This window comes from Ranitomeya variabilis, chromosome 6 (genome assembly GCF_051348905.1).
Source record: "Ranitomeya variabilis isolate aRanVar5 chromosome 6, aRanVar5.hap1, whole genome shotgun sequence".
Taxonomy (NCBI): domain Eukaryota; kingdom Metazoa; phylum Chordata; class Amphibia; order Anura; family Dendrobatidae; genus Ranitomeya; species Ranitomeya variabilis.
The window spans coordinates 291,060,894-292,214,326 of NC_135237.1; positions in this window are offsets into that span (position 1 = coordinate 291,060,894).

The following is a 1,153,433-nucleotide window of genomic DNA, read 5'->3' on the forward strand; positions in this document are numbered from 1 at the left end:
GGAAAGAACTTTGTGCCTGCTGCTGATATCGGGACTGCTGCATGGCCTCGGTATAAGCATCTTGACAGGCCTTCATCACAAACAGCTGGAGATCAGGACTAAGGTTTTCCATCATGCTTCGTTCCATAGTGGAAAGATAATGTTGCGCCGGTCTATTAAGGTCATCTTCTAGGCGGTCAAGGCGTTTCTGGACTTCCTGGAACAGTATGCTCACATGAGTGAACCCACTCTCCTTCCTATCCACAACCGCCTTCATCCCAGCCTGGAAGACCGAGCTTAAGTGAATAAACGCAGGCTTGACTGACCTCTCCCAGGCCCTCTGCCGCTGGCGAGCAGACCCAAGTAAAGTAGTGGCAGAGGGCTAGGAGAGGGGAAAACCAGAAGGACAGGCTTCCTGTTCCCCAGCTTGTGAATCCTGCCTGGCTGATGTATCACTGGTGTATGATTGGGATGGTGCCGGCTCATTGGCTGGTCGATGAGGGGCTGCTTCAACAGAGGATGATCCAGGTTCTACAGTGCTGCTCCAGGTTCTGTGTGGAAATTAAATAAAAAAAGATTATTACAAAAAAGAAAAAAATTAAATAATAGTGAAAGACAACACAAAAGATACTCACGTTCGCTGAGCAACCACTGGCTTCAGAAAAGAAAGCTGGTTATGATATTTGTATTTTCAGATTTTTCGAGCTGCACCACTTCGAACCTGAATCTCCTCTCTCATGTCCTTATTGAAGCGATCCTTCATCGAACGCCAATGAACTTTTACTCTCTTCTCTGTGAAGGGGGAAGAAAACAAAAATTGTTAAAAGACAGCAAAATTTACAGAAAAACAGGCGCAGCCAAAAATTGCAATACTTACCAAAATCCTTTCTGGCTTTTGACGCTGCATGGTCCCAATCATCCAGCAGCGATTTGGCCCAGAATAATTTCGATCATGGGGGTCCCACAACGCTGCTTGCTCTTGCACAGCTTGAATAAGTAGGTTGTTTTCTATGTCACGTTGTGGAACCTATAGAAGAAATACAAAAAAAAGAATTTTTTAGTAAAAATGACAACAAATTCAATAACAACTCTGATAAAGGATACTTACACCCCATTTTTCCTCCTCAGCAACGTGAAGCCGGCGACCCTGGGAAGAATCATTTCCACTTGACTGCTCCTGATCTTCTGCAGTGTCAGGTACCTGCAACGAAAATACATAATTTAACACATGTTTAGTATTGACAGTCAATACACACCAATCAGTAAACAAATGTGATTGCATAATCAGTATCATGGCCACTTTCGGAACCTTCAGTGGAGGACATGTTGGAAAGGCAGGCAGCAGTCAAGTGAAACACTAGAGAGAAAAAAAAAAGACAAATGTAACTTGGTAAGAGCAAAACACAATTTAGCAAAAAAAAGGACACCAATACTTACATTACAGGCATTACAGGCAGTAGTCTAAGCACACAACAGGCAGGCACCACACAACAGGAACCACAGCACAGCACCAGGACGGTCTGAAGAACAGCACCAGGACAGCAGCACTGGGACCAAGAGAGCAGCACCAGAACCAGGGCAGCAGCACCTAATCTACAAGGAATGGAAAAGAAATGTGTACAGAGTACAGAGTGCAAAGACAAAAGGAAATTTTCAAAGTTTCTATACTTACATAGAAGGCAGCACTGGGACAACAGCAGCACCGAGATGGCAGCAACAAATAGTTTAGAATCAACAGAAAAAAAATAAGTACAGAATGCAGTGAGAGACAGACAGACATTTTGAAAGCTTCTATACTTACATCCAGAGTCTTCTGCCTTCATCCAATGTCTTATGCCCGCATCCAGAGTCTTCTGCCTTCATCAAATGTCCTGTGCCCGCACCCAGAGTCCTCTGCCTTCATCTAATGTCCTGTAGCCGCATCAAGAGTCTTGAGAGTAATGGACTTCCTGTCTCCAGACCCCCTTTTGTACAGCTGACAATTTTCAGGTGGCTACAAAATTTCCAAGACAAAATTAGTCAGAGGTATGCATGCGTATAGAATGCAAGCATACGCATGTTCTTGCATAACAATGCGTTCCCATAGACAGTAATGCTTTTTTTGACGCAATCATCTGCAAAATGCAACATGTTGCTTTCGCCGGACCCAGCCACACACCTCCAAATGACCCATGCGTATGCATCCGCAAGTGAATGAATGCAAAAACATGTCACTGCGTACACAATGTTAAAGATATGTACGCATGACGCATGCGGATCGATGCGGATCATACGCTGCCCACACAGATGCAAATGTGAACCCGGCCTAAGACTGGGAACTGAACTTAGTAATCATGATATCTCATGACGCACTTCAGACTATGTGCTACAGAACGCCCGATTAGACGACTACCTACATTCAGCTCCAAGAGCGAGACCGAACCCTGACGATCATCAATGTCAAAATGTTGCCACTCAGTCATCGAACCTCATCCATCAATCATCACATGTCAAGCAAGAAGGTCATTCCATCCACCTATTATCATCAGTGCGACATGCACACAAACCAGAAGATTCCTACTATACAGCAAATGCTTTCAAGATACAAGTCTCCAATGGTGACGATCATGGTGATAACACGTTTTACGATAACAATAGCTCACTGAGACCTCCCCACAGTGACGTGCACCCAGATCCCCCTCTTAGAGATCAAGAGCTATCAGCTTTTCTTAAGTTTTTTGCATGCGGTAAGTTACTCACCAAATGGTCTCTCAAAGTTTAATGACCATCCTGAAAGTTACAAAGCTTCCTTTAGAAATGCCACTGCTGGCCTAGACATCTCTGCCAGTGAAGAGATTGATCTCTTGGTTAAGTGTCTGGGAAATGCTAGGCCTCATGTCCTTAGACACAGCCAGATTCATAGTGAAGAAATCACCTTACAGTTTTTAAGAGAAATGGATCAAGCGGGGTTCAGATTACAAACAGCGACACAGCATGCTGTTCCCTCCATTCTGTTTCTTTGTAGACTTTGTGCACCAGAAGGTCAACATCAGGAATGATCTCAGCTTCAACCTTTCCACTGCAGAACCAAGAACAGGTTAGCATGCTGCAGTCCGTAACCCCTGAGGCACACCTATAACCGTGCAGAAAACAAATGTGTCTTCTACAGATTCATCACAAAAGACCCACAGAACAGCAGAAATCAAAGGGTCAGTGACAAAAGACACAGACAGGGAGTGTCCCCTACATTAAAGGCCTAACCCACTACAAAAGTGCAGTAGTTTTAGAATCGTAGAATTTTCCTCAAAGAGAACAACATATGCTACAGATGTTGTGCATCTTACTTAGCTAGAGATTGTAAAGTTAGTATTACATGTTAGGAGTGTAACAGCCAAGAGCAAAATACAGCTCTACACCCCGGACCAGTGAAACAGACTCCCTCACCCATAGACCGACCTACAGAGCATGGTGGGGAGGAGAAAAACAGCACACCTCCCGAAGTGTCACCCCAGTTGCATTCAAGTTTGCGGAGAAGGTTTTAGTAAAAAATCATTCTCAAAGATCTGTCTTGTTACAGTTTACCCTACAGGCCACATAGAAAAGGTAGTTAAACTCTATACTATCCTTGATGGTCAAAAGAATAGGTCCCTCACCAGCTCATCTTTATTTGATGTCTTTAAAATTGATGGACTAAGCTCATCCTACTCACTTAAAACATGCACAGGAGTGAGTGAAGAATCTGGGAGAAGAGCCACATGTTATGAAATTGAATCCCTGGACGGGCTGACATCCGTAACCCTTCCTACATTAATTTAGTGAAATTTTATCCCAAATAAGAGAGAAGAAATCCCTACACCAGAAGCAGGTCTACATCATCCTCACTTGAGAAGCATAGCGCATCTCATTAACGCACCCAATCCTCAAGACAAATTTGTCCTTTTGCTGGGGAAAGATATCATCTGAGTCCACAAGGTGACTCACCCTTTGCTCAGAAGCTAGACCCAGGATGGGTCTTCATAGGGGACTTTTGCCTAGGAAACGCTCACAAACCAAACAAAGTGAAATCTATCTACACAACACATTAGAAAGTTGGCATCCATCCTTTTTCCTACCCTGTTCCAACAAATTCCTTGTAATGGAGAATCTCACCAATTCGGCAAACTTGACAGGGAAGACAGGTATGCCATGGAGTACTTGTGCGACAGAGACAAAGATTACCTAGGGTGTGCTGTCTTTCAAATGACTAAAGAGGATTATAAATTAGTCCATTCCACCAAAAATGAGACCTTCCTGGATATAATCGATCAAGGAGTGCTCAAGGATGGGAAGAACAGTTGGGTGACCCCTCTAACCATTTAAGCTACAGAGACCCCATCTCCCTAACAACAAAGAGTTGGCACTAAAGCTCCTTGCCTTTCTAAATCACAGCTTCTTAAGGAAGACAGAAATAAATGAAAACTTCCTTGTTTTCATGGGCAAAAAATTTGAAATGGCCACGCGTAGGGAGCTCCACCTCTGAAAGAGAACAAAGAATGCTAGTTCCTCCCAATATTCGTTGTCTGTCACCCCAAAAAGCCTGAACAGATATGCATAGTGTTAGACTACAGCCCACAGTACCAAGGACTCTCCTTGAATGATGTTCTTTTAACAGGTCCGGACCTCAACAATGCTCTCATTGGTGTTCTCATCAGATTCCAGGAAGAAACAGTTGCCATCACAGCACACGTACAACAAATGTTTCACTGTTTTTTTGACAATGAATAGCATAGAGACTTTTTATGATTTTTCTGGTTCAGAGATAACTCATGTTTTTGGCAATAGCTCATCCACTGCCATAGCAATCTATGGGCTTAAGTGGACTGCACAAGGAAGTGAAAGAGACTTTGATGAAGATGTCAGGCAGTTCATTGAAAGAGACTTCTGTAGAAATGCGGGGGTCATTGGGTGCTCTCTTTCATTGGCCCAGCTGTCTTTAGAAAGACTGCATGGACCAGGGTTCATACCACTGAATGCCCGCTCTCTCTCACCGTGGGCAGAACACTACTCAGACAACACAGGGTGAGGGTAAAACAGTGTGGTAATAAGTTATTGAACCACCAACACACAATAGCGTACAGAACAGTCGCAGCAAATACCCAAGATGGTGGAGATTACAGAGTCTCACCCTTCCACTGACTCCCTGGGATAAGAGCTGCTTCCAGTGTCGCATACCCCCACCAGTGACTCCCAACTTTTTATGGGCCCCCACAGCAAGGAGATAATGACAAGTTTAGGAAGCTAACTGAGAGCATGAGAGCATTGAGTTATGTGGCCATGTGACCCGATTGTCCCAACCTGAATTTTTTAAGATGTCTCTGGGGATTCAGTTATGGTCAATGAAGCAGTCCTGAGTCCTTCCAGCATGGTCCGTAGTACCCTAAGCTGATTCTGAAGATTCACACAGACCAGAAGAGAAAGTCTCTTTATATAGTTCTCAACTGACCTTCAAACAGCATCCAGAGGTCAGAGAGAGATGTGAATGAGGCCAACCTGCATTGTTCAATTATGTAATCTATTTGCATAGTTTGTCCTCCTCTGCTTGGGAATGCCAAGAAACTGGCTGGTATAATCAACATAAGTAATTAACATTTCAGCACACACCATTGTTCAGTGGCCATGCCTTACTGTTTTGCAAAAATAACAAGACAAACTGTAGGACATAATATATTAGAGGTAAATATTCATCCTACAAGAAGAGTCAATACTTCAGACAACAGTTTATGATTCTGGGCCTACTCAATTTACGTCTGGCATAATTAAGAAGAAATGTGTCACGGTTCCACCCCTTGGTGTGTCTGGGATGCAGTTATTGACAGCTTGGCTATCCATTCTGGTACAGGGGCATGCAGAAGCTGTCAGTAATTTGATTGACAGATTGGCCATCCAATCTGGTACAAGGGCAAGAGCTGTCAGTGTGTTGATTGACAACTTGACTGTCCAATCTGTGTCTCCAAGTGTTCACTATCCCAGGTGATTGCCATGCTACCTAACTGAGCTGCTTCTCCCAGACCTCTTCCTGACGTACATTCATCTAGTAGGTTTGTTCTTCCTGTGCCTTGGGTTCTGTACGCTTAATTATTTGCTGCCTGACCTTGGACTTTGTTCTGACAATCGGAATGTTTAACCCCTTCTGCTGGGATTTGTTATCCTTCTGGTATTCTGACCTCAGAACCTTACTTGACCATGCTTTTTTCTCTCCCTCTGTTTATGATGTACCTTCCTGGCTTCTGACCTTGGACTCCTTAACCATTTTGACCCCCGGCTTGGCCATGAGAAGTGACTAGCATCACAAAATGTTGTGTCATCACAACTTCTATGTAGATGGCGGTTTAAAGTCTCTTCCATTGCCAGCAGCTGCAATCAGCCTACTCAAGAGAACTCAGAATGTGCTTGCTTGTTCTAATCTCAGACTGCATAATATAGCTTCTAATAGCAAAATGGTAATGGAAATATTTCCAATCAAAGACTACGCCACAAAATTGAAAGATCTAGACTTATCCACATACTCTCTTCCTGTACAATGCAGTCTAGGGCTCAATTGGACTTAAAGTCTGATACTTTCACATTTCAGGTCAACCAAGAGCAAAAACCCTTCACTCGAAGAGGCGTCTTGTCCACAATCAACAGTCTATATGATCCCTTTGGATTCGCTAAACCGGTGATCATACCGGTAACGTTAGGAAAGAATTTGCTAAGTTAATTAACTGTAGACTCGGTTGATTGGGAGACCCCACTCTCTAATGGGAAATATGTCTTGTGAGTAACCTGGAGGGATTCTCTAAAGTCATTATCTGACCTACAAATACAGAGGCTGTACATGTATATCTCCTCAGAGGAAGTTTTCTCTAGGAAGCTGTGTGTATTTTGTGATACTTCAGTTAAATTCATAACCACAGTCACCTACTTGAAAACTATAGATGTTACGGATAATATCCACATAGGGTTCGTCATGGGTAAAGCCAAGCTGGCACCATATCTCAAATCTACCATACCCAGACTAGAACTTGGCACTGCTGGTCTTGCCATAGAACTGGCAGAACTTATCACATCAGAACTCAAACTACAGCTTGAAGATGCAGAAGTCTTCACTGCTAGCAAAGTAGTGATAGGCTACATTCACAACGAGACTAGAAGATTCTATGTCTATGTAAACAACCGAGTACTCAGAATTAGGAAGCCTTGACATCCTTCTCAGTGGAGACATGTACCTACTGACCAGAATTCTGCAGACCATGCAACCATAGCCATACCGGCATCATGCCTGTCTCGTCAGGCCTGTATTTCTGTATCAACCAGTACCCACTGTTCACGAGACACGTGCACATGAACTCTTCGAGCCCGAATCAGATGTAGAGATCTGGCCTCAAGTTTCCACACTTAACACAACAATCACCAAAAGGCACCTTGATTCGAGCCACATCCTTAGATTGTCTACCTAGAGGTAAGTTTACAGAACATAAGTTTGCTTGATACATGTTGTTAGAGCTTTTAAAATCACACAAGCAAGGTCAATTCTATGCTAAGGCTGGCATCATTGTTCATGCAGATGAAACATGCTATCATTAGTGATGAGTGAGTATACTTGTTTCCCATAGCATGCTCGGGTGGTCTCCGAGTATTTTGTAGTGCTTGGAGATTTAGTTTTCATCGCACCAGCTGCATGATTTGTGGCTTCCAGACTGAATACATGAGGGGATTCCCTAACAAACAGGCATTCCTCACATGTATTCAGCCTGGCTAGCAGCCATAAATCATGCAGCTGAGGCGAGAAAAACTAAAGCACTACAAAACACTCGGCGCAACAAGCTTACTCGCTCATCACTAGCTATCATCCGTTGTATCCAGCATGACGCTTATACCCAAACTCTGGGGTCCCTCCAAAATCACAAAGACATCCCTAAAGATAGTCCCCTCAAAAAACTGGACCCATTTGTAGATGCTCAGGGACTGCTCAGAGTCGTGGGATGCATTTTAAATGCAAAGCTTGAAAGAAATGAGTGCGGTCAAATGATTGTTCCCCACGGCCATGTTGCTTCCCTTCTGGTTGAGTATTATGATGCACAGGTTAAGCATCAAGGTCGCTTGATAACTAAAGGAGAAGCAGGATTCTGGGTAATAGGGTGCTAAATTACTCATGAGTAGAGTCATTTTCAAAGTTATTGTTTGCTGGAAGCTCTGTTGTTCATGTCAATTCCAAAAAATGGCTAACATTCCAGCAGACCATTTGAGTATCGAACCCCCTTTACCAACGTGGGTCTCGATGTGTTCGATCCTTGGTCTGTTACCACATGACATACTAGAGGAGGACATGAAAACAGCAAGCACTGGGCTGTCTTATTCAAGTTTGAGTATTAGAGCTGTACACATAGAAGTCATTGAGGAAATGGGCACATCCAGCTTCATAAATGCCTTCAAACCAGGAGTGGGCAATGAATTTTCCCGAGGCGCCAAATGAGACACCGTGACTGTTGTGGAGGGCTGAACCAATAGGCCAAAATTAATTATACTCAATATTAATATTGATATATTACAAGCATTACATTAATGATACTTTGATTAATATTAATTGTATCAGTTAATATTGAACAGAATTAAGTATGCTAATAAATTAGTATGCTAATTAAGTATATCCCTCTATATATATCGTTTGAACCCGAGTATGACATGAGCCCCCCAAAGACCCTTATATGCTGTAAGAGCTCCCACACAGCCTCCATCATATGCAGAATGAGCCCCACACAGCCTCCCCCATATACTGCATGATCCCCACACAGCCTCCCACATATGCGGTATCAGCTCTATACAGTCACTCTATAAACTGCATGAGCCCCACAACCTCCCCATATACTGTATGAGCCCCACAGAGCCTTCCCATATACTGCATGAGACCCACACATCTTCCGTAAATACACTGCATGAACCCCACATAGCCTCCCTATATATACTGTATGAGCCCCAGACAGCCTCCCTATATACACTGCACAAGCCTCACACAGCCTCCTTATATACACTGCATGAGGCCCACAGCTTCCCTATATACAGCATGAGCACCACATAGCGTACCCCATATACTACATGAGCCCAACACAGCCTTACTGTATATACTGCATGAGCCCAACACAGCCTCCCTATATATACACTGCATGAGCCCCATGCAGTTTCCTCATATACTGCATGAGGCCCCCACAGCCTCCGCATATACTGCAGGAGACACCGCTCCTGCAGTATATAAGGAGTCCCACACAGCCTCTGCATATATAGCATGAGCCCCACACAGTCTCTCTAAATACAGCATGAGCCCCACCAAGCCTCCCTATATACACAGCATGAGCCCCTCACAGCCTCCCCCCTATGCTACATGAGCCCCACACAGCCTCCCCCATATGCGACATGAGCCCCACACAGGCTCCCTTATATGCGGCATGAGGCCCACACATCCTTCCTAAATTACTAGATGAAACCCACACAGCCTCTCTATATACACTGCTATATATACATGCTATATATGCTTATGCATTATACACTGTATGTGCAGTGCCCCAGAGTCCTGGTCGTTGCAGTGATGTCATTCTTCCAACAGGGGGAGTGATATTACATCTGATGGCAATAAAGGAGATCTTCCTACCAGGTATCACAAACCATACACCACATTTCACACTCCAGACCACCAGGGGGAGCCTTGCTCCTATCTACTAGGGCACTCCTCACAGAAGGGTAAAACTGGTGGGCTGGATAGAAAGTTAGAGATAAGCTGACTGGGCTTTGCCCAGGCAACACCTGTCAGGCAGACAGGGGGAAAGGAGGAACATCGGAGCTGCAGACAGAGGGTCCCTGACAGGGGTGGGATCCTGTCGGAGGCCTAGCAAGACAGAAAGACACGGAGCTGCGCCTGCCCCACGTGCGGCAGCATCCTAAGAAAGGACACAAAGAGAATTGTGTTGTAGAGGGTGAGACACAAAGTCATAGCACAAGGAGATAACACCAGAAGGAGTTCTGCCCTGGAATAGGCTGCCTACTTCTGAGGCGCGTAGCCGGTGGCCGGAACACCGAGGGAGCAACAGTCTCCAAGCCTTGCTCCAGAGACCAGCAGGGCAGTCAATTTCAAGTTGGCTGCCCGACCTTAATACCTAGGAGACACGGTGGCAACTTGTGGGGGTCAGGGCGTCTCTAGGGTCCCTATAAACAAGCCTCAGGCCATCAGTCATATGGGTTTGTCCTATCCATACCATCTGGGGGACAGAGAGGAAGAAATAACATCTAGAAGATCTACAACAGTTGTGGGGACCTTACCAAGAAGCTCAGCAGGGAGGTACTACAACACACAGGCGCTAGAGGATGGCTGCTGATTTCCACCTGGATAGGGGACTCTGGATTTGCCTTCAGACCGGCTGGACTCTGCCTACCCTGTGGTCTGTACCCTGGACTGTGGATGCTGAAGCCTCCAGTAAAGGTAAAGAGACTGCAACCTTGTGTCCTCGTTATTCTCTGCACCTTACATCATCCACCATCATCACCTACACTTCTGGGAAGCCCTGGGGACACACTTCACATGTGGGAAGGTATACCATCTAGCTGCCATCACATCATCCCTGGCGGACCCCTAAGCAGCGTCGGTCACTCTGACCGAATACCACAGGTGGCGTCACAAACACTTTTCCCATAAAGACTATTATTTTCGTTGGACATCCCCTCAAAGGGCCACAGACCGGGTCGGGCCACCGTGACATCCCTACCGAACCGAAGGACCCGGTACTGAGTACTCCATTGTCCCTTGCCGGGGGCACGACATATGAACCCCACACAGCCTCTCTATACATATGCTATATACACATGCTATATATGCGGAGGCCCACAGAGCCTCCGCACATATATAGCATGAGCCTCATACAGCCTTTCTAAATACAGCATGATCCCCACAAAACCTCCCTATATGTACAGCATGAGCCCCACACAGCCTCCCTATATACTGCATGAGTCTCACACAGCCTCCCCCATATGCGGCATAAGGCCCACACATTCTTCCTAAATACACTGTATGAACCCCACACAACCTCTTTATATATACTGCATGAACCCCACACAGCCTCCCTATATATACTACATGGGGCCCCCACAGCCTCTCTATATACACTTCAAGAGCCTCACACAGCCTCCTTGTATACACTGCATGAGGCCCACAGCCTCCCTATATACATCATGAGCCCCACACAGCCTCCCCATGTACTGGATGAGCCCCACACAGCGTCCCCTATATACTGCATGAGACCCATACAGCGTCCCCCATATTCTGCATGAGCCCCACACAGCCTCCTTATATACACTGCATGAGTCCCACACAGCCTCCATATAAACATTGCATGAGTCCCACACAGCATCCTTAAATACACTGCTTGAGCCCCACACAGCCTCCCTATATACACTGCATGAGCCCCACACAGCCTCTCTATATACACTGCATGAGCCCCACACAGCCTCCCTATATACACTGCACAAACCTCACACAGCCTCCTTATATACACTGCATGAGTCCCACACAGCCTCTCTATATACACTGCATGAGCCTCACACAGCCTCCCTATATACACTGCATGAGCCCCGCACAGCCTTCCTTCCAAAGCAATTTTTCGGGAAAAAAGTAATAAAATGCTTATTTTTTCCTTCCACATTGCTTTAGTTCTTGTGAAGCACCTGAAGGGTTAATAAACTTCTTGAATGTGGTTTTGCGCACCTTGAGGGGTGCCGTTTTTAGCATGGTGTCACTGTGGGGTATTTTCTGTTATATTGACCCCCCAAAATCAGCTCAAATGTGATGTTGTCCCTAAAAAAATGGTTTTGTAAATTTTGTTGGAAAAATGAGAAATCACTGGTCAACTTTTAACCCTTATAACGTCCTAACAAAAAAAATTATGTCTCCAAAATTGTACTGATGTAAAGTATATATGTGGGAAATGTTATGTATTAACCACTTTGTGTGACACCACTCTCTGATTTAAGGGTACAAGAATTTAAAGTTTGAAAATTGCCAAATTTTCAAAATTTTTGCAAAATTTCCGTTTTCTTCATAAATAAACGCAAGTTGTAGCAAATAAATTTTACCATTAACATGAAGTACAATGTCATGAAAAAACAATCTCAGAATCAGTGGGATATGTTTAAGCGTTCTTAAGCTATAACCTCATAAAATGACAGTGGTCAGAATTGTAAATATTGGCTTGGTCATTAAGCACCAAATTGGCTCTGTTACTAAAGGGTTAAAGGGAACCTGTCACCCCCCCCAGTCGTTTCAAACTAAAAGTGCCACCTTGTGCAGCAGTAATGCTGCATTCTGACAAGGCGGCTCTTTTAGTTCTGGGTGCTGTAACTTGAGAAATAATCAGTTTTATAATTTGTCTGAAATACCTGCTCCTCAGTCAAGTGGGCCGGCATTTCCCCCCTGCTTCAGACAGCACACAGCTGTCACTCACATCTTCTTGGCACCAGGCGCCGCCTAATCCTCACCGCTGTTTTCAAAAGTAGCCGGCGCCTGGGCTCTTACCCCCTGCCTGGTGCAGGCGCAGTGAGAGCTGCCTGTCTTTCCTCATATGCAGCCCAGCTGACTGCGCCTGCGCGGCCGCCCTGCCTGTGAATCCCAACCCCGCAATGTGAATAAATCACCAGTGTACCACTTATACATAATATCTTTTGGATGGTGCTGGCACAAGTGTGAATCCTCAGTCTGCACGTCTGCCCAGACCCCTGTTGTATGCATGGCTCCTCCATCTCCCCATGTTGTATGCAAGGCTCCTCCGTCCTCCTCCTGTTGTATGCATGGTTCATCCATCCTCCCCATGTTGTATGCAAGGATCCTCCGTCCTCCCCTTGTTGTGTGCATGGCTCCTCCATCCTACCCTGTTGTATGCATGGCTCCGCTAGGCTTCCCATGTTGTATGCATGGCTCCTCTGTCCTCCCCCTGTAGCATGCATGGCTCCTCTGTCCTCACCATGTTGTATGCATGGCTCCTCCATCCTCCCCCTATTGTATGCATGGCTCCTCCGTCCTCCCCATGTTGTATGCATGGCTCCTCCGTCCTCCCCCTGTTGTGTGCATGGCTCCTCCGGGCCTCCCCATGTTGTATGCATGGCTCCTCCATCCTCCCCCTGTTGTATGCACGGCTCCTCTGTCCTACCCCTGTTGTATGCATGGCTCCTCCATCCTCCCCCTGTTGTATGCATGGCTCCTCCGTCCTCCCCATGTTGTATGCATGGCTCCTCCGTCCTCCCTCTGTTGTATGCATGGTTCCTCCGTCCTCCCCCTGTTGTATGCATGGCTCCTCTGTCCTCCCCCTGTTGTATGCATGGCTCCTCTGTCCTCCCCCTGTTGTGTGCATGGCTCTTCCGTCCTCCCCCTGTTGTATGCATGGCTCCTCCGTCCTCCCCATGTTGTATGCATGGCTCCTCTGTCCTCCCCCTGTTGTGTGCATGGCTCCTCCGTCCTCCCCCTTTTGTATGCATGGCTAGGCTTCCCCTGTCATACTCCGTCCTTCTCTGTCCTCCTCATCCTTCTCACTCTGCTCGAGCTGTCCATGCATGTCTCTGCATCTCTCTGTTGTCCTGGGCCGCTTCTTCCTGTGTTCAGCGGTCATGTGGTACTGCTCATTAAAGTAATGAATATGCGGTCCACGCCTATGGGAGTGGAGTCGCGTCCATATTCATTACTTTAATAAGCGGTACCACGTCACCGCTGAACACAGGAAGAAACTGCCTCAACGGGACAAGAGTGATGCAGGGAGGACTTGCAGCGATCACGTGAGTAGTGGGTGAGTATGATGCAACAGCCACTGGCTCCTTCTGCTCCCCCTCCCCCGCCGACCCCCTGGGATAATGACTCATGTATAAGCCGATGGGGGTGCTTTCAGCACAAAAAAATGCACTGAAAATCTCAGCTTATACATGAGTACATATAGTAGTTGTTTTTAAGTTTCAGGGTTATAGATATTTCTCTTTTTAATTTGGTTTGCATATGTCAAAATTCAAGGATCATTGCAGCCTTTGGATTTATAATTTGGTGTTAGTCGTGCCATTAGCACTCATTACTTGCACTATGTAAAAAATGAGCTATTAAAGGGAATCTGTCACTAGGTTTTTGCTAAGTAATCTGACAACACCATAATGTAGGAGCAAAGACCATGAATACAATGATATTGTTGTTTCAATACAATCAGTGGTTTATCAGCAGCATATTATCACAGGAGTACAACTGGCCTTGTGCATCCTAGCCCAACAATGCCCCTAACAGTGATTTGCAGCTTTCTATCACTATACAATATACACAAAAAGCTGCTAATCTATATGTGTGAGCAAAACTATACACAGCTCAACCACTGAGCTCTGCTAAAACTGCAACAGAGAAAACTGTGACTCTTTCATAATGGCAGCACCCAGTAAATACTTGGCAAAAACATGTTAAGGCCGCTTTCACACGTCCTGATATGTCCAGTACCGGAAAAACCAGTACTAAAGATTTCTGTGCCCATGTGTCCGTGTGTGTACTATGTGTGGCAACCATGTGCCCCCCTTGTGCAGCATCAGTACCACATGGACAGCTGGCAGGGAAGAAGCGCTACAGTAAGCATTGTTCCCCGGTGGCTGGTGCTGAAGTCGGCTGTCATCATTCTCCCCTGATCTACCGGCGAGCATAGGAGAATGATGACAGCTGACTTCAGCACCAGCCGCTGGGAAATAGCGCTTAGTGTAGAGCTTCTTTACCAGTGGCCGTCCGTGTGATACTGATGCATTATACGGATGGCATCCATGTGCTGTACGTGTTTACATGGACCCATTGATTTATATGGGTGTGTGTGATCCGTGCAGCTGCATAAAAATGGACATGTCTACATGTGGTGCACACATACACAAGGTGCGTGAAAAAACACATATATGTGCATATGCCCATTCATTGGAAAGTGTCTACGTGTGTCAGAGTCTCCAGTACGTGTGAAATCTCTCACCACACTTACCGGAGACACTGATGTGTACAACCGGCCTAAAAGATTCTCTTGAAGGTGTTGTTACTATATCACAACACACTCAATTCACCGTCACATTGAGTTAATATACAGCTACAGCTGTTTCCTTTATATTTTTTTCTAATCTTTGAATTAATATTCATCATGAGACCATAAGATCTCATTGCTGCAGGGCATTATGGGAAATATCACAGAACTACGCTTGGTGCCATTAGTAGTGATGAGCGAATATACTCGTTACTTGAGATTTCCCGAGCATGCTCGGGTGTCCTCCGAGTATTTTTTAGTGCTCGGAGATTTAGTTTTCCTCACCTCAGCTGAATAATTTACATCTCTTAGCCAGCTTGATTACAAGTGGGGATTCCCTAGCAACCAGGCAACCCTCACATGTAATCAAGCTGGCTAACAGATGTAAATCATTCAGCTGCAGCAATAAAAACTAAATCTCTGAGCACTAAAAAATACTTGGAGGACACCCAAGCGTGCTCGGGAAATCTCGAGTAATGAGTATATTCGCTCATCATTTGCCATTAGTTAACGCACTGATTCTTCAGCAGTGAGTGAAATGGCACAGGGAATTTTTTTTTGCTGATCTTCGAAACAAAGAATAGTCCAATTCATGCAGAACTGAAATGTTTTGAGGAAATTCAACTCGAACTCTATGCTTTTGGCATCCAGGGCTCCAGAAATTTTGAAGCCTTCAAAATCAATGTATGCCTTCCAAAAGTAATAACATTTTAATTTTTTTTTAATGATGTAACTGTGTCAGGGCAATTTCTTTGTAGGACGGGTTTTCTTTAACTGATATAGTCATGGCCAAACTTGTGTGCATCCTTGAAATAGTTTCAAAAATGTAAGTATTTTTCTCAAAAAATTATTTCAGATATACAAGTTTTGCTAGACACATGTTTATTTCCTTTGTGTTTATTGGAACAACACAAAAATCTGAGAAAAAAGGGCAAATTGGACAAAATGTCCCACAAAATTCAAAAAATGGGCCGGACAAATTTATTGGCACCCTCAACATAATGGGTGCACACCCTTTGCAACAAATAACTTCAATCAATCTCTTCCAATAACCATCAACAATCTTCTTGCACCTCCAAACTGTCATTTTGGACCACTGTTCTTTTGAAACCTGCTCCTGGTCTCTCATGATTGAAGGTGACTTCTCTCAACAGCAATTTTAAGATCTCTCCACAGATGCTCAAAGGAATTTAGATCCAGACTCAATTATCCAGACTCACTTTAGGCTCTCCAGCACTTTGTTTCTATCCATTTGTGGGTGCTTCTAGAAGTGTGTTTGGGGTCATTGTTCTTCTGGAAGACCCATGACCTAGTACACAAACCTAGCTTTCTGACACTGGGCGCAACATTGCAACCCAAAATCTTGTATGAATCTTAACATTTTACAATGCCTTGCACACTGTCAAGGCACCCAGTGCCAGAGGCAGCAAGTCAAGCCCAAAACATCTTTGAACCTCCACCTTATTTGACTCTAGGTACTGTGCTCTCTTCTTTGTATGCCTCATTCCATTTTCAAGAAATAGTAGAATAATGCGTTTTAAAAATAAGTGATATCTTGGTCTCATCTATCCAGAAAACTCTTTTCCAGAAGGATTTTGGCTCACTCACTTACATTTGGCAAACTGCAGCCTAGCATATGTCTCTGTGTCAGCAGTGGGGCCCTCTGGGTCTCCTGTTATAGCGTTTAATTTAATTCACATGACAACATTTAGATCACTCTGACAATGATGCACCCTGAGCTTGCAGACAGTTAAATTGCTTTGGCGCTTGGTTGGGGCTGCTTATCCAACATCTGGACTATTCTGTGTTGCAACCTTTTATCATTTTTCCTCTGTCATTCATGTCCAAAGTGATTAGCTACACTGCCATAGGTTGTAAACTTCTTGATTACGTTGCACACAGTGGACAGAGAAACATCAAAATCTCTGGAAATGGACTTGTAACCTTGAGTATGTTGATAATTTTCACCAATTTTGGTTCTCAAGTCCTCAGAAAGTTCTCTTCTCCTCTCTCTGTTCTCCATGCTTTGTGTGGCACACACAGACACACAATGCAATGATGGAGTCAAGTTCTCCTCTTTTTATTTGGTGTCAGATGTGATTTTCATACTACCCATGCCTGTTATTTGCCACAGGTGAGTTTGAATGAACATCACAAACTTGAAACAAGATTGTTTACCCACAACTTTAGAAAGAAGCCAACAATATTCTTTAGAAAATGTGGGGGGTTTTGTGTGAAATTATGTCCAATTTGCATTGTTTCTCTGTTGTTTTTTTTTTTACAACAAAATCAATAATTGTAAATGAAAATTGAACCTCAAATTTCCCAATATAAGACCAGTTATGATGTGAGCTAATGTGAGCTGTTTTTTGAGTAACTAAACTTAAATTATTCAGTGTAACTGCATTTAAATACAGGGTGGTCCATGTATATGGTTACACCTAAATAAAATGAGAATGGTTGGTGATATCAGCTTCCTATTTGTGGCACATTAGTATATGGGAGGGGGAAAACTTTTCAAGATGGGTGGTGACCATGGCAGCCATTTTGAAGTCAGCAACTTTGGATCCAACTTTACCTTTTCCAATGGAAAGAGGGTTATGTGACACATCAAACTTACTGAGAATTTCACAAGAAAAACAATGGTGTGCTTGGTTTTAACCTAACTTTATTCTTTCATGAGTTATTTACAAGTTTCTCTTTATTTACAGCCATTGATATGTCGCAGAGGTTAACATGTGGGGAGCAGATAGAAAGTGTGTTGATGTCTGGTGAACGCAGTACCCGGGTCATTGCAGCAGATTTCAATGCAAGACACCCTACGCAAGAAAACTCACCATTCCCATGTTATTTAGGTGTATCCATGTAAATGACCCACCCAAAAAGTTTGCTTCATCACTGAACATAATGTTCTGTGTAAACTGATGGTCCTGTTCCAATTTTTGTTTTGCCCATTCTGCAAATTCAGCATGCCGATCTGGTTCATCCTCGCTGAGATGCTGCAGCAGCTGGATTTTGTAAGGGTGCCATTTGTGAGTAGCTAATATCGGCCGAAGGGGTGTTCGACTGATGCCAGATAGGCGCTATGTATTTGCAGGATGGGCAAAACAAAAATTGGAACAGGGTCCTCAGTTTACACAGAACATTATGTTCAGTTATGAGGCAAACTTTTTTGGGTGGGCCATTTATATGGATACACCTAAATAACATGGGAATGGTGACAGTTTTCTTGCGTAGGGTGTCTTGCATTGATATCTGCTGCAATGACCTGGGTAATGAATTCACCAGACATCAACACAATTTGTATCCACTCCTCACATGTTAACCTCTGCGACATGTCAATGGCTGTAAACAAAGAGAAACTTGTAAATAACTCATGAAAGAATAAAGTTAGGTTAAAACCAAGCACACCATTGTTTTTCTTGTGAAATTCTCAATAAGTTTGATGTCACATGACCCTCTTCAAATTGGAAAGAATAAAGTTGGATCCAAAATGGCCAACTTCAAAATGGCCGCCATGGTCGCCACCCATCTAGAAAAGTTTTCCCCCTCCCATATACTAATGTGCCACAAACAGAAAGTTCATCTCACCAACCATTCCCATTTTATTTAGGTGTATCCATATAAATGGCCCACCCTGTACATCCAACTAACATACTATATTTTGGGAAAGTCCCCGTACATGGATCCTACAGAGTTTTGTTATAGAAGGGTTAATAGTTTGCCTTTAACTGCCTTGCCTTTAAGTGCCTTTTACCTTTAAGTGTTAGAATTATTAGAATCTGTTGACTCAGTAGTCTGATGGTCTCCTCTCCAAGGAGACTACACTTCTTATCATGTATGTTCTCAATAGTCAGTTACAATATGTTCTGAGATATGGTAAATAGAATATGACCCTGGGTGCTGGTGGGGGCTACATGAGTTACATTGAAATGCATTGGATGTAAATGGTATAAAACATTGCTTTGGCTTTTTATATATCAGATAAAAGTGACTTGCTCACAGGATACGTGTGAGGTGTCTTTTGTCTCCAAGCGCTTGTCATCTAAGGGCATAAATCCATAATTAGGACTCACTGGTGATCTGTCAGCTGACACTGGGTCAGAACAAAAACAGCTACGACAGTTTACACTGCCAACTTATGTTATTTATAAATACATGTGATTGCTTACTTCCATAAAGTTATCCTTGAATAATCTGGTTTTATGAATGAACTAGCTATCCAGTAATATGCAAATGTATTTATAAATGAACTTCATCTATTTATGGAATGTGGTATAGGCTATGAGTGAATGGTAGTGAGACATTTTGAGGACTCAAAGCATGTCTCAATAAGACAGGCTATATTGAATACAGTGTTAATGGTCCCAATGAAAAATGACATGCTGGAGTCAGAGGTGCTTGATTAATTAGGAAGCACTTGCTTCTTAATGAATTAGGTGCATCTGAAAAGTGGAATGTGCATAGCCACAAATGTTACTTTAGACAGAGACAGAAATAGATGAGTAGGTATTGCAATGCCCTGTCCTGTGCCTTCTCATGACAACTGCACCCATTTTTGCAAAGCTGGACAAACCAACGTGAAACATCCAAAGTTGCAATATTTTTATACAACTTTTTGCTGTGCAAAAATGTAGCAACTTTTCAAGGTGTTTTATGCCAGATTTTTAGTGTAATTGCTTTGATGAATAGGAGCCTATGTTGCTATGGGCCATACAAATATTTTATCAAGCTCCCCCTTTTATATAGGGGAAGAGCATGATTTTAACTTTTTATTATTTCTAAGAATATAGCTATCTTGGTGGGTAAAGGATATTAAATAAAATATTCAAATACATTTTAATGTGTTTTGATGTGTTTATTTTTGTGAATGGGCATTAATAGAGATGAACAGATCGATCCGCGGAGGACCAAGTTCGAGATGAATTACGGTATTTGAAATTCTCAGTTTCAAACAATTTGAGATTTTCTTAGCAATTACAAACTTTCCAGTATTGAAATTCACACAATTTTATCTAGCATAAATCTAATGTTTTGGGAAGATTCAGCCAATTTGAATCTCAAATAATCTACTCATCTCTAATATTAACAAGATAACACAGATCTAAAAAGCAGCTGTTGTTAATTTGGAGAAATGCTCTAAACATAGATGAAGAAATTTCAGTTGGGCCATGGACAAAGCTGTAGACTATGTTCTAATCATTTTATGCAAATTTTATCTACTGTTTTTGTAAGTACATTTAATATCATATCATGTGCAGATTCAAGAAGTAACCAGTTCTGCTGAGAAACTGCTATAGAAAAGTTGGCTTTTCAATGTAGAGTAGAGTTTCTTAATTTCAGTCTTTTTACTATGCAAAACCGCTATACCTAAATGTTCCATCTACTGACTTCAGCATTTAACAGGTTGGATTTCTTAGGATTGGCTTTATCATTTCTCCAAGCTATTAAAGTGTATTGACAACTGAAAAATACAGTTGATATTTGCAAAAGGTGTACTTGCTCCAGCACATCATGTCAGGAAAACAATATTGTTCACGTGAGGGCATTAATGGGTTAATATTTGTCAGAAAACTATATTTTACTATTTTGCCAACACTATTTAATTTCTACTGATTATGATTAACAAATTACCAGTTTATGTACACTGTGTGTAGCTTTCTAAGTGTTTATCCGCATATTTCTTTGTATGATCCCTCATGTCATAACAAACCTAATAACTTTTTGTTGAAATTAAGCTTTGCAGACATAAGGGCACATGTCTGCTATGCTCAATAAAGCACCCAAAACAGAGCTTGCTAAGGCACTGACTGGGGGATGTGTGATATGCGCTTATTAGACCATATCCAATTAGTAGTCTGGGACAAGTTATTCTATACTCTGCTAAGCAAGAGAATTCAGGGACTTGTAATTTTTAAATGTGTGAGAGTCCCAGCAGTTACATGGAGATTACACTTTTAGGCATGTATGTATAATTAAAAAGTATTTTAGTTATAATAGAAAAAAAACTAATAAAGGTTTCCCAGAAACACAATACACTGTGATTAGTGTTGAGCGATACCGTCCGATACTTGAAAGTATCGGTATCGGAAAGTATCGGCCGATACCGGCAAAGTATCGGATCCAATCCGATACCGATACCCGATACCAATACAAGTCAATGGGACTCAAGTATCGGACGGTATTCCTGATGGTTCCCAGGGTCTGAAGGAGAGGAAACTCTCCTTCAGGCCCTGGGAACCATATTAATGTGTAAAAGAAAGAATTAAAATAAAAAATATTGCTATACTCACCTCTCCGAGGGAACCGGCAGCGTTGTTTGCTTAAAATTCGCGCTTTTCTTTCCTTACGTGAAGTCCCGGCTTTGTGATTGGTTGCGTCGCAGTCACATGGGCGACGCAACCAATCACAGCAAGCCGTGACGTAATTTCAGGTCCTTAAGGATTTTAAAATTACGTCCCGGCTTTGTGATTGGTTGCGTCGCAGTCACATGGGCGACGCAACCAATCACAGCAAGCCGTGACGTAATTTCAGGCCCTTAAGGATTTTAAAATTACGTCCCGGCTTTGTGATTGGTTGCGTCGCAGTCACATGGGCGACGCAACCAATCACAAGCCGTGACGTCACAGGAGGCTGGACACGCGCGCATTTTAAAATGCGCGCTTGTCCAGCCTCCCGTGACGTCCCGGCTTGTGATTGGTTGCGTCGCGGTCAACCAATCACAAGCCGGGAGGCTGGACACGCGCGCATTTTAAAATGCGCGCTTGTCCAGCCTCCCGGCTTGTGATTGGTTGACCGCGATGCAACCAATCACAAGCCGGGACGTCACGGGAGGCTGGACAAGCGCGCATTTTAAAATGCGCGCGTGTCCAGCCTCCCGGCTTGTGATTGGTTGACCGCGACGCAACCAATCACAAGCCGGGACGTCACGGGAGGCTGGACAAGCACGCATTTTAAAATGCGCGCGTGTCCAGCCTCCCGGCTTGTGATTGGTTGACCGCGACGCAACCAATCACAAGCCGGGACATCACGGGAGGCTGGACAAGCGCGCATTTTAAAATGCGCGCGTGTCCAGCCTCCCGTGACGTCACGGCTTGTGATTGGTTGCGTCGCCCATGTGACTGCGACGCAACCAATCACAAAGCCGGGACGTAATTTTAAAATCCTTAAGGGCCTGAAATTACGTCACGGCTTGCTGTGATTGGTTGCGTCGCCCATGTGACTGCGACGCAACCAATCACAAAGCCGGGACGTAATTTTAAAATCCTTAAGGACCTGAAATTACGTCACGGCTTGCTGTGATTGGTTGCGTCGCCCATGTGACTGCGACGCAACCAATCACAAGCCGGGACTTCACGTAAAGGAAATAAAAGCGCGAATTTTAAACAAAGAACGCTGCCGCTTCCCTCGGTAAGGTGCAGGCTGCGTCGGAGAGGTGAGTATAGCAATATTTTTTATTTTAATTCTCTCTTTTACACATTTTTACATTAATGTTGTTTCGATACCGATACCCGATACCACAAAAGTATCGGATCTCGGTATCGGAATTCCGATACCCGCAAGTATCGGCCGATACCCGATACTTGCGGTATCGGAATGCTCAACACTAACTGTGATATAATAAGAAGTCATAACTTTACATTTGTAATTTGGAGTATTTTCAAAAAATGTTTGATATCAAATTTCAGATATTTATGATGCTACAGACATTTTTCTGAATAGTCTGACATTTCTGTCTAACTATAATATGGACTCCTAGAAGTGGTGTAATCCTACTGACCAGAGCATACAGTCATGACGGCTGGCTTCTCACATGAACGTGTATGGTTTGTTCATGCGCAGTACAAGTTTTCTGACCAAGCCTTCCTGGTAGATTGTGGAGCAAATAAATATTAGATATTACCAGCATAAATCCTCCCCTTTCATCTTGTGAACAGTGCACCTAGCACTCCTGACATCCTAGGGACTGTGTAAAGATTATATATTATATGTACTGCTGTTTAGCGCATGTAATGCATAGTCTTTTCACACTCCATAGGATGTCAGGAGAGCTGTCACTGGATCAAAAGGGATGGACAGTGCCTGCAATAATCCTGTCTATTCACTCTCTGTGTGTTAGAAATGCACTGCTGGGGTTCCAGGCCTCAAGATTATGTTGAACATCTTATTGGGACCTCTACTGTCATGGACAGTTTTGTTGCAGGCACTGTCCAGCTCTTTTGAACCAGTGACAGACAGCTCTCCTGACAGACTATAGAGCCTGTAAGCGTGTACGCATTATCTGTGCTGAGCTTCAGTGCATGAATATATAATCTAAGCATAATCCCCAGGGTTTCCGGAGCTGGGTCCAGATGATGCGATGATATACTCTTTAAAATAAATTGTAGCAATTGTGGCAGCACTGCTTTTACAATGGATGCTTGGATGAGCAGGTATGGGAGAGTATTATTGAGGCGTTATTTTTGCTCACTGATTCTTCTGACTTTCCTTGCAGGGTGTAATAAGGTGTCATGGGGTGGTATTCATGAACAGCTTTACTGAGACACAGTCAGTGAGTACCCTGGCCCCATGCAGACAAATGAGGTCCTAGTCCTGTGGTATGGTCAGTAAGCTCCATCATACATGTACTCCAGTGATCGATGATGAGCTCGCAGGAAAAAAACATAGTCCACAGTTCTATTCCAGTGGGAAAACTTTAAAGGGAACCTGTCACCCCCCCAGGCATTTTTAACTAAAAGAGCCACCTTGTGCAGCAGTAATGCTGCATTCTGACAAGGTGGCTCCTTTAGTTCTGTGTGCTGTAACTGCTGAAATAATCAGTTTTATGATTTGTCCAATATACCTTGTCTTCAGGCAAGGAGGCAGGCCTTTCCCCCCTGCTTTAGATGCCAAACAGCCATCACTCACATCTTCTTGGCGCCGGGCGCCGCCTCCTCACCGCTGTTTTGAAGTGATGCGGCGCCTGTGCTCTTCTCTCCTGCCTTGGGCAGGCGCAGTGAGCGCTGGCCATCGGTCCTCTGTGTGTACGTACGCCCTGCCTGTGAATCCCAGCCCCGCAGTGTCTTATGATTTATTCATACTACGGGGCTGGGATTCCTGGGCATGCACATTGCATGTCTAAGCCTCTCACCCTCTCCCACCGCCTGCTACACACACACACACTAGCTGTGAGGCTTTGGCAAGGTTCCAGGCGATTGCACGGAGGAGGGATCACCTGAGGATGCACACGGCAGGCGGTGGGAGAGGGTGAGAGGCTTAGACACGCAATGCGCATGCCCAGGCATCTTCACAGGCATGGTGAACTGGGAATTGGCTGTACGCAAAACAGTGGAAGAAGCAGTGGTGTCAACTGTAGGCAGTCTTCCAGGAGCCTGGGGTTCAGCCCACAAAGTTGGGTGCTTTGCTGCCATGTGGTTAATCATGCTGGTGGTTGTCAGGCTGGCAGTTTTGCTACCCCTGCTAATGCAGGCATGGCAGGTGCTGCAAATAGCCTGTTTGGGAATATCGGCAGAGTCTTTAACAGTTGGAATGGCAACTTTCATCATGTGAGTGTTACGGGGAACGGATGCACGCTTTCTGTCTGTGGCCACCACGCTGCTTCTTCCTGCCTGTTGTGGTGATATGCCTCATTTCCCTTGTGTGCTGCTGTCCTTACTCTGTATGTCCTCTTGCCAGGTTGGGTCAGTCATTATGTCATCCACCACCTCATCTCCACATCCGCACCCTGCTCCTCCTCCTGACTTTCTGGCAATTGGGTCTCATCATCGTCAGCCTCTTATGACACTTTCCCACCATTGCCTTCATGTGTCCGTGGCTGTTCAAATCTTTGGGCATCACTACATGCGATCTAATCTGGCCCCACTTCAAGTTGACTGTCCGAAAGTCTAGAATCTTGAAATGGAAAACTGAACAGCTCTTCGGAGAGTCCAAGTGTGGGATCAGTTGTCTCAGGGCATTTGGCATGGTTGCAGGAAGGAGGATCAGGGTGAGTAATATCTTGCCCACACACACAGCTACTCAAAATTGACCATGTGGAAGACGTGGTGGTGGTTAAGTGACTGGAAACATTATCCAGTATCCAACCAACAACCGTTTCACACTGCTATGCCTTCAATAGTGGTGTGCTGTGGTCCCCAAGAAATTGGGACAGTAAGGTCAAGCGCAAATATGTGGATCTTTGTTGTGGCCCACTTTCAGCTTGGCCACGGCCTCGGCCTCTGCATGCACCATCAGCATCACGTCCACTTCCCCGTCCCTTGCCCCTTCCTTGCCTGTTGTGAATTCTGCTCTTGGGCTCCCTCCGGTGGTTGTAAGTGGTAGCGCTGCTGTCTCTGAATCGCAGCATTTATCAGGTGTGTTCACTTTCTGCAAATCTGATTGGGCTATTTAGTCTTGCTTCCCCCTTTAGTCAGTGCCAGTTGTCCATTGTTCCTAGAGGATTCACATCTCTGCCTGGTCTCTCCTGCTTTGCAGTTCTTTTCAACAAAGATAAGTTCTGGCCTTGATTTTTTCCTGTCCACATGCTGTGGCCTTATTGTTCAGTTCTTTTCCATGTTTTTTGTCTTGTCCAGCTTGGTCTGTATAAGGATTTGTTTAGCCAAGCTGATATCTCTGGAGATGCAGATATACCCTCCATATCTTTAGTTAGCTGTGGAGTTTTTGTATTTTCTGTGGTGGATATTTTCTAGTGTTTTAATACTGACCGCATAGTACTCTGTCCTATCCTTTCTATTTAGCTAGAAGTGGCCTCCTTTGCTAAATTCTGATTTCAGTCTGTGTATGTTTTTTCCCTCTCCTCTCACAGTCAATATTTGTGGGGGGCTGTCTGTCCTTTGGGAATTTTCTCTGAGGCAAGATCGTTTTCCCTTTTCTATCTCTAGGGGTAATTAGTCCTCCGGCTGTGTCGAGATGTCCAGGGAGTGCTAGGTACATTCCACGGCTACTTCTAGTTGCGGTGTTAAGTTCAGGGTCTGCGGTCAGTACAGGTACCACCTTCTCCAGAGTACGTCTCATGCTGCTCTTAGGCCACCAGATCATAACACTTGCCCATTTTAAATGGACTACTTAAATATTTGAAAAGCTCAGTACAAATGGATTAATTTGGAGAATACGTATATGTGATCAGTATGCCTGAAAAGCAAGTATTTGGAGACCACAGATACACCGAGCATCTGACGGAGATAACAGACAGTTAAAATATGTTGTCTTTTTTAAAAGAAATATATTTTTTAATCACAAAATAATGAGTAGACCAAGACTAGCAGACCAAAAAAATGCAACGTATTATACCTGCAAAGTGAAGATTTGGACACCACAGATACACTGGCATCTGGCGGAGATAGCAGACTGTAAACATTTTTTTATTTTATTGTTTTTTTAAACACTAAATAATGGATAGACTAAGTCTAGCAGACAAAACAATGCAATGTATGCCTGCAAAGCGTAGATTTGGACACCACAGATACACCAGGCGTCTGACGGAAATAACAGACTATACATTTTTTTCATTTTTTTCATTTTTTTAAAACACTACATACTGAGTAGACCAAAGCTGGCAGACAAAACAATGCAACATATGGCTGCAAAGTGAAGATCTTGACAGCACAGATACACCAGGCGTGAAAACAGACCGTTTAAACGTGCGGCCTTTTTTTAAAGAAAAAAAATTAAAAAATAAATAATGATTGGAATGATGCTTGCAGACAAAACAATGCAACTTATGCCTGCATAGCAAAGATTTTGACACCACAGATACACGAGGTGTCTGACAGAGATAGCAGGCAGTTTAAATATGTGGCCTTTTTTTAAAGAATTTTTTTTTAAAACACTAAATAATGTTTAGCCGAAGGCTTGCAGACAAAACAATGGAACTTATGCTCGCAAAGCGAAGATTTTGACACGACAAATACAAGAGGTATTTGATGGAGATAACAGAACGTTTAAATGTGTGGCCTTTTTTTTAAAGAAAATGTATTTTAAAACACTAAATAATGATAAGCCAAAGGCTTGCAGACAAAACAATGCAACTTATGCCTGCAAAGCAAAGATTTTGACACCACGGATACACCAGGCATCTGACGGCAATAACAGACCGTTTAAATGTATGGTCTTTTGTTAAGAACATTTTTTTAAACACTAAATAATGATTAGCCGAAGGCTATCAGACAAAACAATTCAACATATGCCTGCAATACAAAGATTTTTACACCACAGATACACCAGGCATCTGACAGAAATAAGAGACTGTACAATTAAAAAAAAACAAAAAAAAAACCTAAATACTGAGTAGACCAAGGCTAGCAGACAAAACAATACAACGTATCCCGGAAAAGTGAAGATTTTGACACCACAGATACATCAGGCGTCTGACGGAGATAGCAGACCATTTAAATTTGTGGCCTTTTTTTAAATAATTTTTTTTAAACACTAAATAATGATTAGCCGAAGGTTTGCAGACAAAACAATGCAACTTATGCCTGCAAAGTGACAATTTTGACACCACAGATGCACCAGGCGTCTGACGGAGATAACAGACTGTATAATTTTTTATTTCTTTTTATTTTTGAAAACACTAAATACTGAGTAGACCAAGGCAAGCAGACAAAACAATGCAATGTATGCCTGCAAAGCAAGGATTTTGACACCACAGATACACCAGACATCAGCCAGAGATAACAGACTGATCAAAATGTGGCCCTGATTTTTTTGGGCCCACCCAAAATTATGTCAATAAGTTGGTAATGACACAAAAAATAAAATTGGAGTACGAAAATTGTAAGATATTTAGCGCAATGATATGCGATGCTTGTGGCATACAAATCACAGTGATAAATATAAGAACTGTAGATAAATATTTTGGGGCCAGCTACAGTTTTTTGGGGAAGCAAAATGGTGTCCAAAACTGTTGTAAGACACTACAAAAAATTATACAGTACCAAAAAAAAGGACAGATTTTTCTGCGCACTCACATCTGACGCCTGGGACAAAAACAAATGTTTTAAATTGTTAGATTTTCACACTTTTGTATTGCAATGACCTGGCTGTAGTCTGCAGCATGATCAAGCAAATAAATGTCAAAAACAGGGGGATATGGATTGCTTTCTAATAAAATGGGCAGGTATAAGCTGCAAAAAAAAAATTACACGGATAACTGCAGCTAGGTATATATAAAATAAGCAGCAGCAGACAGGAATGGAGCTTTTGTATGTATGCAGTGAGATCTACGTACTCACATACAGTGCCTGCAGGTCTTGCACTGATGTGGATATGTGCACATAGACTCCCCTGTTATGGACCTGGTGGTTAGGTGCACCTGGAGTGACCTGATGGTTAAACTAGAAGACAGGACAAGCTCTGGGAAGTGGGAACTCTGCTGACCGCAAATCCTAATCCTATAACACACACACTAGAAATAGCTGTGGAGCGTACCTAACTCTCCCTAGACACCTCTTCACAGCCTAAGAGCTAACTACCCCTAAATATAGGAAAATAAGCCTTACCTTGCATCAGAGAAATTCCCCAAAGATAAAGGCAGCCCCCCACATATATTAACTGTGAGTTAAGAGGAAAGTCACAAACACAGGGATGAAACAGGTTTCAGCAAAGGAGGCCAGACTTACTAGATAGACTGAGGATAGGAAAGGGATCTATGCGGTCAGCACAAAAAACTACAAAAAGCCACGCAGAGTGTGCAAAAAGACCCCCGCACCGACTCACGGTGCGGAGGTGCCACTCTGCAACCCAGAGCTTCCAGCTAGCAAGGCAATATCATGTTAGCAAGCTGGACTAGAACTTAGCAAGAACTAAGAAATATATGCAGTACAAAATGAACAACAAAATGAACTAGCAGGGACTTAGCTTCGCTGGAGTAGACAGGTCATCAGAAAGATCCGAGAGAGATCTGAACCAGTGCTAATACATTGACAGCTGGCATGGAGTAATGATCTGAGTGGAGTTAAATAGAGAAGCCAGCCTAGCCGCAAACGAGGGCAGCTGAGGGAGCAACCTCAGAACCAGCAGTTCCACTCACAGCCACCAGAGGGAGTCCACGGACAGAACTCGCCGAAGTATCATTCATGACCACAGGAGGGAGTTCAAGAACGGAATTCACAACAGTACCCCCCCGTGAGGAGGGGTCACCGAACCCTCACCAGAGCCCCCAGGCCGATCAGGATGAGCCAAATGAAAGGCGCGAACCAACTCGGCCGCATGGACATCGGAGGCAAAAACCCAGGAATTATCCTCCAGACCATAGCCCTTCATTTGACCAGGTACTGAAGTTTCCGTCTCGAAATACGAGAATCTAAAATCTTCTCCACCACATACTCCAACTCCCCCTCGACCAACACCGGAGCAGGAGGGTCAACGGAGGGAACCATAGGTGCCACATATCTCCGGAACAATGACCTATGGAACACATTATGGATGGCAAAAGAAGCTGGAAGGGCCAAACGAAACGACACAGGATTGAGAATTTCAGAAATCTTATAAGGACCAATGAAACAAGGCTTAAACTTAGGAGAAGAAACCTTCATAGGGACATGACGAGACGACAACCAAACCAAATCCCCAACACGAAGTCGGGGACCAACACAGCGACAGCGGTTGGTGAAACGTTGAGCCTTCTCCTGGGACAATGTCAAATTGTCCACTACATGAGTCCAAATTTGCTGCAACCTGTCCACCACAGAATCCACACCAGGACAGTCCGAAGGCTCAACCTGCCCTGAAGAAAAACGAGGATGAAAACCAGAATTACAAAAAAAAGGCGAAACCAAAGTAGCCGAACTGGCCCGATTATTAAGGGCGAACTCAGCCAATGGCAAGAAGGTCACCCAATCATCCTGATCAGCAGAAACAAAGCATCTCAAATAGGTCTCCAAAGTCTGATTAGTTCGTTCGGTTTGGCCATTTGTCTGAGGATGGAAAGCCGAAGAGAAAGACAAATCAATGCCCATCTTAGCACAAAAGGACCGCCAAAACCTTGAAACAAACTGGGAACCTCTGTCCGACACGATGTTCTCCGGAATGCCATGCAAACGAACCACATGCTGGAAAAATAGTGGAACCAAATCAGAGGAGGAAGGTAACTTAGGCAAGGGTAGCGATCACAAACCACCCAGATGACCGACATCCTTTGAGAGACAGGGAGATCTGAAATAAAATCCATGGAAACATGCATCCAAGGCCTTTTCGGGACTGGCCAGGGCAAAAGTAACCCACTGGCATGAGAACAGCAGGGCTTGGCCCGAGCACAAGTCACACAAGACTGCACAAAAGAACGCACATCCCGTGACAAAGAAGGCCACCAAAAGGACCTAGCCACCAAATCTCTGGTAACAAAAATCCCAGGATGACCAGCCAACACCGAACAATGAACCTCAGAGATAACTCTACTAGTCCATCTATCAGGGACAAACAGTTTTTCTGCTGGACAACGGTCAGGTCTATCAGCCTGAAACTCCTGCAGCGCCCGCCGCAAATCAGGTGAGATGGCAGACAGAATTACCCCCTCTTGGAGAATACCAGCTGGCTCAGGAACACCTGGGGAATCAGGCACAAAACTCCTTGAAAGGGCACCGGCCTTCATATTCTTAGAACCCGGAAGGTATGAAACCACAAAATTGAAACGGGAGAAAAACAGCGACCATCGAGCCTGTCTAGGATTCAACCGCTTAGCAGACTCGAGATAAGTCAGATTTTTGTGATCCGTTAAGACCACTACGCGATGTTTGGCTCCCTCAAGCCAATGTCGCCACTCCTCGAATGCCCACTTCATAGCCAACAACTCCCGATTGCCAACATCATAATTACGCTCAGCAGGCGAAAACTTTCTAGAAAAGAAAGCACATGGCTTCATCACAGAGCCATCAGAAGATGTTTGAGACAAAACAGCCCCTGCTCCAATCTCAGAAGCATCAACCTCGACCTGAAAAGGGAGCGAAACATATGGCTGACACAACACAGGGGCCGTAGAGAAACGACGTTTCAACTCCCAAAAAGCCTCAACGGCCGCAGAGGACCAATTCACCACATCAGCACCTTTCTTGGTCAAATGAGTCAACGGTTTAACAACACTAGAAAAATTAGCGATGAAGCGACGGTAAAAATTAGCAAAGCCCAAGAATTTCTGAAGGCTTTTCACAGATGTAGGCTGAGTCCAATCATAAATGGCCTGAACTTTAACAGGATCCATCTCGATAGTAGAAGGGGAAAAAATGAAACCCAAAAAGGAAATCTTCTGAACTCCGAAGAGACATTTAGACCCCTTCACAAACAAAGAATTAGCACGAAGAACCTGGAACACCATTCTGACCTGCTTCACATGAGACTCCCAATCATCCGAAAAGACCAAAATATCATCCAAATATACAATAATGAATCTATCCAAATACTTTCGGAAGATGTCATGCATAAAGGACTGAAAAACAGATGGAGCATTAGAAAGCCCGAATGGCATCACCAGGTACTCAAAATGGCCCTCGGGCGTATTAAAATGCTGTTTTCCATTCATCGCCCTGTTTAATACGCACAAGATTATACGCCCCTCGAAGATCTATCTTGGTGAACCAACTAGCCCCCTTAATCCGAGCAAACAAATCAGACAGTAGAGGCAAAGGGTACTGAAATTTGACCGTGATTTTATTGAGAAGGCGGTAATCTATACAAGGTCTCAGAGAACCATCCTTCTTGGCCACAAAAAAGAACCCTGCTCCCAACGGTGACAACGACGGGTGAATATGCCCTTTCTCCAAGGACTCCTTTATATAACTCCGCATAGCGGCGTGTTCCGGCACAGATAAATTGAAAAGTCGTCCCTTAGGAAATTTACTACCAGGAATCAAATTAATAGCACAATCACAAACCCTATGAGGAGGTAGGGCACTGGATTTGTGCTCATCAAATACATCTCGGTAATCCGACAAAAACTCAGGGACTTCAGAAGGAGTAGAAGGAGAAATTGACAACAACGGAACGTCACCATGTACCCCCTGACAACCCCAACTGGACACAGACATTGATTTCCAATCCAATACTGGATTATGGACCTGTAGCCATGGCAAACCCAACACGACCACATCATGCAAATTATGCAACACCAAAAAGCGAACATCTTCCTGATGTGCAGGAGCCATGCACATGGTCAACTGAGTCCAGTACTGAGGCTTATTCTTGGCCAAAGGCGTAGCATCAATTCCCCTTAATGGAATAGGATACTGCAAGGGCTCCAAGAAAAAACCACAGCGCCTGGCAAACTCCAAGTCCATCAAATTCAGGGCAGCGCCTGAGTCCACAAATGCCATAACAGAGTAGGATGACAAAGAGCAAATCAGAGTAACGGACAAAAGAAATTTAGGCTGTACAGTACCAATGTTGACAGACCTAGCGAACCGCTTAGTACGCTTAGGACAAACAGAGATAGCATGAGTGGGGTCACCACAGTAAAAACACAGCCCATTCTGACGTCTGTGTTCTTGCCGTTCAGCTCTGGTCAAAGTCCTATCACATTGCATAGGCTCAGGCCTCTGCTCAGAGGACACCGCCAAATGGCGCACAACCTTGCGTTCACGCAAGCGCCGATCGATCTGAATGGCCAAGGACATTGATTCATTCAGACCAGCAGGCGTGGGAAACCCCACCATAACATCCTTAAGGGCTTCAGAAAGACCTTTTCTGAAAATTGCTGCACTCATTCCATTGAGTAAGCACAGACCACTTTCTAAACTTCTGGCAATATACCTCCGCTTCATCCTGACCTTGACACAAAGCTAGCAAGATTTTCTCTGCCTGATCCACAGAGTTAGGTTCGTCATAAAGCAATCCAAGCGCCAGAAAAAACGCATCTACATTAAGCAATGCAGGATCTCCTGGCGCAAGGGAGAATGCCCAGTCTTGTGGGTCGCCACGTAACAAAGAAATAATGATTTTTACTTGCTGAATGGGGTCACCAGGGGAGCGGGGTTTCAAAGCAAGAAACAGTTTACAATTATTTTTGAAATTCAGAAATTTAGATCTATCTCCAAAAAACAAATCAGGAATTGGAATTCTAGACTCTAACATAGGATTCTGAACTACATAATCTTGAATGCTTTGTACCCTCGCAGTGAGGTGATCAACACAAGAGGACAGACCTTGAATGTCCATATCTACACCTGAGTCCTGAACCACCCAGAGGTTAAGGGGAAAAGAAAGGCAAAACACACTGCAGAGAAAAAAAAATGGTCTCAGAACTTCTCTTATCCCTCTATTGAGATGCATTAACACTTTGTGGGCCAGCTGTACTGTTATGGACCTGGTGGTTAGGTGCACCTGGAATGATCTGATGGTTAAACTAGAAGACAGGACGAGCTCTGGGAAGTGGGAACTCTGCTGACCGCAAATCCTAATCCTATAACACACACACTAGAAATAGCTGTGGAGCGTACCTAACTCTCCCTAGACGCCTCTTCACAGCCTAAGAGCTAACTACCCCTAAAGATAGGAAAATAAGCCTTACCTTGCCTCAGAGAAATTCCCCAAAGATAAAGGCAGCCCCCCACATATATTAACTGTGAGTTAAGAGGAAAGTCACAAACACAGGGATGAAACAGGTTTCAGCAAAGGAGGCCAGACTTACTAGATAGACTGAGGATAGGAAAGGGATCTATGCGGTCAGCACAAAAAACTACAAAAAGCCACGCAGAGTGTGCAAAAAGACCCCCGCACCGACTCACGGTGCGGAGGTGCCACTCTGCAACCCAGAGCTTCCAGCTAGCAAGGCAATATCATGTTAGCACGCTGGACTAGAACTTAGCAAGAACTAAGAAATATATTCAGTACAAAATGAACAACAAAATGAACTAGCAGGGACTTAGCTTCGCTGCAGTAGACAGGTCATCAGAAAGATCCGAGAGAGATCTGAACCAGTGCTAATACATTGACAGCTGGCATGGATTAACAATCTGAGTGGAGTTAAATAGAGAAGCCAGCCTAGCCGCAAACGAGGGCAGCTGAGGGAGCAACCTCAGAACCAGCAGTTCCACTCACAGCCACCAGAGGGAGTCCACGGACAGAACTCGCCGAAGTATCATTCATGACCACAGGAGGGAGTTCAAGAACGGAATTCACAACAGTACCCCCCCCGTGAGGAGGGGTCACCGAACCCTCACCAGAGCCCCCAGGCCGATCAGGATGAGCCAAATGAAAGGCGCAAACCAACTCAGCCGCATGGACATCGGAGGCAAAAACCCAGGAATTATCCTCCAGACCATAGCCCTTCATTTGACCAGGTACTGAAGTTTCCGTCTCGAAATACGAGAATCTAAAATCTTCTACCCCACATACTCCAACTCCCCCTCGACCAACACCGGAGCAGGAGGGTCAACGGAGGGAACCATAGGTGCCACATATCTCCGGAACAATGACCTATGGAACACATTATGGATGGCAAAAGAAGCTGGAAGGGCCAAACGAAACGACTCAGGATTGAGAATTTCAGAAATCTTATAAGGACCAATGAAACAAGGCTTAAACTTAGGAGAAGAAACCTTCATAGGGACATGACGAGACGACAACCAAACCAAATCCCCAACACGAAGTCGGGGACCAACACAGCGACGGCGGTTGGCGAAACGTTGAGCCTTCTCCTGGGACAATGTCAAATTGTCCACTACATGAGTCCAAATTTGCTGCAACCTGTCCACCACAGAATCCACACCAGGACAGTCCGAAGGCTCAACCTGCCCTGAAGAAAAACGAGGATGAAAACCAGAATTACAAAAAAAAGGCGAAACCAAAGTAGCCGAACTGGCCCGATTATTAAGGGCGAACTCAGCCAATGGCAAGAAGGTCACCCAATCATCCTGATCAGCAGAAACAAAGCATCTCAAATAGGTCTCCAAAGTCTGATTAGTTCGTTCGGTTTGGCCATTTGTCTGAGGATGGAAAGCCGAAGAGAAAGACAAATCAATGCCCATCTTAGCACAAAAGGACCGCCAAAACCTTGAAACAAACTGGGAACCTCTGTCCGACACGATGTTCTCCGGAATGCCATGCAAACGAACCACATGCTGGAAAAATAGTGGAACCAAATCAGAGGAGGAAGGTAACTTAGGCAAGGGTAGCGATCACAAACCACCCAGATGACCGACATCCTTTGAGAGACAGGGAGATCTGAAATAAAATCCATGGAAACATGCATCCAAGGCCTTTTCGGGACTGGCAAGGGCAAAAGTAACCCACTGGCATGAGAACAGCAGGGCTTGGCCCGAGCACAAGTCACACAAGACTGCACAAAAGAACGCACATCCCGTGACAAGGAAGGCCACCAAAAGGACCTAGCCACCAAATCTCTGGTAACAAAAATCCCAGGATGACCAGCCAACACCGAACAATGAACCTCAGAGATAACTCTACTAGTCCATCTATCAGGGACAAACAGTTTTTCTGCTGGACAACGGTCAGGTCTATCAGCCTGAAACTCCTGCAGCGCCCGCCGCAAATCAGGTGAGATGGCAGACAGAATTACCCCCTCTTGGAGAATACCAGCTGGCTCAGGAACACCCGGGGAATCAGGCACAAAACTCCTTGAAAGGGCACCGGCCTTCATATTCTTAGAACCCGGAAGGTATGAAACCACAAAATTGAAACGGGAGAAAAACAGCGACCATCGAGCCTGTCTAGGATTCAACCGCTTAGCAGACTCGAGATAAGTCAGATTTTTGTGATCCGTTAAGACCACTACGCGATGTTTGGCTCCCTCAAGCCAATGTCGCCACTCCTCGAATGCCCACTTCATAGCCAACAACTCCCGATTGCCAACATCATAATTACGCTCAGCAGGCGAAAACTTTCTAGAAAAGAAAGCACATGGCTTCATCACAGAGCCATCAGAAGATGTTTGAGACAAAACAGCCCCTGCTCCAATCTCAGAAGCATCAACCTCGACCTGAAAAGGGAGCGAAACATATGGCTGACACAACACAGGGGCCGTAGAGAAACGACGTTTCAACTCCCAAAAAGCCTCAACGGCCGCAGAGGACCAATTCACCACATCAGCACCTTTCTTGGTCAAATGAGTCAACGGTTTAACAACACTAGAAAAATTAGCGATGAAGCGACGGTAAAAATTAGCAAAGTCCAAGAATTTCTGAAGGCTTTTCACAGATGTAGGCTGAGTCCAATCATAAATGGCCTGAACTTTAACAGGATCCATCTCGATAGTAGAAGGGGAAAAAATGAAACCCAAAAAGGAAATCTTCTGAACTCCGAAGAGACATTTAGACCCCTTCACAAACAAAGAATTAGCACGAAGAACCTGGAACACCATTCTGACCTGCTTCACATGAGACTCCCAATCATCCGAAAAGACCAAAATATCATCCAAATATACAATAATGAATCTATCCAAATACTTTCGGAAGATGTCATGCATAAAGGACTGAAAAACAGATGGAGCATTAGAAAGCCCGAATGGCATCACCAGGTACTCAAAATGGCCCTCGGGCGTATTAAAATGCTGTTTTCCATTCATCGCCCTGTTTAATACGCACAAGATTATACGCCCCTTGAAGATCTATCTTGGTGAACCAACTAGCCCCCTTAATCCGAGCAAACAAATCAGACAGTAGAGGCAAAGGGTACTGAAATTTGACCGTGATTTTATTGAGAAGGCGGTAATCTATACAAGGTCTCAGAGAACCATCCTTCTTGGCCACAAAAAAGAACCCTGCTCCCAACGGTGACAACGACGGGTGAATATGCCCTTTCTCCAAGGACTCCTTTATATAACTCCGCATAGCGGCGTGTTCCGGCACAGATAAATTGAAAAGTCGTCCCTTAGGAAATTTACTACCAGGAATCAAATTAATAGCACAATCACAAACCCTATGAGGAGGTAGGGCACTGGATTTGTGCTCATCAAATACATCTCGGTAATCCGACAAAAACTCAGGGACTTCAGAAGGAGTAGAAGGAGAAATTGACAACAACGGAACGTCACCATGTACCCCCTGACAACCCCAACTGGACACAGACATTGATTTCCAATCCAATACTGGATTATGGACCTGTAGCCATGTAGTTCAAGAACGGAATTCACAACACTCCCCTGCCCACCTAGCACTGCAATCTATGTACCCCCAAATTAGCCCTAAAAAGGACTGTTGGTTTATCAGGATTTGTGGACTGAACACTAGGAGACCCACACTAACTATTAAAAGTAAGAATCTGACCCTATCTCAGAAGCAGCTCTCCCTACACTAGCTGAGACCGAAGCAGAATGCGGTGAGCAGGGAGGCACCAGGTCTCTTATAGACAGCCAACTAATCACTTTAATACCACAGCAAAGATGGCTGTGGCATTACAGTGCATGGCAGACAATCCCTGCATGGTCATTGGCACTGTAGAAGAACCAAAATTGCATGGCAAAGACCCGAGCTCCTGCCGAATAATCCTAGAAATTCTCGGTACTCGCCAAGTACACCGAGCATATTGATACTCGGGCGAGTACCAAGTAGTGGCGAGCACGTTTGCTCATCACTACTACTGAGAGCTCAGCCTCAGTGACTTGCAGTGACGTCATCGAGGTTACCACTGGCCACTAAGGCTGCATTCCCAGCTTAGCCCCTGAACTGCAGTGACCTCTGGTGAGATCTCCACTAGCACAGTGAGAAAAAGTCTCATGGTGCAGGAATGAGCTCAGAGAGTTCACCAAGAGAAATGAGAAATTTCTCCAGGTAAACAGTAGTGAACTGACGTCCACACCTTGAGACTTTTTCTCACTGTGCTAGCGATGATCACCAGAGGTACCCAAACTCAATTTTTTTTTTTACTTTTTGGTCGAACCTGTCAGACCTGAACATCTAGGGGTCCACCCATCTCGAATGATGATAAGATGGCTAGTGTTCAGCACAAGTGCTCGCTACTTGTGTTTACATAGGATGCTCGGGTATGCATGCAATATCGTTTGTATTTATGAATAAAGGGTGACGTCTTCTAACAAATGGAATAATAATGATGTGGCAAACTGCCAATCACAGTAAAAAAAAACAAATAAAGTTTTAATTCCTTGTTTAAGTTAAATTTTTTGAGAAATCATCTACATACTTAATTTTCTTTTTACTATGAATCTATAGTACTTTGAACAATATGAGATAAGAGAATATAAAATACATAAATTGGTTGTCTTGCCTTTACATTACCACATAGCATAATTTTCTCATTCTTATACACCTATTGTCAGTCATTTCCAATTTTCTAAAAACCATGGTGAGGCTTTGATATTTCCTATTTATGCTTGCTTACCATTAGGTTTGAAACTGAGGTATTCTTCCCTTAGGATATATGAAAATAACTAGAAATAATATTTTAAACAGAACTTGTAATAACCACATGATCCGTGATCAATCCTAGTATTCTCTTGAACCAATTAATGAAGTTTAGGAATGAGAGGGTTTCATCCCACATGCTGCCCTAGTTTGCCTTGTGCTCTTTGAGCCATGTTTCTTTAAACTCAGCTACTTTTGTTATGCTGGCACATATGAAATGAGTTCATCTATCGCTTTCAATTACTTCAGTTATTCCATTTATGCAAGCTAATTTAGTCAAAAGTTTCTTGACAGTAAATTTAGCTGTAGCCTTGACCACAGACAAGGTTACTGACCACTCAGAAAATAAGTCTATACATAAGAGAAAATGCTTGCAGACTTTCACCTTGGGTGGCTGTATGCAGTAGATCTCCAGTCATTGGTAATCTCCTGTAGGGTGTATCCCTTTGTGATCTTGCAGGGCTTACCAGGATTGTGGCTCGCACATGTAAGACATTCCCTTGTAAAAAGGGAAGCAGTATTCTGAAGCCAAGGAGAAAAAAAATCTTAAGGGTGAATACATACATAGCATTCTTGGAGTTGTGGGTTGGGTCATGGCTAAGGGTGGCTTTCATGAGAAAAATGCAGCAGGGAAAACATACCCTGGGACCTTCCTTCTTAAATCATCATCCTTTTGAATCACCTTCATCCACCAATACTTTTTTTCTTGAAGGGATTCTGTTTCTGTTGGATTTGCAAGAGCTTTTGGTCCACAGCAGGAGGGGGCACAACAGCAGCTATGAACAGTGCTGGGAGTTTCTGAGTAGCCAATTTAACTGCTTCATCGTCCATGGTATTCCCTAGAGGCACTGAGATCCATTCTTTGATGTATACTGGCACTTTGACGATGGCCACCTTCTTGGGCTTATTTAGAGCATTGATGTGGTCTTGTACAGATTCCACATGCTCAAAACATTTGCCAGTTGATGACAGGAACCAGCAGATTTGCCAAATTTTACCAAAATCATGTGCCATACCAAAAGCATACCTCAAATCCATGGATACATTTCACTCTTTTTCTTGCAGCTAGATTGCATACTTCAATTAATACCTTTAACTTAGCCATCCAAGGAGTGGTTGTTCATCACTTGTTTACTATTCTTAACTACTGAATACCCCATACGGAATGTGCCAGCTTTCTGATCCCTGGACCTGGATTAATTTATGATACATTAAACATCAGGGTTAAATAGTGGCACATCAGTTACATTTTCTGGACCTTTTGCTTCTAGCTCCATTTGGGCCAGGCAATCGTGCTGAAGTATCATGCCAAATTTTTGTAGCGAGTGGAAAAATTAAGGGCAGATTCCCCTCATTCCCCCCTTCTAAATCCTCAATTTTTCGTAAAGTGGCTGGATTCAGAAAACTAAATCTTTTGATAGTGAGGTTAGTATATGTGAGCAGGGCAATTCCTTCCATGGTAAGGTGGACTGCAAAAATATATTTTGCTTGTGTCTATTGCAAAATATCAGTGACAGCATGTGGAACCTGGAGAGTTAAATCATGGCCCAGAACAAAGTGAGCAGGGACAGCAATACACTATTAGGCCAACTAAATCTCAAAGTGTTTTGGTGTTATTGGACAAATAAACACCTTCCACTACTTTTACTTGGAATAGACTGAGATGCTTCAGTCATGAGGAGATACATTGGCCTAGAATTATCACTGTGAAATGCAAAGTTGCAGTTTGTCTTGAAAGCCCTTGCAGCCATTCTGTGCTATGAAGAATAACGTGTTAGTTTCAGTTTGTCAGAGAGCAAAAGTAGAACAATAAAGTAGTATGTTATCAACATATTGAAAGAGGACTTTTCAGGGCATGTGAAAACAATGAAAGTGTGTTGGATGATTCTTGAGGAAGTTAAAGTAGTAGAACATGGCACTCCTACAATGAAGTAGAGGAGATGCTCAAGTAGGGTTTCCAGCCCAATGTATCTAAAAATAAAAAAGAACTTGGCACTCAAATGGTGATATGACTGGAAAAGACAAATTATTTATTGTGCATCCATAAAGCAAAAAATTGAACGTTTTCGGTCCACATCCGGACCTTCATCAGAACAAATTTACTGGTATGGTAGATATTATCAATATCCTGCCATTTTCAGATCCATAGATTTCAAGTTGCCTGTATGCCGTGATGAGACCTGCATGCGTCAGTGCAGAGCCTTATGCGAGTGAAGTCGTGGAGGAGAGCACTGAAGGTCCGGATGTGGACCAAAAAAATGCAACTTTTTGCTTAATGGATGCACAATAAATAATTTGTTTTTTCAAGTCATATCACCATTTGAGTGCCAAGTTCTTTTTTATTTTTCGTTTCTTGAGGAAGTACAGTCCAACATTGAATGCAAATAGTCCTGATCCAGTGACAGTAAAAATAAAGCATTTGTAATATACTGTATATAACAGAAAAGCACATACAAACATGGGGGTAACCAATTGAACAGAATATTAGGGTTTGAGACCAGAGACATGTCAATGATTGTGAGTTAATTTACTGCCTATAAATCATAGACCATTTGATATCTAGGTGGTTCACCCTTCACAGTTTTTTTTCCTTATTAGGTAATTACAGCAGTAGTTTGCAGGTTTAAGGAGCCACTTTCTGACCAACTGTTCAACATCTTGGGCTACACTCCCTGATAGAAGTTATGTAGCTTATCCATGTTATGTAAATAAAAGCTTATAACTTTTTTTTCAGTAAATATATTTATTGAAATTTTGAACAGGAAAAACAATAAAAAGAATCATTACAATGTCCAGAGCTATACATTACGCCTCTGAGAACACAGCACAAGTGTAGTTGAACAAGGACTCTGGCACATAAAGGGTACATGCTTCTCATCTTGAGAATCACCTCGGGACATGGACCTTATATACAGAACACAGAAAAAGCTTATAACTTGATGTTAAATTAGTCCATTGGTTGCACAAATTATTCTTTTGAAAGCTAAAAACATCCAAAATGTGGTTTAGGTTAAGAAAATAAATTGGCATCAATGCAGAAATATTGATCAGTTAATGGACACAGAATGGTCAGATTTTGGCAAGACAAAAGTTTTGTCGCCCGGTCATATAATGCACCCAATCCTAGCTTACATCCTCACTTGTGTTCAGTAAATGATCGGTTAATTAGTGTGTGTGTATAAAAAGAAACCTAGCACCCCAGACCTTTACTTGAACTGCAACTTGAGCTCTGACAACTTGCCAAAAATCCACCCTGTGACCAAAGCCTGGATCATCAAGAGGCTGAAGATCAGATCCACTGCAGAGGTGGCTGGCACCTTTAATGTGTCTCAGCATCAAGTACAAAGAATTAAAAAAAGATTTGAAGAGACTGGAGATGTGTTTGACAAGCCCAGGTCTGGCAGACCCCGCAAGACAACTGCTCAGGAGGAATGTTTGTTGGTTAGAAAATCCAAAACAAGCCCCTCTTTCACTGCAGCAGAGCTCCAACAGGTCTGGTCAGCTCAAGTCCCTGTGTCAACTAGAACAGCTTGTAGGATTCTGACTCAAACTGACCTCCATGGTTGAATCAGTGCCCAGAAGCCAGCACTAAACAAAAGGCAAATAAAAGACAGTGTGACATTTGCAAAGTCCCACAGCCTGCTAAACAGATGGATGCTGGAAAAGTGGCACAAGATTGATATCTCTGATGAATCTTCAGTAGAATTACACCACAGCCACTGCAAATACTGCAGGAGACCTACTGGAGCCCGTATGGATCCAAAATACACTCAGAAAACAGTTAAATTTGGTGTTAGAAAGATCATGGTCTGGGGTTACATTCAGTATGGAGGTGTGCGAAACATTTGCAAGGTGGAAGGCTATATCAATAGCCTAAAATATCAAGAAGTATTAGTTACCTCTTATATTCCAAATCATAAAAGGGGTCAAATTCTGCAGCAGGATGGTGCTCCATCTCATACATCCATCTCTACCACAAAGTTCCTCCAGGCAAAAAAGATCAAGGTGCTCAAAGACAGGCCAGCCCAGTCACTAGACATGAACATCATTGTTCATATTTTCAGAACCTGCCGGATGTAGAGTTAAAAGCTGCAGACCAAGGTGGTAATGTCGTGCTGTGGCCTAAAAAAATGTACGAGAAGGAGGCCTATTGCCAATTAAATAATAGTGAATGTTATAGAAAATTGACATATAATCCTTTATCGGCATACTCGAGTCAGTTAGAAACTGTACTAAAATGGGCTACACAGCAAGAAATTATCATCAAGGATTTGGCATCTGCACTTCTTGTTTGTGAACCTACAGTGGCCACTAGGGTTGAGCGAAACGGATCGGACATTTTCAAAAGTCGCCGACTTTCAGCAAAGTCGGGTTTCATGAAGCCCGACCCGATCCCACTGTGGGATCGGCCATGCGGTCGGCGAACTTCGCGCCAGAGTCGCGTTTCATATGACGCTTTCCCCGCCATTTTTTCAGCCAATGAAGGAGTGTGGGCAGCGTGATGACATAGATTCCGGCTTGCTTTGTGCGGCGTCACAGGTGGTAAAACCGCCATCTTAACGTTTGGGATATAGCGATTTGCACAGTGAAACACAGGAGGAGGAGGAGGAAGAGGATAAAAAAAAAATAAAAAATCCCCATTGACCAGCATTGGGTTTCGTGTTTCGGTTGGCCCCCGACTTTTCACAATAATCGGCCGATTTCACACGATCCGACTTTCGAGACAATCGGGTTTCTCGAGACCCGACTCGATCCTAAAAAAGCAAAAGTCGCTCAACCCTAGTGGCCACCCTATACTTCCTCCCAAAGGTCCACAGAAACATCGAGACACCACCAGGATGTCCCATTATTTCTGGGAGGGGAAACTTTCTGGAACACTTCAACCGTTGGATTGACCATCACCTTCAACCGCTGGTGGTTAATCTTCCCTCCTTCGTCAAGGATACCGGTAAGCTGTTGCGTAAGGTCGATGGTCTGTTTTTGGAGGGTGATTCTCTACTAGTTTTGGCAGACGTGGAATCCCTCTATACTAATATCAAACATAAGGACGGCTTAGCTGCTGTCCGAGGGGTTGAGAGAGCTTCTACTGGAACTACTAGTGTTCACCCTCACACACTTTTTTTTGTTTTTAAGGGGTCCTTCTACCTACAGCTCCAGGGGCCTGCCATGGGTGCGGCCTTTGTGCCGTCCTATGCCAACCTCTTCCTGGGGCTGTGGGAGAGAGACCTCCTCCTGTCAGACAGGCTGTCACTGATAGACCGCGTCCCTTTTTGGACGCGGTACATCAATGACATCCTTTTTGTCTGGCAGGGTACAGCCGTCGACCTCCAACAGCTCATCTCAGATCTGAACAACAATGACCTCAATATTCACCTAACATTTTTGTGGGATAGTGAGAAGGTTGACTTCTTGGATGTTACTGTCAATAAAGATTTGGATGGGATCCAGACGGATATATTTAGGAAGTCAACAGCGACGAATACATTGCTGCATGCCTCTTCTTGCCATCCCCAGCACATGATCAAGTCCATACCTGTGGGCCAGTTCCTCCACCTATGCTGTATTTGTTCAAATGACAGTGCATTTGAGAGAAGGGCAGAGGAGTTTAAAATGTGTTTTTTAGCACGAGGATACAGCAGACGCATTGTCAGGACTCTGAACATTTTTTATTACCTTTTTGTGGATTACTGCCCATTTCCAAGATGGCGTCTTTGGTCTCATGTGCACTGTGTCTTCCTGCTATAAAACTCCACCCCAGCCTTCAGTCTGTGCTAGAGTATTCTGCCTTGCATCCAGCTCCTGACCTCTGGTGACTCCCTGGCTATATACCTGCTCCTGTGAACCTGTGGGGTTATCCTGCTACTCTGCTCGGAGTTCCTGCTGCATACACCAGTTCCAGTAATCCTCCTTCATCTGCTGCTCATGTTTGCTTCCATCTGCATTTGCTGGACATGTAAGCTGTTTCTGCTCTGCAAGAACCTGAGACTATTACCCAGACCTCCCTGGTTGAGCTAAGATATTATTTGAACTGCCTTATAAGCATATCTATCTGTGTTGTGGACTAAGCAAGGACTTATTCATTTCAAGTATCCTCAAGAATAATTGTGCTTCATAGACTTTCTGTGTGATTGCATTTTCCGCTGAAGTTTCCTATAGACTGCTAGCAGAGCTGCATTTGATATTTGCACCAAGTGTTGTGGACATGAGTTTCTCTCTGCACCTGTTTGAATCACCGTGCGATAATATAGACTTTACCACTTACAAAAACTGTGTCCTGTAGTTGTCTTGTTCCACGCAGAGTCTCCTGAGTAGTGTTGAGCGATACCTTCCGATATTTGAAAGTATCGGTATCAGATTGGATCGCCCGATATCCAAAAAATATCAGATATTGCCGATACCGATACCCGATACCAATACAAGTCAATGGGACACAAATATCAGAAGTGATCCTGGATGGTTCCCAGGGTCTGAAGGAGAGGAAACTCTCCTTCAGTCCCTGGGATCCATATTCATGTAAAAAATAAAGAATAAAAATAAAAAATATGGATATACTCACCCTCGGACGAGCCCTGGCTGTCACCGCTGCAAGCGTCTGCCTCCGTTCCTAAGAATGCAGAGAGTGAAGGACCTTTGATGACGTCGCGGTCACGTGAGCGGTCACATGAGCGGTCACGCGACCAATCACAAGACCGCGACGTCATCGCAGGTCCTACACTCACTGCTTTCTTAGGAACGGAGGCTGCCGGTTGCACCGCTGCGAGCCAGGGGCCGTCGGAGGGGTGAGTATATCCATATTTTTTATTTGTATTCTTTATTTTTTACATGAATATGCATCCTGATCCCGATTCCCGATATCGCAAAAATATCGGAACTCGGTATCGGAATTCCGATACCCGATACCCGATATTTGCAGTATCGGAATGCTCAACACTACTCCTGAGTTATCCCGATAATTATTACACGCATAATCAAAAAATCCTATCATAGGGCCAAACATACATTACGACACGATCTGCTATATAAGACCCAGTTCTGCCCCAGACCTGATGGAGGTGACCATCTAAGGTTTATAATAACGTATCACCCACACTCTGGTAAGATACGGTCTGCTTTGGAGAGGGCTTGGCCTATTTTACAGGTCGATCCCGTTATTAAAAAAATTCTTCCAAATAGACCATCTATCACGTTCAGACTAGCAAAAAATCTCCGTGACCACTTCACTCATAGTCATTATGTAGGTCAACATGTGACAACATTTTTGGATAATTTTCCATCTAGGGGTGAATGTTCCCCCTATGGAGGCTGCGTCGCCTTCCCCAATTTGGACAGATGTGATTCATTTACAAACTCTGATGGCACGAGACAATATAAGATTAGAAATCGCATATTCTGTACCAACAGATGTGTGATATATTATGCCACCTGCCCTTGTGGATTAATTTATGCTGGTCTTACCACAAGACAGCTTAACCCCTTTCTGACATTAGACGTACTATCCCATCGAGATGGGGTGGGCCCGTATGACTACCGACGGGACAGTACTTCATATGCGATCGGCCGCGCTCAAGGGGGAAGCGCGGCCGATCGCGGCCGGGTGTCAGCTGACTTTCGCAGCTGACATCCGGCACTATGTGCCAGGAGTGGTCACGGACATGGTCACGGACCGCCCCCGGCACATTAACCCCCAGCACACTGCGATCAAACATGATCGCAGTATTCCGGCGGTACAGGGAAGCATCGCGCAGGGGCTTCCCTGAGACCCCCGGAGCAACATGATGTGATCGCGTTGCTCCGAGTGTCTCTTACCTCCTCCTCCTCCCTGCAGCAGGCCCATATCCAAAATGGCCGCTGCATCCACATCCTGCAGGGAGATGGCTTTGCAGCGCCTGCTCAGAGCAGGCGCTGGTAAGCCTGGAGCTGTGCACGTCAGATCGTTGCTCTGACACAGTGCACAGCAAAGTGTCAGATCAGCGATCTTACACTATAACATGATGTCCCCCCTGGGGCAATTTTGTAGTGTAAAAAAAAATATTCACATGTGCAAAAAAAATTTAAAAAAATTAAAAAAAAAAAAAATATAATGTTCCTATAAATACATTTCATTATCTAAATTTAAAAAAACAATAAAAGTACACATATTTAGTATCGCCGCGTCCGTAATGACCCAACCTATAAAATTGTCCCACTAGTTAACCCCTTCAGTGAACACCATAAAAAAAAATGAGGCAAAAAACGCTTTATCATCATACCACCAAACAAAAAGTGGAATAACACGCGATCAAAAAGACGGATATAAATATCCATGGTAGAGCTGAAAAAGTAATCTTGTCCTGCAAAAAACAAGCCATGATACAGCATCATCAAAGAAAAAAGAAAAAAGTTATAGTCCTCAGAATAAAGCGATGCAAAAATAATTATTTTTTCTATAAAATAGTTTTTATCGTATAAAAGCGCCAAAACATAAAAAAATGATATAAATGAGGTATCACTGTAATCGTACTGACCCGAAGAATAAAACTGCTTTATCCATTTTACCAAACGTGGAACGGTATAAACGTGTCCCCCAAAGGAAATTCATGAATAGCTGGTTTTTGGTCATTCTGCCTCACAAAAATCTGAATAAAAAGCGATCAAAGCAGTCACGTACCTGAAAATGTTACCAATGAAAGCGTCAACTCATCCCGCAAAAAACAAGACCTCACATGACTCTGTGGACCAAAATATGGAAAAATTATAGCTCTCAAAATGTGGTAACGCAAAAAATATTTTTTTCAATAAAAAGCATCTTTCAGTGTGTGACGGCTGCCAGTCATAAAAATCCGCTAAAAAACCCACTATAAAAGTAAATAAAACCCCCCTTCATCACCCCTTAGTTAGGTAAAAATTTAAAAATTTAAAAAAGTATTTATTTCTATTTTTCGATTAGGGTTAAGGTTAGGGCTAGGGTTAGGGCTATGGTTAGGGTTAGGGCTAGGGTTAGGGCTAGGGTTATGGTTAGGGTAAGGGTTAGGGTTAGGGCTAGGGTTTGGGCTAGGGTTAGGGGTAGAGCTAGGGTTAGGGTTAGGGTTGGGGCTAGGGTTAAGTCTACAGTAAGGGTTGGGGCTAAAGTTAGGGTTGGGGCTAAAGTTAGTGTTAGGGTTTGGATTACATTTATGGTTGGGAATATGGTTGGGATTAGGGTTTGGGGTGTGTCAGGGTTAGGGGTGTGGTTAGGGTTACCTTTGGGATTTGGGTTAGGGATGTGTTTGGATTAGGGTTTCAGTTAGAATTGGGGGGTTTCCACTGTTTAGGCACATCAGGGGCTCTCCAAACGTGACATGGCGTCCAATCTCAATTCCAGCCAATTCTGCGTTGAAAAAGTAAAACAGTGCTCCTTTCCTTCCGAGCTCTCCCGTGTGCCCAAACAGGGGCTTACCCCAACATATGGGGTATCGTCGTACTCAGGACATATTGGACAACAACTTTTGGGGTCAATTTTCTTCTCTTACCCTTGGGAAAATAAAAAATTGGGGCGAAAAGATCATTTTTGTGAAAAAATATGATTTTTTATTTTTACGGCTCTGCATTATAAACTTCTGTGAATCGCTTAATGGGTCAAAGTGCTCACCACACATCTAGATAAGTTCCTTAGGGGGTCTACTTTCCAAAATAGTGTCACATGTGGGGGGTTTCTATGTTTAGGCACATCAGGGGCTCTCCAAACGCAACATGGTGTCCCATCTCAATTCCAGTCAATTTTGCATTGAAAAGTCAAATGGCGCTCCTTCGCTTCCGAGCTCTGCCATGCGCCCAAACAGTGGTTTACCCCCACATATCGGGTATCAGCGTACTCAGGACAAATTGTACAACTTTTAGGGTCCATTTTCTCCTGTTACACTTGGTAAAATAAAAAAATTGGAGCTGAAGTAACATTTTTGTGAAAAAAGTTAAATGTTCATTTTTTGTTAAACCTTCTAAAAATTCCTGTGAAACACCTGAAGTGTTAATAAAATTCTTGAATGTGGATTTGAGCACCTTGATGGGTGCAGTTTTTAGAATGGTGTCACACTTGGTTATTTTCTATCATATAGACCCCTCAAAATGAATTGAAATGAGATGTGGTCCCTAAAAAAATGGTGTTGTAAAAATGAGAAATTGCAAGTCAATTTTTAACCCTTATAACTCCCTAACGAAAAAAAAAATTTGGTACTAAAATTGTGCTGCTGTAAATTAGACATGTGGGAAATGGTACTTATTAAGTATTTTGTGTGACATATCTCTGTGATTTACCGTAATTGCATAAAAATTCAAAGTTGGAAAATTGCGAAATTTTAACAATTTTCACCAAATTTCCATTTTTTTCACAAATAAACGCAGGTAATATAAAATAAATGTTACCACTATCATGAAATATGATATGTCACGAGAAAACAATGTCAGAATCACCAGGATCCATTGAAGCGTTCCAGAGTTATAACCTCATAAACGGACAGTGGTCAGAATTGTAAAAATTGGCCTGGTCATTAATGTGCAAACCACCCTTGGGGGTAAAGGGGTTAAAGTGAGCATAAGAGAACATGTCCTTGGGATACAGGCTGCAGCGACACACACGGAGGACTCCACCCTTAAGACAGTACCTTGTCACTTTAAAGCTCTTCATGGATGTGATAGTACATTACTAAGGATGCGTGGTATAGACTCTATAAATATCAACATCAGAGGGGGTGGTGTGTCCAAACTTCTGGGGCAGCTGGAAATGTGATGGATCTGGACCCTCAATACTATTCATCCCCTAGGTCTCAATGAAAACTTAAGTTTTGTGCCCTTTCTCTGATTTCTTGACCTCTGACCTTTTGAGTAGTTTCCCACATTCAGTTCTGCTTTTAAGATTTTAATATATGTATTTTTTATATGTAGGATATTGAAAAGGTTTGGCCCAATGGTTACGCTTGACAGAACATGGTGAAATGGACTCTTTAATATGGATCATCTTGAAGAGCAATTTGGAATACTTACTTGGACATATAGATATTTTTGCGCTGTTCAGAGATATATATCTTGCACCATTACCCCGTGTCTGCGGTGGTGTTGTTATATATAGTTTTTTGCATTTTTGGTAATTTATGCTACATGATTGATGTTCTAAAATAAGGATTCATATGTTACCATATTGTTATATTACCATTATATCTATAAATATAAATATTCTATGTAATTTATTATTCTTTTTTGTATAGCATGCCTTTATAGGTTAGCTACAAGTATATACTCTGCCACAGGATCCAATATTGCATGTAGTTCTACTGTGGATATGCATTGCTGTGTCCTTTCTATTTAAAGCGTATTTCTATGTATATATATTCTTTTATATATGACTACTAATCGGTGCCTCACCACTTTTAATGATGTTACATTTTTCCTGTATTTGGAGTGATGGTAGTGGTAGGTCTTATTATTTGCCAGCAGCTGATATGGTTGACGGCGCTTCTACATCTTTTTGCGCATGTCCCTTTGGCCGCCTGAGCGCCCGCCGGCCAGTGCCTGATGATGCATCTGTATCCGGATCACGTGGGGTCCCACGTGTTTTTGCTTTTGGGCGCTGCATTGTGCGCGGTCCGGCAGATGTGATGGCGGCTGGAGTAACATTGCGCCTCCCTTTGGGCTTCACTTCCGGCTCATCCATATTTAATCCAGCATTGTTAACACATGCTTAACGCCCTTTGAGGAAGGTCTTTTTGACCGAAACGCACGTCGGGGTGGACGGGCGTGCCACGGCATCTTTTGTTACTGCAACCTACTGAGGTATTTGTATTTACTAATATGCATTACTGCTTTTGGATTGTATTTTACTATAGATCCTGTATTTATACCGGTGTTGTATACTTAGTGCCTGTGACATGCCCTTATCGTTCCTTCTGGATGTGTTTAACATCTGATTCACTCATGTCTAGTCTCACTAGTCCATTCCTGTTTCTATGTTACTAATAAAGTTTTAAATTTTGTTACAATTTATAAGCTCTAGGACTTCTGTTTTGTTTCTTGGTTTTTTTTGTACATTTTGGTTGCAGTTGGCCCTTATTATAGTCTATAGTAGAAGATGTAGATGGTAGTACACTTAATCTTTCCTTATGGTATATGATCAGTGGAGGTTTTCCTTCATTTCCTCTTCTAAAAACTATGCTTGCCAATGATACTGTTCTCTATGAACATCATTGAGCATGTTTGAGGTAGGATGAAAGAGGAAGTTTGGAATACAAAACCAAAGAATCTAGATTAATTCTGGGAGGCATGAAAGACTGCATTCTTTTCTATTCTTGTTGACTTAATTTATAAATTGTATGAATCATTGTTGACCCACATGGATGCAGTCCTTAAAGCTCATGGAAGTCACAGAAAATATTAAATATGACTCTAATAGCACCACAACTTCATTAACCAATGTTCTGAAACATATATTTGAATTTTAAGTTAATTATTTGTTTGAATATCACATTACTTTCTGTTGGGGACAAAGGTTTTGTCTTGCCAAAATCTGACCATTCTGTGTCCATTAACTGATCAATATTTCTGCATTGATGCCAATTTATTTTCTTAACCTAAACCACATTTCGGAGGGTTTCAGCTTTCAAAAGAATAATTTATACATCCAATGAATTAATTTAATGTCATGTTATAAGCTTTTATTTACATAACATGGATAAGAGACATAACTTCTGTCAGGGAGTGTATAGTAATTCCTGGGACATGTTGAGTAAATATTGTTTGATGTATGGTAAACTTATGCCAGGCTTTAGCTTTGCAAACACCAGGGATACAAGCTATCTACTGCATCAAGCTTGGGTTCTGCCCACAGTATGTACCCAACAATTTGTAGAGAACAGATTTGGACACTAAAACTCAGATGACAATCTTTCTAGCATTATGTACTTTGAGTCTTACCAAGTGACTTATCAGACGTATTCTGGGTGTCCCTTCTACTCTGTCACACACCATTTAGTCAGCGGAGATTATTTCTATTGATGCGTGTTCTCGTTTTCACATTAGAATAATAAACTTTTTCTCTGCAATGTCAATAGACCATGATGCTAAGGTCTCTATTTTCTTTGGGAATGGGCCTTTTCCTCTTTGCCTTAGATTGGTTGTCCTGTATTGTGCTCAAAAACATGATTCTTTAATCAAAACTGTTAACTGATCATCGTATATTATTATGTTCAATATTTTCAGTATGCTATTTATTTACTGCAGGTTATTTAATCATTGTGCTTCTGTCTTTGTTTTTTTTCTGCTTAGTGGCAAGTGTGAATTTGCACTTACATGCTGCATGCACCAGAATTTATATCCCAGTTCATACCCTTGTTTTTTTTCTGAATGTTTGCATCATGTGTATATAAAGGTGTGAACTGCCTTTCTCATGAGCTGGACATTATTGATGTGGTCTCCCTTGGCTGTGTGTCCAGTAGTTGGGCTCAGTCCTTCTCAGCCCTTATCTACATGCATGTCACTTGACAAACAATAAGGTGTTTAGTATTACAGTTAGGACTTTCCCAATTGCAATTGTTGTTATGAGGTGGGATAGCTTTCACATTTGTTTGATCAAAAAACATGTTAACTAAATACCATACATTATTTCTCTGCATTATGCTATTTATTTATTTATTTATTTACTGCTGGGTATTTAATCATTGTATTTCTGTCTGTTTTTTTTTTCTGTTTAGTGGCTAGTATGAACTTGTGCTTACATGCTGCATGCACACCAATTTATATCTCAGTTCATTCCTTGTTTTTTTTTTAAACAAAGAATAGTCAGATCCTAAAGAGACTTGCTTACGAGACTGAGAGATCTTCCCGAAAGCGCTATTGGATAAAACACAGTCTCGAGAAAGCCAGGAGCTTACTAGCGCTAAAAGTAACAGACCTAAAGAGGACTGAGAAAGTGGGAATAGTGGGGGTACCAAGTAGTAGATCCAGGGTGTCCATATTGATAGGACATAGAACCACTGAGTGAATAGAGAGAAACGTGCTTATCAGGAATGTGGCCAAGAAACTGGCTTGTGGCAGTGTATAGATGAGACACATAAGCTACAGAGCACTAGATTAGCCTACAGAGGAAGGATACAGTGGGAATAAAAGGCTTCTTACTGAGAAGGAAACATGCTTAAGAGTGTGTACCCGCTATCCTTTGTATATTACTCTTATCAAGTTTAGTTTTATCATGTGTCAATAGAAAGTGTTGTGCACACCTCAGAAGATACATATTAGATACAATTACCCATATATACGTGTAATGGGAAAACGAGGTTTAAGGCAATAATGTAAAATAAAATAAATTTTAATGAAAATATTTAAAACAATACATACACAACAGGAAATATTCACATAAAACAATGTGTGCTGAGAACCAACTATTGGCAGGACAGAAAATCATGCAAAAATGTAGCAAGATATATGATAACATCTATAACTATGGTATAGAACGCACTGAAATAGGAGTGCCCCATAAGTGTTCAGAGACAAAGCACAAAAGGAAACATGAAAATAATTTCCTATGTCCCTGTGCGGAACATACCGCATAAAAGATGGTCAATTACTTTATCTTAAATACAAAAACCACTAATCCGCTATGGAAATTGTCATAATACAAGGCACCTAGTAACTGCCTATAAGTGCTGCAATCCTGTGAACACCATGTGAAACAACAGGTGCATGCACAAATAAAAGAAACAACATGGAAACTAATTTCCTATGTACATGGACGGAAAAACCGCTTCAGGAGTGAAATGCTAATATATGACTAAAGAAACCTACTAAAGCGGATGTGGAAATGAATCTAATCAGGGGCACAGATAAAGCACACAAGGTGCTAATAACTATGCCACAGCATTTAGTGTAAAAGTGCACGGTGCAGTAATAAAGTGAACCGTGCATAAAGGTATATAAACTTACATAGATAAGTGTCCAATGCCAAGAGTGTGTAACAACTCTGCTGGCATGGCCTCACATCTCTCACACTATCTTACCCACTGCTCCAGGTCATGTTGTGGTTTCTGTTTCTTGCCAGCACCATGTTCTGTGTCTCTGCTCTCTGCATGCTTCATAGTTCTGTGTATAGAGGGGCGGCGCCTGAACTCTCTGGTTCTTATAGGAATCAGGTGCATCTGTCCAATCTGTTCCTGACCAATTGCCAGGAGACCTCCAGTATTTAGTTCAGCTCCACCCAGTGTTCTGGGCCTGTGCAATGTGTTAGCTCAGTTAGTGTCTTGCTTTTGAGTTTGCCTGGCCTTGCTCTGAGTTACTCCCTCTCTGGAGGATTCTCTGTGTTATTTCCTTGGTCTTGTTGTCCGCCCACCAGGAGGCAGTATATCCTGGTCCTAGTGTCTTTGTCCTTTTGTCTTGTTCCAGTGCCTTGTCTGTACTTAGTCTTATCTCTGTCTCCTAGTCTTTGGCTTCCTTCCCTGTTGTCTTTTCTTGTATTCTCAGTCTGCTTTCACTCCGCACTCTTGCAGCTCTGCCTGCTCTGAACCTTTGTGACTTTACCTCTGCTCCTCACTTCTGCGTTTCTGCTCCTTTCTACTCAGTTTATCTTCTGCTGTTGCAGTTATCCCTTGCTGCAGCTTCTCTCCACATTCTTTGTGGCTCTGCTCAGCTTTGCTGCAGAGACCCCTTCCGCAGCACCTCTCCGCTCCTTGCGGTTCTACCTGGCTCCGCTCCTTGCGGTTCTACCTGGCTCCGCTCCTTGCGGTTCTACCTGGCTCCGCTCCTTGCGGTTCTACCTGGCTCCGCTCCTTGCGGTTCTACCTGGCTCCGCTCCTTGCGGTTCTACCTGGCTCCACTCCTTGCGGTTCTACCTGGCTCCGCTCCTTGCGGTTCTACCTGGCTCCGCTCCTTGCGGTTCTACCTGGCTCCGCTCTTTGCGGTTCTACCTGGCTCCGCTCCTTGCGGTTCTACCTGGCTCCGCTCCTTGCGGTTCTACCTGGCTCCGCTCCTTGCGGTTCTACCTGGCTCCGCTCCTTGCGGTTCTACCTGGCTCCGCTCCTTGCGGTTCTACCTGGCTCCGCTCCTTGCGGTTCTACCTCTCCTGCACTTGGCTCCGCCTCCTGCGGTTTTGCACTTGGCTCTGCCTCCAGCTCTTGGCTCCGCCTCCTGCAGTTTTGCACTTGGCTCCGCCTCCTGCTCTTGGCTCCGCCTCCTGCATTTCTGTTCTTGGCTCTAGCTCCTGTGCTTTAGCTCTGCATCCGCTCTTGCGGTCTTTATCTACTTATTCCTAGGTCCTCGTGTCTGAACAGGTTCTTACCCGTTCTACATACCTGCCTGCAGACCGGTCCCTACCGGTTCTTCCAGTGTACCAGTCTTGTCCACCAGTCTTGCCAGAGAGCCAGCCGTGCCCGCCTGCCTACCAGAGAGCCAGCCGTGCCCGCCTGCCTGACAGTGTTCCTGTTGTACCCGTCTGCCTGCCTATGTGCCAGCCGTGCCCGCTTGCTTGTCTATGTTCCGTTCCCCAGTGGGATCAGCAGCCACAACCAGACTCCACCCTGGAGTGGTACCTGGTAGCTTCCTATTGCACAAGTCTGACCTCACCATCAGAGGCTCCAGCGAACACCTAGGAAGCTACTTAGTTACGCCCCTTCCAGGGAGGTTTGGTCTGTGGTCCAGTGGGGCCACTCCCCCGCACGCCCGCGCCAACCAGTCTGGGCGCGAGCATGACAGAGTGTTCCATAGCGACCCCGACAGCGCCGTTTCGCCTGACCGGCTTCCTCAAATAGGGGGCGTTGTTGTTTCTTTTATTTGTGCATGCACTTGTTGTTTCACATGGTGTTCACAGGATTGCAGCACTTATAGGCAGTTACTAGGTGCCTTGTATTATGACAATTTCCATAGCGGATTAGTGGTTTTTGTATTTAAGATAAAGTAATTGACCATCTTTTATGCGGTATGTTCCGCACAGGGACATAGGAAATTATTTTCATGTTTCCTTTTGTGCTTTGTCTCTGAACACTTATGGGGCACTCCTATTTCAGTGCGTTCTATACCATAGTTATAGATGTTATCATATATCTTGCTACATTTTTGCATGATTTTCTGTCCTGCCAATAGTTGGTTCTCAGCACACATTGTTTTATGTGAATATTTCCTGTTGTATATGTATTGTTTTAAATATTTTCATTAAAATTTATTTTATTTTACATTATTGCCTTAAACCTCGTTTTCCCATTACACGTATATATGGGTATCTTATCATGTTTAGTAAAGCCCCAATTTTGAATATTTTATTTTATTTATATTTAAATATTTCATTAATCTGTGGAATTTGTGGTCCTAGCCGGTCAGCACCACAGCTAATGTTGACTTTAATGGGCACCAAGCCCACACAACACTAACACCAACCAATGACCCACTCTTTCATGTCGAGCACCAGGACGTGACAGGACAAGATAAAAGCCTCTCCTACTGCTACCATCCTGCACTGTGTTACAAGCTTGTCACATTTAACCCAGTCAGAAGCCATAGCCTAGTCTATCTCTAGCTTCATGGATCTCCTTCCTTCTGAGTTACTGCAGATTTTATGTCCGACCAGTTAGCATGATAAGCTGCCTGGACTCCTTCAGTTTTCTTTGGAAGGAGGTGGGGCTATACATGGGTCTGGCAACTGATCAGCTAAACCAAGTTTCCATCTTTGAGTATTGTTATTTCTACCTATCTGGATTATATATCTGGTGCGTTTCAGGAAGAAACATGTTGCACCCAGGGCTCCTCGTCACAATCATACAGAGCTGATTCAGCACTTGGCATTGCAAGGGTTCTGCAACCTGCAATGAGAAAATATTCAGAAGCTATGACCAGCAGAAGGGGCAGTTGGGGCAGGCATGGGAAATTATATGGCAAGCATGAAGAAGGAAATGGGCAATGAGGCCAGCGCAAATACTAAACTGCTCCTTTTTTATTTCCTCTTGTGGTTTTAGTGGGTTCAAACAATTATACGTTTCATCTGTTCATTCCATACACTTTATGCTGGCATGTTTGCACCACATGAGACAATTCCAGTTACACTTTAGCTTGCTTCATCAATCATTTAACTATTCCTTACAATTTGCTAGCATTTTCTCCCGTTTTCACTTTTCAAATTGGATGTGCTTCAACAATTTCCCACATTCCTCCGTTCTGTCTATGCAACTCTTTACAAAATGTAATGCTGTCCGTGGGGCTATTCCCAGTCTTCAGCTGTAACTTTGCTACATGCAATACCTTTTCCACAGCTGTGTACCTCCCAGTACAGATGTTGCAACTCAAAAAAGCCTATAGAACTATTCGTCTCACACTTTCAAACAGCTGATTTTAAATTTTCCAAGTTCAAACCTGCCAAGGACAATCTACTCGATTAGGTGCTGAATTTATCAAATATATATGTTCATTGGGTTACCCATCCTTTGATCAAACATAGTTTTCCCATCAATTACACTATAAACAAGACACGCAGTGTTAAATACAGCACATTCAGCATGATTGCAGTTGTTACATTAATGGAAACATATATTAGATTGAATACTTTAAACCTGTCTGACAGCAGTGTGCTTGGTGAATCTGCCTGGGATTATGCAACTGAATAAATGTCCCATCAATGGATGTCTGAGGCCAGTAACTAATGCGTTACATACCTAGGTTTTGTAGATGTTAGAAATCTGAAAAGTCACTCCAAGCAGTCAGGTACAATACTCCCATGGATTCCCAGGATTCAGTAACATGTATATTGTTGAGAGATAAACTTTTGGCTCAAAATAGAAAAAAATCATGAGCATCAGGCCTCTTATTCTTCCAGATGGTTCCCAATTGGATTACAGCATGCTGGAAAGTAAAAGGTACAGCAGAATATTTTATCTCAATATTAAGCTCTGTATTTTTATTATAGCTCTATAATTTAGAGTTAATACAAAAGTTGGGTGATTTCTTCTAACCAACAGAATAATAGTGGAGGGGCATACAACCAATCACAGGTAATACAAACAAGAGAAGAGGATTTGATTCCTTGCTAACGATTAATTTTCTAAGAAATCCACTGCATATCTTATTTTTGTTTTTCTATTAAACTTCTTTACACAAAATGGTAATGAGAATAAGGAAGATACAAAAAGGTTGCCTCACCTTTACAATTGATACATCATTTTTAAGCAATTACTAAGTTCTAAATGAACATTTCTAAGATCTTCATTACCATTTCTGAATAATTAAAGAAAACAAAAAACATGAAATAATTCAAAATCTGTTTGGTAAGTTAAACAAAATCATACTTATATAATAATATATTCATGTATCATAAATAATGCAAAAAATAACATACTCATTTTTTAACAATAACTACTAAATCTGAAATTTAAATTATTGAGATTTTCAATGTTATTTCTGAATATTCAAAGAAAATAAGTGAAATGATAAAAACTGCTTTGATTCTCACTGTTCCAAATCAGCTATTTAATCTCTTTTAACACAAAGAAGTATATTTAGTACAATGAGGCTCTTTTATTATCATAACAATGTGTTTAAAACAATTTGCTTTAGGCAGATGAGAATGGCATTGTAACTTGCTGTTGGTTTTTCTATAACTGCTCAATTTAATAAGATAATAAATTGGATAATTGAAAAAAGAACTACTGGTTGCAGTAGCCTTTTTAATTATAAGTGTGCTAAAAATGAGACAATATAATGATAATAGACAGGATGATATGAAACAACTGGATATAGTATATTGTGCATACAAAACTTAGAAAGATTGCAAATTAATATTATATAAATTATGTAGTAATGTAAAAACATATTTTCTTTTATACTACTACCTTTCATATTATTATTTTTTTACTTCTTGAATTTTATTGGAATTTTTTTTTTAAATATTTTTGAACTACATAATAGATGTATCTCTGGTAGTCCCATAAGCCATAAATGGAGAGGAGATGTGCATGCTTGATGGAGTTCCAATATGGGGCAATTTACTCTTTCCTTACTATTCCCTTCTAAGATCTTGGTGATCAAAACTGTCCTGTGTATATGTTTCCTTTGTTGCTTACAGGCTTTCTCAGTGTAAGAGCTTTGTCCAACAGTGAAATTGATTTTAAGGACTTCCTCCAGCTATACTGGACATCTGAATATTCATTTTTTTGCATTCTAAACTATGCTGTTAGGAATGAAGACACACACATTAGGACACTTTTATGGCCTAATATTATTAGTTATTTTAAAACCAACTGACCCCATTATCAGGGAAGATGATATTCTGTTTCAATTTGTTTAACTAGAATTACTGATTTGTCATTGTCACCCTGCAGTTTTAAATTGTTTTACCAGAATGGATGACTATGCCTATAGTGTTGTCATTTAAGCTGTATATGAAATCTTTATTTTGATACAGAAAAGATATATATCTTGGTACCGTGTTAGCCAGTAGATAGAAAGATGTTTAGAATTGAGAGTCTTCAGTGGTTGATACCTTTTAATGGCTAACTGAAAAGATGTCCATAATGCTATGATTTGGGAGACAAAAATGTATTGCCACAGGTAGATCCATTCTTTTTTCTCTTATTGTATGGCGGTGAGAATTCATTCTTGTTCTAAGCTTTTGCCCTGTCTCCCCCACATAGAGACCCCCAGTTGGACATTTAGTACAAATAATTAAGTACACCACATTAGAAGTGACGCAGCTGAAAGTACCAACTTTTTTTGTTACCATCTTTTCAGTTAGCCATTAAAAGGTATCAACCACTGAGGACTCTCAATTCTAAACATCTTTATATGAAATCTTTAAACATTCACAGCCTTCCCTATACCACCCAAAATAGAAACAGAAAATAGGAATGGATGTTTAACCCCCAAATTACTAGTTTAGTTAATTTACAATGTTTTCTGCAGCACTTATTTATTTTTCATCTGTTACAAAGCACAGGTACAGCATTGGGTCCTGTCAACGTAGTCACCTCTAATCTCCACTGGTAAATATGTTAATTCATATGTTTGATTGATGCTGTTTACCCTATTATTAGCCTGGTATGCATGTCCCCCTCATCTCTATCCTGGTATGCATAGTCTCCTTGTTATGGAAATATTAGGGTTGGATAAATTTATCCCTCTGTGTGTTCTGCGGCCGCTCCCAATTAGACTGAGTATTTTGAGCGCTCATCAAGAATGGACTGTACACAACTGTGACAGAACAACATTCCATCAATACTGAAACTTTATTGTACATACATAGTTTTATATTTTCACATAGAAAGGAGTGGTTAGGGGTTGTCAGGGGTGGTTAGTTAATTACCATATTGTCTAGCTCCTCTGTCATTGGTTATCTAAACATATATGGAATATGGTGATGAATGCTCATATGACAGAGGATTAAGCAACTAAACTTGAGTTCTGTGTCTAGGACAAAGTGGAGACATCTGATCAGCAGTCACCAAACATCTGACACTCTTGGTCTGCCGTTTCAGCAAGATTCAGCTATATTCTAGACATTATTTCAGACATCTGACCCAACTTCCGCTTTTTGAGATGGAAAACCCCATATGATCTGTCTGGGTTATATTAGTTCGTGTCAGCCATTTTAAACCATTGATTATAATGTATATATTAGCTGTGAGTATATGAGTATTTATGATTATAGAGGAGTATACATGCAAGTGAGATCTACATGATATATATATTTCTATCACAAGCCCCCCTTAGATATCACTTGCCCTAATCCTAGCCTCCTGTCCCAAAGCGCTGCAACTCTTTTGTGCTGTCAGCGAACTGACACAAGCCTAACGCCTGTGCCCCACTCCGTACAGACTTTTCGCAAATGGGCGGTCAGGAGATCTGTCCCTAACGGGGGTTCGTTGCAATCAGTCTCTTAGTCAATAGCAGGTGTAGTGCGCGATGTGTAGTCTTTATCAGGTAGGTCATCTATTTGGTCAGGCCGCAACATCATTCTGGCTTGGGTGTCATCTTCTGGTAGGGGAGCTTTCTTGCGATGCGATGAGTGGATCCAAGCGGGTCTTCCCTCCAGTTTCGCAGAGTTTGGTGTCATCAGCAGCACTTGAACAGGACCATCAAATCTGGGATCGAGTGGTGTTCTCCTTACAAACTTTTTCCACCAACTCCCAGTCTCCTGGCTTCTAGGAGTGCATACCGGACACTGAATCTGGATCTGGCAATGATGAAAAAAACTCGAGAATGGATGTTAGCAAGTTTCTTGGTGAGTTCAATTACATAAGCAGACAAAGTATCATATTGCATAGTCAGCTGCTGAGGGAAAGGATACCCCTAACCTGGGACTAGACACAAACAAAATTTCATATAATGACAGCTTTTCTGGGCCTCTGGGAGTGTGCCTAACACTGAGTAGTGTGATTGGGAGTGTGTAGGCCTAAGTCTGACCCTACTGCTGACTAGATCTCTCATGTGAGGTTTGCTGTGAATGTGGGTCCCTGGTCACTCTCTATCACTTCTGGGACCCCATAGCTGCATATCTCGTCTCTGAGAGTAGCTTCTTTGCAGTAGTCTTTGCTGACTGATTCCTCACTGGGAAAGCTTCTGGCTGTCATTCCTGAGAACATGTCCACGACCACAAGGGCATATTCGAATCCTCCACTTGGCGGAATTTGGATGTGGTCTATCTGGATCCTCTGGAAGGGGTACAGTGGTCTGGCAAGACGATGTGTGGGAACTTTCTTCATTCTTCCAGGGTTGCATTTGCCACAGGTCAGACAGCTGTTTATGAACTTGGCTGTTAGGGTGGAGATTTCTGGAGCGAACCAGTAAGCACCAATCGAATCATTCATCTGTGTCTTTAATCTGTGTGTGGGTCCATGTGCCAACTGGACCACCATAGGGTACATGCTTCGGGGTAAACAGGGTTTGTAGTCCATTGAGTATACCCTTCCTTCTTCATGTGTTGCTCACTTTTGCATCCAGCATTCCTTCTTGTCCTTTGGGGCTTGCTCTTGCAGCTTTTTTGAGCAGATCCCAGGATGTCATCTTGTCAGGTTTCCTGTCTTCAGCCGTCCTGTAGTAGCCGTCCGGCTCTACGACCTCTTCCACTTGTCCATATTGTCTTCCCTTGACTGTTTCTTTGGCTGCCATATCCGCCATGTTGTTGCCTCGTGCCTCTACTGTGTTTAGTTTTCCATGCGCTATGACTTTTAGTATTGTCACCACTTTTGGAAGTTGAAGTGTGTTCAGCAGGTCCTTAATGGCTCCATGATGCTTCACGGTTGTTCCGCTTGCTGTGATGAAGTCCCTTGCAGCCCAGATGGGTCCGAAGTCGTGTGCTATGCCATGCAAGTACCTTGAATCGGTATACATTTTCTCAGTCTTGTCTTCTGCCATCTGGTAGGCCTTCATCAGCGCTATCAGTTCTGCTTCCTGGGCTGACAGACTGGGCAGCAGACTTCTGGACCACAGGATCTCTTGATTGCTGGTCACTGCACATCCCGTGTGGAATCTTCCTTCATCATCTGCGAATCTGGAGCCATCCACATAGAGGATCAACTCTGGGTTGGTCAGTGGCTCTTCTGCCACCTTGGGTAGTCCTGCTGTTTCCTGTTGCATGATGCTGAAGCAATCATGGTCATCCGTCCGGAGCAAATTCAGATCCCTGCAGAAGGTATCATGCAGATTTTGATCAGACTTTTTATCTGAAGGTCCATATCTGTATCCCCCCTTGGGAGTGGGAGTAGAGTGGACGGGTTGAGGATTGTGCATCTGGAGATGGTGACATTGTCGGGCAGGAGTAGAGAGCACTGGAGGCGAAGATGCCTGGCGGTGGAGAGATGTTTTGGCTGGGTTTGGTTGAGGATTGCTGAGATGTCATGCAGAGCCAGGATTTCCAATGGTTTTTCCACTGATGTCAGTAGTCCTGTCCAGGAGGGCGTGTGCTGCAACTGCTGCTCTCATGCGGGAGGAAGAGGCTCCTCTTGCAACTGGATCCAGGCAAGCTGAAAAGTAGTCCGAAAGTCTCTGCTTTCCCCCCTGAAGCTGTGTCAGGACTCCAGTTGCAAGGCCTTCTCTTCTCATCAAGTTGAGACGGAATGGCTTCTCGTAGTCAGATAGGCCTAGTGCTAGCGCTGAGACTACAGAGCTTTTTAACTTCTTGAACGAACTGAAGGCCACATCTGTCTGGAGGAACAGGGTCACGCTGACGTATTCACACAGAGGCTGCATTAGGACGGAAGCATCAGGGATCCAGGCTCTGCAATACGAAACTAGACCAAGGAAGGCCTGTAGCACCTTCGGAGTTGTTGGAGGAACCATCTTCTCCACTGTGGTCTTCCGGTCATCTGTCAGGCGTTTCGCCTGGTGAGCAATACAGTGTCTCTGGAACGTAACTTGCTTCAGACACCACTGGACCTTGTTCTTTGAGATCTTGCAGTGCTGCTCCGCCAGGTAGAGTAGGAGATACAAGGAATGGGCTTTACACGTGTCAAAGTCAACTGCACAAAGGAGTAGATCGTCCACGTATTGTAGCAGGGTTACTTCTGCATGTTCTGTGACCCAGTTGGTGAGGACTGTGGACATTGCTTTGGTGAACTGTGAAGGGCTGTTCTGGGCCTACTGTGGCATCACTGTCCATGTGTGGTGTCCCCCCTGGTGCATTAAGGCAAACAGGAACTGGTCTTCCGGATGAAGGGGAACACTGGAGAAAACATTAGCCAGGTTGTTCACTGTGAACACTTTTGCTGTGGCAGGCACATTTGAGAGCAGAGTGTGCGGATTCGGCATAATTGCAGTTTCAAACACCGTGGCGTCATTCACAGCTCTCAGGTCATATACCATTCTGAACTTGGCTGGCTCTCCTTTTACAGTCTTTTTCTTGATGGGGAAAAGCAGGGTATTGCAAGGCGATGTGCGAGGAACAATGATTCCTATTTCCAGGTAGACCTTCAGTTGGTCAGAGGCAGCTTGACTCTAGGCCTGGCCTGGGCCTTACGAGGGTACGGGGTACATGGCTTGAGTGACACCCGTACTGGGGCAACTTGAGGTTTTCTCATGTGCTGGGGTCCCTTAGACCATAGACTTTCTGGTACTACATCCAGTACCTCCTTGGGTAGGCCTCATCGATTGTTTAATGTTCTTGTAGGGCCACCAGCATGACTCTTCTCGGGTCAGGGATGAAGAAAGTGTCACTGTCCCATCTTCCTGGAACACTGTGGTTGCCTTCAGCTTCTGCAGTAGGTTCGCTCCCAGCAGGTTGAGTGGCAGGTCCTTTACACCACAAACTGGGACAGGATAGAGTGTCCTGGCTGAGTGCACACGCTCAGTGACTTTGTAAGCTGAGAATGTCTGACTTGACCATCAATGCCCATGCGAGACACAGAGGATTCTGATAGGTAGGTGGGATCAGCGAGTTCCACAGGTGTCATCACACTTCTGGCTGCAACGCGTTGGATCTGACAACGCCATCCATTTTAAGGGTAATTTGAGGTAGTGGTCTTGCAGATGAAGTTTTACATGTCAAGAGCATAGTGTCTTGCGGGCCTGGCTTGCTTGCCTCTGTCCTATGGACGGGGTACTTCACTGCTTTCTGCACTTCCTCCTTGACCTGTTTCTCTGGACCAACTCTTGGGTTGCATGGGTCCAGTCTCTTCGGGGGCGTGAGTGCTTTGCACTGGTTCTGGAAATGGCCAAACTTGCCACAGATGTAACACTTGACACTTCTTCTGTCTTTGTAGGGTGGTTGCGCTTCCAGGTCAGTGGTCACCATGAGAGGGGCTGTCTTCTGCACCCCTGGTTGGGACTCAATCCCTTTGACTACTGTGGACAACGGCATGATGGGTACTGCAGCGGCAGCGGGGTCCGGCCTGCTGATTGAAGCTGCGGTGGTAAGACGGGGCCTGCAGGTGCATTCGTGGCGAGGCCCGGGGTGCCATGAGACCGGCGGCTGCATCCAACCCAAGGTCTTGGGGCATTACAGGGGCTGTGGCTGCATCTGCCATCACTTCCTCCTCCTGCTCTAACATAGCTTCTCCCCTTTGCTAACCTTATTGAGGTCGGTGTCTCCTCTCTGGAGTCTGCAGCGGTTCTTCCGGTGTGTCGATCGGCACTTTGTAGCGTCTTCACCTCTGGCTCCCCTTCTGGTGTTCTCAGCAGCACGGCACCCTTTTCCTTCTTTGCGCTCTTTTGTGGTGCTATAATGGTGGCAGTTTTGGTGACAATCGGCAATAAACAGTCTCCTAGGCGCACATAAAACATTTTTTGCTGGGTCAGTCCATTGCTATTGACCTGTTCTCAGGCCTAGCCACTATCAGTGGTTTCCTAATTGGCTGTCTCAGTCCATGCACAAAGGCCTGTGCCAACATTTGCCTGTATATCTGATCATGAATGGTGAAGCCCAAGTCTTGGAATACTTGCATTACTCTGCCATGAAACTTCTTTACAGACTCTGTCTTGTCTTGGCTCATGTCATGGCTTGTCCTGCCAATCTGCCTTTGGCCCACTCTCTGAGCTGTTCAATTAGCTGTGGCCCTGACTCCCAAGCGTGTACGTCTAATTCTGCTGGAAGTTTGAATTGTTCCTTCATGATTGGCCAGAGTGCATCACCTGCTTCTATTTTCATTCATGGCCCAGAGATCATTCCAGGTGGCTGCATATCAGGTGGCTTCATATGTTTACTGCTTCTGCTACATTCTTCGGTAAAATGGCATGGGATGCATCCCTGGGTCTGGAAGATTGTCACCTGACTTGAAGTGCAGTGCACATAGTGTAATGGTGGTGCCTCTATCTGCCCTTGCATTCTTGGTGCCTGTGGGTTTCTTTTCTAGTACTGGACAGCATGTATGATGTTCCCTCTTCATCTTCATCAGAGGAATAGTTGTGATAGCTTGTACTGGGGTCGTACACTGACTGATATTGGACTTAGAAGTTGCTTTTTTATGTGAGGATGTCTCCCCCCTTGCTGAAGCTATGATGGATTAGGATTATAGTTCTATATTGGTGTGAATGTAGGCTGCTCTGACCGGTGCTGAAGTTGTACATTATCAATACATGGTGATATCAAAGTTCATGTAAAACCTTAAGGGTTACAATATTGTTGACTGTGAAATGAGGTAACGGAGGATCTGTCAGTGAGCTCGTTCTGATATCATTCCTCCCCCCTCTGCACCCAGGGCTAAGCTGCCTGCTGCCTGATGTGTCTGGGGCTGCCCACTGTAGGGGGGGGCTTTCACCTTCTTTCCCCAATATCACAACTGGCAATGGCTGGTTTGTGCCAGGGGCATAGAGGGAAACCTTGTGCTGTAAGCACCATATTGTTTGAATTGGGCGTTGGCCCAGCCGGCAACAAGGAGGAAAAAAGAGGAAGAAGAAGAGGGAGGGGTTGAGGAGTGAGACAAAGGAATAGTAGGAGGGGAGAGAGAATGTGGAGAGAGAGGGAGGAGAAGAGAGGAGAGAGAAGGTGTGGTGGGGGAGTGGAGAAAGAGGAGAGAGAGAGAGAGAGGTGTGGAGAAAGAGGGAGGAGAGATGGGTGTGGAGAAAGAAAAGAAGGAGGAGAAAGGTGTGGTGGGGGAGTGGAGAAAAGATGGAGGGTATGGAGGAGAGAGATAGAGAGGGGAAGAGAGAGAAGAGAAAAAAATGTGGAGGAAGAGGAGAGGAAAGGAGAGAGAGAATGCGGAGAGAAAAGACTGACAGAGAGAAAAAAAGAAAAAGAGGATAGATGAGAACAACAAGAATAATAGAGAGGAGCAATTATGCCTTCTCCCTGTAGGGAGAGACGGGGCGCGCCACATACTGTGCAAAATAACTACCTATACCATGGGTTCTGCTAAAAGCAGACTGCGCAGATTCTCCCGTCTCATACCCACAAAAATCACTTCCTGGTTTGCTCACATAACTTTCCGTACCACCTAAACGATGTAAGCTCTGCTGCTACTTCATACCATGTATTAGTATTTAGCAATCTAACATCAGCTAACTTCCCTTATTTTCCTTTCTACGTCATGCCACTCCGCAGCTTGAAATCTGCCATTCTAATGAATTTCACGTACTTTATACCTTCCAAAATCTTCACATACTTAACACCTTCGTGTTCTGCCACTATCTAGGGGCTGTTTGCTCATCAGGAAGTAAAAAGACTTTCCTGTTGCTCGGCCACTTTATTCCCCATGGCAAAAGCAAAAAAATGAAAAACACACAAAAATGAAAAAAAACAGTGCTAAATAATAAAAAAACTTCTAAAAATGAGTATATAAAACTCTAAGAAAAACCCAAAACGATAAGAAAAACCGTCAAAAACTTAGCTCACAACCAAAAATTTTGATACAAAAGGAAAGAAAAAAAACTTTTTCCAAAAATAAATAAATAAATAAAAAATATAAAGGTAAAGGGATTGAAGATTGAGGAAAACTTAATTAAACATTTTAAAATGCCGCAAAAAGAAAAAGACCCTTTAAGAGAGTAAAAAAAAAAAATTAAAAATGAAAACGGCTTTTCTCTTCTCCTTTTTTTTTTTTTAGAATCTCTGCGCTCAAATGCAGTCAGAGACACACTTCCTCTTTTTATTCCGTATGCTAATGCAATAATATCAAATGTCACTAAAATCACATATCTGAAAACATGTATGTCACATCAAAATGATAGATACAATTTAAATTTAACTTTTTCACAAATATATGCTACACCATAGCCAGATTGCAGCTGAAAACAGTCAGTAAAAAAAAAACCCGATGTGACAGTGTGATTTACAATGCATATCTCTGCTACAGCAGAAAAAAGAGGAAGTTCGGAGTAGAGAGAGAAAAGAAAAAAAACTTTCTTTTACAGTTATATGCCCTTAAAGCGGTAATAGTACATGACACAAACAGAAACAGATAGACAATCCGAGAGATGCCCTTTTTAAATTCTGTGACACGTGCAGGCTGCGCTGGGAACAGACTACTGCCAATCGCACTGGCACGCATATGCCGGGTTCTACCACCCTCCGCTCCGGTCGTCCTGACTGGCCGCCGGCTACGGGAATCTGCAGTAGCCCTCTAAGTTATCACTACCCGTGCCTGGAACATGGGACTACCTGCCCCGGAACTTTACCTGTTCCTCCTATGCACGGGAATCCTGCAATAACTTATCGAGCGATTTGACCTCCTGCGGTCTGTTTCCCAGCAACCACAAACAAAAGTCACTTTTTCCTTCTTCTCTCGGATTTTACACAAACACATACACGGTCCACAGCAGACACCTCCCAGGGTGGATTCGTGGCTACGGATTTTTTACACTACCTGGGAATTGATGACCACACCTGACCGGCAAGAGGCATAGACAAGGACTGGGCACAGGGGACTTTCAGGTAAGATGATAACATTTTCTTACCTTACTTATGGAGCTGCGCAGTCTCCTGCCCCTGTGCCAAGGCCACGGCTACAACTTCCGTATCTCCGGTCAGTAGTGGGTCCACGTGTGCGTTTCATCCATGCCTCGCTGTTGGGCGCCATTCTGTTATGGAAATATTAGGGTTGGATACATTTATCCCTCTGTGTGTGCTGCGGCCGCTCCCAATTAGACTGAGTATTTTGAGCGCTCATCAAGAATGGACTGTACACAACTGTGACAGAACAATATTCCATCAATACTGAAACTTTATTGTACATACATAGTTTTATATTTTCACATAGAAAGGAGTGGTTAGGGGTTGTCAGGGGTGGTTAGTTAATTACCATATTGTCTAGCTCCTCTGTCATTGGTTATCTAAACATATATGGAATATGGTGATGAATGCTCATATGACAGAGGATTAAGCAACTAAACTTGAGTTCTGTGTCTAGGACAAAGTGGAGACATCTGATCAGCAGTCACCAAACATCTGACACTCTTGGTCTGCCGTTTCAGCAAGATTCAGCTATATTCTAGACATTATTTCAGACATCTGACCCAACTTCCGCTTTTTGAGATGGAAAACCCCATATGATCTGTCTGGGTTATATTAGTTCGTGTCAGCCATTTTAAACCATTGATTATAATGTATATATTAGCTGTGAGTATATGAGTATTTATGACTATAGAGGAGTATACATGCAAGTGAGATCTACATGATATATATATTTCTATCACATCCTCATTCCCTTTCTGGTGTGCACGGCCTCCTCATCCCTATCCTGGTATGCATGGCCCCTTCATCCCTATCCTGGTATGCATGACCCCTTCATCCCTATCCTGGTATGTATGGCAACTTCATCCCCTGTCACGGGGAGACTAGGTGAGCGAGAGCTAATAACCCGGGCCCCTCAGACTAGGGAAATCCTGACTGACCCTCTACCTGGAGTTTACACTGATGGTGTGCATGTCCAGGCCTCGAACCTTACCCTGTCTCCTGTTTCAACCCTAGGCTGAAACCTCCGCACACCACCCAGTGAAGAGGTAATACACCAATACCCACAGTTAGCACAGACAAGGATAAAGGAAAATATACACCACGCCGCAGTCACTCAGGAATACACTATAAATGTGCAGGGCAAAATAAATACAAATATAGGAAGGAGTAAATAAGACAAAGGAAAATACACCACCAGCAACGAATCTCCAACAACCAGCTCTCCACTCCAGACGGAGATAACAACGCACAAGACAGAAGCTATAATCGGCGACGTCCAATGATCAGGAGAACTGTTTAAAAGCAATGGGCATGGCCCAGCTTCCAATCCGAGGATCAGGTAAATTAACCCCGGAACAGCTATATAAAATCTAGCCGACGCCAATGAGCACATAGTGGTCAAAAGCGGAATTACCGCTGTCTGTCGAACGACCTGGTCTGAACAGCGTCCGACATGACAGTACCCCGCCCTCACCCCAGGGTCCTCACGGCTTATAGGACCCGGCTTGTCTGGATGGCGACAATGAAAAAACCTGACCAGCCGATCCACATGAATGTCCGAGGCTGGTACCCAGGACCTCTCCTCAGGCCCATAACCACGCCAGTGAACCAAGTACTGTAAAGTGCGGCGCACTACACGAGATTCAACCGCCTTGGAGACTTCAAATTCCAAATTACCATCCACCAAGACTGGGGGTGGCATAGGCGCTGCGTCCACAGAACCCACCACCTTCTTTAGAAGAGACCTGTGGAACATGTTGTGTATCTCATACACCGTAGGGAGCTCCAATCGGTGTTATGACCTGGTGGTTACGGAGAAGCACAGATATGACCTGGTGGGTAAAACGAAACATGGGACAAGCTCTGAGGAGGTGGTAACTTTACTGACCGCAAACCCTACTCCTAACACCAACACTAGAAATAGCCGTGGGACGTTCCTAACTCTCCCTAGACGCCTCGTCACGGCCTAAGAACTAACTACACCTTAAGATGGAAACAGAAAACTATCTTGCCTCAGAGAAATTCCCAAAAGGAAAGATAGCCCCCCACATATATTGACTGTGAGTGGAGAGGGAAAAGACATACACAGAAATGAAAACAGATTTTAGCAAAGGAGGCCAATTTCTAATCTAGATAGACAGAAATAGGAAAGGATACTGTGCGGTCAGTGTTAAAAACTAAAAATCCACACAGAGTTTACAAAATGATCTCCACACCGACTCACGGAGTGGAGTGGCAAATCTGCTTCCCCAGAGCTTCCAGCTAGCCTGAATATATCATAATGACAAGCTGGACAAAAAGAAACACGACATGAGCTGAGCAATAAAGTCCAAAGCAGATGGACTAACAAGAACTTATCTTTTGCTGAAATGAACAGGCCATGAGAAATATCCAAGGAGAAAACTGAATCCACCCTGAGACATTGACAGCTGGTAAGGACTACAGACCAGAGCCAAGTTACATAGCAAGGCCAGTGGAGCCGATTAGTGAAAGCAGCTGCGGCAGAACCTCAAGGAGCAGCAGTTCCACTCGAAACCACCAGAGGGAGCCCAAGGGCAGAACTCACAAAAGTACCATTCATAACCACAGGAGGGAGCCCAAGAACGGAATTCACAACAGTACCCCCCCTTGAGGAGGGGTCACCGAACCCTCACCAGAGCCCCCAGGCCAATCAGGACGAGCCAAATGAAAAGCACAAACCAAATCGGCAGCATGGACATCGGAGGCAAAAACCCAAGAATTATCCTCCTGGCCATAACCCTTCCACTTAACCAGATACTGAAGCTTCCGCCTCGAAAGACGAGAATCCAAAATCTTCTCCACCACATACTCCAACTCCCCCTCAACCAACACTGGAGCAGGAGGGTCAACGGAAGGGACCATGGGCACCACATATCTCCGCAACAAAGATCTATGGAACACATTATGAATGGAAAAAGAAGCTGGAAGGGCCAAACGAAAAGACACAGGATTGATCATTTCAGAAATCTTATAAGGACCAATAAAGTGAGGCTTGAACTTAGGGGAAGAAACCTTCATAGAAACGTGACGAGAAGACAACCAGACCAAATCCCCAACACGAAGCCGGGGACCAACACACTGACGACGGTTAGCAAAACGCTGAGCCTTTTCCTGAGACAACGTTAAATTGTCCACCACATGAGTCCAAATCCGCTGCAACCTGTCCACCACAGAATCCACACCAGGACAGTCCAAATGCTCAACCTGCCCCGAAGAAAAACGAGGATGAAAACCGAAGTTACAAAAAAAGGCGAAACCAAGGTAGCCGAACTAGCCCGATTATTAAGGGCAAACTCGGCCAATGGCAAGAAGGTCACCCAATCATCCTGATTAGCAGACACAAAGCATCTCAAATAGGTTTCCAAGGTCTGATTGGTTCGCTCCGTTTGGCCATTTGTCTGAGGATGAAATGCTGACGAAAAAGATAAATCAATGCCCATTCTAGCACAAAAGGACCGCCAAAACCTAGAAACGAACTGGGAACCTCTGTCAGACACAATATTCTCCGGAATGCCATGCAAACGAACCACATGCTGAAAGAACAATGGAACCAAATCAGAGGAGGAAGGCAACTTAGGCAAAGGTACCAAATGGACCATCTTAGAAAACCGGTCACAAACCACCCAGATGACAGACATCTTCTGAGAAACAGGCAGATCAGAAATAAAATCCATTGAAATATGCGTCCAAGGCCTCCCAGGGACCGGCAAAGGCAAAAGCAACCCACTAGCAAGGGAACAGCAGGGCTTGGCCCGGGCACAGGTCCCACAGGACTGCACGAAAGAACGCACATCCCGCGACAAGGAAGGCCACCAAAAGGACCTGGCAACCAAATCTCTGGTACCAAAAATCCCAGGACGACCAGCCAATACAGAACAATGAATCTCAGAAATTACCTTATTAGTCCATCTATCAGGAACAAACAGTTTCCCCACTGGACAGCGGTCAGGTTTATCAGCCTGAAACTCCTGAAGCACCCGCCGCAAATCAGGGGAGATGGCAGAAAGAATCACCCCCTCCTTGAGAATACCAGCCGGCTCAAGGACTCCTGGAGAATCAGGCAAAAAACTCCTAGAAAGGGCATCAGCCTTCACATTCTTAGATCCCGGAAGATACGAGACCACAAAATCAAAACGGGAGAAAAACAGAGACCATTGAGCTTGTCTAGGATTCAACCGCTTGGCAGACTCGAGGTAAATCAGATTCTTATGGTCGGTCAAGACCACAACGCGATGCTTAGCTCCCTCAAGCCAATGTCGCCACTCCTCAAATGCCCACTTCATAGCCAATAATTCCCGATTGCCGACATCATAATTACACTCAGCAGGTGAAAACTTTCTGGAGAAGAAAGCACACGGTTTCATCAAAGAGCCATCAGAACTTCTCTGAGACAAAACAGCCCCTGCCCCAATCACAGAAGCGTCAACCTCAACCTGAAAAGGGAGAGAAACATCTGGCTGACGCAGTACAGGGGCAGAAGAAAAGCGACGTTTAAGCTCCTGAAAGGCCTCCACAGCCGCAGAGGACCAATTCTGTTATGGTCCGGTGGTAGGACCTCAAAACTGACCTGTTCAATTCAATGCCCATCTTAGCACTAAAGGACCGCCAAAATCTGGACACAAACTGGGATCCTCTGTCAGACACAATGTTCTCCGGAATACCATGTAAACGAACCACATTCTGAAAAAACAGTGGCACCAAATCGGAAGAGGAAGGCAGCTTAGGCAAGGGTACCAAATGGACCATTTTAGAAAAACGATCACAAACCACCCAGATGACAGACATCCTCTGAGAGACAGGGAGATCCGAAATAAAATCCATAGAAATATGCGTCCAAGGCCTCTTCGGGACAGGCAAGGGCAAAAGTAATCCACTGGCACGAGAACAGCAAGGCTTGGCCCGAGCACAAATCCCACAGGATTGCACAAAGGAACGCACATCCCGCGACAAGGAAGGCCACAAAAAGGACCTCGCCACCAAATCCCTGGTACCAAAAATCCCAGGATGACCTGCCAACACCGAAGAATGAACCTCGGAAATAACTCTACTGGTCCATCTGTCCGGGACAAAAAATCTCTCCGGTGGACAACGGTTAGGTCTATTGGCCTGAAACTCCTGCAACACCCGTCACAGAACAGGAGAGATGGCAGACAAAATCACCCCCTCTTTGAGGACACCAGTAGGTTCAGAAACTTCCGGGGAGTCAGGCACAAAACTCTTAGAAACGGCATCAGCCTTCACGTTTTTCGAACCCAGAAGATAAGAAACCACGAAATCGAAACGAGAGAAAAACAGCGACCATCGAGCCTGTCTCGGATTCAACCGTTTGGCAGACTCGAGATAAGTCAAATTCTTGTGATCCGTCAAGACCACCACACGATGCTTGGCTCCTTCAAGCCAATGTCGCTACTCCTCAAATGCCCACTTCATTGCCAACAACTCACGATTACCAACATCATAATTCCGCTTAGCAGGCGAAAACTTTCTTGAAAAGAAAGCACATGGTCTCATCACAGAGCCATCAGAACTTCTCTGCGACAAGACAGCCCCTGCTCCAATCTCAGAAGCATCAACCTCGACCTGAAAGGGAAGAGAGACATCGGGCTGGCGCAAGACAGGAGCCGAAGAAAACCGACGTTTCAGCTCCTGAAAGGCCTCCACGGCCGCAGGAGACCAATTCGTCACATCAGAACCCTTCTTGGTCAAATCCGTCAAAGGCTTAACCACGCTAGAAAAATTAGTGATGAAGCGACGGTAAAAATTAGCAAAACCCAAGAACTTCTGAAGACTCTTCACAGATGTAGGTTGAGTCCAGTCATGAATAGCCTTGACCTTGACTGGATCCATCTCAATAGTAGAAGGAGAAAAAATAAAGCCCAAAAAGGAAATCTTCTGGACTCCGAAGAGACATTTAGAGCCCTTCACAAACAAGGCATTGGCACGCAGGACCTGAAATACCATCCTGACCTGCTTCCCATGAGACTCCCAATCATCAGAAAAGACCAAAATATCATCCAGGTACACAATCATAAATCTATCCAGATACTTTCGGAAGATGTCGTGCATGAAGGACTGAAACACAGAGGGGGCATTAGAAAGCCCAAAAGGCATCACCAGGTACTCAAAATGGCCTTCGGGCGTATTAAATGCGGTTTTCCATTCATCGCCCTGCTTTATGCGCACAAGATTATACGCTCCACGAAGATCTATCTTGGTGAACCAACTGGCCCCCCTAATCCGGGCAAACAGATCGGACAACAGTGGCAAGGGGTACTGAAACTTGACCATGATGTTATTTAGAAGACGATAATCTATACAGGGTCTCAGAGAACCATCCTTCTTGGCCACAAAAAAGAACCCCGCACCCAAAGGGGACGAGGACGGGCGAATGTGCCCCTTCTCCAAGGACTCCTTTATATATCTCCGCATAGCGGCATGTTCAGGTACAGATAAATTAAAAAGTTGTCCCTTAGGGAACTTACTACCAGGAATCAGATTTATGGCACAATCACAATCCCTATGAGGAGGTAGGGCACTGGATTTGGGCTCATCAAATACATCCTGGTAGTCCGATATAAATTCAGGGACTTCAGAAGGAGTAGAAGAAGCAATTGACACCAAAGGGGCATCACCATGAATTCCCTGGCAACCCCAACTTGACACAGACATTGCTTTCCAATCCAGGACTGGATTATGAGCCTGCAACCATGACAGACCCAACACGACAACATCATGCAAATTATGTAGCACAAGAAAGCGAATCACCTCCTGATGTGCAGGAGCCATGCACATGGTCACTTGAGTCCAGTACTGAGGTTTATTCTTGGCCAATGGCGTAGCATCAATTCCCTTTAGTGGAATAGGAAATTGTAAAGGCTCCAAGATAAAACCACAACGCCTGGCAAATGACAAATCCATCAAATTCAGGGCGGCACCTGAATCCACAAAAGCCATAACTGAGTAGGATGACAGAGAGCAAATCAAAGTAACAGACAAAATGAATTTAGGTTGTACAGTACCAATGGTGACAGACTTGGTGAACCTTTTTGTGCGCTTAGAACACTCTGAGATAACATGAGCAGAATCACCACAGTAAAAGCACAACCCATTCTGACGTCTGTGGTTTTGCCGTTCAACTCTGGTCAGAATTCTGCCGCATTGCATAGGTTCAGGTTTCTGCTCAGAAAATTCCGCCAGATGGTGCACAGGTTTGCGTTCCCGCAAACACCGATCAATCTGAATGGCCAAAGACATTGACTCATTCAGACCCGCAGGCGTGGGGAACCCCACCATAACATCTTTAAGGGCTTCAGACAGACCCTTTCTGAAAATCGCCGCCAGGGCGCACTCATTCCATTGAGTGAGCACAGACCACTTCATAAACTTCTGACAGTAAACCTCTGCTTCATCTTGACCCTGAGAGAGAGCCAGCAAAACCTTCTCTGCTTGGTCTACCAGATTTGGTTCCTCATAAAGCACTCCAAGCACCAGAAAAAACGCATCCACATTTAGCAATGCAGGATCTCCTGGCGCCAGAGAGAATGCCCAATCTTGAGGGTCGCCACGTAACAAAGAGATAATAATTTTAACTTGCTGAACAGAATCACCAGAGGAGCGAGGTCTCAGAGAAAGGAATAACTTACAATTATTCTTAAAGTTCAAAAACCTAGATCTGTCTCCGGAGAACAGTTCAGGAATTGGTATTTTAGGCTCTGACATAGGACTGCGGACTACATAATCCTGAATGCCCTGCACCCTTGCAGTGAGATGATCCACACTAGAAGAATGACTCTGAATGTCCATATCTGCAACTAAATTCAGAACCACCCAAAGATTAAGGGGAGGGGAGAGGCTAAACACAGTGCAGAAAAAAAAAAAAAGACTTCAGGATTACTCTTCTCCCTCTTCTGCTGCATTAACACTTTGTGGCCTGCTGTACTGTTATGGTCCGGTGGTAGGACCTCAAAACTGACCTGACACATATGATCAGAATATAGGACAAGTTCTGGGGATGTGGCAGCTATACTGATTGCAATCCTGATCCTATCCACACACACTAAAGGCAGCCGTGGAGCGTTCCTAAAATCCTAGACGCCACGTTCACAGCCTGAGAAACTGACTACCCCTAGAGAGAAAGCAAAGACCTCACTTGCCTTAGAGAAATAACCCCAAAGTTATAGATAGCCCCCACAAATAATAACGGTGAGTTAAGGGGAAAAGACAAAAGTAGAAATGAAACAGGTTAAGCAAATGAGGCCCGCTAATACTAGATAGACAGAAAATAGATAGGAGTCTGTGCGGTCCGTACAAAAACTATCAAAAATAAACCACGCAGAGAATGCAAGAACCCCCACACTGACTCACAATGTGAGGGGCGCACTCTGCACCCCAGAACTAACCAGCCAGCAAAAAATCACATAAAAGCAAGCTGGACTGAACTCATTATATACTGAGAAACGTTTTCAAGGAAATAATGAGCAAACAAACTTAGCTTCTCCAGCAGGAGACTGGTCACAAGGAATATTCAGGAGAACTCAGAAACAGGACTGAATACACCGACAGCAGGCAACAAATGAAGGGCCAGGTGAATTAAATAGGCCCAGCATAGCAGGAAATGAATCAGCAGAGCCCAGCCAAGACCAGCCATATCGCTAAAGGCCACCAAAGGGAGCCCTAGAACAAACTCACACAGTACCGCTCATGACCACAGGAGGGAGCCCGAGAACGGAATTCACAACACAATTCACCACATCAGCACCTTTCTTCGTTAAATCGGTCAGAGGTTTAACCACACTAGAAAAATTAGCAATGAAGCGGCGATAAAAATTAGCAAAGCCCAAAAATTTCTGAAGGCTCTTCACAGATGTGGGTTGAGTCCAATCATAAATGGCCTGGACCTTAACAGGGTCCAAAAGGCACTTAGACCCCTTCACAAACAATGCATTAGCACGAAGGATCTGAAATACCATCCTGACCTGCTTCACATGAGACTCCCAATCATCGGAAAAAACCAAAATATCATCCAAATATACAATCATGAACTTATCCAGATAATCCCGGAAAATATCATGCATAAAGTACTGAAACACAGATGGAGCATTAGAGAGCCCGAAAGGCATCACAAGATATTCAAAATGGCCTTCGGGCGTATTAAATGCTGTTTTCCATTCATCTCCCTGTTTAATACGAACAAGATTATATTCCCCTCGAAGGTCGATCTTGGTAAACCAGCTAGCCCCCTTAATCCGAGCAAACAAATCAGAAAGCAAAGGTAAAGGGTACTGGAATTTGACCGTGATCTTATTGAGAAGGCGATAATCTATACAGGGCCTCAAGGAGCCATCCTTCTTGGCAACAAAAAAGAACCCCGCTCCCAACGGTGACGAAGACAGGCGAATATGCCCCTTCTCTAAGGACTCCTTTACATAGCTCCACATAGCGGCATGCTCTGGCACAGACAGATTGAAGAGTCGACCCTTACGGAACTTACTGCCTGGAATCAAGTTAATAGCACAATCACAGTCCCTATGAGGAGGTAGGGAACTGGACTTGGGCTCATCAAATATATCCTGGAAATCCGACAAAAACTCAGGAACTTCAGAAGAGGGGGAAGAGGAAATTGACATCAAAGGAATATCACAATGCATCCCTTGGCAACCCCAACTAGTCACAGACATAGATTTCCAATCCAGCACCGGATTATGTAGCTGCAACCATGGAAAACCCAGCACAACAACATCATACAAATTATGCAGCACCAAAAAACGAATATTTTCCTGATGTGCTGGAGCCATGTACATGGTCAACTGTGTCCAGTACTGAGTAGTGTTGAGCGATACCGTCCGATACTTGAAAGTATCGGTATCGGAAAGTATTGGCCGATACCGGCAAAGTATCGGATCTAATCCGATACCGATACCCGATACCAATACAAGTCAATGGGACTCAAGTATCGGACGGTATCCCTGATGGTTCCCAGGGTCTGAAGGAGAGGAAACTCTCCTTCAGGCCCTGGGATCCATATTAATGTGTAAAATAAAGAATTAAAATAAAAAATATTGCTATACTCACCTCTCCGACGCAGCCTGGACCTCACCGAGGGAACCGGCAGCGTTCTTTGCTTAAAATGCGCGCGTTTACTTCCTTCCGTGACGTCACGGCTTGTGATTGGTCGCGTGCCGCCCATGTGGCCGCGACGCGACCAATCACAGCAAGCCGTGACGTAATTTTCAGGTCCTCAATGCCTAATTCTAGGCATTCAGGATTTTAAAATTACGTTCTGGCTTGTGATTGGTCGCGTCGCGGTCACATGGGCGACGCGACCAATCACAAGCCGTGACGTCACGGGAGGCAGGAAAGGCGCGCATTTTAAAATTACGTCACGGCTTGTGATTGGTTGCGTGCTGCCCATGTGACCGCGACGCGACCAATCACAGCAAGCCGTGACGTAATTTCAGGTCCTGAATGCAGAATTAGGCATTTCCCAAAAGGAAAGATAGCCCCCCACATATATTGACTGTGAGTGGAGAGGGAAAAGACATACACAGAAATGAAAACAGATTTTAGCAAAGGAGGCCAATTTCTAATCTAGATCGACAGAAATAGGAAAGGATACTGTGCGGTCAGTGTTAAAAACTAAAAATCCACGCAGAGTTTACAAAATGATCTCCACACCGACTCACGGTGTGGAGGGGCAAATCTGTTTCCCCAGAGCTTCCAGCTAGCCTGAATATATCATAATTACAAGCTGGACAAAAAGAAACACGACATGAGCTGAGCAATAAAGTCCAAAGCAGATGGACTAACAAGAACTAGCAAGAACGTATCTTTTGCTGAAATGAACAGGCCATGAGAAATATCCAAGGAGAAAACTGAATCCACCCTGAGACATTGACAGCTGGCAAGGACTACAGACCAGAGCCAAGTTACATAGCAAGGCCAGTGGAGCCGATTAGTGAAAGCAGCTGCTGCAGAACCTCAAGGAGCAGCAGTTCCACTCGAAACCACCAGAGGGAGCCCAAGGGCAGAACTCACAAAAGTACCATTCATAACCACAGGAGGGAGCCCAAGAACGGAATTCACAAAAAATCGGTACGCTACTGGGTTAATGACGGCGGTGACCTTAAATGGACCAATAAACCGTGGACCCAATTTAAGGGACGGTATTTTGAGTCTTATGTTTTTTGTGGATAACCACACCCAGTCATACACACTCAGGTCAGGACCTGGCACACGCCTACTGTCAGCCACACATTTGTACCTAGTACCCACACTCAACAGGCGCTGTTTAACTCTCCTCCAGACTGATGACAATTGTGCTCCTAACTGGTCCTCCTCCGGAACGCCGGAAGAGCCCCTCTGACTCAAAGTACAAAATTGAGGATGTAGCCCGTAAACACAAAAAAAACGGAGACTCCCCAGACTACTCCTGGCGGTGATTATTGATGGCAAACTCAGCCAAATTAAGGAACGTAGACCACTCCTCCTGGTTATCAGAGACAAAGCAGCGTAAGTACTGTTCCAAACTTTGGTTCATAGGCTCAGTCTGACCATTTGACTGAGGATGAAATGCCGAAGAATGAGACAACTTGATCCGCAGCCATGAGCAAAATGCTTTCCAAAATTTTGCCACAAACTGAGACCCCCTATCAGACATGATGTCAGACGGAACCCCATGAAGTCTGACCACCTCCTGCACAAATACCTGAGCCAGAGTCTTAGCTTTAGCAACGAAGGCAAAGACACATAGTGCGATATTTTTGAAAACCGATCAACTATCACCAAGATGACCGTGTTCCCAGCTGATGAGGGCAATTCAGTGATGAAATCCATGGAGATTTCCGTCCATGGCTTACTAGGTACTTCAAGAGGAAGTAGTGTGCCAACAGGATGGGAGCGGGGCTTCTTAGCCCTAGCGCACGTGGTACAAGCGAAAACATATGAGACCACGTCCTGTCGGATCTTGGGCCAAAACCAAAACCGACGTGACACCAACTCCAAGGTACCTCTAACCCCTGGGTGACCAGCCAGGACAGCATCATGATGCTCCGCCAAAACCTTTAAGCGGAGATGAAGCGGTACAAAAGATTTGTTGATGGGAAGCTCAGATGGTACCTCCTCCTGAGCCCCGGCAATCTCAGCCTCAACCTCGGTAGTGAGAGCCGAAACCACAACACCCTTTTGGAGGATGGGTACTGGATCCTCCTGAGGTTCTCCCCCGGAAAACACCTGGACAGAGCATCCGCCTTAGGGTTTTTAGACCCCGGTCTGTAAGTGACAACAAAATTGAACCTCGTGAAAAACAATGCCCAGCGAGCCTGCCTGGGGGACAGACGCTTGGCTGACTCCAAATGCAGCAGATTCTTATGATCGGTAATAACAGTAACCTGATGTACCGACTCCTCCAAGAAGTGTCGCCATTCCTCAAAGGCCAACTTAATAGCCAACAACTCCCTGTTGCCGATATCGTAGTTACGTTCGGCGGACGACAGTTTCTTGGAGAAATAGGTGCACGGACGCAAACCACTCACAGATGAGCCTTGAGATAGTACCGCCCCCACACCAACCTCAGACGCATCGACTTCCACAACAAAGGGTTTCGATATGTCTGGCTGCACAAGAATGGGGGCTGAAACAAAACCGTTCTTAAGAAATTCAAATGCGCGCACAGCAGCCTCAGGCCAAACGGAGAAATTGTACCCTTTTTAGTCATGTCAGTTAGCGGTTTAGCAATGATGGAAAAATCCTTGATAAATTTGCTATAGTAGTTAGAAAACCCAAGGAACCGCTGAAGTGCTTTCAGGTTATCAGGACGTTCCCAATGCAGCACCGCTTGGACCTTAGCGACGTCCATTTTAAAACCAGAAGCAGACACAATATAACCCAAGAAAGGCAACTGCTGAACAAAAAATACACATTTCTCAAGTTTAGCATACAGCTTAATCTCTCTGAGAAGCTGTAACACCTGCCTGACATGATCTAAATGAGCATCACGGTCGCAAGAATATATGAGAATGTAATCTAGGTACACGATAACGAATTTCCCCAAAACATGCGAGAACACATCATTGATGAAATGTTGGAACACTGCAGGTGCGTTAGTCGACCCAAATGGCATCACCAAATTTTCAAAATGACCCTCAGGGGTATTAAAAGCCGTCATCCACTCATCACCTTGACGGACTCTTGTGAGGTTGTACGCCCCCCTGAGGTCAAGCTTGGTAAACTACTTAGCACCTGCCACCTGGTTGCACAAATCTGGTATCAGTGGCATAGGGTATGGATCACGAACCGTAATCTGGTTCAACTCCCTGAAATCCAAACACGGGCGTAATCCGCCATCTTTCTTCTTCATGAAGAAGAACCCTGCTGCCATCGGCGAGGATGACGGCCTGATGTGCCCTTTGCTCAAGCTTTCAGCAATGTAATCTTTTAACACTTGTCTCTCCGGACCGGAGATGTTAAACATCTTTGCTTTAGGCAATTTGGCCCCTGGTTTAAACTTGATAGAGCAGTCATAGGGATGATGTGGCAGCAACTCTGAGCAACCCTTCTCAGAGAACACATCCACAAAATCTAGAAGTGACTCCGGAACGCTTGAAGTCACCGCAGCCACACATGTGGCCAGGCAATTCTCCTGGCAGAACTCGCTCCACTGAATTATGTCCTGAGTTCTCCAGTCAATTACCGGGTTGTGCATAGACAACCAAGGAAAACCCAAAACCACCTGAGCAGGAAGATTCCTGAGCACCTTACATGTAAACCGCTCGGAATGTAGAACCCCAATGTGGAGTTTCACCTCAGCCACAAATTTAGTAATCTCCCCCTGAGAGAGAGGAGCAGCATTGATGGTTACCACGCGGATAGGATGAGACAGTTTTTCACTCCTAAAACCTGCTGTGCGCGCAAACTCCTCATCAATGAGATTTGTGGCTGAACCACTATCCACAAAAACAGTAATTGGCAGCTCGCTGCCAGCGATAAAAACCATAGCAGGGAGCATGCATTGAGAAACCACCATGGAGGATATACATAAGCTCAGATTGGTCTCCTCCACACCCTCTGAGCTTAGAAGTTTTCCGCCGTTGCATTTTTCTTAGACAGCAGAGGTCCCTGCTTCCTGAGCTCAGGGGCACGATGCTTCACATGTGACACCCCTGCGATTTGCATAGGCTCCGTGGGCTCACCTGCAGCAACCTCACATGAACCTAAACCCTCTCCCATAGGCGGTGTCTCATGCTCCCCCTGATGCAAACGGCGATCAATGCAGACAACCAGACTCATAGCGGAATCTAGAGAAGCAGGAGTCTCGTACATCAGAAGGGCTTTTTTAACCCTTCCAGAAACCCCATGAATAAACTGACTCCGCAATGCTGGATCATTCCATTGTGTATCGATCACCTAGCGACGAAATTCAGAACAGTAATCCTCTGCAACTCGCTCCCCCTGGCGAATAGTGCGTATCTTAGATTCTGCTAGAGCCATTCTGTCAGGTTCATTGTAGATTTTTCCAAGAGAGGAAACAAAACTCTCCACAGAGTCAAATGCAGCAGAATCAGATGGCAAAGAAAACGCCCATGCTTGGGGATCCCCGCTTAACAATGACAACACCAGGCCCACACGCTGAGCCTCATTACCCGAGGAGATCGGGCGCATACAGAAATATAGTTTGCAAGCTTCACGAAAAGAAACAAATTTACTCCATTCCCCAGCAAATTTTTCAGGCAAAGGGAATTTATGCTCAGCAACTCTTCCTGTCGCTCCAGCTTGCACATTAGATACTGCTAGTCCCTGTTGCTGTACTGCCCCCCTCAACTCAGTGACCTGTAGGGACAGCCCCTCCAACTGGCGGGTTATGGAAGTCATGGGATCCATGACAAAACACAAAAAAAGAAACCCTTTTTTTTGTTGTTGTTGTTGGGCTGATTATAATGTCACGGGGAGACTAGGTGAGCGAGAGCTAATAACCCGGGCCCCTGCAATTTCCCTCAGACTAGGGAAATCCTGACTGACCCTCTACCTGGAGTTTACACTGATGGTGTGCACGTCCAGGCCACGAACCTCACCATGTCTCCTGTTTCAACCCTAGGCTGAAACCTTTGCCCACCACCCAGTGAAGGGGTAATGCACCAATACCCACAGATAGCACAGACAAGGATAAAGGAAAATATACACCATGCCGCAGTCACTCAGGAATACACTATAAATGTGCAGGGCAAAATAAATACAAATATAGGAAGGAGTAAATAAGACAAAGGAAAATACACCACCAGCAACGAATCTCCAACAACCAGCTCTCCACTCCAGATCGAGATAACAATGCACAAGACAGAAGCTATAATCGGCGACGCCCAATGATCAGGAGAACTATTTAAAGGCAATGGGCATGGCCCAGCTTCCAATCCAAGGATCAGGTAAATTAACCCCGGAACAAGCTAGATAAAATCTAGCCAACGCCAATGAGCACATAGTGGTCAAAAGCGGAATTAACGCTGTCTGTCGAACGACCTGGTCTGAACAGCGTCCAACATGACATCCCCATCCTGGTATGCATGGCCCCCTCATCCCCATCCTGGTGTTCATGGTCCTCTCATCCCCATCCTTTTATGCGTGGCCTCCAAATCCTTACACTGGCAAGCATGGCCCCCTCATTCCCATCCTGGTATGCATGTCCCCTTCATTCCCATCCTGGTATGCATGGGCTCCTCATCCCTATCCTTGTATGCATGACCTCCTCAGTTCTATACTGGTTCTGGAGTGGACATGGATGTCAGACATATGTACCATCCTCCAAAACTTTGAGGACTGCACCAAGATGGTGAGCGGCGATGACACCATAATTAGCATCACCGTCCCGCTTCTCTGCATTCTGAAAACCTCTCTGCTCACTATTAAAGGGGATGCATTGCATGCAGAGCACGAGATCATGGAGCAAGGAACCATCCAGGGAGATAGCACTCAGCCCAGCCTCATGTCGTGCCAACGTGGATTGGTATACAATGATGAGGAGGAGGAAGAACAGGAGCTACTTTCATGCGCTATAGATGGAACTACAAGCACAGCCGTCATACCGTCTGTTCAGCATGGATGGCCTGAGGACAGGAAGGACGAGGAGGATGTGGAGGAGGAGGACAACATGGTCATTCATTCTGTTGGTGAGGACATGGAAGTCTTGCCTGTTAGCAGTCTGTCACGCATGGCTGACTTTATGTTGAGCTGCATTTCCCATGATTCTCACATTATTAAAATTTTCAGTGACGCTCATTACAGGTTGGTGACACTTCTAGATCCACGCTACAAGGAGAACTTTCAATTTCTTCTTCCAGAGGCAGACAGGTGTACTAAAATGTTGCAGTACCAGAAGGCCCTTGTAGTGGAATTGCTTAAAAAGTTCCCATCTGAGAACGCTGGCAGCAGAAGTCAGAGTTTGTTGTACAACCAAGGAGTCCAAGCGAGAGAGACAGAAGTACAATCCAGCTCAGGCAGGGGAACAATGGCAAAGTTCTGGGACAGTTTTCTCAGACCCTCCCATCGTGCCAGCATTCCCTGCTGCTAGCGTTGTGTCAGAGCAGGTTTTTAGTGCCGCTGGTGGAATTATAACAGATAAGCACATCCATCTGTCAACTGAAAATGCTGACACTCTGACTCTTATAAAAATGAGATGTACGTATATTCTTCCCATTTATTCTTATATTTTCCATGTTTCCTATCTCTGGACCATCCTCTTATGACCTAGTATAAACCTATCCAATATAAAAATATTGAAATACTATGATATTATATTATTATTTATATACCTGTCTGCGAGCTGTTGCTAGGGACCAACATATCTCACTGGACACATTCTGGCTTCATATCTATGAACCTGTGTTTGCCCCTCCCTTTTATTTTTCTTTCATAGTTGAATTCACATCCTTTATTCATTTGTTTCATTTCAGTATGATTGATCATTATGTTGTATATTACAGGATAGATAAATTATGACCATATGTGGCAATTATTTGTGTTTATGATTTATGAAAAATTATATAAAAATTTGTATATACAGTACAGACCAAAAGTTTGGAGACACCTCATTTAACCCCTTAACGACCGCCTATACACCTTTTAACGGCGGCCGCTAAGGGTACTTAAACCAAAAAGTGAATAGCGCCCCCCAGAGTTGGATTTTCTCTGGGGTCTCGGTTACCGGGGGTAGCCAAGACCCCAGAGAACATGATTCAGGGTTTTTTTACCGACCCCCGAGTTGCGATCGCCGGTAATTAACCGTTTACCGGCAGTCACAAAAAAAAAACGTGATTTCCCATTTAATTTCTCTGTCCTCCGATGTGATTGCACATCAGAGGACAGAGAAATGGGGTCCCCTATCACCCCCGATAGCCCCCGATACTCACCTGTCTCCCCCGGCGCTCCTCGTGGCTCCCGATGGGCGCCGCCATCTTCTTCCGGCAAAAAAATGTCGGGCGCATGCGCAGTGCGCCCGCCGGCCAGCACCCGGAAGATCTGCCGGGGGTAGCCAAGACCCCAAAGAACATGATCGGGGTTGGTTTTTACCGACCCCTGTTTTGCAATCGCCGATAATTAACTGTTTACCAGCGACCGCAAAAAAAAAGCGATATGTAATTCTCTGTCCTCTGATGTGATCGCACATCAGAGGACAGAGAAATAGGGGGATTCGGGGACCCTATCATACTTACCGGTGTCCCTGGGTCCTCCTGTGTCCTCTTCTGGCCACCGGCTTCTTCCTTCTGTAAGAAAATGGCGGGCGCATGTGCAGTGCGCACGCCATGATCTGCCGGCCGGAAAATTTTGCAATTTTCAAACTTTGTATTTTTATCCCCTTAAATCAGAGAGATATGTCACAAAAAATAGTTAAAAAATAACATTTACCACATGTCTAATTTACATCAGCACAATTTTGGAAACAAAATTTTTTTTTGTTAGGGAGTTATAAGGGTTAAAATTTGACCAGCAATTTCTCATTTTTACAACACCATTTTTTTTTAGGGACCACATCACATTTGAAGTCATTTTGAGGGGTCTATATGATAGAAAATAACCAAGTGTGACACCATTCTGAAAACTGCAGTCCTCAAGGTGCTGTAAACCACATTCAAGAAGTTTATTAACCATTTACTTGCTTCACAGGAACTGAAACAATGTGGAAGGCAAAAATGAACATTTAACTTTTTTTTGCAAACTTTTTACTTCAGAACCATTTTTTTATTTTCACAAGAGTAAAAACAGAAATTTAACCATAAATGTTGTTGTGCAATTTCTCCTGAACACGCCGATACCCATATGTGGGGGTAAACCACTGTTTGGGCGCATCGCAGAGTTTGGAAGAGAAGGAGCGCCGTTTGACTTTTTCAATGCAGCATTGGCTGGAATTGAGATTGGATGCCATGTCACGTTTAGAGAGCCCCTGATGTGCCTAAACAGTGGAAACCCCCCACAAGTGACCCCATTTTGGAAACTAGACCCCTTATGTAACTTAACTAGATGTGTCGTGAGCACTTTAGACCCCCAGGTGCTTCTCAGAAGTTTATAACGTAGAGCCATGAAAATAAAAAATCACATTTTTTGTACAAAAATGATATTTTTGCCCCAAAATTTTTATTTTCACAAGGGTAACAGGAGAAATTAGACCACAAAAGTTGTTGTGCAATTTCTCCTGAGTACATCGATACCCCATATGTGGGGGTAAACCACTGTTTGGGCGCACTGCAGAGCTTGGAAGACAAGGAGTGCCGTTTTACTTTTTCGATGTAGAATTGGCTGGAATTGAGATCGGACGCCATGTCGCGTTTGGAGAGCCCCCGATGTGCCTAAGCAGTAGAAACCCCCACAAGTGACACCATTTTGGAAACTAGACCCCTTAAGGAACTTATCTAGATGTGTGGTGAGCACTTTAACCCCCAGGTGCTTCACGGAAGTTTATAGCGTAGAGCCGTGAAAATAAAAAGTCGCATTTTTTCTACAAAAATGATTTTTTTGCCCCCAAATTTTTATTTTCACAAGGGTAACAGGAGAAATTAGACCACAAAAGTTGTTGTGCAATTTCTCCTGAGTACGTCGATACCCCATATGTGGGGGTAAACCACTGTTTGGGCGCACTGCAGAGCTCGGAAGAGAAGGAGTGCCATTTTACTTTTTCAATGTAGAATTGGCTGGAATTGAGATCGGACACCATGTCGCGTTTGAAGAGCCCCTGATGTGCCTAAACAGTAGAACAGTAGAAACCCCCCACAAGTGACACCATTTTGGAAAATAGACCACTTAAGGAACTTATCTAGATGTGTGGTGAGCACTTTAAACCCCCAAGTGCTTCACAGAAATTTATAAAGTAGAGCCGTGAAAATAAAAAAATCCTTTTTTTTTCCTCAAAAATGATTTTAGCCTGCAATTTTTTATTTTCTCAAGGGTAACAGGAGACATTGGACCCCAAAATCTGTTGACCAGTTTGTTCTGAGTACATTATACCTCATATGTGGGTGGGGGCACTGTTTGGGCACCCATCGGGGCTCGGAAGGGAAGGAGCGCCACTTGGAATGCAGACATTGATGGGATGGTCTGTGGGCGTCATGTTGCATTTGCAGAGCTCCTGATGTACCTAAACAGTAGAAACCCCCCACAAGTGACCCCATTTTGGAATCTAGACCCCCCAAAGAACTTATCTAGATGTGTTATAAGCACTATGAACCCCCAACTGCTTCACAGAAGTTTATAATGTAGAGCCATGAAAATAAAAAAAAAATCATATTTTTTCCACAAAAATGATTTTTCACCACAAAATTTTTGCTTTCACAAGGGTAACAGGAGAAATTGGATGGCAAAATTTATTGTGCAATTTATGGTGAGTAGGCTGATACCCCATATGTTGGGGTAAACCACTGTTTGGGCGCATGGCAGAGCTCGGAAGGGAAGGAGCGCCGTTTTGGAATGCAGACTTTGATAGAATGGTCTGCGCGTGTTATGTTGCTTTTGCAGAGCCCCCGATGTACCTAAACAGTAGATACCCCCCACAAGTGACCCCATTTTGGAAACTAGACCCCCCAAGGAACTTATCTTGATGTGTGGTGAGAACTTTGAATGCCCAAGTGCTTCACAGAAGTTTATAATGCAGAGTCGTGAAAATAAAAATAATTTTTTTTTCCACAATAACGATTTTTAAGCCCCCAAATTTTTATTTTGACAAGGGTAACAAGAGAAATTGGACCCCAAAAGTTGTTGTCCAATTTGTCCTGAGTACACTGATACCCCATGTGTGGGGGGGACCACTGCTTGAGTGCATGGCAGAGCTCGGAAGTGAAGGAACGCCATTTTGGAATGCAGACTTTGATAGAATTGTCTGCGGGCATTATGTTGCATTTGCAGAGACCCTGATGTACCTAAACAGTAGAAACCCCCCACAAGTGACCCCATTTTGGAAACTAGAGCCCCCAAGGAACTTATCTAGATGTAAGATGAGAACTTTGAATGCCCAAGTGCTTCACAGAAGCTTATAATGCAGAGTTGTGAAAATAAAAAATATTTTTTTCCCACATAAAAGATTTTTTAGCCCCCTAGTTTTTATTTTCACAAGGGTAACAGGAGAAATTGGACCCCAAAAGTTGTTGTCCAATTTATTCCGAGTACGCTCATGCCCCATATGTGGGGGTAAACCACTGTTTGGGTGCACGGCAGAGCTCGGAATGGAGGGAGCACCATTTGACTTTTTGAGTGCAAAATTGGCTGTGGCGTTTAGAGACCCCCTGATGTACCTAAACAGTGGAAACCCCCCAAATATAACTCCAACCCTAACCCTAATGCCAACCCGATCCATAATCCTAATCACAACCCTAAGGATAATCACAACCCTAACCCCAAAACAACCATAACCCTAATCAGAACCCTAAATCCAACACACCCCTAATCCTAATCTAAACCCTAACCTCAAACCTAACCCTAATCCCAATACACCCCTAATGCCAACCCTAACCTTAACCCTAATCCCAAACCTAACCCTAATCCCAAACGTAACCCTAATGCCAACCCTAATCCAAACCCTAATCCCAACTCTAACCCTAACTTTAGCCGCAACTAGGGTTGAGCGACTTTCATTTTTTTAAGATCGAGTAGGGTTTTGGGAAACCCGATTTTGTCCAGAGTCGAGTCGAGTGCAGTCGGCCGATTATCGCTAAAAGTCGGGGATCGACCGAAACACGAAACCCAATGCAAGTCAATGGGGAAGCATAGTCGGCAGTGAGTGGAGGCCAGGAAAACACCTACAGTGCCCATTTTAATGCCAAAAACATCCATTCTTGTTTCTGAAGCTTGCCAATCTTAATTAACTGTATAATAATAGTTGGGCATAGGGAATTGGGGGAAAGTTGTGGGGGGAGTAGGGCTGGCTCAAGTTTTTCGTGGGCCCAGGAAATGCGGACTACGTCACGGCGGTGTTGCAGGGAAAGGTAAGTATTTAAAAGTTGCAAGTGCTGTGATCCTGAGCAAGCAGGGGGGGCCCACTCGTTCGCATTGCCACTGGCACAGGGCCCCTCAAAGTACGGCGGTGTGTTTGCATGGCGGGGGCGCCTCCCACCAGCAGCGACACTTTTGCGTACTCTGAGGGGCCCTGTGCCAGTGACGTCGCCAACGAGTATGCCCCCCCACCTGATGAAGGAACCTGCACTTTCATCTGCACCTTCCTCTTTGTCCCTGTGTAAGGTGGTATAACATGCGGGAAGGGGAACCTTACTTTCAGCAGGGACAGATTCTGGCTGTGTAGAGTACAAGGGGAATGTAGTGGTCTAGGTCAATGTACCAGCAGACTCATTTAGCAGTGGCTGGGCAATGGGCAGGATGAGGAGGAAACAGATATAGGGCCAAAGAATAAAGTAGGCTACATGCAGTTCAAAATTGGTAACAGGACTAAACAGGCGGCATTGCTTTGTTCAGTGGAGTAGCAAACCCAAGAGCAGCAGACACTGTTTCAAGGGCCTAACCACACTAGTAGGCCAAATGCAGTTTAATATCTGATAGTATAGGGCGAAAGCCAGAATGTGGAAGCTCAGCTTTGTTCAGTTGAGGACAACACCAGGGAGGGGCAGACACCTTTAGTAGGCCGGAAAAGCCTATTGCATTTTTTAAAATGGTAATTTGGAGCAGAAGGTTGAAGCTCAGCTTTATTTAGTTGAGGGCAACACCAGGGAGGGGCAGAAGCCGTTAGTAGGCCCTAACCACCATTTTTTTTTTTTTTAAAACCACTTAATGAGAGCCGGAAGGTTGAAGCTCAGCTTTATTTAGTTGAGGACAACACCAGGGAGGGGCAGAAGCCGTTAGTAGGCCCTAACCACCATTTTTTTTTTAAAACCACATAATGAGAGCCGGAAGGTTGAAGCTCAGCTTTATTTAGTTGAGGACAACACCAGGGAGGGGCAGAAGCCGTTAGTAGGCCCTAACCACCATTTTTTTTTTAAAACCACTTAATGAGAGCCGGAAGGTTGAAGCTCAGCTTTATTTAGTTGAGGACAACACCAGGGAGGGGCAGAAGCCGTTAGTAGGCCCTAACCACCATTTTTTTTTTTTTTAAAACCACATAATGAGAGCCGGAAGGTTGAAGCTCAGCTTTATTTAGTTGAGGACAACACCAGGGAGGGGCAGAAGCCGTTAGTAGGCCCTAACCACCATTTTTTTTTTAAAACCACTTAATGAGAGCCGGAAGGTTGAAGCTCAGCTTTATTTAGTTGAGGACAACACCAGGGAGGGGCAGAAGCCGTTAGTAGGCCCTAACCACCATTTTTTTTTTTTTTAAAACCACTTAATGAGAGCCGGAAGGTTGAAGCTCAGCTTTATTTAGTTGAGGACAACACCAGGGAGGGGCAGAAGCCGTTAGTAGGCCCTAACCACCATTTTTTTTTTAAAACCACTTAATGAGAGCCGGAAGGTTGAAGCTCAGCTTTATTTAGTTGAGGACAACACCAGGGAGGGGCAGAAGCCGTTAGTAGGCCCTAACCACCATTTTTTTTTTTTTTAAAACCACTTAATGAGAGCCGGAAGGTTGAAGCTCAGCTTTATTTAGTTGAGGACAACACCAGGGAGGGGCAGAAGCCGTTAGTAGGCCCTAACCACCATTTTTTTTTTAAAACCACTTAATGAGAGCCGGAAGGTTGAAGCTCAGCTTTATTTAGTTGAGGACAACACCAGGGAGGGGCAGAAGCCGTTAGTAGGCCCTAACCACCATTTTTTTTTTTAAAACCACATAATGAGAGCCGGAAGGTTGAAGCTCAGCTTTATTTAGTTGAGGGCAACACCAGGGAGGGGCAGAAGCCGTTAGTAGGCCCTAACCACCATTTTTTTTTTTAAAACCACATAATGAGAGCCGGAAGGTTGAAGCTCAGCTTTATTTAGTTGAGGGCAACACCAGGGAGGGGCAGAAGCCGTTAGTAGGCCCTAACCAAAGTTGAAGGCCAAATGCAGTTTAATTTCTGATACTATAGGCCGAAAGCCAGAAGGTGGAAGTTCCGATTTAGACAGTGGAGGACAATTTGAATTAGGGACTGCAGACAGACTTAGTAGGCTGTCCCCTGTGGACCATGCATCCACCACATTAACCCATTGCGCCGTAATGGACACGTAATCTTCCGTGGCCATGCCTACAGGTCCATGCGTCTGTTGTCAGGTGCACCTTTGTACTCACAGATTGCCAGAGTGCATGGACAATGCGGTCTTCTACATGCTGGTGGAGGGTTGGGATGGCTTTTCTCGCAAAAGAAGTGTCGACTGGTTAGCTTGTAGCGTGGTACAGCGTAGTCCATCATGGCCTTATTAATAGTAAATAAAATATATAACTAGGCTCTATGAACTTTTAAATAGGTTCCAGGGGTACACGGGCAGCATTGGTGTGGTCAGTGGAGGAGTATTGCAAGTAGGGGCTGCAGACAGGCTATCAAAGGCCTAAAATAACAAACAGTAGGCAGTCATGGCAGTTTTACATCGGTTACATGGATACACAGGCAGGCACTCCAGGCAGCATTGTGCTCAGTGGAGGAGTATTGCAAGTAGGGGCCGCAGACAGGCTATCAAAGGCCTAAAATAACAAACAGTAGGCAGTCATGGCAGTTTTACATCGGTTACATGGATACACAGGCAGGCACTCCAGGCAGCATTGTGGTCAGTGGAGGAGTATTGCAAGTAGGGGCCGCAGACAGGCTATCAAAGGCCTAAAATAACAAACAGTAGGCAGTCATGGCAGTTTTACATCGGTTACATGGATACACAGGCAGCTAGGTGGTGAGTGGAGGAGTATTTAAAGTAAGGACCGCAGACAGGCTATCAAAGGCCTAACATAACAAACAATAGGCTCATGGCAGTTTTACAGCGGTTACATGGATACACGGGCAGGCAGCTTGGTGGTGAGTGGAGGAGTATTTAAAGTATGGACCGCAGACAGGCTTCGAAGGCCTAACACAATAAAATGGGCTGGCTGTAGGCACTTTAAAATTGGTTCCAGGGGTACACGGGCAGCAGTGGTCTGGTCAGTGGAGGACTAGTGGAAGTATGGACCGCAGACAGGCTTCGAAGGCCTAACACAATAAAATGGGCTGGCTGTAGGCACTTTAAAATTGGTTCCAGGGGTACACGGGCAGCAGTGGTCTGGTCAGTGGAGGCCTAGTGGAAGTATGGACCGCAGACAGGCTTCGAAGGCCTAACACAATAAAATGGGCTGGCTGTAGGCACTTTAAAATTGGTTCCAGGGGTACACGGGCAGCAGTGGTCTGGTCAGTGGAGGCCTAGTGGAAGGAGGGACCGCAGACAGGCTTCGAAGGCCTAACACAATAAAATGGGCTGGCTGTAGGCACTTTAAAATTGGTTCCAGGGGTACACGGGCAGCAGTGGTCTGGTCAGTGGAGGACTAGTGGAAGTATGGACCGCAGACAGGCTTCGAAGGCCTAACACAATAAAATGGGCTGGCTGTAGGCACTTTAAAATTGGTTCCAGGGGTACACGGGCAGCAGTGGTCTGGTCAGTGGAGGCCTAGTGGAAGGAGGGACCGCAGACAGGCTTCGAAGGCCTAACACAATAAAATGGGCTGGCTGTAGGCACTTTAAAATTGGTTCCAGGGGTACACGGGCAGCAGTGGTCTGGTCAGTGGAGGACTAGTGGAAGGAGGGAGCGCAGAAAGGCTTCAAAGGCCTAAAATAACAAACAATAGGCTCATGGCAGTTTTACAGCGGTTACATGGATACACGGGCAGGCAGCTTGGTGGTCAGTGGAGGAGTAGGGACCGCAGACAGGCTATCAAAGGCCTAAAATAACAAACAATAGGCTCATGGCAGTTTTACAGCGGTTACATGGATACACGGGCAGGCAGCTTGGTGCTGAGTGGAGGAGTAGTGCAAGGAGTGTCTGTCCCAGTACTCCCAAAATATAAATAGATGTTAATGTCTCGCAAAACAACCAAAACAAAAAAAAAGATGGCATACTTAGGTACAGGGGTGGGCTCATCTGCTGTGTTTCTGACATAGTAATTTGGCAGTAACTATTTAATGGTGCCAATATAGGACACAGACACAGACTACTTTAAGTTGCATCATAGATGTCTACAAATTTGTATTGTCAGTGCCAGACATTGAATGATGTCAGCGAATAGACTAAAGATTGGTGGAGCTGTGCGACATAATTTTGCACGTAGTAGAGCCCAGTTTGAGCTGGGGTAGGGGGGAACTCTCTTGAGGCCGGCGGGACCGCCCCAGGGCCACTCATGTTACAACGGTGTGTCTGACGTTGGGTGCGCACCACCACCGCCAGAGACACTACATTGTACTATGAGGGACCCAGTAGCAATGCCGTCAACCAAAAGCGAGCACACCCACCTCTTCAGACAAACAGCAGTCTCACGGGTGCTTGCGCCAAGTCGCGATACCACGGCCCCGTGTGGGGAGTTTGGCCATTTAGGGAGGTGTAAACATGTCGTATGCTGTACAATCTGCAGCAGCAAATTAGACATTAGAAAAGTAATTCACAGGCAAGAGCTTTTCATAGGAAAGCTAGGTGTCGGCCGGGCAAGGTGGGGCAAAAGATTTTGAAATCCAGTTGTGGTTCATTTTAATGAATGTTAGATCGTCAACATTTTGGGTAGCCAGACGAGTCCTTTTTTCGGTTAATATTGACCCTGCAGCACTGAATACTCTTTCTGATAGGACACTTGCTGCCGGGCAAGCAAGCTCCTGCAATGCATATTCTGCCAATTCTGGCCAGGTGTCTAATTTGGAGGCCCAGTAATCAAATGGGAATGACGGTTGAGGGAGAACATCGATAAGGGATGAAAAATAGTTAGTAACCATACTGGACAAATGTTGTCTCCTGTCACTTTCAATTGATGCAGCAGTACCTGTCCTGTCTGCGGTCATAGCAAAATCACTCCACAACCTGGTCAGAAAACCCCTCTGTCCAACGCCACTTCTGATGTGTGCACCCCTAACACTCCTAGTCTGCTGCCCCCTGGAGCTCGTGTGAGAACGATCACGTGCGCTGTGTGCTGGGAATGCCTGAAGCAAACGGTCAACAAGAGTTGATTGTTTGGTTGCTAATATTAGTTCCAAGTTCTCATGTGGCATAATATTTTGCAATTTGCCTTTATAGCGTGGATCAAGGAGGCAGGCCAACCAGTAATCGTCATCGTTCATCATTTTCGTAATGCGTGTGTCCCTTTGTAGGATACGTAAGGCATAATCCGCCATGTGGGCCAAAGTTCCACTTGTCAAATCTCCGGTTGTGATTGGTTGAGGGGCAGTTGCAGGCAAATCTACGTCACTTGTGTCCCTCAAAAAACCAGAACCCGGCCGTGACACGCAACCAATTTCCTGTGCCCCCGTGAAAGTTTCCGCATTAAAAATATACTCATCCCCATCATCCTCCTCGTCCTCCACCTCCTCTTCGCCCGCTACCTCGTCCTGTACACTGCCCTGACCAGACAATGGCTGACTGTCATCAAGGCTTCCCTCTTCCTCTGGTGCAGACGCCTGCTCCTTTATGTGCGTCAAACTTTGCATCAGCAGACGCATTAGGGGGATGCTCATGCTTATTACGGCGTTGTCTGCACTAACCAGCCGTGTGCATTCCTCAAAACACTGAAGGACTTGACACATGTCTTGTATCTTCGACCACTGCACACCTGACAACTCCATGTCTGCCATCCTACTGCCTGCCCGTGTATCCTCCCACAAATAAATAACAGCACGCCTCTGTTCGCACAGTCTCTGAAGCATGTGCAGTGTTGAGTTCCACCTTGTTGCAACGTCTATGATTAGGCGATGCTGGGGAAGGTTCAAAGACCGCTGATAGGTCTGCATACGGCTGGCGTGTACAGGCGAACGTCGGATATGTGAGCAAAGTGCACGCACTTTGAGGAGCAGGTCGGAGAACCCAGGATAAGTTTTCAATAAGCACTGCACCACCAGGTTTAAGGTGTGAGCCAGGCAAGGAATGTGTTTCAGTTGGGAAAGGGAGATGGCAGCCATGAAATTCCTTCCGTTATCACTCACTACCTTGCCTGCCTCAAGATCTACTGTGCCCAGCCACGACTGCGTTTCTTGTTGCAAGAACTCGGACAGAACTTCCGCGGTGTGTCTGTTGTCGCCCAAACACTTCATAGCCAATACAGCCTGCTGACGCTTGGCAGTAGCTGGCCCATAATGGGACAACTGGTGTGCAACAGTGTCATCTGCCGATGGAGTGGTTGGCCGACTGCGTTCTGTGGAAGAGCTGTAGCTTCTGCAGGAGGACGAGGAGGAGGAGGAGGGGGTGCGAACGCCTACAGCCAACTGTTTCCTAGACCGTGGGCTAGGCACAACTGTCCCTAAATTGATGTCGCCTGTGGACCCTGCATCCACCACATTCACCCAGTGTGCCGTGATGGACACATAACGTCCCTGGCCATGCCTACTGGTCCATGCATCTGTAGTCAGGTGCACCTTTGTACTCACAGATTGCCTGAGTGCATGGACGATGCGCTGTTTAACATGCTGGTGCAGGGCTGGGATGGCTTTTCTGGAAAAAAAGTGTCGACTGGGTAGCTCGTATCGTGGTTCAGCGTACTCCATCAGGGCTTTGAAAGCTTCGCTTTCAACTAACCGGTAGGGCATCATCTCTAACGAGATTAGTCTAGCTATGTGGGCGTTAAAACCCTGTGTACGCGGATGCGAGGATAAGTACTTCCTTTTTCTAACCAGAGTCTCATGTAGGGTGAGCTGGACTGGAGAGCTGTAGATCGTGGAACTTTCGGGTGTGCCGGTGGACATGGCAGACTGAGAGACGGTTGGAGACGGTATTGTTTCCGCCGGTGCCCTACATGCAATATTTCCTCCTACAAAACTGGTGATTCCCTGACCCTGACTGCTTTTGGCTGGCAAAGAAACCTGCACAGATACTGCCGGTGGTGCGGAAAATGGTGGCCTTACAGTGACGGAAGGGATGTTGCGTTGCTGACTAGCTTCATTGGCCGAGGGTGCTACAACCTTGAGGGACGTTTGGTAGTTAGTCCAGGCTTGAGAATGCATGGTGGTTAAGTGTCTATGCATGCAACTAGTATTTAGACTTTTCAGATTCTGACCTCTGCTTAAGCTAGTTGAACATTTTTGACAGATGACTTTGCGCTGATCAGTTGGATGTTGTTTAAAAAAATGCCAGACTGCACTCTTCCTAGACTCTGATCCCTTTTCAGGGATTGCAGACTGAGCTTTAACCGGATGGCAACGCTGTGCTCCAACAGGTTTTGGCTTTGACACGCGTTTTGGTCCAGATACGGGCCCGGCAGATGGAACCTGTTGCGATGTTGATGCCTGCTGCGGCCCCTCCTCCACCTCCGCTTCTGAACTACTGCCGCCTGCACCCTGTTCCCCCAATGGCTGCCAATCGGGGTCAATAACTGGGTCATCTATTACCTCCTCTTCGAGCTCGTGTGCAACTTCGTCTGTGTCACTGTGTCGGTCGGTGGTATAGCGTTCGTGGCGGGGCAACATAGTCTCATCAGGGTCTGATTGTGGATCTGTACCCTGAGAGGGCAATGTGGTGGTCTGAGTCAAAGGAGCAGCATAGTACTCTGGCTGTGGCTGTGCATCAGTGCACTCCATGTCAGAATATACTTGTAATGGGCATGGCCTGTTAAATGTTTCACTTTCTAAGCCAGGGACGGTATGTGTAAAGAGCTCCATGGAGTGACCCGTTGTGTCGCCTGCTGCATCCTTCTCTCTTGTTGTAGTTTTTGCTGAGGAGGACAAGGAAGCGACTTGTCCCTGACCGTGAACATCCACAAGCGACGCGCTGCTTTTACATTTACCAGTTTCGGAAGAGGAGGCAAAAGAGCTAGAGGCTGAGTCTGCAATGTAAGCCAAAACTTGCTGTTGCTGCTCCGCCTTTAAAAGCGGTTTTCCTACTCCCAGAAAAGAGAGCGTTCGAGGCCTTGTGTAGCCTGACGACGAAACTGGCTCCACAGCTCCAGACTTAGGTGGAATATTTTTATCCCCACGACCACCTGATGCTCCACTACCACTACCATCATTACCAGCTGACAATGAACGCCCACGACGACCTCTTGCACCAGACTTCCTCATTGTTTTAAAATCTTAACCAAAGTAACTTTATTTGTTGCTATCAAACAACTTACACGGTGAGCTATAACTTCAGTATGATTTCAATATCCCTTAACAGGTTGGTGAGACCACAAGGAAAATCAGGCACAATGTTACACACTCTGTTTTCTGTGGCACAAAATCACAGAGATGACACACACGCAGGACTGTCACTCAAGCACTAATGTCAATATTAATCTCCCACCTAATTTATTTATTTTTTTTTCTCAGGGAGACTTTAGAAACCAAATAATATTAAAAAAAAAAAAAAAAAAGGCTTTCTATGGCCCACAATTAGAGAGAGAGAGGTGGCACAACCAGGAGTCAAGACTGGCGCACAAGCTGAAAGGGCAATATTACTCTCCCACTGTTTTTTATGTTTTTTTTGTTTTTTTCAGGGAGACTTTAGAAACCAAATAATATTAAAAAAACCAAAAAAAAAAAAGGCTTTCTATGGCCCACTGAATGAGAGGGAGAGAGGTGGCACACCCAGGAGTCAAGACTGGCACACAAGCTGAAAGGGCAATATTACTCTCCCACTGTTTTTTTATGTATTTTTTGTTTTTTCAGGGAGACTTTAGAAACCCAATAATATTTAAAAAAAAAAATAAATAGGCTTTCTATGGCCCACTGAATGAGAGGGAGAGAGGTGACACACCCAGGAGTCAAGACTGGCACACAAGCTGAAAGGGCAATATTACTCTCCCACTGTTTTTTTAGGTTTTTTTTTTTTTTTCAGGGAGAATTAGAAACCAAATAATATTAAAAAAAAAAAAAAAAAAAAATATAGGCTTGCTATAGCCCACTGAATGAGAGATAGCGCACACACAGCAGTGGCACACAAGCCCTGACTGAGGCCAATATTTTTCTCCCACTGATTGATGTAGTGTTTCTGTGTTGAGGTAGATTTTAGAACACAAATCACGGAAAAAATAAATAGGCTTTCTATGGCCCACTCAGTGAGAGATGGCACACACAGGGATGGCACTGTAGCAGAAATGCCAATCTTAATCTCCCCCAAAAAAAAATCAAAAAAAAAAAAAAAACTGTCCTACAATTACTATCTCCCTGCAGTAATGTAAGCCAGGTATGGCAGGCAGCAATAGGAGTGGACTGATGCACAAATTAAATAAAAAGTGTGGACAAACAAAAAAGATAGCTGTGCAGAAAGGAAGGAACAAGAGGATATGTGCTTTGAAAAAAGCAGTTGGTTTCCACAGTGGCGTACACACAGCAATACAGCTATCACGGAGCCTTCTAGGGCAGCCCAATGAGCTACAGCGCTGAGGGGAAAAAAAAAAAAAAATAGCTTCCACTGTTCCTGCACACCGAAGGTGGTGTTGGACAGTGGAAATCGCTGCAGCACAAGCGGTTTGGTGGTTAGTGGACCCTGCCTAACGCTCTCCCTGCTTCTGATGAAGCGGCAGCAACCTGTCCCTAAGCTCAGATCAGCAGCAGTAAGATGGCGGTCGGCGGGAACGCCCCTTTATAGCCCCTGTGACGCCGCAGACAGCAAGCCAATCACTGCAATGCCCTTCTCTAAGATGGTGGGGACCAGGATCTATGTCATCACGCTGCCCACACTCTGCGTTCACCTTCATTGGCTGAGAAATGGCGCTTTTCGCGTCATTGAAACGCGACTTTGGCGCGAAAGTCGCGTACCGCATGGCCGACAAGCACAGGGGTCGGATCGGGTTTCATGAGACGCCGACTTAGCCAAAAGTCGGCGACTTTTGAAAATGATCGACCCGTTTCGCTCAACCCTAGCCGCAACCCTAGTCCTAAATTTAGCCCCAACCCTAACCCTAAATTTAGCCCTAACTCTAACCCTAGCCCTAACTTTAGCCCCATCCCTAACCCTAGCCCTAAATTTAGCCCCAACTCTAACTCTAGCCCTAACTTTAGCCCCAACCCTAACCCTAGCCCTAACCCTAAATTTAGCCCCAACCCTAACCCTAAATTTAGCCCCAACCCTAACCCTAAATTTAGCCCCAACCCTAACGCTAGCCCTAACCCTAGCCCTAACCCTAACCCTAACCCTAGCCCTAACCCTAACCCTAAACCTAAATTTAGCTCCAACTCCTCTTGCTGCCGGCCGGCAGATCATGGCGGGCGCACTGTGCATGAGCCCGCCATTTTCTTACAGAATGAAGAAGCCGGCGGCCAGAAGAGGACACAGGAGGACCCAGGGACACCGGTAAGTATGATAGGGTCCCCAAATACCCCTATTTCTCTGTCCTCTGATGTGCAATCACATCAGAGGACAGAGAATTACACATCGCTTTTTTTTTTTGTGGTCGCCGGTAAACAGTTAATTACCGGCGATCGCAAAACAGGGGTCGGTAGAAACCGACCCCGATCATGTTCTTTGGGGTCTCGGCTACCCCCAGCAGCCGAGACCCCAAAGATCTCCCGGGTGCCGGCCGGCGGGCGCACTGCGCATGCAGCCGCCATTTTTTTGCCGGAAGAAGATGGCAGCGCCCATCGGGAGCCACGAGGTGCACCTGGGGAGGCAGGTGAATATCGGGGGGCTATCGGGGGTGCTCAGGGACCCCATTTCTCTGTCCTCTGATGTGCGATCACATCGGAGGACAGAGAAATTAAATGGGAAATCGCGTTTTGTTTTTTTTGCGACCGCCAGTAAATGGTTAATTACCGGCGATCGCAACTCGGGGGTCGGTAAAAAACACCCAAATCATGTTCTCTGGGGTCTCGGCTACCCCCGGTAACCGAGACCCCAGAGAAAATCCAACTCTGGGGGGCGCTATTCACTTTTTCCACAGCACCATTAATTAACGGCGCTGTGGTTTAAGTACCCTTAGTGGCCGCCGTTAAAAGGCGTATCGGCGGTCGTTAAGGGGTTAACAAAAAAGTGTGACACTCTTGGCATTCTCTTGATGAGCTTCAAGAGGTAGTCACCGGGAATGGTTTTCACTTCACAGGCGTGCCCTGTCAGGTTTAATAAGTGAGATTTCTTGCCTTATAAATGGTGTTGGGACCATCAGTTGTGTTGTGCAGAAGTCTGGTGGATACACAGCTGATAGTCCTACTGAATAGACTGTTAGAATTTGCATCATGGCAAGAAAAAAGCAGCTAAGTAAAGAAAAACAAGTGGCCATCATTACTTTAAGAAATGATGGTCAGTCAGTTCAAAAAATTGGGAAAATGTTCCCAAGGGCAGTGGCAAAAACCATCAAGCACTACAAAGAAACTGGCTCACATGAGGACCGCCCCAGAAATGGAAGACCAAGCGTCACCTCTGCTTCTGAGGATAAGTTTATCCGAGTCACCTGCCTCAGAAATCGCAGGTTAATAGCAGCTCAGATTAGAGACCAGGTCAATGACACACAGAGTTCAAGCAGCAGACACATCTCTACAACAACTGTTAAGAGGAGACTTTGTGCAGCAGGCCTTCATGGTAAACTAGCTGCTAGGAAACCACTGCTAAGGACAGGCAACAAGCAGAAGAGACTTGTTTGGGCTAAAGAACACAAGGAATGGACATTAGACCAGTGGAAATCTGTGCTTTGGTCTGATGAGTCTAAATTTGAGATCTTTGGTTCCAACCACTGTGTCTTTGTGTGACGCAGAAAAGGTGTGTAAGGGCTAAAAAATCCTTGAAAAAGGCCATAAAGGCCAAAACGTTTGGAATGTTCTGTTTATTAATTGTTCTGCTGTAAACCACAATAAACTACAAAATATTTTATTTTCCATCATATGGGCCTATTCTTTTTTGGATATATTTTAATTGCTTAAGGTTGTCTTGATTATAGTGACTTTATTTTTCTTTAAGAGCATCAATCTGGTTATTTTTAGAGTGCATTTAAGCATTGATCTCTATAGTATCTGTTAATGTTCAATATATATATTGAGTAGTAGATGCGTTTGCAACCCGCTACTAGTAAATGACAGTACTATATGGCGGTATAAGCGAACTCTGTTACTTCACAGATTCGCTTGGTAAAGGGAACGCTGTGCCCTGTTAACCTCACAGAGGAACAGCTACCTAATAGAGCCGACAGTGGTCATGCAGTCAGCATAGCACACACAAAACTCCTCACCGGTGGTGCTGGTATTCTAGGGGCTTATTTCAGCCAAACCCTGAATCCACATACACAAACTCCTCACCGGAGTTGCCAGTATTCTAGGGGCTTATTTCAGCCGAACCCTGACCACATGCAAGCATGACCACACCCATGACACTGGAGCTGAGCTCATAACTTAGGTTAATACTAGTGTATGGTCGTGCGGCCATGCAAACCTTTTTTAGCTGCAGCAACTTCAGGACCTTCCTAGAGGACCCATGCGAGCTGCTACAGTACCTGAGCAACTTCAGGACTTTCCTAGAGGACCAATGGGAGCTGCTGCATTAGCTGAGCATGTGACACCTGACCTCCAATGAGAGGTCTTACCCTGGGCATGCTCAGAAGGGGAAAAGCAGGACTTAGTCCCACAGACATCTGCTCGCCGCTGAACAGTACTGGATACAATGGCTGAGCCTGGAAAGGCAGCAGTAATCATCCGCACCGTATCAGGCTGAGCCAGATGCTGGGACCACTGCGGCTGGAGAAGAATGGGAGACCGCAGAGGAGATGGTTCAAGATTCCCCCTGTGTAGAGACGGGAACTTGACCCCTTATAAAAATGAACAAGGTCTGGATTGGGCAAGACTTCTGAACACCACCAAGCGAACACAGCGAAACATAACCTCAAATACATTTTCTTTTTGTGGAGGTGTATTCTCATGCACCTCTTCACAATCACCCATGGGTATACGCTTCCTGATTTGGTCTGTTTGGTGTTATCCTCCTCCTGATCCTCATTCTCATCATCCACAAACATACGAACACCAGGGTGAATGTATTCCGTGATGCAAAAGTTACTCATTTTTTGTGCAAGGGTGTCTATTAAGTCCATAAAATATTTTTTTTAAATGTACCCCCCATGGGGAAATGTTTGTCAGCCCATGCACTTAGTGTATGGGCATTACAAGTCTAGGAGACCTGCTCCTTTACATAGGGCCTAGTTTTTAATGAGGCCTTCCTCAACGTGTCATCATTCTCCACCACTAGATCACCAGGGTTAACGTGTTCTGTGCTGCTACAGCCAGTCCAATTTTTGGCAAGGGTGTCTATGATGCCCATAAAGTATTTTTTTCAAACGTACCCCCCATGGGGAAATGTTTGTCAGCCCATGCACTTAGTGTATGGCCATTACAAGTCTAGGAGACCTGCTCCTTTACATAGGGCCTAGTTTTTAATGAGGCCTTCCTCAACATGTCATCATCCACCGCTAGTGATCGCTGATGAGCGAACGTGCTCGCCACTACTCTGTACTTGCCTGAGTATCACTGTGCTTGGCGATCACAGAGCATTTCCAGAATTATTGGGCAGGAGCTTGTGTCTCCACCCTGCAATTTTGGCATTCTTTACAGCGCCAATGAACATGCAGGGATTGTCCACCATGCACTGTAATACCACAGCCATCTTTGTTGTGGTATTACATTGATTGGCTGGTGGCACAGTTGCATCAGGTCTATAAGAGACCTGATGCCGCCCTGCTTGGCGCGTTCTGCTCTGGGCTCAGTTAGTGTAGGGAGTAGTGTTGAGCATTCCGATACCGCAAGTATCGGGTATTGGCCGATATTTGCTGTATCGTAATTCCGATACCGAGATCCGATACTTTTGTTGTATCGGGAATCGGTATCGGGATCGATATAATGTGTAAAATAAAGAATTAAAATAAAAAATATTGATATACTCTCCTCTCCTAATTCTAGGCATTCAGGACCTGAAAATTACGTCACGGCTTGTGTGATTGGTCGCGTCGCGGTCACATGGGCGGCACGCGACCAATCAGAAGCCGTGACATCACGGAAGGCAGTAAATGCGCGCATTTTAAGCAAAGAAGGCTGCCGGTTCCCTCGGTAAAGTGCAGGCTGCGTCGGAGAGGTGAGCATATCAATATTTTTTATTTTAATTCTTTATTTTACACATTAATATGGATCCCAGGGCCTGAAGGAGAGTTTCCTCTCCTTCAGACCCTGGGAACCATCAGGGATACCGTCCGATACTTGAGTCCCATTGACTTGTATTGGTATCGGGTATCGGTATCGGATTAGATCCGATACTTTGCCGGTATCGGCCGATACTTTCCGATACCGATACTTTCAAGTATCGGACGGTATCGCTCAACACTAGTAGGGAGAGCTACCACTGAGATAGAGTCAGTTTGTTCTTTTATTAGTTATTGTGGGCCTACTAATGTTCAATTCACAAATCCTGATAAACCAACAGCTATTTCAGGGGTATATAGATCATTATAAAAGGGGAGAAGCCATAGATCATTGTGCTAGTAAGGCAGGAGAGTCTATGTGCACATATCCACAGCACTGCAAGGCATGTAGGCACTGTATGTGAGTCTATAGATTTTCCTGCATTCATCAAAAGGCTCCATTACTGTCTGCTGCTGCGTATTTTATGTACAGCTAGCTCCAGGTATCTGTGGCTATGATGATTTTTTTTTTTTTGGGCACCTTATACCTGCAAATTTTAGTACAAAGCAATCCAGAGCCCTATTTTTTAAAACATTTATTTGCTTGTTCACACTGCAGACTACAGCCAGGAAATTTTAATACAAGACCGTTAAAAACTAACAATTTAAAATAGTTGTTTTTGTCCCAGGCATCAGATGTGAGTGGGCATAAAATTCTGGCCTTTTTGGGGAGTTCTATAGCTTTTATTTGGAGTGTCTTACAACATTTTTGGAGAACATTTTTGTGACCAAAAAATGTTTAGCTGGCAAAAAAAACATTTAGCTACAGTTCTTATACAGTATTTAGCTCTGTGATTTGTAGGCCATACGCATCGCATATCATTGCACTAAATATTGTACAGTTTTATAACTCCAAATTTTTTATTTTAGTGTCATAGCCTACTTATTGACACAATTTTAGTGGTCCCAATAATCTCAAGGCCACATGTTGATCTGTCTGTTATCTCCGTGAGACGCATGGTGTATCTGAGGTGTCCAAATCCTTGCTTTGCAGGCATACATTGCTTTTTTTGGTCTGCTACCCTTGCTGTATACAGAACTTTTTGTTTTAAAAATTATTACAAAATACAGGCCACATATTGAAAGTCTGTTATCTCAGTCAGAAGCCTGGTCTATCTGAGGTCTTCAAATCTTCGCTTTTCAGGCATACATTCCAGTTTTTGGTCTGCTACCTTTGGTGTATAAAGTATTTTGTTGTTTTTTAAAATTGTGAAAAACCCAGGCCACATATTGAAACAGTCTGTTATCTCAGTCACACGTCTGGTCTATCTGTGGTCTTCAAATCCTGGCTTTTCAGGCATACAATCCAGTTTTTAGTCTAATACCCTTGATGTGTACAGTATTTTGTTGTTTTTAAAATTGTGAAAAATACAGGCCACATACTGAAACAGTCTGTTATCTCAGTCACACGTCTGGTCTATTTCTGATCTGCAAATCTTGGCTTTTAAGGCATACATTCCAGTTTTTGGTCTGCTACCCTTGGTGTATACCGTATTTTGTTGTTTTTTAAAATTGTGAAAAATACAGCCCACATATTGAAAAAGTCTGTCATCTCCGTCACACATCTGGTCGATCTGTGGTCTTCAAATCTTGGCTTTTCAGGCATACAGTCCAGTATTTGGTCTGCTATCTTTGGTGTATACTGTATTTTTTTTTTTAATTGTGAAAAATCCAGGCCACATTTTTAAACAGTCTGTTATCTCAGTCACACATCTGGTCTATCTGTGGTATGAAAATCTTGGCTTTTCAGGCATCCATTCCAGTTTTTGGTCTGCTACCCTTGGTGTATACAGTATTTTGTGGTTTTTAAAATGTTAAAAAATACAGTCCACATATTGAAACAGTCTGTTATCTCTGTCTGACGCCCGCTCTATGTGTTGTCTAAAAATAGTTGTTTTTCGTGCATACATTCCAATTTTTGATCTGTCTAATACCCTAAGTCTATACACTATTTTGGTTTAAAAAAAAAATATATATATTACAGTGTGGTAGTTCCGTGACATGCCTCACCTATCTGTGGGCTACAAACTGTGCTTTTGAGGCTTCCATTCTCCTTTTTTTGCAGTGTGTTACCCTATCTCTAAACACTATTTAGTAGTAAAAAATAAATATACATGCCACATGTTGAAGAGTCTGGTATATCAGTCAAATGCCAGATGTATCTGTGGCCTACAAATCAGGGCCACATTCCACTGTATTTGCTGTGTTTGACCTAATTTATATGCACTATTTTTGGGGCCAAAATAAAAACACAGGCCACGTATTTTTCAGTGTGGTACCTCCGTGACACACCTCATGTATCTTTAGTCTACAAAGTGTGCTTTTTAGGCTTCCATTCACTTTTTTTGTTGTGTGTTACCCTAGCTCTAAACAGTAAACACTATTTCGGACTGAATTTTTTTTGTTAAATTTACCACCCCAATGGAGAAATGTTTGTCAGCCCATACACTAAGTGCATTTCAAGTGTAGGAGACCAGCTCCTTTAAATTGGGCCTAGTTTTTAATGAGGCCTTCCTCCACATCTCATCATCCACTGCCACAAGATCACCAGGGTTAATGTATTCCGTGCTGCTACAGCCAGTCAATTTTTTGTCAAGGGTGTCTATGATCTCCATAAAAAAAATGTTTAAAAAATGTACCCCCCATGGGGAAATGCTTGCAAGCCCATACACTTAGTGTATGGGCATTATGAGTCTAGGAGACCAGCTCCTTTTTAATGGAACATTTTTTTTTATGAGGCCCTCCTCCAAGTTTCTTCCAAGGGGAGATTGGGGTGCGTGCAAATTTGGGTCAAGGCATTCAATGCATAAGGAAACTGTATGGCAGGACCAACTGAAGACTGTAAAGTGGGTTTTCCTGTGGCCATCCAGTACCTGGACCAAAGGCTTATTGGGGTGCATATGACTTGATAGCAGGACAGGCCTGCATTCAATTCAACATTTTTTCGGGAAGCCCTCCTGTACCTCTCATAAAAAGGGTATTGGGGTGCGTTGTAATTCTTGGCAGCCCAGCCCTCTCACTACATAGGCAACAACAGCATAGGAGACCCACTGTTTAATAATGGCCCTTTGATAATATTAATGCCATCTGATGCCCCTCTGAAAATAGGGTTTGTGACTTTAAGAGTCCCTCCTTCATAAATTAAACAAGATGTGTCTCATTATGTGTCACACACCTCATGGCCAGCTAAGGTTGCTAAATGTTACAATGACATTTCCCAGTGAATGCATTTGTATTGGTTCAAAGCAATGTTAAAGATGAATAACACATCAAAAACACTGCGTGTGAATATAGCCCAAGTGGTGGAGGAACATTTTGGTATGGGGTAATTTATTTTGCCTTATATATAAGTCATTAGCCTGGAAAGGATGTACCTTAACATATTTTCCAGTAAAATCCATTTTGATTTTGTTTTTGTATGTTTTTTGGTGCACCTGTAAAAATGGTGTGAAACTCTGACAACATTGCTTACAGCTGTGACCTAGGAGTCAAAAATGCTTCCAGGAGCTTCCTATGATGTTCCTGTGTCATTTGACCAGTGTTTCCATCATTTTCAGACGTTTCAAGACCTTAAAAGGACCCCCGGGGGGGTCGCTGTGAAAATACTCGGGTTTCCCATAGACTTACATTGGGCTCGTTGCTCGGGTCAAGTACCTCAGTATTCCAATTTGCTCGACTTGATCAATGAGCACCCGAGCATTTTAGTGCTGGCTCATCACTACTCAGTAGCTCATTTCCCAGTGGTTCTCAACCTGGACGGTTGTATCTTGGCACCATCCAGGTTGAAAACTGTTTATCCCCAGATATGGATTACGGCATGGGACAGAACGATGGACAGGTGATGGATATGATTGTTTTTTATTTTTTCTATTTTCGTTCTATGTTTATTTATTTAAAATAAAAGGCTATAATTGCTTCATCTTTATTTACAATATAGCTATAGGATAAGTAATGGAGAGGCATCTTATAGATATGACTATGCAGTGTGTGCTCAGTGTCTACCAGTAAACTGCTATTCCCTGTCTGAGGGCACCGCGAGCATGAGAAAGTTCTCCTGCTAGTAGTGCCATCTGATAGTTCACGGCCAATGAACATGCTTCACCTATGTTACGTGAAGCGAGTTCACTATGTGAAATTTTCCCATGGCGCACGCATTGACATCAGAAAGGTGAAGTGAGTTAATTGACCGTGAACTCGCAGGACCTATCAGATGGCACCACAAGCAAACAAACTTTCTGAAGCTCGCGGTGCCCTCAGACGGCACCCATACGCTTGCATTGGCGAATCTCAGTGACAATCGCAGCATGCTGCGATTTTACACGGATGCTGAATATGCCCATGAAAATAAATGGTGATGTGAGCTGCCCTATAGATTAACACTGGTCCTAGTGCAATATTTTCTTGCATAGCAATCACCCGTATTCTACGGTAGTGTGATGCCGGCCTTACTCCCATCATTCGACACCTGCTGCCGCTAATAACAGTGAGAGCAGGAGCAGCGGATTTGAGTTTTCATTAGTTGGCTCCTGCACTGTAAATAAATAACTAAAATTCATTTAATTCTCCTCTTACAATCACGAATTTGCAATATTCACCGAATATAGCCAAACTTAGGAAATAAATAACATGGCACCCTGGAATAATATTGCTGGTGGTGCTCAAGTCGGGTATCCAACTCATACAATAAAGCAAAAAAATTGCACTCAATATGTGAAAAAAAATTATTCCTTCTTTACTGTACATCCAGACCAAATAAATTGAATTCCAATTCCAGAACCCCTTCACTCACCGGTGTGTTGTGATCCGCTTTTTGGGCTCCCCTAGTGGTGGCTGGTGGTACTGGAGACTTGTGTGTTCTTTTCTGCCTCAGCTCACCTGCTTCCATCAGTTTTGGGAGTTCCCTATTTAGCCTTGCTCTCCAGTCACTTCCTTGCCGGTCATCATTGTAACCTGAGTCTTTCAGTTGCATGTTCCTGCTACCAGTCTGCTGATCAGCTAAGTGGACTCTTGTCCTTTTTGTTTTGTATTTTTTGTCCAGTTTACAGTTTGTCATTTCCTGTTACTGGAAGCTCTTGTGGACTGAAATTGCCACTCCTGTGTCATGAGTTGACACAGGAGTCTTAAAGTAATTTCAGGATGGGTTTTTGAAAGGGTTTTTCAGCTGACCGTGAAGTCCTCTTTTGTATCCTTCCTCTATCTAGTAAGTGGACCTCGCTTTGCTAAATCTACCTTCATACTGTGTATGTCTTTTCCTCTGAACTCACCGTTAATATATGTGGGGGCTACTATCATCTTTGGGGAATTTCACTAGAGGTAAGCCAGGTCTGTTCCTTCCTCTTCCAGGCGTAGTTAGTTCTCCGGCTGGCGCATGGCATCTAGGCAGCCGTAGGAATGCTTCCTGGCTACTGTTAGTTGTGTGGTAGATTTAGGTCACGGTCAGCTTGAGTTTCCATCACCCGAGGGCTAGTCTGTTATTTTGTGTTTCTGATGTTCCCATGCCATTGGGGAATCATGACAGTATGACCGGCCACTGTTAAAGTAATTGGCAGAAGAAAGGAGAGTAAAAGAAGTCTGTAGATTTTTTTTTTTTTTTTTCCCCTCACTTGTTTGCTACTTAGTTGGCTCAGTTGTATTTCTGCTCTATTTACAGCCTTGCCTTTCTCTCCTTCTAATCCTTGAATGGCTCTGATCTCTCCGGTGTAAGGATGGACTCTCAGAGTTTGGCTGCAGGTTTAAATAATCTTGCTACGAAGGTTCAGAATTTACAAGATTATGTTATACGTACTCCTATTTCTGAACCTAAGATTCCTACACCAGAGGTATTTTCCGGAGATAGATCTCGGTTTCTGAATTTCAAATGTAATTGTAAATTATTCCTTTCTCTCAGACCTCACTCCTCTGGAGATCCTGTTCAGCAGGTTAAGATTGTGATTTCTTTGCTGCGAGGTGACCCTCAAAATTGGGCATTTTCATTGACACCAGGGGATCCTGCGTTGCTCAATGTGGATGCGTTTTTTCTGGCTTTAGGGTTGCTGTATGAGGAACCTAATTTGGAGATTCAAGCTGAAAAAGCTTTAATAGCCCTGTCTCAAGGGCAAGATGAAGCTGAGATATACTGCCAAAAATTTCGTAAATGGTCTGTGCTTACTCAGTGGAATGAGTGTGCCCTAGCGGCAATTTTCAGAGAAGGCCTTTCTGATGCCGTTAAGGATGTCATGGTGGGGTTTCCTACGCCCACAGGTCTGAATGAGTCCATCACAATGGCGATTCAGATTGATCGGCGTTTGCGGGAGTGCAAACCCGTGCACCATTTGGCGGTATCTTCTGAAGGGACGCCAGAGAAAATGCAATGTGACAGAATTCTGTCAAGAAGCGAGCGGCAGAATTATAGGCGCAAAAATGGCTTGTGCTTCTACTGTGGTGATTCCGCGCATGTTGTATCAGCATGCTCTAAACGTACTAGGAAGGTTGACAAGTCTGTTTCTATTGGCACTTTACAGTCTAAATTTCTTCTGTCTGTAACTCTGATTTGTTCATTATCAGTTATTACCGTGGATGCCTATGTGGACTCTGGCGCCGCTCTGAGTCTCATGGATTGGTCCTTCGCCAGGCGCTGTGGGTTTGATTTGGAGCCTCTGGAAGTTCCTATACCTCTGAAGGGTATTGATTCTACACCTCTGGCTTGTAATAGACCACAGTTCTGGACGCAAGTGACTATGCGTATGACTCCAGACCATCAGGAGATGATTCGCTTCCTCGTGTTGCATAATTTACATGATGTGTTAGTGCTTGGATTACCATGGTTGCAATCTCATAACCCAGTACTGGACTGGAAAACTATGTCTGTGTTAAGCTGGGGATGTCGGGGGGCTCATGGGGACATACCTTTGGTTTCTATCTCGTCATCTATTCCCTCTGAGGTTCCGGCATTTTTGTCGGATTTTGGGGATATTTTTGAAGAGCCTAAAATTGGTTCTCTCCCTCCCCACAGAGAGTGTGATTGCGCCATAGATCTGATTCCAGGCAGTAAATTTCCAAAGGGTCGTTTGTTTAACCTATCTGTACCTGAGCATGCTGCCATGCGAGAGTATGTTAAGGAGTCCCTGGAAAAGGGACATATTTGTCCTTCTTCATCACCTTTAGGAGCTGGGTTTTTCTTTGTCTCTAAAAAGGATGGCTCGCTGAGGCCTTGTATTGATTATCGACTCCTGAATAAAATTACTGTCAAATATCAGTATCCGTTGCCGCTGCTTACTGATTTGTTTGCTCGCATAAGGGGGGCTAAGTGGTTCTCCAAGATTGATCTCCGTGGGGCGTATAATTTGGTGCGAATTAAGCAAGGGGATGAGTGGAAAACCGCATTTAATACGCCTGAGGGCCACTTTGAGTATTTAGTAATGCCTTTCGGCCTTTCTAATGCACCTTCAGTTTTTCAGTCCTTTATGCATGATATTTTCCGTGAATATCTGGATAAATTTATGATTGTGTATTTGGACGATATTTTGATTTTTTCTGAGGACTGGGAGTCTCATGTTCAGCAGGTCAGGAGGGTTTTTCAGGTCTTGCGGGAGAATTCTCTGTGCGTAAAGGGTTCTAAGTGTGTTTTTGGGGTTCAAAAGATTTCCTTTTTGGGGTACATTTTTTCCCCTTCTTCTGTTGATATGGACCCTGTCAAGGTTCGGGCTATTTGTGACTGGACGCAGCCTACTTCTCTAAAGGGTCTTCAGAAGTTCTTGGGCTTTGCTAATTTTTATCGTCGATTTATAACTGGTTTTTCTGGTGTTGCTAAGCCTCTTACGGATTTGACTAAGAAGGGTGCTGATGTTGCCAATTGGTCCTCTGCCGCTGTGGAGGCCTTTCGGGAACTTAAGCGCCGCTTTTCGTCTGCCCCTGTGTTGCGCCAGCCTGATGTCTCTCTCCCCTTTCAGGTTGAGGTCGATGCTTCCGAGATTGGAGCGGGGGCGGTTTTGTCGCAGAAAAGTTCCGATTGCTCAGTAATGAGACCTTGTGCGTTCTTTTCTCGAAAATTTTCTGCCGCCGAAAGAAATTTTGATGTCGGTAATCGGGAGCTTTTGGCCATGAAGTGGGCATTTGAGGAGTGGCGTCATTGGCTTGAGGGTGCTAGACATCAGGTGGTGGTTTTGACTGATCACAAGAATCTGATTTATCTTGAGTCTGCCAGGCGCCTGAATCCTAGACAGGCGCGCTGGTCGTTGTTTTTCTCTCGGTTTAATTTTGTGGTCTCATATCTACCAGGTTCTAAGAATGTGAAGGCAGATGCCCTTTCTAGGAGTTTTGAGCCTGATTCCCCTGGTGATTCAGAACCTACAGGTATCCTTAAGGATGGGGTGATATTATCCGCTATTTCCCCAGATCTGCGACGTGCTTTGCAAGAGTTTCAGGCGGATAGACCTGATCGCTGTCCACCTGGTAGACTGTTTGTTCCTGATGATTGGACCAGTAGAGTCATCTCGGAGGTTCATTCTTCTACGCTGGCGGGTCATCCTGGAATTTTTGGTACCAGGGATTTGGTGGCTAGATCCTTCTGGTGGCCATCTCTGTCTCGAGATGTGTGTGTTTTTGTGCAGTCTTGTGATGTGTGTGCTCGGGCCAAGCCTTGTTGTTCTACGGCTAGCGGGTTGTTGTTGCCCTTGCCTATTCCAAAGAGGCCTTGGACGCACATCTCGATGGACTTTATTTCTGATCTTCCTGTCTCTCAGAGGATGTCTGTTATCTGGGTGGTGTGTGACCGTTTTTCTAAGATGGTTCATTTGGTGCCATTGCCGAAGTTGCCTTCCTCGTCTGAGTTGGTTCCTTTGTTTTTTCAAAATGTGGTTCGCTTGCATGGTATTCCTGAAAATATCGTTTCTGATAGGGGTACCCAGTTCGTTTCTAGATTTTGGCGGGCATTCTGTGCCAGGTTGGGCATTGATTTGTCTTTTTCGTCTGCCTTCCATCCTCAGACTAATGGCCAGACGGAGCGAACTAATCAGACTTTGGAGACGTATTTGAGGTGTTTTGTGTCTGCGGATCAGGATGATTGGGTTGCCTTTTTGCTGTTGGCGGAGTTTGCTCTTAATAATCGGGCTAGTTCGGCCACTTTGGTTTCCCCTTTCTTTTGCAATTCGGGGTTTCATCCCCGTTTTTCTTCTGGTCAGGCGGAGTCTTCGGATTGTCCTGGAGTGGATGCTGTGGTGGATCGGTTGTATCGGATTTGGGAACAAGTGGTGGACAATTTGAATTTGTCCCAGGAGAGGACTCAGCGGTTTGCTAACCGCCAGCGTCGGGTTGGTCCTCGCCTTCGTGTTGGGGACTTGGTGTGGTTGTCTTCCCGTTTTGTCCCAATGAGGGTTTCTTCTCCTAAATTTAAGCCTCGGTTCATCAGTCCCTATAGGATTTTGGAGATTATTAACCCTGTTTCCTTTCGTTTGGACCTCCCGGCATCTTTCGCTATCCATAATGTGTTCCATCGGTCATTGTTGCGGAGATACGAGGTGCCGGTGGTTCCTTCTGCTGAGCCTCCTGCTCCTGTGCTGGTTGAGGGTGAATTGGAGTACGTTATAGAGAAGATCTTGGACTCCCGTATTTCCAGGCGGAGACTCCAGTATCTGGTTAAATGGAAGGGCTATGGTCAGGAAGATAATTCTTGGGTAACTGCCTCTGATGTTCATGCCTCGGATTTGGTTCGTGCCTTTCATAGGGCTCATCCAGGTCGCCCTGGCGGTTCTTGTGAGGGTTCGGTGCCCCCTCCTTAAGGGGGGGGTACTGTTGTGATCCGCTTTTTGGGCTCCCCTAGTGGTGACTGGTGGTACTGGAGACTTGTGTGTTCTTTTCTGCCTCAGCTCACCTGCTTCCATCAGTTTTGGGAGTTCCCTATTTAGCCTTGCTCTCCAGTCACTTCCTTGCCGGTCATCATTGTAACCTGAGTCTTTCAGTTGCATGTTCCTGCTACCAGTCTGCTGATCAGCTAAGTGGACTCTTGTCCTTTTTGTTTTGTATTTTTTGTCCAGTTTACAGTTTGTCATTTCCTGTTACTGGAAGCTCTTGTGGACTGAAATTGCCACTCCTGTGTCATGAGTTGACACAGGAGTCTTAAAGTAATTTCAGGATGGGTTTTTGAAAGGGTTTTTCAGCTGACCGTGAAGTCCTCTTTTGTATCCTTCCTCTATCTAATAAGTGGACCTCGCTTTGCTAAATCTACCTTCATACTGTGTATGTCTTTTCCTCTGAACTCACCGTTAATATATGTGGGGGCTACTATCATCTTTGGGGAATTTCACTAGAGGTAAGCCAGGTCTGTTCCTTCCTCTTCCAGGCATAGTTAGTTCTCCGGCTGGCGCATGGCATCTAGGCAGCCGTAGGAATGCTTCCTGGCTACTGTTAGTTGTGTGGTAGATTTAGGTCACGGTCAGCTTGAGTTTCCATCACCCGAGGGCTAGTCTGTTATTTTGTGTTTCTGATGTTCCCATGCCATTGGGGAATCATGACACCGGTGGTATCGCCATATGACAGACCTGTGCAATAAGCACCATTCCCCTTGCAAATTTCCTGACAAATTCTGGAGTGCTGTTCATCCCTTAGCAGCACCATTCCTGTCACAAGTTCTTTGCATATTCTAGTAGCGCTGTTCCTCTCCTGTTATGTGAATAGCCCCACAATTCAATTTATTTGGTCTGGATGTACAATAAAGAAGGAATCAATTTTTTTCACATATTGAGTGCCAAGTAATTTTTTTGCTTTATAGCCAAACTTAGACAGCACAAAGGCTTATGTTTCCCACGCTGTGTGACAGAGTGGGAAACACCAGCAAAGCACTTCTGATTAGCGGTGAAATCATCCCCACCCGTCAGAGAGCAGCGGATCCCATGCTATCAGAAGACAGCGTGAGAGCTCAGCTGTGATCGGAGGTATACAGTGTACCTCTGGTCACTGGTGAAAGCTGATAGAACTACAGCTCCCATCATCTGACACCTGCTGCCGCTAATAAGAGTGAGAGCATGAGCGGCAGATGGGAGTGTTCATCAGCCAGCTCCTGCACTGTAAATAAATAATTGAAAAAAACTCTGCTTGGGTTTCCCTGCATTTTTGATAACCATCCATTCAAAACTCACAGCTGGGGCTGCAACTATCAGCTGTCAGCTTCAACAAGGTTGGCTATCAAGAATAGGGGGTCCCCGTGCCGCATTTTTAAATTATTTAAATAATTAAAAAATAGCGTGGGGTCCCCCAAATTTTTGACAACCAGCCTTGCTAAAGCAGACAGCTGTGGGCTAGTATTCTCAGGCTGGTAAGGGGCAATGGATATTGCCCCCCAGCCTAATAATAGCAGCCCCCAGCCACCCAGAAAAGGGATATCTATTAGATTCACCAATTCTGGTGGTTTGCCCAGCTCTTGCCACTTGCCCTGTAGCAGGCAAGAGGAGTTCATATTTGTGAGGTTGATGTCACCTTTGTATTGTCCAGTGACATCAAGCCCATGGCTTCGTAATGGAGAGGCGTCTATAAGACATCTATCCTTTACTAATTTTAAATCAATTTTTTTTTTTATGTGATCACAGTTATTCACCTGATCATGTTCTTCAGAGTCTCACCTACTCCCGGTAGCTGAGACCCCAGAGATTTTTGGACCCTGGGAGACGCTATACCCGTATTTCTCAGCGCTGTTAGAAAATGATAAGCATCCTTAACTGCCACCATTAAAAGGCATATTGACAGTCATTAAGGGGTTATCATAAATAAATAAAGCATACTCCCCTTACTGACCAAACAACTCCTTCATGGCTAGGTTATCTGCTATCTCTGTTGTTCCTCTTCCAACCTGTATTTACATGTGACATCTGTGGAACTCACATCTAGCCATGCTTGAACAACTGTCTCCTTTAATTGGGTTGTCATCTGCAGAACAACCTCAACTTCTTCAAAGAAGAATCAAGATAAAATAATAAGAATTAATACTCACTTTTCATAGTTGGAGCAATTCCAGTAATATCAATGCTAATGCCTATGTTCCCGGAAAGTGATGTGACTTGAGATGGTTAAAGATTATTTTTATTCCAACTAGGACATAGAATAGGATAAGCTGTTGTTGTCCAGTAGTGAACAACTACATTTACTTGGAGTTTTAAGTTAAAAGAAATGTAAAAAAAAAATAAGTTAAGAAAAAATGAAGGAATTACATTGGAAGTTTTGATTGAGGCCCAATCTTTAGGTATGTACAGTTACCGGGGTTAGGTTTGAGATATATTTAGTCAAAAGAAAAGATAATACAAATCTGTATATTTCTATCATTCTAAAATTATTCATTATATAAACATTAATCTTGTTGCAACTAATCTACGGTAAATTAAAGTACCAAACAAAAAATATGAGATGTTGCTGTGAGAAATATTGGTTTATCCCATCTGACCATACTGCCTAATGGATATAGAATACAAAAATAAGTTTACATGCATAACAAACCTAACAGTACTAAATTGTTTTACAGTTACAACAATAGCCTAAAGAAAGTTATGTCAATAAAACAAGGGTGACATATATATGGACTGAATCTGGTAATCTACTTGTCAGACTCCTGGGATGTTCAGTAGGAGTTATATTGGCGAAGATAATGAAAGCATTAGTGTAATAAATATGTTCTGGCTGGATTTGTATAACACAGATAAAATTGTTCTAAAACAGCAGAATATGGGCATAAAAACTCAAATAAATCATAGCAGCCACAGGAAGTCAAGCAGCAAGCTGTTACTAGCAACCTCAGGCTTTTACATGTTTATTATGCAATGAAAACCTCCAATAGCGCTGCTTGGTACCAGGAATCACATTTTACTAAATTCCTTAATCATAATAACAGTATGCCATACAATATGAAAAGAACAACAATTGTTATAAAAATAAGCTATGTGAGAGCAAGCAGGCATGCCTTGGCAAAAAAATAATATATATGACAGGAAGAAACAGGAGCTCCTTATAGTTGATTATTATCACTGAGATTAAAACGAGAAAGGGGAGAATCATATTCGCAATGTAACTGCTTCTGGACCTTATTTTGCCCACAGGGACTAGAAGCAGCAAAATCAACAAATATTCTTAACTTTTACTTGTATTTATGTAGTAAGTAACAACATGCAGAAAAAAATAGCAGCTACAATGAATCAGAAACCAAAGAAGAAAATAGTATTATAAATATAACGAATGTTACTCCTTTAGCATATACCAATACAAAAAATGTGCAATTTACATATAATTTATAAAACAGTATTTAACATGCAATATAAAGTAATTCATGAAAAAACATACATGTTAGTAACATACAATAAACAGTGCTAGTAACATAAAGTTATATAGAAATAGAACTATCCTTTCTTTTTTGTGCATCCATACTTAACTCTATAACAGTGCTCCCCAACTCCGGTCCTCAAGAGGCACCAACAGGTCATGGTTTCAGGATTTCATTAGTATTTCCCAGGTGATAATTGCATTACCTGGAAAAGCAAGAATTCCATCACCTGGGCAATACTAAGGAAATCCTGAATATGTGACCTGTTGGTGGCTCTTGATGACCAGAGTTGGGGAGCACTGCTGTAAAATATCAGATGATTTGTATATTAATTAATTATAATACAATTATTCAATACATCCAAAGTAAAGTGCAAGTGGTATAAGGTGCTTGGAATGATATTTTTGTATGTTTATATAATATGCATAAAACATTCTAAATCTGATAATTGAAACATGTTTGCTATGATTAGAAATGACTGACTCATCTGTCATAATGGTAATACTTTAAATTCAAACACACCGAACTCGGGGTCCATGGAGCCCTATCACGCATCTGTGATCGCATCATCATTCTTTAGTCATTGTTTTATTTACGGGCACCATTTTTATTATGGGAACAAGTTCCCTTTTTTATATGGTGCTTAGTATTTTAGAAAAAGTAAGTGATATGCTCTATGTTTGTCATCAACATAAGTCCTGGGGAGTCAGGTATGTACAAGGGTATTTGTGAAGGCCAAACATATTAGCATGCGTAATCCAAACCCTAGCATTCCTAAAAGTCCCCATTGCTGCTAACCATCTCAGATGCCTGTGGTATAATAGGTAGTGTTGAGCATTCCGATACCGCAAGTATCGGGTATCGGCCGATATTTGCTGTATCGGAATTCCGATACCGAGATCCGATACTTTTGTGATATCGGGAATCGGTATCGGGATCGATATTAATGTGTAAAATAAAGAATAAAAATAAAAAATATTGATATACTCACCTCTCCGACGCAGCCTGGACCTTACCGGTGTAACCGGCAGCTTCCGTTCCTAAGAATGAGCGCTTGAAAGACCTTAGATGACGTTGCGGCCTGTGATTGGTCGCGTGAGCGGTCACGTGACCGCCACGCTACCAATCACAAGCCGCGACATTATCTAAGGTCTTTCAAGCGCTCATTCTTAGGAACGGAAGCTGCCGGTTACATCGGTAAGGTCCAGGCTGCGTCGGAGAGGTGAGTATATCAATATTTTTTATTTTTATTCTTTATTTTACACATTAATATGGATCCCAGGGCCTGAAGGAGAGTTTCCTCTCCTTCAGACCCTGGGAACCATACAGGATACCTTCCGATACTTGGTGTCCCATTGACTTGTATTGGTATCGGGTATCGGTATCGGCGATATCCGATACTTTTCGGGTATCGGCCGATACTATCCGATACCGATACTTTCAAGTATCGGACAGTATCGCTCAACACTAATAATAGGTGGCTGTCACCCTCCTAGGTTAGGCTACTCCCATTAGTCCACCAACGGATAAAAAAATTCCAACAGCAATTTTCATTGACTATAGTTAAAAAGAAGATTTTTTTTTGAGAAACAATTAGGAAAAGTTCAGTTGCGCTACAAATAAGTAGGTTAGGTCTCACCGCCCTAAGATGCGGACTAGATGGCCTTGCCAACCACTGGCCACCCCATTAACCACATCTGCTGCTTCTTGCTCCTCCTTCAACATGGCAAGTGTTCTCGCATAGTTCTCTGTCCACTTGTTTAACTGCTACAGTCATGGTGAGTGAAAGCCCGTCAGCTGTTACAGAAGTGGACATGCCTGTTGTTTGTGATCAATCTCAGACACCAAGCACATCACATCTTTCTCAATCCACCATCAGATCCATGCCTGCACCTCACTCACAGCCAGCAGTTTGTGTTGTATTTACCCTACTCCAACCTCTGTCAGCACAGCAACCAGCACTCATTTGTGCAGTTGTTGTCAAATAAAAGATTGTTTCCTCCTAAACATGGCAAAGCTAAGAGCTTGAACTTCACCATCTTCAATCTACTAATAATAACCTTTATTTATATAGCACAAACATATTGCACAGAGCTTAGGCTACTTTCACACTAGCGTCATGCACTGCACGTCGCAATGCGACGTTACGGTGCACCGACACAAACTGCGAAAGCGCCGCACAATGGTGGCAGCGGATGCAGTTTTACAACGCATCCGCTGCCCCATTGTGATGTGCGGGGAGGCGGGGGCGGAGTTCCGGCCGCGCATGCGCGGTCGGAAAAGATGGTCACGACGCACAAAAAAATGTTACATGTAACGTTTTTTGGTGGCAACGGTCCGACGCAAAACAACGCAACCATCGCACAACGGTTGCGACGTGTGGCAATGCGCCACACTGCGTCGCTAATGCATGTCTATGGAGAAAAAACGCATCCTGCAAGCACTTTTTCAGGATGTGTTTTTTCTACAAAACGACGCATAGCGACGTGCAGTGCACGACGCTAGTGTGAAAGTAGCCTTAATGATAACACAGGTCTGCGACTAAAAAGCTGTTTTATTATTTTCATCTAATTTCCATGTATTTTGGTGTGCTGAAAATGAAAAAAAAATATTGAAAAAGGATTTGCCACAAAATGCAAAATTCTCTTCAAATTTAGTATATTTTTCTCAATTTTTGGTATTTTTTTTTTATCTTAGGGTTTTGAAAGTCAAAATTACTATTAATTAATTCACATCAATGCATTAAAGATATACAATGCCAAAAAAATATAACTTTCAAAGAAAAGAACTTTCAGAGTGAGCTAATGAAACCAGCATCAACATGTTGCAAGCTGAACGAGCGGGCTCTGACATGCCCGGGCTTGATTCAATTGTTTTATCTTGGTTCTCACCTGTTCACACTTTTTCATCTCAGTTCGTGTTAGCTCGTCATATTCAACCGTGTTTCCCAAAATTAGCATTATGGCTCAGCGGAAGTGTATTAATTCGCCTGACAGTTTCTGCTACATTTGTGGTGAATATACAGTGTTGAAGCAACAGCTGAATATTACAAACTTTGTGAAAAAAGTACACTTCGCTTATTTCGGACTAAAGCTTGGAGATCAAGATAAAGCTTGGGCGCCTCATAAAGTGTGCAAACGGTGTGTTGAAGACCTCCGAAATTGGTTCAAGGGTAAGAAAAAAGCTTTCCATTATGGGATTCCTATGGTATGGCGAGCATTCCATTTCATACCCCAATATTCACTCAACAATTCGTCCCATCCCCCATGGCACAGATATACCAGTACCCAAGGCCCCTGCTTCCTTGGAAGAGATAACTAGCTCTGATGAAGGTGGAGTCATACCTGAACCAGATGATGAATCAAGTTCTAACTTTGAAGATGATACAAGACCGAAATTGTTTTCCCAGGAGGAGATTAATGATTTGGTAAGAGACTTGAATTTTCCCAAAGATGCCGCTGAGTTACTTGGATCAAGGCTCAAAGCAAGAATTTATTGTTGCCAGGAGTGTCTTTTTCATGGTTCAGACATCATGAAAACGAGTTCGTTCCTTACTTTGCCCAGGAATATAAGTTGGTTTATTGCATCGATGTCGAAGGTTTGATGGGTCAATTCAAAATCCAATATGATTCAGTGCAATGGCGTATTTTTATAGATTCTTCAAAAAGAAGTCTCAAAGCAGTTTTACTCCACAACGGCGGTTTTTGTGCTTCCATCCCTGTATGTCATTCTGTACACCTCAAGGAAACCTACGAGAACTTGGAATTGGTTCTTCATAAACTTAAATATGAAGACCACGGTTGGCAAATGTACGGGGATTTGAAAGTCTTGTGCATGCTGCTCGGTCAACAAGCTGGGTATTCCAAATACCCTTGTTTTCTGTGTCTATGGGACAGTCAAGACCAACAAAATCACTGGACCAAGAAGAATTGGCAGCCGAGGGTGCTCACAGTTGGGGAAAAAAATGTCCTCTGATAAACTTTGGTTCCTCCCCATAAAGTTATTTTACCACCTCTCCACATAAAATTGGGATTGATGAAGCAATTCATAAGATCACTTTCAAAAGATGGAGAATGCTTCAAATACCAAGTCACCAAGTTTCCAAGCCTCTCGGAGGCAAAATTGAAGGAAGGTGTGTTCGTCGGACCACACATTAGAATAGCTGATCAAGAGTTTATCAATACCATGACGCAGCCTCAAAAAGAAGGGTGGTTTGCATTTAAAGAGGTCACAGAGAAATTTTTAGGCAATAACAAAGACCCTGTCTACAAAAAAATCGTCGGACTAATGCTGAAAGCATTTCAAGCTTTAGGTTGCCTGATGAGTTTGAAAGTGCATTTCCTCTATTCCCACCTTGACAACTTTCCTGACAATTTGGGAGCTGTGAGTGAAGAGCAAGGTGAACGATTCCACCAGGACATTAAAGAGATGGTAAGAAAATACCAGGGAAGATGGAGCATTACAATGATGGCAGACTACTGTTGGACGCTTCAGAGAGACATTCCAGATGCCACTCACAAGCGTAAATGTACCAAGAGAAGCCTCACAGAGAAGAATCGATTTTAGTGTGTTTTAGTGAGCTCATTGCAGTTAAAAAATGATTTTCATGAAACATTTGTAATAAAAAATAAATTTTATGAGTCTATTTTCATTTATTTTGAGGTATTGTCTTATTTAACATAGTTACTTAAATTGTCAGAAAACGTGATGTCCTATGACAAAACGGAGGTCATTTTCGGATTCAGCGCACTTAAAAACATAAAGATTACGTGGAATAACCAAAACAGCTCTTGAAAAAAATTTTTTTGCAGACCTGTGTAATCCAACAACTGAAGCAAAAGTAATGACGACCCTGCTCGTAAGAGCTTACATTATACAATGAGGTGGTGGGTGACACAAAGAACAGGTGCTTATTTGTAATGATAGCCAATTCATCTTGAGTAAATGGGGGGTAGATAAAGGCTGCATGAGACTTTTCAGTGCTGTTGAATTTGATGGTGAACTATGCTCAGAGAAGTAGAGAATTGGCTATATATATTTAAAGGACTTTGATTAGGGAACAAGATAGGCCATCCTAATTACATGTGTTAGTAGGGAGTGCCTAAAAATGTGTAAGTTGTGGTTAGTTCTAATTTCATGGGGTAGAAAGGGGAAGAGGTGAGATATCTAGGTAAGAGATTGAACTGAGCCGGACAAAGACTAGATCGGGGTGGTACCGTCTTTGTGTGTCTCAGAGGTTGAAAGTTGTGAGAGGCCAGAGATAGTGGCTAAAGATAGAAGCTGGGATGCAGTTGGGGAGGTGGGGCTGTTGAAGTCTCCCAGGATAAAGATTGGCAATTCTGATTACATCAAGTGTGGCAGCAAGGCAGAAAAGTGCTCAAGGAAGTGGGTGGGTGATACTAATGGGACATTACATGACCACTACTCTGAGGGAGAAGGGATGGAAGACCCTGATGGTGTGAACCTCAAAAGAAAAATACCATCCAATCGGACTGTATTTATTTATGTTTTTTAAAAATGGGATTGGTGGTGGCAGCAAGGAGTGTGGGGTTATCGTGGAGTTAGCAGTGATGGTATGGCGGTATACACATATATTCCATGCATTATAATCCGTAAGCATATATGCCGTACGCTCACTCTTAGTTTTCCAATAAGTAATTACTGAGAACTACCTGAGGCCTCCTAGGTTGATCATAGCTCAATCATGTAATTGACTGGATGATAGGGGCCTGAGGAGAGCTCTTTGGTCCAATGATCACAGTGGGTGGCTCTGCGTGACTCCCGGCCTGTGGTCTCTGTGATAATTTGATGGCCAGTCCAATCTCTTGGCCATGAAAATGCAGCCTTTCCACCTTGAGGATACAGACGGTTTCCGAAAGCTGATGGCTGTTGCAGTCCACCAGTAACAGTTGCCCAGTCACCATTACTTCTCAAAGAAACATGTGCCTGCACTGCACCAGCATGTTTCAGACAACATCGCCCACTCCTTGAAAAAATCTAAGTCTCACAGGGTGCATTTAAACACTGACACCTGGACAAGCAAGCATGGACAGTGGCATTACAACTCGCTGACTGGGCACTGGGTGACTCTGGAATTAAACCACTACACACCACAAGAAGGAGAACTAAACAATTAAAAAAAAATTAAAATGTGATTATTTTTGGGTTCTGCAGGAGGGATTGACATGGTGGACCTGGAGGGTGCCGGGCTGTGATGGTAGGCTTGAAGTGGATGGGGAAGTAGGGGAAGTGAAAGTGGCAGACAATTTGAGGATTGGGTCAGAAACATTGACAGAGGACACATTGGGGAAGAGGACACATTAGGAGTAGAAAACAAGTTGGAAGGGATTGACACATTGGATGGCAAAGAACCAAGGGAAGGTGTGGACAGACTAGAAAACAAAGACATATTCGGAGGTCAGGGTGGAGTGGGTGGATAATGTCTTTTTCCTTTGCGCTTCCTGGCCTTTGTTTTGCTGCTTCCTCGGCTTTTTCCTTCCTGTTGATGCGTGGTGGGAGTAGAAGTCTGTGCTGCTGCACTCGGCTTCATGGTAGAAGTGGGAAGGCTGGGCTCTGCAATCCGCTGCATGATAGAAGTGGATATCTGGGCTACTGCACTTGGCTGGGCAGTTGAAGGGGAAGGATGGGATGCTGCACCCGGATGCATAGTGTGGCTGGGTAGTGTTGGAACAGTCCTAATGTCCAGCAGTGGTTGTGGTGGTGGTGGATAATGCCACTGATGCTGACCTGGAGCTTATTGCCCTGTAGGGAAAGAAGTTGGTGCCTGCTACTGATATTGGGACCGCTGCATGGCCTCGGTGTAAGCATCCTGACAGGCCTTTATCACATAGAGGTGGAGATCAGGACTCAGGATTTCCATCACGCCCCAATCTATAGAGGAAAAATATTGTCGCACCGGTATATTAAGGTGGGCTTCCAGGAGGTCAAGGCATTTGTGGACGTCCTGGAAGAAGAATCTATCGAAATGCACGTAGGGGTTTGTGCAAATCTCATGTGGTGGCACAGAGGTAACTATGACCAGATAAACTTAGTTGTGGTGGCTGTATGAGCCCATAATTGCATATGCACTGAGGAACTTTGGCAAGGGTTTCTGATCAGGTTATTTAACCGGATATTAGCTGGGAATATTCTTGTAATATCTACAGAAGCGCCATTTGAGGCTTATTTGATATGAGCCTTATAGGTTGTATTATATAACTATCCATGTATATGCACTAAAGCATTTTAGTAGGGGTTTCTTTTTAGGCTATGTGCCAGGGATATTATCTAAGAATGTTATGGTAATGTCTATAGAAGCACCACAGTTGCCACATTATATTATATGTTATATTATATAATTATCTGTGTAGCCACACGCGATTTGTATTGGATTGGAGGCATTTCTACAATTGTTTGTGTATTTGAACTAAGGTTTTATCCTTTTGATATAAATAAAAATATTTGTTTTAAAAAACATTATGTGGCCTGTCTAATAATTTGGGGGGCCTTTTTTTTGCTTGTTATTACTCAATATTTTTTGAAATTTGGTTATTGGACTAATATGTATACATACCTGTAGGGAAAGAAGTTGGTGCCTGCTACTGATATTGGGACCGCTGCATGACCTCGGTGTAAGAATTCTGACAGGCCCCATCAGGATTTCCATCACGCCCCAATCTATAGCGGAAAAATAATGTTGCGCCGGTATATTAAGGTGGGCTTCAAGGAGGTCAAGGCGTTTTGGATGTCCTGGAAAAGTGTGTCCAAGAGAGTGAACCCACTATCCACTCTTTCTACAACCGCCTTCATCCAAGCCTGGAAGACTGAGCTTAAAGGAATAAACTCAGGCATGACTGACCTCTCACAGGCCCTCTGTTGCTGGTGAGCAGACCCAAGTAAAGTAGTGAGAGAGGGGAAAACCTGATGGATCGGCTTCCTGCTCCCCAGCCTGTGAAGCCTGCCTGGTTGCTCCCTCACTGATAGATGATTGGGCCTGTTCGTTGGCTGGTCGATGAGGGTCCGCTCCAATAGAGGACGATCCAGGTTCTGTGGTGCTGCACCAGATTCTGTGTGGAAAATAAATGAAAATCATTGGTAAACAAATTAAAAGCTTAAATCATAGTAAGACAACACAAGAGATACTTACGTTTGCTGAGCAAGCACAAGCCTCAGAAAAAAAGCCGCTGATGGTACTTATATTTTCAGATTTTTTGAGCAGCACCACTTCGAACTCGAATCTCCTCTCTCATGTCCTTATTGAATCTATCCTTCATCGAGCACCAACAAACTTTTACTCTCTACATTGTGAAAGCGGAAGAAAAAAAAATTATTGTAAAAAGACACCAACATTTACAGCAAAACCGACGCTTAAAAGACAACATTGCAATATTTACAAAAATTATTTCTGAATTGTGGCCTTGCATGGTCCCAATCATCCAACAGTGATCTGGCCACTTCTTCCCAGAGTCGTCCGATCAAGGCTGAGTCGGAATGATCACGGGTGTCCCACAACGCTGCTCACTCTTTCACAGCTTGAATAAGGACTTCATTATCAATATCCGGTTGTCCTTCCTCATGTTGTGAAACCTATAGATGAAATACAAAAAAAATTTGTAAGTTAAACTGAGAACAAATTCAACTACAACTCTGATAAAGGCTACTTACACCCCGTCTTTCCTACTTAGCAGCTTGAGGCCGACGACCCTGGGAAGAATAATTTCCACTAGACTGCTCCTGGTCTTCTGCACTGTCAGGTACCTGTAAAGAAAATACATGATTTAACACATGTCTAGTATTGACAGTCAATACATACCAATCAGTAAATCAAATGTGATTACATAATCTATGTCATGTCCACTTTCGGAACCTTCAGTGGAGGACATGTTGGAAAAGCAGGCAGCAGTCAAGTAAAACACTAGAGAAAAAAAGACAAATGTAACTTGGTAGAAGCCAAACACAATCACAATCACTATCACAAAAACAATGGACACAGATACTTACATTACAAGCAGTAGTCCAACAACACAGCAGTCAGGCACCACCAGGACAGCAGCACCATGATGGCAGCAGCACCAGGAAGGCAGCAGCACCAGGACGGCAGCAGCACCAGGATAGCAGCAGCACCAGGACAGCAGCAGAACCAGGAAGGCAGCAGCTCCAGGACGGCAGCAGCATCAGGACGGCAGCAGCACCAGGACCGGAGCAGCAAACAGTCTACAAGGAAAAGAATAAAAATTAGTACAGAGTACACAGGACGGCAGCAACATGACTGGAGCAGCAAACAGTCTACAAGAGACCTGAAAAAATAGTACAGAGTACAGACTGCAACAAGAAAAAGACATTTTCAAAGCTTCTTTACTTACATTCAGCAGCATCAGGATTGCAGCACCAGAAAGACGGCAGCAACAGAATGGCAGAATGGCGGCAGCACCAGGAAGATGGAAGCAGTAACAGGACATGAGCAGCAAACAGTCTACAAGGAAAATAACAAAATTAGTACAGAGTATACAGGACGGCAGCAACAGGATCAGAGCAGGAAACAGTCTACAAGCGACCTGAAAAAATAGTACAGAGTACAGACTACAAAGAGAAACAGACATTTTCAAAGCTTCTATACTTTAATCCAGCAGCGCGGGACTGCAGCACCAGAAAGACGGCAGCAACAGGACGGCGGCAGCCTAAGGATGGTGGCAGCACAAGGACGGTGGCAGCAACAAGATGGCAGCAACAGGACCTGAAAAGCAGTCTACAAGGAACAGAAAAAAATTAGTACATAGTACAGACTGCAAAGACAAAACTGACATTTTCAAAGCTTCTATACTTACATCCAGAGTCTTGTCCTGAGTCTTGTGCTTCCATCCAGAGTCTTGAGAGTAACGGACTTCCTGTCTCCAGACCCCCTTTTATACATTAATGATTTTGCTGGTGATAACATTGTTTCCTGGACATGATTAGTGTGAAGTACGCATGCCTATCAAATGCATGCGTACGTATGTCCTTGTATACCAATGCGTTCCCATAGACAGTAATGCTTTTTTTATGCAATCGTCCACATGAGGATGATTGCGCAATATTTGACGCCTCAAAAATGCAACATATTGCATTCGTCGGACTCCGCTGCACACCGCGAAACGATGCATGAGTATGCATCCGCATGCAAACGCATGCAAACACATGTCCCTGCATAAACCATGTTACAGATATGTATGCATGACACATGCGGATGTATGCGGATCATACGCTGCGCACAGAAATGCTAATATGAACCCGGCCTAAGTGAGAAAATTTTAACATACTGGTGCATTCTTTAATGATCCCGGGATATGTGTTCCACGCATTGATATGGGTGGAACAGTCCGCGCTTCAGTAAACCGGTAGCGGATATTAAAAGTTGAGCGGACTTCTGTGTGGAACGCACACACAGGACCCGGAAGTGGCCTGTAGCTGGTTATGTGTTCCACACACTGGAAGTAAGGCGGGTAAATGCTCTATGATACAACAAACTGGAAATAGATGCTAGCAATGATGTGGATTTTGTTTGAGCATGGAATATCTGTAATTGAGGAATTGGAATGAAGGTCCATGAACAGGTGAGGGATTATTGATGGCACTAAGTATTGTGTCCATGCTTGGTAAGAGCATTTAACGAATGGAATATATTCTAGCAATAATGTGTTTGATTCTCATTGTGATTTGAATCCAGACTGAAGTAAATAAGGTGTTCTGACATTTGACCACTAATGATATAGTTTTATAAGAGGGGTGACTTGGATATTGGGTAAGCCATTGCCTCTTAGCTATCCACAGAGAAGGGATATGCTGCCCAGTTACTCCTGATAAGGAAAACATGTGCCATTCCTCTAATGAATCAAGCAGTTGAGGAAACGCATTGGGAGGCACACAGGGTCAGTTCAGGGCTGGCTTGTGGCAGGGCTAGCTGTGGACTGCCCTTGTAAGGGTAGGAGTCTTGGGGTGCCAGGTTCAGCCTCATAATAGGGACTAATAGGGATATTGCCAGGACCCCTACTCCTGGAAACTTTAACCAAGGATCAAAACCAGCAAGTGGTGAGATTGCTCCTTTTTTACAACTTTTGATTGATATGTGTGAACAATAGTTTTATGAGCTTAATAGATATTCCAACTTAGGATTTAGACTTCTTATTGATCCACGTGAATGATTCAAATGGTGTGACGGATGTCATAAATTTTTCTTCTTCCCAAGCAGGGAGTGGTGTGGTCTGTAATTTATCCCAGACAGGGAATAGAAATGTGTGTTTTTTTTTTTCTTACCTTTTTTTAATATTTGTGCACTAGTGTATTGGTTCACTGAATATGTGTTCAGGCGACAGCCTTTTTTATAAACTAAGTAGTTAAAGTTATGTTTTAAACCACAAAATCTATTTGCTACAGTATATTCTGATTTTTCACAAGTCAGCAATGAGGCACAGTGTGCATCACAGTTACATACTTCCAACCACCATAACATCAATTAACCCATGCAATTATCAGCAGCAGTGTAAGTGGCAGAGGCAGCATGGTGGCTTAGTGGTTAGCACTGCAGTCTTGCAGCACTTTGATCTTGGGTTTAAACCCCACAAAGGACAACATCTGCAAGGAGTTTGCATGTTCTCCTCATGCCTGTGTGGGTTTCTTCCGGTTACTCTGGATTTGTCCTACAATCCAAAGATATACGGATAGGAAATTTAGATTGTGAGCCCCATTGGGCACAGTGCCAAAAGCATCTGTGAAGCACTCTTTTATTAATGCCACTTTAAAAGTGAGTAAAATAACTAAAAATTGACATAAGCAATTTCAGTGAGTCATGTCACACATTTTTAGACCAGCTATTGCACCAGAGGTGCAGAGTACAAGTCTGACACATAATATGTGACTGGACAAAATGGTGCAGGAGTATTTAAAAATAGAATAGTGGCCTGAGCTAACCTGTCACATCTTGGAGGTTTTTTCATGCCCGGCTGACAGTGTTCTCTCAGAGCGTGTCTACAGCACTGCTGGTAGTGTCCTGATGCATCCAGCTGTCCCGTGAATATGTAGATAGCCTAACTTTCATCAAGATGAATGATGTTAGGAGTTGAGTTCCTGCCGCTGCACAGGGGGAATCTCGAACCATGTCCGCTGCAGTCTCCCATTCTCCTCCAGCCGCAGTGGAGCCTGCTCAGGGGAGACATCGGTCCCAGAGTCTGGTTCAAGCTGATACTGTGCACTAGGTTACTGTTGCCTTTCCAGGCTCTGCCTTTGTAGCCAGTGCTGATCAGCAGCGAGCAGGGGTTTCAAGGACTAAGTCCTGCTTTTCCAATACTGAGCATGCCCACAGGATGACCTCCCTTTGGAGGTCGGGGGTCACATGTTCAGGTCCTGTAGCAGCTTCTATTGGACCACTAGGAAGGTCCTTGAGGGCTACAGCTATAAAAGGTTTGCATGGCCGCACGGCCATGTGCTAGTATAAACTTGCTAACGTGTGTGTGTAGATAAATGTCTGTCGATGGATGAAAGCTCCTTAATCATTTCCATCCCTTGTGTTGATGACTGCTCGCGAATGGTGGAAGCTACCTAGTGCCCAACTGTGCTACCTGCACACTGAGCACACGTTACAGCGTCTCTACGCAGTGCCCGCCAGTGAGGCGCTGTGCGCAATCAGTGCGCTTTCCTGACAACCGGTAAGTGCAGGGTGGGAATTCCCGCTTGGACTCAGCATCTGACTCAGGGCATCCTCAAGCGTGGGCTCAAAAGCCACAGAGGGTCAGAGCGAGTCCAATCACCAGTTTAGTGGGGGTGATTCATAGGGATTCCACCAGCGTCCATCTGCTGCACCCTGTGACTGCTAACAGGGCACAGCATTTCATTTGTTTCACAGCGACTCTGTGAAGCAACAGAGTTCGCTTTAGTTCTTACCGGGTGTCTCAACCCGAGTTTACTCCGGCGTAGTACCGCCATATATTGCCGCCATTACTTAACAGCAGGTTCCATCTCTGCACGGTGGACCCCGGGCTGCAAACACACCTATACCATCTTTAATCTATTCAGTGCGTTCCGCCAGCCATAACAAATGATAACAAATGATATATGGATTTCCAATGACTCTCTCACCCCAGTCGCAGACTGGTCAGACTAGGCAATGGTGTTGATTTTAGTGTGCTGCACTGATCTCATGTTACTGCAGTCTGTGACACCTTTTTTCTGTGCCTTCCGTTGCTACTGCTGCTGATGTTGCAAACAATTTTATGAAATGTGGAGAATCTAAGTTGGGTCTTAATCTGGTGGGCTGCCTGTAGTGGAAGGGGTGTCATGGTTGGAAGGAGTGTCTACTCTGGGGAAATTGGTAGTGTCTGTAAAGTGCTGTGGAATTAATGACACTATTTAGGTGAGTGAAATAAATTGATGCCACTTTAGTGATGTCTGTCCCTAATTTTTGAAAATGTGTGGGTCTCCTTCATATGGCTTGCTTGAATTTAGCAGGGCTCTCAGACCACCAGGCCTACACCTGTCACTCATCCATCTGTTACTGAGCAATGTCTAAGCTAGAAACGCTGCTTCAAGCTATGTCCCATGCTGAAATGCGAAATGTGGCCTGCTGGCTGGACCACACAATTAGTACAAAGGATTTATAAACTGAAATGTAGCCTGCTTTCTATTGCACGCTAATAGTCAAAACAATTTAGATTCAGAAATGTGGACTAGTGGCTGGAGATATTCTAGCACTTAATATTTATTTACTTATCTGTGGTTTTGTTTCAGGAACATGCTATTAGCACAAACAATTTGTATTTTCAAATGTGGACTCATGCATGACAAAAAATATTACCAGCACAGAATATATTTCTGGAGAAATGTGGTCTTACTTCTGGACCACAGTATGGCCACAAAGAATTTATATTATAAAATGTGGACTCCTGACTAGTTGAAAATATTACCAGCACAACATATTATTCTGTCAAAATGTGGCATTGTTTCAGGACAACAGTTTTAGCACAAGATATTTATATTTTCAAATGTAGACTTCTGATTTGTCAGTGAAACACAGTTTTAGCAAAAATGATTTGCAGTCTGAAACACTATATTAGGCCTAACAATTTTTAAGAATAAATCTGGCTTTCTGATTTGCCACTGAAACACAGTTTTAGCACAAACAATTGGGAGAAGATAATTAGGCCTCGTGCTGCACCTCAATATTACACCTAACGATTTTTACGTGGAAATCTGGCCATCTGGATCTGCCACTGTACTACAGTTTTAGCACAAACGATTTGGAGTAGTTAATTAGGACTCATGGCTGCACCACAATATTAGGCCTAGTGATTTTTAAGTGAAAATCTGGCCTTCTGATTTGTCACTGAAACACAAGTTTTAGCACAATTAGGAGTAGCTAATTGACCTCATGGCTGCACCACTTTATCAGGTCTAACAATTTTTAAGTGGAAATCTGTCATTCTGTTTTGTCTCTAAAACATAGTTATATCACCAATGATTTGGAGTAGCAAACGGTGCCTCTGGAGACTGCTACGCAGTTTTTGCCAATCTACTTTGATACTGGAAGATTGATTTTACACAGGACAGGATCCTATCTGTTTAACTGGCAAATTCCCTTTCAGTAGCAGTACTAGTGCAGGAGCGACCTCTCTGCACTGGGACTATGGTGCCAGTAAAACAAGATGTCTGTTTTTCATATGGCCAGGGACATGTAAGTACAGCAGTGAATCACAGAGGACCTTGTGTCATGACATTGGGGATGGTTTCTGCACTCTTAATGGCTGCCGTAATCAACACTCATAAAGATTCCAAGTTGGGGCTCCATCTGGTGGGTTGCCTGTAGTAGAAGTTGTGTCAGAGGCCTATTATATTGTTTCTACTTTGTGAAAATTGATGTCACTTTAGTGGTGTGTGACAACTATTTTTTTTAAATTTGGAGACTCCAAGTTGGGTCTCCATCTAGTAGGCTGCCTGTGTAAGTAGGGCTCCCAGAAAGGCAGGCCTGTACTTATTTTCATTCAATTACTTGTGTTTCTTTTCATTTTTCTACCAATATTACTTTATGAAACTGATGTTTGGGGATGAAATAAAAAAAAAAATAAGTGCTGTATGAGGTATCATGACTCCCAGCTAAGATGGCTTACACCGCTTCTTTAACTACAGGTATTCATTGAAACATCAACATCAGTTCCAAGTTATAAATGCTGGGATATACCCTGATACCTCATGCATGGGCCATGGCTGACTTCTGCCATGTGCAACTTTCTACTGTGGCTCAATTGATGCCACTTTTAATAGTGTCTGCCCTGATTTTAGCTGTTTGGGAAGCTTTTTATCACCCCTTAAGTTGTTTTGTATACGTTTGGTTTGGCCTTCCATTGATTCTACTGGGGTTCAGGGACATTCGCTGAACCGTTCGGCATATGTTTAAATATTTGGCAAATCGAACTTAACTGAACCTTGAAAGGTTCGTTCATCCCTATTCATGAGGTAATGGAGAGGAAAAGAAGTGTCTCATGAGTGGAGAAAGATGCCTATTTCTTTCAAAGTTATTTATGTTTGTTTAATTCAACTTATGTCAAGTTTATTTAAATAAGAGGGACCAATTAAAGCTTCACTTTGCTGATGTAGTCTAAATGTAGCTTCTTTGAAATTCAAACCTTCTATGTACCTACATAACACTCAAAATATGCATTTCATTATTTTTGCAATTCCTATTAGCTGAGTGACCTGAAAACTAATCAATATGCTTATAGCAAAGACACTGCAAGAGTTTATTTGGCAGAGTTCTTCATTTAACAATATTCAACAATAAGGTACATATTAAAATTAGAGGGCACTGGTCTTATTAATGCATGGTATGGACAAAATATTTGCTTAGCTATTTAATCTAAATACATATTTAGCAGCAGTATCTATGCAAAATAGGTTACATTATAATTTTGCATTTTACCTTTGTAAAAATTTCTCATTTGGATTTTGAAAGTATTAAGTACTCAGTTGCATTAAGCATCTTAACTTAATTAGTTTTTGCAATGACTTTCACATTAAGATGTCCTTGTGCATGTTTAACATTCGAGTCATACTAGGCAATTTGCTAGAAATACTAGCACATAAGACATCATATTTTTTTGCTGAAACTGGCATGGCAAATATAAGGTGGATATTAAACAATGGCCGGCCTTCTTGGATTTTTATCTCAAAACTGGTGTACTTAAAATGTATGCATGTACTTGAAATATAATTTTTCTTCATAAAAAAAGATGTTTCATGTAATAAAAATGAAATAAAATTAAGCAATGTTTCTAATTACATTATATGTTTAAAATGTAAAGCAAAATTGTCATGATGTGTCAGGGTTGCAGCAAGGGAACTCCTTGGAGAAAATACCCACAAAGTCTATTGTTAGTGCTACAGAATATGTGTGAATATTGTATCAATGAAAAACTAATAAATCAAAAATGTAAAACATATACCACAAAGATTTTCTCATATTATATAAATTTTTCTTGCTCCAAATAGACTTCAATGGCTGAGTCTGAATGGCAAAGATATAACAAAATAGAGCACTGGTTAAATAAAAAAATGTGTTATTGGTCCCATAAGGTCTTTCCAATTTCAAGTCTGTGAAATCTCTGCTCAAGATATTGGAGATAAGAGATTTCCCACAGTAATACAAAAGATAAACAGTAGTTTCATTGGGTAAATAGCATATTTATTTCAGTAGGTAACTGCTGTAATAAGAACTTTACCTGACCAAGATTAAGGTAATTTAGGATATATAGTAGCTAGAAAAAGACATTTCCCTGTAAACAAAATAACACTGAACCTTGGTGTATATATCCGCCCAACAAGGGGGTAAACATTAGATTAAGGGAAAAAACAAACAATTTCATCCTCAATAAGAACTCCTACAATGAGTGTTCCTACAAAAACTGGTTCATTCCTGCTGGCCTGAATAATTATGGCAGCTGCCGTTAACATTAAAAATAATGGTAAAATTGAGATGGAGATAAAGCATGATCAAGTGAACTCTACCGTCTGTTCATTGTTAATCTTAAAGTTTATTTATTAATTTATTTTGTTTTTTTATTTACTCCTATTAACTGCACAGTGCTTTACAGACATCAGGATCGCTGTTCCCATCACTCACAATCAATCACAATCTAAATTTTTTTATCACGTTTTTGGAGTGTGGGAGGAAACCAAACCAAAGTACTGTGTGAAAACCTACGCAAAAAGAGGGAGAACATCAAACTCCTTGCAGATGTTGTTCTTGATGGGATGCAAAGCTGCAATGCTGACCACTCTGTAAGAGGTCATTTCATTAGATCAAGTGGAAACATTTAGCTTTTATTTTATTCCAATGGCTCCCTTGAGTAACATGTTTTTTTTTTGTTTGTTTTAAATCTCCGATAAGGTTTCAGAGATATAAGCCATGTTTTTAGAGTTAATTTCTATGCACTTTATAAGGGGGTTGGTTCACAGGGTAATAACACATATCTACCAAAAAACACAACTTCAGAGAATCCTGTGATTCATGCTCCCTTAGTAAAGACCATAAAAATGAGCTGTGATTAAAAAACAAACTGGAAAACTCAGAGGAATAGCAGAAATAAACCAACAACAAAAGCCGTCCACTTTTGCGTATGTTTATTTTATTTTTTTTCTTACTTACACTTACTGCCATATAAGTATAATATATTGTTCTAAAATATGTGATATTAATATTTATATAACGACCCCTGTTTATATATCACACATTTGATTTATCTTACTTTAGTGTAAAATTAAGATTCATATTTTTCGTAAGTCGGAAATAGCCCAATGATCCAGTCTTCCATCATATTGCCAGAGAATAGATTTAGACAATGTAATTTAAAATATGCAACATACCTTTTCACACAGATATATATAGATATAGGTCATAGAAAGCATTTCAAGTTGCAAAACAGATTAATGTCCAATCCAATCTGTCAAAGTGATTCATGAAAGGTATTTATTAGGTGCAGAGTAAAGTTAAAAGAGTTAAAGGTCCTTAAAGAAGAGCACCGTGGTTTACTAGTGTCACATCCATTACGAGGAAAATAAATTACAGCACATCCCCTGGGATTTGTGCCTTTCATGAATACCTGGAAAAATTCTAGCTATAGAGATTTAATAACTTAGTATAGACCCAATCTGTATGGTTCCTTCCTCACTTTATAAAGGTTGTAAGGTTGCATAGCAGAGCCTTACACATGAGAGTATTTATTCTGAATTCTCTGCTCATTTTTAGATTATTCTCAAAAGAAACAAACAATATATGAAAGTATTAGAAAAGAGACTTTTCTTCCTGTCTGGACTGATCAAACAGATTAAATATATCCCCTTCATTCGCAGAAGATGAATAATTTATAGCTATAAAGAAAATTTAATACTGGATAGATTTGCTTGGAATTATTAAACCAGCAACAAAGGACTATTTTTAAAGAGTCTATAAGTGTTTTATTTAAAAGGCATCACATTTCATTAGATACTCAGTATGTTATGCTTCTTTATTATAGTATATTTAGTATTCTGAAAAATGTACAAGTGCAGCAGCTGCGGCTTTGTTTAGATGTAATTGTCTTCTTGAATAGCAATATAAAATCTTAGATAAAAGTGTATGAAAATGAGGAAAAAAATTAAATCACATTTCTTTCCAACAAATAAATGAATTAAATGGCACACATTTTATTCATATACAAAGCCTCCAATTTTGAACATTTTTACATAACAATCTTAGAGCACAAATGAGTAGCGGGGAATGGGAGCTTCAAAGAAGACATATCACTCCCCTGGAAAACTTCATTATGTAAAAAGAGTCCAAATATAAAATATTTCTCCACTATACAGTACTGTACAAAAGTTTTAGCCAGGTGTGTAAAGATGCTGTAAAGTAAGTTTTATATAGTTTATTCTTATCAATTAACTAAATACAAAATAAATTAACTAAAGAGAAATCAAAATCAAATCAATATTTCGTGTGACCAGCCTTTGCCTTCAAAACAGTCTCAAAGCAGCAATTATTCTAAGAATACTCGGCACAGTAATTGAAGGTACCTGGCAGGGAGGTTCTTATAAAGATCTTGGAGAACTGACCAAAAATCATCTGTGGATGCACAGTCATAGACAAAAGTTTTGAAACTGACACAAATTTTGGTTTTCACACAGTTCGCCTCTTCAGTATGACAGACCACTAAATAAATACATTTCAAAACTTCTCCTATCCTTTGCAATGTTAAATACATACTGAATGTATGAACAAACATCCAAGTACTGTTCAAGTTTTTCACAGACCCGCAGACTCGCCTTGTCGCTTCCCTTTACATCCATGATACCAAAAATAAATTGACATGTCTCCACAAATATTTGGGTGACCCTAAAAAACTGACATGGGGTCCCCCTTATCTATCTATATATATAATTGTCTAAGGGTTTTTCTGTCTGTCTGTCCTGGAAATCCCGCGTCTCTGATTGGTCGAGGCCTGGCGGCCTCAACCAATCAGCGACTGGCACAGCATGGCGATGATGATGTCATAAAGGTTGCCTCGACCAATCAGCGACGGGCACAGTCTGCCGCGAATTCGCCTCTACCAATCAGTGACGGGCACAGTATCGACGTAGATGTCATAATGGTTGCCATGGCGATGATGATGTCATAAAGGTTGCCTCGACCAATCAGCGACGGGCACAGTCTGCCGCGAATTCTGGAATCATCATTGTCCATATACTACGGGGACATGCATATTCTAGAATACCCGATGTGTTAGAATCGGGCCGCAATCTGGTATATATAATCATGTAAGGGGCACTTCCTTCTGTTTGTCTGTCATGGAAATCCCGCGTCACTGATTGGTCATGGCCGGCAGGCACTGTCCGGCCGCGAATTCGCCCCTTCCTACTCTCTGTCAGAGCCCCCTCCAGTCAGTGCTCACACAGGGTTAATGGCTGCATTACGCTGCGTTATGCTGTGGTGTAACGCAGTCCGTTAGCGCTGCTATTAACTGTTGTGATCGCTTTTTGGGCTCCCCTAGTGGTGGCTGGTGGTACTGGAGACTTGTGTGTTCTTTTCTGCCTCGCTCACCTGCTTCCATCAGTTTTGGGAGTTCCCTATTTAGCCTTGCTCTCCAGTCACTTCCTTGCCGGTCATCATTGTAACCTGAGTCATTCAGTTGCATGTTCCTGCTACTAGTCTGCTGATCAGCTAAGTGGACTCTTGTCCTTATTGTTTTGTATTTTTGTCCAGTTTACAGTTTTGTCATTTCCTGTTACTGGAAGCTCTTGTGGACTGAAATTGCCACTCCTGTGTGATGAGTTGACACAGGAGTTTTAAAGTAATTTCAGGATGGGTTTTTGAAAGGGTTTTTCAGCTGACCGTGAAGTCCTCTTTTGTATCCTTCCTCTATCTAGTAAGTGGACCTCGCTTTGCTAAATCTACCTTCATACTGTGTATGTCTTTTCCTCTGAACTCACCGTTAATATATGTGGGGGCTACTATCATCTTTGGGGAATTTCACTAGAGGTAAGCCAGGTCTGTTCCTTCCTCTTCCCGGCGTAGTTAGTTCTCCGGCTGGCGCGTGGCATTTAGGCTGCCGTAGGAATGCTCCCTGGCTACTGTTAGTTGTGTGGTAGATTTAGGTCACGGTCAGCTTGAGTTTCCATCACCCGAGAGCTAGTCTGTAATTTTTGTGTTTCTGATGTTCCCATGCCATTGGGGAATCATGACAGTATGACCGGCCACTGTTAAAGTAATTGGCAGAAGAAAGGAGAGTAAAAGAAGTCTGTAGATTTTTTTTTTTTTTCCTCTCATGTTTGCTACTTAGTTGGCTCAGTTGTATTTCTGCTCTATTTACAGCCTTGCCTTTCTCTCCTTCTAATCCTTGAATGGCTCTGATCTCTCCGGTTTAAGGATGGAATCTGAGATTTTGGCTGCAGGTTGAAATAATCTTGCTACGAAGGTTCAGAATTTACAAGATTATGTTATACGTACTCCTATTTCTGAACCTAAGATTCCTACACCAGAGGTATTTTCCGGAGATAGATCTCGGTTTCTGAATTTCAAATGTAATTGTAAATTATTCCTTTCTCTCAGACCTCACTCCTCTGGAGATCCTGTTCAGCAGGTTAAGATTGTGATTTCTTTGCTGCGAGGTGACCCTCAAAATTGGGCATTTTCATTGACACCAGGGGATCCTGCGTTGCTCAATGTGGATGCGTTTTTTCTGGCTTTAGGGTTGCTGTATGAGGAACCTAATTTGGAGATTCAAGCTGAAAAAGCTTTAATAGCCCTGTCTCAAGGGCAAGATGAAGCCGAGATATACTGCCAAAAATTTCGTAAATGGTCTGTGCTTACTCAGTGGAATGAGTGTGCCCTAGCGGCAATTTTCAGAGAAGGCCTTTCTGATGCCGTTAAGGATGTCATGGTGGGGTTTCCTACGCCCACAGGTCTGAATGAGTCCATGACAATGGCGATTCAGATTGATCGGCGTTTGCGGGAGCGCAAACCCGTGCACCATTTGGCGGTATCTTCTGAAGGGACGCCAGAGAAAATGCAATGTGACAGAATTCTGTCAAGAAGTGAGCGGCAGAATTATAGGCGCAAAAATGGCTTGTGCTTCTACTGTGGTGATTCCGCGCATGTTATATCAGCATGCTCTAAACGTACTAGGAAGGTTGACAAGTCTGTTTCTATTGGCACTTTACAGTCTAAATTTCTTCTGTCTGTAACTCTGATTTGTTCATTATCAGTTATTACCGTGGATGCCTATGTGGACTCTGGCGCCGCTCTGAGTCTCATGGTTTGGTCCTTCGCCAGGCGCTGTGGGTTTGATTTGGAGCCTCTGGAAGTTCCTATACCTCTGAAGGGTATTGATTCTACACCTCTGGCTTGTAATAGACCACAGTTCTGGACGCAAGTGACTATGCGTATGACTCCAGACAATCAGGAGATGATTCGCTTCCTCGTGTTGCATACTTTACATGATGTGTTAGTGCTTGGATTACCATGGTTACAATCTCATAACCCAGTACTGGACTGGAAAACTATGTCTGTGTTAAGCTGGGGATGTCGGGGGGCTCATGGGGACATACCTTTGGGTTCTATCTCGTCATCTATTCCCTCTGAGATTCCGGCATTTTTGTCGGATTTTGGGGATATTTTTGAAGAGCCTAAAATTGGTTCTCTCCCTCCCCACAGAGAGTGTGATTGCGCCATAGATCTGATTCCAGGCAGTAAATTTCCAAAGGGTCGTTTGTTTAACCTATCTGTACCTGAGCATGCTGCCATGCGAGAGTATGTTAAGGAGTCCCTGGAAAAGGGACATATTCGTCCTTCTTCATCACCTTTAGGAGCTGGGTTTTTCTTTGTCTCTAAAAAGGATGGCTCGCTGAGGCCTTGTATTGATTATCGACTCCTGAATAAAATTACTGTCAAATATCAGTATCCGTTGCCGCTGCTTACTGATTTGTTTGCTCGCATAAGGGGGGCTAAGTGGTTCTCCAAGATTGATCTCCGTGGGGCGTATAATTTGGTGCGAATTAAGCAAGGGGATGAGTGGAAAACCGCATTTAATACGCCTGAGGGCCACTTTGAGTATTTGGTAATGCCTTTCGGCCTTTCTAATGCACCTTCAGTTTTTCAGTCCTTTATGCATGATATTTTCCGTGAATATCTGGATAAATTTATGATTGTGTATTTGGACGATATTTTGATTTTTTCTGAGGACTGGGAGTCTCATGTTCAGCAGGTCAGGAGGGTTTTTCAGGTCTTGCGGGAGAATTCTCTGTGTGTAAAGGGTTCTAAGTGTGTTTTTGGGGTTCAAAAGATTTCCTTTTTGGGGTACATTTTTTCCCCTTCTTCTGTTGAGATGGACCCTGTCAAGGTTCGGGCTATTTGTGACTGGACGCAGCCTACTTCTCTAAAGGGTCTTCAGAAGTTCTTGGGCTTTGCTAATTTTTATCGTCGATTTATAACTGGTTTTTCTGGTGTTGCTAAGCCTCTTTCGGATTTGACTAAGAAGGGTGCTGATGTGGCCAATTGGTCCTCTGCCGCTGTGGAGGCCTTTCGGGAACTTAAGCGCCGCTTTTCGTCTGCCCCTGTGTTGCGCCAGCCCGATGTCTCTCTCCCCTTTCAGGTTGAGGTCGATGCTTCCGAGATCGGAGCGGGGGCGGTTTTGTCGCAGAAAAGTTCCGATTGCTCAGTGATGAGACCTTGTGCGTTCTTTTCTCGAAAATTTTCTGCCGCCGAAAGAAATTATGATGTCGGTAATCGGGAGCTTTTGGCCATGAAGTGGGCATTTGAGGAGTGGCGTCATTGGCTTGAGGGTGCTAGACATCAGGTGGTGGTTTTGACTGATCACAAGAATCTGATTTATCTTGAGTCTGCCAGGCGCCTGAATCCTAGACAGGCGCGCTGGTCGTTGTTTTTCTCTCGGTTTAATTTTGTGGTCTCATATCTTCCAGGTTCTAAGAATGTGAAGGCGGATGCCCTTTTTAGGAGTTTTGAGCCTGATTCCCCTGGTGATTCGGAACCTACAGGTATCCTTAAGGATGGGGTGATATTATCCGCTATTTCCCCAGATCTGCGACGTGCTTTGCAAGAGTTTCAGGTGGATAGACCTGATCGCTGTCCACCTGGTAGACTGTTTGTTCCTGATGATTGGACCAGTAGAGTCATCTCGGAGGTTCATTATTCTACGCTGGCGGGTCATCCTGGAATTTTTGGTACCAGGGATTTGGTGGCTAGATCCTTCTGGTGGCCATCTCTGTCTCGAGATGTGCGTGTTTTTGTGCAGTCTTGTGATGTGTGTGCTCGGGCCAAGCCTTGTTGTTCTAGGGCTAGCGGGTTGTTGTTGCCCTTGCCTATTCCGAAGAGGCCTTGGACGCACATCTCGATGGACTTTATTTCTGATCTTCCTGTCTCTCAGAGGATGTCTGTTATCTGGGTGGTGTGTGACCGTTTTTCTAAGATGGTTCATTTGGTGCCATTGCCGAAGTTGCCTTCCTCGTCTGAGTTGGTTCCTTTGTTTTTTCAAAATGTGGTTCGCTTGCATGGTATTCCTGAAAATATCGTTTCTGATAGGGGTACCCAGTTCGTTTCTAGATTTTGGCGGGCATTTTGTGCCAGGTTGGGCATTGATTTGTCTTTTTCGTCTGCCTTCCATCCTCAGACTAATGGCCAGACGGAGCGAACTAATCAGACTTTGGAGACGTATTTGAGGTGTTTTGTGTCTGCGGATCAGGATGATTGGGTTGCCTTTTTGCCGTTGGCGGAGTTTGCTCTTAATAATCGGGCTAGTTCGGCCACTTTGGTTTCCCCTTTCTTTTGCAATTCGGGGTTTCATCCCCGTTTTTCTTCTGGTCAGGCGGAGTCTTCGGATTGTCCTGGAGTGGATGCTGTGGTGGATCGGTTGTATCGGATTTTGGAACAAGTGGTGGACAATTTGAATTTGTCCCAGGAGAGGACTCAGCGGTTTGCTAACCGCCAGCGTTGGGTTGGTCCTCGCCTTCGTGTTGGGGACTTGGTGTGGTTGTCTTCCCGTTTTGTCCCAATGAGGGTTTCTTCTCCTAAATTTAAGCCTCGGTTTATCGGTCCCTATAGGATTTTGGAGATTATTAACCCTGTTTCCTTTCGTTTGGACCTCCCGGCATCTTTCGCTATCCATAATGTGTTCCATCGGTCGTTGTTGCGGAGATACGAGGTGCAGGTGGTTCCTTCTGCTGAGCCTCCTGCTCCTGTGCTGGTTGAGGGTGAATTGGAGTACGTTATAGAGAAAATCTTGGACTCCCGTATTTCCAGGCGGAGACTCCAGTATCTGGTTAAATGGAAGGGCTATGGTCAGGAAGATAATTCTTGGGTAACTGCCTCTGATGTTCATGCCTCGGATTTGGTTCGTGCCTTTCATAGGGCTCATCCAGGTCGCCCTGGCGGTTCTTGTGAGGGTTCGGTGCCCCCTCCTTAAGGGGGGGTACTGTTGTGATCGCTTTTTGGGCTCCCTGTTATGACCCCAATGGCGAGGGTCTCAGAGGTACGTGGAAGTCTGCAGAATACAAAAATCCAGCTCATAGGGCAGTGGTAACTGGGTTGACCATATATCTACTCCTAACGCCAACACTAGAAGTAGCCGGGGATCATTCCTACGTTGATTCTAGATGACACGCTCCAGCCGGAGAATCTAGCTACCCCTAGTAGAGGAAAACAAAAGACCTTTCTTGCCTCCAGAGAAGGGGACCCCAAAGCTGGATAGAAGCCCCCCACAAATAATAACGGTGAGGTAAGAGGAAATGACAAACACAGAAATGAACCAGGTTTAGCACAGAGAGGCCCGCTTACTGATAGCAGAATAAAGAAAGGTAACTTATATGGTCAACAAAAACCCTATCAAAATCCACACTGGAAATTCAAGAACCCCCGAACCGTCTAACGGTCCGGGGGGAGAACACCAGCCCCCTAGAGCTTCCAGCAAAGGTCAGGATATAGATTTGGAACAAGCTGGACAAAAATACAAAACCAAAACAAATAGCAAAAAGCAAAAGGCAGACTTAGCTGATATAACTGGAACCAGGATCAGTAGACAAGAGCACAGCAGACTAGCTCTGATAACTACGTTGCCAGGCATTGAACTGAAGGTCTAGGGAGCTTATATAGCAACACCCCTAACTAACGACCCAGGTGCGGATAAAAGGAATGACAGAAAAACCAGAGTCAAAAAACTAGTAACCACTAGAGGGAGCAAAAAGCAAATTCACAACAGTACCCCCCCCTTAGTGAGGGGTCACCGAACCCTCACCACGACCACCAGGGCGATCAGGATGAGCGGCATGAAAGGCACGAACTAAATCGGCCGCATGAACATCAGAGGCGACCACCCAGGAATTATCCTCCTGACCATAGCCCTTCCACTTGACCAGGTACTGAAGCCTCCGCCCGGAGAGGCGAGAATCCAAGATCTTCTCCACCACGTACTCCAACTCGCCCTCAACCAACACCGGAGCAGGAGGCTCAGCAGAAGGAACTACAGGCACAATGTACCGCCGCAACAAGGACCTATGAAATACATTGTGAATAGCAAACGACACAGGAAGATCCAGACGAAAAGATACAGGATTAAGGATTTCCAATATCTTGTAAGGCCCAATAAAACGAGGTTTAAATTTGGGAGAGGAGACCTTCATAGGAACAAAGCGGGAAGAAAGCCATACCAAATCCCCAACGCGTAGTCGGGGACCCACACCGCGGCGGCGGTTGGCAAAGCGCTGAGCCCTCTCCTGTGACAACTTCAAGTTGTCCACCACATGATTCCAGATCCGCTGCAACCTATCTACCACAGAATCCACCCCAGGACAGTCAGAAGGCTCCACATGACCCGAAGAAAAGCGAGGATGGAAACCAGAGTTGCAGAAAAAAGGCGAAACCAAGGTGGCGGAACTAGCCCGATTATTAAGGGCAAACTCAGCCAACGGCAAGAATGTCACCCAATCGTCCTGATCAGCAGAGACAAAACACCTCAAATAAGCCTCCAAAGTCTGATTGGTTCGCTCCGTCTGTCCATTAGTCTGAGGATGGAAAGCAGACGAAAACGACAAATCAATGCCCATCCTACTACAAAAGGATCGCCAGAACCTAGAAACGAACTGGGATCCTCTGTCTGACACAATATTCTCAGGGATGCCGTGCAAACGAACCACGTTCTGGAAAAACACAGGAACCAGATCGGAAGAGGAAGGCAGCTTAGGCAAAGGAACCAAATGGACCATCTTGGAGAAGCGATCACATATCACCCAGATAACGGACATGCCCTGAGATAGCGGAAGATCAGAAATGAAATCCATGGAGATATGTGTCCAAGGTCTCTTCGGGACAGGCAAGGGCAAGAGCAAACCGCTGGCACGAGAACAGCAAGGCTTAGCTCGAGCACAAGTCCCACAGGACTGCACAAATGACCGCACATCCCTTGACAAGGAAGGCCACCAAAAGGACCTGGCCACCAGATCTCTGGTGCCAAAAATTCCCGGGTGACCTGCCAACACCGAGGAATGAACCTCGGAAATGACTCTGCTGGTCCATTTATCCGGGACAAACAGTCTGTCAGGTGGACAAGACTCAGGCCTATCAGCCTGAAATCTCTGCAACACACGTCGCAGATCCGGAGAAATAGCTGACAAGATAACTCCATCTTTAAGAATACCAACAGGATCAGCGACTCCAGGAGCATCAGGCACAAAGCTCCTAGAAAGAGCATCGGCCTTCACATTCTTTGAACCTGGTAAATACGAGACAACAAAATCAAAGCGGGAGAAAAACAATGACCAGCGGGCCTGTCTCGGATTAAGGCGTTTAGCAGACTCGAGATACATCAGATTTTTGTGATCAGTCAAGACCACCACACGATGCTTAGCACCCTTGAGCCAATGACGCCACTCCTCAAATGCCCATTTCATGGCCAACAACTCCCGATTGCCCACATCGTAATTTCGCTCGGCAGGCGAAAACTTCCTGGAGAAAAAGGCACAAGGTTTCATAACAGAGCAACCAGGGCCTCTCTGCGACAAAACGGCCCCTGCTTCAATCTCTGAAGCATCCACCTCAACCTGAAAGGGAAGTGAGACATCGGGCTGGCACAAAACAGGCGCCGAAGTAAACCGGCGCTTCAACTCCTGGAAAGCCTCCACGGCAGCAGGAGCCCAGTTAGCTACATCGGAGCCCTTCTTGGTCATATCCGTCAACGGTTTCACAATGCTAGAAAAATTAGCGATAAAACGACGGTAGAAGTTAGCGAAACCCAAGAACTTCTGAAGACTCTTAACTGACGAGGGCTGAGTCCAATCAAGAATAGCTCGGACCTTGACTGGGTCCATCTCCACAGCAGAAGGGGAAAAAATGAACCCCAAAAAGGGAACCTTCTGTACACCAAAGAGACACTTTGAGCCCTTGACAAACAAAGAATTTTCACGCAAAATTTTAAAGACCAACCTGACCTGCTCCACATGCGAATCCCAATCATCAGAAAAAACCAAAATATCATCCAGATAAACAATCAAAAATTTATCCAGATACTTCCGGAAAATGTCATGCATAAAGGACTGAAAAACTGAAGGCGCATTGGAGAGCCCAAAAGGCATCACCAAGTACTCAAAATGACCTTCGGGCGTATTGAATGCGGTTTTCCATTCATCACCTTGCTTAATGCGCACAAGGTTGTACGCACCACGAAGGTCTATCTTGGTGAACCACTTGGCACCTTTAATCCGGGCAAACAAGTCAGACAACAGTGGTAAAGGATACTGAAATTTGACAGTGATCTTATTTAAAAGCCGATAATCAATACAAGGTCTCAAAGATCCGTCCTTTTTTGCCACAAAAAAGAATCCCGCACCAAGGGGGGAAGAAGACGGACGAATATGTCCTTTCTCCAGAGACTCCCTGATATATGAACGCATAGCGGTATGTTCAGGTACCGACAGATTAAACAGTCTTCCCTTAGGAAACTTACTGCCTGGGATCAAATCTATAGCACAGTCACAGTCCCTATGAGGAGGCAGTGCACTGGACTCAGACTCACTGAAGACATCCTGATAATCAGACAAATACTCCGGAACTTCCGAAGGCGTAGAAGAAGCAATAGACACAGGCAGGGAATCCCCATGAATACCACGACAGCCCCAACTTGAGACTGACATAGCCTTCCAGTCCAGGACTGGATTATGGGTCTGTAACCATGGCAGCCCTAAAACAACCAAATCATGCATTTTATGTAAAACCAGGAAACGTATCACCTCGCGGTGTTCAGGAGTCATGCACATGATAACCTGTGTCCAATACTGCGGTTTATTTGCTGCCAATGGCGTAGCATCAATACCCCTAAGAGGAATAGGATTTTCTAATGGTTCAAGAGTAAAACCACAGTGCTTAGCAAATGACAGATCCATAAGACTCAGGGCAGCACCTGAATCTACAAACGCCATGACAGGATAAGACGACAGTGAGCAAATCAAAGTTACAGACAGAATAAATTTAGGTTGCAAATTACCAACGGTGACAGGACTAACAACCTTAGCTATACGTTTAGAGCATGCTGAGATAACATGTGTAGAATCACCACAGTAGTAGCACAAGCCATTCCGGCGTCTATGAATTTTCCGCTCATTTCTAGTCAGGATTCTATCACATTGCATTAAATCAGGTGTCTGTTCAGACAACACCATGAGGGAATTTGCGGTTTTTCTATCACATTGCACCGAATTAGGTGTCTGTTCAGACAACACCATGAGGGAATTTGCGGTTTTGCGCTCCCGCAACCGCCGGTCAATTTGAATAGCCAGTGCCATAGTATCATTGAGACCTGTGGGAATGGGAAAACCCACCATAACATTCTTAATGGCTTCAGATAGGCCATTTCTAAAATTAGCGGCCAGTGCACACTCGTTCCAATGTGTCAGCACGGACCATTTCCGAAATTTTTGGCAATACACTTCAGCCTCGTCCTGCCCCTGAGACATAGCCAGCAAGGCCTTTTCTGCCTGAATCTCAAGATTGGGTTCCTCATAAAGTAAACCGAGCGCCAGAAAAAACGCATCAATATCAGCCAATGCCGGATCTCCTGGCGCCAGCGAAAAAGCCCAATCCTGAGGGTCGCCCCGTAAGAACGAAATAACTATTTTTACTTGCTGAGCAGAGTCTCCAGATGAACAGGGTCTCAGGGACAAAAACAATTTACAATTATTCACAAAATTCCTAAACTTAAACCTGTCTCCGGAAAACAGTTCAGGAATCGGTATTTTAGGTTCTGACCTAGGATTTCTGATAACATAGTCTTGTATGCCCTGCACACGAGTAGCCAGCTGGTCCACACTTGTAATCAAGGTCTGGACATTCATGTCTGCAGCAAGCATAGCCACTCTGAGGTAAAGGGGAAGAAGAAAGAAAAAAAAAAAAACTCAGAATCTTCTTTCTTATAATCCCTCTTCTGCAACGCATTAAACCTTTAATACTGGCCTGGCAAACTGTTATGACCCCAATGGCGAGGGTCTCAGAGGTACGTGGAAGTCTGCAGAATACAAAAATCCAGCTCATAGGGCAGTGGTAACTGGGTTGACCATATATCTACTCCTAACGCCAACACTAGAAGTAGCCGGGGATCATTCCTACGTTGATTCTAGATGACACGCTCCAGCCGGAGAATCTAGCTACCCCTAGTAGAGGAAAACAAAAGACCTTTCTTGCCTCCAGAGAAGGGGACCCCAAAGCTGGATAGAAGCCCCCCACAAATAATAACGGTGAGGTAAGAGGAAATGACAAACACAGAAATGAACCAGGTTTAGCACAGAGAGGCCCGCTTACTGATAGCAGAATAAAGAAAGGTAACTTATATGGTCAACAAAAACCCTATCAAAATCCACACTGGAAATTCAAGAACCCCCGAACCGTCTAACGGTCCGGGGGGAGAACACCAGCCCCCTAGAGCTTCCAGCAAAGGTCAGGATATAGATTTGGAACAAGCTGGACAAAAATACAAAACCAAAACAAATAGCAAAAAGCAAAAGGCAGACTTAGCTGATATAACTGGAACCAGGATCAGTAGACAAGAGCACAGCAGACTAGCTCTGATAACTACGTTGCCAGGCATTGAACTGAAGGTCTAGGGAGCTTATATAGCAACACCCCTAACTAACGACCCAGGTGCGGATAAAAGGAATGACAGAAAAACCAGAGTCAAAAAACTAGTAACCACTAGAGGGAGCAAAAAGCAAATTCACAACAGCTCCCCTAGTGGTGGCTGGTGGTACTGGAGACTTGTGTGTTCTTTTCTGCCTCGCTCACCTGCTTCCATCAGTTTTGGGAGTTCCCTATTTAGCCTTGCTCTCCAGTCACTTCCTTGCCGGTCATCATTGTAACCTGAGTCATTCAGTTGCATGTTCCTGCTACTAGTCTGCTGATCAGCTAAGTGGACTCTTGTCCTTATTGTTTTGTATTTTTGTCCAGTTTACAGTTTTGTCATTTCCTGTTACTGGAAGCTCTTGTGGACTGAAATTGCCACTCCTGTGTGATGAGTTGACACAGGAGTTTTAAAGTAATTTCAGGATGGGTTTTTGAAAGGGTTTTTCAGCTGACCGTGAAGTATCCTTCCTCTATCTAGTAAGTGGACCTCGCTTTGCTAAATCTACCTTCATACTGTGTATGTCTTTTCCTCTGAACTCACCGTTAATATATGTGGGGGCTACTATCATCTTTGGGGAATTTCACTAGAGGTAAGCCAGGTCTGTTCCTTCCTCTTCCAGGTGTAGTTAGTTCTCCGGCTGGCGCGTGGCATTTAGGCAGCCGTAGGAATGCTCCCTGGCTACTGTTAGTTGTGTGGTAGATTTAGGTCACGGTCAGCTTGAGTTTCCATCACCCGAGAGCTAGTCTGTAATTTTTGTGTTTCTGATGTTCCCATGCCATTGGGGAATCATGACAATTAACCCTGTGTGACCAACTTTTTCTATTGATGCTGCCTATGAGGCATTAATAGTAAAAAGATCTAATGTTAAAAATAATAAACAAAATGAAAAATCATTATATTCTCATCTTCTGTTGCATTTCCCGCTGCTCCTTGCGACCCTCAGGTCCATGCATTGCAGTCTCGCGAGATGATGACGTAGGGGTCTTGCGTCATCATCTCGCGAGACCGCAATGAATTCTTGAGACCGGAGCGTTGCGAGGAGCATCTGAAAAAGCCTGGGCTGGATCCGGGGCAGACGGAAGGTGAGTATATAACTATTTTTTATTTTAATTCTTTTTTTAAGAGGGATATGGTGCCCACATTGCTATATACTATGTGGGCTGTGTTAGATACTACGTGGGCTGTGTTATATACTGCATGGGCTGTGTTGTATACTGCATAGGCTGTGTTATATACCAAGTCTCTGTGCTATATACTACGTGGATGTGGTATATATTATGTGGCTGGGCAATATACTACATCACTGTGCTCTATACTACATGGCCTGTGTTATATACTACGTCTCTGTGCTATATACTATGTGGCTGTGCTATATACTATGTCTCTGTGCTATATACTACGTGGCTGTGATATATTACGTGGCTGGGCAATATACTACATTGCTGTGCTCTATACTACATGGCCTGTGTTATATACTGCATGGCCTGTGTCATATACTACGTCTCTGTGCTATATACTACGTGGCTGTGCTTTATACTACATGGCTGTGCAATATATTATGTGGCTGTGCAATATATTATGTGGCTGTGCAATATATTACGTGGCTGGGCAATATACTACGTGGGCTGTGCTATATACTACGTGGGCCGTGTTATATACTGCATGGGCTGTGTTATATATTACGTGGACTATGTTATATACTACGTGGGCTGTGTTTATATACTGCATGGGCTGTGTTATATATTACATGGGCTATGTTATATACTACGTGGGCTGTATGCTGCTTGGCTGTGCTATATTTCTCTGCTGTATCTGTGCATCATGAATCATGGTATGTGTTAAAGAGGGGGGCCCACTGAGACTCTTTCGCCCGGGGCCCTCAAAAACCTGGAGCAGGCCCTGGCTTCACTGATTTTTCACCACCCAGCGTGACCAATCAGCGACAGGTGTAGTCCGGCTGCAAATTGGCGTGGAATTTGAACCATGCTTCGCTAATTGGTTGCGCCCGGCCAGCTGAATCCTGTGTATAAATTGCATTATTCTGAAAACTTCATAAATAAACTACATACATATTCTAGAATACCCGATGCGTTAGAATCGGGCCACCATCTAGTTTTTAATAACTAGCTAAGGCAAAGAAGACAGCTGTGAACTGATATTAGTAGGCTGGGAAGGACATAGATATTGGCCCCTTCGCAGCCTAATAAGACCTGCCCTTTGCCGCCTAAGAAATAATGGATCCATTGAATGCACCAAATCTGCTGCTTAGCCTCAGCTCTTCTTGGTGGAATGACAATCTGGGTAATCGGATTGTGGTGTTGATGTCAGCTGTGTAATATCTGTAATATCTGCTGACATCAAGCCCATGGGTTAGCAATGGAGATCAGACACCCCCATTACTAACCCAGTAAGTAAAAAAGAGAAGAAAACACACATAAAAAAATCTTTATTTGAAAAACCAGACAGAAAAAGATCTTTATTGGAATTAAAAACTCCTGAACAATCTCCCTCTTTCACCCATTTATTTTATTTTATTTTTTTGCAAATATTTTTTTCTGTGTGTTTTGTCCTCTCTTTGCTTACTGGGTTAGTAATGGGGGTATCTGATAAATGTCTCTCTGTTTCTAACCTATGTGCTTGGTGTAAGTGATATTACATAGCTGACATCAACCCCACAATCCCATTGCCTCTATTGCCACCGCATCAGGGCAGTTGAGAAGAGCCAAGGCTAAGTGCTAAAATTGGAGCCTCTAATGGATACATGATATCTGGGGTGGCTGAAGGCTGCTCTTATTAGGCCAGAAAGGGGCCAATATGCATGGCTCTTCTTAGCCTAATATTATCAGTCACAGGCTGTCTGCTTTGCTTTAGCTGGTTGTTAAAAGTAGGGGGGACTCCACATTATTTTTTAGCGTCTCCCCATTTTTAATAACCAGCAAAGGCAAGAGCCATGGATATTGCCTCCTTCTCAGCATAAAACAACCAGCTCACAGCTTTTTGCTTTCCCTTGGCTGGTTACAAAAATAGGGGTGACCGACTATCATTTTATTTGTTTACTTATTTATTTTGCACTGTCAGGCTGGGTAACATGGTAAGCTGGCCAATCACAGCCATGCCATTACTTGTCATGGCTATAATGTGTCCGGAAGTGCCCACAGCCTTAAAGCTTGTTGATTGACTGCTTTAAAAATGCTTTTCTAGGCAGCCAAACCCATACAGTAACACAGTTGTACAGTAAGAAGTCTATGTTCAGGGTTCAGTACCAGATTTTAGATGTCCGGTATGATCCTCGAACTTTGCAGTTTGGGTTTTCTCATCCCTACTTGTAATCTATAACTGTGTTGCAGGTAGCATTGGGAGCATACTCTATACCAGCATTAAGGAAAAAATGTACATTTCAAGAATAAGTAGGTAAGCAAATAAAATTTAAAAATAAACACATTCTAGTCCAACACTACATTCACACCTCACATTCTAATGTAACTTTTTTTGTATTTTATTTTCACATACTTTGCTGCAGTACCAGAAAGAGCCCCCCCCCCCCCCCCCCCCCCCAAATTGTAGAGAACTGTGTTTCAAACAGAGAAGAGGCTTCTAGGCTATTCAGATAGATGAATTTTCCTCAATCAGCTATTTGATAGGGGTGCTGGGGATTAAACTCTATTGCTAAAGAAAATATTTCAACATTCTCTCTTGGTTTGCCTTGAAATTAGTTCAACAAATCTCTTTGGAACTTTGTAACGTTAGCTGCTCATTTATTTGAATGTGATGTTTTTGTAAATAAACATATTGTTTTTATATTGTTTAGCTGACTGCAATTATATTTGCACATTGTAATTATTTAAATGGTTTGACTTGTACTTAAAAAACATCATTTACTCTACTTAAACATTAAACTATAATACAAGAATAACAAAGAATAATGAGTTTCAACTTTTATGGTCCATATTGTAATAATAAGAAAAGAGCTAGCGGGTTTCAATAAGATGGTATATGAAATTGCATAGAGGACTTTACAACACTGTAATGATGTGTTAAACTTTAATGTTATCCTAAAATGAAAAAAAAGGAGTAATACAAGTCTTCAGATGTAATTTGTCAAAACATATTAAAAATGTTGTGTTTGTTGAACATTTTCATATAGTGTATACAGAAAGCATTGCAATCTACAATACAATATATCAATCTAATTTACTTCAATATAGGAATTCATATCAACTCAGTATTATATGGATAAAATAGTATCGCATATAAGGATAATATTGTTACTAGGTAATTAGTAAATTCCTCATATATTGTTAACAGTTTTTCAAAAGAATTTTGCAAATACTTTCCCTAGTTTAATACATTACTTGTATTGTAGCAATCACCTCGTGCAGCAATATGCACTGTTTATAGGCTTTAGCTATTTCTTATCATCTTATTTTCCCCATTTGTGCATAGTAATACAAAATTAATATACTGAGACCTGCTGAAACATGACATTAGTAAAATAGAGATATACAGTGGGGAAAATAAGTATTTGATACACTGCCGATTTTGCAAGTTTTCCAACCTACTATGAATAGAGAGGTCCGTAATTTTTATCATAGGTACACTTCAACTGTGAGAGACAGAATCTTTTTTAAAAAAAAAATACAGAAAATCACATTCTATAATTTTTAAATACTTATTTTGCATTTTATTGCATTTAACAGGTATTTGATACAATAGAAAAACAGAACTTAATGTTTGGTACATAAACTTTTGTTTGCAGTTACAGAGGTCAAATGTTTTCTGTCATTCTTGAATAAGTTTGCACACAGTGCAGCAGGGATTTTGGCCGACTCCTCCATACAGATCTTATCCAGATCTTTCAGGTTTCAGGACTGTCATTGGGCAACAATGAGTTTCAGCTCCCGTCAAAGATTTTATATTGGGCTTAGGTCTGAAGACTGGCTAGGCCACTCCCAGATCTTAAAATGCTTCTTCGGAGCAACTCATTAGTTGACCTAGCTGTGTGATTCTGGTCATTGTCATGTTGGAAGACCCACCCATGATCCATCTTCAATGCTCTTACTGAGTAAAGAAGGTTGTTGGACAAAATCTCACATTACATTACCCTATCTCTCCTCCCTTCAATAAGGTGCAGTCATCCTGTCCCCTTTACGGAAAAACACTCCCAACATCTGATGTTTTCCCCACCATTCTTTACTGTTGGGATGTGTTCTTAAGGTTGCATTCATCTTTCTTCTTCCTTCAAACATGGCGAGTGGAGTTAATACCAAAAAGTTGTATTTTGGTCTCATCTGACCACATGACTTTCCCACAAGCCTCCTCTGTATCATGCAGATGGACATCACGCTCCCTTGGTTTTTGAATATAAAAGTTTTTTATTACTTTTTCTTGGAGCTAAAAGTAAGTTTTTGGTACAGTACAAATGAATTATATAAGGCCACTTGGATTAGGTCTATCGTAAGTTTTTTGTACCATACACATGATTTACAAACAGTGCTGTAGGGAAAGGTCCACGCCATCCAAAAATGTATTGTAGTCCTGTACACAGACAGACTTCTGGACAGTAGAACCTGCCCCACATACAGAAACTTGGCTGCTTCTGTCAGCATGGATTTATTTTAACATGAGGACATCTTTTTTCTGATTAAAGGGAACCTATCACCCCGTTTTTTTCGGTATGAGATAAAAATACTGTTAAATAGGGCCTGAGCTGTGCATTACAATAGTGTAGTTTGTGGACCCCGATTCCCCACCTATGCTGCCGAAAAACGTTACCAAAGTAGTCGTTTTCGCCTGTCAATCAGGCTGGTCAGGTCGGATGGGCGTGGCTTCTTCCCCCAGATATTGCGTAGTTTTCCGTTGGTGGCGTAGTGGTGTGCGCATGTCCAAGGTCCCCAATCCTGCACGGGGGGGTGAAAATAGCAGCGATGTCCGTTATTCCATTGGTGGTCGGTGGGCGCGGCCATCTTCCTTTGGCCGCGCGTGCGCAGAAGCGGCGCTCTGCTGGCCGCGGCTTCAGGAAAATGGCCGCGGGATGCCGCGCGTGCGCAGATGGAGATCGCGGCGGCCATTTTCCTGAAGCCGCGGCCAGCAGAGCACCGCTTCTGCGCACGCGCGGCCAAAGGAAGATGGCCGCGCCCACCGACCACCAATGGAATAACGGACATCGCTGCTATTTTCACCCCCCCGTGCAGGATTGGGGACGTTGGACATGCGCACACCACTACGCCACCAACGGAAAACTATGCAATATCTGGGGGAAGAAGCCACGCCCATCCGACCTGACCAGCCTGATTGACAGGCGAAAATGACTACTTTGGTAACGTATTTCGGCAGCATAGGTGGGGAATCGGGGTCCACAAACTACACTATTGTAATGCACAGCTCAGGCCATATTTAACAGTATTTTTATCTCATACCGAAAAAAACGGGGTGATAGGTTCCCTTTAAATTTGACAAGCATTATTTCCTCATTACAGATCACCTTAATTTAGCCTGCCTTTAATTTTTGGGTGAAAAGAGTCTTTTGCAATGCTCTTTGATTCTGGTGTATGGTTTCAGAAGCCACATTTTTTCTTGTCAGACAGGCACCTAAATAGGGGTACACTTACATAATAATTATCTAAGCACAAGTTGTACCGCTTATCTAAAATGGGATGCACCAGGTTCCAAACAATTTTTCCAGCTTCTGTACGTTTAGGGAGGGGGGCACTCGGGAGGAACAATCTGGGTTTCTTTCCACTCATACACTAGAAATGTGTGTGTGTAGCCATAGTCTCTCGCATGCAACTTCCGTCCAAATCGTTACCTTAGATTCAGCAAATATTGCTTGAAATTCAGCCTGCCCTTGTAAAGGATAAGATACTTGTCCACACATATATTTTTTGTGTGTATATGTCTGGGAAAATTTATTGTTAAAATAATTTATAAAGGGTCTGACATTGTAAAGTCGGTCAAGGCTGGGGTCATTGGGAGGGGGCAATTTGCATTTTTAGCAAAGTGTAGGAATCACAGAATGCTCTAAAATAGTCTTTGGGCCATTACCTCTAACTGTGTACATAGGGCAGTCATACAGGACATCAGTTTACCAATATGATCTGATTGCATTTTATTTATCAGACCCATGTTTAGGAGCCGGTGAAAAATTGTTCAAATATCCGCCACATCAACAAATCTCCAGTTACTACTTTTAAAGTAGTAGGTTGTTAGGTATCCGGCAATGAATTTAGTAGCATACAAATTGGTCTGCTCCATCATTAAATGTAATAATTCTTCAGAGAAGAAGATTTTTAAAAACCGACCTCCCTAAACCCTGTATTGTCCACATGGACACTGTGGCAGAAATAAATTCTGGCATACACGGAGTGTAGAATTCCGTGGGCAGTCAGTCACTTACAGCAGCACTAACGCTAGCATCTTCTCGCCCACTGTGCTATTTCTGAGACTCTTCATTGTTAGATCTAGCTGACAAGGATCACATCATCAAAATCTGCTCATCTGTCTCACTGGCACTGTCTGCATCTGAACAGATCATGATGTAAGCCTCATCTGCTCTAAACATATGTGCAACCATTTCTCTATAAATATATATTGTGAAATGATCACTGGTAAAATACTGGAGGAGAGACATGTGTCACTGAGTACGTTAATAACAGTGATATAAACCTTGAAAAGTGCTCCAGCATACTATGTGGTCAGAGGGTTTAATCGACTATATTAACCCCTTAACATCCAAAGACGGAAAGAGTCCACACGTGGCTGTTGACAGTTTGACAGTGGCATTTAACATGTTAACAGGAACGTCATTACCTCCTCCCATCGAAGCCCATGTCACATGACCGCGGGTCACCGATGGGTCCGCATGACAACCAGAGGTCTCATGGAGACCTCCATGGTTGTCACTGCCAGATTGCTTCGAGCACCGCCTGGTGGTCGGCGCTCATAACAAGTGCATAATTCTGCTGCATACAGATGGTCTGAACATCGCCTGTATGTAGCAGAGCCGATCGGGTTATGGCAGCTTCTAGTCTCCCATGGAGACTATTAAAGCATGCATAAAGTTAAAAAAAAATTTAAAAATATAAAAAAATAAATAAAATGTAAAGTTCGAATCACCCCCCTTTAGCCCTATTCAATATAAAACAATTAGAAAAAAAATTAAACATGCACATATTTGGTAACGCCGTGTTCAGAATTGCCCGATCTATCAATAAAAAAGGATTAACCTGTTTGTTAAATGGTGTAGTGAGAAAAAAGTAAATGCCAGAATTAAATTATTTTGGCCGCCAAGGCAATGCATTAAAATGCAATAACGGGTGATCAAAAGATTGTTTCTGCACCAAAATTTTATCATTAAAAACAACAGCTCGGTGTACAAAAAATAAGCCCTCACCTAACCCAAGATCAATAAAAATGGAGATGCTGCAGTTATCAGAAAATGAGCCTTTTTTTGCTAACAAAGTTTGGATTTTTTTTTCAACACTTAGATAAAAAAGAACCTGGACATGTTTGGTGTCCATAAACTCATAATCTCCTGGAGAATCATAATGGCAGGTCAGCTTTAGCATTTAGTGAACCTAGCAAAAAAGGCAAACAAAAAACAGTTGTGGAATTGCACTTTTCTTGCAATTTTACTACACTTGGAATTTTTTTTTACCATTTTCGAGTACATGACATGGTTTAACCAATAGTGTCTTTCAAAAGTACAACTTGTACCGCAAAAAAAAAAGCCATCATGTGGCCATTTTTATCAAAAAATAAAAAAAGTTATGGCCATGGGAAGAAGGGGAAAAAAAAATGGAAGCGCAAAAACTGAAAAACTCCTGGTCCTTAAGGGGTTAAGGTCTGGGTTTTAGTGAACCATGGAGAGTGGGTGGGAGGCTGTTCACCATACCTCCACTGAACCTCTTTTTTTGTCCCTGACCGGGTGGATTCCCACAGCTGCTTAGACTGTACTATATGCTATTTTGCACAACAGGAAAAAAATAAACTTTTGATGCATCAGCTGCAACAGAAGCAGCAGTGACAGCAATAGTAGGTGCTTGCTCAGCAGATATTACTCCTTGCAAAGGACATTCATGGGAAGGCAGCAACCCCTCCCACAGCTCCAGGTGATGACTCATTCATCCGGAAGGCGGTAAGACGTGCCATGCAAAAGATGACCCCGGGTGATGGTGTTGAGGCATTTTTAACCATACTTGAAAATGTAGCAGAGCTGGAGAAGCTGCCGTCAGAGCAGTAGGCAGAGGTGTTGGCCCCATATCTAACAGACAAGCACCAAAAGGCTGATTATGACTTGGCCTTACAAGACGCACAGGAATATGCCATACTGAAAATGTACATATTGGCACGCTCAGGAGAGACTATGTCTATCAGGGTCCACCACTGAATGTATTGTGGTTACAAACCCCCTCACTCCCAAATGTTCAACCTGTTGCATCTGGAACAAAAGTGGATGCAGCCGGAATCCTCTACCCCAGTCCAAATGGTCAAGAGTGTTGTTATGAACAGATTGATCTACTCCCTTCCTATGCCTGTACAGATCTGGTCAGACCCCCAAATACCGATGACCTACTTGACTTAGTGGAAACATACCAGGTGGTTGAGAAGTCCTTTAGGAAATCAACGTGAATGAATCTCAAAAGAAGGGTATTAGAGCCACAACTGGGGAATCCAAGGTCTCAAGGTGCAGCTGAAGTATTGCCAAAGGCCGATGGTAAGGACTTAATTTGTAGGAGGTGTCACGGTCCTGGACACATAGCCATACAATGTCCATCGAACAGAGGGACTGAGCATATGGAGGCACTGTTTGTATTATGTCTATTAAGCATCTGTCTACCAGACTGATGAGAGGCTGCAGGCATGTCTTGTGACATTAAATGGAGTACTATGTTGTGAATTCTGCTCTTAGGCTCCCTCCGGTGGTTGTAAGTGGTAGCGCTGCTGTCTCTGAATCGCAGCATTTATCAGGTGTGTTCACTTTTTGCAAATCTGACTGGGCTATTTAGTCTTGCTTCACCCTTTAGTCAGTGCCAGTTGTCCATTGTTCCTGAAGGATTCACATCTCTGCCTGGTCTCTCCTGCTTTGCAGTTCTTTTCAACAAAGATAAGTTCTGGCCTTGATTTTTTGCTGTCCACATGCTGTGGCCTTATTGTTCAGTTCTTTTCCATGTTTTTTGTCTTGTCCAGCTTGGTCTGTATAAGGATTTGTTTAACCAAGCTGGTATCTCTGGAGATGCAGATATACCCTCCATATCTTTAGTTAGCTGTGGAGTTTTTGTATTTTCTGTGGTGAATATTTTCTAGTGTTTTAATACTGACCGCATAGTACTCTGTCCTATCCTTTCTATTTAGCTAGAAGTGGCCTCCTTTGCTAAATTCTGATTTCAGTCTGTGTATGTTTTTTCCCTCTCCTCTCACAGTCAATATCTGTGGGGGGCTGCCTATCCTTTGGGAATTTTCTCTGAGGCAAGATAGTTTTCCCTTTTCTATCTTTAGGGGTAATTAGTCCTCCGGCTGTGTCGAGATGTCCAGGGAGTGCTAGGTACATTTCATGACTACTTCTAGTTGCGGTGTTAAGTTCAGGGTCTGTGGTCAGTACAGGTACCACCTTCTCCAGAGTATGTCTCATGCTGCTCTTAGGCCACCAGATCATAACAGTACTGGTGACTGGACTCATGGACTAGATAAGTCTCGTCACCCTTGTGAGGGACACATTCCCCCACCAGTTGATTCCTGGGAAGCTCGCAAGTGTCAGCTGTATTCACAGCTATACCATGGACTACCCTGCTGACAGAGTGACTATATAACTATATAAAGGAACTGTGGCACTGAGTCCCAAGCAGTCAGAGAAGTCTTCCAAATTAGCTAGACTGTTTCTGAAAGAAGTAATATCCTTCTGGATGTTTTCCAATTAATCTGAGATTGTAGGGAGATCCTGCATTCCTTTAGTGTGTCAAGTCTCGTAAATTTTGTATGAGGAATTAATTCTTTCTGTGACATCGGAAGATCTGTTAGACGCCCCTTTAATATTTGAGAGTGTAGCATCAGCTATGTGCGAAAAAGTATCTTTAAAAAGTTTCTTGATGAAAGTCTCGGATGCCTTAGTTATATTCGAATGAGTACAATCAACTAATTCTGTTTCGCTTTCAGAAGATATTTTTGAGTTGTCATCTTTAATAGAATCTTTTCTTAGAATATTCACTGATAATAAAATGGCCTTGCACATGTTGATCATTAAATTTTCTGATGGATGATCTTCAGTGTCTCGTATATCGTCTATATGAATATGAATTATGAGAAGCGCATTGCCCTTCTAGTTCTCTTTGTGCCAATTTTCCAAAACTTTTTGAATCTTCTGAGGAAGGAAAGGAATATGAATATAAGGATGAGATATCATTGGGATCCATGTCGTCGGATGAATAACCACCTATATAACCAAAAGAATCAATCTCTTCAAAAAATTCCTCATAGTGAATACTCTCCAAATGTCCCAATAAGTTGAGGGACCCATTTGATTGATTCAAATTATTTTCTAAATCTTTATGAGATAAAATATATTCATCTTTGGAGAAGGTATTTATTGTTTCTTTAGCATATTTAGGAGAACAGGAAGTTACATTGGGAAACATCCCTTTAATTTTCTCCAAATTGTAGTCTCTAGTAATATGTACGGAATTAGAAAGGGTATCTTCTCCTGGTAAATAACCAAGTTGCAAACTTACATCATTCCCATTAGGTAGACGTTTGGCCCCGTTTAACTGTAGTTTAGTCATGTGTCCTTTAGTAGTGTTAGGCTACTTTCACACTTCCGTCTTTTGCCCTCCATCACAATCTGTCGTTATGGGCAAGAAAGGATCCTGTAAATGTGCTTGCAGGATGTGTTTTTTGCCCATAGACTTGTATAAGCGACGGATGCGTCGTGTTTTGGCGGACTAGACGCACAAAAATATGTTCAATGTAACGTTTTTTTGTGCAACGTGTCTGCCATTTCTGACCGCGCTTGCGCGGCCGTAACTCCGCTCCCTCCTCCCCGCTTATCACAATGGGCAGCGGATGCATTGTAAAATTCCAAAACAGAGAAAGACAGCTCATCAGCACTGAAGAAACTGTCATAGAATAGCGTAGCTGCAGGTGTGATCCCTCAAGGCTAGACAGACTCAATTTTCACTGAAGATAGGGAGGTGCTTAGCATAACAAATACAAAATCCACATGTGAGCGAAAAGAGGAAAAAATGCAGCACTCACCCGACTTCTTCACAAGTGTAAACGTCCTTTATTCAATAGAGCAGACAGTTCCATGTGTGGCACGGCAAAACTTAGGGCATAAGAAAGGAGACGGAGCGTGCAGTAACAAGAGAGACAACGGCCGTTTCGCGCACAGGCGCTTCTACGGGTCCATGTGAGTTGCACTGGTGATGTCAGTTCCTTTTATAGGATAAGACACACCACATTTAACACATATGAATAAAATCAGTTAAAATCAACATCACTCTAACTGTTGGCAAACAGTTTCTCACGGATTAAAGGAAAATTGCCATGTCCAGCTTATCGTTCAATCCCCAAGGTCCTTGTGCATTTGTTTTGAGGATCCATCTAGCTTCACATTGCAACAATAATCTATCATGATTGCCACCCTGTGGGGGAAATTTAACTATTTCAAGCCCTGCAAAATTCAGTGAGCTGGGGTCGCCTCCGTGGACATCCTGTATATGCTTCACTAGGCGTACTCTGTTATGACCCCAGTGGACAGGGTCTCAGAGGAACGTGTAAGTCTGCAAGATACAAAAATCCAGCTCATAGGGCTGTGGTAACTGGGTTGACCAAATAGCTACTCCTAACGCCAACACTAGAAGTAGCCGGGGATCATGCCTACGGTGATCGCTAGATGACTCGCGCCAGCCAGAGAATCTAACTACCCCTAGGAGAAGAAAACAAAGACCTCTCTTGCCTCCAGAGAAAGGGACCCCAAAGCAAGATACAAGCCCCCCACAAATAATAACGGTGAGGTAAGAGGAAATGACAAACACAGAAATGAACCAGGTTCAGCAAAGAGAGGCCAGCTTACTAATAGCAGAATATAGCAAGATAACTTATCTGGTCAACAAAAACCCTATAAAAATCCACGCTGGAGATTCAAGAACCCCCGAACCGTCTAACGGTCCGGGGGGAGAACACCAGCCCCCTAGAGCTTCCAGCAAAGGTCAGGATACAGATAGGAACAAGCTGGACAAAAATACCAAACAAAACAAAAGCAAAAAGCAAAGAAGCAGACTTAGCTTGAAAAACAGGAACCAGGATCAGAGGACAAGAGCACAACAGATTAGCTCTGATTTCAACGATGCCAGGCATTGAACTGAAGGTCCAGGGAGCTTATATAGCAACGCCCCTGAACTAACGGCCCAGGTGAGGATATAGAAAAAGACAGACGCTCCAGAGTCAAATCACTAATGACCACTAGAGGGAGCAAAAAGCAAAATCACAACAGTACTCGCCCCTTGCCTGTCAGAACTGAATTATAATGTTCGCGAAACCGGACCATTAGGGGTCTTATTGTTTTACCAATATAAAACCAGTTACATGGGCAATAAATTACATACACTAAGAATTTACTTTTACAAGTCACGAAATCTTTTACAGTTTGGAATAAAGTACCTACTTTTAAAGGATTATCAGTTTTATGCAGATGACACATACTGCAACTGCCACATTTGAAATTACCTTGCGGTAGTGATTTTTTCATCCAATTGATATTATTATCGGTGGAAAGGCGGTTTTTTACCACCAGATCGCCTATATTCACTGACCGCTTATATGCAAACCGGGGAGAACATACTGCTAGGTTACGAAAATCTGTGTCATTTTGGAGAACATGCCAATTCCTACGTATTGCCGCATGGATGTCATTATCTAAAGGGCTATGTTTAAACAAAAAGGTAAACCTCCCGATATCATTATGATTTTTTACCCCATTGGTCCTTTTTGACTTCCTATTCCTCCCCTTCTTCAAAAGATCCATCTGTGACAAATTGGCCGCTCGTAGTTCTGCCTGCTGCAGTATCTGATCCGGATACACTCTATTTTTAAAGCGTGATTTTAATTCCTGAATTTGTTTTTTATAAATTTCTTCACAGTTATTGATCTTTCTCAGCTAACCATTTGGCTATAAGGAATGCTACGTAAAGTGTGGTTAGGGTGGGCACTGTGAAAATGTAAAACATTATTTTTCGCAGTCGTTTTTCTATGAACACTAGTTTTTATCGACCCTTCTTTAATTTCTACCTTCACATCAAGAAAATCTAATTCTTTGTCCCCAAAGACTGACGTAAATTTCATATTCTCGTCGTTATTTTCATTCAAAAAAGTCACAAAATCGTTGAAAATCTGCTCTCCCCATCCCACACAATAAAGACGTCATCGGCAAAACGCAGGTATAGCCGTATATGTTTTAAAAAGGGGTTTTGGGGACCGGTGACATGCCTTTCCTCGAACGCTGCCAAAAACAGGTTCGCAAAAACGCATGCCACTGGGGTACCCATCGCAGTACCGATTTTTTGGCTATGCCATTTATCCAAAAATGTAAAGGTGTTATTGGATAAAACAAAGTTCTGTCCGTCCAATACAAAAGAAACAAAATCCTGATCCTTTTAAGTATTTGTCAAGATACGCTGAATTGCCTCCAACCCCTTTTGCTGTGGGATCCTCGTATACAGATTAACGATGTCTATCGACGCTAGGGCAAAGGTAGGTTGCCATATGAAATCTTTTAGGGCCAAAAGGAAATCACCCTAGTCTTTTACAAACGAGGGGATCTCCAGCAATAAGGGCTTCAGTAACCAGTCTATGAATTGGGACAGAGGTTCTGTTACCGAATTCTTTCCTGATACGATCGGGTGTCCCGGTGGACTTTCCGCATTCTTATGGATTTTTGGGTTACTATACCAGTTCGGAAATTGTGGAAACTCTGGTATTAGTTTTTCTGCTCTTCTTTGGGTAATTGTCCCTTTTTCCACATATTTTCGTAGAAATGTTCTCAATTTTAATTTAATACTATTAGTAGGATTTTTTTCCAACCGGGAATACGTATTTGAGTCATTTAACTGGGATAAGGCCTCCTCTATGTAATATGTTTTGTCCAAGATTACTAAATTACCACCTTTATTGGCTTTTCTAATCACGACATCGTCCCATTTCTGTATTTCCCTGAGGGCTCTCTCCTCCTGGGCATTGTAAAACTGCATCCGCTGCCCACTTTGTTCTAAATTTAGCACAAAGTCCGTCAGTATGTCGGGCCGACGGTTTGCGACGGCCCCGTACCGACGCAAATGTGAAAGTAGCCTTATAGCTCAATATATTAGGTGGTTGATGAGGAATTTTGGATTTAAGTATTGGTATTCTGCTTATCTTATCAGATGGTCGGCAAGAAGTGTCTGTAATGCTACCAAGGAGGCGGAGCAAGAGTGGACCCTCTGGACCGTGGAAAGGACCTACCCCTGGTCGAGCAGGCCTAGTGAGACTGACCCCTATACAGGGACCGTCAGGAGCAGGCCCAGAGGTCACCTGACCACAGTAGCAGATACCGAGAGGGATGGCTCAGAAGGAGGGAAGGGAACCAGACAAGAACAAAGGAAGACTTGGGAGGAAAACACTGGAACCTGGAAGACTGGAGCAACAGCAACAGAAAACACGTGCACAAAGGGTACGGGAAAACAGGGAAGCTGGAACGTAGACGGATCTGCTGGGAGAAGAGAGAGAGAGAGGTTTAAGGGAGACGGACGACGTGAAAATGCGAACAAAAGCAGAGCAAGGCACAGGAATACGCTGGACGACGTGAATAGCACGGGGATGCCAGACACTAGAGAACAGAGGAGCCAGAGACATTATCAAAAAGCAAATGACGATCAGGCACCACCATGCAGGAGAGACAGCCTGAAATACCAGATACCTCACCCAGATTGGCTGGATGAGATCACCGGATCCAGGTATCCAACAGCAGGAGGATTGTAGCGCGTGCACCCTCTAGGGAAGCTAGAACGCCTGCGCAGGAGATGGATCCCTGAAGCAGAGCCAGCGACAGGAAGCTGAGAAGGAGCACCGAAGAGAGGAGCATGTTGGGAACCGGAAGCAGGAAGAGCAGGCGCCGCTGCTGAGGTACGGAGAACAGCGCGCCGGGACCCTGGAGCAGAGCGGCAGGAGCAAGCAGGGAGAACAGCCGCAGAGGAAGCAGGAGGCGCGCGCCGGGACCCTGGAGCTGGGCGACGGGGGTGAGTAAAAGCGGCGCTGCTAACGGCGGTGCCGCTAACAGTGTCATTCCTGAGAACCTTTCTCTGTTTTCTTTCATTTTGTGTAAACAATATAATCTTCACCTCTAGGACCTGCTGTATATGATGAGTCTCTGAGGATTTTCTCATTATCCTGTCAGAATGGAATTCCTTTGATAGGCTTCGCTGCTTTGCAGCACTCCCTTGCCCCTTTATAGCAGGAGACTTTATTACAGATGTCCGACAGGTCTTCTTAGATCTATAAGGCTTTGATACCTTTGGGTTTTGGCAGTGATCCAATTTATGAGGTAAATGTCCAGTAACTTTTACCTCAGGCGAATGCAGGTCTCCATTAGGCTTCCCTCCGGTACCTCCCCATCTCGGCAAAAAAAATTCTTTTGATGTGTCGTCTTTTATCTTATTATTTCTCAGTCCAGGCATATTCTTACAGGTTTTAGGACCAAATAAGTCAGCTGAAGTAGCTGAAAATAGGTAATTATCAGGAGCTATGCAGAAGCACATCTGCTCCTGTCCCCTGCAAACCACGCCCCCTGTAGGAGAAATTTGTAAGCTTCTAATGCAGGGGTACTCTGCCCCATGATCTGTGAGTGAAATGCATAAGCTGCTTCTGTGGTTGTGTTCTGCCACATACTCTGTGGGTGAAATATTTAACTGAATTGGCAGTAGCAAGTCTCAATCTCTGTGAAGGCACTGTTAAAATGTTTGTTATTCATTTATTTCCTAATTTTACTGAGATTGCTATGTTGACAGAACCCTTCAAGTAATTTCCCTATCCACATTTGTTTGAAGGGCCATTGTCCTGGTTTTATTCCCATTTAGCTTCCTTTTATGAACCCCAAGCCCTGACTGTGACCATTTTAAAGTCATTTGAAAGCACCGAAGTTCGGGTCCTTATTGATTTGTACTAGGTTCGGGACCAGGGTCCACAGATGAAAGATCCACGGGTTCGCTCATCATTAGTCTTTACAACTTCAAAGGTGACCTATGTGAATCTTCTTTATGTTCTCCTGACCCTCTTCTTATCTTGACTTTTTGAAGTTCTAAGAGCAAAGGGACATTTGGGCTTCCATTTCCTATACATGTGAATACTTGTGTAAAGTACATAATTATAGAGGTTTAGTAAAAGGCAGTTTATCAGATAAGAAAAAGGTCTGCATTTTCTTCTTTAAAAAGAGTGTCATGGTTTAACATCCTGTTGCATACAAAAATGTACACTATAATTTTAAAGCAGGAAAATTGACATAAAAAAGGAGAAAGTTATAAACATTATTCCAGAACATTAAATTCAGGAACTATTTCATGCCCCAGATAGAAATATGTAGCGCACTGATTGATATTTCTGATATGCAGGATTGCAGTTTTATGCTTTACTGTGCAAAATGAAAATCTAAAACAAGCTGTTGCCCTAATGCTGTGTGATTGAACGTGGAATTCAAGCAGATGAACAGATTTAATAGAACAAGACAAATATATAATAATTATTAAACCCTGTTTCAGACTCAATCACTGAATAGATAATGGTAATTTTAGTCTTTTCTGTGTAATGAAAATTCAACACATGCTTTGGGTCAATCGGCAGAACAAGGAAGTTTTTTCCACAATGGGACATTTTTATTCCTGTTGCAAAATTGAGCCGCAGAATGGATGCCTGACTGCCGCTCCATTTATGCTTAATAGGACTGCAGGAAAAAGCTGAGCACAGTGCTCAACAGCCCCATGAGGAATAAATGGAGCAAAGGTCAACATGCGCACTGCTGCCCTATTCTAATGGGACTAACAGTGCCCCAATCTGCTGAGCAGTGTGGTTACCAGCGGTGGGATACTCACCGGTCAATAAAGTAGCACCTACCTAGCTATCATTAATTTTCTCTCCTTCGTCAAATAAGATTAAAAAAAACTTTTTCATATTACAGCATAGGCAAAGTAAGATTTTGAATCTATAAATACAAAATTTATTGTAGAGGGTGAGCAGATTTATGAAGCAACAGCTTTCAGTCTATTCGCTATACTATGTAGAATCAAATATGGTTTAGTAGCTGTTTTGTTTGACCTTCTTATTTCAGCAATAATTACCTAAGGCGTACCAACTGCTGTATGATTAATTTCTGCTCCTCTTATATCAAGCTTCTTATTTGTCAGAAGGAGTCCATTTTCCAATGCATACTGTAAGCAAGCAATAGTAAATAAGGGTCATACTAAGTTAGTCACATGAATAAGCCTTACATTAAAAAATGAATGCATTCCGTTTTAGACTACTTATTGCCTAATTGGTTAATATAAATCACAGATTTTCTTCTTTTACAAATGTATCAATTTCTTTTCCATCGACTGTGTTTTATTATGTACTAATAAACCTGTGTTATGTTTGCAGTAAGGAACAATAACAGAAAAAGTATTTTATTTACTTACATTTATAACTTTATCCCAAACACACAAAGGAACTCCTGGGTGAATATAGTTTTGTATTTATCTGCATGAGGTATTAATGTCAAATCATAATATTATCACTTTATTATCACTGCAGGCCAGAGCATTAATTAAAGAATGATGAGTGTGTTCTACAGCCTGAGTCAAGATAAGAAGATTTCATGTTGACAACAACTAATGGAAATGTTGGCACCTAGAACAAGAACACTGAGGGGGCAAGAAGTGTTACTGGCATTTCTAGTTATATAGTATGCTATATAATCTACAATGTGAGCTTAAGCTGTGAAAATAAATAAATAAAATATTTTTTAACTGCAAATTTTGTATTTTCACAAGGGCAAAAGGAGAAAATGAACTTTTGAGGCACAGTGCAAAGTTCAGAAGGGAAGTAGAACTATATTACAGAGCAGATTTTCCTAGACTAGTTTGTGGATTCCATATAAAGAGCCCCTAAGTGCTAGAAAAGCAGAATCCCCATTCAAGTGACCCCATTTTGAAAATGATAACCCTTTGGTAATTTATCTACAGATGTAGTGATGATTTTGACTCCATGGGTGTTTTCAGTGGATGTTGCTGAGTGAAAATTGTAAACTGCCATTGCAGTCACCAGTACATTATGCCCAGCTCATGCTTCTGGAGACACGCAAGTGTGACGCCCCAGGGTCCTGGTTGTCACAGTGGCGTTGCTTTCCTCATAGGGAGAGTGATGTCACACTTGGAAGCGATGGCAGATTCCTCTTAACAGGTAATTAGTACATACACACAGTTCTGACTCCAGGCCAGAAGGGGGAGCTCTACACCCGAGGAGCTGCTCTCTCTAGTCGGGAGGAGTTAGTTGCTAGGCAGTTGCTAGGCAGTTAGGAAAAATTAGACAGTTGGTGCCAAACAGCAGACTGGAGCAGTCTGAGACAGAAGGACAGGTGAAGAGCCATACAGCCTAAGGTGCTGTAGCTCCTAGATAGCGAGATACAGAAGGAAGAACAGCCTTTAGCTAACGTGCCGGAGTGTGAAGCACAGGAGAGTGACAATAAACGAGAATAGCAGCGACTGGGCTACCTCCCTGACAGAGCGCAGATACCGGTAACTGGAAGACCGTGGTTGTGTCATACTCTAGGAGGCACAGCAGAAACCGGCAGAACAGCTGGGCTACATGTAACTTGTCTGCCCTAACACCCAGGAGACACAGCCCAAGTCATGATAGAGACCCTGTAAAAAGGCTTGAGTCACCTGTCATACAGATTTGAGTCCTACCTAAAGGGGGACAGAGAGAACTGAGAGGACCTTGCCAGAAGCCTTAGGCAGTAAGCGACTACAATACCATCGCACTAAAAGGAAGGCTTTTAACTCCACCTGGTTAAAGGAGACTCTGAACTCGCTTCCATGCCTGCCAGACCCTGCCTGTATCTGTGATCTAGTGCCCTGGACTGGGGCTGCCTGCTACCATCAGTAAACCAGGCAAAAAGACTGTATAACTGCATCCTTCGTTCTTTACTGCACCACTCACCATCTTCCATCTATTCACGGGGAGCCCTGGGGACCTACTTCACCTGTGGGAAGTTATACCATCTGGCTGCCGTAACATCACCCCAGAGTACCCCTTTAAGCAGCATTGGTCACCTCTGACCGAATACCACAGGTGGCGTCACAAACTTTTTTTATTTCAAAAACCCCTTTTAAGACCGTCCCTTTTACTTGGGCGCCCAGGGCCACGGACCGGGTTGCTGCCACCGTGACCACCTCTTTAATTGCGACCGGACCCGGTACCGAGTACCCCATGGTCCTGGCGGGCATTCCACACCTGTAAATTAGGTGGACTCTCATCACTACAGAAATGCCAAACATATGGGCGCTATATGTGGTTTTGGCACACTGAGGCTCAGAAGGGAGAGGGGCATTTGGTTTTGGGAGAGGAAAATTTGCTGAATTTCTTTTGGCAGGTGAGGAGCCATTTCGCTTTTCCAGAGCCTTTGTGCTACCTGTAACATGGAAACCCCTATATTTCCGTTAACATATGACAGATCTGAGTGGGGACTGTTTTTTTGTGGATTAAGTAGAAGCTTTTATTGGGAACATTTTACATAATGTTTGGGATCTCATTTATCTGGCTATTTATCTGGCTGTTTATCACAGATCAGACAAAATCCAAAGTGCCTCCATCTGCCTCATTATTGGGAATCTTCAGCCAGAGGTTCTGTTTGAATCACGTATTTCAGAGATTTACATGAACACCCCAATGTAAGTGCTGAGCGCAGGATTGATGTGTGCCGAGCCTTACTGCGATCTTTGGGAGGCAGAATTCAAAAATCAACAGCATGTGAAGAGTTGGTTTAATTTATTTTTTATGCCTTTTCTCATGCAGTATAAGTGATTAGGGAATTTTATTCTTCAGGTCGGTGCAATTACAGTGATACCTGACTTACATCGGGGTTTTATGTTTCGCTACTGTCACCCATTAAAAGACGTTTTTTAACCCCTTCATGACCCAGCCTATTTTGACCTTAATAACCTGGCCGTTTTTTTTGCAATTCTGACCAGAGTCCCTTTATGAGGTAATAACTCAGGAACACTTCAACGGATCCTAGCGGTTCTGAGATTGTTTTTTCGTGACATATTGGGCTTCATGAAAGTAGTAAATTTAGGTCGATAATTTTTGCATTTATTTGTGAAAAAAATGGAAATTTAGCGAAAAATTTGAAAATTTCGCAATTTTAACATTTTGAATTTTTATTCTGTCAAACGAGTTATGTGAAACAAAATAGTAAATAAATTACATTACCCACATGTCTAATTTACATCAGCACAATTTTGGAAACACATTTTTTTTTGGCTAGGAAGTTATAAGGGTTAAAATTTGACCAGCAATTTCTCATTTTTACAACAAAATTTACAAAACCATTTTTTTAGGGACCACCTCACATTTGAAGTCAGTTTGAAGGGTCTATATGGCTGAAAATACCCAAAAGTGACACCATTCTAAAAACTGCACCCCTCAATGTGCTCAAAACCACATTCAAAAAGTTTATTAACCCTTCAGGTGCTTCACAGCAGCAGAAGCAACATGGAAGGAAAAAATAAACATTTAACTTTTTAGTCACAAAAATGATATTTAGCAACAATTTTTTTTATTTTCCCAAGAGTAAAAAGAGAAACTGGAACCCAAAAGTTATTGTACAATATGTCTTGAGTACGCCGATACCCCATATTGGGGGGAACCACTGTTTGGGCACACAAAAGGGCTCGGAAGGGAAGGCACGCCATTTGACTTTTTCAATTAAAAATTGGCTCCAATCTTTAGCGGACACCATGTCGCGTTTGGAGAGCCCCTGTGTTCCTAAACATTGGAGCTCCCCCACAAGTGACCCCATTTTGGAAACTAGACCCCCCAAGGAACTTATCCAGATGTGTGGTGAGCACTTGGAACCCCCAAGTGCTTCACAGAAGTTTATAACGCAGAGCTATGAAAATAAAACATAATTTTTCTTTCCTCAAAAATTATGTTTTAGCAAGCAATTTTTTATTTTCGCAGGGGTAACAGGAGAAATTGGACCCCAATAGTTGTTGCCCAGTTTGTCTTGAGTATGCTGGTACCCCATATGTGGGGTTAAACCACTGTTTGGGTGCACGTCAGGGCTCGGAAGGGAGGGAGCACCATTAGACTTTTTGAACGCAAGATTGGCTGGAATCAATGTTGGCGCCATGTTGCGTTTGGAGACCCCTGATGTGCCTAAACAGTGGAAATCCTTCAATTCTAACTCCAACACTAAACCCAACACATCCCTAACCCTAATCCCAACTCTAGCCATAACTCTAATCACAACCCTAACCCAAACACACCCCTAACCACAACCCAAACCCTGACACACCCCTAACCCTAATCCCAACCCTAACCCTAATCTCAACCCTAACCCCAACACACCCCTAACCCTAACCATAACCCTAACCACAAGCCTAATCTTAACCCTATTTCCAACCCTAGTCCTAATTCCAACCCTAACTCTAATTCCAACCCTAACCCTAAGGCTATGTGCCCACGTTGCGGATTCATGTGAGATTTTTCCGCACCATTTTTGAAAAATCCGCAGCTAAAATGCACTGTGTTTTACCTGCGGATTTACCGCGGATTTCCAGCATTTTTTGTGCGGATTTCACTTGCGGATTCCTGTTGAGGAACAGGTGTAAAACGCTGCGGAATCCGCACAAAGAATTGTCATGCTGCGGAAAATACAATGCAGCGTTTCCGCGCAGTATTTTCTGCACCATGAGCACAGCAGATTTGGTTTTCCATAGGTTTACATGGTACTGTAAACCTGATGGAAAACTGCTATAAATCTGCAGCGGCCAATTCGCCGTGGATCCGCAGCCAAATCCGCACCGTGTGCACATAGCCTTAGGGTATGTGCCCACGCTGCGGATTCCATTGTGGAATTTTCTGCAGCGGAATTGATAAATCCGCAATACAAAACCTTCTGCGGTTTTTACTGCGGATTTATCACGGTTTCTAGTGCATTTTCCGCTGCGGGTTTACACCTGCAGTTTTCTATTGGAGCAGGTGTAAACCACAGCGGAATCCACACAAAGAATTGACATGCTGCGGAATATAAACCGCTGCATTTCCGCGCGCTTTTTTCCGCAGCATGTGCACTGCGGATTTCGTTTCCCATAGGTTTAAATTGTACTGTAAACTTATGGGAAACCGCTGCGGACCCGCAGCTGCAGAAACGCTGTGGTTCCCCAGCAAAATCTGCAGCGTGTGCACATACCCTAATTCTAACCCTAACCCTAATTCTAACCCTAATTCTAACCATAACCCTAGCCCTAACCCTAGCCCTAACCCTAGCCCTAACCCTAGTCCTAGCCCTAACCCTAACCCTAACCCTAGTGCTAGCCCTAACCCTAACCCTAGTTCTAACCCTAACCCTAGTGTAAAAATAAAAGTAAATATATTTTCTTTATTTTTATTATTGTTCCTACCTATGGGGGTGATAAAGGGGGGGTTCATTTACTATTTATTTTCTTTTGATCACTGTGATAGGTTTTATCACAGTGATCAAAATGTACCTAGAATGAACCCGCCGGCCGGCAGATTCGGCGGGCCCACTGCGCATGCGCCCGCCATTTTGGAAGATGGCGGCACCCATGGAGCAGACGGACGGACACCGGGAGGCTCAGTAAGTATGAGGGGGGATCGGAGCACGGGGGGATTGGAGCACGGGGGAGGGATCGGAGCACATGGGGTGGGATCGGAGCACGGGGGGAGCAGAGAGGAGGACAGGAGAGCGGACAAGTGGACAGAGGGGAGCAGAGCACAGGACGGAGGACTGGGGAGGCGATCGGTGGCGGTGTGGGGGGCAGATCAGGGTTCACAGCCATTGCCGATGATATTGCAGCATCGGCCATGGCTGGATTGTAATATTTCACCATTTTCATAGGTGAAATATTTCAAATCGCTCTGATTGGCTGTTTCACTTTCAACAGCCAATCAGAGCGATCGTAGCCACGAGGGGGTGAAGCCCCTGGGCTGAAGTACCACTCCCCCTGTCCCTGCAGATCGGGTGAAATTGGAGTTAACCCTTTCACCCGATCTGCAGGGATGCGATCCCTCCATGTCGCCACATAGGCGTCACAGGTCGGATTGGCACCGACTTTCATGACGCCTACAAGGCGACACAGGTCGGGAAGGGGTTAATGTAAAAAAAAGTTTTGGTGCACAGAGTCATGTAAGGGCTTGTTTTTTGCAGCATAAATTGACTTGTTATTGCTACCATTTTTGGGCACATGACATTCTTTGATCGCTTTCTACTCTGATTTTTGGGAGACATAGTGAACAAAAAAGAGCAATTTAGAAATTGCTTTTTTATTGTTGTGCAGCTTTATTCTTCGGGTCAGTACGATTACCTCATTTATATCTTTTGTACATTTTGGTGCTTTTACACAATAAAAACTATTTTATAGAAAAAATAATTATTTTTGCATCTCTTTAGTCTGAGAGCTATAACCTTTTCATTTTTCCTCTGATGGAGCTGTATGGTGGCTTGTGTTATGCGGGACAAGATGACGTTTTACCATTTTTATTTACATCTGTCTTTTTTATCACGTTTTATTGCACTCTTTATTTGTGGAATGATGATAAAGCATTGTTTTTTGCCTCATTTTTTATTTTTTGTACTGTGTTCACTGAAAGGGTTAACTAGTGGGACAGTTTTATAGAGCGGGTCATTGTGGACACGGCGATACAAAATATGTGTTCTTTTATTGTTTTTTTTTTATTTACATAAATAAATGTATTTATTGGAAAAATATTTATTTTTATTTTTTTTCTTCAGGGATTAAAAAATATATATATTTACACTTTATAATATATATTTTTTTAACTTTATTACATTGTCCCAGTATGGGACTTTACTATATAACATCAGATCGCTGATCTGACACTCTGCACTGCAGAGCATCAGATCAGGATCTGACAGGCAGGGAAGGAGGCATGTCAATGGCTGTTCTCAGCAGGAGCTCACAAGCCACCTCCCTGCAGGATCCGGAAGGAACCTGAGACCATCTTGGAGCTGGGGATCTCCATGGAGACCATCAGAACAACACAATAGCATTGTTCTGATGGAAACACGGAGGGAGCCCCCTCCCTGCATGATGCTTCTCTATGCTGCTGTCACTACTGACAGTGGCATCAGAGGGGTTAAATGCCCATGATCGGTGCTGGCAAAAAGGGTAACAATGTTTTGAACTTTTGACTTTCAGGATCCAAATCTCACCATCCACTATTGCTTTGATCATGAGACTGCCATCACTTTATAGACAATCATCTTGGCTATCTCATACATAAATTTGACTTGCAACTATTTAGCATATGATTAGTTATGCAGATTCTTGTCATGTCACTGCATTGTTATTGTTTTGCTTCTGGCAGTGGAAAAATATTTTTCTTCCTAAATACAACAAAATACAATCTCTTCTCACATTCCCCAGGCACAGGTAATTGGTTCTAATTAGTGTTGAGCATTCCGATACCGCAAGTATCGGGTATCGGTCGATACTTGCGGTATCGGAATTCCGATACCGGGATTCCGATACTTGCCGCGTATCGGATACCGGAATCGGAAGTTCCAAGATTCAAAATGCAGAAATTCAGCCAATGAGAATGATTCCAAGTGTGGGCACATCCTGTTTAGCATGGAGGGCATGAAACTACTGGCAAGGCTGTGATTGGCTGCTGAAATGATGTCATGATGCAGTTTAAAAGTCGCTGGCGCCATTTTGCGATCACTCTGCTGTGAATTCAGTTAGTGACAGGATGCTGTTTGCTGACTGAGGGACAGTTTAGAGATAGCGATTTGCTTCTTTTTGCTTTCCAAAGGCTAATTTAGCAACCGCTGTGTTCACCTACTATTCACCTTGCTTTTGCCTTGTAGCGCTGTTTTCACAGCGATCTGCAAGGTCTGTGTGTGTGTGTGTGTGTGAGTGCAGCCCACTCTCTAGTCTGAGTGCAGCCACATAGGCCATCCATAGCTGGTTGTATTCAGTTCAGGGAGGGTGGTTCATTGCCTCATACTGTTCTTTTTTTTTTTTTTTTTCCAAGTAGTGTAGTCTGCTGCTAATTTATTCAAAAAAATCCTATTAGTGTCTTTCCACCCGTCTCCAGCTAATTTGTGGAAAAACACTACATAGGATAACGTAGAGGAGTGTTTTTGGGCCTTGCAGCGCCGTTTACGGCTGTCTGCACGGTCTCCGTGTGACTGCAGCTCGCCCTGTAGTCTGTGAGCAGCCATAGCCTGGTTGTCTCCAGCTCAGGGTTGTTCACTGCGTCATACCGCCAAATCAATTTTCATTTTGTTTTAAGTAGTGCAGGCTGCTGCACATTTTTTCAAAAAATTCCTATTAGTGTCTTTCCACCCGTCTCCAGCTAACTTGTGGAAAAACACTACATAGGATAACGTAGAGGAGGGTTTTTGGGCCTTGCAGCGCCGTTTACGTCTGTCTGCACGGTCTCCGTGTGACTGCAGCTCTATCCGTTGTCAGTTCAGCCCCCAAAAAATAAATAAATAATAAAGTTCACCAAACACACCAGTGACACCACTTTACATTTGTGTAGGCCACATTAGCTCATATTAAAGTCTAGTCCACACTTTAGAAAATTAGTGTTTCTTATACCTGTTAGGAGGAGTTGCTCAGGAATAAGCACACAAAGCCGTTAGTACTTTTCTGCTTATCTTTATCAGTCAACCAAGATGAAGAAGGCAGTGAGTAAGGCACGTGGGTGTGGGCGCGGAGCAGGGAGGGGACGTGGGGATTCTGTGCCTGCTGCGGGCACCGGTGACTCATCAGCACCCACATTCACCAGGCAACAGTCGTTCATGCGCAGCTTTGTGTCAGAGCGCCGTACACCGCTGCTGCGTGAAGAACAAATTGAAGCCGTTGTCGGATGGATGGCAGCTAATGCATCAACTTCAATTAGTGCCACATCCTCTCAGACACAGAGCACTGGAGAGCAGCCATCTGTCTCTTCACCACCTGCCAAATTGCCCAGGCAGACAGAGAGCCCAGGACAGGAGCCGTCTCTACTTCTGTTCTCTGAATCTCTTGGCTTGGAAACAGGGGGCCAGCCAAGCAGCATTGGAGAAATGGAAGAAGAGGCAGGGTGCAGTGATGCCCAACAGCTTTTTCTCTCTTCCTCTGAAGAGGCGGGTGGGCCAGTGGCTCCGGTCACCACATCGCAGGCCGCATCAGCTGATGATGACACTCAGGTGCCACTTACTGGTGCGTGCTCTGCTGCTGAGACTACCCAGGAGGAGCAGTTGGGGGCAGAGGGTAGTGTAGATGATGAGGTCCTTGACCCATCTTGGCGTGAGGGACAGGAAGGTGGTGGGAGCAGCTCTGAGGAAGAGATTCCCCGTACGGCCCAAAGAGGGAGAGGGAGGGGGAAGACTGCGGATCCTGCAGCCTCTGCTTTGGCACCCGTTAGGAGCATGTCTCTTCCAAAAGCCAAAAAGGGCGCTCCCAAGACTTGCAGTGCCTGGTCCTTTTTTGACACAGTTGCAGATGACATTTGCTATGTCAGATGCAAGGTGTGTCATCAAAAAGTCAAAAGAGGTCGAAATGTCAGCAACCTCAATACCTCCAACATGTGGAAACATGTGCGCAACAGGCACCCGGCGGAGTTAGAAAAACACACTGAAGAGCTAGGCCAACCAACAGCGGCAGCTACCACCTCTTCAGCTCGTGTTGCCTCTTCCTCTAGCTCACACGCAGCTGGTTCGGCTTCCTCCCAGGATCGCCGTGGAAGAACCTCTGGCCCTGTTGTCCAGAGACCCGCTGTAATTCCACCCGCAGCACCACTTTCCCAGTCATCCACACACTCCCAGCCCACTCTACAGCCATCGGTAGTACAGGCATGGGAGAAAAGGCGGCCTTTCTCGTCAAACCACCCACGAGCACAGGCTCTGACTGCAGGCATTGCCAAACTTCTTTCACTGGAAATGCTGTCATTCAGGCTGGTGGAGACTGACAGCTTCCGTGACTTGATGTCATTGGCAGTCCCACAGTACAATGTGCCCAGCCGCTTTTACTTCAGCAGGCAAGCCGTCCCTGCCCTGCACAAGCATGTGGAGGGACACATAAAACACGCGCTACTGAACGCCATCAGTAGCAAGGTCCACCTCACCACCGATGCGTGGACCAGTCAACATGGACAGGGGCGATACCTTTCCCTCACTGCCCATTGGGTTAATGTCGTTGAGCCGGGTACAGACCGTGCGAGTGGCGCAGGACATGTCCTGCCCACTCCAAGGATTGCAGGAATCCATTCTGTACGCATTGACTCCTCCTCTTACACCAGTTCCTCAGAATCATCGCTGCAGGAGCCGTCACAGTCCACCTCCACATGGACCCGTGATGAACGTGTACCTGTTACGACCGACATGAGCACAGCCGTGGCCAAACGTCAACAGGCCGTCTTGAAATTAATTTTTTTGGGGAATCGTAGCCACACAGCGCAGGAGCTCTGGAATGCCATCAAGCAGGAGAGCGATGTGTGGTTTGTGCCAGCGAATCTCCAGCCAGGCATGGTAGTGTGTGATAATGGCCGAAATCTGGTGGCAGCTCTGGGCCTCGGCAACCTCACTCACATCCCATGTCTGGCACATGTGCTCAATTTGGTCGTGCAGAGCTTTTTGAGGGACTATCCGGATCTTGATGCACTGCTGCACAAGGTCCGCCTAGAGTGTGCTCACTTGCGGCGTTCCAGCACGGCAAAAGCGCGCATTGCGGCTCTGCAGCGCCGACACCGCCTGCCGGAACATCGCATCATATGTGACCTACCTACCAGGTGGAATTCCACGTTACATATGTTGGAGCGGTTGTGTGAGCAGCAGCAAGCTGTAATGGAGTACCAGCTGCTTCAGGCGCAAAGAAGTCGCAGTCAGCGCCGTACAGACTTCACAACCACAAAGTGGGCCACTATGAATGACGTCTGCCAGGTTTTGCGTCCCTTTGATTATTCCACGCGGATGGCGAGTGCAGATGATGCACTAGTCAGCATGACTGTCCCCCTTATCTGCCTGCTTGAAAAATCACTGCAAGCGCTAAGGGATGATGTTGTGGAAGAGGTGGAGGATGAGGATTCACCATTTCCATCATCTTCTGGACAGTCAGCGCCACGTGGTTCCTCACAAACGCGTAGGCAGGGGACAGTTTGTGAGGAGGATGAGGAGGAGTCAATGGAGGAGGAAGACATCCGACCAGAGGAGGGAGTTACCGAATTGTCCAGTACTCAGTGTGTACAGCGAGGGTGGGGTGATGACGAGCAGGCAGAGATCACGCCTCCAGCAGGGGACAGCGTTTCTTGGGCAGTTGGCAGTCTGCAGCACATGGTGGATTACATGCTGCAGTGCCTGAGAAACGACCGCCGCATCGCCCACATTCTCATCATGTCTGATTATTGGGTGTTCACCCTCCTCGATCCTCGCTACCGGGACAACGTAGAAAGCCTCATCACACCGTTGAACCGGGAGCGAAAAATGTGGGAGTACCAAGACACACTGGTCAATTCCATCATCTTCTCCATTCCAACTGAGAGAAGTGCTGCTAGTGCATTCCAAAGCAGCTCAGTGCGTCCAGGCAGTGGTGGAGGCTCTGCACAAAGAGGGAGCAGAAGCAGTGCCTCTGCCCAAGGCAAGACCAGTATGGCCCAACTGTGGCACAGTTTTCTGTGCCCCCCACAAAAGTCTACGCCATCACAGACGGCTCCAGTCAGCAGGAGGCAACGGTTCCGTCAGATGGTGACAGACTACATGTCTTGCCCTCTTGCTGTACTCCCAGACGGCTCTTCCCCTTTCAAGTTTTGGGTCTCAAAGCTGGATACATGGCCAGAGCTAAGCCAGTATGCATTGGAGGTGCTGTCTTGCCCTGCGGCCAGTGTATTATCGGAACGTGTCTTTAGTGCTGCAGGTGGTGTACTAACTGACCGTCGCATGCGACTATCCTCCGATAACGTTGACCGGCTTACTTTCCTGAAAATGAACAAGGCCTGGATCTCGCAGGAATTTGCCACTCCTCCTCCTGATTAAATAATTAGGTCACTGTATACGTTATCCAGGTCTCCTGTTGTGTTCATCTTTCTACCACCTGAACTTAAATTCCTGGGCTCCAACACCGCCAGTTGAGGCTCAGAAGTGCCGTCTGCACAGTCAAAACATACGACCCAGTGTTATTGGGTTTCAGTAACGTCAGCTGATCCCCAGCTGTGTAGCCGGCAATGTGTCATGCGACCGCCACACTGACACAACAACTGAAATGTAAGGGAATCTGTCCCCCCCCCCAAGACGTTTGTTACTGAAAGAGCCACCTTGTGCAGCAGTAATGCTGCACAAGGAAAAAGTAGCTATTTTGGTTTAGCTCCTTGCACACGCAGAACTTAACACTTATAAAATGTGTCCACTGATACCGTAAAACCGTCCCGGAGGTGGGACTTTCCTTCGTAATATGACGCAGCACAGCCGTCATTCCTACCCCCCCGGCGCCGCGCCCCGGCTCCTCAGCGTTGTTTGATTCCGTCCCGGAGCCTGCGCTGTTATGTTATCCCGTGGCCAGGCACACTTAGCGCTGCCCGTTTTCTGGCATCATTTGGTGTCAGGATGGCTGCGCCTGTGCGGCCGCGCTGGCCGAGAGCCCGCCTCGCAGTGTCTTCTGATTTAATCCCACTGGGGGCCTGGGATCCATGGACATGCGCAGTGCATATCTGAACCTCCACCTCTCACTCATCTCCCTATGGCTTCTTCAGACTGTTCGGTGTCAGCTGGTCCCTAATAGCATGCCACGGCCGTGACAACGCACAGTCTTAAGAAGCCGTAGGGAGGGGAGTGAGAGGCGAGGATATGCACTGCGCATGGCCATGGATCCCAGGCCCCCAGTGGGATAAAATCAGAAGACACTGCGAGGCGGGCTCTCGGCCAGCGCGGCCGCACAGGCGCAGCCAGCCTGACACCAAATGATGTCAGAAGATGGGCAGCGCTAAGTGTGCCTGGCCAAGGGATAACATAACAGCGCAGGCTCCGGGACGGAATCAAACAACGCTGAGGAGCCGGGGCGCGGCGCCGGGGGGGTAGGAATGACGGCTGTGCTGCGTCATATTACGAAGGAAAGTCCCACCTCCGGGACGGTTTCACGGTTTCAGGGGACACATTTTATAAGTGTTTAGTTCTGTGTTTGCAAGGAGCGTGATGAAAAGAGCCACCTTTTCCTTTTGCATCTTTTGTGCTGCACAAGCTGGCTCTTTCAGCTACAAATGCCTTGGGGGGGGGGGTTAAAGGTTCCCTTTCGACTTTCTCAGGCTTCGGCCTACATTGTGTTCCTCTGCTTTTCCACCTGTCCCAGGGCTCCAACACCGCTAGTTGCCGTCCAGAAGTGCTGTCCGCACAGTCCCAACAGTCCCTCCTCTGTTATTGGGGTTCAGTAACGTCAGCTGTTCCCCTGCTGTGTGTGTGGCAATCCCTCCTACCTCCTCCTACCTCCTCCTCCTCCACCTGTCCCTGGGTTCCAACACCGCTAGTTGCCGTCCAGAAGTGCTGTCCGCACAGTCCCAACAGTCGCTCCTCTGTTATTGGGGTTCAGTAACGTCAGCTGTTCCCCTGCTGTGTGTGTGGCAATCCCTCCTACCTCCTCCTACCTCCTCCTCCTCCACCTGTCCCTGGGCTCCAACACCGCCAGTTGCCGTCCAGAAGTGCTGTACGCACAGTCAACAGTCCCTCCTCTGTTATTGGGGTTCAGTAACGTCAGCTGTTCCCCTGCTGTGTGTGTGGCAATCCCTCCTACCTCCTCCTACCTCCTCCTCCTCCACCTGTCCCTGGGCTCCAACACCGCCAGTTGCTGTCCAGAAGTGCTGTACGCACAGTCAACAGTCCCTCCTCTGTTATTGGGGTTCAGTAAAGTCAGCTGTTCCCCTGCTGTGTGTGTGGCAATCCCTCCTACCCCCTCCTACCTCCTCCTCCTCCACCTGTCCCTGGGCTCCAACACCGCCAGTTGCCGTCCAGAAGTGCTGTACGCACAGTCAACAGTCCCTCCTCTGTTATTGGGGTTCAGTAACGTCAGCTGTTCCCCTGCTGTGTGTGTGGCAATCCCTCCTACCTCCTCCTACCTCCTCCTCCTCCACCTGTCCCTGGGCTCCAACACCGCCAGTTGCCGTCCAGAAGTGCTGTACGCACAGTCAACAGTCCCTCCTCTGTTATTGGGGTTCAGTAACGTCAGCTGTTCCCCTGCTGTGTGTGTGGCAATCCCTCCTACCTCCTCCTACCTCCTCCTCCTCCACCTGTCCCTGGGCTCCAACACCGCCAGTTGCCGTCCAGAAGTGCTGTACGCACAGTCAACAGTCCCTCCTCTGTTATTGGGGTTCAGTAACGTCAGCTGTTCCCCTGCTGTGTGTGTGGCAATCCCTCCTACCTCCTCCTACCTCCTCCTCCTCCACCTGTCCCTGGGCTCCAACACCGCCAGTTGCCGTCCAGAAGTGCTGTACGCACAGTCAACAGTCCCTCCTCTGTTATTGGGGTTCAGTAACGTCAGCTGTTCCCCTGCTGTGTGTGTGGCAATCCCTCCTACCCCCTCCTACCTCCTCCTCCTCCACCTGTCCCTGGGCTCCAACACCGCCAGTTGCCGTCCAGAAGTGCTGTACGCACAGTCAACAGTCCCTCCTCTGTTATTGGGGTTCAGTAACGTCAGCTGTTCCCCTGCTGTGTGTGTGGCAATCCCTCCTACCTCCTCCTACCTCCTCCTCCTCCACCTGTCCCTGGGCTCCAACACCGCCAGTTGCCGTCCAGAAGTGCTGTACGCACAGTCAACAGTCCCTCCTCTGTTATTGGGATTCAGTAACGTCAGCTGTTCCCCTGCTGTGTGTGTGGCAATCCCTCCTACCTCCTCCTACCTCCTCCTCCTCCACCTGTCCCTGGGCTCCAACACCGCCAGTTGCCGTCCAGAAGTGCTGTACGCACAGTCAACAGTCCCTCCTCTGTTATTGGGGTTCAGTAACGTCAGCTGTTCCCCTGCTGTGTGTGTGGCAATCCCTCCTACCTCCTCCTACCTCCTCCTCCTCCACCTGTCCCTGGGCTCCAACACCGCCAGTTGCCGTCCAGAAGTGCTGTCCGCACAGAGCCAAACACCTCGCCAATGTGTTAGTCGGGTTCAGCAGTAATGATGCAAAGGAAAAAGTGCCTCTTTTCGTGGTGCTCCTTGCACATGCTGATCCTAACACTTATGAAAAGTGTCCCCTCCTACCGTGATACCGTCCGGTTGGTGGAACTTTCCTTTGTGATGTGACGCAGCACAGCCGTCATTCTTACCCCCTTGGCGCCGTGCGCCGCCTCCTCAGAGTTGTTTGAATCAGTCCCGGAGCCTGCGCTGTTAGGTTAGCCCTTGGCCATGCACACATTTTGCGCTGCCCGTCTTCTGACATCATTTGGTGTCAGGCTGGCTGCGCCTGTGCGGCCGCGCTGGCCGAGAGCCCGCCTCGTACTGTCTTCTGATTTAATCCCACTGGGGGCCAGAGATCCATGGACATGCGCAGTGCATATCTGAACCTCCACCTCTCACTCATCTCCCTACGGCTTATTCAAACTGTGCGGTGTCAGCTGGTCCCTAATAGCATGCCACGGCCGTGACACCGCACAGTCAGAAGAAGCCGTAGGGAGATGAGTGAGAGGTGGAGGTTCAGATATGCACTGCGCATGTCCATGGATCTCAGGCCCCCAGTGGGATTAAATCAGAAGACAGTACGAGGCGGGCTCTCGGCCAGCGCGGCCGCACAGGCGCAGCCAGCCTGACACCAAATGATGTCAGAAGACGGGCAGCGCAAAATGTGTGCATGGCCAAGGGCTAACCTAACAGCGCAGGCTCCGGGACTGATTCAAACAACGCTGAGGAGGCGGCGCACGGCGCCAAGGGGGTAAGAATGACGGCTGTGCTGCGTCACATCACAAAGGAAAGTTCCACCTACCGGACGGTATCACGGTAGGAGGGGACACTTTTTATAAGTGTTAGGTTCAGCATGTGCAAGGACCATAATTAAAAGAGCTAAGTTTACCTTTTCCAGCATTAGTGCTGTACACGATGGCTCTTTCAGCTACAAACGCCTGGGGGGGGGGTTAAAGTTTCCCTTTCAACTTGCTCCAGTGCAGGCTTCGGCCTACACTCTGCTCCCTCTCCTCCTCCTGCTGACCCTGGGCTCTAACACCGCCAGTTGTGGCCCAGATGTGCTAGCTGCACAGAGCCAAACACCAGCCAATGTGTCAGTGGGGTTCAGCACCGCCAGCTGTTCACCTGCTGTGCAGCCGGCAACGTGTCCTGCAACAGCCACGCAGGCACAACAGACCCAAAGCTGCCGCCAGTGCAGGCTTCGGCCTACACTCTGCTCCATCTCCTCCTCCTGCTGACCCCGGGCTCTAACACCGCCAGTTGGGGCCCGGTACTGCTAGCTGCACAGAGAAAAACACCAGCGAATGTGTCAGTGGGGTTCAGCACCGCCAGCTGTTCCCCTGCTGTGCAGCCGGCATCGTGTCCTGCAAAAGCCACGCAGACACAAGAACTGAAATTGAAGGGAACCTGTCCCCCCTCCCCCAGGCGTTTGTACGTTTTTAATGCCACCTTGTACAGCGGTAATGCTGCATGTGTGCAAGGTGGCTCATAACGTATTCTCCTCGCACATGTGGAACTGAAAACACGTCTGAAATGTGTCCTCTGTGTGACCATTTAACCGTCCCGGGGGTGTGACTTTCCTTTGTAATGACACGCTGCAACCCCCTTGGTAGCGCTGCCCGTCTTCTGGCATCATTGTTTGGCTGCCTGCGCCTCTGCGGCCGCCCTGACCCACACAACGCCCCTCGGTGTCTTATTTCTTGGGACTGCGAGGGTGTGATTGATGGGCATGAGCAGTGCATCAGTTCGCCTGTCCCTCATCTCCTTCCGCCTTCTTCAGACTGTGCGGCTTCATGGCCGTGGCATGCGATAAGGGATCAGCTGACGCCGCACAGTCTGCAGCGGGTGTAAGGACCCGAGTGCGAGAGGCGAACATATGTGCTGCGCCAGGCCATGAATCACACCCCCGCAGTGTTTTAACAATGTTAAGACACCGCGGGGCTGGGATTCATGGTCATCGCGAACCGCAGCGGCCGACATTAAATGAGGTCAGAAGATGGGCAGCGCTAACAGCGCTAGGCCAGGGGATAACACGACAGCACAGACTCCTGTACAGCAAATAACAACGCTAAGGAGGCTTCACCCAGCACCAAGGTGGGATTCTTGACATCTGTGCTGCGTCTCATTACAAAGGGAACTCGCGCCTCCAACACAGTTTGACTGTATAAAGGGCTAAATGTTATACGTGTTTCATTCAGCGTGTGCAAGGAGCAAAATTAAAAGAGCAACCTTTGACTTGTGCAGCACTACTGCTGCATAAGCTGTGGCTCTTCTACTTTGTAACCCCTGAGGGGGGGTTAAAGGTTACCTTTGAAATTGGTTCAAGTAGGCTTCGGCCTACACTCTGCTCCCCCTGCAGAGCCCGGGCTCCAACACCGCCAGTTGGGGCCCGGTACTGCTAGCTGCACAGAGCCAAACACCAGCCAATGTGTCAGTGGGGTTCAGCACCGCCAGCTGTTCCCCTGCTGTGCAGCCGGCAACGTGTCCTGCAACAGCCACGCAGGCACAACAGACCCAAAGCTGCCGCCAGTGCAGGCTTCGGCCTACACTCTGCTCCATCTCCTCCTCCTGCTGACCCCGGGCTCTAACACCGCCAGTTGGGGCCCGGTACTGCTAGCTGCACAGAGAAAAACACCAGCCAATGTGTCATTGGGGTTCAGCACCGCCAGCTGTTCCCCTGCTGTGCAGCCGGCATCGTGTCCTGCAAAAGCCACGCAGACACAAGAACTGAAATTGAAGGGAACCTGTCCCCCCTCCCCCAGGCGTTTGTACGTTTTTAAGGCCACCTTGTACAGCGGTAATGCTGCATGTGTGCAAGGTGGCTCATAAACGTATTCTCCTCGCACATGTGGAACTGAAAACACGTCTGAAATGTGTCCTCTGTGTGACCATTTAACCGTCCCGGGGGTGTGACTTTCCTTTGTAATGACACGCTGCAACCCACTTGGTAGCGCTGCCCGTCTTCTGGCATCATTGTTTGGCTGCCTGCGCCTCTGCGGCCGCCCTGACCCACACAACGCCCCTCGGTGTCTTATTTCTTGGGACTGCGAGGGTGTGATTGATGGGCATGAGCAGTGCATCAGTTCGCCTGTCCCTCATCTCCTTCCGCCTTCTTCAGACTGTGCGGCTTCATGGCCGTGGCATGCGATAAGGGATCAGCTGACGCCGCACAGTCTGCAGCGGGTGTAAGGACCCGAGTGCGAGAGGCGAACATATGTGCTGCGCCAGGCCATGAATCACACCCCCGCAGTGTTTTAACAATGTTAAGACACCGCGGGGCTGGGATTCATGGTCATCGCGAACCGCAGCGGCCGACATTAAATGAGGTCAGAAGATGGGCAGCGCTAACAGCGCTAGGCCAGGGGATAACACGACAGCGCAGACTCCTGTACAGCAAATAACAACGCTCAGGAGGCTGCACCCAGCACCAAGGTGGGATTCTTGACATCTGTGCTGCGTCTCATTACAAAGGGAACTCGCGCCTCCAACACAGTTTGACTGTATAAAGGGCTAAATGTTATACGTGTTTCATTCAGCGTGTGCAAGGAGCAAAATTAAAAGAGCAACCTTTGACTTGTGCAGCACTACTGCTGCATAAGCTGTGGCTCTTCTACTTTGTAACCCCTGAGGGGGGGTTAAAGGTTACCTTTGAAATTGGTTCAAGTAGGCTTCGGCCTACACTCTGCTCCCCCTGCAGAGCCCGGGCTCCAACACCGCCAGTTGGGGCCCGGTACTGCTAGCTGCACAGAGCCAAACACCAGCCAATGTGTCAGTGGGGTTCAGCACCGCCAGCTGTTCCCCTGCTGTGCAGCCGGCAACGTGTCCTGCAACAGCCACGCAGGCACAACAGACCCAAAGCTGCCGCCAGTGCAGGCTTCGGCCTACACTCTGCTCCATCTCCTCCTCCTGCTGACCCCGGGCTCTAACACCGCCAGTTGGGGCCCGGTACTGCTAGCTGCACAGAGAAAAACACCAGCCAATGTGTCAGTGGGGTTCAGCACCGCCAGCTGTTCCCCTGCTGTGCAGCCGGCATCGTGTCCTGCAAAAGCCACGCAGACACAAGAACTGAAATTGAAGGGAACCTGTCCCCCCTCCCCCAGGCGTTTGTACGTTTTTAAGGCCACCTTGTACAGCGGTAATGCTGCATGTGTGCAAGGTGGCTCATAAACGTATTCTCCTCGCACATGTGGAACTGAAAACACGTCTGAAATGTGTCCTCTGTGTGACCATTTAACCGTCCCGGGGGTGTGACTTTCCTTTGTAATGACACGCTGCAACCCCCTTGGTAGCGCTGCCCGTCTTCTGGCATCATTGTTTGGCTGCCTGCGCCTCTGCGGCCGCCCTGACCCACACAACGCCCCTCCGTGTCTTATTTCTTGGGACTGCGAGGGTGTGATTGATGGGCATGAGCAGTGCATCAGTTCGCCTGTCCCTCATCTCCTTCCGCCTTCTTCAGACTGTGCGGCTTCATGGCCGTGGCATGCGATAAGGGATCAGCTGACGCCGCACAGTCTGCAGCGGGTGTAAGGACCCGAGTGCGAGAGGCGAACATATGTGCTGCGCCAGGCCATGAATCACACCCCCGCAGTGTTTTAACAATGTTAAGACACCGCGGGGCTGGGATTCATGGTCATCGCGAACCGCAGCGGCCGACATTAAATGAGGTCAGAAGATGGGCAGCGCTAACAGCGCTAGGCCAGGGGATAACACGACAGCGCAGACTCCTGTACAGCAAATAACAACGCTCAGGAGGCTGCACCCAGCACCAAGGTGGGATTCTTGACATCTGTGCTGCGTCTCATTACAAAGGGAACTCGCGCCTCCAACACAGTTTGACTGTATAAAGGGCTAAATGTTATACGTGTTTCATTCAGCGTGTGCAAGGAGCAAAATTAAAAGAGCAACCTTTGACTTGTGCAGCACTACTGCTGCATAAGCTGTGGCTCTTCTACTTTGTAACCCCTGAGGGGGGGTTAAAGGTTACCTTTGAAATTGGTTCAAGTAGGCTTCGGCCTACACTCTGCTCCCCCTGCAGAGCCCGGGCTCCAACACTGCCAGTTGGGGCCCGGTACTGCTAGCTGCACAGAGCCAAACACCAGCCAATGTGTCAGTGGGGTTCAGCACCGCCAGCTGTTCCCCTGCTGTGCAGCCGGCAACGTGTCCTGCAACAGCCACGCAGGCACAACAGACCCAAAGCTGCCGCCAGTGCAGGCTTCGGCCTACACTCTGCTCCATCTCCTCCTCCTGCTGACCCCGGGCTCTAACACCGCCAGTTGGGGCCCGGTACTGCTAGCTGCACAGAGAAAAACACCAGCCAATGTGTCAGTGGGGTTCAGCACCACCAGCTGTTCCCCTGCTATGCAGCCGGCATCGTGTCCTGCAAAAGCCACGCAGACACAAGAACTGAAATTGAAGGGAACCTGTCCCCCCTCCCCCAGGCGTTTGTACGTTTTTTGTCATGATTCTCAATGGCGAGAGAACATAGCCCAGCATATATGAGAACTAGCTCTTGGAAGATGGAAACTATACTGACCATGAACTAAACCTGCCGCACAACTAGAAGTGGCCGGGTAGCATGCCTACGTTTTTTATCCCTAGATGCCCAGCGCCAGCCGGAGAACTACCTAATCCTAGCAGAGGAAAAGACAGTCCTGGCTCACCTCTAGAGAAATTTTCCCAAAAGGCAGACAGAGGCCCCCACATATATTGGCGGTGATTTTAGATGAAATGACAAACGTAGTATGAAAATAGGTTTAGCAAAATCGAGGTCCGCTTTCTAGATAGCAGGAAGACAGAAAGGACACTTTCATGGTCAGCAGAAAACCCTATCAATTTCATTCAGACTCGCAGGCACAGGGAACCCCACCATAACATCCTTAATGGCATCAGAGAGACCTTCTCTGAAAATCGCCGCCAGGGCGCACTCATTCCACTGAGTGAGCACAGACCATTTGCGGAATTTTTGGCAGTATATTTCAGCTTCATCTTGCCCCTGAGACAAGGACATCAAGGCCTTTTCCGCCTGAAGCTCTAAATGAGGTTCCTCATAAAGCAACCCCAAGGCCAGAAAAAACGCATCCACATTGAGCAACGCAGGATCCCCTGGTGCCAATGCAAAAGCCCAGTCTTGAGGGTCGCCCCGGAGCAAGGAAATTACAATCCTGACCTGCTGTGCAGGGTCTCCGGCAGAGCGAGACTTCAGGGACAAAAACAATTTGCAATTATTTTTAAAATTTTGAAAGTGAGATCTATTCCCCGAGAAGAATTCAGGCAAAGGAATTCTAGGCTCAGACATAGGTGCATGAACAACAAAATCTTGCAAATTTTGTACCTTTGTGGCGAGATTATTCAAACCTGTAGCTACACTCTGAAGATCCATTTGAAACAGGTGAACACAGAGCCATTCAAGGATTAGAAGGAGAGAAAGAGAGGAAGGCTGCAGTATAGGCAGACTAGCAAGTGATTCAATTAAGAGCACACTCAGAACTAGAGGAAAAAAAAAAAAAAAAATTGTAGCAGACTTCTTTTTTCTCTCCTTTCTCAGCCAGTAATTTAACCCTTTTTTGGGCCGGTCAAACTGTCATGATTCTCAATGGCGAGAGAACATAGCCCAGCATATATGAGAACTAGCTCTTGGAAGATGGAAACTATACTGACCATGAACTAAACCTGCCGCACAACTAGAAGTGGCCGGGTAGCATGCCTACGTTTTTTAACCCTAGATGCCCAGCGCCAGCCGGAGAACTACCTAATCCTAGCAGAGGAAAAGACAGTCCTGGCTCACCTCTAGAGAAATTTTCCCAAAAGGCAGACAGAGGCCCCCACATATATTGGCGGTGATTTTAGATGAAATGACAAACGTAGTATGAAAATAGGTTTAGCAAAATCGAGGTCCGCTTTCTAGATAGCAGGAAGACAGAAAGGACACTTTCATGGTCAGCAGAAAACCCTATCAAAACACCATCCAGAAATTCCTTTAAGACTCTAGCATTAACTCATAACACCAGAGTGGCAATTTCCGATCACAAGAGCTTTCCAGACACAGTAACGAAACAGCAGCTGTGAACAGGAACAAAATGCAAAAACACACAAGGACAAAAGTCCAACTTAGCTGGGAGTTGTCTAGTAGCAGGAACAAGCACAGAAGGCTTCTGATTACATTGTTGACCGGCAAGAAACTGACAGAGGAGCAAGGTTATATAGCGACTCCCACATCCTGATAGGAGCAGGTGAACAGAGGGGATGATGCACACAAGTTCAATTCCACAAGTGGCCACCGGGGGAGCCCAGAATCCAATTTCACAACAGTACCCCCCCCTCAAGGAGGGGGCACCGAACCCTCACCAGAACCACCAGGGCGATCAGGATGAGCCCTATGAAAGGCACGGACAAGATCGGAGGCATGAACATCAGAGGCAGTGACCCAAGAATTATCCTCCTGACCGTATCCCTTCCATTTGACCAGATACTGGAGTCTCCGTCTGGAAACACGAGAGTCTAAGATCTTTTCCACAACGTACTCCAACTCACCCTCAACCAACACCGGAGCAGGAGGCTCAACGGAAGGCACAACCGGTACCTCATACCTGCGCAACAATGACCGATGAAAAACATTATGAATCGAAAAGGATGCAGGGAGGTCCAAACGGAAGGACACAGGGTTAAGAATCTCCAATATCTTGTACGGGCCGATGAACCGAGGCTTAAACTTAGGAGAAGAAACCCTCATAGGGACAAAACGAGAAGACAACCACACCAAGTCCCCAACACAAAGCCGAGGACCAACACGACGACGGCGGTTGGCAAAAAGCTGAGTCTTCTCCTGGGACAACTTCAAATTGTCCACCACCTGCCCCCAAATCTGATGCAACCTCTCCACCACAGCATCCACTCCAGGACAATCCGAAGATTCCACTTGACCGGAGGAAAATCGAGGATGAAACCCCAAATTACAGAAAAACGGGGACACCAAGGTGGCAGAGCTGGCCCGATTATTGAGGGCGAACTCCGCCAAAGGCAAAAAAGCAACCCAATCATCCTGATCCGCAGACACAAAACACCTCAAATATGTCTCCAAGGTCTGATTAGTCCGCTCGGTCTGGCCATTAGTCTAAGGATGGAAAGCAGACGAAAAAGACAAATCTATGCCCATCCTAGCACAGAATGCCCGCCAAAATCTAGACACGAATTGGGTCCCTCTGTCAGAAACGATATTCTCAGGAATACCATGCAAACGAACAACATTTTAAAAAAACAGAGGAACAAACTCGGAAGAAGAAGGCAACTTAGGCAAGGGAACCAGATGGACCATCTTAGAGAAACGGTCACACACCACCCAGATGACAGACATCTTCTGAGAAACAGGCAGATCCGAAATAAAATCCATCGAGATGTGCGTCCAAGGCCTCTTCGGGATAGGCAAGGGCAACAACAATCCACTAGCCCGAGAACAACAAGGCTTGGCCCGAGCACAAACGTCACAAGAATGCACAAAGCCTCGCACATCTCGTGACAGGGAAGGCCACCAGAAGGACCTTGCCACCAAATCCCTGGTACCAAAGATTCCAGGATGACCTGCCAACGCAGAAGAATGAACCTCAGAGATGACTCTACTGGTCCAATCATCAGGAACAAACAGTCTACCAGGTGGGCAACGATCAGGTCTATCCGCCTGAAACTCCTGCAAGGCCCGCCGCAGGTCTGGAGAAACGGCAGACAATATCACTCCATCTTTAAGGATACCTGTGGGCTCAGAATTACCAGGGGAGTCAGGCTCAAAACTCCTAGAAAGGGCATCCGCCTTAACATTCTTAGAACCCGGTAGGTACGACACCACAAAATTAAACCGAGAGAAAAACAACGACCAGCGCGCCTGTCTAGGATTCAGGCGCCTGGCAGACTCAAGGTAAATTAAATTTTTGTGGTCAGTCAATACCACCACCTGATGTCTGGCCCCCTCAAGCCAGTGACGCCACTCCTCAAAAGCCCACTTCATGGCCAAAAGCTCCCGATTCCCAATATCATAATTCCGCTCGGCGGGCGAAAATTTACGGGAAAAAAAAGCACAAGGTCTCATCACGGAGCAGTCGGAACTTCTCTGCGACAACACCGCCCCAGCTCCGATTTCAGAAGCGTCGACCTCAACCTGAAAAGGAAGAGCAACATCAGGCTGACGCAACACTGGGGCGGAAGAAAAGCGGCGCTTGAGCTCCCGAAAGGCCTCCACAGCATCAGGGGACCAATCAGCAACATCAGCACCCTTCTTAGTCAAATCAGTCAATGGTTTTACAACATCAGAAAAACCAGCAATAAATCGACGATAAAAGTTAGCAAAGCCCAAAAATTTCTGAAGACTCTTAAGAGAAGAGGGTTGCGTCCAATCACCAATAGCCTGAACCTTGACAGGATCCATCTCGATGGAAGAGGGGGAAAAAATGTATCCCAAGAAAGAAATCTTTTGAACCCCAAAAACACACTTAGAACCCTTCACACACAAGGAATTAGACCGCAAAACCTGAAAAACCCTCCTGACCTGCTGGACATGAGAGTCCCAGTCATCCGAAAAAATCAGAATATCATCCAGATAAACAATCATAAATTTATCCAAATAATCGCGGAAAATGTCATGCATAAAGGACTGGAAGACTGAAGGGGCATTTGAAAGACCAAAAGGCATCACCAAATACTCAAAATGGCCCTCGGGCGTATTAAATGCGGTTTTCAACTCATCCCCCTGCTTGATTCGCACCAAATTATACGCCCCCCGGAGATCAATCTTAGAGAACCACTTGGCCCCCTTTATACGAGCAAACAAATCAGTAAGCAGTGGTAACGGATATTGATATTTAACCGTGATTTTATTCAAAAGTCGATAATCAATACACGGCCTCAAAGAGCCGTCTTTCTTAGACACAAAGAAAAAACCGGCTCCTAAGGGAGATGACGAAGGACGAATATGTCCCTTTTCCAAGGACTCCTTTATATATTCTCGCATAGCAGCGTGTTCAGGCACAGACAGATTAAATAAACGACCCTTAGGGTATTTACTACCCGGAATCAAGTCTATGGCACAATCGCACTCCCGGTGCGGAGGTAGTGAACCAACCTTGGGTTCTTCAAAAACGTCACGAAAGTCAGACAAGAATTCAGGAATCTCAGAGGGAATAGATGATGAAATGGAAACCAAAGGTACGTCCCCATGAGTTCCTTTACATCCCCAGCTTAACACAGACATAGCTCTCCAGTCGAGGACTGGGTTATGAGATTGCAGCCATGGCAATCCCAGCACCAAAACATCATGTAGATTATACAGCACCAGAAAGCGAATAACCTCCTGGTGATCCGGATTAACACGCATAGTCACTTGTGTCCAGTATTGTGGTTTATTACTAGCCAATGGGGTGGAGTCAATCCCTTTCAGAGGTATCGGAGCCTCCAGTGGCTCCAAATCATACCCACAGCGTTTGGCAAAGGACCAATCCATAAGACTCAAAGCAGCGCCAGAGTCGACATAGGCGTCCGCGGTAATAGATGACAAAGAACAAATCAGGGTCACAGATAGAATAAACTTAGACTGTAAAGTGCTAATTGAAACAGACTTGTCAGGCTTCTTAGTACGCTTAAAGCATGCTGATATAACATGAGTTGAATCACCACAATAGAAGCACAACCCATTTTTTCGTCTAAAATTCTGCCGCTCGCTTCTGGACAGAATTCTATCACATTGCATATTTTCTGGCGTTTTCTCAGTAGACACCGCCAAATGGTGCACAGGTTTGCGCTCCCGCAGACGCCTATCGATCTGAATAGCCATCGTCATGGACTCATTCAGACTCGCAGGCACAGGGAACCCCACCATAACATCCTTAATGGCATCAGAGAGACCTTCTCTGAAAATCGCCGCCAGGGCGCACTCATTCCACTGAGTGAGCACAGACCATTTGCGGAATTTTTGGCAGTATATTTCAGCTTCATCTTGCCCCTGAGACAAGGACATCAAGGCCTTTTCCGCCTGAAGCTCTAAATGAGGTTCCTCATAAAGCAACCCCAAGGCCAGAAAAAACGCATCCACATTGAGCAACGCAGGATCCCCTGGTGCCAATGCAAAAGCCCAGTCTTGAGGGTCGCCCCGGAGCAAGGAAATTACAATCCTGACCTGCTGTGCAGGGTCTCCGGCAGAGCGAGACTTCAGGGACAAAAACAATTTGCAATTATTTTTAAAATTTTGAAAGTGAGATCTATTCCCCGAGAAGAATTCAGGCAAAGGAATTCTAGGCTCAGACATAGGTGCATGAACAACAAAATCTTGCAAATTTTGTACCTTTGTGGCGAGATTATTCAAACCTGTAGCTACACTCTGAAGATCCATTTGAAACAGGTGAACACAGAGCCATTCAAGGATTAGAAGGAGAGAAAGAGAGGAAGGCTGCAGTATAGGCAGACTAGCAAGTGATTCAATTAAGAGCACACTCAGAACTAGAGGAAAAAAAAAAAAAAAAAATTGTAGCAGACTTCTTTTTTCTCTCCTTTCTCAGCCAGTAATTTAACCCTTTTTTGGGCCGGTCAAACTGTCATGATTCTCAATGGCGAGAGAACATAGCCCAGCATATATGAGAACTAGCTCTTGGAAGATGGAAACTATACTGACCATGAACTAAACCTGCCGCACAACTAGAAGTGGCCGGGTAGCATGCCTACGTTTTTTAACCCTAGATGCCCAGCGCCAGCCGGAGAACTACCTAATCCTAGCAGAGGAAAAGACAGTCCTGGCTCACCTCTAGAGAAATTTTCCCAAAAGGCAGACAGAGGCCCCCACATATATTGGCGGTGATTTTAGATGAAATGACAAACGTAGTATGAAAATAGGTTTAGCAAAATCGAGGTCCGCTTTCTAGATAGCAGGAAGACAGAAAGGACACTTTCATGGTCAGCAGAAAACCCTATCAAAACACCATCCAGAAATTCCTTTAAGACTCTAGCATTAACTCATAACACCAGAGTGGCAATTTCCGATCACAAGAGCTTTCCAGACACAGTAACGAAACAGCAGCTGTGAACAGGAACAAAATGCAAAAACACACAAGGACAAAAGTCCAACTTAGCTGGGAGTTGTCTAGTAGCAGGAACAAGCACAGAAGGCTTCTGATTACATTGTTGACCGGCAAGAAACTGACAGAGGAGCAAGGTTATATAGCGACTCCCACATCCTGATAGGAGCAGGTGAACAGAGGGGATGATGCACACAAGTTCAATTCCACAAGTGGCCACCGGGGGAGCCCAGAATCCAATTTCACAACAGTTTTTAAGGCCACCTTGTACAGCGGTAATGCTGCATGTGTGCAAGGTGGCTCATAAACGTATTCTCCTCGCACATGTGGAACTGAAAACACGTCTGAAATGTGTCCTCTGTGTGACCATTTAACCGTCCCGGGGGTGTGACTTTCCTTTGTAATGACACGCTGCAACCCCCTTGGTAGCGCTGCCCGTCTTCTGGCATCATTGTTTGGCTGCCTGCGCCTCTGCGGCCACCCTGACCCACACAACGCCCCTCAGTGTCTTATTTCTTGGGACTGCGAGGGTGTGATTGATGGGCATGAGCAGTGCAACAGTTCGCCTGTCCCTCATCTCCTTCCGCCTTCTTCAGACTGTGCGGCTTCATGGCCGTGGCATGCGATAAGGGATCAGCTGACGCCGCACAGTCTGCAGCGGGTGTAAGGACCCGAGTGCGAGAGGCGAACATATGTGCTGCGCCAGGCCATGAATCACAGCCCCGCAGTGTTTTAACAATGTTAAGACACCGTGGGGCTGGGATTCATGGTCATCGCAAACCGCAGCGGCCGACATTAAATGAGGTCAGAAGATGGGCAGCGCTAACAGCGCTAGGCCAGGGGATAACACGACAGCGCAGACTCCTGTACAGCAAATAACAACGCTCAGGAGGCTGCACCCAGCACCAAGGTGGGATTCTTGACATCTGTGCTGCGTCTCATTACAAAGGGAACTCGCGCCTCCAACACAGTTTGACTGTATAAAGGGCTAAATGTTATACGTGTTTCATTCAGCGTGTGCAAGGAGCAAAATTAAAAGAGCAACCTTTGACTTGTGCAGCACTACTGCTGCATAAGCTGTGGCTCTTCTACTTTGTAACCCCTGAGGGGGGGTTAAAGGTTACCTTTGAAATTGGTTCAAGTAGGCTTCGGCCTACACTCTGCTCCCCCTGCAGAGCCCGGGCTCCAACACCGCCAGTTGGGGCCCGGTACTGCTAGCTGCACAGAGCCAAACACCAGCCAATGTGTCAGTGGGGTTCAGCACCGCCAGCTGTTCCCCTGCTGTGCAGCCGGCAACGTGTCCTGCAACAGCCACGCAGGCACAACAGACCCAAAGCTGTCGCCAGTGCAGGCTTCGGCCTACACTCTGCTCCATCTCCTCCTCCTGCTGACCCCGGGCTCTAGCACCGCCAGTTGGGGCCTGGTACTGCTAGCTGCACAGAGAAAAACACCAGCCAATGTGTCAGTGGGGTTCAGCACCGCCAGCTGTTCCCCTGCTGTGCAGCCGGCATCGTGTCCTGCAAAAGCCACGCAGACACTTACTCTTGTACCTTCTGCTGCCCATCCTGGTTCCAGTACCGTCAGCTGGTTCCGGGCAGAGCCTTTGGCTTAGGTGCCTCCCTCTGGGTATCTGAGTTCCACCAACGTCAGGTGGTCCTTGGTAGTGCTTTCAGGCACGTGTACCTCCTGCTTAGTAACCGGGTTCCAGTAACGTCAGCTGGTCTTTGGTAGTTCCATTGGCTCTTGGACCTTCGGCTACCCATCCGGGTTCCAGCACCGTCAGCTGGTTCTCGGCAGTGTCTTTTGCTCTTGTACCTTCTGCTCCCCATCCTGGTTCCAGTATCGTCAGCTGGTTCCGGGCAGAGCCTTTGGCTTAGGTGCCTCCCTCTGGGTATCCGAGTTCCACCAACGTCATGTGGTCCTTGGTAGTGCTTTCAGGCACGTGTACCTCCTGCTTAGTAACCGGGTTCCAGTAACGTCAGCTGGTCCTCGGTAGTTCCATTGGCTCTTGGACCTTCGGGTAGCCATCCGAGTTCCAGTTCCATCAGCTGGTTCTCGGCATTTTCTCAGCCTTCTTGTACCTTCTGCTACATTTCCAAGTTCAAGAGACTAAACACGATGACCCGGAAGACCACCCCTAAGATGACGACGACACCAGAGACGACAACCACCGTGATGACGACGACCCTGGAGACGATGACCCCGAAGACCACCCCGATGATGACGACCCCGGAGACGACGACCCTGAAGACCACCCCGATGACGACGACCCCGGAGACGACGACCCTGGAGACGACGACGACCTGGAAGACCGAGAAGCAGAAGAACAAGAGGCTGCAGAACAAAGAGCAGAAGAACATTAAGCATAACACTAAATATCAGAGCAAAAAATATTATCTAAATTATAAGCAGAAGAAGACTAAGCAGTGTATGGGGGTGAGTCCGTTCCTCCTCGTGGTGCCCCTGGATAAAGCCTGATGCTGCAGGCCAAACTGAACGCGGACAAATGTAACTCTTTTGTGACAGGCAGAACGGAAGGTGTAATCTTCAAACTTTTATAGATAACAACTACGGGAATGCCTGTCACAAATAAGAATATGATGAAGAAGTAGAATATGATGAAGATAATAGTAAAATAAAAAGAATATGAACAATGTAACCAAAAAAATAATAGGTAGAAGATGAAGAAGAAGATGAATAAGGTGAAGAAGTTGATGTCAAAGAAGCTGATGATGAGGATAATGAAGAAGAAAGTGTGGGAGAAGTAAAAAAGAAGGTGAAGGGCGTGGAAGTAGTGAAACATCAATATCTGACAAAATAAAAAAAAAATTTACATAGTCAAAATCTTTCTAACGCCGAACGTCATAAAAAAAAAAAAAAACCTGCTATTCTATTACATTGGGCTAAACCTCTGTGCCTTTAATGTCTCCGCCACATCCCCCAATATATCCTACATTATTCTTAGTTGTTTTCCTTCATGTAGAATGAACCTACAAGTTTATAAAGGGTTTATTTTAATTCCGATATTTTCGTCCCATTGACTTGCATTGGGATCGGGTATCGGTATCGGATTAGATCCGATATTTTGACGGTATCGGCCGATACTTTCCGATACCGATACTTTCCGATATCGGAAAGTATCGCTCAACACTAGTTCTAATCAAGGAGCAGGAAGATTTCCCAAGGAAAGAGAAACAGCATCATCCAGCTCATCAATAGCAGTCTCTTGGCTAAGAAAATTGACTGCATCATGTGTGTTCCATGACACCTGGATGAAGTATTCCCATTCATTTTGAAGCCAAAAACTGGACATCCAGGCAAAATATCAGAGTCAACAAGGTGGCTCATCCCAAAGTCTATCAGTCCTGGTGCTGCAAACATGGCAGTGGAGGTGGCTCATATGCTTCCTAATAGTGAGATCACAGACATTGATGCATGCACCATGTGACGCACATTACACAAGTCTGGAATGGTGGCCTGAAAAAAGATGAACAAGCCTCAAGTTCAATATTGTCATAAGAAACATTGATTTTAGTTTGCTAACAAGTGCAAAAAGTAGACAGTAGAAGATTTGAAATGAGTTATTTGGAGCAATGAAGCAAAAGAAAAAATCATACTGGGCTCTGATAGGTCCAAATGTGTCTGAAAGAAACAAGGGTAAAAGGGGCTAACAGATTGAGAAATTGAAGGAAATGTCAAGTTTGGTGGAGGAAGCCTGATGATATGGGTTTATTTCACAACCAAAGACTTTGGATATTTGATCAGGATCGATGGTAGTCTCAATGCTGAGCTATATGTGTGCATCCTACAAGATGAGTTACTTCGTACACTCAAGTGCTATGGGTATGAAAAGGATGACATAGTTTTCCAACATGACAAAAACACGAAGGATATGCCAAGATTGGTGAAGAAATGGTTCAATGACAATGAAGTAGAAGTGCTGAAATAGCACACACAGTCCCCTGAAAAAACTGTATACACACCCAAGTGAGTCATCCAGTAGGCACCAACTTTGGGAAAGTGTAGAAGAGACCGAAGATCAAATTTCAGTTGACACATGTTTGAATCAGATCACATGCATGCCCAGAAGGATTCAGGCTGTGTTGAAAGCCAAAGGTAGATTTACAAAATATGAAGAAAAAAAACAACAATTAAAATTTAGATGTTTAGGAGCAAAACAGTAACAGTGCAGTGACATGACAAGAATCTGCATAACTAATTATATGCAAAATAGTTGCAAGTCAAATTTAAATATCCAAGATGATCGTCTATAAAATGATGACAATCTAAAGATCAAAGCAGAGGTGGATAGTGAGACATGGAGACTGAAAATAAAAAGTTCAAGACATTGTTACCCTTTGCTCTTCACTTTATGCGCATTACAAATGACAAGACATGAAATGCATATGGTCATATGGTATATAGGTTTCAAAGCTCAAGGTCATACTCACGTTTAAGATCCAAGGGTGACATAGTGTATATGGTATCAATCCAGTAGCATTCCCTCGGCCTCAAAATTTGATGTGGTTACCCCCTCTCTTGGGTCTTTGACCTTGTTCTATTATTTGAAACCTAATTTGGACCACCAAATGTTTGGCCTTTTGAAATGTGCTGATAATTGAAGCCATATTTTGCCACATCATATTGTTGCTTGAAATCCAATCCCTGATGTGTCAGATTGTTTTGTCGACATACAGTAGGCCACATTAGCCCAATGTTACTGTCACATGTGAAATATCCTTGAGTGTAACCTGCCCGTGAGTGGATGTACAATGTGGTCAGACTTGATGATGTCAAGCCATGTAAACTAAACTAAAAAACTAAAGCCATGTAAACATGGGAAGGTGCCTGCTTTCCTGCTATCTGGAAGCTGTTGTTGTGGCTTGTATCTGAAGCTACTAATGTTGCCCCTGACTAAATGGTCTCAGATATTACGGTCACTTAAGACTCACCATGGGACGGCTTTCGAATTAGGGGATCTGTGTATAAGCCCTAATAAGAAGTGGTGAATGTTTCTTTATGATATGTTTGATTCATGGAGAGATGGGGTGGTAAGGGCATACAAAAGGAAATATACTAGTTTTGCCATTCTGACGTTGCTGTGCAGTGTTTGTGATTTCAAGGCTAATTAGTTTTTTAGGGTATCCATTTTCCAACATACTCCATGGAACTGAGAGCAGGCTAAGGATTCTTTTGTGGATTTGGGATGGCAGCTGGAGTAGTGTGGTAGGCTGTTTCTGTTCGATGGCATAATGTATAGGTCAGATGACAGGTGCCTTGTTTTGTCTCCAGAAAAAAGGGAATAATTTTTGGATAACTTGATAAAAAGACTTTGTAATTTTCTATGTGCAAATTGCCTCTGCTGAAAAAAGAGGACTTAACTCTATAGCGCCACCTATTGGAAGTAGCGATCCTACAAGTCACAATCAACCCTTTAACGAGTCATGCAATATGACTTAGGATAAAAGCCAAATCAGTATCTCAATTCGCAGACACGGTGTTTCGGGCTGTTGGCCCTCGTCAGTGCGAAGCATGAGAACTGATTTGGCTAGGTGTAATTTTCTAATCATTTGACCATTAGCAAATCAGTTGTGGACCAGAAAAAAGGGTTGATGTTTTTTCACTTCCAGTTGAGAGGTCAGTACATTGCAATACACTTCTTATGATCCTGTAATTGAAGTGATAATTTTTGAACAGCTAATGGAAAAACTGCCTCTTTTTCATTTAGCAAGATGCAAAGATCTTTACACTCCTCAAACAGAAATAATTGTGGCACCCAATCATGTGAAAATGCCATGTCTTCTTCAATTTGTAACACATGTTCATAAACAAAAGCAAAACATGCATTTGCTTCCTCAAACGGAAGTAGGCTAAACATTTTGATACTACAGTGTTTTGTTAAATACACTGTTGGGTACCTTTGGTTATAATTCATTTTTCCCTAGCTACATAGGTCAAAGTCATTTGGACATTAAAATGGCTGTGTTGGCATTATAGAGCTCAAAACATGTTCAATAAACTCCAATAGATACTCACAGTGCTCTACCAATATTTTTCAGGCAACTAGAGGCTTTTTATTAAGCAATTAATACATTATTTATTTTCCATTTGTACCTCTTTATATTATTAATAAGCCATTTAGACTACCATGTATTAATAATGTCTCCTTTGCGCCTCCAAGTATTAATAATGCCCCCTTTGTTGTTCTGTATTTTAATGATAACCCATTTATCATCCTATTTATTAGTAATGCCCCTTTGTAACTTTAGATATCACTAATGTCCTTCTTGTGCCAACGCACAATAGTAATGCCCCCTTTGATCATTTATGTATTTAATGTAATGCCTGGTTGTGACTCCATATACTAATAATGACCTCCATGTGCCTTCATATATTAATAATGCCCCTTTTATGCCTCTATGTATTAATAATGCCCCTGAAAGTAATTTTGGCGTTTTGATTTTTTTTCTCGCTACGCCATTTAGTGGTCAGGTTAATCCTTTGTTTTTATTGACAGATTGGGTGATTCTGAACGCAGCAATACCAAATATGTGTATGTTAGATTTTTTTTAATTGTTTTATTTTGATTGGGGCGAAAGGGGGTGTGATTTGAACTTTTATATATATTTTTTTATATTTTTAAACACTTTTTTTAAAAATTTTGGCATGCTTCAATAGCCTTCATAGGAGGCTAGAAGCATGCACAATTCGATCGCCTCTGCTACATAGAGGTGAAGTACAGATCACCTCTATGTAGCAGAAATGCAGGTGTACTTTGAACGCCGACCACAGGATGGCGCTCAAAGCAATCGGCTATCAACAACCATAGAGGTCTCAAGGAGACCTCTGGTTGTTATGGCAATGCACCAATGACCCCCGATCATGTGACGGGGGTCAGCGGTGCGAGCACTCCCGGCTGCGCGGCCGGGAGCGCTAGTTAAATGCCGCTGTCAGCGCTTGACGGCGGCATTTAACTAGTTAATGGGCACGGGCAGATCGTGATTCCACTCACGCTCATTGCGTGCACATGTCAGCTGTACAAAACAGCTGACATGTCGTGGCTTTGAGGTGGGCTCACCGCCGGAGCCCACCTCAAAGCAGGGGATCTGCCAGCTGACGTACTATTCCGTCAGCTGGCAGAAAGGGGTTAAGGTTAAAGGAAGACTTTAAGTCCATCTAGTTCAACCCATAGCCTACCCTAACATGCCCTAACATGTTGATCCAGAGGAAGGCAAAAAAAAACCATGTGGCAAAGAGTAAGCTCCACATTGGGGAAAAAAAATTCCTTCCCGACTCCACATACGGCAATCAGACTAATTCCCTGGATCAACGCCCTATCAAGGAATCTAGTATATATAACCTGTAACATTATACTTTTCCAGAAAGGTATCCAGTCCCCTCTTAAATTTAAGTAATGAATCACTCATTACAACATCATACGGCAGAGAGTTCCATAGTCTCACTGCTCTTACAGTAAAGAATCCGCGTCTGTTATTATGCTTAAACCTTCTTTCCTCCAGACGTAGAGGATGCCCCCTTGTCCCTGTCTCAGGTCTATGATTAAAAAGATCATCAGAAAGGTCTTTGTACTGTCCCCTCATATATTTATACATTAAAATAAGATCACCCCTTAGTCTTCGTTTTTCCAAACTAAATAGCCCCAAGTGTAATAATCTATCTTGGTATTGCTGACCCCCCAGTCCTCTAATAACCTTGGTCGCTCTTCTCTGCACCCGCTCTAGTTCAGCTATGTCTTTCTTATACACCGGAGACCAGAACTGTGTGACTTGTATAGAGGTAAAATTATGTTCTCCTCATGAGCATCTATGCCTCTTTTAATGCATCCCATTATTTTATTTGCCTTTGTAGCATCTGCCTGACACTGGCCACTGAATATGAGTTTGTCATCCACTCATACACCCAGGTCTTTTTCATTGACGGTTTTGCCCAGAGTTTTAGAATTAAGCACATAGTTATACATCTTATTACTTCTACCCAAGTGTATGACCTTACATTTATCCCCATTAAAGCTCGTTTGCCATTTATCAGCCCAAGCTTCTAGTTTACATAAATCATCCTGTAATATAAAATTGTCCTCCCCTGTATTGATTACCCTGCAGAGTTTAGTGTCATCTGAAAATATTGAAATTCTACTCTGAATGCCCCCTACAAGGTCATTAATAAATATGGTAAAAAGAAGAGGGCCCAATACTGACCCCTGTGGTACCCTACTTTTATACATTCTTATATCATTAAAATACCCAATGTGTCTACAGCAGAGGTGTCAAACTGCATTCCTCGAGGGCCGCCAACAGGTCATGTTTTCAGGATTTCCTTAGCATTCCACAAGGTGCTGGAATCATTCTGTGCAGGTGATTAAATTATCACCTGTGCAATACAAGGAAATCCTGAAAACATGACCTGTTGGCGGCCGTCGAGGAATGCAGTTTGACACCTCTGGTCCACAGTGTCCACAGCAGGAACTATACTGATATCAGTATATTTTCCAATGTGGAGACTACATCAGGACCTTTAGTGACATCACGATCATGTGACCAGTCATGTGACTGTGATGTTACCATTGGACTTGCACTCTGTGGGAGTCCAAACAACTGAAGAGGATATGGACTGATGGCAAATCCTCTATTGTCTGTGTTTGTATGTCTCTGTTTTTGTGTGTGTATGTGTGTGTGGTTGAGCCTAGAATGTATGGGCTCTATATTAGTGAGGACATGAGTATCAATGGGCTCCTTGTGGTTTTAATGCCACGGTAGCACCATACGCAGTGAAGAGGCAGTGACCAACAACGTTCAAACACAAAAGTCTCTTTAATGTGTTACTTCACATATGAAGGTGCATAGCATTTTATAGTACATGACATCAAAGTTTAATACCCACAGTTGCATCTCATCTCAGTGCCCATTTCATAGCACTACACATCTTACGGCTTTAGATTGTAGTCCCTAAACAGGCCGGACCTCTCCTTGTCCAGTATCTGTGGGGTGACCACACACCATATTATAGTCTCCAAACCCAGCTTCACATGTTGTAGACACTACACATGCCAGTCCACCTCTGACGAGTTCCCGTGGGTGTCCTGCACTGCTGTATCACAGACTCTTTACTCACACAGCCATACACAGCCCAGAATATCCTCCAGATAGCAGCCAGGCACCATATCCACCTGTTTGCAATTGTTACACACACCAGTCCTCTTTCGGGCGCAGGACATCCACCTCCGGTTCACCTCCGGGCACAGGACTGTCCACATACGACTCTTTTGGGCACAGGACATTCACTTCCGGTTCACCTCCGGGCACAGGACTGTCCACATCCGAGACCAGTTACCATGGACGACTTGCATCACTGTGTACGCTGAGGGTGCCAGGCTATTCAGCAGCCATAGCTGCTGGTTTTGCTGACCTGTGCTGCTTAACACACAGGCTCTGCAGGCCTCTGCTCTGCACATCAGCACACACCAGACTGACACTGACATTGCACCTGACACACCCATACACGTTACTGCAGGGTTTTTAACAAACAAACCTGTGGCTTTCAGCCACATGGAAAACCCCGACCAAAAATCCATGACTGCCTTTCACACCTATGGACTTCATCCGTCTCCATTGACAACCTGGGGAGAACACACAGTGACCCCTACCTGTGACATGAGTCTCTGCTTCACATAGTATACTGTATATTAGTGAAGAAACGAGAATGTATGGGCTAGGTATATATGTATTTATATGTATATGCTGTTTGTATGCATGTGTTTGTATGAAGGTGTTCTGTGTATACACATATGTCTATCTGTATCTATGTGCTCTGTGTGTCTATGTATGTACTGTATTTTTTTCTGTTTATTCATATATGTCTATTAGTGTTGAGCGATACCTTCCGATACTCAAAGGTATCGGTATCGGATGTGATCGGCCGATATCCAAAAAATATCGGATATCGCCGATACCGATACCAGATACCAATGCAAGTCAATGGACACAAGTATCGGAAGCTATCCTGGATGGTTCCCAGGGTCTGAAGGAGAGGAAACTCTCCTTCAGGCCCTGGGATCCATATTCATGTAAAAAATAAAGAATTAAAATAAAAAAATATGGATATACTCACCCCTCCGGCGGCCCCTGGACCTTACCGATGTAACCGGCAGCCTCCGTTCCTAAGAATGAAGAGTTTAGGACCTTTGATGACGTCGCGGCTTGTGATTGGTCGCGTGAGCGCTCATGTGACCGCTCACGCAACCAATCACAAGCCGCGACGTCATCGCAGGTCCTAAACTCCTCATTCTTAGGAATGGAGGCTGCCGGTTACATCGGTAAGGTCCAGGGGCCGCCGGAGGGGTGAGTATATCCATAGTTTTTATTATAATTCTTTATTTTTTACATGAATATGGATCCCAGGGCCTGAAGGAGAGTCTCCTCTCCTCCAGACCCTGGGAACCATACACTGGGAACTTCCGATTCCGATTTCCGATATCACAAAAATATCGGAACTCGGTATCGGAATTCCGATACAGCAAATATCAGCCGATACTTGATACTTGCGGTATCGGAATGCTCAACACTAATGTCTATGCATATGCTCTGTATAAATGAATATGTATGTGCTCTATGTATACATGTGTGTATGTGCTTTGTGCATGCCTATGTGTGTGTATGTTCTCAGTGTCTACATGCTTGTATACGTGTGTGTATACATATGTGTGTGTAACATATAGTGTTTGTGCCACATGTTCTGTGTGTATGTAGCATCTATTTATCCTGTCTGCACAGACAAGATTTCATAGGTGTAAACATGTTGACAATCGCCCAATGAAGGAGCAAAATGCATTTTATTTATTTTGTGATTGGATTGTTTATGGGGAAAAAAATCATTGTTCTCAGCAGCACATCGCCCGGTTCAGACTGCAGATATTCTGTTGGTAACATCATACTGTGTGGAAACAGAGTGATCTATTAGTTATCCTTCCGTGCCGATCATTCCTCATCAGTCTGTGTAAAGAAGCCCGGAAAAAAGTGCCAAACGACTTCAATATTGTCAATCTCTCTTGTTAATCGGTCTGAACTGAAAGCATGTAAATGCAACGTAAATGTTTATGTTTGATGGTGAGATATGTTAACATTTTTGGCCCTACTTTAAACCATTGCCCAGGGCCCAACTTTATCTAAAACTGGCCCTGACTCTTTGCATTAATAATACCTCTATAGTCCTTTGTGTCTTTTCCGTTAAAAACCCCTGAACCCATTTTACCCTTCTCCCATGAGTGGAGATCAGTTTTTTTCTCTCTGAAGTCTGAGTTCCGACACCAGCAGCATGATTAAGTGGTGTTTTTACGTAACCTTACTTCTTCCACGTGGTTCTAATATATGGCAGTTAAATGGCCCAAGGTTGCCCATTGTTTGACATAGTAAATGGTGGGAGCCAATAGCTTTCTACTTTACCTCAGAGTATAGAAATTAATACTGAAAAACAAAAGTCCATATCTTTGGAACAGTATGGTGGACTTTGTATGGAATACCAAATACAAATAAGCCATTTTTCCCTTTGTGCATTGTCGCCTTCAAACATTCAGTGGCATTACACCACTATAGTTCATTATTCGCTGACATACAGATCTGAAAAATTAGGGTAAATACAGATTTAGCATGTCTTTTGCGGTCAGTAGAGATTAGATGAGTGAGTACATTTAAGTGGAATTTAATTATTCTAGCATTTCACAAAAATCTACATTCTCCAAAATTGTCTGTAATGTGCTTCTGACCGCCATTTTTCTGAATAATAAAGGGCCATCATAGAAAGATAAAAAATATTACATTCACCTTACTGCTCATCATTCTGCCACCTCTGTTCCTGGCCCCGTCTCACATAGCGATTTACCAACGATCACGACCAGCGATACGACCTGGCCGTGATCGTTGGTAAGTCGTTGTGTGGTCGCTGGGGAGCTGTCACACAGACAGCTCTCTCCAGCGACCAACGATCAGGGGAACGACTTTGGCATCGTTGAAACTGTCTTCAACGATGCCGAAGTCCCCCTGCAGCACCCGGGTAACCAGGGTAAACATCGGGTTACTAAGCGCAGGGCCGCGCTTAGTAACCCGATGTTTACCCTGGTTACCAAAAAAAACAAACAGTACATACTCGCCTTTCGGTGTCCGTCAGGTCCCTTGCCATCTGCTTCCTGCTCTGACTGAGCCGCCGTACAGTGAGAGCAGAGAGCAGCGGTGACGTCACTGCTGTGCTGCGCTCTCACTGTACGGCGGCACTCAGAGCAGGAAGCAGACGGCAAGGGACCTGACGGACATCAGATGGTGAGTTTGTACTGTTTGTTTTTTTTTACATTTACGCTGGTAACCAGGGTAAACATCGGGTTACTAAGCGCGGCCCTGCGTTTAGTAACCCGATGTTTACCCTGGTTACCAGTGAAGACATCGCTGGATCGGTGTCACACACACGGATTCAGCGATGTCAGCGGGACCTCAACGACCAAAAAACGGTCCAGGCCATTCCGACACGACCAGCGATCTCACAGCAGGGGCCTGATCGCTGGTACGTGTCACACATAGCGAGATCGCTACTGAGGTCGCTGTTGCGTCACAAAACTAGTGACTCAGCAGCGATCTCGCTAGCGATCTCGCTATGTGAGACGGGGCCTTTACTTCCACCTGTATTCCATGCAACTTCTGATAGCCTCCACTTATACTGAATTCCCCTGGCCTCTTACAGTAAACTGGGATGTTCTCAGCATGCAGATGCAAAGTCATGGTTAGTGTTGAGCATTCCGATACCGCAAGTATCGGGTATCGGCCGATATTTGCTGTATCGGAATTCCGATACCGAGATCCGATACTTTTGTGGTATCGGGTATCGGTATCGAAACAACATTAATGTGTAAAATACAACATTAATGTGTAAAATAAAGAGTTAAAATAAAAAATATTGCTATACTCACCTCTCCGACGCAGCCTGGACCTCACCGAGGGAACCGGCAGCGTTCTTTGCTTAAAATGCGCGCTTTTCCTTCCTTCCGTGACGTCACGGCTTCTGATTGGTCGCGTGCCGCCCATGTGGCCGCGACGCGACCAATCACAGCAAGCCGTGACATAATTTTCAGGTCCTTCTAGGCATTCAGTATTTTAAAATTACGTTCCGGCTTTGTGATTGGTCGCGTCGCGGTCACATGGGCGGCGCGACCAATCACAAGCCGTGACGTCACAGGAGGCAGGAAACGCGCGCATTTTTAAAATTACGTCGCGGCTTGTGATTGATTGCGTGCCGCCCATGTGACCGCGACGCAACCAATCACAGCAAGCCGTGACGTAATTTCAGGTCCTGAATGCAGAAATAGGCATCAGGACCTGAAATTACGTCACGGCTTGCTGTGATTGGTCGCGTCACGGTCACATGGGTGGCACGCAACCAATCACAAGCCGTGACGTAATTTTAAAAATGCGCGCGTCTCCTGCCTCCCGTGACGTCACGGCTTGTGATTGGTCACGTCGCCCATGTGACCGCGACGCGACCAATCACAAAGCCGGAACGTAATTTTAAAATACTGAATGCCTAGAAGGACCTGAAAATTACGTCACGGCTTGCTGTGATTGGTCGCGTCGCGGCCACATGGGCGGCACGCGACCAATCAGAAGCCGTGACGTCACGGAAGGAAGGAAAAGCGCGCATTTTAAGAAAAGAACGCTGCCGGTTCCCTCGGTGAGGTCCAGGCTGCGTCGGAGAGGTGAGTATAGCAATATTTTTTATTTTAATTCTTTATTTTACACATTAATATGGATCCCAGGGCCTGAAGGAGAGTTTCCTCTCCTTCAGACCCTGGGAACCATCAGGAATACCGTCCGATACATGAGTCCCATTGACTTGTATTGGTATCGGGTATCGGTATCGGATTAGATCCGATACTTTGCCGGTATCGGCCGATACTTTCCGATACCGATACTTTCAAGTATCGGACGGTATCGCCCAACACTAGTTATGGTACTTATCATAATGTCATGATGTTGTGACCTTCTACATGCTTGAGTAGAACTGTCCCAGGCTTTATCATGGTCAGAAGTCCCAGCTCACTATGAAAAGTTTGAGGATGTTAGCTTGAGTAGTTGGAATCAGAAAATGCGAAGAGGTCCATATGGGTGACGGTAAAGAGCAAATGGTCCAGAGAGGTGAAGCTCCTGTTAGTTACATTATCTCAGCCTACACAGCTATATAATAATATAAAAAAAGTAGTTTGTTTAATAGATTATAAGTAGTGCTGATCAAATAGCTGAAAGTCTACTTCATATGTAATGTATTGTTATTTGCACCATCTGTCAATGTCTACTAGTGGCCTTTGCACATTGAAAGTCACTCCAAAGTTGACGCTTTATAGTAACCCAGATGTTTTATTGCATAAAATTACCTTGCAATATTACTTTGCTAATATTGTATATTGGTGTAGGGGCATAATACAACGCACTTAAAAAAAAAATTTCTTCTCACACATTTTTTGGTATATGACTGTTGGTATGTATTCTGATAATTTCCTGTCCAAATAATACTTGCATGAAAAATGTCTGTCGCTATTACAAATTGTGTGCATTTAAAATATGAAGCAGTTTTACTTAGTAAAGAAAAGTTTAAAGCAGTTTGTATTTATGAGTGCAAACACTACCTGCTAAATTCTCCTGCCACTGCCTGGAAAATAAAGTTGTAATAGTGCGAAAATACAACAGTTCAGTTTTGGTGAAAATGAAACTTTACCAAGAATCTATAAGTTCTTCTGTACACATTTATCAGCTCTAACCTACTGAAGAAGTTGAATGAAGTTAGCAAACGCTCTCTAATTTTTCTTTTGCAGTTCAATAATCCAGCAAAGTGAATACAATTTATTATTCCCTTCTCAAGCTCTTCTATAACTTACTTAGACACATTAATGGGCAATAGATTTGATGCTAGTTTTAGTTGTCTGCAATTTTTTTAAAATTACTTTTCTGAAAAGGGTTCCAAATTAAATGCATTTGCCATTAGAATTATTTATTCTTCTGCATGTCTTAATACATTATATTTTCTGGAATACAGAATACATTACTTTGTATGCTATAAGATTTAGAGTGGTTGATTTTTGTAAATGTGTTTTTGCTAGAAATTATTTCCATAGACAGTATAAGCAGCAGATTCATTGCCTTATTGTTTTAGACAGTTGTAACATATCTAAGGTTTTTTCCTGGCATAAGAATAATCAAAGGAAGCTGTTCGGGGTGGAGGTAGGGGTGGTTGCAGCTGGTCTTACAGCACAGTGTAAGTGATTTAGAATAAGGATTTATTTGTTCCTTTTTTCATATTAGCAACATAGGATCTTGATTATTTTATTTTGATTTAAAAACTGTTTTTGTCTTGAAAATTCGGGAATATAATTACACAAGTATGTGCAGTTGTGGTCAACATTAATAGTATCCTTGATAACTTATGAATATTATTGTGAAGTTAATATTTTTTCAATTAATGTATCATTAGAATATTTTTTTTAACATATCCAAGTATATACAAAAAAAGTGATGATCTACAAAGAACCTTAGGCCCTGATTCATCAAAGTGTTTTCATCAATTATCTGGCAAAAAAAGTCCTTTGATAAGTTGCACATTGCTTGCGCAGCTCAAGGATGCGCAAACTTTTTGGGCTTTTGGTGTTTTCATACCACTTTTGCCCAGCTCCACAAAAATGGGCATAGTTCTGGTGGGACAAGTATGGAACGAGGCCATAATGCCATAGTTAGTCTAATTCATGACCAGCTGTGGAATTCTGTAGAATGCCTAATTTAAAAAGATACAAATAGATACAGAGAAGACAGGCTAATGGAGTGCCAGGCTGGCGGTCAGGGGAGATGTTGATTGAGAAAGGTCCGATGCAGCTCCTGCCGGGTGCCTCAGGAGAGGAATAAACAGTGAGTTGCAGGATACTCTGGTCACATGGGAGCGTACAGGACACAGATGAAAGGATTAAAAGTTTCTTTGTTTATTGAAATCCACAACGCATTTCGACGGAACAGCTCTGTCTTCATCAGGTGGCAGTATACAGAGAGTGGGCCAGAATAAGTATATAAAGGAGCACCAACCAATGAGTTCGGAACACATGATTAGATGGGATATACCTGTCTTTTTTACCCTTTTTGATATGTATGTTTTTAAACTGTGTTTGCGACTTGTATCTTAATTAATCATGTGATCCCATCTAATCATGTGTTCCGAACAATTGCTCCTTATATCTCATTGGTTGGTGCTCCAACCACCATCAGGTGGTACATACACACCACAAAAGAAACTCACCGTGAGAAAACACAAACAACCTTGGAATGCACTAGGAATCCCTTTATCTGCAGAAGTGACCTACAGTGGTTACGGAAAGTATTCAGACCCCTTTAAATTTTTCACTCTTTGTTTCTTTGCAGCCATTTGCTAAATTCAAAAAAGTTCATTTTTTTCTCATTAATGTACTCTCTGCACCACATCTTGACTGAAATAAAAAACAGAAATGTAGAATTTTTTGCAAATTTATTAAGAAAGAAAAACTGATATATCACATGGTCATAAGTATTCATACCCTTTGCTCAGACACTTATATTCAAGTCACATGCTGTCCATTTCCTTGTGATCCTCCTTGAGATTGTTCTACTCTTCCACTGCAGTACAGAGCTGTTTAATTACACTGATAGGACTTGATTTGGAAAGGCACACACCTGTCTATATAAGACCTCACAGCTCACAGTGCATGTCAGACCAAATGAGAATCATGAGGTCAAAGGAACTGGCAAAGGAGCTCAGAGACAGAATTGTGGTAAGGCACAGATCTGGCCAAGGTTACAAAAAAGTTTTTGCAGTACTCAAGGTTCCTAAGAGCACAGTGGCCTCCATAATGCTTAAATTGAAGAAGTATGGTACCACCAGGAGTCATCCTAGTCCTGGCGGTCCAGCCAAACTTAGAAATTGTGGGAGAAGAGCATTGGTGAGATAGGTAAAGAAGAACCTCAAGATAACTGTGGCTGAGCTCCAGAGATGCAGTAGGAAAATGGGAGAAAGTTCCACAAAGTCAACTATCACTGCAGCCCTCCACCAGTCTGACCTTTATGGCAGAGTGACCGGAAGTAAGCCACTCCTCAGTGCAAGACATATGAAAACCGGCATAGAGTTTGCTAAAAAAACACATGAAGGACTCCCAGACTATAAGAAATAAGATTCTTTGGTCTGATGAGATGATGATAGACCTTTTTGGTTATAATTCTAAGCAATATGTGTGGAGAAAACCAGGCAATGGTCATCACCTGCCCAATACAATCTCAGCAGTGAAACATGGTGGTGGCAGCATCATGCTATGGGGTTGTTTTTCAACTTCAGGGACAGGAAGACTGGTTGCCATTGAAGAAAACATGAATGCGGCCAAGTACAGAGATATGCTGGATGAAAACCCCTTCCAGAGTTCTCTGGACTTCAGACATGGCCAAAAGTGCACCTTCCATCAAGGCAATGCTCCTAAGCACGCAGCTAAAATAACAAATAAGTGGCTTCAGAACAACTCTGTGACCATTCTTGACTGGCCCAGCCAGAGCCCTGTCCTAAATTCAATTGAGCATCTCTGGAGAGACCTGGAAATGGCTGTCCACCAACGTTCATCATCCAACCTGATGGAACTGGAGAGGATCTGCATGGAAAAATGGCAGAGGATCCCTAAATCTAGGTGTGAAAAACTTGTTGCATCATTCCCAGGAAGATTCATGGCTGTACTAGCTCAAAAGGGTGTGTCTACTCAATTACTCAATACTGAGCAAAGGGTCTGAATACGTATGACCATGTGATTTTTCAATTTTTCTTTTTTAATAAATTTTCAAAAATTGCTACATTTTTGTTTTTTTTCTGTCAAGATGGGGTTCAGAGTGTACTTTAACCCCTTTACCCCCAAGGGTGGTTTGCACGTTAATGACCGGGCCAATTTTTACAATTCTGACCACTGTCACTTTATGAGGTAATAACTCTGGAACGCTTCAACGGATCTTGGCGATTCTGACACTGTTTTCTCGAGACTTATTGTACTTCATGATAGTGGTAAAATGTCTTTGATATTACCTGTTTTTATTTGTGAAAAAAATGGAAATTTGGAGAAAATTTTGAAAATTTCGCAATTTTCCAAATTTGAATTTTTATGCCCTTAAATCACAGAATTATGTCACACAAAAAACTTAATAAGTAACATTTCCCACGTTTCTACTTTACATCAGCACAATTTTGGAACCAATTTTTTTTGTTAGAGAGTTATAAGGGTTAAAAATTAACCAGTGATTTCTAATTTTTCCAACAAAATTTACAAAACCATTTTTTAGGGACCACCTCACATTTGAAGTCACTTTGAGGGGTCTATGTGGTAGAAAAAACCCAAAAGTGACACCATTCTAAAAACTGCACCCCTGAAGGTACTCAAAACCACATTCAAGAAGTTTATTAACCCTTCAGGTGTTTCACAGGAGCAGAAGCACCGTGGAAGGAAAAAATGAACATTTTACTTTTTAGTCACAAAATGATATTTCAGCAACAATTTTTTTATTTTTCCAAGGGTAAAACGAGAAAATGGACCTCAAAAGTTGTTGTTCAATTTGTCCTGAATCCACTGATACCCCGAATATGAGGGGGGAACCACTATTTGGGCGCACGGCAGGGCTCAGAAGGAAAGGAGCGCCATTTGACTTTTTCAAGCTAAATTTGGCTGGAATTGAGATCGGATGCCATGTCGCGTTTGCAGAGCCCCTGATGTGCCTAAACAGTGGAAACCCCCCACAAGTGACCCCATTTTGGAAACTAGACCTCCTAAGGAACTTATCTAGATGTGTGTTAAGCACGTTTATCCCCCAAGTGCTTCACAGAAGTTTATAACGCCTGGACGTGAAAATAAAACATCCTATTTTTTCCACAAACATGATGGTTTAATCCCCAATTTTTTATTTTCACAAGGGTAACAGAAGAAATTGGACCACAAAAGTTGTAGTCCAATTCGTTCTGAGTACGCCGATACCCCATATGTGGGGGAAAACCACTGTTTGGGCACACGGCAGGGCTCAGAAGGGAAGGAGCGCCATTTGACTTTTTCAAGCTAAAATTAGCTGGAATTGAGATCGGACGTCATGTCGTGTTTGGTGAGCCCCTGTTGTGCCTAAACAGTGGAAACCCCCAACAAGTGACCCCATTTTGGAAACTAGACCCCCTAAGGAACTTATCTAGATGTGTGGTGAGTAGTGTTGAGCGATACCGTCCGATACGTGAAAGTATCGGTATCGGATAGTATCGGCCGATACCCGAAAAGTATCAGATATCGCCGATACCGATACCCGATACCAATACAAGTCAATGGGACACCAAGTATCGGAAGGAAACTCTCCTTCAGGCCCCGGGATCCATATTAATGTGTAAAATAAAGAATTAAAATAAAAAATATTGATATGCTCACCTCTCCGGAGGCCCCTGCACCTCACCGCTGTTAACCGGCAGCCTTCTTTGCTTAAAATGAGCGTGTTTAGGGCCTTCCATGACGTCACGGCTTCTGATTGGTTGCATGCCGCTCATGTGACCGCCAGGCGACCAATCACAAGCCGTGGCGTCATTCTCAGGTCCTAAATTCCTAGAATTAGGAATTTAGGACTTGAGAATGATGTCACGGCTTGTGATTGGTCGCGTGGCGGTCACATGAGCGGCACGCGACCAATCAGAAGCCGTGACGTCATGGAAGGTGCTGAACGCGCTCATTTTAAGCAAAGCAGGCTGCCGGTTACTACCAGGGCGCGTCAGACGGTGAGTATATCCCTATTTTTTATTTTAATTCTTTATTTTTTACATGGATATGGATCCCAGGGCCTGAAGGAGAGTTTCCTCTCCTTCAGACCCTGGGAACCATACACTGGGAACTTCCGATTCCTGATACCACAAAAGTATCGGATCTCGGTATCGGAATTCCGATACCGCAAGTATCGGCTGATACCCGATACTTGCGGTATCGGAATGCTCAACACTAGTGGTGAGCTCTTTGAACCCCCAAGTGCTTCACAGAAGTTTATAACGCCCAGGTGTGAAAATAAAAAATCCTATTTTTTCCCACAAAAATTATCTTTTAGTCCCCAATTTTTAATTTTCCCAAGGGTAACAGGAGAAATTCGACCCCAAAAGCTGTTGTCCAGTTTGTCCTGAGTATGCTGGTACCCCAATTGTGGAAGAAAACTAATGTTTGGGCATATGTTGGGGCTCGAAAGGGAAGTAGTGATGTTTTGGAATGCAGACTTTGATTGAATGTTCTGCAGGCATCATGTTCCGTTTTCAGAGCCCCTGATGTGCCTAAACAGTAGAAACCCCCACAAGTGACCACATTTTGGAAACTGGACCCCCTAAGAAACTTATCTAGGTGTGTGGTGAGAATTTTGAACCCCCAAGTGCTTCACTAAAGTTTATAATGCCCAGGCATGAAAATAAAAAATGCTATTTTTCCCACAAAAATGATCTTTTAGTCCCCAATTTTTAATTTTCCCAAGGGTAACAGGAGAAATTGGACATCAAAAGTTGTTGTCCAACTTGTCCTGATTACGCTGGTATGCCATATGTGGGAAAAAACAGTTTAGGCACACGTTGGGGCTCGAAAGGGAAGCAGTGACATTTTGGAATGCAGACTTTGATGAAAAGGTCTGAGGTCGTAATGTTCCGTTTGCAGATCCCCTGATGTGCCTAAACAGTAAAAAAAAAACAGAAGTGACATCATTTTGGAACCTAGACCCCCAAGGAACTTATCTAGATGTGCCCCCTTTTTGGAACTAAAGTACGGTTTCCTGTGAAGTAAATTAGTAGTGCATGGAGGTGTGGTACAATTTGAAGCAATCCTTCATACACAGGCCAGGTTTTTCGGGGCAGGTGTCGCATTGATAAATGGTGTCCTTGCATATTCCCCTTTTGTAACACACTCGGCACCTTTTTTGCGGCTTACCTTTTCTTCCAGTTGGCGGGACCACCCCCGGAAAATACTGGCCTGGTACGATACGAGCACCTTCAGTTCCGGAAGTACTGGGGCCCTCTCCTTCCGGAGTGTCAAATGTCAGGGCCTTAACCACTACCTCCTGGAACTGAAGGTACGACGTATCGGTGTGGCGTGCACATCGTGACAGCAGGAAAGCGTTGAGCATTGCCATTTGTACAATGTGTATGGCCAGCTTTTTGTACCACACCTTGGCCTTTCTCAAAGCACTGTACGGTCGGAGGAGTTGATCAGAGAGATCAAGGCCCCCCATGCTTTTGTTGTACCCCAGTACACAGATCGGTTGGCAGACCTGTGTAGAGGTACCTCGTACAGTGCTGAGGGCGCTGCCATCACCGTGTATGGTGGTAAAGAGAAGGACATCCCTCTTGTACTTGTAATTGACCACCAGCAGGTGGTCTGTTATGGACTGGTAATTTAGGAGCGACATGCGACTAGCTCTGAGCAGGTGGTAGCTATACTGACCACAGTTCCTGATCTTAACACAACACTAGCAGTAGCCGTGGGATGTTCCTGTCACTCCCTGGACACCTCGTCACAGTCGGAGAACTAGCTACCCCTAAAGGTAGAAACAGGAAAGCTATCTTGCCTCAGAGAAAATCCTCAAAGGACAGATAGCCCCCCACAAATAATGACTGTGAGTGGAGAAAGAAATGACACACGTAGAATGAAACAGGATTTAGGAAAGGAGGCCACTTCTAGCTAGATAGACAGTACAGGAAAGAACACTGTGCGGTCAGTAATAAAAACTAGAAAAAGTCCACCGCAGAGAAATGCAAAAATCTCCACACCTGACTAGTGTTGAGCATTCCGATACCGCAAGTATCGGGTATCGGCCGATACTTGCGGGTATCGGAATTCCGATACCGAGATCCGATACTTTTGTGGTATCGGGTATCGGTATCGAAACAACATTAATGTGTAAAATAAAGAATTAAAATAAAAAATATTGCTATACTCACCTCTCCGACGCAGCCTGGACCTCACCGAGGGAACCGGCAGCGTTGTTTGCTTAAAATGCGCGCTTTTACTTCCTTCCGTGATGTCACGGCTTGTGATTGGTTGCATGCCGCCCATGTGGCCGCGACGCGACCAATCACAGCAAGCCGTGACATAATTTTCAGGTCCTCAATGCCTAATTCTAGGCATTCATGATTTTAAAATTACGTTCCGGCTTGTGATTGGTCGCGTCGCGGTCACATGGGAGACGCGACCAATCACAAGCCGTGACGTCACGGGAGGCAGGAGACGCGCGCATTTTTAAAATTACGTCACGGCTTGTGATTGGTTGTGTGCCGCCCATGTGACCGCGACGCGACCAATCACAGCAAGCCGTGACGTAATTTCAGGTCCTGATGCCTATTTCTGCATTCAGGACCTGAAATTACGTCACGGTTTGCTGTGATTGGTCGCGGTCACATGGGCGGCACGCAACCAATCACAAGCCGTGACGTAATTTTAAAAATGCGCGCGTCTCCTGCCTCCCGTGATGTCACGGCTTGTGATTGGTCGCGTCGCCCATGTGACCGCGACGCGACCAATCACAAGCCGGAACGTCATTTTAAAATCCTGAATGCCTAGAATTAGGCATTGAGGACCTGAAAATTACGTCACGGCTTGCTGTGATTGGTCACGTCGCGGCCACATGGGAGGCACGCGACCAATCACAAGCCGTGACGTCACGGAAGGAAGTAAAAGTGCGCATTTTAAGCAAAGAAGGCTCCCGGTTCCCTCGGTAAGGTCCAGGCTGCGTCGGAGAGGTGAGTATAGCAATATTTTTTATTTTAATTCTTTATTTTACACATTAATATGGATCCCAGGGCCTGAAGGAGAGTTTCCTCTCCTTCAGACCCTGGGAACCATCAGGGATACCGTCCGATACTTGAGTCCCATTGACTTGTATTGGTATCGGGTATCGGTATCGGATTAGATCCGATAGTTTGCCGGTATCGGCCGATACTTTCCGATACCGATACTTTCAAGTATCGGACGGTATCGCTCAACACTACACTTGACTAAAGGTGTGGAGGGCAAAATCTGCTGCCCAGAGCTTCCAGCTTAGCTGAATAGATCCATACTGATAAGCTGGACAAATGAGCAAAACATAGAATGTGCTGAACAATAAAGTCCACAACAAGAGAACTGCAAAAGGACAAGCAAGGACTTATCTTTGCTGAACAGGTCAGAGTGTCAGGGAAATCCAAAAGAGCCATGACTCCAAGCAGGAACAATTGACAACTGGCATTGATTGAGGGATAAGGCCAGACTAATATAGCCGAGACAGAAAGATGATCAGTGGAAGCAGCTGCTGATGCTAAATCCAAGAAGCAGCCATACCACTCAAAACCACCAGAGGGAGCCCAAGAGCAGAACTCACAAAAGTGCTACTTACAACCATCGGAGGGAGCCCAAGAGCGGAATTCACAACAGTACCCCCCCTTGAGGAGGGGTCACCGAACCCTCACCAGAGCCCCCAGGCCGATCAGGACGAGCCAAGTGAAAAGCACGAACCAAATCGGCGGCATGAACATCAGAGGCAACCACCCAAGAATTATCCTCCTGGCCATAACCCTTCCACTTGACAAGATACTGAAGCCTCCGCCTCGAAAAACGAGAATCCAATATTTTCTCAACCACATATTCCAACTCCCCCTCAACCAACACCGGGGCAGGAGGATCAACAGAAGGAACAACGGGTACCACATATCTCCGCAACAAAGATCTATGGAAAACATTGTGGATGGCAAAAGAGGCTGGAAGGGCCAAACGAAAAGACACTGGATTGATATTCTCAGAAAACTTATTAGGACCAATAAACCGAGGCTTAAACTTAGGGGAAGAAACCTTCATAGGAACATGACGAGAAGATAACCAGACTAAATCCCCCACCCGAAGCCGAGGACCAACACACCGACGGCGGTTAGCAAAACGCTGAGCCTTTTCCTGAGACAATGTCAAATTGTCTACCACATGAGTCCAAATCTGCTGTAACCTGTCCATCACAGAATCTACACCAGGACAGTCAGAAGGCTCAACCTGCCCTGAAGAAAAACGAGGATGGAAACCAAAATTACAAAAAAAAGGCGAAACCAAAGTAGCCGAACTGGCCTGATTATTAAGGGCAAACTCAGCCAACGGCAAGAAAGCCACCCAATCATCCTGATCAGCAGACACAAAGCATCTCAAATAGGGTTCCAAGGTTTGATTAGTTTGCTCAGTTTGGCCATTTGTCTGAGGATGGAACGCCGAAGAAAAAGACAAATTAATGCCCATCTTAGCACAAAAGGCCCGCCAAAACCTGGTAACAAACTGGGAACCTCTGTCAGACACAATATTTTCCGGAATGCCATGCAAACGAACCACATGCTGAAAAAACAATGGAACCAAATCAGAGGAGGAAGGCAATTTAGGCAAAGGTACCAAATGGACCATTTTAGAGAACCGGTCACAAACCACCCAGATAACAGACATCTTCTGGGAAACAGGAAGATCTGAAATCCATGGAAATATGTGTCCAGGGCCTCTCAGGGACAGGCAAAGGCAAAAGCAACCCACTAGTGTGGGAACAGCAAGGCTTAGCCCGGGCACAAGTCCCACAGGACTGCACAAAAGAATGCACATCCCTCGACAAGGAAGGCCACCAAATGGACCTAGCAACCAAATCTCTGGTACCAAAAATCCCAGGATGACCGGCCAACACCGAACAATGGACCTCAGAAATTACCTTACCTGTCCATCTATCAGGAACAAACAGCTTCCCCATAGGACAGCGGTCAGGTTTATCAGCCTGAAAATCCTGAAGCACCCGCCGTAAATCAGGGGAGATGGCAGAAAGAACCACCCCTTCCCTAAGAATGCCAACCGGCTCAAGAACTCCAGGAGAATCAGGCAAAAAACTGCTAGGGAGGGCATCCGCCTTAACATTCTTAGATCCTGGAAGATATGGGACCACAAAATCGAAACGGGAGAAAAGCAGGGACCATCGAGCCTGTCTAGGGTTCAGCCACTTAGCCGACTCGAGTTAAATCAGATTCTTATGATCGGACAAGACCACAACGCGGTGCCTGGCTCCCTCAAGCCAATGTCGCCACTCCTCAAATGCCCACTTCATAGCCAACAACTCCCGATTGCCGACATCTTAATTGCGTTCCGCAGGCGAAAACTTTCGGGAAAAGAAGGCACATGGGTTCATCAAGGAACCATCAGAATTCCTCTGTGACAAAACGGCCCCTGCCCCAATCTCAGAAGCGTCAACCTCAACCTGAAAAGGAAGAGAAACATCCAGCTGACGCAACACAGGGGCAGAAGTAAATCGGCGTTTAAGCTCCTGAAAGGCCTCAACAGCCGCAGAGGACCAATTCGTCACATCAGCGCCTTTCTTCGTCAAATCGGTCAGGGGTTTAACCACACTGGAGAAGTTGGCAATGAAACGGAGATAAAAATTAGCAAAGCCCAAAAATTTCTGAAGGCTCTTCACGGATGTGGGCTGAATCCAGTCATGAATGGCTTGGACCTTAACAGGATCCATTTCTATAGCCGAAGGAGAAAAATTAAACCCCAAAAAAGAGACCTTCTGAACTCCAAATAGGCACTTAGACCCCTTCACAAATAGGGCATCATCACGAAGGATCTGGAATACCATCCTTACCTGCTTCACATGAGACTCCCAAACATCGGAAAAAATCAAAATATCATCCAAATACACAATCAAGAATTTATCAAGATAATTGCGGAAAATATCATGCATGAAGGACTGAAATACAGAAGGAGCATTAGAAAGCCCAAAAGGCATCACAAGGTATTCAAAATGGCCTTCGGGCGTATTAAATGCAGTTTTCCATTCGTCACCCTGTTTAATACGAACAAGATATATGCCCCTCGCAGGTCAATCTTGGTAAACCAACTAGCCCCCTTAATCCGAGCAAACAAATCTGAAAGCAAAGGTAAAGGGTATTGGAATTTGACCGTGATCTTATTAAGAAGGCGATAATCAATACAGGGTCTTAAGGCGCCATCCTTCTTGGCAACAAAAAAGAATCCCGCTCCCAATGGTGACGAAGACGGCCGAATATGCCCCTTCTCCAAAGACTCCTTAACATAGCTCCGCATGGCGGCATGCTCTGGCACAGATAGATTGAAAAGTCGGCCCTTAGGGAACTTACAGCCAGGAATCAAGTCAATAGCACAATCACAGTCCCTATGTGGAGGAAGGGAACTGGACTTGGGCTCATCGAATACATCCTGGAAATCTGACAAAAATTCAGGAACATCAGAAGAGGGGGAAGAGGAAATTGACATCAAAAGAATGTCACTATGTACCCCTTGACAACCCCAACTAGTCACAGACATATATTTCCAATCCAGCACTGGATTGTGTACTTGTAACCATGGAAAACCCAGTACAACAACATCATGTAAATTATGCAACACCAGAAAACGACAATCTTCCTGATGTGCTGGAGCCATGCACATAGTCAGCTGAGTCCAGCCATCTGCTGCCATCTGCCGGCCGGCAGGAGAGACGAGTTGGGGCTAAAATTAGGGTTAGGGTTAGGGTTGGGGCTAAATTTAGGGTTAGGGTTAGGGCTAGGGTTAGGGTTAGGGCTAGGGTTAGGGCTAGGGTTAGGGTTAGGGTTAGGGTTGGGGCTAAATTTAGGGTTAGGGTTAGGGCTAGGGTTAGGGTTAGGGCTAGGGTTAGAGTTAGGGTTAGGGCTAGGGTTAGGGTTAGGGTTGGGGCTAAATTTAGGGTTAGGGCCAGGGTTAGGGTTAGGGTTAGGCTACTTTCACACTAGCATTTTTTGGCTTCCGTCGCAATGCGTCGTTGGAGAAAAAACTCATCCTGCAAAAGTGCTTGCAGGATGCGTTTTTTTCTCCATTGGCTTGCATTAGCGACTCATTGCGACGGATTGCCACACGTCGCATCCGTCGTGCGACGGATGCGTCGTGCTTTGGCGGACCGTCGGCACAAGAAAAGCTACATGTAACTTTTTTGTGCGACGTGTCCGCCATTTCCGACCGCGCATGCACAGCCGGAATTCCGCCCCGCCTCCCCGCACCTCACAATGGGGCAGCGGATGCGTTGAAAAAACAGCATCCACTGCACCCGTTGTGCGGCGCTTACAACGCTAGCGTCGGTACGTCGGCCCGACACACTGCGGTGGGCCGAGTACGACGCTAGTGTGAAAGTAGCCTTAGGCTTCTTTCACACTTGCGTCGGTACGGAGCGGTCGCAATGCATCAGCCCGATGTACCGACGCACGTTGTGAAAATTGTGCACAACGTGGGCAGTGGATGCAGATTTTCAATGCATCCGCTGCCCAGTCTATGTCCTGGGGAAGAGGGGGCAGAGTTACGGCCACGCATGTGCGGAAATGGCGGACGCGACGTACAAAAAAAAGGTTACATTGAACTTTTTTTGTGACGACGGGGCTAAAGTTATGGTTAGGGTTTGGGCTAAAGTTAGGGTTAGGGTTGGGGCTAAAGTTAGGGTTAGAGTTGGAATTAGGGTTAGGGTTTGGATTAGGGTTGGGATTAGGTTACGTTTGGGATTAGGGTTGGGATTAGGATTACGTTTGGGATTAGGGTTGTTATTAGGGTTAGGGTTGGAATTAGGGTTGGGATTAGGGTTAGGGGTGTGTTGGATTTAGGGTTTTGATTAGGGTTATGGTTAGGATTGAGATTAGGGCTGTTTTGGGGTTAGGGTTGTGATTATCGTTAGGGTTGTGATTAGGATTATGGATCGGGTTGAGATTAGGGTTAGGGGTGTGTTGGAGTTAGGGTTGGAGTTATAATTTGGGGGTTTCCACTGTTTAGGTACATCAGGGGGTCTCCAAACACGACAGCCAATTTTGCGCTAAAAAAGTCAAATGGTGCTCCCTCCCTTCTGAGCTCTGCCGTGCGCCCAAACAGTGGTTTACCCCCACATATGGGGCATCAGCGTACTCGGGATAAATTGGACAACAACTTTTGGGGTCCAATTTCTCCTATTACCCTTGTGAAAATAAAAACTTGGGGGCTAAAAATCTTTTTTGTGGGAAAAAAATATTTTTTTATTTTCGCTACTCTGCATTATAAACTTCTGTGAAGCACTTGAGCATTCAAAGTTCTCACCACATATCTAGATAAGTTCCTTAGGGGGTCTAGTTTCCAAAATTTGGTCACTTGTGGGGGGTTTCTACTGTTTAGGTACATCAGGGGCTCTGTAAACACAACATAACACCCACAGACAATTCTATCAAAGTCTGAATTCCAAAATGGAGCTCCTTCTCTTCCGAGCTCTGCCGTGTACCAAAACAGTGATTTACCCCCACATATGGGGTACCAGCCTACTCAGGACAAATTGGAGAACGAATATTGACATCCAATTTCTCTTGTTACCCTTGTGAAAATAAAAACTTGGGGGCTAAAAAATCTTTTTTGTGGAAAAAAAAAAATTCTATTTTCACTACTCTGCATTATAAACTTCTGTGAAGCACTTGGGCATTCAAAGTTCTCACCACATATCTAGATAAGTTCCTTGGGGGGTCTAGTTTTCAAAATGGGGTCACTTGTGGGGAGTTTCTACTGTTTAGGTACATCAGTGGCTCTGCAAACGCAACATAGCGCCCTGCAGACCATTCTATCAAAGCCTGCATTTCAAAATGGCGCTCCTTCCCTTCTGAGCTCTGCCGTGCGCCCAAACAGTGGTTTACTCCCACATATTGGGTACCAGCATACTCAGGACAAATTGGACAACAACTTTTGCGGTCCAGTTTCTCTTGTTACCCTTGTGAAAATAAAAATTTGGGGGCTAAATAAATCTTTTTTGTGGGAAAAAAAATATTTTTTATTTTCACTATTCTGCATTATAAACTTCAGTGAAGCACTTGGGCATTCAAAGTTCTCAACACATATCTAGATAAGTTCCTTTGGGGGTCTATTTTCCAAAATGGGGTCACTTGTTGGGGGTTTCTACTGTTTAGGTACATTAGGGGTCTGCAAACGCAACATAACGCCCGCAGACAATTCTATCAAAGTCTGCATTCCAAAATGGCGCTCCTTCCCTTCTGAGCTCTGCCGTGCGCACAAACAGTGGTTTACCCCCACATATGGGGTACCAGCATACTCAGGACAAATTGGACAACAAATTTTGGGGTCCAATTTCTCTTGTTACCCTAGTGAAAATGAAAACTTGGGGGCTAAAATATCTTTATTGTTAAAAAAAATATATTTTTTATTTTCACGACTCTGCATTATAAACTTCTGTGATGCACTTGGGCATTCAAAGTTCTCACTACACATCTAGATAAATTCCATGGGGGGTCTAGTTTCCAAAATGGGGTCACTTTTGGGGGGTTTCTACTGTTTAGGTACATCAGTGGCTCTGCAAATGCGACATGGCGTCCGATCTCAATTCCAGTCAATTTTGCATTGAAAAGTCAAATGGTGCTCCTTTGCTTCTGAGCTCAGCCATGCGCCCAAACAGTGGTTTACCCCCACATATGGGGTGTCTGCGTACTCAAGACAAATTGTACAACAACTTCTGGGGTCCATTTTCTCCTGTTACCCTTGGTAAAATAAAAATTTGGAGGCAAAAAGATCATTTTTGTAGAAAAAATGTGATTTTTTTATTTTCACGGCTCTACATTATAAACTTCTGTGAAGCACATGGGGGTTTAAAGTGCTCACCACTAGTGTTGAGCATTCCGATACCGCAAGTATCGGGTATCGGCCGATACTTGCGGGTATCGGAATTCCGATACCGAGATCCGATACTTTTGTGGTATCGGGTATCGGTATCGAAACAACATTAATGTAATAATGTGTAAAAGAAAGAATTAAAATAAAAAATATTGCTATACTCACCTCTCCGACGCAGCCTGGACCTCACGGAGGGAACCAGGAGCGTTCTTTGCTTAAAATTCGCGCGTTTTCTTCCTTCCGTGAAGTCCCGGCTTGTGATTGGTCGCGTGCCGCCCATGTGGCCGCGACGCGACCAATCACAGCAAGCCGTGACGTAATTTTAGGTCCTTCAGTGATTTTAAAATTACGTTCTGGCTTGTGATTGGTCGCGTCGCGGCCACATGGGCGACGCGACCAATCACAAGCCGTGACATCACGGGAGGCAGGACACGCGCTCATTTTAAAATGCGCGCGTGTCCTGCCTCCTGTGACGTCACGGCTTGTGATTGGTCGCGTTGCCCATGTGGCCGCGACGCGACCAATCACAAGCCAGAAAGTAATTTTAAAATCACTGAAGGACCTGAAATTACGTCACGGCTTGCTGTGATTGGTCGCGTCGCGGCCACATGGGCGACGCGACCAATCACAAGCCGTGACGTCACGGGAGGCAGGACACGCGCGCATTTTAAAATGAGCGCGTGTCCTGCCTCCCGTGACGTCACGGCTTGTGATTGGTCGCGTCGCCCATGTGGCCGCGACGCGACCAATCACAAGCCAGAACGTAATTTTAAAATCACTGAAGGACCTAAAATTACGTCACGGCTTGCTGTGATTGGTCGCGTCGCGGCCACATGGGCGGCACGCAACCAATCACAAGCCGGGACTTCACGGAAGGAAGAAAACGCGCGAATTTTAAGCAAAGAACGCTCCCGGTTCCCTCCGTGAGGTCCAGGCTGCGTCGGAGAGGTGAGTATAGCAATATTTTTTATTTTAATTCTTTCTTTTACACATTTATATGGATCCCAGGGCCTGAAGGAGAGTTTCCTCTCCTTCAGACCCTGGGAACCATCAGGGATACCGTCCGATACTTGAGTCCCATTGACTTGTATTGGTATCGGGTATCGGTATCGGATTGGATCCGATACTTTGCCGGTATCGGCCGATACTTTCCGATACCGATACTTTCAAGTATTGGACGGTATCGCTCAACACTACTCACCACACATCTAGATAAGTTCCTTAAGGGGTCTAGTTTCCAAAATGGTGTCATTTGTGGGGGGTCTCCACTGTTTAGGCACATCAGCGGCTCTCCAAACGTGACATGGCGTCCGATCTCAATTCCAGCCAATTCTACATTGAAAAAGTAAAACGACACTCCTTCTCTTCCAAGCTCTGCGGTGCGCCCAAACAGTGGTTTACCCCCACATATGGGGTATCGACGTACTCAGGAGAAATTGCACAACAACTTTGGTGGTCTAATTTCTCCTGTTACCCTTGTGAAAATAAAAATTTGGGGCAAAAATATCATTTTTGTAGAAAAAATGCAATTTTTTATTTTCACGGGTCTACGTTATAAACTTCTGTGAAGCACTTGGGGGTTCAAAGTGCTCACCACACATCTAAATAAGTTCCTTAAGGGGTCTAGTTTCCAAAATGGTATCACTTGTTGGGGGTTTCCACTGTTTAGGCACATCAGTGGCTCTCCAAACGCGACATGGCATCCGATCTCAATTCCAGCCAATTCTGCATTGAAAAAGTAAAACGGTGCTCCTTCACTTCCAAGCTCTGCGGTGCGCCCAAACAGTGGTTTACCTCCACATATGGGGTATCAACGTACTCAGGAGAAATTGCACAACAACTTTTGTGGTCTAATTTCTCCTGTTATCCTTGTGAAAATAAGAATTTGTGGGCGAAAAAATCATTTTTGTGAAAACAAATGTGATTTTTTATTTTCACGGCTCTACGTTATAAACTTCTGTGAAGCACTTGGGGGTTCAAAGTGCTCACCACACATCTAGATAAGTTCCTTAAGGGGTCTAGTTTCCAAAATGGTGTCACTTGTGGGGGGTTTCCACTGTTTATGCACATAAAGGGCTCTCCAAACGCGACATGGTGTCCGATCTCAATTCCAGCCAATTCTGCATTGAAACAGTCCAACGGTGCTCCTTCACTTCCAAGCTCTGCGGTGCGCCCAAACAGTGGTTTACCTCCACATATGGGGTATCAGCGTACTCAGGAAAAACTGCACAACAAAATTTGTGGTTAAATTTCTGTTTTTACACTTGTGAAAATTAAAAAAAATGGTTCTGAAGTAAAATGTTTGCAAAAAAAAGTTAAATGTTCATTTTTTTCTTCCACATTGTTTCAGTTCCTGTGAAGTACGTAAAGGGTTAATAAACTTCTTGAATGTGGTTTTGAGCAGCTTGAGGGGTGCAGTTTTTAGAATGGTGTCACACTTGGTTATTTTCTATCATATAGACCCCTCAAAATGACTTCAAAGGTGATGTGGTCCCTAAAAAAACATGGTGTTGTAAAAATGAGAAATTGCTGGTCAACTTTTAACCCTTATAACTCCCTAACAAAAAAAATTGTTTCCAAAATTGTGGTGATGTAAAGTAGACATGTGGGAAATGTTATTTATTAACTATTTTTTGTGACATATCTCTCTGATTTAAGGGCATAAAAATACAAAGTTTGAAAATTGCAAAATTTTAAAAATTTTCGCCATATTTCCATTTTTTTCATAAATAATCGCAAGTAATATCGAAGAAATGTTACCACTACCTTGAAGTACAATATGTCACGAAAAAACAATCTCAGAATCAGCAGGATCCGATAAAGGGTTCCAGAGTTATAACCTCTTAAAGTGACACTGGTCAGAATTGTAAAAATTGGCTCGGTCATTAAGTACCAAATTGGCTCTGTCACTAAGGGGTTAGGGCAATCAGAAATAGCATAAGCAGAATCACCACAGTAAAAACACAGCCCATTCTGACGTCTGTATCCCCTCTGTTCTGCTCTAGTCAAAATCCTATCACATTGCATAGGCTCAGGACTCTGTTCAGAGGACGCTGCCATATGGTGCACCACTTTGCACTCGCGCAGTCGCCGATCAATCTGAATGGCTAGAGACATAGATTCGCTCAAACCAACAGGCATGGGGAACCCCACCATAACATCTTTAAGGGCTTCAGAAAGACCCTTTCTGAAAATTGCTGCCAGAGCGTCCTCATTCCATTTAGTGAGCACAGACCATTTTCTAAATTTCTGGCAGTATAATTCTGCCGCTTCCTGACTCTGACACAGGGCCAACAAGGTTTTTTTCGCATTATCCACAGAATTAGGTTCGTCATACAATAATCCGAGCGATTGAAAAAATGCATCTACATTAAGCAATGCCGGATCACTGACTCAAGGGAGAATGCCCAGTCCTGAGGGTCACCACGCAGCAGAGAAATAACTATTTTAACTTGCTGAATGGGATCACCAGAGGAACGGGGTTTCAGAGCAAAAAACTATTTGCAGTTATTTTTAAAGTTCAAAAACTTGGATCTATCCCCATAAATCAAATCTGGAGTAGGAATTCTAGGCTCTAAAGACGGAATCTGAACAACATAATCTTGGATACTCTGTACTCTTGCAGCAAGCTGATCCACACGAGAAAATAAACCCTGAACATTCATGCCCGTGCCCAAATCCTGAACCACCCAAAGATTAAGAGGAAGGAAAAAGACAAAACAGACTAAAGAAAAAAAAAATGGCTCAGAACTCTTTTTCTTTTCCTTCTTTTGAGATGCATTCAACTCATATTTTTGGCCAGTTGTACTGTTATGGACTGGTAATTTAGGAGCGACATGCGACTAGCTCTGAGCAGGTGGTAGCTATACTGACCGCAGTTCCTGATCTTAACACAACACTAGCAGTAGCCGTGGGATGTTCCTGTCACTCCCTGGACACCTTGTCACAGCCGGAGAACTAGCTACCCCTAAAGGTAGAAACAGGAAAGCTATCTTGCCTCAGAGAAAATCCCCAAAGGACAGATAGCCCCCCACAAATAATGACTGTGAGTGGAGAAGGAAATGACACACATAGAATGAAACAGGATTTAGCAAAGGAGGCCACTTCTAGCTAGATAGACAGTACAGGAAAAGAACACTGTGCGGTCAGTAATAAAAACTAGAAAAAGTCCACCGCAGAGAAATGCAAAAATCTCCACACCTGACTAAAGGTGTGGAGGGCAAAATCTGCTGCCCAGAGCTTCCAGCTTAGCTGAATAGATCCATACTGATAAGCTGGACAAATGAGCAAAACATAGAATGTGCTGAACAATAAAGTCCACAACAAGAGAACTGCAAAAGGACAAGCAAGGACTTATCTTTGCTGAACAGGTCAGAGTGTCAGGGAAATCCAAAAGAGCCATGACTCCAAGCAGGAACAATTGACAACTGGCATTGATTGAGGGATAAGGCCAGACTAAAATAGCCGAGCCAGAAAGACGATCAGTGGAAGCAGCTGCTGATGCTAAATCCAAGAAGCAGCCATACCACTCAAAACCACCAGAGGGAGCCCGAGAGCAGAACTCACAAAAGTGCTACTTACAACCACCGGAGGGAGCCCAAGAGCGGAATTCACAACAGTGGTCGCTACATTGGGCTTTGCTCTCACCTTTTCTGAGCATCTGCCCAAGTAGCGTCTTTGGGAGGCCTCTCTGATTTTTGCTGACAGTACCGCAGACTGTGGTACCTCGCACAGGTTTTGTAGAGTGGGATGCTGGTATAAAAATTATCGGTATAGAGGTGATAACCTTTATCCAGCAGTGGGTGCACCAAATCCCACACAATCTTCCCACTCACTCCCAGGACAGGAGGACACTCAGGGGGTTCAATCCTGGTGTCCTTCCCTTCATACACTCTAAACCTGTGGATGTACCCTGAGGTACTCTCACACAGCTTGTAGAGTTTGATTCCGTACCTGGCCCTCTTGTTGGGCAGGTATTGACGGAATCCGAGCAGCCCCTTAAAATGGACCAAGGACTCATCCACGCAGATGTCCCTGTTGGGAACGTACACTTCAGAAAACTTTTTGTTGAAGTGTTCGATGACTGGCCGAACTTTGAACAGACGGTCAAAGTTGGGGTCACCTCGTGTGGGACACTGTGCATTATCGGAATAATGCAGGAACTTATGGATGGCCTCAAAACGCTTCCGAACCATGACCATTTGGAACACTGGAGTGTTATATAAAATATCTACACTCCAATATTGCTGAATTTCTGGCTTCTTCACGATCCCCATGTGGAGGACCAGGCCCCAAAACTGCATCATTTCAACTGCATCTACAGGAGACCAGTTGGAAAATGATGAACCGGGGTTTTGCTCCAAAAATTGACGAGCATACAAATTAGTTTGCTCCACCATGAGGTTAATAAAATCCTCAGAGGAAAAAACTTTGAAAAAGTCTGTTTCTGTGAGGCCGGCGGTGTCAAACTTGATTCATGATTCTGCCACAAAATCAGGAATCAGTGGCTTGTAATTTTTGGCGGGCGAGGTCCATATGGGGTCCACAGTGGGGAGCGCTGGTTCAGGAATGGTGGGCGCTGCCTCATCTTCTGTCCTGGGGCATCTGCATGGCGGTTCCGCAGGACCCAAGGAGGAAGATGAGGAGGAGGAGGAGGAAGAAGAGGATGAGGATGAAGAATCAGAAAAGTAAAGAAAAGTGGGATCCTCTCCCTTGCTATCAGTGTTGGAGGCAAGGAAAGAATATGCCTCCTCCAATGAATAGCACTGTTGGGATGAATGGGACAAGCGGGACATTTTTGTGTGAATATGGTGCTTGGGTGCACTTTATTGATAACTGTATGTGTATGTGTGGGGGGATAGTGATTTGTGCAAACTATTATCTGAAAAGTAAACGCTAAATGGAGAAAAAAAACCTGTGAAAAGAAAAGTCTAAAACAGCAGGTCCTAGCTCTGATAAGTGAACTTGCGTCACTTATCAAAATTCGGCGGCTGCTGGATGTGCGCACAGAGATGACAAAAAAAAATAAAGTGTCTAAAACAGCAGGCCCAGCTCTGATAAGTGAACAGTTTCACTTATCAAAGTTTGGCCGCTGCTTGATGTGCGTACGTGGGTCGGGCAAGGGGGGGGTAGAAAAAAAAAAAGGAAAACGGCAGGCACAAACTCTGATAAGTGAACTGCGTCACTTATCAAAGTTTGGCTGCTGCAAGATGTGTGTACGGATGTTGCACAAAGGGGCTGAGGGAAAAAAGCGAGCACAAGAGTTGATCGGTGAACTACTTCACCAATGAACGCTCGCCGGCTGTTAAATGGGCGCACGGAAGGAGTTGCAAAGGGGGGTGAAAAGAGGGGGAAGGGAGATGGGGTGGATGTGGGGATTGGGCAGGGATCAGTGATCAAAACGTACGGTTGTAGTCAGGTGGGCAAAGGGGGTTGAAAAAAAAAAAGGAAAACGGCAGGCACAAACTCTGATAAGTGAACTGCGTCACTTATCAAAGTTTGGCGGCTGCGGGATGTGTGTACGGATGTTGCGCAAAGGGGCTGAGGGGAAAAAAGCGAGCGCAAGAGTAGATCGGTGAACTACTTCACCAATGAACGCTCGGCGGCTGTTAAATGTGCGCACGGAAGGAGTTGCAAAGGGGGGTAAAAAGAGAGGGAAGGGGGATGGGGTGGATGTGGGGATTGGGCAGGGATCAGTGATCAAAACGTACGGTTGTAGTCAGGTGGCGCAAAGGGGGGTGAAAAAAAAAAAAGGAAAACAGCAGGCACAAACTCTGATAAGTGAACTGCGTCACTTATCAAAGTTTGGCGGCTGTGGGATGTGAGTACGGAGTTGGCGCAAAGGGGATGAGGGAAAAAATGCGAGCACAAGCGTTAATCGGTGAACTGCGTCCCCAATCAACGCTCGGCGGCTACTAAATGTGCGCATGGAGGCAGCGCAAATGGGGGCGGAGGGGGTAAAAAGAGGGGGAAGGGGGGATTGGGCAGGGATCAGGGATAAAACTTACGTTTAGTTGACTTCTTTCTTTAGCAGGGATTGTGGTGCTACAGGCTGCTGTGGCACCACAATTGCCAGCACAGCAGGGAGATCAAGTAGGGATATCCAGGCACAAGATCCAGCAGGGAGATCCAGCAGTATGACCGCTCTGTAGGAATCCTCAGCTAGAGTGAGGACCCCTGCAGAGCGGTCATACACAGGTCAGGCAGGTGACGAGACAGGTCACAGAGCAGTCATACTGCTGCTGTGACCTGTCATTGGTGGGATCGACCATAACATCGATCCCACCAATCAGAGCTTTCCTGGTCACCCTGGCAACTGCTGGTGACCTGGCTGTGACCTGCCTAGGATCGGAGCTGTTAGCTCCGATCCTAGGCCGGTCACAGCCAGGTCACCTGCAGGGCACAGAGCAGTCACCGCGTGACCGCCGCAGTGCCCTGTGATTGGCACGATCGACGATGATATCGATCGCCCCAATCAGCTCCTGCAGGCCCTGCCGGGCGTGTGCTAGGTTCTATTCTAGGATCGGTCCTATTAGAGCGCCAATCCACGCAGGTTCCGGCAGGGCACAGCGCGGTAATACAGCGCTGTGCCTTGCGATTGGCGCGATCGATGAGATCGGCGATTGCACCAATCTGGGGAGTTTTTGCCGGTGCTTGGCGTTGTCAGGCACTGGACCTAGAATCAAGTACATCGGTACTTGATCCTAGCCTGTGACCTCATTGTTTCAGCCGCTCCGATTGGCTGAAACAATGAGAATGGCTGTGATTGGCTGTTCAGAATTGAACAGCCAATCACAGCGATCGGGAGGCCGGGTGGGCGGTGACAATGCCCTGGATGCCGACACCATCTTCCCTAAGGTAAGATGGAGTCGGAAGTTTAATGGGATCACCGCGACTTAAGTTGCATTATCGCATTAAAGGGCATGACGTACTATCCCGTCGAGGGTCAGATAGGCCCAGGTCACCTCGACGGGATAGTACATCTAAGGTCAGAGAGGGGTTAATGAGAAAAAATGAACTTTTTTGAATTTGCCAAATGGCTGCAATGAAACAAAGAGTGAAAAATGTAAAGGGGTCTGAATACTTTCTGTATCCACTGTATGTCTAGTATTAGTGGTTCCTTTATCTTGTATGGGGACAAAAGATTGGTTATAGGGTGCATCTAGGGAACAATAGGAGTAGTCATCGCTGAGCTGGGGTGCCACAATGCTACCCCTTGGGTGCCAACCTCTGCCGTTAGGCAGGAATAAGCAAAGGCAAAACACCAGAGATTCCTAGTGGATTCCAAGTTTGCATATTTTTTCTCACGGTGTGTTTCTTTTGTGGTGTGTATGTACCACCTGATGGTGGGTTTTAAGATAATATTATTAAAGATTGTATCTTTTTAAATTAGCGTTTCTACATGACTACTCTCCAATAAATGTTACCCTTGGAATAGTACATGCTAGAAACATTACTTTTGTCAACTAACCATAGCTATGAGTATACAAGCGTCCACATCACACAGTATTCTGCATAACAGAAGTACAGCTGCAAACCACAGAGAGGCTAATTGCTTTTTAAAAAGAGATACTGTCTCTTTGACTCCTTTGCATCATGGCTAATTTTGCACTTTTTTTTTTCATCCAAGAGTCGTAACTTTTAACATTTTCAGCAATATAGCCTTATCATGGTTTGGATTTTTTTTATGAGGCAAGTTGTAGTTTTGCATGGAAAAATTCATTTTTATAAAATGCACTGAAAAATGAGAAAAAAAAAACTCCAAGTGGGATGAAATGGCAATAAAAATGCATTTCTGCCTTTGTATTTTCAGTTTTGTTTTTACTGCGTTCATTGGGTGATAAAATTCACCTGGAAATATGATTCTCTTAGTCAGTATGGTTATGGGTTATCAAACATGCTTATCTTTTTTTCCATTTAAGTGATATAAAAACATCTGGTTTGTGTTGCCATTTTCCAAGACATTTAACCCCTTAACCCCAGGAGCTTTTTTTCTATTTTGCATTTTAGTTTTTTGCTCCCCTCCTTCCCAGAGCCATAACTTTTTTGTTTTTCCATCAATATGGCTATGTGAGGGCTTATTTTTTTGTGGGACAAGTTGCATTTTTGAACGACTCCATTGGTTTTACCATGCCTTTTACTAGAAAACGGAAAAAAAATCCAAGTGCAATCCCACACTAGTTTTTTGTTTGGCTTTTTTGCTAGGTTCACTAAATGCTAAAACTGACCAGCCATTATGATTCTCCAGGTCATTATGAGTTCATAGACATCAAACATGTCTAGGTTATTTTTTTATGTAAGTGGTGAAAGAAAATTCCAAACTTTGCTAAAAAAAATGGCGCCATTTTCCGAGACCCATAGAGTCTCCATTTTTCGGGATCTCGGGTCGGGTGATGGTTTGCTTTTTATGTGTCGAGCTGACGTTTTTAATGATACCTTTTTGGTGCAGATACTTTTTTTTGATTGCCCGTTATTGCATTTTAATGCAATGTTGTGGCGACCAAAAACGTAATTCAGGCGTTTGGAATTTTTTTCTCACTACGCCGTTTAGCGATCAGGTTAATGCGTTTTTTAATAGATCCAGAGATTCTGAACATGGCAATACAAAATATGTGTAGGTTTGATTTTTTTTTTATTGTTTTATTTTGAATTGGGTGAAAGGGAGGTGATTTGAACTTTTATATATGATTTATTTTTTCATATTTTTTTAAACTTTTTTTTATTACTTTTGCCATGCTTCAATGGCCTCCATGGTAGTCTAGAAGGTGGCTTAGCCTGATTGGCACTGCTACATAGGAGCAATGTAGTAGAATTGTAGAATCGCCCCTATGTAGTAGAATTATACAGCAATCTGGCATCAACAACCATAGAGGTCTTCAGGAGACCACTGTTTGTTATGCCAACGCACCGATGACCCCCTATCACGTGACGGGGTCACTGATGCGTGCATTTCCGACTGGACGGCATTTGACAGCGGCATTTAACTAGTTAATATCGGAGGGTGAATCGCGATTACACCCGCCTCTATTGCGGGCACATGTCAGCTGTACAAAACAGCTGACATGTCCTGGCTTTGATGCGGCCTCACCGCTGGAGCCCACATCAAAGCAGGGGATCAGCAATCGGACGTACTATTCCGTCTGATGACAGAAAGGGGTTATTGTTTTATTTTTTATTGATTGAGCAGCTTGAGAGCTTGTTTTGCTTGACCAGACTTTTATATTTATGACCAGATATCTGATATCTTTGTTTTTAACCCCTTCCTGACATCTGACGTACTATCCCATTGAGGTGGGGTGGGCCCGTATGACCACCGACGGGATAGTACGTCATACGCGATCGGCCGCGCTCACGGGGGGAGCGCGGCCGATCGCGGCCGGGTGTCAGCTGCATATCGCAGCTGACATCCGGCACTATGTGCCAGGAGCGGTCACAGACCGGCCCCGGCACATTAACCCCCGGCACACCGCGATCAAACATGATCGCGATGTGCCGGCGGTGCAGGGAAGCATCGCGCAGGGAGGGGGCTCCCTGCGGGCTTCCCTGAGCCCCCCGCAGCAACGCGATGTGATCGCGTTGCTGCGAGGGTCTTACCTCCCTCCCTGCCTGCTCCAGACCCGGATCCAAGATGGCCGCGGATCCAGGTCCTGCAGGGAGGGAGGTGGCTTCACAGAAGCCTGCTCAGAGCAGGCACTGTGAAGCAGCCTGCACTTATCGCAGATCGGTGATCTGTCAGAGTGCTATGCAAACTGGCAGATCACCGATCTGTATTATCCCCCCCGGGGGCAAAGCAAAAAAGTAAAAAAAAGATTTTCCAAATGTGTAAAAAAAAAAAAAAAAAAATATTCCAAAATAATGAAAAAAAAATATATATTATTCCCATAAATACATTTCTTTATCTAAATAATAAAAAAATAAAAATAAAAGTACACATATTTAGTATCGCCGCGTCCGTAACGACCCAACCTATAAAACTGGCCCACTAGTTAACCCCTTCAGTAAACACCGTAAGAAAAAAAAAAAAAAACGAGGCAAAAAACAACGCTTTATTATCATACTGCCGAACAAAAAGTGGAATAACACGCGATCAAAAAAACAGATATAAATAACCATGGTACCGCTGAAAGCGTCATCTTGTCCCGCAAATAACGAGCTGCCATACAGCATGATCAGCAAAAAAATAAAAAAGTTATAGTCCTGAGAATAAAGCGATACCAAAATAATTATTTTTTCTATAAAATAGTTTTTATCGTATAAAAGCGCCAAAACATAAAAAAATGATATAAATGAGATATCGCTGTAATCGTACTGACCCGACGAATAAAACTGGTTTATCAATTTTACCAAACGCGGAACGGTATAAACGCCTCCCCCAAAAGAAATTCATGAATAGCTGGTTTTTGATCACTCTGCCTCACAAAAATCGGAATAAAAAGCGATCAAAAAATGTCACGTGTCCGAAAATGTTACCAATAAAAACGTCAACGCGTCCCGCAAAAAACAAGATCTCACATGACTCTGTGGACTCAAATATGGAAAAATTACAGCTCTCAAAATGTGGTAACGCAAAAAATATTTTTTGCAATGAAAAGCGTCTTTCAGTGTGTGATGGCTGCCAATCATAAAAATCCGCTAAAAAACCCGCTATAAAAGTAAATCAAACCCCCCTTCATCACCCCCTTAGTTAGGGAAAAATAAAAAAATTAAAAAATGTATTTATTTCCATTTTCCCATTAGGGTTAGGGTTAGGGCTAGAGTTAGGACTAGAGTTAGGGCTAGGGTTAGGGTTAGGGTTAGGGCAAGGGTTAGGGTTAGGGCTAGGGTTAGGGCTAGGGTTGGGGCAAGGGTTGGGGCTAGGTTTAGGGCTAGGGTTAGGGCTAGGGTTAGGGCTAGGGTTGGGGTTAGGGTTAGGGCTAGGGTTGGGGCTAGGGTTAGGGCTAGGGTTAGGGCTAGGGTTAGGGCTAGGGTTAGGGCTAGGGTTAGGGTCAGGGCTAGTGTTATGGCTAGTGTTACGGCTAGTGTTAGGGCTAGTGATAGGGCTAGGGTTATTGCTAGGGTTAGGGCTAGGGTTAGGGTCAGGGCTAGTGTTACGGCTAGTGTTACGGCTAGTGTTATGGCTAGTGTTAGTGCTAGTGATAGGGCTAGGGTTATTGCTAGGGTTAGGGCTAGGGTTGGGGCTAGGGTTGGGGCTACAGTTAGGGTTGGGGCTAAAGATAGGGTTAGGGTTTGGATTACATTTACGGTTGGGAATAGGGTTGGGTGTGTCTGGGTTAGAGGAGTGGTTAGGGTTACTGTTGGGATTAGGGTAAGGGGTGTGTTTGGATTAGGGTTTCAGTTATAATTGGGGGGTTTCCACTGTTCGGGCACATCAGGGGCTTTCCAAACGGGATATGGCATCCGATCTGAATTCCAGCCAATTCTGCATTGAAAAAGGAAAACAGTGCTCCTTCCCTTCCGAGCTCTCCCGTGTGCCCAAACAGGGGTTTACCCCAACATATGGGGTATCAGCATACTCAGGACAAATTGGACATCATCTTTTGGGGTCCAATTTCTCCTACTACCCTTGGGAAAATACAAAACTGGGGGCCAAAAAATAAGTTTTGTGGGAAAAAAAAGATTTTTTATTTTCACGGCTCTGCGTTGTAAACTGTAGTGAAACACTTGGGGGTTCAAAGTTCTCACAACACATCTAGATAAGTTCCTTGGGGGGTCTAGTTTCCGATATGGGGTCACTTGTGGGGGGTTTGTACTGTTTGGGTACATCAGGGGCTCTGCAAATGCAACGTGACGCCTGCAGACCAATCCATTTAAGTCTGCATTCCAAATGGCGCTCCTTCCCTTCCGAGCTCTGTCATGCGCCCAAACAGTGGTTCCCCCCCACATATGGGGTATCAGCATACTCAGGACAAATTGGACAACAACTCTTGAGGTCCAATTTATCCTGATACCCTTGTGAAAATACAATACTGGGGGCTAAAAAAATCATTTTTGTGAAAACAAAAAAGAATTTATTTTCACGGCTCTGCGTTATAAACTGTAGTGAAACACTTGGGGGTTCAAAGTTCTCACAACACATCTAGATAAGTTCCTTGGGGGGTCTAGTTTCCAATATGGGGTCACTTGTGGGGGGTTTGTACTGTTTGGGTACATCAGGGGCTCTGCAAATGCAACGTGACGCCTGCAGACCAATCCATTTAAGTCTGCATTCCAAATGGCGCTCCTTCCCTTCCGAGCTCTGTCATGCGCCCAAACAGTGGTTCTTCCCCACATATGGGGTATCAGCATACTCAGGACAAATTGGACAACAACTTTTGAGGTCCAATTTATCCTGATACCCTTGTGAAAATACAAAACTGGGGGCTAAAAAATCATTTTTGTGAAAAAAAAAAAGAATTTTTATTTTCACGGCTCTGCGTTATAAACTGTAGTGAAACACTTGGGGGTTCAAAGTTCTCACAACACATCTAGATAAGTTCCTTGGGGGGTCTAGATTCCAATATGGGGTCACTTGTGGGGGGTTTGTACTGTTTGGGTACATCAGGGGCTCTGCAAATGCAACGTGACGCCTGCAGACCAATCCATGTAAGTCTGCATTCCAAATGGCGCTCCTTCCCTTCCGAGCTCTGTCATGCGCCCAAACAGTGGTTCCCCCCCACATATGGGGTATCAGCATACTCAGGACAAATTGGACAACAACTTTTGAGGTCCAATTTATCCTGATACCCTTGTGAAAATACAAAACTGGGGGCTAAAAAATCATTTTTGTGAAAAAAAAAAAGAATTTATTTTCACGGCTCTGCGTTATAAACTGTAGTGAAACACTTGGGGGTTCAAAGTTCTCACAACACATCTAGATAAGTTCCTTGGGGGGTCTAGTTTCCAATATGGGGTCACTTGTGGGGGGTTTGTACTGTTTGGGTACATCAGGGGCTCTGCAAATGCAACGTGACGCCTGCAGACCAATCCATTTAAGTCTGCATTCCAAATGGCGCTCCTTCCCTTCCGAGCTCTGTCATGCGCCCAAGCAGTAGTTCCCCCCCACATATGGGGTATCAGCATACTCAGGACAAATTGGACAACAACTTTTGAGGTCCAATTTATCCTGATACCCTTGTGAAAATACAAAACTGGGGGCTAAAAAATCATTTTTGTGAAAAAAAAAAAGAATTTTTATTTTCACGGCTCTGCGTTATAAACTGTAGTGAAACACTTGGGGATTCAAAGCTCTCAAAACACATCTAGATAAGTTCCTTAGGGGGTCTACTTTCCAAAATGGTGTCACTTGTGGGGGTTTTTAATGTTTAGGCACATCAGGGGCTCTGCAAACGCAACATGGCATACCATCTTAATTCCAGTCAATTTTGCATTGAAAAGTAAAATAGCGCTCCTTCCCTTCCGAGCTCTGCTATGCGCCCAAACAGTGGTTTACCCCCACATATGGGGTATCGTCGTACTCAGGACAAATTGCACAACAACTTTTGTGCTCTAATTTCTTCTCTTACCCTTGGGGAAATAAAAAAATTGGGGGCGAAAAGATCATTTTTGTGAAAAAATATGATTTTTTATTTTTACAGCTCTGCATTATAAACTTCTGTGAAGCACTTGTTGGGTCAAAGTGCTCACCACACATCTAGATAAGTTCCTTAGGGGGTCTACTTTCCAAAATGGTGTCACTTGTGGGGGGTTTCAATGTTTAGGCACATCAGGGGCTCTCCAAACGCAACATGACGTCCCATCTCAATTCCAGTCAATTTTGCATTGAAAAGTCAAATGGCGCTCCTTCCCTTCCGAGCTCTGCCCTGCGCCCAAACAATGGTTTACACCCACATATGGGGTATCAGCTTACTCAGGACAAATTGCACAACAATTTTTGGGGTCCAATTTCTTCTCTTACCCTTGGGAAAATAAAAAATTGGGGGCGAAAAGATCATTTTTGTGAAAAAATATGATTTTTTATTTTTACGGCTCTGCATTATAAACTTCTGTGAAGCACTTGTTGGGTCAAAGTGCTCACCACACATCTAGATAAGTTCCTTAGGGGGTCTACTTTCCAAAATGGTGTCACTTGTGGGGGGTTTCAATGTTTAGGCACATCAGGGGCTCTCCAAATGCAACATGGCGTCCCATCTCAATTCCAGTAAATTTTGCATTGAAAAGTCAAATGGCGCTCCTTTCCTTCCGAGCTCTGCCATGCGCCCAACAGTGGTTTACCCCCACATATGGGGTATCAGCGTACTCAGGACAAATTGTACAACAAATTTTGGGGTCTAGTTTCTCCTGTTACCCTTGGTAAAATAAAACAAATAGGATCTGAAATAAATTTTGTGTGAAAAAAAGTTAAATGTTCATTTTTATTTAAACATTCCAAAAATTTCTGTGAAACACCTGAAGAGTTAATAAACTTCTTGAAAGTGGTTTTGAGTACCTTGAGGGGTGCAGTTTTTAGAATGGTGTCACACTTGGGTATTTTCTATCATATAGACCCCTCAAAATGACTTCAAATGAGATGTGGTCCCTAAAAAAAAATGGTGTTGTAAAAATGAGAAATTGCTGGTCAACTTTTAACCCTTATAACTCCGTCACAAAAAAAAATTTTGGTTCCAAAATTGTGCTGATGTAAAGTAGACATGTGGGAAATGTTACTTATTAAGTATTTTGCGTGACATATGTCTGTGATTTAAGGGCATAAAATTTAAAAGTTGGAAAATTGCAAAATTTTCAAAATTTTCGCCAAATATTCATTTTTTTCACAAATAAACGCAACTTATATCGAAGAAATTTTACCACTATCATGAAGTACAATATGTCACGAGAAAACAGTGTCAGAATCGCCAAGATCCGTTGAAGCGTTCCAGAGTTATAACCTCATAAAGGGACAGTGGTCAGAATTGTAAAAATGGGCCCGGTCATTAACGTGCAAACCACCCTTGGGGGTGAAGGGGTTAACAAGATAAATGGGAAAACGGAGGATGATTAGAATTTGTATGGTTTTTACATTTTTTTTACATTTTTAAAAACTTGAATCTGAGATCCTCTGATCACTTATGACATAAACTGTAATACAATAGTATTAATAATAGTGTTGTAGTTCCTGGGAAAACGCTCCTATGAAAATCAGCTTGTTTTGATTCACAGGAATATTATGGCAGTAGAGATTGGTGCCCATTGGTGCCCTGTCATCTTCTTCATTTAAGTTCCACTGTCAAAGATTGACAGTTGCATCTAAATAGGAAATAGCAGTGATCGGAACTCAGGTACCGTGTGTGGAGAGATCTAGTTCCTGAGTCCAGTAAGGTCTTGTTAACCACAGCCTTTACATACAGTTACATAATTTTGCATCAAGGAGTTAAGGACTATTCTCTCAATTTACAAGATCAATAAAACAGTAGTAGTAGCACAAGTAAGTTCACTTAGTGTAAATGCTTGCAGAATACAATCAAACCCTTTGACTTGTATGAACAAGTTACTACTAGTAACTTACTAGGCGTTATGGTAGCCTTTTTCTCACAATTCACTGACCCATCCAACTCTGATCTAGGGCTTTCACAACCCTCAGTGTACCAGCAATGACTTCATCAGACTCTCACAGTCTTTCACCTCTCATTGGCTTTTTATTCCAGTGACGTTAACCCTGTAAGTATAGCTCTACTTACCAATGTGCAAGATTCTCTGATTTATCAATACAAAGAAGAAAGGCTTGCGGCACTCACCATGTTGAGACAAAAAAACATTGATAAGTACATACAGGCTAAGGAGGCATGCGGTGAGTGCAAAGATGGACGATGGCCATTTCACGTTAACCGCTTCATCGGATTCGGCATTAAATGTAAAGTGTGGATAAGACCATCCTGGTGCAATTCATTTTTTCTTTATTTAAAGACTAAGTCTCTGATTTATACCTGAAAAATATTTACATGTGAGAGTCCTCAGTGGTTGATACCTTTTAATGGCTAACTGAATAATAATACTCTAGTAGTCTAGGAAAATTAAATGATTAACAGATGTTGACCAGGTAATGACGAGGTTAGCAGTAATATTCATTCTGCCCTTCTATAAGTTAATATTTAATATTATTGATTTCGAGAACAATAGACAATACCTTTGGAGAAGCTAATAGAATTGCAAAAGCTGATTGATTATTCTGTACAGTTTATACAAATACTGTGCCCTACTAATATATGAAACCCTTGTGGCTTACTAAAAAAAATGGTCTTGATCAATCTAGCAGTTTTCCACAAAACTGTGGTATAAAATTGCTTGAAATATCACAAAATGTCTTCATCTAGAGCCACTCTCACATAATGATAAATTCAACTTTTAGACAATTGGTTTAACTATTGCTGGTTTAGATGCATTCTCAAAACTACAGGAGTGAATTCTGAAACCAGGAATGATACAAAGATAAGACTCATCTCTCTTTTCTTTTATTTGTATCCCTTAGGCTTCTTTCACACTTGCGTCAGTACGGGTTCGGCACGACGTACCAACGCACGTTGTGAAAATATGGCACAACGTGTGCAGTGGATGCAGTTTTTCAATGCATCCGCTGCCCATTGTAAAGTCCCGGGGAGGAGGGGGCGGAGTTCCAGCCACGCATGCTCGGTAGGAAATGGCGGACCCGACGTACGAAAAAACTTTCCCTTGAATGTTTTTTCGTGCCGACAGTCCACCAAAACATGAGGCATCCAGTGTACGATGGACGCGACGTATGGCCATACGTCGCGATCCGTCGGCAATACAAGTCTATGGGCAAAAGACGCATCCTGTGGGCACATTTGCAGGATCCGTTTTTTTTCCCAAAGTGACGCATTGCAATGGATGCCAAACGACGCCAGTGTGAAAAAAGCCTTAGCTAAAAATGCCCCAAAACTCTTAAATCTGGACTAATGGTGGCAATGGGCCAAAACTGTTTAATTCTGCTGTGCCATTGCATCAGTAGGATTCTTCTTTTAGTTTATTACGATAAAGCAATGTTTAAAAAATGTGTCCTTGGCATACCTGCCAGCTGTTGGTTGTGTCCTCTCATTTATTCATTAGGTGATGCTTGAACAGGTCTTGTTTATTTTGCCTTATAATCTGTTTACACAGCATATTCATGTCAATTTTCTTTTCAGAAGCAGAATAAACCTATGAACACAAGCCATATGCTCTATATCAACCTAATTATCTTTTGATATTTGCTGTCTCATAACATGCTCCTAATTGTTTATGTTTTCAATTAGTTAATGTAATCCATACATAACTCAAATGACCAGATTTGACAACCAAAATCAACTTTAATCAGATTTATATGATAGTTTTATAAAAGCATATTATTATTTATTGATCTATTTATTTATTTTTTAAATCCAAGCATGATGTACAATTAAAAAAATCTCAAGCAAACATGCAGGAAAACATTAAACTGTAAGGTGTGGAGTGGGATTTGAATGTGAATATATTAGAGTTTTGTACCTGTCATAATTTCATGAATTGCCCCTTGGTACATGAGCATTGCTTCTTATGAAGAAATTTGCACTGTTTATTTGCCAGAATGTGTGATATATACTAAGTAGAAAAGGGATATACTGGACTCCTGGCAAGTTACTCTGGTGCTTAAATAGAGTTCCAACATGAAATCCAATAGTACCAATAAACTTGGCACTCAGGATAGTTTGAACGTATAGCAGATTTATTGGCAATCTACAAATTAATGTTTTGGTCTGTTTAGACCTTCATTGGGACAAAGAGCAGCACTTACAATCGGATCACTGCAGATTTTGGATTGCCAATAAATCTGTTATACATTCAAACTATCCTGAGTACCAAGTGCATTGCTACTACTGTGTGATATATACTGTAAGATGCTGCATCTTCCTTATTTCAGAGTGCAGATATCATGAATTTTGTCTGAACCTACAGGCTTGGAGGTTTTCTAACAATAAAAGTTAATTTTAATCAATAGATCTTGGAACAATAAAAAATCCACGGTCAGACACGGCCATTACACAGTACACAGCAGGAACACATTTATAAGATTATCTCAGCACAGGATCATTTTATTTAATCGCATCCAATTATGGATATTATTATTATTCCAAGATCTATTGATTAAAATCAACTTTTGTCTGTGGAAAATCCCTTTAAGGGCCATACACAGCAGAAACCTATTGCCTGTGTCTGTAAAGATAGTGTATTTCCATTAATACCTACATTATTTATATACTGTTCTTATATAAAGCTACCAAATGTTTGATGATGTTTTTAGACGAAAGCACTGATTTTCATGAAAATAAGCAAGTAATGTATTGAATGTTGGATTAATACTGTATGTTACTTTAATAAGTAATTGACCCTTTCGCACTCTTTAAGTTACTAGAGGATTAATCCCATTAATATAATATATGCAGAACACTCTAGATGATGGGAGGAGCTGAGATTATATAAATCACAGCCACATTTTGGAGTTTAGAGAAATCTAGAGTAGTACAGGGTAGATGATGATCTGAATCTGCTATTTCTGATAATAATCTGAATTTCAGAACAGTTTGACAAGTTGTCGGAAAATAAGGTCAGTTTTACGGTCCCCAAACACATAAGACTTACGTTGGAAGAGATAGGGAAGACAAAAACGCCCAGTCAAAAAGGCGCTCTGGGTATGGAAGAGTCTACTTTGTCAGAGTAAGTTGTATTATTGAGGCTCACAGGAGCTCAAAACCTATCTAGGTTAAAGAAATAGGGTAAAGTCTGTGGACCATAAAGCCAAGGACAATCATACAGAGTCTAACACTTTTCCTTTGAGTAACACTCCACTGTGCGCTACCAACCAGGGAAATTTGCTGCTTTTTGTAACAACTATGCTTGCTCCTCTTACTACAGTAGATATAACATTAAAGGTTTGTGTCTGCAATCAGCAAATCAGCTCTTCTGTTCTATTCCAACACCATAAGCTGCTATACAATATGACATCGTTAATGTATTTATGAATATGAGCAAATCACAAGGTAATTCAGAGGCCATCAGGAAGATTCACATTTATGAACTTTATTGAAGGCATTTTACATGTTTTTTCTTTTTTGCTTTGGGACTAAAACCTAACAGGCTATTTCACTAACCTTGTATCTTCACTATCCTACAACCCCAAACAACTGTTCAGCACATTTAACTCTCTCCTCCGCCCACCACTGCCACCTCCAACTCCCTTCATCTCTTCCGAGGACTTTGCCACCTACTTCAAAAACACATGAGAAGAAAAAAGGAGTAGACTAAAGAAAGTATGCACAACCCAAAAATGTAGAGACAATCACTAATTCCAATAAACAAAAACACCTTTATTCAACACCTCAAAAAACATTTAAAAACATTTAAAAACAAATATACAAATGCCTATGCCCACCATATCCCATAATAAATAGCAGTCCATGAATAGGGAAACAATAATATCCTACCCTGGATGCACCTGATCACATGTGCTATCCTGAAAGAATGTGCCTATACAGACCACAAAGGGCTCAACCACACTGTATCAATAGAAGCTGCTGATGACCAAAAAGTGATGAAAACATGAAAACATTCATGCAGTGCATGGTCCTAAGATAAAGATGTAGTAACATGCAATGTAGCAGCTGTAAATACAACCTGTCCTGCATCAACTCTGGTATATGGAAATGCAGCAATGTCCAAAGGCACAAAAACCCCACAGTGGTTAAATCCACATGTAGTCAGGGAACGTGGCAATCCCAGAAATGGCCCCAAGGTAGGAAAAAGGCGATAAGGTGGGAACACACCCCACGCGTATCGCTGCCTCTGCAGCTTCGTCAGGGGAAGTGATGCTAAAGGCGCCATAATGTTAACTTAAATAATAAATGTAATAAGGTAAATTGCATACTGGTGGGGAAGAGCGAAAGAAAGATGAATGCCGGAAGACGCCAGCCGCGCCATGGTGAAGGGAACACAATCAAGATAGACGGCGATCCCAGAGCGTCCACAAGGGTCACATGCGCATGCGCAAACAGCGGTATCCGATAGGACCACGTTGCGCACGCGCCGTACCAGCCGGCTGCACGGACACATAGTGGGGCACGGAGCCCGAGGTGGAGTAAAGACATGGAGCCGGACTGAAAAGGCAAAGCCAGCCAAATAGATACATGAAGGGGACACAGAAACGGGGGGATAGGATGGGGAACTCAAAAAGAAAAAGAAAAGCAAAAGAAAGGAAAAATAAAAAATGAAAAATAATAAATGAAAAATGAAAAATAATGAATAGTAAAATAAAACGCGGCTGGCGTCTTCCGGCAGACGACACTCAGATCTACCTCTCTGGCGCAGATGTCACCTCCCTGCTGTCCAGAATCCCGAAGTGTCTGTCAGCCATATCCTCCTTCTTCACCTCTTGCTTCCTAAAACTTAATGTAGACAAAACCGAATTCATCATCTTTCCCCCACCTCACGTATCCCCCCTACCCAATCTATCTATTATGGTAAACGGCATCACGCTCTCTCCCGCTCCTGAAATTCGCTGCCTCGGGGTAACTCTTGACTCTGCCCTGTCCTTCAAACCTCATGTCCAAGCTCTTGCCACCTCCTGTCGCCTCCAACTCAAAAATATTGCCAGAATCCATTCCTTCTCAGCCCACAATCTACCAAAACTCTTGTGCATGCTCTCATCATCTCCCGCCTCAATTACTGCAACACCCTCCTCTGTGGCCTCCCCGCTAACTCTCTTGTTAGAGAGTCTGTCCTCAACTCTGCTGCCCGCCTAATCCACCTCTCTCCTCGCTACTCCCCTGCTTCTCCCCTCTGCAAATCCCTTCTCTGGCTCCCAATCCCCCAACGAATCCAGTTCAAACTACTAACACTGATCTACAAAGCCATCCACAACCTGTCCCCTCCCTATATCTCTTAACTAATCTCCCACTATCTTCCCTCACGTAATCTTTGTTTATCCCAAGACCTCCTACTCTCCTCCACACTTAAGGCCCCATCACACACAGCAACGCTGCAGCGATACAGACAACGATGCTGATCGCTGCAGCGTCGCTGTGAAGCTGTCACACAGACATCTCTCTCCAGCAACCAACGATCAGGGGAACGACTTCGGCATCGTTGAAACTGTCTTCAACGATGCCGAAGTCCCCCTGCAGCACCCGGGTAACCAGGGTAAACATCGGGTTACTAAGCGCAGGGCCGCGCTTAGTAACCCGATGTTTACCCTGGTTACCAAAAAAAACAAACAGTACATACTCACCATCTGATGTCCGTCAGGTCCCTTGCCGTCCGCTTCCTGCTCTGACTGAGCCGCCGTACAGTGAGAGCAGAGCGCAGCGGTGATGTCACTGCTGCGCTCTGCTGTCACTGTACGGCCGGATCTCAGTCAGAGCAGGAAGCAGACGGCAAGGGACCTGACGGACATCAGATGGTGAGTATGTACTGTTTTTTTTTTTTTACATTTACGCTGGTAACCAGGGTAAACATCGGGTTACTAAGCGCGGCCCTGCGCTTAGTAACCCGATGTTTACCCTGGTTACCAGTGAAGACATTGTGTCACACACACCGATTCAGCGATGTCAGCGGGACCTCAACGATCAAAAAACGGCCCAGGCCATTCCGACACGACCAGCGATCTCGCAGCAGAGGCCTGATCGCTGGTACGTGTCACACATAGCGAGATCGCTACTGAGGTCGCTGTTGCGTCACAAAACTTGTGACTCAGCAGTGATCTCGCTAGCGATCTCGCTATGTGTGACGGGGCCTTTATTCATTCCTCACACAATCGCCTCCAAGATTTCTCCCGAATATCCCCCATCCTCTGGAATTCCATGCCTCAACACGTCCGATTATCCACCACCCTCGGATCCTTCAGACGGAACCTGAAAACCCATCTCTTCAGGAAAGCCTACAGCCTACAATAACCAAGCCGCTGCCTCACCACCGCCAGAGCCGCCGCCGCCTCACCCCTACCTTCTGTCTCTTCCCCACTATCCCATAGAATGTAAGTCCGCAAGGACAGGGTCCTCTCCCCTCTGTTCCAGTGTGTCACTGTAAACCTGTTTACTGTAAATTATATCTATAACCCTGTATGTAACCCCTTTCTCATGTACAGCACCATGGAATTAATGGTGCTATATAAATAAATAATAATAATAATAATACTTGTAAAGCGCCATGGAATAAATGGCGCTATAACAATAAATAATAATAATAATAATAATAATAATAATAACAGGCCTGTAGTTGCTAACAGAGGCAACTACTGGCCTGTTCTACCTGGCGCCAGCTCAGATCAGTCACTGATTGCTTCTGCCAACAATTCAGCTGCTGCAACTTTATAGAGCATCTCTTCTTCTTTTGGACTGGTATGTCGATGGGACTGTGAGTAGGGTTTTCGGTTTTGTACGAGCCTCCTTTTTTAAAGTTCGCGCTAGGGCCACCCTTGCTTATGGCAGAGCTTGCACACATTCATCTCCCAGTGGTCTTCAGCAAAATTGTTTCAGACTTTGGCTGCATGAGGAGCTGAGATCTCGGTCTGCACATGCGCCTCCACCAGCACCATTTTTCTGAAGACATTCGGATATCAATCTGCCATTTTGCTGAAGTCAATTGGCAGATTAATGTGCCCAAACGATGCCAGTGGCAGAGGTGGCACTTATGCAAACTTTAAAAAAGCGGGATCATACCAATGAAGAAGGGACATGGCAGAGCCGAAAACCCTACCCACAGTCCCACCCTAACATCCCACCCTGATGCACGAGGAGGTTATTGCATCAAAACTACTAGCGTGAATTAAATAAAAAACAGAATGCAGATTTCTTCCCTACAGGTATCTATTAAACCAGCCTAAAAGTGTCATTATGGTCATACCTTTATTTTAACATACTAAATCGCCGTGACTGGTTTACTATAAATGTACGACCTATTTGTTCTCAGTGAAGATGAGCTGACTATTAGAGGAATCTTAGAGTAACTTACTCTCCTTTCCCTATTTAGAACATACGAACCTAGCATACATCTGTATATGGTTGTCAGGAAATGCAATAATTGCCAGCATTGTCTTGAGGACATAATCATGAATATTTTTAAGCACTGAACAGTGACACTTACATCTGCAAACTGTTGATAAGACAACCTAAGGTACTGAAAAGCATACAATTTATTCCAGTATATTCTTCAGTTACTTATTCATTTTAAGTATACATAATGCAATGTTTTCAGATGATCAAGTTTCTCCATTATTACAAAACTGAGTGGAAGATCTTATTGAATTGGTAATTGATATAGAGTTAATCACTATTAATTGCTAAAACTTACCTTGCCTAAAAAGTTTTGGCTCTGATTCAGTGAGATTGTGGTTTTATATCCCAGTTTTAATGATTTGCATGCGGAAATGAAAGGTGGCAATTTATTAAACAGCACACACAACTTAATATGTTTGGCGCCTTTGTGTGCCTTGCCAGAAATATTACTCCAGTCAGTGACTTTCCTTGAATTTGATTGATGAGCATAGAAGTTTCTCACCCTGGCTCCTCTCCAGCTCCACCCATTTTGGTACATATGCTTGAAATTTATGTGAAAAAGCCAAAATAAGTGTCATTATTGCGCATTTCCACCTATTGAAAAAAATCTGACTATTCAAAGTGTTTTATGCCAGTTTTACAGTGTAAATACTTTGATGTGTTGGCCCTTTCATCTGTTAATTCAAAACAACGTTCAGGAAATAAATACAAAGATCACAGACAAAAGTAGAGCTATATGATTTATGTTAAGGTTATTTATACAAAGAAAAGAAGAAGTTCTATAAAAAGTCATTAAAAAATTATTCAATACATTATCTTATACATATAACTAATTGCATATTCTCAAGCAACAATATGTGAACCTCCTTTAATCATCAAAAATCTATAAGGAAACCTGTCACTAAATGGTTAGCTTCCCTTCAGAATCATTACAGAAGTCATTTAAATCACACATTACCCTCATATGATGGCATGTAGTATGATATGCTCCTTTAACCCCTTCATGACCGGAGGTATTTGCGCCCCTTCTTCCCAGAGGCATAACTTTGTTATTTTTCTGTAAATTTCGCCATGTTAGGGCTTGATTTTTGCAGGACAAGTTTTAATTTTGAACGACACCATCGGTTTCAACATATTGTCTACTGGAAAATGGAAAAAAATTCCAAGTGTGGCCAAGTGTGGTGAAATTGCAAAAAAAGTGCAATTCCACAAATGTTTTTTTGTTTTGCTTTTTTACTATGTTCACTAAATGCTAAAACTGACCTGCCTTTATGATTCTCCAGGTCAATGTGAATAAAAAATCTAAATTTTGTTAAAAAGGAAAAAAGTTGCATCATTTTCAGATACACATATTGTCTCCATTTTTCAAGATCTCGGATTGGGTAAAGGCTTAACTTTTGCGTGACAAGCTGCTATTTTTAATGGTACCATTTTGGAGCATTAATGCATTTTAATGCAAAGTTGCAGAGACCAAAAAAACAATTCTGGTGTTTGGTCTTTTTTCTCCTTACGCCGTTTAGCGAGCGGGTTAATACTTTTTTTATATTGATAGATTGGGCAATTTTGAAGGCGGTGATACAAAATATGTGTATGTTTGTTTTTTTATGTTTTATATTGAATGGGGCAAAAGGTGGGTGATTTGAACTTTTATAATTTTTTTTTAAAATATTTTTAAGCACATTTTTTGTTTACTTTTGGCATTCTTCAATAGTCTCCATGGGAGATTAGTAACTGCCACAACCTGATTGCCTCTGCTACATACTGTCCATGCGATGATGAGATCACCTGTATGTAGCAAAATAACTGATTTGCTATGTGCACCGACCACCACATGGCGCTCATCGCAATCTGGCAGTGACAACCATAGAGATCTGCTGGAGACTTCTGGCTGTCATGCCAACCTATTGGCGGCCCACTGTCATGTGACACGGGTGTCAATGGGTTGGATTTCCAGCGGGCTTGTCGCTGACATGTGCCGGAAAAGATGTTGACTGAAAGCTACCTTGTCTTAAAACTATATTCCATGACTTCTCAAGTTCCCTCACTCCTTAGTTGTTCATTTATACTCAGTGGGTGGTAGAAGAAAGTTGCTATTAGACACCTTTAGATGCAGCTTATCGCCTGCAGAAACAAAAGGTTTATCTATGTAAATTCAAACCTCACAATCTTTATCTGTTTTCTTCTCTTCTATGAGACCATCATCATACACATTAGATGATTGACTGATTCTAATGATATCCTTAAAGAGGTTGTTCAGATTTGTCACAAAGAGTAACTTCAGACATGTGAATCCCCATAGCACTTTTGACACTCACTGCCACGATTATCTGGTGCCAGCGCCGTGAGCGGGTGGTCATGTGACTGCAACTATGTTTCATGCATACTCCTGGACTCATTCTAACTAGAATTACACAAACATGCTCAATACAAGAAAATTGAGAGTGGTTCTACATGTCTAGTCGAAATGTGGCCGGGCACAGTGTGATGTGTAACTCCCTGCTGTGACAATCTTCATCCATCTAATGGTAGCTCTCTCTTGTATAGAGCTGGTCTCCTCCACCTGAGACAAACACCGCAAAACTGCAGCACAAGTTGAAGCTTTATTTCTTGTGTGTGGATTTATCTATGCCCTGTGGTTACACACTTTATTAGTGAATGCTTATACATCCCCACTTCTTGCTATAGTTTGGGGCTCTTTCAGCATGATCTCCTCCTCCTATTCTTGTCTGCAGTATCTGAGGTCTAAAACATAATGATCAAACTCACCGTACAGGGGTGTGCGGAAATACACTGAGTTGACGTCACGTTAACCCATGACTCTTTACCACACACCGACAAAAGAGTGGTAGGTGATTTTTAGCCCTGTTACATATTAAAGGGACTCTGTCACCTGAATTTGGAGGGAACAATTTTCAGCCATAGGGGCGGCGTTTTCGGGTGTTTGATTCACCCTTTCCTTACCCGCTGGCTGCATGCTGGCTGCAATATTGGATTGAAGTTCATTCTCTGTCCTCCATAGTACATGAATGCGTAAGGCAAGATTGCCTTGTGCAGGCATGTACTACGGAGGACAGAGAATGAACTTCAATCCAATATTGCAGCCAGCATGCAGCCAGCGGGTAAGGAAAGGGTGAATCAAACACCCAAAAACCCCGCCCCTATGGCTGAAAATTGTTCCCTCCAAATTCAGGTGACAGAGTCCCTTTAAAGTGTGTATTGCAAAACACGACCTCCAGAACAAGACTGACTTTTGCGTAAAGAAGACACTCCAGAGCGGGACCATCTTTATTAAATCAGAATTATCTAAAGAGTTTAAAAAAAAGTAAAGCCCATATTGAGCTAAAAGTTTGAGAGGTCTACTAACATGTACTACTATTGACTAAAAAAGTTGGGTCTTAGTTTGCCTTCCAAAGGATGAAATATTAAACTAACAATTACAATTACATTGCGGTTTTAGGCTGGTACATTCGCAGCAGTTATTTATGAGACTTATAAACAAGATAAATGAAACTAACCAAATATTCCCTCTTAGAGATACTAAGATTTACATTGTGTTTTATTTTAACTGCTTTCAAAGTAAAAGAATTAAAAAGAATAGACTATTTGGATGATGTCGTTGAAACCGAAAGCTTTTATTGCGCATACAACTAATGCTACCCTGTCCTGTACAAAGTGTCAATTTCTTGGATAGAGGCAGTTCTCATTGTCTTAAATACTATATTTCAGTTACAAATGAAATGAAAACTCCCTAACAGCAAAAATAAAAAAAAGGTTATAAAGAAAAGAAATAAAGCTACAATAAAAAATTGAAGAGAAATGAAAAGATTGATTACCGTGTAATCAACTTTATACCCGAGATGAAGAGAAACTTCTTTTGCAAGCGTCTTGCAAACCTGTATTTCAGTCTGGGGATCAAGAGATTTTAGCATTACAAGGCAAAAGCATCAGACACACTGTAATTCTGTGAGATAACAGTTAATTGAATATGTCAGTTAATAGTAGAGGAATGTCAAATGAATTGTGATTGGTTTAAGCGCAAGGCAGAAGTCTTCTTTTATAGTTAGTTTAAAAGAAGAAAGTTCACCATGGGAGCAGTAGCAGACTAGACTTCCTTTTATCTGTCATATAAATTAAGAGATAAAAGATGCCTTGTTAGAGACGGTAGTTCATAAAATAAAATCTAAATAAAATCTTTCCAACTCCACAATGATTTATGAAATTTCGCTCAATTCACGTTAATGTCCATTTTGTATTTTTTGCATTTTACGTTTAATTAACTGTCATATTTTATTCGAAAATAGTTGTAAAGTTTTAGGTTTTGCAGTAGTCGCTAACATAATCATGTAGATAAGGTAGCAATGCACATTAGGTAGTAGTCAGATTTTCTGATATCCATGAGATCTTTTAATGTTTCTCCCGTAAATGAGTTTTCATCACATCATTTACACACACATGGGGCTCAGTAAAACTTTTATTCAGTGCAAGACTACATAATGATACTCAGTATTGATCTGTAATGTAGAAGACCTATCAAGGTTTCTTACTAAAAATATATCAACTACACCTTCATATTTTGTGTCCCTTTCATTTCTTAGTAGGTCTTTTTTTGGAACTGTACATGCACTTGATTTAAGTCCTCCATGTACATTAGATAGTTATATCTTCCAACTGATTCATATGCAGGAGCCCTCTGTAACACACTACTTTGTTTTCTAGGTGAGTCTTGCTGCTAGACCTCTTTGGCAGCAGCTTATTTTCCAGGGAATACAAAGATAGGCTGCTGGAATTCCAATATGAAGGATCCTTCTTTCCTTCTGTATAACCTGTTGGAGGTGAGTAAGAAGGTCACTATAGATAGTTAACTACTGATTCCCAGATATCAACTTTAGTCTAATGTGTATAAGGGCCTTAAGACTGTACTTGCTGTGATGTGCATTTTGAGACATTTCTACATTTGTCATAGTAAGGGAAATTTAGTTTTACATGCCATTCATTCTCACTAGTAATGAGCAAGCGTGCTAGGATAAGGTGTAATCCGAGCATGCTCAAGTGCTAATAGAGCATTGTCATGATCCATATTTGGATTCGTGGCAGCTCTGATTTCACTCTGTTTTAAATATAGCTTTTTCCTTTCAGGACCAGCGGGGTTTAATATCAGTTTTCCCCTGATGGCAATGAGCTGTAACTGCAGTGTGGCTAGGTCAGCTGCTGATGTGGGTGGTGACCATTCCCACCATCCTTTAAATGGTCCCCTGATGCATCATCTGACTGTCGATGATAGAGCAATCTACAGTGACAAAGCCTGGAAGAAGGAGCTCGCTGTCTGCTGTGGTGTATCAGCTGGTTTTGTGAGCTCGTGATACTGGTGCCTTTATTCTGCTGTGCGCTGTGTGCTGCAGCAGAGGGGGTTGAAGCTAAGTTGTGTTTTTACCCTGTCCCTTTCATGTTTGTCACTGTCCCTTGTGTGGTATTATCTGCAGTAGTGAGGCTAGTGCCCCTTGCCGGCCAGTGCACTAGTCAGGGTGGTATTAGGTGATAGCGAGGCATGAGATTCCTGATGGAGGTGGGGGGAAGCACCCACTTAGGGCATTAAAGGAATGTAGGGACAGGCTCAGATTTGAGCTCAGGTGGTGACCATCCTACATTTCCCTATCAGTAGGGCCTTCGTCTCCCCATTTCCATTCCATTGTTTGTGTGTTGCACCATCCGCTGACTGAACCTCCGTTGAATCTTGTCACATCGTGACAAGTATCTTCGGCATGCTCTAGTATTCTATGTTCTAGTCCCTACACCTTCATGTCTCATGGTTGTTTGTCAGCCACAAAACATGAAGGATTGCCTAAGAAACAGGCAATCCCTGCAAGTGTTAACCCCTTTCTGCCAGCTGATGGAATAATACGTCAGCTGGCAGTATCCCCCACTCTGAGGTGGGCTCCGGCGGTGAGCCCACCTCAAAGCCGCGACGTGTCAGCTGTTTTCAACAGCTGACATGTGCCCACAATAGGCACGAGAGTAATTGAGTTCCGCCCATGCCCATTAACTAGTTAAATGCTGCTGTCAAAATCTGACAGCGGCATTTAACAAGCACTGCCAGCCGCGCGGCCGAAAGTAAGTGAACCGCTGACCCCTGTCACGTGATTGGGGGTCATTGGTGCATTGCCATCACAACCAGAGGTCTCCTGTTGGTTGATGATGGATTGCTATGAGCGCCACCCTGTGGTCGGCACTCATAGCAATGCTGTAATTCAGCTACATAGAGGTGATCTATGCATCACCTCTATGTAGCAAAGGCGACTGAGTAGTGGACACTTCTAGCCTCCCATGGGAAGCATGCCAAAATAAAAAAAAGTGTTTAAAAATAAAAAAAAAATAAAAATAATATAAAAGTTCAAATTACTCCCCTTTTTTCGCAATCAAAATAAAACAATAAAAAAATCAAACCTACACATATTTGGTATCGCCGAGGTCAGAATCGCCTGATCTATCAAAAAAAAAATGATTAACCTGATCGCTAAGCAGCGTGTTGAGAACTACAAAATTACGTTTTTTTGGACCCCACGACGTTGCATTAAAATGCAATAACGGTCGATCAAAAGAACGTATCTGCACAAAAGAGGTATAATTAAAAACGTCAGCTCGGTACATAATAAATAAGCCCTCACCCGACCCCAGATCACGAAAAATGGAGACGATACCGGTATCAGATAACTGCACAACTTTTTTTTTTTTTAGCAAAATTTGAAATGTTTGCTTACCACTTAAATAAAAGAGAGCTAGACATGTTTGGTGTCAAAGAACTCATAATGACCTGGAGAATCATAATGGCTGTTCAGTTAGAGCATTTTGTGAACCTAGCAAAAAAGCCAAACAAAAAACAAGTGTTGGATTGCACTTTTTTGCAATTTAATTTCACTTGGATTTTTTTCCCCATTTTCTGTTACACGAAATGGTAAAACCAATGGGATTGTTCTAAAATACAAGTTGTCCTGCAAAAAATAAGCCCTCACATGGCCATATTGATGGAAAAATAAAAAAGTTATGGCTCTTGAAAAAAGGGAAGCGAAAAATGAAAACGAAAAAATGAAAAAAACTCTGGGGGTTAAGGAGTTAAGCTGTCAAACAACCGCAAGACATGCAGGCGTGGGGACTAGAACATAGCATTAGAGCACGCTGAAGATACTCAATTAGCACTGGCGCATACTCGGATGACACCTCATCCGAGCACGCATGCTCATCACTATTCCTAGCCATTTAAAACATGATTGACCCTGGTCTACCTGAATGAGAGATCCTCTTTCTCTAAACCCATTTCCTCTGACTAATAGATTTGAGTTAGAATATATAGAAAAATTAATAATGTTTAAATTCCTCACCTAATAATTTAAATGATCCCAATTAGTGATGAGCAAACGTGCTTGGATAAGATGTTATCCCAGCATGCTCATGTGCTAACCAAGGGTCTTTGGTGTGCTTGAAAAATATGTTTGAGTCCCCTCGGCTGCATGTCTTGCAGCAGCAACACATGCAGGGCTCGCATGTTTGTTAGGCAATTTCTGCATGTTTTGCGGCTGTTGAACAGCCGTGAGACATGCAGCCGCGGGGACTCGAACATATTTTTTGAGCGCGCTGAAGACCCTCCATTTGCACATGAGCATGTTCGGATAACACCTTATCCAACCACATTCTCTCATGACTAATCCCAATCTCTTTCCCAGGGCAGTAAGACTTCTTGAAATATGTCTCTCTTAATACTACAATATATTTTTATTATAATTATAATAATAATTATAATAATTTTAACTATTAATATTATTATTCTACAAAATATTTGAGAAAAAAAAGCATTTCACTCTGAAATACTACAGCAGCTCTATTCATTAACTCCTATTTTTTTATAATATGGCGATCTCTTCTGTGCTGTTATGCATGCATGGCCTGCTGGATGTCCTTGGGCTGCTTCAGTTGCTTAATTATTTTAATGATTCTCCACCACTCCCTCCAGAATGATTAACTAGTGCCAGCTGAACTAGCAATGATGCTTCAGCACTGCTCTCCTTTGAACTGCACATCTTGTAGCCTGAGAAGTTTGGAAAAAGCAACTAAAGCTTATTCAGCTTCACTTGCCAGCCACTGAGCAGAGCAAGTAGAAAGCATGGTATCTTGGGACTGTTATATGCATCGTAGAGGCTGCTTAATGTAAGAATGGTGCATACAAAGTCTAGTGTTATTTGGGCTTTAATTTAAAAGGTTGATACAGCATTGTGAAAATGTTACACATTTTACTATTATTTGATTTTATTAGTGGCCAGTGGGATGCAAAATTTAGTCACTAGAACATTTCCTCTCTGGAAAATGATAGTTTAAAAAATGATCCCCAAACTAAATAATTTAAAAAAGTAAAATCCCCAAGATACCCTTCAGGCTCCAGAAAATGCTATTCATATACTGCTCTAGCAATGCCCTTACTACATCAGACTTTTCTATGTGCATCTGAACAATTTCAATGTTTTTTTATAAGGCTTGGTTGTCTTATATAAATTGTCACTAATGTGTTCTTTTATGAATAAAATAGACACAACATTTGTGCCCTGGTTCATCCTTTGGCCATAGCCAAAGTAAGGAATTCTGCATTTGAAGGAGTATTGCACAGACCACGAGGCCACTACCATCACAATTTCAACAGTATCTGCATCCTTAAAAGGAACCTGTCATGTCTGATAATCCTAATAACCTGCATTTTAAGTTGTAAAGCGCTGCGGAATATGTTGGCGCTATATAAATAAAATTATTATTATTATTATTAATCCGCAGGTTAATAGTGTTGTGAAACTGAAGCTTTCAGTGCTGAGTGAGAAATAAAGTTATTGTCTTCTGGGTGCTGCACTTTCAATATTGCGGCGTGGAACCTTCATAATGCTATTCACCTGGAGATTAACCCTATATTTGCAGATTAATAGCATTATAAGATTCTAACAGGTGCCCTTGACAATGCAGATAATGTTATTTTGAATAGTTTAAAAGGGATCCATTGGCCCCCTCTTCCACCATTCAACATGTGCATCTGAGTCTCAGTGAAACAGAAGTCATGACGTAGCTAAATTGCACCTTTTGCAGTTAAGTCTGCACAGTGCACCGGCTGGAGCAGTGTGCTGCTGAATACGCTTAAGTGAATAGTTTATTTATTTTTTTTAAGTCAGTATTTGTCAGTTGATGTGGCAGCCATCATACTGTATTGGGAGCTATGGTGGAACCACACTGTATGGGAGACTGTGAGGGCCATCATACTTTGTTGTTACCGTGTGGGGTGTCATCACACTGTGTGATGAGCTGTGTGGGTCTATAAGATTATGAAGGGGTCTGTCGGTGCCATCATACTGTGCGTGAGCTTTGTGAGGAACTGTGGGGGACATACTATTGTGTAAGGGACACTGGGGAATTTGACTGTAAGGGAAGTTGTGAGGAACTATCATACTTTATAAACAAAGCTGTGGGGTTCATCATACTGTGTGGAGGGACTAAAGAGGCCATCATATTTTGTGGGTTGCTGTGGGTGCCATCATGCTGTGTGAGGGGTGATGTGGGCTCCATTATTCTAAGTTAGAAGCTGTAAGGGATTATCATACTGTTTATTGAGAACTGTGGAGGCCATCTTATTGTGTGCGAGTAGGGTTGAGCGACCTTGACCTTTTTAGGGTCGAGTCATGTTTTGCGAAACCCGACTTTTTGAAAAGTCGAGTCGGGCGAAATCGGCCGATTACTGCAAAAAGTCGAGGATCGGCCGAAACACGAAACCCTATGCACGTCAATGGGGATTTTTTTTCTCTCTCTCTCTCTCTCTCTCCCCTCCATCCCATATTCCCCTCCGTCCCAGCACAGAAAATCTCGTGTTACACATTGCAAATCCCTACTGCGCACAAGCGATAAAATGATGATAGCCGTGCACGCCCCTAACCCCTATGTCATCACTCTGCCCACACTCCTTCATTGGCTGAAAAAATGGCGCTAAACGCGTCATGCGAAACGCGACTTTGGCGCCAAGGGATCGGGTCGGGTTTCATGAGACGCCGACTTTGCCAATGAAAATGAACGATCCGTTTCGCTCAACCCTAGTGGCGAGCTGTGGGGGATCATCAAACTGTGGGGGGCATCATACTGTGTGTGGGACTGTGTAGCGGGTCATGATACTGCATATATGGAGCTGTAGTGGCTATCAAACTGTGAAAAGGCCTATGTAGTCCATCATACTATCTCAAGCGACTGTGGGTTCTATCATACAATGTGGGTGGCTAAGGTTCCATCATACTATGTGGAGTTGTGGGGGTCATTAAACTTTGTGAGGGAGTTAAAGAGGCTTCATACTTCATGGGATTTCACCATACTGTGTGCGGCCTGTGTAAGCCTTCATACTGTGTGGGGTGAAACTGTGGGAGCCATCAAATTATGTGGGAAGCTGTAAGGCGATATCATACTGTTTATACTGAACTGTGAAGACAATCATATTGTGTGACAGCTGTTTGGGGCCATCATACTTTGTGAGTTGCTGTGGGGTTCTACATGGAGGTTATAATGGTATAAACATGGAGCTGTGGTGGCCATAAAAGTATGAAAAGGTGCAATGGGAACCATTATATTGTGTGGGAAGGCCTGAGTGAGGAGATTTGAAGGCTTCATAATTTGCCGTCATACTTTCTGAGGGACTGTGGGGGCCATCATATTCTGTGTTAGGTGTGTGGGTCATCATACTGTGTGTGTGACTTTGAGGGCCATCATAATTTGTGGAGCTGTGTGAGCCATCCTACTGCAAATAAGGAGTGGTGAGGGCCATATTACTCTTTTGAAAGCCTGTTGGAGATATCATAATGTACTGTATGAGTGCCATCATGCCATGTGAGGGCTATGGGGTGCTGTGGTGGTGGTCATCATACTGTTTGAGCGGCTGTGGAGGGACATTATACTATGTGCGGTAATTGTGGAAACTTCATACTTTGATGGGACATCATACTGCATGTAAGTTTCACCATACTGTATGGAGGGAGCTGTGAGAGCCTAATACTGTGTAGAGGGTCATTGAGGCCTCATAATGTGGGGTTATCCTACTGTGCATGTGGAAAACACTGTGGGTGAACTCACTGTGGGGGTATCATACAGGGTGTTGGATGCATTTTTATTTGGATTATACTACATAGGGGCAATGAAAGGGGTATCATAGAAGAGAAAACCAATGGTTTACAATTAGAGATGAGCAAATGTGTTCAGAAAATATTCACCCATCTCAAATTCAGCATGAATGTAGCACATTCGGATTCGTGTTCGTTTTTACAAGAATTTTTACTCAAAGTTGGCAAAAGTCGGTCACAGTTCAGTGAATTATTGCGTTTCCACTAATGCTTTTGCATTACTTTGGCTAGGATAGTGGTGCTGCATGATGAGTGTGGGGGTGGACGGACTGGGGAACATATTTGATAAGGGCTGGGGGTGTGGAGGGGTTAAAGGAGTATCTCAGTTTACAGGAGTGAGGCATGCTTTTTTTTAACGTAACTTTATTTGTGTTGATTTCAGCAACCAATCAGGGCACAGAAACCATCCACAATGTCATGACACAGGGTCTTCTGTGACATCTGGTTTTGCTGGTGCCATTTGCTCAGTGTAACAGTGCAGAGAAGTAGCTCCTGCACTAGAGTTAAGGTACCGTCACACTAAGCAACGTCGCCAGCGATCTGTGACATTGCAGCGTCCTAGGGAGCGATATCGCTGTATTTGACACGCAGCAGCGATCAGAATCCCGCTGTGAAATTGCTGGTCGCTGCTAGAAGGTCTGCACATTATTTGGTCGCTAGGTCGCCGTGTATCGCCGTGTTTGACAGCAAAAGCAACCATACCAGCGATATTTTACACTGGTAACCAGGGTAAACATCGGGTTACTAAGCGCAGGGCCGCGCTTAGTAACCCGATGTTTACCCTGGTTACCAGCGTAAAAGTTAAAAAAACAAACAGCACATACTCACCAGCGCGTCCCCCAGCCTCTGCTTCCTGACACTGACTGAGCGCCGGCCCTAAACTGAAAGTGAAAGCACAGCGGTGACGTCACCGCTGTGCTGTTAGGGCCTGAGCTCAGTCAGTGTCAGGAAGCAGAGGCTGGGGGACACGCTGGTGAGTATGTGCTGTTTGTTTTTTTAACTTTTACGCTGGTAACCAGGGTAAACATCGGGTTACTAAGCGCGGCCCTGCGCTTAGCAACCCGATGCTTACCCTGGTTACCCGGGGACCTCGGCATCGTTGGTCGCTGGAGAGATGTCTGTGTGACAGCTCTCCAGCGACCAAACAGCGACGCTGCAGCGATCTGCATCGCTGACGCTATCGCTGCAGCGTCGCTTAATGTGATGGTACCTTTAGTGCTGCTGAAAGTGAATTTGTCAGTGAAATAGGATCCTGTCCTGTGCAAAATCGATCTTCCAGCATGGAAGTGGATTGTGCAAATACTGTGTGGCAGTGTCTGGAAGTCCCATTTGTTGCTCCAAATCATTTGTGCTAAAATTGTGTTTCAGTAGCAAATAAGAAGGACATATTTCCACTTAAAATTTGATAGACATAACAGTGTTGTTCAGGCACACTAAGAAAATAAATAGCGATTGTTCATTTAGTGACAATTGGCAACCATGAAGGTTTTTAAGGTAAAGAACTGAAATATTCTGTTACGGCTGAGTCAATCACCAGATCTCAACTCCATTGAGCATGCATTTCATACGCTTAAGGCTACTTTCACACATCCGCCGGTACGGGGCCGTCGCAAACCGTCGGACCGACGTACCGATGGACGTTGTGCTAAATGTAACACAACGTGGGCAGCAGATGCAGTTTTACAACGCATCCGCTGCCCATTGTGAGTTACGGGGAGGAGGGGGCGGAGTGTTGGCCTCTCATGCGCGGTCAAAAATGGCGGACCCGACGCACAAAAAAAGTTACATTGAACATTTTTTTGTGCGTCGCGGCCGCCAAAACACGACGCATCCATTGCACAACGGATGCGACGTGTGGCCATACATCGCAATGCGTCGCTAATGCAAGTCTATGGAGAAAAAACGCATCCTGCGGGCAACTTTGCAGGATGCGTTTTTCTCCAAAACGACGCATTGCAAGTAACATATCCCTAAAGACGGAAGTGTGAAAGTAGCCTAAGGCAAAACTTAAGGCAGAAAGACCAACAAGCAAGTAACAACTGACGTTAGCAATAGTAAAGGCCTGGCAGATCATCACAAAAGAGGAAACCTAGCGTTTAGTGATGTTCATGGCTCCCAGACTTCAGGCAGTCATTTCTTGTAAAGGATTCTCTACAAAGTGTTAAAAATGCACATTGTGTTTATGATAAAGTTAATTTGTCCAATTACTCTTGAAGCCCTAAAACGAGAAAGCTTTGTAGAAACATGGTTGCAGTTCCTATAAAGAGGGGCAAGGTTACTGTATTTTTTGTATTGATACTGTCTGTGGGGGAGCAAAAGAAAGCTACTGTTACTTTGACTTTGTAGGACACCAAGGTGGGCACTATCGCTCTTTGGACTTTTTGTAAACTTTGCTCCTTTATTCAGTAGTACGAGTAATGCTTTCTTTCCCATTCAGTAATATTCCTACTGATGTTATGCATTTCATTTACTAAACTGATGCAAATATTTTAGCATTTGGATATTTCACTAAGATTGGTAATTCTAAAAACACACCAATATTGATTTAACATAATTATCTAACATTATACTTTGAATTGTCATAAATTGCTGTGAATACTGGTTGATATACTCCTGAACACAATGAGTTATCACATGCTTTAAGATTGCTCAAACTGTATTTTTAAAGCCTGAAGTCAATATAATTTATTTGTGTTCTGGAGAATAACTTGTCACTATTCATTGCTCGTGAAAGTTCCATATTTATTGAAACTCAGATAGAAAATCCATATTAATGGTGTTTGGATTGAGTAATAATGCAAAAAGATAACATTTCTGAATTTTCATTTCGAAGCATGTATATGCAGATTAAAAATTCAGATCTATCAAAACAAAATTAGTTTTCTAATACATAGTATGAAGCTATGAGAAGTGGATGAAACAATTTTTATAACTTGGAAAACAGGGACATTCAAACATTTGACATTGAACAAATAAAGGAGTTTAATTCACTGACATAGCAGCTGATAGAAAGGTGCATAAAATCTTTTAGTACTAGTGGAAATAGTGCCTGGAGGTCAATAAAATTAAGAATTCAGGAAAATGCAGCAGTCATAAAGCTGTCAGTACAGTATAAAAGTTGGTAGTGGTTCAGGTAGTGTGATGAGAGTGGGGGGATACTTCCTTCACAGTATGCAATATGGATTCATATTTTTTCCTTTGTTCCTTTCCTAGAATTAAAGTGAATATTGTCTGTTCCTTGCATAAAAAGTATTTCTTATTACTTGCTTAAGCTCCATAAGCGTAGTAAATTATATTGGATTGTATGAGACTATAATAATAATAATAATAATAATAACACTTTTGTATTATTATTATTATTATTATTATTATTATTATTATTATTATTTTCACACATAATGTATCACTGTTTTTCTTTAATATAGTATTGAATGTAATATAAACCTATATAAATACAATATACATTGCTTGTTCAAAAATACTACTATCTGACCGCTTCTTTTCTATTAATAATAAGATTATGTGTAGTTGTAGTGTACGTTTTACAATACATGAGAGTATGTCCACCCTACTGTATACTGTAAAACAGAAGACAAAGATGAATTCTGAGACCATTATAGAGGTTAGTTAATTAACACAGCAAAAATAGGGGCAGCAGTGTCTAACTTCCCAGGTGTCAGAACTACTGCACTCTCAGGATGCGGCAAACCCATACAGTAAAGATGGCGGCAACACAGATGCAGAATACTGATGAGACAACCGCTCACAACCTACCAATTCATGGAGCGGTTGATTGCTTAGTATTAAATGTCATAAAAGCGGCTTATATAGGGCCTGGTCACACACAAGTAATGCATAGTGTCTGGCTTACAGCCTATTAGTGACACCCACACTATTAGATTATTCAGGCTTTTATAGAGGTTAGCTAACTCAGATTCAATTAGAGTACAGTGGGGAAAAAAGTATTTAGTCAGCCACCAATAGTGTAAATCCTCCCACTTAAGATGAGAGAGGCCTGTAATTGACATCATAGGTAGACCACAACTATGAGAGTGAAAATTGAGAAAGCAAATCCAGAAAATCACCTTGTCTGATTTGGCAAGATTAATTTTGCAAATTATGGTGGAAAATAAGTATTTGGTCACCTAAAAACATGCAAGATTTCTGGCTCTTTCATCATGATAATGATCCCAAGCACACTGCCAAGACAACTAAGGATTGGCTATGTAAGAAGCATATGAAGGTTCTGGAATGGCCTAGCCAGTCTCCACATCTCAACCCCATAGAAAACCTTTGGAGGGAGTTTAAAATCCGTGTTGCCCTGCGACAGGCCCAAAACATCACTGCTCCAGAGGAGATCTGCATGGAGGAATGGGCCAACATACCACCAACAGTGTGTGTGCCAACCTTGTGAAGACTTACAGAAAACATTTGACCACTTTTATTGCCAACAAAGGATATATAACAAAATATTGAGATGAACTTTTGTTAATGACCAAATACTTATTTTTCACCATAATTTGTAAAATAAATCTGTCCAAATCAGACAAGGCGATTTTCTGGATTTGTTTTTTCAGATTGACTCTCATAGTTGTGGTCTACCTATGATGTCAATTACAGGCCTCTCTCATCTTTTTAAGTGGGAGAACTTGCAGAATTGGTCGCTGACTAAATACTTTTTTCTCCACTGTATATGTGATAGTGTTTCAAATACAGTGCTGAAGTTACTACTCTTATAAAACAGCCAGCTGCAGAACACTTGATATATTATTGGGAACAAACTTGTATCGGTAAGTACCATCCATGTTATGGCTTTAAGTACTATATAAAGAAAATCCACTTTATCAGTCACAATACCAGATTAACTGCCATTGTACTACCCAAAAAACAGTCAAAATGACTATGAGCAGTAAAGTTTTGTGTACACAATGTGCTCCAACTCAGCTACATTATGGATGCAAAGCAGCTCCAGTGACGAATAGTGTTGAGCGATACCTTCTGATATTTGAAAGTATCGGTATCGGATTGGATCGGCAGATATCCAAAAAATATCGGATATTGCCGATACCGATACCCGATACCAATACAAGTCAATGGGACACAAATATCGGAAGTGATCCTGGATGGTTCCCAGGGTCTGAAGGAGAAGAAACTCTCCTTCAGGCCCTGGGATCCATATTCATGTAAAAAATAAAGAATCAAAATAAAAAAATATGGATATACTCACCCTCGGATGAGCCCTGGCTGTCACCGCTGCAAGCGTCTGCCTCCGTTCCTAAGAATGCAGAGTGAAGGACCTTCGATGACGTCGCGGTCACGTGAGCGGTCACATGAGCGGTCACGCGACCAATCACAAGACCGCGACGTCATCGCAGGTCCTACACTCACTGCATTCTTAGGAACGGAGGCTGCCGGTTGCACCGCTGCGAGCCGAGGGCCGTCGGTGGGTGAGTATATCCATATTTTTAATTTTTATTCTTTATTTTTTACATGAATATGGATCCGAATCCCAATTCCCGATATCGCAAAAATATCGGAACTCGGTATCGGAATTCCGATACAGTGAATATCGGCCGATACCCGATATTTGCAGTATCGGAATGCTCAACACTAGTGACGAGTGGTTACGTCAATAACTGTAGTTAATTGGCTATGAACTCCGCTCAGCTTATTGACATCATCGCTCAACTTTTCATGGCACAAATATATTATTGGCAGACAGTTGAGGAATACTTTTTTTTTATTTTAATTTTTATTTGGAAAATAATAAATGGTAAAAGAGGACTGTAGAGCTTTAATTTCAAATAAACAGCTCTACTGCTGTGTGTGTTTTTTAAACTTATGTGACTAGTAATGGCTGATAGACACCACTACGTTACTAATAATAATAATAATAATAATAATTGTATTTATATAGCGCCAATATATTCTGCAGCGCTTCACAAATTATAGAGGGGACATGTACAGACAATAGACATTACAGCATAACAGAAATCACAGTTCAAAATAGATACCAGGAGGAATGAGGGCCCTGTTCGCAAGCTTACAAACTTTGAGGAAAAGGGGAGACACGATTCCTGGGCATGATGTCAGGTGACATTACAAAGCCGTCATTAACCTCACAAATATTACCCTACTTGCCACTGCACCAGGGCAAGTGGGAAGAGCCTGGTAAAGTGCCAGAATTGGAACATCTAATAAATGTGCCTTTTCTTGGGCGGCTGTGGGCTGCTATTTTTAGGCTTAGCAGACCAATATACATGGCTCCTTCTCAGCTTTGGAAAGCATCACTAAACAGTATATCCTACTGTCCCTATTGCAATATGCAGAGTAAGAGACCACAACAAAAAAATTATGATGTAAAGAGTTCCTAAGAGTTTCCTAGTGTGGGATCACTGGTCACGTGGGACTCGACATGGCGGGAGGAAGGAGGATCAGGATGAGAATGAAGTGATCCAGACTCTTGGGTGGTGAGACTGGACTGGGTGGAAGACTGGATGGTGCTGGCAAGCAAGCTGGAAGCATTATCTGCTATCCAACTGACCACTTGTTTGCACTGGGGTGGTGTCATGTTGGACACTGTTCACACTAGGGCGTCCGACAGACAGCGATAATTCCACATACGTCCACTACACGCTCAGTGGCGTCGGCTAGACTTTATCCAGCTTGCTCTGGGTTAATCTAGCTGGTAATTTGGTTGGAGGCTGGGTCACGCCCACGGCCTTTAAATAGTGGTGCTGGACTTTGTGGCTTCGCCGATTATAGCTTGTGCCTAGTGAGTCCGGTCTGGAGTGATCGTCTTGTTGTGAGGAATATCGTATCTGGTGGTGCATTATCCTTTGTCATATTCCTCCTTCCTATATTTGTATTTTTTTTGCCCTGTGCACATTATAGTGTATTCCTGTGTGACTGCAGCGTGGTGCATTTTTCAGTTTTCCCTGTCTGTGTTTTCTGTGGGGATTGGTGTGTTGTCTCTTCACTGGGTGGCGGGTGCTGGTTTCAGCTTAGGGTTGAAACAGGAGACAGGGTCAGGCCTGGCGGCCCAGACGTGCACACCTTTAGTGTAACTTCTGGGAGAGGGACAGACAGGGTTTCCCTAGCCTGAGGGATATCACAGGGGCCCGGGTAACCAGCCTTAGTCTACCCAGTACTCCCGTAACATTATAATCGGCCCAAAAAGGAAAAAAAAAATATTTTTTTTATGTCATGGATCCCATGACTTCCATAACCCGCCAGTTGAAGGCGCTGTTCTTACAGGTCTCTGAACTTAAGGGGGCAGTTCAGCAACAGGGTCTTGTGGTATCTAATGCGCAAGTGGAAACTGCAGGGAGAGTTGCAGAGCCAAAATTCCCTTTACTTGAGAGGTTTGCTGGGGAACGCAGTAAATTTGTTGTTTACCGTGAAGTTGCAAATTGTATTTTCGTATGCGCTCGCTTTCCTCAGGTAATGAGGCTCAGCGTGTGGGCTTGGTTTTGTCATTACTGAACGGAGACCCCCAAGCATGGGCGTTTTCATTACCTTCTGATTCAGCTGCATTTAACTCAGTAGAGGTTTTTTTTCTGCTCTTGGACTCATTTATGATGATCCTGACAGATTGGCTCTAGCAGAATCTAAAATATGCGCTCTCCACCAGGGGGAGCGAATGGCGGAGGATTACTGTTCTGAATTTCGCCGCTGGGCGGTGGACACACAATGGAATGACCCGGCGCTGCGGAGTCAGTTTATATGTGGGGTTTTGAGAAGGGCTAAACAAGCCCTTCTGATGTATGAGACTCCTGCTTTTCTAGAGTCTGCCTTGAGTCTTGTTGTCCGCATTGATCGCCGTTTGCGACGCCGCCTATGGGGGAGGTCGTAGGTGCACGTGAGGTTGCTGCAGGTGAGCCCACGGAGCCTATACAAATTGCAGGGGTGTCGCATCATCAAGCCCCCTCGCTCAGGAAGCAGGGACTCTGTTTTTGCTGTGGTAAAAAGGGGCATTATGTAAATGCTTGTCCTCTGTTTTCAAGGAAAAAGCGCAATGGCGGAAAACTACTAAGCTCAGAGGGTGTGGAGGAGGCCAATCTGAGCTTATGCATATCCTCTATGGTGGTCTCTCAATGTATGCTTCCTGCCAGGGTTATTGTCGCTGGCAGAGAGCTGCCAATCACTGTTTTTGTGGATAGTGGTTCGGCCACTAATCTCATTGATGAGGAGTTTGCGCACACGGCCGGGTTCACGGTCAAAAAATTGCCTCATCCTATCCGGTTGGTCACCATCAATGCTACCCCTCTCCCACAGGGGGAGATTACTGAGTTTGTGGCTGAGGTGAAACTCCACATTGGGGTCCTACATTCTGAGCAGGTTACATTTAGGGTGATCAGTAATCTTCCTGCACAAATGGTTCTGGGTTTTCCATGGTTGTCTATGCACAACCCGGTGATTGACTGGAAAACTCAGGACATAATTCAGTGGAGCGGATTTTGCCAGGAGAATTGCCTGGCCACATGTGTGTCCGCTGTGACTCCAAGCATTCCTGAGTCACTGCTGGATTTCGCGGATGTGTTCTCAGAGAAGGGTTGCTCAGAATTGCCACCACATCACCCCTATGACTGTACTATTAGGTTTAAACCAGGGGCTAAATTGCCAAAAGCTAGGATGTTCAACATATCTGGTCCTGAGAGGCAAGCTTTAAAAGATTACATTGCTGAGAGTCTCAGCAAAGGGCACATCAGGCCTTCGTCCTCGCCGGTGGCAGCGGGGTTCTTCTTCATTAAAAAGAAAAATGGCGGACTACGTGTCTGGATTTCAGGGAGTTAAACCACATTACGGTTCGTGATCCATACCCTATGCCACTGATACCTAATTTGTTCAACCAGGTGGCTGGTGCTAAGTGGTTTTCCAAGCTTGACCTCAGGGTGGCTTACAACCTCATAAGAGTCCATCAAGGTGATGAGTGTAAGATGGCTTTTAATACTCCTGAGGGTCATTTTGAAAATTTGGTGATGCCATTTGGGTTGACAAACGCACCTGCAGTTTTTCAACATTTCATAAATGATGTATTCTCGCATGTTCTGGGGAAATTCGTTATTGTGTACCTTGATGACATTCTCATTTATTCATGCAACCATGATACTCATTTAGAGCATGTGAGGCAGGTGTTACAGCTACTCAGGGAAAATAAGCTCTATGCAAAACTTGAGAAATGTGTATTTTCGGTTGAGGAGTTGCCTTTTTTGGGTTATATTGTGTCTGCTTCAGGGTTTAAAATGGACGCTGCTAAGGTGCAAGAGGTGCTGCATTGGGAACGGCCTGATAACCTAAAAGCACTTCAGCGGTTCCTTGGGTTTTCCAACTATTATAGAAAGTTTATCAAGGATTTTTCTACCATTGCCAAACCGCTTACTGACATGACGAAAAAGGGTACCAATTTCTCCACCAGGCCTCAGGCTGCTGTGCGCGCATTTGAATTTCTGAAGAACAGTTTTGCTTCGGCCCCCATTCTGGTGCAACTGGACGTATCAAAACAATTTGCCGTTGACGTTCGATGCGTCTGAGGTTGGAGTGGGGGCGGTGCTGTCACAAGGCTCATCCTTGGGCGAGTTGCGTCCTTGCGCCTATTTTTCCAAGAAGCTGTCGTCTGCCGAACGTAATTACGATATCGGCAACAGGGAGTTGTTGGCTATCAAGTTGGCTTTTGAGGAATGGCGTCACTTTTTGGAGGGTTCGGTCCATCAGGTTACAGTTATCACCAACCATAAAAATCTGCTGTAGTTGGAGTCAGCCAAGCGTCTGTCCCCCAGGCAGGCTCGCTGGGCATTGTTTTTCACGCGGTTCAACTTTTTTTGTCATGTACCGACCTGGGTCTAAGAACACTAAGGCGTATGCTTTGTCAAGGTGTTTTCCGGGGGGAGAACCTCGGGAAGATCTGGTACCCATGCTCCAAAAGGGTGTAGTGGTCTCGGCTCTCAAGACTGAGGTTGAGGCTGAGATTGCCGAGGCTCTGGAGGAGGTACCACCAGAGCTTCCCATTAACAAATCATTTGTACCTCTCCATCTTCACCTAAAGGTGTTGGGTGAGCATCATGATGCTGTCCTGGCTGGCCATCCAGGGGTTAGGGGTACCTTTGAGTTGGTGTCGCGTCGGTTTTGGTGGCCCAAAATTCAACAAGACGTGGTCTCGTACGTGTCAGCATGTACCACGTGTGCTAGGGCTAAGACGCCCCGCTCCCATCCAGCTGGCACACTACATCCTCTCGGGGTTCCCAGTAGGCCATGGACGGAGATTTCCATGGATTTTATCACAGATTTGCCCTCCTCTGCTAGGAACACAGTCATTCTGGTGGTTGTTTATCGGTTCTCAAAGATGTCGCACTTTGTGTCTTTGCCTTTGTTGCCTAACGCTAGCTGGCTCAGGTATTTGTGCAGGAGGTGGTCAGACTTTACGGGGTCCCGTCTGATATTGTGTCTGATAGGGGTACTCAGTTTGTGGCAAAATTTTGGAAAGCTTTTTGCTCAGGGCTGGGGATCAAGTTGTTGCATTCTTTGGCATTTCATCCTCAGTCAAATGGTCAGACCGAGCGTATGAACCAGAATTTGGAGCAGTACTCAGGAGGAGTGGTCGACGTTCCTACCTTTGGCTGAGTTTGCTATAATCACCGTCAGGAATCGTCTGGGGAGTCTCCGTTCTTTTGTGTTTACGGGCTCCATCCTCAGTTTTGTACTCTGCGTCACGGGGGTTCTACTGGCATCCCGGAGGAGGACCAGTTAGGAGCAGAACTGGCATCCGTGTGGAGGAGAGTGAAACAGCGCTTACTAAGCGTAGGTGCAAGGTACAAACGAGTGGCTGACAGTAAATGTGTGACAGGTCCGGACCTGAGTGTGACTGGGTGTGGTTGTCCACAAAAAACATAAAACTCAAGATTCCATCTTTGAAATTGGGTCCAAGGTTTATTGGTCCATTTAGGGTTGCCGCCATCATTAACCCGGTAGCCTATCGTTTGGCGCTCCCTACGGTATATGAAATACACAATGTGTTCCACAGTTCTTTATTAAAAAAGGTGGTGGGTTCTGTGGACACGGCGTCTATGCCACCTCCAGTCTTGGTGGATGGCAATTTGGAGTTTGAAGTCTCCAAGGTGGTTGACTCTCGAGTAGTGCGCCGCACATTACAGTACCTGGTACATTGGCGTGGTTATGGGCCGGAAGAGAGGTCCTGGGTACCAGCCTCGGACATACATGCGGACCGGCTGGTCAGTATGTTTCACCGCCGCCTTCCGGGCCAGCCGGGTCCTATAAGTCGTGAGGGCCCTGGGGTCCCTCATAGAAGGCGGGTTTACTGTCATGTTGGATGCTGTTCACACTAGGGCATCCGACAGACAGCAGTAATTCCACATACGTCCACTACACACTCAGTGGCGTCGGCTAGACTTTATCCAGCTTGCTCTGGGTTAATCTAGCTGGTAATTTGGTTGGAGGCTGGGTCACACCCACGGCCTTTAAATAGTGGTTCTGGACTTTGGGGCATCGCCGATTATAGCTTGTGCTTTGTGCCTAGTGATTCCGGTCTGGAGTGGTGGTCTTGTTGTAAGGAATATCATATCTGGTGGCGTATTATCCTTTGTCATATTCCTCCTTCCTATATTTGTATTTGTTTTGCCCTGTGCACATTATAGTGTATTCCTGTGTGACTGCGGCATGGTGCGTTTTTCAGTTTTCCCTGTCTGTGTTTTCTGTGGGGATTGGTGTGTTGTCTCTTCACTGGGTGGCGGGTGCTGGTTTCAGCTTAGGGCTGAAACAGGAGACAGGGTCAGGCCTGGCAGCCCAGACATGCACACCTTTAGTGTAACTTCTGGGAGAGGGACAGACAGGGTTTCCCTAGCCTGAGGGATATCACAGGGGCCCGGGTAACCAGCCTTAGTCTACCCAGTACTCCCATGACAGGTGGCTTTAGAAGTGGTGTCCCGTGCCTCCCTTTCAAAATGGAAGTGTGACAGGAAGCTATCTGTTGTGAATGGGCATGTTGCTTGTGCTCCAACAACAGGTGCAGTCACACCTGCCCCAAGTCCTTGATGTCTGAGTGCACCATCATCAGCAGTTCCATTTCCCCATCCCTTACCACACAGCTTATGTATTTTCTAATTGCTCGGTTTCTGGAAACCAAGTTTTCTTGATTAATTGAAACAAGAGGGTTTAAACTGCATGCACTGATGACAAGATAGTACAAACTCCTTGACATGTTGTGTTTATTTTGGCCACCTGTAAAAATGGGACAGAACTTCAGTAGTTTAAATCTTGGGTGGCTGTAGAGGAAGGAAGAATGGGCCCAGGACAAAACTTTCTAGGGGTGCTTTTGAAACCAGAGAATGTCATTTATGTGGGGAACTTGAAGATTGGGAGATAGCAGCAATTATATGTTCAAACTTAATTAAATGTAAGGGTGGATCATCAGAGATAACCGTCAAATCAAATAATCTGGATACAACATCAGTCCTGTGGTTTTTCTCAGAAGGATGATAAATGAGGATAAAATAAAATTGTGAGAATTAGAGTGAACTTGGCAGAAACTCAGCTTATGTGCAGGCAAACAAAAGACACCCCATGTTTTTGTGGTCAGTATCTTTAGTCACCATAAACTCACCTCCTTCCATAAGATGTTGTCATTTCTCAAGGCAAAAGTTTATGCCTTAAGAGCTCATGGTCACCAATGGTGTAATTAGTAAAATTCATAAGTATACACAGAGATTGTTTTGCGCCAGATATATTTTGCGAGAAAACTGGCTCTACATGTATAGCAGAGGCATCCACTTCAAGGAAAAATGGTGTGTCTGCATCAGGCCAGAAGCAATAGAATAATGAGATTTAAGTTTCTGAAATGCTTGAATAACTGACTGTGACTGGTTACAGGAATTAGAGACATAAGCAAGGCAAATGTGCAGATGATTCCCAAGCAGAATATCGCAGGTGCTTATTATGCTGTGGCAGGTGTTGAGGAGACAGTAGTGAAACCACAGAAGTCTGAGGCACCGCATCCATAAAGGCTGAGACATTTTACATAGCCTGGAATAGCTCCCTTTGGCTGAGAGCAAGGTGCACAACTAGATGAGTTGAGTCATCCAAATCCCATGACACCAATGTTGTAGCCACTGCATCTGTGAACCTATGAGCCATAGAATTTTATTAACTTGCAAAACCCGACATGGTGCACAGCAGGTGACAGCAGCCCAAGAAGAAGGAAATGAATCCCTGAATATAAGCGAGAGATGTGTAGTGTAACAATTAGAATTGCGACATACCGATCACTGGTATATTATTGTATGGGAATCACACGGGGGGGGGAAATTCTTAATTTACTGGGACATAAAGGCACAAGTTGTTAATTTATGGGGTCACAAAGGAGAACTATTACATTGCTACAATAACAGGGCCATAAAAAGGATGTTATGCCTGTATGGTAGAATGATAAGTGGACAATACTTCTATATGGGTGCTATAGCGGGGGAAATTCTACTGGTTTGATTACAAAAGGGACAAAAACATTACTACTGTATGAAAACTATAGAGGGGAACATAAATATTATATTGTATTTTACTTTTAGTGATACATTATTGTGAGACAAAAAGAAGGTGCCCTAGAAGTGATCAGACCAAGATTTTTGTGCTTTACATTTTGCAGAAATGATTTGTTTGGAACAAGTCATTTTAGACTGGGCCAGATGAAGAATAAGAGAGATAATGAATTACCGGAGTTACTTATGCTGTATAAATCAATACCTTCCACTATACTGTCATTTTATGGGAGAAATATTAGTGTTAAAAAAGTTATTTTTTTTTTTATAATTAGCATTGTCATGTAATTCAGTCACTATTTGGTGGTTATACTGTATATGGTGTAGCGTTTCCCTTACTTCTGGTCTTGGGGGGACACTTGTGGAGCTAATCATTCTACTGCTTCAGTGCTTCTATCAGCAGACCATTATACTCAGCTCTAGCGGTTCCTACTGACAATTACACGTCACAGTCAATGTAGAGGCAGGCTGTCAAACGTCCTTTAATGTCCCTACCTGTGTCATTTACTCTTGTCCCTATCCCAGGCGACACAGTGCACTCATGAGGGGTCCTCATCCAAGACACACCACTCCCTGAGTCTATCAGCACCATCACACATTCTCCATCCAACTAAAATGAGCACTGTCATGATAAAACATTGAGCGATTCACCGTATAGCATGGACCTGTATAGCATGAACTACGGTGTTCCTGACTACAGTCCAATGGTGCATTCGCCGCCACCTTTTTTTTTGGGGGGGCCACCACCCCTATTTGGGTTACCACCCCCTTTTGGGAATCTGCCCCCTTTAGGGTCATTACCCCCTTTTTGGACTCCACCCCCTTTTGGGCATCTATGCTGTTTTGGGATACTGCCCCCTTTTGGGACTCCGCCGCTTTTAGCAACCATCCCTGTTTGGGTCACCACCCCTTTTTAGGGATTTGGGACACCACCCCTTCCCTGGGGTACACCCCGTGGACTCCCCACAGTATTTTCAGGCTCCAGTTCGCACAGTACACCAATGTGACTCTGGCCTTGCACTGGCCCTTTAAAAGTCTGTACGCTCTGGACCCGCAATGTTTTTTTTTCCTCTCTCTCTTTCTTTTCCTTTGCTGCAACTTCAGCTACACTTCGCAATGCTCCATAAGGCTCCACCGCAAACTTCGTGGACCCGCCGATCCACAGCAAGACGCTTGTCACCTTCGTAACCCCGCCGAGTTACAGCAAGATGCTTGTCACCTTCGTAACCCCGCCGAGTTACAGGCATTAATGCACACTTTCTCACTGATCCCAATCAGCATAACACACGGTTGCCAGACCGTCGACTCCTCTGGCTCAGCCAGCACTTCACACGTGCTTCTTGGAGAACCGTTTGCCCGCATTCGAGCACCAATTGTAGCATTTCCCTTACTTCGGGTCTTGGGGGGACACTCGCTTTGCACAGGAATAACGCATACAGGCACGATATCTCACACAAATTAAGTCCATTCTGGTTTATTAAAGTGTCATAAACCGCACCGTAAGCCAGGTTACACATCACCAGCTTACACATAGTCTGTTAATTTAACATGTGTGGCTTTACAAAGCATTCAATAGTCACGTCTTGTCTCTTCAGTCACCAAGTGACTGCACAGTTCATTGTATGCATCAACGGAACATATTAACCACCAGCAGTCTGTTCCAATGGCAGATACGTCTCTGCTGTATATTACAGGTTTCTTTCCCATACCAGGGGTTACCTCTCAGGAGCTCCGGCTCCACACACTGACTCCTGCTAGTGCTGGTTCACAGGGAAACTGCCTCACTGGGATCACTGTCCTTGTGACCAGGGCACCTCGGATAGTCCAGACCCACAGTAGGAACTGTAGCTTCCCCAACACAGAAACTATCTCAGGCTCTGTAGATGCAGCCTTTCCATGTGCTTCCAGGAAGTCCAATCACAGGCACTTCCAACACACAGGCCATCAGTCCATGATCTTACCAAGTGCTTACAGGACTCCAGTCCACTCCAGGACAATCCAACACCGTGACCATTCCAGGACTCACACTCTTACCAGGTGCTTCCAGGACTCCAGTCCATCCCAGGACAATCCAACACATGGGCTATTGCAGGACTCCAGTCCATAGCAGGACAATCCAACACCTCGAGCATTCAGTCCATAGCCTCAGCAGTGCTTCCAGGACTCCAGCCCACTTCAGGAAAATCCAACACACAGGCTATTGCAGGACTCACTCTCTTCAGTGAGAGTAAATGTGGTCATCAAAATAAATGCATCACAGAAAATCCATTGTTAAGTGTATTTGCAATGTGTATGTGATATTTTATATATGCTTGTGTGAATGTTTGTACAGTGAATAAATGTGTATACTGTATTGGCATGTGAATATTATATGTGTCCAATGTAGATGCATGTATATCAGTGTGTGTGCGGTTTGGGACTGACAGAGGAGGGGAGAGATGCATAAACAAGTCCTGCAAAGGGGCCCATCACTATCATATAAAGCACGTCATGAGAAACTGTTAACGGTGTAAGACCTTTGGTTCTCTTGAATTCTGAATGCTTTCATCCAATTAGCAATTTGAATAAACTTGTTCCCTGCTTTAGTGTAATGTTGACAAACAAGGGCTCTTGTCATCCATTCTTTTGCTATATAAAACATGTATACAAAAAAAAGCAATCAAAGAAAAAGAAATGAGGCCTCACATGCTCTTTCAATTTCAAAAGCCATTTCTCATTTCTCTATTATCCATGGACATTTTATGAGCTTCTATAAGAAAATGTATTTTTTTTGTTCTGGTTGTCAGTAATAATTTGCTCAGAGATGTTTTGTTGGCCATGCTATCCGTAATTCTGTGCTTCTGCTCTTCCATCCTATTATCTTGGACAAATCCTAACAAGGAAAAGATGATATTTATAGTTAATTCAAATATCATAAACTTATATAAATGTCATGCAGATGTGTAAACGGTTAAATGAACCCTAATAGAGAACACAAATCTCACAATACTATTTCATTCTTCCATAAATATTTTAGTATAATTCTTGTTGGGTTATTTAATGTTTAAAGTATTAATATTTTTCCATATTAACAGTTTTTTACTTCTTTACATCACATTTAAAAATTATATAATGAACATAAAAGAATGTCAATAGAAGTAAACCAGAAGCTGTCACAAAACAAGATAAAATATTTACAGCATTTTTGTTTGCTCGGTTTTTTAAATACAGCTTAATTGATAAAATATACTTGTTATTAGTGTTTCCTATCTGATTCTTTTTTAAATATACCATATTTATGGATTTACAAAAATCATAACATGAAAAGCTCACAGACACCGAAAGATGTGGTACCAACATAGTCCATTTTATGAGGATGGGACAGCATTTAGTGGAATGATTATGAAAACAACATAAAAACCATAAAAAATAACAATGGAAAGTGAAAATAAAAAAAGGGAGTGTTATCCACGGGTGGTAGATTGCATGGAAAAAACAGTCCTCTGGGGTAACATGAGATTCAACCATAGCCGACGTCTTTAACACCCAATTTTATGGAGAGGTTACTGACAGCTTTCGTGTGAAAGATTCCTTGTAATTTTACCAGGCCTTACCACCAAAGTTGTGGTATGTCACCAGTATAATGTCAATATGCTGAAAAATACCAGAACAATAACCAGGCAATTTTTCTCATATGGCTGCCAAATAAATGCAAAAAGCCTGTAGCCAATTATTACAAGATTTAGAGACATTACGTTTCTTATTTTCACCCTCAACCTTACCCTCTTTCTCTTCACTTGTTAGACTGATCTATATTTGAAGGCAATAACAAAATACACTGGCGAGTAAAAAGGGTAACAATGTTTTGAACTTTTGACTTTCAGGCTCCATCCACTACTGCTTCCAACGTGAGACTACCATCATTTTATAGACAATTATCTTCGCTATCTCATACATAAATTTGACTTGCAAATATTTAGCATATGATTAGTTATGCAGATTCTTGTCTTGAAATTAGCCTGTTGGTTACAGAGTTTTTCTAAGAGGTAATAGGCTTGATCAGAATATTTATGTACAGCAATAAGCTAATACTGCTGGCAGACACTTCAGAGGAACCTAATTCACTCAGACACAGTCTCTTTGTCTCTTTTTTAATGCAAAATGCAAAACTTATAGATTCACATATTACTGATCACTTACATCAGACATCCGGCACCGGGGCCGGACTGGCCATCGGGCAGTTCTGGCAAATGCCAGAAGGGCCGATGGCAGTAGTGGGCCGCTCGAGTGTGCCGCTGTCGGCACACTCCCCACGCTGTCGCGGCACACTCCCGGCCCCGCATTCAACTATACCGGCGTCATAGACGCCGGTACAGTTGAATGCAATGATGGAGGAGAGAGCGTCCGCTGACGCCCCCTCTCCCATCATTCCCCGCTCTGCCTGCCGCTGACACTGCGGGTGCGCGATGACGTCATATCATCGCGCACCTGCTGTGTGACCGGGCGGGCAGACTGCAGCTGCTGAGACCGGAGCCAGAGCAGCGCGGGGCACGAGGAGAGAGGTGAGTAGAATGTTTGTTTTTTTTGATCAATGAGTGATGACTGCCTGCCTGCATTACATACTATGGGGGCTGCCTGCCTGCATTACATTCTATGGGGGCTGCCTGCCTGCATTACATTCTATGGGGGCTGCCTGCCTGCATTACATTGCAGCGCCCCAGAGTCCTGGTCGTTGCAGTACTGTGGCTCCGCCGCTAAGGGGAGCTATGGTACGTCTGATGGCATTGAAGGAGTTCATCTGATCAGGTATCACAGACACCAATACATTTCACAGTTGGGCCTCCAGGGGGAGCTAAGGGTTCTATTCACTAGGCCACTCCCCACCATTGTGGGTAAACTGGGGGTCAGGCAGGAAGTTAGATCAGAAAGCTGACTGGGTTGGAACCAGGCAACACCTTGTGGCAGAGGGTGTTGTGGGGGAAGATACAGTAGGGTCTCTGTCAGGGGTGGGATCCTGACAGGGGCTTGGCAACTTGAGCGAATGTAACGGGACCCTGCCTGCTCAGGATAGCGGCGGTGCCCAAGGAAGGATCAGAAGCGAAATAGATTGTGCTGAGTGAGAAACGAGATCAAGGCAATAAGGAGAAATAACAGTAGGGGTCGTGCTGTAAGACCGAGGCAACACCCTACTGAGGCGCACTACCGGTGGCCGGAACGCCGAGGGAGTATTACAACATTCAGCTTCAAGCGATACTCTAAACAGCGGCAGGACAGTCAGTCTAAGGCAGGCTGTCTCACTTAAATCACCTATGCAGTCTTGGGGGGCAACTTGTGGAGAGGGGTGACTCTAGGGTCCCGGAAGAGCTCCGAGCCTACCCGTCAAACGGGTGCCGTCCCAACCGTAACATCAGGGAGGGACGGAGGATTAGCAGAACATCATCTAATCGAGTTGTGAGGGAACTTAAGAAACAGACTCAACAGTTGTGGGGACTTTCCATAAGCACAGCAGGGAAGGACCGCAACACATAGCGCTAGAAGGAAGGCACAGATTTCCACCTGTCAAGAGAACTCTGGAGGTGCCATTGGACCGGCCGGACTTGCGCAGCCTGGTTATCCGGATTCTGGACTGAGGACCCAGAGATCTTCAGTAAAGAGGTAAAGAGACTACAAACTTGGTGTCCTCGTTATTTACTGCACTGCACCACTACAGCCCCTAACATCATCTATCCACATTATTCATCGTGCGCCCCTCGGCAGGGTCACGGACCGGGGCCTAGCCACCGTGACAACCCCAGAGCAGAGACTCAGAGGCCCGGTACCGGGTACCCCTCGGCCCTGCGGCGGTGGGGGTGCTGCAACATTCTATGGGGGCTGCCTGCCTGCATTACATTCTATGGGGGCTGCCTGCCTGCATTACATTCTATGGGGGCTGCCTGCCTGCATTACATTCTATGGGGGCTGCCTGCCTGCATTACATTCTATGGGGGCTGCCTGCCTGCATTACATTCTATGGGGGCTGCCTGCCTGCATTACATTTTATGGGGGCTGCCTGCCTGCATTACATTCTATGGGGGCTGCCTGCATGCATTACATTCTATGGGGGCTGCCTGCCTGCATTACATTCTATGGGGGCTGCCTGCCTGCATTACATTCTATGGGGGCTGCCTGCCTGCATTACATTGTATGGTGGCTGCCTGCCTGCATTACATTGTATGGTGGCTGCCTGCCTGCATTACATTGTATGGTGGCTGCCTGCATTACATTCCATGGGTCTGTGCTGCATTATATTCTATGGGGCTGGCTGCATTCCATTCCATGGGCCTGTGGTGCATTATATTCTATGGGGCTGGCTGCATTCCATTCCATGGGCCTGTGCTGCATTATATTCTATGGGGCTGGCTGCATTCCATTCTATGGGCCTGTGCTGCATTATATTCTATGGGGCTGTGCTGCATTACATTATATGGGGCTGTGCTGCATTACATTCTATGGGGCTGTGCTGCATTACATTCTATGGGGCTGTGCTGCATTACATTCTATGGGGCTGTGCTGCTTTACATTCTATGGGGCTGTGCTGCATTACATTCTATGGGGGCTGCCTGCATTACATTCTATGGGGGCTGCCTGCATTACATTCTATGGGGGCTGTGCTGCATTATATTGTATGGTGGCTGCCTGCATTACATTCTATGGGGGCTGGCTGCATTCTATTCCATGGGCCTGTGCTGCATTATATTCTATGGGGCTGGCTGCATTCCATTCCATGGGCCTGTGCGGCATTATATTCTATGGGGCTGGCTGCATTCCATTCTATGGGCCTGTGCTGCTTTATATTCTATGGGGCTGGCTGCATTCCATTCCATGGGCCTCTGCTGCATTATATTCTATGGTGCTGGCTGCATTCCATTCTATGGGCCTGTGCTGCATTATATTCTATGGGGCTGTGCTGCATTACATTCTATGGAGCTGTGCTGCATTACATTCTATGGGGGCTGTCTGCATTACATTCTATGGGGGCTGCCTGCATTACATTCTATGGGTCTGTGCTGCATTATATTCTATGGGGCTGGCTGCATTCCATTCCATGGGCCTGTGCTGCATTATATTCTATGGGGCTGGCTGCATTCCATTCTATGGGCCTGTGCTGCATTATATTCTATGGGGCTGTGCTGCATTACATTCTATGGGGCTGTGCTGCATTACATTCTATGGGGCTGTGCTGCATTACATTCTATGGGGCTGTGCTGCATTACATTCTATGGGGCTGTGCTGCTTTACATTCTATGGGGCTGTGCTGCATTACATTCTATGGGGGCTGCCTGCATTACATTCTATGGGGGCTGCCTGCATTACATTCTATGGGGGCTGTGCTGCATTATATTGTATGGTGGCTGCCTGCATTACATTCTATGGGGGCTGGCTGCATTCTATTCCATGGGCCTGTGCTGCATTATATTCTATGGGGCTGGCTGCATTCCATTCCATGGGCCTGTGCGGCATTATATTCTATGGGGCTGGCTGCATTCCATTCTATGGGCCTGTGCTGCTTTATATTCTATGGGGCTGGCTGCATTCCATTCCATGGGCCTCTGCTGCATTATATTCTATGGGGCTGGCTGCATTCCATTCTATGGGCCTGTGCTGCATTATATTATATGGGGCTGTGCTGCATTACATTCTATGGGGCTGTGCTGCATTACATTCTATGGGGCTGTGCTGCATTACATTCTATGGAGCTGTGCTGCATTACATTCTATGGGGGCTGTCTGCATTACATTCTATGGGGGCTGCCTGCATTACATTCTATGGGGGCTGTGCTGCATTATATTGTATGGTAGCTGCCTGCATTACATTCTATGGGGGCTAGCTGCATTCCATTCCATGGGCCTGTGCTGCATTATATTCTATGGGGCTGGCTGCATTCCATTCAATGGGCCTGTGCTGCATTATATTCTATGGGGCTGGCTGCATTCCATTCTATGGGCCTGTGCTGCATTATATTCTATGGGGCTGGCTGCATTACATTGTATGGTGGCTGTGCTGCATTATATTGTATGGGGCTGTGCTGCGTTATATTCTATGGGGCTGTGCTGTATTACATTCTATGGGGCTGTGCTGCATTAAGTTCTATGGGGCTGGCTGCATTACATTCTATGGGGGCTGTGCTGCATTACATTCTATGGGGACTGTGCTGCATTAAATTCTATGGGGCTGTTCTGTATTACATTCTATGGGGCTGGCTGCATTACATTCTATGGGGGCTGTGCTGCATTACATTCTATGGGGGCTGTGCTGTATTACATTCTATGGGGGCTGTGCTGTATTACATTCTATGGGGGCTGTGCTGTGTTACATTCTATGGGGGCTGTGCTGTATTATAGTCTATGGGGGCTGTGCTGTATTACATTCTATGGGGACTGAGCTGTAATGCTGGATACAGCTGTTATTATATGTTATATAGTCGTGTTACACTCCCCTCACTTCTTGTAGCCTACAAGTGTACAAAGATATTATACAGTCACCATGCGACAAGTGGGCCTGTGTGACTTCAAATGCCAGGGCTGAATTTTAGTCCCAGTCCGGCCCTGTCCGGCACTTACCTGTATTTCTTGCACATCAGTCGCAGCATACACGTAAGCAAATGGCATAGTACATCACATTCTAATATACTTAACAATAAATGTTCAGATTACACCAAACAACAGATCCAGAATTGAGCGGCACCAGGTAATGTGGATAATCTTCACAGGCTGTGACTATAGAGGACAGATTTTTCCAAAGACTTCTAACACAAAGCTCTATTCTTGCATGTACGGGAGGTGCTCTTCATTGGCACCTGGACCCGTAGAAGCGCATCCGTGTGAAACGGCCGTCGTCCACTTTCTTCTCCCCGCACCCCTCTCTGTCTCCAGCTGCCTCTCCGCAAATGTCTAATGCCACAAAAAGCGAATAAAAGACACTGATTTCTGCAACATTCGGGTGAGTGCCGCAAATGTTCAGATTAATTTAGCACTTTCACAGTGAAACAGCAGCTTAGGTAATTTACTGATTTATAATAGTAACCCATGGCAGTCATTCTTAAAGCGAACCTGTCACCAGGTTAGGCCAATATAAGATGCCTTATATGTAATGCTGTAAATAAGCACCCAACCCCACTTGGAAGAACTAAAACATTTTTTTAATAATACTCACCTGTGGGGTGGTCCGGTCCGAGGGAAGTCGCTCTTCTTTGTCCGACACCTTCCAATACTGCAGTGCACAGGCGCCGGGAAAGGTAAGAGAGGCCCAGCGCCTACGCAGTGCAGGACTTTGCTCAGCCCTCAACAAGGTAGGTAAGTATGTCTGTGCAAAAGAATGATACCAGGGAGCCTGTGTGGATGATGCAGGGATGCGTTATCCACATGAATCAAGAAGGAGTACGGCATTGCAAGAAGATGGGAGGCGCCGTACCAAGAAGAGCGACACCCCTTGGATTAAATCACCCTTCAGGTGAGTATAATTAAAGTTATTTTATTCTCTTTCAGGCTGGGTTTGGGGGCATATACATAGCATTATAGAATGCTGTATATCAGCCCTGAAAGGTGGTGGCCGTAGCGCATATTGGCCAAACCTGGTGACATGTTCCCTTTAACAGTGTCTTTGACAGGTCAGAAGGTAACAGCAATGGTTGAAGTGGCAACATCCATCACAATGGCTTGCAAATTTATTTGGAAAAATATGTTCCTGAAGTCACATATTTAGCAAGGCCGAAAAAAGACATTTGTCCATCCAGTTCAGCCTATATTCTGTCAGAATAAATCCCCAGATCTATGCCCTTCTAAAGAACCTAATAACTGTAAGATACAATATTGTTTTGCTCCAGGAAGACATCCAGGCCTCTCTTGAACCCCTCGACTGAGTTTGTCATCACCACCTCCTCAGGCAAGGAATTCGAGATTCTCACTGCCCTAACAGTAAAGAATCCTCTTCTATGTTGATGGAAATACCTTCTCTCCTCCAGACGCAGAGAATGTCCCCGTGTGACTGTCACATTAATAGGTATAAACAGATCCTTGGAGAGATATTTGCATTGTCCCCTTGTATACTTGTACATGGTTATTAGATCGCCCCTCAGTCATCTTTTGTCTAGACTACATAATCCTAATTTTGTTAATCTCTCTGGCTTTTGTAGTTCCCCATCTCCTTTATTAGTTTTGTTGCCCTCCTTTGTAGTCACTCTAGTTCCATTATATCCTTCATGAGCACAGGTGCCCAAAACTGTACACAGTACTCCATGTGCGGTCTAACCAGAGATTTGTACAGAGGCAGTATAATGCTCTCATCATGTGTATCCAGACCTCTTTTAACCCCTTTCTGTCATTGGACGTACTATTCCGTCCATGTGGGGTGGGCCCTACTTCCCAAGGATGGAATAGTACGTCCAGCGCAATCAGCCGCGCTCACAGGGGGAGCGGACCGCCCCTGGCACATTAACCCTGGCACACTGTGATCAAACATGATCGCAGTGTTCCGGTGGTACAGGGATGCATCGCGCAGGGAGGGGGCTCCCTGCGTGCTTCCCTGAGATGGTCGGTACAAGGCGATGTGCTCACTTTGTACCGAGCGTCTCCTCCTTGCAGGCCCCGGATCCAAAATGGCCGCGGGGCTGCATCCGGGTCCTGCAGTGGCTTCACAGCGCCTGCTCAGAGCAGGCGCCGTGAAGCCTCCAGCAGTGCACGTCAGATCGCCGATCTGACACAGTGCACAGCAAAGTGTCAGATCGGCGATTTGTCACTTTACTGTGATGCCCCCCCTGGGGCAAAGTAAAAATGTAGAAAAAAAAATTACATGTGTAAAAAAAAAAAAAAAAATCCTAAATAAATAATAACAATAAAAAAATATTGTTCCAATAAGTACATTCCTTTAGCTAAATAAAAAAAAAACGTTAAAAGTACACATATTTAGTATCGCCGCGTCCATAACGACCCGACCTATAAAACTGTCCCACTAGTTAACCCCTTCAGTGAACACCGTAAAAAAGAAAAAAAAAAACGATGCAAAAAACAACACTTTATTATCATACCGCCAAACAAAAAGTGGAATAACATGCGATCAAAAAGACAGAAATAAATAACCATGGTACCACTGAAAACATCATCTTGTCCCGCAAAAAACGAACTGCCATACAGCATCATGAGCAAAAAAATAACTTAAAGTCCTCAGAATAAAGTGATGCAAAAGTAATTATTTTTTCTATAAAATAGTTTTTATCGTATAAAAGTGCCAAAACATAAAAAAAGATATAAATGAGGTATCGCTGTAATTGTATTGATCCGAAAAATAAAACTGCTTTATCCATTTTACCAAATGCGGAACGGTATAAACGCCCCCCAAAAAATAAATTCATGAATAGCTGTTTTTTGGTCATTCTGCCTCACAAAAATCGGAATAAAAAGCAATCAAAAAATGTCACGTGCCTGAAAATGTTACCAATAAAAACGTCAACTCATCCCACAAAAAACAAGACCTCACATGACTCTGTGGACCAAAATATGGAAAAATTATAGCACTCAAAATGTGGTAACGCAAAAAACATTTTTTGCAATAAAAAGCGTCTTTTAGTGTGTGCAAATCAAAAATCCGCTAGAAAATGTGCTATAAATAGTAAATCAAACCCCCCTTCATCACCCCCTTAGTTACGAAAAATAAAAAAAAAATATTTATTTCCATTTTCCCATTAGGGTTAGGATTAGGGCTAGGGTTAGGGTTAGGTCTAGGGTTAGGGTTAGGGTTAGGGTTAGGGCTAGGGTTAGGGCTAGGGTTAGGGCTAGGGTTAGGGTTAGGACTAGGGTTAGGGTTGGGGCTAGGGTTAGGGCTACAGTTAGGGTTAGGATTGGGGCTAAAGTTAGGGTTGGGGCTAAAGTTAGGGTTAGGGTTTGGATTACATTTATGGTTGGGAATAGGGTTGGGATTAGGGTTAGGGGTGTGTCAGGGTTAGAGGTGTGGTTAGGGTTACAGCTGAGATTAGTGTTAGGGGTGTGTTTTGATTAGTTATAATTGGGGGTTTCTACTGTTTAGGCACATCAGGGCTCTCCAAGCGCGACATTGCGTTTGATCTCAAATCCAGCCAATTCTGTGTTGAAAAAGTAAAACAGTGCTCCTTCCCTTCCAAGCTCTGTCGTGCGCCCAAACAGGGGTTTACCCCAACATATGGGGTATCAGCAAACTCAGGACACATTGGACAACAACTTTTCCTGTTACCCTTGGGAAAATACAAAACTGGGGGCTAAAAAATAATTTTTGTGTAAAAAAAAGTATTTTTTATTTTCACGGCCCTGCGTTATAAACTGTAGTGAAACACTTGGGGGTTCAAAGTTCTCACAACACATCTAGATAAGTTCCTTGGGGGGTCTATTTTCCAATATGGGGTCACTTATTGGGGTTTCTACTGTTTATTTACATCAGGGGCTCTGCAAATGCAACGTGACCCTTGCAGACCAATCCATCTAAGTCTGCATTCCAAATGGCGCTTCTTCCCTTCCGAGCTCTGCCATGCGCCCAAACGGTGGTTCCCCCCACATATTGGGTATCAGCGTACTCAGGACAAATTGGACAACAACTTTTGGGGTTCAATTTACACTGTTTCCCTTGGAATAATACAAAACTGGGGGCTAAAAAATAATTTTTGTGGAAAAAAAAAAGGATTTTTTATTTTCACGGCTCTGAGTTATAAACTGTAGTGAAACACTTGGGGTTCAAAGTTCTCACAACACATCTAGATTAGTTCCTTGGGGGGTCTAGTTTCCAATATGGGGTCACATGTGGGGAGTTTCTACGGTTTAGGTACATTAGGGGCTGTGCAAATGCAATGTGATGCCTGCAGACCATTCCATCTAAGTCTGCATTCCAAATGGCGCTCCTTATATGGGGTATCAGCGTACTCAGGACAAATTGGACAACAACTTTTGGGGTCCAATTTCTCCTTTTACCCTTGGGAAAATACAAAACTGGGGGCTAAAAAATAATTTCTGTGGGAAAAAAATAATTTTTATTTTCACGACTCTGCGTTATAAACTGTAGTGAAACACTTGGGGGTTCAAAACTCTCACAACAAATCTAGATGAGTTCCTTAGGGGGTCTACTTTCCAAAATGGTGTCACTTGTGGGGGGTTTCAATGTTTAGGCACATCAGTGCCTCTCCAAACGCAACATGGTGTCCCATCTCAATTCCAGTCAATTTTGCATTGAAAAGTCAAATGGCGCTCCTTCCCTTCTGAGCTCTGCCATGTGCCCAAACAGTGGTTTACCCCCACATGTGAGGTATCAGCTTACTAAGGACAAATTGGACAACAATTTTTGGGGTCCATTTTCTCCTGTTACCCTTGGTAAAATAAAACAAATTGGAGCTGAATTTTTTTTTGTGTAAAAAAATTAAATGTTCATTTTTATTTAAATATTCCAAAAATTCCTGTGAAACACCTGAAGGGTTAATAAACTTCTTGAATGTGATTTTGAGCACCTTGTGGGGTGCAGTTTTTAGAATGGTGTCACTCTTGGGTATTTTCTATCATATAGACCCCTCAAAATTACTTCAAATGAGATGTGGTCCCTACAAAAAATGGTGTTGCAAAAATGAGAAATTGCTGGTCAAATTTTAACCCTTATAACTCCCTAACAAAAAAAAAATTGGTCCCAAATTGTGCTGATGTAAAGTAGACATGTGGGAAATGTTACTTATTAAGTGCTTTGTGTGACATATCTCTGTGATTTAATTGTATAAAATTCAAATTTGGAAAATTGCTAAATTTTAAAAATTTTCACCAAATTTCCATTTTTTCACAAATAAACGCAGGTAATATCAAAGAAATGTTACCACTATCATGAAGTACAATATGTCACAAGAAAACAATGTCAGAATCACTGGGATCCGTTGAAGCATTCCAGAGTTATAACCTCATAAAGGGACAGTGGTCAGAATTGTAAAAATTGGCCCGGTCATTAACGTGCAAACCACCTTTGGGGGTAAAGGGGTTAATGCACCCCATGATCGTGTTTAACTTGGCAACCGCTGCCTTGCACTGGCTGCACCAGGTAAGTTTATCATTAACTAGGATCCCCAAGTCTTTCTCCATGTCAGATTTACCCAGTGGTTTCCCTTTCAGTGTGTAATGGTGATATTGATTCCTTCTTCCCATGTGTATAACCTTACATTTATCACTGCTAAACTGCATCTGCCACCTCTCGGCCCAAGTTTCCAACTTATCCAGATCCATCTGTAGCAGAATGCTATCTTCTCTTGTATTGATTGCTTTACATAGTTTTGTATCATCTGCAAATATCGATATTTTACTGTGTAAACCTTTTACCAGATCATTAATAAATATGTTGAATAGACTAGGTCCCCATTGATCACAGTGACCCAGTTAGAGAATATGCCATTTATAACCACCCTCTGTTTTCTATCACTAAGCCAGTTACTTACCCTTTTACACACATTTCCCCCCAGACCCAGCATTCTCACTTTGTGTACCAACCTCTAGTTTTGCTTTTCCAAGATGCATACCAGTTTTTCATGCATTGTACTGTGGAATATATATGCTACATGTCTTGTACTGTCCATTATATCTTCTTCATACAGTATACTGTGCTATTTTCTGCCTGTAGTTGGCATAAGTTGCTCCACTGGTAGTGTTGAGCGATACCTTCCGATATTTGAAAGTATCGGTATCGGATTGTATCGGCCGATATCCGAAAAATATCGGATATCGCCGATACCGATACCAATACAAGTCAATGGGACACAAATATCGGAAGTGATCCTGGATGGTTCCCAGGGTCTGAAGGAGAGGAAACTCTCCTTCAGGCCCTGGGATCCATATTCATGTGCAAAATAAAGAATAAAAATAAAAAATTGGGATATACTCACCCTCGGACGCGCCCTGGTTGTAACCGCTGCAACCGGCAGCCTCCGTTCCTAAGTATGAGCGAGTGAAGTACCTTCGATGATGTTGCGGTCACGTGAGCGGTCACGTGAGCAGTCACGTGAGCGGTTACGCGACCAATCACAAGACCGCGATGTCATCGCAGGTCCTTCACTCGCTCATTCTTAGGAACGGAGGCTGCCGGTTGCAGCGGTTACAACCAGGGCGCGTCAGAGGGTGAGTATATCCCTATTTTTTATTTTTATTCTTTATTTTACACATAAATATGCATCCCGATCCCGATTCCCGATATCACAAAAATATCGGAACTCGGTATCGGAATTCCGATACCGCAAATATCGGCCGATACCCGATACTTGCGGTATCGAAATGCTCAACACTATCCACTGGACTTGAGGAACTATAAGGGTAGTTCTATTTTCACAATGTACTGTACAGGAATAATTTATAGGCCATTCTTATCTTTATTACTTAACTTTCTGTATTCTTGTACTGTCAACTAATTTTTTTTTTTTATCTTGGATTGATTTCAATGAAGAGAAGCTGGGCACGTGACTGCAAGTATACAAATCCCAAGCATTAGTCATGTGACAATATACTTGAATACAAGGGGTTGTGACACGTGCATATGGAGCGCCCCCACACCGCCGCAGGGCCGAGGGGTACCCGGAGCCGGGCCTCTGGGATCTAAGTCCTGGGGTTGTCACGGTGGCTAGACCCGGTCCGTGGCCCTGTCTGTCAGTGGGGGACGTCCGTTGCAAATAGGTGCTGTTAACGGTGGTATAGCGGTGCAGTTGTGGGGTGCAGGTCGCGGTAAATAACGAGGACACCAGGTTGCAGTCTCTTTACCTCTTTACTGGAGATCTCTCGGTCCTCAGTCCAGAATCCGGTCCACCAGGCTGCGCAAGTCCGGCCGGTCCAATGGCACTTCCAGAGTTCTCCTCACAGGTGGAAATCAGTGCCTTCCTTCTTAGCGCTTTGTGTTGTAGTCCTTCCCTGCTGTGCTTACGGAAAGTACCCCACAACTGTTGTGTCTGTTTCTTAAGTTCCCTCACAACTCGATTAACTGATCTTCTGCTAATCTTCCGTCCCTTCCTGATGTTACAGTAAGAACGGCACCCGTTTGTCAGGTAGGCCTGGAGTTCTTCCGGGACCCTAGAGACGCCCCTCTCCCGCAATTGCCCCCCAAGACTTCATAGGTGATATGTGGTAGACAGCCCGCCTGAGACTGACTGTCCTGCCGCTGTTTGGAGTATGGCTTAAAGCTGTATATTATTCCACTCCCTCGGCGTTCCGGCCACCGGTAATGTGCCTCAGCAAGGTGCTGCCTCTTTCAACAAAACCCCTGCTGGTATTCTCCTTCTGCTTGATTTCGTTTCTCACTCAGCACAATCTATCTCGCTTCTAATCCTTTCTTAGGGCACCGCCGCTATTCTGAGCAGGCACGGTCCCGTTACGTTCTTTCAATGCCAAGCCTCTGCCAGGATCCCACCCCTGGCAGAGACCCTACTGTCTCTTCCTCCACAACCCCCTCTCTCACTAGGTGTTGCTTCGTTCGATCCAGTCAGCTTTCTCTACTAACTTCCTGCCTGACCCCCAGTTTACCCACTATGGTGGGGAGTGGCCTAATGAATAGCACCCTTAGCTCCCCCCGGAGGCCCAGCTGTGAAACATATTGGTGTCTGTGATACCTGATTGGAGGAACTCCTTCAGTGCCATCGAACGCACCATGGCTCCCCTTAGTGGCGGAGCCACAGTACTGCAACGACCAGGACTCTGGGGCGCTGCACATATACAGTAATGTAGTTAGCAAAAAGGTCCACGGTCACATTACAAATATATGTAAACCTCTGACTGGGTCTGTCAGAAATCAACATTCCACATGGACAGAACAAAAAGTTCAATACATAAGCAACACAATCAGATAGGAAAAAATGTACTTGGGAACCATTTGCATAAACGCAATATTAACTTTATTGAAAATTACAAATATTCATAAAAAAACATATAAAAGTGGGAAACCACTAGGTGCCAACACAACCTGCATAAATGGCTTTGAATAAGTCTAATCACTCATTGAGTATATAGTAAGTAGCTGCCCACAACATATTTTAAATATCCATAGTTTAGATTAAAAAATGTATAACAGTAGTACATGCAAGAAGATAGAAAAACAATATGGAATAATACCTGTGCAGGATTGTGGTACTAATGCAGGAAAAAACACCAACGTACCTTTCAGCTTCAGTCTTCTTTTGGGGGTAGAGTCACATTAGTAAGGGCAACCATTTAACTACAGTAATGTAGGCTGAACTGGATGGCGTTATGACTTTGAGCCTTTCAAATTACCATAGATTTCTTCAGAATAAAGGTTTACTCACAGGAGTATATACATCGGCTAAGTGCAATGTAATGTTTTATCTCATAGTGCTTGGACCAATCTTAAATGATGGAGCAGTGCAGCTCTACTATTTTTTCTCATGCTGATTTGGCATGAGAAAAAAATCGCAGCATGCTGTGAGTGACTCAAATCGCAAATCAGACTACGGGTGCACCCATTCAAGTCACTGGATACATGTAAGTCAACCGAGTGCAGTCCGTTTAAGCTATCCATCTTCTCTGCACCTAATATACAATTCTTAAGACACTCGGCTGAAACTCTGATAAAAGTTTGAGCTGAGTTCCATTAGCAAAATCGAGCTGACTCCCTTGCATGAAATAATGCTCCTGTGACCCTGGGCTTAGGCAACCCATTAATTTCTATTTCAATGGCCACCCCTTGTACAGTGACACTGTAGATGAGCCATCAAAAACATTTTACATTAGCACTGCAGATGTGCCACATAAGACTATTTTCTTTTAACCCCTTAATGATCGAAGGTATTTTCGTTTTTACGTTTTCTTTTTTTTTTTGCTCCCCTTCTTCCCAGAGCTATAAATTTTTATTTTTCTGTCAATAAGGTCATGTGGGGTCTTGTTTTTTGCGGGGCAAGTTGTACTTTTGACATGTGTGGGACAAGATGTGGGCTCACTGCTGGAGTGCACATCAAAGGGTGGGTGTCTGACATCAGCATGTTATTACGTCCGATGTCGGAAAGGGGTTAAGCATATTATGTTAATAATATTGTTAGTCCCTGATTTGGCAATATTTTGTAGAATATCCTTGTTAAAACCATCTGAGAGCTTTCATATCTCATTTATCAGCTATTTCTATGGTCTACTAAAGGAGTGCTTTAATAATAATAATGCTTTGCAGCATTAAACTGGGATTACAATTGTCTTTGTCTATTGACTAAAAATAGCAATTTGATATATTCTACTGTCATCTATTAGTTGAGCATTGTTTGTGGTGAAGAAGTCTTGATATTGTTAATAAAAAAAAAATCATCATCTGTGATATCAAATAAAGTACATTGGTAATAGTTTTCCTCATTAGGGATGAGCAAACATGCTGGGTAATACACGGATATCACTCAAGATCTGGGTGCTTAGATGTGCTCAATACTTGGTGAGCATTGAGTGGAGCTCGATTTCAAACTTGAGTCCCTGCCCTGCATGTTTGGCACCTGTTACACAGCCAGTAAGTATGCGGGGATTGCCTGTGAGTCACTGTAATGCCATAACCATCTTGGTAGTGATATTACTGCGATTGGCTGGCTGTGAGACATCATTAGAGGCAGAGGCATAGCTAGGGTTTTGGTTCAGGGGGGCAAAGCTTCTGAGTGGGCCCCTAACCAGGTAACCTAGATTACAACTGGGTGATGCACCCTAATAGTGGAGGAGGACCTTAGCAGATGACCGTGCTATTACTGAAGATAATCTCTATACAAAGACCAACATGGATTTTACCGCCATATGGTCAGTGGTAGATACCAGCCCTACAGAACATAGATCACAGCACAGTTACAGATAATGTCTTACCACTGATGTTCTTTATGATGGAGTCGTCACTTTTCCCGTCTTTTCCATGTGGCCCAGACCGACATGACAACTTCTTCCAGCAACGACTCACCTGCAGAGAATACAACAAAGACACATTTCACTTCTCATATTCCAGCCTCATCACCATCTATTCCCAACCTGCACAAACTCCTCATCCTGCTGGTATCCTAATGCTGAGCCGCTGCTGCCATATGCGTCCCTATTACTGCACCTGATACCCCAATACTGAGCCGCTGCTGCCGTATGTGTCCCTATTACTGCACCTGATACCCTGATACTGAGCCACTGCTGCCGTATTTGTCCCTATTACTGCACCTGATACACCAATGCTGAGCCGCTGCTGCCATATGTGTCCCTATTACTGCACCTAATACCCTGATACTGAGACGCTGCTGCCGTATGTGACCCTATTACTGCCCCTGCTGTGTGGTTCTGTGTGCCCTCTAAATTCTAAAGCACCCCTGTATAATATAGTAATGCCGGGTGCAAGTGCCCTAGAAAACAGTGCCCATATTTTCCCCGTAGAAAGTAATATTGCCATGTGTGCTCCTTTGATAGTCACAGTAACCTGAGTTCCCCTATAACAATAAATGCCCACTTTACATTTAATAATGTCCAGAGTCTGCCCCCTGTATAGCTCCCCTATACACAGTATGATGCTCTCTTCTACACAGTAAACTGACCCCTTTTTAGCCTCCAAACTGTTTGATGGCTCCAACACTCTAATCCCCACACTGTATGATGCCCCTCTAGATAGCCTCCATATAGTATAATGCACCAGATAGTCCTCAATATAGTATAATGTACCAGATAGTCCTCAATATAGTATAGAGTACCAAATAGTCCTCAATACAGTGAAATGCACTCCCCATGGGCAGACTCTGTAGTATAAGGCAGCACTCCATAGGCAGACCCTTAAGTATAAGACAGCACCCACATAGGCAGACCCTGTACTATAAGGCAGCACTCCCATAAGGCAGACCCTGTAGTATAAGGCAGACCCCCCCATAGGCAGACCCTGTAGTATTAGGCAGACCCCCCATAGGCAGACCCTGTAGTATAAGGCAGACCCCAATAGTCAGACCCTATAGTATTAGGCAGACCCTGTAGAAATAGGCAGACCCCCTAAAGACAGACTTTGCAGTATTAGGCAGACCCCCATAGGCAGACCCTGTAGTATTAGGCAGACCCCCCATAGGCAGACCTTGTAGCATTAGGCAGACCCCCCATAGGCAGACCCTGTAGTATTAGGCAGACCCCCATAGGCAGACCCTGTACCATTAGGCAGACCCCCCATAGGCAGACCCTGTACCATTAGGCAGACCCCCCATAGGCAGACCCTGTAGCATTAAGCAGACCCTGTATTATTAGGCAGATCCCCCATAGGTAGACCCTGTAGTATAAGGCAGACCCCCATAGGCAAACCCTGTAGTATTAGGCAGACCCTGTAGTATTAGGCAGACCCCCATAGGCAGACCCTGTAGCATTAGGCAGACCCCCCATAGGCAGATGTTGTAGTATTAGGAAGGCCCCCATAGGCAGTCCCTGTAGTATTATGCAGACCCTATAGTATAAGGCAGAACCCCATAGGTAGACCCTGTAGTATAAGGCAGACCCCCCATAGGCAAACCCTGTAGTATTAGACAGACCCTGTAGTATTAGGCAGTCCCCCCATAGGCAGACCCTGTAGTATAAGGCAGACCCCCCATAGGCAGACCCTGTAGTATAAGGCAGAACCCCATAGGAAGACCCTGTAGTATTAGGCAGACCCCCATAGGCAGACCCTGTAGCATAAGGCAGACCCCCATAGGCAGACCTTGTAGTATTAGGCAGACCCCCATAGGCAGACCCTGTAGTATAAGGCAGACCCCCTATAGGCAGACCCTGTTGTATTAGGCAGACCCTTTAGTGTTAGGCAGACCCCCATAGGCAGACCCTGTAGTATAAGGCAGACCCCCACAGGCAGACCCTGTAGTGTTAGGCAGACCCTCCATAGGCAGACCCTGTAGCGTTAGGCAGACCCCCCATAGGCAGACCCTGTAGTATAAGAGAGCACCCCCCATAGGCAGACCTTGTAGTAATAGGCAGCACCCCTTAAAACAATAAATAAATACTCACCACTCTTCTTCCTGGTTCCTGAGCTGCTCTGAGCTTCCGCTTGTCTCCTGACCGTGGGCACCGGGCAGTGACTCATCACAGATGCTGACAGGGGGATGATGGGGAAAGAGCACAGCGCTCCTTACCTCATCATTGCGGTCAGCTGTATTGGCTAAATGCTGGAACAGCTGACCCTGCGATGACAGGCTACATAGCAGCCAGCGGCAGAGCAGGGAGATCGATTTTTCCTGCTGTCCTGCAGAAGGCAACTGTATCGGCACGCGCGCCTTTACAGTTACAGTAGTGTAGCTTTGGGTGGGCCCCCTCTGAGCTCAAGGCCCGGGGTGCCCGCACCCTCTGCCCCATGGTAGCAACACTACTAATTATAGGTTGTAAAATGACAGGTGCTGCCAGACTCAGCACACAGAGACCATTGCATAGCTTTGTGACAGTTGTTACTGGAGGGAGATAGTGTTTGTCCATGCCTGTGAGCACAGTTTAATGAATCAGAGTTCTATAATGTTGATACTGGCCCTGATGCTGAAAAATCATCCTAACAGTTCTTGAAAGTGCTAATTTTGTGCTTTGCTGTTTGTATCAGATACAATCTGCATTTAGACTGGGGAGGGAAAGAGAGTTGCAGGAGCATATACTATTATGTGGTCTTTTGTACATTTTGGTGGTAAATGAGAGTCAAAAATGCATTGAAATATTTTTCTGCATTCAAATACTCATCCATATATAATATTATGTGGTTTGTGGGACATTTCAGTGATACAAAACAGTTAAAAAATTGTTGAAACATTTTCTGTATCAATAACTCATCTATATAATATTACATGATCTTTCATACATTCGAGTGTTATATAACAGTCCAAGAAAGCACTGAAACATTTTTCTGTATTCAATTACTCATCCATATACAATTATATGATCTGTGGTACATATTGGTGCCAAATAACAGTCCAAAAAAGCATTGAAACTTTTTTCTACATTCAATTACTCATCCATAGATCACTACATGATCTGTGGGTGGCAAAAAAGGCAGAATCACACAAGACTCCTGAAGCAGTGACCAGAGGAATATCAGAGCTGGTGTAACAGTGAAGGCGGGCCTAGGTTATTCAGAAGAGGCAAGGAGGTGAGCAAGGGACAGGGATGGAGAAATTCTAGTCGGCCTTCTAGCTGCAAGGTAAAGACAGCTGGCAATTCGGAGGGATGTTGTTATGTACAATCGGCAGTAGAGATGGGGGTCCATGGAAGAGTTTGGGACCTGTCATCACATCTTGTTCAACCAGCAGGCAGGAAAGATGGAACACGTGCCTCTAAGGCTGAAAGAGTTGATGGCTGAAACCAACTGTCAAGTTCCTCAAAATGGAGGTACAACATCGCTGGTATGCAGTTGGTGTGATCCAAGAAGGAAAGGAGCAGTATGAACCCTTTTTGAAGAATCTACGGGTCTGCGAGAGGCTCCTCAAGGTTGTTAAAAATGAAGTTACTACCAGCCCAAGAAATTGTACTGTCCTTTGGGATCCTCACCTTTTCTTCAGGAGCAGGAGATTTTGCAGGTGACACAGAGGGCTGTTGCCCATTTCTACATGTTTGGGCCCTAGCCTTACCCAAAGCCTGGTCACTTACAGTCTAGGCACCTGGGAATCAGGCTCAAGGAACCAGGTAGAGTCAATACCCCCAGCCTGTGAAGGATGCAGAAGTAGAAGAAAACACATGAAGAGAATTACTGTATCACTCTCCTTATGATTTTTCCTTGCTTTGCACTTTATGCAAAGCCTTTATGAGTGTGGGAGTACAGCAAGTACACTTTAAAAATATTTGAATGACGCCTCCCTCTACTTTCCTTTCAGTTTCCTTTAAGGAGTTGATAAATGATTGGATGACCCTCCTTATAATATTGTCCTGGCTTTGCACTTTCTGCAAAGCCTTTATGAGTCTACAAGTACATCAACTAAAATGTAAAAATATTTACATTCATTTTTTATGGATTCAATTAGTCATCCATACAGTTTAACAGGGTTAATTTTACATTTCAGTGGTGTGTAGCACTCAAAAAAAGCACTTAGAATTTTTTCTGGATTCTATTACTCATTGATTCCATATTACTTGTGCTTTGTGGTACATTATGGTGGTATATAACACTCCAAAAAAAGTGTTAAAAAATTTGTCTGAATTAAATTAGTCATCCATACAGTGTTTGGTACTTTCTGTTAAATTTTGGTGATTTATAAGACTGCAAAAAAGCATTCACAAATGTGTCTGTATTCAATTAGCCATTCATACAGTATTAGGTGGTTTGTGTGACATTTCGGTTGTATATAAAATTCCAAAAAATCATTTACAAATTTGTCTTTATTCAATTAGTCATCCATATAGTATTTGGTGTCATCTGTGAAATTCCAGTGTTATATAAGACACCAAAATAACATTATGTGCTTTCTGTGACATTTTGGTAGTAAACAACACTCCAAAAAGCGTTTAAATATTTGTCTGGATTCAATTAGTCATCCATGTAGTATTTGGTGCTTTCTGTGACATTTTGCTGGTATATAATACTCCAAAAAACGATTAACATTTTATCTGTATTAATTTAGTTATCAGTAGAGCATTATGTTCTTTTTGTGACATTTGGGTGGTATATAAAACTTTAAAAAAGCGTAAAAAAAAAGTCTGTATTCAATTTGTATATACAGTAGTATTTGGCGCTTTCTGTGACATTTTAGTGCTAAATAAAACTTTGGAAAAGTGTTTAAAAATTTGTATGGATTCAGTTAGTCATTCATACAGTATTAGGTGCTTTCTGTGACATTTTGGTGGTATATAACTCAACTGAGACAGCCCTGACCAAAATTACTAACGACCTACTTACAGCCAAAGCTAACGGACAATACTCTGCACTCCTCCTCATTTCACTTCACCTCAGAACAAGCGGCAGACACCGCATTCTATCCGGACACTAACGCAACCCACCCTGGGTAAGAGACATGTTTGGAATCTGGTTACTAATTAAAGGGGCAGTTTGACCATATGATGGAATGCATTATAACATGCTTTCTTACACCCAGACAGGGACGGGTCCACCACACGGGTCTTACTACTATATAAGATTATATGGGGTATGTATGTCAGTTTTGCCTTCATTTATACTACTACATATGGTTTTTTGCTTAAACATTTAATACTTTTATACATAGATTTATCTCTCTGAATAAATAGGATATCATTTCCTAAGCTACCATCAGAACTCTATATAATATCCTCATTCCACAATACCTCTTAGGTTAGTTTATTATTCTACTCTCCATCTTTTAATCATACCTCACAATAAGTTCTTATGTTCACAATGGTATACCATCACCTTTATTAGGATCCAAAATGGGACCCCTCATTGATTTTGAGCCACACCTACGTTCGTTCATTAGTATCAAGGTATGACCGACTCATTCCAATACTTCTGCTTTTCCTTTGTCTTTGTTTCTTTCTGTCACCCATCCCTCACTATAAATGCACGATGATGTTGTTGTATTAGTTTAATTGCATTATGTAATTATATATCATGGCCATGGACTTTACATTGTACAATGATATTCATTGCAGCATACTGAAGAAGGTCATTTTATTGACCGAAACGTCTGTACAAGTGGCTGCCAAAATAAAATACTTTCAGCATACAAAGTTGAGTGCCAAAGTTTATTACATATATTCTCTGGTGTGGGAACCTTCTTTTAGCACCACTTCAGCTGTGCCACATTATATCTTAATATAACAAATTACTAATACTAACCTACAAAGCCATCCATAACCTGTCTCCTCCATACATCTCTGAACTAATTTCCCGATATCTTCCCTTGCGTAATCTCTGGTCCTCCCAAGACCTCCTTCTCCCCTCCACACTTATTCGCTTCTCACCCAACCACCTCCAAGACTTCTCCAGAATATCCCCCATCCTCTGGAATTCTTTGCCCCAACACGTCCGACTATCAACCACATTCAGATCCTTCAGACGGATCCTGAAAACCCACCTTTTCAGGAAAGCCTACAGCCTGCACTGACCCCGCTGCCTCCTCACCACTACTGAAGCTACTGCCTCACCATCACCAGAGCTCCTGCAACCCTCAACCTATTGTCTCCTTCCCCACTATCCTGTAGAATTTAAGCCCGCAAGGGCAGGGTCCTCGCCCCTCTGTATCAGTTTGTAATTGTTAGTTTGCTTACTGTAAGTGATATCTGTAATTTGTATGTAACCCCTTCTCATGTACAGCACCATGGAATCAATGGTGCTATATAAATAAGTAATAATAATAATAATAATAATATAAGACTTCAAAAAATTGTAGAATTTTTTGTCTGGATTGAGTTAGTCATATATACAGTATTTTGTGCTGTATTTTAAATTGGTATATAAAACTCCAAAAAAGCATTTAAAAATTTGTGTGGAATCAATTAGCCATGTATACCATATTAGGTGCTTTCTATGACATTTTGCTTGTATATAAGAATACAAAAAAGCCTTTAAAATTATGATTGAATTCAATTAGCCATACATATAATATTTGGTGCTTTTGTGACATTTTGGTGGTATATAAGTCTCAAAAAAATATTTAAAAATTTGTTTGTATTCAGTTATTTATACATATAGTGTTTGGTGCTTCCTGCGACATTTCAGTGGCATAGAAGACTTCAAAAAAGTATTAAAAAATTTGTCTTGATTCAATTAGTCATCTATGCAGTATTATGTGATTTCTCTTAAATTCCGTTGGTATATAAAATTCCAAAAAAGCATTGAAAAATGTGTCTGTAATCAATTAGTCATCCATAGAGCATTAAGAACTTTATGTGAAATTTTGGTGGTATACAGAGGGGTAAATAAGTATTTGATCCCTTGCTGATCTTGTAAGTTTGCCCAGTGACAAATAGATGAACAGTTCGTAACTTTAAGAGTAGGTTAATTTTAACAATGAGTGATAGAATATCAAAAATAAAATCCAGAATGTCACATTGTATAAATTATGTATGTTTATTTGCATTTTCCAGTGAGAAATAAGTATTTGGTCCCTCTGGCAAACAAGGCTTAATACTTCGTGGCAAAATATTTGTTGGCAAGTACAGCAGACATTTTTTGCAGTTGATGATGAGGTTTTCTCACATGTCAGGAGGAATTTTGGTCCATTCCTCTTTGCAAATCATCTTTAATTCATTAAGATTTTGAGGCTGTCATTTGGCAACTCGGAGCTTCAACTCCCTCCATAAGTTTTCTATGGGATTAAGGTCTGGAGTCTGGCTAAGCCACTCCATGACATTAATGTGCTTCTTTCTGAGCCACTCCTTTGTTGCTTTGGCTGTATGTTTTGGGTCATTGTCTTGCTGGAAAACCCAGCCACGACCCTTTTTTAATGTCCTGGAGGAGGGAAGGAGGTTGTCAGTCAGGATTTTAGGGTACATAGCTCCATCCATTCTCCCATTGATGCGGTGAAGTAGTCCTGTGCCCTTAGCAGAGAAACACCCCAAAACATAATGTTTCCACTGCCATGCTTGAAAGTGGGATGGTGTTCTTTGTGTCATAGGCAGCATTTCTTTTCCTCCAAGCATAGGGAGTTGAGATAATGCCGAAAACCTCAATTTTTGCCTCATCTTACCACAGTATCTTCTCCTAGTCATTCATAGAATCATACAGGTGTTCACTGGCAAACTTCAGATGGCCTGCACATGTGCCTTCTTGAGCAAGGGGACCTTGGGGGCACTGCAGGATTTTTAACCTTTACGGTGTAATGTGTTACCAATGGTTTTCTTGGTGACTGTGGTCCCAGTTGCCTTGAGATCATTAGCAAGTTCTCCTGGTGAAGTTTTAGGCTGATCTCTCACCTTCCTCATGATCATGAGATTTTGCATGGTGCCACAGATGGATGTCGATTGACAGTCATTTTGTATTTCTTTGATTTTCTTACGATTGCACCAACAGTTGTCTCCTTCTCACAAAGCGTCTTACTTATCGTTATGTAGCCCATTCCAGCTTCTATGATCTTGTCCCTGACATCCTTATAAAGCTCTATGGTCTTGCCCATGTTGTAGAGGTTAGAGTCTGACTGATTAATTGAGTCTGTGGACTGGAGCCTTTTATAAAGGTGACTATGTAACACAGCTGTCTTTAATGCAGACAACGAGTTGATTAGGAGCATCTAACTGGTCTGTAGGAGCCAGAACTCTTAATAGTTGGTAGGGGATGAAATACTTATTTCTCATTGCAAAATGCAAATATACAGTATTTATATAATGCATACAATTAGATTTTCTAGATTTTATTTTTGATATTCCATCTCTCTATGTTAAAAATAACCTACCCTTAAAATTATAGACTGTTCATGTCTTTGTCAGTGGGCAAACTTAAAAATCAGCAAGGGATCAGATACTTATTTCCTTCAATGTATAAGACTCCAAAAAAGTGTTACAAAATGTGTCTGTATTCAGATAGTCTTCCATATTTTTTTGTTAGTTGCTTCTTGTAACATTTAAGTGGTATATAAAACTCCAAAAAAGCATTTAAAATGTGTATGGATTCAATTAGTCATTCATATATTATTTTGCCATTGAAAAATGTGTCTGTATGTAATTAGTTATCCATTTAGTATTTGGTGCTTTCAGTGACATTTCGGTAGCATATAAGACTCAAAAAAAGTGTTAAAATGTGTCTGTATTCTGTTAGCTATCCATATAGTGTTTGGTGCTTCCTGTGACATTTTGATGGCATAAAAGACTTAGAAAAAGTATTTCAAAATTTGTTTTGATTCAATTAGTCATCCATACAGTATTAGGTGCTTTCTCCTACATTTCATTGGTATATAAGACTCAAAAAATCAATAAAAAATCTGTCTATGTTCAATTAGTCATCCATAGAGTATTATGAGCTTTCTGTGACATTTCTGTTGTATTTATGACTCCAAAAAATGTGTCTGGATTCAATTAGTTATGCATACAGTATTAGGTGCTTTCTGTTAAATTCTGGTCTTATATAAGACTCCAAAAAAGGTTGAAAAAAGTGTCTGCATTCAATTAGTCATCCAAGCAGTTTTATATACTCTGGAATACATTTTAATGGTATATAACACTCCAAAATAGCGATCAAAAACCTTTCTGTATTCAATTTCTAATTAATAGAATATTATATGCTCATAATTTACTTCACAATTCACACACTTTTCTGTACCACATTACTCATCCATGGAGTATTATGTTCTGTGGGGTAAAGTTCAATGGTGTATAACACTGAAAAAATGTGTTTAAAAATCTATCTGAATTTAATTACTCATCCATATTATAGTAAGTGCTCTGGGGTACAATAGTAGTGTTTAAACCTCCAAAAAAGCATTCAAAAGTTTTTTCTGGATTGAATTAGTAACCCATAAAGTGAAACCTGCTTAGTAGGTGACAAGGTAACACAGATGGCAGGATTCTGCGAAACTCCCAAGGGAGTGACAAGAGTAATATCAGAGCCAGACCAACTTGGCACAATAGCGGAGGTGGCAATAGCCTGTTTTCCGTAAGGGGCTGCTTTCTCAGAACCACAAAGGCCAAAACCCAGACCGCAGCCTTCACTCCTGGGGTTATTGCAGACTGCAGATGGGAGTGCCAGAATCCATCAACTAGTGAATCTACTGTGGGGCCTAGGCTGGCCAAAAGTGAGAAAGAGGTGAGCCAGGAACAGGGCTTGAGAAATGTTAGTGAGACCACTAGCTGCAAGGTAATGACAGTTGGCATCCTGGGGAGAGGTCATTTAGTATGACCAGCAGTGGAGATGGGGGTCCATAGAAGACATTTGGACTTGTCATCACATTTTGTTCAACCAGCAGACAGTAATGATGAAAAACTTGTCTCGATGGCTGCAAGAGCTGATGGCTAAAATAAAGTTCACTTTCCTTAAAGTGCAGGGGCAGTATAGCTGTTATGCGTTAGGTGTGAACCTCGAAGAAATAAAGCAGGATGAACCTGATGGCCTGGGAGTGGCTCCACAAGGCAGCTTGAGATGGGGCTACCACCATGCAAGAAATCATATTGTCTTTGTAGTTCCCTGCATCCTATGCAGGAGCATGAAATGGTGCAGATGACATAGAGGGCTGTGGCCGATTTCTACATGACAGGGGCTCCAGAACTACCCAAAGCCAGGTGACTTAAAGCCCAGGCAACTGGAAATCGTGCTCCTGGAAGAAGGTGGAGGTATTCTCCAAGTAAACGATGAAGGAGAAGTATTGGACACCTGAAGAGTATTACTCTGTTACCCTTCTTATATTTGTTTCCTTGCTTTGCACTTTCTTCAAAGCGCTTATGAGTGTAGGAGTACATGAACTACACTTACAAAAAGTTTACATTCAAAAAATTTTTCTGGACTCAATTAGTCATCCATACAGTTTAACATGGTTATTGTTGCATTACCGTGCTCTCTAAAACTCCAAAAAAAAGTAGAAAATGTTTTATAGGGATTCCATTAGACATCCATGCAGTTTAACATGCTTTGTGTAAAATTATGGTGGGTAAAAAGTTTTTAAAAATGCTTGGCCTGATATAGTACACAAAATTCTTTTGCTCCAAAAATTTACTATAGCCACATACAGTATAATGTAAAACCTTCTTTGTGTGAAATTTTGTTGGTTTAAAATGAAAAAAAAATAGACCTGCTAGAGGTGTAGAAATTTTCTTGTTCAAAAATTGACTATTGTCATATATACTGTTGGATTTGGTTTTTGTGAAATTTTGTTGGTTTGAAATAAAAAAACAAAAATTGTCCTGCTACAGGTGTACAAACTTGTTCGCTAGGTACTCGGTCCCCAGCCGTCAGTATTTCTCCTTTTGTGTGGTCCCCACCTTGTATCTGCACGTGTCTAGGAGCACCACCCGTTCCTTTACCAACATGAGTACTGCGATTGTCTAATTATGACTGAAATGCGGACAAGTGCTTGGGGTCAGAAATGCTACATTTCCCTGACTGGATGAACATTGTGGGGGCCGGGGCCGAGCCCCACCCTGGCACTGCACATGAGCTACCGACGCCGAGAATTCCTGGCCCTACTTATGTCACGGTTTCCGTCACCTCCTTCACCAGTTCCAGCACATCAGCACCCATTTACGCAAGTCAGCTACAGCTGCCACTGTATTAGGAGTGCTGCAGCAGTGCATGCAAGTGACAGCTCACTGACGAGTGTGCGACATGCCCATGAGCAGTAACTCCACATTGCACACACTGGCAAGGCTCTGTGAGCAGCAGAGGTCATGTGTAAAATACCAGCTCTAATATGCATCTTGGTATTCTGGTCAGTTTTCTCACATAGCAACAGAACAATGTGCATGGATGTATGACATTTTGTGCAATTCTCCAAGATTTTGACGACTTCACAAAGATCATGAGCAGCAATGAAGCCATCATTGGCGCTACAATCCTGCATCTTTGCCTACTTAAATAGTTGCTGCTGGCAATTAAACATGAAGCTTTGCATGCAGACTAGGGGGAGACACAGATACAGGAAGAAACTACACAGCCCAGTCTCATCTCAACTGCTCAGCGCAGATTGGGTAACAATGAGGAGGTAGAGGCTGAGGATGAGGAGGAGTCAAAGATGCTGGTTGAAAGCACCAAAAGAGGCTGGTACCCACACAAACTCTTCTACATGGATGGGCTGAGGAGGGGAATAAGGAAAAAGAGATGTAGAAAGGAGAGATAGAGAGTAGTCATCATGGTGGAGAGAGGGAAAAGTTGGCTGTAGGGACCTTGGCACATATGAAAAAAAATATGGACCAATGCCTTTCCCATGACGCTTGTGTCACATTCATCTTGGACAAAAATGAGTACTGGTTGTTCACTCTGCTAGACCCATGCTACAAGGAAAACTCTGCATCTCTTCTTACTGAGGCAAAGAGGCCTTCTAAAATGGTGCTATACAGGAAGGCCATAGTGGAAAATATGGTAAAAAAAATTCCATATGGCAATACTAGTGGCAGGGGTCAAGCATTTTTGCCCAAAGAAGGAGGAGAGGTGAAGGAGACACACATCAAAGGCAGGGGTACATTGGCAAAGGCATGGGCCTATTTTATGACACAACATCCTTCCGTTGTTCAAGCCCTGATGATCAAGTGTTTTTGACAAAGAAGGAAAGATTTTAAAGATGGTCAAGCAATACCTGGCCAACAAAACCAGTGTTCTCCCTAACGCAATCTGCGACCTTCCACTTTTTGGTATCAAAGCTGAACCCCTGGCTAAATCTGTCCCTCTATGTCCTGAAAGTGTTGCTCTTGCCTGCTGCTAGCGTCTTGTACGAGTGGGTTTTTAGTGCTTCTAGGGGGGGCCATGACAGACAGGCCCTTTCACCTGTCAAAAGAAAGTCCTTACTCTGATAACAATGAAGAAAGCCTTGAATAGACCTGACTTTTCCACACCATCAGATGATAGCATCACATAAAGTGCTTTTAATGTGCAACACTTGAATGAGGTCCACCAGTTGTTGCCATTTAGAGTCTAGGGATGACTGGATGACCATACTTATAATTTTTTTTCTGAGCATAGCATTTTGTGCAAAGCCTATATGAGTGTAGAAGTACTAGAACTACATTTTCTCACTTTTTTTGAGGAATTACAGTTGGTGTCTTCAAGGGTGCATGGATGACCTTGCTTGTAATTATTGGCATACTTTGCTCTGTGTGCACAGCTTTTAAGAGTGTAGGAGTAAAATAGCGATACTTTACTCACTATGTTTGGATGATGCACTTCAATTGGTGCCTTCAATGGTGTAAGGATGACCCTGCTTGTATGTTTGTCAAAATTTGGACTAAGACTCATAAAGGCTGTGTACTATCTTAGATCCTCTGGGTTGGTAATCTTTGCACTTCTTGTTTCCTTCAGAAATTACACAGACATTTCTAATTTTTTATAAAAAATCAATTTTTGTTTATTCAACCCCTTAATGACCAGAGTTTTTTCAGTTTTTGCATTTTAGTTTTTTGCTCCCCTTCTTCCCAGAGCCAAAACTTGTTTATTTTTATGTCAATATGTGAGAGTTTGTTAGACAAGTTGCACTTTTGAACATCATTGGTTAACATATCATGTACTGTAAAATGAGAAAAAAATTCCACGTGTGGTGAAATTGCAAAAACAGTGCAGTTGCACAGTGGGTTTTTTTTGCTCTTTTTACAATGTTCACTAAATACTAAAACTGACTTGCTCTAATTATTCTACAGGTCATTACAAGTTCTCAGACACCAAACATGAATAGGTTCTTTTTTATTTTTGCAGTGTAAAAAAATTCCAAAGTTTGTTAAAAAAACGCAATTTTCCAAAAACCATAGCGTCACCATTTATTGTGATCTGCGGTTGGGTGAGGGCTTCTTTTTTGTTTGCTGATCAGACATTTTTATTGACACCATTTTGGTGCTGGTACGATCTTTTGATCGCCTGTTATTGCATTTTAATGAAATTTTGCGGCGATGAAAAAATGTAATTCTGGCACTTTGACATTTTTTCTCGTTATGCAGTTTAGCAAGCGGGTTAATTCTTTTTTATATTGACAGATCGGGTGATTCTGAAAGCATACCAATATACCAGTATACCAATACCAAATATGTGTATATTTGTTTTTTTCTTGTTTTAATTTGAATGAGTCGAATGCGGGGTGATTTGAACATTTTTTTTTACATTTTTAAAGACTTTTTTAACTTTTTGCCTGCTTTAATAGTCTCCATGGGAGACTAGAAGCTGCTCTACTTCACTCACCACTGGGCGGCGCTCATAGTAATCTGGCTATGACAACCATAGAGGACTGCTGGAGACCACTGGTTGTCATGCTAACCCATCAGTGACCCGCTATCATGTGACGGGGTCACTGATGACCTGGATGAAGGACACGCTTCCGGTAAGCGTGAGTTAAATGCTGCTTAATGTCCAGAAAAAGAATGTGCACACTGTAGACCAAAGCAAGATGGTGCGAGTTGTACACTAAAAAATCCAATATAAAAAGAGAATCAGCCACACTTAAGTAGTTGAAGATTATGCAAAAACAAGGGGAGTCTGACATGGGCGTACTCTTACATCCAAAGTCGTAAATGAGTTAAATTACAATTTTTTTAAATCCTCTTTAAATTTTTCCTTATATACAAGTAATTATACAGTAAAAAAAAAACTCAGCATTTCTTTTCCTGAAATCTTCAATTTTTCATTGATTTTTAATGTGTTATTATCAGTCCTTGAAGTGGAGTAAAAGTGTGACACCATTATTCTAAGCAGCTATCTGAGAGTCAAATATGTTTCTAGGGGTCTTTCCCATGCTGTTCTACTTCCATTCAGCACTTTTTCCATCCATTTCATTATTTTCACTTCCCCCCAGACTTCTTTGTAGGGTTTATGAGACAAATGCTCAGATTTCCCATTGACTCCATTTAGAAGGAGCCAAAAGAGATGTAATTTGAACTTTTATATTTTTTAATTTTTTAAATATTTTTAAAAACATTTTTTTTATTTTTTACTTGCTACAATAGTCCCCATAGGAGACTTAAAGCTGAGATATTCCAAACGCTTGTGCTAGACCTTAGCAGGGTTGGCGTTCATAAAGGATCTATAATGACAAGCACAGTTTTATTCTGCAGACCTCTGTATGTCATTCTAACTCATTGCCCCATGATCATGTGATGAGGCACCAATGGACGGGGTTATTGATGCGCTTTTTGTAAGTGCTAGTAAACGCTGCTGTCAGAGATTATTGAGAGTGGCATTTAAGGCTGGTTTCACACTTGCGTTTTTATCTGCATGCGTTTTTTAAAAAAACGCATGTGTGAAAAAACGCATGTAAACGCGGTAAAACGCATGCGTTTTTTAGACGCATGCGTTTTTATAGAAAAACACAAGAAAACAAGAAAAAAACAAAAAACCCCTACCCCTAACCCTAACCCTACCCCTAACCCTACCCCTAACCCTACCCCTAACCCTAACCTGAAATACGTGGCACTGAAATACGTTTATATACGTATATACGTATATAAGTGCCACGATATTTTAGTGGCCACGTATTTAAGTGCCACTTATTTAAGTGCCACGTATTTAAGTGCCACGTATGTGCCACGTAAGTGCCACGTATATAAGTGCCATGTATATAAGTGCCACGTATGTCCACGTAAGTACCACGTATTTAAGTGCCACGTATGTGCCACATATGTGCCACGTAAGTGCCACGTATATAAGTGCCACGTATATAAGTGCCACATATTTACGTGCCATGATATTTCAGTGCCACGCATAACCACGTAGTTATAGTATTCATAGTATGTGGCACTGAAATACGTGGCACTGAAATACGTGGCACTGAAATACGTGGCACTGAAATACGTGGCAATGAAATATCGTGGCACTGAAAGACGTGGCACTTAAATATGTGGCACTGAAATACGTGGCAATGAAATATCGTGGCACTGAAATATGTGGCACTGAAATAAATGGCACTGAAATACGTGGCACTATGACTGTCAGAAAATGTTCATTAAACGGTTAGGGGTGAGGTTAGGGGTAGAGTTAGGGTTAGGGTTTGGATCCCTTCATCACCTTGATGGTGGTGGGTGGCTTTTCAGTGTGTTTTCTGGTGTTTTTTCTATAAAAACGCATGCGTTTTTAACTAAAAAAAACGCATGTGCTTAAAAACGCATGCGTTTTTTCGCGGCAAAAAAAGGCGCAAAAAAATACTACAGGTTGCATTTTTGAAAATGGACGCATGCAGAAAAAAAACGCATGCGTTTGAAAACGCGACCAAACGCGTACAAAAAAACGCATGCGTTTTCAATGTTAAATATAGGGGAAAAAAAACGCATGCGTTTTTTCTGCAAAAAACGCTGCAGACAAAAACGCAAGTGTGAAACCAGCCTAACATGGTAAAAGCCATGGGTTTATCATTATTCCACCCGCTGCTGTTATGGGTAGATAACAGCAGATCAAATCAACTGTCCTGTGCTGGAAAGACGTGGGCTCAAAGTTGGAGCCCACATCAATTGTCAGGACATGACCTATGAAATACCTATATGTCATAGGTTGTGAAGGGGTTAATGACCTATAATAAAACCTTATAACTTTAATCATAAATGTTTCACCATAGAGTGATAAACTACAAAAATAACAGTCATCGTATCCTTTTAAGACCAATTAGGTTGTATAGAACATAGCACTGTTGAATTTATTTGCTTGTAGCTGACAGTGAAAATAAATCTAACATTATCCTGTGATGAGGTAGATCCTGTTAAGTAGGTAGAATTTTTTTTCTCACTCGTACTTAAAGATTATACTCTAAGGGTAAATATGTATGCAGTTTAAAGCAGTAAAACCTATACAGAGGAAAGGATCAACAAGGCAGTTTTATGGGTCTCCACTTAGCCAAATTAAGGAGAAGATGAAGTAAAACATAAGGGCTGTCCAACTCTTTCATAAACATTCCGGTATGATGTAAAAATAGCAATATAAAGCATACTCAGGTTTTCTTCTTCTAATCCTGGTCTGGTTCCCTCTGGCATTTGTGATTTCTCTTCCTGTTAATATAGGCATGCAATAACCATAGCCAATCAGTGACTTCAGCAGTGACAATGTGCTACCAATACAACTAGCAATTGGCTGCAGCAGGCCAACAATGCCCATATGACCAGATCAGAATACCCAGAGCCAAAACAGCAATTTTGAAAAGCAATAACATTTTTTAGTAGCTCCAAACTGCACCCACAGTATATGTTACACCTCAGAAGTCCAGATACCACAATGGCATTGTTTTCCTCACGGGGGAGGTGATGTCATGCCTAGATACAAGGAGGAATTCCCTAATCAGGTAACAATTACATGCAGCACCTTCTTTACTCCAGGCCAGAAGGGGGTGCCCTAAACCCGACTTCAGGGGAGCTTCCCTTACAAGTTCTGGTCTGGAGGCTGGGTTAGTGAGTTGAGTGTAAGACACTGAAGGGAAAGGAAGCAAGAGAGAGAGAAGCCTGGGGTCTGGAGCTGTGATAGGGCGCACTCCACGATAAAGCGCCAATAGAACGGACACCGGAGTCCGTGGTGATGCGAGGATTGCATACTTAGCCACCGAATCCGGACGGCAGGAGATTCCAAGTCTCCTGTCCCCAACTGACATCTGCAGGCAACACAGCAGGTCAAGAGCCTGGGGCTGCAAGAGAGAAGGCAGTGCCCACGACAGGCTCAGGCTGTCAGCCATACGGATAAAAAGTACAGGCACTGAGAGGACATGTGCAGAGCTTCAGGCAGCAAAGGTCAGAATACAGCGCAGAAAGGAAGGCTTCCAATCCTACCTGGTTAAGTGGATCCCAAGCTGTTTCAAGGCTGCCCAGATCCCATTACCACTTGCTACCTGTACCCTGGACTGTACCTGCAATTCATCAGTAAAAGGTAAAGGAAACTGCAACCCTGTGTCCTTCATTTCTTTCCTGCATCTCCACATCTACTATCCTTTACCAAGTACACTGAGAGCCCTGGGGACCAAGTTCTACCTGTGGGGAGCTATACCAACTCTGCTGCAATACCATCAGCCCCAGTGGATCCATTTAACCCCTTCATGATCATGGGATTTTTCGTTTTTCCGTGTTCGTTTTTCACTCCCCTCCTTCCCAGAGCCATAACTTTTTTATTTTTCCGTCAATTTGGCCATGAGAGGGCTTATTTTTTGTGGGACGAGTTGTACTTTTGAACGACATCATTGGTTTTAGCATGTCGTGTACTAGAAAACGGTAAAAAAATTCCAAGTGCGGTGAAATTGCAAAAAAAGTGCAATCCCACACTTGTTTTTTGCTTGGCTTTTTTGCTAAGTTCACTAAATGCTAAAACTGACCTGCCATTATGATTCTACAGGTCATTATGAGTTCAAAGACACCTAACATGACTAGGTTATTTTTTACCTAAGTGGTGAAAAAAAATTCCAAACTTTGCTAGAAAAAAAAAAAAATGCGCCATTTTCCGATACTCGTAGCGTCTCCATTTTTCATGATTTGGGGTCGTTTGAGGGCTTACTTTTTGCGTGCCGAGCTGGCATTTTTAATGATTCCAATTCAGTGCAGATACATTCTTTTGATCGCCCGTTATTGCATTTTAATGCAATGTCGCGGCGACCAAAAAAACGTAATTCTGGTGTTTCGATTTTTTTTCTCGTTACGCCGTTTAGCGATCAGGTTAAAGCTTTTTTTTATTGATAGAGTGGGCGATTCTGAATGTGGCGATACCAAATATGTGTAGATTTGATTTTTTTTTATTGATTTATTTTGATTGGGGCGAAAGAGGGGTGAATTAAACTTTTATATTTTTTTTACTTTTTCACATTTTTTTAACTTTTTTTTTAACTTTTGCCATGCTTCAATAGCCTCCATGGGAGGCTAGAAGCAGGCATAGCACGATCACCTCTGCTACATAGCAACGATCTGCTGTTCGCTGCCATGTAGTAGAAAATCAGGTGTGCTGTGAGCGCCGACCACAGGGTGGCGCTCACAGCTACCGGTGATCAGTAACCATAGAGGTCTCAAGGACCTCTATGGTTACAATGGAGAAGCATCGCCGACCTCCAATCATGTGACGGGGGTCGGCGATGCTGTCATTTTCGGCCGTCCAGACGGATGCGGAAGTTAAATGCCGCTGTCTGCGTTTGACAGCGGCATTTAACTAGTTAATAGCGGTGGGTGAATCGCGATTTCACACGCCGCTATTGCGGGCACATGTCAGCTGTTCAAAACAGCTGATGTCCCGGCTTTGATGCGGGCTCACCGCGGAGCCCTGCATCAGAGCAGGGGAGCTGACATCGGACGTACTATCCCGTCCGATGTCAGTAAGGGGTTAAGCAGCATCGGCTACCCCTGGCCGAATACCACAGGTGGTGTCACAAGCAAATAACTTTCATAAACTTTATTCCCCATTCATATTCCCTTTTATTTTATGCCCATGGCCACAGATTGGGTCACTGCCACTGTGACCACCCCTTAAGTACCGCTGGACCTGGTACCGAGTGCCCCACGGCCCTAGCGGGTGCTACATTTACATCTAGGATGCATGCATCACAGCGTGGAAAATGACAAACCTTTAGATGTTTATGTGCTAAAGTTCAAAGAAACTCGTTATTATGCTCTAATGTAGACAATTAAAATAAAAAAAAACATGGTGAGTCAGTGATGACTGAAGTGTGAAAAACGTGGCTAATACAGAAGTGAAAAATTTATTATTCGTTAAGAAAAAATATGTTAATAAAACATTCTCTCTTAATTACAAAAATTATTATTCACATGTTGTCTTGTAAAGAAATCACATGGAGCTTTAAATGACAGATAACAAAATTATTAGTTATCAGCTAAGAAAGAGAATTTGTAAAACTGGGAATTATACATCAATGAACCTGATTATGATTTTTTTATTACAAATAAATGTTGCAATTATCTCTAATTCATGCAAACGCAGAAAGTTCAATCGTGAGGGCTTATGATAATTTGGCAGAGCTGACAACACTAGTTTACTAAAACATTATTAATAGTTCAGTAGATGAATAATGAGTTCATCTTTAGCATCAGAATGCTTAATATACTATATATACATAAATAATCAACAACTTGATCGCTTTTAACTCTTATTTATTCTGTAGTTTAAAGTCTTTTAACTAGGGATGAGCAGACCTCTGGATGTTGAAATCCAATAGAAGCTAATAGGGACCCAAACTACGATGGTCAAAAATGGCTGAAAATTTGTCATAGTAAGGTCTACGGGGCTGCAAGGAAGTTAACTGGTGGTAAGAGCACAACAATTGCCCTGCAAATTAATGTGGATAGGAAAGTGATTTAAAATAACATAGAATAAATAAAAAAGAAAACATTATAATATTGAACCAGGAGGTGGACGTCCAAGTGGAGCAGGAGTTTGATGAGGAGGTGGAGGTTGAAGAGGCGGAGGAGGTAGCCGACACTGTTTTTGTGGGGGGGGTTTACTGATTTTTTGGGAGTATGCTGAAAACAAAACAGGCAGTGTATTAATATGCTTGCCATTCTCTCTCTGTATGCAGGCTGTGTAATGCTCTGCAATTTTTTGGGTTGAAAACAATCAGGAGAGCATCAAATAGGAGATGTGGCTGTGTTGCTGGTGGTGGTGATGTAGCTGTTGCAAGGAAAAAGAGGGCATGGTCAATATGTGCCTGCTACACGCCAAAATGAAACACGTTTCTCTGGTGCAAGCAAGCGACAGGACATTCTGTGTAATTTTGTGGGGCCGAGTATGGTTGGATGAATGATGAGGCCATAAATAGAAGAGGTGGCTTAAAATTGTTTGGCTGTGAATGCCTTCAGTCCCTTTTCTTTGTTTTCCACCTGGTCCCCTGTCAAAAATGCCAATTTGGCACCTGTGGACCATAGGCATCTGTTTTCCACCTCACCTCCTTTCAAATCAGGCAAGCAGTCTGAGCCTCAAATCATGCCACTGTCATTTTTGTTTTTGATGACTACTGGCTGTGTTTCTGTGGGTCATCCACCTGGCCATGTCTCACAATTGTAAAAGATTGAGTGCACTGATGCCTAACCACTTGCTCTGTTGGAGTATGAGTACCTGGGAGGGGTAGTGCAAAACAGTCAGTGGACCACTGCAGCACATCTCTGATGATGCACCACAGAAAAACAGGCAAAGGTGCTTACCTGTCTAGGCCTCAAATCAAAAGCCCTATCGTGGTGCAGCGGGCCCAAGTAAAGATGGCGACTGCACAGGTGTAGTGATGAGCGAATATACTCGTTTCTAGTGTTGAGCGATACCGTCCGATACTTGAAAGTATCGGTATCGGAAAGTATCGGCCGATACCGGCAAAGTATCGGATCCAATCCGATACCGATACCCGATACCAATACAAGTCAATGGGACTCAAGTATCGGACGGTATTCCTGATGGTTCCCAGGGTCTGAAGGAGAGGAAACTCTCCTTCAGGCCCTGGGATCCATATAAATGTGTAAAAGAAAGAATTAAAATAAAAAATATCGCTATACTCACCCTCCGACGCAGCCTGGACCTCAGCGAGGGAACCGGCAGCGTTGTTTGTTTAAAATTTGCGCTTTTACTTGGTTACGTGAAGTCCCGGCTTGTGATTGGTCAGGGCGGCCATGTTGCCAGGACGCGGACCAATCACAGCAAGCCGTGACGAAATTACGTCACGGCTTGCTGTGATTGGTCCGCGTCCCGGCAACATGGCCGCCATTAACCAATCACAAGCCGGGACGTCACGGGAGGCTGGACACGCGCCCATTTTAAAAAGCTCGCGTGTCCAGCCTCCAGTGACGTCCCGGCTTATGATTGGTCACGGCGCCATGTTGCCGGGACGCGGACCAATCACAGCAAGCCGTGACGAAATTACGTCACGGCTTGCTGTGATTGGTCCGCGTCCCGGCAACATGGCCGCCATTAACCAATCACAAGCCGGGACGTCACGGGAGGCTGGACACGCGCCCATTTTAAAATGCGCGCGTGTCCAGCCTCCCGTGACGTCACGGCTTGTGATTGGTTGCGTCTCCCATGTGACTGCGACGCAACCAATCACAAAGCCGGGACGTAATTTTAAAATCCTTAAGGACCTGAAATTACGTCACGGCTTGCTGTGATTGGTTGCGTCTCCCATGTGACTGCGACGCAACCAATCACAACGCCGGAACGTAATTTTAAAATCCTGAAGGACCTGAAATTACATCACGGCTTGCTGTGATTGGTTGCGTGCCGGTCACATGGGCGGCACGCAACCAATCACAAGCCGGGACTCACGTAAAGGAAAGAAAAGCGCGAATTTTAAACAAAGAACGCTGCCGCTTCCCTCGGTAAGGTGCAGGCTGCGTCGGAGAGGTGAGTATAGCAATATTTTTTATTTTAATTCTCTCTTTTACACATTTTTACATTAATGTTGTTTCGATACCGATACCCGATATCACAAAAATATCGGATCTCGGTATCGGAATTCCGATACAGCAAGTATCGGCCGATACCCGATACTTGCAGTATCGGAATGCTCAACACTACTCGTTTCTCGAAATTTCCCGAGCATGCTCGGGTGTCCTCCGAGTATTTTTTAGTGCTCGGAAATTTCGTTTTTATTGCCGCAGCTGAATCATTTACATCTGTTAGCCAGCATAAGTAGATGTGGGGGTTGCCTCCTTGTTAGGGAATAACCCACATATACTTATGCTGGCTAACAGATGTAAATCATTCAGCTGCGGCAATAAAAACTACATTTCTGAGCACTAAAAAATACTTGGAGGACACCCGAGTGTGCTTATGAAATCTCGAGTAACGAGTATATTCGCTCATCACTACACAGGTGCTGTAATGCCAAATGAGACAGCCAGCCTACAATCAGGGATTGGCCACTTGGCACACCAGTGCAAATAAATAATCTGCAGCAGTGTTCACACAGAGTATGCACAGCATCTGGATCATAGCCTATTAGTGACGCCCTGTGGCGGGCTGCCCAGTGCTAGCTGTAATGCATCCCATGTGAACAGAGGCCACAAATTACAAAGCCATCTGAGCCCAACTGCATCTCAAAAAGTAAAAGTAAAAAAGTGCATAAGAACATATCAAAATATGTAAGGTGTTAGTTAATATTATGGCCACAATACGTAAGCTGGCAACCCACGTCACGGGTCCTCACGCTGGCCAGTCCTACTCTAACAGCAAAAACCACAACAGGAGGAAAGAAAATGAGGAAAAAACCTTAACTATTCTGAAAAAATACCACAGAAAACAGGGAAAGGTGCTTACCTGTCTATGCCTCAAATCAATTGCACTATCATGGTGATTGGGCCCAAGTAAAGATGGCGACTACACAGGTGTGGTAATACCAAATGAGTCAGCCAGCCTACAATCAGGGATTGGCCACTTGGCACACCAGTGTAAATAAATAATCTACAGCAGTGTTCACACAGAATATGCACAGGATCTGGATCATAGCCTATTAGTAACGCCCTGTGGTGGGCTGCCCAGTGCTAACTGTAATGCATCCCGTGTGAACAGAGGTCACAACTTACAAAGCCATCAGGGCCTAACTGCACCTCAAAAAGTAAGAGTAAAAAAAGTGCACAAGAACATATCAAAATATGTAATGTATCATCTCTGATGATGCTGATGATGAAACAAAGGTGCTGCCTGCTGCAGTTTTCTGCTGTGTGTACTCCGGCAAGGAGAGCAGTGGTGAAGACTGGGTGGAACATCATGCAGGTGATTATTATTATAATTTATTTTAAAAGCACCATTGATTCCTTAGTGCTGTTCATGAGGAGGGGTTACTGTTGTGAATTCTGCTCTTGGGTTCCCTCCGGTGGTTGTTGGTAGTAATGCAGTTGTCCCTGGGTTGCAATCCTGGGCAGGTGTCCCTGCTGATTGCAGCTCTGACTGGGATATTTAGGTGTGCAGGATTCATTAGCCCTTGACAGTTGTCCATTGTTCTTGGAGGTTTTGCATCTCTGTCTGGTTCCTCCTGCCCTGCTGCCAAATCAGCAAAGATAAGTGTCTGGTTTTGTTTCTACAGCACACATGCTGTGTGCATTACAATTCAGTACTATTCAATGTTTTTCCTTGTCCAGCTTAGACTGTGTTTGGATATTTCAGTCAAGTTGGATTCTCAGGAGATGCAGATATACATTCCATGTCTTTAGTTAGATGGTGGAATTTTTGTATTATCTGCTGTGGATATTTTTAGGGTTTTAATACTAACCACTTAGTATTCTGTCCTATCCTTTCCTATTTAGCTAGTGTGGCCTATTTTGCTAAATCCTGATTTCTGCCTGCGTGTGTCTTTCCTCTAATACTCACAGTCAATATTTGTGGGGGGCTGCCTATCCTTTGGGGTTCTGCTCTGAGGCAAGATAGAATTCCCATTTCCATCTATAGGGGTATTTAGTCCTCCGGCTGTGTCGAGGTGTCTAGGATGTGTTAGGTACACCCCACGTGTTATGATCCCAATGGCAGAGGATCTCTGATATTCCGGCAAGATAGCAAAATATAAATACTGCTCTAGGGAGGTGGAAACTGGGCTAACCGCATACCAGATCCTGACACAAACAACTAAAAGTAGCCGGTGAACGTGCCTACGTTGGTTCTAGACGTCTCAAGCCAGCCGGAGAACTGACTACCCCTAGAGGGAAAAAATAAGACCTCGCTTGCCTCCAGAGAAATTGAACCCCAAAGTTATAGAAAGCCCCCAACAAATAATAACGGTGAGGCAAGAGGAAAACACAAACGTAGAGATGAACTAGATTCAGCAAAGTGAGGCCCAATAGTCTAGATAGCAGAAAATAGATAGTGGACTATGCGGTTAGCAGAAAACCCTACAAAACATCCACGCTGAACATTCAAGGACCCCCACACCGACTGACGGTGTGGAGGGAGAATATCAGCCCCCTAGAGCTTCCAGCGAGTCAAAAATCAAATGGAAAGCAAGCTGGACAAAAACACTGAATAATGCAAACGATCCAAATTGTACAAAACAGACTTAGCTTTTCTTGCATGAGGCAGACTGAAAGGAATCCGGAGGAGACCAAATAGGTCTGGATACAACGATGCCAGGCAAGAGACTGAGTCCAGAGGAGACTCAAATAGGAAACACCCGCTGCTTAACGACACAGCTGGAGCTCAGGCCTGCAACAAGACATACCTAACACAATACCGTTAGTGACCACCAGAGGGAGCCCAGAAACACAGTTCACAACAGTACCCCCCCCTTGAGGAGGGGTCACCGAACCCTCACCAAGACCCCCAGGGCGATCAGGATGAGCAGCGTGAAAGGCACGAACCAAATCAGCCGCATGAACATCAGAGGCGACAACCCAGGAATTATCCTCCTGACCATAGCCCTTCCACTTAACTAAATACTGGAGTTTCCGTCTAGAGATACCAGAATCCAGAATCTTCTCCAACACGTACTCCAACTCGCCCTCAACCAAAACTGGGGCAGGAGGCTCAACAGCAGGAACCATAGGCACCACGTACCGCCGCAACAAGGACCTATGGAACACATTATGAATAGCAAAAGACGCTGGAAGGTCCAAGCGAAAAGACACCGGGTTAAGGATTTCCAAAATCTTATAAAGACCGATAAAGCAAGGCTTGAACTTAGGAGAGGAGACTTTCAAAGGAACATGCCGAGAAGACAACCAAACCAAATCCCCAACACGAAGTCGGGGACCCACACCGCGGCGGCGGTTGGCAAACCGCTGGGCCTTGTCTTGTGACAATTTCAAATTGTCCACCACATGGTTCCAAATCCGCTGCAACCTATCCACCACAGAATCAACCCCAGGACAGTCAGAAGGTTCAACCTGACCCGAGGAGAAACGAGGATGAAAACCAGAGTTGCAGAAAAAGGGTGAAACCAAGGTGGCAGAACTCGCCCGATTATTAAGGGCAAACTCGGCCAGTGGCAAAAAGGTAACCCAGTCGTCCTGATCAGCAGAAACAAAACATCTCAAATAAGTCTCTAACGTCTGATTAGTTCGCTCGGTCTGGCCATTAGTCTGAGGATGAAAAGCCGATGAAAAAGACAAATCAATACCCATCTTAGCACAAAAGGATCGCCAGAATCTGGACACAAACTGGGATCCTCTGTCAGATACAATATTCTCAGGGATGCCATGCAAACGAACCACATTCTGAAAGAACAAAGGAACCAAATCAGAGGAGGAAGGCAACTTAGGCAAGGGCACCAAATGGACCATTTTAGAAAATGATTGCACACCACCCAGATGACAGACATCTTCCGAGACACCGGAAGATCCGAAATGAAATCCATGGAAATGTGCGTCCAAGGCCTCTTTGGGATAGGCAAGGGCAAAAGCAACCCGCTGGCACGAGAACAGCAAGGCTTAGCCCGAGCACAAATCCCACAGGACTGCACAAAAGAACGCACATCCCGCGACAAGGAAGGCCACCAAAAGGACCTGGCCACCAAATCTCTGGTACCAAAAATCCCAGGATGTCCCGCCAACACCGAAGAATGAACCTCAGAAATAACTCTGTTGGTCCATCCATCAGGGACAAACAATCTCTCTGGTGGACAACGATCAGGCCTATCAGCCTGAAATTTTTGCAGCCCTCGTCGCAAATCTGGGGAAATGGCAGACAAAATTACTCCCTCTCTGAGAATACCAGCCGGCTCAGAGACTCCCGGAGAATCAGGCACAAAACTCCTAGAAAGTGCATCAGCCTTCACGTTCTTCGAACCAGGCAGGTACGAGACCACAAAGTCAAAACGGGAGAAAAACAACGACCAACGAGCCTGTCTAGGATTCAGGCGCTTGGCAGACTCGAGGTAAATCAGATTTTTATGATCAGTCAAGACCACCACACGATGTCTAGCTCCCTCGAGCCAATGTCGCCACTCCTCAAATGCCCACTTCATGGCCAACAACTCCCGATTACCAACATCGCAGTTCCGCTCAGCAGGCGAAAATTTCCTTGAAAAGAAGGCGCATGGCTTCATCACGGAGCCATCAGAACTTTTTTGCGACAAAACAGCCCCTGCACCAATTTCAGAAGCATCAACTTCAACCTGGAAGGGAAGAGAGACATCCGGCTGGCACAAGACTGGTGCTGAAGTAAACCGACGCTTCAGCTCCCGAAAGGCCTCCACGGCCGCAGGAGACCAATTCGCAACATCAGAACCCTTCTTGGTCATATCCGTCAAAGGTTTAACCACGCTGGAGAAACTAGCGATAAAACAACGGTAAAAATTAGCAAAGCCCAAGAACTTCTGCAGGCTCTTAACAGACGTGGGCTGAGTCCAGTCATGAATGGCACGGACCTTAACTGGGTCCATCTCCACAGTAGAAGGGGAAAAAATAAAACCCAAAAAAGAAACCTTCTGTACCCCAAAGATACATTTTGAGCCCTTCACAAATAGAGCATTCTCCCGCAAAACCTGAAACACCATCCTGACCTGGTTCACATGGGACTCCCAATCATCAGAAAAAACCAAAATATCATCCAGATAAATAATCATAAATTTATCCAGATATTTCCGGAAGATGTCATGCATGAAGGACTGAAACACAGAAGGAGCATTAGATAATCCGAAAGGCATCACCAGGTACTCAAAATGACCCTCAGGCGTATTAAATGCCGTTTTCCATTCATCTCCCTGCTTTATGCGCACAAGGTTATACGCACCACGAAGATCTATCTTGGTGAACCAACTGAATCCCTTAATCCGAGCAAACAAATCAGACAACAATGGCAAAGGATACTGAAATTTAACAGTGATCTTATTCAGAAGACGATAATCAATACAAGGTCTCAGAGACCCGTCTTTCTTGCCCACAAAAAAGAATCCTGCACCAAGAGGGGACGAGGATGGGCGAATATGTCCCTTCTCCAAAGACTCCTTTATATAACTCCGCATCGCGGCATGCTCTGGCACAGATAAATTAAAGAGTCGTCCCTTAGGAAACTTACTACCAGGAATCAAATCTATAGCACAATCACAGTCCCTATGAGGAGGAAGGGCACTGGACCTGGCCTCATTAAATACATCCTGAAAGTCTGACAAAAACTCAGGGATCTCAGAAGGAGTAGAAGAAGCAATAGACACCAATGGAGAATCGCCATGAATCCCCTGACACCCCCAACTAGACACAGTCATAGCTTTCCAATCTAAAACTGGATTATGGGCCTGTAACCATGGCAGACCCAAAACGACAACATCATGCATTTTATGCAGTACCAAAAAACGAATCACCTCCTGATGTACAGGAGTCATGCACATGGTCACCTGCGTCCAATACTGAGGTTTATTCTCTGCCAATGGCGTAGAATCAATTCCTCTAAGAGGAATAGGATTTTCCAAAGGCTCCAGGACAAAACCGCAGCGCTTGGCAAACGACAAATCCATCAGACTTAAAGCAGCACCAGAATCCACAAAAGCCATAACTGAGTAAGAAGATAATGAACAAATTAAAGTCACAGACAAAATAAACTTAGGCTGAAAAGTACCAATGGCGACAGGATTAACTTTTTTCTTTAAACGTTTAGAGCATGCTGAGATAACATGTGTTGAATCACCACAGTAGAAACACAACCCATTTTGACGTCTATGATTTTGTCGCTCGGCTCTGGTCAGAATTCTGTCACATTGCATAGAATCAGGTGACCGTTCAGACAGCACCGCCAAAGGATTATCAGATTTGCGCTCCCGCAAACGTCGATCAATTTGAATGGCTAGAGCCATTGAATCATTTAGACCTGTAGGGATAGGAAACCCCACCATCACATCTTTAATGGCTTGAGAAAGACCATTTCTGAAACTTGCGGCCAGTGCACACTCATTCCATTGAGTAAGCACGGACCATTTCCGAAATTTTTGGCAATATACCTCAGCTTCGTCCTGACCCTGAGAGATAACCAGCAACATTTTTTCAGCCTGATTTTCAAGATTAGGCTCCTCATAAAGCAAACCAAGTGCCAGAAAAAAACGCATCAACATTCACCAATGCAGGATCTCCTGGCGCCAGAGAGAAGGCCCAATCCTGAGGGTCGCCGCGCAAGAAGGAAATAACAATCTTAACTTGCTGAGCGGAATCACCAGAGGAATGAGGTTTCAGAGACAGAAACAATTTACAATTATTCCTAAAATTCAGGAATTTAGATCTATCTCCAAAAAACGGCTCAGGAATAGGTATTTTTGGTTCAGACATAGGGCTATGGATAACAAAATCCTGAATGCTTTGCACCCTAGCAGCAAGCTGATCCACACTAGAAGTCAGAGTCTGGACATTCATATCTGCAGCAGAGTTTCAGCCACTCAGAGAAAAAGGGGATGGAAGAAGCTAGGCAAACTGCAGCAAAAAAAAAACAAACAAAAACTCAGAACTTCTTTTTAATCCCGCTTCTGCGATGCATTAAACATTTTCTTTTGGCCTGGAATTCTGTTATGATCCCAATGGCAGAGGATCTCTGATATTCCGGCAAGATAGCAAAATATAAATACTGCTCTAGGGAGGTGGAAACTGGGCTAACCGCATACCAGATCCTGACACAAACAACTAAAAGTAGCCGGTGAACGTGCCTACGTTGGTTCTAGACGTCTCGAGCCAGCCGAAGAACTGACTACCCCTAGAGGGAAAAAATAAGACCTCGCTTGCCTCCAGAGAAATTGAACCCCAAAGATATAGAAAGCCCCCAACAAATAATAACGGTGAGGCAAGATGAAAACACAAACGTAGAGATGAACTAGATTCCGCAAAGTGAGGCCCAATAGTCTAGATAGCAGAAAATAGATAGTGGACTATGCGGTTAGCAGAAAACCCTACAAAACATCCACGCTGAACATTCAAGGACCCCCACACCGACTGACGGTGTGGAGGGAGAATATCAGCCCACTAGAGCTTCCAGCGAGTCAAAAATCAAATGTAAAGCAAGCTGGACAAAAACACTGAATAATGCAAACGATCCAAATTGTACAAAACAGACTTAGCTTTTCTTGCATGAGGCAGACTGAAAGGAATCCGGAGGAGACCAAATAGGTCTGGATACAACGATGCCAGGCAAGAGACTGAGTCCAGAGGAGACTCAAATAGGAAACACCCGCTGCTTAACGACACAGCTGGAGCTCAGGCCTGCAACAAGACATACCTAACACAATACCATTAGTGACCACCAGAGGGAGCCCAGAAACACAGTTCACAACACCCACGGCTACTTCTAGTTGTGGTGACAGTTTAGGGTTTGCGGTCAGTACAGGTTCCACCTACTCCTGAGAAAGTCTCATGCGGCTCCAAGGTCACCGGATCATAACAGGTTACATACAAACAAATATAAATTACTAGATGGTGGCCCGATTCTAACGCATCGGGTATTCTAGAATACGCATGTCCACGTAGCATATTGCACAGCCCATGTAGTATATTGCACAGCCACGTAGTATATTGCACGGTTATGTAGTATATTGCCCAGTGACGTAGTATACAGCACAGAGCCACGTAGTATATTGCCCAGCCACGTAGTATATTGGCCAGTCACGTAGCATATTGCCCAGCTACATAGTATATTGCCCAGCTACATATGTCACAGGTTAAAAAATAAAAAATAAACATATACTCACCTTCCGAGGGCCCCTTGTAGTCCTGTCGCCTGTGTGCGGTGCAGGCGGCAGCTTCCGGTCCCAGGGTGTGATGACTTCGTGGTCACATGACCGTGACGTCATGGCAGGTCCTTCTCGCGCAGGCGCGCAGGACCTGTGATGACGTCGCAGTCACATGACCGTGACATCATGGCAGGTTCTTTCCACTGGAACCTGCCGCTTACATGGAGCAGTCACTGAAGCGTCACGAGGAGCAGGAAAGGCGGCGGAAGGTGAGTATATAATTATTTTTTATTTTTTTATTATTTTTAACATTAGATGTTTTTACTATTGACGCTGCATAGGCAGCATCAATAGTAAAAACTTGGTCACACAGGGTTAATAGCGGCGATAATGGAGCGAGTTATCCGCGGCATAACGCGGTCCGTTACCGCTGGCATTAACCCTGTGTGAGCGGTGACTGCGGGGAGTATGGAGCGGGCGCCGGGCACTGACTGCAGGGGAGTATGGAGGGACTAATCGGACTGTGGCCATCGCTGATTGATCGTGGCAGCCATGACAGGCAGCTGGCGAGACCAATCAGCGACTTGGATTCCATGACAGACAGAGGCTGCGACCAATGAATATCCGTGACAGACAGACAGAAAGACAGACAGACAGACAGACAGAAAGACTGAAGTACCCCTTAGACAATTATATAGTAGACTAGACTGTGGCCCGATTCTAATGCATCGGGTATTCTAGAATATGCATGTCCCCGTAGTATATGGACAATGATGATTCCAGAATTCGCGGCAGACTGTGCCCGTCGCTAATTGGTCGAGGCAACCTTTATGACATCATCGTCGCCATGCTGTGCCCGTCGCTGATTGGTCGAGGCCTGGCGGCCTCGACCAATCAGAGACGCGGGATTGCCAGGACAGACAGACAGACAGACAGAAAAACCCTTAGACAATTATATATATAGATAATTAACAAACTAATAGTGACAGATAGGTACAGAAGGGAGATGACCCTACCCTTGAGGCCTTACATTCTACACAATAATATGGAAGGAGACAGTAGATTCTTTGGTTGCTGCAGCTTCATTGTTCATCAGGTGGCAGAGGGGTCATTGCAGGCTGTAAGCTATTTTGAAGATGTGGGTTTTCATGTTGTGCTTGACAGTTCTGAATGTAGGAGATAATCAAATGTGTTGGGAAACAAAATTCTAGAGGATGGGGATATGCAGGAGAAGTCTTGCAGGCTATTATGTGAAGAACATATGATTGTGAAGGAGAGAAGGAGGTCTTGGGAGAACAACAGATTATGTGGTGGGAGATATCATGAGATCAGTTCAGAGATATATATGGTAGACTGATTATGGACAACTTTGTGGATCAGTGTTACTAGCTTGAAATGAAAATGTTGTGGAATTACAGAAGGCAATAGTGGAGCTTTTTGTAAACAATTATCAGTATTGCTATGGGTAGCAAATTTATACCTAGACATTTGTTGAGTATTATTGCCTGGTTCAGACAAAAAATTTTTTACATATCAATCCATTATAGATAAAACAAGTAGAAATGATTTATATGTTTCATGAGTGCCATTCGATGATTGCTATTCCTAAGACACATAAATTACAGGAATTGAAATGGGTACTTTACAACCTTTGCAAAATTGTGCTGTAAGTTGGTCTTGCAAAAGATAAATCAGATAAGCTAACAAGCTATTTTATAAGGGAGGTAATATCTCCTTAACTGCCCATTGGGGTAAACATTGTGTCAGCAGGGTCTGAGACTGAAAGTGTTTTGGCGCATGTCCTACCACCACCGAGGATTGCTGGATGTTTCTCTGTTCATGTTGCCTCCTCTTCTTCCATTGCCTCTTCATCTCCCTCCTCATCTGGTCAATGTAACCTGCCTGACCAATTTCTGCACATCTAGGGGGAAATGACAACAGGCTGTTCTGAAACACATCTATTTGGGGGAAATATCCCACACTGTGTAGGAGCTGTGGATGTAGCTCAAAGAAAAAACAGATGAGGTGGCTGAACCTCAATCCCGGCTGGGTGGTGTGCAATAACGGATGAAATCTTTTTGCATCTCTTGATGTACTTCCCTTACCTGGTGCATGTGCTAAACTTAGTAGTGCAGAGCTTCCTGAAAAACTACCTACACATGTCAGAGCTGCTGCAGAAAATCCGGGCAGTGTGTGTGCACTTTTGCCATTTTCACCCTGCTGCTGCTCACCTATCTGCATTATAGTTTTTCTACTGCCTTGTCTACTCACCAACTCATATGCGACGCATCCACAAGATGTAACTCCAGCTTGCACATGTTAGAGAGACTGTGCCAGCAGAAGGCAATACTGGAGTTTGAGCTGCATCACGCACTGCTGGTACACTCTGCAGAACAACACCACTTCCCTCCTACCAACAAGTGGGCCTTCATGCCCGACCTTTGTGATGTGTTGCGCTGCTTTGAGTAATTAATGAACATGGTCAGCGTTGATGACGTTAATGGTTAGTGAACCCACTGGACCACAGAGTATGCTGTGGAAGCTGAACCGTAGAAAACAGCTGCACAAGGAAGTAAGATAATTTGCAAGACTTTATTGGTGACTTCAAACAAGAAGACCCACAGGGAAAACCCCCTTGACTGAAGCATCCACCTCCATGAAGAACTGATTATTTACCATTGGCCTATGGAGAGCGGGGGCAGTAGAAAAGGCTTGTTTGAGGGACAAAAAGGAAGGCTCCACCTCTGGAGGACACTCTTTAAGATTTAATCCTTTTGAGTCAGAGCGGTGAGTGGTTTGGGCAGATCCGAGAAGCGCGGGATAAACTGCTGGCAGTAGCTGGCAAGCCCTAGAAATCGATGAATGGCTTTGACTCAAATGGGACGTGGCCACTTGGGAACAGCTGACACCTTCTCAGGATCCACTTCAAGACCTTTGTCAGAGATTATGTAACCCAGGAAGGATAGAGAGCTCCGCTGAAAGAGGCACTTCTCAAACTAGACATAAAGAAGATTCAACCTCAATCATAGAAGGTCCTGGCGGACATTTCTTCTATGAGTTTAGAGATCTGGAGTGAGCACCAAAATATCATTCAAATAGACCACTGCACAGATGTAGAGAAGGTCACGGAAAACATTGTTGACCAATTCCTGAAATACCGCTTGCGCATTACTTAGCCCAAAAGGCATTACCTGGAATTCGTAGTGACTGTCAGGAGTGTTGAAGGTTGTTTTCCACTCATCCTTGGAATGGATCCTCACAAGATTGAAGGCTCCTCTGAGGTCCAACTTGGTGAAGATTCTGGATCCACAAAGGTGATTGAAGAGCTCTGGAATAAGAGGAAGTGGATACTTATTCTTTACTGTGATGGCATTAAGACCTCTATATCCATTGCATGGACGCAAAGATCCATCCTTTTTCTTCACAAATAAGAACCCCGCACCAGCAGGGGAGGAGGATTTCTGAATGAACCCACAAGCCAGAATCTCCTTGATGTAGTCAGACATAGCTTGAGTCTCAACTGGTGACAGCTTGGAGAAGCAGAACCTGGAATGAGATTGATAGGGTAGTCATATGGCCAGTGTGGTGGTAGGGTCTCTGCCTCACACCTGTCGAATACATCCACAATGGACCAGTAGGCTGCAGGTAACAAAGGTAGGGCTTAAGCAGGTCACAGAGTGTAACCTGGCTGCACAGGTGTGAGACAGTTTTGATGACACAACTGACCCCAACGAAGACCGTCTCCTGTCCGCCAATCCAGAACCGGTTTGTGGATGCAAAGCCAGGGAAGACCTAGCTGAAATGGAGGAGAAAGTTTTAGCAGCACATAGAAGGTGATCCTCTCCTCATGGAGAGCCCCAATCTGAAGTTCCACCTCCTCAGCGATGCCCAGGATGGAGTCCTGCATGGGTCTTCCATCCACAGAGGTGATGAGATGAGGATGCTGCTAAGGAACAACTGGAATCCCAAATTGAAGATCCACAGCTTGCTGCACAAAATTACCTGCAGAACTAGAATCCAAATACGCTGTCTCAGTAAATCTCCTGCCTCCAGTTAACACCTATATAGAGACAGTAAGGGGTAGAGAGGAATCACTCTCCCCTAGGAAGGCCTCTCTTATCTGACCTAAGCGAAGAGGTTTTCCGGTCTCTTGGGACACCAGCGGTGAAAATGGGTAGCACTCCCACAGTATAGGCACAGCTTTTTTGGCTAACCTCTCCCCACGCTCTCGTTTATCCAACTTGATGCAGTCGACCTCCATAGGCTCAGAGACTGAAGTTGGAGCAGGAACCAATGGGATGAGGGGGCTTTTTAAGGATGGAGCTAGACAAGGAAATCGCTTTCAATGGGTTCTTTCCTTGGTTCGTTCTTGTAGGCGGAGATCAATTTGGATGGTGAGAGAGATGAAGTCATCCAAAGTTTTGGGTAGCTCCTCAACTGCCAAATCACCCTTAAGTCTCCCAGATAGTCCACGTCAGAAGATTCCAATGAAGGGTACGTCGGACCACTGTAACTCAGAAGCCAGAGTCCGGAACTGCATGGCATATTGACTGACCAAGAGAGAACCTTTTTGTAGGTTGAAGAGAGCCTCCATAGACAACGCCACTCATTCTGGCTCATCAAAGATCTTGTGGAAGGTACCCTGGAATTCTTGGAGATGAGTTACAATGAGATCATTCCGCTGCAGTAAGGGATTAAACCATGTCAGGGCCTCTCCCTCCAAATGGGAAGTTAAAAATGCCACTTTAGCTATGTCTGTTGTATACTGCTGGGGTAACTGACACTGATTGAGAACCCCCTGCACAGCTTGGGATCACCAAAAAACTGAGTTGGTTTGCAGAGGAGAGAAGCTGGACCGGATGCAGTGGCAACCGCCAGATCAAGTACTGGAATTGAAACAGGAGGAGCGGCAGCTATTTGCAGACTGGTGAGACGTTCTTCCACCGAAGACATGAAATTCAGCATAAGGGTCTGCATCTCGCTTTGCCGGTCAAGTTCCAGGTGGAGATCTGCAAGTTGGGTAGCATTGATGGGTTCAGCAGCCTGAAGGAAACTGAGATGAACATCCACTGTCTGCATGAAAGTCACCAGTTGGTACTGACTTTGTCGAAGACTGACTAGTTTCCTTTTGGCATAAAAATGGGTATCAGTGGGGTCCATGGAATGGGCAAAATCTGTCACGCCGAGGCAGACGGAATGGGGATAGTGAACCCACTGGACCACAGAATATACTGTGGAAGCTGAACCCTAGGAACCAGCCAGATAAGGACTTAAGATAAATTGCAAGACTTTATTGGTGACTTCAAATGAGAATATCCACAGGGAAACCCCCTGGACCGAGACACCAAATTCCTCCGAGTGAGCACCAGCGAGCAAACCCCTATACAGGGACTGTGCCAATACAACCAAGGAGACTCAAGTGAAACAGTTCCAAGACCAGAGGGTCAGACCCAAGGGGGATAGAGACACACCAGAGAAGGAAATGGGTGGTCCTGGGAACCAGAGGGGAAGTACCGGATGATCCGGAGAGTACCCACAGAGTCCGCAGATGGATGATGGACAGATGGGACACGGAACTAGAAGAAAACATGGAGTGTTAATGAAAGAAAGATAAAGTTTGGCAACAGAGGAATAAAACACAAAATTGCCCAGGCACTTCCAAAAGGAAGTGAGGACCTTAAATACACCCAGAACTCACTGCAATTGGCTGAGAGGACATTTCAGTAAAAAGGGTGCGCTGACCCTTTAAATGCTTTGACAGAGGTTCACAAGCAGCCTATACTTGCTCCTCTGCAACCGGGAAGCAAGGGAGAGAAGGAGGCACACCGGACAGGTGCTGTAGCATGAGGGAGCGTCCCGAGAGTGTGGACTGGGTGAACAGGACATTAGAGACCATGGGGATGCCTGAAAGCATGTGGGACCCGGACCCCCTGCACCTTAGAAACTGGAACCGCCGGGCAGAGCACTACAGTTGCTTTAATTATTAAGACAACATGAAAATAAGCAAGTTTACAATAAGCTGTCTTTTTCTATCTGCTGTCATACTCCATCAATGACAGCTTTAACAAATGCTTTGCCAAATGTACACAGTTGTTACATTGCAGAAGAAGAGTTAACTCCTAACATGCCAGCCACCTCACTCTAACCCATTGATTTCTTTTACATCAGTTAGCTGGTCACCTGTGATTGTCTCTTTCATGGTTCCTGATGGGCTTCTTTTATCCGCCCTGTATAAACACAATATGGTACAATATTGATGACAGCGTAAACTCGAGAACAAACCACTGATAACTGAATGTGTTACAGAAGAACTTGCTGAGCTCTAAAGTTCTACTAATACTATAGTTCTGCTACTCAATAGAACTGTCACACGAGGAGGAGTGCCCACCCTGCCAGAAACTAGGAATTAAGGAGATCCCCGAAGAAGCATCAGCGAAACGCACGTCGGGGAACGTGCGCATTGCTTGGGCACCAACATGGGTAAGCAGACTAGGAGGAATCACTTCTAATACGGCTATAGTGATTTACAGACCTGTATTAGTAAATTTTGAGGCTTTTATTGATGTGAGAATTAAACTTAGCCTAGCATTTTTATAGTGATTTCCTTTGATTCTCTGCCCCTTTTTCTTTGTGATCTTTGTGGGGGAGTCTCAGTACATGCTTTTAGGGCCATTTCATGTGTCATGCACTATGCACTTTATTAAAAGAGCGGCTTGTTCATGTGTGAGTCTAGGATCCCCCTTTATACATATACATGTAATGTGTGCCTTCCTCTGCCTTCATGGTTTGATATTGCTGCTCGCTTGTTCTTTCTTTTTAAGTGTAAAATAGAATTGTGATATGTACTGTAATTGTCACTTGTGATGTGTTCTGGTTGTAAGTAAATATCCTTTTGTACTAATAAAGACATTTTGTAACTTTTACAAAGATTGTCTGTGATCACTAATTTATAACTTACAATTAAATGTATTTGATATCATACTTAATGACATGGATCTAGAAAAACTCTCTGTGGTCTTTATGTATTTTTCATTGTAGCTTTGAGAGGATCCCTCTCTTTTTTTTTTCTGTTTTGGGAACATGTTTTATCTATTACTTTGGTTCTGATATTTTTCTAGAATTAAGGATATTGCAGAGTTATTATTATTGCAAGAGACAGCTTGAGATAAACCCTATAGGTGAGATTGCATTCCCAGCAGCATGGAAACCATCATGTAACCAATACCGATATACAGTATGAGAATGATATTAATCGGAGAATTAGAGTGAGTAAACACTATATAATATAAGTGGTCAAATTCTGCAGGTTGCCATTTAAAGTAATCAAGTATGCTCTAGGCAAGGATTGCGTTTTTGCTGGATAAATCTTAAAACTGTATTGTAAGTGCTCAAAACACTTTTTCTAATACTTCAACATGCAATCTATTAACCATATCTTAGATGTAAATGTACTCTGTCCTATGTTGCTTACTGGAGGCTGTTTGTTAAAGCTGTAATGTTTGATAACCCCCCAACAAAAAAATTTTAAAAATACAATTAATAGTTATCTAAAAAGTGAAGAGGGCACTGCGGAAAAGCTTTCCTCAAGAACTGGTCACAGTGGGAACCATTGATGGTTTTAAATAGGGCTCAAATGCTTATTTTAGAAGAAAATAGCATAAATTCTATGTCAATTTGTAAAATTCTTGTTCTCAATGTTGATCTATTCATTTGAAATCAGGAAGTAAAAGTTAGCTCTTTTAGTGCGCACTGGATCATGCATGATTTCTGTACCTATACCTCTTCCCTTTATCTTTTCTCATCACTAAGTAGAATTTGATGGTCATATTCTTATTTCAACCATACTAACTATGCAACTATGTATCTATAAAACTGTTGTTTGGTTCCCCAATAAAAAAAAGGCCATACACTGATTAAGGAAATGACAAGAGGATATATGTTCCTTGTTTTGCTCATCTTTATTAATAACATACTTACTGTGACAGATAATACACATATAGAGTTCTTTATGTTTATACAATAGATAACAACAATCGTTCCCAATAGCTTACTCTATGCAATGTACTATATATATATATATATATATATATATATATATATATATATACTGTGTATATATATATATATATATATATATATATATATATATATATATATATATATATATATATATAATTACATATATATATTATAATATATATATATATATATATATATATATATATATATATATATATATAATGTAATAAGAATTATAGATGATTTGGAAGAAGCCCCATGTTTTCAGTGGTTAATCTAATATAGACTTTGCTTTGGTTTCCATAATGCAATGTAAGCAAAAAATATACCGTTTGCAAAGTTTTACATTTTAATAAACAGACAAATGTCTTTGAAGTCAGCAGGCTTGTTGTACACAAATTCTTACAGATGAAAATGAATATTGCATCAATTTTGCAATTGCAGCTTTTTATTGTAGATTTACCCATACTCTGCATATTGAACATTTCTGTCTTCAGGGAAATAACTAAGCAATGTTTAGAGAACACTTACAAAACACAGGGGTGGATGCCGAGTGTGGGTGTATTCATTTAGCCAGCACACTCAACAATCGCTGTTATGACAGTCACATTTATTTATTTCAATTATTACATTCACATATAGCAGCGTTTTGTTCATGCTGATATAATGCATAAACATCAGATAATAAATTACAGTTGTTCGTGTGTGGCTGTTAGCTTTAGGTTATTGCATTTTGCACTTATAATGGTTGCTGATCAAGTTAGGACCAGTACAGCAGAAACAGAATATGAATGAAAAGCAAGAAGATCAATCTTTAAGTTTATTACAGTATCATTCATAATTTGTTTTCTCTCACCTTTTAACCCATGGCTAAGTATCTGTAACTAAATGTACATTAGTATACCTATAAGCAATAGACAGGAAAATAAAATATCTTTGTCATTGAAACTGTTAAAGGAGTTGACTGATTCCAGATTACTTGAATTTTGAGGAGACTCCAATACTATTGGCTTTACATTGTGTAAATAATTATCTTTCCAAGCATTATACACATAGCCAATTAATTTTAATTACATCTGGATAATCAATTCCCTTAGTCATGAAAGCTTCAGATACAAGTTTATTTTTTATCCGTTTCTTATTGATGTTTTTCTAGTTTCTAGCAAAAGAATGGGACCCTGATTGTGAACCATCAACCTAACAGTGACCTGAAGGAAGTTGGCAATGCAATGTTTTTTTAATAAATAAAAAAATAGTCAGCATGGTGTTAAAATGAAAAAAGAGAAAAAAGCACACACTGAACTACCGATCCCCTACTATTTCTACATACCAGTCTTCTTTCTTACATTTCTGGCAGGGTTGATGTGCTACTGATGCAGCAATTCTTTGGCCACAATTGAGATTAACAGATGTCAATCAAATCCATGACATCGATGCTAGGCGGAGAATCATGTGGAATATTGCAGCAACCTTTGTGAACTTGCAGATGAATTTACCTAGTTCAATTACTCAAAAATTATGTTCTCAGTGATGGAATATCTACACTGTGTGCAGAATTATTAGGCAACTTGTATTTTAGAGGATTATTTTTATTATTGATCAACAACTATGTTCTCAATCAACCCAAAAGACTCATACATATCAAAGCTTATTATTTTTGGAAGTTGGAGTGGGTTTTTTTTTTAGATTTGGCTATCTTAGGAGGATATCTGTTTGTGCAGGTAACTATTACTTTGCAGAATTATTAGGCAACTTTATAAAAACCAAATATATTCCCATCTCACTTGTTTTTCACCAGGTAAACCAATATCACTGCAAAAAATTTAGAAATAAAAATTTCTGACATGCAAAAACAGAACCCCAAAAAATAAGTGACCAATATAGCCACCTTTCTTTATGATGACACTCAACAGCCTTCCATCCATAGATTCTGTCAGTTGCTTGATCTGTTTACAACCAACATTGCATGCAGCAGCCACCACAGCCTCCCAGACACGGTTACGAGAGGTGTACTTTTTCCCTCCCTGCAGATCTCACATTTTATGAGGGACCACAGGTTCTCTATGGGGTTCAGATCAGCTGAACAAGGGGGCCATGTCATTATTTTTTCTTCTTTGAGACCTTTACTGGCCAGCCACGCTGTGGAGTAGTTGAAGGCATGTGATGGAGCATTGTCTTGCATGAAAATCATGTTTTTCTTGAACGATACCGACTTCTTCCTGTACCACTGCTTGAAGAAGTTGTCTTCCAGAAACTGGCAGTAGGTCTGGGAGTTGAGCTGCACTCCATCCTCAACCCAAAAAGGTCCCACAAGTTCATCTTTGATGATACCAGCCCATACCAGTACCCCAACTCCACCTTGCTGGCATCTGAGTCAGAGTGGAGCTCTCTGCCCTTTACTGATCCAGCATCTGGCCCATCCATCTGGCCCATCAAGAGTCACTCTCATTGCATCAGTTCATAAAACCTTTGAAAAGTCAGTCTTAAGATATTTCTTGGCCCAGTGTTGAAATTTTATCTTACGTTTCTTGTTCAAAGTGGTCGTTTTTCAGCCTTCTTTACTTTGGCCATGTCCCTGAGTATCGCAAACCTTGTGCTTTTTGTTACTCCAGTAATGTTACAGCTCTGAAATATGGTAAAACTAGTGGCATCTTGGCAGCTTCACACTTGACTTTCCTCAATTCACGGGCAGTTATTTTGCACCTTTTTTGCCCAACACGCTTCTTGCGACCCTGTTGGCTATTTGTCATGAAACGCTTGATTGTTCGGTGATCACGCTTCAAAAGTTTGGCAGTTTCAAGACTGCTTCATCCCTCTGCAAAATATCTCACAATTTTGGACTTTTCAGAGCCCGTCAAATCTCTCTTCTGACCCATTTTGCCAAAGGAAAGGAAGTTGCCTAATAATTAACCACACCTTATATAGGATTTTGATGTCATTAGACAACACCCCTCCTCATTACAGAGATGCACATCACCTGATTTACTTAATTGGTAGTTGGCTCTCAAGCCAGAACAGCTTGGGAGTAGGACATCATGTATATAAAGTATCATGTGATCAAAATACAACTTGCCTAATAATTTTGCACACTATATATTTGGAAGGAATTTATTTTCTACTCTAACTAGCAATACAATTAGTTTGGTGACTCTAAAGCTCCTAACAGGTTCCCATTAAAGTGAATCTGTCACCATAATTTTTCACCCCAAATCATTTATAGGTGTATGTTGTTCTTTCAAATACAAGTTCAGCAATACAGCTCATTGACATAAATGAAAAAAAAAATCACAGTAAAAGATAAAGCCTTAGCAGGATGTCGCAGACCCCATGATAAAGGTGGGGGCAACACAGGTGCAAATACTGATGCAACCAGCCACTAATGCATTGACAATCTGACCTAGTGTTGGCAAGGGTTTTTCCTTTCCTGTAAAGAACCTTTACATGACCAGTACCTGTCTATAGAAAATACCGGCCATATAAAGGTATTGCTGAACATATCTTTGGAAGAGCTACTTGCTCAAGTTTTGGTGTGAAATCCTGCTCATTGATTCCCTTTGAGTATTTGATTACATGGTCACAAACAGCAAACAAAAAATACTTGCATAATATATTTGTAGTATATATCATACAAAAATCAACGATCTCAGAGGTATAATATGATTAATGTTTAATATAAAGAATGCATTTAACTCCACTGTCTGCACATTTGTCCATAAGTATTCCATCCCAGAAGTCATTATTTTTCTTAAAGCAAAGGGAAATGGTTACAGGATGGAAATAATTTTATGTAAATAAGTTGTGTCAGAGTACAATATATGTTAAACTAAAAAGATAGCATGGAACTTTTACCTTTACTAATTGAAAATGCTACCCTTTTCCTAATCAGGAAATGGTTTAGTTATGAATACAAATACAACTCTAATGTCTTCTGTTACTTCCTTTTTGCTGCTTGTTTCTGAGTAGTGATGAGCAAATATACTCGTTACTTGAGATTTCTCGAGCATGCTCGACAGTCCTCCGAGCACTTTTCAGTGCTCGGAGATTTAGTTTTTATTTCTGCAGCTGAATGATTTACATCTGTTAGCCAGCATAAGTACATGTGGGGATTCCCTAGCAACCAGGCAACCCCCACATGTACTTAAGCTGGCTAACAGATGTAAATCATTCAGATGCGGCAAGAACAACTAAATCTCTGAGTATTAAATATACTCATAGGGCCCCCGAGCATGCTCGAGAAGTCTCAAGCAACGAGTATATTCGCTCATCACTATTTGTGAGGTATAAATGTATGCCTTTTTGTTTTCTGGAGCTTCCATGCAGCAAAAGAGTATATGCAGCCTGGTTCCCAACAGAATAGCCAATTACTGATGTATTTTGCGTAAATATATTCATATTGCCCTGTCTACAGACAACATATTCCTTTGGGAAGTAGAGATGTCAGACCGTCCTTCATAAAATGATGATAATTATGTGAATGTGACTACAATAGCAATTACAAATAAAACTTAAAATATAGCTAGCACAGGGCAGCGGGAATCTATTTTTCCAGAAATAATTATTTCACTATGAATAAATAATATAGTGTTTGCTAAGTAAGTGAACCCCACCCAGTTTAGTTATATTATTAGATTTATTATATGTAGCTAGAACTTTTAAGATCTCTGAGGTATCTGGTAAGAGGACTAATTTTACAATAGTGTATGCATAGTTTACTGTACTAAAGAGTGGGATTGGGCAGATAATGTGAAACTCAAATTTGCCAAGTTCACCAAATTTTACAAAAAAAAATTGATAAGCAGTGAATAAATTTGCCTCAGAATCGCAATACTGAAAATCCACTACTAGAGAAAGTTGCAATTCAGGAGGCTGGCAAAGCTGAGAAAAACACTATGAAGAACATAAGTTACAGCAATTTTGACTGTCAATAAGATTTTCATGAACATATAGACAGGAGAGAAAGAAACAGGAAAACTCACTTCTATTACTATTGCTTTTACTCTCTCAGTTGTGCTCAAAAGTTTACATACCCCAGCACAATTTTTACTTTCTTGGCCTTTTTCAGAGAAAATGAATGATAACACAAAAACTTTTTCTCCACTAATGTTTAGCGGTTGGGTGAAGCCATTTATTGTCAGACTACTGTGTTTTCTCTTTTTAAATCATTATGACAAGCCAAAACATCCAAATGACCCTGATTAAAAGTTTAGATACCCTGGTGATTTTGGCCTGATAACATGCACAGAAGTTGAAACAAATGAGTTTAAATGGCTACTAAAGGTAACATTCACCTGTTTTCTTGCAATCAGTGTGTGCATAAAAGCTGAGTGAGTTTCAGGGATCCAGACAGACTCTTGCAACTTTCATCCAGCCACTGATGTTTCTGGATTGTGAGTCATGGGGAAAGCAAAAGAATTGTCAATGGATCTAAGGGAAAAGGTAGTTGGTCTGTATAAAACAGGAAAGGGATACAAAATTATATCCAAGGAATTGATATTGCCAGTAAACAGCGTTAAAACTGTGATTAACAAATGGAAAATCAAGGGCTCTGTAAAAACAAAACCACAATCAGATAGACCAACAAAAATTTCATCCACCACTGCCAGGAAAGTTGTTTGGGATACAAAGAAAAAACCCACAAAGAACATCAGCTGAAATACTGGAACTTGAAAAGGCACTTGGTAAAATATGGGCTGCATGGTTGAGTCGCCAGAAGAAAGCCATTACTGCGCAAATGCCACAAAATATCTCACCTACAGTATGCAAAACTGCACAGAGACAAAGCATCTAAAGTTCTGGAGCAAGATAATTTGGACTGATAAGACCAAAATTTAACTTTTTGGCCAGAACCATAAATGTTACATTCTCCAGCAGGACATGGCACTTATCCACACTGCCAAAAGTACCAATACCTGGTGTAAAAACAATAGTATCACTGTGTTTGATTGGCCAGCAATCTGGCCTGACTTTAACCCCACAGAGAATCTATTGGGTATTGTCAAGAGGAAGATGAGAGACACCAGACCCCACAATGCAGACAAGCTGAAGGATGCTATCAAAGCAACCTGGGCTTCCATAACACCTCAGCAGTACCACAGGCTGATTGCCTCCATGCCACATTGCATTGATGCAGTAATTGATGCAATAGGAGCCCCGACCAAGTATTGAGTACATTTACTGAACATACACTTCAATAGGCCAACATTTCGGATGTTAAACTAATTTTTCAAGCTGGTGTTATAAAGTATTCTAACTTACTGAGATAAAGACTTTGGGGTTTTCTTTGGCTGTAAGCCATAATCATTAACATTAGCAGAAATATACACGTGAAAAAGATCACTCTGTTTGTAATGACTCAATTTTATAATTGAGGTTCACTTTTTGTATTGAAGACATGAAATAAATTAACTTTTTGACGATATTCTAATTTTATGAGATGCACCTTTATTTCCATGACATTGGGTCTTTTAGGCCCGTGTTATGTTTATCATATACTCAGCAGTTTTTGTGCCATTTTTTGTCAGTAAATTTTTTTTCTGACATCGCAGATCAGATGGTTATATGTAGAAACTTAAAAGGAAGACATCTTGCTTCTGGAACAAACAAAACAAAGACAAATATCTCACTAGTAGTGTTGAGCGATACCTTCCGATATTCAAAAGTATCGGTATCGGATTGGATCGGCCAATATCAAAAAAATATCGGATATCGCCGATACCGATACCCGATATCAATGCAAGTCAATGGTACACAAATATCGGAAAGTAAATAAGCCCTTTCTGTCCTTCTATATGCTGTTCCAGAGGGGGGAAGAGTGTGGGCGGTGCGTGGGCGGACACTGTGAGTGTCTGTGTGTGTGGGCGGAGTTTGTGCAGGCCTGCCAGGGATCTGTACGTGCCTGCCGGGGCTGTATGCGGTGTCCCAGGCTCTATGCAGCGTGCCTGGGCTCAAAGCGGCGTGCCGGGGATGTATGTGGGCTGCCCAGGCTCTATGCGGCGTGGGGGGGTCTCTGTGCAGCATGAGGGGTCTCTGTGCGGCGTGCGGGGTCTCTGTGCAGCGTGCGGGGTCTCTGTGCGGTGTGCGGGGTCTCTGTGCGGCGTGCCAGGGGTCTGTGCGGCGTGGGGGTCTCTCTGCGGCGTGGGGAGTCTCTGTGCGGCATGCCGGGGGTCTGTGCGGCGTGCTGGGGGTCTGTGCGTGTGTGCAGGCATCGTCCGATGGGACTACAAGTCCCATCGGATGATGCCTGCTACACTGACAATGATTGACACATTAGCCATTGATGGGACAGTAGTAGTCCCATCATTCGGCTAATGTGTTGAATGAAAAAGAAATACTCCATACATACTCCATACATACTCCATGCATACTCCATGCATACTACATACATACATACTACATACATACATACTACATACATACTACATACATACACACTGCATACATACATACAACATACATACTATATACATACATACTACATACATACATACTACATACATACATGCTACATACATACTACATGCATACAAAGTACATACATACATACATACTACATACATACTACATACAGTACATTCATACATTACATACATGACATACATATAGACATACAGTACATTAAACATAGAGTTCATACTCACCATTACTTGTCATTTTGATCCCCGAAGCCAGTGTCAACCTGTAAAAAATATGAAAAAAACAAACAACCAATATACTCCCTGATCTGCAGAAATCTACAAGTGTCCCACGACGATCTCCATTGGAGAGCAGCAGCATCAGATAATGCGACCGCTCTCTAGGGGCTCCAGAAACACAATGACGGGAGGAAGGTATTCCTCCGCCGCTGTAAAAAAAAAGTCCCTAGTCTGACTTATGGCTTTGCTGGGTGAGATATTTTCCCAGGTAGCAATTGCCATAAAGTAAGACTTTGAACTTTAGTAACCTCAGTGATGCACTGCAGGATCCATTGTCTCCTGTCAGTGTGTTACTGAGGGTCCTATAGAGCAGTGACATCACCCGATGTCACTGTTCTATAGGGGAGATCATCATGGGACACTCGTTATTAATTGGACTATGGCAGACAGGTAGTATACGGTTTATTATTTTACATTTTTTGCAGGCGCTGAAGTATGGTAAGTATGGTTAAATTAGGAATATTAAAATACTTTTTCCTAATGTGTACATGTTTTATTAACCCTTCCTTACTATTGGATTATTAATGGATAGGCGTCTTATTGACGCCTCTCCATTATTAACCCGGCTTAATGTCATCTTACAATAGCAAGGTGACATTAACCCCTTATTACCCCATATCCCACCACTACACGGGAGTGGGAAGAGAGGGGCTAAGTGCCGGAATTGGCACATCTTACAGATGCGCCATTTCTGGGGCGGCTGCGGACTGGTATTTGTAGCCGGAGGGGGGCCAATATCCAATGCCCCTCTCTAGGCTATGAATATCAGCACGCAGCAGCTGTCTGCGTAGCCTTTCTGGCTATAAAATATAGGGGGACCCCACGTCATTTTTTTTGGGGGGTCCCCCTATTTTAATAGCCAGTAAAGGCTACGCAGACAGCTGTGGGCTAATATTCATAGCCTAGAGAGGGGCCATGGATATTGGCCGTTTTTTTTACGTTTTTTTGTTGTTTTTTTCAAATTCAACGCTCATGAAGGCCTCTTTCACACTTTCGTCAGTACGGGTCCATCGCTATGCGTCGGGCCTACGTACCGACGCACGTTGTGAAATTTGTGCACGATGTGGGCAGCGGATGCAGTTTTTCATTCTGAAGTGCGGGGAGGAGGGGGCGGAATTTCTGCCGTGCATGCGTGTTAGAAAATGGCGGACGCGATGGACAAAAAAGTTCACTTGAACGTTTTTTCGTGCCGACGGTCCGCCAAAACATGACAGATCCGTTGCACGACGGACGTGACGTGTGGCCATTTGTCGCAATCCGTCGCTAATACAAGTTTATGGGTAAAAAATGCTTCCTGCGAGCACATTTGCAGGATCCATTTTTTTTCCAAAACGACGGATTGCGACGGATTGCTAAAAACGCAAGTGTGAAAGAGGCCTTAGAAACATTGGCCTTTCTATTATATATCTATGGATATATCTATCTATAGATATGTTTATAGATAAATATATCTATAGATACATAGATGTATCTATCTATATATCTGGCTACTTTCACACATCAAGTTTTTGCTGTCAGGCACAATCCGGCGAGTTTTGGAAAAAACGGATCCGTTTTTTTCCACCGGATCCGTTTTTTTCCACCAGATCCGTTTTTTCAGCCAGATCCGTTTTTTCCACCAGATCCGTTTTTTTCCACTGGATCCGTTTTTTTCCACCGCATCCGTTTTTTTCCGCCAGATCCGTTTTTTCCACCGAATCCATTTTTTTTCCGCCGGATCCGTTTTTTTCTGCCAGATCCATTTTTTTCTCATAGAGTTGTATTAGCGCCGGATTGCGCCTGATGGCCACACGTTTCATCCGTTTTTTTGCAGGATCCATCAAAAAACCTGTTTCCAACGGACGGAAAACACATACAGAGGAACGTTTTTTCTGTCCGGCGAAAAAACGCACAGCGACGGATCCAGCAAAAAACGGATGAAACTGAGATGTGAAATGATGGATCCGGCCTCAGAATCCGTTTTTTCATGCATGTTTCCATTCAAATCATGCACATTTTCCATTTATTTATTTATTTCCAAAAACTGCATGAAAACCGCGCAAAAAACGGAACGAAAACTGCATCAAAAACAGCATCAAAAACAGCATCAAAAACCGCATCAAAAACTGCACCAAAAACTGCACCAAAAACTGCATGTCGTGTTTTGGCAGACCATCGGCACGAAAAAATGTTCAAGTGAATGTTTTTTTGTCCATCACGTCCGCCATTTTCTACCGCGCACGCGTGGCAGAATGTCTGCCCCCTCTTCCCCGGACTTCAGAATGGGCAGCGGATGCATTGAAAAACTGCATCCACTGCCCACGTCGTGCACAAATTTCACAACGTGCGTTGGTACATCGGCCCGACGCATAGCGACGGACCCGTACCGACGCAAGTGTGAAAGAGGCCTTTATGAGCGTTTAATTAATAAAAAAAAAATGAAAAAAGACGGCTTGGGCTCCGTGGGGAAAGCCAACGGCCGGGGGCCAATATTTGTAGCCTGCTATGAATATCAGCCCACAGCTGTCTGCGTAGCCTTTACTGGCTATTAAAATAGGGGGACCCCAAAGAAAATGACATGGGGTCCTCCTATATTTTATAGCCAGAAAGGCTATGCAGACATCTGCGGGCTGATATTCATAGCCTAGAGAGGGGCCATTGACATTGCCCCCCGGCTACAGATACCAGTCCGCAGCCACCCAAGAAATGGCGCATCTGTAAGATGCGCCAATTCCGGCACTTAGCCCCTCTCTTCCTACTCCCGTGTAGCGGTGGGATATGGGGTAATAAGGGGTTAATGTCACCTTGCTATTGTAAGGTGACATTAAGCCGGGTTAATAACGGAGAGGCGTCAATAAGACACCTATCCATTATTAATCCAATAGTAAGAAAGGATTAATAAAACACGCACACATTAGAAAAAAGTATTTTAATATTTTTCATTTAACCATACTTACCATACTTCAGCGCCTGCAAAAAACGTAAAATAATAAACCATATACTACCTGTCCAATTAATAACGAGTGTCTCATGAAGATCTCCCCTATAGAACAGTGACATCGGGTGATGTCACTGCTCTATAGGACCCTCAGTGACACACTGACAGGAGACAATGGCTCCTGCAGTGCATCACTGAGGTTACTAAAGTTCAAAGTCTTACTTTATGGCAATTGCTGCCTGGGAAAATATCTCACCCAGCAATGCCATAAGTCAGACTAGGAACTTTTTTTTTACAGCGGCGGAGGAATACCTTCCTCCCGTCATTGTGTTTCTGGAGCCCCTAGAGAGCGGTCGCATTATCTGATGCTGCTGCTCTCCACGGGAGATCGTCGTGGGACACTTGTAGATTTCTGCGGATCAGGGAGCATATTGGTTGTTTGTTTTTTTCATATTTTTTACAGGTTGACACTGGCTTCGGGGATCAAAATGGCAAGTAATGGTGAGTATGAACACTATCTTTAATGTACTGTATGTCTATATGTATGTCATGTATGTAATGTATGAATGTACTGTATGTAGAATGTATGTAGTATGTATGTATGTATGTATGTCGTATGTATGTATGTAGTATGTAGTATGTATGTATGTAGTATGTATGTATGTATGTAGTATGTATGTACAGTATATAAGTAGTATGTATGCAGTATGTATGTAGTATGTATGTAGGTATGTATGTAGTATGCATGCAGTGTGTATGTATGTTGTATGTATGTATTATGTGTGTATGTAGTATGTATGTAATATGTATGTGTGCAGTATGTATGTAGTATGTATGTATGTAGTAGGTATGTAGCAGGTATGTAGCAGGTATGTAGTATGTATGTAGTAGGTATATAGTAGGTATGTAGTATGTATGTAGTATGTATGGAGTATGTATGTATGGAGTATGTAATGAGTATTTTTTTTTCATTCAACACATTAGCCAGATGATGGGACTACTACTGTCCCATCATTGGCTAATGTGTCAAACACTGTCAGTGTAGCAGGCATCGTCCAATGGGACTTGTAGTCCCATCGGAAGATGCCTGCACACACGCAGAGAGCCCCAGCACACACGCACAGAGCCACGGCAGCCCGCACAGAGCCACGGCTGTTGTGAATTCCGCTCTTGGGCTCCCTCCGGTGGTTGTAAGTAGCACTTTTGTGAACTCTGGTATTGGGCTCCCTCCTGTGGTTTTGAGTGGTATAGCTGCTTCTTGGATTTAGCATCAGCAGCTGCTTCCACTGATCGTCTTTCTGGCTCGGCTGTTGTGAATTTGGATTCTGGCTCCCCTGGTGGCTACTGGTGGAATTGAACTGGTGTTGTCATCTTCTCTGTTCACCTGTTCCCATCAAGATGTGGGAGTCGCTATATAACCTTGCTGCTCTGTTAGTTGCTTGCCGGTCAACAATGTTATCAGAAGCCTCTCTGTGCTTGTTCCTGCTCCTAGACAACTACTAGATAAGTTGGACTCTTGTCCATGTTTGTTTTTGCATTTTTGTTCCAGTTCACAGCTGAAGTTTTGTTACTGTGTCTGGAAAGCTCTTGTGAACAGGAATTGCCACTCTGGTGTTATGAGTTAATGCCAGAGTTTTAAAGTAATTTCTGGATGGTGTTTTGATAGGGTTTTCAGCTGACCATGAAAGTGTCCTTTCTGTCTTCTGCTATGTAGTAAGTGGACCTCAAATTTGCTAAACCTATTTTCATACTACGTTTGTTATTTCATCTTGATTCACCGCCAATACATGTGGGGGGCCTCTGTCTCCTTTCGGGGTATTTCTCTAGAGGTGAGCTAGGACTAATATTTCCCTCTGCTAGCATTATTTAGTCCTCCGGCTGGTGCTGGGCATCTAGAATCAACGTAGGCATGCTACCCGGCCACTGCTAGTTGTGCGTTAGGTTTAGTTCATGGTCAGCTCAGTTCCCATCTTCCAAGAGCTAGTTCCTATATATGCTGATGCTATGTTCTCTTGCCATTGAGAACATGACAGTTTGACCGGCCCACTAAAGGGTTAAAATCCTTGGCTGAGAAAGGAGAGAAATAAGAAGTCTGCTGAGAATTTTTTTTTTTTTTTTCTCCTTCTAATCTTTGAATGGCTCTGTGTCCACCTGTTTGTAATGGATCTTCAGAGTGTAACTGCAGGTTTGAATAATCTCGCCACGAAGGTACAAAATTTGCAAGACTTTGTTTGTCATGCACCTGTATCTGAGCCGAGAATTCCTTTGCCGGAATTTTTCTCGGGGAATAGATCTGGGTTTCAGAATTTTCGAAATAATTGCAAATTATTTTTGTCCCTGAAATTTCGCTCTGCCGGAGACCCTGCACAGCAGGTCAGGATTGTGATTTCCTTGCTCCGGGGCGACCCTCAAGACTGGGCTTTTTCATTGACACCAGGGGATCCTGCGTTGCTCAATGTGGATGCGTTTTTTCTGGCCTTGGGGTTGCTTTATGACGAACCTCATTTGGAGCTTCAGGCAGAAAAAACTTTGATGTCCCTATCTCAGGGGCAAGATGAAGCGGAAATTTACTGTCAAAGATTCCGTAAATGGTCTGTGCTTACTCAGTGGAATGAGTGCGCCCTGGCGGCGACTTTCAGAGAGGGTCTCTCTGATGCCATTAAGGATGTTATGGTGGGGTTCCCTGTGCCTGCGGGTCTGAATGAGTCCATGACAATGGCTATTCAGATCGATAGGCGTTTGCGGGAGCGCAAACCAGTGCACCATCTGGCGGTGTCCACTGAGAAGTCGCCAGAGAGTATGCAGTGTGATAGAATTCTGTCCCGAAGCGAGCGGCAGAATTTTAGACGGAAAAATGGGTTGTGTTTCTATTGTGGTGATTCTACTCATGTTATATCAGCATGCTCTAAGCGCACTAAAAAGCTTGATAAATCTGTTTCCATTTGCACCTTACCGTCTAAGTTTATTCTATCTGTGACCCTGATTTGCTCTTTGTCATCTATTACCACGGACGCCTATGTCGACTCTGGCGCCGCTTTGAGTCTTATGGATTGGTCCTTTGCCAAACGCTGTGGGTATGATTTAGAGCCTTTGGAGACTCTTATTCCTCTGAAGGGGATTGACTCCACCCCATTGGCTAATAATAAACCACAATACTGGACACAAGTAACTATGCGTATTAATCCGGATCACCAGGAGATTATTCGCTTTCTGGTGCTGCATAATCTACATGATGATTTGGTGCTAGGATTGCCTTGGCTGCAATCTCACAACCCAGTCCTCGACTGGAAAGCTATGTCTGTGTTGAGCTGGGGATGTAAGGGGGCTCATGGGGATGTACCTGTGGTTTCCATTTCATCATCTATTCCCTCTGAAATTCCTGAGTTCCTGTCTGACTATCGTGACGTCTTTGAAGAATCCAAGCTTGGTTCTTTACCTCCGCACCGAGAGTGCGATTGTGCCATAGATTTAATCCCGGGTAGTAAATACCCAAAGGGTCGTTTATTTAATCTGTCTGTGCCTGAACATGCTGCTATGCGAGAATATATAAAGGAGTCCTTGGAAAAGGGACATATTCGTCCATCGTCATCTCCCTTAGGAGCCGGTTTTTTCTTTGTGTCAAAAAAAGACGGCTCTTTGAGACCATGTATCGATTATCGGCTTTTGAATAAAATCACTGTAAAATATCAATACCCATTGCCGTTGCTGACTGATTTGTTTGCTCGCATAAAGGGGGCTAAGTGGTTCTCTAAGATTGACCTTCGTGGGGCGTATAATTTGGTGCGAATCAGGCAGGGGGATTAGTGGAAAACCGCATTTAATACGCCCGAGGGCCACTTTGAGTATTTAGTGATGCCTTTTGGTCTTTCAAATGCTCCGTCAGTTTTCCAGTCCTTTATGCATGATATATTTCGCGATTATTTGGATAAATTTATGATTGTGTATCTGGATGATATTCTGATTTTCTCGGATGACTGGGACTCTCATGTCCAGCAAGTCAGGAGGGTTTTCCAGGTTTTGCGGTCTAATTCTTTGTGTGTGAAGGGTTCTAAGTGTGTTTTTGGGGTACAGAGGATTTCCTTTTTGGGATATATTTTTTCTCCCTCTTCCATTGAAATGGATCCTGTCAAGGTTCAAGCTATTTGTGATTGGACGCAGCCCTCTTCTCTTAAGAGTCTTCAGAAATTTTTGGGCTTTGCTAACTTTTATCGTCGATTTATCGCTGGTTTTTCGGATATTGCTAAGCCATTGACCGATTTGACTAAGAAGGGTGCTGATGTTGCTGATTGGTCCCCTGACGCTGTGGAGGCCTTTCGGGAGCTTAAGCGCCGTTTTTCCTCTGCCCCTGTGTTGCGTCAGCCTGATGTTGCTCTACCTTTTCAGGTTGAGGTCGACGCTTCTGAGATCGGAGCTGGGGCAGTGTTGTCGCAGAAAAGTTCTGACTGCTCCGTGATGAGGCCTTGTGCCTTCTTTTCCCGTAAATTTTCGCCCGCTGAGCGGAATTATGATGTTGGGAATCGGGAGCTTTTGGCCATGAAGTGGGCTTTTGAGGAGTGGCGCCATTGGCTTGAGGGGGCCAGACATCCGGTGGTGGTATTGACTGACCACAAAAACTTGATTTATCTTGAGACCGCCAGGCGCCTGAATCCTAGACAGGCGCGCTGGTCATTATTTTTCTCTCGGTTTAATTTTGTGGTGTCATACCTACCGGGTTCTAAGAATGTTAAGGCGGATGCCCTTTCTAGGAGTTTTGAGCCTGACTCGCCTGGTAACTCTGAGCCCACAGGTATCCTTAAGGATGGAGTGGTATTGTCAGCCGTTTCTCCAGACCTGCGGCGGGCCTTGCAGGAGTTTCAGGCGGATAGACCGGATCGTTGCCCACCTGATAAACTGTTTGTTCCGGATGATTGGACCAGTAGAGTCATCTCTGAGGTTCATTCTTCTGCGTTGGCAGGTCATCCCGGCATTTTTGGTACCAGGGATTTGGTGGCAAGGTCCTTCTGGTGGCCTTCCCTGTCACGAGATGTGCGAGGCTTTGTGCAGTCTTGTGACGTTTGTGCTCGGGCCAAGCCTTCTTGCTCTCGGGCTAGTGGATTATTGTTGCCCTTGCCTATTCCTAAGAGGCCTTGGACGCACATCTCGATGGATTTTATTTCAGATCTGCCTGTTTCTCAGAAGATGTCTGTCATCTGGGTGGTGTGTGACCGTTTCTCTAAGATGGTCCATTTGGTTCCTCTGCCCAAGTTGCCTTCTTCTTCCGAGTTGGTTCCTCTGTTTTTTCAAAATGTTGTTCGTTTGCATGGTATTCCTGAGAATATCATTTCTGACAGAGGGACCCAATTCGTGTCTAGATTTTGGCGGGCATTCTGTGCTAGGATGGGCATAGATTTATCTTTTTCGTCTGCTTTCCATCCTCAGACAAATGGCCAGACCGAGCGGACTAATCAGACCCTGGAGACATATCTGAGGTGTTTTGTGTCTGCTGACCAGGATGATTGGGTTGCTTTTTTGCCATTGGCGGAGTTCGCTCTCAATAATCGGGCCAGCTCTGCCACTTTGGTGTCCCCGTTTTTCTGTAATTCGGGGTTTCATCCTCGATTTTCCTCTGGTCAGGTGGAAACTTCGGATTGTCCTGGAGTGGATGCTGTGGTGGAGAGATTGCATCAGATCTGGGGGCAGGTGGTGGACAATTTGAGGTTGTCCCAGGAGAAGACTCAGCTTTTTGCCAACCGCCACCGTCGTGTTGGTCCTCGGCTTTGTGTTGGGGATTTGGTGTGGTTGTCTTCTCGTTTTGTCCCTATGAGGGTCTCTTCTCCTAAGTTTAAGCCTCGGTTCATCGGCCCGTATAAGATATTGGAGATTCTTAACCCTGTTTCCTTCCGTTTGGACCTCCCTGCATCCTTTTCTATTCATAACGTTTTTCATCGGTCATTATTGCGCAGGTATGAGGTACCGGTTGTGCCTTCCGTTGAGCCTCCTGCTCCGGTGTTGGTTGAGGGTGAGTTGGAGTACGTTGTGGAGAAAATCTTAGACTCTCGTGTTTCCAGACGGAGACTCCAGTATCTGGTCAAGTGGAAGGGATACGGCCAGGAGGATAATTCTTGGGTGAATGCATCTGATGTTCATGCCTCTGATCTGGTTCGTGCCTTTCATAGGGCCCATCCTGATCGCCCTGGTGGTTCTGGTGAGGGTTCGGTGCCCCCTCCTTGAGGGGGGGGGGTACTGTTGTGAATTTGGATTCTGGCTCCCCTGGTGGCTACTGGTGGAATTGAACTGGTGTTGTCATCTTCTCTGTTCACCTGTTCCCATCAAGATGTGGGAGTCGCTATATAACCTTGCTGCTCTGTTAGTTGCTTGCCGGTCAACAATGTTATCAGAAGCCTCTCTGTGCTTGTTCCTGCTCCTAGACAACTACTAGATAAGTTGGACTCTTGTCCATGTTTGTTTTTGCATTTTTGTTCCAGTTCACAGCTGAAGTTTCGTTACTGTGTCTGGAAAGCTCTTGTGAACAGGAATTGCCACTCTGGTGTTATGAGTTAATGCCAGAGTTTTAAAGTAATTTCTGGATGGTGTTTTGATAGGGTTTTCAGCTGACCATGAAAGTGTCCTTTCTGTCTTCTGCTATGTAGTAAGTGGACCTCAAATTTGCTAAACCTATTTTCATACTACGTTTGTTATTTCATCTTGATTCACCGCCAATACATGTGGGGGGCCTCTGTCTCCTTTCGGGGTATTTCTCTAGAGGTGAGCTAGGACTAATATTTCCCTCTACTAGCATTATTTAGTCCTCCGGCTGGTGCTGGGCATCTAGAATCAACGTAGGCATGCTACCCGGCCACTGCTAGTTGTGCGTTAGGTTTAGTTCATGGTCAGCTCAGTTCCCATCTTCCAAGAGCTAGTTCCTATATATGCTGATGCTATGTTCTCTTGCCATTGAGAACATGACACTCGGCTATTTTAGTCTGGCCTTATCCCTCAATCAATGCCAGTTGTCAATTGTTCCTGCTTGGAGTCACTGCTCTTTTGGATTTCCCTGACACTCTGTCCAGTTCAGCAAAGATAAGTCCTTGCTTGTCCTTTTGCAGTCCACTTGTTGTGGACTTTATTGTTCAGCACATTCTATGTTTTGCTCATTTGTCCAGCTTATCAGTATGGATCTATTCAGCTAAGCTGGAAGCTCTGGGCTGCAGATTTTGCCCTCCACACCTGCAGTTAGGTGTGGAGATTTTTGCATATCTCTGCGGTGGACTTTTTCTAGTTGTTATTACTGACCGCACAGTGTTCTTTCCTGTACTATCTATCTAGCTAGAAGTGGCCTCCTTTGCTAAATCTTGTTTCATACTACGTATGTCATTTCCTTCTCCTCTCAAAGTCAATATTTGTGGGGGGCTGTCCTATCCTTTGGGGATCTTCTCTGAGGCAAGATAGCTTTCCTATTTCTACCTTTAGGGGTAGCTAGTTCTCCGGCTGTGACGAGGTGTCCAGGGAGTGACAGGAACATCCCACGGCCACTGCTAAGGTTGTGTTAAGATCAGGAACTGCGGTCTGTATAGTTACCACCTGCTCAGAGCTAGTCGCATGTCGCTCCTAAACTACCAGTCCATAACAGTACAACTGGCCAAAAATGAGTTGAATGCATCTCAAAAGAAGGAAAAGAAAAAGAGTTCTGAGCCATTTTTTTTTTCTTTAGTCTGTTTTGTCTTTTTCCTTCCTCTTAATCTCTGGGTGGATTTGGGCACGGACATGGGTGTTCAGGGTTTGTTTTCTCATGTGGATCAGCTTGCTGCAAGAGTTCAGAGTATCCAAGATTAGGTTGTTCAGACTCCAGCCTTAGAGCCTAGAATTCCTACTCCAGATTTGTTTTACGGGGATAGATCTAAGTTTTTGAACTTTAAAAATAACTGCAAATTGTTTTTTGCTCTGAAACCCCGTTCCTCTGGTGACCCCACTCAGCAAGTTAAAATAGTTATTTCTCTGCTGCATGGTGACCCTCAGGACTGGGCATTCTCCTTTGAGTCAGGGGATCCGGCATTGCTTAATGTAGATGCATTTTTTCAATCGCTCGGATTATTGTATGAACTAACTCTGTGGATCATGCGGAAAAAACCTTGTTGGCCCTGTGCCAGGGTCAGGAAGCAGCAGAATTATACTGCCAGAAATTTAGAAAATGGTCTGTGCTCACTAAATGGAATGAGGACGCTCTGGCAGCAATTTTCAGAAAGGGTCTTTCTGAAGCCCTTAAAGATGTTATTTTGGGGTTCCCCACGCCTGTTGGTCTGAGCGAATCTATGTCTCTAGCCATTCAGATTGATCGGCGCCTGCGCGAGCGCAACGTGGTGCACCATATGGCAGCATCCTCTGAACAGAGTCCTGAGCCTATGCAATGTGATAGAATTCTGGCTAGAGCGGAACAGAGGGGATACAGACTTCAGAATGGGCTGTGTTTTTACTGTGGTGATTCAGCTCATACTATCTCTGATTGCCCTAAGCGTATTAAGAGGGTCGCTAGATCTGTTACCATTAGTACTGTACAGCCTAAGTTTCTCCTGTCTGTGACCCTGATTTGCTCATTGTCATCTTTCTTTGTCATGGCATTTGTGGATTCAGGCGCTGCCCTGAACTTAATGGACTTAGAATTCGCCAGGCGCTGTGGTTTTTCTTTGCAGCCTTTGCAGAGCCCTATTCCTTTGAGGGGTATTGATGCTACAGCGTTGGCCAAGAATAAACCTCAGTATTGGACTCAGCTGACTATGTGCATGGCTCCAGCACATCAGGAAGATTGTCGTTTTCTGGTGTTGCATAATTTACATGATGTTGTTGTACTGGGTTTTCCATGGTTACAAGTACACAATCCAGTGTTGAATTGGAAATCGATGTCTGTTATGATCCCAATGGCAGAGGATCTCTGATATTCCGGCAAGGTAGCAAAAATATAAATACTGCTCTAGGGAGGTGGAAACTGGACTAACCGCATACCTGATCCTGACACAAACAATTAAAAGTAGCCGGTGAACGTGCCTACGTTGGTTCTAGACGTCTCGAGCCAGCCGGAGAACTGACTACCCTTAGAGGGAAAAAATAAGACCTCGCTTGCCTCCAGAGAAATTGAACCCCAAAGATATAGAAAGCCCCCAACAAATAATAACGGTGAGGCAAGAGGAAAACACAAACGTAGAGATGAACTAGATTCAGCAAAGTGAGGCCCAATAGTCTAGATAGCAGAAAATAGATAGTGGACTATGCGGTTAGCAGAAAACCCTACAAAACATCCACGCAAAACATTCAAGAACCCCCACACCGACTGACGGTGTGGAGGGAGAATATCAGCCCCCTAGAGCTTCCAGCGAGTCAAAAATCAAATGTAAAGCAAGCTGGACAAAAACACTGAATAATGCAAACGATCCAAATTGTACAAAACAGACTTAGCTTTTCTTGCATGAGGCAGACTGAAAGGAATCTGGAGGAGACCAAATAGGTCTGGATACAACGATGCCAGGCAAGAGACTGAGTCCAGAGGAGACTCAAATAGGAAACACCCGCTGCTTAACGACACAGCTGGAGCTCAGGCCTACATAGTGACGTTCCTTTAACCCTTTTCTGCCAATGGACGTACTATTCCGTCCATGTGGGGTGGGCCCTACTTCCCAAGGATGGAATAGTACGTCCAGCACGATCGGCCGCGCTCACGGGGGGAGCGCGGCCGATCGCGGCCGGGTGTCAGCTGACTATCGCAGCTGACATCCGGCACTATGTGCCAGGAGCGGTCACGGACCGCCCCCGGCACATTAACCCCCGGCACACCGCGATCAAACATGATCGCGGTGTACCGGCGGTATAGAGAAGCATCGCGCAGGGAGGGGGCTCCCTGCGTGCTTCCCTGAGACCCCCGGAGCAACGCGATGTGATCGCGTTGCTCCATGGGTCTCCTACCTCCTTCCTCGCTGCAGGTCCCGGATCCAAGATGGCCGCGGCATCCGGGTCCTGCAGGGAAGGAGGTGGCTTACCAAGTGCCTGCTCAGTGCAGGCGCTGGTAAGCCTGCACTGATGTAAGTGAGATCGGTGATTTGACAGAGTGCTGTGCACACTGTCAAATTACCGATCTGTGATGTCCCCCCCTGGGACAAAGTAAAAAAGTTAAAAAAAAGTCCACATGTGTAAAAAAAAATAAAAAAAAAATTCCTAAATAAATAAATAAAAAAAAATAATTATTCCCATAAATACATTTCTTTATCTAAATAAAAAAAAAAATCAAACAATAAAAGTACACATATTTAGTATCGCCGCGTCCGTAACGACCCCACCTATAAAACTACATAACTAGTTAACCCTTTCAGTGAACACCGTAAAAAAAAAAAAAACCGAGGCGAAAAACAACGCTTTATTCTCATACTGCCAAACAAAAAGTGGAATACCACGCGATCAAAAAACGGATATAAATAACCATAGTACCGCTGAAAACGTCATCTTGTCCTGCAAAAAATGAGCCACAATACACCATCATCAGCGAAAAAATAAAAAAGTTATAGTCCTCAGAATAAAGCGATGCCAAAATAATTATTTTTTCTATAAAATAGCTTTTATCGTATAAAAGCGCCAAAACATAAAAAAAATGATGTAAATGAGATATTGCTGTAATCGTACTGACCCAAAGAATAAAACTGCTTTATCAATTTTACCAAATGCGGAACGGTATAAACGCCTCCCCCAAAAGAAATTAATGAATAGCTGGTTTTTGGTAATTCTGCCTCACAAAAATCGGAATAAAAAGCGATCAAAAAATCTCCCGTGCCCGAACATGTTACCAATAAAAACGTCAACTCGTCCCGCAAAAAACAAGACCTCACATGACTCTGTGGACTCAAATATGGAAAAATTATAGCTCTCAAAATGTGGTAACGCAAAAAATATTTTTTGCAATAAAAAGCGTCTTTCAGTGTGTGACGGCTGCCAATCATAAAAATCCGCTAAATAACACGCTATAAAAGTAATTCAAACCCCCTTCATCACCCGCTTAGGCTACGTTCACATTTGCGTTGTGCGCTGCAGCGTCAGTGATGCAACGCACAACGCAGGAACAACGCATGCACAACGCATGCACAACGCTGCGTATTGCGACGCATGCGTCCTTTTTTTGCTTGATTTTGGATGCACAAAAAATGCAACTTGCTGCGTCCTCTGTGCCATGACGCGTGCGCCGCAGTGACGCATGCGTCGCAAAACGCAAGTGCAACGCATGTCCATGCGCCCCCATGTTAAATATAGGGACGCATGACGCATGCTGCGACGCTGCGGCGCCCGACGCTGCGGCGCAGAACGCTAATGTGAACGTAGCCTTAGCTAGGGAAAAATTAAAAATTAAAAAAATGTATTTATTTCCATTTTCCCATTAGGGTTAGGGCTAGGGTTAGGGCTACATTTAGGGTTGGGGCTAAAGTTAGGTTTAGGGTTGGGGCTAAAGTTAGGGTTAGGGTTTGGATTACATTTACGGTTGGGAATAGGGTTGAGATTAGGGTTAGGGGTGTGTCTGGGTTAGAGGTGTGGTTAGGGTTACCGTTGGGATTAGGGTTAGGGGTGTGTGTGGATTAGGGTTTCAGTTATAATTGGGGGTTTCCACTGTTTAGGCACATCAGGGGCTCCCCAAATGTGACATAGCGTCCCATTTCAATTCCAGCCAATTATGCGTTGAAAAAGTAAAACAGTGCTCCTTCCCTTCCAAGCTCTCCCGTGCGCCCAAACAGGGGTTTACCCCAACATATGGGGTATGAGCGTACTCGGAACACATTGGAGAACAACATTTGGGGTCCAATTTCTCCTGTTACCCTTGGGAAAATACAAAACTAGGGGCTAAAATATAATTTTTGTGGAAAAAAAATATATTTTTTATTTGCATGGCTCTGCGTTATAAACTGTAGTGAAACACTTGGGGGTTCAAAGCTCTCACAACACATCTAGATGAGTTCCTTATGGGGTCTACTTTCCAAAATGGTGTCACTTGTGGGGGGTTTCCACTGTTTAGGTACATTAGGGGCTCTGCAAACGCAATGTGACGCCTGCAGACCATTCCATCTAAGTCTGCATTCCAAATGGTGCTCCTTCCCTTCCAAGCCCTCCTATGCACCCAAACGGTGGTTCCCCCCCACATATGGGGTATCAGCGTACTCAAGACAAATTGGACAACAACTTTTGGGGTCCAATTTCTCCTGTTACCATTGGGAAAATACAAAACTGGGGGCTAAAAAATAATTTTGGGGGGAAATTTTTTATTTTTTTATTTTCACGGCTCTGCGTTATAAACTGTAGTGAAACACTTGGGGGTTCAAAGTTCTCACAACACAACTAGATAAGTTCCTTGGGGGGTCTAGTTTCTAATATTGGGTCACTTGTGGGGGGTTTCTACTGTTTAGGTACATTAGGGGCTCTGAAAACGCAATGTGACGCCTGCAGACCAATCCATCTAAGTCTGCATTGCAAATGATGCTCCTTCCCTTCCGAGCTCTGTCATGCGCTCAAACGGTGGTTCCCCCCCACATTTCGGGTATCAGCGTACTCAGGACAAATTGGACAACAACTTTTGGGGTTCAATTTCTCCTGTTACCCTCGGGAAAATACAAAACTGGGGGCTAAAATATAATTTTTGTGGGAAAAAAATTTTGTTTTATTTTTACGGCTCTGCATTATAAACTTTTGTGAAGCACTTGGTGGGTCAAAGTGCTCCCCACACCTCTAGATAAGTTCCTTAGGGGGTCTACTTTCCAAAATGGTGTCACTTGTGGGGGGGTTTCAATGTTTAGGCACATCAGTGGCTCTCCAAACGCAACATGGCGTCCCATCTCAATTCCTGTCAATTTTGCAGTGAAAAGTCAAACGGCGCTCCTTCCCTTCCGAGCTCTCCCATGCGCCCAAACAGTGGTTTACCCCAACATATGGGGAATCAGCTTACTCAGGACAAATTGCACAACAACTTTTGTGGTCCAATTTCTTCTCTTACCCTTGGGAAAATAAAAAATTGGGGGCGAAAAGATCATTTTTGTGAAAAAATATGATTTTTTATTTTTACGGTCCTGCATTATAAACTTCTGTGAAGCACTTGGTGGGTCAAAGTGCTCACCACACATGTAGATAAGTTCCTTAGGGGGTCTACTTTCCAAAATGGTGTCACTTGTGGGGGGTTTCAATGTTTAGGCACATCAGTGGCTCTCCAAACACAACATGGCGTCCCATCTCAATTCCTGTCAATTTTGCAGTGAAAAGTCAAACGGCGCTCCTTCCCTTCCGAGCTCTCCCATGCGCCCAAACAGTGGTTTACCCCCACGTATGAGGTATCAGCGTACTCAGGACAAATTGTACAACTTTTGGTGTCCAATTTCTTCTCTTACCCTTGGGAAAATAAAAAATTTGGGGCGAAAAGATCATTTTTGTGAAAAAATATGATTTTTTATTTTTACCGTTCTGCATTATAAACTTCTGTGAAGCACTTGGTGGGTCAAAGTGCTCACCACACCTCTAGATAAGTTCCTTAGGGGGTCTACTTTCCAAAATGGTGTCACTTGTGGGGGGTTTCAATGTTTAGGCACATCAGTGGCTCTCCAAACGCAACATGGCATCCCATCTCAATTCCAGTCAATTTTGCATTGAAAAGTCAAATGGCGCTCCTTCCCTTCCGAGCTCTGCCATGCGCCCAAACAGTGGTTTATCCCCACATATGGGGTATCGGCGTACTCAGGACAAATTGTATAACATATTTTGGGGTACATTTTCTCCTGTTACCCTTGGTAAAATAAAACAAATTGGAGCTGAAATAAATTTTGTGTGAAAAAAAGTTAAATGTTCATTTTTATTTAAACATTCCAAAAATTCCTGTGAAACACCTGAAGGGTTAATAAACTTTTTGAATGTGGGTTTGAGCACCTTGAGGGGTGCAGTTTTTAGAAAGGTGTCACACTTGGGTATTTTCTATCATATAGACCCCTCAAAATGACTTCAAATGAGATGTGGTCCCTAAAAAAAAATGGTGTTGTAAAAATGAGAAATTGCTGGTCAACTTTTAACCCTTATAACTCCCTAACAAAAAAAAATTTTGGTTCCAAAATTATGCTGATGTAAAGTAGACATATGGGAAATGTTACTTATTAAGTATTTTGTGTGACATATCACTGTGATTTAATTGCATAAAAATTCAAATTTGGAAAATTGCGAAATTTTCAAAATTTTCACCAAATTTCCATTTTTTTCACAAATAAACGCAGGAAATATCAAAGAAATTTTACCACTATCATGAAGAACAATATGTCACGAGAAAACTATGTCAGAATCACCAGGATCCATTGAAGCGTTCCAGAGTTATAACCTCTTAAAGGAACAGTGGTCAGAATTGTAAAAATTGGCCCGGTCCATAACGTGCAAACCACCCTTGGGGTGAAGGGGTTAATGTCAATTTCCTCTTCCCCCTCTTCTGATGTTCCTGAATTTTTGTCAGATTTCCAGGATGTATTCGATGAGCCCAAGTCCAGTTCCCTTCCTCCACATAGGGACTGTGATTGTGCTATTGACTTGATTCCAGGCTCTAAGTTCCCTAAGGGCCGACTTTTCAACCTGTCTGTGCCAGAACATACCGCTATGCGGAGCTATGTTAAGGAGTCCTTAGAGAAAGGGCATATTCGGCCGTCTTCGTCACCATTGGGAGCGGGATTCTTTTTTGTTGCCAAGAAGGATGGCTCCTTGAGACCCTGTATTGATTAGCGCCTTCTTAATAAGATCACGGTCAAATTCCAATACCCTTTACCTTTGCTCTCTGATTTGTTTGCCTAGTTGGTTTACCAAGATTGACCTTCGAGGGGCATATAATCTTGTTCGTATTAAACAGGGTGACAAATGGAAAACTGCATTTAATACGCCCGAAGGCCATTTTGAATACCTGGTGATGCCTTTCGGGCTTTCTAATGCTCCTTCTGTATTTCAGTCCTTCATGCATGACATTTTTCGCAATTATCTTGATAAATTCTTGATTGTGTATTTGGATGATATTTTGATTTTTTCCAATGATTGGGAGTCTCATGTGAAGCAGGTCAGGATGGTATTCCAGATCCTTTGTGATAATGCTCTCTTTGTGAAGGGGTCTAAGTGCCTATTTGGAGTTCAGAAGGTCTCTTTTTTGGGGTTTATTTTTTCTCCTTCGTCTATAGAAATGGATCCTGTTAAGGTCCAAGCCATTCATGACTGGATTCAACCGACATCTGTGAAGAGCCTTCAGAAATTTTTGGGCTTTGCTAATTTTTATCGCCGTTTCATTGCCAACTTCTCTAGTGTGGTTAAGCCCCTGACCGATTTGACGAAGAAATTCGCTGATGTGACAAATTGGTCCTCTGAGGCTGTTGAGGCCTTTCAGGAGCATAAGCGCAGATTTACTTCTGCCCCTGTCTTACGTCAGCCGGATGTGTCTCTTCCTTTTCAGGTTGAGGTTGACGCTTCTGAGATTGGGGCAGGGGCCGTTTTGTCACAGAGGAATTCTGATGGTTCCTTGATGAAACCATGTGCCTTCTCTTCCCGAAAGTTTTCGCCTGCGGAACGCAATTATGATGTCGGCAATCGGGAGTTGTTGGCTATGAAGTGGGCATTTGACGAGTGGCGACATTGGCTTGAGGGAGCCAAGCACCGCGTTGTGGTCTTGACCGATCAAAAGAATTTGATTTACCTCGAGTCGGCCAAGCGGCTGAACCCTAGACAGGCTCGATGGTCCCTGTTTTTCTCCCATTTCGATTTTGTGGTTTCATATCTTCCGGGATCTAAGAATGTTAAAGCGGATGCCCTCTCTAGGAGTTTTTTGCCTGATTCTCTGGAGTTCTTGAGCCGGTTGGCATTCTTAGGGAAGGGGTGATTCTTTCTGCCATCTCCCCTGATTTACGGCGGGTGCTTCAGGAATTTCAGGCTGATAAACCTGACCGCTGTCCTGTGGGGAAGCTGTTTGTTCCTGATAGATGGACAAGTAAGGTAATTTCTGAGGTCCATTGTTCGGTGTTGGCCGGTCATCCTGGGATTTTTGGTACCAGAGATTTGGTGGCTAGGTCCTTTTGGTGGCCTTCCTTGTCGCGGGATGTGCGTTCTTTTGTGCAGTCCTGTGGGACTTGTGCCCGGGCTAAGCCTTGCTGTTCCCGCGCTAGTGGGTTGCTTTTGCCTTTGCCTGTCCCTGAGAGGCCCTGGACGCATATTTCCATGGATTTTATTTCGGATCTTCCTGTGTCCCAGAGGATGTCTGTTATCTGGGTGGTTTGTGACCGGTTCTCTAAAATGGTCCATTTGGTACCTTTGCCTAAATTGCCTTCCTCCTCTGATTTGGTTCCATTGTTTTTTCAGCATGTGGTTCGTTTGCATGGCATTCCGGAAAATATTGTGTCTGACAGAGGTTCCCAGTTTGTTTCCAGGTTTTGGCGGGCCTTTTGTGCTAGGATGGGCATTAATTTGTCTTTTTCTTCGGCGTTCCATCCTCAGACAAATGGCCAAACTGAGCAAACTAATCAAACCTTGGAAACCTATTTGAGATGCTTTGTGTCTGCTGATCAGGATGATTGGGTGGCTTTCTTGCCGTTGGCCGAGTTTGCCCTTAATAATCGGGCCAGTTCGGCTACTTTGGTTTCGCCTTTTTTTTGTAATTTTGGTTTCCATCCTCGTTTTTCTTCAGGGCAGGTTGAGCCTTCTGATTGTCCTGGTGTAGATTCTGTGATGGACAGGTTACAGCAGATTTGGACTCATGTGGTAGACAATTTGACGTTGTCTCAGGAATAGGCTCAGCGTTTTGCTAACCGCCGTCGGTGTGTTGGTCCTCGGCTTCGTGTGGGGGATTTAGTCTGGTTATCTTCTCGTCATGTTCCTATGAAGGTTTCTTCCCCTAAGTTCAAGCCTCGGTTTATTGGTCCTTATAAGATTTCTGAGTTTATCAATCCAGTGTCTTTTCGTTTGGCCCTTCCAGCCTCTTTTGCCATCCACAATGTTTTCCATAGATCTTTGTTGCGGAGATATGTGGTACCCGTTGTTCCCTCTGTTGATCCTCCTGCCCCGGTGTTGGTTGAGGGGGAGTTGGAATATGTGGTTGAGAAAATGTTGGACTCTTGTTTTTCGAGGTGGAGGCTTCAGTATCTTGTTAAGTGGAAGTGTTATGGCCAGGAGGATAATTCTTGGGTGGTTGCCTCCGATGTACATGCTGCCGATTTGGTTTGTGCTTTTCACTTGGCTCATCCTGATTGGCCTGGGAGCTCTGGTGAGGGTTCGGTGACCCCTCCTCAAGGGGGGGTACTGTTGTGAATTCCACTCTTGGGCTCCCTCCGGTGGTTGTAAGTAGCACTTTTGTGAATTCTGCTCTTGTTCTACCTCTTGTGGTTTTGAGTGGTATAGCTGCTTCTTGGATTCAGCATCAGCAGCTGCTTCCACTGATCATCTTTCTGGCTCGGCTATTTTAGTCTGGCCTTATCCCTCAATCAATGCCAGTTGTCAAGTTTTCCTGCTTGGAGTCACTGCTCTTTTGGATTTCCCTGACACTCTGTCCAGTTCAGCAAAGATAAGTCCTTGCTTGTCCTTTTGCAGTCCACTTGTTGTGGACTTTATTGTTCAGCACATTCTATGTTTTGCTCATTTGTCCAGCTTATCAGTATGGATCTATTCAGCTAAGCTGGAAGCTCTGGGCTGCAGATTTTGCCCTCCACACCTTTAGTCAGGTGTGGAGATTTTTGCATATCTCTGCGGTGGACTTTTTCTAGTTTTTATTACTGACCGCACAGTGTTCTTTCCTGTACTATCTATCTAGCTAGAAGTGGCCTCCTTTGCTAAATCTTGTTTCATACTACGTATGTCATTTCCTTCTCCTCTCACAGTCAATATTTGTGGGGGGCTGTCCTATCCTTTGGGGATCTTCTCTGAGGCAAGATAGCTTTCCTATTTCTCCTGTTTTACTAGATTCTGCTATGAGTCTTGTTGTCCGCATTGATCGCCGTATGCGTCAGGGGGATCATGACACGCCACCTGTGGGAGAAAGTTTAGGTTCACGTGAGGTTGCTGCAGGTGAGCCCACGGAACCTATGCAAATCGCAGGGGTATCACATGTTAAGCATCGAGCCCCTGAACTCAGGAAGCAGGGAGCCTGTTTTTACTGCGGTAAAACTGGTCATTTTATTAATATCTGTCCTCTGCTGTCAAAGAAAAACGCAACGGCGGAAAGACTTCTAAGCTCAGAGGGTGTGGAGGAGTCCAATCTGAGCTTATGTATATCCTCCATGATGGTTTCTCAGTGCATGCTCCCTGCCAAATTTGTTGTCGCTGGCAGAGAGCTGCCAATCACTGCTTTTGTGGATAGTGGTTCTGCCACAAATCTCATTGATGAGGAGTTTGCGCACACAGCTGGTTTTAGGATCGAAAAACTGACTCATCCTATCCGCGTTGTCACCATCAATTCTGCTCCTCTCCCACAGGGGGAGATTACTGAGTTTGTGGCTCAGGTTAAACTCCACATTGGGGTTCTTCATTTTGAGCAGGTTGCATGTAAGGTGCTCAAGAGTCTTCCGGCACAATTGGTTCTGGGTTTTCCATGGTTGACTACACACAACCCGGTTATTGACTGGAAAACTCAGGACATAATTCAGTGGAGTGATTTCTGCCAGGAGAATTGCTTGGCCACACTTGGTTTCTGCTGTGACTCCAAGTGTTCCTGAGTCACTTCTGGATTTTGTGGATGTGTTCTCTGAGAAGGGTTGTTCGGCGTTACCGCCACATCGCTCCTATGACTGTACTATCAGGTTTAAACCAGGGGCCAAATTGCCTAAAGCAAGGATGTTTAACATCTCCGGTCCGGAGAGACAAGCACTTAAGGATTACATTGCTGAAAGTTTGAGCAAAGGGCACATCAGGCCTTCATCCTCACCTGTGGCTGCGGGGTTCTTCTTCGTTAAGAAGAAAGATGGTGGACTACGGCCGTGTCTGGATTTCAGGGAGTTAAACCAGATTACAGTTCGTGATCCATACCCTATGCCATTGATACTGGATTTGTTCAACCAGGTGGCAGGTGCTAAGTGGTTTACCAAGCTTGACCTCAGGGGGGCGTACAACCTCATAAGAGTCTGTCATGGTGATGAGAAAATTTGGTGATGCCACTTGGGTTGACAAACGCACCTGCAGTGTTCCAACATTTCATAAATGATGTGTTCTCGCATGTTTTGGGGAAATTCTTTATTGTGTACCTTGATAACATCCTCATATATTCATGCGACCGTGATACTCATTTAGATCATGTCAGGCAGGTGTTACAGCTTCTCAGAGAGAATAAGCTATATGCTAAACTGGAGAAGTGTGTATTTTCGGTACAGGAGTTGCCTTTCTTGGGCTATATTGTGTCTGCTTCTGGTTTCAAAATGGACGCCGCTAAGGTGCAAGCGGTGTTGCATTGGGAATGGCCTGATAACCTGAAAGCACTTCAGCGGTTCCTTGGGTTTTCTAACTACTATAGGAAGTTTATCAAGGATTTTTCTGTCATTGCTAGACCGCTAACTGACATGACTAAAAAAGGGTACCAATTTCTCCGTTTGGCCTGAGGCTGCTGTGTGCGCTTTTGAATCTCTTAAGAACAGGTTTGTTTCGGCGCCCATTCTTGTGCAGCCAGATGTATCAAAACCCTTTGTCGTAGAAGTCGATGCGTCTGAGGTTGGTGTGGGGGCGGTGCTGTCACAGGGCTCATCCTTGAGCGGTTTGCGTCCTTGCACCTATTTTTCCAAGAAACAGTCGCCTGCCAAACGTAACTACAATATCGGCAACAGAGAGTTGTTGGCAATCAAATTGGCCTTTGAGGAATGGCGACACTTCTTGGAGGGGTCGGTTCATCAGGTAACTGTTATTACCGACCATAAAAATTTGCTTTATTTGGAGTCTGCCAAGCGTCTGTCTCCCAGGCAGTCTCGCTGGGCATTGTTTTTCACGCGGTTCAACTTTGTTGTCACTTACAGACCTGGTTCTAAAAACACTAAGGCTGATGCTCTGTCCAGGTGTTTTCCGGGGGAGAGCCTCAGGAAGATCCAGTACCCATCCTCCAAAAGGGTGTTGTGGTTTCGGCTCTCACTACCGAGGTTGAGGCTGAGATTGCCGAGGCCCATGAGGAGGTACCACCTGAGCTTCCCATCAACAAAACGTTTGTACCGCTTCATCTCCGCTTAAATGTTTTGGCGGAGCATCATGATGCTGTCCTGGCTGGCCATCCAGGGGTTAGGGGTACCTTGGAGTTGGTGTCACGTCAGTTTTGGTGGCCCAAGATCCGACTGGACGTGGCCTCATACGTGTCAGCTTGCACCACGTGCGCTTGGACTAAGACGCCCCGCTCCCGTCCTGTTGGCACACTACTTCCTCTTGAGGTACCTAGTAAGCGATGGACGGAAATCTCCATGGATTTTATCACTGATTTGCCCTCCTCAGCTGGGAACACGGTCATCTTGGTGATTGTTGATCGGTTCTCAAAAACGTCGCACTTTGTGTCTTTGCCTTCGTTGCCTAACGCTAAGACTCTGGCTCAGGTATTTTTGCAGGAGGTGGTCAGACTTCATAGGGTTCCTTCTGACATCGTTTCTCATAGGGGGTCTCAGTTTGTGGCAAAATTTTGGAAAGCATTTTGTTCACGGCTGGGGATCAAGTTGTCTCATTCTTCGACGTTTAATCCTCAGTCAAATGGTCAGACCGAGCGTATAAACCAAAATTTGGAACAGTACTTACGCTGCTTTGTTTCGGATAATCAGGAGGAGTGGTCGAAGTTCCTTCCTTTGGCTGAGTTTGCCATCAATAATCACCGCCAGGAGTCGACTGGGGAGTCTCCGTTTTTTTGTGTTTACGGGCTTAATCCTCAATTTTATACTTTGAGGCAGGGGGACTCTTCCGGCGTCCCGGAGGAAGACCAGTTAGGAGCACAATTATCATCAGTCTGGAGGAGAGTTAAACAGCGCCTGTTGATTGTGGGTGCTAGGTACAAACGTGTGGCTGACAGTAGGCATGTGCCAGGTCCGGACCTGAGTGTGGATGACTGGGTGTGGTTATCCACAAAAAACATAAGACTCAAAATACCATCCCTTAAATTGGGTCCACGGTTTATTGGTCCATTTAGGGTCGCCGCTGTCATTAACCCAGTAGCGTACCGGTTGGAGCTTCCTACGGTGTATAAAATACACAACGTGTTCCACAGATCGTTGTTAAAGAAGGTGGTGGGTCTTGTGGACACGACACCAATGCCTTCTCCAGTCTTGGTGGATGATAATTTAGAATTTGAAGTCTCCAAGGTGGTTGACTCTCGTGTAGTGCACCGCACTTTACATTACTTAGTACATTGGCGTGGTTATGGGCCTGAGGAGAGGTCCTGGGTACCAGCCTCGGACGTTCACGCGGATCGGCTGATCAGGATGTTTCATCGCCGCCATCCACACAAGCCGGGTCCTATAAGCCGTGAGGGCCCTGGGGTCCCTCGTAGAAGGCGGGGTACTGTCATGTCGGACGCTGTTCAGACCAGGTCGTCCGACAGACAGCGGTAATTCCGCTTTTGTCCACTATGTGCTCATTGGCGTCGGCTAGATTTTATCTAGCTGGTCCGGGGTTAATTTACCTGGTGCTCGGATTGGAAGCTAGGCCATGCCCACTGCCTTTAAATAGTTCTCCTGAACATTGGGCGTCGCCGATTATAGCTTCTGTCTTGTGCATGGTTATCTCGGTCTGGAGTGGTGAGCTAGTAGTTGGGGTATCATTGCTGGTGGTGTATTTTCCCTTTGTCTTATTTGTTCCTTCCTATATTTGTATTTGTTTTGCCCTTTGCATTTATAAGTGTATTCCAGAGTGACTGCGGCGTGGTGCTTATTTTTCCGTTATCCTTGTCTGTGCTAACTGTGGGTATTGGAGTGTGGTCTCTTTACTGGGTGGTGGGTTGTGGTATCAGCCTAGGGTTGATACAGGAGATAAGGCGAGGGTGGAGGCCCAGACATGCACACCGTCAGTGTAAACTCTGGGAGAGGGACAGTCAGGGTTTCCCTAGCCTTAGGGAAATCGCAGGGGCCTGGGTTATTAGCTCTTTTCTACCAAGGTGTCTCGTGACAACAGAGCTCCAGCACACATGCACAGAGTCCTGGCACACACACGCACAGAGCCACGGCAGCCTGCACAGAGGCACGGCAGCCCGCACAGAGCCCCGCAGCCCAAACAGAGCCACAGCAGCCTGCACAGAGCAACGACAGCCCGCACAGAGCTCTGGCACACATGCACAGAGCCCCAGCACACAAGCACAGACATCGCCTGCACACACACACGCAGTCTCCACCAACGCACCGCCCACACTCTATTATCGATTTCCGATATCGCAAAAATATCGGAACTCGGTATTGGAATTCCGATACAGCGAATATCGGCCGATACCCCATATTTGCAGTATCGGAATGCTCAACATTACTCACTAGATGAACTTTATGTTTATATTGGACTAACACTTCTGGCAGGCTGTCAAAAATCTTATGACTTACCTATCAGAAAATTATTTCTGGACCCACTTTCTGATCCACATTTCAAAGCAACAATGTCAGTGAATAAATATGAGGATAATCGGAGAAGCTTTCGATTTGATGAACTTGTTCTTCAAGGTTGGAAACAGATCAACTAGCACCTATTAGTTACATTTGTTATATTTTTTATCAGGAATTTTACCAAGCTCTATAATCTTAGTGATGATGTAACAGTAGATGAGCAACTTATAGCCTTCAGAGGATGTTGCGAGTTCATTCAGTATATGCCTATTAAACCAGCAAAGTATGGACTGAAAATTTTCTGAATGTTTGATTCTGCCAATTATTATGAGATGAATGGATTTTGGACTGCCGAATATTATGGACAATGGAAAAAGTAGCTGGTGCTCCAGTGCAGAAAGACCTAGGTTCTGATATTGTTAAAAAAAATTGCTATACCTATTTACAATTCTGGTATAAACATAACAATGTACAATTACTTCACTAATGTTGAACTGGGCGATTTTTTGGTCGGAAAAAATATTACAGTGGTTGGTACTGTTTAACCATATCGATGAGCTATTGAAGTACAATACACAACCAACACTTTATGATAGGGTCTTGGTTTTCAGCAACAAATTAACAATATTGTCTTACTAAGTTAAGAAGGAAAAATTTGTTAAATCAGTTGATATGCACATGGGTAGATTTCTACTGGCATGAATCATAGGGTTCAGCAAAAAATCATTTGTGGTGTCTGACCACTTGAGTTTCTCCACACCAAACTCATCAAATCAAGTTTTTAAGGACTCTTCCTTTGCATAGATACGAAAGTGGAGACAAAACTGGGCAGGGTAGGTAATTTCTGTAACAGTTAATTATTGATTGAGTGAAACTTAATATTTGAAACTTGATATTTATAAAGTAGGAATGCTATATTATCACATGGCATATGAGCATTATGTGCGTCTACTTTAAGATGTGCATTAGTCAACCTTTTTTTAAAAAAAAGATTTGCAGTAGACTCATCTCTTCAATGGTCTTCAATTTTACTTATATAAATACACTCACCGGCCACTTTATTAGGTACACCATGCTAGTAACGGGTTGGACCCCCTTTTGCCTTCAGAACTGCCTCAATTCTTCGTGGCATAGATTCAACAAGGTGCTGGAAGCATTCCTCAGAGATTTTGGTCCATATTGACATGATGGCATCACACAGTTGCCGCAAATTTGTCGGCTGCACATCCCAAAGATGCTCCATACAAGGCAGGATGGATCCATGCTTTCATGTTGTTTACGCCAAATTCTGACCCTACCATCCGAATGTCGCAGCAGAAATCGAGACTCATCAGACCAAGCAACGTTTTTCCAATCTTCTACTGTCCAATTTCGATGAGCTTGTACAAATTGTAGCCTCAGTTTCCTGTTCTTAGCTGAAAGGAGTGGTACCCGGTGTGGTCTTCTGCTGCTGTAGCCCATCTGCCTCAAAGTTCGATGCACTGTGCGTTCAGAGATGCTCTTAGGCCTACCTTGGTTGTAACGGGTGGCGATTTGAGTCACTGTTGCCTTTCTATCAGCTCGAACCAGTCTGCCCATTCTCCTCTGACCTCTGGCATCAACAAGGCATTTCCGCCCACAGAACTGCCGCTCACTGGATTTTTTTTCTTTTTCGGACCATTCTCTGTAAACCCTAGAGATGGTTGTGCGTGAAAATCCCAGTAGATCAGCAGTTTCTGAAATACTCAGACCAGCCCTTCTGGCACCAACAACCATGCCACGTTCAAAGGCACTCAAATCACCTTTCTTCCCCATACTGATGCTCGGTTTGAACTGCAGGAGATTGTCTTGACCATGTCTACATGCCTAAATGCACTGAGTTGCCGCCATGTGATTGGCTGATTAGAAATTAAGTGTTAACAAGAAGTTGGACAGGTGTACCTAATAAATTGGCCGGTGAGTGTATATAGCATTGTATTGACATTTGCTATGAATATGCCCACAAACTATTGATCTAAAATATCTTTAGTAGGAAAATATTTCCATTCAACGTGAACTTTATCTCAAATCTCCTCCTTTTTGATACAGTTATTTTTTTAATATTGTGTAAGATGTATTACTGCTTTATTTACAATTTAATAGAAGATTTAACTTGGAGATATAGCTACTTATATATTGTGTAGTAGAACATGTTCAAAATTCATAATTCATAATTATTTTAGCATTTTCTTCTCATAATCTTGCCTCTGTAATTGTTTTAAAAGTTTAAAGTAATCTTTTGTGAACTTATCATTATATTTTGTGGTCAACAATTTCTTCTTTTACAGGCATCAAAGTGACCGCTCTAAGCAATAGCTGTCATCCTGAATGCTGAGTAATTTTAAATATTTCTACTTACTAATTCCACTTGATCATCTCCTGACAAAAGGGATATTACATAGAATTGACAGGAATGACATATATCCACGGATGCCTGACAGATGATGACAAATGGTGCTATTTTATGCTTGAATTGTTGATGGGAAAATGTTGCCAAAAGTTAGATGTCATGTTCCTTTATTCTTATAATGAGTAGTTTACAGGAAATGAGTAGTTCAAAAATGCAAACGCACAAGTTTCTCAATTCTGTCACATTGAATTTACATATTTAGGTTTCAACTATCAAGATTATGCTGCGTATACTATAAAATAAAATCATTACAACACAGTGTTAGATAGATAGATCAATATATAGATAATAGATAGATAGGTGATAGATATATAGATAATAGATATTAGATAGAAAAAGATAGATAGATATTAGATAGATCGATAGATAGAGATAGATAATAGATAGGTAATAGATATTAGATAGATAAATAATATATAGATAATAGATAGATAATAGATAGACATATCTATTGATAGATAGATAATATATGGATAGATATTAGATAGATAGATAATAGAAGTGTTGCAGTTGATTAACATGTTCTTGACCATTTATGTATTTTAATGGTAGCTGCTCTGGGTTCCAAACCAGCTGGGACATCAATAATCATCATCAATGCATTATTGCTTCTACTCCTGTGATCTAGCAAGAGCAGGTCAGGTTCATAGTTGTCCAGAGTTGCCTTCTCTTTTCAAAGCTTCATAGTGCTCAGTGAAAGCTATGTAGTTGATGCTTCAATTGGACCCAGCGCTCCCATTCATTGACGTGACATATGGCTCCTTGGATTCCCCAGAAACAGTCAAAAACTAAGCAATAAAAAATATCATTTCCCTCAATGGTGTTTTTATTATACATATTATATGTAACAGATACAACATAAGAAAATGCAAGCAACTGCTAAAAATGCTGCTATTTAAAATATAGCACAATTTATTGCATGCACATCATGGATAACCTGAAGAATTTATTTATTTGGGGTATTTAGTGTAAAATGTCAGCTGTATAAATAATGCATTTTTTATTTCTACGGATTAAGATCAACTACTCAAACAAAATTGCTATTAAGGTAATTTATCCTTAGTCGGGCCCTTTACTGGAATACTTGAAGCGTGCACATTTGCAGATACAAAAATACTTGTAAAAAGAGTTTAAGGATAGGCATAGATATCTTTTTTAGGCTGCTTCTACAGGAAGAAAGGATCAGCTTGCATTCTGCCATTTAATAGGACGCATGCACGGCATCTACAGTTTACGTTCTTTTATGTGAATTTAGTATTTACTGCTGGATTTCATTTGCGCTAGATGACAAAGCTACAAACTGAAATAGTCTCCGCGTTTAATAACTGGCTGCAAGGCTGTGGATTGCCTACTAATCTGATCTATCTTTAGACTGCATCTATTCCCATTAGCTTTACCACATGCCGTACATTTTATAAACTGTTACTGTTGAGGCAGGCATTTTTCATTGATCTATAAATTGTTAAAGGCTAGTAGATAATATTTCTAAGAGCTGTCTTTTTTTCCCTATGACATTGTGCTCAGTGCAATTATGTATCGCTAAACATGATTACTAAAAAAAAGCTTAAGGGACTCCCACAGGATCGGAATGGTTCTTTTGAATTCATTGATCATATGTTATAGAAATGAACCCTTCACACTGTGTTGTTTCCTACATGGGTTTAATGGCAAAAACATGAATAATAAATGTTCTCCAAAAATAAAACATTGTGTATTCCGACACAGAAGAAGGTACTGCGTAAAGCAGAAATTGTGATAAATTAGTATATTTCCCAGCAGACTAAATTAATAGTTAGCTTCGAACAATCTGATTTTTTTTTATTGGAATGAACCTCTGATTATAAGTTTACCCCACATGGCTATTAACGCTATTTAGTGGGGGAAACTCGCTGCAAGTATTAACCAGTATCACTACAGAGTATATGCAAAGATTAAACCTTTCCCATTTACATCAATAGTCTGTCTGTGTAGCACAAAGATATACAATGTTCGGTAGCCAGAACCCTACTTTTTATTCAGAATTCTTTGACAATGTGCTGAATGTAAAATGAAAGCTCAAAATTCTTGTTCCGAATGTTCCGAAAATGTGTATCACATTCACCTCAATGCAAAGGGAATAATGAGCGGCGGTAGTGTCACACAGTGTGTGAAAGCATGCCACAATTCTGGTATAGCTCACTACCATGGGTTTGGATGGCACTCCTTATACCTTAGAAAATAGGTACAGTGGCATGTAAAGTTTGGGCACCTCTGGTCAAAATTACTGTCATTGTGAACAGTTAAGCTAAAATTGAAGATGAAATGATCTCTGAAAGGCCTAAAGTTAAAGATGACTGGTTTCCTTCTCAATTTAGGCAAAACAAATATATTATAAAAAAAATTACAAAATGGAAAATGGGCTATTGCAAATGTTTGGGAACCCAGCATGGTTAGTATTCCCTTTTGAGTATCACAGCTTGTAAGCGCTTTTTGTAGCCAGAAAAGTTTCTTTCAATTCTTGTTTGAGGGATTTTCACCCATTCTTCCATGGAAAATTCTTCCAGTTCTGTGAGATTCCTGGGTCGTCTTGCATCCTCTGCTCTTTTGACGTCTAGCCATAGATTTTCAATGATGTTCAGATCAGGGGACTGTAATGTTGCACTGAATGATGTTAAAGCTGGGAAATACTGGATACAAATTGTACAAGACTACTGCCATAGTCACAAAATGATGAGATAAAACATAGAAAGGGAAAGTATTATAATGATGATGACATGTCTACAGACATCACAGTAGAGAAACAATGAGGAATATTTACAGTAATAGGCTTAACTCTTAAAGGGAATTATTTTATCACCTAATCTGAAAGCAGCAAAATGTACAGAGTTCCTACAATGTGTCACTTACTGAGCTTCTAGCTGTAATTTTCTTAAAATCACTGTTTTATCATCTGGAGTTTATCACTAGAGGACTAGTACAGTAAACCTGCTGCCATGTATTCCTCCATATTCATATTCATCATTGATTGGAAATGCCTTATCCCATCACTGATTGATGGCTTTCTGCCTATGCAAAGTGAAGTGTATAAAGTAAGCTGTCAATCAGCAGTGTGGGTGGGTTATACAGAGCTCAGCATTTAGAGAACTGCTAGATCTATAGAGGATAAAACAGTGCTTGTAACAAAACTGAAGCAAGCAGCACAATAAATCATACATCATTTGAATCAGAGAAAACAATGAACAGTTGTCTCCTGTGTAACACCATGTGCAACAGGTAAGGGTGAACTGGGAGGTTGGTCACTCACCTAATTAGCTTGTGTGCCTGCACAACTATGTGAAGAGCGATGCATAATCTAATCATGGCTCCTGCTTTGGCCGCTGTATACCAAATAAAGAGAGGACTTAACAAGCAAAGGAGAGGGGAGTGGGGTGATTAAGATTAATCTAGGTGGTGGGTATAAAAAAAATTACAATTTACTGCATAACTCTCTGCTCTCCTTTACAATTTGAATCAGGGTGTTTGCCACTACACCATGGTGGGGCAGCAAAAACTGCTGATAGATTCACATTCATTTCTATCTAGCATGGCTTGCATCAAAATAAATAATAATAATCTTTATTTTTACATAGGGCTAACATATTCCGCAGAGCTTTACAGTTTGAACACACTATCATCGCTGTCTCCAATGGGGCTCACAATCTAAATTCCCTATCAGTATGTCTTTGGAATGTGGGAGGAAACCGGAGTGCCCGGAGGAAACCCACGCAAACACGGGGAGAACATACAAACTCCTTGCAAATGTTGTACTTGGTTGGATTTGAACCCAGTACTCCAGCGCTGCATGGCTGCTGTGCTAATCACTGAGCCACCATGCTGCATCACATTTATTATGTGTGCTAGACACTTCTTCTGACACCGTAGAAAATGATGTGTGACCCAGCTGAAAGCGACTAAGGCTTGTTTAGAAAAAGTGTGGCCTAAATTGTAGTACAATGTACCAAGTTTGCACTAAAATTTGTTGCAAATTATTAAAGAAAAGTAAGTCAAACGCATAAGCCAATTGGATGGTACAAATATGCATTCAAATTTTCAAACCCAAGTCTGCTTCATCCAGTTTGTTCTGTCTTAAAGACTGACAATATTGTTAAATCTTTCCAATATCTTTTCTTTTGTCTATCTGAAGTCTGCATTTGGATTCTCCCTAAGCCTCATCCATATTCATCAATAACCGCTTTTTCCTCTTTAGAAAATTTTAGAGCTGCACCTTTTTTTAACGAGTTAAGCTGTGCTCTTATGGATTGGATTAGTGACTTGGCTACTTCTAATAGCCTTTACCTGAGACAAACCTTTCGGAGAGCATGTTATGAAATTGTCGTAGTGTTTCTTATCATATTGTCAATTTTTCCCGAAAATGGTTTTATGTATTGCTGAACCTTCCAACGTGTGTAAGAATATATTTATAATGTATATCGCTGCCTTCTCCTAGAATGTAGCGGTCCGACGTTATATTATTAATTTAGATTTAATGTCTTTAAGTTTGACTTTGATTAGAAGTTCTGTATTTTCCTAAGACCTGAGTGTTCCCATTCAGGAGAAATTAAAGTAATTATCCAGGGACCTTTAAGTCTACATTGGTTGCATTAGATCTTACCACCACTGGCAGTGACATAAATCATTCTGATTTTCTAACTCACTAGACAATAGGTCTCAGCATCCAGCTGCACTAATGGTCTTCTTCTAGGTCATAGAAATAATTAGTGACTTTAAGTATATACCACTATGCATGGGAAATCATTTTGTCAGAAATAAGGTTCTTCTGTTCTTCTGAGCTTTTCATTTGTCACATACTTTTGCTGAACTGCAATAAATATCCAAGCGACCTTGTCTGATGCCATCTAATTAAATGGCAATGTCAGAGTAAAACATTATTTTATTAGCTTTATGTTAGGTAGAAAGTCAGTATATTGTATTGTAGTTGTAACCTCCTTAATCATATAATTAATTGCATTCCTTTGGTGAACAACCACTCGGGGACCCTTTCTATCTAGCATACTTTAATGGGTCATGATCTATAATCTGCATTTCAAAAGTCAATTTACTATTGCGGCTATTTAAAAATACATTTGAAAGAAGTCGTTTTTCTGTAAGATACTGTTAGCTCAATATCTTTTAATGTACAGGCTAACACATGGATAGATTTATTTTAATGATACCCCTGTATAAAATGAACTTGTTTGTCAAAGACAGAACATGCAGCATAGTAGATAGTTATTTCTCTAATACGGTGACCAAGCATATTTTTATTTTATTTTTATTTATTTTCCTTAAAGGTTTATACCTACAGAATATATGTTAAATTATGCAGACATTTAAAGTGCGTCGTTGTGCATTTTAAACAGGGATATTGATATTTTATGTTCTATCCCATCTAAATTCCTGAGCATTCACCTGATTAACCCCTAGTGTCCTCACTGCTTGGGCTTGGACTGCCTTACACCGCTTTGTCTATTGATTTATTGATTCTTAATGACTTCCTGGATATTGACCTAACTTTCACTGGCTGCGCATTTGGATCTGATTACTGATTACTGCATAATTTACTCTCAATACCATTTAGTTTTAATGCTTTTGCAAATCGTATTTATCTTTCTGCCTTGCTCCCTATAAGGTTCTGTACACTAATATAAAATATGCATTTTTTTCACACTTTTAATCCACTTTTGACTCAAAATTCTAAAGATATGCATGACTATTTTCTCTGCTGGGTATGAAATCAGATGGGTTCCTATCTTGGACAGCAGGATTTATTGTATTTTAGTTATGGAGCTATGATGATATATATATATATATATATATATATATATATATATATATATATATATATATATATATATATATATATATATTTACAATTTGCTTTTACGTCAATGTAGCTGTATTTTGTCTTTTGCTATTTTGCTATTTTTGCTGTTAGTTTTATGACTTTGCAGTGTAAATCGCATGTTACTGCTATTCTACAGGTTGTTGTGATTAAGCCACTACTAAATACTAAATATGCTTGTTCACAAGATATTTTATTACTTTTGGTCAGTAAAAATATTTTTTATGCAAATTATCTCACAGGTAATGCTGCAACAATCTTGTACATGTTTTTGGCATCCAGAATATCACATGGATAGATCCGGTATGTTTGCTGCTGTGAAGAAGTAATTTGTGATGAATACATGCATCATTTTGTTAAAAGTTTAATAGCGTTAAACTGTCTGTCTCTATAAATGCTTGTTATTTGTGCACTAAATGATGTCAAATAAGCAAAATTAATTCATGGCATACATTAAAAGAGACACAGATGCTCATGACAAAAAAATAGTTTTGCCTCTATACAAGTGACTAGTGCGACCACACTTAGGTTACTGTGTACGATATTGGTCTCCGGTGTATAAGAAGGACATGGCTGAACTACAGCAAGTAAAGAGAAGAGCGACCAAGGTGATTAAGGGAACGAGGAAGCCCCAATACCATGATAGGTTATTAAACTTGGGGTTATTCAGTTTGGAAAACCAAAGGCTTAGAATCAGTGTAGATAACTTTTTAATGATCTTTTTACACCTAGGCCTGCAATGATGATAAAAGGGAATCTTCTATGTCTAGAGGAAAGAAGGTTTACTCATTATCAATGGTGATTATTTACTGTTAGTGTTGAGCGATACCGTCCGATACTTGAAAGTATCGGTATCGGAAAGTATCGGCCGATACCGGCAAAGTATCGGATCCAATCCGATACCGATACCCGATACCAATACAAGTCAATGGGACTCAAGTATCGGACGGTATTCCTGATGGTTCTCAGGGTCTGAAGGAGAGGAAACTCTCCTTCAGGCCCTGGGATCCATATTAATGTGTAAAAGAAAGAATTAAAATAAAAAATATTGCTATACTCACCTCTCCGACGCAGCCTGCACCTTACCGAGGGAAGCGGCAGCGTTCTTTGTTTAAAATTTGCGCTTTTCTTTCCTTACGTGAAGTCCCGGCTTGTGATTGGTCGCATGCCGCCCATGTGGCGGCGACGCAACCAATCACAGCAAGCCGTGACGTAATTTCAGGTCATTCAGTATTTTAAAATTACGCTCCGGCTTTGTGATTGGTTGCGTCACAGTCACATGGGCCACGCAACCAATCACAGCAAGCCGTGACGTAATTTCAGGTCCTTAAGGATTTTAAAATTACGTCCCGGCTTTGTGATTGGTTGCATCGCAGTCACATGGGCGCCCCAACCAATCACAAGCCGTGACGTCACGGGAGGCTGGACACGCGCGCATTTTAAAATGGGCGCGTGTCCAGCCTCCCGTGACGTCCCGGCTTGTGATTGGTTGCGGCGCGGTCAACCAATCACAAGCCGGGAGGCTGGACACGCGCGCATTTTAAAATGGGCGCATGTCCAGCCTCCCGTGACGTCCCGGCTTGTGATTGGTTGCGGCGCGGTCAACCAATCACAAGCCAGGAGGCTGGACACACGCGCATTTTAAAATGCGTTTTAAAATGCGCGCGTGTCCAAATTGTACACTTATTTATATGTATACAGAAGTATGATGTTTTCAACCCTGTAGTTTGGCTTAGCTTGGCACTTTTTGATGTATTGCGAGGCTCAGGTCTTGAGTGTGAGCTTGGTACACACTTGTGATTGGTTGACCGCGCCGCAACCAATCACAAGCCGGGACGTCACGGGAGGCTGGACACGCGCCCATTTTAAAATGCGCGCGTGTCCAGCCTCCCGGCTTGTGATTGGTTGACCGCGCCGCAACCAATCACAAGCCGGGACGTCACGGGAGGCTGGACACGCGCCCATTTTAAAATGCGCGCGTGTCCAGCCTCCCGTGACGTCACGGCTTGTGATTGGTTGCGGCGCCCATGTGACTGCGACGCAACCAATCACAAAGCCGGGACGTAATTTTAAAATCCTTAAGGACCTGAAATTACGTCACGGCTTGCTGTGATTGGTTGCGTGGCCCATGTGACTGCGACGCAACCAATCACAAAGCCGGAGCGTAATTTTAAAATACTGAATGACCTGAAATTACGTCACGGCTTGCTGTGATTGGTTGCGTCGCCGCCACATGGGCGGCATGCGACCAATCACAAGCCGGGACTTCACGTAAGGAAAGAAAAGCGCGAATTTTAAACAAAGAACGCTGCCGCTTCCCTCGGTAAGGTGCAGGCTGCGTCGGAGAGGTGAGTATAGCAATATTTTTTATTTTAATTCTCTCTTTTACACATTTTTACATTAATGTTGTTTCGATACCGATACCCGATACCACAAAAGTATCGGATCTCGGTATCGGAATTCCGATACAGCAAGTATCGGCCGATACCCGATACTTGCGGTATCGGAATGCTCAACACTATTTACTGTAAGAGCAGCAAAATTATGGAACTGTCTACCACATTGTATTGTAATGGTTGATTCACTACAAATGTACAAGGAGGGACTGGATGACTTTCTTGGAAAATATAATCCTTTACTAGATTCTGTGATGGGACTTTTATTCAGGAAACTAGTCTGATTGCCGTATGGAGTCCGGAAGAGATGTTTTAGCTAATATGGAGCAATAATCCCTCCCTTCCTTTGGATCAACTCTTTAGGGGTTGAACATGGTGGACTTGGGTAAAACTATGAAACTAAGGATTATTTTCTTGTTAATATGCCAGAATTATTTATTTGCAATGTATGGTGGCATTGTGTATGTGTATAATGAAGCAGTAGTGAAAAGTGAGAAAACTTTATATAATGACATTAACGACATCTGTCTTTTGTGTGCTCTTCTATTTGTATGTATCCTACTGCTCAGACTCTCAATAATCACTGATGTGAAGTTGGAGCAGCGTTAACCAAAGCACAGTCGATTCTTGAGGAAAAAAAGATATAATATAAGATATACACAACAGCAAGCTTACTTCTCAGTCTTCATCCAAGACCTGTAAAATGTGACCAGCCAAGGTAGCTCATCAGCTATAACTTCAGTTCTTTGAACACCACAGATAATTAGATGAGTAAATCTTCTAAAGTGCAAATTCTGACAAATTTCTCTTCTTTTGTTTTAAAAAATTGTGCTGCCCTTGTTTAGTAAAGTGAAGGTTAAAATAATTTTGCATTCACCATTATTTTAAAGGAAATCTGATTGTAAGAGACTTTCACTAAGAAACCAGATATAGTGCAGGATACCTTTTCATCACCATTCATGATCTGGAATTTTCTTTTTCATTTATATGCTAATTAGTGCACTTGTGGTTCTCCGGCTTCACTTAGGTTCTCCCCGTCAGCAACACCCAGAGGTTTTTTGTTGAGATGGGAGACAGATGTGCTCCAAAACTATTTCACCTCTGCTATGCACTGTTAATCAAGAAGCCAGGGTGGCATTGACAGAGAAAAGTTAAATGGAGCTGTAGACCACCAGTACATTGATGCACAAATTAATTTGCATATGAATAAAGGACAAACTATGGTAGAACTCAGCACTGGAGTTGGATAAAATAGCTATCATTGGAACTGTTTAACCTTACTCAATCTTGCAGTACCACTAGTTTCTAAGTGAAAGTCTCACTGACACATTTTCTTCAAATATGGTATCATAATAGTAAATTTGTCAGTGGAACATCAATTTAAGAGGTGCAATTTCAAAGCTTTTTTTACCATGGTACATTATAAGGAAAGATACCTTCCCAGAGATGAATTCACTTGTCTTATTAAATAGTATAATTTTTTTTGGCATAAAAAAAGATCAAAAGTTCCCTAATATAACATTTATTTAACTCCCCTTTTGTGGAGGCATTAGTAAGCAGAGTGTCTTATATTTCTCGCAATATTGCTGTGTGAATGCAGAAAAATTTTCCTCTTCTGCCAGAAGTTTGATTCAGGGAAAACCTTACCAAACTTAGTGCACATGAGAAATAAAGCAAAAACCAGGGTTTATAAATCAAACAAGTGTAATCCAATAAATAAAGGGATTGCACTAGGACCAATGTTATTTAATGAGGCAGTGCATATCTGCATTTTTCTTCTCAACTGTATTCCGCGTGAGGAAAAATTTGCACAATGCTGCAGTTTGACTCTAAAATTGGTTCAGTACAAGAAAAAAATTGAATGCCATACGGACATGGCATCGGATCAGATTGCATCTGATTTTTATAAGAAAGGTAAAGGATTCAGCATCCAGTAAAAACATCCAATTTTAGTTAATCCTTTAAAAATGTTTAAAACATAACAGAATTTGCAAAAAGTTGAAGTGAATACTTTCCAGTGTGTTTTCGAACTCTGTAGCATTATTAGTCAAGGTGCATGGCGAGTAAACCAAGTTTGGAGGTTTTGCACCTCTACTTGTAGTCCAGTGTGCAACATGCACAATTAAGTATACTGCCAAGAACTTAGCATAGCTAACATATTTTAGGAAACATAAAACAACAAAAAAAGACATTATATATATATATATATATATATATATATATATATATATATATATATATATATATATATATATTTATATATATATACATACAGTTGTGGCCAAAACTATTGGCACCTTTGAAATTATTCCAGAAGATGAAGTATTTCTCCCAGAAAATTATTGCAATTGCGCGTTTGTGCAATGGAACAACACAAAAAACAACAGAGAAAGAAAGGTAAATTGGATGTAATTTTACACTGAGTTCCATAAAATGGGTAATACAAAATTGTTGGTATCCTCAACTTAATGTTTGGTTGCATACCCTTTGGAATAATAACTGCAATCAATCTGTGATGCTGAGTCACTTCTCAAGGATGAACCTTGAGTCGAAATAATAGTGGCGTCTGAGGTCAATAGCCAGGAAGTTGTATCATAAACAGGGAAGAGACAAATTCGTAGTCAGGTAACAGTCCAATGTCAAAATACCAGGAGTGATAGTGGATCAGATCAAAGGGTTTAAACAGACTGATGATCAGAATGAGGTCCAAGGTCAGGCAGCAAGGCACAGAGTAAACTAACCACACTTAACTGAAGCTACGGCTGACAGCTATCTGGGACTGCCAGCTCAGTTAAATAGCTGAACAATCAAGACAACTGAGAGCACAGCACCCCCCAGTCTCAGATTGGACATTCGAGCTGTAAATAAAAACAGACAGTTAATCATGCCCCTGCACTAGAATGGACAAAATGAGAAGTCAATCAATGCACAGAGAGCTCAGCACTGAGGGGTGAAATCATTGAAGAACCCCGTCTTTAAGGGAGGGCCACCAGATCCCAAGTTTTCCAGTTTTTTATGAAACTTCAGATGGATGGTTTTGACTAACTGGTTGGCCTTCACATTTTGTGCTGGAATCCAGGATCTCTCTGCAGGTTGGTAACTTCTCCAGAGAATGAGGAACTAGAGGGACTTTTGGACCCTACAAGAGTCCACAACTCTCTGCTCTTCATATTCTAAACTGTCATTACCAGCAACCGGAGGAGTTGGGGACCAGGGCGACACCAAGGGACACACTCCTTAAACAGGGATTTGTGGAAGACATTAGGGATGGGGAGTGATGTAGGAAGCTTCAACCTAAAGGTCATCACATTGATCACTTCTAGAATTTTATAGGTACTTTTGCCAATGGTACCTTAAGTTTGATGTTTCTGGATGACAGCCAAACCCCGTCCACAGCCATAAAACAGAATCTCGCAATGTCTTCTATCGGCCTTCCATTTTTGGCAAATCTGAGAGGTTCAAATATTCTGTTGAACTTCCCTCCAGACATCCTCAAGTCTCTGCACAATGACTTCCATTTCAATTAATTCAGAACTAATCCTAGAAAACTCTAAAAAATGGGTATGAAAACCATAATTACAAAAATTTTGTTTCCTATAGGCTGATTTACCCAATTGTAAAAGTCAAACTCAGCGAGTGGTAAAGACCAGTCATCCTGCTGAGCTGCCACAAAGCATATTAAAATTAGTTCTAAAGAATGATTTGTGCTCTCAGTCTGTCCATTGGATTCAGGGTGGTAGCCAGAGGAAAATGACAAGTCAAGCCTCAATTTGTAACAAAAAGCACTCCAAAACTTAGACACAAATTGCACTCCCTTATCAGACACAATGTTATGAGGGACCTCACGTAATCTTGGAACAAAATTAGCTTGTTTGCTGAATCGATCAAATAGCATCTAAATAGTAGTTTTCTCTCCAGACACAGGAAAATCCGTGTTGAAATTTATGGACAGATGAGTCCATGGTCTTTCTGGAATGACTATGGAGCCAATTCCCTGGCCGGCAGGCTGGATATGACTGACTGTAGCGTGTGTGCAGACTTCACAAGCGGATACAAAATATTTATTATCTTTATGCATTTACAGCTACCAAAAAGTGTAGCAATGACTTTTTATGTAGCTGTAACCCCAGGATGACCACTTAAGACAGAATCATGAACCTCTTGTAACAGATGCAATATTGGGTATAAAGCAGAGGTGTCAAACTGCATTCCTCGAGGGCCGCCAACAGGTCATGTTTTCAGGATTTCCTTAGCATTCCACAAGGTGCTAGAATCATTCTGTGCAGGTGATTAAATTATCACCTGTGCAATACAAGGAAATCCTGAAAACATGACCTGTTGGCGGCCCTCGAGGAATGCAGTTTGACACCTCTGGTATACAGGCACAAATAATTTAGATCCTGGAGTAACAGAAGGGGCCAATGACTGGTCTTTTCAGGTCTCCTCTTCCAACTCTGAAGTTACCATGGAGACTACAATACCCTTAGGAATAATGGAGGGCAGAGGTTCTGGAAGAGAAAATGAATTGAAACTGCATAACATGTCAGCTTTCACATTCCTGGAACCCAGTTTGAATGTGATAGAGAAAGTAAACTTAGAGAAAAGCAAGGGCCATCTGGCCTGTCTGGAGGTTAATCATTTAACTGATTCAATGCAAGCTAAATTTTTGGATCAGTGACCACACCAACATGATGAACCGCCCCCTCCAAAAACCGTCTGTATTGCTCAAAGGCCAATTTAACAAGTAATTGACAATTCCAAACATCTTAATTTCTCTCCACAGACAAGAATTTTTTTTAATTGAAGCACATGGATGCAGACTAGTCAGAGTTTTGATCCCCTGTAATGAAAAGGCCACTAATCCGACATCTGAAGCATCCACATCCAGAATGAAAGGTTCTTGAAGATCGGGTTTGATTAGAATGGGAACAGACCTGAAATGCTCTATTAATTTTTAAAAAGCCTGTATAGCATCCAGAGACCAAACCTGGAGATTCACCCCTTTACATGTAAGGTCAATAACAGGTTTAGCAATCTGAGAAAAGCTCTTAATAAATTTCCTATTATAGTTGACGAATCCAAGAAAACATTGCAAAGCTTTAAAGTCACAACAAGGTTGAGTTTCTCTTTGACTTCTATTGTACTCGTTACTTGAGCGGAGCCCTTCCAAATATCTGACCATCTATATTTAATAAATAATAATAATCTTATTTTTAAATAGCGCTAACATATTCTGCAGCGCTTTACAGTTTGCACATGTAACACCCCAGGTAACTGGTTGTTACAGTGGCATTGCTTTCCTCACGAGGAGAGTGATGTCACGCTTGGAAGCGAGGAAGGATCCCTTTGACAGGTATTCAGCACATACAATGAGGAGCTCTATACCCGACTTCACGGGAACTGCTCTCTCTGGTCGGGAGGAGGAGTCAGATGCTAGGCAGTTGCTAGGCAGTTGGAGTTAGATAGTTGGTGAGAGGAGAGTGAGGAGAGAGGAAGGAAAGCTGGGGCTGTGGAGAGAAGTGATTCTGCAGCTCCTAGGAAGGGAAAAGAAAGGAGAGCAGTCTGTAGGAGACTGAGAGGGAGAAGAAGCGAAGGAGATTAAAGAGCTGAAGAGAGAACCTGCGACTGGCCTTCCTCCATGATGAGCGCAGATACTGGTAACCACAATACCGAGGTTGTGGGGGTAATTTCATGCCCCATGGCAGAAACCAGCAGACAGCTGATTGCAAGTTACCTGTCCACCAATAATACCCGAGGACACAGTAGCAAATAGAGCCTGGGTTGTTATAAAGATCCTGTAAAAAGGCTCAAGCTACCTGTTGTACGGGTAGTGTCTTACCTAAAGGGGGCCAGAGAGAAAACATGAGGACCTTGTGTAAGGCCTAAGACAGCACACCACAGTGCTAGAAGGAAGGCTTCCAACCCCACCTGGTCAGAGGGATTCCCAATTTGCTTCCAAGCCTGCTGGACCACACCAGCATCCATGATCCGGTACCCTGGACTGCAACCCTGTGTCCTCTGTTTTCTTACTTCGCCACCTATCACCATCTTCATCTATTACACCAGGAGCCCTGGGGACCCAGCTTCACCTGTGAGAAGCCATACCATCCCTGCTGCCATAACATCACCCGAGTGGACCCCTTTAAGCAGCGTTGGTCACCCCTGACCGAGTACCACAGGTGGCGTCACAAACTTTTATTATTCAACTAACCCCTTTAAAGACCGTCTCTTTAACATGGGCCCCGAATGCCACAGACCAGGTCATCGCCACATCGTGACACATCCCTTTAAGTACCAGACCCGGTACTGAGTACCCCACGGCCCTGGCAGGCATTACCTTTTGGCGTCACGAACAGTCTCTGTTTTAAGTACAGTCTCTTAGGCGCACAAGACCCGATTCTTCTTGGTCGACCTGAAGAATCGGGTCTTGTGCGCCTAAGAGACTGTACTTAAAACAGAGACTTTATTAAATTGTGTGCCTAAGATTTTAATAAGCTTTTAAAACATCGCCTTAACTGCGTCACACTGTGCGCGTGATAAAATTTTCAAAATTGATGCCCAGGGCCACGTCACATCCCTTTAAGTACCGGACCCGGTACCAAGTACCCCACAGCCTTGGCGGGCATTACACACACATTATCATTGCTGTCACCGATGGGCCTCACAATCTAAATTCCATATCAGTACGTTTTTGGAATGTGGGAGGAAACTGGAGTACCAGGAGGAAACCCACACAAACACGAAGAGAACATACAAACTCCTTGCAGATGTTGTCCTTGGTGGGGTTTGAACCCAGGACTCCAGTGCTGCAAGGCTGCAGTGCTAACCACTGAGCCACCATGTATTTGAGTATCGAGCACTCGAACATTTTACTGCTCGCTCATCACTACTGCTCACCACTCTGCAGTTGTTGGGAATTGTAGTCCAATGCACTGTAAGCTGTTGAAACACCAGGTGTTGTGAGTCTTTGCTTAACACATAGGCAGCATCCACTGCACATTAATGCCCCTTCTTCAAGGAGTTACTGTTAGGAGTTGAGTTTCCTCTGCTGCACAGGGGGAATCTTGATCCGTCTCTGCTGCGGTCTCCCATTCTCCTTCGGCCGCAGTGGAGCCTGCTCAGCGGAGACGTCGGTCCCAGTGTCTCACTGAGTCTGATTCAGTGCAAAGGGTTTTTGCTGCCTCTCCAGGCTCTGCTATTGTACCCTGCACAGATCTACGGCAAACAGGCTTTTCTGGGACTAAGTCCTGCTTTGCACACACTGAGCATGCCCAGGGTAAGATCTCTCAGTGGAGATCAAGGGTCACATGTTTAGGTACTGCAGCAAAGTCTATTGGTCTTTCTAGGAAGGTCCTGTAGGTACGCAGCTTCTGTAGCAATCTCTTATTGGTCCTCTTCTTTAAGGTCCTGTATGTGCTGCAGCTATTTAAGGCTCGCATGGCCGCACGGCCATGCACTAGTATCTTCTAATGTTACGTGCTTTGCGCCACTGTGGTCATATGCGTGAATGTATTCAGGGACCTGGCTGAAATAAGCCCCTAGAATGCTGGCACCTCCGGCGAGGAGATTGTGTATGAAAGTATTCAGGGACCCGGCTGAAATAAGCCCCTAGAATGCTGGCACCTCCGGCGAGGAGTGTTGTGTGCATGCATGACCACTGACTGCTCTCTTCTGGGTAGTTAGCCTGTGTCTCTGTGAGAGTTAACAGGGCACAGAGCTTTGCTTTCTCAGCCACTCTGTGAAGCTAACAGAGCTGGTTAATACCGCCATATAGTGCCGCTGTTTACTTAGCGGCAGGATATTTCCTGCACGGTGGATCCCGGGTTGCGAACGCACCAATCACGTCAATAAATATATTCGGTGCATTCCGCAAACCCTAACATTATACTAGCGCTGTTGAGGGAGGATCTAAATTGATCCTTCACGGTTAACTCAGTGATTTCCAAATTAATATACAAGGTGTTGCCGGCAACTGAAAATGACCAGACGGAGACGTGTGCCTCTGTATGGGGGATCGAGCAGATCTCTGGCCCCCGTTTTTATTGTGTATGAGTTTTCATAGTCATAGAAATTATACTTCAACCAATCAGCATAAGAACACGCTCACAGTTCTTAACCTATAAGAATACAGGAACAGTCTGTGCGTCAAAGCTTCATAGAACATATTCTGTTTAGATTGCAACAATCAAGGTCTCATAACAACTGTAAACTTTAGCCTACTAACAAAATTTATATCAAAACAACAAAATGGAGTCGAAAAGCACAAAATGAAGAATCTAGCACAAAATGGAGAACCTTTCATAATTTGTTCCTTCACAGCGCCAGGATCTGGCTAAGTAATGGCGGACGAACAGCGATTGCAGGGGTACATCCAGCTGCTGGAGGGTCGGTTGGTGTCTCTCGAGCGTGCAACCTCGGCGGTGGATGTTACCGCAATTGCTGTTCAGGCTGCTAGCGTGGCTGCAGCAGCTTTACCCACTGCCACCTCTGTTCCGACCTTATCCCACCTTCCGTTGCCTGAAAAATTCTCTGGGGACAGTAAGTCTTGTAGGGGATTCGTGAGCCAGTGCGGTATACATCTCGAGCTCCTGGCTGCATGTTCTCCCACAGAGCGGGCAAAGGTGGGATTTGTAATTTCTCTCCTGTCGGACAGAGCTTTGGAGTGGGCTACGCAGCTGTGGGAGCACAATGATCATGTGGTGCAGAGTGTTCCTCGGTTTCTGGGCACTCTGAAGCAGGTCTTCGTAGGACCTCAAGTCACCCATGATACGGCGCTCCAACTGCTGGCATTGACTCAGGGTTCGACCATGGTCAGCCAATTTGCCATTCTCTTCTGAACCTTAGCATCTGAGTTGGAGTGGTCAGATAAAACCCTCATCCCAGTATTTTGGAGGGGGCTGGCTGACCATGTGAAGGACGCTTTGGCCACTAGGGAGATTCCCGCTACACTGGAGGAGCTCATATTTATATCAACTCGCATATACCTTCATTTTCACGAGCGAGGGTTGGAGCGAGCCCAGTGTAAGCAGAGGTTTCGGCTGGCTCCCACCTTCGCCAGACCTTTGGAATCTCCTGTCCAGGTGCCCGAGTCACATGAGGCCATAGAGGGGTCGCGAGCGGGGTCTAAGTCCCAGGCTGCTCGTGCCCTTAAGGTCTGTCATGTTTGCCGGCAGTCCGGACATCTTGCCTCCAAGTGTCCGCAGCGGTCGAGGAAACGTCAGCGTCTAGTGGCAGTTGGAGGAGGGACATTTGACACAGCGACGTTTACCTCAAAATTGTCCTTCAAGGGGACAATTACCATAGGCCCATCCACTCTTATGGTAGAGCTTTGCGTGGACTCTGGGGCGGAGAGTAATTTTATGTCATCCACTTTCGCTCAGCGACACACAATACCCCTGGTGATGCTAGCCAAGCCAATAACCATTCGAGTGGTAAATGGGTCAACACTACCTTCACAGATTACACACCAAACCATCCCTTTCACTCTTTCTGTATCTCCATCACATCAGGAGATTATTTCTCTTTTGGTCCTTCCTGAGGGAGTTGATGAGGTCCTGTTGGGGATACCCTGGCTTCATTTTCATTCTCCTCATATAGAGTGGTCCTCTGGGAAAATTTGGGGATGGAGTAAATCCTGTGAGGGTAGATGTCAGAGGGACTGCATTCAGGTTGCTACAACTGATGTACCCGCAGATCTTTCCTCTCTCCCCAAGCACTATTGGCCTTATGCAGACATGTTCTCCAAAAGGGCTGTGGAGACCCTTCTGCCTCACTGCCCCTATGACTGTCCTATCGATCTCTTGCCTGGTGCTGAGCCTCCCTGGGGTCGAGTCTATCCTTTATCTCTCCCGGAGACGGAGGCAATGTCTCAGTATATCCAAGAGAATCTGGCAAGATGTTTTATTAGGAAGTCAGTGTCACCTGCAGGGGCTGGGTTCTTCTTCGTGCAGAAGAAGAGTGGAGAATTACGTCCATGCATTGATTACAGGGGTCTTAACGCCATCACCATTAAAAACAAGTACCCACTACCCCTGATATCTGAGCTCTTTGATAGGCTATGGGGAGCAAGGGTATTTACTAAATTAGATTTGCGGGGTGCTTATAACCTGATTCGCATCCGTGAGGGGGACGAGTGGAAGACGGCTTTTAACACCAGGGATGGGCACTAAGAATATCTGGTGATGCTCTTCAGGCTCTGTAATGCCCCAGCCATTTTCCAAGACTTTGTGAACGACATCTTCCGGGAGATGCTCACCACCTCAGTCGTAGTCTATCTGGATGATATTCTCATCTACTCTCCAGATATTGACTCCCACCAAAGAGATGTTTGCAAAGTCTTCGACCTCTTATGGGCAAACTCCCTCTACGCCAAGTTGGAGAAGTGTGTGTTTGAGCAGGAGTCCTTGCCATTCCTTGGTTATATCATCTCTGCCCAGGGTTTGGATATGGATCCTGCCAAACTACAGGCTGTGATGGACTGGCAGGAACCCCATTCACTTAAAGCGGTGCAGCACTTTATGGGGTTCATCAATTACTATCGCCAGTTCATTCCACACTTCAACTTTGGTAGCTCCCTTGGTTGCCCTCACCAAGAAGGGAGCAAATCCCAAGTTGTGGTCGGAGGATGTCTCCAAGGCATTCCTTTTGATTAAGTCACACTTCGCTAGTAGTGTTGAGCGATACCTTCCGATATTTGAAAGTATAGGTATCGGATTGTATCGGCCGATATCCGAAAAATATCGGATATCGCCGATCCCGATACCAATACAAGTCAATGGGACACAAATATCGGAAGTGATCCTGGATGGTTCCCAGGGTCTGAAGGAGAGGAAACTCTCCTTCAGGCCCTGGGATCCATATTCATGTGTAAATAAAGAATAAAAATAAAAAATAGGGATAAACTCACCCTCTGACGCGCCCTGGTTGTAACCGCTGCAACCGGCAGCCTCCGTTCCTAAGAATGAGCGAGTGAAGGACCTTCGATGACGTGGCGGCTTGTGATTGGTCGCGTGACCGCTCATGTGACCACTCACGCGACCAATCACAAGACCGCGACGTCATCGCAGGTCCTTCACTCGCTCATTCTTAAGAACGGAGGCTGCCGGTTGCAGCGGTTACAAACAGGGCGCGTCAGAGGGTGAGTATATCCCTATTTTTTATTTTTATTCTTTATTTTACACATGAATATGCATCCCGATCCCGATTCCCGATATCGCAAACATATCGGAACTCGGTATCGGAATTCTCAACACTATTCGCTAGAGCTCCTATTCTACATTGCCCCGATGTAGATAAGCCATTTATAATTGAGGTGGATGCCTCATCCGTTGGTGCTGGAGCAGTCCTTTTCCAAAAGGACGCTCAAGGTCAGAAGCATCCTTGCTTCTTCTTCTTCAAGACCTTCACACCAGCAGAGAGGAATTATTCCATCGGGGACAGGGAGTTGCTAGCAATGAAGTTGGCTTTTTCTGAGTGGAGACACCTCTTGGAGGGAGCTTTCCCTTCCAAGTATTCACCAACCACAAAAACTTGGTGTACATACAGATGGCCCAGCAGCTTAATTCTCGCCAGGCCAGATGGTCCCTGTTCTTCTCCCGGTTCCATTTTACTCTCCATTTTCTCTCTGGGGAGAAGAACATTCGTGCGGACGCTCTCTCCCGCTCCGTAGTGTCATCTGAGGAGGAGGATGAGGAGCCTCGGCTTATTGTCCCCTCTGAGAGCCTGAGAACTGTGGCCCCGGTTTCGCTAGAGTCCGTGCCCCTGGGCAAGACTTTCGTACCAGCGAATTTTGCGACCGGAGGTTCTCTCTTGGGCTCACTCGTCCAGAGTGGGTGGACATTTTGGAACCAAGAGGACATCTGAGCTTTTGGCGAGGACGTACTGGTGGCCACATATGGCCCGTGACGTCGGGGACTATATTCGGGCGTGTGTCTCCTACGCCCAGAATCAGTCTTCATGGCAACGGCCTGCTGGGTTACTTTACCCCATGCCGGTGGCAGACAGGCCCTGGGAGATGGTTGGGATGGACTTTGTGGTGGGTTTGCCCAAGTCTCGCGGCAGTACCATCATTTGGGTCATCACTAGTGTTGAGCATTCCGATACTGCAAGTATCGGGTATCGGCCGATACTTGCTGTATCGGAATTCCGATACCGAGATCCGATATTTTTGTGGTATCGGGTATCGGTATCGAAACAACATTAATGTAAAAATGTGTAAAAGAAAGAATTAAAATAAAAAATATTGCTATACTCACCTCTCCGACGCAGCCTGCACCTTACCGAGGGAAGCGGCAGCGTTCTTTGTTTAAAATTCGCGCTTTTCTTTCCTTTACTGAAGTCCCGGCTTGTGATTGGTCGCGTGCCGACCATGTGGCCGGGACGCAACCAATCACAGCAAGCCGTGACGTAATTTCAGGTCCTTCAGGATTTTAAAATTACGTTCCGGCGTTGTGATTGGTTGCGTCGCAGTCACATGGGCAACGCAACCAATCACAGCAAGCCGTGACGTAATTTCAGGTCCTTAAGGATTTTAAAATTACGTCCCGGCTTGTGATTGGTTGCGGCGCGGTCAACCAATCACAAGCCGGGAGGCTGGACACGCGCGCATTTTAAAATGGGCGCGTGTCCAGCCTCCCGTGACGTCCCGGCTTGTGATTGGTTGCGGCGCGGTCAACCAATCACAAGCCGGGAAGCCATTTTAAAATGCGCGTGTGTCCAGCCTCCCGGCTTGTGATTGGTTGACCGCGATGCAACCAATCACAAGCCGGGACGTCACGGGAGGTTGGACAAGCGCTCATTTTAAAATGCGCGCGTGTCCAGCCTCCCGGCTTGTGATTGGTTGACCGCGATGCAACCAATCACAAGCCGGGACGTCACGTGAGGTTGGACAAGCGCTCATTTTAAAATGCGCGCGTGTCCAGCCTCCCGGCTTGTGATTGGTTGACCGCGATGCAACCAATCACAAGCCGGGACGTCACGGGAGGTTGGACAAGCGCTCATTTTAAAATGCGCGCGTGTCCAGCCTCCCGGCTTGTGATTGGTTGATCGCGACGCAACCAATCACAAGCCGGGACGTCACGGGAGGCTGGGCACGCGCCCATTTTAAAATGCGCGCGTGTCCAGCCTCCCGTGACGTCACGGCTTGTGATTGGTTGCGTCTCCCATGTGACTGCGACGCAACCAATCACAAAGCCGGGACGTAATTTTAAAATCCTTAAGGACCTGAAATTACGTCACGGCTTGCTGTGATTGGTTGCGTCGCCCATGTGACTGCGACGCAACCAATCACAATGCCGGAACGTAATTTTAAAATCCTGAAGGACCTGAAATTACGTCACGGCTTGCTCTGATTGGTTGCGTCCCGGCCACATGGGCGGCATGCGACCAATCACAAGCCGGGACTTCAGTAAAGGAAAGAAAAGCGCAAATTTTAAACAAAGAACGCTGCCGCTTCCCTCGGTAAGGTGCAGGCTGCGTCGGAGAGGTGAGTATAGCAATATTTTTTATTTTAATTCTTTCTTTTACACATTAATATGGTTCCCAGGGCCTGAAGGAGAGTTTCCTCTCCTTCAGACCCTGGGAACCATCAGGAATACCGTCCGATACATGAGTCCCATTGACTTGTATTGGTATCGGGTATCGGTATCGGATTGGATCCGATACTTTGCCGGTATCGGCCGATACTTTCCGATACCGATACTTTCAAGTATCGGACGGTATCGCTCAACACTAGTCATCACCGATCATTTCTCAAAAATGGTGCATTTGGTACCGCTACCACGGTTATCTTCTGCACGGGCCTTGGCGGCGTTGTTCATTAAACATATTTTCCGCTTACATGGAATGCCTGATAAAGTTGTCAGCGACCGGGGCCCCCAGTTTGCATCTCAGTTTTGTTGAGAGCTCTGCCGTTTACTCAGCATAGAGCTGAATCTCTCCTCTGCATATCATCCCGAGACGAATGGGTTGGTAGAGAGAACCAATCAGACTCTGGTGACATACTTATGACATTTTGTCTCTGCTAGGCAGGATGACTGGGCATTTTTGCTACCTTGGGTGGAATTTACCTTGAACAACGCCGTAGCCGATTCCACTGGTCAGACTTCTTTTCTCCTTAATTACGGCCAGCACCCGCGTGTCCCTGTGCCCATGCCCGTGTCATCCACCGATTCTAGGGTGGCAGACTGGGCGGTGGAGGCACGTGACATCTGGGACCGCACACAGGATGCCATCCGGGCCTCCAAGGAGAGAATGAGGGTCTCGGCTGATACACACCGGCGCCCCGCTCCGACCTTTGCTCCTGGCGACTTAGTGTGGCTCTCCGCCCGTAACATCAGGCTGCGAGTTGAGTCCACTAAGTTTGCACCTCGCTACATTGGCCAATTCAAGGTTCTGGAACAGGTCAACCCTGTGGTCTACCGTTTGGCTATTCCTCCACGCCTTGGTATCACCAATACCTTTCACGTTTCCCTCTTAAAGCCCATTCTTTTGTCCCGGTTTTCTGAGTCATCTGCCGGGACATCGGGTTCATCCACGGATGAGTTTGAGGTGAATGCTATCGTGGGGTGCAAGGTGGTACGTGGCAAGAAATTTTATCTGGTGGATTGGAAGGGTCACGGTCCAGAGGATAGAACCTGGGAGCCTGTGGAGCACATTCGGGCTCTGCTGCTCATTGCAGCTTTTGAGCATAGCGAGGCTCAAGGAGGGGGGGGGGCCCTAGGAGGGGGTGTAATGTTAGGAGTCAAGTTTCCTCTGCTGCACAGGGGGAATCTCGATCCGTCTCTGCTGCGGTCTCCCAATTTCATTCGGCCGCAGTGGAGCCTGCTCAGCGGAGACGTCGGTCCCAGCGTCTCACTGAGTCTGATTCAGTGAAAAGGGTTTTTGCTGCCTCTCCAGGCTCTGCTATTGTACTGTGCACTGATCTACAGTGAACAGGCTTTTCTGGGACTAAGTCCTGCTTTGCACACACTGAGCATGCCCAGGGTAAGATCTCTCAGTGGAGATCAAGGGTCACATGTTTAGGTACTGCAGCCAAGTCTATTGGTCTTTCTAGGAAGGTCCTGTAGGTACGCAGCTTCTGTAGCAATCTCTTATTGGTCCTCTTCTTTAAGGTCCTGTATGTGCTGCAGCTATTTAAGGCTCGCATGGCCGCACGGCCATGCACTAGTATCTTCTAATGTTACGTGCTTTGCGCCACTGTGGTCATATGCGTGAATGTATTCAGGGACCTGGCTGAAATAAGCCCCTAGAATGCTGGCACCTCCGGCGAGGAGATTGTGTATGAAAGTATTCAGGGACCCGGCTGAAATAAGCCCCTAGAATGCTGGCACCTCCGGCGAGGAGTGTTGTGTGCATGCATGACCACTGACTGCTCTCTTCTGGGTAGTTAGCCTGTGTCTCTGTGAGAGTTAACAGGGCACAGAGCTTTGCTTTCTCGGCCGCTCTGTGAAGCTAACAGAGCTGGTTAATACCGCCATATAGTGCCACCGTTTACTTAGCGGCAGGATATTTCCTGCACGGTGGATCTCGGGTTGCGAACGCACCAATCACGTCAATAAATATATTCGGTGCGTTCCGCAAACCCTAACAGTTACATTAACACACATGCAAGCCCAATTTTTCTTATTAAACTATGTGGGATCTCTACTTGAGAATGCTAAATATAGATCATATTATAAGTATTCATATTATATATATATTAATAGTGATGAGCGAGTGTATTTGGATAAGGTGTTATAATAACAGCACGCTCGTGTGCTCATAGAGGTTCTTCAGTGTGCTCAAATAATATGGTTGAGTCGCTGTGGCTGCATGTCTCGCGGCTGTTCGACAGCCGATGCACGTAGCTTGTTTGTTAGGCGATTCCTGCATGTGTTGCCACTGTTAAACAACCTTGAGACATGCTGCCACAGGTACTCAAACATAGTATTCAAGCACACCTTATCCAAATACGCTTGCTCATCACTATTTATTATGAAATAATATTTTTTTCTCATTTTTACCGAAACCATAAAATGTAGCAAAACTATTTCATAAAAACAGTTTATCTTGTTTTCCCTTCTATAACATTTTGTCCTACTAAAATATCACCTTAATTCACTCTTAAATCAGTTCCACAAAGTTTTGTAAAATGAGCATCCGAGTATTCTACTTAGCTTGTAATTGATTTTTTTTTTCTTCTAAGTTTGCACTTCTTTGTACAAATCCTCTTTCCTTCCTATAAGCGTGTTTAGTCAGATCTTGCACATTTTGTGTCATTTCATCTGCCTCAACATGGTGAAGATAAACTTAGTAGAGCTGTCTAAAATGCTGAACTTGCTTTTACTATAAGTAGACCCAATTATAACTCTGGCTGGTTGAAGAACATAAAAGATGTCTTATGCTACAGCAAAACCTCAGATTATGGGCACTAGCTGTTCCTTCTTGAAAGCCTTCATCACCTGTGGCAATGTCATTTCTGGGTCACGAATGTGTCTTGCCAAACAGGATATATGGAAAGATTTTTTTCCATGTAACTTGCCTTTAAACAATAATATGGAGAACCCACTTTGGTTACAAAGTATCTAGGTTCACTAAATGAAAATATATATGCATGCATAGTATCCAGATATAAGAAAATCTTGTTAATGTTTTTATTTTTATATTTTTAGAATACTAATAAATCTATAGATAAAAGTGAATGTATCTGTTCCAAAATTTAAAATTAATTGAAAGTGTCATATATCTCCCTTAAATTACTGCATTACATTACGTAAAAATATTGATTTCATAAATGCAGTATTTACAAACATACCAACATGTGTCCCATATATTGAAGTATACATAGTGATCCACAAAGAAAAGTTTCACTCATGTGAGATAAGCATTTTGTAATGTTTCTTGAGAAATCTCCTTCTTTCTCTGCCAGGACTTATCTTTCATTTGCTATTCTAGCAAAAAAAAAAAAAGGTCTGTATTCTGTGAAGGTGTTTGCATTCCAGAGAGGAAATGACAGTTGGTGCTCATAAAATTGTATGTACATGGGAGAGGGAGAAGGGGGAAGAAACTCTGCCTCTATCTCCTGCCTCCTTCTCCTCTTTCTCTTTTACATATAATCTAAGGCCCCTTTCACACATCAGTTTTTTGCCATCAGTCACAATCCGATGGCTCGACTGGTCAACGGATCTGGCGCAGATTGTGAAAAACTGATACAACTGATTTGTTTTTCAACGGATCCAACTAGCGGATCTGTCTAGTTGGATCCTAAATAAATTGGAGGATGCTCAGTTAATGGTGGATCCGTTGCTGTCCGATTTTTCGACGTACACAAAAAATGTTACTTTGTCCGTTGTCTCTGGCCGCCGGACATAGAATTTTCGATGGATCCGGCGAACGACGGATTAAATGTGAGGCCATCCATCGCAATCCGTTGCTAATACAAGTTTATGAGAAAAAAACAGATCCGGCGGCATCAGTCGCTGGATTCGTTTTTTTTCAAAATTCGACGGATTGCGACTGATAGCAAAAAACTGATGTGTGAAAGGGGCTTTTTCAGCAGTCTTCACTGAATACAGATGTTATCTTTGAATTAAGAGTTTTGAGAATGAAAGATCAATCAAGTAGGAGAAAGAAGCTTCTTTCACTGAAAAACCTGTTGGAAAGTTTCTTATTCCATGTGTACTATTGATTTATAACTTTAAAATTATTAGACCTTATTCATCCAAACGGTTTGCAGTAAAACTATTTTTTCCACCCAAGCTGAGCTTTCATTTCATCCCAGCAGTTTATTAAAGAATGAGGTCCATGGTATTCTTCCTGACAGTAAAGTTATGCTTTCTGAAGATTGCAGGTGTATTGTACCTGACTTTGTCCAAACTGTCACATTCAATTTAATTTGAGTTGTGATAGTGGAAGTTAATGTACAATTCACTGACCTAGGTGGACTAACTCAAAGTGTAACTTTTATTGGAAATCCTACAAAACTGTTTTCCACCGTACTTATCTGGTAGTCAAATCCTGTCTGACCAGCTTAGGATTAAACATATAATATATTTTACTGTGCGTACTATTTATTCCCTTTATTATTGCTCTCCTTAGTAAGTGCTATCTGATACCACCTTTCTTAGCCTGCAACTATTATGTATTATATACTGCACTTTGCCTGCAGCTATTATTAATATTGCACTTTGCCCTATAATTATTTTACCATTAGATTCACAGTAGAATAGAAAAAGCAGAGGAGATATAACCAAAGGTCTCTAACAAGCTAAGAGTCACCTAAACCTGACCCTGATTTGCTTCTTTCTGACCGCGAAGGCTGACACCCTAAAACTACCCAAAGGTGCACCCACTGACTCAAATTTTGGAGGGCTCTCAAGCGACTGTCTACCATACATTTGGGGGGAGGGAGGACTTTTTTGTTAAAAAATCTGTAAATCAAGTAGGAATCATTGTCAAGCAGATCAGTTGTTCACAGGATCACAATCACTATAAATGATGTGCCTCATAGGCTTTTTTGAGAAATTTAAAAAAAATACTGAACTGTCAGAAGAAGGAGAGGGAGGAGCAGGAGGAGAGGGAGAGTCCTCCTCCTTGTGGGGGCAGGGAAGTCTTGACTCTTGTGACTCTGGCAGACATGACTATCTTTATGTACAGCTGTGTTTTCCATGACCCATGTGTTATACGTAGTTTTTGACAATGCTCATTACTGGTTATTCACTCTTAGCAACCCATGCTTCAAGTAGAACTCATAAATACACTCCTAAAATTTGGAGTGCCTACAGCCAGCCCTCTCTCAAAAATTTGGGAGGGCCCTAAGGTGGCCACTCTACTATTAATCTGGGAGGACCCTCAGATAGCCCTCTAGCAATAACATGGGAGGGCCCTCAGGCAGCCCTTTACCATTAATTTACGGGAGACCTTTTCTCAATTTTGGGAGGGAGGGATATATATTTTTTTAAAGGCTGTAATTTCAGCAAAAATCATTTTCTGGCAGATAAATGGTTCACTGTGTTGCAATCAATATCTGCTTCACAGGCTTTTTGCAAAATTAAAAAAAAAATGGACAGCAATAATATTGAAATGATAAGTGGAGGGGAAATAGGATATGGAGAGTCACCCTCCTTGTGGGGCCAGGGAAGTCTTGACGGCTGGGACTCTGGCAGACATAGCTAATAGGGATGATTGAAAATTTATTGGTGATACTCGGATTACACTTGAATATCTAGGTGATTGGATTTGAAGCTCGAATTCCCACCCTCATGCTTGGTATCTGTTATGCAGCCAATAAACATGCGGCAATTGCCAGTCACTGTAATGCCGTAGTCATCTGGCAGTGGCATTACTGTGATTGGCTGGCCGCATGACCTCATCAGAGATTAGAAAAGAACCTACTCCATCATGCTTGGCACACTGATGCCATTGCACAGCTCAGGGACAGATGAGATTGGAGGGATAGAGCAGGTATCCAGGCCTGTTTGTGAAGAGTTTAACTTATCAGAGTCCTCTAGTGTTGATACTGATGCTGATGCTGAACCATCATACTAACAGTCATTATAAGAGCTAATCTTGTGCTTTGCTGTTTGCATCAGATGCATTCTGAATTTAGCCTCGGACACTGCCAAGTCGCAGAATACAGCCTCAAGGAGGGGCTTAGGGCTTTACAGTCTGTTGCTAAAATGCATAGCTACTGCATGTGACCACATTCTTTTTTTGGGAGATGAAAAAATGTACTATATTGTCATCTATACAGATTGACATGCTTAGTGTTACATTATGGTGGTATATAAAACTCATAAAAATGTTCTAATTTTTTTCTGAATTGAATTATAATCATCCATAGACCTTAACGCCCTGCTTAGTATTACATTACAGTGGCATATAAAGCTAAAAAAAAAAAAAACAGTCAACATTTTTTTCTGCACTACTTAGTGTTTTATTAAAACTGTATATATAAAAAAGAAAAGTTAAACTTTATGGATGATTGATTCAATCCAGAATTTTTTTTTTAACATGGTTAATGTTACTTTATGGTGGTATATAAAACAAAAAAACACAAAAATTTATCTGGATTTAATTAGTCATCCATAGACGTTAACACACTGCTTAGTGTTACAAATCACTGGTATATAAAACTCCCCCATTTTTTTTCTGGATTCAATTAGTCACCCATACATTTAACCCCTTCATGACCCAGCCTATTTTGACCTTAATGACCTGGCCATTTTTTGCAATTCCGATGAGTGTCCCTTTATGAGGTAATAACTCTGGAACGCTTCAACGGATCCTAGCGATTCTGAGACTGTTTTTCATGACATATTGGGCTTCATGTTAGTAGTAAAGTTAGGTCAATAATTTTTGCGTTTTCTTGTGAAAAATCGGAAGTTTGGCAAAATTTTGAAAATTTCGCAATTTTCAAATTTTGAATTTTTATTTTGTTAAACCAGAGAGTTATGTGACACAAAATAGTTAATAAATAACATTACCCACATGTCTACTTTACATCAGCACAATTTTGGAAACAAATTTTATTTTTGCTAGGAAGTTATAAGGATTAAAATTTGACCAGCGATTTCTAATTTTTACAACAAAATTTGCAAAACCATTTTTTTAGGGACCACCTCACATTTGAAGCTAGTTTAAGGGGTCTATCTGGCTAAAAAAAAAACAAAAGTGACTCCATTCTAAAAACTGCACCCCTCAAGGTGCTTAAAAACACATTCAAGAAGTTTATTAACCCTTCAGGTGCTTCACAGCAGCAGAAGCAACAAGGAAGGAAAAAATGAACATTTAACTTTTTAGTCACAAAAATGATCTTTTAGCAACAATTTTTTTATTTTCCCAAGGGTGAAAGGAGAAACTTGACCACAAAAGCTATTGTACAATTTGTCCTTAGTACGCCAATACCCCATATGTGGGGAGGAAACCAATGTTTGGGGGAACGACAAGGCTCGGAAGGGAAGGAGCGCCATTTGACTTTTTGAATGAAAAATTGACTCCAATCTTTAGCGGACACCATGTCGCGTTTCGAGACCCCTGTGTGCCTAAACATTGGATCTCCCCACAAGTGACCCCATTTTGGAAACTAAACCCCCAAAATTACTTATCTAGATGTATAGTGAGCACTTTGAACCCCCAGGTGCTTCACAAATTGATCCGTAAAAATGAAAAAGTACATTTTTTACACAAAAAAATTATTTTAGTCTCAAATTTTTCATTTTTACATGGGCAACAGGATAAAATGGATCTTAAAAGTTTTTGGGCAATTTCTCCTGAGTACTCTGATGCCTCATATGTGGTCAGAAACTACTGTTTGGGGGCATGGCAAGGCTCAGAAGGAAAGGAGCACCATTTGATTTTTTTAAAGAAAAATTAGCTCCAATCGTTAGCGGACACCATGTCGCGTTTGGAGAACCCCTGTGTGCCAAAACATTGGAGCTCCCCCACAAGTGACCCCATTTTGGAAACTAGACCCCCAAGGAACTTATCTAGATGCATAGTGAGCACTTTGAACCCCCAGGTGCTTCACAAATTGATCCGTAAAAATGAAAAAGTACTTTTCTTTCACAAAAAAATTATTTTAGCCTAAATTTTTTCATTTTTACATGGGCAAAAGGATAAAATGGATCCTAAAATTTGTTGGGCAATTTCTTCTGAGTACGATACCTCACATGTGGGGGTAAACTACTGTTTGGGCACACAACAAGGCTCGGAAGGGAAGGAGCGCCATTTTATTTTTTTAATGAAAAATTAGCTCCAATCGTTAGCGGACACCCTGTCACATTTGGAGAGCCTCTGTTAGCCTAAACATTGAAGCTCCCCCACAAGTGACCCCATTTTGGAAACTAGACCTCCAAAGGAACTAATCTGGATGTGCAAGGAGCACTTTGAACCCCCAAGTGCTTCACAGAAGTTTATAACGCAGAACTATGAAAATAAAAAATCATTTTTCTTTCCTCAAAAATTATATTTTAGCAAGCAATTTTTTTATTTTCACAAGGGTAACAGGATAAATTGGACCCCAAATGTTGTTGTCCAGTTTGTCCTGAGTACGCTGATACCCCATATGTGAGGGGAACCACTGTTTGGGCACACGTCAAGGCTCGGAAGGGAAGTAGTGACGTTTTGGAATGCAGACTTTGATGGAATGGTGTGCCGGCATCACGTTGCGTTTGCAGAGCCCCTGATGTGCGTAAACAGTAGAAACCCCCACAAGTTTCCCCATTTTGGAAACTAGACCCCCCACGGAACTTATCTAGATGTGTGATGAGCACTTTGAACCCCCAAGTGCTTCACAGAAATTTATAACGCTGAGCCATGAAAAAAAATCGTTTTTCTTTCCTCAAAAATTATTTTTTAGCAAGCAATGTTTTATTTTCCCAAGGGTAACAGGAGAAATTAGACCCCTAAAGTTGTTGTGCAATTTATCCTGAGTACGCTGATAACCCATATGTTTAGATAAACCACTGTTTGGGCGCACGTCAGGGCTCGGAAGGGAGGGAGCACCATTTGACTTTTTAAACGCAAGATTTGCTGAAAATCAATGGTGGCGCCATGTCGCATTTGGAGACCCCTGATGTGTCAAAACAGTGGAAACCCCTCAATTATAACTCTACCATTAGCCCCAACACACCCCTAACCCTAACCATAACCCTAATCACAAGCCTAACCCTAGCCCCAACACACCCCGAACCCTAATCTTAACCCTATTTCCAACCCTAACCCTAATTCCAACCCTAACTCTAATTCAAACCCTAATTCTAAGGCTATGTGCCCACGTTGCAGATTCGTTTGAGGATTTTTACGCACAGTTTTTGAAAAATCTACAGGTAAAACGCACTGCGTTTTACCTGCGGATTTACTACGGATTTCCAGTGTTTTTTTGTGCAGATTTCACCTGCGGATTCCTATTGAGGAACAGATGTAAAACGCTGTGGAATCCGCACAAAGAATTGAGTGCGGAAAATACAACGCAGCATTTCCGCGAGGCATTTTCCGCACCATGGGCACAGCGGATTTGGTTTTCCATAGGTTTACATGGTACTGTAAACGTGATGGAAAACTGTTACGAATCCACAGTGGCCAATCCGCTGCGGATCCGCAGCCAAATCTGCACCATGTGGATATAGCCTAATCCTAACCCTAATTCTAACCCTTACCTTAGCACTAAACCTTTACCCTAACCCTAGTTCTAACCCTAACCCTAGTTCTAACCCTAACCCTAGTGGAAAAATAAAAGTAAATATTTTTTCTTCATTTTATTATTGTCCCTATCTAATGGGGGTGATGAAGGAGGGGTTTATTTATTATTTTTTTATTTTGATCACTGTGATAGAGCCTATCACAGCGATCAAAATGTACCTGGAACGAATCTGCTGCCCGGAAGATGGCGGCACCCATCGAGAAGATGGACGGACCCCGGGAGGGACACCGGAGGTCGGTAAGTATGTGAGGGCGGGATCGAACAGTGGGGGGAGAGATCGGACTGTGGGGGGAGCAGACAGGAGGATGGAGGGGAGCAGAGGACAGCAGATGACAGGACAGAGGATGGTGGGGAGGAGATCGGTGGCGTTGGAGGGTCAGATCGTGATCTGCTGCCATGGCTGATGCTATTGCAGCATCAGCCATGGCTGGAGTGTAATATTTCACCAATTTTCATTGGTGAAATATTACTATCGCTCTGATTGAAAGTGAAAGTGAAACCTCACTTTCAACAGCCAATCAGAGTGATCATAGCCACAGGGGGTGAATCCACCCCTCCTGGGCTCAAGTACCACTCCCCCTGTCCATGCTGGTCGGGTGAAATTACAGTTAACCCTTTCACCCAGCCTGCAGGCGCGCAATCCGACCATGATGCATATGCTGCGTCACAGGTCGGATTGGCACAGGTTTTCATGACGCATACTCTGCGTCAAAGGTCGGGAAGGGGTTTTTAATGTGCTTTGCATAAAATTAAGGGGATTAAAAAATTTTAAATACTGCTTAGCCTGGCGCTATTCACAAAATGTTTTTGATGCAAAAATTGACTATTGTCATTTATACAGTTCACCTACTTTGTGTGCAATTTCATTGGTTTAAATAATAAAAAAAAATTGCCCTCCTATAGGTGTACAAATTTGTTTGTTCAAAGATTGACTATTGTCACCTACTTAGTGTGTTATTTTCATTGTCGTGTCAGGAACCGATTCCATACTGGCACGGCACATGTGGTACTGACATTTAGGAACTCTGGCCTCACTTCAGTCAGGGTTTCCTGCACCTACTACAGCACTTCCTGCACCCCATCCTACTCTTCCTCATTCTCCATCTCAGATGTGCTATCTCAGAGATTGTTGTCTACATCAGCCAGACTCTGGAAGCTCTGCAGCACTATGGCTGCAAAGCAGCAGAGTTCTTGAAAGGTGTATCAGGCCTGACCTTCTGCCAGCCATGGTCTTGTGTGATTGTGGTCATAAACTGGTGGTGGCTGTGAAGCTTGGCAAGCTCACACACGTACTATTCTTGGCTCACGTGTTTAACTTGATGCTTCAGAAGTTTCTGAAAACCTACCCAGATTAGCCAGAGATTATGGTGAAGGTACCTCTCGTCAGCACCCATTTCTGCAAGTCAGCTGCAACTGCCACCACTCTACAGAAGGTCATGCAAGAGTCAGCACACCAACTGGTGTGCAACATTACACACGTCATAGAACTCCAGCAGTGGTCAGTTCTGGAATACCAGCTCCAACTCTCCCATCGGTTTTCTGGTCAACCACCGCACATAACAACTGAAGAGTGAGCATGGATGTCTGATATTTGTGCAGTTCTCCAAGACTTTGAGGACTCTAAAAAGACAGTGAGCAGTGATGACACCATCATCAGCGCAATGATCCCGCTTCTATGCCTACTTTAAAAATCACTGCTGTCAATTAAACATAAACAGATGGAGGAGTAGATGTAGAATATTCACCATGGTGGAGACAGGGAAGTGCTGGCTGTAGGGAGTTTGGCACATATTGCCCACTTTATATACCATTGCCTTCCATTAACCCTCACATTACATTCATCTTGGTAAAAAAAAGTACTTGTTCACCCTGCTAGTTACGTTACAAGTAGAACCTTGCAACTCTCATTCCTGAGGTGAAGAGGTCTACTAAAATGGGGTTATACCAGAAGGCCATTGTGGAAAATATGCAAAAAATTAGACAATGCTAGCAGCAAGGGGCAAGTTTTCTTGCCCAACCAAGGAAGAGAGGTGACAGAGACTCACACTAGGTACAAAAGAGGCAGGGGTACACTGGGACAATTTAATTACACCCTTACAAAGTATAGGTCCTGATGAATAGGTATTTTTTGCACAGAGTGAACACTTTTAGAGATGGTCAAGTAATACCTTGCCAATAAAACCAGGAGACTCCTTAATTCCTCTGCGACCTTCAGCTATTGGGTCTCAAAGCTGGACACCTGGCATGAGCTCTCACTCTATGTTTTGGAGGTAATGTGCTGCCCTACCGCTAGCATCTTGTCTGAGCATGTTTTCAGTGCTCTCGGGGGTCATACAGACAGACGCTTTCACCTGTCAATAGAAAGTGCTGACAGGCTGATTCTGATAACAGTAAACAAAGCCTGGATTAGCCCCAGCTGTTCCACACCACCAGATGACAGAAGCACATTAAGTGTTTTTAATTTCCAATATTTTAATGAGGCCCAGATGTTGTTTCTTTCAAGGGTCTATCGATGGCTAGATGACCCTATTTATATTTGTTTCTGGCTTTGCACTGTGTACAGAGCCTTTATGAGTGTAGAAGTACCACAACTACATTTTTTTAATATTTGAATGAGGTACTACAGTTGTTGCAATGAATGGTGTGTGGATGACCCTGCTTTTAATTTTTGGCAGGCTGTACACTCTGTGCAGAGCTTTTATGAATGTAGAAGTACCACAACTACATTTTTTTATATTTGAATGAGGTACTACAGTTGTTGCAATGAATGGTGTATGAATGACCCTGCTTTTAATTTTTGGCAGGCTGTACACTCTGTGCAGAGCTTTTATGAATGTAGAAGTACCACAACTACCATTGTTAACAATATTTGAATGAGATACTTCAGTTGGTGCCTTAAAGGGTGTAGGGATGACCCTGCTTGTAATTTGTGGTGGGCTTTGCACTTATTGTATAACCTTTATGAGTTTAGGAGTATTACTACATGACAATTTGAACAGAATGTGTATGAGGCCCTTCTTTATGTCTAATATATGGTTTATCTAAGTCCCTCTGGGTACCTAATTCTTGCTTCCTTCATAGATTCCTTCACTTTTGTTTAATTAAATTATTATTATTTTAATTCTTTTTAAATTTTGCCTTATATACAAGTCATTATACAGCAAAAAAAGTTTTTTTACATTTTTTTTCCTCTAAGCTCCAAGTTCTCTTCGAATTTAAATGCTTTAATGTCAGTACATCATTGTTGTCAGCAGTGATCTATGAGTCAGAGATGTTTTCAGGGGTCTTACCCATGCTGTTCTCCTTCTATTCTGCATTTTTCCCATCCATTTCAACATTTTCACTGTCACAGACCTCCTTGTAGGGTCTTTTGGAAAAATGGATGTCCCTTTGACTCCCATTATACTTATTACTCAAAACGAGCATCTGAGCATTTGGAACTGCTTTTTTTGAGCAATGAGCATCCAAGCATTTTTGTATTCGCTCATCACTAATGGCTAACTTTAAGTATCGCTGCATTTCCCGTGACCTACATGTTATGTGAAGTTTAGAAAACACTCATTTCTGCTTATTTACCAGTGTTGACCTTCGAGGAGAACTCATAAAGACACTCATAAATTTGGAGGGTCAGCAACCGCCACTCATTTATAGCTTTTGGAGGTTCAGTAGACATTTTTCACTCATAAATAAATATTTTTAGAGCACAACAAATATTGTTATCTATGTGGCCTAAATTCCTCTCCCACTTTTCATGGTTATCACAGAACAGCACTCTTTAAGGCAGGACCATGCGAACAGGTGTTCAGTGGTATGGCACATAATGCTTCCAGTCTGTTTCCCAGCACCACCCTGTCTTCCACACAGTTCAATCCCACTAGTCAAGATTCTGGACCACCTTATAATAAACCCAATCCTCCTTCTTCCCTCCAAGCAAAGTCCCAGGAGTCAAGTGATCCCACTCTCAGACACTCCTAGGAATGAATGTTGACATTTACATTCATTTATTCTAGCCTCTCACCCTGAAAATATCAAGAGAGACAAGAGGAGATCATGTGTGGTAATGGCAAAATATTTGTGCAGCCACAATCAGAAGAAGATGATAGTGTGCTACATCAATTAGAGTCTCAAGCGGTTGATGATGATAAGACACTGTTAACAAAAAGTGATACTGATAAGTAGTGATGAGCGAGCACTAAAATGTATGAGTGCTCGTTACTCATATTGAGGCACAAACAAATACACAAAGTAAGACATTCAGGTGATAAAACTTTGTTTTACCCTTGTTAAAGGACTGTGACTACTAGACATGTAAAACCAATGTAGTATGTGCAAAGCCTGAAAAAAAGTATGAAAGTAACACACCAATTCAACTTGGAAAACATCCAGGTGAGGGCTTCAGAAAACCTTTTTGACCCTTTTAAAAGGAGTGGGAGACCTAGATTGGTAAAGTCAATGAAGCATATGCAAGGCCTGACACAATTTAGAAGGGACAGCAATACACCCTGGAAGAGACATAGAGGAATTTCTCAGATTAACTTTTGGTACAATTTTAAAAAGAGCCTTACTCTTAAACTAGGAAAGTCAAACCACTCAGTGCGTGGCCTAGCTAAAATTACAAGGACTCAGGAGTTGGCATTGCAGTACAACCAGCAACATGCACCAGTAACGTGGAAGCCCCATATATTTCCATTGAGATTACAGACCTGAGTGAGGGCATTATTTTTATGTGGATTGAGTTGAAGCTTTTATTTGGAACATTTTACATAACGTTTGGGATCACATTTATCCGGCGCTCTACGCTGACCACTTACTTTGGGGTTTCCATCTAAATCTCTGAGTGACATGATTCAGATGAAATCCTCCCAAGGAATCCATTCACTATAATGAAACAGAAGAGTTTATCTGGACTCTGCCTGGCCTCTCTTCAGCAGTGTTCTTTTCAGAAGTACACAAAACTGTGGCTGATGGCACTTTTATGCAATCCTAAAAAGATGGACACTGTCAGTTCACAGGTCAGACGGTATCTACAGTGCCTCCATCTGCCTCATTATAGGGAATCTTCTGCTAGAGGTTCTGTCTGAATCACATTTTTCATAAATTTTCACAGAATCCCTGGAGCAGGCGCTCAACGCAGAGCAAAAGATAAACGGGCGCCGAGGTGGAATGAATAAATCAACAGTAGGTGAAGAATTGGTTTTACTTATTTTTTACACTGTTCCTCGTGCGGTATAAGTGATTAGGCGACTTTATTGTTTGTGTCAGTGCGATTACAGCTCTACCAGAGTTAGATTGGGTTTTTATGTTTGGAAGTTGACACACAAAAAAGAAGCTTTTTGTTGTAAAAATATAGTTTTTGCATTACTAAATTTTGAGAGCTATAATTTTTCCGTATTTTGGCCCCCAGAGTCATGTGAGGGCTTGTTTTTTGCAGGACGAGTTGATGTTTTTATTGGTACCATTGTCGGGTACATGACACTTTGATTGTGTTTTATTCCAATTTTGCTAAGCAGAATATACAAAAAACAGGAATTCAGGATTTTTTTCTTGGGGGGGGGGTTATGCCGTTCCATGTATGGTAAAATTGATAAGGCAGTTTTATTCTTTGGGTCAGTATGATTACATTGATACCTCATTTATACCATTTATACCATGTTTTGGCGCTTTTACACAATAAAAACGATTTTATAGGAAAAATTATTATTTTTGCATTACTTTATTCTGAGTTATAAAATTTTTTCCATTGCTAGAGCTGTATGGTGGCTTCTTTTTTGCATTACATTTTCAGCGGTACCATGTTTATTTATATACTTTTTTTATCATGTGTTATTCCACTTTTTGTTTGGCAGTATGATGATGAAGCATTGTTTTTCATTTTTTTTTTTTTTTTAATTATGGTGCTCCCTATTAGGGTTAACTAGTGGGACTGGTTTATAGGTCAGGTGATAGCGGACTCGGCAATACCGAATGTGTATTTTTATTGTTTATATTTTTCATGCAAATATTAGTGATGAGCAAATATACTCGTTACTCGAGATTTCTCAACCATGCTCAGGGGTCCTCCGAGTATTTTTTAGTGCTCAGAGATTTAGTTTTTCTTGCCGCAGAGTAATGTATGCTGGTGGAGGGAGGCCCAGGGTTGGGGGAGATGTCGCCTGCAACTAGTAAACGGAGAAAAAATAGAAAGAACAGGTGGTGGGATGATTTGTGTAAATGTTTTGAGTGCTGCATGGAGGTATTGGATGGTTTGGATAAGTGGGTAAGAAATGTCAGTAGAGCCTCAGAGTTATACATGGGAGAGGGGAGAAGGGAGGGGTGGATATGGAGAGAGTGCACAGAATGTGTTAAAGGGCGGGAGAGCTGTGAGAAAGCAGCAGTAAAAACAAATAAGATGCAGATTGATATGATCAATGCATAATGTAGTATGACTGACCAAAAAGCATGTTTGTTGTTATTATTATGCACTGAGCCTACAGGAGACTAAATTTATACCTGTGCTGTAAAAAGGGAATTTCTCCTTTTTTAGAAATCCCTTGCAAAATTATTTATTCTAATGAGCTGCATGATTTGGCTGGAACTGCATTCACTGTTGTGAATTCTGCTCTTGGGCTCCCTCCGGTGGTTATAAGTGGTAGTGCTGCTGTCTCTGGATCGCAGCATTCATCAGGTGTGTAAAGTTTTTGCAATCCTGACTGGGCTATTTAGCCTTGCTTGACCCTTTAGTCAGTGCCAGTTGTCCATTGTTCCTGGAGGATTCACATCCCTGCCTGCTCTCTCCTGCTTTGCTGTTCATTTCAACAAAGATAAGTTCTGGCCTTGATTTTTGCTGTCCACATGCTGTGGCCTTATTGTTCAGTTCTTAGTAAACCAACTAGCCCACTTAATCCTAGCAAACAGATCAGAAAGCAAAGGCAAAGGGTATTGGAATTTGACCGTGATCTTATTCAAGAGGCGATAATCAATACAGGGTCTCAAGGAGCCATCTTTTTTGGCAACAAAAAAAAAACCTGCTCCCAATGGTGAAGAAGATGGCCGAATATGCCCCTTCTCCAAGGACTCCTTAACATAGCTCCGCATGGTGGTATGTTCTGGCACAGACAGGTTGAAAAGTCGGTCCTTAGGGAACTTACAGCCTGGAATCAAGTCAATAGCACAATCACAGTCCCTATGCGGTGGAAGGGAAATGGACTTGGGCTCATTGAATACATCCTGAAAATCAGACAAAAACTCTGGAATTTCAGAAGAGGAAGAAGAGGAGATTGACATCAAAGGAACGTCATTATGAACCCCCTGACATCCCCAACTAGTCACAGACATAGACTTCCAATCCAACACAGGATTATGTACCTGCAACCATGGAAAACCCAGCACGATAGCATCATGCAAATTATGCAACACCAGAAAACGACAATCTTCCTGATGGGCTGGCGTCATGCACATGGTCAGCTGTGTCCAAAATTGAGGTTTATTTTTAGCCAACGGTGTAGCATCAATGCCCCTCAAAGGAATTGGACTCTGCAAAGGCTGCAAGGGGAAACCACAACGTCTGGCAAATTCTAAATCCATTAAGTTTAGAGCGGCGCCTGAATCCACAAATGCCATGACAGAAAATGACGATAATGAGCAGATCAGGGTCACAGATAACAGAAATTTAGGTTGTACAGTACTGATGGTAACAGAACTAGCGATTCTCTTGGTACGCTTAGGGCAATCAGAAATAACATGAGCAGAATCGCCGCAGTAAAAACACAACCTATTCTGACGTCTGAATCCTTGTCGTTCAGCTCTAGACACAATCCTATCACACTGCATAGGCTCAGGACACCGCTCGGAAGACAATGCCATAGTGTGCACAACTCTGCGCTCGCGCAAGCGCCGATCAATCTGAATGGCCAGAGACATAGAATCACTCAGACCAGCAGGCGTGGGGAACCCCACCATAACATCTTTAACGGATTCAGAAAGACCCTTTCTGAAAATTGCCGCCAAGGCATCCTCATTCCATTTAGTCAGTACAGACCATTTTCTAAATTTCTGGCAATATGATTCTGCCGCTCCTTGACCCTGACACAGGGCCAACAAGGTCTTCTCAGCATGATCCACTGAATTAGGTTCATCATACAATAATTCGGGGGGTGGGGTTAGAACAGTTAATAATTTAAGAAAGAATAGAGGTACAGAGAGTAACATCAAGTGCATGTATACTAATGCCAGAAGCCTCGCCAACAAAATGGACGAATTAGAACTAATGTTGTTGGAGCATAATTATGACATGGTGGGGATATCTGAGACGTGGCTGGATGAGAGCCATGACTGGGCTGTTAACTTGCAGGGCTATAGCCTGTTCAGAAATGACCGTACAGATAAGCGAGGGGGAGGGGTGTGTCTATATGTAAAATCTTCCTTAAAACCCATCCTGCGTGATAATATAGGTGAATTTAATGAAAATGTGGAGTCCCTGTGGGTGGAGATAAGGGGAGGGGGAAAAAATAATAAATTACTGATAGGGGTTTGTTATAAATCTCCAAAAATAATGGAAGCAATGGAGAATATCCTCGTAAAGCAAATAGATGAAGCTGCGACTCAAGGAGAAGTCATTATTATGGGGGACTTCAACTACCCTGAAATAGATTGGGGAACAGAAACCTGCAGTTCCAGCAAAGGTAATCGGTTTTTGACAACTATGAGAGACAATTACCTTTCACAGCTGGTTCAGGACCCAACAAGGAGGGGGGCACTGCTAGACCTAATATTAACCAACAGGCCAGACCGCATATCAAATATAAGGGTTGGGGGTCACTTGGGGAATAGTGATCATAAAATAATAAGTTTTCATGTAACCTTTAATAAGATGGGTAGTAGGGGGGTGACAAGGACACTAAACTTCAGGAGGGCAAATTTCCAACGGATGAGAGAGGATCTTGGTGCAATTAACTGGGACGATATCCTGAGACACAAAAATACACAAAGTAAATGGGAGACGTTTATTAGCATCTTGGATAGGACCTGTGCACAGTATATACCGTATGGGAATAAACATACTAGAAATAGGAGGAAACCAATATGGCTAAATAGAGCTGTTAGGGGCGCAATAAGGAACAAAAAGAAAGCATTTAGAGAATTAAAGGAAGAAGGTAGTGAGGAGGAGGCATTAAATAAATACAGAAAATTAAATAAATTCTGTAAAAAGCAAATCAAGGCAGCAAAGATTGAGACAGAGAGACTCATTGCCAGAGAGAGTAAAAATAATCCCAAAATATTCTTTAACTATATAAATAGTAAGAAACTAAAAAATGACAGTGTTGGCCCCCTTAAAAATAGTCTGGGTGAAATGGTGGATGAGGATGAGGAAAAAGCCAATCTGCTAAATGACTTTTTTTCATCAGTATTTACAAAAGAAAATCCCATGGCAGCCAATATGACTAGTGATAAAAATTCCCCATTAAATGTCACCTGCTTAACCCAGCAGGAAGTACAGCGGCGTCTAAAAATCACTAAAATTGACAAATCTCCGGGCCCGGATGGGATACACCCCCGAGTACTGCAGGAACTAAGTACAGTCATTGATAGACCATTATTTTTAATCTTTAAAGAGTCCATAATAACAGGGTCTGTACCACAGGACTGGCGTATAGCAAATGTGGTGCCAATATTCAAAAAAGGGGCAAAAACTGAACTCGGTAATTATAGGCCAGTAAGTTTAACCTCTACTGTGGGTAAAATCCTGGAGGGCATTCTAAGGGATGCTATACTGGAGTATCTGAAGAGGAATAACCTCATGACCCAGTATCAGCACAGGTTTACTAGGGACCGCTCATGTCAGACTAATTTGATCAGCTTCTATGAAGAGGTAAGTTCCGGACTGGACCAAGGGAACCCAGTGGACGTAGTGTATATGGACTTTTCCAAAGCTTTTGATACGGTGCCACACAAAAGGTTGTTACATAAAATGAGAGTAATGGGGATAGGGGAAAATATGTGTAAGTGGGTTGAGAGCTGGCTCAGGGATAGGAAACAAAGGGTGGTTATTAATGGAGCACACTCGGACTGGGTCGCGGTTAGCAGTGGGGTACCACAGGGGTCAGTATTGGGCCCTCTTCTTTTTAACATATTTATTAATGACCTTGTAGGGGGCATTCAGAGTAGAATTTCAATATTTGCAGATGACACTAAACTCTGTAGGGTAATCAATACAGGGGAGGACAATTTTATATTACAGGATGATTTATGTAAACTAGAAGCTTGGGCTGATAAATGGCAAATGAGCTTTAATGGGGATAAATGTAAGGTCATGCACTTGGGTAGAAGTAATAAGATGTATAACTATGTGCTTAATTCTAAAACTCTGGGCAAAACCATCAATGAAAAAGACCTGGGTGTATGGGTGGATGACAGACTCATATTCAGTGGCCAGTGTCAGGCAGCTGCTACAAAGGCAAATAAAATAATGGGATGTATTAAAAGAGGCATAGATGCTCATGAGGAGAACATAATTTTACCTCTATACAAGTCACTAGTTCGACCACACTTAGAATACTGTGCACAGTTCTGGTCTCCGGTGTATAAGAAAGACATAGCTGAACTAGAGCGGGTGCAGAGAAGAGCGACCAAGGTTATTAGAGGACTGGGGGGTCTGCAATACCAAGATAGGTTATTACACTTGGGGCTATTTAGTTTGGAAAAACGAAGACTAAGGGGTGATCTTATTTTAATGTATAAATATATGAGGGGACAGTACAAAGACCTTTCTGATGATCTTTTTAATCATAGACCTGAGACAGGGACAAGGGGGCATCCTCTACGTCTGGAGGAAAGAAGGTTTAATCATAATAACAGACGCGGATTCTTTACTGTAAGAGCAGTGAGACTATGGAACTCTCTGCCGTATGATGTTGTAATGAGTGATTCATTAATTAAATTTAAGAGGGGACTGGATACCTTTCTGGAAAAGTATAATATTACAGGGTATATACACTAGATTCCTTGATAAGGCGTTGATCCAGGGAACTAGTCTGATTGCCGTATGTGGAGTCGGGAAGGAATTTTTTTCCCCATGGTGGAGTTACTCTTTGCCACATGGGTTTTTTTTGCCTTCCTCTGGATCAACATGTTAGGGCATGTTAGGTTAGGCTATGGGTTGAACTAGATGGACTTAAAGTCTTCCTTCAACCTCAATAACTATGTAACTATGTAACCCAAGCTCCTGAAAAAAGGTGTCTACATTAAGCAACGCCGGATTCCCAGGTTCCAGGGCAAATGCCCAATCCTGGGGGTCACCACGCAGCAGAGATATAACAATTTTAACCTGCTGGATGGGATCACCAGAGGAACGGGGTTTCAGAGCAAAAAACAGTTTACAGTTATTTTTAAAGCTCAAAAATTTGGACCTGTCCCCAAGAAACAAATCAGGAGTTGGAATTCTAGGCTCTAAAACCGGAGTCTGAACGATATAATCGGAAATACCCTGTACTCTAGCAGCAAGTTGATCCACTCGAGAAGCCAATCCCTGAACATCCATACCAGCGCCGAACTCCTGAGCCACCCAGAGGTAAAGAGGGAAAAAAAACAACACAACAGACTACAGAAAAAAAAATGGCTCAGCACTTTCCTTCCCTTCTTCTGAGATGTGGTTAACTCATTGTTGGCCAGTTGTACTGTTATGATCTGGTGGCCTAAGAGCAGCATGAGACATACTCTGGAGAAGGTGGTACCTGTACTGACCGCAGACCCTGAACTTAACACCGCAACTAGAAGTAGCTGTGGAATGTACCTATCACTCCCTAGACATCTCGACACAGCCGGAGGACTAATTACCCCTAGAGATAAAAAAGGGAAAACTATCTTGCCTCAGAGAAAATTTCCAAAGGATAGACAGCCCCCCACAAATATTGACTGTGAGAGGAGAGGGAAAAAAACATACACAGACTGAAATCAGAATTTAGCAAAGGAGGCCACTTCTAGCTAAATAGAAAGGATAGGACAGATACTATGCGGTCAGTATTAAAACACTAGAAAATATCCACCACAGAAAATACAAAATCTCCCCAGCTAACTAAAGATATGGAGGGTATATCTGCATCTCCAGAGATACCAGCTTGGCTAAACAAATCCTTATACAGACCAAGCTGGAAACATGGAAAAGAACTGAACAATAAGGCCACAGCTGTTATGACCCCAATGGCGAGGGTCTCAGAGATATCAGCAAGTCTGCGAAGTACAAAAATCCAGCTCATAGGGCAGTGGTAACTGGGTTGACCATATATCTACTCCTAACGCCAACACTAGAAGTAGCCGGGGAACATGCCTACGTTGGTCGCTAGATGTCTCGCGCCAGCCGGAGGACTAACTACCCCTAGAAGAGGAAAACAAAGACCTCTCTTGCCTCCAGAGAATAGACCCCAAAAGTAGGATACAAGCCCCCCACAAATAATAATGGTGAGGTAAGAGGAAATGACAAACACAGAGATGAACTAGGTTTAGCAAAGAGAGGCCCGCTTACTAATAGCAGAATGTAGTAAGATAACTTATATGGTCAACAAAAACCCTAACAAAATTCCACACTGGAGATTCAAGAACCCCCGAACCGTCTAACGGCCCGGGGGGAGAACTCCAGCCTCCCTAGAGCTTCCAGCAAGGAAAGGATACAGATAATGAACAAGCTGGACAAAAATGCAAACAAAAACAAATAGCAAAAAGCAAGAAAGCGGACTTAGCTTAATCACGCAGGAACCAGGATCAGTAGACAAGAGCACTAAAGATTAGCTCTGATATCAACGTTGCCAGGCATTGAACTGAAGGTCCAGGGAGCTTAAATAGCAACACCCCTGACCTAACGACCCAGGTGAGCATACAAGGGATGATAGACATACCCAGAGTAAAATCACTAGTAGCCACTAGAGGGAGCCAAAAGGTAAATTCACAACAGTACCCCCCCCTTAGTGAGGGGTCACCGAACCCTCACCAAGACCACCAGGGCGATCAGGATGAGCGGCGTGAAAGGCACGAACTAAATCGGCCGCATGCACATCAGAGGCGACCACCCAGGAATTATCCTCCTGACCATAGCCCTTCCACTTGACCAGGTACTGAAGCCTCCACCTGGAGAGACGAGAATCTAAGATCTTCTCCACCACGTACTCCAACTCGCCCTCAACCAACACCGGAGCAGGAGGCTCAGCAGAAGGAACCACAGGCACAACGTACCGCCGCAACAAGGACCTATGAAATACGTTGTGAATGGCAAACGACACCGGAAGATCCAGGCGAAAGGACACAGGATTAAGGATCTCCAATATCCTGTAAGGACCAATGAATCGAGGCTTAAATTTGGGAGAGGAGACCTTCATAGGAACAAATCGAGAAGACAGCCATACCAAATCCCCAACACGAAGTCGGGGACCCACACCGCGGCGGCGGTTGGCAAAACGCTGAGCCTTCTCCTGTGACAACTTCAAGTTGTCCACCACATGATTCCAGATTCGCTGCAACCTATCCACCACAGAATCCACTCCAGGACAGTCAGAAGGCTCCACATGTCCCGAGGAAAAACGAGGATGGAAACCGGAGTTGCAGAAAAATGGCGAAACCAAGGTGGCAGAACTAGCCCGATTATTAAGGGCAAATTCAGCCAACGGCAAGAAGGTCACCCAATCATCCTGATCAGAAGAGACAAAACACCTCAAATACGCCTCCAGAGTCTGATTAGTTCGTTCCGTTTGTCCGTTAGTCTGTGGATGAAAAGCGGAGGAAAACGACAAATCAATGCCCATCCTACCACAAAAGGATCGCCAGAACCTGGAAACAAACTGGGATCCTCTGTCCAACACAATATTCTCAGGAATGCCGTGCAAACGAACCACGTTCTGGAAGAACACAGGAACCAGATCAGAAGAGGAAGGCAGCTTAGGCAAAGGAACCAGATGGACCATCTTGGAGAAACGATCACATATCACCCAGATGACAGACATGCCCTTAGACACCGGAAGATCCGAAATGAAATCCATAGAGATGTGTGTCCAAGGTCTCTTCGGGACAGGCAAGGGCAAGAGCAACCCGCAGGCACGAGAACAGCAAGGCTTAGCTCGAGCACAAGTACCACAGGACTGAACAAATGACCGCACATCCCTTGACAAGGAAGGCCACCAAAAGGACCTGGCCACCAGATCTCTGGTGCCAAAAATTCCCGGGTGCCCTGCCAACACTGAGGAATGAACCTCGGAAATGACTCTGCTGGTCCATTTAGCAGGCACAAACAATCTGTCAGGTGGACAAGAGTCAGGCCTACCAGCCTGAAATCTCTGCAACACACGTCGCAGATCTGGAGAAATAGCTGACAAGATAACTCCTTCCTTAAGAATACCCTCAGGTTCAGCGACTCCAGGAGCATCAGGCACAAAGCTCCTAGACAGAGCATCGGCCTTCACATTCTTAGAACCTGGTAAATACGAGACCACAAAGTCAAAATGGGAGAAAAACAATGACCAGCGGGCCTGTCTAGGATTCAGGCGTTTAGCAGACTCGAGATACATCAAATTTTTGTGATCAGTCAAGACCACCACACGATGTTTAGCACCCTCGAGCCAATGACGCCACTCCTCAAATGCCCACTTCATGGCCAACAACTCCCGATTGCCCACATCATAATTTCGCTCTGCCGGCGAAAACTTCCTAGAGAAAAAGGCACAAGGTCTCATAGTAGAGCAACCAGGGCCTCTCTGCGACAAAACGGCCCCTGCCCCAATCTCCGAAGCATCCACCTCAACCTGAAAGGGAAGTGAGACATCAGGCTGGCACAAAACAGGCGCCGAAGTAAACCGGCGTTTCAACTCCTGGAAAGCCTCCACGGCAGCAGGAGCCCAGTTAGCTACATCAGAGCCTTTCTTGGTCATATCCGTCAGCGGTTTAACAACACTAGAGAAATTTGCGATAAAACGACGGTAGAAGTTAGCAAAACCCAAGAACTTCTGAAGACTCTTAACTGACGAGGGTTGAGTCCAATCATGAATAGCTCGGACCTTGACTGGATCCATCTCCACAGCAGAAGGGGAAAAAATGAACCCCAAAAAGGGAACCTTCTGTACACCAAAGAGACACTTTGAGCCTTTTACAAACAAAGAATTTTCACGCAGAATCTCAAAAACCATCCTGACCTGCTCCACATGCGAGTCCCAATCATCAGAAAAAACCAGAATATCATCCAGATAAACAATCAAAAATTTATCCAGATACTTCCGGAAAATGTCATGCATGAAGGACTGAAAAACTGAAGGGGCATTAGAGAGCCCAAATGGCATCACCAAGTACTCAAAATGACCTTCGGGCGTATTGAATGCGGTTTTCCATTCATCGCCCTGCCTAATGCGCACAAGGTTGTACGCACCACGAAGGTCTATCTTGGTGAACCACTTGGCACCTTTAATCCGGGCAAACAAATCTGACAACAGCGGCAAAGGATACTGAAATTTGACAGTGATCTTATTTAAAAGCCGATAGTCAATACAAGGCCTCAAAGATCCGTCCTTTTTGGCCACAAAAAAGAATCCCGCACCAAGAGGGGAAGAAGAAGGACGGATATGCCCCTTCTCAAGAGACTCCTTGATATATGAACGCATCGCGGTATGTTCAGGTACCGACAGATTAAACAGTCTCCCCTTAGGAAACTTACTGCCAGGAATCAAATCTATTGCACAGTCACATTCCCTATGAGGAGGCAGTGCACTGGACTTAGACTCGCTGAAGACATCCTGATAATCAGACAAATACGCCGGAACTTCCGAAGGCGTAGAAGATGCAATAGACAAGGGCAGGGAATCTCCGTGAATTCCATGGCAGCCCCAGCTTGACACTGACATAGCCTTCCAGTCCAAGACTGGATTATGGGTCTGTAACCATGGCAAACCCAAAACAACCAAATCATGCATTTTATGTAGAACAAGAAAACGTATTACCTCCCGATGTTCGGGAGTCATGCACATGGTAACCTGTGTCCAAAACTGCGGTTTATTTTTTGCCAATGGCGTAGAGTCAATACCCCTAAGAGGGATAGGATTTTCCAATGGCTCAAGCACAAATCCGCAGCGCTTGGCAAATGACAGATCCATAAGGCTCAGGGCAGCACCTGAGTCCACAAACGCCATGACAGGATACGATGACAGTGAGCAAATCAAAGTTACAGATAGAATAAATTTAGGTTGCAAATTACCAATGGCGACCGGACTAACAACCTTAGTAAGACGTTTAGAGCATGCTGAGATAACATGTGTAGAATCACCACAGTAGTAACACAAGCCAATCTGGCGTCTATGAATTTTCCGCTCATTTCTAGTCAGGATTCTATCACATTGCATTAAATCAGGTGCCTGTTCAGACAACACCATGAGAGGATTTGCGGTTTTGCGCTCCCGCAACCGCCGGTCGATTTGAATAGCCAGGGCCATAGAATCATTCAGACCTGTGGGAATGGGAAAACCCACCATCACATTCTTAATGGCTTCAGAAAGGCCATTTCTAAAATTTGCAGCCAATGCACACTCGTTCCACTGGGTCAGCACGGACCATTTCCGAAATTTTTGGCAATACACTTCGGCCTCGTCCTGGCCCTGAGACATCGCCAGCAAGGCTGTTTCTGCCTGAATCTCAAGATTGGGTTCCTCATAAAGCAAACCGAGCGCCAGAAAAAACGCATCAATGTCAGCCAATGCCGGATCTCCTGGCGCCAGCGAGAAGGCCCAATCCTGAGGGTCGCCCCGTAAAAAAGAAATAACAATTTTTACTTGATGAGCGGAGTCTCCAGATGAACAGGGTCTCAGGGACAAAAACAATTTACAATTATTCCTGAAATTTCTAAATTTAAATCGGTCTCCGGAAAATGGTTCAGGAATCGGTATCTTAGGTTCTGACATAGGATTTCTGATAACATAATCTTGTATGCCCTGCACACGAGCAGCAAGCTGGTCCACACTTGTAATCAAGGTCTGGACATTCATGTCTGCAGCAAACACAAGCCACTCAGAGTTAAAGGGGAAAAGAAAAAAAAACGAGAGAGAGAAAAAAAAACTCAGAACTTTCTTTCTTATAATCCCGCTTCTGCAATGCATTTAACATTTAATACAGGCCTGGCAAACTGTTATGACCCCAATGGCGAGGGTCTCAGAGATATCAGCAAGTCTGCGAAGTACAAAAATCCAGCTCATAGGGCAGTGGTAACTGGGTTGACCATATATCTACTCCTAACGCCAACACTAGAAGTAGCCGGGGAACATGCCTACGTTGGTCGCTAGATGTCTCGCGCCAGCCGGAGGACTAACTACCCCTAGAAGAGGAAAACAAAGACCTCTCTTGCCTCCAGAGAATAGACCCCAAAAGTAGGATACAAGCCCCCCACAAATAATAATGGTGAGGTAAGAGGAAATGACAAACACAGAGATGAACTAGGTTTAGCAAAGAGAGGCCCGCTTACTAATAGCAGAATGTAGTAAGATAACTTATATGGTCAACAAAAATCCTAACAAAATTCCACACTGGAGATTCAAGAACCCCCGAACCGTCTAACGGCCCGGGGGGAGAACTCCAGCCTCCCTAGAGCTTCCAGCAAGGAAAGGATACAGATAATGAACAAGCTGGACAAAAATGCAAACAAAAACAAATAGCAAAAAGCAAGAAAGCGGACTTAGCTTAATCACGCAGGAACCAGGATCAGTAGACAAGAGCACTAAAGATTAGCTCTGATATCAACGTTGCCAGGCATTGAACTGAAGGTCCAGGGAGCTTAAATAGCAACACCCCTGACCTAACGACCCAGGTGAGCATACAAGGGATGATAGACATACCCAGAGTAAAATCACTAGTAGCCACTAGAGGGAGCCAAAAGGTAAATTCACAACAGTACCCCCCCCTTAGTGAGGGGTCACCGAACCCTCACCAAGACCACCAGGGCGATCAGGATGAGCGGCGTGAAAGGCACGAACTAAATCGGCCGCATGCACATCAGAGGCGACCACCCAGGAATTATCCTCCTGACCATAGCCCTTCCACTTGACCAGGTACTGAAGCCTCCACCTGGAGAGACGAGAATCTAAGATCTTCTCCACCACGTACTCCAACTCGCCCTCAACCAACACCGGAGCAGGAGGCTCAGCAGAAGGAACCACAGGCACAACGTACCGCCGCAACAAGGACCTATGAAATACGTTGTGAATGGCAAACGACACCGGAAGATCCAGGCGAAAGGACACAGGATTAAGGATCTCCAATATCCTGTAAGGACCAATGAATCGAGGCTTAAATTTGGGAGAGGAGACCTTCATAGGAACAAATCGAGAAGACAGCCATACCAAATCCCCAACACGAAGTCGGGGACCCACACCGCGGCGGCGGTTGGCAAAACGCTGAGCCTTCTCCTGTGACAACTTCAAGTTGTCCACCACATGATTCCAGATTCGCTGCAACCTATCCACCACAGAATCCACTCCAGGACAGTCAGAAGGCTCCACATGTCCCGAGGAAAAACGAGGATGGAAACCGGAGTTGCAGAAAAATGGCGAAACCAAGGTGGCAGAACTAGCCCGATTATTAAGGGCAAATTCAGCCAACGGCAAGAAGGTCACCCAATCATCCTGATCAGAAGAGACAAAACACCTCAAATACGCCTCCAGAGTCTGATTAGTTCGTTCCGTTTGTCCGTTAGTCTGTGGATGAAAAGCGGAGGAAAACGACAAATCAATGCCCATCCTACCACAAAAGGATCGCCAGAACCTGGAAACAAACTGGGATCCTCTGTCCAACACAATATTCTCAGGAATGCCGTGCAAACGAACCACGTTCTGGAAGAACACAGGAACCAGATCAGAAGAGGAAGGCAGCTTAGGCAAAGGAACCAGATGGACCATCTTGGAGAAACGATCACATATCACCCAGATGACAGACATGCCCTTAGACACCGGAAGATCCGAAATGAAATCCATAGAGATGTGTGTCCAAGGTCTCTTCGGGACAGGCAAGGGCAAGAGCAACCCGCAGGCACGAGAACAGCAAGGCTTAGCTCGAGCACAAGTACCACAGGACTGAACAAATGACCGCACATCCCTTGACAAGGAAGGCCACCAAAAGGACCTGGCCACCAGATCTCTGGTGCCAAAAATTCCCGGGTGCCCTGCCAACACTGAGGAATGAACCTCGGAAATGACTCTGCTGGTCCATTTAGCAGGCACAAACAATCTGTCAGGTGGACAAGAGTCAGGCCTACCAGCCTGAAATCTCTGCAACACACGTCGCAGATCTGGAGAAATAGCTGACAAGATAACTCCTTCCTTAAGAATACCCTCAGGTTCAGCGACTCCAGGAGCATCAGGCACAAAGCTCCTAGACAGAGCATCGGCCTTCACATTCTTAGAACCTGGTAAATACGAGACCACAAAGTCAAAATGGGAGAAAAACAATGACCAGCGGGCCTGTCTAGGATTCAGGCGTTTAGCAGACTCGAGATACATCAAATTTTTGTGATCAGTCAAGACCACCACACGATGTTTAGCACCCTCGAGCCAATGACGCCACTCCTCAAATGCCCACTTCATGGCCAACAACTCCCGATTGCCCACATCATAATTTCGCTCTGCCGGCGAAAACTTCCTAGAGAAAAAGGCACAAGGTCTCATAGTAGAGCAACCAGGGCCTCTCTGCGACAAAACGGCCCCTGCCCCAATCTCCGAAGCATCCACCTCAACCTGAAAGGGAAGTGAGACATCAGGCTGGCACAAAACAGGCGCCGAAGTAAACCGGCGTTTCAACTCCTGGAAAGCCTCCACGGCAGCAGGAGCCCAGTTAGCTACATCAGAGCCTTTCTTGGTCATATCCGTCAGCGGTTTAACAACACTAGAGAAATTTGCGATAAAACGACGGTAGAAGTTAGCAAAACCCAAGAACTTCTGAAGACTCTTAACTGACGAGGGTTGAGTCCAATCATGAATAGCTCGGACCTTGACTGGATCCATCTCCACAGCAGAAGGGGAAAAAATGAACCCCAAAAAGGGAACCTTCTGTACACCAAAGAGACACTTTGAGCCTTTTACAAACAAAGAATTTTCACGCAGAATCTCAAAAACCATCCTGACCTGCTCCACATGCGAGTCCCAATCATCAGAAAAAACCAGAATATCATCCAGATAAACAATCAAAAATTTATCCAGATACTTCCGGAAAATGTCATGCATGAAGGACTGAAAAACTGAAGGGGCATTAGAGAGCCCAAATGGCATCACCAAGTACTCAAAATGACCTTCGGGCGTATTGAATGCGGTTTTCCATTCATCGCCCTGCCTAATGCGCACAAGGTTGTACGCACCACGAAGGTCTATCTTGGTGAACCACTTGGCACCTTTAATCCGGGCAAACAAATCTGACAACAGCGGCAAAGGATACTGAAATTTGACAGTGATCTTATTTAAAAGCCGATAGTCAATACAAGGCCTCAAAGATCCGTCCTTTTTGGCCACAAAAAAGAATCCCGCACCAAGAGGGGAAGAAGAAGGACGGATATGCCCCTTCTCAAGAGACTCCTTGATATATGAACGCATCGCGGTATGTTCAGGTACCGACAGATTAAACAGTCTCCCCTTAGGAAACTTACTGCCAGGAATCAAATCTATTGCACAGTCACATTCCCTATGAGGAGGCAGTGCACTGGACTTAGACTCGCTGAAGACATCCTGATAATCAGACAAATATGCCGGAACTTCCGAAGGCGTAGAAGATGCAATAGACAAGGGCAGGGAATCTCCGTGAATTCCATGGCAGCCCCAGCTTGACACTGACATAGCCTTCCAGTCCAAGACTGGATTATGGGTCTGTAACCATGGCAAACCCAAAACAACCAAATCATGCATTTTATGTAGAACAAGAAAACGTATTACCTCCCGATGTTCGGGAGTCATGCACATGGTAACCTGTGTCCAAAACTGCGGTTTATTTTTTGCCAATGGCGTAGAGTCAATACCCCTAAGAGGGATAGGATTTTCCAATGGCTCAAGCACAAATCCGCAGCGCTTGGCAAATGACAGATCCATAAGGCTCAGGGCAGCACCTGAGTCCACAAACGCCATGACAGGATACGATGACAGTGAGCAAATCAAAGTTACAGATAGAATAAATTTAGGTTGCAAATTACCAATGGCGACCGGACTAACAACCTTAGTAAGACGTTTAGAGCATGCTGAGATAACATGTGTAGAATCACCACAGTAGTAACACAAGCCAATCTGGCGTCTATGAATTTTCCGCTCATTTCTAGTCAGGATTCTATCACATTGCATTAAATCAGGTGCCTGTTCAGACAACACCATGAGAGGATTTGCGGTTTTGCGCTCCCGCAACCGCCGGTCGATTTGAATAGCCAGGGCCATAGAATCATTCAGACCTGTGGGAATGGGAAAACCCACCATCACATTCTTAATGGCTTCAGAAAGGCCATTTCTAAAATTTGCAGCCAATGCACACTCGTTCCACTGGGTCAGCACGGACCATTTCCGAAATTTTTGGCAATACACTTCGGCCTCGTCCTGGCCCTGAGACATCGCCAGCAAGGCTGTTTCTGCCTGAATCTCAAGATTGGGTTCCTCATAAAGCAAACCGAGCGCCAGAAAAAACGCATCAATGTCAGCCAATGCCGGATCTCCTGGCGCCAGCGAGAAGGCCCAATCCTGAGGGTCGCCCCGTAAAAAAGAAATAACAATTTTTACTTGCTGAGCGGAGTCTCCAGATGAACAGGGTCTCAGGGACAAAAACAATTTACAATTATTCCTGAAATTTCTAAATTTAAATCGGTCTCCGGAAAATGGTTCAGGAATCGGTATCTTAGGTTCTGACATAGGATTTCTGATAACATAATCTTGTATGCCCTGCACACGAGCAGCAAGCTGGTCCACACTTGTAATCAAGGTCTGGACATTCATGTCTGCAGCAAACACAAGCCACTCAGAGTTAAAGGGGAAAAGAAAAAAAAACGAGAGAGAGAAAAAAAAACTCAGAACTTTCTTTCTTATAATCCCGCTTCTGCAATGCATTTAACATTTAATACAGGCCTGGCAAACTGTTATGACCCCAATGGCGAGGGTCTCAGAGATATCAGCAAGTCTGCGAAGTACAAAAATCCAGCTCATAGGGCAGTGGTAACTGGGTTGACCATATATCTACTCCTAACGCCAACACTAGAAGTAGCCGGGGAACATGCCTACGTTGGTCGCTAGATGTCTCGCGCCAGCCGGAGGACTAACTACCCCTAGAAGAGGAAAACAAAGACCTCTCTTGCCTCCAGAGAATAGACCCCAAAAGTAGGATACAAGCCCCCCACAAATAATAATGGTGAGGTAAGAGGAAATGACAAACACAGAGATGAACTAGGTTTAGCAAAGAGAGGCCCGCTTACTAATAGCAGAATGTAGTAAGATAACTTATATGGTCAACAAAAACCCTAACAAAATTCCACACTGGAGATTCAAGAACCCCCGAACCGTCTAACGGCCCGGGGGGAGAACTCCAGCCTCCCTAGAGCTTCCAGCAAGGAAAGGATACAGATAATGAACAAGCTGGACAAAAATGCAAACAAAAACAAATAGCAAAAAGCAAGAAAGCGGACTTAGCTTAATCACGCAGGAACCAGGATCAGTAGACAAGAGCACTAAAGATTAGCTCTGATATCAACGTTGCCAGGCATTGAACTGAAGGTCCAGGGAGCTTAAATAGCAACACCCCTGACCTAACGACCCAGGTGAGCATACAAGGGATGATAGACATACCCAGAGTAAAATCACTAGTAGCCACTAGAGGGAGCCAAAAGGTAAATTCACAACACACAGCATGTGGACAGCAAAAATCAAGGCCAGAACTTATCTTTGTTGAAATGAGCAGCAAAGCAGGAGAGAGCAGGCAGGGATGTGAATCCTCCAGGAACAATGGACAACTGGCACTGACTAAAGGGTCAAGCAAGGCTAAATAGCCCAGTCAGGATTGCAAAAACTTGACACACCTGATGAATGCTGCGATCCAGAGACAGCAGCACTACCACTTATAACCACCGGAGGGAGCCCAAGAGCAGAATTCACAACAATTCACAGCTTTTCTGTCTTTCTCCCATTCTCAGCTTAACATAACCTATTATGGAAGGTACCATAATGATAAGAATTGAAAGAAACTAGAAAAATAATATAAAAGGTATATCTTTATTGGTTTACAAAAGAATAAAAAACATGATAGAAAGACAGGGCAAAGGAATGGCCTCCATAAAAGGGTGTAAAGTAACTGATGAACAGTATAAGCCAATGCACTGTGGGAAAAATGGGACTTGAAAAAATATATATATAGCAAATGAAGCGAATCCCTAAGAAAAACAAAACATACAATTGCTCAAGCTACTTCTATAGAGATTGAGAACTTCTAACATAAGGCCCGTGGGCACTGAGGGGTTACATAAAGAAACTGCCAGTGCAGAGTTAGCAAGATCTGAAGGGAGATAATTGAGCCCTGTGAATGAAAGGCATAATAGGGAAATATATCTGTGTGCCATAGGGATATATATTCAGTCCTTACCCAGCAAGTCAACAAAATAAACAGACACCCATATGGCAGTGTTATGTAAAGTAAATGTACCTGTTGGGCGTATGGTGTTGCCATAGGACAGTGCAGTGGGGTCGAAATAGCTTCCCAACCCTACTGTTCTCAGTCTGCAGCCAGTCTCCAGCAGGGGAGACTAGTCACTCAGACAAGAGTGACCTTTCAGTCAATAGTTTGAGGTCAGTGTCTGTTTAGTACTAAAACTGTGCAAGGAATTTCTAAAATTTTAGAAATTGCTTTTCTACAACAAAGGAATGAATTTAATCTCCTGTACAGTGATTTTGCTTAGACATAATTAGTCTGGAGGACAAAATCTGATGAAAGCTTCCTTTAAGGCAGCTCAGGTCCTATTTGCTACATAGTATATTTCTTTAAAACTGTGGTATAACAATATACAGAAGACTGAAAATACTATAACGTTATAAATACTAGAAATATTGCAGTAAGATAAAATTTGACTAGTGCCTTTCCCCTACGTAAGTGAAAGAGTTTTGTTAGGTGCCATGAGATCTGACTGTATGTTTATATTAAAGTGATTTTCTATTAGTTTTTTAAAACTTGGTAGAGGTAAAGGATCATTGCAAAATAAGGTAATAAGTATAATTTTCAGTCCAGTGCCACTCATCTAGTGATTTCTGTGAGGACTTGAAGTGATGACAACCTGGCCATTAAGTCTCTCTCTGTTCTCTTTTTTGATAGCTTTTGGATCACTTTATAGTTCTTGAAAACTTCTGAAGTATTATACTGTAAAATATTTCCTCTTTGTGCTCTAACCAGAACGGTAAGTCAGTTATGATACTATAATCTACTTATTCAGGTTCTTTTTCACTGTACTCATGAGCCATATATGAGAGCATGAATGAAGAATGAAAATTTTAATTAAAATTGTTCCATGTATATATAGATCTTATTCCAATGACGGCAATCAATAGTATTTAGTGCAAGTAGTGTGTTTCCTTCTGACATTCAAAAACCTTGATTCCAATTTACATGTTTGAAAAAAAAGCCAATAGAAGCTTCTGCTGTTCAGACTAAATGTCATATGCATAACACCGCTTGTCAAGAAAGTGTTTTACAATCAATGGTAACGAAAGGTGAAAGGATGGATTTTATCTCACGATGTTTTCTTGGTGCTGGAAAAAGGGCAAACTGTGTTATTTTCATAGAATGATAAACAGGTGGCTTAATGGAAAATGTAATAATGCACTTGCTTATTCTGTAATTAAAATAAGCTACTCCGATCAATACATGAAAATTGAATACCGACAGCACTTGCATTGATGTCATAATTCTTCAGTTGGTAAAGCTTAACACTTGATAAAATGCCACATCAAAGAAAAGATAGAAGCAAATAGTTTTTCTTCCCAGAATTTTGTCATCTTTTGACAAGTGTGGACATTGAAAAAGTAGAAACCCAGGGGCTATTGAAGAAAAGTGAAAAGAAATGTGTCCAATTTAATGCCAGGAAAAGACTACTGTTAACTGAAAATGGTTTGTATGTCAATAGAAATATCAGCAGCTATTTTATTTAGGTCAACGTAATTTTTATTTTATGATTAATTTTAGGGGATGTTTATGGCCACGCAGGGCCCCCACCCAGCACATTCCATTTGTATGACCATGCCTTCTCAGGGACCATGTCCAAGGTGAAGCTAATATTTTATCCCAATAACTTACACTCATGATTGTACATTCTCCAGTACAGTAATGCACCACTCCAGTGGTGTTTTTTTTCAGCACAGGATTGTTGCTTCTAATCTAAGGGCGCTGACAGTAGCCTTATACTTACCCTGCGCCGTACTCACCTTCTATCATCGCTGCTATCATCTAACCTCCCTGAAAGTACAAGGCTAGGGGCAGGGACCTTAAATTAGAAACACCACTTCAGTGGTAAAATTTAAAAAAATGCTGGAGTGGTGCTTTGAAACATTATCTGGTGCCATCCAGTACCCTTTACTTCTGCATCTAGAAAACAAAATAGGAGTGCTGCATGGTGAAATCCTGCTGATTACAAACAATGAAAAAACAGTGAAGAATAGATGGAATCTGCTCACCTGGTAGATTTGTGCAGGTCAGGCACAATATAATGAGAATAGTAGTGACGTGATATTTCTCGTGTAGATGTCTGCTCCATCTGGTAAAACCAACAGAGTAACTCATTAATCTCTTCACCACCCAGCCTACTTTCACCTTCATGACCATGCAAAATTTTACAATTCTGACCAGTGTAATTTTATGCGGTAATAACAAAAATTTAGAAAATTTAGCGATTTTCAAACTTCCAATTTTTATGCTCCTAAACCAGATACTTATATCAAATAAAACAGTTAATTGATACCATATAACACGTTATACATGCATAGCCATAATTTTTGAAAAATATTTATTTTTGTTAGGAAGTTAGAAGAGCTAAAAGTCGATTTCTCATGTTTCCAACAAAATTTACAAAACCAATTTTTGCAGGGACCACACCAGATTTTTTTTTTAGCTTGTGGTATAATCCAATCAAGAATTAGCTTTGATCAGCGGGTTGGACTAAAATGTAACCTTTAATATTAATCACAATAAAAACGTAACCCAAAACAAAAACAGAGTGCATAAGACATACAACACTAAAAAATATAGTGTTAAACATACGCATACGGGGGTATTCTACCCTTTAAATTCTTGTATGCTCGAGATCAGCCATCTCCAACCACCAATATTCCTAATATTCCTAATATATGCCCCAAGTTTATCCCCTGATGAGGACAACAAAATGCATCAGGAACAGGAGGGGACAGGATCCACCATTTAATCTGGAGTGGGGGACGCTCATGTTAAACAACATCCAGATGGGTGAGATCCTTCTGATTTGCCATGTATGGTCTGAGTGTAGTGATGAAACTTGCTTTACTCGGGGTACTAACACATGTTTTATACTTGATGCCCCTATGATATGCTGAACAAAAGCCCTGACGAACATGTGATGGGATAAAAGGCATAGGGCAAAAGATATGTAGACGTTACAAGTTGTATAAATTGTATACTTGAAGTTGTAGTATTTTTGACATGTGGAAAAGAGATAATAGGGGCAACGCAAGTGCACAGTCCTTTAGAGCCTGACTATAGTGGACCAATTGATGTCTATTAGGAATATTGGTGGTTGGAGATGGCTGATCTTGAACATACAAGAATTTAAAGAGTAGAATACCCCCATATGCATATGTTTTCCACTGTTTGGAATATATTTTTTAGTGTTGTATGTCTTATGCACTCTGTTTTTTTGGGGGTTACATGTTTTTATTGTGATCAATATTAAAGGTTAAATTTTAGTCCAGCCCGCTGATAAAAACCACACCAGATTTGTAGTGACTTTGAGGGGCTTATATGACATAAGATAAAGAACAGTTACTCCATTTGAAAAACTGCACCCTCAAAGTGCTCAAAACTACACTCAGTAGGTTTATCAACCCTTCAGGTGCTTCAAAAGCAATGTGGAACAAAAAACTGAAAATGTTACTTTCCCTGGTTTGGCTTTTATCCAAAGGCTTATTAATGGTTCAATAGTAACTTGTAGGATCACTGCTTTCAACAGGTGGCACTATAAAGTTCTAGTCCTCTTCCTCTCTGAAGACATAGTTTGCATTTCTTCCGTCAAAAATTTTGGTTCTGCCCCAAATGTTTCATTTTCACAAGGGTATCAGCAGAACAGGATACAGTTAAAAAACTTATTTAGTGGTGTGGTGAGCACCTTGAAACCACAGGTCCATATAAAGCAAATAACTCATCGGGTCCCAAATAATTCAAAAGCACTTAAAATTGACCCACCTACTATATACAACAACGTTGATTGAACAATATTAAAAATGGGAGGCTTTTTGTCAAACAAGGGTAGGTCACCCAAATGAACAATAAGGGTACTGGCCCTAATTTCGGCCTAACGGTTACTCTATCTTGCTGTGGGAGTTGGTACCCTAAGAAACTATGTGGCGCCCCACTCAATGTCAGCTTGCCCTCAGTGACCATATTTTACCCTGCTAAAAGGGAGCAGCAGCATGAATAAATAGCAACAAACAGGTATACATGACCAAGAAGTAATCCATAGGAAACCTTATAAACTATGACAATGCATATAAGGGAATAATTGTGCCAATGACGCAATAAAATGTCAATTCTGTCTTCAGATAAATAGTGTCTAAAACAGACATAAGTGGTGTCTGGTTTGTCAAGCAGGGTTGGTCACAAATATGGACAACTGGGATACTGACCCAAATTTGGCCTGATAGTATCCCTACATTGCCATGGAGGATGGTACTTTAAAAAGCGATATGGCACCCCCGCTCAATGTCGACAAGCCCTCAATGATCCTGCTGTAGCCTACAAGAAAATGCACCATGAGTTACTGAGCAACAAATAGGTATATGTGACTACAAATAGCCCAATTGGTAGCCTAAGGCTACTATGACAACACAAAAAATATGTCAATCACATGCCAATGATTAATTAAAAGTTCACATACACATCATCAGAATACATATTAAGTATTGTGACCATTTTTCATGCATAACCAGATCCGAGTTATGTCTGGACTATGATCCTGTGTAATCTCCAAATAATGTATAAAGGTGTATTGCACAAGCCCAAATGGCCTGGGACAGTCATGTAAGATAAACATTCCTCAAGATTTTCACTTTCAAATTTGATCAATTAGCATATTTAGAGACACATTAATCATACATTGCACTTGCCCAATGCTCCCAAAGATTTAATACATGCCTTATTGTATTCACATTAGAAATACAGGGACATAATCACATGTCATAGCTGATAGCACACGGTAAATACATAAAGATACAGAAATATGATCACAAATAGTAGCGAATAACCCATAGGAGACATATAAATAATGTCTATGAGGTACTTATTGTAAATGTACTAATGTCCACCCAACACATTTCCTCTTTAATGGCAGGGGTTCATTAGGGGAATGGTGTACCAGACAGCAATTTTCTCTGATATCATTCCCCCAAATTAAAGAGATGGCGCTCCACACTAATACAGAACCTGGAGCTCACTGTGACTTCACTATGGCATCTGGTCTGGCCCATGTATTTCCCATACCCACAGTGATTGATACCTTCTTTAAAGCATATGCGTTCCACTCCTTAAGGCTAGATTGTAGGTTGATGCCTGCTGTAACTCAAATGTGTTCCACATCATGGTGACGTGACCAGAATTACGCAGGCCGTGTGACCGGAAGTATGCAGGACATGATATTCCTCTGCCAACAAATTGAAGCACAGATGCGTTCTACCTCAGAGCAAATGGTCAAAGGGACTGACCCTTTGTTAGGGTTGGCGGAATGCACCGAGTATATATATGTGTAAATAGGGGCATTTGAAACCCGGGGTCCACCGTGCAGGAGAGGAACCTGCTGCTGGCAAATGGCGGCGCTATATGGCCGTATAAGCAAACTCTGTTAACTCCACAGAGTCGCTAGAAATAAGATGCTGTGCCCTGTTAGCGTCACAGGGGAGCACAGCTAACTGCTGAGCTGATGGCAGTCAGTGGTCACGCACCCAGAAAAGCACACAAACACTCCTCACCAGAGGTGCCGGTATTCTCGGGGCTTATTTCAGCCGGGTCCCTGAATACATACATGCAAACTCCTCACCGGAGGTGCCGGTATTCTAGGGGCTTATTTCAGCTGGGTCCCTGAATACAAACATACAGGCGCGACCACAAATAACAAGCTCATGACATGAGGTGATACTAGCGCATGGCCGTGATGCCATGCAAACCTTTTATAGCTGAAGCAGCTTCAGGACCTTCCGAGGGAACCAATGGAAGATGCTACAGTACCTGAGCGACTTCAGGATCTTCCTAGAGGATCAATGATAGCTGCTGCAGTACCTGAGCATGTGACCCCTGACCTCCAATAAGAGGTCTTACCTTGGGCATGTTCAGTGTATGCAAGGCAGGACTTAGTCCCAGAAAAGCCTGCTCACCGCTGACCAGTGCAGGTTGCAATGGCAGAGCATGGAAAAGCAGCAGTAACCCTTTGCACAGTATCAGACTGAGTGAGACGCTGGGACTGATGTCTGAGACGCTGAGCAAGCTCCACTGCAGCTGATGTAGAATGGGAGACCGCAGCTGACAAGGCTCGAGATTCCCCCTGTGCAGTGGCGGGAACTCGACTCTTAACACCCTTGCTCATCAAATAGGATTATGTTATACTATTGCGCAACTGCGTTTGAACAAGTCGCATTTGGAGAGCTCTTGATGTACCTAAACAGGGGAGACCCTCACAAGTTTTTAGGGTTGGTGGAATGCACCAAATAAAATATAATAGTAAGGTCCGTTCGCAACCCAGAATCCACCGTGCAGAGATGGAATCTGCTGCTAGGCAATGGCGGACACAAGATGGCGGTAGAGCACTGAAGACACACAGGTTAAATGTCACCCGGTGTGAACAGCAGCGAACTCTGTTGAAGCACAGAGGTGCAGCAAACCCAGCAATAGAAAGCTGTTCCCAGTTACGCATCACAGTGCACAGCAGAGATGGTATTAGTGAGGTCCCTAAGCTCAGCTATTGGAACGCTGGGGTAAGAGTCTGACCAGACCCACAATGCGCATGGTGTCATGCAAGCGACACCGCTACTTGGCACTGGCTCTTACTCCAATCTCCCCTGAACACATGCACAACCAAAGGTAGGGGATATATTAGGAGCTTTCACCAGAGACAATCATTCACGCACACAAAACACATGTCATGGTCTATACTAGCGCACGGCCGTGTGGCTATGAGATCCTTTTATAGATCTCATTCTGTCAGGACCTTGCTAGCGAACCAATCCAGGCTCACTTGAGGACCTGAGCAGCTCACCACTGACCACCAATGAGAGGTTGCCACCTCATGAGCATGCTCAGTAGGGCGAAACCCGGTCTTAGTCTCAGGAACAACTGCTCGCTACTGCTTACTGTTGATTGCTGTAGCTGAACTTGGAGAGGCAGCTGCAATCAATCTCAAAGCATGGGCCTGGGCAATACGCTGAGGCCGACATCTCTGCTGAGCAGATTCTGCTGCGGTCAAGACCGATTGGGAGATCGCAGGAGAAGACATGGTCTGGGATTCCTCCTGTGCAGAGGGAGAATCCCGACCCCTAACTCCAGTGATCTCACAGGATTTTATAACATTGAGCAGTTCAAATGAAAGAAATGCATTTTCCCCTCAAAATTTCGAATTTTACCCAAAATTTTTCATTTTGACAAATGTAACAGGAGAAACTAGACCAAACAATTGGTTGTTCAATTTCCCCTGAGTATGTTGATGCCTGATGTATGGTGGAAATTTGATGTTTGGGTACACAACATGGCTCAGAAAAAAAGGAACACCATTCGACTTTTGGAGTGCAAAATTGGTTGAGCACATACATTGGGTTTTCTATTGAAAACTCAGAAAGATGTCACTGAAATGAAACCCCTGAGAGGTCCATTCACTATAATAAGGCAGTAGAAATACTTTGTTCAGCGGTGTCCTTCTTTTTAGAGACTGACCACACTTTTATTCACTCTTAACAGACACATCCACAGAATCTCTATCTGCCTCATTATAGGGATTCTTCCATCGTGGGTTCCATCTAGATAACGTATTTCAGAGAGTTAAGGCCCCGTCTCACTAAGCGATTTACCAACGATCACGACCAGCGATACGACCTGGCCGTGATCGTTGGTAAGTCGCTGTGTGGTCGCTGGGGAGCTGTCACACAGACCGCTCTCTCCAGCGACCAACGATCAGGGGAACGACTTCGGCATCGTTGAAACTGTCTTCAACGATGCCGAAGTCCCCCTGCAGCACCCGGGTAACCAGGGTAAACATCGGGTTACTAAGCGCAGGGCCGCGCTTAGTAACCCGATGTTTACCCTGGTTACCAAAAAAAACAAACAGTACATACTCGCCTTTCGGTGTCCAGGTCCCTTGCCGTCTGCTTCCTGCTCTGACTGAGATCCGGCCGTACAGCGAGAGCAGAGCGCAGCGGTGACGTCACTGCTGCGCTCTCACTTCTCACTGTACGGCCGGGAGTCAGTGAGAGCAGGAAGCAGACGGCAAGGGACACCGAAAGGCGAGTATGTACTGTTTGGTTTTTTTGGTAACCAGGGTAAACATCGGGTTACTAAGCGCGGCCCTGCGCTTAGTAACCCGATGTTTACCCTGGTTACCAGTGAAGACATCGCTGGATCGGTGTCACACACACCGATTCAGCGATGTCAGCGGGGCCTCAACGACCAAAAAAAGGTCCAGGCCATTCTGACACGACCAGCGATCTCGCAGCAGGGGCCTGATCGCTGGTACGTGTCACACATAGCGAGATCGCTATGGAGGTCGCTGTTGCGTCACAAAACTTGTGACTCAGCAGCGATCTCGCTAGCGATCTCGCTATGTGAGACGGGGCCTTTACCCGGAAACCCTGATGTAAGCGCTCAGCTCAGAGCGCAAGATAAATATGACTCAAGCCTTATTGCGATCTTTGGGAGGCAGGTGAAGAATTGGTGTTATTTATTTTTTATGCCGCTCAGCATGCATTATACGTGATTAGACAACTTTTTTCTTCGGGTCAGTGCAATAATACGGATACCTGATTTATAACTTTTCTTTATGCTCGGCTGCTAATGCTCAATTAAAAACATTTTTTATTGCAAAAACATGTTTTTGCATCACTTATTTTGAGAGCTTTATATCTTTATATCTGCCAACAGAGTCAAATGGGGACTTGTTTTTTGTGTGACAAGTTGACGTTTTTATTTGTACTATTTTTTGTGCATAACATTTTTTGATTGCTTTCTATTCTGATGCTTAGGAGGCAGAATTAACAAAGGTCAGCAATTCGGGAATTGTTTTTTCACACCGTTCATGTTGTGGTAAAAGTGACAATGCAGTTTTATTCGTCGGTTCGCTATGATTAAAACGATACTACATTTATATAATTTCTTTATGTTTTTGAACATTTACACAATAAAAACTATTTTATTGAAAAAATTATTATCTTTGCATTGCTTTATTCTGAGAGCTCTACCTTTGTTATTTCTTCACTGAAGGGACAAGATGACATTTTCAAAGATATTTTATTTCCATTTGACCTTTTGTTTTATTCCACTTTTTGTTGGGGTATGATGACAAAGCTTAGTTTTTTGCCACTTTTTTAAAAAAATTTAACAGTGTTCATTGAACGGATTAACTGGTGTGACTGTTTTATAGGTCAGGTTGCTCTAGATGCTGCGGTAGCAAATTTTTTTTTTTTTTTATTTTCTTACATAAATGTGTATTTATTAGTATCACAGTTTTAAATTTTTTTTGTTCTTTATTTTTTCATTTTTTTAAACATTTTTGTCATTTTTTTTAACTTTTTTACTTAGTCCCTTTTCTGCACTTTAACTTTTTTCACTCTGATCACTGGTGTAATGCATTGCAATGCACCAGCATTACAATGCATTATACCTGTCTGTGCTACACTGATAGAAGCTTCTTACACCATACTCTGAGCATGGTCTAACAGACCATATAGTAGGTGGGTAAATTTTTAGTGCTTTCTGAAGCTGGATGACCCAAATGTCATCATGATAACCTCAGGCAATATTTGGGCATACAGTGGGTTAAAATGCCTGGGGGGGGGGCAGGCACTGCCTTTGGAAGTGAAAACCGTGTCTCGGCTTTAATTTAACTCGAAATCCCAGCTGCGATCGACCGGGCACAAAGCCCCTTCCCATCTATGACATATGAGTGAGATGTCATGATGAGGTTTAAACAATTGTGAGTGAAAAAGTGAAAAGGAAAAACATTTTAGTGGATGCTGTCATGATGAAGACAAGGATGAGAAGGTGTAGCAAAGCTATGAACATTTATTTAAAGATAGCAATGGTTTTCAAAACCAATCTGATTTCTTTCTCATGCTATCATACTGTACAAAGAAGTATATAAAACAACTTATAAAGGAAGCTGTGAATCAGGGAAATTACATGACCCATCTACTGGTGAGTATCACAACCTAGATACACAATAGAAGAACATATGAGTTATAATACAATTAAAGAAATGCAAATTATATATACAATCTCTAGAAGAAAAAGTAAATAATTGAAAAAATGTTATGACCTCACACCTGCCTAGGCACATGCAAAATCAGCATGTCTCAAGTATGTTTCTTACTCACTAGAAAATGAGTGATGCATGATACTGGCTAATCATGCATGCATCTGACCAGGTGTTTAAGGGAAAAACGTTGTTGGCACTACTCACTTCCGACATGGAACCGAGCAGCTCCATATGGACCAGAAAAGCTCCTTTAAATGTAAGGTTACTTTACTGTTTAAGGATCTGCTTCCTATCATCTGCTGACATATAAATTATATACATTTTCCTTTATCTTATCCTATAATTTAATCCAGGATAGAAGGCAAAGATCTCAAGCAGTGAACGCTCTTCTTCAGGTTCACTAAAAGCCAGGTCGTTATGCAGAAGTTTACAGCTGTTTTATTAGATGCTAGCTTCACCTGATTCCTTTGTGCACTAAGATCGTGGATTGACACAGTACTAACAGCAGAGAAGAGCAGCAATCAATTGCATCATTCTCTATTTAAGTCTGTGTTATTAAACCATTTTCTTTACGAACTGCAAGGGCATTAAATTATCCTAAGTTTTAAAATCCATATCAGGCTTTACAATAAGTAAATCTATGTATATTTAATTTATAATCTTCAAATTATTATTTTGCTAGTGACCGTTTTTTATAGTGCGGTTACAAAAATGGAAGTCTAGCTCTGTTTGTTTCTTATGGGCAACAGGCAAACCTATTCTCTCAGACAAGATTTGATATATGAGGTTTAATGTGTTTTAGATAAAGTTGTCCCTTAAGGTAATTTCCTCTAGAATGTAGATCTACACTGAAATTCTACAATCATCCATCTTCACAAAGGTGAATATACTAAAACACCTCTTTTTTTCTAAATAAACAGTAGTTCAAAGCCATCAAACATTTATCAACCTAAAACTAACCAAAGTCTACATTAACCTGTGCATTTAGCAGACAGAAATTCAATGGCAGGAATTTGGTACAAACTACATTGTTAGCAAACAAGGGGTGGGGAGTTGACAAAAGGTTTACGAGAAGGGCACCGAGGAAAAAAGAAACACAAGCTACATATATCATAAGCTACAAAATTGGACCCATAATGGGGGGTCAGTTTTGGCCATGGTATTCCAATGTCCTATATAAACCATTTCATATTTGTTCATGTTGTATACCATAGGGGAGGTATTAGACATTGCAGAATGGACAGCTATGACATGTAGTTCTGTTAGCAACAGATGGTAGCATCACAGTAGCTGGAGTAGAGTGTTGGATACCCAAACTGATCCCTTGTTTAGGTGATCACAACTTCCACAACAATTGCCAACAGCAGGAGATTGCACTTAAAGGGGCTGTCCAGTTTTAACATGAAAGTCTACAGTCACTCTATAGCTGCAGACTTGAGAATCTTGACACTGTGTATGCTGTTAGGATACTTTGGGGGGCAGGAGCCGGCGACCATGTGACCGCAAGAAAGCAATATGCATACTCTCAGCCACACTCCAATTAGTCATGTGTGGCCTCACTCAAATCACTTGTATTGAGTGAGGTCATGCACATTCTTGTTGGAATTTAGCAGAAATAGCATAGTTGCAGTCATTTGGCCTGGTTTCTCTGCTGACACTGGACAATCCTTACAGCACACAACACGTGCACTGTGATTGTTCACGAGTCAGCTGTCACATAAAAGGACTGCAGACATTCATGAAAAATCCTAGATAACCTCTTAAAGAAGTCAGTCAATGACTACCTGACAATACTCTCAAAGATTTGATGGTTATTTGCAGGTTGAACTATCCATGGTATTACTAAAGTTGAAAGCACCCTGACAAATGTGTGCACTTGCAAACATAACAGTTCTTAGTTGAATGAAGATTTCTGCACCAGCATATAGCAAATTACAGTTTCTCTATTCAATCACAGCAGACATAGATCATAGCGTAGCGTTATGTACATTTATTGTTTTGCATATATAAGAAGGTATTATCTCGTTGTGAAATATAAGAAGGTTTAGAGCCTCTATGGGTGAAGACTGTGGAAATACAAACTTATGATTACCTTAAGGACATTCAGAGCAAGAATGAATGTGTCACATGGATTTACGGTTGTGTAAAAAAGTGTTTTCCCCCTGCCTGATTTCCTATTGTTTTGTATGTTTGTCACACATAAATGTTTCAGATCACCAAACAAATTTGAATTTTAGACAAAGATAACACAAGTTAACACAAAATGCAGTTTTTTTAAATGAAGGTCTTTATTAAGGGAAAATAAATCTAAATCTACAGAACCCTGCGTGAAAATGTGATTGTCTCCTAAACCAAATAACTGTGACCCTTGGCAGCAACAACTGCAACCAAGTGTTTGCAATAACTTGCAACAAGTCTTTCACAATGCTCTGGAGAAAGGTTGGTAGACTCATCTTTGCAGAATTGTTGTAATTCAGCCATATTGAAGGGTTTCCGAGCAAGGACCACTTTTATAAGGTCATGTCACAGTATCTCAATAGGATTAAGGTCATGACTTTGACTAGGCCACTCCAAAGTCTTAATGTTGTTCTTCTTAGGCCATTCACACCTGATGGTGTGTTTTGAATCATTGTCCTGTTGCATAACCGAAGTGCTCTTCAGCATAAGGTCACAAACAGATGGATGGACATTCTCCTTCAGGATTTTGTGGCAGACAGCAGAATTCATGGTTGTAATTATTACAGCAAGTCTTTCAGGTCCTACAGCAGTAAAACAGCCCGAGACCATCAGACTACCACCATAATATTTTACTGTTGGTATGCTGTTCCTTTTCTGAAATGCTGTGCTACAATCTGTGCTAGATGTAATGGGACATACACCTTCCAAAAACTTCAACTTTTGTCTCGTCAGTCCACAGAGCATTCCCTAAAAGTTTTGGGGTCATCAAGATGTTTTCTTTCAAAACTGAGAATAGACTTTATGTTCTTATTGCTCAGTACTGGTTTTCATCTTGGAACTCTGCCATGCAGGTCATTTTTGCCCATTTTCTTAAGGTGGAGTCATGAACACTGAGGCAATTGAGTCTTGAAGTACATTGGATGTTGTTGTAAAGGTCTTTTGTGACCTCTTAGATGAGTTGTTGCAGTGATCTTGCAGTAAATTTGGTCAGGTTCACCGCTGTTCCATGCTTTTGCCATTTGTTGATAATGGCTTTCACTGTGATTTGCTGGAGTCACAAATCTTTAGAAACCTTTTCCAGACTGATAGATCGAAACTACTTTGTTTTTCATTTAATCCAGAATTCCTTTGGATCGCGGCATGAAAACTAGCTTTTGAGGAACTTTTGGTCTACTCCATGTCAGAAAGGGGTTAACTGATTTCTTGATTGAGAACAGGTGTGGTAGTAATCAGACCTGGATGTGGCTAAGGAATTTAAACTCTGCTTCCCAAACATGTGATAAACCACAGTTAATTTCATCTATAGGTTTGGATTTATTTTCCCCTTAATAATAAGAACCTTCATATATAAAAGGCATTTTGTGTTTATATTTGTTATCTTTGTAAAATATTTAAATTTGTTTGTTCTGATCTGAAACATTTAAGTGTGACAACATGCAAAAGAATAGGAAATCAGGAAGGGGGTAAACACTTTTTCACACAACTGTATGTCTTCTTACATCAGTTAATGAAAGTTTTCCTCAGATCGTTTGGAGGTATCATAATCTTGGGTCAGACCTCAATTAGGGGACAGTAAAACTCTCCCATTCCTTATCTATGAACTGCTCCAATATTTCAGGCCACAACTGGTTCTCCCCTTCCCACATTAACCCCTTAATCCCATATGACGTACTATACCGTCGAGGTGGGGTGGGCCTTAATTCCCGGTGACGGTATAGTACGTCATACGCGATCGGCCGCGCTCACGGGGGGAGCGCGGCCGATCGCGGCCGGGTGTCGGCTGCATATCGCAGCTGACATCCGGCACTATGTGCCAGGAGCGGTCACGGACCGCCCCCGGCACATTAACCCCCGGCACACCGCGATCAAACATGATTGCGGTGTACCGGCGGTACAGGGAAGCATCGCGCAGGGAGGGGGCTCCCTGCGGGCTTCCCTGAGACGATCGGTACAAGGTGATGTACTCACCTCGTACCGAACGTCTTCTCCCTGCAGGCCCCGGATCCAAAATGGCCGAGGGGCTGTATCCGGGTCCTGCAGGGAGCACTTCCGGGTCGGAGCAGGCTGCAGATGAAAGCTGCAGCCTGCTCCGATGAAAGTATGATCGCAGATATGATAGAGTGCTGTGCACACTATCAGATCTGCGATATGTGATGTCCCCCCCTGGGACAAAGTAAAAAAGTAAAAAAAAAAAATTTCCACATGTGTAAAAAAAAAAAAAAAAAAATTCCTAAATAAATAATAATAATAAAAAAAATATTATTCCCATAAATACATTTCTTTATCTAAAAAAAACAAACAAAAACAATAAAAGTACACATATTTAGTATCGCCGCGTCCGTAACGACCCAACCTATAAAACTGGCCCACTAGTTAACCCCTTCAGTAAACACCGTAAGAAAAAAAAAAAAAAACGAGGCAAAAAACAACGCTTTATTACCATACCGCCGAACAAAAAGTGGAATAACACGCGATCAAAAAGACAGATATAAATAACCATGTTACCGCTGAAAACGTCATCTTGTCCCGCAAAAAACGAGCCGCCATACAGCATCATCAGCAAAAAAATAAAAAAGTTATAGTCCTCAGAATAAAGCGATGCCAAAATAATTATTTTTTCTATAAAATAGTTTTTATCGTATAAAAGCGTCAAAACATAAAAAAATGATATAAATGAGGTATCGCTGTAATCGTACTGACCCGACGAATAAAACTGCTTTATCAATTTTACCAAGCGCAGAACGGTATAAACGCCTCTCCCAAAAGAAATTCATGAATAGCTGGTTTTTGGTTATTCTGCCTCACAAAAATCGGAATAAAAAGTGATAAAAAATGGTCACGTGTCCGAAAATGTTACCAATAAAAACGTCAACTCGTCCCGCAAAAAACAAGACCTCACATGACTCTGTGGACCAAAATGTGGAAAAATTATAGGTCTCAAAATGTGGAGACGCAAAAACTTTTTTGCTATAAAAAGCGTCTTTTAGTCTGGTTTCACACTTGCGTTTTTATCTGCATGCGTTTTTTAAAAAAACCGCATGTGTGAAAAAATGCATGTAAACGCGGTAAAACGCATGTGTTTTTATAGAAAAACACAAGAAAACAAGAAAAAAACAAAAAACCCTAACCCTACCCCTAACCTGAAATACGTGGCACTGAAATACGTGGCACTGAAATATACGTTTATATATGTATATACGTATATAAGTGCCACGATATTTCAGTGGCCACGTATATAAGTGCCACGTATTTAAGTGCCACGTATTTAAGTGCCACGTATTTAAGTGCCACGTATTTAAGTGCCACGTATCTAAGTGCCACGTATTTACGTGCCACGTATTTACGTGCCACGTATTTTTCAGTGCCTGAAATACGTGGCACTGAAATATCGTGGCACTGAAATATCGTGGCACTGAAGTATTTACGTGCCACGTATTTTTCAGTGCCTGAAATACGTGGCACTGAAATACGTGGCACTGAAATACGTGGCACTGAAATACGTGGCACTGAAATACGTGGCACTGAAATATTGTGGCACTGAAATATCGTGGCACTTAAATACGTGGCACTTAAATACGTGGCACTTAAATACGTGGCACTTAAATACGTGGCACTTATATACGTGGCACTTATATACGTGGCACTTATATACGTGGCACTTATGTACGTGGCACTTATGTACGTGGCCCTTATGACTGTCAGAAAATGTTCAGTAAACGGTTAGGGGTAGGGTTTCAGGTAGAATTGGGGAGTTTCCACTGTTCAGGCACATCAGGGGCTCTCCAAACGCGACATGGCGTCCAATCTCAATTCCAGCCAATTCTGCGTTGAAAAAGTAAAACAGTGCTCCTTCCCTTCCGAGCTCTCCCGTGCGTCCAAAAAGGGGTTTACCCCAACATATGTGTTATCAGCGTACTAGGGACAAATTGAACAACAACTTCTGGGGTCCAAGTTCTCTTGTTATCCTTGGGAAAATAAAAATTTGGGGGGCTAAAAATCATTTTTGTGGGAAAAAAAATATGTTTTATTTTCACGGCTCTGCGTTGTAAACTGTAGTGAAACACTTGGGGGTTCAAAGTTCTCACAACACATCTAGATAAGTTCCTTGGGAGGTCTAGTTTCCAATATGGGGGGGTTTGTACTATTTGGGTACATCAGGGGCTCTGCAAATGCAACGTGACGCCTGCAGACCAATCCATTTAAGTCTGCATTCCAAATGGCGCTCCTTCCCTTCCGAGCTCTGTCATGCGCCCAAACAGTGGTTCCCCCCCACATAGGGGGTATCAGCGTACTCGGGACAAATTGGACAACAACTTTTAGGGTCCAATTTATCCTGATACCCTTGTGAAAATACAAAACTGGGGGCTAAAAAATCATTTTTGTGAAAAAGAAAAATAATTTTTATTTTCACGGCTCTGCGTTATAAACTGTAGTGAAACACTTGGGGGTTCAAAGTTCTCACAACACATCTAGATAAGTTCCTTGGGGGGTCTAGTTTCCAATATGGGGTCACTTGTGGGGGGTTTGTACTGTTTGGGTACATCAGGGGCTCTGCAAATGCAACGTGACGCCTGCAGACCAATCCATTTAAGTCTGAATTCCAAATGGCGCTCCTTCCCTTCCGAGCTCTGTCATGCGCCCAAACAGTGGTTCCCCCCCACATAGGGGGTATCAGCGTACTTAGGACAAATTGGACAACAACTTTTAGGGTCCAATTTATCCTGATACCCTTGTGAAAATACAAAACTGGGGGCTAAATTTCATTTTTGTGAAAAAAAAAAAAAATTATTTTCACGGCTCTGCGTTATAAACTGTAGTGAAACACTTGGGGGTTCAAAGTTCTCACAACACATCTAGATAAGTTCCTTGGGGGGTCTAGTTTCCAATATTGGGTCACTTGTGGGGGGTTTGTACTGTTTGGGTACATCAGGGGCTCTGCAAATGCAACGTGACGCCTGCAGACCAATCCATTTAAGTCTGCATTCCAAATGGCGCTCCTTCCCTTCTGAGCTCTGTCATGCGCCCAAACAGTGGTCCCTCCCCACAAATGGGGTATCAGCGTACTCCAGACAAATTGGACAACAACTTTTGGGGTCCAATTTATCCTGATACCCTTGTGAAAATACAAAACTGGGGGCTAAAAAATAATTTTTGTGAAAAAAAAAAATAATTTTTATTTTCACGGATCTGCGTTATAAACTGTAGTGAAACACTTTGGGGTTCAAAGCTCTCAAAACACATCTAGATAAGTTCCTTAGGGGGTCTACTTTCCAAAATGGTGTCACTTGTGGGGGGGTTTAATGTTTAGGCACATCAGGGGCTCTCCAAACGCAACATGGCATTCCATCTTAATTCCAGTCAATTTTGCATTGAAAAGTAAAATAGCGCTTCTTCCCTTCTGAGCTCTGCTATGCACCCAAACAATGGTTTACACCCACATATGGGGTATCGTCGTACTCAGGACAAATTGCACAACAACTTTTGTGGTCTAATTTCTTCTCTTACCCTTGGGGAAATAAAAAAATGGGGGTGAAAAGATCATTTTTGTGAAAAAATATGATTTTTTATTTTTACGGCTCTGCATTATAAACTTCTGTGAAGCACTTGTTGGGTCAAAGTGCTCAACACACATCTAGATAAGTTCCTTAAGGGGTCTACTTTCCAAAATGGTGTCACTCGTGGGGGGTTTCAATGTTTAGGCACATTAGGGGCTCTCCAAACGCAACATGGCGTCCCATCTCAATTCCAGTCAATTTTGCATTGAAAAGTCAAATGGCGCTCCTTCCCTTCTGAGCTCTGCCCTGCGCCCAAACAATGGTTTACACCCACATATGGGGTATCAGTGTACTCAGGACAAATTGCACAACAATTTTTGGGGTCCAATTTCTTCTCTTACCCTTGGGAAAATAAAAAATTGGGGGTGAAAATATCATTTTTGTGAAAAAATATGATTTTTTATTTTTACGGCTCTGCATTATAAACTTCTGTAAAGCACTTGTTGGGTCAAAGTGCTCACCACACATCTAGATAAGTTCCTTAGGGGGTCTACTTTCCAAAATGGTGTCACTTGTGGGGGGTTTCAATGTTTAGGCACATCAGGGGCTCTCCAAATGCAACATGGCGTCCCATCTCAATTCCAGTCAATTTTGCATTGAAAAGTCAAATGGCGCTCCTTTGCTTCCAAGCTCTGCCATGCGCCCAAACTGTGGTTTACCCCCACATATGGGGTATCAGCGTACTCAGGACAAATTGTACAACAACTTTTGGGGTCTATTTTCTCCTGTTACCCTTGGTAAAATAAAACAAATTGGAGCTGAAATAAATTTTGTGTGAAAAAAAGTTAAATGTTCATTTTTATTTAAACATTCCAAAAATTCCTGTGAAACACCTGAAGGGTTAATAAACTTCTTGAAAGTGGTTTTGAGTACCTTGAGGGGTGCAGTTTTTAGAATGGTGTCACACTTGGGTATTTTCTATCATATAGACCCGTCAAAATGACTTCAAATGAGATGTGGTCCCTAAAAAAAAATGGTGTTGTAAAAATGAGAAATTGCTGGTCAACTTTTAACCCTTATTCTCCGTCACAAAAAAAAATTTTGGTTCCAAAATTGTGCTGATGTAAAGTAGACATGTGGGAAATGTTATTTATTAAGTATTTTGTGTGACATATGTCTGTGATTTAAGGGCATAAAAATTCAAAGTTGGAAAATTGCGAAATTTTCAAAATTTTCGCCAAATATTCGTTTTTTTCACAAATAAACGCAAGTTATATTGAAGAAATTTTACCACTAACATGAAGTACAATATGTCACGAGAAAACAATGTCAGAATCGCCAAGATCCGTTGAAGCGTTCCAGAGTTATAACCTCATAAAGGGACAGTGGTCAGAATTGTAAAAATTGGCCCGGTCATTAACGTGCAAACCACCCTCGGGGCTTAAGGGGTTAATAGGTCTATTTCATATCAATTGTCTCATTTATTACGCTATTTTATGTCCTGTTGTGTATAAATATGTGACCCTTCAGATTTTTTGCTATATTATGTCTGATCAAGTGACCTTGCTAGTCTCAAAAGCTTGATATTTGTCACCATCTTTTCAGTTAGCCATTAACCCCTTAACGACCGCCGATACGCCTTTTAACGGCGGCCGCTAAGGGTACTTAAACCACAGCGCCGTTAATTAACGGCGCTGTGGAAAAATTGAATAGCGCCCCCCAGAGTCGGATTTTCTCTGGGGTCTCGGTTGCCGAGGGTAGCCGAGACCCCAGAGAACATGATTCGGGGGGGGTTTTACCGACCCCCGAGTTGCGATCGCCGGTAATTAATCGTTTACCGGCGGTCGCAACAAAAAAAAAAACAACGCGATTTGCCATTTAATTTATCTGTCCTCCGATGTGATCGCACAGGGTTAGGGTTAGGCTACTTTCACACTAGCGTTTTTTGGCTTCCATCGCAATGCGTCGTTGGAGAAAAAACGCATCCTGCAAAAATTCCTTGCAGGATGCGTTTTTTTCTCCATTGACTTGCTTTAGCGACACATTGCGACGGATTGCCACACGTCGCATCCGTCGTGCTTTGGCAGACCGTCGGCACAAAAAAACGCTACATGTAACTTTTTTTGTGTGACGTGTCCGCCATTTCCGACCGAGCATGCGCGGCCAGAACTCAGCCCCCGCCTCTCCGCACCTCACAATGGGGCAGCGGATGCGTTGAAAAAACAGCATCCTCTGCACCCGTTGTGCGGCGCTTACAACGCTAGCGTCGGTACGTCGGCCCGACACACTGCGATGGGCCGAGTACGACGCTAGTGTGAAAGTAGCCTTATGCTTCTTTCACACTTGCGTTTGTAAGGGGCGGTCGCAATGCGTCAGCCCAACGTACCGACGCACGTTGTGAAAATTGTGCACAATGTGGGCAGTGGATGCAGTTTTTCAACGCATCCGCAGCCCAGTCTATGTCTTGGGCAGGAGGGGGCAGAGTTACGGCCACGCATGCGCGGAAATGGTGGACGCGACATACAAAAAAAAGGTTACATTGAACTTTTTTTGTGACGACGGTCCACCAAAACACAACGGATCCAGTGCACGATGGACGTATGGCCATTAGTGTTGAGCATTCCGATGCTGCAAGTATCGGGTATCGGCCGATACTTGCTGTATCGGAATTCCGATACCGGGATTCCGATACTCTTGTGGTATCGGGTATCGGGTATCGGAACAACATTAATGTTAAAATGTGTAAAATAGAGAATTAAAATAAAAAATATCGCTATACTCACCTGTCCGACGCAGCCGGGACCTCAGCGCAGGAACCGGCAGCGTTGTTTGTTTAAAATTCCCGCTTTTACATGGTTACGCGAAGTCCCGGCTTGTGATTGGTCAGGGCGGCCATGTTGCCGGGCCGCGGACCAATCACAGCAAGCCGTGACGAAAATACGTCACGGCTTGCTGTGATTGGTCCGCGTCCCGGCAACATGGCCGCCATTAACCAATCACAAGCCGTGACGTCACGGGAGGCTGGAAACGCGCTCATTTTAAAAAGGGCGCGTGTCCAGCCTCCCGTGACGTCACGGCTTGTGATTGGTTGCGTCGCGGTCAACCAATCACAAGCCGGGAGGCTGGACACGCGCCCATTTCAAAATGAGCGCGTCCAGCCTCCCGGCTTGTGATTGGTTGATCGCGGCGCAACCAATCACAAGCCGTGACGTCACGGGAGGCTGGACACGCGCCCATTTCAAAATGAGCGCGTCCAGCCTCCCGGCTTGTGATTGGTTGATCGCGGCGCAACCAATCACAAGCCGTGACGTCACGGGAGGCTGGACACGCGCCCATTTTAAAATGAGCGCGTGTCCAGCCTCCCGTGACGTCCCGGCTTGTGATTGGTCAGGGCGGCCATATTGCCGGGACGCGGACCAATCACAGCAAGCCGTGACGTAATTTCGTCACGGCTTGCTGTGATTGGTCCGCGTCCCGGCAACATGGCCGACCTGACCAATCACAAGCCGGGAATTCACGTAACCAAGTAATAGCGCGATTTTTAAACAAACAACGCTGCCGGTTCCCTCGCTGAAGTCCCGGCTGCGTCGGACAGGTGAGTATAGCAATATTTTTTATTTTAATTCTTTCTTTTACACATTTATATGGTTCCCAGGGCCTGAAGGAGAGTTTCCTCTCCTTCAGACCCTGGGAACCATCAGGAATACCGTCCGATACCTGAGTCCCATTGACTTGTATTGGTATCGGGTATCGGTATCGGATTGGATTCCGATACTGTGACGGTATCGGCCGATACTTTCCGATACCGATACTTTCAAGTATCGGACGGTATCGCTCAACACTAATGGCCATCCGTCGGTAATACAAGTCTATGGGCAAAAAAGGCATCCTGTGGGCACATTTGCAGGATCCGTTTTTTGTCCAAAACGACGGCTTGTGACGGATGCCACACAACGCAAGTGTAGCCTTAGGGTTAGGGTTGGGGCTAAAGTTAGGGCTAGGGTTAGGGTTAAATTTAGGGTTAGGATTGGGGCTAAAGTTAGGGTTAGGGCTAGGGTTGGGACTAAAATTAGGGTTAGGGTTGGGGCTAAAGTTAGGGGTAGAGTTGGGATTAGGGTTACGGTTTGGATTAGGGTTAGGTTTGGGATTAGGGTTAAGGTTAGGGTTGGGATTAGGGTTAGGGGTGTATTGGGATTAGGGTTAGGTTTGAGGTTAGGTGTTGTGAACTCTGTTTTTGGGCTCCCTCTTGTGGTCACAAGTGGTACTGTGTGAGTGCTATCTTTGGGCTCCCTCTGGTGGCTCTTTTTGTCATTCTGCAGGTCTGTGGCTGGGATCAGCTGTCTCGTTATCTGCTGGTTGGTTTCCTATTTAGCTCACCTGGACTTTCAGTTGTTGCCTGCTGTCAATGTATTCAGTGCTATTTTGATCTCTCCTGACTACCTTCGTTATCAGTCTCTCCAAGAGAAGCTAAGTTTCTGTTTGTTCATTTTTTGATCATCAGTGTTCAATATGTTTCTTGGTTTATTATCTGTCCTTGTCCAGCTTGCTAATATGTGATTTCCTCGCTTGCTGGTAGCTCTAGGGGGCTGAGTTTCTCCCCTCACACCGTTAGTTGGTGTGGGGGTTTTTGAATTCTCAGCGTGGATATTTTGTATAGGGTTTTCTACTGACCGCACAGTTTCCTATCTGTCTTCTGCTATCTAGTATTAGCGGGCCTCATTTGCTGAATCTGTTTCATTTCTACGTTTGTATTTTCCCCTTACCTCACCATTATTATTTGTTGGGGGCTTTCTATATCTTTGGGGTTATTTCTCTGAGGCAAGTGAGGTCTTACTTTCTTTCTCTCTAGGGGTAGCTAGTTTCTCAGGCTGCATCGAGACGTCTAGGAATTCAGGCACGTTCACCAGCTACCTTTAGTGTGTTCGGTTAGGATCAGGATTGCGGTAAGTCCAGTTACCACCTCCCTAGAGCTCGTTCTATGTTCAGTAACTTAGCTAGTCAGTTCTGTGATCCTCAGCCACTAAGGATCATAACATTACAGCAGGCCAAAAAGTGTTTAATGCATCGCAGAAGTGGGATAAGAGAAGTCCTGAGTTCAATTTTTTTTTTTTTATCTCCCTTTGCTGCAGTCTGTCCAGCTTCTCTCATCCCCTTAATCTCTGGGTGGCTTTGAGTTCAGCTGCAGACATGGATATTCAGAGCCTGACTTCTAGTGTGGATCATCTTGCTGCAAGGGTGCAAAGCATTCAGGATTTTGTTGTTCACAGTCCTATGTCAGAGCCAAAAATACCTATTCCTGAGTTGTTTTCTGGAGATAGATCTAGGTTTCTGAATTTTAAGAATAATTGTAAATTATTTCTTTCCTTGAGACCTCGTTCCTCTGGTGATTCCGCTCAGCAAGTTAAAATTGTTATCTCCTTGTTACGTGGCGACCCTCAAGATTGGGCTTTCTCCCTGGCGCCAGGAGATCCTGCATTGCTGAATGTGGTTCGCTTGCACGGCATCCCTGAAAATATTGTGTCTGACAGAGGATCCCAGTTTGTGTCCAGATTTTGGCGGATCTTTTGTGCTAAGATGGGCATTGATTTGTCTTTTTCGTCTGCCTTCCATCCTCAGACGAATGGCCAAACCGAGTGAACTAATCAGACCTTGGAAACTTATTTAAGATGTTTTGTTTCTGCTGATCAGGATGATTGGGTTACTTTTTTACCATTGGCCGAGTTTGCCCTTAATAATCGGGCTAGTTCTGCTACTTTGGTTTCGCCTTTTTTTTGTAATTCTGGCTTTCATCCTCGTTTTTCCTCGGGTCAGGTGGAGCCGTCTGACTGTCCTGGGGTGGATTCTGTGGTGGATAGGTTGCAGCAGATTTGGAACCATGTGGTGGACAATTTGACGTTGTCACAGGAGAAGGCTCAGCGCTTTGCCAACCGCCGTCGCGGTGTGGGTCCCCGACTTCGTGTTGGGGATTTGGTATGGCTGTCTTCTCGGTATGTTCCTATGAAGGTCTCCTCTCCTAAGTTCAAGCCTCGCTTCATCGGTCCTTATAAGATTTTGGAAATCCTTAACCCTGTGTCATTTCGTTTGGACCTCCCAGCGTCGTTTGCCATTCATAATGTGTTCCATAGGTCTTTGTTGCGGAGGTATGTGGTGCCTGTGGTTCCTTCTGTTGAGCCCCCTGCTCCGCTGCTGGTTGAGGGTGAATTGGAGTACGTGGTGGAGAAGATCTTGGATTCTCGTATTTCTAGACGGAGGCTTCAGTATTTGGTTAAGTGGAAGGGCTATGGTCAGGAGGATAATTCCTGGGTTGTCGCCTCTGATGTTCATGCGGCCGATTTGGTTCATGCCTTCCATGTTGCTCATCCTGATCATCCTGGGGGTTTTGATGAGGGTTCGGTGACCCCTCCTCAAGGGGGGGTACTGTTGTGAACTCTGTTTTTGGGCTCCCTCTTGTGGTCACAAGTGGTACTGTGTGAGTGCTATCTTTGGGCTCCCTCTGGTGGCTCTTTTTGTCATTCTGCAGGTCTGTGGCTGGGATCAGCTGTCTCGTTATCTGCTGGTTGGTTTCCTATTTAGCTCACCTGGACTTTCAGTTGTTGCCTGCTGTCAATGTATTCAGTGCTATTTTGATCTCTCCTGACTACCTTCGTTATCAGTCTCTCCAAGAGAAGCTAAGTTTCTGTTTGTTCATTTTTTGATCATCAGTGTTCAATATGTTTCTTGGTTTATTATCTGTCCAGCTTGCTAATATGTGATTTCCTCGCTTGCTGGTAGCTCTAGGGGGCTGAGTTTCTATATCTTTCTATATCTTTGGGGTTATTTCTCTGAGGCAAGTGAGGTCTTACTTACTTTCTCTCTAGGGGTAGCTAGTTTCTCAGGCTGCGTCGAGACGTCTAGGAATTCAGGCACGTTCACCAGCTACCTTTAGTGTGTTCGGTTAGGATCAGGATTGCGGTCAGTCCAGTTACCACCTCCCTAGAGCTCGTTCTATGTTCAGTAACTTAGCTAGTCAGTTCTGTGATCCTCAGCCACTAAGGATCATAACAGTTAGGGTTGAGATTAGGGTTAGGGGTGTGTTGGATTCAGGGTTTTGATTAGGGTTATGGTTAGAGTTGAGATTAGGGCTGTTTTGGGGTTAGGGTTGTGATTATCGTTAGGGTTGTGATTAGGATTATGGATCGGGTTGAGATTAGGGTTAGGGGTGTGTTGGAGTTAGGGTTGGAGTTAGAATTGAGGGGTTTCCACTGTTTAGGTACATCAGGGGGTCTCCAAACACGACAGACAATTTTGAGCTAAAAAAGTCAAATGGTGCTCCCTCCCTTCTGAGCTCTGCCGTGCGCCCAAACAGTGGTTTACCCCCTCATACGGGGCATCAGCATACTCGGGATAAATTGGACAACAACCTTTGGGGTCCAATTTCTCCTGTTACCCTTGTGAAAATAAAAACTTGGGGGCTAAAAATCTTTTTTGTGGGAAAAAAAATATTTTTTATTTTCACTACTCTGCATTATAAACTTCTGTGAAGCACTTGAGCATTCAAAGTTCTCACCACATATCTAGATAAGTTCCTTAGGGGGTCTAGTTTCCAAAATTTGGTCACTTGTGGGGGGTTTCTACTGTTTAGGTACATCAGGGGCTCTGCAAACGCAACATAACACCCACAGACAATTCTATCAAAGTCTGAATTCCAAAATGGCGCTCCTTCTCTTCCGAGCTCGGCCGTGTGCCCAAACAGTGGTTTACCCCCACATATGGGGTACCAGCATACTCAGGACAAATTGGAGAACCAATATTGGTGTCCAATTTCTCTTGTTACCCTTGTGAAAATAAAAACTTGGGGGCTAAAAAATCATTTTTGTGGAAAAAAAATATTTTCTATTTTCACTACTCTGCATTATAAACTTCTGTGAAGCACTTGGACACTCAAAGTTCTCACCACATAACTAGATAAGTTCCTTGGGGGGTCTAGTTTCCAAAATGGGGTCACTTGTGGGGGGTTTCTACTGTTTAGGTACATCAGTGGCTCTGCAAACGCAACATAACGCCCGCAGACCATTCTATCAAAGCCTGCATTCCAAAATGGCGCTCCTTCCCTTCCGAGCTCTGCCGTGCGCCCAAACAGTGGTTTACCCCCACATATTGGGTACCAGCATACTCAGGACAAATTGGACAACAACTTTTGGGGTCCAATTTCTTTTGTTACCATTGTGAAAATAAAAATTTGGGGGCTAAAAAATCTTTTTTGTGGGAAAAAAATATATTTTTTATTTTCACTACTCTGCATTATAAACTTCTGTGAAGCACTTGGGCATTCAAAGTTCTCACCAGATATCTAGATAAGTTCCTTGGGGGGTCTATTTTCCAAAATGGGGTTACTTGTTGGGGGTTTCTACTGTTTAGGTACATTAGGGGTCTGCAAACGCAACATAACACCAGCAGACAATTCTATCAAAGTCTGCATTCCAAAATGGCGCTCCTTCCCTTCCGAGCTCAGCCATGCGCCCAAACAGTGGTTTACCCCCACATATGGGGTACCAGCATACTCAGGACAAATTGGACAACAACTTTTGGGGTCCAATTTCACTTGCTACCCTTGTGAAAATAAAAACTTTGGGGCTAAAAAATCTTTTTTGTAAAAAAAAAAATATTTTTTATTTTCGCGACTCTGCATTATAAACTTCTGTGATGCACTTGGGCATTCAAAGTTCTCACTACACATCTAGATAAGTTCCGTGGGGGGTATAGTTTCCAAAATGGGGTCACTTTTGGGGGGTTTCTACTGTTTAGGCACATCAGGGGCTCTCCAAACGTGACATGGCATCCGATCTCAATTCCTGTCAATTTTGCATTGAAAAGTCAAATGGCGCTCCTTTGCTTCCGAGCTCAGCCATGCGCCCAAACAGTGGTTTACCCCTACATATGGGGTGTCGGCGTACTCAGGACAAATTGTACAACAACTTCTGGGGTCCATTTTCTCCTGTTACCCTTGGTAAAATAAAAATTTGGAGGCAAAAAGATCATTTTTGTAGAAAAAATGCGATTTTTTTATTTTCACGGCTCTACGTTATAAACTTCTGTGAAGCACCTGGGGGTTTAAAGTGCTCACCACACATCTAGATCAGTTCCTTAAGGGGTCTAGTTTCCAAAATGGTGTCATTTGTGGGGGGTTTCCACTGTTTAGGCACATCAGGGGCTCTCCAAACGTGACATGGCATCCGATCTCAATTCCAGCCAATTCTACATTGAAAAAGTAAAACGACACTCCTTCTCTTCCAAGCTCTGCGGTGCGCCCAAACAGTGGTTTACCCCCACATATGGGGTATCAACGTACTCAGGAGAAATTTCACAACAACGTTTGTGGTCTAATTTCTCCTGTTACCCTTGTGAAAATAAAAATTTTGGGTCAAAAAGATCATTTTTGTAGAAAAAATGTGATTTTTTATTTTCACGGCTCTACGTTATAAACTTCTGTGAAGCACTTGGGGGTTCAAAGTGCTCACCACACATCTAGATAAGTTCCTTAAGGGGTCTAGTTTCCAAAATGGTATCACTTGTGGGTGTTTCCACTGTTTAGGCACATCAGGGGCTCTCCAAACGCGACATGGCATCCGATCTCAATTCCAGCCAATTCTGCATTGAAAAAGTCAAACGGTGCTCCTTCACTTCCAAGCTCTGCGGTGCGCCCAAACAGTGGTTTACCCCCACATATGGGGTATCGACATACTCAGGAGAAATTGCACAACAACTTTTATGGTCTAATTTCTCCTGTTACCTGTTGTGAATTCTGTTCTCGAGCTCCCTCCTGTGGTTGTGAATGGTACTTCGGCGAGTTCTGTCCATGGACTCCCTCTGGTGGCTGTGAGTGGAGCTGCTGGTTCTGAGGCTCCTTCTCCAGCTGACCTCGTTTAGGCCTTGGCTGGCTGCTCTATTTAACTCCACTCAGATCGTCACTTGATGCCAGCTGTCAATGTTCTAGTACTGGTTCAGCTCTCTTGGATCTTTCAGATGACCTGTCTACTTCAGCAAAAGCTAAGTCCCTGCTAGCTTATTTGTTACCACTGTTTTTTGTCCAGCTTGCTATCATGATTTTGTCCTGTTAGCTGGAAGCTCTGGGATGCAGAGTGGCACCACCGCGCCGTGAGGCGGTGTTTTCTTTTGCGCACTCTGCGTGGTTTTTTGTTCGTTTTTTATGCTGACCGCAAAGGTACCTTTTCTATCCTCAGTCTGTTTATTTAAGTCTGGCCTCCTTTGCTGAAAACTATTTCATTCCTGTGTTTGTGACTTCCATCTTAACTCACAGTCAATATGTGTGGGGGGCTGCCTATTTCTTTGGGGAATTTCTCTGAGGCAAGGTAGGCTGTATTTTCTATCTTTAGGGGTAGTTAGCTCTTAGGCTGTGAAGAGGCGTCTAGGCAGAGTCAGGAACGCTCCACGGCTATTTCTAGTTGTTGTGATAGGATTAGGGGTTGCGGTCAGCAGAGCTCCCACTTCCCAGAGCTCGTCCTGTATTACTAGTTTGCTCATCTGGTCATTTCTAGTGCTCCTAACCACCAGCTCATCATAACAGTACAACTGGCCCGCAAAGTGTTAATGCATCTCAAAAGAGGGATAAGAGAAGTTCTGAGACCATTTTTTTTCTCTGCAGTGTTTTTTGTCTTTCTTTTCCCCTTAACCTCTGGGTGGTTCAGGACTCAGGTGTAGATATGGACATTCAAGGTCTGTCCTCTTGTGTTGATCGCCTCGCTGCGAGGGTACAAAGCATTCATGATTATGTAGTTCAGAATCCTACGTTAGAACCCAGAATTCCAATTCCTGATTTGTTTTCTGGGGATAGATCTAAGTTCCTGAATTTCAAAAATAATTGTAGACTGTTTTTTGCTTTGAAACCCCGCTCCTCTGGTGACCCCATTCAGCAAGTAAAAATCATTATTTCTTTGCTACGTGGCGACCCTCAAGACTGGGCATTTTCCCATGCGCCAGGAGATCCTGCATTGCGTAATGTAGATGCATTTTTTCTGGCGCTTGTATTGCTTTATGATGAACCTGATTCAGTGGATCAGGCAGAGAAAATTTTGCTGGCTTTGTGTCAGGGTCAGGATGAAGCGGAGGTATATTGTAAGAAGTTTAGAAAGTGGTCTGTGCTTACTCAGTGGAATGAGTGTGCCCTGGCGGCAATTTTCAGAAAGGGCCTTTCTGAAGCCCTTAAGGATGTTATGGTGGGATTCCCCACGCCTGCTGGTCTGAATGAGTCTATGTCCTTGGCCATTCCGATCGATCGACGCTTACGTGAGCGCAAAAAATGTGCACCATTTGGCGGTGTTTTCTGAGCAGAGGCCTGAGCCTATGCAATGTGATAGGACCTTGACCAGAGTTGAACGGCAAGGATATAGATGTCAGAATGGGCTGTGTTTTTACTGTGGTGACTCCACTCATGCTATCTCTGATTGTCCTAAGCGCACTAAACGGTTCGCTAGGTCTGCCACCATTGGTACTGTACAGCCAAAATTTCTTTTGTCCGTTACTCTGATTTGCTCTTTGTCGTCCTATTCTGTTATGGCATTTGTGGATTCAGGCGCTGCTCTGAATTTGATGGACTTGGAGTTTGCCAGGCACTGTGGTTTTTTCTTAGAGCCCTTACAGTATCCTATTCCATTGAGAGGAATTGATGCTACACCTTTGGCCAAGAATAAGCCTCAGTACTGGACTCAATTGACCATGTGCATGGCTCCTGCACATCAGGAGGATATTCGCTTTTTGGTGTTGCATAATCTGCATGATGTGGTCGTTTTGGGTTTGACATGGCTACAGGTCCATAATCCAGTATTGGATTGGAAATCAATGTCTGTATCCAGTTGGGGTTGTCAAGGGGTACATGGGGATGTCCCATTGTTGTCTATTTCGTCTTCCCATCCTTCGGAAGTCCCTGAGTTCTTGTCAGATTACCGGGATGTATTTGATGAGCCCAAATCCAGTGCCCTACCTCCTCATAGGGATTGCGATTGTGCTATTAATTTGATTCCTGGTAGTAAGTTTCCGAAGGGCCGACTGTTCAATTTATCTGTGCCAGAACACGCCACAATGCGGAGTTATATAAAGGAGTCCTTGGAGAAGGGGCATATTCACCCGTCGTCGTCACCGTTGGGAGCAGGGTTCTTTTTTGTGGCCAAGAAGGATGGTTCTCTGAGACCTTGTATAGATTACCGCCTTCTCAATAAAATCATCGTCAAATTTCAGTACCCTTTGCCGCTACTGTCTGATTTGTTTGCTCGGATTAAGGGGGCTAGCTGGTTCACCAAGATAGATCTTCGAGGGGCGTATAATCTTGTGCGTATTAAACAGGGCGACGAATGGAATACAGCATTTAATACGCCCGAGGGCCATTTTGAGTACTTGGTGATGCCATTCGGGCTTTCTAATGCTCCATCTGTGTTTCAGTCCTTTATGCATGACATCTTCCGAAAGTACCTGGATAGATTCATGATTGTATATTTGGATGATATTTTGGTCTTTTCGGACGATTGGGAGTCTCATGTGAAGCAGGTCAGAATGGTGTTCCAGGTCCTTCGTGCTAATTCCTTGTTTGTGAAGGGGTCTAAATGTCTCTTTGGAGTTCAGAAGGTTTCATTTTTGGGCTTCATTTTTTCCCCTTCTACTATCGAGATGGACCCTGTTAAAGTTCAGGCCATTTATGATTGGACTCAGCCTACTTCTGTGAAGAGCCTTCAGAAATTCCAGGGCTTTGCTAATTTTTACCGTCGCTTCATCGCTAATTTTTCTAGTGTTGTTAAACCATTGACTGATTTAACCAAGAAAGGTGCGGATGTGGTCAATTGGTCCTCTGCGGCCGTTGAGGCTTTTCAGGAGCTGAAGCGTCGTTTTTCTTCTGCCCCTGTGTTGTGTCAGCCAGATATTTCGCTCCCGTTTCAGGTCGAGGTGGATGCTTCTGAGATTGGAGCAGGGGCTGTTTTGTCTCAAAGAGGTTCTGATGGCTCTGTGATGAAACCATGTGCTTTTTTTTCTAGAAAGTTTTCGCCTGCTGAGCGCAATTATGATGTGGGCAATCGTGAGTTGTTGGCTATGAAGTGGGCGTTTGAGGAGTGGCAACATTGGCTTGAAGGAGCCAAGCATCGAGTGGTGGTCTTGACTAGGGTTGAGCGAAACGGGTCGGCAATTTTCAGAAGTCGCCGACTTTTGGCAAAGTCGGGTTTCATGAAACCCGACCCGACCCCTGTGTGGGGTCGGCCATGAAGTCGGCGATCTTCTGAATCTGGAATCGGAATTCCGATACCGATTCCCGATATGTTTAAGATATCGGGAATTGGTATCGGAATTCAGATTTAAGTGTAAAATAAAGAATTAAAATAAAAAATATCGCCATACTTACCCTCTGACGGGCCCTGGTACTAACCAGGAACCTTCCTTCCTTAGAATCAGCCTTCCAGGGCCTTGCGGTGATGTCGCGGTGACGTCGCGGCTTGTGATTGGTCGCGCGGCCCCCATGTGACCGCTCGTGCGACCAATCACAAGCCGCGACGTCTCCGTGACATCACCGAAGGCCCTGGAAGGGCTGATTCTTAGGAAGGAAGGCTGTCGGAAAGAAGCAGGGCATGTCCGAGGGTGAGTATATACCTAATAGGAATATACTCACCCTCGGCTTCGTTCCGGCAGCCTTCCTTCCTAAGAATCAGCCCTTCCAGGGCCTTCGGTGATGTCACGGAGACGTCGCGGCTTGTGATTGGTCGTGCGAGCGGTCACATGGGGGCCGCGCGACCAATCACAAGCCGCGACGTCACCGCGACGTCACCGCAGGTCTTGGAAGGCTGTTTCTAAGGAAGGAAGGTTCCCGGTTAGTACCAGGGCCCGTCAGAGTGTAAGTATAGCGATATTTTTTATTTTAATTCTTTATTTTACACTTAAATATGGATCCCAGGGCCTGAAGGAGAGTTTCCGCTCCTTCAGACCCTGGGAACCATTGGAAACCCAATGCACTGCATTGGGTTTCGAGTTTCGGCTGACCCCGACCCCGACTTTTTTATAGGATCGGCCGATTTCACTCGACCCGACTTTTGAAAAAGTCGGGTTTCGTGAAACCCGACCCGATCCTATAAAAGTAAAGGTCGCTCAACCCTAGTCTTGACGGATCACAAGAATCTAACTTATTTTGAGTCTGCCAAGCGGTTGAATCCTAGACAGGCTCGATGGTCGCTGTTTTTCTCCCGCTTCAATTTTGTGGTTTCGTACCTTCCGGGTTCTAAGAATGTGAAGGCTGATGCCCTTTCAAGGAGTTTTGTGCCTGATTCTCCGGGAGTTCCTGAGCCGGTTGGTATTCTCAAAGAGGGGGTAATTTTGTCTGCCATCTCCCCTGATTTGCGACGGGTGCTGCAGGAGTTTCAGGCTGATAGACCTGACCGTTGCCCAGCGGAGAAGCTGTTTGTCCCTGATAGATGGACTAGTAGAGTTATCTCTGAGGTTCATTGTTCGGTGTTGGCTGGTCATCCTGGAATCTTTGGTACCAGGGATTTGGTGGCTAGATCCTTTTGGTGGCCTTCCTTGTCGCGAGATGTGCGTTCTTTTGTGCAGTCCTGTGGGACTTGTGCTCGGGCTAAGCCCTGCTGTTCTCATGCCAGTGGGTTGCTTTTGCCCTTGCCGGTCCCGAAAAGGCCCTGGACGCATATTTCCATGGATTTTATTTCAGATCTCCCTGTCTCTCAGAGGATGTCAGTTATCTGGGTGGTTTGTGATCGCTTCTCTAAGATGGTCCATTTGGTACCTTTGCCTAAATTGCCTTCCTCCTCTGATTTGGTTCCATTGTTTTTCCAGCATTTGGTTCGTTTACATGTAGTGTTGAGCGATACCGTCCGATACTTGAAAGTATCGGTATCGAAAAGTATCGGCCGATACCGGCAAAGTATCGGATCTAATCCGATACCGATACCCGATACCAATACAAGTCAATGGGACTCAAGTATCGGACGGTATCCCTGATGGTTCCCAGGGTCTGAAGGAGAGGAAACTCTCCTTCAGGCCCTGGGATCCATATTAATGTGTAAAATAAAGAATTAAAATAAAAAATATTGCTATACTCACCTCTCCGACGCAGCCTGGACCTCACCGAGGGAACCGGCAGCGTTCATTGCTTAAAATGCGCGCGTTTCCTGCCTCCCGTGACGTCACGGCTTGTGATTGGTCGCGTGCCGCCCATGTGGCCGCGACGCGACCAATCACAGCAGGCCGTGACGTAATTTTCAGGTCCTGAATGCCTAATTCTAGGCATTCAGGATTTTAAAATTATGTTACGCCTTGTGATTGGTCGCGTCGCGGTCACATGGGCAACGCGACCAATCACAAGCCGTGACGTCACGGGAGGCAGGAAACGCGTGCATTTTACAATTACGTCACGGCTTGTAATTGGTTGCGTGCCGCCCATGTGACCGCGACGCGACCAATCACAGCAAGCCGTGACGTAATTTCAGGTCCTGAATGCCTAATTCTGCATTCAGGACCTGAAAATTACGTCACGGCTTGCTGTGATTGGTCGGGTCGCGGTCACATGGGCGGCACGCAACCAATCACAAGCCGTGACGTCACGGGAGGCAGGAAACGCGTGCATTTTAAGCAAAGAACGCTGCCGGTTCCCTCGGTGAGGTCCAGGCTGCGTCGGAGAGGTGAGTATAGCAATATTTTTTTTTTGAATTCTTTATTTTACACATTAATGTTGTTTCGATACCGATACCCGATACCACAAAAGTATCAGATCTCGGTATCGAAATTCCGATACCCGCAAGTATCGGCCGATACCCGATACTTGCGGTATCGGAATGCTCAACACTATTTACATGGCATTCCGTAGAACATCGTGTCGGACAGAGGTTCCCAGTTTGTTTCAAGATTTTGGCGGTCCTTTTGTGCTAAGATGGGCATTGATTTGTCTTTTTCTTCAGCTTTCCATCCTCAGACAAATGGCCAAACCGAACGAACCAATCAGACTTTGGAAACATATCTGAGATGCTTTGTTTCTGCTGATCAGGATGATTGGGTGTCCTTCTTGCCTTTGGCTGAGTTCGCCCTTAATATTCGGGCCAGCTCGGCCATTTTGGTTTCACCTTTTTTCTGTAATTCTGGTTTCCACCCTCGTTTTTCTTCAGGGCAGGTTGAGCCTTCGGACTGTCCTGGTGTGGATTCTGTGGTGGACAGGTTGCAGCAAATTTGGACTCATGTAGTGGACAATTTGACATTGTCCCAGGAGAAGGCTCAAAGTTTCGCTAACCGCCGTCGCTGTGTTGGTCCCCGACTTCGTGTTGGGGATTTGGTTTGGTTGTCGTGTCGTTTTGTTCCTATGAAGGTTTTGTCTCCTAAGTTTAAGCCTCGTTTCATTGGTCCTTATAAGATTTCTGAAATTCTTAATCCTGTGTCATTTCGTTTGGACCCTCCAGCTTCTTTCGCCATCCATAATGTGTTCCATAGGTCGTTATTGCGGAGATATGTGGCTCCTATGGTTCCCTCCGTTGATCCTCCTGCCCCGGTGTTGGTTGAGGGGGAGTTGGAGTATGTGGTGGAGAAGATTTTGGATTCTCGTATTTCGAGATGGAAACTTCAGTACCTAGTCAAGTGGAAAGGTTATGGTCAGGAGGATAATTCCTGGGTGGTTGCCTCTGATGTTCATGCTGCCGATCTTGTTCGTGCCTTTCATTTGGCTCGTCCGGATCGGCCTGGAGGCTCCTGTTGTGAATTCTGTTCTCGAGCTCCCTCCTGTGGTTGTGAATGGTACTTCGGCGAGTTCTGTCCATGGACTCCCTCTGGTGGCTGTGAGTGGAGCTGCTGGTTCTGAGGCTCCTTCTCCAGCTGACCTCGTTTAGGCCTTGGCTGGCTGCTCTGTTTAACTCCACTCAGATCGTTACTTGATGCCAGCTGTCAATGTCCTAGTACTGGTTCAGTTCTCTTGGATCTTTCAGTTGACCTGTCTACTTCAGCAAAAGCTAAGTCCCTGCTAGCTTATTTGTTACCACTGTTTTTTGTCCAGCTTGCTATCATGATTTTGTCCTGTTAGCTGGAAGCTCTGGGATGCAGAGTGGCACCATCGCGCCGTGAGTCGGTGCGGTGGTTTCTTTTGCGCACTCTGCGTGGTTTTTTGTTAGTTTTTTATGCTGACTGCAAAGGTACCTTTTCTATCCTCAGTATGTTTAGTTAAGTCTGGCCTCCTTTGCTGAAAACTATTTCATTCCTGTGTTTGTGACTTCCATCTTAACTCACAGTCAATATGTGTGGGGGGCTGCCTATTTCTTTGGGGAATTTCTCTGAGGCAAGGTAGGCTGTATTTTCTATCTTTAGGGGTAGTTAGCTCTTAGGCTGTGAAGAGGCGTCTAGGCAGAGTCAGGAACGCTCCACGGCTATTTCTAGTTGTTGTGATAGGATTAGGGGTTGCGGTCAGCAGAGCTCCCACTTCCCAGAGCTCGTCCTGTATTACTAGTTTGCTCATCTGGCCATTTCTAGTGCTCCTAACCACCAGCTCATCATAACAGTTACCCTTGTGAAAATAAGAATTTGTGGGCGAAAAAATCATTTTTGTGAAAACAAATGCAATTTTTTATTTTCACAGCTCTACGTTATAAACTTCTGTGAAGCACTTGGGGGTTCAAAGTGCTCACCACACATCTAGATAAGTTCCTTAAGGGGTCTAGTTTCCAAAATGGTGTCACTTGTGGGGGGTTTCCACTGTTTAGGCACATTAGGGGCTCTCCAAACGCGACATGGCGTCCGATCTCAATTCCAGCCAATTCTGCATTGAAACAGTCAAACGGCGCTCCTTCACTTCCAAGCTCTGCGGTGCGCCCAAACAGTGGTTTACCTCCACATATGGGGTATCGGCATACTCAGGAGAAATTGCACAACAAAATTTGTGGTTAAATTTCTGGTTTTACTCTTGTGAAAATTAAAAAAAAATGGTTCTGAAGTAAAATGTTTGCAAAAAAAAGTTAAATGTTCATTTTTTTCTTCCACATTGTTTCAGTTCCTGTGAAGTACGTAAAGGGTTAATAAACTTCTTGAATGTGGTTTTGAGCACCTTGAGGGGTGCAGTTTTTAGAATGGTGTCACACTTGTTGTCACAGTTTTTAGAATGGTGTCACACCGTTTTCTATAATATAGACCCCTCAAAATGACTTCAAAGGTGATGTGGTCCCTAAAAAAAACATGGTGTTGTAAAAATGAGAAATTGCTGGTCAACTTTTAACCCTTATAACTCCCTAACAAAAAAAAATGTTGTTTCCAAAATTGTGCTGATGTAAAGTGGACATGTGGGAAATGTTATTTATTAACTATTTTTCATGACATATCTCTCTGATTTAAGGGCATAAAAATACAAAATTTGAAAATTGCAAAATTTTAAAAATTTTCGCCATATTTCCGTTTTTTTCATAAATAATCGCAAGTAATATCGAAGAAATGTTACCACTAACTTGAAGTACAATATGTCACGAAAAAACAATCTCAGAATCAGCGGGATCCGATAAAGCGTTCCAGAGTTATAACCTCATAAAGTGACACTGGTCAGAATTGTAAAAATTGGCTCGGTCATTAAGTACCAAATTGGCTCTGTCACTAAGGGGTTAAATAGTATCAACCACTGAGGACTCTCAAATTGTAATTTTTTTAACAGTACAGTTTAAGTACAGAAGAAGCCTATGGTGAGGAGATTATGAATACCTAATTATCAAATGCATACATTACCCAGCAGATGGCAGCCCAGTACAAAGCACATTTCACATTAGTCACTACTCAGAGTAAGCAGATTACAAGCAAAGGGAATCCGTCAGCAGGTTTCTGATATTTAATTTGTGAGCAGCATAATATAGTACACAAGAGCCTGATAACAGGAATGTGTCATTTACTAGTCTGTGTGTTCTAGTTTCTATACAATCAGTATTAAATTAGCAAGCTATAATGTTAAAGAAAATAATCATTACAGATATGCCAGACGGTCATGCTAATCTCTGTAACCCCGCCCCCACCACTGATTGGCAGCTGCCAGTCAGAGATGTGGGCGTGGTTATAAACAATCCAAAAATTTTAGCTCTGCTACATCTACATCAGACAAACAAGAATTCTATACAAACAATGCCATGCAGAATAGTTAGTGATACATCCCCCGAATCAGGCTCTCTTGCATTAAATTATGCTGCTCTCTTACAGCAAAAACCTATGGACAGTTTCCCTTTAAGGAATCATACATTTTCCAACTCACAATAGCCAAAAGGAATTTAGGCACAATGCAACAGATCTACTGCCATACAACAACTGTTGCATTCAGCGGCGATAGGATGAGTACCAGGATACCACATTTAGAGTTCCGAACTTAGAGTGCATTAATAACAATATAAACTGTAAAAACATTCTCATAAAAAGGGTCACAAATCTATTCAGCTTTAAAAAAAAGATTTCTTCACAGACATAGAACAATGTTTCTCTTTTTGTGGACTGCTGGATCCCTATATAGTGCATAAAAGCCATTTTAGTAATTTTGCTAACACGCTTTTGCTTTTAAGCTTTCTACTAGTTCTTAGACTAGGATTAAGAATACGCACAAAATATTCTGACTCACAATAAAGTCTTTTATGTGTGATGCATAATGAAGTGGGTTTTATGGATAGCATTTGATTGTGAAGTGGTGGAAACATTCACCTTTTTCCGATGTGCTTCTTACTTGCTTGGAAACAGTCTCCATACAACATGCCAATTAAACAGCAATGCCAGGGTCAGTAAGCTGATCAATATTCAATTTACTGCAAAAGTATATTACAAAAGGAGAACACTTTGTTTGCTCACTTCAATAGACTACATTTATTTTGAATAATGTGTCACAGCCAAGAACCTACTAACCATGGTGAATAAAAGTCATATTTCTACACATTATATTTTGAAAAATGTATACTTTTCATTCCAAAAGTTTTAAAAAAAACCAGTTAATTCTTCCGAAGACTTTAAATGCATGACCGCTATATCAAGCATATTAAATAGACGCATGCAGGTACAAATGATATTCAGCTACCACAAATTATTAAATAAAACTACATTATATTTTTTCTAAAATGTTAACAAAATCATATATTTTTTTAACCCATAAAGTGTATATTGAACGTTACACGTACTTACCAATATCATACAGCAAAATGGCACATTCTAAGTCAAAAAATAACAACTTAAAAAAGCAGAGTAAAAGAAAAATCACAAATAAACAAATATATTCATACACCTCTTATTACATTGCAGTCAAAATATTATATTGCACTGTGCACTTACAATTGCTTGTTTGCCTTTCTACCCAGTTAATTATTCTCTTTGCTCTATTTGGAAACAGGAAGCCTAATTTTACTGCATGAATTATCCCCTTTTTTCAACACCTTACCCAGCTGATCCCACCTCCCTCCTGCCAGGGACTTTTGCAGTGATTCATGTAAGGAAAAAGACTTCTTGTTTCTACGTCAAGTTTAGAAGGTTTCAAATACTTACATGATGCCATATACCGAATGGAAAAGAGAATAATTTATTTGTAGAAAGGGCAAATGAGCAACTGTAAGTAAACAGTGCCATGTATCATGATGACTGCAATACATTTAAGAGGATACAAATTTTGATGGGATTGCTTAATTAAGTTTAAATTTATTTCTTATAGTTTTTGAACAAATTTCATAAAGAAAGCTAGTTTGAACAATGCGTGGATAAAGCATGTGATCCAATTCTTAGCAAAAGAACCTGAAGACTCACCTCTTCCAACAAGCCTACAGCCTGCAGTGATCCTGAACCTACTGAACCATTGCACAACCAGCTCTACCCTCTCCTAGTGTATCATCACCCATCCCCTGCAGACTGTGAGCCCTTGCGGGCAGGATCCTCCCTCCTTATGTACCGGTGTGCCTTGTTTTTTGCTCATGTTTAATGTATTTGTCTATATTTGCCCCATATTTCACATGCAAAGCGCCATGGAATAAATGGCGCTATAAAAATGTATAATAATAATAATAATAATAATAAAAAAAAGTTAATCTAGCAAATACAAGCAATGAGGTGACTATCTCACTTATTTATAATTATGGGAAAAGCTAAGCAATAGAGTTGGTGCAAATCTCTTTCCAGAATTTGGTCCATTGACCATGTCATTAATCTGTGACCACTGGATGGGAGCCTTGAGAACTGCCTCCTACCTTTCAGCATACTCCGCTCTTCTTTTGATCAGCTGGCCTGGTGATACATCATTGTAGCGGCATGAAACACATGTGATGTCATGCCAGGCTTAATCAAAAGAAAAGTTGCTGTCAAGTAAGAAGCAGCTCTTAGGGCTCCTGTCAATGACTTCAAATAACGGATATGGCTGTTGGATTGGGTCCCATAAATAGATTACAATTTTACTGTGCAATAATGCTTGACTGTTTCAAGAATTCTTGTTGCAGAGAATGGAAGGGCTTAGAAAATGAATAACAACATGCCACGTGTGTGGCAAAGTGGGAATATCTCCATATAAAGTAAAAGGGTGAAAATTCATAAAATAATGTGCAGATTGCTGCATCTGTCTTGCTTTGCTACAGACAATCATGTAAAACACTTTACTATGAAGCTTTCAGCAACAGCCCAGAAAATGGCACACATAGTTGCAGCACATGTAGAAAATAGACCAGAAAATATAGTTGGCATGTTAAAAAAATAGTGTTCAGCTATTATTCTTTGATTTCATATTCTCCTACTAGCCAGCAGTTTTCAGTATATAAGTGTGGGTTTTTTATTGTAAGTGTTCCTCAAATTACTAAAATGTGAGGTATATTTTGTAATAATGTCAGGTCAGTTTACATTTAGTATGTAGCCAACAGTATTTAGAAACTAAAATGTTGATGATGTGACATTTACTCAGATGTGCAAGTTCTGTTTAGGCAGATTCTATCCAGGTCCTAATAAATGCATTTGGTAAAAAAAGTCATTAAAGGGAACCTGTCACCAGAAATAATGCTGTTAACCTGCAGATATGGGGATAATCTGCAGGCTAACAGCATTATTATGCTGCCCAGTGCCTACATGCAGCCAAATGCAGCTTTGTTTCAGTCTTGGCAGGCAGCGCCGATTCATTCACCAGAGCGGCTGCTGTAACCATGCCCACAGCAACACAATTTGTAGTGCAATTTCTCTTGAGTACACCAATACCCCATATGAGGGAGAAAACTACTGCTTAAGCACATGGCAGTGCTCAGAAGGGAAGAAGTGTCATATGACTTTTTGAAAGTAAAGTTTCCTGAAATTATTAGCTGATGCCATGTTCCATTTGGAGAGCCCCTGATGTGTCTGAACAGTGGAAACCCCCACAAGTGACCCCATTTTGTAAAATAGACCCCTCAAGGAATGCATTTAGATGTGTGGTGAGCAGCTTGAACCCCCAGGTGTGTCAAAGAAGTTTATAACGTTGATATGTGAAAATAAGAAAATCACAATTTGCTCACAAAAATTTTATTTTAGCAACAAATTTTGTATTTTCATAAAAGGAACAGGAGAAATTGCACAATACAATTTTTTGCGCAATTTCTCCTAAGTATGCTGATACCTCATATATTGGAGAAAACTGTGTGGGAGCACGGAGCGGCTTGGAAGGGAAGGAATGTCATTTGACTTTTTAAATGTAAAATTTGATGGAATCATTAGTGAATGTCATGTCCCATTTGGAAAGCCCCTAATGTTCCTAAACAATGGAAACCCCCCACAAGTGACCGCATTTTGAAAAGTAGACACCTCAAGTAATGTATTTAGATTTGTGATGAGCACTTTGAACCCCCAGGTGCTTCACATAAGTTTATTACGTTGAGCCGTGAAATAAAAAAAAATCAAATTTTCCCCACAAAAATGTTATTTTAGCCTCACTTTTTTATTTTCACAAGGGTAGCAGGAGGAATTGCACCATGCAATTTGTTTTGCAATTTCTCCTTAATACACTGATACCCTATGTATGAAGGATTACTATTTTTGAAGCACAGTGAAAAGCTCAGAAGGGAAGAGGTGCCCTATCGGAGTTCAGATTTTGCTGGAATGTTTTGAGGGTGCCATGTCACATTGGCAGAACCCCTGAGGTGCCAGAACAAGAGAAACCCCCAATATTTAAACTAATTTTGCAAACTACACTCCCAAATGAATTAATCTAGGTGTGCAGTGATCACATTGACACCACCTGTGCCTCACAGAATTTTATACCATTGAGCTGTGAAGAAAGAATAAATTACATTTTTATCACTAAAATGTTGTTTTAGCCCCAAGTTTTTAATTTTTCTACAACAAACTGAAGTCCATTTTTTTGTGAGTGCACCAATACCCTACATGTAATCGGGAAATATTTTTCAGGCACAGTGCAAAGCTCAGAAGGGAAGGAGTGCCATACTATAGTGCATATTTTACTGTTATGGTTTGCAGGTGCCATGACACACTGAGAGATCCCCTAAGTTGCCAGAACAGCAGAAACCTTCATTAGTGACCCCATTTTACAAGTTACACCTTTCAACAAATTCATATAGGGGTGCAGTGATCATATTGACACCATGGGTGTGTCACAGAATTTTATACAATTGGGCAGTGAAGAAAAAATAACTACATTTTTACCACCTAAATTTTGTTTCTGCCCCAGATTTTACATTTTCACACAAGAAGTGAGTAAAAATGACACAATAATTTGTCCCAGAATTTCTACTGAAAGTGGCAATACCCTATAAGCGGCTGTAGAGGCGGAAACGGACAGCTTGGAACACCATGCATATTGCCGTCCCTTATAAAACAGTGCACTTTCTTGTTATGTACAGCTCCGTCCTTACATATCAGATCCTCTCTTGTTAGATATATCATTCAATGATGGCTGATGAAGCATAGGAAAGCTTCTTTTCCAATGGAAGAGCTGATGGACTGGTCGTCTGGTAACCGGATGCTCGTATATCTATCAAGAGAGGATAATGTAATAAAAGAGGGCCCTGTGAATAACAAAAATAGCAAGAATACACTATGCAAGAGACAGTGCTGTGCATAACAGCAGTGGAAGCTATGTAATAAGAGTCCCTGACTCTCCCCAATTAACTGTATGGCTATGTGCACACAGAAAATGTGCAAGGTTTTACAGTAGAAGAAAATTGAATCAGATCCCTGAAATCTAATTGCATATTTTTTCCTTGCAGATTTGTAGCAGATTCAATTCTGCATAATGTCAATTCTTGCAGCGTTTTTCACACATGCTATTGGGTGGGGGAAAATAAGCAACAAAAGCATAGCAAAACGTTGCAAAAAAGTAAATGTATTTTAAACACCGTTTTTCCTCTCAACACATTAGGATATGCAGCAGAATTTTCTTATGCAAATCCTGAACATATGCACAGAGCTTTAGTACCTGTCCTGTGCCCCCATTCACTATAAGTCTTTGATAGCATCATAATGAATTTGGGAGTGGGAGAAGACATTATCAGGTACTGAACATGCTCCGCCACCTCCCAATTCATTACAAGTCCCTGTCAGTGTCTTCCCCCACCTTACAATTCATCATAAAATGTCATATGCACCTAACCACCTCCTCTCCCCAATAAATTTTAAGTCCCCGATAGCATCACAAAAAATTGTCAGATGGGGCTTAGCAACCTCCTCCACTACCCAATTCATTTTACGTTCATATCTAACGTCTTCCTATTTCTTCTCCTAAGTCCATTGTAAGCCCATCTTCCTATCATCCCAATCCTCCACATCCTTCATTGTCCTTCTTTCCCCCCGCATCCCATCATTGCCCTCTCCACCACCTTCATCATAGCCCTCTCCACCACCCCATCATTGCCTTCCGCGCCACCCCATCATTGCCCTCTCCATCATCTCTATCATTACCCTCTCCACCACTACAATCATTGTTCTCCTCCACCACCCTCATCATTGCCCTCTACATCACCTCCATCATTGCCCTCACCCAACTACCTCCATCATTGCCCTCTCCACCTGCATAATCATTGTTCTCCAGTATCCACATCATTGACCTCCCTACCATCTCCATCATTGCCCTCTCCACCTCCACATTCACTGTTCATCTCCAACACCCCACTATTACCCTCTCCATCATGTCCGTAATTAATCTCCTCCACCCACCACCCCTATTATTGCCCTCTCAACCACCTACATCATTGTCCTCTCCACCACCGCAATCATTGTTCTCTCCATCTCTCCCCAATGTATGGTTAAAAAAAACACCACCACTCACCTCTCCGCACTTTCCCACGAAGCATCATTGTCACTGGCAGCTTTCTCTCTGATAGGCACGTTGAATGTTGACATCATCCAGCCACACGACTGTGTCAGAAAGAAAGCTGATGGGCAGGAAGCAGAGGATGGATCCATGCAGCTCTGAAACCATTTTCCCCTGTAGGCAGCGGAGCTGCAAGGATTATTCCCTGTCTGACACACATGGCATTGGGCCCCATGGAGCCTCATGACTGGAGAAACAGGCCAGATTGCCCTCAGTATTAGATGCCCTGCAGGGGCACCTCTGGGCCCCGGTGCAGCTGCATTGGCTGCACCAGCAGTATGTCTGCCCCTGTGTGGTACTGCTTAGCCATATGGAGAGACTCGGGAGGGACGGAGAGCTATTTGATTCCTGGAGTGCAGATTTTCCTAGAATAGTTTGCGGACTCCATATACAGAGCCCCAAATTGCTAGAAGAGCAGATTCCTCTCTCAAGTGAATCTATTTTAGAAATTATACTCCTTTGTGAATTTATCTACAGTTGTAGTGATGATTTTGAATCCATGATTTCTTTCCAGAAACAAGCAGCAATTAATGTTGCCAAGTGAAAATTGCAAATGGCCATTGTAGTGACCAGTAAATTTTAGTGACCAGTTTGTTGCAGTCACCATTATGTTATGCCCAGCTTATGCTTCTGGAGACATGCAATCATAAGTTTGGCAGGCTCTCATCACTTCAGAAATCCCAAACATGTGGAAGCTATATGTGGTTAAGGTACATTGTGGGGCTCAGAAGGGAGGCTGGCATTTGAATTTGGGAGCGCAGAATTTGCTGAATTTCTTTTGAGGGGCGAGGAGCCATTTCATTTTATCAGAGTCATTGTATACCAGTAACATAAAAGCCCCCTATATTTCTGTTAACAGATGACAGACCTGAGTGGAGACATGCTTTTTTGTGGATTGATTTGAAGCTTTTATTGGTAACACTTTACATAACGTTTGGGATCACCTTTGTTGTTACCCTGGGGTTTCATCTACTTTTCGTGAAGTGATACAGATGAAATCCCCAAGGGATCCATTCACTATAATGAGGGAAAACCACAAACAAAAAGATGATACGATGGTCAATGTATATAAAACTTCAATATAAACTTTATTGACACATATTTAAAAATTACCTCACACCTAATTGGGACAGAGGGTGAAAACCGGAACTACAATGCGCTCTGTGTCATACATAGGTGACTGACACAATCACCCGGCACCGCAGCCAAACCACCACCTGGCATCTATACATATGTTAGCCCTCAATATATAATGCACCAATAATTATAATCATCATTTGCTCCACAATTTATGCATAATATTAATTCCTTCCGCTATTTACTGGTGCAATAGAAAGGGGCACACCTGCTTCTCCTACCAAACAATTCCCAATAGCAACCATATAATAGATCAGTAGCATTACCTGTGCCGCAGGGATACCAAGGTGAGGTATGCTATTCGGGACACAATTCGCTTTGTGTGTGCATATTTTAATTTGTTTTTATATTTCATTTTAGTTACAAGTATTTGTGGAAATACTGTAGACTTTACTGATAGGTATACGGAGCGATGGATGTACTGGCACATATCAACTGTGGGAAATTATCCAAATGGATGGAAGAAGGAATAACCTCTTAAATCTACTGCTGTTGTTTTTATTTCTTTTTAACTTTTTCAAACTGTTTTACTTTGTCTCACTACGGGATTTTCATTTTTTGCAGGCTGATCACTTGTCTAGCATGGGGATGCAGCAGCATCCCTATGCTATACAAGCTGTTAGCACTACACTGATAGGGTAAGTTGCTGATCATGTTATGAGCATGATCAAGCTACTTTGCTAGCACTGGTGACCCGAGTGTTGTCATGATGACATCAGGTCACCATGGCAACGATCAGGAACACGCATGATGTTGCAGGATCTCCGATTCAAGGGCAATGGGGCTGTCATCCCTCATTTTCATGGACTGTTATGTATTACTTTGTAAGTTGCACCCCGTTGTATAAAAAGGATCTGATATCGGCTCACTAATGAAGGGTGATAAAAACAACAGAGTCTAGCCTTACAAACAGCAGTGCGGAGGTCTATTTTTTTCTTTTTTTTTTTTCTTTTTTTGTTTGAGCTGTCATCCCTCTGCCTGCACCTGAAATGCTGCAATTGAATTCAAATGCAGCATTTAGAGAGTTAAAGTGATGGGAGCAGTGTGGGACCCATCCTGGCACTGAGTGTCGGGTGTCAGCTGTCAGAATCAGATGACACCTGGTGTCGATTGAGCGTGCACAGCCAGTGTGCCCACAAAATTGCCAGGATGTATCCAATACGTCCCAGGTCAATAAGACCCAGATCACAGGGACATATGGATATGTCCAAGGTGGAAGAAGGATTAAAAACATCTTTACTATATTTTGTGCATTACGCATGTCTATTTTCTTTTGTGTTCTTTCCATATGTCATGTATTTCCCCTTAATGACCTTCACTAATCATAACACAATGCACCAGTTTCACCTGTACAGTAGTGTTCCTTTCCATTGATAATCGAATCATCTATTGCAAAAAACTGTATAAAAGGTACAAAGTGAACTTTGTACAATAATACAATATATATTATCATTGTAATATGCAAAATTTTCTCTTTCAATATCTTTCTTTAAGATGTAGTGAATCCTAATGTTCAAAGATAAAAGTACAATGGTACCTAAAATATCCTTATCTCTTTCTAATTCACCATATAAACCATTAATTCAAAGATTTTTTTTTCAATACAGGCATATGCATTAATGAGAAGTTATTTCTCAGTGCTTCTTTCTGGAAGTAGGGCAGAAACTTAATTGGTCTTGCTGTTGGTTAATCTCTTCTACGGAACTGTATTGATTGCTTTTTTTTGGTCTAGGATTCCATAGTCCTTAATTTTTCTTATTAGAAACTGTCAAACTGTAAGTACCTTGTAAAATGCATGTATTTTTAAGACCTTTAAGATTCATTATAAGCTTGGTAAAGCAACTTTCTCAAAGCCTTTTATCCTTCTTTTTAATTAGAAAATTTCTTTGGGGGGAAAGAAGGTTTAATTATTTTTTATGAAACACAAGGCTGTGAAGCTGTTAGACTGACATCTAACTTGTACATTAGCTGTATTTTACTATTTATTTAACTAAAGAAATAAACCAGTGACATTTTCATTCCTCTAGAGAAAGGATGTTCTAAAGTAGTTAATCACGGTAGTGGCTAAATCTACAGATGCACAGAAAGTGAATGCAAAATTACATTGGAGTGAACAGTAAGAAGTAAAAAAGAAAAAGGGAAATAAATTGAACTAAATTACCATTTACCATGTTTATATTGTAAATCCCATAAATAAAAGGTTCCAGCCATTGGCATAACAATAGACCTATGTGTTCCATACTTGACCTATTGATCTAATTTTTCACACAGTAGAAAATTGAGCACTCTACTTAGAGCTGGGCAAAAATAAACTGAACATGAGCATGACCAAACAGTTAAGATGTAGGACTCAAGCCATGCTTGCTAGTTATTTAGCAGACATGATAATAACAAGTAAGACTCTAAATCAACAAGATAAGAAACATTAAACCAAAGGAAAGCACATTCTAATATATGCCGTGGATCCACAGAGCTAAGTTCTTTTAGGTTTCTCTCCTTGCTAAAAAAAATGTAGACACAGCAAATACACTGACATATATAGGCAGTTGTGTGTGTGACATGATTTACTACAACTCTCAATTTTGCAATTATTTGCTGGCAAGTCAGTAAATGTTCTTCAAAATTCCCCCAGTACAATGCATTATACACTAATCCTGTTATTTATATGTATTGTATTTATATTTGATTACTCAGTTTGAATTATATATTTTGATAATATAAATAAAATTATACAATTTTTAAATAAAATGCGTATTGGGACTTGTATACTCCGTTCTGTTGTTTTGTATTTATTGGGGAGTTTCCTAGACTGTCCTATTGTTTCGGACAGAAATATTGGGAGAGATATAACAATCCTTGTCTCTCGGCCACGCATATGTATTAATTTTTGTGAGTTTTGTATTGAGTCTAATTGTTCTGTGTTTTTCACAGCATCTAACTACAAAATGGATTTTCGTACCCGGGACCAAACCTGGTTATCCCGGTTACAGGAGGTGTTCAAGGAGGACGCTAATGTTGTTTTAACTTCTGACAGAGGGGACTCTGGGGAGAGGATTGTTAAATTGAAGTCACTCTTGTATAGGAGGACGAAGCTGTGGTGGAATAGGGCTTCCCTGGGCCAGTACCTGGCTCGCAATCTAATACCTAGGGGCCTACGGGTCCAGATCTTCCCTTCGTTTACAGTGGATGATGAAGTATTTAAAGGAAAATGGGAGGATCTGGCCACCAAATGCTCTAGGGGGTTTATTGAATTGTTGATGGGATTGGACGAGACTAAATTGGGAGAAATTGAGAGGGATATTGATACCCTCCAATCCCAAATCAAGGATGACCTGACATCAGAGGCCTTGGAGAAATTGAATGGAGACTTAGACAAAGATTTTTTAAGGTGGGAACAGGAGATTGGTGCAGTTAAAACCAAAAAACTACAGAGGGATAACTCTGATTACCAAGACAATAAAGTGTACCGGTGGAGAAATAACAATAAAAGGGGTCGCCCGTACTCTCAGTCCCGATCCGGCTCTATCTCATCCGTAACTTCTATTGATGAATCAAGTATTATATCTGATCACTCAAGGAATAAGCAGCCAGCCAGAAAGATACAACCGGGCAGAGTTGCCAAGAAACGAAATTTTAATAAGAATAAATTTTCACCAACAGGGATATATGACTGCAAATCCAAATCCTCTGACTTGGAGGTAATTAATTTATCATCCCATCATCTCTCCCAAACACAGGTGGAACTGTTGAAATTGGGTTTAAATTTTGTACCCTGTAATAACTTTGACTTTTTTACAGTCCTAAAAGATACCCATCTCTTTTGTCGTAAGTTGATACTTAAGAAGCTATATAGTCAAAGGGATTCCAATCAAGATCTACCTGTGGATGCGGAACGTGAAGCCTTGGAGGCATTGGAAGATCTTTTGAGGGAGCAGGAGTCTGAACTTCCAGGTAAATTTCCCCTGTCGGTTGTGTCCAGATCCTCTTCATTCCCTCCCTTGTCTCTCTGTCCACAAGTTGAGATCTTCTGTAGACTTGTAACGGAGGATCTCAAGAAGATATCAAAATTTAGATGTAATGACAATCTTACACAGACACAGAGGAGAGCTCTGAAGGAATTACAATCATTGGATTCAGTGGTTTTTAAACCAGCAGACAAGGGAGGGAATGTGGTTATCTGGCCAACCGACAAATACGAGAAGGAGGCATTTCGACAGTTGAGGAACAAAACCACTTACTGTGTGTTGCCCCACAGCCCTTTACAATCCTTCACTAATGAATTAGAGGTGATTCTATCCTATGCTGGGGAGTCAGGGATTATTCCAAAGAAGGTCCTTGATGGCCTGCTTCCAAAATTTCCAAAGATAGCCACCTTCTACTTACTGCCGAAGGTGCACAAAGACGCTGTTAATCCCCCTGGCAGACCGATTGTCTCTGGCATGGGAGGGTTGTGCGATAATGTGTGTAAATTTATTGACTACTATCTAAAACCACTCGTGGAAACGCTCCCCTCCTATGTCAGAGACACTACGGATGTTCTAACAAGGGTCGATGGCCTGTCCCTCGAGGCGGGTATGCTTCTGGTTACCATCGATATCGAATCATTATACACGTCAATTCGACACAGCGATGGGTTAAGGGCGGCACGCTTCTTTCTTGAGACAACCAACTGGGATGGACATTTTTCGGAATTTATTTTAGAATTATTGGAATTTATTTTGAAGCACAATTTTTTTGTATTTAAGGATAAATTTTTTTTACAGTTACAAGGTACTGCAATGGGCGCGGCGTGTGCCCCATCTTATGCTAATCTATTTTTGGGGTACTGGGAAAGAACCATCTTCCAGGGCGACGGGGCACATGCCGCGGACCAGGTGGTGGGCTGGTTTCGTTACATCGATGATGTACTTATGATCTGGAACGGTGACGAGACCAGCCTGACCCAGTTCATGCAGTACCTTAATCAAAATTGTTTTAATTTGAAGTTTACCTATTGTTGGCACAAAACTCGGATTAATTTTTTGGATATCACTCTTTGTGTTGCCGCAGATGGTTCTATTGAGACGGACCTCTATCGCAAAGAGACGGCCGTCAATTCTTTACTTCATGCCTCTTCAGCACATAACTACTCAACTATTAAGGCCATCCCAGTTGGTCAGTTCTTGAGGAATAGGCGTGTCTGCTCCACCGAGGCCCGCTTTGAGGGACAGTCCGCGACTCTTTCGGACAGATTCAAGGCCAGGGGGTACAGTCGTCGGTGCATCAAGGCAGGTTATAGACGGGCGAAACAGACCCGGAGAGAGGATCTGTTGGTACCATCTAAAAAGACCAACAAAGCACGGGATCCTGAGATACGGTTTATTTCCACAGCAAATTGCCGGTGGGATCGGATCCGTGATATTTTGACCAAACATTGGTCGGTCTTAATGACAGATAATGTTCTGGCGAAACATTTGTCTCCAGCCCCATGTATGGTACAGCGCAGGGGAAGAAATCTTAAAGACAGTCTGGTGAAAAGCCATTATGTGGCAAAATGTGATACCTTCTTGGCGAAAATAAATCCCAGACTGGGTTGCTTCCCCTGCGGGTCATGTGTCGCGTGTCCTAATATCCTTAGATGTGGGACCTTTTTATCATCTGATGGGAGCAGGGAATATACAATTCGTGATTATATTTCATGCAATTCCACCCATGTGGTATATTACGCTACATGTCCCTGCTCCCTGATTTATATCGGTCTCACATCTAGGGAACTGAAGGTTAGGACGCGCGAGCATGTTCGTGACATTCTGGCTGCAAAAGAAACAAAGGATATATCAACTTTGAAAACCCTACCTAGGCATTTCCGCATGTACCACGGGTCTGATCCCACCGGTCTAAAAGTGAGGGGAATTGATAGGATTCATGGCGGCATCAGGGGTGGCAATCTGAAGCAACTGCTTGCACAATGTGAATGCAGGTGGATTGCCACCCTTGACACCATGTCCCCCAAGGGACTTAATGAACAATTGAGTTTTGTTCCATTTTTATGACACGCCTTTCCCACCTCTTATGTGCGATTGCTGTTCCACCACGACTTCGTCCTCATTGGTAATACTTTTGTGCTGTCCCAGCACTCAGTACAATTCTGACTATTGTTGTTTATCCTCTTTCCAGATGATTCCTTTCTGTGTTTTTAAGTTTTATTCTAATAAGTTTGTTCTCTTGTCTTTAGTTTTTATTAGTATGGGACGCTGCCGCAATGTGACCTGTTATGCGATCTCTCACCGGATTCGCCTGAGACCTTCTATGAATGAAACCGGATTTCAACTTTATTATTTTGTTATTTTTTATTTTCATTTTATTTTATTTATTTTCTTTATTATTTGATGTGTTTATTTTTCTTCGTTATTATTATTATTATATTAGATATCGTTCTTGTATTATTTTTTTCGTATTATTCAATTACTCATATATATTTATATATTCATATTCATATATATATTCATTATTGATTATTTGTCTTATTATATCTTTATATTTTTTTCTATTATTATTTATGCATACTATTTATTACTATTATATATTTACTATTTTTTTTTTTTTTTTATTCCTGCTGTGTTGCATTTATATGTATGTGTACACGTCTGTAATTACTTATGTATTCACATATGAATTTATGTTTAGTTTTTGTATATCACTTATCATGTTTTCTGATGGGCCCCTGTCATGGTGCACACTGTTATGTTTTCACCAAGTATGAGTTTCTATTTAGTATAGCAGGAGGGGTTGTATGATCTCTAGGGTTGAGCGAAACGGGTCGATCATTTTCAAAAGTCGACGACTTTTGGCTAAGTCGGCGTCTCATGAAACCCGATCCGACCCCTGTGCTTGTCGGCCATGCGGTACGCGACTTTCGCGCCAAAGTCGCGTTTCAATGACGCGAAAAGCGCCATTTCTCAGCCAATGAAGGTGAACGCAGAGTGTGGGCAGCGTGATGACATAGATCCTGGTCCCCACCATCTTAGAGAAGGGCATTGCAGTGATTGGCTTGCTGTCTGCGGCGTCACAGGGGCTATAAAGGGGCGTTCCCGCCGACCGCCATCTTACTGCTGCTGATCTGAGCTTAGGGACAGGTTGCTGCCGCTTCGTCAGAAGCAGGGAGAGCGTTAGGCAGGGTCCACTAACCACCAAACCGCTTGTGCTGCAGCGATTTCCACTGTCCAACACCACCTTCGGTGTGCAGGGACTGTGGAAGCTATTTTTTTTTTTTTTTCCCCTCAGCGCTGTAGCTCATTGGGCTGCCCTAGAAGGCTCCGTGATAGCTGTATTGCTGTGTGTACGCCACTGTGGAAACCAACTGCTTTTTTCAAAGCACATATCCTCTTGTTCCTTCCTTTCTGCACAGCTATCTTTTTTGTTTGTCCACACTTTTTATTTAATTTGTGCATCAGTCCACTCCTATTGCTGCCTGCCATACCTGGCTTACATTACTGCAGGGAGATAGTAATTGTAGGACAGTCCCTGTTTTTTTTTTTTTTGTTTTTTTTTGTGGGAGATTAAGATTGGCATTTCTGCTACAGTGCCATCCCTGTGTGTGCCATCTCTCACTGAGTGGGCCATAGAAAGCCTATTTATTTTTTCCGTGATTTGTGTTCTAAATTCTACCTCAACACAAAAACACTACATCAATCAGTGGGAGAAAAATATTGGCCTCAGTCAGGGCTTGTGTGCCACTGCTGTGTGTGCTATCTCTCATTCAGTGGGCTATAGCAAGCCTATTTTTTTTTTTTTTTTTTTTTTTTTTTAATATTATTTGGTTTCTAAAGTCTCCCTGAAAAAAAAAAAATACCTAAAAAAACAGTGGGAGAGTAATATTGCCCTTTCAGCTTGTGTGCCAGTCTTGACTCCTGGGTGTGCCACCTCTCTCCCTCTCATTCAGTGGGCCATAGAAAGCCTATTTATTTTTTTTTTAAATATTATTGGGTTTCTAAAGTCTCCCTTAAAAAACAAAAAATACATAAAAAAACAGTGGGAGAGTAATATTGCCCTTTCAGCTTGTGTGCCAGGCTTGACTCCTGGGTGTGCCACCTCTCTCCCTCTCATTCAGTGGGCCATAGAAAGCCTATTTATTTTTTTTTTTAAATATTATTGGGTTTCTAAAGTCTCCCTTAAAAAACAAAAAATACATAAAAAAACAGTGGGAGAGTAATATTGCCCTTTCAGCTTGTGTGCCAGTCTTGACTCCTGGGTGTGCCACCTCTCTCCCTCTCATTCAGTGGGCCATAGAAAGCCTATTTTTTTTTTTTTTTAAATATTATTGGGTTTCTAAAGTCTCCCTTAAAAAACAAAAAATACATAAAAAAACAGTGGGAGAGTAATATTGCCCTTTCAGCTTGTGCGCCAGTCTTGACTCCTGGGTGTGCCACCTCTCTCTCTCTAATTGTGGGCCATAGAAAGCCTTTTTTTTTTTTTTTTTTTTTAATATTATTTGGTTTCTAAAGTCTCCCTGAGAAAAAAAAAAATAAATTAGGTGGGAGATTAATATTGACATTAGTGCTTGAGTGACAGTCCTGCGTGTGTGTCATCTCTGTGATTTTGTGCCACAGAAAACAGAGTGTGTAACATTGTGCCTGATTTTCCTTGTGGTCTCACCAACCTGTTAAGGGATATTGAAATCATACTGAAGTTATAGCTCACCGTGTAAGTTGTTTGACAGCAACAAATAAAGTTACTTTGGTTAAGATTTTAAAACAATGAGGAAGTCTGGTGCAAGAGGTCGTCGTGGGCGTTCATTGTCAGCTGGTAATGATGGTAGTGGTAGTGGAGCATCAGGTGGTCGTGGGGATAAAAATATTCCACCTAAGTCTGGAGCTGTGGAGCCAGTTTCGTCGTCAGGCTACACAAGGCCTCGAACGCTCTCTTTTCTGGGAGTAGGAAAACCGCTTTTAAAGGCGGAGCAGCAACAGCAAGTTTTGGCTTACATTGCAGACTCAGCCTCTAGCTCTTTTGCCTCCTCTTCCGAAACTGGTAAATGTAAAAGCAGCGCGTCGCTTGTGGATGTTCACGGTCAGGGACAAGTCGCTTCCTTGTCCTCCTCAGCAAAAACTACAACAAGAGAGAAGGATGCAGCAGGCGACACAACGGGTCACTCCATGGAGCTCTTTACACATACCGTCCCTGGCTTAGAAAGTGAAACATTTAACAGGCCATGCCCATTACAAGTATATTCTGACATGGAGTGCACTGATGCACAGCCACAGCCAGAGTACTATGCTGCTCCTTTGACTCAGACCACCACATTGCCCTCTCAGGGTACAGATCCACAATCAGACCCTGATGAGACTATGTTGCCCCGCCACGAACGCTATACCACCGACCGACACAGTGACACAGACGAAGTTGCACACGAGCTCGAAGAGGAGGTAATAGATGACCCAGTTATTGACCCCGATTGGCAGCCATTGGGGGAACAGGGTGCAGGCGGCAGTAGTTCAGAAGCGGAGGTGGAGGAGGGGCCGCAGCAGGCATCAACATCGCAACAGGTTCCATCTGCCGGGCCCGTATCTGGCCCAAAACGCGTGTCAAAGCCAAAACCTGTTGGAGCACAGCGTTGCCATCCGGTTAAAGCTCAGTCTGCAATCCCTGAAAAGGGATCCGAGTCTAGGAAGAGTGCAGTCTGGTATTTTTTTAAACAACATCCAACTGATCAGCGCAAAGTCATCTGTCAAAAATGTTCAACTAGCTTAAGCAGAGGTCAGAATCTGAAAAGTCTAAATACTAGTTGCATGCATAGACACTTAACCACCATGCATTTTCAAGCCTGGACTAACTACCAAACGTCCCTCAAGGTTGTAGCACCCTCGGCCAATGAAGCTAGTCAGCAACGCAACATCCCTTCCGTCACTGTAAGGCCACCATTTTCCGCACCACCGGCAGTATCTGTGCAGGTTTCTTTGCCAGCCAAAAGCAGTCAGGGTCAGGGAATCACCAGTTTTGTAGGAGGAAATATTGCATCTAGGGCACCGGCGGAAACAATACCGTCTCCAACCGTCTCTCAGTCTGCCATGTACACCGGCACACCCGAAAGTTCCACGATCTCCAGCTCTCCAGTCCAGCTCACCCTACATGAGACTCTGGTTAGAAAAAGGAAGTACTTATCCTCGCATCCGCGTACACAGTGTTTTAACGCCCACATAGCTAGACTAATCTCGTTAGAGATGATGCCCTACCGGTTAGTTGAAAGCGAAGCTTTCAAAGCCCTGATGGAGTACGCTGAACCACGATACGAGCTACCCAGTCGACACTTTTTTTCCAGAAAAGCCATCCCAGCCCTGCACCAGCATGTTAAACAGCGCATCGTCCATGCACTCAGGCAATCTGTGAGTACAAAGGTGCACCTGACTACAGATGCATGGACCAGTAGGCATGGCCAGGGACGTTATGTGTCCATCACGGCACACTGGGTGAATGTGGTGGATGCAGGGTCCACAGGCGACATCAATTTAGGGACAGTTGTGCCTAGCCCACGGTCTAGGAAACAGTTGGCTGTAGGCGTTCGCACCCCCTCCTCCTCCTCCTCCTCGTCCTCCTGCAGAAGCTACAGCTCTTCCACAGAACGCAGTCTGCCAACCACTCCATCGGCAGATGACACTGTTGCACACCAGTTGTCCCATTATGGGCCAGCTACTGCCAAGCGTCAGCAGGCTGTATTGGCTATGAAGTGCTTGGGCGACAACAGACACACCGCGGAAGTTCTGTCCGAGTTCTTGCAACAAGAAACGCAGTCGTGGCTGGGCACAGTAGATCTTGAGGCAGGCAAGGTAGTGAGTGATAACGGAAGGAATTTCATGGCTGCCATCTCCCTTTCCCAACTGAAACACATTCCTTGCCTGGCTCACACCTTAAACCTGGTGGTGCAGTGCTTATTGAAAACTTATCCTGGGTTCTCCGACCTGCTCCTCAAAGTGCGTGCACTTTGCTCACATATCCGACGTTCGCCTGTACACGCCAGCCGTATGCAGACCTATCAGCGGTCTTTGAACCTTCCCCAGCATCGCCTAATCATAGACGTTGCAACAAGGTGGAACTCAACACTGCACATGCTTCAGAGACTGTGCGAACAGAGGCGTGCTGTTATTTATTTGTGGGAGGATACACGGGCAGGCAGTAGGATGGCAGACATGGAGTTGTCAGGTGTGCAGTGGTCTAAGATACAAGACATGTGTCAAGTCCTTCAGTGTTTTGAGGAATGCACACGGCTGGTTAGTGCAGACAACGCCGTAATAAGCATGAGCATCCCCCTAATGCGTCTGCTGATGCAAAGTTTGACGCACATAAAGGAGCAGGCGTCTGCACCAGAGGAAGAGGAAAGCCTTGATGACAGTCAGCCATTGTCTGGTCAGGGCAGTGTACAGGACGAGGTAGCGGGTGAAGAGGAGGTGGAGGACGAGGAGGATGATGGGGATGAGTATATTTTTAATGCCGAACCTTTCCCGGGGGCACAGGAAATTGGTTGCGTGTCACGGCCGGGTTCTGGTTTTTTGAGGGACACAAGTGACGTAGATTTGCCTGCAACTGCCCCTCAACCAATCACAACCGGAGATTTGACAACTGGAACTTTGGCCCACATGGCGGATTATGCCTTACGTATCCTAAAAAGGGACACACGCATTACGAAAATGATGAACGATGACGATTACTGGTTGGCCTGCCTCCTTGATCCACGCTATAAAGGCAAATTGCAAAATATTATGCCACATGAGAACTTGGAACTAATATTAGCAACCAAACAATCAACTCTTGTTGACCGTTTGCTTCAGGCATTCCCAGCACACAGCGCACGTGATCGTTCTCACACGAGCTCCAGGGGGCAGCAGACTAGGAGTGTTAGGGGTGCACACATCAGAAGTGGCGTTGGACAGAGGGGTTTTCTGACCAGGTTGTGGAGTGATTTTGCTATGACCGCAGACAGGACAGGTACTGCTGCATCAATTGAAAGTGACAGGAGACAACATTTGTCCAGTATGGTTACTAACTATTTTTCATCCCTTATCGATGTTCTCCCTCAACCGTCATTCCCATTTGATTACTGGGCCTCCAAATTAGACACCTGGCCAGAATTGGCAGAATATGCATTGCAGGAGCTTGCTTGCCCGGCAGCAAGTGTCCTATCAGAAAGAGTATTCAGTGCTGCAGGTTCAATATTAACCGAAAAAAGGACTCGTCTGGCTACCCAAAATGTTGACGATCTAACATTCATTAAAATGAACCACAACTGGATTTCGAAATCTTTTGCCCCACCTTGCCCGGCCGACACCTAGCTTTCCTATGAAAAGCTCTTGCCTGTGAATTACTTTTCTAATGTCTAATTTGCTGCAGCTGATTGTACAGCATACGACATGTTTACACCTCCCTAAATGGCAAAACTCCCCACACGGGGCCGTGGTATCGCGACTTGGCGAAAGCACCCGTGAGACTGCTGTTTGTCTGAAGAGGTGGGTGTGCTCGCTTTTGGTTGACGGCATTGCTACTGGGTCCCTCATAGTACAATGTAGTGTCTCTGGCGGTGGTGGTGCGCACCCAACGTCAGACACACCGTTGTAACATGAGGGGCCCTGGGGCGGTCCCGCCGGCCTCAAGAGAGTTCCCCCCTACCCCAGCTCAAAATGTGCTCTACCACGTCCAAAATTATGTCGCACAGCTCCACCAATCTTTAGTCTATTCGCTGACATCATTCAATGTCTGGCACTGACAATACAAATTTGTAGACATCTATGATGCAACTTAAAGTAGTCTGTGTCTGTGTCCTATATTGGCACCATTAAATAGTTACTGCCAAATTACTATGTCAGAAACTCAGTAGATGAGCCCACCCCTGTACCTAAGTATGCCACCTTTTTTTTTGTTGTGGTTGTTTTGCGAGACATTAACATCTATTTATATTTTGGGAGTACTGGGACAGACACTCCTTGCACTACTCCTCCACTCACCACCAAGCTGCCTGTGTATCCATGTAACCGCTGTAAAGCTGCCATGAGCCTATTGTTTGTTATTTTAGGCCTTTGATAGCCTGTCTGCGGTCCCTACTTTAAATACTCCTCCACTGACCACCAAGCTGCCTGCCCGTGTATCCATGTAACCGCTGTAAAACTGCCATAAGCCTATTGTTTGTTATTTTAGGCCTTTGATAGCCTGTCTGCGGTCCCTACTTTAAATACTCCTCCACTCACCACCACCAAGCTGCCTGCCCGTGTATCCATGTAACCGCTGTAAAACTGCCATAAGCCTATTGTTTGTTATTTTAGGCCTTTGATAGCCTGTCTGCGGTCCCTACTTTAAATACTCCTCCACTCACCACCACCAAGCTGCCTGCCCGTGTATCCATGTAACCGCTGTAAAACTGCCATGAGCCTATTGTTTGTTATTTTAGGCCTTTGAAGCCTGTCTGCGGTCCCTCCTTCCACTAGTCCTCCACTGACCAGACCACTGCTGCCCGTGTACCCCTGGAACCAATTATAAAGTGCCTACAGCCAGCCCATTTTTTTATGTTAGGCCTTTGAAGCCTGTCTGCGGTCCCTCCTTCCACTAGTCCTCCACTGGCCAGACCACTGCTGCCCGTGTACCCCTGGAACCAATTATAAAGTGCCTACAGCCAGCCCATTTTCTTATGTTAGGCCTTTGAAGCCTGTCTGCGGTCCCTACTTTAAATACTCCTCCACTGACCACCAAGCTGCCTGCCCGTGTATCCATGTAACCGCTGTAAAACTGCCATGAGCCTATTGTTTGTTATTTTAGACCTTTGAAGCCTGTCTGCGGTCCCTCCTTCCACTAGTCCTCCACTGACCAGACCACTGCTGCCCGTGTACCCCTGGAACCAATTATAAAGTGCCTACAGCCAGCCCATTTTTTTATGTTAGGCCTTTGAAGCCTGTCTGCGGTCCCTCCTTCCACTAGTCCTCCACTGACCAGACCACTGCTGCCCGTGTACCCCTGGAACCAATTATAAAGTGCCTACAGCCAGCCCATTTTTTTTATGTTAGGCCTTTGAAGCCTGTCTGCGGTCCCTCCTTCCACTAGTCCTCCACTGGCCAGACCACTGCTGCCCGTGTACCCCTGGAACCAATTATAAAGTGCCTACAGCCAGCCCATTTTCTTATGTTAGGCCTTTGAAGCCTGTCTGCGGTCCCTACTTTAAATACTCCTCCACTGACCACCAAGCTGCCTGCCCGTGTATCCATGTAACCGCTGTAAAACTGCCATGAGCCTATTGTTTGTTATTTTAGGCCTTTGAAGCCTGTCTGCGGTCCCTCCTTCCACTAGTCCTCCACTGACCAGACCACTGCTGCCCGTGTACCCCTGGAACCAATTATAAAGTGCCTACAGCCAGCCCATTTTTTTTATGTTAGGCCTTTGAAGCCTGTCTGCGGTCCCTCCTTCCACTAGTCCTCCACTGGCCAGACCACTGCTGCCCGTGTACCCCTGGAACCAATTATAAAGTGCCTACAGCCAGCCCATTTTCTTATGTTAGGCCTTTGAAGCCTGTCTGCGGTCCCTACTTTAAATACTCCTCCACTGACCACCAAGCTGCCTGCCCGTGTATCCATGTAACCGCTGTAAAACTGCCATGAGCCTATTGTTTGTTATTTTAGGCCTTTGAAGCCTGTCTGCGGTCCCTCCTTCCACTAGTCCTCCACTGACCAGACCACTGCTGCCCGTGTACCCCTGGAACCAATTATAAAGTGCCTACAGCCAGCCCATTTTTTTATGTTAGGCCTTTGAAGCCTGTCTGCGGTCCCTCCTTCCACTAGTCCTCCACTGACCAGACCACTGCTGCCCGTGTACCCCTGGAACCAATTATAAAGTGCCTACAGCCAGCCCATTTTTTTTATGTTAGGCCTTTGAAGCCTGTCTGCGGTCCCTCCTTCCACTAGTCCTCCACTGGCCAGACCACTGCTGCCCGTGTACCCCTGGAACCAATTATAAAGTGCCTACAGCCAGCCCATTTTCTTATGTTAGGCCTTTGAAGCCTGTCTGCGGTCCCTACTTTAAATACTCCTCCACTGACCACCAAGCTGCCTGCCCGTGTATCCATGTAACCGCTGTAAAACTGCCATGAGCCTATTGTTTGTTATGTTAGGCCTTTGATAGCCTGTCTGCGGTCCCTACTTTAAATACTCCTCCACTCACCACCAAGCTGCCTGCCCGTCTATCCATGTAACCGCTGTAAAACTGCAATGAGCCTATTGTTTGTTATTTTAGGCCTTTGATAGCCTGTCTGCGGCCCCTACTTGCAATACTCCTCCACTGACCACAATGCTGCCTGGAGTGCCTGCCTGTGTATCCATGTAACCGATGTAAAACTGCCATGACTGCCTACTGTTTGTTATTTTAGGCCTTTGATAGCCTGTCTGCAGCCCCTACTTGCAATACTCCTCCACTGACCACACCAATGCTGCCCGTGTACCCCTGGAACCTATTTAAAAGTTCATAGAGCCTAGTTATATATTTTATTTACTATTAATAAGGCCATGATGGACTACGCTGTACCACGCTACAAGCTAACCAGTCGACACTTCTTTTGCGAGAAAAGCCATCCCAACCCTCCACCAGCATGTAGAAGACCGCATTGTCCATGCACTCTGGCAATCTGTGAGTACAGAGGTGCACCTGACAACAGACGCATGGACCTGTAGGCATGGCCACGGAAGATTACGTGTCCATTACGGCGCAATGGGTTAATGTGGTGGATGCATGGTCCACAGGGGACAGCCTACTAAGTCTGTCTGCAGTCCCTAATTCAAATTGTCCTCCACTGTCTAAATCGGAGCTTCCACCTTCTGGCTTTCGGCCTATAGTATCAGAAATTAAACTGCATTTGGCCTTCAACTTTGGTTAGGGCCTACTAACGGCTTCTGCCCCTCCCTGGTGTTGCCCTCAACTAAATAAAGCTGAGCTTCAACCTTCTGCTCCAAATTACCATTTTAAAAAATGCAATAGGCTTTTCCGGCCTACTAAAGGTGTCTGTCTGTGTGCCCCTGCCTGGTGTTGTCCTCAACTAAATAAAGCTGAGCTTCAACCTTCTGCTCCAAATTACCATTTTAAAAAATGCAATAGGCTTTTCCGGCCTACTAAAGGTGTCTGTCTGTGTGCCCCTGCCTGGTGTTGTCCTCAACTAAATAAAGCTGAGCTTCAACCTTCCGGCTCTCATTAAGTGGTTTTAAAAAAAAAAATGGTGGTTAGGGCCTACTAACGGCTTCTGCCCCTCCCTGGTGTTGCCCTCAACTAAATAAAGCTGAGCTTCAACCTTCTGCTCCAAATTACCATTTTAAAAAATGCAATAGGCTTTTCCGGCCTACTAAAGGTGTCTGTCTGTGTGCCCCTGCCTGGTGTTGTCCTCAACTAAATAAAGCTGAGCTTCAACCTTCTGCTCCAAATTACCATTTTAAAAAATGCAATAGGCTTTTCCGGCCTACTAAAGGTGTCTGTCTGTGTGCCCCTGCCTGGTGTTGTCCTCAACTAAATAAAGCTGAGCTTCAACCTTCTGCTCCAAATTACCATTTTAAAAAATGCAATAGGCTTTTCCGGCCTACTAAAGGTGTCTGTCTGTGTGCCCCTGCCTGGTGTTGTCCTCAACTAAATAAAGCTGAGCTTCAACCTTCCGGCTCTCATTAAGTGGTTTTAAAAAAAAAAATGGTGGTTAGGGCCTACTAACGGCTTCTGCCCCTCCCTGGTGTTGCCCTCAACTAAATAAAGCTGAGCTTCAACCTTCTGCTCCAAATTACCATTTTAAAAAATGCAATAGGCTTTTCCGGCCTAATAAAGGTGTCTGTCTGTGTGCCCCTGCCTGGTGTTGTCCTCAACTAAATAAAGCTGAGCTTCAACCTTCCGGCTCTCATTAAGTGGTTTTAAAAAAAAAAAATGGTGGTTAGGGCCTACTAACGGCTTCTGCCCCTCCCTGGTGTTGCCCTCAACTAAATAAAGCTGAGCTTCAACCTTCTGCTCCAAATTACCATTTTAAAAAATGCAATAGGCTTTTCCGGCCTACTAAAGGTGTCTGTCTGTGTGCCCCTGCCTGGTGTTGCCCTCAACTAAATAAAGCTGAGCTTCAACCTTCCGGCTCTCATTAAGTGGTTTTAAAAAAAAAAAATGGTGGTTAGGGCCTACTAACGGCTTCTGCCCCTCCCTGGTGTTGCCCTCAACTAAATAAAGCTGAGCTTCAACCTTCTGCTCCAAATTACCATTTTAAAAAATGCAATAGGCTTTTCCGGCCTACTAAAGGTGTCTGTCTGTGTGCCCCTGCCTGGTGTTGCCCTCAACTAAATAAAGCTGAGCTTCAACCTTCTGCTCCAAATTACCATTTTAAAAAATGCAATAGGCTTTTCCGGCCTACTAAAGGTGTCTGTCTGTGTGCCCCTGCCTGGTGTTGTCCTCAACTAAATAAAGCTGAGCTTCAACCTTCCGGCTCTCATTAAGTGGTTTTAAAAAAAAAAAATGGTGGTTAGGGCCTACTAACGGCTTCTGCCCCTCCCTGGTGTTGCCCTCAACTAAATAAAGCTGAGCTTCAACCTTCTGCTCCAAATTACCATTTTAAAAAATGCAATAGGCTTTTCCGGCCTACTAAAGGTGTCTGTCTGTGTGCCCCTGCCTGGTGTTGTCCTCAACTAAATAAAGCTGAGCTTCAACCTTCCGGCTCTCATTAAGTGGTTTTAAAAAAAAAAAATGGTGGTTAGGGCCTACTAACGGCTTCTGCCCCTCCCTGGTGTTGCCCTCAACTAAATAAAGCTGAGCTTCAACCTTCTGCTCCAAATTACCATTTTAAAAAATGCAATAGGCTTTTCCGGCCTACTAAAGGTGTCTGTCTGTGTGCCCCTGCCTGGTGTTGTCCTCAACTAAATAAAGCTGAGCTTCAACCTTCCGGCTCTCATTAAGTGGTTTTAAAAAAAAAAGTGGTGGTTAGGGCCTACTAACGGCTTCTGCCCCTCCCTGGTGTTGCCCTCAACTAAATAAAGCTGAGCTTCAACCTTCTGCTCCAAATTACCATTTTAAAAAATGCAATAGGCTTTTCCGGCCTACTAAAGGTGTCTGTCTGTGTGCCCCTGCCTGGTGTTGTCCTCAACTAAATAAAGCTGAGCTTCAACCTTCCGGCTCTCATTAAGTGGTTTTAAAAAAAAAAAATGGTGGTTAGGGCCTACTAACGGCTTCTGCCCCTCCCTGGTGTTGCCCTCAACTAAATAAAGCTGAGCTTCAACCTTCTGCTCCAAATTACCATTTTAAAAAATGCAATAGGCTTTTCCGGCCTACTAAAGGTGTCTGTCTGTGTGCCCCTGCCTGGTGTTGTCCTCAACTAAATAAAGCTGAGCTTCAACCTTCCGGCTCTCATTAAGTGGTTTTAAAAAAAAAAAATGGTGGTTAGGGCCTACTAACGGCTTCTGCCCCTCCCTGGTGTTGCCCTCAACTAAATAAAGCTGAGCTTCAACCTTCTGCTCCAAATTACCATTTTAAAAAATGCAATAGGCTTTTCCGGCCTACTAAAGGTGTCTGTCTGTGTGCCCCTGCCTGGTGTTGTCCTCAACTAAATAAAGCTGAGCTTCAACCTTCCGGCTCTCATTAAGTGGTTTTTAAAAAAAAAAATGGTGGTTAGGGCCTACTAACGGCTTCTGCCCCTCCCTGGTGTTGCCCTCAACTAAATAAAGCTGAGCTTCAACCTTCTGCTCCAAATTACCATTTTAAAAAATGCAATAGGCTTTTCCGGCCTACTAAAGGTGTCTGCCCCTCCCTGGTGTTGTCCTCAATTGAACAAAGCTGAGCTTCCACATTCTGGCTTTCGCCCTATACTATCAGATATTAAACTGCATTTGGCCTACTAGTGTGGTTATGCCCTTGAAACAGTGTCTGCTGCTCTTGGGTTTGCTACTCCACTGAACAAAGCAATGCCGCCTGTTTAGTCCTGTTACCAATTTTGAACTGCATTTAGCCTACTTTATTCTTTGGCCCTATATCTGTTTCCTCCTCATCCTGCCCATTGCCCAGCCACTGCTAAATGAGTCTGCTGGTACATTGACCTAGACCACTACATTCCCCTTGTACTCTACACAGCCAGAATCTGACCCTGCTGAAAGTAAGGTTCCCCTTCCCGCATGTTATACCACCTTACACAGGGACAAAGAGGAAGGTGCAGATGAAAGTGCAGGTTCCTTCATCAGGTGGGGGGGCATACTCGTTGGCGATGTCACTGGCACAGGGCCCCTCAGAGTACGCAAAAGTGTCGCTGCAGGTGGGAGGCGCCCCCGCCATGCAAACACACCGCCGTACTTTGAGGGGCCCTGTGCCAGTGGCAATGCGAACGAGTGGGCCCCCCCCTGCTTGCTCAGGATCACAGCACTTGCAACTTTTAAATACTTACCTTTCCCTGCAACACCGCCGTGACGTAGTCCGCATTTCCTGGGCCCACGAAAAACTTGAGCCAGCCCTACTCCCCCCACAACTTTCCCCCAATTCCCTATGCCCAACTATTATTATACAGTTAATTAAGATTGGCAAGCTTCAGAAACAAGAATGGATGTTTTTGGCATTAAAATGGGCACTGTAGGTGTTTTCCTGGCCTCCACTCACTGCCGACTATGCTTCCCCATTGACTTGCATTGGGTTTCGTGTTTCGGTCGATCCCCGACTTTTAGCGATAATCGGCCGACTGCACTCGACTCGACTCTGGACAAAATCGGGTTTCCCAAAACCCTACTCGATCTTAAAAAAATGAAAGTCGCTCAACCCTAATGATCTCCATTAATGACATTTCACTATTTTAATCGTGCTTATGCACGTTATATCTCACCATTATAATATAGCGATTCCCATGGTTATCCATGGGTGGGTTTTGGATTTATTTATGTAGGCAGTCACTTTGTTTACAGCACTTTAAGCACTTTTCTTGTGGTCCCCGATATGGTGATCTGGGGAGTTAAACTATGTAATTCACAGCAGGCTTAGTAGTATTACTTACTTTGCGGTGATTCGTGCTTCTGATGGTCTCTGGTCAAAGACTTTCTTTTATTTACTCACATGTTACTTTGTAACATACTGGATATCATTTAGAAAATGGCGGCCGCCATGGACTTCGGTGGGAGGGTCTCAGGCTGTGCGCACACGTGCTCTAGAGTCTATGCACCTGACTTCCTGGGCGGTTATCATTAGATGCCGCACACACACCATGTGACGTCACTGAGCGGTTTTCCGCCCCCTGTGTGTGCGGCTCTGACGACCGCCGGGTATGATGGATCTGGACCTTGGACACATGTGCGCCGATGCGCTTGATGAGACTTCCTGTATGCGCCCTATTTTAACCGGTGAGAGAGTGAGCTAGCAACAAACCCCTTTTTGAGAAAGCGACCGCGAAACGTGCGTCAAGGGGGTGGTGTGTGGAGCGTGGTGAGACATCTCAGACCTAATGGGTAAGCTGCTTTATATGATATGAGGTGATGAGTCCTGTAGGCACTATGGCACTTTAGCTAGTGATATAACCTGCACTGTTGCAATTTTTTTTTTTTTTTTTTTTTTTTTTCATACTATGGCTCCCACAATAGCAGTCCTTGTGATATGATGTGATAGGTGTTGTCATCCGCTCCGCCACTATTATAGTGTTTCCTCCTCCACTAATCCTGTTATTTATATGTATTGTATTTATATTTGATTACTCAGTTTGAATTATATATTTTGATAATATAAATAAAATTATACAATTTTTAAATAAAATGCGTATTGGGACTTGTATACTCCGTTCTGTTGTTTTGCATTATACTAGTAAATTCATACAGAAAACAATTATTTCAATGCATTGCTGCTAAAGGTTGTTTGGTAATCTGATAGCTCATGGGGTGTACTTTATTTTTCACTTACTATTTCTGCATTCTCACTTAGTTTTCATTAAATAATGACAGTGCAATTTGTCTTGTGCTGTTGTTGTTCACATGAGGTTGTATTTAGCTTAATTTAAAGAGGACCTTTACTAAACATTTCATTTGCAACTGATGTAATAATGTCTGTAGAGCAGAGTAAATGTTTTTTTTTTATTTCTCCTCTCTGTTATTGAGCTATTAGTAATCAAAGTCCAGTATTGGCAGCTAATGAGTTAACTTTTGATAAGTCCAAATGGGTGTTATCACATAGCAACTCACACAGTGAGTAAAGATTACTTATTTGATGCTAAATACTTTGCTAATATCTCTGCAATTGAGAGGAAAAATTACCATATATACTCGTGTATAAGCCAAGATTTTCAGCACAATTTTTTGTGCTGAAAATGCCCCCCTCGGCTTATAAATGAGTCAATTGTCCAGAATGCTGGCAGGGGAGGGGGAGCGGCATTGCAGCAGCAGGGGCCGGCGGCTGTGACACATTGACAGATGCAGCCGCCTGCTAACAGAAGAGATCATACTCACCTTCCATTGCTGCATTTCCATCCCTGCATCTCTGTTGTCACGGCACCAGCAGCTCTCCTCTCCTGTGCTGATCGGTCACGTGGTACTGCTCATTAAGGTTATGAATATGGACGTGTCTCCAATCCCATATGTGTGGAGTGCATATTCATTACCTTAATGAGTGGTACCATGTGATTACTGAGCAGAGGAGAGGAGAGCCGCCAGTGCCATGAGAACGGAGATGCAGGGACGGTGATGCATGGAGGGTGAGTATGACAGGTGGGGGCAATTTGAGCCATGCATACAACCAGGGGAAGGGGGTTCCTCATCCACTCGGGACCAGGGGAGCCCAGCTGTGTGGGACCAGGGGAGCCCAGCCATGCAGACCGGGGGAGCCCAGCCATGTGGGACTGGGGGAGCTCAGCCTTGCGAGATCAGGGGAGCCCAGCCTTGCAGGACCGGGGGACGCCAGCCATGCGGGACTGGGAAGCCCAGCCATGCAGGACCAGGGGTGACCAGCCATGTGGGACCAGGGGAGCCAAGCAATGCAGAACTGGGGGAGCCATGCATAAGACAGGGGGAGCCACACATACAACAGGGGGAGCCACACATACCAGGACAGGACAGGGAGAGCCACACATAGCAGGACAGGTATGAGGGGGGCAATGCATACCCGGCTTATTCTCGAGTCAATAATCTTACCCAGTTTTTCGTGGCAAAAGTTGGGGCCTTGGCTTATACTTGGGTTGGCTTATACTTGAGTATATACGGTAAGTTAAAAAATTCCTCTCTGCAGACACTATTTCATTGTGTGTCCAACTTAGCATGAAAAGTTAGGTGAAAGTCTTCTTTAAGACCCTCTTAAGACCAATTTTTTTATTATGTAATGATACGTACAACACTACAATTCAAACAGGGCACATTTAGTATTTATCAGAACTGTATACAAACATAAGAACAAAGTTTGTATATGAAATTTGTGATTTGTGCTCTTCACCCAAGTCAGCAATCCAATTAACACATTGAAGCACCCTGTGGTCAGCTGTTGCTTCTGCTATCTCTGCCATAATGAAACAAGTTTAATATATTGACACAGAAGAAGAAAAAAACAAAGCAAAGGAAAACTCTACCTTGGAATCCATTTATGTTTTATATATTATGTTATCAAAAGCTGTTGTAGCAGTCAGTTCACTAATATACAAAAAGTCATGATGAAAGCAAAATAACAATGAGAATAGTTTTTTTTTCTGCAGTTTGCATATCATCTTGCACGTTTAGATTTTCAACTTTATAGAATAGATTTAAACGCAGTTGCAGAGATAGCATTTTCTAATTTGACAAACACCCTAGGATGTGATAAAAAAAATCTTGATGCAGAAAATCTATAACTTGACACCTAGCTTGATGTGTTCAATGGCTCGTGCTGGGTCAAATATCAAACTCCAGTTTTCTGCTTCAAGATTTTTTTATGCCATGATACAGTAAAGGCATAGTGTGTTAGGTTTAAAAATACTACATCTGTTTTCCTGGAGAAGATTTGGATTATTCTTCCCACAAATGGACAAAATGCAACTAGTTTTAGGCTCATATATTTGCAATTTTTAAAAAATCAAACAACATTATAAATGATCAAGTCGATTTAATGTGCATATCAAATTTCAGTGGAAGTTTTTTTTTTTTTTTTTAATGTGCAGGTCATTATAAATTCAAGCAAACAATATGCCATTAGATTTGTACAGTTAAAAAAATTACAGCTGCCTTTTGATACATTGCAGAAGATTATATGAGTCACAGAAAACTGACATGACACAAGCTCAATAGCTCAAGATTCCTCATATTATCTTGCTGCTAACACATCACATTACATAGCACAGCCAATCAGGAATCACTACCAGATTATGTGTGATGATGCAGCATTTAATCTTAATCAGACTTCTATTTTCAGTTGGCTAAGAACCATATACTGCTGTCATATTAGTGTTAAATGTTGATTTTTTATATGTTTGAATGGCTGTTGTTTGTGTTGTTGCCTCTTATATCAGCTCCTACAGCTTATTGTCTGCTATCTATGAAAGTCAGGAATGCAGGGTCATTGAACAAAGGATGTTTGACTGACCATTGTGTGGGACTCTGGCGCTTGTTGACTTGTTGACTTGATAATCAAAGGAGTAAAAACTTTGCAAATTGATTAAATATTCAAACAATGCAAGTTGATCTCATTACATATTCCTCTTGACCTCTGGATGATGACTTGAAGGACAACAGTTGTTAAACTATATAATGGGGGTATGCCTCTGTAACAAGAGATCCAAAATAACCAGAGACTGTTTACAAAATGACAGCCAGGACATCATGGCTTCATCACGAGGGACACAGATTTGACATTCTACAGGATGCTAGCTTAGGGGAATATGGGACTGGCTGAAAGAATACAGAACTGCTCCATTGACTGTCACTGAGCCCATGGATATATTTGAGGAAGTCAGGATTTTGACCCATCTGTCACCTGAGCTCCAGAGATATATGTTCTGAAAAACAAGGTTGTGACCCTCTGGTCACCTAGCCTTGTATCTCAATGAACAGTCAGCTTCCTAAGCCTGTCATTACCGCCTCTGTTTTCATGCCACAGGTGGGGGTAGTGAAGTATTGCCACTTTGTTTTTGCCCTCACTCTGTGTTGTCTGAGTAGTATTTTGCCCATGGTAATTGGAGAGTAGGCGTTCAGTGGGATGATCCCTGACCCATGCGGTCATGAGCCAGCAGACTAGAGCACCTGCTGACTCCTGTGTCTCCACAGTATGTGTAAAAGCATAGACAAGGAATGCAGCAGTAATTTTAGGGTGATTTGAGAATAGTGAGATTAAGTAATTGCTCACAGCTCAGCAAAAGAGGCATAAAGTATGTTCTTTTGGCAAGAGTAGTATAATTGGGTTTGAAAAGATTACCAAAAGTTATTATAGTGTTTCATGAAATATATGGTAAGATAAAAAGTGTCAATAGCATGAATAGAGTGTAAAAGAAATAAACTCCATACCAACAGTTGCAGAAGCACCACCACTTTCACTGGGACCTGCTATCCAGGCAATAGAACTAAGGTCACAATTGGCTTCCTTTTCCTCTGGAAAGCATATTATTAGGGAGAAAGTGGAAAGCATTATGAAATATATTACATATCCCTCATCTAAGTCACACAGGTTTGCCATTTAAAAAACATGAATAGTCAGTAAGCTATTAAATTGGCCATTATTGTTTTGAAAAAATTTGCCGAAGCTGTCGAATTTGCATTTCAGAAGATTTAATCAATTTTAATCAGCATCATTAAAAATTGTGATATGTGGATCCTTACAGATGTTGTATGTTTGACCTGTTGATTTGTTTATTGTAAAGGTTTCTTCAGTGCTTTCTTTGTTACCTAGATTTCATATGCTTTGATTAGAAAGCCATATCCAATTGGATTCAGTTGCACATAATTTTATAAACATTAGTTGAAAATTAGAACAAGCAGTAAATGCTGTAAACTGCATTTATTTGTGTTTTTGTTTATCTAGAATTCTCAAAAGTAAGGATCCGTTACATTGCTATTAGTGTTGAGCATTCCGATACTGCAAATATCGGGTATCGGCCGAGTTCCGATATTTTTGTGATATCGGAAATCGGAATTGGAAGTTCCTATAAGTTCCCAGGCGTGTGCGGTGGGTATGGTTCCCAGGGTCTGGAGGAGAGGAGAGTCTCCTTCAGGCCCTGGGATCCATATTCATGTAAAACATAAAGAATAAAAATAAAAAATATGGATATACTCACCCTCGGATGGGCCCTGGCTCTCACCGGTGCAAGCGTCTGCCTCCGTTCCTAAGAATGCAGTGAGTGTAGGACCTGCGATGACGTCACAGCTTGTGATTGGTCGCGTGAGCGGTCACATGAGTGGTCACGCGACCAATCACAAGCCGCGACGTCATCGAAGGTCCTTCACTCTTCATTCTTAGGAACAGAGGCAGACGCTTGCAGCGGTGACAGCCAGGGGCCGTCCGAGGGTGAGTATATCCATATTTTTTATTTTTATTCTTTATTTTTTACATGAATATGGATCCCAGAGCCTGAAGGAGAGTTTCCTCACCTTCACACCCTGGGAACCATCAAATATAGCTCCTTATTACGTTCCGATATTTGTGTCCTATTGACTTGAATTGGTATCGGGTATCGGTATCGGTGATATCCGATATTTTTTGGATATCGGCCGATCCAATCCGATACTGATACTTTCAAATATCGGAAGGTATGGCTCAACACTAATTGCTATATATATTAAAGGACATAAATGTTTAGTGGTGTCCTATCTGCCTTCTTCCCAACACTCCTACACATACAGGTACTTTTCACAAAATTAGAATATCATCAACAAATTAATTTATTTCAGTTCTTCAATACAAAAAGTGAAACTCATATATTATAAAGAGTTATTATGAACAGAGTGATCTATTTCAAGTGTTTTTCTCTATTAACCTTTATGATTATTGCTTATAGCCAATGAAAACCCAAAAGTCATTATCTCAGTAAATTAGAATATTTTATAATACCAGCTTAAAAAATGATTATAAAATCCAAAATATTGGCCTACTGAAATGTATGTTCAGTAAATACATTCAATATTTGATCAGGGCTTCTTTTGCAATCAATTACAGAGGTGTTATGGAAGCCCAGGTTGCTTTGATAGCAGCCTTCAGTTTGTTTGCATTGTTGATTCATGTGTTTCTCATCTTCCTCTTGACAATACCTCATAGATTCTCTATGGGGTTAAGGTCAGGCGAGATTGCTGGCCAATCAAGCACAGTGATACTGCTTTTAAACCAGGTATTGGTACTTTTGGCAGCATGGACAGGTGCCAAATCCTGCTGGAGAATGAAATTTCCATCTCCAAAAAGTTTTCATTGGCTGTAAGCCATAGTCATCAACATTAACCCCTTTCTGACATATGACGTACTATCCCGTTGAGGTGGTGTGGGCCTGTATGACCATTGATGGGATAGTACATCATCACCAATCAGCCGCGCTCACGGAGGGAGCGCGGCCGATCGGGGCCGGGTGTCAGCTGACTATCACAGCTGACATTCGGCACTATGTGCCAGGAGCGGTCATGGACCACTCCTGGCACATTAACCCCCGGAACACTGTGATAAACCATGATCGCAGCGTTCCAGTGGCATAGGGAAGCATTGCGCAGGGAGGGGGCTCCCTGCGTGCTTTCCTGAGACCCTGGGAGCAACGCGATGTGATCGCGTTGCTCTAAGAGTCTCCTACCTCCTCCTTCCTGCAGGCCCTGGATCCAAAATGGCCGTAGGGTTCCTTCCGGGTCCTGCAGGGAGGTGGCATGCAAGCGCCTGCTCAGAGCAGGTGCCAGCAAGCCTCCTGCAGTGCCTGTCAGATCGCTGATCTGACACAGTGCACTGCCAAGTGTCAGATCAGTGATCTGACACTATACAGCCATGTCCCCCCTTGGGACAAAGTAAACAAGTAAAAAAACATATTTACATGTGAAAAAAAAATCCAAAAAAGAAAAAATATATTGTTCCAATAAATATATTTCTTTATCTAAATAAAAAAATAAAAGTACACATATTTATAGCATATGTATAGCCGCATCTGTAACGACCCGACCTATAAAACTGTTCCAAAAGTTAACCCCTTCAGTGAACACCGTAAAAAAACGAGGCAAAAAACAACGCTTTATTATCATACCACTGAACAAAATGTGGAATAACATGCAATCAAAAAGAGGGATATAAAAAATCAAGGTACTGCTGAAAGCGTCAACTTGTTCCGCAAAAAAAGAGCCACCATACAGCATCATCAGCGAGAAAAAAAAAAAAGTTATAGTCCTCAGAATAAAGCAATGCAAAAATAATTATTTTTTATATAAAAAGCGCCAACATATAAAAAAAAGATATAAACGAGGTATCGCTGTAATCCTAATGACCCGAAGAATAAAACTGCTTTATCAATTTTACCAAACGCAGAACAACAGAAACGCCCCCCCAAAAGAAATTCATGAATTGCTGGTTTTTGGTCATTCTGCTTCACAAATATCAGAATAGAAAGAGATGAAAAAATGTCACATGCCCGAAAATGGTACCAATAAAAACATCAACTCATCCTGCAAAAAACAAGATCTCTGTGGACCAAAATATGGAAAAATTATAGCTCTCAAAATGTGGTGACGCAAAAACAATTTTTTGCAATAAAAAGCGCCTTTTAGTGTGTGACAGCTGTTAATCATAAAAATCCACAAAAAACACTATAAAAGTAAATCAATCACCCCTTCATCACCCCCTTAGTTAGGAAAAGTAATAAAATAAAAAAAGTATTTTCATTTTCCCATTAGGGTTAGGGTTAGGGTTAGGGTTTGGGCTAAAGTTAGGGATAGGGCTAGGGTTGGGGCTAAAGTTAGGGTTAGGGTGGGGCTAAAATTAGGGTTAGGGCTAAAGTTAGGGATATGGTTGGGGCTAAAGTTAGGGATAGGGTTTGGATTACATTTACGGTTGGGATTATAGTTAGGGGTGTGTCAGGGTTAGGGGTGTGGTTAGGGTTATGGTTGAGACTAGGGTTAGGGGCGTGTTGGAGTTAGGGGTGTGGTTAGGATTGGGATTAGAGTTAGAGGTGTGTTGGAGTTAGGGGTATGGTTGGGATTAGGGTTAGGGGCGTGTTCGGGTTAGGGGTGTGGTTAGGGTTATGGTTAATATTGGGAGTAGGGTTAGCGGTGTGTTTGGGTTAGAATTGGAGGGTCTCCACTGTTTAGGCACATCTGGGGCTCTCCAAACGCGACATGGCGTCCTATCTCAATTCCAGTCAATTTTGCTTTGAAAAGTCAAATGGCGCTCCTTCCCTTCTGAGCTCTGCCATGCGCCCAAACAGTGGTTTACCCCCACATATGGGGTATCAGGACAAATTGCACAACAACTTTGGGGTCCAATTTCTCCTGTTACCCTTGGTAAAATAAAACAAATTGGAGCTGAATTAAATTTTTGTGAAGAAAAGTTAAATGTTCATTTTTTGTTAAACATTCAAACTTTTCCTGTGAAACACGTGAAGGGTTAATAAACTTATTGAATGTGGTTTTGAGCACATTCAGGGGTGCAGTTTTTAAAATAGTGTCACACTTGGGTATTTTTTTTTCATATAGACCCCTCAAAGTGACTTCAAATGTGATGTGGTCCCTAATAAAAAATTGTTTTGTAAAAATGAGAAATTGCTGGTCAATTTTTAACCCTTATAACTCCCTAACAAAAAAAATGTTGGTTCCAAAATTGTGCTGATGTAAAGTACACATGTGGGAAATGTTACTTATTAAGTATTGAGTATTTTGTGTGATATATCTCTGTGATTTAAGGGCATAAAAATTCAAATTTGGAAAATTGCGGAATTTTCAAAATTTTTGTCAAATTTCTGTTTTTTTTTCACAAATAATCGCAGGTAATATCAAAGAAATTTTACCACTATCATGAAGTACAATATATCTCGAGAAAACAGTGTCAGAATCATCAGGATCTGTTGAAGCATTCTAGAGTTATAACCTCATAAAGGGACAGTGGTCAGAATTGTAAAAATTGGCCCGGTCATTAACGTGCAAACCACCCTTGGAGGTAAAGGGGTTAACATAAATAAACACGTGAAATATATTACCCTGATTGTAATGACTTTATATAATATATGGGTTTCATTTTAATTATTGAACTGAAATAAATTAACTTGTTGATGTTATTCTAATTTTGTGAGAATCACCTGTAGACACCTTACGATTACCACCAAAACCGCTTATCTACTTTTCGAAAGACAACATTACTGATGCTGCATTTTAACATTTCCAATTGTTTGCTTACCTTGATTCCCTTATTCATATGGAGGTAAACATACATGTTAAGCTTATTTAAGCAATTATATTTATGGTGAAGACTGTGGAAACAGAAATTAGTACTTTTTGCTTCATAACACATACAATTTAAATGAAATGTAATGGAAATATACCCAAAAGAAACATATCACATTCTGAATTCAGATTCATTTGGATGTGCTTTCTGAAATCTTTGCCATTTGATCCATTAACATTTCTCTTTGGGCAAGCAGACCTTTTCATACTCCCAAGTGCATGTGGGTTTTGAAGACACAGCAGTAACTGCAGATAACCATTTGTCTCCTGAGGTCATTCTTCTTAAAACTTGATGTAAATTATTTTAGACTGCCAAGCAATTTTTCATAATGAGGCATGGTACTGTTTATAAGAAAAGCATTAAAATCATTATATGATGATTTTATAGTAGTACATTGTAATTTCTTACCACTTGAATGTCTTGACTTTGTTCACCTGCAGGAATTGAAAATTAATCTCCTTTCTTTGTGCTTTTTCATTTTAGTTTTAATCGAGTAAATGTACATTTGTATTTTATTGTTTAGAAGACATGCATACCTGCTTTGGAAGATAGCATTTTTGTGTTTTGCTGTATTTTTGTCCTTAAAAGGCAATAAAAAATAAACAGATAAAATTGAAAAAACAAAAAACAGGTTAAGTATTGAAAAATCATATGCTCCAAAACAATACTTTTGTTGCTGCATATTAATTTCTGTGTATGTAGCTACCTAGTAACATAATATTTTAAAATTAAGCATGCTTCATGTTTTGGCAAATGGAAGAATAACTATAAAAAAAATAAGTTTTATAATTGGTTTTGAAGTCAAATTTAACCATGGCACATACAACAACAATACTTCTGGTTGTTGCCACCAATTACGAACATTATACACACATTTTACTTTTTGCAGACCTGTTTAACTACTCCATTTTGGCAACTAAAAACTATACTGGTACTGAATTTTGAGGCTGTGTTCCTACCTTCTGTAATATGTTGTTATGCGTTCCATTTTTTTCAGGGGGAATTAATCTGCTTTAACTAAACATATCAATACAAACCCAACCCCTAGCTGAGGCCTTGTGTATCTGTGGTGGAAAAATCATATCTTTGCGGGCATAGATTTCATAGTTCTGTCTGCTAGCCTTGTTCCACTCATTCTTTTTTTTTTTTTTATATTCTCCAAAACCCCTCCAAAAAATGTATACAGTCTGGTATGTCAGGCTGAGGCGTTGTGCTTCTGTGGTGGAAAAATTGTAGCTTCGCAGGCATAAGTTTCATATTTCTGTCTGCTAGCCTTGTTCCACTCTCTTTGAAAAAAAAAAAAATCTCCAAAACCTCTCAAAAAAAGTATACAGTCTGTTATGTCAGGCTGAGGCCTTGTGTATCTGTGGTGGAAAAATCTTAGCTTTGCTGGCATACGTTTCATAGTTCTGTCTGCTAGCCTTGTTCCACTCTTTTTTTTTATTTTAAAAGTTCTCCATAACCCCCCCAAAAATTATATAGTCTGTTATGTCAGGCTGAGGCCTTGTGTATCTGTGGTGGAAAAATTGTATCTTCGCGGGCATAGATTTTCATCGTTCTGTCTGCTAGCCTTGTTCAACTCTTTTTTTTTTAAATTCTTTAAAAAAAAAAAATAAATTAAACACTCTGTTATGTCAGGCTGAGGCCTGTTGTATCTGTGGTGGAAAAATTGTAGCTTTGAAGGCATACTGATCAGATATAATTTTGAACCAAATAAATACATTTGTATTGAGCTTTTGATATAGTGCAGTAGTCCATTTAAAATGGGAAAGGCAAGGGGCAAGGGACAGGGAAGTGGAAGTGATGCTGATGGTGCATCCAGAGGACGAGGCCGTGGCCAAGCTGAAAGTGGGCCACAACAAAGACCCACATCTTCTCGCTCGACCTTCCTGTCCCAGTTTCTAGGGGATTGCAGCACACCACTATTGAAGCCAAAGCAGTGTGAAACGGTTGTTGGTTGGATAGCGGATAATACTTCCAGTCACTTAACCAACACCACCACCACCATGTCTTCCACGCGGTCAAATCTGAGTAGCCGTGAGTGTTGCCTGGATATTCCTCACCCTGATCCTCCTTCCTCCCACCATGCCAAGTGCCCTGAGACCACTGATCCCACACTTGGACACTCTGAAAAGCAGTTCAGTTTTCCCTTTCAAAATTCTGTACTCTCAGCCGCACAACTTGAAGTGGAACCAGATGAGATCGCATGTAGCAATGCCCAAAGATTTGAACAGCCACGATCACACGAAGGCGATGGTGGGAAAATGTCACAAGAGGTGGATGATGATGGGACACAATTGCCAGAAAGAAAGGAGGAGGAGCAGGGTGCTAATGTGGAAGATGAGTTGGTGGATGACATAGTGACTGACCCAACCTGGCAGGAGGACATGCAGAGCGAGGACTGCAGCATACATGGGGAAGGAGGCATATCACCCCAGCAGGCAGACAGAAGACGTGCATCTGTTCCCCGTAACACCAACATGAGGGAAGTTGCCATTCCAACTGTTAGATCTTCCCATGTCTGATTATTTTTCAAAGACTCTGCCGATAACCCCAAAAAGGCCATTTGCAGCACCTGCCATGCCCGCATCAGCAGGGGTAGCAAAACTACCAGCCTGACCACCACCAGCATGATCAGACACATGGCAGCAAAGCACCCGACTTTGTGGGCAGAACCCCATGCTCCAGGAACACTGTCTGCAGGCAACAATACTGCTTCTTCCACTGTTTTGTCAGAAACCAATCCACAGTGCATGTGAAGATGACTCTAGCCCTGCAATTGTTGTTGCCCACAGACAAGCAGCACCATCAGCAAGCCGATCCACGTCCTTGTCCCAGCACAGCCTTCAGTTGTCTATACCCCAGTCATTGGAACGCAAGCTGAAATACGCAGCCAACGCCCCACAGGCCACAGTACTAAATTCTTACATTTCTCTTCTGCTTGCGCTCGAAATGTTGCCTTTTAGGCTGGTTGAGATGGAAGATTTCCGCAACCTGATGGCGGCAGCCGTCCCAAGGTATTCGGTCCCCAGTCGCCAGTATTTCTCCCGGTGTGCCTTACCGGCAATACACCAGCTCATCTCCCACAACATTACCCGTTCCCTCAACAATGCTGTTACTGAGAAAGTCTACCTAACCACGGACATGTGGACAAGTGCTTGTGGGTAGGGATGGTACATATCACTGACGGCACACTGGGTTAACATAGTGGAAGCCAGGACGCAGTTGGACTTTGGGATGGAACATATCCTCCCCATGCCGAGGATTGCGGGCCCTATGTCAATCACGGTTGCCCCCTGTTGTGAGCTCTGTTTTCAGGCTCCCTCTTGTGGTCACTGGTGGTATGGTGTGACTTTTGCTTTGGGCTCCCCCTGGTGGCTTTGTCTGTTATCCTGCTGGTCTCTGGCTATCAGCTGGGTCGTTATCCTCTGGGAGGTTCCTATATAGCTCTGTTTTACTTCCACTTGTTGCCGGCTGTCGATGTAATCAGTGCTACTCAGATTCCTTCTGACTACCTTGCTCCCAGTCCATCCAGGATAAGCTAAGTTTTGTTTGCTCATTTTTTTGATCAGCAGTGTTTATCATGTTTTCTTGTCCAGCTTGCTAAAATGTAATTCACTCGCTTGCTGGTTGCTATAGTGGGCTGAGTTTCTCCCCACACACCGTTAGTTGGTGTGTGGGTTCTTGAAATCTCAGGATGGATATTTTGTAAGGGTTTTTTATTGATCACATAGACCCCTGCTCTATTTTCTGCTTTCTAGTACTAGTAGGCCTCTTTTGCTGAATCTGATTTCATCCCTATGTATGTGCCTTCTTACTTCACCGTTAATATTTGTTGGGGGCTTCTATATCTTTGGGGATTATTTCTCTGGAGGCAAGCGAGGTCTTTCTTTCTCTTTAGGGGTAGCTAGTTCCTCAGGCTGGCTCGAGACGTCTAGGAATTTTTTATGCACATTCACCGGCTACCTCAGTTGTGTTGGATAGGTTCAGATTTGCGATCAGTCCAGTTACCATCTCCCTAGAGCTCGTCCTTAGTTTATTCACTTGCTGGTCTATTTGTGATCCTCAGCCACTAAGGATCATAACAGTACAGCCGGCCATCAAAGTGTTATTTGCATGGCAGAAGCAGGAGAAAAGAAGCCTTGAGAATTTTTTTTTTCTTGTTGTTGCCGTGTGTCTAGCTGCTGTGCTAGCTTATCTCCTCCTCTTAATCTTGGTGTGGCTCTGAGTTCAGCTGCTGACATGGATGTCCAGAGCTTGGCTTCCAGTCTGGATCATCTTGCTGCTAGGGTTCAAAGTATTCAGGATTTTGTTGTTCACAGTCCTATGTCTGAGCCTAGAATACCTATTCCGGAGTTGTTTTCTGGAGATAGATCTAAGTTCCTGAATTTTAAGAACAATTGTAAGTTGTTTCTTTCTTTGAAACCTCGTTCCTCTGGTGATGCCGTTCAGCAAGTTAAGATTATCATTTCCTTTTTGCGTGGTGACCCTCAAGATTGGGCCTTCGCATTGGCACCAGGGGATCCTGCATTGCTTAGTGTAGATGCGTTTTTTCTGGCCCTTGGATTGCTCTATGAGGAACCTAATCTTGAGAACCAGGCTGAAAAAGCGTTATTGGCCCTCTCGCAGGGGCAAGATGAAGCAGAGGTGTACTGCCAGAAATTTTGGAAATGGTCGGTGCTTACTCAGTGGAATGAGTGTGCCCTGGCTGCAAATTTCAGAGAGGGTCTTTCTGAAGCCATTAAGAATGTCATGGTGGGGTTCCCTACGCCTGCAGGTCTGAATGAGTCAATGACTCTGGCCATTCAGATTGATCGGCGGTTGCGGGAGCGCAAACCTGTGCACCATTTGGCGGTGTCTTCTGAACAGACACCTGAATCTATGCAATGTGACAGAATTCTGACCAGAAGTGAACGGCAAAATTATAGACGGCAAAATGGGTTGTGCTTTTACTGTGGTGACTCAGCTCATGTTATCTCAGCATGCTCTAAGCGCAAAAAAAAGGTTGATAAATCTGTCACCATTGGTACTTTACAGCCTAAGTTCATTTTGTCTGTTACCCTGATTTGTTCCCTGTCATCTTACCCGGTTAATGCCTTTGTAGATTCAGGTGTTGCTCTGAGTCTGATGGATTGGTCATTTGCCACGCGCTGTGGTTTTGATTTGGAGCCTTTAAAATTCCCTATTCCACTAAGGGGAATTGACTCTACACCATTGGCTACGAATAGACCTCAGTACTGGACACAGGTGACCATGTGCATGACTCCTGTTCATCAGGAGGTGATTCGCTTTCTTGTATTGCATAACTTGCATGATGTTGTCATGTTGGGTCTACCATGGTTGCAGACTCATAATCCAGTCCTGGATTGGAAAGCTATGTCTGTGTCAAGTTGGGGTTGTCAGGGAATTCATGGTGACGCTCCTGTGGTGTCAATTGCTTAGTCCACTCCTTCTGAAGTCCCTACGTTTTTGTCAGACTACCAGGATGTATTTGAGGAGCCCAAACTCAGTTCTCTACCTCCTCATAGGGACTGTGATTGTGCTATAAATTTGATTCCTGGTAGTAAGTTTCCTAAGGGACAACTTTTCAATTTATCTGTGCCGGAGCATGCTGCCATGTGGAGTTATATAAAGGAGTCTTTGGAGAAGGGACATATTCGCCCATCCTCTTCCCCTCTTGGTGCAGGATTCTTTTTTGTGGCTAAGAAGGATGGTTCCTTGAGACCTTGTATAGATTATCGCCTTTTGAATAAAATCACAGTTAAATTTCAGTATCCTTTGCCATTGTTAACTGATTTGTTTGCTCGCATTAGGGGGTCCAGTTGGTTCACCAAGATAGATCTTCGTGGTGCGTATAACCTTGTGCGCATAAAACAGGGTGATGAATGGAAAACTGCATTTAATACGCCTGAAGGCCATTTTGAGTACCTGGTGATGCCTTTTGGACTTTCTAATGCTCCTTCAGTCTTTCAGTCCTTTATGCATGACATCTTCCATGAATATCTGGATAAGTTTATGATTGTGTATCTGGATGATATTCTGTTTTTTTCAGATGATTGGGAGTCTCATGTTAAGCAGGTCAGGATGGTCTTTCAGGTCCTGCGTGACAATGCTTTATTTGTGAAGGGCTCAAAATGTCTTTTTGGAGTCCAGAAGATTTCTTTTTTGGGTTTCATTTTTTCTCCTTCTACTATTGAGATGGACCCATTCAAGGTTCAGGCTATTCATGACTGGACGCAGCCTACATCTGTTAAGAGTCTTCAGAAGTTTTTGGGTTTTGCTAATTTTTATTGTCGCTTCATAGCTAATTTTTCTGGTGTTGTTAAGCCTTTGACGGATTTGACCAAGAAGGGTTCTGATGTGACTAATTTGTCCTCTGCGGCTGTGGAGGCCTTTCGGGAGCTGAAGCGCCGGTTTTCTTTGGCTCCGGTCTTATGTCAGCCAGATGTCTCACTTCCCTTCCAGGTGGAGGTTGATGCTTCCGAGATTGGAGCGGGCTGTTTTGTCGCAGAGAAGCTCCGATGACTCTGTGATGAAGCCATGTGCTTTCTTTTCTAGAAATTTTTCGCCTGCTGAGAGGAATTATGATGTCGGTAATCGGGAGTTGTTGGCTATGAAGTGGGCATTTGAGGAGTGGCGACATTGGCTCGAGGGAGCTAAGCATCGTGTGGTGGTCTTGACTGATCACAAGAATTTGATTTACCTCGAGTCGGCCAAGCGGCTGAATCCCAGACAGGCTCGTTGGTCGTTGTTTTTCTCTCGTTTTGATTTCGTGGTTTCGTACCTGCCTGGTTCGAAGAATGTGAAGGCTGATGCTCTTTCTAGTAGTTTTGTGCCTGACTCTCCTGGAGATTCTGAGCCGGCTGGTATCCTTAGAGAAGGGGTGATTTTGTCTGCCATCTCCCCAGATTTGCGACGTGTGCTGCAAGAGTTTCAGGCGGATAGACCTGATCGCTGTCCACCGGAGAGACTGTTTGTCCCGGATAGATGGACCAACAGAGTCATCTCCGAGGTTCATTCTTCGGTGTTGGCGGACCATCCTGGAATATTTGGTACCAGAGACTTGGTGGCCAGGTCTTTTTGGTGGCCTTCCTTGTCGCGGGATGTGCGTTCTTGTGGAATTTGTGCTCGGGCTAAGCCTTGCTGTTCTCGAGCCAGTGGTTTGCTGTTACCTTTGCCTGTCCCGAAGAGGCCTTGGACGCACATTTCCATGGATTTTATTTCAGATCTCCCTGTCTCTCAGAGAATGTCTGTCATCTGGGTGGTGTGTGATCGTTTTTCTAAGATGGTCTATTTGGTGCCCTTGCCTAAGTTGCCTTCCTCCTCCGAGTTGGTTCCACTGTTTTTTCAAAATGTGGTTTGTTTGCACGGGATTCCTGAGAACATTGTTTCTGACAGAGGATCCCAGTTTGTGTCTAGATTTTGGCGGACCTTTTGTGCTAAATTGGGCATTGATTTGTCTTTTTCGTCGGCCTTCCATCCTCAGACGAATGGCCAAACCGAGCGAACTAATCAGACCTTGGAGACTTATTTAAGATGTTTTGTTTCTGCTGATCAGGACGACTGGGTTACTTTTTTGCCGTTGGCCGAGTTTGCCCTTAATAATCGGGCTAGTTCTGCTACTTTGGTTTCTCCTTTTTTTTGTAATTTTGGTTTTCATCCTCGTTTTTCCTCGGGTCAGGTGGAGCCTTCTGACTGTCCTGGAGTGGATGTTGTGGTTGATAAGTTGTATCAGATTTGGAATCATGTGGTGGACAATTTGAAGTTGTCACAAGAGAAGGCTCAGCTCTTTGCCAACCGCCGTTGCTGTGTGGGTCCCCGACTTCGCGTTGGGGACTTGGTGTGGTTGTCTTCTCGCTTCGTTCCTATGAAGGTCTCCTCTCCTAAGTTCAAGCCTTAGTTTATCAGTCCTTATTAGATTCTGGAAGTCCTTGGCCCTGTGTCATTTCGTCTCCCAGCATCATTTGCTATTCATAATGTGTTCCATCGCTCGTTGTTGCGGAGGTATGTGGTGCCTGTGGTTCCTCCGGTTGAGCCTCCTACCCCGGTGCTGGTTGAGGGAGAATTGGAATACGTGGTGGAGAAGATCTTGGATTCTCGTATTTCTAGACGGAGGCTCCAGTATTTGGTTAAATGGAAGGGCTATGGTCAGGAGGATAATTCTTGGGTTGTCGCCTCTGATGTTCATGCGGCCGATTTGGTTCATGCCTTCCATGTGGCTCATCCTGATCGCCCTGGCGGTTTTCATGAGGGTTCGGTGACACCTCCTCAAAGGGGGGGTACTGTTGTGAGCTCTGTTTTCAGGCTCCCTCTTGTGGTCACTGGTGGTATGGTGTGACTTTTGCTTTGGGCTCCCCCTGGTGGCTTTGTCTGTTATCCTGCTGGTCTCTGGCTATCAGCTGGGTCGTTATCCTCTGGGAGGTTCCTATATAGCTCTATTTTACTTCCACTTGTTGCCGGCTGTCGATGTAATCAGTGCTACTCAGATTCCTTCTGACTACCTTGCTCCCAGTCCATCCAGGATAAGCTAAGTTTTGTTTGCTCATTTTTTTGATCAGCAGTGTTTATCATGTTTTCTTGTCCAGCTTGCTAAAATGTAATTCCCTCGCTTGCTGGTTGCTCTAGTGGGCTGAGTTTCTCCCCACACACCGTTAGTTGGTGTGTGGGTTCTTGAAATCTCAGGATTAGTGTTGAGCATTCCGATACCGCAAGTATCGGGTATCGGCCGATACTTGCGGTATCGGAATTCCGATACCGGGATTCCGATACTTGCCGCGTATCGAATACCGGAGTCGGAAGTTCCAAGATTCAAAATGCAGAAATTCAGCCAATGAGAATGATTCCAAGTGTGGGCACATCCTGTTTAGCATGGAGGGCATGAAACTACTGGCAAGGCTGAGATTGGCTGCTGAAATGATGTCATGATGCAGTTTAAAAGTCGCTGGCGCCATTTTGCGATCACTCTGCTGTGAATTCAGTTAGTGACAGGACGCTGTTTGCTGACTGAGGGACAGTTTAGAGATAGCGATTTGCTTCTTTGTGCTTTCCAAAGGCTAATTTAGCAACCGCTGTGTTCACCTACTATTCACCTTGCTTTTGCCTTGTAGCGCTGTTTTCACAGCGATCTGCAAGGTCTGTGTGTGTGTGTGTGAGTGCAGCCCACTCTCTAGTCTGAGTGCAGCCACATAGGCCATCCATAGCTGGTTGTATTCAGTTCAAGGAGGGTGGTTCATTGCCTCATACTGTTCTTTTTTTTTTTTTTTTCAAGTAGTGTAGTCTGCTGCTAATTTATTCAAAAAAATCCTATTAGTGTCTTTCCACCCGTCTCCAGCTAATTTGTGGAAAAACACTACATAGGATAACGTAGAGGAGGGTTTTTGGGCCTTGCAGCGCCGTTTACGGCTGTCTGCATGGTCTCCGTGTGATTGCAGCTCGCCCTGTAGTCTGTGAGCAGCCATAGCCTGGTTGTCTCCAGCTCAGGGTTGTTCACTGCGTCATACCGCCAAATCAATTTTCATTTTGTTTTAAGTAGTGCAGGCTGCTGCACATTTTTCCAAAAAATTCCTATTAGTGTCTTTCCACCCGTCTCCAGCTAATTTGTGGAAAAACACTACATAGGATAACGTAGAGGAGGGTTTTTGGGCCTTGCAGCGCCGTTTACGGCTGTCTGCACGGTCTCCGTGTGACTGCAGCTCGCCCTGTAGTCTGTGAGCAGCCATAGCCTGGTTGTCTCCAGCTCAGGGTTGTTCACTGCGTCATACCGCCAAATCAATTTTCATTTTGTTTTAAGTAGTGCAGGCTGCTGCACATTTTTTCAAAAAATTCCTATTAGTGTCTTTCCACCCGTCTCCAGCTAATTTGTGGAAAAACACTACATAGGATAACGTAGAGGAGGGTTTTTGGGCCTTGCAGCGCCGTTTACGTCTGTCTGCACGGTCTCCGTGTGACTGCAGTTCTATCCGTTGTCAGTTCAGCCCCAAAAAAATAAATAAATAATAAAGTTCACCAAACACACCAGTTACACCACTTTACATTTGTGTAGGCCACATTAGCTCATATTAAAGTCTAGTCCACACTTTAGAAAATTAGTGTTTCTTATACCTGTTAGGAGGAGTTGCTCAGGAATAAGCACACAAAGCCGTTAGTACTTTTCTGCTTATCTTTATCAGTCAACCAAGATGAAGGCAGTGAGTAAGGCACATGGGCGTGGGTGTGGGCGCGGAGCAGGGAGGGGACGTGGGGATTCTGTGCCTGCTGCGGGCACCGGTGACTCATCAGCACCCACTTTCACCAGGCAACAGTCATTCATGCGCAGCTTTGTGTCAGAGCACCGTACACCGCTGCTGCGTGAAGACCAAATTGAAGCCGTTGTTGGATGGATGGCAGCTAATGCATCAACTTCAATTAGTGCCACATCCTCTCAGACACAGAGCACTGGAAAGCAGCCATCTGTCTCTTCACCACCTGCCAAATTGCCCAGGCAGACAGAGAGCCCAGGACAGGAGCCGTCTCTACTTCTGTTCTCTGAATCTCTTGGCTTGGAAACAGGGGGCCAGCCAAGCAGCATTGGAGAAATGGAAGAAGAGGCAGGGTGCAGTGATGCCCAACAGCTTTTTCTCTCTTCCTCTGAAGAGGCGGGTGGGCCAGTGGCTCCGGTCACCACATCGCAGGCCGCATCAGCTGATGATGACACTCAGGTGCCACTTACTGGTGCGTGCTCTGCTGCTGAGACTACCAAGGAGGAGCAGTTGGGGGCAGAGGGTAGTGTAGATGATGAGGTCCTTGACCCATCTTGGCGTGAGGGACAGGAAGGTGGTGGGAGCAGCTCTGAGGAAGAGATTCCCCATACGGCCCAAAGAGGGAGAGGGAGGGGGAAGACTGCGGATCCTGCAGCCTCCGCTTTGGCACCCGTTAGGAGCATGTCTCTTCCAAAAGCCAAAAAGGGCGCTCCCAAGACTTGCAGTGCCTGGTCCTTTTTTGACACAGTTGCAGATGACATTTGCTATGTCAGATGCAAGGTGTGTCATCAAAAAGTCAAAAGAGGTCGAAATGTCAGCAACCTCAATACCTCCAACATGTGGAAACATGTGCGCAACAGGCACCCGGCGGAGTTAGGAAAACACACTGAAGAGCTAGGCCAACCAACAGCGGCAGCTACCACCTCTTCAGCTCGTGTTGCCTCTTCCTCTAGCTCACACGCAGCTGGTTCAGCTTCCTCCCAGGATCGCCGTGGAAGAACCTCTGGCCCTGTTGTCCAGAGACCCGCTGTAATTCCACCCGCAGCACCACTTTCCCAGTCATCCACACACTCCCAGCCCAGTCTACAGCCATCGGTAGTACAGGCATGGGAGAAAAGGCGGCCTTTCTCGTCAAACCACCCACGAGCACAGGCTCTGACTGCAGGCATTGCCAAACTTCTGTCACTGGAAATGCTGTCATTCAGGCTGGTGGAGACTGACAGCTTCCGTGACTTGATGTCATTGGCAGTCCCACAGTACAATGTGCCCAGCCGCTTTTACTTCAGCAGGCAAGCCGTCCCTGCCCTGCACAAGCATGTGGAGGGACACATAAAACACGCGCTACTGAACGCCGTCAGTAGCAAGGTCCACCTCACCACCGATGCGTGGACCAGTCAACATGGACAGGGGCGATACCTTTCCCTCACTGCCCATTGGGTTAATGTTGTTGAGCCGGGTACAGACCGTGCGAGTGGCGCAGGACGTGTCCTGCCCACTCCAAGGATTGCAGGAATCCATTCTGTACGCATTGACTCCTCCTCTTACACCAGTTCCTCAGAATCATCGCTGCAGGAGCCGTCACAGTCCACCTCCACATGGACCCGTGATGAACGTGTACCTGTTATGACCGACATGAGCACAGCTGTGGCCAAACGTCAACAGGCCGTCTTGAAATTAATTTTTGGGGGGAATCGTAGCCACACAGCGCAGGAGCTCTGGAATGCCATCAAGCAGGAGAGCGATGTGTGGTTTGTGCCAGCGAATCTCCAGCCAGGCATGGTAGTGTGTGATAATGGCCGAAATCTGGTGGCAGCTCTGGGCCTCGGCAACCTCACTCACATCCCATGTCTGGCACATGTGCTCAATTTGGTCGTGCAGAGCTTTTTGAGGGACTATCCGGATCTTGATGCACTGCTGCACAAGGTCCGCCTAGAGTGTGCTCACTTGCGGCGTTCCAGCACGGCAAAAGCGCGCATTGCGGCTCTGCAGCGCCGACACCGCCTGCCGGAACATCGCATCATATGTGACCTACCTACCAGGTGGAATTCCACGTTACATATGTTGGAGCGGTTGTGTGAGCAGCAGCAAGCTGTAATGGAGTACCAGCTGCTTCAGGCGCAAAGAAGTCGCACTCAGCGCCGTACAGACTTCACAACCACAGAGTGGGCCACTATGAATGACGTCTGCCAGGTTTTGCGTCCCTTTGATTATTCCACGCGGATGGCGAGTGCAGATGATGCACTAGTCAGCATGACTGTCCCCCTTATCTGCCTGCTTGAAAAATCACTGCAAGCGCTAAGGGCTGATGTTGTGGAAGAGGTGGAGGATGAGGATTCACCATTTCCATCATCTTCTGGACAGTCAGCGCCACGTGGTTCCTCACAAACGCGTAGGCAGGGGACAGTTTGTGAGGAGGATGAGGAGGAGTCAATGGAGGAGGAAGACATCCGTCCAGAGGAGGGAGTTACCGAATTGTCCAGTACTCAGTGTGTACAGCGAGGGTGGGGTGATGACGAGCGGGCAGATATCACGCCTCCAGCAGGGGACAGCGTTTCTTGGGCAGTTGGCAGTCTGCAGCACATGGTGGATTACATGCTGCAGTGCCTGAGAAACGACCGCCGCATCGCCCACATTCTCAACATGTCTGATTATTGGGTGTTCACCCTCCTCGATCCTCACTACCGGGACAACGTAGAAAGCCTCATCACACCATTGAACCGGGAGCGAAAAATGCGGGAGTACCAAGACACACTGGTCAATTCCATCATCTTCTCCATTCCAACTGAGAGAAGTGCTGCTAGTGCATTCCAAAGCAGCTCAGTGCGTCCAGGCAGTGGTGGAGGCTCTGCACAAAGAGGGAGCAGAAGCAGTGCCTCTGCCCAAGGCAAGACCAGTATGGCCCAACTGTGGCACAGTTTTCTGTGCCCCCCACAAAAGTCTACACCATCACAGACGGCTCCAGTCAGCAGGAGGCAACGGTTCCGTCAGATGGTGACAGACTACATGTCTTGCCCTCTTGCTGTACTCCCAGACGGCTCTTCCCCTTTCAAGTTTTGGGCCTCAAAGCTGGATACATGGCCAGAGCTAAGCCAGTATGCATTGGAGGTGCTGTCTTGCCCTGCGGCCAGTGTATTATCGGAACGTGTCTTTAGTGCTGCAGGTGGTGTACTAACTGACCGTCGCATGTGACTATCCTCCGATAACGTTGACCGGCTTACTTTCCTGAAAATGAACAAGGCCTGGATCTCGCAGGAATTTGCCACTCCTCCTCCTGATTAAATAATTTGGTCACTGTATACGTTATCCAGGTCTCCTGTTGTGTTCATCTTTCTACCACCTGAACTTAAATTCCTGGACTCCAACACCGCCAGTTGAGGCTCAGAAGTGCCGTCTGCACAGTCAAAACATACGACCCAGTGTTATTGGGTTTCAGTGACGTCAGCTGATCCCCAGCTGTGTAGCCGGCAATGTGTCATGCGACCGCCATGCTGACACAACAACTGAAATGTAAGGGAATCTGTCCCCCCCCAAGGCGTTTGTTACTGAAAGAGCCTCCTTGTGCAGCAGTAATGCTGCACAAGGAAAAGGTAGCTATTTTGGTTTAGCTCCTTGCACACGCAAAACTTAACACTTATAAAATGTGTCCTCTGATACCGTAAAACCGTCCCGGAGGTGGGACTTTCCTTCGTAATATGACGCAGCACAGCCGTCATTCCTCCCCCCCCGGCGCCGCGCCCCGGCTCCTCAGCGTTGTTTGATTCCGTCCCGGAGCCTGCGCTGTTATGTTATCCCGTGGCCAGGCACACTTAGCGCTGCCCATCTTCTGGCATCATTTGGTGTCAGGCTGGCTGCGCCTGTGCGGCCGCGCTGGCCGAGAGCCCGCCTCGCAGTGTCTTCTGATTTTATCCCACTGGGGGCCTGGGATCCATGGACATGCGCAGTGCATATCTGAACCTCCACCTCTCACTCATCTCCCTACGGCTTCTTCAGACTGTTCGGTGTCAGCTGGTCCCTAATAGCATGCCACGGCCGTGACACCGCACAGTCTTAAGAAGCCGTAGGGAGGGGAGTGAGAGGCGAGGATATGCACTGCGCATGGCCATGGATCCCAGGCCCCCAGTGGGATAAAATCAGAAGACACTGCGAGGCGGGCTCTCGGCCAGCGCGGCCGCACAGGCGCAGCCAGCCTGACACCAAATGATGTCAGAAGATGGGCAGCGCTAAGTGTGCCTGGCCAAGGGATAACATAACAGCGCAGGCTCCGGGACGGAATCAAACTACGCTGAGGAGCCGGGGCGCGGCGTCCGGGGGGGAGGAATGACGGCTGTGCTGCGTCATATTACGAAGGAAAGTCCCACCTCCGGGACGGTTTCACGGTTTCAGGGGACACATTTTATAAGTGTTTAGTTCTGTGTTTGCAAGGAGCATGATGAAAGGAGCCACCTTTTCCTTTTGCACCTTTTGTGCTGCACAAGCTGGCTCTTTCAGCTACAAACGCCTTGGGGGGGGGGTTAAAGGTTCCCTTTCGACTTTCTCAGGCTTCGGCCTACATTGAGTTCCTCTGCTTTTCCACCTGTCCCTGGGCTCCAACACCGCTAGTTGTTGCCTGGTAGTGCTGTACGCGCAGTCCCAACAGTCCCTCCTCTGTTATTGGGGTTCAGTAACGTCAGCTGTTCCCCTGCTGTGTGTGTGGCAATCCCTCCTACCTCCTCCACCTGTCCCTGGGCTCCAACACCGCTAGTTGTTGCCTGGTAGTGCTGTACGCACAGTCCCAACAGTCCCTCCTCTGTTATTGGGGTTCAGTAATGTCAGCTGTTCCCCTGCTGTGTGTGTGGCAATCCCTCCTATCTCCTCCACCTCCTCCTCCACCTGTCCCTGGGCTCCAACACCGCTAGTTGTTGCCTGGTAGTGCTGTACGCACAGTCAACAGTCCCTCCTCTGTTATTGGGGTTCAGTAATGTCAGCTGTTCCCCTGCTGTGTGTGTGGCAATCCCTCCAACCTCCTCCACCTCCTCCTCCTCCACCTGTCCCTGGGCTCCAACACCGCTAGTTGTTGCCTGGTAGTGCTGTACGCACAGTCAACAGTCCCTCCTCTGTTATTGGGGTTCAATAATGTCAGCTGTTCCCCTGCTGTGTGTGTGGCAATCCCTCCTACCTCCTCCTCCTCCACCTGTCCCTGGGCTCCAACACCGCTAGTTGTTGCCTGGTAGTGCTGTACGCGCAGTCCCAACAGTCCCTCCTCTGTTATTGGGGTTGAGTAACGTCAGCTGTTCCCCTGCTGTGTGTGTGGCAATCCCTCCTACCTCCTCCTACCTCCTCCACCTCCTCCACCTGTCCCTGGGCTCCAACACCGCTAGTTGTTGCCTGGTAGTGCTGTACGCACAGTTCCAACAGTCCCTCCTCTGTTATTGGGGTTCAGTAATGTCAGCTGTTCCCCTGCTGTGTGTGTGGCAATCCCTCCTACCTCCTCCACCTCCTCCTCCTCCACCTGTCCCTGGGCTCCAACACCGCTAGTTGTTGCCTGGTAGTGCTGTACGCACAGTCAACTGTCCCTCCTCTGTTATTGGGGTTCAGTAATGTCAGCTGTTCCCCTGCTGTGTGTGTGGCAATCCCTCCTACCTCCTCCACCTCCTCCTTCTCCACCTGTCCCTGGGCTCCAACACCGCTAGTTGTTGCCTGGTAGTGCTGTACGCACAGTCCCAACAGTCCCTCCTCTGTTATTGGGGTTCAGTAACGTCAGCTGTTCCCCTGCTGTGTGTGTGGCAATCCCTCCTATCTCCTCCACCTCCTCCTCCACCTGTCCCTGGGCTCCAACACCGCTAGTTGTTGCCTGGTAGTGCTGTACGCGCAGTCCCGACAGTCCCTCCTCTGTTATTGGGGTTCAGTAACGTCAGCTGTTCCCCTGCTGTGTGTGTGGCAATCCCTCCTACCTCCTCCTACCTCCTCCACCTCCTCCACCTGTCCCTGGGCTCCAACACCGCTAGTTGTTGCCTGGTAGTGCTGTATGCACAGTCAACAGTCCCTCCTCTGTTATTGGGGTTCAGTAATGTCAGCTGTTCCCCTGCTATGTGTGTGGCAATCCCTCCTACCTCCTCCACCTCCTCCTCCTCCACCTGTCCCTGGGCTCCAACACCGCTAGTTGTTGCCTGGTAGTGCTGTACGCGCAGTCCCAACAGTCACTCCTCTGTTATTGGGGTTCAGTAACGTCAGCTGTTCCCCTGCTGTGTGTGTGGCAATCCCTCCTACCTCCTCCACCTCCTCCTCCTCCACCTGTCCCTGGGCTCCAACACCGCTAGTTGTTGCCTGGTAGTGCTGTACGCACAGTCAACAGTCCCTCCTCTGTTATTGGGGTTCAGTAATGTCAGCTGTTCCCCTGCTGTGTGTGTGGCAATCCCTCCTACCTCCTCCACCTCCTCCTCCTCCACCTGTCCCTGGGCTCCAACACCGCTAGTTGTTGCCTGGTAGTGCTGTACGCGCAGTCCCGACAGTCCCTCCTCTGTTATTGGGGTTCAGTAACGTCAGCTGTTCCCCTGCTGTGTGTGTGGCAATCCCTCCTACCTCCTCCTACCTCCTCCACCTCCTCCACCTGTCCCTGGGCTCCAACACCGCTAGTTGTTGCCTGGTAGTGCTGTACGCACAGTCCCAACAGTCCCTCCTCTGTTATTGGGGTTCAGTAACGTCAGCTGTTCCCCTGCTGTGTGTGTGGCAATCCCTCCTATCTCCTCCACCTCCTCCTCCACCTGTCCCTGGGCTCCAACACCGCTAGTTGTTGCCTGGTAATGCGGTACGCACAGTCAACAGTCCCTCCTCTGTTATTGGGGTTCAGTAATGTCAGCTGTTCCCCTGCTGTGTGTGTGGCAATCCCTCCTACCTCCTCCACCTCCTCCTCCTCCACCTGTCCCTGGGCTCCAACACCGCTAGTTGTTGCCTGGTAGTGCTGTACGCACATTCAACTGTCCCTCCTCTGTTATTGGGGTTCAGTAATGTCAGCTGTTCCCCTGCTGTGTGTGTGGCAATCCCTCCTACCTCCTCCACCTCCTCCTCCTCCACCTGTCCCTGGGCTCCAACACCGCTAGTTGTTGCCTGGTAGTGCTGTACGCGCAGTCCCGACAGTCCCTCCTCTGTTATTGGGGTTCAGTAACATCAGCTGTTCCCCTGCTGTGTGTGTGGCAATCCCTCCTACCTCCTCCTACCTCCTCCACCTCCTCCACCTGTCCCTGGGCTCCAACACCGCTAGTTGTTGCCTGGTAGTGCTGTACGCACAGTCCCAACAGTCCCTCCTCTGTTATTGGGGTTCAGTAACGTCAGCTGTTCCCCTGCTGTGTGTGTGGCAATCCCTCCTATCTCCTCCACCTCCTCCTCCACCTGTCCCTGGGCTCCAACACCGCTAGTTGTTGCCTGGTAGTGCTGTACGCGCAGTCCCGACAGTCCCTCCTCTGTTATTGGGGTTCAGTAACGTCAGCTGTTCCCCTGCTGTGTGTGTGGCAATCCCTCCTACCTCCTCCTACCTCCTCCACCTCCTCCACCTGTCCCTGGGCTCCAACACCGCTAGTTGTTGCCTGGTAGTGCTGTACGCACAGTCCCAACAGTCCCTCCTCTGTTATTGGGGTTCAGTAACGTCAGCTGTTCCCCTGCTGTGTGTGTGGCAATCCCTCCTACCTCCTCCACCTCCTCCTCCTCCACCTGTCCCTGGGCTCCAACACTAGGGTTGAGCGACTTTCATTTTTTTAAGATCGAGTAGGGTTTTGGGAAACCCGATTTTGTCCAGAGTCGAGTCGAGTGCAGTCGGCCGATTATCGCTAAAAGTCGGGGATCGACCGAAACACGAAACCCAATGCAAGTCAATGGGGAAGCATAGTCGGCAGTGAGTGGAGGCCAGGAAAACACCTACAGTGCCCATTTTAATGCCAAAAACATCCATTCTTGTTTCTGAAGCTTGCCAATCTTAATTAACTGTATAATAATAGTTGGGCATAGGGAATTGGGGGAAAGTTGTGGGGGGAGTAGGGCTGGCTCAAGTTTTTCGTGGGCCCAGGAAATGCGGACTACGTCACGGCGGTGTTGCAGGGAAAGGTAAGTATTTAAACGTTGCAAGTGCTGTGATCCTGAGCAAGCAGGGGGGGGCCCACTCGTTCGCATTGGCACTGGCACAGGGCCCCTCAAAGTACGGCGGTGTGTTTGCATGGCGGGGGCGCCTCCCACCAGCAGCGACACTTTTGCGTACTCTGAAGGGCCCTGTGCCAGTGACGTCGCCAACGAGTATGCCCCCCCACCTGATGAAGGAACCTGCACTTTCATCTGCACCTTCCTCTTTGTCCCTGTGTAAGGTGGTATAACATGCGGGAAGGGGAACCTTACTTTCAGCAGGGTCAGATTCTGGCTGTGTAGAGTACAAGGGGAATGTAGTGGTCTAGGTCAATGTACCAGCAGACTCATTTAGCAGTGGCTGGGCAATGGGCAGGATGAGGAGGAAACAGATATAGGGCCAAAGAATAAAGTAGGCTAAATGCAGTTCAAAATTGGTAACAGGACTAAACAGGCGGCATTGCTTTGTTCAGTGGAGTAGCAAACCCAAGAGCAGCAGGCACTGTTTCAAGGGCCTAACCACACTAGTAGGCCAAATGCAGTTTAATATCTGATAGTATAGGGCGAAAGCCAGAATGTGGAAGCTCAGCTTTGTTCAGTTGAGGACAACACCAGGGAGGGGCAGACACCTTTAGTAGGCCGGAAAAGCCTATTGCATTTTTTAAAATGGTAATTTGGAGCAGAAGGTTGAAGCTCAGCTTTATTTAGTTGAGGACAACACCAGGCAGGGGCACACAGACAGACACCTTTAGTAGGCCGGAAAAGCCTATTGCATTTTTTAAAATGGTAATTTGGAGCAGAAGGTTGAAGCTCAGCTTTATTTAGTTGAGGGCAACACCAGGGAGGGGCAGAAGCCGTTAGTAGGCCCTAACCACCATTTTGTTTTTTAAAAACCACTTAATGAGAGCCGGAAGGTTGAAGCTCAGCTTTATTCAGTTGAGGACAACACCAGGCAGGGGCACACAGACAGACACCTTTAGTAGGCCTGAAAAGCCTATTGCATTTTTTAAAATGGTAATTTGGAGCAGAAGGTTGAAGCTCAGCTTTATTTAGTTGAGGGCAACACCAGGGAGGGGCAGAAGCCGTTAGTAGGCCCTAACCAAAGTTGAAGGCCAAATGCAGTTTAATTTCTGATACTATAGGCCAAAAGCCAGAAGGTGGAAGCTCCGATTTAGACAGTGGAGGACAATTTGAATTAGGGACTGCAGACAGACTTAGTAGGCTGTCCCCTGTGGACCATGCATCCACCACATTAACCCATTGCGCCGTAATGGACACGTAATCTTCCGTGGCCATGCCTACAGGTCCATGCGTCTGTTGTCAGGTGCACCTTTGTACTCACAGATTGCCAGAGTGCATGGACAATGCGGTCTTCTACATGCTGGTGGAGGGTTGGGATGGCTTTTCTCGCAAAAGAAGTGTCGACTGGTTAGCTTGTAGCGTGGTACAGCGTAGTCCATCATGGCCTTATTAATAGTAAATAAAATATATAACTAGGCTCTATGAACTTTTAAATAGGTTCCAGGGGTACACGGGCAGCATTGGTGTGGTCAGTGGAGGAGTATTGCAAGTAGGGGCTGCAGACAGGCTATCAAAGGCCTAAAATAACAAACAGTAGGCAGTCATGGCAGTTTTACATCGGTTACATGGATACACAGGCAGGCACTCCAGGCAGCATTGTGGTCAGTGGAGGAGTATTGCAAGTAGGGGCCGCAGACAGGCTATCAAAGGCCTAAAATAACAAACAGTAGGCAGTCATGGCAGTTTTACATCGGTTACATGGATACACAGGCAGGCAATCCAGGCAGCATTGTGGTCAGTGGAGGAGTATTGCAAGTAGGGGCCGCAGACAGGCTATCAAAGGCCTAAAATAACAAACAGTAGGCAGTCATGGCAGTTTTACATCGGTTACATGGATACACAGGCAGGCACTCCAGGCAGCATTGTGGTCAGTGGAGGAGTATTGCAAGTAGGGGCCGCAGACAGGCTATCAAAGGCCTAAAATAACAAACAATAGGCTCATTGCAGTTTTACAGCGGTTACATGGATAGACGGGCAGGCAGCTTGGTGGTCAGTGGAGGAGTATTTAAAGTAGGGACCGCAGACAGGCTTCAAAGGCCTAACATAAGAAAATGGGCTGGCTGTAGGCACTTTATAATTGGTTCCAGGGGTACACGGGCAGCAGTGGTCTGGCCAGTGGAGGACTAGTGGAAGGAGGGACCGCAGACAGGCTTCAAAGGCCTAACATAAGAAAATGGGCTGGCTGTAGGCACTTTATAATTGGTTCCAGGGGTACACGGGCAGCAGTGGTCTGGCCAGTGGAGGACTAGTGGAAGGAGGGACCGCAGACAGGCTTCAAAGGCCTAACATAAAAAAATGGGCTGGCTGTAGGCACTTTATAATTGGTTCCAGGGGTACACGGGCAGCAGTGGTCTGGTCAGTGGAGGACTAGTGGAAGGAGGGACCGCAGACAGGCTTCAAAGGCCTAACATAAAAAAATGGGCTGGCTGTAGGCACTTTATAATTGGTTCCAGGGGTACACGGGCAGCAATGGTCTGGTCAGTGGAGGACTAGTGGAAGGAGGGACCGCAGACAGGCTTCAAAGGCCTAACTAACATAAGAAAATGGGCTGGCTGTAGGCACTTTATAATTGGTTCCAGGGGTACACGGGCAGCAGTGGTCTGGCCAGTGGAGGACTAGTGGAAGGAGGGACCGCAGACAGGCTTCAAAGGCCTAACATAAAAAAATGGGCTGGCTGTAGGCACTTTATAATTGGTTCCAGGGGTACACGGGCAGCAGTGGTCTGGTCAGTGGAGGACTAGTGGAAGGAGGGACCGCAGACAGGCTTCAAAGGCCTAACATAAAAAAATGGGCTGGCTGTAGGCACTTTATAATTGGTTCCAGGGGTACACGGGCAGCAGTGGTCTGGCCAGTGGAGGACTAGTGGAAGGAGGGACCGCAGACAGGCTTCAAAGGCCTAAAATAACAAACAATAGGCTCATGGCAGTTTTACAGCGGTTACATGGATACACAGGCAGCTTGGTGGTGAGTGGAGGAGTAGTGCAAGGAGTGTCTGTCCCAGTACTCCCAAAATATAAATAGATGTTAATGTCTCGCAAAACAACCAAAACAAAAAAAAAGGTGGCATACTTAGGTACAGGGGTGGGCTCATCTGCTGAGTTTCTGACATAGTAATTTGGCAGTAACTATTTAATGGTGCCAATATAGGACACAGACACAGACTACTTTAAGTTGCATCATAGATGTCTACAAATTTGTATTGTCAGTGCCAGACATTGAATGATGTCAGCGAATAGACTAAAGATTGGTGGAGCTGTGCGACATAATTTTGCATGTGGTAGAGCACATTTTGAGCTGGGGTAGGGGGGAACTCTCTAGAGGCCGGCGGGACCGCCCCAGGGCCCCTCATGTTACAACGGTGTGTCTGACGTTGGGTGCGCACCACCACCGCCAGAGACACTACATTGTACTATGAGGGACCCAGTAGCAATGCCGTCAACCAAAAGCGAGCACACCCACCTCTTCAGACAAACAGCAGTCTCACGGGTGCTTGCGCCAAGTCGCGATACCACGGCCCCATGTGGGGAGTTTGGCCATTTAGGGAGGTGTAAACATGTCGTATGCTGTACAATCAGCTGCAGCAAATTAGACATTAGAAAAGTAATTCACAGGCAAGAGCCTTTCATAGGAAAGCTAGGTGTCGGCCGGGCAAGGTGGGGCAAAAGATTTCGAAATCCAGTTGTGGTTCATTTTAATGAATGTTAGATCGTCAACATTTTGGGTAGCCAGACGAGTCCTTTTTTCGGTTAATATTGAACCTGCAGCACTGAATACTCTTTCTGATAGGACACTTGCTGCCGGGCAAGCAAGCTCCTGCAATGCATATTCTGCCAATTCTGGCCAGGTGTCTAATTTGGAGGCCCAGTAATCAAATGGGAATGACGGTTGAGGGAGAACATCGATAAGGGATGAAAAATAGTTAGTAACCATACTGGACAAATGTTGTCTCCTGTCACTTTCAATTGATGCAGCAGTACCTGTCCTGTCTGCGGTCATAGCAAAATCACTCCACAACCTGGTCAGAAAACCCCTCTGTCCAACGCCACTTCTGATGTGTGCACCCCTAACACTCCTAGTCTGCTGCCCCCTGGAGCTCGTGTGAGAACGATCACGTGCGCTGTGTGCTGGGAATGCCTGAAGCAAACGGTCAACAAGAGTTGATTGTTTGGTTGCTAATATTAGTTCCAAGTTCTCATGTGGCATAATATTTTGCAATTTGCCTTTATAGCGTGGATCAAGGAGGCAGGCCAACCAGTAATCGTCATCGTTCATCATTTTCGTAATGCGTGTGTCCCTTTTTTGGATACGTAAGGCATAATCCGCCATGTGGGCCAAAGTTCCAGTTGTCAAATCTCCGGTTGTGATTGGTTGAGGGGCAGTTGCAGGCAAATCTACGTCACTTGTGTCCCTCAAAAAACCAGAACCCGGCCGTGACACGCAACCAATTTCCTGTGCCCCCGGGAAAGGTTCGGCATTAAAAATATACTCATCCCCATCATCCTCCTCGTCCTCCACCTCCTCTTCGCCCGCTACCTCGTCCTGTACACTGCCCTGACCAGACAATGGCTGACTGTCATCAAGGCTTTCCTCTTCCTCTGGTGCAGACGCCTGCTCCTTTATGTGCGTCAAACTTTGCATCAGCAGACGCATTAGGGGGATGCTCATGCTTATTACAGCGTTGTCTGCACTAACCAGCCGTGTGCATTCCTCAAAACACTGAAGGACTTGACACATGTCTTGTATCTTAGACCACTGCACACCTGACAACTCCATGTCTGCCATCCTACTGCCTGCCCGTGTATCCTCCCACAAATAAATAACAGCACGCCTCTGTTCGCACAGTCTCTGAAGCATGTGCAGTGTTGAGTTCCACCTTGTTGCAACGTCTATGATTAGGCGATGCTGGGGAAGGTTCAAAGACCGCTGATAGGTCTGCATACGGCTGGCGTGTACAGGCGAACGTCGGATATGTGAGCAAAGTGCACGCACTTTGAGGAGCAGGTCGGAGAACCCAGGATAAGTTTTCAATAAGCACTGCACCACCAGGTTTAAGGTGTGAGCCAGGCAAGGAATGTGTTTCAGTTGGGAAAGGGAGATGGCAGCCATGAAATTCCTTCCGTTATCACTCACTACCTTGCCTGCCTCAAGATCTACTGTGCCCAGCCACGACTGCGTTTCTTGTTGCAAGAACTCGGACAGAACTTCCGCGGTGTGTCTGTTGTCGCCCAAGCACTTCATAGCCAATACAGCCTGCTGACGCTTGGCAGTAGCTGGCCCATAATGGGACAACTGGTGTGCAACAGTGTCATCTGCCGATGGAGTGGTTGGCAGACTGCGTTCTGTGGAAGAGCTGTAGCTTCTGCAGGAGGACGAGGAGGAGGAGGAGGAGGGGGTGCGAACGCCTACAGCCAACTGTTTCCTAGACCGTGGGCTAGGCACAACTGTCCCTAAATTGATGTCGCCTGTGGACCCTGCATCCACCACATTCACCCAGTGTGCCGTGATGGACACATAACGTCCCTGGCCATGCCTACTGGTCCATGCATCTGTAGTCAGGTGCACCTTTGTACTCACAGATTGCCTGAGTGCATGGACGATGCGCTGTTTAACATGCTGGTGCAGGGCTGGGATGGCTTTTCTGGAAAAAAAGTGTCGACTGGGTAGCTCGTATCGTGGTTCAGCGTACTCCATCAGGGCTTTGAAAGCTTCGCTTTCAACTAACCGGTAGGGCATCATCTCTAACGAGATTAGTCTAGCTATGTGGGCGTTAAAACACTGTGTACGCGGATGCGAGGATAAGTACTTCCTTTTTCTAACCAGAGTCTCATGTAGGGTGAGCTGGACTGGAGAGCTGGAGATCGTGGAACTTTCGGGTGTGCCGGTGTACATGGCAGACTGAGAGACGGTTGGAGACGGTATTGTTTCCGCCGGTGCCCTAGATGCAATATTTCCTCCTACAAAACTGGTGATTCCCTGACCCTGACTGCTTTTGGCTGGCAAAGAAACCTGCACAGATACTGCCGGTGGTGCGGAAAATGGTGGCCTTACAGTGACGGAAGGGATGTTGCGTTGCTGACTAGCTTCATTGGCCGAGGGTGCTACAACCTTGAGGGACGTTTGGTAGTTACTCCAGGCTTGAAAATGCAAGGTGGTTAAGTGTCTATGCATGCAACTAGTATTGAGACTTTTCAGATTCTGACCTCTGCTTAAGCTAGTTGAACATTTTTGACAGATGACTTTGCGCTGATCAGTTGGATGTTGTTTAAAAAAATGCCAGACTGCACTCTTCCTAGACTCGGATCCCTTTTCAGGGATTGCAGACTGAGCTTTAACCGGATGGCAACGCTGTGCTCCAACAGGTTTTGGCTTTGACACGCGTTTTGGGCCAGATACGGGCCCGGCAGATGGAACCTGTTGCGATGTTGATGCCTGCTGCGGCCCCTCCTCCACCTCCGCTTCTGAACTACTGCCGCCTGCACCCTGTTCCCCCAATGGCTGCCAATCGGGGTCAATAACTGGGTCATCTATTACCTCCTCTTCGAGCTCGTGTGCAACTTCGTCTGTGTCACTGTGTCGGTCGGTGGTATAGCGTTCGTGGCGGGGCAACATAGTCTCATCAGGGTCTGATTGTGGATCTGTACCCTGAGAGGGCAATGTGGTGGTCTGAGTCAAAGGAGCAGCATAGTACTCTGGCTGTGGCTGTGCATCAGTGCACTCCATGTCAGAATATACTTGTAATGGGCATGGCCTGTTAAATGTTTCACTTTCTAAGCCAGGGACGGTATGTGTAAAGAGCTCCATGGAGTGACCCGTTGTGTCGCCTGCTGCATCCTTCTCTCTTGTTGTAGTTTTTGCTGAGGAGGACAAGGAAGCGACTTGTCCCTGACCGTGAACATCCACAAGCGACGCGCTGCTTTTACATTTACCAGTTTCGGAAGAGGAGGCAAAAGAGCTAGAGACTGAGTCTGCAATGTAAGCCAAAACTTGCTGTTGCTGCTCCGCCTTTAAAAGCGGTTTTCCTACTCCCAGAAAAGAGAGCGTTCGAGGCCTTGTGTAGCCTGACGACGAAACTGGCTCCACAGCTCCAGACTTAGGTGGAATATTTTTATCCCCACGACCACCTGATGCTCCACTACCACTACCATCATTACCAGCTGACAATGAACGCCCACGACGACCTCTTGCACCAGACTTCCTCATTGTTTTAAAATCTTAACCAAAGTAACTTTATTTGTTGCTGTCAAACAACTTACACGGTGAGCTATAACTTCAGTATGATTTCAATATCCCTTAACAGGTTGGTGAGACCACAAGGAAAATCAGGCACAATGTTACACACTCTGTTTTCTGTGGCACAAAATCACAGAGATGACACACACGCAGGACTGTCACTCAAGCACTAATGTCAATATTAATCTCCCACCTAATTTATTTATTTTTTTTTCTCAGGGAGACTTTAGAAACCAAATAATATTAAAAAAACCAAAAAAAAAAATAGCCTTTCTATGGCCCACTGAATGAGAGAGAGGTGGCACACCCAGGAGTCAAGACTGGCACACAAGCTGAAAGGGCAATATTACTCTCCCACTGTTTTTTTATGTTTTTTTTTTTTTTTTCAGGGAGACTTTAGAAACCAAATAATATTAAAAAAACCAAAAAAAAAAATAGCCTTTCTATGGCCCACTGAATGAGAGAGAGAGGTGGCACACCCAGGAGTCAAGACTGGCACACAAGCTGAAAGGGCAATATTACTCTCCCACTGTTTTTTTTATGTATTTTTTGTTTTTTAAGGGAGACTTTAGAAACCCAATAATATTTTTTTAAAAAAATAAATAGGCTTTCTATGGCCCACTGAATGAGAGGGAGAGAGGTGGCACACCCAGGAGTCAAGACTGGCACACAAGCTGAAAGGGCAATATTACTCTCCCACTGTTTTTTTATGTATTTTTTGTTTTTTAAGGGAGACTTTAGAAACCCAATAATATTTTTTTAAAAAAATAAATAGGCTTTCTATGGCCCACTGAATGAGAGGGAGAGAGGTGGCACACCCAGGAGTCAAGACTGGCACACAAGCTGAAAGGGCAATATTACTCTCCCACTGTTTTTTTATGTTTTTTTTTTTTTTTTTCAGGGAGACTTTAGAAACCAAATAATATTAAAAAAACCAAAAAAAAAAATAGCCTTTCTATGGCCCACTGAATGAGAGAGAGAGGTGGCACACCCAGGAGTCAAGACTGGCACACAAGCTGAAAGGGCAATATTACTCTCCCACTGTTTTTTTATGTATTTTTTGTTTTTTAAGGGAGACTTTAGAAACCCAATAATATTTAAAAAAAAAAAAAAAAAAAAAGGCTTTCTATGGCCCACTGAATGAGAGAGAGAGGTGGCACACCCAGGAGTCAAGACTGGCACACAAGCTGAAAGGGCAATATGACTCTCCCACTGTTTTTTTATGTATTTTTTGTTTTTTAAGGGAGACTTTAGAAACCCAATAATATTTAAAAAAAAATAAATAGGCTTTCTATGGCCCACTGAATGAGAGGGAGAGAGGTGGCACACCCAGGAGTCAAGACTGGCACACAAGCTGAAAGGGCAATATTACTCTCCCACTGTTTTTTTAGGTTTTTTTTTTTTTTCAGGGAGACTTTAGAAACCAAATAATATTAAAAAAAAAATAATAAATAAATAGGCTTGCTATAGCCCACTGAATGAGAGATAGCACACACAGCAGTGGCACACAAGCCCTGACTGAGGCCAATATTTTTCTCCCACTGATTGATGTAGTGTTTTTGTGTTGAGGTAGAATTTAGAACACAAATCACGGAAAAAATAAATAGGCTTTCTATGGCCCACTCAGTGAGAGATGGCACACACAGGGATGGCACTGTAGCAGAAATGCCAATCTTAATCTCCCACAAAAAAAACAAAAAAAAAACAGGGACTGTCCTACAATTACTATCTCCCTGCAGTAATCTAAGCCAGGTATGGCAGGCAGCAATAGGAGTGGACTGATGCACAAATTAAATAAAAAGTGTGGACAAACAAAAAAGATAGCTGTGCAGAAAGGAAGGAACAAGAGGATATGTGCTTTGAAAAAAGCAGTTGGTTTGCACAGTGGCGTACACACAGCAATACAGCTATCACGGAGCCTTCTAGGGCAGCCCAATGAGCTACAGCGCTGAGGGGGAAAAAAAAAAAAAATAGCTTCCACAGTCCCTGCACACCGAAGCGGCAGCAACCTGTCCCTAAGCTCAGATCAGCAGCAGTAAGATGGCGGTCGGCGGGAACGCCCCTTTATAGCCCCTGTGACGCCGCAGACAGCAAGCCAATCACTGCAATGCCCTTCTCTAAGATGGTGGGGACCAGGATCTATGTCATCACGCTGCCCACACTCTGCGTTCACCTTCATTGGCTGAGAAATGGCGCTTTTCGCGTCATTGAAACGCGACTTTGGCGCGAAAGTCGCGTACCGCATGGCCGACAAGCACAGGGGTCGGATCGGGTTTCATGAGACGCCGACTTAGCCAAAAGTCGGCGACTTTTGAAAATGATCGACCCGTTTCGCTCAACCCTATCCAACACCGCTAGTTGCCGTCCAGAAGTGCTGTCCGCACAGAGCCAAACACCTCGCTAATGTGTTAGTGGGGTTCAGCACTGCCAGCTGTTCCCCTGCTGTGCAGCCGGCAACGTGTACTGCGACCGCCACGCAGGCACAACAAGTTAAATTTAAGGGAACCTGTCCCCCCCCCCAGGCGTTTGTTACTGAAGGAGCCACCTTGTGCAGCAGTAATGATGCAAAGGGAAAAAGTGCCTCTTTTCGTGGTGCTCCTTGCACATGCTGATCCTAACACTTATGAAAAGTGTCCCCTCCTACCGTGATACCGTACAGTTGGTGGAACTTTCCTTTGTGATGTGACGCAGCACAGCCGTCATGCTTACCCCCTTGGAGCCGTGGGCCGCCTCCTCAGCGTTGTTTGAATCAGTCCCGGAGCCTGCGCTGTTAGGTTACCCCTTGGCCATGCACACATTTTGCGCTGCCCGTCTTCTGACATCATTTGGTGTCAGGCTGGCTGCGCCTGTGCGGCCGCGCTGGCCGAGATCCCGCCTCGTACTGTCTTCTGATTTCATCCCACTGGGGGCCTGAGATCCGTGGACATGCGCAGTGCATATCTGAACCTCCACCTCTCACTCATCTCCCTACGGCTTCTTCAAACTGTGCGGTGTCAGCTGGTCCCTAATAGCATGCCACGGCCGTGACACCGCACAGTCTGAAGAAGCCGTAGGGAGGGGAGTGAGAGGCGAGGATATGCACTGCGCATGGCCACGGATCTCAGGCCCGCGGTGGGATTACATTAGACGACATTGCGAGGCGGGATCTCGGCCAGCGCAGCCGCACAGGCGCAGCCAGTCTGACACCAAATGATGTCAGAAGACGGGCAGCGCAAAATGTGTGCATGGCCAAGGGCTAACCTAACAGCGCAGGCTCCGGGACTGATTCAAACAACGCTGAGGAGGCGGCGCATGGCGCCAAGGGGGTAAAAATGACGGCTGTGCTGCGTCACATCACAAAGGAAAGTTCCACCTACCGGACGGTATCACGGTAGGAGGGGACACTTTTCATAAGTGTTAGGTTCAGCATGTGCAAGGACCATAATTAAAAGAGCTAAGTTTACCTTTTCCAGCATTAGTGCTGTACACGATGGCTCTTTCAGCTACAAACGCCTGGGGGGGGTTAAAGTTTCCCTTTCAACTTGCTCCAGTGCAGGCTTCGGCCTACACTCTGCTCCCTCTCCTCCTCCTGCTGACCCTGGGCTCTAACACCGCCAGTTGGGGCCCAGATGTGCTAGCTGTACAGAGAAAAACACCAGCCAATGTGTCAGTGGGGTTCAGCACCGCCAGCTGTTCCCCTGCTGTGCAGCCAGCAACGTGTCCTGCAACAGCCACGCAGACACAAGAACTGGAATTGAAGGAAACCTGTCCCCCCTCCCCCAGGTGTTTCTACGTTTTACAGCCACCTTGTACGACAGTAATGCTGCATGTGTGCAAGGTGGCTCAGAAACTTATTCTCCTTGCCCATGTTGAACTGAACACGTCTAAAATGAGTCCTCTGCGACCATTAAAACGTCCCTCAGGTGTGATTTTCCTTTGTATTGACACGCAACAAGCTCCTTGGTAGCGCTGCCCGTCTTCTGGCATCATTGTTTGGCTGCCTGCGCCTCTGCGGCCGCCTTGCCCCACACAACGCCCCTCGGTGTCTTATTTATTTGGACTGCGAGGGTGTGATTGATGGGCATGAACGGTGCATTTCTTCGCCTGTCCATCTCCTTCCGCCTTCTTCGGACTGTGCGGCTTCATGGCCGTGGCATGCGATAAGGGATCAGCTGACGCCGCACAGTCTGAAGCGGGTGTAAGGACCCGAGTGCGAGAGGCGAACATATGTGCTGCGCCAGGCCATGAATCCCAGCCCCGCAGTGTTTTAACAATGTTAAGACACTGCGGGGCTGGGATTCATGGTCATCGCGAACCGCACCGGCCGACATTAAATGAGGTCAGAAGATGGGCAGCGCTAACAGCGCTAGGCCAGGGGATAACACGACAGCGCAGACTCCTGTACAGCAAATAACAACACTCAGGAGGCTGCACCCAGCACCAAGGTGGGATTCTTGACATCTGTGCTGCGTCTCATTACAAAGGGAACTCGCGCCTCCAACACAGTTTGACTGTATAAAGGGCTAAATGTTATACGTGTTTCATTCAGCGTGTGCAAGGAGCAAAATTAAAAGAGCAACCTTTGACTTGTGCAGCACTACTGCTGCATAAGCTGTGGCTCTTCTACTTTGTAACCCCTGAGGGGGGGTTAAAGGTTACCTTTGAAATTGGTTCAAGTAGGCTTCGGCCTACACTCTGCTCCCCCTGCAGAGCCCGGGCTCCAACACCGCCAGTTGGGGCCCGGTACTGCTAGCTGCACAGAGCCAAACACCAGCCAATGTGTCAGTGGGGTTCAGCACCGCCAGCTGTTCCCCTGCTGTGCAGCCGGCAACGTGTCCTGCAACTGCCACGCAGGCACAACAGACCCAAAGCTGCCGCCAGTGCAGGCTTCGGCCTACACTCTGCTCCATCTCCTCCTCCTGCTGACCCCGGGCTCTAACACCGCCAGTTGGGGCCTGGTACTGCTAGCTGCACAGAGAAAAACACCAGCCAATGTGTCAGTGGGGTTCAGCACCGCCAGCTGTTCCCCTGCTGTGCAGCCGGCATCGTGTCCTGCAAAAGCCACGCAGACACAAGAACTGAAATTGAAGGGAACCTGTCCCCCCTCCCCCAGGCGTTTGTACGTTTTTAAGGCCACCTTGTACAGTGGTAATGCTGCATGTGTGCAAGGTGGCTCATAAACGTATTCTCCTCGCACATGTGGAACTGAAAACACGTCTAAAATGTGTCCTCTGTGTGACCATTTAACCGTCCCGGTGGTGTGACTTTCCTTTGTAATGACACGCTGCAACCCCCTTGGTAGTGCTGCCCGTCTTCTGGCATCATTGTTTGGCTGCCTGCGCCTCTGCGGCCGCCCTGACCCACACAACGCCCCTCGGTGTCTTATTTCTTGGGACTGCGAGGGTGTGATTGATTGGCATGAGCGGTGCATCACTTCGCCTGTCCCTCATCTCCTTCCGCCTTCTTCAGACTGTGCGGCTTCATGGCCGCGGCATGCGATAAGGGATCAGCTGACGCTGCACAGTCTGAAGCGGGTGTAAGGACCCGAGTGCGAGAGGCGAACATATGTGCTGCGCCAGGCCATGAATCCCAGCCCCGCAGTGTTTTAACAATGTTAAGACACTGCGGGGCTGGGATTCATGGTCATCGCGAACCGCACCGGCCGACATTAAATGAGGTCAGAAGATGGGCAGCGCTAACAGCGCTAGGCCAGGGGATAACACGACAGCGCAGACTCCTGTACAGCAAATAACAACGCTCAGGAGGCTGCACCCAGCACCAAGGTGGGATTATTGACATCTGTGCTGCGTCTCATTACAAAGGGAACTCGCGCCTCCAACACAGTTTGACTGTATAAAGGGCTAAATGTTATACGTGTTCATTCAGCGTGTGCAAGGAGCAAAATTAAAAGAGCAACCTTTGACTTGTGCAGCACTACTGCTGCATAAGCTGTGGCTCTTCTACTTTGTAACCCCTGAGGGGGGGTTAAAGGTTACCTTTGAAATTGGTTCAAGTAGGCTTCGGCCTACACTCTGCTCCCCCTGCAGAGCCCAGGCTCCAACACCGCCAGTTGGGGCCCGGTACTGCTAGCTGCACAGAGCCAAACACCAGCCAATGTGTCAGTGGGGTTCAGCACCGCCAGCTGTTCCCCTGCTGTGCAGCCGGCAACGTGTCCTGCAACTGCCACGCAGGCACAACAGACCCAAAGCTGCCGCCAGTGCAGGCTTCGGCCTACACTCTGCTCCATCTCCTCCTCCTGCTGACCCCGGGCTCTAACACCGCCAGTTGGGGCCCGGTACTGCTAGCTGCACAGAGAAAAACACCAGCCAATGTGTCAGTGGGGTTCAGCACCGCCAGCTGTTCCCCTGCTGTGCAGCCGGCATCGTGTCCTGCAAAAGCCACGCAGACACTTGCTCTTGTACCTTCTGCTCCCCATCCTGGTTCCAGTACCGTCAGCTGGTTCTGGGCAGAGCCTTTGGCTTAGGTGCCTCCCTCTGGGTATCCGAGTTCCACCAACGTCAGGTGGTCCTTGGTAGTGCTTTCAGGCACGGGTACCTCCTGCTTAGTAACCGGGTTCCAGTAACGTCAGCTGGTCCTCGGTAGTTCCATTGGCTCTTGGACCTTCGGCTACCCATCCGGGTTCCAGCACCGTCAGCTGGTTCTCGGCAGTGTCTTTTGCTCTTGTACCTTCTGCTCCCCATCCTGGTTCCAGTACCGTCAGCTGGTTCCGGGCAGAGCCTTTGGCTTAGGTGCCTCCCTCTGGGTATCCGAGTTCCACCAACGTCAGGTGGTCCTTGGTAGTGCTTTCAGGCACGGGTACCTCCTGCTTAGTAACCGGGTTCCAGTAACGTCAGCTGGTCCTCGGTAGTTCCATTGGCTCTTGGACCTTCGGGTAGCCATCCGAGTTCCAGTTCCATCAGCTGGTTCTCGGCATTTTCTCAGCCGCCTTGTACCTTCTGCTACATTTCCAAGTTCAAGAGACTAAACACGATGACCCGGAAGACCACCCCTAAGATGACGACGACACCAGAGATGACAACCACCGTGATGACGACGACCCTGGAGACGATGACCCTGAAGACCACCCCGATGACGACGACCCCGGAGACGACGACCCTGAAGACCACCCCGATGACGACGACCCCGGAGACGACGACCCTGGAGACGACGACAACCTGGAAGACCGAGAAGCAGAAGAACAAGAGGCTGCAGAACAAAGAGCAGAAGAACATTAAGCATAACACTAAATATCAGAGCAAAAAATATTATCTAAATTATAAGCAGAAGAAGACTAAGCAGTGTATGGGGGTGAGTCCGTTCCTCCTCGTGGTGCCCCTGGATAAAGCCTGATGCTGCAGGCCAAACTGAACGCGGACAAATGTAACTCTTTTGTGACAGGCAGAACGGAAGGTGTAATCTTCAAACTTTTATAGATAACAACTACGGGAATGCCTGTCACAAATAAGAATATGATGAAGAAGTAGAATATGATGAAGATAATAGTAAAATAAAAAGAATATGAACAATGTAACCAAAAAAATAATAGGTAGAAGATGAAGAAGAAGATGAATAAGGTGAAGAAGTTGATGTCAAAGAAGCTGATGATGAGGATAATGAGGAAGAAAGTGTGGGAGAAGTAAAAAAGAAGGTGAAGGGCGTGGAAGTAGTGAAACATCAATATCTGACAAAATAAAAAAAAAATAACATAGTCAAAATCTTTCTACCGCCGAACGTCATAAAAAAAACCAAAATCCTGCTATTCTATTACATTGGGCTAAACCTCTGTGCCTTTAATGTCTCCGCCACGTCCCCCAATACATCCTAAATTATTCTTAGTTGTTTTCCTTCATGTAGAATGAACCTACAAGTTTATAAAGGGTTTATTTTAATTCCGATATTTTCGTCCCATTGACTTGCATTGGGATCGGGTATCGGTATCGGATTAGATCCGATATTTTGACGGTATCGGCCGATACTTTCCGATACCGATACTTTCCGATATCGGAAAGTATCGCTCAACACTAGTCTGGATGGATATTTTGTAAGGGTTTTTTATTGATCGCATAGACCCCTGCTCTATTTTCTGCTTTCTAGTACTAGTGGGCCTCTTTTGCTGAATCTGATTTCATCCCTATGTATGTGCCTTCTTCTTACTTCACCGTTAATATTTGTTGGGGGCTTCTATATCTTTGAGGATTATTTCTCTGGAGGCAAGCGAGGTCTTTCTTTCTCTTTAGGGGTAGCTAGTTCCTCAGGCTGGCTCGAGACGTCTAGGAATTTTTTAGGCACGTTCACCGGCTACCTCAGTTGTGTTGGATAGGTTCAGATTTGCAATCAGTCCAGTTACCATCTCCCTAGAGCTCATCCTTAGTTTATTCACTTGCTGGTCTATTTGTGATCCTCAGCCACTAAGGATCATAACAGCCCCCACAGTCTACAGCTCCTGTACCTCCTCCTCCTCCTCTTCAGCCTCCATCTCTGAAATGAACACATCAGTCAGAAGCTGGAAGCACTGCAGCACTGCCTCAGCCAAGCAGCAACAGGCTGTGCTGAAGCTAATCTGCATAGGTGACAAATTGAACAATGCAGAAGAGTTGTGGACAGTGTTGAAAGAGCAGTCAAATATTTGGATGACACCGCAGAACCTACAGCCAGGCATGGTCGCGTGTGACAATGGCCATAACCTGGTGGCAGCTCTGAGGCAAGGTGAGCTCACACACATATCTTGCTTGGCCCATGTGCTTAACCTCGTTGTTCAACATTTTCTGAAAAGCTACCCGGAGCTGCCGGATCTGCTAGTGAAAGTACGCCACCTGTCTGCCCATTTTAGAAAGTCAGCTATGGCTTCAGTCGCCCTTGCCGTGCTACAGCAGCAGTTTCAGCTTCCAGCTCACCGACTGTTGTGTGATGTCCCCATGTGCTGGAACTCTACGCTGCATATGTTAGAAAGGATTTGTGAGCAGAAGAGGGCTGTTGTTGACTACCAACATCAACAAGGCCATCAAATTTCATGTCAGACTCCACACATAAGACCTCAGGAGTGGATGTGGATGTCAGACATATGTAACCTTCTCCAAAACTTTGAGGACTGCACCAAGATGGTGAGTGGTGATGACTCCATAATTAGCGTCACCATCCCGCTTCTCAGCATTCTGAAAACTCTCTGATCACAATTAAAGAGGATGCATTACAGGCAGAGCACGAGGACATGGACCAAGGAATCATACAGGAGGATTAAATTCAGCCCAGCCTCATGTCTTCCCAACGTGGATTGGTAGGCAATGAAGAGGAGGAGGAGGTAGAACAGGAGCTACTTTCATGCTCTATAGACAGTACTACAAGCACAGCTGTCATAGCATCTGTTCAGCGGGGATGGCCTAAGGACAGAGAGGATGAGGATGAGGAAGAGGAGGACAGCATGGTCAGTCTTCCTTTTGGTGATGACACGGATGTCTTGCCTGTGAGCAGTCTGGCACGCATGGCTGACTTTATGCTGCGCTGCATTTCACATGACCCTTGCATTATAAATATGTTTGGTGATGCTCATTACTGGTTGGTGACACTTCTAGACCCACACTACAAGAACTTTTAATCTCTTCTACCAGAGGCAGAGAGGTGTACTAAAATGTTGCATTACCAGTGGGCCCTTGTGGAGGAATTACTTCAAAAATTCCCATGTGAGAATGCTGGCAGAAGACGCCAGAGTTTGTCTTACAACCAATTAGTCTGAGCGAGTGAGACAAAAGTACAATTCAGTTCAGGCAGGGGAACAATGGCAGAGTTCTGGGACAGTTTTCTTACACCCTCCCACATCGTGCTGGCACAGAGGCAAGGGGTGCTGTCACAAGAATGTTTGGGAAGATGCTGAGGGAGTACCTTGCAGATCTTACAAACATCCTCCGTGATTCCTCTGTGCCTTTTAATTATTGGGTATCCAAGCTGGACACATGGCATGAACTGGCTCTCTATGTCTTGGAGGTCCGTGGCTGCCCTGCTGCTAGCGTTCTGTCAGAGCGGGTTTTTAGTGCTGCTGTTGGAATTATAACAGATAAGCGCATCCGCCTGTAAACTGAAAATGCTGACAGGCTGACTCTTATAAAAATGAACAAGGGCTGGATTGGGCAAGATTTCTGTACACCACCAAGTGAAACCAGCGAAACATAACTTGTAATACATTGTCTTTTTTGTGGATGTGTATTGTCATGCATCTCTCCCCAACCACACATGGCTATCCGCTTCCTTATTTCGTCTGTTTGGTGTTATCCTCCTTATCCTCATCCTCATCATCCACAACCAGTACAACACCAGGATGAACGTATTCTGTGATGGAAAAGTCACAACATTTTTGTGCAAGGGTGTTTTTCAGATGCTCGTTACTAATTAGAAACCAAAATAAACTCCCCCAGGGGTACGGTCATCAAAATGAGACGTACATATATTTGTCCCATTTATTCTTATATATTCCAGTTTTAATATCTCTGCATCATCCTTTTATGTATACTCTACAATATGAAAATATTTAAATACTACTATATTTTTTTATATCCCTGTCTCTGAGCTGTTGCTAGGGATAAACATATCTCTTTGGCACAATCTGGCATCATATATCATATATATCATATATCACAATCTGGCAAGGGTTTTTATGATACCCATAGTATATTTTTCAAAAATGTATCCCGCTTGGGGAAATGTTTGTCAGCACGTGCACTGTGTGCATGGGCATTACAAGTCTAGGAGACTGTTGTGAATTCTGCTTTTGGGTTCCCTCCGGTGGTAGTAGGTGGTAATGCAGTTGTCCCTGGGTTGCAGTCCTCGTCAGGTGTGTCTGCTGATTGCAGTTCTGACTGGGGTATTTAGGTGTGCAGGATTCATTAGTCCTTGCCAGTTGTCAATTGTTGTTGGGAGGTGTGGACCTCTGCCTGGTTCCTCCTGTCTTTATGCCAAATCAGCAAAGATAAGTGTCTGTTTTTTTTTTCCTGTGGCACACATGCTGTGTGCTTCACAATTCAGTGCTATTCTTTGTGTTTTCTTGTCCAGCTTAGATTGTGTCAGTATTTTCTCAGTCTTGCTGGATTCTCTGGAGTGGCAGATATACATTCCATGTCTTTAGTTAGATTGTGGAACTTTTTGTATAATCTGTTGTGGATATTTTTGGAAGGGTTTTAATACTGACCGCCTAGTAATCTGTCCTATCCTTTCCTATTTAGCTAGAATGGCCTCTTTTGCTAAATCCTGTTTTCTACCTGCGTGTGTCTATTCTTCTCCTACTCACAGTCATTATTCGTGGGGGGCTGCCTATCCTTTGGGGGTCTGCTCTGAGGCAAGATAGCATTCCTACTTCCATCTATAGGGGTATTTAGTCCTCCGGCTGTGTCGAAGTGTCTAGGGTTTGTTAGGCACTCCCCACGGCTACTTCTAGTTGCGGTGTTAGTTCAGGATTTACGGTCAGTATGGGTTCCACCGACTCGAGAGAAAGTTTTCATGCGGCTCCAAGGTCACCGGATCATAACAGTACAACTGGCCCCCACCATAATGAGTTAAGTGCATCTCAGAAGAAGCGAAGAAAGGTGTTGAGCCATTTTTTTTTCTGCAGTCTTCTCTTCCCTCTTTATTTATGGGTGGCTGAGGAGTCTTGTGCCAGCATGGATGTTCAGGAATTAGCTTCTCGTGTAGACCAGCTTGCTGCTAGGGTACAGGATATTTCTGATTATATTGTTCAGACTCCTGCTTTAGAGCCGAAGATTCCTACTCCTGATTTGTTTTTTGGTGATAGGTCCAAATTTTTGGGTTTTGAAAACAATTGTAAACTGTTTTTTGCTCTGAGACCGCGATCCTCCGGTGATTCCATTCAGCAGGTTAAAATTGTCATCACCCTGCTGCGTGGCGATCCACAGGATTGGGCATTTTCCCTGGAATCTGGGAATCCGGCCTTGCTTAATGTAGATTCCTTTTTTCAGGCTTTAGGATTATTATATGATGAACCGAATTCTGTGGATCAAGCGGAGAAAACCTTGTTGGCCCTGTCTCAGGGTCAAGAGGCGGCAAAATTGTATTGTCAGAAATTTAAAAAATGGTCTGTGTTGACTAAATGGAATGATGATGCTTTGGCGGCAATTTTCAGAAAGGGTCTTTCCGAATCCGTTAAAGATGTTATGGTGGGGTTTCCCACGCCTTCCGGTCTGAGTGATTCTATGTCTCTGGCCATTCAGATTGATCGGCATTTGCGGGAGCGTCAAACTGTGCGCGCTGTGGCGTCGTCCTTAGAGCAAAGTCCTGAGCCAATGCAGTGTGATAGGATTTTGTCTAGAACGGAACGACTAGGATTCAGACGTCAGAATAGGTTGTGTTATTATTGTGGCGACGCTTCTCATGTCATTTCAGTCTGCCCTAAGCGGACAAAAAGGATCGCTAGTTCATTTACTATCAGTACTGTACAACCTAAATTTCTGTTATCGGTGTCCTTGATCTGCTCATTGTCATCATTTTCTGTCATGGCGTTTGTGGATTCAGGCGCCGCCTTGAACTTAATGGATTTTGAGTTTGCCAGGCGTTGTGGTTTTCCCTTGCAGCCTTTGCAGAACCCTATTCCTTTAAGGGGGATTGATGCTACACCTTTGGCTAAAAATAAGCCCCAGTTTTGGACACAGGTGACCATGCACATGGCGCCAGCCCATCAGGAAGATTGTCGATTTCTGGTGTTGCATAATTTGCATGATGTTATTGTGCTGGGTTTCCCGTGGTTGCAGGTACATAATCTTGTGTTGGATTGGAAATCTATATCTGTGACTAGTTGGGGTTGTCTTGGGGTTCATAATGATGTTCCTTTGATGTCAATCTCCTCTTCTTCCACTTCTGAAGTTCCAGAGTTTTTGTCTGATTTTCAGGATGTATTCGATGAGCCCAAGTCCAGTTCCCTTCCACCACACAGGGACTGTGATTGTGCGATTGACTTGATTCCAGGCAGTAAGTTTCCTAAGGGCCGACTTTTCAACCTGTCTGTGCCTGAACATACCGCCATGCGGAGTTATGTTAAGGAGTCTTTGGAGAAAGGGCATATTCTGCCATCTTCTTCACTGTTGGGAGCAGGGTTTTTTTGTTGCTAAGAAGGATGGCTCCTTGAGACCTTGTATTGATTATCGCCTCTTGAATAAGATCACGGTCAAGTTTCAATACCCTTTACCTTTGCTTTCCGATTTGTTTGCTAGGATTAAGGGGGCTAGTTGGTTTACGAAGATTGACCTTCGGGGGGCATATAATCTTGTTCGTAGTAAGCAGGGTGATGAATGGAAAACTGCGTTTAATATGCCCGAAGGCCATTTTGAATACCTTGTGATGCCATTCGGGCTCACTAACGCTCCATCTGTTTTTCAATCCTTCATGCATGATATCTTCTGGACTTATATTGATAAATTCTTGATTGTATATTTGGACGATATTTTGATTTTTTCCGATGATTGTAAGTCTCATGTGGAACAGGTCAGGATGGTATTTCAGATCCTTCGTGACAATGCCTTGTTTGTGAAGGGGTCTAAGTGTCTCTTTGGGGTGTAGAAGGTTTCTTTTTTGGGCATTATTTTTTCTCCCTCATCTATGGAGATGGATCCGGTTAAGGTTCAGGCCATTCATGATTGGATTCAACCCACATCCGTGAAGAGCCTTCAGAAATTTTGGGGTTTTGCAAATTTTTATCGTCGGTTCATTGCTAACTTCTCCAGCGTGGTTAAACTCTTGACTGATTTGACGAAAAAAGGTGCTGATGTGGCGAATTGGTCCTCTGCGGCTGTCTCTGCCTTTCAGGAGCTTAAACGCCGATTTACTTCTGCTCCGATGTTGCGCCAACCAGATGTTTCTCTTCCGTTTCAGGTTGAGATTGATGCTTCTGAGATTGGGGCAGGGGCCGTTTTGTCTCAGAGGGATTCTGTTGGTTCTTTGATGAAACCGTGTGCTTTCTTCTCCCGCAAGTTTTTGCCTGCTGAACGCAATTATGATGTCGGCAATCGGGAGTTGTTGGCTATGAAGTGGGTGTTTGAGGAGTGGCGACATTGGCTTGAGGGAGCTAAGCACTGTATTGTGGTCCTGACCGATCATAAGAATTTGATTTACCTTGAGTCTGCCAAACGGCTGAGTCCTAGACAGGCTCGATGGTCCTTGTTTTTTTCCCGTTTTGATTTCGTGGTTTCGCATCTTCCGGGTTCTAAGAATATTAAGGCTGATGCCCTTTCTAGGAGTTTTTTGCCTGATTCTCCTGAGGTCCTTGAACCGGTCGGCATTCTGAAAGAAGGGGTGGTCCTTTCTGCCATTTCCCCTGATTTACGGCGGGTTCTTCAGGAATTTCAGGCTGATAGACCTGACCGCTGTCCTGTGGGGAAATTGTTTGTTCCTGACAGATGGACTAGTAGAGTGATTTCTGTGGTTCACTGCTCTGTGTTGGCTGGTCATCCTGGTATTTTTGGTACCAGAGATTTGGTTGGTAGGTCCTTTTGGTGACCTTCGTTGTCATGTGATGTGCGTTCTTTTGTGCAGTCCTGTGGGACTTGTGCGCGGGCCAAGCCTTGTTGTTCCCGTGCTAGTGGGTTACTTTTGCCATTGCCGGTCCCTGAGAGGCCCTGGACGCATATTTCTATGGATTTTATTTCTGATCTTCCGGTTTCCCAGAGGATGTCGGTTATCTGGGTTGTTTGTGACCGGTTTTCTAAGATGATTCATTTGGTGCCTTTGCCTAAATTGCCTTCCTCTTCAGAGTTGGTTCCGTTGTTTTTTCAGCATGTGGTTCGTTTGCATGGTATTCCGGAGAATATTGTGTCCGACAGAGGTTCCCAGTTTGTGTGCTAGGCTGGGCATTGATTTGTCTTTTTCTTCTGCATTTCATCCTCAGACAAATGGCCAGACCGAGCGAACTAATCAGACTTTGGAGACTTGTTTGAGATGCTTTGTGTCTGCCGATCAGGATGATTGGGTGGCCTTTTTGACATTGGCCGAGTTTGCCCTTAATAATCGGGCTAGTTCGGCTACTTTGGTTTCACCTTTTTTTGTAATTTTGGTTTTCATCCTCGTTTTTCTTCTGGGCAGGTTGAGCCTTCTGACTGTCCTGGTGTGGATTCTGTGGTTGACAGGTTGCAGCAGATTTGGGCTCATGTGGTGGACAATTTGGTGTTGTCTCAGGAGGAGGCTCAACGTTTTGGTAACCGTTGTCGGTGTGTTGGTTCCCGGCTTCGGGTTGGGGATTTGGTTTGGTTGTCTTCCCGTCATGTTCCTATGAAGGTCTCTTCCCCTAAGTTTAAGCCTCGGTTTATTGGTCCTTATAGGATTTCTGAGATTATTAATCCAGTGTCTTTTCGATTGGCGCTTCCGGCCTCTTTTGCTATCCATAATGTCTTCCATAGATCTTTATTGCGGAAATATGTGGTGCCCGTTGTTCCCTCTGTTGATCCTCCGGCCCCTGTTTTGGTTGATAGGGAGTTGGAGTATGTGGTTGAGAAGATTTTGGATTCTCGTTTTTCAAGGCGGAGGCTTCAGTACCTTGTCAAATGGAAGGGTTATGGCCAGGAGGATAATTCTTGGGTTTTTGCTTCTGATGTCCATGCTGCTGATCTGGTCCGTGCCTTTCATCTGGCTCATCCTGATCGGCCTGGGGGTGCTGGTGAGGGTTCGGTGTCCCCTCCTCAAGGGGAGGGTACTGTTGTGAATTCTGCTTTTGGGTTCCCTCCGGTGGTAGTAGGTGGTAATGCAGTTGTCCCTGGGTTGCAGTCCTGGTCAGGTGTGTCTGCTGATTGCAGTTCTGACTGGGGTATTTAGCTGTGCAGGATTCATTAGTCCTTGCCAGTTGTCAATTGTTGTTGGGAGGTGTGGACCTCTGCCTGGTTCCTCCTGTCTTTCTGCCAAATCAGCAAAGATAAGTGTCTGTTTTTTTTTTCCTGTGGCACACATGCTGTGTGCTTTACAATTCAGTGCTATTCTTTGTGTTTTCTTGTCCAGCTTAGATTGTGTCAGTATTTTCTCTGGAGTGGCAGATATACATTCCATGTCTTTAGTTAGATTGTGGAACTTTTTGTATTATCTGTTGTGGATATTTTTGGAAGGGTTTTAATACTGACCGCCTAGTAATCTGTCCTATCCTTTCCTATTTAGCTAGAGTGGCCTCTTGCTAAATCCTGTTTTCTACCTGCGTGTGTCTATTCTTCTCCTACTCACAGTCATTATTCGTGGGGGGCTGCCTATCCTTTGGGGGTCTGCTCTGAGGAAGATAGCATTCCTATTTCCATCTATAGGGGTATTTAGTCCTCCGGCTGTGTCGAGGTGTATAGGGTTTGTTAGGCACACCCCACGGCTACTTCTAGTTGCGGAGTTAGTTCAGGATTTGTGGTCAGTACAGGTTCCACCGACTCCAGAGAAAGTTTTCATGCGGCTCCAAGGTCACCGGATGATAACAGGAGACACACTCCTTTACAATGGACCTAGTTTTTCATGAGGCCTTCAGCAATGTCTCCTCATTCTCCACCACTAGATCACCACACTTAACATGTTCTGTGATTCTACAGGAAGTCCAATTTTTACCAAGCCTGTCTATGATGTCCATAAAAGAGTTTTAAAAAAGGTACCCCCATGGTGAAATGTTTCTTAGCCCATGCACTTCGTGTATGGTCATTACAAGCCTAGTAGACCCACTCCTTATCATTGGACCTATTTTTTAATGAAGCCTTCCTCCACCTCTAATCATTTTCCAGCACTAGATCACCAGGGTTCACGTATTCCATCCTGCTACAGACGGTCAATTTTTTCGCAAGAGTGTCTGTGATCCCAATTAAATATTTTTTTAAAAAATGTATCCCCCTTGGGGAAATGTTTGTCAGCCCATGCACTGCGTGTATGGGCATTACAACTCTAGAAGACACAATCCTTTACATTGTGCCTATTTTTTCATGGTGCCTTCAGCAATGTCTCCTCATTCTCCACCAATAGATCACCAGGCTTAACGTCTTCTGTGCCGCTACAAGATCTCCAATTTTTGGCAAGGGTGTCTATGATGCCCATAGTATATTTTTTAAACATGTATCCCCCTTGGGGAAATGTTTGTCAGCCCATGCACTGCGTGTATGTGCATTACAAAACTAGGAGACACACTTCTTTACATTGATCCTAGTTTTTCATGAGGCCTTCAGCAATGTCTCCTCATTCTCCACCACTAGATCATCACACTTAATGTGTTCTGTGATGCTACCGGCAATCCAATTTTTGCCAAGCCTGTCCATTATATCCATAATAGATTTTTAAAAAAGGTACTCCCCATGGTGAAATGTTTCTCAGCCCATGCACTTCATCTATGGTCGTTACAAGCCTAGTAGACCCGCTCATTACATTGGGCCTAGTTTTTAATGAAGCCATCCTCCACCTCTCATCATTTTCCACCACTAGATCACCAGGGTTCACGTGTTCCGTGCTGCTATAGACAGTCAATTTTTTGGCAAGGGTGTCTGTGATCCCAAGTAAATATTTTTTAAAAAATCTATCCCCCATGGGGAAATGTTTGTCAGCTTATACACTATGTAAGGGCATTACAAGTCTAGGAGACCTGCTCCTTTAAATTGGGCCTAGTTTTTAATGAGGCCTTCCTCCACCTCTCATCATTTTCCACCACTAGATCACTAGGGTTCACGTGTTCCGTGCTGCTACAGACAGTCAATTTTTTGGCAAGGGTGTCTGTGATCCGAATTAAATATTTTTTAAAAAATGTATCCCCCATGGGGAAATGTTTGCCACGTCTAGGAGACCATCTCCTTTAAATTGGGCCCAGTTTTTAATGAGGCCTTCCTCCACCTCTCATAATTCTGACAACATTGCTTACAGCTGTGACCTTGGAAATGCTTCCAGGGGCGATCCCCATGATATTCTTATGTCATTTGAGCAGTGTTTCCATCATTTTCAGACTTTTTAGACCTTAAAAGGACCCCGGGGGGGGGGCGCGGTAATACTCTGGTTTCCCATAGACTTACATTGGGGTCGTTGCTCGGGTCGAGTACCTGAGTATTCCAATTCGCTCAACCCGAGCAACGAGCACCCGAGTATTTTAGGGCTCGCTCATCATTAGTTAATTCTATAGTCTACTGGTCTTGGTTAGATGTGGTAGAAAAAAGTGGTTAAGAACTGAAATATTATACTTGTATCCATCCAAAATGTATGTTTAACTAAAATGTGGCACCAGCAATGGATTTTTTTCCAGGAGAAAAAAAGTCACTCATATCACAGCAATAAATAGAGCCACCAGCAGCAAGCACAGCCAGCAGCTGTTTAGTCAGTAGTAGAACCTAATGCAAGTCAAAATCAGTCTACTTTTGCTTCTGGAAAGTATAGCAATAGGGAGAAACATTTATCTTTTGAATTTGGAAGGAATGTAGCAGGAAAAGGTGAAGGACACAATTCTAATGCTTAACTGTGTTACTAGCATGTGGTGGTAATGGCATTGACAGTTGTAGTAGTAGTCTGAGTCAGAGTAAATCTCTAGGTTGTATTAAGGCAAGCTAGGAAGGAACCCAGACTATTTCTCACACAGAGGAAACTGCCAGTTAAATCTGGGATGATGATGATAATGATTCTGTGGTGGAAAAGAACTGAAAACTATACAGGAGTGCTGAGGAGATGTTTGCCTTGGTGATAAAATTTGCTTGTTTTGTGGTTAGCTTTAGTGATGAGCGAATATACTCATTAGTCAATACTCGGAAATTTAGTTTTTATCGCCGCAGCTGAATGATTTACATCTGTTAGTCAGCATGATTACATGTGGGGATTCCCTAGCAACCAGGCAACCCCCACATGTACTTATGCTGGCTAACAGATGTAAATCATTCAGCTGCGGCAATAAAAACTAAATTTCCGAGCACTAAAAAATACTCGGAGGACACCCAAGCGTGCTCGGGAAATCTATATTCACTAGTTAGCTTCTTATCAGGTATTACCACATGTGCTGTTCATGGAGAAGAATTAGCAGTGCCTAAAAACTGAAGTGGTGGTTGTTGTGTGAGCATCTGATGGAATATGTTTCCATGTTGTGGGTGAACCAAACTATTGCATTGCACAGGCTTCATGTTTGGAAAATTAGCCATGTAAATATTGGCACACATTGATTAGGAGCTACATCACTCTATCAGCACATGGAACAACATCACTTGATCATATGAGGAAATCAAAATGACCAGAAAGCTAAGGAAGGATCAAACCACTTTTCTACTCCTTGTGATCATCTTTCTGGTAATCAGTCCTCAACAACAAGTAGACCCTTGACATAGTCCCCTTCCTCTCCCTCTGTTGCGTCATCTGTTGTGAATTTGGATTCTGGGCTCCCCCGGTGGCCGCTTGTGGAATTGGACTTGTCATCCTCTTTCCTGTTTCACCTGGTTCCATCAGTAGTGGGTGTCGCTATTTAAGCTCATTTCTCTGGTGGTTTCTTGCCGGTCAACAATGTTATCTGATGCCTCTCAGTGCTTGTTCCTGCTTCTAGACTACTACTAGATAAGTTGGACTTTTGTCCATGTTTTGTTTTGCCTATTTGTTCCAGTTCACAGCTGAAGTTTTGTTACTGTGTCTGGAAAGCTCTCGTTGATCAGGGATTGCTACTCTGGCGTTATGAGTTAATGCCAGAGTTTAAGGTAATCTCTGGATGGTGTTTTGTTAGTGTTTTTCTGCTGACCATGAAAGTATACTATCTGTCTTCTGCTATCTAGTAAGCGGACCTCAAATTTGCTAAGACTATTTTCCTGCTGCGTTTGTTGTTTCATCTGAACTCACCGTCATTATATGTGGGGGGCTACTGTCTTCTTTGGAATATTTCTCTAGAGGTGAGCCAGGTCTTATATTTCCCTCTGCTAGCTATTTAGGTCTTAGGCCAGAGCTGGGCATCTAGCGATAAATAGGAAATGCTACCTGGCTATTTCTAGTTGCGCGGCAGGCTTAGTTCATGGTCAGTATAGTTCCATCTTCCGAGAGCTTGTCCCTCTATAGGCTTGCTATGATCTCTGCTTGCAGAGATCATGACAGTTTGACCGGCCAATAAAGTGTTAAAGACCCAGGTTGAGAAAGGAGAGTTATAAGAAGTCTGCTGGAATTTTTTTTTTTTTTTTTTCCTCCAGTCTGCCTTGCTGCAGTCTTTTTTCTCTCTCTCCTCCTAATCTCTGTATGGCTCTGTGTGCACCTGACAATAATGGATCTCCAGAGTGTAACTGCGGGTTTGAATAATCTCATCACGAAAGTACAAAATTTACAAGATTTTGTGGTACATGCTCCGGTATCTGAGCCGAGAATTCCTTTGCCGGAGTTCTTCACAGGGAATAGAGCTAGCTTCCAGAATTTCCGAAATAATTGTAAGCTTTATTTGTCCCTGAAGTCTCGTTCAGCTGGAGACCCTGCTCAGCAGGTTAGGATTGTGATTTCCTTGCTCAGGGGTGACCCTCAAGATTGGGCCTTCTCATTGCCAGCAGGGGATCCTGCGTTACGCGATGTGGATGCGTTTTTTCTGGCCTTGGGCTTGCTTTATGAGGAACCTCATTTGGAACTTCAGGCAGAAAAAACTTTGATGGCACTATCTCAGGGGCAAGACGAAGCTGAAGTTTTCTGCCAAAAATTCCGTAAATGGTCTGTGCTTACTCAGTGGAATGAGTGCGCCTTGGCGGCAACTTTCAGAGAAGGTCTCTCTGATGCCGTTAAGGATGTTATGGTGGGGTTCCCTGTGCCTGCAGGTCTGAATGAGTCCATGGCAATGGCTATTCAGATTGATAGGCGTTTGCGGGAGCGCAAACCGGTGCACCATCTGGCGGTGTCTATGGAAAAGACGCCAGAAAGTATGCAGTGTGATAGAATTCTGTCCAGGAGCGAGCGACAGAATTTTAGACGGAAGAATGGATTGTGTTTCTATTGTGGGGATTCTACTCATGTTATATCAGCATGCTCTAGGCGTACAAAGAAGCTTGATAAGTCTGTTTCCATTGGCACCATTCAGTCTAAGTTTATTTTGTCTGTAACCCTGATTTGCTCTTTGTCATCCATTGCCACGGACGCCTATGTTGACTCTGGCGCCGCTCTGAGTCTTATGGATTGGTCCTTTGCCAATCGTTGTGGTTTTGATTTAGAGCCTTTGGAGACTCTTATTCCTCTGAAGGGGATTGACTCCACCCCATTGGCTAATAATAAACCACAATACTGGACACAAGTAACCATGCGTATCAATCCGGATCACCAGGAGATTATTCGTTTCCTGGTGCTGTATAATTTACATGACGATTTGGTACTGGGATTGCCATGGTTGCAGTCTCACAACCCAGTCTTGGACTGGAGAGCAATGTCTGTGTTGAGCTGGGGATGTAAGGGTATTCATGGGGACTTACCTTTGGTTTCTATTTCGTCGTCCATTCCCTCTGAAGTCCCTGAGTTCCTCTCTGATTATCAAGACGTCTTTGACGAACCCAAGCTTGGGTCGTTACCTCCGCACCGTGAGTGCGATTGTGCCATAGATTTGATACCGGGTTGTAAATATCCAAAGGGTCGTTTGTTTAATCTGTCTGTGCCGGAACATGCTGCTATGCGGGAATATATAAAGGAGTCTTTGGAAAAGGGACATATTCGTCCATCTTCTTCTCCCTTGGGAGCTGGGTTTTTCTTTGTCTCAAAAAAAGACGGCTCTTTGAGACCATGTATTGATTATCGGCTTCTGAATAAGATCACTGTTAAGTATCAATACCCATTGCCATTGCTTACTGATTTGTTTGCTCGTATAGAGGGTGCTAAGTGGTTCTCTAAAATTGATCTTCGTGGGGCGTATAATTTGGTGCGGATCAGGCAGGGGGATGAGTGGAAGACCGCATTTAATACGCCCGAGGGCCACTTTGAGTATTTGGTCATGCCTTTTGGCCTTTCTAATGCCCCTTCAGTTTTCCAGTCTTTTATGCATGATATTTTCCGCGATTTTCTGGATAAATTTATGATAATATATCTGGATGATATTCTGATTTTTTCTGATGACTGGGACTCTCATGTCCAGCAGGTCAGGAGAGTTTTTCAGGTTCTGCGGTCTAATTCTTTATGTGTGAAGGGGTCTAAGTGCGTTTTTGGGGTCCAGAGAATTTCCTTTTTGGGGTATATTTTTTCTCCCTCTTCCATTGAGATGGATCCCGTCAAGGTGCAAGCTATTTGTGACTGGACTCAGCCCTCCTCTCTTAAGGGTCTTCAGAGATTTTTGGGCTTTGCCAACTTTTACCGCCGATTTATTGCTGGTTTTTCGGATGTCGTTAAACCACTGACTGATTTGACCAGACAAGGCGCTGATGTTGCTAATTGGTCCCCTCATGCTGTAGAGGCCTTTCAGGAGCTTAAGCGCCGTTTTGCCTCTGCCCCTGTGTTGCGTCAGCCTGATGTGAATCTGCCTTTTCAGGTTGAGGTTGACGCTTCGGAGATCGGAGCTGGGGCAGTGTTGTCGCAGAAAGGTTCCGACTGCTCCGTCATTAGGCCTTGTGCCTTCTTTTCTCGCAAATTTTCGCCCGCAGAGCGGAATTATGATGTTGGGAATCGGGAGCTTTTGGCCATGAAGTGGGCGTTTGAGGAGTGGCGCCATTGGCTCGAGGGGGCTAGGCATCAGGTGGTGGTATTGACTGACCACAAAAATTTGATTTATCTTGAGACTGCCAGACGCCTGAATCCTAGACAGGCGCGCTGGTCTTTATTTTTTTCTCGCTTTAATTTTGTGGTGTCATACCTACCGGGTTCTAAGAATGTTAAGGCAGATGCCCTTTCTAGGAGTTTTGACCCGGACTCTCCTGGTAATTCTGAACCCACAGGTATCCTTAGGGAGGGAGTAATTTTGTCGGCCGTTTCTCCTGATCTGCGGCGGTCCTTGCAAGAGTTTCAGGCGGATAGACCGGATCGTTGTCCGCCTGATAGACTGTTTGTTCCGGATGATTGGACCAGCAGAGTCATCTCTGAGGTACATTCTTCTGCATTGGCAGGTCATCCCGGAATTTTTGGTACCAGGGATTTGGTGGCAAGATCCTTCTGGTGGCCTTCCCTGTCACGAGATGTGCGAGTCTTTGTGCAGTCATGTGACGTTTGTGCTCGGGCCAAGTCTTGTAGTTCTCGGGCTAGCGGACTGCTGTTGCCCTTGCCTATTCCTAAGAGGCCTTGGACACACATCTCGATGGATTTTATTTCAGATCTGCCTGTTTCCCAGAAGATGTCTGTCATCTGGGTGGTCTGTGACCGTTTCTCTAAAATGGTCCATTTGGTTCCTCTGCCCAAGTTGCCTTCTTCTTCTGAGTTGGTTCCTCTGTTTTTTCAGAATGTTGTCCGATTGCACGGTATTCCTGAGAATATTGTTTCTGACAGAGGTACCCAATTTGTGTCTAGATTTTGGCGGGCATTCTGTGCTAGGATGGGCATAGATTTGTCTTTTTCATCTGCTTTTCACCCTCAGACTAATGGCCAGACCGAGCGGACTAATCAGACCCTGGAGACATATCTGAGGTGTTTTGTCTCTGCTGACCAGGATGATTGGGTTGCTTTTTTGCCATTGGCAGAGTTCGCCCTCAATAATCGGGCCAGCTCTTCTACCTTGGTGTCCCCGTTTTTCTGTAATTCGGGGTTTCACCCTCGATTTTCCTCCGGTCAGGTGGAATCCTCGGATTGTCCTGGAGTGGATGCGGTGGTGGAGAGATTGCATCACATCTGGGGGCAGGTTATGGACAATTTGAAGTTGTCCCAGGAGAAGACTCAGCGTTTTGCCAACCGTCATCGTCGTGTTGGTTCTCGGCTTTGTGTTGGAGATTTGGTGTGGTTGTCTTCTCGTTTTGTCCCTATGAGGGTCTCTTCTCCTAAGTTTAAACCTCGGTTCATCGGCCCTTATAGAATATTGGAGATTCTTAATCCTGTTTCTTTCCGTTTGGACCTCCCTGCGTCCTTTTCCATTCATAACGTTTTTCATCGGTCGTTATTGCGCAGGTATGAGGTACCTGTGGTACCTTCAGTTGAGCCTCCTGCTCCGGTGTTGGTTGAGGGTGAGTTGGAGTACGTTGTGGAGAAAATTTTGGACTCTCGTGTTTCCAGACGGAGACTCCAGTATCTGGTCAACTGGAAGGGTTACGGCCAGGAGGATAATTCTTGGGTCAATGCATCTGATGTTCATGCTTCTGATCTTGTTCGTGCCTTCCATAGGGCTCATCCTGGTCGCCCTGGTGGATCTGGTGAGGGTTCGGTGCCCCCTCCTTGAGGGGGGGGTACTGTTGTGAATTTGGATTCTGGGCTCCCCCGGTGGCCGCTTGTGGAATTGGACTTGTCATCCTCTTTCCTGTTTCACCTGGTTCCATCAGTAGTGGGTGTCGCTATTTAAGCTCATTTCTCTGGTGGTTTCTTGCCGGTCAACAATGTTATCTGATGCCTCTCAGTGCTTGTTCCTGCTTCTAGACTACTACTAGATAAGTTGGACTTTTGTCCATGTTTTGTTTTGCCTATTTGTTCCAGTTCACAGCTGAAGTTTTGTTACTGTGTCTGGAAAGCTCTCGTTGATCAGGGATTGCTACTCTGGCGTTATGAGTTAATGCCAGAGTTTAAGGTAATCTCTGGATGGTGTTTTGTTAGTATACTTTCATGGTCAGCAGAAAAACACTATCTGTCTTCTGCTATCTAGTAAGCGGACCTCAAATTTGCTAAGACTATTTTCCTGCTGCGTTTGTTGTTTCATCTGAACTCACCGTCATTATATGTGGGGGGCTACTGTCTTCTTTGGAATATTTCTCTAGAGGTGAGCCAGGTCTTATATTTCCCTCTGCTAGCTATTTAGGTCTTAGGCCAGAGCTGGGCATCTAGCGATAAATAGGAAATGCTACCTGGCTATTTCTAGTTGCGCGGCAGGCTTAGTTCATGGTCAGTATAGTTCCATCTTCCGAGAGCTTGTCCCTCTATAGGCTTGCTATGATCTCTGCTTGCAGAGATCATGACAGTCATCATTAATTTATTTGTGTGCTCAAAAAACATACATCCAGTCACTGTTTGTATGGAATTTGAATTGCCACAAGTCCAAGTTCACCACAATCACAGCAAACCCACCTTGCACTGCCTTTAGTGAAAGAGTCACATATCTTCAGCTGGAATGGAACATAACTAGCTGCTATTATTTTTGAAAAAAAGCAATTTAGTGTGTTCCAGCCATCAAATTGTTGGTCCACTGTTGTGATCACTCTCACATTCTTTGTAGTTGTTTCTGACATTAAATTGTATTGTGCTGCAGCACCTTGCACAGGATTGAGCCCCTTGCACAGCACAAGAGACATAGGCAAAATTTGTTGAAAGCTAAAAAAAATTCTTGAATTCCATAAATTATTATTTTTTTTAAATTCTAAATTTTTGTGGAAATTGTTAAGGAATTTCTGGTAAACATGAATTGGCATATTACGATAAAAAGTTATAATCGCAGATCAGTGAAGAGTGGACAGCTCCAAACCACTCCCTGTAAAGTCAACATTTCCCTGCATGTGTGGCCCCTGAACAAAGAAGGGCACAATGGAAAAAATTTGTTGTAAATTATCAAATCAATATTCTTTTTGGATTAATGGCTTTGTCACACTCAAGCGGACTGGTGTATCTGTTGCAAGTGTGGTAAACCTTACATTTGTCAAAATAAATCATGCATAGATCAGTGCCGACTTTTATTCACCTACTGGTGATGCCCATTGGATGTCTTCTATACAGTTCTACAGCCAACAGTGTCAATAGTCCATGGTCAGTTGGCATCTACTCACTGCCCATTATGTTGTGTATGCTGTAGCAGTGCCCAGTTCCAATGCTCTACCATGCAGCTTCTGCTGCTGTTGAACAGCCTGACATGCAACATACCTCATGGCTGGGTGCCAATTAAGTTTTATTCTGCTTGATTGAAATGCTGCTGCCTGCGCTGCCATTGCTGGCCATACGCTGTCACATATTTCCTTCCCTGCCCTTCCTAATGCTCTAATGTGCCACTCTTGCATCTGCATCTTTTTAAAAACTTCCTAACTCTAAACAAAGTGGTTGCTACCTAGGGACATGTACTGAAAGTAATTTTTGGAACAGTCTAGAGTTTTGTTGTCAGTTGCAAACTTAATTTTTAATTACTTTTTTTTCAGTGTTTTAAAGTGGTGTACTGTAAAGTTGCCGCCGGGGCTGCTGTTGATGGACCTATACACTGTCAGATATCTCTTTGCCTGCCCCATTATACTTTTATGCTGTGCAGCTTCAATCACTGTCTCTTCCACTAGATAACTAAACATATTTCCAACAGTTGCCAAATAAGATGTGTAGCTGTTACTGTACTGTTGGAAATTCCACCCTCTTCAGCATGCACAAGCATAACATAGCTCCCCAAAATTATTTTTTTATATAGTTATGGATGACTTGATAAAAGCCCTTTTTAATTGTTTTATGACTTAGTACAGGGGTGGGAAATCCTTTCCTGCCAAGGGCCATTTGGATGTTTATACATCCTCTCAGAAGCCATACAAATTTTGCTCTAACTCCTCCCACAAAGTACATCCTCACACTGACACTAGTGTCAGGACAGAGAGGAAATGTGGCACTCCTGGTCAGGATCAGGTGCCCGGATAGGATCCCAATCCATAATACAGTGGCTTTAAAAAGAATCTGGCATTCTGAAGTGATTATGCTGAAAAAAATTAGACTTTTATTACAGTGGTCCTTACAGAAATTGTGTATCATACGTGACGATTCAGTCTGTAAAGACCGTTATCAAACATACACATGTGTCAGGCCACAAAATGTGGAAGGAGAAATAAAGAAGGCAGTGCTGTGTGTTTGGCGATGTCCATTGCTAGAGCTTGCTATAGGGACAACTGTAATAAAAGTCTCATTTATTTCACTATACTCACTTTAGAGTGCTGGATTCTTCTTGGAGCCACTAGAGTCAGGACGCAATCTTTCATTGCACATGCCTCAGCATTCAGTAGTGAAAAAAATGTGTGTGTATACAAGCAGGGCAAGAGCAAATTAATGGTCAGGCGGCCATGGAAATACAACTGCTGGCCCAAGCACTATGGTTCCTGGGAATTTGCCTGGGGGCCAAATAAAAGGTCATTGAGGGCCATAAACAGCTTCCCACCCCTGATATAGATAATATCAGACCTTTTGCAGATGCATTACTTCTTTACCTTCAAAACAGTTTATCTATTTTTCCTGCTGAAATATTTTTTAATAGTTTTGGATGACTTGTGAAAAACGATTTTTCTTGATTTAGGAAGAAAAACGTTTTTTCATACTCCTAAGAGAAATAGCTTTTGCATCACCCCACATGAGAAAGCCAAAGCTTCTTCTGTTTAGAAATTAGGGCTTGATTCATCAAATCTTTTATTCCAGAATCCAGGCAAAAAAAACTTTGATAGTTTACAGATATTTTGGCACAACATGAGGCTGTACTAAAATTTAGCAACTTTTGTTGCTCTCCAGCAAGTTTTATTTAGCTCCAGTTGAAAATTATTTTGTAAGTGATTTCAGCGACCATTGCAATGGTTTTTTCTTTCTCAGAAAGGTACCAACAATTTTGTTCACCATTACTAATCCATGGGCTTGATGTCTCACCAGACAATACAAAGGTGACATAAACCCCACAAATATGACCCACACTTGCCATTGCTTCAGGACAAGTGGAAAAAGCTGGGCAAAGTGCCAGAATTGGTTCATCTATTTTTTCTAGGTGGTTGCGAGCTGCTATTTTTAGGTTGGTGGGGGCCAATGTCCATGGCACAAACCAGCCTGAGAATACTAGCCTCCAGCTGTCTGCTTTAGCTTGGTGGATTGTCAAATTATTAACTTAAATAATTAAAAAATCAGAATGGGTACCCCGCTGTTCTTGATAACCATCAAGCCTTGCTGATGCTGACAGCTGAGATTTGCAGCCCCTAGCTGTGAGTTTTGCCTAGCTGGTTATCAAAAATACAGGGGAACCTACACAGTTTTATCTTTTTTAAATTATTTGTTTAGAGCGCAGGCTCCAGCCGATGAATACTCCAATCAGCAGCCACCTGCTCTTACTGTAAACTTTTTACCTCTGATCACAGCTGCGAGTTCACGCTGTCATATGACTTTACCACCAATCAGATGTTGCAAATTTTGAAGGGGCATGCACTTGGCATGCTGACTGCAAGAATCTCCACCAGAGCTGTTGCCCTTGAAATGAATGTTCATTTCTCTTCCATAAGTCATCTCTTAAGGCGGTTCAGAGAACTTGGCAGTAAATCCAACTTGCCTCACAACCGCAGGCCACATGTAATCATACCAGCCTAGGACTTCAACATCCACCATCTTCAACTCCAAGATCATCTGAGACCAGTCACCTTGACAGCTTCTGCAACAATAGGTTTGCATAACCAAAGAATTTCTGTATAAACTGTCAGAAACCATCTCAGGGAAGCTCATCTGCATACTCGTCGTCTCATCGGGGTCTCCACCTGACTGCAGTTTGTCATTATAACTGACTTGAATGGCAAATGCTCACATTCAATGGCATCCAGCATATTGGAGAGGCGTTTTCTTCATAGATGAATGCCGGTTTTCACTGTACAGGACAGATGGCTGACTGCGTGTATAATGTAGTGTGGGTGAGCGGTTTGCTGATGTCAACATTGTTAATCAAGTAACCAGTTGTGGTGGTAGGGTTATGAAATGGGCAGGCATAAATTAAGGACAACGAACATAGGTGCATTTTATTGCACATTGATACAGCGGTGAGATCATGAGGTCCACTGTTGTACCATTCATCCACTACCATCACCTTATGTTGCAGCATGATAATGCATGCCCCATGTTGCAAGGATCTCCACAAAATTCCTGGAAGCTGAAAACATCCCAGTTCTTGCTTTTTAAGCATACTAACAGGACATGTCACCCATTGTGCATATTTGTGATGCTCTGAATCAGCTTATATGACAGCGTGTTCAAGCTCCTGCCAATATGCAACAACTTCAGCACAGTCATTGAAGAGAAGTTGACCAACATCCCACAGGCCAGAATCAACAACCTGATCAACACTATGTGAAGGAGATGTTTCACTGAGTGAAGCAAATGATGGTCACACCAGATATTGACTGGTTTTCTGACCCCCAAGAAGCTCACCAATACAGTAAAACTGCACATTTTAAAATGTCCTTTTATTGTGGCCATCCTAAGGCAGCTGTGCAATAATCATAATGTCTAATCAGCATCTTGATATGCCTCACCTGTGAGGTGGATGGATTATCTTGGCAAAGAAGAAGTGCTCACTAACACAGATTTAGACAAATTTGTGAACACTGTTTGTGCGAAAAAGGGCTTTTGTGTACATAGAAAAAGTCTTAGATGTTTGAGTTCAGTTCATGAAAAATGGCAGCAAAAACAAAAGAGTTGCAGTTATATTTTTGTTCAGTGTATGTTCCATATGCACCAATAATGACAAAATTTTTTACAGATATAAATATCCTATTAGTAATACAGATTATATGCACATTTGGTGGATCTATGTGATTTATTGTGTGGCAATTGGTTAATGAGCTAAGAGTGCCTAGTGATTTTATATATTTACTTTACAAAAAAAGAGTTAACTAACTTGATGTGTTCAGAGGTTGTACAGTGTCAAAGCCAAGTTAAAAGTTTACAACTATGCCATGGCACTGTGCCGGAGCTGTCATTTTCTGTATCCACATAGTGATAGAGGAACCCCATTGATTTATAATGGGGTCTGTCAAGGTTGTATCAAGATATTTGATATTTTGACTGCAAGAGCAGTGCTACATTCTGTAACATTCCTACTCTCAAAAGCTATGGAATCCCTGATTGAACCCCTGATGTGTACAAAGTCTTTATATTACACATTAGAATCTTGCTTCTTTTAAATCATCCTATTTTTTACTATGAGGCTCTCACGCATTAATCAGTTTGCATCAGTCTTCTTCAGTTATTTCATTATAATATTTTTTACAAGATTTGTCATAATCATATTCCTTTTGAGAACAGTGGGTGAGTGACTGGAAAGGAGATGCAAAATGACCGACAGCTTTTTAATTAGCTTAAATCATTTTCAGAAAGAAAAAAAACTGCAAGTGTGAACCCAGCCTAAATTTAAACATTTGGCTTTACATCAATTTTTTATGAATAATTTCCAATAAACTACTATCATTTTAAAGAACTTAATTGGTACAATTTCACCAGAGAAATTTCTGCCTATAAAAATAAGATACTTGAAAGACATTTTGTGTATTTGTAGATTCTATTGGTGTTTATAAATGCTTCATTAACTCTGAATGGTATGAGTGAAATATTCAGATGTTGCTTCATTATAATAAATTGCCAAACAAGTGGATTTTATGAAACCTCATAATCCACAAGCTATTCTGTATCTTATTTCCAAAATCTCTGAGTTCATTATTTGCTCAGCAAGATACACTATTTCAGAAACACTAGCTGCCTGGAATCATTAATAAAACTTTTCAAAAGATCTGAACTTTGGGCTTCCTGTCCTGAGGTCTCATTAAAGTTTCATGACTACCTTGGAAGTAAAGGCTTACTTTTGCCCTTGCTCTTATATTTCCTCTGTATTTGTGATATTGGCAGCAGATCAATGAAAATAACACCTTTCAATTTGTGAACTATTTTTAAATATAAAAGTTTTTCAAGCTAGTCCAACATGTAGAAACAGAATTGAAATGTCTATATACTGATCAATCTCTGTAGGCAGTTATGCTAAATAAATAAAAATGGGATACATACAGCAGAGGTCTTAGACAGCAGATGATTCCTGTGAAGTAGAAAGTAAAAGGACAAGAGGAAATTGCAGACTACATTTAAAGGGAGCCTGTCATATTGAAAATTATATCTCATGGAAGGAAGTTATAATGCTGGAAGATCATTTCGGATCAGATCAAACTGATGTATATTTTTATGGAAAAAAATTCAGTTTATTCATTGAAGTCTCTGGTATGTGTATGAATATTAGTGCAGTAGGTGGTCCTATTCAATGATCGACAGTCTTCCCTGTATCACTGTGCATCGAAGACATGTCAATCATTGAGTAGGACCACTCATTGGACTCATATGTAAAACCCAGGAATTTCAATTGATAAATAATACAAGTTATACTAAATCTTTATCAATAGACCTTAATATAATTTTGCTCAACTTATCCTTTTCTATATCATGCTGTCCACAGACTGGACTGCATGTAAAACACATCAGGTTCCTTTTAAGTGTATTATACCGTATCTGACATATATGGCTTATTTTACAGTTTCGCTCAAAAGTTTACATACCCTAGCAGAAATTTTGCTTTCTTGGCCTTTTTTTCAGAGAATATGAATGATAACATCAAAACTTTTTCCCCACTCATGGTTAGTGGTTGGGTGAAGACATTTATTGTCAAACTACTGTGTTTTCTCTTTTTAAATCATAATAACAACCCAAAACATCCAAATGATCCTTATGAAAAGTTCATATACCCCATATCTTAATACTGTGTATTGCCCTCTCTAACATCAATGACAGCTTGACGTCTTTTGTGGTAGTTGTGGGTGAGATTCTTTATTTTCTCAAATGGTAAAGCTGCCCACTCTTCTTGGCAAAAAGTCTACAGTTCCTGTAAATTCCTGGGCTAAATTCCTTGTCATGTTGGAATTTCTAAGTACGTCCCCTGCGCAGCTCACAGCCTGATGAGTGCAAATTTGCCTCCAGTATTTACTGAAAACGTGCTGCATTCATATTTCCTTCAACTTTGACCAAGTTTCCTGTGCCTTTGTCGCTCACACATCCCCAAAACATCAGCAATCCATCTCCGTGGATTACAGTAGGAATGGTGTTCCTTTCATCATAGGCCTTCTTAATCTCTTTACAAATGTAACATTTATGGTTGTGGCCAAAAAGTTCAATTTTGGTCTCATCACACCAAATTACCTTGTTCCAGAAGTTTTGAGGCTTATCTCTGTGCTGTTTAGCATATTGTAGGAGAGATACTTTGTGGCATTTACATAGTAATGGCTTTCTTCTGGCGACTGGACCATGCAGCCCATTTATCTTCAAGTGCCTCCTTATTGTGCATCTTGAGACAGCCACACCGCTAGTTTTCAGAGAGTCCTGTAATTCAGCTAATATTATTTGTGGGTTTTTCTTTGCATCCCGAACAATTTTCCTGGCAGTTGTGGACGACATTTTTGTTGGTCTACCTGACCGTGGTTTTGTTTTTACAGAGCCTCTGAATTTCCATTTGTTAATCACAGTTTGAATGCTGCTGACTGGCATTATCAATTCCTTGGATTTCTTTTTGTATCCCTTTCTTGTTTTATACAGTTCAACTACCTTTTTCTGAAGCTCCATTGACAATTCTTGACTCACAATACAGAAACATCAGTGGCTGGATGAAAGATGCAAAAGTCTGTCTGGATTCCAGAAACTCACTCAGGTTTTATGCACACACACTAATTACAAGCAAACAGGTCATGGGTGAGGATGTTACCTTTCGTAGCCATTCAAACCCATTTGTGTAAACTTCTGTTCATGTTATCAGGCCAAAATCACCAGGGTATGTGAACTTTTGATCAGGGTCATTTGGATGTTTTGAGTTGTCATTATGATTTAAAAAGAGAAAACAAAGTAGTTTGACAATAAATGGCTTTTCCCAACCACTAACCATGAGTGGAGAAAAAGATTTGGTGTTATCATTCATATTCTCTAAAAATTGGCCAAGAGAGCAAAATTTCTGCCCGGGTATGTAAACTTTTGAGCAAAACTGTATGTTCTCCTACAATAGCGAATGCCGGGTTGTGGTTGTCTTCCTGAAGATTTGTCTGTTACTTCGAAACAAGTCAAATAAAGCCACATGTTCAACTAACCAATGAAAATAGATGTCTTATATGCACGGCAGCACTGAAGATATCTACAAATTCTTCCTTATCTTTATTCCCATTGGTTTTACAGTCCGTGGATCCACAGCAGCTGTACATTGATTAAAAATGCTTTAAATTATGGATCGGGTTAGCAGAATCTGATGTAACACCTGCACTGAGACCCATGTGTGTTATTCCAGCAGCTTCAGTCTCTGAACAGACATTCACAGCAGCAGATTTTAATGAATCCCTTGTTGAACTACCCTGGACTTTAACTCCCAGTACACATTGCTCCTCTCTGCATCATAGTGGAGGAGCAGCAACAGAGGAAAGGATTGATTGGGTGAGCAAGCTGGGGAAGAAGGGAGGAGAGGTGGAGACCAGAGGAAATGTGGATGGTCAGCCATTACAGAGGAGAGACAAGAACAATACAGGACCAGAGCCGAGTGTAGACTGATGCTTCTGCTAATCCCTGTGGAAGGACTGTGAGCCTTGCAATTGCACCAGAACCCCAGACTAGCCAGATGATCTGGGAAGGCCCTTCTCCCCATGGCTTCACAGAAAGAAGGAGAATTTTGCCTTCCATTCCTAGGGAGTGGATCATGAAGCCTAAGGCTGGAAAACAGTATGATTACAGAAAAGCTACTTCAAAGACTGGGTAGCTTGCTGGGTATTGTGGTTCCACTGTGGACAAATATATGTAAAAACTTTCCATAAGGGAGCCTTTCTGAGACTGGTGTTTCCCATCACTTGAAGCTATAATAGGACTATCTGTGAAGGAGGTTTTTGTTTTTTGTTATGTGCACCAACAAAGTCTTCAAGAGCTCCATCATCCGCGGCAACCAAGCCCCAACAGTAAACTGTGTTGTTATCCTTGGCTGCAGTCATTCATAGTTAAGCAGTTTTAGCTAGGAGTGTTTGTTGCTATTTAAAGGGAAAACATCATCCCTAACTTTCAATTTAACTTCAAAGCCTTAACTGATTCTCTATATGTGTAAATTGTGAACACTGTATGTTTTATTATTGCTTCCTATCCCCCTTACCATACTTACCATTTACCTTCCTCCTGTTAAAATTTTCAATCCCATGTCCTTGTGAGTATATACAGTGTGTACAGGGGTTTCCTGAGTCAAATCCTGGCCGATGAAGAAGACCCTTCTGCATCCCACAACAAGTCCTAGCAAGATTCAGGTGGAGGCACTGCACAGTGTTGAAGTGAGAACTACCAAACACCCTACCACAAGAGACAGCTTGAGGGGGTGTTACTGTGATAAGACTCTATTTTCGCTATTGTTTCACTAGTGTTTTTAACTCCCATAATAGAAAACATGCTGTAAAAGCCTTAACTTTTCAGCCAACTCTCTATTCCAGACAGCTGACATGACATATCGATGCCCAGATCTTCAGAGCCCAGTGGAGAGACTGCTTCTGTTAAAATCTTCTGGGATAATTTTATTGACTTCCCTTAAATGTATCTAATAGTAGATCCATCTCGGTTAGTTTGGCGGTCGTCCCATTTACCTACAGGGTAGCTGTGCAGCTTTACATATGGTATAACTAACCCAAGAAAAAAAATAGATTTAACTTCTCATACCTAGTTTTTCATATTTCATTTGCTGATGAGTTGAGCATGGTAAGTTTTTCCATTAAAAACAATCTTTGACTTTAGTGACAAAAGGGAAGAAACGGAATATTTTATTATTGTTTTTGTTTAAGTGTTTAGATCAACTTTATCCTTCGCAATGGTGTCATAGTTAGGAAGAGGGAAGATGAGTCCCAAGGAAATGGCACACACAGATTAAAGGGGTTGTTCACTACTAGGACAACCCCTTTTCAATCTGAATATAAGCACCTCTGAAAATAAAAGCATGTATACTCACCTCCTGTGCCAGCTCCATTCCAGTGGTGTCAGCACTCATGTTCCCGGGAATCACATGCATTTGTTAAGGCTGGGACAGTGATGCCAGCACTGATTGGGCACTGGGCTCATGTGTTATTTAACCATGAGTGCTGACACATCTGGAATGATGCTGCCACGGGAGGTAAGTATAAGTGTTTTTAATTTCTTGGGGCAAACAGTAAGATCAAAAAGGAGTTGTCGTAATAGTGGACAACCCCTTTAAGTAATTTTGCAATAATATTTGCTTGAAAATACAATAAGTAGTGAAATGGAAACACTTCTCATTTTCAAAGTATTTTACGTGGACAGTAACCATAGACTCCAACACAAAATTATATACATTGGCTGACCAAAGGTTAATTCAATGAATTACTAGATAAGGTAACGAGTACCAATCACCATGACACAATTATCAAATGGTATATGTAATAATACCTTTTGATAACAACAAAACAAAGCAGCACAAGAATAATGGAAATAATAAAATCTCATTTTTTTACTGCAAGGGTAGCCACAGAGGGTTGTGGTATCCCATCCTGCATATTGGAATCCCACAACCGGAATTTAGGTACCACCTTCATAGAAAGTCAGGCACTTTCTGGGTACATTAAAGAGATTTATTTAAGGTTTTGTTATTAAAATATATGTAAAAAAATCACTACTCTCAGGCATCCCATTGTTTTATGACAAAAATGGGAGCCCCAGATTGGTGATAGGCACTCGTTAAAGATAGAACTACTATAATTTTTAGGCTGGGTGTAAACCTAGTTTTACCCAATTCATAATGAAGTGAATATCTGTCAATATGTTCCGTAACTCGTAAGTACAGAGTTAAAATGATTGCATAGTACATTCTATTATAGTAGAAGGTCACCTTAATCATCACAATGTGACAATTTTTACCATACCCCTAACATAAATAAGCCTTTTTCTGTAGATGATAATAACTGCCTATTTTACAAATTAAAGATTGACATCAAGTATGCAAGTCAGATGTTTTGGTCAGAGAATTATTTTCTTTGCACATATGACGAAACATATTCCATTAGTAAATGACATTTCTTAGAGGTCATGTTAGTTGCTAAGTGCTCCTTATATTGTATAAATGCACTTTTTGCTGATATTTAGCTGCACAATCTAATTTGTATTAATTTGTTACGTCTTTTAAATAGGAACATAATGGATTTGTCTATATATGTATTAATATAATTAGTTAAATATCTCCGTTTTAACACATTATGCCACTCACGTTTGAATATATTAAAGAGAGTATTTGTCAACAATTAAGAGTACCAGTAAATATTTAATTTTATTTTCTGAATACCCATTTTGAAAAATAAAAGCAGAAATAAGATTAGTTGCTATGGCCAAAATCTTAAAGGGACTCTGTCACCCCCTCCAGCCGTTATAAACTAAAAGAGCCACCTTGTGCTGCAGTAATGCTGCATTCTGACAAGGTGGCTCTTTTAGGTATTGGTGCAGTCAAAGCAGAAATAAAGCGTTTTATACTTTTGCAAAAATACCTGTCTTTAGCCCTGGAGGCAGGTCTTAACCCCCCTGCTGCACACGCCACACTGCCATCGCTCAAGGCTTTTTCGGCACCGGGCGCTGCCCCCTCCGCACTGTTTTCAAATCAAATGTGAATCCCCGCCCCGCAGTGTGTTATGCATTATGCACAGTGCGGGGCTGGGATTCACAAGCTGGGTGGCCGCACAGGCGCAGTCTGCGAGACTGCATCTGAGGTCAGACGGGCAGCGTTCACTGCGCCTGACCCAGGCAGAACAAAGCAGCGCAGGCGCCGGATTTGATTTGAAAGCAGCATGGAGGAATGCAGCATTACTGCTGCACAAGGTGGCTCTTTTAGTTTATAACGGCTGGAGGGGGTGACAGAGTCCCTTTAAGTTTTATTTTTTGACAATATCTGTTATATGCTGATCTTCAATAATATCAAAACCACTATGAGTAATATTGTTAAGATTATTAAGACTTTTGAACTTAGCAACTAGTGCCAGGTCATTAGCAGCACATCCTTTACCCCTTCTTCCCCGGAGCCTTTCGTTTTTCGCTCCCCTTCTTCCCAGAGCCATCATTTTTTTATTTTTCCATCAAAAATGGCCATGTGAGGGCTTGTTTTTTGCGGGACAAGCTGTACTTTTTAATGACACCATTGATTTTACCATGTTGTGTACTAGAAAATGGTGAAAAAAATTTCCAAGTACAGTGAAATTGCAAAAAAAGTGCAATCCCAAACTTGTTTTTTGTTTGGCTTTTATACTAGGTTCACTAAATGCTAAAACTGTCCTGCCATTATGATTATCCAGGTTATTATGAGTTCATAGATACCAAATATGTCTAGGTTATTTTTTATCTAAATGGTAAGAAAAAATTCCAAACTTTGTTAAAAAAAACAAATTGCGCCATTTTCCGATACCCGTAGCGTCTCCATTTTTTGTGATCTCTGGTTGGGTGAGGGTTTATTTTTTGCGTGCCAAGCTGCCATTTTTAATGATACTTCTGGTGCAGATATGTTCTTTTGATCGCCCGTTATTGCATTTTAATGCGATGTTGCGGCGACCAGAAAAACCTAATTTTGGCACTTTGACTGTTTTTCTGCTACGCTGTTTATCGATCAGGTTAATCCTTTTTTTATTTATAGGTCAGCTGTGATTCTGAACGCAGCGATACCAAATATGTAGCTACTAATGGAGAATACAGAGTCAAAAACTGGCCAAAAAAGTAACGTTAAAACATGTTTATTGAAAATTCAACTTTCATAAAAAAACACACATATCATATATGGAAAAAACCATGTTACAAATAGTGAGTTGTGACTATGTCCATTAGTGCAACCAGTGCACCAGGTTCACAGATCGGGACAAAAATACAATAGTAGTATAAATTAAATGTTGCGGCAGCAAGTACTTATAATCACTGCATATGTACAAATAGGTCTAATATATGATAGCTAAAGTAAGTACTACCATGACATAATAGTGCTGACCATACCCCGCTTCATACATAAATGCCCAGCAACATAAAGTGTAAGTAAAGAGGTAAGAAGGTTAATTATCCATGAATGTCCAAAAAAGGCCCGTCCGGATCCTGGATATGTACCCCAATGCGCATTTCGCGTTCGTCACCACTTCCTCAGGGGGCGTGGCTAATAGGGGATCTCAGTCCAGTATATATAGTGACCTAATCCGGTCATGTGACCAACAAGTGCGCAAGCATGGAACGCAGGAAGACGTCATCGCTGTATCCCAAGCCTCAAATCCAGCTAACAGGTCCCGGTCATGTGAGCGGGTCGGCGCCGTGCCCACACCACACAACACAGGGTCGTCACCAGAAGATAGGCAAGGGACAGCAGAAGACGTGTTCCAGCGTACAAAGTGACAAGGTGCTTATGCAATAATTGGTTCGATGCGGTAACCAATGAAATAGTAAAAGTCAAAACTTACTTATACTTAAATACAATAGTGCGCATGCGTGGACCGCAAATACATAAAAAAGTGCATCTAAGCCCAAATCATTCCTATACCCGACCGGCATCCACAAAAAAAGATCTATGAAACCATCGGGGGAAGAAAGTGTATATAGGCTGACAGAATACAATGATTATATACATAAATAACAAAAATAAGTGTAAAAAAGTGACTAGTGAATAACATGCTTGCTACACCATATATGGTATGACCCATTACAGCAAAACACATGTTCCACATACGCACAAAAAAGAAGAAGAAGAAGAAAGAACCAAATACACATAAAATATACTAAGGTCATAGACATTGTGAGCCTACATGGGGACCAAAAATAAATAAATGGGCATATCAATGTCATGCGGATGAATATCAAATAGATATAAAAACAAACAATCAATCGCATACATCAACAAAGCACATTTAGATTGATATCCAACCAACGGAGAGAAACATAGATTATATTTTGTATGGGTAGGACAGTCCATTTTAATTAATTAATCTTCTCCTCTCCCAATTAGTTGGTAAAATTCTTCATTCTTGTATTTTCCCTCATGTGTCTTCGCAACATTAGTAGTCACATAAATATGACCAGAAGTATGAGCACACTAAAATATCAAACAGAACAGAGATACCAAATTAAAAACTGATGAGTATGTGACAGAGACAAACGGATGAACAATCACCCCGGACATTTAGATTTAAAGAAAGGAGGAGAATCCATGTGCCTCATTCAGGCCCCTAGGCATCATGGTACCGAGATTGTTAATCCAACGACACTCTCGTTGTGCCAAAATGCGCTTGACATCACCACCTCTGATGCCGCAACAGATCTGATCAATCCCACGTGCCATAAAGGATTTGGGGTCACAATCATGAAACTGTTTATAGTGGCGTGGTATGGTTTTTAATTTTAATGGTTCCATCTCATTTTTAGCCGCCATTATATCACGCACGTGTTCACGTATACGCGTGCCCAATCGGCGAGAAGTGAGCCCAACATATACTTTGGGGCAACTACACACGGCATAATATATAACCTGCGTGGTATTGCAGGTTATATGGTGGTTAATTGTAAAAGTCCTTCCACCATCGACAGAATCAAAGGTGGCAGTGCGACTGATGTTGGGGCATGAGACGCAACTGCCACACAGAAAGCAACCCCTTGGGGGTCCACCAGATCCAAAATTGTACCCCATGGGTTTAGGGACATAGTGGCTGGACACCAATAGGTCCTTCAAATTTTTGCTCCTTCTAGCAGTCATTGAAGGATATTCTTTAAGGCACTTGGAAAATAATGGATCACTTCTGAGGATGCCCCAATGTTTTTGGAGACAACTCCTCATTGTGGCCCATTCACCATTAAAGGTGGAGATGAAACGTACTGTGCTTTGTTGTTCAGACACTTTTTTAAGATTACTTCTAGAACACAACAGTTCATCACGTGACGTGAATTTTGCCCTAAGGTACCCTTTTCTTATATTTCTATTGCTGTATCCCCTAGTTTGGAACCTGACCCTAAGGTCCGCTGCCTGTGTCTCAAATTTAGTGGCTGAGGAGCAGATCCGCTTCATCCTAAGATGCTGACCAACTGGGATGGCTGAGATGGTACTATAAGGGTGACCCGAATCAGCATGAAGCAAAGAGTTGACCGATGTGGATTTTCTAAAAACATCAGTCTGCAGGTAAAGTTCACTGTCGACTTGAATTTTGATGTCAAGAAAATCCACCTCGGTCTTACTCATCTGATAAGTCAATTTAATATTGAGTGTATTATTGTTCAATTGCTTCATAAATTCATGTAAAGTGTCATCGGACCCCTGCCATATAATGAACAGGTCATAAATATAGCGCAGCCAGCACTGCACATGGTCCGCGGCCTGCGGCCCACCTCCACCAAAAATACCCCTCTCCCAGAAACCCAGGAAAAGGTTGGCAAAGGAGGGCGCACAGGCTGCGCCCATGGCAGTGCCGCGCTGCTGCAAATAAAAAATGTCCTTAAATACAAAAAAATTCTTTCTCAATATGAAAGTCAACAGTTCCATGACCAGGTCACATATGGCACCATCCCAGTTGCTGGCATCCAGGAAAAAGCGGACCTCCTCCAAGCCATCATTATGGCCAATACAGGTATACAGAGATTGTATGTCTGCAGCGACAAGACACATATTTTCCTCCAATTGTATCCCATTGATCCGACGGAGGACATCCGATGTGTCTCTGGCATAGGAGGGGAGCGACTCAACTAATGGTTTCAAGTAGTAATCCACAAATTTACATATGGGGTTACTCAAGCCTCCCATGCCAGAGACAATCGGACGGCCTGGTGGGTCAATGGGATTTTTATGAATCTTAGGGATAAAATAAAGTGTTGGAACCCTAGGGAATTTTGTGAGTAGACCATCCAATACATGTTTGGGTATAACACCCCTATCATGGGCATCAGTCAAAATACTCTCCAACTCAAGAGAGAATTTTTTAACTGGATTAGAATCCAGTTTTTTATACGTCTCTTTATCTCTAAGATGTTTAGATGCCTCTTTCTCATAAAGGGCACTAGGCCAAAGGACCACGTTTCCCCCCTTGTCCGCTGGTTTTATTACCAAATCATCATAGCTCCTAAGTTGTTCAAGGGCTAGTCTTTGCTTAGCTGTTAAATTATCATGTTTACATCTAGTAGATATATTTTGAAAGTCTTGAATCACCATTCTGGTAAAAATCTCCACTGCTGGACATAGGACATAGGACATAGGGACAAGGAGGGAAATGTGGTAGACCTAGGTCGGCAGTCCCGTGGAAAAGTACTTACCATACCAGACGTCTGTTCGTCCAGGAGATCCTCCAACGCCATCAATGCCTCCTTTTCTATATCATAATAATTGGTTCCTGGCCACCTTTTTCAAACAATTTCTTAAGGATTAGTTTCCTTGAGAACAAGTATAGGTCCTTGGTGGCTGTGAAAAGATCAAATCTATTAGTGGGGCAAAACGTTAAACCCCTCTGGAGCACATCCAACTGATCAGCCGTGAGGACATGATGGGAAAAGTTAATTACCTCAAGACCTTTCTTGTCTTTTTTGTTCTGTTGATTACTCTGGAGGTTTTTGCGTCTCCCACCATTTCTCTCACCGTTAAAGCCAGAGTTACGTAAATCATAGAACCTTGGTTGTGTTTTGTTTGATTCCTCACTGGATGCAATTGAAACTGAGGAGGCAGATCTGGCGCGGGAGGATCCCCTGGACTGATTGCCCCTCCTATTCCATCTGTAGATCGTATTGGATTGCTGGTCACTCATATCTCTTTGAAATTTCCTAGATTTATTTTCACAAATACCTTTCTCCCACTTAGCAAATTCATTTTCCAACTCTGCATTGAATTGGGTCAGGGTTTCATTGGGTAAATCCTGCTTCAATTTGATTTGTAGCTCTTCAATATTCTTATCCAGGATCTCCAAATTCATCTGATTATTTTGGGCCAGAAGCTCCATAACGCCTCTGGAGCTCCCATTTTTGTCTAAAGACGGCATCGTCTACCTCAAAAGAGGGAAATACTTGTACCCTGAGTCCCCTAGGTATAAGGCCTTTCTCCAGATATTTATTCAAAAATGCCCAGTTCCACCATATTCGTAAACGGACGGGCCTTTTTTGGACATTCATGGGTAATTAACCTTCTTACCTCTTTACTTACACTTTATGTTGCTGGGCATTAATGTATGAAGCGGGGTATGGTCAGCACTATTATGTCATGGTAGTACTTACTTTAGCGATCATATATTAGACCTATTTGTACATATGCAGTGATTATAAGTACTTGCTGCCGCAACATTTAATTTATACTACTATTGTATTTTTGTCCCGATCTGTGAACCTGGTGCACTGGTTGCACTTATGGACATAGTCACAACTCACTATTTGTAACATGGTTTTTTCCATATATGATATGTGTTTTTATATGAAAGTTGAATTTTCAATAAACATGTTTTAACGTTACTTTTTTGGCCAGTTTTTGACTCTGTATTCTCCATTAGTAGTTAATCGTTATTGAGTCGCCTTGTATATGTAATTTACGTTTGTGTTTATAGATACCCAATATGTGTAGGTTTGATTTTATTTTTATTGTTTTATTTTGAATGGGGGGAAAGGGGGGTGATTTGAACGTTTATATTTTCTTAAAAATGTTATATTTTTAAAGACATTTTTTTTTACTTTTGCCGTGCTTCAATAGTCTCCACAGGAGTCTAGAAGCTGGCACAACTTGATCGACTCTGCTACATAGAGGCAATGGTCAGAACGCCTCTATGTAGTAGAATTGCTGTCTTGCTATGTGTGCCGACCAGCAGTGACAGCAATAGAGGTCTCCAGGAGCGATCACGTGACCTAGGTCACCGGTGAGCTTGTTTGACAGCGGCATTTGACTAGTTAATAGCCGCAGGTGGATCAGGTGACATGTTCCCAGAAAGATATGGGCTCACCGCCGGAGCCCACATCAAAGGGGGTATACCGACATCCGCGTACTATTAACCCCCGATGTCGGTAAAGGATTAAAGGGGTTTTCCCAGGAACAAAAGTTAATTTTCATGAATACATCTTGGATTAATAATAATTTCCTAACAATTTCCACAAAAAATGTTTCTGGGGTGAGAATCTTATAAACATGCCCCTGCTATGTACTGTGTAACAGCTGTGTCTGACCATGCAAGAACATGGTCTGATCATACCAGAGCACCTGGGCATGGGAGAAAATAAAACTATACAGACATTACAGCACATAGCTGATTCTTTAATGTAAAATATAGTTTAAAAACAAGCAGGGAAAAGCTTTACATCACAAAAAGAATTACCTGTGATCCCCTGTGGTAATAACTGTATATTCTGTTTTATTTCCCCCCCCTGCCAAAGAGCTGTGGTATGATCAGATCATGTTCCTGTATGGTCAGACACGGCCATTACATAGTACACAGCAGGGGCACATTTAGAAGATTTTCTCAGAACAGGAACATTGTATTTAAACACATCCAATTGTGGAACTTATTATTATTCCAAAATCTGTAGATAAAAATCAACTTTTGTTCATAGGAAACCCCTTATGTCCTGGAAATTGTATGCATTAGACGTATATTTCTATGACATTTAAAAACTATTTAACTAATTTCAGAATTCAGAAATTATGTCAGCACTTTGCTTTATTTTTTGTTGTTCATAATCCGTTCATAAACTATTCTTTGCAGTTTAACAGGCATATTATCCTGCTGAAATAGACTACTGCTATAGAGGAATAACCTTGCTATGCAGAGGTGCCCTTGATCTTTTGACTGCTTAGGAAGATGCACATAAATGGCAGAATTTAAGGATTTTATGAATAACCATTGCTGAGGACCTCACATTGCCTACATTACCTTATTCCTTTTGGGTGTCATGATACCATCTCTACTTCATGCATGAAATGCACACATCACATGGCTATCCACATGATATAAGAGAAAAGTGACTCAGTCCAATAGAAGATTTATATTCACCATTGACCAGACTTGTGCTTAGCTCTGCAGAGCCTCCCACAAGGTGCAAAAACAGCATAGAAAATTCAGAGAAGCCGAGGCACCAACACAGCAGTATTTTTTAGGCTTGATATAGGCCAATTATGGCTGAACTGTTGCCTGCTTTGTCTTCTTGTTTTAAATAATATGTAATAAAGTTCATCAAGATCAAGAACCTGAGGTTTTGGTGCTCTGGCTTCTCAGAATAAAAGAAGAGTGATTTATTACACCCGACCACCTTCATTCATTCCTCTATGGTTTAGGTCTGATGCTACAGTTCCCATTAAACCAGTCTTATGCTGCAGACATGGATCTGAATGTACATTAACAGATTTGTGGTTACGCACTTCAATGCATAGCAGGCTCCAATGTACTGAGTTTTTAGACTCCTTTCTGTCATACTGAGTATGAACTGTGTAGTGGAAATTTGTGCTATAAGTGCTCTACTGTGAGATAGAAAATGTTACAATCAATCTGTCACCAATTCACACGTTGACCATTTTTTAGATTTAACTACCAACAATTGCATACTTGGGAAATCCCACAACCAGCAACCACAATGTGACTCCTGTTATAGGTTTTCAAATCCTAATGTTTTGCAATTTTTCTAGTTTTAACATATTATCTTCAAGAGCAGACTGTTCGCTTGTTGCTATCCCATCAATTGACAGAAACCTTTGTAAAAAGACAATTAATGCATTTCAATTTTTTACCTGTCTTCTATATGGTGCCCATATTCATAAATCTTTCTGCCAGGTGAAAGTATTTACTGACAGTGTTATCCTCAGCAGCAGTAGAAGGAACCAAATGAGGCACGCATAAAAAGGTGGTAAGAAGGGTTGAGCGACTTTCATTTTTTTAAGATCGAGTCGGGTTTTGTGAAACCCGACTTTGTCCAAAGTCGAGTCGAGTGAAGTCGGCCGATTATCGCGAAAAGTCGGGGATCGACCGAAACATGAAACCCAATGCAAATTAATGGGGAAGCATAGTCGGCATTGAGTGGAGGCCAGGAAAACACCTACAGTGCCCATTTTAATGCCAAAAACATCCATTCTTGTTTCTGAAGCTTGTCAATCTTAATTAACTTTATAATAATAGTTGGGCATTGGAAATTGGGGGTCATTTGGCAAAAGTTGTGGGGGGTAGGGCTGCTTCAAGGCGGTCACGGCGGTGGAGCAGTGAGAGGTATTTCAACTTTGCAAGTGCTTTGATCCTGAGCAAGCAGGGAGGCCCACTCGTTCGCATTGGCACTGGCACAGGGCCCCTCAAAGTACGGTGGTGTGTTTGCACGGTGGGGGCGCCTCCCACCGGCAGCGACACTTTTGTGTACTCTGAGGGGCCCTGTGCCTGTGACATCGCCAACGAGTATGCCCCCTACCTGTTGAAGAAACCTGCACTTTCATCTGCACCTTCCTCTTTGTCCCTGTGTAAGGTGGTATAGTATGCGGGAAGGGGAACCTGACTTTCAGCAGGGTCAGATTGTGGCGGTGTAGCGTGCAAGGGGAATGTAGTGGTCTGGGTCAAAGTACCACAAGACTCATCTAGCACCGGCTGGGCAATGGGCAGGATGAGGCGGAAACACTGATATAGGCCCAAATAATAAAGTGGATAAAATGCAGGTCAAAATTGGTAACAGGACTAACCAGGTGGCATTGCTTAGTTCAGTGGAGTAGAAAACCCAGGAGCGGCAGACAGACACCATTAGTAGGGCCGAACCACACTAGTAGGCCCTATGCAGTTTAATATTACAAATGAAGGCCGAAAGCCTGAAGATTAAAGGTCAGGAAAATAACACAGGACAACACCAAGGTGTGGCACACACCGTTACTAGGCCCAACCAAAGTAGTAGGCCAACTGCAGTTTAATTATTTAAAATGTAAGCCGAAAGCCTGAACATTGAAGGTCGTGACAACAAAACAGGAGAAAACCCAGTAGCGTCAGACACCGTTTTAAGGGCCCAACCACACATTTTAAAAACAACTACTTAACAAGAGCTTTAAGATTGAAGCTCAGCTTTATCCAGTGGAGGACAACACCATGGAGCGGCAGACACCGTTAGTAGGCACCAACCACCAATTTTTACCAACAAATACTTAATGAGAGCCAGAAGGTTGAAGCTCAGATTTATACAGTGGAGGAAAACACCAGGGGGCGGCAGACACCGTTAGTAGGCCCCAACCACCAATTTTTACCAACAAATACTTAATGAGAGCCAGAAGGTTGAAGCTCAGATTTATACAGTGGAGGACAACACCAGGGAGCGGCAGACACCGTTAGTAGGCCCCAACCACCAATTTTTACCAACAAATACTTAATGAGAGCCAGAAGGTTGAAGTTCAGATTTATACAGTGGAGGACAACACCAGGGAGCGGCAGACACCGTTAGTAGGCCCCAACCACCAATTTTTACCAACAAATACTTAATGAGAGCCAGAAGGTTGAAGCTCAGACAAGGAAACCTTGAGGAGAAAACCAAGGAGGAGGAGAACACCAAGGAGGAGGAGAACACCGTTACTAGGCCCCAACCCAAGTAGTATGGCAACTGTAGTGTTACATTTAAAAATACTTAATGAGAGCCAGAAGGTTGAAGCTCAGATTTATACAGTGGAGGACAACACCAGGGAGCGGCAGACACCGTTAGTAGGCCCCAACCACCAATTTTTACCAACAAATACTTAATGAGAGCCAGAAGGTTGAAGCTCAGATTTATACAGTGGAGGACAACACCAGGGAGCGGCAGACACCGTTAGTAGGCCCCAACCACCAATTTTTACCAACAAATACTTAATGAGAGCCAGAAGGTTGAAGTTCAGATTTATACAGTGGAGGACAACATCAGGGAGCGGCAGACACCGTTAGTAGGCCCCAACCACCAATTTTTACCAACAAATACTTAATGAGAGCCAGAAGGTTGAAGCTCAGACAAGGAAACCTGGAGGAGAAAACCAAGGAGGAGGAGAACACCAAGGAGGAGGAGAACACCGTTACTAGGCCCCAACCCAAGTAGTATGGCAACTGTAGTGTTACATTTAAAAATACTTAATGAGAGCCAGAAGGTTGAAGCTCAGATTTATACAGTGGAGGACAACACCAGGGAGCGGCAGACACCGTTAGTAGGCCCCAACCACCAATTTTTACCAACAAATACTTAATGAGAGCCAGAAGGTTGAAGCTCAGATTTATACAGTGGAGGACAACACCAGGGAGCGGCAGACAGGCTTACTAGGCCTAAAATAAATAAAAATAGGCTCAAGGCACTTAGAGTTATCTCGCAGGGGTACACAGGCAGTATTGGTGTGGTCAGCGGAGGAGGATTGCAAGGAGGGACCGCAGACAGGCTTACTGGGCCTAAAATAAATAAAAATAGGCTCTATGCAGTTTTAAATAGGTTACATGGGTACACAGGCAGCATTGTTGTGGTCAGTGGAGGAGGATTGTAAGGAGGGACCGCAGACAGGCTTACTGGGCCTAAAATAAATAAAAATAGGCTCTATGCAGTTTTAAATAGGTTACATGGGTACACAGGCAGCATTGTTGTGGTCAGTGGAGGAGGATTGCAAGGAGGGACCGCAGACAGGCTTACTAGGCCTAAAATAAATAAAAATAGGCTCAAGGCACTTAGAGTTATCTCGCAGGGTACACAGGCAGCATTGGTGTGGTCAGCGGAGGAGGATTGCAAGGAGGGACCGCAGACAGGCTTACTGGGCCTAAAATAAATAAAAATAGGCTCAAGGCACTTAGAGTTATCTCGCAGGGGTACACAGGCAGCATTGGTGTGGTCAGTGGAGGAGGATTGCAAGGAGGGACCGCAGACAGGCTTACTGGGCCTAAAATAAATAAAAATAGGCTCAAGGCACTTAGAGTTATCTCGCAGGGGTACACAGGCAGCATTGGTGTGGTCAGCGGAGGAGGATTGCAAGGAGGGACCGCAGACAGGCTTACTGGGCCTAAAATAAATAAAAATAGGCTCTATGCAGTTTTAAATAGGTTACATGGGTACACAGGCAGCATTGTTGTGGTCAGTGGAGGAGGATTGCAAGGAGGGACCGCAGACAGGCTTACTGGGCCTAAAATAAATAAAAATAGGCTCTATGCAGTTTTAAATAGGTTACATGGGTACACAGGCAGCATTGTTGTGGTCAGTGGAGGAGGATTGCAAGGAGGGACCGCAGACAGGCTTACTAGGCCTAAAATAAATAAAAATAGGCTCTATGCAGTTTTAAATAGGTTACATGGGTACACAGGCAGCATTGGTGTGGTCAGCGGAGGACGATTGCAAGGAATGTCTGACACAGTTAGTACTCCCAAAAAATAAATAGATGTTAAAACAACAAAACAAAAAAACAAAAGTGTGGCATACTTAGGTACAGGGTTGGGCTCATCTGCTGAGTTTCTAACATAGTATTTTGGCAGTAAGTATTTACTGGTGTCAATATAGGACACTGACCCAGACTATTTTAACTAGCATTATAGATGTCAACAAATTGGTATTGTCAGTGCCAGGCATTGAATGATGTCAGTGCAGAGACTAAACATTGGTGAAGCTGTGAGAGATAATTTTGCACGTGGTAGAGCACAGTTTGAGCTGGGGGGTGAACTCTTTTGTGGCCGGCGGTACCGTCCCAGGGCCCCTCATGTTACAACGGTGTGTCTGACGTTGGGTGCGCGCCACCACCGCCAGAGACACTTTATTGTACTATGAGGGACCCAGTGGCATTGCCGTCGACCAAAAGCGGCACACCCACCTCTTCAGACAAACGGCACTCTAACGGGTGCTTGCGCCAAGTGGCGAGACCACGGCCCCGAGGGGGGAGTTTTCCCATTGAGGGAGGTGTAAACATGTCGTATGCTGGACAAACAGCTGCTGCAAATTAAGAGATTGGAACACTCAGTAAGACCAGTCCACAAGCAAGACCTTTTAATAGGAAAGCTAGGTGTCAGCCGGGAAAGGTGGGGCAAAATAATTTGAAATCCAGGAGTGGTTCATTTTAATGAAGGTTAGATCATCCACATTTTGGGTAGCCAGACGAGTCCTTTTTTCGGTTAATATTGGACCAGCAGCACTGAATACTCTTTCTGATAGCACACTAGCTGCTGGGCAAGCAAGCTCCTGCAATGCATATTCTGCCAATTCAGGCCAGGTGTCTAATTTGGATGCCCAGTAATCAAATGGGAATGACGGTTGAGGGAGAACATCGATAAGGGATGAAAAATAGTTAGTAACCATAATGGACAAATGTTGTCTCCTGTCACTTTGAATAGATGCTGCAGTACCTGTCCTGTCTGCGGTCATTGCGAAATCACTCCACAGCCTGGTCAGAAAACCCCTCTGTCCAACACCACTTCTGATTTGTGCACCTCTAACACCTCTGCCCTGTAGCCCCCTGCAGCTCGTGTGAGAACCATCACCGGCGCTGTGTGCTGGGAATGCCTGAATCAAACGGTCTACAAGAGTTGCTTGTTTGGTTGCTAATATTTGTTCGAGGTTCTCATGTGGCATAATATTTTGCAATTTGCCTTTATAGCGAGGATCAAGGATGCAGGCCAACCAGTAATCGTCATCGGTCATCATTTTAATAATGCGTGGGTCCCTTTTGAGGATACGTAAGGCATAATCCGCCACGTGGGCCAAAGTTCCAGTTGTCAAATCTGCGGTTGTGCTGGTTTGAGGGGCAGTTACAGGCAAATCTACGTCACTTGTCTCCCTTAAAAAAACAGAACCCGGCCTTGCAACGCCACTAATTTCTGTTGGCCCAGGAGAAGCTTCCTCATTAAAAAAGTACTCATCCCCATAATCCTCCTCGTCCTTCTCATCCCCTTCGCCCGCTACCGCGTCCTCTACACGGCCGTGACCAGACAATGGCTGACTGTCATCAAGGCTTTCCTCTTCCTTGGCTGCAGAGGCCTGCTCCTTTATGTGCGTCAAACTTTGCATCAGCAGACGCATTAGGGGGATGCTCATGCTTATTATGGCGTTGTCTGCACTAACCAGCCGTGTGCATTCCTCAAAACACTGAAGGACTTGACACAGGTCTTGTAGCTTCGACCACTGCACACCTGACAACTCCATGTCTGCCATCCAACTGCCTGCCCGTGTATCCTCCCACAAATACATAACAGCACGCCTCTGTTCGCACAGTCTCTGAAGCATGTGCAGTGTGGAGTTCCACCTTGTTGCAACGTCGATGATTAGGCGATGCTGGGGAAGGTTCAAAGACCGCTGATAGTTCTGCATACGGCTGGAGTGTACGGGCGAACGGCAGATATGCGAGCAAAGTCTGCGCACTTTGAGGAGCAGGTCGGGTAACCCCGGATAACTTTTCAGGAAGCACTGCACCACCAGGTTTAAGGTGTGAGCCAGGCAAGGAATGTGTTTTAGTTGGGAAAGGGCTATGGCAGCCATGAAATTCCTTCCGTTATCACTCACTACCTTGCCTGCCTCAAGATGTACAGTGCCCAGCCATGACTGAGTTTCTTTCTGCAAGAACTCGGACAGAACTTCCGCAGTGTGTCTGTTGTCGCCCAAACACTTCATTGCCAATACAGCCTGCTGACGCTTGCCACTAGCTGTCCTATAATGGCACACCTGGTGTGCAACAGTGGCAGCTGCGGATAGAGTGGATGTGCGACTGCGGTCTGTGGACGAGCTCTCGCTTCTGCAGGAGGACGAGGAAGAGGAGGAGGGGGGGCAAACGCCTACAGCCAACTGTTTCCTTGACCGTGGGCTAGGCAGAACTGTCCCAATATTGCTGTCCCCTGTGGACCCTGCATCCACCACATTCACCCAGTGTGCCGTGATGGACACGTAACGTCCCTGGCCATGCCTACTGGTCCATGCATCTGTTGTCAGGTGCACCTTTGTAGTCACAGACTGCCTGAGTGCATGGACGATGCGGTCTTTAACATGCTGTTGGAGGGCTGGGATGGCTTTTCTGGAAAAGAAGTGTCGACTGGGCAGCTCGTAGCGTGGTACAGCGTAGTCCATCAGCGCTTTGAAAGCTTCGCTTTCAACTAACCGGTAGGGCATCATCTCTAATGAGATTAGTCTAGCAATGTGGGCGTTCAAACCCTGTGTACGCGGATGCGAGGATGAGTACTTCCTTTTCCTAACAAGAGTCTCATGTAGGGTGAGCTGGACTGGAGAGCTGCAGATCGTGGAACTAGCGGTGGTGCCGGTGAACATGGCAGACTGAGAGAGGGTTGGAGATGGTATTCTTGCCGGTGCCCTACATGCAGTGTTTCCTACTATGAACCTGGTGATTCCCTGACTGCTTTGGCCTGGAGACAAAAGCTGCACAGATACTGCAGGTGGTGCGGGAAATGGTGGGTTTACAGTGAGGGAAGGGATGTAGATTTGCTGACTAGCTTCATTGGCCGAGGGTGCTCAACCTTTAGGCACGTTTGGTACTTAGTCCAGGCTTGCAAATGCATGGTGGTTAAATGTCTATGCATGCAACTTGTATTTAGACTTTTAAGATTCTGACCTCTGCTTAAGGTAGTTGAACATTTTTGACAGATGACTTTGCGCTGATCATTTGGATGTTGTTTAAAAAAATGCCAGACTGCACTCTTTCTACTATCGGATACCTTTTCAGGCATTGCAGACTGAGCTTCTTTAACCAGATGGCCACGCTGTCCTCCAACTGGTTTTGGTTTTGCCACGCGTTTTTGGCCAGATACGGGCCCGGCAGATGGAACCTGTTGTGATGTTGATGCCTGCTGCGGCTCCTCCTCCTCCTCCACTTCAGAACTACTGCGCCTGCACCCTGTTCCCCCAATGGCTGCCAATCGGGGTCAACAACTGGGTCATCTATGACCTCCTCTTCTATCTCGTGTGCAACTTCGTCTGTGTCACCGTGTAAGCCGGTGGTATAGAGTTCGTGACGGGGCACCATAGTCTCAGCTGGGTTTTATTCTGGCTCAGTACACTGCGAGGGCAATGTTCTGGTCTGAGTCAAAGGAACAGCATAGTAATCTGGCTGTGGCTGTGCATCAGTGCACTCCATGTCCGATTCAACTTCTAATGGGCATGGCCTGTTAACTGTTTCACTGTCTAACCCAGGAACGGTATGTGTAAAGAGCTCCATGGAGTAACCCGTTGTGTCTCCTGACGCATCCTTCTCTCTTCTTCTGGGTGAAGAAGACAAGGAAGCGACTTGTCCCTGACCATGAACATCCACTAACGACGCGCTGCTTTTACATTTAGCACTTTCAGAAGAGGAGGCAAAAGAGCTAGAGGCTGAGTCAGCAAGGAAAGCCAAAACTTGTTCTTGCTGCTCCGGTTTTAAAAGCGGTTTTCCTACTCCCAGAAAAGGGAGCGTTTGAGGCCTTGTGTAGCCAGACGAAGAACCTGGCTCAACAACTCGAGACTTAGGTGCTGTACTGCTTTTACCATGACCACCTGATGCTCCACCACCACTATCATCATTACCAGCTGACAATGTCCGCCCACGGCCACGACCTCTTCCACCAAACTTCCTCATTGTTTGCAAAATGTAACCAAAGTAACTGAAAGGAAAACTTTTTTCAGGGAGAATAAAAAAAAATAAAAAATGGCCCAGTATTACACACTAGGTTTTCTGTGGCACACAATGAGAGACAGATGCCACACACAGCACTGGCACAGAGGCAGACTTGCCAATCTTTATCTCCCACTATTTATTTATTTTTTTTCAGGAAGAATAATAAAAAAAAAAATTGGCCCAGTATTACACACTAGGTTTTCTGTGGCACACAATGAGAGACAGATGCCACACACAGCACTGGCACAGAGGCAGACTTGCCAATCTTTATCTCCCACTATTTATTTTTTTTTTCAGGGAGAATTAAAAAAAAAAAATGGCCCAGTATTACACACTAGGTTTTCTGTTGGCACACAATGAGAGACAGATGCCACACACAGCACTGGCACACAGGCAGACTTGCCAATCTTTATCTCCCTGCAGTAATCTCAGAAAAGTATGGCAGGCAGCTATAAAAAGGACTGCTGCACACAAAAGATCGGACAAACAAACAAGATAGCTGTGCAGAAAGGAAGGAACAACAGGATTTGTGCTTTGAAAAAAGCAGTTGGTTTGCACAGTGGCATACACACACAGCAACGCAGCTATCAGGGAGCCTTCTAGGGCAGCCCAATGAGCTACAGCACTGAGGAAAAAAAAATGTAGCTTCCACTGTCCCTGCAAACAAAAGGTGGTGTTGGACAGTGGAAATCGCTACAGCACAAGCAGTTTGGGGGTGAATGTACCCTGCCTAACACTATCCCTGCTTCTGCCGAAGCGGCAGCAACCTCTCCCTACGCTCAGATCAGCAGCAGTAAGATGGCAGTCGGCAGGAACGCCCCCTTATAGCCCCTGTGATGCCGCAGAAAGCAAGCCAATCACTGCAATGCCCTTCTCTAAGATGGTGGGGACTGAGATCTATGTCATCACGCTGTCCACACTCTGCGTCCACCTTCATTGGCTGAGAAATGGCGCTTTTAGCGTCATTGAAACGCGACTTTGGCGCGAAAGTCGCGTACCGCATGGCCGACCCCACACAGGGATCGGGACGGGTTTCATAAGACGCCGACTTTGCCAAAAGTCGGCGACTTATGAAAATGACCGATCCGTTTCGCTCAACCCTAGTGGTAAGTATTTTCATGATTATTTTAAATTTTTAGGTATTAAAAGCTGTTTGAAGCCTATGGAGAAATATGCCATAAAATATGTAGAGCAAGTTCCATTTTGACAAATGGTACTGAGCACATATAGAGATATTAATAAACTGATATGAACTAAAAAAAACAAAATCTGGAGATATTCAGAGGCATGTATTGTGTTATACATGTATGTTATTGTGAACAGTTAAGCAGGTTGAGATACAATGATCGCTAAAAGGCCTAAAATTAAAGATGACACATTTACCTTGTACTTTAGGCAAAAAAAATGTAATGTCATTTGTCTTACATTTTAAAAATTACAAAAAGGAAAATGGGCAGGTTCAAAAGTTTGAGCATAATTGGAGATTTTTGTGGTCAGATAACTTTGACCAAGGTTTCAGGCCTTAATTAGCCTGTTAAGGTTATGGCTTGTTCAATATCATCGTTAGGAAATGTCAAGTGATAAAAAACTCCCAGTTTTATAAAAATCAAGCATCCCCTTATATTGTGTCAAAAAATAGCAGCCATGGCGGAGGCCCACAAAGCAGTAAAATGCTACAAGACGATTGCAAAGAGTTTTCAAGTTGCCTTTTCCTCAGCTCGAAATGTAATTACCGTATATACTCGAGTATAAGCCGACCCAACGAGACCCCTAATTTTGTAACAAAAAAACTGGAGAAACTTAATGACTCGAGCATAAGCCTAGGGTGGAAAATGCAGCAGCTTCCGGTAATTATCAAAAATAAAGTAAAGTAAAATTGATTGAGACATCAGTAGGTTAAGTGTTTTTGAATATCCATATTGAATCAGGAGCCCCATATAATGCTCCATACAGTTCACGATGGGCCCCATAAGATGCTAAATATTAAAATATGCCCCATATAATGCTGCACAAATGTTGATTATGACCCCATAAGATGCTCCATACAGACATTTGCCCCATACAATGCTGCACAAATGCTGATTATTGCCCTATACGATGCTCCATGCAGACATTTGCCCCATATAATAGTGCACAAATGCTGATTATGGCCCTATAAGATGTTCCATGCAGACATTTGCCCCATATAATAGTGCACAAATGCGGATCATGGCCCCATAAGATGCTCCATACAGACATTTGCCCCACATAATGCTGCACAAATGCTGATTATGGCCCCATAAGATGCTCCATAGAGACATTTGCCCCATATAATGCTGCACAAATGCTCATTATGGCCCTATAAGATGCTCCATACAGACATTTGTCCCATATAATGCTGCACATGGCCCCATACAGATATTTTTCCCATCTAATGCTGCACAAATGCTGATTATGGCCCCATAAGATGCTCCATACAGATATTTGCCCCATATAATGCTGCACAAATGCTCATTATGGCCCTATAAGATGCTCCATACAAACATTTGCCCCATACAATGCTGCACAAATGCTGATTATGGCCCTATAAGATGCTCCATACAGACATTTGCCCCATATAGAACTGCACAAATGCTGATTATGGCCCCATAAGATGCTCCATACAGACATTTGCCCCATATAATGCTGCACAAATGCTGATTATGGCCCCATAAGATGCTCCATAGACACATTTGCCCCGTATAATGCTCTATAAATGCTGATTATGGCCCCATAAGATGCTCCATAGACACATTTGCCCCGTATAATCTAATATATAAAGCTGAATGTGTGTATGTGTGTATGTATGTATGTATGTGTGTATGTCCGGGATTGGCATCTGAACCGTCGCAGCTACAGCCACAAAATTTTGCACAGTCACACGTCTGGACCCCGAGAGCGTCATAGGCTATGTTGTGAGGTGAAATTTTAACCCCGCGCTTTCCAATTCACCAAACAATTTTGCCCCTATCTACATAATGGGGAAAAAGTGAAAGGAAAAGTGTTGGAGGCGTCGCAGCTACAGGCACAAAATTTTGCACAGTCACACGTCTGGACCCCGAGAGCGTCAAAGCTATGTTGTGAGGTGAAATTTTAACCCCGCGCTTTCCAATTCACCAAACAATTTTGCCCCTATCTACATAATGGGGAAAAAATGAAAGGAAAAGTGTTGGAGGCAAATTAACAGCTGCCAGATGTGAACAAGGGGGACTTAAAGAATGAGAGCGATGGCGCCAAAGAGTATATACTGTACAGTGGCTAAGTTGGGGCCCCGACATGGGATAATCACCACACCACCACGGGGATATGAACACACACACAAAATGTGCCACACACTACCACGTGCTCGAACACATATACCACCCTCAGCGCACATTTCACCACACATACACCAACCTCGCCACATAAAAGTAGAAACACAAAAGTCGCCGCTCAAAACTCGCCACGCGCAAAACTCTCCACATGCAAAACTCGCCACACGTGCAAAACTCACCTAATGGAAAACTCGCCACACGCAAAACTTGCACACGCAGAAAAATTGCCACATGCACAAAAGTTGCAACACATGCAAAAGTTGCCTCACACAAAACTTGCACATTCTCAAAAGGCACCACACATAAAACTCGCCACGCGCAAAACTCCCCATGCGCAAAACTTTCTGCACACAACTTGCTACACTAACCTGTCACATGCAACTCGACACACAAAAAGTTGCTACACGCATGTAGCCACACAAAACTCATCTCACAAAAGTCGCTACATGCATGTCATCACATGCAACTCAACACACACAACTTGACACACGAAACTCGCCCTAAAACACACACAAGTCTGGTATTATCCTTCAAAAATAAAAATCTGATTAATAAGCAGACAAACTACAAGAGCAACAAATGTACCATATAGGAATCCGGCAGCTGTCAGTCACATGACCAGTCTATTATGTGTATGTGTGAGCTAATATATACTGCCAGGGGGTGGGCTTACTGTTGGCTGGGGATTTATCAGGCTGCCATTTTAGCTTACAAATACTGAGGTAAAAATACTGACCAAATAACGTGTGAACGAGGGCTGATACAGGAGGAGATGACATACAGATATATACTATATACAGGAGGAGATGACACACAGGTATATACTATTTACAGGGGAGATGACACACAGGTATATACTATATACAGGAGATGACACACAGATATATACTATATACAGGAGAGATGACACACAGGTATATACTATATAGAGGAGGAGATGACATACAGGTACATACTACATACAGGAGGAGATGACATACAGGTATATACTATATACAGGAGGAGATGACACACAGGTATATACTATATACAGGAGCAGATTACCTACAGGTATATAGTATATACAGGAGGAGATGACATACAGGTATATGCTATGTATAGGAGGAGATGACATACAGGTATATACTATATACAGGAGGAGATGACACACAGATATATACTATATATAGGTGAGATGACACACAGGTATATACTATATACAGGAGATTACATACAGGTATATCTAATATATAAAGCTGAATGTGTGTATGTATGTATGTGTGTATGTCCGGGATTGGCATCTGCACCGTCGCAGCTACAGCCACAAAATTTTGCACAGTCACACGTCTGGACCCCGAGAGCGTCATAGGCTATGTTGTGAGGTGAAATTTTAACCCCGCGCATACCAATTCACCAAACAATTTTGCCCCTATCTACATAATGGGGAAAAAGTGAAGGGAAAAGTGTTGGAGGAAAATTGACAGCTGCCAGATGTGAACAATGAGGACTTAAAGAATGAGAGCGATGGCGCCAAAGAGTATATACCGTACAGTTGCTAAGGTGGAGCCCCAACATGGGATACTCACCACACACGGGGATATGAACACAAACACAAAATGCGCCACACACTACCACGTGTTATGATTTTCCCAATGGCAGGGAAATCAAAATAACAACGGACTAGCTCTCGGGTGATGGGAACTAAAGTGACCGTGACCTGAACCTGACACGACACTGGAAGTAGCCGGGGAGTGTTTCCTACGATGCCCTAGACACCACGCGCCAGCCGGAGATCTAACTACCCCTATCAGAGGAATATACAGGCCTGCCTTACCTCCAGAGATGAACCCCAAAAGGAGATAGCAGCCCCCCACAGATATTGACGGTGAGTCAAGAGGAAAAGACATACGTAGGATGAACAGCAGATTTAGCACAGTGAGGTCCGCTTACTAGATAGCAGAAGTACAGGAAAGAGTCACTTCACGGTCAACTTCAAAACACTACTCAAAAACACCATCCTGAAATTACTTTAAAACTCCAGTGACAACTCATGCCACTGGAGTGGCAATTCCAGTCCACGAGAGCTTCCAGCTACAGAGAGTCACATTGCAAATAGCTGGACAAAAATAGCATAAACTAGAAACAAAATTCAACTTAGCTGAACAGGATCTTGAGGCAGGAGAATGCAACAGAATGCTACTGATACATTGTTGGCCGGCATCAGACCAGCAGCCAAGCAGCCTTAAATAGGAAACTCCCCTAATGGGTGTCAACAGGTGATCAAGGATAGAAGAAGGCAAATAAGTGGCACTACCATAAAACACCACCGGGGGAGCCCACAAACAGAATTCACAACAACCACGTGCTTGAACACATATACGACCCTCAGCACACATTTCACCACACACACACCAACCTCGCCACATAAAAGTCGAAACACAAAAGTCACCACTCAAAACTCGCACCGCGCAAAACTCGCTACATGCAAAACTCGCCATATGCAAAACTAGGCTCACGCAAAACTCGCCACACGTGCAAAACTCACCTCATGGAAAACTCACCTCATGCAAAACTTGCACACACAGAAAAATTGCCACATGTACAAAAGTTGCACCACATGCAAAAGTTGCCTCACACAAAACTTGCACATACTCAAAACGCACCACACATAAAACTCGCCACGCGCAAAACTCGCCATGCACAAATCTTGCTGCACAAAACTTGCTACACTAACCTGTCACATGCAACTCGACACACAAAATGTTGCTACACGCATGTCGCCACACAAAACTCATCTCACAAAAGTCGCTACATGCATGTCGCCACACGCAACTCAACACACACAACTTGACACATGAAACTCGCCCTAAAACACACACAAGTCTGGTATTGCCCTTCAAAAATAAAAATCTGATTAATAAGCAGACAAACTACAAGAGCAACAAATGTACCATATAGGAAATACGGCAGCTGTCAGTCACATGACCTGTCTATTATGTGTATGTGTGAGCTAATATATACTGCCAGGGGGGAGGGCTTCCTGTTGGCTGGGGATTTATCAGGCTGCCAATAGCAACCAATCACAGCTCAGCTTCTATTTTGCTACAGTTAATTAACCTGAGCTCTGATTGGTTAATATAGGCAACAAAGACATTCTCAGTATAACAAAGCTAATATATGTTGTGAAATTCTTCTATTAGCTTAGTTTTTGCCTTTTAATAATTACATTTCTATCTATTTGTTTTGTGGTTTTTGTGTGCAGAATAAATTTTTAACACATTCTATTTTGCTAACAGCAGTCATTAACCCGGGCGAAGCCGGGTAGTACAGCTAGTGCTCTATAAATGCTGATTATGGCCCCATAAGATGCTCCATAGACACATTTGCCCCATATGCTATTGCTGCAATTAAAAAAAAATCACATACTCACCTTTCGTCGCTCAGGCACCTGGCACTTGCTATACTCCACTGCTGGGCGCCGCTCCATCTTCCTCTGCACTGACATGCAGGCAGAGGGCAGAAGCACACTAATCGCATAATCGCGCCCTCTGACCTGAGCATCACTGCAGAGGAAGATGGAGCGGTGCCCAGCGGTGGAACATGGATATGTGAATATTGCGCAATGCCACCAAATTCACCTGCTTCTGGCGCGTTCCCTGCACGACCCTGGTTCTCTGGGCACTGGCAGATTCTTCCTGTGTTGAGCGGTCACATGGTACCTCTCATTACAGTAATGAATATGCGGCTCCACCCCTATGGGAGTGGAGTCGAGTCCATATTCGTTACTGTAATGAGCGGTACCATGTGACTGCTCAATGCTGGAAGAAGCTGTCAGTGCCTGGAGAACCAGGGATGTGCAGGGACCGCGCTAGGAGCAGGTGAGTGTGATTAGACAGCTGCCGCTCCCCCTCCCCTGCCGACCCCTTGGAATGACACGAGTATACGCCAAGAGGGGCAATTTCAGCCTCAAAATATGGGGTGAAATTCTCAGCTTATACATGAGTATATACGGTAAGAAATGAGAGTTAACAGGAACAGTTGAGGTCAAAATACAGTATGTAAGACCAAGCAAAATTTTAAAGACAGCTGCTCACATGATTGCTATAAAGGCAAATAAGAACTGCAGCTTTACTGCAAAAGACCTTCAGAAAGATTTAGCAAACTGGAGTTGTGGTACATTTTTCTACTGCTCAGAGATACCTGCACAAATATGGCCTTCATGGAAGAGTCATCAGAAGAAAACCTCTCCTGTGTCTTCACCGTAAAATTAATTGTCAGAAGTATGCAAAAGAACATCTAACCCCTTAGTGATCGGGCCAAAATTTTTAAATCTGACCAGTGTCGCTTTATATGGTGATAATTCTGAAACACTTCAACAAATCCCAATGATTTTAAGATTGTTCGTTAGTGGCACATTGTATTCTATGATAATGGTAAATTTATCTTAATATGTTTTATGTTTATCTATAATAAATTTGACAAAAATGTAAAAAAATTACAATTTTCAAACTCTGAATGATTATCCCTTTAATCCAGATAGTCATACCCTTGAAAAACATTAATACATAAAATTTCACAAATGCCAGCTTTATATCAAATGACATTTCAACAAATTCTTCATTCAAACATAACACCATCTGTAAATTAGCTAAACATGAAAAGAGGTCGGCTCCTACAAATGGATAATGATCATAAACACACATCAAAATCCACAATATACTACATAACAAGGCACAAGCTGAAGGTTTTACAATAATCCTGACATTTCGCTGATCTGAACATCATTGAAAATTTGTGGCAAGACCTCAAAATAGCAGTGTATGCAAGATGACCCAAGAATCTCATAGAACTGGAAGAATTTTGCATGGAAGATGAAATCTAGTGATGAAAAGCACTAGAACAAAAATTGAAAGACTCAGAGTGCGCAAACCTTTGCATTGGCAAATTTTCCTTTTGGCAATTTTTAAAATGTAAAAGATGAATATATATATATATATATATATATATATATATATATATATATATATATATATATATATATATATATATACAGTACAGACCAAAAGTTTGGACACACCTTCTCATTTAAAGATTTTTCTGTATTTTCAAGACTACGAAAATTGTACATTCACACTGAAGGCATCAAAACTATGAATTAACACACGTGGAATTATATACTTCTAGGTTCTTCAAAGTATCTACCTTTTGCTTTGATGACTGCTTTGCGCACTCTTGGCAGTGTGAATGTGCAGTTTTCTTGGTCATGAAAATACAGAAAAATCTTTAAATAAGAAGATAAGAAGGAGTGTCCAAACTCTTGGTCTGTACTGTATATATATATATATATATATATATATATATATATATATACATATATATATATATATATGTGTATATATATACGTGTGTGTATATATATATATATATATACATATACATACACACTGCTCAAAGAAAATAAGGGAACACTAGAAACCCAAATTCTAAATATCACTGAATGAAATATTCCATTTGTAAATCTTTATTCGTTACATAGTGGAATGTGTTGAGAACAATAAAACCTAAATATTATCAACTTAAATAACAACTAAAATCCCACGGTGGTCTGGAGTTGGAATGATGCTCAGAATCAAAGTGGAAAATGAAGTCACAGGCTGATCCAACTTCACTGGAAATGCCTCGAGACAAGGAAATGATGCTCAGTAGTGTGTGTGGCCTCCACGTGCCTGTATGACTTCTCTACAATGCCTGGACATTCTCCTGATGAGGCGGCAGATGCTCTCCTGAGGGAACTCTTCCCAGACCTGGAATGAAGCATCCACCAACAGTCTGTATAATTTTACTCTTCAGCGGGGGAGAATGTGAATTGTGACAGATGACGGCCTTTTGCGCTGCTGCACTTGAGGACACGTGGAAGCGCAGCAGCGCAAAACGGCCGTCGTCTGTCACAATTCAAATTCTCCCCGGCTGAAGATTGCAATAAAGGACTATTTTTAGGACAGTGAGTGTCAGTTTTCTTCTTTCATTGTAATTTTCCTGCATACTTTTTATAGATTGAGCACCAGATCCTTTTGGGGCATTTATGGCATGTGGCTGTGGTGAGTGTGAGGCGCAGTGAACCCTTGTTGCAGATTCTTTGCTCTTTTTTTATTGTGGTTGGACAAACATTTGAACAGCCAAAGTCACATGAAGGCAATGGCGGGAAAGTGTCACTAGAGGTGGACAATGATGAGACACAATTGCCAGAGAGTCAGGAGGATGAGCAGGGTGTGGATGTGGAAGACGAGGTGGTGGATGACATAGTGACTGACCCAACCTGGCAGGAGGACATGCAGAGCGAGGACAGCAGCAAACATGGGGAAGGAGGCATATCACCCCAACAGGCAGGAACAAGCAGTGTGGTGGCCGCAGACAGAAGGCATGCATCCGTTCCACGTAACACCAACATGATGGAAGTTGCCATTCCAACTGTTAGATCTTCCCGAGTCTGGTTATTTTTGAAAGATTCTGCTGATAACCCCAAACATGCCATTTGCAGCACTTACAAGGCCCACATCACCAGAGGTAGCAAAACTATCAGGCTGACCACCACCAGCATGATTAGGCACATGGCAGCAAAGCACCCGACTTTGCGGGCTGAACCCCAGGTTCCAGGAAGACTGTCTGCAGGTGACAACACTGCTTCTTCCACTGTTTTGCATTCAAGCCAATCCCCAGTTCACCGTACCTGTGAAGATGCCTCGGGCCCTGCACCTGTTGTTGCCACAGTCAACCAGCACCATCATCAAGCCGTCCACGTCCATGTCCCAGCCCAGCCTTCAGTTCATTATACCCCAGTCATTGGAATGCAAGAGGAAATACCCAGCCAATGTCCCACAGTCCACAGTACTTAATTCGAACATTTCTCATCTACTTGCGCTCAAAATGTTGCCTTTTAGGCTGGTTGAGACGTAAGCTTCCGCAACCTGATGGCGGCGGCCATCCTAAGGTACTTGGTCCCCAGTCGCCACTATTTCTCCTGGTGTGCCATATCGGCATTACACCAGCATGTGACTTACAACATTACCCGTTCCCTCAACAATGCTGTTACAGGGAAAGTCCACTTAACCACGGACACGTGGACAAGTGCTTGTGGGCAGGGATGGTACATCTCAATGATGGCACACTGGGTTAACATAGTGGAAGCTGGGACCAAGTCGGACCTTGGGATGGAACACATCCTCCCCACGCCAATGTTTATCAAGGTTGCCCCCACAGTCTACAGCTCCTGCACCTCCTCCTCCTCCTCTTCAGCCTCCATCTCTGAAATGAACACATCAGTCAGAATCTGGAAGCACTGCAGCACTGCCTCAGCCAAGCGGCAACATGCTGTGCTGAATTTAATCTGCATAGATGACAAACCGCACTATGCAGAAGAGTTGTGGACAGCACTGAAAGAGCAGTCAGATATTTGGATGACACCGCTGAACCTACAGCCAGGCATGGTCGTGTGTGACAATGGCCAAAACCTGGTGGCAGCTCTGAGGCAAGGTGAGCTCACAGAAGTACCTTGCCTGGCCCATGCGTTTAACCTCGTGGTTCAACGTTTTCTGAAAAGCTACCTGGAGCTGCCAGATCTGCTAGTGAAAGTACGCCATCTGTCTACCCATTTTAGAAAGTCAGCTACAGCTTCAGCCACCCTTGCCATGCTTCAGCAGCATTTGCAGCTTCCGGCTCACCGACTGATGTGTGATGCCCCCACGCTTTGCAACTCTACACTGCATATGTTGGAAAGGATTTGTGAGCAGAAGAGGGCAGTTGTTGACTACCAGCTTCAACAAGGCCATCTGTATTCAGTACAGACTCCACACATGACCTCAGAAGTGGACATGGATGTCAGACATATGTACCATCCCCTTGAACTTTGAGGACTGCACCAAAATGGTGAGCGTCGATGACACCATAATTACAGTCACCATCCTTAAAAAGGAGGCATTTCAGGCAGAGCACAAGGACATGGAGCAAGGAACCATACAGGGTGATTACACTCAGCCCAGCCTCATGTCATTGCAACATGGATTGGTAGACAATGAGGAGGAGGAGAAAGAGGAAAAATAGGAGCTACTTTCATGCTCTATAGATGGTACTACAAGCACAGCTGTCATACCATCTGTTCAGCGGGGATGGCCTGAGGACAGGGAGGAGAAGAATGAGGATGAGGAGGAGGACAGGATGGTCAGTCATACTGTTGGTAAGGACACGGAACTCTTACCTGTTAGCAGTCTGGCATGCATGGCTGACTTTATGCTGCGCTGCTTTTGCCATTACCCTTGCAATATTAAAATTTTTGGTGACACTCATTACTGGTTGGTGACACTTCTAGACCCATGCTACAAGGATAACTTTCAATCTCTTCTTCCAGAGGCAGAAAAGTGTAAAAAAATGTTGCTCTACCAAAGGGCCCTTGTAGCGGAATTACTGAAAAAATTCCCATGTGAGAACGCTGGCAGCAGACGTCAGAGTTTGTTGTACAACCAAGGAGTCTAAGCGAGAGAGACATAAGTACAATCTGGCTCAGGCACAGGAACAATGGCAAAGTTTTGGGACAGTTTTCTCAGACCATCCCATCGCGCCGGCACAGAGGAAAGGGGTGCACAAGAATTGCAATGTTTGGGAAAATGGTGAGGGAGTACCTTGCAGATCATACAAACGTCCTCCATGATTCCTCTGTGCCTTTTAATTATTGGGTTTCCAAGTTGGACACGTGGCATGAACTGGCTCTCTATGCCTTGGAGGTCCTGGCCTGCCCTGCTGCTATTGTTCTATCAGATCGGGTATTTAGTGCCGTTGGTGGAATTATAACAGATAAGCACATCCGCCTGTCAACTGACAATGCTGACAGGCTGACTTTTATAAAATAGAACCAGGGCTGGATTGGACAAGACTTCTATACACCACTGAATGAAAACAGTGAAACATAACCTCAAACACATTGTCTTTTTGTGGAGGTGTATTCTCATGCACCTCTTCTCAACCACACATGGGTATCCGCTTCCCGATTTGATCTGTTTGGTTTTATCCTCCTCCTTATCCTCATCCTAATCATCCACAACCAGTACAACACCAGGGTGAACTAATTCCATGAAGCAAAAATCACTCAATTTTTGTACAAGGGTGTTTTTATGATGCCCGTTACTAATTAGAAACCAAAACAAATGTTACTCCTCCAGTGTAACTGTCATCAAAATGAGATGTATGTATATTCTTCCCATTTATTCTTATATTTTCAATTTTCATGTCTCTGAACCATCCTCTTATGACCTAGTGTATACCTCTAAATAGTAAAATATTGAATACTATTATATTACATTTTTATTTATATCCCTGTCTCTGAGCTGTTGCTAGGGACCAACATATCTCATTGGACACATTCTGGCTTCATATCTATAAACCTGTGTTCGCCCCTCCCTTTTGTTATTTTCTTTCATAGGTGTATTCACATTTTTTATTTATTTGTTTGATTTCAGTATGATTTATCTTTATGTCACCACATTCTCCACCACTAGATCACCCGGGTTAACAATATTTTTAAAATATTTACCCAGCATGGGGAAATGTTAGTCAGCCCATGCACTTCGTGTATGGGCGTTACAAGTCTAGGAGATGAGTTCCTTAACATTGGGCCTAGTTTTAATGTGGCCTTCATCAATGTTTCTTCATTCTCTGCCACTAGATCACCAGGGTTTATGTGTTCATGCTGCTACAGGCAGTCCAATTTTTGTCAAGGGTGTCTATGATGCCCATAGTATATTTTTAAAATATTTACCCCCATGGGGAAATGTTTGTTAGCCCACTTCGTGTATGCACATTACAAGTCTTGGAGGCCCGCTCCATAACATTGGGCCTAGTTTATAATAAGGCCTTCCTCCACATCTCATCATTCTCTGTCACCATGGTGAACATGTATGCTGCTACAGCCATTCAATTTTTGTGCAAGGGTTTCTTTATGATGGCAGTTACCAATTTGAAACCAAAACGAACCAGTGGGAAATGTCATAAAAATGAGATGCACGTATATTCTTCCCATTTATTCTTATATTTTCAATTTTTCATATCTCTGGACCATCCTCCAATGAGCTAGTGTATACCTCTACAATACAAAAATATTGAAATGCTATTATATTATATTTTAATTTATATCCCTGTGTCTGAGCTGTTGCTAGGGACAAACATATCTCGTTGTACACATTTTGGCTTCATATCTATGAACCTGTGTTCGCCTCTCCCTTTTGTTATTTTCTTTCACAGGTGGATTCACATTTTTTATTTATTTGTTTGATTTCAGTATGATTTATCATTATGTCTCCTCATTCTCCGCCACTAGATCACCAGGGTTAACGGTTTCTGTGCTGCTACAGCCTTTCAATTTTTGGCACAAGGTGTCTATGATCCCCATAACTAATTTTTAAAAAGTTTAAGCCCCATGAGGAAATGTTTGTCAGCCCATGCACTGCTTGTATGGGCATTACAAATCTAGGAGACCGGCTCCTTTACATTGGGCCTAGGTTTTAATGAGGCTTTCATCACTGTCTCCTCTGTTATGATTGAACTGGTGGTTAGGAGCACTAGAAATGACCAGATGAGCAAACTAGTAATACAGGACGAGCTCTGGGAAGTGGGAGCTCTGCTGACCGCAACCCCTAATCCTATCACAACAACTAGAAATAGCCGTGGAGCGTTCCTGACTCTGCCTAGACGCCTCTTCACAGCCTAAGAGCTAACTACCCCTAAAGATAGAAAATACAGCCTACCTTGCCTCAGAGAAATTCCCCAAAGAAATAGGCAGCCCCCCACACATATTGACTGTGAGTTAAGATGGAAGTCACAAACACAGGAATGAAATAGGTTTCAGCAAAGGAGGCCAGCCTTAACTAAACAGACTGAGGATAGAAAGGGTATCTTTGCGGTCAGCATAAAAAACTAACAAAAAACCACGCAGAGTGTGCAAAAGAGAGCACCGCACTGACTCACGGCGCGGTGGTGCCACTCTGCATCCCAGAGCTTCCAGCTAACAAGACAAAATCATAATAGCAAGCTGGACAAAAACACAGTGGTAACAAATAAGCTAGCAGGGACTTAGCTTTTGCTGAAGTAGACAGGTCATCTGAAAGATCCAAGTGAACTGAACCAGTACTAGGACATTGACAGCTGGCATCAAGTAACGATCTGAGTGGAGTTAAATAGAGCAGCCAGCCAAGGCCTAACCAAGGTCAGCTGGGGAAGGAACCTCAGAACCAGCAGCTCCTCTCACAGCCACCAGGGGGAGTCCATGGACAGAACTCGCCGAAGTACCATTCATAACCACAGGAGGGAGTTCGAGAACATAATTCACAACAGTACCCCCCCCCTTGAGAAGGGGTCACCGAACCCTCACCAGAGCCTCCAGGCCGATCCGGACGAGCCAAATGAAAGGCACGAACAAGATCGGCAGCATGAACATCAGAGGCAACCACCCAGGAATTATCCTCCTGACCATAACCTTTCCACTTGACTAGGTACTGAAGTTTCCGTCTCGAAACACGAGAATCCAAAATCTTCTCCACCACATACTCCAACTCCCCCTCAACCAACACCGGGGCAGGAGGATCAACGGAGGGAACCATAGGAGCCACATATCTCCGCAATAACGACCTATGGAACACATTATGGATGGCGAAAGAAGCTGGAAGGTCCAAACAAAATGACACAGGATTAAGAATTTCAGAAATCTTATAAGGACCAATGAAACGAGGCTTAAACTTAGGACACGAAACCTTCATAGGAACATAACGAGATGACAACCAAACCAAATCCCCAACACGAAGTCGGGGACCAACACAGCGACGGCGGTTAGCAAAACGTTGAGCCTTCTCCTGGGACAATGTCAAATTGTCCACTACATGAGTCCAAATTTGCTGCAACCTGTCCACCACAGAATCCACACCAGGACAGTCCGAAGGCTCAACCTGCCCCGAAGAAAAACGAGGGTGGAAACCAGAATTACAGAAAAAGGGTGAAACCAAAGTGGCCGAGCTGGCCTGATTATTAAGGGCGAACTCAGCCAAAGGCAAGAAGGACACCCAATCATCCTGATCAGCAGAAACAAAGCATCTCAGATATGTTTCCAAAGTCTGATTGGTTCGTTCGGTTTGGCCATTTGTCTGAGGATGGAAAGCTGAAGAAAAAGACAAATCAATGCCCATCTTAGCACAAAAGGACCGCCAAAATCTTGAAACAAACTGGGAGCCTCTGTCCGACACGATGTTCTCCGGAATGCCATGTAAACGAACCACATGCTGGAAAAACAATGGAACCAAATCAGAGGAGGAAGGCAATTTAGGCAAAGGTACCAAATGGACCATCTTAGAGAAGCGATCACAAACCACCCAGATAACTGACATCCTCTGAGAGACAGGGAGATCTGAAATAAAATCCATGGAAATATGCATCCAGGGCCTTTTCGGGACCGGCAAGGGCAAAAGCAACCCACTGGCACGAGAACAGCAGGGCTTAGCCCGAGCACAAGTCCCACAGGACTGCACAAAAGAACGCACATCTCGTGACAAGGAAGGCCACCAAAAGGATCTAGCCACCAAATCTCTGGTACCAAAGATTCCAGGATGACCAGCCAACACCGAACAATGAACCTCAGAGATAACTCTACTAGTCCATCTATCAGGGACAAACAGCTTCTCCGCTGGGCAATGGTCAGGTCTATCAGCCTGAAACTCCTGCAGCACCCGCCGCAAATCAGGGGAGATGGCAGACAAAACTACCCCCTCTTTGAGAATACCAGCCGGCTCAGGAACTCCCGGAGAATCAGGCACAAAACTCCTTGAAAGGGCATCAGCCTTCACATTCTTAGAACCCGGAAGGTACGAAACCACAAAATTGAAGTGGGAGAAAAACAGCGACCATCGAGCCTGTCTAGGATTCAACCGCTTGGCAGACTCGAGATAAGATTCTTGTGATCCGTCAAGACCACCACGCGATGCTTGGCTCATTCAAGCTAATGTCGCCACTCCTCAAACGCCCACTTCATAGCCAACAACTCTCGATTGCCCACATCATAATTGTGCTCAGCAGGCGAAAACTTTCTAGAAAAGAAAGCACATGGTTTCATCACAGAGCCATCAGAACCTCTTTGAGACAAAACAGCCCCTGCTCCAATCTCAGAAGCATCCACCTCGACCTGAAACGGGAGCGAAACATCTGGCTGACACAACACAGGGGCAGAAGAAAAACGACGCTTCAGCTCCTGAAAAGCCTCAACGGCCGCAGAGGACCAATTGACCACATCAGCACCTTTCTTGGTCAAATCAGTCAATGGTTTAACAACACTAGAAAAATTAGCGATGAAGCGACGGTAAAAATTAGCAAAGCCCAGGAATCTCTGAAGGCTCTTCACAGAAGTAGGCTGAGTCCAATCATAAATGGCCTGAACTTTAACGGGGTCCATCTCGATAGTAGAAGGGGAAAAAATGAAGCCCAAAAATGAAACCTTCTGAACTCCAACGAGACATTTAGACCCCTTCACAAACAAGGAATTAGCACGAAGGACCTGGAACACCATTCTGACCTGCTTCACATGAGACTCCCAATCGTCCGAAAAGACCAAAATATCATCCAAATATACAATCACGAATCTATCCAGGTACTTTCGGAAGATGTCATGCAAAAAGGACTGAAACACAGATGGAGCATTAGAAAGCCCGAATGGCATCACCAAGTACTCAAAATGGCCCTCGGGCGTATTAAATGCTGTTTTCCATTCGTCGCCCCGTTTAATACGCACAAGATTATACGCCCCTCGAAGATCTATCTTGGTGAACCAGCTAGCCCCCTTAATCCGAGCAAACAAATCAGACAGTAGCGGCAAAGGGTACTGAAATTTGACGGTGATTTTATTGAGAAGGCGGTAATCTATACAAGGTCTCAGAGAACCATCCTTTTTGGCCACAAAAAAGAACCCTGCTCCCAATGGTGACGACGACGGGCGAATATGCCCTTTCTCCAAGGACTCCTTTATATAACTCCGCATTGCAGCGTGTTCTGGCACAGATAAATTGAACAGTCGGCCCTTCGGAAACTTACTACCAGGAATCAAATTAATAGCACAATCGCAATCCCTATGAGGAGGTAGGGCACTGGATTTGGGCTCATCAAATACATCCCGGTAATCTGACAAGAACTCAGGGCCTTCAGAAGGATGGGAAGACGAAATAGACAACAATGGGACATCCCCATGTACCCCTTGACAACCCCAACTGGATACAGACATTGATTTCCAATCCAATACTGGATTATGGACCTGTAGCCATGGCAAACCCAAAACGACCACATCATGCAGATTATGCAACATCTGAAAGCGAATATCCTCCTGATGTGCAGGAGCCATGCACATGGTCAATTGAGTCCAGTACTGAGGCTTATTCTTGGCCAAAGGTGTAGCATCAATTCCTCTCAATGGAATAGGATACTGTAAGGGCTCAAAGAAAAAACCACAGTGCCTGGCAAACTCCAAGTCCATCAAATTCAGGGCAGCGCCTGAATCCACAAATGCCATAACAGAATAGGACGACAAAGAGCAAATCAGAGTAACGGACAAAAGAAATTTTGGCTGTACCGTACCAATGGTGGCAGACCTAGCGAACCGTTTAGTGCGCTTAGGACAATCAGAGATAGCATGAGTGGAGTCACCACAGTAAAAACACAGCCCATTCTGACGTCTGTACTCTTTCCGTTCAGCTTTAGTCAAGGTCCTGTCACATTGCATAGGCTCAGGCCTCCGCTCAGAAAACACCGCCAAATGGTGCACATTTTTGCGCTCACGTAAGCGTCAATCGATCTGAATGGCCAAGGACATAGACTCATTCAGACCAGCAGGCATGGGGAATCCCACCATAACATCCTTAAGGGCTTCAGAAAGACCCTTTCTGAAAATTGCCGCCAGGGCACATTCATTCCACTGAGTAAGCACAGACCACTTTCTAAACTTCTGACAATATACTGGGAGCTCTGCTGACCGCAACCCCTAATCCTATCACAACAACTAGAAATAGCCGTGGAGCGTTCCTGACTCTGCCTAGACGCCTCTTCACAGCCTAAGAGCTAACTACCCCTAAAGATAGAAAATACAGCCTACCTTGCCTCAGAGAAATTCCCCAAAGAAATAGGCAGCCCCCCACACATATTGACTGTGAGTTAAGATGGAAGTCACAAACACAGGTATGAAATAGGTTTCAGCAAAGGAGGCCAGCCTTAACAGACTGAGGATAGAAAAGGTATCTTTGTGGTCAGCATAAAAAACTAACGAAAAACCACGCAGAGTGTGCAAAAGAGAGCACCGCACCGACTCACGGCACGGTGGTGCCACTCTGCATCCCAGAGCTTCCAGCTAACAAGACAAAATCATAATAGCAAGCTGGACAAAAACACAGTGGTAACAAATAAGCTAGCAGGGACTTAGCTTTTGCTGAAGTAGACAGGTCATCTGAAAGATCCAAGAGAACTGAACCAGTACTAGGACATTGACAGCTGGCATCAAGTAACGATCTGAGTGGAGTTAAATAGAGCAGCCAGCCAAGGCCTAACCGAGGTCAGCTGGGGAAGGAACCTCAGAACCAGCAGCTCCACTCACAGCCGGGAGGGAGTTCGAGAACAGAATTCACAACACTCCTCATTGTCTGCCATTAGATCACCAGAGTAACGTAACGTAATTTTTGGCAAGGGTGTCTATGATGCCCATAAAATATTTTTTAAAAAGTTACCCCCCATGGGGAAATGTTTGTCAGCCCATGCACCTCATGTATGGGCGTTACAAGTCTAGGAGATCCGATCCTTAACAAGGGGCCTAGTTTTTAATTGTGCTAGTTGGGCAGGGGAGTCTATGTGCAGATATCCACATCACAGCAAGGCTTGCAGGCACTGTATGTGAGTCTATAGATCTCCCTGTATACATCAAAAGGCTCCATTACTGTCTGCTGCTGCGTATTTTATATATACCTAGCTGCAGTTATCCGTGGCATTTTTTTTAAAAATTTTAAGGTTACACCTGCTAATTTTATTATAAAGCAATAAATAGCTTCCATTTTTGTACATTTATTTGCTTGGTCACGCTCCAGACTACAGACTACAGCCAGGTCATTGCAATATAAGAGTGAGAAAATATAATTTTTTAACTATTTTTTTGGGAGCTCAGGCATCAGATGTGAGTGCAACAAAAAATCTGTCCTTTTATTGGTACTATCTAATATTTTGTAGTGTCTTACAACATTTTTGGACACCATTTTGCTTCCCTGAAACTCTGTAACTGGCCCAAAAATATTTAGCTACGGTTATTACATTTATCAATGTGAGCTGTACACCACACGCATCGCATATCATTGTGCTAAATCTCTTGAAATTTTAGTATTCCAACTTATTTTTGGGTGTCATAGCCTACTTTTTGACACAATTTTGGTGTGCCCCAAAAAATCAAGGCCACATTTTCAACACTCTGTTATCTCTGACTGATGCCTGGTGTACCAGTGGTGTCAAAATCTGCGCTTTGCAGGCATACATTACATTGTTCTGTCTGCTAGCCTTGGTCTACCCAGCATTTATTTTTTCAATAATAATTTTTAGTTAAGAATAATATTTAGTTTTAAAAATTAAAAAAATAAAATAAAAAATTATACAGTCTGTTATCTCCGTCACACGCCTGGTGTATCAGTGGTGTAAAAATCTTTGGTTCACAGGCATACGTTGCATTGCTCGGTCTTCTAGTCCTCATCTACTCAGTATTTATTGTTTTACAAAATTACAAAAAAACCTTAAAGAAAATGTGTACAGTCTGTTATCTCCCGTCAGACGTCTGGTGTATCTGTGGTGTCCAAATCTTCATTTTGCAGGCACACGTTATTTTTTTTGGTCTGCTAGCCTTGGTCTACTTGTAATTTTTTGCTTAAAAAATATTTTTTAAAAATGTATATATATTTTAACTTTCTGCTATCTCTGTCAGACTCTCAGTTAGGGTTGAGCGACCTTTACATTTATAGGATCGGGTCGGGTTTCACGAAACCCGACTTTTTCAAAAGTCGGGTCGAGTGAAATCGGCCGATCCTATAAAAAGTCGGGGTCGGCCGAAACTCGAAACCCAATGCAGTGCATTGGGTTTCCAATGGTTCCCAGGGTCTGAAGGAGCGGAAACTCTCCTTCAGGCCCTGGGATCCATATTTAAGTGTAAAATAAAGAATTAAAATAAAAAATATCGCCATACTTACCATCTGATGCGCCCTGGTACTAAGCGGGAACCTTCCTTCCTTAGAATCAGCCTTCCAGGACCTTGCGCCCTGCCCTGCTTCTTTCCGGCAGCCTTCCTTCCTAAGAATCAGCCCTTCCAGGACCCTCGGTGACGTCGCGGCTTGTGATTAGTCGCGCGAGCGGTCACATGGGCGGCCGCACGACCAATCACAAGCCGCGACGTCACCGCGACGTCACCGCGACGTCACCGCAAGGTCCTGGAAGGCTGATTCTAAGGAAGGAAGGTTCCCGCTTAGTACCAGGGCACATCAGATGGTAAGTATAGCGATATTTTTTATTTTAATTCTTTATTTTACACTTAAATCTGAATTCCGATACCAATTCCCGATATCTTAAACATATCGGGAATCGGTATCGGAATTCCGATTCCAGATTCAGAAGATCGCCGACTTCATGGCCGACCCCACACAGGGGTCGGGTCAGGTTTCATGAAACCCAACTTTGCCAAAAGTCGGCGACTTCTGAAAATTGCCGACCCGTTTCGCTCAACCCTACTCTCAGTGTATCTGTGGCCTCCAACTACTTGCTTTTTAGGCATATTGATCACATATAATTTTTCTCCAAATAAATCAATTTGTTTTGAGCTCTTAAAATATTTCAGTAGTCCATATAAAATGGACAAGGCAAGGGGAAAGGGACTGGGAAGTGGAAGTGATGCTGATGGTGCATTCAGAGGACAAGGCCGTGGCCAAGCTGAAAGTGGGCCACAACAAAGACCAACATCTTCACGCTCTACCTCCCTGTCCCAATTTCTAGGGGACCGCAGCACACCACTATTGAAGCCAGAGCAGTGTGAAATGGTTGTTGGTTGGATAGCGGATAATGCTTCTAGTCATTTAGCCACCACCTCCATGTATTCCACATGGTCTTTCCATTTTTCCAACCTCTAGACCATCCTCTTATGACCAAGTGTAAACCTCTCCAATCTAAAAATATTGAAATACTATTATATTATGTTTTTATTTATATCCCTGTCTCTGAGCTGTAGCTAGAGACCAACATATTTCGTTAGACACATTCTGGCTTCATATGTATGTACCTGTGTTCGCCCCTCCCTTTTGTTATTTTCTTTTATAGGTGTATTCACATTTTTTATTTATTTGTTTGATTTCAGTATGATTTATCATTATGTCTTTCCATTTTCAGCCACTAGATCACCTGGGTTAAAGGGTTCTATGTTGCTACAAACAGTCCAATTTTTTGCAAGGGTGTCTGTGATGCCTATAAAATATTTTTACAAAAATGTACCCCCCATGGGTAAATGTTTGTCAGCCAATGCACTACGTGTGTGGGCATTACAAGTCTAGGAGACACACTCCTTTACATTGGGACTAGCTTTTAATGAGGCCTTCATCAATGTGTCATCATTCTCCACCACTAGATCACCAGGGTTAGCGGGGTCTGTGCTGCTACAGCCAGTGCAGTTTTTGGTAAAGGTGTCTCTGATGCCCATACATTATTTCTAAAAAATGTACCCCCCAAGGGGAAAAGTTTGTCAGCCCATGCACTTAGTGTATGGGCATTACAAGTCTAGGAGACCCGCTCTTCAGCATTGGGCCTAGTTTTTAATAATGCCTTCCTCCACATATCATCATACTCCGCCACTAGAACACTATGGTGAATGTGTTGTATGCTGCTACAGCAGTTAAATTTTTGTGCAAGGGTGTTTTTAAGATGCCCATTAATAATTTGAAACAAAAAAAAGAACTCCCCCAGGGGAAAATGTCATAAAAATTAGATGTACGTATATTCTTCCCATTTATTCTTATATTTTCCATTTTTCCTATCTCTGGACCATCCTCTTATGACTTAGTGTATACCTCTCCAATCTAAAAATATTGAAATATTATTATATTATATTTTTATTTATATCTCTGTCTGTCCCTGCTTTTGCTAGAGACCAACATATCTCGTTGGACACATTCTGGCTTCAAATCTATGAACCTGTGTTTGGCCCTCCCTTTTGTTATTTTCTTTCATAGGTGGATTCACACCCTTTATTCAATTTTTTGAATTCAGTATGAGTGATCATTAATTATGTCTCCTCATTCTCTGCCACTAGATCACCAGGGTTAACGGGTTCTGTGCTTCTGCAGCAAGTCCAATTTTTGGCAAGGGTATCTATGATGCCCATAAAATATTTTTAACAATTTTACTGTTAGGGGTCGATTTCCCACCTCTGCACAGGGGGAATCTCGGGCCATCTCCACTGTGGTCTACCATGCTTCTCCTGCCACAGTGGAGGCTGCTCAGCAAAGACTTCGATCCCAGCATCTCGCTCAATCTGACTCTGTGAGGAGGATTACTGCTGCTTTTCCAGCTTCTGCCATTGAAGTCAGTGCTGGGCAGCGGCAAGCAGACGCTTTTGGGACTAAGTCCTGCTTTTCTCCTTCTGAGCATGCCCAGGGTAAGATCTCTCATTTGAGATCGAGGGTCACATGCTTGGATACTGCAGCAAAGCCCATTGGTCCTCCAGGAAGGTCCTGAAGGTGCTCAGGCTTTGTAGCAGCTTCTCATTGGTCCTTTTAGGAAGGTCTTGTTCTGGCTGCAGCTATTAAAGGCTCGCATGGCCGCACGGCCATGCGCTAGTATCTTTCTAAGTTATGTGCTTTGCGCCAGTGTGGTCATGTAAGATTGAGTTCAGGGACCCGGCTGAAATAAGCCCCTAGAATGCTGGCACCTCCGGTGATGAGTTTTGTGTGCATGCATGACCACTGACTGCTCTCTGTTGGGCAGCTAGCCTGTGCTTCTGTGAAGTCTAACAGGGTGCAGTGCTTTGCTTTCACGGCTGTTCTGTGAGTTAACAGAGCTAGCCAATACCGCCATATAGTGCTGCCATTTGCTAGCAGCAGGTTTTCCTGTACGGAGGACCCCGGGCTGCGAACGCTTCAATAACAATAAAAAACTATATTTTCTTGGTGCGTTCCGCTAGCCCTAACATTTACTTCCCCAGGGGGAAATGTTTGTCAGCCCTTGCACTTAGTGTATGGGCATTATGTGTGTAGGAGACCCGCTCCTTTGTAATGGGACAGTTTTTTTTAGGAGGCCCTCCTCCATGTTTCTTCCAAGGGGGATTGGGGTGCGTGCAAATTTGGGTCAAGGCGGCCCTTGCATTCAATGCATAAGGAAACTGTTTGGCAGGACCAACTGAAGACTGTGAAGTGGGTTTTCCTGTGGCCTTCCAGTATCTGGGTTCAAAGGCTTATTGGGGTGCATATGATTTGATAGCAGGGCAGGCCCTGCATTCAGTGCAACAGATTTTCAGGAGGCCCTCCTGTACCTCTCATGAAAGGGGTATTGGGGTGCGTTGTAATTCTTGGCAGCCCAGCCAGTCACTGCATAGGCAATAACAGCCTAGAAACCCACTGTTTAATAATGGCTAGCGTTGAGCGATACCTTCCGATATCGGAAAGTATCGGTATCGGATTGGATCGGCCGATAATCAAAAAATATCGGATATCGCCGATACCCGATACCAATGCAAGTCAATGGGAAAAATATCGGAATTAAAATAAACCCTTTCTTTCCTTGTAGGTTCATTCTACATGAAGGAAAACAACTAAGAATAATGTAGGATGTATTGGGGGAGGTGGTGGAGACATTAAAGGCATATAGGTTTAGCCCAATCAAATAGAATAGCAGGAATTTTAATTTTTGTTTTAAGACGTTCGGAGTTACAAAGATATTGACTATGTTAAGATTTTTTTTATTTTGTCAGATATTGGTGTTTCACTACTTCCATGCCCTTCACCTTCTTTTTTACTTCTCCCACACTTTCTTCTTCATCATCCTCAGCAGCAGCATCTTTGACATCAACAACTTCTTCACCTTATTCATCTTCTTCTTCATCTTCTACCTATTACTTTTTTTTGTTACATTCTTCATATTCTTTTTATTAAACTATTATTCTTATTCATATTCTACTTCTTCATCATATTCTTATTTGTGACAGGCATTCCTGTTGTTGTTATCTATAAAAGTTTGAAGATTACACATTCCATTCTGCCTCTCACAAAAGAGTTACAACAGGATTTATCCGCGTTCAGTAAGGGTGAGTGTCCACTGTCAGGAAACCCTGCTTGTTTGACGCTGCAGCGTCCAGATGTTCCAGCATAGTGGAGGGGATTTGTTGAAATCCCGTGTCCACTATGCGTGGAAACCCGCACGCGGCGGCCCTGCGACTCCGGACATGCTGCGCTTCTTTTCAGATCGCAGCATGTCCGTACACCTTGCGGGGACGCTGCGTCCCCGCAAGGCATATCACAGGGCCCTATGGCGAGGGGTGCGATGATCCCGGATGTGTACTGTACACATCCGGCACCATCGCGTCCCAGAAAGGGGGCGGGGCTTAGCGCCGAGCGGCTTTGCTGCTGCGGCGATACCGCCAGCCATCCTGAGCGTGGACACGCAGCCTTAGGTCTGCAGCAGCAGGCTTTTTCCATGGGCACCACGAGGAGGAACGGACTCACCCCCATACACTGCTTAGTCTTCTTCTGCTTATAATTTAGATATCTTTTGCTCTGATGTTTAGTCTTAAGCTAAATGTTCTTCTGCTCTTTGTTCTGTAGCCTCTTGTTTTTCTGCTTTTCGGTCTTACGTGTCGTCGTCTCCAGGGTCGTCGTCTCCGGGGTTGTCATCGTCATCGGGGTGGTCTTCAGGGTCATCGTCTGAAGGGTCATCATCTCAGTGGTTGTCATCTCTGGTGTCGTCGTCATCTTAGGGGTGGTCTTCAGGGTCGTCATCTTTAGGGTCTTGAACTTGGAAATGTAGCAGAAGGTACAAGAAGGCTGAGAAAACGCAGAGAACCAGCTAATGGAACTGGAACCCGGATGGCTACCCGAAGGTCCAAGAGCCAATGGAACTACCGAGGACCAGCTCACATTACTGGAACCCAGTTATTAAGCAGGAGGTACCCGTGCCAGAAAGCACTACCAAGGACCAGCTGACATTGGTGGAACTCGGATACCCAGAAGGAGGCACCTAAGCCAAAGGCTCTGCCCGGAACCAGCTGATGGTACTGGAACCAGGATGGGGAGGAGAAGGTACAAGAGCAAAAGACACTGCCGAGAACCAGCTGACGGCATTGGAACCCAGATGGGTAGCCGAAGGTCCAAGAGTCAATGGAACTACCGAGGACCAGCTCACATTACTGGAACCCGGTTACTAAGCAGGAGGTACCCGTGCCAGAAAGCACTACCAAGGACCACCTGACGTTGGTGGAACTTGGATACCCAGAAGGAGGCACCTAAGCCAAAGGCTCTGCCTGGAACCAGCTGACGGTACTGGAACCAGGATGGGGAGCCAAAGGTACAACAGCCAATGGAACTACCGAGGACCAGCTGACGTTACTGGAACCCGGTTACTAAGCAGGAGGTACCCATGCCAGAAAGCACTACCAAGGACCACCTGACATTGGTGGAACTCGGATACCCAGAAGGACGCACCTAAGCCAAGGGCTCTGCCCGGAACCAGCTGACAGTACTGGAACCAGGGGGACTTATTCAAGATTGTCTTCCTAGAGCCCCAACTAGTGGTGTTGGATCCCAGAGTCAGCATGGGGAGCAGAGTTTAGGCCGAAGCATGCACTGGAGGCAGTTTAATATCTGTTGTGTCTGCGTGGTGTTTGCAGGACAAGTTGCCGGCTACACAGCAGGGGAACAGCTGACGTTGCTGAACCCCACTGACACAGTGGTGAGGCGAGTGTTTTTCTCTGTGTAGCCAGCACTTCCGAGCCCCAACTAGTGGTGTTGGAGCCCAGGGTCAGCAGGGGGAGCATAGTGTAGTCTGAAGCCTGCACTCGAGGCAGTTTAACATTTGTAGGAGTGTCAGCGTGGCGGTCGCAGGACACATTGCCGGATACACAGCTGGGGATCAGCTGACATTACTGAAACCCAATAACACGGCAGCAAGTGTTGACTGTGCAAACAGCACTTCTGAGCAGCAACTAGCGATGTTGGAGCCCAGGGTCAGCAGGAGGAGCAGAGTGTAGGACGAAGCCTGCATTGGAGGCAGCTTAGTGTCTGTTGTGTCTGCGTGGCGTTTGCAGGACACATTGCCGGCTACACAGCAGGGGAACAGCTGGCGTTCCTGAATCCCACTGACACAGTGGCGAGGTGAGTGTTTTTCTCTGTGTAGCCAGCACTTCCGAGCCCCAAATAGTGGTGTTGGAGCCCAGGGTCAGCAGGGGGAGCATAGTGTAGTCCGAAGCCTGCACTCGAGGCAGTTTAACATTTGTAGGAGTGTCAGCGTGGCGGTCGCAGGACACATTGCCGGATACACAGCTGAGGATCAGCTGACATTACTGAAACCCAATAACACGGCAGCAAGTGTTGACTGTGCAAACAGCACTTCTGAGCAGCAACTAGCGGTGTTGGAGCCCAGGGTCAGCAGGAGGAGCAGAGTGTAGGACAAAGCCTATATTGGAGGCAGCTTAGTGTCTGTTGTGTCTGCGTGGTGTTTGCAGGACACGTTGCCGGCTACACAGCAAGGGAACAGCTGACGTTACTGAACCCCACTGACACAGTGTCGAGTGTTTTTCTCTGTGCAGCCAGCACTTCCGGGCACCAACTGGTGGTGTTGGAGCCCAGGGTCAGCAGGGGGAGCAGAGTGTAGGCCGAAGCCTGCACTGAGCAAATTGAAAGGGAACCTTTAACCCCCCCATTCATTAGTAAATAGAAGAGACACCTTGTGCAGCAGTAGTGCTGCACAATGAAAAGGTGGCTCTTTTAATTATGTTCCTTGCACACGCTGAATGAAACACTTCTAAAATTTTGCCTCTCATACCATGAAACCGTCTCGAAGGTGGGACTTTCCTTCTTAATGAGATGAAGCACAGCTGTCAAAAATACCCCCTTGGTGCTGGGTGCAGCCTCCTGAGCGTTGCTTTTTTGTGTTCCGGAGTCTGCGCTGTTGTGTTATCCCTTGGCCATGAGCTGTTACTGCGCATGCCCATGAATCCCAGCCCCGCAGTGTCTTCTGATTTATTCACACTGTGGGGCTGGGATTCATGGTCTTGCGCAGTAAATACCTTTGCCTCTCACTCATGTCCTTACGCCTGCTTCAGACTGTGCGGCGTCAGCTGATCCCTTATCGCATGCCATGACCGTGAAGCCGCACAGTCTGAAGAAGGTGGAAGGAGATGAGTGAGAGGCGAAGATATGCACTGCGCATGCCCATGAATCCCAGCCCTGCAGTGAGAATAAATAAGACACTGCAGGGCATGATCTCGGGCAGGGCGGTCACACAGGCGCAGCCAGCCTGACAACAAATGATGTCAGAAGACGGGCAGCGCTAACTGCGCATGGCCAAGGGATAACATAACAGCGCAAGCTCCGTGACAGATTCAAACAACGCTGAGGAGGTGGCGCATGGCAACAAGGGGGTTGCTGCGTGTCCTTACGAAGGAAAGTCACACCTCCAGGACAGTTAAACGGTATCAGGGGACACATTTTATAAGTGTTTAGTTCTGCGTGTGCCATGAGTATAACAAAAAGAGCCACCTTGTCCAAATGCAGCATTAGTGCTGCACAATGTGGCTCTTTTAGTTACAAACGCCTGGGGGGGCAGGTTCCCTTTAATTTTTGAACAACTGGAGTTACTGAGCACCACTGACACAGGGGCGAGTGTTTTTCTCTGTGCAGCCAGCACTTCCGAGCACCAACTGGCGGGTGTTAGAGCCCAGGGACAGCACGAGGAGCAGAGTGTAGGCCGAAGCCTGAACTGGAGGCAGCTTAGTGTCTTTGTGTCTGCGTGGCGTTTGCAGGACACGTTGCCGGCTACACAGCAGGGGAACAGTTGGCATTACTGAACCCCACTGACACAGTGGTAAGTGTTTTTCTCTGTGCAGCCAGCACTTCTGGGCACCAACTGGTGGTGTTATAGCCCAGGGACAGCAGGAGGAGCAGATTGTAGGCCGAAGCCTGCACTGGAGGCAGCTTATTGTCTGTTGTGTCTGCGTGGCGTTTGCAGGACACGTTGCTGGCTACACAGCAGGGAAACAGCTGGTGTTACTGAACACCACTGACACAGTGGCGAGTGCTTTTGTCTGTGCAGCCAGCACTTCCGGGCACCAACTGGCGGTGTTAGAGCCCAGGGACAGCAGGAGGAGCAGAGTGTAGGCCGAAGCCTGATTGGGGGAAGTTGAAAGGGAACCTTTGACCCCCCCCAAGGCATTTGTAGCTGAAAGAGCCACCTTGTGCAGCACTAATGATGCAAAAGGAAAAGGTGGATCTTTCAATTATGCTCCTTGCAAATGCAGAACTAAGCATTTATAAAATGTGTCCCCTCATACCGTGAAACCGTCCCGGAGGTAGGACTTTCCTTTGTAATGAGACGCAGCACAGCCGTCATTCCTACCCCCTTCGCACCATGCGCCACCTCCTCAGCGTTGTTTGATTCTGTCCCGGAGCCTGCGCTGTTATGTTATCCCTTGGCCATGCGCAGTTAGCACTGCCCGTCTTCTGACATAATTTGTTGTCAGGCTGGCTGTGCCTGTGCAGACACGCTGCCCGAGATCCCACCTCGCAGTGTCGTCTAATGTAATCACATTGCGGGCCTGGGATCCATGGGCATGCGCAGTGCATATCTTCGCCTCTCACTCCCCTCTTTCCGGCTTCTTCAGACTGTGCGGCGTCACGGCTGTGGCATGCTATTAGGGATCAGCTGAAGGCACACAGTCTGAAGAAGGCAGAGGGAGATGAGTGAGAGCCTGAGGTGAAGATATGCACTGTGCATGCCCATGGATCCCAGGCCCGCAGTGTGATTAAATCAGAAGAGACTACGAGGCGGGATCTTGGGCAGCGTGACCGCATAGGCGCAGGCAGCCTGACAACAAATGATATCAGAAGATGAGCAGCACTAAGTATGCATGGCCAAGGGATAACATAACAGCACAGGCTATGGGACAGATTCAAACAACGCTGAGGAGGCGGCGCACGGCACCAAGGGGGTAGGAATGACGGCTGTGCTGCGTCCCATTACGAAGGAAAGTCCCACCTCCGGGACGGATTCACGGTATGAGGGGACACATTTTATGAGTTCTGCATGTGCATGGAGCTAAACTAAAAGAGCTACCTTTTCCTTGTGCAGCATTACTGCTGCACAAGGTGGCACTTTCAGGAACAAACACCTGGGGGGGACAGGTTCCCTTAAATTTCAGTAGTTGTGTCAACGTGGCGGTCACAGGACACATTGCCGGCTACATAGCTGGGGATCAGCTGACTTACTGAAACCCAATAACACTGGGTCATGTGTTTTGACTGTGCATTCGGCACTTCTGAGCATCAACTGGTGGTGTTGGAGCCCAGGGAATACAGTTAAGGTGGTAGAAACATGAACGCAACAGGAGACCTGGATACTGTAGCCAACCAATTATTTAATCTGGAAGAGGAGTGGCAAATTCCTGCGAGATCGAGGCCTTGTTCATTTTCAGAAAAGTAAGCCAGTCAACGTTATCGAAGGGTAGTTGCATGCGACGGTCTGTTAGTACACCACGTGCGGCACTAAAGACGCGTTCCGATAATACACTAGCAGCAGGGCAAGCCAGCACCTCCAATGCATACTGGCTTAGCTCTGGCCATGTATCCAGCTTAGAGACCCAAAATTTGAAGGGGGAAGAGCCATCTGGGAGTACAGTAAGAGGGCAAGACATGTAGTCTGTCACCATCTGATGGAAACGTTGCCTCCTGCTGACTGGAGCCATCTGTGATGGTGTACACATGTCTGGCGGGCACACAAAACTGTGCCACAGTTGGGCCATACTGGTCTTGCCTTGTGCTGAGGCACTGCTTCTGCTCCCTCTTTGTGCAGAGCTTCCTCCACTGCCTCGACGCACTGAGCTGCTTTGTAAAGCACTAGCAGCACTGCTCTCAGTTGGACTGGAGAAGATGATGGAATTCACCAGTGTGTCTTGGTACTCCCGCACTCTACACTCCCGGTACAACGGTGTTATGAGGCTTTGTACGTTGTCCCGGTCACGATGATCTAGGAGGGTGTACACCCAATAATCAGCCGTGTTAAGAATGTGGGCGATGCGGTGGTCATATCTCAGGTACTGCAGCATGTAATCAACCATGTGCTGCAGACTGCCAACTGGCCAAGAAACGCTGTCCCCTGCTTGAGGCGTGATCTCTGCCTGCTCTGCATCACCCCACCCTCGCTCTACACACTGACTATTGGAGAATTGTGTAACTCCCTCCTCTGGACCGAAGTCTTCCTCCTCCACTGACTCCTCCTCATCCTCCTCACAAAGTGTCCCCTGCCTATGCCTTTGTGAGGAACCACGTAGCGCTGACGGTCCAGAAGCTGATGGAATTGGTGACTCCTCATCCTCCACCTCTTCCACAACATCATCCCTTAGCGCTTGCAGTGTTTGTTGAAGCAGGCAGATAAGGGGGACAGTCATGCTGGCTAGTGCATCATCTGCACTCGCCATCTGCGTGGAATTATCGAAGGAACGCAAAACCTGGCAGACGTCCTTCATAGTGGTCCACTCAGTGGTTGTGAAGTCTGAACAGCGCGGAGTGCGATTTCTTTGCGTCTGATGCAGCTGGTACTCCATTACTGCTGGCTGCTGCTCACACAACCGCTCCAACATATGTAACGTGGAATTCCACCTGGTGGGTAGGCCACATATGATGCGATGTTCCGGATGGCGGAATCGGCGCTGCAGAGCTGCAATGCGCAATCTTGCCATGCTGGAACGCCGCAAGTGAGCACACTCTAGGCGGACCTTGTGCAGCAGTGCATCAATATCCGAATAGTCCCTCAAAAAACTCTGCACGACCAAGTTGAGCACATGTGCCAGACATGGGATGTGAGTGAGGTTGCCTAGGCCCAGAGCTGCCACCAGATTTCGGCCATTGTCACACACTACCATGCCAGGCTGGAGATTCACTGGCTCAAACCACACACGCTCTCCTGCTTGATGGCATTCCAGAGCTCCTGCGCTGTGTGGCTTCGATTCCCTAAAGAAATTAATTTCAAGACGGCCTGTTAACGTTTGGCCACAGCTGTGCTCATGTCGGTCGTAACAGGTAAACGTTCACGGGTCCATGTGGAGGTGGACTGTCATGGCTCCTGCAGCGATGATTCTGAGGAACTTGTGTATGAGGAGGAGTCAATGCATACAGACTGGATTCCTGCAATCCTTGGAGATGGCAGAACACGTCCTGTGCCACTCGCACGATCTGTACCCAGCTCAACAACATTAACCCAATGGGCAGTGAGGGAAAGGTATCGCCCCTGTCCATGGTGACTGGTCCATGCATCGGTGGTGAGGTGGACCTTACTACTGAAGGCATTCAGTAGTGCGTGTTTTATGTGTCCCTCCATATGCTTGTGCAAGGCAGGGACGGTTTGCCTGCTGAAATAAAAGCGGCTGGGCACATTGTATTGTGGGACTGCCAATGCCTTCAAGTTACAGAAGCTGTCAGTCTCCACCAGCCTGAATGACAGCATTTCAAGGTACAGTAGTTTTGCAATGCCAGCATTCAGAGCCTGTGCTCGGTGGTGGTTTGCCGAGAATGGCAGCCTTTTCTCCCATGCCTGTGCTACCAATGGCTGTAGACTGGGCTGGGAGTGTGAGGATGACTGGGAACGTGGTGCTGTGGGTGGAATTACACGGGGTCTCTGGACAACAGTGCCAGAGGTTCTTCCATGGCGATCCTACGAGAAAGCCAAACCAGCTGTGTGTGAGCTGGAGGAAGAGGCAACAACACGAGCTGAAGAGGTGGTAGGTGCCGCTGTTGGTTGGCCTAGGTCTTCAGTGTGTTTTTTTAACTCCACCGCGTGCTTGGTCCACTGTTGTGAATTCTGCTCTTGGGTTCCCTTCGGTGGTTGTTGGTAGTAATGCAGTTGTCCCTGGGTTGCAATCCTGGGCAGGTGTCCCTGCTGATTGCAGCTCTGACTGGGATATTTAGGTGTGCAGGATTCATTAGCCCTTGCCAGTTGTCCATTGTTCTTGGAGGCTTTGCATCTCTGTCTGGTTCCTCCAGCCCTGCTGCCAAATCAGCAAAGATAAGTGTCTGGTTTTGTTTCTACAGCACACATGCTGTGTGCTTTACAATTCAGTACTATTCAATGTTTTTTCTTGTCCAGCTTAGACTGTGTTTGGATATTTCAGTCTAGTTGGATTCTCAGGAGATGCAGATTTACATTCCATGTCTTTAGTTAGATGGAGGAATTTTTGTATTATCTGCTGTGGATATTTTTAGGGTTTTAATACTGACCGCTTAGTATTCTGTCCTATCCTTTCCTATTTAGCTAGCGTGGCCTCTTTTGCTAAATCCTGATTTCTGCCTGCGTGTGTCTCTCCTCTAATACTCACAGTCAATATTTGTGGGGGGCTGCCTATCCTTTGGGGTTCTGCTCTGAGGCAAGATAGAATTCCCATTTCCATCTACTGTATAGGGGTATTTAGTCCTCTGGCTGTGTCGAGGTGTCTAGGATGTGTTAGGTACACCCCACGGCTACTTCTAGTTGCGGTGACAGTTTAGGGTTTGCGGTCAGTACAGGTTCCACCTACTCCTGAGAATAGTCTCATGCGGCTCCAAGGTCACCGGATCATAACAGTACAACTGGCCAACAATGAGTTAAATGCATCTCAGAAGAAGGGAAGAAAGAGCCATTTTTTTCTGTAGCCTGCTTTGTCTTTTCTTCCCTCTTTTTCTCTGGGTGGCTGAGGAGTCTTGTGCTAGCATGGATGTTCAGGGATTAGCTTCTCGTGTAGACCAGCTTGCTGCTAGAGTACAGGGTATTTCTGATTATATTGTTCAGACTCCAGTTTTAGAGCCTAAGATTCCTACTCCTGATTTGTTTTTTGGGGACAGGTCCAAATTTTTGAGTTTTAAAAACAACTGTAAACTGTTTATTGCTCTGAGACCTCGATCCTCTGGTGATTCCATTCAGCGGGTTAAAATTGTCATCTCCCTGCTGTGTGGTGATCCTCAGGATTGGGCATTTTCCCTGGAATCTGGGAATCCGGCCTTGCTTAATGTAGACGCCTTTTTTCAGGCTTTAGGATTATTATATGATGAACCAAATTCTGTGGATCAAGCGGAGAAGACCTTGTTGGTCCTGTCTCAGGGTCAAGAAGCGGCAGAATTGTATTGTCAGAAATTTAGAAAATGGTCTGTGTTGACTAAATGGAATGATGATGCTTTGGCGGAAAATTCCAGAAAGGGTCTTTCTGAATCCGTTAAAGATGTTATGGTGGGGTTCCCCACGCCTTTCGGTCTGAGTCATTCTATGTCTCTGGCCATTCAGATTGATCGGCATTTGCGGGAGCGCAGAACTGTGCGCGCTGTGGCGTTGTCCTCAGAGCAGATGCCTGAGTCAATGCAGTGTGATAGGATTCTGTCTAGAATGGAACAACAGGGATTCAGACGTCAGAATAGGTTGTGTTTTTATGGTGGCGATGCTTCTCATGTCATTTCAGTCTGCCCTAGGCGTACAAAGAGGATCGATAGTTCATTTACCATCAGTACTGTACAACCTAAATTTTTATTATCTGTGTCCTTGATCTGCTCATTATCATCATTTTCTGTCATGGCGTTTGTGGATTCAGGCGCCGCCTTGAACTTAATGGACTTTGAGTTTGCCAGGCATTGTGGTTTTCCCTTGCAGTCTTTGCAGAACCCTATTCCTTTAAGGGGCATTGATGCTACACCTTTGGCTAAAAATAAGCCCCAGTTCTGGACACAGGTGACCATGTGCATGGCGCCAGCCCATCAGGAAGATTGTCGATTTCTGGTGTTGCATAATTTACATGATGCTATCGTGCTGGGTTTTTCGTGGTTGCAGGCACATAATCCTGTGTTGGATTGGAAGTCTATGTCTGTGACTAGTTGGGGATGTCAGGGGGTTCATAATGATGTTCCTTTGATGTCAATCTCCTCTTCTTCCACTTCTTAAATTCCAGAGTTTTTGTCTGATTTTCAGGATGTATTCGATGAGCCCAAGTCCAGTTCCCTTCCACCGCATAGGGACTGTGATTGTGTGATTGACTTGATTCCAGGCTGTAAGTTTCCTAAGGGCCGACTGTTCAACCTGTCTGTGCCTGAACATACCGCCATGCGGAGTTATGTTAAGGAGTCTTTGGAGAAAGGACATATTCGGCCATCTTGTTCACCGTTGGGAGCAGGATTTTTTTTGTTGCTAAGAAGGATGGCTCCTTGAGACCCTGTATTGATTATCGCCCCTTGAATAAGATCACGGTCAAGTTTCAATACCCTTTACCTCTGCTTTCCGATTTGTTTGCTAGGATTAAGGGGGCTAGTTGGTGTACTAAGATTGTCCTTCGGGGGGCATATAATCTTGTTCGTATTAAGCAGGGTGATGAATGGAAAACTGCGTTTAATACGCCCGAAGGCCATTTTGAATACCTTGTGATGCCATTCGGGCTCTCTAATGCTCCATCTGTTTTTCAGTCCTTCATGCACGATATCTTCCAGACTTATCTTGATAAATTCATGATTGTATAATTGGATGACATTTTATTTTTTTCTGATGATTGGGAGTCTCATGTGAAACAGGTCAGGATGGAATTTCAGATCCTTTGTGATAATACTTTGTTTGTGAAGGGGTCTAAGTGTCTCTTTGGAGTGCAGAAGGTTTCTTTTTTGGGCTTTATTTTTTCTCCCTCATCTATAGAGATGGATCCGGTTAAGGTTCAGGCCATTCATGATTGGATTCAACCCACATCTGTGAAGAGCCTTCAGAAATTTTGGGGCTTTGCTAATTTTTATCGCCGTTTCATTGCTAACTTCTCCAGTGTGGTTAAACCCTTGACTGATTTGACGAAGAAAGGTGCTGATGTGACAAATTGGTCCTCTGCGGCTGTCTCTGCCTTTCAGGAGCTTAAATGCCGATTTACTTCTGCCCCGGTGTTGCGTCAACCAGATGTTTCTCTTCCGTTTCAGGTTGAGGTTGACGCTTCTGAGATTGGGGCAGGGGCCGTTTTGTCTCAGAGGGATCCTGTTGGTTCCTTGATGAAACCGTGTGCCTTCTTTTCCTGTAAGTTTTCGCCCGCTGAACGCAATTATGATGTCGGCAATCGGGAGTTGTTGGCTATGAAGTGGGCGTTTGAGGAGTGGCGACATTGGCTCGAGGGAGCTAAGCACCGTATTGTGGTCTTGACCGATCATAAAAATCTGATTTACCTCGAGTCTGCCAGGCGGCTGAATCCTAGACAGGCTCGATGGTCCTTGTTTTTTTCCCGTTTTGATTTCGTGGTCTCGTATCTTCCGGGTTCTAAGAATATTAAGACTGATGCCCTCTCTAGGAGTTTTTTGCCTGATTCTCCTGAGGTCCTTGAACCGGTCGGCATTCTGAAAGAAGGGGTGGTCCTTTCTGCCATTTCCCCTGATTTACGATGGGTTCTTCAGGAATTTCAGGCTGACAAACCTGACCGCTGTCCAGTGGAGAAACTGTTTGTTCCTGATAGATGGACTAGTAGAGTGATTTCTGAGGTTCATTGTTCTGTGTTGGCTGGCCATCCTGGTATTTTTGGTACCAGAGATTTGGTTGGTAGGTCCTTTTGGTGGCCTTCTTTGTCACGTGATGTGCGTTCTTTTGTGCAGTCCTGTGGGACTTGTGCGCGGGCCAAGCCTTGTTGTTCCCGTGCTAGTGGGTTGCTTTTGCCTTTGCCGGTCCCTGAGAGGCCCTGGACGCATATTTCTATGGCTTTTATTTCTGATCTTCCGGTTTCCCAGAAGATGTCTGTCATCTGGGTTGTTTGTGACCGGTTCTCTAAGATGGTCCATTTGGTGCCTTTGCCTAAATTGCCTTCCTCTTCTGATTTGGTTCCGTTGTTTTTTAAGCATGTGGTTCGTTTGCATGGTATTCCGGAGAATATTGTGTCCGACAGAGGGTCCCAGTTTGTTTCTCGGTTTTGGCGGGCCTTTTGTGCTAAGCTGGGCATTGATTTGTCTTTTTCTTCCGCATTTCATCCTCAGACAAATGGCCAGACCGAGCGAACTAATCAGACTTTAGAAACTTATCTGAGATGCTTTGTGTCTGCTGATCAGGATGATTGGGTGCCTTTCTTGCCATTGGCCGAGTTTGCCCTTAATAATCGGGCTAGTTCGGCTACTTTGGTTTCGCCCTTTTTTTATAATTTTGTTTTTCATCCTCGTTTTTCTTTGGGGCAGGTTGAGCCTTCTGACTGTCCTGGTGTGGATTCTGTGGTTGACAGGTTGCAGCAGATTTGGGCTCATGTGGTGGACAATTTGGTATTGTCTCAGGAGGAGGCTCAACGTTTTGCTAACCGTCGTTGGTGTGTTGGTTCCCGGCTTCGGGTTGGGGATCTGGTCTGGTTGTCTTCCCATCATGTTCCTATGAAGGTTTCTTCCCCTAAGTTTAAGCCTTGCTTTATTGGTCCTTATAGGATTTCTGAGATTATTAATCCGGTGTCTTTTCGATTGGCCCTTCCGGCTTCTTTAGCTATCCATAATGTCTTCCATAGATCTTCTTTGCGGAAATATGTGGTGCCCGTTGTTCCTTCTGTTGATCCTCCGGCCCCTGTGTTGGTTGATGGGGAGTTGGAGTATGTGGTTGAGAAGATTTTGGATTCTCGCTTTTCGAGGCGGAGGCTTCCGTACCTTGTTAAATGGAAGGGTTATGGCCAGGAGGATAATTCTTGGGTTTTTGCCTCTGATGTCCATGCTGCTGATTTGGTCCGTGCCTTTCATCTGGCTCGTCCTGATCGGCCTGGGGACTCTGGTGAGGGTTCGTTGACCCCTCTTCAAGGGGGGGTACTGTTGTGAATTCTGGTCTTGGGTTCCCTCCGGTGGTTGTTGGTAGTAATGCAGTTGTCCCTGGGTTGCAATCCTGGGCAGGTGTCCCTGCTGATTGCAGCTTTGACTGGGATATTTAGGTGTGCAGGATTCATTAGCCCTTGCCAGTTGTCCATTGTTCTTGGAGGCTTTGCATCTCTGTCTGGTTCCTCCAGCCCTGCTGCCAAATCAGCAAAGATAAGTGTCTGGTTTTGTTTCTACAGCACACATGCTGTGTGCTTTACAATTCAGTACTATTCAATGTTTTTTCTTGTCCAGCTTAGACTGTGTTTGGATATTTCAGCCTAGTTGGATTCTCAGGAGATGCAGATTTACATTCCATGTCTTTAGTTAGATGGTGGAATTTTTGTATTGTCTGCTGTGGATATTTTTAGGGTTTTAATACTGACCGCTTAGTATTCTGTCCTATCCTTTCCTATTTAGCTAGCGTGGCCTCTTTTGCTAAATCCTGATTTCTGCCTGCGTGTGTCTCTCCTCTAATACTCACAGTCAATATTTGTGGGGGGCTGCCTATCCTTTGGGGGTCTGCTCTGAGGCAAGATAGAATTCCCATTTCCTTCTATAGGGGTATTTAGTCCTCCGGCTGTGTCAAGGTGTCTAGGATGTGTTAGGTACACCCCACGGCTACTTCTAGTTGTGGTGACAGTTTAGGGTTTGCGGTCAGTACAGGTTCCACCTACTCCTGAGAAAGTCTCATGCGGCTCCAAGGTCACCAGATCATAACAGTCCACACATGTTTCCACATATTTGTGGTATTGAGGTTGCTGATATTTTTCCCTCTTTTGACTTTCTGATGACCCACCTTGCATTTGACAAAGCAAATGTCATGTGCAACTGTATCAAAAAAGGACCAGGCACTTCAAGTCTTGGGAGTGCCTGTTTTGGCTTTTGGAAGAGGCGTGCTCCTAACGTTTGCCGAAGTGGAAGCTACAGGAACCACAGTCTTCCCCCTCCCTCTCCCTCTTTGGCCCGTTCGGGGAATCTCTTCCTCAGAGCTGCTCCCACCACCTTCCTGTACTTCACGCCATGATGGGTCAAGGACCTCATCATCTACACTACCCTCTGCCACCAACTGCTTCTCCTGGGTAGTCTCAGCAGCACAGTACACACCAGAAAGTGGCAACTGAGTGTCATCATCAGATGCGTACTGCGGTGTGGTGACCGGAGGCACTGGCCCACCCGTTTTTTCAGAGTCAGAGAGACAAAGCTGTTGGGCATCACTGCATACTGCCTCTTCTTCCATTTCTCCAATACTGCTTGGCTTGTTCCCTGTTTCCAAGCCAAGAGATTCAGAGAACAGAAGTAGAGATGGCTCCTGTCCTGGGCTCTCTGACTGCCTGGGCAATTTGGCAGGTGGTGAAGAAACAGATGGCTGCTCTCCAGTGCTCTGTGCCCGAGAGGATGTAGCACTAATTGAAGTCGATGCATTAGCTGCCATCCATCCGACAATGGCTTCAATTTGTTCTTCATGCAGCAGTGGTGTATGGCGATCTCCTACAAAGCTGTGCAAGAAGGACTATTCCCTGCTGAAACTGGGTAATGATGAGTCACTGGTGCCCGCAGCAGGCACAGAATCCCCACGTCTTCTCCCTACTCTGCACCCACACCCACGTGCCTTACTCCCTGCCTTCTTCATCTTGGTTGACTGAAAAAGATAAGCAGAAAAGTACTAAGGGCTTAGTGTGCTTATTCCTGAACAGCTCCTAACAGGTATAAGAAACACTAATTTTCTAAAGTGTGGACTAGACTTTAATATGAGCTAATGTGGCCTACACAACTGTAAAGTGGTGTGTTTGGTGAACTTTATTATTTTTTTTTTTTTCAGAACTGACTACAGAGTGAGCTGCACTCACATGCAGACCGTGCAGACAGCCGTGAACGGCGCTGCAAGGCCAAAACAAGCTCCTCTATGTAATCCTATATAGTGTTTTTCCACAATCTACCAGGATACGGAGGGAAAGCCACTAATAGGATAAATTAGAAAAAATGTGCAGCAGGCTGCACTAATTGAGAAACAGACAATGGAACGGTATGAGGCACTGACTCACCCTGAGCTGACTACAACCGGCTGTGGCTGCGGACAGACTACAGAGCGATGTGCACTCACACAGAGACAGTGCAGACAACCATAAACGGCGCTGCAAGGCCAAAAAAAGCTGCTCTATTTAATCCTATGTAGTGTTTTTCCACAATTTAGCTGGATACGGATGAAAAGCCACTAATAGGAAATATTTGAAAAAATGTGCAGCAGGCTGCACTAATTGCAAAAAAGGACAATGGATTGAACAGTATGAGGCAGTGACGCACCCTGAGCCAACTACAAGCGGTTGTGGCTGTGGACAGACTACAGAGCGATGTGCACCCACACAGAGACCGTGCAGACAGCTGTAAATGGCGCTGCAAGGCCAAAAAAACCTCCTCTATGTAATCCTATGTAGTGTTTTTCCACAATTTTCCTGGATACAGATGGAAAGCCACTAATAGGAAATATTTGAAAAAATGTGCAGCAGGCTGCACTAATTGCAAAAAAGGACAATGGATAGAACAGTATGAGGCAGTGACGTACTCTGAGCTGACTACAACCGGCTGTGGCTGTGGACAGACTACAGAGTGAGCTGCACTCACACACAGAGAGACCTTGCAGACAGCTGTGAACAGCGCTAAATAGTATACAGCGCTGCAAGGCAAAAGCAAGGATCTCACACAGCGGTTGCTAAATTAGCCCTGGTAAAGCACAATGAAGCAAATCGCTATCTCTAAACTGGCCCTCAGTCAGAACACAGCATCCTGTCCCTAACTGAATTCACAGCAGAGTGAGCCCTAAATGGTGGCAGCGACTTTTATAGTGCATCATGACATCTTTTCAGCAGCCAATCACAGCCATGCCAGTACTTACATGCCCACCATGCAGAACAGGATGTGCCCACACTTCTATTCATTCCTCATTGGCTGAATTCGGGCACTTTGAATTGTGGGAACTTCCGATTCCAGTATCCGATATACGGAAAATATTGGAACTCGGTATCGGAATTCCGATACCGCAAATATCGGCCGATATCCGATACTTGCGGTATCAGAATGCTCAACACTAATAATGGCCCTTTATGAATATTAATGCCGCCTGATGGCCCTCTAAAAATAGGGTTTGTGACTTTAAGAGTCCCTCCTTCAGAAATGAAGCAAGATGTGTCTCCTTATGTGCCACACACCACATGGCCAGCTAGGGTTGTTAAATGTTACAATGACATTTCCCAGTGAATGCATTTGTATTGTTGAAAGCAATGTTAAAGTTGAAAAATGAATCAAAAACGCTGAGTGTGAACATAGCAAAAGTGGTGGAGGAATATTTCAGTCTTTGGTTAATTATTTTGCCTTATAGACAAGTCATTGTGCTGGAAAGGATGTACCTTAACATATATACCAGCAAAATCCATTTTGATTTCATTTTTGTATGTTTTTTGGTGCACCTGTAAAAATGGCATGAAACTCTGACAACATTGCTTACAACTGGGACCTAGGAGACAGAAATGCTTCCAGGGTCGATTCCCATGATGTTCCCATGTCATTTGAGTAGTATTTCAGACATTTTTAGACCTTAAAAGAACCCCCGGGGGGATCGCGGTAAAATACTCGGGTTTCCCATAGACGTACATTGGGCTCTTTGCTCGGGTCGAGTACTGGAGTATTCCAATTTGCTTGACCCGAGCATTTTAGTGCTCGCCCATCACTATCCCTGACCTGTGTTTCTGTCCTCCGTTTTGGTATCGCTTAGCTTGCTTTGGTTTTCTGACCTCCTGGCTTGTTTCTGACTACCTCTTCGGTTTCTCCCCCCATGCTTTTGTCTGGTCCTTACCCGTTTGCTTGCTTCTGACCCTGTGTTTGCTTAGACCTCAGATATTACATTTTTCCGCTCGTTGCTGACTTGGGTAGTTTGGCAATTCTGCTGCCACCTTTTGGTTGCCCTGCTGCTGCATTGCAGCTCTGCCCTATTGTCATCTGGTGGAGCTTGCACAGACCTGCATTGCAGCTGCATGACAGGCATATTTTGTACCGTTGGCAGTACTACCTAACACTGAAACCTTATCCAAGTTATTTATTGAGCATATTGTGCGATTGCATGGTGTGCCTCTGTATTTGGTGTGTGATAGAGGGGCACAATTTGTGTCCAAGTTCTGGAGGGCTTTCTGTTAGAGACTGGGTGTTGATTTGACCTTCTACTTGGCTACCATTCTGAAACCAATGGACAGATGGAGAGAACCGACCAGTTACTTGAACAAATTTTGTGGTGTCTAGCTACGTCTTGGCAAGCTGATTGGTGCTTCGCACTGCCGGTGGCTGAATTCACATTCAATAATTGGGTTAATCAGTCCACTGGTCTTTTCTGTAATTACTGTTTTCACCCCCATTTTGGTGAATTTTCCAGGCTGGATTGGGGGAGTCCAGGGGCTGATTCGGCTGATCAATGGTTGGAGGAGGTATGGAGTGAGGTTCAGAAGAAGATTGGGGTGGCTCAGGGCAAACAGAAAAATGTTGCTGATAAGCGACTATCTGTGGGACCTATACTAAAAAATACTTGGCACTCAGAAGAATGTTTTGCAAGTTGATTATTCCATTTATTTGTACACCCAGTTTAGAAAATGAACGTTTTCGGTCCAAACATCAGACCTTCATCAGAAATGTCTTTTTTAACAAACTGAAATACAAGTAGATAATATAAAGCAATGAATGTCAATCTACAATGAGACATAATATACATGGTGCACAACATAAAGGACAATGGAATTGTTGTGATATTATTTCCAGACCATATCCATCATGTGACAGACCGAGTGCATGCAACCAAGGCGGCTGGAGAAGATCCGGGTTAGTGGTCCGTGAGTAGTCAGAGCTTTCAATTATTGAGAGCTGGATGACAGGAGATAAACATGATCGTATAGCTGTACGTGCAAATAAGGAAAAGAAACAACGGCACACTTAGTGGAAGGTTGTGGCTTATGACGGTAAGTCCCGACAGTGGACTAACATAGTGGTGAAGGTCCATGTTGTCTCAAAAGGATACTAGGTGAAGCATAAATCCGGGTACTGGTACAACGTACTGTGCTCTACAGCATGCTAGTGATAGCCTATAAAGCAAGTGTGATAACATATACAGATTAGCACTGGTGATGGTGTCTATGCTGTCAGAGGCATGAGTCATAATATAAATACTGTACGTGACATGCTTAGAGACTAAGTAGGTGGTCTAAGGCACATTGAGGCGAACAGCAAGGAGATACCAAGCGAGTGAAAATGCAGGATAAAAACGTTGAAAATAGAATGTATATGTCTTTTCTGGAGCCAAGTGGTGGTCCCGCTTGTGATGTGAATGATATAAATGCTACACCGTAGTGTACAACAGTGTAAGGAAGTTATGAGAACAAGAACCATGTTACCTGGTAGATATAACGTGGAAGGGTATATCAAGGCCTAGATAGGCCAGAGCTGGGTGGCCCGGGATAAGGCAGGGAGGCTAACAGCCTGGAATATATGAGGGAACAATTATATGATAACCCCAAAATGAAACCACTGACGCTCTACAGGTTTAAATGAAGGAGTAGTTACCAGGTTGCTGGACGATGCCTGGATAGGTGCTGCTGTGAGAAAAAGCGCCGGTCCACTGCTACTTAGCAGTGGACCGGCGCTTTTTCTCACAGCAGCACCTATCCAGGCATCGTCCAGCAACCTGGTAACTACTCCTTCATTTAAACCTGTAGAGCGTCAGTGGTTTCATTTTGGGGTTATCATATAATTGTTCCCTCATATATTCCAGGCTGTTAGCCTCCCTGCCTTATCCCGGGCCACCCAGCTCTGGCCTATCTAGGCCTTGATATACCCTTCCACGTTATATCTACCAGGTAACATGGTTCTTGTTCTCATAACTTCCTTACACTGTTGTACACTACGGTGTAGCATTTATATCATTCACATCACAAGCGGGACCACCACTTGGCTCCAGAAAAGACATATACATTCTATTTTCATCGTTTTTATCCTGCATTTTCACTCGCTTGGTATCTCCTTGCTGTTCGCCTCAATGTGCCTTAGACCACCTACTTAGTCTCTAAGCATGTCACGTACAGTACTTATATTATGACTCATGCCTCTGACAGCATAGACACCATCACCAGTGCTAATCTGTATATGTTATCACACTTGCTTTATAGGCTATCACTAGCATGCTGTAGAGCACAGTACGTCGTACCAGTACCCGGATTTATGCTTCACCTAGTATCCTTTTGAGACAACATGGACCTTCACCACTATGTTAGTCCACTGTCGGGACTTACCGTCATAAGCCACAACCTTCCACTAAGTGTGCCGTTGTTTCTTTTCCTTATTTGCACGTACAGCTATACGATCATGTTTATCTCCTGTCATCCAGCTCTCAATAATTGAAAGCTCTGACTACTCACGGACCACTAACCCGGATCTTCTCCAGCCGCCTTGGTTGCATGCACTCGGTCTGTCACATGATGGATATGGTCTGGAAATAATATCACAACAATTCCATTGTCCTTTATGTTGTGCACCATGTATATTATGTCTCATTGTAGATTGACATTCATTGCTTTATATTATCTACTTGTATTTCAGTTTGTTAAAAAAGACATTTCTGATGAAGGTCTGATGTTTGGACCGAAAACGTTCATTTTCTAAACTGGGTGTACAAATAAATGGAATAATCAACTTGCAAAACATTCTTCTGAGTGCCAAGTATTTTTGAGTATTGGATTGAGGGGCTGGAAACCCGACTTGAGCACCACACAGGAACCTTGAGTGCCGTGCATATTTTTCATTATCTGTGGGACCTAATTTGCTGGTGGGAGACCAGGTGTGGTTGTCTACCAGGAACGTACATCGGAAGATTCCTTCTGTTAAGCTGGGTCCTAAGTTTATTGGTCCTAATGAGGTCATTGAGGTTGTCAACCCAGTTGCCTTCCATTTACACTTACCTCCGTCACTTTGGATCCCCAATGTATTCCAAAAGTCCCTTCTTAGGGTATGTGCACACGTTGCGGATCCTCTGCGGATCCACAGCGTTTTGCAGTGCAGGTCTGCCCTTGCAGACTTGTTACTATAGCTGCAGCATGACATAAATATTATTTACTATAAATGCAGAAAATGTCCCCTTGCCCCGTCACAGGCCTAGATGCAAAACAATCATTAGCGAGATCTGTTCCATCATATATTTTTATACTGTAATAAACTCACCTCTAAGCTTTCATTTTTCCAAATTGTATAACCCCAATTTTGATAACCTATCTTGGTAATGCAGTTTGCCCATTCCCTTAACCCCTTCCCGACCTGTGACACAGCATATGCATCATGAAAGTCGGTGCCGATCCGACCTGTGACGCATATGCTGTGTCACAGAATGAATGCATCCCTGCAAATCGGGTGAAAGGGTTAACTCCAATTTCACCCGATCTGCAGGGACAGGGGGAGTGGTACTTCAGTTCAGGGGGGTGGCTTCACCCCCCCATGGCTATGATCGCTCTGATTGGCTGTTTCACTTTCAACAGCCAATCAGAGCGATTTGTAATATTTCACCTATGAAAACTGGAGAAATATTACAATCCAGCCATGGCCGATGCTGCAATATCATCGGCCATGGCTGGAAACCCTGATCTGCCCCTCCCACCACCACTGATCTCCTCCCCAGCCCTCCGTCCTGTGCTCTGCTCCCCTCTGTCTGCCTGTCCGCTCCCCCGTCCTCCTGTCCACTCCCCCGTGCTCCGATCCCACCCCCCGTGCTCCGATCCCCCCGTGCTCTGATCCCTCATGCTCCGATCCTCCCTCACACTTACTGAGCCTCCCAGTGTCCATCCGTCTGCTTCATGGGCACCGCCATCTTCCAAAATGGCAGGCGCATGCACAGTGCACACGCCGAATCTGCCGGTCGATTCGTTCCAGGTACATTTTGATCACTGTGATAAAACCTATAACAGTGATCAAAATAAAAAAATAGTAAATGAACCCCCCCTTTATCACCCCCATAGGTAGGGACAATAATAAAATAAAGAAAATATATTTACATTTATTTTTCCACTAGGGTTAGGGTTAGAACTAGGGTTAGGGTTAGGGCTAGGCTAAGGGTTAGAATTAGGGTTAGGGTTAGAATTAGGCAATGTGCACACGGTGTGGATTTGGCTGCGTATCCACAGCGGATTGGCCACTGCGGATTCGTAGCAGTTTTTCATCACGTTTACTGTACCATGTAAACCTATGGAAAACCAAATCCGCTGTGTCCATGGTGCGGAAAATACAGTGCGGCAATGCTGCATTATATTTTCCACAGCATGTCAATTCTTTGTGCAGATTCCGCAGCGTTTTACACCTGTTCCTCAATAGGAATCCGCAGGTGAAATCCGCACAAAAAACACTGGAAATCCGCAGTAAATCCGCAGGTAAACTGCAGTGAATTTTATCTGCAGATTTTTCAAAAATGGTGCGGAAAAATCTCACATGAATCCGCAATGTGAGCACATAACCTTAGGGTTAGGGTTGGAACTAGGGCTAGTGTTGGAATTAGGGTTCAGACTAGGCTTGTGGTTAGGGTTATGGTAAGGGGTGTGTTGGGGTTAGGGTTGTGGTTAGGGTTGGGATTAGGATTAGGGTTAGGATTGGGATTAGGGGTGTGTCGGGGTTAGGGATGTGATTAGGGTTATGGCTAGAGTTGGGATTAGGGTTCGGGGTGTGTTGGGGATAGTGTTGAGTTAGAATTGAGGGGTTCCCACTGTTTAGGCACATCAGGGGTCTCCAAACGCAACATGGCACCACCATTGATTCCAGCCAATCTTGCTTTCAAAAAGTCAAATGGTGCTCCCTCCCTTCCGAGCCCTGACTATTGAAGTCCAATTTCTCCTGTTACCCTTGCGAAAATAAAAAATTGCTTGCTAAAACATAATTTTTGAGGAAAGAAAAATGATTTTTTATTTTCATGGCTCTGCGTTATAAACTTCTGTGAAGCACTTGGGGGTTCAAAGTGCTCACCACACATCTAGATAAATTCCTTGGGCAGTCTAGTTTCCAAAATGGGGTCACTTCTGGGGTGTTTCTACTGTTTAGGCACATCAGGGGCTCTGCAAATGCAACGTGATGCACGCAGACCATTCCATCAAAGTCTGCATTCCAAAACATCACTACTTCCCTTCCGAGCCCCCACGTGTTCCCAAACAGTGGTTCACCCCCATATATGGGGTATCTGCATACTCAGGACAAACTGGACAACAACTTTTGGAAGCAAAAAAAAGGGGAGAAGCCAGCACTGCTTATGGTCAGAACGCAATACAAAAGGTGCACATGCACATACTGAATTCTAACTGTATTTCAAATGAGACATTTAGCAAATAATTGATCAATTCTTTGAGCTACCCCGCCACTTCACGGCAATCTCATAATGGGGCAGTCCTACTCTACGTATTTTATTAACATTGTGCCATTACGGCCTCCTAAATGTATAAAGAGTATTAAAAGAAAGACACCATTACATTACTATAACATGCAAACTGTACCTGGAGCATTTTCAGAATCACTCCCTTGGTGCCAGGAAGGGCAAGCGCAGGTAAAGGCCGATCAGGTCCTGTGCGGACATTTCAGATCTGGCTTCCACACTGCCAAACCAGCACCAAAGTTAAAGGGTGAGACAGGCTGAGACACAGGTGCACAAGTAACTGTTTGCTAAATGTCTCATTTTGAAATACAGTTAGAAATTAGTATGTGCACTTGCACCTTATGTATTGCATTCTGACCATAAGCAGTGCTGGCTTCTCCCCTCTTTTGCTTTTACATTGGTATGTGGCTGACCACCACTGTTGTCGCGCACGCTGGGTTATGTACGCCATTCTTTCTGTGTTCACTGTGATTGATAGGCTGCTGTACACACACACAGCAGCCCTGCCCTGCCCTAGGCTCTGTTTAACTGTGCACCTGTGTCTCAGCCTGTCTCACCCTTTATCCGTGGTGCTGGTTGGGCAGTGTGGGGGTTAAACCTGAAATGTCTATAGCTGGACCTGGTCAACCTTTATCTGCACTTGCCCTTTCTGGCACCATGGGAGTGATTCAGAAATGCTTCAGGTACAGCTTGCATTTAATGTGGTCTTCCTTTTTAGGAGGTCTTTATGGCACACCAAATATAAAAAACATAGAGTAGGACTGCCCCATTATGAGAATGCCGTGATGTGGCGGGGAAGCTCAAAGAATTGATCAATTGTTTGCTAAATGTCTCATTTTGAAATACAGTGAGAAATTAGTATGTGCATGTGCACCTTATGTATTGCATTCTGACCATAAGCAGTGCTGGCTTCTCCCCTCTTTTGCTTTTACATTGGTATGTGGCTGACCACCACTGTTGCCACACATGCTGGGTTATGTACGCCATTCTTTCTGTGTTCACTGTGATTGATAGGCTGCTGTACACACACAGCAGCCCTGCCCTGCCCTAGGCTCTGTTTAATTGTGCACCTGTGTCTCAGCCTGTCTCACCCTTTATCTGTGGTGCTGCTTGGGCAGTGTGGGGGTTAAACCTGAAATGTCTATGGCTGGACCTGGTCAACCTTTATCTGCACTTGCCCTTTCTGGCACTATGGAAGTGATTCAGGAATGCTTCAGGTACAGCTTGCATTTAATGTGGTCTTGCTTTTTAGGAGGCCTTTATGGCACAGCAAATATAAAAAATGTAGAGTACTACATTGTAGAGTACTACATACTACAGTATAGACCACTATGAGAATGCCGTGACGTGGCGGGGTAGCTCAAAGATTTGATCAATTGTTTGCTAAATGTCTCATTTTGAAATACAGTTAGAAATTAGTATATGCATGTGCACCTTATGTATTGCGTTCTGACCATAAGCAGTGCTGGCTTCTCCCCTCTTTTGCTTTAACAACTTTTGGAGTCCAATTTCTCCTGTTACTCTTGTGAAAATAAAAAATTGAGGGCTAAATATAATTTTTGAGGAAAGAAAAATGATTTTTTATTTTCATGACTCTGCGTTATAAACGTCTGTGAAGCACTTGGGGGTTTAAAGTGGTCACCGCACATCTACATTAGTTCCATGGGAGGTCTAGTTTCCAAAATGGGGTCACTTGTGGGGGAGCTCCAATGTTTAGGCACACAGGGGCTCTCCAAACGCGACATGGTGTCCGCTAACGATCGGAGCTAATTTTTTATTCAAAAAGTCAAATGGCGCTCCTTCCCTTCCGATCCCTGCCGTGTGCCCAAACAGTGGTTTACCCCCACATGTGAGGTATCAGTGTACTCAGGAAAAATTGCCCAATAAACTTCAGGATCCATTTTATCCTGTTGCCCATGTGGAAATGAACAAATTGATGCTAAAATACATTTTTTGTGAAAAAAAATATACTTTTTCATTTTTACGGATCAATTTGTGAAGCACCTGGGGATTCATAGTGCTCACTATGCATCGAGATAAGCTCCTTGGGGGATCTAGTTTCCAAAATGTGGTCACTTGTGGGGGAGCTCCAATGTTTAGGCACACAGGGGCTCTCCAAACCCGACATGGTGTCCGCTAAAGATTGGAGCCAATTTTTCATTGAAAAAGTCAGCTGGCGCTCCTTCCCTTCCGAGCCCTGTCGTGCACCCAAACAGTGGTCCCCCCCATATGGGGTATTAGCGTACTCAGGACAAATTGTACAATAACTTTTGAGGTCTAGTTTCTCTTTTTACTCTTGGGAAAATTAAAAAAATGTTGCTAGAAGATCATTTTTGTGACTAAAAAGTTAAATGTTCATTTTTTTCCTTCCATGTTGCTTCTGCTGCTGGGAAGCACCTGAAGGGTTAATAAACTTTTTGAATGTGGTTTTGAGCACCTTGAGGGGTGCAGTTTTTAGAATGGTGTCACTTTTGGGTATTTTCAGCCATATAGACCCCTCAAACTGACTTCTAAAGTGAGGTGGTCCCTAAAAAAAATGGTTTTGTAAATTTCGTTGTAAAAATTAGAAATAGCTGGTCAAATTTTAACCCTTATAACTTCCTAGCAAAAAAAAATTTTGTTTACAAAATTGTGCTGATCTAAAGTAGACATGTGGGTAATGTTATTTAGTAACTATTTTGTGTCACATAACTCTCGTTTAACAGAATAAAAATTCAAAATTTGAAAATTGCGAAATTTTCAAAATTTTTGCCAAATTTCAATTTTTTTCACAAATAAACGCAAAAATTATTGACCTAAATTTACCACTAACATGAAGCCCAATATGCCACAAAGAAACAGTCTCAGAACCGCTGGGATCCGTTGAACCGTTCCTGAGTTATTATCTCATAAAGGGACACTGGTCATAATTGCAAAAAACGGCCAGGTCATTAAGGTCAAAATAGGCTGGGTCATGAAGGGGTTAATCACCTTGCTTGCTCTTCTCTGCACCTGCTGTGTTGTTTTTATACACCAGAGACCAACGTTTTACACAGTTTGCTTAGTGTGGACGCACTAGTGATTTGCATAGAGACAAAACTATGTTCTTGTTAAAGTTGACTGAACAGAGGAATATTCGTTCAGTATGCATAACAGGATGTGGTTCTGATCTGATGTCTGTCTCCAGCTGATGTTCTTCACATTACCCATCCTACTACATGTCCTCTGAAATCTAGGATGGGCTGCACAATGATATATGACAGTTGGTATCTTTAAAATCCTAAAAGAGTGCACTAGATAAACAATTATTTTTTGTTAAATAAAGGTATTAAGAAAAATATTTAATACATATATGTGTAATATTTATTTTATTAACGTATTTGAATACATTTCTTGAAGAGCCCCTCTAAGTTAACATTCATCATGCAATATTTGTTTTAACAATATACAGTCTAGGAAAGAAAATCTTAATGCAATTGCTTTCTTTTCACATAGTATCAGTTTATACTTAACCTATTGTGAAAGTATGGACTAATAGTACCCATTGGCATACAATCTTTAATGATGAATACCCTGATCTATCAGCAGTATATGTAACAAAGATGGCATTTTAAAGTGTAACCTTTTTGCAATTTTCTCCACTTAATGCATTTTAAGCATATCGGTAAGTTTACATCAAATGTGTTTCACTAGTAAAGTGCCTACTTGCACCTTGCAGCCTTTAAAAATAGTTCTTCCAAGCATATAATTTAGTATGTGAGTGACATTAAAGAAATACTTTCTAAGGCAGTTCATTAGCATGGCTATAAACCTTTGTAATTATTTTTTATTGGAACAAAATGTCATCCTCTTATATGCTAGTAAGAAGTAACAAGAGAATTGAAACTAAGGCATAAAAGAAAGAAGTTAGAAAAACACATTTTTACCTCTAACATTATTTCATCAGACTCCACTTTTCATATCAATTTATTCCACAATCTTTGTGTTGTTAGGATAAAACAAATTATAATTGTCCCTTGTTTCTCTAATGTTTCTAAAACATCTAACTGAAGCTAATTGTTCTATTTTTAAGCCCAATTTACAAGGCTATTTATTTAATGTAGGTAAGAAAATACTATTGAAATTGCTTTCTTTTCATATAGTATCAATTTAAACTAAACCTATTGTGAAAATATGGATTAATAGAACCCATTGGCATACACTCTTTAGTGACAAAAATCCTGATCTATCAGCCAAATTTCAAAACTTTTCTGTTCCTCATCATCTCTGTTGTTTGCAAGCAAATCATTTCTACTTATAAAGATGCATCAAAGGAATTTTTTTTAAAGGAGCTATCTGAAGTTCAAAAGTGGGAAGCTTTGGTATTATTTTATTTCCCATTTGTGCCCTAATTATTCTGCTTTTCCGATTTTAAAGTCTTCTAGTGATATGGGCTAGAAATGAGAAGATCTGACAGAATTCAAATTTGCCAAATAGCAGTTACTATCCGTAAATTGAATATTCTCTAGTATGCTCTGGGGAGTCTTCAGATCCCTGAATATAAAAAACAAAAAGTAGAAAAAAAGCTCATTCTCACTGCTCACCTCCCAGACTGCCCCTGCTGTCTGGTTCTTCACCCTCTGTCACACTGCATCTTTGACCAAGTTCATTTGGCTGGAATTTAAGTCCATGAGTAAGCCATGTAAGGTCAGAAGTCCCAGCCTAGAGTGAACACCAAACTGAGACTTCTGTCTGCAAGCCCCGGGGATCACTGCACACGTGTAAGTCCCAGCCCTAAGTTAATACTGGATGCAACTTGAGTGTGTGCTATCCATAAACGATATAAAGTAAATAAATAGATATGAGATGAAGCCTCAGCCAGCTCACCAATTCGCTTCACAGGTGCATGGAACCCGTCCTGACCCAACGTGTCTTCAATCCAATATGTGAAAAAAGTTAGTAGTTCCAGCTCCTTTTAAAATTTCCAATTCTTTATTTTTCCATTAAAAATGCAAAGTCCTTGTGCAAAGTGGATGTAGTTACAGTGGATACAGAAAAACAAGCAACGCGTTTCGATCTAATATGATCTTTTTCACAGCTTGAACTCATCCTCATCTGTGAGTCTTTATATATGGCATTACTTCTGTTCTGCTCTTGCTATTACACGAGATTAAAAAGAAACTGCAGTAGAACAGAGGACAGAAACAGAGAATTCCAGAGAATTAGAAAAATTAATAGCAAGAACTACTGGAACTACTAACTTTTTCACATATTGGATATCCATAAACGATCTGTTGTGGACAGGGACAGCAAAAACACCTTAAAAATGTCATGTGCATATATCCATTAAATTATTCATTATTATTTTTATTATTATTATTATTACTCATTTTGTGCAAGTTGTCATATTCAGTATAGCTGTTCACATGTTCTGCTCTCAGAATTGTGTGAGATTTTGCTAGAAACCAATTAACACCATCTCTCTGCAACCTTCCCATTGCAGATTTCCTTGACTATTCGGAATACCTTCCGTGTGAAAACATTGACAGGTGATAATTTAGAAACCAGGGATCTCATTCTACCTCTCTGTCCAAATACTGAACCATACTAATGGAAAAAAATCACTTGTCAGCTCATTCTAAGGAAATGCTGAATTTGTATGTATAACGTCTGTGTACAGTTTCTTTCACCAAATCAATGCTAATAGAGTCTTCCTCAGCACTCTATTCAGATAGCTTTTAAATGTATATTTTCTTTTTACTGTGTCAGTTTTCATTTTTAGTATAGAAGAATAGGAGACAAAAAAGCGCATATAGGGTCTTATCCTCAGGACTGCTCTTAAAGAATTATGAGAGAACTGCTCACCTGATGGTGCAAAGTAAAGGCGTGTAATTTGTCAGCTGCTGCAGATCCACAGGTCGGCGCTCCGACCTCTTAGAGACGTTATAATAGATAAATGTGGATAAAATCTGCGCTGCTGTGACAAATAATGAATCCAGATATAGTTGTAAGGTGTTCAGGTGGTTTATTCAACGCGTTTCGAAGCTCATGGCTTCTTCTTCAGGAAGTTTCCACACAAAGATCTTTGTGTGGAAACTTCCTGAAGAAGAAGCCATGAGCTTCGAAACGCGTTGAATAAACCACCTGAACACCTTACAACTAGGGTTGAGCGAAACGGGTCGTTCATTTTCAAAAGTCGCCGACTTTTGGCTAAGTCGGCGTCTCATGAAACCCGATCTGACCCCTGTGCTTGTCGGCCATGCGGTACGCGACTTTCGCGCCAAAGTCGCGTTTCAATGACGCGAAAAGCGCCATTTCTCAGCCAATGAAGGTGAACGCAGAGTGTGGGCAGCGTGATGACATAGGTCCTGGTCCCCACCATCTTAGAGAAGGGCATTGCAGTGATTGGCTTGCTGTCTGCGGCGTCACAGGGGCTATAAAGGGGCGTTCCCGCCGACCGCCATCTTACTGCTGCTGATCTGAGCTTAGGGAGAGGTTGCTGCCGCTTCGTCAGAAGCAGGGAGAGCGTTAGGCAGGGTCCACTAACCACCAAACCGCTTGTGCTGTAGCGATTTCCACTGTCCAACACCACCTTCGGTGTGCAGGGACACTGGAAGCTACATTTTTTTTTTCTCTCAGCGCTGTAGCTCATTGGGCTGCCCTAGAAGGCTCCGTGATAGCTGTATTGCTGTGTGTACGCCACTGTGCAAACCAACTGCTTTTTTCAAAGCACATATCCTCTTGTTCCTTCCTTTCTGCACAGCTATCTTTTTTGTTTGTCCACAGTTTTTATTTAATTTGTGCATCAGTCCACTCCTATTGCTGCCTGCCATACCTGGCTTACATTACTGCAGGGAGATAGTAATTGTAGGACAGTCCCTGTTTTTTTTTTTTTTTGTGGAAGATTAAGATTGGCATTTCTGCTACAGTGCCATCCCTGTGTGTGCCATCTCTCACTGAGTGGGCCATAGAAAGCCTATTTTTTTTTTTTTCTTGATTTGTGTTCTAAAATCTACCTCAACACAAAAACACTACATCAATCAGTGGGAGAAAAATATTGGCCTCAGTCAGGGCTTGTGTGCCACTCCTGTGTGTGCCATCTCTCATTCAGTGGGCCATACAAAGCCTATTTATTTTTTTGTTTTTTTTAATATTATTGGGTTTCTAAAGTCTCCGTAAAAAAAAAAAAAATACATAAAAAAACAGTGGGAGAGTAATATTGCCCTTTCAGCTTGTGTGCCAGTCTTGACTCCTGGGTGTGCCACCTCTCTCTCTCTAATTGTGGGCCATAGAAAGCCTATTTATTTTTTTGCTTTTTTTAATATTATTTGGTTTCTAAAGTCTCCCTGAAAAAAAAAAATACATAAAAAAACAGTGGGAGAGTAATATTGCCCTTTCAGCTTGTGTGCCAGTCTTGACTCCTGGGTGTGCCACCTCTCTCTCTCTAATTGTGGGCCATAGAAAGCCTATTTATTTTTTTGCTTTGTTTAATATTATTTGGTTTCTAAAGTCTCCCTGAAAAAAAAAAAAAATAAAATAAAAAAACAGTGGGAGATTAATATTGCCCTTTCAGCTTGTGTGCCAGTCTTGACTCCTGGGTGTGCCACCTCTCTCTCTCTAATTGTGGGCCATAGAAAGCCTATTTATTTTTTTGCTTTGTTTAATATTATTTGGTTTCTAAAGTCTCCCTGAAAAAAAAAATACATAAAAAAACAGTGGGAGAGTAATATTGCCCTTTCAGCTTGTGTGCCAGTCTTGACTCCTGGGTGTGCCACCTCTCTCTCTCTAATTGTGGGCCATAGAAAGCCTATTTATTTTTTTGCTTTTTTTAATATTATTTGGTTTCTAAAGTCTCCCTGAAAAAAAAAATACATAAAAAAACAGTGGGAGAGTAATATTGCCCTTTCAGCTTGTGTGCCAGTCTTGACTCCTGGGTGTGCCACCTCTCTCTCTCTAATTGTGGGCCATAGAAAGCCTATTTATTTTTTTGCTTTTTTTAATATTATTTGGTTTCTAAAGTCTCTCTGAAAAAAAAAAATACATAAAAAAACAGTGGGAGAGTAATATTGCCCTTTCAGCTCGTGTGCCAGTCTTGACTCCTGGGTGTGCCACCTCTCTCTCTCTAATTGTGGGCCATAGAAAGCCTATTTATTTTTTTGCTTTTTTTAATATTATTTGGTTTCTAAAGTCTCCCTGAAAAAAAAAAATACATAAAAAAACAGTGGGAGAGTAATATTGCCCTTTCAGCTTGTGTGCCAGTCTTGACTCCTGGGTGTGCCACCTCTCTCTCTCTCTAATTGTGGGCCATAGAAAGCCTATTTATTTTTTTGCTTTGTTTAATATTATTTGGTTTCTAAAGTCTCCCTGAAAAAAAAAAATACATAAAAAAACAGTGGGAGAGTAATATTGCCCTTTCAGCTTGTGTGCCAGTCTTGACTCCTGGGTGTGCCACCTCTCTCTCTCTAATTGTGGGCCATAGAAAGCCTATTTATTTTTTTGCTTTTTTTAATATTATTTGGTTTCTAAAGTCTCCCTGAAAAAAAAATACATAAAAAAACAGTGGGAGAGTAATATTGCCCTTTCAGCTTGTGTGCCAGTCTTGACTCCTGGGTGTGCCACCTCTCTCTCTCTAATTGTGGGCCATAGAAAGCCTATTTATTTTTTTGCTTTGTTTAATATTATTTGGTTTCTAAAGTCTCCCTGAAAAAAAAAAAAAACATAAAAAAACAGTGGGAGATTAATATTGCCCTTTCCGCTTGTGTGCCAGTCTTGACTCCTGGGTGTGTCAACTCTCTCTCTCTAATTGTGGGCCATAGAAAGCCTATTTATTTTTTTGCTTTGTTTAATATTATTTGGTTTCTAAAGTCTCCCTGAAAAAAAAAATACATAAAAAAACAGTGGGAGAGTAATATTGCCCTTTCAGCTTGTGTGCCAGTCTTGACTCCTGGGTGTGCCACCTCTCTCTCTCTAATTGTGGGCCATAGAAAGCCTATTTATTTTTTTGCTTTTTTTAATATTATTTGGTTTCTAAAGTCTCCCTGAAAAAAAAAAATACATAAAAAAACAGTGGGAGAGTAATATTGCCCTTTCAGCTTGTGTGCCAGTCTTGACTCCTGGGTGTGCCACCTCTCTCTCTCTAATTGTGGGCCATAGAAAGCCTATTTATTTTTTTGCTTTTTTTAATATTATTTGGTTTCTAAAGTCTCCCTGAAAAAAAAAATACATAAAAAAACAGTGGGAGAGTAATATTGCCCTTTCAGCTTGTGTGCCAGTCTTGACTCCTGGGTGTGCCACCTCTCTCTCTCTAATTGTGGGCCATAGAAAGCCTATTTATTTTTTTGCTTTGTTTAATATTATTTGGTTTCTAAAGTCTCCCTGAAAAAAAAATACATAAAAAAACAGTGGGAGAGTAATATTGCCCTTTCAGCTTGTGTGCCAGTCTTGACTCCTGGGTGTGCCACCTCTCTCTCTCTAATTGTGGGCCATAGAAAGCCTATTTATTTTTTTGCTTTTTTGTAATATTATTTGGTTTCTAAAGTCTCCCTGAAAAAAAAAATACATAAAAAAACAGTGGGAGAGTAATATTGCCCTTTCAGCTTGTGTGCCAGTCTTGACTCCTGGGTGTGCCACCTCTCTCTCTCTAATTGTGGGCCATAGAAAGCCTATTTATTTTTTTGCTTTTTTTAATATTATTTGGTTTCTAAAGTCTCCCTGAAAAAAAAAATACATAAAAAAACAGTGGGAGAGTAATATTGCCCTTTCAGCTTGTGTGCCAGTCTTGACTCCTGGGTGTGCCACCTCTCTCTCTCTAATTGTGGGCCATAGAAAGCCTATTTATTTTTTTGCTTTTTTTAATATTATTTGGTTTCTAAAGTCTCCGTGAAAAAAAAAAATACATAAAAAAACAGTGGGAGAGTAATATTGCCCTTTCAGCTTGTGTGCCAGTCTTGACTCCTGGGTGTGCCACCTCTCTCTCTCTAATTGTGGGCCATATAAAGCCTATTTATTTTTTTGCTTTTTTTAATATTATTTGGTTTCTAAAGTCTCCCTGAAAAAAAAAATACATAAAAAAACAGTGGGAGAGTAATATTGCCCTTTCAGCTTGTGTGCCAGTCTTGACTCCTGGGTGTGCCACCTCTCTCTCTCTAATTGTGGGCCATAGAAAGCCTATTTATTTTTTTGCTTTTTTTAATATTATTTGGTTTCTAAAGTCTCCCTGAAAAAAAAAATACATGAAAAAACAGTGGGAGAGTAATATTGCCCTTTCAGCTTGTGTGCCAGTCTTGACTCCTGGGTGTGCCACCTCTCTCTCTCTAATTGTGGGCCATAGAAAGGCTATTTTATTTATTTATTTTTTTTATTAGTATTTGGTTTCTAAATTGTCCCTGAAAAAAACATTTTATCTTATTTGGTTTCTAAAGTCTCCCTGAGAAAAAAAAAAAAAATTAGGTGGGAGAATAATATTGACATTAGTGCTTGAGTGACAGTCCTGCGTGTGTGTCATCTCTGTGATTTTGTGCCACAGAAAACAGAGTGTGTAACATTGTGCCTGATTTTCCTTGTGGTCTCACCAACCTGTTAAGGGATATAGAAATCATACTGAAGTTATAGCTCACCGTGTAAGTTGTTTGACAGCAACAAATAAAGTTACTTTGGTTAATTTTTTAAAACAATGAGGAAGTCTGGTGCAAGAGGTCGTGGCCGTGGGCGTTCATTGTCAGCTGGTAATGATGGTAGTGGTAGTGGAGCATCAGGTGGTCGTGGGGATAAAAATATTCCACCTAAGTCTGGAGCTGTGGAGCCAGTTTCGTCGTCTGGCTACACAAGGCCTCGAACGCTCTCTTTTCTGGGAGTAGGAAAAACACTATTAAAGCCGGAGCAGCAACAGCAAGTTTTGGCTTACATTGCAGACTCAGCCTCTAGCTCTTTTGCCTCCTCTTCTGAAACTGGTAAATGTAAAAGCAGCGCGTCGCTTGTGGATGTTCACGGTCAGGGACAAGTCGCTTCCTTGTCCTCCTCAGCAAAAACTACAACAAGAGAGAAGGATGCAGCAGGCGACACAACGGGTCACTCCATGGAGCTCTTTACACATACCGTCCCTGGCTTAGAAAGTGAAACATTTAACAGGCCATGCCCATTACAAGTATATTCTGACATGGAGTGCACTGATGCACAGCCACAGCCAGAGTACTATGCTGCTCCTTTGACTCAGACCACCACATTGCCCTCTCAGGGTACAGATCCACAATCAGACCCTGATGAGACTATGTTGCCCCGCCACGAACGCTATACCACAGACCGACACAGTGACACAGACGAAGTTGCACACGAGCTCGAAGAGGAGGTAATAGATGACCCGGTTGTTGACCCCGATTGGCAGCCATTGAGGGAACAGGGTGCAAGCAGTAGTTCAGAAGCAGAGGTGGAGGAGGGGCCGCAGCAGGCATCAACATCGCAACAGGTTCCATCTGCCGGGCCCCTATCTGGCCCAAAACGCGTGTCAAAGCCAAAACCTGTTGGAGCACAGCGTTGCCATCCGGTTAAAGCTCAGTCTGCAATCCCTGAAAAGGGATCCGATGCTAGGAAGAGTGCAGTCTGGCATTTTTTTAAACAACATCCAATTGATCAGCGCAAAGTCATCTGTCAAAAATGTTCTACTAGCTTAAGCAGAGGTCAGAATCTGAAAAGTCTCAATACTAGTTGCATGCATAGACACTTAACCACCATGCATTTTCAAGCCTGGACTAACTACCAAACGTCCCTTAAGGTTGTAGCACCCTCGGCCAATGAAGCTAGTCATCAACGCAACATCCCTTCCGTCACTGTAAGGCCACCATTTTCCGCACCACCGGCAGTATCTGTGCAGGTTTCTTTGCCAGCCAAAAGCAGTCAGGGTCCGGGAATCACCAGTTTTGTAGGCGGAAATATTGCATCTAGGGCACCGGCGGAAACAATACCGTCTCCAACCGTCTCTCAGTCTGCCATGTCCACCGGCACACCCGCAAGTTCCACGATCTCCATCTCTCCAGTTCAGCTCACACTACATGAGACTCTGGTTAGAAAAAGGAAGTACTTATCCTCGCATCCGTGTACACAGGGTTTTAACGCCCACATAGCTAGACTAATCTCGTTAGAGATGATGCCCTACCAGTTAGTTGAAAGCGAAGCTTTCAAAGCCCTGATTGAGTACGCTGAACCCCGATACGAGCTACCCAGTCGACACTTTTTTTCCAGAAAAGCCATCCCAGCCCTGCACCAGCATGTTAAACAGCGCATCGTCCATGCACTCAGGCAATCTGTGAGTACAAAGGTGCACCTGACTACAGATGCATGGACCAGTAGGCATGGCCAGGGACGTTATGTGTCCATCACGGCACACTGGGTGAATGTGGTGGATGCAGGGTCCACAGGGGACATCAATTTCGGGACAGTTGTGCCTAGCCCACGGTCTAGGAAACAGTTGGCTGTAGGCGTTCGCACCCCCTCCTCCTCCTCCTCCTCGTCCTCCTGCAGAAGCTACAGCTCTTCCACAGACCGCAGTCGGCCAACCACTCCATCGGCAGATGACACTGTTGCACACCAGTTGTCCCATTATGGGCCAGCTACTGGCAAGCGTCAGCAGGCTGTATTGGCTATGAAGTGTTTGGGCGACAACAGACACACCGCGGAAGTTCTGTCCGAGTTCTTGCAACAAGAAACGCAGTCGTGGCTGGGCACAGTAGATCTTGAGGCAGGCAAGGTAGTTAGTGATAACGGAAGGAATTTCATGGCTGCCATCTCCCTTTCCCAACTGAAACACATTCCTTGCCTGGCTCACACCTTAAACCTGGTGGTGCAGTGCTTATTGAAAACTTATCCTGGGTTCTCCGACCTGCTCCTCAAAGTGCGTGGACTTTGCTCACATATCCGACGTTCGCCTGTACACGCCAGCCGTATGCAGACCTATCAGCGGTCTTTGAACCTTCCCCAGCATCGCCTAATCATAGACGTTGCAACAAGGTGGAACTCAACACTGCACATGCTTCAGAGACTGTGCCAACAGAGGCGGGCTGTTATGTTTTTGTGGGAGGATACACATACACGGGCAGGCAGTAGGATGGCAGACATGGAGTTGTCAGGTGTGCAGTGGTCGAAGATACAAGACATGTGTCAAGTCTTTCAGTGTTTTGAGGAATGCACACGGCTGGTTAGTGCAGACAACGCCATAATAAGCATGAGCATCCCCCTAATGCGTCTGCTGATGCAAAGTTTGACGCACATAAAGGAGCAGGCGTCTGCACCAGAGGAAGAGGAAAGCCTTGATGACAGTCAGCCATTGTCTGGTCAGGGCAGTGTACAGGACGAGGTAGCGGGCGAAGAGGAGGTGGAGGACGAGGAGGATGATGGGGATGAGTATATTTTTAATGTGGAACCTTTCCCGGGGGCACTGGAAATTGGTTGCGTGTCAAGGCCGGGTTCTGGTTTTTTGAGGGACACAAGTGACGTAGATTTGCCTGCAACTGCCCCTCACCCAATCACAACCGGAGATTTGACAACTGGAACTTTGGCCCACATGGCGGATTATGCCTTACGTATCCTAAAAAGGGACACACGCATAACGAAAATGATGAACGATGACGATTACTGGTTGGCCTGCCTCCTTGATCCACGCTATAAAGGCAAATTGCAAAATATTATGCCACATGAGAACTTGGAACTAATATTAGCAACCAAACAATCAACTCTTGTTGACCGTTTGCTTCAGGCATTCCCAGCACACAGCGCACGTGATCGTTCTCACACGAGCTCAAGGGGGCAACAGACTAGGAGTGATATTGGTGCACACATCAGAAGTGGCGTTGGACAGAGGGGTTTTCTGACCAGGTTGTGGAGTGATTTTGCTATGACCGCAGACAGGACAGGTACTGCTGCATCAATTGAAAGTGACAGGAGACAACATTTGTCCAGTATGGTTACTAACTATTTTTCATCCCTTATCGATGTTCTCCCTCAACCGTCATTCCCATTTGATTACTGGGCATCAAAATTAGACACCTGGCCAGAATTGGCAGAATATGCATTGCAGGAGCTTGCTTGCCCGGCAGCAAGTGTCCTATCAGAAAGAGTATTCAGTGCTGCAGGTTCAATATTAACCGAAAAAAGGACTCGTCTGGCTACCCAAAATGTTGACGATCTAACATTCATTAAAATGAACCACAACTGGATTTCGAAATCTTTTGCCCCACCTTGCCCGGCCGACACCTAGCTTTCCTATGAAAAGCTCTTGCCTGTGAATTACTTTTCTAATGTCTAATTTGCTGCAGCTGATTGTACAGCATACGACATGTTTACACCTCCCTAAATGGCCAAACTCCCCACACGGGGCCGTGGTATCACGACTTGGCGCAAGCACCCGTGAGACTGCTGTTTGTCTGAAGAGGTGGGTGTGCTCGCTTTTGGTTGACGGCATTGCTACTGGGTCCCTCATAGTACAATGTAGTGTCTCTGGCGGTGGTGGTGCGCACCCAACGTCAGACACACCGTTGTAACATGAGGGGCCCTGGGGCGGTCCCGCCGGCCTCAAGAGAGTTCCCCCCTCCCCCAGCTCAAACTGTTCTCTACCACGTGCAAAATTATGTCGCACAGCTCCACCAATCTTTAGTCTATTCGCTGACATCATTCAATGTCTGGCACTGACAATACAAATTTGTAGACATCTATGATGCAACTTAAAGTAGTCTGTGTCTGTGTCCTATATTGGCACCATTAAATAGTTACTGCCAAATTACTATGTCAGAAACTCAGCAGATGAGCCCACCCCTGTACCTAAGTATGCCACCTTTTTTTTTTTTTTGGTTGTTTTGCGAGACATTAACATCTATTTATATTTTGGGAGTACTGGGACAGACACTCCTTGCAATACTCCTCCACTGACCACCAAGCTGCCTGCCCGTGTATCCATGTAACCGATGTAAAACAGCCATGAGCCTATTGTTTGTTATTTTAGGCCCTTGATAGCCTGTCTGCGGTCCCTACTTTAAATACTCCTCCACTGACCACCAAGCTGCCTGCCCGTGTATCCATGTAACCGATGTAAAACTGCCATGAGCCTATTGTTTGTTATTTTAGGCCTTTGATAGCCTGTCTGCGGTCCCTACTTTAAATACTCCTCCACTGACCACCAAGCTGCCTGTGTATCCATGTAACCGATGTAAAACTGCCATGAGCCTATTGTTTGTTATTTTAGGCCTTTGATAGCCTGTCTGCGGTCCCTACTTTAAATACTCCTCCACTGACCACCAAGCTGCCTGTGTATCCATGTAACCGATGTAAAACTGCAGTATTTTGCTTATAAAAAAGAAAATACTGGAGAGATATCAAATGCAGACATTTTAACATTAAAAACAAAAACACATACAACAAAAAACTGGTACAGTACAAAAATTGGCCACCAGCTACAAAAACTTTCTCCTGCAAGTAGTTAACTGAAAGGTTTTTTTCCATTGAAAACACAGATATGGCATCCACCGAGTGTTGTCCTGTCGCGTCTTCTTTATATTATTGCCAAGAAGCTGCAACTGAATAAAGCTGAGCTTCTACCTTCTGCCTCTTATTAACTGCTTTTTTTTAAAAAAATTGTCCACCAGCTACAAAAACTTTCTCCTGCAAGTAGTTAACTGAAAGGTTTTTTTCCATTGAAAACACAGATATGGCATACACCGAGTGTTGTCCTGTCGCGTCTTCTTTATATTATTGCCAAGAAGCTGCAACTGAATAAAGCTGTGCTTCAACCTTCTGTTCCAAATTACCATTTTTAAAAATGCCATTGGCTGTTCCGGCCTACTAAAGGTGTCTGTCTGCCCCTGCCTGGTGTTGTCCTCAACTGAATAAAGCTGAGCTTCAACCTTCAGTTCCAAATTACCATTTTTAAAAATGCCATTGGCTGTTCCGGCCTACTAAAGGTGAATGTCTGCCCCTGCCTGGTGTTGTCCTCAACTGAATAAAGCTGAGCTTCAACCTTCAGTTCCAAATTACCATTTTTAAAAATGCAATTGGCTGTTCCGGCCTACTAAAGGTGTCTGTCTGCCCCTGCCTGGTGTTGTCCTCAGCTGAATAAAGCTGACCTTCAACCTTCAGTTCCAAATTACCATTTTTAAAAATGCAATTGGCTGTTCCGGCCTACTAAAGGTGAATGTCTGCCCCTGCCTGGTGTTGTCCTCAACTGAATAAAGCTGAGCTTCTACCTTCTGTTCCAAATTACCATTTTTAAAAATGCCATTGGCTGTTCCGGCCTACTAAAGGTGTCTGTCTGCCCCTGCCTGGTGTTGTCCTCAACTGAATAAAGCTGAGCTTCAACCTTCAGTTCCAAATTACCATTTTTAAAAATGCAATTGGCTGTTCCGGCCTACTAAAGGTGTCTGTCTGCCCCTGCCTGGTGTTGTCCTCAACTGAATAAAGCTGAGCTTCAACCTTCAGTTCCAAATTACCATTTTTAAAAATGCCATTGGCTGTTCCGGCCTACTAAAGGTGTCTGTCTGCCCCTGCCTGGTGTTGTCCTCAACTGAATAAAGCTGAGCTTCAACCTTCAGTTCCAAATTACCATTTTTAAAAATGCCATTGGCTGTTCCGGCCTACTAAAGGTGAATGTCTGCCCCTGCCTGGTGTTGTCCTCAACTGAATAAAGCTGAGCTTCAACCTTCAGTTCCAAATTACCATTTTTAAAAATGCAATTGGCTGTTCCGGCCTACTAAAGGTGTCTGTCTGCCCCTGCCTGGTGTTGTCCTCAACTGAATAAAGCTGACCTTCAACCTTCAGTTCCAAATTACCATTTTTAAAAATGCAATTGGCTGTTCCGGCCTACTAAAGGGGTCTGCCCCTGCCTGGTGTTGTCCTCAACTGAACAAAGCTGAGCTTCCACATTCTGGCTTTCGCCCTATACTATCAGATATTAAACTGCATTTGGCCTACTAGTGTGGTTAGGCCCTTGAAACAGTGTCTGCTGCTCTTGGGTTTGCTACTCCACTGAACAAAGCAATGCCGCCTGTTTAGTCCTGTTACCAATTTTGAACTGCATTTAGCCTACTTTATTCTTTGGCCCTATATCTGTTTCCTCCTCATCCTGCCCATTGCCCAGCCACTGCTAGATGAGTCTGCTGGTACATTGACCTAGACCACTACATTCCCCTTATACTCTACACAGCCAGAATCTGACCCTGCTGAAAGTAAGGTTCCCCTTCCCGCATGTTATACCACCTTACACAGGGACAGAGAGGAAGGTGCAGATGAAAGTGCAGGTTCCTTCATCAGGTGGGGGGGCATACTCGTTGGCGACGTCACTGGCACAGGGCCCCTCAGAGTACGCAAAAGTGTCGCTGCTGGTGGGAGGCGCCCCCGCCATGCAAACACACCGCTGTACTTTGAGGGGCCCTGTGCCAGTGCCAATGCGAACGAGTGGGCCCCCCCTGCTTGCTCAGGATCACAGCACTTGCAACGTTGAAATACTTACCTTTCCCTGCAACACCGCCGTGACGTAGTCCGCATTTCCTGGGCCCACGAAAAACTTGAGCCGGCCCTACTCCCCCCACAACTTTTGCCAAATGACCCCCAATTCCCTATGCCCAACTATTATTATAAAGTTAATTAAGATTGACAAGCTTCAGAAACAAGAATGGATGTTTTTGGCATTAAAATGGGCACTGTAGGTGTTTTCCTGGCCTCCACTCACTGCCGACTATGCTTCCCCATTGACTTGCATTGGGTTTCGTGTTTCGGTCGATCCCCGACTTTTAGCGATAATCGGCCGACTGCACTCGACTCGACTCTGGACAAAATCGGGTTTCACAAAACCCGACTCGATCTTAAAAAAATGAAAGTCGCTCAACTCTACTTACAACTATATCTGGATTCATTATTTGTCACAGCAGCGCAGATTTTATCCACATTTATCTATTATAAAGTTTTCATTTTTAGCACAAGGTTTAACAAATTAGGCAGCATATATTCTATATATTCTATTGAGGTTATTCACAGTGATATTGTCAACATTTTGGAGGATAAAATGTATATGATTTTACAGAAGTAAGCTGAAAATTGAAGGCATGACCTGCTTTTTTTCTATATCTATGACATGACAATGCAATATATCCTGACTAGGGATGACTTGAAAGTTTGGGGTCCGTACTGGACACCTAGTGTCCTGTACCAAACCCCAAACATGCACTTTTTACTGTACATCCATTTTCCTGTTCAGGTTCACCAGTCCAATAAAGCTTGTTGAAAGGCTGCAGTGCAGGAAATGAACATGTAGCGCAGCAAATCAAATTTTTTTTAGACTGTGAGCACTTCCAGAGCCATCACAGCCATGACAAACCATGGCAAACCACCAGTGTCTTGATAGAGAACTCCTTTGAGCTGGCTTTGGTGTGCTCATTTCACCTATGCTTCTCCCTTCTGCAAATCCCTTGTCTCCCAATTCCACAATGCATCCGCTTCAAGCTACTGACACTGACCTTCAAAGCCATCCATAATCTGTCTCCCTCAAATATCTCTGAACTTATTGTGATGCCCGGGAGACCGAAGTACCCAGCACTAGACCAATGAAGTCTGTCTCTTGATGGGGATGTCACGAATGGCTTGACCCAGTGCTGTGGTCTCAGGCAATGCACAGTGTAAGGGATATCGTGAAGGAACAGGCACTTACTTGATCAGCAGCAGATCCTCCCAGTAGTGATGATCCCGATCTTGAGTAGATGATTATTGTCCAAATGAAAGACTGAGGCGTTGAAACGTTAACTCAGTTTACTTCAACATGAAGGGATTTGCAATCAGTACTGTCACCGGAGTCTGTATGAGCACTCTGAATTACTCTGACCTTGTCAAGATTTCTATCTCTTATTATGCGCAGTTTCCATGTGGCCCTGCTGCTGTATGTGAACTGGCTGCTGACTCAATCTGTCCCTCCCGGGTCCTGGTTCGACGGGCAACCCGAGTTCTTTTTGTCAGTTTATCCCCTCTGGGAATACCGCTGAACTCTGTGTCTGTTGCTGCGCCTGACCCTAGTGAGGCTGATATCACCTCACATCTTTCCGGTTGCTGTATTATATATAATGAATATAGCCGCGGATCCGGTATCCGTCTCTGCGCCTATTCTGGGTAATAATTAATGCTACCCGGTTCTCACAATGTCCTTTCTCTCTATTCTCCTTCTCTTCAGGTCGATGGTCCTGACTTATCAACCGTCATAGGGTTGTTAGAAAATCAGTTGTATGACCTTTCACTCCTAGCTCCCTAGCCCAACTGCCAGTCCTTTTCTCAGACCAGAATAGATCAAGGGGAGTCTCTGGAGCTCCCCCTTCTGGCCGGAGATGGTAGTGCAGTCTTGCTATTTTAGTATTTGTATTTGGTGTCAATAACTATTTTTGTGGCAAATACCCCTAGGGGCGCCACATTATCTTCCTCCTCAACATTTTTTAAATGATCTAGATAAGGGAACTGAAAGTAAAGTAATCAATGTTGAACATGAGGCAAAGCTGGGAGGGATAGCAAACACTAGAGAAGACAGAGAAAGGATTCAGAAGGATCTAGATCAGCTTGAACAATGAGCAGCGACTAATAGAATATTTGATGGAGAAATGTAAGATTCTACATCTGGGCAAGACAAATTAAAATTACATCTACAGAATGGGAATAAAATGGGGAATAAAACTAAGCAACAGCACGTGTGAAAAAGGCTTTGGTATATTAATAGATCACAGACGCACATGAGTCAACAGTGTGATGCAGCAGCAAAAAATGAGCAAAAACACCATTCTAGGATGTATTAAGAGATGCATAGAGTCAATATCACATGAAGTAATTATCTCCCTCTACTCCTCCTTGGTCAGGCCTCATCTGGAATACTGTGTCCAGTTCTGGACACCACATTTTAAAAAAATACATTAAAAACTGGAGCAAGTTCAGAAAAGAGCTACCAGGATGGTGAGCGGACTGCACAGTATGTCCTACAAGGAACAATTAAAGGATCTGGGAGTGTATAGCTTTAAAAAAGAGGCTTAGAGGAAACTTAATAGCTGTCTACAAATATCTGAAGGAATGTCACATCATCAAGGGATCATCCTTATTTTCATTTGCACATGCAAAAACATGAGAAGCAATGAAATAAAACTGAAAAGGAGACGAGACAGATTCAATATTAGAAAAATCTTTTTGACAGTGAGTGTGATCAATGAGTAGAATAGTCTGCCACAAGAGGTTATGACTTCTTCAATAGAATTCTACAAACAAAGGCTGGACAGACATCTGTCTGAGATTGTTTATTGAAACCTATGCTGCATTGAGCAGGGGGTTGGACACGATGACCCTTGAGGTACCTTCAAACTCTAACATTCTATGATTCTAGATTCTATGATTCTTCCTCCTGTGACACCACCTGATCCATCACAGCCTGAAGCATTTTTTCAAGGAAGCATAGAAGTGGTAAGATAATGCTCATGATGCCGTTATCAATAGAGATGAGCGAACCTTTAAAGATTCAGTTCACTTTGGATCGGTGAACATCCCGTTGTTCGCCAAATGGTTCGACGAACATACTTGAACCCCATTGACTTCAATGGGAGGCAGAACCAAGTGCATAGGCTACACCTTTAGGGGGAAAAAAGCTGCCAGAACAGCTAAAATTAGGGGCAGACACCAATAAAAGTGAATAGAGGGATCCCATGCTGTTATTTTTATTATCGAAATAAATAATTAACAAAGCTGGTGTGGGGTTACATCAATTTTAGACAACCAGCCATGCTAAAGCTAACAGCTGGGGGCTCGAATTTCCAGGCTGCCAGTGTGTCATGGATATTGCCCCCCAGCCTAAAAGTAATAGCCCACAGCCACTCCAGTAAAAGCACATCTATTAGGTGCGCAAAATCTGGTGCTTTGCCCAGCTCTTCCCACTTGCCCTGTGGTGTTGGCAAGTGCGGTTCAAATTTGTGTGGTTGATTTCACCTTTGTATTGTACTGTGACATCAGCTCACGAGTTATTAATGGAGAGGTGTCTATGAGGCCTCTTTCACACTTCTGTCTTTCTTTTTCCATCACAATGCGTCACTGTGAAAAAAACGGATCCAGCAAATGGTGCTGCTGGATCCATTTTTTTCTCATAGATTTGTATTAGCGAGGAATTGTGATGGATGGCCACACGTTTCATCCGTCATACCCTGGATCCGTCGTAAAATTGCTGTCCGTTGGGCAGAGACAACGCACAGAGGAACGTTTTTTGTGTACGTCGGAAAATCGCTCAGCGACGAATCCTGCGCTGTCCATCATTGGCTATAATGGAAGCCTATCGACGCAGGATCCATCGCACTGTGAAAAGCAGGAATACAGCGACAGATGCCATCTTTTCAAACTGAGCATGTGGGAAGAATTTCCTGTCAGAATTTCTCTCTCTCTTTTTACTATTGATGCTGCCTATGCAGCATCAGTAGTATAAAGATATAATGTTAAAAATAATAAAAAAAATAAATCGTGATATTCTTACCTTCCGGTGTCCCTCGTGGTCCCCGCAGCCTTCCCGATGTTAGCGCTTCCAGTGATGCATAGCAAAATGACCCTATGACGTAGTGGTCTCGCAAGACTGCTACGTCATCACAGGTCATTGTCTCGCTATGCATCACTGGGAATGGAGCATCGCGAGCATCGGCAAGGCTGTGGGGGCTGCGCGGGATGCCGGATGGTAAGAATATCACGATTTTTTATTTTTTAATTATTATTCAAATAGGTTGTGTTGTGTATGCGTTTCCGCAGCGAAAAACCACAGCGAAGACGCATACACAACGTGTGCACATAGCCTTCTAAGATGCACTGGAACCGTAAAAAAAACAGCTTCAGTGCATCCGTTTTTTACAATGAGCACAGGATCCGTCTTTTCAACATTTTGACGGATTGTGACTGATTGTAAAAACGGAAGTGTGAAAGAGGCCTAAGACACCTCTACATTACTAATCCTAAAGTCATATTGCAAATAAACACATAGCCAGAATAAAGTCCTGTAATTAAAAGAATGACGCAGACTCCTGTAATGAATCTAAATTAACCCAACTTTTACAACTTTTCCCATGGCACTCATGCTGATTTCAGTGAGTTGAACTGAGTTCATTGGCTGTGAACTGTCAGGATCTTTCTGATGGCACCGCCTTGCAACACTGATGAAAAATGCTGCCTTGCTGTGTGTTAGCTGATGGTGGGAATTTGTGCATCCTGCTGTTCAGGTGAGCAGGGAGTGGCTCCCTGCACATGACTGTGAGGAATGCATCACCTAATTATTACCCCTGGATTAGGGCTGGATTTATAAGGCCTACATCTAATCCAGTTCAGTGATGTTTATTCAGTTTCCTTGTGTAGGTGTATGGTGTGTGGTTCCTGGTTGAGCTCTGGTTGTTTCTCCATAGTTTCTAATGGTCATTAATGGGTCTTCTTTATTAGCTACTGCACTAGGGTTTCCCTTTTGGATTTCATTTGTATTTTTACGCTAGCATTCGATTTACCCTTGTACCTAACTCCACATTGTCCGTGTCACCAAATGCCAGCTGCCCTGTGACAGTAGCCTGGTAAAGGCTCTAAAAGTTCCCCTTCATGAGTGGGTGAAAAATATCCTAGCAGTGGTGACTTGCACAAAGTGTGTTTGTGACTGTGCTTTTGCTGGCCTGATGCGAGTTGCTACAGAGTAGCTATTCCTGTACATAACAGTATCCACTTCAAGATACTAACATTGACCTACAAAACCGTACATTATCTGCTTCCCCCATATATCTGTGAACTAATCTCTCGATATTTCTAACCATGTAATGTCTGGTCCTCCCAAGAACTCCTGCTCTCCGCCACAATCGTATGTTCCTCATTCAATCGCCTGCAAGACTTCTCCTGAGAATTCCCGATCCAGTCTTCACCCCCGCCCTCCTTGCCAGGTGGATGGCCCATGAAACCATAGACAGGAGAGTCATCAAAAAGCACAAGGGACTGCTGCATGACTTAGGTCTCAGACTACTTGCCTAATTTGCAAGGGGGGGAGGTAGAACACTGATGCCCATGGACCTCAGGTGCAAAATCTGCACTTTCAGCAGGGGACCGGGTGGGAGACATAGCAAAGGAACTGAAGGCACTCTCATCCAACCAATCTAAAACACCTCTAAGACAAGCCGTTCTCTTGTCTATGAAACATAGAACATCCTGTCATCTGTGTGCACCAGGGGAAGACATTTCATTTGGGCATGTAGCAAGTACAGATGGATCATGTCCTTTTTTTTCCCTGAAGCAGCTACACTACCACCAGCAACAACATGGCCACATTCACTATTTGATGCTCCCCTCATTGTTTTCAACCCCAAAAAATTGAAAAGTATTACATTGCCTGTATGCTAAGAGACAGTGACAAGCAGATTATTACACTGCCTGTTTTCAGAGTACCCCCTAAAATAATAGACACAAAACCAGTGTTAGCTTTCTCGTATACCTCTTCTACCTACACCTTCACCTCAACCTCCTCCTCCACCTTAAGTTCCTACTCCACTCCCACCTTCGCCTTCTTGTTCTATATTGTCATTTATTTATTTTTTTAATTCTATGTTCTATTAAGTCAGCTGCCTAACAAAAACAAAAAGCCCCACAAAAGCAGTGTTGTATATCCTCTCCCTGCCTCTTCCACGTACACCACCATGTCCACCTCCTACACTTGGACATATGACTCCTGGTTCAAGGTTATTACTTTTTCTTGTTTTGCATTCTGAGTTATTTATTAAAAGGGCAAATGTCCTGCTCTTACTCCAGTTAACTTCCTTTTGCGACACACTCGACCTGAATATGACTATTTTACAGCCATTTTAATGCACTGAAGTTCAGATCACCATTGACTCTATTGGGTTCGAGTCGGGGGTCAAGTTTGAGATGAAGTTCATACCTGAACCAATCTTTTTTACTGTATATTAACCCCTTACTGACATCAGGCATAATAGTACACTGATGTCGGTATCCCCCGCTTTGATGTGGGCTCCGGCGGTGAGCCCACATCTTTTCCTGGACATGTCAGCTGTTTTGAACAGCTGACATGTGCCTGCAATATCCAGAGGTGGATTTGCGATCCACCCGCAGCTATAAACTAGTTATATGCCTCTGTTATACTCTGACAGCAGCATTTAAATTGCGCTTCTTTCCATCAGGCCGTCAATGCGCGCATCGGGGACCCAGTCACATGATCGTGGGTCATCAGTTGGTTGGCATGAAAACCAGGGGTCTCCTTGAGACCACTATGATTGTCAATGCCAGATTGCTATAAGCACCACCCAGTGGTCATAGCAAGTCAGTCATTCAGCTACATTGAGGCGATCTGAACATCACCTCTATGTAGCTGAGCCAATCGAGTTGTGCCTGCTTCTAGTCTCCTATGGAGACTATGAAGCATGGCAAAAGTAAAAAAAAAATGTTTTTAAAAATATAAAAGAATAAAAAAATATAAAAGTTTAAATCACCCCCCTTTTGCCCCATTCAAAATAAAACAATAAAAAAACAAACCTGCATATATTTGGTATTGCCGCATTCAGAATTGCCCGATATATCAATACAAAAAAAGGATTAACCTGATCGCTAAGGCTACTTTCACACTAGCGTCGTTTGTAATACGTCACAATGCGTCCTTTATGAGAAAAAACGCATCCTTCAAAGTTGCCCGCAGGATGCATTTTTTACCCATAGACTTACATTAGCGATGCATGGCGACGTATGGCCATACGTCGCAACCTTCGTGCGACGGTTGCGTCGTGTTTTGGCGGACCGTCAGCACAAATAAATGTTACATGTAACGTTCTTTTGCGCGTCGTGTCCGCCATTTTCGACGGCGCATGTGCTGCCGAAACTCCGCCCCCTCCTCCCCGCACATTACAATGGGGCAGCGGAAGCATTGTAAAACTGCTTCCGCTGCCCACATCGGGCATTACTTTCACAACATGCGTCGGCACATCAGGCCGACGCATAGTGATGGCCCCATGCCGACGATAGTGAGAAAGAAACCTAAACAGCATAGCGATAAAAAAAGTCAAAACGACAGAATTACTTTTTTTGTTCGCCGCGACATTGCATTAAAATGCAATAATGGGCGGTCAAAAGAATGTATCTGCATCAAAATTGTATGATTAAAAACATCAGCTCGGTTTGAAAAAAATAAGCCCTCACCCAACCCGAGATCACGAAAAATGTAGACGCTATGGGTATCGGAAAATGGTGCTTTTTTTTCATTTAAAGCAAAGTTTGGAATTTTTTTCACCACTTAGATAAAAAGAAACCTAGAAATGTTTGGTGTCTATGAAGTCGTAATGACCTGGAGAATCATAATCACTGATCAGTTTTAGCATTTAGTGAACCTAGCAAAAAAGCCAATCAAAAAACAAGCATTTTTTTGCAATTTCACCTCACTTGGAATTTTGTTTCCCGTTTTCCAATACATGACATGGTAAAACCAATGGTGTCATTCAAACGTACAACTCGTCCCCCAAAAAATAAACCCTTACATGGCCATATTGATGGAAAAATTGTTTTTTGTTTTTCCAAAATCTTTATATTAAAATTATAATGCTATGTTCGTATGTTGTGTTTTTGATGCGTTTTTTTCTACAGGCAAAACCCACTCTCTTGATAGTGTGGCGGTATACAGAAGTAGAAAATACTAACACCATCTCTTTAAATGTTCAGTTGGTTTATTGTTACAGTCCATATGCATGTGGGTATCACCCCGCTCAGGGGCAATACAGGTTCAGGTTTACTTTAGGACACAAAACCACTGGAGAACCTCCCTCCAGTCTAGCTGAACCCCAACTGCCTCTTGAGCCCCATGATTTAAGCCTCATACCGTGTGACTTTCCCCCATTTGACTGCACACATGACTAAATTCATGACTGTGACATCACACAGCTCACAGCAGTGCTTGGCTTTGTAAGAGAAGATACAATGGACATTCTCCCACCCGCTCTATGAATGTCCACTAAAAATCAGCCATAATGTAACTTTAATTTTAACCTCCCAACACATAGTGTGCTGGAGGAAACTACTCTGGTTTCACATCACTGACTTCAAAATGCGCAGTGACACATATCTCCCCTCCAACACTACACCAGTGACTTTGTCACAGTAGTGAAGAAACAACACTAAAAAAGCAAGTTTTTCTTAGTCTGTGCTGTATTTTTTATGCATTTTTTCTAAATATGTTTTTGTCAGGGTACTTTTATCTCTTGTGCATCCTGATAAAGTTTAGTGCATAAAAAAATAATCTGACTCAACTTCATCATGTTTTGGCACCAAAAAGTAGCAAAACCTGATACTTCCATTTTTGCAGTGTTTTTCGCACTACCCATTGCTTTCAATGAATGAAAAATGCTGAAAAAAGTTGAAAAATGCTGAAAGAAGTAAAATGCTGCATTTTGCAAAAAAGCAGCTCTTTGACAAAGCAATCAGGGAAAATAATCCAAGTTGTGTGCATGAGATTTCTGAAATCTCCACAGACTATTGGTACTGTGAAGCACAGTTGAAAATTTGCATTAAAAAATGCTGCGAAAAAGGCAATGTGTTGGCATAGCCTTATTCTATGTAATTAGACTAGTAACCTGATTTTATTAGCTTTTATTTTCTTTAATCCTAATAATAACTTTTAATTTCTTATCAACATCTAGAATTCATGGGCTTAAACAACCTTTTCGCATAAAACATGAAAATTAAAATTGCTTCACATTTTATAGTTCTGGTACCAATTGTAAGTTTATACATTTGTGTTCACCAGGAAATGTATTTCAAGCTTTATCTCTGTATAGACTCCAGTCCAGTCTCCCGGTCACCTTTTTCAGATAGAAAGTTTGTAAAATTATATTGTCTCGTTAACCAGCCTTACTTTCTATTCTACTATCATACCATCATCAGACAATGAAGTTACCTTCTAAAATTACAAAAACAATGAACTCCAAGAAGGAGAATTTGGAATTGAGATTTTAAACTACAGATGTATCAAAAAGCCAATATAATAATAATAATGATCATAATAATAATAACAACTTTATACAGCGTCAGTAAATTCCACAGCACTTGACAATAAATCGGGGACATGTACAGGCAATAAAGGATTAATAGAGCAACACATTGTTCAACAGTTACAGGCAGAGTGAGGGCCCTGCTCACTAGGTTACAATCTATAAGAAAATAGGGGGGCACAGTAGGTATAATGTGCTTGTCATGTACGGTCCAGCCATCAATATAAAAAAAGGGGTTTCAAATAAGCTGCATGAGCCGGTCATCAAACAGTATCTGTCGCAGGTACCAAGTTCTATTGAGTGTATGAAGGATGTGCAGGCAGATGACTAGGTGGGACCAGCATCTGAGGAAAGTTTAGACAGGAGGAACAGGAAGAGTTAGATTTGTGAAGTCAGGTGGAAGAGTGAGGCCGGCCTCACACTAGCAAGTTTTACGGACGTAAGAGCGCAGAAATTACGTCCGTAAAACTTGCAAAATAAACGGCACAATTATTCTCAATGGGGCTGCTCCTATTAGCCGTATATTACGGTTCAGTATTATACGGCTTTCTACGGCCGTACAAAATCGCAGCATGCTGCGTTTGTCAGCGTATTGCGCAAAAAAATCGCTAATGAAAGTCTATGGGGGCGAGAAAAATACGGATTCCACACGGACCAGCAGTGTGACTTGCGAGAAATACGCAGCGCTGTTAGTGAAAAGTCGGTAATTCAATTGCCGGCTTTTCATTTCTCCTGCACAAACCCGACATGATATGAGACATGGTTTACATACAGTAAACCATCTCATATCCCCCTTTTTTTTGCATATTCCACACTACTAATGTTAGTAGTGTGTATGTGCAAAATTTCAGCGCTGTAGCTGCTGAAATAAAGGGTTAAATGGCGGAAAAAATTGGCATGGGCTCCCACGCAATTTTCTCCGCCAGAGTAGTAAAGCCAGTGACTGAGAGCAGATATTAATAGCCAGGAGAGGGTCCATGGTTATTGGCCCCCCGTGGCTAAAAACATCTGCCCCCAGCCACCCCAGAAAAGGCACATCTGGAAGATGCGCCTATTCTGGCACTTGGCCACTCTTCCCACTCCCTGTAGCGGTGGGCTATGGGGTAATGAAGGGTTAATGCCACCTTGCTATTGGAAGGTGACATTAAGCCAGATTAATAATGGAGAGGCGTCAATTATGACACCTATCCATTATTAATCCAATTGTTGGAAAGGGTTAAAAAACACACACACACATGATTTAAAAGTAGTTTAATGAAATAAACACAGCGGTTGTTGTAATAATTTATTGTTCTCTCAATCCATCAGGAACACCCTCGCTTGGAAAAATAATAAACGCACAAGATACATACCTTCTGGTGAACCGTCTCGTCCCACGAAGTAATCCATCTGAAGGGGTTAACTAATATTACAGGCACGAGCTGTGATAAACCACTCGCTGGTACCTGTAATCCCCGGGTGCTGAAAGGAAAGCAGGATCTGTACTTACATTGAGTCGCGGTGAGGCGCCCTCTGGTGGATGTTCTCATGAACTGCAGCCTGGGAACTTTTTCCCACGCTCCAGGTCATATGAGGACATCCACCAGGGGGCGCATCACCGCGACTGAAGGAAATGTAGGTCAATGACCTACATTTCATTCATTCGCCGGGGAATTACAAGCACGAGCACCGCTGCATTTAGCAGGGCTCCTGCCTGTAATATTAGTTAACCCCTTCAGATGGATTACTTCGTGGGACGAGACGGTTCAGCTGAGGGTATGTATCTTGTGCGTTTATTATTTTTCCAAGCGAGGGTGTTCCTGATGGATTGAGAGAACAATAAATTATTACAACAACCGCTGTGTTTATTTCATTAAACTACTTTTAAATCATGTGTGTGTGTGTTTTTTAACCCTTTCCAACAATTGGATTAATAATGGATAGGTGACATAATTGACGCCTCTCCATTATTAATCTGGCTTAATGTCACCTTCCAATAGCAAGGTGGCATTAACCCTTCATTACCCCATAGCCCACCGCTACAGGGAGTGGGAAGAGAGTGGCCAAGTGCCAGAATAGGCGCATCTTCCAGATGTGCCTTTTCTGGGGTGGCTGGGGGCAGATGTTTTTAGCCACGAGGGGCCAATAACCATGGACCCTCTCCTGGCTATTAATATCTGCCCTCAGTCACTGGCTTTACCATTCTGGCGGAGAAAATTGCGCGGGAGCCCACGCCAATTTTTTCCGCAATTTAACCCTTTATTTCAGCAGCTACAGTGCCGAAATTTTGCACATACACACTACTAACATTAGTAGTGTGGAATATGCAAAAAAAAAGGGGATATGAGATGGTTTACTGTATGTAAACCATGTCTCATATCCTGTCGGGTTTGTGCAGGAGAAATGAAAAGCCGGCAATTGAATTACCGGCTGTTCACAGATATCGCGCTGAATGAAATCTAAATACAGAATATATATATATATGTGTCTCAATGACATATATATATATATATACTGTATATATGTTTTCCCGAACATTTGAGCACATAAATCCATTAGATGTCGGTTTTGCAAGCCTGCGCGAAAATCTCGCAGTACGGATGCCATACGGATTACATACGGAGGATGCCATGCGCAAAATACGCTGACACACCCTGACTACGGATCAATATTTTGGGAACATTTCTCCGTATTACGGCCGTAGTACGGACGTATAATACGTGGCGTATTGTCTTACGCCAAGTGTGAGGCCGGCCTGATAGTTAGAGATCGGGGAGGCGATACTGTATATGGTGGTGTAGAACTGAGGAAAATTTTATGGATGAGAGAGATAAATTTATAGTGTACTGTGTAGTGAATCGGTAACCCATGCAATGACTGGCACAAGGTGGAAAAGAATCCAGTACTCCAAAATAAAGCAAGAAAATCTTCAACTTATTGTGTATTATCCAGACAATCCAGTGTTGTGTAAGTATGAGTGATGTTTTGGTCAAGAAGGGGCCCCTTGGACTCTCTTCTCGATTTTTACACATATCTGAACAGTATCTGACCAGAAAAACAGTTTGTTCTACATTACGATTACAACCAGTTCCATTTCCTCGATACATTATTAATCAGTTATGATACAGGAGAGCTAAACACGGATCTCTAGACCAAGGATACAGATATAAACATTCGCCTGCACTTCAGCAACTTTCACCCAACTTCTTCTAAAAAGCCTTTTCCCACCTCTCAGTTTATACATGTAAAAAGGATCATCTCAGGTTATTGAGTGGATGAGCACATGGGTGAAATGTACACTAAATTTAGAATGAGGGGCTACCTGGATAAAGTTCTTAAAAAATGCCTGATTCCACAAGTGAAAATATAATCAAACAATATGTAGATTGCATAGGTTTTTGTGCATATTAATCATCCTTTTTCTTACAAGATACATGGCTTCATACGTAACCACTGGGATATTGTACACAAGGGCTGTCCTTATGTTTCTGTATTCCATAATTCCTTCCTCCCATGCTTTTGTCGCTCCCCAAATCTAAGGAATAGACTTGTTAGAATGGATGCAAACCCCTAAACTAAAAGCACACAATTTTGTTCAGCACTACAAAAAAAACGTAACAAGGTTTTGAAGGGCGATACGGACACTACCCTTAGACAGGTGTAGGAATACCCATGTGAATTCTCATTTGTAGCTTATGGGATTAAATGCCCTTGTGTCCTACTACAAATTGTCAAAACAACTCAGTCTGTGAGAGAATCGTATCTCTCAGCACAAATCATCCATTAGATGTGAAAGATTAAATCTCCCATTACCATTTCAGTTTCATAAAATAAGCCAGAAACTAAGGCAACTTCAGTTTCAGATCTTGGAACAGATCCCACCACACAGAAGAGGTGGTAGCCGAGCTCAGCAACTCAGAAAGAGAGAAGCATTCTGGATCTTCAGCTTGCAAACATTAGAACCTAAGTGTCTGAATATGGAATTAGATGTCGAGAGCTTTTAATTTTAAATTGGCATGTTGTTCTTTATATCCACAGCAACACACATCCCCTGAGACCCCATTTTATGGGTAATATTTTGGCACAATTTGTGTCCCTCTTGTGTTTCCCTTCTTTTTTCTTTTTCTTTATTTTAATTTTTTAATTTTTATTTAATTTGTTCATGTTTTTTATTTTTTATATTTTAATTGTATTTTTAATTTAATTTATTTTTATTTAATTTTTATTTTATAAATTTTTTATTTTCCCTCCTTTTTTCATTACATTATGTTAATATTTATTTTTAATTTTATTTTTTATGTTGTCTTCCCCCTTTTTCTCTTGCCACACTTTGCAATACCTTCTTAATATTCCTATTATTCTATATTAATTCCTCTTTTACCTAAGTGTTTTTCAATTGTCTGTATTTTCCTGTGGTTAATGGTCTACAGAAAGACTTTTTAGTGACACTGTTCCTGGGGTATGTCTTTACTGACGCCCTCCGGTGAACGTGTCATCACTGGCAGACATGTCAACCACTGCTAACCGCCGACATCACTTCTGGTCCAGCGATCGGATATGACATTGCGGGTACCTGTTATATAAACCAGAGCAATGCACTCCTGCTGCTCAGTACAGGCTATTTTATCCTCCCTACTCCAGTCACCCTGGCAAGCCTCTGTATTTTATTTTTTTCAGTGACAAAATATGGCCGCCATCGTGATTCCCTCTTCAGCATTCTGAGTTACATGAATCCTATTCATAGCTCACCATACACAAGTAAGTTGACACACTCTGTACCATATCCATGACAATATTCTGGCTAGATGTACATCATATATTTGTCATACATGTCACAACTTTGTCTTCGTGTCAGAGTAAACTTCTCTGTTATTATACTTTTGCCATTTATCAAGTGTAACTTCAAGTTTATGTAAATCAGTATGCTATTTTTCCTTTTTTTTCATTGAAAGCATTCTGTTTTGCCTGACGACATATACTTTTATGAAAATACATGTGATTTTATAAATGTCTTCATCTGATGTTTAATTTGATTGTTTGTCCTTTTTTTGTATAGTGCATGTTTGAGAAAGGTCTGTTAGACTGAAACCTCAAGTATATATGCACAGCTCTGGATTGTCTGAATAATACACAATATATTCAAGATTATTTTGCTTTATTTTGGAGTGCCAGATTCTTTTCTGTATATATTAAGGGGTTGGTCACTACCCGAGCACCCTCTGACATTTGGAGAGCCGCATTTAACTATGCTACATGGCACAACATGAAGGTATCAGTTCAGCAGCTGGACAGAAATATGACCCTGTCTAACACATTCAGGATGGATTGGAATAGAGACTTTTTTGATAGAGGGAGACCAATTAGTAGGGAATTGCAGTAGTTTAGATGAGAATGGCAGTAAGAGTTATTGCAGGTTCAAAGGTGAGAGGTCAGATTCTGTTGATGTTTTTAAGGTGCAGGTGACAAGAGTGAGTGATGGATATAGGGAGTACAAATCTATCTATTAAATTTATGCCTCAAGACAGTGAACGTGCTGCTTGGGTGTTATGGTTGAACCACCCAAGGAAATTTCAATATCAGGTAAAGGTAGATTAGTAGATGGAGAACATTTTGGAAGTTCAGTGTTGGAGAGATTCATTTTCAGATAGAGGTAGAACATGATGTTAGAGAAAGCAGATAAACACTCCCTGGTATTTTGTATTATGGTTGTGGGGAGTCAGGAGTGGATGTGCATAACTGGGTGTCATCAGCATATACCGTAGATGATACTGGAAACCAAATCTGCAGATCATCTGTCCAATAGTAGCAGTGTATAGAGAAAAGAGAAGGGGGGTCTTGAATTGAACCCTGAGGAACTCCTACAATATTTGCAGCATTATCAAGCAAATATAATTTCTTGCTAATAAATGCTACAAGAGTCATATCTGAGAATCCAACAGATAAATACGGAGATACAATAACATCAGGTCACCAAATATGAGTTATTTATTCACCATTGATACAGTTGCTATATTCTTTTGCTTGCATTTTTATGCAGACATAGCAGCTTGCACCTGTTCTCATTTGCTTTATGCTGTAATGAAGTGCTGGTCATTTTTTTTTTGTAGTATACTGTTGGAGATTTTCACTGCCTTCTTTTCTGACCGAAAACTGAACACTTCTCCCTTCATCCTAAGGCTGTTTTGAAATTTGTAGGATTTTATTCCTCGAGAGACATGTTTGATAAATATTAGGTTTTGGTCTCATCAAAGATACTTACAACTTGTCATAGGTGATGGGCTCTCATGAATTGGCCAATTTATGCACTAAATGCATTTACTTTTATAAATATATTCCATACAGCATTAATGCAGTCCAAATTTGACATATTTAAAGTTTGCATACATCTAAGTGCTTACAGTGTGCTGCCATATTCTCTTGAGTATATATATGACTCCTATGACTCAAGGCCACACACATGGATCTGTGAATGCTTGGCTCTCTACTATGTCAACAGGAAATTAAGGAAATGAAGTGACCATCAATTGCGGCATATACCAAGGTGATGCACTGTCCCCATTGCTGTTCTGCATAGGCTTGAACCACATCAGTCACATAATTACAGAGTCTGGCTATGGATACAAGTTCAAGAGGGGAAGCACCATCAGCCACCTCCTCTACATGGATGACATCAAGCTGTATGCGAAAAACGAGCAAGACATCAATTTACTGATCCACCTGACAAGGATCTACAGCGAAGACGTCGGGATATCCTTTGGACTGGGGATGTGCGGCCAGTTGGTGATAAAGAGAGACAAGGTAGTCAAGACTGATGGAGTGGAATTACCAGCAGAGCACATAGCAGATGTACAGACATGCTACAAGCACCTAAGCATCTAACAGGGATATGGTAACCATGATGAGGAGGCAAGGAAAGCAGCAACATCCAAATACCATGAAAGGGTAAGACAGGCCCTGAAGAGCCAGCTCAATGGGAAGAATAAAATCCACGCCATCAATACATATTCCCTGCCAGTTATCAGATATCCTTCTGGCATAGTGTGCTGGCCAAAAGAAAAGAAGGAAGCTGCAGATGTGAAGACACGAAAGCTCCTCACAATGCATGGAGTTCTCCACCCTAAGTCTAACACCCAAACTTTGTATACCAACAGAAAGGAGGGTGGTCGAGGCTTGATAAGCATCCAAGCCACCATCATGGCTGAAACAAGGAGTATCCAGTAACACATCAGGAAAATGGCACCAAAAGATGAGATTCTGAGAGAATGTCTAAGGCAGCAACAACAGATCTGGAAGGAAAAACAGGAACATGAAATGTCGTGGCAAGACAAGCCGATGCATGGGATATACCATTGACAGATACTGGAAGTGGCTGACATGGAGAAACCCTACCAATGGCTGGAGAAAGCTGGACTCCGAGACATCACAGAGGCACTAATCATAGCAGCACAAGAGCAAGCATTAAGTACCAGATCCATAGAAGCAGGAATCTACCACACAAGACAAGACCCAAGGTGCAGACTATGCAAAGAAACCTCAGAAACCACTCAACACATAGTGGCAGGATGCAAAATACAAGCAGGAACAGCGTATACCAAACACCACAAGCAAGTAGCGCAAATTGTATACAGTAACATCTGCACAGCATATAGGCCAATAAGTCCAGGTGGAAGTCCCCAGAAAATGTGGTGGAGAATGAAAGTGCTAAAATCCTGTGGGACTTCAAGATTCAGACGGATAATCAGGTGTTGGCTAACCAACCAGACATATTGATAATAGACAAAGATCAGAAGACAGCAATGATAATAGATGTGGCAGTGCCAAGTGACAGCAACATCAGAAAGAAGGAATATGAGAAGCTGGAGAAACACCAGGGCCTCAAAGGACAACTGAAGAAGATGTGGAAGGTGAAGGCAACAGTGATTACAGTGGTGATAGAAGCACTTGGAGCAGTGGTCCCTAAGTTGGAAGAATGGCTACAACAGATCCCAGGAGCATCATCTGTCCAGAAAAGCGTAATGCTGGGAACAACAAAGATCCTGCGCAGAACCCTCAAACTCCCAGCCCTCTGGTAGAGGACCAGAGAATGAGAAAGGACAAAAAAAGACCACCCCAATTGGGGGGGTGAGAAGGAAGTTTTTATGTATATTTATATATATATAGTAATTGAGGAGGGAAGGTCCTGAATGGCATGATGTAGATAGATAGATAGATAGATAGATAGATAGATAGATAGATAGATAGATAGATAGATAGATAGATAGATAGATAGGTGGATGTGTGGGATAAATCAATTGGATGGGGAAAGAGATATGGATGTATTCATAAAATTGAATAGAGATCAATAGATCAATTTGTAGAGGAACAAGTTCAAGGTAAATTTCATGAAATTCTTGGTTTCTTGCAAATTTTAAAATTATGACATTTGATTTGTGGTTTAAAAAAATAAAAACTTTCTCGACACCTTTTCTCACACTGCTGAACATCAGAGAACAGGCAAACATAATTTTGTGTTGCCACATTGTTTTCACCATAATGCCCTGTAGCTATGTTATCTATTGAATTATCATATCTGGTACAGTGGTGATCAGTACCTGGGCAATCAGTGATCAGCAGTTCCCAGCAGAACAAAGTTTATACATCAGAGTCATTTCCTTCTCCAGAGTCTCTGGGTAAGGGCTCATACTCACCAGTGAGAAACTCAGATGAGTCTTGCATGTTAATTCCCAGCACTGCACCTGGCACTCAGATCGGAGAGTGCGGCCGCATAGCAATACATGCAGCCGCACGCTCCGCTCCTGAGTGCTGGGTCCAGCGCCGGGTATTGACGTGCGACACTCATCCGAGTTTCTCGCAGGTGAGTATGAGCCCTTAAGGCCCCGTCTCACATAGCGAGATCGCTAGCGAGATCGCTGCTGAGTCACTAGTTTTGTGACGCAACAGCGACCTCAGTAGCGATCTCGCTATGTGTGACACGTACCAGCGATCAGGCCCCTGCTGCGAGATCGCTGGTCATGTCGGAATGGCCTGGACCTTTTTTTGGTCGTTGAGGTCCCGCTGACATCGCTGAATCGGTGTGTGTGACACCGATCCAGCGATGTCTTCACTGGTAACCAGGGTAAACATCGGGTTACTAAGCGCAGGGCCGCGCTTAGTAACCCGATGTTTACCCTGGTTACCAGCGTAAATGTAAAAAAAACCAAACAGTACATACTCACCATCTGTTGCCCGTCAGGTCCCTTGCCGTCTGCTTCCTGCTCTGACTGAGCTGCCGTAAAGTGAGAGCACAGCAGTGACGTCACCGCTGCGCTCTGCTCTCACTGTACGGCGGCTCAGTCAGAGCAGGAAGCAGACGCCAAGGGACCTGACGGGCAACAGATGGTGAGTATGTACTGTTTGTTTTTTTTGGTAACCAGGGTAAACATCGGGTTACTAAGCGCGGCCCTGCGCTTAGTAACCCGATGTTTACCCTGGTTACCCGGGTGCTGCAGGGGGACTTCGGCATCGTTGAAGACAGTTTCAACGATGCCGAAGTCGTTCCCCTGATCGTTGGTCGCTGGAGAGAGCTGTCTGTGTGACAGCTCCCCAGCGACCACACAGCGACCACACAGCGACGCTGCAGCGATCAGCATCGTTGTCTGTATCGCTGCAGCGTCGCTGTGTGAGACGGGGCCTTTAGTCTCTTTTTTTGCAGAGTGTAAGCTCTTATCACCAGCAGGGTCATTTATCTATCTCTCTTGCCTGTAAAGTGTCAGCACTTATGGTCAGAGAGGTTGTCTCTCCTCTCCCTCATATGTATTTTACAAGCAATTACAATCTTTACCATTTTGAAATCCAAGCTAATTTAATTGCCCTAAATCAAATTTTTGGAAAGAATTCTGCAATGTCAAGTTTCAAAACATGTGCACTTGTATATAAATGCTGCTGTATACATGCAGATACAAGGGGGCTGAGTTTGTTGGGAAAGCTTATATGCAGCACCATGCACAGCAACAGCATTAATGGAACCACGCCCACCCACATGACAAGCCACACCCATCTGTCAGTTTCCAAAACCCTGAACTGAGGTGGAATCTGAAGCATAAAGCAGGAGATTCTCAGCCAGAGAGCATGTGACCAGAAAAGCAATTTATGATTTATATATTTGGCTTACCTTAAATAGCTAACATATTCAGACATTAGATTGGGACTCACAATATAAATTCCCTATAGGTATGTCTTTGGCATGTGGGAGTAAACTGGAGTAGTCAGAGAAAACCCACGCAAACACAGGGAGAACATACAAACTCCTTGCAGATGTTGTCCTTGGTGGGATTTGAACTCAGGACCCCAGTGCTGCAGTGCTAACCACTGAGCCACCATGCTGCCCAGGTTGCCCGAAGATTTAGAAAAGCAAAGAATTTATTAAAATGCTTATCAATGGCAGTTAGCTCATGTAAAAGTGACATGTAATGTAGTGGCCAACCCCTGTAATATGAGTATACATTTAAATAAATGTCATAAAAGTGGTCCTCCTATATTCATAGTCACAGTACAAGTGTCATAGTCATATGCTTTAATTCCTGCTTAATATTAGAAGCATTTCTTACTTTAAATCTTTTTTATGGGCATACTGTGCACTATGTGGCTAGATTACTTTACACATTCACAGCGAAAAATAACAAATTACTATGGATTGTGGAACACAGTTGACAGAAAAAAAAAGCTGATCCAGTTCCTTAATTTTAGGAATAATGTACTTGTACGATAAACGTGCCTGCAAAGTGAATTATGGTAGCTCTGATCTCTCAGAATGTTTCTTAGCTATGTGCTGTAATACACAGTGGACCAAAATTGCTGCATGCCTCAATGATCTCTGTTTCATGTTTCATGTCAGTTCCAATGCAGTGCATCAGATCTGACAAGGAGCAAACACACTTATGTGAACAAGCCATAAGAGTAATAGAAATCATTTCAGCCTTATCCCAGGTGACACAGTAGTTTCTATAGAGTCAATGGACAGCAGAAGTCACAATTAAATGGTCGGTAAATAGAATACTATTGAAATAAAACAGAGCTAACATTTCGCTCTTACGCTATAACAGCCTTATATAATTAAAGTTCAAGCTTTTATTCCACTACTACTTTTGAAAGTGATCTTGTACAATACTCTATAGAAGTATGAAATAATAAATGTGCATTTGTATTTCACTATGAAACAATTGTCTGCAATAATTCTTAACTCCGTATCTACTGTGTCAATATCATAAATGACAAAATCACTTTTCTCCAAAAGCAATGCCTCAATAGCCAATATTATAAAACATAATAAGTCACAAAGTAACAATCTAAAAGACTAATTGTCATAAACCTTTGTTAAAAACAAAAATAAAAAGTTTTAAAAAAGTGTCATTAAGCTGGTTCTTATTAAGATAGATTGTTCACCATTAGTTTTCATTGTTAGATTTTCTTTCTTAAAAAATGTTTGGGCTTGAAAAGATTTTGAATGTCTAATTAGAAGATAAAATGAAATGGTAAATCACTTGACAAATTATATTAATCATGATCTAGCTGTATAGGATAATTAAAACTGTCTCCAATTCATTTTCTTTATGGCAATGTGCAATCATCCTGATGAATTAATAAAAAATAATTCCAGATGCATGAACTATATTTAAAGATAAAGCTTGGCATGAATCTTTAAAAAGTCCACCTTGGGGATTTTTATTATATCATTCTATAAAAAAAATTCAATTGAAATGAGAACTTTACTTGTAAACACATTTGCATAAATCAATAGTACAGGTAATTATAATAAACTTTAAAATGTATAATATAGTATATATAGTATAAAATGTATAATAATGTTTGTAATCAGAAAATTACGCTTCTATGTCCCTTTATGAGCAACAAATTCCCCTCTCTGTTGATCCGCAACTCACCATCAACTGAAAAAACAGCTTGACTCAAAACCAGATGGATTGCCAACAGAAGGAGATGTCAGATTAACCTCCTGTTATATTTCATGGAGAGAGGAGGGGGAAAGGATGAGCAGGGAAGGAGGACCTGAGTAAGGAAACGGGTAGAAGGAAGCATAAAGATATGTGCTGAACTTATTAGCAATTGTTTTACCTTACCCTAGATCTGGATTCACATCTACACTGATAAGTACCAGTGATGAGCGAGTGTACTCATTGCTCGGGTTTTCCGAAGCACGCTCGGGTGACCTCTGAGTATTTATGACTGCTCAAAGATTTAGTTTTCATCGCGGCAGCTGAATGATTTACAGCTACTAGCCTGCTTGATAACATATGCGGATTCCCTAGCTACCAGGCAACCCCCACATGTACTCAGCCTGGCTAGTAGCTGTAAGTCATTCAGCTGCCGTGATGAAAACTAAATCTCCGAGCAGTCATAAATGCTCGGAGGTCACCTGAGCGTGCTCAGGAAAACCCGAGCAACGAGTATACTTGCTCATCACTAATCAGTACTACTATATAATTTCTTCCGTTTTTTTTGTCATTTTTGCTAAGGAATAAAGAGCAGGAATCCCTCTTTCTATATTTGCTTGGTACAGGAGACATCAAAGCAGCTAATTTTTGCCCACTAGCTCACAGACAATTACAAATTTGAGACTGAGACTCCAGAGGAAGCAAAAAGGTGAAAATACAGGATACAATGTATATAATGATCAGATCTAGTGCTGGTCTTTGTATACAAATAGGACAACTTATTCTAAAAATATACTTAAGTATGGCTACCTTATAAGTTGCCCTATCGGAAAAGTATCCTCTTCTTATAATAAATTTGCATCTATTTTTGGTAACATTTTATGTTTTCAGGAATATTCGTTAATCAAATATGCTATTCTTTCAAAACTACCTGAAAGGAAATTGAAGTGACTGCACAATGCTTATAGCTCACAAAAAACATATGCAGCATATGTCTGTAATAAAAAATGTATTCACTGAAGTGAACACAGAATTTAAAAAAATCACAGAAAAAAGGCAGTCATATTTACCCACACCGGGAATCCATATTAACTCACTGCAGGATGCAGCAGGCCCCTATTGTAAAGGTGAAAGCAGCACAGATGCAAAACACTGATGAAACAACCACTCATACATCAGGCCATTCAAGGATTACCTAGGGCACCAGTCTCACAGATATATGAAGTGCACAGTGAATGATATGCAGCCTATTATTGATGCCCATACTATGATATCAGGTGGGCTGCCCAGCACTATATAAGTGCACCCCACAATGACAGACATCCTAATTCCTGAAGCCAACATTGAAGGTTCTGGATGTACTCTGCAAAAAATAAAAAAATGTGCAGCCAAAAAGATATAAACAATGCATTGGGTATTGGGCGATATTTTGGCAAAAATTCCAAGTTTGCAACTCACTTCTAGAGTAAACATTTTCCTGTGAGTCACTACAATGAAAATTAAAGCACCCCAGTGAAAAGGACATACAAACCAAAAACATCACAGAAAAAAAGTCAGCCAGGCTTCTTATGAATGATTGAAAGCTCATCTTAGACTAAGGCTGCATGGTGTCTTGACCCTGCATTGACTGTGTATCGAAAGCGGTAAAATTACATAAAACACTTTAAATAAATTATGTAGTTTTTATAATGTTTTTGTTCTCAATGCTGCCACAACTACTATACAATCAGGACTGTAATATATGCACAATGTTATCACACTGTACATGGCCACAGTTAGTCACACATTAGAAAATATAATTTGGACTTCACATTCATTCTACCAGTTGGGTTTAATTAATAAATAAATATTACAAGTATTAAATGTTTTGGACATTTAATACAGAAAATAGTTGATAGTTATTCGATTGCCAGATGTAAAATTAAATATAATAGCATTTGCTGTTATAATTACCTCTAATATGACCTTAAAAAGAGCAGGTAATCTTTTAAAAGAAAAGACTTGGAAATCATTGATGCGCTGGGCACTTTCTTAAATATAATGGGTAAGCCTTTTTGGAAGTTTAAATCTTAAAATAATTGTATTATTAAGACTTACTTTTGGGACTATGTAGTGTCCTGTTTTGTCAAAAGTGTGTAACAATGATAAATGATAAATGCACGATCCATGAACCATCACTGTAATCTGCAACCAAGCAGACAGGATAAACCAGTCACAGCTAGTGAGAGATTATATAATAATAAAAGCTATAGAAGGAATTATAGAGGTTTACTTTAATCCTACTGTGTTGAGTTTATCAGTCTGCTCTACTATCATTGATTGCTTTGGTAGAATGACCTGAGAGCTTTAAACTATTACTAATAGGCCATATACCAATTTGCTAATTTTTTAAATCATTAGTTCTTTCATTTACATGTAATATCAATGAAAAAGTGAGATTGGAACATACATACATATATACATATGTTTTATTCTAAACATCCATTCCTTTATGATCTTTAATTAAATCAGTGTTTAAAGACTGCAGGCATCAGAGCTTCTGGTCCAGTCCACAAATCAAAAAACTACATAAGTAGCTTGATTTTCTAAAACCATTAACTACAGGCTTTTAATTATTAAGATTTTTAGGGGACTAGGAATGAGTCAACTGATTTGATGCAAATTGAATTAATTTCATATTTTTTCAATTTTGTGGAATCTAAATGAATGTCAACAATTTGCAATGTGATTCTCACAAATGGCCAAAAAAAATGCACTCAGTCATTTCACACAATGCAAAGAATTGAATCAGCCAGAGAAAGTTCACATACACTCAGGGATGACCGGCTGTTTTCCCATAATATCTTGCTACTATCATAGCCAATCAGGAAATATTAGTGGACTAATTAAAATTGAGGCAGGTAGGTGTAGCAGTCATGTGTGAAAGAATTGGGATAGAGAGAAAACTTCACGGCTCATTACTTAACAATAGAGATAGGAAGAAATAGCCATAAAAATTGGACAAATTCTACAGATAATTTTGTGATATAGTGCATTACAGGAATAAAAAAGCTTAGTGTAGTATTCTGTGAATAATACAGAGATTCAATTGATATGAGAGAGAGAAGGAGGAAAAATGTCATCAGAGATTAATCACTTAAAGCTGCTACTTTTTAATTAAACATTTTTTTTCAGTCTTCATGTAGAAACTGTCACGGTTCCACCCCTCAGTGTTTCTGGGATGCAGTTACTGACAGGTCAGCCATCCAATCTGGTACAGGGGTGTGCTGAAGCTGTAATTTGATTGACAGCTTGGCCATCCAATATGCTACAGGGGCATTCTGAGCTGACAATGTGTTGACTGACAGCTCAACTATCCAATCTGAGACTGTGAGGCGTCGGCTGTCTCCATGTGTTCATTATTCCTGTTAATTGCCATGCTTCTTAACTGAGCTGTGCCTCCCAGAACTCTGCCAGACATACATTCAGCCTGTGAGGCTTGTTCTTTCCTGTGCCTTGAGTTCTGAAAGCTTGTTCAGTTGCCTGATCTTGGACTTCATTCTGACCATCTGCCTGTTTAACCCCTTCAGCTCTGATCCATTATCCTCCCTGTACTCTGACCTTGGGACATTACCTGACTACACTTTTGTATCTTCCTTCTGTTTATGATGGACCCTCCTGGCTTTTGACCTTGGACTCCTTGACCACTCTGACTCACGGTACTTGGCCGTGAGAATTGACTATGTCATAGAAACTAGCAGCAAGCCAACACAATATTTTTAGCAATCTATTAACTGTATATTTCAGAGAAAGTGTGCATGTCACATGCTTATATACTGAGTGCATGCATTTCTCAGACACTTCTTTTTCAAAAAAAGAGGGAATAATTATCTAAAAAAATGAGCAAAATATAGAAATTTAACGATTAATTTCACAACATGTGCTTGTCACAAATCTAGTAGCGTAGCTAAAGAGAGGTGAATGCCTTGGGCCCTGCACTCTTAAGGACCCTGACAGAGCAATGTTACTCTCAAGCTCTGTGGTAGTCAGGGGTTTGCTAGGCACTTTGAACAAGGCCCAGGCCCCAGATCATGAATGTACTGCCCCAAATTTCAAATTCCCTTTTTTTTTCAATAAACTTTATTACCTGTCCATGAGCACACAAAGGGTTTCCCTGACACAGCCTTGTGTAGTGTGGCTGTGCAATTACCTTGGTAGATTCTCTTTGTCCCCACACCATGGTCCTTCTCTTCAGTTACAGCATAGGAATAATCCATCCATTTGCACAGAAACTGCACAGCATCAATAATGAGAGAAGGGGCTTTAATCAGTAGATGAAGTAGGTGAGTGGAGACAACAAGGCCACTGGCCCTGAGGTAAGGAAGACAAGGGCAACCCTTTCACAGCTGTGGCTGCTGTTCACACATAGGAGCTCCCTCTGTCCTATAAACTGTAAGGTCACAAGCAGATCAGCAGTTGGGACAAGGATGGAGGGGAAGGAAGTTTGACAGGATCAGTGCATTCCACACAAGAGATCCTCTGGTTACTGAAGAAGAGTGAGTATATCCTGTAAATATCATATGTATGTCTGTATGATGTGTATATCTGCAAGTAATATGCCTGTGATGGCTATTGTATATATTCATGCAGAAGTCATGTATGTGTGATGTGTTCCTGGGTGTGTGCATGCGGTATGTGTGATGTGTGCTTGGCTCTGTGTATTATATCCCTGTGTGTGTGTTGACACTTATCTCTGTGTGCTGCTAACTTTCTACATTTGTTCATAACTCGTATGGAAAGGTTACTAAATCTGTGCCCTACAGTCATGCAGCATTTGCAAAAAAGGGATGTAAATGTATGTCAGATATAAGTGGTTTGTAATGGATCTGTTGTTTTTTTTTTGTTTGCTTGTTTGTTTTTATGCTCTGATAACTTTCTTGTAGTGTCTGCCATTAAATTACTCTAATACCTTTAAATCAGTTTTTTAGGTGAAAAAAAGAAGTTCCAAATATATTACTGTCTTAACTGCCTATGATGTGTATTTTAATCATAGGTCTCTAAGGGCTGTAGGAAAGTAACTCAGGAGCAGAGCAGACTTCATACACAGCAGATGCTTGCTGTGCTGCACAGCCAATAACTGCCTGTAACTCTAGTTTGCTCATATTATTATTGAAGTTTATTCATATAAATATCTCTGTCAATCACTAAATGGCTGTTGATCTCCAAACACAGATGGTCAAATTACGCAGGTTAATTGAATACCCGATCAATGAGAGATTACTTCCTCCCACCTTTCCCTAAACCTGTGGATAATGCCCTGAAGGACAGCTGTGGATATAAAAGGGACATTTTTCATTCTATAGTGAGACTCTATATGCAACCAAGGCACCATGGCTCTAACCGGAGGAATGCATATTTACTGATTTGGGATGAGCCCTGATCCATTCGGTCACTTGGCAATGATGAGATACTACTCAGCCCGGGGATCTTGAGGAGCTACAGGGGACTGGTGTTCGTAAACACCGTCCAAGGGCTTCACAATGAGGGAGGCAGAAAGACAGACCTAACAGACCATAGGTGAGGCATACAAAGCAGGTTTCAGATGCCACCATGTCCAACCCCACCATCTCGGTCTTGGGACAAGGACTGAAAGGAATGCACTGCCACAACAAGAAACAGCGACTACAAGAGCCATGCCAGCTTAACGGATTGAATTCCCGGCCATCGATACTCAATCCAACTTGATCCAGGAATTGGTGCAATGGGATGCCCAAAACATTGTGGAGGACAATGAAAACTCCACTGAGGAATTGTACAGTTTTTCAAATCAAGAATACAGTGTTAGACTGGAATCAAATACACCATCCCAAGCAGGTCGAATCCAGGAATTGCTGATCACATTGGGACCCAGAGCCTCAAGTGAGGAGAGGACTTGTGTTATGGAATCAGTTTTGGAAGTTCAATTAACCTTACCACCAGAGTCAGACCCTATCTCCATGATGGCCCACCAACAAGGAAATGATCTTTGCTACAGAGATGTGCCAGTGTTTAATGAGTCAAACACAGATGTGGATGAACATCTGCAAAGCTTTGATACACTGATGCACCAGTTGCTCACAGTTGATTGGGCAAAACACCTTTGGACTAGTTTGACTGGCAGGGCACAGGATGCTGTATGGTTGCTTCGGTATCAGAGCTGCCTGGACTATTAAGGACACCCTTTTGGCCCTTTTTACTATTTCATCTGAGAGATATCACACCAATTTACAAACTTTATCTCACCACGGGGCCTCCTATGTGGAATTTGGCAGTCAACTCAAATGACACTGCAACCCCTGACTCAATAGTCTGGCTGCCCCGCCACTGATGCCCTCTGGGAAGTGATCATGTTTGAGCAAGTTATTGAGAAAATGGACCCAGAAATATCAGAATGGGTAGCCAACAGGAAGCCCAACAGCTCAGAGCAAGCAGCCCGATTACCCAGTGAGTTTACAACCAATTGAACCCACTGGAGACTCAATATGTCCACCATTGTGACCTCATGTCTCCACAGGTACTAAAAAGCTAAAGATGAAAAAAAGTTTAATAAAATAAAATTGGATAAAACCTTAAAGCACTCCTTTCTCCCCATTTAAAAATACAAAAATTATAAAATAAAAAAAGTTTGATATCATGACTAATAAAATTCGATGTAACAAAATATAAAATTTAAACCGTACACTGATATCTCATCTCCCGAGATCTTGGTGCCGAGATCTCTATCTGTGCATGCGCCACCCCCCGGTGGCCATTTTCCTGGAGTCCACCGCACAGGAAACCATGGAACTGCTTGGGCTCTGGCCTTTCACGAAATGTCAGCAGGGTCGCCGCAGCATCGGAGGCACCCATAGCAGTATCGGAGACCCCTGCAGCACCGAACACCCCCGCAGCACCGCCAGAGACCCCCTCATCCCAGTCTGTGGCCTGCAGCAATGGTACCGGTAAAGTATATCCACACCCCAAATTTTGGGGAAAAAAAGTGTGTCTTATAATCCAAAAAATACAGTATGTGTGCTTTTATGCATTTTTTCCCCATTAATGTAAATGGGTGGAAAACTCTGAAAGAATCGATGGTGCAGATATTAAATTGCTTCAAATCCTCAATGAAAAAATAAGCAGCGTGTGAATGAGATTTCTGAAACACAAATATAATTAATGTTTGAGCTGAATCCATTGCATAACTAATATGAATGAAAGTAAAGGGTCTCCATTAATTATTGTTGGGGTCATTTGGGTTCCTCTATATTTCCATGTTTAGAATGGAAGATAAACGGCATCATGCAGAACACTGATTTCTCATCCTTAACCCCGTAGTGACAGAGCCAATTTGGTACTTAATGACCGGGCCAATTTTTACAATTCTGACCACTGTCACTTTATGAGGTTATAACTCTGGAACGCTTTAACGGATCCCGCTGATTCTGAGATTGTTTTTTCGTGACATATTGCACTTCATATTAGTGGTAACATTTCTTCGATATTTCTTGCGATTATTTATGAAAAAAATGGAAATATGGCGAAATTTTTTTTAATTTTGCACTTTTGAAAGTTTGTATTTTTATGCCCTTAAATCAGAGAGATATGTCACACAAAATAGTTAATAAATAAAATTTCCCACATGTCCACTTTACATCAGCACAATTTTGGAAACAAACTTTTTTTGTTAGGGAGTTATAAGGGTTAAACGTTGACTAGCAATTTCTCATTTTTACAACACCATTTTTTTTTAGGGACCACATCACATTTGAAGTCATTTTGAGGGGTCTATATGATAGAAAATAACCAAGTGTGATACCATTCTAAAAACTGCACCCCTCAAGGTGCTCAAAACCACATTCAAGAAGTTTATTAACCCTTTACGTGCTTCACAGGAACTGAAACAATGTGGAAGGCATTTTTTATTTTCACAAGTGTAAAAACAGAAATTTAACCATGCATTTTGTTGTGCAATTTCTCCTGAATATGCCGATATCCCATATGTGGGGATAAACCACTGTTTGGGCGCACCGCAGAGCTTGGAAGAGAAGGAGCGCCATTTGACTTTTTCAATGCAGAATTGGCTGGAATTGAGATCGGATGCCATGTCATGTTTAGAGAGCCCCTGATGTGCCTAAACAGTGGAAACGCTCCACAAGTGACACCATTTTGGAAACTAGACCCCTTAAGGAACTTAACTAGATGTGTGGTGAGCACTTTAAACCCCCAAGTGCTTCACAGAAGTTTATAAAGTAGAGCCATGAAAATAAAAAATCGCATTTGTTTACACAAAAATGGTATTTTTGCACCCAAATTTTTATTTTCCCAAGGGTAACAGGAGAAATTAGACTACAAAAGTTGTTGTGCAATTTCTCCTGAGTACGTCGATACCCCATATGTGGGGGTAAACTACTGTTTGGGCGCACTACCAAGCTAGGAAGAGAAGGAGTGCCATTTTACTTTTTCAATGTAGAATTGGCTGGAATTGAGATCGGACGCCATGTCGCGTTTGGAGAGCCCCTGATGTGCCTAAACAGTGGAAACCCCCCACAAATGACACCATTTTGGAAACTAGACCCCTTAAGGAAATTATCTAGATGTGTGGTGAGCACTTTAAACCCCCAGGTGCTTCACGGAAGTTTATAACGTAGAGCCGTGAAAATAAAAAATCACATTTTTTCTACAAAAATATTTTTTTGCCCCAAAATTTTTATTTTGACAAGGGTAACAGGAGAAATTAGACCACAAAAGTTGTTGTGCAATTTCTCCTGAGTACTTCGATACCCCACATGTGGGGGTAAACCACTGTTTGGGCGCACCGCAGAGCTTGGAAGAGAAGGAGCGCCATTTTACTTTTCAATGTAGAATTGGCTGGAATTGAGATCGGACACCATGTCGCGTTTGGAGAGCCCCTGATGTGCCTACACAGTAGAAACTCCCCACAAGTGACCCCATTTTGGAAACTAGACCCCTTAAGGAACTTATCTAGATGTGTGGTGAGCACTTTAAACCCCAAATGCTTCACAGACATTTATAACGTAGAGCCGTGAAAATAAAAAATCCTTTTTTTTCCCTCAAAAATGATTTTTTAGCCTGCAATTTTTTATTTTCTCAAGGGTAACAGGAGACATTGGACCCCAAAATCTGTTGACCAGTTTGTCCTGAGTACGCTGATACCCCATATGTTGGGGGGGGGCACTGTTTGGGTACCCATCAGGGCACGGAAGAGAAGGAGCGCCACTTGGAATGCAGACTTTGATGGGATGGTCTGCGGGTGTCATGTTGCATTTGCAGAGCTCCTGATGTACCTAAACAGTAGAAACCCCCCACAAGTGACCCCATTTTGGAAACTAGCCCCCCCAAAGAGCTTATCTAGATATGTGGTGAGCACTATGAGTCCCCAACTGCTTCACAAAAGTTTATAATGTAGAGCCATGAAAATAAAAAAAATCATATTTTTTCTACCAAATTGATATTTTCACCACCAAATTTTTACTTTCACAAGGGTAAGAGGAGAAATTGGACCCCAAAATGTATTGTGCAATTTATGCTGAGTAGGCTGATACCCCATATGTGGGGGATAAACCACTGTTTGCGCGCATGGCAGAGCTCGGAAGGGAAGGAGCGCCGTTTTGGAATGCAGACTTTGATAGAATGGTCTGCGGGCGTTATGTTACGTTTGCAGAGCCCCTTATGCACCTAAACAGTAGAAACCCCCTACAAGTGACCCCATTTTGAAAACTAGACCCCCCAAGGAACTTATCTAGATGTGTTGTGAGAACTTTGAATGCCCAAGTGCTTCACAGAAGGTTATAATGCAGAATCGTGAAAATAATAAAAAAAAAAATCCACAAAAAAGATTTTTTTAGCCCCCAAATTTTTATTTTCACAAGGGTAACAAGCGAAATTGGACCCCAAAAGTTGTTGTCAATTTGTCCTGAGTACGCTGATACCCCATATGTGGGGGGACCACTGTATGGGCGCATGGCTGAGCTCGGAAGGGAAGGAGCGCCGTTTTGGAATGCAGACTTTGATAGAATGGTCTGCGGGCGTTATGTTGCATTTGCAGAGCCCCTGATGTACCTAAACAGTAGAAACCCCCCACAAGTGACCCCATTTTGGAAACTAGACCCCCCAAGGAACTTATCTAGATGTGTGGTGAGAACTTTGAATGCCCAAGTGCTTCAGAGAAGTTTATAATGCAGAGTCGTGAAAATAAAAAAACATTTTTTTTCCACAAAAAAGATTTTTAGCCCCCAAGTTTTTATTTTCACAAGGGTAACAGGAGAAATTGGACCCCAAAAGTTGTTGTCCAATTAATCCCGAGTACGCTGATGCCCCATATATGGGGGTAAATGTTGTGAATTCCGCTCTTGGGCTCCCTCCGGTGGTTGTAAGTAGCATTTTTGTGAATTTTGCTCTTGGGCTCCCTCCTGTGGTTTTGAGTGGTATGGCTGCTTCTTGGATTTAGCATCAGCAGCTGTTTCCACTGATCGTCTTTCTGGCTCGGCTATTTTAGTCTGGCCTTATCCCTCAATCAATGCCAGTTGTCAATTGTTCCAGCTTGGAGTCACGGCTCTTTGGATTTCCCTGACACTCTGACCAGTTCAGCAAAGCTAAGTCCTTGCTTGTCCTTTTGCAGTTCACTTGTTGTGGACTTATTGTTCAGCACTTTCTATGTTTTGCTCATTTGTCCAGCTTATCAGTATGGATCTATTCAGCTAGGCTGGAAGCTCTGGGCAGCAGATTTTGCCCTCCACACCTTTAGTCAGGTGTGGAGATTTTTACATTTCTCTGCGGTGGACTTTTTCTAGTTTTTATTACTGACCGCACAGTGTTCTGTCCTTTACTGTCTATTTAACTAGTAGTGGCCTCCTTTGCTAAATCTTGTTTCATACTACGTACGTCATTTCCTTCTCCTCTCACAGTCATTATTTGTGGGGGGCTGTCCTATCCTTTGGGGATTTTCTCTGAGGCAAGATAGCTTTCCTGTTTCTACCTTTAGGGGTAGCTAGTTCTCCGGCTGTGACGAGGTGTCCAGGGAGTGACAGGAACATCCCACGGCTACTGCTAGTGTTTGTGTTAAGATCAGGAACTGAGGTCTGTATAGTTACCACCTGCTCAGAGCTAGTCGCATGTCGCTCCTAAATCACCAGACCATAACAGGTAAACCACTGTTTGGGCGCACAGCAGAGCTCAGAAGGGAGGGAGCACCATTTGACCTTTTGAACACAAAATTGGCTGTGGTGTTTAGAGACCCCTGATGTACCTTAACAGTGGAAACCCCCCCAATTCTAACTCCAACCCTAACCCCAACACACCCCTAACCCAAATCCCAACCCGATCCATAATCCTAATCACAACCCTAACCCCCAAAACACCCCTAACCCTAATCCCAAAGCTAACCACAACCCTAATCAAAACCCTAAACCGAACACAACCCTAATCCCAATCTCAACCCTAGCCTCAAAACCTAACCCTAATCCCAATACACCCCTATCCCTAATCCCAACCCTAGCCTTAACCCTAATCCCAAACCTAACCCTAATCCAAAATGTAACCCTAATGCCCAAACCCTAACTTTAGCCCTAAACCTAGCCCCAACCCTAACCCTAACTTTAGCCCCAACCCTAGCTCTAACCGTAATCCTAGCTCTAACCCTAGCCCTAGCCCTAACCCTAACCCAAGCCCTATCCCTAGCCCTAACCCTAAGGCTATGTGCACATGTTGCGGATTTTGCTGCAGATCCGCAGCGTTTCCGCAGCTGCGGGTCCGCAGCAGTTTCCCATGAGTTTACAGTAGAATGTAAACCTATGGGAAACATAAAACGCTGTGCCCATGCTGCGGAAAAAACCACGCGGAAACGCAGCTGTTTACATTCCGCAGCATGTCAATTCTTTCTGCGGTTTCCGCAGCGGTTTTACACCTGCTCCATAATAGAAAACCGCAGGTGTAAAACCGCAGGGGAATCCGCACAAAAAACGCGGTACATCCACGATAAATCCGCTGGAAAAACGCAGCGTTTTGGCCCTGCGGATTTATCAAATCCGCTGCGGAAAAATCCACTGAGAACCATTCTACGTGTGCACATATCCTAACCCTACCCCTAACCGTACCTCTAACCGTACCCCCAACCCTACCCCTAACCCTACCCCTAACCCTACCCCTAACCCTAATTGGAAAATAGAAATTCATACATTTTTTAAATTTTATTATTTTTTCCTTACTAAGAGGGTGATAAAGGGGGGGGCTTATTTACTATTTTTTTTATTTTGATCACTGTGATAGGATCTCACAGTGACCAAAATAAAACAAGTGGAAGAATCTTCCTCTGCCGACCGGCAGATCATGGCGGGCGCACTGCGCATGCGCCCACCATTTTCTTACCGGAGCAAGAAGCCGGCGGCCAGCAGAAGAAGCAGGAGGACCCAGGGACACCGGTAAGTATAACAGGGTCCCCGAATCCCCCTATTTCTCTGTCCTCTGATGTGCCATCACATCAGAGGACAGAGAATGACGTCACTTTTTTTTTTTTTTTGCGGTCGCCGGTAAACAGTTAATTACCGGCGATCGCAAAACAGGGGTCGGTAAAAACCGACCCCAATCATGTTCTTTGGGGTCTCGGCTACCCCCGGCAGCCGAGACCCCAAAGATCTTCCGGGTGCCGGGCGGTGGGCGCACTGCGCATGTGCCCGCCATTTTTTCCCCGGAAAAAGATGGCGGCGCCCATGGGGAGCCACGAGGAGCACCGGGGGAGATAGGTGAGTATTGAGGGGCGATCGGGGACCCCATTTCTCTGTCCTCCAATGTGCGATCACATCGGAGGACAGAGAAATTAAATGGCAAATCGTGTTTTTTTTTTTGTTGCGACCGCCGGCGCTCGCAACTCAGGGGTCGGTAACCCCCCCCGAATCATGTTCTCTGGGGTCTCGGCTACCCTCGGCAACCGAGACCCCAGAGAAAATCTGACTCTGGGGGGGCGCTATTCACTTTTTCCACAGCTCCGTTAATTAACGGCGCTGTGGTTTAAGTACCCTTAGCGGCCGCCGTTAAAAGGCGTATCGGCGGTCGTTAAGGGGTTAAGCTGATCATATTAGAACCCACATGCACCGTAATAATCAGTGAGTTCCTACTGTTTCACTTTGAATCAGTTTTGCAGCGGATTTATTTTAAACACTTAGTTTCTAAAAACAGAACAGATGTCTGGCATTTCAGAAGGCAAGTGAGAAAGTAGACTATTATCTTAAATTCACAGTTTGGAAGCAGCTTGTTTTCAACATGTTGCACATATCTTTGCACTTTGTTTTGGTTCTTTTGACTTTGTTTTGGTTCTTTTGCTGTGTATAATCACTGTGTCAACTGTGTTGTTACATGGGTCCGCAGGTTTAAAATACATTGTCTGTACTTAATGACTTATCACTGTGTTGCATACGTGCCAGGGACATCTGCATTGTCTGCATTCAGACCCCTTTAAATTATTTACTCTTTGTTTCATTGCAGCCATTTGGTAAATTCAAAAAAGTTCATTTTTTCACATTAATGTACAATCTGCAACCCATCTTGACTGAAAAAAACAGAAAAGTTGAAATGTTTGCAAATTTAATAAAAAAGAAAAACTGAAATATCACATAGTCATTAGTATTCAGACCCTTTGCTCAGACACTCATATTTACATTACATGCTGTCCATTTCCTTGTGATCCTCCTTGAGATGGTTCTACTCCTTCATTGGCAGCCAGCTGTGTTTAATTAAACTGATAGGACTTGATTTGGAAAGGCACAAACCTGTCTATATAAGACCTCACGGCTCACAGTGCATGTCAGACCAAATGAGAATCATGAGGTCAAAGGAACTGGCAAAGGAGCTCAGAGACAGAGTTGTGGCAAGGCACAGATCTGGTCAAGGTTACACCAGAATTTCTGCAGTACTCAAGGTTCCTAAGAGCACATAATCCTTAAATGGAAGAAGTTTGGGACCACCAGAAGTCTTCCTAGACCTGGCTATCCAGCCAAACTGAGTAATCATGTGAGAAGAGCCTTGGTGAGAGAGGTAAAGAAGATGCAGTAGGGAGATGGGAGAAAGTTTCACAAAGTCAACTAACACTGCAGCCCTCCACCAGTCGGGCCTTTTGGCAGAGTGACCCGATGGAAGCCTCGCCTCAATGCAAGACATATGGAAGCACGCATAGAGTTTGATAAAAAAAAAAACATGAAGGATTCCCAGACTATGAGAAATAAGATTTGCTGGTCTGATGAGATGAAGGTAGACCTTTTTGGTGATAATTCTAAGTGGTATGTGTGGAGAAAACCAGGCACTGCTCATCACCTGCCCAATACAATCCAAACAGTGAAACATGGTGGTGGCAGCATCACGTTATGGAGGTGTTTTTAAGCTGCAGGGACACAACGACTGGTTGTCATTGAAGGAAACATGAATGCAGCCAACAGAGATATCCTGTATGAAAACCTTTTCTAGAGCGCTCTGGACCTCAGACTTGGCCGAAGGTTCACCTTCCAACAAGACAATGATCCTAAGGACACAGCTAAAATAACAATGGAGTAGATTCAGAACATCTCTGATCATTCTTGACTGACCCAGCAAGAGCCCTGACCTTAACCCAATTGAGCATCTCTGGAGAGACCTGAAAATGGCTATTCACCAATGTTCACCATCCAACCTGGTGGAACTGGAGAGTATCTACAAGGAAGAAAGGCAGAAGTTTCCCAAATCCAGGTGTGAAAAACTTGTTGCTTCTTTCCCAAGAAGACTTATAGCTGTACTAGCTCAAAAGGGTGCTTCTACTCAATACTGAGCAAAGGGTCTGAATACTTATGACCATGTGATATTTCAGTTTTTCTTGTTTAATAAATTTGCAAAAATGTCTACGTTTCTGTTTTTGTCAGTCAAGATGGGGTGCAGAGTGTACATTAATGAGAACAAAAATGAACTTTTTTGAATTTATCAAATGGCTGCAATGAAATAAAGAGTGAAAAATTTAAAGGGCTCTCCATACTTTCCGTACCCACTGTAATTCTAAGACTTACCAGGGCTATATCAATAGAACATGATCTATTAATGGCAATTCTGAGAATTATATGATTTTGTCAATTTGTCATTATCCCCAGCTTTCTAGTTGTTACCCAGTTCATCACACTTGATCTGTCAACTCGCTTGGCCAACAATTATTACATTGATGACACTGTGATGTTTTTTTAACCATACTGTTGTGTAGGGTTTAAATGGTAAATACCAGACAACTTTTGAAACCTGCTGAATGGGTAGTGCCATGGCTGTCTATGGTAGACTTTCTGAATTGACTGATTATATTAGTCAATTTCTTTGGTCCACTGTTGGTCTGTGGTATTTCTCATAGTGTTTTAAGGTATTCATGTAGAGCTAAGTAAAGTACAAATATTATTACTTTGCCATTTGCAAAGACTCTTAGCATGGTATAACAAGGATATACAGACCATTAAGGTATTTTGAAAAGGAGTAACTTTTATCCTATATAATTGCAATTTGATTACTTTGTCATTGTCACCTTAAAGCAACTGAAATATTGCACCTATACTGTCAGGTTTTGTAGAGTTAGAAGTATGTTTTCAATAATTCTTAATACAGATTTATTGTGTTATAACAATAAGCTGTGGGAAAACTTTGTTTTTCTAATGGACAAAAAATATTTATTTTTGCTTGTCGTTGAGATAAAGTAATTTAATGGGATAAACAGTAGCTCACTATATTTAGTATTCAGTAGAAAAACAAATATGTACTATATAATAATATACTGCATATAAAAAGCAATAGTAGTAGCAATAGTACATTGCAGAAATTTTGATTCATGATCACAGCACATGATGGTGTGATAACATGAGCTGTGCCTGTGCCGTTAGCAGCGATTGTCGATTGTACTGCACAGCTAGTATGCTTTTATAATTTCTGGGGTAGGAGATAACTCTAATTTTTACCATTTCACTTCTCAGTGCAGACCACAGCATTTAAATGATAAAAAATTAGGGGTTTTCCTGTCAGCAAATTATTATTCCCTAAACACAAAATGCTCTTGCTGTGAGGAATAGGATTCCAGTGAGTCACCTATTTCTTCTATTTATGGAAGCCTTTTAAGTCCTGATGTAGTTAGCTGATGGTCAATTTTGCATTTATATAGTGTTGATTTAAAGTTTGTGAACCCCTCAGAATTTTCTATACTTCAGCATAAAATTTGACCTATGTCTGCATCAAATTTTCATACAAGTCCCAAATGTAGATAAGAATAACCAAATTAGACAAATGAGTAAAAAATATTACACATTTTTAAATGAGGAAAATGATCCAATAGCACATGTCTGTTAGCGGCAAAGTATGTGAACCTCTGCTCTCCGTGTCTGATGTGTGCCTCTTGGGCAGAAATAACACAATCTAAACATTTTTGGTAATGGTTTATCAGTGCTGCTTGGAGTAATTTTAGCCCATTCGTCCCTACAAAACAGTTTCAATTATGTTATGTTGATTAGTTTTTTCCCATGAACTTCTCACTTAGAATCCTTTTACAACATTTATATAGGATTGCAGTCAGGATTTTGACTTGGCCATTCCAATATGTTAACTTTATTCTTCTATCATAATTCTTTTGTACAGCAACTTGTGGCCCTTGGATTGCTACCTTACTGCATGACCTATATATTTTATATTTAGTTCAAGGACAGAAATTGCTATTACAATTCAGAATTTCTTGGGCCATTAAAAGATAGCAAGCTTTCCTGATGTAATAAAAAAGGCCCAAACAATGACCTTGCCACCATGGAGTTTCATAGATGACATGAACTCTATGTGGTATTTATAACCCTTAAATCGATCTATAACCAACGTGTAGTGATGCACCCTATAAATATTGAAGGCAGGATATCTTCATGCACAGGATCATTGGGATAAACAAAGGATACAATTAACACTCCACTTAATCATAAAAACAGATCCAGAAGGCCATTGCAATCACGTAGGTTTTCCTTGATTGCTTTATTCATGAAAACTGGACCCATTTCAGGGCATCTCATAATTTCATCAGCAAATGAAAACTTTGGACGTTCTGAAAAATCAAGTTTTGTTGAATAAAGCAATAGGAAAAATCTATGTGACTGCTTTCTTGATCTCACATCATCTATTTTCCACGTGTACCACTACTGTAAGTGGAGTGCCAATTGACTGCATTGTATCCTTTTCCAGGCTAGTGAATTTCTTGCCTACTAGATTGATTTGTAATAAAAAGGTGAAGCCTAATCTTCAGGGCCTGAATGAAAAAATTTGAGAGCGGGACCCTTACCTACAGAAGTAGCAACTACTAACTTGAAAATTAACGCATTGCATACTGTAATACAGCAAAACTTAACTTGCACTTTAACAGAGCACAAATCATTAAACCTGTCCCATTTAAGTTTGCTACATGTTACTTCTTTAACAGAACACACAAAAGGTAAAAGCGCACACTGGACAATTATGATAAATGTTGTAATTTTATTAACATTAGGGAAAAACAGACTAAAAGCAATGAAAACAATCTTGAGTAAGGGATGTTCTTAATGTCTAACAAAACAGAAATAACCTTGTCATTTAGGCAAATTCACAAAGCAGAATTCTATAAATTCATTAGCTTCTGTTTCATGGATGCCACCCATTTTATTATGAAACTCGCCCGTCCTGATAACAGTGGTCTCATAATTGAATATTCACTGAGTATATACATGGAGTCTCTTAATCATGTGAGGTTTTCTGATCTTATTTTACCAGCTATAATATAACCTACAGACTTTGATCTGGCTTCTATAAAATATATTTGATCCTTTCTGAGCAAATTCCCTTTCCTGTGTGCTTGTACAGTTTTGATGTGCAGAAATAATGGCCCATTGTCTTGGAACTCTGCCTATTGAAGCCTAGTTGTGCCAGGCTGACATCATACAATGAGTAGCCTGAACTCAAACATTAACTTTTTTCTAAAATCTTAGTAGGAATATCGAGGACATGAAGATGCTGTATTAGGCATATTGGTCATACATAGCACCTTATTTAAATAACTGCCACAATTTGAACTTTTCAATTGTTTGCTGGAATTCTTGTTTTTCCATCACATATTGTTTTATATTTACACTTCTATCAATGTACAGTATATGTTGAAAGGGCCCAAGCTTGTACTTGCATATTTCTTTTATACAGTATATTGGTATTAACAATACTAGTTATCTCACACTACTGATATCCATGCTACATGCTATTATTAATGAGAATACACTAGTATCTTCTGTACAATGAGGAAAAAAGTATTTAGTCAGCCACCAAGTGGCAAGTTCTCCCACTTAAAAAGATGAGCGAGGTCTGTAATTGACATCATAGGTAGACCACAACTATGAGAGCCAAAATGAGAAAACATATCCAGAAAATCACCTTGTCTGCTTTGGCAAGGTTTATTTTGCAAATTATGGTGGAAAATGAGTATTTGGTCACCTAAAAACATGCAAGATTTCTGGCTCTCACAGATCTGTAACTTATTCTTTCAGAGGCTCCTCTGTCCTCCATTCATTACCTGTAGTAATGGCACCTGTTTGAACTTGTCATCAGTATAAAAGACACCTGTCCACAACCTCAAACAGTCATACTCCACACTCCACTGAGGTGAAGACCAAAGAGCTGTAGAAGGGCACCAGAAACAAAATTGTAGCCCTGCACCAGGCTGGGAAGACTGAATCTGCATAGGCAAGCAGCTTGGTGTGATGAAATCAACTATGGGAGCAATCATGGAAGACATACAAGACCACTGATAATCTCCCTCGATCTGGGGCTCCATGCAAGATCTCACCCCGTGGGGTCAAAATGATCACAAAAACAGTGAGCAAAAATTCCAAAACCACACAGGGGAACCTAGTTAATGACCTGCATAGAGCTGGGACCACCATAACAAAGGGCATCAGTAACACACTACGATGCCTGGGACTCAGATCCTGCAGTGCCAGACGTGTTTCCCCCCGATTAAGCCAATACATGTCCGGGCCTGTCTGAAGTTTGCTAGAGAGCATTTGGATTATCCAGAAGAGTATTGGGAGAATGTCATAAGGTCTGATGAAACTAAAGTAGATCTGCTTGGCAGAAACAAAACTTGTCATGTTTGGAGGAGACAGATTGCTGAGTTGCATCCAAAGAACACCATACCTACTGTGAATCATGGGGTGGCAACATCATGCTTTTGCGCTATTTCTCTGCAAAGGGACAGGACGACTGATCTGTGTACATGAAAGAATGAATGGGCCATGTGTGGTGAGATTTTGAGTGCCAACCTCCTTCTATCAGCAAAGGCATTGAAGATGAAATGTGGATGGGTCTTTCAGCATGATCATGATTCTAAGCACACCACCAGGGCAGCAAAGGAGTGGCTTCTTAAGAAGCATATGAAGGTCCTAGCCAGTCTCCAGATCTCACCTCCATAGAAAACTTTTGGAGGGAGTTGAAAGCCTGTGTTACCCAGCGACATGCCCAAAACATCAGTGCTCTAGAGGAGATCTGCATGGAGGAATGGGCCAACATACCACCAACAGTGTGTGCCAACCTTGTGGAGACTTACAGAAAAAGTTTGACCTCTGTCATTGCCAACAAAGGATATAAATGAAATATTGATATGAACTTTTGTTCATGACCAAATACTTATTTTCCACCTTAATGTGTAAAATAAATCTTGCCAAATCAGACAAGGTGATTTTCTGGATTTGTTTTCTCATTTTGACTCTCATAGTTGTGGTCTACCTATGATGTCAATTACAGGCCTCTCTCATCTTTCTAAGTTGGAGAACTTGCACAATTGATGGCTGACTAAATACTTTTTTCTCCACTGTATATACATATCCTGTAACGCTGCCTATACATGTAATTCTTTCAGTTACATGTTTGATTGTTCTACAGGACAAGTTTACTTTTACCCCACCATTCGTATACAAATAGCTTTTATTCTTTGGTGTTTATTGTGTATATAAGTTTACTCAGCTTTGCACAGAAGGCCACTTCCTGACGCCATATTGGACCATGCTAACTTACTCGGCCTTATCAATTATTGGGCAATATGAGATACGCTAAGAGTTTTTTCTTCTCACTTTAAAGGGTGTTGGAGATAGATTTTTAGGAGCACTTATTTATGTTCTTGACATTTTTTTTTATCTAATACCATTAGATACTTTCCACTTAGGCTTATATTTGTATTTATTTATTTATTTGTTTGGCACTCCTTTTCAAAGGTAATTTTTTTTGTTGTGTGCATAAACACAAGGGAGCATTTATATATGTTTTAGATATTTACTCATATTTAAATTTATCTATCTTTGATTTTTTATTTCATTATGCATTGGATTATTGTTGTCCTTGATAATAATCGCTTTGTGAACAGCCCTGAATGGACCTTAACGACCAACCAATATTTTTGCTCTTGCTCCACCTATTTGCATTATTGATGTGATGAAAACAGCCCAACATGGACCAAGACATAAGCAAACTCCCACACATGCATATAGCCATGTGTTCAGGTAATAAATACCGGGGGTCGCATACCCATCAATATAAGGGACACTCCAAATACCATAGATAAATACTTCAAAAACAATAGGAGTACACGTCCAAAGTTTAGTATAAAAATTAGTACAAATTTTATTATATAGTAGTAATCATACATATAAAAAGACAAAGTCACAAGAAACAATACCACATTGTAGCAGTGAGAAAAACTGAGGAGACAGCACTGAAAAAATAGGCAGAGTACCCCTGAGTAAGGTCAGCATATCACGTCTGAAGCAAAAAAGTGCATATCACTGGGCAGAGAAGGGATAACCAGCACAAAGGTATGTCATTATTACCCTATCATATGTCCCAAAGTACAGAAACAAACACAGTAAAGTGCATGAAGTGCCAGGCATGGTTCCCTAAATCTTACCCATACTGCAGACCACCCGGGGTAATCGCCAGAGCCCCAACGCACGTTTCGCGTCGGCTTCGTCAGGGGGCAGTGCCATTCAGTGTGATAATCCCGTATTTATGAGGTGAGTGAATCCCCATCAGGTGCCACTCATTGTGGCGCATGTCCGGCGTCGGTCGCGCCGGGAGTTACATCACGCGTCGCGCCCACCATGGCGTCGCGTTCCGCAAGGACGTCCTAATGATGTCAGTGGAACGCAAAACGTCACTGCAGGGCGCCCACGCGATGTCCCAGAATTCGGACCGCATCGGGCATGCGCACAGTGGATACCAAGATCATCCCGCCCCTTGGACGTAACGTGCGCGGGTAAGAGTGTATGTACCGCCGTGCCCTTCTATTTTGCCCCCCTAGCCCGATGCTATACAGTGAGTGTGTACTCACCAACCGTACATCTACACATATGTCAGCATCAATGCACAAGAACCAGAACCCAATAGAAACAAAAAATATATATACGTGTCAAAGTAACAATGTCATGACCAGAAAAAATATATATACATGTAGTCATACCTCACCAAAATAATTCATATACAAATATCTATAATAGATAGCAAAATAAAGTGTATACATCAATTTACTACCAATAAATACAAAATAACGTGACCACAACATATGCATATACTTATATACCAATACAGGACATGTGAGATACTAAAAACAGTGATACATATTAAAGAGCAATGTATCTCTCAGCAGAAAAGAGTGCAAGTGAGCCAAAACATGTATATAAACCCAGACACACACATATAAACAATATACAATTCGTCATAAATGCGTTAAGCATCAGCTGATTCACAGTATATCATTACACAGGGCCAGAGGATAGGACATCGATGGAATCCGGCCCCACGCTTCTGGAATCACACGTCTCTTATCCAGAGGATTCATGATGTTCACACAAAAAGGTATGGAGTACAATAGCAGAAACTATACAAATGTAAATGCAAAAATGGACAGATTAATAAACACACCAAAACAACACTAAAAAAATAGTACACAAGAACATATAATTAAAAACAGATCCGGAACTTCTCCACTATAAGAAGGAACTGAAACTCAACTGTTCGTTTAACCCTAATGGGGCCATTGTATTTAGCAAGGTTACCCACCGGCATTCACATTGTGCTAATTTACGTTTGAGGTCACCGCCCCTGATGCCTGCACGGACCTTATCAATCCCCCAAATCTTCAAATATCTTGGGTTACATTGGTGGTATATGCGGAAGTGTCTTGGTATAGGTTTCAAACTGTCCACATCCTCCACATCCCGAGCTCCCACAATGTCCCTCACGTGCTCACGCACGCGTACGCGCAATTCTCTTGATGTCAATCCAACATAGATCAGTTTGCACGTACACACAGCGTAATACACCACAAATGTGGTGCTGCACGTGATATGTTCTCTTATCTGATACTGTTTTTTCTCATCTGAGGATGTGAAGGATGTGGCCCTTACCAGATTTTTACATGCCAGACACCCTCCGCATGGAAAGAAGCCTTTTCTTTGTTGGCCCGCTCCAAAATGGTCCGGGGGTTTGGCCACATAGTGGCTATGTACCAATATATCGGATATGTTGTTACTACGACGTGCCATCATCAGGGGTTGATCTGATAAATGTTTCCTCAAAATTCGGTCTGTCCGTAGCACCGACCAGTGCTTCTTAATGATGTTTCTCAGTACATCCCACCTATGATTATATGTAGATATAAAACGTGGTTGGCTGTTGTGAATTTGCTTTTTGCTCCCTCTAGTGGTTACTAGTTTTTTGACTCTGGTTTTTCTGTCATTCCTTTTATCCGCACCTGGGTCGTTAGTTAGGGGTGTTGCTATATTAGCTCCCTGGACCTTCAGTTCAATGCCTGGCAACGTAGTTATCAGAGCTAGTCTGCTGTGCTCTTGTCTACTGATCCTGGTTCCAGTTATATCAGCTAAGTCTGCCTTTTGCTTTTTGCTATTTTGTTTTGGTTTTGTATTTTTGTCCAGCTTGTTCCAAATCTATATCCTGACCTTTGCTGGAAGCTCTAGGGGGCTGGTGTTCTCCCCCCGGACCGTTAGACGGTTCGGGGGTTCTTGAATTTCCAGTGTGGATTTTGATAGGGTTTTTGTTGACCATATAAGTTACCTTTCTTTATTCTGCTATCAGTAAGCGGGCCTCTCTGTGCTAAACCTGGTTCATTTCTGTGTTTGTCATTTCCTCTTACCTCACCGTCATTATTTGTGGGGGGCTTCTATCCAGCTTTGGGGTCCCCTTCTCTGGAGGCAAGAAAGGTCTTTGTTTTCCTCTACTAGGGGTAGCTAGATTCTCCGGCTGGCGCGTGTCATCTAGAATCAACGTAGGAATGATCCCCGGCTACTTCTAGTGTTGGCGTTAGGAGTAGATATATGGTCAACCCAGTTACCACTGCCCTATGAGCTGGATTTTTGTATTCTGCAGACTTCCACGTTCCTCTGAGACCCTCGCCATTGGGGTCATAACAGTTTGCCAGGCCAGTATTAAATGTTTAATGCATTGCAGAAGAGGGATTATAAGAAAGAAGATTCTGAGGTTTTTTTTTCTCCTTCCCCTTTACCTCAGAGTGGCTATGCTTGCTGCAGACATGAATGTCCAGACCTTGATTACAAGTGTGGACCAGCTGGCTACTCGTGTGCAGGGCATACAAGACTATGTTATCAGAAATCCTAGGTCAGAACCTAAAATACCGATTCCTGAACTGTTTTCCGGAGACAGGTTTAAGTTTAGGAATTTCGTGAATAATTGTAAATTGTTTTTGTCCCTGAGACCCTGTTCATCAGGAGATTCTGCTCAGCAAGTAAAAATTGTTATTTCGTTCTTACGGGGCGACCCTCAGGATTGGGCTTTTTCGCTGGCGCCAGGAGATCCGGCATTGGCTGATCTGGATGCGTTTTTTCTGGCGCTCGGTTTACTTTATGAGGAACCCAATCTTGAGATTCAGGCAGAAAAGGCCTTGCTGTCTATGTCTCAGGGGCAGGACGAGGCTGAAGTGTATTGCCAAAAATTTCGGAAATGGTCCGTGCTGACACATTGGAACGAGTGTGCACTGGCCGCTAATTTTAGAAATGGCCTTTCTGAAGCCATTAAGAATGTTATGGTGGGTTTTCCCATTCCCACAGGTCTGAATGATACTATGGCACTGGCTATTCAAATTGACCGGCGGTTGCGGGAGCGCAAAACCGCAAATTCCCTCATGGTGTTGTCTGAACAGACACCTAATTCGGTGCAATGTGATAGAAAAACCGCAAATTCCCTCATGGTGTTGTCTGAACAGACACCTGATTTAATGCAATGTGATAGAATCCTGACTAGAAATGAGCGGAAAATTCATAGACGCCGGAATGGCTTGTGCTACTACTGTGGTGGTTCTACACATGTTATCTCAGCATGCTCTAAACGTATAGCTAAGGTTGTTAGTCCTGTCACCGTTGGTAATTTGCAACCTAAATTTATTCTGTCTGTAACTTTGATTTGCTCACTGTCATCTTATCCTGTCATGGCGTTTGTAGATTCAGGTGCTGCCCTGAGTCTCATGGATCTCTCATTTGCTAAGCGCTGTGGATTTACTCTTGAACCATTAGAAAATCCTATTCCTCTTAGGGGTATTGATGCTACACCATTGGCAGCAAATAAACCGCAGTATTGGACTCAGGTTACCATGTGCATGACTCCTGAACACCGCGAGGTGATACGTTTCCTGGTTTTACATAAAATGCATGATTTGGTCGTTTTAGGGCTGCCATGGTTACAGACCCATAATCCAGTCCTGGACTGGAAGGCTATGTCAGTCTCAAGTTGGGGCTGTCGTGGTATTCATGAGGATTCCCTGCCTGTGTCTATTGCTTCTTCTACGCCTTCGGAAGTTCCGGAGTATTTGTCTGATTATCAGGATGTCTTCAGTGAGTCTGAGTCCAGTGCACTGCCTCCTCATAGGGACTGTGACTGTGCTATAGATTTGATCCCAGGCAGTAAATTTCCTAAGGGAAGACTGTTTAATCTGTCGGTACCTGAACATACCGCTATGCGTTCATATATCAAGGAGTCTCTGGAAAAAGAACATATTCGTCCGTCTTCTTCCCCTCTTGGTGCGGGATTCTTTTTTGTGGCAAAAAAGGACGGATCTTTGAGACCTTGTATTGATTATCGGCTGTTAAATAAGATCACTGTCAAATTTCAGTATCCTTTACCGCTGTTGTCTGACTTGTTTGCCCGGATTAAGGGTGCCAAGTGGTTCACCAAGATAGACCTTCGTGGTGCGTACAACCTTGTGCGCATTAAGCAAGGTGATGAATGGAAAACCGCATTCAATACGCCCGAAGGTCATTTTGAGTACTTGGTGATGCCTTTTGGGCTCTCCAATGCGCCTTCAGTTTTTCAGTCCTTTATGCATGACATTTTCCGGAAGTATCTGGATAAATTTTTGATTGTTTATCTGGATGATATTTTGGTTTTTTCTGATAATTGGGATTCGCATGTGGAGCAGGTCAGGTTGGTCTTTAAAATTTTGCGTGAAAATCCTTTGTTTGTCAAGGGCTCAAAGTGTCTCTTTGGTGTACAGAAGGTTCCCTTTTTGGGGTTCATTTTTTCCCCTTCTGCTGTGGAGATGGACCCAGTCAAGGTCCGAGCTATTCTTGATTGGACTCAGCCCTCGTCAGTTAAGAGTCTTCAGAAGTTCTTGGGCTTCGCTAACTTCTACCGTCGTTTTATCGCTAAATTTTCTAGCATTGTGAAACCTTTGACGGATATGACCAAGAAGGGCTCCGATGTAGCTAACTGGGCTCCTGCTGCCGTGGAGGCTTTCCAGGAGTTGAAACGCCGGTTTACTTCGGCGCCTGTTTTGTGCCAGCCTGACGTCTCACTTCCCTTTCAGGTTGAGGTGGATGCTTCGGAGATTGGGGCAGGGGCCGTTTTGTCGCAGAGAGGCCCTGGTTGCTCTGTTATGAAGCCTTGTGCCTTTTTCTCTAGGAAATTTTCGCCTGCCGAGCGAAATTATGATGTGGGCAATCGGGAGTTGTTGGCCATGAAATGGGCATTTGAGGAGTGGCGTCATTGGCTCGAGGGTGCTAAGCATCGTGTGGTGGTCTTGACTGATCACAAAAATCTGATGTATCTCGAGTCTGCTAAACGCCTTAATCCGAGACAGGCCCGCTGGTCATTGTTTTTCTCCCGCTTTGATTTTGTTGTCTCGTATTTACCAGGTTCAAAGAATGTGAAGGCCGATGCTCTTTCTAGGAGCTTTGTGCCTGATGCTCCTGGAGTCGCTGATCCTGTTGGTATTCTTAAAGATGGAGTTATCTTGTCAGCTATTTCTCCGGATCTGCGACGTGTGTTGCAGAGATTTCAGGCTGATAGGCCTGAGTCTTGTCCACCTGACAGACTGTTTGTCCCGGATAAGTGGACCAGCAGAGTCATTTCCGAGGTTCATTCCTCGGTGTTGGCAGGTCACCCGGGAATTTTTGGCACCAGAGATCTGGTGGCCAGGTCCTTTTGGTGGCCTTCCTTGTCAAGGGATGTGCGGTCATTTGTGCAGTCCTGTGGGACTTGTGCTCGAGCTAAGCCTTGCTGTTCTCGTGCCAGCGGTTTGCTCTTGCCCTTGCCTGTCCCGAAGAGACCTTGGACACATATCTCCATGGATTTCATTTCTGATCTTCCGCTATCTCAGGGCATGTCCGTTATCTGGGTGATATGTGATCGCTTCTCCAAGATGGTCCATTTGGTTCCTTTGCCTAAGCTGCCTTCCTCTTCCGATCTGGTTCCTGTGTTTTTCCAGAACGTGGTTCGTTTGCACGGCATCCCTGAGAATATTGTGTCAGACAGAGGATCCCAGTTCGTTTCCAGGTTCTGGCGATCCTTTTGTAGTAGGATGGGCATTGATTTGTCGGTTTCGTCTGCTTTCCATCCTCAGACTAATGGACAGACGGAGCGAACCAATCAGACTTTGGAGGCTTATTTGAGGTGTTTTGTCTCTGCTGATCAGGACGATTGGGTGACATTCTTGCCGTTGGCTGAGTTTGCCCTTAATAATTGGGCTAGTTCCGCCACCTTGGTTTCGCCTTTTTTCTGCAACTCTGGTTTCCATCCTCGCTTTTCTTCGGGTCATGTGGAGCCTTCTGACTGTCCTGGGGTGGATTCTGTGGTGGATAGGTTGCAGCAGATCTGGAATCATGTGGTGGACAACTTGAAGTTGTCACAGGAGAAGGCTCAGCGCTTTGCCAACCGCCGCCGCGGTGTGGGTCCCCGACTACGCGTTGGGGATTTGGTGTGGCTTTCTTCCCGCTTTGTTCCTATGAAGGTCTCCTCTCCCAAATTTAAACCTCGTTTTATTGGGCCTTACAAGATATTGGAAATCCTTAATCCTGTATCTTTTCGTCTGGATCTTCCTGTGTCGTTTGCTATTCACAATGTATTTCATAGGTCCTTGTTGCGGCGGTACATTGTGCCTGTAGTTCCTTCTGCTGAGCCTCCTGCTCCGGTGTTGGTTGAGGGCGAGTTGGAGTACGTGGTGGAGAAGATCTTGGATTCTCGCCTCTCCAGGCGGAGGCTTCAGTACCTGGTCAAGTGGAAGGGCTATGGTCAGGAGGATAATTCCTGGGTGGTCGCCTCTGATGTTCATGCGGCCGATTTAGTTCGTGCCTTTCATGCCGCTCATCCTGATCGCCCTGGTGGTCGTGGTGAGGGTTCGGTGACCCCTCACTAAGGGGGGGGTACTGTTGTGAATTTGCTTTTTGCTCCCTCTAGTGGTTACTAGTTTTTTGACTCTGGTTTTTCTGTCATTCCTTTTATCCGCACCTGGGTCGTTAGTTAGGGGTGTTGCTATATTAGCTCCCTGGACCTTCAGTTCAATGCCTGGCAACGTAGTTATCAGAGCTAGTCTGCTGTGCTCTTGTCTACTGATCCTGGTTCCAGTTATATCAGCTAAGTCTGCCTTTTGCTTTTTGCTATTTTGTTTTGGTTTTGTATTTTTGTCCAGCTTGTTCCAAATCTATATCCTGACCTTTGCTGGAAGCTCTAGGGGGCTGGTGTTCTCCCCCCGGACCGTTAGACGGTTCGGGGGTTCTTGAATTTCCAGTGTGGATTTTGATAGGGTTTTTGTTGACCATATAAGTTACCTTTCTTTATTCTGCTATCAGTAAGCGGGCCTCTCTGTGCTAAACCTGGTTCATTTCTGTGTTTGTCATTTCCTCTTACCTCACCGTCATTATTTGTGGGGGGCTTCTATCCAGCTTTGGGGTCCCCTTCTCTGGAGGCAAGAAAGGTCTTTGTTTTCCTCTACTAGGGGTAGCTAGATTCTCCGGCTGGCGCGTGTCATCTAGAATCAACGTAGGAATGATCCCCGGCTACTTCTAGTGTTGGCGTTAGGAGTAGATATATGGTCAACCCAGTTACCACTGCCCTATGAGCTGGATTTTTGTATTCTGCAGACTTCCACGTTCCTCTGAGACCCTCGCCATTGGGGTCATAACAGTTGGCCGTCCCACGTTTTACTCTTCTTATTTCTCTTAGTTTCCACCAACAACTCATCTCTTCTTGTTTTTTTGGCTCTTATATACCCCTTCTTTATAGACCGACCACTATACCCACATTGTCTGAACCTCTCCCCAAGGTCCCGTGCCTGTTCTTCAAAAAGAGCATCGGATGTGCAGATCCTTCTTTTTGGAATCTAGCAATGTGGAGGCGGATATACGTGAGCTGGTGTTGGAGTTACTGGATTTTGTGCTGACACATAATTTCTTTGTTTTTAAGGACCGATTTTTTCTCCAGAGACAGGGCACTGCGAAGGGGGCGGCCTGTGCTCCATCCTATGCTAATTTATTTTTGGGATTTTGGGAGCGTGAGATTTTTCACGGTGGAGCGCAGGCCGCCCCACAGATCCTTGGATGGTATCGATATATCGATGACGTCCTATTCGTCTGGCATGGTCCCGTCCTGGAGTTACAGAAATTTATGATGTGTCTTAACAGCAACGAATCCAACATCAGGCTCACGTACTCCTACCACCACAGTGAGATCTCCTTCCTGGACATTATACTGAGGGTAAATGATGATGGTTTTATCTTTACCGACATGTACCGAAAGGAGACCTCAGTCAATGCCCTCCTGCACTCCACATCCTCACATCCACCATCCACGATAAGAGCCATCCCCGTGGGGCAGTTCCTTCGGGCTCGAAGGATCTGCACATCCGATGGTCTTTTTGAAGAACAGGCACGGGACCTTGGGGAGAGATTCAGACAACGTGGGTATAGTGGTCGGTCTATAAAGAAGGGGTATATAAGAGCCAAAAAAACAAGAAGAGATGAGTTGTTGGTGGAAACTAAGAGAAATAAGAAGAGTAAAACGTGGGACGGCCAACCACGTTTTATATCTACATATAATCATAGGTGGGATGTAATGAGAAACATCATTAAGAAGCACTGGTCGGTGCTACGGACAGACCCAATTTTGAGGAAACATTTATCAGATCAACCCCTGATGACGGCACGTCGTAGTAACAACATATCCGATATATTGGTACATAGCCACTATGTGGCCAAACCCCCGGACCATTTTGGAGCGGGCCAACAAAGAAAAGGCTTCTTTCCATGCGGAGGGTGTCTGGCATGTAAAAATCTGGTAAGGGCCACATCCTTCACATCCTCAGATGAGAAAAAACAGTATCAGATAAGAGAACATATCACGTGCAGCACCACATTTGTGGTGTATTACGCTGTGTGTACGTGCAAACTGATCTATGTTGGATTGACATCAAGAGAATTGCGCGTACGCGTGCGTGAGCACGTGAGGGACATTGTGGGAGCTCGGGATGTGGAGGATGTGGACAGTTTGAAACCTATACCAAGACACTTCCGCATATACCACCAATGTAGCCCAAAATATTTGAAGATTTGGGGGATTGATAAGGTCCGTGCAGGCATCAGGGGCGGTGACCTCAAACGTAAATTAGCACAATGTGAATGCCAGTGGATAACCTTGCTAAATACAATGGCCCCATTAGGGTTAAACAAACAGTTGAGTTTCAGTTCCTTCTTATAGTGGAGAAGTTCCGGATCTGTTTTTAATTATATGTTCTTGTGTACTATTTTTTTAGTGTTGTTTTGGTGTGTTTATTAATCTGTCCATTTTTGCATTTACATTTGTATAGTTTCTGCTATTGTACTCCATACCTTTTTGTGTGAACATCATGAATCCTCTGGATAAGAGACGTGTGATTCCAGAAGCGTGGTGCCGGATTCCATCGATGTCCTATCCTCTGGCCCTGTGTAATGATATACTGTGAATCAGCTGATGCTTAACGCATTTATGACGAATTGTATATTGTTTATATGTGTGTGTCTGGGTTTATATACATGTTTTGGCTCACTTGCACTCTTTTCTGCTGAGAGATATATTGCTCTTTAATATGTATCACTGTTTTTAGTATCTCACATGTCCTGTATTGGTATATAAGTATATGCATATGTTGTGGTCACGTTATTTTGTATTTATTGGTAGTAAATTGATGTATACACTTTATTTTGCTATCTATTATAGATATTTGTATATGAATTATTTTGGTGAGGTATGACTACATGTATATATATTTTTTCTGGTCATGACATTGTTACTTTGACACATATATATATTTTTTGTTTCTATTGGGTTCTGGTTCTTGTGCGTTGATGCTGACATATGTGTAGATGTACGGTTGGTGAGTACACACTCACTGTATAGCATCGGGCTAGGGGGGCAAAATAGAAGGGCACGGCGGTACATGCACTCTTACCCGCGCACGTTACGTCCAAGGGGCGGGATGATCTTGGTATCCACTGTGCGCATGCCCGATGCGGTCCGAATTCTGGGACATCGCGTGGGCGCCCTGCAGTGACGTTTTGCGTTCCACTGACGTCATTAGGACGTCCTTGTGGAACGCGACGCCATGGTGGGCGCGACGCGTGATGTAACTCCCGGCGCGACCGACGCCGGACATGCGCCACAATGAGTGGCACCTGATGGGGATTCACTCACCTCATAAATACGGGATTATCACACTGAACGGCACTGCCCCCTGACGAAGCCGACGCGAAACGCGCGTTGGGGCTCCGGCGATTACCCCGGGTGGTCTGCAGTATGGGTAAGATTTAGGGAACCATGCCTGGCACTTCATGCACTTTACTGTGTTTGTTTCTGTACTTTGGGACATATGATAGGGTAATAATGACATACCTTTGTGCTGGTTATCCCTTCTCTGCCCAGTGATATGCACTTTTTTGCTTCAGACGTGATATGCTGACCTTACTCAGGGGTACTCTGCCTATTTTTTCAGTGCTGTCTCCTCAGTTTTTCTCACTGCTACAATGTGGTATTGTTTCTTGTGACTTTGTCTTTTTATATGTATGATTACTACTATATAATAAAATTTGTACTAATTTTTATACTAAACTTTAGACGTGTACTCCTATTGTTTTTGAAGTATTTATCTATTGCATTATTGATGTGGTTGCATCATGCTGTGTTTTATGTGTGACAAATTGTACTTATGCTTTTAATGCCATTTTGGCATACATTTACGATACCATGCAATATACATTTTTTTTGCAACACTAATATAAAAAATAACGATTTATTTGTTTTTTGTTTAATTTTTTTTATAGTTCATGTTTCACACCAAATAACCTGTTGATTAATATGTTTCAGCTTATTATGGTCACGTGGATATATATATATATATACACTCACCGGCCACTTTATTAGGTACACCTGTCCAACTTCTTGTTAACACTTAATTTCTAATCAGCCAATCACATGGCGGCAACTCAGTGCATTTAGGCATGTAGACATGGTCAAGACAATCTCCTGCAGTTCAAACCGAGCATCAGTATGGGGAAGAAAGGTGATTTGAGTGCCTTTGAACGTGGCATGGTTGTTGGTGCCAGAAGGGCTGGTCTGAGTATTTCAGAAACTGCTGATCTACTGGGATTTTCATGCACAACCATCTCTAGGGTTTACAGAGAATGGTCCGAAAAAGAAAAAAAATCCAGTGAGCAGCAGTTCTGTGGGCGGAAATGCCTTTTTGATGCCAGAGGTCAGAGGAGAATGGGCAGACTGGTTCGAGCTTATAGAAAGGCAACAGTGACTCAAATCGCCACCCGTTACAACCAAGGTAGGCCTAAGAGCATCTCTGAACGCACAGTGCATCGAACTTTGAGGCAGAAGGGCTACAGCAGCAGAAGACCACACCGGGTACCACTCATTTCAGCTAAGAACAGGAAACTGAGGCTACAATTTGTACAAGCTCATCGAAATTGGACAGTAGAAGATTGGAAAAATGTTGCTTGGTCTGATGAGTCTCGATTTCTGCTGCGACATTCGGATGGTAGGGTCAGAATTTGGCGTAAACAACATGAAAGCATGGATCCATCCTGCCTTGTATGGAGCATCTTTGGGATGTGCAGCCGACAAATCTGCGGCAACTGTGTGATGCCATCATGTCAATATGGACCAAAATCTCTGAGGAATGCTTCCAGCACCTTGTTGAATCTATGCCACGAAGAATTGAGGCAGTTCTGAAGGCAAAAGGGGGTCCAACCCGTTACTAGCATGGTGTACCTAATAAAGTGGCCGGTGAGTGTATATTGTTGTGAATTTGGTTTTTGGGCTCCCCCGGTGGTCACTGGTGGTACTGGACTTGTGTGCTTCACTTTCTCTGTTCACCTGTTTCCATCAGGATATGGGAGTATCCTATTTAGCCTTGCTGCTCAGTTATTCTAGTGCCGGCCATCAATGTAACCAGAGCCTTTCTGTTGCATGTTCCTGCTTCTAGACTACTATCAGCTAAGTTGGACTCTTAGTCCTAAGTTTGTTTTGCATTTTTGTTCCAGTTCACAGTTATGTTATTTTTCTGTAGCTGGAAGCTCTTGTGGGCCGAAATTGCCACTCCGGTGTCATGAGTTGACACATGAGTTTTAAAGTAATTTCGGGATGGTATTTTAATAGGGTTTTCAGCTGACCGTGAAGTTCCCTATTGTATCTTCTTGCTATCTAGTAAGCGGACCTCGCTTTGCTGAACCTACCTTCATACTGCGTATGTCTCCTTTTTGGGGGGATTTCCCTAGAGGTAAGCCAGGTCTGTCTTTTCCTCTATTAGGGTTAGTTAGTCCTCCGGCTGGCGCTAGGCGTCTAGGGATAAAACGTAGGTACGTCACCCGGCCACTGTTAGTTGTGTGGTAGGTTTAGCTCACGGTCAGCTCGAGATTCCATCACCCAAGAGCTAGTCTGTTATTTAAGTTCTCTGACGTTCCCTTGCCATTGGGAACCATGACAGTATATATATATATATATATATATATATATATATATATATATATATATATATGCCTCAAGGGCAGACTTGTCGTAGGTGCAACCTACAACCACACAGGGGGTCAAAAAGGTAAAAGGGCCACATTCACCATTAAAGCAGTTGGAATTATGCAAGGGGCCCATATATTGTTCTTGCACAGGAGGCCTGGCAGAGAGGAGAGACTGGGGAATAACGGGGAGACAGGAGGATTAGTCGGGCAGCAGAGTTTAGGATGGATTGGAGTGGTGCCTGAGTGATAGAGGGGAGGCCAGAGAGTAGGAGGTTACAGAAGTCGAGGTGGGAGATGATAAGGGCATGCACTAGTGTTTTTGTGGTTTCATGGTCAAGGAATGCACGGATCTGGGAAATGAGTTGGAATCGGCAGGAGGAGGCAAGGGCTTGGATTTGTGTCTTGAAAGAGAGGGCAGAGTCAAGGATCACACCGAGGCACTGAGTATAATAAGGGACATTCAATTAGCATAGAATACGTATTGCTGCAAATCGAATTTCATTTTAAAATCTGCATAATTCAACTAATTTGAATCTTGTCAGATCTGCGGATTTTTAGTCTTACTCCTTAGCTGAGAAATTTGTAAAATTGTTTCTACTCTATTTACTTTTGTTAATATAATGTTGCCTTATTTTATTATATTCCATTGTTAACCTCATGTGTGTTCTGTTCTATATTATGTATCATATGAGTGTTTGCATGTAGTTATCTGATTTTATTTTGAATGTTGAAATTAATCCTGATGTATAGATTTCATATTAACAAAGAATTAATGTCAGAAACATGTTCAGTGTTTGTGATCAGTGACATAGCAGATATCAATGTCAAGGAGCTTTATGGAATATATTCCAAGCATATATCAAAAAGGGCAAGGAAGGATCAATGGTCAGGATGCAGTAACGTTTGAAACCTGAACAATAACAAAATAATAAAAAATACTGCAGGCACAACTGAGTTTTCAGAAAGGTGTGAATGGGCAATTCTTTCAGTGACAACCAGTGGACATGCTGTATAGCATGACAACTGGACGTGGCCAAGCATGGACACCAAAGAGCCCCAATGTCAGTGACTCTGGACCATGGTGAGATGAGAAATTCAAGCTGTTTTTTTCTGCTTGAATCACTACAAATTGTAATACAAAGAAGTTGGCTTTTTCTTTTTCTCTTTTTTGATATGTTGAAAATATGTGTAGAAAAATAGAATTCTCGTAGGAGCTGTCGAGTTCAGTTCTTCATTTTCTTTTAACGGATACCTCACTTGATTTGCAGTCACATTCAACCTTACTGACAAGGATTAATAGGAATGACTAAGGTGTAAATTTGTTGCTTTCAAATGTGCCTCTGACAATGAATAATGTCAGCTTAATTGGAAATGATAATTCAGCACTGATTACAGAGTGACTGACAAAGATCACCCTTTAATTAAAGTTTTACATCTGGTGACAGATTTGAAGGGAATTAGCATTGTAGCAGAATAACTTGCTTTAAATCTTCACTGCAATTTACAGTGATTACCTGGAGTTTACAGCTCTCTCCTTACTACGTGTTTTGTTGAAAATAAACACCATCATACCCGTGCTGAAAACAGTATTTTCTGAATTAATGTATTAAGGGAAAATGCTGAGTGCAAGTTATAAGAAGCTTTTAGACTGCTTGTAAATGGGTCATCTATTGTTAGCCTTCTAAATTCAGAAAAGTGAAATAAACAAATGTTCACAGCTAAAAATCTGCAATACTTAATCTGTATTATACACCGTGTTCCAAATTATTATGCAAATTGGATTTAAGTGTCATAAAGATTTAATTGTTTTGTTTTTCAAATAAACTCATGGATGTATTGTGTCTCAGAGCTCAATGGATCACTGAAATCAATCTTACACACATGTGATAATTAGTTTTCCAGGTGAGCCTAATTAAAGGTAAACTACTTAAAAATGATGTTCCACATTATTAAGCAGGCTGTAGTTATTACTTAACACGGGAAAGAAAAAGGATCTCTCTGCTGCCGAAAAGCATCCAATAGTGCAATGCCTTGGTGAAGGGATGAAAACATTAGATATTTCCCGAAAACGTAAGTGTGATCATCGTACTGTTAAGAGATTAGTGGATGATTCTGAGCACAGACGTGTTCGTGCTGATAAAGGCAGAATAAGTAAGGATTCTGCCAGGCAAGGTCATCAGATTAAGAGAGCAGCTGCTAAAACGCCATTACAAACCAGCAAACAGATATTTGAAGCTGCTGGTGCCTCTGGAGTCCCTCGAACCTCAAGGTTCAAGAAACAGTTGCAGTGGGCCCAGGCATAGATGATGATTAATTTTCAAACAGTCTTGTTTACTGATGAGTATCGAGCAACCCTGGATGGTCCAGATGGATGGAGTAATGGATGGTTGGTGGATAGCCACCATGTCCCAACAAGGCTGTGACAACAGCAAGGAGGTGGAGGAGTCATGTTTTGTGCTGGAATCATGGGGAAACAGCTGGAAGGGTCCTTTAAGGTTCCTGAAGGTATGAAAAGTAGCTCTGCAAAATATATAAAGTTTCTGACTGACAACTTTCTTCCATTGTATAAAAAGCAGAAACATGCCTTCAGGAGCCAAATCATCTTCATGCATGACAATGCACCATCTCATGCTGCAAAGAATACCTCTGAGTCATTGGCTGCTATGGGCATCTTCCCCTGACCTCAACCCTATAGAGAACCTTTGGAATATCATCAAGCAAAAGATCTATGAGCTTGGGAGGCAGTTCACATCAAAACAGCAGCTCTGGGAGGCTATTCTGATTTCATGCAAAGAAATACAAGCAGAAACTCTCCAAAAACTCACAAGTTCAATGGATGCAAGAATTGTGAAGGTGATATCAAAGAAGGGTTCCTATGTTAACATGTAACTTGGCCTGTTTGGATGTTTTGGAGTTAATTAGCTTTTTTGTTCAGTGAATGTGACCTTCTAATGCTGCAAATTCCACAAATGAGCATTTTAAGTTCTTTAAAACATATTGAATGTTTAGAAATTCTACCGTGCCTAATAATTTGGAACAGTGCATTTTGAGTTTTAATTCATTTTGGAGATTATACTGTTATCATTGGGAGGTTTCTTTAATAAAATTTGATGTATACTCTAACGGGTGATGACTTTTATTAGACTGACTGTCATTTGCACTGACCATTTGGGAAAATCAGAGAAAAATATAATTTGCATAATAATTTGGAACATGGTGTATAGTACGTATTCTGTATTTCCCAGCTCCTGCACTCTCCTAAAATAGAATAGTAAAAAACAGATGTACTACACTGTTATTCATCTGATGTGTGTCATGCTTTAAAGGGTTATCTAATCTTAAAGGGCTTTAACAGGCTTCAGCTATATTTCTGCCATCACTCTATGGAAATGTGCAAATTGCCTCTGCTGAAAAAAAGAGGACTTAACTATAGCGCCACCTATTGGAAGTAGCGATCCTACAAGTCACAATCAACCCTTTAATGAGTCGTGCAATATGACTTAGGATAAAAGCCAAATCAGTATCTCAATTCAATTTGGCTTCTATCCTAAGTCATATTGCACGACTCGTTAAAGGGTTGATTGTGACTTGTAGGATCGCTACTTCCAATAGGTGGCGCTATAGAGTTAAAGAAGTTGTCCACTACTATAACCTTTTTTTTTTTCTTTCATAAATCTTGCTATTATGTGCCACTGAAAACATCTACTGTGTTTATTTTAGCAATATTACCTTTTATCATGCTGTAGCAGCACATTTTAGTGCTGGATTCAGCTCTCATGGAGTTAATCGACAACTTCCTTTCTCCTGAGTCATTGTGCTCTAATACTACAAGTTCCATGATGCATTGCACTGCTACTAAGCCTGAACCTAGCACACCCACTCCAAAACACACCCCAACCCCTCCCTCCTCTCCCTCCTCTAGTTTCAAAAAGATTTGTGATGTCATTTCTGTCCAACCTCCTCTTTTACATCTGTCCAACCCACACTCCATTACACATAGATAGATGGATAGATAGATGGATAGATAGATAGATAGATAGTTAGATACATACAGATATATCTATGTCTATTTCCATAGGTATGTCCATATCCATGTTTCTAAACCCCTTCACCCCCTGGAGCTTTTTTGTTTTTGTTTATCGCTCCCCTTCTTTCCAGAGCCATAATTTTTCCGTCAGTATGGCCATGTGGGGGCTTATCTTTTGCAGAACAAGTTCTACTTTTGAACGCCATCATTGGTTTTAGCATGTCGTGTAGCAGGAAATGTGAAAAAAATTCAAAGTGCAATGAAATGGCAAAAAAAGTGCAATCCCACACTTGTTTTTTGCTTGGCTTTTTTGCTAGGTTCACTAAATGCTAAGGCTGTGTGCACACGTTGCGGATTTGATTGCAGATCCGCAGCGTTTTTTGCTGCACTGAATTGCATCAAATCCGCAGTGTAGTGTACAACCAATGTAAGTCTATGGGAGCCGCAGACTTGTGCACATGCTGCGGAAAAAGCCGCACCGAAACCGCACCAAGAACTGCATCAAAACCGCACCAAAAACTGTATCAAAACCGCACCAAAACTGCGAAACTGCACCAGGTTTTGATGCAGTTTTTGGTGCAGTTTTGATGCAGTTTTTGGTGCAGTTTTGATGCTTTTTTTGGTGCGGTTTATGCGCGGTTTTAATGCCGTTTTTGGAAATAAGTAAATAAACGGAAAATGTGCATGATTTGAATGGAAACATGCATGAAAAAACGGATTCCAAGGCCGGATTCATCATTTCACAGCTCAGTTTCATACTTTTTTTGCCGGATCCGTCGCTGTGCGTTTTTTCGCCGGACAGAAAAAACGTTCCTCTGTATGTGTTTTCCATCCGGCGGAAACAGCTTTTTTTGACGGATCCGGCAAAAAACGGATGAAACTCTATGAGAAAAAGACGGATCGTCGGAAAAAAATGGATCCGTTTTTTTCAAAACTCGCCGGATTGTGCCTCACGGCAAAAACCTGATGTGTGAAAGCACCCAAATATATGGATAGATACATCTATGTATCTATAGATATATCTATAGATAAATATATCTATAGATAGATATATCCATAGATATATAATAGAAAGGCCGATGTTTCTATAAGGCTACTTTCACACTTGCGTTTTTCGCAATCCGTCTTTTTGGGAAAAAAACGGATCCTGCAAATGTGCTCGCAGGATGCGTTTTTTACCCATAGACGTGTATTAGTGAAGGATCACGACGGATGGCCACACGTCGCGTCCATCGTGCAACGGATGCGTCGTGTTTTGGCGGACCGTTGGCACATCCGTCACGTCTGCCATTTTCTACCGCGCATGCGCGGCCAAAACTCCGCCCCCTCCTCCCCGGACTTCAGAATGGGCAGCGGATGCGTTGAAAAACTGCATCCGCTGCACACGACGTGCACAAATTTCACAACGCGCGTCGGTACGTCGGCCCAACGCATAGCGATGGACCCGTGCCGACGCAAGTGTGAAACAGGGCTTAATGAGCGTTTAATTTAATAAAAAACTGAAAAAAACGGTGTGGGCTCCCGCGCAATTTTCTGTGCCAGAGGGGGAAAGCCGACGGCCGAGGCCAATATTTGTAGCCTGCTATGAATATCAGCCCGCAGCTGTCTGCGTAGCCTTTACTGGCTATTAAAATAGGGGGACCCCCCAAAAAAAATGACGTGGGGTCACCCTATATTTTATAGCCAGAAAGGCTACGCAGACAGCTGCGGGCTGATATTCATAGCCTAGAGAGGGGCCATGGATATTGGTCCCCCCCCGGCTACAAATACCAGTCCGCAGCCACCCCAGAAATGGCGCATCTGTAAGTCTACGTTCACATTAGCGTTCGGCGCCGCAGCGTCGCCGCATGCGTCATGCGCCCCTATATTTAACATGGGGGTGCATGGACATGCATTGTGCTGCGTTTTGCGACGCATGGGTTTTTTTGGCCGCAAGCGTTGGGCGCAGAGGACACAGCAAGTTGCATTTTTTTTGCGTCCAACTTTCGGCCAAAAAGGACGCATGCGTCGTTTTAGCGTGCGTTTTGTTGCATTTTTGTTTGCGTTGCGTCTCCGACGCTGCGGCGCACAACGCAAATGTGAACGTAGCCTTAGATGCGCCAATTCCGGCACTGAGGCTGGTTTCACACTTGCGTTTTTGGACGCTGCGTTTTAGCGCTAAAAAACGCATGCATTTTTTTCCTATACTTAACATTAAAAACGCATGCGTTTTTTCACATGCGTTTTGACGCGTTTTCGGCAACGCATGCGTTTTTGAACGCGCGCGTTTGTTTGTGTTAAAAACGCATGTGTTTTTATAGAAAAAAAACAGAAAAAACACTGAAAAACCACCCACCACCATCAGGGTGATAAAGGGATCCAAACCCTAACCCTACCCCTATAACCTCACCCCTAACCGTGTAATGAACATTTTATGACATAGTGCCACGATATTTAAGTGCCACGTATGTAAGTGCCACGTATGTAAGTGCCACGTATGTAAGTGCCACGTGTATAAGTGCCACGTATGTAAGTGCCACGTATGTAAGTGCCACGTATGTAAGTGCCATGTATGTAAGTGCCACGTATGTAAGTGCCACGTGCCACGTATATAAGTGCCACGTATGTAAGTGCCACGTATATAAGTGCCACGTATGTAAGTGCCACGTGCCACGTATGTAAGTGCCACGTATGTAAGTGCCACGTATGTAAGTGCCACGTGCCACGTATATAAGTGCCACGTATGTAAGTGCCACGTGCCACGTATTTAAGTAAGTGCCACGTATGTAAGTGCCACGTGCCACGTATTTAAGTAAGTGCCACGTATGTAAGTGCCACGTGCCACGTATATAAGTACCACGTATGTAAGTGCCACGTATCTAAGTGCCATGTGCCACGTATGTAAGTGCCACGTATGTAAGTGCCACGTGCCACGTATGTAAGTGTCACGTATGTAAGTGCCACGTATATAAGTGCCACGTATGCAAGTGCCACGTGCCACGTATATAAGTGCCACGTATGTAAGTGCCACGTGCCACGTATGTAAGTGCCACGTATGTAAGTGCCACGTATGTAAGTGCCACGTATGTAAGTGCCACGTATATAAGTGCCACGTATGCAAGTGCCACGTGCCACGTATATAAGTGCCACGTATGTAAGTGCCACGTGCCACGTATTTAAGGACAATGGCTCCTGCAGTGCATCACTGAGGTTACTATACACTGGTCTCACTTTATGGCAAAAAGCTGTGTGGGAACTTTCTCATACAGCATACCATAAAGTGAGACTAGGGACTATTTTCTCACAGGGGCGTAGGAATACATTGTGGGGAATACATTGTGGAAGGATACCTTCCTCCCCTCATTGTGTTCCTGGAGCCCCTAGAGAGTGGTTGCATCACCTGATGCTCCTGCTCTCTACGGGAGATCGTCGTGGGACACTCGTTTTAATTGGATTTCTGCGGATCAGGGAGTATAGTGTTTGTTTATTATTTTAATATTTTTTACAGATGACAATGGCTTCGGGGATCAAAGTGACAAGTGATGGTGAGTATGTACTCTATGTTATATGTACTGTATGTCTGTTGTATGTATGTACTGTATGTGGCATGTCACATGAAGTCACATGTTGCATGTTGTCGCATGCTGCATGTCGTTGCATGGCGCATGTTGTCGCATGACGCATGTTGTCGCATGCTGCATGTCGTCGCATGTCATCACATGCTGCATGTCGTCGCATGGCGCATGTCGTCGCATGGCGTCGCATGGTGCATGTTGTCGCATGCTGCACGTTGGCGCATGTCGTCGCATGCTGCATGTCGTCGCATGGCGCATGTTGTCGCATGGCGCATGTTGTCGCGTGCTGCATGTTGTCGCATGGGCATGTCGTCGCATGGCGCATGTTGTCGCATGGCGCATGTTGTCGCATGCTGCACGTCGTCGCATGGTGCATGTTGTCGCATGGTGCATGTTGTCGCATGGCGCATGTTGTCGCATGCTGCACGTCGTCGCATGGTGCATGTTGTCGCATGGTGCATGTTGGCGCATGTTGTCGCATGCTGCATGTTGTCCCATGGCGCATGTTGTCGCATGGCGCATGTTGTCGCATGCTGCACGTCGTCGCATGGCGCATGTTCTGTATGTGTGTATGTACTGTATATGTGTTTTTTTTTTTTACATTCAACACATTAGCCGGATGATGGGACTACTACTGTCCCATCATTGGCTAATGTGTCACTCACTGTCACTGTAGCAGGTAGAGCCCGATGGGACTTGTAGTCCCATCGGACGATGCCTGCACAGAGACACTGGGGCTCTGCATGCCGGTATGTGCGGGCGGCGCCGGTACGTGCGGACCGTGGCTCTGCGTGCCAGCATGTGATGGCCGGCGCCGCCGCCCGCACATACCGGCACCGGCACCGGCACGCAGAGCCACGCACATCACATCGAGGATTCCCTGCCTAGCCCCGCCCCCAGCACATGCACAGCTCCGCCCGCCCCCCAGCACAGCCCCGCAGGCAGCGGGGCCGGGGCTCTGCATGCCGCGCCGGTATGTGCGGGCCGGGGCTGTGCGGGCCGGCGCTGCCCTCACATACCGGCGCCGGCCCGCACATACCGGAGCCGGCACGCAGAGCCCCGCACATCACATCGTGTATTCCCTGCCTAGCCCCGCCCCCAGCAAGTCCCGCCCGCCCCTAGCACAGCCCCGCAGGCAGCCCACAGCCCAGTCACTCTTGAGTGACTGCTGACTGTGCGGCTGGGACACGCCTGCTGCTGACGTCACGTCAATTTCCAGAGCCTGGAAATTGACGTGACGTCGGCGGAAATAAGCGGCGGCTGCAGCCTGGGGATCACGTGACCCGGACTCAGCCGCCGCTACAGCGCCGCTCACAGGCGAAAACGGCAACGGAAGGTAATCACACAATTCATCAGGGGCCCCGGGGGGATACATTGGGGGGTTAATTGAAAGTAGTGGACAACCCCTTTAAGTCTTCTTTTTTTCAGCAGAGGCAATTTGCATATTTAAATTCCCAGAGGAGCATTGCACGGCGAATAAGCCTCCTTACCTTGACAAGCCAGCTGGTATGTCACTCTCCATAAGGAGAAACGTTACCCCTTAGACCCCACTCTATGGAAATGCACATTGTTGAATCCTTTGTGCATTGTATGCACTGTCAGGATTCTGCTCTGTTTCATACTTGCAATCTCATGCTGACTAGCCTCCTATTCACTTCTGTCTATAAAAGTTTGAGAAAATCAAGAAGAGTTGCTAGTCAGAACATGACCCGACTTATACACATCCTTGCAGTGAAGGGTCTGACCATTCAAGCAGGCAGTGAAGCAATATCCTGACAATGTACTTATTTCAACACTGTCAGAATTTAGTATTTGGTAGTGTTGAGCGATACCTTCCGATATCGGAAAGTATCGGTATCGGAAAGTATCGGCCGATACCGTCAAAGTATCGGATCTAATCCGATACCGATACCCGATCCCAATGCAAGTCAATGGGACGAAAATATCGGAATTAAAATAAACCCTTTCTTTCCTTGTAGGTTAATTCTACATGAAGGAAAACAACTAAGAATAATGTAGGCTGTATTGGGGGACGTGGCGGAGACATTAAAGGCACAGAGGTTTAGCCCAATCTAATAGAATAGCAGGATTTTGTTTTGTTTTTTATGACGTTCGGCGTTAGAAAGATTTTGACTATGTGAATTTTTTTTTTATTTTGTCAGATATTGATGTTTCACTACTTCCACGTCCTTCACCTTCTTTTTTACTTCTCCCACACTTTCTTCTTCATTATCCTCATCATCAGCTTCTTTGACATCAACTTCTTCACCTTATTCATCTTCTTCTTCATCTTCTACCTATTATTTTTTTGGTTACATTGTTCATATTCTTTTTATTTTACTATTATCTTCATCATATTCTACTTCTTCATCATATTCTTATTTGTGACAGGCATTCCCGTAGTTGTTATCTATAAAAGTTTGAAGATTACACCTTCCGTTCTGCCTGTCACAAAACAGTTACATTTGTCCGCGTTCAGTTTGGCCTGCAGCATCAGGCTTTATCCAGGGGCACCACGAGGAGGAACGGACTCACCCCCATACACTGCTTAGTCTTCTTCTGCTTATAATTTAGATAATATTTTTTGCTCTGATATTTAGTGTTATGCTTAATGTTCTTCTGCTCTTTGTTCTGCAGCCTCTTGTTCTTCTGCTTCTCGGTCTTCCAGGTCGTCGTCGTCTCCAGGGTCGTCGTCTCCGGGGTCGTCGTCATCGGGGTGGTCTTCAGGGTCATCGTCTCCAGGGTCGTCGTCATCACGGTGGTTGTCGTCTCTGGTGTCGTCGTCATCTTAGGGGTGGTCTTCCGGGTCATCGTGTTTAGTCTCTTGAACTTGGAAATGTAGCAGAAGGTACAAGAAGGCTGAGAAAATGCCGTGAACCAGCTGATGGAACTGGAACTCGGATGGCTACCCGAAGGTCCAAGAGCCAATGGAACTACCGAGGACCAGCTGACGTTACTGGAACCCGGTTACTAAGCAGGAGGTACCTGTGCCTGAAAGCACTACCAAGGACCACCTGACGTTGGTGGAACTCGGATACCCAGAGGGAGGCACCTAAGCCAAAGGCTCTGCCCGGAACCAGCTGACGGTACTGGAACCAGGATGGGGAGCAGAAGGTACAAGAGCAAAAGACACTGCCGAGAACCAGCTGACGGTGCTGGAACCCGGATGGGTAGCCGAAGGTCCAAGAGCCAATGGAACTACCGAGGACCAGCTGACGTTACTGGAACCCGGTTACTAAGCAGGAGGTACCCATGCCTGAAAGCACTACCAAGGACCACCTGACATTGGTGGAACTCGGATACCCAGAGGGAGGCACCTAAGCCAAAGGCTCTGCCCAGAACCAGCTGACAGTACTGGAACCAGGATGGGGAGCAGAAGGTACAAGAGCAAGTGTCTGCGTGGCTTTTGCAGGACACGATGCCGGCTGCACAGCAGGGGAACAGCTGGCGGTGCTGAACCCCACTGACACATTGGCTGGTGTTTTTCTCTGTGCAGCTAGCAGTACCGGGCCCCAACTGGCGGTGTTAGAGCCCGGGGTCAGCAGGAGGAGGAGCAGGAGGAGGAGCAAGGGGGAGGGGAGTGTAGGCCGAAGCCTGCAGTGGCGGCAGCTTTGGGTCTGTTGTGCCTGCGTGGCGGTCGCAGGACACGTTGCCGGCTACACAGCAGGGGAACAGCTGGCGGTGCTGAACCCCACTGACACATTGGCGAGGTGTTTGGCTCTGTGCAGCCAGCACTTCCGGACAGCAACTAGCGTTGTTGGAGCCCGGGCTCTGCCGGTGGAGCAGAGTGTAGGCCGAAGCCTAATTGAACCGATTTCAAAGGTAACCTTTAACCCCCCCTCAGGGGTTACAAACTAGAAGAGCCACAGCTTATGCAGCAGTAGTGCCGCACAAGTCAAAGGTTGCTCTTTTAATTTTGCTCCTTGCACACGCCGAATGAAACACGTATAACATTTAGCCCTTTATACAGTCAAACTGTGTTGGAGGCGCGAGTTCCCTTTGTAATGAGACGCAGCACAGATGTCAAGAATCCCACCTTGGTGCTGGGTGCAGCCTCCTGAGCATTGTTATTTGCTGTACAGGAGTCTGCGCTGTCGTGTTATCCCCCGGCCTAGCGCTGTTAGCGCTGCCCATCTTCTGACCTCATTTAATGTCGGCCGGTGCGGTTCGCGATGACCATGAATCCCAGCCCCGCAGTGTCTTAACATTGTTAAAACACTGCGGGGCTGGGATTCATGGCCTGGCGCAGAACATATGTTGGCCTCTCGCACTCGGGTCCTTACACCCGCTTCAGACTGTGCGGCGTCAGCTGATCCCTTATCGCATGCCACGGCCATGAAGCCGCACAGTCTGAAGAAGGCGGAAGGAGATGAGTGACAACAGGCGAAGATATGCACTGCTCATGCCCATCAATCACACCCTCGCAGTCCCAATAAATAAGACACCGAGGGGCGTTGTGTGGGTCAGGGCGGCCGCAGAGGCGCAGGCAGCCAAAGAATGATGCCAGAAGACGGGCAGCGCTACCAAGGGGGTTGCAGCGTGTCATTACAAAGGAAAGTCACACCACCGGGACGGTTAAATGGTCACACAGAGGACACATTTTAGACGTGTTTTCAGTTCCACATGTGCGAGGAGAATACGTTTATGAGCCACCTTGCACACATGCAGCATTACCGCTGTACGAGGTGGCTGTAAAACGTACAAACGCCTGGGGGAGGGGGGACAGGTTCCCTTCAATTTCAGTTCTTGTGTCTGCGTGGCTTTTGCAGGACACGATGCCGGCTGCACAGCAGGGGAACAGCTGGCGGTGCTGGACCCCACTGACACATTGGCTGGTGTTTTTCTCTGTGCAGCTAGCAGTACCGGGCCCCAACTGGCGGTGTTAGAGCCCGGGGTCAGCAGGAGGAGGAGCAGGAGGAGGAGCAAGGGGGAGGGGAGTGTAGGCCGAAGCCTGCAGTGGCGGCAGCTTTGGGTCTGTTGTGCCTGCGTGGCGGTCGCAGGACACGTTGCCGGCTACGCAGCAGGGGAACAGCTGGCGGTGCTGAACCCCACTGACACATTGGCGAGGTGTTTGGCTCTGTGCAGCCAGCACTTCCGGACAGCAACTAGCGTTGTTGGAGCCCGGGCTCTGCCGGTGGAGCAGAGTGTAGGCCGAAGCCTAATTGAACCGATTTCAAAGGTAACCTTTAACCCCCCCTCAGGGGTTACAAACTAGAAGAGCCACAGCTTATGCAGCAGTAGTGCCGCACAAGTCAAAGGTTGCTCTTTTAATTTTGCTCCTTGCACACGCCGAATGAAACACGTATAACATTTAGCCCTTTATACAGTCAAACTGTGTTGGAGGCGCGAGTTCCCTTTGTAATGAGACGCAGCACAGATGTCAAGAATCCCACCTTGGTGCTGGGTGCAGCCTCCTGAGCGTTGTTATTTGCTGTACAGGAGTCTGCGCTGTCGTGTTATCCCCCGGCCTAGCGCTGTTAGCGCTGCCCATCTTCTGACCTCATTTAATGTCGGCCGGTGCGGTTCGCGATGACCATGAATCCCAGCCCCGCAGTGTCTTAACATTGTTAAAACACTGCGGGGCTGGGATTCATGGCCTGGCGCAGCACATATGTTGGCCTCTCGCACTCGGGTCCTTACACCCGCTTCAGACTGTGCGGCGTCAGCTGATCCCTTATCGCATGCCACGGCCATGAAGCCGCACAGTCTGAAGAAGGCGGAAGGAGATGAGTGACAACAGGCGAAGATATGCACTGCTCATGCCCATCAATCACACCCTCGCAGTCCCAATAAATAAGACACCGAGGGGCGTTGTGTGGGTCAGGGCGGCCGCAGAGGCGCAGGCAGCCAAGGAATGATGCCAGAAGACGGGCAGCGCTACCAAGGGGGTTGCAGCGTGTCATTACAAAGGAAAGTCACACCACCGGGACGGTTAAATGGTCACACAGAGGACACATTTTAGACGTGTTTTCAGTTCCACATGTGCGAGGAGAATACGTTTATGAGCCACCTTGCACACATGCAGCATTACCGCTGTACGAGGTGGTTGTAAAACGTACAAACGCCTGGGGGAGGGGGGACAGGTTCCCTTCAATTTCAGTTCTTGTGTCTGCGTGGCTTTTGCAGGACACGATGCCGGCTGCACAGCAGGGGAACAGCTGGCGGTGCTGGACCCCACTGACACATTGGCTGGTGTTTTTCTCTGTGCAGCTAGCAGTACCGGGCCCCAACTGGCGGTGTTAGAGCCCGGGGTCAGCAGGAGGAGGAGCAGGAGGAGGAGCAAGGGGGAGGGGAGTGTAGGCCGAAGCCTGCAGTGGCGGCAGCTTTGGGTCTGTTGTGCCTGCGTGGCGGTCGCAGGACACGTTGCCGGCTACACAGCAGGGGAACAGCTGGCGGTGCTGAACCCCACTGACACATTGGCGAGGTGTTTGGCTCTGTGCAGCCAGCACTTCCGGACAGCAACTAGCGTTGTTGGAGCCCGGGCTCTGCCGGTGGAGCAGAGTGTAGGCCGAAGCCTAATTGAACCGATTTCAAAGGTAACCTTTAACCCCCCCTCAGGGGTTACAAACTAGAAGAGCCACAGCTTATGCAGCAGTAGTGCCGCACAAGTCAAAGGTTGCTCTTTTAATTTTGCTCCTTGCACACGCCGAATGAAACACGTATAACATTTAGCCCTTTATACAGTCAAACTGTGTTGGAGGCGCGAGTTCCCTTTGTAATGAGACGCAGCACAGATGTCAAGAATCCCACCTTGGTGCTGGGTGCAGCCTCCTGAGCGTTGTTATTTGCTGTACAGGAGTCTGCGCTGTCGTGTTATCCCCCGGCCTAGCGCTGTTAGCGCTGCCCATCTTCTGACCTCATTTAATGTCGGCCGGTGCGGTTCGCGATGACCATGAATCCCAGCCCCGCAGTGTCTTAACATTGTTAAAACACTGCGGGGCTGGGATTCATGGCCTGGCGCAGCACATATGTTGGCCTCTCGCACTCGGGTCCTTACACCCGCTTCAGACTGTGCGGCGTCAGCTGATCCCTTATCGCATGCCACGGCCATGAAGCCGCACAGTCTGAAGAAGGCGGAAGGAGATGAGTGACAACAGGCGAAGATATGCACTGCTCATGCCCATCAATCACACCCTCGCAGTCCCAATAAATAAGACACCGAGGGGCGTTGTGTGGGTCAGGGCGGCCGCAGAGGCGCAGGCAGCCAAAGAATCATGCCAGAAGACGGGCAGCGCTACCAAGGGGGTTGCAGCGTGTCATTACAAAGGAAAGTCACACCACCGGGACGGTTAAATGGTCACACAGAGGACACATTTTAGACGTGTTTTCAGTTTCACATGTGCGAGGAGAATACGTTTATGAGCCACCTTGCACACATGCAGCATTACCGCTGTACGAGGTGGCTGTAAAACGTACAAACGCCTGGGGGAGGGGGGACAGGTTCCCTTCAATTTCAGTTCTTGTGTCTGCGTGGCTTTTGCAGGACACGATGCCGGCTGCACAGCAGGGGAACAGCTGGCGGTGCTGGACCCCACTGACACATTGGCTGGTGTTTTTCTCTGTGCAGCTAGCAGTACCGGGCCCCAACTGGTGGTGTTAGAGCCCGGGGTCAGCAGGAGGAGGAGCAGGAGGAGGAGCAAGGGGGAGGGGAGTGTAGGCCGAAGCCTGCAGTGGCGGCAGCTTTGGGTCTGTTGTGCCTGCGTGGCGGTCGCAGGACACGTTGCCGGCTACACAGCAGGGGAACAGCTGGCGGTGCTGAACCCCACTGACACATTGGCGAGGTGTTTGGCTCTGTGCAGCCAGCACTTCCGGACAGCAACTAGCGTTGTTGGAGCCCGGGCTCTGCCGGTGGAGCAGAGTGTAGGCCGAAGCCTAATTGAACCGATTTCAAAGGTAACCTTTAACCCCCCCTCAGGGGTTACAAACTAGAAGAGCCACAGCTTATGCAGCAGTAGTGCCGCACAAGTCAAAGGGTGCTCTTTTAATTTTGCTCCTTGCACACGCCGAATGAAACACGTATAACATTTAGCCCTTTATGCAGTCAAACTGTGTTGGAGGCGCGAGTTCCCTTTGTAATGAGACGCAGCACAGATGTCAAGAATCCCACCTTGGTGCTGGGTGCAGCCTCCTGAGCGTTGTTATTTGCTGTACAGGAGTCTGCACTGTCGTGTTATCCCCCGGCCTAGCGCTGTTAGCGCTGCCCATCTTCTGACCTCATTTAATGTCGGCCGGTGCGGTTCGCGATGACCATGAATCCCAGCCCCGCAGTGTCTTAACATTGTTAAAACACTGCGGGGCTGGGATTCATGGCCTGGCGCAGCACATATGTTGGCCTCTCGCACTCAGGTCCTTACACCCTCTTCAGACTGTGCGGCGTCAGCTGATCCCTTATCGCATGCCACGGCCATAAAGCCGCACAGTCTGAAGAAGGCGGAAGGAGATGAGTGACAACAGGCGAAGATATGCACTGCTCATGCCCATCAATCACACCCTCGCAGTCCCAATAAATAAGACACCGAGGGGCGTTGTGTGGGTCAGGGCGGCCGCAGAGGCGCAGGCAGCCAAAGAATGATGCCAGAAGACGGGCAGCGCTACCAAGGGGGTTGCAGCGTGTCATTACAAAGGAAAGTCACACCACCGGGACGGTTAAATGGTCACACAGAGGACACATTTTAGACGTGTTTTCAGTTCCACATGTGCGAGGAGAATACGTTTATGAGCCACCTTGCACACATGCAGCATTACCGCTGTACGAGGTGGCTGTAAAACGTACAAACGCCTGGGGGAGGGGGGACAGGTTCCCTTCAATTTCAGTTCTTGTGTCTGCGTGGCTTTTGCAGGACACGATGCCGGCTGCACAGCAGGGGAACAGCTGGCGGTGCTGGACCCCACTGACACATTGGCTGGTGTTTTTCTCTGTGCAGCTAGCAGTACCGGGCCCCAACTGGCGGTGTTAGAGCCCGGGGTCAGCAGGAGGAGGAGCAGGAGGAGGAGCAAGGGGGAGGGGAGTGTAGGCCGAAGCCTGCAGTGGTGGCAGCTTTGGGTCTGTTGTGCCTGCGTGGCGGTCGCAGGACACGTTGCCGGCTACACAGCAGGGGAACAGCTGGCGGTGCTGAACCCCACTGACACATTGGCGAGGTGTTTGGCTCTGTGCAGCCAGCACTTCCGGACAGCAACTAGCGTTGTTGGAGCCCGGGCTCTGCCGGTGGAGCAGAGTGTAGGCCGAAGCCTAATTGAACCGATTTCAAAGGTAACCTTTAACCCCCCCTCAGGGGTTACAAACTAGAAGAGCCACAGCTTATGCAGCAGTAGTGCCGCACAAGTCAAAGGTTGCTCTTTTAATTTTGCTCCTTGCACACGCTGAAAGGAACACGTATAACATTTAGGCCCTTACACAGTCAAACTGATTTTGAGGCGTGAGTTCCCTTCGTAAAGAGACGCAGTACAGCTGGCAAAAATGCCACCTTGGTGCTTGGCGCGGCCTCCTGAGCATCGTTATTTGTTGCACAGGAGTCTGCGCTGTCGTGTTATCCCTTGGCCTTGCGCTGTTAGCGCTGCCCATCCTCTGACATCATGTAATGTCGGCCGGTGCGGTTTGCGATGACCATGAATCCCAGCCCCGCAGTGTCTTAACATTGTTAAAACACTGCGGGGCTGGGATTCATGGCCTGGTGCAGTACATATGTTCGCCTCTCGCTTGGTTTCTTACACCCGCTTCAGACTATGCGGCGTCAGCTGATCCCTTATCGCATGCCACGGCCATGAAGCCACACAGTCCGAAGAAGGCGGAAGGAGATGAGGGACAGGCGAAGAAATGCACCGTTCATGCCCATCAATCACACCCTCGCAGTCCAAATTAATAAGACACCGAGGGGCGTTGTGTGGGGCAAGGCGGCCGCAGAGGCGCAGGCAGCCAAACAATGATGCCAGAAGACGGGCAGCGCTACCAAGGAGCTTGTTGCGTGTCAATACAAAGGAAAATCACACCTGAGGGACGTTTTAATGGTCGCAGAGGACTCATTTTAGACGTGTTCAGTTCCCCATGGGCAAGGAGACTAAGTTTCTGAGCCACCTTGCACACATGCAGCATTACTGTCGTACAAGGTGGCTGTAAAACGTAGAAACACCTGGGGGAGGGGGGACAGGTTTCCTTCAATTTCAGTTCTTGTGTCTGCGTGGCTTTTGCAGGACACGATGCCGGCTACACAGCAGGGGAACAGCTGGCGGTGCTGAACCCCTCTGACACATTGGCTGGTGTTTTTCTCTGTGCAGCTAGCAGTACCGGGCCCTAACTGGCGGTGTTGGAGCCCAGGGTCAGCAGGAGGAGGAGTGGGAGCAGAGTGTAGGCCGAAGCCTGCACTGGAGCAAGTTGAAAGGGAAACTTTAACCCCCCCCCAGGCGTTTGTAGCTGAAAGAGCCATCGTGTACAGCACTAATGCTGGAAAAGGTAAACTTAGCTCTTTTAATTATGGTCCTTGCACATGCTGAACCTAACACTTATGAAAAGTGTCCCCTCCTACCGTGATACCGTCCGGTAGGTGGAACTTTCCTTTGTGATGTGACGCAGCACAGCCGTCATTCTTACCCCCTTGGCGCCGTGCGCCGCCTCCTCAGCGTTGTTTGAATCAGTCCCGGAGCTTGCGCTGTTAGGTTAGCCCTTGGCCATGCACAAATTTTGCGCTGCCCGTCTTCTGACATCATTTGGTGTCAGGCTGGCTGCGCCTGTGCGGCCGCGCTGGCCGAGATCCCGCCTCGCACTGTCTTCTGATTTCATCCCACTGGGGGCCTGAGATCCGTGGCCATGCGCAGTGCATATCCTCGCCTCTCACTCCCCTCCCTACGGCTTCTTCAGACTGTGCGGTGTCACGGCCGTGGCATGCTATTAGGGACCAGCTGACACCGCACAGTTTGAAGAAGCCGTAGGGAGATGAGTGAGAGGTGGAGGTTCAGATATGCACTGCGCATGTCCATGGATCTCAGGCCCCCAGTGGGATGAAATCAGAAGACAGTACGAGGCGGGATCTCGGCCAGCGCGGCCGCACAGGCGCAGCCAGCCTGACACCAAATGATGTCAGAAGACGGGCAGCGCAAAATGTGTGCATGGCCAAGGGCTAACCTAACAGCGCAGGCTCCGGGACTGATTCAAACAACGCTGAGGAGGCGGCGCACGGCGCCAAGGGGGTAAGAATGACGGCTGTGCTGCGTCACATCACAAAGGAAAGTTCCACCTACCGGACGGTATCATGGTAGGAGGGGACACTTTTCATAAGTGTTAGGTTCAGCATGTGCAAGGAGCACCACGAAAAGAGGCACTTTTTCCCTTTGCATCATTACTGCTGCACAAGGTGGCTCCTTCAGTAACAAACGCCTGGGGGGGGGACAGGTTCCCTTAAATTTAACTTGTTGTGCCTGCGTGGCGGTCGCAGTACACGTTGCCGTATACACAGCAGGGGAACAGCTGGCGGTGCTGAACCCCACTAACACATTGGCGAGGTGTTTGGCTCTGTGCGTACAGCACTTCTGGACGGCAACTAGCGGTGTTGTAGCCCAGGGACAGGTGGAGGAGGAGGAGGTGGAGGAGGTAGGAGGAGGTAGGAGGGATTGCCACACACACAGCAGGGGAACAGCTGACGTTACTGAACCCCAATAACAGAGGAGGGACTGTTGGGACTGTGCGTACAGCACTTCCAGGCAACAACTAGCGGTGTTGGAGCCCAGGGACAGGTGGAGGAGGAGGAGGTGGAGGAGGGATTGCCACACACACAGCAGGGGAACAGCTGACGTTACTGAACCCCAATAACAGAGGAGGGACTGTTGACTGTGCGTACAGCACTACCAGGCAACAACTAGCGGTGTTGGAGCCCAGGGACAGGTGGAGGAGGAGGAGGTGGAGGAGGTAGGAGGGATTGCCACACACACAGCAGGGGAACAGCTGACGTTACTGAACCCCAATAACAGAGGAGGGACTGTTGACTGTGCGTACAGCACTACCAGGCAACAACTAGCGGTGTTGGAGCCCAGGGACAGGTGGAGGAGGAGGAGGTGGAGGAGGGATTGCCACACACACAGCAGGGGAACAGCTGACGTTACTGAACCCCAATAACAGAGGAGGGACTGTTGGGACTGTGCGTACAGCACTACCAGGCAACAACTAGCGGTGTTGGAGCCCAGGGACAGGTGGAGGAGGAGGAGGTGGAGGAGGGATTGCCACACACACAGCAGGGGAACAGCTGACGTTACTGAACCCCAATAACAGAGGAGGGACTGTTGACTGTGCGTACAGCACTACCAGGCAACAACTAGCGGTGTTGGAGCCCAGGGACAGGTGGAGGAGGAGGAGGTGAAGGAGGGATTGCCACACACACAGCAGGGGAACAGCTGACGTTACTGAACCCCAATAACAGAGGAGGGACTGTTGGGACTGTGCGTACAGCACTACCAGGCATCAACTAGCGGTGTTGGAGCCCAGGGACAGGTGGAGGAGGAGGAGGTGGAGGAGGTAGGAGGAATTGCCACACACACAGCAGGGGAACAGCTGACGTTACTGAACCCCAATAACAGAGGAGGGACTGTTGACTGTGCGTACAGCACTACCAGGCAACAACTAGCGGTGTTGGAGCCCAGGGACAGGTGGAGGAGGAGGAGGTGGAGGAGGTAGGAGGGATTGCCACACACACAGCAGGGTAACAGCTGACGTTACTGAACCCCAATAACAGAGGAGGGACTGTTGACTGTGCGTACAGCACTACCAGGCAACAACTAGCGGTGTTGGAGCCCAGGGACAGGTGGAGGAGGAGGAGGTGGAGGAGGGATTGCCACACACACAGCAGGGGAACAGCTAACGTTACTGAACCCCAATAACAGAGGAGGGACTGTTGGGACTGTGCGTACAGCACTACCAGGCAACAACTAGCGGTGTTGGAGCCCAGGGACAGGTGGAGGAGGAGGAGGTGGAGGAGGGATTGCCACACACACAGCAGGGGAACAGCTGACGTTACTGAACCCCAATAACAGAGGAGGGACTGTTGACTGTGCGTACAGCACTACCAGGCAACAACTAGCGGTGTTGGAGCCCAGGGACAGGTGGAGGAGGAGGAGGTGGAGGAGGGATTGCCACACACACAGCAGGGGAACAGCTGACGTTACTGAACCCCAATAACAGAGGAGGGACTGTTGGGACTGTGCGTACAGCACTACCAGGCAACAACTAGCGGTGTTGGAGCCCAGGGACAGGTGGAGGAGGAGGTGGAGGAGGTAGGAGGGATTGCCACACACACAGCAGGGGAACAGCTGACGTTACTGAACCCCAATAACAGAGGAGGGACTGTTGACTGTGCGTACAGCACTACCAGGCAACAACTAGCGGTGTTGGAGCCCAGGGACAGGTGGAGGAGGAGGAGGTGGAGGAGGTAGGAGGGATTGCCACACACACAGCAGGGGAACAGCTGACGTTACTGAACCCCAATAACAGAGGAGGGACTGTTGACTGTGCGTACAGCACTACCAGGCAACAACTAGCGGTGTTGGAGCCCAGGGACAGGTGGAGGAGGAGGAGGTGGAGGAGGGATTGCTACACACACAGCAGGGGAACAGCTGACGTTACTGAACCCCAATAACAGAGGAGGGACTGTTGGGACTGTGCGTACAGCACTACCAGGCAACAACTAGCGGTGTTGGAGCCCAGGGACAGGTGGAAGAGGAGGAGGTGGAGGAGGGATTGCCACACACACAGCAGGGGAACAGCTGATGTTACTGAACCCCAATAACAGAGGAGGGACTGCTGACTGTGCGTACAGCACTACCAGGCAACAACTAGCGGTTTTGGAGCCCAGGGACATGTGGAGGAGGAGGAGGTGGAGGAGGGATTGCCACACACACAGCAGGGGAACAGCTGACGTTACTGAACCCCAATAACAGAGGAGGGACTGTTGACTGTGCGTACAGCACTACCAGGCAACAACTAGCGGTGTTGGAGCCCAGGGACAGGTGGAGGAGGAGGAGGTGGAGGAGGTAGGAGGGATTGCCACACACACAGCAGGGGAACAGCTGACGTTACTGAACCCCAATAACAGAGGAGGGACTGTTGACTGTGCGTACAGCACTACCAGGCAACAACTAGCGGTGTTGGAGCCCAGGGACAGGTGGAGGAGGAGGAGGTGGAGGAGGTAGGAGGGATTGCCACACACACAGCAGGGGAACAGCTGACGTTACTGAACCCCAATAACAGAGGAGGGACTGTTGACTGTGCGTACAGCACTACCAGGCAACAACTAGCGGTGTTGGAGCCCAGGGACAGGTGGAGGAGGAGGAGGTGGAGGAGGGATTGCCACACACACAGCAGGGGAACAGCTGATGTTACTGAACCCCAATAACAGAGGAGGGACTGTTGGGACTGTGCGTACAGCACTACCAGGCAACAACTAGCGGTGTTGGAGCCCAGGGACAGGTGGAGGAGGAGGGGGTGGAGGAGGGATTGCCACACACACAGCAGGGGAACAGCTGACGTTACTGAACCCCAATAACAGAGGAGGGACTGTTGACTGTGCGTACAGCACTACCAGGCAACAACTAGCGGTGTTGGAGCCCAGGGACAGGTGGAGGAGGAGGAGGTGGAGGAGGGATTGCCACACACACAGCAGGGGAACAGCTGACGTTACTGAACCCCAATAACAGAGGAGGGACTGTTGGGACTGTGCGTACAGCACTACCAGGCAACAACTAGCGGTGTTGGAGCCCAGGGACAGGTGGAGGAGGAGGAGGTGGAGGAGGTAGGAGGGATTGCCACACACACAGCAGGGGAACAGCTGACGTTACTGAACCCCAATAACAGAGGAGGGACTGTTGACTGTGCGTACAGCACTACCAGGCAACAACTAGCGGTGTTGGAGCCCAGGGACAGGTGGAGGAGGAGGAGGTGGAGGAGGTAGGAGGGATTGCCACACACACAGCAGGGGAACAGCTGACGTTACTGAACCCCAATAACAGAGGAGGGACTGTTGACTGTGCGTACAGCACTACCAGGCAACAACTAGCGGTGTTGGAGCCCAGGGACAGGTGGAGGAGGAGGAGGTGGAGGAGGGATTGCCACACACACAGCAGGGGAACAGCTGACGTTACTGAACCCCAATAACAGAGGAGGGACTGTTGGGACTGTGCGTACAGAACTACCAGGCAACAACTAGCGGTGTTGGAGCCCAGGGACAGGTGGAGGAGGAGGAGGTGGATGAGGTAGGAGGGATTGCCACACACACAGCAGGGGAACAGCTGACGTTACTGAACCCCAATAACAGAGGAGGGACTGTTGACTGTGCGTACAGCACTACCAGGCAACAACTAGCGGTGTTGGAGCCCAGGGACAGGTGGAGGAGGAGGAGGTGGAGGAGGTAGGAGGGATTGCCACACACACAGCAGGGGAACAGCTGACGTTACTGAACCCCAATAACAGAGGAGGGACTGTTGACTGTGCGTACAGCACTACCAGGCAACAACTAGCGGTGTTGGAGCCCAGGGACAGGTGGAAAAGCAGAGGAACACAATGTAGGCCGAAGCCTGAGAAAGTCGAAAGGGAACCTTTAACCCCCCCCCAAGGCGTTTGTAGCTGAAAGAGCCAGCTTGTGCAGCACAAAAGATGCAAAAGGAAAAGGTGGCTCTTTTCATCATGCTCCTTGCAAACACAGAACTAAACACTTATAAAATGTGTCCCCTGAAACCGTGAAACCGTCCCGGAGGTGGGACTTTCCTTCATAATATGACGCAGCACAGCCGTCATTCCTCCCCCCCGGGCGCCGCGCCCCGGCTCCTCAGCGTAGTTTGATTCTGTCCCGGAGCCTGCGCTGTTATGTTATCCCTTGGCCAGGCACACTTAGCGCTGCCCATCTTCTGACATCATTTGGTGTCAGGCTGGCTGCGCCTGTGCGGCCGCGCTGGCCGAGAGCCCGCCTCGCAGTGTCTTCTGATTTTATCCCACTGGGGGCCTGGGATCCATGGCCATGCGCAGTGCATATCCTCGCCTCTCACTCCCCTCCCTACGGCTTCTTAAGACTGTGCGGTGTCACAGCCGTGGCATGCTATTAGGGACCAGCTGACACCGAACAGTCTGAAGAAGCCGTAGGGAGATGAGTGAGAGGTGGAGGTTCAGATATGCACTGCGAATGTCCATGGATCCCAGGCCCCCAGTGGGATTAAATCAGAAGACACTGCGAGGCGGGCCCTCGGCCAGCGCGGCCGCACAGGCGCAGCCATCCTGACACCAAATGATGCCAGAAGACGGGCAGCGCTAAGTGTGCCTGGCCACGGGATAACATAACAGCGCAGGCTCCGGGACAGAATCAAACAACGCTGAGGAGCCGGGGCGCAGCGCCGGGGGGGGGAGGAATGACGGCTGTGCTGCGTCATATTACGAAGGAAAGTCCCACCTCCGGGACGGTTTTACGGTATCAGTGGACACATTTTATAAGTGTTAAGTTCTGCGTGTGCAAGGAGCTAAACCAAAATAGCTACCTTTTCCTTGTGCAGCATTACTGCTGCACAAGGAGGCTCTTTCAGTAACAAACGCCTTGGGGGGGGGGCAGATTCCCTTACATTTCAGTTGTTGTGTCAGCGTGGCGGTCGCATGACACATTGCCAGCTACACAGCTGGGGATCAGCTGACGTTACTGAAACCCAAGAACACTGGGTCGTATGTTTTGACTGTGCAGACGGCACTTCTGAGCCTCAACTGGCGGTGTTGGAGCCCAGGAATTTAAGTTCAGGTGGTAGAAAGATGAACACAACAGGAGACCTGGATAACGTATACAGTGACCTAATTATTTAATCAGGAGGAGGAGTGGCAAATTCCTGCGAGATCCAGGCCTTGTTCATTTTCAGGAAAGTAAGCCGGTCAACGTTATCGGAGGATAGTCGCATGCGACGGTCAGTTAGTACACCACCTGCAGCACTAAAGACACGTTCCGATAATACACTGGCCGCAGGGCAAGACAGCACCTCCAATGCATACTGGCTTAGCTCTGGCCATGTATCCAGCTTTGAGACCCAAAACTTGAAAGGGGAAGAGCCGTCTGGGAGTACAGCAAGAGGGCAAGACATGTAGTCTGTCACCATCTGACGGAACCGTTGCCTCCTGCTGACTGGAGCCGTCTGTGATGGTGTAGACTTTTGTGGGGGGCACAGAAAACTGTGCCACAGTTGGGCCATACTGGTCTTGCCTTGGGCAGAGGCACTGCTTCTGCTCCCTCTTTGTGCAGAGCCTCCACCACTGCCTGGACGCACTGAGCTGCTTTGGAATGCACTAGCAGCACTTCTCTCAGTTGGAATGGAGAAGATGATGGAATTGACCAGTGTGTCTTGGTACTCCCGCATTTTTCGCTCCCGGTTCAACGGTGTGATGAGGCTTTCTACGTTGTCCCGGTAGCGAGGATCGAGGAGGGTGAACACCCAATAATCAGACATGTTGAGAATGTGGGCGATGCGGCGGTCGTTTCTCAGGCACTGCAGCATGTAATCCACCATGTGCTGCAGACTGCCAACTGCCCAAGAAACGCTGTCCCCTGCTGGAGGCGTGATCTCTGCCCGCTCGTCATCACCCCACCCTCGCTGTACACACTGAGTACTGGACAATTGTGTAACTCCCTCCTCTGGACGGATGTCTTCCTCCTCCATTGACTCCTCCTCATCCTCCTCACAAACTGTCCCCTGCCTACGGGTTTGTGAGGAACCACGTGGCGCTGGCTGTCCAGAAGATGATGGAAATGGTGAATCCTCATCCTCCACCTCTTCCACAACATCATCCCTTAGCGCTTGCAGTGATTTTTCAAGCAGGCAGATAAGGGGGACAGTCATGCTGACTAGTGCATCATCTGCACTCGCCATCCGCGTGGAATAATCAAAAGGACGCAAAACCTGGCAGACGTCATTCATAGTGGCCCACTCTGTGGTTGTGAAGTCTGTACGGCGCTGAGTGAGACTTCTTTGCGCCTGAAGCAGCTGGTACTCCATTACAGCTTGCTGCTGCTCACACAACCGCTCCAACATATGTAACGTGGAATTCCACCTGATAGGTAGGTCACATATGATGCGATGTTCCGGCAGGCGGTGTCGGCGCTGCAGAGCCGCAATGCGCGCTTTTGCCGTGCTGGAACGCCGCAAGTGAGCACACTCTAGGCGGACCTTGTGCAGCAGTGCATCAAGATCCGGATAGTCCCTCAAAAAGCTCTGCACGACCAAATTGAGCACATGTGCCAGACATGGGATGTGAGTGAGGTTGCCGAGGCCCAGAGCTGCCACCAGATTTTGGCCATTATCACACACTACCATGCCTGGCTGGAGATTCGCTGGCACAAACCACACATCGCTCTCCTGCTTGATGGCATTCCAGAGCTCCTGCGCTGTGTGGCTACGATTCCCCAAAAAAATTAATTTCAAGATGGCCTGTTGACGTTTGGCCACGGCTGTGCTCATGTCGGTCGGAACAGGTACACGTTCATCACGGGTCCATGTGGAGGTGGACTGTGACGGCTCCTGCAGCGATGATTCTGAGGAACTGGTGTAAGAGGAGGAGTCAATGCGTACAGAATGGATTCCTGCAATCCTTGGAGTGGGCAGGACACGTCCTGCGCCACTCGCACGGTCTGTACCCGGCTCAACGACATTAACCCAATGGGCAGTGAGGGAAAGGTATCGCCCCTGTCCATGTTGACTGGTCCACGCATCGGTGGTGAGGTGGACCTTGCTACTGACGGCGTTCAGTAGCGCGTGTTTTATGTGTCCCTCCACATGCTTGTGCAGGGCAGGGACGGCTTGCCTGCTGAAGTAAAAGCGGCTGGGCACATTGTACTGTGGGACTGCCAATGACATCAAGTCACGGAAGCTGTCAGTCTCCACCAGCCTGAATGACAGCATTTCCAGTGACAGAAGTTTGGCAATGCCTGCAGTCAGAGCCTGTGCTCGTGGGTGGTTTGACGAGAAAGGCCGCCTTTTCTCCCATGCCTGTACTACCGATGGCTGTAGACTGGGCTGGGAGTGTGTGGATGACTGGGAAAGTGGAGCTGCGGGTGGAATTACAGCGGGTCTCTGGACAACAGGGCCAGAGGTTCTTCCACGGCGATCCTGGGAGGAAGCCGAACCAGCTGCGTGTGAGCTGGAGGAAGAGGCAACATGAGCTGAAGAGGTGGTAGCTGCCGCTGTTGGTTGGCCTAGCTCTTCAGTGTGTTTTTCTAACAACGCCGGGTGCCTGGTGCGCACATGTTTCCACATGTTGGAGGTATTGAGGCTGCTGACATTTTTCCCTCTTTTGACTTTTTGATGACACACCTTGCATCTGACATAGCAAATGTCATCTGCAACTGTGTCAAAAAAGGACCAGGCACTGCAAGTCTTGGGAGCGCCCTTTTTGGCTTTTGGAAGAGACATGCTCCTAACGGGTGCCAAAGCGGAGGCTGCAGGATCCGCAGTCTTCCCCCTCCCTCTCCCTCTTTGGGCCGTACGGGGAATCTCTTCCTCAGAGCTGCTCCCACCACCTTCCTGTCCCTCACGCCAAGATGGGTCAAGGACCTCATCATCTACACTACCCTCTGCCCCCAACTGCTCCTCCTGGGTAGTCTCAGCAGCAGAGCACGCACCAGTAAGTGGCACCTGAGTGTCATCATCAGCTGATGCGGCCTGCGATGTGGTGACCGGAGCCACTGGCCCACCCGCCTCTTCAGAGGAAGAGAGAAAAAGCTGTTGGGCATCACTGCACCCTGCCTCTTCTTCCATTTCTCCAATGCTGCTTGGCTGGCCCCCTGTTTCCATGCCAAGAGATTCAGAGAACAGAAGTAGAGACGGCTCCTGTCCTGGGCTCTCTGTCTGCCTGGGCAATTTGGCAGGTGGTGAAGAGACAGATGGCTGCTCTCCAGTGCTCTGTGTCTGAGAGGATGTGGCACTAATTGAAGTTGATGCATTAGCTGCCATCCATCCGACAACGGCTTCAATTTGGTCTTCACGCAGCAGCGGTGTACGGCGCTCTGACACAAAGCTGCGCATGAATGACTGTTGCCTGGTGAAAGTGGGTGCTGATGAGTCACCGGTGCCTGCAGCAGGCACAGAATCCCCACGTCCCCTCCCTGCTCCGCGCCCACGCCCACGTGCCTTACTCACTGCCTTCTTCATCTTGGTTGACTGATAAAGATAAGCAGAAAAGTACTAACGGCTTTGTGTGCTTATTCCTGAGCAACTCCTCCTAACAGGTATAAGAAACACTAATTTTCTAAAGTGTGGACTAGACTTTAATATGAGCTAATGTGGCCTACACAAATGTAAAGTGGTGTAACTGGTGTGTTTGGTGAACTTTATTATTTATTTATTTTTTGGGGGCTGAACTGACAACGGATAGAGCTGCAGTCACACGAAGACCGTGCAGACAGACGTAAACGGCGCTGCAAGGCCCAAAAACCCTCCTCTACGTTATCCTATGTAGTGTTTTTCCACAAGTTAGCTGGAGACGGGTGGAAAGACACTAATAGGATTTTTTGGAAAAAATGTGCAGCAGCCTGCACTACTTAAAACAAAATGAAGATTGATTTGGCGGTATGACGCAGTGAAGAACCCTGAGCTGGAGACAACCAGGCTATGGCTGCTCACAGACTACAGGGCGAGCTGCAGTCACACGGAGACCGTGCAGACAGCCGTAAACGGCGCTGCAAGGCCCAAAAACCCTCCTCTACGTTATCCTATGTAGTGTTTTTCCACAAATTAGCTGGAGACGGGTGGAAAGACACTAATAGGAATTTTTTGAAAAAATGTGCAGCAGCCTGCACTACTTAAAACAAAATGAAGATTGATTTGGCGGTATGACGCAGTGAAGAACCCTGAGCTGGAGACAACCAGGCTATGGCTGCTCACAGACTACAGGGCGAGCTGCAGTCACACGGAGACCGTGCAGACAGCCGTAAACGGCGCTGCAAGGCCCAAAAACCCTCCTCTACGTTATCCTATGTAGTGTTTTTCCACAAATTAGCTGGAGACGGGTGGAAAGACACTAATAGGAATTTTTTGAAAAAATGTGCAGCAGCCTGCACTACTTAAAACAAAATGAAAATTGATTTGGCGGTATGACGCAGTGAACAACCCTGAGCTAGAGACAACCAGGCTATGGCTGCTCACAGACTACAGGGCGAGCTGCAGTCACACGGAGACCGTGCAGACAGCCGTAAACGGCGCTGCAAGGCCCAAAAACCCTCCTCTACGTTATCCTATGTAGTGTTTTTCCACAAATTAGCTGGAGACGGGTGGAAAGACACTAATAGGATTTTTTTGAATAAATTAGCAGCAAACTACACTACTTAAAAAAAAAAAAAAAGAACAGTATGAGGCAATGAACCACCCTCCCTGAACTGAATACAACCAGCTATGGATGGCCTATGTGGCTGCACTCAGACTAGAGAGTGGGCTGCACTCACACACACACACACACAGACCTTGCAGATCGCTGTGAAAACAGCGCTACAAGGCAAAAGCAAGGTGAATAGTAGGTGAACACAGCGGTTGCTAAATTAGCCTTTGGAAAGCACAAAGAAGCAAATCGCTATCTCTAAACTGTCCCTCAGTCAGCAAACAGCGTCCTGTCACTAACTGAATTCACAGCAGAGTGATCGCAAAATGGCGCCAGCGACTTTTAAACTGCATCATGACATCATTTCAGCAGCCAATCACAGCCTTGCCAGTAGTTTCATGCCCTCCATGCTAAACAGGATGTGCCCACACTTGGAATCATTCTCATTGGCTGAATTTCTGCATTTTGAATCTTGGAACTTCCGATTCCGGTATCCGATACGCGGCAAGTATCGGAATCCCGGTATCGGAATTCCGATACCGCAAGTATCGGCCGATACCCGATACTTGCGGTATCGGAATGCTCAACACTAGTATTTGGCAATCATATACAGTGACTCCCAAAATGTAGCTGAAGCCTGAAAATAACACTTAAAAAGAGGTTGTCCAATCTAAGAAGCAAAGTTCTCACTCAATGTGACTACAGACTGCCAATTTCCCATTGTACTTTTATACAAGGCAATGCTAACAGGACTACTTGTATGGGATTAAAAGAACAGGGAGGGGAGGAAAAAATATGACGATCTGAAGGTGCTATTTTACCACATATAGTATAAAATTCTGTTTTTATTATTCAAACAAAGCATTTCTAGAACGAAACGCTCTTCACTAGGGTTGAGCGAAACAGATTGGCCAATTTCAAAAGTCGCCGACTTTTGGGAAAGTCGGGTTTCGTGAAACCCGACCCGATCTCACTGTGGGATCGGGTCGGCCGTCGGCGATCTTCGCTCCAAAGTCGGGTTTCGTTTTTTATATATATATATATATATATATATATATGTCATTGAGACACATATATATATATTTATATTTACTTCAGCGCGATATATGTGAAAAGCCGGTAATTCAATTGCTGGCTTTTCATTTCTCCTGCCTAAACCCGACATGATATGAGACATGGTTTACATACAGTAAACCATGTCATATCCCCCTTTTTTTGCATATTCCACACTACTAATCTTAGTTGTGTGTATGTGCAAAATTTTGGCGCTGTAGCTATTAAATTTAAGGGTTAAATCGCAGAAAAAATTGGCGTGGGCTCCCGCGCAATTTTCTCCGCCAGAGTGGTAAAGCCAGTGACTGAGGGCAGATATTAATAGCCAGGAGAGGGTCCATGGTTATTGGCCCCCCCTGGCTACAAACATCTGCCCCCAGCCACCCCAGAAAAATATTTTAACCCCTTCAGATGGATTTACCTCGTGGGACGTGACAGTTCATGAGAGGGTATGTATATTGTTGGTTTATTATTTTTCCAAACGAGGGTCTTCAGGTTGATTGAGAGAGCAATAAAATATTAAAAGAACCTGTGTGTTTATTTCATTAAAATACTTTTTAATCATGTGTGTGTGTGTGTTTTTAACCCTTTCATACAATTGGATTAATAATGGATAGGTGTCAGAATTGACACCTCTCCATTATTAATCTGGCTTAATGTCACCTTACAATAGCAAGGTGGCATTAACCCTTCATTACCCCATATCCCACTGCTACACGGGAGTGGGAAGAGAGTGGCCAAGTGCCAGAATAGGCGCATCTTCCAGATGTGCCTTTTCTGGGTTGGCTGGAGGCAGATGTTTGTAGCCAGGAGGGCCAATAACCATGGACCCTCTCTAGGCTATTAATATCTGCCCTCAGTCACTGGCTTTACCACTCTGGTGGAGAAAATTGCACGGGAGCCTATGCCAATTTTTTCCGAAATTTAACCCTTAAATTTAATAGCTACAGCGCCGAAATTTTGCACATACACACTACTAACATTAGTAGTGTGGAATATGCAAAAAGAGGGGGATATGACATGGTTTATCATGTCGGGTTCAGGCAGGAGAAATGAAAAGCCGGCAATTGAATTACCGGCTTTTCAACATTATAGCGCTGAAGCAAATATTAAAAAAATATTCTTCCCCATTGAATTGCATTGGGTTTTGTGTTTTGGCCGATCCCCGACCCCGACTTTTCAATAAGATCGGCCGATTTCACTCGACCCGACTTTTGAGAAAGTCGGGTTTCATGAAACCCGACTCGATCTCAAAAAATGAAAAGTCGCTCAACCCTACTCTTCACCAGATACAAATAAAAACGTACATAGAGTGAATTGCATTCTTATAAGCACATAGATAAGGTTTAGCTTAATTAATTATTTAACCCTTACCATATAATCACATATCAGTATAAACTTATACTCCCAGATATTAAATGAAACAATTATCAGTAACAAACAGATATCAATGTATGCCTATTCAGCATGTATGGTCTATACATTCATTCATCAGGGGCTAAAGTGGACAATTTAAAAATCCTGAAATTTTCCCTATTCATTAATCTTTGATATCTATTAGTATTAATAGCTGATATTTTCTCTATTATAGTAAGCTATAGATAGGCAGGATTTTTTCATGCACATGAAAAAAATGCCTTAACAAACTATTGCTTATAATTAGAGATGGGCAAACTTTAACAGTAAAGTTCGCCGTCCGCTCCGAACAACTAATGTTTGGGCATGGACACCGAACACGGACTTCACCAGGAAGTCCATGTTACTGTTTAGGTATGGCTGCCCAAACACCGGGTGTTTGTTCCACTGTCATGTGCATGACAGCATTGCAAACACCACGTCTGATCGGCGGTGAAACCATCCAACACCTGCTGCCGCTAATAACAGTGAGCGCAGGAGCGGCAGATGGGAGTGTTCATCAGCCTCTCCTGCGCTGTAAATGAATAAAAAAAAAACAGCATGGGTTACCTTGTATTTTTGATACTTAGCCAGGCAAAAGGCACAGCTGACATCAAGATAACGGCTTGGTAATGGAGAGGCGTCTGTAAGATGCCTGTCCATTATTAATCCTATAGTTGAATTGTAAATAAATACACAGCCAGAATAAATAATTTTATTTGAAAATAAAGCACACTTAATTTTTTATTTAAAATATCAAACACAGTTATACATACTTAATGCTCAATTCACTGAAGTCATGGTTTACTGTAAAAAAAAAAAAAAAAAAGCAACCATATCCCTCACCTGTCCATAGTTCTGTCCCATGCTGTAATCCATTTCTGTGGATAAACAGTTTTGAACCTGGATAGTGTCAAGATGCGACCATCCAGGCTGAGAACCACTGGTGACTGAACTGCTGAGAGCGCAGCCTCAGAGATCGGTGGTGATTGGTGACATCATTGAGGCTACCTCTGGTCACTGAGGCTGCGTTCCCAGCCGGGCTGATTTGTCATGACCTAGGTGAGATCCCCCTCTCACACTAATATTAAGGGAAATGGCATTCTGTCTCTTCAACAAAAAGCAGCAATAAAGTCTCTCCAACAGAGCCAAGATTTGGTAATTCGTATTGCAGGTAAGGGGGGAGAGTTGTGCTATTAAGTAAACTATATTCAAGAGCCAATTAGGATTTTAAATTATAAAGAATATTATAGTCAGTTGTCTGTTGATTCATCGGTTTAACGTTTTAATGAATATTCTGCACTAATAAAAGAAACTACTAGACGGTCTATTCTTAATAAAAAGGGAAAGGATTTTTTGTCTTTTAACCCTTTTCTGCCATCAGACGGAATAGTACGTCGGACCGGAAAAACGCTCATCGGCATGACAACCAGAGTTTTCCTTGAGATCTCTATGGTTGTTGATGCCAGATTGCTATGAGCACCACCCTGTGGTCGACGCTCATAGCAATGCAGTAATTCTGCTACATAGAGGCGATCTGAGCATTGCCTCTATGAAGCAGAGCCAATCAAGTTGTGGCAGATTCTAACCTCCCATAGAAGCTGTTGAAGCATGCCAAGAGTGAAAAAAAAGTTTTTAAAAATATAAAAAAAATTAAAAATATATAAAAGTTCAAATCACCCCCGCTTTTGCTCCATTCAATATAAAACAACAACAAAATCAAACCTACACATATTCGGTATCACCACGTTCAAAATCGCCCCATTTATCAATAAAAAAAGGATTAATCTGATCGCTAAATAGCATAGCGAGAAAAAAGTCAAAACGCCAGAATTACTGGTTTGTTGGTCGCTGCAACAATGCGTTAACATGCAATAAAGGGTGATCAAAGGAATGTATCTGCACAAAAATAGTATCATTGAAAATGTAAGTTAGGCATACAAAAAATGAGCCCTTACTCAACCCCAGATCATGGAAAATGGAGATGCTATGGGTAGGGTTGAGCGAAACGGGTCATTCATTTTCAAAAGTCGCCGACTTTTGGCAAAGTCGAGTTTCATGAAACCCGATCCGACCCCTGTGCGGGGTCGGCCATGCAGTAAGCGACTTTCGCGCCAAAGTCGCGTTTAAATGACGCGAAAAGCGCCATTTCTCAGCCAATGAAGGTGAACGCAGAGTGTGGGCAGCGTGATGACATAGGTCCTGGTCCCCACCATCTTAGAGAAGGGCATTGCAGTGATTGGCTTGCTTTCTGCAGCGTCACAGGGGCTATAAAGGGGCGTTCCCGCCGACCGCCATCTTACTGCTGCTGATCTGAGCGTAGGGAGAGGTTGCTGCCGCTTCTTCAGAAGCAGGGATAGTGATAGGCAGGGTACATAAAGCTGCAAACCGCTTGTGCTGTAGCGATTTCCACTGTCCAACACCACCTTTTGTTTGCAGGGACAGTGGAAGCTACATTTTTTTTTCCTCAGCGCTGTCCTGTCGCTCATTGGGCTGCCCTAGAAGGCTCCCTGACCCTGATAGCTGCGTTGCTGTGCCTGTGTGTGTATGACGCTGTGCAAACCAACTGCTTTTTTCAAAGCACAAATCCTCTTGTTCCTTCCTTTCTGCACAGCTATCTTTTTTGTTTGTCCACACTTTTTATTTAATTTGTGCACTCAGTCCACTCCTTATTGCTGCCTGCCATACCTGGCTGAGATTACTGCAGGGAGATAGTAATTGTAGGACAGTCCCTGTTTTTTTTTTTTTTTTGTGGGAGATTAAGATTGGCATTTCTGCTAGAGTGCAATCCCTGTGTGTGCCATCTCTCACTCAGTGGGCCATAGAAAGCCTATTAATTTTTTTGCTTGATTTGGGTTCTAAAATCTACCTGAAAAAAAATCACTACATCAATCAGTGGGAGAAAAATATTGGCCTCAGGGCTTGTGTGCCACTCCTGACTCCTGTGTGTGCCATCTCTCACTCAGTGGGCCATAGAAAGCCTATTAATTTTTTTGCTTGATTTGGGTTCTAAAATCTACCTGAAAAAAAATCACTACATCAATCAGTGGGAGAAAAATATTGGCCTCAGGGCTTGTGTGCCACTCCTGACTCCTGTGTGTGCCATCTCTCACTCAGTGGGCCATAGAAAGCCTTTTTTTTATTATTATTTGGTTTCTAAAGTCTCCCTGAAAAAAAAAAAAAAAATTCAAACAGTGGGAGATTAATATTGCCCTTTCTGCTTGTGTGCCAGTCTTGACTCCTGGGTGTGCCATCTCTCTCTCTCAAATTGTGGGCCATAGAAAGCCTATTAATTTTTTTGCTTGATTTGGGTTCTAAAATCTACCTGAAAAAAATCACTACATCAATCAGTGGGAGAAAAATATTGGCCTCAGGGCTTGTGTGCCACTCCTGACTCCTGTGTGTGCCATCTCTCACTCAGTGGGCCATAGAAAACCTTTTTTTTTTTATCATTTGGTTTCTAAAGTCTCCCTGAAAAAAAAAAAATAATAAAATAGGTGGGAGATTAATATTGACATTTGTGCTTGAGTGACAGTCCTGCGTGTGTGGCATCTCTGTGATTTGGTGCCACAGAAAACAGAGTGCGTAACATTGGGCCTGATTTTCCTTGTGGTCTCACCAACCTGTAAAGGGATATTGAAATCAGACTGAAGTTATAGCTCACCGTGTAAGTTGTTTGACAGCAACAAATAAAGTTACTTTGGTTAAGTTTTTAAAACAATGAGGAAGTCTTGTGCAAAAGGTCGTGGCCGTGGGCGTTCATTGTCAGCTGGTAATGATGGTAGTGGTAGTGGAGCATCAGGTGGTCGTGGGGATAAAAATATTCCACCTAAGTCTGGAGCTGTGGAGCCAGGTTCGTTGTCTGGCTACACAAGGCCTCGAACGCTCTCTTTTCTGGGAGTAGGAAAACCGCTTTTAAAGCCGGAGCAGCAACAGCAAGTTTTGGCTTACCTTGCAGGCTCAGCCTCTAGCTCTTTTGCCTCCTCTTCTGAAACTGGTAAATGTAAAAACAGCGCGTCGCTTGTGGATGTTCACGGTCAGGGACAAGTCGCTTCCTTGTCCTCTTCAGCAAAAACAACAACAAGAGAGAAGGATGCAGCAGGCGACACAACGGGTTACTCCATGGAGCTCTTTACACATACCGTCCCTGGCTTAGAAAGTGAATCACTTAACCCCTTAAGCCCCGAGGGTGGTTTGCACGTTAATGACCTGGCCAATTTTTACAATTCTGACCACTGTCCCTTTATGAGGCTATAACTCTGGAACACTTTGACGGATCTTGGCGATTCTGACACTGTTTTCTCGTGACATATTGTACTTCATGGTAGTGGTAAAATTTATTCAATATAACTTGTGTTTATTTGTGAAAAAAATGGAAATTTGGCGAAAATTTTGAAAATTTCGCAATTTTCCAACTTTGAATTTTTATGCCCTTAAATCACAGACATATGTCACACAAAATACTTAATAAGTAACATTTCCCACATGTCTACTTTACATCAGTACAATTTTGGAACCAAAATTTTTTTTTGTGACGGAGTTATAAGGGTTAAAAGTTGACCAGCAATTTCTCATTTTTACAACACCATTTTTTTTTAGGGACCACATCTCATTTGAAGTCATTTTGAGGGGTCTATATGATAGAAAATACCCAAGTGTGACACCATTCTAAAAACTGCACCCCTCAAGGTGCTCAAAACCACATTCAAGAAGTTTATTAACCCTTCAGGTGTTTCACAGGAATTTTTGGAATGTTTAAATAAAAATGAACTTTTAACTTTTTTTCACACAAAATTTATTTCAGCTCCAACTTGTTTTATTTTACCAAGGGTAACAGGAGAAAATGGACCCCCAAAGTTGTTGTACAATTTGTCTTGAGTACGCTGATACCCTATATGTGGGGGTAAACCACTGTTTTGGCGCATGGCAGAGCTCGGAAGGAAAGGAGCGCCATTTGACTTTTCAATGCAAAATTGACTGGAATTGAGATGGGACGCCATGTTGCGTTTGGAGAGCCCCTGATGTGCCTAAACACTGAAACCCCCTACAAGTGACACCATTTTGGAAAGTAGACCCCCTAAGGAACTTATCTTGATGTGTGGTGAGCACTTTGACCCACCAAGTGCTTCACAGAAGTTTATAATGCAGAGCCGTAAAAAAAAAAATCATAAATTTTCACAAAAATGATCTTTTCGCCCCCAATTTTTTTATTTTCCCAAGGGTAAGAGAAGAAATTGGACCCCAAAAAATGTTGTGCAATTTGTCCTGAGTACGCTGATACTCCATATGTGGGTGTAAACCATTGTTTGGGCGCATGGCAGAGCTCGGAAGGGAAGGAGCGCCATTTGACTTTTCAATGCAAAATTGACTGGAATTGAGATGGGACGCCATGTTGCGTTTGGAGAGCCCCTGATGTGCCTAAACATTGAAACCCCCTACAAGTGACACCATTTTGGAAAGTAGACCCCCTAAGGAACTTATCTAGATGTGTGGTGAGCACTTTGACCCACCAAGTGCTTCACAGAAGTTTATAATGCAGAGCCGTAAAAATAAAAAATCATATTTTTTCACAAAAATGATCTTTTCGCCCCCAATTTTTTATTTTCCCAAGGGTAAGAGAAGAAATTGGACCCCAAAAAATGTTGTGCAATTTGTCCTGAGTACGCTGATACCCCATATGTGGGTGTAAACCATTGTTTGGGCACATGGCAGAGCTTGGAAAGGAAGGAGCGCCATTTGACTTTTCAATGCAAAATTGACTGGAATTGAGATGGGACGCCATGTTGCGTTTGGAGAGCCCCTGATGTGCCTAAACATTGAAACTCCCTACAAGTGACACCATTTTGGAAAGTAGACCCCCTAAGGAACTTATCTGGATGTGTGGTGAGCACTTTGACCCACCAAGTGCTTCACAGAAGTTTATAATGCAGAGCCGTAAAAATAAAAAATCATATTTTTTCACAAAAATGATCTTTTTGCCCCCAATTTTTTATTTTCCCAAGGGTAAGAGAAGAAATTGGACCCCAAAAAATGTTGTGCAATTTGTCCTGAGTACGCTGATACCCCATATGTGGGTGTAAACCATTGTTTGGGCGCATGGCAGAGCTTGGAAGGGAAGGAGCGCCATTTGACTTTTCAATGCAAAATTGACTGGAATTGAGATGGGACGCCATGTTGCGTTTGGAGAGCTTCTGATGTGCCTAAACATTGAAACCCCCCACAAGTGACACCATTTTGGAAAGTAGACCCCCTAACGAACTTATCTAGATGTGTTTTGAGAGCTTTGAACCCCCAAGTGTTTCACTACAGATTATAACGCAGAGCCGTGAAAATATATATATATTTTTTCTCAAAAATGATTTTTTAGCCCCCAGTTTTGTATTTTCACAAGGGTAACAGGATAAATTAGACCCCAAAAGTTGTTGTCCAATTTCTCCTGAGTACGCTGATACCCCATATGTGGGGGGAACCACTGTTTGGGTGCATGACAGAGCTCGGAAGGGAAGGAGCGCCATTTGGAATGCAGCCTTAAATGGATTGGTCTGCAGGCATCACGTTGCATTTGCAGAGCCCCTGATGTACCCAAACAGTACAAACCCCCCACAAGTGACCCCATATTGGAAACTAGACCTCCCAAGGAACTTATCTAGATGTGCTGTGAGAACTTTGAACCCTCAAGTGTTTCACTACAGTTTATAACGCAGAGCCGTGAAAATAAAACATCTTTTTTTTCCCACAAAAATGATTTTTAGCCCCCCAAATTTTTATTTTCCTAAGGATAACAAGAGAACTTGGACCCCAGAAGTTGTTGATCAATTTGTCCCGAGTACGCTGATAACACATATGTTGGGGTAAACCCCTTTTTGGGCGCACGGGAGAGCTCGGAAGGGAAGGAGCACTGTTTTACTTTTTCAATGCAGAATTGGCTGGAATTGAGATTGGACGCCATGTCACGCTTGGAGAGCTCCTGATGTGCCTGGACAGTGGAAACTCCCCAATTCTACCTGAAACCCTAACCCAAACACACCCCTAACCCTAATCCCAACGGTAACCCTAACCACACCCCTAGCCCTGACACACCCATAATTCTAATCCCAACCCTAATCCAAACCGTAAATGTAATCCAAACCCTAACCCTAACTTTAGCCCAAACCCTAACTTTAGCCCCAACCCTAACCCTAACTTTACCTCCAACCCTAGCCCTAACCCTAACCCTAACCCTACCCCTAACCCTAATCCTAAACGTGACTGAAATACGTGGCACTGAAATACGTGGCACTGAAATACGTGGCACTGAAATACGTGGCACTGAAATACGTGATACGTGGCACTTGAATACGTGGCACTGAAACACGTGGCACTGAAATACGTGATACGTGGCACTGAAATACGTGGCACTGAAATACGTGGCACTGAAATACGTGGCACTGAAATACGTGGCACTGAAATGCGTGATACGTGGCACTTGAATACGTGGCACTGAAACACGTGATACGTGGCACTGAAATACGTGGCACTGAAATACGTGGCACTGAAATACGTGCAACTGAAATACGTGCAACTGAAATACGTGGTACTTAAATACGTGGCACTAAAATATGTGGCACTGAAATACGTGATACGTGGCACTGAAATACGTGATACGTGGCACTTAAATACGTGGCACTGAAACACGTGGCACTGAAATACATGATACGTGGCACTGAAATACGTGGCACTGAATTTCGTGGCACTGAAATACGTGGCACTGAAATACGTGGCACCTAAATACGTGGCACTTAAATACGTGGCACTATGACTGTCAGAAAATGTTCATTAAACGGTTAGGGGTGAGGTTAGGGGTTAGGGTTTGGATCCCTTTATCACCTTGATGGTGGTGGGTGGCTTTTCAGTGTTTTCTGTTTTTTTTCGATAAAAACGCATGTGTTTTTAACGCAAACAAACGCATGTGCATAAAAACGCAAGAAAATACTGCAGGTTGTATTTCTGAAAATGAACGCATGCAGAAAAAAAACGCATGCGTTTGAAAACGCGACCAAACGCGTACAAAAAAAGCATGCATTTTCAATGTTAAATATAGGGAAAAAACGCATGCTTTTTTTGTGCAAAAAACGCTGCAGACAAAAACGCAAGTGTGAAACCAGCGACGCTTTTTATAGCAAAAAAGTTTTTGCGTCTCCACATTTTGAGACCTATAATTTTTCCACATCTTGCTCCACAGAGTCATGTGAGGTCTTGTTTTTTTGCGGGACGAGTTGACATTTTTATTGGTAACATTTTCAGACACATGACTGTTTTTGATCACTTTTTATTCCGATTTTTGTGAGGCAGAATGACCAAAAACCTGCTATTCATGAATTTCTTTTGGGAGAGGCGTTTATACCGTTCCACGTTTGGTAAAATTGATAAAGCAGTTTTATTCGTCGGGTCAGTACGATTACAGCGATATCTCATTTATATCATTTTTTTATGTTTTGGCGCTTTTATACGATAAAAACTATTTTATAGAAAAAATAATTATTTTGGTATCGCTTTATTCTCAGGACTATAACTTTTTTATTTTTTTGCTGATGATTCTGTATGGTGGCTTGTTTTTTGCGGGACAAGATGACGTTTTCAGCGGTACCATGGATATTTATATCAGTCTTTTTGATCGCGTGTTATTCCACTTTTTGTTCGGCGGTATGGTAATAAAGCGTTGTTTTTTGCCTCGTTTTTTTTTTTTTTTTCTTACGGTGTTTACTGAAGGGGTTAACTAGTAGGGCAGTTTTATAGGTTGGGTCGTTACGGACGCGGCGATACTAAATATGTGTACTTTTATTGTTTTGGTTTTTTTATTTAGATAAAGAAATGTATTTATGGGAATAATATATATATTTTTTTTATTATTTATTTAGGATTTTTTTTTTTTTTTTTTTTTTTTTACACATGTGGAAAAAATTTTTTTTTTACTTTTTTACTTTGTCCCAGGGGGGGACATCACAGATCGATGATCTGATAGTGTGCACAGCACTCTGCCAGATCTGTGATCTGCTGTGCAGGGCTGCAGGCTTACCAAGTGTCTGCTCTGAGCAGACACTCGGTAAGCCACCTCCTTCCCTGCAGGACCCGGATGCCGTGGCCATCTTGGATCCGGGACCTGCAGCCAGGAAGGAGGTAGGAGACCCTTGCAGCAACGCGATCACATCGCGTTGCTCCGGGGGTCTCAGGGAAGCCCGCAGGGAGCCCCCTCCCTGCGCGATGCTTCCCTATACCGCCGGTACACTGCGATCATGTTTGATCGCGGTGTGCCGGGGGTTAATGTGCCGGGGGCGGTCCGTTACCGCTCCTGGCACATAGTGCCGGATGTCAGCTGCGATAGGCAGCTGACACCCGGCCGCGATCGGCCGCGCTCCAACCGTGAGCGCGGCCGATCGCGTATGACGTACTATCCCATCACCCGGAATTAAGTCCCAGGTCACCTTGACGGGATAGTACGTCATACGGGATTAAGGGGTTAACAGGCCATGCCCATTACAAGTAGATTCTGACATGGAGTGCACTGATGCACAGCCACAGCCAGAGTACTATGCTGCTCCTTTGACTCAGACCACAACATTGCCCTCTCAGGGTACTGATCCACAATCAGACCCTGATGAGACTATGTTGCCCCGCCACGAACGCTATACCACCGACCGACACGGTGACACAGACGAAGTTGCACTCGAGCTCGAAGAGGAGGTAATAGATGACCCAGTTGTTGACCCCGATTGGCAGCCATTGGGGGAACAGGGTGCAGGCGGCAGTAGTTCAGAAGCGGAGGTGGAGGAGGGGCCGCAGCAGGCATCAACATCGCAACAGGTTCCATCTGCCGGTCCCGTATCTGGGCCAAAACGCGTGTCAAAGCCAAAACCTGTTGGAGGACAGCGTGGCCATCCGGTTAAAGCTCAGTCTGCAATCCCTGAAAAGGGATCCGATGCTAGGAAGAGTGCAGTCTGGCATTTTTTTAAACAACATCCAATTGATCAGCGCAAAGTCATCTGTCAAAAATGTTCAACTAGCTTAAGCAGAGGTCAGAATCTGAAAAGTCTCAATACTAGTTGCATGCATAGACACTTAACCACCATGCATTTTCAAGCCTGGAGTAACTACCAAACGTCCCTTAAGGTTGTAGCACCCTCGGCCAATGAAGCTAGTCAGCAACACAACATCCCTTCTGTCACTGTAAGGCCACCATTTTCCGCACCACCGGCAGTATCTGTGCAGGTTTCTTTGCCAGCCAAAAGCAGTCAGGGTCAGGGAATCACCAGTTTTGTAGGAGGAAATATTGCATCTAGGGCACCGGCGGAAACAATACCGTCTCCAACCGTCTCTCAGTCTGCCATGTCCACCGGCACACCCAAAAGTTCCACGATCTCCATCTCTCCAGTCCAGCTCACCCTACATGAGACTCTGGTTAGAAAAAGGAAGTACTTATCCTCGCATCCGCGTACACAGGGTTTTAACGCCCACATAGCTAGACTAATCTCGTTAGAGATGATGCCCTACCGGTTAGTTGAAAGCGAAGCTTTCAAAGCCCTGATGGAGTACGCTGAACCACGATACGAGCTACCCAGTCAACACTTTTTTTCCAGAAAAGCCATCCCAGCCCTGCACAAGCATGTTAAACAGCGCATCATCCATGCACTCAAGCAATCTGTGAGTACAAAGGTGCACCTGACTACAGATGCATGGACCAGTAGGCATGGCCAGGGACGTTATGTGTCCATCACGGCACACTGGGTCAATGTGGTGGATGCAGGGTCCACAGGGGACATCAATTTCGGGACAGTTGTGCCTAGCCCACGGTCTAGGAAACAGTTGGCTGTAGGCGTTCGCACCCCCTCCTCCTCCTCCTCGTCCTCCTGCAGAAGCTACAGCTCTTCCACAGACCGCAGTCGGCCAACCACTCCATCAGCAGATGACACTGTTGCACACCAGTTGTCCCATTATGGGCCAGCTACTGGCAAGCGTCAGCAGGCTGTATTGGCTATGAAGTGTTTGGGCGCCAACAGACACACCGCGGAGGTTCTGTCCGAGTTCTTGCAACAAGAAACGCAGTCGTGGCTGGGCACAGTAGATCTTGAGGCAGGCAAGGTAGTGAGTGATAACGGAAGGAATTTCATGGCTGCCATCTCCCTTTCCCAACTGAAACACATTCCTTGCCTGGCTCACACCTTAAACCTGGTGGTGCAGTGCTTATTGAAAACTTATCCTGGGTTCTCCGACCTGCTCCTCAAAGTGCGTGGACTTTGCTCACATATCCGACGTTCGCCTGTACACTCCAGCCATATGCAGACCTATCAGCGGTCTTTGAACCTTCCCCAGCATCGCCTAATCATAGACGTTGCAACAAGGTGGAACTCAACACTGCACATGCTTCAGAGACTGTGCCAACAGAGGCGGGCTGTTATGTTTTTGTGGGAGGATACACATACACGGGCAGGCAGTAGGATGGTAGACATGGAGTTGTCAGGTGTGCAGTGGTCGAAGATACAAGACATGTGTCAAGTCCTTCAGTGTTTTGAGGAATGCACACGGCTGGTTAGTGCAGACAACGCCATAATAAGCATGAGCATCCCCCTAATGTGTCTGCTGATGCAAAGTTTGACGCACATAAAGGATCAGGCGTCTGCACCAGAGGAAGAGGAAAGCCTTGATGACAGTCAGCCATTGTCTGGTCAAGGGAAGTGTACAGGACGAGGTAGCGGGCGAAGAGGAGGTGGAGGACGAGGAGGATGATGGGGATGAGTATATTTTTAATGCCGAAGCTTTCCCGGGGGCACTGGAAATTGGTTGCGTGGCAAGGACGGGTTCTGGTTTTTTGAGGGACACAAGTGACGTAGATTTGCCTGAAACTGCCCCTCAACCAATCACAACTGTAGATTTGACAACTGGAACTTTGGCCCACATGGCGGATTATGCCTTACGTATCCTAAAAAGGGACACACGCATTACGAAAATGATGAACGATGACGATTACTGGTTGGCCTGCCTCCTTGATCCACGCTATAAAGGCAAATTGCAAAATATTATGCCACATGAGAACTTGGAACTAATATTAGCAACCAAACAATCAACTCTTGTTGACTGTTTGCTTCAGGCATTCCCAGCACACAGCGCACGTGATCGTTCTCACACGAGCTCCAGGGGGCAGCAGACTAGGAGTGTTAGGGGTGCACAGATCAGAAGTGGCGTTGGACAGAGGGGTTTTCTGACCAGGTTGTGGAGTGATTTTGCTATGACCGCAGACAGGACAGGTACTGCTGCATCAATTGAAAGTGACAGGAGACAACATTTGTCCAGTATGGTTACTAACTAGTTTTCATCCCTTATCGATGTTCTCCCTCAACCGTCATTCCCATTTGATTACTGGGCATCAAAATTAGACACCTGGCCAGAATTGGCAGAATATGCATTGCAGGAGCTTGCTTGCCCGGCAGCAAGTGTCCTATCAGAAAGAGTATTCAGTGCTGCAGGTTCAATATTAACCGAAAAAAGGACTCGTCTGGCTACCCAAAATGTTGATGATCTAACATTCATTAAAATGAACCACAACTGGATTTCGAAATCTTTTGCCCCACCTTGCCCGGCCGACACCTAGCTTTCCTATGAAAAGCTCTTGCCTGTGGACTACTGTGAATTACTTTTCTAATGTCTAATTTGCTGCAGCTTATTGTCCAGCATACGACATGTTTACACCTCCCTAAATGGCCAAAGTCCCCACACGGGGCCGTGGTATCGCGACTTGGCGCAAGCACCCGTGAGACTGCTGTTTGTCTGAAGAGGTGAGTGTGCTCGCTTTTGGTCGACGGCATTGCTACTGGGTCCCTCATAGTACAATAAAGTGTCTCTGGCGGTGGTGGTGCGCACCCAACGTCAGACACACTGTTGTAACATGAGGGGCCCTGGGCCTGTACCGCCGGCCACAAGAGAGTTCACCCACCCCCAGGTCAAACATTGCTCTACCACTTCCACAGTTATCTCTCACACTTCCACCAATGTTTAGTCTATGCGCTGACATCCTTCCATACCTGCCACTGACAATACCATTGTGTTGACATGTATGATGGTACTTAACATAGTCAGGGGCAGTGTCCTCTATTTACCACAGTAAATACTTTGCGCTAAATTAGTAGGTCTGAAACAATGCAGAGGATCCCACCCCTGAACCTAATGATTGCACCCTTTAGTGTTTTTGTTTTAATGCGAGACATTCACATTTATTTGTTGTTTTGGACTACTAACTGGCAGACATTACAATCGGCCTCCGTTGACCAGACCACTGCTGCCCGTGTACCCCTGGAACCAATTATAAAGTGCCTACAGCCAGCCCATTTTAGTATGTTAGGCCTTGGAGGCCTGTCTGCGGTCCCTCCTTCCACTAGGCCTCCACTGACCTGACCACTGCTGCCCGTGTACCCCTGGAACCAATTATAAAGTGCCTACAGCCAGCCCATTTTAGTATGTTAGGCCGTGGAAGCCTGTCTGCGGTCCCTCCTTCCACTAGGCCTCCACTGACCTGACCACTGCTGCCCATGTACCCCTGGAACCAATTATAAAGTGCCTACAGCCAGCCCATTTTAGTATGTTAGGCCTTGGAAGCCTGTCTGCGGTCCCTCCTTCCACTAGGCCTCCACTGACCTGACCACTGCTGCCCGTGTACCCCTGGAACCAATTATAAAGTGCCTACAGCCAGCCCATTTTAGTATGTTAGGCCTTGGAAGCCTGTATGCGGTCCCTCCTTCCACTAGGCCTCCACTGACCTGACCACTGCTGCCCGTGTACCCCTGGAACCAATTATAAAGTGCCTACAGCCAGCCCATTTTAGTATGTTAGGCCTTGGAAGCCTGTCTGCGGTCCCTCCTTCCACTAGGCCTCCACTGACCTGACCACTGCTGCCCGTGTACCCCTGGAACCAATTATAAAGTGCCTACAGCCAGCCCATTTTAGTGTGTTAGGCCTTGGAAGCCTGTCTGCGGTCCCTCCTTCCACTAGGCCTCCACTGACCTGAACACTGCTGCCCGTGTACCCCTGGAACCAATTTTACAGTGCATAGAGCCTATTTTTTAATTTTATTTAATATTAATAAAGCCATGATGGACTACGCTGTACCACGCTATGAGCTACCCAGTTGACAATTCTTTTGCGAGAAAAGCCATCCCACCCCTCCACCAGCATGTTAAAGACCACATTGTCCTTTCATTCTGTCAATCTGTGAGTCCAAAGGTACACCTGACAACAGACACATGGAGCGGTAGGCATGGCCACGGAAGGTTACGTGTCCTTTGTGGCGCAATGGGTTAATGTATTGGATGCATGGTCCACACAGGGGACAGCCTGGTAAGTCTGTCTGCAGTCCCTAATTCAAGTTGTCCTCAAATGAATAAATCTGAGCTTCCACCTTCTGGCTCTCATTAAGTGCTGTTTTTTTAAAAATTGGTGTTTATGGGCCTACTAACGGTGTCTGCCCCTGCCTGGTGTTGTCCTCAACTGAATAAAGCTGAGCTTCTACCTTCTGGCTCTGATTAAGCTTTTTTTTTTTTTTTTTTTTAATTGCTGGATGGGGCCTAATACCTCTGTTTGCTGCTCCCTGGTGTTTGTCCTCAACTGAATAAAGCTGAGCTTCTACCTTCTGGCTCTCATTAAGTGCTGTTTTTTAAAAGATTGGTGGTTCCGGCCTACTAACGGTGTCTGCCCCTGCCTGGTGTTGTCCTCAACTGAATAAAGCTGAGCTTCTACCTTCTGGCTCTCATTAAGTGCTGTTTTTTAAAAGATTGGTGGTTCCGGCCTACTAACGGTGTCTTCCCCTGCCTGGTGTTGTCCTCAACTGAATAAAGCTGAGCTTCTACCTTCTGGCTCCCCCTAAGTGCTGTTTTTTAAAAGATTGGTGGTTCTGGCCTACTAACGGTGTCTGCCCCTGCCTGGTGTTGTCCTCAACTGAATAAAGCTGAGCTTCTACCTTCTGGCTCTCTTTAAGTGCTGTGTTTTAAAAAATTGGTGGTTATGGGCCTACTAACGGTGTCTGCCCCTGCCTGGTGTTGTCCTCAACTGAATAAAGCTGAGCTTCTACCTTCTGGCTCTCTTTAAGTGCTGTTTTTTAAAAGATTGGTGGTTCCGGCCTACTAACGGTGTCTTCCCCTGCCTGGTGTTGTCCTCAACTGAATAAAGCTGAGCTTCTACCTTCTGTCTCTCATTAAGTGCTGTTTTTTAAAAGATTGGTGGTTCCGGCCTACTAACGGTGTCTGCCCCTGCCTGGTGTTGTCCTCAACTGAATAAAGCTGAGCTTCTACCTTCTGGCTCTCTTTAAGTGCTGTGTTTTTAAAAATTGGTGGTTATGGGCCTACTAACGGTGTCTGCCCCTGCCTGGTGTTGTCCTCAACTGAATAAAGCTGAGCTTCTACCTTCTGGCTCTCTTTAAGTGCTGTGTTTTTAAAAATTGGTGGTTATGGGCCTACTAACGGTGTCTGCCCCTGCCTGGTGTTGTCCTCAACTGAATAAAGCTGAGCTTCTACCTTCTGGCTCTCATTAAGTGCTGTTTTTTAAAAGATTGGTGGTTCCGGCCTACTAACGGTGTCTGCCCCTGCCTGGTGTTGTCCTCAACTGAATAAAGCTGAGCTTCTACCTTCTGGCTCTCTTTAAGTGCTGTTTTTTAAAAGATTGGTGGTTCCGGCCTACTAACGGTGTCTTTGGAGCGCCCCCACACCGCCGCAGGGCCGAGGGGTACCCGGAGCCGGGCCCCTGAGTCTCAGTCCTGGGGTTGTCACGGTGGCTAGGCCCGGTCCGTGGCCCTGTCTGTCAGTGGGGGACGTCCGATGCAATAAGTGGGGTTAGTGGGGGTGTAGCGGTGCAGGTCGCGGCGAATAACGAGGACACCAGGTTGCAGTCTCTTTACCTCTTTACTGGAGATCTCTGAGTCCTCAGTCCAGAATACGGTTCACCAGGCTGCGCAAGTCCGACCGGTCCAATGGCACCTCCAGAGTTCTCCTCACAGGTGGAAATCAGTGCCCTCCTTCTAGCGCTGTGTGTTGTAGTCCTTCCCTGCTGTGCTCACGGAAAGTACCCCACAACGGTTGTGTCTGTTTCTTAAGTTCCCTCACAACTCAATTACTTGATGTTCTTCTCGTATTCCATCCCGCCCTGTTATTCAGGTTGGAACGGCACCCGTTTGTCAGGTAGGCCTGGAGTTCTTCCGGGACCCTAGAGACGCCCCTCTCCCGCAATTGCCCCCCAAGACTTCATAGGTGATATGTGTTAGACAGCCCGCCTTAAACTGACTGCCCTGCCGCTGTTTGGAGTATGGCTTGAAGCTGTATGCTATTCCACTCCCTCGGCGTTCCGGCCACCGGTAGTGCGCCTTAGTAGGATGTTGCTCCGGTCTTACAGCATGACCCCTACTGGTATTCTCCTTTCGCTTGATCTCGTTTCTCACTCAGCACAATCTATCTCGCTTCTAGTCCTTTCTTAGGGCACCGCCGCTATGCTGAGCAGGCACGGTCCCGTTACGTTCTTTCCAATGCCAAGCCTCTGTCAGGATCCCACCCCTGACAGAGGCCCTACTGTCTCTTCCTCCACAACACCCTCTGCCACAAGGTGTTGCTTTGTTCAATCCAGTCAGCTTTCTCCTCTAACTTCCTGCCTGACCCCCAGTTTACCCACTATGGTGGGGAGTGGCCTAATGAATAGAACCCTTAGCTCCCCCCGGAGGCCCAGCTGTGAAACATATTGGTGTCTGTGATACCTGCTCAGAGGAACTCCTTCAGTGCCATCGAACGCACCATGGCTCCCCATAGTGGCGGATCCACAGTACTGCAACGACCAGGACTCTGGGGCGCTGCACTCCCCCCTGGTTAAACACAGTACTCCGGGACTGGGAAGAAAACAACAATACAGGTTAGCAAAAAGACATACAATTTTGTTGAGTGCAAAACAATAAGTATACTTGAACAGGCTTCCCTTTATGGGAGGTGAGGACACTTTTAACATTACAAACATAATTAAATATCATAGCAACAGGCTCCAATTAACTCTCATTACCCAACTGGGTATTCTACTAAGTGCAAATTTTGTGAACAATAATTTAACATTGCCTTTAAGGATTCACACTCTAAATCCACTAAAGACCTTCCTATAATCACATTATAAGGTATTCTAACTTTTCATTCGCCTTCTTTGGAATCTGCAGGACCGCCTGTCCTATCGGCGCCAGACCTACTGCCTCTCCTTTCTGTTACAGGACCGCCCCGTTCAGCCAGGGCCTACTGCCTTTTCAACTACTATACATAGTATAGAACATAACTTTACTTTCAATTTGAGAACACTGAGCCGGCTCTACTTGGCTCCTATAAGGACTCGCTCCCTAACCCCTACGGGTTCACTCTCTGTCCTTAGTAACGAACTAACTTTCTATGGGGACTCAGGGTTTACCTTCTATCCTCACCTTCGTTATTACTTCCTTTCTTTCAACTATGCAGGACTCTAATTCTTCCCCTACGGGCTCTCTGCATCTTTCCTTTTAAAGAACATTATCTAGGTTTCACATTTCAAACAGATTAAACACACATAACTTTTCTTTATGCATAACAGTTACATTTCTTCCAGAGCATCATCATATTACGGTTCTAAAACAGTATCACTTTCAAGTTTAGGTCACACATCCCCCTTAAGAGGGGATCAAGTCTTTCTGAGGTAGCTCGTCTTCTCAGCCTACCAGTCTTTGCTCAGCAAAGGTTCCAGAACGGTATCTTCGCAAAGAGTCTTTAAGTAAAACCAGTAGAAAGCGCCTTTAAGAAGGTGCAAACTATTTACACGAAAGTTTGGATCATGCACTGTTCATGATTTCTCAGTTTGTAAAACTTATGCAAAAACTGGTAGGAAAAACAAACAATAGGGATCCCGGGTCAACTAAGGGATCCATAAAGAGTTAACCCTGAACGGGTTTAGCAGCAAACAGTATACAAACAGTTAACGGACAAAACTATTTACATTTTCAGGTTTCCGAGGTTTACTCTTGCTCAGGTGACCGGGGGTCCGGGCCTCCGGCTGCTGTGGCGCCGGTGCCCGTGGCCCGAACATGAAGGTGAACTCGGCTGGCCAACTCGGTGGCTGCTACCAGGCGCACCGTTGCGATGGTGACAAGGTCGGGTGCTCCTGGGACCAGGTCCGGGGTAGTGAGTGTCGCGGCTCCAGACATACACCGCCGAACGTTCCGTGCATACCACCCGAGCGGGTTCTGGTGACGGTTGTAGGTCACCTGATCCCCCTTTTGCAACGGTTCTCCGCCTCGGCCACAGCAGGGGGTCCTTACGTTACAGTGCGCAACAAAAACATCAGTATCCAATCCCGGCTCATGTATGAGGCCCCATCCCCTTTTTACATGGTAGGCCAACACAGTTCCCCGCCTGACCGCGTCTCGGTCATCCCATGCCGGAGGGGATTGTTGTACTTTCAATGGACCCATCAACTCGACCTCTTTCCGTCCTTCCCAATGTAGGATCAAGCACTGTCTATATTGTTCCCACGTAAGCACCGCAAGAGTGAATCCGTTCTCCCGGGATCCATCTGTCCCAACCCAGGGGTTGTCCCACCGAAGAACTACCCCGTCTGGGCTCACATCCACGGGTTCCCCCATTCTAGTCGGCAGCGGTGGCACCATCCTTCCCAGGGCATCGAGGGGTAATACCATTAACCCCGCCGAGAAGCGTCGACCCTCACTGAGATGGGGGCCGATCGTGGAAGCGGGTTCGTGGGGGGGCGCAGGGGCGCTTTCCGTACCTGCGCCTGATGTGGTTCCATCGATGCCGATCTGGTCCATTAACAAGGGTGCTGGAGTCGGCCGCAGCCCGGACCGCGGCTCCTCCGATGGGGTCCCCGAACGCTGTTCCGCTCGCTGTGGTTCCTCCTCCGCTGACTCCGAGGTCGGGATTGGGTGACTCGGCTCCGGTATCTGTTCCAAAGGCTTCGGATCCGCCGGCTGTAGAGGACACAGGTCCACCTCTGGTGAACGAGGGTAAGCCGGGACTGCTCCTTCCCCGTTCCGGTACTTGCCGTTCATCATCGCGGTCTGATAGTCGGTGGCAGTGCATGCATCTGACTCCGCCATTTCTCCGAGGTCGGGCTTCTCCATCACCCGCTTCCCGCCGTTGCAAATCAGGAGGTTGTCCTCTGCTTTGGGGCAGGTCATCTCCTTGCAGCCAGAAGCGCAGGGGGCGGTATCCATTTCTCGTGCCATTCTGGTAGTCTCCTCCCATAGCACGCCCTCCTTCTTCTCCGAAGTAGCAATGGCGGCGGCTTTTGGCGGGAACTTCTCTTGGTCAATGGTAGCACACAGTCTTTGCAATAAAGTACAGTTCAAGCACAACAAATCACAGTTCCAAGGCACACATGACCTGATTCTTCAGGCTTAAGTAGATCCTGTTCGTGACGCCAAGTTCTGGAGCGCCCCCACACCGCCGCAGGGCCGAGGGGTACCCGGAGCCGGGCCTCTGAGTCTCAGTCCTGGGGTTGTCACGGTGGCTAGGCCCGGTCCGTGGCCCTGTCTGTCAGTGGGGGACGTCCGATGCAATAAGTGGGGTTAATGGTGGTGTAGCGGTGCAGGTCGCGGCGAATAACGAGGACACCAGGTTGCAGTCTCTTTACCTCTTTACTGGAGATCTCTGAGTCCTCAGTCCAGAATACGGTTCACCAGGCTGCGCAAGTCCGACCGGTCCAATGGCACCTCCAGAGTTCTCCTCACAGGTGGAAATCAGTGCCCTCCTTCTAGCGCTGTGTGTTGTAGTCCTTCCCTGCTGTGCTCACGGAAAGTACCCCACAACGGTTGTGTCTGTTTCTTAAGTTCCCTCACAACTCAATTACTTGATGTTCTTCTCGTATTCCATCCCGCCCTGTTATTCAGGTTGGAACGGCACCCGTTTGTCAGGTAGGCCTGGAGTTCTTCCGGGACCCTAGAGACGCCCCTCTCCCGCAATTGCCCCCCAAGACTTCATAGGTGATATGTGTTAGACAGCCCGCCTTAAACTGACTGCCCTGCCGCTGTTTGGAGTATGGCTTGAAGCTGTATGCTATTCCACTCCCTCGGCGTTCCGGCCACCGGTAGTGCGCCTTAGTAGGATGTTGCTCCGGTCTTACAGCATGACCCCTACTGGTATTCTCCTTTCGCTTGATCTCGTTTCTCACTCAGCACAATCTATCTCGCTTCTAGTCCTTTCTTAGGGCACCGCCGCTATGCTGAGCAGGCACGGTCCCGTTACGTTCTTTCCAATGCCAAGCCTCTGTCAGGATCCCACCCCTGACAGAGGCCCTACTGTCTCTTCCTCCACAACACCCTCTGCCACAAGGTGTTGCTTTGTTCAATCCAGTCAGCTTTCTCCTCTAACTTCCTGCCTGACCCCCAGTTTACCCACTATGGTGGGGAGTGGCCTAATGAATAGAACCCTTAGCTCCCCCCGGAGGCCCAGCTGTGAAACATATTGGTGTCTGTGATACCTGCTCAGAGGAACTCCTTCAGTGCCATCGAACGCACCATGGCTCCCCATAGTGGCGGATCCACAGTACTGCAACGACCAGGACTCTGGGGCGCTGCATCTTCCCCTGCCTGGTGTTTGTCCTCAACTGAATACAGCTGTGCTTCAACCTTCTGGCTCTCATTAAGTGCTGTGTTTTTAAAAATTGGTGGTTAGGGCCTACTTACAGTGTCTGCCCCTCCCTGGTGTTGCCCTCAACTGAATACAGCTGAGCTTCTACCTTCTGGCTTTCGGCCTATAGTATCAGATATTAAACTGCATTTGGCCTACTAGTGTGGTTGGGCCCTTAAAACAGTGTCTGCTGCTCTTGGGTTTGCTACTCCACTGAACAAAGCAGTGCCGCCTGTTTAGTTCTGTTACCAATTTTGAACGGCATTTAGCCTACTTTATTCTTTGGCCCTATATCTGTTTCCTCCTCATCCTGCCCATTGCCCAGCCACTGCTAGATGAGTCTGCTGGTACATTGACCCAGACCACTACATTCCCCTTGCACTCTACACAGCCAGAATCTGACCCTGCTGAAAGTAAGGTTCCCCTTCCCGCATGTTATACCACCTTACACAGGGACAAAGAGGAAGGTGCAGATGAAAGTGCAGGTTCCTTCATCAGGTGGGGGGGGCATACTCGTTGGCGACGTCACTGGCACAGGGCCCCTCAGAGTACGCAAAAGTGTCGCTGCTGGTGGGAGGCGCCCCCGCCGTGCAAACACACCGCTGTACTTTGAGGGGCCCTGTGCCAGTGCCAATGCCAACGAGTGGGCCCCCCTGCTTGCTTAGGATCACAGCACTTGCAAACTTGACATACTTACCTCTCACTGCTCCACTGCCGTGACGTAGTCCACGTTTCCTGTGCCCACTATAACCTTGAACCAGCCCTACCCCCCACAACTTTTGCCAAATGACCCCCGATTTCCAATGCCCAACTATTATTATAAAGTTAATTAAGATTGACAAGCTTCAGAAACAAGAATGGATGTTTTTGGCATTAAAATGGGCACTGTAGGTGTTTTCCTGGCCTCCACTCACTGCCGACTATGCTTCCCCATTGACTTGCATTGGGTTTCGTGTTTCGGTCGATCCCCGACTTTCAGCGATAATCGGCCGACTGCACTCGACTCGACTCTGGACAAAGTCGGGTTTCACAAAACCCGACTCGACCTTAAAAAAATGAAAGTCGCTCAACCCTAGCTATGGGTACTGGAAATGTGCCCATTTTTTTTCTTTTATCAAAGTTTGGAATTTTTTTTCACCACTTAGACAAAAAAGAACCTAAACATGTTTGGTGTCGTAATCACCTGGAGAATCATAATGGTAGGTCATTTTTAGCATATAGTGAACCTAGCAAAAAAGCCAAGCAGAAAACTAGTGTGGGATTTCACTTTTTATTACAATTTCACCGCAATTTTGGACCTGCACCGATTTTGAACAAGAAGATGTCAATGGCTATCTTGGTTTTTCAAGTGGACATCTACTTCATTGGGTGAAAAACACACCTTACATTTCTTAAATATATAACACTCCACAAAAGCACTTAAAAAATGTTATGGGTTACATTTCTTACCCATACACTATTCTTTGGTCTGGGGTACATTTTTTTCATATATAATACAAGGAAAAAAAAATTCTGCTCGATCAAATTTTGCAGCCATAGAGTTTAATATGGTCTTGGGTGCATTTCTATGACATATAACACTCACAAAAAAGTGTTAAAAAGTATAGCTGAGATACATTTCTCACTAAAAGAATATTGCATGTTCTGGGGTACATTTTTTATGATATTTAACTCTCCAAAAATGCCCTAACATTTCTAATTTCTCACACATTCTCTATTTTGTCTTCTGGGATACATTCCATTGTTATTTAAACCTCACAAAACGCATTCACAAATGTATCAGTATTATATTGCCTAGCCTGGTGCATGGCTACAATTTTGTTTCTGGTGTCCTTCGAGAGCTCTTTGGTCTTCACCATAGTGGAGTTTGGAGTGTGACTGTTTGAGGATGTGGACAGGTGTCTATATATACTGATAACAAGTTCAAGCAGGTGCCATTACTACAAGTAATGAGTGTAGGACAGAAGAGCCACTTAAAGAAGAAGTTACGGGTCTGTGAGAGCCAGAAATCTTGCATGTTTTTAGATGACCAAATACTTATTTTCCACCATAATTTGCAAAATAAATCTTGCAAAATTGGACAAGGTGATTTCTGGATTTGTTTTCTCATTTTGACTCTCATAGTTGTCTATCTATGATGTCAATTACAGGACTCTTTTTAAGTGGGAGAACTTGCACAATTGGTGGCTGGCTAAATACTTTTTTCCCTCACTGTATATTTCACTGGTATGTAACCCTCAAACTTGTTCAAAAATGTATTGTTTTTATATAGCTCATCTGTAGACTATTCCATGGTCTAGAGTACATTTCATTGGTATACAACCCTCAAAAGTGCATAACATTTTTGTGTCTAGGAGAACCAATACATGCAAATTTTAACAGAATGTGTATAAAGCACTCCTTTATGTATAATACAAGGTGTATATGTGTCACTTATTTGTGGCAATTCCTTTTTCCTTCATAAATTACACTGAAATTTCCTATCTTTTAATTTAAAAAAGAAAGAATTTTTGTAGACTTAAATCATAATTTATTTTAATTCCTTTTTAAATTTTGCCTTGTATGCAGGTCATTATGCAGTAAAAAGTGTTTCTTAACTTTTTTCCTTTAAAATGCACTTTTTTTTGCTTGGAATGTTTTATTTTCACTCCTTAAGGGCAGTCTCACACGTCCAGATAACTCCGGTACCGGAGTTATCCGTGTCCGTGTGTCTGTGAGCTCACGTAGGCCATCCGTGTGGCACACGTGCGGCAGCCACGTGCCACCTGTGTACCAAACGGACCGTGCAGGAGAGAAAGCGCTAAAGTTTAGCTGCGATTCATATCTTCTGTGCAGCAGCATTTGCTGTAAAGAAGATATGAATAATCCATTTTTTTGTGGTATTTCGTGTTTAAAATAAAGCTCCATGTCCCCACCCCTGTGCGCCCTCCCACTGTTCTGAAAATACTCACCCAGCTCCCTCGCAGTGTCCTGTCCTGGCCGCAGCTTCTCCTGTTTGCGGTCACGTGGGGCCGCTCATTTACAGTAATGAATATGCGGCTCCACCCCTATGGGAGGTGGAGCCGCATATTCATGACTGTAATCGGCGGCCCCACGTGATCGCATACAGTAGAATGTGCGGCCAGGACAGGACACTGCGAGGGAGCTGGGTGAGTATTTTCAGAACAGTGGGGGGGCGCACAGGGGGTGGGGACATGGAGCTTTATTTTAAACACGAAATACCACTAAAAAATGGAATATTTATAACTTCTTTACAGCAAACGCTGCTGCACAGAAGATATGAATCGCGGCTTCAGCACCATGTGGGGGGACAGCGCTTACTGGAGCGCTGTCTCCTGCATGGCACACGGAGAACGTCCGTGTGCGGTACGTGTTTTACACGGACCCATTGACTTTAATGGGTCCGTGTAATACGTGCGCTCCCACGAACACTGACATGTCTCCGTGTTTGGCACACGGAGACACGGTCCGCAAAAAATCAATGACATCTGCACAGATGCATTGATTTTAATGTGTCTACATGTGTCAGTGGCTCCGGTAAGTGAGGAAACTGTCACCTCACGTACCGGAGCCACTGACGTGTGAAACCGGCCTTAAGTGGAGTAAAAGTGTGACACTATTGTTCTCAACAGCAATCTGGGAGTTAGAAATGCTCCCAGGGCTATTCCCCATGTCGTTCTCCTTCCATTCTGCACTTTTCCCATCCATTTGAACATTATTACTGCCCCCCAGACCTCTTTGAAGGGTCTGCCAGAAAAAAAGCTTGCCTATTTCATTGACTTCTATTGTACTTATTACTCGAAATGAGCATTCCTACCCTAGAATGCGTGATGTCATAAATCTACACTTTAACGTAAAGGGGGCCTTTTAGGCCCACGTGGAAATCATATGGAGAAACTAGCATAAATAACTTTTACAAGTTTATTTCAAAATTGCAAAAAAAGATAGGAATAAAGCACAACATTTTTATTATACTTTTTTTGCAGAAAACACCAAAAACATTTTTTTTCCCAAATTTCAAACTAAGATATTAAAAACACACAAAGGTTTATAAATCTAGAGTAAACAAACTGCAGCTACATTTCTTGAACTGCTGAGTACATGATAAAAATGGCAGGGGCCTAAAAGGCCCCCATTCCATACTGATGTGATTTTCCCCAAAAAAGCATTGTTACACCAAAATGCCCATCAAACAAATTATATGAACAAATGGATATTACTAAAAACAACAACATTCCTGAGGAATACCTAGAGTTTCAAAATTCTAACTAAAGTGATTTTGCAGACAATAGAAAAAAGTAAGCACCATGGCCTATAAGGCCCCCTATACTCATTCTAGGATTTTTAAACAACAAGCACCCAAGCATTTTAGTGATCCCTTATCTCCAATCTTCACAGCTAGCAGCCTGAGGAAGCGCAATAGAATGAAACCCTGAAGTGACCTGACAATGGGGATCAGTCTACTCATCTCCATTTACTTCATAAATCTAAACCTTTTATCTTTGCACGCAATAAATTAAGAAAAATAGCACATTCTATAACAACATACACAGACAAGGAAAAGAGCAAAAGTGTTTTAAACTTTTGCCTTTCATCATCTACTACTGCTTGCAACTCTTTAGCATATGATTATTTATGCTGATTCATATGTCACTGCATTGTTACTGTTTAGCTCCAAAAAATCTAAATTTAAATTATTACTTTGTTAATATTTTGTAAATCCACCTTTGGCTTTCAATTCTGTCTGAATCCTTCTGGGCATGCTCTAGATCAGATTCAAACATGTGTTGACCAAAATCTTATCCTAGGTCTTTTCTCCATGTTCCCAAAGTTGGCGCATACTGGTCGACTCACGTGGGTATATATACAGCTTTTTGTTCAACTCTACCCACAAGTGCTCGAGTGCTTTTGGGTCTGCGGATTGTGGGGACAAATCTAGCACCTCTACTTCATTGGCATTGAATAATTTCTATGATGTATGTTGTCCAGATGGAGCACCATGTTGTCATTTTCATACTCAGTCATAGTACTGGAAGGTACAAAGTATGTCATCTTGCAGGATACTCACATAAAGCTCAGCATTGAGACCACCATTGATCCTGGTCAAGTATCCAGCACCTTTGGCTCTGAAATGATCCCATATTATCATGTTTCCTCTACTGAACTTGACAGCTCTTTTAATTTTGCAAGCAGTCAGCCCCTTTTCCTCTAGATTCTTCATGACACATTTGAAACCATCATAGCCTAGTCTACAGATTTTAGTCTCATTGCTCAAAATTAATAATTTCCAATCTCCTTCTATCCACTTATAAAACTTTTTTGCAAACTCGAGTCAATGCTTCGAGCCAGGTCACTTACAGCCCAGGCACCTGGGAATTGGGATCCAGGAAACAGGTGGATGCAGTCCCTCCAGGCTCCTGAGGAAAGAGAAGAAGAAGCAGACACTTGAAGAGGATTACTACATTTCCCTCCTTATAGTTTTTTCCTGGCTTTGCACTTTCTGCAGAGCTTTTATGAGTGTAGGAGTACATAAACTACAATTTCAAAATATTTATGTTAAAAAAGTTTTTATGGAATCAATTAATCATCCATATGTACTTTGCATAAAATTATGGAGGGTTAACATTTTTAAAAACCACTTGGTCTGGTACAGTTCACAAAATATGTTTGTTCCAAAAAGTAACTATTGTTATATATACCATAGAACCTTCTTTGTGGAATTTCTTTGGTTTGAAACATAAACCAAAATTGTCTTGCTACAGGTATACAAATTTGGTGTTTAAAAATTGACTGCTGTCATATATACTGTATAAATCGCTTTGTGAAATTTTGCTGGTGTGAAATAAAAAGCAAAATTGGGCTGCTACAGTTGTACAAATTTGGTTGTTCAAAAATGGATTATTACCATCAAGATTTAAAAAAAAAAATTAGGAGACAAACCGCACACCGTGGCAGAGGTTTTGAAAGGAAAAATAGACCAAACAGATGTGTTTCTCGTGGCTAAACCTGCAACCATTCATGATCGTGTGTGATAATGGGCATAACCTGATGGCAGCTGTGAAGCTTGGCAAGCTTATACATGTACCATGCTTGGCACTAGTGATGAGCGAGTATACTCATTGCTCGGGTTTTCCCGAGCACGCTTGGGTGATCTCCGAGCATTTGTTAGTGCTCGGAGATTTAGTTTTCATCACCTCAGCTGCATGATTTACAGCTGCTAGACAGTTTGAATACATGTGGGAATTCCCTAGCAACCAGGCAACTCCCACATGTACTCAGGCTGGCTAACAGCCGTAAATCACGTAGCTGAGTTAACAAAAACAAAATCTCCTTGCACTAACAAATGCTTGGAGACCACCTGAGCGTGCTCGGGAAAACCCGAACTACGAGTATACTCACTCATCACTACTTGGCACATGTGCTCAACTTGGTAGTTCAGTGGTTTTTGAAAACATACCCAGATTTGCCAGAGCTTCTGACCTAGGTACACCGCGTCAGTGCCCATTTACATATATCAGCTATAGCTTCGGCCGCTCTGGCAGTGCTGAAGCAGAGTATACAAGTGCCAGCACAGTTACTGGTGTGCAACATCACCATGAACTGTAACTCCACACTCCACTTGCTGGCAAGGCTTTGTGAGCATTAGAGGACAGTTGTGGAATACCATTTTCAACACTCACGTTAGTATTTGGGTCAGCCTCCACACCTAAACTGAAAAATGGGCATGGATGTCTGACATTTGGCAGTTCTAAGAAAATATATGATGAACGGGAAAAATGAAGTTGAGCTCTCCAAGTGTGGAAAATATTGCCTCAACAATGTGTAGTTCACGGACTCCAGACTGGCTTTTTGGCTGAGAGCAGCATAAGGATGAAAGATATCAGCATCCGGAGTAGTGTGGAAAAATGTTAAAACATAACTTTGAATGTGTAAATTTAAAAATGTATAATAACTAACATGTTAATAAAAAATGGGGTGAGTGAGAGGGGACACAGGGGAAGGTGACACATGTCTACCCGTTTCAAGCTTAAAGCTCTTAGTCATGACCATGATTGTCCAAGTCAGAAAAATATTTAGAGAAAAGGAAAAGGAAAGAACAAATGAGACAAATCATGTGATAGAACACAGATCATGAATTAATTGCATACTAAACAGCTTGTGAACAAATGCACAGATTGAGCATAATAAAAAAGTTTATGGGTCAAATATAGAAAGGATATAACATGACAGTCATTATCAAATAAAACAAAAAGCAGCATAAATATTAACCCCTTTCTGACCTCAGACGGGATAGTACATCAGAGGTCAAATTCCCTGCTTTGATGAGGGCTCCGGCGGTGAGCCCACATCAAAGCCGTGAAATGTCAGCTGTTTTGAACATGTTAGCACCATACTTGCTCTGTTACTGTGTGTGAGTGACACAGCTCTACTGCAGAGCATCTTTTCCATTTCTGTGTGGGAGTGACACAGCTCTATTGCAGAGCATCTATTCTGTTGCTGTGTGCGAGTGACACAGCCTCAAGTGCTATTCACTGAGTGACGTGCAACTCAGTGCTAGCTAGCTATCGCTCGCTGTGTGTTCTGCCACTGTTCATATTAGCTGCAGTTTAACATCTATGCGCAGTGGACCCCTGGTTGCAATTGTATTTTATCATTATATTTAATTAGTGCAATCCGCCAACCCTAACACACACAGAGGTAGAGAAGAGGCAGGAGTACACTGTCAAAAGCATTGGGCCAATTTCATAACACCCTCCCAGTGTCCACGCCATGATGATCAGTTATTTTTGACAAGGAGGGGAAGTGTTTAAAGATAGCCAAGCAATACCTGGCCAACAAGACCAGTGTACTTTCAAATTTCTCTGAGAATTTCAGCTATTGGGTCTCAAAGTTGGATACCTGGCATGAGTTGTCCCTGTGTGGTTTGAAGGTGCTATGCTGCCCTGCCGCTAATGTCTTGTCTGAGCCAGTTTTTTGTACCACTGGGGAATCACAGGCACTTTCACCTGTCAATAGAATGTTCTGTTTGGCTTACTCTGATAACCATGAATAAAGTAGGAATTAAACCTAACTTTTCCACACCGCCAGATAACAGCAGCACATAAAGAGTTTTTAATATTCAATATTTGATTGAGATCTGGCAGTTACAGTTGTTGCCTTCTAGGGTCAAAGGATGACTGAATGACCCTACTTATAATTTTTTCCTGGCTTTGCAAATTTGTGCAAAGCCTTTATGAATGTAGAAGCACCACAACTACACTTTCTTAATTTTTTAGGCACTCCAGTTGGTGCCTTCAATGGTGTATGGATGACCCTGCTTGTAATTATTGACAGGCTTTCTACTTAGTGCATAGCCACTTTGAGTCTAGGAGCACCACTACATTGCAATTTGAACAGAATATGTATGAGGTCCTCCTTTATGTCTAACACAAGGAGTTTTCATTTTTGGCACTTCTTTCTTGCGTCATAAATTACACTGAAATTTCAAATCCTTAATAAAAGTTCAATTTTGGTGTACTTAAATTATATTTTTATAATATTTTTTAAATTTTGTCTTTTATACAAGTTATTATACAGGAAAAAAAGTTTCTTAACATTTTTTCCTGTAAACTCCAATTTCACCCTAATTTAGAATGTTTTATTGTTAGTCCTTAATGTGGAGTAAAATTGTGACACCATTGTTAGCAGTGATATGGGAGTCAAGGATTCTTGCCATGCTGTTCTTCTTCAATTCAGCACTTTTTCCATCCATTTCAACATTTTCACTGCCCCCAGACCTCCTTGTAGGGTCTACCAGAGAAATGCTTGGATTTCTCGTTGACTCCCATTATGCTCGTTAATCAAACCTTTCAACTTTTCTCTGTTTAAATGACAAACATTTGATCATTTTAGTGCTCACTCATTTCTAATCGTTACCCTTTGCTCATCAATGTATACACTGAGTCAAATTGTGATCAAATCCTGCTATTTAGATGCCGCACTACTACTGTCTGTCTATCTTTGCTTATTCTTATATTTTAGTATTTTATTACAATTAAAGCAAGTTTTATAGTAAAAAAGAAATTTTAGCTTTTCTACATATTAAATCACAGCCTTTATATTGTTTTACAAAAATATTTTGAAGGTAAAAAAAGATAATTATTTTCTTGAAATCTACCCTTATTTTATTGCAACTAAAATATTTTGGGATGTGCAGTTTTCTAAAATATTATAGTCTGTGAGCATTACTGAGCAGTCATCCTCACATGTTCAGTATTTCGTTAGTATTTTACATCAGCATTTGTGAGTCAAAATTTGTGAGTCCTTGGGCCTCTGCTCTTCTCCATCTACACCTTCGGCCTCCAAGAGCTCATAGAATCTCACGGCTTTCAGTATCACCTCTATGCTGATAACACACAGATCTACATCTCTGGACCAGATTTCACCACCCTACTAACCAGAATGCCACAATGTATGTCTGCTACTTCATCCTTCTTCTCTGCTAGATTTCTAAAACTTAATACGGACAAAACAGAATTCATCATCTTTCCCCCATCTCACTCGACTCCCCCAACAGACCTATCCATTAAAGTAAATGGTTGCTCACTCTCCCAGTCCCACAAGCTCGCAGCCTCAGGGTAATCCTTGACACTGATCTTCCTTCAAACCACATATCCAAGCCCTTTCCATTTCCTTCTGACTTCAACTCAAAAATATTTCCCCTAGTCCATGCCCTCATCATCTCCTGCCTTGACCACTGCAACATCCTGCTCGGTGGCCTCCCCTTTAACATTCTCGCACACCTCCAATCTATTCTAAACTCTGCTGCCCAACTAATCCACCTGTCCCCCCGTTATTCCTTGGCCTCTCCCCTCTGTCAATCCCTGCACTGGCTCCCCATTACCCAATGACTCCAGTTCAAAACCCTAACCATGGCATACAAAGCCATCCACAACCTGTCTCCTCCATACATTTGTGACCTTGTTTCTTGGTGCTTACCTGCATGCCACCTCCGATCTTCACAAGATCTTCTTCTATACTCCCCTCTCTTCTCTTCCTACAATCACATTCAACATTTCTCCCGCGCGTCCCCCATACTCTGGAACTCTTTACCCCAAAACATCAGACCCTCGCCTACCGTGGAAACCTTCAAAAAGAACCTGAAGACCCACCTCTTCCGACAAGCCTACAACCTGCAGTAACCACTGATCAACCATACTGCTGCACGACTAGCTCTACCCTCGCCTACCGTATCCTCACCCATCCCTTGTAGATTGTGAGCCCTCACGGGCAGGGTTCTCTCTCCTCCTGTACCAGTCGTGACTTGTATTTATTAAGATTATTGCACTTGTTTATTATGTATACCCCTCCTCACATGTAAAGCACCATAGAATAAATGGTGCTATAACAATAAATAATAATTATAATAATAATCAGTGGAAAAATAGAAACTCATCACCAGTTCTGCATTTATCACCCACTCTTGGTTTTGGCTTACAAATACTGATTTAAAATACTGACCAAATACTGAACGTGTCAACATGGCCATAGGCAAATTATTGTCTAATGCCTTCCACATGACCTAAAATGCAGATGCTGCAGCACACATAGCTAACTGTTATGGATCATGTGAAAGGATGATTTTATAGGATGAATGCATTTTGTGGTTTTCACTTGCACCCATTTTATTTTATGGGTCTGTGCACATGTCTGACTTCTTACTTGGACCGATATTATAACTTTTATGTTTTTGCATAATATTCAGGAATGCACAACTTGAAGAAGCTCTGCCTATTCAAGTTTAAACATGTTTAGTATCCTCTGTTTACTGTTTCACTATTTTTGGCAACGAAAATTTTAATTGTATTTTTCCCGTAGACATTGTAATAAATATTATATATGTTAACTGTATTTAGAAAGTTAGAGGAAATCTTGACTAGTCATTTCTTTGGAAACAGTGGTATGTTTGAAAAAAGCCTATTAAATTACTTTTTCCATGTGGATGGAATCACATGAAACACCTTTGAACTGTCTTTAATATCTAAGAAATGAATCTTCATTTCTGAATTATACTATGCTTTGATGAGCTAATTATGCTTCATTTTTATTATTCCTTTACAGATTAATGGCAACAATTATAAGTGCACTGTAGCCACTTGCTATTTTTTGTGAAATAAGAAAACTCCTACTGTGTTAGCACTTCATGTAATAATTCATGTGCTCTTTCCTCTTGACCAGGATAATGTTAAACATCCATCTCCATATTGCTAATAGATCTGATCTATTTATAGCTTGTGTCTACTATAGTATTGTAAATGAATTTTTGTTATATAAATTATCATCATAATGAACTAACAACTTTTTTCTTTGCTCTTCATATTTGATTTAAAGGTTATGCATCAGCAAAGAATGAACTATTGATTAAACTAATTTTTTTTATGTTGCACATTTTTTTGATAGCCACACTAGGGTAAAGAAAAAGGTATTGTGAGGGAAACATGTAAGGGAAACTGTAATATCAATAAAATAACTTGTTACGGCTGCATCAATTTTTAAATAGACCACTCAGGTGATCCTGGAAATATGAGCCTACGATCAGGACTACAAAAAGCTGGGTGTCACAAAAGATGTTGTTACATGTTGAGGCTGCCTAGGAGGCTGATGTGACCCACAATTAATTTCTCCTTCCTTCAAGGAAACAGAAGATAACTGTAGATGGAAACATTTAGATATTTCTGTTATTTCCACCTTTTCATTTTCTAACTGTTTTTACATATTTGTATAATTTTATTTTTACCCTTTTTTACCTTTTATTGTAAGCCTGTATATTTTCATATTAAAGCTTAAAAATTTTAATAAGTTTGATCGTTGCTTTAAATAATCCATAGCCTTTGAGAGATTGTGTGACCTTTTCATTGTCTGACATTAACATATTTTTGGGATTCGTCACCCCATGTGTTTGATAAGTGGTGGCAGCGCTTTAAGAAATCAGGGTGTGCAGACTGTGTCAGGGTATGATTTATGCTTAATTTATAGCCTAGAACAAAGTTTGAGTGTTGAATTGAGTGAAAAAGATAAATTAACCCTTACAGGTACACCCCACGTCAGGTGCTGAGAGGTGTGTAGATGACTGGTAGCTGTATAGAATGGGTTATGCACAATAATTATTATAGATTTTTTCTTAAAAAAACAGTACACATAATTTATGTGACAGAAAAAAACAATACTAAAAAATGTAAAAAGTGTATGATAGCACAAAACTGTATGCAAGACCAACCAGAGCACCATGATAATTGATAGGGTAAAAAAATATTTTATCATATATATAACATACAAAAACACAGCTTATTTCATTCTATGTAAAGTGTACAATGGAATACTGCTGGAGAGATGAGTGTAAAATATGGTCTTATCCAGTGCAGATAGAATTAATATAGTCAAAGTCTACTCACCAGATGGAGTAATAGATAAAGCGTGTAAAAATATCCTCTGCAGCAGATCCATGGGTCAGCAATTGACCGTACTGTAGATAGATGAAAGGGACAATGTGGATATGGTCCACACTGCAGAATAATTGAAGGTCCAAAGTGGATCACATAAAGAATGATGGTTTATTCAACGCATTTCAAAGTCTGAATGACTTCTTCATCAGGAAATACCACATTAATACCTGATGTTGCATTTTCATATGAAGAAGTCATTCAGACTTTGAAATGTGTTGAATAAACCACCATTCTTTATGTGATACACCTTGGACTTTCAATTATTCGGCAGCGCGGACCATATCCACATTGTCCCTTTCATCTATCAAAAGTAATTAGTGCAATATATAGAAGTCCAAGCCAGTAAGGAGGACAGCTAATATATTCTATTTAATTGTATAATATAGTGTTTGTATGTATATTTATAAATATATATACGGCTCTGGCAAAAATTAAGAGACCATCACATCAAAACCCTGTCATGGACAGCCCAATCTCCAGACCTGAACCCCATTGAAAACCTCTGGGATGTAATCAAGAGGATGATGGATAGTCACAAGCCATCAAACAAAGAAGAGAACTGCTTACATTTTTGCACCAGGAGCAGTGTGAAAGACTGGTGGAAAGCATGCCAAGACGCATGAAAGCTGTAATTACAAATTATGGTTATTCCACAAAATATTGATTTCTGAACTCCTCCTGTAGTCAAAACATTAGTATTGTTGTTTCTAAATGATTATGAACTTGTTTTCTTTGTGTTATTTGAGGTCTGAGAGCACTGGTTTTTTTTGTAGTATTGACCACTTCTTTTCGGAAAAAAAATGCTAAATTTATTGCTTGGATATTCAGAGACTTGTCATCAGTAGTTTATAGAATAAAAGACAAATTTACATTTTACTAAAAAATATACCTGTAAAGAGAAAAATCAGTCAAACTGAACATTTTGCAGTGGTCTCTTAATTTTTGCCAGAGCTGTATATATATATATATATATATATATATATATATATATATATATATACAATGCTCAAAAAAATTGAGAAAGGGTTGTATCCGAAACATCGCCCTGCCATTTGGGCAAATAAACAACTTCTTTCTGGAAGTCTGCTGTGCTGTTTCCCCTTTTTATTCTAATTAATATATATATATATATATATATATATATATATATATATATATATATATATATATATATATACACTCACCGGCCACTTTATTAGGTACACCATGCTAGTAACGGGTTGGACCCCCTTTTGCCTTCAGAACTGCCTCAATTCTTCGTGGCCTAGATTCAACAAGGTGCTGGAAGCATTCCTCAGAGATTTTGGTCCATATTGACATGATGGCATCACACAGTTGCCGCAGATTTGTCGGCTGCACATCCCAAAGATGCTCCATACAAGGCAGGATGGATCCATGCTTTCATGTTGTTTACGCCAAATTCTGACCCTACCATCCGAATGTCGCAGCAGAAATCGAGACTCATCAGACCAAGCAACGTTTTTCCAATCTTCTACTGTCCAATTTCGATGAGCTTGTACAAATTGTAGCCTCAGTTTCCTGTTCTTAGCTGAAAGGAGTGGTACCCGGTGTGGTCTTCTGCTGCTGTAGCCCATCTGCCTCAAAGTTCGACGCACTGTGCGTTCAGAGATGCTCTTAGGCCTACCTTGGTTGTAACGGGTGGCGATTTGAGTCACTGTTGCCTTTCTATCAGCTCAAACCAGTCTGCCCATTCTCCTCTGACCTCTGGCATCAACAAGGCATTTCCGCCCACAGAACTGCCGCTCACTGGATTTTTTTTCTTTTTCGGACCATTCTCTGTAAACCCTAGAGATGGTTGTGCGTGAAAATCCCAGTAGATCAGCAGTTTCTGAAATACTCAGACCAGCCCTTCTGGCACCAACAACCATGCCACGTTCAAAGGCACTCAAATCACCTTTCTTCCCCATACTGATGCTCGGTTTGAACTGCAGGAGATTGTCTTGACCATGTCTACATGCCTAAATGCACTGAGTTGCCGCCATGTGATTGGCTGATTAGAAATTAAGTGTTAACAAGAAGTTGGACAGGTGTACCTAATAAAGTGGCCAGTGAGTGTATATATATATATATATATATATATATATACATATACATATAGTATATATATATATATATATATATAATTCGCAAAATAAATCTTGCCAAATCAGACAAGGTGATTTTATAGATTTGTTTTCTCATTTTGACTCTCATAGTTGTGGTCTACCTATGATGTCAATTACAGGCCTCTCTCATCTTTTTAAGTGGGAGAACTTGCACAATTAGTGGCTGACAAAACACTTTTTTTTCCCCACTGTATATGGTGATCTATAAAAATGTCAAGTCTGTAATACCAAAGTATGAGAGCTTGCATAATGAGGGAGTTATAAACTATGTCAAATGGATGCAGAGGGCTAGGAGATGGACCACAGTAATATTTATTGACTTTGGCACTTAACAGATCATTAGTGACTTTGGTCAAAAGTTGTGGAGTCAGAACCTGGATTGTTGCCATCTGTGTTTGTTAGGATATATTGTACAATCATAGATCAGATAAATAAATGTGATTTAGGGTACTGTCACACAGTACAATTTTGATCGCTACGACGGCACGATCCGTGACGTCGCAGCGTCGTATGATTATCGCTCCAGTGTCGTAGACTGCGGTCACACGTTGCAATCACGGCGCTGGAGCGATGCCGCAGTCCCCGGGTAACCATATATATATATATACATAGTAATATTATTGTTATGTCACTGTGACCTTACAATGCATATGCAGTAAAGACTTGCACCTGGTCATCTGAAGCCCTGACCTAAGGTCTGTCCCACACGTCCAGATAATTCCGGTGCCGGAATAAATCGGTACTGGAGTTATCCGTGTCCGTGTGCCTGGGAACTCACGTAGGCCATACGTGCGGCACACGTGTGCCGCCCGTATGGCGAGTGGGTACCACACGGAGCATGTGGTACCCACGCGTCTGGTACCCTGCATCGTGCTGAAACCACGATTCATATGTTCCCTGCAGCAGCGTTTGCTGCAGAGAAAATATGAATAATAGTGTTTTAAATACAGATCTATGTGTCCGCCGCCCTCCCACCCCCTGTGCGCCCCCCCCGCTGTTCAGAAAATACTCACCCGCTCCCACGTTGGCTGTCGCTCCTTCCTGGTCTGGCCCCATCTTCTCCTGTATGCGGTCACGTGGGGCCGATCATTTACAGTCATGAATAGGCGGCTCCACCTCCCATAGGGGCGGAGCCGACTATTCATGATTGTAAATGAGCGGCCCCACGTGACCGCATACAGTAGGAGGCGCGGGGCAGACCAGGAAGGAATGACAGCCAACGTGGGAGTGGGTGAGTATTTTCAGAACAGCGGGGGGGGCGGACACATAGATCTTTATTTTAAACACTATTATTCATATTTTCTCTGCAGCAAACGCTGCTGCAGGGAACATATGAATCGCGGCTTCAGCACCATGTGGGGGGGACAGCGCTTACTGTAGCGCTGTCTCCTGCATGCACACGGACCCCAGACGGAGAACGTCCGTGTGAGGTCCGTGTTTTACACGGACCCATTGACTTTAATGGGTCCGTGTAATACGTGCGCTCCCACGAACACTGACATGTCTCCGTGTTTGGCACATGGAGACACGGTCCGCAAAAAATCAATGACATCTGCACAGATGCATTGATTTTTATGGGTCTACGTGTGTCAGTGTCTCCGGTACGTGAGGAAACTGTCACCTCACGTACCGGAGCCACTGACGTGTGAAACCGGTCTAAGACAAAGGGGCCTTTACTTTCAGCCCACAGTGATGGTAAGAGGAGACAGAACAAAGGAAAGTTTGTATTGCAGGTTGATTGGAGGTGAGTGGCAGAAATCCGTTTTTTATTTATTTTTTTACTTTATGACAAGCCTCATCAGTTTAGCTAAATAACTTCAAGCCAGCTACCATCTTGCTGAATTGGCACTGAGTGAATAACAAATAAATAGCATTCTGGAGAATATAGATTTTTTGTAGAATCTATCTCAATTACCACTTAAATCTACTACATACCATTTCTAATAAACTTGAAATTAGTGCTTTTTTTGCTAGCTAAGATCGCCAGATTAAAAATGTAGCTCCACTTTGCAGCTTTGTTCTATGTTTTTATATTGATAGCGGTTGGTAAGTGGATAAGGATAATGGATAAGTTGTCAATATATTTTGTCCAGATAGCCCCTTTAAGAGACACCAACAAAATGAGAGCTGGATAAGTAATGTGAGAATGAGAGACCTTAAATTTGTTGTTGGTGAGCTATGTACAGTGGGGAAAAAAGTATTTAGTCAGCCACTAATTGTGCAAGTTCTCCCTCTTAAAAAGATGAGAGAGGTCTTTAATTGACATCATAGGTAGACCACAACTGAGAGTCAAAATGAGAAAGCAAATCCAGAAAATCACGTTGTCTGATTTGGCAAGATTTATTTTGCAAATTAAGTGGAAAATAAGTATTTGGTCACCTAAAAACATGCAAGATTTCTGGCTCTCACATACTTGTAACTTCTTCTTTAAGAGGCTCCTCTGTTCTCCACTCATTACCTGTAGTAATGACATCTGTTTGAACTTGTTATCAATATAAAAGACACCTGTCTATCCACAATCTCAAACAGTCACACTCCAAACTCCACTATGGTGAAGAGTAGGCCAAAGAGCTGTCAAAAGACACCAGAAACAAAATTGTAGCCCTGCACCAGGCTGGGAAGACTGACTCTGTAACTGACAAGCAGCTTGGTGTGATTAAATAAACTGTGGGAGCAATAATAAGAAAATAGAAGACATACAAGATATTGATAATCTCCCTCGATCTGGGAATCAACGCAAGATCTCACCCCGTGGGGTCAAAATGATCACAAGAACGGTGAGCAAAAATCCCAGAACCACACGGGGGGACATAGTGAATGACCTGCATAGAGCTGGGACCACCGTAACAAAGGCTACCATCAGTAACACACTACGCCACCAGGGACTCAGTTCCTGCAGTGCCAGATGTGTCCCTCTGCTTAAATCAGCACATGTTCGGGCCGTCTGAAGTTTGCTAGAGAGCATTTGCATTATCCAGAAGAGTATTGGGAGAATGTCGTATGGTCTGATGAAACCAAAGTAGAACTGTTTGATAGAACCAAAACTCGTTGTGTTTGGAGGAGACAGAATGCTGAGTTGTATCCAAAGAACATCATACATACTGTGAAGCATGGGGGGTGGCAACATTATGCTTTGGGGCTGTTTCTCTGCAAAGGGACCATCCGTCAACATGAAAGAATGATTGGGGCCATGTATCGTGAGATTTTGACTGCAAACCTCCTTCCATCAGCAAGGGCATTGAAGATGAAACATGGATGGGTCTTTCAGCATGATAATGATCCCAAGAACACTGCCAGGGCAGCGAAGGAGTGACTTTGTAAGAAGCATATGAAGGTCCTGGAGTGGCCTAACCAGTCTCCAGATCTGAACCCCTTAGAAAATCTTTGGAGGGAGTTGAAAGTCCATGTTGCCCAGCGAAGGCCCAAAACATCACTGCTCTAGAGGATATCTGCATGGAGGAATGGGCCAACATACCACCAACAGTGTGTATCAACCTTGGGAAGACTTACAGAAAACATTTGACCTGTGTCATTGCCAACAAAGGATATATAACAAAATATTGAGATTAACTTTTGTTAATGATCAAATACTTATTTTTCACCATAATTCGCAAAATAAATCTTGCCAAATCAGACAAGGTGATTTTATAGATTTGTTTTCTCATTTTGACTCTCATAGTTGTGGTCTACCTATGATGTCAATTACAGGCCTCTCTCATCTTTTTAAGTGGGAGAACTTGCACAATTAGTGGCTGACAAAACACTTTTTTTTCCCCACTGTATATGGTGATCTATAAAAATGTCAAGTCTGTAATACCAAAGTATGAGAGCTTGCATAATGAGGGAGTTATAAACTATGTCAAATGGATGCAGAGGGCTAGGAGAAGGACCACAGTAATATTTATTGACTTTGGCACTTAACAGATCATTAGTGACTTTGGTCAAAAGTTGTGGAGTCAGAACCTGGATTGTTGCCATCTGCGTTTGTTAGGATATATTGTACAATCATAGATCAGATAAATAAATGTGATTTAGGGTACTGTCACACAGTACAATTTTGATCGCTACGACGGCACGATCCGTGACGTCGCAGCGTCGTATGATTATCGCTCCAGTGTCGTAGACTGCGGTCACACGTTGCAATCATGGCGCTGGAGCGATACCGCAGTCCCCGGGTAACCAGGGTAAACATCGGGTAACTAAGCGCAGGGCCGCGCTTAGTAACCCAATGTTTACCCTGGTTACCAGCGTAAACGTAAAAAAAACAAACAGTACATACTTACATTCCGGTGTCTGTCCCCCGGCGTTCTGCTTCTCTCCACTGTGTAAGCACCATAGCCGGAAAGCACAGCGGTGACGTCAGACGTCACCGCTGTGCTCGCTTTCCGGCCGGCAGGCGCTCACAGTGCAGAGAAGCTGAGACGCCGGAGGACAGACACCGGAATGTGAGTATGTACTGTTTGTTTTTTTTACGTTTACGCTGGTAACCAGGGTAAACATCGGGTTACTAAGCGCGGCCCTGCGCTTAGTTACCCGATGTTTACCCTGGTTACAAGCGAACACATCGCTGGATCGCTGTCACACACAACGATCCAGCGATGTCAGTGGGTGATCAAGCGACGAAAGAAAGTTCCAAACGATCTGCTACGACGTACGATTCTCAGCAGGATCCCTGATCACTGCTGCGTGTCAGACACTGCGATATCGTAACGATATCGCTAGAACGTCACGAATCGTACCGTCGTAGCGATCAAAATTGCACTGTGTGACAGTACCCTAAGTGGATCATCAGGCCACAGAACAGTAATGAGAGGATTGGATAGTATATGAGAGTATATTACACTCTAGCCTAATTAGTGTATTTGTAAAGTTCTACTTAGGTATTCTGCACCAAAAAGACCCGGTAGCTGGGAATCAACTAAGGTTTAATAAATAAAACAGTTTAAATTCTGCTGATTTAATGGATTCAACCCCTCTAGATATTCCAATAAACACAGAGATTGCTGTAAATTCTTGATGTGTGTTTATAATGATGAGTAGACAGCTACCACTGAGCCCAATCACCTTAATTAAAGCAAAGCTCTCTTTTAAGCTTCTCCAAAGTATGTGGCTGTCAGCTATCAGTCATTATTAGTGTCTAATTGTGAAACATTCCATTTTGCAATGCAGACGTAGATGGCATGATCACATTTGAATATTACTATTTTGTGTAGTAAGTGGAAGAAAAAAAACCCATAAGGGTAGGTCCCGTGTTATATCAATATGCATCTGGGTATCTTTATGCATCATGATGTCTTTGTGATTTTATAAATGGTTACACCTGTAGATCAAGTTCAAAGAAAGCTCATTACAGTCTATAGGTGAACATCAATATTTTGAGTAACTTCTTTTGATCTTAGCACTTGTAGAAGTTGAGTAGCAAACAAGGCTTTATTTACCGAAAGTTGTCTTTTATGAGATAAATGATAGTTTTCAATTACACCATTAATTTTGTTGTACTATGTAGAAATTAAATAACAAACCAGGCTGAATTTAAATAGAGGTTCATTTTTGCAGGACGGGTTGTGGTTTTGAATGAAAATCAAAACGGTGTGAAATTGTTAACTAACTACAATATTGCAATTGTTTTTTTGAGTGTTTTGTCTTGATAATATTTGCTGTGCAGTAAAAATTAACTGAGAAAATGTTTTTCCAGGTCAGTACAATGAAGGCAATATCAAACTTAAATAGTTATTATTATTATTTTACTAGTGAAAAAATATTTCAAACTTTAAAAAAAAGTTTGTGTTGATAATGTCTGAGACCCTTATTTTTTTCATTTTTCCATTGATGGTGCTTTGAGGACTTTTTGTGTGTGACAAGCTAATAATCTTATAATCTTATGCATGCCATTTTGTGGTACATATTTATCACTTTAACTTGCATTTTTTTGGAGAACTGCAATGACTGGATAATCTCAAATCTGATGTTTTGAGTATTATTTTCTTTCTGGTGTTCAATATATGTTTTAAATTTTTCATGTTTTGATAGATTACACTTTTAGGAACCCAGTGATGCCAATTATGTTAATGTTTGATTTCTTTATTCTTAAAATGGAAAAGGGGAGTGATTTAAAGCAGTTCTTATTTTTTTAATTTTCAGCTTCCAGGACGTGAAGTTACAGTCATTTGATTGCTTGAATTATATACTGCAATACCATGGCATTGCAGTTTATAACATAAATCGCCATCTTCTTTGAAACTCAGTTATAAGATTTAAGATGGCGACATTGTAATCATCTGTGCCCTGTGATCACATGGACTTTATGTACATCTGCGATTGCACTACTTAAATGCCGATATCAGTAATTGCCCATCTCTGCTGTTACAGTCACATTCTGGATTTGTATAACAGCTGGCATCTGCCCTTCATGGAGCAGAATCAGCCCCTGAGCCCACTCCATATACGTGCACCCTGTGCCCATGTTGTCTATGTATAACAGCTGGCATCTGCCCTTTACTTATTGGAGTCAGCTCCTGAGCCCACTCTATCTACCATCTATTTATTACAGTGGGCATCTAATCTGTGGCACGGGCTCAGATCCTAAGCACCCTTCATATACACACACCCTGACTGCGATGTACAGTTACATCAGAGTGCATGAAAGAGTTAAAGAGCTTGGTTCCTAACACTTGGGGCAAATTTCCTTACAAACTGATCAAAATTTCTGTCTTTAGAATGGCTGCTGATGGAGGGGCATATTACAGGCAAGTCCATAAGCCTTCTCTATTAGAAAAGTATCTTTCCCATGTGAGGCGTTTTACAATTGAAGGAGGCTGGCGAGCTAGTCTTGTCACATACTCCTCCACCAGTAGCCATTGTATGGACAGGATCACTGGTCAGTTTCTGTGTAAAACTGTGCTTAAATAGAAATTATCCAACCTTCTAAAAACTAGTTGTCCAGTAAATGATTATTTTCTTAAGGCAAATGATTTAACAATTTACGGTAACCAATAATTATCTATTTAATCCAAGTGTCACTCCTATACCACTACTTTGGTGTCTCCAAGTCTTAACTTAATTGCAGAAAACTTGCAATCTGTCTGACTGAGGAAGGTCTTAATAGGACCGAAACGTTTCTTTGTTTTTGGATTGCCAGCACAAAATAAAATTACCTGCTCACAACATTTACCTGAGTGCCAAGATTTCTACAAAATTTACATGGGATAGGATCCTACTTGGGCACCATTCACAGAAGTGCCATAATTACCTTTTGTTAACTTAATTGCAGACAACTGAAAACTTGCTATCAAAGCACGACTATGCTGGTGATACTACTAAAATTAATACACGCTGGCACAGACAAAAGTGGCATCATTCCTCACCTTTGGAAAAAATGACTGGAGGAAAAATGGATCCTTCATAAAGGGTATTGCATATGTACCGTATAAATAAGCAAACATTTAAATAACTGACAATATTGTTCTAATAACATGTTTTGTGACATCCACATTTCTATCTCTACCCTGGCAATATACAGCTCTGGCAAAAATTAAGAGACCACTGGAAAATGTTCAGTTTCTCTGATTTTTCTCTTTATAAGTATATTTTGGAGTAAAATGTAAATTGTTCATTTGTTCTATAAACTTCTGACAACATGTCTCTGAATTTCCAAGCAATACATTTAGGTTTTTTTTCTGAAAAGAAGAAATGGTCAAAATTGCAAAAAAACTTAGTGCTTTCAGACCTCAAATAATGCAAAGAAAACAATTTCATAATAATTTAGAAACAGCAATACTAATGTTTTAACTCAGGAAGAGTTCAGAAATCAATATTTTGTGGAATAACCATGATTTTTAATCACAGCTTTCAAGCGTCTTGGCATGCTTTCCACCAGTCTTTCACACTGCTCCTGGCGCAAAAATGTAAGCAGTTCTTTGTTTGATGGCTTGTGACTATCCATCATCATCTTGATTACATTCCAGAGGTTTTCAAAGGGGTTCAGGTCAGGAGATTGGGCTGCCCATGACAGGGTTTTGATGTGTGATCTCTTTTGCCAGAGCTGTAAGTCCAAAAAATAGACCAATACTAAAAAATTTTTGCACTAAAATTTGTCTTTAGACACTATGTATTCTGGTATTACGCATCCACATTCTTTTATAAGGTATTTTACAAGTATTCATCAAGATCAGATTTGTCATTCAACTGCCAGTTGCTAAGATGTGATCCAAAAGTGTAACATGTTTCCAATTCTCTGGAGTCCAGTAGATTACACATGGAAGGAAAATGTAGTCATTTGCATGAGGTGTTAGGCTATGTTCACACGATGAGTTTTTAGGGTATGTGCAGTGGTTTACACCTGCTCCATAATAGGAACCCGCAGGTGTAAAACCGTAGGTGGAATCCGCACACAATCTGCCAAAAAATTACGGTAAATCTGCTGTAATTCCACAGGAAATCTTCAGCGCGGTTTACCTGCGGATTTACCAAAATCAGTCCGGAAAAATCCGCAAAGTAATCCGCAACGTGTGCACATACCCTTACTGTGTTTTTTTTCTGCAGGCAAAACTGCTATCTTGGAAGTAAAAAAGCTGCTTGCAAACATCAGGTTTTGCTTAGTCTTTACTGTGTTTTTGCCTTGGATTTTGCCATAGACCTTTTGTATTATTATTAATTAAATTGACATAAATGCAGAAATTTTTTCTGCATCTCTGTATGAAAGATCTGAATAAAAAAATCTGACCAGATAATATTGGAATTTTTTGAAATGTCAAACTATTGATTTATTTTATACTTATACTCTCTTTCATCTTCAGCGAGAGGGATGAGAATTATTGTGAATATGCACACAGGAAGCTATTTTTGTACATTTGTTCTGATACTATATCCTTTTACCATTTGCATAATTCTATATTGGATTGCATTTATGGAACCTTATTTATACCTTTTTGCTGTTGTACAATGTACGTATATGTTTTATTTGTATACTGTGTGATTTTATACAGACACATGTGCTTCTTATAATTGTGTTGATTGCTGTCTCACCGTGATTGGGTATACCCCCCTCCTTTTTTCTATAAATTCTCTCTCTGCGTATGTTTTGTAATTTGCTAAGGACCCTGTGTGGTCTGAAACTGCATAAGCAAGAGGTTTTAAGAAGTTACAATAAAGGACAAAGGTTTTTATGGAATCAAAGCCTAATTTTCCTCTACCTAATCAGCCAATTTGCTGGTGACTGGACTTCCTCCTCCTTTTCTCCTTTTTGTGTATATGTTTCATTTACCTGCGAGTCTGCTCCGGATCTCCATGTCTGTGCACGGCATTCTATTAACTCCAGAGTGACCACAATTGGATAAATCTTTGGTGAGCTGAAATACTTTTTTTCTGTTAGATAAGTATAACTGTGTTTATTATTTTTAAATAAAAAGTAAAAGTGTGCGTTTTTTTCAAATAAAGGAATTTATTCTTGCTGTGTGCTTATTTACAATACATCTACAGGATTATAATATGCCCCTCCATTACTAACCCATGGGCTTGATGTCACCAGACACTACAAAAGTGACATCAAGCCCATAAATATGAAGCCCACTTGCCACTGCCACAGGGCAAATGGGAAAGCATCAGATTTGGTGCATCTAATGGATGTGCCCTTTTTGGGATGGCTGCAGGCTGCTATTTTTAGGCTGGGGCTGGCCAATGTCCATGGCCTCTCACCAGCCTGAGAATACCAACCCCCAGATGTCTGCTTTTGCTTGGTGATTGTCAAAAATGTTTGGGGATCCTGCACCATTTTTTAAATTATTTATAATAAAATGAAATGTACAAAATTTTGTGACCCCTTTATTCTTGATAACCAGTCTTGCTAAAGCTGACAGTTGAGGATTGCGGCCCGCAGCTGTTAGTTTTGCCTGGCTGGTTATCAAAAATACAGGGGAACATAGGTAATTTTTTTAATGTATTTATTTATAGCACAAGCACCGGCTGATGAATATCCCCCCCAGTCAATGCTTGCTCTCACTGTTAGCAGCGACCACAAGCTTAGGCTGATGGAAGTAGTGGTCCCATCAGCCAACGCCTGTGACGGGGGATAAACTTTCATATTTGGACTGATGAGGGATATTGCTGTTTCTTACTTTTGTTTGTTTACAGGGGATACATGCTTCAGGGGTCAATGTGTTAAGGTGATTATAATGTTAGTTTTTATTTTATTTTAAATTTTACACTTGTCTGGGAACAACACAAACATTACCGCTGATTCCCAGGCACTGGTACATGTCCCACTGTACTTTGCCCAAACTTTTACATGCCGCTGTATGTCCATTTTTTCTGTTTTTGCAAAAAAAACTTGCTTTTTAATTGCAAAACATTTTTTTGACAATTTTTTGTGCTTTAGTATACTTTTTTAACATCTTTGAATTTTCTTTACATCACTGGTCTTATACAAAGCAATACTTCTGTCCTAGTGCATAATATCTTCCAGTTTAACAATGACAGATCCTGTTAGGCCTTGCTCATGACCACAGGCCATGGCAACAATCAGGATCAGTGATTATGAGCAGAGGGTCACAATAAGGTTAAAGATGGAGCTCTCTCCCTCTGTTAACTATTCAGATGCCGCTATTGCAATTGGCAATAATTAGGGTGTTAAACAGCTGCAATGGGGGCTAAAGCCGATCATGGTTAATGCAGCACAGTGTCCACTATCATATACAGCTGACACACACTGCATTTTTGCTATTTACATTTACATAATTCTGAATGCTGTGAAAAAAATTAATTGGATAACCTGATGACCAACAAGAGCAGAGCTTTGATGTGCCCCTAAAATTTGAGATGCAGATGCAATAGTTCAAATAATTGCCCTGAAGAACAAGCAGGGGCATCACACTTAGCCTTTAATACCTCTACCTCCAGCTCAGAACACATGGCAGAGACAACCACCCCTTCCTTTAAAATAGGGACGGAGTCAACCGAACAATCACCAGCAAGGAAACTTCGAGACAAAGCATCAGCTTTGATGTTCTTAATCCCAGGAAGGTAAGTGACAATAAAATGAAACCTGGTAAAAAACAAAGACCATCTAGCTTGTCTAGGATTAAGACTTTTAGCAGATTTGAGGTACTACAGATTTTTAAGATCATTAGTGACAGCAACTGTGTGGACTGCCCTTCCAAAAAGTGACACCGTTCCTCAAAAGCCAACTTGAGGTAGTTCTCTATTGCCTACATCATAGTTCCTTTCAGCCAATGATAATTTTATGGAGACGGCACATGGATGCTACTTACCAGGGGATGCCCTTGAGACAACACAGCTCCGACCCCCATCTCACATGCATCAATCTCAACAATAAATGGTCGGGAAACATTGGGTTGAATTAGTATAAGAACAGTGGAAAAGCATTTCTTCAAAGAAGAAAATGCCTGACGGGCACAGTCGGACCACCTCGAGAAGTCCGTAATTTTTTTTGTCATGTCAGTTTGACTATTGACAAGAAGTTTTTGATTACTTTCAATAGTAGTTAGCAAATTCCCTCTTTGCAATGTTTTCATTTTCTGGCAGACCCCTTTCAAGAACTGCATGGACCTTACCATAGGTCCATTAAGAAACCTGCCGCAGACACTAGGAAACCCAAGAACTGAACCTTTTGTACGGTGAATACACATTTTTCTAATTTGGCGTACAGTTTATGTTCCTGAAAAACCTGTATCACCTGCCAGACAATTACCTGGTATAACTTGAGATCAGGTGAGGATATTAAAATATCGTTAGGATAAACCACTACAAATATACCCACAAGGTGACAAAAAATAAAGTTTACAAAATGTTGGAAAATGACAGGGGCATTTGTCAAACCAAAGAGCATGTCAAGGTTTTCATAATGCCCTTCAGGAGTGTTAAAGACCATCTTCCACTCATCCCCCTCCTAATCCCTCATCCTAATCCAATTATAGACACCCCTGAGATCCAACTTAGAGAACCATTTTGCCCCAACAATCTGATAAAATAAGTTGGGAATGAGTGGGAGGGGATAAGAGTCCTGGATAGCAATCTGATTGAATTCATTAAAATCTAAACAGTGATGAAGACCCCCATCTTTCTTTTAAAAAAGAAGAACACCGCCACTACGGGCAAAGAGTAGGATCTAATATGTCCCTTTGCAAGACTCTCAGATATGTAATCCTTCATGGCCCGTCTTTCAGTACCAGTTTGTATATTCTGGTTTGGGGTAATTTTGCTTCCTGGAGCAAGTTTACAAGGCAATCATACACCCTATGGGGAGGCAATTCCTGGCACCCCTTATCTGAGAACACATCCATAAAATCAAACATAAAAGAGAGTATGGTTGTAGTATAAACAGTTGAAATTATGGTACCTAGGCAATTATTCTTGCAGAAATCTCTCTATTTGACTTTCTTGCAGAATTGTCAGTCAATAACTTGGTTATGCACATTTAGCCAGGGAGGCCTAACACAATATGAGTAAGGAGACCTTACAACATATAACAAGAAAGCAGTTCCTTCCCTGTGAAGAGCCCCTAAGCTCAGGTTCACATTATGCACTATTGCGTAAAATTTCCCTGACCGAGGTGTAGATTTACTTGCAAATATGGGGATGGGCTTTGCCAGAGTACTTCAAGGAAGACCAAGGTCCCATGCGAACTGAGCATCCACCATATTGGCTCCTGCCCCACTATCCAAGAGGATAGATATTTTCTCAGTTTTCATACCAATAGCGACTTCCGCGTAAGAAAAACTAAGATAAATATGCAGTGGAGATATATCCACCCAGGTTGTTATCCTCCACAAAACCTGGGGTTAGATGTTTTCAGATGGCTTTTTGAGCTTTGCTCAATCTTTGACCACAGAAAAAACACAACCCTGTTTTGAAGTGATTCGCAAGAAACTCATACCAAGGAAAGACCTCTCCTAACTGTATCGGTTCTTCAGAACACACAGGGAGAACCTCGGTTTTAGGGACTATCATGGGGGTAGTCACAACAGGTCTATCCCTTATGCATCTATGTGAATGGCTAAAGCCATGGTGGCCTCCAAAGACTCAGGAGTTTCGTACAGTGCTAGTGCGTCTTTTACTCTTTCAGACAGGCCCTGACAAAACTGACTCCTAAGAGCAGGATCATTCCACCATGTGTCAGTAGTCCATCTACGGAACTCTGAGAAGAATTCCTCTACTGGTCTTCCTGCTGGAGCTTACGTAGCAAAGACTCAGCAAGGGAGATACAGTCCTGATCATCATACACAAGGCCTAGAGCCTCAAAAAACATCAACCACCCAGAGAGACAATGAGTCTGATGGAGGTGAAAAGGCCTAGGATTGGGGATATTCTTGGAGAGAGATAACAATCTCAACCCGTTGCTCCTCGCTCCTAGATGAATGAGAACAAAGCCTAAAATAAAGCTTGCATGCTTCACGAAACATAACAAATTTATCTTTTCAAACAGAAAACCAGGAGGGTCACCTTAGGTCCTGGTTAAGCCTGACTGTCCACGAGACCAACAGTCTGCTGCTCTAAGACCCTAGTTTGCAGGTCTGACAGTTTAAGTGACAGACCTTGCAATTGTTTGGCAAGGACTGCAACGGGACCTATACTAAGATAGGGTGGGCCCTATACTTTTCCTTTAACTGGGCCCTTAACTATCCCTGTCCCGGGGGTACTCTGGAAAGAAGAGAGGCCATGGTCTCTGACCTAACTTAGCTCCTGTTAAACCCTCATCTGTCCCCTACTCCACCTAATGAGGCATGGGACAGAAATGTAATGTAAACAAAACAGAGGTAGCAGAAAACCTCTATCACACAAAAGAACTAACCAACAATAGGGAGGATAGGGACAGGGATGAATAAACTAAATGGGAACAGGGACCAAGATAAAAATCAACCATACACTGACTACAGCAAATCACAGAACACTTCTACAACAACTCTACTCCAATCATCTAGCTTTTATATAGGAAAGATAATGACCAGAGAAGAAGCAGATGAAATGGAGCTGCATGTTTCTGACCGGCATAGAAAGGGTTAACCTCTTCAGCACCAGAAGAAACTTAATCCATTTAATATGGGACACAAATCACATCATCTCTAAAGAATGCCTGTGTTTCATTACTGTCTAATTCCATATCTTTGACACCCTCGTGACAATAACTCTTCATGTGGTGGAAAACTAAAACTATATATCAATCTAAAAACACCATCCATACTGCCAAGCATTGCATTGTGGTGGCAGCATCATGCTTTGGGGATGCTCTTTTAAAACGGGGACATAGAAGCTTGTCAGAATTGATGAGAATATGGATGGAGCTAAATACAGGGAAATCATGATGGAAAACCTGTTAAAGTCTACAAAAACTTGAGACTAGGGCATGGATTCACCTTAGAGCAGGACAATGACCCTAAACATACTGCCAGGGTTAAAATTTAATGACTTAGATCAAAGCATATTTATTTGTTTGAATGGACCATTCAAAGTTCAGACCTCAATTCCATTGAGAAATTTTGGCAAGACTTTGAAACTGCTGTTCACAGACTCTCTGTATCCCATCTCACTGAGCAAGAGCTAGTTTGCAAATAAGAATGGGCAAAATGTCAGCCTCAAGATGTGCAAAGCTGGTAGAGCAGTGTTTTTCAACTCCAGTCCTCAAAACACAACAACAGGTCATGTTTTCAGGATTTCCTTGGTATTGCATAGGTGATGGAATTAATGCTTGAGCGGGTGATGAAATTGTCTCCCGTGCAATACCAAGTATATCTTAAAAACTTGACCTGTTTTTGGGTTTGAGGACTGGAGTTGAGAAACATTTGAGAGACATTCTCCAAAAGATTTGCAGCAGTAAATCCAGCAAAAGCTGGTCCTACAAACTATTAACTCAGGGAGGCTGAATATAAATGCACTGCACAATTTTCAGACTTATATTTTTAAACTAGAAAACAAAGTATCAGTTCTTTTACACCTCACACATATTTTCTACTTTGTGTTGGTATATCACAAAAAATCCAAGTAAGTGAGTGGATGTAACATGAAAAAATGTGGAAATGCTCACAATGTACAGTATGAATACTTTTTCAAGGCACATTTTCAGGTTCTCTTTAAAACTCTACATCTTTTACTCACATTCTTGTGTAAATTTGTTTCATTATAACCACACTTTTTCAGTTCTGTATAATGTACAAAGTAAGGTACGGTATGTAATGGGACTAAATTGAGGCTTCTTTGAGGTGTTGGTGATACACATCACAGTTTATTAGTTTATTGCTTTAACACATTCATGATGATTTTGTAATAAAATGTACTCATCATTATAAACACAGACTTACTGATTAAATTTGGAAGTATATTTAACCTTAGGTGTTCTTTGCCCTAGTTACTTTTTGCACTTAGACTGCTAAACACACGGATGCTAACTGCTAATTTTAATTGGCATTATTAAAATCCTGTGCATATGTAGGACCGAGGACTGGTGTTTGATTTACTAGCATCGCTATGAGGATGCCTTTATCTCTTGTCCGCCTCTGGCTGGAGTTAAAACTTTTCAGCCACGAGGAATTTCCTCATTATTACTGGTGAATGGTGATTGTTTTGACAAATTTAAAATATTCATCTGATAGGAGACAAAGGTGCCCTTATTGTAATACCCAGTAGGGGTCCTGAATATTAATGGTCATCTGTATCAAAATCTTCTCACCAGTACATTTCCCTGATGAACCTTCACTATTGAGGATGAAACAGGTCAAGAGGGAAAAAGGAGTACCATATTTTGGGGACTAAAAGAAGCACTTTTTTCATCAAAAAATTTGGAGGAAAATGGGGGATGCGTCTTATAGTCAGGATGCACCTGCTGTGGACGGGGAGGTGGAAGAGCATCAGCAAGTGGGTCACACGTGGCAGGAACGGGCTGCTGCGGCTAACCCCTGTGCCTGCTGTTAAAGATAAATGAATATTCACTGCTCTCCACTCCCATGGGTGTGTGGAGCAGTGAATATTCATTTCTCATTAGTAGTGGGCAGAGTAGCAGCAACAGACGCCTGCTTCCTGCATCTGCTAGGCGATCATGTGTACCCAGTATTAAAGAGAATGAATATTCACTGACCACGGGAGGGGAGAGCAGTGAATATTAATTTCCTTTAATAATGGACAAACCTGATGGCACAACCGCTGCAGGAAGTCAGCGACTGCGGCTAACAGTATGCCTGCTATCAAAGAAGATGAATACTCACTGTTACACATTCCCATAGTCCCATGCGTGGGAAACAGTGAGCATTCCGCAGTTGTCCTCTGCTTGTAAGCAGTGCATTACATCACTGCCATGCACTGTTTTTTCAAGCATAAATAAGCTGCTGGCATCAGAACAGGATGATGCGAGGGACAGCAGGGAAGGTGATTAGAATATTTTATTTTTAATGTTTTTTTGAGGGAGGCTGCGCATGCCAGGATGGGTATGAAGGGGCCATGCATACCAGGATAAGGATGAGTGGGCAATGCATACCAGAATAGAGATGATGTGGCCATGCATACCAGGATAGGTGTGATGCTAGTCACTTATTGTCAAGCTGTGGGTCAGAATGGTCAAGGAAGGTACGTCATAAACAGAAGGAAGAGACAAAAATTTAGACAGGTAACGTTCCGAGGTCAGAGTACCGAGAGGATAATGGATCAGAGCTGAAGGGGTTAAACAGGCAGTGGAAGTGGGTAAGAATTTTTAAGCATCATCTTGTTTAGTTCTCAGAAATCAAGACAAGGACGGAGACCCCCATCTTTTTTTAACAAAGAATAATCCAGCAACTATAGGGGAGGAGGAAGGACAGATATGGCCCTTCCGTAATCTTTTGCTAACATATTATTTCATGGTGGTTCATTTAGGCCCCAACAAATTGTAAAGGCAAGCTTCTGACAATTTGATGCTAGGAGTAAGATCAATAGTACAATCATAGGGATGCCTCTTTTTCTGAGAGCACATCTCCAAAGTCCTTTAGGTACCCCAGAAGACCCTCCAGACTAATGGATTGTATTTGTTCATTTTTAGACATTTCTTGTAACAATTGGGGCTCCCATTCACAATCTCCTTCTGACACCAAGCAATAACTGGATTGTATATCTGCAACCATGGCAACTTCAGTACCAATCCAGCAGGTAAATTATCCAACACAAAACAGGAGATGGATTCAAAGTGCAGTACTCCCACTTGGAGAATGAAATGCACTGTTTCTCACTCTATCAAATTGTGAGCTAACTATGTCTTGTCAAGGGCGATGACTTGAATGGGTCTTCCTAAACTAATTGTCCCGAATCAATATAGTTAGTAGCAGACCCACAGTCAATGAATGCAAATGTTGATAACACCTGGTTCTCCAAGGAAATCATTGTATTTATCAGTACTTTATCAGAGGAAGAAAAAGGTACCAGGGAGTCTGAGTGACATCCTCGTCCATCATCCAAACTCAGATGTTCTCCCGATGGTTTGATAGATAAAGGGAAATTTGAGCAATTCTTAAGAAAATTTCCAGAGAGACCACAGTATAGACAGAGTCTGAGATCTTGTTTCTGTCTTCTCTCCGCAACATGAAGACTGGCAACTCTAACCTTGGGTAAATGGACCTGCTCCAGGGAAGTATAACATGTGGCCTGCTGTTCACCATATCACTCATGGATTCTGCAGTCCATTCGTATGTTCTGATTCATGGCCTCCATCAGAGAACAAGGGGCATCATGGAGGACCAGAGCATCCTTGAATGTCTCAGGAAAGGCCTCTTTTGAACTGGCACCTGAGAGCAGCATCATTCCATGGAACTTCAGTGGACCACTGCCGGAATTCAGTACAGTAGTCTTCAGCTGTGCGACCCCCCTGTGCCAGTTTCATGATCTAGAACTAAACCTTAGGGGGACACAGACAGGGTACGAGATGAGGAGGTGGTGTGTGAATGGGAGACACTGAATGTCCTGCCTCTATGAGGAGATCCAAAATAGGATCCAAGTCTGTAATGCCAAGAAATGAGAGAGTCTGTTCTAAGAGGGAATGGTCCACTGTGTCGAAGGCAGACGACAGGTCCTCTAGAAGGAAGACAAAGTAATGTCGCTTGGATGTGGTGGTTAGTAGCTCAGTGACTTTAGTATCGGCAGATTCAGTGGAATGGTGTTGTCAAAAGCCAGATTCCAAGTAGTCAAACGGGAGTAGTAGGAGGGGTGGGAGGATAATTAAAAATTGACATGTTATAGTAGTTTTCAGGCATAGTGGAGAAGTGATATGGGGTGACAGCTATACACAAAGGATGGGTGAAGGGTAGAGAATGGCAGATAACTGGATGTTCTGGTATGGAGGGTTCTTCTTGAATCGGAGGCCCAAACATCCAGAGTTTTCCACGCTGTCCTGTGCCGCTTCTGATTGGCAGTTAAATCATCACCGCCAGTCAGACAGCCACGTTTCCCACTATATCAAAACAGAGTGTGAGCATGCAGCAGTGATCGAAGGTATAAAGTTGATAACCAGCCAGGCAAAACTTACAGCTGGGGCCTGCAACCCTCAGTTGTCAGCTTCAGCAAGGCTAGTTATCAAGAAGAGAGAGGTCCTCACTAGTGTTGAGCATTCCGATACTGCAAGTATCGGGTATCGGCCGATACTTGCTGTATCGGAATTCCGATACCGAGATCCGATATTTTTGTGGTATCGGGTATCGGTATCGAAACAACATTAATGTAAAAATGTGTAAAAGAAAGAATTAAAATAAAAAATATTGCTATACTCACCTCTCCGACGCAGCCTGCACCTTACCGAGGGAAGCGGCAGCGTTCTTTGTTTAAAATTCGCGCTTTTCTTTCCTTTACTGAAGTCCCGGCTTGTGATTGGTCGCGTGCCGACCATGTGGCCGGGACGCAACCAATCACAGCAAGCCGTGACGTAATTTCAGGTCCTTCAGGATTTTAAAATTACGTTCCGGCGTTGTGATTGGTTGCGTCGCAGTCACATGGGCAACGCAACCAATCACAGCAAGCCGTGACGTAATTTCAGGTCCTTAAGGATTTTAAAATTACGTTCCGGCTTTGTGATTGGTTGCGTCGCAGTCACATGGGAGACGCAACCAATCACAAGCCGGGACGTCACGGGAGGCTGGACACGCGCCCATTTTAAAATGCGCGCGTGTCCAGCCTCCCGTGACGTCACGGCTTGTGATTGGTTGCGTCTCCCATGTGACTGCGACGCAACCAATCACAAAGCCGGGACGTAATTTTAAAATCCTTAAGGACCTGAAATTACGTCACGGCTTGCTGTGATTGGTTGCGTTGCCCATGTGACTGCGACGCAACCAATCACAACGCCGGAACGTAATTTTAAAATCCTGAAGGACCTGAAATTACGTCACGGCTTGCTGTGATTGGTTGCGTCCCGGCCACATGGTCGGCACGCGACCAATCACAAGCCGGGACTTCAGTAAAGGAAAGAAAAGCGCGAATTTTAAACAAAGAACGCTGCCGCTTCCCTCGGTAAGGTGCAGGCTGCGTCGGAGAGGTGAGTATAGCAATATTTTTTATTTTAATTCTTTCTTTTACACATTAATATGGTTCCCAGGGCCTGAAGGAGAGTTTCCTCTCCTTCAGACCCTGGGAACCATCAGGAATACCGTCCGATACATGAGTCCCATTGACTTGTATTGGTATCGGGTATCGGTATCGGATTGGATCCGATACTTTGCCGGTATCGGCCGATACTCTCCGATACCGATACTTTCAAGTATCGGACGGTATCGCTCAACACTAGTCCTCACTCCAATTTTTTACATTATTTAAATAATTAAAAAAACATTGTAGGGTCCCCTCCATTTTTCACAACAAGCCAAACTAAAGCAGACATATGGGTCCTGGTATTCTCAGGCTGGAAATGGGCCATGGATATTGGCCCCCCTGAGACTAAAAATAGCAGTCCGCATCCACCCAGAAAAGGCATGTGTATTAGATGCACCAATTCTGGTGCATTGCCCAGCTCTTCCCACTTATCCTCCTAGCAGTGGCAAGTGGGGTTTACATTTGTGGGGTTGATGTCGCCATTGTATGGTCAGGTGACATCAAGCACATGGCTTAGTAATGGAGAGGCGTCTATAAGACACCCATTCATTACTGATCCTATAGTTATATGGTAAATAAAGACAAAACCAGAATCAAGTATTTTATTTTAAATAAAAGAAAGCACACTTTTCCAATTTTATTTAAAAGTAAAAAACACAGTTAAATGCCCATTTAATTGAATCCCTCATCTCCCATAATAAAAAAGTAATAAAAACCAACAATATCCCTCACTTGTATGTTGCTGTGTCCCATGCCGTAATCCGTGTCTGGGGAATAAACAATTTTCAACCTGGACGATGCCAAGACGCGACCGTCCAGGCTGAAAACCAAAGGGGAAAGAGCTACAGCGAGCACGGCATCAGTGTCTAGCTGTGACATCATGAAGGTTACTGCTGGTTACTGACGCTGCATTACCAGCTGAACTGCGGTGACCTCGGTGAGATCCCTGTTAGTACAGTGAGAAAGTTTCACACTGCAGCGCTCAGCTCAGAGAGTTGACCACAGTTCTGTGATCTCACCGAGGTCACCGCAGTTCATTTGCCCAGCTGGGGATGCAGCTGCAGTAACCTCGATGACATGAACGATAGTCAATGATGATGCGCTCGCAGAACCATCCAGGTTGAAAACTGTTATTTGTTATTTTTAAATAGAAAAGTAAAAGTGTGTTTTGTTTTATTTCTAATAAACGTCATTATTATATCTGTGTCTTTATTTAACATACAACTAAAGAATTAGCAATGGATAAGTATCCATTAGATGCCTCTCCATTACTAAGCCATGGGCTTGATGCCACCGGACAATACAAAGGTGATATCAACCCCACAAATATGAACCCCACTTGCCACCGCCACAGGGCAAGTGGGAAGAGCCAGGTAAAGCATCAGAATTGGCGCATCTAATAGATACGCCTTTTCTGGGTGGCTGTGAGCTGCTATTTTTAGCCTGCGGGGGGCCAATATCCTTTGTTCCTTACCAGGCTGAAAATACCAGCCCCCAGCTGTCTGCTTTAGTGTGGCTGGTTGTCAATAATAGGGGGGAGCCCACACTGCTTCATTAAATAATTTTTTAAATTAAATAAATTGGAGTGGGGAGCCCTCTATTCTTGATAACCAGCCTTGCTAACGCTGACAGCTGAGGTTGTCAGTTTTTCCTGGCTGGTTATCAAAAATGCAGGGAACTTATGCTTTTTTTTGTTTTTCATTATTTATTTACAGTGAAGGCACCAGATGTTGAATACTCCCATCAGCAACTCTTCATCTTACTGTTATTAGCGGCTTAAGGGAGCAGTAGTTCCTTCAGCCGACACCAATGATCAGAGGTAAGCTTTATACCTTTGATCATAGATGCGGATTTACGCTGTCAAATGACATAATTGGAACCTTGTTTGTCTGACCGGTGGTGATGATTTCTAGTCTAGAGAGGACTTTTTGAGGATGGGTGTGATCAAGGTATATTTAAAGTATGAGAGGAAGACAACACTTGTTAGTGACAGGTTGTAGAGGTGGGTTAGGTTTAGGATGAAGACTCTGGTAAGGTTTGGAATGAGGTGAGATTGGGTCAAGTTCACAGGTGGTGAGACATGATTTGGAGAATAAATAGGAAAGTTGATTTTCCGTGATGGTGGAAAAGTTGCTTTTGGAGGAGGAGAGTTAAGTATTTATGAGGATTTGTGGGGACTTTGGGCAAAAGCTTTTCATTAGGCTGGTTACACACATCCTGATATTTCTGGTACCTCATAAAACAGTACCAGAGATGTCTGTGTGCGTGTGTGTAATACTTGTGGCACATGTGTGGCAACCGTGTACCGCCTGTGTGTCGCATCAGTACCACATGGACGAGCGCCAGAGAAGAAGTGCTACAGTATGCATTGTTACCCGGCACCGGGTGCTGAAGATGGCTCTCATCATTTTCCCCTGCTCTTCCAGCAATCAGCGCAAGCAGGGGAGAATGATGAGAGTTATATTTAAGTTATAACAATGACAGCAGGCAGCAACTGATGGTACTATTAGGCCGGGGTCACACTTAGCGTAGGGAAATAAAGTTCATTTTTTACAGGCGTAATACACAGGAATGATCCCAAAACAGTGATCCATATGTAATCCGTAGGCAGGGTGTGGCTGCGTATTTTACGCATGTATGTAATCCGTATGACATCCGTAAAGCGTTTTTATCTTGCAACCTTACAAAATGGACATTTAATGGTTTTGAGGCCTGAAATTAATTTAAATCATCATCAGCAACCCTATTTAAGGCATCTACAACAGGTGGCACCCTCCCATCTGGCCATTTTGTTGCTGTGTTGGTGTTTTGGTGGTACTTTGGCAACATATGTGACCTCCTGCATTTCACCCCAACTCAGCGGGTGTTATTTAACTGGGTGTTGTCACGTCGCTTTGGCCAGCCATACCCTTTGATAGTGGATCCGAGAAGAATGTGGGTGCATCCACGTTTGAGGCAACGCCTCACTAAAGTACATTTTCACAGGCTGTATAGAGCTCTGCAGACACATCCAGACAAATTCTTTCAGTACTGTCGCATGACAATACCCACCTTTGACATGTTGTTGGAGACAGTACATCCAGGAACAACGTATCAGGATACCAGGATGCAGAAATGCATATCCGCAGAGGAGCGTCTTCTCCTTACCTTACAGTATGTATTCACCATCCTCACATACTGTTTGTTCATGATGTTTATGTTTTATTTTGTATTTCCTAGCAAATGATTTAAATTATATTACTAAATTAAACCAAAATCACATACAAATATGTAGTTAATGTAAAATGTAAGTAGCCAGTGTAGATTTTGGAAGGTACACTGGTATTATGCCTTTATATATCCTCATATTACTTGTCTTTACTATGCTTTTTATCAAGCATTCTTACATTGCTAATATATTTTTTTGTGTGCTTTCAGCTACCCGTCAACTGGATTGTCTTATGCCGGAATCCATCTGGAATTTCTAATAGGGAGGTCCACTATTTCCGGCATAGTGCGGGATACATGTATTCAAATATGGGACAAACTACATGAACTTGTGATGCCGGAGCCCAAAAGGGAGGATTGGCTGAAAATAGCCAGTGGATCTAAGGACACTTGTGATTTTCCTCACTGTATTGGAGCCCTGGATGGGAAACATATCAAGGTGCGTCAGCCGCCGAACTCGGGCTCCCAATTCTACAATTATAAACAGTTTTTCTCTGTAGTTCTGTTAGCAGTAGTTGACAGTCACTACAGGTTTATAATTGTAGATATTGGGGCATATGGCTGAACAGGAGACTCTATAGTCTTCAATTCGTCCATTATGAGTCGGCGGCTAAGTGAAAACCAGTTGGACCTCCCACCACCACACCAACTCGCAGGCTCCAATGCTGAACCATATGTACTTGTGGCAGATGAGGCCTTCCAGTTGACATGGCATGTCATGAGGCCTTATCCCCGTCGCAACTTGGACCAACGGCGGCTGGTGTTTAATTTGAGACTTTCACGGGAGCGGCGACTAGTAGAGTGAGCCTTTGGCATTCTGTGTGCCAAATGGCGGGTCCTTCAGTCTGCCATTCAGTTGAGTGAGGCAAATGTTAATGAAGTAATAAAATCTTCTGTTGTTTTACACAACTTCACAAGAATTCATGAGTGCTCCTCAGCTAATAGTGGTGAAGGCATGTTGGCCAATGTGGGTAGGCCTACACCACATGGCCTTCCTCAGCGGCGTCCCCTTTCTGGCCGAAAAGTTAGGGATATTTATGCAAATTATTTTGTTTCTCCTCAGGGTGCTACTCCCTGGCAAGATAGTGCTGTAATTTGTTACTATATATATATATATATATATATATATATATATATATATATATATATATAATTTGAGCTAAAAAGAAAAAAAATACTTTACTTACTGAACTATGTGTGCTGTATTGACTTAATTAACAGATGGTTAAGAACATAGTATTTGTGGATGATGTAATAATGATTGGTCAAACAAACTTAAGTTGGCTTTGACTATATATTTTGATTATAGCAAAAGCCTTTTTTTTGTTTAAACACCATATTACTATAATATGGTTTTTTTGCCAAAACTTTTTTTTTTTAAAACTTGGGATAACAAATTTTTTATCAAAAGATAACAAAGTGCTATCACAGCACAATAAAATATACACCTGGTTATTAACCAAAATTGTAAACAACAGAATTGTTTTTTTACAGATTTCTGTAAGTTGATGGAGGTGATGGCGGCAGCTCGGGGTCCTGGTCAGGTGGCCTTTGTTGGGCCAATTGTCCTTCACCCTGTGTGGATGTGGTCAGGCCCTGATCAAAATGCTGGCCTTGCTCATATTGGCCAGTTGTGTATTGCCCATAATAAGGGTTTGATTATGGGCCTCATGAATATGGGAATATGGCCTTGACTCATACCCCCCCAATATGGCCATGTCGTCCATACCCAGGTTGGGCCCAGCCTCCAGCACTGGGTCTGTATAAGTGGCCATATTGGGAAGGTTGATGGTAGGATGGCATATAGAAAAGTGCTGGCCTTGGTGGGTTTTGTGTGGGAATGGGTTGAGGTGTAGGCACACATGGATTAGGTGCTTCAAATCTCTGTTGAGCATGCACCTGTTGAGATCTTGGAAGGCGCATGATGTTACGAGGTGACAGCTGCCAACTCTCAATGTACTCAAACAATTCATATGGGTCATTTGGAGGGCTGCATGCATCAATAAGGAATTGAATACACCCTCTCACATGTAGCCTCACCACACAGGCTAGGACAGATGTACCGGGCCAGGCTCCTCGCATATGCCTCCTCACCCTCATCCTGAGCAGCCCTGGCCAGATAATTAAGGACCCCAGTGTCCACATTTCTCCTTTCCTGAAGCTTTCTCCTTCTGCGGCCATGGCGTGAAGTAACACCAGGCTGTGGTGAGGTCTCCAGTGGAACAGTAGGGCTGCTGCTGTTTCCAGGATCATCCTGGCTTACTGGAACTGGTGCTGCTGTGGGTGGTGGTGCAGCTTCTTGCTCAGTTGTTGCTGGAGCTGTTGGTGCCGCTGAAGATGTTCCGGGAGGGATGGACCTGGAAGGATCTATAGATGGGCCAGCCACCTCTTCTCCTTCCCCAACCAGAGCTGTGATGACCTCCGAGTCTGACCCGGTCTCCCTCTCAGTGAGGCTGGATTGTGTTCTGTTAGAAAAGTATGAGAATCAGAAAATAAAATTAAATATATGACCATTAAATACATACGTGTAATGTGTTGTGAGGTTTGTACTTATGGTCTTAGATCCATACTGGGATCCAAAAAGGAAAGACGATCATAGTAGATGTACTTTCTCTTTTTTGAAGGAGCTGCTGACCCATTCCTCGCCCGCTGCTGCCTTTCCCTCCTATATTGGTCCCTAATATTGCATCATTGTCTCATAAAATCTACCACTGCAATGACAGAGAAGAAAATAAGGTATAAGGCCATTGTACACAGTCGTACCACAAGGTGTCAGTGATTTTACATTTTTTTAATGTGGCCTAGTAAGTTGCATTTGTTTAAAAATATGTTCACTAATAAAATTAACCACACAAAGAGCACAATACGATATAAGGGGAACACCATAAAATGTAAGGCCACAAGGACAGGGTCCTCTCCCCTCTGTACCAGTCTGTCATGGTAAATTAGTTTAGTGTAAGCGACATCTACAACTCTGTACATAACCCCTTTCTCATGTCCTGAACCATGGAATTAATGGTGCTATATAAATAAATAAGAATAAGAGTAAAATTAAAAATAATAATAGTCAGAAAATCTTGTAGTTACTGCAGTTTACAATATTAATAAATCTAGAAACATGAGTGTACTTACTAATTTGCCTCTGGACCTCACGTGGCCGCTGCTGATAATCTGGGAAAAGGATCCCACAGATGCTCTACCAAGCAGCCTCTTTCCTTGCCCGGTGTGCAAAGTTTGCATCACGTTGGTCCCAAATGTTGGGCCTTTCTTGGACCAGGATGAGAAGCATATCCACATTTATTATGGATGCCATGCTGCTTGAAGCTCCGTGGAGGCATGCGTCAGACTTCTGGGATGTCTGTCTGGCTTTATATTTTTTTTTGTCTTGGCACACTTCCTGTCACCTGCAAAACTCTGGCATATTTTTCGCAAGTGACAATGATGGTCGGTGTGCAATCCATATTTTTTGCGCACCCATTGACTTGCATTGGTGGATTTTTTGCGCAATACACTGACAAACGCAGCATGCTGCGATTTTGTACTGCTGTAAAATACGGCTGCAAAATATACGGCAGATAGGAGCTGCCCCATAGAGAATCATTGGTCCATGTGCAATGCGTAGTTTTTGTGCCTCTCATGCGTCCGTAAAACTCTCTAGTGTGACGCCGGCCTCACTGCCATCAATAACAGCAAGAGCAGTAGCGGCTGATGGGAGTATCTACTAGATGTATCTTTTCTGGGTGGCTGTGGGCTGCTCATTTTAGGCTCCGGGAGTTCAATATCAATGGCCTCCTACCAGCTTGAAAGAAAAATGGTTGGGACCCCACGTCAATTTTTTAAATTTTTTAAATAATTAGAAAAACAGCATGGGGACCTCTCTATTTATGATAACCAGCCTTGATGAAGCTGACAGCTGAGGGTTGTAACCCCCAGCTGTAAATTTAGCCAGCTTGGTTATAGAAAATAGGGGAACACACACATAATTTTTTATTTATTTATTTATTTGTAGCACAGGCAGCTGGTGATGAATTCTCCCATCAGCCAATCCTGCTGTCACTGTTATTAGTGGCAGCAGGTGTAGGCTGATGGGAGTAATAGTTTCATCAGCCATCGCCTGCTGTCATTGTTATCACTTGAGTATAACTCTCATCATTGCTCCCTGCTCGCGCTGATTGCTGGCTGAGTAGGGGAGAATGATGAGAGCCATCTTCAACACACATCACCGGGGAACAGCTCTTACTCTGCCACTGCTTCTCAGGAGTCGTTATGTGTCACACGGATGACATCCCTATGTGTCATCCGTGTGCATGTGTGTGGGAAGTTTTGCAGTGTGTGCTGCTAATAAAAAATTAACATGTCTACATATGGGTCACATGGACACATGGTCCGCGGAACACAATGACGTGCACAGACCCATTCACTTTAAGAGGTCTATGTTTGTAATTGTCTCTGCTATGTGTGAAAACTGTCACGACACGTACCTGAGACATGTACATGTAAGAGCCATTATGTTGTTAATATTCTGCTTACCGCATTTTTCGGATTATGTAAGATGCACTTTTGTTCCCCCAAATTTGGGGGGAAAGTGGGGGGTGCATCTTATAATCCGAATCTGTGTGCTGTGCTGTAGAGGAGGGGAAGCAGCTCTGGAGTGGTGTCAGGGGGCTGGAGTGGGCTGGCTGTGCTCTCGCTCATTAGCCTCATGTAATATTCACTGCACCTGCTGTCCATCACCTCAGTGCTGAAGCTGCACGAGTTGATTCACAGGGGAGCAGCGAATATTACATGAGCCTGCATCTTCCCACCCTTCCATCATGGATATGGCCCGCGGTCACTCTTATATGCCCCCTCCCCTGTGCTGCTGGCAGGCACATGATAAAATAACAAACACGTAACTCACCTGATGATGGCTTGAGTGCTCACAGCTCCTCTGTTGCGCTTCCTGTGTCTGTGCTGACATCTGATCATGTGATCGGCACAGCACAGTGATGACATCACTGTGTGACCAGGTCACATGATCCAATGCCTAGGAAAAAGGAAGCACAACCGAGGAGCTGTGAGCATGGAGCCATCATCAGGTGAGTTAAGTGTTTGTTATTTTATCATGTGCCTGCCAGCAGCACAGGGGGCATATAGTGACCAGGGGGGGCATGTGTCTGCCAGCAGCACAGGGGGGCATGTGTCTGCCAGCATCACAGGGGGGCATGGTCTGCCAGCAGCACAGGGGGGCATGTGTCTGTCAGCAGAACAGGGGGGCATGTGTCTGCCAGCAGCACAGGGGGGCATGTGTCTGCCAGCAGCACAGGGGGGCATGTGTCTGCCAGCAGCACAGGCGGCATTTGTCTGCGAGCAGCACAGGGTGGGGCATGTGTCTGCCAGCAGCACAGGGGGGCATGTGTCTGCCAGCAGCACAGGGTGGGACATGTGTCTGCCAGCATCACAGGGGGGCATGTGTCTGCCAGCATCAGTTGGGGCATGAGTCTGCCAGCAGCACAGGGGGCATGTGTCTGCCAGCAGCACAGGGTGGGGCATGTGTCTGTCAGCAGAACAGGGTGGAATGTGTCTGCCAGCAGCACAGGGTGGGACATGTGTCTGCCAGCAGCACAGGGGCCATGTGTCTGCCAGCAGCAGTTGGGGCATGAGTCTGCCAGCAGCACAGGGGGCATGTGTCTGCCAGCAGCACAGGGGGCATGTGTCTGCCAGCAGCACAGGGTGGGGCATGTGTCTTCGAGCAGCACAAGGTGGGGCATGTGTCTGCCAGCAGCACAGGGGGGCATGTGTCTGCCAGCATCACAGGGGGGCATGTGTCTGTCAGCAGCACAGGGGGGCATATGTCTGCCAGCAGCACAGGGGGACATGTGTCTGCCAGCAGCACAGGGGGCATGTGTCTGCCAGCAGCAGTTGGGGCATGTGTCTGCCAGAAGCACAGGGGGGCATGTGTCTGCCAGCAGCACATTGGGGCATGTGTCTGTCAGCAGAACAGGGGAGTGGAGTATGTGTCTGCCAGCAGCACAGGTGGGCATGTGTCTGCCAGCAGCACAAGGGTGGGGCATGTGTCTGCCAGCAGCACAGAGAGGCATGTGTCTGCCAGCAGCACAGGGGGGCAAGTGTCTGCCAGCAACACAGGGGGCATATAGTGATTGGGGGGCTGTACCTGTCAGCAGTGCAGGGGGGCATGTCCCTGCCAGCACAGGGGGCATATTGTGACCCGGGGGGCATGTGCCTGCCAGCACAGGGGGGCATCTAGTGACCCAGGGGGCATGTGTCTGCCAGTAGCACAGGGGGGCATATAGTGACCCTGGGGCATGTGCCTGACAGCAGCACAGGGGGCATATAGTGACCAGGGGGGCATGTGCCTGACAGCAGCACACGGGGGCATATAGTGACCAGGGGGCATGTGCCTGACAGCAGCACAAGAAGGCATATAGTGACCAGGGGGGCATGTGAATGACAGCAGCACAAGGGGCATATAGTGACCAGGGGAGCATGTGCCTGACAGCAGCACAGGGGGCATACAGTGACCAGGGGGGCATGTGCCTGACAGCAGCACAGGGGGGCATATAGTGACCAGGGGGGCATGTGCCTGACAGCAGCACAGTGGGGCATGTGCCAGCACAAGGATGGGGGTTATATAGATACCAGGATGAGGTACATATGATTTGTAAGACAGACACTGGCATTATAAGACAGACCCCCATTTAACATAAAAAAATATTTTTTTCTCTTTTTCTTCACCAAATTTGGGGGTGCGTCTTATAATCAGGTGCGTCTTATAAAGCGAAAAATTAGGCAAAGTCTTCTGCAGATATGAGTGGAGAGGGAGGGAGAGCTGGGGGACAGAGGAAAGAATTGAAAGTACTGAATAGCTGTTTATGGTTGTGAGACAGGGATGATATGAGAGATAAGAAGTAGATTTGTTTTGCTGCAGTTGGCAATTGCGCAGCATTTTGACAACTTCTGTTACTGGAGTGGCAGCTCTTTCTTTGGCAGCCGTACAGCGGTAGGCTTTTTGGATGAGGGCCGGAAAGAGCATGTGTTCCAGTGGATGTCAAGCTCTGCATCAAGTGGCCTCTCCTCTTCTTCCTCCAACTTTACATCACACACAGTACAGACTTCAAAAGTGGCTCCCCAATTTCCCTTCTTTCCCTCCATGACACAACTCTCCAATCGCCCAACTGACTGTGGGGAACCACAGATGAGTGAGTCTGAAAAGCTGTTTGCAAATTGTATTCCATGGTTTAGAGGTATAAAACAAAGATTCACAGACTCAAGAGGCGGAAAGCATCTGCACTGATAGCCAAATTATTTTTTAGTTGGATCTGTTGCCAGACGAAGTAGGGTCCGAGCAGAATCCAAATGTTTACCAGCGGGAGTGGAGGTGATCCTGATGAGACTCAGATACCTGAGATGAACACAAAGAAAACACAACAGGCAAAAATAATATAACCGTCTAATCATGATATCAAACAAATCATATAACTAGGAGTAACAAAGGCCTGTAACTGGAATAGTGTGGGACACACCAATGCTAACAAAGCAAAAAGAACCACAAAAGAAATGGTGCAAAAAGTCCAAAAAATAATACTAAAAAATCAATTTATTAAATATAAATATATAAATGACAGGAATCAGACAATAGCGGGTTACAATTGCCGACAGGCTACATGGAGCGCACGGAGTCCAGCTAACATCCCCAAAGCAGCCACCAAATTACTAGACACTGGGTAAAGATAATAATAATAATAGTCACATCCCTGCATGTTCAATATTAATGTTAGTGTATCATATATTGAACCAGGAACACACAGGTAACAGATTATATCAATATATATACACACCAATGTCAGGTATAGGAGGCCCAAATAAGGAACATACCAGTGATGCAGCAAAGGGGAAGTGCCGGCTCCAACCCACCCCGACGCGCGTTTCGGAGTGATCCTTCTTCAGGTGCACGTGGACTATACTGTGCTTTCACGGCAGGAAGATGAGGAGGGTATTTCTCAGGGCAAGGAATGGGGGAACAGAGAGGGTAATGATGAGGTTGTAGATCCCACTTGGCGTGAATCCAGAGGCATGCAGATGAGTAGCTTTTCAGAGGAAGTGGAGGAGGAGGAAGACCAGTAGGCTACATTGCGGCTTCCCTCATAGACACTGAGTGATGCAACCAAGACAAGCACTGCATCTCCAGCTACAACTCTGTTGCAAACAGCAGTCGCTGGTCTACAATTCGCAGGGTTGGCTAACCTGGCCCTTTTTGGAGACCACAAAGAATGACTCAACTTAGGTTAGTTGCCAAGCTTGTAAAAAACGACTGAGTAGATGCAAAAAATCAATAAATTGACTAATACATGCATGAAACGGCACATGTGCTATCAACATCAGATAGTCTGGGAATCTTACTGCCCTAAAATGTTGACTAATGGACCTTGGCAACCACCGGCTGCCGCATCAAACACATCTACTGCTTCTTTATCCTCCCTCAATGTGGCAAGTGGTTTTGCAGAGGTCTCTGTTCACAGAACCTCCACTTGTTTTCCCGCTACATTGTAATGAGTGACAGCCCATCAGCTGTTATGCAAGTGGACATGCCTGCTGTTTTTGACCAATCACAGACACCGACCACATCACAGAAGTTTGTCATGTCCACTTTACTACAACCTCTCTCAGCACAGCAGCCAGCCTTCATTTATGCAATTGTGGTTAAGTAAAGATTGTTTTCTCCTACACATGGCAATGCTAAGAGCTTGAATTTCATCATCTACAAATAATAATCATCTTTCTTTAAATAGCACAAACATATTCTGCAGTGCTTTACAATTCAAGAGTTCATATAAAACAGTAATAAGTTACAAAGTGAGCGATAATTCAATATTGAAGCCAAAATAATGTCACCCCTGCTTGTAAGACGATACAATGTACAATGCGGTGGGGGTGACACAAAGTACAGATGCATATTTACAATGATCATCCAGGAATCTTGAGGAAATAGGGGGTAGATAAAGGATGGCTGAGGTAGTCACCAGCCAATACATTTAGTTCTTTTGGGTGCTGTTGAGTTTGTTGGCAAATTATGTTCAGAGAAGTATAGAGTATGGGCTATATATAAAAAGGACTTTGATTAGGCAAAGTGACAGGCCTTCTTAAACAGACATGTTTTTAGGGAGTGCCTAAAAGTTTGTAAGTTGTGATTAGTCTTAATTTCTTGGAGTAGAGATTGGAAGAATTAAGTTATCTAGGTAGAAGATTGAACTGAGCTGGACAAAGATCAGATCAAGGGTGTAACCATCTTTGTGTGTCTCAGAGGTTGAAATTTGTGAGAGGCCAAAAGAAGTGGTTAGAGATACAAGCTGGGATGCAGTTGGGGAGGTGGGGCTGTTTATGGGGATGTTGAAGTCTCCCAGGATAAGGGTTAGCATTTCTGAGGAAATGAAGTGCAGCAGGCAGGAACAAAAGTGGTCACAGAAGTGGGAGGGTGAGCCAGAGGGATGGTATATGACAGCTACTCTGTGGGAGCAGGGTGAAGGGATGGAAGAGCCTGATGGTGTGGACCTCAAAAGGAAAATGTTGTCCAATCAGACTGTACTTATAAAAATGAAAAAAAAAAAGAATTGGTGGAGGCAGCGAGTTATTGTGGCATTAGCAGTGATAATATGGCAGTACATACACATATTCCATGCGTGTGTATTCCATACGCTCATTGTTCCTTTCCAAGATAACTATTTTTTGGCAACAGCTTGTAGCCTCCTTGAGTGATTGTCACACAATGGTGTAATTGTCTCAAAGATAGGGGCAGCTGAGAGGTGCTCACTTTAAAGATCACAGCAGGTGGTTCTGCATGCTTGGGGATGGAGAGCTAAATGACTACACACCATATGATGGAAAAATAAACTACTAGACAACTGGGGTTGGAGAACTAAACTACTAAACACCTAGCATTGGATAACTAAAATAATGGACACCTGAAGATGGAGAACTAAACTACTAGACAACAAGGGTTGGATTGCTAAACTATTATACACTTACTTTTGGAGAACTAAATCATTATAAACCAGAGGAAGGAGAACTAAACCACTGCACACCAAGGGATGTATAACTAAACTACTACACACCAGGTGATGGAGAAATAAACCACGACACACCAAGGGATGGTGAAATGAAACACTAGAAACCAAGGTGTCACTAGAAAAGAAATCTTGGAATCCCCAAGGCTTGAGGGACAAACCTGTGTATCTAACATTTCCTTCACTGCTTCTGCCTCTTCAACCTCCTCTAGGGCTTCCACCTGCACCCTCAACTATTCTGTTAATGAGACACGCTTACCAACAGTGCACAAATAATCCACCCTACTTCCGTACTGTGCAGCCAGGGAAAACCACAATCAGGCAGTGTTTCAATTAATATGCCTTGTAGATCAAAGTCACACAGTACAACCATTGTGAACTTCTATCCAGGACAAGTTTCAGCAATGGCTGTCTCCACTGAACCTAGAGTCAGGGAAGGCCGTGTGTGATAATGGTACAAACCTGGTGATGGTCATAAGGCGAGGCAATCTCACACACATGGCTTGAATTGCTGATGTGCTCATCCTGGTAGTACAGAGATTTCTATGCCACTATCCCAGCTTGGATGCCCTGCTGCAGAAAGCACAGTTGCTGTGTGCTCATTTCCGGAGTCCAGAACCCTGCATGTCATGGACTTGCATCATAACAGAAGTCTTTCAGGCTACCGTGTAACCCGTTGTTATGCACTATGTGATATGTGCCGACGCAGTGGAATTCAACTCTGCATATGTTGCAGTGACGGTGGCAGCAGTGACAACCCCTGCTAGAGTATGACACTTTGCATAGTCCGGCCCAATGCAGTATGAACTTGAAGCAAATCAATTGTATAGAGTGGGCACAGATGAAAGACCTTTTCACCTTTCAGCACAGTTTGGAAATGGCTACTAAGATAATTAGCACTGACATTGCTGTTATCAGCATCACCATTCAGGTCAGCTACTTGCTTGAGCACAGTTTTAATAGTCTGGAAAAAAAGGTGGTGGTCCCAGAGAAAGAGTATAAAGCAGAGGAGGATGTAGAAGTGATTGTTTTTTACTTCTGTATAATGCATGTTTTATGAGGGGAGGGGGTGGGGTGATGTCATAGGAGTAGCGCTGTGCAATTTTTTTTGTTTTTTGTATTACCTTAATGTGTGTACATTTGGCAGACAAACATGGTGCAGAAACCATCCACAATGTCCAGACACAAGTCTTCTGTCATTGGCTCCCAAAAACACATGTCCCTTTCAATATAAAAAGTGACAAGTTGTTCTGCTGGAGCCATTTTCTCAGAGTAACAGCGCAGGGAGGCTTCTTCTGCTTGCTGTTGCTACTGCTGCCAGTTGTCATATTATGAGATAGGATCCTGTCCTGTGTGAAATTAAGCTTCCATAATCTAACTAGATTGTGTTAAAACTGTGTTGCAGTTTTAGGAAGCCCCATTTGCTAATCAAAATCACTTTGACAAAAACTGTGTTGCAGTGAGGAATCATGAGACCCATTTCCTCTTAAAAATCGTTAGCAGTAATATAGGGATTCAGCCAGAAGGCCTGTTTGCTAATCCAAATCACTTTGACAAAAACTGTGTTGCAGTGAAAAATCATAAGGCCGCATTTCATTTTAAAAATCGTTAGGTATAATTGTGTTGTTCAGGCAAACTATCTAAGAAAATAAATAATGATTGCTAATTTAGTGATAGGTGACTTACAGTTGTAGACCTAAGGTTGTGAAGCCGCAGGTTGCAAGAAGTCAAGGGTACATACAACATGAGTGGCAAAAAGCGAGGTCATGGTGGAAGGGTCAATGGGCTTGGTGCTCAACGTGTATGTTGGTCAGGTGTCAATGTTAATGACAGCTCAACTGAACAAACACCATCTCATCCTATCCAATGACCACTGACAACATCTGTTACTGGACAGGCTACTCCACTCCCTTTCTTTGGCAGTCACACCATGGTACGCCTTTGTAGATGAGCGCCATAAAGAGCATGTGCTCCAGTGGATGGCAAGTGCTGTATCAAGTGGCCTCTTTTCCTCTTCCTCCACCTTAACATCAGAAACAGTACAATCCCCAGAGGTGGCACCCCAATCTCCTTTATCTTCTGCCATCACAAATTTCCAAATGCGCAATTGACTGTGAGTAACTACAGATGGGTCAATCTACAGAGCTGTTCGCACATTCTTTTCCATGGGCATCAGAGATCTGCAAAGATTCACAGAATCCAGAGGAGGAAAGCATCTGCACCGATGCCCCAAATTTTTTCATGTAGGATCCTGGGCCGGACTAAGTAGGGTCCAACTATAATGCAGCAGCTCATCACCAGATGTTAACCACCGAGGGTGGAGGTGAACCTGATGAGACTCAGATACCAGACACAGTACTAGACTGTACTGTGATGTCAGGGCAGGAAGAGGAGGAGTGTGACTCTAAGGATGAGGAGTTTGAGAATGAAGATGAGGATGAAGATAAGGTTGCAGACCCTGCTTGGTGTGAACCCATACAAACACAGCTGAGTAGCTCAGCAGAGGAAGTGAAAGAGGAGGAAGATGAGGAGGTTACGTTGTGGCTTACTGCACAGACATGAAGTAATGCAACCATGAATGTGCAGTTTGAAGGGACATCAAGGATTGCATAGCCTGGGTATTTTTGGAGACTGCAAAGGATGACCCACCTCACGTTATCTGCCAAATTAGCAAAAAAAAATTTCACTAAAGGCAAAAATTGCAATAATTTGGCAATTATATGCATGAACCATCACATGTGTGATCCACATACCTTATCCTGGGAATCTCAGCTTGTTAAAATGCCAATTAGAGGGCCTTGCTAACCACCAGTGAGAGGTGAGTATCACAAGTGGCAGGGCCTGGAGAAGGCAAGGGGTGAGAGGGGGCCCACTTGCGGGCACTGGGCACAGATAGCAGACTCCCATAGTGCGTTATTGTCCATGACGCCGAGTGTCCCCCCTCCTGCTTAAGGTCCCGGCACTTGCCCAGATGCTGACACCGGCCCTGACTGGGTTGCCACTTTGTTAGATCCATGATACAAGAGTAAATTTTGCCAGGTGCTTCACCCCCTTGAAAGGGGCGCCCGCATGCTGGAGTATCGAAACACGTTTGATGAGAATTTTAAGAGTGGTTTTCACTAAGGCAGCAGTGAGAAACACTGAGTCCATTGCAGTTATAGACTTCCAACCCTGGAAGCGTTGAGTTGTCAATGCAAAAACATTTGCAACAGCGTAAGTGGCAGAGAAAGCATGGTTGCTTAGTGGTTAGTACTGCATCTTAGCAGCACTGGGGTCCTGGGTTCAAACCCTGTCAAGGACAGCATCTGCAAGGAGTATGCATGTTCTCCCTATGTTGTGTAGGTTTCCTCCCACACTCCAAAGACATATACAGTACAGACCAAAAGTTTGGACACACCTTCTCATTTAAATATTTTTCTGTATTTTCATGACTATGAAAATTCTACATTCACACTGAAGGCATCAAAACTATGAATTAACACATCTGGAATTATATACTTAACAAATAAGTGTGAAACAACTGAAAATATGTCTTATATTCTAGGTTCTTCAAAGTAGCCACCTTTTTCTTTGATGACTGCTTTGCACACTCTTGGCATTCTGTTGATGAGCTTCAAGAGGTAGTCACCGGGAATGGTTTTCACTTCACAGGTGTGCCCTGTCAGGTTTAGTAAGTGGAATTTCTTGCCTTACAAATGATATTGGGACCATCAGTTGTGTTGTGCAGAAGTCTGGTGGATACACAGCTGATAGTCCTACTGAATAGACTGTTAGAATTTGTAATATGGCAAGAAAAAAACAGCTAAGTAAAGAAAAATGAGTGGCCATCATTACTTTAAGAAATGAAGGTAAATCAGTTTGAAAAAGTGGTAAAAACCATCAAGCACTACAAAGAAACTGGCTCACATGAGGACCGCCCCAAAAAAGGAAGACCAAGGGTCACCTCTGCTGAGGATAAGTTTATCCGAGTCACCAGCCTCAGAAATCGCAGGTTGACAGCAGCTCAGATTAGAGACCAGGTCAATGTCACACAAAGTTCTAGCAGCAGACATATATCTACAACAACTGTTAAGAGGAGACTTTGTGCAGCAGGCCTTCATGGTAAATTAGCTGCTAGGAAACCACTGCTAAGGACAGGCAACAAGCAGAAGAGACTTGTTTGGGCTAAAGAACACAAGGAATGGACATTAGAACAGTGGAAATCTGTGCTTTGGTGTGATGAGTCCAAATTTGAGATCTTTGGTTCCAACCACCGTTTCTTTGTGCGACGCAGAAAAAGTGAACGGATGGACTCTACATGCCTAGCTCCCACCGTGAAGCATGGAGGAGAAGGTGTGATGGTGTGGGGGTACTTTGCTGGTGACACTGTTGGGGATTTATTCAAAATTGAAGGCATACTGAACCAGCATGGCTGCCACAGCATCTTGCAGTGGCATGCTATTCCATCTGGTTTGCGTTTAGTTGGACCATCATTTATTTTTCAACAGGACAATGACCCCAAACACACCTCCAGGCTGTGTAAAGGCTATTTGACTAAGAAGGAGAGTTATGGGGTGCTACGCCACATGACCTGGCCTCCACAGTCACCAGACCTGAACCCGATCGAGACGGTTTGGGGTGATCTGGACCGCAGAGTGAAGGCAAAAGGGCCAACAAGTGCTAAGCATCTCTGGGAACTCCTTCAAGATTGTTGGAAGACCATTCCCAGGGACTACCTCTAGAAGCTCATCAAGAAAATTCCAAGAGTGTGCAAAGCAGTCATCAAAGCAAAAGGTGGCTACTTTGGAGAATCTAGAATATAAGTCATAATTTCAGTTGTTTCACACTTTTTTGTTAAGTATGTAATTACACATGTGTTAATTCATAGTTTTGATGCCTTCAGTGTGAATGTACAATTCTTATAGTCATGAAAATACAGAAAAATCTTTAAATGAGAAGGTGTGCCCAAACTTGTGGTCTGTACTGTAGATTATTTAATTACTAGATTGTGGCCTGATTCTAACGCATCGGGTATTCTAGAATATGCATGTCCCCGTAGTATATGGACAATGATGATTCCAGAATTTGCGGCAGACTGTGCCCGTCGCTGATTGGTCGAGGCAACCTGTTTGACATCATCATCGCCATGGCAACCATTATGACATCTACGTTGATACTGTGCCCGTCGCTGATTTAGTTCAAATAGGTTTTTATTAACCCTAGAATGCGTGACCATAGAAATCTACACTATTACGTACCTGGGGCCTTTGAGGCCTTTTTTCAAATAACATGGAATAACTCAAAACAATTTTTTTTCAAAGTTATTTGAAAGTAAGCATGCATTCCCACTAGCTCTGGGGTCCGCCTGGACGGGATTTCGTAATGGATCTGACCTCCTGGTGACCCCGGCTAAGGCTGGTAGAACGCGTACCTGGGGCCTCGCAGGCCTGTCAGGTTACTTTTTTATTATTTTCTGTAAAACTACTTTAGTTACAATTTTGAAACTCTAGGTATTCCTCAGCTATATAGTTGTTAGTAATTTCCAGTTGTTTGTATATTTTTATGTTATAGGCATTTCGTATAGCAATGCTTTTTTTGTGACTACCCCATATTCACGTACCTGGGGCCTTTTAGGCCTGTGTGCAAATAACATGGAATAACTCAAATAAAAATACTTTTCAAAGTTTATTTTAAATTTGCAAAGTAAGGATGCATTCCCACTAGCGCTGGGGTCCACCAGGAGGGGATCCGTAATGGATCTGACCTCCTGGTGACCTCAGCTAAGGCTGGTGGAATCCCGGCATTCCATCAGCCTTAGCTGGAGTTACCAGGAGGTCAGATCCATTATGGATCCCATTCTGGTGAACCCCAGCGCTACTTGGAACATAGCCTAAGATGTGTATAATTCCCAAAAAAAATTATGTACATAAAACAACAAAAATGTAACTAAACGGGCACGCCCAATATATTCATTCAGTACAATTTTTTATGATGGATACATTTTGTCTTATAAAAAGTTTTTACATAAAGTCTGTAGCAAACTTGGTGCAGGAATATTTATTTTCCACTTTACATATTCCACCAACAATTCTTGCATATTATTTTTTCTTCAGAATGTTCCCTGCATACATTTTGTCCGCAAGTAGAACAGAAACGCTCCGATTTTCTTTCTTTCTTTGCTGGACAAATATAGCAGCGCTTTCTTTTTTTTTCTCTTTGCTCTGGCTGTTCCTGAAAGCATATTCCACATCGGATCATTGCCTCTGTAATTTGTCCTGATAAGCATTTTGTGCTGCTTCTCTCTAGCATAGTAGGCATCAAAAGTTCATAACAAAGTTCTGTCAAAAATATACGTCTATTGTCCTTCCTGTTGGCATGGAATTCTGGATTAGTTTGACAATAAACAATATAGCTATTGAGGGATGACACATCAAAGATATTGGAAAAAAAGGGCAACAGGCCAACGTTTCGTCTGCCTTTTACACGAATATTCAGTAATCATTTTGTCCATCTTGTCGACACCTCCTTTTGTCTTATTATAATGAAGTATAATTTCAGGTTTTTGTTTCCTGTCATTGGTGTCAATACTTTCATCGTGATGCATTGTGCTCAGTAATATCACAGATTTTTCTTTCTTGGCTTTATAGGACACCAATGTTGCCTCATTGCAGAAACCGAATACACTCTCGTAGATTGGTCGCTGTGCATTGTGCTTCATTATTGGTGGAATTTTGCGGCGGTTTGGTCTCATTGTACCAACAAGTGTTAGTTGTTTCTGAAGCAAAAAATTGGCCAGTTCTAAATTAGTAAAATAATTATCCATAGTGATATTTTTTCCAGAATGGAAAATTGGTAAAGCTAGTGTTTTCACTATGTTGGAACATAGATCTTTCTGGACTGGAGCGTCAGCTTCTTTTCCACAGTAAATCATGCCATTCATCCCATAATAAGTTGCTGAATCGCACATCCAGAAAATTTTTATGCCATATTTAGCTGGCTTACTGGGCATATATTGGATAAATTTGCAACGTCCCCTAAAGGCAAGAAGTTGTTCATCCACTGTCACATATTCGCTAGAATTGTAAAGTTTGTAACAGTTCTTGATAAAAAGATTCCATATATAGCTAATAGGCGCTAATTTATCGGTTGCCAACCTCACAGGCCGAGTTCTCTTTTCATCAAAACGAATGCATCTCCGAATAGCCTCAAATCTATCTACGGACATAGTGGCTTTGTAATGTGGATCTGCAAATGGGTTCAGAAATAACTCTCTGATTGGCACATCATATGATTTAGTCGACCCTGCCAGAAGAGTAAGGCCAATATAGGCATATAGTTCCTCTTTAGTTAAATTTTTCCAAGTTTTTTTTTTTACCGAAGCAATACGTTTACCTTCCACATTCGTACACAAAACTACCTCATCTGCAATATCATCTGAAACAAATTTACTGAAAACATCTTTTTTGGACATGAATTGGGAAATTCCGACAGCTCCTTGAGGAACTCTAATAAAGTTATGTGATGGGGTGCGTGCATGAGCCACAGCAGTACTGTTCCAAAAAACATTTGTTTTAGATGTTCTACTTGCACATTCTGCTGGATCCATTACTTCTTCATCATCTGAGGAATCGCTGGACGATGAAGTTGATACATTAGCTGGTGGAATATACTCTTCATCCGACAAAGAAATGTCACTGTCTTCATCACTATTGAAAATAATCGCCTCAATTTCTTGGACAGTCAATCCCCTTTTTTTCCTCCTGTTGTGGTTTTTGCTGTTAGACTAGGACTGGCAAGCGTGAGGACTCGTGACGTGGGTTGCCAGCTTATGTATTGTGGCCATAATATTAACTAATACCTTACATTTTTCGATATGTTCTTGTGCACTTTTTTTACTTTTACTTTTTGAGGTGCAGTTGGGCCCTGATGGCTTTGTAAGTTGTGGCCTCTGTTCACACAGGACGCATTACAGTTAGCACTGGTCAGCCCGCCACATGGCGTTACTAATAGGCTAGGATCCAGTTGCTGTGCATACTCTGTGTGAACATTGCTGCAGATTATTTATTTGCACTGGTGTGCCCAGCGGCCAATCCCTGATTGTAGGCTGGCTGTCTCATTTGGTATTACCACACCTGTGTAGTCGCCATCTTTACTTGGGGCCCACTGCACCATGAGAGTGCATTTGATTTGAGGCCTAGACAGGTAAGCACCTTTGCCTGTTTTTCTGTGGTGTTTTTTCTAGAATAGTGGAGGTTTTTTCCTCCTTTTTTTTCCTCCTGTTGTGGTTTTTGCTGTTAGACTAGGACTGGCAAGCGTGAGGACCCGTGACGTGGGTTGCGAGCTTAGGTATTGTGGCCATAATATTAACTAATACCTTACATTTTTCGATATGTTCTTGTGCACTTTTTTTACTTTTACTTTTTGAGGTGCAGTTGGGCCCTGATGGCTTTGTAAGTTGTGGCCTCTGTTCACACAGGACGCATTACAGTTAGCACTGGTCAGCCCGCCACATGGCGTTACTAATAGGCTAGGATCCAGTTGCTGTGCATACTCTGTGTGAACATTGCTGCAGATTATTTATTTGCACTGGTGTGCCCAGCGGCCAATCCCTGATTGTAGGCTGGCTGTCTCATTTGGTATTACCACACCTGTGTAGTCGCCATCTTTACTTGGGGCCCACTGCACCATGAGAGTGCATTTGATTTGAGGCCTAGACAGGTAAGCACCTTTGCCTGCTTTTCTGTGGTGTTTAGTCAATCCCATTGATGTAGACTGTGCCATTGTAATCTTAGATGTGAGTAAACTAAAATGAAAAGTAAAAAATAAAGATTAGAATCAGGCTTGTGCACTATACACTGTGTGTGCTAAGACTTTGTTAGTGTTTGTGTGCTTAGGGTAAAGTACAGCCCCCCTACTCTTACCTTCAACAGATCACTTTCTTGTAAGTGCAGTAGAAGCCTCTGGTTTTGGAGCTCAGAAAGGTTCTTTGTTACAGACCAAAGAAAGCTGACTTCTTCCTCCAAAGTCTCTCCAGCAACTAGGATTTAGGACTAAAGGACCTGTACTGACATCATAATCACGTTACTTTGTGAGGGGAAACTCCCTTCCAGGATCACATTACCATGTCAGGCAGAATCCACACTCTTCCCAGCAACAGCCATCGACCAATAGTCATAAAGACTGAGTCATAAGTTCTTCCCCAACAACAGTACAGACAAAAAGACTGAGGAGTACATGTAAACCAAAGCAGGCGTCAAGTAACCTAGCAGGCCTGCGAGGCCCCAGGTACGCGTTCTAGGGTTAAGAATAACAAGATGATTGACATGTTACATTCGTATTTTCAATACAAAATTTTCTCCCCCCCTTCAAACAACTCCCTTTGATCTCAACACCCCCCACCCCAACCCAACAAGACAGCCCATCTTGCTTAACACCTCCATCAGTAAAACAAAAGGATAACTAATCCCCCAGCCCCTAATGTAAGCCACACTTTACAATGCCATTAATTAGGGATCTTAGTTCATTCAATTTGTATAATACCCCTATCCCTATCCCATGGCGATCCACGGAGACCACAGTTTATGGAACACTTCGATTTTCCCTTTCTTTTTGTAAAACCCCTTTTCAAGTGTCAGGCCTTGTTTCACATATTGTAGGAATTCTCCTCTTGACGGCGGTTCTTCTCTGATCCAATTTCGAGCTATTACTTTCCTAGCCATGTATAACAATCTGGCAATAGCTATCTTTAGGTTACTATCTACTCCAATCTCATCCACGCATCCCAACAGGCACACAATTGGATCTCTTGGCACCACACATCCATACGCACCTTCCATACGACTCAAAACTACTAACCAAAATGCAGCCAGTCTCGGACACGTCCACATCATATGAAATATATCCGCATCCGTAGATTTACACCTTGGGCATTCGGAATTATCACGCAAACCTGCCTTATATAGTATTATCGGAGACTTATAGACCCTGTGTATTACATAGAGCTGTGACACTCTATATGGTTCGCTCAATGACAGTCTTGGGACCCATTCTAGCACTGACTCCCAAGTCTCTTTATCCATTGGACCCAGATCCCTCTCCCATTTAGCTCTCGCCATTATCGGAAATCCCAACAGGAAAGTATGTAGCAGATCTTTATCCAAAGTAGATATAACCCCCCCAGTAGACCCTTCATAACACACATACTCCAGTACTATATCTCTTTGAATTCTAATATCTCCGCTCCTATCCTTAGCTCTAAAAGCATGCAACATCCGCAAATACTGATACTCCCCCGCAGTCCCCAGACCAAACTCCGCCTGCAATTGGGAAAATGATTTTAACTCACCTCGCTCAAGTATCTGATACACGTACTGAATCCCTTTGACCTGCCATTCTGTCAGTATCCCCAGTGCCTCAAACTCCTGTAAGTTATTGTTATGCCATAGTGGAGAGAATCTCGTCAAGTCCGTGATCCTGCGTATATGTCTCAATCTACCCCACAACCTACGCATCCACAACACAGTCGGGTATAATTTCCCCAGAGCTCCCAAGGATCCATCCTCCAAACATTGTACTACTGGCTTTCTTTTTGTCATCACTTCCATCAACCGCTGTACTGCTCCAAGAGACACCTCAAGCGCCCATCCCTTTAGATGCTGACTCTGTGCTGCAAGAAAGTATATTTCAGGGTTAGGCAATGCTAGTCCCCCATCGTCCTTGGGTCGCTGAAGTGTCTCCAGTCTAATCCGCGGATATTGTCTCCCCCATATTAAATTCCTAAACAGAGAGTTGATCTGTCTAAATTTCCCGCACGGTATGTGCCCGTCGCTGATTGGTCGAAGCGAATTCATGGCAGACTGTGCCCGTCGCTGATTGGTCGAGGCAACCTTTATGACATCATCATCGCCATGCTGTGCCTGTCACTGATTGGTCGAGGCCTGGCGGCCTCGACCAATCAGAGACGCGGGATTTCCAGGAGAGACAGACAAACAGACAGAAAAACCCTTAGACAATTATATATATAGATGATATGTGAGTAAAATAGCTAAAAAGGAAAAAGAAAATATCTGAGGCGTTTCTCACATTTTTAGACCAGCCCGTGCAACCACAGAACAAAGTGCAAGTCTGAGACATAGCGAACAATAGAAGAAGATGGTGCAGGAGTATCTCAAGCTCAATATCAAGGCCATCAGGGGTTTGGACCCTTTTGCAGTTTCTTCTTCAAAAATGGAAGAGTGACCTGAGCTCACCAGTCATGCCGTGGAGGTTTTGTCATGCCCGGCAGCCTACGTTCTCTCAGAATGCGTCTTCAGCGCTTCTGGTAGTGGCCTGACGGATGAATGCATCTGGCAGGGCCCTGAAAATGTAGACCGCCTAACTTTCATTAAAATCAACAAGTTATGGACCTACAATTACTTTTGCACTCCAGTCACAGACTGGACAGATTAGGCAATGGTGTCGTTTTTAATATGCTGCATTGATCTCGCATTATTGCAGTCTGTCACACCTTTGCCGTGGCTTCTGTGCCAGCTGTTGCTACTACTGCTGACGTTACTAACAATTTTATGAAGTGTGGAAACTACAAGTTGGGTCTCCATCTGGTTGGATACTTGTAGTGGAAGGGGTGTCAGAGCCCTATTATACTGTTTATACTATGGGGAAATTGATAATGCCTGTACAGCACTGTATGAAATTGATAGAGCTGTATAAATGAGTAAAATAAATAAAATACATTGATGTGTCCTTTGTGGTGTCTGCCCCTAATTTTTGGAAATGTTTGGATTTCAAATTGTGCCTCCTTGATGTGTCTTGCCTCAATTTGGCTGGGCTCTCAGACCACCAGGCTTACAACTGTGACTCATCCACCTGTTACTGATCAATGTTTTAGCTAAAAATGCTGTTACACGCTATGTGCCAGGTCCTGTCCCATGCTAAAATGTGGCATTCTGGCTGGACTACACAATTAGCACCAAGAATTTACTATACTAAAATATAATAAAATGTAGCCTGTTTTCTGCACACTATTAGTACAAACAATTTAGATTCCGAAATGTGGACTCCTGGCTGGAGAAAAAATAGTAGTACTAAAAATTTATATACTGAAATTTTGAGAACAGAAATCACGAATACATGTCATTAAATGTTACAGGTATATTACCTATTAAAGGGACTCAGTTTGCATAAACTCAAGGACACACCTCAAATAGATCCTACAAATAACCAAGGAGTAATAGTCCAAATATACTTATTAAAAAACCACCCACAGGCAACATGGGTAAGCAACAATTGGCACAGCACTGTTGTGAGCTCTTAGGTTAGTTTTGTGGATTAACCCCTTAACGACCGCCGATACGCCTTTTAACGGCGGCCGCTAAGGGTACTTAAACCACAGCGCCGTTAATTAACGGCGCTGTGGAAAAAGTGAATAGCGCCCCCCAGAGTCGGATTTTCTCTGGGGTCTCGGTTGCCGAGGGTAGCCGAGACCCCAGAGAACATGATTCGGGGGGGGTTTACCGACCCCCGAGTTGCGATCGCCGGTAATTAACCGTTTACCGGCGGTCGCAACAAAAAAAAAAAAACGCGATTTGCCGTTTAATTTCTCTGTCCTCCGATGTGATCGCACATCGGAGGACAGAGAAATGTGGTCCCCGATGGCCCCCAATAGCCCCCCAATACTTACCTACCTCCCCCGGTGCTCCTCGTGTCTCCCCATGGGCGCCGCCATCTTTTTTCCGGGAAAAAATGGCGGGCGCACGCGCAGTGCACCCGCCGCCCGGCACCCGGATGTTCTTTGGGGTCTCGGCTGCCGGGGGTAGCCGAGACCCCAAAGAACATGATCGGGGTCGATTTGCACCGACCCCTGCTTTGCGATCGCCGGTAATTAACAGTTTACCGGCGACCGCAAAAAAAAAAAAAAAAAAAAAGCGATCAGTTATTTCTCTGTCCTCTGATGTGATCGCACATCAGAGGACAGAGAAATAGGGGGATTCGGGGACCCTATCATACTCACCCGGGGTCCCTGGGTCCTCTTCTGTCTTCTCCTGCCAGCCGGCTTTTTCATCATGGCGGGCGCATGCGCAGTGCGCCCGCCATCTGCTGCCATCTGCCGGCCGGCAGGAGAAGACAAGTTGGGGCTAAAATTAGGGTTAGGGTTAGGGTTAGAGTTAGGGTTAGGGTTAGAGTTAGGGTTGGGGCTAAATTTAGGGTTAGGGTTAGGGCTAGGGTTAGGGTTAGGCTACCTTCACACTAGCGTTTTTTGGCTTCCGTCGCAATGCGTCGTTGGAGAAAAAACGCATCCTGCAAAAGTGCTTGCAGGATGCGTTTTTTCTCCATTGGCTTGCATTAGCGACGCATTGCGACGGATTGCCACATGTCGCATCCGTCGTGCGACGGATGCGTCGTGCTTCGGCGGACCGTCAACACAAAAAAAACTACATGTAACTTTTTTGTGCGACGTGTCCCACATATTTCAGTGCCACGTGCCACGTATTTAAGTGACACGTGCCACGTATCAAAGTGCCACGTGCCACATATTTCAGTGCCACGTATCAAAGTGCCACGTGCCACGTATCAAAGTGCCACGTGCCACGTATCAAAGTGCCACGTGCCACGTATCAAAGTGCCACGTGCCACGTATCAAAGTGCCACGTGCCACGTATCAAAGTGCCACGTGCCACATATTTCAGTGCCACGTATCAAAGTGCCACGTGCCACGTATCAAAGTGCCACGTGCCACATCTTTCAGTGCCACGTGCCACGTATTTAAGAGACACGTGCCACGTATCAAAGTGCCACGTGCCACATATTTCAGTGCCACGTGCCACGTATTTAAGTGACACGTGCCACGTATCAAAGTGCCACGTGCCACATATTTCAGTGCCACGTATCAAAGTGCCACGTGCCACGTATCAAAGTGCCACGTGCCACGTATCAAAGTGCCACATGCCACGTATCAAAGTGCCACGTGCCACATATTTCAGTGCCACGTGCCACGTATTTAAGAGACACGTGCCACGTATCAAAGTGCCACGTGCCACATATTTCAGTGCCACGTGCCACGTATTTAAGTGACACGTGCCACGTATCAAAGTGCCACGTATCACGTATTTCAGTGCCACGTATTTAAGTGACACGTGTCACGTATAAGTGCCACGTGTCACGTATTTAATTGCCACATATTTAAGTGCCACGTATCAAGATTTTCCATGGAGAACAGACACATCCAGAGATATGTCTGCTCTCCACGGCTGCAGCAACACACTGACAGGAGCCATAGTTCCTGTCGGTGTGTCACTGCGCATGCGCGAGCGAGTTTACCGGCGGTCATTGACCCCGGCACTCTCGCTTAACGGCAGTGCTGCGTGGGAAAGTTCAACGCAGCTGTACTGCTGTTAACCGAGACGCCGGAGTCATTGAACTCCGGAACAGTACGCGATACACTGCTAGGAGCTTCGCTCCTGGCAGTGTATCGCCGGAGAGCAGCCGATCGGCGTGGGACACTCGTTTTATGGATTCTGCGGACAGGGAGTATGAATTTGGTTTATTATTTTTGGATTTTTTCCTGGAGGATCGAGGGCTTCGCCTACAAGTGTGCTGTTGGTGAGTATATACTCTGTGTTATATGTTGTATGTACTGTGTGTCATGTATGTGTATTGTGTGTAGGTGTTTTGTGTAACTTTACAATTGTGCTAAGTCGCCGGACACAGGGACAACTCTCCCATCCTAATACCGGATGGGAGTAGTAGTCCCATACGGCGACTTAGCACAATGGTGGCACTAGCGTCGCATGGGGACACATGTACCGACGCACGTTGTGAAAATTGTGCACAACGTGGGCAGCGGATGCAGTTTTTCAACGCATCCGCTGCCCAGTCTATGTCCTGGGGAGGAGGGGGCAGAGTTACGGCCACGCATCCGCGGAAATGGCGGACGCGACGTACAAAAAAAAGGTTACATTGAACTTTTTTTGTGACGACGGGGGCTAAAGTTATGGTTAGGGTTGGGGCTAAAGTTAGGGTTGGGGCTAAAGTTAGGGTTAGAGTTGGGATTAGGGTTAGGGTTTGGATTAGGGTTGGGATTAGTGTTACGTTTGGGATTAGGGTTGGGATTAGGGTTAGGGTTGGGATTAGGGTTAGGGGTGTGTTGGATTTAGGGTTTTGATTAGGGTTATGGTTAGGGTTGAGATTAGGGCTGTTTTTGGGTTAGGGTTGTGATTATCGTTAGGGTTGTGATTAGGATTATGGATCGGGTTGAGATTAGGGTTAGGGCTGTGTTGGGGTTAGGGTTGGAGTTAGAATTGGGGGGTTTCCACTGTTTAGGTACATCAGGGGGTCTCCAAACACGACAGCCAATTTTGCGCTAAAAAAGTCAAATGGTACTCCCTCCCTTCTGAGCTCTGCCGTGCGCCCAAACAGTGGTTTACCCCCACATATGGGGCATCAGCGTACTCGGGATAAATTGGACAACAACTTTTGGGGTCCAATTTCTCCTGTTACCCTTGTGAAAATAAAAACTTGGGGGCTAAAAATCTTTTTTGTTGGAAAAAAATATATTTTTTTATTTTCACTACTCTGCATTATAAATTTCTGTGAAGCACTTGAGCTTTCAAAGTTCTCACCACATATCTAGATAAGTTCCTTAGGGGGTCTAGTTTCCAAAATTTGGTCACTTGTGGGGGTTTCTACTGTTTAGGTACATTAGGGGTCTGCAAACGCAACATAACGCCCGCAGACAATTCTATCAAAGTCTGCATTGCAAAATGGCGCTCCTTCCCTTCCGAGCTCTGCCGTGCGCCCAAACAGTGGTTTACCCCCACATATGGGGTACCAGCATACTCAGGACAAATTGGACAACAACTTTTGGGGTCCAATTTCTCTTGTTACCCTTGTGAAAATAAAAATTTGGGGGCTAAAAAAATCTTTTTTGTGGGAAAAAAAATATTTTTTATTTTCACTACTCTGCATTATAAACTTCTGTGAAGCACTTGGGCATTCAAAGTTCTCACCACATATCTAGATAAGTTCCTTGGGGGGTCTATTTTCCAAAATGGGGTCACTTGTTGGGGGTTTCTACTGTTTAGGTACATTAGGGGTCTGCAAAGGCAACATAACGCCCGCAGACAATTCTATCAAAGTCTGCATTCCAAAATGGCGCTCCTTCCCTTCCGAGCTCTGCCGTGCGCCCAAACAGTGGTTTACCCCCACATATGGGGTACCAGCATACTCAGGACAAATTGGACAACAACTTTTGGGGTCCAATTTCTCTTGTTACCCTTGTGAAAATAAAAACTTTGGGGCTAAAAAATCTTTATTGTTAAAAAATATATATTTTTTATTTTCACGACTCTGCATTATAAACTTCTGTGATGCACTTGGGCATTCAAAGTTCTCACTACACATCTAGATAAGTTCCATGGGGGGTCTAGTTTCCAAAATGGGGTCACTTTTGGGGGGTTTCTGCTGTTTAGGCACATCAGGGGCTCTCCAAACGCGACATGGCGTCCGATCTCAATTCCAGTCAATTTTGCATTGAAAAGTCAAATGGCGCTCCTTTGCTTCCGAGCTCAGCCATGCGCCCAAACAGTGGTTTACCCCCACATATGGGGTGTCGGCGTACTCAAGACAAATTGTACAACAGCTTCTGGGGTCCATTTTCTCCTGTTACCCTTGGTAAAATAAAAATTTGGAGGCAAAAAGATCATTTTTGTAGAAAAAATGCGATTTTTTTATTTTCACGGCTCTACGTTATAAACTTCTGTGAAGCACCTGGGGGTTTAAAGTGCTCACCACACATCTAGATAAGTTCCTTAAGGGGTCTAGTTTCCAAAATGGTGTCATATGTGGGGGGTCTCTACTGTTTAGGCACATCAGCGGCTCTCCAAACGTGACATGGCGTCCGATCTCAATTCCAGCCAATTCTACATTGAAAAAGTAAAACGACACTCCTTCTCTTCCAAGCTCTGCGGTGCGCCCAAACAGTGGTTTACCCCCATATATGGGGTATCGACGTACTCAGGAGAAATTGCACAACAACTTTTGTGGTCTAATTTCTCCTGTTACCCTTGTGAAAATAAAAATTTGGGGGCAAAAAGATCATTTTTGTAGAAAAAATGAGATTTTTTATTTTCACGGCTCTACGTTATAAACTTCTGTGAAGCACTTGGGGGTTCAAAGTGCTCACCACACATCTAGATAAGTTCCTTGGGGGGTCTAGTTTCCAAAATGGTATCACTTGTGGGGGGTTTCCACTGTTTAGGCACATCAGGGACTCTCCAAACGCGACATGGCATCCGATCTCAATTCCAGCCAATTCTGCATTGAAAAAGTCAAACGGTGCTCCTTCACTTCCAAGCTCTGCGGTGCGCCCAAACAGTGGTTTACCTCCACATATGGGGTATCGACGTACTCAGGAGAAATTGCACAACAACTTTTGTGGTCTAATTTCTCCTGTTACCCTTGTGAAAATAAGAATTTGTGGGCGAAAAAATCATTTTTGTGAAAACAAATGCGATTTTTTATTTTCACGGCTCTACGTTATAAACTTCTGTGAAGCACTTGGGGGTTCAAAGTGCTCACCACACATCTAGATAAGTTCCTTGGGGGGTCTAGTTTCCAAAATGGTGTCACTTGTGGGGGGTTTCCACTGTTTAGGCACATTAGGGGCTCTCCAAACGCGACATGGCGTCCGATCTCAATTCCAGCCAATTCTGCATTGAAACAGTCAAACGGTGCTCCTTCACTTCCAAGCTCTGCGGTGCGCCCAAACAGTGGTTTACCTCCACATATGGGGTATCGGCGTACTCAGGAAAAATTGCACAACAAAATTTGTGGTTAAATTTCTGTTTTTACACTTGTGAAAATTAAAAAAAATGGTTCTGAAGTAAAATGTTTGCAAAAAAAAGTAAAATGTTAATTTTTTTCTTCCACATTGTTTTAGTTCCTGTGAAGTACGTAAAGGGTTAATAAACTTCTTGAATGTGGTTTTGAGCAGCTTGAGGGGTGCAGTTTTTAGAATGGTGTCACACTTGGTTATTTTCTATCATATAGACCCCTCAAAATCACTTCAAAGGTGACGTGGTCCCTAAAAAAAACATGGTGTTGTAAAAATGAGAAATTGCTGGTCAACTTTTAACCCTTATAACTCCCTAACAAAAAAAAAAATTGTTTCCAAAATTGTGCTGATGTAAAGTAGACATGTGAGAAATGTTATTTATTAACTATTTTTTGTGACATATCTCTCTGATTTAAGGGCATAAAAATACAAAGTTTGAAAATTGCAAAATTTTAAAAATTTTCGCCATATTTCCATTTTTTTCATAAATAATCGCAAGTAATATCGAAGAAATGTTACCACTAACTTGAAGTACAACATGTCACGAAAAAACAATCTCAGAATCAGCGGGATCCGATAAAGCGTTCCAGAGTTATAACCTCATAAAGTGACACTGGTCAGAATTGTAAAAATTGGCTCGGTCATTAAGTACCAAATTGGCTCTGTCACTAAGGGGTTAAGGGATTTAGTCTGAGCGATCTTTGCGCTCTCCTGTACTAAGCCACTTTCCCCAGAGGACACTTTGCACGCTGCAGATATAAGAATGCACTTGGCACTTTGATAGTGTATGGTACTTTATTGTCTGCATACCCAGCCTGTAATTTCTGTAATTTTGGGCATTGAAAAGGGTTATGTCCTTTGCATAGATGTTCCTATTATGCCCTGTCTTGATAAGCTGTTTTTAATGTGTGATTTGTATATTTTCTAATAAAATGGTGTTTTTTTTAATAAGTATATTTCGACTATTACTCCACGGATATTTGTAGGATCTTTATACAGAAATTTTGCCTTATTTCAGTTACACGTTATTAGTGCAAATAATTAAATTTTTCACCAGCGCATGCAGGCAACTTTTGCACTATATGGGTGAGCAATAATGCATTTAATTGTACCGATACTGTGGGTTCTCTTAGCGCATCTGCCCAGGATATGGTGCTATGACTCTGCAACACATGTACCCACTTTCATCTTAAATATATGAATCTTCTTGGCATCTATCTTTGCATTCAGGTACAATTGTATATTAGATTTTTTACCACCAAAATATACAGTATGTTCAGATGCCTTGGACCTCACATATGATAAATTTTTGTTTCTGATAGCTCCTCCCCTGGGAATTAGCTTTCTGTAATATATATACAGTATTTTATTTCACTTTTATTTTATTATAGTGGACTGTTGTGGCATATAAAGATATATCTGCATTCTCTGTAGTATCATTTAGTGCTAACTGCCTATTTGTGCTATCACATATTTTGTGTCTTCACCATTCTCCTGATACTGGTTAGTTTTTCAAATTATTTTTAAGTGATTATTACAATTTTTAAATATGCTCAGTAAAGTTTACACTTTTTATAAAAAGTAAGTTTTATACTTATTGGGTAGGGTTGAGCGACTTTCATTTTTTTAAGATCGAGTCGGGTTTTGTGAAACCCGACTTTGTCCAGAGTCGAGTCGAGTGCAGTCGGCCGATTATCGCTAAAAGTCGGGGATCGACCGAAACACGAAACCCAATGCAAGTCAATGGGGAAGCATAGTCGGCAGTGAGTGGAGGCCAGGAAAACACCTACAGTGCCCATTTTAATGCCAAAAACATCCATTCTTTTTTCTGAAGCTTGTCAATCTTAATTAACTTTATAATAATAGTTGTTCAATGGAACTTGGGGGTCATTTGGCAAATTTGTGGGGGGTAGGGCTGGTTCAAGGTTTTAGTGGGCCCAGGAATCGTGGACTACGTCACGGCGGTGGAGCAGGGAGAGGTAAGTATTTCAACGTTGCAAGTGCTGTGATCCTGAGCAAGCAGGGGGGCACACTTGTTCGCATTGGCACTGGCACAGGGCCCCTCAAAGTACAGCGGTGTGTTTGCACGGCGGGGGCGCCTCCCACCAGCAGCGACACTTTTGCGTACTCTGAGGGGCCCTGTGCCAGTGACGTCGCCAACGAGTATGCCCCCCCCACCTGATGAAGGAACCTGCACTTTCATCTGCACCTTCCTCTTTGTCCCTGTGTAAGGTGGTATAACATGCGGGAAGAGGAACCTTACTTTCAGCAGGGTCAGATTCTGGCTGTGTAGAGTGCAAGGGGAATGTAGTGGTCTAGGTCAATGTACCAGCAGACTCATCTAGCAGTGGCTGGGCAATGGGCAGGATGAGGAGGAAACAGATATAGGGCCAAATAATAAAGTAGGCTACATGCAGTTCAAAATTGGTAACAAGACTAAACAGGCGGCATTGCTTTGTTCAGTGAAGTAGCAAACCCAGGAGCAGCAGACACTGTTTTAAGGGCCCAAACACACTAATAGGCCAAATGCAGTTTAATATCTGATACTTTAGTTCAAAAGCCTAAGACTGAAGCTCAGCTTTATTCAGTTGAGGGCAAACACCAGGGAGGGGCAGACATCGTTAGTAGGCCCTAACCACCAATTTTTAAAAACACAGCACTTAATGAGAGCCAGAAGGTTGAAGCTCAGCTTTATTCAGTTGAGGACAAACACCAGGCAGTGGCAGACACCGTTAGTAGGCCGTCACCAAAGTTAAAGGCCAAATGCAGTTTAATATCTGATACTATAGGCCGAAAGCCAGAAGGTGGAAGCTCAGCTTTATTCAGTTGAGGGCAAACACCAGGGAGGGGCAGACACCGTTATTAGGCCCTAACCACCAATTTTTAAAAACAAAGCACTTAATGAGAGCCAGAAGGTTGAAGCTCAGCTTTATTCAGTTGAGGACAAACACCAGGCAGGGGCAGACACCGTTAGTAGGCCGTAACCAAAGTTAAAGGCCAAATGCAGTTTAATATCTGATACTATAGGCCGAAAGCCAGAAGGTGGAAGCTCAGCTTTATTCAGTTGAGGGCAAACACCAGGGAGGGGCAGACACAGTTAGTAGGCCCTAACCACCAATTTTTAAAAACAAAGCACTTAATGAGAGCCAGAAGGTTGAAGCTCAGCTTTATTCAGTTGAGGACAAACACCAGGCAGGGGCAGACACCGTTAGTAGGCCCTAACCACCAATTTTTAAAAACACAGCACTTAATGAGAGCCAGAAGGTTGAAGCTCAGCTTTATTCAGTTGAGGACAAACACCAGGCAGGGGCAGACACCGTTAGTAGGCCCTAACCACCAATTTTTAAAAACAAAGTACTTAATGAGAGCCAGAAGGTTGAAGCTCAGCTTTATTCAATTGAGGACAAACACCAGGCAGGGGCAGACACCGTTAGTAGGCCGTAACCAAAGTTAAAGGCCAAATGCAGTTTAATATCTGATACTATAGGCCGAAAGCCAGAAGGTGGAAGCTCAGCTTTATTCAGTTGAGGGCAAACACCAGGGAGGGGCAGACACAGTTAGTAGGCCCTAACCACCAATTTTTAAAAACACAGCACTTAATGAGAGCCAGAAGGTTGAAGCTCAGCTTTATTCAGTTGAGGACAAACACCAGGCAGGGGCAGACACCGTTAGTAGGCCCTAACCACCAATTTTTAAAAACACAGCACTTAATGAGAGCCAGAAGGTTGAAGCTCAGCTTTATTCAGTTGAGGACAAACACCAGGCAGGGGCAGACACCGTTAGTAGGCCGTAACCAAAGTTGAAGGCCAAATGCAGTTTAATTTCTGATACTATAGGCCGAAAGCCAGAAGGTGGAAGCTCCGAGTTAGACAGTGGAGGACAATTTGAATTAGGGACTGCAGACAGACTTAGCAGGCTGTCCCCTGTGGACCATGCATCCACCACATTAACCCATTGCGCCTTAATGGACACGTAATCTTCCGTGGCCATGCCTACAGGTCCATGCGTCTGTTGTCAGGTGCACCTTTGTACTCACAGATTGCCAGAGTGCATGGACAATGCGGTCTTTTACATGCTGGTGGAGGGTTGGGATGGCTTTTCTCGCAAAAGAAGTGTCGACTGGTTAGCTTGTAGCGTGGTACAGCGTAGTCCATCATGGCCTTATTAATAGTAAATAAAATATATAACTAGGCTCTATGAACTTTTAATTAGGTTCCAGGGGTACACGGGCAGCATTGGTGTGGTCAGTGGAGGAGTATTGCAAGTAGGGGCCGCAGACAGGCTATCAAAGGCCTAAAATAACAAACAATAGGCAGGCATGGCAGTTTTAAATCGGTTACATGGATACACAGGCAGGCACTCCAGGCAGCATTGTAGTCAGTGGAGGAGTATTGCAGGTAGGGGCCGCAGACAGGCTATCAAAGGCCTAAAATAACAAACAATAGGCAGGCATGGCAGTTTTAAATCGGTTACATGGATACACAGGCAGGCAGCATTGTGGTCAGTGGAGGAGTATTGCAAGTAGGGGCCGCAGACAGGCTATCAAAGGCCTAAAATAACAAACAATAGGCAGGCATGGCAGTTTTAAATTGGTTACATGGATACACAGGCAGGCACTCCAGGCAGCATTGTGGTCAGTGGAGGAGTATTGCAGGTAGGGTCCGCAGACAGGCTATCAAAGGCCTAAAATAACAAACAATAGGCAGGCATGGCAGTTTAAAATCGGTTACATGGATACACAGGCAGGCAGCATTGTGGTCAGTGCAGGAGTATTGCAAGTAGGGGCAGCAGACAGGCTATCAAAGGCCTAAAATAACAAACAATAGGCAGGCATGGCAGTTTTAAATCGGTTACATGGATACACAGGCAGGCACTCCAGGCAGCATTGTGGTCAGTGGAGGAGTATTGCAGGTAGGGGCCGCAGACAGGCTATCAAAGGCCTAAAATAACAAACAATAGGCAGGCATGGCAGTTTAAAATCGGTTACATGGATACACAGGCAGGCAGCATTGTGGTCAGTGGAGGAGTATTGCAAGTAGGGGCCGCAGACAGGCTATCAAAGGCCTAAAATAACAAACAATAGGCAGGCATGGCAGTTTTAAATCGGTTACATGGATACACAGGCAGGCACTCCAGGCAGCATTGTGGTCAGTGGAGGAGTATTGAAAGTAGGGGCCGCAGACAGGCTATCAAAGGCCTAAAATAACAAACAATAGGCAGGCATGGCAGTTTTAAATCGGTTACATGGATACACAGGCAGGCACTCCAGGCAGCATTGTGGTCAGTGGAGGAGTATTGCAAGTAGGGGCCGCAGACAGGCTATCAAAGGCCTAAAATAACAAACAATAGGCAGGCATGGCAGTTTTAAATCGGTTACATGGATGCACAGGCAGGCACTCCAGGCAGCATTGTGGTCAGTGGAGGAGTATTGCAAGTAGGGGCCGCAGACAGGCTATCAAAGGCCTAAAATAACAAACAATAGGCAGGCATGGCAGTTTTAAATCGGTTACATGGATACACAGGCAGGCACTCCAGGCAGCATTGTGGTCAGTGGAGGAGTATTGAAAGTAGGGGCCGCAGACAGGCTAACAAAGGCCTAAAATAACAAACAATAGGCAGGCATGGCAGTTTTAAATCGGTTACATGGATACACAGGCAGGCAGCATTGTGGTCAGTGGAGGAGTATTGCAAGAAGTGTCTGACACAGTTAGTACTCCCAAAAAATAAATAGATGTTAATGTCTCGCAAAACTACTATAAATAAAAAAAAGGGTGGCATGCTTAGGTACAGGGGTGGGCTCATCTGCAGAGTTTATGACAAAGTAATTTGGCAGTAAATTAGTATTTACTGGTGTCAATATAGGACACTGACCCAGACTACTGTAACTATCATCATAGATGTCAACAAATTGGTATTGATTGTCAGTGCCAGGCATTGAATGATGTCAGCGCATAGACTAAACATTGGTGGAGCTGTGCGAGATAATTTGGCACGTGGTAGAGCACAGTTTCAGCTGGGGGGGGACTCTCTTGTGGCCGGTGGTACCGCCCCAGGGCCCCTCATGTTACAACGGTGTGCCTGACGTTGGGTGCGCACCACCACCGCCAGAGACACTACATTGTACTATGAGGGACCCAGTGGCAGTGCCGTCGACCAAAAGCGAGCACACCCACCTCTTCTGACAAACAGCACTGTAACTAACGGGTGCTTGCGCCAAGTGTCGAGAGTGAGACAACGGCCCCGTGGGGGGAGTTTTCCCATTGGGGGATGTGTAAACATGTCGTATGCTGGTCAAACAGCTGCTGCAAATTAAGAGATTTTAACACTCAGTAAGACCAGTCCACAAGCAAGACCTTTTTATAGGAAAGCTAGGTGTCAGCCGGGAAAGGTGGGGCAAAATAATTTGAAATCCAGGAGTAGTTCATTTTAATGAAGGTGAGATCATCCACATTTTGGGTAGCCAGACGAGTCCTTTTTTCGGTTAATATTGAACCAGCAGCACTGAATACTCTTTCTGATAGCACACTAGCTGCTGGGCAAGCAAGCTCCTGCAATGCATATTCTGCCAATTCAGGCCAGGTGTCTAATTTGGATGCCCAGTAATCAAATGGGAATGACGGTTGAGAGACAACATCAATAAGGGCTGAAAAATAGTTAGTAACCATACTGGACAAATGTTGTCTCCTGTCACTTTGAATAGATGCTGCAGTGCCTGTCCTGTCTGCGGTCATTGCGAAATCACTCCACAACCTGGTCAGAAAACCCCTCTGTCCAATGCCACTTCTGATCTGTGCACCTCTAACACCTCTGCCCTGTAGCCCCCTGCAGCTCGTGTGAGAACCATCACCGGCCCTGTGTGCTGGGAATGCCTGAATCAAACGGTCTACAAGAGTAGCTTGTTTGGTTGCTAAGATTTGTTCGAGGTTCTCATGTGGCATAATATTTTGCAATTTGCCTTTATAGCGAGGGTCAAGGATGCAGGCCAACCAGTAATCGTCATCGCTCATCATTTTAATAATGCGTGGGTCCTTTTTGAGGATACGTAAGGCATAATCAGCCATGTGGGCCAAAGTTCCAGTTGGCAAATCTGCGGTTGTGCTGGTTTGAGGGGCAGTTACAGGCAAATCTACGTCACTTGTCTCCCTTACAAAAACAGAACCCGGCCTTGCAACGCCACTAATTTCTGTTGGCCCAGGAGAAGCTTCCTCAGTAAAAAAGTACTCATCCCCATCATCCTCCTCGTCCTCCTCCTCCTCTTCGCCCGCTACCGCGTCCTCTACACGGCCCTGACCAGACAATGGCTGACTGTCATCAAGGCTTTCCTCTTCCTCGGCTGCAGACGCCTGCTCCTTTATGTGCGTCAAACTTTGCATCAGCAGACACATTAGGGGGATGCTCATGCTTATTATTGCGTTTTCTGCACTAACCAGCCGTGTGCATTCCTCAAAACACTGAAGGACTTGACACAGGTCTTGTAGCTTCGACCACTGCACACCTGACAACTCCATGTCTGCCATCCAACTGCCTGCCCGTGTATCCTCCCACAAATACATAACAGCACGCCTCTGTTCGCACACTCTCTGAAGCATGTGCAGTGTGGAGTTCCACCTTGTTGCAACGTCGATGATTAGGCGATGCTGAGGAAGGTTCAAAGAACGCTGATATCTCTGCATACGGCTGGAGTGTACAGGCGAACGGCGGATATGCGAGCAAAGTCTGCGCACTTTGAGGAGCAGGTCGGGTAACCCCGGATAACTTTTCAGGAAGCACTTCACCACCAGGTTTAAGGTGTGAGCCAGGCAAGGAATGTGTTTCAGTTGGGAAAGGGCTATGGCAGGCATGAAATTCCTTCCGTTATCATTCACAACCTTGCCTGCCTCAAGATGTACAGTGCCCAGCCATGACTGAATTTCTTTCTGCAAGAACTCTGACAGAACTTCCGCGGTGTGTCTGTTGTCGCCCAAACACTTCATTGCCAATACAGCCTGCTGACGCTTGCCACTAGCTGTCCCATAATGGCACACCTGGTGTGCAACAGTGGCAGCTACGGATGGAGTGGATGTGCGACTGCGGTCTGTGGACGAGCTCTCGCTTCTGCAGGAGGAGGAGGAAGAGGAGGAGGGGGGCGAACGCCTACAGCCAACTCTTTCCTTGACCATGGGCTAGGCAGAACTGTCCCAATATTGCTGTCCCCTGTGGAGCCTGCATCCACCACATTCACCCAGTGTGCTGTGATGGACACGTAGCATCCCTGGCCATGCCTACTGGTCCATGCATCTGTTGTCAGGTGCAACTTTGTAGTCACAGACTGCCTGAGTGCATGGACGATGCGGTCTTTAACATGCTGTTGGAGGGCTGGGATGGCTTTTCTAGAAAAGAAGTGCCGACTGGGTAGCTCGTAGCGTGGTACAGCGTAGTCCATCAGCGCTTTGAAAGCTTCGCTTTCAACTAACCGGTAGGGCATCATCTCTAATGAGATTAGTCTAGCAATATGGGCGTTCAAACCCTGTGTATGCGGATGCGAGGATGAGTACTTCCTTTTCCTAACAAGAGTCTCATGTAGGGTGAGCTGGACTGGAGAGCTGGAGATCGTGGAACTAGCGGTGGTGCCGGTGGACATGGGTGAGTGAGAGAGGGTTGGAGATGGTATTCTTGCCGGTGCCCTACATGCAGTGTTTCCTACTACTAACCTGGTGATTCCCTGACTGCTTTGGCCTGGCGACGAAAGCTGCACAGATACTGCAGGTTGTGTGGGAAATGGTCGGCTTACAGGGAGGGAAGGGATGTAGCGTTGCTGACTAGCTTCATTGGCCGAGGGTGCTGCAACCTTTAGGGACGTTTGGTAGTTAGTCCAGGCTTGCAAATGCATGGTGGATAAATGTCTATGCATGCAACTTGTATTTAGACTTTTAAGATTCTGACCTCTGCTTAAGGTAGTTGAACATTTTTGACAGATGACTTTGCGCTGATCATTTGGATGTTGTTTAAAAAAATACCAGATTGCACTCTTATTACTATCGGATACCTTTTCAGGCATTGCAGACTGAGCTTCTTTAACCGGATGGCCACGCTGTCCTCCAACTGGTTTAGGTTTTGCCACGCGTTTTTGGCCAGATATGGGCCCGGTAGATGGAACCTGTTGTGATGTTGATGCCTGCTGCGGCTCCTCCTCCTCCGCTTCAGAACTACTGCCGCCTGCACCCTGTTCCCCCAATGGCTGCCAATCGGGGTCCACAACTGGGTCATCTATGACCTCCTCTTCTATGTTGTGTGAAACTTCGTCTGTGTCACCGTGTAAGCTGGTGGTATTGCATTCGTGACGGAGCACCATAGTCTCCACTGGTTTTGATTCTGCCTCAGTACACTGCGAGGGCAATGTTCTGGTCTGAGTCAAAGGAACAGCATAGTAATCTGGCTGTGGCTGTGCATCTGTGCTCTCCATGTCCGATTCAACTTCTAATGGGCATAGCCTGTTAACTGTTTCACTGTGTAACCCAGGAACGGTATGTGTAAAGAGCTCCATGGAGTAACCTGTTGTGTCGACTGACGCATCCTTCACTGTTGTTTTTAGTGAAGGACACAAGGAAGCGACTTGTTCCTGACCAGGAGCACCAACTGACGATGCACTGCTCTGACATTTGGCACTTTCCGAGGAGGAGGCGAAAGAGTTAGAGGCAGAGTCAGCAATGAAAGCCAATACTTGTTCCTCCTGCTCCGGCTTCAAAAGTGGTTTTCCTACTCCCAGAAAAGAGAGCATTCGAGGCCTTGTGTAGCCAGACAACAAACCTGGCTCAACAACTCGAGACTTAGGTGCTGTACTGCTTTTACCACGACCACCTGATGCTCCACCACCACTACCATCATTACCAGCTGACAATGACCGCCCACGGCCACGACCTCTTCCACTAGACTTCCTCATTGTATGCAAAACGTAACCAAAGTAACGTTATTTGTTACTGTAAAACAACTTATCAGGTGAACTCAAACTTCTGTAGGATTTATATATACCTTTATAGGTGCCTGACACTGAAAGGAAAATCAGGCCCAATGTTACACACTAGGTTTTCTGTGCCCCAATAATTTGAGACAGATGGCACACACAGGAACAGCACTCAAGCGGAAATGCCAATCTTAATCTCCCACTATTTTTTTTTTGGAAAAGGGAGAATTTAGAAAAAAAAAATGGCCAAGTATTACACAGTGTTTTTGGTGGCACACAATGAGAGACAGATACCACACACAACAATGGCACGGAGGCAGACTTGCCAATATTTATCTCCCACTAATTTTTTTTTGGGAAAAGAGAGAATTTAGAAAAAAAAAAGGGCCAAGTATTATTACACAGTGTTTTCGGTGGCACACAATGAGAGACAGATGCTACACACAGCAATGGCACGGAGGCAGACTTGCCAATATTTATCTCCCACTAATTTTTTTTTTGGGAAAAGGGAGAATTTAGAAAAAAAAAAAAAAAGGGCCAAGTATTACACAGTGTTTTTGGTGGCACACAATGAGAGACAGATACCACACACAGCAATGGCATGGAGGCAGACTTGCCAATATTTATCTCCCTGCAGTTATCTCAGAAAAGTATAGACACCATAGCCGTCACTCCCGGACGTAGGACCCACAGCTCTCACAGGGACTTAACCCCTTATCCATGCTGTTCCGGATTTCCAAGTTCTCCTGTCTCAGTGGAGCCATTGCGTTCCGCGTTGCTCTCTTCTCTTCCTTCTTGAAGGTCAGTGAGGTTTGACAAAGGCCCACGTAATGGTCGAAACGTTACCTCTGCAATACCTGAACAATTGATTGTATCACTGTGGTGTCCCTATTAAATTCCTTACATTTATGACGCAAATCTACAGTTTGAGGCCGGTTGTTTTCTTCTAAATCTCAGAAAAGTATGGCAGGCAGCTATAACAAGGACTGCTGCACACAAAAGTGTGGACAAACACACAAGATAGCTGTGCAGAAAGGAAGGAAAAACAGGATTTGTGCTTTGAAAAAAGCAGTTGGTTTGCACAGCGGCGTACACACAGGCACAGCAACGCAGCTATCAGGGTCAGGGAGGCTTCTAGTGCAGCCCAAAGAGCTACAGCGCTGAGGAAAAAAAAATGTAGCTTCCACTGTCCCTGCAATCAAAAGGTGGTGTTGGACAGTGGAAATCGCTACAGCACAAGCGGTTTGTAGCTTTATGTACCCTGCCTATCACTATCCCTGCTTCCAAAGAAGCTGCAGCAACCTCTCCCTATGCTCAGATCAGCAGCAGTAAGATGGCGGTCGGCGGGAACGCCCCTTTATAGCCCCTATGATGCCGCAGAAAGCAAGCCAATCACTGCAATGCTCTTCTCTAAGATGGTGGGGACTGAGAACTATGCCATCACGCTGCCCACACTCTGCGTCCACCTTCATTGGCTGAGAAATGGCGCTTTTAGCGTCATTGAAACACGACTTTGGCACGAAAGTCGCGTACCGCATGGCAAACCCCACACAGGGATCGGCTCGGTTTCATGAGACGCCGACTTTGCCAAAAGTCGGCGACTTATGAAAATGAATGATCCGTTTCGCTCAACCCTATTATTGGGGGTATATAGGCTTCAGTCTATCTTTTGACATTGTCGATATTGTGTTGGGAGCTTCCCATATGGACTATGGTCCTTACTTATGGTTCTGGCATATTTGGTACAAATGTGGACGCCTGCCTACCCCTAAATGTTACCAACCCAAAATATTTTTCTGCACAAATGTGACTTTGTTTCAGGATCAGGATATTAACACAAACAATTTAGATTCTCAAATGTGGACTCATGGACATAATAATACCATGAGCACAAAATTATTACATACTTAAATATCCCCTGCTTTCTGGAGCACAAAATTAGAACTAACAATTTAGATTTTCAAATGTGGACTCATGGACATAGCAAAAATTATGAGCACAAAATTATTAGATAGTGAAATGTCCCCTGCTTTTTGGACCATGGTCTTAGAACTAACAATTTCGATTTTCAAATGTGGACTGATGGATGGAGTAAAAACATGAGCGAGAAATTATTAGATACTAAAATGTCCCTTGCTTTATGGAGCACGCTATTAGACCAAACAATTTAGATTCTAACATGTGGACTCCTGGCTCAAGCACAATATTAGCAGGACAAAAGAGTTATATGCTGAAATGTGCCCTGGTGTCACCCACACTGAGCAAAAACTATTGATCTGCCGGAAAGTCAATTTCACAGCCACACAACCTATGTGTCTGAACTAGCTAACAATCATCTGCTAAAATAACTTTCTGACTATCTAGAAGTACCACCAGGAGCAGCCTCAGTGGGCTGCTACGCTGACAAAATGGTGTCAAAACTACATGTCTGTTCTTTATATGGAGAGGAACATGTGACTTCGGCAGCCAATGAGAGAAGCCCTTGTGTCTGGTTGTTGTGTACGGTTGCTGTGCTCTGATTTGCTGCCGGAATCAACACAAATAAAGTTAAGGGTTCTCTATCCTCTCCACACCCCCTTCCCTCATCAAACACATCCCCTATACCTTCAACTCATCATATACCACCACTATCCTAACCAAAGTCATAACAAAAGCATTAGAGGAAATGCGATTATTTACCAAACTGAAGTAAGGGCCGGAGGAATGCACCAAATAATTATAATGAAGATACAAGGTACGTTTGCAGCCCGGGGTCCACCCTGCAGAGATGACACCTGCTGCTTGGTAATGACACAGTATATGGCAGTATAATGTGAACACACATGGGTTAGTTTTACCCGGTATGTAAGAAGGCGAACCCTGTTGCGTCACAGGGCCACAATAACACAAAGTAAACACTAGTATTAGGTCACAGGACTCTGCCCCAAGGACACGGGGTTAGAGTCCCTCTAGACCACTAGCGCTTGGCACTGCAACAGCGCCGCTCTGGCAGACGTCACTAACCACCCTAACTAGGGCCTGGAAAGCGCACTAGTTGCGCATGGCACCGCACAGGCGGTCGCAGCTAATAGATGCAGTATATTCATGCCTAGTGCTGGATGGCACAGTCTGGCGCTAAGTAGCTCAATTACCCAAGTACATGCAACAGCACTAGGGATGGGAATGATTAAGGAGCTTTCACCAAATTCAATCACACATCCACACAATCACGAGTTCAGTTTTACACTAGCGCATGGCCGAGCCGCTATGGAAGCCTTTTATAGTGTTTTTTTGTCTGCAATGTGATTCCTAGAAATGTGCCATAATAGTGTGAAGATAACAGTAGAATTAAAACCTGAAAGATGTATACAGACTGTGCCCTGCTACCTGCCACCATCGCACTCTAACAAGCATCTCTATTCTTCCGACAGGTATGTTCATCCACCCAGCTCTCCTGCTCTCCTGCTGTCTGTCTATGAAGCTCACATAGTACATCACCCAGCTTTGCACACAGACTTTCCTCTGCTCCTAGCATTCTCATGGTATGTTCATCCACCCAGCTCTCCTGCTCTCCTGCTGTCTGTCTATGAAGTGCACATAGTACATCACCCAGCTTTGCACACAGACTTTCCTCTGCTCCTAGCATTCTCATGGTATGTTCATCCACCCAGCTCTCCTGCTGTCTGTCTATGAAGTGCACATAGTACATCACCCAGCTTTGCACACAGACTTTCCTCTGCTCCTAGCATTCTCATGGTATGTTCATCCACCCAGCTCTCCTGCTGTCTGTCTATGAAGTTCACATAGTACATCACCCAGCTTTGCACACAGACTTTCCTCTGCTCCTAGCATTCTCATGGTATGTTCATCCACCCAGCTCTCCTGCTCTCCTGCTGTCTGTCTATGAAGTGCGCATAGTACATCACCCAGCTTTGCACACAGACTTTCCTCTGCTCCTAGCATTCTCATGGTATGTTCATCCACCCAGCTCTCCTGCTCTCCTGCTGTCTGTCTATGAAGTGCACATAGTACATCACCCAGCTTTGCACACAGACTTTCCTCTGCTCCTAGCATTCTCATGGTATGTTCATCCACCCAGCTCTCCTGCTCTCCTGCTGTCTGTCTATGAAGAGCACATAGTACATCACCCAGCTTTGCACACAGACTTTCCTCTGCTCCTAGCATTCTCATGGTATGTTCATCCACCCAGCTCTCCTGCTGTCTGTCTATGAAGTGCACATAGTACATCACCCAGCTTTGCACACAGACTTTCATCTGCTCCTAGCATTCTCATGGTATGTTCATCCACCCAGCTCTCCTGCTGTCTGTCTATGAAGTGCACATAGTACATCACCCAGCTTGGCACACAGACTTTCCTCTGCTCCTAGCATTCTCATGGTATGTTCATCCACCCAGCTCTCCTGCTCTCCTGCTGTCTGTCTATGAAGTGCACATAGTACATCACCCAGCTTTGCACACAGACTTTCCTCTGCTCCTAGCATTCTCATGGTATGTTCATCCACCCAGCTCTCCTGCTCTCCTGCTGTCTGTCTATGAAGTGCACATAGTACATCACCCAGCTTTGCACACAGACTTTCCTCTGCTCCTAGCATTCTCATGGTATGTTCATCCACCCAGCTCTCCTGCTCTCCTGCTGTCTGTCTATGAAGAGCACATAGTACATCACCCAGCTTTGCACACAGACTTTCCTCTGCTCCTAGCATTCTCATGGTATGTTCATCCACCCAGCTCTCCTGCTGTCTGTCTATGAAGTGCACATAGTACATCACCCAGCTTTGCACACAGACTTTCCTCTGCTCCTAGCATTCTCATGGTATGTTCATCCACCCAGCTCTCCTGCTGTCTGTCTATGAAGTGCACATAGTACATCACCCAGCTTTGCACACAGACTTTCCTCTGCTCCTATCATTCTCATGGTATGTCCATCCACCCATCTCTCATGCTCTCCTGCTGTCTGTCTATGAAGTGCACATAGTGACTACTGCAAACTCCTGCTCTGTGACCACTCCTCTAACACTCTCGCACCCCTCCAATCTATTCTAAACTCTGCTGCCCAACTAATCCACCTGTCCCCCCGCTACTCCCCAGCCTCTCCCCTCTGTCAATCCCTTCACTGGCTCCCCATTGCCCAGAGACTCCACTACAAAACCCTAACCATGATGTACAAAGCCATCCACAACCTGTCTCCTCCATACATCTGTGACCTCGTCTCCCGGAACTTACCTACACGCAACCTCTGATGCTCACAATATCTCCTTCTCTACTCCCATCTTATCTCCTCTTCCCACAATTGTATACAAGTTTTCTCTCGCACATCACGCCTACTCTGAAACCCTCTACCACAACACATCAGACTCTTGCCTACCATCGAAACCTTCAAAAAGAGCCTGAAGACCCACCTCTTCCGACAAGCCTGCAACCTGCAGTAACCACCGTTCGACAAAACCACTGCATGACCATCTCTATCCTCACCTACTGTATTCTCACCCATCACTTGTAGATTGTGAGCCTTCGCGGGCAGGGTCCTCTCTCCTCCTGTACCAGTTATGACTTGTATTGTTTAAGATTATTGTGCTTGTTTTTATTATGTATACCCCTCCTCACATGTAAAGCACCATGGAATAAATGGCGCTATAACAATAAATAATAATAATAATAATAGATGCAGCCTTCCAGGATCTTCCTAATGGTCCAATCGGAGCTGCTACATGACCTGATCATGTGACCTTCAACCTCCAATGAGTGGTTGTTCGACAGGCATGCTCAGTAGATGAAAAGCAGTACTTAGTCCCAGGAACGTCTGCTCGCCGCTGATCAATGCTGGTTACAAAGGCTGAACCTGGGGCAGCAGCTGTAACCAGATGCACAGTATCTGCTTGAGCCAGATGCTTTGACTGATGTCTCTGCTGAGCAGACTCCACTGCGGTTGGGGAAGAATGCGAGACTGCAGAGGACATGGTTTGAGACTACCCTTGTGTAGGAACTTGACATCTAACAACTGTGAACAAATTTTGCTGACATGGAGTAAAAATGCTTGTGAAACCAAACACGAATCCGAATGTGCTACATTTCAGCCTACTTGAGATTGGCAAATGTTTTCTGAACAAGTTCGCTCATCTCTACTCAGTATGACCTTTTTGAACCAAGGCTACCATCCAAGGACAATTGAAAACCAAATTGCAAGAGCCACCAGATTATCAAGGAATCATCTCCTACATTGCAAAACTAAACAAGAAAGCAATCAAGTGCCTCAAGTAATCACCTGCAATCCAAATCTGGAGCTGCTAAGGGGAGCCGCATGGAAACTTCAACCTTTATTACAAAAAGATGCATGATTACAATCTATATTTCCTGATTCCCCACTTTTGTGTTTTAGGCAGCCCTCAAATCTAAGAAGCATCATTGTCAGAAGGTCCCTGTCCTCTCCAACAGCTACAGGAACCTTTCCCTGCAACCAGTAAAAATGTAAAACCTGTCCAATTGGAATGACCACAGACAAAATAAAGATCCCCAGCTCACATCAGAACTACAAGATTCCATGGACTTTCATCTGCATCACATCTAATGTAGTGTAAATATGTGTTCCAAATGTCAAACTGGGGATCTCGTTGTGGAGGAGATAGGACAAAAACGTAGAACAAGTGTAACACAGACTCCACCAGGGGCTGTGGGTGAGAGAAGAGAAGTCACACCTGCTGCACAGCAGCACAGTGCAGGCTGCACCGCACCACCAGGTGATGATAGAGGGGGTACCAAATGAGCCAATTCAGTAACTGTCAGTAGGCATAATGTTTAAAGGGAAAAACAGAACTCGTAGTCAAATACAAGCCGAGGATCAGAACAAGACTAGAGCAGAGGTACCAGAGACATGAGTCAGAGAACAAAATCAGTTAGGCCAGTAGATCAGCACTGGCCAAGCGTGTGGTAACAAAGACGGGAGACAGGAGATGAAGTCAGAGTTAAAGCCGAGCCATACATGGAGGGGAATACACACCACAGTAACACTAAATCAGGTACAGGAGACAGGTCAGACACAGGTACGGTAAATGAGAGGCAAAAGGAACACTGGGGTATAACTAATCAGCAACACAAGCCAAAGCCCAAAACTATCATTGACACAAGCTGCCAGCAAGAGCACCAAGAATTAGCCACCCCTAAACCAAAGAGAGGCAGAAATTATTAACTACGCTATGACAAGGCTGGAGGAGGAGAAGCAGAAAGCAAACTCTAACCCAGATCATGACAGTACCCTCCTCTCAAGAGAGGGCCACCGGACCCCCAGGTTTCCCAGGATAGCATGTGTGAAAGGCCCAGATCAATCGATCCGCATGGATCCCAGGACCAGTCCTTCGGACCATAACCCATCCAATGAATAAGGTACTGGAGGGAACGACGGACCATGCAGGAGTCCACAATTCTTTCCACCTCAAATTCATTCTGGCCTTCCACCAACAGCGGTGGTGAAGGAGAAGGAGACTCCCCTGAGAAAGAACCCAACAGTTTCAAAAGAGCTTTATGGGACACGTTGGGAATCCGGAAAGATGGAGGAAGGCGTAAATGGAAGGAAACTGGGTTGACCACCTCCATAATCTCATAATGGCCAATGAATTTAGGCCCCAACGTACCTGAAGGAATCTTGAGCTTTATATTCCGGGTAGACAACCATACCTTATCCCCAACCCAGAATACAGGCCCTACAGATCGTTTTTTGTCAGCAAAGAATTTATATTTACCCTGAGCCCTGCCAATATTCCTATGAACCTCCTGCCACACCTCCAACAACTGTTGAACTGTAAAATCAGCCCCAGGACATCCCGAATCCAGTCGGGAAAATTCCCCAAAATGAGGGTGAAAGCCATAGTTTCAGAAGAAAGCGGAGGTACCTGTGGACTGATTGATGCAATTATTAAAAGCAAACTCAGCCACAGGCAAAGAGGAACACCAATCATCCTGCTGAGCTGTGTCCAGACATAGCAAAATTTGCTCCAGAGACTGATTGGTCCTCTCTGTCTGACCATTAGTCTCAGGATGGTAAGCAGAAGAAAAGGTCAAACAGATACCCAACCTTTTACAAAAAGCCCTCCAGAACTTGGACACAAACTGCACCTCTCTGTCCGGAACCACATTCAAAGGCACACCATGCAACTGCCCCATATGTTCCATAAACAATTTAGCAAGCGTCTCAGCACTAGGCAAACCTGACAAAGGCACTAAATGAGCCTGCTTACTAAATCTGTCCACCACCACCCAAATGACAGCGTTAATATTAGAAGAAGGAAGATCGGTGAAAAAAATCCATTGACAGATGAGTCCTTGGTATATCCGGAATTGACAATGGCACCTATTCCCTGGTTGGCCGATTATGCTAGTCCTTAGCATGGGCACATACAAAACAGGAGGGCACAAACCTAACCACATCTGAGGCAAATGAGGACCATCAAACAACCTAGCGATCTCTCTACAGGTGGCCCCGATCCCAGGGTGCCCACTCAAAACAGAATCATGGAATTCCCGGAGCACCCTGAGACGAAGTTGAATGGGCATGAAGCGCTTATCCACAGGCATAGACAGAGGACCAAGAGTCTGGGCCTCACAAATCTCTTGCTCCAACACGGAGGAAACCCCAGCCACCACCACACCATACTGAAGAATGGAGGAAGGAGGTTGAGGAGGTGACATTAGGTCCAGACTATGAGACAAGGCATCGGCCTTAATCGTTTTAGAACCTGGCCAAAAGGTGATAGAGAACTGAAACCGAGAGGAAAAAAGTGACCATCTCACCTGTCTCAGAGTCAGTCTTTTGGCCAGTTCAATATAAGCCAGATTCTTATGGGCCATAATTACAGTGATTCTATGGACAGCCCCCTCCAAAAAATACCTCCATTCTTCAAAAGCCAATTTAATGGCCAACAATTCTCGGTTCCCACATCATAATTCCTTTCTGCGGGAGAGAATTTCCTAGAGAAGAAAGCACAGGGTCTTAATTTGGCCAGAGTGGCCGGCCCCTATGACAACACTGCCCCCACCCCCAACTCAGAGGCATCTACCTCTACAATAAACAGTTCAGACGGATCTGGTTAAATCAAAATAGGGGAAACATTTTTTAATGCTGGAAAGGCCGCTACAGCAGGAGTCGGACAATTCTTAACATCAGACCCTTTCTGAGTTAAATCTGTGAAGGGTTTGAAAATTTGCGAAAACCCCCTCATAAATTTTCGATAATAATTTGCAAATCCCAAGAAACACTGGAAACCCTTGAGATCTTTAGGTTGCACCCAATCAACAATGTTATTTGATCCACCATAGTATGCAGCGGATCCATGACCAGAGAGAAAAAATTGCAATCACTCGTTTAAATGTTTGGGTCAGTGATATTGTAATGCAGGGGATGTAGGTGAGAGAAGAGAGGTCGCACCTGCTCCACAGCAGCACAGTGCAGGCTGCATCGCACCATTAGGTGGTGATAGAGAGGGGTCCAAATGAGCCAAGTCAGTAACGGTCAGTAGGCATAACATTTAAAGGGGAAGACAGAACTCATGGCCAAATACAAGCCAAGGGTCAGAACCAGTATTTCAGCGCCGGTCGAGAATGTGGTAACAAAGACAGGAGACAGGAGATGAAATCAGATTTCAAGCTGAGCCATACACAGAGGGGAATACACACCAGAGTAACACTAAGTCAGGTACAGGTGGCAGGTCAGACACAGGTACGGGAAGTCAGAGGCAAAAGGAACACTGGGGTATAACAGGTCAGAAGCTCAAGCCAAAGCCCAAAACTATCACTGACACGAGCTGCCAGCAAGAGCATCAAGAAATAGCCACCCCTAAACCAAAGAGAGGCAGAAATAGTTAACCTCACCATGACCAGGCCAGAGGAGGAGAAGCAGAAAGCAAACACCGACCCGGATCATGACAACAAGAATGAAATCTCAACACCACACAATGAAAGAAAAAGTAATTGATCTACCTGTGGCCAAACATTGTTGCATCCCTGATGACAGCACCATGGGCATGAAATTACTAGTATTAATAGGTAACTTCAAATTTTAGAGAGACCGAAAAATTTGAGAATACAAACTTGTGAAAACCTTTAAAACGCTTAGTGGAGGTATGAATGTGTCGCATGGATTTATGTCATTCTATGTTAGCTAAGGAATGTGCTCTTCAGACCTTTTTGGGGGAACAGAACCCTGTACCAGACCTCAATCACAGGACAATAAAACTTTCACGCTCCGTATCTTTGAACTGTTCCAATATTTACTGCCAAAACTTTTTCTCCCTCTCCCATATTGATGGTTCTGCTTCACGTCACTTGTCTTCTGCATTATTCCTGTGTGCATAAATATGTGACTCTTCAGATTTTGTTTTATTCTATGCCTGATAAAGAGACCTGAGTAGTCTCGAAAGCTAAATATATATTTATTTGTTTATTTATCCGTTAGCAAATATAGAGAAATTCTGTGGTACAGTACCTGATTGTTTCCTTGAATGAAAAAATAAATAAAGCTATGTAAATATAAAAAAAATAATAATTTTCACTTAGAAATTTAAGTTATGGTATTTAAGAGATGATAAATAGTGATGAGCGAATATACTCGTTACTCGAGATTTCCAGAGCATGCTCCAAGTCCTCCGAGTATTTTTTAGTGCTCGGAGATTTTGTTTCCATCACCACAACTGAATGATTTACATCTGTTAGCCAGCATAAGCACATGTGGGAGTTGCCTGGATGCTAGGGAGTCCCCACATGTAATCAAGCTGGCTAAACGACGATCCGTGACGTCGCAGCGTCGTATGAGTATCGCTCCAGCATCGTAGACTGCGGTCACACATTGCAATCACGGCGCTGGAGCGATGCCGAAGTCCCCGGGTAACCAGGGTAAACATCGGGTTACTAAGCGCAGGGCCGCGCTTAGTAACCCGATGTTTACCCTGGTTACCAGCGTAAACGTAAAAAAAACAAATTGTACATACTCACATTCCGGTGTCTGTCCCCCGGCGTTCTGCTTCTCTCCACTGTGTAAGCAACAGAGCCGGAAAGCACAGCGGTGACGTCAGACGTCACCGCTGTGCTCGCTTTCCGGCCGGCAGGCGCTCACAGTGCAGAGAAGCTGAGACGCCGGAGGACAGACACCGGAATGTAAGTATGTACTGTTTGTTTTTTTTTACTTTTACGCTGGTAACCACGGTAAACATCGGGTTACTAAGCGCGGCCCTGCGCTTAGTTACCCGATGTTTACCCTGGTTACAAGCGAACACATCGCTGGATCGCTGTCACACACAACGATCCAGCGATGTCAGCGGGTGACCAAGGGACGAAAGAAAGTTCCAAACGATCTGCTACGACGTACGATTCTCAGCAGGATCCCTGATCGCTGCTGCGTGTCAGACACAGCTATATCGTATGGATATCGCTGGAACGTCATGGATCGTACCGTCGTAGCGATCAAAGTGTGACTGTGAGACGGTACCCTAAGAGATGTAAATCATTTAGCTGAGGTGAGGACAACTAAATCTCCGAGCACTAAAAAATACTCGGAGGTCAACCGAGCGTGCTCGGGAAATCTCGAGTAAAGAGTATATTCGCTCATCACTAATGATAACTATCTGCTGGCAATGGGGTGCATTCAACACCTCTGTTTCTTCAGTTATAACAGGAAACAAAATAAAAATGTTATAATTTTGCATTATAGAATGATGAGCATTGGTTGCATTTCTCTTGAAGAGAATAAATAAGGGAATACAAGAAGAACAAAGTCTAGTAAAGAATTGAAGAAATATTGATGTTTCAGCTTTAATCTTAGACCCCATGATCTTGGTCTATTTCACAAGATCTGTGACACTGTATGTGTAACATATACTGCTTTTCTGAGAGAATGAAAACTTCCATTTTCACTGCTTTGATCTTCAGTACGTCTAAGAACTAAAGTGCTAATAGGTAAAACATGCAGGTCTTGAACTGAACTGTTTAAATTGGTTTTCAGGTTCTGTTACTTTGAATCATATAAAGATGTATACTAAATAAAATGTATTAGTGCTATAAAAAATATGATATAGTATAACATTAGGCTCTTAATTATTAGGCCAGCAATAATACAAGTTACATTCAATTATTAATTTGCTAGCATTAAACATGATTGAAACTTGAATCCAAGTTTCTTTTTATTCATAATATATGAATGGCATACGGCAAGAGCTCTGATGATACATAGTGTTGAACTTTTGAATATTATTCCTTTTCTCATCCTTAAAGGTTTCTAGACAGTGTCATACCACAGCTGCTACTCTGAAAAAAAGAAAACTTTCCCTGTAGGGGAATAAAACATATTCAGTGGGTCAAAGCAAGTGCAGAAAGAGGTCAAAACAAGAACCAATCATATGGAATATTCCAACTTATGTCTTCAGCACAGGAAGAAAAACACATATCTGAAAAGACAAGGTTTGCAGACGGCTGAAAAAAACACAAATGAATAGTATATGTTACAAGTCATGAAAGGTCACAAATATCTTGGATATTAAAGATTTTCCAACTATTCATCTATCTATCTATCTATCTATCTATCTATCTATCTATCTATCTATCTATCTATCTATCTATCTATTTATCTATCCGTCTATTATCTATTTATCTATCTATCTTTCTATCTATACATATAAACTATGTAAATATCATAGTTCTCAAATTATTTAGCACAGATGAGTGTTTTGCAGAGTTTTACAGAACCGAGTTTTGCACCTGACACCTGAGGTATATTGTGTGATAACTTTTGACATTGTTTATATTGAGCTTGATTAATGCTTGTTTTCTGTTCAACGCTATGCATTTTAAGTGACAGCTCTAAAAAGTTTGCTTTATATTGTCTGATAACTATTATAAAATATGGAGAAAAACTGAAAAATACTTTATCATGTTATCTTGTGAATATAAAACATAATAACGCTGGGTTTCAATATATTGGCTTGAAAGTATAAAATTGGAACAATTTTAAAATTATCATTATTTCTCATACCAACATGTTAAAATGGTTTGCCCAGCTCTAGATAATATTCAAGATTCTACCTGATTATGGTCTCTCCTCTATGTCCTATCAAGAGAAGCAGCAGACCCTCTAGTTAGCAAGTGACCATAAGTAAGCAAATTGTATAACTCCTATCCTTACCATTTAACCACTTTGATGTTCATGGATCATCATGGCAGCCAGAATCTAATGAATTGTAGTTTATAATTTATTCACTTTTCTATTTGTATACCTAGTTATTATATATAAATGACATATTCATATTTGTCTGCATTATACTTGCAAGAAATATTATTGAGTGTAAATATATATACAGCTGTGTCAAAAATTAACAGACCATTCCACAGTTTTATAAAAATCAGCTTCTCTACATGTCTGACAGCCATTCCATTCCAGTGTCAATTGAATTCCAAACAGAGTACACCTCATTCTACTTAATGTGCTTCTGATTAGGTGATCACCTGAACCAAATCTTATTTAGCAAAGGAAAGAATAAAAAACCCTGCTATAGTGTTCTGTTCACAATCCTCTTGCAATAGGACAAGCTGGATGGCAAAACAAGTGCTAGTAATATCCCAAAAGTAATAGGAATGAAAAAATAACTTTTAACCATGCCAAAGGAGTTGAAAAGAAAAGTCTTGAGTGAGGAAAAGAAGGGCTCAATTCTGGCTTTACTAGCAGAGGGATACAGTGAGCGTCATATTGCCTCCATCCTTAAAATTTTTAAGACAGCGGTCCATTGCAACAAGGTGAAGCAGCAGGCATTGGAGACAACAAAGCTACAGACCAGCAGAGGGTAAAAACAATTCTCCACTGACTGGAATGACCGTCATCTTATTTGAATGTCACTCAGCAAATGCAGGATGATATCAAATGACCTACAAAAGGAATGGTAAATGGCAGCTGGGGTGAAGTGCACGGCAAGAACAGTTCATAACAGGCTCCTAGAGGCAGGACTCAAGTCAAGTAACGCAAGAAAAAAGCCTGTCATCAATGAGAAGCAAATGAGAGACAGGCTGAAGTTTGCCAAAAACCATAAAGATTGAACCATAGACGACTGGAGTAAGGTAATATTTTCTGTTGAGTCTAATTTTCAGCTTTGCCCAACTCCTGGTCATCTAAAGGTTAGACAGAAACCTGAAGAGATGTACAAGCCACATTGTCTTGCACCCACTGTGAAATTTGGTGGAGGATAAGTGATGATCTGGGGATGCTTCAGCAAGGTTAGAATTGGGCAGGTTAATCTTTGTGAAGGACATATGAATCAAGTCGCATATAAGGTTATTCTGGAAAAACAGTCGATCCTTCTGCTCAGGCAATGTTCCCCAACTCTGAGGACTGTTTTTTCCAGTAGTACAAGGCAACTTGCCACACAGCAAGGTCAATCAATGTGTGGATGAAGGACCACCACATCAAATCCCTGTCATGACCAGCCCAATCTCCAGACTGAACCCCATTGAAAACCTCTGGAATGTAATCAAGAGGAAGATGGATAGTCACAAGCCATCAAACAAAGAAGATTTAAAATTTTTGTTCCAGGAGTGTCACAAGGTCATCCAAAAGCAGTTTGAAAGACTGGTGGAATGAATACCAAGATGCATGAAAGCTGTGATTAAAAATCATGGTTATTCCACAAAATATTGATTTCTGAACTCTTCCTGACTTAAAACATTAGTATTGTTGTTTCTAAATGATTAAGAACTTATTTTCTTAGCATTATTTGAGGTCTGCAAGCACTGCATTTTTTATTATTTTGAACATTTCTCATTTTCTGAAAATAAATACAAAATTTAAGCCAACAGCAGAAGAGTGTATGGCACCACTGCGTCACCTTTACCTCAAAGTGATGAAATGAGGTTAACCACACTAAATCATGAATGCCATATAGCCTCCAAAAACACCACTGTAGGTGCTCAATCCATATGGAAAAAAAACATGCAAGAAATCCACAATAACTGAGGATAATCATGGATGGCACTCACCAAGTCCGTACCTTGCACATGTATCCCGTGCCTGAGCTGCACAGCGTCTAATAAATCAAGTAAAAACTGCATTGGTGCGTGCCATCCATGATTTTCTTCGGTTATTGTGGAAATACCAAATTTAGTGTTTGGAAATTCGAAGGCATGTCAGTAGTTTATAAATTAAAAGAGCAATTTACATTTTACTCAAAATATACCTATAAAGAGAAAAAATTGACAAACTGAAAATTTTGCTGTCTCTTAATTTTTGACAGAGCTGTATATTGTAAGATGGCTGTCATTGAGGGGAGATATGTGTAATCATGGTTATTAGATGCAGTGATGTGAACTTGGAAGCATGCTCCAGCGAATATTGTGCTGAGAGATTTATTAGGCCATTCCAGGGCTGGGTTTTACGAGAAGTCATGAGATGGGTGGCAATGACTGCTCACATATCCCTGCCCCAGGGGCGTGGTTTTGCAGATAAAATGGAGACCGAGTGTCTCATTCAGTGTCTTCAACTAAAGATGTGTGAATCTCCTGTGTTTTGGTCTGTGCTAAGGCATAAAGAACCAGACACTATCCTGAGTGGGCACACCCACTATATATTGTATGGATCTTTTATTTTGTGTTTTCACTTTGTGCTGAAAAAGCCGTTCTTTTGTTTGCTATCCTGATCGGTTTACGAATTTTTAACTTAATTTGCCTGGACATTTCAGAGAAACCACTTCATGTGACTACCTCAATCGCAGCTGAGTGAGAACAAATCCCTACAATTGGTGCTAGAAGCACAGGCACAAATCCCAAGGAGTAGCGTGACTGCAGAAGACATACCGCATGTCCTGGGTGAAAGCAACTGCAGGAGCGAAAGCCGACAACATGGAGAGGTCGATAAAGCAACTTGTGCAGGTTAATCTCCAGCAGCAACAGATATGGCAGCAGCAGCATTAACAGTAGTAGTGACAACAGCAGCAGCAGATGCAGCAGCACAGGCAGCAGATGGAACTCCTAGCCTAGGCGATCCATGGTAGGGCAACCGCCTCAACCTCAAATCCAGGTAACATAGTAACATAGTTTTAAATGTTGAAGGAAGACTTTAAGTCCATATAGTTCAACCCATATCCTATCCTAACATGCCCTAAAATGTTGATCAAGAGGAGGGCAAAAAAAAACCATGTGGCAAACAGTAAGCTCCACATTGGGAAAAAAATTCCTTCCCAACTCCACATACGACAATCAGACTAGTTCCCTGGATCAACGCCCTATCAAGGAATCTAGTATGTATAACCTGTAACATTATATTTTTCAAGAAAGGCATCCAGTCCCCTCTTAAATTTAAGTAATGAATCACTCATTACAACATCATATGGCAGAGAGTTCCATAGTCTCACTGCTCTTACAGTAAAGAATCAGCATCTGTGATTATGCTTAAACTTTCTTTCCTCCAGATGTAGAGGATGCCCCCTTGTCCCAATCTCAGGTCTAAGAGTAAAAAGATCATTAGAAAGGTCTTTGTACTGTCCCCTCATGTATTTATACATTGTAATAAGATCACCCCTTAGCCTTCGTTTTTCTAAACTAAATATCCCAAGTGTAATAATCTATCTTGGTATTGCAGACCCCCCAGTCCTCTAATAACCTAATAACCAGATCTAGTTCAGCTATGTCTTTCTTACACACTGGAGACCAGAACTGTACACAGTATTCTAAGGGTACCGTCACACATTGAAATTTTCATCGCTGCGACGGCACGATTCGTGACGTCGCAGCGTCGTATAATCATCGCTCCAGCGTCGTAGACTGCGGTCACACGTTGCAATCACGGCGCTGGAGCGATGCCGAAGTCCCTGGGTAACCAGGGTAAACATCGGGTAACTAAGCGCAGGGCCACGCTTAGTAACCCGATGTTTACCCTGGTTACCAGCGTAAACGTAAAAAAACAAACCGTACATGCTCACCCGTCGGTGTCCTTCAGGTCCCTTGCCGTCTGCTTCCTGCTCTGAGTGCAGCCGTACAGTGAGAGCAGAGCGCAGCACCGCTGTGATCTGCTCTCACTTTCCGGCCGGCACTCAGAGCAGGAAGCAGACGGCAAGGGACCTGAAGGACACCGACGGGTGAGCATGTACGGTTTGTTTTTTTACGTTTACGCTTGTAACCAGGGTAAACATCGGGTTACTAAGCGCGGCCCTGCGCTTAGTTACCCGATGTTTACCCTGGTTACAAGCGAACACATCGCTGGATCGCTGTCACACACAACGATCCAGCGATGTCAGCGGGAGATCCAGCGACGAAAGAAAGTTCCAAACGATCTGCTACGACGTACGATTCTCAGCAGGGTGTCTGATCGCAGTAGCGTGTCAGACACTGCGATATCGTAACGATATCGCTAGAACGTCACGAATCGTAACGTCGTAGCGATGGAAATTTCAATGTGTGACGGTACCCTAAGTGTGGTCACACTAGTGACTTATATAGAGGTAAAATTATGTTCTCCTCATGAGCACCTATGCATCCCATAATTTTATTTGCTTTTGAAGCAGCTGCCTGACACTGGCCACTAAACGTGAGTTTGTCATCCACCCATACACCAAGGTCTTTTTTAATGAAAGTTTGCCCAGAGATTTACAATTAAGCACATAACTATACATCTTATTTCTTCTGCCCAAGTGCATGACTTTACCATTAAAACTCATTTGCCATTTATCAGCCCAAGCTTCTAGTTTACATAAATCTTATTGTAATATTAAATTGCCCTCCTCTGTATTGGCTACCCTGCAGAGTTTAGTGTCATCTGCAAAAATTGAAATTCTACTCTGTATGCCCCCTACAAGGTCATTAACCCCTTCATGACCTTGGGATTTTCAGTTTTTCCGTGTTCGTTTTTCGCTCCCCTCCTTCCCAGAGCCATAACTTTTTTATTTTTCTGTCAATTTGGCCATGTGAGGGCTTATTTTTTGCGGGACAAGATGTACTTTTGAAAGACATCATTGGTTTTACCATGTCGTGTACTAGAAAATGGGAAAAAAATTCCAAGTGAGGCGAAATTGCAAAAAAAGTGCAATCTCACACTTGTTTTTTGTTTGGCTTTTTTGCTAGGTTCACTAAATGCTAAAACTGACCTGCCATTATGATTCTCCAGGTTAGTGCGAGTTCATAGACACCTAACATAACTAGGTTATTTTTTATCTAAGTGGTGAAAAAAAATTCCAAACTTTGCTAAAAAAAAAAAAAAAAAACGAGCCATTTTCTGATACTCGTAGCGTCTCCATTTTTCATGATCTGGGGTCGGTTGAGGGCTTATTTTTTGCATGCCAAGCTGGCATTTTTAATGATACCATTTCGGTGCAGATACTTTCTTTTGATCGCTCGACCAAAAAAACGTAATTTTGGCGTTTCAAATTTTTTTCTCACTACGCCGTTTAGCGATCAGGTTAATGCTTTTTTTATTGATAGATTGGGCGATTCTGAATGCGGCGATACCAAATATGTGTAGGTTTGATTTTTTTTTATTGATTTATTTTGATTGGAGTGAAAGGGGGGTGATTTAAACTTTTATATTTTTTTTATTTTTTTCACTTTTTTTTAAACTTTTTTTTTTACTTTTGCCATGCTTCTATAGCCTCCATGGGAGGCTAGAAGCAGGCACAGCACGATCGCCTCTGCTACATAGCAGCGATCTGCTGTTCGCTGCTATGCAGCAGAAAATCAGGTGTGCTGTGAGCGCCGACCACAGGGTGGCGCTCACAGCTGCCGGGGATCAGTAACCATAGAGGTCTCAAGGACCTCTATGGTTACAATGTACAAGCATCGCCGACCTCCGATCATGTGACGGGGGTGGGCGATGCGCTCATTTCCGGCCGCCCGGCTGGAAGAGCAGGTTAAATGCTGCTGTCTGCATTTGACAGCGGCATTTAACTAGTTCATAGGCGTGGGCAGATCGCGATTCTGCCCGCGCCTATTACGGGCACATGTCAGCTGTTCAAAACAGCTGACATGTCCCGACTTTGATGCGGGCTCACCACCGGCGCCCGCATCAAAGAGGGGCTTCTGATCTCGGACGTACTATCCCATCTGAGGTCAGAAAGGGGTTAATAAACATGTTAAAAAGAATCGGGTCTATTACTGACCCCTGTGGTACCCCACTGTTAACTGTGACCCAGGCAGAGTGTGTTCCATTAATAACCACCCTTTGTTTCCTATCCCTGAGTCAGTTCTTAACGAACTTACACATATTTACCCCTATCCCCATTGCTCTCATTTTATGTATCAACATTTTGTATGGCACTGTATCAAAAGCTTTTGAAAAGTCCATATACACCAGGTCCACTGAGATCTTGGCATGCTTAGGAGTGACTATGACTGTCAGGGAACAATGGGTGCACCACTGGGCCTATTGCAGTGACAAACCTCCCCAGTCCTAAATGTTTGACCTTCTACACCTGGTCCAAAAATGGTTGCTACCTGAATCTTCCGTCCCAGGACAGATGTTGGAGAGGGTTGTCATGGACAGCTTGATACACTCCCTTCCAAGGTTGGTGCAATCCTGGGTTGCCAGGGAGTTCTCCATGGTGCCGATGACCTAATGAGCCTTGAAGAGAGATACCAGGTGGTCGAGAGTTCCTTGCGGAAGCAATGGGTTGTAGGATCTCCATACTGGACTTCCCAAAGGCAGGCTGACATCCAGAAGAGTGGATCTAGAGAAACACCTGGGGGGCATCCAAGAGCCCAGGTGTTATTGTCCAAGGCCCCATGCAATAGTGTAATTTGTTGGAGGTGTCACATCACAGGCCACATATCCGCCTATTGTCCCATGACCACCAAGCCAATGGACTGCAACAAAGGACAGCACTACTCATATTTTGCATATCCTGCCTGCAGTGCTGTCCCTGAGGTGGGAGAGGGGCCACAGTCATGCCTCATGTCAGTAAACAGAGCAATTTACTGGCCTGCTGTTTGGTGACCCTAGTGATATACTTGGGTTCCCCGATGTAGCAAAAGAGACATGGGAGGCAGAATCTAAATGCTACCGGAGTGTAATCAAGCATGTGGCCCAGATTCAAGGCACAATTGCCAAGGTGATTCCCCTCCTCAAAGTACAAAAGGCACAGTCGAGGGTGTACAATAGGTCAGCGACGGTGAGACATTTTGATCCTGGGAATCGAGTACTGGTGCTTGTACCTATGGTGGAGAACAAATTTCTGGTCAAGTGGCAGGCCCCTACAAGATAGTTGAAAAGGTTGGGGATGTCAACTATGAATTCTATCAAGCAGTGAGAATAAAGCTCTGCCAAGTATACCACATCAACCTGATTATGCAGTGGTAAGATAGGGAGCCCGTGGAAGCTCTGTGTTTGGTGGCCAAGCCTGAAGCTGATGTGGAAGAAATTAAGGTGGAAAAGACACTGTCATGTGCACAAAAGCATCAGTGCTGTGAGGTGCTACAGCGGAACAAAGACCTGTTCTCAGAACTGCCAGGTTGTACAAAGGTCAAAGAGCATGAGGTTCTGACGGAGCCTCATGTCCGGGTCAACTTGAAGCCATATCAGATTCCCAAAGCGTGCCGAGAGGTGATCTCAACAGAGGTAAAGTAGATGCTGAGCCTGGGAGTCTTTGAAAAATCCAAGAGTAAAGATAGCTCAACAATAAATATGGCACCATTGTCAAAGATGAAGGCAATGATGAAACACGCATAGGGGTGGATGCAGATGCTGCAGTGTTCTTCTGTATGTTTCTGGGTAAGATGTGCTTGATTTGGATCAATGGCCTTAGAGATTTTGTTCTAGGCTGGATACATCAGTAATTACATTGCATATTCTTTATACCCATGACTATCAATCACGGTGAATATTTATGGGCATTTGGTCTTCTACTCTAATATTTGAATTGCTGGTTGATGCCAATCTGATTCCATGTATTCTAAGACCATCAGCGTGCACTCTGCATCCTAGCATATTTTGATGCACTCATGCACTTTTTCTTCCCCAATTTAACTCTTTTCTGATTTATAAATCCAATAAAGTGTTTACATGTTTACAATATACTATACCGTTTGATCGTTTTTCTTTTTATCCTTTGTTAAGAGTCCAAAAGTGATTGGTCCAGTCCAATAGTCTTTGTTCCAAAACCAGACGGAGAATGGCAGTTTTGTAATGACTATAGGAAGCTGAATGAGGTCTCTAAATTTGATTCATACCCAATGCCCCATGTGGATGAATTAATTGAGAGGCTAGTGCCGGCTTGGTACATTACTACCCTTGACCTCACAAAAGAGTATTGGCAAATTCCCATGTCCCAAGACACCAAGGATAAGATTGCCTTTTCAACGCCAGATGGATAGTTCAAGTACACAAGGATGCCGTTTGAGTTAAAAGGCGCTCCGGCCTCTTTCCAGACAGCCATGGACCGGATATTGGCACCCCAAAAAAATGTGCAGTGGCCTACATAGATTACATCGTCATATACAGCCAGGACTGGGGAAGTCATCTTTGCAAAGTTCAGACCATACTTAGCGCCCTAAGGAATGCAGGCTTTACCATCAACCCAAAAAAATGGATGGAGGAAGCCAAATATCTGGGCTACATGGTAGGTAGAGGGGAAATTAAACATCAAATAAATAAGGTGGATCCAATCCAGAGCTGGCCACAGACCTTCTGAAAAATTAGGTCAGTGCATTTCTAGGCATTTCTGGGCTACAATCAAAGATTTGTCCCTAACTTTGCCCAGATAGCAGCCCCGCAGATGGATCTTCTGAAAGGGACAAAGTCGACTATGGCTAAGTGGTCACCAGAAGCTGAGACGGCATTCCAGGAACTGAAGCTAGCTCGGAGTAAACAGCCGGTGCTGGTGGCAACAGATTTCTCCAAGGAGTTTGTGGTCTAGATGTCAGATGTCTGGCTGGGCACTGTCTTATCACAAGAGGTGAACGAGGAAGAGCAGAGGGGGTATGTAATATGGTCACCGGATGGGTCCTTAAGGGGAGATATGTGTCATCATGGTTAATAGCTGTGGAAGCATGCTCCAGCACATATAGCGCTGAGAGAGTTAATAAACCTTCCAGAGCAGTCATGAGAGATGGGTGGGAATAACTACTCACATATCCCTACCCCAGGGGCGTGGTTTGGCAGATAAAATGGAGACCAAGAGTCTCATTCAGTGTCTGGAACTGGAGATGTGTGGATGTCCTGTGTGTTGGTCTGTGCTAAGGCCTAAAGAACCAGACACTACCCTGAACGGGCAGACCCGCTATATGTTGTATGGACTTTTTAATTTGTGTTTACACTTTGTGCCAGAAAAGGCTGTTCTTTTGTTTGCTATACTTAGTGGTTTATTAAGCTTTAAATAAACTTGCCTGAACCTGTTAGCGATACCGCTACCTGTGCCTACCTCAACTGCAGCTGAGTGAGTACAAATCCCTACTATATACAGTACAGACCAAAAGTTTGGATACACCTTCTCATTTAAAGATTTTTTTGTATTTTCATGACTATGAAAATTTGTACATTCACGCTGAAGGCATCAAAACTATGAATTAACACATGTGTAATTATATACTTAACAAAAAAATGGGAAACAACTGAAATTATGTCTTATATTCTAGGTTCTTCAAAGTAGCCACCTTTTGCTTTGATGACTGCTTTGCACACTCTTGGCATTCTCTTGATGAGCTTCAAGTGGTAGTCACCGGGAATGGTCTTCCAACAATCTTGAAGGAGTTCCCAGAGATGCTTAGCTCTTGTTGGCCCTTTTGCTTTCACTCTGCGGTCCAGTTCACCCCAAACCATCTCGATTGGGTTCAGGTCTGGTGACTGTGGAGGCCAGGTCATCTGGCATAGCACCCCATCACTCTCCTTCTTGGTCAAATAGCCCTTACAAAGACTGGATGTGTCTTTAGGGTCATTGTCCTGTTGAAAAATAAATGATAGTCCAACTAAACACAAACCGGATGGAATAGCATGCCGCTGCAAGATGCTGTGGTAGCCATGCTGGTTCAATATGCCTTCAATTTTGAATAAATCCCCAACAGTGTCACCAGCAAAGCACCCTTACACCATCACACCTCCTCCTCCATGCTTCACAGTGGGAAACAGGCATGTAGAGTCCATCTGTTCACCTTTTCTTTGTCGCACAAAGACACGGTGGTTGGAACCAAAGATCTCAAATTTGAACTCATCAGACCAAAGCACAGATTTCCACTGGTCTAATGTCCATTCCTTGTGTTCTTTAGCCCAAACAAGTCTCTTCTGCTTGTTGCCTGTCCTTAGCCGTGGTTTCCTAGCAGCTATTTTACAATGAAGGCCTGCTGCACAAAGTATCCTCTTAACAGTTGATGTAGAGATGTGTCTGCTGCTAGAAATCTGTGTGGCATTGACCTGGTCTCTAATTTAAGCTGCTGTTAACCTGCAATTTCTGAGGCTGGTGACGTGGATAAACTTATCCTCAGAAGCAAAGGTGACTCTTGGTCTTCCTTTCCTGGGGCGTTCCTCATGTGAGCCAGTTTTTTTGTAGCACTTGAAGGTTTTTGCTACTGCACTTGGGGACACTTTCAAAGTTTTAGCAATTTTTCAGACTGACTGACCTTTATTTCTTAAAGTAATGATGGCCACTCATTTTTCTTTACTTAGCTGCTTTTTTCTTGCCATAATACAAATTCTAACAGTCTATTCAGTAAGACTATCAGCTGTGTATCCACCAGACTTCTGCACAACACAACTGATGGTCCTAACCCCATTTATAAGGCATGAAATCCCACTTGTTAAACCTGACAGGGCACACCTGTGAAGTGAAAACGATTCCCGATGACTACCTCTTGAAGCTCAGCAAGAGAATGCCAAGAGTGTAAAACAGTCATCAAAACAAAAGGTGGCTACTTTGAAGAACCTAGAATATAAGACATAATTTCAGTTGTTTCACACTTTTTTGTTAAGTATATAATTCCACATGTGTTAATTCATAGTTTGGATGCCTTCAGTGTGAATGTACAATTTTCATAGTCATGAAAATACAAAAATAACTTTAAATGAAAAGCTGTCACGGGAGACCTAGGCAGGAAAGAGTTAATAACCCGGGCCCCTGCGATTTCCCTCAGACTAGGGAAACCCTGACTGACCCTCTCCCAGAGTTTACACTGATCGTGTGCATGTCTGGGCCTCCACCCTTGCCCTATCTCCTGTTTCAACCCTAGGCTGAAACCACAACCCACCACCCAGTGAAGAGTCCACACTCCAATACCCACAGTTAGCACAGACAAGGATAACGGAAAAATAAGCACCACGCCGCAGTCACTCAGGAATACACTATAAATGTAAAGGGCAAAACAAATACAAATATAGGAAGGAGCAAATAAGACAAAGGGAAATACACCACCAGCAACGATACTCCAACTACTAGCTCACCACTCCAGACTGAGATAACATGCACAAGACAGAAGCTATAATCGGCGACGCCCAATGTTCAGGAGAACTATTTAAAGGCAGTGGGCATGGCCCAGCTTCCAATCCGAGCACCAGGTAATTTAACCCTGGACCAGCTAGATAAAATCTAGCCGACGCCAATGAGCGCATAGTGGTCAAAAGCGGAATTCCCGCTGTCTGTCAAACGACCTGGTCTGAACAGTGTCCGACATGACATGACAGCCTTCTACGAGGGACCCCAGGGCCCTCATGGCTTATAGGACCCGGATTGTCCAGATGGCGGCAGTGAAAAAACCTGACCAGCCGATCCGCATGAACGTCCAAGGCTGGTACTCAGGACCTCTCCTCAGGCCCATAACCACGCCAGTGTACCAAGTACTGTAAAGTGCAGCGCAATACATGAGAGTCAACCACCTTGGAGACTTCAAATTCCAAATTACCATCCACCAAGACTGGAGGTGGCATAGGCGCCGCGTCCACGGAACCCATCACCTTTTTTAAAAGAGACCTGTGGAACACGTTGTGTATCTTATACACCATAGGAAGCTCCAACCGGTATGCTACTGGGTTAATGACGGCGGTGACCCTAAATGGACCAATAAACCGTGGACCCAATTTAAGGGATGGTATCTTGAGTCTTATGTTTTTTGTGGATTACCACACCCAGTCATCCACACTCAGGTCCGGACCCGGCACACGCCTACTGTCAGCCACACGTTTGTACCTAGCACCCACACTCAACAGGCGCTGTTAACTCTCCTCCAGACTGATGACAATTGTGCTCCTAACTGGTCTTCCTCTGGAATGCCGGAAGAGCCCCTCTGACTCAAAGTACAAAATTGAGGATGTAGCCCATAAACACAAAAAAACGGAGACTCCCCAGAAGACTCCTGGCGGTGATTATTGATGGCAAACTCAGCCAAAGGAAGGAACGTCGACCACTCCTCCTGGTTATCTGAAACAAAGCAGCGTAAGTACTGCTCCAAATTTTGATTCATACGCTCGGTCTGACCATTTGACTGAGAATGAAATGCCGAAGAATGAGACAACTTGATCCCCAGCCGTGAACAAAATGCTTTCCAAAATTTTGCCACAAACTGAGACCCCCTATCAGAAACGATGTCAGACGGAACTTCATGAAGTCTGACCACTTCCTGCACAAATACCTGAGCCAGAGTCTTAGCGTTAGGCAATGAAGGCAAAGACACAAAGTGCGACATTTTTGAGAACCGATCAACAATCACCAAGATGACCATGTTCCCAGCTGAGGAGGGCAAGTCAGTGATAAAATCCATGGAGATTTCCGTCCATGGCTTACTAGGTACCTCGAGAGGAAGTAGTGTGCCAACAGGACGGGAGCGGGGCGTCTTAGTCCTAGCGCACGTGGTGCAAGCTGACACGTACGAGACCACGTCCAGTTGGATCTTGGGCCACCAAAACCGATGTGACACCAACTCCAAGGTACCCCTAACCCCTGGATGGCCAGCCAGGACAGCATCATGATGCTCTGCCAAAACCTTTAAGCGGAGATGAAGCGGTACAAACGTTTTGTTAACGGGAAGCTCAGATGGTACCTCCTCCTGGGCCTTGGCAATCTCAGCCTCAACCTCGGTAGTGAGAGCCGAAACCACAACACACTTTTGGAGGATGGGTACTGGATCTTCCCGAGGCTCTCCCCCCGGGAAACACCTGGACAAAGCATCCACCTTAGTGTTTTTAGAACCAGGTCTGTAAGTGACCACAAAGTTGAACCGCGTGAAAAACAATGCCCAGCGAGCTGCCTGGAAGACAGATGCTTGGCAGACTCCAAATAAAGCAAATTCTTATGGTCGGTAATAACAGTAACCTGATGAACCGACCCCTCCAAGAAGTGTCGCCATTCCTCAAAGGCCAATTTGATTGCCAACAACTCTCTGTTGCCGATATCATAGTTACACTCGGCGGGCGACAGTTTCTTGGAAAAATAGGTGCACGGACGCAAACCGCTCAAGGAGGAGCCTTGTGACAACACCGCCCCCACACCAACCTCAGACACATCAACTTCTACAACAAAAGGTTTCGATACATCTGGTTGCACCAGAATGGGAGCCGAAACAAACCTGTTTTTAAGAGATTCAAATGTGCACACAGCAGCCTCAGGCCAAACGGAGAAATCGGTACCCTTTTTAATCATGTCAGTTAGCGGTTTAGCAATGACAGAAAAATCCTTGATAAACTTCCTATAGTAGTTAGAAAACCCAAGGAACCGCTGAAGTGCTTTTAGGTTATCAGGCCGTTCCCAATGCAACACCGCTTGCACCTTGGCGGCGTCTATTTTAAAACCAGAAGCAGACACAATATAGCCCAAGAAAGGCAACTCCTGTACCGAAAGTACACATTTCTCCAATTTTGCATACAGCTTATTCTCTCTGAGGAGCTGTAACACCTGCCTGACATGATCTAAATGAGTATCACGGTCGCAAGAATATATGAGGATGTCATCTAGATACACACTAACGAATTTCCCCAAAACATGCGAGAACACATCATTTATGAAATGTTGAAACACTGCAGGTGCGTTTGTCAACCCAAATGGCATCACCAAATTTTCAAAATGACCCTCAGGGGTATTAAAAGCCGTCTTCCACTCATCACCTTGATGGACTCTTATGAGGTTGTACGCCCCCCTGAGGTCAAGCTTGGTAAACCACTTAGCACCTGCCACCTGGTTGAACAAATCCGGTATCAATGGCATGGGGTATGGATCACGAACCGTAATCTGGTTCACCTCCCTGAAATACAGACACGGCCGTAGTCCACCATCTGTCTTCTTAACGAAGAAGAACCTTGCTGCCACTGGTGAGGACGAAAGCCTGATGTGCCCTTTGCTCAAACTTTCAGCAATGTAATCCTTTAGCGCTTGTCTCTCCGGATGGGAGATGTTAAACATCCTTGATTTAGGCAACTTGGCCCCTGGTTTAAACCTGATAGAACAGTCGTAGGAGCGATGTGGTGGCAACTCTGAACAACCCTTCTCAGAGAACACATCCACAAAATCCAAAAGTGACTCAGGAACGCTTGGAGTCACAGCTGAAACACATGTGGCCAAGCATTTCTCCTGACAGAAATCACTCCACTGAATTATGTCCTGAGTTTTCCAGTCAATAACCGGGTTGTGTGAAGACAACCATGGGAAACCCAGAACCAATTGTGCCGGAAGACTCTTGAGCACCTTACATGTAACGTGCTCGAAATGAAGAACCCCAATGTGGAGTTTAACCTCAGCCACAAACTCAGTAATCTCCCCCTGTGGGAGAGGAGCAGAATTGATGGTGACCACACGGATAGGATGAGGCAGTTTTTCGATCCTAAAGCCAGCAAACTCCTCATCAATGAGATTTGTGGCAGAATCACTATCCACAAAAACAGTGATTGGCAGCTCTCTGCCAGCGACAACAACTTTGGCAGGGAGCATGCACTGAGAAACCATCATGGAGGATATACATAAGCTCAGATTGGACTCCTCCACACCCTCTGAGCTTAAAAGTTTTTCCGCCGTTGCGTCTTTCTTTGACAGTAGAGGACAGATATTAATAAAATGACCAGCTTTACCGCAGAAAAAACAGGCTCCCTGCTTCCTGAGTACAGGGGCTCGATTCTTAACATGTGATACCCTTGCGATTTGCATAGGTTCCGTGGGCTCACCTGCAGCAACCTCACGTGAACCTAAACCTTCACCCACAGGCGGCATCTTATGATCCCCCTGACGCAAACGGCGATCACTGCGGCAACAAGACTCATAGCGGAATCTAGTGAAGCAGGAGTCTCGTACATCAGGAGGGCTTTTTAAACCCTACTAGAAACTCCATGAATAAAGTGACTCCGCAGCGCAAACTCATTCCACTGTGTGTTGACCGCCCAGCGGTGAAATTCAGAACAGTAATCCTCTGCAACACGCTCCCCCTGGCGAATAGTGCGTATCTTAGATTCTGCTAGAGCCATTCTGTCAGGCTCATCGTAAATGTTTCCAAGAGATGAAAAAAAACTCTCCACAGAGTCAAATGCAGCAGAATCAGATGGCAAAGAAAATGCCTATGCTTGGGGATCCCCGCTTAATAATGACAACACCTGGCCCACACGCTAAGCCTCATTACCGGAGGAGAATGGGCGCATACGGAAATACAGTTTGCAAGCTTCACGAAAAGAAACAAATTTACTGCGTTCCCCAGCAAATTTTTCAGGCAAAGGAAACTTAGGCTCAGCAACTTTACCTGTAACTCCGGCTTGCACATTAGACACTGCTAGTCCCTGTTGCTGCACTGCCCCTCTTAACTCAGTGACCTGTAGGGACAGCGCCTCCAAGTGGTGGGTTATGGAAATCATGGGATCCATGGAAATAATGTTGGCTGATTATAATGTCACGGGAGACCTAGGCAGGAAAGAGCTAATAACCCGGGCCCCTGCGATTTCCCTCAGACTAGGGAAACCCTGACTGACCCTCTCCCAGAGATTACACTGATGGTGTGCATGTCTGGGCCTCCACCCTCACCTTTTCTCCTGTTTCAACCCTAGGCTGAAACCACAACCCACCACCCAGTGAAGAGTCTACACTCCAATACCCACAGTTAGCACAGACAAGGATAACGGAAACATAAGCACCACGCCGCAGTCTCTCAGGAATACACTATAAATGTAAAGGGCAAAACAAATACAAATATAGGAAGGAGCAAATAAGACAAAGAGAAATACACCACCAGCAACGATACTCCAACTACTAGCTCACCACTCCAGACCGAGATAACATGCACAAGACAGAAGCTATAATCGGCGATGCCCAATGTTCAGGAGAACTATTTAAAGGCAGTGGGCATGGTCCAGCTTCCAATATGAGCACCAGGTAATTTAACCCTGGACCAGCTAGATAAAATCTAGCCGACGCCAATGAGCGCATAGTGGTCAAAAGCGGAATTACCGCTGTCTATCGAACTACCTGGTCTGAACAGTGTCCGACATGACAAAAGGTGTATCAAAACTTTTGGTCTGTACTGTATATATATATATATATATATATATATATATATATATATATATATGTGTATGTGTGTGGCTTGCAAAAGTATTCACTCTCTTGGCTTCTTTCCTCTGCAGTTACATTACAATTACAACCTGTGTTTAAATGTTATGGCAATCCAATTTGTGATGCATCAGCATTATATGATCTAAGTTGGTGAAGTGAGAAAATATAGGCATAAATTCAATTTATATTATGAAATTACTAAATATTGGCATGTGCATATGTATACACCCATTTTTCTACGAATTCCCTAAAAATTTCTGATGTAAGCAATGACCTTCATAAGTCACATGCTTAGTAAAAGGAAGTCCATCTTTGTGCAATGTAACTGTCACATGGTTTGTCAGTATATACACACCTTATCTGAAAGGCCATAGAAACTGCAGCACCATTAAGTAGGGGCACCACTAACCAAACAACACCACAAAGGCGAAGGAGATCTCCAAACAAATCAGGGAAAAAGCAGTTAAAAAGTACAAGTCAGGGTTTGGTTATAAAAAAAATATTCCAATCTCTGATGATCTCTCAGAGCACCATGAAATCCATTATCATCAAATGAACAGAATGATGTACTACAACAAACCCACCAAGAGAGGGCCACCCACCAAAACTCTTAGCCCGGGCAAGGAGCAAGTTAATCCGAGAGGCAGGACTGAGGCCAAGAGTAACTCTGAAGAAGCTCCAAAGGTCCCAAGCAGAGATTGAAGCATCTGTCTATAGAACCACAATAAGCACTACTCTCTATAGCGATGGCCTTTATGGAAGAGTGGGTAGAAAAAAGCATTTACTTAGACATAAAAATTGTAAGGCTCATTTTGAATTTGCTAAAAGACATGTAGGAGAATCCCCAAATTATATGGAGGAAGGTACTGTGGTAAGATGAGATCAAAAATGAACTTTTTGGCCACTGAGATAAAAATTTTATCTGGCAACAAAGAAGCACAGTTCATCACCCCAAGAACACCATCCCCACAGTGAAACAGTGGTAGCAGAATCATGCTGTGAGGATGGTTTTGGGCAGTAGAGACTGGGAAAATTGCCCAAGTTGAGAGGAAGTTGGATTGCGCGTAAAACAGGGATATTCTTGAGCAACACCTGTTTCAGTCTGTCAGTTATTTGAGACTGGGACAGAGATTCACCTTTCTACAATACAATGACCCAAAGCATACTGCAAGAGTAACACTCAAGATGTTTAAGAGAAATGTTTGGAGTAGCCTAGTCAAATTCCAAACCTTAATCCAATTGAGAATCTGTGGTCAGACTTCAAGATTGCTGCTCACCAGAGAAAACCATCTAACCTGAAGGAGCTGGAGCATTTTACTTTGAGGAATGGGCAAAAATTCCAGTGGCAAGATGTGTATATCTCAAAGACACTTAACCAAAGTGACTTGCAGCTGTCATTCCTGCAGAAGGAGGCTCTACAAAGCACTAGCTTTATGGGAGTGAATAGCTATGAATACTGAAGTTTTCAGTTATTTTGTCCCATTTGTTGTTTGCGTCTCAATAAAAGGAAAGTAAATGTTCACAGTTGTAGGCATGTTCTTTACATGAACTGATGCAAATCTTCCAAAAAATGTGAAATTAAAGGTTGTGAGGTAGAAAAAGAGGAAAAATGTGAAGGGTTTTTTTTCTACCTCACAACAGGTATAACACCTCAGCATGCATAAAATAAAGTAGAGCATCGGCTGAGTCACATATTAGGCATTATCAAGACAAATGCCAGCTTACCCATAAAGCTGCCTGTGTATGTGCTGCCCAGTACTGCCCCAAACGCATGCTTTCACATATTAGGGAGTTAATATTACCTGTTATCTCTATGGAAGCGTGTCTCTTACATATACCGTATTTTTGGACTATAAGATGCACCTTACCATAAGACGCACCCCAAAATGTGGGGTGAAAATAGCAGAAAAAAAGATTTTTTATAAGATGGGGGTCCGTCTTATTGTCCGAATTTAAGATCTCTTACCTGAGGGCAGGCAGTGGCAGAGCAGGGTCACAAGATGCATGGTGTCAGCAGAGGTGCGGTGATGCTGAGGCACGGTGGGCGGTACGGCGTGCACCTGTGTAGGGTCCCTTCCTGCTTAGGTGGGCGACACCATGGCCTGGTGTCCATTGGGAGGTTGCGGCAGTGCTGTGGTGGCGACAGATTTGCGGTCACTTCCTCAGGTGAGATCATGCCGAAGCCCAGTATCCAAGGAGAGCAGCAGAGCTGTGTTAATCATCAGTTTCTCAGTGGCGGCGGCCATCTTCCTGAGGCCGCGCGTGCGCAGATTGAGTACTCTGCTTCCCAGGGATTCAAGAAAATGGCCGTGGGAGGCCGATCATGCACAGATGGAGATCGCGGCGGCCATTTTCCTGAAGCCGAGATCTCAATCTGTGAACTCGGCTTCAGGAAAATGGCCGCCGCGATCTCAATCTGAGCACGTGCGGCCTCCCGCAGCCATTTTCCTGAAGCCCCAGGAAGCAGAAAACTCAATCTGCACACACGCGGCCTCAGGAAGATGGCCGCCACCACTGGGAAAGCCGTGACTCATCCAGCTCTGCTGCTTTCCTTCTATACCGGGCCATGGCAGCACCTCACCTGTGGAAGGGAGACTGCTCACGCCATACCGCTCACCGCACCTCATCATCCCCACACCTCTGCCGCCGCCACACTTCCGGTAAGCGTGCATTTCAACTATAAGACGCACCCCCATTTTCCTCACAATTTTTGGTGGTAAAAAGTGTGAAAGTGGCATGTACAGTAGGATAGGTAAGGGTTATGATAGGACCCATCACAGAAGCGTCACCTTGCCATGGTTGATGGGACACATGCATTGGCCAATTTATACGCTAAGAACCTTCACTTTTTTTGTAAGTACATCTTGCTGAGGGACAATGCAGTTGGAAGTTGATATTTTCATTGACACTATATGTCTAGGCATTCACAGAGTGAATGGGAGGTGCTGGTCAGGTTTTTTGTAGATAGATAGATAGATAGATAGATAGATAGATAGATAGATCGTGAGTCATGTGTATAGTGCATGTATTTATATATTTTATTGTGTATGTAATATCTATATGTATACATGTATGAAAATGAAGAATCCATATGTTGTAAGTGAAATAAATAGATGAATTAATATGTGTATCATACAGCAGTGTTGACATTTCACATTGAATTAGGAAATTCACTTGTGTCAATATTTTTGGAGTGCTGCTATTCATTTGGTTTGTGTTTACTTGGGACTTTGTATTAAATGAAGATCTGTCATTAAACTATCTATCTATCTATCTATCTATCTTGCTAGCATCTGTCTATCTAATCATATATCACTGTCTACTCTGGTGGGTGGGTAGCTACATTGGCTAGCTAGCCTATTATGTTTAAAATGTGCTATAGTACCAAAAACATTTCTCATGGAATTAACCCCTTAACGACCGCCGATACGCCTTTTAACGGCGGCCGCTAAGGGTACTTAATCCACAGCGCCGTTAATTAACGGCGCTGTGGAAAAAGTGAATAGCGCCCCCCAGAGTCGGATTTTCTCTGGGGTCTCGGTTGCCGAGGGTAGCCAAAACCCCAGAGAACATGATTCGGGGGGTTTTTACCGACCCCCGAGTTGCGGTCGCCGGTAATTAACCGTTTACCGGCGGTCGCAACAAAAAAAAAAAACGCGATTTGCCGTTTAATTTCTCTGTCCTCCGATGTGATCGCACATCGGAGGACAGAGAAATGTGGTCCCCGATGGCCCCCAATAGCCCCCCAATACTTACCTACCTCCCCCGGTGCTCCTCGTGTCTCCCCATGGGCGCCGCCATCTTTTTTCTGGGAAAAAATGGCGGGCGCACGCGCAGTGCGCCCACCGCCCGGCACCCGGATGTTCTTTGGGGTCTCGGCTGCCGGGGGTAGCCGAGACCCCAAAGAACATGATCGGGGTCGGTTTGCACCGACCCCTGCTTTGCGATCGCCGGTAATTAACAGTTTACCGGCGACCGCAAAAAAAAAAAAAAAAAGCGATCAGTTATTTCTCTGTCCTCTGATGTGATCGCACATCAGAGGACAGAGAAATAGGGGGATTCGGGGACCCTATCATACTCACCCGGGGTCCCTGGGTCCTCTTCTGTCTTCTCCTGCCAGCCGGCTTTTTCATCATGGCGGGCGCATGCGCAGTGCGCCCGCCATCTGCCGGCCGGCAGGAGAAGACAAGTTGGGGCTAAAATTAGGGTTAGGGTTAGGGTTAGGGTTAGGGTTAGAGTTAGGGTTAGAGTTAGGGTTAGGGTTAGGGTTAGGGTTAGAGTTAGGGTTAGGGTTAGGGTTAGGGTTAGAGTTAGGGTTAGGGTTAGAGTTAGGGTTAGAGTTAGGGTTAGGGTTAGGGTTAGGGTTAGGGTTAGAGTTAGGGTTAGGGTTAGAGTTAGGGTTAGAGTTAGGGTTAGGGTTAGGGTTGGGGCTAAATTTAGGGTTAGGGTTAGGGCTAGGGTTAGAGTTAGGCTACTTTCACACTAGCGTTTTTTGGCTTCCGTCGCAATGCGTCGTTGGAGAAAAAACGCATCCTGCAAAAGTGCTTGCAGGATGCGTTTTTTCTCCATTGGCTTGCATTAGCGACGCATTGCGACGGATTGCCACATGTCGCATCCGTCGTGCGACGGATGCGTCGTGCTTCGGCGGACCGTCGACACAAAAAAAACTACATGTAACTTTTTTGTGCGACGTGTCCGCCATTTCCGACCGCGCATGCGTGGCCGGAACTCCGCCCCCGCCTCCCCGCACCTCACAATGGGGCAGCGGATGCGTTGAAAAAACAGCATCCGCTGCACCCGTTGTGCGGCGCTTACAACGCTAGCGTCGGTACGTCGGCCCGACACACTGCGATGGGCCGAGTACGACGCTAGTGTGAAAGTAGCCTTAGGCTTCTTTCACACTTGCGTCGGTACGGGGCGGTCGCAATGCGTCGGCCCGATGTACCGACGCACGTTGTGAAAATTGTGCACAACGTGGGCAGCGGATGCAGTTTTTCAACGCATCCGCTGCCCAGTCTATGTCCTGGGGAGGAGGGGGCAGAGTTACGGCCACGCATCCGCGGAAATGGCGGACGCGACGTACAAAAAAAAGGTTACATTGAACTTTTTTTGTGACGACGGGGGCTAAAGTTATGGTTAGGGTTGGGGCTAAAGTTAGGGTTGGGGCTAAAGTTAGGGTTAGAGTTGGGATTAGGGTTAGCGTTTGGATTAGGGTTGGGATTAGTGTTACGTTTGGGATTAGGGTTGGGATTAGGGTTAGGGTTGGGATTAGGGTTAGGGGTGTGTTGGATTTAGGGTTTTGATTAGGGTTATGGTTAGGGTTGAGATTAGGGCTGTTTTTGGGTTAGGGTTGTGATTATCGTTAGGGTTGTGATTAGGATTATGGATCGGGTTGAGATTAGGGTTAGGGCTGTGTTGGGGTTAGGGTTGGAGTTAGAATTGGGGGGTTTCCACTGTTTAGGTACATCAGGGGGTCTCCAAACACGACAGCCAATTTTGCGCTAAAAAAGTCAAATGGTACTCCCTCCCTTCTGAGCTCTGCCGTGCGCCCAAACAGTGGTTTACCCCCACATATGGGGCATCAGCGTACTCGGGATAAATTGGACAACAACTTTTGGGGTCCAATTTCTCCTGTTACCCTTGTGAAAATAAAAACTTGGGGGCTAAAAATCTTTTTTGTTGGAAAAAAATATATTTTTTTATTTTCACTACTCTGCATTATAAACTTCTGTGAAGCACTTGGGCATTCAAAGTTCTCACCACATATCTAGATAAGTTCCTTGGGGGGGTCTATTTTCCAAAATGGGGTCACTTGTTGGGGGTTTCTACTGTTTAGGTACATTAGGGGTCTGCAAACGTAACATAACGCCCGCAGACAATTCTATCAAAGTCTGCATTCCAAAATGGCACTCCTTCCCTTCCGAGCTCTGCCGTGCGCCCAAACAGTGGTTTACCCCCACATATGGGGTACCAGCATACTCAGGACAAATTGGACAACAACTTTTGGGGTCCAATTTCTCTTGTTACCCTTGTGAAAATAAAAATTTGGGGGCTAAAAAAATCTTTTTTGTGGGAAAAAAAATATTTTTTATTTTCACTACTCTGCATTATAAACTTCTGTGAAGCACTTGGGCATTCAAAGTTCTCACCACATATCTAGATAAGTTCCTTGGGGGGTCTACTTTCCAAAATGGGGTCACTTGTTGGGGGTTTCTACTGTTTAGGTACATTAGGGGTCTGCAAACGCAACATAACGCCCGCAGACAATTCTATCAAAGTCTGCATTCCAAAATGGCACTCCTTCCCTTCCGAGCTCTGCCGTGCGCCCAAACAGTGGTTTACCCCCACATATGGGGTACCAGCATACTCAGGACAAATTGGACAACAACTTTTGGGGTCCAATTTCTCTTGTTACCCTTGTGAAAATAAAAACTTGGGGGCTAAAAAATCTTTATTGTTAAAAAATATATATTTTTTATTTTCACGACTCTGCATTATAAACTTCTGTGATGCACTTGGGCATTCAAAGTTCTCACTACACATCTAGATAAGTTCCATGGGGGGTCTAGTTTCCAAAATGGGGTCACTTTTGGGGGGTTTCTGCTGTTTAGGCACATCAGGGGCTCTCCAAACGCGACATGGCGTCCGATCTCAATTCCAGTCAATTTTGCATTGAAAAGTCAAATGGCGCTCCTTTGCTTCCGAGCTCAGCCATGCGCCCAAACAGTGGTTTACCCCCACATATAGGGTGTCGGCGTACTCAAGACAAATTGTACAACAGCTTCTGGGGTCCATTTTCTCCTGTTACCCTTGGTAAAATAAAAATTTGGAGGCAAAAAGATCATTTTTGTAGAAAAAATGCGATTTTTTTATTTTCACGGCTCTACGTTATAAACTTCTGTGAAGCACCTGGGGGTTTAAAGTGCTCACCACACATCTAGATAAGTTCCTTAAGGGGTCTAGTTTCCAAAATGGTGTCATATGTGGGGGGTCTCTACTGTTTAGGCACATCAGCGGCTCTCCAAACGTGACATGGCGTCCGATCTCAATTCCAGCCAATTCTACATTGAAAAAGTAAAACGACACTCCTTCTCTTCCAAGCTCTGCGGTGCGCCCAAACAGTGGTTTACCCCCATATATGGGGTATCGACGTACTCAGGAGAAATTGCACAACAACTTTTGTGGTCTAATTTCTCCTGTTACCCTTGTGAAAATAAAAATTTGGGGGCAAAAAGATCATTTTTGTAGAAAAAATGAGATTTTTTATTTTCACGGCTCTACGTTATAAACTTCTGTGAAGCACTTGGGGGTTCAAAGTGCTCACCACACATCTAGATAAGTTCCTTAAGGGGTCTAGTTTCCAAAATGGTATCACTTGTGGGGGGTTTCCACTGTTTAGGCACATCAGGGACTCTCCAAACGCGACATGGCATCCGATCTCAATTCCAGCCAATTCTGCATTGAAAAAGTCAAACGGTGCTCCTTCAATTCCAAGCTCTGCGGTGCGCCCAAACAGTGGTTTACCTCCACATATGGGGTATCGACGTACTCAGGAGAAATTGCACAACAACTTTTGTGGTCTAATTTCTCCTGTTACCCTTGTGAAAATAAGAATTTGTGGGCGAAAAAATCATTTTTGTGAAAACAAATGCGATTTTTTATTTTCACGGCTCTACGTTATAAACTTCTGTGAAGCACTTGGGGGTTCAAAGTGCTCACCACACATCTAGATAAGTTCCTTGGGGGGTCTAGTTTCTAAAATGGTGTCACTTGTGGGCGGTTTCCACTGTTTAGGCACATTAGGGGCTCTCCAAACGCGACATGGCGTCCGATCTCAATTCCAGCCAATTCTGCATTGAAACAGTCAAACGGTGCTCCTTCACTTCCAAGCTCTGCGGTGCGCCCAAACAGTGGTTTACCTCCACATATGGGGTATCGGTGTACTCAGGAAAAATTGCACAACAAAATTTGTGGTTAAATTTCTGTTTTTACACTTGTGAAAATTAAAAAAAATGGTTCTGAAGTAAAATGTTTGCAAAAAAAAGTAAAATGTTCATTTTTTTCTTCCACATTGTTTTAGTTCCTGTGAAGTACGTAAAGGGTTAATAAACTTCTTGAATGTGGTTTTGAGCAGCTTGAGGGGTGCAGTTTTTAGAATGGTGTCACACTTGGTTATTTTCTATCATATAGACCCCTCAAAATCACTTCAAAGGTGATGTGGTCCCTAAAAAAAACATGGTGTTGTAAAAATGAGAAATTGCTGGTCAACTTTTAACCCTTATAACTCCCTAACAAAAAAAAAAATTGTTTCCAAAATTGTGCTGCTGTAAAGTAGACATGTGAGAAATGTTATTTATTAACTATTTTTTGTGACATATCTCTCTGATTTAAGGGCATAAAAATACAAAGTTTGAAAATTGCAAAATTTTAAAAATTTTCGCCATATTTCCATTTTTTTCATAAATAATCGCAAGTAATATCGAAGAAATGTTACCACTAACTTGAAGTACAACATTTCACAAAAAAACAATCTCAGAATCAGCGGGATCCGATAAAGCGTTCCAGAGTTATAACCTCATAAAGTGACACTGGTCAGAATTGTAAAAATTGGCTCGGTCATTAAGTACCAAATTGGCTCTGTCACTAAGGGGTTAAATACATAATGATATTTAAATTCATGTTCTAAATTTGAAAATCACCAACCATTTGTTATAAAAAAAGATATGTAGAACTTTGGTTAAGCTTGTTTCATGTGTATTTATTTAACTTACCTTTGTACTCAGAGGAATGATGTATCAGCTTTTTAACTTGACAGCTTATTATAATACCCATTTATCAACAGGCCAAAATGCATATTTATAAGTTTTACAAAAATCCCTGAGTGTACAGGAATATTTTTTCCATTGCTTTCACCTAGCATTTCATAGTTTTAGTTTTTTATTTCTATTGAAAATACAGGAACTGGAAAATATTGATTTAAATGGTATATTGTTGTATAAACTGCAACTCTTTGTTGAACCAAGTGCAAAATAATATACCGTAAGCAGGACACCTTTTTATTAGCATTTATTTTATTTAGAATTACCCAATAATAAAGGGTTAGAGATGAGCAAACCTGTAGATGTTGGGGTTTGTCGGATTCGCCGAACATACAGTGAAAAGTTTGTTTGGGGTCCGAATTTGACCTTGAAATTGACCAAAACCCAATAGAAGTCAATGGGGACCCAAACTTTGATAATTTAAAATGGCTGTAAAATGCTCATAGTCAGGGCTAGGGGGCTGAAAAAGGAAGGTAATAGGGGTAAGAGCAGAGCAATTGACTTGCATACAAATGTGGTTAGAGAAATAATTTAAAATAAGACACAAAAAAATATAATAATCTTGAACCAGAAGGCGGAGGTCCAAGTGGAGGAGTTGGAGGAGGTGAATATGGCGATGAAGGTGGAAAATCCAGGGGAAGAGGCATCCAACACTATTTTAGTGTCTTTTTTTGTTTTAAAACTTGAAAGAACATAGAATAAAAGAAATAACAATCTAGAAACAGGAAGCTGCGGTCCAAGTGGAGGAAGAGTCTGAGGTGTAAGTGAACGTAGCATAGCAGGAGGAGATAGCCAACACTGTTTGTTTGGGAGGTACTCTGTAAGCAGCCAGTGTAGTAATCTGCTGGCCACTGTCTGTGTGTATACTGGTATTGTAATACTCTGCACTTTTTTGTGTTGAAAACAATGAGGAGAGCATCATATGGGGACGTGGTTGTGCTGCTGCTTGTGGTGCTGTTGCTGCTGCTGCAGGGAGAGAGAGGACATGTTAGATTATGGATGGAGAGTCGGTATCCATTTTAGTGGAATTAGAGTAGGTATAAAATGTACCAAGTCAGACTCCTAAAAAATCTAGTAAATTGGGTACAGTATTTCAATGCATGTTTGTACGGTAAATGTTTTAATAAGGATTTGAGAAAGTTATGAAATTATGAAGTTACTAGATGGTGGCCTGATTCTAACACATCGGGTATTCTAGAATATGTATATAGTTAATTTATGAAGATTTCAGAATAATACAATGAATACACAGAATTTTCTGGGTAAAATATATTTATCATCATTAAATTTTATTGCTCATAGAACTTAATACAATTGAATGAAATTGTGAAACAGATCATCAAAATACATAAGCCATTACATGGATATATAACTGTATTTAAATAAATCATCGAACAAAAGAAGTACATCAACACTAATATATTTGTTAACAATATCAACCCAAAATATTTTTGTACACCACATTTTTTGTGAATACCTTTTCAATACCAATAAGTAACTTTCCTTGTAACGGGGTAGGAAGAACTTGCACCTTGATGTTGGATCTCATTTTAACTCTTGAAAATGCAACATAGAGTTGTTCATGACCAAAAACAGGCTCTGGTAGATATATGCCAACACGATGTAGAGTTTGACCTTGTGACTTGTTTATTGTCATTGCGAAAGCTGGTTTAACTGGAAACTGTCGATGCCGAAGCCTAAATGGAAGACCGGTGTCTGAAGGACATAAATCAATCCGTGGAATGAACACTTCATCTCCTTTTCCTGATCCAGTGATCACTCTTGTTTGAATGACGTTAGAATTGAGTCCAGTAACAATAAGGCGAGTTCCATTACATAGCCCATTTTTTGTATTTAGATTCCGCAGCAACATTATGATTGTTCCAACTTTGAGTTGTAATCTGTGGGATGGCATTCCTGATGGCATAAGACTATTTAAAAATTCAACTGGATAATGCTCTCGTTCATCTTCATTATCTACAGTACATCCACTGAATCATCACTTTTGTACAACTTATACTCTCCAGGCATTCTATCCATCACACGGGAATTTAGCAGAGCTACGTCATCGTTCTTAGGACAGAGAATTGCATGAGAAGAGGCCCTCTCAACACTACTTTGGTCGTTCACATCAATTTCAATGCATTGTCCAAAAACATCACTTATGATGCAGTCAGTGCACAGCATGTCTTCTGGTATTTCAATAATGTCTTCTCCAAGGTTGTATTCGTTGCTAAGTTCACCGTTACCAAGTTTAAGAAGCCAGTTGCTATACTCTGGGTCAGAAGATCGTATGTTGTTAATTAGTTGGAGATAATTAAACTGTTTCCAAAGGTCAGCCATTTTTAAGCTGGACTCGATAACATCTGTTCGTGTTCCATTTGATATGACTGGAAGACATTGCCTAAAATCTCCGCCATTGACAAAAACTTTACCCCCAAACGGAATTTCATTTTTTTCAGCAACATTTGTAGTCATTACTTCACGCAGAAGTCTGTCAATTAACCCTAGAACGCATACCTGGGGCCTCGCAGGCCTGCCAGGTTACTTGTTTTCTATTTTCTGTAAAAGTACTTTAGTTAGAATTTTGAAAATCTAGGTAATCCTCAGGTATATAGTTGTTAGTAATTTCCAGTTATTCATATATTTTTATGTTACAGACATTTCGGTATAACAACCTTTTTTGGGGACTACCCCATATTCACGCACCTGGGGCCTTTTAGGCCTGTACTAGGTTTACATGTGATACTCAGTCTTTTTGTCTGTATTGTTACTGGGGAAGAACTTTTATGACTCTGCTATTGCTGGGAAGAGTGTGAATTCTGCATGTCAACATGGTCATGTGATCTTGGAAGGGAGGCTCCCTCACAAAGTCATGTGTCTCTGACCTCTTCGCAAGGCTTTTTGTCCTAATTGCTGGAGAGACTTTGGAGGAAGAAGTCAGCTTTCTTTTGTCTGGAAATAAAAACTTTCTGAGCTCCAAAACCAGAGTCTTCTACTGCACTACAAGAAAGTGATCTGTTGAAGGTAAGAGGAGGGGGGCTGCACTTTACCCTCTTTATATGGCTTGGTGTGCTGGGACCCTAACAAAGAGTCTTATCACATACTGTTTACAGTGCACAAGCCTGATTGTAATATTTTTTTTTTCTTTTTAGTTTACTGACATCTAAAATTACAATGGCACAGTCTACTTCCAGGGGATTGACTGACCATGAAATCGAGGAGATTATTTTCAATAGTGATGAAGAAAGTGAAATTTCTTTTTCTGATGAAGAGTACATGCCACCAGCTAATGTATCAACTTCATCGTCCAGCGATTCTTCAGATGATGAAGAAGTAGTGGATCCAGCAGAACGTTCAAATAGAACATCTTAAACGAATATTTTTTGGAACCGTACTGCTGCGGCTCCTGCACGTACCCCAACACATAACATTATTAGAGTTGCTCAAGGAGCTGTCGGAATTCCCCAATTCATGTCCAAAAGAGATGTGTTCTGTAAATTTGTTTCGGATGATATTGCAGATGAGGTAGTTTTGTGTACTAACGTAGAAGGAAAACGTATCGTGTCAGGAAGAAAAAAAACATGGAATAATATAACTAAAGAGGAACTATATGCTTATATTGGCCTTACTCTTCTGGCAGTGTCAACAAAATCATACGATGTTCCAATCAGAGAGTTATTTCAGAACCCATTTGCAGATCCACACTACAAAGCTACTATGTCCATCAATAGATTTGAGGGTATTCGGAGATGCCTTCGTTTTGATGAAAAGAGAACTCGCCCTGTGAGGTTGGCAACCGATAAATTAGCCCTTATTAGCTATATCTGGAATCTTTTTATCAAGAACTGTACAAAGCTTTACCATTCCAGTGATAATGTGACAGTGGACGAGCAACTTTTTGCCTTTAGGGGACGTTGCAAATTCATTCAGTATATGCCCAGTAAGCCAGCTAAGTATGGCATAAAAATTTTCTGGATGTGTGATTCGGCAAGCTATTATGGGATGAATGGTCTGATTTACTGTGGCAAGGCAAAGAAGCTGATGCTCCAGTCCAGAAAGACCTATGTTCCGACATAGTAAAAACACTTGATCTACCAATTTTCAATTCAGGAAAAAATATTACAATGGATAATTACTTTACCAATTTTGAAATGGCCAACTTTTTGCTTCAAAAGCAACTTACATTTGTTGGTACTATGAGGCCAAACCGCCGCAAAATTCCTCCAATCATGAAGCACAATGCACAGCGAACAATCTACGAGAGTGTATTCGGTTTCTGCAATCAAGCAACAATGGTGTCTTATAAAGCCAAGAAAGAAAAATCCGTGATATTACTGAGTACAATGCATCATGATGGAAGTATTGACACCAATGACAGGAAAAAAAACCCTGAAATCATACTGCATTATAATAAGACAAAAGGAGGTGTCGACAAGATGGACAAAATGATTGGAGAGTATTCGTGCAAAAGGCAGACTAAACGTTGGCCTGTTGCCCTTTTTTCCAATATCCTTGATGTGTCAGCCCTCATTAGCTACATTTTTTATTGTCAAACTAATCCAGAATTCCACGCCAACAGGAAAGACAAGAGACATCTATTTTTGACAGAACTTTGTTATGAACTTTTGATGCCTACTATGATGGAGAGAAGCAGCATGATATGCTTATCAAGGCAAATTACTGAGGCAATGATCCGATGTGGAATTCGCTTGCTGGAACATCCAGAGCAAAGAGAAAAAAAAGAAAGCGCTGCTATATTTGTCCAGCAAAGAAGGAAAGAAAATCGGAGCGTTTCTGTTCTACTTGCGGAAAAAATGTATGCAAGGAACATTCAGCCGAAAAAATAATATGCGAGAATTGTCGGGGGAATATGTAAAGTTACAAATAAATATTCCTGCACCAAGTTTGCTACAACCAAAAAATGTTTTCATAAAAAAATTGCATATAGAATGCCTATATTTAGCGTGCCCATTTACTTACTTTTTTTTGTTTTATGCACATAACTATGTTTTGAAATATACACATCTTAGGCTGTGTTCCCAGTAGCGCTGGGGTTCGCCAGAAGGGGATCCATAATGGATCTGACTCCCTGGTAACTCCAGCTAAGGCTGCCGGAATGGTGGGATTCCGCCAGCCTTAGCTGGGGTCACCAGGAGGTCAGATCCATTACGGATCCCCTCCTGGAGGAACCCAGCGCTAGTTGGAATGCATCCTTACCTTGCAATTGTAAAATAAATTTTGAAAAGTATTTTTATTTGAGTTATTCCGTGTTATTTGCACACAGGCCTAAAAGGCCCCAGGTGCGTGAATACGGGGTAGTCCCAAAAAAAGGTTGTTATCCCGAAATGCCTATAACATAAAAATATATGAACAACTGGAAATTACTAACAACTATATACCTGAGGAATACCTAGAGTTTCAAAATTCTAACTAAAGTAATTTTACAGAAAATAGAAAACAAGTAACCTGGCAGGCCTGCGAGGCCCAGGTATGCATCCGCCAGCCTTAGCTGGGGTCACCAGGAGGTCAGATACATTACGGAATCCCATCCTGGCGGACCCCTGCGCTAGTGGGAATGCATCCTTACTTTGCAATAAACTTTGAAAAGTATTTTTATTTGAGTTATTCCATGATAATTGTAAACAGGCCTAAAAGGCCCCAGGTGCGTGAATGTGTAGATTTCTATGGGTATGCGTTCTAGGGTTAAGCTCAAGTCGTATTTGGGTGCCATGGTGCACTCATCAAGCATGAAAAGATTTGCATTCTTTAACAGTCTTCCTGCAAATGTGTCTTGTTTTATTCTGGAAACAGAGATTTCGTTGACTGGAACTGGTATCCCAAAGAGTGAATGGATAGTGCGACCTCCTCGTAAAAGGTTTGCTGCAATACCTGTTGTAGCCGATGGCAATACGACTTTTCCCAACCCTCTAACGTGATGCATTAAAATTTCATAGAGGTATGTTTTACCGCTCCCTCCTGGACCATCAATAAAGAAACATTTTGCCTTTGCATCTGCTTGGTTTTCTATAGCGCTCACAATAGTGTCATATGCAATCCGTTGTTGTTCATTTAACCTTCCTCTAGTGTTAGCTTTCTGTTACTCTTTCTTATGTAAACGGGTCGGTTTTGACCCGTGTCTTAAATCACCCCTAGGCTACCCTAAAAACAGTTATGATCCAATTTGTTTCTTACCTCTTAGTTACCTTGTTAGGGTTTCTCATCCATGGAAGGATTGATTTTAATATTTTTGTTGTGGCCCCCTGGGCCTTTCATTTGAGAGCATACCCTTCATTTTCAAAATAAAAATATTGTCAAATGAACCTCAAAAGAATAATATAAATTTAAAAAAGTTTGTTATATTACCTGACTATTACTGAAGGGTTTTAGAACACATTTCTTAAATGTAAAAAAATATACATATATATATATATTTTATATTATTAACTCTAGTAACATCTATGGTGTTACGGGTAAATTTTGACCCATATCTAACTACTTTATGAAAAAGGCAAAAAACAGATTTTTTTTTTATAGAACTTTAATACAAATAAAAGATGAAAATTATATTAACATTAATAGCAATAATAATAAAAAGTAGCTTTTCTAGGTCAAACAAGCAAACAACAATCAATCAAGCAAATCAAATCAACAGAAATCAAGTACTAGTTTTTAGATGCATTAGTATTTAGATGCATGTGTGGCAAAAAGTGACACTTTTCGTGTGTTCTTTGCAGAGGTATTTTTTGCAGGATGTGTTTGTCTTTCTGTTCTTATTGCTAGGGCAGACCTGACACCTCTTTCTTTTAGAATCAGGTGGTCTCACTGGGGTTGTGGCTGTTGTGGTTGATGTTGAGGCAGGCCTGGTTGAGGAGGATGCTGGTGATGATGCTTTTTGTGTTGCTGTGGGTGTGGACGAAGCACTTGCTGAGCTCTGGAGTTGTCGCACCAAGGCTGAAGCGGCTGGGTCTCGGGGCACTCGTTCCCTTTGGTCAATGTGCGCCTTGACAAGGGATCTTCCTAGTTCCTCAAGAAACATCCTCCGCTTGTTTTTTTCTTTGAATTCCATCCTTGGTGAATGTGGGTCCACAGCACAAATGAATTGCATGCTGACACATCAAGGATGTTGTAAAATACAACCATTGGCCATCTCCTAGTCATTCGCTGGCAAGTGTACGTGGCAGTCAGCTTGTCCAGGTTGTCCACTCCTCCTTTGTTTTTGTTATAGTCCAGGATGATTCTGGGCTTTTTGTCACTTCCTGATGACACAGCTGCATCTTTGTGAAGTGTGGACATCGGTACCACATTCCGTCGTTTTTTGGGGCAGTATGAAACAGCAGTGGTGGTGCCTGTAAAAACAAACTTTGAGGAAAGTGGAGCCCTGTCCTTCATCTGCAACAATTCAGCGGGCAGCTCAGGTTTGTTTTTTTCACTGTGCCCACCATGGTGATTTTCCTCCTGAGAAGTTCTTGTCCAAGGTCATAGCTGGTAGAAAAAATTGTCACAAGTAATGTTGTGACCCTGCAGTCCAGTAGTCATATCGAGGACTACACGTTTTCCTTGTTTTTTTTCAGGGATGCCGCTTGCAGACTTGCCTGTGTAAATCTGTAGATTCCATGCATAGCTAGTTTTTGCATCACAGGCTGCCCAGATTTTTATGCTGTATTTGCCTGGCTTACTTGGCATGTATTGCCGGAAGGGGCATTTTCCATGGAAAGGGAGAAAACGTTCGTCTACTGTCACCTCTGGCCCTGGGTTGAACATCAGTGGAAGGAGCTGCACCCATTTCTCCCAAACATCCCTGATGGGAGCAAGTTTATCAGATTTTGTTCTGGTGTCTCTGTTGTCAAATCTGAGGACTCTTGATATCATTTGAAACTTTTGAAGTGACATTGTTGCCCGGAAAATATTCCTGCCTGTTGATGCGTCCCAGAGACTATCAGTGGCCTCATTGCAGGATTTGTACACTCCAGCAAGGAGAAGAACACCAATGTAGGCATCCAGGACATTATCATGAAGGTTATTCCACATGTTGCCGTGGACTTTTTTTCCTTCAAGGTTTGTCATAGCAATAATGACTTTTTTTTATTGACAATGGCATAAACAGATCAAAACATGTCTTGATGTCACTTACTCTTGTCACAGCAAACCTTGTGATCCCAGGGGTAATTTTTATGACATTTGCAGCATCTTCCATGCCATGTACATCTGGAGGTACTGAGCTCCAACTGATCTTGCCACTTTTGAATTTGAATCTTTCAGCGGGAGCAGCTTCAGCACCAGTGACCTCCTCATCAGACTGATTAGAACTGTCTGTGTCTTCCGGTTGATACTCCACATCATCTTCCTCCTCAAAAACCTGTTCATCTGTATCAGTTTGCTGCTGTGTGTCCTCTGATTCATTATCATCTAAGATATAATCCAGAATTTGGCTTACATCAAATCTTCTCCTCATTGTTGCATGTGTAAACTGGAGAAGTATACTCTGCAAAGTACCAACTCTAAGCTGATTTGGCCATACATGCCTGGACATGTCCCTAACTCAAGTTGTTGGAGGTAGAGCTGGCTGTTTGCTGTTGGTTTATATTGTGTTTATGAGTTCAGTTTTGGGACTTATTATTGTTTTTTTACTCTTATATTAGACCTGGGTCGAAATTGACCCCAACAACACAAATGTTATAATTTTAATAAGAGCATTTTACAATTTAGTAAAATAGTTTTATTTTATTGTATTTTGTTTAAAAATAAGTTCCTGAAAAAGTCAAAAAGTCATGATGCAATAAACAAATGTATGTAGAATTTGTATGCATTTAAAACCTAAAACGGGTCGGTCATGACCCTAACACTAGAGGAAGGTTTTAAAGAGTTTCTTTTCTCTGTTGCCAACAATAATTCATAAGCTTCCTCATACTCTGGAACTTGTGGAACTTGAATTGCAGGCTGTGGCAAATTAAAGTCTGAAAACATTTTTCCATGCAGTAGTAAGACATTTTGGATATCTTGCATGGCATAAGATTCGCAATTTTGACAATTTCCACTTCTGTTGTGAAAATGTAAGCTGTAATCCTCGATTAGATCTTCTTTAAAATTTGCCCAAAGTTGAGCCGGATTTGTAGGTGGTCCAAATACACAGATGTAGGCAAACAATTCACGAAGTTGCTTAGGCATATGTAGGGCAACTGCATCTTCTAAAGTAAGTCTCCACGCAGTATCATCCAATAGAAGTCCTAAAGCCAAAGCTGCAGCTTTAAATGTATCCTGCAATACTCCGTTAACTGTTTTCAAATCGTCATAACTTGTAGCTCCTTTGACATGCAGTAGTAACAGCCGAAGGCAATATCTTTCTTGATCCTTAACACTAACAGTATACATGCGTCCAATTATTCTGCTAACTCCTCGTTGTCTTGGATTCCAAGTTTTATTCCAAACGTAATGCTCTGGAATCTCTCGGTACAAATACTGCCTTGTGTTTTCATCACGGTGGTTCAGCAAAAACCATTCCATTAATGTTGACATTGTGCTTAAAGTTTTTGAGACATCTTTGACTTCAGCATCTTCAAAGAAATAAAGCTGCTGTTGATTTGGTAAATGAGTAGCTAAACGTATAATGGCGTGGGACTGTGAATGCATTGGAAACGCATATATCCTCCAAGCAGCTTCTGGAGCACTAACGTATCTTGAGTCAACAAAAGTTGATGATTCATCGTGATTGACTGTTTTCTGTTGTATTTCAATGTTAGCTTTGTCATGCCGCTTGCAGATGTACTTGAAAATATATTTTACACTTTTTATTGAAGCACAGATTTCTATGTTGATGTGACAGTTGTAGCATTTTGATAAGTACCGGTCGTATGGGACTATCCATGAGTTATTTATAATTTTTAGTTGCAAACGATGTTATCAATGTGTTGTCGCCGATAGGATGGGTAGCCATCCAAGTCTTTAATAGTGTGCTGTTTCAACTCTTTTGGAAACCCTTTTGTACACTTTCCATTTTCCATGCATGGACTTTTTGGATTTGCTACACCACATGGGCCATGAACCATATGAGAGACTACAATATTATACACTTCAGGATACTTTTCTTGGTTAGGAATTTCAGCCCACACTATGTTGTCAATTTCTTCCTCCGTACGAAACTTGGAATCTGCGTCTAAGATAATTAGTATATGCGCATGTGGGAGACCTCATTTCTGAAACTCTATGACATGTACCATTGCTACGACTGTTCCAAAAAGCCCATTTTTGATGTCTTTCAAAAGGCTGCTGAGTTTCAGTCAAAATACGCGTGCGACTAAGTCCGGTCTGTGTTCAACTTTTTGCCAGGGTTCTAGATTTTCGGTAATTTCCAGCCATTTAGGATTGCAGGTCATTGTCACAAAAATGTCAGGTCTTCCATACTTTGTTACTATTGCCATTGCATCTTAATAACGCTGTTGCATGTTACGGGGGCTACCTTCAAACGATGACGGGAGAATTACTGTTTTTCCAATTGGAATTCCTTTTTCAATTGACTGTTTTTGCAAATGTTCTTGAAGAACGCAGTAGTCTTCAACTTTAAGTTGTTTTTGGTTCATTCTTATGAAATTTGGATGATTAGCTTTAATTTTAACATATGCATCAACTAAGTACTGTTGTGTCAGTTTCCCACCGTTTAAAATAGGATTGAATTAATTTCAGACAGACAGAAGAAAACTGTAGTATGGCAGCTGTGTAATTCTTCTTGAAGTTCCTTGCTGGTTTAGGTTTTCATGCCACCCTTGATCACCTCTTGGAAAGAATAGCGGATACAGAAGAGCATCAAGGTTGCTGTGCAAAATGCTAATTCGTTGTGTCTTAGGAACCAAAGGATTGTTTTGGTCTGGCTTAAGATGGACTAATATATCCCTTTGAAAAGGAGGCTCTCCATCATCGTTTTGAAAAACAACTGCAACCTCACTTACACGTGGTTTGTTGTAAAGTCGGGGATCCTGTTTACGTTCTTGTTTAATGGCCATGACAATACATGGCATTTCAGTACCATTTTGTATAGCCTTCTGATCCTTCTCAGCTTCGACGTCTTTTATCATGCGATATGCAGCAGCAAATGGGCTTATTTTTTGTAAATGTTCCGCAATTTGGTTCATCAGTTCAGCATGACACTTTTCATTTTCTTTCAGGTTCATTCTTTGTTCTGTAGCCTCATTTGTATCAATGATGTATAATTGTGCAAATTTTGGTGGTTGTCCTATTTCTGGGTGAAGTGTTCCAGTGCGGTGGTATATCTGGCCGTGAATTTTAAAACAATATGGTCCGAATCCAGGGGGCGGTGCAATGTTGGCACCAAATGAAGCAAACGCATGAGAACTGTTGATGCTTTCATCAACTGCTCAAACAGATCTGAGTAGTGAGGTCTTGGTAGAATAACTTTTCCTTTTTGGCAGCATTGAGTAAACTGATTGTCAGATGGTTTTATATCAATGAAATTCTGAGAGTCGCATTGAGAACAAACTGCATTCATATTCCCACAGTAGTGTTCAATAATTGTACTTTCATTGTCTGTTACATAATGTGCAAGTTGTTGAATATTGTCCTGGGCTTGCCTTAGTTGGTAGAGCATTCGTTTTTTATGAATTTGGCGAACATGTTGTTCCTGTCATACAACAGTTTGTTGTGGTGTCTCCTGTTGGCGACGTTGTCTGTGAGATTTTGCATCCTGGGCTTGTCTGGCGGCAGTTTGTTGTGATATCTCCTGTTCTCGACGTTGTCTCAGAGATTTTGCATCCTGGGCTTGTCTGGCGGCAGTTTGTTGTGATGTCTCCTGTTGGCGACATTGTCTGTGAGATTCCACATCCTGGGCTTGTCTGGCGGCAGTTTGTTGTGGTGTCTCCTGTTGGCGATGCTGTCTGTGAGACTCCATATGCTGGGCTTGTCTGGCGGCAGTTTTTTGTGATGTCTCCTGTTCCCAATGTTGTCTGTGAGATTCCACATTCTGGGCTTGTCTGGCGGCAGTTTGTTGTGATGTCTCCTGTTCCCGATGTTGTCTGTGACACTCCACATCCTGGGCTTGTCTGGCGGCAGTTTGTTGTGATGTCTCCTGTTCCCGACGTTGTCTGTGAGATTCCACATCCTGGGCTTGTCTAGCGGCAGTTTGTTGAAGTGTCTGTTTGTCATGTCGGACGCTGTTCAGACCAGGTCGTTCGACAGACAGCGGTAATTCCGCTTTTGTCCACTATGCGCTCATTGGCGTCGGCTAGATTTTATCTAGCTGGTCCGGGGTTAATTTACCTGGTGCTCGGATTGGAAGCTGGGCCATGCCCACATGCCCACTGCCTTTAAATAGTTCTCCTGAACATTGGGCGTCGCCGATTATAGCTTCTGTCTTGTGCGTGGTTATCTCGGTCTGGAGTGGAGAGCTAAGTAGTTGGAGTATCGTTGCTGGTGGTGTATTTCCCTTTGTCTTATTTTCTCCTTCCCATATTTGTATTTGTTTTGCCCTTTGCATTTATAGTGTATTCCTGAGTGACTGCGGCGTGGTGCTTATTTTTCCGTTATCCTTGTTTGTGCTAACTGTGGGTATTGCAGTGTGGTCTCTTCACTGGTGGGGGGGTGGTGGTTTCAGCCTAGGGTTGAAACAGGAGATAGGGTGAGGTTGGAGGCCCAGACATGCACACCATCAGTGTAAACTCTGGGAGAGGGTCAGTCAGGGTTTCCCTAGTCTGAGGGAAATCGCAGGGGCCCGGGTTATTAGCTCTTTCCTACTTATGTCTCCCGTGACATTATAATCGGCCAACATTATTTCCATGGATCCCATGATTTCCATAACCCGCCAGTTGGACGCGCTGTCCCTACAGGTCACTGAGTTGAGGGGGGCAGTGCAGAAACAGCGACTAGCAGTATCTAATGTGCAAGCCGGAGTTACAGGTAAAATTGCTGAGCCTAAGTTTCCTTTTCCTGAAAAGTTTGAAGGGGAACGCAGTAAATTTGTTTCTTTTCGTGAAGCTTGCAAACTGTATTTCCGTATGCGCCCGATCTCCTCCGGTAATGAGGCTCAGCGTGTGGGCCTGATGTCATTATTAAGTGGGTATCCCCAAGCATGGGCGTTTTCTTTGCCGTCTGATTCTGCTACATTTAACTCAGTGGAGAGTTTTTTTTCTGCTCTAGGACACATTTACGACGATCCGGACAGAATGGCTCTAGTAGAATCTAAGATACGCACTATTCGCCAGGGGGAGTGTGTTGCAGAGGATTACTGTTCTGAATTTTGCCGCTGGGCGGTTGACACACAGTGGAATGATCCCGCACTGCGGAGTCACTTTATTTATGGAGTTTCTGATAGGGTTAAAAAAGCCCTCCTGATGTACGAGACTCCTGCTTCAGTAGATTCCGCTATGAGTCTTGTTGTCCGTATTGATCGCCGTTTGCGTCAGGGGGATCATGAGACGCCGCCTGTGGGAGAAGGTTTAGGTTCACGTGAGGTTGCTGCAGGTGAGCCCACGGAACCTATGCAAAACGCAGGGGTCTCTCACATGTTAAGCATCGAGCCCCTGTACTCAGGAAGCAGGGAGCCTGTTTTTACTGTGGTAAAACTGGTCATTTTATTAATATCTGTCCTCTGCTGTCAAAGAAAAATGCAATGGCGGAAAACTTCTAAGCTCAGAGGGTGTGGAGGAGTCCAATCTGAGCTTATGTATATCCTCCATCATGGTTTCTCAGTGCATGCTCCCTGCCAAGGTTGTTGTCGCAGGCAGAGGGCTGCCAATCACTGTTTTTGTGGATAGTGGTTCTGCCACAAATCTCATTGATGAGGAGTTTGCGCACACTGCTGGTTTTAGGATCGAAAAACTGCCTCATCCTATCCATGTGGTCACCATCAATTCTGCTCCTCTCCCACAGGGGGAGATTACTGAGTTTGTGGCTGAGGTTAAACTCCATATTGGGGTTCTTCATTTCGAGCAGGTTACGTGTAAGGTGCTCAAGAGTCTTCTGGCACAATTGGTTCTGGGTTTTCCATGGTTGTCTACACACAACCCGGTTATTGACTGGAAAACTCAGGACATTATTCAGTGGAGTGATTTCTGTCAGGAGAATTGCTTGGCCACATGTGTTTCTGCTGTGTCTTCAAGCGTTCCTGAGTCACTTCTGGATTTTGTGGATGTGTTCTCTGAGAAGGGTTGTTCAGAGCTGCCACCACATCGCTCCTATGACTGTACTATCAGGTTTAAACCAGGGGCCAAATTGCCTAAAGCAAGGATGTTTAACATCTCCGGTCCGGAGAGACAAGCGCTAAAGGATTACATTGCTGAAAGTTTGAGCAAAGGGCACATCAGGCCTTCGTCCTCACCAGTGGCAGCAGGGTTCTTCTTCGTTAAGAAGAAAGATGGTGGACTACGGTCGTTTCTGGATTTCAGGGAGTTAAACCAGATTACGGTTCGTGATCCATATCCTATGCCATTGATACCGGATTTGTTCAACCAGGTGGCAGGTGCTAAGTGGTTTACCAAGCTTGACCTCAGGGGGGCGTACAACCTCATAAGAGTCCGTCAAGGTGATGAGTGGAAGACGGCTTTTAATACCCCTGAGGGTCATTTTGAAAATTTGGTGATATCATTTGGGTTGACAAACGCACCTGCAGTGTTTCAACATTTCATAAATGATGTGTTCTCGCATGTTTTAGGGAAATTCATTATTGCGTAACTAGATGACATCCTCATATATTCTTGCGAACGTGATACTCATTTAGATCATGTCAGGCAGGTGTTACAGCTTATCAGAGAGAATAAGCTGTATGCAAAACTGGAGAAATGTGTATTTTCGGTACAGGAGTTGCCTTTCTTGGGCTATATTGTGTCTGCCTCTTGTTTTAAAATGGATGCCGCTAAGGTGCAAGCAGTGTTGCATTGGGAACGGCCTGATAACCTAAAAGCACTTCAGCAGTTCCTTGGGCTTTCTAACTACTATAGGAAGTTTATCAAGGATTTTTCTATCACTGCTAAACCGCTAACTGACATGACTAAAAAGGGTACCAATTTCTCCGTTTGGCCTGAGGCTGCTGTGTGCTCATTTGAATCTCTTAAGAACAGGTTTGTTTTGGCTCCCATTCTTGTGCAGCCAGATGTATTGAAACCTTTTGTTGTAGAAGTCGATGCATCTGAGGTTGGTGTGGGGGCGGTGCTGTCACAAGGCTCATCCTTGAGCGGTTTGCGTCCATGCGCCTATTTTTCCAAGAAATTGTCGCCCTCCGAACGTAACTACGATATCGGCAACAGAGAGTTGTTGGCAATCAAATTGGCCTTTGAGGAATGGCAACACTTCTTGGAGGGGTTGGTTCATCAGGTTACTGTTATTACCGACCATAAGAATTTGCTTTATTTGGAGTCTGCCAAGCATCTATCTCCCAGGCAGGCTCGCTGGGCATTGTTTTTCACGCGGTTCAACTTTGTTGTCACTTACAGACCTGGTTCTAAAATCACTAAGGCGGATGCTTTGTCCAGGTGTTTTCCGGGGGGAGAGCCTCGGGAAGATCCAGTACCCATCCTCCAAAAGGATGTTGTGGTTTCGGCTCTCACTACCGAGGTTGAGGCTGAGATTGCCAAGGCCCAGGAGGAGGTACCATCTGAGCTTCCCATCAACAAAACATTTGTACCGCTTCATCTCCGCTTAAAGGTTTTGGCGGAGCATCATGATGCTGTCCTGGCTGGCCATCCAGGGGTTAGGGGTACCTTGGAGTTGGTGTCACGTCGGTTTTGGTGGCCCAAGATCTGACTGGACGTGGTCTCATACGTGTCAGCTTGCACCACGTGCGCTAGGAATAAGATGCCCCGCTCCCATCCCGTTGGCACTGTACTTCCTCTCGAGGTACCTAGTAAGCCATGGACGGAAATCTCCATGGATTTTATCATTGACTTGCCCTCCTCAGCTGGGAACACAGTCATCTTGGTGATTGTTGATCGGTTCTCAAAAATGTCGCACTTTGTGTCCTTGCCTTCGTTGCCTAACGCTAAGACTCTGTCTCAGGTATTTGTGCAGGAAGTGGTTAGACTTCATGGGGTTCTGTCTGACATCGTTTCTGAAAGGGGGTCTCAGTTTGTGGCAAAATTTTGGAAATCATTTTGTTCACGGCTGGGGATCAAGTTGTCTCATTCTTCGGCGTTTCATCCTCAGTCAAATGGTCAGACCGAGCGTATGAACCAAAATTTGGAATAGTACTTATGCTGCTTTGTTTCAGATAACCAGGAGGAGTGGTCGAAGTTCCTTCCTTTGGCTGAGTTTGCCATCAATAATCACCACCAGGAGTCTTCTGGGGAGTCTCCGTTTTTTTGTGTTTACGGGCTTCATCCTCAATTTTGTACTTTGAGTCAGGGGGGCTTTTCCGGCGTCCCGGAGGAAGACCAGTTAGGAGCACAATTATCATCAGTCTGGAGGAGAGTTAAACAGCGCCTGTTGCGTGTGGGTGCTAGGTACAAACATGTGGCTGACAGTAGGCGTGTGCCAGGTCCAGACCTGAGTGTGGATGACTGGGTGTGGTTATCCACAAAAAACATAAGACTCAAAATACCATCCCTTAAATTGGGTCCATGGTTTATTGGTCCATTTAGGGTCGCCAATGTCATTAACCCAGTAGCGTACCGGTTGGAGCTTCCTACGGTGTATAAAATACACAACGTGTTCCACAGATCGTTGTTAAAGAAGGTTGTGGGTCTTGTGGACGCGACACCAATGCCTTCTCCAGTCTTGGTGGATGGTAATTTAGAATTTGAAGTCTCCAAGTTGGTTGACTCTCGTGTAGTGCGCCGCACTTTACAGTACTTGATACACTGGCGTGGTTATGGGCCTGAGGAGAGGTCCTGGGTACCAGCCTCGGACATTCATGTGGATTGGCTGGTCAGGTTGTTTCACCGCCGCCATCCATACAAGCTGGGTCCTATAAGCCGTGAGGGCCCTGGGGTCCCTCGTAGAAGGTGGGGTACTGTCATGTCGGACGCTGTTCAGATCAGGTCGTCCGACAGACAGCGGTAATTCCGCTTTTGTCCACTATGCGCTCATTGGCGTCGGCTAGATTTTATCTAGCTGGTCCGGGGTTAATTCACCTGGTGCTCAGATTGGAAGCTGGGTCATGCTCACTGCCTTTAAATAGTTCTCCTAACAGTTATTAGGTTCTGTAGAAGGATGTAGATCTGGGGATTTATTATGATGGAATATAGGCTGAACTGGATGGACAAATGTCTTTTTTCGGCCTTACTAACTATGTTACTATGTTACTATGTATGTATTGGGCGTCGCCAATTATAGCTTCTGTCTTGTGCGTGGTTATCTCGGTCTGGAGTGGAGAGCTAAGTAGTTGGAGTATCGTTGCTGGTGGTGTATTTCCCTTTGTATTATTTTCTCCTTCCCATATTCGTATTTGTTTTGCCCTTTGCATTTATAGTGTATTCCTGAGTGACTGCGGCATGGTGCTTATTTTTACGTTATCCTTGTCTGTGCTAACTGTGGGTATTGTAATGTGGTCTCTTCACTGGTGGGGGGGTGGTGGTTTCAGCCTAGGGTTAAAACAGGAGATAGGGTGAGGGTGGAGGCCCAGACATGCACACCATCAGTGTAAACTCTGGGAGAGGGTCAGTCAGGGTTTCCCTAGTCTGAGGGAAATTGCAGGGGCCCGGGTTATTAGCTCTTTCCTACCTAGGCCTCCCGTGACACTGTTGCTCTCAACGTTGTCGTTGCCTTGCTGCTGCTGCTTGTCTGTCATACTCATTGGCGTATTTTCGCTTACGATCCATTCTAAGACAGAAAGCGTAAATTGTGATATCGTACAGTAAAGAAGTATCTCTTCAGCGCGCTGTGACTGACAGAAAGTGTTCATTAAACGTGACTGAACTACGTGGCACTGTAACTGCAGAAAATCATAAATAAATGTGACTGAACTACATGGCACTGTGACTGACCGAAAATGTTCATTAAGCGTGACTGAATTATGTCACATTGTGACTGACAGAAAGTGTTCATTTAATTTGACTGAACTACATGGCACTGTGACTATTCTGACAGAACTTTTTCAGTAAATGTGAGTGAACTACGTCTCGCTGTGAGTGGGGGTTATATTGCGCGCCAATATCGCTGACTGGTCATGGCCGGTAGGCACGACCAATCAGTGAATTCAAATCCTGTGCCAATTATTGGTTGGACTGGGCCTGTCCCACCTACGGCCGTGAATTGGCGTGAGATTTGAACCACGCTTCGCTGATTGGTCGCGTGCTGTGTTTAAATCCCGCGCCAATGTCGGTGATCTACGTGGCATTGTGACTGACAGAAAATGTTCACTTTTTTTGGAAGTGCATTTGAACAGCAAGGTGGCTTGTTGTTGAAGGGAAATAGAGGAAAAAAAAAATCTTTAAATCTTCAGCATAGCGAGTGTGAGCGAGCTGAGTGTGACTTGAGCGTAAGTGTGGACGGCGGTAAGTGTGACTTGTGACTCAGTGACTTTGGAATCAGGGAGTTTCCAAGGGAGGAATTGCTGTTCCAAGTGTTAATTAATACTTTGTATTTATTTTTATTTAACGTTTCTGTCTGGTGCAATCCCCATTAGGAAATGTGCTCCACAATTGTTAATGCCATCCAGTGCACATCTTGCCACATGTATGCAGTCCTTGATCAGCCGGTCGAGGGTGCATACTGCTGTGCGAGATGTGAGCACGTTGTGCATTTGGAAACCCAGATACTGGATCTAAATGTGCAGCTGGCAACACTGAGATCCATAGACAATATGGAGAGGAGTCTTCTGCTCACAGAGCAGACGCTCAATGGGATAGATGAGGAGGGGGATGGTAGGATGGAGCTGCAGGACAGTGAGGCAGTTAGCTGGGTGACAGTTAGGAAGCGGGGTAGAGGGAAGAGTGCCAGGGAGGCTAGTCCTGATCTTTCACACCCCAATAAGTTTGCTAAGTTGGCAGATGAGGGGGGTGCCAGTACAGGGGTACCACTGCTGCAGCCAGGCATGTCCTCTGAAAGCCGGAGGAGTGACTGCTCCAGTAAGGAGGGAAATAGGAGAGCAGGGCAGGCCAGACAGGTGCTGGTAGTGGGGGACTCAATTATTAGGGGAACAGATAGGGCAATCTGTCACAAAGACAGGGATCGTCGAACGGTGTGCTGCCTACCTGGCGCTCGAGTCCGACACATCGCTGATCAGGTGGACAGATTACTGGGAGGGGCTGGTGAGGACCCAGCGGTCATGGTGCACATTGGCACAAATGACAAAGTTAGAGGTAGGTGGAAGGTCCTTAAAGATGATTTCAGGGAATTAGGCTGCAAGCTGAAAGCAAGGACCTCCAACCTGGTATTTTCTGAAATACTGCCTGTACCACGTGCCATGCCAGAGAGGCAACGGGAGATTAGGGAGGTTAATAAGTGGCTCAAGAATTGGTGTAGGAAGGAGGGGTTTGGGTTCCTGCAGAACTGGGCCGACTTCTCAGTTGGCTACAGGCTCTACGCTAGGGATGGGCTGTACCTCAATAGGGAAGGTGCAGCTGTGCTGGGGGAGAAAATGGTTAGAAGGTTGGAGGAGTGTTTAAACTAGGGAATGGGGGGGAGGGTATTCATTTTATAGGTGTGGAAGATAGTGCAGATAGAGACCTGGGCACAAATAAGGAAGTTGGGGGTGGCGGAGGCATGGGGGGAGGGGTTAGAACAGTTAGTAATTTAAGAAAGAATAGAGGTACAGAGAGGAACATCAAGTGCATGTATACTAATGCCAGAAGCCTCGCCAACAAAATGGACGAATTAGAACTAATGTTGTTGGAACATAATTATGACATGGTGGGGATATCTGAAACATGGCTGTATGAGAGCCATGACTGGGCTGTTAACTTGCAGGGCTATAGCCTTTTCAGAAATGACCGTACAGATAAGCGAGGGGGAGAGGTGTGTCTGTATGTAAAATCGTCCTTAAAACCCATCCTGCGTGATAATATAGGTAAATCTAATGAAAATGTAGAGTCCCTGTGGGTGGAGATAAGGGGAGGGGGAAAAAATAATAAATTACTGATAGGGGTTTGTTATTAATCTCCAAAAGTAATGGAAGCAATGGAGAATATCCTTGTAAAGCAAATAGATGAAGCTGCGACTCAAGGAGAAGTCATTATTATGGGGGACTTCAACTACCCTGAAATAGATTGGGGAACAGAAACCTGCAGTTCCAGTAAAGGTAATCGGTTTTTGACAACTATGAGAGACAATTACCTTTCACAACTGGTTCAGGACCCAACAAGAAGGGGGGCACTGCTAGACCTAATATTAACCAACAGGCCAGACCGCATATCAAATATAAGGGTTGGGGGTCACTTGGGGAATAGTGATCACAAAATAATAAGTTTTCATGTCTCCTTTAATAAGATGTGTAGTAGAGGGGTGACAAGGACACCAAACTTCCGGAGGGCAAATTTCCAACGGATGAGAGAGGATCTTGGTGCAAGTAACTGGGACGATATCCTGAGACATAAAACTACACAAAGAAAATGGGAGACATTTATTAGCATCCTGGATAGGACCTGTGCACAGTATATACCGTATGGGAATAAACATACTAGAAATAGGAGGAAACCAATATGGCTAAATAAAGCTGTAAGGGGCGCAATAAGTGACAAAAAGAAAGCATTTAGAGAATTAAAGGAAGTAGGTAGTGAGGAGGCATTACATAAATACAAAAAATTAAATAAATTATGTAAAAAGCAAATCAAGGCAGCAAAGATTGAGACAGAGAGACTCATTGCTAGAGAGAGCAAAAATAACCCCAAAATATTCTTTAACTACATAAATAGAAAGAAACTAAAAAATGACAGTGTTGGCCTCCTTAAAAATAGTCTGTGTGAAATGGTGGATGAGAATGAGGAAAAAGCCAATATGCTAAATGACTTTTTTTCATCAGTATTTACAAAAGAAAATCCCATGGCAGCCAATATGACTAGTGATAATAATTCCCAATTTAATGTTACCTGCTTAACCCAGCAGGAAGTACGGCGGCTTCTAAAAATCACAAAAATTGACAAATCTCCGGGCCCGGATGGGATACACCCCCGAGTACTGCAGGAATTAAGTACAGTCATTGATAGACCATTATTTTTAATCTTTAAAGAGTCCATAATAACAGGGTCTGTACCACAGGACTGGCGTATAGCAAATGTGGTGCCAATATTCAAAAAGGGGACAAAAACTGAACTCGGAAATTATAGGCCAGTAAGTTTAACCTCTACTGTGGGTAAAATCCTGGAGGGCATTCTAAGGGATGCTATACTGGAGTATCTGAAGAGGAATAACCTCATGACCCAGTATCAGCACGGGTTTACTAGGGACCGATCATGTCAGACTAATTTGATCAGCTTCTATGAAGAGGTAAGTTCCGGTCTGGACCAAGGGAACCCAGTAGATGTAGTGTATATGGACTTTTCAAAAGCTTTTGATACGGTGCCACACAAAAGGTTGATACATAAAATGAGAATAATGGGGATAGGGGAAAATATGTGCAAGTGGGTTGAGAGTTGGCTCAGGGATAGGAAACAAAGGGTGGTTATTAATGGAGCACACTCGGACTGGGTCACGGTTAGTAGTGGGGTACCACAGGGGTCAGTATTGGGCCCTCTTCTTTTTAACATATTTATTAATGACCTTGTAGGGGGCATTCAGAGTAGAATTTCAATATTTGCAGATGACACTAAACTCTGCAGGGTAATCAATACAGGGGAGGACAATTTTATATTACAGGCTGATTTATGTAAACTAGAAGCTTGGGCTGATAAATGGCAAATGAGCTTTAATGGGGATAAATGTAAGGTCATGCACTTGGGTAGAAGTAATAAGATGTACAACTATGTGCTTAATTCTAAAACTCTGGGCAAAACCGTCAATGAAAAAGACCTGGGTGTATGGGTGGATGACAAACTCATATTCAGTGGCCAGTGTCAGGCAGCTGCTACAAAGGCAAATAAAATAATGGGATGCATTAAAAGAGGCATAGATGCTCATGAGGAGAACATAATTTTACCTCTATACAAGTCACTAGTGCGACCACACTTGAAATACTGTGCACAGTTCTGGTCTCCGGTGTATAAGAAAGACATAGCTGAACTGGAGCGGGTGCAGAGAAGAGCATCCAAGGTTATTAGAGGACTGGGGGGTCTGCCATACCAAGATAGGTTATTATACTTTGGGCTATTTAGTTTGGAAAAACGAAGACTAAGGGGTGATCTTATGTTAATGTATAAATATATGAGGGGACAGTACAAAGACCTTTCTGCTGATCTTTTTAATCATAGACCGGTGACAGGGACAAGGGGGCATCCTCTACGTCTGGAGGAAAAAAGGTTTAAGCATAATAATAGACGCGGATTCTTTACTGTAAGAGCAGTGAGACTATGGAACTCTCTGCCGTATGATGTTGTAATGACTGACTCATTGCTTCAATTTAAGAGGGGACTGGATACCTTTCTGGAAAAGTATAATATTACAGGGTATATATATTAGATTCCTTGATAAGGCGTTGATCCAGGGAACTAGTCTGATTGCCGTATGTGGGGTCGGGAAGGAATTTTTTTTCCCCATGATGGAGCTTACTCTTACCACATGGGTTTTTTTTGCCTTCCCCTGGATCAACATGTTAGGGCATGCTAGGCTATGGGTTGAACTAGATGGACTTAAAGTCTTCCTTCAACCTTAATAACTATGTAACTATGTATGTAAATGTGAGCGAACTATGACTCACTGTGACTGACAGAAAATGTTCATTAAATGTGACTGAACTACGTGGCACTCTGACTGACAGAAAATACTCATTAAATGTGACTAAACTGCGTGGCACTATGACTGACAGAAAGTGTTCATTAAACGTGACTGAACTACGTGGCACTATGACTGACAGAAAGTGTTCATTAAACGTGACTGAACTACGTGGCACTATGACTGACAGAAAGTGTTAATTAAACATGACTGAACTACGTGGCGCTATGACTGACAGAAAATGCTCATTAAATGTGACTGAAATATGTGGCACTATGACTGACAGAAAATGTTCATTAAACGTGACTGAACTACGTGGCACTATGACTGACAGAAAAAGCTCATTAAATGTGACTGAACTACGTGGCACTATGACTTACAGAAAGTGTTCATTAAACGTTACTGAACTACGTGGCACTATGACTGACGGAAAATGCTCATTAAATGTGACTGAACTACGTGGCACTATGACTGACAGAAAATGTTCATTAAACGTGACTGAACTACATGGCACTATGACGGACAGAAAGTGTTCATTAAATGTGACTGAAATACGTGGCACTATGACTGACAGAACATGTTCATTAAACGTGACTGAACTACGTGGCACTATTACTGACAGAAAATGTTCATTAAACGTGACTGAAATACGTGGCACTATGACTGACAGAAAGTGTTAATTAAACGTGACTAAACTACGTGGCACTATGACTGACAGAAAATGCTCATTAAATGTGACTGAACTACGTGGCACTATGACTGACAGAAAATGTTCATTAAATGTGACTGAACTACATGGCACTATGACTGCCAGAAAGTGTTCATTAAACATGACTGAAATACGTGGCACTATGACTGACAGAAAATGTTCATTAAACGTGACTGAACTACGTGGCACTATGACTGACAGAAAAAGCTCATTAAATGTGACTGAACTACGTGGCACTATGACTGACAGAAAGTGTTCATTAAACATGACTGAACTGCGTGGCACAATGATTGACAGAAAATGCTCATTAAATGTGACTGAACTATGTGGCACTATGACTGAGAGAAAATGTTCATTAAACGTGACTGAACTACGTGGCACTATGACTGACCGAAAAAGCTCATTAAATGTGACTGAACTACGTGCCACTATGACTGACAGAAAGTGTTCATTAAACGTTACTGAACTACGTGGCACTATGACTGACAGAAAATTCTCATTAAATGTGACTGAACTACGTGGCACTATGACTGACAGAAAATGTTCATTAAATGTGACTGAACTACATGGCACTATGACTGACAGAAAATGTTCATTAAACGTGACTGAACTACATGGCACTATGACTGACAGAAAATGTTCATTAAACGTGACTGAACTACGTGGCACTATGACTGACAAAAAGTGTTAATTAAACATGACTGAACTACGTGGCGCTATGAGTGACAGAAAATGCTCATTGAATGTGACTGAACTATGTGGCACTATGACTGACAGAAAATGTTCATTAAATGTGACTGAACTACATGGCACTATGACTGACAGAAAGTGTTCATTAAACTTGACTGAAATGTGTGCACTATGATTGACAGAAAATGTTCATTAAACGTGACTGAACTACGTGGCACTATGACTGACAGAAAAAGCTCATTAAATGTGACTGAACTACGTGGCACTATGACTGACAGAAAGTGTTCATTAAACATGACTGAACTGCGTGGCACTATGACTGACAGAAAATGCTCATTAAATGTGACTGAACTATGTGGCACTATGACTGACAGAAAATGTTAATTAAACGTGCCTGAACTACGTGGCACTATGACTGACAGAAAAAGCTCATTAAATGTGACTGAACTACGTGGCATTATGACTGACAGAAAGTGTTCATTAAACGTTACTGAACTACGTGGCACTATGTCTGACAGAAAATGCTCATTAAATGTGACTGAACTACGTGGCACTATGACTGACAGAAAATGTTCATTAAATGTGACTGAACTACATGGCACTATGACTGACAGAAAGTGTTCATTAAATGTGACTGAAATACGTGGCACTATGACTGACAGAAAATGTTCATTAAACGTGACTGAACTACGTGGCACTATGACTGACAGAAAAAGCTCATTAAACGTGACTGAAATACGTGGCACTATGACTGACAGAAAATGTTCATTAAACGTGACTGAACTACGTGGCACTATGACTGACAGAAAATGTTCATTAAACGTGATTGAACTACGTGGCACTATGACTGACAGAAAATGTTCATTAAACGTGACTGAAATACGTGGCACTATGACTGACAGAAAATGTTCATTAAACGTGACTGAACTACGTGGCACTATGACTGACAGAAAATGTTCATTAAACGTGACTGAACTATGTCACATTGTGACTGACAGAAAGTGTTCATTATATGTGACTGTGAGTGACAGAAAGTGTTCATTAAATTTGACTGAACTACGTGGCACCGTGATGGACCTGACAGAATTTATACAGAAAACTTCAGTGAACAATGTCTCGCTGTGAGTGGGGGTTAAATTGCATGCCAATATCGCTGATTGGTCGCTGCTAGCGGGCGCAACCAATCAGAAAAGCTTGGTTCAAATCTCGCGCCAATTCGTGGCTGGACTGTGCCTGTCCCACCCCCGGCTGTGAATTGGCACGTGATTTAAATCATGCTTCGCTGATTGGTCACCGCCGGTGTGACACGACCAATTAGAGACAGGCGCAGTCCGGCCTGAAGCATGGTTCAAATCACACGCCTATTCGCAGCCGGACTACGCCTGTTGCCGACACGACCAATCAGAGATATTGCCGCAGGATTTAAATCTCACTTCGCTGATTGGTGGCACCCAGCCGACGCAACCAATCAGTGACATTGGCGCGGGATTTAAATCCCGCTTCGCTGATTACTCGCGCCCAGCCGGCGCGACCAAGTAGAGACATTGCCGCGGGATTTAAATCCTGCTTCGCTGATTGCTCGCGCCCAGCCAGCGCAACCAATCAGCGGCATTGCCACGGGACCAGTCAGCGATATTGGCGCGGGATTTAAATCCCACTTCGCTGATTGCTCGCGCCCAGCCAGCGCAACCAATCAGCAGCATTGCCGCGGGACCAATCTGCAATTAGTAGCGCCCAGCCGGCAAGACCAATCAGCGACATTGCCGCAGGATTTAAATCTTAAAGCGCGATTTAAATCTCGAAGCACGATTTAAATCCCGCGGCAATGTTGCTGATTGGTCGCAGCGGCTTGGCGCGACCAATCAGGGAAGCGGGATTTAAATCCCACGGCAATGTCGCTGATTGGTCGAGGCCAACCGGCGCGACCAATCAGCGAAGCGGTGGGACCGGAGCATCGCGAGCTGCAGGAAAAGCTGCTGCGGAGGCGACGGAAGGTGAGAATGTAATGATTTTTAATTTTTTTTATTATTTTCCTGATTGCTCGCGCCCAGCCGGCGCGACCAATCAGCGACATTGGTGCGGGATTTAAAACACGCTTTGCTGATTGCTGCATGATTTAAATTCTGCAGCAATGTCGCTGATTGGCCACGCCGGCTGGGCGTGAGCAATCAGTGAAGTATGATTTAAATCCCGTGCCAATGTCGCTGATTGGTCGCGCCGGCTGGGCGCGACCAATCAGTGAAGTGGTGGGACCGGAGCATCACGAGCTGTTGACTGAGGTGTGGAGTATGGAGAAGGCACTGACTGCAGGGAAGTAGGGAGCGGCCAGACTGTGCCGGTCACTCCCAAAAGTGCATTGCGGTCTCCTGAGATGATGACGTAGCGGTCAGGCAAGACCACACGTCATCATCTCTCGAGACCGCAGTGCATGGACCTGAGCGTCGCGAGGAACGGGAAAGGCCTGGGCTGCATCCGGGGGCCGACAGAAGGTGAGTATATAATGATTTTTTATTTGTTTTATTATTTTTAACATTGGATAGGCAGCATCAATAGTAAAAAAGATGGTCACACAGGGTTAATAGCAGTGTTAACGGAGTGTGTTACACTGCGACATAACGCGGTCCGTTAACCCTGCCATTAACCCTGTGTGAGCGCTGACTGCGGGGAGTAAGGAGCGGCAATTTTGCCACCGCACTGTGCCCGTCGCTGATTGGTCATGGCTGTTTTGCCGCGACCAATCAGTGACTTGGGATTTCCGTGACAGACAGACAGAAGGACAGACAGACAAACAGAAAGACGGAAGTGACCCTTAGACAATTATATAGTAGATGAAAGTTATGAAATGCCTGTTCTATTCCTGATGTAAGGATGTAGGCTTTTAGTGGAGATGAATCTATGCTGCACTTTATGTATACAGGTCCTTCTCAAAAAATTAGCATATAGTGTTAAATTTCATTATTTACCATAATGTAATGATTACAATTAAACTTTCATATACTATAGATTCATTATCCACCAACTGAAATTTGTCAGGTCTTTTATTGTTTTAATACTGATGATTTTGGCATACAACTCCTGATAACCCAAAAAAACTGTCTCAATAAATTAGCATATTTCACCCGACCAATCAAATAAAAGTGTTTTTTAATACCAAACAAAAAAAACATCAAATAATAATGTTCAGTTATGCACTCAATACTTGGTCGGGAATCCTTTGGCATAAATGACTGCTTCAATGCGGCGTGGCATGGAGGCAATCAGCCTGTGACACTGCTGAGATGTTATGGAGGCCCAGGATGCTTCAATAGCAGCCTTAAGCTCATCCAGAGTGTTGGGTCTTGCGTCTCTCAACTTTCTCTTCACAATATCCCACAGATTCTCTATGGGGTTCAGGTCAGGAGAGTTGGCAGGCCAATTGAGCACAGTAATACCATGGTCAGTAAACCATTTACCAGTGGTTTTGGCACTGTGAGCAGGTGCAAGGTTGTGCTGAAAAATGAAATCTTCATCTCCATAAAGCATTTCAGCCGATGGAAGCATGAAGTGCTCCAAAATCTCCTGATAGCTAGCTGCATTGACCCTGCCCTTGATGAAACACAGTGGACCAACACCAGCAGCTGACATGGCACCCCACACCATCACTGACTGTGGGTACTTGACACTGGACTTCAGGCATTTTGGCATTTCCTTCTCCCCAGTCTTCCTCCAGACTCTGGCACCTTGATTTCCGAATGACATGCAAAATTTGCTTTCATCAGAAAAAAGTACTTGGGACCACTTAGCAACAGTCCAGTGCTGCTTCTCTGTAGCCCAGGTCAGGCGCTTCTGCCGCTGTTTATGGTTCAAAAGTGGCTTTACCTGGGGAATGCGGCACCTGTAGCCCATTTCCTGCACACGCCTGTGCACGGTGGCTCTGGATGTTTCCACACCAGACTCAGTCCACTGCTTCCTCAGGTTCCGGTCACCTCTTCTCGTTGTACAGCGTTTTCTGCCACATTGTTTCCTTCCAACAGACTTACCATTGAGGTGCCTTGATACAGCACTCTGGGAACAGCCTATTTGTTGAGAAATTTCTTTCTGGGTCTTACCCTCTTGCTTGAGGGTGTCAATGATGGCCTTCTTGACATCTGTCAGGTCGCTAGTCTTACCCATGATGGGGGTTTTGAGTAATGAACCAGGCAGGGAGTTTTTAAAAGCCTCAGGTATCTTTTGCATGTGTTTAGAGTTAATTAGTTGATTCAGAAGATTAGGGTAATAGGTCATTTAGAGAACCTTTTCTTGATATGCTAATTTATTGAGACAGGTTTTTTGGGTTATCAGGAGTTGTATGCCAAAATCATCAGTATTAAAACAATAAAAGACCTGACATATTTCAGTTGGTGGATAATGAATCTATAGTATATGAAAGTTTAATTGTAATCATTACATTATGGTAAATAATGAAATTTAACACTATATGCTAATTTTTTGAGAAGGACCTGTATGCTCAGTAGTGAGGCAGTGCTGTGGAGTCAGAGTTGTGTAGTTGGAGTCAGGGAAATTGAGGAGTCGAAGGTTTGGCTTACCCCCTCTAATGCCCTGCCTGCTATGGGCACAAATAAAACACCTTCCCGTGGTGCATGCAGGCGTCAGAACGTTCTGCATAATATTGTTGAGTTAATTTTGTCAATGAGTGCCGCTGGACGAAAAGAGAGGCCAGAACAAGAAGAGGTGGTTTTAGATTGGTGGCTGAGAGTTCTTTTGCTTAGTCTTTTACTTGGCCCTCTGCTGAACGCACAGATTTTGTCCCTGCAGCCCATGGATGTCTCTTCCTCCTCACCCCCTTGCTAATCAGGCAAGCAGTCTGAGTCCCAAGTCATGCAACTGTTCTGCTTTGTAATGACTGCTGGCTGTGGTTCCATGGACCAACCACCTAGACCTGGCCAACAATTGGTAGAAATTGAGTGCGCTGATGCCCAACCACATGTACTGCTGGAGTATGAGTATGTGAGAGGGGTAGTGGTCATTTGTGATGATGAAACACAGGTGCCAACTGGTGCAGCTTTCTGTTGTTTGTAGCCTGGCAAGTAAGGCAGGAGCGAGGACTAGGTGGATGATTATTATTTTTTTTTTTAGAGCACCATAGATTCCTTGTTGCTGTACATGAGGAGCAGTTACATACAAAATGCAAATAGAAATTACAATGAGCAAACTAATAGTAACAGACAGGTACAGAGGGGAGAGGACCCTTCCTTTAAATTCTACAGGATACTGCGGAAGTGGACATTAGGTTCAAGGGCTGCAGCAGCTCTGGTGTTGGTGAGGTGGCAATGGGGTCATTGCAGGCAGTAAACTGTTCTGAAAACATGGGTTTTCAAGATCCATTTGAAATTTTAGAATGTAGGGGATAATCGGATGTGTTGAGCCACAGAAATCTACAGGATGGGGGATACTCGGAAGAAGTATTGCAGGCTATTGGATGAGGAACATATGATTGTGAAGGCGATAAGGAGGTCTTTGGAGAACAAGAGATTACGTGGTGGTAGATATCAGTAAATTAGTTCAGATATGCAGTGGGTATGGAAAGTATTTAGACCCCTTTAAAATTTTCACTCTGTTTCATTTGGTAAATTCAAAAAAAGTTCATTTTTTCACATTTAATGTACACTATGCACCCATTTTCACTGGAAAAAAACAGAAATGTAGAAATTTTTGCAAATGTATTAAAAAAGAAAAACTAAAATATCACATGGTCATAAGTATTCAGACCCTTTGTTCAGTATTGATTAGAAGCACCTTTTTGAGCTAGCACAGCCAAGAGTCTTCTTTGGAATGATGCAACACATTTTTCACAACCTGGATTTGGGGATCCTCTGCCATTCTTCCTTGCAGTACCTCTCCAGTTCAGTCAGGTTGGATGGTGAACGTTGGTGGACAGCCATTTTCAGGTCTCTCCAGAGATGCTCAATATGGTTTAGGTCAGAGCTCTGGCTGGGCCAGTCAAGAATGGTCACAGAGTTGTTCTTAAGCCCCTCCTTTGTTATTTTAGCTGTGTGGCTAGGGTCATTGTCTGGTTGGAATGTGAACCTTTGGCCAAGTCTGAGTTCCAGAGCACTCTGGAAGAGGTTTTCATCCAGGATATCTCTGTACTTGGCAGCATTCATGTTTCATTCAATGACAACCAGTCATCCTATCCCTGCACCCCCATAGCATGATGCTGCCACCACCTTTGTCACTGTTGGGATTGTATAGGGCAGGTGATGAGCAGTGCCTGGTTTTCTCCACACATACCACTTAGAATTATCACCAAAAAGGTCTACTTTCATCTCATCTGACCAGAGAATCTTATTTCTCATAGTCTGGGAGACTTTTTTGTGATTTTTAGCAAATCCTATGTGGGCTTTCATATGTCTTCCACTGAGGAGAGGCTTCCAACTGGCCACTCTGCTTTAAAGGCCTGACTTGTGGATGACTGCAGTGATAGACTTTGTGGATCTTTCTTCCATCTCCCTACTGCATCTCTGAATCTCAGACACAGTGATCTTGGGGTTCTTCTTTACCTTTCTCACCATAGCTCTTAATCCATAATTGCTTAGTTTGGCTGGATGGCCTGGTCTAGGAAGATTTCTGGTGGTCCCAAAGTTCTTTTATTTAAGGATTATGGAGGCCACTGTGCTATTAGGAACCTTGGGAATGGCAGAAATTATGTTGCAACATTGGCCACATCTGTGCCATGTCACAATTCTGTCTCTGAGCTCCTTGGCCAGGTCCTTTGACCTCATGATTCTCATTTGGTCTGACATGCACTGTGAGCTGTGAGGTCTTATATAGACAGGTGTGTGCCTTTCCAAATCAAGTCCTATCACTTTAGTTAAAGATAGTTGGCCTCCAATGAAGGAATAGAACCATCTCAAGGAGGATCACAAGGAAATGGGCAGCATGCGACTTAAATATGAGCGTCTGAGCAAAGGGTCTGAATACTTATGACCTTGTGATATTTCAGTTTTTCTTTTTTATTATATTTGTAAAAGATGTGGTGCAGAGTTTACATTAATGTGCAAAAATGAACTTTTTTAATTTACCAAATGGCTGCAATGAAACAAAGAGTGAAAAAACCTTGAAGTGGATATGTTGTGGAACTAGAAGATGATGAAGGGATTAGCAAAGGGGAGAAGTGGAGGAGTAGTGAGGACAGAAGTGGATTTGTGGGGTAGCAGAGTTAAGAACAATCTGTAGAGGTGCACTGATGCGATGGGGGATGATAAGATTCTAGGCCCCACATGGGGTCAAGAAATTCGATTGATATGAGAAGTTCAGAGGAAGAGGTGGTGGTAATGTTGCCTCAGCTGCACAGCAAAATAGGTTTCTAGGTGCAAAATCTCAGAGGCCGGCCCCTAGCAATTAAGTTGGCTAATACTGTGCACCGTGGCCAAACCCTAGCCATTAAGTCAGCTGTCTCTGTCCATGTTGCTTCCTACTATGTTTCCTCCATTGTCCCCTCATCCGTTCAGAAAGTGCGGGATTTCTTAGCTCGCTTTGGGCATTCCCACCCTGCTGCTGCTCTCCTGTCTGTGCTGCAGCTTCACTTCTGCCTTCCCGCAAACCGCATCATATGTCATGTACCCACAAGGTGGACCTCTACCTTCCACATGCTCGAGAGATTATGCATGCAGCAGCACGCAATATTGGAGTTTGAGATGCTGCATACATGGGTGATTCCTTCTGCGGAACAATACCACATCATGACCAACGAGTGACCTTCCATGCTGGAAGTGTGTGCCATGTGGCGCTGCTTTGAGTATTCCACCAAAATGGCCAGTGCTGATTATGCCATCATCCTTAGCGTTTCTAGCCCACTTCTATACCTCATAGAAAAACAAAGCTTCAGGTGATGATGAATGAGATGGTGGCACAAGTGGAAGAAGAGGAGGAACAGGAACCATTCACAATATTATCAGACCAAGAGTCCATATGTCTTTGAAGATGGGTTCCTGTACTGACAGCAGCAAGGTACACAAATGTCCTTCAAGGGACATTTTTGGAGGCTGAGGAGTAGGAGTAGGAAAAAAGGATGAAGAACAATCATGTTCAGAGCAATATGGCACTCAAAGCAGCTCACGGGCATCACTGGAGCACGGCTGGGGGATTCAGATTATAGAGAGGACACAGATCATACATCTCCCACCAAGGACAGCTTGTCATTGCATCTGGGAAGCCTGGCACACATGAGGCAATATATGCTGCTGTATCTGTGCAATGACCACCGAGTTGGCAGGATTGTTACAATGCTAATTACTATGTGGCAACTCTGCTGTATCCCCGCTACAAGCACAACATGACATCCTTATTTCCACCACTAGAGCATGATTCTAAAATGCAGGAATACAAGTGCACGCTGATAGACTTACTACTGGCGGCATTCTCACGTGATAGTGGGGGATCTGATAGGAGGAAGACACATTGGGTTAGCATTGCAGAAGTGTGTAAAACCTTACTTAGCACATTACAAGATTCAGCACCACCATTTGGTATTATCCATATTAGCAGGAGGTAGCATTTTGGCTATGCCTCGCTCATGATTAATAGGTTAGACACTAACAAAAACAACTGAGCCTGCCAGATCCTGTACGGACTAGATATCCCAACACCGCAGTCCTTAGTTTTGTCTGTGGGTACAGAGATAGCCCTAACCAAAGAACTATTAGTTGACAACTCGGACCTAAACTCCTTAAATGGCCATCGAGTAGCTTCATGTTTTTTTCTAAAGAACTGGAGGGCAGAGCAGAGTATGAACTAACTGGTAGAGAAGAAATGTGCTGAACAATGAGTAAATTAAATAATGAAATACCAATAAAATAATAAAGAAATTATTCTTAACAAACATACAGCCTACTTACTAAAATTCAACATAAGAGAGGTGCAAAATATAGCAAAGAAACAATAGGTTGAAAATCCTCAGCTCAAAGCTCACAGACTGGCTCCAAACATCAATACAATGTTACAACATCTAAATGAATCTATCATTGAATTGGACTGTAATTGACTGTAAGATAATGGGATAGAAAACCACTGCAATGTTTCTGTTTCTTTTCTCTTTCACGCCCATACTACTTTATTTCTTACTATCTCCTGTAATCTCTCCATCTAGTATGGAACTTGCCATTTCTCCCTTCATCCTCCCCAACCATCTCACCTCCCCCTCAGAACTGTTCCTCCGCATACAATCCTTTTTCTCTAGTCACACACGGCCACATCATGTCCTATCCAGCTCCCAGCTTCTAACGCTCTGTCTGCTGCTCCTCATTGCTGGCGACTAGTGTTGAGCATTCCGATACTGCAAATATCAAGTATCGACCGATATTCGCAGTATCGGAATTCCGAAACTGAGTTCCGATACTTTTGCAATATCGAATACCGGAATCGGAAGTTCCCATAATGCTATGAGCCAGTTTGATTTAATTTAGCCAATGAGGAATCCTAAGAAGTGTGGGCACTTCCTGTTATGCATATTAGGCATGTAACTACTGGCATGGCTGTGATTGGCTGCTGAAATGATGCCATGATGCACTATAAAAGCCGCCGCCGCCATTTTGGGTTCACTCTGCTGTGAATTCAGTGAGGGACAGGACGCTGCTGTTCTGCCTGAGGGACAGTTTGAGATAGCGATTTGCTTCATTGTGCTTTACCCAGGCTACTGTAGCAACTGTGTGAGAACCTTTTTTTTGCCTTGCAGCGCTGTTCACGGCTGTCTGCAAGGTCTCTGTGTGGGTGAGTGCAGCTCACACTGCAGTGTGTTCTGTAGCCACATCTGGTTGTAGTTCCCTCAGCGTGCGTCACTGCCTCATACTGTTCTATCGTCCTTTTTTGCATTTGTGCTGCTGCACATTTTTTGCTGATTTCTCCTATTATTGTATTTCCATCCATATCCAGCAAGATAGCATGCAAACACTATATAGGAGTAGATAGAGGAGCTTTTCTGCAGCCTTGCAGCGCTGTTCACGGTTGTCTGCAAGGTCTGTGTGTGTGAGTGCAGCTCTTGCTGCAGTGTGTTCTGCAGCCACATCTGGTTGTAGTCCGCTCATCGTGCGTCACTGCCTCATACAAACTACTAGAAGATAGAGAGCACCATCAACAATAATATTCTATGTGCTCAACCCACAGCATGTTATACACAGACAATGTAAAAAAAAAGAAAAGAAACATGCATAAACGCAGGGATCAACAAACAAGATAACAAATTTTATTGAATGTCCTTTAACCACACAACTTGAATTTAAAAACCTTTAAAACCACAAATAGCACAAAAAATACACCCAAGAAAACAATAAGGGAAGACATAAAATAATACACAAGGGTGAACACTCCCTTATACACTCTCCTCTAAAGTCATATAGTATCCAATAGAAAATGGTTAGCTATAATTTTTACCATCAATAGCCCTAACGTTGTGGATTGGTACCCAATATAGGCAAAATGTGCAAAATGCAATCTGAATGATAGCCTGATAACCAGAAAAAATAAACATACATATATGTAACCTAAATGCACAGATAACAATTTGGTACCATACCCACAGCCATATTAACAATTCAATGGCACATTAACATGGTTATACCAAAAAGATAAACCAAACCAGAGTGTGCACAGCAAAACAAATAAAAAATAAAAAAATAAGCTCCTAATGGACATGCTCACACTCTGCACATGGCTGAAGAGTTCAAGATGTCCGGGCAGTTCTGGAAAAATTTGGGTTGGGAGGATCAATTCTCGCAGCTATTTTAGCCATATATGCGGCCCCTTCGGCGAGGGTGTGGATGGCGGGTGCTCTATCGGAACCTTTTTATATAACAAACGGGACGCGACAGGGCTGCCCCCTGTCCCCAATAATCTTTGTTCTATGTATGGAACCACTGGCGGAAAGGATTAGGATCTCGCCTTTAATTTCAGGGGTAATGGTAGGGAAGGAAGCTCATAAAATAAGTCTTTATGCGGATGATATTATTATCTCTTGTTTGAATATTAAACAGTCCTTATCGACAGTCTTAGAGGAGCTGAAGGAATTCAGTGAGATATCATTTTATAAATTAAACCTGAATAAATCATCAATTCTTCCAGTGGCAATGTCAATAGAGACCATACAAGATATGAAGAAATTATTTTCATTTCAGTGGTTAAAAGAAGGAATTCCCTATTTAGGGATAATGTTGACAACTACAGATCAGATAATAAAAGTAAACTTTACAAATCTACATACACAAATTAAAATTTTATTAGAAGATATGCATAAAATTACCACTTCCTGGGTAGCCCGTATTAATGCTTTGAAAATGATAGCCTTACCAAAGATTTTGTATTATTTCAGGACCCTCCCCCTAAATATACCAAAAAAATATATTAATGATTTACAATTATTAGTTAGTAAATACATATGGGCATATAAGAAACCACGCGTAGCAAGGGCGTCATTATATCTACCTATGGAAGCAGGGGGGATGGGAGTCCCGGATTTAATGGCATATCATAGAGCCTCAATATTAGTGGGTTTAAAAGAATGGTGGCAGATGAATGGAAACCACAGATGGATGCAGATAGAAAAATTTTATTCTAGACGGGGTTCCACGCGTCTGGCGCTAGAGACAGAGTTAATTCAAATGGGACCTACCTCCCCCTTATTGCCAACAATGCAGGCGGCAATCTGGTTATGGAGATTGTTAATACCCTCGCTGCTAGGGATACCATGTGAAACATTGTCAATATATGCCATTGAGCCCCATATTCCTTATTTAAACCTCCAACAATGGCGAGGGGCGGGTATACAAACTTTAGCAGACATAATGGAAATCACTGGAGTTATCCCTTTTGATCAATTAGCCAAGAAATATCCCGGAATACGAAAATATTTTTATCAGTATTTACAAATTAGGAATTTTTTAAATAAAATTGTAATAGCGAGACATTCTGGCACTACGGGAGAGGGAAAGTTGGGAAAACTCATAGTAACATCAGGTGCAACTATAAAAGGAATATCAGTGTTTTATAGAGCTTTAATTAACCCAGTTGAAGAGATTAAACTGCCTTATATGGAAAAATGGGAGCTAGAGTTAGGGGAGGTATTAGAATTAAAACTATGGGGAAATAGTATAAAGGAGGTTAAGAGAGTGTCATCCTGTATAAATCACGTGGAACAATTAAAGAAGACTCAAATGAGATGGTATCTATGCCCAGAGAGAATTGCAAAATTTAATCCGCAATCCTCCCATTTATGTTGGCGAGGATGTGGACAAGTAGGCAACCAAAGACATATCTGGTACTCGTGCCCGAGGCTTCTATCCTTTTGGGGCAGTGTGTTGAAGCTGATTATGGAGATTTCAGGGGTAACGGCACAAATTACACCCTCAATGGTGATTTTACACATTGGTTTGGAAATATTTCCTAAACAAATTAGAGGGTTGATATCACATATACTGATAGCAGCTTGAATATTGTTGGCTAGAAAATGGAAGGAGACCTTTCCTCCAACCCTAAAAGAGCTGACCGAAAAGCTGAATGTGAATTGTAAATATGAATTAATGTTGTCTCAGTCTCGCACTAGGAGAAAAAAGGTAGCAAAGATTTGGCAAACCTGGACAGCGAGTAAATACCATTTGTCCTAAAACAGTTGTTATAATATATATATATATATATATATATATATATATATATATATATATATATATATATATATATTTTTTTTTTTAATTTTTTTTTTTGTGTTGTAATTATAATTTGTATTGGAATATTTTATGTTTATGTTGTTATGTGTTATCTGTGAAAATAAAATAAACATTTAAAGGAAAAAAAAGAGTTTGAGATGGAGAACAGGAACCGGCCCCCTTGTAGCCCATCCAACGCGTATCGTCACCTAAGTGACTTCATCAGGGGTGAAGTAGTCACTGCCTCATACATTGTCCTTTTTTTATTAGTGCAGCCCATTTTTCCTGATTTCTCCTATTAGTGGTGTGTTTCCATCCATATCCAGCTAGCTTGCGTGCACTATATAGGAGTAGATAGAGGAGCCTTTCTGCAGCCTTGTGCCCTGCAGCCCCAGCCAGATTAGTATTAGCCTATTTTTTGAAGCCTCATCTATTGCATTGTAGGTTACCTTCCTGCATTGTAATAGCTACAAAAAGTTTGTGATACTATCGGTTTTACATCTTTGGGCACATACATTTTTGTCCAAAAAAAAAGCCTAAATAAAGTTCACCAAACACTCCACTTTACAGTTGTGTAGGCCACATTAGCTTATATTAAAGTCTAGTCCACACTTTACAAAATTAGTGTTTCTTATACCTGTTAGCAGCTGTTCAGGAATAAGCACACTTAGCGCTTAGTACTTTTCTGCCTATCTTTATCAGTCTACCAAGATGAAGAAGGCAGGGAGTAAGGCACGTGGTCGTGGGTGTGGAGTTTCTGCAGGGAGAGGACGTGGAGATTCTGTGCCTGCTGTGGGCACCAGTGACTCAGCATCCCCCAGTTTTACCAGGGAACAGTTCTTTATGCGCAGCTTTGCAGGAGCTCGCCGTACCCCACTGCTGTGGGACGAACAAATTGAAGCCATTGTCGGATGGATGACAGCTAACGCATCGACTTCAAATAGTGCCACATCCTCTCAGGTCCAGAGCACTGAAGAGCACCCATGTGTTTCTTCACCACCTGCCAAATTGCCCAGGCAGTCAGAGAGCTATGGACAGGAGCCATCTCTACGTCTGTTCTCTGAATCTCTTGGTTTGGAAAGAGGGGGCCAGCCAAGCAGCATTCGAGAAACGGAAGAAGAGGCAGTATGCAGTGATGCGCAACTGCTTTGTCTCTCTGAATCTGAAGAGGCGGGTGGGCCAGTGCCTACGGTCAGCACACCTCAGTACGCATCTGATGATGAGACTCATGTGCCACTTTCTGGTGCATACTGTGCTGTCGAGACTACCCAGGAGAAGCAGTTGTTGGAAGAGGGTAGAGTAGATGATGAGGTCCTTGACCCATCATGGCGTGAGGAACAGGAAGGTGATGGGAGCAGCTCTGAGGAACAGATTCCCTGAATGGCACAAAAATGAGGGAGAGGGAGGGGGCAGACTGGGCTGCCTGTTGTGAAATTGGATTTTGGGCTCCCCCGGTGGCCACTGGTGGAATTGAACTTGTGTGCATCATCCCCTCTGTTCACCTGTTCCCATCAGGATGTGGGAGTCGCTATTTAACCTTGCTCCTCTGTCACTTCCATGCCGGTCAACATTGTAATCAGAAGCCTTTCTGTGCATGTTCCTGCTTCTAGACAACTCCCAGCTAAGTCGGACTTTTGTCCTTGTTTGTTTTTTGCATTTTGTTCCAGTTCACAGCTGCAGTTTCGTTTCTGTGTCTGGAAAGCTCTTGTGATCTGAAATTGCCACTCTGATGTTATGAGTTAATACTAGAGTCTTAAAGTAATTTCAGGATGGTATTTTGATAGGGTTTTCAGCTGACCATGAAAGTGCCCTTTCTGTCTTCCTGCTATCTAGTAAGCGGACCTCGATTTTGCTAAACCTATTTTCATACTACGTTTGTCATTTTCATCTAAGATCACCGCCAATATATGTGGGGGCCTCTGTCTGCCTTTCGGGGAAATTTCTCTAGAGGTGAGCCAGGACTGTATTTTCCTCTGCCAGGATTAGTTAGTCCTCCGGCTGGCGCTGAGCGTCTAGGGATAAAACGTAGGCACGCTACCCGGCTACTGTTAGTTGTGCGGCAGGTTTAGTTCATGGTCAGTTTAAGTTTCCATCCTTCCAAGAGCTAGTTCATATGTATGCTGGGCTATGTTCTCTTGCCATTGAGAACCATAACAGCTGCCTGTAGCCTCCACTTCGGCACCCATGAGGAGCATGCCTCTTCCAAAACCCAAAACGGGTGCTCCCAAGACTTGCAGTGCCTGGTCCTTTTTTGACACAGTTGCAGATGACATTTGCTTTGTCAAATGCAAGCTGTGTAATCAGAAAGTCAAAAGAGGGAAAAGTGTCAGCAACCTCAATACCACAAATATGTGGAAACATGTGCGAACCAAGCACGTGGTGGAGTTACAAAAACACACTGAAGACCAAGGCCAACCTACAGCGCCACCTACCACCTCTTCAGCTCATGTTGAAGCCTCTTCCTCCAGCTCACACACAGCTGGTTCGGCTTCCTCACAGGATCACCATGGAAGAACCTCTGGCACTGTTGTACAGAGACCCAGTGTAATTCAACCCACAGCACCACGTTCCCTGTCATCCTCACACTCCTAGCCCAGTCTACAGCCATCTGTAGCACAGGCATGGGAGAAAAGGTGGCCATTCTCGGCAAACCACCCCCGAGCACAGGCTCTGAATGCTGGCATTGCAAAACTAGTGTCCCTTGAAATGCTATCATTTAGGATGGTGGAGACTGACACCTTCCGTAACTTCATGGCATTGGCAGTCCCACAATACAACATGCCCAGCCACTTTTATTTCAGCAGGCAAGCCGTCCCTGCCCTGCAAAAGCGTGTAGAGGGAAAGATTAAACATGTGCTACTAAACGCCGTCACTAGCAAGGTCCACCTGACCACCGATGCGTGGACCAGTCACCATGGACAGGGACGATACCTTTCCCTCACTGCCCATTGGGTAAATGTTGTGGAGCCGGGCACAGATCGTGCGAGTGGCGCAGGATGTGTTCTGCCAACTCCAAGGATTGCAGGAATCCAGTCTGTACACATTGACTCCTCCTCATACTCCAGTTCCTTTGAATCAGTGCTGCAGGAGCCGTCACAGTCCACCTCCACATGGGCCCGTGAACGTTTACCTGTTACGACCGATATGAGCACAGCCATGGCCAAACGTCAACAGGCCGTATTCAAATGAATTTCTTTGGGGAATCGAAGCCACACAGTGCAGGAGCTCTGGAATGCCATCAAGCAGGAGAGCGACGTGTGGTTTGCGCCAGCGAATCTCCAGCCAGGCATGGTTGTGTGTGACAATGGCCGAAATCTGGTGGCAGCTCTGGGCCCAAGCAACCTCACTCACATCCCATGTCTGGCACATGTGCTCAACTTGGTCATGCAAAGTGTTTTGTGGGACTATCTGGATCTTGATGCACTGCTGCACAAGGTCCGCCTAGAGTGTGTTCCAGCATGGCAAGATTGCGCATTGCAGCTCTGCAGTGCGGATTCCGCCTTCCGGAACATCGCACCATATGTGACCTACCCACCAAGTGGAATTCAATGATACATATGTTGGAGCGGTCATGTAAGCAGCAGGCAGCAGTAATGGAGTACCAGCTGCATCAGGCGCAAACAAGTTGCACTCCGCGCCGTTCACACTTCACCACCACTGAGTGGGCCTCTATGAAGGACATTTGCCAGGTTTTGCGTGCCTTCGATGATTCAACACGGATAGCGAGTGCAGAGCGTGCCTTCGATGATTCAACATGGATAGCGAGTGCAGATGATGCACTAGTCAGCATAACTATCCCCCTTATCTGCCTGCTTGAAAAAACACTGCAAGCGCTAAGGGAGGAGGTTGTGGAAGAGGTGGAGGATGAGGAGTCACAAATGCCATCTGCTTCTGGACAGTCTGTGCAACGTGGTTCCTCACAAAGGCCTAGGCAGGGGACACTGTGTGAGGAGGATGAGAAGGAGTCAATGGAGGAGGAAGACATCTGTCCAGAGGAAGGAGTTACACAATGCTCTAGTAATCAGTATGTAGAGCAAGGGTGGGGTGATGCAGAGCAGGCAGTGATCACGCCACAAGCAGGGGACAGCGTTTCTTGGCCAGTTGGCAGTCTGCAGCACATGGTTGATTTCATGCTGCAGTGCCTGAGAAACGACCACCACATCGCCCACATTCTCAACACTTCTGATTATTTGGTGTACACCCTCCTAGATCCTCGCTACCGGGACAACTTACAAAGCCTCATGACACCGTTGAACCGGGAGCATAAAATGCAGGAGTACCAAGACACACTGGTGCATTCCATCATGTTCTCCATTCCAACCGAGAGCAGTGCTGCTAGTGTTTTACAAAGCAGCTCAGTGCGTTGAGGCAGTGGAGGAAGCACTGCACAAAGAGGGAGCAGAAGCAGGGCCTCAGCACAAGGTAAGACCAGTATGGCCCAAATGTGGCAAATTTTTGTGTGCCCGCCACCAATGTCTACACCATCACACACGGCTCCAGTCAGCAGTAGGCAATGTTTCCGTCAGAAGGTGACAGACTACATGTCTTGCCCTCTCAGTGTACTCCCAGACGGTTCTTCCCTCTTCAAGTTTGGGTCTCTAAGCTGGATACATGGCCAGAGCTTAGCCAGTATGCATTGGAGGTGCTGACTATCCTCCGAGAACATTGACCAGCTTACTTTTTTGAAAATTAACAAGGCCTGGATCTCGCAGGAATTTGCCACTCCTCTTCCAGATTAAATAATTGGTTGGCAACATTATCCAGGCCTCCTGTTGTGTTCATGTTTCTACCACCTGAACTGTAATCCCTGGGCTCCAACAATGCCAGTTGCTGCTCAGAAGTGCTGTCTGCACAATCAACCCTTGCTGCCATGTTATTGGGGTTCAGTAACGTCAGCTGCTCCCCTGCTGTGTTTCCGGCAATTTCTCCTGCTCCATCCACTTTCACACTACAACAGATATTAAACTGCCTCCAATAAGGCCTCAGCCTACACTCTGTTTCTAGCATTGACCCTGGGCTCCAACACTGCCAGTTGCTGCTCAGAAGTGCCGTCTGCACAGTCAACACTTGCTGCCATGTTATTGTGGTTCAGTAACGTCAGCTGCTCCCCTGCTGTGTTTCTGGCAATTTCTTCTGCTCCATCCACTCTCACACTGCAACAGATATTAAACTGCCTCTAATTAGGCCTCAGCCTACACTCTGTTTCTAGCATTGACCCTGGGCTCCAACACTGCCAGTTGCTGCTGAGAAGTGCCGTCTGCACAGTCAACACTTGCTGCCGTGTTATTGGGGTTCTGTAACGTTAGCACCTCCCCTACTGTGTATCCGCCAATTTCTCCTGCTCCATCCACTTTCACACTACTACAGATATTAAAGGGAACCTGTCCCCCCAGGTGTTTGTAACTAAAGAGCCGCCTTGTGCAGCACTAATGATGCATTTGGACAAGGTGGTCTTTTAGTTATGCTCCTTGCACAAGCTGAAGTAAACACTTATAAAATGTGCCCCCTCCTACCGTGAAACCATCCCGGAGGCGGGACATTCCTTGCTAATCAGATGCGGCACAGCCGTCATTCATACCCCCTTGGCACCGAGCGTCGCCTCCTGAGCGTTGTTTGAATCGGTCCCGGCGCAGGCTTCGTGACAGATTCAAACAACACTGAGGAGGTGGCGCCCGGCGCCAAGGGGGTATGAATGACAGCTGTGCTGCATCTGATTAAGAAGGAAAGCCCCGCCTCTGGGACGGTTTCACGGTATGAAGGGGCACATTTTATAAGTGCTTACTTCAGCGTGTGCAAGGAACATAACTAAAAGAGCCACCTTTTTCTTGTGCAGCATTAGTGCTGCACAAGGTGGCTCTTTTAGTTACAATTGCCGGGGGGGTGACAGGTTCCCTTTCAACTTGCTCCAATTTGGCCTCAGCCTACACTCTGTTTCTCCTGTAATCCCTGGGCTCCAACACTGCCAGTTGCTGCTCAGAAGTGCCGTCTGCACAGTCAACACATGCTCCAGTGTTTTGGGGTTCAGTAACATCAGCTGATCCCCAGCTGTGTGTGGCAATTTCTCCTGCTCCCTCCACATTCACACTACTACAGATTTTAAACTTGCTCCAATTAGGCCTCAGCCTACACTCTCTTTCTCCTGTAATCCCTGGGCTTCAACACCACCAGTTGCTGCTCGGAAGTGCCATCTGCCCAGTCAACACATGCTCCAGTGTTTTGGGGTTCAGTAACTTAAGCTGATTCCCAGCTGTGTGTGCAGCAATTTCTCCTGCTCCCTCCATATTCACACTACTACAGATTTTAAATTTGCTCCAATTAGGCCTCAGCCTACACTCTGTTTCTCCTGTAATCCCTGGGCTCCAACACCGTCAGTTGCTGCTCAGAAGTGTATTTGGCACTTGTACTCCCTCCTGCCCAGCCTGGTTCCAGCAAGCCAGCTGTTTTCGGGTAGTGTCAAGGTCACTTTGCCTCCAATTCATTGTCCTGTCACGTTGCGGTCGGGTTAGCCAACTCTATGGTGCCTGCAGTTTAGGTGCTTCCTATGTGGGCTGCGGGAACTGGCAATCAAGGCTGGTTCTGTAGTGCCAATAGGACAAGCCCCCTCTGTAGGACTGTGGGTTTTCGGTAACTCTGGCTGGCTTGCGGCCTTGCAATTTTTTTTTCATGTGGACCTTCTGCTGCCTATCCGAGATCCAGCACCATTAGCTGGTTCTTTGGAAGTCAATCTTGAATAGGTCCCCCTGGGTTCCAGTACCGTCAGCTGGTTCAAGGCAGAGCCTTTGGCTTAGGTGCCTCCTTCTTGGTATCCGAGTTCCACCAACGTCTAGTGGTCCTTGGTAGTGCTTTCTGGCACCTCCTGCTTAGTAACCGGGTTCCAGTACCATCAGCTGGTCCTTGGTAGCTCTATTGACTCTTGTACCTTCTGCTACCCATCCGGGTTCCAGCTGGTTCTCGGCAGTTCCTCAGCCTTCTTGTACCTTCTGCTAAATTTCCAAGATCAAGCTTTTTGAAATGTTTTTTTTTTAATTACACTGTCTCTCCTTGATGATGACCCTAAAGACGACAACCCTGAAGACCACCCCGAAGAAGACAACGATCCCGGAGATGACGACCCCGGAGATGACGACCCTGGAGACAATGACCCTGAAGATCACCTCGAAGAGGATGACTCCGGCGACGACGACCGCGGAGATGACAACCCTGGAGACGACAACCCTGTATACGACACCCCTGAAGACCACCCCGAAGAAGACCAAGAAGCAGAACAACAAGAAGCTGCAGAACAAAAAGCAGAAGAACATTAAGCATAAGACTAAAAATCAGAGCAAAGGATATTATCTAAATTATAAGCAGAAGTCCGTTCCTCCTCGTGGTGCCCCTGGAAAAAACCTGTTGCTGCAGGCCAAATTGAACGTGGACAAATCCTGTTGTAACTCTTTTGTGACAGGCAGAACGGAAGGTGTAATCTTCAAATTTTTATAGATAACAACTACAGGAATGCCTGTCACAAAGAAGAATATGATGAAGAAGAAGAATATGAACAAGATGAAGAAGTAGAATATGAAGAAGAATAATAGTTGAATAATAAGAATATGAAGAATGTAGAAAAAGAAGAATAATAGGAAGAAGGTGAACAAGAAGAAGAAGATGAATAAGGTGAAGAAGAAGTTGATGAAAAAGATGCTGCTGCTGCTGAGGATGATGAAGAAGAAAGTGTGGGAGAAGTAAAAAAGAAGGTGAAGAGCATAAGTAGTGAAACATAAATATCTGACAAAATATAAAAAAGCTTAACATAGTCAATATCTTTGTAACTCCGAACATCTTAAAAAAAATAATTCCTGCTATTCCATTTGGTTGGGCTAAACCTCTATGCCTTTAATGTCTCCTCCACCTCCCCCAATACATTCTATATTATTCTTATTTGTTTTCCTTCATGTAGAAATAACCTACAAGGAAAGAAAGGGTTTATTTTAATTTCCAATATTTGTGTCCCATTGACTTGCATTGGTTTCCGGTATCGGTATCGGCAATATCCAATATTTTTTGGATATCGGCCGATCCAATCCGATACCGATATTTTCGGATTTCGGAAGGTATCGCTCAACACTACTGTCGACATATCCCCAAATCCTGGCCCTCCTCAACACATTCCCACACATATTTCAAACACCCTGCCGTGATCCTCTATAAGCTTTCACAATCATGATAACCTCATACCCATTCATCCAGCCACCACTCCCCCAGTCCCCCTACCTGGAGCACTATGGAATGCACGCTCTGTCTGCAGCAAACTAGTTTATCCATGACCTATTTATCACCAGCATCTCCACATACTGATTGATGGGTCTGACCCATTTAACTTATGGGTCTCAATATTGGACATATGGCCTGAGCATGCATTTAAGCTTGCTTGCCCTGCAGAAATTGTACTGTAATTACATATGTTTAGAATGGTATGAGGTGTGTTTTGCAGAGTACACCCACATAGGCTGTTTTGCATTACCAACACAAATGTTTTTTCCAGCGAACTCACACAGAGATGCATGCAGAGTGCACAACACAGGTCTTTCTGGCACAGTATTCCCACAGACATGTTTGCAAAGTAGAAAAATAATTTTTACGCACAGTACTCCAACAGACTAGGGTGCAGAGCATAACTATTTTTCAGGCACCCAACTTGTGTAAACACAGCAGCAGAGTATATTTACGTTTTAGACACAGTATTCTCACACACACATATGCAGACTACACAGAAAGGTTTTTTGGCACAGTACTCCTAAAGACTTGTTAGCACAGTACTCACACAGGCAGGGCCGGCATCAGCATCCGGTGCACCCAGGCAAGTGCTGGGGCCCTGGTGAGACGAGGGGCCCATTAAGGGTACAGCACACTGAGACTCTGGGGGGCCCCTGCAGGCAGGGCCAGCATTAGAGGCAGGCAGCTGCCTAGGGCCCCTGCTCCCCCAGGTGCCCTCAGCTAGCAGCACATCACGCAGCCACTATGGGCACCCGGTGAGGCAGGAAGGCCTGCCTGCTGCGAGGGCCGACTCCTCTGCCGCTGTCACATTGAACTGTAATGGCGTCTGCTGATACAGTTCAAAGCAATGATGGAGGAGAGAATGTCAGCTGACGCTTCCTTTCACATCATTCCCCGCACTGCCTCTGACACTGCAGGTGCGCGATGGCATCATCACGCACTCACTGTGTGTGCTACTCATTGCTGGCGACGTATCCCCAAATCCTGGCCCTCCTCAACACATCCCCACTCTCATTTCAAACACCCTGCCATGATCCTCTATAAGCTTTCATAATCATGATTACCTCATACCCATTCATCCTGCCACCACTCTGCTAGTCCCCTTACCTGGAGCACTATGGAATGCACGCTCTGTCTGCAGCAAACTGTAGTTTATCCATGACCTATTTATCACCAGCAACCTCTCCTTCCTTGGCATCACTGAAACCTGGCTCACCCTCTCTGACTCAGCCTCCCCAGGTGCATTTTCTTATGGCTGATTCAATCACTCTCACACCCCTAACACCAGCAACAAACGTGGTGGAGGAGTAGGCTTGCTCTTGTCCGATACCTGCTCCTTTAACCCAATTCCGCTACCACCCTCTGCTAATCCTCCCTCGTTTGAGGTGCACTCTGTCAGCATCTACTCCCCCTCCAACCTCCACTAGGCTGTCATCTACTGCCCCTCCAGAACTAGCCATCTCCACCTTTCTCGAACACTTCACCTGCTGGCTACTTCATTTCCTTTCTGCTGACATCCCCACTATCATCATGGGTGACTTCATGATCCCCATTGACACTTTCACCTCAGCTGCCTCTAAACTTTTATCACTGCCTCATTCAGTGGTCCTCCACAGCCACTCACAAAGATGGCCACAAGCTGGACCTTATCTTCACTCGCCTCTGTTCACTTACTAATCTTACAAACTCACCACTCCCCCTGTATGACCACAACCTACAGACATTCTCTTCCCTCTACTCTCCTAGTGCGCAACCCCCACTCCAAAAACTCATTCTCCCTCGCAGGAATCTCAAACACCTTAATTTTACACTCACTCTCTGAGTCCCTTCTCCTTCTTACAGACATAGATTCCTTACATTTCAAAGATAAAGCCGTGTGCACTACTACTGGTGGTGCCCAGGTAGGTTCCCACACCATGTGATACTAAAAGAAAGAACCTGGCACTCAACTTAATGCTTGTGAGATTTTAATCGTAGTAGCCAAAACGTTTTGGTCCTATATCTGGACCTTCATCAGTTACGTACTATGATGAAAAAAGTAAATGACTGTAGTGTCATATAAGGCACAGCATGGTCTGCGTCTGGTATTTGCGCAGATAGGTTTAGGCACACAGAATGGACTTATTCACGCTGATAGGTGCTGTGCTTGTGTCCAGACACGGTATCCCCGCTTGTCCCAGAGAACCACAAAATTACACAATGCAAGATGTCACATCCATGACAAGAGGTATTTAGGTCATCTAGATAAAAAACTGAGATAGACAAGCAAGTGTCAGGCTGAGTGAGACCGCCGGATATCTAGCATAGGGGTGTAAGATACAGGAGAATGAGGGTGGAACATACCGTACTATGATGAAAAAAGTAAATGACTGTAGTGTCATATAAGGCACAGCATGGTCTGCGTCTGTAGTAATATAGAGGAGATTACAATGGCATAGGTACGTGTGAACGTATTGTGGAGAGGGGAGGGGGAGAAGTAGCATACCTGGTATTTGCGCAGATAGGTTTAGGCACACAGAATGGACTGTGGATGAAGGAAGATAAACATAACTATAGTATACCATTAGGTATACATGCGCAGAGGATGCTGCCAGTGGCATACTATAAGTGGAGATATGCCAGGGACTATAGTATTACCTTATTCACGCTGATAGGTGCTGTGCTTGTGTCCAGACACGGTATCCCCGCTTGTCCGGTGTGTAGTGAAAGTGCGCGCCTTAAATGGACAGGGGGCGGTGCCGGGACTCCGTCGCTTGGCAACCGAGGGGCGCACAGAGAAGCCAGAGATGAAGTGGCCGGAAGTAAGAAGGCTGTGCGTGTCAGCTGTGCTGCAGTCTGCGTGTCACAGTGTAGGGGGATGGTATGTGCTGAGAGGTTCCTGGGGGAGGGAGGTGCTTGTGACGTCCCAGAGCTGTGGAGATTTTAACAGCAGGAAGGCTGGAAGGGACAAGCGGGGATACCGTGTCTGGACACAAGCACAGCACCTATCAGCGTGAATAAGTCCATTCTGTGTGCCTAAACCTATCTGCGCAAATACCAGACGCAGACCATGCTGTGCCTTATATGACACTACAGTCATTTACTTTTTTCATCATAGTACGTAACTGATGAAGGTCCAGATATAGGACCGAAACGTTTTGGCTACTACGATTAAAATCTCACAAGCATTAAGTTGAGTGCCAGGTTCTTTCTTTTAGTATAGATTCCTTACATGACACAGATGCTGTTGCTACTTTTTAAAACACCACAATAATAACAGCACTCAATTCAGCCACCCCCCTCATGCACAGCAAAACTCGCACAATCAACAACCAACCGGAAGACCAGAAGAACTGAGACGGGCTTCCAGGGTTGCTGAGGGGAGATGGAAGAGATCCCGCTCTGCAGACCACTTTATCGCATACAAGCAGTCCCTTGCCAGCATCAAGTCAATGCTACAGTTATATGAAAAAGTTTGGGCACCCCTATTAATATTAAGCTTAATGTTTTCTAAAAATTGTTTTTTTGCAAAAGCTATTTCAGTTTCATATATCTAATAACTGTTGGACACAGTAATGTTTCTGCCTTGAAATGAGGTTTATTGTACTAACAGAAAATGTGCAATCTGCATTCAAACAAAATATGACAGGTGCATAAGTATGGGCACCTCACCAGAAAAGTGACATTAATATTTAGTAGATCCTCCTTTTGCAAAAATAACAGCCTCTAGTCGTTTCCTGTAGCTTTTAATGAATTCCTGGATCCTTGATGAAGGTATTTTTGACCATTCCTCTTTACAAAACAATTAAAGTTCAGTTAAGTTTGATGGTCGCCGAGCATGGACAGCCCTCTTCAAATGATCCCACAGATGTTCAATGATATTCAGGTCTGGGGACTGGGATGGCCATTCCAGAACAGTGTAATTGTTCCTGTGCATGAATGCCTGAGTAGATTTGGAGCGGTGTTTTGGATCATTGTCTTGCTGAAACATCCATCCCCTGCGTAACTTCAACTTTGTCACTGATTCATGAACATTATTGTCAAGAATCTGCTGATACTGAGAGGAATCCACGCGTCCCTCAACTTTAACAAGATTCCCGGTGCCGGCATTGGCCACACAGCCCCAAAGCATGATGGAACCACCACCAAATTTGGGTATCAAGTGTTTTTCTTGGAATGCTGTCTTTTTTTGCCGCCATGTATAACACCTTTTTGTATGACCAAACAACTCAATCTTGGTTTCATCAGTCCACAGGACCTTCTTCCAAAAAGAAATTGGCTTTTCCAAATGTGCTTTTGCATACCTCAGCCGACTCTGTTTGTTGCGTGCTTGCAGAAATGGCTTCTTTCGCATCACCTCCCATACAGCTTCTCCTTGTGCAAAGTGCATTGTATAGTTGACCAATGCACAGTGACACCATCTGCAGCAAGTTGATGATGCAGCTCTCTGGAGGTGGTCTGAGCATTGTCCTTGACTGATCTCACCATTCTTCTTCTCTGCCTTTCTGATGTTTTTCTTGGCCTGCCACTTCTGACCTTATCAAGAACTGTACCTGTGTTCTTCCATTTCCTTACTATGTTTCTCACAGTGGAAATTGACAGGTTAAATCTCTGAGACAGCTTTTTGTATCCTTCCCCTGAACAACTATGTTGAATAATCTTTGTTTTCAGATCATTTGACAATTGTTTTGAGGAGCCCATGATGCCACTCTTCAGAGGAGATTCAAACAGGTGAACAACTTGCAAGTGGCCACTTTAAGTAGCTTTTCTCATGATTGCGTACACCTGGCTATGAAGTTCAAAGCTCAATCAGGTTACAAAACCAAAAAAAGTGCTTTAGTAAGTCAGTAAAAAGTAGGTAGGAGTATTTAAAACAAGAAAATGATAAGGGTGCCCATACTTATGCACTTGTCAAATTTTGTTTGAATGCAGATTGCACATTTTCTGTTAGTACAATAAACCTCATCTCAAGGCAGAAACATTACTGTGTCCAACAGTTATTAGATATATGAAACTGAAATAGCTGTTGAAAAAAAAAACAATTTTTATAAAACATTAAGCCTAAGATTAATAGGGGTGCCCAAACATTTTCATATAACTGTAACTGCCGTAAAAAACTTTCTTCTCAGCTCTCATATCCTCCCTGTCGCACAACCCTAAACACCTTTTCAACACTTTCAATTCTCTACTCTGTCCCCAGCACCTCTTTCCTCTCCTCTCATTTTTGCTGAAGACTTTGCCTCTTTCTTTAAGCAGAAGATTGATAACATCAGAGAAAGCTTTGGCCAGCAGCCACCAATGCCCTCCTATTAACTGCTCAGCCTTGTTCTTCCAAAACCAGCTTCTCCACCATGACAGAAGATCAGCTCTCCACCATTCTGTCAAGCTCACATCTCACCACTTGCAAGCTTGACCAGCTCCCATCCCACCTCTTCCCCAACCTCACCACAGTCTTCATTCCAACCCTCACACATCTCTTCAACCTTTCACTTGCAAATGGTGTCTTCCCTCATCATTCAAACATGCCTCAATCACACCCATCATCAAAAAGCCCTCCCTTAACCCATCCTCTGTGTCTAGCTATCGTCTGAGATCACTTCTCCATTATGTCTCAAAACTACTGGAACAGCATGTACATCTTGAACAGTCCTCCTACCTGTCCTCCTGCTCCCTCTTTGACCGGTTACAATCTGGCTTCCGACTACATCACTCAACTGAAACTCGTCTATATAAAGTCACCAAAGACTTACTAACCACCAAGAGCAAGCAACACTACTCTTTCCTCCTTCCCCTTCACCTGTCTTCTGCCTTTGACACTGTGGATGATTCTCTCTTGTTACAGATTCTCTTATCTCTTGGCATCACTAATTGACCCTTATCCTGGATCTCATCATATCTAACAAAATTCAGTGTCTCCCTCTCTCACACCACCTCCTCACCTCGTCCCCGTCTGTCGGTGTTCCCCAAGGCTCATTTCTAGGACCCCTACTCTTCTCCATCTACACCTTTGGCCTGGGACAGCTCATAGAATCCCACGGTTTGCAGTATCATCTCTTACGCCAATGGCACGAAGATCTACCTATCTGGAACTGACATCATTTCCTTACTGATGAAAATCCCACAATGTCTGTCCACTATTTCATCCTTCGTTTCTGCTCGCTTTCTAAAACTGAACATGGACAAAACAGAATTCATCATCTTTCCCCCATCTCACTCTATCCCTGTACCAGACCTATCCATCAATGTCAATGGCTGCTCACTTTCCCCAGTCCCACATACTCAGTGCCTTGGGTTGACACTCAACTCTGCCCTCTCTTTCAAGCCACATATCCAAGCCCTTACCTCCTCCTGCCAACTCCAAATCAAAAATTTTTCCTAGATCCGTACATTACGTGACCAAGAAACTGCAAAAACGCTCGTGCTCACCCACCGTCCTTGACTATTGCAACCTCCTGCTCTCTGGACTCCCTTCTAGTACTCTTGCATCAGTCTAATCTATCCTAAACTCTGCTGCCTGACTAATCCACCTTTCTCCCCATTATTCCCCCACCTCTCCCCTCTGCCAAGCCCTTCACTGGCTTCCTACTGTCCAAAGGCTCCAGTTCAAAGCCCTAACTATGACATACAAAGCCATCCACAACCTGTCTCCTCCATACATCTGTGACATGGTCTCCCAGTACTTACGTACATGCAACCTTAGATCCTCTCAAGATATCCTTCCCTAATCCCCTCTTATCTCTTCTTCACACAACCGCATACAAGACTTCTTCTGTGCTTCCTCCACACTCTGGAACGTTCTTCCCAAACACATCAGACTCTCGCCTACCACGGAAACCTTCAAAAAGAACCTGAAGATCCACGTCTTCCAACAAGCCTACAACCTGCAGTGATCCTCAGTCTACTGAACCGCCGCATGACCAGCTCTACCCTCTCCTATTGTATCCTCACCAATCCCCTGTAGACTGTGAGCCTTCGCAGACAGGATCATCTCTCCTTCTATACTTGTATGTGCATTGTTTTGCTCATATTATTTTGTACTTGTCTATGTATGCCCCTTTTTTCACATGCAAAGCGCCATGGAATAAATGGTGCTATAAAAATGAATAATAATAATAATAATAATAATGATGATCATCATCAGAAAATGCCTGATGGGGTCAGAATATAAAACTGCTGCCAAAAAGTGATAGGTGTTTTCTTTTGTCCACCTGTGTTAAGCTAGACAGACTACAGCCAGAAAAAACAACCCAAAAGCTTAGGGAAAAGGTGTGTCTCCTGTGGCTTGGAAGAAAGAGAAGCCGACCACAAAACACAAGTTCAAGGGATCAAATTCATGAGCATGAGAGTTTAAACAACTTGGTGGAAGGGTATGTGTCCACACATCTCCACATACTGATTGATGGGTCTGACCAATTTAAATTATGGGTCTCAATATAGGACATATGGCCTGAGCATGCATTTAAGCCTTGGAGATGCTTGCTTGCCCTGCAGAAATTGTACTGTAATTACATATGTTTAGAACGGTATGAGGTGTGTTTTGCAGAGTACACCCACACAGGCTGTTTTGCAGAGTACAAACACAGAGGCTTTTTTCCAGCGAACTCACACAGAGATGCATGCAGTGTACACAACACAGGTCTTTCTGGCACAGTATTCCCACGGACACGTTTGCAAAGTAGAAAAATAATTTTTATGCACAGTACTCCAACAGATTCGGGTGCAGAGCATAACTATTTTTCAGGCACCCAACTCGTACAAACACAGCAGCAGAGTATATTTACGTTTTAGACACACCACACTCACACACACAGCCACAGACTACACAGAGAGGGTTTTTGGCACAGTACTCCTAAAGACTTGTTAGCACAGTACTCACACAGGCAGGGCCGGCGTCAGCACCCGTTGCACACAGGCAAGTGCCAGGGCCCTAGCGAGATGGGGGGCCCATTCATGGTACAGTACACTGAGGCTCCGGGAGGCCCCTGCAGGCAGGGCTGGCATTAGAGGCAGGCAGCTGCCTAGGGCCCCCGCTCCCCCAGGGGCCCTCAGCTAGCGGCACATCACGCAGCCGCTATGGGCACCCAGTGAGGCAGAGGGGCCTGCTTGTTGCCAGGGCCGACTCCTCCACTGCTGTCACATTGAACTGTTCCGGCGTCTGCTGATACAGTTCAAAGCAATGATGGAGGAGAGAATGTCAGCTGACGCTCCCTTTCACATCATTCCCCGAACTGCCTCTGACACTGCGGGTGCACGATGGCGTCATCACGCACTCACTGTGTGTGCTCCTCATTGCTGGCAACGTATCCCCAAATCCTGGCCCTCCTGCCATGATCCTCTATAAGCTTTAACTATCATGATAACCTCATACCCATTCAACCTGCCCCCACTCCCCTAGTCCCCCTACCTGGAGCACTATGGAATGCACGCTCTGTCTGCAGCAAACTGTAGTTTATCCATGACCTACATATCACCAGCAACCTCTCCTTCCTTGGCATCACTGAGGCCTGGCTCACCCTCTCTGACTCAGCCTCCCCAGGTGCATTTTCTTATGGCGGATTCAATCTCTCTCACACCCCTAACCCCAGCAACAAACGTGATGGAGGAGAAGGCTTGTTCCTGTCCGATACCTGCTCCTTTACCCCAATTCTGCTACCACCCTCTGCTAATCTTCCCTCGTTTTTGGTGTACTCTGTCAGCATCTACTCCCCCTCCAACCTCCACTAGGCTGTCATCTACTTCCCCCCCAAAACTAGCCATCTCCATCTTTCTCAAACACTTCACTTGCTGGCTACTTCATTTCTTTTCTGCTGACATTTCCACTATCATCATGGGTGACTTCAAGATCCCCATTGACACTTTCACCTCAGCTGCCTCTAAACTTTTATCACTGACTGCCTCCTTTGGCCTCATTCAGTGGTCCTCCGCAGCCACTCACAAAGAAGGCCACACGCTGGACCTTATCTTCACTCACCTCTGTTCACTTACTAATCTGACTAACTCACCACTCCCCCTGTATGACCACAACCTACTGACATTCTCTTCCCTCTCCTCTCTAGTGCGCAACCCCCACTCCACAAACTCGTTCACCCTCTCAGAAATCTCAAACACCTCAATTTACACTCACTCTCTGAGTCCCTTCTCCTTCTTACAGACATAGCTTCCTTACATGACACAGATGCTGCTGTTACTTTATATAACACCACAATAATAGCAGCACTCAATTCAGATGGCCCCCTCATGCACAGCAAAACTCGCACAATCAACAAGCCACCGGAAGACCAGAAGAACTGAGACGGGCTTCCATGGTTGCTGAGCGGAGATGGAAGAGATCCCATTCTGCAGAAAACTTTACCGCATACAAGCAGTCCCTTGCCAGCATCAAGTCAATGCTAACTGCCGTAAAACAAACTTACTTCTCATCTCTCATATCCTCCCTGTTGCAAAATCCTAAACAGCTTTTCAACACTTTTAATTCTCTACTCTGTCCCCCAGCTCTATCCTCTCCTCTCATTTCTGCCGAAGACTTTGCTTCTTTCTTTAAGCAGAAGATTGATAACATCAGAGAAAGCTTTGGCCAGCAGCCACCAATGCCCTCCTCTTAACTGCTCAGCCTTGTTCTTCCAAAACCAGCTTCTCCACCATGACAGAAGATCAGCTCTCCACCATTCTGTCAAGCTCACATCTCACCACTTGCAGGCTTGACCTGCTCCCATCCCACCTCATCCCTAACCTCGTCACAGTCTTCATCCCAACCCTCACACATCTCTTCAACCTTTCACTTGCAAATGGTGTCTTCCCCTCATCATTCAAACATGCCTCAATCACACCCATCCTCAAAAAGCCCTCCCTCAACCCATCCTCTGTGTCTAGCTGTCACCCGATATCACTTCTCCCTTATGCCTCAAAACTACTGGAACAGCATGTACATCTTGAACAGTCCTCCTACCTGTCCTCCTGCTCCCTCTTTGACCGGTTACAATCTGGCTTCCGACTACATCACTCAACTAAAACTCGTCTATATAAAGTCACCAAAGACTTACTAACCACCAAGAGCAAGCAACACTACTCTTTCCTCCTTCCCCTTCACCTGTCTTCTGCCTTTGACACTGTGGATGATTCTCTCTTGTTACAGATTCTCTTATCTCTTGGCATCACTGATTGACCCTTATCCTGGATCTCATCATATCTAACAAAATTCAGTGTCTCCCTCTCTCACACCACCTCCTCACCTCGTCCCCGTCTGTCGGTGTTCCCCAAGGCTCATTTCTAGGACCCCTACTCTTCTCCATCTACACCTTTGGCCTGGGACAGCTCATAGAATCCCACGGTTTGCAGTATCATCTCTTACGCCAATGGCACGAAGATCTACCTATCTGGAACTGACATCATTTCCTTACTGATGAAAATCCCACAATGTCTGTCCACTATTTCATCCTTCGTTTCTGCTCGCTTTCTAAAACTGAACATGGACAAAACAGAATTCATCATCTTTCCCCCATCTCACTCTATCCCTGTACCAGACCTATCCATCAATGTCAATGGCTGCTCACTTTCCCCAGTCCCACATACTCAGTGCCTTGGGTTGACACTCAACTCTGCCCTCTCTTTCAAGCCACATATCCAAGCCCTTACCTCCTCCTGCCAACTCCAAATCAAAAATTTTTCCTAGATCCGTACATTACGTGACCAAGAAACTGCAAAAACGCTTGTGCACACCCACCCTCCTTGACTATTGCAACTAGTGTTGAGCGATACCGTCCGATACTTGAAAGTATCGGTATCGGAAAGTATCGGCCGATACCGGCAAAGTATCGGATCTAATCCGATACCGATACCCGATACCAATACAAGTCAATGGGACTCAAGTATCGGACGGTATTCCTGATGGTTCCCAGGGTCTGAAGGAGAGGAAACTCTCCTTCAGGCCCTGGGATCCATATTAATGTGTAAAATAAAGAATTAAAATAAAAAATATTGCTATACTCACCTCTCCGACGCAGCCTGGACCTCACCGAGGGAACCGGCAGCGTTGTTTGCTTAAAATGCGCGCTTTTACTTCCTTCCATGACGTCACGGCTTGTGATTGGTCGCGTGCCGCCCATGTGGCCGCGACGCGACCAATCACAGCAAGCCGTGACGTAATTTTCAGGTCCTCAATGCCTAATTCTAGGCATTCATGATTTTAAAATTATGTTCCGGCTTGTGATTGGTCACGTCGCGGTCACATGGGCGACGCGACCAATCACAAGCCATGACGTCACGGGAGGCAGGAGACGCGCGCATTTTTAAAATTACGTCACGGCTTGTGATTGGTTGCGTGCCGCCCATGTGACCGCGACACGACCAATCACAGCAAGCCGTGACGTAATTTCAGGTCCTGAATGCAGAAATAGGCATCAGGACCTGAAATTACGTCACGGCTTGCTGTGATTGGTCGCGTCGCGGTCACATGGGCGGCATGCAACCAATCACAAGCCGTGACGTAATTTTAAAAATGCGCGCGTCTCCTGCCTCCCGTGACATCACGGCTTGTGATTGGTTGCGTCGCCCATGTGACCGCGACGCGACCAATCACAAGCCGGAACGTAATTTTAAAATCATGAATGCCTAGAATTAGGCATTGAGGACCTGAAAATTACGTCACGGCTTGCTGTGATTGGTCGCGTCGCGGCCACATGGGTGGCACGCGACCAATCACAAGCCATGACGTCATGGAAGGAAGTAAAAGCGCGCATTTTAAGCAAACAACGCTGCCGGTTCCCTCGGTGAGGTCCAGGCTGCGTCGGAGAGGTGAGTATAGCAATATTTTTTATTTTAATTCTTTATTTTACACATTAATGTTGTTTCGATACCGATACTCGATACCACAAAAGTATCGGATCTCGGTATCGGAATTCCGATACCCGCAAGTATCGGCCGATACCCGATACTTGCGGTATCGGAATGCTCAACACTAATTGCAACCTCCTACTCTCTGGACTCCCTTCTACTACTCTTGCACCACTCTAATCTATCCTAAACTCTGCTGCCTGACTAATCCACCTTTCTCCCCATTATTCCCCCGCCCCTCCTTTCTGCCAAGCCTTTCACTGGCTTCCTATTGTCCAAAGGCTCCAGTTCAAAGCCCTAACTATGACATACAAAGCCATCCACAACCTGTCTCCTCCATACATCTGTGACATGGTCTCCCGGTACTTACGTACATGCATCCTTCGATCCTCCCAAAATATCCTTCTCTACTCCTCTCTTATCTCTTCTTCATGCAACTGCATACAAGACTTCTCCGGTGCTTCTTCCACACTCTGGAACTCTCTTCCCAAACACATCAGACTCTCGCCTACAACGGACACCTTCAAAAGGAACCTGAAGATCCACCTCTTCCGACAAGCCTACAACCTGCAGTGATCCTCAGTCTACTGAACCGCCACATGACCAGCTCTACCCTCTTCTAGTGTATCCTCACCAATCCCCTGTAGACTGTGAGCCTTCGCAGACAGGATCCTCTCTCCTTCTGTACTTGTATGTGCATTGTATTGCTCATATTTATTCAATTCCCCCTCTGAGGAAAATGTGAGATCGAAACGTACGTCAAGGGGCACGCTGGACCTATATTTTGTGCAAGGTATGAACAATAACTTTGTATATTTTTCTCTCTATCTGCATTCCTATACTTTGTTTTTTCTAGGTTATGATGTTCACCTTGGTACTATTGGCTATGTAGCCTTATTTTTTATTCCAATACTATTGGCCTAGTGTGTGTCATCTTATGCCCTTAGAGTTATTGTAATTATATGAATTGACTCAATTATCTTTGCACTATGCACTTTGCATTTTGCACATAAACTCTAATATTCATGGTATTCATATCTATTGCATACCTTATACATATAGATGTATTGCTTTATTTTTAGCATAAACTGTTTTTTTGTCCAGCGTTTGCGTTTTTCCATTACTTGCATAGGCTACCTGCATCCCCTATCTTTTAATTGTTTTTTAACAATAGTTATTTGTGTATTTGAATAAAAATCTTTTTATATTGAAATTTGTTGCTGTCTGAGGACCTTGTTTCTTCTCGTTCTATTAGTGGCTGTGTTATATACTACGTGGCTGTGCTATATACTACGTGGCTGTGTTATATACTATGTGGCTGTGCTATATAATACGTGGCTGTGTTTTATACTACGTGGGCTGTGCTATATACTACATGGGCTGTGCTATATACAATGTGGCAGTGCTATATGCTACGAGGCCTGTGTTATATGATACGTGGCTGTGCTATATACTACGTGGCTGTGCTATATACTACATGGCTATGTTATATACTACGTGGCTGTGCTATATAGTACGTGGCTGTGCTATATACTACATGGGCTGTGTTATATACTACTTGGCTGTGCTATATACTATGTGGCTGTGCTATATACTACATGGCTGTGTTATATACTACGTGGACTGTGTTATATACTACTTGGCTGTGCTACATTCTATGTGGCTGTGCTATATACTACGTGGCTGTGCTCTATACTACGTGTCTGTGCTATATGCTACGTGGCTGTGCTATATGCTACCCATTTTGCACTTTCACAAATGTTCTACGTTAATACTTTCTAATGTTTACTTTTAAAAGTTTTCCATTAAAAAATTGTCATATTCAATGTATGCAATTTTTTCTATGCAGCAAGTTCAGCTAACTGGTAACTGAGGAAGAGGGAGTATGTCACAAAAATTGGCATATAAGGGGTTGACTTATATAAAGCCCCTCTGCTGTATGGTATTGTAGAATTTACAATAGCTATCACTCATGTAAGAAGTGAAATCTGGCATTGTACTATACTTATATTTATCTGCTGTGTATGTGCATCATGAATCAAGGTATGTGTTAAAGGGGGGGGAGGCACTGAGACTCTTTCACCCAGGACCCTCAAAAACCAGGAGCCGGCCCTGCACACAGGTTTTTTGAGTACACACAGCTTCTTAAAGGACATTATTCACACAGGCCGAAGGTGAAGAGTTCACACAGCGGCTGTTAGTACAGAACTCTCACAGACAGGTTTGCATAGTACTAACAGCAGGTTTTACCACATAAATAGCACATGTAGGGGTTGCAGGGTACACACAGCGTGTTTGCAGAGTGCCCAGTAAGAATGTATCCCTCTCTCCAGCTGCGTCCTATCCTTTCACTAACGAGAGCGTAATGGCGATGGCACTTGTGATCCGGCATTTATATAGGCTGTGTCACAAGCTGCGTCGGCTAATAACAGACATGCCAATACTTGGCATAGCTGTGATGGCTCCTTAAGTGCCCATAGTCTAAATGTTTGTTGATTGACTGCGCTACAGCCTTTCAACAAACTTTATTAAACTGGAGAACCATTTATTATTGAGCACTGGTTGATTTTAAGCATAAGCATTTTATTGCATTGCTATAGTTGATTGTTAGTCATCACTTTGATATTGATATGGAATTTTTAGTGACAAGAATAAAAGATATATTTTAGCTTATGGGATCTCTTCTTGCTGTAATCTCTATTGTCATAGTGGTTTTAACTGACCATACTATTGCTCATTCTATTGTTAAAACAAATTAAAAAAAAAGAAAGTTGTGGTGGGAGCTGTCAATATGAAGAAAAGGATGAAAGATGAACCATGTATGGAAAACAAAGAATAGTTATTAAAGATAGCCCATTCTAGGCTCCATGCTAGAGTTCACAGATCCTCCATATAATATACCATAAAGGAGAGATGACAGATAATTTATTTACTACACGACACACGAGAGATGAAAGATTATTTTACACAAGCAAATGCAGTAATCACCAAAATACTTTTAATATACATTGATGAAGGCACTTGGAAATAGACAGATGATTTCTTTGGGGTATTAGCAGCAAGCATAGAGACCTAGAAAATAATGAGGGTTCAAGGACCTGAATCCCTGATGAATGACTTCACATGTACCTCTCATAAAAAATAATAATAATAACATACAACATATTATTGGTACTTTTTAATGAAGTAATTATAATGATGAATCATTTTTATAAATTGTATATAATTATTTCTTAAATACCGTAATTCTGAACATTTCTCTGTGTTGATACTGTAGATTTGTTTTAGATAAACAAATTAGTGACACAATCCAACCAAGCAATCATGTCCTTGATTAATACAAAAAGTTGGGCAAGGTTTTTTAATTGTCAAAGATGCAATAAGTTCACTTTTATACACTGCCTAAGGGTATGTGTCCACGTTCAGGATTGCATCAGGATTTGGTCAGGATTTTACATCAGTATTTGTAAGCCAAAACCAGGAGTGGGTGATAAATGCAGAAGTGGAGCATATGTTTCTGTTATACTTTTCCTCTAATTGTTCCACTCCTGGTTTTGGCTTACAAATACTGATGAAAAATCCTGACCAAATCCTGATGCAATCCTGAACGTGGACACATACCCTTACACTGAGCGTTTTGTGGCTGCCTAAAAAGGCAAGACTCCACTGGAACAGATGCCAAACTGTGCACAAAGATATTCCTCGTCCTTATAGTTCCTTCTGGTTTTCCATTTGAATCTTATTTTTATGGGAATAACATAATGTACTGTGCAAGAAGAAGGGTCTGTATTCTGAGTAGTAGGAGACACAGACAGATGGTAGATAAATAGATTTTCAAACAGATAGATAGATGATAGATAGATAGATAGATAGATAGATAGATAGATAGATAGATAGATAGATAGATATAACCAAAGGGCTCTGTGATGCATGCATTATGTTAACAGCTATTACCTATCGTGAAAAAAAGAAGTGTAAATGCATGTGTACATAGCAGAGAGGTATTAGCAATTTTGTACTGTAACTAACAGACTGCTTTGTGCGCTGATAAATGTGCGTAGCTTCAGGCAGCATGTTTCTCCTTCCCGGTACCTTCCTTCCCCAGTATCTGTGCTGAAGATCATGAAAAAGTACTGACACACACCTCAGCCATCCTCACATACGTACTTTAAGGAGCTAACAGTGTAATACAGCGTAATTCCTGCAATAAAATGTACACTGAGGCTATAGTCCAGCTCCCATAAGAGAGGGAGCAGCTATTTACTACTGTATCCCGCTTTAATTAGGGGAGCAGCTGAGAGAATGCACATGACAGTTGCTTCACCAATCAAATCTCACATTGGTGCGATAGTGGGGCCCTTAGTGATGGCTTGCTAAGGGTCCACTGCCTTACTGTGTCACCCCCACTGATATTTTTTATGCTGGGAGGAGGCCCTCTGTCAGTAAACAACAGTAATAGCACTTAGTAAAAATACTTCAGATTGGATCAATGAGAAATGCACTGGAAAACATCAATGTCCCTCTGTTCTTCAAAGTTAGAGCACCTGTGAATAGAGGACGATGCAGGCGCTTCACCAATAGCAACACATCTTATTCTTCAGCTTTGCTGCTGATCGACAAGATGGAATACAATCAAAACAAACACTGATTGGCTGCAGTACAGCAAACCAATGGAAGTCAATACAGCAGCAGCTCCTCTCTCCTGATTTGTTCATTCCCTGGAAAGAGTGGTGATAACAAGACAGCTAATCAGAACAACAATGTTCTGGTCAACATGCAGAGTGAGCTGTAGGATGAAACAGAAGGTGGTGGTAATCAGTGAGCACTACTGTCCCTGGTCGTTCATCTGTGATAAGAGCAGCAAACTGCTCAGCAGCAGGTTCAGCATAGAAGCCGACACACAACTGCTACTGACTGTGCATGCAACAATCAAAAGTGCAGGTCCTTGCGCACACTGGTGATTCCTCTGGTCCTCCGGTGGACCAATCTGACCTTTATTCTTGCCACTGATCCAGTTTGAGCCCTAATGCCACTGACTTCTGGGTCATCAGAATATCTGCCTGAGAAACAACACCATCTATGTATGACTAAACTGATCTGTTCATCTGTTGCAACTCTGATGAAGTGAAACATAGAGTGTTGCAATGGCAGAAAACATCAGGCCCATTATGTCAAATATACTGCTGGTATTGCTCCTACTGTTTCCTTCAGTATTTGTTGTTGCCTTAACACTGGCAAAAAAGGGAAAAATTTTGTCTATGTGGATCTAACTGGCCAGTTGGTCACTTGTGCCTGCAGCAGGCATCTGCTTTGCAAAAACATTGCAGAGCAGGTAATACAGCTTACAATAAGCCAATTTGGAAACCGTTTCGGAAGCTGGAAAAAGGTTACCACATTTTTTCTTATAGCCAGTGACTAAATTGTGGCTATTCAAAAATCATCACTGTGCTTTATGCTAATAATATGCCTTACCTCCCACAAGCATGGCAGCAAGTATCATGCCATACATGCCATTCAGGGATGGACATTGTAGTCCAGTCAAAATACGGTTTGACCCGGAACAAATTCCAAGAAAGCGTTTTATGATTTTTTTTATTACTATTATATGTGGGGAACAACATATTAAAAGTTTTCCAAAAATTGATCACCACAAAGGTCCTAACTATGACGTCATAAGACGATGACAGCCATCGCACTAAAAATAACGAGTATTTCCCTATTTCAAAGCTGTAGCTTTAGGTTACACAAGAGTTTGCATTTTGTATACTATATATTTTCATATAACAATTTTTATACAAAGTTTTATACTAACTACATGGACAGGCGAGGTCATGACGTCATCAATGACATCATGACATGTACTGTATATACTCGAGTATAAGCCGAGATTTTCAGCCCATTTTTTTGGGCTGAAAGTCCCCCTCTCGGCTTATACTGGAGTTATACCCGGGGGTCGGCAGGGGAGGGGGGGCGGGGGCTATCTAATTATACTCACCTACTGCTGGCGCGGTCCCTGCGCGTCCCTGCTTCTTCCAGCGCTGCATATTCTTCCTGTACTGAGTTGTCACATGGTCCCGCTCATTACAGTAATGATTATGCGGCTCCACCTCCCATAGAGGTGGAGCCGCATTTTCATTTCGGTAATGAGCGGTAACTGTGACCGCTCAATACAGGAAGAAGATGCAGCGCTGGAAGAAGCAGGGACACGCAGGGACCGCGCCAGCAGTAGGTGAGTATACAGCGCTGTGCAGAGCTGCGTGATATTTACCGATCCTCGTTCCGGTGCGGCTCCGTCATCAGCGTCCTCTGGCTGTGACGCTCAGGTCAGAGGGCGCGGTGACGTAGTCAGTGCGCGCCCTCTGCTGAACGTCAGTGCTGAAGACGGAGCCGCACGAGGAGCAGGTAAATATTGAAAGTGCCGGGGGTCCTGAGTAAAGAGAGGTGAGTATGTGATTTTTTTTATCGCAGCAAAAGCATATGGGGCAGTGACTGTATGGATCATCTGTATGGGGCCATAACGATTGTGCAGCACTATAAGGGGCAAGTGTCTGTAAGGAGCATCTGTATGGGGCCATAACGCTTGTGCAGCATTATAAGGGGCAGTGACTGTACGGAGCATCTGTATGGGGCCATAACGATTGTGTAGCACTATAAGGGGCAGTGACTGTATGGATCATCTGTATGGGGCCATAACGATTGTGCAGAATTATAAGGGGCAGTGACTGTACGGAGCATCTTATGGGGCCATAACGCTTGTGCAGCATTATAAGGGGCAGTGTCTGTACGGAGCATCTTATGGGGCCATAACGCTTGTGCAGAATTATAAGGGGCAGTGACTGTACGGAGCATCTTATGGGGCCATAACGCTTGTGCAGTATTATAAGGGGCAGTGTCTGTACGGAGCATCTTATGGGGCCATAACGATTGTGCAGCACTATATGGGGCAAGTGACTATACGGAGCATCTTATGGGGCCATAACGATTGTGCAGCACTATATGGGGCAAGTGACTGTACGGAGCATCTTATGGGGCCATAACGCTTGTGCAGCATTATAATGGGGCAAGTGACTGTACGGAGCATCTTATGGGGCCATAACGCTTGTGCAGCACTACACTCACCGGCCACTTTATTAGGTACACCTGTCCAACTTCTTGTTAACACTTAATTTCTAATCAGCCAATCACATGGCGGCAACTCAGTGCATTTAGGCATGTAGACATGGTCAAGACAATCTCCTGCAGTTCAAACCGAGCATTAGTATGGGGAAGAAAGGTGATTTGAGTGCCTTTGAACGTGGCATGGTTGTTGGTGCCAGAAGGGCTGGTCTGAGTATTTCAGAAACTGCTGATCTACTGGGATTTTCACGCACAACCATCTCTAGGGTTTACAGAGAATGGTCAGAAAAAGAAAAAAAATCCAGTGAGCGGCAGTTCTGTGGGCGGAAATGCCTTGTTGATGCCAGAGGTCAGAGGAGAATGGGCAGACTGGTTCGAGCTGATAGAAAGGCAACAGTGACTCAAATCGCCACCCGTTACAACCAAGGTAGGCCTAAGAGCATCTCTGAACGCACAGTGCGTCGAACTTTGAGACAGATGGGCTACAGCAGCAGAAGACCACACCGGGTACCACTCCTTTCAGCTAAGAACAGGAAACTGAGGCTACAATTAGTACAAGCTCATCGAAATTGGACAGTAGAAGATTGGAAAAACGTTGCTTGGTCTGATGAGTCTCGATTTCTGCTGCGACATTCGGATGGTAGGGTCAGAATTTGGCGTAAACAACATGAAAGCATGGATCCATCCTGCCTTGTATGGAGCATCTTTGGGATGTGCAGCCGACAAATCTGCGGCAACTGTGTGATGCCATCATGTCAATATGGACCAAAATCTCTGAGGAATGCTTCCAGCACCTTGTTGAATCTATGCCACGAAGAATTAAGGCAGTTCTGAAGGCAAAAGGGGGTCCAACCCGTTACTAGCATGGTGTACCTAATAAAGTGGCCGGTGAGTGTATATGGGGCAAGTGACTGTATGGATGATCTTATGGGGCCATAACGTTTGTGCAGCATTATATGGGGCAAGTGTCTGTATGGAGCATCTTATGGGGCCATAACGTTTGTGCAGCACTATAATGGGGCAAGTGTCTGTATGGAGCATCTATGGGGCCCTAACATTTGTGCAGCACTATATAGGGCAAATATCTCTATGGAGCATCTTATGGGGCCCTTATTACCCTTTATGCAGGATTATATGGGGCATATTTTAATATGGAGCATCTAATGGGGCCCATCAAACTTTAGGGAGCATTATAAGGGGCTCCTGATTCAATATGGATTCAAAAACACTTAACCTACTGATGTCTCAATTAATTTTACTTTTATTGGTATCTATTTTTACTTTTGAAACTTACCGGTAGCTGCTGCATTTTCCACCCTAGGCTTATACTCGAGTCATTAAGTTTTCCCAGTTTTTTGTGGCAAAATTAGGGGGTCGGCTTATACTCGGGTCGGCTTATACTCGAGTATATACGGTATGTACATTTCTAGAAATTATAGAATTAATACACTGTGCATTTTAAGACCTACTTCATCACTGAATAAGCGTGTCACTATTTTCATCATCAGACACTGCTTCCTCACTCATATTGTCACAATGCTCTTCTTGACATGGTCCGCATACCCGTCAACAGGTAAGTCCGTGTCTTTTGCAAGTGCACCGAAGTGTACTACAACCACGAGAACAATTGCAGTGGAAAGTCCCCTTCCCATCTAACGTGATGATATTATGATTGATGTTGTCCGCAGCGAACAGCAGTGCTGTATCCAGTCTGTCTATGTTGCCACCGAGTACATCCTGGCCAACAGAAGTGGCAGCGTTTTCCTCGAATCGCTGAACTTCCGAATATGATGAGCAATATCTTGTGGCTGAAAGACTGTCTACAAGAAATCGAGACCTGAAATGATGATGGAGCTGGACTGCTAACCCAAGCTGCAATGGAGCTACTACAGCCATGGGACGTACAGCCTGAACAACTGATTGTCCCATGCTTGCGAACTTCCTGTGAATGTCCTTTCCAACTAAGATGGTTTCAAGCAAGAAAAGCAAACTCAGGGGGAGATAATCTAAGGCAGACTGACATTCAAGCAAAGAAGTCTTCGGATATTCATCGGTTGAAGATGGGATCTTAGACTTGATATTGCTCTTGATTAGTTTGGCCTAAGTCTCTATGATGGCTCTCTTCTGGGCTTCTTCATCCATTTCCTGACTACGGAAATAGTCCCTCAGGATTATTCTGGTCTTTTCACGGAACGTTACAATGTTAGGCAACCCTTCACACTCTGCTATGAATAGCGAATCGCCATACCTCTCCTCCAGCCTATACCTCAGCCATTTATTACTATAGGCAGCACTGTCTCCTTCTACAAGATACTCCATCATTTTCTTTGCAAGATCTGTGACAGTCAGTTGCTCTTCATCGTTGTCCTCGAGAAATGCACACATTCTCAAGAACGCTTGCTCTTGGTCCATGTTCATCAGCCTCCCTACCTTCCGCGGTTTCTTTGTAGTAGATCCACCACCATGACGCATAGGAATTTCGTAATTTGTCCGAAAGTTAATGTCACATGAACGATGATACACACAGTCTGCAGCATGTAAGTCCTTCTCAAAATACGCGATTCTCCCTTGAATGGTGATTGCCCAGTCATCATTACGCTGTTTGCAATGTGACATGATGGACCTTACAAATCCATCCATTTAAACAAAGCTATAGTCATCGCTACTAGATCTTGTCTTCACCACTTCATGTCCACAGAACAAACACTGCGTCGTGCTATCATAAGATCCAGTAGACACCCGTGTACCTCTCTTGGCAGGTGAACGATGAACGGAAGTAGCTTTCTTATGCAAGTCTATTTGCTTCTTGTTTATGTAGTTCATACGACATCTCTTGTGCACCACTGCTCCAGCAGCTAACACAGTGCTAACGCCCCTCTCAATACTGGCTTTATTGATTCCTTCAGCTCCTTTCGCACCAATCACCACTCTTTCTCCGTCATCTTCTACTTCATGGCTGCATAAGGGGCAAGTTTCTTGACTTTCCATGATTCTCAGCTCTGTAAAAGAAGATAAATAAATCATTAAATAATAAATATAATAATAGTAGTAATTGTAAAAGAAATATGATAGACACTGAAAGGCGAGTCGCATTTAACATTTTACAGCTTTGGAGGCCATATGCTTTGACGTCACATTTGGGCCCTTTGTGGTAACCCTATTTTGGTAAACTTTTAGTATGTTTTTCCCTACATGTAATACTACCAAAAAAACAATAAAACGCTTTCTTGGAATTTGTTCAGGGTAAAGTATTTTTTTTTCGTATTTTGACTGGACTATTGACAGAAGAGGGCCTATGTGTAAGAATAATAAATAGAATCTTAGCAGTCCTAAAGCTCGTCAAAATGTACCCTATTATGATGAGCCAATTGCTGCATCAGAATTGTAAATACTCCCCGTTGCCTCTTTGTCCCCGATGTGACTGCACATGTTGTACCAATGGCATGCCCGCCTCTGGCCCTGTTATTTCAATGTTATCACCCTGCTGTGATGGATTATTTCATGAGCAGAGTTGACTTCATCATCACTTTCATTCTGTCTGATTCATCCTCCATCTGATCCAAGTCTATTAAACCAGTGGAGGAAAATATGTGCCAAACCTGCGCTGCTGAAAGATCCAGGATGTCGACTTTAATCTTAAAATCATCTAGTCTAAGGTTTTTGTCCTGAAGAAGCAGAGGTATATTTAGGATTTCTGGCACCCGGGACAAGAATCCAGCTTGCCCCCCCCCCCCGTGCATTTGCGATTTGTTCACTTAGTCATGTACCCACGAGCTCCTCTCCCTAATAAGTCTGAAAGTTGCATATGAGTGAAGTGTCCATGTGATGACTGCTGGAACCTGCAGAGCTGAATCCTGACATCGCAGGCTTCTGAATTCTCACAACTAATGCACTGCAAACTTTTAGGATTCTCCCTTGCCGGTGGACAGTCATGTCAGCACAAGCATGTGATTTCTAGACTTCTGACCACATTCCTACTAGACATGCCTGGCCACGATCAGTTAATTTTCATTGAATGAGGCCACACATGTCTAGTCAGTGCATGACTGCATGTATGCAAATCGCCGGTACGAGATAATTCTAACAGCGTGCAGGGTGCATTGTGAGAATTCAGAAGTCTGCAGTCACAAAGAATGACTGCAGACTCATTACAAACCTGGACATCCCCTTTAATGCTCCTAACATAAAAAAACAAACATGAGAATTAGTTGGTATCAAAAATAACATTTACATCCAGGTACCTCATAGATGTTGCCGTCTCTGTGACTGTTCTCCTTCTTTTCTTCATCTTGTCCAGACCCCATGATGAGTTTTCTCATCCACAGCTCGTCTCTGTATAATTCCATCTTCTCCGCTCTTTTGCAGAAAATCTCCACATGATGCTCATGAATAAAAAAATGTCCCTCACTATATTGTCTGCATAAAATATGACCCCCACACTGTCCTTATGGTACATGCTCTTTACACTGACCTCTCCTTTGCATACCTGCCCCCCCTTCACACTGTCCTTTCATACTGTGTCCCCCCTAGAGGGCCTAGTCTCTATACTATACTCTGTCATCACACTCCCCCTTCTTGGTATACTGTCTCCTCCTGGCTGTGCCCTTACACTGTCTCCCCATGCTATGCCCCCACTACTTAGTTTCTATTCTGTGCCCACTCACTTTTCTCCCCCATACTGTTTCCTCATACTATTTCCCTCCATCCTCATACTGTCTCTTCTCACATCCTCCGTTCACCATACTGTGTCCTCATATATTTACCCCCTCACTTTCTATACTGCCTGCTCACCTGACTCCTCATACTGTGTCTGCACTCATCCCATCACCCTCAAACATGCTTCCACATACATGCCCCCCATTCCCGTACTGTTTCCTCGTACATGCCCCCCATTCCCTTTACTGTTTCCTCATACATGCCCACCATCTCCATCTTTGCTCTTCAGTTTGTGTCCTTAAACCTCCCCCACACATTAAATCCCCCCATCCCCACTACAAATCTCCCCACACACATTAAATCCCCCATCCCCACTCGAATTCTCCCCACACACAATAAATCCCCTATTCCCCACACAGCCCCTCATCATCCCCCCATTCCCCACACAACCCCTCATCATCTCCCCATTCCCCACACAGACTCTCATCATCCACCACACAGCCTCTCATCATCCCCACACAGCCTGTCATCATCCCCCACACAGCCTATGATCACCCACCACAGGCTATCATCATCCCCCTTCTCCCCACACAGCCCGTCATCATCCCCCATTCCCTACACAGCACCTCATAATCCCCCTTCTCCCCACAGCCCCTAATCATCCCCCTTATCCCCACACAACCCCTCATCATCCCCCTTTCTCCAAACATCCCCTCATCATAACCCCTTCTCCCCACACAGCCCCTCATCATCCCCCATTCACACAGCCCCTCATCATCTCCCCATTCCCCACACAGCAAATCATCTTCATCTTCCCTTTGCAGCCCCACTCAAGTAGCTTCAACGCCTTTCCAAAATACTTCCTCAGAGCACTCACACTGAGTCCCGCGTCCTCATTCCCATTTGCCCAAGGGTCCATGGTGCAGCCCCTCAGTCCTCTACTCACACCTCCATGGTGCAGCCCCTCAGTAATCTCACACGGCTCCATGGTGCAGACCCTCAGTCCTCTCCGCACACGGCTCCATGGTGCAGGTGCAACACCTCATTTCCTGTCTTTTTTTCCAGCAGCCTCAGCAAAATGCAGCTTCCTGCTATCGGATCTTCTTCACTGAACTGAAGGAAGCCCTGCCCCTTCCGGTGACATCATTATCTCAAGAATCCAACTCCGTTCTAGTCACTACTGTCAGAACTTCAATTGTACTCGCATCTGTAAGATGCAAGTACAATTGAACACTGGGAGCTGGCGTGCTGCAGCTTCTCTGTGCCAGCTGTCAGCTTGACAGTCGTTGCAGAGAACAGCTGACTTCCAGTCCGGGGGTGGCTGAATGCAGCCGCCGGGGAAAACACTGTAGACTGCCGCATTAGGTGGCCTGGCTGTGCCTCCCTGCCGGTTGCGCCCAGGGCACATGCCCCTGCTGCCCTCCTAGATACACCTCTGTGAAGAAAGGGTTCTGTGTGGTCTTGAAATGCATTGACTGCTAAACCTGTTCAGAATAAACGATTTTAAGAATAAAGCCAACATCCTGGATCGATCAGCAGCACAAGTGTGACACATATATTCCTCCACTCAGTGAATCTGCTCCTTGGTCCATGGACAGTGTTCTGATGCAGCTGATTTAAGTTGTTGTCCATGTTGCTATTTGCGACCCCATATTAGTTTCTCACCATTTTTACCTGTTAAGTCCCTATTTCACTTGTGTTTGCTCCCCAGTTTTCTACGCTACTGAGCCAAGTCTATGTAATTTTCCAAATCCACCAGCTGCTGATTATTCTCACCCTCCTCCAAATCCTGCTGCCTCTAGGTTGAAACTTGAAGGGCCTCAAAAGATGCAATGGGGCTTTGACCAGTGCAAAACACCTGTGCACCTCATGGCAATGATTAAATCAGTTATTCAATCTCTCTACCTGCCTGACTGTCCATTAACCATCATCTATCTATGCCATCAGGGCCGGACTTAGCCCAAAAGGCGCCCTGTGCGAGACTGCAGGACGGCGCCCCCCCCCCTCCAAACTTTGAAAGAAAACAATAACTCTTTAATATTCACAACAACACGTTTACTTAGAAAACTTGTGTTTCCCTGCAAAACACTTGAAGAAACACTAATATTGCAATAACGGGAATTATAAAGTGCTTTAAAGCGGACCAAAAGGAAAAAATGACGCTTGGTCCAAAGCCATATGGGCTGACAGCCAATCAGAGTGCAGAGCGGCGGCCTGCAAGGCCAAACACCGCCACACCATGACCAGATGACATATTACCACCACAGTGATCGAATAATATCAAATACAAGGAACGAATACCACAACATCATGACCAGACCACATATTACCACCACATAGTGACTGAATACTACAATACTGATCAATAATAAAAAAAACCACAATACTATCACCATAAGTGCCATTATACACAGGAGATCTGTACTTAGTATGCAGCGTCTGTGTATAGGTAATACAGTGATCACCGGTGACATACACAGGACCTCAGTATATAGTATACAGTGTATAGTGTCAGTGTATAGGTAACACACTGACTCACCAGTGACATCTCTAGGTGAAGTCCTTCATCTTTCATCCCGCACAGACCGCCATCACTTCATCCAGCCAGGACTCGTCTCTGCAGGAAATAACACAGTTATCTCGAGTTCCACTTGCAGAACACATTACTTAATTTTCCCAACTTCTACATTACACCACATGAAGAAGGCGACATAGTGTCACTCTACACAGTAATAGGACCGCCCCTCCATTTAAAACAGTATACTCAAAAAATAAAATAAATACATCACTGCAGTAATAATATCCCTTAATTAGCCCCTATGGTAATAATATTCGCCATCCTGGCCCCCGTGTGTCTCATTCCTGGCGTCAGCCATATATTCTCCCATCCTGCCCTAATGAGTATCTATCCTGCCCCATATGATCTTCCCATCCTGCCCCATCTGTCTCCATCGTATCCATCCTGCCCCATCTGTCTCCAATCCTGCCTCCAGTGTCTCCAGTCCTGACGCCATGTCTGTCATCCTGCCCCGTGTCTCCATTCTGCCCCTGTGTCAAGCATTCTGCCCGTGTCCAGCATTCTGCACCAGTGTCCAGCATTCTGCACCAGTGTCCAGCATTCTGCACCAGTGTCCAGCTTTCTGCCCCTGTGTCCAGCTTTCTGCCCCCTGTGTCCAGCTTTCTGCCCCAGTGTCCAGCTTTCTGCCCCAGTGTCCAGCTTTCTGCCCCAGTGTCCAGCGTTCTGCCCCAGTGTCCAGCTTTCTGCCCCAGTGTCCAGCGTTCTGCATCAGTGTCCAGCGTTCTGCCCCAATGTCCAGCGTTCTGCCCCTGTGTCCAGCGTTCTGCCCCTGTGTCCAGCTTTCTGCCCCAGTGTCCAGCTTTCTGCCCCAGTGTCCATCTTTCTGCCCCAGTGTCCAGCTTTCTGCCCCAGTGTCCAGCTTTCTGCCCCAGTGTCCAGCTTTCTGCCCCCGTGTCCAGCTTTCTGCCCCAGTGTCCAGCTTTCTGCCCCCGTGTCCAGCGTTCTGCCCCCGTGTCCAGCTTTCTGCCCCGTGTCCAGCTTTCTGCCCCAGTGTCCAGCGTTCTGCATCAGTGTCCAGCGTTCTGCCCCAATGTCCAGCGTTCTGCCCCAGTGTCCAGCTTTCTGCCCCAGTGTCCAGCTTTCTGCCCCAGTGTCCAGCTTTCTGCCCCAGTGTCCAGCATTCTGCCCCAGTGTCCAGCGTTCTGCCCCCGTGTCCAGCGTTCTGCCCCCGTGTCCAGCGTTCTGCCCCCGTGTCCAGCGTTCTGCCCCAGTGTCCAGCGTTCTGCCCCAGTGTCCAGCGTTCTGCCCCCGTGTCCAGCGTTCTGCCCCCGTGTCCAGCGTTCTGCCCCCGTGTCCAGCGTTCTGTCCCAGTGTCCAGCGTTCTGCCCCAGTGTCCAGCGTTCTGCCCCCGTGTCCAGCGTTCTGCCCCAGTGTCCAGCGTTCTGCATCAGTGTCCAGCGTTCTGCCCCAATGTCCAGCGTTCTGCCCCCGTGTCCAGCTTTCTGCCCCAGTGTCCAGCTTTCTGCCCCAGTGTCCAGCTTTCTGCCCCAGTGTCCAGCTTTCTGCCCCAGTGTCCAGCTTTCTGCCCCAGTGTCCAGCGTTCTGCCCCCGTGTCCAGCGTTCTGCCCCCGTGTCCAGCGTTCTGCCCCAGTGTCCAGCGTTCTGCCCCAGTGTCCAGCGTTCTGCCCCAGTGTCCAGCGTTCTGCCCCAGTGTCCAGCGTTCTGCCCCAGTGTCCAGCGTTCTGCCCCAGTGTCCAGCGCTCTGCCCCAGTGTCCAGCGTTCTGCCCCAGTGTCCAGCGTTCTGCCCCAGTGTCCAGCGTTCTGCCCCAGTGTCCAGCGCTCTGCCCCCCCTGTGTCCAGCTTTCTGCCCCGTCTCCAGCTTTCTGCCCCAGTGTCCAGCTTTCTGCCCCAGTGTCCAGCTTTCTGCCCCAGTGTCCAGCTTTCTGCCCCAGTGTCCAGCGTTCTGCCTCCCTGTGTCCAGCTTTCTGCCCTGCCCCCCCCTCCCGATCGCCGCTCTCAATAATAATAAAAAAAAAAAAACAAGTCCCCTGACCGCGATCCTGCTCTATCTGCTTATCGGTGGGGGCGGCCATCTTCCTGAGGCCGCGCGTGCGCAGGTGGAGTGCTCTGCTGCCCGGGGCTTCAGGAAAATGGCCGCGGGATGCCGCGCATGCGCAGATGGAGATCGCGGCGGCCATTTTTCTGAAGCCGAGAAGCGAACAGCCAGGTAAATTCTGCGCCACCGGCGACCCGCCCCCCCGCATTGTGCCGCCCCCCGCATTGTGCCGCCCCCTTCCTACGCCACTGCCAGGGCGGGCCCGATGACCGGGGGCGTGGTAACCGGAACGCTGGCAGATGGAAATTTTAGAAAACGGCTGCCCCGTACCGGGTCGTACCGGCTGAATCCCACCCCTGATTTTGATGTAATGTGACATTAATCTGCTGAGCTCAATAAATGCGCCCCTTGTATGCTAACGAGCCTTGGCGCCCTGTGCGGCTGCACAGGTCGCACAGGGCAAAGGCCGGCCCTGTATGCCATTGTGCTGCCACTAATGCTGATGGACCACTCACTTGAGGTCATCTACTCTGTTTATCATGTTTTTTAAAACTGTAGTACTACTGCTGACACGACTGCTGTTGCGATTTGGAGGAACATACTTTCATGCTTTTGTACTCTCAGTTAACATCTGTGAAAATATGACTAATTTTTGAAAAGGCTGGATGACAAGTTATAACTTTTATAGTCAAAATTGTTAACCTGTTGGTTAACTCTGATTATGACCCATTTTCCACTCACCAGATAGGAATCTGGACATTAGGAAGGCTGTGTTTGCATTACAGAGCTCAGAAGATGTTCAACTAACCTAAAGGGGAACTAATGGTGTCTATACACATTTCACAGGCAATTAGAAGTTTTTAATGCAATTTGTGCAAATTGATTAGCCACAAATCAAAGATTGGGGGAAATTCAGCAAAGTGAGTTAATATTTCAAAGTATCATCTCATTTCTAGTGTTCACAGACTGAGACTATCACTCCAATTTTCAGTCTGCTTCATTAGTACTGAAGTAGTACACCACGTTCAGATTAGGAGTTTTTCTGTCTCAATGCTGTGCACTCTGACCAAATATATTATGCAGTACAAGCATAAAATAATGCTCCTAAATTCAAATTCATGTGGAACAGTAATTTTTAGGAAATTCCACTAAACTTCATTCTCAACAGATCAATTTTTTCCATTGCTGTCAATAGTAGCCACAAAAATGTAAACAGTAGTGTTGAGCATTCCGATACCGCAAGTATCGGGTATCAGCCGATATTTGCTGTATCGGAATTCCGATACCGAGTTCCGATATTTTTGTGATATCAGAAATTGGAATCGGAAGTTCCCAGTGTATGGTTCCCAGGGTCTGGAGGAGAGGAGACTCTCCTTGAGGCCCTGGGATCCATATTAATGTAAAAAATAAATAATAAAAATAAAAAATATGGATATACTCACCCCTCCGGCGGACCCTGGACCTTAGCGATGTAACCGGCAGCCTCCGTTCCTAAGAATGCAGTGAGTGTAGGACCTGCGATGACGTCGCGGCTTGTGATTGGTCGCGTATATTTGCTACATAGGCAAAATTAGGAAAAACAGGCAAAAAACATTTTATTCTACTCTGCAGCCAATATTACATTGTGTGTCTTTCTCAAGATGAAAAAATTGGTGAAAGTTCATCTTTAAGCCCTTAGAGAGTTGGTTCAGTACCTAAAATGTCCTTTCTAAATATCTACGTGTACACCTAAACACTTTTGTAATGAACTTTATTATAAAACACCCTCATGTCTGCCTATCTTGCTAATCCCTAACTATCGTAATCTTTTTATTCACTATCTGTGACGTTTTGTTTGAGAAAAGTCTCAAGTTGAGCATCATAGGGGGTTGAGGCTGCTCTCACCTCCTTTCAGCTCCTACAGTGGGAACGAAAAGTATTCAGACGCCTTTACATTTTTCACTATTTGTTTCATTGCAGCCATTTGGTAAATTTAATAAAGTTAATTTTTTCACATTAATGTAAACTCTGCACCCCATTTTGACTGAAAAAAAACAGAAATGTAGAAATTTTGGGATATTTATTAAAAAAAGAAAAACAGAAATATCACATAAGTATTCAAACCCTTTGCTTAGACACATTTAGGTCACATGCTGTCAATTTCCTTGGGATCCTTCTTGAGATGGTTCTACTCCTTCATTGGAGTCCAGCTGAGTTTAATTAAACTGGTAGGACTTGATTTGGAAATACACACACCTGTCTATATAAGACCTCACAGCTCACAGTGCATGTCAGACCAAATGAGAATCATGAGGTCAAAGAAACTGGCCAAGGAGCTCAGAGACAGAATTGTGGCAAGGCACAGATCTGGAAAAGGTTACAACAGAATGTCTGCAAAATGAACTTCTTTTCAATTTACCAAATGGCTGCAATGAAACAGAGTGAAAAATTTAAAGGGGTCTGAATTCTTTCCGTACCCACTGTATCTCCCCTCCTGGAGCAGGACATAACTAGAGGATGATGCTACAGCTATTTACAACAGTTTCTTGCATTGCTGACTCTTTGAAGATAGTTTAAATTCATGGTAGTACAATCTGTGGGAGAGGTGAGTGCAGCGTCAACACTTTGCTTCTGTCTCTGCAACCACTGCTTCTAACTGTGAAGCAAAACAAAGTCAGAGAGTGGACATAGAAGTTTTGAGTGAAAACAGCACTTCCCCACAGCTTCTGGCACTGCCTTCAAATGAATTGTCATCAGTATTCAGTACTGGTTTCACTCTCACAGCTTCTATCACCGTCCCAGATGATGATTTGTTTGAAATCAGTGATAGAAGCTGTGGGAAGGTGCTGGTGTCACTCACTGTTTCTATCTCCACCCACCAGTTAAGCCTTTTTTCACAGTTAGAATTTGTGGCAGTGGAGATAGCAGCAGTATGCAGGTGTTGCACTCACCTCTCCCACAGCTTCTATCACCATGGATCCAAGATATCTTGAGAGGATGGCAATACAAGAAACTGTAGTAAATGCAGTGCAGGCCCCTCATCATATCTTGTTCCAGGAGGTGTGATAGGAGCTGCAGGGAAATTAGTGCAGCCTTAGCCTTCTGTGACATCCTATGTGAGATTGCTGTCAAACAAACCACCACAGGATGTGACGTAAAAAAACACATTTAAGGATTAGATAGATAGTGAGATGCATAGGGCATTTTATAATAAATCAAATTACAAAAGTTATTAAGATGTAAAAATAGATATTTAGAGAAGACATTCTAGATACCGGACCAACCCTATAAAGGTGCTGCTAAATTTGTCTTTCAGGACATAGCACTTTTTTTTTTAAATACTGAACTCTAAGACCCTGTTTTAAGTGTGAATGATTGTATTTGTTTCCCAGATTTCCAAATGTATGTTGTGTTTTTTTAGTCTTGCTCTGCTCTCCATTATCTGACAAGAGAGGTTAGAACTTTTATCTTCATTTTTCTGTGCTCCTCTTTAGAGATTTAGCGGAACTTCTTGGTTATAAATCATCTGAGAGTACTCACCTGATAACAGATACCCCATCTGATTTCTCTAAATATTCTTCAAATCCTATATTTATTTTTTACTTTAAACCAGATCCACATATAAATATCAGACCCCAAGCCAGAGCTCAGATATATCCTCCAAAATATATTCAGAACCCAAGTCTCCTATATTATATATTAAAACTAGGGATGAGCGAATAGCTTCAGATAACTCCTTATCCGAATAGCTATAGCGCTTCATGAATAGTTGCATCAGGAACCCAGATATCTGGAGCTCTCCCGATAATCAGCTGTTTGGTGCCGCAGCTGCATGTATCACTGCTGTGTGACATTCACAACACATGCATGGAGAGCCTTTTTGTTGGGCTCACCCTGCATGTGTTGCGACTGTCACACAGCCATGACACATGCAGCTGCAGCACCAAATTGCTGATTATCGGGAGCACTCCAACTATTCGGGTTCCTGATGCAACTATTCATGATGCGCTATAGCTATTCGGATAAGGAGTTATCCAAAGCTATTTGCTCATCCCTAATTATAATTTCTAATATGATCAAAGAAGAGAAAGAGCCAAAAAGAACGTGCACACCTACTACAAAATATCTAGCAAAATATAGAATAAATTTTATTACAAGCAAAAACACCATACAAATATAAAATCAATTAAAAAACGTGTAACAAAGTACACAACACCCCAATATAACAGCCTATGCAGGAAATGCGAAATCTGCAAAAAACACGCTAAATACACTGTGCTGATAAACACCTAGTTCACAAGAGATACAATATGAGGTATGCCAACATAAATGTTTATAACAGAAATGCACGGACCAAGCCCTCTAAAAAGTACACACACATTATAGGCGTCCCTATATGTGTCCTAAATGAAAGCACATGTAAAGGGCATATAGCGTGTACACATATACAATATGCTAGTGGCCCTGAATGGGTGAAAGGAATGCTGCAAATGAGTTAAATTTCGCAAAGTACCAGCCTGCAATAAAACCTGGGAACCACAGAGAGTGGAGAGAAGCTCAGGTAAAACAGGCAATAAATGCAACCTGGAGCCCAGTCATGTATCTGGAAAAAAAAAAAAAAAAAAAAACGTGGACCACAGAGAGAGCAGGAAACGCTGTGCAATGCTGAAAAGTGAAGGCAGCAGGGAAAATAGTCCACAAAACACCCAGATGTGTCAGGGCCAAAATGTGGGGTGTGGAAAGATCTCTCCACTCTCTGTGGTTCCCAGGTTTTATTGCAGGCTGGTACTTTGCGAAATTTAACTCATTTGCAGCATTCCTTTCACCCATTCAGGGCCACTAGCATATTGTATATGTGTACACGCTATATGCCCTTTACATGTGCTTTCATTTAGGACACATATAGGGACGCCTATAATGTGTGTGTACTTTTTAGAGGGCTTGGTCCGTGCATTTCTGTTATAAACATTTATGTTGACATACCTCATATTGTATCTCTTGTGAACTAGGTGTTTATCAGCACAGTGTATTTAGCGTGTTTTTTGCAGATTTCGCATTTCCTGCATAGGCTGTTATATTGGGGTGTTGTGTACTTTGTTACACGTTTTTTAATTGATTTTATATTTGTATGGTGTTTTTGCTTGTAATAAAATTTATTCTATATTTTGCTAGATATTTTGTAGTAGGTGTGCACGTTCTTTTTGGCTCTTTCTCTTCTTTGATCATATTTGCTGTTTCCATGCCTAATGTAGCACCCTGTTACTTCATTATATACTTGCCTATATTCTAGTGGTGCACCCGCCATTATTCTTATTTTTAATTATAATTTCTGACACTAGCTCAGGGTAACTCAATTAATTTGAATGAAAGCTATGTCATCAGCTGAATGGTTGAGAAGAACGGTAAAAGTAGACATTCCCTAGAGCAGGGGTGGGGAACCCCTGCCAGCAGGCCAGCAGGCCGTATCCAGCCCGCCATATCACCTGCTGCGGCCTGCAGCCACTTTGCCTGTGGTTGGCTGTGGGCCCTTAAATTCTGTAGAGGTGCGCCAGGACTGCCACCCGGTGCCACCCCCATCGCTCATTCAACTTATCGGCATTATAGACGCCAATACAGTTGAAAGCAATGATGGAGGAGAGAGCATCAAACGCTCCCTCTCCCATCGCACTCCCCTCTGCTTGTGACTCAGCGGGAGTGCTATGACATCACTTTGTGCCACACTGCTGTACCAGAACTGGAGCTGATGAAACTGGAGCAGAGCCTGGAGCAGTATGGGAAACAATGAGGAGTGGTGAGTATTGTGTAAGTGTGTGTGTGTGTGTGTGTGTGTGTGTGTGTAAGTGCAGGAGCTTCACTATACTGTGTGTGTGTGTCTTCACTATATTGTGTATTGGGGGAGCTGCACCTGCACCATGCTGTGTTGGTGAGGAGATACACTGTGCTGTGTGTTGGGGAGCTGCACTATACTCTGTGTGGGGGAGTTGCAATATACTGTGTGTTGGGGAGCTGCACAATACTGTGTATTGGGAGAGCTGCACCTGCACTATACTGTGCATTGGGGAGCTGCACTATATTGTGTGTTGGGGAGCTGCACTATACTGTGTTTGGGGGGAGGTGCACTATACTGTCTCTGGGGGCGGAGCTGCACTATACTGTATGGGGGCTGAGACGCACTATACTGTGTGTGGGGGTTACTGAACTATACTGTGTATAGGGGGGCTGCACTATACTGTGTGTGGGGGAGAGCTGCAATTTATTAAAATTATTGAATCAATATAGATTGTTAATTTTTAGGTTAATATTTTAATATGGCCCCTGAACGCTATTCTAAAATTTCAAATGGTTCTTGGCAGAAATAAGGTTCCCCACCCCAGCCCTAGAGATTCTCATAATAAAGCCCTTAGGGCTTGCTAGGGTGGTCCCCTAAAATAAATATTCCTAGCAATAGTTAATACCAGGAACTAATTTGGGGGGAGTTGTGTGCTAGCCACAATAACTATTGACTATGCTATCATGGTTTGTCTAATTCTGGCTTTTATTAAGATGTGGCAGTTCTAAATTACAGTTGCACCACCAATGCTGATGAAGGTAGGTGTCATACCTTTACTATGTATGGCCTTAAAAGAAGAGGGGAACACTTGTACAGTATATATCTTCCATGGACTATATTAAATACATGATAGAAAAGCATATCTGCAGCATAAGGGATTGGTATAGTCAAAATATCCACTTAACCCTAGAACGCATACCTGGGGCCTCACAGGCCTGCCAGGATACTTGTTTTCTATTTTCTGTAAAAGTACTTTAGTTAGAATTTTGAAAATCTAGGTAATCCTCAGGTATATAGTTGTTAGTAATTTCCAGTTATTCATATATTTTTATGTTACAGACATTTCGGTATAACAGCCTTTTTTTGGGACTACCCCATATTCACGGACCTGGGGCCTTTTAGGCCTGTAGCAATCTTAAAGAAACATAGATACTCCAGCTCCAGCAAGATGGGTAAAAAATTATTCTTATATTTTATTGTAAATCCAACATGGAGATAAAAAACAAATCCTTACAAAAGGTAGACCAAACAGGTGATTGTAAAAATTTGGCTACGCGTTTCGACCAGAATAGGTCTTACTCATGCCTATGCAGCCCCAGAAGTGATGTTACACATATAGCACACACAGACCTAAGAGACACCCCTCGTGTCACATGATAATTTTGTAAGGTCCTGGAACCGCATATATACTAAAATAATTACTACAATACTATACAAAACACTTTAAAACATCAACAGTAATGATAAATAATTTCATTTCTCCTGTTCATGCCAGCAGGGAAACGGGTATTTAAATTATAGATCCAAAAAGCCTCTCTTGTGAGCAGGCATCTTTTTAGATCCCCTCCGCGATATGACAGATAAACTTTCTCAATGCTGTGCACTTTCAAAGCTGTTAAGTCCCCATTATGTTGCATACAAAAATGTTTAGACACCATAGACATATTCCTATTTGTCATATTGCGATTAGTAGCATCTCTAATATGTTCAGTTACACGTGTTTTTAGTGTTCGTGATGTACATCCTATATAGGAAATATGACATAATGTACAATTAATCTTGTAGACCACATTTTTAGTATGACAGTTAATGAAACTATTTATTTTGTATTCTTTGGTTCCTTCTGAGTTTTGGAAAATATTACCAGGCGGCATATGTGCGCATATACTGCAGGCAGTAGTACCGCACCCGAAAAAACCCTTACATTCTAGCCATGTCTTGGATTTAGCTTTAACTGGACCCGAACTTGGGGCAATAATGTCTCCAATAGTTTGTGCTCTCCTTGCTACCACACTTATTCCATCTTTTAAAATATCCAACAATGTATTATCTTCATATAGAATAGGTAGTCTCTTATTAATTATCCCTTTAATTTGATTAAACTGAGAGGAAAACTGCAAACAAACATATGGCTTTCCATCGTATTTTTTCTTTTTCTTTTTTGACACCTCGCCATTATTAGACATAATCAAATTCTCTCTCTGTTTTTTATCCACTATTTTTATGGCTCTGTTTAAAGTCCAGTTTGGGTATTTGCGAGTTTTAAGTTTATTACTAAGTTGATTGAATTCTTTTACCCTATCCTCCTCCCTACTGCAATTTCGTTTCAGCCTAGTGAACTCACCCACAGGTATTGATTTTATGGTGTGGGCAGGATGACTACTCCCAGCATGTAGCTGCGTATTACCGCTAACTGGCTTTACATGTGTCTTACTCCTAATGCATTCCCCAACATGGCCATACAAATCCAAGTCCAGAAAGGAAATATTACAAAAATCATGAACAAACGTGAATTTGATACCACAATCATTCAAGTTAATGTATTGTATAAATCTCGGTATGGCAGACACATCGCCCCTCCAGATAATGAGAGTGTCATCTATGTATCTGCCATACCAGGAGATACACTCAACAAAAGGATTACCGGCAGAATAAATGAATTTTTGCTCCCAATATGCCATAGTTAAATTGGCTAAAGATGGTGAGTATTTAGCCCCCATGGGGACTCCCGACTTCTGAACATATATTTCATCCCCAAAAGAAAAAATATTGTTTTGCATGAGGAAATATAAAACCTGTAATGAAAAATGAATCAAGTCCTCAGAATATTGTCCATAATCTTTTAGATGAAATTCTATGGCTCTCATTACTATGACATGAGGTATACTAGTATACAGAGATACGACATCGCAACTCAGCCAACTGTATTCCTGTCTCCATATCCTATCAGAGTATTTTAAAGACTGCCTTGGAATCCTTAATGTATCCTGGCATTTTCATAACAAGGGGTTGTAATAGTGAGTCCAACCACTCACATAAATGTTCCAACATGGATCCAGTACCCGATATAATAGGGCGCATAGCTGGTAAGCCGTCCCCTTTATGTGTTTTTGGGAGACCATACATAATTGGTAGTTTAGGGGACTCTTTTAGGCCTGTACTAGGTTTACATGTGATACTCAGTCTTTTTGTCTGTATTGTTGCTGGGGAAGAACTTTTATGACTCTGCTATTGCTGCTATTGCTGGGAAGAGTGTGGATTCTGCATTCCCTTTTTTCCAATATCCTTGATGTGTCAGCCCTCAATAGCTACATTGTTTATTGTCAAACTAATCCAGAATTCCATGCCAACAGGAAAGACAAGAGACGTCTATTTTTGACAGAACTTTGTTATGAACTTTTGATGCCTACTATGATGGAGAGAAGCAGCATGATATGCTTATCAAGGCAAATTACGGAGGCAATGATCCAATGTGGAATACTCTTTCTGGAACATCCAGAGCAAAGAGAAAAAAAAAGAAAGCGCTGCTATATTTGTCCAGCAAAGAAGGAAAGAAAATCGGAGTGTTTCTGTTATACTTGCGGACAAAATGTATGCAAGGAACATTCAGCCGAAAAAAAATTGTGCGAGAATTGTCGGGGGAATATGTAAAGTCAAAAATAAATATTCCTGCACCAAGTTTGCTACAACCAAAAAATGTTTTCATAAAAAAATTGCATATAGAATGCCTATATTTGGCGTGCCCGTTTACTTACTTTTTTGTTGTTTTATGCACATAATTATGTTTTGAAATATACACATCTTAGGCTGTGTCCCCAGTAGCGCTGGAGTTCGCCAGAATGGGATCCATAATGGATCTGACCTCCTGGTAACTCCAGCTAAGGCTGCCGGAATGGCGGGATTCCGTCAGCCTTAGCTGGGGTCACCAGGAGGTCAGATCCATTACGGATCCCCTCCTGGCAGACCCCAGCGCTAGTTGGAATACATCCTTACCTTGCAATTGTAAAATAAATTTTGAAAAGTATTTTTATTTGAGTTATTAAGTGTTATTTGCACACAGGCCTAAAAGGCCCCAGGTGCGTGAATATGGGGTAGTCCCAAAAAAAGGTTGTTATACCGAAATGCCTATAACATAAAAATATATGAACAACGGGAAATTACTAACAACTATATACCTGAGGAATACCTAGAGTTTCAAAATTCTAACTAAAGTAATTTTACAGAAAAAAGAAAACAAGTAACCTGGCAGGCCTGCGAGGCCCCAGGTAAGCGTCCGCCAGCCTTAGCTGGGGTCACCAGGAGGTCAGATCCATTACGGAATCCCGTCCTGGCGGACCCCTGCGCTACTGGGAATGCATCCTTACTTTGCAATAAACTTTGAAAAGTATTTTTATTTGAGTTATTCCATGATAATTGTAAACAGGCCTAAAAGGCCCCAGGTGCGTGAGTGTGTAGATTTCTATGGGTATGCTTCTAGGGTTAATGTATTATCCACAAATTTTGTTTAGTGATGTTTAAGGCTCTGCCCACAGTGGAGCTGAGCAAAGTACACTTGCAAGGGCTTGCTAGGCATTTTGTTTTGCTATATGGATGATGCAGGAATCAACATGAACATCAATCGCAGCCAGAGGACGGCAATTAGGAGCACAGACGACACAGTGAGGATCCCCGTTGGACTGGACCATGCTCATATGCATGCAGCATGGGAGTAATTAAAATGTTATTTTGTGGAATGCAGTACAGGAGCAGGTAAAGATGGTGGCATTTGTTCAGAGACTCAAAAAATTGTGTCAAGTTCCCTTTAACAAAGTTGAGCTGAAATACTGCACACAATTTATGGACAGATATGACACTGTTTTTAGAACAAAGCAGCCATTTTTTAAATTTGTATTATTCAATTTAGTATACAATTTAGTCATGCTTACATCATACAACAAGACAGCATAATCTGAAAATTCACCTGAAATGATAAACACATGCTAACACTTCCTAAAATACCACAATTGCTTAGTATTATCCCAAAAAAACTGTTTATTTTTTGTTCTCAGCATGAAGCCTCCTGCTTATGATTAGTCAATGGTATAACTGGACAATGTTATACAGGAGAAAAAACACAAGCCTCCAGAGAAAAATGTCAGAAAACGCCCCAATGGTCATATCATAAATTATAATCTAAAATTTGCAATAACTCTGCAATGTAGATGAGAAATTAGAAAAATATGTTTTCTTCGGCTCTGCAGCCACTATTCCATGCTATGGCTAATTTAGCATGCTCAAACTGGTGAAAGCTTCTCTTTAAGAGATGATCTAAGTTGTGTTATTCTATAATGTCTTTACTTGCTGTAAGTCCCCGCTAAAATTTAAAGTGCTGTGGAATATGTTGACGCTGTAAAATAAAAATTATTATTATTCTTTCTTCCGCTACTTTTCTGGAATACTTAAGTATATGCTATGAACTGAAATAAAGTTTTTACTCTAAAAGTTAAAATTAATGAAATTCTTAAATACTCATCACATTTATTCATGTAATGGAAAATAATCTTTGGATATTCATTGCTCTCTACAGACAAGTTATATTTTAATTTTTAAAATTAGGACAGAGTTAATTTGCCACTGTATTACAAAAGTAACTATAATTATAGCACGGCACTAATTGCATAGAGATTGACATAGGTTCACCCAAAGCTCAAATTAATTGACTTTGGCTAGTCAAAGGACAAAGAATTTCAGAAGAACTGAGCAACTTGTGTCACATGCTAAGACATATTCACAATCGTTTTTCAGTACGTGTGAGTCAATCCCATTGCTTTATATATATATATATATATATATATATATATATATATATATATATATATATATATATAGTGCTATATACACTCACTGGCCACTTTATTAGGTACACCATGCTAGTAACGGGTTGGACCCCTTTTGCCTTCAGAACTGCCTCAATTCTTCGTGGCATAGATTCAACAAGGTGCTGGAAGCATTCCTCAGAGATTTTGGTCCATATTGACATGATGGCATCACACAGTTGCCGCAGATTTGTCGGCTGCACATCCCTGATGCGAATCTCCCGTTCCACCACATCCCAAAGATTTCATGTTGTTTACGCCAAATTCTGACCCTACCATCCGAATGTCGCAGCAGAAATCGAGACTCATCAGACCAAGCAACGTTTTTCCAATCTTCTACTGTCCAATTTCGATGAGCTTGTGCAAATTGTAGCCTCAGTTTCCTGTTCTTAGCTGAAAGGAGTGGTACCCGGTGTGGTCTTCTGCTGCTGTAGCCCATCTGCCTCAAAGTTCGACGCACTGTGCGTTCAGAGGTGCTCTTAGGCCTACCTTGGTTGTAACGGGTGGCGATTTGAGTCACTGTTGCCTTTCTATCAGCTCGAACCAGTCTGCCCATTCTCCTCTGACCTCTGGCATCAACAAGGCATTTCCGCCCACAGAACTGCCGCTCACTGGATTTTTTTTCTTTTTCGGACCATTCTCTGTAAACCCTAGAGATGGTTGTGCGTGAAAATCCCAGTAGATCAGCAGTTTCTGAAATACTCAGACCAGCCCTTCTGGCACCAACAACCATGCCACGTTCAAAGGCACTCAAATCACCTTTCTTCCCCATACTGATGCTCAGTTTGAACTGCAGGAGATTGTCTTGACCATGTCTACATGCCTAAATGCACTGAGTTGCCGCCATGTGATTGGCTGATTAGAAATTAAGTGTTAACAAGAAGTTGGACAGGTGTACCTAATAAAGTGGCCAGTGAGTGTATTTGTACACCTGCAGTGGAACATACTTGCATATTTTTCCAAAAAATCTATTTATCTGTCTCTTTAATCGCATTATTATCATATTATTTCCTACACGTAGTTAATAAAACTATTTAGTTCAGAGTTACCTCTAATTTTCAGACTGCAATGCTTATCATGAAAATTAATCTATCCTGTAAATTAAATAAAATAAAATATAACTTCTTGTTGTTTTGTTTTCTGATATGATGCCTCATCATGAGGTCTCTAAAACTTAGTTTCAGTTGAAAAAATGTTGACCCTGAAAAATTAAATCTGCAGTTTTGTACGCCAGTCTTAATGAGAGCCATGCAGGAGTAATATGTGCAGAGTTCATTAAGAGGTGCACACCACTTAATAAATTTAGCCTAGCGCCTGGCCAGAAATTCTGCCCTAATCAGGGACTGGAGTAACATTTATGGAGCAAGAAATGCTGCCAATCTGATCGATGGGCGTATCCGTGCCCCATTCTCCCTAGTCCCTTCCTCAAACATCTCAAAATCGGCTTGAAAATGTCAAAATTCTTAACATTTTTGGGCAACCTCACACTGAGCAAAAATATTCAGTTTTTTTCTTATTGACTTATTTTACTCGCTTACATAGCACCATTAGTTCCACAATGTTTTGAAGAGATCATCATATCCAGACATGTTATATCCTACTATTCACTTGAATAAGGAAAAGTTGCAATACCATGCATATCTGTATTAGTGGGCTATTTTGCTGTGGTAAATAGGGAGCGGTCTCCAGTATTAATTGGACCTCCACATCCCTGTAATTCTAAACATGAGACAAATACAAAATGAGCAATTCCTTCTAGTTAGTTAATACATAAATAGTAATAGTACATTTCAATAAAATAAGGTACATAGCTGTCATTGTTTTTATCAAAAAAGCATTAAAGCCATCCCACAGGGTGTACCAAATCGGGACTTTCTTATCTCTAGTAGTAAAACTCACTGTGGGTCTTGCTGTGCTGCCATCTATATTAAGGTATGCTGACACATAGTGAGGTTTAACCCCTTCTCGACATGCGCCGTACATGTCTCCATTTGATGTGTGCGCCGGCGCTGAACCCACATCTTTTCCCAGCACAAGCCAGCTGATTTCATCGCAATAAACGTGCAGTTGTTAATATGTGAAATGCCCCTGTCAATCTCTGACAGCAGCATGTAATTTGATCGTGACAGACGCATCATAACCCCTCCATCAGCACCCATGGATCACCGATAGGTTGGCATGACAACACAGGGTTTGTAAGAGATCGCTGTGGTTGTCATAGCCAGATAGCTAATTGCGCCGCCCAGTGGTCAGTGCTCATAGCAAGTGAGCATTTCTGCTGCACAAAGCAGGGCTGAAGCCCTGCTGTGTGTAGCCCGGTGATCAGATGTTTGCAGCTTCTAGTCTCCCATGGAGAATATTAAAGCAAGTAAAAAGTTGAAAAAGTTTTAAAAATATAAAAAAAATAAAAGCTTAAATCTGTTAGGAGTCGAGTTTCCTCTACTGCACAGGGGGAATCTCGATCCGTGTCTGCTGCGGTCTCCCATTCTCAATCGGCCGCAGTGGAGCCTGCTCAGCAGAGACGTCGGTCCCAGCGTCTCACTGAGTCTAGTTCTGTGCAAAGGGTTACTGCTGCCTCTCCAGGCTCTGCTATTGTACCCTGCACTGATCTACGGCAAACAGGCTTTTCTGGGACTAAGTCCTGCTTTGCACACACTGAGCATGCCCAGGATAAGATCTCTCAGTGGAGATTAAGGGTCACATGTTCAGGTACTGCAGCCAAATCTATTGGTCTTTCTAGGAAGGTCCTGTAGGTAAATTGTAGGTAGCAATTTATCAATATATAAAAATAATTAATCCGATTGGTAATTTTTTTTTGCATAAATCATTTATTCATTCTAAAATGAAAAGTTTTACAATTTTACAATATATCTGCTTCTCATAGACCATCAAAAAATAGAAAAAAGAGTCACCCACATAGTAGTCCGAAACTAAGAATCAGCTGTGCCGCAATGTTCAGATTTGAGAAAGCCTTTTTTATATGACCAAGTTTCTTTGGGAAGTATGTTATTGTTTAAATATAAACTGGGAGATAAATGTTAACCAACTAGGGCACTTTTTTGGCCTCAAATTAAACAAGATTAATAAGTACTTTTTTGAAATTAGGGTCCTGGTAGAGCCTGAGAATATATTTTTAAGCAATAATAATAGCAGAGAATTGAGGACTACAACCTGTAGCAAAAGTTGTGTTGAATACTGCCTGAGTTCTTTGCTATTTTCTTTTATCATATTTTTCTAAATATTTCTTTAACAATGTTATTAGCTCTTTTTTAGAATCCCATTGGGATATTTTCTATATCACAATTTCTGGTTACCTGATAATGCTTCCGGATGAAATATAACCTCAATGGTTGTATTCCTTTTTATAAGTATGAGTTCACCAACTGGTATATTTTTAATCATTTGTTTAGAGTGATATAAGGTGACCAACAGTGTGGAATTTGTGGCAGTATTCTTTCTGTATGAGGTAACTCCTGTCTGTAAATTTGTCACAGCAATTTTTGTATTTTGGATGTCAAAAGTGAAGTGAATTTTAGATTCATATTGTTATTGTTCAAATAATAGACAAAACTGATGGCCATCTTTTTGGACCCATCCCATATCAGGAAGAGGTTGTCAATGTAACATCCATGATACCTGATATGGAAGGGAAAAGGACTGGAATCCATGATGATGAATAATTCCTCCCATCAGGACATGAAAATATTCACTGATGTTTTCACTGAAACCATTTTGGGGTGGATACAATGTTTTAATAGACTCATATTGCATTTTATTGCAATGTTGTAAGGGACAAAAAAGTAATTCTGGAGATTCCATTTTCTTCTCATTACACTGTTTGCTGATTGAACTAGTTTAATTTATATTTTGCTAGATCGGGTGTTTATGAAAGCAGTGATACCAAATATATGGATTTATTTAAGTACGTTTATTTTTAATGGGGCAAAAGGAGGGTAATTTGAACTTTTGTAGCTTATTTTTTCATTTTTTTTTTAAATGTTTACTTTTTAATGTATCAAATAGTTCTTTTGGGGGACTTGAAGCTGTGATAGTCTGATTACCTTTGCTGTACATAGTAGTGCGTCATCACTGCTATGTATAGCTAAAATCACAATATATAATTTGAATGTCAGCTAAACGTAGACTTTCACAGGAAGAGTGTAATGACAAGCACAGGTGTTAGGTGTCGAGTTCCCGCCTCTGCACAGGGGGAATCTCGAACAATCTCCGCTGAGGTTTCCCATTCTTCTCCAGCTGCAGTGGAGTCTGCTCAGCAGAGACGTTGGTCCCAGCATCTAGCTCAGGCTGATACTGGATGACTGGTTACTATTGCCCTTCTGGGCTCTGTCCTTGTAGCCAGCAATGTTCAGCAGTGAGCAGGTCTTTCTGGGACTAAGTCCTGCTTTTCCCTTACTGAGCATGCCCATGGGACGACCTCCCATTGGAGGTCGGGGGTCACATGCTCAGGTCCTGTTGCGGCTCCTATTGGTCCATCTGGAAGGTCTTGTAGCACTGCCGCTATAAAAGGTTTGCATGGCCGCTCGGCCATGCGCTAGTGTACTCTTGAAATCATGTGTGTGCTGATGAGTGCAAGTCATTCATTAATCATCCCCTCCCTTGTGTATCACTGCTCACGTAAGGTGGATGTCTGCTATCTAGCGCCCGGCTGAGCTATCAGCAATAAACACATGAAACAGCGTCTAATTGCTGTGACCGCCATTGCGGCACCATGCGCTATAGAGCGCTTTCCTATCCCAAGTCTGGGTGGTTAGTGGCATCCACCAGTGCGGCACTGCATACACTCTTGAGCATTTAAGTTATTTTTGCAGTTACTCTGACACCTTAGTTGCTGTGTCGAGTGCAAGAGGTCTAGTTGTACTCTATTCCTGTGTCTTGGGATTGAGTTCTGAGACTCCTTGCTTGCGCTCTTGGTGCGGTACCGCGGCCCTGTGACCCAACAGGGTTTGCTTCCTTCACACAGGGGGAAGTTAACCCATGTGTGTATCCACATTGTACCACCATATAGTTCGTCATTACTTAGCAGCAGCTTCCATCTCTGCACGGTGGACCCCGGGCTGTGAACGCACCTTACTCTATCTTTCTAATTATTTGGTGCATTCCGCTAGCCCTAACAACAGGGGTCATCAGTAGACCCCTTGGCTGTGGTGGCAACTCTTTAGAATACTGTCATCATGTCATGTGAGCTCCAATGGGCAAGTGGAATGACTACACCCTTTCTGGCACTTGTTAAATGCTGTTGTCAGAGATTGCCTGTGGGAATTAAAAGGCTTAAAGCTGCAAGCAAAGATCTGCTCCACCTACGTCTGTTAAAGGCACATAATGGCTGATTAAAATAGCCATAATTTGTTTGGAAAGATACAGCATCTGTGTGAGGGTCAGGGACCTGGCATATGATGTACAGTAGAAGCACTTCATATGTCAATAGGAAAATACAAGAGTAATTGACTATGGAATTACTACATGCAGAATGTATGTTTGGCTATTTTTGTCTGATATTTCTGTTCAATATAGTAAAATTGCAGAGAAAGAATATACAGTCTAATACACCAGAATAGCTGATACTAAGGCTTCCAGCTCAACTGCAGCATAGTGACAATTTCCCTGATTTATGTATCTCAATTTTCATACATAAATGGAAATTGTTTCTGCATACATGAGATAAAATGTAATGCAATATAGAACCTTGATCAGATGAACATAAGTAACTGCATTTTTACATTTCAGGGAATTTTTAACAGATTAGCTAATGGTTCTTTCTGTATTCACATCTTGTTGTAGCAAAGTTATGCTGAATATAGTCCTAATTGGTTCCTTATCTGTTTCCATTTACCATGCTATTATTTCAATCTGCTAAGAAGCGGTCAAATAAAATTTTTTGACAGCTAAGCTTTTAACAAATGCATATATAAACCTATGCAATGTATCAAATGAAACTGTTCTTCTCACAAGGTATTGTACATTTCTGTTAAATGGTTGAAGGGAAAAATTACTTTTAAAATTTCAGTTTTTGTACAATTGCACATACCTCCTAATTGTACTTCAGAAAAAGCATAGCGTTGAAATTAGTTTACTTAAAATTAGCATAATGATGCTTTAGTTGACATATTAATGTTCTTGCCTCAGGTTAAATAATACTTTTCTCACTTGCATAGGCAGTATCGAAATATTGATTATCCTTCTAACCTATGCTACAGGATATGGATGTTTGAAAGACTTTTATATTGTTTTACTATAAAGAATGTTTGATCATTATTTTTTTACATACTTACGTCGCTTTATTCAGAAAAAATATAGCACTCAATCTCCAGATAAATAGATTGTTTGTACCTCATGATAATTTCAGCGGTAGAATGATGGGAGAATGATGGGAGAATTCTGGAGACAGCAGCCGTATCACGCTGTCTGCGCTTCAACGGGTCCAGTTTGGAGGACGTGACGGGGGTTCATTTAAGTGGACAGAACACAAGATGAGAGATGTCATTAACCTTGTAAAAAAAGGGCGCCTCATCATAAAGACACATTTAACCTCCTCATCTAAAGAAAAACCGTCATGTCAAATTTTTTATTGAGGCCAGCGGGACTTGCGCTCGCGTGAGCATTATCCACCTGGGTTCTCTCTGCAGTAGCAGTCTGAGGAGATCACTACCCTGTGCCAGCATCTGAACTCTTTCTAACCCCACAAAGGTTAGTAACTCAGGGTTGTTCAAGTGGGTCTCCTGCATGTGTTCTATGAGTCTTCTAGAGCCTTTACCTGTTGTTATAGATCTAAAATGGTCCCAGAAATGGGCAAATAGGGGGCATATTGTTTTGCCAATGTAAAGAAGGCCACAAGGCAATAGATTACATAGACCACATGGCTAGTTCTACAAGAAATGAAGTCATGTACTCGATGGGCGATGAAGCTTATTTGTAATAACTTATTTGTAAGATGGAACTGGCAAAAGGAACAGTGGCCACATTTATTATTTCTTTTCAGTTTGCAGCTCTCTAACCCAATAGTTTGCTCAGATTTTAGAGGATTCTGCACCAGCAGGTCCTTGAGGTTAGTAACTCTCTTGTTTGTATTTAGTGGACTATGAGAGACTATTTCTGCTAGATCCACATCTTTGTTTAAGATATGACATTTTTTATTTAAAACTATTCTGTTCTGACTGTCCATAGGGCCAAACCAGAAGCTGAACATAAATCTCTTATCCTTGTTCTTATTTTTATTGTTGCCTATATTTCCACTAAGTAAATTTCTTTGGGAGAGGCTCATTGTCCCCTCCATTGCTTCATTTAGGAGAGTTTGAGGATAGCCTCTTTTTGTTTTTTGTTTTGTTTTGAATTCAGCTGCCTGTTCTAGGTAGCGGGTATGGTCACTATTTATTCTTCTTAACCTTAAGAATTGGCTATATGGCAAGGCTTTTTTGGTATGTGGTGGGTGGGAGCAATCATAGTGCAAAAAAAGCATTTGAAGCATTTGAAGCAGAGGTTCTTTTAGTGAACTTCCATACTTATCCTGCCTGCCACAATCCCGATGAGTCCCCCGTCATTTCCTTCAAACACAGGACCTGTTGAAGCACAGACAGTTCAAAATAGCCGTTGTCTCCAGAAGTCTTTTCATTTTCCTGCTGACATTGTTTTTACCATGAATAAATAAAGGATTTGTTTATCCGGAGGGTGAGTGCCATCTTTTTTCTCTATTGGACACTATATAATATAATATTATATAATATATTGCCAGTTTTATTGTGTATTTTTTATGAAAGCACTTGTTCTTATTTCCTATATATTTGTCTGAATTATATTTGTTATATACATCAGTTTTAATCTAAAAAGTATTCACACATATGCTGTAATTAGTGTTGAGCATTCCGATGCTGCAAGTATCGGGTATCGGCCGATACTTGCTGTATCGGAATTTCCGATACCGAGATCCGATATTTTTGTAATATCGGATATCGGTATCGAAACAACATTAATGTAAAAAGGTGTAAAAGAAAGAATTAAAATAAAAAAAATCGCTATACTCACCTCTCCGACGCAGCCGGGACCTCAGCGAAGGAACCGGCAGCGTTGTTTGTTTAAAATTCGCGCTTTTACTTGCTTACGTGAATTCCCGGCTTCTGATTGGTCAGGGCGGCCATGTTGCCGGGACGCGGACCAATCACAGCAAGCCGTGACGAAATTACGTCACGGCTTGCTGTGATTGGTCCGCGTCCCGGCAACATGGCCGCCATTAACCAATCACAAGCCGTGACGTCACGGGAGGCTGGACACGCGCTTATTTTGAAAAGCGCGCGTGTCCAGCCTCCCGTGACGTCACGGCTTGTGATTGGTCACGGCGCCATATTGCCGGGACGCGGACCAATCACAGCAAGCCGTGACGTAATTTCGTCACGGCTTGCTGTGATTGGTCCGAGTCCCGGCAACATGGCCGCCCTGACCAATCAGAAGCCGGGAATTCACGTAAGCAAGTAAAAGCGCGAATTTTAAAGAAACAACGCTGCCGCTTACAATCGCCGAGGTCCCGGCTGCGTCGGACAGGTGAGTATAGCGATATTTTTTATTTTAATTCTTTATTTTACACATTTATATGGTTCCCAGGGCCTGAAGGAGAGTTTCCTCTCCTTCAGACCCTGGGAACCATCAGGGATACCGTCCGATACCTGAGTCCCATTGACTTGTATTGGTATCGGGTATCGGTATCGGATTGGATCCGATATTTTGCCGGTATCGGCCGATACTTTCCGATACCGATACTTTCAAGTATCGGACGGTATCGCTCAACACTAGCTGTAATATATTTATTATTTTTAGGCACTCTAGCTTTATTATACTTACCATAAACTGTATATCTATTTGTTGAATATTTATTATGTGATTTTATTTATGAAGTAATCACCAGCACAATGATTTTTAAGTGCATGTTCTTTCTTTTCAGTTCTCTTACATGCACTTTTTCTGTTTTATACATATATTCACAATGCATTACTATGTATTTAGTATTTAGCACAGAGTAGAATATTTTATATGGTGGAAGAAACAAGTATGTCTATATTGGACATATGCTGTTTTCTCCCCCTACAATGCTACTCTCTACTGCTTTTGTATATAATTACCTAGCTATATCAGTGTTGCTAATGTTAGACATATTTTTAATAAGGTTTAATCCATTTCATACTTAATAAAGATGTATCGATTTTATTTTTTTGGTTAATTCACTTCTTTCTGATCTAGGGCTCAATCTAGTCTCAGGCTGTTATGTTGTTTCGATTATAGTATCCTTTTAACCTAAGAAACAGGATGTGAATATTTGAAAGACCTATAATTGTTTAGCATCCAGACTACTTCATAACCTATGTGGTATTGTTAGGAATGGACATGCACTAAAATGACCGGGTGCTCGTTGCTCAAACCAAGCAATTCCTAATACGCACATGCTCGTTTCAAGTAATGAATTTAATGTGAGTCAGTGGGAAAGCTGAACTTTATTCCAGCAGACCCTACAAGGAGGTCTGGGGAGCAGTGAAAATGTTCAAATGGATGGGGAAAGTGCTGAATGGAACAAGATCAGCATGGTGAAGACCCTGGAGGCATTTCTGACTCCCAGATCGCTGCTGAGAAAAATGGTGTTATACTTTTACTGAATCTTAAGGAGTGACAATAAAACATTCCAAACCAACAAGAAATTGTATTTTTCCGGAAAAAAAAAATGTTGAGAAACATTTTTTCCTGTATAATGACTTATATTATTATAACTTAAGTAAACTTAAATAGATTTTTTTCTTTAAAAAAAAAAATAAATAAACATTTTCAGTTTAATTTATGACGGAAGCAAGAACTGCCAAAAAATAGCGACTCAGAGGGAGGCAGATACTCCCTGTGTTAGACATAGAGGAAGGCCTCATACACATTCTGTTCAAATTATCATGTATTGGTACTCCTAGACTCATAAAGGCTATGTACTTTTGAGGGGTATATACCAAGAAAATGTACTCCATACCTGTTGTGAATTCTGCTCTTGGGCTCCCTCCGGTGGTTGTAAGTGGCAGCGCTGCTGTCTCTGAATCCCAGCATTTATCAGGTGTGTTCACTTTCTGCAAATCTGACTGGGCTATTTAGTCTTGCTTCACCCTTTAGCAGTGCCAGTTGTCCATTGTTCCTGGAGGATTCACATCTCTGTCTGGTCTCTCCTGCATTGCAGTTCTTTTCAACAAAGATAAGTTCTGGCCTGATTTTTTGCTGTCCACATGCTGTGGCCTTATTGTTCAGTTCTTTTCCATGTTTTTTGTCTTGTCCAGCTTGGTCTGTATCAGGATTTGTTTAGCCAAGCTGGTATCTCTGGAGATGCAGATATACCCTCCATATCTTTAGTTAGCTGTGGAGTTTTTGTATTTTCTGTGGTGGATATTTTCTAGTGTTTTAATACTGACCGCATAGTACTCTGTCCTATCCTTTCTATTTAGCTAGAAGTGGCCTCCTTTGCTAAATTCTGATTTCAGTCTGTGTATGTTTTTTCCCTCTCCTCTCACAGTCAATATTTGTGGGGGGCTGCCTATCCTTTGGGAATTTTCTCTGAGGCAAGATAGTTTTCCCTTTTCTATCTCTAGGGGTAATTAGTCCTCTGGCTGTGTCGAGATGTCCAGGGAGCGCTAGGTACATTCCATGGCTACTTCTAGTTGCGGTGTTAAGTTCAGGGTCTGCGGTCAGTTCAGGTACCACCTTCTCCAGAGTACGTCTCATGCTGCTTTTAGGCCACCAGATCATAACAGTACAACTGGCCAACAATGAGTTAACCGCATCTCAGAAGAAGGGAAGGAAAGTGCTGAGCCATTTTTTTTTTCTGTAGTCTGTTGTGTTTTTTTTCTTCCCTCTTTACCTCTGGGTGGCTCAGGAGTTCGGCGCTGGTATGGATGTTCAGGGATTGGCTTCTCGTGTGGATCAACTTGCTGCTAGAGTACAGGGTATTTCCGATTATATTGTTCAGACTAGAATTCCAACTCCTGATTTGTTTTTTGGGGATAGGTCCAAATTTCTGAGCTTTAAAAATAACTGTAAACTGTTTTTGTTCTGAAACCCTGTTCCTCTGGTGATCCCATCCAGCAGGTTAAAATTGTAATATCTCTGCTGCGTGGTGACCCTCAGGATTGGGCATTTGCCCTGGAACCTGGGAATCCGGCGTTGCTTAATGTAGACACCTTTTTTCAGGCGCTTGGGTTATTGTATGACGAACCTAATTCAGTGGATCATGCTGAGAAGACCTTGTTGGCCCTGTCTCAGGGTCAAGAAGCGGCAGAATCATATTGCCAGAAGTTTAGAAAATGATCTGTACTGACTAAATGGAATGAGGATGCCTTGGCGGCAATCTTCAGAAAGGGTCTTTCTGAATCCGTTAAAGATGTTATGGTGGGGTTCCCCACGCCTGCTGGTCTGAGTGATTCTATGTCTCTGGCCATTCAGATTGATCGGCGCTTGCGTGAGCGCAGAGTTGTGCACACTATGGCATTGTCTTCCGAGCGGAGTCCTGAGCCTATGCAGTGTGATAGGATTGTGTCTAGAGCTGAACGACAAGGATTCAGATGTCAGAATAGGTTCTGTTTTTACTGCGGCGATTCTGCTCATGTTATTTCTGATTGCCCTAAGCGTACCAAGAGAATCGCTAGTTCTGTTACCATCAGTACTGTGCAACCTAAATTTCTGTTATCTGTGACCCTGATCTGCTCATTATCGTCATTTTCTGTCATGGCATTTGTGGATTCAGGCGCCGCTCTAAACTTAATGGACTTAGAATTTGCCAGACGTTGTGGTTTCCCCTTGCAGCCTTTGCAGAGTCTTATTCCTTTGAGGGGCATTGATGCTACACCGTTGGCTAAAAATAAACCTCAGTTTTGGACACAGCTGACCATGTGCATGGCGCCAGCCCATCAGGAAGATTGTCATTTTCTGGTGTTGCATAATTTGCATGATGCTATTGTGCTGGGTTTCCCATGGTTACAGATGCATAATCCGGTATTAGATTGGAAATCTATGTCTGTGACTAGTTGGGGTTGTCAGGGGGTTCATGGTGACGTTCCTTTGATGTCAATTGCCTCCTCCCCCTCTTCTGAAATTCCTGAGTTTTTGTCGGATTTCCAGGATGTATTCGATGAGCCCAAGTCCAGTTCCCTTTCACCGCATAGGGACTGTGATTGTGCTATTGACTTGATTCCAGGCTGTAAGTTCCCTAAGGGCCAACTTTTCAACCTGTCTGTGCCAGAACATACCGCCATGCGGAGGTATGTTAAGGAGTCCTTGGAGAAGGGGCATATTCGGCCATCTTCTTCACCATTGGGAGCAGGTTTTTTTTTTGTTGCCAAAAAAGATGGCTCCTTGAGACCCTGTATTGCTTATCGCCTCTTGAATAAGATCACTGTCAAATTCCAATACCCTTTGCCTTTGCTTTCTGATCTGTTTGCTAGGATTAAGGGGGCTAGTTGGTTTACTAAGATTGACCTTCGAGGGGCATATAATCTTGTTCGTATTAAACAGGGTGACGAATGGAAAACTGCGTTTAATACACCCGAAGGCCATTTTGAATACCTTGTGATGTCATTCGGACTCTCTAATGCTCCATCTGTGTTTCAGTCCTTCATGCATGATATATTTCGGAATTATCTTGATAAATTCATGATTGTATATTTGGATGATATTTTGATTTTTTCAGATGATTGGGAGTCTCATGTGAAACAAGTCAGGATGGTATTTCAGGTCCTTCGTGATAATGCCTTGTTTGTGAAGGGGTCTAAGTGCCTCTTTGGAGTACAGAAGATTTCTTTGTTGGGCTTCATTTTTTCTCCCTCATCTATAGAAATGGATCCGGTTAAGGTTCAGGCCATTCATGATTGGATCCAGCCCACATCCATGAAGAGCCTTCAGAAATTTTTCGGCTTTGCTAATTTTTATCGCCGTTTCATTGCCAACTTCTCCAGTGTGGTTAAACCCTTGACCGAATTGACGAAGAAAGGCGCTGATGTGACGAATTGGTCCTCTGCGGCTGTTTCTGCCTTTCAGGAGCTTAAACGCCGATTTACTTCTGCCCCTGTGTTGTGTCAGCCGGATGTTTCTCTTCCTTTTCAGGTTGAGGTTGACGCTTCTGAGATTGGGGCAGGGGCCGTTTTGTCTCAGAGAAATTCTGATGGTTCCTTGATGAAACCGTGTGCCTTCTTTTCTTGAAAGTTTTCGCCTGTGCAACGCAATTATGATGTCTGCAATCGTGAGTTGTTGGCTATGAAGTGGGCATTTGAGGAGTGGCGACATTGGCTTGAGGGGGCCAAGCACCGTATTGTGGTCTTGACCGATCATAAGAATCTGATTTACCTCGAGTCTGCCAAACGGCTGAATCCTAGACAGGCCCGATGGTCCCTGTTTTTCTCCCATTTTGATTTTGTGGTCTCGTATCTTCCGGGTTCTAAGAATGTTAAGGCTGATGCCCTCTCTAGGAGCTTTTTGCCTGATTCTCCTGGGGTCCTGGAGCCGGTCGGTATTCTGAAGGAAGGGGTGATTCTTTCTGCCATCTCCCCTGATTTACGATGGGTTCTTCAGGAATTTCAGGCTGATAAACCTGACCGCTGTCCAGTGGGGAAATTGTTTGTTCCTGACAGATGGACTAGTAAAGTGATTTCGGAGGTTCATTGTTCTGTGTTAGCTGGTCATCCGGGGATTTTTGGTACCAGAGATTTGGTTGGTAGGTCCTTTTGGTGGCCTTCTTTGTCACGGGATGTGCGTTCTTTTGTGCAGTCCTGTGGGATTTGTGCGCGGGCCAAGCCTTGCTGTTCCCGCGCTAGTGGGTTGCTTTTGCCTTTGCCGGTCCCTGAGAGGCCTTGGATGCATATTTCTATGGATTTTATTTCGGATCTTCCGGTTTCCCAGAGGATGTCAGTTATCTGGGTGGTTTTTGACTGGTTTTCTAAGATGGTTCATTTGGTACCTTTGCCTAAGTTGCCTTCCTCTTCTGATTTGGTTCCATTGTTTTTTCAGCATGTGGTTCGTTTGCATGGCATTCCGGAGAATATTGTGTCTGATAGAGGTTCCCAGTTTGTTTCTAGGTTTTGGCGGGCCTTTTGTGCTAGGCTGGGCATTGATTTGTCTTTTTCTTCCGCATTTCATCCTCAGACAAATGGCCAAACCGAGCGAACTAATCAGACTTTGGAAACTTATTTGAGATGCTTTGTGTCTGCTGATCAGGATGATTGGGTGGCTTTCTTGCCATTGGCCGAGTTTGCCCTTAATAATCGGGCTAGTTCTGCTACCTTGGTTTCACCCTTCTTTTGTAACTCTGGTTTTCATCCTCGTTTTTCTTCGGGGCAGGTTGAGCCTTCTGATTGTCCTGGGGTGGACTCTGTGGTTGACAGGTTGCAGCAAATTTGGGCTCATGTTGTTGACAATTTGGTGTTGTCTCAGGAGGGGGCTCAGCATTTTGCTAACCGTCGTCGGTGTGTTAGTTCCCGGCTTCGGGTTGGGGATTTGGTCTGGTTGTCTTCCCGTCATGTCCCTATGAAGGTTTCTTCCCCTAAGTTTAAGCCTCAGTTTATTGGCCCTTATAGGATTTCTGAGATTATCAATCCAGTGTCTTTTCGTTTGGTCGTTCCAGCCTCTTTTTCCATCCATAATGTTTTTCATAGATCTTTGTTGCGGAAATATGTGGTGCCCGTTGTTCCCTCTGTTGATCTTCCTGCCCCGATGTTGATTGATGGGGAGTTGGAGTATGTGGTTGAGAAGATTTTGGATTCTCGTTTTTCGAGGCGGAAGCTTCAGTATCTTGTCAAATGGAAGGGTTATGGCCAGGAGGATAATTCTTGGGTTGTTGCCTCTGATGTTCATGCTGATGGTTTGGTTTGTGCCTTTCATTTGGCTCGTCCGGATCGGCCTGGGGGCTCTGGTGAGGGTTCGTTGACCCCTCCTCAAGGGGGGGTACTGTTGTGGATTCTGCTCTTGGGCTCCCTCCGGTGGTTGCAAGTGGTAGCGCTGCTGTCTCTGAATCGCAGCATTTATCAGGTGTGTTCACTTTCTGCAAATCTGACTGGGCTATTTAGTCTTGCTTCACCCTTTAGCCAGTGCCAGTTGTCCATTGTTCCTGGAGGATTCACATCTCTGTCTGGTCTCTCCTGCTTTGCAGTTCTTTTCAACAAAGATAAGTTCTGGCCTTGATTTTTTGCTGTCCACATGCTGTGGCCTTGTTTTTCAGTTCTTTTCCATGTTTTTTGTCTTGTTTAGCTTGGTCTGTATAAGGATTTGTTTAGCCAAGCTGGTATATCTGGAGATGCAGATATACCCTCCATATCTTTAGTTAGCTGTGGAGTTTTTGTATTTTCTGTGGTGGATATTTTCTAGTGTTTTAATACTGACCGCATAGTACTCTGTCCTATCCTTTCTATTTAGCTAGAAGTGGCCTCCTTTGCTAAATTCTGATTTCAGTCTGTGTATGTTTTTTCCCTCTCCTCTCACAGTCAATATTTGTGGGGGGCTGCCTATCCTTTGGGAATTTTCTCTGAGGCAAGATAGTTTTCCCTTTTCTATCTCTAGGGGTAATTAGTCCTCCGGCTGTGTCGAGATGTCCAGGGAGCGCTAGGTACATTCCACGGCTACTTCTAGTTGCGGTGTTAAGTTCAGGGTCTGCGGTCAGTACAGGTTTCACCTTCTCCAGAGTATGTCTCATGCTGCTCTTAGGCCACCAGATCATAACACATACCATTGAATAGTCTATGGGTTAGCAATATAATACTGATACATTTCTGAACAATTACGGTGTATCAATGAAATGTACTCCAGACAACAGAATAGTCTATGTGGGAGCAATATAATACCGATAAGGATATGTGCACCCGTTGAGTAAAATTTCTGCACCATTTCTGTATCTCTAGGCAGGAAAACCAAAGCTGAAAAACACGTTTTTGGCGCATTTTTGTCTGCATTTTTGATTGATTGGAGTGAAGTTAGTGGTGAAAAACGCAGGCCAAAAATGCATAAAAATTTGACATGCAGCAAATTTTTCTGCACTAAATCTGCAAATAAAAAATCCTCAATGTGTGCATGATGAAGCTGGTTTCCCATTCACTTTAGAGGCATCAGATTTTGTCATAAATCCATGCACAACAACCGAGACAAAAGTGCACCAAATCTGCAATTTGTGTAAGCAGCGTAAATATTTGCAGACATTTCTGAGGGTTATACTGTATACCAAAGAAATGTACTCCATACTTTGTACCGTATACACTCTGTATAAGTTAACCTGAGTATAAGCAGAGGCACCTAATTTTGTCTTGAAAAACTGGGAAAACTTATGGACTCAAGTATAAGCCGTGTATGCATTATCCCACTAATCCCTATTCTGGTATGCATGGTTCCTCATCCACATCCTTGTATTCATGGCTCCATATCTCCATCATTGTGTGTATGATTCCTTATTCCCATCCATGTGTACATGGCTCCTTATTCCCATCCTTGTCTGCATGGCTCCTTATTACCATCATTGTATGCATGGCTCCTTATCCCCATCCTTGTATGCATTGCTCCTTATTCCAATCGTTGCATGCATGGTTCCTCATCCCCATCCTTGCATGTATTGTGAGGGTGATCCCTTAAAGTGAGATCTATATGATTGCTTGTACCTGACCAAATATAAGCTGAGTGCTAGCTTAGAGGCAAAGAATGTATCAGATACACACAGACAGATACACACTTCCTCTCTCAGTCAAAGTTGGTGCACAACTGAACTTTATTCTTCTGAACAAAGAAAGATACTAGAAACAGGAAATGGGGGAGGTCGCACAACTTCTGAATAGTTAGTGTCACTCTGATTGGTTCATTCCAACTTCATTTCAAACTTCACTTCCATATATGGTATTCAGTCTAGTGTCCAATGTCCAGTGACTTCTTCACATTCCAAAAGTTCTTTCCAGTGTGCTGCTGATCAGGAAATAGACTCCATCTTGCTGCACCATATCTGAACTGGCTTATATAAGGTTTAATAATTGATTTCATTAGCCATTTTCTCTTTCACAGTCCCCCCTAAATCAATTATTAACATGTCACAATGTAATATGACCCAACAGGTGGTCGGTCATTGAATGCGCAACACACAGAAAAAGGAATGGAAAATGGGGAAAGGAAGGCCTTACCGATAGGGAAATGGGGAATGGTCACCACCTGAATTTAACCTGAACCTGTCCCTGCACTGCCCTAATGCCCTAAGTGGGTCCTTCTCCCCGCCGCCGCCAGGAACCTCATCTTTCGCTCGGCCCTGACTAATGCACTGGCAAGGGACGCTAGCCTCACCACTGCAGATAATACACACAGGGGACAGTGACAAACACAAAAAGACAAGGAGAAAACACAGTGCATGGATTGTGACATCTGAGCTATCCATTAGACGGCAATGTTAAGCTTTTACCCCCCTTGATGCAATCTTTATTCATGTGTAAATCATATATATATATATATATATATATTTATCCCTGTTTAATAAATCGAATTGGTCTTCAGGAGTTTTATAGTAGAATCATGGCCATCACCATCTTCTTGGAAAGCCAGCATAGAGGTTAGGCTGTCCACGCTTCTAGTGACCATCTGTTTAACACAAGGAAATATACAACAAGAAACCACAGACATGAAAATAAGCATTACCATAATAAATGTACCAATCTGTGCCAACCATTTCTGCCATCCTGTCATCCACCCAAACCAAGTATCCCAAAGATCACCAATTCCTGAATTTTTCTTAAGTTCCTCAGATAAGGAATCAAGTTTTTTTTTTTAAGGCTAAGGTGACTGTTACAGATCTGCAACTCAGGACTAGGCTGAAACCCTACGATGGAGTGGGTGACCTATTCCTTGTGAATAGACCCACCAACGTTTCCTAGGCTAAACACAAACGAAGACCTACAGGTAGGGAGAAAGGGTGTTGGTAAAGAGGGCAAGGACACACTCCTCCTCCAATTCCAGGATTAATAGGGAACAGATCCAAAATGGGGCCTGACTGCCACACACACACATAACAGAGGGTCATATTTTGTTGTTGTGCAGTGTACCTCATCCACTCAACCCAGGCGTTAACATCTGTATATCCAGTCTCTATAGCAAGTGTATCCTCATAAGTGGGGTTCTGGATTGCAGTCATGCCCCTAAAAACACAAACATGTTGAAGAAGTGGAATCCATGGTATTCCTAATTTGTCACTTTCACCCTGCACATTTGCACATTCCTGAGACTCCAACATACAGTATCTTTAAATTGGAAATTGCCTGTTGGGGTCTTTCCCCCCTGACTATAATATGCACCCAAAGTATACTCTCCTGCATCATTTGGTGATGGATCCTCAATAGTGAGTATCGAAGGATAACATTTTGTCCTACATTGGTCACTAGAGTCAAACTTGAGTAGCGTCATCCACGTAAGTAAGGACTTCCCTTTGCTACTCTTTTGTTTGAAGGCAGGGGTCGGTTTATATCCCCACTCTTTATCACTTGTATCCCATCCTACAGATGTCCAAGAACCACAGTTTTTATTTCTTCTTTCCCAATTACTATAAATAAAGAATACAAACTGTTCTGTCTTTCCCGAGAGTCGTGATGCTCCTGGCTCCCCACACCCACTTCCCTGTATTATGTCACAGGCATCAAACCCATATGTAGCCACCACTGTACTCGAGGAATTTTACCAAAAAGTAATAATTCCCTTTTCTTTAGTTACAACTACCTATTACCTATTTCCTATACATAACAGCATTAGGTAGATGATGGCAAGGATATGTATTACTCTGGTGGTTAGTCCACTTTTTTTAATGTTAGGCATGAATCCATGGTGGTCTCCCTTAGAGTTTCACTGAGGTAGGCGTTGTCAGGAGAAATTGGTATGGCCACTCACAATGTGGATCTAGGCTTCTTCTCATGTGTCTGCATATGACCACCATTCACCTGGATTCAGCTGATGCACGTCTGCACTTTCATTAGGATCTGGAATGGATGAAAATACATGTTTATGCACCACATTAAGTCTTTTTCTGCAAGGCCTTGACATAGGCTGTAGTACTTATGGGAAGTACAGACCAGGGGCACTACCAAGCAGGACTTCAGAAGGAGATAAGCCTGTCTTTCTATTTGGAGTGTGTCCAACTGAAGAGAGTGCAAGAGACAAACACTCTACCCAATTCTTTAATTCTTTCTTGTGTCTGTCATGGCCTTCTGAATTTTTAAGTTTAAGTGTCATTTTAGCAATAATTAGCACATTTTACTGGATAGGCTTCTGGCCAACCATAGGAGAGATCTACACATACTAGGACTTATTCATACACTCCTACCTGGGTAGTTGTATGTAGCAAGTCTGCAGTCTCTGAAACGGGTAGAGAGGCCTGGGTGTCGCTTTCTTAGGGACTTTTACTGTTTTACCTGGGTTGTGCTGTGCACAGATGAGGCATGACTGTACGAGTTTCACTGCTACGTAACTGAAACCAGGAGCGATCCAGAAGGCATTTACCATGGTACACATGTGACTCTTTAAGGTGTGACTGGGGCCATGTGTTGCTTGCACCATGATTGGGAACAGGGACCTTGGTATATACAATTTATCCTTATTCTCCCATACTCCTTTTGAGTTCAGCTCAGCTCCCATTCTCTCCCAGTGTTCCTTCTCTGTTTGGGCAGCGGGAGGGATTTCAGGACATCTAGGCTCAGTGTGGCTGGAATATGCTGACTCTCCTTGCCACTGTCCACTGCTTTCTAGGCCGCCTTGCTGCTACTTTAGCAGCCTCGTCCGCCCTTCTGTTGCCCTCTACCTCCACAGAGTCACCATTTGTGTGTGCTTTCACCGTGATTATGCCAACCTGGACTGGTAACATCAATGCTCCATTAATTGTTTCACCAGCTCTGCATTGTTAATGGGTTTACCAGACGATGTAAGAAACACTCTGCTTCTCCAGATAGGGCCATAATCATGGGATATTCCCCATCCATAATTCAAATCTGTGTAAATATTAGCGACTTTACCTGCAGCGGCTCTACACGCCTCAGTGAGTGCCTTCAACTCTGCCTCCTGCACCGATATGTGAGGAGTGAGTGGTTTGATTCGGATTACCTCATGTGAGGATACTACTGCATATCCAGTGTAGAATCACCCATCCTGGTGGTTTCTGGAGCCATCTACAGGAACAAGAACTCAAAATCTGCATTAGGATCAGGTTTATCATGGACATATGCAAAACCCACGGTCTCCTGACTCATCTATGCCATCATAGTCATGTTCGTGCATCACATCAGAGTACTCTTCCTGGACCGACATGTGTGGGGACAACGGTTCCACATTTATGGTTTAATGGACAAACAGCATATTCGGCATAGAACTGGTCATCCACACAATACTGCAATCCATCCACAAAGAGCTCATGGTCTGGGTTATCTAGTGGGACATCGGCACCATGACTTAAACCCCCCTGTGGGACATTATCTGTACACAGTCATGGTCCTGTTGTAGTTCAACTAGCAGGTCAGGCAGGTTCCACTACCACCCACTTCCCTCCTCTTCCCCCCAGATGCAGCAGGATGGCTGAAATCAGTAGTGCTCCATGAATGCTGATAATATCAGACACAAGGAGGCAGAGTGAAATCTGAGATCTCAGCAGCACTGAGAGAAGGGGGAGAGAGGGAGGGGGACTATCCCAGCAGCACAGCTTCATGACCCTGACACCCCCCTATGAGACTGAAGAGGGGAGAAGGAGGGGACTATCCCCCTGTGCAGCATCTGTGTGCATACTTTACACATATAGGAAAGATATATCTTGGTAAAAGGTATCAACCACTGAGGACTCTCAGTTCTAAATATTTTTCTACTTTACACATTAAATTCTTTGCTCTTCCCTGGTCTGCGTAAGAGGGGCTCTGGAACAGGTTTTTGCGCTATCAGAGCTGGGAATATGACTTTAATACTCTGAGTGGGACATTATTAGTGGATCTATAATCACAGACTTTAAACCTTTAACTTTGCCAGAGCCGGGTATCATATTTTCTCCTGATTCAGTAGAATCCTGTTGGATATCATGAAGAATGACTGTCCTGGAGACTAATCTGCTCCTCTAAATCTCACCAGCAACAGTAGAAAGCATTACTATTTTTTCACTATTCTCTGTAACAAATGACCTGGGAAATATTCCAGGGTTTTTCATTCTACTCATTATGGCCAGCATTTTACTAGGATCCCAGGGATGCCATACACTCTCCTGGGGCTCCACCATAACTGTTCCCCTAGTCTTGGATTTAAGGTCTGGTGGCTATAACCCAGATGAGCACTGCAAGAGAACAGCAGGGGTTGAGGTGGGCTGCCCACCCTGGCTGAGTAATTGTCCTAGTGAGTTTTAGATGGCAGCAACAGACAGACGTATTAGTAACTGCTGCATCCAATTGGGTTTTATCAGGAAAAGAACTAGAGGGCAGGGCCTGAAGGGGGTGCTGGTGCCATCTAGTGCAGGCATAATATTCATTGAGGGCATGGACAAGACGTATGGGGCGTAGCATTTGGGGCACTGGTCAAGAGGCACACTATGTACATGAATATTAGGGGGGCATAACAAAGGATACAATTCTATCTTAGAAATAGGTTTAATAGTTCCTATGTGCCAAAAGGGGGCACCACATACAGGACAGGTCTCCACCAAAACTAAATTCTAGTTCCTACATACACAGCATGTCCATCCTCTAGGGACAATGTAAGGGGTGAATACAAACTGGGAGCAGCATGGCATTCAGCACCATCTTTGTTTCATACTTTCTTATACTAAAACTTATCACCATGTTTTTCTTCCTGCACATCACCTCAAATTACACAGGTTTTTCCATAATATCTCAGCCTGATCTAACAAGCCAGCATCATTTAAAGAGCCTCTTTTTACTTCAATACATTTTCAGAAAACCCTCATTAAGTCAGTCACCAAACTTTCCTTAGACAGATAGATTTTCTGTTGTTCTGCATCATGCTAAACTTACTTGCAGCAATTCCTCATTTCCAACTTCCTTTCTTTCCTTTAATAATTCCCTGCCATTCTAACTACTGTAATCTACCATTCTCGGGGAATACACATACTTTCATCAAAGTCTCATATTCTGTATATACTTCTTCCCCCCTCTGGCAAACACTATCATACAGCAGTCTTATCTGCCATCATCACATTTCCTCCTCTCTTACAGAACTGCAAAAACGTCTCCACTTTCTGCTGGCTTTAGACAAACAAAAAGACTGAGTGTTATCCAGTCACCAGAAGCCCCAGCCCAAATCTATGAACCGTACAGAGGATGAGATGTGTCTGCTGTCTAAACGCCATGTCTCCCCTCGGAACCGCACCGAGTTATCTGGTACCACACAGAATTTGCGCTCATCACCAGCACCAACACTAATCTTGCCATTCCTCACGTGCAGTCACAGACAGGATGGCTAATCCCAGAAGAAGGAAAACACTCTCAGACACACATAACCATATGGATGGACAAACACAAAAACTGACTGTCCTCTGTTACTGGGATTTCTATCTCAGACCTTGTGCACAATGCTAGGGTTCAAAGAGGTTTCTACCATTTTTTGCACTACGTGGTTCCACCACCCGTGATTCTATCACACTATGCTCTGCACCCAAGACTCTAGGAGCAACTTTGCGCTCACCGTACCATAGACAACCTCCTCTCCCCCTGCTTACTACACACAGGCAGAGACTCAGATAGCCCAGATCAGTGCTGGTATGAGACATACAACAAGTTACAAGCAGTCAATCATGGTTTGTGCACCTCACAGCCAGTAGCCATGGGTTCTTTTAGGGCCACCTGGTGTACGTATCCCACACCCACCGTATCAGGGCGGCACAGACACTCGGCAAACATGAGTACCGAACTACCCAGGATGGTTCGAGAAACACAGGCAAGTACTACAGATTCATAAAGGAATCAGCAGACTTACCGTGTTTTTATGGAGGTGATCAGTCTCCTAGTCGAACCACTCTGGACATTCTTCCTCGATAGATTCTGGGTGTCAATGTCTGGGGAGTGTACATCTTCAGTGGCCCCACATTGGGCACCAAAAATGTAAGGGTGAGCCCTTAAAGTGAGATCTATATGATTGCTTGTACCTGACCAAATATAAGCTGAGTGCTAGCTTACAGGCAAAGAATGTATCAGATACACACAGACAGATACACACTTCCTCTCTCAGTCAAAGTTGGTGCACAATTGAACTTTTTTCTTCTGAACAAAGGAAGATACTAGAAACAGGAAATGGGGGAGATCGCACAACTTCTGAATAGTTAGTGGTTCATTCCAACTTCATTTCCAACTTCACTTCCATACATGGTATTCAGTCTAGTGTCCAATGTTCAGTGACATCTTCACATTCCAAAAGTTCCTTCCAGTGTGCTGCTGATCAGGAAATAGACTCAATCTTTCTACACCATATCTGAACTCACTTATATAAGGTTTAATAATTGATTTCATTAGCCATTTTCTTCTTCACAGTATGGCCCCCATGTGAAAAAAATAATAATAAAAAAATTCTACTTACCTTCCCTGCGCACCCTCGCAACATCTTGTTCCGGCTTCCAGCAGATCCTGTGGCCAGGTTATTACGTGTCCCCCGCTTATAAAGGTAATGAATATTCACCTCTCACCAGCCTATGGGAGTGGATAGAGGTCAATATTCATTACCTTAATTAGCGGGCAATTGTGAGAGCCCGGCAGCTGCTGGAAGCCGGAGACTTTGACTGTAACTGTGTGCGCAGCGCACTATAAGAGAAATGAATATTCATTGCCAGTGCAGTGAATATTCATTTATTTTTAGTAGTGGGCACAAACTTTAGCTGCAGTTCCTGCCTCCTTTGTCCTGCTGCTCCACAGCTCCCCGTCCCCCACCATAAACTGGGACAATGACTCTTGTATAAGCCGAGGGGGGAATTTTAAGCACAAAAAATGTGCTGAAAATCTCAGCTTATACATGAGCATATACGGTAATAGTTCATAGATGTGCAATACTATATCGATAACATTTTGAACACTTTTTTTGAGGTTTTTAGAACAACAAAATGGGCTGCAGACCACAGAATAGTTTATGGGTGAGCAATATAACACCATTAAATTTAGAAAAAAAGTTTGAGGCTTACATAGCAACAGATGTATTTCAAAGTTTTTTTGAGGGTTATATAGCAACAAAATGTACCCAACAATGGATGAGCAAAATAATAACGATAAAATTTTGAAGTTTTTTGAGGGTTATGTACCAATGAAATGGACTCCAGATCATGGAATAGTTTATGGGTGAGGAATATAATATCACTAGATGGTGGCCTGATTCTAACACATCGGGTATTCTAGAATGTGTATGTAGTTTATTTATGTAGATTTAAGAATAATGCAATAAATACATAGGATTTTCCGGGTAAAATATATACATTATCAGCGAAGCGGTGTTTAAATCCCGCGCCAATATCGCTGATTGGTCGCGGCCGGGCGCGACCAATTAGCGAAGCGTGGTTCAAATCCTGTGCCAATTCACGGCCGGACTGCGCCTGTCGCTGATTGGTCATGGGCAGCTGGCGAGACCAATCAGCGACGCGGGATTTTTGTAACAGACAAACAGACAGAATTAGATGATTATATAGTAGATACCCGATGCATTAGAATCAACCAATCAACCAATTAGAACATTGGTGCTTACATTTATGTTTTAACCCATTGGACACACTGCCATTGTTTTTTCTCCTGTCTTTATTTTAAGAGTCAAAACTTTATTAGTCATCTATCGCTGTATGACAGCTTGTTTTCTACAGGATGACTTATAGTTTTCAAAGACACCTTTTATTTTACCATATGATAAACTTAAAAACGGGGAAAATTTTTATTCTCTCCCTTACACACTCTCCTCCATTTTGTTCTCTCCCTCACAGACTGTCCTCCATGTTATTCTCTCCCTCATACACTGTCCTCCATGTTGTAAGCCCTACGAAGGACAGCAATGTAATGTAAATGCAGCCCAAATTTTTTTTTAAGTTGTCTTAATGTCCATCCCTTACCATCCAAACCCATTTTGTTCAGGAAATCACCTACTCCTCCTAATCCTCTGCCTCGGCAAAAAGTACATAGTGGTTATCTATGTATAGGCCACATGGGTAATGTCTTGTACTTTGTGAAAACTTTGCACATTGTGCAATGGTGAAAATTACTGTACTTACTGTACTCCCTATCTATACCTCTTGTAATAACTGCAAAGTGTATTGTGATGTCCCATCATGGCCTCTTTCAGCATGTATGATACAGACCCCTTGGGGTAATTTTTGAAAACCTTTGTACATTGTGCAATGGTGAAACTTGTTCTCTCTATCTCTAACTATTCTAATAAGTGTAAAATGTGTCATGAGGTTCCCATCACTGCCTCTTTCAGTGTGAATGATACAGACTAGGGTTGCTCGATCCGATCATGTAAAATCTGAATTATACCGATTTTCACTATGATCGGAATTCCGAATCCCGATTCCAATCTTTGAATGTGATCGGAAATCAGAAGCCCGTATCTTTTTTTGCACAATGCTTGTTATTGACACATGAACCACCCAATGAAGAGCCTGTGAAGTGTGGGCACATCCTGAAACACTAGTAGGCATTTTAACTACTGGCATGACTGTGATTGGCTGTGAGCAGGCACTATAAGGCCATTTTCACATCGTTGTGGTTTTTACCGCGGATCCGTGTCATTTTTGATGCTGTTTTTGGTCTGTGCGGGCCTGTCTGGGGTCTGTGCGGGCCTTCCGGGGGTCTGTGCGGGCCTGCCAGGGGTCTGTGTGGGCCTGTCGGGGGTCTGTGCAGGCCTGCTGGGGCTCTGTGCGGGCCTGCCGGGGGTCTGTGTGGGCCTGTCGGGGGTCTGTGCAGGCCTGTTGGGGGTCTGTGCAGGCCTGTCAGGGGTCTGTGTGGGCCTCTCGGGGGTCTTTGGGTGTGTGCAGGCACGATCCGATGGCACTACAAGTCTCATCGGGCTGTGCCTGCTACAATGACAGTGATTGGCACATTACCCAATGATGAGATAGTACATACTACATACTACATACATACAACATACATACTACATACATACATACAACATACTACATACATACATACTAAATACATACTTCATACATACTACATACTTACATACATACAACATACTACGTACTGTACATACAACATACATACAACATACTACATACATACAACATACATACTACATACATACAACATACATACAACATACATACAACATACTACATACTACATACATACAACATACATACATACATACAATATACTACATACTACATGCATACAACATACATACTACATACATGCATATTACATACATACATACTTCATACATACAACATACATACTACATACATACTACATACAATACATTCATACATTACATACAATACATACATATAACATACAGTACATATAACATAGAGTACATACTCACCATCACTTGTCACTTTGATCCCCGAAGCCAGTGTCACCTGCAAAAAATATTAAAATGCTAAACAAACTCTGTACTCCCTGATCCGCAGAAATCCAATTAAAACGATTGTCTCACGACGATCTCCCGTGGAGACCAGCAGCATCAGCTGATGCGACCGCTCTCCAGGGGCTCCAGGAATACAATTATGGAAGGTATCCTTCCTCACTGTATTCCTCTGCCACTGTAAAGAGTATTCCCTAGTGTAACTTGTGGCACCGCTGTGTGAGAAAGTTCCCACTCTGCAATGCCATAAAGCGACACCCTGAACTGAGGTAACCTTAGTGATGCACTGCAGGAGCCATTGTCTCCTGTCAGTGTGTCACTGAAGGTCCTATAGAGCTGTGACATCACCCGATGTCACTGTTCCATAGGGGAGATTGTCATAGGACACTCGTTATTAATAGGACTGCATCGGACAGGGAGTATACTGTTTGTTATTTTACGTTTTTTGCAGGCGATCAAGTATGGTAAGTATGGTTAAATTGAGAATATTAAAATACTTTTTTCTGGATGCGTCTTTATTTTTTTAACTTTTTCACTACTCTAGGATTAATAATGGATAGGTGTCTTATTGACGCCTCTCCATTATTAACCCGGCTTAATGTCACCTTACAATAGCAAGGTGACATTAACCCCTTATTACCCCATATCCCACCGCTACTCGGTAATGGGAAGAGAGGGGCTAAATGCCAGAATTGGCACATCTCACAGATGCACCATTTCTGGGGCGGCTGCGAACTGGTATTTGTAGCCGGGGGGGCCAATATCTATGGCCCCTCTCTAGGCTATGAATATCAGCCCGCTGTCTGCGTAGCCTTTCTGACTATAAAATATAGGGGGACCCACGTCATTTTTTGGGGGGTCCCCCTATTTTAATAGCCAGTAAAGGCTACGCAGACAGCTGTGGGCTGATATTCATAGCCTGGGAGGGGCCATGGGTATTACCCCCTTCCCAGACTACAAATATTGGCCCCCGGCCGTCGGCCTTCCCCCTCTGGTGCAGAAAATTGAGCGGGAGCCCACGCCATTTTTTTCCATTTTTTTTAATTAAAACGCTCATTAAGAAACATCAGCCTTTCTATTATATATCTATGGATATATCAATCTATAGATATATTTATAGATAGATATATCTATAGATACATAGATTTTAAATACATAGGTTTTTGGTCATTTAGAAAACACGACATTGTAAAATAGGTGTTTTAGGAATTCTGATTTTTTATCCCCATTTACTTCAATGAGGATTGGAAATCAGAATTCCCGATCGCCAATTTTCAAGTGTGATTGGACCGATCATTTCCGATCCGATTTTTAGGGTGATCGATCAACCTTAATACAGACCCTTTGTGGTAATTTTTTTTTGAAACCTTGTGCAATAGTCAAATTTCTATTCTCAATCTCTATATGTGCAATTATTATATTTTTATTGTGTTGTCCTTCTCGCAGTCTCTTAAAGCAGATATCTGGTAGCCTAATGTTGATTTTTGGGTCTGCATTTGGATATTTTGGAACATCAACGAATTAATATGATCCACACAATTCTTTAGGTTTCAACCTTACACCGAATAATAATATGAGTAATGAAACATGCTTTATACATATGCTGCTAGATTGTAAATTTTACCCACTCATGCCTTTATGAAGAGAAATTTGACATAATAACTCTGTTATCATATGCCATATACTGTTCATAAATACAGAATGCCAGTAGGTGGGCAGAATGCCTGGGTACAAAATCTTTGTCTGAGGGTGAAACCACTGGCTCTTCCCCTGTGTTACATTCTTCCCAATATGCTGTCCAAGAAGGAAGCGCTGATGCCTCCTGTTCCCAACCTGCAGTTACACAGATGCAACAGTCAGCAACCACCTCCAGTTCCTTGTCCTAGCACAGCATTCAGTTGTCCCTTGTCAGCATAAATGTCTGCTCAAAAATTGTTAGATAGATAGGGCATAAATATTCGTTAGCACTTTACATTGTCCGGTGCTGGAAAAAGACCATTGCTGACTTTTCAAGACTCCTAAATGAGACTTGTTTCTCTTTATTAAGCTTTCACTTCCCTTATATTTTTCAAATTTGGGTCCTTACAAAGAATGGTGGTGGGTAGTGATGAGTGAATGTGCTTGCCACTACTCTGTACTGGCCCGAGTATCACTATGTTTGGTTTACTCGGCAAGCATTGAGTATTTCTGGGATTATTCGGTGGGAGCTCATGTCTCCACCCTGCATTTTTGGCGGACTTTAGAGACCCAATCAACATGCAGGGATTGTCTGCCAGGCACTGTAACATCACAGCCATCTTTGTTGTGGTCTTGCAGTGATTGGCTGGCCGCACAGCATTATCAGGTCTATAAGAGACCTGGCACCGTCCTGCTCGCTGCATTCTGGTCCGGGCGTCGCTAGTGTTGGGAGATCTGCTGCTGAGATAGGGTCAGAATCATTCTTTTAATAGTTAGTGTGGGTCTGCTAGTGCTCAGTCCACAAATCCTGAGAAACCAAGAATCCTTTTTAGGGCTAATTTGGGGGTACAAAGATTGCAGCGCTAGGTAGGCAGGGTAGTCTATGTGCACATATCCACATCAGTGCAAGACCTGCAGTCACTGTATGTGAGTATATAGATCTCACTGCACACCTAAAAAAGCTCCCTTACTGTCCGCTGCTGCTGCTTATTTAAAATCTACCTTGATGAAGTTATCTGTGGCAATTTGTTTTTTAGCTTATACCTGCTCATTTTATTCTAAAGCAATCCATAGCCCTCTTTTTTTCTACATTTATTTGCTTGGTCCCACTGCAGACTACAGCCAGGTCATTGCAATAGAAGAGTGTGCAAATCTAATTTTCTTTGTCACAGGCATCAACTGTGAGTGCGCCAAAACATCTGTCCTTTTTTTTGGTAGTATCTAATATTTTGTTGTATCTTACAACATTTTTGGACACCATTTTATTGCCCTAAAAATCTGTAGGTGGACCAAAAATATTTAGCTACGGTTCTTATATTTATCAATATGAGTTGTACGCCACACGCATCACATATCATTGCACTAAATATCTTAAAATTTTAGTACTCCAACTTTTTTTTGGGTGTCATAGCCTACTTTTTGACACAATTTTGGTGTGCCCAAAAAATCAAGGCCACATTTTGAACACTCTGTTATCTCTGGCTGACACCTGGTGTATCAGTGGTGTCAAAATCCATGCTTTGCAGGCATACATTGCATTGCTCTGTCTACTAGCCTTGGTCTACCCAGTATTTATTGTTCTCAAAGATTAAAATATAAAATAAAAAATTGTACAGTCTGTTATCTCCGTCAAACACCAGGTGTATCTGTGGTGTCCAAATCTTCGCTTTGCAGGCATACATTGTATTTTTTGGTCTGCTAGCCTTGGTCTAATCATTATTTTTTGTTTAAAAAATAAATTAATAAAATATCTGTCTTTTATCTCCGTCAGACGCTCAATGTATCTGTGGTCTCCAAATACTTGCTTTTCAGGCATGCTGATCACATATAAATTTTCAACAAATAAATCCATTTTGTATTGGGCTTTTCAAATATTTCAGTTGTCCATTTGAAATGGGTAAGGCAAGGGGCAAGGGACAGGGAAGTGGACGTGATGCTGATGGTGCATGCAGAGTACAAGGCCATGACCAAGCTAAAAGTGGGCCACAACAAAGACCCACATCTTCACACTCAAGCAGCCTGTCCCAGTTTCTAGAGGACCACAGCACACCACTATTGAAGCCAGAGCAGCGTGAAACGGTTGCTGGTTAGATAGCGGATAATGCTTCCTGTCACTTAGCCACCACCACCACCATGTATTCCACACGGTATTTCCATTTTTCCTATCTCTGGACCATCCTCTTACAATCTAAAAATATTGAAATACTGTTATACTATATTTTTATTTATATCCCTGTCTCTGAGCTGTTGCTAGGGACCAACATATCTCGTTGGACACATTATGACTTCATATCTATGAACCTGTGTTCGCCCCTGCCTTTTTGTTATTTTCTTTCATAGGTGGATTCACATCCTTTATTCATTTTTTTATTTCAGTATGATTGATCATTTATTATGTCTCCTCATTCTCTGCTACTAGATCACCAAGGTTAACGTGTTCTGTGCTGCTACAGGAAGTACAATTTTTGGCAAGGTGTCTATGATGCCCATAAAATATATATTTTTCAAAATGTACCCCCATGGGGAAATGTTTATCAGCCCATGCACTGCGTGTATGGGCATTACAAGTCTAGGAGACACACTCCTTTACATTGGTCCTATTTTTTCATTAGGCCTTCAGCAATGTCTCCTCTTTCTCCACCACTAGATCACCAGGTTTAACGTCTTCTGTGGCGCTCCAGCCAGTCCAATTTTTGGCAAGGGTGTCTTTGATGCCCATAGTATATTTTTTAAAAATGTATCCCCCTTGGGGAAATATTTGTCTGCCCATGCACTGCGTGTATGGTACTACAAGTCTAAGAGATATGCTCCTTTATATTGGGCCTAGTACTTAATGAGGCCTTACTCAATGTGTCATCATTCTCTGCCACTAGATCACCAGGGTTAACAGGGTCTGTGCTGCTTCAGCCAGTGCAGTTCTTGGCAAAGGTGTCTATGATGCCCATACAATATTTCTAGAAAATGCACCCCCCAAGGGGAAATGTTTGTCAGCCCATGCACTTAGGGTATGGGCATTATATGTCTAGGAGACCTGGTCCTTAACATTGTGCCTAGTTTTTAATAATACGTTCCTCCACATATCATCATTCTCTGCCACTAGAACACCATGGTGAACGCGGTTGTATGCTGCTACAGAAATTCAATTTTTGTGCAAGGGTGTTTTTAAGATGCCCGTTAATAATTTGAAACCACAAAAAATGTTACTCCCACAGGGGAAAATGTCATAAAAATGAGATGTATGTATATTCTTCCCATCTATTCTTATATTTTCCATTTTTCATGTCTCTGGACCATCCTCTTATGACCTAGCGTATACCTCTCCAGTATAAAAAAGTGAAATACTATTATATTACATTTTTATTTGTATCCCTGTCTCTGAGCTGTTTCTAGGGACAAACATATCTCGCTGGACAAATTCTGGCTTCGTATCTGTGAACCTGTGTTCAGCTCTCTCTTTTGTTATTTTCTTTCACAGGTGGATTCACACCCTTTATTCATTTTTTTTATTTCAGTATGACTGATTATTAGTGTTGAGCATTCCGATACCGCAAGTATCAGGTATCGGCCGATAATTGCGGTATCGGAATTCCGATACCGAGATCCGATACTTTTGTGGTATGGGGATTTGGAATCGGAAGTTTCCAGTGTATGGTTCCCAGGGTCTGAAGGAGAGGAAACTCTCCTTCAGGCCCTGGGATCCATATGAATGTGTAAAATAAAGAATTAAAATAAAAAATATTGATATATTCACCTGTCCGGAGGCCCCTGGACATCACCACTGGTAACCGGCAGCCTTCTTTGTTTAAAATGAGCGCGTTCAGCACCTTCCATGACGTCACGGCTTCTGATTGGTCACGTGCCGCTCATGTGAGCGCCACGCGACCAGTCACAAGCCGTGACGTCATCCCTCAAGTCCTAAATTCCCTTCTAGGAATTTAGGACCTGAGGGATGACGTCACGGCTTCTGATTGGTCGCGTGGCGGTCACATGAGTGGCACGTGACCAATCAGAAGCCGTGACATCATGGAAGGTGCTGAACGCACTCATTTTAAGCAAAGAAGGCTGCCGGTTCACAGCGGTAAGGTCCAGGCTGCGTCGGAGAGGTGAGTATATCAATATTTTTTATTTTAATTCTTTATTTTACACATTAATATGGATCCCAGGGCCTGAAGGAGAGTTTCCTCTCCTTCAGACCCTGGGAACCATCAGGGATACCTTCCGATACTTGAGTCCCATTGACTTATATTGGTATCGGGTATCGGTATCGGATCAGATCCGATACTTTGCCGGTATCGGCCGATACTTTCCGATACCGATACTTTCAAGTATCGGACGGTATCGCTCAACACTACTGATTATTCATTATGTCTCCTCATTCTCTGCCACTAGATCACCAGGGTTAATGGGCTCTGTGCTGTTACAGCCAGTCCAATTTTTGGAAAGGGTGCCTATGATGCCCATAAAGTATTTTCTTTAAATGTACTCCCCACTGAGAAATGTTTGTACAATTTTAGTACTCCAAATGTTTTATTTTAGTGTCATAGCTTTCTTATGAACACATTTTGATCACTCTGTTATCTCTGTCAGATGCATGCTGTATCTGTGGTGTCCAAATCCTTGCTTTTCATGCATACATTGCATTTTTTGGTGTGCTAGACTGCTACCCTTGGTGTATACAGTATTTAGTGGTTTTTAAAATTTTTAAAAATACATCCCACATATTGAAACAGTCTGTTATCTCAGTCACACGTCTGGTCTATCAGTGGTTTTCAACTCTTGGCTTTTCAGCCATACATTCCAGTTTTTGTCTGATACCCTTGATGTATACAGTATTTTGTGGTTTTTAAAATTTAAAAAAATACATCCCACATATTGAAACAGTCTGTTATCTCAGTCACACGTCTTGTCTATCTGTAGTCTTCAAATCTTGGCTTTTCAGCCATGCATTCCAGTTTTTGGCCGGATACCCTTGGTGTATACAGTATTTTGTGGTTTTTAAAATTTTAAAAAATACATCCCATATATTGAAACAGTCTGTTATCTCAGTCACACATCTGGTCTATCTATGGCCTTCAAATCTTAGCTTTGCAGCCATACATTCCAGTTTCTGGTCTGATACCCTTGGTGTATATAGTATTTTGTGGTTTTTAAAATTTAAAAAAATACATCCCTCAGAAGTGAAACAAGATGTGTTTCCTTATGTATCACACACCACATGGCCAGCTAAGATTGTTAAATGTTCCAATCACATTTCCCAGTGAATGCATTTGTATTGGTTTAAAGCAATGTCAAAGTTGAAAAATGCATCAAAAATGCTGCGTGTAAACATAGTAAAAGTGGTGGAGGAATATTTAGGTCTGGGGTTAATTATTTTGCCTTATATGCAAGTTATTACCCTGGAAAGGATGTACCTTAACATATTTCCCAGCAAAATCCATTTTGCTTTCCTTTTTGTATGTTTTTTGGTGCACCTGAAAAAATTACGTGAAACTCTGACAAAATTGCAACTGTGACCTAGGAGTCAGAAATGCTTCCAGGGGCGATCCCCATGATGTTCCTGTGTCTTTTGAGCAGTATTTCCATCATTTTCAGACATTTTTAGACCTTAAAAAGACCCCTGGGGGGGAGCATGGTAAAAATACTCTGGTTCCCATAGACTTACATTGGGCTCGTTGCTCGGGTCAAGTACCCGAATATTCCAATTTGCTCGACCCGAGCAACTAGCACCCGAGCATTTTAGTGCTCGCCCATCACTAGTGGTGGGTTGTTGGCCAGTTTCTGTACATTTTAAGCATATCTAAGAGAAAGGGTTCTTACGCTCCACAGACCTATTCATTCTGCAGCCCTACACATATTGGAATTTTGTCATTGCCACACTAAGGCCTCTACAAGAGCTCAAGACCTCGACACTCTCTTTGACATATCCTTTGATTGTTCCATTGTTGCTCAAAACAATGCAAAATATACATTTTACCTGTAGTTTCCAGAAGAACTGCATAGACTTTTGCAGATTGATCAATCACACTCCTGTCTCTTTCCCTTGAGGAGGCTGCTTCCAAGTAAAATGAGACGTGTACATGATCCTGACATTGGTTTCAGGCCTGACAGACTGACCAAAATACATGCCCTTGCTTGCATACACTGCATTCAGAATTTATTTCTAATGCTTTTGTTGTCTGGTAGAATCAAATTTACTGACATTGATCATACAGCTCCCCCCACTTCTATGTTATATTCACCTTACAGCGACTTCATTCGCTATAATAGTGGCTCCATTTGGATTCAAAATAAACTGTGGAGCTCACAAAGCTCAGGTTTCATGGCACCTGCTGGTGAGGGCCGCATAATGATATGGAGATGGACATGGTGGTGGTGGTGGGCAAAGCCCAAAACTCAAATGGGCATATTTTAACTGGCATTTTAAAGGGATGGAAAATATGTATTCCACTATTTTGCTAACTATTTGGAATGTGGTTGGGACCTCACAAATGTAAAAGTGAGAGCTACTCCAAATGTACAATGCAGGGTCACCTGAGGGCCTTTCTCAATCACAGGTTTCACAGCACCTGCTGGCCCTCTGAAAATGTGAAGCGAGGGCTGCATAATGACATGGCGATGGATATTGTTGTGGTGGTTGGCAAAGCCCAATATTCAAATGGGCATTTTTTAAAATTGTAAAGGGATGAGGATATGTATTCCACTATCTTGCTAACTATTTGGAATGAGGGAAAGACCTTACAAATGTAGGAGTGAGAGCTCTCCCAAATGCATGATACAGGGCCACCTGAGGGCACATACCAAACTCAGGTTTCACAGCACCTGCTGGCTATCTGAAAATGGGACGTAAGAGCCACATAATGACATGGCAGTGGACATAGTGGTAGTGGTGGGCAAAGCTCAAAATTCAAATGGGTGCTATATTCATGTATTAATGAAAAAAAATGTTTCTCAGCAATTTTCTCTGTAAGAACAATTTTAGGTTTGGTTTGATAGGTCTTTTTATGAATCCATAAAACAATAGCATGACAACATTATTCCCAGATACCATATGTAAGTCAAAAAGGCATCCAGACATCTTCTCTATGCTGTTCACATTTAGTTTTAGCTCTTTCCCATCCATTTCAGCTTTTTTCTTTCTTACCTATTGGTTGGGTCGAGCAGAAAAATATTTGGCTTTCCCATTTACTTGCATTGGATTTGTTATTTGGATCGAATACACGGATGTTAGAAATTATTCGTGCTGATTTTTCTGAATCCAAATATTTCACTATTAGCTAATCACTAATTACATACCAACAAAATATACCCATGGACCCATAATACTGTATGGCTGAAAAATGTAAGAAATGTGAAGAAGCAAACAACATTTTCAAAAGCTTTTCAATACTTTTATATACCACAAAAATGTTACATAAAGCACATAATACTGTATGGATGAGTAATCTAATCTTGAACTATTTATTTTTCTACACTTTTTGAATGTTTTCCATACCACCGTAATGCAATAATGACCATGTTAAACTGTATGAATGTGTAATTAAATCCATAACAACATTTTGAACGAAAATATTTTGAAAGTGTAGTTGATGTACTTATACAGTCATAAAGGCTTTGCAGAACATGCAAAGCCAGACAGAAAATATGATTATGGTCTTCCATAGACCCTTGAAAGTCAGCAACTGGCGGGCCCCATTAAAATATTGAATATTGTAAACACTGTGTGTTGCTGTCATCTGGTGGTGTGGAAAACTGTGGGCCAATCCAGGTGTTGTTAATTTTTAAGAGAGTGAACCTGTTTGCATTCTACATTAACAGGTGAAAGCACCTGTCTATTATGACTCCCCCTGACGGGATGCTAGCGGCAGGGCAGCACAACACCTCCAAGACATAGAGGAACAGCTAACAGCTCATGCAAGGAGTCCAGCTTTGAGACCTAATAGTTGAAAGTTGCAGAGGAATTAGGGAGAACTCTGGTTTGGTCATCCAGGTATTGCTTGACCATCTTTAAGATGTCTCCCTCCTTGCTGAAAATACCCGGTCATCAGCCCATAGGTGCTGGCCTGTTGTCATGAAATTAGTGTATGCCTTTCACAGTGTACCCCTGTCACCTGCTGTCTGTCTCCCTGGCCTCTCATCCTTGTTGGGCAAGGAAGTTTGCCCTCTGCCGCTAGTGTTGTCTGATGCAAATTTTTTCAGCAAATTTTCAACAATGGATTTCTGGAATATCACCATTTTATAAGACCTCCCCACCTCAGGAAGAAGAGATACAAAGTTTTTCTTGTAGCATAGGTCTTTCAGGGTGAACAAAAATAATTCTTGTTTTGTCAAGATGAATGTAACGTGAGGATCACGGGAAAGGCAGTGCTACATACGGTAGTCCATATGTGCTAAGCTCAATACAGCTCACACTTCCTATCTCCACCATGATGACAATGCTCCATCTCCTCCTCCCCCTCTTTCTCCTCATTCCCATCCTCAGCCCATCCATGTAGGAAATATGGAATGAAGGTTACTAGCCTCTGGTGTGCTAGCCACAAGCTCCTGTTCCTCCTCTCCCTTCTCCTTAGAGTACACCTCCTTATTGTTACCCAATTTTTAAGAAAATAAAACAATTGGTCACCTGCAGCAATCAATGTGATTTTTGTGAGTTTACTTCACCGTAATGTAAAAGAAAGAACACAAAATGACATCCAGAAAAATGTTTTAATGCTCTTTCTCAGTTTTAGGGATCACATAAATGTTCACAGACAAAGTAACACTGTATGTCTGACAAATGGTGGCTTACCAAATTTTCTAAAGCTTTTTTGCAGCTTTACAGATCACAGAAATGTTCACAGACCATGTATCACTGTATGTCTGAGAAATGGAGGCCAATAACATTTTTTAAAGCTTTTGTTCACTTTTAGAGATGACAGAAAAATTCACAAAGTAACACTTTATGTCTTTTTTTTTCACTCAGATCATAGCAATTTACTCCACACTATGGAATTGTATAGAGATCATAGAAATTTACGATGGAATAGTGTATGCCTGAGAAATGCAGCCAAGGAAAATGTTTCAATGATTTTTCTACATGTTATTTTAACACAAAAAAGGACCTCAAAGCACATAATACTTGATGGATCAAAGTACATTAAAAAGTACAACCATGACAAAGTGATGTTATTGTACAAGGGAGTCACATCAATATTGATTGCAAAGAGGTTCACATACTTTTGCCACTCACAAACATGTCATATTGAATCTTTTTTCTTATTTAATAATTAGCAAAGTCTAATATTTTTGTCTCATTTGTTTGTTGTTTATTTACTTTTTGGACTTGCATCAAAATCTGATATAGTTTTAGGTTAATTTTTTTGCAGAAATCTGGAAAATTCTGAAGTATTCACAGCATTTCAAGCACCACTGTACAGTAAGTATATACCAACTCTGATTTAATTCTGTTGTTTCTTTGCCTGACCCTTCTTTTTTGAAACCCTTTGCTGATCATGTACTGAATCAACCTTCTGCATGACTGTTGAACTTTTGACTTTGTCTTCCTGCTTCTGACCTTGACTATCTCCTGACCTTGTCTCTGTCACCAGATCCTGTTTTCTGCCTGTACTCTTTAGTTTTTAACCAGTTATGGGTTATGGGTGATGTGGCGAGGACTCTTGCTGAGATCCGAGGTGCTGGTGAAGTGGAATGGCAGTCCCCGTAATAGAGTAATGTTCAATCACCACACACTCTTTATAAATGTTTGCGAATACTTTATTATACAGATGTAGATGCAGCAATAACACAATTCATGAATAAGTGCATAATTGGTGCAGGGATAGAAAAAATGGTGAGGCGAAAAGAACATTAATGTTTCAACCCTCGTTGCATCTTATTCATATAGTCACTGTAGAAGAAAAAAACAAGGTATGAGAGATCAATTCCATAATACAATTACAAACAAAAAACAAATAAATAAAATACAAGTATATACATGGTAAAAACAATAAGCTTACAAGATTACGAGAAGCAAAATGATGATTCAAAGCATAATTGAAGCCATGTATAGATCTGGAAAAAATCACATATAGGTCTGGAATAAGCCATAGAAGCCATCAAATAACATCCCAAGGCTAAAAATGGCAATCCTTTTGAGGGAAATGGGGTACAAGAGACAATATCAGTATAAATATGACTGGATATGTTTGAATGTAGGGGAATTAACCCTAATTGGCAGTGCCATAAATATATGGTAGGGTGTATATCCTTATTCTAAGATGTACCCATTAAATGTGAAGTTGATGCTGAGTAGGAAAAGATATAGCTTGTGTTACCTGTTGGCAAAGTTCACTGAATGATGTAGAGGATATCCTGCTTGCAAAAGGGCACCTGTTGCAGGAAAGAAGATTTAGCACTAATAGGGCAAGTAAATGGAGTAATAAGTGTCAAGAGTCATGGGGCTGTGGATTACCTGGGTCCTGAGTAGGTCCGGCACACCTGCACCTTAGATTGTAGGCTCCAATGTGCAGTATGGAGGCATTGGTGGCTATAAATAGTGTGCTAAAGTGGCCACCTGACAAGCAATGTGCAGGTGAGTTCACGCCCCCAGAAATTATGTCGCTGCTGGGCGGTGTAATGACCAAAATCAGGCTTGGAACATAATGGGAATAAAAGGAAAATGCAGCATATGAACAGCAGTATAACCACTAAACGGTGGTATGACCACTAAAGTATAATGCAGGGATACTCGTGTCCAGGTGCAGTTGTTTTGGCAAATAGAGGTGAACAAGGTAACCAGTCAGATAAAATAGAGGCATCAAATGCCCATGTTGTTGGTAATGTGATAAGAGTACAAATTTGCAAGTATGTGTGAAGTGTGATGTTGTGATATGGTGTAGAAACAGTGGGACCATGGGAAGGGGTAGAGGTAAAACAAGGGGAGAAGGGAAGGGAAAGGAGGGGGAGGGGAAAATATGGGAAAGGGAAAACAGGAAAGGGGAACTCACCTGCATGGAGGGGTGCAAGGTAATATGGTAAATGCTCACTACTTTGTGAAGAAAAAAATAAATTAGATCAACAAATTAAGTTTGCCACTTAGACCCTTGGGGGAAAGTGTCTGGAGGGTATGTGTCATGTCGGACGCTGTTCAGACCAGGTCGTTCGACAGACAGCGGTAATTACGCTTTTGACCACTATGTGCTCATTGGCGTCGGCTAGATTTTATCTAGCTGGTCCGGGGTTAATTTACCTGATGCTCGGATTGGAAGCTGGGCCATGCCCATTGCCTTTAAATAGTTCTCCTGAACATTGGGTGTCGCCGATTATAGCTTCTGTCTTGTGCATTGTTATCTCGGTCTGGAGTGGTGAGCTAGTAGTTGGAGTATCGTTGCTGGTGGTGTATTTCCCTTTGTCTTATTTACTCCTTCCTATTTTTTTATTTATTTTGCCCTGCGCATTTATAGTGTATTCCTGAGTGACTGCGGCGTGGTGTATATTTTCCGTTATCCTTGTCTGTGCTAACTGTGGGTATTGGTGTATTATCTTTTCACTGGGTGGTGGGCGGTGGTTTCAGCCTAGGGTTGAAACAGGAGACAGGGCGAGGGTTGAGGCCTAGACATGCACACCATCAGTGTAAACTCTAGGTAGAGGGTCAGTCAGGATTTCCCTTGTCTGAGGGAAATTGCAGGGGCCCGGGTTATTAGCTCTTACCCACCTAGTCTCCCCATGACAGTATGTATCCAAAAGCACTCTTTTTTTGAAGGAGTTTGATATGGTTCCCACCATGTCTTGTCCTTGGTACCTGTTTGATAATTTGAAATCTGAGTTGTGAGACAGTATGTCTGGCATTTGAAAAATGGAATGGTAAAGAAAGCCATGTCTTACCACATCTGATTGTGGATTTGTAGCTTGCTATTCTTTCTCTGATGTGTTGTGTTGTCTCCCCTACATATAGTAGACCACATGGATATTTCACCACATAAACCACAAAATTGGAATAACAGTTGTAATAGCCCTTGATTGGATAGGACTTACCCGTCCTGGGGTGGACAACCTTATTGGACTTAATGATATTTAAATAGACATCACAATTGAGACAGGGAAATGTGCCCCACCTCAGTGTACTCAGGAATTATTGGGTTGATTTTTTTAAGAGTGCCACCAATGTCAGCCCGGATAAGGTCATCCCTAATGTTTTGAGGTCTCCTGCTGCACATAATGGCCTGGGATTTGAAGGCTTCAATGGATGGATAAGCCTTAGTGTCTATGGATAGTGGAATGAATTTTGGACATGAAAGGGTGATAAGCATGTCCAATGGAATGCTTTGAGGTTTGTGTGTAGGAGGGTCTAGAGGTGGTGGATTTAAAACCCTCTGTGTCTCTGTTTTGAGTAGATTGGGTGGGTAGTCCCTTTCCACGAATTTGTCTGACATCTTTTTGAGTCTGGTGGGCAAAATAGTTTTGTCACTAACGATCCTAGCTACTGTTTGGTTTTGGGACCTTGGTAGGCTGTTCCTTGTGGGTTTGGGATGGCAACTAGAATACAGGAGAAGACTATTGCAGTCAGTTAGTTTAGTGTAGAGATCTGTTGAAAGGTGGCCTTGATGGTCCATGCACACAAGTGTAACCAGGAATGGGATACTATGACTATTGCGGATAAGCGTGTATTGCAGTTCAGGTCTGATAGAACTGAGGACTGTAAAAAAGTAATTGAGAGAGTCAAGAGGGCCATGCCATATGCAATAAATATTGTCAATGTATCTATACGAACATCTGAAGTGTTTAAAAAAGAGTGCATGATTGTATACATGCAGCTCCTCAAAATTACTCATGAACGTGTTGGCATAAGCTGGTGCCACATTCGAACCCATTGCCGTTCCTTCGAGTCTGTAGATAAAATTTATCACCAAAAAGAAAAAAATATCATGAAGAACCAGGGTTAATAGGTCAATACAGAGTTGTATTGAGTTGGGATTCAGATTAGACCTCGATAAAAGTTCAGATGTAGCCAATATACATTTCTCATGAATGATGGAGGTATAGAGGCTATTGACATCTAGGATAGCTAATAAGTTATCCGGAGGGACAGGACCCTTGTTTCTAATATTGCTCAGTAAAGTGGCTTGTATCAAGAAGGTAGGAACGGCTTGTTTTAGTTAAGAGTGTGAGAATTTTTTCCAGGTAGATAGACAGTGGTGATAGTATGGAGTCGGTTGAGGCCACGATCGGGCATCCTAGGGAATTTGTGAGTGATTTGTGTATCTTCGGGAAAATGTAGAAGATGGGTGTGATAGGGTACTGGTTAGAAAGGAAAGTGGCTGTCTGCTTACTCCATCTCTCAGCAGCTAATCCATGAGTGCAAAACTAGGGCTACTTCTTGTTAGTCCAGATAGTGGAAAGCTGCATCTGCATTGTTCAGATGTACATTTTAACCTTCAGTTTCATGATAGGTGACATCTAAAGCTTACACTTCTCTTCTCTCCCCTCCCCTCTATAAGTCAGTAAGTTAGATCAGTTCTAATGCTATGTTCCATGAACCAGCTGTAATTCAAACTGGTAAATGTTGTTAATAGAATCGCAGAAAAGATAGTATATCACTTTACCACATACAGAAAATAGAAAGATTGCAAAAATAATATTGTAAGATATTCCTTCGTAAGGACTATTTGACTTAACTATTTCAATTCAATATCTTAGCATAATGCAACAACTATATCACTTTTTGTAGATCCAGTATTTTTGTCAGAGGATATCGTACCATGTAATGATAAAAATGAAGTTTGCGCTCTTATTTGATATTAGAACCTTTTCTAATACTTATTTATAGCAATGAAACATTTTTTAAGGCTTCTATTTTTCTTTTTTTGATGCATGATTTGATTCACTCCCTGTCTCTATACTGGACGAAATGTTAAAGAGATTTTGATACCTTGTAATAATAAAGGAACAAAGGAGACGTCGCGAAAGTCATTGCATTTTAGGAGATAACATTTGGTTCCTTGAACTTTTTTGGTGTTCTTTATCATTTTTCTAGAGCGCTCCTGGGTCATTACATGTTTATTCATGAAGATGATAATGACAGATTTCAGTATATTGAAGGAATCTTTCAGCAAACACAATTTTAATATACAATTTGTTATTCAGCAAAATAAGTGATTTAGTCAAGTATCTAAAATCTGAAAAGTCAAAACATAACCAATATTTTGGTTTTGAAAAAAAAAAAACTAAAATGTGAACAGCAATCTGCCATTCTCTTGTCGAAAGATTTAATAGAAAACGAAACAACATACTGTGTCAAATGTTTTCTGCATTAATATGCATTAGTATTCTGAGCAGAAAAAGCAGATGGTCTTTCATCAGCAAGGTATTAGCAGAGTCACTCACAACAATCATATAGAAATCTAGGAGGCATGATGATGAATTCATTGTTTATGGCTTACTTACTGGATTCCTTACATAACAGACATTTTGCAAGCATCAAAAAATAAAGTGAACTGGGTGATCCATATATGACAACAATACTGTCAGTACAGTTCACAGACAAAACTCTGTAACTGAATATGTGCAGAGTTTGACAAATGGTCAAACTATTATATTTATTATATCAATAAGCTACTTACTCTGATTGTGGTATCTACATCATTTGCAATAATATAGGGCTATCAATTGTAATCAGTGAATAAAATCCAAGATTCTTGTGATGTTACATTTATTTTTTAAGCTCTATTTTTATTTTATCCCAATGATATGTTCATGCTGAAAACCTGACCACTGGCAACCCTGCCAATCAGCTGTTATCTGCACCAGAAGTAGCTGGATACAAACATTTACGCAGTTGGGAATGTGCACATCCTTTGATTGAATAGCAGAAGCTCCCAGGTACTGCACCTTACGGCATATTCATGTGCAATGGTGATAAATTGCAGTACCAGGGAGTGTCCACTAGAGAATGTACAAAGTCACACTGTTCTGGCTGCACATATTGCTTACATACGGCTGGTGCTGCATCATATACCAGGTGATAATTAGGACTTTTGGGTGTCAGACCACCACTGATTTGATATTGATGACCTTTACAACAGATAGGTCATCAACATGTTAACCTATTTACTATATAATTTCTTTCATATTGAATTAGCTTCAAAGAAATGTGTTTCAATCTGTAAAACCAATAAAATAGGTAAAAGTTATAAAGAAATTCAGGAAGCAAAAATGTAAAGGCAAAGTTGTAAAGAGAATACTTTACTTTTGATTCATTGAATATTAATATCATGGGAAAGAGTCCATGTAAATACACCTTAGATCTAGATACTTTGTGGGCATTTACTAATTACATTCTGTTGGCCAGCATGATAAGGAATTAAAATGAGCCTATATATTTCTCCAAATATTTATGCAAAAGCAAATGGCAACAAGCTGAATTTTGCTCAGTGCGTTTGTGCATAATAAAAGTTAGATTGGGAGAACGTGTTAATACTTTTCAAACTTTTTCTGCAATTATGCAATGTTACATTTTTGAATGTCCAAACTTAGATGAATGATTTTAATATATATTTTTAAAAAAATCATTATATAGAGGTAAAGGGGCATAATGCAGGTAAGCTATTTAATATATGCAGAAATGGTGAATAAGTGAATAAAGCTACTTCCGAAAATCAATAATATAACAGCATAAAAAATCAATAGCTGCATAGAAATAATTAAATGTGAGATATGTTTTAGTCAATATTATTTCAAGGTTATTTTTTTTCATATTCATTTTCTTTAAACCTGCTATCTACTAACTGGGAATTGAATTTCTTCAATGAAAAATAGTATATTTTGCTTCTAGTCTTAACATATATTTTCAGAAAATTATTTTCTAAGCTAACTACAGTATACATAATTAATGCAGTTAATAAAACATACCCCTTAAAGTAAAAGGCTTATAAAAGTAGTTCTACTCTTTTATCTTTACAGAACAGTCTATGAACCATTTTGCTTTTGAGTGTAGAAATGAGCAGGTATATCCATACAACTGTGTCTCCTGGGTTCTCTATTTGGGAACACATTTTAAGGGTTATTTGAATTTAGAAAATGAATGTAATTTGTTTATTAAATGAAGAGTTCTGCAGTTGTGTACAATACAATAAATCTGTGTCAGTTTTCCACAATTTTCAAAATCTCTGCTTATTGTCATTCAATGGAAACTTTCATTATTTTTATGATAAAAGTGTACAACTTTTTGCTTTAAAAAGTAAAATTCATGCTAGTAACCCTGTATAAAAGGCAAGTTCAATTTGGATAAAAATATCCAGCCCCACATGAGTTAAACCTTCACACATTTTATTCACTATATTTATACTCTATTAAAATAATAAACCGGTATTCATCACACAATGTCTTTGCACTTGGGTTTTTGCAAGAGCTACACATATTTCTTTAATGATATCTTATAAACACTGAACCTCATCTGACTTTTTGCTGCAAATTTAGCCAGCTTATTCAGGTCAATGTCAAAAGACATTCTGTACAGTATCTACAAGACTGCAAAGTTTTGTGCCATTTGAGAATACAGAAAAAGTGAAATAAAGTTTAACTTCTGCATCATTTATAAACAGGTTAAACAGTATAGATGCGCTTACAAAACTCAAACACCCCTTTAGACCTTTAAAGGGGCTTTCTGATACATAAAATTCCTTAATTTTAAGCCCTAACCACTTTTTCTTTATTTAAAAAATCACTACCCCTCCCTCTCTAATCTAACTGCTTTATTTTTTGTAACCAATTTCTATTTTAATGATGCTTTGTTTGAGAATCCCCAGTGCATGCTGGGATACTTAATTGGGATGTCATCAGGGGACAGAAGTTGCGGTTGCTTCCACAGCCCCTATTTCCACCCTGAAATGAAGTGCAATCAGCGGCGTCCATTTCATGGCCTGGGCTAGTCTTTGCGGTACTGAGCATGTGTCTGCTGTCAATTCTGACATATGCTCTACACACGCTGCCTTTTTACTGTGTAATATTCTTCTCAGTGCACCGTGACAATGCACACCCTCACAGACTCTGATGAGAAGTGGTGATCATGCAAGACAGCGTCCTGTCAGTGCACATTGTAAGGAGGTTTCTCAATAAGCAAGAAAAGCAGAGACAATCCATCTGTTCTCTCTGCTCTCCGAGTAATCTCCTTACAATGCACACTGGCAGTGGGCTCTCTTGCTGGCTCACCACTTCTCATCAGGGCTGGTGAGTGAACTCACTGTGAATACACATGTAACAATTATATGGGTACTACGGAATCTGATTGCGTTGGACAACATGAAACTGAGACCAAAGCTGATGCAAATAAGTATATTAAGCAGTGAAACAAAACTAACAGAGCACTTCCTGCAAAAGTAACGAAAACACATCACAATATAGAATGATGCAAGTGAAGCAAAGCTAACAGGACTTCCTGCAATCGTAACAAAAACACAGCACAATATAGAATGCCCAGAGAAACTGAGGAGCGGGGCGCAACCGCTAATATGAACCAGTCCAACAGCAATATGATGCAGGTGTGCACAAAGCACTAAATGTGGGAATCCATCAGTATATATAAGAGGAAGCACATGGCAATTAATGAGGAAGTCCAGCGATATTATGAATGAGCACACACACGGCACTAAATTGTAGAAGTCCAGCAATCTTATAGGTGAAAATGCAGACAGCATTTAAACATAAAAGTCCAGCAATAGACAGGAGTAACATTAACTGGAGAAGGTCACTATATGCACCTTTTAGGCTGAAAGTCCAGAACAAGTCCAGCACCGCAGTCCACACAAGCAAAGAACTAGAGGAGATGTGATGTCAGGATTCCTTACTGGCCACAGCAGTTTCAGAGGCAAAAAGCTCATCACTAGAAGTCCAGATAGTAGTTAACCATGGACAGCATCAGGGAGACGCACAGAGGACTGTAGGCAGCAGAATCATCAGATCATAGAGTAATGAGCAACAGCAGCAGGGAGTCCACCAGTACACAGGCAGGAGCTCAGGAGCCAACAGCATCAAAATACTCAGGCACAGAGGAACGCCAGACACGGACTTAAATAGCAGGACAGACAGGAAGCTCCATGACAGGGCAAGATACAAGACTCAATCCTGGATAAGGGCAAACAGGCACAAAGGAATGTCCGGAATCCTGACAATACAATGAGAAGAATATTGCAGAGTAAGAAGGAAGTTTGCACTGATCATGCCTTGCAACTGGCAACTGACAAATGCTGACTACAACAGGGACTAGCCATGCCCCTGAATCAGAAGTCACTGATGAAGCTTCATTTCAGTGTGGTGACAAAGGCTATGATTCTCAAATGCAGTTAGACTAGAGAGGGAAGGGTAGGGACTTTTTAATTAAACCACATTGGAAAACATATTATATTATTAAATAGATATACATTTAGGATGAAAATCAATATTTTTTTTCAGACTACTCCTTTAAGTTTTCTTGTCTGATCTCAGCACACATGGCTTTTTTTCCTTCATCATTAAAATAACAGAGTGATTGCACTCCCTTCAGGTGCGTGCGGTGATTACAAACCATGCAATGGGGCGTACCCACACACCAGACTGGCGTATGTGCAGACTAATAGCAAATATAAATACCTGGTGTACCTCTCCTGCCACTCCTACCTTGTGTATGAAAAAGATCTATAGTTAATACTGTTCAGGTATAGCTATCCGATAGCACTATCCATGAAGAAAGTGAACAGGTAGAGCTATCCCATAGCCCTATTCCTAAAGGAAATGAACGGGTAGAGCTATCCAATAACGCTATTCCTCAATGTTCCTGAGCGTAAGCTATTTCACATGGTTGAGCGCACTTGGGATCTGCCCCCAAGGCCCTGCCCATGCCCAATGTTTGGTCTGTAGACAATGGCTAGGAATTAGTCCCACTTTGGTGTACAATTTTTGGGGGCTTTTACAATTGTTAAAAAGCTTAATAAAAGACTTATTTGTACACACAGTTGACAGTAAACCATTTGTCAACGTTAGGAATAAGTTTACCCTGCTTCTGTGTTTCAAATATTTTGACCCATATTTGTTGACTTTTCCTTCCCCTGGAGAAAGCCACATATAACTGCCCATGTGAAAACACTTGGATAGGCAAATAAATTCCAACAATATCCAAGGACTGTCTCTGAGATTTATTGATGGTCATTGCAAAAGCCAACTGTTAGGAGTCGAGTTTCCTCTGCTGCACAGGGGGAATCTCGATCCGTGTCTGCTGCGGTCTCCCATTCTCCATCGGCCGCAGTGGAGCCTGCTCAGCGGAGACGTCGGTCCCAGCGTCTCACTGAGTCTGATTCAGTGCAAAGGGCCTCTCCAGGCTCTGCTATTATACCCTGCACTGATCTACAGCGAACAGGCTTTTCTGGGACTAAGTCCTGCTTTGCACACGCTGAGCATGCCCAGGGTAAGATCTCTCACTGGAGATCAAGGGTCACATGTTCAGGTACTGCAGCCAAATCTATTGGTCTTTCTAGGAAGGTCTTGTAGGTACGCAGGCTCTGTAGCAGTTTCTCATTGGTCCTATTGTGGAAGGTCCTGTACGTGCTGCTGCTATTTAAGGCTCACATGGCCGCACGGCCATGCGCTAGTATCTTCTAAAGTTACATGCTTTGCGCCACTGTGGTTATATGCGTGAATGTGTTCAGTGACCCGGCTGAAATAAGCCCCTAGAATGCTGGCACCTCCGGCGAGGAGATTGTGTATGAGAGTATTCAGGGACCCGGCTGAAATAGCCCCTAGCATGCTGGCACCTCCGGCGAGGAGTGTTGTGTGCATGCATGACCACTGACTGCTCTGTTCTGGGTAGTTAGCCTGTGTCTCTGTGAGAGTTAACGGGGCACAGAGCTTTGCTTTCTCGGCCACTCTGTGAAGCTAACAGAGCTGGTTAATACCGCCATATTGCGCCGCCATTCACTTAGCGGCAGGATATTTCCTGCACGGTGGACCCCGGGTTGCGAACGCACCAATCACATCAATAAATATATTCGGTGCGTTCCACAAACCCTAACACCAACATGACAGGAAACTGACGCAGTCGCATCTGGACTAGCAAGTTTTTATCTTTGGAAATCAGGTCAATACTTGGAATAAGAACTGTCTGACGCTTTGCTTTTCCATTTAAGGCAATGGCATGAATAATGTTTGCTTTTAAGCTTTTCACATAAAGCCTTGTGCCATTACAAAGGCCACGCTTTCTGTTAAGATTAGGCAGGAGCATAATTACAGCTCCTGGTTTCAGCTTTAGTTCATGAGGAGGCATCCCAGTGGGATTCAAAGAGTTAAGAAACTCTCCATGGTAATCTCCCTCCTCTTCAGCAATTGTGTAGACGGAGCGATATGTTGAGTGTTCACCTTGAACTTGACTAAGAATTTTGTCATTCAAGGCGTGAATGTCGTCATTCAATGGTGTAAGAATTGCTTTATTGGCAATTGCTTCTACCGTTTCATTGGTAATCTCAATTGAGTCACCAAAAATAGCTGTAATTAAATCACCCTCTTCAATAAAATAATTCAGAATTTCAATTGTGTCTTCTGGTAGACCATATACATTTGACAACTCTCCATTGCCAAGTTTTAGTAACCATGAGTTGTACTCAACTTCATCCTGAGACGTTCTCATATTCTGTTGTAACTGGAACCATGAAATCTGATTCCAGGATTTTGAGTATTTAATGGTGGACTGTACAATTTGGGCTCTTTTTCCACCTTCCACTATTGGTAGGGTTTGACGAAAGTCACTACCGTTTATGAAAACTTTTCCACCAAATGGTCTTTTTTTTCCACATATGTCTTGGAAATAATTATCCACAGCGTTCATATTAAAACTAGGAGTCATTGTTACTACGTCCCAAATAAGGACAGATGACTCCCTAAGCTCCTATGCTTGAAGTGAGGTTGGCTTAATTTTTGACACTGTGGTCTCATTTGTTGTAATTCCAAGGCCAAACTTGAAATGGTAGGTGCTACCGTTTTGTAGTAATGTAGCCGCCAATCCAGTCGAGGCTACTGAGCAAATAGACTTCTTTTCTGCTTGTAGTGTCTTGTGCAAGAAGTTGTACAAAAATGTCTTCCCACCGCCTCCTGGGCCATCCAGTAAAAAACAATGTGAGCTAGTGTCGTCTGGCTGTGATGCAGCATTGACTGCTTGCATAATTGCATTGAAGGCTTATTTCTGAGCATCATTAAGCATAGCTTTTAATTGCTCAGCCTCCTGCTTTATTACAGCATAATTCAGTTGGTCCAGTATTTCATCTGGAACATTTACTGGAGTTGGCAATCTGTAGTCAGCACAGGACTTTTTATTGCCTAAGAGCACTTCATTAATATCATGAAGAGCCAGTTGCTCAGCAATTTCTGGAGTATACCGCCTGGTGTAAACCTCCATAAATTCGGTTTTATATTTTTGCCATAATGCCAATGGTTTAGCTGGTTCCTCTTATAGACAAATTATAGCAAATAATTTGCGAAGTTGGTAGGGCATTTGGAAAGCGATTGCATCCATTATACCATCTTCCCATTGGGAATCGTCTTCCAAAAGATGAAGATCAATGCACGCAATTTTATACGTGTCATGTACGACTCCATTGACAGTCCTTAAGTCAGCATAAGACTTTGCTCCTCTTACGTGAAGTAAAAGGAGTCTTAGGTAATACAGCTCATCATCTGTTAAAGAGACTGTATACATTTGGGCAATTGTTTTCCCAAATTGAGCCCATCATTTTTTCCATCTTTCTAGTACAGCTCCTCTATCCCAGACATAGTGTTCAGGGATTTTACTGTACAAATACTGATGGGCGGAAGCATCCACTCTGTTTAGCTCAAAATAAGCCTGCAAAGTAGAGGCTTTTGAGTCTGAAATAACCATATCCACATTACCATCTTTGAAAAACACTTGCATGTTTTCAAGGTGAACAGCAAGACTTTTAATGGTATGTGAAGCATCATGCATTTTATTTTTTCTGATTCTCCACATGCCCTCAGGGGCGCTTATATACCGAGAATCTAGGTACATGGCTGGTTCATTCCAGTTTAATGTATCAAACTTGATATTGGTACAGTCATGTCCTTTGTATACATATTTGAAAAGATATTTAAACACTTTCTATTGAAACACATATCTCAACATTGATATGGCAATTATACTTGAGTAATAAATAAGGGTTGTATGGAACTACCCATCTATTGTTGATTTCTCGCGTTCCTCGTCTGGTTTTCCCAGTATTGCGTCAACGATACTGTGGATAACCATCACCATTGGGGTTTATCTCTGTATTTAATTCCTTTGGGAATTTTTTTGCGCATTGACCATCTGTCATGCATATAGCATCAGGTTGATCTTTGCCACATGGGCCATGAATCATGTGCTTCATCACTGCCTCATGCAGTTTTGGATTTGCTGTCTCATTTGGGATTTCAGCAGAGACCAGTTCGTCAATTATTTCTTTGCCCCTTGGTTTATCTTCCTCTCTGAGGATTAAGAGCATGTGAGCGTGTGGTAGTCCACGCTTTTGAAATTCTATTACATGCACATAGGCAACTACAGGGCCAAAAATGTGTTTTTTTTCAAAATCTCTCTAAGCACGGCTTGGAGTTTGATTTTAAATACTCATGCAACCAAATCTGGTCTTAACTCTTGCCTTTGCCATGGTTCTAAGTTTTCAGTAACTTCTTTCCACTTTGGGTTACAGGTCATCATAACAAAAAGATCTGGCTTTCCCAATTTTCGGACCATTGCCATGGCGTCTTGGTAATTTTGCTGCATAGCTCTTGGGGTTCCAATGAAAGTGGATGGTAAAATTACTGGTGTCCCAGCTTTTAGCCCTTGGCGTAATGCAGCATTACAAATGTGATCCATAACGCCGGCATAACTGTCGACGCGTAATGCCTTTTGATTTTGTTTTATATATTCGATCCTGTCAGATTCAATTTTGACGTAACTGTCAACGATAAATTGTTGCATCAACTTCCCAGCATTTAAAAGGGGATTGAACTCGTCATGAATGGCAAGCCTGTATGCATAGTACTGCAAAAGGGTGATTTTTTCTTGTTGATCTTGATCCACTGGTATGGTTGGTAGATGAATGTCACCAATTCCTTGGTGTTGCACACTTAGGGCAATTGGAGTTTTCACATTTATTGCCCATCCACTGTCCCCATATGGGAATAGAAGTGGATATGTCATTGTATCACACTTTCTGTGAAGAAAGCTGATTTAAACAGTTTGGTTCTCATTTTTGAGGTGAACTCTGATGTCCCTATTAAATGAATATTTATATATATTTATATTTAATATATTTATATTTGATTTTGATAAATTATAGCTACTTCATTGCAACTTGGTGCATTGTAGCGCCTTTGGTCATCATTGTAGCCATTTATAATTGACATTGTTATTTCGAGTGGACTGCAATTTTCTAATTCAGCAATCCTCTCTTCCTCTATTTCAAATTCCCTCATCATTGTGAAGGCTCTTGTGAGTTAATTGCTTTCATTTTCTCTCCAAGAGATGATAGCAGTGTTTGGAGGCACTTTTTATTTGCTTGACTTCTTGTACTTAATGCTTCTTCACTGTCCAAGATATAAATCTGGACAAACTTGGGAGTACTACCCACAGCTGGATGCAATGGGGCAGTTCTGTGGTAAATTTGTCCATGAATTCGAAAACAGTATGGACCATGCCCAGGAGGTGGCGCTACTTGTGCTCCCATTCATGCCAAAGCAAGAGAGCTATTGTATTGCCTTATATTAGCCATAAAGTTATTGAAATGCTAATGCTCTCCTTTCATCAACTTGACTAATTGATCATCCATACGAATGGCACATAATTGGATGCGCCCTCTCTTGCAGCAGGAAGGGAATGTTTTGTCCTGCGCTATTTCGTCTTTGAAATTTTTAGATTGGCAGAACTGACATCGAATTGTCAGGTTGCCAGCATAGTGCTCTTCAATATTTGTCTCATCAATTTGATTAAGAAAGTCCTCTAGCGGCAAATGTAACTTTTCGTCGTCGAGTGGCTCTTGCATTTTGGACACGTATTCTATCTTGTTCTCTTTTTGTGAAATATGTGTATCACTTTGTGCATTGCATGTTGCTTGTTGTCGTGCAGCATTAGATGCTCTATGTGATTCAGTTACTTCATTCACTGCTCTTGCTCTGGCCGCCCTCTGTCGGGGGCATCAGCAGTTCTTTGACAATTTTGTTCTTCTTTTGTTTCATAAAGATGCAGGTTACGCATCCGTATGCGATTCGCTTCTCTACATGCAGCAGCGCGCTCAATTTGATCCATCTTTGCAATGTTGCCTCACAGGCTAACATTCAAAAAAGGCTTATGCCTTAACTCACCACCAGGCGGAGCTCCTCTCCTTAGGTATCCATGATTACGCCCAACTGTGGATGACTCAATGTGCACAGACACACGGACTTGTCCAAATTAGGTATATTGATTTGTTTGAGAAGTCCTCTAGCGGCAAATGTAACTTTTCGTCATCGAGTGACTCTTGCATTTTGGGCACGTATTCTATCTTGTTCTCTTTTTTGTGAAATATGTGTATCACTGTGCATTGCGTGCTAGTCGTTGTCGTGCAGCATTAGATGCTCTACGTGATCCAGTTACTTCATTCTTTCTCTTGCCGCCCTCTGTGGGGCTGCATCAGCAGTTTTTTGACAATTTTGTTCATCTTCTGTTTCATTAAGATACAGGTTACGCATACGTATGCGATTCGCTTCTCTACGTGCAGCAGCACGCTCAATTTGATCCATCTTTGCATTCTTGCCTCACAGTGCTGCCTCACAGGCTACCATTTAACCCCTTCCCGACCCATGACGCCACGTAGGCGTCATGAAAACCCGTGCCAATCCGACCCATGACGCCTATGTGGCGTCATGGAATGATCGCGTCCCTGCAGATCGGGTGAAGGGGTTAACTCCTATTTTACCCGATCTGCAGGGAGAGGGGGAGTGGTACTTCAGCCCAGGGGGGGTGGCTTCACCCCCCCGTGGCTACGATCGCTCTGATTGGCTGTTGAAAGTGAAACTGCCAATCAGAGCGATTTGTAATATTTCACCTAAAAAACTGGTGAAATATTACAATCCAGCCATGGCCGATGCTGCAATATCATCGGCCATGGCTGGAAATACTGAAGTGCCCCCCCCCACGCCCACCGATCGCCCCCCCCGTCCTCCGTTATGGGGTCCGGTCCCCTCCGTCCGCCTGCCGGCTCCCCCGATCTCCTGTCCGCTCCCTCCTTGCCCAGACCCACCCCCCCTGTGCTCCGTTCCCCCCCCCGTGCTCCGATCCACCCCCCCACCACCCCTTCATACTTACCGATCCTCCCGGTGTCCGGCCGTCTCCTCGCTGGGCGCCGCCATGTTGGAAAATGGCGGGCGCATGCTCAGTGCGCCCGCCGAATCTGCCAGTCGGCAGATTCCTTACAGGTACATTTTGATCGCTGTGGTAGGTTCTATCACAGCGATCAAAATAAAAAAATAATAAATAACACCCCCCCCCCTTTATCACCCCCATAGGGACAATAATAAAATAAAGAATTTTTTTTTTTTTTTTCCACTAGGGTTAGGATTAGAACTAGGGTTAGAACTAGGGGTAGGGTTAGGGGTAGGGTTAGGGTTACGGGTAGGGTTAGGGGTAGGGTTATGGCATGTGCACACAGCGGATCGGCCGCGGATCCGCAGCGGATCGGCCGCGGATCCGCAGCGGATCGGCCGCGGATCCGCAGCGGATCCGCAGCGGATCGGCCGCGGATCCGCAGCGGATTGGCAGCGGATCCGCAGCGGATGGGCCGCGGATCGGCAGCGGATCCGCAGCGGATCGGCCGCGGATCCGCAGCGGATTGACAGCGGATCCGCAGGGGATTGGCCGCGGATCCGCAGCGGATTGGCCGCGGATCCGCAGCGGATTGGCCGCGGATCCGCAGCGGATTGGCCGCGGATCCGCAGCGGATTGGCCGCGGATCCGCAGCGGATTGGCCGCTGCGAATTCGAAGCAGTTTTCCATCAGGTTTACAGTACCATGTACACCTAAGGAAAACCAAATCCGCTGTGCCCATGGTGCGGAAAATTCCGTGCAGAAACGCTGCGTTGTATTTTCCGCAGCATGTCAATTCTTTGTGCGGATTCCGCAGCGTTTTACACCTGTTCCTCAATAGGAATCCGCAGGTGAAATCCGCACAAAAAAACACTGGAAATCTGCTGTAAATCCGCAGGTAAAACGCAGTGCCTTTTACCTGCAGATTTTTCAAAAATCGTGCGGAAAAATCTCACACGAATTCGCAACGTGGGCACATAGCCTTAGGGTTAGGGTTGGAATTAGAGTTAGGGTTGGAATTAGGGCTAGGGTTTGAAATAGGGTTAAGATTAGGCTTGTGGTTAGGGTTACGGATAGGGTTAGGGGTGTGTTGGGGTTATAGTTGTGGTTAGGGTTGGGATTAGGGCTACGGTTGGGATTAGGGTTAGGATTAGGGTTGGAATTAGGGTTACGGGTGTGTTGCGGTTAGGGTTGTGGTTAGGGGTGTGTTGGGGTTAGGTTTGTGATTAGGGTTATGGCTACAGTTGGGATTAGGATTAGGGGTGTGTTGGGGTTAGTGTTGAAGTTAGAATTGAGGGGTTTCCACTGTTTAGGCACATCAGGGGTCTCCAAACGCAACATGGCGCCACCATTGATTCCAGCCAATCTTGCATTCAAAAAGTCAAATGGTGCTCCCTCCCTTCCAAGCCCCGACGTGCGCCCAAACAGTGGTTTACCCCCACATTTGGGGTACCAGCGTACTCAGGACAAACTGGGCAACAACTGTTGGGGTCCAATTTCTCCTGTTACCCTTGCAAAAATAAAAAATCACTTGCTAAAACATAATTTTTGAGGAAAGAACAATTATTTTTTATTTTCACGGCTCTGCGTTATAAACTTCTGTGAAGCACTTGGGGGTTGAAAGTGCTCACCACACATCTAGATAAGTTCCTTCGGGGGTCTAGTTTCCAAAATGGGGTCACTTGTGGGGTGTTTCTACTGTTTAGGCACATCAGGGACTCTGCAAATGCAATGTGACGCCCGCAGACCATTCCATCAAAGTCTGCATTTCAAATGTCACTACTTCCCTTCCGAGCCCTGACGTGCGCCCAAACAGTGGTTTACCCCCACATATGGGGTATCAGCATACTCACAACAAACTGGGCAACAAATATTGGGGTCCAAATTCTCCTGTTACCCTTGTGAAAATAAAAAATTGCTTGCTAAAACATCTTTTTTGAGGAAAGAAAAATGATTTTTTATTTTCACGGCTCTGCGTTGTAAACTTCTGTGAAGCACTTGGGGGTTGAACGTGCTCACCACACATCTAGATAAGTTCCTTGGGGGGTCTAGTTTCCAAAATGGGGTCACTTGTGGGGTGTTTCTACTGTTTAGGCACATCAGGGACTCTGCAAATGCAATGTGACGCCCGCAGACCATTCCATCAAAGTCTGCATTTCAAATGTCACTACTTCCCTTCCGAGCCCTGACGTGCGCCCAAACAGTGGTTTACCCCAACATATGGGGTATCAGCATACTCACAACAAACTGGGCAACAAATATTGGGGTCCAAATTCTCCTGTTACCCTTGTGAAAATAAAAAATTGCTTGCTAAAACATCTTTTTTGAGGAAAGAAAAATGATTTTTTATTTTCACGGCTCTGCGTTGTAAACTTCTGTGAAGCACTTGGGGGTTGAACGTGCTCACCACACATCTAGATAAGTTCCTTGGGGGGTCTAGTTTCCAAAATGGGGTCACTTGTGGGGGGTTTCTACTGTTTAGGCATATCAGGGGCTCTGCAAACGTAACATGATGCCCGCAGACCATTCCATCAAAGTCTGCATTCCAAAACGTCACTACTTCCCTTCCGAGCCCCGGCATGTGCCCAAACAGTGGTTTACCCCCACATATGGGGTATCAGCGTACTCAGGAGAAACTGGACAACAACTTTTGGGGTCCAATTTCTCCTGTTACTCTTGCAAAAATAAAAAATTCTGGGCTAAAAAAATATTTTTGAGGAAAGGAAACACATTTATTATTTTCACGGCTCTGCGTTATAAACTTCTGTGAAGCATTTGGGGGTTCAAAGTGCTCACCACACATCTAGATAAGTTCCCTTGGGGGTCTAGTTTCCAAAATGGAGTCACTTGTGGGGAGTTCCTACTGTTTAGGCACATCAGGGGCTCTGCAAACGCAACCTGATGCCCGCAGAGCATTCCATCAAAGTCTGCATTTCAAAACGTCACTACTTCCCTTCCGAACCCCGACGTGTGCCAAAACAGTGGTTTACCCCCACATATGGGGTATCAGCGTACTCAGGAGAAACTGGTCAACAACTTTTGGGGTCCAATTTCTCCTGTTACTCTTGCAAAAATAAAAAAATTCTGGGCTAAAAAATATTTTTGAGGAAAGGAAACACATTTTTTATTTTCACGGCTCTGCGTTATAAACTTCTGTGAAGCACTTGGGGGTTCAAAGTGCTCACCACACATCTAGATTAGTTCCTTGGGAGGTCTAGTTTCCAAAATGGGGTCACTTGTGCGGGAGCTCCAATGTTTAGGCACACAGGGGCTCTCCAAACGCGACATGGTGTCCGCTAATGATTGGAGCTAATTTTCCATTCAAAAAGCCAAATGGCGTGCCTTCCCTTCCGAGCCCTGCCGTGCGCCCAAACAGTGGTTTACCCCCACATATGGGGTATCACCGTACTCAGGACAAACTGGACAACAAAATTTGGGGTCCAATTTCTCCTATTACCCTTGGGAAAATAAAAAATTCTGGGCTAAAAATCATTTTTGAGGAAAGAAAATTTATTTTTTTATTTTCACGGCTCTGCGTTATAAACTTCTGTGAAGCACCTGGGGGTTATAAGTGCTCACTATGCATCTAGATAAGTTCCTTGGGGGGTCTAGTTTCCAAAATGGGGTCACTTGTAGGGGAGCTCCAATGTTTAGGCACACAGGGGCTCTCCAAACGCGACATGGTGTCCGCTAACGATTGGAGCTAATTTTCCATTCAAAAAGTCAAATGGGACGCCTCCCCTTCCGAGCCTTGCCGTGCACCCAAACAGTGGTTTACCCCCACATATGAGGTATCGGCATACTCAGGAGAAATTGCCCAACAAATTTTAGGATCCATTTTATCCTGTTGCCCATGTGAAAATGAAAGAATTGAGGCTAAAAGAAATTTTGTGTGAAAAAAAAGTACTTTTTCATTTTTGCGGATCAATTTGTGAAGCACCTGGGGGTTTAAAGTGCTCACTATGCCTCTAGATGAGTTCCTTGGGGGGTCTAGTTTCCAAAATGGGGTCACTTGTGGAGGAGCTCCAATGTTTAGGCACACAGGGGCTTTCCAAACGCGACATGGTGTCCGCTAACGATGGAGATAATTTTTCATTCAAAAAGTCAAATGGCGCTCCTTCCCTTCCGAGCCTTACCATGTGCCCAAACAGTGGTTTACCCCCACATGTGAGGTATTGGTGTACTCAGGAGAAATTGCCCAACAAAATTTAGGATCCATTTTATCCTGTTGCCCATGTGAAAATGAAAAAATTGAGGCTAAAATAATTTTTTTGTGAAAAAAAAGTACTTTTTCATTTTTACGGATCAATTTGTGAAGCACCTGGGGGTTTAAAGTGCTCACTATGCTTCTAGATAAGTTCCTTGGGGGGTCTAGTTTCCAAAATGGGGTCACTTGTGGGGGAGCTCCAATGTTTAGGCACACGGGGGCTCTCCAAACGTGACATGGTGTCCGCTAAAGATTGGAGCCAATTTTTCATTCAAAAAGTCAAATGGCGCTCCTTCCCTTCCGAGCCCTGCCGTGCGCCCAAACAGTGGTTTACCCCCACATATGAGGTATCAGCGTACTCAGGACAAATTGGACAACAACGTTCGTGGTCCAGTTTCTCCTTTTACCGCTGGGAAAATAAAAAAATTGTTGCTAAAAGATCATTTTTGTGACTAAAAAGTTAAATGTTCATTTTTTACTTCCATGTTGCTTCTGCTGCTGTGAAACACCTGAAGGGTTAATAAACTTCTTGAATGTGGTTTTGAGCACCTTGAGGGGTGCAGTTTTTAGAATGGTGTCACTTTTGGGTATTTTCAGCCATATAGAACCCTCAAAATGACTTCAAATGTGAGGTGGTCCCTAAAAAAAATGGTTTTGTAAATTTTGTTGTAAAAATGAGAAATCACTGGTCAAATTTTAACCCTTATAACTTCCTAGCAAAAAAAAAAATTGTTTCCAAAATTGTGCTGATGTAAAGTAGACATGTGAGAAACGTTATTTATTAACTATTTTGTGTCACATAACTCTCTGGTTTAACAGAATAAAAATTCAAAATGTGAAAATTGCGAAATTTTCAATTTTTTTGCCAAATTTCCGTTTTTTTCACAAATAAACTCAGAAATTATCGACCTAAATTTACCACTAACATGAAGCCCAATATGTCACGAAAAAACAATCTCAGAATCGCTAGGATCCGTTGAAGCGTTCCTGAGTTATTACCTCATAAAGGGACACTGGTCAGAATTTCAAAAAACGGCAAGGTCATTAAGGCCAAAATAGGCTGGGTCATGAAGGGGTTAAAAAAGGCTTATGCCTTTGCTTATGCCTTAACTCACCACCAGGGGGAGCTCCTCTCCTTAGGTATCCATGGTTATGCCTAACTGAAGATGACTCATTGTGCACAGACACACGGACACGTCCAATTAGGTTTATTGATTTTTCTATTTTTGAAATACCTACTTAAATTGTTTACTCTTATTACCATAGGAGTAATAGAATCAAACAAAAATCACAATTGGTCTCTTTTGACAACTACGGAAACTGCTTTAGCAGGGAGGAAGAGAAAGCGTAATGGAGGTTATGCCCCATCCTTCATCACAATCACAGATAGATAATGTGACATTGAATGCAACACCATCAGCTGGAGTCAGCATTCCACTGTTTCCACCTAATCTGCCAACATCATGGTTAATGCTGAGCAGAGCAAAACTTCCATTCCGTCCAAAAATACATTTCTGTTCTGCTCCAATTTCCACCAACCCACAGCATCCTGGTGCCAAAGAACAATCTACATCAGAAAAACCTTCCAGTTAACATTTTTCAAGACATGAACAGTCAACCTTGTTCTCAAAAAACATGGTGCTAGAGGGGATTGACAATATACTTCTATTGCCTAACTATGTTGCAGGCTCTCCAAGCCATACTGGTAGGGTTGTTGTCTGTGGTAGAAGCAATCTGAGCCAAGGCAAACCTCAGGGTGAAAATCAGGCACTGTACTTTCTAGAGCTGGACTGTACTACTGTTGCCAGAGCTGATGATGGTCCTAAACTGCCAAGCATATTGTTACCTGCCCAGTCTTATCTCTCTACCAAGCCACACACCCCTGACTGCCCATTGTATTTCATAATGATAGACTGTACTGCTGTTACTAGGGCCATTTCTTTTATTAAACTTCCAGGGATTTTATGATCTGCCCCATATTATCTCTCTACTATGCTACCCACTATGTTTCATAATACTAGACAGTATTACTGATGTTGGGAAATGTACTCTCATGTTTCTGTACCCTCAAGAAGCAGCTTTAAAAATAGAGATAACTTTTTAAAAGGCTTGATGACAAAAAAGTCAGAAAATGTTTGCAATCAAAATAGTGCCACTGTTTTTTCTTAGCAAAAGGGATCTGTGTTCGCATATCAGTTGCAGAAATTGATATTTTTTTCATTTCTGGTTGAGAAGCCATTACTTTTTCAAATTCAAAACAGTACAGTACAACTATTTTGTCTCCCTAATAAAAGCATAATTGTTGGACAACTTCTACATTTTTGTACAGTTTATCTTCATTTAGTAAAGAAAAAAGCTCTTTATACTCCCAAAACAGGGATGCCATGCAGGGACACCAATGTTCTGTACTTACCACTACAAGCCATGCATTGAGCTCTTTGTCTTCTGCTTGCTGTATGCTGTAAGCTCTGTGTCATCTGCTGGCTGTGTATGTTTCCTGGCTGCATGTTTAGAGACATTCTTAAAGAGACAGAGTGTGCACTCCTAATGTTTCAACAGCCTTTTGGTAAGAGGCAATTGGTACTTAAGGCACCTCGACCTGTTGGAAGGTGCTTGAGCAACATTCTCTTTCAGTGTGTGTGCAGCTTGATGAGTTACCAGGTCCTTTCCTGTTCTTCCCCCCTCGGGCTAAATACCGAGGCCTAAACCCTGAATATGTATCTGTATCTGATCTTTCCTGTTTCCATCACCCTTGGGGCTGAATACCCTGGCCTGAATGCTGAATCTGTACCTGTGTCAATCCATGTTTGAATTAGGACCAACCCTTGAATCTGTTTGTATCCAAGCCTGGATCTTTTTCAAAACCTGCTGTTTGTTCCTGTATCTATTTCTAAAACCTCCAGTGCCTGAACCAGTACCTACTGCTAAAACCATCAGGAAACAGCGTAGTAAGAGCATAGTGTAAGAATAGTGAGAGTGAAAGCAGCTTATGGGGAGAGTTTGTGATTCCAAAAAGCTCTTTTAAGAACTACTGAGGGTGAAGATTAGTTGCTTGCTAGATGGAAATAGCGCAGAGAGATATAATATGAGGGTGAGTGAAAGGCAGGTAGCTGGGTGTTATCAATCATCTTTGCAAGTACATGCTGGAAATCTCTGCTAATTTGCATTGTATTGTATAGTTTAGGATAGGATCAGACTGTGGGATGAGGGAGAGATAGGCTGGGATTAATCCACTACCATAATATACAAAGCATCTCTTTTTAGAGCCAAATAACATTAGTACCAGCATATAGTAAATACTAAACCAATTTTTTGAAGCTACAAAATATTCCTGCATACCAGCATATAAACATTTTTTTACAGCTAAATAATATTTGTCAGTGCCAGAATATAGTGACATCCTTTTCAAAAGCTAATTGCTGAATAATATTCCTGACCTACTGCTGAAATAACTATTATTATTTACTAGTTGTGCGACTGGCGTAAAACCTGCTGAGCTATGAAAACTTCACTATTTACCAATAATTTCCCTGAGTCTGCTGATGGCATTTAAATAAAGGCAATTTAAAAAAAAAGCAACTAATTTTCTATTGGTGAAATAAATATCCTATCTTAATCCAACAGTTGTGTGACTGGCACAAACCGTGCAAAGATATAAAAACATCACAATTTACCAGTGGCAATAATTTTCCTTAGTCTGCTGTTGCCCATTATCAGAAAGGCAATGTAAAAAACATGTATTTTCTATTGGTTAAATAAATACCGTATCTTTATGTAGCAGTTGTGCCACTGGCGCAAACCGTGTAGAGACATGTAAACCTCACAATTTAATAATGGCAATAATTTTCATAAGTTTGCTGTTGCCATGTGTCAAAAAGGTGACATAAAAATACTAATTTTCTATTGATTAAACAAATAGCATATCTTTATTTGGCAAGAGTACGACTGGCAAAAACTATGCAAAGATAAGCAAACGTCACAATTTACCAGTGGCATTAAGTTTCCTTTTTCTGCTGTTGCCATGTGTCAGAAAGAGGATATATAAAAATACTAATTTTCTATTGGTTAAATAAATAGTATATCTTTATCTACCAGTTGTACGACTGGTGCAAACACCGCTGAGATACGCAAATGTGTCTATTTACCTGCAATTATGTGAGTAAATTACCCGAGTCTGCTTTTGCTATGTGTAATAAAGCTGATATCTGAAAAAAAATACCCACAAATTGCTAGATACAGGGAATTTGTACATAATATCTCTGTGAGGGTACTTGTGAAAAATAAAGCCAGGTTTTTTTCATAATGCATTCAATATGAGAAATGGTGACGTCAAGGGACGTGGATGTGGTGGTGCCCTCCAATGCCGTGTAACATATCAAAAGTTGACTGTATCTTGTTCTAGCTTCCTGTCAAAATTTGATAAGCACGCTACACCACTGTCAAACCCAAACAAGTGCGAGGATGTTGTGTGTTGGATGCAGACCAAGGCTCCAATGTGTTGACAAGCAGGGCCATAAAGGTTTCCACACAGTGCAGTCTCAGTAGCAAAGAGACTGGGATTCTAAATCCTCAACCTGGTCCTCCTTCCTTCCCCATCAGGAGTCCCAGGAGACATATGACCCCAAGGCAGGCCACTCTGAGGGACTGTTCGCATTCCCTTGTAATTATTCAGCACTTTCAACGTGCACTATTAAAGAGGGTCAGGAGGAGGTGGAGTGCAGTGATGCCCAAACATTTGAGCACCCACTTCCAGGAGAAAGCCACTTTGGGGAAGAAAAATTTGTGTCTGAAGAGGTAGAGGATAATCATGATGCACAGTTGCCATCAGGTCAGCCTAAGAGCACAACTCAGAAGGAGGATCTGATTGCTGAATTGGAAGATGATGTGGTAGTTGATGCAGCCACTGATTCAACCTGGCACTGTGGCACACCTAACGAGCACAACAGTGCAGAGAGGGCTTGATTCGTAGCAGGAAAACAAGCAAGAAGAGGTAGTGGTTTGACAACAGAGCCTCCCACTTGGCTAGATAACAGGCCAAGGGTGCATTGTTCCCTTTTATGGCAGTTCTTTTTTCTGAAACTCCTCCAGACAAAACTGTAATTTTCAGCATCTGCCATACCAAGCTAAGAAGAAGCAAGAACACTGCCAACCTGAGCACCACCAGCATGCAAAAGCACATGGCTGCCAAGCGCACCAGTTGGTGGATGAAATGCCTGTGCACAAAATCTGTGTCTGAGGGTGAAACCACTCACCTTTCCCCTGGTTACATCCTTCCCAATCTGCTGTCCAGGAAGCAGGCACTGATTCCTCCTGCCCACAACCTTGTCCAGTGCTTGTTGACAAAGACCATTGCTAGCTTTTCCAGGCTCCTAAATGAGACTTGTGTCTTTTTATGAAACTGTCATTTCCCTTAAATTTTCTAAATTTGGGTGCCAAAAAAATGGTGGTCAGGTATTGGCCAGTTTTTGTACATTTTAAGCACGTCTAAGGCTAGTTTCACATTTGCGTCTAAATCCGCAGTGTTTAAAACGCATCCGCAAGTGGTGGAAAAAATGCATGTAAACACGTACAAACGCGGCGTTTTTTTGACGCATGCGTTGACGCATGTGGTTAAAAAAAGCCACGTTTGTAAGCGTTTACATGCGTTTTTTCCTGCGTTTGCGTTTTTTGTGCGCATGATGAGAAATTTCACAAGAGAAAATCTAGATAACCAGACAACGCCAATGGGACTACAAAGGGCGTGTATTATGGAATCTCTATATATAGACCCTAGGGCTACTGAAATTTTAACAGTTTGCTACTGTATCCTGTGTCATGATGGATCTTCGCATTTAGAGCTTTTATTTCAACCTGGATTTCAACTTCAAACTGTTTCTTGCCTGTGCTTTTGCTTGGGAGCAAGATAGAAATCGCCAAAGATGGAGGAGACAACGTAGGCATTTTTGGAGGCACCCCATTATCGAACTACGTGAGAGCCGTGGAGCCTACCACAAGCTCTATGCCGAGCTTAATGCCAACCCGGAGAAATTCCAGGAATACACACGAATGTTGCAAGACTCGTTCCGGGATTTGCTTTCTCGTGTCCAAGGAGCCATACGGCGACAGGACACCTAGCTCCGAGCGATTCCACCCGAAGAACGTCTGCTGGTTACATTAAGGTACGTTCAAAATCTACACCAATGACAGTCCAAATTTAGTGTTTTCTGACATGTATTTTTGGGGTATTTTCCTTTGTTTCTTTAGCGTAACCACACCATAAAAAGAATAGATTGTAATGTTTTTTGTGTTTGTTTTTCTTCCAGATTTCTGGCCACCGGAGAGAGTTTATTATTCCTCCACTTCCAATACCGGCTTGGAATATCCACCCTGTCCGGAATAGTTGTGGACACCTGCCGGGCTTTGTGGAATGTACTCTGGGATGAGTTTATACCCCTACCCACCGTCGACATGTGGCTAGAAATTGGGGAAAAATTCTGGAGTGTGTGTGATTTCCCCAACTGTTTAGGAGCGGTGGATGGAAAGCACATTCGCATTATCAAACCAGCCAGAACAGGATCGGAGTACTTCAATTGCAAAAAATATTTTTCTGTTGTGCTCATGGCAATAGCTGATGCGAACTGTCACTTCATCGTCGTGGACATTGGAGCTTTTGGACGTGGCAATGATTCCCAGACTTTCAAGAACTCGGATATGGGCCGCCATGTGTATGGCAACAATTTCAATTTTCCCCCACCACAACCTCTCCCCAACACTCAAGGTCCATCGATGCCATTTGTTATGGTTGGGGATAAGGCCTTTCAGATGTGTGAAAACCTCCTGAAGCCCTATTCCAGTCGGGACTTCAACCACACTAGAAGGATCTTTAACTACAGACTGACCAGGGCTCGAAGAACTGTAGAGTGTACCTTTGGCATTCTGGTCGCTAAATGGCGCATTCTTGCATCAGCCATAAATGTAAAAGTGGAAACAGTCGACGAGGTGGTCAAAGCCTGTGTGTTTCTGCACAATTATATAATGGTTAAGGAGCAACCCAACATTGAACTGGATGAACCAGTTGCACACCCACTGCCCGATTTCCAGCATCACCCGCTGCGGTCAACTGCAGCTGTTGGTCACATGCGGGACCAATTTGCTGCCTTTTATGATTCAGATATTGGACGTATGTCATGGCAGGACAATGTTGTGTAAATGTCCTGTTGTAATTACATCTGTACCAGTAATTTTCTACAATAATAATAATATTTCTCATTAATAAACTTTAGTTTTGGTTGTGTTGACCGTGTCTCCTATCTTTTTCCTCTCCAAACCAAGGCTGTCCTAAAACTGGCAGTATTTGATCTGTATTTAATATCAGGTTTTGTAATCCAAAACCAGGAGTGGGTGAACAAAGCATAGGTGCTAGTTATTATGCTAATATCATAATTTACCTCTAATTGTTCCACTCCTTGTTTTGGCTTACAAATACTGATATGAAACACTGGCCACATACTTCTTGTGTTATGGCAGCCATGTTGCTTTATTGGTAAGTTTGTTGACGTCATTGCGTTCTGATTCTGTTCTGCTGCATCCATTGGACACAAACTGAAGAGACAATGACTGTCAAACTATCTATACTCATCAAGTCAGAAATAATGAATTCATGATGCACATATTACAGCCTCATGAATTCACTATTTCTGACACCTGTGCAGGTGAGCATAGATATGCAGTGTGTGACCACCATTGTCCCCTCAATTTGTGTGTAATAGATTATGTATAAAGAAGAGAAAATGGTGGTTATACAAGGCAGTTCTCTACTCAACAGGTCAGGTGTCATAACTAATGAGTTTTTTGACACCTGACCTGTTCAGTAGAGGTCTGCACTGTATTGCCACCATTTTCTCTTCAGACTGCCACACTAGGCACAGACAAAAAGAGATTATGGAGATACATGTAATATTTTTTGGGCCACCTCATATCTCTATACTAAAGACACACAAAGCTGCAGTCTTTTTATTTTTAACTAGTGGAGATATGATGTGGCCCAAAAAGTAAGTGTGTGGCGAAGTTTCTTGGCGCACGGTGTGTGTTGCCGGCGGCGGAAGACACAATAAACCAAACATAATTGTGGCAAATCAAACTTTTTTTATTTTGTTAACAACCCAAAAAATTATTTTTTACTGCGCCGGCTTGGGGTAAAGTGATGTAAATGGGGTGTGTGAAGAACTGAGGCCTGGCTAACCGTGGACGACGCAAAGGTGGCAGGAGAAGGGGCAATGAAACTAGAAGGGTCTGGAAGTTCGGGGATGGGGCTTGACACATGAGAGGCTTGAGACGCACTGGAAAGGTGAGACAAACCTGACATTACAGACACATTGGGAGGTGAAGAGGGAGGAATGCTAAGAGTCCTCTGTTTTTTTTCTGTTGTTTTTTTTGTTTGCCTGTTTGTGGGAGGTCTTGGTGGGCTCATATGGCATGGCATGGTGGTGGGTGACCTGTCAGAGTCTGGCTGCACTGTGTTAGAGTCCATAGTGCTCGTAGATCACGCAGCCATGCCAGAGTCCATAGTGCTCATAGAGCATGCAGCCATGCCAGAGTCCATAGCGCTCGTAGAGCGTGCAGCCATGCCAGAGTCCATAGCGCTCATAGAGTGTGCAGCCATGCCAGAGTCCATAGTGCTCGTACAGCGTGCAGCCATGCCAGAGTCCATAGCGCTTGTAGAGCGGAAGGCCATGCCAGGGTCCTGCTGCATCGTGGAGGTGGCGGTATGGAAGGCCATGCCAGGGTCCTGCTGCATCGTGGAGGTGGTGGTACGGAAGGCCATGCCAGGGTCCTGCTGCATCGTGCAGGTGGCAGTACGGAAGGCCATGCCAGGGTCCTGCTGCATCGTGGAGGTGGCAGTACGGAAGGCCATGCCAGGGTCCTGCTTCATCGTGGAGGTGGCGGTATAGAAGGCCATGCCAGGGTCCTGCTGCATCGTGGTGTCAGTGGAGGAGGTCCAAGCAGGAGCAGCGGATGTCATGGTGGTGGTGGTGGGATGTCCAACTGCACTCGGCATGGTGGTGGTGCTGTAGTGGTGTCCGGCTGTGGAAGGAATTGAGGTGGCCGTGCAGTGGGATGCAGCAGATGTCAGCATTGAGGACAATCATGACAGTGAAGGCACAGGTGGATATGCCCCCACTGTCTGCTGTAAATACCGACTCTGCTGCATAGCCTGCACGTAAGCAGCATTGCAGGCCTGCATGACACTCAGCTGGAGATCAGGAGTAAGGTGTTCCGACATGCCCTGCTCAATTTGATTAAAAAAATGATGTGCTGGCCTCTGGAGGTCGGCTTTCACTTGATCAAGGCTTTTGCTGACCTCCTGGATACGTGCATTCAAGAGGTTGTGTGAAACATCCATTCGGTCACCCAAAGCCTTGATTGCTTCGTGTAAAACCGAGCTCAAGTGCAAAAACTCGGGCATGAGTGACCTGTCCGAAGCCCTCTGCCACTGCCGGGAGGAGCCCAAAAAAAGGGGCAGTGGAAAAGGACTGCGAAAGGGGAAGACCTGATGGACCAGCTCCATGGTCTCCAGTTAGTGTGGAAGGCCCACTTGCTGCTGCGCTGCTTGATGGCTGGGACGGGTCCGTGGCTGTCGGATGAAGAACCGCTCCAGAACCTGGGCCAACAGTAGTGCTGTATGTGCTGTGATAAAAGGAAAAAGAAAATTATTATCAAAAATTTAAGAGACGCAAAATCCTGTGGAATGTAAAAATACAGATTATGGCAATACAATACAACCTAATCCACGTGATAAATACTTACGTTCTCTGGGCAAGGACCGGTCTTAAAAATGACAGAACGCGATGGTATTTGTAGCGTCTGATCCTTGCTCCTGAACCACTGGGAACACGGCTCTCTTGACGCAGGTCCTTGTTGAAGCGGTCCTTCATCGAACGCCAACGTGTTTTGACTTTGGATACTGTTTACAAAAAAATGTTGGTCAGAAAAAGTACTTTTGGCCATGCTCACACAACTGTGTGTGATGAGAGAAACTCCAGAAAGTTTCTTTCATCACACACAGTTGAGTGAGCACGGCCAAGGTCTCTGCTGCTTCACACTGCAGTGCAATACTTACCAAATGCAGCTCGGACCCGTGTCGGGGCGTTGTTCCAGCCATTCCACATCGCTTGGGCCATCTCATTCCATAACCGCCGGATCGTCACGTTGTTTGAGTGCAGTGGATCCCAGGTGTCCCACAACGGGGCTCTCTCCTGGACCAGGGGGATGAGGAGGTCATTCTCGATCAGATCATCCTCCCATTGTGAAACGTAAAAATTAAAGAAAGTCATTACAGTTTGCTCAATTAACAGAAGGAAAAAAAAAATGAAAAAAGATGCTGAGAAATGTCATGAATAGCAAAGTCAACATACAAAAGGATTCCACAAGAAAAAAAGAAAGAAAGAAGAATGGAAAGAAAGGAAGATTCAAGAATATTTCATTGAGGACAGTCAGCATTGTATACGTACCCGCTGCCGTCTTGCCACTGGACCTTGACTCCGCTGCTCCTGCCCTGTCTCTGCCGCAGTAGAAGAGCTCTAAAAGAAAAAATAAAATTGTCACATGTGTCTATGTGACAGTGAATACTTACCAATCTGACGAGGCAAGTACTCACCTCACTGACATGCTCCACTTCCGACTGTCCTGGCCAAAACTCCTCACCAGAAGAAGAATCCGAAGAAGACATTCTGTTGCATGTAGAAAGAAAGAAATGCAAGAAATTAGGACATGTAGAGACAGAAAATAGAAAATAAAGGCATTGGCTAGAATATACTCACATTGTTCTGAGGCTTGTTCGCTCCAAGGTGCTGTGGTCCATCTGCTCTGCTTGGCTGTCTGCTGTGGGCCGTCTGCTCTGCTTGGCTGTCCGCTGTGGTCTGTCTGCTCTGCTTGGCTGTCTGCTGAGAAGTGACCTGCAACTGTCCACACCCTCCCTTTTATCACCTTGATGGTGGGGGGTGGCTTATCAGTGTCTAGACATGTTTTTCTCAATTGAAACGCATGCGTTCAAAAACGCAACCAAACGCATGTGCTAAAAAACGCATGCGTTTACATAGACAGCAATGCTTTTTTTTATCTCAATCCTTGCACAATCGACCGCATGCGTTTCCTGGCGGCAAATAGACGCCTCTAGAAATTACTACATGTTGCATTTCTGCGCCAAGCCGCAAACGACGAGACGACGCATGCGTCGTCAAACGCGGCAAAACGCAAACCAAAAAAAAGCATGCGTTTTTAATGTTAAATATAGGAAAACACGACGCATGCATTTATATGCGGTACAAACGCTGCGGCAACAAACGCAAATGTGAAACCAGCCTAAGAGACTGGGTTAATACTCTCCACAAACCTATTCAGGCCACAGCCTTACACATATTGGAACATGGTCATTGCAATGCTAAGGCCTTCACCTGCGGTCTGTAGACCGCCTGTCACCTGAGTAATACACTCCACAGACTTTGTATGTGGACTTCAGTAATCACAAAAAAAAATGCTAGAAGGTAAATTTAACAGCCACACTAGACATTAGCTAGTTACACTATAAGAATGATTTACAACCGCCTAGCTAACTACCTAAAATCTTGCTGCTAACAGGGCCAGCATCGGCAGCAGCCTTGCCGACAGTGTCAAAATGGCGCTAAAACAAAATATACACTCTTTATATGGAGAGGAACATGTGATTTCAGCTGCCAATGAAACAAGCCGTTGCATCAGGACATTGGGGATGCTTCCTGCGCCCTGATTGGCTAGCCACAATGTGCACACAGAAAGTTAGGGAAAAAAATACTGCTTATAAGAACGCTGCTCCTCTGAGCTCTGCAACACCCTCCCCTCATCAAACATGTGCCACATGCTCATGATACAGTACCATTATAGTTGCTAAAGTGCTGAAAATACTTTTGTGGTAAAGCAAATATTCTGGCACTTTTTTTCAAATGTTACAATTTTTTTCCGATTTTATAACATTTTGCTTGTGTTTAAGATCACGAATCCAAATTTGCCATATTTGTGCCAAATTTATGTTTGACGATTGTTTTTTGAACAAATTCTCTCATCACTACTTACTAATGGAAAGAGCACAGGCAGGAAAGTGTCTTGCATATTTACACTATCAAAGGTAATCAAGGCTGCATTGGTAGATGATTTTTGATGGATTCTGGATATGAAATAAATTAAACAAAGGTATTATACACCAGCAGAAGTTATTAAATATAGAAAAATCAAAATGGCATACATTTTAATTCAGCTTCCAGTAATGAAATAAAACAACTATGGCTAATATTATAATGCAGTAGAGGTTGTCAAACTATTAGCATGATTTAATGAAATGGTTGCCATTTAATCATCACCTATGCTGGTAGTATCATTAATAATTAAATATACCTTTGTGAAAAATTCCCACTAAGGTTTGTGGATATTGAATCAGTGCTTGAAAATATCCCCAGCGCTATACTCGCAATTATAATCTGTGACCAGCGGATTGATTTTTAAAGTAATAGAATTGTAGAAATAGAGATTAAGTATTAATTTTTATAAAATTGTTTAAGTTAAATTGTATATATTACTCGAATTGGATTAGTCAGTGAAAGCAGTTTTTTTTATAAGGTCACCTGTTGCTTTTCATGCCCCTGGGTTTGTTTTTGTATCACAGGACAAAATAACCCATTCACAAAATAGTAGTAAAATGCAGGCAAATAGATAGATCATATATCTTACTAAAAATCACACATATAGAGAATGCTATTTTTATTAAACCACTAAAAACATTAAAAACAAATAGAAATACATCAAAAATACATAAAATGTTGCAAAGGAAACTCAGCACAATGGGCAGGTCTCAGGAGATTGGAATATTGCTAGTATAATGGGGAATGAATTACATATAATTTCAATTTGTCTTGAAAATTAAATAAAAGATATATAATACATATAGGTAAATTGCAAGTGTATAAGTATACACATGATTCCATGAAGTCAATACGTATTTATATGATGGAAAAAAAAGAGAATGGACAGCACCTCCGAAAATCATATGTTGATCTAAAGCCGCTAGGCAAAAATTTATATAACTGATCATGAGGTTCTTAGTTTAACATTATGATCAAACTGTATGAAGCCCACTGCCACGTCACGGCAAGCCTCATAGTGGGTCCTACCACCTTAACGGAGCAGAGCCATGCACCGACCATCACCACAGCAGCAATGCACCAGCAGGGCAGATGGCCTGGTGCCCCACAGCACCCATGCTGCAAGGCTGAGTCCCCATGGCTCCAGACCACGCCGCCTCACCAGCACAAAGCCACAGCAACAGTGGCCACCACACAGTACCCACACCAAATGAAAGGAGCACTGAAACTCACCTTCCTCCAACTCTTCAGTGAGAGCCAAAATGGGCTAGACCCTTTACTTTGCAGTCTCATGCTAATTAAAATCACCTGCTGTGATAAATAAATGATTTAAAAAAATTGTTTGTGGTCCCATTCATTTTTGACAACCAACCTTGCTAAAGGAGACAGCTGGGGCTGGTATTCTCAGGCTGGTAATGGACCATGGATATTGCCCCCCCAGCCAAAAAATAGCAGCTTACAACCGCCCTGAAAAGGCACATCTATTAGATGTGCCAATTCTTGCACTTTGCCCACCTCTTTCCACTTGCCCTGTTGTGGTGGCAAGTGGGGTTAATATTTGTGGGGTTGATGTCACCTTTGTATTGTCAGGTGACATCAAGCCCATGGCTTAGTAATGGAGAGACGTCTCTGAGACAACTATCCATTACTAATTCTATAGTTGTATTATAAATAAAGACGCAACCAGAATAAAGTACTTTAATTGAAAGGAAGACAAACTCCTTTAATAATCTTAATTAAACCATATGTACGACCTCACCTAATTCCACCGAAGCCCTCGATTTCCTGTAATAAAACTAAAATAAAAAACAACAATGTACCATACCAGTCTGTCATTCTGTCCCATATGGTAATCCATGTCTGGGGGATAAACAGTTTTCAACCTGGATGGTGCCAAGATGCAACTGTCCAGGCTAAGAACCACTGGTGACTGAACTGCTGCAAGCCCAGCCTCAGTGAGCGGTGGTGATGTCATTGAGGTTACTTTCGGTCACTGAGGCTCCGTTCCTAGCTGGGCTGAGCTGCAGTGACCTGGGTGAGATCCCCACTAGCAGCACATGACAGCGCAGCAAACACTGGAGGTTCAGGCCACCCATTCAAGTGAATGGGGTCGGGGTTTGGGTTCCGGCACTGTTCTCAACCTTAACCTGAACTTTTGTACCTGTTCGGCCAAACCCGCTGGACCCGAACATTTAGGTGTCCACTAGTGTTGAGCATTCCGATGCTGCAAGTATCGGGTATCGGCCGATACTTGCTGTATCGGAATTCCGATACCGGGATTCCGATACTCTTGTGGTATCGGATATCGGGTATCGCAACAACATTAATGTTAAAATGTGTAAAAGAGAGAATTAAAATAAAAAAATATCGCTATCCTCACCTCTTCGACGCAGCCGGGACTTCAGCGAGGGAACCGGCAGCGTTGTTTGTTTAAAATTCGCGCTATTACTTGGTTACGTGAATTCCCGGCTTGTGATTGGTCAGGTCGGCCATGTTGCCGGGACGCGGACCAATCACAGCAAGCCGTGACGAAATTACGTCACGGCTTGCTGTGATTGGTCCGCGTCCCGGCAATATGGCCGCCCTGACCAATCACAAGCCGTGACGTCACGGGAGGCTGGACACACGCCCATTTTAAAATGAGCGCGTCCAGCCTCCCGGCTTGTGATTGGTTGACCGCGGCGCAACCAATCACAAGCCGTGACGTCACGGGAGGCTGGACACGCGCCCATTTTAAAATGAGCGCGTGTCCAGCCTCCCGTGACGTCACGGCTTGTGATTGGTCAGGGCGGCCATATTGCCGGGACGCGGACCAATCACAGCAAGCCGTGACGTAATTTCGTCACGGCTTGCTGTGATTGGTCCGCGTCCCGGCAACATGGCCGACCTGACCAATCACAAGCCGGGAATTCACGTAACCAAGTAATAGCGCGAATTTTAAACAAACAACGCTGCCGGTTCCCTCGCTGAAGTTCCGGCTGCGTCGGACAGGTGAGTATAGCGATATTTTTTATTTTAATTCTTTCTTTTACACATTTATATGGTTCCCAGGGCCTGAAGGAGAGTTTCCTCTCCTTCAGACCCTGGGAACCATCAGGAATACCGTCCGATACTTGAGTCCCATTGACTTGTATTGGTATCGGTATCGGATTGGATCCGATATTTTGCCGGTATCGGCCGATACTTTCCGATACCGATACTTTCAAGTATCGGATGGTATCGCTCAACACTAGTGTCCACCCATCTCTAGTTATTTACCTTTAAATACTATTTATTCATTTTAAAATGCGCGCGTGTCCAGCCTCCCGTGACGTCACGGCTTGTGATTGGTCGCGTCGCGACCAATCACAAGCCAGAACGTAATTTTAAAATCCTGAAGGACCTAAAATTACGTCACGGCTTGCTGTGATTGGTCGCGTCGCGGCCACATGGGCGACGCGACCAATCACAAGCCGGGACGTCACGGGAGGCAGGACAAGCGCGCATTTTAAAATGCGCGCGTGTCCTGCCTCCCGTGACGTCACGGCTTGTGATTGGTCGCGTCGCCCATGTGACCGCGACGCGACCAATCACAAAGCCGGAACGTAATTTTAAAATACTGAAGGACCTAAAATTACGTCACGGCTTGCTGTGATTGGTCGCGTCGCGGCCACATGGGCGGCACGCGACCAATCACAAGCCGGGACTTCAAGTAAGGAAATAAACGCGCAAATTTTAAGCAAACAACGCTGCCGGTTCCCTCGCTGAGGTCCAGGCTGCGTCGGAGAGGTGAGTATAGCAATATTTTTTATTTTAATTCTTTATTTTACACATTATTACATTAATGTTGTTTCGATACCGATACCCGATACCACAAAAGTATTGGATCTCGGTATCGGAATTCCAATACCCGCAAGTATCGGCCGATACCCGATACTTGCGGTATCGGAATGCTCAACACTAGTCATTAACAAAAGTTCATCTCAATATTTTATTAAATATTTTTTGTTGGCAATGACAGAGGTCAAACGTTTTCTATAAGTCTTCATAAGATTGGCACACACTGTTGGTGGTATGTTGGCCCATTCCTCCATGCAGATCTCCTGCAGAGCAGTGATGTTTTGGGCCTATCACTGTGCAGCATGGACTTTCAACTCCTTCCCAAGGTTTTCTATGGGGTTGAGATCTGGAGACTGGTTAGGCCAATCCAGGACCTTCATATGCTTCTTACGAAGCCACTCCTTTGTTGCCCTGGCAGTGTGCTTGGGATCATTATCATGCTGAAAGACCCATCCACATTTCATCTTCAATGCAATTGCTGATGGGAGGAGATTTGCACTCAAAATCTTACGATGCATGGCCCCATTCATTCTTTATGTACATGGATGAGTCATCCTTGTCCCTTTGCAGAGAATCAGCCCCAAAGCATGATGTTGCCACCCTCATGCTGGTTGCTGGTTCTCAGCCCAAATCTGACTGGACCTTCTACTGGGTTTAGAAAAATTCCCCTACTTGTCCTGAAGCCAGCAATATGGGGGTGTTGCTCAAGAAAGTATGAAAGGCTAGGTGCTTTGGGCAACGGTGTCCAAGACTCACCTGGGATCTCACTCCAAGTGAGTTCAGACTACCACCAGGGCGACCACTCCTGTGGCACATTGCACTATAAGCCCTCACACTTATCCAGCCTAGTGACTTTGATCCTGGAGGGTGATGGTTTCCACTGGATGACTTTATTAGCCACGTAGCATACTAGCAAGTACACAAATCCAGTGTGTATTGTGTATCAATGCACTACGGTGGTAGGACAAGGCCACTTTTTTTAAAGATACTGTACATAGTTTTAGCCCTTTTTTATTACTATTCCGCCAATTAAAATCTTGTCCAGTGGGTGACTGATACTTTTTTGATTGAAGCATCAACCAAGGCTCTGAAAAATGTCACTGAGGTTACACCAAAACAGTGCACAAGGTGAGGATTCTTGTGGACCCTTCAAGGAGAGGGTCCCCAAATAAACCATCCCAGTCCCTCCAAGCCAGAAGGCCACAGCAGGGGTCAGGGATCTTCGAGGCTCTCCCTTGCCGAGACCTGGGGAGAGACGATTTTGTGTTCCCAGTGTCCAGCCAGACTCTCACCCTAGTAGAGCTGGGAGCCCTGTTTGGTGTTGGTTTCTCAATCCAAAGCTGAACGGATCCTTCGAACGGATTTTTTTAAATTCCCCTTCCTGTCCCGAAGGCCAGGAATAGGGAGGGTGATGAAGAAAGTATGTTAATGCTAGGTGCAATGTGCTATGGAAACCAAGAGTTACCTGGGATCTCACTCCAAGTAAGCTCAGACTCTCACCAGGGTGACCACTCCTGGGCACATTGCACCTTAAGCCCTCATACTTATCCAGCCTAGTGACTTTAAGCCTGGGGGCGAAGGTTTCCACCAGTGACTATATTATCCACCTGGCATACTAGCAAGTGCACAAACCCAGTGTGTATTGTGTATCAATGTACTAAGTTGGTAGGTCAAGGCCACTTTTTGAAAGACACTACGCATGATTTAAGCCAAAAGACCTAGAAGCGATTTATGATCAATCTATTTGCCTGCTTTTTATTACAAATTTTGAAAATTAAAATCTTGTCTAGTAGGTGATTGATACTAGTAAGCTACCCAAATCTATCTTACCACCAAGTTAATGTTCCCAACTTATTTACTTGTAATTTGTGGGGTTTTAAGGAGAGTGACATGTCCAGCCTGCATACCAAGGTGAGGAGATTTTTAAGCCTTACAATGCTCCTCTGAGAAATTAAATTTGAAAATTGTCTCTTTAGAGGGGAAGAGGACTAGAACTCTAATGCCACCTAATGGAATTAGCAATTCTAAAAGTCAATATCGACCTTTAGGTTTGGCTTTTATCCTAAGTCATGCGGCAAGGCTCTTTAACCCCTTCACCCCAAAGCCTGTTTTCACCTAAGTGACACGGCCAATTTTTACAATTCTGACCACTGTCATTTTATGAGGTCATAACTCTGAAACGCTTCAACGGATCCTGGTGATTCTGAGATTGTTTTCACATGACATATTGTACTTTATGATAGTGGTAAAACTTCTTCGATATGACTTGCATTTATTTGTGAAAAAAACAGAAATTTGTCGAAAATTATGAAAATTTAGCAATTTTCAAATTTTTCGTTTTTATGCCCTTAAATTAGAGAGTTATATCACATAATAAAGTTAATAAACAACATTTCCCACAAGTCTGCTTTACATCAGCACAATTTTGGAAACATAATTTTTTTTTGTTAGGGAGTTATAAGGGTTAAAAGTTGACCAGCAATTTCTCATTTTTGCAACAAAATTTGCAAAACCATTTTTTTTACAGACCACCTCACACTTGAAGTGACTTTGAGGGGTTTATATGATAGAAAATGCCCAAAAGTGACACCATTCTAAAAACTGCACCCCTCAAGGTACTCAAAACCACATTCAAAAATTTTATTAACCCTTCAGGTGCTTCACAGGAATTTTTGGAATGTTTAAAAAAAATTGAACATTTAACTTTTTTTTCACAAAATTTTTACTTCAGATCCAATTTGTTTTATTTTACCAAGGGTAACAGGAGAAATTGGACCAAAAAAGTTGTTGTACAATTTGTCCTGAGTACGCTGATACCCCACATGTTGGGGTAAACCATTGATTGGGCACATGGCAGAGCTCGGAAGGGAAGGAGCGCCATTTGACTTTTCAATGCAAAATTGGCTGGAATTGAGATCGGAACCCATGTCGTGTTTGGAGAGCCCCTGACGTGCCTAAACAGTGGAAATCCCCACAAGCGACACCATTTTGGAAAGTAGACCCTCTAAGGAACTAATCTAGATGTGTGGTGAGCACTTTGAACCTCCAAGTGCTTCACAGAAGTTTATAATGTAGAGCCGTAAAAAAAATTAATATTAATTTTCACAAAAAATGATATTTTTGCCCCAAATTTTTTATTTTCCCAAGGGTAGCAGGATAAATTGGACCCCAAAAGTTGTTGTGCAATTTGTCCTGAGTACGCTGATACTTCATATATGGGGATAAACCACTGTTTGGGCGCATGGCAGAGCTCGGAAGGGAAGGAGCGCCATTTGACTTTTCAATGCAAAATTGGCTGGAATTGAGATCGGAACCCATGTCGTGTTTGGAGAGCCCCTTACGTGCCTAAACAGTGGAAACTCGCATAAGTGACACCATTTTGGAAAGTAGACCCTCTAAGGAACTAATCTAGATGTGTGGTGAGCACTTTGAACCTCCAAGTGCTTCACAGAAGTTTATAATGTAGAGCCGTAAAAAAAAATAATATTAATTTTCACAAAAAATGATCTTTTTGCCCCAAATTTTTTATTTTCCCAAGGGTAGCAGGATAAATTGGACCCCAAAAGTTGTTGAGCAATTTGTCCTGAGTACGCTGATACTTCATATATGGGGATAAACCACTGTTTGGGCGCATGGCAGAGCTCGGAAGGGAAGGAGCGCCATTTGACTTTTCAATGCAAAATTGGCTGGAATTGAGATCGGAACCCATGTCGTGTTTGGAGAGCCCCTGACATGCCTAAACAGTGGAAACCCCCACAAGTGATACCATTTTGGAAAGAAGACCCCCTAAGGAACTTATCTAGATGTGTGGTGAGCACTTTTAACCCCCAGTTGTTTCACTAAAGTTTAGAATGTAGCGCTGTGAAAATTAAAAAATCATTTTTTCTTTCCACAAAATGATGTTTTAGCCCGCAATTTTTTTCCCCCAAGGGTAACAGGAGAAATTGGACCACAAAAGTTATTGTCCAATTTGTCCTGAGTACGCTGATACCCCATACATTGGGGGGAACCACTGTTTGGGCGCACGGCAGAGCTCGGAAGGGAAGGAGCGCCGTTTGAAATGCAGACTTAGATGGATTGGTCTGCAGGTGTCATGTTGCATTTGCAGAGCCTCTGATGTACCTAAACAGTAGAAACCCCCCACAAGTGACCCCATATTGGAAACTAGACCCCCCACGGAACTTATCTAGATGTGTTGTGAGAACTTTGAACCCCCAAGTGCTTCACTACAGTTTATAATGCAGAGCCGCGAAAATAAAAAATATATTTTTTTCCACGAAAATTATATTTTAGCCCCCATGTTTTTATTTTCCCAAGGGTAAGGCTGGTTTCACACTTGCGTTTGTATCTGCATGCGTTTTTTTAAAAAACGCATGTGTGAAAAAATGCATGTAAACGCGGTAAAACACATGAGTTTTTTAGACGCATGCCTTTTTATAGAAAAACAAGAAAACAAGAAAAAAACAAAAAACCCTAACCCTACCCCTAGCCCTACCCCTAACCCTACCCCTACCCCTACCCCTAACCCTAACCCTACCCCTAACCCTAACCTGAAATACGTGGCACTGAAATACGTGGCACTGAAATACGTGGCACTGAAATACGTTTATATACGTATATAAGTGCCACGATATTTCAGTGGCCACGTATATAAGTGCCACGTATATAAGTGCCACGTATATAAGTGACACGTATATAAGTGCCATGTATATAAGTGCCACGTATATAAGTGCCACGTATATAAGTGCCACGTATTTCACGTAAATGCCACGATATTTCAGTGCCACGTATTTCACTGAAATATCGTGGCACTTAAATATGTGGCACTGAAATACGTGGCACTGAAATATTGTGGCACTGAAAGATGTGGCACTGAAAGACATGGCACTGAAATACGTGGCACTGAAATATCGTGGCACTGAAATTCGTGGCACTGAAATATCGTGGCACTGAAATACGTGGCACTGAAATACGTGGCACTGAAATACGTGGCACTATGACTGTCAGAAAATGTTCATTAAACGGTTAGGGGTGAGTTTAGGGGTAGGGTTAGGGTTTGGATCCCTTTATCACCTTGATGGTGGTGGGTGACTTTTCAGTGTGTGTTCTGGTTTTTTTTCTATAAAAACGCATGTGTTCTTAACGCAAACAAACGCGTTGAGATCGGACGCCATGTCGCGTTTGGAGAGCCCCTGATGTGCCTAAACAGTGAAAACTCCCCAATTCTAACTGAAACCCTAACCCCAACCCTAACCCCAGCCCTAACCCTAGCCCTAACCCCAACCCTAACCCTAGCCCTAACCCTAGTCCTAATCCTAGCGCTACTTTCACACTAGCGTTTTTTTGCATACGTCGCAATGCGTCGTTTTGGAGAAAAAACGCATCCTGCAAAGTCATCTGCAGGATGCGTTTTTTCCCCATAGACTAATTAGCGACGTATTGACACACGTCGCAAGCGTCGTGCGACGGTTGCGTCGTGTTGTGGCGGACCGTCGGCAGCAAAAAACGTTACATGTAACTTTTTTTGTGCCGACGGTCCAACATTTCCGACCGCGCATGCGCGGCTGGAACTCCGCTCCCATCTCCCCGCACCTCACAATGGGGCAGCGGATGCGTGGAAAAACAGCATCCGCTGCCCCCGTTGCGCGGCACTTGCACAGTATGCGTCGGTATGTCGGGCCGACGCAGCGCGACGGCCCCGTACCGACGCTAGTGTGAAAGTAGCCTAACGGGAAAATGGAAATAAATATATTTTTTTAAATTTTAATATTTTTCCCTAACTAAGGGGGTGATGAAGGGGGATTTGATTTACTTTTATAGCGTTTTTTGGGCGGATTTTTATGGTTGGCAGCCATCACACACTAAAAGACGCTTTTTATTGCAAAAAATAGTTTTTGCATCACCACATTTTGAGAGCTATAATTTTTCCATATTTTGTTCCACAGAGTCATGTGAGATCTTGTTTTTTGCAGAACGAGTTGATGTTTTTATTGGTACCATTTTCGGGTACATGACATTTTTTGATCGCTTTTTATTCCGATTTTTGGGAGGCGGAATGAACAAAAACCAGCAATTCCTGAAATTCTTTTAGGGGGGGCGTTTATACCGTTCCGCGTTTGGTAAAAAGGATAAAGCAGTTTTATTCTTCGGGTCAGTTCGATTACAGCGATACCTCATTTATGTAATTTTTTTATGTTTTGGCGCTTTTACACAATAAAAACTATTTTATATAAAAAAATAATTGTTTTTGCATCGCTTTATTCTGAGGACTATAACTTTTTTATTTTTCTGCTGATGATGCTGTATGACGGCTTTTTTTTTTGCGGGACAAGATGACGTTTTCAGCAGTACCATGGTTATTTATATCCGTCTTTTTGATCGCGTGTTATTCCACTTTTTGTTTGGCGGTATGAGAATAAAGCCTTGTTTTTTGCCTCGGTTTTTTTTTACGGTGTTCACTGAAGGGGTTAACTAGTGATATAGTTTTATAGGTGGGGTCGTTACAGACGCGGCAATACTAAATATGTGTACTTTTATTGTGTGATTTTTTTTTATTTAGATAAAGAAATGTATTTATGGGAATATTTTATTTTTTTTTTCTTTATTTAGGAATTTGTATTTTTTTTTTCACATGTGGAAATTTTTTTTTTTTACTTTTTTACTTTGTCCCAGGGGGGGACATCACAGATTGGTGATCTGACAGTGTGCACAGCACTCTGTCAGATCACCGATGTGACAGGCACATTGCAGAGGCTTGCCGGCGCCTGCTATGAGGAATTCTCAGCAGACCCCGGCAAGCAGGGTCATCTCTTGACCCGGAAGGAGTCCCGCGGCCATCTTGGATCCGGGGACTCCTTCCAGGTCACCGGAGCAGCGCGATCTCATCGCGTTGCTGCAGTGGGAGAGCGCAGGGAGCCCCCGTCCCTGCGCGATCCCCCTCTATGCCGCTGTCACTATTGACAGCGGCATCAGAGGGGTTAAATGCCCGCGATCGGCGACAGCGCCGATCGTGGGCATTGCTGCGGGGTGTCAGCTGTCATATACAGCTGACACCCGCACCCGATCACCGCGGCGCTCAGCGCGAGACCGCAGTGATCGGGGCGCCGTACTAGTACTGCGGCTGGCACTAATGCAGTGGCGGCAGCGCAGTACTAGTACGGCGCATGTCGCGAAGGGATTAAAGGGTCTATATTGATTATAGGATTGCTACTTTCAATAGGTGGTACTAGAGTTCTAGTTCTCTTCCTCTCTGAAGAGACAATTTTTACATGTCATTTATGTCACAGGACTCAAGGATTCAAATCGCATTATTAGTTCTATATCCCAGTTTAGTAGTGTGCATATTCAACAATCCAACTGTTAGATATATTGCTCCCTCCTCTTAATGTCTTCATTTCATTTACACCATCACCGAAGTTGGTGCATGCGTGTTTTGCCGATGTACCAAACAAATCATGTGAATGCTTCCTATCTACATCAGCTGTCTTTGGGTTCTCCTTCTACACATGACAGAATTCGTCTCCTTTAAATTGACTACAGACTATAATTTTCTTACTAATTGTCTACTTACTGTCTTGTAACATATGCTTAGAGAATTGTAATCATGAGCCATAAAAGGTACCTACATAGGTACGCCTATGTGGCGTCATGGAATGATCGCGTCCCTGCAGATCGGGTGAAAGGGTTAACTCCTATTTCACCCGATCTGCAGGGGGAGAGGGGGAGTTGTACTTCAGCCCAGGGGGGGTGGCTTTGCCCCCACGTGGCTACGGTCGCTCTGATTGGCTGTTGAAAGTGCAACAGCCAATCAGAGCAATTTGCAATATTTCACCTATGAAAATGGTGAAATATTGCAATCCAGCCATGGCCGATGCTGCAATAGCATCTGCCATGGCTGGAAATCATGTTCTGCTCCCCCCCACCGCCCCCGATCTCCTCCCCAGTCCTCCGTTCTGTCCGGTACCCCCCTCCGTCCCCCTGTCCGCTCCCCCGTGCTCCTGTCCGCTCCCCCCGTCCTCCGATCCACCCCCCCACCACCCCCTCATACTTACCGAGCCTCCCGAAGTCGGTCCGTCTTCTCCCTGGGCGCCGCCATCTTCCAAAATGGCGGGCGCATGCGCAGTGCGCTCGCCGAATCTGCCGGCCGGCAGATTCATTACAAAGTACATTTTGATCGCTGTGGTAGGTTCTATCACAGCGATCAAAATAAAAAAATAATAAATAACCCCCCCCCTTTATCACCCCCATAGGTAGGGACAATAATAAAATAAAGAAAATATTTTTTTTTCTTTTTCCACTAGGGTTAGGGTTAGAACTAGGGTTAGAACTAGGGGTATGGTTAGGGTTAGGGTTAGGGTTAGGGGTAGGGTTAGGGGTAGGGTTAGGGGTAGGGTTAGGGTTATGGCATGTGCACAGTGCGGATTTGGCCGCAGATCCGCAGCGGATTGGCCGCGGATCCGCAGCGGATTGGCCGCTGCGAATTCGTAGCAGTTTTCCATCAGGTTTACAGTACCATGTACACCTATGGAAAACCAAATCCGCTGTGCCCATGGTGCGGAAAATTCCGTGCAGAAACGCTGCGTTGTATTTTCCGCAGCATGTCAGTTCTTTGTGAGGATTCTGCAGCGTTTTACACCTGTTCCTCAATAGGAATCCGCAGATGAAATCCGCACAAAAAAACACTGGAAATCTGCTGTAAATCCGCAGGTAAAACGCAGTGCCTTTTACCTGCAGATTTTTCAAAAATCGTGCAGAAAAATCTCACACGAATCCGCAACGTGGGCACATAGCCTTAGGGTTAGGGTTGGAATTAGAGTTAGGGTTGGAATTAGGGCTAGGGTTGGAAATAGGGTTAAGATTAGGCTTGTGGTTAGGGTTACGGATAGGGTTAGGGGTGTGTTGGGGTTACAGTTGTGGTTAGGGTTGGGATTAGGGTTAGGGTTGGGATTAAGGTTAGGATTAGGGTTAGGGTTGGAATTAGGGTTACGGGTGTGTTGGGGTTAGGGTTGTGGTTAGGGGTGTGTTGGGGTTAGGATTGTGATTAGGGTTATGGCTACAGTTGGGATTAGGATTAGGGGTGTGTTGGGGTTAGTGTTGAAGTTAGAATTGAGGGGTTTCCACTGTTTAGGCACATCAGGGGTCTCCAAACGCAACATGGCGCCACCATTGATTCCAGCCAATCTTGCGTTCAAAAAGTCAAATAGTGCTCCCTCCCTTCCAAGCCCCGACGTGCGCCCAAACAGTGGTGTACCCCCACATTTGGGGTACCAGCATACTCAGGACAAACTGGGCAACAACTGTTGGGGTCCAATTTCTCCTGTTACCCTTGCAAAAATAAAAAATTACTTGCTAAAACATAATTTTTGAGGAAAGAACAATTATTTTTTATTTTCACGGCTCTGCGTTATTAACTTCTGTGAAGCACTTGGGGGTTAAAAGTGCTCACGACACATCTAGATAAGATCCTTCGGGGGTCTAGTTTTTAAAATGGGGTCACTTGGGGGTTTCTACTGTTTAGGCACATCAGGGGCTCTGCAAATGCAACGTGACGCCCGCAGACCATTCCATCAAAGTCTGCATTTCAAATGTCACTACTTCCCTTCCAAGCCCTGACGTGCGCCCAAACAGTGGTTTACCCCCACATATGGGGTACCAGAGTACTCACAACAAACTGGGCAACAAATATTGGGGTCCAATTTCTCCTGCTACCCTTGTGAAAATAAAAAATTGCTTGCTAAAACATATTTTTTGAGGACAGAAAAATGATTTTTAATTTTCACGGCTCTACGTTGTAAACTTCTGTGAAGCACTTGGGGGTTGAACGTGCTCACCACACATCTAGATAAGTTCCTTGGGGGGTCTAGTTTCCAAAATGGGGTCACTTGTGGGGTGTTTCTACTATTTAGGCACATCAGGGGCTCTGCAAATGCAACGTGATGCCCGCAGACCATTCCATCAAAGTCTGCATTTCAAATGTCACTACTTCCCTTCCGAGCCCTGACGTGCACCCAAACAGTGGTTTACCCCCACATATGAGGAACCAGCACACTCACAACAAACTGGGCAACAAATATTGGTGCCCAATTTCTCCTGTTACCCTTGTGAAAATAAAAAATTGCTTGCTAAAACATCTTTTTTGAGGAAAGAAAAATGATTTTTTATTTTCACGGCCCTGCGTTGTAAAGTTCTGTGAAGCTCTTGGAGGTTGAACGTGCTCACCACACATCTAGACAAGTTCCGTGGGGGGTCTAGTTTCCAAAATGGGGTCACTTGTGGGGTGTTTCTACTATTTAGGCATATCAGGGGCTCTGCAAACGTAACATGATGCCCGCAGACCATTCCATCAAAGTCTGCATTCCAAAACGTCACTACTTCCCTTCCGAGCCCCGGCATGTGCCCAAACAGTAGTTTACCCCCACATATGGGGTATCAGCGTACTCAGGAGAAACTGGACAACAACTTTTGGGGTCAAATTTCTCCTGTTACCCTTGCAAAAATAAAAAATTCTGGGCTAAAAAAATATTTTTGAGGAAAGGAAACACATTTATTATTTTCACGGCTCTGCGTTATAAACTTCTGTGAAGCACTTGGGGGTTCAAAGTGCTCACCACACATCTAGATAAGTTCCCTTGGGGGTCTAGTTTCCAAAATGGAGTCACTTGTGGGGAGTTCCTACTGTTTAGGCACATCAGGGGCTCTGCAAACGCAACCTGACACCCGCGGAGCATTCCATCAAAGTCTGCATTTCAGAACGTCACTACTTCCCTTCCAAACCCCGACGTGTGCCAAAACAGTAGTTTACCCCCACATATGGGGTATCAGCGTACTCAGGAGAAACTGGACAACAACTTTTGGGGTCCAATTTCTCCTGTTACCCTTGGGAAAATAAAAAATTGTGGGCTAAAAAATCATTTTTGAGAAAAGAAAAATTATTTTTTATTTTCATGGCTCTGCGTTATAAACTTCTGTGAAGCACTTAGGGGTTCAAAGTGTTCACTATGCTTCTAGATAAGTTTCTTGGGGGGGTCTAGTTTCCAAAATGGAGTCACTTGTGCGGGAGCTCCATTGTTTAGGCACACAGGGGCTCTCCAAACGCGACATGGTGTCCGCTAATGATTGGAGCTAATTTTCCATTCAAAAAGCCAAATGGCGTGCCCTCCCTTCCGAGCCCTGTGGTGCGCCCAAACAGTGGTTTACCCCCACATATGGGGTATCATCGTACTCAGGACAAACTGGACAACAACATTTGGGGTCCAATTTCTCCTATTACCCTTGGGAAAATAAAAAATTCTGGGCTAAAAATCATTTTTGAGGAAAGAAAAATTATTTTTTATTTTGACGGCTCTGCGTTATAAACTTCTGTGAAGCACCTGGGGGTTATAAGTGCTCACTTTACATCTAGATAAGTTCCTTGGGGGGTCTAGTTTCCAAAATGGGGTCACTTGTAGGGGAGCTCTAATGTTTAGGCACACAGGGGCTCTCCAAACGCGACATGGTGTCCGCTAACGATTGGAGCTAATTTTCCATTCAAAAAGTCAAATGGCGCGCCTCCCCTTCCGAGCCTTGCCGTGCACCCAAACAGTGGTTTACCCCCACATATGAGGTATTGGCGTACTCAGGAGAAATTGCCTAACAAATTTTAGGATCCATTTTATCCTGTTGCCCATGTGAAAATGAAAAAATTGAGGCTAAATGAAATTTTGTGTGAAAAAAAGTACTTTTTCATTTTTACGGATCAATTTGTGAAGCACCTGGGGGATTAAAGTGCTCACTATGCTTCTAGATAAGTTCCTTGGGGGGTCTAGTTTCCAAAATGGGGTCATTTGTGGGGGAGCTCCAATGTTTAGGCACACGGGGGCTCTCCAAACGCGACATGGTGTCCGCTAAAGATTGGAGCCAATTTTTCATTGAAAAAGTCAAATGGCGCTCCTTCCCTTCCGAGCCCTGCCGTGCGCCCAAACAGTGGTTTACCCCCACATATGAGGTATCAGCGTACTCAGAACAAATTGGACAACAACATTCGTGGTCCAGTTTCTCCTTTTACCCTTGGGAAAATAAAAAAATTGTTGCTAAAAGATCATTTTTGTGACTAAAAAGTTAAATGTTCATTTTTTACTTCCATGTTGCTTCTGCTGCTGTGAAACACCTGAAGGGTTAATAAACTTCTTGAATGTGGTTTTGAGCACCTTGAGGGGTGCAGTGTTTAGAATGGTGTCACTTTTGGGTATTTTCAGCCATATAGAACCCTCAAAATGACTTCAAATGTGAGGTGGTCCCTAAAAAAAATGGTTTTGTAAATTTTGTTGTAAAAATGAGAAATCACTGGTCAAATTTTAACCCTTATAACTTCCTAGCAAAAAAAATTGTTTCCAAAATTGTGCTGATGTAAAGTAGACATGTGGAAAATGTTATTTATTAACTATTTTGTGTCACATAACTCTCTGGTTTAACAGAATAAAAATTAAAAATGTGAAAATTGCAAAATTTTCAAATTTTTTGCCAAATTTTCGTTTTTTTTTCACAAATAAACTCAGAAATTATCGACCTAAATTTACCACTATCATGAAGCCCAATATGTCCCGAAAAAACAATCTCAGAATCGCTAGGATCCGTTGAAGCGTTCCTGAGTTATTACCTCATAAAGGGACACTGGTCAGAATTGCAAAAAATGGCAAGGTCATTAAGGCCAAAATAGGCTGGGTCATGAAGGGGTTAAATATTGTTAGATAAAACTCTGATCAGAGTCAGAAAGGTTAAGGTTCCACAGATGAATAACGTAAAAAAGTAAAAAAAAAAAAAAAGTTAAAATAATGTAAAAAAATTTGAAAAAATAAAATAAACAAACAAAAAAAAAATTAAACCTATAAATAGGCATATTTATGTAAAGAAATTGTTGCTTCCAGAAAGATCTAAACATAAACTGTGACACTGTTCAAGCATTTCAGTGAACTACAAAAAAAACTAGTTAAAAATGTTGGAAAAAAACTATGCTTTTTCGCCATACTGCCAAAAAAATGTGGACTAAAACGCAATTAAAAAGTAAAATGAAACTAAATATGGTAGAGCTGAAAATGCTTGTCCTGCAAAAAACAAGCTGCTATACCGCTTCATTAATGGAGAACTAAAAAAGTTATAGCTATCAGAATACAGCGATAAAAAACAATTATTTTTTCTTTAAAATTGTTTTTGTTGTGTAAAATAGCAAAAGATAAAAGAATTATATAAATATGGTATGTCTGTAATCGTGCTAATCTGAAGAATAAAGCTGTCTTATCACTTTTGCTATATGGTGAACTGAATAAAAAAATACTGAATTGCTGTTTTTTGCTCACTCCGCCTTCCAAAATTTGGAATAGAAAGCGATCAAAAATGTTATAATCCCCAAAATGGCACCAATAAAAACTTCCACTCATCTTGCAAAAAATAAGCCCTAACACGACTCTGTCGGCAGAAATAAAGAAAACTATATCTTTCAAAATATAGAGATGTAAAAACTATATGTTGTAGCAGCAGCCAAATATAAACATAAATGTAAATCTGATATCTCGGTAATCGCAGTGACCCAAAGATGAGTGCTGATATCGGGGTTTCTATCTAAATCTCATGGTGCTGTACATGAGAAAATCACGAATAGAAAATAGAAAATAAACAAAATTTATTTGTTATTTTACATTTTTGCGGAAATTCAAAAACTGAAAAGTGGGGCATGCAATATTATTCGGCCCCTTTAACTTAATACTTTGTTGTGCCACCGTTTGCTGTGATTACAGCTGCAAGTCGCCTGAGGTATGTCGCTATCAGTATTGTACATCGAGAGACTGAAATTCTTGCCCATTCTTTCTTAGCAAACAGCTCGAGCTCAGTGAGGTTTGATGGAGATCGTTTGTGAACAGCAGTTTTCAGCTCTTTCCACAGATTTTCGATTGGATTGAGGTCTGGATTTTGACTTGGCCATTCTAACTCCTGGATACTTTTATTTGTGAACCATTTCATTGTAGATTTTGCTTTATGTTTGGGATCATTGTCTTGTTGGAAGACAAATCTCCTTCCGAGTCTCAGGTCTTTTGCAGACTCCAATGGGTTTTCTTCAAGAATGGTCCTGTATTTGGCTCCATCCATCTTCCCATCAATTTTAACCATCTTTCCTGTCCCTTCTGAAGAAAAGCAGGCCCAAACCATGATGCTATCACCACCATGTTTGACAGTGGGGAAGGTGTGTTCAGGGTGATGAGCTGTGTTACCTTTACCCCAAACATATCATTTGGCATTGTTGCCAAAAATTCGATTTTGGTTTCAATCGACCAGAGCACCTTCTTCCACATTTTTGTGTGTCTCCCATGTGGCTTGTTGCAAACTTTAAACAACACTTTTTATGGATATCTTTGAGAAATGGCTTTCTTCTTGACACTCTTCCATAGAGGCCAGATTTGTGTAGTTTATGACTGATTGTTGTCCTATGGACAGACTGTCCCACCTCACTCAGCTGTAGATCTCTACAGTTCATCCAGAGTGATCATGGGACTCTTGGCTGCATCTCTGATCAGTCTTCTCCTTGTTTGAGATGAAAGCTTAGAAGGACGGCCGGGTCTTGGTATATTTGCAGTGGTCTGATACTCCTTCCATTTCAATATGATCGCTTGCAGGGCCGGATTTAAGAGGTGGGTGGCCCGGGGCCCATTTTGGAGGGAGGCCCATTTTTCAAGGTGTTACAATATGTAATGCAAAACACAAAATGAAATGAAACGCAAGTTTATTTACAAAAATCATTTTTGCAGAGTAATTCAGATAAAATCATTCATTTTTACAATCCAGGCACTTTCCTTGATTTTCGTGGAATTTAGGACCTGAGAATGACGTTGCGGCTTGTGATTGGTCGCGTGGCGGTCATATGAGCGGCACGCGACCAATCAGAAGCCGTGACGTCATGGAAGGCCCTAAATGCGCTCATTTTAAGCAAAGAAGGCTGCCGGTTAACAGCGGTAAGGTGCAGGGGCCTCCGGAGAGGTGAGTGTTGTGAATTAGACTTTTTTGGCTCCCTCTTGTGGTCACTAGTGATATGACTCTGGGATTGTCTTTCCTCAGTTTGGCACCCACCTGGGTCGTTAGTCCAGGGGTGTTGCTATATAAACTTCCTGGATTCTCAGTCCTGTGCCTGGCATCGTTGTAATCAGTCCTTTCTGTTTGCTCCTGTCTGCTGGTCCTGGTTCTTGCAAAATTAAGCTAAGTCCTGCTTCCTTGTTTTTTGGTTATTTGCATTGCTCTTATTTTCTGTCCAGCTTGTACTAAATGTGATTCCTGATTTTGCTGGAAGCTCTAGGGGGCTGGTATTCTCCCCCCGGGCCGTTAGACGGTTCGGGGGTTCTTGAATATCCAGCGTGGACATTTTTGATAGGGTTTTTGCTGACCGTATAAGTCATCTTACTATATTCTGCTATTAGTTAGTGGGCCTCTCTTTGCTAAATACCTAGCTCATTCTTACGTTTGTCTTTTCTTCTTACCTCACCGTTATTATTTGTTGGGGGCTTGTATCCAACTTTTGGGGTCTTTTCTCTGGAGGCAAGAAAGGTCTATCTTTTCCCTTCTAGGGTTAGTTAGTTCTCCGGCTGGCGCGAGACGTCTAGAACCAACGTAGGCACGTTCCCCAGCTGCTGCTATTTGTGGTGCTAGGATTAGATATACGGTCAGCCCAGTTACCACTGCCCTATGAGCTGTTTTTTTGTGTTTGCAGACTTGGTATTTATTTCTGAGACCCTCTGCCATTGGGGTCATAATAGTATGCCAGGCCGACATTGAATGTTTAATGCATTGCAGAAGTGGGATAATAAGAAAGGAAATTCTGAGTTTTTTTTTTTTTTTCCTCACTTTGTTCCTCCTTTTTACCTCTGAGTGGCTTGTGCTTGCTGCAGACATGAATGTCCAGACCTTGATTACAAGTGTGGACCAGCTTGCTGCTCGTGTGCAGGGCATACAAGATTTTGTTACCAGTAGTCCTATGTCTGAACCTAAAATACCTATTCCTGAACTGTTCTCTGGAGATCGATTTAAGTTTAGGAATTTCAGGAATAATTGTAAATTGTTTCTATCTCTGAGACCCCGTTCATCTGGAGACTCGGCTCAGCAAGTAAAAATTGTTATCTCTTTTTTACGGGGCGACCCTCAGGATTGGGCTTTCTCGCTAGCTCCAGGAGATCCGGCATTGGCAAATATTGATGAGTTTTTTCTGGCGCTCGGATTGCTTTACTAGGAACCCAATCTTGAAGTTCAGGCAGAAAAAGCCTTGCTGGCTATTTCTCAGGGCCAGGATGAAGCTGAAGTGTATTGCCAAAAATTTCGGAAATGGTCCGTGCTTACTCAGTGGAATGAGTGTGCTCTGGCCGCAAATTTCAGAAATGGCCTTTCTGAAGCCATTAAGAATGTGATGGTGGGTTTCTCCATTCCTACAAGTCTGAATGATTCCATGGCGCTGGCTATTCAAATTGACCGGCGTTTGCGGGAGCGCAAAGCCGCTAATCCTCTGGTGGTGTTGTCTGAACAAACACCTGATTTAATGCAATGTGGTAGAATTCAGACTAGAAATGAACAGAAAAATCATAGACGTCAGAATGGGTTGTGTTTTTACTGTGGTGATTCTACACATGTTATATCAGCATGCTCTAAACGCCTAACAAGGGTTGTTAGTCCTGTCGCCATTGGTAATTTGCAACCTAAATTTATTTTGTCTGTGACTTTAATTTGCTCATTGTCTTCCTACCCTGTTATGGCGTTTGTGGATTCAGGTGCTGCCCTGAGTCTTATGGATCTGTCATTTGCCAAGCGCTGTGGTTTTGTTCTTGAGCCGTTGGTAAATCCTATCCCTCTTAGAGGTATTGATGCTACGCCATTGGCGGAAAATAAACCGCAGTTTTGGACGCAGGTAACCATGTGCATGACTCCTGAACATCGGGAGGTGATTCATTTTCTTGTTCTGCATAAAATGCATGATTTGGTCGTTTTGGGTCTGCTATGGTTACAGACCCATAATCCAGTCTTGGATTGGAAGGCTATGTCTGTGTCAAGTTGGGGCTGTCAGGGAATTCATGGTGATTCCCCGCCGGTGTCTATTGCTTCCTCTACTCCTTCGGAAGTTCCTGAGTATTTGTCTGATTATCAGGATGTATTCAGCGAGTCCAGGTCCAGTGCTCTGCCTCCTCATAGGGACTGTGACTGCGCCATAGATTTGATTCCAGGTAGTAAATTTCCTAAGGGAAGACTATTTAATCTGTCTGTACCTGAGCATACCGCAATGCGTTCGTATATCAAGGAGTCTCTGGAGAAGGGGCATATCCGTCCATCCTCTTCCCCTCTTGGTGCGGGATTCTTTTTTGTGGCCAAGAAGGACGGATCTTTGAGACCTTGTATTGACTATCGGCTTCTGAATAAAATCACTGTTAAATTTCAGTATCCTTTGCCTCTGTTGTCGGACTTGTTTGCCTGGATTAAAGGTGCCAAGTGGTTCACCAAGTTAAATCTTCGTGGTGCGTACAATCTTGTGCGCATTAAGCAAGGAGATGAATGGAAAACTGCATTTAATACGCCCGAAGGTCATTTTGAGTACTTGGTGATGCCTTTTGGGCTCTCTAATGCTCCCTCAGTGTTTAAGTCCTTTATGCATGATATTTTCCGGAAGTATCTGGATAGATTTATGATTGTTTATCTGGATGATATTCTGGTTTTCTCTGATGATTGGGACTCACATGTAGAGCAGGTCAGGATGGTGTTTCAGGTTTTGCGTGAGAATGCTTTGTTTGTGAAGGGCTCAAAGTGTCTCTTTGGAGTACAGAAGGTTCCCTTTTTGGGTTTTATTTTTTCCCCTTCTGCGGTGGAGATGGACCCAGTCAAGGTCCGAGCTATTCATGATTGGACTCAACCCACGTCAGTTAAGAGTCTTCAGAAGTTCTTGGGTTTTGCTAACTTCTACCGTCGTTTTATCGCTAATTTTTCTAGCGTTGTTAAACCTTTGACGGATATGACCAAGAAAGGTTCTGATGTAGTTAACTGGGCTCCTGCAGCCGTGGAAGCTTTCCAAGAGTTGAAGCGCCGGTTTACTTCGGCGCATGTTTTGTGCCAGCCTGATGTCTCACTTCCCTTTCAGGTTGAAGTGGATGCTTCTGAGATTGGGGCAGGGGCCGTTTTGTCGCAGAGAGGCCCTGGTTGCTCTGTAATGAGACCATGTGCATTCTTCTCTAGGAAGTTTTCGCCTGCTGAGCGGAATTATGATGTTGGCAATCGGGAGTTGCTGGCCATGAAGTGGGCATTTGAGGAGTGGCGTCATTGGCTCGAGGTTGCTAAGCATCGTGTGGTGGTCTTAACTGATCACAAGAATCTGATGTATCTCGAGTCTGCTAAACGCCTGAATCCTAGACAGGCCCGTTGGTCATTGTTTTTCTCCCGTTTTGACTTTGTGGTCTCGTATTTACCAGGTTCAAACAATGTGAAGGCTGATGCTCTTTCAAGGAGCTTTGTGCCTGACTCTCCTGGAGTCGCAGAACCAGTTGGTATTCTTAAAGAGGGAGTAATCTTGTCAGCCATTTCTCCGGATTTGCGACGTGTGTTGCAGAGATTTCAGGCTGGTAGACCTGACTCTTGTCCACCTGACAGACTGTTTGTTCCTGATAAGTGGACCAGCAGAGTCATTTCCGAGGTTCATTCCTCGGTGTTGGCAGGGCATCCGGGAATTTTTGGCACCAGAGATTTGGTGGCTAGGTCCTTTTGGTGGCCTTCCTTGTCACGGGATGTGCGGTCATTTGTGCAGTCCTGTGGGACTTGTGCTCGGGCTAAGCCTTGCTGTTCTCGTGCCAGCGGCTTGCTCTTGCCCTTGCCTGTCCCGAAGAGGCCTTGGACACACATTTCCATGGATTTCATTTCAGATCTTCCGGTGTCTCAAGGAATGTCTGTCATCTGGGTGGTATGTGATCGCTTTTCCAAGATGGTCCATTTGGTATCTTTGCCTAACCTGCCTTCCTCTTCTGATCTGGTTCCCTTGTTCTTTCAGAATGTGGTTCATTTACACGGCATTCCTGAGAATATCGTGTCTGACAGAGGATCCCAGTTTGTTTCCAGGTTCTGGCGATCCTTTTGTGCTAAGATGGGCATTGATTTGTCGTTTTCGTCTGCCTTTCATCCTCAAACTAATGGACAAACGGAGCGAACTAATCAGACTCTGGAGGCTTATGTGAGGTGTTTTGTTTCTGCAGATCAGGATGATTGGGTGACCTTCTTGCCGTTGGCTGAGTTTGCCCTTAATAATCGGGCTAGTTCCGCTACCTTGGTTTCGCCATTTTTTTGCAACTCTGGTTTCCATCCTCGTTTTTCCTCGGGACATGTGGAGTCTTCTGACTGTCCTGGGGTAGATTCTGTGGTGGATAGGTTGCAGCAGATCTGGAATCATGTGGTGGACAACTTAAAGTTGTCACAGGAGAAGGCTCAGCGTTTTGCCAACCGCCGCCGCGGTGTGGGTCCCCGACTTCGTGTTGGGGATTTGGTATGGCTGTCTTCTCGATTTGTTCCTATGAAGGTCTCCTCTCCTAAATTTAAGCCTCGCTTCATCGGTCCTTACAAGATATTGGAAATCCTTAATCCTGTGTCCTTTCGCTTGGATCTTCCGGTGTCGTTTGCCATTCACAACGTGTTCCATAGGTCTTTGTTGTGGCGGTACGTTGTACCTGTGGTTCCTTCTGTTGAGCCTCCTGCTCCGGTGTTGGTTGAGGGCGAGTTGGAGTACGTGGTGGAGAAGATCTTGGATTCTCATCTCTCCAGGCGGAGGCTTCAGTATCTGGTCAAGTGGAAGGGCTATGGTCAGGAGGATAATTCCTGGGTGGTTGCCTCTGATGTGCATGCGGCCGATTTAGTTCGTGCCTTTCACGCTGCTCATCCTGATCGCCCTGGTGGTCTTGGTGAGGGTTCGGTGACCCCTCCTTAAAAGGGGGGTACTGTTGTGAATTAGACTTTTTTGGCTCCCTCTTGTGGTCACTAGTGATATGACTCTGGGATTGTCTTTCCTCAGTTTGGCACCCACCTGGGTCGTTAGTCCAGGGGTGTTGCTATATAAACTTCCTGGATTCTCAGTCCTGTGCCTGGCATCGTTGTAATCAGTCCTTTCTGTTTGCTCCTGTCTGCTGGTCCTGGTTCTTGCAAAATTAAGCTAAGTCCTGCTTCCTTGTTTTTTGGTTATTTGCATTGCTCTTATTTTCTGTCCAGCTTGTACTAAATGTGATTCCTGATTTTGCTGGAAGCTCTAGGGGGCTGGTATTCTCCCCCCGGGCCGTTAGACGGTTCGGGGGTTCTTGAAAATCCAGCGTGGAAATTTTTGATAGGGTTTTTGCTGACCGTATAAGTCATCTTACTATATTCTGCTATTAGTTAGTGGGCCTCTCTTTGCTAAATACCTAGCTCATTCTTACGTTTGTCTTTTCTTCTTACCTCACCGTTATTATTTGTTGGGGGCTTGTATCCAACTTTTGGGGTCTTTTCTCTGGAGGCAAGAAAGGTCTATCTTTTCCCTTCTAGGGTTAGTTAGTTCTCCGGCTGGTGCGAGACGTCTAGAACCAACGTAGGCACGTTCCCCAGCTGCTGCTATTTGTGGTGCTAGGATTAGATATACGGTCAGCCCAGTTACCACTGCCCTATGAGCTGGTTTTTTGTGTTTGCAGACTTGGTATTTATTTCTGAGACCCTCTGCCATTGGGGTCATAACAGGTGAGTATATCAATATTTTTTATTTGAATTCTTTATTTTACACATTAATATGGATCCCAGGGCCTGAAGGAGAGTTTCCTCTCCTTCAGACCCTGGGAACCATCAGGATACCTTCCGATACTTGGTGTCCCATTGACTTGTATTGGTATCGGGTATCGGTATTGGCAATATCCGATACTTTTTGGGTATCGGCCAATACTATCCGATACCGATACTTTCAAGTATCGGACGGTATCACTCAACACTACTAATGATGTCACTAAAGTCAAATTTGCGCAGTATATCTGACTCGATGCTCATGATAGCCAAATTTACAAGTCGTTCAGCTTCATGGATGTCCTTAAACAGTTTTCAACTAATTTGAGTTTTGAGAAGGAGCACTCACCACTGGAGTTTGTTACAATCCAAATTAGATATATCCTTAGATCAATCTCAATATTTGGGAATGTGTCCTGCACACACTTTTCCATGATCGGCTTGTACATGAAAAGTTCAGTGCTGATATCTTTTGGCTTCTCATCTGTGAATAAATTGGCAAATGTTACGGGCTGCTGCTGGGCTGTATATATATGAGGGGCTGCTGCTGGGCTGTATATATCAGAGGCTGTTTACCTGTATATACCAGAGGCTGTTGCTGTGCTGGCTGTAAATAGAATAGAGGCTGAGGGGCTGTATAAAGAGTATACACAGCACTATACTGTAAACAGGTCCGCAATATATATATACAGTATACACAAACACACTGTAATGCAGGATATAGTGTGGACCTGTATATACAGTATTGTACTGACAGACAGAGATCATACTTACCCACCGCGACACTGTGAAGACTGAACTACTTCACCTCTGGATCTTCAGTGACTAAAGATCCAGAGTGAAGTCCTGCTGCGCTCCGTGTTGGGGAAGCCTATTTTCACGCCTTCATCATGGCTCCGCCTCCTTCCTCAAAGGTAGCTGAACAAACTTTCATCTGATCTAATCTGAGGGAACGATCAAATAGCTGAATAGGTAGCGCCTAGAAGCTTCTGTTGGGATTGGAGCAGGCTGCTGTATCCCATAAGCTAAGCATTAGGTACAGGGAGGTTACTTACAGTAGGAAGGCTAGCCAGGTCATTGGATGCTGAATCAGGTCAGGTTCATGACTCTGCCACTCTGCGCTAGCCACTGAGATGCAGGACCGCAGCCAGGTCCCTACACTTTCAATAGATTCTCTTTTGTTAAATGTTCCTTATCATTAGAAATGGTTAACAGCAAAGAGACGTATATTTTACATGTTTTGAGATATTTATCCCTATATTGGTGGGAGGCCCCTGCTTGGTGGGTGGCTCAGTGCCCGGGCCATTTGGGCCCCCGTAAATCCAGGCCTGATTGCTTGCACAGTGCTCCTTGGGATGTTTACAGTTTTAGAAATCATTTTGTATCCAAAGCCGGCATTAAACTGCTCCACAACAGTATCATGGACCTGTCTGTTGTGTTCCCTAGTCTTCATGATGCTTCAAGCAGAACCCTGAGACTATCACAGAGCAGGTGCACTTATACGGAAACTTGATGACACACAGATGGATTATATTTATCGTCATTAGGCAGTTAGGACAACATTGGATCATTCAGAGATCCACAATGAACTTCTGGAGTGAGTTTGCTGCACTGAAAGTAAAGGGGCCGAACAATATTGCATGCCCCACTTTTCAGTTTTTGAATTTCCACAAAAATTTAAAATAACCAATAAATTTCGTTCAACTTCACAATTGTGTTCCACTTGTTGTTGATTCTTCACCCAAAATTTACATTTGGTATCTTTATATTTGAAGCATGGTATGCAGGAAAAGGTTGAAAAGTTCCAGGGGTCCGCATACTTTTGCAAGGCACTGTATGTGCTATTATTTTGTCACTATGTGGTGGTAATGTGTGATCTGGTCATGGTGTGACAGTTTTCATTCTTTGTATGTGCTATTATTTGATCACTATATGGTGGTAATATGTGGTATGATCATGGTGCGTCAGTACTTGCTCCTTGTATGTAGTATTATTCTGATTATTCTGTCCCTATGTGGTGGTCATTCCAGCCATCACATTAGGTGGGAGTTATTTAAATGTTTGAATAAATATAGTTAGCTAATGTTTAAGTTAATAATTTTATACGGCCCCCAAATGATAGTACAAAATTCCAAATGGCCCTTGGCAGAGAAAAGGTTCCCTTCTCCTGCTCTAGATGAATTAATTGGAGAGTATAATTTGTAAAGTGGGGTCACTTATGGAAGGGTTCTGCTGTACTTGCATCTCAGTTGCTCTGCAAATGTTACATGGCACCTCCAAACCATTCCAGCAAAATTTGAACTTCAATATGGCACTTTTTCCCTTCTGAGCTTTGCACTGTGTTAGGGCTAGTTGAACGCACTGAGTATAGATAGGTAACTACAAGCAGCGTTCACAGCCCAGGGTCCACAGTGCAGAGATATCTACTGCAAAGTAATGGCAGATAACCTCTGAGCTCACACGTGGGTTAAGCTTCACCCCATGTGAACTATTACCCTAACTAAGGGTTGTGCTTGCTATGTAACTCTTCTGTGCTAACCGCACACATGAAGGAACCAGATGCTAAGCCAAGGCTAATTGCCCCCACTGAGGCTAGCTGCTTGCCTGAGTGTACAGGCCCAAAGCTACAGCCTCACACCACATATGTAGAGAGTGGTATAGTATCCACTGGCAAAGCCAAACACATTTGATACTAGCGCATGGCCGTGCGGCCATGCAAACCTTTTATAGTTGCAGCTTTACAGGACCTTCATGGTGGACTAATAAGAGCTGCAACAGAGCCTGAGCATGTGACCCTCGACCTCCAATGAGAGGTCCTCCCGTGGGCATGCTCAGTGCGTGAAAAGCAGGACCTAGTCCCAGAAAAGCCTGCTTGCCGCTGACCAGTGCTGGCTACAAGGGCAGAGCCTGGAAAGGCAACAGTAACCATTCACACAGTATCAGGCTGAGCCAGACGCTGGGACCGACATCTCCTTTGAGCAGGTTCCACTGCGGCTGGAGGAGAATGGGAGACCGCAGCAGACATGGTTTGAGATTCCCCCTGTGCAGCAGCGGGAACTCGACACCTAACATTACCCCCTCCTAGGGCCCCCTCCTCCTTGAGCCTCGCTACACTCAAAGGCTGCAATGAGCAGCGGAGCCTGAATGTGCTCCACAGGTTCTGTCCTCTGGGACGTGACCCTTCCAGTCCATCAGATAGTACTTCTTGCCATGTACCACCTTGCACCCCAAGATAGTGTGCACCTCGTACCAATCCGTGGATGAACCCGATGTCCGGGCAGATGACTCGGAACAGCAGGACATATAGACGGGCTTTGAGAGGGAAACATGAAAGGTGTCGGTGATACCAAGGCGCGGAGGAATAGCCAAATGGTAGACCACAGGATTAACCTGTTCCAGAACCTTGAAAGGACCAATGTAGCGAGGCGCAAACTTAGTGGACTCAACTCGCAGCCTAATGTTACAGGCGGAGAGCCACACTAAGTCGCCAGCAATGAAGGTCGGAGAGGGGGGAACCGGTGTGCATCAGCAGAAACCCTTATTCTATCCATGGAGGCCCGAATGGCATCCTGTGTGTGGTCCCAAATGTCACGTGCCTCCACTGCTCAGTCTGCCACCCTGGAATCAGTGGATTACACGGGCATGGGCACAGGGACACACGGATGCTGGCCATAAATAAGTATAAATGGAGTCTTCCCAGTGGAGCCGGCTACGGCGTTGTTCAAAGCAAATTCCGCCCAAGGTAGCAAAGATGCCCAGTCATCCTGCCTAGCAGAGACAAAATGTGGCTGGTACGTCACCAGAATCTGGTTGGCCCTCTCTACCAACCCATTCGTCTCGGGATGGTATGCAGAAGAGAGATTCAGCTCAATGCTGAGTAAACGACAGAGCTCTCTCCAAAACCGAGACGCGAACTGGGGACCCCGGCCACTGGCAATTTTTTCAAGCATGCCATATAGACGGAAAATATGTTTAATGAACAACGCCACCAAGGCCCATGCAGAAGGTAACCGTGGAAGTGGCAACAAGTTAGAAAAATGATCGGTGACTACCCAGATAACAGTGCAGCTACAAGACTTAGGTAAGCCCACCAAGAAGTCCACCCCGACCATCTCCCAGGGCCTGTCTGCCACCGGCAGGGGGTAAATTAGCCCAACAGGCCATTGCCGAGGAGACCAATTCTTGGCACAGGAGACACAAGCCTGAATATAATCCCCGACGTCTCGAGCCATATGCGTCCACCAGTATGTCCTCGCCAGAAGCTCATATGTCCTCTTGGTCCCAAAATGTCCATCCACACTGGACGAATGAGCCCAAGAGAGAACCTCTGGTCACAACTTTGATGGTACAAAAGTCTTGCCTGGGGGCACAGACTCTAGCGAAACCAGAGCCACGGTTCTCAGGCTCTCAGAAGGGACAATAAGCAGAGGCTCCTCCTCCTCTCATGACACTAAGGAGCGAAAGAGAGCGTCGGCACGAATGTTCTTCTCCCCGTAGAGAAAATGGAGGGTTAAATGGAACCGGGAGAAGAACAGGGACCATCTGGCCTGGCGAGAATTTAGCTGCTGGGCTGTCTGTAAGTACACCAAATTTTTGTGGTCTGTAAAAATCTGGAAGGGAAAGCCAGCACCCTCCATGAGGTGTCTCCACTCTGAGAAAGCCAACTTCGAAGCTAGCAACTCCCTGTCCCCGATGGAATAATTCCTCTCCGCTGGGGAGAAGGTCTTGGAAAAGAAGAAGCAAGGATGCTTCCAACTTTGAGCATCCTTTTGGAAGAGGACTGATCCAGCACCAGCAGATGAGGCATCCACCTCCATTATATATGGCTTATCTATATCAGGGCAATGTAAGATGGGAGCGCTAGCGAAGTGTGACTTAATAGCGAGAAAGGCCTTGGAAATCTCCTCCGACCACAATTTGGGATTTGCTCCCTTTTTGATGAGGGCAACAAACAGAGCTACCAAAGTTGAGAAGTGGCGAATGAACTGGCGATGGCAATTAATGAATCCCATAAAGCGCTGCACCGCTTTAAGAGAATGAGGTTCCTGCCAGTCCATCACAGCCTGTAGCTTGGCAGGATCCATAGCCAATACCTGGGCAGAGATGATATAGCCAAGGAAAGGAAAGGACTCCTACTCAAACACACACTTCTCCAACTTCTCCAACTTGGTATAAAGGGAGTTTGCCCGTAAGAGGTCGAATACATCTCTCCGGTGGGAGTCAATAACTGGAGAGTAGATGAGAATATCATCCAGATAGACTACGACTGAGATGGTGAGCTTATCCCAGACGATGTCATTTACAAAGTCTTGGAAAATGGCTGGGGCATTACAGAGCCCGAATGGAATCACCAGATATTCATAGTGCCCATCTCTGGTGTTAAAAGCCATCTTCCATTCATCCCCCTCACGGATGCGAATCAAGTTGTAAGCACCCCGCAAATCTAATTTAGTAAATACCCTTGCTCCCCGTAGCCTATCAAAGAGCTCAGATATCTGGGGTAATGGGTACTTATTCTTAATGGTGATGGTGTTAAGACCCCTGTAGTCTATGCATGGATGTAGTTCTCCACCCTTCTTCTGCACGAAGAAGAACCCAGCCACTGCAGGTGACACGGACTTCCTAATGAATCCTCTTGCCAGATTCTCTCGGATGTACTGGGACATTGCCTCTGTCTCCGGAAGAGATAACAGATAGACTCGACCCCGGGGAAGCTCTGCACCAGGCAAGAGGTCAATAGGACAGTCAAAGGGGCGGTGAGGAGGAAGAGTCTCCGCAGCCCTTTTGGAGAACACGTCCACATTGGGGAAAGAGGAAAGATCTGCCGGTACCTCAGTTGTAGCAACCTGAACACACTCCCTCTGACATCTAACCTCACAGGATTTACTCCATCCCAGAATTCTCCCTGAGGATCACTCCATATGAGGAGTGTGGTAGCGTAGCCATGTTATCCTCAACAAGACCTCATCAATTCCCACAGGAATGACTAGTAGGGAAATAATCTCCTGATGAGAAGGAGACATGGAAAGAGTGAATGGAATGGTTTGGTGTGTACTCTGTGAGGGTAGTGTCGACCCATTTACCAATTGAACGGTCACAGGTTTGGCGAGCATCACCAGGGGTATTGCGTGTCGTTGGGTGAAAGCAGATGACATAAAATTGCCCTCCGCCCCAGATTCCACGCAAATCTCTACCATAAGAGTGGATGGGCCTATGGTAATTGCCCCCTTGAAGGACAATTTGGAGGAAAATGTTGCCGTATCTAGTGTACCTCATCCGACTATCACTAGACGCTGACGTTTTCCTGACCGCTGAGAACACTTGGAGGCCAGGTGTCCTGACTGCCGGCAAACATGACAGACCTTAAGTGCACGAGCGTTCCAGGACTTAGATCCTGCTCATGACATCTCTATGGCGTTATGTGACTCAGACTCCTGGACCAGAGCCGAAACCTTTGCCTACACTGGGCTCGCTCCAACCTTCACTCGTTAAAACGAAGATCGATGCGAGCTGATACTGCTATGAGCTCCTCCAGTGTGGCAGGAATCTCCCTAGTGGCCAAAGCATCCTTCACATGGTCAGCCAGCCCCCTCCAAAATACTGGGATGAGGGCTTTATCCGGCCACTCGAGCTCAGATGCTAAAGTCCGAAAGTGGACGGCAAAATGGCTGACCATGGACAAACCCTGAGTCAATGCCAGCAGTTGGAGCGCCATATCATGGGTGACTCGAGGTCCTAATAAGACCTGTTTCAGAGTGCTCAAAAACAGAGGAGCACTCTGTACCACATGATCATCGCACTCCCATAGTGTCATAGCCCACTCCAATGCCCTGTCTGACAGCAGATAAATAATGAATACCACCTTTGCCTGCTCTGTAGGAAAAAGTGCAGCCTGGAGCTCGAGGTGTGTACCGCACTGGCTCATGAAACCCCTACATGATTTACTGTCACCAGAGTATTTCTCTGGCAGAGGAAGATGGGATAAGGTCGGAACAGGGGTGGCAGTGGCTAAAGTTGCTACAGCCACGCAAGCTGCCTGAACAGCTATTGCGGTAACATCCACAGCTGAGGTTGCAAGCTCGAGAGCCTCCAACCAGCCCTCTAGCTGCTGGATGTACCCCTGCAATCGATGTTTGTCCACCATTACTTAGCCAGACACTGGCACTAATATACTGTTAGGGCTAGCGGAACGCACCGAGTATAGATAGGTAGCTACAAGGTGCGTTCGCAGCCCAGGGTCCACCATGCAGAGTTATCTGCTGCAAAGTAATGGCAGATAACCTCTGAGCTCACACGTGGGTTCACCCCGTGTGAAATGGAAGCAATCTCTGTTGACTCACAGAGTCACACTGTACACAAAACTATTACGCTAACTAAGGGTTGTGCTTGCTATGTAACTTTTCTGTGCTAACCGCACACATGAAGGAACCAGATGCTAAGCCAAGGCTAATTGCCCCCACTGAAGCTAGCTGCCTGCCTGAGTGTACAGTCCCAAAGCTACAGCCTCACACCACATATGTATAGAGTGGTATAGTATCCACTAGCATAAGCCAAACACATTTGATACTAGCACATGACCGTGCGGCCATGCAAACCTTTTATAGTTGCAGCTCTACAGGACCTTCCTGGTGGACCAATAGGAGCTGCAACAGAGTCTGAGTGTGTGACCCCCAACCTCCAATGAGAGGTCCTCCTGTGGGCATGCTCAGTGCATGAAAAGCAGGATTTAGTCCCAGAAAAGCCTGCTCATGGCTGACCAGTGCTGGCTACAAGGGCAGAGCCTGGAAAGGCCACAGTAACCATTCGCACAGTATCAGGCTGGGACAGACACTGGGACCGACATCTCTGTTGAGCAGGTTCCACTGCAGCTGGAAGAGAATGGGAGACCGCTGCAGACATGGTTCAAGATTCCCCCCGGGCAGTGGCAGGAACTCGACACCTAACACACTGTGCCTCAAAAGCAGTTTTTGACAACATAAATTGAGTAACAAATTGTACCTTTCATTTTCTCCAATCATCACTTTTAAAAATTAAAAAGTTGGGGCCAAAACAATATTTTAGTGGAAAAATTTGTAATTTTCTGTTTACTTTTTCAAATGTTATATATTTCTATGAATTGCCTGAAGCTAAAAATTATCTCTACACACTAGATGTCTTCCTCAAGAGGTGCAGTCCAAAATGGCATCACTGGTAAGAGTTTCTGCTGTTTTGTCATGTCAGGGGCTCTTCAAATGTTACTTGGCATTCACAATTTATTCCAGCCAAAAAGAGCCCCAGAATTCAATTGGCACTCCTTCCCTTCTGAGCCCTGCTGTGTGCCCAGACAGTAGTTTTCCACCACATATAGAGTATTTGTGTAATCAGGAGGAATCGCACATCAAACTGTATTGTACATTTTCTCCTATTACCCTTGTAAAAATGAAAAATTTTGGGCAAACCAATATTTTTTAGGGATTTTTTTTTTACTTTCACAGCTCAACATTATAAAATTCTGTGAAGCACCTTTGGGTTTGAGGTGGTCAGTAAGTTCCTTGAGTTGTGAAGTTTTTAAAATGGGGTCATTTGTCGTGGTTTTCCACTGTTTAGGCACATCAGGAGCTCTGCAAACACCAAATGGTCCACCTTCCCTTGCGTTCCATGTCATGCGCCAAAACAGTAGTTTTCTACTACATATTGGGTGTCAACATACTCAAGAGAAATTGCACAAATTTTACAGGCAAATTTCTACTGTTACACTTTTAAAAATGCAAAAATTTGGGGCTAAGTCAACTTTTTGTGGTAAAAAGTAAACTTTTCATTTTTTATTCTACATTGCCTTAATTCCCCTGAAATATTTGAAGGGTTAATAAACTAAATTAATGTGGTTTTGTGCAGACTGAGGGGTGTGAATTTTAAAATGGTGTCACTTTTTGGTATTGTGTCATATAGGCCCCTCAAACTCACTTAAAATGTGGTGTGGTCCCTAAAATAATAGGTTTAATGGCACAAAAATTCAAAGTTGAAAATTGTGAAATGTTCAAAATTATTGCCAAAATTCCAATATTTTTACAAATAAACGCAAAAACTATCAGCCTAAATTTAACGCTAACATGAAATACTATGCTTCATGAAAAAACACTCTCAGAATTAGGGTTGAGCGACTTTAACTTTTTTGGGGTCGAGTCGGGTTTTGCGAAACCCGACTTTGTCAAAAGTCGAGTCGAGTGAAGTCGGCCGATTATCGCGAAAAGTCGGGGATCGACCGAAACATGAAACCCAATGCAAGTCAATGGGGAAGCATAGTCGGCAGTGAGTGGAGGCCAGGAAAACACCTACAGTGCCCATTTTAATGGCAAAAACATCCATTCTTGTTACTGAAGCTTGTCAATATTACTTTACTTTATAATAATAGTTAGGCATTGGAAATTGGGGGTCATTTGGCTAAAGTTGTGGGGGGTAGGGCTGGTTAAAGTTCTTAGTGGGCCCAGGAAACGTGGACTACGTCACGGCGGTGGAGCAGGGAGAGGTAAGTATTTCAACGTTGCAAGTGCTGTGATCCTGAGCAAGCAGGGGGGGTTCACTCGTTCGCATTGGCACTGGCACAGGGCCCCTCACAGTACGGCGGTGTGTTTGCACGGCGGGGGCGCCTCCCACCGGCAGTGACACTATTGCGTACTATGAGGGGCCCTGTGCCAGTGACGTCGCCAACGAGTATGCCCCCCCACCTGATGAAGGAACCTGCACTTTCACCTGCACCTTCCTCTTTGTCCCCGTGTAAGGTGGTATAGTAAGCGGGAAGAGGAACCTGACTTTCAACAGGGTCAGATTCTGGCTGTATAGAGTGCAAGGGGAATGTAGTGGTCTGGGTCAATGTACCAGCGGACTCATCTAGCAGTGGCTGGGCAATGGGCAGGATGAGGAGGAAACACAGATCTAGGCCCAAATAATAAAGTGGTCTAAATGCAGTTCAAAATTGGTAACAGGACTAACCAGGCGGCATTGCTTTGTTCAGTGGAAGACAACTGTAATGAGAGGCTGACACAGTGAGTAGGGCCAAATAAGTAACTAGGCTAAATGCAGTTCTAAATTGGTAACAGTAGGAAACAGGCGGCACTGCTTTGTACAGTGGAGGAGAACACCAAGCAGCGGCAGACACCGTTACTAGGCCCCAACCAAACTAGTACGCCAACTGCAGTGTTACATTAACAACTACCTAATGAGAGCCTGAAGGTTGAAGCTCAAGAAAAACAAACAGGAGGAAACCCAGGAGCAGCAGACACCGTTAGAAGGCCCCAACCAAACTAGTAGGCCTGATGCAGTGTTATCTAAACAACTACTTAATGAGAGCCTGAAGGTTGAAGCTCAGACAAGGAAACCTGGAGGAGAACACCAAGGAGCAGCAGACACCGTTACTAGGCCCCAACCAAAGTAGTAGGGCAACTGCAGTGTTACATTAAAAACTACTTAATGAGAGCCTGAAGGTTGAAGCTCAGCTTTTTCAGTGGAGGACCGCGTGATTGAGTGGCGCAGACAGACAAAGGTAGTATGTGGTAACTCAAAAAGTTGGCTCTATGCAGTTTTAAATTGGTTACAGGGGTACACAGGCAACATTGTGTGGTCAGCGGAGGACAATTGGAAGGAGGGACCGCAGACAGACTTCCTAGGCCTAAAATAATAAAATAGGCTCTATGCAGCTTCCATTATGTGGCAGGGGTACACAGGCAGCATTGGTGTGGTCAGCGGAGGACACTTGGAAGGAGGGACAGCAGACAGACTTCCTAGGCCTAAAATAATAAAATAGGCTCTATGCAGCTTCCATTATGTGGCAGGAGTACACAGGCAGCATTGGTGTGGTCAGCGGAGGACAAAAGGAAGGAGGGACCGCAGACAGGCTTCCTAGGCCTAAAATAATAAAATAGGCTCTATGTAGCTTCCATTATGTGGCAGGGGTACACAGGCAGCATTGGTGTGGTCAGTGGAGGACAATTGGAAGGAGGGACCGCAGACAGACTTCATAGGCCTAAAATAATAAAATAGGCTCTATGCAGCTTAAATTTTGCTACAGGGGTACACAGGCAGCATTGGTGTGGTCAGCGGAGGACAAGTGGAAGGAGGGATCGCAGACAGACTTCCTAGGCCTAAAATAATAAAATAGGTTCTATGCAGCTTCCATTATGTGGCAGGGGTACACAGGCAGCATTGGTGTGGTCAGCGGAGAACAATTGGAAGGAGGGACCGCAGACAGACTTCCTAGGCCTAAAATAATAAAATAGGCTCTGTGCAGCTTCCATTACGTGGCAGGGGTACACAGGCAGCATTGGTGTGGTCAGCGGAGGACAATTGGAAGGAGTGACCGCAGACAGACTTCCTAGGCCTAAAATAATAAAATAGGCTCTATGCAGCTTCCATTATGTGGCAGGGGTACACAGGCAGCATTGGTGTGGTCAGCGGAGGACAATAGGAAGGAGGGACCGCAGACAGACTTCATATGGCCTAAAATAATAAAATAGGCTCTATGCAGCTTCCATTATGTGGCAGGGGTACACAGGCAGCATTGGTGTGGTCAGCGGTGGACAATTGGAAGGGGAGACCGCAGACAGACTTCATAGGCCTAAAATAATAAAATAGGCTCTATGCAGCTTAAATTTGGCTACAGGGGTACACAGGCAGCATTGGTGTGGTCAGCGGAGGACAATTGGAAGGAGGGACCGCAGACAGACTTCCTAGGCCTAAAATAATAAAATAGGCTCTATGCAGCTTCCATTATGTGGCAGGGGTACAAAGGCAGCATTGGTGTGGTCAGCGGAGGACAATTGGAAGGACGGACCGCAGACAGGCTTCCTAGGCCTAAAATAATAAAATAGGCTCTATGCAGCTTACATTTGGCTACAGGGGTACACAGGCAGCATTGGTGTGGTCAGCGGAGGACAATTGGAAGGAGGGACCGCAGACAGACTTCCTAGGCCTAAAATAATAAAATAGGCTCTATGCAGCTTCCATTATGTGGCAGGGGTACACAGGCAGCATTGGTGTGGTCAGCGGAGGACAATTGGAAGGAGGGACCGCAGACAGACTTCCTAGGCCTAAAATAATAAAATAGGCTCTATGCAGCTTCCATCATGTGGCAGGGGTACACAGGCAGCATTGGTGTGGTCAGCGGAAAACAATTGGAAGGAGGGACCGCAGACAGACTTCCTAGGCCTAAAATAATAAAATAGGCTCTATGCAGCTTCCATTATGTGGCAGGGGTACACAGGCAGCATTGGTGTGGTCAGCGGAGGACAATTGGAAGGAGGGACCGCAGACAGACTTCCTAGGCCTAAAATAATAAAATAGGCTCTATGCAGCTTCCATTATGTGGCAGGGGTACACAGGCAGCATTGGTGTGGTCAGCGGAGGACACTTGGAAGGAGGGACAGCAGACAGACTTCCTAGGCCTAAAATAATAAAATAGGCTCTATGCAGCTTCCATTATGTGGCAGGAGTACACAGGCAGCATTGGTGTGGTCAGCGGAGGACAATAGGAAGGAGGGACCGCAGACAGGCTTCCTAGGCCTAAAATAATAAAATAGGCTCTATGTAGCTTCCATTATGTGGCAGGGGTACACAGGCAGCATTGGTGTGGTCAGTGGAGGACAATTGGAAGGAGGGACCGCAGACAGACTTCATAGGCCTAAAATAATAAAATAGGCTCTATGCAGCTTAAATTTTGCTACAGGGGTACACAGGCAGCATTGGTGTGGTCAGCGGAGGACAAGTGGAAGGAGGGATCGCAGACAGACTTCCTAGGCCTAAAATAATAAAATAGGTTCTATGCAGCTTCCATTATGTGGCAGGGGTACACAGGCAGCATTGGTGTGGTCAGCGGAGAACAATTGGAAGGAGGGACCGCAGACAGACTTCCTAGGCCTAAAATAATAAAATAGGCTCTGTGCAGCTTCCATTACGTGGCAGGGGTTCACAGGCAGCATTGGTGTGGTCAACGGAGGACAATTGGAAGGAGTGACCGCAGACAGACTTCCTAGGCCTAAAATAATAAAATAGGCTCTATGCAGCTTCCATTATGTGGCAGGGGTACACAGGCAGCATTGGTGTGGTCAGCGGAGGACAATAGGAAGGAGGGACCGCAGACAGACTTCATATGGCCTAAAATAATAAAATAGGCTCTATGCAGCTTCCATTATGTGGCAGGGGTACACAGGCAGCATTGGTGTGGTCAGCGGTGGACAATTGGAACGAGAGACCGCAGACAGACTTCATAGGCCTAAAATAATAAAATAGGCTCTATGCAGCTTAAATTTGGCTACAGGGGTACACAGGCAGCATTGGTGTGGTCAGCGGAGGACAATTGGAAGGAGGGACCGCAGACACACTTCCTAGGCCTAAAATAATAAAATAGGCTCTATGCAGCTTCCATCATGTGGCTGGGGTACACAGGCAGCATTGGTGTGGTCAGCGGAAAACAATTGGAAGGAGGGACCGCAGACAGACTTCCTAGGCCTAAAATAATAAAATAGGCTCTATGCAGCTTCCATTATGTGGCAGGGGTACACAGGCAGCATTGGTGTGGTCAGCGGAGGACAATTGGAAGGAGGGACCGCAGACAGACTTCCTAGGCCTAAAATAATAAAATAGGCTCTATGCGGCTTAAATTTGGCTACAGGGGTACACAGGCAGCATTGGTGTGGTCAGCGGAGGACAATTGGAAGGAGGGACCGCAGACAGACTTCCTAGGCCTAAAATAATAATATAGGCTCTATGCAGCTTCCATTATGTGGCAGGGGTACACAGGCAGCATTGGTGTGGTCAGCGGAAGACAATTGGAAGGAGGGACCGCAGACAGACTTCCTAGGCCTAAAATAATAAAATAGGCTCTATGCAGCTTCCATTATGTGGCAGGGGTACACAGGCAGCATTGGTGTGGTCAGCGGAGGACTCTTGGAAGGAGGGACCGCAGACAGACTTCCTAGGCCTAAAATAATAAAATAGGCTCTATGCAGCTTCCATTATGTGGCAGGGGTACACAGGCAGCATTGGTGTCGTCAGCGGAGGACAATTGGAAGGAGGGACCGCAGACAGACTTCCTAGGCCTACAATAATAAAATAGGCTCTATGCAGCTTCCATTATGTGACAGGGGTACACAGGCAGCATTGGTGTGGTCAGCGGAGGACAATTGGAAGGAGGGACCGCAGACAGACTTCCTAGGCCTAAAAAAATAAAATAGGCTCAATGCAGCTTCCAGTATGTGGCAGGGGTACACAGGCAGCATTGGTGTGGTCAGCGGAGAACAATTGGAAGGAGGGACCGCAGACAGACTTCCTAGGCCTAAAATAATAAAATAGGCTCTGTGCAGCTTCCATTACGTGGCAGGGGTTCACAGGCAGCATTGGTGTGGTCAACGGAGGACAATTGGAAGGAGTGACCGCAGACAGACTTCCTAGGCCTAAAATAATAAAATAGGCTCTATGCAGCTTCCATTATGTGGCAGGGGTACACAGGCAGCATTGGTGTGGTCAGCGGAGGACAATAGGAAGGAGGGACCGCAGACAGACTTCATATGGCCTAAAATAATAAAATAGGCTCTATGCAGCTTCCATTATGTGGCAGGGGTACACAGGCAGCATTGGTGTGGTCAGCGGTGGACAATTGGAAGGAGAGACCGCAGACAGACTTCATAGGCCTAAAATAATAAAATAGGCTCTATGCAGCTTCCATTATGTGGCAGGGGTACACAGGCAGCATTGGTGTGGTCAGCGGAGGACAATAGGAAGGAGGGACCGCAGACAGACTTCATATGGCCTAAAATAATAAAATAGGCTCTATGCAGCTTCCATTATGTGGCAGGGGTACACAGGCAGCATTGGTGTGGTCAGCGGTGGACAATTGGAAGGGGAGACCGCAGACAGACTTCATAGGCCTAAAATAATAAAATAGGCTCTATGCAGCTTAAATTTGGCTACAGGGGTACACAGGCAGCATTGGTGTGGTCAGCGGAGGACAATTGGAAGGAGGGACCGCAGACACACTTCCTAGGCCTAAAATAATAAAATAGGCTCTATGCAGCTTAAATTTGGCTACAGGGGTACACAGGCAGCATTGGTGTGGTCAGCGGAGGACAATTGGAAGGAGGGACCGCAGACACACTTCCTAGGCCTAAAATAATAAAATAGGCTCTATGCAGCTTCCATCATGTGGCTGGGGTACACAGGCAGCATTGGTGTGGTCAGCGGAAAACAATTGGAAGGAGGGACCGCAGACAGACTTCCTAGGCCTAAAATAATAAAATAGGCTCTATGCAGCTTCCATTATGTGGCAGGGGTACACAGGCAGCATTGGTGTGGTCAGCGGAGGACAATTGGAAGGAGGGACCGCAGACAGACTTCCTAGGCCTAAAATAATAAAATAGGCTCTATGCGGCTTAAATTTGGCTACAGGGGTACACAGGCAGCATTGGTGTGGTCAGCGGAGGACAATTGGAAGGAGGGACCGCAGACAGACTTCCTAGGCCTAAAATAATAATATAGGCTCTATGCAGCTTCCATTATGTGGCAGGGGTACACAGGCAGCATTGGTGTGGTCAGCGGAAGACAATTGGAAGGAGGGACCGCAGACAGACTTCCTAGGCCTAAAATAATAAAATAGGCTCTATGCAGCTTCCATTATGTGGCAGGGGTACACAGGCAGCATTGGTGTGGTCAGCGGAGGACTCTTGGAAGGAGGGACCGCAGACAGACTTCCTAGGCCTAAAATAATAAAATAGGCTCTATGCAGCTTCCATTATGTGGCAGGGGTACACAGGCAGCATTGGTGTCGTCAGCGGAGGACAATTGGAAGGAGGGACCGCAGACAGACTTCCTAGGCCTACAATAATAAAATAGGCTCTATGCAGCTTCCATTATGTGACAGGGGTACACAGGCAGCATTGGTGTGGTCAGCGGAGGACAATTGGAAGGAGGGACCGCAGACAGACTTCCTAGGCCTAAAAAAATAAAATAGGCTCAATGCAGCTTCCATTATGTGGCAGGGGTACACAGGCAGCATTGGTGTGTTCAGCGGAGGACAATTGGAAGGAGGGACCGCAGACAGACTTCCTAGACCTAAAATAATAAAATAGGCTCTATGCAGCTTCCATCATGTGGCAGGGGTACACAGTCAGCATTGGTGTGGTCAGCGGAAAACAATTGGAAGGACGGACTGCAGACAGACTTCCTAGGCCTAAAATAATAAAATAGGCTCTATGCAGCTTCCATTATGTTGCAGGGGTACACAGGCAGCATTGGTGTGGTCAGCGGAGGACACTTGGAAGGAGGGACCGCAGACAGACTTCCTAGGCCTAAAATAATAAAATAGGCTCTATGCAGCTTCCAATATGTGGCAGGGGTACACAGGCAGCATTGGTGTGGTCAGCGGAGGACAATTGGAAGGAGGGACCGCAGACAGACTTAATAGGCCCAAAATAATAAAAAAGGCTCTATGCAGCTTAAATTTGGCTACAGGGGTACACAGGAAGCATTGGTGTGGTCAGCGGAGGACAATTGGAAGGAGGGACCGCAGACAGACTTCCTAGGCCTAAAATAATAAAATATGCTCCATGCAGCTTAAATTTGGCTACAGGGGTACACAGGAAGCATTGGTGTGGTCAGCGGAGGACAATTGGAAGGAGGGACCGCAGACAGACTTCCTAGGCCTAAAATAATAAAATAGGCTCTATGCAGCTTCCATTATGTGGCAGTGGTACACAGGCAGCATTGATGTGGTCAGCGGAGGACAATTGGAAGGACGGACCGCAGACAGACTTCCTAAGCCTAAAATAATAAAATAGGCTCTATGCAGCTTAAATTTGGCTACAGGGGTACACAGGCAGCATTGGTGTGGTCAGCGGAGGACAATTGGAAGGAGGGACCGCAGACAGACTTCCTAGGCCTAAAATAATAAAATAGGCTCTATGCAGCTTCCATTATGTGGCAGGGGTACACAGGCAGCATTGGTGTGGTCAGCGGAGGACAATTGGAAGGAGGGACCGCAGACAGACTTCATAGGCCTAAAATAATAAAATAGGCTCTATGCAGCTTAAATTTGGCTACAGGTGTACACAGGCAGCATTGGTGTGGTCAGCGGAGGACAATTGGAAGGAGGGACCGCAGACAGACTTCCTAGGCCTAAAATAATAAAATAGGCTCTATGCAGCTTCCATTATGTGGCAGGGGTACACAGGCAGCATTGGTGTGGTCAGTGGAGGACAATTGGAAGGAGGGACCGCAGACAGACTTCCTAGGCCTACAATAATAAAATAGGCTCTATGCAGCTTCCATTATGTGGCAGGGGTACACAGGCAGCATTGGTGTGGTCAGCGGAGGACAATTGGAAGGAGGGACTGCACACAGACTTCATAGGCCTAAAATAATAAAATAGGCTCTATGCAGCTTAAATTTGGCTACAGGGGTACACAGGCAGCATTGGTGTGGTCAGCGGAGGACAATTGGAAGGAGGGACCGCAGACAGACTTCCTAGGCCTAAAATAATAAAATAGGCTCTATGCAGCTTCCATTACGTGGCAGGGGTACACAGGCAGCATTGGTGTGGTCAGCGGAGGACAATTGGAAGGAGTGACCGCAGACAGACTTCCTAGGCCTAAAATAATAAAATAGGCTCTATGCAGCTTCCATTATGTGGCAGGGGTACACAGGCAGCATTGGTGTGGTCAGCGGAGGACAATAGGAAGGAGGGACCGCAGACAGACTTCATATGGCCTAAAATAATAAAATAGGCTCTATGCAGCTTCCATTATGTGGCAGGGGTACACAGGCAGCATTGGTGTGGTCAGCGGTGGACAATTGGAAGGAGAGACCGCAGACAGACTTCATAGGCCTAAAATAATAAAATAGGCTCTATGCAGCTTAAATTTGGCTACAGGGGTACACAGGCAGCATTGGTGTGGTAAGCGGAGGACAATTGGAAGGAGGGACCGCAGACAGACTTCCTAGGCCTAAAATAATAAAATAGGCTCTATGCAGCTTCCATTATGTGGCAGGGGTACACAGGCAGCATTGGTGTGGTCAGCGGAGGACAATTGGAAGGACGGACCGCAGACAGGCTTCCTAGGCCTAAAATAATAAAATAGGCTCTATGCAGCTTACATTTGGCTACAGGGGTACACAGGCAGCATTGGTGTGGTCAGCGGAGGACAATTGGAAGGAGGGACCGCAGACAGACTTCCTAGGCCTAAAATTATAAAATAGGCTCTATGCAGCTTCCATTATGTGGCAGGGGTACACAGGCAGCATTGGTGTGGTCAGCGGAGGACAATTGGAAGGAGGGACCGCAGACAGACTTCCTAGGCCTAAAATAATAAAATAGGCTCTATGCAGCTTCCATCATGTGGCAGGGGTACACAGGCAGCATTGGTGTGGTCAGCGGAAAACAATTGGAAGGAGGGACCGCAGACAGACTTCCTAGGCCTAAAATAATAAAATAGGCTCTATGCAGCTTCCATTATGTGGCAGGGGTACACAGGCAGCATTGGTGTGGTCAGCGGAGGACAATTGGAAGGAGGGACCGCAGACAGACTTCCTAGGCCTAAAATAATAAAATAGGCTCTATGCGGCTTAAATTTGGCTACAGGGGTACACAGGCAGCATTGGTGTGGTCAGCGGAGGACAATTGGAAGGAGGGACCGCAGACAGACTTCCTAGGCCTAAAATAATAAAATAGGCTCTATGCAGCTTCCATTATGGGGCAGGGGTACACAGGCAGCATTGGTGTGGTCAGCGGAAGACAATTGGAAGGAGGGACCGCAGACAGACTTCCTAGGCCTAAAATAATAAAATAGGCTCTATGCAGCTTCCATTATGTGGCAGGGGTACACAGGCAGCATTGGTGTGGTCAGCGGAGGACTCTTGGAAGGAGGGACCGCAGACAGACTTCCTAGGCCTAAAATAATAAAATAGGCTCTATGCAGCTTCCATTATGTGGCAGGGGTACACAGGCAGCATTGGTGTCGTCAGCGGAGGACAATTGGAAGGAGGGACCGCAGACAGACTTCCTAGGCCTACAATAATAAAATAGGCTCTATGCAGCTTCCATTATGTGACAGGGGTACACAGGCAGCATTGGTGTGGTCAGCGGAGGACAATTGGAAGGAGGGACCGCAGACAGATTTCCTAGGCCTAAAAAAATAAAATAGGCTCTATGCAGCTTCCATTATGTGGCAGGGGTACACAGGCAGCATTGGTGTGTTCAGCGGAGGACAATTGGAAGGAGGGACCGCAGACAGACTTCCTAGACCTAAAATAATAAAATAGGCTCTATGCAGCTTCCATCATGTGGCAGGGGTACACAGGCAGCATTGGTGTGGTCAGCGGAAAACAATTGGAAGGACGGACTGCAGACAGACTTCCTAGGCCTAAAATAATAAAATAGGCTCTATGCAGCTTCCATTATGTTGCAGGGGTACACAGGCAGCATTGGTGTGGTCAGCGGAGGACACTTGGAAGGAGGGACCGCAGACAGACTTCCTAGGCCTAAAATAATAAAATAGGCTCTATGCAGCTTCCAATATGTGGCAGGGGTACACAGGCAGCATTGGTGTGGTCAGCGGAGGACAATTGGAAGGAGGGACCGCAGACAGACTTAATAGGCCCAAAATAATAAAATAGGCTCTATGCAGCTTAAATTTGGCTACAGGGGTACACAGGAAGCATTGGTGTGGTCAGCGGAGGACAATTGGAAGGAGGGACCGCAGACAGACTTCCTAGGCCTAAAATAATAAAATATGCTCCATGCAGCTTAAATTTGGCTACAGGGGTACACAGGAAGCATTGGTGTGGTCAGCGGAGGACAATTGGAAGGAGGGACCGCAGACAGACTTCCTAGGCCTAAAATAATAAAATAGGCTCTATGCAGATTCCATTATGTGGCAGTGGTACACAGGCAGCATTGATGTGGTCAGCGGAGGACAATTGGAAGGACGGACCGCAGACAGACTTCCTAAGCCTAAAATAATAAAATAGGCTCTATACAGCTTAAATTTGGCTACAGGGGTACACAGGCAGCATTGGTGTGGTCAGCGGAGGACAATTGGAAGGAGGGACCGCAGACAGACTTCCTAGGCCTAAAATAATAAAATAGGCTCTATGCAGCTTCCATTATGTGGCAGGGGTACACAGGCAGCATTGGTGTGGTCAGCGGAGGACAATTGGAAGGAGGGACCGCAGACAGACTTCCTAGGCCTAAAATAATAAAATAGGCTCTATGCAGCTTAAATTTGGCTACAGGGGTACACAGGCAGCATTGGTGTGGTCAGCGGAGGACAATTGGAAGGAGGGACCTCAGACAGACTTCCTAGGCCTAAAATAATAAAATAGGCTCTATGCAGCTTCCATTATGTGGCAGGGGTACACAGGCAGCATTGGTGTGGTCAGTGGAGGACAATTGGAAGGAGGGACCGCAGACAGACTTCCTAGGCCTACAATAATAAAATAGGCTCTATGCAGCTTCCATTATGTGGCAGGGGTACACAGGCAGCATTGGTGTGGTCAGCGGAGGACAATTGGAAGGAGGGACTGCACACAGACTTCATAGGCCTAAAATAATAAAATAGGCTCTATGCAGCTTAAATTTGGCTACAGGGGTACACAGGCAGCATTGGTGTGGTCAGCGGAGGACAATTGGAAGGAGGAACCGCAGACAGACTTCCTAGGCCTAAAATAATAAAATAGGCTCTATGCAGCTTAAATTTGGCTACAGGGGTACACAGGCAGCATTGGTGTGGTCAGCGGAGGACAATTGGAAGGAGGGACCGCAGACAGACTTCCTAGGCCTAAAATTATAAAATAGGCTCTATGCAGCATAAATTTGGCTACAGGAGTACACAGGCAGCATTGGTGTAGTCAGCGGAGGACAATTGGAAGGAGGGACCGCAGACAGACTTCCTAGGCCTAAAATAATAAAATAGGCTCTATGCAGCTTCCATTATGTGGCAGGGGTACACAGGCAGCATTGGTGTGGTCAGCGGAGGACAATTGGAAGGAGGGACCGCAGACAGACTTCCTAGGCCTACAATAATAAAATAGGCTCTATGCAGCTTCCATTATGTGGCAGGGGTACACAGGCAGCATTGGTGTGGTCAGCGGAGGACAATTGGAAGGAGGGACTGCAGACAGACTTAATAGGCCTAAAATAATAAAATAGGCTCTATGCAGCTTAAATTTGGCTACAGGGGTACACAGGAAGCATTGGTGTGGTCAGCGGAGGATAATTGGAAGGAGGGACCGCAGACAGACTTCCTAGGCCTAAAATAATAAAATAGGCTCTATGCAGCTTCCATTATGTGGCAGTGGTACACAGGCAGCATTGGTGTGGTCAGCGGAGGACAATTGGAAGGACGGACCGCAGAAAGACTTCCTAAGCCTAAAATAATAAAATAGGCTCTATGCAGCTTAAATTTGGCTTCAGGGGTACACAGGCAGCATTGGTGTGGTCAGCGGAGGACAATTGGAAGGAGGGACCGCAGACAGACTTCCTAGGCCTAAAATAATAAAATAGGCTCTATGCAGCTTCCATTATGTGGCAGGGGTACACAGGCAGCATTGGTGTGGTCAGCGGAGGACAATTGGAAGGAGGGACCGCAGACAGACTTCCTAGGCCTAAAATAATAAAATAGGCTCTATGCAGCTTCCATTATGTGGCAGGGGTACACAGGCAGCATTGGTGTGGTCAGCAGAGGTCAATTGGAAGGAGGGACCGCAGACAGACTTCCTAGACCTAAAATAATAAAATAGGCTCTATGCAGCTTCCATTATGTGGCAGGGGTACACAGGCAGCATTGGTGTGGTCAGCCGAGGACAATTGGAAGGAGTGTCTGACTCAGTAAGTACTCCCGAAAACTAAATTGATGTTAATGTATCCCAAAAAATAACAAAACCAAAAAATAAAGAAGGGTGGCATACTTAGGTACAGGGGTGTGCTCCTATGCTGACTTTCAGACATTGTAATTTTGCGCAAAGTATTTACTGGTGTAAATGTAGGACAGGGCCCCTGACTATTTTAACTAGCATCATACAAGTCAACAAATTGTTATTGTCTGTGCCAGCCATTGAAGGATTTCAGCGCATAGACTAAACAGTGGTGGAGCAGCGACAGATAATTTTGTAAGTGGTAGAGCACTGTTTGACCTGGGGGGGACACTCTCTCCTGGCCGGAGGTACAAGCCCAGGGCCCCTCATGTTACAATGGTGTGTCTGATGTTGGGTGCGCGCCACCACCGCCAGAGACACTTCATTGTACTATGAGGGACCCAGTGCCAGTGCCTTCGACCAAAAGTGGGCACACCCACCTCTTCAGACAAACGGCACTCTGACGGGTGCTTGCTCCAAGTGGCGAGACCACGGCCCCGTGGGGGGAGTTAGGCCATTTTGGGAGGTATAAACATGTCGTATGCAGGACAAACAGCAGCTGAAAATTAAGAGATTGGAACAGTCAGTAACACCAGTCCCAAAGCTAGACCTTTTCACAGTAAAGCTAGGTGTCAGCCGGGAAAGGTGGGGCAAAATAATTTGAAATCCATGAGTGGTTCATTTTAATGAAGGTTAGATCATCAACATTTTGGGTAGCCAGACGAGTCCTTTTTTCGGTCAGTATTGAACCAGCAGCACTGAATACTCTTTCTGATAGCACACTAGCTGCTAGGCAAGCAAGCTCCTGCAATGCATATTCGGCCAATTCAGGCCAGGTGTCTACTTTGGATGCCCAGTAATCAAAGGGGAATGACGGTTGAGGGAGAACATCAGTAATGGAGGAAAAATAGTTAGTAACCATACTGGACAAATGTTGTCTCCTGTCACTTTGAATTGATGCTGCTGTACCTGTTGTGTCTGCGGTCATTGCTAAATCACTCCACAACCTGGTCAGAAAACCCCTCTGTCCTACACCACTTCTGATTTGTGCACCTCTAACACCTCTGCCCTGTTGCCCCCTGCAGCTCGTGTGAGAACCATCACCGGCGCTGTGTGCTGGGAATGCCTGAATCAAACGGTCTACAAGAGTAGCTTGTTTGGTTGCCAATATTTGTTCGAGGTTCTCATGTGGCATGATATTTTGCAATTTGCCTTTATAGCGAGGATCAAGGAGGCAGGCCAACCAGTAATCGTCATTGGCCATCATTTTTATAATGCGTAGGTCCCTTTTTAGGATTCGCAAGGCATAATCCGCCATGTGGGCCAATGTTCCAGTTGTCAAGTCAGTGCATATGCTGGGTTGAGGAGCAGTTTCTGGCAAATCAACATCTCTTGTCTCCCTCAAAAAACCTAAACCCGGCCTTGCACCGCCAGCAGTTTCTATTGCCCCCTGAGAAGCTTCCTCATCCAAAAAATACTCATCCCCATCATCCTCCTCGTCCTCCTCCATTTCGCCCGCCACCTTGTCCTGTAGATGCAGCGCCCCAGAGTCCTGGTCATTGCAGTACCGATGCTCTTCCGCTAAGGGGGGCTATGGTACGTCTGATGGCACTGAAGGGGTTCACCTGACCAGGTATCACAGACACCAATACACTTCACAGTCTGACCTCCAGGGGGAGCTAAGGGTACTATGTATTAGGCCACTCCTCACAATCTGGTAAAACTGGGGGTTGGATAGGAAGTTAGAGAGAAGCTGACTGGGAATCGAACAGGCAACACCCTGTGGCAGAGGGTGTTGTGGGGAGAGACTCAGGGGGGTCCCTGTCGGGGGTGGGATCCTGACAGAGGCCTAGCGAACAGAGAGAACGTTACGGGACCGCGCCTGTACTAGATAGCGGCGGTGCCCTAAGAAAGGACAAGAAGCGAGGTATATTGTGCTGAGTGAGAAACGAGATCAACGCAACAAGGAGAAATACCAGTAGGAGTCGTGCTGTAAGACGAGGCAACATCCTACTGAGGCACGTAGCCGGTGGCCGGAATGCCGAGGAAGTATTAGGCTCCAAGCAATACTTCAAACCTACGGCAGGACAGTCAGCTTTAGGCGGGCTGTCTCACACAAATCACCTACGAAGACACAGGGGGCAACAACAGGAGAAGGGCGACACTAGGGTCCAGGAATAGCTCCGAGCCTACCCGTCATATGGGTGCGTCCTAGCCATATCATCTGGGGGACGAAGAAGAACATCAGAATCGAGTTGTGAGGGAACACGAGAAACAGACACAACAGTTGTGGGGACTATCTCGTAAGCACAGCAGGGGAGGACCACAACACACAAGCGCTAGAAGGTAGGCACAGATTTCCTCCTGCAAAGGGAACTCTGGAGGTGCCATCTGACCGGCCGGACTTGCGCAGCCTGGTTAACCGTATTCCGGACTGAGGATCCTGAAGCCTTCAGTAAAGAGGTAAAGAGACTGCAACCTGGTGTCCTCGTTATTTACTGTGACCAGCACCGCACCGCACTACCACCACTATTCCACATCTTTCATTGGGCGCCCCTCAGCAGGGTCAAAGACCGGGTCTAGCCACCGTGACAACCCCAGAGCAGAGACCCAGAGGCCCGGTACCGGGTACCCCTCGGCCCAGCGGCAGTGGGGGCGCTACATAGATTTCCCTGAGCAGACAATGGCTGACTGTCATCAAGGCTTCCCTTGTCCTTGGCTGCAGACGCCTGCTCCTTTATGTGCGTCAAACTTTGCATCAGCAGATGCATTAGGGGGATGCTCATGCTTATTACGGCTTTGTCTGCACTAACCAGCCGTGTGCATTCCTCAAAACACTGAAGGACTTGACACAGGTCTTGGAGCTTCGACCTCTGCACAGCTGACAACTCCATGTCTGCCATCCAACTGCCTGCCCGTGTATGTGTATCCTCCCACAAATACATAACAGCACGCCTCTGTTCGAACAGTCTATGAAGCATGTGCAGTGTGGAGTTCCACCTTGTTGCAACGTCGATGATTAGGCGATGCTGGGGAAGGTTCAAAGACCGCTGATGGTTTTGCATACGGCTGGAGTGTACGGGCGAACGGTGGATGTGAGAGCAAAGTCTGCGCACTTTCAGCAGCAAGTCGGGTAACCCCGGATAACTTTTGAGGAAGCACTGTACCACCAGGTTTAAGGTGTGAGCCAGGCAAGGAATGTGTTTCAGTTGTGAAAGGGCTATGGCAGCCATAAAATTCCTTCTGTTATCACTCACTACCTTGCCTGCCTCAAGATATACAGTGCCCAGCCATGACTGAGTTTCTTGCTGCAAGAACTTGGACAGAACTTCCGCGGTGTGTCTGTTGTCGCCCAAACACTTCATTGCCAATACAGCCTGCTGACGCTTGCCACTAGCTGTTCCATAATTGGACACCTCGTGTTCAACAGTGGCAGCTGCGGATGGAGTGGTCGTGCGACTGCGGTCTGTGGACGAGCTCTCGCTTCTGCTGGAGGACGAGGAGGAGAAGGGGTGACGAATGCCTACAGCCAACTGTTTCCTAGACCGTGGGCTAGGCAGAACTGTCCCAAGATTACTGTCCCCTGTGGACCCTGCATCCACCACATTAACCCAGTGTGCCGTGATGGAGACGTAACGCCCCTGGCCATGCCTACTGGTTCATGCATCTGTTGTCAGGTGCACCTTTCTACTCACAGATTGCCTGAGCGCATGGACAATGCGGTCTTTTACATGCTGGTGGAGGGCTGGGATGGCTTTTCTGGAAAAAAAAGTGTCGACTGGGTAGCTCGTAGCGTGGTGCAGCATAGTCCATCAGGGCTTTGAAAGCTTCGCTTTCAACTAAGCGGTAGGACATCATCTCTAACGAGATTAGTCTAGCAATGTGGGCGTTCAAACCCTGTGTACACGGATGCGAGGATGAGTACTTCCTTTTCCTAACGAGAGTCTCATGTAGGGTGAGCTGGCCTGGAGAGCTGCATAGGGTGGAACTAGCGGGGGTGCCGGGGGACATGGGTGACTGAGAGAGGGTTGGTGATGGTATTCTTGCTGTTGCCCTACATACAGTTTTTCCTACCACGAACCTGGTGATTCCCTGACTGCTTTGGCCTTGCGACGAAACTGCCACATTACCTGCAGGTGATGTGGTAAACCTGTGGCTTACAGTGAGGGAAGGGATGTCACGTTGCTGACTAGCTTCATTGTGAGAGGATGCTACAACGTTAAGGGACGTTTGGTAGTTTGTCCAGGCTTGCAAGTGCATGGTGGTTAAATGTCTACGCATGCAACTTGTATTTAGATTATTAACATTCTGACCTCTGCTGAAGGTCCTTGAGCATTTCTTACAGATGACTTTGCACTGATCATTGGGATCTTGGTTAAAAAAATTCCAGACTGCACTCTTCCTACTATTGGATACCTTTTCAGGCATTGCACACTGAGCTACTTTAACTGGATGGCCACGCTGTCCTACAACTGGTTTTGGTTTTGCCACACGTTTTTGGCCAGATACGAGCCTGCTAGATGGAACCTGTTGCGATGTTGATGCCTGCTGCGGCTCCTCCTCCTCCGCTTCAGAGCTACTGCTGCCTGCACCCTGTTCCCCCAATGGCTGCCAATCGGGGTCAACAACTGGGTCATCTATGACCTCCTCTTCTATGTCCTGTGCACCTTCCTCTGGGTCACCGTGTAAGCCGGTGCTATAGCGTTGGTGACGGGTGTTATGACCCCAATGGCGAGGGTCTCAGAGGTACGTGGAAGTCTGCAGAATACAAAAATCCAGCTCATAGGGCAGTGGTAACTGGGTTGACCATATATCTACTCCTAACGCCAACACTAGAAGTAGCCGGGGATCATTCCTACGTTGATTCTAGATGACACGCTCCAGCCGGAGAATCTAGCTACCCCTAGTAGAGGAAAACAAAAGACCTTTCTTGCCTCCAGAGAAGGGGACCCCAAAGCTGGATAGAAGCCCCCCACAAATAATAACGGTGAGGTAAGAGGAAATGACAAACACAGAAATGAACCAGGTTTAGCACAGAGAGGCCCGCTTACTGATAGCAGAATAAAGAAAGGTAACTTATATGGTCAACAAAAACCCTATCAAAATCCACACTGGAAATTCAAGAACCCCCGAACCGTCTAACGGTCCGGGGGGAGAACACCAGCCCCCTAGAGCTTCCAGCAAAGGTCAGGATATAGATTTGGAACAAGCTGGACAAAAATACAAAACCAAAACAAATAGCAAAAAGCAAAAGGCAGACTTAGCTGATATAACTGGAACCAGGATCAGTAGACAAGAGCACAGCAGACTAGCTCTGATAACTACGTTGCCAGGCATTGAACTGAAGGTCTAGGGAGCTTATATAGCAACACCCCTAACTAACGACCCAGGTGCGGATAAAAGGAATGACAGAAAAACCAGAGTCAAAAAACTAGTAACCACTAGAGGGAGCAAAAAGCAAATTCACAACAGACGGGGCTCCATAGTCTCATCGGGGTCAGATTCTGGATCAGTACACTGCGAGGGCAATGTTCTGATCTGAGTCAAAGAAACAGCATAATAATCTGCCTGTGGCTGTGCATCTGTGCACTCCATGTCCGATTCATCTTGTAATGGGCATGGCCTGTTAACAATTTCCCTTTCTAACCCAGGCACGGTATGTGTAAAGAGCTCCATGGAGTAACCTGTTGTGTCGCCTGACGCATCCTTCACTGTTGTTCTGGGTGAAGGACACAAGGAAGCGACTTGTTCCTGACTGGGAGCATCCACTGACAATGCACTGCTCTGACATTTGGCACTTTCCGAGGAGGAGGCGAAAGAGCTAGAGGCAGAGTCAGCAATGAAAGCCAATACTTGTTCCTCCTGCTCCGGCTTCAAAAGCAGTTTTCCTACTCCCAGAAAAGGGAGCCTTTGAGGCCTTGTGTAGCCAGACGATGATGCTGGCTCAACAACTTGAGACTTAGGGGCTATATTGCTTTTCCCATGACCATCTGATGCTCCACGACCACCACCACTAACATCATTACCAGCTGGCAATGAACGCCCACGGCCACGACCTCTTCCACCAGACTTCCTCATTCTTGGAAAAATGTAATCAAACTAACAACCGTTATGTGATCCTGTAAAACCAGGTAGAAGATGTACGTGAACTTGTTGTGAATTTAAATCTCCCTTTTTTATGTGTGGGAGAATGCAGGAAAAAATCAGGCCCACTGTATTACACTACACAGTTTGATTGGCAGAAAGAGGCTGGCAGATATGGCACTAACAGGACTGACGCAGATGCACACACTGGCAATAGAAATGTCCCTCTTTATGTGTGGGAGAATGCAGGGAAAAATCAGGCCCACTGTATTACACTACACAGTTTGATTGGCAGAAATAGGCTGGCAGATATGACACTAACAGGACTGACGCAGATGCACACACTGGCAATAGAAATGTCCCTCTTTATGTGTGGGAGAATGCAGGGAAAAATCAGGCCCACTGTATTACACTACACAGTTTGATTGGCAGAAAGAGGCTGGCAGATATGGCACTAACAGGACTGACGCAGATGCACACACTGGCAATAGAAATGTCCCTCTTTATGTGTGGGAGAATGCAGGGAAAAATCAGGCCCACTGTATTACACTACACAGTTTGATTGGCAGAAAGAGGCTGGCAGATATGACACTACAGGACTGACGCAGATGCACACACTGGCAATAGAAATGTCCCTCTTTATGTGTGGGAGAATGCAGGGAAAAATCAGGCCCACTGTATTACACTACACAGTTTGATTGGCAGAAAGAGGCTGGCAGATATGGCACTAACAGGACTGACGCAGATGCACACACTGGCAATAGAAATGTCCCTCTTTATGTGTGGGAGAATGCAGGGAAAAATGAGGCCCACTGTATTACACTACACAGTTTGATTGGCAGAAAGAGGCTGGCAGATATGGCACTAACAGGACTGACGCAGATGCACACACTGGCAATAGAAATGTCCCTTTTTTTTTATATGGGGACAAGGGATTTAATCAGGCCCACTATATCACGGTATAGTTCCTGTGGCACAAAATGACTGACATATACCACAGACAGCACTCGCACAGATGCACAGATTTGGCAAGATTATTCTCCCTTTATTTTAATTTTTTTTTTGGATATGGGAGACAAGTGATTTAATCAGGCCCACTGTTATATTGTAGGTTTTCTGTGGCAGAAAAGGAAAGACAGATGCCACACACAAAACTGGCACTGATGCAGATTTGCCAATCTTAATCTCCCACTTTTTTTTTTTCTGGGAGAATTGTGAAGAAATCAGGCCCACTGTTATACAGTAGGTTTTCTGTGGCAGAAAAAGAAAGGCAGATGCCACACACAGGACTGGCACTGATGCAGATTTACCAATCTTAATCTCCCACTTGTTTTTTTTTTCTGGGAGAATTTTGAAGAAATCAGGCCCACTGTTATACAGTAGGTTTTCTGTGGCAGAAAAAGAAAGACAGATGTCACACACAGGACTGGCACTGATGCAGATTTGCCAAACTTAATCTCCCACTTTTTTTTTGTTCTCTGAGAATTGTGAAGAAATCAGGCCCACTGTTATACAGTAGGTTTTCTGTGGCAGAAAAAGAAAGACAGATGCCACACACAGGACTGGCACTGATGCAGATTTGCCAATCTTAATCTCCCACTTTTTTATTTTTTCTGGGAGAATTGTGAAGAAATCAGGCCCACTGTTATACAGTAGGTTTTCTGTGGCAGAAAAAGAAAGACAGATGCCACACACAGGACTGGCACTGATGCAGATTTGCCAATCTTAATCTCCCCACTTTTTTTTTTTCTGGGAGAATTGTGAAGAAATCAGGCCCACTGTTATACAGTAGGTTTTCTGTGGCAGAAAAACAAAGACAGATGCCACACCCAGGACTGGCACTGATGCAGATTTGCCAATCTTAATCTCCCACTTTTTTTTTTCTGGGAGAATTGTGAAGAAATCAGGCCCACTGTTATACAGTAGGTTTTCTGTGGCAGAAAAACAAAGACAGATGCCACACACAGGACTGGCACTGATGCAGATTTACCAATCTTAATCTCCCACTTGTTTTTTTTTTTCTGGGAGAATTTTGAAGAAATCAGGCCCACTGTTATACAGTAGGTTTTCTGTGGCAGAAAAACAAAGACAGATGTCACACACAGGACTGGCACTGATGCAGATTTGCCAATCTTAATCTCCCACTTTTTTTTTTTCTGTGAGAATTGTGAAGAAATCAGGCCCACTGTTAAACAGTAGGTTTTCTGTGGCAGAAAAAGAAAGACAGATGCCACACACAGGACTGGCACTGATGCAGATTTACCAATCTTAATCTCCCACTTGTTTTTTTTTCTGGGAGAATTTTGAAGAAATCAGGCCCACTGTTATACAGTAGGTTTTCTGTGGCAGAAAAAGAAAGACAGATGTCACACACAGGACTGGCACTGATGCAGATTTGCCAAACTTAATCTCCCACTTTTTTTTTGTTCTCTGAGAATTGTGAAGAAATCAGGCCCACTGTTAAACAGTAGGTTTTCTGTGGCAGAAAAAGAAAGACAGATGCCACACACAGGACTGGCACTGATGCAGATTTGCCAATCTTAATCTCCCACTTTTTTATTTTTTCTGGGAGAATTGTGAAGAAATCAGGCCCACTGTTATACAGTAGGTTTTCTGTGGCAGAAAAAGAAAGACAGATGCCACACACAGGACTGGCACTGATGCAGATTTGCCAATCTTAATCTCCCCACTTTTTTTTTTTCTGGGAGAATTGTGAAGAAATCAGGCCCACTGTTATACAGTAGGTTTTCTGTGGCAGAAAAACAAAGACAGATGCCACACCCAGGACTGGCACTGATGCAGATTTGCCAATCTTAATCTCCCACTTTTTTTTTTTCTGGGAGAATTGTGAAGAAATCAGGCCCACTGTTATACAGTAGGTTTTCTGTGGCAGAAAAACAAAGACAGATGCCACACACAGGACTGGCACTGATGCAGATTTACCAATCTTAATCTCCCACTTGTTTTTTTTTTCTGGGAGAATTGTGAAGAAATCAGGCCCACTGTTATACAGTAGGTTTTTCTGTGGCAGAAAAAGAAAGACAGATGTCACACACAGGACTGGCACTGATGCAGATTTGCCAATCTTAATCTCCCACTTTTTTTTTTCTGTGAGAATTGTGAAGAAATCAGGCCCACTGTTAAACAGTAGGTTTTCTGTGGCAGAAAAAGAAAGACAGATGCCACACACAGGACTGGCACTGATGCAGATTTGCCAATCTTAATCTCCCACTTGTTTTTTTTTTTTTCTGGGAGAATTTTGAAAAAATCAGGCCCACTGTTATACAGTAGGTTTCTGTGGCAGAAAAAGAAAGACAGATGTCACACACAGGACTGGCACTGATGCAGATTTGCCAATCTTAATCTCCCACTTTTTTTTTGTTCTGTGAGAATTGTGAAGAAATCAGGCCCACTGTTATACAGTAGGTTTTCTGTGGCAGAAAAACAAAGACAGATGCCACACCCAGGACTGGCACTGATGCAGATTTGCCAATCTTAATCTCCCACTTTTTTTTTCTGGGAGAATTTTGAAAAAATCAGGCCCACTGTTATACAGTAGGTTTTCTGTGGCAGAAAATGAAAGACAGATGTCACACACAGGACTGGCACTGATGCAGATTTTCCAATCTTAATCTCCCACTTTTTTTTGTTCTGTGAGAATTGTGAAGAAATCAGGCCCACTGTTATACAGTAGGTTTTCTGTGGCAGAAAAACAAAGACAGATGCCACACACAGGACTGGCACTGATGCAGATTTGCCAATCTTAATCTCCCACTTTTTTATTTTTTTCTGGAAGAATTGTGAAGAAATCAGGCCCACTGTTATACAGTAGGTTTTCTGTGGCAGAAAAACAAAGACAGATGCCACACACAGGACTGGCACTGATGCAGATTTGCCAATCTTAATCTCCCACTTTTTATTTTGTTCTGTGAGAATTGTGAAGAAATCAGGCCCACTGTTATACAGTAGGTTTTCTGTGGCAGAAAATGAAAGACAGATGCCACAGACAGGACTGGCACTGATGCAGATTTGCCAATTTTAATCTGCCCCTTTTTTTTTTTTTTCAGGGAGACTAGTGAATAAATCTGGGCCACTGTATTAGAGTATATTTTCTGTGGCAGAAAGTGGCTTGAAGAGATATAACAAAAAAAAAAAAGGGACTGTACTACAGTTACTATCTCCCTACAGTAATCTCAGAAAAGTATGGCAGGCAGCAATAAAAAGGACTGCTGCACACAAAAGTCAAAAGTGTGGACAAACAAACAAGATAGCTGTGCAGAAAGGAAGGAGCAACAGGATTTGTGCTTTGAAAAAAGCAGTTGGTTTGTACAGCGGCCTACACACAGCAACGCAGCTATCAGGGAGCCTTATAACCTACAGAGCTGTTGCACAGAAATCTAGCCTCCACTGTCCCTGCAAAGAAAAGGTGGTATTGGACAGTGGAAATCGCTACAGCACAAGCGGCTTTGGGGTTAATTTACCCTGCCTAACGCTATCCCTGCTTCTGACGAAGCGGCAGCATCCTCTCCCTACGCTCAGATCAGCAGCAGTAAGATGGCGGTCGGCGGGAACGCCCCTTTATAGCCCCTGTGACGCCGCAGAAAGCAAGCCAATCACTGCCATGCCCTTCTCTAAGATGGTGGGGACCAGGACCTATGTCATCACGCTGCCCACACTCTGCGTGTACCTTCATTGGCTGAGAAATGGCGCTTTAAGCGCCATAGGAAACGCGACTTTGGCGCGAAGATTGTGTACCGCATGGCCGATCCCACGCTGGGATCAGATCGGGTTTCATGAAACCCAACTTTGCCAAAAGTCGGCGACTTTTGAAAATGACCGATCCGTTTCGCTCAACCCTACTCAGAATCACTGGGATACATTGAAGCGTTCCAGACTTATTACCAGATGAAATGACACTGATCAGAGTTGTAAAATTTGGCCTGCCGGGAAGATGAAAACAGGCTTGTGGTTGAAGTAAATTAGGAAAAGCTTTACAAATTTGTAAATTGCTTGTACAAAAATTATTTTCATTTTACTTACACAATTTGGAAGAGAGATAAGTGCTTTGTAAGAAAGGATTTTTTTTTAAATTCTGCACAGAAATACAGAATAGGTGAAAGCCTAATGGAGCATTTGTGGAAAGAGGCAGTCAAGCCTGTGGATCTAATGTGCCTCTTGCAGCAGCTTTTTTTTTACTAAAAGTAATCTTTCTGGGTACAAAATGCACCAGGAATATTTTCTAGAATATAAAAACCTGTACATCTCTGTGATAAATACGGTGCCTTGCGAAAGTATTCTGCGCCCTGGAACATTTCAACCTTTTCCCACATATCACGCTTCAAACATAAAGATACCAAATTTTAATTTTTGTTAAAGAATCAACAACAAGTAGAACACAATTTTGAAGTTGAATGAAATTTATTGGTTATTTAAAATTTTTGTGGAAATGCAAAAACTTAAAAGTGGGGCATGCAATATTATTCGGCCCTTTTACTTTCAGTGCAGCAAAATCACTCCAGAAGTTCATTGTGGATCTCTGAATGATCCAATGTTGTCCTAAAAGTCTTATGATGATAAATATAATCCACCTGTGTGTAATCAAGTCTCCATATAAATGCACCTGCTCTGTGATAGTCTCAGGGTTCTGTTTGAAGCACAGAGAGCATCATGAAGACCAAGGAACACCACAGGCAGGTCCGTGATACTGTTGTGGAGAAGTTTAAAGCTGGATTTGAATACAAAATGATTTATAAAACTTTAAACATCCCAAGCAGCACTGTGCAAGCAATCATATTGAAATGGAAGGAGCATCATACCTCTGGAACTCTACCAAGACCCGACCGTCCCTCTAAACTTTCATCTCAATCAAGGAGAAGACTGATCAGAGATGCAGCCAAGAGGCCTATGATCACTCTGGATGAACTGAAGAGATCTACAGCTGAGGTGGGACAGTCTGTCCGTAGGACAACAATCAGTCATACACTGCACAAATCTGGCCTTTATGGAAGAGTGTCAAGAAGAAAGCCATTTCTTAAAGATATCCATAAAAAGTGTTGTTTAAAGTTTGCAACAAGCCACCTGAGAGACACACCAAACATGTAGAAGAAGGTGCTCTGGTCAGATGAAACCAAAATCAAAACTTTTTGGCAACAATGCCAAATGATATGTTTGGCGTAAAGGCAACACAGCTCCTCACCCTGAACACACCATCCCCACTGTCAACCATGGTGGTGGCAGCATCATGGTTTGGGCCTGCTTTTCTTCAGCAGGGACAAGGAAGATGGTTAAAATTGATGGGAAGATGGATGAAGCCAAATACAGGACCATTCTTGAAGAAAACCTTTTGGAGTCTGCAAAAGACCTGAGACTGGGATGGAGATTTGTCTTCCCACAAGACAATGATCCCAAACATAAAGCAAAATCTACAATTGAATGGTTCACAACTAAACGTATCCAGGTGTTGGAATGGCCAAGTCAAAGTCCAGACCTCAATCCAATCGAGAATCTGTTGAAAGAGCTGAAAACTGCTGTTCACAAACGATCTCCATCAAACCTCACTGAGCTCGAGCTGTTTGCTAACGAAGAATGGGCAAGAATTTCAGTTTCTCGATGTACAAATCTGATAGAGACATACCCCAAGCGTCTTGCAGCTGTAATCACAGCAAAAGGTGGCGCAACAAAGTATTAAGTTAAAGGTGTCGAATAATTTTGCACGCCCCACTTTTCAGTTTTTTAATTTCCACAAAAATTTAAAATAACCAATAAATTTTGTTCAACTTCACAATTGTGTTGCACATGTTGTTGATTCTTCACCAAAAATTGACATTTAAAATCTTTATGTTTCAAGCATGATATGTTGGAAAAGTTTGAAAAGTTCCAGGGGGCCGAATACTTTTGCAAGGCACTCTATATGTCGATCTATCTATCTAACTATTTGCTTCTATATTGATTAAACTGCTTCAAGATCTGTCTCCTCTTTAATGAATTCTACTATCCTACTATGGGTTAGTAATTAGCACATTAAATTCACTTTAATGAAAGCCATCAGTTATACGTATATTTAATTACAGTCATGATTGATTTAAAAATAAACAACATTCTGTACAATCACATTTTATGGCTCATGATTATAATGCTTTAAATATATGATGCAAGATATTAAGACCTATAGTAACACACATATAGGTAGTCTGTAGCCATTTTGAATGAGAAGTAGTGTTGAGCATTCCGATACCGCAAGTATCGGGTATCGGCCGATACCTGCGGTATCGGAATTCCGATACCGAGATCCGATACTTTTGTGGTATCGGGAATCGGAATCGGAAGTTCCCAGTGTATGGTTTCCAGGGTCTGAAGGAGAGGAAACTCTCCTTCAGGCCCTGGGATCCATATCCATGTAAAAAATAAAGAATTAAAATACAAAATATTGATATACTCACCCCTCCGGAGGCCCCTGGACATCACCGCTGGTAACCGGCAGCCTGCTTTGCTTAAAATGAGCGCGTTCAGCACCTTCCATGACGTCACGGCTTCTGATTGGTCACGTGCCGCTCATGTGACCGCCACACGACCAATCACAAGCCGTGACGTAATTCTCAGGTCCTAAATTCCTAGAATTCGGAATTTAGGACCTGAGAATGACGTCACGGCTTGTGATTGGTCGCGTGGCGGTCACATGAGCGGCACGCAACCAATCAGAAGCCGTGACGTCATGAAAGGCCCTAAACGTGCTCATTTTAAGCAAAGAAGGCTGCCGGTTACCAGCGGTGATGTCCAGGGGCCTCCGGAGAGGTGAGTATATCAATATTTTTTATTTTAATTCTTTATTTTACACAGTAATATGGATCCCAGGGCCTGAAGGAGAGTTTCCTCTCCTTCAGACCCTGGGAACCATCAGGATACATTCCGATACTTGGTGTCCCATTGACTTGTATTGGTATCGGGTATCGGTATCGGCGATATCCGATACTTTTTGGGTATCGGCCGATACTATCCGATACCGATACTTTCAAGTATCGGACGGTATCACTCAACACTAATGAGAAGTCCTATGTCATGATCAGTAGGAGGAAAAAAGACCTCTAATGCATAGAAAGTATTGGTCGGATTCATTTAGCACCTCAGCTCAACATGCTTGCACCTCTTCAGTGATGCTGTCATTGTGGAGACATCAGGTAAAATGAGCATTATGTCTAATTGTCAAGTACGCACACCAATGCAGTAGGTGAACAAAATAACTGGATGCCACCATTATAGCCCTATGATGTAGGAACACATTTTTTGACATGATTAGACATCTACTACTGATTCATAGAAATATCATAGGTGATCTTAGAAAAATACCATTTATCCTTTAACCCCTTTACCCCTGAGGGTGGTTTGCATATTACTGACCAAGCCAGTTTTTACAATTCTCACCACTGTCCTTTTATGAAGTAATAACTCTGTAATGCTTGAATGGATCCCGGTGATTCTGAGAGTCTTTTTTCATGACATATTATACTTCATGATAGTGGTAAAATTTATTTGATATGACTTGGGTTTATTTGTGAAAAAAATGGAAATTTGGCGAAAACTTTGAAAATGTTTCAATTTTTCAACTTTGAATTTTCATGCTCTTAAATCACAGATATATGTGACACAAAATAATTAATAAATAACATTTATCTCATGTATACTTTACATCTGCACAATTTTGGAATCCAATTTTTTTGTTGTTTGGAAGTTATAGGGGTTTAAAGTTGACCAGCAATTTCTCATTTTCACAACACCATTTTTTTTAGGGACCACCTCACATTTGAAGTCATTTTGAGGGGTCTATATAATAGAAAATATACAAAAGTGACACTATTCTACAAACTGCATCCATCAAGGTGTTCAAAACCACATTCAAGATGTTTATTAACCCTTCAGGTGCTTCACAGGAATTTTTGTAATGTTTAAAAAAAATGAACATTTAACTTTTTTTCACAAAAAATGTAATTCAGATCCAAATTGTTTTATTTTACCCAGGGTTACAGGAGTAATTGGACCCCAAAAGTTGTTGTACAATTTGTTCTGAGTACGCTTCTACCCCATATGTTCAGGTAAACCACTGTTTGGGCGCATGGCAGAGTTCGGAATGCAAGGAGCGCTATTTGACTTTTCATTGCAAAATTGGCTGGAGTTGAGATCGGAAGCGATGTCGCATTTGAAGAGCCCCTGATGTGCCTAAACAGTGGAAATCCCCCACAAGTGACACCATTTAGGAAACTAGACCCCTCCATGAACTTATTTTGATGTGTGGTGAGCACTTTGGACCACAAAATGCTTCACAGAAGTTTATAACGTAGAGTCATAAAATTTTATACCACTGAGCGGTGAAGAAATAATAAATTACATTTCTACCACTAAAATGTTGTTTTAGTGCCAAGTTTTTACATTTTCTAAGGGTTAATAGGAATTTTTTTTACTACAAACTGAGGTCCATTTTTTCCTGAGTGCGGCACAGTGCAAATCTCAGAAGGCAAAGAGAGCCAGATTTTACTGTTATGATTTGCAGGGGCCATAACCCACTGGGAGAGCCCATGAGGTGCCAGAACAGCAGAACCCCCCCATAAGTGACCCCATTTTATGAACTACACCTCTCAAAGAATTCATCTAGGGGTGCAGTGATCATATTGACACCATGGGTGTGTCACATCACAGAATTTTATACCATTGGGAAGTGAAGACAAAATAACTACATCTTAACCCCAAAAAATTTAGTTTTAGCCAAATTGCATTTTCAGTGGCTTCACCCCCCCGTGGCTACGATCGCTCTGATTGGCTGTTGAAAGTGAAACTGCCAATCAGAGCGATTTGTAATATTTCACCTATGAAAATGGTGAAATATTACAATCCAGCCATGGCCGATGCTGCAATAGCATCTGCCATGGCTGGAGACCCTGATCTGCCCCCACCCCACCCCACCGATCGCCTCCCCAGTCGTCCTTTTTGCCCCGATCTCCGTTCCGCTCCCCTCCTCCCTCCTGTCGGCTCCCCCGGTCCTCCTGTCCGCTCCCCAGGTCCTCCGATCCCCCCCCCGTGTTCCGATCCCACCCCCCCACTTACCTAGCTCCGATGTCCCTCCCGGTGTCTGGCCGTCTTCTTCATGGGCGCCGCCATCTTGGAAAATGGCAGGTCCATGCGCAGTGCGCCTGCCGAATCTGCCAGCCGGCAGATTCGTTCCTGCACATTTTGGTCGCTGTGATAAGTTCTATCACAGCGATCAAAATAAAAAAAATAGTAAATAAATCCCCCCCTTTATCACCCCCATAGGTAGGGACAATAATAAAATACAGAAAATATAATTATTTTTGTTTTTCCATTAGGGTTAGGGTTAGGGGTAGGGTTAGGGGTAGGGTTAGGGGTACGGCTAGGGGTAGGGTTAGGGGTAGGGGTAGGGTTAGGGGTAGGGTTGCACTTAGGGTTGCACTTAGGGCTAGGGTTGCACTTAGGGTTGCACTTAGGGCTAGGGTTGCACTTAGGGTTGCACTTAGGGTTGCACTTAGGGCTAGGGTTGCACTTAGGGTTGCACTTAGGGTTGCACTTAGGGCTAGGGTTGCACTTAGGGTTGCACTTAGGGCTAGGGTTGCACTTAGGGTTGCACTTAGGGTTGCACTTAGGGTTAGGGTTGCACTTAGGGTTAGGGTTGCACTTAGGGCTAGGGTTGCACTTAGGGTTGCACTTAGGGTTGCACTTAGGGTTGCACTTAGGACTAGGGTTGCACTTAGGGTTGCACTTAGGGCTAGGGTTGCACTTAGGGTTGCACTTAGGGTTGCACTTAGGGTTGCAGCTAGGGTTGCACTTAGGGTTGCACTTAGGGTTGCACTTAGGGTTAGGGTTGCACTTAGGGCTAGGGTTGCACTTAGGGCTAGGGTTGCACTTAGGGCTAGGGTTGCACTTAGGGCTAGGGTTGCACTTAGGGCTAGGGTTGCACTTAGGGCTAGGGTTGCACTTAGGGTTAGAATTAGGGTTAGAATTAGGGTTAGAATTAGGGTTGCAATTAGGTTTAGGGTTGGAATTAGGGTTAGAATTAGGCTATGTGCACACGGTGCGGATTTGGCTGCGGATCCGCAGCGGATTGGTCGCAGCGGATTCGTATCAGTTTTCCATCACGTTTACAGTACCACGTAAACCTATGGAAAACCAAATCCGCTGTGATCATGGAGCGGGAAAATACAGCGCGGAAACGCTGCGTTGTATTTTCTGCAGCATGTCAATTCTTTGTGCAATTCCGCAGCGTTTTACACCTGCTCCATAATAGGAATCCGCAAGTGAAATCCACACAAAAAACTCTGGAAATCCGCAGTAAATCCGCAGGTAAAGCGCAGTGCGTTTTACCTGCAGATTTTTCAAAAACTGCGGAAAAATCCACACAAATCCGCAACGTGAGCACATAGCCTTAGGGTTAGGGTTGGAATTAGGGGTAAGACTAGGGTTAGGGGTGTGTTGGGGTTAGGGTTGTGGTTAGGGTTGGGATTAGAGTTAGGGGTGTGTTGGGGTTAGTGTTGGAGTTAGAATTGAGGGGTTTCCACTTTTTAGGCACATCAGGGGGTCTCCAAACGCGACACGGCGCCACCATTGATTCCAGCCAATCTTGCGCTGAAAAAGTAAAATGGTGCTCTCTCCCTTCCGAGCCCCGACATGTGCCCAAACAGTGGTTTACCCCCACATATGGGGTACCAGCGTACTCAGGAGAAACTGATCAACAACTTTTGGGGTCCAATTTCTCCTGTAACCCTTGGGAAAATAAAAAATTGCGGGCTAAAAAATTATTTTTGAGGAAAGAAAAATGATTTTGTATTTTCATGGCTCTGCGTTATAAACTTCTGTGAAGCACTTGGGGGTTCAAAGTGCTCACCACACATCTAGATAAGTTCCCTTGGGGGTTTAGTTTCCAAAATGGGGTCACTTGTGGGCGGTTTCTACTGTTTAGGCACATCAGGGGCTCTGCAAATGTAACATGATGCCTGCAGACCATTCCATCAAAGTCTGCATTCCAAAACGTCACTACTTCCCTTCCGAACCCCGACGTGCGCCCAAACAGTGGTTTACCCCCACATATGGGGTATCACCGTACTCAGGAGAAACTGGACAACAACTCTTGGGGTCAAATTTCTCCTGTTACCCTTGGGAAAATAAAAAAATCAGGGCTAAAAAAATGTTTTTGAGGAAAGAAAACGTATTTATTATTTTCATGGCTCTGCGTTATAAACTTCTGTGAAGCACTTAGGGGTTCAAAGTGCTCACCACACATCTAGATAAGTTCCTTTGGGGGTCTAGTTTCCAAAATGGGGTCACTTGTGGGGGGTTTCTACTGTTTAGGCACATCAGGGGCTCTGCAAACGCAACGTGACGCCCGCAGAGCATTCCATCAAAGTCTGCATTTCAAAACGTCACTACTTCCCTTCCGAACCCCGACGTGCGCCCAAACAGTGGTTTACCCCCACATATGGGGTATCAGCATACTCAGGAGAAACTGGACAACAACGATTGTGGTCAAATTTCCCCTGTTACCCTTGGGAAAATAAAAAATTCAGGGCTAAAAAATTTTTTTTGAGAAAAGAAAAATTATTTTTTATTTTCATGGCTCTGCATTATAAACTTCTGTGAAGCACTTGGGGGTTCAAAGTGCTCACCTCACATCTAGATTAGTTCCTTGGGAGGTCTAGTTTCCAAAATGGGGTCACATATGGGGAAGCTCCAATGTTTAGGCACACAGGGGCTCTCCAAACGCGACATGGTGTCCGCTAATGATTGGAGCTAATTTTCCATTCAAAATGCCAAATGGCATGCCTTCCCTTCCAAGCCCTGCCGTGCACCCAAACAGTGGTTTACCCCCACATATGGGGTATCATCGTACTCAGTACAAACTGGACAACAACATTTGGGGTCCAATTTCTCCTGTTACCCTTGGGAAAATAAAAAATTCTGGGCTAAAAATCATTTTTGAGGAAAGAAAAATTATTTTTTATTTTCACGGCTCTGCGTTATAAACTTCTGTGAAGCACTTGTTGGTTTAAAGTGCTCACTATGCATCTAGATAAGTTCCTTGGGGGGTCTAGTTTCCAAAATGGGGTCACTTGTGGGGGAGCTCCAATGTTTAGGCACACAGGGGCTCTCCAAACGCGACATGGTGTCTGCTAACGATGGAGATAATTTTTCATTCAAAAAGTCAAATGGCGCTCCTTCCCTTCCGAGCCTTACCATGTGCCCAAACAGTGGTTTACCCCCACATGTTATGTATCATTGTACTCAGGAGAAATTGCTCAACAAATTTTAGGATCCATTTTATCCTGTTGCCCATGTGAAAATTAAAAAATTGAGGCTAAAATAATTTTTTTGTGAAAAAAAGTACTTTTTCATTTTTACGGATCAATTTGTGAAGCACCTGGGGGTTTAAAGTGCTCACTATGCATCTAGATAAGTTCCTTGGGGCGTCTAGTTTCCAAAATGGGGTCACTTGTGAGGGAGCTCCAATTTTTAGGCACACGGGGGCTCTCCAAATGCGACATGGTGTCCGCTAAAGATTGGAGCCAATTTTTCATTCAAAAAGTCAAATGGCGCTCCTTCCCTTCCGAGTTCTGCCGTGCGCCCAAACAGTGGTTTCCCCCACATATGAGGTATCAGCGTACTCAGAACAAATTGTACAATAAAGTTTGGGGTCCAGTTTCTCTTTTTACCCTTGGGAAAATAAAAAAATTGTTGCTAAAAGATAATTTTTGTGACTAAAAAGTTAAATGTTCATTTTTTCCTTCCATGTTGCTTCTGCTGCTGTGAAACACCTGAAGGGTTAATAAACTTCTTGAATGTGGTTTTGAGCACCTTGAGGGGTGCAGTTTTTAGAATGGTGTCACTTTTGGGTATTTTCAGCCATATAGAACCCTCAAATTGACTTCAAATGTGAGGTGGTCCCTAAAAAAAATGGTTTTGTAAATTTTGTTGTAAAAATGAGAAATCACTGGTCAAATTTTAACCCTTATAACTTCCTAGCAAAAAAAAATGTTTCCAAAATTGTGCTGATGTAAAGTAGACATGTGGGAAATGTTATTTATTAACTATTTTGTGTCACATAACTCTCTGTTTTAACAGAATAAAAATTCAAAATGTGAAAATTGCTAAATTTTTTACATTTTCGCTAAATTTCCATTTTTTTCACAAATAAACGAAGAAATTATCGACCTAAATTTACCACTAACATGAAGCCCAATATGTCACGAAAAAACAATCTCAGAATCGCTAGGATCCGTTGAAGCGTTCCGGAGTTATTACCTCATAAAGGGACACTGGTCAGAATTGCAAAAATCGGCAAGGTCATTAAGGCCAAAATAGGCTGGGTCATGAAGGGGTTAATATTCTCAATTAAACCATACTTACAACTTTGCTTAATTCCACCGAAGCCCTCGATCTCCTGTAGTAAAAATAAAATAAAAAAAACAATATACCATACCTGTCCGTCGTTCTGTCCCATATCGTAATCCATGTCTGGGGGATAATTAGTTTTCAACCTGGATGGTGTCAAGATGCATCTGTCCAGGCTGACGGTCACTAGGCTCCGTTCCCAGCTGGGCTGAGCTGTGGTGAGATCCGGTGACAGGTCAGTACGATTACAGTGATACCTCATTTATATTTTTTTAGGTTTTGGCACTTTTATACAATAAAAGCTAAGTTATAGAAAAATAATTATTTTTGTATAATTTTATTCTGAGTAAAACTTTTTTATTTTTATGCTTATGGGCTGTATCGCGGTTTGTTGTTTGTGGAACAAGATGACATTTTCAGCAGTACCATGTTTTTTTATATCCATCTTTTTGATTGCGTGTTATTCCACTTTTTGTACAGCGGTATGATGATAAAGCATTGTTTTTTGCCATGTTTTTTATTTTTATTTTTTATGGTGCTCACTACAGGGGTTAAATAGTGGGACAGTTTTATAGGTCGGATCATTGTGGATGCAGCAATACCAAATATGTGTATTTTTATTGTTTAGATTTTTTTTCATTCAAATATTTATTTAGTGATAGAATATATATTGATTTTTTTATAATTATTTTTTATTTTTTTATATATTTTTACAATTGTTTAAAAATGGTTTTGTTTTTTTTTTTACTTTTTTCTAACTTTTTTACTTTTTCCCACTATGGGGCAATCATTTTTTGCAGGCTGATCACTTCTATAGCATGCAGATGAAGCACATGCCATAGAATCTGTCAGTGCTGCACTGACAGAGACTTGCTGATCATGTACTGCGCATGATCAGCAAGTTTCCTCACTCCGGTGACCTGGATGTCATCATGACGACATTGGGTCACCATGGCAATGATTGGGACCCCATGTCACTCCCCAGAGTCTCTGATCCAAAGGCATATGACACTGTGGATCACCAGCTCCTCCTCACTATGCTCCAATCTATAGGCCTCAAGGACACAGCCCACTCCTGGTTCTCCTCCTACCTCTCTGACCGCTCCTTCACTGTATCTTTTGCTGGCTATTTCTCCTCTCCTCGTCCCCTTACTATCGGGGTTGCACAGGGCTCAGTCCTAGGCCCCCTCCTCTTCTCTCTATACACTGCCCCTATTGGACAAACAGCAGATTTTTAAGCAGATTCGGGTTCTAGTATCATCTCTATGCTGATGACACCTAATTATTCACTTCTTCCCCTGACATCACCCCTACCCTAATTCAAAGTACCAAGGATTGTCTGTCTGCTGTTTCTAACATCAAGTCCTCCCTCTATCTGAAATGAAATCTCTCCAAAATGGAACTTCTTGTGTTTCTCCCCTCTACTATCCTCATTCTACCTAACATCGAAATTACCTTGGAGGGTTCATGCCAGCTGTCTTGGAGTCATATTCGACATCAAACTTTCATTTACTCCCTATATCCAATCACTCATTCGCTCTTGTCACCTGCATCGTAAAAACATCTCCAGAATCCGACCTTTTCTCACCTTTAAAGCTGCTCTTACTGTCGCTCTTATTCATTCTCGTCTGGACTACTGCAACTCTCTTCTGATCGGTCTCCGTCTTACCAAACTTTCTCCTCTCCAATCCATCTTGAATGCGGCAGCTAGGGTCATATTTCTGTCCAGCCGCTTCACCGATGCCTCCATCTTGTGCCAGTCATTACACTGGCTACCCATTTGCTACTGGGTCCATTATAAACTCATCTCTCTCACCCACAAAGCTCTCCACAGTTCTGTACCGCCTTATATCTCCTCTCATCTCTGCCTATCACCCTACACATTCCCTCCATTCTACAAATGACCTAAGACTAATATCCCCCTAATCTGAACCTCACACCTCCGTCTCCAAGACTCCTCTAGTGCTGCTCCAGCTCTCTGCAATGCACTTCCCCAGATTATCAGACTGATACCTAGCCCCAACCTATTCAAGAGCGCTTTGAAAACCCATCTCTTCAAACAAGCCTACCACATCAACTACTCAGTAAACTAACTTTGCCCTGTTCCCTCCTATTATTCTGAATCTGCACCCTACTATTCATCTGTCTCCACACCCTCCATGCACGTGATAACTGCACTTGATACTTGACTGTTGCACTTAAACACACGGGCTGATGACCGGATCATGCAGCTTTATATGAAAATCTCTATTTATTATAATTGCCAGACCTGAAATAACAAGCACTTTTCACCTATTGTATCCCCCCCATTTCCTTGTACATTGTAAGCTTGTGAGCAGGGACATCACTCCTAATGTAACTGATTAAATTGTCTTAACTTGTATTGAATTTATTGTCTGTACATGTCCCCGCTTAATTGTAAAGTGCTGCGGAATATGTTGGCGCCATATAAATAAAAATTATTATTATTATTATTATTATTATTATTATTATTATTATTATTATAAGAGCTGTCAGTCCTGTGCCAGCTTCTGTAATGATGCAATCATGTTCGATCTCAGCATTTCAGGCGTTAAAGTGCCAGGAGTGGTCTGTGACCGCTCCTGGCACCTAGTGCCGGGTGTCAGCTGTCAGAATCAGCTGACACCCGGCAGTGATCGCCCGGGCACCCCCCCATGAGCACAGCAGATCGCTTAGACGCAATGATCCATCCATGGTCAAATTGGCCCAGGTCACATGAACGGATCATTATGTTCAAAGTCAGAAAGGGGTTTATAAGTTTTACTGCCCTAAACCATTTGATATTGTCTAAACAGGCGAAACATGTTGACAATGGGAATATTTAGATTTTAAGATTCTGTGAGAGCACAGACTAAAATATACAGAGAGGTGCATACTGCTGGAATACATCTCATAGTGAATTACAAAATCATAAAATCATATACTGCAGGCTTAAAAACACACAGTGCACAGTGTCTTTTTTTTATCTCTTTCTGTTTGTTTTTCCCAATTATAGTTATATAAAAAATATATGCTAAGTCTTAACATTTTAAATAATAGTATAAAATGGAACACAGATGTTGCCCAAGTGGTATTTGAAATTAAAACTAAAAATCTTCTTTTAATTAGTCTCTGAGGAATATTTTTGGACTTTTAAAGAAATGCACATCTAAGCTGTATTCTCATTTTGTTCTCTTTAGCTCTCCTACAGGAATTTAGTTTAGTATATGAGGTAGATGTGTACAAATTTTAATGACGTGTACTGTTTACATTGTTTGGCTTGGATGTCTTAAAGTGCTGACACCACTTCATGGTTTTAGATGCAGATCAAAATATGTATTTTCTTGTAGATGGGCTTTATGTTCTCATTTTGTGAGGTGAAACCTCTAGACTCAGGTCTGATTGTGTTCACGGATGTTGATGAAGCAGGCAGATAAGGCACTTGGGAAACAAGGACTGGAAGCAATAGAGACAGCAGGTTGACATGACATAGTAAAGCAGGTATGAAGTGAGAACTTGAAGCACTGGAGACAGTGGGCAAATAGGACACAGGTAGTAGTGTACACAAAAGCAAAAAGGACTTTAAGTCTTAGTCTTTATGCTAAGGCAGGTCTGTGTCTTGATGGGTCTTGCATAGGCCTTGTCAGTTTATATGGGAGCATATCAGGCCTCTTGTAAAACCTGGCATGAAGCAAAGCAGAGGTCAGCGGCCATTGAAGAAGGTGAAGCTTTGATAAGACAAGGCAGATGCATACCAGATGTCTATATTACGTAGCACTTAAACTGTATACATTTATTTTATTAATAATAAAAATAATAATATTTATAATGCCAACATATTCCACAGCATTTTACATTTTTAGAAGGGAACTTGTGCAGATTATAAAGATATTACATTCTGATTATAGTAGATGTATCAGGCGTACAATATATATATATATCTCCAGGGATGCTGGCAGATTGGAAGCCGTGCAAACTGCCTCCAATTCAGCAGCGGCAAAATATGAACATCTCTAGACCTGGGTCTTGTGAATTTGTCTCCATAGTTCCAGTCTTATAGTAGATGAAGTAGATTGTACATGTCCACCCCTCTGGGGAGTATGCAGGTGGTCTATACGGTATGTGTGCAGCTGCAGCAGTCAGAGCCATTTTGACGAGAGGTGGTTGATGCATATATTCACCAGTTACAGAATCACATATTTCAATCCACATTTGTTTCTTAACTTCCCTTGCCATTCTACACCATGCCTCTGCATCGTTCAGTACCCTGTGTCCCGCAGGATGCCCTTTTTACTTGTCACCATACATTTCCATTCCTCCTCATCCAGTCTCCCCCCACGGGTTGTAGATACTGTAAGATGCAGGAGAACATACTGTATGTTAAAATTTTGTATGGGCAAAATGGGAATAGTTAGACAAGTGACACAGAAATATCAATATCGGGTATAGGTAGGTTAATGGCGGGGGGAAACACAAGGAGTTCGGTTAGTGACAGATTCAGTTTTAGATAGAGGGAAGACATAATGTTGGTGACAGTGGAAAGACAATCACTGGTGATTTGTAGTAACCCCTTAATGACCAGAGGTATTTTTTGCTTTGCATTTTCATTTTGTGCTCCCCTTCTTCCCAGATCCAAAGCTTTTCTATTTTTTAGTCAAAATTGCCATGTGAGGGCTTGTTTTTTGCAGAGGAGTTGTACTTTTGAACGACATCATTGGTTTTACCATGTTGTGTACTCGAAAATGGGAAAAAAATTCCAAGTGCAGTGAAATTGCAAAATAGTGCATTCCCACAGTTGCTTTTTGTTTTGCTTTTTACTAGATTCACTAAATGCTAAAACTGACCTGCCATTATGATTCTCCAGGTCATTATGAGTTCACAGACACCAAACATGTCTAGGTTCTTTTTTATCTAAGTGGTGAAAAAATATTCCAAATTTCCAAAAAAAAAAGAAATTGCGCCATAGTACGATACCTGTAGTGTCTCCATTTTATGTGATCTCAGGTCTGATTAGGGCTTATTTTTTGCACACCGAGCTAAAGTTTTAAATTATACCATATTCGTGCCAATATGATATTTTGATCGCCCGTTATTGCATTTTAATGCAATGTTGCGGCGACCTAAAAAACATAGTTCTGATGTTCTGACTTTTTTTCTCACTACACCGTTTAATGATCAGGTTAATTATTATTTTATTGATAGATCAGGCAGTTCTGAACGTGGCGATACCAAATATGTGTATGTTTGATTTTTTCTAAATTGTTTTAATTTCAATGGGGCAAAAGGGGGTGATTTGAACTTTTATATTTTTTTATTTGTTTATATTTTTAAAAAACTTTTTTTTTTCACTTTTAGCATGCTTCAATAGTCTCCATGGGAGACTAGAAACTGCCATAACCTGATCGGCTCTGCAACATACAGGCGATGATCAGATCACCTGTATGTAGTAGAATTGCTCACTTGTTATGAGCGCCGACCACCAGGTGGTGCTCATAGCAAGCCGGCCGTGACAACGATAGAGGTCCTCAAGAGAACTCTGGTTGTCATGCCAACCCATTAGAGACCCGCAATCACATGACGGCGGTCATCAGTCGGCGGATTTCCGGCACGATTGCCGGAAATACATGTTAAATGCAGCGGTCAGCGTTTGACAGTGGCATTTAATGGGTTAATAGCAACAGGTGGATTCTGATTCCAACCGCGACTGTTCAAAACAGCTGACATGTACCGGCAAAGGGAGGGAGTCCAACATCAGCGTAAATGTAAGCCTGATGTTGGAAAGGGGTTAAGCAGGGTTGATGTCAGTAGACAATGTGTATAACTGAGTGTCATCAGAATAGAGATGGTACTGAAAACCAAATCTACTGATCTATATATAAGAGGCATCATGATTACTCGCTAATCCCGTTCCCTGCACAGTAGCTCTGCCCCCCACCACATCACCACACATAATCCCACCCCCACCCCATTACCACACATAATCCCACCCCCACCCAATAACTACACATAATCTCGCCCCCCACCACATCACCACACATAATCCAGCCCCATCACCACACATAATCCCATCCCCCCACCACCACACATAATCCCGCCCCCACCACATTACCACACATAATCCCACCCTCCAACACATCACCACACATAATCCCACCCCCAACACATCACCACACATAATCCCGCCCCCCACCCCATTACCACACATAATCCCACCCCCCACCCCATTACCACACATAATCCCGCCCCCCACCACATCACCACACATAATCCCCCCACCCAATAACCACACATAATCTCACCCCCCACCACGTCACGGCACATAATCCGGCCCCCCCACCACATTACCGCACATAATCCCGCCCCCAACACATCGCCACACATAATCCCACCCCCCACCGCATTACCACATATAATCCCGCCCCCCCACCACATCACCACACATAATCTCGCCCCCACCACATTACTACACATAATTCCACCACCCCACCACATTACCACACATAATCCCGCCCCCCATATTACCACACGAGGCTCCGTCCCCACACATTACCACATGAGGATCTGTCCCCACACATTACCACATGAGGCTCCATCCCCCCACATTACCAGATGAGGCTCCGTCCCCCCACATTACCACACGAGGCTCCGTCCCCCCACATTACCAAATGTGGCTCCATCCCCCCACATTACCAGATGAGGCTCTGTCCCCACACATTACAACACAAGGCTCCGTCCCCCCACATTACCAAACGAGGCTCCATCCCCCCACATTACCAGATGAGGCTCCGTCCCCACACATTACCACATGAGGCTCTGTCCCCCCACATTACCACACAAGGCTCCGTCCTCACACATTACCAGATGAGGCTCTGTCCCCACACATTACCACATGAGGCTCTGTCCCCCCACATTACCACACAAGGCTTTATCCCCACACATTACCACACGAGGCTCTGTCCCCCCACATTACCACACAAGGCTCCGTCCCCACACATTACCACAAGAGGCTCTGTCCTCACACATTACCACACGAGGCTCCGTCCCCACACATTACCACACAAAGCTCCGCCCCCCCACATTACCACACGCAGCACTTCCTTTCTATGTAATTCAACCACTTCAGCCAAGGTAAACATACATTTAATTGCATCTCCCAAACAAAATGAGCCAAGAAGAGTCACCAGGTCCATCTCACAGGCCGCAGGAAAATCCGGACAACGATGCAGTAGCTGATCAACAACAACAACATCGACTAAATCGCAGGATTGGTTATTAGTGTTATTCAGATTTTTAATGATTATTATTATTAACTTCATTTTAAGTTAATTTACCACCTGCGTAAACGCTATTGAATGTTGTCATTATTTACTTTAATCACCAGCAGCGTTAATTAGAAAGCAATGAGTGTGCTGAGCGTTAGCTGGCTGGAAACAGCTAGTTGCTCAATAGGGGTAGTGTACAAAGAAAAAAAGAGGAGGCTTAGGACAGAACCTTGAGTAACCTTGATAGTAAGGGGAAGAGGAGATGAAGAAGTGCTAGCAAATGATACAATGAAGGAGCGGTCAGAGGAGGGCAACAGAGGATGAGAACAAGGAGAGAACTCAGTTCTTGAGGACAATAGTACAGAGCATAGTAAGTAGGAGCTGGTGATCCATTGTATCAAATGCTGCAGAGAGATGCAGGAGAATCAGCAGGAAGTAGCAACCATTAAATGTAGCTGTTAGTACATCATTAGAGACTTTATTAATGTAATCCTGTAACATCAGTATGGCAGACACAACACCAAACCAAATAATGATTAGATTGATGTATCTGCCATAGACTGCGTTCTCTAACACAAAAGGTGGTAAATGGAAAATATTGTCTGCTAATCCCATCACTAATGTTTGATAAATAGCCACGTGTCAAAAGAAAATAAGTAACCTGTTTTATGTTATTTTTTAATCTTTAGAAGAGCTGTTATTTCAATAAAAATCAACTACCTGTAGAGCAATCTAATATTGAATGGAAGTGTACCACAATGTGACATCACAACTGAGCTAAATGAGATAGCTGTTCCTATTCTGGTTATACATATATTTTAAAATATCTCTAGTATCCAGTAAATATTCTGGCATCCTTTGAAAGAAAGTCTGTTGGAGAGTGTGTAGCCATTTCCTCAGCCTCTAATTTAGGTAACCTAAGAAAATATGTTAGATGTGCTGGGATGCAGTATACATAAAAACATATTATTCCCTCTGTGAAAAAATAATCAAAGCAAACTCTTCTTCAACCAAGAAAATATCCATTGTTGGAAAGTAATTATCATCTCATTTAGAAATGCATTATTTACAACATAATCCTTTAGAATCGTTTGTTGAATTTTAGAAAGCTGTTTCTTGTTTTGACCCTAAGGTCATACCTTTTCTTCCTCTGCATATCTAAGTTAAACACGTTTACAGAGATGTTGACTGCCCAGGTGGAGTGGAAATAGAGACTGACTGAAACTGTCTTTATTTTTACATTACCTGCATGGGGTAACTTGAGCATTGACCCTTATATTGGATGCATGAGAAACGCCTGTGTGAAGACATCCTTGCCCTAGCAAATGCTTTGTATTGCTTCAATCAATATACTAAATTGTATTGAGAAGGGCTAATTTTCTTAGTTTAATGGTTCTACTGTTTAGTTCAGACTCATTGCAACTTCACAGCTAAGGGATCCTGGTACAAATAGACACTGGACAATATTCTACTCTAATGACAAACCTTAGTGCCTTAGGTCAATAAGGAGTTTTACAATTAATGCAGTTCCAGTTGAGTATTTACTGTAAGTTGAGATTAGACCAAAAAACAATTGAGCCAAAATTATACTGTAGGATGCAGTAGGAATACTACTACTACTATTACTGCTACTACTACTACTACTAATAATAATAATACATTTTTATTTATATACAGTAGCGCCAACATATTCCACAGCACTTTACATTATAGAGGGGATTTGTACAGACAATAGACATTACAGCATAACAATAAACACAGATCAAAACAGATACCAAGAGGAATGAGGGCCCTGCTCGCAAGCTTGCAATCTATGAGGAAAAAGGGGAGACACAAGGTGGATTGGTAACAATTGCTTTCGATGTTTGGACCAGCCATAGTGTAAGAATAGGGTGTTCATGTAATGCTGCATGAACCGGTTATCAGCCTAAGTATGTAGCAGTACAGATATAGAGGGCTTTTAAATACATAAAGTGTAAGAGAAACATGATGCGAGGAACCTGATTATGGTTTAAGTTTTTTGAATGGGCAAAACAAAGGGATAGTTAGGTTAATGCGTTGAGGCGGTAGGCCAGTCTGAAAAAATGCGTTTTTAGGGCACGCTTACAACTGTGGGGATTCGGGATTAATCGTACTAACCTGAGTAGTGCATTCCAAAGAATTATTTATTTATTTTTTTAGTATTGTTTCATTCTTTATTCATTTATTCGTTTGTTTTACCCACATATTTATATATTTTATGTTTGGTGTTGTACATTGTATTTATCTTGTTTTGTCCATTTGCTTCTTCCTTGTTATGTTTTCGCCACACATGGTTTTCTATTGCAGTGTAATTCTATGGCATTTACTGAGTATTCTCTCTGTCCCAGGCTTCAACGTTTGGCCCGATTTCCAGCTCCTCCCTTTTCATTATCATTCCAACCTGCCTCCCCCTTCTCCCGGGAGCTACGCGCATGCGCTGTAGTTCACCCTTTCCCTAGTCTTGTGTGATGCTCTGGTTCCCCTACCTGAGCTTGCCCACTAGACTATGACTGGCAGAGACGTCTGCCATCTCCATACCTCTCGTTATTTTGGCTTCTGCATGCTTGTGGCTACACACCGGATGACACTGATCACTGATGTTACAGGTATATATTGAATATATTGACAGCAACTTGTACACTTCCCCTGATGAAGCCGTCCTGGTAACGGCGACACGCGTTTGGCTTTTCCCTCCGCTATATCCTGCTCTGCATTCGCTGGCTTCCCAGTATGTATTCCGGCATAGGACTCATTCACTACCTTTGAGCAGTACTATTGCCCCCCTTTTTTGGTGGGTCAGGTCGCGCATCTTCACTTTTGTCAGTTCCTTCCATTGTTGTGACTGACTCTAGTATACCTCTGACCACATTCTAATGCCTCTTTATTATTGGGGGTTATCATGCTCTTAGTTCATTCATTTTTTGTGTGGTTGTTGCTGCATATTCATTTGCCCATTTTGCCTAACTATAGGGTGTGATCTGTTTGCATACTTAACTTATGTTTGTAATTCTTTGTCTGCCATGCGGTTAACCTAAGTATCAAGGATTTAAACTATCATTGATGTTGTGGTAACAGGTTTCATGAGGGATTTTTACACATTGTTTTTAACTGTTTTTAACTTTTTTGTCAATAAAGTTTTCTGTATTTATAGCATCATAGGTGGTGTGCATACTTTATGAGTGGTTCTTTCCCTTTTCTTACTGGCATTCCAAAGAATTGACGCAGCACATGAAAAGTCTTGGAGAGGGAGTGGGAGGTTCTAATTATTGAGGATGTTAATCTCAGGTCATTAGCAGAATGGAGGGCACGGGTAGGGTGGTAGACTGAGACCAGGGAGGAGATGCAGGGTGGATCTGAGCCATGGAGTGCTTTGTGGATGAGGGTAATAATTTTGTACTGGATTACTGGATTCTAGAGTGGATGGGTAACCAGTGCAATGATGACTGGCACAAGGTAGAGGCATCAGAATAACGGTTGGTGAGGAATATGATCCTGGCTGCAGCATTCAGCACAGATTTGTGAAAATTTTATTTGCAACGAGTGATTGTAGCGACAAGCTTGTCGCTACAATCACTTGTTGCAAATAAAATTTTCACCATTAAGCATAAATCTTCATCTTGACAAGTGCAGTATTTTTCTGAAGTATTGACTATTGGGACTACCAGTCCCTTCTCACTAGCACCGTCAGACCGCTTTAGTTGAGTGTTAGCCCTCTACTCCTATGTCTTCTGGACAGATTGGACAGGGGAGATTTTGGTAAGGGGGAAGCCGATTAGTAGAGTGTTGCAATAGTCCAGATGAGAATGAAATAGAGAAACAGTAAGAGTTTTTGCAGAGTCAAAATGAAGAAAAGGTCGAATTCTAGAAATGTTTTTGAGGTGCAGATAACAAGAGCGAGCCAGTGATCGGATGTGGGGGGTGAATGAAAGCTCGGAATCAAGTATGACCCTAAAACAGCGGTCATGTTGCTTGGGAGTAATGGTGGAACCAAACACGGAAATGGCAATGTCGGGCAAAGGTAGGTTAGTAGAGAGAGTAAACACGAGGAGTTCAGTTTTTGACAGGTTCAGTTTCAGATAGAGGGAGGACATGATGTTAGAGACAGATGTAAGACAATCACTGGTGATTTCTAAAAAGGCAGGCAAGATATCAGGAGCAGAAGTGTATAATTTGGTGTCATCAGCATAAAGATGGTACAGGAACTCAAATCTACTGATTGTTTGCCCAATAGGGGCGGTATGCAACAAGAAAAGGAGTGGGCCTAGGACTGATCCTTGAGGAACCCCAACATTAAGGGGAAGATGATAGGAAGAGGAGCTAGCAAAAGATACAGTGAAAGAGCGGTCAAGAGATAGCAGGAGAGCCAAGAGAGAACGGTGTCCTTAAGGCCAATGGAGCGGAGCATAGTGTAGTGGAGCTGATGATCCACAGTGTCAAATGCTGCAGAGAGATCCAAGAGAATTAGCATGGAGTAGTGACCATTACATTTAGCTATTAGTAGATCATTAGAGACTTTGGTAAGGGCAGTTTCAGTAGAGTGCAAAAAGCAGAAACCAGATTGAAGAGGGTCGAGAAGGAAGCTATCTGAGAGATAGCGGATAAGATGGGAGTGGACCAGGCGTTCGAGGAGTTTAGAGATGAAGGGAAGATTAGAGACAGGTCTATAGTTAGCAGCACAGGCCCTAGATTGCAAGAGGCTCACCCAGAAATGGAGGCTGAATTTTATTTAGTTTTTTAAACACAGAAGCCTAAAATTGCACACAGTAAGCCAAGTTGCCCCAACTAGATTCTTGTTTAGTGACAAAACTGTGTTTTTATCATAAGAATCTATGCCTCGCTTAATTCATCAGATAATTGTATTTACCTTGCTTTGCAGCTGCACCATGAGTGGTGGAATCGTTGTCATATTCCCTCTTCTAGGAGGTCCACAGGATCCCAAGGTTTCCCAGGAAAGATATAATGGAATGCCTTGACAACACAATTGGCTTCGATTGATCAGCCTGGTACTCAAGATCTCTCTTCCAGTCTACATCCCTTTCAATGGATGAAGTACTGGAGTTAATTTCATACCATCTGAGAATCCAGTACCTCAGACTCTAAATTACCATTGACAGAAACTGTAGGAGGTGGGGATGAGGGAAATAAAATTGAAGGGACAAACTCCATCAACAAGGATCTGTGAAAGACGCTAGGGATTTGGTGAGATAGAAGAAGCTTCAACCTAAAAGCCACTGGTTTGACCACTTCCAAAATCTCATAAGGACCAATGAACGACAGTACTTTCAGTTTAATATTTTTGGATGCCACAGAAACCTTATCACCTGCTAGACAGTAGTATCACCTACTACACCGAACGTTTTCAATAAGCCTTCAATTTTTGACAAATCTGAGCAACCGCAAAAGTCATTTGAATCTCCCTCCAGACATCTCCAAGTTTCTATATAGCGACCTCCACTCCAAGACATTCAATACTTATTGTAGAAAATTCACCTAAATGGAAATGAAAACCATAATTACAAAAAAAATGGCAAGGTTCCAGAGGACTGTTGACTCCACTGTTAACGACAAACTCAGCAAGAGACAAAAATGAAGACCAGTCCTCCTGCTGAGCCTCAATAAAGTACCTTAAAATTTGTTCCAAAGATTGATTTGTCATTTCTGTTAGACCATTGGCTTCAGGGTGGTAGGCAGAGGAAAATTTCAAGTCAATACTCAGTCTATTAAAAAAGCTCTCCAGAATTTGCGGACTAATTGCACTCCCATATTAGACACAATGTTAAGAGGAATTCCATGCTATCTCATAACATGACATAAACAACCTGGAGAGTGTCTTTGCATTAGGTAACCTTGACAAAGGAATAAAATGAGCCTGTTTACTGATTTGATCAACCACCACCCAAATAACAGTTTTTCCCATAAGACAAGGGCAAATCCATGATGAATCTATGGACAGATGAGCATTTTTCTGGAATTGGCAATGGAGATAATTCTCAGGCCAGCCGGTTATTTCAGACTTTAGCATTTGTGAAAACTTTACAAGTGGATACAAAATGTTTCATATCATTATTCATACTCAGACACCAAAAGAGCCTAGCTATAGCTTTCTGTGCAGCTGTGACCCCAGGATGACCACTAAATATGGAATCATGAAATTTCTGCAACACATAAACTTTTAGGTATACAGGTACAAATAATTTGAACCCAGGAAAGGTGGAAGGAGCCATCGACTATACTTTACGAATCTCCGCTTCCAACTCCAGAGGATACCGCATAGACTACAAAGCCCTTAGGGAGAATGAAGGTTGGGGGATTCTAGAGGATAAACAGAATTAATCTGCATGGTAATGTGTCAGTCTTCACATTCTTTGACCATGGCCTAAATGTAGTAGAGAAATTGAACCTAGGAAAAAATAAGGACCATCTGGCCTGTTTAGGAGTCAGCCGTTCAGCTGATTTAATGTAAGCTAAATTCTTATGGTTGGTGACCAGAATGATTTGATGACCTGCCCCCTCTAAAAAATGCTAATTTAAGGGCGAGTAACTCATGAGTCCCCACATCATAATTTCGTTCAGCAGATGAAAATTTTCTGGAGAAAAATGCACATAACTGCAAATAGGGCAGAGCTTTGGAATCCTGAGATAAAAGGGCCTCTACCCTGACCTCCAAAGCATCCAGCTCCACAAAGAATGGTTCTTGAATATTGAGTTGGATTGGAGCAGGAGCAGACAAAGCACTCTTTCTATTTCTCCAAAGCCCTAATTGTATCCAGAGACCCAGCCTTGAGATCCATCACCTCATGTGTGAGGTCAGTAAGAAGTTTAGCAATCTGAGAGAAATCCCAAATTAATTTGTGATAATAGTTAGGAAATCCTAGAAAATGATACAATGCTTTTAAGTCACTGTGTGGAACCCAAACTTTTATGGCTTGCACCTTCCCAGGATCCATCTTAAACCCATCAACTGATAAAATGAACCCAGCAATGAAATTTCCTGAGCAGAAAAAATACATTTCTCAATTTTAGCAAACAAAGAATTATCACTCAAACTTTGTAATACTTTACAGACATGTTTCTGATAAGAATCCAAATCAGGCGAAAAAATCTAAATATCATCATGGTACATCACAACAAAACTCCCAATGCAATCAGAAGAAAAATAATTCATAAAGTTTTGGAATACCACTGGCACATTGGTTAACCCAAGTGGCATGACAAGATTTTCTTATAAAACTTCAAATGTTAAAAATACTATTTTCCACTTATCACTCGTCTTGATGCATATCAAATTGTAAGCCCCTCTAAGGCCGGTTTCACACGTCAGCGCCTCTGGTACATTTAGTGACCATTTTCTCACTTACCGGAAAGTTTGACATACAATGACCCATTCAAATGAATGGGTCTATGCAGATGTCAGCGTGTTTTGACAGACCTGTGTGTCCTGCAAAACACTCAGACATGTCTGTTTTTACCTGGACACACGTCCCGCCAAATGTCCCACAAACGGTCACACGGAGAACAGTGTACACTGTCCTCGGTGAGCATGGATGGCTATTGGGGAAGCAGCACTGCTGTAAGCCACTGTTCCACTGCTTGTGGTGCTGAACCTGGCTTTCATCCATCATCCCCTGCTCTGCCAGCAGCAGCGCGATCAGGGGACAATGAATGAAAAAAAAACAATGTATAGTTTAAACCTTATAGTTTACCTGGCAAAACTCACAGGTGCGGGCAGCTATTCCCAGACTGGTAAGGGGCCATGGATATGGACTCTTTCAGCCTCAAAAAAGCAGCCTGCAGTTGCCCAGAAAAGGCACATCTATTAGATGTGACAATTCTGGAGCTTTGCCTGTTTCGTCCCACTTGCCCTGTAGAGGTGGCAAGTGGGGTAATGAGGGGTTAATATCACCTTCCTATTGTAAGGTGACATTAAGCCGGCTTAGTAATGGACAAGTGTCAATAAGACACCTATCCATTACTAATCCTATAGTTGTTAAAGGGATAATCAAGCACACCACACAGTTAGAAAAAAGTCTTGTAATGAAATAAAACAATATACACATTTTTTCCATCTTTATTACTCTGCCATTCCAATCGAAGCACTTGATCTCCTTTAAAAAATGTCAAAAAATTAACCAACAATATACCATACCTGTCTGGTGTACAGTCAGTCCCAAGTAGTAATCCATATCTAGGGGAATGTACAGTTTACAACCGGGAGTGCTGCTAATGTGACCGCTCATGGTCATGGCTGTAAACTGCTGGTGAATGAATGAAACACTGGGAGCAGAGCTTCGGTGATTAGCAGTGATGTCACCGAAGCTGTGCTCCCTGATGGCCTGAACTAAAATGAACTCTTCAGCGTGGGAAAATGACAGCTGATTTTCAGAAGTCTTTTCAGGTATCCCGGTTTACCCAACAGACTAGTGGAGCATATTTGTGCATAACTTAGACATTTCTTATGACAATTAAGGCTCCACTTAACAGTCTCCTTCTGACACCAATCTATAACAGGATTATGAATAAGCAGTCATCAAAGTCCTGGATCCAAATGTAAATTATCCAAGACAAAACAGGAAATGGATTCATAGTGAAGTGCTCCCACTTGAAGGGTGAACTTCACTGTTACACATTTAACAAAGTTATGAAGTAGTGGCGTGTATTCATTTGCAAAAATTTAAATGAGTATTTCCAAACTAACTGTCTCTTATCCTAATTTCAGAACCAGTCACAAATCAATATGATTAGCTGCAGACCCTCAGTCAATGAAAGACAATGCTGGCAACACCCGGTTAAGCGGTACATTATCTGAAGAGAAAAACGGTACCTAAAAGTCTAGATGACACCCCAGACAATCATTCAGAAGTAGGCGTTTTCTTAATGGCTTACTGGCTTAAGAGCAAGTTGAACACTCCTTTAAAAATGTCCTGTGAGTAGTGTTGAGCATTCCGATACTGCAAGTATCGGGTATCGGCCGATACTTGCGGTATCGGAATTCCGATACCGAGTTCCAATACTTTTGTGGTATCAGAAATCGGAATCGGAAGTTCCCAGTGTATGGTTCCCAGGGTCTGGAGGAGAGGAGACTCTTCTTCAGGCCCTGGGATCCATATTCATGTAAAAAATAAAGAATTAAAATAAAAAATATGGATATACTCACCCGTCCGGTGGCCCCTGGACCTTACCGATTGTAAACGGCAGCCTCCGTTCCTAAGAATGTGATTGGTCGCGTGAGCGGTCACAAGAGCGGCATGCGACCAATCACAAGCCGCAACGTCATCGAAGGGCCTAAACTGCTTATTCTTAGGAATGGAGGCTGCCGGTTACAATGGTAAGGTCCAGGGACCACCAGACGGGTGAGTATATCCATATTTTTTATTTTAATTCTTTATTTTTTACATGAATATGGATCCCAGGGCCTGAAGGAGAGTTTCCTCTCCTTCAGACCCTGGGAACCATCCAGGATACCTTCCGATACTTGAGTCCCATTGACTTGTATTGGTATCGGGTATCGGTATCAGCGATATCCGATATTTTTCGGGTATCGGCCGATACTATCCGATACCGATACTTTCAAGTATCGGAAGGTGTCGCTCAACACTACCTGTGAGACTAAAGTAAAGACAGAGTCCAAGATTTTGCCTATGTTTTTCCTCCAAAGCACGGAGACTGGAAATTTTAATCAGTATTTGCTCCACTTCAGGTAAATGGAGATATAATTCAGGGGAGAATACAAGGCACCATGCTGTACACTATGCCTCTCAAAAATTCTGCAGTCTGTCCATATAACTTGGGTAATGGCCTCTGCCAAGGGGGATCATGAAGATCTAGAGCATCCTTAAGAGATTTGGAAAAACCTCAAAGGAATTGCCATCTCAGGGCCGGATCATTCCACTGAACTTCTTTGTATCATCGTTGGAATTTGGTACAATGGTCCTCAGCAGTTTGGCTCCCAGTTTTGTTAAGGTTCAAGGAATTGTGATGAATAAATAAATGCTCACACAAAAATTGAATAAACAAAAATGAATTTACTTAATAAAAGATATAAATAAACAGTCACTTAAATAGCATAAGTCATACATTACATTAGTATGGTAGAAGTCAATCAGCCTCAACTCTCTGTGTCTCCCATCACTCTTCCATCTGTCTGTGTCCCCCTCTTTTCTCTTACTTTTTGTTATTACAATTGGTCTGGTATGACTTTCTCCCTCAATTGTCTCACTTTTAGAGCCATCCCATTCTAGCAAATCTAACCATTTCTCATGTGCAATCATAGTTCTAATCTGTGCAGTATGAATAGCTGACACTGGCTGCTGTCTCCTCCTGCGCTTATTCTTATACACATTTTTTACCACATAAGCTTCAAAACTCTTTTGCATATTGTCACGCTGTTTCACTTGGTCTATCAAGGCTGATTGCAAACTGATCCTTTGCTCTATAGCTGTATGCAGCTCTAAATGCAAGTTATCAATCTCCTCCTGCAAACTTTGAAGTGCCTGGACACAGACCCATCCAACGGCTGCTGCTGATTTCTGTTCCTTTGAATCATACTTTCAGAGATCAAATTTGATCATTCCTGTGCCATCGGGGTCCACGGTCCTGACAACGCCCATTCTGGTAAAGATCTGACACTCTCTACTGCTTTCCTATTTTTAACAAACTTATTCAGTTTTGCAAACATTTTTATTCAAAGCAATCCCACAGCTGCTAACACTTTGTTTTGTTAAGGTTCAAGGAATTATGATGATGAATAAATAAATGCTCACACAAAAATTGAATAAACTAAAATGAATTTACTTAATAAAAGATGATAAATAAGCAGTCACTCAAGTAGCACATAATCAATAAAGTCATACATTACGTTATTATGGTAGAAGTCAATCAGCCTCGTCTTTCTGTGTCTCCCATCACTCTTCCATCTGTGTGTATGTCCCCTACTTTGTGTTGCATGTCTGTGTCTTTTATATCTTATACTGTCCAATGTATACTGACCTTCTGCTATATGGGTCATCTGGTTGGACATTTAAACTTCAATGACCTTATGCAAACTCCATACAGTAAGGATATACTGAATATTATAACAAATTGAAACCATATTAATATATCAATAATTAGTATTAATTAACTAGAGTGTTTGAAAACATTAAAGATAACTTACTACACACTCCCCTGTCTGAGGTTCATGATCTCAGCCTCAGGAACCTAGATTCTATCAAGTTTGTAAAAAATTAACCCTAAGGCATCAAAGAATGCATCAACAGAGGCTCGTTCTTGGGCAAGGGGGACATTGAAATTGCAGGATGGGCATAATAATTCCTACCCGCTGCAGTTCATCCCCAGAAGTCTGAGGTTGCAGTGTAAAATAAAATCTCCAGCTCACCCAGAATACCGTAAACAGATTCTTCTTTCCTGAAAATTTATGAGGAAGAGCCACACTGTTAGGTGTCGAGTTCCCGCTTCTGCACAGGGGGAATCTCGAACCATCTCCGCTGCGGTCTTCCATTCTTCTCCAGCCGCAGTGGAGTCTGCTCAGTGGAGATGTTGGTCCCAGCGTCTTGCTCAGTCTCACTCTGTGCATAGGGTTACTGCTGCTTTTCCAGCTTCTGTCATTGAAGCCAGTGCTGGGCAGCGGCGAGCAGATGCTTTTGGGGCTAAGTCCTGCTTTTCCCCATCTGAGCATGCCCAGGGCAAGATCTCCCATTGGAGATTGAGGGTAACATGCTCAGATACTGCAGCAGATCTCATTGGTCCTCCAGGAAGGTCCTGAAGGTGCTCAACTTCTGTGGCAGCGTCCCATTGGTCTTTCTGGGAAGGTCCTTTACATGCTGCAGATATAAAAGGTTCGCATGGCCGCACAGCCATGCGCTAGTGTAAACGTGTGTGTGTTGATGTGTGAAAGTCGTTCATTAATTATCCCCTCCCTTGTGTATGAGTGCTCGCGTAAGGTGGATGATTGCTATCTAGCGCCCGACTTAGCCATCAGCATGTAACACACAAAACAGCGTCTTTTGCTGTGACTGCCAGTGCGGCGCCGTGCGCTTTTACAGCGCTTTCCTGACCTAAGCCTGGATGGTTAGTGGCGTCCGCCAGTGCGGCACTACACGCACTCTCGTGCATCTTTATTATTATTATTATTATTTCTTCAACTCTGACACCCCAGTTGCGGTGTCGAGCGCAAGAGGTTTATATGAACTCAAATCCTGTGTCTTGGGATTGAGTTCTGAGACTCCTTGCTTGCGCTCTTGGTGCGGTATTGCGGCCCTGTGATGCAACAGGGTTCGCTTCCTTCACACAAGGTGAAGTTAACCCGTGTGTGTATCCACATTGTACTGCCATATAGTCCGTCATTACATAGCAGCAGGTTCCATCTCTGCACGGTGGACCCCGGGCTGCGAATGCACCTTACTCTATCTTTCAAATTATTTGGTGCGTTCCGCTAGCCCAAACATTACACTAGCACCAGGGTCTGGCTAGTAATGACGGACAAACAGCAATCCTTGCGGTACATCCAGCATCTGGAGGGTAGGTTGGCGGCTCTCGAGTGCACAACCTCAGCTGTGGATGTAACCGCAGTTGCTGTTCAGGCTGCTAGCGTGGCTGCAGAAACCTTGTCCACTGCCACCCCTGAACCGATGCTATCTCGCCTCCCGCTGCCAGAAAAATTTTCTGGTGATAGTAAGTCTTGTAGGGGTTTCGTGAGTCAGTGCTCTATACATCTCGAGTTTCTGGCCTCTCGTTTCCCTACAGAGCGGGCTAAGGTGGGGTTTATTGTGTCTCTCCTGTCGGACAGGGCATTGGAGTGGGCTACACCGCTGTGGGAGCATGGTGACTATGTGGTGCAGAGTGCTTCGTTGTTCCTGTGCACTCTGAAACAGGTCTTTTTAGGACCTCATGTCACCCATGATACGGCACTCCAACTGTTGGCATTGACCCAGGGCTCGTCCTTGGTCAGCCATTTTGCCGTCCACTTCCGCACCCTAGCATCTGAGCTGGAATGGTTGGATAAAGCCCTTATTCCGATATTTTGGAGGGGGCTGGCTGACCACGTGAAGGATGCCCTGGCCACTAGGGAGATTCCCACCACACTGGAGTAATTAATAGCAGTGCCCACTCGTATTGACCTCCGTTTTCACGAGCGGAGGTTAGAGCGAGCCCAGTGTAGGCAGAGGTTTTGGCTGGCTCCCACCTTCGCCAAACTTTTGGAATCTCCAGTCCAGGCTCCTGACATGAGGCCATGGAAGTGTCACGAGCGGGATCTAAGTCCCGGACCGCTCGTGCACTCCAGGTTTGTCATGTTTGCTAGCAGTCAGGACATCTTGCCATCAGATGTCCCCAGCGGTCGAAGAAACATCAGCGTCTAGTGGTAGTAGGTGGACGTACACTAGACACGGCGATGTTTGCCTCCAAATTGTCCTTTAAGGGGACAATTACAATAGGCTCATTCACTCATTCGGTAGAGCTCTGCGTGGATTCTGGGGCGGAGGGCAATTTTATGTCTTCTGCATTTGCCCAACATCATGCAATACCCCTGGTAATGCTAGCTCAACCAGTAACTGTACGAGTGGTGAATGGTTCAACACTGCCCTCACAGATAACACACCAGACCATCCCTTTCACTCTGTCCTTGTCGCCATCTCATCAGGAGATTATATTTCTGCTTGTTATTCCTGAAGGAATTGATGAGATGCTGTTGGGGATGCCTTGGCTATGGTATCACTCTCCTCATATCGAGTTGTCCACAGGCAGAATTTTAGGATGGGGTGAATCTTGTGGGGGTATATGTCAGAGGGAGAGCGTTCAGGTTGCAACTACTGAGGTACCCGCAGATTTATCCTCTCTTCCCAAGCAATATTGGCCCTATGCGGACGTGTTCTCCAAAAGGGCTGCGGAGACCCTTCCGCCTCACCACCCCTATGACTGCCCTATTGACCTCTTGCCTGGTGCTGAGCCTTCCCGGGGTCGAGTCTATGCTTTGTCTCTCCCGGAGACAGAGGCAATGTCACAGTATATCTGAGAAAATCTGGCAAGAGGATTCATTAGGAAGTCAGTGTCACCTGCAGGGGTTGGGTTCTTCTTCGTACAGAAGAAGAGTGGAGAACTGCATCCATGCATAGACTACAGGGGTCTTAACGCCATCACCGTTAAAAATAAGTACCCACTACCCCTGATATCTGAGCTTTTTGATAGGCTACTGTCAGGGAGAAACTAGGTGAGTGAGAGCTAATAACCCCGGCTCCTGCAATTTCCTTAAGACCAGGGAAATCCTGACTGACCCTCTGTTGTGAACTATACTTCTTGGCTCCCTCTTGTGGTCACTAGTGTTTTGGCACTTGGATTGTCTTTTACCAGGTTGGTACTCACCTGCTTCGTTAGGCCTGGGGTGTTGCTATTTAAACTTCCTGGATTCTCAGTCCAGTGCCTGGCATCGTTGTAATCAGTTCATTTCTGTTTGCTCCTGTCTTCAGGTCCTGGTTCTTTGCAAGATAAGCTAAGTCCTGCTTCCTTATTTTTTGTTATTTTGCTTTGTTCATATTTTTGTCCAGCTTGTACAAAATGTGATTCCTGATATTGCTGGAAGCTCTAGGGGGCTGATATTCTTCCCCCTCACCGTTAGTCGGTTTGGGGGTTCTTGGATATTCAGCGTGGATATTTTGCAGGGTTTTTTGCTGACCATATAAGTCATCTTACTATTTTCTGCTATTAGTCAATGGGCCTCTCTTTGCTAAAATCTAGTTCATTCTTACGTTTGTCTTTTCTTCTTACCTCACCGTTATTATTTGTTGGGGGCTTGTATTACTTTGGGGTCTTTTCTCTGGAGGCAAGAGAGGTCTTATTTTCCCTGATAGGGTTAGTTAGTTCTCCGGCTGGCGCGAGACATCTAGGATCAACGTAGGCACGTTCCCCGGCTACTGTTAGTGTTTGTGCTAGGATCAGGTATATGGTCAGCCTAGTTACCACATCCCTATGAGCTGGTATTTATGTTTGCAGACTTTTGCTGTAATCTCTGAGATCCTTGCCATTGGGATCATAACAGTATGCCAGGCCTTGAATAGTTAATGCATTGCAGAAGTGGGATTAAAAGAAAAGGAGTTCTGAGTTTTGTTTTGTTTTTTTCTCCTCTTTCTTCCTTCCCCTTTTTCTCAGAGTGGCTGTAAGCTTTGCTGCAGACATGAATGTTCAGACCTTGATTACTAGTGTGGATCAGCTTGCTGCACGAGTGCAGAGCATTCAGGATTTTGTTGTTAGCAGTCCAATGTCTGAGCCTAAGATACCTATTTCTGAGCTGTTCTCTGGAGATCGATTTAAATTTAGGAATTTTAGGAATAATTGTAAATTGTTTCTATCTTTGAAACCTCGTTCGTCTGGAGATTCAGCTCAGCAAGTTAAAATTGTTATCTCCTTTTTGCGTGGCGACCCTCAGGATTGGGCTTTCTCGTTAGCGCCAGGAGATCCGGCATTGGCGGATATTGATGCGTTTTTTCTGGCGCTCGGATTGCTTTATGAGGAGCCTAATTTTGAAATTCAGGCAGAAAAAGCTCTACTGGCTATCTCTCAGGGCCAGGATGAAGCCGAAGTGTATTGCCAAAAATTTCGGAAATGGTCCGTGCTTACTCAATGGAATGAATGTGCTCTGGCCGCAAATTTCAGAAATGGCCTTTCTGAAGCCATTAAGAATGTGATGGTGGGTTTCACAATTCCTACAAGTCTGAATAATTCTATGGTGCTGGCTATTCAGATTGATCGGCGTTTGCGGGAGCGCAAATCCGCTAATCCTCTGGCGGTGTTGTCTGAACAGACACCTGTTTCAATGCAATGTGATAGAAAACCCGATCCAGCAATGCAATGTGATAGAATCCTGACTAGAACCGAACGACAAAATCATAGACGACAGAATGGGCTGTGTTTTTACTGTGGTGATTCTACACATGTTATATCAGCATGCTCTAAACGCCTAACCAAGGTTGTCAGTCCTGTCTCCATTGGTAATTTGCAGCCTAAATTTATTTTGTCTGTGACTTTAATTTGTTCATTGTCTTCCTACCCTGTTATGGCGTTTGTGGATTCAGGTGCTGCCCTGAGTCTTATGGACTTGTCGTTTGCCAAGCGCTGCGGTTTTGTCCTGGAGCCTTTAAAAATTCCTATTCCTCTCAGAGGAATTGATGCTACGCCACTGGCGGAAAATAAACCGCAGTTTTGGACACAAGTGACCATGTGCATGACTCCTGAACATCGGGAGGTGATTCGTTTTCTTGTTCTGCATAAAATGAATGATTTGGTCGTGTTAGGTCTGCCATGGTTACAGACCCATAATCCTGTTTTGGATTGGAAGGCTATGTCTGTGTCGAGTTGGGGTTGTCAGGGAATTCATTGCGATTCTCCGCCGGTGTCTATTGCTACTTCTACTCCTTCAGAGGTTCCTGAGTATTTGGGTGACTATCAGGATGTATTCAGTGAGTCCAGGTCCAGTGATCTTCCTCCTCATAGGGACTGTGACTGCGCTATAGATTTGATTCCTGGCAGTAAATTTCCTAAGGGACGATTGTTTAATTTGTCTGTACCCGAGCATGCCGCGATGCGTTCTTATGTCAAGGAGTCTTTGGAGAAGGGGCATATTCGTCCATCCTCTTCCCCTCTTGGTGCGGGATTCTTTTTTGTGGCCAAGAAGGACGGGTCTTTGAGACCTTGTATAGACTATCGGCTTCTGAATAAAATCACTGTTAAGTTTCAGTATCTTTTGCCACTATTGTCAGACTTGTTTGCTCGGATGAAGGGTGCCAAGTGGTTCACCAAGATAGATCTTCGTGGTGCGTACAACCTTGTGCGTATTAGGCAGGGAGATGAATGGAAAACTGCATTCAATACGCTCGAAGGTCATTTTGAATACTTGGTGATGCCCTTTGGGCTCTCTAATGCTCCTTCAGTGTTTCAGTCCTTTATGTATGATATCTTCCGGAAGTATCTGGATAAATTTATGATTGTTTATCTGGATGATATTCTGGTTTTCTCGGATGATTGGGATTCTCATGTAAAGCAGGTCAGGATGGTGTTTCAGGTTTTGCGTGATAATTAGTGTTGAGCGATACCGTCCGATACTTGAAAGTATCGGTATCGGAAAGTATCGGCCGATACCGGCAAAATATCGGATCCAATCCGATACCGATACCCGATACCAATACAAGTCAATGGGACTCAGGTATCGGACGGTATTCCTGATGGTTCCCAGGGTCTGAAGGAGAGGAAACTCTCCTTCAGGCCCTGGGAACCATATTAATGTGTAAAATAAAGAATTAAAATAAAAAATATTGCTATACTCACCTGTCCGACGCAGCCGGGACCTCGGCGATTGTAAGCGGCAGCGTTGTTTCTTTAAAATTCGCGCTTTTACTTGCTTACGTGAATTCCCGGCTTCTGATTGGTCAGGGCGGCCATGTTGCCGGGACTCGGACCAATCACAGCAAGCCGTGACGAAATTACGTCACGGCTTGCTGTGATTGGTCCGCGTCCCGGCAATATGGCGCCGTGACCAATCACAAGCCGTGACGTCACGGGAGGCTGGACACGCGCGCTTTTCAAAATAAGCGCGTGTCCAGCCTCCCGTGACGTCACGGCTTGTGATTGGTTAATGGCGGCCATGTTCCTGGGACGCGGACCAATCACAGCAAGCCGTGACGTAATTTCGTCACGGCTTGCTGTGATTGGTCCGCATCCCGGCAATATGGCGCCGTGACCAATCACAAGCCGTGACGTCACGGGAGGCTGGACACGCGCGCTTTTCAAAATAAGCGCGTGTCCAGCCTCCCGTGACGTCACGGCTTGTGATTGGTTAATGGCGGCCATGTTGCCGTGACGCGGACCAATCACAGCAAGCCGTGACGTAATTTCGTCACGGCTTGCTGTGATTGGTCCGCGTCCCGGCAACATGGCCGCCCTGACCAATCAGAAGCCGGGAATTCACGTAAGCAAGTAAAAGCGCGAATTTTAAACAAACAACGCTGCCGGTTCCTTCGCTGAGGTCCCGGCTGCGTCGGAGGGTGAGTATAGCGATATTTTTTATTTTAATTCTTTCTTTTACACCTTTTTACATTAATGTTGTTTCGATACCGATATCCGATATTACAAAAATATCGGATCTCGGTATCGGAAATTCCGATACAGCAAGTATCGGCCGATACCCGATACTTGCAGCATCGGAATGCTCAACACTAGTGATAATGCTTTGTTTGTGAAGGGCTCAAAGTGTCTCTTTGGAGTGCAGAAGGTTTCCTTTTTGGGTTTTATTTTCTCCCCTTCTGCTGTGGAGATGGACCCAGTCAAGGTCCGAGCTATTCATGATTGGACTCAGCCCACGTCTGTTAAGAGTCTTCAGAAGTTCTTGGGGTTTGCTAATTTCTACCGTCGCTTTATCGCTAATTTTTCTAGCATTGTTAAACCTTTGACGGATATGACCAAGAAAGGTTCTGATGTGGCTAATTGGGCCCCTGCAGCCGTGGAGGCCTTCCAGGAGCTGAAGCGCCGGTTTACTTCGGCGCCTGTTTTGTGCCAGCCTGATGTCTCACTTCCCTTTCAGGTTGAAGTGGATGCTTCTGAGATCGGTGCTGGGGCTGTTTTGTCACAGAGAGGCTCTGGTTGCTCTGTGATGAGACCATGTGCCTTTTTCTCTAGGAAGTTTTCGCCTGCTGAGCGGAACTATGATGTTGGTAATCGGGAGTTGTTGGCCATGAAGTGGGCATTTGAGGAGTGGCGTCATTGGCTCGAGGGTGCTAAGCATCGTGTGGTGGTCTTGACTGATCACAAAAATCTGATGTATCTCGAGTCTGCTAAGCGCCTGAATCCTAGACAGGCTCGTTGGTCATTGTTTTTCTCTCGTTTTGACTTTGTGGTCTCGTACCTGCCTGGTTCGAAGAATGTTAAGGCTGATGCTCTTTCTAGGAGCTTTGTGCCTGACTCTCCTGGAGTCTCGGAGCCGGCTGGTATTCTTAAAGAGGGAGTAATCGTGTCGGCCATATCTCCTGATTTGCGACGTGTGTTGCAGAGATTTCAGGCTGGCAGACCTGACTCTTGTCCACCCGACAGACTGTTGCTGATAATTGGACCAGCAAAGTCATTTCCGAGGTTCATTCCTCGGTGTTGGCAGGGCATCCGGGAATTTTTGGTACCCGAGATTTGGTGGCTAGGTCCTTTTGGTGGCCTTCCTTGTCACGGGATGTGCGGTCATTTGTGCAGTCCTGTGGGACTTGTGCTCCGGCTAAGCCTTGTTGTTCTCGTGCTAGCGGGTTGCTTCTGCCCTTGCCCGTCCCGAAGAGGCCTTGGACACACATTTCCATGGATTTCATTTCTGATCTTCCGGTGTCTCAAGGAATGTCTGTCATCTGGGTGGTGTGTGATCGTTTTTCCAAGATGGTCCATTTGGTACCCTTGCCTAAGTTGCCTTCCTCTTCCGATCTGGTTCCTTTGTTTTTTCAGAATGTGGTTCGTTTACACGGCATTCCGGAGAATATCGTGTCCGACAGAGGATCGCAGTTTGTGTCCAGATTCTGGCGATCTTTTTGTGCTAAAATGGGCATTGATTTGTCGTTTTCATCTGCCTTCCATCCTCAGACTAATGGTCAAACGGAGCGAACTAATCAGACACTGGAGGCTTATTTGAGATGTTTTGTTTCTGCGGACCAGGATGATTGGGTGACCTTCTTGCCATTGGCGGAGTTTGCCCTTAATAATCGGGCTAGTTCCGCTACTTTGGTTTCGCCATTCTTCTGCAACTCTGGTTTTCATCCTCGTTTCTCCTCGGGTCATGTTGAGTCTTCTGACTGTCCTGGGGTGGATTCCGTGGTGGATAGGTTGCAGCGGATTTGGAATCATGTGGTGGACAACTTGAAGTTGTCACAGGAGAAGGCTCAGCGTTTTGCCAACCGCCGCCGCGGTGTGGGCCCCCGACTTCATGTTGGGGATTTGGTTTGGTTGTCTTCTCGGTATGTCCCTCTGAAGGTTTCCTCTCCTAAGTTTAAGCCTCGCTTTATTGGTCCTTATAAAATTTTGGAAGTTCTTAACCCGGTTTCTTTTCGTTTGGATCTTCCGGTGTCGTTTGCCATTCACAACGTGTTCCATAGGTCTTTGTTGCGGCGGTACGTTGTGCCTGTGGTTCCTGCTGTTGAGCCTCCTGCTCCGGTGTTGGTTGAGGGCGAGTTGGAGTACGTGGTAGAGAAGATCTTGGATTCTCGTCTCTCTAGACGGAGGCTTCAGTATTTGGTCAAATGGAAGGGCTATGGTCAGGAGGATAATTCCTGGGTGGCCGCCTCTGATGTTCATGCGGCCGATTTGGTTCGTGCCTTCCACGCTGCTCATCCTGGTCGCCCTGGTGGTCTTGGTGAGGGTTCGGCAACCCCTCCTTAAAGGGGGGGTACTGTTGTGAACTATACTTCTTGGCTCCCTCTTGTGGTCACTAGTGTTTTGGCACTTGGATTGTCTTTTACCAGGTTGGTACTCACCTGCTTCGTTAGGCCTGGGGTGTTGCTATTTAAACTTCCTGGATTCTCAGTCCAGTGCCTGGCATCGTTGTAATCAGTTCATTTCTGTTTGCTCCTGTCTTCAGGTCCTGGTTCTTTGCAAGATAAGCTAAGTCCTGCTTCCTTATTTTTTGTTATTTTGCTTTGTTCATATTTTTGTCCAGCTTGTACAAAATGTGATTCCTGATATTGCTGGAAGCTCTAGGGGGCTGATATTCTTCCCCCTCACCGTTAGTCGGTTTGGGGGTTCTTGGATATTCAGTGTGGATATTTTGCAGGGTTTTTTGCTGACCATATAAGTCATCTTACTATTTTCTGCTATTAGTCAGTGGGCCTCTCTTTGCTAAAATCTAGTTCATTCTTACGTTTGTCTTTTCTTCTTACCTCACCGTTATTATTTGTTGGGGGCTTGTATTACTTTGGGGTCTTTTCTCTGGAGGCAAGAGAGGTCTTATTTTCCCTGATAGGGTTAGTTAGTTCTCCGGCTGGCGCGAGACGTCTAGGATCAACGTAGGCACGTTCCCCGGCTACTGTTAGTGTTTGTGCTAGGATCAGGTATATGGTCAGCCTAGTTACCACATCCCTATGAGCTGGTATTTATGTTTGCAGACTTTTGCTGTAATCTCTGAGATCCTTGCCATTGGAATCATAACACCCTCTACCTGAAGTTTACACTGATGGTGTGCATGTTCAGGCCTCGAACCTCACCCTAACTCCTGAGCTCAGCCCTAGGCTGAAACCTCCACCCACCACCAGTGAAGAGGTAATACTTAAATACCCACAGTTAGGACAGACAAGGATAAAGGAAAATATACACCATGCCGCAGACACTCAGGAATACACTATAAATGTGCAGGGCAAAATAAACACAAATATAGGAAGGAGTAAATAAGACGAAGGAATATACACCACCAGCAACGAATCTCCCACCACCAGCTCTCCACTCCAGACCGAGATAACAACGCAAGACAGAAGCTGTAATCGGCGACGCCCAATGATCAGGAGAACTATTTAAAGGCCATGGAAATGGCCCAGCTTCCAATCCGAGGATCAGGTAAATTAACCCCGGAACAGCTAGACAAAATCTAGCAGATGCCAATGAGTAAATAGTGGTCAAAAGTGGAATTACCGCTGTCTGTCGGATGACCTGGTCTGAACAGCGTCTGACATGACAGCTACGGGGAGCAAGGGTATGTACTAAATTAGATCTGCGGGGTGCTTACAACCTGATTCGCATCTGTGAGGGGGACAAATGGAAGACAGCTTTTAACACCAAGGATGGGCACTATGAATATCTAGTGATGCCCTTCGGGCTCTGTAATTCCCCAGCAGTTTTCCAAGACTTTGTAAACGACATCTTCCAGGATATGCTTTCTTCCTCGGTCGTAGTCTATCTGGATGATATTCTCATTTACTCTCCAGATATAGACTCCCACCGGAGAGATGTTTGCAAGGTCTTCGACGTCCTACGGGCTAACTCCTTCTATGCCAAGTTAGAGAAGTGTGTTTTTGAGCAGGAATCCTTGCTTTTCCTTGGTTATATCATCTCTTCCCAGGGATTAGCTATGGATCCTGCCAAGCTACAGGCTGTGATGGACTGGCAGGAACCCCATTCTCTCAAAGCGGTGCAGGGCTTTATGGGGTTCATTAATTACTATCGCCAGTTCATTCCCCACTTCTCATCTTTGGTAGCTCCCTTGGTTGCCCTCACCAAGAAGGGGGCAAATCCCAAGTTGTGGTCAGAGGAGATCTCCAAGGTCTTTCACTCCATTAAGTCACACTTTGCTAGCGTGCCCATCCTACATCGCCCCAATGTAGATAAGCCATTTATTATGGAGGTGGATGCCTCATCCGTTGGTGCTGGAGCATTCCTCTTCCAAAAGGATGCTCAAGGTCGGAAGCATCCTTGCTTCTTCTTCTCTAAGACCTTTTCACCAGTGGAGAGGAATTATTCCATCGGGGACAGGGAGTTGCTAGCTATGAAGTTGGCTTTCTCAGAGTGGAGACATTTTCTGGAGGGAGCTCACTTTCCCTTCCAGGTGTTCACAGACCACAAGAACTTGGTGTATTTACAGACAGCCCAGCGGCTAAATTCTCGTCAGGCTAGATGGACATCTTCCAGGATATGCTCTCCACCTCGGACATAGTCTATCTGGATGATATTCTCATCTACTCTCCAGATATTGACTCCCACCAGAGAGATGTTTGCAGAGTCTTCGACCTCTTACGGGCAAATTCCCTCTACCAAGTTGAAGAAATGTGTGTTTGAACAGGAGTCCTTACCTTTTCTGGGCTATATTATATCCGCCCAGGGATTGGCTATGGATCCTGCCAAACTACAGGCTGTGATGGACTGGCGAGAACTCCATTCTCTTAAAGCGGTGCAGCGCTTTATGGGGTTCATTAATTACTATCGCCAGTTCATTCCACACTTCTCAACTTTGGTAGCTCCCTTGGTTTCCCTCATTAAGATGGGAGCAAATCCCAAATTGTGGTCTGAGGAGGTCTCCAAGGCCTTTCACTCCATTAAGTCACACTTCGCTAGCGCTCCCATCCTACATCGCCCCTATGTAGATAAGCCATTCATAATGGAGTTTGATGCCTCATCCATTGGTGCTGGAGCAGTCCTTTTCCTAAAGGATGCTCAAGGTCGGAAGCATCCTTGCTTCTTCTTTTCTAAGATCTGCTCACCAGCGGAGGGGAATTATTCCATCGGGGACAGGGAGCTGATAGCTATGAAGTTGGCCTTCCCAGAGTAGAGACATCTCTTGGAGGGGGCTCATTTTCCCTTCCAAGTCTTCACAGACCAGAAGAATTTGGTGTTGTTGCTGACAGCCCACTGGTTAAATTCTCGCCAGGCCAGAAGGTCCTTGTTCTTCACCCCATTTCCATTTCACCCTCCATTTTCTTTCCGGGGAGAAGACCATTCGTGCCAACGCTCTCTCTCACTCTGTAGTGTCATCAGAGGAGGAGGAGGAGCCTCGGCTTATTGTCCCTTCAGAGAGCTTGAGAACTTTGGCTCCGGTTTCGCTAGAGTCTGTGCCCCCAGGCAAGACTTTTGTCCAAGGTGGGTGGACATTTTGGGACCAAGAGGACATCTGAGCTCTTGGCGAGGACGTACTGGTGGCCGCATATGGCTCATGATGTCGCAGACTATGTTCGGACGTGTGTCTCCTGCGCCAAGAACAAGTCTCCTTGGCAACTGCCAGCTGGGTTGCTTTACCCCCTGCCGGTGGTGGACAGGCCCTGGGAGATGGTCGGGATGGACTTTCTGTTGGGCTTACCCAAGTCTCGTAGCTGCACCATTATCTGGGTTGTCACCAACCATTTTTCCAAAATGGTGCACTTGGTGCCTCTTATTGTCAGTGACTGGGGTCCCCAGTTTGCGTCTCGATTCTGGAGAGAGCTTTGTCGTCTACTCAGTATTGAGTTGAACCTCTCTTCGGCATATCATCCCGAGACGAATGGGTTGGTAGAGAGGGCCAACCAGACCCTGGTCACATATTTACAACATTTTGTTTCTGCCATGCAGGATGACTGGGCATCCTTGCTACCGTGGGTAGAGTTTGCGCTTAACAATGCCGTAGCCGACTCCACCGGTCAGACTCCATTCCTCCTTAATTACGGCCAGCATCCGCGTGTCCCTGTGCCCATGCCCGTGTCTTCCGCCGACTCCAGGGTGGCAGACTGGGCTGTGGAGGCACGGGACATTTGGGACCGCACTCAGGATGCCATTCAGGCCTCCAAGGAGAGAATGAGGTCCTCCGCCAATGCTCATCGGCGCCCTGCTCTGACCTTTGCTCCTGGCGACTTAGTGTGGCTCTCCGCCCATAACATCAAGCTGCGTGTTGAATCCACTAAGTTTGCACCTCGCTACTTGGGTCCCTTCAAGGTCCTCGAACAGGTTAACCCTGTGGTCTACCCTCTGGCCCTTCCTCCACGCCTGGGTATCACCGACACCTTTCATGTGTCTCTCTTGAAGCCCATATACATGTCCCAGTTTTACTAGTCATCTGCCGGGACAACGGGTTCGTCTATGGACAATTATGAGGTGAACGCTATTTTGGGGTGCAAGGTGGTACATGGCAAAAAATTCTGTTTGGTGGATTGGAAGGGTAATGGCCCAGAGGACAGGTCCTGGGAGCCGGCTGAACACATTCAAGCTCAACAGCTCATTGCTGCCTTCGAGCGAGGTGGGGTCCAGGGGGGGGGCCCTGGGGGGGGGGTAATGTTAGGTGTTGAGTTCCCACTTCTGCACATGGGGAATCTCGAACCATCTCTGCTGCGGTCTTCCATTTTTCTCCAGCCACGGTGGAGTCTGCTCAGCGTAGATGTTGGTCCCAGCGTCTTGCTCAGTCTCACTCTGTGCATAGGGTTACTGCTGCTTTTCCAGCTTCTGCCATTGAAGCCAGTGCTGGGCAGCGGCGAGCAGACACTTTTGGGACTGAGTCCTGCTTTTCCCCTTCTGAGCATGCCCAGGGCAAGATCTCCCGTTGGAGATCGAGGGTCACATGCTCAGATACTGCAGCAGATCTCATTGGTCCTCCAGAAAGGTCCTGAAGGTGCTCAACTTCTGTGGCAGCCTCCTGCTGGTCTTTCTGGGAAGGTCCTGTACATGCTGCAGCTATAAAAGGTTCGCATGACCGCACGGCCATGAGCTAGTGTAAACTTGTAAACGTGTGTGTGTTGATGTGTGAAAGTCATTCATTAATTATCCCCTCCCTTGTGTATGACTGCTCGTGTAAGGTGGATGATTGCTATCTAGCATCCGACTTAGCCATCAGCACGTAACACAGAAAACAGCATCTCTTGCTGTGGCGCCGTGCGCTTTCACAGCGCTTTCCTGACCCAAGCCTAGGTGGTTAGTGGTGTACACCAGTGCGGCACTGCACGCACTCTCGTGCATCTTTATTATTATTTCTTTAACTCTGACACCCCAGTTGTGGTGTTGAGCGCAAGAGATCTATATGAACTCAAATCCTGTGTCTTGGGATTGAGTTCTGAGACTCCTTGCTTGCGCTCTTGGCGCGGTACCGCGGCCCTGTAATGCAACAGGGTTCGCTTCCTTCACACAGGGTGAAGTTAACCCGTGTGTGTATCCACATTGTACCACCATATAGTCCGTCATTACTTAGCAGCAGGTTCCATCTCTGCACGGTGGACCCCGGGCTGCGAACGCACCTTACTCTATCTTTCAAATTATTTGATGCGTTCCTCTAGCCTTAACACACACTCCTATTTTTATAATAGATCAAATGAAAAATGATAAAGAAAAAGTATAGAAAGTAGAGGAGTAGGGGATTACTGTATATTTTTGTTAAGCAGATAGTGTGTGTCTAGAGCATTGCCTGCCCTAGCGGGTGCTATCCTCTGTGGAGACTGGTCAATGCATCTTCTGCGCTGATTGGTGTGGCGATGCAGGCACTGTCTGCAGTGCAGATGTTCACGGTGTCCTTTGTCATTTTCGCGGGGAAGGATCCTGCAGTTCAGTCCCACCCCTGGCAAATCAATTCTTCCAGCCAGACTGCCTTCCACGTCGCTCTACGTCAACCTATCACCTCACTCCCCTCAGTCCTTCCTCTTCTGGACAGTGGCGCTATCGTGATATAGCACAGGTCAGCGTTCCTCTCTCCTAGAACACAGGTGCACCTCATGGTTTCCTCTTGATGTCTGGACATAGGCTGCACAGCAAGAAACGCACCTCACAGCAGAACCATGTACCGGGTATGCTGTATTGCTCCTTAGGGTGTGATACACAAAGAACCTCTGTAAGCATTGCTGCACTTGAACTCCAATAGTTTTTTCTTTTCTTTCTGCTCTCTGCCTCTCATAACATCTGAGTCCAGAGAGGACCATGCATGCTTGTTGGTGCAACTTATGTTGCCTGCTATGCCTGTGTTGATTGTAGCAGCAATTTTTACACTGGTCAATAGGTAGAATTTTGTGCTGCTTGTCCTCTTCCTCCCTTTCTTGGATCCACTCAAAGGATTCTTGCAATGGGTGATGAGAATTCCTCTCCCCGGCATGGGCCCGTGCCTTAGGTCTGTTGATGTTCAAAATAACCAAAGTGTCCAAGATCCTGGTTACATTTGTGGAATGACTGCAAGGGAACCCTACCATCCCTATGACTCCCCTGCTACTTAGGACCAATGGATGATCACAGCAGCTTTCCAAGTGGCCTCAGTTCACTTCATCATCTGGATCCCTTCCAATTGCCCTAAGAAGGCAGACAGTACCATTTTCCCTCTTTCAAGGGGGTCACTCCCCATTGTTATCTGACCTTAATGTCAACTCAGAGTCTGTCCTTGACCACTATCAGATTGGGAAGCTGAGGTTCACGGTGGAGAGCCTTGTGACAGATGTAGACTCATCTCTGAGGGTGGCAGCTATGGATCCTCTTCCCCCATGGAGAGTGGATTTTTCAGAAAGGGTAAACGTGTACCTAAGGCTTTTTATAACCATGCGACATTTGTGTGGATTTTGCAGAAGTCTTGGGAGCACCGGGACAGGTGGCTTCAGAGTAGCAACTGCATGCAAGTGTTGTACCCCTTTCTGATGGTACTTGTTAAATCCAGGACTAGCCTGCCTTCAGTGGATATGCCCATATCTCACTTATCCAGATCCACCACCCTGCCTCTGTATGAGGTGGCAATCTTGCGGGATACCACAACAGCAGTGAAGAGACTATGGCTAAGGCAGCCTTTGAGGCAGTAAGGTTTGCATTGTGCCCTAATGTCACCATTTGGGTGTCTAAACCAGTTACGGCTTGAGCTAGACACTTAAAGTGCTGTATACTTGCTGAATCCCTGGGTGGGGAAATGGCAGAAGTAGCAGACCAGATTTCTCAAGCAAGGAGGTATTTATGCATTGCCACCTGGGATGCAGCCGAATATGCCGCTCATGCTGCAAGCAATAGCATAGCTATTTGTTGCATTATATGGCTCAAGGTGTGGTGTACAGACATTGCTTAAAAGAAGTTTCTTGCAGGTTTACTTTTTCAGGGATTCCTTCTGTTTGGGACAAAATTGTATGAGTTTATTGCTGATGCCAACAGGGATAGGAGTACTTCCTCATGCCAGGGCTAGCCATTCCATTCATAAATGTGGGGCCCTTGAGTTGTGCACCTTATGCCGATTTATAGTACTGAATGACAACAGTATCAGGCCAAATTCAGAGCACCTGAGGGCAGGAGACCAGCATCTTTCATGCCCACTCTCTCAGCACAGCCCCAAGGTCCAGAAGGAAGAGCCTCTGCTTATAGACACAGCAGGGGAACCAATGCGTAACAGGCCACCCCAACTCTGGGATGCCCTCTGACTGGAGACCTTATCCTTCTCTTTGAGGATACTTGGCTGGGGGTAATTTATTATTACTGGTTCAAAAAGAGCATTTCCCCAGGATACAGGATAGTTTATTGCCCCTCTATGGGATAACTTTTTCATATGCTTAAGAGCCAGTTTCAAGCAGGCTACAGCATTATAAAAAAAAAAAAAAATTCAAGTCCGGATCAACAGGACTGCATTTTTTTTATTTTTATTTTTCAAAAGAAAATATGGTTCATACAAAAGAAAAATTTACATGGTAGACATGACCCAGTCGACACGTTTTGACTGCACTGGACAGTCTTACTCATGAGAGGGTAGCGTATGATATGCCTATGTACCAGCCCACTTGACACAGACTCAATACAAGATTACTTTTCTCATAGCAATCACTTCCATCTGGAGGGTATTGTAGGTGTCAGCTCTTTCCTGTTGAGCCCCTTATCTAGTCCTGCACCAGGACAAGAAAGTGTTGAGGCCAGTCCCACGCTTCCTCCCAAAGGTGGTTTCTCATCTTCACCTTAATGATATAGCACTGCCTTGCTTTTGTCCCACGTCTGCTCACCCATTGGAGAGATCTTTACATAAGCTGGATGTCGTCAGGGCCACCCCGTAATGCTTACCAGCCTCCACTCCGTTCAAATGATTAGACTCCTTAGGTATTTTGTCTGGATGTCCTCACAGGGCCCAGGTTGTTTCTAAATCGACTTTCTCCCACTGTATCATAACTACCATCACTGAAGTTTTTAGGGAAAGATACCCCTCTTTCAGGGTCAGGGCACACTCTGCGCAGGTTGTGGGAGGTCCCTGGGTGGTTTGCCAAAAGCCATTAATCCTAGAGTTTTGTAAGGTAGCCACTTCACTTGGTCACTTGTGCATAGTTTTTCCAAGTTTTGCAGAGTGCACACAGAGAAATGAGGATTTTTTTACCTACCGTAAAATCTGTTTCTCGTAGTCTTCATTGGGGGACACAGCACCCACCCTTGGTTGCCTGGTTGTTCGTGCATTTACAATGGTTTTTCTCTTGGGTTGTAGTTTAATTATTTTCTTGTATATGCTTTAATTCCGTTAGTTTTCGGTCACAGTTTTTGAGCTAAACTGAGGAGCCTGGGCCTGTCAGGCAAGATATTTCAGGGAGGAGGCACTTTTCAATTGAGTTGCATTAATAGTGTGAGCCTCCAGGTAGCAGCAGACTATCCCATGGTTAATGTGTCCCCAAATGTGTCCCAAATGAAGAGTGCAACAAAGAGATTTTTCTGTGAGTAAAATATCTTCATGTTGCAGATTAAGAAAAAAAAGTTTAGACATTATAAACTACCAAGTTTGCAAAATTAATTAATTCTCCCTTAATTCAGAACTAAAACATTTTGATGGTTATAGTGGAGGATAGTGTTATGTTGAGTATTAAGCAAACAGTTCATTGTCAGAATAACATACTTTAAATGCCTGTGTAAAATGGAAACCTCTATTTGCTATCATCCAAGAAGGTTAAAATATGTATCTAACATTCTGCATTCCTTAATTTAAAATGAGAGAAAATAGATGAACATAGTATGAAAAGTTCACTTACTATGCAATAGTTATATGTAATTTGATATTCCTTATTCTCTTAGCAATAACCTTGTTTCATTTTTAGATCCTTAAGTTTCCTTGCTGCATTATGTGTGCTTTATTAGCTTTTTCATAAAAGTTTTCTTAGGTTCAAGAATGATATTTTTCTTATGTGCTCTATTTGGTTATAAATATTTAGTTTGGTCTCTAAATGTGATTAAGACATTAAGACATCTAGTACATTGTAAGCAAATACTTTACGTTGTCTTTCATGGTTTTGGATATTATTTTGCTAATATTTTCTTACGTAATGGTTTCTTCAATTATGGTATAGAATTACAGTAAATCTTCATTTTGGTATACCTTTGACAGTAATGTGAGAACTGCTTCATTATAGAAACACTAAAATTTGCAAGTACAGGTTTAAAATATTCAAAGCACTTAAAACTTTAAATAGTGAACTTGAAACAAATATGCATAAAGTTGAAATTTAAGACAAAGATGTATTCTCTTTTCTATAAAGAGTGAATCATTTAGCTTTAGTCAGACAAGTTTTTTAAAGACATGAACTCTTAAAAATTTAAATTGCAATACAAAGAAGGAAAAGTCACGAGAGAACTGTTTGGGAGCAAGGCAGGGCTCAGAAGGGAAGGAGCGCCATTTGACTTTCTGAATGTAAAATTTGCTGGCATGATTAGCAGACACCATGTTGTGTTTAGAGAGCCCTTGACATGCCTAAACAGTGGAAAAACCCCAAAAGTGACACTATTTTGTAAACCTGACCCCTCGGGGAACTTATTTAGATGTGTATTGAGCATCTTGAAACCCCAGGTGCTTCACAAAAATTTATAACGTTGAGCCGTGAAAATAAAAAAATTACATTTTTCCCACAAAAAGTTTTTTAGCTATAAGGGTAACTGCAGAAATTGTACCATATAATTTGTTGTGCAATTTCTTCTGAATATGCCGATATCCCATATGTGAAGGAAAACCATTGTTTGGGCATACGGCATGGATCGGAAGAGAAGGAGCGCCATTTGACTTTTTGAATATAAAATTTGCTGAAAAAATTTGCAGATGCCATGTTGCACTTGGAGGACCTCTGATTGGCCTAAACAGTGGAAACCCCCACAAGTGACATCACTTTGGAAACTAGACCCCTCAGGGTACTCATCTAGATGTGTGGTGAGCACAAAAAAAGGAGCATAAATAAATCACATTTTTCCAACAAGTGTTTTTTAGCCCGACATTTTGTATTTTCATAAGGGTAACAGTAGAAAATGGATCCCAAATTTTGTTGTTCAATTTCTCCTACAGTATGTTAACCGATAGCCCATATGTGGTTGAAAACTGACTAGAGATGAGGAAAACTTTCAAGGTTCGGTTCAGATTCGACGAACGGATCTCCATTCTCCAAACAATTTGCTGAACAGTTTGCCGAACATACCCAATCCCCATTAGATTCAAAGGGAGGCAAAACCAAATACAAAGACAACACCTTAAGGTGTGACAAAAAGCATCCTATACAGCTAAAATTAGGGGCAGTCACCAGGAAAAGTGTCATTAATGCACTCACACTACAAATTTGCAAATGGTGTAGCAGCAGTCAGCCATAGGCCATGCAGGCTTTAGCCCAGCATTTCAACACCCAAGAAAAAACCCTCAGAGCTATCAAAGGGCAACCCTTGTCAGCCAACACATATAAACCAAAAAAGGGAAGGAAAAACACCGAGGGTCAACTCAGTACATTGATGGATGACTCATGCAACTATGTCCATAAAATATACAAAAATTAATACATGAAATCCATATCACACAAGGGTAATTATAAATATGAATTTATTGAAAAAGACTAAATATAAGTATATAAATGCATCATACAAAAAAGACAAAAAGTGCACAGGCATGAAAACAGCTGAGAAAAACAGCGCACAGAATGTAAAAAAGTTGCGCTGAAGACGACACAGAAATGGTACTAATCACTGCTGCACAACCCGCAAAAAAACCCCATGAATGCTGTAAATTACGACAGCCAGTGGTAAATGATCATATGTAAAATAGTAGATAACCACACTGGCTGCAAGTATTAGTGCTGGGGCCGCAAGATACTAGGCTAAAATGCTCAAACATCAAAAGAAATACATGGGGTAGTCAGACTGAATACTAATACCTTGAGACATCACAGCGGCAGAATGCGGGCTTGCAGACAGTGAAAGTGGAGCCTCGACGCGCATTTCACCGCCTTGGCTTCATCATTCTCCAAACAATTTGCTGAATGGTTTGCTGAACATACCCAATCCCCATTAGATTCAAAGGGAGGCAAAACCAAATACAAATACAACACCTTAAGGTGTGACAAAAAGCATCCTATACAGCTAAAATTAGGGGCAGTCACCAGGAAAAGTGTCATTAATGCACTCACACTACAAATTTGCAAATGGTGCAGCAGCAGTCAGCCATAGGTGATGCAGGCTTTAGCCCAGCATTTACAGCATTGAATTGAAGTTTTAAAGAGAACCTCATGGTTAAGGGAACAATGTAAGCCTTCTTAGCAGGGAGACCTCACACCTCATGCAACACCTCAACACCTAAACTACTATTGATAGAAAAATGTCAGAATAGCAACACAGCAAGTTGACCCACATTAGAACCTGTTATAATGGCACACAAACAGTCAGAAGCCAAGGGCCATGCATGAGGTACCATGGTGTGGCCCAACATTTACAGCTTGGAACTGAAGTTTTAATGGAGACCTGGTGGTTAAGGGAGCAGTTTAAGCCTTCTTAGCTGGGTGACCTAGCACCTCATGCAACACCTCCATTTTTTTTAATTCCAGCCACACTCAGCTGGCACAAACATCAGTATTATAGACTATTATTGATAGAAAAATGTAAGAGTAGCAAAACAGGTAGGTAACTTGTCAAGTGACCTACAGTAGAACCTATTATAATAACACCCAAGCAGTCATCCATGGGCCATGCATGACGTACCAGGGTGTGGCCCAGCATTTACAGCATTACATTTTATTTGGAATTGAAGTTTTAACGAGGACATGGTGGTTAAGTGAGCGGTGTAAGTCTTCTTATCTGGAATACTTCACATCTCATGCAACACCTCCATTTTCTTTAATCCAGCCATATTCAGATGGCACAAACATTCACTCCCTTGAAGAAACATAAATAATAATAATAATAATCTTTATTTTTATATAGCGCTAACATATTCCACAGCGCTTTACAGTTTTGCACACATTATCATCACTGTCCCCGATGGGGCTCACAATCTAAATTCCCTATCAGTATGTCTTTGGAATGTGGGAGGAAACCGGAGTGCCAGGAGGAAACCCACGCAAACACGGAGAGAACATACAAACTCTTTGCAGATGTTGTCCTTAGTGGGGTTTGAACCCAGGACTCCAGCGCTGCAAGGCTGCTGTGCTAACCACTGTGCCACCATGTAAAAATATACCTAAAAAGAGTACTGGATATTTTGACAAATGCTTTTTAGGTTAGTGCGTAGTATTATTTGGTCACTGTGGTGGTAATATGTGGTCTGGCCATGGTGTGGTGGTACTTTCTCCTTGTATGTAGTATTATTTGGTCACTATGTGATTGTAATATATGGTCTGGTCATGGTGTCATGGTATTTGCTCCTTGTATATGATATCATTGTTCATTTTAAAAATGTATGTGACTTATTCCCTTGAAGAAACAAATACAAATATACCTAAAAAGAGTGTTAAATGTCAAGTTCCCGCCGCTGCACGGTGGGAATCTCGAACCATGTCCGCTGCGGTCTCCCATTCTCCTCCAGCCACAGTGGAGCCTGCACAGCAGAGATGTTGATCCAAGCATCTGGCTCAAGCAGATACTGTGCGTTTGGTTACAGCTGCCTTTCCAGGCTCAGCCTTTGAAACCAGCATTGATTAGCGGCAAGCAGACATTCCAAGGACTAAGTCCTGCTTTTCTTCTACTGAGCATGCCCATAGGATGACCTCTCATTTAAGGTCGGGGGTCACATGCTCAGGTCCTGTAGCTTATCCGATTGGATCACTAGGAAGGTCCCAGAAGGCTACAGCTATAAAAGGTTTGCATGGCCGCTCGGCCATGCACTAGTATAAAACTGAAATTGTGTGTGTGGATGTATGACTGAATCTGGTGAAAGTTCCTTAATCAGTCCCATCTCTAGTGTTGTTGAAAGTACTTGGGTGATTGAGCTACCTAGCGCCAGACTGTGCCATCCAGCACTGGGCACAAGCTACAGCATCTATTAGCAGTGACCACCAGTGCGGCGCCGTGCTCAATCAGTGCGCTTTCCTGACCCTAGTTAGGGTGGTTAGTGGCGTCCGCCAGAGCGGTGCTGTAAGCACTCAGTGTGGTAAATGTTTTAGTTAGTTCTGTCCTGACAACCGGTCGGTGTAGGGTGGAAATTCCCACTCGGACTCACCATCTGACTCAGGGCGTCCTCAGGCGCGGGCTCAAAAGCCACCGAGAGTCAGAGTGAGTCCAATCACCAGTTTAGTGGGGGTGATTTATAGGGATCCCACTAGCGTCTTTCAGCTGCACACTGTGACTGCTAACAGGGCGCAGCGTATATTTTGTGACTCTGTGAAGCAACAGAGTTCGCTTCCATTCACACTGTGTGAGGTCTAAACGCACGTGTGAGCAAGCATCCATCTAACATTACTCAGCAGTAGGTTCCATCTCTGCACGGTGGACCCCGGGCTGCGAACGCATCTCTTATCTCTCTTTATGCAATTTTGTGCATTCCGCTAGCCCTACCAATGAGTAATGGATTTTTTGACAAATGTTTAATAAGTTAGAATTGAGTAGGGTGCTGCCTAAATAGTCTACCTTGTCATGGTGGTGGCTTAAAAAATATTTTTTCCAAAATAAAAGCTGATGGTTATGTATGTGATCTGGTGATGAGAACTGTTAATGAGTGATTGGTGAGGACGTGGTTCAGAAAAGGAGTTTTTCCAAGATTAGGTGCTGAGACTGTGGAAGGTTGGAGGCATAGCTAGGGTACAGCCTGGGTGGAGACTCAAGGGGGCCCAAAAATGTTGCCAGTATGGGGCCCTGAAACTCCATGTGGCAGATGTGGGTACCAGGGTGTGGCCAAGCATTTACAGCTTGGAATTAAAGCTTTAATGTGGACCTGATGGTTAAGGGAGCAGTGCAAGCCTTATTAGGCGTGTGACCTCACACCTCATGAAACACCGACAATTTTTTTTTTCATTTCAGCCACACACAGATGGCACGAACATTAGTTTTATAGACTACTATTGATAGAAAAATGTAAGAATAGTAACACAGATATGTGCCATATCAATTGATCCATGGTAGAGCCTGTTGTAATGGCACACAAGCAGTCAGTCAAGAGCCATGCATGAGCTACCAGGGTGTGGCCTAACATTTACAGTTCGGAATTGAAGTTTTAATGAGGACCTGGTGGTTAAAGGAGCGGTGTAAGCTTTCTTAGGCTGGTTTCACACTTGCGTTTTGATCTGCAGCATTTAAAAAAAACCGCATGTGGTGAAAAAACCACATGTAAACGCGTGCAAACGCTGCATTTTTTTAGACGCATGAGTTTTTGCATGCAGAAAAAAAATGCGGCGTTTTGACGCGTTTACATGCGTTTTTTCCTGCGTTTGCGTTTTTGAAACGCATGCTGAGAAGTGTGTGACAGCTGCCATTCATCAAAATCAACTAGAAAACCCACTATTAATATAATTAGCTAGGGTTAGGGTTAGGGTTAGGATCCCTAGGGTTAGGGTTAGGGGTAGCTTTTTATTAGAAGAATGTCTTGGTCACCAGGTCACTGATAAGCCACCCCCCACCATCAAGGTGATAAAGGGATCCAAACCCTAACCCTAACCCTACCCCTAACCATAACCCTAGGGATCCAAACCCTACCCCTAACCCTACCCCTAACCCTACCCCTAACCCTACCCCTAACCCTAATCCTAACCCTACCCCTAACCCCAACCCTAACCCTACCCCTAACCCTAACCCTAGGGATCCTAACCCTAACCCTAACCCTAAGGGTTAGGATCCTGTTGTGAACTCTGTTTTTGGGCTCCCTCTTGTGGTCACAAGTGGTACTGTGTGAGTGCTGTCTTTGGGCTCCCTCTGGTGGCTCTTTGTGTCATTCTGCAGGTCTGAGGCTGGTTCAGCTGTCTCGTTATCTGTTAGCTGGTTTCCTATTTAGCTCACCTGGACTTTCAGTGGTTGCCTGCTGTCGATGTATTCAGTGCTATTTTGATCTCTCCTGAATCCCTTCATTATCAGTCTCGCCAAGAGAAGCTAAGTTTCTGTTTGGTTATTTTTTGCTCATCAGTGTTCAATATGTTTCTTGGTTATTTATTTGTCCTTGTCCAGCTTGCTAATATGTGATTTCCTTGCTTGCTGGTAGCTCTAGGGGGCTGAGTTTCTCCCCTCACACCGTTAGTTGGTGTGGGGGTTCTTGAATTCTCAGCGTGGATATTTTGTATAGGGTTTTTTACTGACCGCACAGTTCCCTGTCTGTCTACTGCTATCTAGTACTAGTGGGCCTCATTTGCTGAATCTGTTTTCATTTCTACGTTTGTATTTTCCCCTTACCTCACCGTTATTATTTGTTGGGGGCTTCCTATATCTTTGGGGTTTTTCTCTGAGGCAAGTGAGGTCTTACTTTCTCTATAGGGGTAGCAAGTTTCTCAGGCTGCGTCGAGACGTCCAGGAATTTAGGCACGTTCACCGGCTACCTTTAGGGTGTTTGGTTAGGATCAGTTTGCGGTCAGTCCAGTTACCACCTCCCTAGAGCTCGTTCTATGTTCAGTAACTTAGCTAGTCAGTTCTGTGATCCTCAGCCACTAAGGATCATAACAGTACAGCAGGCCAAAAAGTGTTTAATGCATCGCAGAAGTGGGATAAGAGAAGTCCTGAGTACAATTTTTTTTTTCCTCTCCCTTTGCTGCAGTCTGTCCAGCTTCTCTCATCCCCTTAATCTCTGGGTGGCTTTGAGTTCAGCTGCAGACATGGATATTCAGAGTCTGACTTCTAGTGTGGATCGTCTTGCTGCAAGGGTGCAAAGCATTCAGGATTTTGTTGTTCACAGTCCTATGTCTGAGCCAAAAGTACCTATTCCTGAGTTGTTTTCTGGAGATAGATCTAGGTTTCTGAATTTTAAGAATAATTGTAAATTATTTCTTTCTTTGAGACCTCGTTCCTCTGGTGATTCCGCTCAGCAAGTTAGAATTGTTATCTCCCTGTTACGTGGCGACCCTCAAGATTGGGCTTTCTCCCTGGCGCCAGGAGATCCTGCATTGCTGAATGTGGATGCATTTTTTCTGGTGCTTGGATTGCTTTATGAGGAACCTAATCTTGAGAACCAGGCAGAAAAGGCCTTGCTGGCTCTCTCTCAGGGCCAGGATGAAGCTGAGGTGTATTGTCAAAAATTTCGGAAATGGTCGGTGTTTACTCAATGGAATGAGTGTGCCCTGGCTGCAAATTTCAGAGAAGGTCTTTCTGAAGCCATTAAGAATGTTATGGTGGGGTTCCCCACGCCTGCAGGTCTGAATGACTCAATGGCTTTGGCCATTCAGATTGATCGGCGTTTGCGGGAGTGCAAATCTGCGCACCATCTGGCGGTGTTTTCTGAACAGAGACCTGAATCTATGCAATGTGACCGAATTCTGACCAGAATTGAGCGGCAAAATCATAGACGTCAAAATGGGTTGTGCTTTTACTAAGGTGATTCAACTCATGTTATCTCAGCATGCTCTAAGCGCGTAAAAAAAATTGCTAAATCTGTCACCGTTGGTACTATACAGCCTAAATTCATTTTGTCTGTTACTTTAATTTGTTCTTTGCCTTCCTATTCGGTTATGGCTTTTGTGGATTCAGGTGCTGCCCTGAACCTGATGGATTTGTCGTTTGCCAGGTGCTGTGGTTTGGTCCTGGAGCCTTTGGAGTTCCCTATTCCACTGAGGGGAATTGATGCTACACCATTGGCTGAGAATAAGCCTCAGTATTGGACTCAAGTGACCATGTGCATGATTCCTGTACATCAGGAGGTGATTCGCTTTCTTGTGCTGCATAATTTGCATGATGTTGTCGTTTTGGGTCTGCCATGGCTGCAGGCTCATAATCCAGTTCTGGATTGGAAAGCTATGTCTGTTTCAAGTTGGGGTTGCCAGGGGATTCATGGCGATGCTCCTTTGGTGTCAATTGCTTTTTCCACTCCTTCTGAGGTCCCTGAGTTTTTGTCGGACTACCAGGATGTATTTGATGAGCCCAGATCCGGTGCCCTGCCTCCTCACAGGGATTGTGATTGTGCTATAAATTTGATTCCTAGTAGTAAGATCCCTAAGGGACGACTTTTTAATTTGTCTGTACCAGAACATGCCGCGATGCGGAGTTATATAAAGGAGTCTTTAGAGAAGGGACATATTCGCCCGTCCTCCTCCCCTCTTGGTGCAGGATTCTTTTTTGTGGCCAAGAAGGATGGTTCTCTGAGACCTTGTGTAGATTATCGTCTTCTAAATAAAATCACGGTCAAATTTCAGTATCCTTTGCCATTATTATCTGATCTGTTTGCTCGGATTAAGGGGTCCAGTTGGTTCACCAAGATAGATCTTCGTGGTGCGTATAACCTTGTGCGTATTAAGCAGGGGGATGAATGGAAAACAGCATTTAATACACCCGAAGGCCATTTTGAGTACTTGGTGATGCCTTTTGGACTCTCTAATGCTCCTTCTGTGTTCCAGTCCTTCATGCATGACATCTTCCGAGAATATCTGGATAAATTTATGATTGTGTATCTGGATGACATTTTGGTCTTTTCTGAGGACTGGGAGTCCCATGTGAAGCAGGTCAGGATGGTATTTCAGGTCCTGCGTGCTAATGCCTTATTTGTGAAGGGCTCAAAATGTCTCTTCGGAGTACAGAAGGTTTCCTTTTTGGGTTTTATTTTTTCTCCTTCTACTATTGAGATGGATCCAGTCAAGGTCCAGGCTATTCATGACTGGACTCAGCCTACATCTGTTAAGAGTCTTCAGAAGTTCTTGGGTTTTGCTAATTTTTACCATCGCTTCATTGCTAATTTTTCTGGCGTGGTTAAACCCTTGACGGATTTGACCAAGAAGGGTTCTGATGTGACTAATTGGTCTCCTGTGGCCGTGGAAGCCTTTCGGGAGCTGAAGCGCCGGTTTTCTTGGGCTACAGTTTTGTATCAGCCTGATGTCTCTCTTCCTTTTCAGGTCGAGGTTGATGCTTCTGAGATTGGAGCAGGGGCTGTTTTGTCGCAGAGAAGCTCTGATTGCTCTGCGATGAAGCCTTGTGCTTTCTTTTCAAGAAAGTTTTCGCCTGCCGTGCGGAATTATGATGTTGGTAAGCGGGAGTTGTTGGCTATGAAGTGGGCATTTGAGGAGTGGCGACATTGGCTCGAGGGAGCTAAGCATCGTGTGGTGGTCTTGACTGATCACAAAAATCTGATTTATCTCGAGTCTGCCAAGCGGCTGAATCCTAGACAGGCTCGTTGGTCATTGTTTTTCTCCCGTTTCGATTTCGTGGTCTCGTACCTGCCTGGTTCGAAGAACGTGAAGGCTGATGCTCTTTCTAGGAGTTTTGTGCCTGACTCTCCGGGAGTTTCAGAGCCGGCTGGTATCCTCAGAGAGGGAGTGATTTTGTCTGCCATTTCCCCAGATTTGCGACGAGTGCTGCAGAAATTTCAGGCGGATAGACCTGACCGTTGCCCACCAGAGAGACTGTTTGTCCCAGATAGATGGACCAGCAGAGTTATTTCCGAGGTTCATTCTTCGGTGTTGGCAGGCCATCCTGGGATTTTTGGTACCAGAGATTTGGTGGATAGGTCCTTCTGGTGGCCTTCCTTGTCGCGGGATGTGCGTTCCTTTGTGCAGTCCTGTGGGATTTTTGCTCGGGCTAAGTCTTGCTGTTCTCGTGCCAGCGGTTTGCTTTTGCCTTTGCCTGTCCCGAAGAGGCCTTGGACGCACATTTCCATGGATTTTATTTCGGATCTTCCAGTCTCTCAGAGAATGTCTGTCATCTGGGTGGTGTGTGATCGTTTTTCCAAAATGGTCCATTTGGTGCCCTTGCCTAAGTTGCCTTCCTCCTCCGATTTGGTTCCTCTATTTTTTCAGAATGTGGTTCGCTTGCATGGCATCCCTGAAAATATTGTGTCTGACAGAGGATCCCAGTTTGTGTCCAGAATTTGGCGGATCTTTTGTGCTAAGATGGGCATTGATTTGTCTTTTTCGTCGGCCTTCCATCCTCAGACGAATGGCCAAACTGAGCGAACTAATCAGACCTTGGAAACTTATTTAAGATGTTTTGTTTCTGCTGATCAGGATGATTGGGTGACTTTTTTGCCATTGGCCGAGTTTGCCCTTAATAATCGGGCTAGTTCTGCTACTTTGGTTTCACCTTTTTTCTGCAATTCTGGTTTTCATCCTCTTTTTCCTCGGGTCAGGTCGAGCCTTCTGACTGTCCTGGGGTGGATTCTGTGGTGGATAGGTTGCAGCAGATTTGGAACCATGTGGTGGACAATTTGAAGTTGTCACAGGAGAAGGCTCAGCGCTTTGCCAACCGCCGTCGCGGTGTGGGTCCCCAACTTCATGTTGGGGATTTGGTATGGCTGTCTTCTCGGTATGTTCCTATGAAGGTCTCCTCTCCTAAATTCAAGCCTCGCTTCATCGGTCCTTATAAGATTTTGGAAATCCTTAACCCGGTGTCATTTCGTTTGGACCTCCCTGCGTCGTTTGCCATTCATAACGTGTTCCATAGGTCTTTGTTGCGGAGGTATGTGGTGCCTGTGGTTCCTTCTGTTGAGCCCCCTGCCCCGGTGCTGGTTGAGGGCGAATTGGAGTACGTGGTGGAGAAGATCTTGGATTCTTGTATTTCTAGATGGAGGCTTCAGTATTTGGTTAAGTGGAAGGGCTATGGTCAGGAGGATAATTCCTGGGTTGTCGCCTCTGATGTTCATGCGGCCGATTTGGTTCATGCCTTCCATTTGGCTCATCCTGATCGCCCTGGGGTTTTTGATGAGGGTTCGGTGACCCCTCCTCAAGGGGGGGTACTGTTGTGAACTCTGTTTTTGGGCTCCCTCTTGTGGTCACAAGTGGTACTGTGTGAGTGCTGTCTTTGGGCTCCCTCTGGTGGCTCTTTGTGTCATTCTGCAGGTCTGAGGCTGGTTCAGCTGTCTCGTTATCTGTTAGCTGGTTTCCTATTTAGCTCACCTGGACTTTCAATGGTTGCCTGCTGTCGATGTATTCAGTGCTATTTTGATCTCTCCTGAATCCCTTCGTTATCAGTCTCGCCAAGAGAAGCTAAGTTTCTGTTTGGTTATTTTTTGCTCATCAGTGTTCAATATGTTTCTTGGTTATTTATTTGTCCTTGTCCAGCTTGCTAATATGTGATTTCTTTGCTTGCTGGTAGCTCTAGGGGGCTGAGTTTCTCCCCTCACACCATTAGTTGGTGTGAAGGTTCTTGAATTCTCAGCGTGGATATTTTGTATAGGGTTTTTTACTGACCGCACAGTTCCCTGTCTGTCTTCTGCTATCTAGTACTAGTGGGCCTCATTTGCTGAATCTGTTTTCAATTCTATGTTTGTATTTTCCCCTTACCTCACCGTTATTATTTATTGGGGGCTTCCTATATCTTTGGGGTTTTTCTCTGAGGCAAGTGAGGTCTTACTTTCTCTATAGGGGTAGCAAGTTTCTCAGGCTGCGTCGAGACGTCTAGGAATTCAGGCACGTTCACCGGCTACCTTTAGTGTGTTCGGTTAGGATCAAAATTGCGGTCAGTCCAGTTACCACCTCCCTAGAGCTTGTTCTATGTTCAGTAACTTAGCTAGTGTCTTCTGTGATCCTCAGCCACTAAGGATCATAACAGGATCCTATCCCTAACCCTAAGGGTTAGGGTTAGGATCCCTAGGGTTAGGGTTAGGGTTAGGATCCCTAGGGTTACTAGGGATCCTAACCCTAACACTAACCGTTACCCTAGGGATACTAACCCTAACCCTAACCCTAAGAATTACTGTTTTTGTGGATAGTGGTTCAGCCACAAATCTCATTGATGAGGAGTTTGCGCGCACAGCAAGTTTTAGGATTGAAAAACTGTCTCATCCTATCCGCGTGGTCACCATCAATGCTGCTCCTCTCTCTCAGGGGGAGATTACTGAATTTGTGGCTGAGGTGAAACTCCACATTGGGGTTCTACATTCCGAGCGGGTTACATGTAAGGTGCTCAGGAATCTTCCTGCTCAGGTGGTTTTGGGTTTTCCTTGGTTGTCCATGCATAACCCGGTAATTGACTGGAAAACTCAGGACATAATTAAGTGGAGCGAGTTCTGCCAGGAGAATTGCCTGGCCACATGTGTGGCTGCGGTGACATCAAGCGTTCCGGAGTCACTTCTGGATTTTGTGGATGTGTTCTCTGAAAAGGGCTGTTCAGAGTTGCCGCCACATCGTCCCTATGACTGTTCTATCAGGTTTAAACCAGGGGCCAAGTTGCCTAAAGCAAGGATGTTTAACATCTCCGGTCCGGAGAGACAAGCGTTAAAAGATTATATTGCTGAAAGCTTGAGCAAAGGGCACATCAGACCATCATCCTCGCCGGTGGCAGCAGGGTTCTTCTTTGTGAAGAAGAAAGATTGTGGATTACGCCCGTGTTTGGATTTCAGGGAGTTGAACCAGATTACGGGTCGTGATCCATACCCGATGCCACTGATATCAGATTTGTTCAACCAGGTGGCGGGTGCTAAGTGGTTTACCAAGCTTGACCTCAGGGGGGCGTACAACCTCATAAGAGTCCATCAAGGTGATGAGTGGAAGACGGCTTTTAATACCCCTGAGGGTCATTTTGAAAATTTGGTGATGCCTTTTGGGTTGACTAACGCACCTGCAGTGTTCCAACATTTCATCAATGATGTGTTCTCGCATGTTTTGGGGAAATTCGTTATTGTGTACCTAGATGACATCCTCATATATTCTTGCGACCCTGATGCTCATTTAAATCATGTCAGGCAGGTGTTACAGCTTCTCAGAGAGAATAAGCTGTATGCTAAACTTGAGAAATGTGTATTTTCTGTTCAAGAGTTGCCTTTCTTGGGTTATATTGTGTCTGCTTCTGGTTTTAAAATGGACGCCGCTAAGGTGCAAGTGGTGCTGCTTTGGGAACGTCCTGATAACCTAAAAACATTTCAGTGGTTCCTTGGGTTTTCTAACTACTATAGGAAATTTATCAAGGATTTTTCCATCATTGCTAAACCGCTAACTGACATGACTAAAAAGGGTACCGATTTCTCCGTTTGGCCTGAGGCTGCTGTGCGCGCATTTGAATTTCTTAAGAACAGTTTTGTTTCAGCCCCCATTCTTGTGCAGCCAGACGTATCAAAACCCTTTGTTGTGGAAGTCGATGCGTCTGAGGTTGGTGTGGGGGCGATACTATCTCAAGGCTCATCTTTGAGTGGTTTGCGTCCGTGCGCCTATTTTTCCAAGAAACTGTCGTCCGCCGAACGTAACTACGATATCGGCAACAGGGAGTTGTTGGCAATCAAGTTGGCCTTTGAGGAATGGCGACACTTCTTGGAGGGGTCGGTTCATCAGGTTACTCTTATTACCGATCATAAGAATCTGCTGTATTTGGAGTCAGCCAAGCGTCTGTCCCCCAGGCAGGCTCGCTGGGCATTGTTTTTCACGCGGTTCAATTTTTCTTGTCACTTACAGACTGGGGACTAAAAACACTAAGGCAGATGCTCTGTCCAGGTGTTTTCCAGGGGGTGAACCTCGGGAAGATCCAGTACCTATCCTCCAAAAGGGTGTTGTGGTTTCGGCTCTCACTACCGAGGTTGAGGCTGAGATTGCTGAGGCTCAGGAGGAGGTACCATCTGAGCTTACCATCAACAAATCTTTTGTACCGTTTCATCTCCGCTTATAGGTTTTGGCGGATCATCATGATGCTGTCCTGGCTAGCCACCCAGGGGTTAAAGGTACCTTGGAGTTGGTGTCACGTCGGTTTTATTGGCCCAAGATCCAACAGGATGTGGTCTCATACATGTCAGCTTGTACCACGTGCGCTAGGGCTAAGACGCCCCGCTCCCGTCCTGTTGGCACACTACTTCCTCTTGAAGTACCTAGTAAGCCATGGACGGAAATCTCCATGGATTTCATCACTGATTTGCCCTCATCAGCTGGGAACATGGTCATCTTGGTGATTGTTGATCGGTTTTCTAAAATGTCGCACTTTGTGTCTTTGCCTTCGTTGCCTAACGCTAAGACTCTGTCTCAGGTATTTGTGCAGGAGGTGGTCAGACTTCATGGGGTTCCATCTGACATCGTGTCTGACAGGGGGTCTCAGTTTGTGGCAAAATTTTGGAAAGCATTTTGCTCACGGCTGGGGATCAAGTTGTCTCATTCTTTGGCGTTCCATCCTCTGTCAAATGGTCAGACTGAGTGTATGAACCAAAATTTGGAACAGTACTTATGCTGCTTTGTCTCTGATAACCAGGAGGAGTGGTCTACCTTTCTTCCTTTGGCTGAGTTTGCCATCAATAATCACCGCCAGGAGTCATCTGGGGAGTCTCCGTTTTTTTGTGTTTACGGGCTACATCCTCAATTTTGTACCTTGAGTCAGAGGGGCTCTTCCGGCATTCCGGAGGAGGATCAGTTAGGAGCACAATTGTCATCAGTCTGGAGGAGAGTTAAACAGTGCCTGTTGAGTGTGGGTGCTAGGTACAAACGTGTGGCTGACAGTAGGCGTGTGCCAGGTCCGGACCTGAGTGTGGATGACTGGGTGTGGTTATCCACAAAAAACATAAGACTCAAAATACCGTCCCTTAAATTGGGTCCACAGTTTATTGGTACATTTAGGGTCACCGCCGTCATTAACCCCTTTCTGACATCTGACGTACTATCCCGTCGAGGTGGGGTGAGCCCGTATGACCACCGACGGGATAGTACATCATACGCGATCGGCCGCGCTTACGGGGGGAGCGCGGCCGATCGCGGCCGGGTGTCAGCTGCATATCGCACATTCCGGCACATTCACCCCCGGCACACCGCGATCAAACATGATCGCGGTGTACCGGCGGTATAGGGAAGCATCGCGCAGGGAGGGGGCTCCCTGCGGGCTTCCCTGAGACCCCCAGAGCAACGCGATGTGATCGCGTTGCTCCGAGGGTCTCCTACCTCCCTCCTCGCCGCAGGTCCCGGATCCAAGATGGCCACGGCATCCGGGTCCTGCAGGGAGGGAGGTGGCTTACCGAGTGCCTGCTCAGAGCAGGCGCTGGTAAGCCTGCAGCCCTGCACAGCAGATCGCAGATCTGACAGAGTGCTGTGCACACTGTCAGATCAACTATCTGTGATGTCTCCCCCTGGGACAATGTAAAAAAGTTAAAAAAAAATTCTCCACGTGTGTAAAAAAAAAAAAAAAAAAAATCCTAAATAAATAAAAAAAATATATATTTATTATTCCCATAAATACATTTCTTTAGCTAAATAAAAAAAAAAAACAATAAAAGTACACATATTTAGTATCGCCGCGTCCGTAACGACCCAACCTATAAAACTGCCCCACTAGTTAACCCCTTCAGTAAACACCGTAAGGAAAAAAAATAAAACGAGGCAAAAAACAACGCTTTATTATCATACTGCCAAACAAAAAGTGGAATAACACGCGAACAAAAAGACTGATATAAATAACCATGGTACCACTGAAAACGTCATCTTGTCCCGCAAAAAACAAGCCACCATACAGCATCATCAGCAAAAAATTAAAAAAGTTATAGTCCTGAGAATAAAGCGATACCAAAATAATTATTTTTTCTATAAAATAGTTTTTATCGTATAAAAGCGCCAAAACATAAAAAAATGATATAAATGAGATATCGCTGTAATCGTACTGACCCGACGAATAAAACTTCTTTATCAATTTTACCAAACGCGGAATGGTATAAACGCCTCCCCCAAAAGAAATTCATGAATAGCTGGTTTTTGATCACTCTGCCTCACAAAAATCGGAATAAAAAGCGATCAAAAAATGTCACGTGTCTGAAAATGTTACCAATAAAAACGTCAACTCGTCCCACAAAAATCAAGATCTCACATGACTCTGTGGACTCAAATATGGAAAAATTATAGCTCTCAAAATGTGGTAACGCAAAAAATATTTTTTGCAATGAAAAGCGTCTTTCAGTGTGTGACGGCTGCCAATCATAAAAATCCGCTAAAAAACCCGCTTTAAAAGTAAATCAAACCCCCCTTCATCACCCCCTTAGTTAGGGAAAAATAAAAAAATTAAAAAATGTATTTATTTCCATTTTCCCATTAGGGTTAGGGTTAGGGCTAGAGTTAGGACTAAAATTAGGGCTAGGGTTAGGGTTAGGGTTAGGGTGAGGGCAAGGGTTAGGGCTAGGGTTAGGGTTAGGGCTAGGGTTGGGGCTAGGGTTAGGGCTAGGGTTAGGGTTAGGGTTGGGGCTAGGGTTAGGGCTAGGGTTAGGGCTAGGGTTGGGGCTAGGGTTAGGGCTAGGGTTAGGGCTAGGGTTGGGGCTAGGGTTAGGGCTAGGGTTAGGGTTAGTGTTACGGCTAGTGTTAGGGCTAGTGATAGGGCTAGGGTTATTGCTAGGGTTAGGGCTAGGGTTAGGGCTAGGGTTGGGGCTAGGGTTGGGGCTACAGTTAGGGTTGGGGCTAAAGATAGGGTTAGGGTTTGGATTACATTTACGGTTGGGAATAGGGTTGGGTGTGTCTGGGTTAGAGGAGTGGTTAGGGTTACTGTTGGGATTAGGGTAAGGGGTGTGTTTGGATTAGGGTTTCAGTTATAATTGGGGGTTTCCACTGGTTAGGCACATCAGGGGCTCTCCAAACGGGACATGGCATCCGATCTGAATTCCAGCCAATTCTGCGTTGAAAAAGGAAAACAGTGCTCCTTCCCTTCAGAGCTCTCCCGTGTACCCAAACAGGGGTTTACCTCAACATATAGGGTATCGGCGTACTCAGGACAAATTGTACAACATCTTTTGGGGTTCAATTTCTCCTGCTACCCTTGGGAAAATACAAAACTGGGGGCCAAAAAATAAGTTTTGTGGGAAAAAAAAGATTTTTTATTTTCACGGCTCTGCGTTGTAAACTGTAGTGAAACACTTGGGGGATCAAAGTTCTCACAACACATCTAGATAAGTTCCTTGGGGGGTCTAGTTTCCAATATGGGGTCACTTGTGGGGGGTTTGTACTGTTTGGGTACATCAGGGGCTCTGCAAATGCAACGTGACGTCTGCAGACCAATCCATTTAAGTCTGCATTCCAAACAGCGCTCCTTCCCTTCCAAGCTCTGTCATGCGCCCAAACAGTGGTTCCCCCCCACATATGGGGTATTAGCGTACTCAGAACAAATTGGACAACAACTTTTGGGGTCCAATTTATCCTGATACCCTTGTGAAAATACAAAACTGGGGGCTAAAAAATCATTTTTGTGAAAAAAAAAAGAATTTTTATTTTCACGGCTCTGCGTTATAAACTGTAGTGAAACACTTGGGGGTTCAAAGCTCTCAAAACACATCTAGATAAGTTCCTTAGGGGGTCTACTTTCCAAAATGGTGTCACTTGTGGGGGGTTTTAATGATTAGGCACATCAGGGGCTCTCCAAACGCAACATGACGTCCCATCTTAATTCCAGTCAATTTTGCACTGAAAAGTAAAATAGCGCTCCTTCCCTTCCGAGCTCTGCTATGTGCCCAAACAGTGGTTTACCCCCACATATGGGGTATCATCGTACGCAGGACAAATTGCACAACAACTTTTGTGGTCTAATTTCTTCTCTTACCCTTGGGGAAATAAAAAAATGGTGGCAAAAAGATCATTTTTGTGAAAAAATATGATTTTTTATTTTTACGGCTCTGCATTATAAACTTCTGTGAAGCACTTGTTGAGTCAAAGTGCTCAACACACATCTAGGTAAGTTCCTTAATGGGTCTACTTTCCAAAATGGTGTCACTTGTGGGGGGTTTCAATGTTTAGGCACATCAGGGGCTCTCCAAACGCAACATGGCGTCCCATCTCAATTCCAGTCAATTTTGCATTGAAAAGTCAAATGGCGCTCCTTCCCTTCCAAGCTCTGCCCTGTGCCCAAACAATGGTTTACACCCACATATGGGGTATCAGCGTACTCAGGACAAATTGCACAACAATTTTTGGGGTCCAATTTCTTCTCTTACCCTTGGGAAAATAAAAAATTGGGGGCAAAAAATCATTTTTGTTAAAAAATATGATTTTTTATTTTTACGGCTCTGCATTATAAACTTCTGTGAAGCACTTGTTGGGTCAAAGTGCTCACCACACATCTAGATAAGATCCTTAGGGGGTCTACTTTCCAAAATGGTGTCACTTGTGGGGGGTTTCAATGTTTAGGCACATCAGGGGCTCTCCAAATGCAACATGGCGTCCCATCTCAATTCCAGTCAATTTTGCATTGAAAAGTCAAATGGCGCTCCTTTCCTTCCGAGCTCTGCCATGCGCCCAAACAGTGGTTTACCCCCACATATGGGGTATCAGCGTACTCAGGACAAATTGTACAACAAATTTTGGGGTCTATTTTCTCCTGTTACCCTTGGTAAAATAAAACAAATTGGAGCTGAAATAAATTTTGTGTGAAAAAAAGTTAAATGTTAATTTTTATTTAAACATTCCAAAAATTCCTGTGAAACACCTGAAGGGTTAATAAACTTCTTAAAAGTGGTTTTGAGTACCTTAAGGGGTGCAGTTTTTAGAATGGTGTCACACTTGGGTATTTTCTATCATATAGACCCCTCAAAATGACTTCAAATGAGATGTGGTCCCTAAAAAAAAATGGTGTTGTAAAAATGAGAAATTGCTGGTCAAATTTTAACCCTTATAACTCCGTCACAAAAAAAATTTTGGTTCCAAAATTGTGCTGATGTAAAGTAGACATGTGGGAAATGTTACTTATTAAGTATTTTGCGTGACATATGTCTGTGATTTAAGGGCATAAAAATTCAAAGTTGGAAAATTGCAAAATTTTCAAAATTTTCGCCAAATATTCATTTTTTTCACAAATAAACGCAAGTTATATTGAAGAAATTTTACCACTATCATGAAGTACAATATGTCACGAGAAAACAGTGTCAGAATTGCCAAGATCCGTTGAAGCGTTCCAGAGTTATAACCTCATAAAGGGACAGTGGTCAGAATTGTAAAAATTGGCCCGGTCATTAACGTGCAAACCACCCTTGGGGGTGAAGGGGTTAACCCAGTAGCGTACTGATTGGAGCTCCCAACGGTGTATAAGGTACACAACGTTGCCACAGGTCTCTTCTAAAGAAGGTGGTGGGTTCTGTGGACGCGGCGCCTATGCCACCTCCAGTCTTGGTGGATGGTAATTTGGAGTTTGAAGTCCCCAAGGTGTTTGACTCTCGTGTAGTGCGTCGCACTTTACAGTACTTGGTACACTGGCATGGTTATGGGCCTGAGGAGAGGTCCTGGGTACCAGCCTCAGATATTCATGCGGATCGGCTGGTCAGGTTTTTCATCGTCGCCATCCAGACAAGCCGTTTCCTATAAGCCGTGAGGGCCCTGGGGTCCCTCGTAGAAGGCGGGATACTGTCATGTCAGACGCTGTTCAGACCAGGACGTTCGACAAACATCGGTAATTACGCTTTTGACCACTATGTGCTCATTGGCGTCGGATAGATTTTATCTAGCTGTTCCGGGGTTAATTTACCTGATCCTCAGATTGGAAGCTGGGCCATGCCCATTGCCTTTAAATAGTTCTCCTGATCATTGGGCGTCGCCGATTATAGCTTCTGTCTTGTGCATTGTTATCTCGGTCTGGAGTGAAGAGCTGGTTGTTGGAGATTCGTTGCTGGTGGTGTATTTTCCTTAGTCTTATTTACCCCTTCCTATATTTGTATTTATTTTGCCCTGCACATTTATAGTGTATTCCTGAGTGACTGCGGCGTGGTGTATATTTTCCTTTATCGTTGTCTGTGCTAACTGTGGGTATTGGTGTATTACCTCTTCACTGGGTGGTGTGCGGTTGGTTTCAGCCTAGGGTTGAAACAGGAGACAGGGTGAGGTTCGAGGCCTGGACATGCACACCATCAGTGTAAACTCCAGATAGAGGGTCAGTCAGGATTTCTCTAGTCTGAGGGAAATTGCAGGGGCCCGGGTTATTAGCTCTCGCTCACCTAGTCCCCCCGTGACATTTTGCTCATCCAGGTGTCAGTGGTGAAATGTACCCTGGCAGACATAGATTTTATCAGTGAACAGATAATATTGTCAGCAACATATCTGGTGTAGCACACGTACAACTTTCTTTGAGAAGTAAAGGCGATTGGGAAACTGGTACTGTGGAACTGCAACAGCCATAAACATTTGGAAACCATCTGTATCTACCAGGCAGAAAGGCAGCATTTCTGTGATCAACAGATTGGAGAAAGTGGAGTTCAAGCTCTTAACTTTGCCATGTGTAGGAGGAAACATTCATTTACATGGCCAAAACTGCAGGACCCAGAGCTGGATGCTTTACTGAGAGAGAGCGGATTACGGAGAACAGGAGAAACTGCTGGACTGTGAGTGAGGTGCAGGCGAAGATGTTATGGTGGATTGAGAAAGATGCATTGTGCTAGGTGACACAAAAGCAGCAGTCATGTCAGCTTCCTTAACATCAGACCGTCTCTCACTCATCCTTACTGTGGTGGGTAAACAATTGTAGATTCTGCGACTGGAGGCATGTGTGTGAACACTTGGAATGGTGATGGAGGAGGAAGGAGCAGCAGATGGAGTTGATGAGAAGGCCAGTGGTTGGCAAGGCCGCTAGTCCGCATTTTAGCACAGTGAGATTCCCACACTAAGGCATGTTGATCATGCATGTGCCGCTTCATGCATATAGTTGTCAAATTATTGCAATTTTTGCCTCTACTGGGTTCTGTTTTGCAAATTTGTGTGTTAGCTCATCCTTTGATATCTCAAAAAATGCCCAGGCTAGGCAATCCTTGCCGCACCTGCGAACTGCACTCTCATGACTGGTGCTGGCTATGGGCAGAGTTGGGACTGATGATGAAGTGCTTGTCGTGGTTGTGTCACTTTGTTTCTGTGTGGGAAACCACAATGTAACCTCCTCATCTTCCTCCTTCTCCACTTCCTCTGCTGAGCTACTCAGCTGCATACTCCTGGGTTCACACCAAGTGGGAATTACAATCTCACTGTCATCCTCTCTGTTCTCACACTCCTTACCCTTAGAGTCACTCTCCTTCTCTTCCTGCTTGGACACCACAGTACAGTCCGTGTGCACATCTAGTATCTGCTTCTCATCAGAATCATCTCCACCCTTGGTGATTAAAGTCTGGTTACGAGAGTCTGGATTTTGCTCAGATCTCGTCCTGCCCCGGATCCAACATGAAAAAAATTGGGGCATCATTGCAGATGCTTTCCTCTTCTAGATTCTGTGATTCTTTGGAGCAGACTTTTGATGCCCATGGAATACAATGTGTGAACAGCTCTTCAGAATGTCCCATCCAAGGTTCCCAACAGGCAGTTAAGTGTTTGGAAATTTTTAATGCGGGGAAACAAGAGTGATTGGGGTGCCACCTCTGAGCATTATACTGTGTGCTGTGTTAAGGTGGAGGAAGAGGAAGAGAGGCCACTTAATGCAGTGCTTGCCATTCTCTGCAGCACATTTTCTTTCTGAGCCTCATCTACAAGGTGTACCGCTGTGCGAGTGCCAAAGAAAGGGAATCAAGTATGCCAAATGGCTTGGTCATTAAAGCCAAAATTGGTACATTTAAAATTGCTTGTTTTCTATAAATCCAATTAACTGTTATGAAGGCTTTCTCATAATCAGTGGCAAAAAGGACTAATATTAGTTACTAGTGATGAGTGAGTATACTCGTTGCTTGAGTTTTCCCAAGCACGCTCGGGTGGTCTCCGAGTATTTGTTAGTGCTCAGAGATTTAGTTTTCTTCAAAGCAGCTGCATGATTTACAGCTGCTAGCCAGTCTGAGTACTTGTGGGGGTTGACTGGTTGCTAGGGAATCCCCACATGTATTCAAGCTGTCTAGTAGCTGTAAATCATGCAGCTGTATAGAAAAAAACTAAATCTCTGAGCACTAACAAATGCTCAGAGACCACCCGAGCATGCTCGGGAAAACCCGAGCAACGAGCATACTCTCTCATTACTATTAGTTACCTATGTTGTTAATAAAGGAGAAAATGTATGACTTTGGCACTGTTATTGTTTTCCTCTTTGTTTTTTATAAAACCAAACTGAAAAGGATGGTTGATGATAGTAAGTAGAGATGAGCAGATTTTTTGACATTTGAATTTACCAAATTTCCTTTTTTTTATTATTTTTGTGGTGAATTAATTTGCCAAGTGACTTGGTTAGGAGAAAGCAATAAAGAATGAAAACCTACAGCCAATTTACAACAGACTGCAATGAAAAAATTTTGTAGGCTACTTCATTTTTACCCCTTGAACCTAACGCAAAATGGACATCAGGGTGCTGGGCAGTGTGGTCTGTTACTTTGGTACATTAGCTATGACATTTACTGATGGGTAGAGGGCCCTTGCTCTACTGCACTTTAATATATTGTGTCATCAGTTGGTACTTGGTTATTGTTTTCTTCAATTTGGCTACTTTTTATGGGGTCATTTAATGATACTAAATGTTTACAATTCTCTCTAGTTAGTCATGTTTATGATTCTTTGAATATATTAATTATTCTGTGCAAGGTGGTTTTCCCTTGTTCCTCTTTTTCTTTATGAAATTATCATGTTTTATTATTTATTTATTTCACGTTTGGAATGTCATGATGTGACTCACCTTTGACCACACTGTCCATTTTTTTGTGTCTTTATCAATTTCCTTATGTTTTTGTGTATTGTCATAATTAAAATGATTTTTTTTGGATAACTATTTTTGGCTATTTTCTGATACTCTATATCTTGATGAGATTTTTAAAGGTTTATATCTAGTTTTAGAACTCTATCAAAGTGCATTATTATTTTGTTATGTTAGTATGGGTGTTTTTGTTCCAGTTTTGGGTTATACTTAATTTTTAGACCTGCCAAAGGCTGCAGTAGACTTTCTCTGACACAGGAGCCTTGGTTTTAGGATTTTTCTTCAGTTGCAAAATTAGGACAGAGGTATTCAACAGCCCTTCTTTTTTGTACAGTGTCAAGAATAAAAAAATGTGTTTTTCATGGTCTGCACTGCAGTATATCACAAATCAATCAATTCATAATGACCTTAACTCTGTGGGTACAGTACCTTATCACTGTAATCTTTGCATTCAAGTGACAACAACTGTTCCCATGTTCAACATACTTCAGCACTGCAGTAGCATACACAATCATATTTAGTTCTTTTTCTACATGTAACAAGCTGTGTGGTTTCACCTCCTATCCCTAGCCTCTAAAATAATAAATTGTTAACTGCGTTGCCATCCCTAATCTTTTATAGTGGTTGGGATAGTCTCCTTTGATTGACTGAACTAGACTGTATAATCTCAGTTGGTTAGAAGGGGTTTGTGGATAGTCTCCGAACTGCCGACAGGATTTGAAACATATATCCCATTGTAATAAAAATGATTAGTTTATTTTGAAGTATTTTGAAGTACAAATCTACTTCTTCAGGAAACCCACATGTATCACATGAAGAAGTAGATTTGTAATTCGAAACGTGTCAAAATAAACCAATCATTTTTATTACATCGGGATATATGTTTTAAATCCTGTCGGCAGCACGGAGACTATCCACAAAACCCCTTCTAACCTACCGATGTCTGATGGTCACTATCTGACGGGTGGATCTGATGCTGTTGATGTTGCACTATATGCTGTTTTTATGGATTAAACAGGTGAGTTTAACCTGAGCATAAAGCTCACTATATTTCTCGGATAAACCCTATTTTGTGCTGATCTCTCCTACAGTTTTACCTAGACTATATGATGTGATAGTTACAAGGCATTATGAGGAAACCTGTGAGGCGATGCCTGATGTCATGTAATTTTTAGCAGTGTGGGAAATAGAGCTGGGTAGTTTTTTGTGATCCTTGCAGATCAAAATAATTCAAATTTTCAAGGAATTTCAGGAAATTTAACTCAAAGTTTATTTGCAGTGAATAGATCCACTCATCTCTAATAGTAAGTGATGAACTGTATAGGCTATTAACTTAGAACTAAAATTTAGCAAGGAAAATTGGCTCATACTTTTCTGCAGGTAGAAAGATCTTTCACATTCTTAGGGATGAAAGAGATGTTAACATTCGAAAAGCGACTGTATAGTCTTGTAGTCTTATTCATTACTTACAGTTATGGAAGAAACAATGTTAGTAATATTTTTCTGTACTTGAAATAATAAAGAATTGAAACAGTACATTTACTGTTCAGATATTGTGTACTGTAGATTCTCATTCTTGAAAGTGAAGGCACAAATCAAATTTTTCATCTATTTTCAAAAAGCTGAATTACATGAGGAAGGATTTGATGTTGTTTATTAGGAAAATACTGTAGATGTTTGTCATATAAAGGGTCCTATAAAAGAAGTGACATTGCCCAGAATGTGCATTATCCCAAGACACCTATTCATGTTTGGATGCTTTAATAATGTGAATAAAATGATTTATTATCTTCTGCATAAGTTTACTGAAAAAATGAGAGGTTGTCTTCAAAATGACAAAAACATTATATTAAAGGGAACCTGACACCCCGTTTTTTCCATATGAGATAAAAATACTGTTAAATAGGGCCTGAGCTGTGCATTACAATAGTGTATTTTGTGGACCCCGATTCCCCACCTATGCTGCCGAAATACGTTACCAAAGTAGCCGTTTTCGCCTGTCAATCAGGCTGGTCTGGTCAGATGGGTGTGGTGACATCGCTGTTCCTTCCCCCAGATCTTGCTTATTTTTCCGTTGGTGGCGTAGTGGTTTGCGCATGCCCAAGACCCCGAATCCACTGCAGGGGAGGGAAAAGAGCGCGATCTGCGCTATTCCCCTGGTGATCGGTGGGGGCGGCCATCTTCCTGTGGCCACGCATGCGCAGATGGAGCGCTCTGCTGCCCGTGGCTTCAGGAAAATGGCCATGGGATGCCGCGCATGCGCAGATGGAGATCGCGGCGACCATTTTCCTGAAGCAGAGTTCGCATCTCGGCTTCAGGAAAATGGCCGCCGCGATCTCCATCTGCACACGCGCTGCATCCTGCGGCCATTTTCCTGAAGCCCCGGGCAGCAGAGCACTCCATCTGCGCACGCGCGGCCACAGGAAGATGGCCGCCCCCACCGATCACCAGGGGAATAGCGCAGATCGCGCTCTTTTTCCTCCCCTGTGCAGTGGATTCGGGACCTTGGGCATGCGCAAACAACTACGCCACCAACGGAAAAATAAGCAAGATCTGGGGGAAGAAACAGTGATGTCACCACGCCCATCTGACCAGACCAGCCTGATTGACAGGCGAAAACGGCTACTTTGGTAACGTATTTCGGCAGCATAGGTGGGGAATCGGGGTCCACAAAATACACTATAGTAATGCACAGCTCAGGCCCTATTTAACAGTATTTTTATCTCATACGGAAAAAAAGGGGTGACAGGTTCCCTTTAAGAATGCAAAAACTGTTTAGTTAATGGCGCATTTAGGACATATTTATAGTTATATTCTTATATTATTTAATTGTTTAGTTTTTTTTGTATATATTCAATCTGATAAATGGGTTGTACGCTAAAACAAATCTTAACTAGACATGGCCTTCAATGAAGCACTTATTCACATCTGTTACTGATATACTTAAGTCCTTAATATTGATGGTAACTCAAGAATCCATTGAGGTTTTTTTATCACAATTATTTTATATTTTGTGGAGATTCATGGATTAACCCATGATATAAATGTATCTCAATGTACCAAATTTAGAAATTAGGATAGATGAAAAAAGCATTCTTATCTGCCTATAGCCAGCTCAATGTGCTGGTAAGGTGGCAACATATAAAATACCAGCTGTGGCGGTCATGTAGGTAAGTACTGTGAGTTAGGGAAAGGCCTGATGAATAGTGATGATTGAATAGTCAAATATTCGGATTCCGGAAAATCGGCACAAATAATTTCTATTTTCCGTGTATTCATACCGAATAACAAATCCAATGCAAGTCAATGGGAAAGCTGAATATTTTTCTTCTGGACTCAAGAAACAGGTCTGTGGGCATGGGGAAAAAGGCTGAAATTGGAGGGAAAAGGCTAAAACTAAATGGGAACAGCATGGAAAAGATGCCTGCATGCCTTTCTGACTCAAGGTTTTACGGATTTTTAAAAAGACCTACCAAACCAAACATAATTTTTTTTTACAATGCACATTTGAAATTTGGGCTTTGCCCGCCATCACCATATATGACCCCATGTCATTATGCGGCCCTCGCTTTTAATTTTTAGAGGGCCACCATGTTCTATGAAACCTGCGTTTTGTACGGTCCACAGATTATTTTTGCCAACGGATCCCAATAGAACCACTGTCATAACATGTGAAGCTGCTCTAAATTGAATATAATACAAGAGTTAGAGAAGCTATGTGATCAATGTCAGTAAGTTGGATTCTACCAGACACCAAAAGCATTAGAATTAAATTCAGTGTATGAAAGCAAGGGCCTGTATTATGGTCATCTGTCAGGCCTGACACCCATGACAGGAACATGTATAAGCCTCAATTTACTTGGAAGCAGACTCTTCAAGGGAAAGAGACAGGAGTGCCATTGCCCAATCTGCACAAGCCTACGCACGTCTTCTGTAAACTACCCAAACAGGCAGAATTTATAGTGCAACACATTAAACAAATATATATATATATAAAGATTGAGAGTAGAAATTTTATCATTTTACAATGTACAAATGTTTCTTAAAATTACCCCAAGAAAGCTGTATCATACACACTGAAAGAGACAGTGATTGGGACCTCACAATTAGTGTTGAGCAATACAGTCCGATACTTGAAAGTATCGGTATCGGAAAGTATCGGCCGATACCGGCAAAGTATCGGATCTAATCTGATACCGATACCCGATACCCATACAAGTCAATGGGACACCAAGTATCGGACAGTATCCTGTATGGTTCCCAGGGTCTGAAGGAGAGGAAACTCTCCTTCAGGCCCTGGGATCCATATCAATGTGTAAAATAAAGAATTAAAATAAAAAATAGGGATATACTCACCCTCCGACGCAGCCTGGACTTTACCGCCGTAACCGGGAGCCGTTGTACCTAGGAATACGCGCTTGAAGGGCCTTAGATGAGGTCACTGCGCTCTGATTGGTCCGTGGCGGTCGCGTGACCGCTACACGACCAATCACAAAGCAGTGACGTCACCTAAGGTCTTTCAAGCGCTTGAAATACCTTAGAAGACGTCCGCAGCTTCTGATTGGTCGCGTAGCGGTCGCGTGACCGCTACGCGACCAATCACAAAGCAGTGACGTCTTCTAAGGTATTTCAAGCGCTTGAAAGACCTTAGGTGACGTCACTGCTTTGTGATTGGTCGCGTAGCGGTCACGCGACCGCTACGGACCAATCAGAGCGCAGTGACCTCATCTAAGGCCCTTCAAGCGCGCATTCTTAGGTACAACGGTTCCCGGTTACGGCGGTAAAGTCCAGGAGCCGCCGGAGAGGTGAGTATATCCCTATTTTTTATTTTAATTCTTTATTTTACACATTGATATTAATCCCGATACCGATTCCCGATACCACAAAAGTATCGGATCTCGGTATCGGAATTCCGATACCTGCAAGTATCGGCCGATACCCGATACTTGCGGTATCGGAATGCTCAACACTACTCACAATACATATTGCAATTATTAAAATAGGTAGAGATAGGGAGTACATATTACACCATTGCACAATGTGCAAAGTTTTCCAAAAATTACCCAAGGGGTCTGTATCATACATGCTGAAAAAGATTGTGATGGGGACCTCACAATAGATTTTACAGTTATTAGAAGAGGTAGAGATAGGGAGTACAAGTTTCACCATTGGAAAATGGGCAAAGTTTTCCAAAAATTACCCAAGTCATCTGTGTCATACACGCTGAAAGACGCCGTGATAAGGGAAACACATTACACTTTTCAGTTATTACAAGAGGTAGAGATATTAAGTAGAAATGTGACTTTTGCACAATGTACAAAGGTTTCAAAAAATTACCCCAAGGGGTCTGTATCATACATGCTTAAAGAGGCCGTGATGGTGACCTCACAATACATTTAGCAGTTATTACAAGTGGTAGAGATAGAGAGTACAAGTTTCACCATTGCAGAGTGTGCAAAGGTTTCAAAAAAATTACCGAAGGGGTCTCTCTCAGACCAGCTGAAAGACATCACAAAGCACTTAGCAGTTACTACAATAGATAGAGATATAGAGTACAAGTTTCACCATTGGACAATGTGCAAAGGTTTCAAAAAGTACAAAATAATACCAATGTGAAGTATACATAGATCGGGGAGGGAAATGTCAGGCCCCAGGGCCATTTTGCGGCCCTCAATGACCTTTTATCAGGCCACCCAGGCAGATTCTCAGGGACAGCATTCCTGGTCATGGAGCTGTATTTTGATTACAACTAGCTCATTAATTTCTTCTTGCTCTGTAGCACACACACGCAGTATTCACTACTGAACACTGAAGGGCATGCAATGAAAGATTACATCTGAAACCAGTGCCAGAGTCAGGATGTACTTTGTGGGCGGAGTTTGTACGGCCCCCGAAAGGATGGTATAAAAATCCAAATGGCCCTTGGCAGAAAAAAGATTCCCCACCTCTGACATAGATGAACACTAAGTACTTGTTGCAGAATCAGGAGGAGGAGGAGGAGTAGTTGATTTCCTGAACAAAATGGTTTTGTATGGTAAAAGATGGACATTAAGACAACTTCCATAAAAAAACTTTTGGCCTGCATTTACATAATGTTGCTGTCATGTGTAGGGCTTACCAAGTTGGAATTTTAGAAGATTCATCCTGTCTTCATTTTTCGCTCTCAGTTGTGTGCACCTATCCATTATGATTGCACCTGCTGTTAGGGCTAGCGGAATGCAACAAATAATTAGAAAGATAGAGTAAGGTGCGTTCGCAGCCCGGGGTCCACCATGCAGAGATGGAACCTGCTGCTTAGTAATGACGGACTATATGGCGGTACAATATGGATTCACACACGGGTTAACTTCACCCAGTATGAAGAAAGCGAATCCTGTTGCGTCATAGGGCTGCGGTACCGCACAAAGAGCGCAAGCAAGGATTCACAGAACTCTACCCCTAAACTTGGGATTGGAGTACAACTAGACCTCTTGCGCTCAACACCGCAACTGGGGTGTCAGCGTAACCGAAATAATAATATAGATGCACGGGAGTGTGTGCAGTGCCGCTCTGGCGGACGCCACTAACCACCAAGGCTTGGGTAAGGAAAACGCTGTGAAAGCACACGGAGCCGCACTGGTGGTCACAGCACTTTGATGCTGTTTTGTGTGTCACGTGCTGATAGCTAAGTCGAGCGCTAGATAGCAATCATCCACCTTACGTAAGCAGTCATACACAAGGGAGGGGATAATTAATGAACGACTTTCACACGTCAACACACACAAGTTTACAAGTGTACACTAGACGAGTGGCCATGCAAACCTTTTATAGCGGTAGTGCTACATGACCTTCCAGATGGAACAATAGGAGCCGCAGCAGGACCTGAGCATGTGACCCCCGACCTCCAATGGGAGGTCGTCCCATAGGCATGCTTGGTGAGGGAAAAGCAGGACTTAGTCCCAGAAAGACCTGCTCACTGCTGAACATTGCTGGCTACAAGGACAGAGCCTGGAAGGGCAACAGTAGCCAGTTGTCCAGTATCAGCCTGAGCTAGACGCTGGGACCGACATCCCCGCTGAGCAGACTCCACTGCAACTGGAGAAGAATGGGAGACCGCAGCAGAGATGGTCCAAGATTCCCCCTGTGCAGAGGCGGGAACTCGACACCTAACATGCCCCCCTCCTTGGACCTCGCTACGCTCAAAGGCAGCAATGAGCTGTGGAGCTCAAATGTGCTCAGCAGGCTCCCAGGACCAGTCTTCCAGACCATAACCCTTCCAATCCACAAAACAGAATTTTTTGCCATGTACCACCTTGCACCCCAAAATAGCGTTTACCTCGTAATCGTCTGTAGATGAACCCAATGTCCCGGCAGATGACTCGGAAAACCGGGACATGTATATGGGCTTCAAGAGGGATACATGAAAGGTGTCGGTGATACCTAAGCGTGGAGGAAGGGCTAGATGGTAGACCAAAGGGCAAACCTGTTCGAGGACCTTGAAAGGACCCAAGTAGCGATGTGCAAACTTAGTGGACTCAACTCGCAGCCTGATGGTACAGGCGGAGAGCCACACCAAGTTGCCAGGAGCAAAGGTTGGAGCGGGGCACCGATGTACATCGGCGGAGGTTCTCATTCTCTCCTTGGAGGCCCGAATGGCATCCTGAGTGCGGTCCGAAATGTCCCATGCCTCCACAGCCCAGTCTGCCACCCTGGAGTTGGCGGAAGACATGGGCATGGGCACAGGGACATGCGGATGCTGGCCGTAATTTAGGTGGAGTGGAGTCTGACCGGTGGAGTCGGCTACGGCGTTGTTAAGCGCAAACTTCGCCCACGGGAGCAAGGAAGCCAAGTCATCCTGCATGGCAGAAACAAAATGTCCTAAATATGTGATCAGGGTCTGGTTGGCTCTCTCAACCAACTCACTCGTCTCGGGATGATATGCCGAGGAGAGATTCAACTCAATACTGAGTAGACGACAAAGCTCTCACCAAAATCGAGACGCAAACTGGGGACCCCGGTCACTGACAATTTTGTCCGGCATACCGTGTAGGCGAAAGATATGTGTAATGAACAATGCTAACAGAGCCCGTGCAGAAGGTAGCTGTGGAAGAGGCACCAAGTGCACCATTTTGGAAAAATGGTCGGTGATCACCCAGGTAATGGTGCAGCTACAAGACTTGGGTAAGCCCACCACAAAATCCATCCCACTATCTCCCAGGGCCTGTCTGCCACCAGCAGGGGGTAAAGCAACCCAGCTGGCCATTGCCTGGGAGACTTGTTCTTGGCGCTAGAGACACATGCCCAAACATAGTCTGCGACATCACGAGCCATATGCGACCACCAGTATGTCCTCGCCAGTAGCTCACATGTCCTTTTGGACCCAAAATGTCCACCCACCCTGGACGAATGAGCCCAAGAGAGAACCTCTGGACGCATGCTGGATGGTACAAAAGTCTTGCCCGGAGGCACAGACTCTAGCCAAACCGGGGCCACAGTTCTCAGGCTCTCGATGGGGACAATAAGCCGAGGCCCCTCTTCCTCCTCCTCATATCATACAACGGGGCAAGAGAGAGCATCGGCACAAATGTTCTTCTCCCCGGAAAGAAAATGGAGGGTGAAATAAAACCGGGTGAATAATAAGGACCTTCTAGCCTGGCGAGAATTTAACTGCTGGGCTGTCTGCAAGTACACCAAATTCTTCTGGTCTGTGAAGACTTGGAAGGGAAAACGAGCCCCCTCCAAGAGATGTCTCCACTCTGAGAAGGCCAACTTCATGGCTAGCAGCTCTCTGTCCCCGATGGAATAATTCCCCTCCGCTGGTGAGCAGATCTTAGAAAAGAAGAAGCAAGGATGCTTCCGACCTTGAGCATCCTTTAGGAAAAGGACTGCTCTTGCACCAATGGATGAGGCATCAACCTCCATTATGAATGGCTTATCTACATAGGGGTGATGTAGGATGGGAGCGCTAGCGAAGTGTGACTTAATGGAGTGAAAGACCTTGGAGACCTCCTCAGACCACAATTTGGGATTTGCTCCCTTCTTGGTGAGGGCAACCAAGGGAGCTACCAAAGTTGAGAAGTGTGGAATGAACTAGCGATAGTAATTAATGAACCCCATAAAGCACTGCACCGCTTTAAGAGAATGGAGTTCTTGCCAGTCCATCACAGCCTGTAGTTTGGCAGGATCCATAGCCAATCCCTGGGTGGATATAATATAGCACAGGAAAGGTAAGGACTCCTGCTCAAACACACATTTCTCCAACTTGCGTAGAGGGAATTTGCCCGTAAGAGGTCGAAGACTCTGCAAACATCTCTCCGGTGGGAGTCAATATCTGGAGAGTAGATGAGAATATCATCCAGATAGACTATGACCGAGGTGGAGAGCATATCCTGGAAGATGTCATTCACAAAGTCTTGGAAAATGGCTGGGACATTACTGAGCCCGAAGGGCATCACCAGATATTCATAGTGCCCATCCCTGGTGTTAAAAGCCGTCTTCCATTCGTCCCCATCACGGATGCGAATCAGGTTGTAAGCACCCCGCAGATCTAATTTTGTAAATACCCTTGCTCCCCAAAGCCTATCAAAGAGCTCAGATATCAGGGGCAGAGGATATTTACTCTTAACTGTGATGGCATTAACCCCTTCGTGCCATGCGCCTTACTAGTACGGCGCTGCCGGCACTGCATTAGTGCCAGCCGCAGTACTAGTACGGCGCCCCGATCACCGCGGTCTCACGCTGAGCGCCGCGGTGATCGGGTGCGGGTGTCAGCTGTATATGACAGCTGACACCCCGCAGCAATGCCCACGATCGGCGCTGTCGCCGATCGCGGGCATTTAACCCCTCTGATGCCGCTGTCAATAGTGACAGCGGCATAGAGGGGGATCGCGCAGGGACGGGGGCTCCCTGCGCTCTCCCACCGGAGCAGCGCGATGAGATCGCGCTGCTCCGGTGACCTGGAAGGAGTCCCCGGATCCAAGATGGCCGCGGGACTCCTTCCGGGTCATAAGATGACCCTGCTTGCCGGCGTCTGCTGAGAATCCTCATAGCAGGCGCCGGCAAGCCTGTGGAACGTGCCTGTCACATCGGTGATCAGACCGAGTGCTATGCACACGGTCTGATCACCGATCTGTGATGTCCCCTCCTGGGACAAAGTAAAAAAGTTAAAAAAAAATTTTTCCACATGTGTAAAAAAAAAAAAAAAATCCTAAATAAAGAAAAAATAAATAAATATATTCCCATAAATACATTTCTTTATCTAAATAAAAAAAACACCACACAATAAAAGTACACATATTTAGTATCGCCACGTCCGTAACAACCCCACCTATAAAACTATATCACTAGTTAACCCCTTCAGTGAACACCGTAAAAAAAAAAAAAAAAACGAGGCAAAAAACAACGCTTTATTCTCATACCGCCAAACAAAAAGTGGAATAACACGCGATCAAAAAGACGGATATAAATAACCATGGTACCGCTGAAAACGTCATCTTGTCCCGCAAAAAAAAAGCCACTATACAGCATCACCAGCAGAAAAATAAAAAAGTTATAGCTCTCAGAATAAAGCGATGCAAAAACAATTATTTTTTATATAAAATAGTTTTTATTGTGTAAAAGCGCCAAAACATAAAAAAATTATATAAATGAGTTATCGCTGTAATCGTACTGACCCGAAGAATAAAACTGCTTTATCCTTTTTACCAAACGCGGAACGGTATAAACGCACCCCCTAAAAGAATTTCAGGAATTGCTGGTTTTTGTTCATTCCGCCTCCCAAAAATCGGAATAAAAAGCGATCAAAAAATGTCATGTACCCGAAAATGGTACCAGCAAAAACGTCAACTCGTCCCGCAAAAAACAAGATCTCACATGACTCTGTGGACCAAAATATGGAAAAATTATAGCTCTCAAAATGTGGTGATGCAAAAACTATTGTTTGCAATAAAAAGCGTCTTTTAGTGTGTGACGGCTGCCAACCATAAAAATCCGCCCAAAAAACGCTATATAAGTAAATCAAATCCCCCTTCATCACCCCCTTAGTTAGGAAAAATAATAAAATTTTAAAAAATATATTTATTTCCATTTTCCCGTTAGGCTACTTTCACACTAGCGTCGGTACGGGGCCGTCGCGCTGCGTCGGCCCGACATACCGACGCATACTGTGCAAGCGCCGCACAACGGGGGCAGCGGATGCTGTTTTTCCACGCATCCGCTGCCCCATTGTGAGGTGCGGGGAGGTGGGGGCGGAGTTCCAGCCGCGCATGCGCGGTCGGAAATGGTGGACCGTCAGCGCAAAAAAAGCTACATGTAATGTTTTTTGCTGCCGGCGGTCCGCCACAACACGACGCAACCGTCGCACGACGCTTGCGACGTGTGTCATACTGTGCAAGCGCCGCACAACGGGGGCAGCGGATGCTGTTTTTCCACGCATCCGCTGCCCCATTGTGAGGTGCGGGGAGGTGGGGGCGGAGTTCCAGCCGCGCATGTGCGGTCGGAAATGGTGGACCGTCAGCACAAAAAAAGCTACATGTAACGTTTTTTGCTGCCGGCGGTCCGCCACAACACGACGCAACCGTCGCACGACGCTTGCGACGTGTGTCAATACGTCGCTAATGTTAGTCTATGGGGAAAAAACGCATCCTGCAGATGACTTTGCAGGATGCGTTTTTTCGCCAAAACGACGCATTGCGACGTATGCAAAAAAACGCTAGTGTGAAAGTAGCGCTAGGGTTAGGACTAGGGTTAGGGTTGGGGTTAGGGTTTCAGTTAGAATTGGGGAGTTTTCACTGTTTAGGCACATCAGGGGCTCTCCAAACGCGACATGGCGTCCGATCTCAACGCGTTTGCTTGCGTTTAAAACGCATGCGTTTTTATAGAAAAAAAACAGAACACACACTGAAAAGTCACCCACCACCATCAAGGTGATAAAGGGATCCAAACCCTAACCCTAACCCTACCCCTAAACTCATCCCTAACCGTTTAATGAACATTTTCTGACAGTCATAGTGCCACGTATTTCAGTGCCACGTATTTCAGTGCCACGTATTTCAGTGCCACGTATTTCAGTGCCACGATATTTCAGTGCCACGATATTTCAGTGCCACGTATTTAAGTGCCACGGTATTTCAGTGAAATACGTGGCACTGAAATATCGTGGCATTTACGTGAAATACGTGGCACTTAAATACGTGGCACTTAAATACGTGGCACTTAAATACGTGGCACTTAAATACGTGGCACTTATATACGTGGCACTTAAATATTGTGGCATGTACATGAAATACGTGGCACTTATATACGTGGCACTTATATACGTGGCACTTATATACGTGGCACTTATATACGTGGCACTTATATACGTGGCCACTGAAATATCGTGGCACTTATATACGTATATACGTATATACGTATATAAACGTATTTCAGTGCCACGTATTTCAGTGCCACGTATTTCAGGTTAGGGGTAGGGGTAGGGTTAGGGGTAGGGTTAGGGTTTTTTGGTTTTTTCTTGTTTTCTTGTGTTTTTCTATAAAAACGCATGCGTCTAAAAAAACGCATGCATTTTACCGCGATTACATGCATTTTTTCACACATGCGTTTTTTAAAAAAACGCAAGTGTGAAACCAGCCTTACCCTTGGGAAAATAAAAACATGGGGGCTAAAATATAATTTTCGTGGAAAAAAATATATTTTTTATTTTCGCGGCTCTGCGTTATAAACTGTAGTGAAGCACTTGGGGGTTCAAAGTTCTCACAACACATCTAGATAAGTTCCGTGGGGGGTCTAGTTTCCAATATGGGGTCACTTGTGGGGGGTTTCTACTGTTTAGGTACATCAGGGGCTCTGCAAATGCAACATGACACCTGCAGACCAATCCATCTAAGTCTGCATTTCAAACAGCGCTCCTTCCCTTCCGAGCTCTGCCGTGCGCCCAAACAGTGGTTTATCCCCATATATGAAGTATCAGCGTACTCAGGACAAATTGGACAACAACTTTTTTTGTCCAATTTCTCCTGTTACACTTGGGAAAATAAAAATGTGGGGGCTAAAATATAATTTTTGTGGAAAAAAAAATATTTTTTATTTTCACGGCTCTGCGTGATAAACTGTAGTGAAACACTTGTTGGTTCAAAGTTCTCACAACACATCTAGATAAGTTCCGTGGGGGGTCTAGTTTCCAATATGGGGTCACTTGTGGGGGGTTTCTACTGTTTAGGTACATCAGGGGCTCTGCAAATGCAACATGACACCTGCAGACCAATCCATCTAAGTCTGCATTTCAAATGGCGCTCCTTCCCTTCCGAGCTCTGCCGTGCGCCCAAACAGTGGTTCCCCCCAATGTATGGGGTATCAGCGTACTCAGGACAAATTGGACAATAACTTTTGTGGTCCAATTTCTCCTGTTACCCTTGGGGGAAAAAAAATTGCAGGCTAAAACATCATTTTGTGGAAAGAAAAAATGATTTTTTGATTTTCACAGCGCTACATTCTAAACTTTAGTGAAACAACTGGGGGTTAAAAGTGCTCACCACACATCTAAATAAGTTCCTTAGGGGGTCTTCTTTCCAAAATGGTGTCACTTGTGGGGGTTTCCACTGTTTAGGCACGTCAGGGGCTCTCCAAACACGACATGGGTTCCGATCTCAATTCCAGCCAATTTTGCATTGAAAAGTCAAATGGCGCTCCTTCCCTTCCGAGCTCTGCCATGCGCCCAAACAGTGGTTTATACCCATATATGAAGTATCAGCGTACTCAGGACAAATTGCACAACAACTTTTGGGGTCCAATTTATCCTGCTACCCTTGGGAAAATAAAAAATTGGGGGCAAAAATATCATTTTTTGTGAAAATTAATATTAATTTTTTTTTACGGCTCAACATTATAAACTTCTGTGAAGCACTTGGAGGTTCAAAGTGCTCACCACACATCTAGATTAGTTCCTTAGAGGGTCTAATTTCCAAAATGGTGTCACTTCTGGGGGTTTCCACTGTTTAGGCACGTCAGGGGCTCTCCAAACACGACATGGGTTCCGATCTCAATTCCAGCCAATTTTGCATTGAAAAGTCAAATGGCGCTCCTTCCCTTCCGAGCTCTGCCATGCGCCCAAACAGTGGTTTATCCCCATATATGAAGTATGAGCGTACTCAGGACAAATTGCACAACAACTTTTGGGGTCCAATTTATCCTGCTACCCTTGGGAAAATAAAAAATTTGGGGCAAAATGATCATTATTTGTGAAAATTAATATTATTTTTTTTTACGGCTCCACATTATAAACTTCTGTGAAGCACTTGGAGGTTCAAAGTGCTCACCACACATCTAGATTAGTTCCTTAGAGGGTCTACTTTCCAAAATGGTGTCACTTGTGGGGGTTTCCACTGTTTAGGCACGTCAGGGGCTCTCCAAACACGACATGGGTTCCGATCTCAATTCCAGCCAATTTTGCATTGAAAAGTCAAATGGCGCTCCTTCCCTTCCGAGCTCTGCCATGCGCCCAAACAGTGGTTTATCCCCATATATGAAGCATCAGCGTACTCAGGACAAATTGCACAACAACTTTTGGGGTCCAATTTATCCTGCTACCCTTGGGAAAATAAAAAATTTGGGGCAAAAAGATCATTTTTTGTGAAAATTAATATTAATTTTTTTTACGGCTCCACATTATAAACTTCTGTGAAGCACTTGGAGGTTCAAAGTGCTCACCACACATCTAGATTAGTTCCTTAGAGGGTCTACTTTCCAAAATGGTGTCACTTGTGGGGGTTTCCACTGTTTAGGCACGTCAGGGGCTCTCCAAACACGACATGGGTTCCGATCTCAATTCCAGCCAATTTTGCATTGAAAAGTCAAATGGCGCTCCTTCCCTTCCGAGCTCTGCCATGTGCCCAATCAATGGTTTACCCCAACATGTGGGGTATCGGCGTACTCAGGACAAATTGTACAACAACTTTTTTGGTCCAATTTCTCCTGTTACCCTTGGTAAAATAAAACAAATTGGATCTGAAGTAAAAATTTTGTGAAAAAAAAGTTAAATGTTCCATTTTTTTTAAACATTCCAAAAATTCCTGTGAAGCACCTGAAGGGTTAATAAACTTTTTGAATGTGGTTTAGAGTACCTTGAGGGGTGCAGTTTTTAGAATGGTGTCACTTTTGGACATTTTCTGTCATATAGACCCCTCAAAGTCACTTCAAGTGTGAGGTGGTCCGTAAAAAAAATGGTTTTGCAAATTTTGTTGCAAAAATGAGAAATCGCTGGTCAACTTTTAACCCTTATAACTCCCTAACAAAAAAAAATTATGTTTCCAAAATTGTGCTGATGTAAAGCAGACATGTGGGAAATGTTGTTTATTGACTATATTATGTGATATAACTCTCTAATTTAAGGGCATAAAAACGAAAATTTGAAAATTGCTAAATTTTCATAATTTTCAACAAATTTCTGTTTTTTTCACAAATAAATGCAAGTCATATCGAAGAAGTTTTACCACTATCATAAAGTACTATATGTCACGAGAAAACAATCTCAGAATCACCAGGATCCGTTGAAGCATTTCAGAGTTATGACCTCATAAAGTGACAGTGGTCAGAATTGTAAAAATTGGCCGTGTCACTTAGGTGAAAACAGGCTTTGGGGTGAAGGGGTTAAGACCCCTGTAATCTATGCATGGACGTAGTTCCCCGTTCTTCTTCTGCACAAAGAAGAACCCAGCCACTGCAGTTGACACTGACTTCCTAATGAATCCTCTTGCCAGATTTTCCTGGATGTACTGTGACATTGCCTCCGTCTCCAGGAGAGATAATGGATAGACTTGACCCCGGGGAGGCTCAGCACCAGGCAAGGGGTCAATAGGACAGTCATATGGGCGGTGAGGAGGAAGGGTCTCCACAGCCCTTTTGGAGAACACGTCCGCATAGGGCCAATATTGCTTGGGGAGAGAGGATAGATCAGCGGGTACCTCAGTAGTAGCATTCCCTCTGACAACTGCCCCCACAAGATTCACCCCATCCCAAAATTCTGCCTGTGGATCACTCAATATGAGGAGAGTGGTACCATAGCCAAGGTATCCCTAACAGGACCTCATCAATTCCCTCAGGAATGATGAGCAGAGATATAATTTCCTGATGAGATGGTGACATGGACAGAGAAAAAGGGATGGTCTGATGTGTTATCTGTGAGGGCAGTGTCGACCCATTTACCACTCGTAAGGTTACTGGTTGAGCTAACATTACCAGGGGAATTCCGTGACGTTGGGCGAAGGCAGAAGACTTAAAATTGCCCTCCGCCCCAGAATCCATGCAGAGCTCTACCGAGTGGGTAAATGAGCCTATAGTAATTGTCCCCTTAAAGGACAATTAGGAGGCAAACGTCGCCATGTCTAGTGTACCTCTACCTACTACCACTAGACGCTGACGTTTCCTCGACCGCTGGGGACATCTGGTGGCAAGATATCCTGACTGCTGGCAAACATGACAAACCTGGAGTGCACGAGCAGTCCGTGACTTAGATCCCGCTCGTGACACTACCATAGCCTCATGTGACTCAGGGGCCTAGACTGGAGATTCCAAAGGTTTGGCGAAGGTGGGAGCCAGCCGAAACCTCTGCCTACACTGGGCTCGCTCTAACCTCCGCTCGTGGAAACGGAGGTCAATACGAGTGGACACTGCTATTAACTCTTACAGTGTGGTGGATATCTCCCTAGTGGCCAGAGCGTCCTTCACGTGGTCAGTAGCCCACTCCAAAATATCGGAATAAGGGCTTTATCCGACCGCTCCAGCTCAGATGCTATGGTGCGAAAGTGGACGGCAAAATGGCTGACCAAGGACGAGCCCTGAGTCCATGACAACAGTTGGAGCACCGTATCATGGGTGACACGAGGGCCTAAAACAAACTATTTCAGAATGCTCAGGAACAACGGAGCACTCTGCACCACATGATCGACACGCTCCCACAGTGGCGTAGAACACTCCAACGCCCTCTCTGACAGGAGAGACACAATAAATTTCACCTTAGCCCAGCTCTGTAGGGAAACGTGAGGCCAAAAGCTACAGTATAGAGCACTGGCTCATGAAACCTCGACAAGATTTACTATCACCAGAAATTTTTTCTGGCAGCGGGAGATGAGATAGAGTCAGAACATGGGTGGCAGTGGACAAGGTTGCTGCAGCCACGCTTGCAGCCTGAACAGCAACTGTGGTTACATCCACAGCTGAGGCCATGCGAACCTTTTATAGCGGCAGTGCTACAAGACCTTCCAGATGGACCAATAGGAGCCACAACAGGACCTGAGCATGTGACCCCCGACCTCCAATGGGAGGTCATCCCGTGGGCATGCTCAGTAAGGGAAAAGCAGGACTTAGTCCCAGAAAGACCTGCTCACTGCTGAACATTGCTGGCTACAAGAACAAAGCCTGGAAGGGCAGTAGTAACCAGTCATCCAGTATCAGCCTGAGCTAGATGCTGGGATCGACTTTTCCACTGAGCAGACGCCACTGCGGCTGGAAGAGAATGGGAGACTGCAGCAGAGATGGTTCGAGATTCCCC